Genomic DNA, 1,153,433 nt, shown 5'->3' with positions numbered 1-1,153,433 from the left:
ACTTTGTTTAAGTCCACCGGTTGCTGCCAATTTTATTTTATCTTTTGTAGGCATGCCATTTACCAGGATAATCAAAGATTGCTCAATTGGCCTTTGCACTTGTAGAGTGTCTAGATTTTGTTACAGATCTAATGGTAAATAAACTACTTTCTCATGAATGCCTCTTCGTAATTCTGTGGGAGGCAATTTTGCAGTTTTTGGTTCAAGTCGTATTATTGCTTGAAATGGATGTAATGTTTGGATTAGAATGCTGTCATACAAATTAAGCTGCTGGAGTGTGTTTGGCTGTGGAAATATTTCTAAATTATTACTGATCGCCCATGAAGGCATTTGGTTATTGTCAAGTTTTTCAGTGCACTATGTGCACTGTATGTAGGTGTTAGTAATTTCGAATTTGTTTTCAGCTATAAGGTACAGAGCTAATTGAAACCATTGGGATTCCTCATTGTCTTCTATTTTGTGCATTAGGTCTACAGTTTTTATGCTCTTTTTATAGAATGTTCTGCGACAACACACACATACTTGGTTTGGCACTTCAGCAGATGTGCTTTTGAAGTTTTGTATTTCTTTTTTCTATGTGCAAAGTTCTTACTTCTGTTGTCTGAAAGTGCTGGAGTTCGTAAGTTCTCTTCAGTTCCAAAATATTGTCTTTGGATGTGCTCTATTTCTTCGAGCAGTTCTTTGGCTGTACCGTTCAGGAGAATATCATTTAAATGTTGCAGTGCTAAAGCTGGAGTTTTTACATAGTACAGTTTGTAAATGAGATTTCTTACAGTAGAATGGTGTGTTGCTACCATTGTTATATGGTGGAAGGTGCTTTTGCAAGTAGGTCCAGGATTATAGGCTAAGGAATGTCCTCGTAGTCCTGTGTATTTGCGAACTGGACAGGAGTCCATAGTTTGTAGTATTTTCATTTTTCCTTTGTCGTTGGCTTTAACATAGTGATTGAGGAACTGCTGCAAAGATTTGATAGAGGGTTGCCGAATGCTACACATTGATGTGCAAGGCCATTTGTAGGTGAGGCGTATTGGTTCGGTGGAATGGACAGTGCCAACTAAGTTTTATGGGGATATTGGTGAGAGCAGTGTTTCTTCTTCCATTATGGTATTGTGTACCTTTTCATATCCTCATCCACTGCTATGTATGGCAATTTGGTTTGTTTGCTCTTGTTTGTATGATTCTTAATTGAAGTATGGCTCAGTGCTGGTGGTGTGACTCCAGTCACCTGTACAGATGGTGCCAAATGTATCTATGCTGACATTGCGTTTGCTTCGAAGTAATGGTTGTAGCTTACCAATTAATTTTGTTAGTGGTTTCAATCTGTTTAAAATTAATATAAACAATTTCCATTTCAGTACCATTGCACTGTCTACAAGAGTTTCCAGGATTACCTTTCTGCTGTGAGTTTTAAGGGTTGAGCGTGATTTCTCCCCTCTATTTATAAGGTTCTGAAGGACACTGTGGTGGAACATTTTTTTGTAAAATTAATTTCTTGGAATGGTCCTTGTGGTGACATTACCATTTATACGTGCTCTGTTAGCAGCAGTGCGAGATGCATTTTTTTTAGTGCATTTCTTTTCATTTATACTTTTTGATAAAGGAATTACAGTTTCCTTACTGGTAGGTGATTTACTTTTCGTTAGTGACTGTATTAGCTCTTCTGTTTGAACTTTCTGTACAAATTCTGCTAGGGGTGGATGGCTACTTTCTATGCTTTTAGCTTGTGCTGATCTATTTCTGCATTGTTTTCTACAGAGTTGCTGTTTGGTAGGCATTCTGCAGTAGCTGTTGAAGAAAAAAGGAAAGTGTGGGTGCGCAGGTTTTGAAATGTATATGTGTGCAATATGCATGAGTGTTTGAATATGAGGGTAAGCATATAAATGAAAGTGTGTCACTCTGTAATGGGCTCTAAATTTCGGTTGGGAACACTATATTACTATCTGGGGGTTAGTATTATGGTGGTGTGCTGACAATATACAGTGAGGAACTGTAGAGGTGGAATGAGTAAGAATGAAGCACATACCAGTGGGTTGACGCAATTGTGTAGCTTACAATGCAAGAATATTGCACTCTAAGTTAGACATAAAATACTATGATAGTACAGTACTTTGTTGGTTGGTGAGAGTAGGTTTATTCTAGGGTGTATTTTCAAGGTTACACGCCAGTGGTTTCAGGATACAGGTGGGTACTGCAACTGTATAAGAAGATGGTAAGAAAACACGTTTGTTAATGGCATAGTGATTGCATTTGGAGAATACATTCTTTAAAAGTGTAGGGGGATGTCTTGGCAGGAATGTTAGTGTGTGTGTATAAGTGGATGGCTTACTATATGAATGGGGACTTGGGTTATTTGTAAGTGTGATGTATGACATGCTATTTAGCTAGTGTATGCATTGGTGTAGGAGTATTTACTTTGAAAATGAATTACTTTTCATTGTAGAAGGGTGAGAAAAAAGTTTGGAAACATGTACAGATTGCAAAGGAAAATGTTTTTGTGTGTGCAATTACATTTACTTTTCTGCATATATGTGCTTGCTACATGAGTGGAGCAATTGTTTCAGTTGTTTCATTTATGTGTGCAGATTTATGAATGGTACTGGTGTCAATGCACACATACATTGTTTTGTTTCTTAAGCAGTGTTGCAATCTGTGACGTGTGCACAGTAAGTGGCAGGCACCCGGTTGTTATGCATGCAATGTATGTACCTGGCTTACTTTGGTAAGATGTATTCACTGATCCTTTTCTGTGAGATTTTTTACAAATTTCATAGGTGCGTTAATGGGGGAGAAGATCGAAAAATTGACAGAAAGAAAGAAGAGAGTAAGCGTTAGCATATTACAATGGCTGATATGGGTAAATGTCAACTTTGCAAGCACATAGCACTGTAGATGGAATTTTATGGTAGGTGATGGGAGAAATTACAGTATTCTTTTTGAGTACGTTATGGAGGTTCAGTTGCAGGTACTCTGTTGCGAGACGCTTATAACAGAGTTGCAAATGTACTGTATATGTATTGATACCTGTAGGTTGTGGTGATGGGTGGTGATGTGGATGAATCTGGATGCAGAATTTGTAGATAGCTTTCAAGTACTTTCAAGTGGAGGTGCTTTTCATTCACAGGACACTTGTACTCTGAGTGTTTAAGGGTTGGTATGGAGTGTTGAACAGAGATGATCCTGCTGGATGCAGAGGTCTTGGATGTGATTGGTGGAGGCGTGTGTGACTGTTTAACAGTACCCAATGAGAGAGTGCTGGAAAAAGAGTACTAGGAAGGGAAGAAGGACTAACCCTGCTTTACTGGGACGTGGCCGTCACGGAAATTGATGAAGCACACGTGCTACATGCTGTCCTTCTTACTGATCTTGGCATGGAAATGGGACTGCAAATTATCAAATCAGGTGTTGAGGGTGTACGTAACAGGAAGGGGTGGTAAAAAAAATTGGATTGTTGTGTACCATGATGATGGCAGAGATGAAGAGAGTACGAGTGCTCATTGTCGGTGATTCGTTTGTGGGCCACCTGCACACATATGCCTTGGGTAGCGGCATTGATGAACATTTTGGTGTGGAAGGAGTGCATGCTTTGTGGCGCAATGTGCCTCTACCGAGTTTGCAAGCTGTGCTTGCAGAGTGCAGAGATGTGGCCACTTAGACTAACATTGACATAGTAGTTCTGCATTGTGGAGCACTGCATGTGACTTTTTGCACCGCTGCAAGTTTGCTCGGTGAACTGAAGGAGGTGCTGAAAGCAGTGAGGTGTCTTTTTCACACTGCAACTGTGATTTTTCTCATCCATACCACAAACACTAGTGTGGAACAATCCTGATGTACTTTCTTCCGAGGTAGAGAAGGGAAGGTGTCTTGTAAACAGCGGCATGTCTGCTTTTCTGTTCGATGCAGGGATGTTCTTTTGTGGCCATGAGAACCTTAGTGCTTCTAATGTGAGGTTTTTCAGTGGAGCTGAATTTTTTTTTCCCCTATTGAAAATACTCTTGTTTTTGCGAATCTAAAAGCTATTTTGGAGAGGTTTGTGTAATAATGTAAGGTGGAGAAGAATACAATAATACCCAACAAATAAAAAAAAAAAAGTGTTTGTTTAGAAGCACCCTTAGGAAAAAAAAAACAATACTTGTCACAGCTACCAATAAGGAGGATATCCTCTACCCATCTTAAAATGTGTTCCGGCACCCGTGCACAAAGGACAATATGTCCAGCGGCCCTGCGGCATTGGAGGTTCACATGTGCCAAATGCAGCTCTTTTCAGGGTGGCTGACATGGAAATGGGACCGTGCAGGTGTGGAGATTGGCCAATACGTTTTCCTGGGTGTGGTGTGTAAGGAGAGATTGTGCCAGATGGTGTGTTTGCAAGTAGGAGTGCACATGGCTATGGGTGGCAGTGCAGGTGGCAGAGTGTATGGCCTTTGGGTGATTCCTGAATACATTGGGTGAAAGTGTATGCAGAACGCTGTGGAGTGGCTGCACACCTTGGCTTCCATAATCTGGATGTCCAATGGTATGGTGTACATGGGATGCAGTGGTTGCATGTGGCTCCTCTTTATTTTTCATTGTGGAGGGAACAGTTTAGGACATGTTACCGGCATCTCACTGCAGTTTGCCATGAAGGAGACACTTCGGCAAGTCATGGAAATGTTTCCAAAGTTGCAAGTAATATTTTCTCACACTATCCAGAGACAGGTGTGGCTGCGTTCTTCCTCATTTGGGCCACAAATGGAGAAAGCGAGGCGCAATGTCAACAAGGCTGTTTGTGTCTTTTTGTGTGATGTTGGCATGTCCCTTTTCCACAATGAAAATATTACGTTTCAAAGTATCAAGATTTTTCGTTCCGATAGAGTTAATTTTACCGATGCTGGCAATGAGCTGTTTTTGGCTAATATACAAAATGCAGTGCAGCACTTCTTGCAAGTATAGAAAACATTTCCTCAGTAGGTGTTCAGCACTTCAAACCTTCCAAACACAAACAGCACAAAGAAGCTCTTTTAAGAGCCACCACTTCCTTTTGGGAATGCGTGCAATATTTGTGAGGGAGCCACGCCTCGCTTTTTTTGCCGCTCTGTCCGCGGAGCTTATAGGTTATGCGGTGACATGGATCGTTTCATTGGCATTCTGTTTTTGAACTGTGAAAGGTGGCTCTGAAAAGAGCCTTTTTTTGTTTTTGTGTTTCCTTTTCTGTTTGTTTTTGCTTTTCTCTTGTTCTTATAACACACGACACAGAAGAAAAGGAAGGGAAGGGAGGTTAGGGAAAAAGCACCAACCACAGGGATAAGAAAGGGCAAGTGGAGACAGGAAGATGTTGGGTTTTCCTTACTTAGGTAGGGGGCACACATTGTCATGCTACCAGACCGAAACCTCGAAAGCACTTTGAAGTGGCTCTCCCCCGCATTGCAGTACATAAACAATACAGTCACCTTTGAAAGGTAGGGGTCTGCTGTGGTGCGTATGGCCTGTAAGGCTGGTTTACGGATCTGCTGTCCCACTGGAGAGTCCCTAGTGGTGGCATGAGCAGATGCAGAGGATGCTGTAGAGGAAATTAACCTACCGCCGCATGGAGGTGGTACCATAGCTGTACAAGCCAGGTTTTCCATGACTGAGTACTGTCTTGCACTCAGTGCATCTCACCTGGTTCGCAGGGAATTTGGGCACGTCTCCTATGGTGGTAAATAGTTTCCACACCCACGCTGGCTGCAGGCAATGGGGAATTCCTCTACTTTATCCTCATTTTCCTCTTGATCTCTATTTACATTACCACGCCTGTTCCCTTGGCCAGGCCCTTCGGAAGGAGATGGTGGTGGTGGTGGTGGTGACGGTGTGGGTGCTGCTGAGTTGGAGGCAATAGCAGCAGCCATGGCTGGTATTAGTTGCATAGGTAATATAGCAGAGCAGAATTGCTCACAAAGGAATTTGACCACGAAGCAATGTGCCCTGCTGCTTTGCTACAGAAAGCCAAACATCGAATGCAGAGAACTTGACCTCTGTGGTGTGGCCTTTTATAGGGCTGCTGTGGAGCACTTAGAACTGGAAAGTGGCCCTCAATTTTTCCCAAAACAAATGCCATGTACAAGGGCAGAGTGTAGGACCCCTGTAAGGGTTCACTTTCATAGTTACTCTCCATACATTGCAGAAAACAGAACTTTTTCAATGTCCAGGGGCCTGGATCGTGTCTGGCAAATAAGGGCCCACGCGCAGTGTGGGTGCGGTACCATGGTGATATTGAAAATGTTCTCTATTGGGATGGCTGTCCGCAGGATTCTTATTGGGCAGAATATGTTGTGCGCATGTGCATAGGTGTCCTACGGATACCATTGGGATCCCTGGACTAATTCACAGTGCTACACACGTGCGCTGAACATTTTGGCACAAGCTGGGTGTTTGTAGGGTAGGGTGGGATGTTGAGGTGCACAGCTACCTACAGGATGTGGGTGGCTGCCTCAAACTACTAAAAGTATGTCAAAGGTTTCTTTGGATATGTTGCACAGGGGCTGTGTAGCGAGTACACAGAGGAAGATATATGCATGTGCCTAGTTGTGCAACGGACACATGTGCGTTCCCACACCTAATTACAGGTGGTTCACAAGATGAGGACATGCGGCCTGTAGTAGCGTCCTATGGAAGCCTCCATTGTGTTTGCGCATAGGCCAGGCAGGTGCGGTGTCCGTAGGACACTTCCATTTTCCTTACTTGCAGTCATCCCCACGAGTACTGTGCCCCACAGAGTCATAACCACATGTACACTCAGCAACAATTTACATATGACCCTTTATTTCCACACATTCATAGATATTATTAGGAAAGGGAAGGGGTAGCAGAAACAGATACATACACAGGGAAATTGGGTATTTGTACAAGTTGGTCGTGAGGGGAGGAAGGGATTGAGGTCTCATCGTAACGTCTGTGATGACACAGATTTTGCAGGGATGGCGGGCTGGGAAATAGGGAGGGGTACATGTGCAGGTGGGGTAGTGGTATCTTATTTTCTCCATTATATGTCCTTGTATGAAATTTTTTAAGGCGGCAAAATTTGTTCAGCAATTCATCCTTTTTGGCATCAAAGCTGTCCAGTTTAGTGTTTGCAGCATTTCCCTCACTTCCTGTGGCCGTATGGTGTTGAGGAGAGGTGCCTCTTTTGGTGCATTCCTTTGCTTTCCAGTATGTTCTGTTAAAGAAAAAATATATGTTAGGTGTACATGAAGTATATTGTTTGTTTTACTTTCCACACTGCGTTGCGTACCAATGGTCTTACTGTCGTCACTCATTTCGTCATGACAGAAATTCTCTTCTAGCCACTCTAGAGTGCCATTGCTGCATTAAAAAAACTCATTCTTTTCTACTACTGTATGCTGCACACACTGTGAAATTATAAGACAGACTTTACTGTACTTACCACGTTGATGTGACGTTCTGCTCTCAGCACTTTGCAGTCCTTGGTCTGGCAGTTTGTTCTTCATTCCTATGTAAAGCAGCAGTGCGGTAAGATTGTTCACGGCAGATGTTATTTCTCTTGTTGGTGCATTCCATTATGGTGCATACCCTATGCCTTTACTCTATAAGTACTGATTTGGCAGACCTACTCTATTTTCCCTTGCAATTTCTGTACATGGTACTGTTTGTATATGTCCCTTGACTTTGCTACATGGTACCACTACGTACCACAAAATGTATCTTCCAATAGCCCCACCTCTGTATGTGCCAGGGACTAGTCCACTGAGGCCACAGAAGGGCAAGAAAGGCGTCCCCCACCATTGCAAGAGCAGGTGGTCCCTTTCGTGTCGAATGCATGGGGAAGAGGGGCAAACCAACCCTCTCCTTCCTTACACAGCCAGGAACTAAAAATGCAAAAAGGTAATATATTTGTAGATCTTACCTTTCTCATATGTTGTTACACTGCTTTCCTTAGGGTGCAGGCACATCATATGATATATATGCATAGGGCAAGAACCAAGCCTGAAACACAGCAATAATTTCTGTGCATGAAGTTAATTAGTGAGGTTATGAACACTGTCTGGTAATAGTGCTGGTTTTTGTGCTTACTTTACTTTCTCTGTACATGCTCGTATTTGTATGCGTTGAAGTCTTATTATGGTTTGTGTGTAGTAGTACAATTATGCAGTAAGGGATGCGTTTTAGGTACTTATTACATGTTTCACAGTATCCAAAACTCTGAAACGAAAGCATTCATCATTTTACCATCCAACATGGAAGGTTTTCAATATTGCACCTCTATGGCGCATGCTGCAGAGAATGCCTACGTGTGTACATAAGTGCGTTCATGTACTGCAAAGAACTCAGTGATGCAATGGTCTTTATAGCAATGCAGCACTTAATGAAGCATTTGGCACATCATATTGCTTCCAATGATCTCTGACATATTTCTGCCAACATTATAACGACAATCCCATGAGGAGGCTGTGTATGAAAACTAAATGCACATGTGATGTCATCAGTGATGTCATCAATAACATGTGTGATGTCATCTTTGATGTGATGGGTGGTAGTCCTTGCAGTGCAGAGTGGTGGCACGAGTTATGGTTGCTTAGCTTACCAAAACTGGCTAATTTCTGGGGGGTTTCGGTTTTACTAGTAAGCATAACAGGGATAGGTTGTTATTAGTGCAAAGTAACTATAATGTTCCTTTAAGAAAGCTTTTGCACTGAACGTGATAGCTTTTTATTAGGGCAGCTGAACCAAACGTCCCTTTAACGTCTTTTTACTGAATTTAATGGGTTTTTATTAGGGCACCTTAATCATAATGTTCCATTAAGATAGTTTTTCCACCGAATTTCATAGGTTTTTAGTAGCGCAACTTAACCATAACTACCCTTTAACTATGTTTTTTCACTGAATTACACAGCCACGTTAGTGGCTGTGTAGTTATGGTTAAGTTGCTGTTTCCATAGGAAGAGCACTTTTTGGGCGGTTTATAACTTCGCTCCCCCTGGACGAATCCCCACCAAACTTTGCAAAAAAAGTATATGGGCCACTCTAAATTTTTTGCAAAAGTTTGGTGAGGATTCATCGAGGGGCGAAACGTCATAGGGGGGGTCCCAAAACGTCTTTTTTTCCCATAGACTGAATGGGAGAAAAACCGCTGGATGGATTTTCACCAAATTTGCAGCAGGAGCTGGAGCTTGGTCCCGAAAGCGTGCTTTTGTAAATTTGGTGCCAATTCGTCCGGTAGTTTTCTTTAAAACGACCAAAAAGTAGGTCTCAAAAAATGTGTGATATCTATGTCCGCTCCGCGGTCACACTTCCCTGTTCACTCCGCGGACAAGATACCGATTGGCTAAGGGGCTGGCGTCATGACCACGGACACACAACGTCTCTGTCTATTGGCTGCAGTGAGCCGTGTTCTGCGTAAGATTGTTTGGATGCGCCTGACATCTTGGATCCGCCAACAGCGCAGCGGCGTCCAGCGGCAACAAGCTATTTCGAAACCTATTTTGCTGTGTCATAGTGCTTGGGGAGGTTCACACAGTAAGAGATGGGTGAAAAACTGTATTTGTTCAGGCGGTACATGTCAATGATGTATTCTCTATGCACGCCTTGTTCGGAATGTTTGTGCGTACAGAAAATGAGGGTTTTGATAGGGGTAGTATTTCAGTCCGTGCTGTGCACAGGCACCTTGAAACTGTTCTAAGGACACGCGTGGTGTTTGCGAACATTGAAATTGAGTACATGGCGTTATTACATTAATGTTTCCTATGGTTGTGCTATTGATTAGTACGCTACCATGGGTGTGACATGCTGCGGTGGTTGTGGCCAGGGCCAGGGCCTAGAGTCTTGGATGCATGGCCGTAGGCCGTAGGCCGCAGGCCATACTTCAAGTCATTAAGATACGTGTTGAAATCAATAAAGAAATCACTGAGCTAGCTGCAGGTACCATTCTTAAATATAAAACAAAGATCTATCAAACATCTAACAAAGCAGGTAAAATGCTAGCCTCTTATTTAAAAACCAAGAAAGAAAAAATGCAAGTCTCTCACATTCAAGACAAATTGGGCAAGATGCATCATAGGTCTGATGAAATATTGAAATGCTTCAGAAAATTTTACATGGATCTATATACTCCAGAACATGCTATTCCCAAAGAAAACATTGATTCCTTTTTGAAAAACATAAGCAGAACCACCTACCCCGAAATTGATCTATCTCATCTAGAAAAGGACATCACCTCTATTGAGATTATCAAAGCCATCCATGGCCTCGGAAAAGGGAAAGCACCTGGCCCAGATGGACTTTCCACAGAATTCTATAACACATTTTCTCAACTCTTAACACCTAAGCTCAAAAACCTTTTTGCATATTTCATATCACAAAAATGTTCCTCTGGATCCTTCTCTGAAGCTTTACTTATCATCTTTCCAAAACCACGAAAGGACCCATCTCTTCCCAGCAACTATCGACCCATTTCCCTTATTAATATTGAAAGCAAAATCTTTGCTAAAATACTTGCCAATAGAATCGAGTCCTCTCTCCCAAGTCTAGTAAAACCAGACCAAACAGGTTATGTTAAAGGACGCAACATATCCTCCAATGCAAGAGCCTTTTTTGTAATTTTTGTTATTTTCCAGTTTACTACTTTTAAGGACACGACACACTAGGAGAGGAGGGTAAAGGAGGGTAAGGAAGGGCTGAGAAGGGCCAGGTGGAGAGAGAAAGATATAGGGTGGGCTTTACTTAGGTAGAGAGCAGTTCTTCTGATGCTCAGTGACCGTAGCCTCAAAAGCACTTCGAAGGCGTTCCCCCCTGCAGAGTACTGCATTACAGTACACGCACATTATTGTGACTCTCGAAAGGTAAGGGTCAACAGCATCGCGAATGGCTTGTGAGGCAGCTGGAGGGATGCGCTCCCCCATAAGAGTGTCTCTTGTGGTGAGAGGATCGGAGACGGAGGATGCTGTAGAGGAACTCAATCTACTACGTTCTTCGCATGGCACCACCTTGCGAATGTCCACACTGTGGAACAAAGTTAGGTGTCGCTTCATGGTTGTCGTACCAAAGCTTTACGCACCGGGTCTCCCACGACTCCGCACCAACTGCCACTGGTTACACCTGACCAGGTTTGCACGTGCTTTCGGTACGTTCCCAAAAACAGAAAACAACCGCCACACCCACGACTCCCGCCGAGTGTTTGTACTGCAGAGTTCCTCCACCTCATTCTCTTCTTCCTCTTCTTCCTCGATCTCTACATCCTCACCCGTACATCCCTCTGCAGGCCCTTGGGGAGGTGGTGGCGGTGGAGGGTTTGGGGGTGGCGCTGACGCTAATGAAGCAACAGTAGCTACGGATGCCATAAGGATTATTTGGCTAATGGGTGCTACAGCAGTAAAGGCAGCACAACTCTAACTGCTATATCCAGTAGCACAATGAAGATGAGCTCGGGGGTGTGGCCATTTATAGGGGCCATGGGGTGCGGCTCGTGACCATATTGATCGCTCAAAAGCGCTGAAAAAATTATAAACGACACGTTCACAGGTACAGGTATTGTATGGGACATGTCAAATGGTGATTTTATACTGAAATTTAATTTCCCATGTATGTATAAGTTATTTTGCAATGTTGCGGGAGCAGACAAAGTGCGCAAATTAGTCCACATGTTCAGGGTGGGTGCGGTCACATGATGACTATCCGCGAGGGAAATGCGTGCCCGCTGGACAGCAAATGCAGGCTAACAAATGTGCGCATGCGTGCAAATGTTCTACGGACAGTGTTCGGGTCCTGCAACTAATTAAAAGTGCGACACAAGTGAGACGGCCAGATAGGGAGAGGCGCGATGTTCTCAGTACTTATGGGTGTACTGTGCATGTGCGTACTTGATCTGATGACTGTACGGACAGGTCCAGTATCCTTAGGACACCTCCATTTTGTTTGACTACGAACATTCCGACCACCGCCCTGTTCTACGGACGGTTCCATCTTGGCTGCGGAAGATACAGACAGGTATAGTGTCCTTAGGACACTCCCATTTTGCTCATTTATAGACATCCCGGATACCTGGTGTGTTCTACGAACATGTTTTATCTCGTTTGTGAGCGGTAGAGCGAGGTATAATGTCCTTAGCAGGCTCAGTTTGTACATTTACGCACAACTTGCACAATGGTGCATTCTAGCATCAGTTCCATCTTGGTTGGCATTGGTACGGGTAGGTGTATTGCCGTTAGAACATCCATATTCTATTGCTTACGGTTAGCTCGAACAGGCGTGCTGTTCGTGAACATTTTAAGCCTTTTTAAAAAAAAATGTTTTCCTCAAACCCTTCTTCTACAACAAATATACAAAAACTTTCTAAAAACACACACACACTTCAATCAAGAGAAATACAGGGGGATGCAGATACTGACACGAATATAGGGGAATTAGAGTTCAGCACGGGCTGATTGTGAGGAGATGATTTGTGTGGGGAAGAAAGGATGGATGTTTCATCAAAATATCTATTTTCTTCTTGAAGGTTTGGGGACGGTTCACTAGGAAATGGAGAAGGGGGCAGGTACAGGTGGGACAGTGAAAGCGTATTTTTCCTCTCACAAATTCCTCTACAAATTGTCTTAAACTGTTAAAATTGTCATTGGCCCTCATTCCGAGTTTGGAGGTAAGTACCGTCCATTACCAGCATGGCGCAAATAGCGTGTCCGAGCTGGCAATAGACTGCTAAAAGCGCACTATTACGAGTTCACAGGCAGGAGCTTTGCGCCATGCCAGTAACGGACGTAGCGGCATGCGGCAAAAGGGCCCAAAAACTCCCTACCGGCATGAACTGCACCGTAGACAACACTACGCCATAGATCAACGCCGCATTAGCGGTGACTGTAAATAGCGGTCAACGTTATTTACAGTCACCGTTAAATTACGGAACCGGAAATAGTGTCATCGCACAGGAATGGGAAGGAGCACGGCGGCCATCTTTAAAAACACAATCCATTGCCATGCTCACCAGACAGGACCCCTGGCACACTGCTGTCCTCCCGGAAAGTTACCACAACTACCGAGGAATGCCCAAAGCGCCAAAGAAGGGAGCAGCCCTCCTCCGAAAGGAGCGTTTGAGCCAGCCCAGATGAGCTGCAAATGCTTGTGGATACCCTCCACGAGCACGCTGGTTCAGTTTTCAGCAGCAACATGCGGAGGGAGGCAGTGGTGAAGAAAAAAGAAATATGGGCACTAGTATGCCAGAGGGTGAGCGCTGTGGGCAACACCCCCCGCACCATAAGGGATTGCCGCAAAAGGTGGGACGACCTGCAGCTAAGGGTGTGGAGCATCCTCTCTGCGAACAGAAACCAGGCCTTGGAGACCGGAGGAGGCCCAAGTTCGCCAATCAAACTCATGCCGTGGGAGGAGACATGTGCAGCCATGATAGGGGCCGAATCCATCGAAGGGGTCGGAAAAATGGAGTGTGGTGCGATGTCATCCGCTGATGGAGGTGAATGGCCAAAGTGAATACTGCTAACCCAAATGTAATGAAAGTCACTGCTAAGGTCTGGCCAAGGAGCCACGGCATGGTCGGCCACACACACCCCCCCTGTAAATCATGCCGAAGCAAGTGATACCCAAGGCAGTGCCAGGTGCAAGGCCGTAACGTATATGACACAATTCACACAAAGATGCCCATTCCATGAGGCACACAGGATAGTTCCATGTAAACAGTGTGCATGTCAGACAGCACAGTACCCGGCCAACATGAATTACACCGACATATCCATGCATTTACCACCCAAGTATGGAATGACGTGCCATTCCCTACACAAATGCCGATTACCCACAATTGTCTAAATGTGCTATTGTAGCCATGTATGAATTCTGGCTCTCCAAACATCACTCATGCTGTCCCTCTCTTCCACCCCCACAGGCAGTGAGCATGACAGTGAGGAGCAGGAGAGCAACTGTCCCAGCACTTCCAGGGGCCAAGGCAGGGGCCGCCGTCTCCCAGCGACAAAGTCAACACCTGGACGTACACCACCAGCGCCAGCAAGGCCCGTGGAGGGTGCACCACCCCCACCCCAACCCCTCCCTGCACTGGCTGCAGACACATGCCCAACGCCACGGTTCGAGGAGTCTAGTGTGGCTGGGGAGGTGGCAGCCACGGCCCCCCTCGAAGTTGAGGACAGCCCCAATGCCATCTGGGGAGTGACAGAGGACGACACAGTGGAAGTCGTGCACACCCCTGAAGCCTACTCAAACCCCCAGGTATCCGTTAGTGACTCTGGTGAGACCAACACACAGGAGCTGTCTGGCCAAGGACCAACACGGGGACATGGCAGTCCTGTGTACAGTTCCCTTGAGGAAGCACCGGCAGGACATGTCAGCCCGATCCCCAGCAGGGTCACTGCTCCATCCGCCGATTTGTGCAGGACAATCGGCAGGCCAGGGAGGAGTGGCGTTCTGAATTGAGGGCACTGGGCCAGTCCAGAACAGAAAGCACCAACCGGCCCTGCGAGGTGCTCGGCCACATAGCCGATGCCCTGGAGGCTGCTCATCCTGGCCAACAGCCTCAGCATGAGGAAACACCTTCAACGAGCAACTCCACCCAGACCAGCCCACTCTGTCGGTCGCTCCGTGCACTGCGCCGCCGGGACATGCCTCCCCCTGGCTCCGGGAGCGCAGAGTGACATTACTGCCAGCCACATGTGGGTGTTGTGGTGGGAGGGGCAGGGGGTGAGGGTGTGTTGGGGAGTTGTGGTGGGAGGGGGAGGGGAGTGAGGGTGTGTTGGGGAGTTGTGGTGGGAGGGGGAGGGAGGTGAGGGTGTTGGGGGGTTTGTTTTTCACGTTGGTATTTCCAAATTCAATACATATGTTATTCATCAAAACAATTACCAGAGTGGACATTCATCATTGCGCATGTGTCATTTATTCTTGCACAGTGCATAGTGTACATGTATCCCCACACCCAGTGCCCTATGTCCTAACAATATGTCACCCTATGCCGACTTGTGGGTCAGAAATATTGTGCAATCAAAGACTGATGCAAGGATCGTCCCTCCTGTGCATCGGCAACGTGATGATGTCCTGCCACATCTTCCTCCTCCCCTTCATCATCATCAGGTGGTAGCAGTTCCATGTCAGGGGGCAGGGGCACGTTCCGACGGATACACATATTGTGCAGCATTACACATGCCATGGTGATCTTGGCCACCTTCTCATGGCAGTAGAGGAGAGCCCCACCCTACCGGCTGAGGCAGCGAAATCGTGCCTTCAACAGGCCAAAGGTCTGCTCTATCACCACACGTGTACGGGCATGGGAACGATTGTAGTCCTCCTCGTGCCTGATCTGTGGGTTTTAGGCAGGGGTCATGAGCCACGGCTTCAAGGGATAGCCACAATCACCTGCATGAGAGTGGAATAAAGGTAAGTGATTGCACAATCATGTAGGACAACTGTACTAGTCTCACATGGAAGAAGGTAATTTGCGCACACACGCACATTTCCCTGTATGCATTGATCCCATTTCTTGCCCCGCGATGTGCCCTGTGCAATGGACTAATGGTGTGGGTTGCATCTTCAAGATGGGTCATGGTGTGCACTGAGATCAACATTCCCACCCAGGTGGAGTATGGATCCCCCCCTTTCCCACCCTGGTGGAGTATGCAGCCACCCACCTCACAACCCCAATGCACTGCCATGGCCCAGTCAGGCAACTCACCAAGTAGCCAGGCACGTCATCCAGCATGTCGCTCCATGTAGCGTGGCAGCATGGAGTTCCGCAGTACCAAAGAGTCATGAGTTGATCCTGGATATCGGGAACAGAAATGTGTGATGATCTTGCTGGCGTTGCATACCATCTGCACATTGATGGAGTGGTATTGCTTGCGGTTTCGATAAGCCCCCTCCATGGCATGCGGAACCACCAACTCCACGTGGGTGCAGTCGAGGGCACCTACACAATTTGGCATGCCTGCCAGTGCATGGAAGGCGACTTTTGTATCGAATAGCTCCTGGGAAGTCCGTGGTAGGGAAATGTAGTCCCTTGTGTGCTTGAGGAGGGCATCCAGCACTTGGTTCAGTATCCGGGAAAATAAGGGTTGTGATATGACATGCATGTGCCCCACTGTGTGCTGGTAGGTGCCTGTGGCAAGGAAGCGGAGCACAGACACTAACTTCAGTAGAGGGGGGATGGCGGTGCGTATTTTTATGAGGCTCACTATGTCGTTGTGTATCAGGTCCACTATGGTGGTGATGGTGTCACGGTCAAGCCGGTAAAGGGTGTGGATCTGCTCAGGTGTTAGGTTGAAGGGGGTGGCTCTGATGCAATGGATTGGGGGCTGTCGGCATGGTAACGGTGGCTGAACTGGTGGGGCATGCTGGGCCTGTCTCACCCTCCTTCTCCTCATGTGTCTCCTCTGTGGTGGCAGCTGTTGTTGTTGTTGTTGTTGAGGCATTGCAAGCAGGGCCTCAAGCTCCAGTAATGCTACTACTATTGGTATCATCTTGGTGTGGGAGGGGGTGTGGTGTGTACGTGTGCTACTTTTGTACTGGCCCTCACTCCATTGACTCCACCTGTGCTGATTGTGTGCACCTGTGGCACTTGAAAACACTGCTCAGGGTTCTTGACACCTTCTCGGAGATGCCGGTATTACCGCCATGCCGGTAAGGTCTTTTTCGGCCTTCAGGAGGCCGTTGTTTGCATGTACGCATTACTTGTGATCAGCTCCGGTTTACGTCATGCCGCTAATGCCGGCATGGTGTGTCGCGTGCGCGTGCCTAGACCGCTATTTCCGGCATTGTAAAGTACGATGCCGTTTATAGCGGTCTGGTAGGTCAGAATAGCCCGTAGTGGTAAGCGATTATAAGCCATTTTTCCCTTACCTCCAACCTCAGAATGACCCCCATTGAGTGTGTCCATTTTCAGTTCTATCCTTTTCAGCTTGTCTTCCTCTGTGCCATTTTTTGGCCTTTCTTCTTTTTTTTCCTGGTCTGTTAAAAATAAATATATATATGTTAGCCCACAAAATACTGATCATTGTTTCACCTATGCACAGCACTGTGTACCATTACTGTCGCTATCTTTGGACATTTCCCCATGCAGAAAATTTGCCTCCAGCCACTCCAAAGTACTGCACATTTCTGTGTCAAAAGAACAGAAAGAAATTATTTTTTCTGCCCCTCATACCAACAAAGGTACACACACACATCAGAAAAATGAAGTTCACTTACTATTTTATTGTAATTTGTCTTTGTTGCAGTGGGTGCTTCTACTGTCGGTTCTGACTGCAGAGTTTCTGTACCGTAATTACGTTGGAGTCATACTTTCTTTTTATTATGGTATAATCCATTTCATTATACATGGTCATTAAATGCATGGTTTTTGTTTCAGACGTTTAGGTTTCCCTATTTATTTACTAGTACTTATAATGTCTTTTTGTGTCATTTTTTAAAGTTGAGCATTTTTTGTGTAAGACAATAGTACAATTTCAGATACTTCATGACTTTTTGGGTACTGTTGACCTCGCCCGCAGATATGCGCTCAGTCCGTTCCTTTCCATTATCAATAGGGAGGGGGTTCTGTATGTTCTATGTTACATGTATATAAAGTAAGCAAATTATACTACATATCTCCCAAGATCACATGATGATAGTGTATATTCAGCAAAAAAACTTTATTCACGCGATGTTATGATTAGGTTCCCCTTTAAAAAACCTGTGAAATTATGTGTTGCTTAGGCTACCATAACTGGTGAATTTCAGGGGTTTTTCGGTTTTACTGCGAACCATAATGTCACGTTTATAAAGTTTTTTTTGTGAATTTCACAGGTTTTTAGTAGTGCAACTTAACCATAACGTCCCTTTAACAAAGTTTTTTTTTACTGAATATATATATATAGTATAAAGGTTTATATATATATATATCTTCGTTCAGCTGTTGTTTTCCGCAGTTGTTGGAGAAGCACTCCTTATTCCCAAATAGAGTCAGGCAACCAAAAATGCAAATGTAGTCCACTTTATTTCAATTTCAAAAGTTCCATAAAATTCTCGCACGTCCTCATGGCAGACAAAAAGTTTTCACAAACCACTAACATCGTGTTCCTCCCAAGGTGACTGGCGCATTGTAGATGGAGTCTATGCGTTTCGCAGTCCACTGTCCGCTTGTTCACAACTAGTGATCCAAACATTGTTGTGAGTTAAAATACCCCATGTGACATGTGGTCAAACACAGAGAGAGGACTACCTCATTTGTCTGTTGCAAAACCATGTCGGCCATTTTGAAACGGGTCTATTATGTGAAATGGGTTTGCTAAACCCATGCTGCTATCTGGTGTTCTGTGTGAGAGCTCTTCTTATGCTCACTGTGTGGCTATCATTACAATAACGTGTAATGGACCTCCATTTAATAATGGTGTCGATAATAGGCGTGTAATTTATGTATTCTGGCATAATGCTTGACATTGCATTGTTGGTCTATAATGCAAATCACAAGACACAATATAGCCCTACATATTCATAAACCAGATACAAATGCAGCTGTGTCTAAAATGCTGACTGCCAATGGTAGTACAATACTTCTTTGCGATGCTAAAGTGCAAATTGCTAGCAGCATGGTTATGAAGTGCATATTATTAGCAGCATAATTATAAAGTGCATAGTGCGCATGATCTAAAATATCTTTCACATGACCTGCCATAGTGCCTATGGACAATTGCAGTTATTTTACTTAACAGACACCGATTTGCCTACGGTTTGCATATACATGGTACTTGTTAATCGGTTCAAAGTGCAATGTGCTAGCAGCAATGTCTAAAGTGCTAATCATGTTTTCATTACAAAAAATGCAAGTGCCTGCAATTTTACCAAAAACAAGTACTAAAATCTATATACAGATTCCCAATGGTAAAAGGTTTAAGATCTCACTGCGAACGCACAGATTTTACACCCAATCAAAAAACATTACAAATGTTAAATGTGTACTGGATCAAACAAACCCATCAAATCCCAGAGGTGAATTAAAATTAAATAGTTTCTACTGTTCTCCTGATACTGAAAATGAAAATGAAAAAGGGGGTGGGATCAAAAGGACTCAAAACAACTCAAAAGGCTCCTTTCTTTCATTTCTGGATAAAATCTACTTAGGATAATGATTTAACTTCTTATGACAATTAAGTAGAGGTTCATTTGGGTACTTCGGCTGTCAGTGCCAGTTTCATGGCATCATGATTGTTCGAGCATTAACCCAGGAACGTGTATAGTTCTTCATCTGTGTTATGTCCACTGGGTGTTTTGCTCTCAAAGTCTAAGATTCAACAGGTTTCTTTTTGCCAAAGTTTTTTCTCTCTATTCCCTCCTCTGGGATCGATGTCTATCCTGTGTATACCAAAAAAGTAAAAACTATCCATTTTGCCCTCGTGGTAGTCGCTAAAGTGCTTGGCCATGGGATAGTTTGGGTCTTGATGTTGAATAGCCCTCACATGTTGCTGGATCCGGATCTTCAATTTGCACTTAGTGCTCCCGATATACAATTTTTTTTTTATATATATATAGCTTGCATATGCTTAAACTGCTACTAACATGGAGAAGCCACAAGAAATACTATAGGAGTTATAGGCCTCTGAAATGAAAAAAAAAAAGGAGAGACAGATTCTGACTACACAGACAAGCTGACATGATCGCCGCAGGTCGAGACTAGCAGACACAGGACACCCAGCCAAGGACCAAGGGGAAGCAGGAAAAGCCAGCTACCAAGATAGTGAGCCAACTGTAGAAATTCAGGCTAAAATCCTCATAATTACATACAAGAGGGCTTCATTTTGTGGTCCCGACACACGTGACCCGGACAGAGACGACCATTCACAGAGAACCAAAGAAAAGAAGATAGAAGTGTTGCCCACGTTTTGTTAACTGACTGCACTCCCGCAGGCTTAGGCGATCAGGGAATGGTAACATTAGAGAACGCTTCGCACCTCCATGTTCTTTCTCATTACCTTGAAGAGGCTCATTCAGTCAGAGAACTATCTTGGCTCGCAGGGTTGGGGCGGGGGGACACTGTCCAATCCGAATTCCCCTTTAGCATGGGAAAATAATTTGTTGCCAGGGTCAATGGTCTCTCGTCGACCCTGGAACATTGTAGATGGGTACTCTTAGATGCGGTCCTAGGACGAGCCACTGAACATGACTTGCCAATCTTCGAACTAACCTATATATTCTGTATAGATATTTTGCCCAAGCTGTCCAATAAATATGTACAATCGGTTTCCAGGAGGAAAACTGCATTTGTGACATCATACAGGAATAAAACCGTGTCCGGGTTCCCTGAATGGGGAATTAGCGGGCCATTCTGAGTTTGGAGGGCCCGGTAATTCCTCCTTCAGGGAACCGGGGCCCACGACCGGCCCGTTGTTAGCTCCCTGGTCCCCTCGCGGGACCCGCTATGGACGTCTGGTAGAACCAGACGTCCACATCGGGTCCCGCGAGGGAACCTCGTAATATTGCAGAATGGGTTTAATGGGGCCGCCACCATTAGCGGCGCCCGTTAACCCATTCCGCAATACTTATAATAAGGCCCATAATCTTTGTTACTGTGCCCTAGAGCTGGGAGCCAGTGCATTAGAAAAGTGTTTAAAAACAAATAGTAAAGTGTGCTTTTCTGGTTTGCCGTTGTCATTTTACTTTTCTGGTCTTTTTTTTAAAGGGAACAACAACATGTGCTCTGTCATGTCCACCTCATGTACAAATCATTACCTGCTGAGCTACTGAAAAGGAGAGACATGGGAAAAGTGTGAGAGAAAGCTTCACAATAGTGAGAGTAGCATTGAACAAACATCACAACACACCAGGGGCCGATTCATGGATTATTTGCACAGTTCAAAGTCAGTGCACATCGGGTCCCGCGAGGGAACCTCGTAATATTGCGGAATGGGTTTAACAGGGCCGCTACCATTAGCGGCGCCCGTTAACCCAGTCCGCAATACTTATAATAAGGCCCAGTATATTTGCCCTTTGGCTGAGTCCTCCGGTCTTGTGGCTGGGAGTTTCTGATGTGCTCAAGTGTACTCTGCGTTTATCTGGGGGGATTACTAGAGGAGCCTGGAAACTCAATACAAAGTGGTAGCAGAGGAGGTCGCTAGGTTCTTTTCGCAAGAAACCGCCTTGTCCCACTGCATGTCTAAGGGGCTGTGTGGTGACATGCAGAAACTGACGTCTTAATTCATGCGTGAGAGCGAGAAAAGGCAGACAGGTGCCATCTTTGAAAAGTTCCTGCCTGCTTTCTGTGGGACACCTAGCATAACAAACGGGAGAATGGCAGGTTGTAGGAGAGCCGGTGCCCAAAAGACCTAAGCGGATCACAGAATGTAAGTATAGACTCAGCCATATGACAAATGTGGGGAAAACAGATCTGTTCAGGGGTGGTGTAAGGATACCTGTTTGTTGGTCAATCGGTTTGAGCGGTATGCTTAGACAGTCAGCTTAGCTTGAGGAAGAAGAAAACATTGAAAAAATAAATAAAAAAAGAGATATATGGTGGTTTACCTGGATATATTGGTTAGCAGATAAGACAACGTTATATAACGGAACGTAGTTTCCTAAGTTTTTCTCTGAGTTGTAATTTTGTAAGGTGCCGCTACAGAAGAGGGACCATGAGATTGGTTGGTTTACCCTGTTAGAAGAAGCAGGATGGTGGCCGTGTATATGTTATGTTGTGTTTTGTTGTTGTGGTGCGATAATTCTTCATCTATGGTAGTGGTGATGTCACTGATGAGGTTGTGCAATAGGACTTGAAGTGTGCAAAATGTGGTGAAATTTGGTAGGCAGTTTGTCGATTGTGGTTGCAAATCAGTGTTGTGCCTTTTTGGGCAGAGCCTGAGGAACACACGAGTGGAATTGCAAGTTAAATCCTTCAGAGCAGAAAGCTGCAAAGGGGCGGTGCGCAGAGTATGCCTGTGTTTATGTTATTGAGCCGGAGAGGCTGAGAGAGAAAAGGATACGTTATATTGTAATTGATTCAAATCGGATGTGTCGAAAACCTTGATTTGAGGTCAAGTAAGTATTTGACAAAGTATTGAATAAAGTAACACAATGGTGGATACACTTCTCCAACACTTATTCAAGTCCCTTCCATGATATCAAGACAAAATACTCAAGTATAGCGTCGAATGGACTCGCGACACAGACGGCAAGTTGGTGAAGCCATGGCCCAAAGACAGAGGTTTTTCCAAATGTGTGCAGCAACAAAAGGTCACATACCCACAGGCAGCATATGAGGGGAGTAAATTAAGCAATCAATTAGCCATATTAGAGTTGTGGAGGATGTTTCAGGATGAGGACAGGGATTTGACTCGGCAGCATCGAATGCTGAGCCAATGGGATTTGGAGGGCTCTCCCTCTCCCTCTTCCTCCTCCTCCTCCTCCTTCTCCTTAAACAGTAGACACAGACACAGCAACAGAGAGCAAGGGATTTTACCCCATGAAAGAATTAAAGCAGCAGCAGGTTACACAAATCCCACTTTAGCGCTCCCAGAATATAGTAACAGGGATGCACCTGATAGCTCGACACAAGTGAGTAAGACAGCACAAGACAGTAGCAGCGACCATAAGGAGTGCAGCGCGATGCAAGCAAAACTACAGCAGAATGACACAGGGAGGACAGGACTTGCTATGGGCCAAGAGTTAGTGGCATCAAGCTAGACGGAAAGCCAGAAAGTGAAATAGGGAACGCGGAAAAGGAAGCATTGAACAGTAAAAGCCAGGAGTTGGAAGCTAAAGAATGCGCAGAGATAATGGAGGAAGTACATAAGAGGGAAAATGAAGAAAAAGAGGAAAAGGAGAGATTACAAAGGGAAAGAGAGCAAGTAGAAGCATGAGAAAGGGAAGAGAAGGAGCAAAATAAACAGAGAGAGCTTGAAGACATGGCAAGGAGAAAGGCAGAAGAGAAGCGAGAAAGACAAGTACAGCTGAACAAGGAGGAGAGGAGGTTAGAAATTAAGCAGATTGTTAAAGAACGCAGTCGGAAGCAAGAGGAAGAGCGCAGGAATGAAAGCAACAGGGATGAGAGCAGGCACTCTGCTAAGGTAGTAGGGATTAAAATGGATTTGACAGGTTTACATGATGAGGATGGGGAAGGTATACAGAGAAGGGTAGGGGAACTGTATAGGAACAGAAGGAGCAGCATGGCTGCTTCAGGAGCATATGAATGCGATGAACCCTTGGTGAGAGGGGAACGCAAAGATCCTGAATGAACGAAGGAAAAACAATGGGAAGCTGTTATTTTAAGGACACTTAGTTTCTGTGATGACAGACAGGGAGACAGTGACAGGAGCATCGGGACCATAGGTTCAGACAAGGACTCACAGAGGAGTGAGGACGATGAAGAGGGAAAATGCTTTTGATGCTCCAGTGAAGTGAGCCTAGCCCGGACACAGCCTGGGGAGATGATGAATGCTTGGGCAGAGAAGGGGGGGGACATCAAAGGGTGACTGTTGCATTCCTCGGGGGGACAGCGAGACACAGATAATATAACTCCATATGTGCAGAGGCTCAGCGCCTGGACAGGACGGAAAAGCACAGGGATGGCAAAGGCATTCACTGCCTCTAAAGATATGGGAGGACAGTATGGAGAAGGGAGACAGACACAATTCCCACTATTGGAAAAGGGAGGTGGTCAACCACAGTACAGACCATGGCAACAAATGGACCAGGACAATTTAAAATGCAAGCTAATGTTGATGGCTGGGTCAGGCAAGTGGATCTATGAGATAGAAAGACTGACAGCAGAGACGACATTAGCCATAAAAGATATGAACAGCCTACTTACAGTCATTCTTGGGGAGGTATCTAATGTATGGGTGGTATGGAAAAAGAGCAGGGTATTGTGAAAGTAATGATGCCAGGCGAATAAAGACTCCAACGGGAGTTTATTGGTTAAGACAAACGTGACAGCAGGCACTTAACCGAGCGGCAGCTCCAACTGAACTCAGCTGATGCACCGGTCCCAGCATGTCAAATCCAAACATTCCTAGAACCTTATGACTCATAATAAAGTTGCTCTCTACGAAATACACACCACACAGTACTCTCGTGAATACATACAAAGATATGTGAATACATAATGGTGCTGTGCACTTTGCCCATCACAACACATCTCACCCCTTACATTTGGAACAGATTTATTTTACATAGTAGTCTTTAAACCAACTGGGTTTGTTCTTGACTCTCCCTGACCTTGTCTCTGTTCCAATTCTTGTTAAACCGTTATCATCAGAGTCTCCATCCAACAGCTGATTGCTTCCCTTATCACAAAACACATCAAGATTGTTGTTACTTTCATTGCATTCACGGTATTCATTGCTTTCAACTCCAACTGGACATTTCGCTAATCGGGACATCGACCAACATTCAACATTATGTATTATGTGAATACATAATGGTGCTGTGCACTTTGCCCATCACAACAGGTATCCAGGAGTAACAGCATAGAACACGGCACATGATGGTGCACTGTTCAATAATTGCAGAGCAGCCATATGGCAAGCTCTAAGAGTACAGTATGCAGACACTTCGGACACAATAGCGATTATGGCACACAAAATGAGTGACGACGAAGACCTGCTTCAATATGTTCAAAAGATTCAAGAGAGACAGAGTCTTGAGACAAGGGAACCGTGGAACAAAACAGTGGGGTTATTTTATCATATATTATGCCAAGGATTACCAGACCAAGTGCAGAAGCAGATTGAGGAATTAGTGGGGATGGAGGCTAAACCGTGGTCAGAAATCCAGCTAACTAGAGTGCACTATTGCAGACTAATGCAAGAGAATGCAGGAAGAGAGGAGGCAGGAGGAAGCCAAATGATTGCCGAAAAAATTATCCAAATATAAAATGGAAGGGGTGGTGTTCACAAGCGGAGAAGGAGTAGTTGCACATCACGCGCAGAACAGGCCACAGATCACGCTCTGTTTTATTAGTGGTACTCGTTGGGCCACTGCACCGAGGGAGATGACTAGTGATGCAATATGTTTTCACAGTGGAATTATTGGCCCACTGTGCTGAGGGAGATGACTCCTGATGTACTCTGCTTTATCAGGGGTATTTGACAAAACACTGCGACAGGGACATGACTCCCACTGCAATCTGTTCTACTTGGGCCACTTCCCAGACTTCTCTGGTCTTTCCGCCATTCCCGTTGCCTGCAGTATCCTTGGGATACAGCTCAGATTCTTCACGGGGCCGTGGGCACCTCCCTTCCTTCTTCGTGCTTCTGTTATGGCTTTGTGGCGGGCTGGTGGTTTTGGTATTCTTTCTGGACTTGACGTTCCACCTCTCTGCGGTCACGCCACTACCAAGTGAGTCGGCTCCCTGCCAGCTCCATGGACCATTCAGCAGCATCTTGGCATTCTGGCGGGATGCTTCTGCTTCTCCGCTGGTCTTCCCAGTTTGAACTTCCTGGGTTTGGTTTGTGTACCACAGGCTTCCACGACGAGACTCTCTTGGTCCTTTCTTGATTTCTGCATTACTCCGCCCTTCCATAACGACAACACCAATCACTAAAGTCTCTTTAGTATTCTTCATGCCTCCCTGGGGCCATCTCGTTACAGTACTTGATTGTATTTGTATTTGTACACTGCTATTCCATATGATTCCCTCGCTCTTCCTCATCCCAGTATATTTTACATTTGGCATAATCAAGGTCCCAGAATAGCACATGGTTTCACTATCAACGGTGGGAGAAAAGGGCAACTATGAGGGTAGGGGATTATATGACATGGTTTTCGGGAGGCTTTTCCCCAGGTGGATGTCCCTATTTCCAGGAGGGGGGTCCCTCCCTATGAGGTCCTCCCGCATATTACCACCCCTAGGGTGACTATTCGTTAGCAGCCTCACCTCCCTAGCCTCATAGGAAAGGGCTCCCCTCTGGGGAGAAGTGGCGAGACCTGGTGAATCATCACAATTGCCAATAAGAAGTGAAGGTGAGGAAAAGAGTCCCAAATTAGTTAATGAGAACTCTATTGACATGGCCAATATCATCCTATGTAAGAAAAAGGGGTTACTTCTAGCCAAAACAACAATCGTGCTCATTTAATTCAGTTATGTTTAATTTATGGTTGGAAAGATGTGTATAAACCATTGCCAGGATTGATCAAATAGTAGGGGAATTGAAGGACAGTTAATGTAACATTATGAGAGATAGACGGTAATCGTAAACCCATGAAGTGTGAATGCTGTGTGAATGTGTGTGTGTTTGGGTTGGTCCATGGAGTTGATTTTGGCGAGTGTGGGGGAGGAGTGTTGTACAACGAAGGCATTTAAAAAATCCCCCTACCCACCTGTTAAAATCAGCTTTCCTTCTGAGGCGCTATGAGGCCCAGGGGACAGGGATGGTATTTATTTTACTGGATATTTATCATAGATGTCCAGTAAAAAATAGCATGCTTTTCCCCTAAACCCCCCCCCCCCACCAATCGCATTGCATAAATACATAATCAAGTTCATTGTGTTAGGCACTGTGGGGCCCAGGGGACAGTGATGGCATCTTTTTATTGGACATTTATCATAGACGTCCTGTAAAAAATATCATGCATGCTCCCTGGTCCCCCCTCCCCCCAGTGCAAACTGTTTGGCTTTTTACCCAATTTCTTTTAAAGTATGCTCTAAAATGTAACATATTAACCCATTATTCAAAATAATGTATATGGGGAAAACCCCCTCAAACCTCTCTTGATTGGTTTAGACTCCCTCGCTACGCTTGGTCGCTATGGCCTATCTGGGGGAAATATTTATGCCCCTCCACTTAAAAAATTCACCACCCGCCACTGGCCCTGGGACTGTGGTCGGAGCAGGATGGGCAGGAGCCATGGGATAGTGGTGGGAACAGGGTGGGGAGAGCCCGGGGTCTGTGGTGGGATGGGGAGAGCCCAGGGACTGGATAGGAGTGGGATGAAGGAGCTCAGAGAATGTGATGGGAGCAGGTGGGGAGCCCTGGGACTATACTGGGAGTATGGTGTGGTGACGGCGCGCATAGTTCATAGCCATTTGGACATACTGTCCATTTGGCATTTTTTTTGGGGGGCCGGCCTCGCCACATTTTGCACACGTGGCGGGGTCCAGCCCTAAAAAAGTTTGAAGATCACTGGTTTGGAGCCTGGCTGGAACTGACCAATATGGCAATACCCCAACGGCCGTCCCAACAAGCGTGTGTGGCCCAGTAATTTGTGCCAAAATGCACCAGTGCATTGAGTTACTGCACTGTGCAGACGGTAATCTTTTTTTTTATCACAGTTACTGGCCAAATATGGCTTAAAGTGCACTCTGTGCTCAATATTTTAGTAAGAATGCCACCCTCTGTAGTACTCATACAGTTAGTCACTAAAAGTAATAAATTGTCATTTGCAATTTCGGCCCACTGTGTTAGAGGTGCCCTGGCCAATGTTATGTCTCAGCCCGATCTTGATTAGGCCATGGAAAGGGCTATGAAAAAGCATTTTTTCTCGGGGAAAATGCTGTTGATAAACGCTTTGTGAATCAGGCCCCTGTTCTTAAACAGGGGATCAAATTGATATGGTGTGACATAAACAAGTACTATAAAGATAATGTTTAATATTTGTTATGTTATTCCCCCCTCCCCCCCAGGGAACTCACAGCTAGGGCAGTCTGTTCCAATCCACAGAGATATGGTGATTAAGTCACCTGGTCTTTCTGTTTACATCTCTTTGCCCTGTCCAGAAGTGCTGGAGACGCACAAAGTTAATGTTTATAAAAAAAATACAGCATGGGGTGGAGGGAAGGGGTGGACGCTAGGCCATGCCGGGGTCAGCTGCCTCGGGAGAGAACATACTGGAACCTCGAGGCCTCTTGTCCCTTCTGCCAACTCACCTTGTAAATTTTCCAGTATTTCCCGCCCAATGGCCGGTGTATGCAGAAGTCTTAAAACAGAGCACAGATCAGAAGCATCCAGGATTTTCTGCCACAGAAATAATACTCTTAAAGAGAGGACATAATGGGCATTCCTACGTGGCCGGATCATTGTGCCAGAAAACAGTACTATTGATTTGCCATTGCTTGGCACAGTGGATTTTCGCCGGCACCACTATATTCTGCCTCACTCCGAGAATGGCAGTAATTCAGCTGTAAACCTGCCAAATTGTTGGCGAAATCAGTTACCATTACTGCCGTTCGGTCCTGTGGACTTACCATAGGATTCCAATTGGTTGCGTGGCAGTGTTAGTCCCCATTTTTGGACTCGATAGGATACCATGGGGATTTTGGCAGATTTACCCTGACTGCCCATTTCTCCATGGTAAACCCACCGAATGTTGGCGTAACTGTGGATGATTTCCTTCCAGCGTTAAACTGGAGATAAGTGCTCCACTTCAAGGCCGGACTTGAACTTGGAAAGAGGCCCAATTGTGTCTTTCTTCAGTTGTCAGATGTATGGTAAGGTGGCCCGCCTGGGAGCTAAATGCTCCCATCAATCTCAGGGAGCCCGCTCTATCTCGCCAAAGTCCTAATAGAACAAGAATGAGTCATTGGGCCTCATTACGAGGTTAGAGGTAGCCGTGCCGGTTTTACCGGCAAGGCTACCTCCAAATTCGCATCCAGGTCTGGAACGCATGAATGGGCAATTACGGGGCTATTCCAGCCCAACCGGACCCGGTAATTGCCCTTTCACAGGTGCCGGGCCCAGTACATCCCCATTCCCATTTCAGCCCCATAGGGCTCAATGGGAATGGGGAGGGTGGTAGCACTGGTACCGTTAATAAGGGTGCCAGTGCTACCATCATGTTCGGCTCGCGGGTTCCGGTACGGCCACCAGGTCAGACCTGGTGGCTGCAAGGGCACCGCGAGCAGAACTCCTAGTATTGCGGTACGGTAGCAACGGTACCGGTAGCAATACCGGCGCCGTTGTTGCCTTACCACCATACTTGTAATGAGGCGCATTGTCCATGAATAAGACCCTTACCCAGCTGACCTGGGTTTAAAGTACCCAACCAATCACCCAAAAACCAGTTAGAAATACTAAAAAAGCATGACAATTTTAGAAGAATAAATGTCAGACAGAAAGGTTAAAGGCAGGGTATTACGAATTTTCTAGTTATTTGACCCGACATTCATGATTTTAACAAAGACATAGGGATAAGTACAGTTCGCACATATGCATTTCTCTTTCATTGAACAAATGCACAGGGCCCGGGCATGCACCTCCTAACAATGCTCTGTCATTGTGCAGGCCCAGAGTGTGGCAGGAATTCCTGCTGTAGTTAAGCGCTTAATCCAGCCCTCCCAGCATGAAGAAATGGCATCACAAAGGAAGATTGTTAACACCTTGAATCGTTCTGAAAACAAGCATCAAATGCAAGGCCTAACAGTCTCCTGCTTATTGCTCTTCAGCTCTTTTGTTAGCAACTGTAGGTGGACCTTTTTAATGCCCTCTCTTGTCAATCTTTAAATGGGCTTGTATTCATTTTACTGTTGACTTTCTATTTCTGTTTTCCCATGTATCCTTGTTTTCTTCCCCTCTCATTTCACGGTTTCGGACATGTGGGGATGGTAGAATGCCAGGTGAGACCATGCACGTCTTGTATAGGTAATCACTGGTGTGTTTAGGCATGCTGAAGGCTGGGTAGGGGGGGGCTGGTTGAGGTGCCCCAAGCGCCGGGAGCCTTAGCACCCTGCCGGTCTGACCCGGCCGGGGGCAACGGCCGCAGTAGGCAGAGTTGTCATGGAAGCACCAGCACCGTTAGCAACGGTGCTAGCGCTTCTGTGTCCCCATTACTGTGGGGGCTCACCAAATCCGCAACCTGACTTCCCTCTCCGCCAGGACTTGTAATGTCCCAGTGGCATCGGGAAGTCAGGCGGCAGATTCAGTGTTTCGAGGTTTCGGAAACCCGACGGTAGCACCGGCGGCTTACTGCCAACCTCGTAATTAGGCCCATGAAAAGGCATAACAAGACAAACATTTCTACGACTGGGCTCTGCCAACATCTCCCATTTGAATTTCTCTCTTTCTGCTGCCAATCACACTCTCTCTCTTGCTCTCTCTCAAATGAATACATTGTACACCATGTGCAATAAGGATCAGGGAAGTGGAAGATGAGAAAGGGGAGCTGACTGAGTCCCCCACTTATTACCCTAAGCCATGGATCTGCAATCATTGTCTCCAGATGTTTTGAATTGCAGCTCCCATTAACCCTAGCCAGCATAGTCAACGGTGAGGTTTCATGGGAGTCGTAGCCAACAACATGTGAAGAGTAGCAGGTTGCAGACCCCTGCCCTAAGTGAAGTTGTAAGGATGTGGGAGGGATGAACTTTTTTGTTCACAAAATGAGCTGCACGAGATAGCCAGGTGCTTGTTTCACACCCCGACTTATCCCCAGCTGTGAGATGCTGATGTTAGTATAAGGTACATCTTCACCCAGTCAGGGAACATGATGCTAGGGTAAGGTAGAACCCCAGAACGAAACTCGAAACAGAGTGACACTGCAGGATCCGGGGTCTCGCCAATCCGGAAGCGATGGGAAGCCGAGATAAACAGGTCACACACATGCATCCAAAGTAGAGTAGACCCTGCATGCAGCACCACATATCAGCTGTGTATTTGACCCAGTGCTTATCTTCCAGGATTCAAAACCAACAACCAAAGGGTCTTTAACTCCATTAAACACCTACAAAAATCAACTGAAAATTGAAGCAAAAAATGTCATACAACCAATCTAGAATATGCAACACTTTTCCTGTTTCCATGGAAACAAATTGATCATATAACAAAGAGGACAAGGAATAGAAGAAGTATTACCAATCACACAACCTAAATAACCGTTGTAATGAAAACTGTAAACTTGCCCGCCTCACAGCCGCCTGGTACTGAAGCATAACAAGGACAGGTAGTAGACTGAATTGCATTGCTTGCCAGTATTTCATCCAAGCGTTATTTTGGTGTGGAAAAACATTACTTGTTGGAAGATGGTCTTAGTATTAAGTCTCACAGCATGAAATTATGATATATCGTGCGCTTGCAGCGGATTAATGCCCAGACCTGAGTCTTTTTCTCATTTGGCAGAGGGAACAGAGCTGTGGCTCACTGAGGAGGCCCAGCAAAGCCAAAACATCTCTCCTTTACCACTAGTTTTTGCCTATCAGTTCAGTGTGCAAAAATCTATATGCAGTAAATGGATCTTGCAGAAAACATGTGCACCGGATCAACTGGATCTTTCACGACTTGTCTAGAATGTAGGCCAAAATGTTTGGCAACATTTTCTTGCATTTATTTTGCTAGCGTAGAACTTTAGTTGTTGTTGTCTCATGTGTGAAGTCATGAAATAAGGTCGCCAAGTTCATACTTGTTGCCTGCCCTTTATCTCACAAGAGAACGAATAAAGTGAATGTAGTGCTACACTGCAACAGTGGCTGAAAGACCACGAATGACCATAGCCATCGTTCATGGTGTGACTTTGTATGGAAGCGCAGGGTTCTTCCTACCTCTAGCCCCCTCCAGCATAGGTTGACCAGAGGGCACAGACGTCTTATCCCCCAGATTCGCAAGAGACACACCAGAAGGCCCTGGTTATTATGGCGGAAATGCCATTTCAAAGACCACACGACTGCCTAGAGCGCCACCAGCAGAGTGTTTGAAATGGAGTGAGACCACCTGTAGCGACCTATGCCAGAATGAGGTCCCCATGCCTGCCAGAAAAGAGGCAAAAGGAGAAGGTGAAGGTACAAGGATACGCAGCTGCTCCATCGCACACCCAGGACGACGTGTGCGAGCCATTCCCAGCTTAGGCTAGGAGCTTAGAGCAAAATGCAGTTAATGATTGTTTGCAGTTGTGGTTTGGACGGGTTTCCCCAGAATGAGTTAAACGTATTTAGCGAGGAGATGGTCTGAGATTAGCGATGATGGCAGCCTGTCTAAGCACCTCTGTGAGGGGGATAAAGGGGGGGGCTCGTGTTCTGTTCTAACAGGTGATCTCTGGCATCCTGCCCAGCCAAACAGTACAACCTGGTGAAGAGAAGGCAGGATGTACTTGTACATAGTGTGCACGGACCTGTTTCCCTTTCATTTACTACACCCCTTCCTCCTAAACTCTGTATTATTACTGTCTATTTCTCTTTCTCATGCACTTCCCTCTAGACCTCCCCCCTGACACGCCTTGGATGCTCTTATCTCAACGGACATCTCTCTCTCCAAACCTCAAAATACCATTATCTTCAGGTCTGACCACTCTCTCCTATCCTCTCACCTTGAACTCCCTGGCCCCCAGACGATGCTTCTGCTCGCACTACCAGTCTCCTTCTCTGTCATTCAACTGATGAGGTGTGTGTCAGTCGCTGCATTCGCCACCACCTTCATCATCTCTCCCGCCCCTACCTTTGACTCTCCTACTGTCTCTGCACTGGCTAACCTCCATCTCTCCATCTCCAACACTTTGGACACCCTTGCCCCTGTCATGAGGATTCTGCATGAGGCCTGCCTCCAAATGCAACTGTTTATGACTCCAACTTGGCAGTTTTGAAACTAAAGTGCAAAGCTGCTGAGCGGAAGTGGCAGACCTCAACTACATCCTCTGACAAACTGGCCTGCCGCCTGCACCAAAGGCAATATCGTCTCACCATCCGCTCCAAGAAGAGGACTCATGTGCAAGCTAGCATCTCTGGGGCCACCAATGACACACCAAAACCTTTCAAAATCTGCAAGGAACTTGCCAATCCTACTGCACTCTCCTCTCCTCTTCCCTCCCAGGCCCTCTGCACTGCACTGGCCTCCTACTTTTCCACCAAATTTCAGGACATATTGTCCTCACTGTCCTCGACTCCCCTCCTCACCCTCTCTTTTCTTCTGCCTCCCTTGGCCCCTGTTGCTACCACCATACTATCCTCCTTGTCTGTCATTGCACCGGATGAGGTCTCTAGAGTAGTCCGCTCAATGGACGTCTCCTCCAAACAGGTGCTTCCATGCTCTTCCAGAACTATCAAGAACAGCATCTCCTCTCTCACCCCTTCCTTGGCTCACCTCTGTAACCACTCCTTTGCCACTGGCTGTTTCCCACAGTGCCTCAAGTACTTGCTTGGGCACCCTCTCCTAAAAAAGTCTGCAGACCCTTCATGCCCTGCTACCTATCGCCCTATCTCTATCACCCCTTTCTTGGGCGAAGTCTTGGAGAAGTTGGTCACCCCCAAACTGACCCACTGTCATGACCAGCATCGCCGGGGGTCAAGGCAATCCTGTCCTTGGGACCTTGGGGCCTAAAACACGCCCAGTCCGGATTAAAAGCTGGAGAGATCAAGGAAGGCCTACCTGGACCCTGTCCTGGCACCTTTGGCACCAGGCTCATTGTATGAAGCCTGCTCAACAACTGGCACAGACTGTCTGCAGGCCTGAACATTCTTCTGGAATGGGTGTGGCAAGTATGGGCGTGGTCAGCAGAATGTGCTCCGAGATCTTGAGCGTGGCCGAGCCTGACTATTTAAACCCCGCCCAGGCCTTGTCAAGTGCTTCGCGTTGAACTGCCTATGGCAGCAAAACGCTCTCTGCTGACATCCGAAGCATTCCAGAATTCTGCAAGTGCGCGAAGATTCCAACCTACCAGACGCTTACCTGGGGACCTACGGCATCCGCAGCGGTGCACGGCCTTCTTGAAACCTGCAAGTACGTGAGGATTTCAGCTTACCTGACACTCACCTGGTGACCTCCGGCATCTGCAGTGGTCTGCAACCAATGTCCTCCCGCACAACAGCTGATTCAGCCTCCGGTACATCTCTGACGCGCCGCTCCAACTTCTGCATACCGGTGACATCTACAAAGAAAGAAGAGAAAAGCAAACAAGGTTAGATCAGAGGAAAAGCTTGCAAGCATAGTTCTCTCTCGCGACCGCAGCTTACATACTTTCACGTGGCAGCTCAACCCGTGCTTCTGCTATTCACGCTGGTTTCGAAGATCGGAAACCTGTTGAGAGAAGAGACATTAGAGACATTAGAGAACATTGTCAGGAACAGCGAATAAACAAACAGTGTTCTATAGCCTCCTTAAACAAAAATACTTACCTGCATCGGATCTGTGGAGCAACTCGATCCAAGTGCCCTCGTTACGGATCAGTGAAGCACCTCGATCCATAAGACTCCTGCACCGGAATCAGTGCAACTACACTATTCAGGAGAACAACTTGCACACCTGCCGAGACGAGCAGGAAGGAGAGAACATCTTTAAAGGCTCTGAGGTGAGCAAGCACCGCGCTGAGTAACCAGAAAGACCCCAATTTGAAGATGCAAGAGGAAGGCGCTAGTCTCACATACATAGTCTGTTGCTCCATCAGGAAGACGACCCATGGCAAATTCAAGCAGGGACAAGGGGCACCTGTGCAACCCAGCTAGAGAGTGAAGCTCAACCCCGCTGGACAACGGACCACTCGACCTTGCTCGGATTTGACACCCCCGCGGAGACAAGGTGAGTGTAACACCCACCACACCAAAATGGCTAGCTGCCTCCATGACCACCAGTCTGGCTTCAGAACATCCAGAGGCATGAAAACATCTCTCCTGAACACCTGTGAAGATCTGCTATCAAACCTGGATTCAAACTCTCTCTCTGTTCTGAACCTTCTTGATCTTTCTTCTGCCTTTGACACGTTAATCATGCCATCCTTATAAATTGTCTCTGTGATACCCTTGGCATCATGGACCGGGCACTGGCGTGGCTGACCACCTTACTTTCAATGTAAAGTTATGTAGAAGAGCCCAAGGGCATCTAGGCGCTAAAGCTACAGGCAGAAACTAGGGAACCAGGAAGAATCCTGTCAATGCACACCAAAAACAGATTAGAAAAGTTAAGTTTTAAGTGCCTTCCGAAAGGTAAGGTACCCCTCTGTTAATCGCAACGAGAGCAGATGAGTGAAGACTTCCAATATGGCAGTACCTCTCAATCTTACTTTTCAGGTAGCTCGCATCCCTCCTCCCCCATGAAGGGCCCAATAATTAACACAGAGAGTCCTAAATTCGACTCTGGCGACAACCGGCAGCCAATGGAGTCGCCGCAGCAGACCTGCAAAGGGGTCAACCTAGGTGCGTGCCCGAACAGCCTGGCTGTCGCATTCTGAAATATTTGTAGCTGCTGTATCTGGCGTTTAGGCTGCCCCAAATAAATTCCATTACACTAGTCCAGCAAACCCATTATTGCTGCGGTGACTATCATGCATGAGGTTAGTGGGTGGAAGCAGCGGCAGGATCTTTTTCAAGACTTTCAGTTTGCCGAACCCAGCACTGCAAACTGCTGTAACGTGGGCCTCCCTAGAGCTATTGGGCAGAAGCCTCACACCAAGGCTTTTTACCGACATACTGGGTGCCGGACAGGGGCCCAGGGAGTCCGGCCAGAACTGAGAACTCCAGAGACCGGCAACAGCCTGATAGCCAACTATCAGCACTCTGTTTTTCCCCCGTTAAGTTTTAGCCAAATGGTGGCCACCCACCTGTCAACAGCAAAGAGGCAGTTTCTAAGATTAGCAGGGGTGTCAGTTGATGGGGAGTCCAGTCGGAACACCAATTGGGTGCCATCGGCATAAGTGTAGAAAAGGACTCAAAATTGTGCAATGAGGAACAGCAATGGCCGCAGATAAAGATTAAACAAAAGAGGGGACAAGGCAGATCCCTGTGGAACTCCATTAGGGAGTGTTAAAAGAGGAGAATGGCAGGCCTGACGTGAGACCGTTTGAGTCCGCTCTGCCAGAAAATAATTAAATCATGCCAGTAGAGAACCCTTGACCCCTGCTTGCTCCAGGTGGGCCACCAGAATGCCATGATCCACAGTATTAAAAGCTGCAGAAGGTCGAGAAGAATAAACACCCCAACCTCTCTGCGATCCTGGAGAAGAGCAAGATCATCCAGGAGAGAGACCATAACAGATTCTGTGCCCATCGAGGGACGAAAACTCAACTGAATCGGATGCAGGCAATTGCTGGCTTCCAGGAACCTAGAAAAGGAAGGCATGGTCATAGCCTCCATCAGCTTCAACAAAACAAGTAACAGGGATGTAGGTCAGTAATTTTCAGCCAGGCTAGGGTTCAGGTTGTTTTTTTTTAAAAGAGGGGAAACCAAAGCATACTTCAGCTGAACAGGATTCTCACCTGAGGAGGAGTGCTGTAAGGCTGCTGAAAACATAGCAATTACCTTAGGGGGTAACGCTTTCAGAATGTTCAAAGGTATTGGGTCAGAGGGCGAGGCCGACTTAAGTGAATTAAGAGCCTTGGCTGTGGTTGCATCATCAATTGGTTCCTGCTGAAAGACAACCATAGGAGCAGGTGATCCACATTCCTTGGGGTCACTTGGCAGTTCGGTAGCTTCCTGCCTCTTTAAGTTTTGTTCCCCAATAGCTTGCCGAATCCCCTCAATCTTCTCCAAGAAAAAGAAACTAATAGCATCACACTGAGCTTGTGGATCTAATAAGCTTTTAGTCACTTTTTGGGAGCAGATGGAAAGCTCTTTTTAGAACTTTAAACAGCTCCCGGGTGCAGCAAGCTGCCTCTGTGATTCTGTTAGCATAGAATTTCGCTTTTTCCACGACAATCATCTTATGGTAGCAAAGTACTGGTTGTTTATAATTATTACGTGATTCTTGGCAATACTTTAACTGCCATTTCCTCTCCAGACGACAGCATATTTTTTTTTGGGACAGTCGGCTAGGGGTAAAGAACGGTGCAGAAGGATTAGAACACCCAAATCGAGACTCCACCGGAGCTACCAGATCTGCTACCTCTGTCAGAGCATTTAAGAGAGAGGTGCATGGGTCTTGTCCACTAAACACTAACCGACTATTAATCTAAATCAGTTGATCCACCACCCGCGAGTGATCCACTCTACTCCAAAACTGCCGGGTCTTTTGACAATGAGTGGTCCTTGGTGAGTGTCAGGTGTAGTAACCCAAAAAGACAACAAAAAGTGATCAGACCAGAGTATGGGAAAGGGGGTGAAGGTAGCGATAAGATTTGCCTCAGCAAAAATTAGATCAAAGGTATTCCCAGTGCGGTGAGTAGGCAGCTGGTTACACAATGTAAAAGAGAGATCGGCTAAACCAGCAAACACCTTTTTAGCATAGACATCGGAAGGGTCGTTGGGCTGGAGGTTAATATCCCTCAAAAGAACCAAATTAGAGTTATTAATTGCTAAATCAGCGACAAGCTGCCCTAGCTCCAAATCAAAGTTGGCCTGGCTATGTGAGGGTACTCTATAAATCACCAGAAAGTGAATTGACACATTAGACGTTACCTGCACTCTAACCAAAAGAAGCTCACAACCAATGAGTGGTCTACAGGAATAACCTGACATTTAAGAGAGGTATGGTATATTACCGCAAGACCACCACCCTGATCAGGATGGGTCCTATCCTGGCGCAACACAGCATAAGCATCCGGTAACATCTGGCAGACATCTGGGTCAGAACTGGTAGAAAACCAGGTTTTGGTCATGCACAGGATACAGCTCCTCAAGTATATTATGAATCTCATACCGGTGTGCCCCCACTAATCTAACATTCATTATCTGTCCCTTGAGGTTGCTCTTAGGGTCTGTGTGTCCCCCCCTGCCCTTCTCCAAAGGCCACAGACCCTCCCTGACTTTCACAAAGGGGATATAATGACTTTCCCGACCCATCAGAGCTCTCACTCTGGATTCCTATTGGCAAGAAAGAACCAGGTGGTGCCAGATCCAACAATTTGGTACGAGAGTATTTTATAATTGCCTTCTCTTGCAAGGTTTCCACCCTGCTGCCGTGTCCTTCTGGGTTTTGACATAAAGAGGGGGACCATGGCCTATCCTGATCCCGGACGTGCCCAGACGTGCCCAGACGTGCTTGCCTTTCACTCGCTTTCAGCGCACTCTCGGCGTGCCTGCTGGGCATGCCCACCCCGCGTCTTCTCCAGGCTTCTCTTAAATGCAGTCCAGTGAGCTGGAGCACAACTTGACAGTGAAACTAAAGAAAAGACTTTCCGATCTGCAAAAGCTGGTCTGACACAATTTTAAAACAGCCCAAAAGGACTTTCCATTTTAATAAAAATATTTTGCTTTTCCAAGACTGTTTTTGCAGAAGGACATTTACAGAAGCAGCAACTAGCGTTAATATTGTGGAGTAAAACAACGGCATTAGAAACAGCAATCCCACCCTGGTTCAAACCAACCCTCCCAAGTTCAATTGGGCGCTTTGCTATACTACACCTCAATCTCTACCTGTGGCGTCCCTCAGAGAACTATCCTATCGTCATGACATCTACCTTGCCCCTCTGGCCCACTTGATCTCCATCTTCTCTCCTCACTTACAGTGAGTACTCTCTCATACATGACTGCCTGACTGCTATTCAGGTGTGGTGTTCTGGTAATGGTCTCTGTCTTAATGCCAGTAAGACAGAGATCCGTCTCATTGGGACACCTGCTCCCTGTTCCCCCGCACTCTCTGGCCATCCTTCTTGTGTCCCCTCCTTCCACCTTCCTGTGAGGCAAAACACATTGAAGTCATCTTTGACCCACTCTCTCCTTCTCCCCATACATCACGGACCTTGTCAAAAGTCCAACTTTCAGCTTCACCTCCTCAGAAGCATTCTCCCTTTCCTCGCCTTCCCCCAGAAGTTCAATGAGCTCTGGTTCTCCTAAGGCTGGACTACTGTAACAGCTTCTTCCTCAATCCGCCTCTTTCTTCCCTTCGACATCTTCAACTAATCCAGAATAGGGCTGCAAGACTTATTCTCGGCCTCAAGCCCAGGGACTGCATCTCCCCAGCCCTAAAATCTCTCCACTGGCTCCCGGTGACCACAAGGATCAAATTCAAGACCCTTTGCATCATCCAAAAGGCTGTCTGGGGCCTTGGACCTCTCAACATCCAGCTTTCCCCCATAAAATCCTCTGTGCTAGAGTTCTTTGGTCCTCTAGCTCATACTCTCTGCAGGTCAGATGCTTCTCCAAGCAGAGAGTGGGAGATAGATCCCTTTCCTCGGCAGGAGCCTCCCTTGGGAATGGCATCCCTGCCCCATTCAGACTTGAGCCAGATCTTAAGTTCTAAAAACTTCTCAAGACTTTCCTTTTTTCTTCTGCATTCCCTCATACCCTCCTGTGCTAATCCCCCTCTGCTGCTGAGACTGGTGCCTGGTCCCTTATGAGTCTTACAGGGTCTGGCCCTCCTTGACCAGTCTCCCCCAACATCCCTACCAGCACTTGCGTTCGTGCGCTCTTCCCGGACTAGCCTGAATCTGGTCCACCCCGTCCACTGCCTCTGTCTTCCTCTCCCACTTTTCCCCTGGCACTTGCCCTTCGTGGCTCCCCTTAGCACTTGCTCATTCCCCTGTGCCCCCACTTCTGCAATTCACCTCCTTCCACCCTCTCCCACACCAAGCCCTTCCCCCTACTTCCATCTTCCTCTGTACTTCTTTATCTCTGCACTTGCACAGTAAGAATGTCACAAGGCCTAGTACGATTGTTATTGTTGGTTTCTGTCCTATGTCCCCCACCCCCTTTGTGACTCCTGGCGCCTGTAAACACTTATGTGTAGGCGCCATACAAATGTCCAATAAATAAATGACGCACACACTAATTCGCCACTTATCTGTGCATATTCATCACCACCATTATTTCCTTCTCGTTGTGTCGTCTCCTTCCAAAGACTATTTAAAAGCTCAGTGTTCTAAGGGCCCGATTCATTGCGGTTTTTGGACTGGCCAAAGTGACTTTTCACTGGTGCAAAGTGACTTTGAACTGCAAAAATACTTTCTGCACTGTTCCATAAATCAGGGTGCTTTTTGGCAGTACAAAGTCACTTTGCACCAGTGAAAAGTCACTTTGCACCGTGCAAGAAATTCCAGGAATCGTGCTCTTGGAGTTTAGGCTGGTCAGAAAGTCCCATTTTTTATTTAGTACCAAGAATCTGCTTCTTTTAACGCTTGCTCCACCCCTCACGTATTCATAACATTTAATTGACATGTGACTATTCTCCTTTAGTCTCAGAAATTCAACAGTGCTAACACCCGGCTACCACCTTGTTCAAAAGTGTGGCCCACGACAAGGATGTATAAATCCCCTCCACCGACTATGCTTCCCAGATTTCTGCTGATGCAAAGTCTGACCAAACCCTGCTGGGGGTCGGGTGGAAGAAAGGGAATCAGGGGAACAGACAGGAAGAAATGGAAGTACGAAGCGATGAGGACTGAAGCAAGGAAGGAAGAACTTGAGGAAGAAAGGAGGGTGGAAGGAAGGAAGACATGGAGGGAGAGAAGGAAGGGAGGAAACAAGGAAAGAGGAGAAAGGGAATCAGGGGAGCAGACAAGGAGGAAAGGAAGAAGGAAGCGATGACGATGGAATTTAGAAAGCACGGAAGAACTTGAGGAAGAAAGGAGTGAAGAAGAAAGGAAGGATAGAATGCTTAAAGAACCTAAGGAAGAAACGATGGAGAGAGGAAGAAAGGAAGGAAAGAAGGTTGGATTAAAGGAAGGAAGGAAGGAAGGAAGGAAGGAAGGAAGGAAGGAAGGAAGGAAGGAAGGAAGGGAGGGAGGGAAGGAAGGAAGGAAGTGAGGAAGGAAGGAGAGAGGAAAGAAAGAAGGAGAGAGGAAGGAAGAAAGACAGGGAGGAGGGACGGAGGACGGGAGGAAACAAGGATGGCGGAGAAATTGATGTGGGGCCCAAACAGGACGGAAAGGAAGAAGGAAGCAATGTGGACAGAAGTAAGGACAGGAAGGAATTAATGAAGCTAGGAAGAACTTTTTAAGGAAAAAAGGAGAGAGGAAGGAAAGAAGACATGGAGGGAAGGAAGGAGGAAGGAAGGGGGAGAAAGGGAATCAGGGGAGCAGACAGGAAGAAAAGGATGAAGGAAGCGATGTGGATGGAAGTAAGGAACAAAGGTAGGAAGAATTTAAGGAAAAAGAGAGCAGAAGAAAGGAAGACAGAGAAGGAACGAGGAAGGAAGGGAGGAAACAAAGAAGGAGGTGAAAGGAACTTAGTGGAATAGACAGGAAGGAAAGGAAAAAGGAAGTGATCAGGACAGAAGTAAGGAAGGAATTAACGAAGAAAGAAAGAACTTTAGGAAGAAAGGATCGAAGGTTGGAAGAATTTAAGGAAGGAAGGAAAGAAGGAATGCAGGGAGGAAGGATGGCAGTAGAGAGGGCAGAAGGAAGGAAGGAATACATGGAGGGAGGGAAGGAGGAAGGGAGGAAACAAGGAAGGAGGAGAAAGGGGAGCATAGAGGAAGGAAAGGAAGAAGGAAGTTATGAGGATGTAAATAAGGATGGAAGGGATTAGGGAAGGAATATTTTAAGGAAGAATGGGGGGAGGAAGGAAGGAAGGAAGATAGGAAGGAATGAAAGAAAGAGAGAATAATGAAGGAAGGATGACCTTGAGGGAGGCAAGGAGGAAGGGAAGGGGGAAACAAGGAAGGAGGAAAAAGGGAATTAGTGGAGCAGTAAGGAAGGAAAGGAAGAAGGAAGCAATGAGGACTAAGTAAGGAATTAAGGAAGAAAGAACTTGCGGAAGAAAGGAAGGAAGGAAGATAGGCTGGAAGAACGTAAGGAAGGGAAGAAACAAGGAAGGAAGGGAGGAAGGAAGGGAGGAAAGAAAGAAGTAAAGAGGAAGGAAGTAAAGAAGGAATGAGGTCAACGAAGGAGGAAGGGAGGAAACAAGGCAGGAGGAGAAAAGGAATTAGGGGAGCAGACAGGAAGGAAAGGAAGAAGGAAGCAATGAGGGCAGAAGTAAGGATGGAAGGAATTAAGGAAGGAAGGAAGGGAGGAAGGGAGGAAGTTATGGAGGGTTAAGAAAGGGAGGAAGGAAGGCAATCATATTATAAAGATTTGCATTGGTATGTTTGTATTTTTTTATCAACAAGTATAGCAATACAAGTATAGCAAGAAACGACTTACAAATTAGCAGCCAGCGGAGGCATTCTCCCGGAAGGGTGCCTGTACAATAGTACAAAGATGAGAATCATTAATGAGGCAGTTTATGAGGTTGTGAACAAAATGGGACATAGACCAAGGGCAAAAAAAACAATAAAATAAATCAGCTGACTTACATAGATAACATTAACCTGGAATGGCAAGTGCTGCAAACTGAACAGGAGTACTTTACACATATAAATAGTTACATTAATACGTGGCACTGGAGGGATTGGTGGGGTCAGGTAGGAAGGAGGTGGGGGGCTTGGTGGAGCTCCATCTTTGGCAAATAGGTGAAGTTTATGCGGAGCTTTGAAATCCACAGGATGGGCAGTGTGTTCCAATGGAGTCTCGGGTGCATATGGAGTAGGAGCGGGGGTCAGAGGAGTCACAGGAGATTAGATGGTGAGTTAACAAAGATACTGTCACACAGGTTTTGTGGAGCAAACTATTCATAACTTTGTAAACTAGGAAGAGGACCTTTAAAAGGGATCAGTTGTGCATGGAGAACCAACCAGCATGGTGTCAGTAGGTAGAGGTGAGGGAGGTTCTGCTTAGACCGTAGAGAGTGTGAGTAGCAAATTTGAGGACTTGGTCTACAGGAAGGAGTAGAGGACGGCAAAGGAGCAGGCATGAGCAGTATTCAATTTGCTGAGCACAAGATAAAAACACAAAATGAAGGGGGAGAAAATTAGCAATGCAAACGAAAAAGAGAAGGCAAACATGAGAGATGTACGCTGATACTTACCTGATACATACATATCATCTGCTTAAGTGCCACTGATTGTCACGAGATATTATGCAGCACAATCAATTCAGGGACCTTCTACCCCTGCAATGGTGGTGACGCATAATAAAACACTTTTTATGATTCCACTAAATTATTTTGAAGATGCTTCCACCCCGTCTCACACGAAACCTCTACCAGCACCCCTTTTTCCAATAAACCAGGAACCAGGCTGGTGTGTTCTCAATGAATAATTTATTAATTAATTATTTTAATATTCAATCAGGACAAAAATATGACAGCAGCCACTAAAGTTATGGCATTGCAATGCACAGGCTTCTTGAACATAACCAGGTTAAGAGAGACTTCAATGCCACACCAAAGTTGTGTTGTGAAAAGCAATGCCAAAAACTTTCCCTCAAGTGATTGCAGGAAGGTTAAGCGCTCGTCCCGTGACAATGGAAAACTGAGTATTAAATGATTCAACACTTCTACCATGATACAGCACACAACGGGCCTTCAGACTTCTCACACTAGAGAACAAATATGGCTTCCAAACAGACTAGCTAGAACACATAGGAAATCCGATTTTTACACAGGCAGCACATGAGAAATACAAATCAAAATAAATAAAAAGGGATACAATTCATATCTGTGATCAGGTTATGATAGAGAAGGAAATATAGAGTAGGAAAGACGATTGTTGAAAGGTGAAAAGAAAGATTTGGAAAAACAAAAATACAAATCCCACTAAATTTAGCTGGAGCTGGAAATGACAGGCAAGCTCAAAATCATGAAAAATGAAACAAAAAAGGCAATACCAAATCCGAGCTCAGGACATGATAGAGGAAGGGGAATACTCTGGGGAAATCACTGTTTAAAGGATCAAAAGAAATATTTGGAAAAATGAAATTGGGAATCCCACTAAATTTTTCTGGGGCTGGAAATGACACACACACTTTCAACAATGAGAAAAGCACATAGGAACCACGGTTTTAGTGAAAATGACAGGGACAACTCACAGTTATGTTCTGGACAAAGAGATTCTCACAGTGGGAACAACAGTTTGGGTTTAGTATGACAGATGCAAAGGGGATTTGTTTTTAAACACACAATTTAACACATGGACAAATTTGGTTTTAGCTCATAATGGGAATAATTCTATTGGGGCAACACTTTAATGACTATCACAATTAAATAAAACTAGTGGGCACAAGATGGTTGAATTCGAAATTGCAACAATCTTGATCCGTGAATTTTAATGGGTGAATTAATTGATTTACTAAGCAAAATACCAGGGAAATAACTTACTTAACTATGTGTACAAACAAAGGACTTTTCAGGGGAAAGAGAACTATGATCAACAGATACACAAGGGATGATTTTGTTCCATAGGAAAAATGACTTAAATGCATAGAGGACACAGTATTTGTGAAGGAGAGAGTTACCAAATTGCACAGACAAATAAAATACTTTTCAATAGAAAAATGACTAAACTTCACAAACAGATAGAATAGAGGATTTTTCCTGATGGGGGTAGTGCTTAAATAGATTAGCTGTGTTTAAGCTATGGCTGTGGAGAGCTATACTTAAAAAAGAAAAGGATTCTATAGTCATGAATTGCACCAGGGCTCCACTGCCAGGACCATCAAAGGGGTCAATCAAGCCCTCACTCTGTCCTCCCACCCAGTTTCTCCAGGTCCCTGCTTCACTACAGGACTAGGCCCAATTTCTGCAAGTATAGATCAAAATTTTCAGTCAGCTGCATACCTCAAATCTTGTAGAGAGCACCTTCATTCGAGGAGGAGTAACCTATTTATAAGCCAAATAACATCACTGATGTGTCATCCTCCTTGCACAACTGATTGGGCAGTGGTTAAGGGTTCCCTCCCCATCCATAAGCCGGTAGGCTCAGAGAAAGTAGGCGTGATTTGAGAAGTCAGGGGAGGATACCCCATCAATCATATGACACAGGCAGGGGGTTGGATCTGGCTTTTTTTACGTACCTAGAAATCTCACATTTTAATAACTACCCTTTGTCATCATGTTATGTCACTGATGGCCATATTTCTAGATACTATATTTTTCAGGCCGTCACCTAAACTTTGTTTGATGACCGTGGTATCTACTGGCACAAAGCCACAGTTTTCCCTTGTGTCCGCCCAAACCATATTACTGAAAATGCAGGCATTCAATGGGCAGAACACCTAGCACCTGTTACACATTTTCTCAATTTTTTATGATTGTTATATTTATGCAGAGGACACAGTTAATTTTTGTCTTACAACTTTTGATAAATTGGTGTCACCAAAATCATTTACTGCACAGTAGATACGGCTTGCAGACAGCTTTTCAGAAATCCACACATTAATATTGTATGCCGAATATTATGGATATTACATGATGAAATGTACATCTTACACAATGGGAAATCAGCTCCCTCCTTAAACTAGCCCCCACCTCTGCCAAGTGTGGCTGTGACATCACGAAGGTTCCTGTGCTGAGATTAGATCACATTCTTCTGAGCTTCAAAGGGCTAGTTGCTAGCTCAGGCCCATTTTATTGGGGCCTAAGTTGTTTGGACCATAAACTACTGGAGAGCACCCGTGCTTGAAGGGAAACCAGACTCAGATTACCATGGCAACACGCTTTGAAACCTCAGTTTCACATTTCGAAAGCCCACAGCAGTAACTAAACCAGGACCAATATTTGGGGCCTATCTCTGCTGCAAGCATTTCACTTTTTAACCAACCTTAGTAAAGGCACACTTTTGTAGGTAAAACCCTTGCACAGTAATTTCCTGTAAACAATGATCACAGAAAGGCAACATAATGCACATATTTCCAGACTTTAACTGTGCATATGAATACTTAAAGTGTGATTAGCAATGTTACTGCAGAAAGTTCCAACCATGACACCTTTCATTCTGCTGCAGTTCAAAATCTCCATGTAGAGTCTGTGAATTATGAAGTCTTTTCGTGATGGGCTCATGATGAACACACTCCCAGTTCCTTTCTGGCATTCCTACACCTATTTTGAAGAGCTTGTCTTTAATACAATGGAAGGTAAAAGCGGATTTTGAAAACAATCATTCTTGTTCCAGTAACACCCCAGTCTGTTGTGCATGTACACACACATTTTGACACTTCCATTTACATGCTGGATGCTGCCGTTTTTGCCAAGATGCTTTTAGCCACTTCGGACCTTTGGCAAAAGTGTTCTTGTGTCTTTCCCTTCTGGAAGACGTTAAACATTTTTAGGCATCTTCAAGTTTGGATGCCAAAAATCACTCCTTCGTGTTTGGCAAGGGCCTCATTTTGCACGTACTCCAGCACAGGACCTCTATTGAGGGGCATGTCCCCCCACTGACTCCGGCCTTTAGTTATAGCATTTTAGGGTTATTTCACCCCACATATGCAGTCCTCATAAGAGCTTCCTTGATTTTGTTCCTGTTTCTCCACCTTGCAGCATTCAGCTTTGCTCACCACCACTACCACACTCCTCATCATTTCACTGTCTTGTGGCAGGTATCCAAACAGGAGGTGCATGTTCAGGAAGTGCTCTAGTCCCTCGCTGCATTTACCATATGCCTGTGCACCACTACTGTGTTCCTCACAGGGGCTTAATTGAGGTCTTGACCACTCCACCACAGAGAATAGGCCACCCGTCCACCACCATCACAGTGGACAGCATCCTGTGACTGTCACATGACTGAAAGCTGGAGTGAAGCTGCTTGTTCCTGTACTTACCATATTTGTCGGCACCACTGCTGCAATACTCACAAGTGTTCCTCCCAGGCTTTGGTTGCTTCCCTGTTTGTTGCATTCAGCCCTGCCTACATTCATCACTGTGGGCTGCATCACATGACTGTGACATGTCTGAAAGTTAGACTGGAACTATATGTTCAACATGTTCTTCTGTCCCTCGCTGCACTTATTATCTGCCTACGCACCACTGCTGTAGTCCTCACAATGGCTACCTGAGTTCTTGTCCGCCCCTCCATTTTGTAATATTTAGCCCGCTCACCACTATCACTACAGACCACATCCTGTGTCTTGAAGCAAAATTGAAACTGCATGTTCAAAAATTGCTCCTGTCCCTCTCTGCACTTACCATCTAATTAAGCAAAGCTGATGAGCTTGTCACCAGTGCTCCTCTGTGGTCTTCACTACTCCTCCACCTTGCATCTTTCGGCCCCACCCAACACCATCAAAGCGGGCCACATCACATGAATGGAAGCAAGACTGGAGATGCTTGTTATGAAAGTGCTTATGTCCATTGCTTCACTTACCAGCTAACTAAGTAAACTACTGCAGCCCTCCAAAAGACTAACCTGAGGTCTCAGCCTCTCTGCCACCTTGTGGAATTCATCACCCCCTACCAGCATCACTCACAGCTGTATTACGTGACTTTCAAATAGAAGGCGTTTAAACAGGGCATACTTATGTTGGGAGGCAGATGAATACGTCATCTATGACTTCTGCCCCTCCCCGGGCCAATACCACACAGGTGAGAAATGTTACTGACTGAGGCAACAATGCCTTCCTTATCCCAGGCAGTTACAACAGGACACAGAGACAATATAAGGTGGAGATGGCAAAATCAGTCAAACTAACGTAGCAGTAACAAGCGCATGCATTAGACACAAAGCACATATGCACTCCACATGAAGAGCAAGCACAATAGGTAATATATGCATTTAGACATGAAGAGAATTAACATAGCATCCACAGACATGAACAACACTAACATGACCAATGTACAAGATGAATACAACATGAACAATATGCGTTCGCTAACATAGAAACACAAGTGTAGTAAAATAGCCATCTTCTTAAAAATGGAAGCCACACTACGTCTCTGAATGAGCACAGGCCTCAAAGCTTTGGGAAGGCTCAAAAGGTTGAATCCACAGAAATAGATACCCGTGCAGAGCTCAGACAGTGGCTGGCAACTACTGCAAAGGTTAAAGTGAAATTAGGGAGAATTGGAATGACGTAACAAAGGCACGATATAGCAATTCCCAAGACGCAAGCAGTATAATCCAAGATTAATTAAAGCTTTATAAGAATAAAATCAGTTTTTGTTAGCCAAGTCCAACACAACAGTAAGCCAAAATACTCCATGAAGAATAACTCAATGTGTCCCCAGTGGTAATAGAGAAGACGACAGACCCGTTAAAAAGAGCTAAAATCTCAATAAATTTAAGGTACATGGTCTCATAGCATGTGACCCATAATTGGAGAAAACTGACTGTTCATTAGAAGCCAACATAGATAATACACCTGAAGTACTCCCTACACATGCACATAGACACAAGCTGCCAAACAAGGCCAAGTACAAAGGGGTTGCCCAGTCGTATGTCCAGAGAATAAGGGATGGTAACATTTAATTGGAGGAGGAATGTTCCATGCGCCCCGCACCCTACTCTATGTCTGGCTCATATCCTGACGACCTGCCAAGTGTCCAAGGTTGGTGAGCAATGTGTCAACCTATCAAAATCTTTAGAGGCATGCCACCCATCAAGTAATATGCCAATCACTTGTTGGCGACATGATATAATTTTACTTTTATCAATATAGGGGTGGTTCCAGGTGAAGCCATTAGATATGTCTAACCCATTGAAATGTTTAACCCCTATAGAAGCCATATGTAGCCAAGCTCGCTAACCTATCCCCAGTCCCTGTAGGTTTTTGTAAACTGACATTATGCTATGACGTCACTGATGACACATCTGTAGTATTTAAGCTGTTGTTTTTAATGGGTATTTTGAGTCACAAAATCTGACTGCTTGTATGCGGTCCTTGCTTTGTTTGGATGATAATAAGCTGTGTTTTGCCACGCACTTTGTCTACTCCTTCATTTGAGTATGGTTTGGATTGACTCCAGTTACTCTAGGTCTGTTATGGAGACTTTTTGGGACTGTCTTAACAGATGGTAGCAGAGGATGGTTGGCTAAGTGTTGTCAGATTGTTGACGGGTCCCTGCCATGGTCCCGAGGACTACAGAGGTGGCCTATGGAGAGTGGGATCACGTGTAACAGAGAAGAGTCGACGGAAGCCCCCTTTGAAGAAAAGTCCTACCGGCCATCGCAGGCCGTCCCCATAGGGCGTGGAGGGACGTAGGCTGATACGGGAGACTCAATGCTGAAGACCATCAGCAGATCCGTCGATGTAAGTATGACATAGGCGTGGCAAAAAGGGGCGAGGGAATTTTGTATATTGTGGGATTATGAAGAAATAAGAGATTAAGGAAAGAAAAATATATCTTCTGACAGGGGTTGAAAAAGATCACATAAGCCTTCTTATGAGGCAGTAAGGACAGGATGGATACCTCATGGAGACTGGGAAGACTGCTGTATTGTATATTGTTGTGCAGTAATTGCTGGCTCCAGCTTCATGTTGTAAAATAGCATAGGCCATGTAGACGTGTATTTTTGTGTATTTTTGGAAAACATAAAGTGGTGGTGTGGACTGAGGAGTGTGGTCTGGTGTGGGAGCAGCCAGGTAGGACTGCTTGGAGTGCGAGCAGCATTTATGGTGCCACTCAGAATGGTTCAGTGGCCTAGTAGGCAAAATCTCAGAGAGAGAGACACAGAGGTGTTCATTTGAGGGGAAACATTGTTGGGGAAAGGTGTGTAAAGGAGATTAAAAGATGAGCACAAATTTAAGTACATTTTCCGATAATTGAAAGTTGAGTTCTGATACTATCACCATGGGGGACAGCTTCATCATTCACTTATGTAAGTCATTGCCCCAATATGAGGACACAATTATTAAGTACCACACACAATGGGTTAGAGACATGGCGGGGAAAATGTGTACCCTGGTCACAAGCAGGCACTCATCCGAAGACAGTACTGCAACACATGTGCACCTATTTACATGCTGCATCAGTTCGGTACACTGGAACTATGGAAAATGTTTGGAGAAGACATAGTAGAGCCCAATATGAAAGAATGGCTGCTTAATCAGCACGATGAGGGCTGTATGATACCCATGGCTCCTGCTCTTTTCCAGAGTGAAGAGCAGTTCTCAACTGCACAGGGTTTATACCCATTACACGTATTAAAAGCAGGATCAGGATATACTAATCCAACATGTGCACCTCCCGTATATAGTAGTGAAAACATTATAAGTGAAGAGAAAATGAATAGACCAAGAGCAGCGTCCAGACAAGTGGAATATGATGAGTGTTGTGACTTGCAAGCCAGATTAACAGAAACAGAGCAAGAGGTTCAGAGAGAGAGGGGCAGGCAAGATGACAGGGGTGAGAAAGTAATAGTACCCAATGAATTGGTGGGAGGACAAATCATCCTTAAGTTGGATGGAAAGAGCATTAATGATTCTGAAGAGAAGGCAAGGGAAGTTAGAGTAAGGCAGGAGAAATAAGAAGAGAGAGGAATGGGGGAAGGGAGAGAAAGTGATCAAAGAAGGGAACAGAGAGAGGAGAAGCTGGAAGAGAGAGGGAAGAGGCTAGAAGAAGAAAGGAAAAATGAGGAAGAGAGGCTGAGGGAGAACAGCAAGATACAGAAAGAGGTAGGGAGGGATGACAAAAAGAAGTTGATGCCATTATCAAGGGGTATACACTTCCAGACAGAGAAAGAGAAAGGAAATGGGAAGAGAAAGAAAGTGAGAAACAGCAAGGTGAAGAAACAGAAAGAAAGAGGAGCGTGGATAGCTGCCGCAAAAAAGTTGATGACATTATGAGCAGACATGCGGTATCTGATAATGAGGAAGAAGGTGTTATGAGAAGGAGAAGTTACAATTTAAACGGGAACAGAAAGGGTGATATTGATGTAATAGGAAGTTAGAGAACAGACAAGCCAGAGGACCGCAGGGACATAATGAAAGAGGTGATGGAGGGGACATATAGGAGACATCCCAGGGGATGACAAGATTTTGAGGGTAGCGAGGACGAAGAGGACGGATACAGCGAAGATACAATGTTTGAAGATGACATAGACAGGGAGAGCGAGGAGGAGACGCCACAAACCCCATCCACATGCATCCAGATAGGGGGAGAGGTATTGTGGACAGAGATAGAGGAAAAAAGCGAAAAGGCCAGAACCTGTTCAATATCTGAGACGCCCGAAGGTGCGCTCAAACCGTTTAGAAAAAAAATGCCATGTATGTATGTATGTATGTATTTCATCTTATATAGCGCCGGAAGCCCGCAGGCATCAGGGCGCTCGGACAAGACAAACACTTACTAAATGAACAGATGGGCGTCAAACATCGGACTAAATAAGCTGCAAGGGGTGACTGAAAACTCCTAGCTTATCTGAATAGATGGGTCTTCAGAAGTTTTCTGAACACAGAATGGCTTCTTTCCATTCTCAAAGTCGCTGGTAAAGTGTTCCACAGCTGGGCTGCCAACACCACAAAAAGATCTTCCCATGGCAGACATGAGTTTATATTTGGGAATGGTCAGAAGGCTCTTACCTTCAGAGCGAAGCTGTCTTTGCGGTGTATATAGAACCAAACTATTCTTTGGGTAGCTGGGTGATTTACCATAAAGGCATTTATGCACCAATGACAGAGATTTAAACTTTATTCTCTCCTCCACTCTGAGCCAGTGAAGAGATATTCTATCCTTGGTTACGTGGTCTCTTCTCCTGAGACTTTTTACAAGCCTGACTGCATCATTCTGTATGACTTGGCATCTTGCCAAGTCCTTAACGGAAGCCCCAATCAGAGGGCGTTTCCATAATCGAGCCTCGATAGCACAATGGTTCTAGCAATAGTGGCCATGTTACATTCGTTCAGAAAAGGTCTGATGGCCTTCATGAGCCGTAGGTAATATGCTGTGTTTTTTAGAAGATAGTTAGTCTGAGCTTCGAAGTTGACAACAGAGTTCACCATCATACCAAGGGTTTTAACCTGAGAAGATACTTGGATTGTGGCTTCCTTGATCTGAAAGGACTCATAATCCACCCCAAGTTTAGCTAGCAGGCGGCTGGAACAGAACAGCATCAGTTCGGTTTTGGTGTCATTAAGACACATCCAGTTAGACTGCATCCATTCATTGATCACACTATAAACTTTTCCGATCTTGACACAGTCTGCACTATGACTGCCCTCAAGTTCTCGAATGAGCTGCGTATCATCAGCGTAGTTTGTAAAAAACACTCCAGTTTCTACCCAAATATTACACAGAGCATGCATATAGATGTTGAAGAGCATGGATGAGAAACTAGCACCCTGGGGTACGCCGAACATGATGGAACAAGGGTTGGAAAAGCTATTTCCCCAGTATACGCTGGCTTGGCGGGCAGATAGAAATGAGACCAGCCACTTTATTGCCATTTTGGAGAAGCCCACGTTATCTCTTAGTGCTTTGATTAAGAGTTGGTGATCAACCAAGTCAAAACCTTCACTTAAATTTAGCAGCATTAAAATCCCTACTTTACCCTTATCCACCAGACTCAACATGTGATTCTGGAGGTCCAACATGGCCGTCTCTGTGCTGTGTGAGGCTCTGAAGCCAGACTGTTGTTGATGTAGGGTCGAATGGTTTTCCACATAATTCTGCAGTTGCTGTGTGGCTAGTCTATCCAAGATTTTAAGGACAAAGTTGGAATTAGTGATAGGGCAGAGATTGGCCGGGTCCTTACGGTGTAATTCAACTTTTTTGACCAATGGAGTGATGGTGACCTTCTTGAGATCCTTAGGAACTAAGCCCTCCTTAAAGGAGGCGTTGACTATTTTCAGTAAGATGGGAGCAAAAAGTTCCTTATGTTGGAGAATAATGTTAGAGGGTATGACATTTTCTGCACAGCATGTTGGTTTCATGTGACCCAACACCTCTAACAGCTCTGCTTCAGTAATGGGGTCAAACATGAAAATCTCTTGTCCAGGACAGATGTCCACTTCGGGCACTGTTATCTGCTTCGAAGTTAGTCTGGCTTTAATAATATTTTGTCTGGCTTTATCAATTTTAGCTATGAAAGCATTGTGTACGATTTCACAGTCTGCCTTAATAGGAAGAAACGGTGGAGTGAGATTCTTTGGTTTCTCTATACTCTTTAAGATGTCAAAGAGTTTACTGGTCTTATTAGCAGCAATTTCAATTTCAGCTTTAAAAAAGTTGGCCTTAGCTGTTTTTATCATTTCTTTATATTTCATATTCTCGATCTTCCATTTTGCCTTGTTTTCAGCTGACTTCTCTTGTCTCCACTTTCTTTCAAGGGCCCTTTTTTCAATATTGATAGTCTGTAGCTGAGCAGTTAACCATTTCTGGTTGTTGTTATTTTTCCTAACTAGCTTAGTTTTAAGTGGCGCCACATTCTCCACTAGCTCTTGAATATGCGTAGTATATTTCTCTAACAAGGTTACACAGCTGTCTTGCTCCTGAAAGGAGAGTAGAATTTTATCAAGACATGGCTGAAGTTGGGCGTTTTTCAAATTTTTAAAATTTCTGCAATCCACCTGAACATGGAGATTGTGTTGTGAGGGAGGTGATTGAAGTTCTAAGTCCAGAGAAACTTAGTGGTGATCGCTCCAGATGCAAGGTGCAGTATTGAAGTCTTGGGTCAAAAGATTATAGCAGAGCAGCCAATCCAATTGATTCCCTTGTGGGGTTGTGGGCTCCTCGTTTATAACATGGAAGTCAAGATTGTTTAGTGCTTTTTCTAGCATGATTGCTTCCTTATCTTTCTTGTTCCCACGCCATATGAGAATATGCTGAGAAATCTACCAGGACGGAAGAGAGTTAGCATGACGGATGCAGTGACAAAGACAAAGAGTGCTGGCGAAGTTGGATGGGGCACATGGATAAAACAATTCCCCTTGTTCGAGAAAGGGGGAGGACTAGCACAATATACACCATGGCCACAGACAGATAAAAATAATTTGATTTATACATTTGCATCACCCACAGCAGTGCCCAGGAAGTGGATCTATGAGTTGGAAAGAATGACAGTTGGGGTGATGTTAGCAGTGGGTGACATATAAATTCTGTTCACTGCCATATTGAGCGAACAATCAGAAGACATTTGGAAGCAGGCATGGTATCCCGGGGTGACAGCCCAAAACACAATGCATTACGGGGCATCTTTTAATAATTGCAGAGCAGAAGTTTGGGGGGCACTCAGAATACAATACCCAGACACATCAGATATGGGTGCAAACATGACATGGAAAATGGGGCCTGATGGAGCTCCGCTGTTTATGTACAGGATATTCAAGAAAAATTGAGACTAGAGACTAGGGAATGGTGGGGCAAAAATGTAAAAAATGTAAATAATATTTTGGGCCTGATCACAAGTTGGGCGGTAGCCTTTAAATGCGGTGGTGACGGGGTTACTGCCACATTTAAGGGTCTACACAATCTCAAGTCTGGTGTGTTTACCCCCAGCTCTCCCGCAAAAATGCCAATTTTTGGCGCAATTACCGCCCGCGGTATTACTGTGTGGTTATTGTGCCAAGAATTCCCTACTGGGGAATGTGAACTACTGGTTATTGGCCAACCTGTGATCTGGTGGTAATACTGCCAGACAGGTGGGCGCTAACACAAATAAAGTTGGCTGGTACCCCAGCCGGTATAGTGCCCAACTTCTGATCAGGCCCTTTGAGTCAGGGACTCCCCGAAGAGGTGCAGAGGCAACTAAAGAAGATTGTGGGAATAGAGGCAAAACCCTGGCCTGAAATAATATTGACTAATGTTCACCATTGTCGATCAAAAATAAGAGAAGGAGAGAAAGAAAGTTGAGGAAAGAAAGATAGACGAAGGGAAGTTAGTGAATAATAAACTATCAAAACTAATGAAGGAAGGGGCTATGTTAACAAATACGGGAGAGATGAATGCTGTGCAGGAGGCACAGCAAGTGCAACTAGGGCCAAAAGGAAACTTTGCAGGAAGAGGGGCACACTAAAATCCCCGGGGATGAGGGTTTGCACTCAGAGGCAAAGAGTTTAGTTTCTAAGCTCTGCAAGGAGGAGGGTTTAATGGAGGGCCAACACGATTTGGAGGGCCACCACAACAGTGTTGGCCATGTGAGGAAATGTGACATATATCATGTGTGTGCAGAAGTAGGGGAGGAATACAACAGAATTGCCAATCAGTAGACACACGAGGGGGGGCCAGCATACCCCCACTCTACAGTACAGAACCGCCAACATACTTTGCCCAAGATTACATGCAGTATCAGGCACAAAAACCACAAATACAGCAGACGCAACAAGTGATGCCACCTCAAACACAGCAAGCACCAATGCAAACACAGAAAACACCAATACAGGCACAGGCACCAGCACAACAGGACACCATGCAACACAAACATATTTCTGCAGGCACTTACATCTAGAATAGGGGGTGTGACAATAGTGGGAGTGAATCCTTTCACTGGTACCCACAATAGGATAGCCCACAGAAAGACCTGATGTGTCCCATCCTATCAATTACACCAGACCCACAAAAGGAACCAAGGGTTGGAGTGACTATAGGTGACAAAACATTTTCCTTTTTAGTGGATACGAGCAGAAGTACCTGTTCTCCGAATGCGTTCTGTCGACAGAGATGATAACACTGATCCTGTAGGTCACTGTTCCTATTTGCTTATCACATGATGTGCTTTGCACCCTGAAGTAAACTGCACTGAGAATGGGAATGTGTGGCTCGCTTACATACCCCGGAGCAGACGTTGGGGGTTGGCGAGACTTGGTGTGATGCTGGGGCCTTCTGTGCTTTCTCCCCACCTGTCGTCTCACTGTGACATGGTGCAGTACGTTTCTGTGCATAGCAGTGAAAATATCTTGGAAACCGTGCATCCTAGGGCCTGGACCTCAAGATTTGTTCCTCGTGTGGGGACAGGTCCTTCTATGACCACATTGATGTTTTGCCGACATCAGACAACCGTCTCATGTGTGAAGTTGCTGAAATCTGGGTGAAGGGGTGGTCTGTCTAAATGTCATGTAGCTAGTAATGTCCGAAGGGTCCTAACTGGTAAATTTGCAAAATTTGGTGCAGATTGGTGAAACAGTTTGGAATTATGACATGATATGCTATATTTTATTTACATCGCGCTCATATACAAGTGTTTCAGAGCATGACCAGGGAAAGGGAGGGGAACAAGGGAGAAAAAAAATAAAACAACAATCTTACTAGGCCCAGTGACATTAAGGGGCCGATTCATGGAACAAACGTGCGGCGAAAATCTATGCGCAAGCAGGCGCAAGCAGGCGCAAGCGCGAAAAAACAGGCGCACGCGCACATGTGCGATTCATGGAAGTCCCTGCGCGTGTTTTCCTCGGGATGTGCGCCAAACCCGTGCATGGCGGACACGTCACTGAAACATCCCGAACGACGTGCACAACGCGCACAGTGAAAGCGCACAACCTCGGCGCACACACCAAAAAGGGGGCGGAACACGGGGCGTAACGCGCGGAATGGGGAACAATGCGCGAAAATAAGGGTGTAACTGGGATGTACTGCTGGGAAGCAGACGGAACTCCCACACGCACGCGAACCACACGTATTCATGGAATCGAATAGGGCAAAGCCGCGCACGGCCAAAGACACGCACAGGCCTAAACACGTCCGCCACACGAAGGCAGGCGGTAGCGTCCCTGCGCATCACAAAAGCGCCAATATACAGCAATGATGAATGTCCCATACTGCTATTGTGCCTGGGGTTCGCGTGAAGTTTTTCACGCGATCGGGCCTGGGGGAGCGGGCTACGTGTATTACGGGGGTTCGCGTGAAGTTTTTCACGCAAAGTTTTTCACACGATCGGGCCTGGGGGAGCGGGCTATGTGTATTTCGGGGGTTTGCGTGAAGTTATTCACGCGATCGGTCCTGGGGGAGCGGGCTACGTGTATCACAGGGGTTCGCGTGAAGTTTTTCACGCGATCGGGCCTGGGGGAGCGGACTACGTGTATTACAGGGGTTTGCGGGTTTGCGGCGGGCTACGTGTATTACAGGGGTTCACGTGAAGTTTTTCACGTGATCAGTGGGCTACCACTCACCGTCTGCCTTGCGTGTAGAAGAACGCGTAGCCAACACCCGCTGTGAAGTAATAGCGTGTGAACCCCAACGGCTGGAAAACACACGCACCGCACCCAACGAAAAGCACGTACAGAGCAATGTAAAGGCACGTGGGATCTACAAGCCCTGCCAGGGAAACGCCCGTGCGCGAAACGTCACAGACGCGCTTACGCACTAAGGGCCTTTGGTCCAATGAAATCGCGTATGCGTGCTGACACGCTTATGCGCTAAGGGCCTTTGGTCCAATGAAATCGTGTATGCCTGCTGAAGCGCTTACGCGCTAAGGGCCTTTCCTCAATTTACACACAGATGTGCAAGATTTTCACGTGCCAAATCACTCCGTATCAAGCTGGCCACGCGTAAGCACACGGAAGACCACGCTCCTGCCCAAAAGGCCAAATTACTGCCCCCCAAAGCCCCGAGCAGCCTCCCATGAACCATCTGCTGCTGCCTGCCTGCCTGCCTGCTGCCACCGTGCCCTGCCATTTGGTGCCTGCACATCAGCCATCTGCAGGGGTCCATTTGCTGTGTCCACCCCTGCTGGAACAGAAGACTCCCGACTGGGATACCATCACTCCACAGCCCAGCCCCAGGACCCAGTTGCCCACTCACTCCTGCCTCTGGGGTTGCCATGTCTGGCACTGCAACATCTGGCACCACTGGCAACCCCCGGCCAGAGAGGCAGAGGGGCACCAGCTTCACTGCCACTGAAGTTGGTGTCCTGGTGGAGCAAGTCCTGGGGCAGTATGATGCCCTCTTCAGAAGTAAGCGTGCCAACAAGGAAGGACAGACTCGGATCTGGACGGACATCGTGACTGCCATCAATGCGGAGGGGGTGGCAGTCCGCGACTACCAACATGTCAAGAAGCACTGGGATGACTGCAGGTCCAGGACCCTCTTGAAGGCCCGGCGCCTCGTGGAGGAGGGCCGGGGCCGCATGAGTACCATCCAGATGAGGGTCCTGGAACGCGTAGGCCCAGCGCTGCACGCCCAGATCCTTGAGAGGCAGACCCGTCTGGAGTTGAGCGGTAAGTGGCCAAGCATTGCTGTGTGAGACAGAGCATGTCGCAGTGTGCTGGTTGTCTGATACTTGCCTGTATGTGTGACATAGGCCATGTATGCATGTGTGTGCAGGGACGTCATGCATGTCAGACCAGTAATGTGTGAACCACACGGTTGGTGCATGTGTTCAAATGCAACATGGGTTGCCCTATGCGGAATGGCCACATGAAAGCATGCCAGTCTCTGTTCCTGGACATGGGTGGGGGTGAGGGATGGGTGCTGATGCCATGTACATGTATGCTGTCCATGTCTGTGTGTATGACCTGCGTGTCTGTGACTTGTGAATGCCAGGGATGCATGACACATGTCTGTTGCAATGTTCAGGTTCACTGATGCAGCCTAGTCATCCTTGTATCCACTGTGTCTGTGGTGTACGAGGCCAGATGGATGAAACTAGGGTGAAGTGTGTGCATGTGATAGGCATGGCCCATGATGCATGTGAGTTCCAAAACAACATTGATTGTTTCAAGAATCCCTTGGACATGTATGCTAATGTCCATAGCATGCGCCATGCCTGTTACCGCATGTGTTTTACCTGCACTGAGCCATGTGTTGTGGAGGGACATGATGGACGTGATCTTTGACAGTGCCACTCATCTGCTATTGCTTCCTGTCTAGGGGACCATTGTACAGTACCCTGATGCTTGTGTTCTATGTCTCCCTCTACACAGCGCCACGTGAAGAAGAGGGCGGAGACGGCTCTGTGGAGCAAAGCGGCAGGGAGGCCTCCACGGCTGCAGCGGAAGGGGTGGGTGAGCCCCCACAAGGGTTTGCAATGGGGGAGGACGGGGTGGAGCCATCCAGGTTGGTGGTTTCCACAGAGGAGGAGGAGGCCGCTACTGAGGCACACATGGGGCCTGGTGGGGGCATCCCTGCTGGTGCAAGTTTTGCAGTCCAGGGGCAGGGGCAGGAGGCAGCACAGGTCGCCGTGGAGGGGCCTGTGCATGTCACTGTCCCTGACACTGTGACTGCACCACCATGCACCAGCAGGGATGCCCCATCCCAGGCCCGTCCGCAGGTAGGGGGGATGTCCATGTCATCTGACTCCCCTCCACCTGCGGACGAGGGGACCCCTGGCCATGTGGAGAAGGTCCTGATTGGTGTCACGTTGCGCACAGGTGCAATTCGTGATGAGGTGCGTGCTTCCCGGGAGGAGCATGCACGTCATCACGGAGAGCACCGTGCCGACGTGGCCCAGTTGGGATCGGCCATGGTCGGGGGTTTCCTACATGTGTCGGCCAATCTGGCGACCCTCTCCGCCTCTGTGGAGACTATGCACCAGTCGTTCTCCATGCCGTCTTCCGGCCCAGATGCCACCAGGGCCCCCTGTGGACCTGCCCAAACCAATGCAGCTGGCTCGGTGGGGATCCCATCCCTGCCACAGTCGGGAATCGGAGGTCCAGCAGGGGTGGACACACCAGCAACTGGACCCCAGCAGATGGAGGATGTGACGGCATCATCGGGCAGGGCACGTGCATGACGGCGTCGGTGGATTCCATCAGCCTGGATGCCGTCGTGCTGGCACAGGCAGTTGCGTCGGAGGCAGCGGCAGGCTCGACGTGGGAGGCATCATGGCTCGGGACCGTCAACATCAGGGGTGCAGGCATCGGCCGGAGGGCAGGAGAACCCTGGAATGGGAGTGGCTTCCGTGTGGGAGCGTTTGGGCCAGCAGATAGGTGCGGAGCGGCAGCGTGCAGAGCAGGAACGGCTCACAATGGTCAGGGCGGAGAACTCCATGCGGAGGGCGCTGAGGCGGGCTGAGAGTGCCTCGAGGGTCTTCGCAGGGAGTTGGAGCTGGACACTGCTTTATCCCTGCGAGACCTCGGGGCCAGGGAACATGCCCGCCTCCAAGCCATTGAACAGGAGTTTGATGATGCCCTGGCCCATGACAACATCCAGTGAGCCGTTGGACTAGCCCGCTGCCCATGTAAATAGTTATGTAGTTAGTGTTAGGTTTCCTTTGTTTTTGCATTTTCTTTGGACCTTTTGGACAATGGGCCACATTTTTGTATATAGTTATTTTTTATTAGGTAGTGTTGTTAGATAGGTTTCATTTCTTTTGTTGGGATCATGGACCCTGGCTTGTTCACCTGTACATAGTTCACTGTTGGATTTTCTTTTCTTTTTACAATTTACCCATGGAGCAATGGCTTTCAATTATAATTTCCCATTGGATTTTCTTGTGTGGACTTTGACTTTGGACACCATTCCTTTGGATTCTGATTTTTGGTTTTGCATTTTTTCATGGACATGCTTCTTTTTACTTTTTTTACATTCCCATTTCTGTTAGTTTATTTTTGATTCAATTCATGTTTCCTTTAATACATATTTTTTGATCAAACTTCAATGGGCCTCATTACGACCCAGGCGGTAATCTTCCGTCATTACCGCCATGGTGTAATGAGCGTTTACGCCGTGGGCCGATGGCGTAAAGAGCGCCACATTACGACCCATCGCGCACAAGCATTACGCCATTGCGGTAATGCAATTAACGCCCTGGGGCAAAAGGCCCCTACCGGCATCGTAAAGCGAGCAAGGTGCACTTCCGCCACCGTAAGTAGCGGCCACCGTAATTAGCGGCCACCGTAATTAGCGGCCACCGTAATTTGCGGTGGCCGTAAAAAGCAGAACCGGAAATAGCGTCATCGCGCCGGAACGGGAAACAGCACGTCGGCCATCTTTAAAAACACAATCCATTGCCATACTACCGAACAACACCAGATCCAACCCTGACACCTGTCCCAACCAATCACCCACCCATCCAACTACCCAAAAATGCCTAAAGCTGTTAAGAAGGCATGTGACCGCCAGCGCCAGGAAAGATTCAGCCGGGAGGAACTCTGCATGCTTGCGGAGACCCTGCAAGACAACGCAGCTGTCGTTTTCTCCCCGGAAATGACCAGGACAGCGATAGGGAAAAAGAAGGCCATCTGGGCCCTGGTGGCCGAGTGCGGCAGCGCGGTGGGGACCGTACCCCGCACCCCACAGCAGTGCAGGAAGCGCTGAGACGACCTTCGCATACGGGTCAGAGCCGTCATCTCTGCGAACCGCAACCTTGCCCTGGGTACCGGTGGAGGGTCGGAATCCCCACTAAAACTCCAACCGTGGGAGGAGATTTGTGCAACCACGATTGGCATGGAAGCCATTGAAGGCGTCGGAGGGATGGAAAGGGGAGCTCCGACATCAGGCGATGAAGGTAGGTGCCTCAAACAAGACATGCCATAGTCACTGCAGTCCATTCATGTGTAGCACAAGGTTGCCCTAGAGTGTAAATGCAACACATTTCCACACTGCCCATAGCCACATGCGAGCACCACCCTGTATACACTGCTGGCACCCGCATACCTGCATCCACATTCCACACTAAAAGGAGACAACCTGCATGGCCCTGCCTGAAATCTGCCTCATCTACTGACCAGAATAATGTCTATCATTTTCATTCCAAAGTCCGCAGACCCATCAATAACGCCCTCCCTCCTTTGCTCCAACACAGGCACAGATTCACACCCCGAGGACCAGGACACCCCTGCGACGAAGAGAGCCAGGAAGGCCAATAATACCGTCCCCGCACCCTCAACCTCAGCTGCAGTGAGGCAGACCCCACAACAAGCAGGACCCACTGCAAGCATACCGGACGTCCCACCGGCAAGCACCCCTGTAGTCAGCAGGCCAGCAGCAGCTGCTCCACCTCTACCAACATTGCTTGCCACAGAAGGCACCCAGTCAGCGGCCAGCAGCAACATGGGTGAGACAGCTACAATAGCTGCATGTTCAGACTCAGACATTGAGGAGCACGAAGTCAGTAGCCCCACTGACCTACTACATTCCCCCTGTTTGTCAGACGCCAGCCCCCATGAGGATCACACACAGGGGCACACAGAGGTAGAGGAGTGGCCTTCTACCCCATGCCCAGTCCTCAGTCCACAGGAGGGGAGCAGCCCCTCCATCACACCACCAGCATTGGCCATGGGCCAGCAGGGGCAGCAGTCCCTCGAGGACATCACAGAACGGCAGCAACAACTGTCCACGATGCTGGCTGAGCATGCCGCGGAATGTGTGGGGGCTAGGGCAACCATTGAACAGGCCACGGAGACCCTAAGGGCCGAAGTAGCGCAGAGCACTGCCACCCTGAGGGATGCCATGCAGGCCATGTCCAGGGACATCTGTGCTGAACTTGCCGGCTTGCGTCGTGCGCTCACTGAGCTCACCCACACCCTACAGGACGTGCGTGCACGGGGGCAGGCAGGGACATCCTCCACTGCCAGTTCTGCACAGAGCAGCCCCGTCCGACGTTCCGGACGTAACCTGCGCTCCACAGCCAGGGGTGCCCCGGGGCCGGGAGAGGGGGCTTGTAACAGCCTTTGGCCACTGTCACAGGCATCTGTTGACACCTACATGGGGTGTGTTGGGGTGTGCAGGGGGGAGGGGAGAGGGGGTGTGTTGGGGTGTGCAGGGGGGAGGGGGGAGGGGGTGTGTTGGGGTGTGCAGGGGGAGGGGGGAGGGAGTGTGTCACAACGTTTCATAGTTTAAATACACTTTTTTCTTTCCCAAAATGAAATGTGTGGACATTTCCATTGCGTATGTGTGCTTTATTGGTGTACAGTCCACAGTGTGCATGTCCCAGAGACACACAGTGCCCCAAGTGCAGTCTCCATGTGATTCACACCAGCCGTGTGTGCTAGAAGCAGTGGTCGATGATACTTTGGCGCATTGCACGCCCCTCCTGTGCGTCGCCTCCTCCATGGGGTGCCGCCCCATCTGCACCCTCCTCATCCTCATCGTCAGGTGGTTGCAGTTCTGCGTCAGGGGGCAGGGGCACATTCCGTCTGACGCACATATTGTGTAGCATGACACATGCCATGACGATCTTTGCCACCTTCTCATGGTGGTACAGGAGTGCCCCACCAGACCTGCTGAGGCTTCGGAACCGTGCCTTCAATAGGCCGAATGTCTGCTCTATGACCACACGAGTACGTGTATGTGCACGGTTGAAGTCCTCCTCGTGCTGGTTCTGCGGGTTCCGGACTGGTGTAAGGAGCCACCTCTTCAGGGGATAGCCTGCATCACCTGTATGTAGGCGAGAATGTATGTGTCAGTCATGTCGTCTGATCAAGAACATGATGTGCCACCATGGCTTGCATCCAACTGTTACTTCGGCTCACTTCTACATGCACTAATTGATTCACACAATGCAACCAGTATATGCTCATGGCTCCCATGGCCTGTTTTGCATGCCATCACCCAATGTATGCAGAGGGGTTGAGTGCATTGTGAGTGCCCATCCTCTGTCTCCGTTCTCTGTGTTACTCACAGCCAGGTGGAGTATGCATCATTCCCCCCCCCCCTATCAGCCAGGTGGAGTATGCACCATTCCCCCCCCTTTCAGCCAGGTGGAGTATGCATCATTCCCCCCCCCCTTTCAGCCAGGTGGACTATGCATCGGTACATCATTCACCTGCCCACTTCCATGACATTGGACTCACCGAGTAGCCAGGATCTTGGGCCTGCATGTCGCTCCATGTAGCGTGGTATTGTGGAGTTCCTCAGGACCATAGAATCATGGGTTGATCCGGGGAATCGGGCACAAGAATGTGTGATGATCTTGTTGGAGTCACAGACCATTTGCACGTTGATTGAGTGGAACTGTTTCCGGTTGCGGTACGGTACCTCCATGGCACGTGGAACCACCAATTCCACATGGGTGCAGTCGATGGCACCAATGCAACCGGGTATGCCGGCTAGTGCATGGAAACCCACTTTGGTGTTTGCAATGTCCTGGGCAGTCCGTGGTAATGAGATGTGGTCGTCTGTGTGCTTGAGGAGGGCATCGAGCACTTGGATGAGTGTTTGTGAGAATAATGGTTGTGAAATGCCATGCAAGTGCCCCACTGTGTGCTGGTAGGTGCCTGTGGCCAGGAAGTGGAGTACAGACACTACCTTCAGTAGGGGGGGGTGGCGGTTGGAGTTTCTATCATGCTGACGATGTCGTTGTGTATCATGTCTACGATGGCGGTGATGGTGTCCCAGTCCAAACGGTACAGGGTGTGGATCTGCTCAGCAGTGAGGTTGAATGGATTGGCTCTGATGCGTGGGATTGGGGCTGCCTGCGTGGTGGCACTGGCTGTGCTGGTGGGGCTTGCTGGGCCTGCCTTGCCCTCCTTCTCCTCCTGCGTCTCCTCTGTGCTGCCTGTTGTTGTTGTTGCTGTTGTAGCACATGCATTGCTATCAGGTCCTCCAGCCCCAACATTGCTAGTCGTATTGGTATCATTGTGGAGTGTGACTGGGTGTGGGAAGGGGTGGGGTGTGCTCTTTTTGTACTTCCTGAGTCTGTATTGCCTTCACCTGTGCTGTTTCTGTGCACCTGTGGCAGCTGCATTCACTTTACATGGCCCTTTACGGTTGGTTCGCGATGGCGTAATTAGCACCATGGCGGTAAGGTACTTAACGGGCTGGGTGATGGCGTTAGGTGCATGTCCGCTTGGGTCGGCATTTGCGTACCTTTCCGCCATGGCGCTAAGTACGGTGTGGCCGGTCGCGTGCGCGCACCCTTAGCGCAGTTAGCGGCAGCGTTAACTACGATGCCGCTAATGGCATCGTAGTTAACGGTCACGGGTCATGATCGGACCTGGCGGAAAACGATGGTGGTAACCATTTACCGCCATCGTTTTTCACTTAGCGCCAGGGTCGTAATGAGGCCCAATGTGTAGTATCATCTCATTGGTTTCATGCATATCATGATATGGGTTTTGAGATTCACTGACACCAATTGGGTGTATGTGAGGGACATGTGTTCGTTTCCAAACTTGCAATTGGTGTTCTATCATGTTATTGCCATTTCTAAGTGGGTGGATGCAATACTCGGGTGGGTGTTTTGCATTTGAAGGCTGACCATAGGGACCAGGGATCTAGATTGTGATGACATGTTGGCTGGGGAACATGAGTTGGGCATGAGTGGGGGCCTGCTGGCAGGTGCCCCACAGTGCTGGGGGGTGAGGGTGCAGGGGAACATGAGTTGGACATGAGTGGGGGCCTGCTGGCAGGTGCCCCACAGTGCTGGGGGGTGGGGGTGTAGGGGAACATGAGTTGGACATGAGTGGGGGCCTGCTGGCAGGTGCCCCACAGTGCTGGGGGGTGGGGGTGCAGGGGAACATGAGTTTGACATGAGTGGGGGCCTGCTGGCAGGTGCCCCACAGTGCTGGGGTGTGGGGGTGCAGGGAGACAGGAGTGGGGGCCTGGTGGAGGGTGCCCCTGACTGCTGGGCGGTGGGGGTGCAGGGAGACAGGAGTGGGGGCCTGGTGGAGGGTGCCCCTGACTGCTGGGGGGTGGGGGTGCAGGGAGACAGGAGTGGGGGCCTGGTGGAGGGTGCCCCTGACTGCTGGGGGGTGGGGGTGCTGGGAGACAGGAGTGGGGGCCTGGTGGCGGGTGCCCCTGACTGCTGGGGGGTGGGGGTGCAGGGAGACAGGAGTGGGGGCCTGGTGGAGGGTGCCCCTGACTGCTGGGGGGTGGGGGTGCAGGGAGACAGGAGAGGGGGCCTGGTGGAGGGTGCCCCTGACTGCTGGGGGGTGGGGTGCTGGGAGACATGCATTGTTGATCAGTAGTGCAAGGTGACGTGTGGCTTGGCTGGGGGCATGCCCATGGTGGATGGGCTGCCTGCGGGACATGAGCAGGGGTGCAGAGTAGACCCCCGTGGTGTGGGCTGCCTGCAGGGGCTGTGGAGGTTGTAGAGCGAACACCTGGGAGGACCCACACGGCCTATTCACGTGTAGTACTCCCCAGAACCCCTGAAATACACTTACCCTGCTGAAATTGCGTGTGGAACTTCCCGCGCACCCCTGAAATACACGTACCCTGCTGAAATCGCGTGTGGAACTTCCCGCGCACCCCAGTAATACACGTACCCTGCTTGCACGGGGCCAATCGAGTGTAGAACTTCCCGCGCACCCCTGAAATACACGTACCCTGATGGAATTGCGTGTTGAACTTCCCGCGCACACCTGAAATAAACGTACCCTGCTGAAATCGCGTGTGGAACTTCCCGCGCACACCTGAAATACACGTACCCTGATGGAATCGCGTGTGGAACTTCCCGCGCACCCCTGAAATACACATACCCTGATGGAATCGCGTGTGGAACTTCCCGCGCACCCCTGAAATACACGTACCCTGCTCGCACGGGGCCAATCGCGTGTGGAACTTCCCGCGCACCCCTGAAATACACGTACCATGATGGAATCGCGTGTGGAACTTCCCGCGCACCCCTGAAATACACGTACCCTGCTCGCACGGGGCCAATCGCGTGTGGAACTTCCTGCGCACCCTGAAATACACGTACCCTGCTCGCACAGGGCCAATCGCGTGTGGAACTTCCCGCGCACCCCTGAAATACACGTACCCTGATGGAATCGCGTGTGTAACTTCCCGCGCACCCCTGAAATGCACGTACCCAGCTGAAATGACGTGAGGTACTTCCCGCGCACCCCAGTGATACACGTAGCCCGCTTGCCGTGCTGGTACAGGGTTAGCGCAGCCCTTTGCGCTGGATTGGGGATTTTGATGGCTTTTCCCTGCGCGAGAGGCGTTCTTGGGGGCGTAACTGGCGCTGCTGCAGGGTCGCTGCGCCACTGTTAGCCACGGCTGGTTTTGGTAGCTGGAATCCATGAATACACTGTGCGCGGAAATGGATTTTAGCGCACGCGGCTGGCGCAGGGATTCGCACGCGCACACTGTGCACCAGCCGCGTGCGCCACTTGTGCGCTGAATTCTATGAATTACCCACTAAGAGCGTGCAAGTACATGGGAAAGGGGGGAGGGAGAAATGGAAAGTGTGAACAGAAGAGAGAACAGAATAAATAATAATAAGTACAATAAATGAATAAATAAAGGTGATAAGCAGTGGTAGTGCAGCCAGCAAGTGGCAAAGTGCTAGGTTAGTCAGATCGGGTGTATCTAATCAATGCAGATGAAAGTGGGCGGGGACTGTATGGGTACAGATAGAGACCCCAGTGCAAGGGTTGGCCTGGTGAGCAGATACCTGGGCCTGAATAATGAACAATGCTTCACCAAGCCACAAACTCACAAACAAATGTTGACTGTTGCTGAAATCCAGGGAATGAGGTGGAGTATCCAAATGTCCTTTACCCAGTAATGTCAGGAGGGTCATAACAGGTAACTATGCAAAATGTAGTTCAGATTGGTGTAATGGTGTGGAATTGTATAAGGAACAATGCTTTGCCACAAATCCCACCACAAACACCTTTTAACTTTTATATATATATAGACGAGCTGGGCTACCCAGCGTTGCCCGTGTCCTGTTAGAGTGGTGTGTTATGTGCCCTGGAGGATGTTGCTCTTGTCCTCTTGTCAGCAAGCCTTGTTTCAGTTTGCTCTGGTGTCTCTTGTGCCCTCAATGATGTTGCTCTTGTCCTCCAATCAGCAAGTGCTGATTTAGTTTGCTCTGGCATCTCATTTGCCCGGCAGAAAGTTGCTCTTGTCCTCTGGTCTGCAAGTTGTGCTGTTGTTTGTTGTTGTGTTTAAGAAGCTCTTGATACTGATTTTCGCTTTGCACCAGATGCAGCTTTTTCATGTGATGTTCGTTTTTTGTGTGGCATGTTTCAGTCGCTCAATGGCTTCAGCAAATTTGAGAACATGTCCAAGAAAGATTGATTGTGCTCTTTTCTCGTGAATGAACTTAAGTAAACTTTAACCTTGCCATTTCCCATATTTGGAGTGGTATGATAAAAAAGTATATATTTATTTTAATTCCCTTTAAAAATGTTTCGAACTGTATACAGTAGTAATGCATTTCAAAGGAATAACAAACATATCGAACATGTTGCATCAGACACTTTTTAAAATGTTTCATCCTTCTCGTACCTATTGTAGTGAATCTGGGTGAGCATCAGTAAATTGGGGCATCTACAGAGTGAATTCTTTGCATCCAAACATAGACTACAATCTTGCCCCAGACAAATGAGGAATCCATGCAAAATTTGGTAGCACTGGGTTCAACGGTGTGGATTTGTATAGCCGGACTAACATAGAGACACACATCCAAAAATGTTTTGATATATGATTTTTGCATCCAAACATAGACTACGATCTTGTCCCAGAGAAAAGAGGAATCCATGCAAAATTTGCTAGATGTGGGTTCAACAGTGTGGATTTGTATAGCCGGACAAACATACACACATACATATTTCCGCTTTACATATAGAGATAGGAGCAGCCTCATCCTGTGTTAGAGATGTAAAATTCCCAATGTCAGGTATATCCATGTAGGCTGTAAGTGACTTTAATCTAGCTATCCCACTAAGTCAATGCCTAGTCTGGAATGCCCAATGGAAGCCCTTATTTATATATTTTTATGTCAAGTTCTAAAATCTGGATGATGAACCCTTATATAACGCCCCTCTCTTTGAATCCCCCTGACCTCACTGAGCCAAGAAGTAGGTTGTTTTGCAAATTAAAAGGTTTATTGGAAAAATTAAACAATATATATAGATCACACATTTATGAATACATTAATATTTGATAGCATGCTTATGAATATGACAGTGATCAACAGTGGATAATATTACAGTAGCACAATTCTTTAATTACTTAGGAGTTGGTATAGAAAGGATAAGGTAGCAGAGAATACTTTGTATGGTTTCAAGGAAAAGCAATGATGGGAAGAATGCAGCACAGAAATATCGCTCAATATGGTTTCAACAAGAGATTATGGAGCCGATTCATGGAATTAATGTGCGCTGAAATTTTCAGCGCAAGCGTGCGAAAGCATGCAAATTGCAGTACCAGTGCGAAAATCGCAGCGAAACCCGTGCACAGCGATTTATGGAAGTCTGTGCGCGAGGTAATTCCAGGATGTGCGCCAAAATTCTGTGTGGTGCACGCTGGCACACATTTCTCCAAACAGCGTGCGCTAAGCGCACAGAGAAATAGCACATAGCGCGGCGCACACAACAAAAGTAGGAGGAACAGGGGGCGTGACACGCGGAATGGGGAACAACTCGTGAAAATGTGGGCATTACGGGGGACGTACAGGAGGCAAGTGCGTGGAACGCCCACACGCACGTTCAAAATACGTATTCATGGAATCGAACGGGCCTAACGCGTGCACCAAAAAAGACGTGCTAATCCAGAAACACGTACGCCAGCAGGAAGCAGGCGTACGTGGACCCGCGCAGTATAAAAGTACGCGCAAACAACAAACAAGTACAGACGCCAGGATGAATATACCGTTCCTAGCAGCCGTGGTCGTGGGATACCGCAGGAGGAGGATAGTCAGGCCCAGAATTTTTACACCCAAAACCAGCCTTTTTGGGATGCCTGATGACCAGGTCTATGGGAGGTACAGGTTTCCACATCACATAATACTCAACCTGGTCAGTGAGTGGGAGGATGACCTCACATCACCCACCCTGTGCTCCCAAGCACTCAGCCCCCTGTATAAGGTCCTCAATGTACTGCACTTATTGGCCACTGGATCATTTCAACGGACAACTGCCATAGTGGGGGAGGTGTCACAGGCCACGCAGTCACGCTGCCTACACCAGGTCTTGGCCGTCATGACTGCACGCCCATCAGTCCGCAGGCACATATACCTGCCCAGAACACCTGCAGAAAGGCAGGCTGTCATCCAGGATTTTTACAGGGTGGCACACTTCCCCAAAGTGCTAGGTGCCATTGACTGCACCCATGTGGCTCTACATCCCCCCAGAGCATCAGAGCACATCTACAGAAACCGCAAGCACTGGCATTCCATCAACGTGCAGGTAGTATGTGATGCCAAGGGAATCATCACCTCAGTATATGCCAACTATCCAGGGTCCACCCACAACAGTTTTATTTACAGAATGTCAACCCTAAACCGGGACCTAGAAGCTGGGGGGCATGGCGATACATGGCTGCTCGGTGAGTATAAATGCCACAGCACATGCATGCATGTCAGATACTGAGCAATGTCACAACCCCACTAATGATACCCATCACCACCTCCCCAGGGGACAGTGCCTACCCTCTGAGCACCCACATGATGATGCCAATTCAAACCCCACCATGCCACCCGAGGTAAGATACAACACAGCCCACATTGCAACCCGGGGCATAGTGGAGCGCACATTCGGAGTGCTCAAGTCTCGCTTTCTCTCCTTTGACCGTTCTGGCGGGCAGCTGTTATACGCTCCCCCAGTAGTGTGCAGGATCATAGTGGCAGCATGTGTCCTGCACAACGTTGCATCACGCCGGGGCCTGCCCGTGGACATGGTGGTGCCCCCACATCCCCAACCACAAGCACGGTCGCTGCGCATGGGAGGGGAAAGGGCACGGGGTGAGGCAGCCCGTACACAGCTGGTGGATAATTACTTCACCTAAAATCACACCCCTGTGGAGTGCACACAGCCCTGGCACATGCCAGCTGACAATCAATGATGATGACATAAGGGACAGTCAACTGTCACAACCATACCAGCCTGAGATTGGTCACCTGGAAGTGTTACATTGTGTGCCCTACCTACAAAAACACCACCAATGCTGTGTCATCAAAAGACACACTTCTATGCTGCAAAAAGCATTACCCCCTTGCAAAATACAACATGACAACAGTGCCATGTCACCCAACCCCTCCCCAGCACCGCCACCCAACACACCATGGCATGTCATGCTATGTGAGAGCAAACAAAGCAATCCCCAAAACATCACACAAGTGTCAAAGTACAGTGTCCTCAATGGAAACTGCCCACACACAATATGCTTCCAGTAATGTAGAACTAACAACACACATGACCAAATACTTACCAACAATACAATGCAGCTATACAACCTCAAACATAGCATAAACATGACAGTACTAAGTTAAAGTAGTGGTAGTCTTACAACCTGATCATGCCAGCACATCGGCCACTTCAAACTGTACAGTGCTGCTGCCAAGCAAATGTCCAAGTGCACTGCTTACAACATGAACTCCATCTCCAAAGTAGACGGCCTTGTGAAGACATGAGGAATTAACCTGCAAATTAGGCGAAAGACATGGATGCACAAGCACATAGCAATACACCATGCAGTATACAATTTAACAACAATATCCACTAGGAATGTATACACAGTATTGACTACAGACTGCCCACACAGCTCATGGGAGTCCTATTTCACGTGTAAGTCAATGTCGCTTGGGCACACCCTTTGCAAGCCCATGGAAATGGGAAGCAGTAGGGGTGTGTGTCTCACGAACGCAAGCATCTAACCCAAACTCAGGACAAGCCTGCATGTGCCCAGTTGGAATACAGTGGATGCCCACGGGAGCCACACAAGGCAACACAATGCAAAAAAAAAAGAAAATCAAAAATCAAAAAATGGCCATGTGGGAGCCAGGGGGGGGGGGGCACCCAGGAGGTCCGAGGACAGGGTGCACACCAACACCCACCTGTGTGGATGTTGGGAAAAATAACACCTCCATGGGCTCATGACCTGCACGGCTATGCCAATGTGGGAGAACTGCTGCTGTCGCTATCATCACCCTCTGCTGCTGCCACAGGAGGTGGTGCTGCCACAGGAGGTGGTGGTGCAATGGGAGGCAGCCCACGCAAAGCCCTGGTATGGTCCTCCATGCCAGCAAGCATGCGGGTGTGGAAGGTCTCGTTTTGGAGGATTATAGTGCGGAGATCCCCATGCAGCACCTGACACGGTGGACACCACACCTGTTTGGGGCAAGGCAATCTGCGCCTTGCTGTGCCGGCACTGTCTGAGGCTGCAGGACTGCATTCCCCCTCTGATCTGCTGGCCCAGGAACAGGATCAGATGTTGTGGAGTGCGACCCTGCATCCGTAACCGCCAAAGGTGGACTTACCAACACTGACATCCCCATAGAGGGTTCTACCCCTGGTACAGGTGGGTTGGACAGAACAGAATCCCTGCCAAAAACACTTACCTGCGACGGCACATAGGTCTCATCATCCGAATCAGCACCTGATTAGAGGTCTGGGGAGGTGCACCCAGAGGCACCCCTCGATAGAATGTTCTGCAGCAAGATTGGGTCCTCACCCACCACCACACCACGTCCCCCACTGGTGCCCGGTCGTGCCTGAGATTCCTCCTGGGTCTGCACCATCTCCTCAACCTCAACAGCATCAAGTGCATCATCCCCTGCAAAAACATGAAAGACAAAAAATGGAAACAGGCATTAGCACCATAGCACACAAATAGGCCTGACAAGCTACATAACCAGTACATGATTTCCACGATTTCCACATGTCGCACATGACTATAACCCTCCCATGCATGCACTGTCACTGAGTTTGAAGGGGACCCAAAAGGCAGACACTGATGACACCTACATGGAAGAGCAACACATTTGCTGCATGCTTCGTAGCACTGCCATTACACATTGGCCTGTGAGTGGCATGTCCAATACACATACATGACACATGCCAAAACACAGATGGCATGTACCATAGCCATGGTAAATTCCATATGTCAGTGAATGAATACTGTCAGCCATCCATGTGAGATGGACATGATGAGATGAAAAATGCTACATAGTGTGACAAAATAGGCATGTGCCACACACTGCAACACATCCAGTGTACAAAAATACAGTGATTGCATGCCGATGTACACATCAATGGTTTGTCACTTCAGCATGACAGGAAACAACTATCATGTTCCACATTCAAACAGGCCCCAAAAATTCCTGTGATCAGGCCAATACTCAATTAGCCTGAATGGTCAAATCATTCATCTAACAAGGTAACACATGTGGTCCAATGTGGGGATCATCAATGACAGAAGCATGTCACAAATGTGACAATAGGGCTGAGGAATGCGTAGCAAAAGTGGGAGAATTGAAACAATCAGCCTGAACGAACACTGAAAAATACAAACAATGTTGTTGCAAGATGCCACTTCAAGGGCAACTGCCGTAATGTTGATCCAAGTTACTAATGTGGGCAGAAGGGATACTGTCACACCTAAATCCAAGGCCACTGAATGTTTTGAATGAAGCACATGGGTGACCCATACCATTCAGGCACACACACCCTCACCTGGCACTCAATCAGAACCCCTCACCCAAACAACATACACATGCATTACACACACATGCATGGGCACTCACCGGACAATGCTTCATAATCAGGTAGTCCTCCCACACCTTGGATCTGTTCCTCTGTGACGAAGGCCCCAGCAACAGACTCATGTTCAGTGAGTTTGTGGTCCTCTCGTGGAGACCCACCGCCAGTCACCAGAGTAGCAGCATGATTTGAGGCCAGCTTATTCCTTGCTCTGCGTTTCAGGTCATTCCACCGCTTGTAGCAATCATCAGCTGAGCGCCTCACAAATCCAAGGGCACTTATGCGGTCGGCGATGGTCTGCCAGTGTGCCTTACGTTGACCAGGTGTGGTCTTGCACCCTGCAGTCACCAGCATTTCGTGGCTGTGTGCCGACACATAGCCCACAAGTGCATCAAGTTCCGGATCATTGAAGCAAGGCTTCCTTGAGGTATCGGAGTGTGTAGCCTTGTCTGGGGTCTCAGCCTGTCGTGCCAGAGCACCCTTCTTCCTCTTCTTTAAAGGTGGAGCAGAGCCAGAGTGGCTTACGCCCCCCTGGTCAGTAGGGGCAGAATCACTGGTGGACTGGGTAGTAGGAGTGTGGGAATGCACAATGACCATAGGTCTTGATTCAGGGATTGGTTGCAGGGTAATGTTGGCAGGGGGAACGTCAGTTTGATGGACTGGGACTGACACTGTCCTGGCTGGGAGAGTCAGAGCTGGGGCGGATGGAGCTGCAGCTGCCCCTGCAGCCTCCCCACCCTGCATACTTGGGGCAGCAGATGACATAGCTGCCCCAGATCCACGTGGATTGGTGACAACAACTTGCACCGCCACACGTGGCCTAGACTTGCTGACCTGGAAGTCAACCAGGGAGTCATCCTGTACCAGGTCAGATGCCACAATGGGCTGGTCCAACAGGGGCTGAGCTTGGATGGTGTCAGCCACGTTTCCCTCAACCATGGGGGGGGCATGGGTGTCCCTGATTGTTCCTCCACACATGGGGCCATAGGGGAACCCTGCAAATCCCGGCCACGTCCCCTACCGTGCCCACCACGCCCACCTTTTGAGGGTCAGCCACCTTTGCCACCCTTACCGCTTGGTCGCCTCCCAGCAATGGCACTGATGTTGTTGTGCATATGGGAGTTGCAGTAAACTATTGTCCTGGGCAATTGGGGGTCAAAGGGGTAGGATACCAGATGGAATTTGTACCCTAGTGCTCTAACAAGGCCAAAATCAAAAATAAACGTGCACGCAACCCCTCGTAGACCACGTGCGTGAAAAAATGAACTTGCACTACGCTGTGGCACCCAGAAACACAAAAATAAGCGTACACATAATACATGCAGCCTACAATGACCTCTGAAGGGGAACGTGACACACGGGGCAAGCACAGTTGCTAAGTACGTGTGGAACTCACCGTCTGCCTGGAAAAAGAACGTGAAAAATACGCGCGTGTGCGCGTTGGCAACACCCCCACCAAAAGAAGAATTGTACGCTGTCTGAGGAGACAGGACAAAAGGAGAAGTGAACTCTGAGGAAACAGGCCCAACAAAAATCAGAAAACAGCTGTCAGAGGTCACCCACTCGCTCTCCATGAAAAGCACGTACAAGGAAATGGCGTCCTACACGCAGCTTTTAAACCGGCCCACACGTACACGTCAGAGACGTGTGTACGTGGGCGCTTTCATCCAATAACACGCGATGACACTCAGACGTGCAGTTTTTCCACGTGTGCTCTGTCATCACGTGCTGTGAGGGAAATGCCAGCGCGCGTAATGTAACTTACGCGCCTACGCGCTTAGGGCCTTTGGTCCAATGGAATCGCGTGCGTGCGCTGACGCGCTCATGTGCTAAGGCCCTTTCCTCGAATTACACGCTGACGTGCAAGATTTTCACGTGCCAAATCTCTCCGTATCAAGCTGGCCACGCAAAAACACACGGAAGACCACTCTCCTGCCCTGAAGGCCATTTTCCTGCCCCCCAGAGCCCAGAGCACGCTCCCACCTGCCATCTGCTGCTGCCTGACTGCCTGCTGCCCACGTGCCCTGCTATTTGGTGCCTGCACATCAGCCATCTGCAGGAGTCCAGTTGCTGTGTCCACCCCTGCTGGAACTGAAGACTCCCGACTGGGATACCATCGCTCCACAGCCCAGCCCCAGGACCCAGTTGCCCACCCACGCCTGCCTCGGGGGTCGCCATGTCGAGGCAAACACCATCTGAGACCACTGGCGACCCCCAGCCAGAGGGGCAGAGGGCCACCAGCTTCACTGCCACCGAAGTTGGTGTCCTGGTGGAGCAAGTCCTGGGGCAGTATGATGCCCTCTTCGGAAGTTCGCGCGCCGACAAGGAAGGACGGGCCAGGATCTGGACGGACATCGTGACTGCCATCAACGCGGAGGGGGTGGCAGTCTGAAAATTCCAACATGTCAAGAAGCGCTGGGAGGACTTCAGGACCAGGACCCTCAACAAGGCCTGGCGCCTCTTGAAGGCAGCGGATGCTAAGGGGCGCTGGGGCCACCTGTCGGAACATCAAATGAGGGTCCTGGAACGCATATCCCCAGCACTCCACGTCCAGGTCCTTGAGAGGCAGACCCGTCTGGAGTCGAGCGGTAAGTGTACATGCATACTGATTGTAAGCTGTGCGTGTGGTGGTGTGCCAGTAGTGTGCAGGTTGCACATATGGTTTTGTAGGGCCATGTATGGATGTGTATGTACAGAGCTGTGAGGCTAACACATGCGTGTCCTCTCATGTGTGAGACACATGGATGGTACATGTGTGTGTAAGCTTGCATGCCAAATGCAGATGTGTGAGCACACATGCTTGAATGACTGTGTATGTAAGTTCACATGGATGTCAGTTCCAGCTGCATGTATCTGCACCGTGTACATGTGCATATGTGTGTATTTCACAAGGGTGCAACAGTGATGCAACATGGATGCTTGGGACACTGATATGTAGAAGACTGGATGCCGATCTCATCACTGCGACAGTTGGTGGAGGTGTACACATGCATGTAAGTGTGGTGGCGTGTGTGCATGTCTAGTGCACTCCCTGTGTTTCATGTGATGTCTGGCTCACCTTTGGCTGCTCATGCTGTTGTATGTGTATGGATGGTGCTGGCTGTTGCCATATGGCTGTGGAATTGCTCAGGTGTGTGAGTTGACATGCCATGTGTGTTGGGGATTGTGATGACATGTCTGCAGTTTGACACTGCCACTCATGTGCAACTGGCATGTATGTATCAGTCCATTGTACAGTGTCCTGATGCCTGTCTCCTATCTCTCCCTGTCTGCAGCGTCAACTGATGAAGAGGGTGAACAGGGTGCTGTGGAGCACAGCGGCGGGGATCACACCATCAGCCGGAGATGCAAGGCCCGGCTCCACTCCCAGGTTGTGATCTCGTCAGGGAGTGAGGAGTCTGGTGCCGCATCCCAGGCCGCAGCTGCTGAGGGTAGGTCCAAGAGGCGGAGGTCGGAGTTGGACTCCTCGGCAGCAGAAGGGGCAGCTGAGATCCCACAGGGGAAGATGGCACGGAGTCATCCAGGTTGGTGGGGGGTTTGGTGGAGGAGGAGGCCACGCAAGGGACCGAGACGGGGTCTGGAGGTGGGGCTTCCACTGGTGCCAGTGGTGCAGTGCAGGGGCAGGGACAGGAGGCAGCAAAGGCCACCGCGGAGGTGCCTGAGTGTAATCTGTCCCCGATCCTGTGACTGCATCATCCCGCAGACCACGTAGGGTCCAGACCCGTTTTCAGTGAGGGGATCCGCTTACAACAACTGGCCTTCCTCTCCCTGCGAACGTGGCTATCCAGGACCGGGTTGAGCCTGTCCTGGGTGGGGTGGCGTTGTGTCAACGGGACATGTGAGGTGACCTGCAGTCTTTTCATGGGGAGACTGCACGTCATCTTGAATCGCTCGTTGACGACGTCAGCCTCCTGGGACAGGTCACCCAGGCCGGATTCCTCCATTTGCTGAACCTTGCTTCGACCCCCTCCTCACCTGAACCCCCTATGCGCCTGTCGTCCTACGTGCCATCTTCCCACCCATGTATCACCTGGGGACCCTGTGGAGCTGCCTCTTTCCGTGCGGCCAGGCTGGTGGAGGACACATCCCTGCCACAGTTGGGAGTCGGACGTCCAGCAGGGGTGGCCACCTCAACAACTGCACCCCAGCCGGAGGAGGATGTGCAGGCAGCAGGCGCCAGGGCACGGGCACAGGCACAGCAGCAGCAGCAACAAGGTGGGAGCCATGATGGCTCGGGGCCTTCGACATCGGAGGAGCAGGCATTGGACGGAGGGCAGGAGGACCCAGGATGGGAAGTGTCTTCTATGTGGCAGCGGTTAGGCCATGCTGTAGATGCGGAGTGGCAGCGGGCGGAAGAGGCACGGCTCATGATGGTCAGAGCGGAGAACTCCATGCAAAGGGCTCTGAGGCGGGCCAAGTGCTTCGAGGCAATTCGCAGGGACCTGGAGGTCCGGATGTCATCGTCCCTGTGAACCCTCGGGGCCTTAGAAGAGGACCACCTCTGGGACATCGAGCAGGAGTTCGATGATGCCCTGGCCCGGGAAATCAGGACGTGAGCTGTCGGACTAGCCCGCTGCCATTGTGTATAGTTAATTAGTGTTAGGTTTTCATATGGGGCGCTTGGACAATGCCCCACCTTTTTGTATATAGTTGTTCATTAGGTAGGGTTTTTGTAGGTTTCCTTTCAATGGTTGGGCTCATGGACCCTGGATTTGTACTTTGTATATAGTTCTACACTGGATTTCACTTCATTTAAGTTTCTTTTTTACCATGGATCAATGGATGTGTCTTATTTTTACACTTATGATTTTTTGGACGGACATATTCTTTGGACCCATTTGCTTTTGGATTGATTTGGAATCTGCTTTCTCATATTGTTTTTGAATATTTTGGACATGCAGCTTTTTCTTCATTATTTCCATTATTGTGCGTTTTTTTTATTCATTTGGTTAATTATTAAATACACATTTATTATATACTTTACTGATGTGGTCTTATCTCTTTTGTTTTGTGCATGTCACAATGTTGATCTTTTCACTGTCATGTGTCACCATTGCGCGTGGGTCTGAGGGACATTGATTCATGGCCATGCTGGTTATGTATTTTCTATCATGACTTTGTTTGTTTGTTTGTTTGTTTATTTATATGTATTACGCGCCAGACCCAAGGGTAACCGGGCGCAGTGAGCAGAACATACGAAGCTTTCAAAGTTGCATAGAAATTACAATGTTACAGCAAATTACAATGTTACATAATTAAAATTTACAATAGTGATGAATCTTTGAAGGTACATATATACATTCAGATGAGTAACATAACACAAATAAAGTCTTTCAAACCTTACATGTTGTTGTCAATGAGGTGTTTGATGAGGTTCGTTCTAAAGTGGGGGAAAGGTTGGTCTGATCTAAGGTTGCGTGGCAGGGCATTCCACCATTTAGCGGCTAGCACAGGGAAGCTTGTGCCACCAATTTTGGCAAGTTTAAATCTTGGAATTTCCAGACAGTTGGAGTTGGGCGTTCTTGTAGGTCTGCTAGAGGTTTTCTTTTTATTTTGTCCATCAGGTAAATGGGGGCAGCGTTATTGAGGGCTTTGTGCGTCAGGGAGAGCATTTTTAGGTGAATTTTATTGTCGGTGGAGAGCCATTTGTATTGTTGTCTAGTGGAGGAGATATGTTCCCTTTTGTTTATGCCTAAGGCGGCTCTAAGGGCGTTATTTTGGAGGATTTGTAGCCTTTTGGTGATAGTTTTGTTGGCGCCACTGTAAAGGGCATTGCAATAATCGAGTCGTGATAGTATTAAGGCTCTCGCTAAAATCATGCAACTGTTATTGGATAAGAAAGGTTTACCTGCTCTTATTAATTTGCAGGTATAGGCTGTCGTGGAAGCTCAGGAATTAACTTGTTTGGCAAGAGACATGGTGGAGTCGAGATAGAAACCTAGTGTTTTTACTACACTTGAGACCTTAATGCAATTGCCATCTATGTTAAACGTGGAGTAGTCCTTGCCTAGTTTGTTGATATTGGCCTGCGTGCCCAGAATGATCAGCTCAGTCTTATCATCATTCAGGCAGAGGCCATGTGATGCCATCCATGCCTGAATGATGAGGTACACCCTATTCACCAACTCCCTGTCCTTGCTGTGATCCCCAGAAAGCAGGAGGAGAATCTGTGTATCATCTGCATAGTTAGTGTAGGTGATACCTAGAAGGTCCAGATCATCGAAAAGGGGTTTAGTGAATATGTTGTACAGGGTTGGTGAAACACAGGAGCCTTGAGGGACGCCGCACGTGATTGGAAGAGGGTCGGCTGCTGCCGAGGGGGAGAAGATGCTCATTGTTCTCTCACTCAGAAAGGATTCAATCCATTTGGTGGCATGCGTAGAGAAGTGTGCAGCACTGTCCAAGTGTTTGCAGAGGACCCTATGATCCACCAGATCGAAAGCAGCTGAGAGATCAAGTAAGAGGAGGAGTGCCGTCTTACCTTGGTCTCTCAGTTCGTCTATTTGGGTCTTTAGATCAATGAGTGCAGTTTCAGTACCATGGAGTGGACGGAAACCAGATTGTCTGGCTCCCAGTAGATTATTAGATTCAAGGTGTCTTTGAATTTGTGTATAGGCGACCTTGTCTAGTATCTTCAGAAGGAAAGATACGGTAGTGATAGGCCGATAATTGGTGGGGATGAGGGGGTCAAGGGTCTGCTTCTTGAGAAGTGGGAGCACCCATGATTGTTTTAGGTTCACCGGGATATTACCTGTGGCGAAGGAGGAGTTGATCAATTTTGAAATGAACGGTGAAAGGTCTTTGGCAGCGTCTTTTATTAGTTGTGCTGGGCAGATGTCACCTTTGCAGTTCGACGGTTTGAGGGAGAGGATGATTTTCTCTACCTCTAAAATGGTAGTTTTAGTGAAGGAGAATTTGTTGGTTGGGTCGTTGATGGTGTTGTTGAGTGGCAGCTTGTTTGTGAGGTTTAGGGAATCTTTTTTTAGTTGGATTTTGTTTTGCAGTGTGGTGATTTTATTTGCTAGGGCTGTTTGGATATCTATGCACCAGGTCTGATCTTTAATGCAGGTATCTGGTGTAGCAATAGGGGACTCAAGTTCTTTCAAGATGGAGAAGAGTTCCTTCATACTTGAGTTGGCATTGGCAATGCGAGCATTGTAAGAATTGCGTTTCGCTAGACATATTTCATTTTTATAATGCCGAGAGATATTAGTTAAATTAGCTTTATTCTCTTCGGTTGGACATAGTTTCCAGTTCGGATTCGCATTTTCTTTTGTTTAGGCGCAAGGCCTTAAATTCTGCGTGAACCAATTGTTTAAGTGTGCCTTGGGTTTGCTTGTTCGCATTTTGAGAGGGGCGACTTTGTCCATAGTGGTGCGCATGATGTTGTTGAATTCATGGACCAATGCACTAGGGTCGAGGTTGTCTGGCAATGCATTTAAGGTAGGAAGGATCAGGGGGATAATATTATCTACTGTAATATTCTTTTTGTTTCTTGTAGGGCATGGTGGAGCTGCCTGTGGGTCAAGACTGGGTGGTTTGGTAGTTGGTAAATTAAAGGACACCAGGGAGTGGTCTGTCCAGGAGAGTGGCGTAATATAGGATACTGTGGCTGAGCAGTTGGAATCAGCGATCCAGTCAAGTATTCTACCCTTTGCATGAGTGGGGGTGCTAGACCCAGTGGTCTGTAAATTAGGTGAATTGAGAGAGTTTGGGTGTTGTTTATGGGAATTTTGGCAGTGAGAGTTTCACAGGATTGCATAGTTGTGGTAGGGACTAGGCGTAGTGATAAGTTTATTTTGGATAGAATGGCGACTCCGCCTCCGCGGGAGACCTTCTCGGTCCTGCCTAGATATGGTGTAACCATCAGGAATGGCCAACATGAGTGATGGGCCTGCCGCATTGTGTAGCCAGGTCTCTGTTATGGCAATAAAGTCTAGATTGGCTTCTGTGATTAAGTCAGCTAGGTCAATGGCGTGTGCCACTAGGGATCTTACATTAAGGAGTGCTCCCTTGAGGGAGTGTCCTTTAAGGTCCATTTTGGTTGTGGCCGAGTTGGGTGAATTGGTATCTGTCTTAATCATGTTTGTATTCACTGATGGGGAGAAAAGAGGAGGTGCAGTGCCTATTCTAATATGTTGGTCTTTCGTTGTGCGTTTTACAGTGGGGAGTGATCTTCTTTATTAAGTCTGGCGCGCAATTTAAGGTTTCTCTCATGAGTTGGGGTGGGCTGAGAGGTGTAGACTAGTCGGCCTGGCATGGCCAGGTGCACGGGCTGATGTGGCCAGTGTAGTTGAGTAGGAGAGGAGGCGCGAGGGATGGCTTGCAAGGGGGAACTTCAGTGTGGCTGTTCTTGGGGGAGGCGTACAGTGTGGTCATGATCATTAGAAAGTAAATGTTGAGTGGGCTGGACATAGTGCAAAGCTATTCCTGTTAGCTGGCAATGCCACTTGGTGTGTATGGACTGGGATAACTGGTCGTCAAGGTACTAAATGTCAGTACTTGTGTCTATGGCTGTGTGGCTGGATCTGTAAGGTCTAGGCACCATCCACTGGTAAGGGCACAAGAGTATGATGCACGAGTGGGCAATGTCTGGAGTACATAGCATGGGAGGCACCTAAGTGCACCTCTTCCAACAGGGCTAAGATATAGAGACTGAGGGCACCTAGATGTGGCAATCAAACAGTGACTATAATACATAGCATGGTAGGCTGAAATATAGGGACTGGGGGCACCTAGATGTGGCAATCAAACAGTGACTATAATACATAGCATGATAGGCTGAAATATAGGGACTGGGGGCACCTAGATATGGCAATCAAGCAGTGACTATAAGACATAGCGTTTGAGGCTAGGACACAGCACAAATCAAAGTGGTCTGTTAGCGACCCTGGGGCACAACACAAATCAAAAGTGGTCTATTAGCGACCCTGGGGCACAACACAAGTCAAAAGTAGTCTATTAGCGACCATAGGCACGACACAAATTAAAAGTGGTCTATTAGCGACCATAGGCACAACACAAATCAAAGTGGTCTATTAGCGACCATAGGCACAACACAAATCAAGTGTTGTCTATTGGCGACCATAGGGCACAGCACATATCAGAGTGGTCTATTAGCGACCATAAGGCACAATACAAATCAAATGTGGTCTATTGGCGACCATAAGGCACAATACAAATCAAATGTGGTCTATTGGCGACCATGGGGCACAGCACATATCAGAAGTGGCTAGTGGCACGGAACACAGGCCATCTATTTGCGAGTTTGCACATATGGTTGGAAGTAATACACCGTGGCTAGTAGGGAGGTACACAATTAAAAGGGAAGCAGGCTAATAGGAGAGAATATTGACCATTTAGATACGGAGTTTGCACATACAGTCGGAACATTAGCATGTACAGGACAAAAGTAGCTTAAGGTAGTGGTCGGCACCTAGGTTCCGACAATGGCAGGCAACTAAGATGCAGTAAGGTAACAATTTAGAATCATATGGCAATTGAGGCAGGCATAGGTCCTAGGGTTCGTTCTGAGTGATGAGGTAAAAAGGATGCAGTATACATAGGTGAGCATAGCAGGTCAGCTCATCTTAGGTATCGTTCTGATTGTAGTTACAGTGGAAGTAACAAGATGATTGTCCCCAGTGGCGTCTGTGATCTTTCTGGGAGAAGTAGTCTTAAACAGTGGGCAACGTTTTTATAGACTTAGCATTCGACTGAGGAAATGAAGACTAGGCTGGGAGAGGGCATACATCAGAAGCGGGCTAGTATAGATGTAATCTTACCCAAGGATCTGGAAGATTTCACCAGGGGGACCGGCCTTGGCCTCTGCACAATCTCTGGGCAGGCTCAGGGCAGGTATAAAAGCCTTAGTGCTGGTGCCTTCGTGCACCGTGATGGCGTGCGCCTGGACGGCACGCTATTGGTGAATAAAAGAGCACACACAGCCAATCCGTAGTCCGGATGCTGAGGGATGGTGCACTCAGGCCGAGAGACACATCCTGGAAAAGGCGTCGGCCATCTTGGGATGTAGACTAACTCGTGGGTCCATTGCAGGCATTACATGAAGCAATGGCAAAAGGGGGAGATGCAGCGCTTCGCTGAGGGAGATCAAGTTGTGTATATTATCATATACAAGGAACCGCTTCCATCCTCAATGATCCCCTTTGTGAACGGCCGACGCAGCTGTGGTAAAGGCCAGCCTCTAGGCTTACCTTCCGTTGGCGGGTAGAACAGCTGATGAGGCACTGCTCTGGCAGCGTCGTAGGAGGGCTCCTACGACACATTCAATGTGGGGTGTTTGGACTGGGGTGGGATTTGGGTGGCCATGAGGGGCATGGGTCTGGAGTGTGATGACCTGTCGGGGGGACATGTGTGGGGGCCTGCTGGCAGGTGCCCCTGACTGCTGGGGGGTGTTGGTGTAGGGGGACATGTGTGGGACATGAGTGGGGGCCTGCTGGCAGGTGCCCCTGACTGCTGGGGGGGTGGGGGTGCAGGAGGACATGTGTGGGGGCCAGCTGGCAGGTGCCGCTGACTGCTGGGGGGTGGGGGTGCAGGGGTGCAGGGGTACATGTGTGGGGGCCTGCTGGCAGGTGCCCCTGATTGCTGTGGGGTGGGGTGCAGGGGGACATGTGTGGGACATGAGTGGGGGCCTGCTGGCAGGTCCCCCTGACTGCTGGGGTGTGGGGGTGCAGGGGGACATGTGTGGGACATGAGTGGGGGCCTGCTGGCAGGTGCCCCTGACTGCTGGGGGGTGGGGGTGCAGGGGCACATGAGTGGGGGCTTGCTGGCAGGTGCCCATGACTGCTGGGGGGTGGAGGTGCAGGGGGACATGTGTGGGACATGAGTGGGGGCCTGCTGGCAGGTGCCCCTGACTGCTGGGGGGTGGCGGTGCAGGGGGACATGTGTGGGGGTCTGCTGGAAGGTGCCCCTGACTGCTGGGGGGTTGGGGTGCAGGGGGACATGTGTGGGACATGAGTGGGGGCCTGCTGGCAGGTGCCCCTGACTGCTGGGGGGTGGGGGTGCAGGGGGACATGTGTGGGGGTCTGCTGGCAGGTGCCCCTGACTGCTGGGGGGTGGGGGTGCAGGGGGACATGTGTGGGACATGGGTGGGGGCCTGCTGGCAGGTGCCCCTGACTGCTGGGGGTGGGGGTGCAGGGGGGCATGTGTGGGGGCCTGCTGGCAGATACCCCTGACTGCTGGGGGGTGGGGGTGCAGGGGGACATGTGTGGGACATGTGTGGGGGCCTGCTGGCAGGTGCCCCTGACTGCTGGGAGGTGGGGGTGCAGGGGGACATGTGTGGGGGCCTGCTGGCAGGTGCCCCTGACTGCTGGGGGGTGGGGTGCAGGGGGACATGTGTGGGACATGAGTGGGGGCCTGCTGGCAGGTGCCCCTGACTGCTGGGTGGTGGGGGTGCAGGGGGACATGTGTGGGGGCCTGCTGGAAGGTGCCCCTGACTGCTGGGGGGTGGGGGTGCAGGGGGACATGTGTGGGACATGAGTGGGGGCCTGCTGGCAAGTGCCCCTGACTGCTGGGGGGTGGGGGTGCAGGGGGACATGTGTGGGGGCCTGCTGGAAGGTGCCCCTGACTGCTGGGGGGTGGGGGTGCAGGGGGACATGTGTGGGACATGAGTGGGGGCCTGCTGGCAGGTGCCCCTGACTGCTGGGGGGTGGGGGTGCAGGGGGGCATGTGTAGGGGCCTGGTGGCAGGTGCCCCTGACTGCTGGGGGGTGGAGGTGCAGGGGGACATGTGTGGGACATGAGTGGGGGCCTGCTGGCAAGTGCCCCTGACTGCTGGGGGGTGGGGGTGCAGGGGGACATGTGTGGGGGCCTGCTGGCAGGTGCCCCTGACTGCTGGGGGGTGGTGGTGCAGGGGGACATGTGTGGGACATGAGTGGGGGCCTGCTGGCAGGTGCCCCTGACTGCTGGGGGTTGGGGGTGCAGGGGGACATGTGTGGGGGCCTGCTGGAAGGTGCCCCTGACTGCTGGGGGATGGGGTGCAGGGGGACATGTGTGGGACATGAGTGGGGGCCTGCTGGCAGGTGCCCCTGACTGCTGGGGGGTGGGGGTGCAGGGGGACATGTGTGGGGGCCTGTTGGCAGGTGCCCCTGACTGCTGGGGGGTGGGGTGCAGGGGGACATGTGTGGGACATGAGTGGGGGCCTGCTGGCAGGTGCCCCTGACTGCTGGGTGGTGGTGGTGCAGGGGGACATGTGTGGGGGCCTGCTGGAAGGTGCCCCTGACTGCTGGGGGGTGGGGGTGCAGGGGGACATGTGTGGGACATGAGTGGGGGCCTGCTGGCAGGTGCCCCTGACTGCTGGGGGGTGGGGTGCAGGGGGACATGAGTGGGGGCTTGCTGGCAGGTGCCCCTGACTGCTAGGGGGTGGAGGTGCAGGGGGACATGTGTGGGACATGAGTGGGGGCCTGCTGGCAAGTGCCCCTGACTGTTGGGGGGTGGGGGTGCAGGGGGACATGTGTGGGGGCCTGCTGGCAGGTGCCCCTGACTGCTGGGGGGTGGAGGTGCAGGGGGACATGTGTGGGACATGAGTGGGGGCCTGCTGGCAAGTGCCCCTGACTGCTGGGGGTGGGGGTTCAGGGGGACATGAGTGGGGGCTTGCTGGAAGGTGCCCCTGACTGCTGGGGGTGGGGGTGCAGGGGGACATGTGTGGGACATGAGTGGGGGCCTGCTGGCAGGTGCCCCTGACTGCTGGGGGGTGGGGGTGCAGGGGGACATGAGTGGGGGCTTGCTGGCAGGTGCCCCTGACTGCTGGGGGGTGGGGGTGCAGGGGGACATGTGTGGGACATGAGTGTGGGGCCTGCTGGCAGGTGCCCCTGACTGCTGGGGGGTGGCGGTGCATGGGGACATGTGTGGGGGCCTGCTGGCAGGTGCCCCTGACTGCTGGGGGATGGGGGTGCAGGGGGACATGTGTGGGACATGAGTGGGGCCTGCTGGCAGGTGCCCCTGACTGCTGGGGGGTGGGGGTCCAGGGGGGCATGTGTAGGGGCCTGCTGGCAGGTGCCCCTGACTGCTGGGGGGTGGAGGTGCAGGGGGACATGTGTGGGACATGAGTGGGGGCCTGCTGGCAAGTGCCCCTGACTGCTGGGGGGTGGGGGTGCAGGGGGACATGTGTGGGGGCCTGCTGGCAGGTACCCCTGACTGCTGGGGGGTGGGGGTGTAGGGGGACATGTGTGGGACATGAGTGGGGGCCTGCTGGCAGGTGCCCCTGATTGCTGGGGGGTGGGGGTGCAGGGGGGCATGTGTAGGGGCCTGCTGGCAGGTGCCCCTGACTGCTGGGGGGTGGAGGTGCAGGGGGACATGTGTGGGACATGATTGGGGGCCTGCTGGCAAGTGCCCCTGACTTCTGGGGGGTGGGGGTGCAGGGGGACATGTGTGGGACATGAGTGGAGGCCTGCTGGCAGGTGCCCCTGACTGCTGGGGGGTGGGGGTGCAGGGGGACATGTGTGGGGGCCTGCTGGCAGGTGCCCCTGACTTCTGGGGGGTGGGGGTGCAGGGGGACATGTGTGGGACATGAGTGGAGGCCTGCTGGCAGGTGCCCCTGACTGCTGGGGGGTGGGGGTGCAGGGGGACATGTGTGGGGGCCTGCTGGCAGGTGGCCCTGACTGCTGGGGGGTGGGGTGCAGGGGGACATAAGTGGGGGCTTGCTGGCAGGTGCCCCTGACTGCTTGGGGGTGGAGGTGCAGGGGGACATGTGTGGGACATGAGTGGGGGCCTGCTGGCAAGTGCCCCTGACTGCTGGGGGGTGGGGGTGCAGGGGGACATGTGTGGGGGCCTGCTGGCAGGTGCCCCTGACTGCTGGGGGGTGGAGGTAAAGGGGGACATGTGTGGGACATGAGTGGGGGCCTGCTGGCAAGTGCCCCTGACTGCTGGGGGTGGGGGTGCAGGGGGACATGAGTGGGGGCTTGCTGGAAGGTGCCCCTGACTGCTGGGGGTGGGGGTGCAGGGGGACATGTATGGGACATGAGTGGGGGCCTGCTGGCAGGTGCCCCTGACTGCTGGGGGGTGGCGGTGCATGAGGACATGTGTGGGGGCCTGCTGGCAGGTGCCCCTGACTGCTGGGGGATGGGGGTGCAGGGGGACATGTGTGGGACATGAGTGGGGGCCTGCTGGCAGGTGCCCCTGACTGCTGGGGGGTGGGGGTCCAGGGGGGCATGTGTAGGAGCCTGCTGGCAGGTGCCCCTGACTGCTGGGGGGTGGAGGTGCAGGGGGACATGTGTGGGACATGAGTGGGGGCCTGCTGGCAAGTGCCCCTGACTGCTGGGGGGTGGGGGTGCAGGGGGACATGTGTGGGACATGAGTGGGGGCCTGCTGGCAGGTGCCCCTGACTGCAGGGGGGTGGGGGTCCAGGGGGGCATGTGTAGGGGCCTGCTGGCAGGTGCCCCTGACTGCTAGGGGGTGCGGGTGCAGGGGGACATGTGTGGGACATGAGTGGTGGCCTGCTGGCAAGTGCCCCTGACTGCTGGGGGGTGGGGGTGCAGGGGGACATGTGTGGGGGCCTGCTGGCAGGTGCCCCTGACTGCTGGGGGGTGGGGGTGCAGGGGGACATGTGTGGGACATGAGTGGGGGCCTGCTGGCAGGTGCCCCTGACTGCTGGGGGGTGGGGGTGCAGGGGGACATGTGTGGGACATGAGTGGGGGCCTGCTGGCAGGTGCCCCTGACTGCTGGGGTGTGCGGGTGCACGGGGACATTTGTGGGGGCCATGTTGGCAGGTGCCCCTGACTGCTGGGGGGTGGGGGTGCAGGGGGACATGAGTGGGGGCTTGCTGGCAGGTGCCCCTGACTGCTGGGGGGTGGGGGTGCAGGGGGACATGTGTGGGACATGAGTGGGGGCCTGCTGGCAGGTGCCCCTGACTGCTGGGGGGTGGGGGTGCAGGGGGACATGTGTGGGACATGAGTGGGGGCCTGCTGGCAGGTGCCCCTGACTGCTGGGGGGTGGGGGTGCAGGGGGACATGTGTGGGACATGAGTGGGGGCCTGCTGGCAGGTGCCCCTGACTGCTGGGGTGTGCGGGTGCACGGGGACATTTGTGGGGGCCATGTTGGCAGGTGCCCCTGACTGCTGGGGGGTGGGGGTGCAGGGGGACATGAGTGGGGGCTTGCTGGCAGGTGCCCCTGACTGCTGGGGGGTGGGGGTGCAGGGGGACATGTGTGGGACATGAGTGGGGGCCTGCTGGCAGGTGCCCCTGACTGCTGGGGGGTGGCGGTGCATGGGGACATGTGTGGGGGCCTGCTGGCAGGTGCCCCTGACTGCTGGGGGATGGGGGTGCAGGGGGCCATGTGTGGGACATGAGTGGGGGCCTGCTGGCAGGTGCCCCTGACTGCTGGGGGGTGCGGGTTCAGGGGGGCATGTGTAGGGGCCAGCTGGCAGGTGCCCCTGACTGCTGGGGGGTGGAGGTGCAGGGGGACATGTGTGGGACATGAGTGGGGGCCTGCTGGCAAGTGCCCCTGACTGCTGGGGGGTGGGGGTGCAGGGGGACATGTGTGGGGGCATGCTGGCAGGTGCCCCTGACTGCTGGGGGGTGGGGGTGCATGGGGACATGTGTGGGACATGAGTGGGGGCTTGCCGGCAGGTGCCCCTGACTGCTGGGGGGTGGGGGTGCAGGGGGACATGTGTGGGGGGCCTGCTGGCAGGTGCCCCTGACTGCTGGGGGGTGGGGGTGCAGGGGGACATGTGTGGGACATGAGTGGGTGCCTGCTGGCAGGTGCCCCTGACTGCTGGGGGGTGGGGGTGCAGGGGGACATGTGTGGGGGCCTGTTGGCAGGTGCCCCTGACTGCTGGGGGGTGGGGGTGCAGGGGGACATGTGTGGGACATGTGTGGGGGCCTGCTGGCAGGTACCCTTGACTGCTGGGGGGTGGGGGTGTAGGGGGACATGTGTGGGACATAAGTGGGGGCCTGCTGGCAGGTGTCCCTGACTGCTGGGAGGTGGGGGTGCAGGGGGACATGTGTGGGGGCCTGCTGGCAGGTGCCCCTGACTGCTGGGTGGTGGGGGTGCAGGGGGACATGTGTGGGGGCCTGCTGGCAGGTGCCCCTGACTGCTGGGGGGTGGGGGTGCAGGGGGACATGTCTGGGAAATGAGTGGGGGCCTGCTGGCAGGTGCCCCTGAATGCTGGGGGGTGGGGATGCAGGGGACATGTGTGGGGGCCTGCTGGCAGGTGTCCCTGACTGCTGGGGGGTGGGGGTGCTGGGGGACATGTGTGGGGGCCTGCTGGCAGGTGCCCTGCAGTGCTTGTAAGAGGATTAAATTCACTACAGCTAAGTCAATGCCTAGTCTGGGATACTGAATGGAAACCCTTATTGATATATCTGTATGTCCAGTTCATGAGTTCTGGATGACTACCCCTATATAACACCCCTCTCTTAGAATCCCCCTGACCCCACTGAGCCAAGAAGTAGTTCTGTTTTGCAAGTTTAAAAGGTTTATTTGAAAAAAATTAACAGTATATATATATATATATATCACACTTTTATAATGAATTAATAATTAATATCACACTTAAAACATGAGCAGTGATCAACAGTGAATAATGTCCTACTAGTTCAGATGGATGCAATGTTGAATGAAAATGCAGTACAGAAAATACTCAATATGATTTCAATAAAACAATGTAATCACTTTTCTCTGGCAATCCACTCCCCCCCCTTATGCAATGTAAGGAAATGAAGAGTGGCACACAGTTCTCAGACATGCAATCAAATGTAATTCAGTTCACCCCAGCAAGCTTAGACTACGGATAGAAGTTGAAACACAGGCCCAAAATGCTTTTATATGTGCTGGCAATGAAGTGAGGAATATGCTGAAAATGGTTTTAATTCCCTTTAGGAGGTTCAGGGTGAGTGAAAGATACTTGGGATGAGCTCAGGCTCCCTTTAACAATGCTCTAGGAGTAACTAGCAGGTTAAACGATTTTTTGGCAAAGGAAAGCAAGGAAGCTGCTGTTTTCACACGTGGCTGGATTTTTAACCAAATCGCGAATCGCGGCAAAATTCGCGAATGCGTGAAACACGATTACGGCAAAAGTATAAGGAGTAGCAAGTCGGTTCTAGGTTCGTTGAAAAGCTAAGATTCTAAGCTTTCAGAGGAAAGTTTCTAGCCCAAACGGTTCCAAAGATATGAACGATTTTGTAAAGGTCGTTTTTCGAATTTAAAGTAACTCAAATTGACAGGTGGCAGCTTTTAAAAATGACAGGTGACAGCTATGCGGCTGCAGAATTGACAAGTGACAGTTAGGAGGCAGTTCTACTTAGATTAAATAGATTGAATTATATCACTGGAAACTAAGAGATTTGGTTTCACACCGTCCTAGCTGTGCTCACAATGTATTTGGAAGGTCTAGGTCTCACGGATCGGGTCAAGATGGCTTCGGTTCTGGTTTCGCCCCGGTCGGTCTCTGCGCACAGCGCCTGGTCTCTGCTCTGCTGGTCTGGTCTGACACTGCTCCTGGCCGGGCTCCTGGATCTCTGGGTACAGCGTCTGTGCACAGCTCCTGGATCTTTCTGCACAGCTTTCTCTGGACACAGCGCTGATCTGCACGGCTCCTGGATGCTGCTACCGCTGTTAGGTTTGCTGGATGCTGAGGCCTGCTGAGAAGAGTTCTCAGTTTGTGGGTTTAGGCCCTTGCTTTGAGTTCTGAATCAAGTTCTTTGGAGTTTTAAAGTCTAAGTGTTGGATCTGGTATCTTCTGGATGTTGTGTGGTCCGGCAGAGCGCGTTGCAGCAACTGGATTTGAATGTCTCTACCTGTCCCACCAGTCTCTTTTTATGTGTTTTGAAAATGGGTGTGTGTCTGGGCCTAGCAAAGCCTACCCCTCTCTACTTGTCATTGGCCCAATTCTCCCCTCTCCCATGATTGGGGGAAGAAAATGTGAGTCAGAGTGATGCTGTAGGTTTTATGGGTCAGAGGATCCTCCCCTGGTCAGTTTGCCCACAAATCTATATTTGATTCAAATACATATTGCACAGATACACAGTTGTTTAAAATTACATGCACCCATCACATATCACATGAGGTATACTCTGTTCAAACTCTGCTCTTCCTGGGGGCTTGCATTCAGAAATGGCAACATTTTGCACTTTTTAACTGGTTTTGCAATATCGGACATTTACCCAAATTTACACACATGTGCGCAAGGAGCGTGGACATTAATTGATGAAGTGTCAGATTTTTAACATGCAGACATTTGGAGTGAGACCCTATTTTCCGCTAGCAACCCCCCAGATCATACCACCAGGTCCTAAAACCTCTTAAAATGTGGGCAGAAAAATCACAAGAATTATGGTATCATTTAGATAATTTTGACAAGACCGCACCATGAGTTATACATCTTTCTTAAAATCATATTCTGGCCAACAGGGGTGTGTCTTCCCAGGTCACATGGTGGAGAAACCAGTCTATCCACTTTCTTTAAGCTCAGCCTGTCCTCAGAGGGGCTGCCCCTCCCCGTTTCTGCCAAGAGGAAGCCACTTTACAACCTCCCCTATAAACCATCTGCCTGAGTCAAGGAAGGGCTTTGTTCAAAAGGAAGCCATTTACGACCACCCTAATAAACCATCTGCCTGGGCCCAGGACAGGCCTTTTTTCAACTCCCTGTAGCTGCTCCACCCCTAATCTAATCAGAGAGGTGACAACTCCTTTTGGCAAGGGGACGAGTGGCTGAGCAGGTTTTAACTCCTCTGGGGTAGATGTCAGGCAGAATTCAGTTTCATTAAGCCAGGTTTCAGATAAAATGTCACTTTTTGTCCCCCAGTTTAAATCACTTACGATTTTTACATAAACATTAAATAATTACTTCCTTCAAGTCATTTCAGAATATAGTTTTACATTGTATCCACCTCTTAGCAAGTCTTTCCTTGGTCTGGTTTTGTTTCATTTATTCAGTTTTACACAAAAGTCTGGTGGTTTTAAAACACCGGCTTTCTGATAGTGGTGAGTACTGGTAATGCAACCATTTTTGGGATTTAAGAAAATGAATTCCCCACAGTTCTAGGTTGCTTTTGGCAATCAGCATTGCCATTCCCAATGGTTTCAGGCTACTGTGTGGGTAGCCCAATGGTGGTTTTAGGCAGTGCCCTTCTGTGCCCATAACATTGGCAAAAATGGGTGGCAGCCTATTCTTCATGCATTTCCCTGTGCATTTTCTGGGAAGCTCTGGCCATCATGATGTTTTCAATGCCAGTAATGCACAGTTTTTTTTGGTAGGGCTCGGATGCATGGGTAAAAACATCACACATGCTGGGGGTGGGGGTGCTGGGGGACATGTGTGGAGGCCTGCTGGCAGGTGCCCCTGACTGCTGGGGAGTGGGGGTGCAGGGGGACATGTGTGGGGGCCTGCTGGCAGGTGCCCCTGACTGCTGGGGGGTGGGGGTGCTGAGGGACATGTTTGGGGGCCTGCTGGCAGGTGCCCCTGACTGCTGGGGGGTGTGGGTGCAGGGGGACATGTGTGGGACATGAGTGGGGGCCTGCTGACAGGTGCCCCTGACTGCTGGGGGGTGGGGGTGCAGGGGGACATGTGTGGGACATGAGTGGGGGCCTGCTGGCAGGTGCCCCTCACTGCTGGGGGCTGGGGGTGCTGGGAGACATGAGTTGGTGATCATATTGCAACGTGACATGTGGCTTGGCTGGGAAGCATGCCCATGGTGGATGGGCTGCCTGCGGGACATGACCAGGGGTGCCGTGTAGTCCCCTATAGTGTGGGCTGCCTGCAGGGGCCGTGGAGGTGGTAGAGGGGACACCTGGGAGGACCCACACTGCCAATTCACGTGTAGGACTCCCCGTGCACCCCCGAGATACGCGTTCCCCACTCTGACAGCAAAATCGCGTGTGAAACTTCATGCACAGCCCAGTAATTCATGTACCCTACTCCAATCGCGTGTGAAACTTCCCGCGCACCCCTGAAATACACATACCCAGCCCAATTGCGTGTGAAACTTCCCGCGTACCCCTGAAATACACGTACCCAGCCCAATCGCGTGTGAAACTTCCAGCGCACCCCCGAAATACACATACCCAGCCCAATCGTGTGTGAAACTTCCCGCACACCCCTGAAATACACGTACCCAGGCCAATCGCTTGTGAAACTTCCTGCGCACCCCTGAAATACACGTACCCAGGCCAATCATGTGTGAAACTTCCCGCGCACTGCCGTAATACATGTACCCCACTCGCACAGGCCCTTTCGCATGTGAAAGTTCCCGCAAATCCCGTAATACACGTACCCTGCTGAAATCGCGTGTGAAACTTCCCGCGAACCCCAGTAATACACGTACCCCAGTCGCACAGATCCTTTCCCGTGTGAAACTTCTCGCGCATCCCAGTAATACACGTTCCCCGCTTGGCGTTTGCTGTTTGGCAGCCCTGTAAACTGGTCCAGGGTTAGCGCAGCCCTTTGTGCTGAATTGGGAATTTTGATGGCTTTTTCTTGCACGAGGGCGTGCTGCAGGGTCGCGCACCACTCTGCGCCAGGCTGGTTTTGGAGACTAAAATCCATGAATACGCTGTGCGCGGAAATCGATTTTAGCGCACGGTGCTGGCACAGTTTTCAGGAATACAATCAAATGCAGTTCAAATTCCAGTTTCCCCCAGCATGCTTATAGAAACAGGGGTGATTTTAAAACACAAGCCAAATACGTTTAAATGTGATTGCAATGAAGTGAAAAATAGGCTAAAAATGATTTTAATTCCCTATAGGAGATTCAGGGTAGGTGACAGCTATTTTGAATTAGTTCAGGTCAACACTAGAAATGATTCAGGAGTGATTATCAGGTTGAAAACGAATTTCAGCAGTGGAAAGCAAAAAGCAGCTATTTTTACAAGTGGTGAAATTGAGCTAGTTTGCAATTCGCAGCAGTTTTTCCGAGTGCGTCGATCGCGATTACGGACAAACTATAAGGAGTTGGAATGTCTTATGGGGTTTATTGGAAAGCTTAGGTTCTTAGCTTTAAGGACATACGGTTCAAAAGATACAGACATTTTTGTGGAGGTAGATTTTCAGAAATGAAGTCAAGATTTCAGAATTACACTTTTGCAGCTTTGAAATCACAGAATGGACATACAATTTCTATGCAGTTCTGGACAGGTTGAAATGGTTTGAATAAGATTACTTTAAACTAAGAGATGGGTTCTGGACAGTTCTAGATACTCACTCCTAGTTTTGGAAGGGAATGGACCTCGTCACAGATCTGTTCAGGTTTGGGCTGCAGTTCTCTCGCCATGGGACGGTCTCTGGCACTGGTTCTGCCCACAGCGGGGCCTCTGGTCTGCTATCGGCACTGCACAGCGGTCTGGTATGGGTCTGGATACAGCTCTGCTTTCTGGGTCTGGATACAGCTCTGCTTTCTGGATCTGGATATGGTTCTAGCCAGAATCAAACAGCTCGCCCGGCTGTTGAATAGTTTGGTTAGGTTGCTGGATTCTGAGGCCTGCTTAGAAGAGCTCAGATTTTGGGTTAGGCCCCTGCTTAAGGTTCTAGAGCTGGGTTCTAGAGTTTGGTCTCTGGATCTATCTGGGTTTGAAGTCGTCCGGCAAAGTGCTGCGCAGAAATTGATGAGTAGTGGAAAAAATGAGTGTCTCTATCTGGGTCTCAGTGGTTCTTTTTATGTCTTTTGAAAGTGGGTGGGAAGGCTGACTTTCTATGCCCAACCTACTGAGGATTTGATAGATTAAAGGATTTTCTGTCCTCTGACTGGAGAACGGAGTTGTGAGTCAGAATGAGTCATCAGGTATCATCTTTATGGCTCAAGGAAAGGACACTCCCCTTTGTGTCCGTACAGCATATCTTCTTTTAAACATAATTACAATGTAATTACATATTACACCACTTGTTAATATTACCTAAATTGCATGACAGATTGCTTAAGGTACAGTTCGGTTCAAGTCACATGTTTCTATGAGCTTGGGTTCAGAAATGACAACATTTTGTGGTTTTGATGGGTTTCACAATATTAATTTTGCATCAAATCTTACACAGAGGTACACACCCTCTCTGAGCATATTACTGGAAGTTCTTAGGGATCTAGCATAAACACTGCATCCACAATATTAATAATTATGGGGCTTGGCCTCAGAACATCCCACAACGTCCAGCTTAGTCTCAAATTGTGGGTGCATTTTTCATATTAAGAATCCCCAAATTGTACATTTTTGTCAGCTTGATACAATATTTTATAAGCAATTTAATAAAACATACATTTGCCTCCACTCCAGTACACCCATTGGTTTGTCCCCACCCCTAGAAACTTGGCTCTGACTCAGAGAGATCAGTTGTCTTGCCTTCCCCCAGAGCAGTTGTTTAGGCACACCCAAATCAGCATATTCTGTTCAATTGAAAGAGTCTATTGTCTTGACTGAGGTCAGCAGACCAGGGTGCCTTGGCCAATTCCTGTTCACAGCAATCTGTTAATCTCTTGACCAAGGGCAGAAGGAAGCTTCTTTTTCTAGAGATGAGGTGTTGAATCTGTTTGATCCCAGTGTGGGAACACTTTTTAACTCTGCAACCAATGTCTACAAATTGTCTTTTCTTGCAATATAACCCACATTTTTAATACATACATTAAACAATTGCTTCCTTCAAGTCATTTCAGAATATAGTTTTAAATTGTAGCCACCTCTTAGCAAGTCTTCCTTTGGCGTAGTTTGGGCTCCATGTTCAACTTTACAAAGACACTGGTGGTTTTAAAACGCCGGCTTTCTGGTAGTGGAGAGTCATGGTACTGCACCTTTTTGACAGCTGCCTTACCAGTAAGCAATCCTCAGAATATACTTTGTTCAAATATAGATGCACTTCTGTGGACCTCAGATTCATGTAGATTCTTGCGGGAGAATGATGTTGACCCCCCAACAAGGAGGTGGGATCTTTTTGTGGTTCTGTGAGCCATGATTTTAGCAATTTTTGACATCAATTAAAACGGATTTTGAACAGCACTATATTCCTTTGTCTGCTTTTGCTCTGTGGGCAGCCAAAGGATAGGGCTAGCAATGGTCTCCTGTATTAACACTGACAGAGGCAAAAGTGGATGGTGGGCTGTCACTGCGCACCTTCTGGTGATTTCTGGCCAGCAGCGTGCTTTCCGGCAGCCATTATGATGTTTCCGCTGCCAGTAATGCACAATGATGTTGCAGGGCTTGGATGCGTGGGTTCAAACATCCCACAAGGCACAAGAGTTTTCTGTGGCGATGGCAAAGGTTCCTTTACTGACAACTTACTCATAACCATAAGAGAACACGACATGGCTATGCTGTTTTTATATTCCCATCACTGGCACAGAAAGGGCCCCCACAGCCCACAGTCCCCATGGTGCAGGGGGCCCAACCACCACATGCACTGGGAGGGGTCCCTCTCAAACATAACATTTTTAAGGTCCCCCTTAAAAAAATAACTAGTTTCTTTTTAAAGTCACTCTGAATTCTTAAAAATTACAATGTAACAGAAATAATGTTTTAATGAAATTATTTCTTTATGAAGGCAGAAAGACTACAAAAAGAAACTATTTTTCTTTAAGTCTGTGGGCTTACCCCAACCCCATGACATGGAAGCCTCCAGGTAAGGTAAGAAAATGTATTTTCTTTAAATGTGTGTGCATGCATGTAAGTGTGTGTGTGTGTGTGTGTTGTGTGTGTGTGTGTGTGTGTGTGTGTGTATATATGTATATAATATAATGTGAATGAATGAGTGAGTGCATGTTGTATGGGTTGCTGCCTGGGTGTGTCTGTGTGAGTGTATGTTGAAAGTGTGCACACTTAAATGTATTGGTGGCTGGGTGTGCATATATGAGTGTATGATGAAAGGGTGCACACTTAAATGTATGGGTGGATGCCTGGGTGTGCCTGCATGGTGACAGGGTGTACACAAAAATGTATGGGTGGCTGCCTGGGTGTACATGGGTGTCCCTGTCTGGTGAAAGGAAATTGCGTGTTTGTGTGTATGGTGTTGTGTTCAGGGGTGCAACAAAACCTAAAATAGGAGGGGGCTAACCCTTCAAATGTTGGGAGAGTGCTAACTACATAGGCTTTGGGGGAGGGGCAAACTTCTATATGTGGGGGAATCTAACTTATTCACGTGTTCTAATGAGACTATTCTAGGGCAACGAAATGTTACAAGCAGTTAACTCTCTGCTTGAAGTTTGAAAGCACTCACTTATGGACTGCTGTGTGAATGATCAGTCTTCTGTCTCCATTCTACCCTTCTAATCACTCCCCTGGCATGCAAGTACTAAACGCACAACGCGATTTCAATTGCCTAAAAAATTATGCATTTGAATGCAGGTATTAACGGTGAAATGCTTTACGTTAGTAACTGTCAGCCCTTTGTTAACAGTGAAACACATGCACCTTTCAACATCTTTGTCCTGTTCTGTCTGGCAGCGGCTCTGTATGTCTGCTGGTATAGTAATTTCTTAGTTTGGCTTGACTTTTTTTAACTGGACATCTCTGATAAAGCAGTCCTGCTAAGTGTATTTACCTTGCTAGACTGTCATTTGGCAGCTACCAGTCTAGCTGTGTCTTACTGTAGCATTGTATATTATTCTGGGCATCTGGGTAAAAATAACCATGATAAGTGTTATTGCTTCGACTGGCATTTTGTTGCAACCAGTCTAGGTATGTCTAAATGTGGCCTTGCATGCTTTACTGTAGTATGTTATTACGTGTTTAGACTGGTCTACATTAAGCAGCCAGTTAGACATGTCTACATTGTCACATGGAATTTTTAATAGCAAAGCATTACAATAATGAATGCATTAATGTTCCTGTGCACTGTTGGTGACTTGCATGTACAATTGCAAATGCTCTGGCTTTTTAGGAAATTTCTCTCAGAAAGTGTGCTGTATAATGCATTAAAACACATATTTATATCTTGCTCCTAGTGCAGTGTTAGGCATACCCCTGCAGCAGCACGTCTGTGTATATTGCACAAGTGTGGTAATCTAGGTCGGCCCAGAGAGTGGCGCGACCCGTGATTTGTATCTGAGGTGGGGTTGTGGGGGGGCCTCAGCATGGCTTGCAGGGTGGCCCACACATGTTGTGCATTGCCACTGAATCCAATAAGACCCTATTCAACATATTGTGGAGAGCTATAATAAGCAGACTAAACATGACAATATAATTTACTGACAAGGGGATACTATGTTCCACTCCAGGGATCCACTATGTGAATGCACAAGAATTCATAACTGCATTTTATGGGCTGAAAGCACTAAGAGGAGTACCATTAAACCCGGAAATATTATTTTATGGGGTACACATATTATTAGCATGGCTCCCAAGAATACAGTAAAATCTATTGGGGTTACCCACAGAATTTGTATTTCAACCAGAAATACCCACATACATGAAAGAAGGGCAGATCATCACAATTGAGCTAAAAGCAGAATTAGTAAGGGAATACAGAATCATTTTGCATGGAATAGACGATGAAGGGGTAAATTGCCGCACTGTAATAGTGCTTGACAAGGCACATAGACTGACTGACTTGACAGATGAAATTTTTTTTACAGACGAAGACTCAGATGGTAAAATGATGTTTAGCATCAGACTCACATTTCAGTCATAACCTGAGAACGAGGAAATCCCCCAGAGAATGTCATTAGTGGGGAAAGTGCCATCCTTTCTTCAAGAGGATTTGGCAACATGCCGAGCACACTGAGGACCAGCAGTCCATATGATGTCAGTCATTTAACAGGAGTAGGGGCAGACGAAATGTAACTAAAGAAATGAGCTATTTTACCACTAGTAAAACAGTATCCCATGTCAAAGGAAGCTGACAAGGGCATCTATGAAAGCATCGCCACCTTGGTGTCACGGGATATAAGTGCCTTCAGGATAAACAGCTGTGTACCCAATCAAAATGACGATAGGGGGGGACGTTGAGATCTATACAGGATTTATGCCCCTTGAATAATATTGTCGAGGCAGAATTCCCATTAGTGCTAAATACAGCAGTGATATTACACAACATTCCATCTAAAGCTAAATGTTTTACAGTGATTGATTTTTCTTTTCAATTCCCTTGCATCCACATTCTCAAAATGTAACCTTGTTTAACTACTGTTGGATTCGATTGTAACATACTCGATTACAACCAGTTGATAGTGATACCGGAGCACTCTGAGAGGCTTGTGTGCTCAATACAGATGTTTTCACATTAGAAAACATTTGCGTGTGTGTGAAACTAATACCAAAGGCAATTCTGAATACTGAACTATCAGAAACCAGAGAAAACTCTATTATGCAAAACCAAATGACTGTGTCTTTAAGCATGTGAGTTTATTTAGAAACCAACAAAACAATGGGACAATAGTCCTAGAACTTAATGTAAACAACAATTACCCAAGCCAAAAGTAAGTAAAAGCAAGGCAATCAAAAAGCAACAGATATTGCCAAAGTCATGAGGGAACTAATGAAAGTTTCTAAAGCTTTTAAATCTTATTTCCCATATTTCAAGACGCACCCAACAAAAACTGGTGTAAACCCACATTGCCAAAACCAAGGAAGAAGCGGAAGAACACCATATCTTTGCCAGTGTTTGGTTAATAAAGCAGTGGGCAAACAAGAGTGGAAAGAAGGCTGCCCTTATGAAAAAGGTTGTTCAGAACGAGAGGAGCATAACTTGCATAGGTTCTGGAAAGTACAAGAGAGTACTAAAGAGCACCAATGTGAATCTTGCCTGCCCTGAAGAATTGCTTAAAACCTGATGTTGTAAAGGTAATGAACACTGCAAAGTTATTGTACGCTGATCTTAACCACATATGCACTTCTTTGTAAATTACTGTTCGGGCTGGGGAATATACCCGATTAGTGAACTTTGAAGTAGTAGGCCTGGAATGGGAGTAAACCAGGTGTAATTGAAGTAGCAGGCCTGGCATGGAAGTAAAGCAGGTATAAATTGATGAAGTGCTATGAAGTGGTGTGGGAAAATTATCCTGACAAACTGTCCTTGCTGAAGCAAGAACTGTATAAAACTGCTGCAGAAATGTTACATAATTTCATAAATAATAGGTTGTTACAGAAAAGCATCCTGACAAAGACAATCTCTGTTAATACTGGTGGACTACCGAAATATTCTTTGTTTATGTGAAGAAGATTACTTTGGGTCTTACCATCACAAGAGGAAGACATTTTTTACACCACTGTAGTATTGGAACTTTTTGTTGTCAGGGTGGATTCACAAAGAACTGTGTTAGCACTTTGTTACAAACCAGAATTTCCTTATTTCTTTCTGGAACTGTGGAACAGAATCTTGTTTGAATCCTTAAAGGGAAATTCACACAGATCATGTGTAGATACTGTTATCATATTATGAACTTAACTGTTATATTTGTGTTGATATTTGAACTGCCATGCATTAGCTTATTAAGTTACTTTATGTATTAGTATGAGGGACAGAGGTCCTTTGTTACAGTGTTTCTTTTAGTTTATTTTAAGCAGGGAAATCCTCATCAGGGTAGGTTAGTGAGGCGTTTATCCACCCTTTTGAGTTAATAAAATGACATCTTTTGAAAAACCTTCACAAAGTTATCCTTTTCACATTTCTGACTCCTCACAATAAGTTGGCTCCCGTTTTAGGGATCCCTGATTTCAATAAAAACATCTTTTTGTTTTCCCAAATCTCAGAGCGGAAGGAGGGCATCTTCCCTTGCTGTGAATCAGGTAACTGCACTCCCTGCGGACACTTCCCCACCCCACTTTTTCTCATATTTAAGCCCCCCACTTCCTCCCCACTTACCTTGTGCTGCATTGTCCCTTGCTGGCACTGGGAACCGTAGTGTTCCTGGCACATCTCAGCCTTGCAAATGGCCGCCATGGAAAGAGAGAAGGGACTACATGTAGTCCCTTCTCCACATTCCCTGGTGGCCATTTTCTTTGTTTTTTTAAAACACTTTTTTATGGCTGCAGTGGAAAGGGATGTGACTACGCATAGTCCCTTCTCCCCATTCCATGGTGGCCATTTTCTTTGCTTTTTTTTATCGAGTTGCGAAACTCTCAACTCAAGAAAAATACCAGGTTACTAATTGCATTTGAATCCTCAGAGGTGGGGTATTACTGGTCTGTTAATGCCCCAGGGCTTATATTAAAGCCCTTCCTTTGCTTTGATTTGTGACTGATATAGCGCTCTACACCAAAGCTCTGTACATAAGAACAGAACGGTACATTACAATGGAGATAAAATAGAAAACACAACAGAGATCTGTGTTTCTATTAGCCTTCTTAACCAGTAGAGAGGAGGTAGTATCTCAAAGAGATCCAGAAAATAGAATAGAGAGAAATGGAATGATGAGAAAGAGGAAGAGCATTCCAGTGTAAAGGCACAAGAAGAGAAAAGGAACGAAAACGAGACTGAGCACAGGGAGGATGAGGAACAACAAGAAGGGAGTGAGAAGAAGATTGGCGTGAACAAGAAGGTGTATACAATGAGATAATAGAGGAGTGATAAAGGGGTGCAAGGCCATGAATAGATTTAAAGACTAAACACAGAAAATTACATTTTAAATGGTGATGGAAAGAAAGCCATCCCAGATCAACCAGTGAAGATAAAATGGAATCACAAGGAGCAAGGAGAAATGGGACACGAATAGAGGCATTGAATATAAATTTCAGAGGTGCTAGACGAGATAGAGGAAGTCCAAAGAGAGTAGAGGAACAGTAGAAGAGCCGGGAAAAGATTAAGGCAGACACTAAAGGCCTCATAACAAGTGTGGCAGTCAGGAAACTAGGGTCCTGGGAAGCTTACTGGCACACTTTTTTCCAGACCACCACACTACGAGTCTACCTTCCGGGTCTGCTGCGCCATGCATGTCTCACCCTGCCGGGCGCAGCAGCCCTGGTAGGCAGAATCATCACAAAAGCACTGCCACCGTTGTCAACAGTGCCGGTGCTTCTGTCTCCCCGCTCCCATAGAGTCTTAATGGACTCTATGGGAATGGGGACTTGCGAAATCCGGCATCTGACTTCCTGCGCCGCCGGGATTTGTAATGTCCCGGTGACACCAGGAAGTCAGGGGCTGGATTCAGTGTTACCGGGTTGGCAGCAACCCACTGGTCGCACTGGTGGTTTACCGCCAACCTCATAATGAGGACCCAACAACAGTTGAGTGGCCTTAAAAGTCATGAAAGTACAAGCTTTCGGAATGGTATGTAACGGGAATCGACAGGAACGGGCAGAAAGAGAGATATGATGATTAAAGGAGAGATATGAGTCTAAATAGAGACCCAGATTATGGGCCGTAGAAGAAGTAGGTAACTGAGCTATGATGTGAATGGGGGAAAAGGCAGGCAAAATGGTTGTGGAAGGAAAGCAAATAACCTCAGTTTTAGCAGCATTAAGTACCAAGAAGTGGTCCGTCATACAAGATTTAATAGCAAAGAGACAGGTGCTGAGTTTATGATGAATATCATCAGTAAAGTACGGGAAATATAGAAAAAGTTGTGTGTCATCAGCGTAGAAATGGTGAGACCAAAAGAGGAAATGACACTGGCGGGTGCAAGCGTATAGAGAGAAAAGAGGAAAGGACCAAGGACGGAGCCTTAAGGAACACCATAGATAAGTGGAAATATTTTGGAAGAAGCCCCAGCCCAAGAGACTGAGAAAGTCCTCTGGGAAAGGTATGACTCGAACCAAGATGAAACCGAGACAGAAAAACCAAAAGAAGAGAGAGCAGACAGTAGAAGTGTGTGATCAACAGTGTCAAAAGCTGCAGAAAGATCCAGAACAATGAGAAGAGAGGAGTGTTTAGGGTGACATGCAGAGTGTAGGGAGTCCAGAACAGAGAGGAGAGCACTCTCCGTGGAATAGCCAGGATGGAAGCCAGACTGAAAACAAGGAAGAATAGAGTTATGAGAGACAAAAGTGAAACCTGAGAGTAAACAATACATTGAAGAATTCTTTAAGATCAGGATTATATTAGCGTGCTTAAATGAGGATGGTAAGATTGAAGTGGCTAAAGAGGGGTTAAACAGAATTGTAAGGTAAGTGACGAGTAAGGGATAGACGTTCAAAATATGTGTGGATGGGTTGGGGTCTATTGGGGAGAAGGTGGGGTGGGCCCGAGCAAGGAGAACAAAGGACTCCTCAATAGGGATGAACTTAGCAAGACTCTCCCTGGGAGGTACCAAGAAGCAGAAGGAGCCGATTGCATGATAGAAGATTCCATATCAGATCAAAATGAAGAGACCTTAGAGGTAAAATAGAGTGCAAGATCAGAAGCAGAAAGAGTGGAGTTCATTGAGTGGCCAGGGGTAGGGGGAGAGAGGAGACGAGAAAGGGTTTGAAAAAGCTGTCTAGGATGAGAAGACTGGGAGAGTAAAAGATCAGAAAAATAGGTTTGCTTGGCAGAATGGACACAGTGGTCATACAGAGCATGGTAAGAAGCATACAAATGGTAGTTTCCTACAATTTTTTGTTTCAACCAGCATTTTTCGAGTCACCGGAGAACACGTCGCATGGCACGAAGGTGAGGAGAAAGCCATGGTTAAGGAGGTTTTTGTGTGGGATAAAAAGTATACGAGGTATAGAGTCAATTGAGGGATGAAGAACGCGTGGGAAAAGAACAGATGCAGCCTTGTCGGCTGTCAGAGTCGAAAAGGATGAATAGGCGACTAAGTGAGAAGTGCTGGTAGAAATAAAGAGTGTACTATTGAAGTTGCGCAGATTGCAGCGAGAGTAAGAACACGAGGTTGGGAGAGTAGAAGTGCAAGAGGGAGTCATTTAAATAATAGAAACAGAGAGAAGCCCCCTCCTCGGGTTCTATTACTTAATTATGTGTAAACATTTCACATACCATGCTGCAATATCTTGGGGCCTGGTGGTACCTGCTAAAGCGCAGTCATCCGTCCACTGAGTCCTTTATCTTAAAGGAAGAGTAGGATAGCTTCCAGGAGACACATGGGTGTATTTATCCACCTGTAACTGCCAAAAGCCATGCTTACTGCTCTCATTAGGGAGGAATGGTTCAATAGCATTCAAATTCCACTAGTCTCGGCTTTAGTGCATCACAAGATGCAGTAATTTTGTCCATCATCAAAACTGAATGCACAGCGCCTGTTAGATTATGGCGCAGCTGTAAGCTGCCATCAATGTTATGAAGGATTGAGAAGCATGTCCTCATTTCCTTCCACCCCCACCTCTACATAAGGCTGGTGACCTTGCTCTGTCACTTGTGGACAGTACAAGCTAGATTTGCTGTTTGTTGCTCTGGACTGGCTATCTGGAGAACATCTCATCATGTGGTTAACACTGATGTTCCACCCCAGCAAACTTGGAATGTCACCTTGGTATTGTTGTTCCAGTGCCTGGCACCTCGTGCACTACCAGTAGTGCGCTGAGCATAATGGTAACATAGGTTATTCTCTGAAGTGCTGCAGAAAACGATAATTGTCAGATATACAGCAGTTCATACCAGTTGGACCTGTTTTAATTGCTGCCAATTAACCGCTGAGAAATTGAGGCATGAAGACCTAATGGCACGTGCCCAGGATAACACTGACATAGCGGCGCCTTATACATGAGTCTCCTTGATCCTTACTCCAGCACATTAGATCGGGAATAGGCAACCTTTGGCTCTCCAGATGTTTTGGCCTACAACCCCTATCGATCCTAGGCAGTATAGTCAACAGTAAGAAATCATAGGAGTAAAAGGCCAAACATCTGGATTGTGAGTGGTTGCCCCCCACAACCTTTATTAGATGAATCATCTCCCCCCCATCCAACTTAATGCACAGTAGAGGGCACGTGGGACAGTAAACATGTCAACAAGTGAGGGGGTTTGGGGTTTATGTTCTATTCCCTGAAGTGCAAAGGTAAGGTGTAAAAACAAGATGTTATACATATCCACCTTACACTCCAGGGCATTTTAGAGCCATTTCCAGTCTATGAAGGAGCATGAGACCGTATTAAAACTTCTACCGTGTCTTCCTTCTCTGAGTTCAAAAAGCACATAGTTTAATGCCAGAATGCATTTTCATGCTGGCGGTAAACTAATGGAACGGAATTCGCCTGCATTTAGCACCTGCTAAAATCAAGCAGAATCCATAGGAATGCAGTGTAAATTGCGTCTGTGAAGGGTACTTGCAGGTGACATGTAAATGCGTGTTACTAAATAATAAACTAAATCGTGAATACAATAAAAAAAAAGAATATATACAATTTTGCCTGCTTTTACTCTTTCTTTTTCCACCCTATTTTGCGATTGTGCAAATGTGCATGCAGGGGAACCACCAGCATGCAAGTGCTAACATTGGTGGTCCCCTGCATGCAAACTGTACATTTTACAAAATGAGCCCCTTTGTTGTTTATTTCTAGACAAACCATTTCATATGTTGGTCCCACATTGTGAGTTGGCCATCATTTCACATATGTTAAAAATCTGTTGATTAGTAAAGTATTTTCCATCACATTTTTATTAGAACATTTATTTATTGTAGAGACTAATTTCACACTTAGATTGAAAGGTTAATTTTGATAAGGAATCTATTCGCTTTTGTTTCAAAATGTTTTTTTTTAAGAATCTGAGCATATTTTGAGGATTTGCTCCTCTTTTAGCAAATCGATTTGTTTTTGGAATAAAGTAATTCGTTTTTTATCAGGTATCCATTTTTTTTATCACACATTTTCATCACACATTAATTATGGTTCCAAAAGATCAATTCATCTCTTTGAAGAATTGCTTTTTTTTTGGTAACAAATCGATTGTTTTGGGCCTTTTTATCAGGAAAGGAATTTAGTGGAAATGTGGTAGTGAGCTATTCACCAGTGATGCATATGTTGAGTCAATATACTCCTGATTCGTTTGTAGATGGATTAAATTCACCTCTCTCTCAATTCGTGAAGTCTATTTGTCCATTGGGTGTTAGACTGAAGAGTGAAACTGTCCACCTCTCCCCCTTCAGAAGGAAGAAACTGACATGAACTGTGTGGCATGTTGCACCTTCAACCGTTTCAAACAGAACTGAAAGTTCTCATATGACCAGGTCATGTCTCACTAGTGTTGATGGTGATAAAACGTAATCACTACTTTCAGTGATGCTTTCAGTACATGGATATCCTCTATACTGAAAACCACAACCACCATCAGTCATATTATACATGCTTGCTTGCATTCTGATCAGAGAAATTAAGGATTGTGTGGGTGCAGAAACTGAAAAAAGTTGCTCCATCCAAAGAAGTATGTTTTATGGCACATATTTTACCAGATGGGGAGTTTGTGTCTAAGATGGCCAGTTAATGAGGAAACAACCTCCTCATGAATTTGGATTGCTTTTTCGGATTGCTGCTGGTTGATATGTCTAATGTGATTGTAGCACAAAGCAGTCTACCTCTGATTCAGAGATTGTGTGCTGTGCAGGGTTACACCAAATCTTTGCACATGACGCACACCTAATTATATCAAACTACGGGCTCCTGATGTAATTTACAATGATCACTTTATGTTTCTGCCATGCTCCCTCTTCCGAGGTAAATCTCATAAGGTCACAATCCAGGGCCATTAGGTGAGTATCTAGATATTTCCATTGAATCACTTGCACATAGTGAAGCTTACAGAGTGCAGTTTTAAGAGGACTAAGCATATTTCTCGGCTTAGAGAGTTTCTCGGCCAAGTAGAGTGGTGAATTGTTTATGACTGCCTTGCAGGTGATGAGGGCCGTCTTGAACATGATGCATGCTTGAAGAGGTAGGCACTGCTTCTCCTTGAGGATTCCGGGAGACATGGTCGAATTTCTTAGCCCTGTGGTGAGATATGCTGCAGGGTGATGGATGGTTTTTTAAGGGGCCAAGGTGGTATCTAGGACTCCTGTGAGTAGGACATTGCCACCGTCCAGATGGAAGTTGACCAGGGCTTGGACAACTGTTCTAAAACTCTGGGCAGGGATGAGAGTTTTGACTTTGCAAAGGAGTGAAAGCAGATACCGTGCTGCTTCGGTCCCTCTCACTCTATGTAAAACTACTGGACACATTCCTACTAACGGTGTCCAGTTAAAGTACCTAATACAAAAGGATAGAATGCCAAAGGGTCGACTCAATTTGACCTAAAACCAAAGGGTTGAATGTTTTTTTTAAAAAAATATATATTTTTTGGGGTTTCCGTTTCTGAAAAAAAGTGCTTTGACCACGAAAAAGGGTGTTTGGGGGGACCCTTCCAACCCCCCAAAAAAAAGATATATACATAAATTCGACCCTTTGGTTTTAGGTCCTTTTGATTCGACCCTTTTGTCATTCGATCCTATGCATTCGAAACTATTACCTATAACCATTCCTAACGCTTATCAACTCAGAATGTCGTACATAGGGAGTGAAAGTATGAACGTGTTTGCTTCACTTAGTGACCCTCTTTTTCCTATATCATTGGATATAGCTTATAGCTTTCAGGAAAATGTATCGGTGGGGGAAGTGGGAGAGCCTACCTATTTCGAAAACTGTTCTGGGAAGGCAGCGATAGCTGCATGCTCGGGACATTTCTGGTTGAGTCCATTCTCACTGTGGCCCTTAACCAAGCTCTAAATCATGTGTTCCCTTTTATATTACCACACTGCCTTCTGTGCAAGCTATCTTCACCCTTTACCCCTTTACTCTCTCACACATATTTCCACTTTCCCGCCATCTCTGCCCTGTCTTCTCTTCCTCCACGGTGTAGCATCCTGATGGCAGCTTGAAGCACTACACAAGAGATATGAATACATTCCTTTAGCCAATCATTAAAGTCATTCTACAAACCTTACCAAAAACCTGGTAACCTGTTTTCAGAATCAAATATTATTTAAATGGTGATTTTCAAATATCACAGTATTACATTTTCCTCTCACACCGCATCTGCTTTAGCCCTACAGGGACCCCAGGGCACTTCCATCCGAGCCTTGTTCTTGATTCTAGAAATGGATTGACAGATTGACCATTGTGCTCTTTATGGAATGCCAGACTTCATCCTCCCTCGGCACATAGCAGCTTCCAGAAAATCTATTTTACCTACAGTGCAGGAGGCAGTCTCTAATCAGTCTAGCAGTGCACATGTATGGTGGACTTCTCATACTTTTTACAGAATCTTTTCATTTGGCAAATAGATCATCTGCTTTTATATCTGTCATCGGCAGGGCGCAAATGTTAATTCATTCTCATGCTACTTTTCTGACTACAGGTCAACAGCAATGTCTCCAATCAATTCCTAACTTTCTTAATTAAACATCTTTTATCAACTAGCATAACTGCTTACCTTTCTGTGCTTCCCTTTCCAGTCAAATATAATCTCACAATTGCCGGTTGGTGCATTGGCAGCTTCTTCTTTAAGAGAGTCCTTAGCTTCCTTTAGGTCACAAGCCAAGGGATGAACCGAAGTTAGTGCTCCAGCGGTAAATCCACCCCACTACTGACAAACAGAACTACCATTACCACCACTTGGTCTTGTGGGTTTGCCATGGGATTACAAGTGGTGGTAAGACAGTGTTCGTCCGCATTCGTCCTTAGGATTTTTGGTGGAATTACTCCTGGCAGAATCACTGGAAAGTGGAGGATCACTAAACTTTCTTCCAAACATCAGTTGAATTACCACGTGGTAATTCCTCTGATGACATCTCTGCCAAACTTGTAATTTGGGTTGTTGGAAAAGTGATGGTAACAACATTACTGCCACCTTTTTCCCACACCGCCAACCTCGTAATGAGGTCCTATTAGACTGACAGGCTGCAGGCAAACTACCATGTATTAGTGGAAATCACATACGCCTGCAAGACCCCTGCGGTCTAAAAGGGAGATGCTCTAACAAAACAAGGCTCCATATCAATATAACAATGCAGAGGTTTAAGGAAAGCACAAATCAGTGCAAAGGGTATTCAAACAGTATACTAGGGTAGGACAGTCGTCTGAAGTCCAAGTTCCCTAGTCTAAAAAACTTTGTGATCAGAATTGTGGAAACCCGATGAGACAAACAAAGTCGATCACTGTTCCAGTGTGATTCACACAATGTTATTCACGATTTCATGGGTGGTTCACACAATGGCCCTCATTACGACCCTGGCGGAATTCGGAAAACGATGGCGGAAATGCAATACCGCCATCGAATAGCGCTCGGTGCGACTATGACCCGTCACCACAAAGTACGAAGCCATTAGCGACACCGTAGTGAACGCCAACGCTAACTGCACCAAGCAAGTGCGCGCGCGCCATGCCAAACCGTAAACACCACCATGGCGCAAGGGTACGCTAATTCCGACCCTAGCGGACATGTACCTAACGCCATCAAGCATGGCGGAATGATCCATTCCGCCATGGTGAGAAGTACGGCATCGCGAATCAACCGTAAACGGCCCCACTGAGTGCCTGTACACCGCTCCCTGCCCACAAAGTACAACTCCCCGTAGGTGCAATGAAGTCACAATGCAACCATTGAAATGTACAAGTCACCCATGCATGCCAACGAACAAATGAAACACAAGAGGGGCCAATGGGAGCTGCAGGGCACAGATGGCACGAATACAGAAGCCATCCCAATGGACATGACCACAGTCCCCCACCAAGAAACGCACGCAAACACAGGCACCTGTGACCAGCAATATTCCGAAAATCACATCATTCCACCAGTCCACCTGGCTGACCGGTATCTGTTACACAAAACCCAATCCCCCGCCCCTGAGCATGACAACATTCAAACAGTCATATTGGCAGCCCCCATCCCTGACCTCACGGGCTTCGTAGGCAAACGCGTCCAGTACAGTACCACGCAACTAAACTCCGAAGCTGGAACCCAATGCAGATCTCCTCACAATACATCGCTCCCCAAATAGGAATATGCCACATCACTTGCAAAGAAGAACGCTACACGGGCCAAATCAGAATAGAAATTTAATGCACAACAAAATCACCAAGCCCATACAGCCATCAGGCCATGAACTCCAAAACACATTTCACCATTGTGGGCTGCATCCGCAAGAAATGACCAGCCACTACTTGTGTGACGCCCTGTTCCATCATGGTACACAGAGCCACATTCACGTACGAAATGGCAACATGGAAGCGCACACAACCGCAGGGCCGTCCCAATGGGGAGGCACTAGTCCAGCTGAAAGGCCGAAATGTTGCTCCGAGCCACCAGTACTGCGTAAGGGCATGTGGCCCATTGGCGATCGTCCCATAAGATCGTAATGCTGCTCCACTGATTAACACGAAGCAGCAGGTGTCGGGAGTAAAACCCATCTGCAGGAGTGGCATACAGATGGCAGTGGCAAAAGGGGAGGAGATACCTGTCAATCAAAAGAAAAGAAAAAGAACAGAATGGCCATCAGAACTACATTCGAACAACTCACTTCAATGATCACACTAAATCCACAGCCATATGCATGCTAGCCCACTCCAAAGGTTCATCACCACCCAAAAACCACTTGCGACTCATAACTATCTATATCGAGGTGTAAACACCATCACAAACGAGTGTACCTGTGCATGCGTCTGTCAAAACAGAATCCATCAGATGGGATTGGTAACGTGCATGGACACAAGTGTCTGAGGGCGCGTCGAGACAGGGAGGGCTCAACAAGGCCAGATAGACGATGGTCCCACTATGGCAGCCCTGCATCACATAGCGTAGGGGAGGCGGATAGATTCCAAGAAGCCCTGTACATGGCAAACTCTGTATCAAATCACCTGCCCATGCATCCATTCATCATTCCCTCATCCCGGGATTAAAACGCCAGAATATTTACTCACATAACATTAGAAATATCCATTGAGTCTGTGCGTTATGCAGCCTGCAAAATCCACAGTGCCCCAGCCCGTAATGCCAGTGTTGTGAAGTAACATGTATTTGGGAACGTCCGGCCTCATCGCCCACGTCGCTATTGCGCATCCCAAACCATTCATATCAATCATTGCATCCTCGCCATGGCCCCTGTCCCAAGGACATTGAACAATAGAACGTTATATTTGCAGTCAGACCTGTGGGCATTTCCTCGCCGCTAGCTGAAAACCGAAAGCGCCGCCCTTCGAATTCCTCATTTGCAACATCACGTCGAAGAGGCATCTGTGGCCGTTTGAAATCACTAATTAATCCATTGAGTGCGGCTGTGTGTGAAAATGGCAACTGCCTTCACCCACAAATGGGACGCCCCGCCCGTCGTTGCAACTCGGTACAGTGATGCATGAGGGCCCACCGTTACTCGAGTACTACGTACCACTGACCCTTCACAAGTCTGTTCGCGACTGCACAGATAGTATGTGAAACAATGGGACCATAGCAGAATGAACATATCAACCAATGTTACACGGCCATCGGGTACAAATACATGATTGCAATAGCAAGATGCCATTCCCCGAATTGCAGCGTTGTGTGCGGGACGTGCTCGGCCAAAGGGGAGAGCAGTTTGCACAGGTGGAATGAATCACCACAGGTGGAGGCCAAACACATAAATTGCACAGCCAGTCTCCTCCCACAACCACACCGAAATGCTACCGGCAGGACTCGCGATGTTGGCCCTGGGGGACCTGATAGCACTGCAAGTACTCCAACTCCAGGAAGAAGACGAACACCAACTACAACCGGCCGCACGGAGGAGACGCAGGAGGAGGAGGAGGGCAAGGCAGGGCCAGCAAGGGCCGCCAGCACAGCCACTACCACCACGCAGGCAGCCCGCAATCCCACGCCTCCGAGCACATCCGTTCAACCTCACTGATGAGCAGATCCACACCCTCTACCGTCTGGACCGGGACACCATAGCCGCCATTGTGGACATGACACAGGCTGACCTTGTCAGCATGATAGATAGCCCAACCGCCATCCCACCCCTACTGAAGGTGGTGTCTGTACTCCACTTCCTGGCCACAGGCACCTACCAGCACACAGTCGGACAGTTGCATGGCATTTCTCAGCCACTGTTCTCACGGACACTATTGCAAGTGCTCGATGCCCTCCTGCAGCACGCAGACGACTACATCTCCCTACCACGCTCGGAGCAGGAAATTACCAACACAAAAGTGGGATTCCATGCACTTGCCGGCATACCGGGTTGCATTGGTGCCATCGACTGCACCCATGTGGAATTGGTCGTCCCACATGCCATGGAGGCCCAGTACCGCAACCGAAAACAATTTCATTCTCTGAATGTACAAATGGTGTGTGACTCCAACAGGATCATTACACATTGTTGTGCCAGATTCCCTGGATCAACCCATGATTCTATGGTCTTGAGGAACTCTACAATACCACGCTACATGGAGCGACACGCAGGGAACAGATCCTGGCTACTCGGTGAGTCTCATTACATGCATGATAATGTGGGGTATGTGATTCGGCAATGACCTGGCAGGAAGGGGGGGGGGGGTGTGCGTACGTAGCAATGGCATTCCACATCATACGTTTCTCGTCCACATACAGGTGATGCTGGATATCCACTGAAGAGATGGCTCCTCACACCAGTCCGGAACCCACGGGACCAGCATGAGGAGGACTACAACCATGCCCACTCACGTACCCGTGTAGTCATTGAACAGGCATTCGGCCTACTGAAGGGTCGTTTCCGCTGCCTCAGCAGGTCTGGCGGGGCACTCCTGTACCGCCATGTGAAGGTTGCAAAGATGGTGATGGCATGTGTCATGCTCCACAACATGTGCGTACGTAGAAATGTGCCCATGCCCCCTGACGCAGAACTGCAAGCACCTGATGATGGTCATGATGAGGGTGGGGATGTGGCAGCACCTCAAGGAGTCTGCGAGGCACCGGAGGGCCGTGACATTCGTCAGCATCTCATTGATGTATGCTTCTAGCACTCACGCCTGGTGGCTGATACATGGACACGGGACTCGTGCGTGTGTGTCTGGGACATGCACAATATGGACTGTACGCCTATGATGGCCTAGTACACAAAGATCAATGTCCACACATCTCATTGGTTGATCGTGCACTGTTTATGGCATATGTGATATCATGTTGTACACCCTATCGACCCGCCACCCAAGTGAGCCCAACACACCCCCTCCACCCTCCTACCTCCCCCCCGTACACCAGTGTCCACAGATGCTCGTTGTCAGTGGGCAGTCGCTATTGCAAGCCCCCTCTGCGGGTATCAGGGGCACCCCTGCCTGTGGAGCGCAGGTTCCTCCCAGATCTACGTTGGGGGCTGCCCTGGACGGAACTTGCAACGGATGATGTCTCTGCCTGCTCACGTCCATGCATGTCCCTAAGGGTTTGCGAGAGCTCAGTGAGCACACGGCGCACTGCGGCAAGTTCGGCACATACGTCCTTGGACGTCGCATGCAGTTCCCCCCTCAGGCTCTCGGTGCTTCTCTCCATTTGGACTCCCAGGCTCTCGGTGCTACTCTCCATTTGTGCCCTTAGTGTCTCTGTACCTCTCTCCATTTCTGCCCTAAGTGTCTCAGTTGATGTTTCTATGTCTGCCTTAGTGCCCCCACATTCATCGGCATGGTCCTTGAGGAGCGTGGCCAGTTGCTGCTGTTGCACGATTAACTGGTCGAGGGACTGTTGCCTCTGCTGGGCCATGGCCATTTGCGGGGGTGTCACAGAGGGGCTGTTGACCTCATGTTGCCTTGCCACAGGGCTTGTGGGGGATGGCCAGTCGTCGTCTTGTGGGTGCCCCTGCGTGGTATCCTCATGTTGTACGGGATGGGACAGACAGGGGGATTGGGACAGGTCATGGATGGATCTGTCTTCGACATCCCCGTCTTCTGTGTCGGAGCATGCTGCCATCAATGGGGTGTCACCTATGGTGCTGCTGCCACCAGAGGCAGTGCCTTCTGTGGCATCCATTGGGGGGACCTGTGGTGGTGGTGGTGTGGGCATGCTGGCTGCTGGGGTGCCTGTTGATGTTCCCTCCTCTGTGCTGCCACCTGATTTGTGCTGCTGCCGTGTCTTGATGCGTGCAGCTGAGGTGGAGGGTCTTTGGCCGTTGGTCTTGGCCCTCTTTGCAGGTGTGCTGGTAGGGGTGTCCTGAAGCTCGTCGTTTGGATCGGACCCTGTGGTGGAGTAAAGGAGGGCGAGGGTTATTGATGGGTCTGTGGGAATTGGAATGGCATTGTATCACATGCATTGGGGTGGTACCTGAGGGTGATTTGGGTCGGGGCCTTGGAGGTGCTTTCATTTGTGTGTGGAGTGAGGGTGCAGTTGTTTGGCAGCCTGCAGTTAGGGTGTACCTGCTGCACGTGTAGTGCGTGTTTTAGGGGTTTTTAATTATTTATGTATTTATTGTGGGTTTTAACGTGCGCTATCAGGCCGATGTGTGTGGACGTTCTCCTGGACATGTGTTTCTGTTGCACTATGTGGACACATGGTACTTCACATGGTTGGACTTTGTGGATTTGGCATTGTTTTATCTGGCCCACCTACCTGAATCTTCGGATGTCTGCACTCCTTTCTCCATCCCTCCGACTCCCTCTATGCTCTCCATTCCGATGGTGGAGGCACAGATTTCTTCCCAGGGGGTCAACTTGATGGGTGATTCAGGACCTCCCCCGGTGGCAGTGGCAATGTTGCGGTTGGCAGAGAGTATGCTGCGGACGCGTATCCGCAGGTCGTCCCATCGCTTTTGGCATTGCTGTGGGGTGCGGGGTGCGGTCCCCACCGCACTTACCCGCTGTGCCACCAGAGCCCATATGGCCTTCTTGTTTGCAAGTGCCGTCCTGGTCATTTGTGTGCAGAAGACGACGGCAGCATTCTCCTGGAGGGTCTCTGTTAGCACGGTGAGTTCCTCACGGGAGAAGTGGACCTGCCGCTTGCGGTCACACGCTTTCTTCGCTACTTTTCCCATTTTTCTTGGTTTTGCTAGGGTGGATGACGGGTTGGGGTGTGTCTCAGGGTAGTGTTTTTAGTGGTTGTGTGGTTTTAGTGGTTTTATAGGTGTACGGCGGGATGTTTCCCGTTCCGGGCCCATGTTTTAACTTCCGTTTCCGTATATTTCCGGTCACCGTACTTTCCGGTAGGCGCACACTGCGGTGTCCGCTGTGATGGGTGGCGGTATTGCACCTAGGGCGCCGTACGGCGGCGGTGTGGGCCGTTTTGGGGTCTTTTCCGCCATCGCGGACTTTGCACTTCCGCCATGCCGTGGTGCTCGTGCCCGATGGGTCGGAATGGGCCGCACTTTGCTCCTTCGTGCAATGGCGGAAACGCTATTTACGCTGTGGCGGTCCGGTCAGTCACTTTCCGCCAGGGTCGTAATGAGGGCCAATGTCACAGTTCCCGAATGCTTACAAGGGTCCAAGACCTATTCTATCATTGGCAAACGCTGGTCCTCCTGGGTTCAGAAGCTTTTCCTCCAGATGACAGGGGATGCATTCTCGGTCTGTACTGAATTGACTTTCAGGTTGCTCTGATTGTTGTTGCACCATGCCATTCCCTAGGGTGGTGTGCAGAGTTCTGAGCTAGATCAGCTATTCGCTCATGCCAATCAAGAGCCTATCACAAGCACTGGGTTCCAAAGAGCCTGCCATAGGCCCAGGCTTCTTGTTGATCTCTTCTGTATCAGATTCTCACTGAACCCTCCTGGCTCATTTTCGTTTTCTTAGTGACCCTCCTGGCATGGATTCTCAGTGAGCCCACCTGGCCCAGATTCTCATTACGCATGTATGAGTTATTTTCCTTTGGGGTCTTGCCAGAATCTGCATTAAGGCACTCTTCAGGACACTGTCCCCTCTCTCGCTCTAGCTCTCCCTTTCTTTCTCTGTCTCTCTCTTCCAGTCCCTCTCTTTCTCTCTCTTTATCTCTCCGTCACACCACACCCTCTCTCTCTCTCTCTCTAGCCACCTCATTCCAAATGTTCCAGCCTGTTGGCCCTACTAATCTTTGGGCCAAGGTGAACAAGTCTCTCCAATTCTCTAGCACTTGTACCCTGGCAGCACTCCAGCTCAGGCCACACTGGTTTTGCCACCTGACTCTCAGCTCTACCTTTAGCCTTAGGGCCCCTTGCCTTCGACAAACCTGGTTTTCTTCTTTGAACCTATCTGTCATATTCCCCCTCCTTCCTATCTAAATCTCCCCATCTCCAACGTCTCCCTAACACTGATATCCTTTTAATTCCTCTTTCCATTTCAATCCTTCAACCTTCCCCTGTTCCAACTCCCCTTCTCATTCATACTCTTCTGTTCCTCCTCCAACACAAACCTCTCCCTCACGAGTCTACTTCTCTCCCACTCCTTCCTCTGCGTCTCTTGCTGTATCTTCCTTCTCCTGTCTCTCCCAAATAAAGTGCTTCTTCTTCCTCCTAGATCTTTCCCTCCTCAGACTCCAGCCTCTCCTTCAGAACTCTTATTCTCTTCCACTACTTTCTCTATCTCTCTCTCTCTCTCTCTCTCTCTCTCTCTCTCTCTCTCTCTCTCTCTCCCATTTCCCTTATCTTACTCCAATATCAGCCTCTCCACTGCTTTCCTTACTATGCAAGGATGGGAGGCTCTTCACACCCTCTGTACGGTGTGGTGCCATGATCTCTACATATCTAAAGGTGCCTGGCCCCACTAGCTCCTGTCAGCTCTCCTGGGTTTTCTTCTGGCCATCTCTGCAAGGCATATCTACATTTTAATTTCCCCTAATCCAGGCTGAGTAAGAAGATCCTCTTTTATACTGCCTGAACCAGGTATCTGCTGCCTGACTGGCTGGGGTGGTGAGGTGGTTCTCAGCAGTGAATTGGTTGGGAGCGAGGCTTTGTAGTTCAGGTTTCAGGAAGCTTTAAAAAAAAGGCTGGCGTCCATTTTGAATCCATGCCATGCAACCTAGTATTATTTTTTTGTGAGAAAATGGTATCAATCTCTCCCTGATTTGCTGCCTTTTATGTAGGTAAAACTGTTTGCGCCATAGCACTTTCAAATACCTGGGCCACTTTAGCTTTCCTTTCCCTCCTCCTAGCATAAGTGAATTAGCAATTGGGCATAACACTTTTCAAGAGAAAAACTAAGCCCAGGCTTTATGCTCTGCATCTGCTCCTAAATTGTGGATTTAATTTCTGGGAGCTCTTCATCTGAATTCAAGCCTAGAGATTAGAAACATAAGAGAAAATGTTTTAGTTCACCTCCCCACACAATACTTTAAATAGATTTGTGATATTGCTACTAATCCTGTTTAGTTTCTGACTTAGATCTTCCAGAATGCATTCTGTCAACCTTGCTGAATAAATGTCTAAAGTGTTCCACTGTCCTCGTAGCTAGTTGCAGACTTTTAAAAATCACATAGTGCAGAATTTAATTGGAAACACTTATTTCTCTTTGACCTCATCTGCTGCCAAGATAACTGGGCATAGCGTATCCTGGAGGCTGTACCACGACTAAAGGGCACTATATGCTGCCCTGGAGGCAGCACTCTTGATCAGTGGTCAGACTCCACCTCCCTGGAGGCAGCGCCACTGCCATAGGGTATCATTTGCTAGCCTGGAGCAGTTCCACATCCACAAGGCACAATTTGCTTCCCTTTAGGTAGAGCCACTGCTATAGGGCACTATTTGCTACCCTGAAGCCAGCACCACTTCCTTAAGGCAACATATGCTCCCTTCGAGGCAGCATCGCTAATGTAGGGCACAGTATGTTGCATAATAATACTGTTTAGGCCTAGTAAAATACAACAGACAAATATAATTCTGTTAATGTCTTGGCGGCGAGTATGTCTCTTTTCTTGGTTCATTGCAAATAGCATCTAGGAACAAAAAACAATATGTCCCATGATACCCTGTACTGACCCTCCCTTTCGTGATGCTTGACTAATCCCTTCTTTAAAGCCAGTACCTATTTCCATGTGGAGAGCAGCAAGTCCTCTTTTTGCCAGTGACCAAGTAGCAGCAATGCGTGATCCATCATAAATCATAGTCTCTGAGCTAGAAGACCATGCAACAGTTCTTCAGCAAAAGGGCTGATTCTAGCTTTCCTATGGTTCTAAAAAAGTAACAATGTTGGGGAAAACTCCCAGGTATGCCAGAGTGATACTGGAAGTTCACAGACTTGGAGGGCCCAACACCCTCCCCCAGGATACACGGAAGACTCAGTCAATGGCAAGTACAAACTGCAGTTTATTACAGCCAAAACCAACAGGGATTGATAAAAGAACCCAGAAAAATTCCAGCATGTCACACAGTAAATGGCGCGTAAACCACTTTTGTCTAGAAAACATGTCACTGCTCGTCATTACTTGGAACTCTCTCCAGAAAGCTATCACAGCATGGGACTGGCTGTCAGGAGCATAATAACCTATTTGATACATATATATGTTATTCTACGGGTTCCTCCATGTCAGGTGGTTGGCCTGTTTCATCCCTGATATACTAACTATAACATTGTTGCAGAGTTGTGGCCTTAGCATTGGTTCTTTCCCATTAGGCCTAGGGTACTGAACTGGGATTGGCTAGAACAGACGTCCTCAGGCCTGGGACCTGAAACGTTTCTCGGCTCACTGTGTACCTTTTCAAGGTGATGTGAAAGATTGTGTCTGAAGTGTAAGTTTTGTGCACCACCTTATCCTTATGAGAATATTCCACTGCTCAGAGCAACACTTGTTACATACTTGTTGCATACTTGTTGCAGTCTGTGTCTGGGTGCCTGGGATCGGCTCTCCTTTCTCACCACCGATCACTGTACATTGTCTGCTTCATCAAGTATTTGGAGACCATGAGATTGAACTCTGCAGCTCTGAATTATGAGGATGTTATTCCCTTTTTTCTGCAGCTAGTCCCTATCGTCTGGGGATTGGAATGTCTTCCGTATCTCTTGGCCTTGGCTGCAGGTCCTGTCTCACACGCCGTGCTCTCTGTGCAGCCTGAATCAGATCAGCTCATTCCTTGCTCAGTGGTCTGAGGCCTGTTGTAATTTTCCTAAACCTTATAATGCAGTTTCTACATTGTCCACACTATACTATATTCCCCCTAGGTTAGTTACACTTGTCTCTGTCAGGTCCCATAAGTGCTCTTGCAGTTCCGTAGGGTTATTTTGTGTTAAGCATATGCAAGCTTTGCTCAGGATCTCTTATGCCTTGTGGTTTCTGTGGTGCTGCATTTGGCTAATGGCAAAAATAATAAATGCAATGACAGTATGTATATGTATCTGTTCTCTAACTACAGAATTGTACGCTTGTGTTCTTCATGTGTTCGAGTGTGTGTTTGTGTCCCGAAGTACGGACGGCATGCAAGCTTCATGTCTAATGCTATTATGTCGTGGTCTCTCTAACGATGTCAGAAACATGGCTTCTTGGTGCTTAGTCACGACTGTCCATACTGGTGTCTCTGACCATGGCCTGCGCTCTTCATTCACACATGGATAGATTTGACCACACCTGGTCTGTATGGCTGGCTGAGGGGATACCTCTCAACATATTTATCTATCATTGGTCTGTTAAGAATTGGTCCGAAATAGAATGGATGATTGCAGTGTTTTCTGGCCTTTCGTTTTGTCATGAATTTGGTGGGGAGGGGGTGGGGTGGCAAGATCCCGACTCCCTATTCATTCCCCACTCTGGTTGACCTGTCAACCACATCATGATACATCAGTCCTTTAGCTCTTGGTTGCATATCTTTGTTATCCCTCCGAGGTGCCCATAGTAATTTGTGTGATCATCGAAAGACCAGTTCATGTAACAGCACACTCCTTCGGGATTACACCACACCCACTTCTCTTCATAGTACTTCACATCAAATGGGTTGTCCAATTTCATTGCTTCAATGGGAAACAATTTGCATGTTGCTATTCTCTGTCTCAGCTTGTCTCTCTCTGCCACAATCTCGTCCTTTGCTCCTCCTATGTATACATCCATCAGTACCTGCATCCCAATAACTTCTTCCGCTGTCTTCTTACATCTGGTGAGGCATATTTGTATTCCACACATTGACACCCCTGTCAGTACCAGTGCTCCCGTTATCACCTTTAGTCCATCTGATAGCCATGACAGCATCCACGACCATATGTACGCTATCTAGTTCTGGTCCTTTTCTGTCCCCTTTCTTTCTTCTTCCATTTTGGCATGCATCTGAGCCAACTGGTCCACAGCCTCTGGCAGGGTATCATTATCTTCATCATTGACAAGTATGAATGTGCAAGAGGAACTCGCTATCTTTGTGCAAACTCCTCCTTCCACAGCTGTGAGGAGGTCCAGGAAGTATCTATTCTGGAGCGCCACCAACGTTATTGCTCAGAGCTCTTCTTTTATTGCATTGAACCCATTCACAGTAGAGTTTATTGTCACCATCAGCTCCCAGTGGGTAATCTGTAGCCATTTTGTGTTCATGTATGTCTGTACAGCTGGAATTATTGATGCGAAGAACATTTGTGTTCTGCTGGAATTTCATCTAATGCTGTCTCTCATGATTCTGAGAAGTAATTTCCTCCTCTCTTTACTTTGCTCAATTCAGCTTGCTTCTCTGTCTTGAAGGTTGGTACCCCATCCACCGACCACTTCTTTCTTTTGTCATTGTACATTTTCGGTAACTCACTGAGCTTCACATCCCTGCGGGGCAAAACTAATTATGGCATATGGAGACAACATTGGTTGTCTCCATGACCACCAGTCTGGCTTCAGAGCGGCCAGAAGCACGGAAACTGCTCTCCTTAAAATCCGTGAAGATCTGCTCTCCAACCTTGATTCTAACATTCCCTCTGTCCTCATCCTTCTTGATCTCTCTTCTGCCTTCGACACAGTCAACCACACCATCCTGCTCAACCGTCTCTGTGATAATCTGGGCATCACTGATCAGGCTCTGGCCTGGCTGACATCTTTCCTCTCTGATCGACCCTCCCAGGTCCAACTGGGGTCTTTCCTATCATCTTCTTCCTCTCCACCTGTGGGGTTCCCCGGGTGTCTAACTTCTCACCCTGGCTTTTCAACCAATACCTGGCAACTCTCGCTCACTGCATTGCCATTTTCTGCTCAAATTTCCAGTGCTACGCTGATGACACTCAACTCATTTTCTGGCTGCCCTCGGCCACCTCCTCTTCCTCTCTCATCTTTGACTGCCTAACTGCCATTCAAAATTGGTGTGCCGCCAATGATCTTTGTCTGAATGCCAGCAAGACGGAGATCCTCCTCATCGGCACACCATCTCCATCCTTTCCCTCACTCTCTGGCTGGCCTCCCTTGGCCCTCCCCCTACCCCTACCTATGCGGCTAAGAAACTTGGCGTCATCTTTGACTCCACACTTTCCTTCTCGGCCCATATCTCTGATGCCTCTAAAAAGTCAAACTTCTGACTGCACCTCTTCAGAGGTATTCTGCCTTTTCTCTCCTTCCCCCAGAAGCTCATGGTATCCCAAGCTCTGGTTCTCTCTAGCTTGGACTATTGTACCAGCCTCTTTCTAAATCTACCCGCCTCTACTCTCCACCCTCTACAACTTATCCAGAACAGGACTCCGAGACTTGTCCTTGGCCTCAAGCCCTGGGATCGTATCTCTCCAGCTTTGAAATCTCTCCATTGGCTCCCAGTGGATGCAAGGATTAAATTCAAAACCCTCTGCATTGTCTACAAGGCTTTCTGGGGCCTGGGTCCAAAATACCTTCAGCTATCCCTCTGCAAATACCTCCCCTCTCGAGCTCTTCGCTCCTCTACCTCTAACTCCCTCAGGGTCAGTCGTTTATCAAAGAAACAAGCTGGGGGTAGATCTCTATCTTTGGCTGGGGCCTCCCTCTGGAACAGCCTCCCTGCCACTCTAAAACTTGAGGAGAACCATCTCCGGTTCTGGAAGCCCCTCAAAACCTTCCTCTTTGCTTCTGCCTTCACTCCCCTTCTCCCCTGCTGATCTGCTCTCTTGGCACTGTGCACCTGGCCACCCTCTGTCCCTTAGGCCCAGGTACCTGCTCACCCTGCCACCTTCCTGCACTGCCTCCTGGCCATACCTTGCACTGGGGACTGTATCTGTACCCATACAGCCCCCCCATTTTTCTTCTTTTCTGCACTTATTCAGACTTACCCAGTCTGCTGCCCTAAACACAACACTTGCCACTTGCTGGCTGCACTACCACAGTTTGCCTCCATTTTCTATTTATTTTATTTATCTGCGCTCCTCGGCTGCTGCACTTTCCACTCTCCCCCTTCCAAGCACTTTTTCCCTTTTCCCTTTCCTATGAACTTGCGCGTTCTCAATGTCACTGGGCCTAGTAAGATCGTTATTATGTTGTGCTGTGTTCTCTCTTGTTCCCCTCCCTTGCCTATTCGCGCTCTGAAACACTTGTGTATGAGCGCAATACAAATAAAATATCATATCATATTGATGTCTAACAATGAGCAAACTCCCCCGCCAGTCGGGTGTCAGCTTCTCGTATGCCTTTGATTCGCACACCCAATAGTGGTCCATCAGAACTGCTGTTCCGGCCTTTCATAGCTGTGTGTTTTTCAATGCTTGGGCATCCCAAATTTTTGCCAACTTCAACTTCAACCTTGTTCTGGTAGCACAGTGCTGGTGTCTTCAGGGGTATTATCGACATTTGTCCAGCTACATTCTCCACCCATAAAAGCAACTTTTTGCTTGCGTCCCATTGATTCAGGCACTTGACATTTCCTTCCTGTACCTTGATAACTGGTGATTGTGCTAGAGACAGCACTTTGCTCCCTACCACTCCATCCTTCCATCCATCTTCTATGTACACTTGGCAATACACAAGTATCTACGGTCTTTCCCAGCAGCCAGGCTCTCCTCCTGTTTCTTTCACTCTTGTCCACGGACATGGTAATTCCTTCAGAGTGGTAGATAGCTTCATCTAACTGCCAATAATTGTTCATCATGTCTAATGCTTTTATGTAATTATCTGAACACAGGAACGTTGCTCTGGACATCCACCTTAAGGATGCTGTCTTCCCTTGGAACCTTCCTCAAGTCGTCACCATCGATAGGTATATTAGGCATTGTGCTCTTGCTGCTGGTATTTCATTTGCTATGAACGTTCTGGAGGCACTCGTGGCTTAGGGGATCATTAAACAAACATAACAGATATCCCCAGTGGTTTCCCCACCTACTTTGGTCATTTGTCTGTAGCACACGTTATTAGACACTCGAGCAGTGTTGGTGAGATACATGTCTACCCCTTTTATGTCTGTGTCAGCAGTGTGCTTACCTCTCCTTACCATTACTGCAGTGCTCTCCTGTCTGCCTGACATGGTCGTTCCAAATGCTTGGGTTGGGGGAATGTTAGTGGAGGGTACAGCGGTAGTGCTAGAAACAGAGGAAATCTTCCAAAATACAAAGACAATAACACTACTAGAAATAAGTAATACCAACAGAACCATTCCATTTTTTAATATGTTGTTCATTTTTACCTGTGCTGCTGATCCTCCTGCAGCCTGGAGATATAGTTGCCCGCCTGTAATGCATGAAGAAAAGTGTTATTGGTTTAGTATTGTAAGTAACTCCTCAAGCCCCGCGTACTAGTTAATCATTTATCGCAAAAACAAACCCTTCTTCCCACACAGCCCTTACTGATGGGTCTCTCATTGTGGTGAGGATAGGGGAATTGCCGTGCTCAAGCTGCGTGTATGTTTAGGCCAAATGTTCTATAAAGGCAAGGTAATATACTCCGGGGGATCGGGCACATAACCTACTGGGTCTTCTCACAGCCTCATAGCCGGTCAGATAGCACAACGAGCTGAGCGCCCGTTTCTGACATCTGTGTGCAGCCTGCTGATGCAGGTTCGAATCCCGGCAGGGCCAACTCAACCTTTCATTCTTCCAAGGTCGATAAATTCAGTACCACGCAATACCACAGTGTGGGATAATAATATCAACTGTTATCTCAGTGCTCAGATGCCTGTGGGCTTGTAGTGCTACATAAAACAAGATATTATTATTACAGTATGGACAATTTGGTTTGAGAAAGTATCTGGTTGATTGGCAGTGGGCAACATGAGCAATCACCAACAATTACAGTTACTTCGGCTTGCACGTTGACTGTCTATGTAGAGAATAAAATAGCAAACAGACAGTGTGCCCTCACACTAAATCAATTAACTGTCCAGTCCCTAACTCTGCTGCCCATGAGCAAGTAACCATTGGGTGTCCTTCGCTCGGCCGTGTAAGTGCCAAATTCGCTTGTAGCTCTCCTAGGTGCTGAACGTTGGCCCTTTTGAGATTGTTACCGGCTGACGCAGCTGCTTTGTAGGGCTTGATATCCGCGACGTGGTTCCAGACCGACTTCCCCTCTAGTTTGACAGCACGGTTTGACGATGTGTGGTCCTGTAAATCAGGGAGGCACATTCCAGCGCTGCACAAAGTTCCTCTAAAGCACAATATCGCCTATATTCACATTTTTTTTTTTATCCGGAGTCTTTTGGTGCATTGTTGCAGTTGCTCTCTTCGCCATCTTCTGTGCCCTCCAGGTGTAGCTGTATCTGGAGAGAGATAAATGAGGCGCTAGCAATTAATGAAGTAATGTATTCATGCATTTCTTGTCCTAACACATCTGCACTATTCTCACAATCTTTCAGTGCTCTTGTGGGAGGAGCCAGTGGGAGATGCATACCCACTGTAGTAAGCTATTGTCTTGTATCCCATGCTTGTCTTCTGTGTCAATACTGCCTTCATCACTACACTGTCAGTGTGTGAAAACAGGACATGTTCCTTTTTGTAATCTGGGATCCCTGACATGGGTGCTGTGCATATTGCCTCCTTCATCATGTTAAATGCATCATTCATCTTGGAGGTCCATGTCAACATCTTTTGTCGCTTCTGTGCTTCCTTCAGAGCGCCCTGTAGGAGCCTTGTGTAAGTACTGTAGTCAAAGACCCATGCTCAGCAGCAGTTGCATAACCCTAAGAATTGTTGCATTTCTCTGAATGTCACAGGCTTAGGTGTTGTCTCTGCTCTCTCTGGGGTAATCTGTCAGCCATGCTGTGAAATTGTCTGTCCAATGTAGAGCACATGCTTCTGATAGTATTGTAACTTGGCCTTGTCCACGTTGTATCCCTTGTCTGCGAATACAGTCAGCATGTACACTGAGTCCTGCCTAAACTGATCTTCTGTCTGGTTGAAAATCAAAATGTTCTCTGCGTATTGTAAAACTGTGCTCTCCATCTGATTGTTACTCAAGTCCATCTGTATCACTCTAAAAAAGACAGATGCGGACTCGCAGTACCCTTGAGGAAGTCTTGTATGTTTCCACTTCTGGTTTCTTTACATAAAGCTGGTCAAGTCTTGTGAGTCTAGGTGTAGTGGTGCTGAGAAGAACGCATTCTTCAAATCAATGACCATGAAGCAGGCAGCTTCCGCTGGAATGCTGCACAAAATTGTCACTGGGTTTGCAACTAAAGGACACTCTTCTTCTACAATGTGGTTAAGAGGCCTTAAATCCTGTATGAAATGCCATGACCTGCCTTTGCCTTCCTCACTGGGTAAACTGCGGTGTTGCATAAGGACTCGGATGGTACAAGGATGCCTCTCTCCATCAGTGCTGTAATTGTCTTATAAATGCCCTCTTCCGCCTCCTTTGTTAGTGAGTCCTGTTTCACTCTTGGTGATATTGCTCCTGGCTTCAGCTTTATCTTTACTCCCTCTATGCTCTTTATGTGCCCCACATCATAGGGACTTGTTATCCATAGGGTGCTGGGTACGTTGGCCAGGTCTGCCTCACAGAATGTCGGTGGTGGCTCCAGCGCCATTGCCATCCTCTGTGGTACCTCCCTATGTTGTATTCTTAAGCAGTAAGTCACACTCATCTCAAACACCATCTCTGTTTCTCATCTTTCTTCCCTGACTAGCTCTTCGTCTGTCACAGTGGTTAACCTGCACCCTTCTGCCACCGCAATCACTGCTCTCCATGCCTGTCCTGTGTCATCCATCCCATATACCGCTATGCAATCTTCTCTCGTGATCACTGCCTCTATTTCTATTGGCACTATGGTTCCCTCTTTCTCGTCTAATGGTAGCTCAGGCCCAAATAGGTATTTGTTTGGAACCCACCACACCATCCCTGCAATGCCTGGAAGCCATGCAATAGCAATGTCAGTCCCATACTGGAACATATCTGTGTCCACTGGCACTCCCCTCTGTACCTTGCATCCGCAGTAAGCTTCAACAATCTGTCTTACATTGAGCATGTGTATTCCTGGTGTGGAGCACACTATTCCCTTGTCTGTGAATGAAATGATCATGTTCAGTCTGCTCATAATGTGTCGTCCCAGTATGTTTACCGGTGTCTGTCGAGATTAAAGTAAAGGCAGTGATAGACAGTGATCTCCTATAGAGAGTGAAACATTGTATGTGAAAGGAACCACTTCCTGAGCCCCAGATAATCCTTGAGTGTTCATGGCATCGCCTGACAAATTAAATGCTCATTCCCGAAAGCATGACATAGTCGCCCCTGTGTCAACAAGAAAGAAAAAAGTTTTGTCTCCTATCGCCACTGCTATGCAAGGTCCCTCTGTAGGGTTGGGTGTGATCGACAGGATGGGACACATCAAGTTCATCTGTGGGTGGTCCTATTGAGGGTATAAAGACATCTCATTTCCTGTAAAGGAGTTGTTCCCTACCATGGTAACTCCACCCGGTTGTTTAACGGGAACCGTTGCCATGGAGATGATGTGTGTTACTGCGTCATTGCTCTGTATTTGTGCCAATTGCTGTGTGTTTCCATGAGCCTATGGCACTGGTGCTGGCATCTGTGGTATCTGTGTTTGCATCTCTGGTGCTTGTACTTGTGCTTGTGGCATCTGCTGTTGTGTGCCCTGAATATGTCCTAGCGGTTGTTGGTCCTATGTATAGTAGTCATCTTGGTCCTGTGGCACTGCGCTCCAAAATTCTGCTGCATCCTCCTGATCCTACACACTCTTAAAAGTGTCCTAATTGCCCACACGTCCAACACTGCGGTGGCTCTCTCCCTTGCCCTTGGAAATCTCCAGAGAAATCTCCTGGGCCCTGCTGCCCATATCCCGAAACATTCCTGGAAAGCTCCCTTGGTTATGATGTATCTGTGAACCAAACCCACTCCCTCTCTGTTGTCCCCTTTTGCTCAAAACCCTTGTGGTGTGTTCCCCCCCATGATCCCTCACCCTGTGGGCGGTGTGAACTGCTGTGGTTGTTGTTGCTGCTGCTGTCCCTGTCGGATGGGGCTGGTTAATACCACTAGTTTTGCTTCGTCTATCTTCCTGTCCTCCGCCTTTTTCTTAAACTTCTCCTGCCATACTCTACAATGGTGAACTATCGTGAGTTGTATTTCTGGCCAGCCTCTTACTTCCATTCCTACCAACTTCTTTAGATTTTTCAGAATGGGCTCTGGCAGCCCATGCATTAATATGTGATAAAATATTGCTACAGTTTTGTCCTACAGCTCTCGAGTTTCGAGGCGCCAAAGCTCTTGAATCTCTTGAATATACTGCAAGAGGTCGGGCTTCATCTTCCCTCATTTTCCGAGACATAATTGCCCCAATGTCCTTGGTGTCTGGGTACTGTGTCTTTAATGCTCGCCATATGACCGCTCTGCAGTTTTCAAACGGTGAACCATTGTGCACCGTGTTTTGTGTTGTCATTCGAGGGAACCCTGCCCTTTTCCATACATCATCAGCAGCATCTACGAGAATCGCCATTAGTAGTCCTTTTATGTCTCCCACTGCTAACCTGTTTCCCTCTGTCACCCTTTCCATCTAATGAATCCATTTCCCAGCCCCTGCACTTAATGAGGGTAGTCTTCACCTCACATTTTCTTGGTCCACATGTTTCCATGATATATACAGACATCGTGCCCCTCCCCTCTCCAGGATGGACATCTGTGTGAACCCCTCATCCTCATGCGTGCCTCTAGTCAGTGTGACCTGCCTGTCTCCTCGCTCGCTCTCAATGCCTGTGCATACATCTATCGGTTCTAATGTGGCTACCCGGATACTGTCTTCATACCTCCTTGTTAAACTTCCTTTAGAACAAGCCGTGACTGTTTCTCCCCTCATTTATCCTTGGAGGTCTTTAAGTCTACTCACATATGTAGTTACATCATGTAGGGTGTGTAAGTCGTTCGCCAGCCATGCCTGTTCATCTGAGCTGCCCCCTCCTTCTCCCTCTGCATGTGTCCTAAACTCCCATGACACCCACTTGTCTGTTCCCATCCCCAGTGACTGGGATCAATACAGCTCTCCCTCTCTTCCCCATTGTTCTTGTCTTCATTGTCAGTGCTCAAACCCATGTTACAGCAGAAATCGTCTGCAAAACTCAGTCTCCTGGATGTCAAGTCCGTGTTAGGTTTCATGATGAGGTCGATACCCTCAAGTCATACCTGCTTTCTCCCCACAAACCACCTAGGCCTGCTCCTTCTCTATCTGCTGTGCTTCTGCCCTGTGAGCTTGTACTATCTGGTTCAGTTTGCCTGTTCACCTCAAGTCTGTAGTTTCCCTTGTCTATGGCACCTTTTGTCTTTACCATCCTTATAACTCGCTCTTCCTTTTCCCTGCGCACTCGTTCCCTTCGCCTCACCATCTCTTCCATTTCCCTTGTCCTTCTGTCCCGCTGCTCCCGTTCTGCTCTTTTCCTCTCCTTGCAGTCCTTTTCTATCCTCTCCTCTCTTTCCCTATCCATGCACTCCTTTTCCTCCTCCTTCCTTCATTTCCTATCCTCCTCTTCCAACTTCTCTTCTCTTCTCCTCTCCCTGTCCTCTCTCTCCTAGTTTCTCCTCCCGTTCCTTCTCTCTCCTATCCACCTCATCCATTATCTCTGCCCAGTCTGATGCTTTGCTGCTTCCCTTCAGACCCTCCATTGCCTTAGTCGCCCCTTCTGCCTCCTCGTCCGTTTTCCCTTCCAGCTTCAGGAGTACCTATCCCTCTATCCACTCCTTAGTAGCTATGCCTCTGAGCCCCCTGTTTGCACCCCTCTGTGCCTCGCTGCTCGCCTCTCGTTCAGTAGCTGTCTGCCCTGCACCCCTCGGCCCGTCCTCCTTCATATATGGTGGTGGCTTATATGTCAGGTTTAAATACCCCTCTGCTGCTCTTAATTGACGTATTGGGTACATCTCTTGTTCATCATCTGTGTCATCAGATACTACACTCTGGGGACATGCGGGGAGCGGAGGGGTGAGTTCCTTGCTCCTTCACCTCCTGTTGGATCAGCATCCAGTGGCAGCTCGCTGCATCCTCCTCGCCCTCCTGAAACATGCACCACAACTCGAATATGGCCATGCGTTTTGTTAACCTCTTCCCGTTATAGGCATCCTGTATGTGTCTCAGTAGTGATTTACTTACCATTGAATCTTGCCCATTGCTACCCACCCATAGGGTACTAAACTGTGATTGGCTAGAGCTAACGTCCCCAGGTCTGGGACCCCAAACGGTTCTCAGCTCACTGTGTGATGTGATTCAAGGTGATGTGAACGATTATGTGTTTGTATTGTAACTTGTGTGTACCAGCTTTGCCTTATGAGAATATTCCCCTCCTCGGCGCAACACTTGTTGCATAGTTGTTGCATTCCGTGTCGGGCTGCCTTCGATCAGCTCTCCTTTCTCACCACCGATCACTGTCCATTGTCTGCTTTTTCTGCATCTGGTCCCTTGTCGTCTGGGGATTGGAATGTCTTCCGTATCTCTTGACCTTGGCTGCAGGTCCTGTCTCACATGCCTTGCTCTCTGTCTAGCCTGAATCAGCTCAGCTCATCCCTTGCTCAGTGGTCTGAGGCCTGCTATAATTTCCCTATACTATATTCCCCATAGGTTAGTCACAACTGACTCTGTCAGGTCCAATAGGTGCTCCTGCAGTTCCATAGGGTTATTTTGTTTTAAGCATCTGCAAGCTTTGCTCAGGATCTCATATGCCTTGTAGTTTCTGCAGTGCTACATTTGGCTAATGACAAAAATAATAAAAGCTATGACATTATGTATATGTATCCATCCTCTAACAGTACAGAACTGTACACTCGTGTTCTTCATGTGTTTGAGTGTGTGTTTGTGTCCTGAAATACAGATGGCAAATGTGCTTCATGTCTAATGATGCTATGTTGTGGTGTCTCTAACCATGTCAGCAACATGGCTTTTTGGTGCTTAGTCCAGGCTGTCCATGTAGGTGTCTCTGTCCATTTCCTGCACTTAATGAGGGTAGTCTGCACCTCACATTTCTCTAATTGTAAAACCACAAATGTGATATACATTATTGAATGCCCCTGTGGGCTCGGATATGTTGGCAAGACCCAGAGGTAAGTCAACAAAAGAATTGGCGAACATCGCTCTAGGATTCCATGCCGAGTCCACTCAGCACCATTAGTCTCGCACTATATGGAAAACCAACACAGTGCAGACGACATACACTGGTGGATTGCAGATACAGTAGTTAACTCCACCAACGCATCCAATTCACTGAGTTATAAGGAATCATGGTGGATTTTCAAACTTAAAGCCACAACGAAGGGCCTAAATGAGGCCATGCCAACCACCTACGGATGAGCAGACAACCCCTACCCTTACAACCTGGCACCTGGGCAACCCACTACACCTTTGTCTCCAAACAAACAGTAGAGCCTACTGTGCCACTGTATTTAAGCAATTAGCCAAGCGTGCCCACTACACTTGCCAGTAACCCAAGCTGTAGCACAATACAAATACATAACATAACCACCTGGTGCCTGTTACTTTACATCTTCACGCTCAGCAGAGTATCAATTAAGCATGTGCCTTCGTATGGATAATTTGAGAAAATGCACAAGAGATGTTTCAATGCAAACTAATTTATGTTGTGCAAAAAAGTGTGAATGTACAATGTTTTACTCCCATTACCAACTTTGTTCTCTCTAGATGTGCCATTGTTCAACTTTATTTGTGAATTTGCATATACACACTCAACTACGAGATTCAAACCAATTTATGCCATGCATAACACTTGTGAGGAACACTAAGTTTGTGTAATTGTGTGTCAGTTTGTTACAATACGAGGCACACAGTTAGTATGACTATACACTGCCATACCATTCGCCCCACTCGAATCTATGAGCAGAGGGAGCACTTTATATCTTTGCATCTCCATTTACATGCTCCCCTCCTCTCTCAGCCCTGTTCGCAGCCGATCCGATTTGACTTTGGCTCCCCTCCTTCCTTCCCCCCACGGACATTCACGCAACAAACAGAACGGTTGCTATGTCAACCCCCGGGCATTAATTAAGTGCGCATGCGCAGGGGCACAGACACTCGATACCCGCGCCTGCGCTGTGTGCATTTCAGACACAGCTCTATTTTCTCACTGCAGCTACGCCGGCTTCAGTAGTCGGGTCACGCAGCCGAAGAAAACAATCCACTCGTTCAGGGACTCGTAGGTAAGAGCACCCTGCTGGGCAAGTCACGTGGTGGCTGGGAACGGATTGCCCCACCTTGGAGACATTCCGCATCCCCAGTCCCACGTTCCCACTTCCAGACCAGATTTATACAGCACGGGCTGGCGCGCTATTGCACACCATGCTCTGTGTCAATTTTAGCACAACAAGAGCAATGTTTTTTAACTCTACCCTGGTTTGCTTAATCCAGGGCCCCACAGCCACATCAAGGGACGGCCACAGGCAGACCCCAGCAAACTGAGACCTCGATTAACACGCAAGACTCCGCCTGCACGCTACCTACAGTCACTTCTCAAAGGGATTTCTCCCAACTGCACACAGCCAAGTACCTTCATACGGCTGCAAGACCTTGTGAATCAGGTATTGTGCTGTCCTTTTGTCCAGCCCAGTACAGCACTTCACTTAAGTGACTACCAATTTTTGGTCTATATACTCTGCTTGTACATATCTATATGTTTTTATTTTCACCCCACAATCCAGTACATCTGCCATCCACCTGGAGCAATCTCCTTGAAGAGGTCCGCCACACATTACTCCCAATTCCCTGTCAACAACGACTGGAAGTAAATACGAATCCCGGACTTCCGTCCAGGTCAGTAACCAAGTGCCAGCAAGCTTATGGACAATGCCACCGTTGCACCCATATATGGTCCCAATTAGATTTTAATGCATGCCAGTATCACTTGCACCAGATCTATTCCCTTTTTAGATGAGCTCTACAAAAATTTGAGCCCCACCTTTTTTTTCTTTTCCTTTGTTTCTTACAAAGGGGAGACCAAGTCGAGGTCCATGAAGAAGGCTTCCCGCCGAAACGTCAAGGGACCACATTATTTTGAGGGCTCCATTCCCACAATCCCGTTCCATAACTCGATCTGTTTCTTGACGTTGACCAACGACTAGGACCCTTTTTTCTTCAAGAGCCAACAAGAAATTAACCCAGTTTCAGAAAGAAATAATGCCCTTTTCTTTAACACATGGTTCTTGATTTCACACACTCCATGTAATTGTTTGCCATGTGTCAAAAGAATACACCATGTTTCTTTGCATTTATTGCTCACTGAGACAAAACACTAATGATGGTGTATCTTTTTGTTGTATTTGTTAACTTTTGCTAAACAATGATTGTTACTCTTTCTTCAATGCATTTGTGGAATAAGATGAATGTGTTTTGATCCAAATGTACACTAGAAAACGAAAAAGTTTCTTGTCATACATAAAATTTGATTTGCACTTATTAACACTGGCCAAATAAAAAAGCCACAGTGCACTCTTGAAGGGCTCCACTGCTCGTCTTTTAGAACGCGTATGACAGTTAGCTTAATGAAATAGCTACTGCCATATTTAGCATGCTGAATAATTTAGCCTTTACCAAAATATATAGGTAAAGAGACTTAAAGGAAGTGGCAGGACTCCATCCCCCTTGTTCCATCTGTCCATGTCCTGCGGCTCTTCATTCACGCATGGATAGAGTTGTACCGCATCTGGTCTGCATGGCTGGCTAAGGGGATACCTCTCAACGTTTTTATTGATCATTGGTCCATTAGGAATTTGTCCAAAATAGTGTGGATGCGTGCTGTGTTTTCTGGCCTTTCGTCTGCTCATGAATTTGCTGGGATAGGTGTGGTGGTAACAACCCGACTCCCTCTTCAACAGCAAATCAAAACGGGGAAGGGAAAACAGAAGATGGGATAATACTTCAGTGCCATAAATAGAATCAGGCCTTCCAGTCGTAATTTACTAGGACTAATCAGCCTATTATTATGTGGACAGAGTGGGCTCATAATATACATGTTTCAAAGTTGGGAAGCAACCACGGAGGAAGCATGCATCAATGGCCAGTGATTTGTCTGAGTTTGATAACTGTGGATGATTCCAGGCGCATGTCATCCAGCCATTGTTGCTGGTGTCGTTTTTTGGTGGGAAGGCGATGAGGATGAATTTGGTCTTGGTGGGGTTCAGTTCAAGGTAGGCATTTGCCATCCTTGCCTGGATGGCAGCTGGGTATTATTAGAGATGTGCAATGTCCTGGGGGTCATTGACTTTAAGGTTCAGTTGATTGTCATCAATGTACGGATGGGTGGCTATGTTGGGATCATTTAGGAGAATTCCCAAGGGTTCCATGTATAGATGGAAGGTGATTGGGGAGAGGATGGAACCTTGGATGGCACTCAGGAGGTAACTTGGATTGCGTTGTATCTAAAAGAGCCCATCTGCATGGCTGGGGTTTGCCGGATTGGAGGGCTGTGCACCATTTTAGGATGGATCCAGAGAAGCCCATCCTGTCAGGAAGGAGGTAGAGGAGGTTAGGTGGCTAACTGTGTCAAAGGTTGGTGAGGAGTCTTAGAAGACTAGGAGGCACAACTCTACTATGTCAGTGATTCCATCATCCACCACATGGATGGTAAAAGTGTTGGTGATGCGTCTGAAGCAAAAGAAGGAATGGTAATTGTGGATGTGGCAAAGCTTGCCAATTGTGGCTTGTATTTGTGTCCAAACTATTTTCTTGATGATCTTCCCGATGTTCTGGAGGCTCATGATGGATCTTTAGTTGGCTATGACTTCTGTGCCATGCAAGGGTTTTTGAGAAGGGATCATATGAGACCTGTCTTCAACGCGCCTGGGAATGTACCTTCAATGAGGGAGGCGTTCACAATACCAAGGAGTGCGCTGAGCGCTGGGCCAGTGAGTTTTTTAATGAGGGAGGCTGGGAGAAAGTTGTCCTTGTAAAGGAAGCAAGTATGTCTTTGAAAAATAATATAACATTTGGGATGAGCACAGAAGCCAGATGTTGTTTTATTCTCAGTGCTACCTTTGCCCCTCTACTTTCATTTTCTTTCTGGATATATTATCCAATGAATTCTTCAAAACATGCTCCCTTACCTGCAGAAGCATGAACCATCTAGAAACGTTACACCTCTGTGGTGCCTACAGATTAACCATTCAGAAGAATTTTAGTGACCCAGGTTAAAGAGTTGAACAAGAGTTCCGCCATGTAGTGGACCACAACCGATGAGCTTGTCATTGCACATATATCATCATATGGATCTGCTGAATCAGGTATATCCTGTAAAGCTGGAGAATAAGTGGATGTCACAGTACCATGTACATGTCAGATCAAATTTCAATATCTTGACATGCTATTGTGATTCCCTTCCATCAGGGTGCCCTGTAATGGGTCAAAGTAACCTCTCATGGGTGGTCCCTATAGTGTCAAAGACCTGGGATGACTGGACTTTAGATCTTCAGATATACCTTTCAGGGTGTCACTCACATGGGTCTTATTTTGGGTAGGTTTAACATACATTTGTTGGAGACATCCCACATCGCCGACCCTCCTACAGTCAGAGCTTCTAGGTAGCACTTAAGTCACTGCTTTCTGTTTAGATTTACCAAAACCTACTGACAGGACATTGATTGTAGAGGCAACTTCATATTTTATTGCGGTCACTACTTTTGTAGAAACAAATTGAGGGACAGTCTTTCAAAAATATTTGGCAAAATTATGTTGCTGTGAGTCTTCCTCCACTTTGTTATAAAGGATGTGGCCTCGGTTTGCCCGTCATCTGAGCTCCCCGAGCTTCCCAGAGCCCTGTCCCTTTCCGTCCATCTCCCCGCAGAATTACTGCCCTGTTCCTGATTGACGCATCTACCCAGGAAGCAGCAGTGTCGTAGCACAAATTGAGAGGTGCTTCCTCTGTTGCGTGCCTGTGCCCGTGAGTACTGCAGCTCACCTCTAGCTCCCCTGGGTGACTGATCCTCCGGTGAGTTATTACGACCTCCTTTTGCTCTGGCCTCATAGTTAGCATGCTACCTGTGCTTGCTGAGCTTCCTATAGCCTCGTCCCTTCCCTGGCCCATCTCCTGGCCCCACTGCCACGCAACCCTTTCCCGGTTTGGTGCATCTATCCAGGAAGCTGTCTTAGCAGTGTGTTCCTGGGCAGCTTTACCCAGGCAACTGGCTAAGGGCCACGACAAATGGCAACTCACTAGAGCACCTCCATCACCTGTTTGTGCCTGTTTGCTCTGGGTGCCCTACAAAGCTGTATACTGCAACAACCAGGTAAGGTGGTAGGAATTGGGAGCACACCCAGTGCTCTGCCTCTGAAATCTGGTTACTTCTTAACTACCACCATTCGATTCATACCATTGTCTTGAATCTTGCTGCGCACCAAAGCTTACCAAAATTAGCCAGAGCATTGAATTTAAGGGCACCTTAAGTACAGCCAGTGGGTTAAATATTGGTGCCTATTTGAATATAGCCACTGTATTGAACTTAGCCGAGCCTTTAATATAGCCACAGTACTGAAGTTAGCTAAAGGTTTGATGCAGTTATGCACTAACCCCACTAAAACCTCTCCAATATCCTGCATACTGACCCTAAAAACACAACACAAAACACACTCATAGCTCTACAGCAGCAAAACCTACAAACACCACGAACTGCTCACACTACACAACACCCAACAAGAAACCAAACCAATTACACACAAATCACCCCGTACACACTCATATAAAATGCCACATAAAATCAGCAAACTCAAACAAACCAAAACACAGTGAGTGTTTTTGCTGAACTGAAGCTACCAGCAGCACATCAACGCGCTCTTATGCTTTTCCCTCTCAATACCACTATCTAGGCCTTGCCAGCCCTCGTTTCAGATCCGACAGAGCACGCCGAGCAAATGACTTCTGCCTGCAGATTGTAAGTTATTTTCTATTAATGACCTACTTCATTCAGTGAAAGAGAGGTGACATATTTTGCCTTTGGTCCCTCATATCTCCAGAGCCTCTGCATCCATAGAAAGCATATTTAAATAATTAAGGCTAATTTATTTATTATTTATTTATTACACGCCATAGCCAACAGTCATCAGGGCGCACATAAACACTATAGACACATCATAACAGGACAATTAGGCAAAAGGACCTTTCAATTAAACAAGATGGTTTCAAGACGTTTTTGAAAGGGGAGCAGATTCTCTTTTTTGTGCAATTCAACTGGAAGTTTGCTCCAGGCTATAACTGCTGGAGCAGGAAAATTGCAGCCTCTCCCCCTCACACGTTTAACTCTAGGACACGATGAGTACAGAGGGAGCAGGCCCGTAAAGACATTTATGGGTTAGAGTATTCATTTGAAAACAGATTCTGGCTGCAACAGGCAGCCGATGAAATTCTTTCCTGTGGGGGGAAATGTGTTCTCTTCTTGGCACACTCCTGATGATACGAACTGCATCCTTCTGTAAGGTCTGGAGTTTGCGGATGCAGTTTTTACTAGCCCCACTCAGGAGCACATTGCAATAATCCAAACTCAGCATAATGTTAGCCATTTGTGGTGGTTTCAGTTTTCTGCTGTGGTAGAGGTATGTGTGGGTTTTGTTTGTTGTTTGAGAATGAGTATGTAGGAAACTGGAAAGATTTTAGTACATTTAGTGATGAAAGTGGTCTGTACGCTTCTTTATGTATTTCATCAAAACATTTCTAAGTTGAGAATTACGTAATATATAAAACCTATGAAGTCATGTTTTCTTTTTTAAATATATAGAGTGGAGGTCCAACGAGGGCAGATGAAAATTACACCATACAGGCAGAGGTGGAGAAAGGTGAAAGAGCTCTGAGAAAAGGATTAACGTAATTTAAAGACCTAACAGTACACACATCATGGACGTCATTTCACCAAAATGCCGTGGGTAGCGGAAGGGAAGTGATGTCATTTGACCCCATCCCGAAGTGACATCACGGGAAGCGATGGAATACGACCGTTTACCCCTTAACAAAACAGGTACACTATGAAAAATACGGTTACAATATCACTATAACGTGATATACATTTGATACAAGATTGGATCACCATATGTATTGGCAGAAAAAAACATGCTATAACGTCAACTTGAGAAAAGCAAAATACATAGTCCGAAGTGGAGGCTTATTATGCGCTAAATGCTTTTTGGAGGATTTTGTCTGCATTGTGAATTTAAGGTGTTTAAGAACAAACTAAATCAGTGACTGACGCCCTGAAGAGTGCCTGAAATAAATCTTTAATGAGTCTAGCAATTATTGTATAGAATTCCAGAAAGACAAATTAATTGTTATTCCTATTCATTCTTATTTAGGGTCACTGCTCAAAGTGTTACACTTGTGAAACTCCCTGTTTTTTTAAAAGAAGTCTGAACAAGAAAGCCAGCCACTCTAGAAAGATAGAGCCACATGGCATTGGCCACAGCCCAGGATCTTCAATTTGTTAAAAAAAGAAAACAAAAGCAAAAAAGATTTTAAAATATTTTTAGCGGTAGCAAGGGCTGGCGACCCCTAAATGACGTCCCTGATACACATACACACACGTTTTGGTTAAGGCAGATTCATTTAAAGTCAATGTTGCAAGGTGAAATGGGTCAGCGGCATGTACAATTAACAGATTTTCAAATTCATCTGACTCTGCTACTTTGGAGCATTATGGCATCAAATGGCATGACCTGGACAGAGCTAATATTCTGCATATGCACATTTATTGCTGACCTCCTCATGGTGTTTCATATAAAAGTAATTATCTAGATGAAATGTGAATACTAGTTCTTTGTCAAAGTCACCAACACCATAGCCCATCAGTGTTGAAATAAAAGGTATATGCTCTATAAATCCAATCAACACATGTTATTGGTACTGCTTTAGCTGTGCTCCCCATCTTACGCTGACTTTATCCTTGTCTACCTCACCACCCCTCACTTATCACATGCAGTTTTGACTTTGGCAATGCGCTCTGAATGGATTATGGGTGTTTGGGCTGCATGTCCCCGAGCCGAATTCAATGTGCAATTCACTGGGGTCCTGCTTCTAAAGACCCTGAGCCACATGTCTACACCAGAACCAGTGTCTCCATACTTTCCTTTGAAGACAAAAGCAATCAAGATATGTATCTCAAGTAGACAGAGTCCTGAACCTATTCCTCTGCCTTCATCTCGTTCCCCTCTTCCCTTATCAAACACAGTGCTCAATTTAGTCATGAACTAACAATGTGGGTGAGTGCTGTCCAACACGTCAGAGACGGCAAACAAAATGTACAACTCAAAGTTGTCTTGTGTTGAGCTACCCTTAGCCACATGACTCGCCCAGGATCCATGTCTCCACACTCCCCTTTGAAGACAATATCCAGGCAATCAAGATATGAATGTCACTGATGAAAAGGGCCTGGACCTATTCCACTGCCTTCATCCTGTTCCCCTTTTCCCTTATCAAAGACAGTTCTCACTTTGGATATGCCACGACAGTTGTCATGGGTGAGCCCAGGTTCTTGTACGCAATATGAAAACCTCATGCACCCATTACTTTTTTCTTTTATGTTGGGTGCAGGCTGAGAGTCATTTCAGACCTTACTCGTTAGGGTAATTCCTGGAAAGCAAACACCAGCATTGTCAGGATATAGTTGTTGGTGCCAGTATTACCTGACCATTTGCCCTATACATCTCCTACAGTGTCTCCAAGAGACCTGAGGCACTCAAAATGCCCTTTGTTCAAGCAAACAACCCCCACTAGTAGCATCCTCAACTGTGCTAAATTACAAGGCTTGAAATAGCTGGGAGATATTTAACTCCTGGATAGTGCATGGAAGAGCCTGGTTAGCTTGACACTAACATCTACCAGGCACTACCTTTGGCTCCCCAAGCCAACTGGACCATACAAATAAACCTGCCATTAACTATGTGTCAAGGAATTTGTATAAAAGGTGCAATAGTAAACCTGTAGAGGGCATGTGAAGCATGAATTGTCTTAAGTGCTAGACACAAACCTATAGTTGCATCTCATTTGGATGTTAGATTTGTTACATACTACGTATTAGCAACTCGTTCTGCAGAAGCAGGAAGGGAGAGAATATGAGCAAGGCTGCATCACTGAAAAAGGGGTGGCAGGACAAACAGAAATGATGTGGCAGCACCAGGGATTAATGCAGTAACAGAAGTAGTGGTATACGTATGTAGAAAGACCTACATTGTGGTATAGATATGTAGAAATAACTACATTCTACATTCCACTGCCACTAATGATGTCAGCAGGGTACTACACATCCCCCTTCCTTATAAGATGACCAGAGGTGCTTAGCGTCCACTTAGCTCCTCCTCGCAGGACCCATTGTATTTAACTATAACACACTCATCACCAAACAAACTCACCACCAAACAATTCTACATTTGCAACCAACCAGGCATTGTATCTCTCTAGCTCTGTGTAACTAACATTCACAACCCATGAGGAAAGTTTTGCTACATATGTTCGGGCCTCCCACCCCTGAATCTTGGATCTGCCACCTCTGAGCACCAGCCATTTCATAAAGAGAGCATTACATTTCCACATCCAACAACCCTCATGGCGTATACACCTCTCACCTAAGCCTTTATCACCTTCCCATCAACTTTGCATAAAAAAAACAAAGTGGCATTAAATGGCTCAAGGACCACACATGGGATTCAAAACTGGGATAGTATAGGAGGCTCAAAAAACATAAACCTGCTGCAAACCAGCTCATGTTCTAATATTGAAAGCCTGTGAAACAACTGTGCATGGCAGAAGAAAACAATGTATTTCACTCATGTCTCATATAAAAACAATAATATTCTACCCGCCACTAACATGGCAGCAACTAGGCTCTCCAAACATCAATTTCACATAAACACACACTTACCAGACTCGTGTCGTGGAAACCGAATGACAGCAAACAAACTTATGTGACATCTTGTTGAAACAAAACCTTTCACCTGAAATGTGAAAGTAGGGTAGGTCATTTGAGCCAAGTATATATATATATATATATATATATATATATATATATATATATATATATATATATATATATATATACATACATATATATATATATATATATATATATATATATATATATATATATATATATATAAAAATATATGTACCATGAGGAACCTGAGGGCGTCCTCACTTCTTTTGCCCCGGTATCCTTGTCTCAGGTGGCCAGGGAAAGGCCATTGCAACCCTGGGCGTGGATATGCGAGAGAGGATCACCTGGGTGGATGATATTTGGGGAGTGGAGAGAGGACGTCCTTAGGTGAGACATGGTATCCCCATTTCCCTTTCACCACAAACCATCCATCTCTCAAGTCTTTATGGGCTTTTGTCAGCCGTTTTCATTTGACTCACCTAAAGTATTCCCCAAATTGCGCCTGTTTAGTACTGGGATGAAGAAGAGGACAGCTAGACCAACACATCCTCATTTTGTGAAAACAAACATTTATCAAACTCAGCCAGGTACAGGGATGAGGAGGAGGACAACAAGAGCAAAGCAGGACTTCTGTTTTGACGGTGATCGGTCTAGTACTTTTTGGCATGAAAATGGAGGTGGGAGCTTTAAATGCTGGAATACCGAAAGAAATGGAGTCAGCTGTGGGAGAATGCCCAGGAACTGTTGGGTTCAGTCAATCCTCTACGGTGTGGCGGCCTGGCAGGGGAAGTGCTCGAGACCAGTGGAAAAGTGCATAGTGTATGCAGTTGGAAGCAAAGGTACAGGGCGTATAGAGTCCTGTGGCAAGCCGTGAGAAAGAGGCCGGCGGGACCGAGGGAAACAGTCATGTGGATTCTGCTTCTCCGAGGAAGTACTGCTGGGTGTGAGCAAGCTACAAGAAGACTGCTGTGAGAAGACGCGATGGTCTGCATAGTGAGACAGAAACCTTTGGCGGCGGAAGACCTCGCAAGGAGCAGTAAGACCGACCAGTGAATGTAACCAGGAAGGGGGAACGCCGGGCTGGCGGGCGGTGATCGAAATAACGCTATGGACATTAAAACAAATGAAAGCAAGGCACTTTGAATACCGTATTTGCAGTTCATGAAATATCAAGGTTCCCTTCCCCAAGATTTCAGCATAGCAATTTGTACTGGTTTCAATCTTTCAAAGTTCAAATCTAGGTCCCCTTGACGCTCCTTCTGGCTTGCCTTACCAGTGCACTCACAATGCTCCTTCTTGGTTTATTTCACAATGCCTTTGACTTTCACAGTTGGGGCTCACTGGTATAGGCGCAGTTGTCAGACTACTGTCCATACATCACAGGTCACGCAACCTGGAACCCTAGGCTCTCCAGCCCACACAGGTTCTTCTGTATTTGTCCCTGTGAACAGATTCAGAATCATTTAGTTTCTCCTTGTCCGCCTCTTAGCTCTATGTGTAACTTTACACTCTACTGGTTAGCGTCTTGGCTTCGTCATAACGTGTCACACACCTCTTGCCAGTGTTTGACTTTGCTGCATTTTATCCATTTAGAAAGTTCACTTTGGGTTGGTCTTGTTCATGTTCCACCTTTTTGTCGCACTCTTTCACACTTGCACTCTTTTCCATAAATTGCTTTCAAATGGGCACTTTCTCTTTTGTTTTTCATCAGCTATTAGCTTGTCCCATAGTTTCCTTCGTTCGATATTCAACATGTATGTTTTTGCTTTGTTTCAAGTTTTCATTCAGTTCGATATTCAATGTGCATGATTTAACTTTGCTTCCAGTTTGCATTTAGTTCGCAACTCAAACTTGACTTCAAGTTTTCATTTGGTTTGGGATTCACTACGCGTAATTCAACTTAACTTCAAGTTTTCATTTAATTTGGCATTCAATATATGTCAAACGGCACTTGATATACATGCCTAGCCCCTAGGAGAGCCCCTGGTTCTGAGTGACATTTCTTTCCACTCAATGGTCCTCGCCGTTCCTCCTCCTATGCAGCTTCTATTCTGCTTTAAAGACGAGCAGGCTGGCATCTGCGAGCTCCGCTCACACTACGGGTGCCTCCTGTCACATGCCGACAGCTCTGCTCTCCTCCACGAACAGCGTCCTCTCTTCCTTTTCCCTCGCTCGCAGCTCCGGCTGCTTTCTCTGGACAATGGAGGCTCTCATACCTGTGGCAGCCTAACGGCCCGAATAGCTTTGTGCTCCAGAGGTCTTCTAGGACATCGGCCGGCATCCTGGCTTCCTCTCAGGTCCAACCACGGTTGACTCCTCATGATACGGGTCCCCTGCTCGTCTCTCCTGCACAGGCCCCATGTTGCTACTCTTGCTGCTCTTTATACACCTGCTATCACTTGACAGGTTGCAGGTATGGATTCTCAATTGGGCTTGCCTGACTATAGTTAAGGGGCCATGCCAGATCTTTAAAGTACTCTACAAGCAACTTCTTCATTCCAGTACTAGAGAGGTGAAATTATGTTTAGTGTTCATCACTCCTAGTCACCTCTTCCTCGTCCCAGTACTGTCAGGGGTCAAATATGGGGAAATGAGGGCAGAGGTTTAGGTTGGTCTTCTATAAGAAAAGAGAGATACCTTGTCTTGCCTACCTCACTTTTAAACCCTCTCTACTTTTGTGGTTGGATAATATCTCCTGACGTGTTCTTGTGCAGTGGGATGGAGAGAGCAATGCCCCCATAACTACCTCTGGGATAGAGGGTTCTTCAAGCAGGGGAAAAGCTGAATACTATGTCTCACCTGAGGGCATCCCATCCCCACACCCCAAGAACCCTCTACCCAGGTGATCCTGCCTTGCTTCTCCACTCCCAGGGTCAGGATCCGAAAACTGATGGCCTTTGACTGGCCATCTGAGAAGAGGTCCCAAGGGGAGTAGATATGAAGACGCTCTCGGGTTTCTCACATACCCTTCACCAATAGGAATGGCTTCCCGCCCAAGGGACTGATGTTGTTGGGCTTTGAGGGGTGGTTCAATCAGTAATCTTTTTTGGATCTCGTTCCAATCCCATACAGCATAATTTGTTTCAAATGGGTCTTCTTGCCAAGTGTTAGATGGCAAGAAGGAGGTCAGGGAGGGACTGACTTCTTGTAGCAATTATGGAAAATTGGGGAAGTTAGTTTTGATAATAGTTTCTTCTGGTACCCTGGGGATAATGGCAAAAGGAAAGTTTGTAGTTATTCCTTTTACTTGAATGGGGACAGCCGCTTTGGTGTAAATTTCCTGATCTCCATGTGCACATATTATTTTCACTAGGGAAGCCCCTTTCAGTTTTTCAGGTGGCACTAGGTCAGCCCTAACCGCGGCCTGTTTGCTGACAAAATCCACTAGGGATTCCATTGAACACTGCTGATTCATAGGTGGATTTAGCAGAGGTGCCACAAATAATGTACTTTGGACTTCTGCCTCCCCACTATATTATGGATATTCCCACTCTTCTCTCACCATAAACCCAATCTACATGGGTTCCTTTTTTCTATTCTGTGGACAATGTGCAGCTAAATGACCTGGTTCTTTACAAGAAAAGCATGAAGGAATTTGGGGTTTCTTTGTTCTAATATCTTCCCTCTTCAGTTCCTCCCTGGGTTTGGGTTCTGGTCTCTTCTCTATCTTTGCCTTCTACCTGCTATGTGGAGCACAGAACCAATATGGCAATGCATCCCACTCTTTAGGGATAAAAATTAGGTTTAGGAGGTTCTTTACTTTCTCTTCTTTCCTTGGGTCTGTGTAAAGAGTGGAAATATGTGTTGGCATCAAAAAACGTTTTGGTGGGTATCAATGCCTATTGAGAGATTACGTTTATTCACGTGTAAGACGGCCTGCTGGAGTGAGGGAGGCAAAGAATGATTAAACTGCTCCAAGCTTAAAGCTTCCAATACCTTGGGCAGTGTTTTTCTTCCCAGCCATAGGGACAGAGTGTTTTTCACCCGTTCTCCGAGTTCAATTGGTGTTTCTTCGGGACCCAATTTTAAATTCCTGAACTTTCGGCAATAAAAATTGCTAGTTTGGCCTACCCGCTGTAGGAGCCCTTCTTTAATATCAGCAAAAGAGGAGGTTCCTGAGAGGTTCAAAAGTTGGTATGATGTCTGTAACTCTCCTTTCAAAAGCGGCCCCAAATAATAGATTTTCAACTCACCCCCCCAAGTGAAATTGGCGGGCAAGTCTTTCGAAGTTCAGGAAAATGTTTATTAGATCATCATGTATAGGGGTCATTCCCCCTACACACCCCACGCCTACATCAGACATCTATCGATTCTCATGCTCTCATCGATTAGGCAGGGACAGGAAAAACAGACACCTGGGAGCCACACGTGTTTATTCATCAAAAAACACTCAAATGCATGTCTGCATCCAACTTATCTTTATAGATGTTCCAAGATTACACAACACTTGCATGCAAATTAGCACCTTGTACAAGGGATGATTTGATAGGCTAAGTTAGTTAAAGGGAAACACCCCTTCATTACCATTGGATAACTTATCACACATTCACAATAATTCCATATAACTGCCATCCACAATTTTCTCTGATGCACAAATTTAATAAGCCTATTTTAGACTTGACTGGACACAACCAAAAAAGTGCTCAACTCTACCAAGGACATTTTTATGAGTCAATGTCTGCACTGTATCTATTTCCTGGGGTTATGCCAAGTTTTATAGTACTTAACCCAGTTGGAGAATATATATCCTCTTATTTTATGGTGCCCAAATAATATAGCTGGTCTTTCAACCTAACCTTTGTTTAAAAGATGTAACAAAAATGCTTTTTTTCTCCTATCTTTTATAGTCTATTAATTTAAACACAGTAAAGCTTTATAAAAACATATACATGGACACAAAGATAATTTAGGAATGGTGCAGAGCATTTTACTAAGCTTTTTTTCAACAAATAGCAATCATAATTGACAACACAGTACACATTAAAAACAAATCCTGTTATCACCTTCCCTTCCCTATAACATTTATACTAAGAGGTATTCTCTCTACGCCCCCATTTATATTAACCCATGCAGAGTTTAAGAAGTAACATTCCAAGGTCCTGCCAGTGTGTATTCTCTCTCTTAATATTCCAACTGGAATTTGAGATGTCTTCTTCTATCGTCCTTGAAATAGGTTTACCTAGGTGTTCCTTTATTCACACAAAATTCCTGTTACCCCACTTATTGACATAAATACATATATATTCTTTTTAATTTTTTGTTGCTCTTTCTGTCTCAAACACATTATGCATACATATATTTACCAGAATCCATAGAGCCGGCGGCTTCATATCTCCATGTGCGTTATGCTAGTAGGCATGAAACATACTCTGACAAAAGGAGATCACACTGCAGGTTATCACCCACCTATCACTTCTCCTTGAATCTCCCCTGCTCACCAGCACCCCACACGTCAAGAAAAACGGGTCTTGGGCTGTTGTCCCTGTAATCTTATGAAAGACGAGTTGGACACCATAATGTATAGGGGTTCATTCGCCCCACTCACCCCATGCCTCCATCAGAGATCCATAGATTCTCATTCTCTCATCTATTAAGCAGAGACAAGAAAAACAGGTTCCTGCAAGCCAAACACATTTATTCATCAAACCACACTCAAATGCATGTCTGCATCCAACCTATCATTATAGATGTTCCAAAATTACAAAACACTTGTATGCACATTAGAACCTTGTACAGTGTATGCTTTTGATAGGCCAAGTTACTTTAAAGGGTAAACATCGCTAATCCCTAACCAATGGATAACTTATCACACATGCACAATAATTCTACATTTAGCATAACTGGCATCCATGCTTTTCTCTGACGCACACATTTAATATGCCTATTTTAGACTTGGCTGGACACAGCTATGAATGTGTACAACTCCTGCAAAGGACATTCTTTATGAGTCAATGTCTCCACCATATCTATTTCCTGAGGTTATGACAAGTGTTCCAGTTGCTGTGATCATCTCTTTGCATATTTGGCCAAATTGAATGCAAGCTTGTTTTCTTCAAATCTTCTCTGCTATGCTGAACATTTTCTCTATACTTTTGTAGTCCTCCTCCTGATGGTGTGGGACCGTGGTCTCTTCTTTCTTTGCTGTATTGATTCTGTTAAGACATAATCAACACTTTTGTCACCCAACCTACACTAATCTACTGACCCATGATATTGGAAAGAAGCACTGATCCTATTAAGTGCATGCAAGTGTGGCATATAGGCATACAGTGTTTTGCCTATCTCTACAGTTTCATGTATTTACCAGGTATACATATTCAACATTCTCTATCACCATAATCATAAAAAGGTTACTCCACCTTCTATCCAAAAGTCTTCTTCATTCTCTTCACTAGATATGCCCATACTCGCATATATGTACTATTATTATTATAGATGTTCCAAAATTACACAACACTTGTATGCACATTACAACCTTGTACAGTGTATGCTTTTGATAGGCCAAGTTACTTTAAAGGGCAAACATCCCTTCATTACCAATGGATAACTTATCACACATGCACAATAATTCCACATTTAGCTTAACTGGCATCCATGCTTTTCTCTGATGCACACATTTAATATGCCTATTTTAGACTTGGCTGGACACAGCTATGAATGTGCTCAACTCCTGCCAAGGACATTCTTTATGAGTCAATGTCTCCATAGCCATATCGTGATAGGAACTCTAACCTAATTATCCCTATGTTTCCCAAATCTCATGCATAATGTCTTCTCTTTTCATATCTCCAAATTCCACTTTTCTTTGCTCTTGCTAATAGACCAATTCATCATGTATACCTGTGAATCATAACATGCTCAGTACTTGTGCCAAACTATCCTTGTTTCTCCCTGTAATCCTTAACTGCTAAATACATTTCCAGTAAACAAGCCTTTGTTTATTAAAACATTATATATATCTGCGTTCTTTTACAAAGAGCCATTACTGTTCACCAGTTGTGTTACTTTATTAGTGCCGCTCCTAGCCTATTTGCACTCATTCATGAATATGCTTTATCTAAATTAACCCTGTAAGAGATCTGAGTAAAGTACTCTTTATCCTTGAAAATCATACTAATCAGGGTGTGTGCTCTATAAAAAATACTTCTTTGACCTGATGGCACACTCCCTTACATGTTCAGGCCTTAAAAATAGTAGTGTGATTTCTTGTGTGTTTACATAATTAATCTCTATAAATAGTGCATATTATCCCCTAGTCACTTACTGAGATCTTGCCCCATTACATTTGTTAATTTGTTATAAAATATATCATGCTCTCCTATCTATAGTGTGTGTAAATGTAATCCTGGTACTATTGAGAATACTTCCTCTCATTACTGTAGCTTCCCCAATCTACATACACATCTTTGTATCAATGCATGAACTTTTAATAGTGCTACTGAAAAAAGTACTTTATTTTATTAATCTTTGCTGTTCTCATAAATATTTGCTGTGCTTAATCTAGTGTAATTTACGATTATGTTAACCTACTTTTTAAATTGTAATTTGCATTCATAAATACATTTTTATTCTCTGCGCATGTCTCACAAATTGTGTGATCTTGGCCACATTTTTTTAATGTGCAATGGGGAAGATGATGCCCCCCTTGGAGATTGCCAATTTGCTGTCGCTCTGGTGCATATGCTTGAATCTGCATGCGTCCTTGAGCATAATATCCTTATGACTCTTGATTGTATTGTGGTGCATATCCCATTTCTCCTCTTTCTGTCCTTAGTTGCTAATATTCACTGTTCCTGTTACTTATAGCTCCCTCCTATGCTTTCATTTGCAATCTCTGTCTTAACTTTTCTCTCCCACGACAGTGCCTCTTCTCATATTTTTTTATCCTTCTCTCTGTCTTCAAACACTTTCACATTTTCTTCCGCTGGCATACTTCCTTGCCTTCTTGCTACAAATTCTATGAAAATAAACTGTGTGCATCTGCTCTTCCTTTTCATCGTCCACTGACACCTTTTAGAGCCCTTCCAGCTGTTGCAATGATTTCTATGCTGCTTATCACAAGAGTGCGAAGCACCTCCCTGTGCTCATTGGCTATGTATTGGAAACCCATTGAGAAAAGCATCTGTTTCTTGTTTCCCAATTACTTTTCAACAATGTGCCTAAACTTTAAAAATGGTTTCTTTTCATTGCCTTTCCCTCATCTTTGTAATTGCCTTATGAGTGCTTATGATATTTGCTCTTTCTAAATGCCCTATGTATTACCAATACAAAATGCCTATATTGTTAAAATTAGATTATTAAATCATGGGCGCTCTAGCATGTGCTATGTAATGCCCTATAATCAAATCCTTTAAGAGATAATGTACCTGGCATGAATCCAAAATAACTAACAAACATTTTAAGATGGGAAGTGGCTTATGCAAAAAAAAAATGGAAAGTGATCTAATGGGACCAATCTAATTCATATATGTGTAGTGACTGGGGACAATGTTTAGTTTTAAACAGTGGGATCACAATATGGTTAGTCATATATAGCTTTCTAGGCAAAACAAAACATTCTTCAAAATATATATCTTTACGAAATAAACAACCATGGACCAATATATTCCCAACAAGTGCTCCCACAGCACATAACTTCAACACAACATGCAACAATATTTAAACATTATTTTTCTCCTCGAAATCTATTCAGCTTTGAATTTCTTCAATTTGTGTTTGCTATATGGACCTAAAGCTGAGCTTCCCTATTCAAGAAACATAAGCATTACATATATGTGTCACAGAAAACCCTTAAAAACAAAATTAGTTGAGTTCTGGTTCAAGGCTACACTTTCCATAATGGTGGTAGTCAGCCCTGGCTCACTTAAAACTTTCTACACAAAATTTAACATTTTCAAAATACACCATCCAATCATTACAATACTCTCTATATTAATATTGTTGATCCAGAATCACTCTACTACTATATAACACATATTATTTTATTGTAAAAAAACTAAAATGTAAAAAGTTTTAACATTCTGCCTTTATTCTCAATGTACACTAATTCTATGCATGGTCTCATATATATATATATATATATATATATATATATATATATATATATATATATATATATATATATATATATATATATATATATATCAGCTATAACCCTACTCATTCCTATTCATTTTGATCACATAGTCACAAATTTGATTTTTGTCTGTCTCAGATCACACCTTTTAAAATATATATATATATAATATATATACATATATATATATTATATATATATGTATATATATATATATATACATCACCAATCACCTCCTACCTTATTTAAGAATTCCATGTTTATTTATACATAACATTTTCCTCAAAACCTGTATTTTGTCTGAGCCTTTGACACCACAAAGCTTCTCCTTAATTCACAGACAATTGCCATTTCTCTAAGCTTCCCATGTTTTTGCTGGTGCCAGTAAAATTATGTAACTGTTAAAAAAACTAGCCTCAAATTAAAACCTAAATAATACATTTAAACTAAACTACATATATACTACCTTACCCATCCATGCTCAGAGTTCTGAAAACCTCTTAAAACTTCATACCACGATTGCCCTCACAATGGAACTAATCTCCCACTGCAATATGTGTGTGTTTTTGTCAAATGTGCACACATTGGTTGGATACTAATTGACCTTTTCACAAGTGACCTCGGGAGAATTGATCTCAGGAGAATTGACCAAATGTAGAAGGTCAATTAGGACATATATGCGGGGGGAGACCCCCCACAACCACTCACCCAATGCAATAACCCCTGCAACCCGCCATCCAATCCCGTTATATTATTTATAATCCAAAACCAACCCAATGCATATATAAAATAACTAAAATATTATAAAGGTCAATTGTGCAAAAGGTCAATTAGGACCACTATAATTAGATCATTTGAGCAAAACGTCAATTGTAAAAGGTCAATTTGGGTAATACCCACACGTTGGGCTTTAAAATAGATATCATTTATAACTCTATTTTTCTTTCACTTTAGGGAATGCCATGTTTAAACTAGCTGTCTTAATTTATTCATCGGAAGGAGAAATCACTGTTATTTCTTCAGATGTAGCTCATGCCCCCGCCCGCGGGGTGCTTTATCTCCTATTTAGCACAAAACACAGAGTTGTGTACTGTCTTAGCCAAGAAATGCTCACAAATAGAAAAACCCAGTTGCAGAATTTTCCACTCCCTTTTGTTCATGTTCCATTCCCTCTGTGTGTACTTTCTGTCAGTCGGAGTATATAGTTCTTGGTTGTCTAGTATCTTTAGAGTCTTATCTTCATTTGTATATTAATTGTATCTACTTTTAACTCCTTGATGACAACCGTTTGTTTAAAAAATGCAACAAAAATCTATTTTTTATTTATTTTGGCTATCTTTTATATTCTATTACTTTAAACACAAAAGCTTTATACAAACATATACATGGACACAATAATAACTTATGACTGTTACCAAGCATTATACTACAGTTTATCACATTTCAAAGCTTTTTTCAACAAATAGCAATCATAATTGACAACACAGTACACATTAAAAACAAATCCCGTTATCACCTTGCCTTCCCTATAACATTTATATTTAGAGGTATTCTCTCTACGTCTCCAATTATATTACCCTGTGCAGAGTTTAAGATGTCACCTTCCACGGTCCTGACCGTGCGTATTCTCTCTCTTAATATTCCTACTGGAATTTGAGATGTCTTCTATCTTCCTTGAAATAGGTTGCCTAGGCGTTCCTTTATTCAGACAAATTTCCCTTTACCCCACTTATTGACATAAATACATATATATTTATGTATTTTTTTTTGCTCTCTCTGTCTCAAACACATTGTGCATATATATTTACCAGAATCCATGGAGCCGGCAGCTTCATATCTCCAGGTACGTTATGCTGGCAGGCATGAGAACATGCTCTGACAAAATGAGTTCACACTGCAGGTTATCTCTCCCCTGCTTGCCAGCACCCCACATGTCAAGAAAAAGGGGTCTTGGGCTGTTGCGCCTGTAGTCTTATGAAAGATTTAGGGCCCCACAAGTCATTCCCCCCACACACCCCATGCCTCCATCAGAGATCCATGGATTCTCATGCTCTCATCTATTAGACAGAGACAGGAAAACATAGACGCTTGGGAGCCAAACATGTTTATTCATCAAAACACACTCAAATGCATGTCTGCACCCAACCCTTCTTTATAGATGTTCCAAAATTATGCAACACTTGTATGCACATGAGCACCTTGTACAGGGTATGCTTTTGTTAGGACAAGTTAGTTAAAGGGCAGACATCCCTTCATTACCCATGGATAGCTTATCACACATGCACAATAATTCCACATTTAGCATAACTGGCTTCCACACTTTTCTCTGATGCACAAAATTAATATGCCTAATTTAGACTTGGCTGTACACAACTACAAAAGTGCTCAACTCCTGCCAAGGACATTCTTTATGAGTCAATGTCTGCACCTTATCTATTTGCTGAAGTTATGCCAAGTGTTCTAGTACTCAACACTGTTGGAGAATATATATTGTCTTATTTCATGGTGCCAAAATAATACAGCTGGGCTTTCAACCTAACCTTAACTTATTCTTTTCACGTTCTATGCCAGTTCAATTTTTAACCTAACAAACCTCATTATCTAACTACAAGATGCTGCCACAAACTGGCCCCAAGTGAGTCAGTCCCTCTTGCTTATTTGAAAACCCTTGGCATGGTTTATAGTCCTCCCACCTAGCTTAGGACTGGAATCCATTTTACACTTTCTGACACTGTGCCTTTCTTCAGGGAGCTACATTGTGCATTTATTTAAGCATTTTCATAGTATATCCTTGTGCACCTATGGAGTGTGTGTAATATAAAGGACCCTTCATTTCCTGTGCCACCCCCAAACCAAGTGTGTTATTTTTTACTTTTAATAAAGGCAATCTAATCCTGATTTCTACAATGATGGACAGGAGAGTGAACTATTTGGCCTACCTACCATTTTATTTATATATAAATTGAGGTGGAGGAGCCCCCCCCCCTATACAGTCTCCCTCTTTGTAAGGCTGCACGGCTCCCTAGGCAGCTATTAGTCTTTCCAAACCTCTTTGTACTCTTTGTTCAGCTATCTGATGTCTGGATAGCTGAGCTAATATTGCCTCTAATGATGACATCCTGCCTGGGGAGGATAGGAGGTTGCTCAAGTCCTCCACAGATTCAAACATCTAAAAATAAATGTTGGTTCTTTGGTGGTATCAGATCCCACGTCCAGGTCCTGTTGGCTGATGGAAGTTGGGTCCTCTCAAATGTACTTTACAGGAGAGTAAGGGAATGAGATGGAAGAATTCCCTTGTCCTGTTCTTATGGGACCTTAGGCTCTGTGTCGAATAAGGTTTGGGATCCTCTGACTGATAGACACATGGTAACTCCATGCTTTAAGTGATATGTGGCTTAGGGAAGGGAGTCAAGGAGACCTGGAATTTATAGAATAAATCTTGACACTTGACTGGGAGCTGTAACTGCAAAACAATTGTATTTGTATTGTATTTATTAATCTTATATAGCGCTTTATACCAATTGCCCTCTTAAGTGCTGTGAAATACCCAATGGTCTTTCCCAACATACTCCCCAGGGATCTTCTACACAGGTAGCCAGGGGCGGGCCATCGCTTTTGGATCACAACCCTGGGGGTGGACAAGCAAAGGAGGAACAACTGGGTAGAGGGTCCTCAGGGATTCAAATGGGAATACCCAAGGGCAAGACATGGTATCCCCCTCTTCTTGATAATGACCTTTCCAAACCCCCCTCAGCTCTTATAGGGTATATTGAAGCACACACTTCTCCTTTCCCCAAACACTATTCAAATACCATCTTACCCAATGGACATGTCCCATTAACAAGGCCAGGCGGGATCATCAGGCAATTGACTTCAACTATGCCAACTTGCAACCAGTTAACTATTTAGATGGATAAACAAGGAACAAACATACGTGGCATGACAAAAGAGTTGAGGAACTAGTTTGAGTACGAGTTGGAGACCGAGCTGGAGAGCAGATCATAGCAGAACCAGGAACCGGGCCACATAGAACGGGATACCGAAATGCTGAGGGGCTGTCAGGTGAAGCAGAGAGAAGAGTGGTGGGGGAGTCGTGTCTCCAGGGAGTTGGAGGTGTTTATAGGAAGAAGCCGAGGGGCGTACATATCCTGTGGTGTATGCCACTCATTCCATGCTCATTCTCCTGGGTAAGAATAAGAGCCCAGGAGGGTGTGAGGGGTAGGCGGGGAGACCCTGACTTCAGATGCGAAGACCATAACAGAAGGAAGGCTGAAGGAGGCTTTTAACTCCTTTGCCATAAAGAAAATACTGTACACATTGTATCGGAGTGACCGCAAGTGAAAGCACTCGTTATTGAAAGTCCCCGGTAGCCACTTTAACAAATGTGCAATGTGAAAAGGATGCCATTAATGAAAGGACAATGATGAAAGCATTCTGGAAGGAAACAGTATCACAGAGTGGTCATGTATAAGAATATACGCATTTGGAAGTCTCTGTGAAAGTAATGTGAGGAAGGCATGGTAACAACAGTAGACACAGACACAATAGATGCAAGTTTTGAAAACCTTTATTTTGTAGTTTACTGGGGTTGGTGAAATTCCTAACTGGCTCTAACTGTAAAATGGGAGTAATTTTGACCATAAAATAAAACAACAAACAAGTCCAAGTCAGTCTAATCAAAATAAAGGTATATACTAAGAAACCCTAATCTTGCCCTGCTTCTCAAATAACTATGTGCAAAGGGAATACAAAAAGGAAAAATAGTGTCTCAAAAGAAATGCCAGAATGGCTTAGGTACCAACTCGCTTCCCCAGGTTCAGAAGCACGGGGTATCAAGAGTTTCTTAAAAGGGATAGATGGATGGCACAGTTCTATCATTCTTGCACTCTCTGGCTTACTGGTACAATTCAACTGTTCAGGTTTGGGCTTCAGGCTGTTGACAGCCTAATAAATTCTTTTGGCGTTGTCCACCTTGCAACAAACATTGTTCTCCTCTTGGCTTTCACTTTGTCACTTTTTAGCAGAGGCTTCCCTCCACCGGGATTGAGTCTGTCTTACTCTTCACATTCAACTTTTCATCTCATTATGGTTCAGCACAGGCTTGAGCATGTCTTTCTCTTTGTGGGGGTTCCCTTTCCCACATTCTGTCCTTCACACTTTACTTTCACTTTACCACAGTTCAGCACAGGCTTCCCCCCACCAGGCTCGAGCCTGTCTTTCTCTTAAACTGTCAAAGACTTTCGAAAATACAAGGATTTTACATAGACCTCTACATGACCACTTCGACTTCCTCTTAAACAATTTGACAATCAACAATCTTCACAACACCAATTCTCCTTGGTACTTGTAGTTTTACCTTTTCCCTCTTGGCAGCTTTCAAAGTTCACATGCAACACCAATGCCTCTTTGTACTTGTAGTTTCTACTTTTGCCCTCTTGGTGTTACACTACGGTCTGCATTTAGGGGGCTCCCGTGTCTGTGTCTTCACCTAATAAGGTCAAACCCAGGTTTTGCAGGCGTCGCATTGCACTTCACCGCGGAATAAGGAATGTTGCAGCTCCATTCCTGAACCACTGGCGGTTTTCCTGGAGGAAAAGACTTGGTTCACTTTTGCGGACTACAACTCCCATGATCCCTAGACACTAGGTGTAGTCCTGTGTAGGCAGACACCTGAGCCTCGTTTTCGCCGGGTCACTCCCCCTTCCTGATATAGTGAATAGCAGCTTAGTGAACGCTGCTTCTGTTTGTAGTTGCTAGCGGCGCTATTTTGACCTCCGTGTCAATTTCCTTTTCAAAGTGACTTTTGTGTACCAAACGGACTGCTTTTGGATTCGATTCTGTTCAACTTTGCTTTGTGTGTACCAAACCCTGCCTTTCACGTACGGACTGCTTTTGGATTCGATTCTGTTCAACTTTGCTTCGTGTGTACCAAACCCTGCCTTTCACGTACGGACTGCTTTTGGATTCGATTCTGTTCAACTTTGCTCCGTGTGTACCAGACCCTGCTCATTGTACGGACTGCCTTTGGATTTTCTGATTCTCAACTCCTTGCTTCCTGTGTTCTAAACCCTGCACCACGACCCTGAACTGTTCTTCGATTCCAAGCATCAACCCCTCGAGCTGATTGCCTCCAGCGATCCTTTGCCCTGGTTATTCCTCTTCATTACCTGGACTTCCTACCTTTCAGTGCACATTGGGACGCTCTGCTGAAGTGCACCATCCCGTCCCTAGTGCGCTCCTCGTGTCGCCCGGGCAAAAGCTACCCTACTAACATTCCCTTTTTTTTATTTTATACTTTCGTTGTTTTCCTCTTGGATTTTCGTCGTTATTATACTCCAACAGTGGTAAGAGAAAAACATCATCTTACTTATCTCCAGTTCTTTAAAGGGTTCATTATCTGATTCTGATCTCTGTTCCTATGGGGGTGGCTGTGATCCAGTTCCTGTTCTTTCAGTATAGGATAGTGGGGAGAGACTTAAAGGTAATTGTAGTAGATTATTAATAATTAGGAAAGTGCTCTAAATCCTTGGTGACTCACCACTATTCCTTTCTTTACAGCTGGGTCCGTGGCGGTGCAGTTCTCCCCGCTCTTTTATGTGATCAGTTTCTCTGTTAGTAATACAGTACTACAGAGGGTCATATCGCAAAAAAGGTCTTTCTTTCCCTCGCAGAGAGGAGGCTTGGTTGGAGGCCCCAACCAGGCTCCTTCAAGCAAGTCCCTGAGAGATCCAGGCATCCTGTCTTTTGGCACTCTCTGTCCGGTGAGTAACAAAAACAGAAGCCATGGAAGAAGGTGATCCCCTTAACACTTTAGTCCGTTTAGTGTCTGAATTACGGAATGATATGACTGCAGCACACCATGCTCTTCATCAGAGGATTGATGGTATCCAGAGGTTTCCAACTCCGCAGTCTTTGGGTGTTAATGTGTCTGACCCTCCTGCCTCCCGCTCTGGAGCCTCTACGGCGGCTGCTTCTGGCTTTTCCGCAGCACCGGTTCTTATGGCCACTCAATCTCCATTGGCTCCTCCAGAAAGGTACACTGGGGACCCAAAACAGTATCGAACTTTCATTAACCAATGTAAATTACACTTTCTTTGTCGTCCTACGGCTTTTCCTAATTCCACCACTAAGGCCGCCTTTATTCTGTCGCATCTAGGGGGAACCGCAGCCGCCTGGGCTAACCCTCTTCTTGAATCGAATAGCTATGTATTATATGATTGTGATGCTCTCATCTCAGCCCTGAATAGGGTATTTGATACGCGGTATAAATCCCAGGCTACGGATCTAGAATTCCTAAACCTACGCCAGGGTTCTTCATCTGTATTTTCATATCTTACTCGTTTCAATCAGCTGGCCGCTGAAACAGACTGGCCGGAAGAGAAAAAGTCAGCTGTATTTTACAAAGGTCTGTCTGAGGAGTTAAAGGATGTCCTGGCTACAGTCCCGGTGGTTCCTACCACATTTGGTGAACTGCTGGATTTGGTTTTACAAATAGATGCCAGAAGAGCCGAAAGACGGGGCGAACGTAGGACACCTACGCAGGCTACTCCTCTTCCAGTTGCCACTAGTTCACCTGCCTCCATCCCAGAACCTATGCAGGTAGGGGCTGTGAGGGGGCCTTTAACACCCGCCCAACCTGCATCCTGCATTCTCACAGTTTATGCATGTATTGCGGATCGGCCGAACAACAATTAAAAGAATGCCCTAAGAAACCCGTGAAGAAGGCGGGAAACGCCAGAACCCGGCGATAGGCGGAGTCCCTGCGCCGGGGGTACTCTCTTTGGACTCCCATGCTATAAATTCTGCTCCCGTCAGTTTGCCAGTTGTTTTTACTACGACATCTGACAGCTCTTTCTCTTCTTTGGCCATCATTGATTCTGGGGCAACCGGAAATTACATGGATTATGATTACGCAGCCAGTAATAATATTCTGGTATCCACCAAGGCACACCTGGAAACCGTTCATGCGGTAGACGGCACGTCCTTGATTTCTGGGCTGGTAACACATAATACGTCTCTGGTACGGATGCAAACAGAAGAGGGGCATGTAGAATCTATTTCCTTCAATTTAATCAAGGCCCCTCAGTTCCGAGTCAATTTAGGCATCCCCTGGTTGCAACATCATAATCCTGCTATTGATTGGGCCAAAAAAGTTGTTCAATTCCCTTCTTCATTATGTGATGAAAAGTGTTTTCAGAATACCAGTGTATGTCCTGAATCATCTTGTCAAGCTTTAGTAGCCTCTGTGGCGTTAATAGGGGCCATTTCTGCTGTTTCTGATAACCCGATTCCTATAGAATATCAGTCTTTCCAGGATGTGTTTGATGAAGGGGGTGCTGATCATTTGCCACCACATAGACCATTTGACTGTCCCATCGATCTCGTGCCTGGTGCCAAGATTCCTGCCGGCAGGGTCTATTCACTCACCTTGCCAGAAGACAAGATACTAAAGGAGTACATAGATAAGGCCTCACAAACTAGTTTTATTAGACCATCCAAATCGCCAGCGGCATCTCCCCTCTTTTTTGTCCCTAAGAAAGAGGGCGATCTTCGCCCTTGTATTGATTACAGGGCACTCAATGCCATTACAGTAAAAAACCAATACCCTCTTTCATTGATATCGGTCTTATTGGATCAGCTGGGTTCCTCAGTGATATTCACTAAGTTAGACCTATGGGGTGCGTATAATCTCGTCCGTATCAGAGAGGGGGACGAGTGGAAAACGGCCTTCAAGACACGTTATGGCCTGTTCGAATATCTCGTCATGCCATTTGGCTTGTGTAATGCCCCAGCCACGTTTCAGGCATTTATGAATGATGTGTTCCATGACTGCCTGGATCAATTTGTCATCGTCTATTTAGACGACATATTGATCTACTCGACCTCTACTGATTCACACAGAGAACATGTGCGTTTTGTCTTGCAGAGGTTAAGAAAAAAACATATTTTTGTTAAAGCGGAAAAATGCGTCTTTAATGCAACGGAGGTGGAATTCCTTGGTTACGACCTTACAAATCATGGAACTAGAATGAGTCGTTCCAAAGTCAAAGCGATTCTGGACTGGCCTGTTCCATCTTCCATCAAAGCCTTGCAGTCCTTTTTAGGTTTCTCAAACTTCTATAGACGTTTCATCCATTCATTTTCCGCCATTTTCGCTCCCTTGACTGCCTTAACTAGTTCCAAAAAGCCCTACAGTTGGTCTTCCGACGCACAATCGGCTTTCGACGCCCTGAAGGCATCATTTTCTACGGCCCCGGTGTTACAACACCCTAATTCGCTCCTTCTGTTTTTTGTGAAAGCTGACGCCTCTGGAGTGGCAATCGGAGCAGTACTATCACAACGGTGTCCGGACTCAGGGGAGATACATCCAGTTGCATATTTCTCAAGAAAACTTACCCAGTATGAACGCAACTACCCGATCACCGAACGGGAACTCCTGGCCATCAAAGACGCCTTCTCTGAATGGCGCCATCACCTACTTGGTGCGCGTCATCCGTTAACAGTCTTTTCAGACCATAGAAGTCTCCTAGCCTTCAGGTCGATGAAGTGTCTTACCGCCCGACAAGCACGCTGGCATCTATTTTTCTCTCAATTCGATTTCACTATTACTTACCGTCCGGCGTGTCTCAACACTTGTGCTGATGCTCTGTCTCGCCTGTCTTCGGGTCCTTGTGATGCTCCACTGGAACGGCCCCTTTTGCTACCTTGTCAGGTTGTCTGTGGATGCACCGTCCAATCCTCATTGCGGTCTCTGATTTCGAATTGGGTGTCCTCCCATTCTGATGATTGTAGGGACATTCAGTTGGACGTTATACATGGCATGCCTTATATCCAAGATCGTTTATTCATTCCTCCGGGACAGGCTCGTCTCCGTGCATTAGCTTGGGCTCATGATTCTTTGATTGCAGGCCATCCGGGACAACAAAAGACCTTGGAGGCTCTGCGTCGTTGGGCCTGGTGGCCTCGTATGTCTCGGGACGTGATAGACTACCTGGCCACCTGTTCGATTTGCTCACAATGTAAAGTATCCCGTTCTAAACCTGTGGGTCTTTTACAGCCACTTCCAGTTCCACACAAGCTGTGGTATATGTTGTCTATGGACTTTATTGTTGAATTACCACATGTTGACGGTTTTGACACGATCTGGGTTGTCGTTGACTATTTCACCAAGATGTCTCTGTTCATACCCTGTAAAGGACTGCCTTCGGCACCTGTTCTGGCTTCTCTTTTTCTGAGTAATGTTTTCCGTTTCTTTGGACTTCCTTCTATTCTGATCTCTGATCGTGGACCTCAGTTCACTTCACGTTTTTGGAGAGCCCTGACAATTTCTCTCCACATCGATGACCGTTTCAGTTCGGCCTATCACCCTCAAACAGATGGGCAGACGGAGAGGGCCAAAGCCACGCTTGAACAGTACCGCCGTTGTCTTTGCCTACGGTTCCAGTCTACCTGGTTGACGATGCTTCCGTACGCTGAATTTGCTTATAATAACTCACTGCATTCGGCTTCGGGGGTCTCTCCTTTTTTTGCTCTCTATGGACAACATCCGCGTACATTGCCTTTTGACCCTTCGCTGCCTTTGGACAACCCGGCAGCCCGGGCTTGTATGCCTGATCTTTGTACTGTCCTTAGGTCTGTCCGGACCCATCTCTTGCGTGCCCAAGCCAGAGCCAAGAAATGTGCGGATCACCACAGGGTCCCTGCTCCGGAGTATCGACGCGGTATGAAAGTCTGGTTGTCAACTCGCAACTTGCGGATTCCGGGGAAGCGTATGCTCCTTCCCAGGTACGTGGGACCTTTTCCGATCGCCAAGGTTATTAATCCTGTGCCTATGCGTCTTTCCCTGCCTTCTTCATGGAAATTGCATCCTGTTTTCCATGTATGCCTTCTCAAACCTTGTCCTTTGTCTACCCGTCTACCTCGTCGCCCTCCTCCGGTCCGAGTGGTGGGTGGTAGTGAGTATGAGGTTGCTGCTATTCTGGACTACAAACTCCGTAGGGGCCGTCCCTTCTATTTGATTGACTGGAAGGGATACGGTCCGGAGGATAGGACTTGGGAACCTCTGGTTAATATCCACGCTCCTGCCCTGCTACGCCGCTTTCATGCCAGCAGGGGGTTGGCGCCGCCTTTGGGGGTGGATGCTGTTACACTACGGTCTGCATTTAGGGGGGCTCCCGTGTCTGTGTCTTCACCTAATAAGGTCAAACCCAGGTTTTGCAGGCGTCGCATTGCACTTCACCGCGGCATAAGAAATGTCGCGCCTCCATTACTGAACCACTGGCGGTTTTCCTGGAGGAAAAGACTTGGTTCACTTTTGCGGACTACAACTCCCATGATCCCTAGACACTAGGTGTAGTCCTGTGTAGGCAGACACCTGAGCCTCGTTTTTGCCGGGTCACTCCCCCTTCCTGATATAGTGAATAGCAGCTCAGTGAACGCTGCTTCTGTTTGTAGTTGCTAGCGGCGCTATTTTGACCTCTGTGTCAATTTCCTTTTCAAAGTGACTTTTGTGTACCAAACCCTGCCTTTTCACGTACGGACTGCTTTTGGATTCGATTCTGTTCAACTTTGCTTCGTGTGTACCAAACCCTGCCTTTCACGTACGGACTGCTTTTAGATTCGATTCTGTTCAACTTTGCTCCGTGTGTACCAGACCCTGCTCATTGTACGGACTGCCGTTGGATTTTCTGATTCTCAACTCCTTGCTTCCTGTGTTCTAAACCCTGCACCACGACCATGAACTGTTCTTGGATTCCAAGCATCAACCCCTCGAGCTGATTGCCTCCAGCGATCCTTTGCCCTGGTTATTCCTCTTCATTACCTGGACTTCCTACCTTTCAGTGCACATTGGGACGCTCTGCTGAAGTGCACCATCCCGTCCCTAGTGCGCTCCTCGTGTCGCCCGGGCAAAAGCTACCCTACTAACATTCCCTTTTTTTATTTTATACTTTCGTTGTTTTATTCTTGGATTCTCGTCATTATTATACTCCAACAGTGGTAAGAGAAAAACATCATCTTACTTATCTCCAGTTCTTGAAAGGGTTCATTATCTGATTCTGATCTCTGTTCCTAGGGGGGTGGCTGTGATCCAGTTCCTGTTCTTTCAGTATAGGATAGTGGGGAGAGACTTAAAGGTAATTGTAGTAGATTATTAATAATTAGGAATGTGCTCTAAATCCTTGCTGACTCACCACTATTCCTTTCTTTACAGCTGGGTCCGTGGCGGTGCAGTTCTCCCCGCTCTTTTATGTGATCAGTTTCTCTGTTAGTAATACAGTACTACAGAGGGTCATATCGCAAAAAAGGTCTTTCTTTCCCTCGCAGAGAGGAGGCTTGGTTGGAGGCCCCAACCAGGCTCCTTCAAGCAAGTCCCTGAGAAATCCAGGCATCCTGTCTTTTGGCACTCTCCGTCCGGTGAGTAACACTTGGCATCTTTCAAATTTCATATCCTTTTTACCTTTGCCCCATTGGCGATATTCAAAGTTCACATATATTGCTTTTCACTCAATCAACTCTCGTTCGCGATTACTTTCATGCCTTCATTTCCCACTTTCCATTACTCAGAACATTTCACAGAGACTTTCAAATGTGCGATCCTGCTTCACAGGACCACTCTGTTACTTTGTATACTTTTCACAGCATTCAATCATTGTTCTCTTCATTACGTATTTTATCGGCACACGCACAACCTTCAACTTATTACATGTCTCTTTTGCTCTTAACACAAACCAGGCTTTTGTTTAACTTTAATAACTCACCAGTCATGTTAATTAGGCTCTGTCTTCAATGCTTTACCCCTAGTATTCAATGCCATTACCAACTCCTCCTCTGCTCCTCCCCAACTCCGTCATTTTCCCGGCATGGTAGCGGGCTGCTTGGAAGCACTTTGAAGGTTTCTCTTCTCTGCTCACTCATTTTTGGTTGTGGAATACTTACAGCTTCCCGAAAGGGTGGAATTCTCACCTGGCTCTCTCTTGTTCTCCACAGCAGGTGATCAGCTCCTTGGCCTTCCAACTTCCATAGCCTGTTTGCATCAGCCCAGAAAGAGCGGTTCCTTCCTGCATCCAGCCTCGCTCAGAGTGAGCCTGTGCGTGCCACCTTTTATGTTCGCAGGGAGTGCTAACAAGTGTCAGGTGTATGTAATTCATATTACACGCCTGACACTGCCTGGTCTTATTAGAGGGACAGAGCCATTGCAAATCAGTAGAGGTAATAATCCTGGCCTCATTCCTCATCTTCCTCGGCTCAGTAGTGTTGTCAATGTGAAGTGGGCAGGAATTATGGGAGTTAAAGTTTCCAGTGAAATAAGCAGGTATAGGTGTTAGATGGGTTAAGGAAAAAGGTGATACCATGTCTCACCATCAGGTGCTTCACCCCCACCCCCTGGCAATCCCTTACCAGGTGATCGTTCCCGCCTTTCCGCTCTCAGATTCGGGATCCAAAAGCGATGGTCGTTCCCTGACCAACTGAGTACGGGAACCCCGGGACCTAGGCTCTGAAACACCCTCTGGTTTTTCACAGTAAAGAGAAGCGCTGTGACAGCAGGGGAGCTGTGCATGGCTGAAAACTGAGCAAAATAGATATCCTTACAGAAGCTCCTCGTCGGAAAGGGAGCTGGAAGAAAATGGAAGAAAATGGAAGTAAAAAGCAAAATAGAAGTAAGGGTAAAACTGTGAAATACAAACAGAGACATTGTGAGTGAACCAAAAGCATTGAGAAGCATTGGGGCGGCCCCCAGGCAGCAGGAGGCAGATCCAGGAGGGCTGAAGAGACCCCATCCTGATAAATGTGAGTAAGGGTAGGCACCTGGTTGCACAACCTGAAGGGGCCCCTGAGGGACCCTCGAATGTGGAAACAAGAGCCAGTTACCACACACAAACTGTTAAGCCAGACACAGGTGGTATTTTCAAAAGCTAGGGTTTATTGCAAAGTAAATAGTCTCAGTTGGCCAAATGGTCTCACACCCCACGACGTGTGTCTAACAGACCTCGGGGGACGCAAGAGAGTGAGACACAAACATCAGTTAGATATATACAAAACTAACATCTTACAATCAGTAGTGTCACATCAAAAATCGCCCCTTGCACATCTCCTTTGAACTGAGCACGATGATTGACAATTGTGACAAGTATGACACCTCAAACATTTGTTTTAGCAACAGTTTGCAATTTTGTAAGGCTGCAGACATAAGTCTTTGTTGAAAAGAACAGAATGCTTATGTTCTCGCTAGCAAGCTGCATGTGGGGGGGAGAGCCACATTCCAGGCCTTCCTATCTCCTAGTTTCTATTTGGGTCCTGGGGTTCAACTCGCTCTCCAGGACTCTACAGGGCTCGAGAAGGGGGGCCGCAAAGAAGAACATAATTCAAGCAATTTAATGTTTGTTCCGAGTATTTTCACTGTGTTTTCGAGACACACTGGCACCTGTGGGCTGATTAGGATGCCTCGCTGCCCTCTTTCAAGGATAGCGTGCGGGAGGAGACCGGGTATTTCTATCAGGGTTGCTACGTTATGTTTCAGCATATTTCCCTTGGCCTTGCATTGAGAAAACAAGATGGCGATTTCTGTCACCTTAAAATGGCCGCACTTCGGTCAAGCTTATGATTATGTATTACTAACACTAAGAGCATGAGACGGTTGGTCTTCTGCCAACATAATACATTTCCCCATGATCGAGGGGTGTCTGTTCTTCTGGATCGACAAACCCTCCTTTTGGCCGTATCCCAAACGTCTCATCCGTACATTGCATCCTATTCCGGCCACGTATCTGTTTCAGATTCTGATTCTGAATCAGACTCTGAATCTTGCATATTTGCAGTTTCCTCCTCATTGTCACCTATGTCAATGGACATGAATTCTTTGCCTGTCTTTGTCTCTTCTCTACCAAGGATACTTGATCTACTAGTGCTCTTTTTCTCTATCATCTGTACACATCCTTCACTAATTTCGGTGCATATCACAGGTAGGCAGTGTATGCAACAACAACATGTCATGAATATCCCTAGTACTGTTATTAGAAGCGCAAATAGTTTCCATCCCCATGAATATAATAATTCCCAGAACCAGGAACTTATATCCCAACCCCCGTCTTGGGTATGGAATTCAGAACTTAATACATGTAATTTTCTTATTGCCTCGAAAATCATGGGAGAGGAGTCGTTTACAAATACACAGCACGCTGATCCCACGATTTTGCAAACACCCCCACGATCAACCATGATTACATCAAGAGCCATTCTGTTTTGCAGTGTCATCAATCTAACCCCTTTCCCCTCCAACGTCATGTTGTATAATATATCTGTTGTTCTGTTTATTGTTTTTTCTAAGATTCTGGATAATCGTCGAATATTATAGGAGTTTATTGCTTGGGCCAAAAATGGTATAAATGATTTTGCTACATCTACTGCTATTAATCCGTCTTCATTACTTCTTCGTGGCCTAGGTCTAGATAGTTTGGCTATGCCAGTAGTCCTAAATAGCATGTACCTCCCCAGTTTCAAGGTAACTAAGGATACACTTTATCTCCACATATGAAATACACCGAGTCACCTACATACACTGGCTCTACTTCCCTACTAATAATCGCTGTATTTATACATCTAGTGAATGTCCCTACAAAATATCAGCCCTTCTTTTTTAAACATAAAGGAACAGAACATGGACTGTAGTTTACTGTGTAAGAGGGGGGCACTGCATCTTTATTTCCTTCTGATCTTATGGAACATACGATCACAGATGACTTTTCTGGTGGAGACAGTCTTTCTTGTGGCATTGGTTTGTGCGTAGCTTTTGGTGTTATCATCTGTGCTTTATGAAATATTGAGCAACCTTTGCGTCTCATAATAATTTCTTCAAATTCATTCATGTTTGTACTATCTAATTGACCCGTTTCCCTTTTATTCCATTTTCCATAATACAATTTACTCAGAGATGCACTGCATGCAGAACTTAATGTCAGTGGCTGCACGTACCAACCTATTCCTTTGCCACCATGCTATGGCAAATGAGCACACACCAAACTGTTGTTCTTTTTCAAAATTGAATGTGGCTTGTTCATAATTTGCAGTAATGTATTATTTCCATAACCCTCTCTATGTCTCTCTTCCATTGGGGACAGAGTGTAAGTAATTACATAAAAAGGGCTTTCGGTGGTGGAGATGTTCCTAATTGGTAAGAGAATTTCTAAAGGGTGCATCTCCTCTAAATACCACAGTACCAGTGCTGTTATTACTGGGGCCATTATGCTCATTATGCACATTATTATCGTCAAGGTCAGCATGCAATTCTTTCGGTAGCTTGTTTTATGCAATCTTTCAGTTTCTATGTTTGATTCATTATCAGCATTGTCAGCAATGGTGCAGGAGGGGACAAAAGCTAGTTCTGGCATCTTCTCTCATGGTCCTTCTTCCTCAGCGATTCTCGTCATGGATATCTCTCCTCGCGGCACTCGTGCGAATGTCAATGGATTCGATAAATGTCAACTGTCTATTCTGCCAGTTCTCAGCAGCCTGGATTGCTTACACATTGGGCAAGATCTTTTATGCGTTAGTATACTGCTTAAAGAACTTCAGAGCATTTATCAATTGCCTTCTGTAACATGTGCGCCCCGCTTGTCCGCTCGGGTTCAGGACACATGGATTTGATGTTAGCACCGAGGTGTCTCACTTTTGGGCTGTCTGACTTGCACAACCCACATGTTGCTCTCCTCTAGGCCTCCGGTTCCTACTTCATTTGAGAATAGGAAACATAGGCAACAAAAGATTGATGAAACGAAGATTTGATCACTCCTTTTTCCGACTTCGTAGATTGTACCGCCTTGCTCCTGGTACCGTGTGATCAACGAATAGTGCGGGTGCACTTCCGGACTCAAGCTTGGAGTCAGCCTGGGGCGCAATGACAGATGATGATGGGCGCCCAGGTGACAATGCAGGCTGTGGCGCAACAGAAGATGGTGGGCGCCACAGAGGTATTCGCTTGGTGTCGGCCAGCAGTGATGCAGAATCTGCTGGACAACGTTGGTCATTCTTTGCCCTTCCTCTTTTATGGCAATCTCATCAGGCTTTGTTTCAGAATCAGGCAGTTTCTGTGGCAAAGAACTGGCAATTGTTTCTTTCGTTTCTGGAACCGCTGTTTCTTTCCGGTCGCCTCGATCAGTCAGTTTTTCAGATGGTGACGGCACCTTTTTTGCATGGGTGGCGTGGATCCATGCTTTACGCCCATCCACACGAATGGCCGTCTGCATTGTCAGGAGTATCAAATAGGGACCACGCCACCTGGGTGCCAATGTTTTTTGTTCCAAATTTTTAAGCAGCACCCAGTCACCTGGCTCCAGTGCGTGTCCCGGGCCAGTATATCTGATCGGTAGCGCCTCCTGCACCTGCTGATGAATCAAACACAATTTTTGAATCAGGAGATTACAATAAATGATGAGCACTGGGTATTCAACTTCGTTCAGTTTCTTCGGCTGAGGTGCGCACCAAACATTCGCCGGTCTCCCCATGACTATCTCATATGGGGAGAGCCCAGTTCTCACCTGCACAGATGTTCGCATGCATAATAGTGCTATTGGTAACGCATCTACCCAACCTAACTTGCTTCCTGCACATATCTTGCTAATCTTAGATTTCACTAATATTTCACTTAGATTTCAGGATTCCGTTGTGGCGTTCAATAAGACCGTCTGCCATTGGATGTCTCGAACAATGGAATCCCTTATCGATCTGGAGACCTGCACAAATCTGTAGTACTACTGCATCTACAAAATGCGGACCATTATCTGACCATATGACACGGGGCAGGCCAAAACAGGGGAGAAATATTCCTTTCCTCATAGGAAATACTGTGCTTACTGTTCCTCCCCCTTCTCTCATATGAAACAATATTCCAAGATCGAGGGATAAGGCTGTTTCTCCCATCCCTCGTTCAAATGCCCACTTATATACTGCCTCTTCCTCTATTTCCATTTTGCATACCCTAATGATTTTGATTCTGGGTAAAAGTAGTTTGATTCAGAGCCTGGCCTTGATTCTGTGCTCCAGTCCCTTGACTATTCTGGTGCTGCTGCATATGGTTTCTGTTGTGGCCATTTGTTCCTGGGTGCCATCTGTGCTGTCTTCTCTGACCGTACCCACCTCTATTTTGTAAATGTGGACACTGCGCTTGCCAGTGTCCTTCCTCTCTGCAATACGCACATTGATTTAATCCCAAGGGCCCTCTGTGCATATTCAAATTACTCCTGCTCTTTGCATTTCCCCTTCCCCTGTTGTGTTCTGATACTTTCTGGAGTAAAACCCTTGTTTTCAAATTTGTTCTTTCCTTCGCTTCCTTCTCTTTCTCTGTATTCACTCGATTTTCATAATATTGGGCCATGTGTAATACTTCTCCTAACGTTTTTGCTTGCCATGCCATGCATGATGTCATTATTAAGTTTTGCATTGGGAGTATTAATCCTCTCACATATTTGTCAACAAATAACCTTTTTCCCGCTTCCATGCTTACATCCTGCCCACTGAAGTCTGTAAATACTTCCTCAAATCTATTAAAATAATCTGTAGCCAACTCGTCCTTACCTTGAACACACACAGCCAATTTGTCCCATTGAATTCTTTTCTGTGGGACAAATTCTTTCAATTTTTGTACTATTCGTGCCGGTAAAGCCGTCATATTCGGCCCCGGTTTCGCGGCTACTTCTTTATTTCTATCCTCCTGCATTAAATTTGCCCAAGTGGCACCGTAGGCCGTCTCATCATCTACCTTCCTTATCCGTTTCCATATATCTGCTGGCAGGATTACTGGGAATATTAGATCTAAATCACTCTTAGGGAACACTGATGATTGCAATAAAGACTCTACTTCTTTATAGAAGCCAGCTGGGTTCTTTCGTATATCAGGGATCGTTTGCTTTATGTTATTTACTTCCTGTCCAGAGAAAGGGACATGCACATATTGGGCTGTGTAATGTTCTCGAGTTATCTGAGCTGGAGCGGTGCCTACCGCAGGAATCTCTACCTTTGGTACAAAGGTAGGGGGCACTTCCCTCATAGGAAATACAGTGCTTACTGTTCCTCCCCCTTCTCTCATATGCAACAATATTCCAAGATCGAGGGATAAGGCTGTTTCTCCCATCCCTCGTTCCAATGCCCACTTATATACTGCCATTGTCTTGGGGGGAGGCTGGCTCTCTCCTCACTTATATCCCTGTTTATCAGATATTCAACCATTATCTATAATGCTTTCCTTTTCAACGGTAGGGAATATTCATCAAATATTCCATGTATTTCCATCGCAGAAATACTAGGGTCTGCCATCCATTTTAACGCCTCTCGTATGCATACTTTTAGCCCAGCCCCAGTCTGTCCTGCTCACGACAAGAATCGCTGCTGTCTATTGGGTACCATTTCTTTACTACCCTTCACAATATCTTTCCTACTATACCCCGGTGTGGCAAGTACTTCAGAATATTCTTCATCAAGTTCATAAGTTCAAAAAGTCGGTCCACATGCTCTTTTATTTCTTCATCTATCTCTCTACAACGGGCTAAAGCATTCAAATCCAACAATCATTGTGGCGGCAACTTCCCAATTAACTTTTTCCATTGTGTCGACAAATATTCCCCCATGCCTTCCAACAATACCTGTCTTTCATTGCTTCTCCTGAAATCATACATCGACGCTAGTGTGGCCGCCTCATCATTCTCTTCTATATACATTTCCGCCTGCTCTTGTAACTCTCGCTTTCTCTCCTTGCTGATCGCGCTGCGGGTCACTCTCACACATTCGCTTTGTTCAAGTTCACTTATTGGGGGAGCAGTCGGGACGGAGACACCCTCTTGGGCAGGAGGTGCGGAGGGGGCAGTGTAAGCGAGAGATGTCTGTTGGGGCTGTGGTAATTGCGAAACACTCGGGGCGGGCTGAGTAGTGGGCGGCGTGATTACTGGTGCAGCCTTTGACTGTGCTGGGGTTGGGAGGGGCTGAGCAGCAGCTACTAACGTAGTCTTTTTAGTTTCTATTCTCTGGCCTTGTTTCGTTTCAGTTAATATTTTATTTATCAATTCGTCTGATGAGTGTAACTCTCTTTGTGGATATATTTTCTAGATATTTAACTGGTCGCGTCTATTTGCTTTCCTCAAGCTATTACTCCACTCCTCCTCCTCCTTTTCTGATTTCGATTTATGCCTGCGCGCATGTTTCTCTCTACTTCTAAATCGGACCATCGCTTCCTTCCTCCAAGCTCTGAGGATATCGAGTGCTGCGGGGCGTGTTTTTTTTGTTTTTTTTTGTGGATAATCTTTTTTATTTTTCATTTTGTCGTGAAGAGGCCCTTGCCAATACATTTCGGACAGTGTGTCCTTCATCAGGGCGGGCTCTACAAATACACAATGGCACACAAATGTTTCAGGTATACACCTTTGTGGATACCAGAAAATTGCTACTTTTGCTTAAACATGTCTTATACTGACTTGTGCTCATGACCAAAAAAGTATAATCATGAGCCCAAGTCAGTACCTGATGATGAGGGTAGGAGAGGTAACCCCAACTTCAAGGTGGCTAGATGTTGAACACTAGCTGGTAAAGTTGATTATATCTGCAGGCTCGAAAAGACAAGCCTCTAGTGTTCATGCAATGTAATGGTACATGTTGTAAGCAGGCATCAGTACGCGGTATACAACAATATGCAAATAAAGGGGAGATTTTACTTTGATATCAATCCTTACCACAAAGAGGTGGTTAATGTTGACTCTCGGAAAGGATGCTGCCCAATATTGTTGGGTAAACCTGATCGATTGCTCCCAATTCCTGTGAACATAAATATGTAGCCTTACCAAAAATATACATATGCAGAAATCCATTTGAATTCTCCACCGACTGAAACATGTCTGTGCCTATATTTTTTTTTTTTTTTTTTTTAAATTTCTTTTATTTTCCAATTAACAACATATACATCCAACATACAAACATTCAAACATTCAGCTGGCATTTTGGCTTTTCGGTGGATTCTGCCGTGGGGTCATCATCCTGAAGTGTCCAACAGCTTGTCTTCCCTGCCTGTGGCTGCTTCCGCTGGCTGCCTCGATGTCCATACAATGTTGTCTATTCTTCCGTCCCTTGTGTGTCCCTGTCCTGGGCGCTCTGGTATCCCCCAGCTTCCTCCGGATCCTCCTCCTCAGTTTCCTCTTCTTCTCGTCCAAATAGATTCTGCACTAGGGAGTTCCATGCAGCTATTTTCCCAGCCGTTTCCCCCTCCCCTCTCTGCACTGCTCTGATCCACACCGCAGTTTCTGCTAGTGTCCACTTTCGGAGGTCCGCCCACCATGCTTCTATAGTCGGGCCTTCTCTAGATTTCCAGGACATGGCTATCCTTCTTTTGGCTAATATGCATATCAAGTCTTTCATTTTTGCTAGATGCACTCTGTCCCTACCTCCTCGTGGGAAGAGGCCCAGCAGGTACCATTCGGGGTGCTCCGTCTGTATCTGAAGGCCGTTCTTCGCTATTTTAGTCCTGATGCCTTCCCAAAACGTCTGTATCACCGGACATGTCCAAAACATGTGCACCATGTCTGCCTCCTCGGTCGAGCACCGTGGGCACCCGCTGGGGTCGCCTCCGCTTATCACTTTCATCCTCTTAGGTGTGAGGTACGCCCTGTGCGTCACGTACAACTGGGCCTGTTTGAACCTTGCGTTCCTGGACACTTTTTTGGGGTATCTCATCACCCTGTCCTGTCTGTGGAGTTCTTCCTCCCAACTTTGTTTTATATGCAGCTCTTGTTCTGTGTGGGGTCTCAGCATTTGCTCGTATAGTCTGGAGGTCGTGTGTGTCCCCTCTGAAATGTCATACCACATATCCAATGCACCTGCTGGTTCTTCTTGGTCTTCCCATTCTGGCCATCTATCTTTAATTCTGAGGATTAGTCTGTTATACAGGATGAATTGGCCCTCGTGTATATCGTATTCTTCCATCATTTCTTGGAAGTCTGCCCATCTCCCCTCTCTTCTCATATCTCCGATTTGCGCTACCCCCTTGGCTTCCCACCGTGCAGGGAACGCTGCCAGCAAACTCATGTCCGTGCCCACCAGGCCCGCCAGCTCTCCACCACAATCTCACTGCGAGATTGAGCATGTACGGTAAAGTCCTGAGCAGGGGTTTGTCCAGCCACGGTATTTCCCTCAGGTAGTGTGTTTTCAGTGCGGGCTGGAAGTTAGTTTTGTCCATTGTTTCATCCTCCCCTAGCCATTTGACCACAAATTGTAACTGCCCTGCTAGATAATACCTTTCGAAGTCCGCAAGTCGAATGCCTCCTCCCTCATAGTCTCTCTGTAGAGTCCTCATTGCAATCCTGTTTCTCCCCCCTGCCCATAGGTAGTTCCTTGTTATTGTGTTTAGGTTCGTGAAGAATGTCCTAGGGATGCTGTATGGGATGTTGGTGAAAAAGTATAACAGGCGTGGAAGTACTACCATTTTCAAGAGAGCGGCCCTGCCTATCATCCCCAATGGGAGTGTTCTCCAGAAGGCCATGCATTTTCGTGTTGTGTCCAGGGCTGCTTGCGTATTATGTCGGTGAGTGTCTGCGAAGTCATGGTGGACCTCTATCCCCAAATATTTGAAGGATTGTGGCGCCCACGCTAGGCCCCCGTCTGGGAGTCCCTCCGGGGGGGCCCGTCTCAGATTCGCCAGGGGGAAGATCAGGGACTTCTCTTTGTTTATTGCTATACCTGAGAGTCTGGTGTATGCTCCTATTGCTTCCAAGAGGCAGGGCAGGTTAGTGCAGGGGTTTTCTACGAACAATAACATATCGTCCGCATACAGCGAGATTTGATGGAGCACCCCGTCCACTTCAATCCCCGTGTCTCCGTATTCTGCTCTAAGGAAGACCGCCAGTGTTTCCAGGGCCAAGATATATAACATTGGTGATAGTGGGCACCCTTGTTTCGTTCCTCTATAGATCCTCCATTCCTTTGAGATATGTAATGGGTTCCCTCTTATTTTCTTGCCTAGTGAGCCAGGCCAGGAGCCCACTGGGTTTGTCCCCTTCCGCGTGTAACCTTTGTAAATACCTCCCATAATTCAACCGTCCCAACTTCTCCCAGAGTTCTATGCACCCCGTTCTCAGCTCCATCAGTTCCTCCGGCTCCTCCCCCGCTGCCTGCGCCCTCTGTTCTTCTATTTCTATCTGCTTTTCTAGGTCATTGAGTTCTGCTATGGCCGCTCCCTTTAAACCGCCCATTTTGCCGATCGCTGCCCCCCTTAATACCACCTTGAACGCATCCCAGAGCGTGGCATTGCTCTCCACACTCCCTGTGTTGTGTTCAAAGTAATCATCTATTGCCCCCTGTAGGTGTTCTTGGAATTCTCCCTCGTCCAGAGCTTCTGCCCGTAGTCGCCACGTTGGTATTGGAGCTCTCCCCTGTGTGTGTGCCCACGATGTCAGTATTGGCGCGTGGTCTGAAAGCGTTCGGGCTTTAATGCTAATTCCTGTGAATTCGTGTAGTGATTCAGTGCCCGTGATTATGTAATCTATCCGTGTAAATGTTCCGTGGGGTGCGCTGTAGTGTGTATACCCTCTTCTCGCCCCTGCGGGGCGTGTTTTTTTACTTATCAAAACCTTTTCCAGGTTATCTGTTCGGCCCATCTCAAAACTCCCATTCCTCGGCCACTGAAGATCTTCCTGCTTTCTGGTTTGCCTATGCCAAATTTCACAAAACATTATCGCTCCCACACCATATTTCACAAACATATCATAAGCCGGCATTTCCCCCGGCGGTGCAACCTGGACAGTTTCCAAAGATTGTCTGCCGCAGCGGAAAAACCCAGATAGGGTGGACAATACCCCAGGCATGTTTTAACCTTACCCTTGGTTAATCAAACTTACTCTGGTTGTTTGATTTTGCAAAATCAACTCTCAACCAATATCAGGATTACTTACGAATCGGAGCACAACTCACCTGATTAGTCAATTTGTCTTTCCAAGACACAATTCGTCCGTATACTGACGCAACCAATGACGTTATGTCTGCGTATCTCGGCTCTGCCTCGTTTCGGGACCCTCGCCTCCTTGTTCACTGGCCGGGCACGTCGATCAGGGATCAGCTGTGTGCAGATCTGCAGAAAGGAGTATCATCGCTTACGCAGGGGCGCCCCGAACACCTCTTGATCCCGGCTCGATCATTCCCGTCCTCGCCGTTCTTACCGCCTTCCTTATTTTGCAACGTACACGATGGAACAAGTGGGGGAGGGTCCCTATTCGGGCGCCATCTTGAAGGGGCCCCTGAGGGACCCTTGAATGAGGAAACAAGGCAAAGTCACCACACACAAACTGATACGCCAGACACGAGGTTGTATTCCCAAACGCTAGGGTTTATTGCAAAGTAAATAGTCTCAGCTGGCCAACTGGTCTCACGCCCCGTGACGTGTGTCTAACAAACCTCGGGAGACGCAAGAGAGCGAGACGCAAACATCAGTTACATATATACAAAACTAACATCTTACAATCAGTAGTGTCACATCAAAAACTGCCCCTTGCACATCTCCTTTGAACTGAGCACGATGGCTGACAAACGTGACGAGTATGACACCTCAAACATTTGTTTTAGCAACAGTTTGCAATTTTGTAAGGCTGCAGACATAAGTCTTTGTTGAAAAGAACAGAATGCTTCTGTTCTCGCTAGCAAGCTGCATATGGGGGGGAGAGCCACAATGCAGGCCTTCCTATCTCCTAGTTTCTATTTGGGTCCTGGGGGTCAACTCGCTCTCCAGGACTCTACAGGGCTCGAGAAGGGAGGCCGCAAAGAAGAACATAATTGAAGCAATTTAATGTTCGTTCTGAGTGTTTTCACTGTGTTTCGAGGCACACTAGCACCTGTGGGCTGTTTAGGATGCCTCGCTGCCCTCTTTCAAAGATAGCGTGCGCGAGGAGACCGGGTATTTCTATCAGGGTTGCTACGTTATGTTTCAGCATATTTCCCTTGGCCTTGCATTGCACACTGGTAAAGCAGAATATTATGTCAGCGAAGCATTTAGAACAGAAAGCAATAAGCAAACGTTAGAGAAAACAAGATGGCGATTTCTGTCACTTTAAAATGGCCACACTTCAGTCAAGCTTATGATTATGTATTACTAATACTAAGAACATGAGACGGTTGGTCTTCGGCCAAAATAGTACATGTCCCCATGATCGAGGGGTGTCTGTTTTTCTGAATCGACAAACCTGTAATGGGTCGACCGTGCATTCTGCAAACTGTGCCACGATCAGGGGAGGTCTAAGTATTTAAAGGACTTGGTTTTGCCTTGGGAAGGCAGTTTCGCAAGCAACAAGTGAAGAGTGATATTCAGAACTGTTGGGAATGATACTTTTGTGTTTGAAAATAACGTACCCTTGAACATTGACACTTTGAAGGATAACCAGGAGGGTCTAAGCTCAAGGTAAGTGGAGCCTGGGAGACCCTGTGAAGAAGTGAATCCAGATAAGGAATCGTAATGTGAATTTTGACAATTTTGCCAAGTGAATACTAAGAACAGACTTAGAATTCACTAAAAATAAAGGTTTTCCAAATCTATCTATTCTTCTGTGTCCTTTCTTGATACCATGCCTGTCTCGCAATGCCCACACTCTATCCTGCTCCTGAACAATAATGTCCTTCCCCACATTTTGTTGAATTACTAACCACATAGGTGTTCCACAGTTTGTATCAATTGAGTTTATACCACAGTGACACCATTTGTGAAGGAATCATGAAGCAGGACACAGACAACAGATTAAAAGTTCAAAATAAAATGGTTTATTAAATGAAATGTCAGGATGGTAGAAGGACTAACTTGCCGTATGCTAAGGTGGAATTTCCCTACCTAAACGAAACTAAGGAAAGTCTGAGTCAAAGAGCCCAACTTAAAGGTTTGTCTGTGTCCAAAACCTATCCCCTTGACAACTAATGCTAAACAATGTGTAGTGGTGTCAATACTGAAATAAATGGTGATCAGCACAAGGTTTAGAGCTTCTTCCAGCTCTTTGCTTTTTCTTCAGCTCCTCTTTCCCAAGTTCAAGAAAGTTCAATAAAAAGTCTCAAGATTACCTTTCCCAAGTTCATGGCAATATAATTCCATACAATCCTTGGGGTTCTCTTTCTCAAGTTCAATGCAACACAGTTCAAACAGAAAGGGGTCTTGAGGCTCTGTCCTCAAGACAGTATTTGCAGTTTATCAAACCTCAGGGTTCCCTTCCCCAAGATTTCAGCTTGTCATCTGAACATCCCGAATCTACCTTGTGGTATACTGGCTTCACCGTCTCTTCAGCAACAAAAGAAAGCAAGTACGCAGTGAAATCAAGGTGCTTTGCATGATAGAGGCGCTGCTGTCAAAGTGAGGCAGGAAACCAACCCAATGACACCCCAATGCACAGGATTACGCTGGATCAGCTCCCCACGTCACGGGATGGACCTTCGCTGATTCAAGTGATGCAAGGACAGTGCAAGCACTGACAGGGAAGGCCACACGGAGATCAGAGTCCAGGAGGATCACCCACAAACAGAATGACCAGGAGACTAACTGGCTGCCACAATGGAACAGATGGCTTTATTGATGAAGAGTGCAGAGTCAAGGCAATGGTAACAGCTGGGCATGTTGCTGGAAACTGCAGAGCCAGGCGATGAGAACAATTGGGCAGGCTGCTGGAGACTGCAGAGCCAAGGCACATGAAGCAAGGCAGAAGGCAGGACAAGAAGAGGGAAGGCCAGGGCATGCAGGGGAAAGAGAACAGGAAGGAGAAAGCAGGGCAGGAGTGAATCAAAAAGACGGACTGGAATCAAGAGAGCTGCTCAGACTGACAAGGGAGCAAACAAGGGACAGCTCCCAGGAGTGAGGACATGGACAAAAATGTCCACATTGAGACACATGGAAGAGCGCCTTCCCACTACCTTTATAGGCAGGCAAATGAGCGGATGGCTGGGGAACTTCGGTAATGGTTGCCCTTGCAACCCAAAGGGCATTGCATATTGTGCATGAGCGAAAGGCCAACAACGGTTTCTCACACATGCGCAGAGCCGCTGTAATGGCAGCACCCATCACTGTCGGCGGCCGTGCCGAGCGTAGACAAGGCCATCTCCAGCATGGGTAAAGCCTTCAGGAGGGGATCCAGGACTATGCACCACGGCACCAGGTAAGTAGCATGACACCATCACAGGTAGCACAACCAGGAACCCTCGGCTCTCCAGCCCACAAAGGTTTGTCTGTATTTGCCCCTGTGTACAGATGCACAATCGTTTAGTTTCTCCTTGTCAGCCTCTTGGGTCTATGTGCAACTTTACACTCTCCTGTTTAGCTTCTGGACATTGTCATAACGTGGGAATATAGAATTGGGTACTCCCCTATTTTTGTTAACGGGGGTCAAATGTGTGTAAGGGGGAGAACATATAATGTATTAAAAAAACAAACAGATTGACTACCCCTCTCTGAATAGTCCATTCTGTACAGCAGGGTAAGATGATCTGGGTCTACTATATTAATGGGTAGATAGATCACCTGGATACACTTAGATATTTTACCAAACACCTTTTTAATTACAAAAAATGCTCTTTATTTATTTTTCATAAAAATATTTTTAAAAACATTTAGACAATTGATCTTTTGATCATCATTCACCACTTCTATCCAACATAAACTTTTACAATAATGGGGGAAAATAAATTTGCTTTTGTTCAAGCATAACAATTGATAGATTATGCATATGAGAAATGGAAAAAACACATTAAATTCCCTTTGAGGTCGACATCTTATGCTGCTGTACAGAAGGGACTATTCAGAGAGGGGTAGTCAATCTGTTTGTTTTTAATACTTTGTCATAACGTGGCAGACACCTCTTGCCAGTCTTTGGCCTTGCCGCACTGTACCCATTTCGAAAGTTCACTTTGTGGTGGTCTTGTTCATGTCACACCTTTCTGTTGCACTCTTTCAATCTTGCACTCTTTTCCATAGGTTGCTTTCAAATGGGCACTCTCCCTTTTGCTTTTCATCAGCTATTAGCTTAGCCCATAAGGTTTCCTTCAGTTCGATATTCAACATGTATGTTTTTGCTTTATTTCCAGTTTTCATTCAGTTCATTATTCAATGTGCATGACTTTACTTTGCTTCTAGTTTGTATTCAGTTCGGAACTCAATATGTGTAATTTAACTTCACTTCAAGTTTTCTTTTGGTTCGGGATTCACTATGCATAATTCACTGTAACTTAAAGTTTTCATTCAATTCGGAATTCAATATATGTCAAACGGCAATTTGATATTCATGTGCAGCCGCTAGGAGCACCCCCAGCTTTGAGTGACCTTTCCTTCCACTCACCAGTCCTCAGCGTACCTCCTTCCGGCGGGTATGCAGCTTCTATTCTGCTTCACAGATGAGAGGGCCAGTCTCTGCAAGCCCCGCTCACAATCTGGGTGCCTCCTGGCACCCGCTGACAGCTCTGCTCTCTTCCACTGACGTGGACAGCTTCCTTTTTCCCTTTTCCCTTAATCGCACCTCCAGCTGCTTTCTCTGGACAACAGAGGCTCCCACACCTGTGGCAGTCTAACGGACATACTCGCCTTGGGTGCCACAGGTCTTTGAGGACATCGGCCAGCGTCCTGGCTTCCTTTCAGGTACCACCATGGCTGCCTCTCATGATACAGGTCCTCTGCTGGTCTCTCCCACACAGGATTGCCTGTTGCTCCTCTTACTGCTCTTTGGCTCTCCCTTTATACACCTGCAACCTCTTGATAGGTCGCAGGTGTGGATTCTTTATTTATTTATTTATTGTGCTTTAGCCAAAAAAACAAAGTGGCTGATTCATGGAATTATTTGCACAGAAAAACAGGGATTTGTCGCCATTCTGCCAGCAAATCCCTGGTTAACAAATGGGAATTTGTAGGAAGAATGGCGCACAAATCCCCGTTTTCCGGCCAAATAATTCCATGAATCAGCCCCAAAATCTTGACTTTTTACACATCCATTTTTTTAAGAAATATCAACCAATAGAAAAATTCAAAAATTCTCAAGAAAATTAAACAATACAATTATAAGAAGAATGAACTAGAAAATATATATGCCACACATAACTCCAGGTATAAACATTCCTAAAATAAACAAACCTCAAGAATAAAGGTAACAATATTCAACTTCAACAGATCAATATATCAATAGAAAAAACTATTATAACCATATATAAAACCAATGTACCCACTAAAAGACGTAAGTGATAACATTTTTCTTTCTTTGTATCCTCTAACAATTTACATTCCTATTAGTGAGATTTAAATCATTCAGGACCTTTACCACTTCGGCTGTCAAAAAACAATTTGTTTCCTGATGACATTCTTTCCCAAAGCATGGAAGTGTTCAGTAGCTCAGCATTATGAACACATCTTTCTAATCTAAGGGTCCTCAGGTCCCGGGTCCCTGGGCAGGACATTAATAGATGTTGGGTAGTATGCTTTGCATTCAGCTCACATTCCTGGCAAACATCACTAGGACAAGCTCTCTTATCTCTGATATGTATGATTTCTAAATTGGGTAGGATGTTTAATTGGAGAAAGTCAGCCCTAGTTCTTGGATTCAAAGACTTCCTTAGATAAGAAGGAAAAAAGGATCAATGTTTATCATATTTTGTCTATGAAGAAGATAGTTTAGCTGCTCTCATCTTATCGATCGTTCTGATCCAATTCCATCTCTTCATACTTTCGTTTGTTTTTAACTGATTTTGAATCAGGATTTCTAGGTCAGAATCTGCTTGCACTAGGATCTCATTACCTCTATTCCTGAGTGTGTTCTGAAATCTGTTATCTCCCTTCTGCAACTGTTTGGCCACATTTTCATAACGTTACAATAGAGGCGGCTCAAGGATTAATCTGTAAGGTGAGATCCATTTCCAGGTGTGGATTCTCATCTGGGCTTGACTGACTATAGTTAAGGGGACATGTCTGACCTTTAAAGCACTTACTGTCTTTGTCCCAGTACTAGAGTTGTGAAATGAGGTTTTAGTGTTCATCACTCCAAGTCACCTCTTCCTCATCCCAGTACTGTCAGAGGTAAAATGTGGGGAAATGAGGGGAGAGGTTTTTCAGTAGCCTTTAAAGGCTGGGAGAGGGTTAGGTTGTTCTTCAAATGGAAAAGGGGGATACCATGTATCTCCTACTTCACCTTTAACCCCTCTCTTCTTCACCCTCTTTCTGGTGTTTCTGGCTGGATAATATCTCCTGGCGTGTTCTTGGGCAGTGGGATAGGGAGAACAATACCCCACAACGGTATCAGGTAATAAAATTACAGCAAAAATGTCGCTGCTAAAAATAATCATGCAAAATTGCTGTTTTTTGACCCGGTAAAGTTGTACCCCATTATACCATTTAAGGGGAGCCTGGGTTGCGGGGGTGTCCCCCACTCCTCTTAAATGGTATAATGGATTGCTGGGGTTGCGGGGGTGTCCCCCACATCCTTTACATGATTGTGGAGGCAAAACCACAGCATTTATGCCGCAGTATTTTGTATTCACTGCCATTTTTGCTGCGATTTTAAGGCATGGAACCCCCCAAAACTACCTCTGGGATAGCGGGTTCTTCAAGCAGGGGTAACAGCTGAATACGGTGTCTCACCTGAGGACACTCTGTCCACAATCCCCAAGAACCCTCCACCCAGGTAATCCTCAATCGCTTTCCATCCCCAGGGTCAGGATCCAAAAGCGATGGGCTTTCCCTGGCCACCTGAAAAGAAGACCCAAGGGGAGTAGATGTGAGGACACCCTCAGGTTTCTAACACCGGGTGACCCTGAATGGAAAAGCCACTGAAAAACACCTATAAAAAAGCTTGTGTTGTACAAAGACCTTTGTGTGACTTTGAAGTCAAGTGTTGTTTTGAAAGCTGGAAGGTTTGAACACTTGGGGAAGGGAACCACTGTGTTTGATGAACTACGTTGAACTTGGGGAAGGGGGGATGATTACAAGAGCTAGAAAAAGCTCTGAATTTTATTTTGAACACTATTCATTTTGGATGCTGCCATCCCTAGACATTGTATACAGTTAGTTGTGAGGGCCAGTGTAGGTTTTTGGACATAGACAGATGTTTTACTTTGGACTTCCTGACGCAGACTATCCTTAGTTTTCTTTGGGTAGGGAAATTCCACCTTAGCATAGGATAAGTTAGGGATAAATCCACCCTCCTTTTTTGGAGTTAATAAAACTGTGTTAAAGAACTTGAACTGTTGTCTGTGTCTGCTTCATGATGACCTCACAGTACCTACATTTCTCATCATTCTCATCCCTTGTCTAGAATACAAAAACATGTTAAGAAGCTCGAAACATGACATGCATTAGGTGGTGCGCAACTTACTTTATGTTGGTGGTGTCGAGTTCCTGCTCTCTCCCTTTCCAACCCTACTTATATTCATATACAAGGCATACCCTTGATCACACATGAGCTCAACCAGTCTCCTGAAAGCTATATGAACCATGAAACAAACTATTTATTTTTAAACAATTTTTTATTGTATAGTTACATTAATAACTTTTTAATACATCAATACATACATTACCTCATATAAAAGATATATCACATCATAAAAGGTCAGGTATATTATTTCTCTGACATCAATGTATCACAATTAGGACACATATTCATGCTTCAATTACAGCTATGATTTTCTTTCCATAACCTAGTGAAGAATATTATACATCCTTCTTGGTTCCCAGACATAAATATGGTCCACAGCTCATTGGAATTATTTGTCATCTCAAGGCCCAATGCTTTAATCACTTTTAGCCAGAGAGCCATCATTGCACTACAGAAAAACAAGAGGTGGCAAACTGTTTCCTAGACTACTTCAGCACAGACCGACAAAGTCTATGGGCCTCGTATTACCATTCCGCCCTTGTGACTCCTGGAAATACCAGGGCATTACGACCCTGGTGTCCCGGGAATTCCGTAGGCGGAATTCGGTAAATCCCCATTCCCGTTGAGTCCCATTAGACTCGTGATGGTGCTGGTGTTTCCACGTCCGCCTGCAGGCGGGCAGTGTTAAACCCGCCAGGTCAGACTTGGCAGGAACATCACCTCCCGTCTGGAGGAGTCGGGATCGGGTGGTCCGGAATTAACAGTGGCGGCGGGTTTACCGCCACTGTTATTTCCGGACCGTCCGACCTGTAATGAGGCCCTATGATTCCTTGCAACCTTAGTCCAACACCCAGTTATCTCAAATGTTTTAACAGCGTTAAACTTAAGGCGCAAATAGCCCCATACCAGATGGTTCCCAATAAAGTTCCTAACATACAATGGAATTAATTGTCTTTCCAAAATGTAGGAGAAAAAACCCTCAGCTGTTGATTTCGTGGCCAGGGCGACCGACATCGGTTCATGGAAGTGGGCGACTAAGAGTGTCCTCATAACTCACTTTTATTGGTTGATGCTCATTGCAAGAGGATCCACACTGAGTTTCCCAATCCATATGTCAGCTAAATGTTTGAGGGGTCCCAGGGTGGAGGACTCCAAGTATGCAAGTTTAGTATGAAACACTTCATACAGCAAGCCCATGAGAGTATTACTCGCAGCATGGACTAACTTCCAGTACAAAGTGAGACAGGGCAGCATGATTCATTTTCGAATAGGCATAAAATCAAATTCTAAAAATATCACTTCAGAGGACAAGTATTGTGGTAATCTTAAAATCCACTTGAGGGACCTCAGTTCCATTCGAGAGATGGCCTCAAGCGAACCAAGCACCCAGGCGTCAGCAGTATAGCATATAATCGGGGCAATCTTCATGGTGTATAATTTGACCACAGATCCCATCAAATATCCTCCCTTATAAGCAAAAGTATGGCTCCTGATATTTGCTCACTACGAATTTCGAGTTTGTTCAGATGTGAGGAGCACACAAGGTTTGCATCAACACACAATTCCTAAGTAGGTGCATTTATTTACTACTTCAATAGGGACCCCCTTAAAGTTCCAAACAACTTGTGCCACTTTTGGTGAGGAGGTTTGAACACCATGATTTTAGTTTTCGTCATGTTCAATTTGAGTGAGTTTATTTTGGAAAAGGGGAGGAGATTATCTAGGGCAACTTGTAGACAACCAGGGGTGAGATCTAAAATGACTATTTCTCCGTTTTGGTGGGTTACTTCCTGGATCCACCAATTCCCTCCCCATGTCAAATAAATACAAATTAAACAGCTGAGCTGCTAAAGTACAGCCGTGTTTCAGTCCCAACTTCGTATTAATCCATCCTGAGATTCCACCATTACCCTCCAATCTCATTTCACTTTTACTTGTGTATCCTCATACAGTTTCAACAAACCAGATGGAATCCCCCAACTAGACAATTGTCCCCACAACAATCCACGATCCACTGTGTTAAATGCAGTGCTATAATCCACAAATGCTATGTAGATAGGGCATTTGAGGATCTACCTGTTGGATTACAGTTTTAAGTGCTAGCACATTAATAGAAGTGGAACATCACTTGTGAAACTCAGTTTGGTTCAATGGAATGATAGCGACTCTTTTAGACCAAAGTGTTAGTTCCTCTAGTAAGATTTTAGAAAACATTTTGGAGGGAACATCTAACATCGCAAGAAGGCGATCGTTTTGAGGATCTGCATGGGCACCTTTCTTGTGGACTGTAACCAGAATGCCATCATGCCATGATTGAGGGAGCAATTGAGTAGCGGAAATGCTAGTAAAAAAGATGGTATAGAACATTGGTCCACAGACCAATGTCTGATTTTATCAGGAGGTTGCACAGCCCATCAGGACCAGGAGCCAGAGATGACCTGGTATTACTGATGAGTCTAGCAACGTTGTGTTTAGTTTTTCGAAATTGCCACTCATTGGACTGTGGAGGAATTACCGGTAGTTCATGATTGATTCCCCCAAGTGTGTCATTTATATCGGTTACCCAGGCAGATTCGACCAGACCATTGATTATGGCCATGCTGCTCTTATTTTATTAATGATCTTCCAAAATCTCTTGGAATCATTGGTTTGGGTACTAATAACCAAGTTCTTCCACTTTTCATGCTCTCTAAACTGTCAGTGTTGTTGGAGCCATTTGGTATAATTTGCCCTGATTGTTTTCCGGCCAAGTGTATGTTCATCATGGTTGATCTTGTGTGTGGCCAGATTGCGCAGCTATCTGTGCATAGATTTTTTCTTATCGCTAATCATTTTATCATAGCCCAATTTGTGCAGATTTCCCGATCTAGTAGCCTGGCTTCTATCCCTCCCACCTTTTGGGAATATAGTATTGTTAATGACTTGGACACACTCTTCATATTCAGCCAACAGGTGTAGGCCAAAAAGCAAGTCTATCCCATATCGATGGATTGGCTCAGTTGCACAGAAATGTTCAAATACTGTATGTGCTATTGCTGAAGCAGCTTCGAGTTTAGTGAGGGACAATTTTATACTAGTCATGGCATTAATGAGTGAAACAGACCCTATGTTTTCATCAACAAGATTGCATTTTTGTATTTTAAGACTCAGCACAATAGTCACATGATCACTCTGATCTCATTGAATTATAGCCATATCTGTTACCATTGTGGGATCATTCGCTTAAAATACATAGTCTATGGTGCTGGAGCTAGTAACAGTAGACCTTGAAAACTGCGTAGGACAGTCAGAAGATGTCACTCCATTCACCATAGAATATCCTCTGGCGTATAGCACTGTTGCTCAATCGATACCACAGGGATATGTTTGATTTAGCCCAGCTCCCTCTACTGGACCAGAACAGTGCAAATCCTTAGCCATTGTGTTGACATGGGTTACGAGAGTTAAAATCTCCACACAAAAATATAGGAACAATTAGTGAGATAGTTTCAAGCCATTCTTTGAGTTCCTTAATGACTGGTGTGTGCTCTAAGGTATAATAATAATAATTTGGCATTTATATAGCGCTACAAACCCTCAACCCACAGTGTGTGGTGCTCATTTATCGACCTCGGAAGGATGAAAGGCTGAGTTTGGCCCGATGGGATTCGAACATGCGTTAGCAGGCTTTGCACGGATGTCAAAGCAATCAAAGCGAGCCCTCTACTCACTGTGCCAGCTTGGTATAAGTCGGGGAGAGTGTCATAGATAATAGCAATGACAATGTCTTTCTGTTCAAGTGAGTCTATAGAGGACAACTTGCCAACCAGAATGTTCCTAGACGAACATTGAACCTGAGTAAGTAGGTATGGCTTTTTTACTCCCATTAAACACCCACCATTCGATCAGCCTATTTTCCCCTTAATGGCAAGCTTTTGAATGATGGACCATCCATCTAGGACCAAAGAATCTACCATCCTGGTCTCTTGGAGTGTGATTAAAGAAAAAACATCTATATGGTCAAATAAACCATCCTGGTCATATAAGAGAATTTGACCACTTGTGTTCCAGTTTAAGAGAAAAAAGGGACTATTAGGAACACTGCAATTGCCATTGTTGTACCAACCTTGGCGATCCATTCCCAATGGTTAGCATCATTACATGAACCAGACACATGCCCCCCTCTACTCCCAGAGGCTATCTCGGAATCTCTATTAACAACATATAGAGGTTGGACAACTTCAGTGGACATAGCAAGTTGTTGGTCAAGGTTAGAGCCATCAATGTGAGACTTTCTGCTGCATTTATGAGTGGTCAAATTAGGAGCTTTTTTACAAAGAAGTGGAGAACACTCAAATCCAGCACGAAATAAATACTGAGAGCATTCCATGACATAATGAACCATCCCCTCTGGGAAGAAGTATGCCAGATAAGTTTCGAATGGAGCATCTTCGCATTGATACCCTATCTTTATATCATCTGTATGAATATTTCGTAGATGTATGATGGTTTGGAACAGCTGCATGACCTCAGACCGATTTAAATAGTCACTTGATTCCTATCGGAAGAGGCCTCTAATTTGTAAGGCCTTCTCCAGGTGCTCAGACTAGACACTGAGGCCGATCCTGATACCCCCACCAGATCTGAGCGAGCATGGCAGGGGGCATTTGCTCTTAAAGCATGACTTTCATTAGTGGCACTGGATCTGGATGCACATGAGATCTCCACAGCCTTCAGGGGTGATGAGGGGGCGTGGCTATCCTTTGGGGCCGCTGGATTAGGCACATCATTGTTTGCCACGTCTATTAGTCTATTAGTTGGGTAATGTTGAACAGGTATTTCAGGTTATAAACTGGAATAATCCTTATTCTTATGACATTTAAGATTCGGAAATAATGCCTTTGATTGGGAGCAAGTCCATGAATGCTTTGCATTTCCACATATTTTTAAAAAAAGACAGTCGTCACATCATATAGATGTCTAGTACATGACCTATAATGAGTGTATGAGGTATAATAAGGTTCTAGAAAAACAATTGATTACAGAATCCAGCATTGTCAGAAGTACAGGGTGCAACATGAGATTCCTCAAGAGCAGATATTGACTTCTCCTTATGTCTGTCAGTGCTCCTTCACTCACTGTCTTCCCATTTTCAGGTGAAGGCATCCTTGTGCCTCCTAACATTCTATGGGCTTAATTTTGCTTTGAAAAATCAGGGGAGATGTAGATTGTCTGCCCTTTACAGGGTATCAGTTTTTTTTCTTGGTACCGATAGTAATTGTCCCCCGTGTTTTTGAAAAATTATACATGACATAATGGGATCCATGATTTGAGGAATCATTTAACATCTTATCCTTCAGTGTTTTCCACACTGTCAAAGTAACCGATCATGTTCTATCTGCTGCAGTGTCCAGTGTTCAGTGTCTGTCTGTGCTCCGTTCCATTCCTCAACTTGTGCTTGTAAGGAACACGTGCACTTAGCCTGCTGCTTCTTCTACTCTCCAGAGCCTCTCTGAGGCGGTCAGTGAATTTACGCATGCCTGTCTTTTAAAATAGAATTGTATCATACGTATCTCTAGTTCGTGTACCTACACTGTTTATGGTAACATGCATAGATGCAGTCGGCTGTATAAGTATGTCCATGGTAGAGTGCTCAGTACTAGACACATGCATGGATATGGTGTTTTGATTGGTAGACATGGTCCTGCAGTGATACTACCACAACCAATGGCAGTCGTTGTCTTAAATGATTCTGAGATCTTAATGCCAATTAAAAGATGATAGCTCTGGACAGAAGTAAATTCTCTCTATGGAATAGTTTCTCATGACATCAGTCTTGAAATGTATACTGCATGATTGCATATTATTGTATATTTCATGCACACTGTCTGTGCCTCTTAAAAGCGTTCTTTCAGTCATTCAGTTTCCATCTAGATGTTTACGGCTTTGTAGATAAGAGTTAAATATTTCAGTATTCCCCCTTAGATGTTCACTGATTAATCCACTGTTTAGAACACCAGCTGTGGTCTCGTTATGTCCGTGCCTAGATTCAGTTGAGGTCAGAAAATCCCCTGCAATCAAAGACTGGATGATCAGGGCTTTCCTCTCGGATATCTCCACTAAGCACCCTGGTCCCCATGGCCGTCCAATGTGCAGTGTTTAGCGATTAGCTCTACTCTATCCCTGCCTGGGCCCTTGGTTCTGCAGTATGTAGTCACTGCACCAAAGCTGCCCAATCCCCACACAGTCTTCAGTTCCAATCAGTGCAAATCTGTGCCTATTCTGAGAGTCAGTATATTGCGGCGTCGCACCAGCTGTTTACAGCTTCAAGCCATTGACAGTTTTGTTATTCCTCTTACAAAGGCCCTTGCCAGCCATGCTTGTCTGCCTTTCTATTTTGCTGTCCTAGAGTGGAATTGTTCAGAACATCAATTTCTGAAAGGAAAAGTTGCCCCGGTGTTTATTAATTGTAGTACTGTACTCTGCCTTTGTGTAGAGAGGTCTTCAAACGGTGGAGCGCACCCCCTCGGGGGGAGTAGAGCCTCATTCCCGGGGGTGGAATTGCGGTGCGAGTCCCCAGCCTAAACTTTTTCTTTTTTTAATTGGAAATAGACAGGGGCGGCTCACAGGATCGGAATGGAGCATAAAACTGTCTTGGTCACCAATGACAAAGTGGCCCACAGTTGCAAATGGCAATTCATTACTTTAGTGACAGACTGTTTGAATAGTTCCCAAGGGGTGTTTTGTTTGGTAAAATCTAAGCAAATTGTGATATTTTAAGGAATATTTATTCAGCAACAATTGTCAAAACTACTAGCTGCATAGTGAAGTAACTCATCAAACTGCCCCACATTGGTCAAAAAAGTGCCCCATTTAGACCCAAAAAACTGTCACACAGCATTTTGCATTTTTGAATTTTTGGTTCGGGCATTGCCCTATAGGCCAGTCCAAGCCTGGCGGTTCATCCATAATGGGCGAGGGGGCGTCGACCCAGCGACCCTCTCACCCATTATGAAGGAGCCGAGGAGTCAGCCCTGTGAAACACTGAGCACTCCCTCAGCTGCTTTTTCCAACTGAGGGAGTGCTCCTGGGCTGACTAAACTGTCAAAGGGAAACATTGTTTCCCTTTGACATTTCAGTTCCCCAGCCACACATGCTCACTGACCTTATTGGAAATGCTGGCTGGTGAACTGCATGTCTGTATGTGCGAGAGGGAACTCCTGTGCCTCCTCACACATATGGACAGAGCAACCTGGAATGGGGCATTCCAGCAACCACACGCAGGGGTTCCATGTAATAATGTCACCACAAAAATCTCGCCGTGCAAAAATATCGCCGAAAAATGGCCGTTTTTTGTGGCGACATTATTGCATGGAACATGCGGGGGACACCCCCGCAACCGCCAAACTTTTTTTTTTCTTGTTTTTAAATTTTTTTTTTGCCCCTGTCCCCATATATATGGTCACCCATATAATATCGCCGCACCTTTTCCCGGCAATATTATTTACGGTGACCATATATATGGGGATAATATTACCTGATACCCACGCAGGACCCTGTACAAACCAGGAAGCTCTTACATCCCTATTCCTGTTTATGATGCAGGAGTTAGAGCGCTGGGAGGAAACTTCAGGACCGGGGCAGAAAGTATGTTTATGTTCATTTATGTTTTATTTAAATATGTGTATGGATCCATGTATGCTTGTGTTATGAGTGAGTGTATGATGATGGGTGCTCTTTTGAATGATAAAATGCTTGCTGTGTGAATGCTATGTGAATGTGTGTGTGTTTGTGTTGGTCTGTAGAGCTGATTTTGGTGAGTGGGGAGTGGAGGGTTGTACAACAAAAATGTCTTTGTTGCACAATCCCCCTACCCACCTGCCAAAATCAGCTCTCCTTCTGGGGTGCTGTAGAGACCAGGGGATAGGGATGGTATCTTCTTACTGGACATCTATAATAGATGTCCAGTAAAAAAGATCATGCCTGCCCCTTGCATCCCCCCACGCCAATTCAAACTGTTTGGCTTTTTACCCAATGCATCATTTAAACCCATTATTTTGAAGAAATTCTCGGAGGAAAACCCTCTGTACCCCCTTGATTGCTGTGGGCTCCCTCGCTACGCTCAGTCGCTATGGCATATTTGGGGAAATTTTTATGCCCCTCCACTCAAAAGTTCACAAGCCACCACTGGAACTGTGCTGGGTGCAGGATGGGGGAGACCAGGGACTGTGGTGGGAGCAGAATGGGAGGGAGCCATGGGATAGTGGTGGGAGCAGGGTGGGGAGAGCCGAGGGTCTGTGGTGTGGTGGGGAGAGCCCAGGTACTGGGGGGTAGGAGTGGGCTAAACATTAATCAAGCAGTGGCTCCTTTCTAGCTGTATCACACTCCCCATGTCAGCAGCTACCTAGACCGAGAGGACCGTAGTCTGTCAGAACATGGACTTTCCCCTTTGGATAGCATATTCACAAGTCTCTCTGTTATCCCATAGAAGCAGAACGGAATGGCACTTAGGTTATATGCAAAACGTACAGGTTAGTAAAACTGCTTGAACATCATACTTGATTCTCTATGCAAACTTGCCATCATGTTGTCATGGATGGCCTGTGGCTGATGGTGTATTTCTAAAATAAATGTTAAGATGTTTGCAAATTTGTCAAATATTGCAGTTGAAACTTGTGTCATTTGATTCTGGCTGTTATGCTCTCGTGAATAACAGTGACTGGAGAAGCCCAAAATCGTCATTGCTGCTTCTCATCTTTCACAGGGAGAACTGAAATAAATGTCCATTATGTAAGATGGCCACATTCAGCAACATTTTCAGAATGTACTGGGGTTGCATTTTGACTGGTTACTGTAAGATGGATGCAGTATAGGTCCTCTGGGATAATCCAAAACGTGTTCATGAAGTTGCATTATATGATACACACCTCAGTGTCAGAATGGGGGTGGTGTACTGCAGTTGGATCACCTCGGAGGAGACAGGGCCCAGGGTGGTGAGGAGATTCTGTGGGATGAGACACAGTATTTTTCCTCTGGAAGGAAGAATCTTCCCAAGGTACCTAAAGAGATAATGGCTTATTGTCATTATTATGTCCCTACCCCTCATATAAGATCTAGGGGTGTGGACCCAAATATTGAAAAATCTGAACAAATTTGACCAAAAGAAAGATATTTTTGGGTAGCCCAAACTAAACACCTTCATCAATCCCAAGGGTAAAATGTAAAGGAATACGGAAAAGTCTTCAGTACAGGACCTTCCTCTGTAACAGCTTATTCTCATATTCCATCTCTTAATAATGAATTCCATAAGAACTGAGACGAGGAAGAGGGCTGAGGAGGCATGCAGTTGTAATAGTCAGGCAATTAAGCCCAAAAGCCATTGTAGTAGTCAGTTAATTAAGCCTAGCAGCCCACACCTAAAGAAACCTGGTGTTAGGCAGAATTCTCATGTATGTGCTAATTCCCTTCTACCTTAGAGACCCCAACCCTTTTGCTGGACTTTAGGACTTTTACATTTTTATCCTATAGTGAGTGAGACCTTTTTCTCAGTCTCTCGTGTATTTTTTTCTGATTTGAACTGTGTGTTTCTTTTGGTTTTGGAGTCTGACAAACTCCATAGGCATCATCTTGCTGTATTGTGACACCCAGCACCCTCAGTGCAGTGTCACATAGAAGTCCTTTGGATTTCGGCTAAGGTTTAAAAACCTTCTCTTGGATAAACTACTGTTTTCAAGAGCAGTAAAGTGAAATTGACTTTACTTACCTTTTTTCTCTCTTTAGACCCAGCACACACTTTCTTACATAGAGTGCTGAAGGGGTTACTTAGTATCCCCTTTGTCGCACTTCTCATGTAAAAAATGTTATGTTACCCTTACTATATTTAATGGCTGGTGGCAGTGGTTTAATTTGACTACTATTCTGCATTTTTACTGCAGGCTGAATCCTCAGCTGCAATATTGCATCCATGGGTGCCCATTTGGTCAAAATGTGCCTGGTCATCTTTTTTCGCCATTTCTTGTTTGTCAGGTCTTTCTTGAGATTTACTCTGCGCACCAAACCAGGTTTGGCCCCTTTGTTCATTTTGTCTTTGGTGGGATTCACTGGTGAAGCCAGCCTCTGGCTCCAGTGTGTCTGACAGGGCAGGAAGCGAGGGAGTTTCCCAAAATGCTCTTTGCTTAGTTTCCTTGGTTACAGGAATGTGCCCAAAGGTGATTGGCTGGCTGTCCTTGAAGGACAGCCATCCTGCTGTGTGAGTGACAGCTAGGCTGCAAATGAATGGGAGAAACTTGCCTAAAAGGCAAGGTATTTTGCAAGGAAGGCAGAGTCGACCACTGGATGAAGGAACCGAAGAAGAAACTGGAAGAGAAGCTTGCTGCACCCTCCTGGACGGTTGGTTTGCCCGATGAAGCCTTCTGCAGTGCCAAAGCTCCATATTTCAAATCAACTGGAGAAGCCCAGAACGGACGACTTCTTTCCTTGGGTTGGTGACACCAATTGACCCCAAGACGAACTTGACTGGAACCCCTCTCCATGCTGGCTGTACTTCTTCGCTGCTGCTGGAACTGAGTGCCAGGGGACAGGAGCACCAGAATCAAGTTCATCATTTTTAAACTGGACCCAAGCTCCAGGAAGATCCTCCAGACTCCCTCGAAGCAGGACTAACCAAGCCTGAGACACCTCAACAGAGTGCTGGACCCCAGAAGCAAGGAAAGTCCAAAAGGTGTCCAAGTACCACAGTGGTGCCATTTGCGAGTAGCTGAAACCACAAAGTGCCACTGATCTGAATTGTGCCCATTACAGCTGCCGACCTTCAAACCATAGTGCAGGAGTCCCCAGATGCCCTCCCGCTTGTCCCCACGATTGAGGCCCAGGAACAACAGGATCTGCAGGACTACCACAGGAACAGAAGCCAACTGGATCCCTTTCATCAGACTCCAGGTACTGTGTAACTAGGGGTACTTACCTCTTTTTGTGTGTAGCTTTCTTGTTCTCACTGGAGACTTGCAGTTGAAGCCTTTTGCATAGTTGCTTGCATCTTTGTGTCTCACATGCCTCCCAGCTTGTGGCCCAACAGTAATACATTTTGCTACAAATCTCTCTTTAACATTGTGCAAGACTTCTGTTCTATCTTCAAGAAGTGCCTCAGCTCTCCTAGACTTTGCTCAACTGACATTGGCTGACCTGGCTCCCTGTAGACTCTTCTTACCCTCTGACTTTGTGTTTATCTGTCCCTCAAAAAGTCATACATACCTTACTTGTATAGCTGGGAAAGGGTTAACCTATATTTCATTGGGGGATTGTAAAGTACTTACCTGTTTGGAGAAACTTGTAAACCATTGTTTCCTTCTCCAACCTTTCCCTTTTTCCACAACTTCAGTATTTCATTTAAGTGTAAGGTTATATTTTAATGCCTGCAGTGTCCTAGCTATTGAAGTCACCTCAGGGTGTGGGAAGTGTATGTGTGACATCCCAAAAGGCTATCTACTTACTTAACTGAAACTGAAGGAGTGCATTTTTGAAGTGAATTTTATTGTTGACAATTGCTCCCCTTCTAAAGAAGGTTTATTTTAAAACTGACTGTTAAATTAATAACTAATTATTTTAATCAAGAAACCTTGAGTATAAGTGTTATTTGAATACATGCCACTGTGAATCTCTATGTTGCAACCCTACAGCTCACATTGACCCCTCTTGAGATAAGCATGGCTGCTCAGTCACTCTACCAACTTATGTAGTACAGGCCTACCTATTGCAAAGAGGACAAGGCTGTTGTAGTCTCTAACAGGGTTACTACATACAATCTTGCATAACACCTGGGAGGCATAAAAGGTCCCCTCAGGTGCAGGCAATAGGAGGAAGGAGTGGAAGGAGTTGGAACATTAGCTGGAGGGCAGTCTGTAGCAGTGGAAGCAGAAAAAAGGCATGAAGCTGGCAAACCAAGCAGAAGTGTTAGAATGAGGGATACTGGAACATGGACACAGCAGATTTCACCTAAGTGTTCTGAGAGAGACCAGTTCCCACAAACTCTGAAGTGCAGAAGCTATGCAGTGGAAGACGTGCAGGAGAAATCGTTGTCCACATGTGAGCCTGATTTCTGTGGTTGTCAAGCTGCAGTTGTGCAGGATACTGAGGCAAGAAGCAACTGTCAAGCCGAGGGTCTCCGGAATAAGAGGAACTCCTAAAGCGTATGGCAAGACCAGAGACACTTATTCAGGAGAAGGGTGTGGGTCCCCAGTGAGCCAGAAGCAGTAGAAGTTGTGGTGGAAGTCGGAAAAGAAGTGCAACACACAGTGCAAGTGTATAAAAAACCAGTGAGTGAAGCACAGTGTTCTAATATATTACGCAAGCCTTGCTGGGAAAAGTAACCAGCTCCTTATTAACTTGCGTAAGGCTTTATGCAAGTAGAAGTTGTTTGTTGCATTCAGAATACTTTGAACAATGGAAATGAAGTGCTTGAGTGTAACGTGAAAGAACTCTTATTTGCGTGGGAAGCTAAATGTTACTACAATCTACTGTTCCTTTATTAAAAACTACTACTGTTGGAAGGAGTGGTTGCGTGTCCGTAATTGAGTAGAAGGAACGGTGTTCAGACCATTATCGAACACCGAACTTTGACAATACAAGAATTACAATCTTTAATGTGGGAAAACGACATGAAAGAGTAGTCGTGTGTGCCTAATTTTGATTCCCAAAGAAGGCCTGAACTCTAGTCTTTATCTTCACACAGGAATACAATGTATGTGTCCATCGTTTCACCTTGAAATCTACTTCAAAGAGTGGTTGCGTGTGCCTACTTGGAGTTCCTACAGAAATACTTAATCTTGCACTATATCTAGAAGTGAAAAATCTTGAATGCCTAAGAAGTTAACAACTATAAACTGTTGAAGAGAAGAACATTCATTGCCCAAGCCAAGAGGCACCCTATTCTAACAGTGAAACCAACCTTTCTCAGAGTTAAAGAGCAATCCAGCAGTACTGTAAAGTTACAAACAGTTAATTGGCCTAAAACAACAGTGTGCAAGCCTTACCTGAAGCTAACAGAGTGGCACTAAGGCTTCTGTGTAATTGATTGGGCCGATAGCTGGCAGAAAGGGGCAGGTAACGTTTGGGATAGGGAACTGGCTGCTTGTAAAGACTATTTTGAAGTAGACTTAACCTGTAATGCCCAAGACTAAGGACGCCAGAGAGAAGTGAGTCAAAAAGACAAATACAGGTTGTTATTAATGATAATGATGTGTTATTTATATAGCGCCTTAATTCAAAGCGCTTTACAGAGCACATATTTACATACAATATCACCCAAACCGAAATTGGTACTCATTTATCGATATTGGACGGATGAAAGGCTGAGTTGGCCTTGCCAGGATTCGAACCTGTGATGTGCAGATCATGCTTAGATCGCAGCAGCGAGCGCTCAACACACTGAGTTATCTTACCAGATTTTATTGTGGCAGATAGACACGAGAGGTAAAGAGGCTGCTCCTTTGAAGAAAGCTATTTCAGAGGAAGTGTGCCTAGCCTACCAGAGGACGTTGAAGAGCTTTAAAAAATATATCTTGTTGAAGTCTGTCTAAAAGTTATTGAAGCTGGGCAGAAGTCCAAAATATTGAAACTGAATAGGTATATCTGTTTGTCAGGAGATGCTACATTGCAGTTGTCTAAAGCAAGGTGAAATACTGTGGGATAAAGGTGACTGTGCTTATGGTGAAGGAAATACAAATATAGTTGTTGAACGGGAAGCAGTAGTACTAAGATGTCATCCTGACAAATATACCATTTTGAATACCATTTTGAATACTAAATTGTAATTCAAGAAATACTAACTGTTAATCAAGAATTGTGTATTATTGGCAGTGTGGCTATTACATTTTCTTCTTTGAACTGTGGCAAATCTTCTTAAAGACATGACAAAGCATCGTGGACAGGATTACCATTGGGGACATTTTGCTGAACAAGGAAATGGGAGCATTTCACCGAGTAGAGGAGATTTGTTACCAGTAGAACTTTTGTTGATGAACTTTTACTTTGACTTTGAAACATCAAGAAATGAGTTGACATTGTTTTCTTCTTTGGTTGAACATTTGCAGAAGTGACTCTGAATCCTGGGAAAGGGAAATCAACCAGGACATTAGAAGGTAATTTATGAAATGTGAATGTTGTTCATGTCATACTCAATTGCCATACATTTTCTTTATGTGTTTGTTGTTTAGTGTAACACCCAGTATCCTCTGTTAGAGTGTATTCCCTTAGTTTTAGGCTAGGCAGGGAATTCCTCAGCAGGGTAGGGAATGTGAGGTATTTTGACACATTTTCTTTTATAATAAAATGGCATATCTTGAGGCTTCCCAAAACAGTGGTCCGTCTTGTATTACTGACCCCTCACACACAGGAGCAGGATAAAATGAAAGCAGTGCTGAGGCTAGTGGAGGAAGAGGTAATGCAGTTATGGCAGCAAAGAAATTAAGAGGAAGGAAGGTGGAGGCATGGACAAATTCTTGTCAGGTTGGATAAATCAGTTATCAGTGAGGTCAATGTAGACACAGAGGACAGAAATATTACCCTGGGTACAGGATTCGAGCAGGGAGGACAGGAGCCACACTCTATGGCAGTGCTGAGTATGCTTCTGTGCCTGTAGAAGTGCCGGGGGAAGGAATAGCAGGCGTAGGAGGTAAAGAGGAATGGGTATCGGATGTTGGGCAGGGAGAACAGGGTGTAGCAGCCCTGCCTCCCACTCTAGTAGCAGGGACAGAGAATACACCATGGGGTCTTAGGAGACACCAAGGTTATCACATGGTCATAGTAAGTAGCAGGGGAGAGATGGGGGAAGTAAAAGTGGGTACAACTCAGTTTCCGTTGCTGCAAAACGGTCTGGGAAAGGTATATTATGTCCTGTGGTCACACATGGACCAGAATAACTTGATGAAGACACTTGGGGGGGGGCATGGCCAACTGGCCATGGAATAGGACGTGCCTGGGAGAGCTGCTCTGTGGATCCAACATTGATTTGCCAGCACATGCACTAATATTCAAGCCGCTCCAGGAATGAAGGCACAGAGTTGTGAATGGGTCCTCTGAGACAATCCTAAAAGCCAAGGGAATTGCGCCACACAGCAGTGAAGAAATTGACTTGGGAACTTTCGGCGGCTCCGCAACAATGTATCTAAAATGTCAGAAAACAAAGGAGGTGCAGCTGCAGCAATAGAAAAAACATTGCAGCTCTGAGCGCAACGCGGATGAAAGAAAACGGTCCCTTCCTGTGCGCTCGAAGCAGTGAACGGGGACAGACAGCGAGGATACAGAGCCATTGTGTGCGGCTCGGGGCGACGTGTGAGCCCGGGTGTGAGTGCGGAAGCCGCGTGTGGGGGAAGGTGGGGGCTGGCATCTGTAGCCGGCGCAGACCACCCAGCTACGAGGGACTGTCGAGCTTGTGGCTCCTTGCTGCCCGTGGATGGGAGTGCCTCTAAGCAAAGAGGCTTACGTTAAGAGCTGCGGAGGGTGAAGGACGCGAACAGAGAGCAGCTGCAGGGTGCGGGACCGGCAGCTCCGTGATCGTGTAAGGAGCGCACCATGAAAATATAAATGCACCCATTGACGCCTTGAGCAAACACCGGTAGTCAGGTTAAATTGAGGGAGGGATCTGTGTGGCATGACAGGCACTTCCCCTGCATGGAGGGCGAGGTCAGAAAACCAGCAGCTAAAACTAAGTGTTGCCAGCACACAAGTGGATGTGCAACGGTACGGACCCCACGACAGGGTGCCGCTTGCCCTTTCCACACAGCAATGATCACTGGTATGATCACAGCGAAGAGGCACTCACAGGGATTAACGGCTGGGTGAAAGAACTGCTACTGGGGAGACTCTGCACAAATAACATGGGCCCCGGGCCTGCGGCTGCAACCACCCGTGGAGCACTACCGGGAGGACCACTGCTGCAAAGATCAGTTGATGAGGGACAAGTTGTGCGGAGGGAGATTCGAGGGAGCTGCACAGTGTTGGGGTTTCAATCAGGAGAAATCCCGACAACCACGAGCTGCACGCCCACGCAAAACAAACAAAGGAAGCATGGTGACTCTGTAAAACAAAACAACGTAGGCACAGAGCCCACTAAGACACCTACTCTCATAGGAACGTATGAGACCAGGAACCCGGGGCAAAACTCGTACTGTGGCGGATACCAGCCATTGGAGGTACCGATTGAGCACCTCTTACAACCAGAATTGCATCGTAGTGCTGACAGTACAAAAGTGTCAGAGGCCAAGGGATAGGAAAGGACTTCCCGCACTGGCAGAGACTTAAACCTGAGCGGCTCCTCCGCCACACTATCCCAGGGGACACAATCTATGGGAGACAATAAGGCCAATTGAAAACGTGAGAGGACATAACCCACCCGGGGCCATAGCTCAGCGCACTCGGGCCCACGAGGGGCACCCCAAGATAACAGCCCGGGCCTGGAGTGACCCACTGCCGATATGACGGAGCAGAGGAATAGAATTGCCACCCAAGGAACAAGGTGGTCTCGGACACTTGGCTAGATTACATGATGGCGGGGAGAGGGGTTAAGGCCAGAAGCAAACAACCCACGATGGACGCGTTTGCTAAGACACAGCAGTCTCCAGTGGCATCGACACAGACTGGCGCAAATGCACCCATTGAAAGTCCCCTAGGGATTGACAACCACCAGATATTAATGGCCATAACGGAACTAAGAGACTCATGGGGGATAGCAATGGCGGACCTGCGGACCTCCTTGGAGGCTAAAATAGACGCAGTCGGGATAGACGTCAACCTGCTGCAACAGGATGTCATGGCGCTGGCAGACAGAACAAGCAACTTAGAGAGTGCGGTCAAGACCAACACGACCACCAGCAATGATAATGCAAAGGAGGTCCACATACTAAAGCAGCAAGTGGCCAACCTGGAGAAACGAGCAGAGGAAGCCGAAGGGAGAGCGAGACGGAATAACATTTGCGTGGTTGGCCTGCCGGAGGGAGAAGCAGGCCAGGACACCAGGGATTATGTGGAGAACATGATCCTGCAGGAAATAGGGGCAGATAAACTCTCACAAGGATTCACAGTGGAGCGAGCGCATAGAGCCCTCATGAGAAAACCGAAGCCTGGAGCTCCTTCCCACGCAATAATTGCCAAGATACTGAACTACAAAGATTGTGAAAAGATTTTGGCGTACTTTAGAAAAGGGGGAACGATCGAGAGAGCTTCGACTACTATCACAGCGTACCCTGATTATACAATGCAGGTCCAGCGGCAAAGGTATAGCTACGTGGCGGTGAAGAGGAGACTGCGCATGGCCGGCATCAAATATATGCTTCTGTACCCCGCAAGGTTGAAAGTGCTGCACAAAAGTAGAAGGTTCTTTTTTGACACTCCGGAGGATGCCACTACATGGTTGGACCTACAGGGCTGCCCGGAACAAGATGCGGAACGAGCCCAAGAAGAGCAAGATAAGTGACTGAGACGTTCTATGTATACTGGTATATCACACTGGAGGGTACCCCAGTAGATACTGGATAATACATGATAGACGTGCAGTGATGGGCGGGGCTGAAGCCAGGTTATGATATCCTTGATTCTGCTGATATGTAATGGACTGGAATATAGAATCTTGAATACAGGAGTACATTGATAGTAGCATGTGGTTGAATTGAAGCAAATAGGTGCAGCAGAACACAGGCTCCTTACCACCCAAGTAATAGTAGTAGGATATCCATTAGGGCGACCTCACCCTGCAGAGCTTTGAGTACAGGCTATCGCCAGAAAGAGCTAGATGCGGGGGAGCCTGAGATCCAGGGATGGGGCTGGGCAACAGTTGGGGGGGGAAGGGTGGTGGGAGGGAAAAGGGTAGGGGTGTTTGGGTTGTTTGTAGTTAAGGGAAGTTTGAAGTGGGGTCGAGCCTATATAGATTGAGATGGAAGTTGGATCTGAACTGCACCGGCGGTGGGGGGGAACTCTAATAGGCCATGGGGGACCTTAAAGTAATTATGTGGAATGTCAGGGGAATCAATAGTTACTTGAAGAGGAACAAGGTCATGTTGTACCTGCGTAGGCAAAAGATAGACATTGCAATGTTGCTGGAGACTCACCTGATGCGAGAAAAGATGGAGATGGTGGCTAAGAAATGGAAAGGGGTTGTGGCGGGCTCGCCATATTCTGCTTATGCTAGGGGAGTCCTCATCTTGGTGGCACCGCATGTCCCGTTTCAGCTGTTGCAGGAAAGGGTGGAGACGGATGGGAGGATGGGATTAATAAGAGTACTGGTAGAGTATAGGGAAATAAGCGTTATAAATACATATGCCCCCAATCAAAATACAGCGGCATATTTTAGAACCTTGTGTACTAACTTAAGCATGTGTATGGGGTCTGCACTGATTTGGGGGGGGGACTTTAACTGTGTATTATATCCTAGAGTGGACAGATCAGATGGGAAAATTGATAGACCTGCCCCAGCTGCTAAAGCCTTACAAATATTATTAGATGACTTCGGTCTGGAAGATGTGTGGAGGATGAAACACTCCCAAGATAGGCAATACTCGCACTATTCCACCCCGCAGCAGTTACATACGAGGCTTGACTATGTCTTTGCCACCTCAGAGGTAATTACAGAGAGTATACAGGTGGAATATAAAGCAAGGGTCCTTTCGGACCACTCGCCCCTGATCCTCAGATAGCAATACTGCCCCCTGAGAGCAAGGATTCTGTCATGGCGCCTCCGGGCGGAAGCACTCAGAGATCCCTTTTTTAGGGAGGACATGAGGGAGGAGATTATAACCTATTTCGAGATGAACACTGGTAGTCTGGACTCGGCGGGTATATTATGGGATGCCTTCAAGGTCGTGATAAGGGGCATGGCCATTACTAAATCTAAAGGCCTACACGGTGGGATCTTGGCTGACCTCCAAGAAACAGAAAGGGAACTGGAAAAGGCATTGAGAGGTGGGAGTAACACGGAGGGAGATATGGAGCTGATACTTAAACTGCAGCAGAAATGCGCGGAGCACTGGAAAAGGCTGTGTAACCTCAACTATAAAAAATATATAGAGAGACAGCATGCGGGAGGGGATAAAACAGAAAGGCTTTTGGCATGGTTGTACGATTAGAACAGTAACAAGGGAAGATGGTAGTGTAGCTGATACCCAAGAGGGAGTAAATCAAGAGTTTGTGGATTATTATAGGTTACTATATGTGGATGAAGGGGGAAATAATCATGGGACGATTATAGAAACACTGGAGGACATAGGATTGCCAAGATAAGCGCTGAGGAAAGAGAGGAGTTGGATGCACCGATTACTTTGGAGGAGTTAGCAGAGGTGGTGAGGCAGCTGCCCACTAGTAAGACCCCAGGGGCTGACAGGTTCCCAAGTGAATTTTATAAAGTATATAGAGAAGAAGTGCTTCCCCCAATGTTAGAAATGCTAAATGAAGCATTTGAGCTGGGACGGCTGCCGGAGTCACTCAGAGAAGCGATTATAATACCGCTTCCTAAGCCCAATAAGCCTGGCCATAGCTGTGGTTTCTACAGACCTTTGTCGATGTTGAACCAAGACAGCAAGATATTAACGGCTGTCTTGACAAACAGACTCCGAAGAGTTATTGGCAAACTAATTCACCCCGATCAGACAGGCTATGTCCCGAACAGGAATATAACTCATAATCATAGACGTCTCCAACGGGTTGTTGAACTGGGGAATGAGGATGAGGGTGAAATGGCTATCGTGTCCTTAGACGCAATAAAGGCTTTTGATTCGGTCAAGTGGCCATGGCTGCTGGCGGCCCTGGCAGGCTACGGAATGGGGCCTGGATATATACAATGGGCAAAGATGTTATATAGTGAACTGTTGGCCAGAGTTAGACCAGGAACTGTGATATCTGAAAGATGGCAACTTCGTAGAGGCACCAGACAGGGATGCCCATGGTCTCCAATGCTCTATATACTAGCCCTGGAACCGCTAGCAATATACCTTAGACAACAATACGATACTATAGGCATTGCGGTGGGTGGGGAACGACATTTGATCTCTTTATATGCAGATGATTTGCTACTGTATTTGGGGCACCCAGAGGAAAATCTCCAGTACATTCTGGAAGTGATGGAAATATATGCGGGGTTATCTGGTATAGCGGTGAACCCTCAAAAATCTAGCATTTTCCCGTTAGGTGGCTCTAAGGGGATCCCTGTGGGACAGTTACCAGTGTTACAAATAACATGGGCGGTGAGTACTTTCCGTTATCTGGGGATAGATGTATATCATACAGTCGAAGAGGAACACAGGCACAACAAGGAGATAGCCATTAAGAAAATCGAGAATTGTATGAAATTCTGGGTGAAGCTGCCCCTAGCAATGATGGGACGGGAGGCAATGCAAAAGATGGTGGTTTTCCCTAGGCTCCTGCACTATTTTGGGAATATACCATACTTGAAGTTTTCACTAAATTGAACAGTATGTGTAGGGATTTCCTGTGGCATGGCACGCGGAATAGAGTGGCACTATGGAAGTTGCAGAACTTTTATGAAAAAGGGGGGATAACACTGCCTAATTTTGAGGTTTATTATGTGGCAAGCCAACTGCAGTATGTCGCCAAATGGCTCTCAGATGAAGTGACCCCTGAATCCAGGTTGTTTGGACATGATTGTGCTCCATTTTACTTAAGAGAGATGATCTGGCTGCCTGAGACAGAATTGGACGGGCGTCCCAGGATGATGACGCTTGGGTGGAAGATGTAGCGCCGGGCATGCCTGATGATGGAGAACCCATTCCCGTGCTCCCCACAGTTACCACTAGTTGCACTGGCAGGGGGTATAATCAGCTGAGGATGATAATAAGGAATCACTGAGAATCGGTTGGGCTAGTGACTATGGGTGATATTTGGCGAGAGGGCATCATTGTAGATTTTGGAGCATTGGGGGAAGAAATGGGATTACACACGGGCCAATATATTACGTATCACAGAATGATGCAGAGGGTCAGAGGAACGTGGCCCGAAACGGTACTGGAAGAAGAACAAGATGCTACCATAGATACGATATATGACATAGCGGAAGGGGGTGATGAGATCTTTAGACTGTACGAGATGATGATGACTAAGGTTGGGAAGGATCTAACGCAATTAAGGCTGAACCGGGAAGTGGAAGTAGGGGCTCCGATAGAGGATGTGGGAACGAGCCCTGGGGTACCATAAGAAGGTGTCAAGAAATGCAAGATTAAAACAGATACAATGATATATTACGCACAGAGCATATATGACACCCCAGAGGATATCTAGGTTTGCAAACGCAGGACGTCAAGCATGCCCCAAATGCGACGAAGAAAAGGCTGGCATGGTGCACATGTTTTGGTCATGTCCGGTTATTGAGAAATTCTGGGGTGAAGTAGCACAGAAACTGGCGGAGAAAGGGGTCACGATTATTATAGATACAGTCTGGGCCTGCTTGCTGGGGGGGGGGGGTTCCCCAGATTGCAGAAACTAAAGCATGTTAGTAAATTGAAAGATCTAGCATACGTGCTTTCAAAAAGGAGGATTGCCATTGGATGGAAGACGTGTCACAGACCACGGGTGTAGGTTTGGTGGAAAGAGTTACAGAAATGGACAGAAGCAGAAACCATGGTATGGCAATAGGCGAGCAATGTAGGGGTAGAGGAGGAGGCGGGAACCCTGATGGCCTGGAAATCATTAATAGCGGAATTGTTTGGATCGAGACAAGATCTGACAGAACTTACGGAAAGGGAGACCCTGCCATGTGGTGCAGAAGCAGAGTGCGGGAAGGAATAGGCTTGTAATGGTGGGTGGAATAAGGGGAACAGTGACCGAAATTAAGCAAAGTATAAATGCGCTGTTGATATATGCACTGTTTGTTTGGTTAGTACTGTTTTTGTTTGAATAAATCAATAAAATTGTAAAAATAAAAAAATAAAAATGAAGACACTTGCTCATTGCAGGGGCGGGGAAGTGGATTTTTGCATTAGAGAAACACATTGCTGGTGTCATATTGGCCATAGGGGACATGAAGAGCTTATTCACAGCCCTAATGGGGGAGCAGTCAGACGAGCTGCGGAGGAGATCGTGGTATCCGGGATTTCAGTGGGATACAAGCTCCCACGATGGAGCAGCTTTTAATAATTACAGGGCGCAGATATGGTAGGCCTTGCAGATTATGTATCCAGATATGCCTGATATAAATTAAGTTCTAGCAAAAATGAGGAAATAAAATGGATGATAATCCTGCTGCACATATCCAGTTAATTCAGGAGATGTGGTAGGCAGAGAAAGGAGAAGCATGGGACAAGAATGTGGATATTTTTTACCACATGCAAAAGAAGGGACTTATTTTTTAGACAAAGCAGTATGGATGGAGACGAAGAGTTGGCTGGAAATTCAAACACACATTGTGGATGTTTGTAAAAGGAGGCATGACAAAGAAAACAAAAGTATACAACAGTCACAGAAGGCAGAGGCTAAGCTTGTTCAGACAAATTGGTGAAGGTCTCGATAGAAGGGGCAGTAATTACTAACTCTATGGAGGGTCAACAGAGTCAATTGGGGCGACAGTGTCAGGGTGAATCGGGTCTGACACAGGGTTGGATGGAGGGGTATGCCCCGGTCCAAGGCAAATGAGAGGGTTTCCAAGGGGTAGGAAAGGATTTCAAAGCCCCCGAAGACAGAGGAGAGATGGTCATTGAGATTGGGGTGCCATGCCAGATAGCGATAGAGCAAAGGGAAGTACCACAGGCCATGCTCATCGTTAAAAATACATCTCCATATTGGAAGGAGTATTTGTAAAGATGCCAAACCATTTATGGACCAGCGATCCTCATGATGTGGGGCTGTTAAAGAGTGTTGGAGCAGTGCTCATACAATTGAAAACTGGTGTGATATTGCCACGGGTTAAGCAGTACCCCATTTCTAGAGCGGTGGGTGAAATGATTTACAAGACCATCATGGAATTGTTAAAGCAAGGCATGATACACCCTTCTGTGTCCCCATGTAACACGGCCATCTTCCCTGCTAAGAAAGCCAGTGGGAGGATGGTCAAGGATTTACACCACCTCAATAACATTGTTGAGGCACAATTTCCAGTGGTACCATATCCTGACACCATTCTCTGTAATATCCCTACTGGGACAACCCACTTCACTGGAATTGATATAAAAAATGAAATTTTCTCTTTCTTCTTGCACCCCGATTCTCAGAACCACACAGCATTTATGTATCGTGGTCAGAGATTTAAGCACACAAGTTTGCATCAGTGGTACTGTGAATCTCGGAGTGTCTTTAAAAGGGTGGTTCAAATGGATTTGGGGAATTTACATGTGTCCAGTACCGTAATTCAGTACATGGATGATTTGTTAGTCTATAGCATTTCAGAGGAGCATTATTGAAGAGACTCAACAATGCTCTTTACCTTGCTTGTGGAGAAGTCGCACAGAGTGGACAAAGAAAAATGTCAGTATTGCCAGACAGTGGTAGTATATTTGGGGGAAGTGATATCGCCTGCAGGAAGGAAGGTAATCCGAGAGAGAGAGCCACTGCAGTTCAGAATACGCCTCACCCAGTCACAGTGAAACATACGCACATGTTTTTGGGGCTCTGTAACTATTGTAGATTGTGGATCTTTGACTACTCTAGTTATATGAGGCCCTTACTGCAGGGCCTTAAGGAAGTATAGAAGGTGAAGACTCCTGTAGAATGGTCTGAAGTAATGGTGACTCGCTTTCGGGAACTCAAGGCTGCGATCAGCAATGCTCCATTCTTGGTGACCCCAAATTCCAAGAAACCATCTGGTTTGTTTTCTTATTCAAATGGGCAGGTGATGACAGTGGTCCTGACCCAGCAAACATCACTAAGCCACAAACGTTTTCATACTGCAGCGGACTCCTAGAGCCAATGATGCAAGGACAGTTCCCTTGTGAGCAAGCTTTAGCGGCAGTGGCTTTTGCAATTAAAATGTCTTCAAACATTACCAAGAGTTGCTCAGTGACATTATATGTGGAGCATGTGGTATTCAGGATTTTAGAAAGGTCCAAGTTGACTTTGTCGACCCAAAGAGTTTTAGGATAGGTGTTAATTCTGTCAAATGCATTGTTACATGCTGTGTAGTGTCACCTAATCAATCCTGCGACATTTGTAGCTGAGCAGGTGCAACCTGATGATATTATTCATGATTGTGCCACTTATGAGGGAGAAGAGGAAGAGAGGATGAATGTTAAAGAGGATGCCTTGGAAGGAGTTGAGGTGCTTTTCGTTGATGGGTCTTCAACAAAGGTTTAGGAGATCGGACTGGACCCCTGTGGAGCATGCAGCGTAGCTATCCAGACTAATTGAAGTGCTAACCTTGTCCACAGAGGTAGGCATAGTTAAATGTGCTGTTCACACTAACCATACTAATCCAATAGCCCGTGGGAATGATGCAGCAGACAAGGCAGCTAAGGAATAAGCATACCTACCATTTACAGATTTCCAGAAAATGGAGGAAACTGTGTCCCAGCAGGTACAGTTTCCAGCCTCATACACCACCGTCTCTACTTGAAATCATAAAGATGCAAGGAAAAGCCTTTAGAGAAGAACAGGAGCTCTGGAAAAAAGAGAGGATTTGTCCTCTCACCCACGGATTTACTGTGGAGCTAGGTGTTGATGGGGACGGTAGTGATGCCTGTAGAGCTACTCCTTGTGGCTCTAGAGCAACTAAATTACCAGTCGCAAACTTCTCTTAGACAAATTGCAGCAGAGCTCCAGGAGAATGGATTATACCTAACCTCCAGGAACAGGTAAGTAGGTTTGTAGGAAACTGTTTGTTTGCAAGGAATTCAATCCCGGAAACACCATGAGGTCAGTAAGGGGAGCCTTGCCTAAGCCCTCAGGACCATTCAGGGAGCTCCATATAGATTTCATTGATATGATCACTAGATGGAGAAAGAGAGAGTCATAACTACCCCTATTTCACCGTGTTAACTGCGGTAGGTTTTCAAAAGGTAGGAAGCTAGTTTGTAAATGCTAGCTATCGAAAGTCACAAAAAAAGAATATATATATATAGGAATGGAAAGAAATTTTGGTTTATTCAGACATACATATAGAATATAGAGTTCATAGTAAAGAAAACACAGTTTGGGCCTCATTACGACCCAGGCGGTAAGGGGTTTACGGCAGCGTAAACAGCGCCGACCCTTACCGCCTGAGTACGAGGTCCCTTAGCGCCATGGCGGATTTAACACCTGCTTTTAGCAGGTGTTAAAATCCATGGCGCTAAGGGACCATGGAGTTAATTACGCCACCGTAATTTACGGTGGCGTAATTAACGCCTTCCGCACTCCCATTATGCCCTATGGGGCAAAAATGGGAATGGGGAAGGGTAAATGGGGATTGGGGACTTACCGCCCCGCCAAGGTCAGAATGGGGCGGTAAGTCCGCCAACCACCATGGCGTAAATGTAGTTTACGCCATGGTGGTAAAGTCACGGCCCAGGCGGTAACTTACCGCCTGGGTCGTAATGAGGCCCTTTGAAATGAAAGATCACAAGCAGGCTTTGTTTGGCTTGTAACAAAAAAACACACAAAATGGAAATAGTTATAAAAACAAAACTGTTGTTACATCACAGTTTGGTAGGTGAGGGTTAGTAACATATATTGTGGATTTCAAATACTACAATCGGATTGGTAGTATGTCATCGTGGTCGACACATTGTTATAGGTGTTTCTGGTTCGGGGGTTATTCAACCTTCACTGAGTAGATAATGTTCACAGATGAATGGTCCGAACTTTCATCAGGACGTTGTTGGGAACGCCTATTGGGAGGGAGGGAGAGGAGAGTATGTCAAGAGGAAAAAGTGTGACCACACGGAGGGATCCGTATGAAAAGAGTGCTGCACTATAGGAAACCTACCTATGTTCTGTCAACAGTTGAACTGAATTCGGAGAGACAAATAGATTGGTCTGGCGTCCGTGGAGGCAGTCTACAATTTGAAAAAGGTGGCAATGAATGCGCCTGGAACGTATGAAGGGTCATACATAATGGATCAAATAAAGAGAGTACAGCATACCTTAGTTGATGGTATGCGATCCAATTTAGAAATGTTTTTTGGAAAGTTTTTCGAATAGTTTTTTCACACGGGTACAATTTCCGTGTACTTGGAGGCTTTTTCAGGTTAGAAACATAGCCTATGTCGCTGTGTAGGAAGGAAAGGGATATAGTTTACTGGTTGAAATTGTGTTTTTATCTGGTGCTTAAAAACGATTAAGAGAGAAATGTCCTTATTGTTTAAAAAATTGTTTAAAAAGGAGAACCACAGATGGTTGAGCTAAGTGTTGACCGCATGCAAGGTGTCTATGGTGATTATTAAGGCAGTGAATTACTGGGTGCCTGAGCGGGCTGGAAAGGGTGGTATAGTGTTAAATTACGATTTACGTGGCCATTGTCAATATAAGATTGGAATTTAATGGTGCAGAACCTGAAAATGTCCAGTAAAGCGTGAGCAAAAATCACGTCTGTACTGTGTATTGTTGGTTGTACGTTATTGTGGTAGTAGTTAGGGCTAGGACCTGCCATCCGATTAGTTATGTGCTCGCGGTGCGGCGGTGGTTTGGGCTAAAGTGTGCCAAACAAGAGGGTAGATTTTGGTTTAAGCGAAATAATCACGGTACGGTTCTGTATTAGCGATAGACGGTCTAGTGATTAACTATAACAAAGTGATTGACGGGTCATGGCGGGCTCGATTTCTTATCTGAAAAAGGAGCGTGAGGCGGATGAGCATCTGCCTTGCAAGTCCGGAAACCAAATGATTACTTTTGGGAGCGGCGCGTAGTGTAAATACAAATACGGCCGGTGTGGCGCATGCATAATGGCAGCATTACTGTGGACGCTATGTTTGGAAAAAGGGGGTGCGCATGCATGATGGGTTGATTAGCACGCATGTACGAGGATAAGGACACTAATAGTTGTTAGTGTAGAAAGCAATTAACAGCCGTGATGGCAAAGCAAGGTTGACTTCATGTATTGATGGTAGTCTAACTGAATGACATGGACATTTTTTAGGAGCAAAAAGCATATATAGTTATTTCGACAGATTATTCTGGTTAAACATACATTTGAGAGAGTGATATATGTTACATAAACAGGCTTAGGTTTTGTCATGCAGAAAAGAAGGCAAGAAAAAATCTTTGTTCAAGGTACATGATTAAAGCATTGCAGTTTAAAAGGACAAAAAACACGTTCTTTCATGACTCATAATTTCTCATAATTTGTAGTGACGGTATTCGGACCGTTGGCAGGAGGTAAGTGACCTGTTGTTGAAATACTTCACAGGGCATGTTGTAAGAGACATATCACATGTAGAGCTAGAAATAGGGATTTACTTAAAGAATAGATTCCATTCAATGGTTATATTAAGGCCCTGTTTGACAGAATCAAGGAGGAAAATCCATTTCTGCTCTAGCTTTCGAAATGAGAGGTCTCTATCTCCACCTCTGAATGGGTTTCTGGCTATTTCTAGAACAAACCAGAAAATGTCATTGTGGGTGTGGTGTTTCTCTTGGAAGTGTGCCACCATTGGTTTGTCTGGAACAGCATTTTTGATGCATGAACGATGCTCACAAATGCGTTGTCTGACTTCTCTCTTACATTTGCCGATATATAACAAATTGCAGGGGCATTGGATTTGTATACTGTCCATTTGCTTTTACAGTTGGTGAAGGACTCAAAATTCCAATTTTTTCCGTTTAGATCAATGGATTTTATGTTTTTTGTCAGAGAACAAACTGAGCATGAGCCGCATTTGAAATGTCCTTTGACGGCAGGTAGATTCCACAGGGTGAGTTGTTCTTTTAGGTTGGTGGGTTCCGTATAGATGTTTACCAAACGATCTTTGAGATTTCTGCTCCGTTTGAATGCGAAACAGGGTTTGGTAGGTTTAAATGAATCTGTTTGGAGAATGTTCCAATGTTTAAGTATGGTTTTCTTTATTTGATTGCTGAGTGGTGAAAAGGTGGTAACACAGGTGATTCTGTCCTTGCAAGGCTCTCGTAGGACAGGTTCAAGGCATGATTCTCTGCTTCTGTTTTTTGCTCGTTTTCCGGCTTGACGGACCGTGTGATTGGGGTAGCCTCTTTCTTTAAGTCTTGTGGTAAGTTCTCTGCTAGTTGATTCAAAGTCTTCTCGTTTTGTACAGTTACGCCTTAGGCGCAGAAATTGGCCAAATGGGAGGTTTTCTTTGAGACTAGGAGGGTGGAAGCTCTTAAATTTCAGAAGTGTTGGTGGTGGATTTGTAGGCTGTGAGGTCTAGAAAAACAATGGAGTGTTTATCTGCCTGAATTGTGAACTTGATGCAGGGATCTTGATTGTTGAGCCATGTGAAAAAACGTTTTAGTTCTGTATTATTTCCTTTCCATGTCATAAAAATATCATTAGCCACATACCTTGACAAAAGAACCAACATGGAACCACCTACGGCTTTCATTCTTGAATGCATTCGCATTGCGTTAACCGAAAACTACTTCATTTACGAAACAACTTTCTACCAACAATGTCACAGGACCTCAATGGGAGCAACTTTCGCACCAGACATAGCCAACCTGTTCATGGACTCTTTTGAAAACAAATGTATCTATGACATGAACAACCCTTCCAAAGAAAAAATAAGCTCTGGATTAGGTACATCGATGATATTTTTATGACATGGAAAGGAAATAATACAGAACTAAAATGTTTTTTCACATGGCTCAACAATCAAGATCCCTGCATCAAGTTCACAATTCAGGCAGATAAACACTCTATTCTGTTTCTAGACCTCACAGTCTACAAAACCACCAGCAACACCCTAGCAACAACCCTCTACAGGAAACCAACAGCCAAAAATACACTTCTGGAATTTAAGAGCTTCCACCCTCCTAGTCTCAAAGAAAACCTCCCATTCGGCCAATTTCTGCACCTAAGGCGTAATTATACAAAACGAGAAGACTTTGAATCAACTAGCAGAGTACTTATCACAAGACTTAAAGAAAGAGGCTACCCCAATCACACGATCCGTCAAGCCAGAAAACGAGCAAAAAACAGAAGCAGAGAATCATGCCTTGAACCTGTCCCACGAGAGCCTTGCAAGGACAAAATCACCAGTGTTACCACCTTTTCACCACTCAGCAATCAAATAAAGAAAACCATACTTAAACATTGGAACATTCTCCAAACAGATTCATTTAAACCTACCAAACCCTGTTTCGCATTCAAAAGGAGCAGAAATTTCAAAGATCGTTTGGTAAACACCTATACGGAACCCACCAAGCTAAAAGAACAACTCACCCTGTGGAATCTACCTGCCATCAAAGGACATTTCAAATGCGGCTCATGCTCAGTTTGTTCTCTGACAAAAAACATGAAATCCATTGATCTAAATGGAAAAAATTGGAATTTTGAGTCCTTCACCAACTGTAAAAGCAAATGGACAGTATACGCAATTCAATGCCCCTGCAATTTGTTATACATTGGCAAATGTAAGAGAGAAGTTAGACAACGCATTTGTGAGCATCGCTCATGCATCAAAAATGCTGTTCCAGACAAACCAATGGTGGCACACTTCCAAGAGAAACACCACACCCACAATGACATTTTCTGGTTTGTTCTAGAAATAGCCAGAAACCCATTCAGAGGTGGAGATAGAGACCTCTCACTTTGAAAGCTAGAACAGAAATGGATTTTCTGCCTTGATTCTGTCAAACAGGGCCTTAATATAGCCATTGAATGGAATCTATTCTTTAAGTAAATCCCTATTTCTAGCGCTACATGTCGTATGTCTCTTACAACATGCCTTGTGAAGTATTTCAACAACAGGCCACTTACCTCCTGCCACTCGTCCGAATACCCTCACTACAAATTATGAGAAATTATGGGTCATGAAAGAACGTGTTTTTTGTCCTTTCAAACTGCAATGCTTTAATCATGTACCTTGAACAAAGATTTTTTCTTGCCTTCTTTTCGGCATGACGAAACCTAAGCCTGTTCATGTAACATATACCACATTCTCAAATGTATGTTTAACCAGAATAATCTGTCCAAATAACTGTATATGCTTTTGGCTCCTAAAGAATGTCCATGTCATTCAGTTAGACTAACATCAATACATGAAGTCAACCTTGCTTTGCCATCAAGGCTGTCAATTGCTTTCTACACTAACAACTATTAGTGTCCTTATCCTCGCACATGTGTGCTAATCAACCTATGATGCATACACGCCCCCTTTTTCCAAACATAGTGTCCACAGTAATGCCGCCATTACGCATGCGCCACACCGGCCGTAATTGGATTTACACTACGCGCCGCTCCCAAAAGTAATCATTTGGTTTCCGGACTTGCAAGGCAGATGCTCATCCGCCTCACGCTCCTTTTTCAGGTAAGAAATCTAGGCCGCCATGACCCGTCAATCACTTTTTATAGTTAATCACTAGACCGTCTATCGCTAATACAGAACCGTACCGTGATTATTTTGCTTAGACCAAAATCTACCCTCTTGTTTGGCACACTTTAGCCAAAACCACCGCTGCACTGCGAGCACATGACTAATCGGATGGCAGGTCCTAGCCCTAACTACTACCACAATAACGTACACCCAACAATAGACAGTACAGACGTGATTTTTCCTCACGCTTTACTGGACATTTTCAGGTTCTGCACCATTAAATTCCGGTCTTATATTGACAATGACAACGTAAATCGTAATTTAACACTATACCACCCTTTCTAGCCCGCTCAGGCACCCAGTAATTCACTGCCATAATAATCACCATAGACACCTTGCATGCGGTCAACACTTAGCTCAACCATCCGTGGTTCTCCTGTTTAAAATTTTTTTAAACAATAAGGACATTTCTCTCTTAAACATTTTTAAGCACCAGATAAAAACACAATTTCAACCAGTAAACTATATCCCTTTCCTTCCTACACAGCGGCATAGGATATGTTTCTAAGCTGAAAAAGTCTCCAAGTACATGGAAATTGTACCCGTGTGAAAAAACAATTCGAAAAAACTTTCCAAAAAACATTTCTAAATTGGATCGCATACCATCAACTAAGGTATGCTATACTCTCGTTATTTGTTCTATTATGTATGATCCTTCATACCATCCAGGCGCATTCATTACCACCTTTTTCCTATTGTAGATTACCTACACGGACACCAGACCAATCTATTTGTCTCCCCGAATTCATTTCAACCGTTGACAGAACATAGGTAGGTTTCCTATAGTGCAGCACTCTTTTCATATGGATCCCTCCGTGTGGTCACACTTTTTCCTCTTGACATCCTCTCCTCTCCCTCCCTCCCTCCCTCCCTCCCTCCCAATAGGCGTTCCCAACAACGCGTCCTGATGAAAGTTCGCACCCTTCATCTGTGAACATTATCTACTCAGTGAAGGTTGAATAACCCCCGAACCAGAAACACCTATAACAATGTGTCGACCACAATGACATACTACAAATCTGATTGTAGTATTTGAAATCCACAATATATGTTACTAACCCTCACCTACCAAACTGTGATGTAACAACAGTTTTGTTTTTATAACTATTTCCATTTTGTGTGTTTTTTTGTTACAAGCCAAACAAAGCCTGCATGTGATCTTTCATTTCAAACTGTGTTTTCTTTACTATGAACTCTATATTCTATATGTATGTCTGAATAAACCAACATTTCTTTCCATACCTATATATATATTCTTTTTTTGTGACTTTCGATAGCTAGCATTTACAAACTAGCTTCCTGCCTTTTGAAAATCTACCGCAGTTAACACGGTGAAATAGGGGTAGCTTATGACTCTTTCTTTCACCCTGTAATTAACGCCTTTTTGAGTCAAGCCCCTCTCTAACAAAAAAGAAGGCACCTAGCCCCCTCTTTTCTATATGATCACTAGATGTAACAACTACCGGTATTTAATAGTATTTGGCAATTTTCCCAGTTGTTTGATGTTGGTCCCTGCATACATCCTGATGCTAAGTCTGCAGCAAGATTTCTGGTGAGGCAAGTATTTCCATGGTGGGGTGTTTGTAAGGCCTTGAAATCCAAAAATAGAACTCACTTTTTTAATGCCTTTTTTGCCGAAATTACTTCACTTTTGGGGATCAAGCACAGGTTGTGCTCAGTATACCACCCACAGGCCAACGGGTTTGTTGAAAGAAAGACTGGGTCCTTATGGCCTGGTTGGCTAAGATATGCAATGATTTAAAAAGGTTGTGGTACTATTGTCTACCCCTAGCACTGGTTTAATTGAGAAATCGGCCAGGAAAAGAGCATCACTTGAGCCCCCATGAGATTGTGATGGGGTGTAGGATACACACCCCTCTCTCACCTACATGCACTGCATCAGAGGCACACAAGACCACAGAGGTCCTAGGAGAGGAGTATAGGGAGTACTTAGGACTTTAATCAAAAGTGTCAAAATTATATCTTTACAGGTTGTGTTTCTCACAACAGACTACAGGAGGAAGTGGCAAGGAAAACGACAATCAATGCAATCAACAGTTACTACCAGGAGACAAGATTTTCATCCGGACCTTTGACGCCATTGGAATAAGCAGCGTTTCCATGGGCCACACCGAGTTATTTATTCAACTCTGACTGCTGTGAAGGTAGAGGGCAACAAGAATTGGATCCACATCAGTGATACACAAAGGGATACCGGTACCCCTCTACCGGCACAGGAGCAGGCTCAAAGTTTAGTATGCACCAAAGATCTGTGGTTTCCATTGGAAAAGGGGGGTGCAAACAAAAATCTGGAACTTGAATCTTTTTGTTCATAAAAATAAAATATTTGAAATCTTGATGTATGTTAGATTGATTGTTTATATATTCTTTGTGCTTCTTATGTCATCATATTTGAAGATGACAAGTGTAAATGTCGGAAGTTTAAATTTATCTAGTTTTAAAGAATCCAAGGATGTATTGTCAAGAATAAGAAGTATTGATATTGGTTTCTTTTATAACGGGGATGATGAAATAGATCCCAGAACAAATGCAGATGGTTTTGCAGTATGTATGGTACAGTCATATGAGGAAGGTTGGGAGTGAGAGATCAGTAGGATAATGTTACATTTGCTCTCTCATCCCCCACACTTCAGGTTTCTCACAGTACACTAATCCTGTGTATGCACCTCCTGCGTATGGTAGCGATGAAGGAATTAGTGGTGCTAAAATGGAGAATAAGAAAACAGGGACCATGAATGATGAACGCAAAGAGAGCAGCGACCTGCAAGAACAGTTGACGGGGAGACAAACTTACACAGGGACGTAAAGGGAATGATGAGGTGACAGTTCCACTGAATGAGTGGATGGGAGGACAGATATTGCTTAAACTAGACAGAACGAATGTAGGTCCAGAGACCTAGAAGAGACAGCTAAGAAACAAATGGTAAATGACAAGGAGGAAGAGGACAGAGAATGGGCAGAGTTAATGGAGACAGTGAAGAGAAGAGAAAGGGAAGAGAAGAGGGAACAGGAACAGTTGAGGAATGAATCTGAGAAAGTAGAGGAGAAGGAGAGCGAGGAAAGGGAAAAAGAGGAGAAAACAGAGAGAAATAGAGGAGAAGGTGAGGAGAAGGCAATGAGAAAGGTTGAAGTGCAAATGAGGAGGGAGAAGATGAAAATGGAGGTTGAGAGAAATGTTAATGAATGACAGCACAGAGAGGAGGAAGAGAGGGATAAAAGGCAAGAGCATGAGAGAGAGAGAAGCAGAAAGAGATGCCTTAAGTAGGTAGATGATATAATGACAGGGCCTAGGTTTTCAGACGATGATGAGGAAACAGGGATATGGAGGAGGATTGGGATACTGCACCGAAGCACCAGGGATATTGCTGCTACCCACAAGGTAAGCAGGTGTGCAGCGGGATTACCACCGAGAGGGGGAGGTAACTCACTGGACAGGGAGATGACAGCAGGGGAAAAATGTGTTGAGGCGACTACATTTTGAGGACGAGACCAATGAAGACAGTGATGACAGTTTAGGGACAATTGGTTCAGATGCAGTACTAAGGGAGAGCAATGACGAACAAGGGAGGAGGCCGCAGCGCCCCTGTGAGGGGGTAAACCCAGAGTGGGAGACACTGTGGGAAGAAGAGGAGGATATAGAAAGAGGAAAGCTAGAGCTGGAGGAGTGCCTTAAGCGCTCCAAAAGCAGATCGATCTGAGCAAAGTTACTCCATATGCGTAGAGTTTGAAAGCGTTACGAGGCAGAAAGAGTGCTAGTTTATGGGAGCATTTGCCATCATGATAGACATAGGGAACTATGACAAAGGTGTGGGGCTAACGTAGTTTCGGCTGTTCGAAAAGGGTGGAGGGAAACCACAATATATTTCATGGCAACAAATGGACAAGGATAATTAGAGGTGTAAGTTTACACCAGTCTATACCCACAAAAGGACAGCCCAAAGACTGACTTGATGTGTTCAATCCTATATGTTACACTCAAACTGAATGATGAATCACATGTAGGGGTAAACATAGGTGCAAGGCTTTGGCCCTCATTCCGAGGTCGGCGGTAATCCGCTGGTGCCACCGGTGGGTTTCCGCCTACCTGGAAGCACTGAATCTGCTGCCTAACTTCCCGGTGTCACCAGGACATTACAAGTCCCGGCGGCGCGGGAAGTCAGGCACCGGGTTTGGTAACTCCCCATTCCCGTGAAGCCCTATAGGACTCCATGGGATTGGGGAGACAGAAGCACCGTCACCATTTTCAACGGTGCCTGTGCTTCTGTGAAAGTCTGCCTGCAGGGGCTGTTGTGCCCAGCAGGTCTGACCATGCCGGGTGCAATGGCCCCTGCAGGCAGACTCATAGTGTGGTGGTCTGGAAACAAGTGTGCCGGTAAGCTTACAGGCACCCATGTTTCTGTACTGCTACACTTGGAATGAGCCACTTTGTCTTTTGTCGTAGATACGGGGGCAACTAGACCCTATGATAGGGAGGGTGAACAGCCCATGTCAGGCATTGCCACGAAATGCTCAATGTTTCTCTGGGGCTACACATTTGGTTCCATTTACTGACGGACTGACAATTTCCATTGTATGGCATGGCCTTACCATGCCACTGTTATATTCCCGCCACACACCAATTAACATGCGAAGGGACCTGATGTGTAAACTTTACATGACCATTTAATTCACTGAGAAAGGGATAGTGTGTTCTACCGCAGGAATCCACTATATAAATGCATGCAAATGTATTTATGCATTCTGCGGTTAGACTGTACAGAGGTAGGGTCCGCCTAGATCAGAAAAAGATTTCAGTCTGGGGTGGAAGAGCTATTAGCATGGCTTCCAGGGATACAAGGCAAGCTACTTCCTTTACGGACCAATGGGCCTCATTCCAAGTTTGCCAGCACAGTAACAATGGTACCAGTAAGCTTGCCGGGACCATTGTTACCGTACCAGCAAACTACAAGTTCTGCTCGCGGGGGCCTTCCCGCCCGCCAGGGCTGGCCTGCCGTGCGGACCAGCACCCATGAGCAGAGCATGCCGGATGCACCAGCACCATTCGGATATTGAGACAGTGTTCTTTATGAGCATTACTTACTGGGTGAGAATCCATCACAGGGAAGTCCCACCAGAGATGGTCCTGATGAAAAAGGCACCACTGCCATTTCTTGAGAAAGACCTGGCACAAGTACTGGGCATATTGTGGACCAACAGCCCATATGAAGTTGGCCTGTTGAAAGGGGTAGGTGCTGTTAAAATCATGCTCAAGCCAGGGGCAATCCTGCCAAGGGCAGAGCAATACCCTATATCTAGGGAGGCAGACAAAGGCATTTTTGAAACAATTTCTGTGCTTTTGCAGCCGGGAATTTTAGCACTATCAGAATCTCAATGTAACATGGCTATGTTCCTGGTAAAGAAGGCGACAGGGGAATGTGGCATTTATTCAGGATTTGCACACTTATAACAATATTGTCGAAGCAGAGTTTCCTTTAGTTCCCAATCCAGCGACACTATTATGCAGTATTCCATTAGAGGCAACTCATTTCACAGTGTTAGACTTGAAGAATGCTTTCTTCTCTATCCCACTTTATGAAAAATTACAGGATTTGACATAATTTCTGTATAGAAATAAAAAGTAGAACACATGAGACTGCAACAAGGGTACTTTGAATCCCCTTCTAAATTCAATAGGGTCCTTCAAACGGACCTGTGGAATGTACATTTACTTAGCAGTGTGATTCAATATGTGGATGACATCTTAATATGCAGCAGGACAGAAGAGCAGTGCAGCTGTTGACAGTCTTGGCAGAAAAGGGTTACACGGTGGACAGGGCAAAATTACAGTACTGCCAGAAGGAGGTCTTATATATTGGACAGTTAATATCTCAAGAGGGTAGAAAGGTGACTCATGAAAGAGCAGAGGCGATTTTTGGATAGACGTCACCAAAGTTATGTGGGAAATGCAGCAATTCTTAGGTCTTTTCAATTATTCCAGGGCCTCTTTTAAACAGGCTCAAGGAGGCTCAGAGGGGGGACAGCAAACTAACGTGAACACAGGAGATGACAGAACCATTTGGTGAACTAAAAAGGGCAATATGCATGGCCTCATTTCTGGGAATTCCTGACTAGAGTGCAGAATGTTATTTTCACACACAAATGGAGTAGTGATGATGGCAGTGCTCACACAGAAGACTACCTTAGGGTACAAACCAATAGCCTACTACACTGAACATTTAGATCCAGTGATGAGAGGCCATTATCCTTGTGAACAAGCATAGGCTGCTGCTGCCTTTGCAGTAGAGAAATCAGCAAGTGTCACAAAGGGCTCTGGTGCCACTCTGTACGTGGAGCATGCCCTTTTTGCTATTCTTGAAAAGACTCAGAGCACATTGATCACACAAAGAGCATCTGGATATAAGGTGATTATCATGAATCAAGTAGGCAACATTTATAGCAGAGCCAATAGAAGAGGGATACTATGTACACAACTGTACCACATACACAGAATATTATGATGAAATTCCAAGAGTAAGGGAGAATGCCCTCCGGATAGGGGAGGTATCTTTATTGACAGGTCCTCAACAATTGACCAGATGACAGGAGAACGACATACTGGGAGAGCAGTCACAAAATTAAAACAGAATTGGACATTTGAAGTAGTGAGGTAGTGGTGAGCACAAGATTACCCTCTCATTTCTCAGTGCAAGCAGCAGAACTGGTTGCACTCATAATAGCACTAGAGGCACATAAGGACGAGGAGATCACAATGCACTCCTACTCCGTCTATGTGACATCAATAGTACATGCAGGACTGTCACGTTGGAAGAGGCAGTGCTTTTGACTTGCAGACAGCATGCCAGTTCAGCATGCGCCTCAATTGGACAGATGTATAGATGCGCTGCAGCCCCCATCAGCCATTGCGGTAGTGAAGTGCCAGGCTCACACAAGGGGGAGGACATGTTTTCCTGCAGCAACGAAGTAGCAGATGCAGAAGCAAAGCGAGCAGCCTATTTTTTAGACATAAATGAGTTTGACACTCCACGCAATAGGTGCGCACGAGCGCTCAGCATGATATTGCGAGTAGGGTTAGTTCATTACCCATTACACAAACAATAGAACTTCAGGGACAGGCACCAATAGACAAGAAGGAATTATGGATAAGGAGGGGTGATCAATAAACCCCACAGATGCGATGTGGTGACAGGAGAGCACCAAAAAGCCAGTTATTCCCCATTATTGCAAGTAACTCTTACACAGCACCATTACCCAACCCACCTTAGTAAAGATGTTCTTGCAGCCCACATAGTGGAAGATTGGTTCTGTTCCAACTTGGCAGAGCATATTGCCACCATTATGAATAATTGCATTATCTGTCAAAAGTTTACTGCAGGACATACATTGTGAGAAGAGCAATACTGCACCCTAATCGGCCCTTTTAATACCTCCACATAGGGTATGTGGAAATGATTCAAAATAGGAATGGCTACAGGTACATACTTGTAGTGGTGTGCCCATTTTCTCGCTCTACCAAAGCTGGTCCATGCTCACACCGTGATGCCCTCTGTTCAGCGAAATTCCTCGTCAGAGAGGTTGTCCATGGTGGGTGGTGTGCGAGGTCCTTAGATCTGATAACGGACCTCACTTCATAAATTATGTGTTTGAGCATATCACAGCCCTACTGGGGATTAGACATATGTTTTCCTGTGTGTAACACCCACAAACGAATGGGATTTGTGAATGCCTCAATGGCTTGCTCAAAGAGAAAATTGCAAAAGTAACAATGACGCCGAAAAAGTGGTGGCTTCATTGCCTGCCCATAGCATTGTTTGCATTGTATAATCCGCCTGTATCTGACCACCATTTAACTTCTTATGAGGTGGTGACAGGACAACGCATATGCTCCCCACTTGCTCCTCCCACAAGAGCACTGACGGATGCCCATAATGCTGCTACTCTTCTTGGTAATGAAATGTATCAATATCTTGCTTCAGTGATGGCTAGTGCTTCTTTTATCTCTCAAGAGAAAAGTCAAGGCAGGGGAGGTCTAAGAAGGATGATGAAGATGGCATACCAATAGAGACACACACGCTGCTCAAGGCCCCACTTCTTTATCCAGGGGACCACGTTTTGTTTAGGAGCTTCAATATAGTGTGGCAAAAGACACGCTTTGAGTGACACTTCATAATAGAACAAGCAACAAATAAGGCTGTTAAATTGGTAGGGAAAAATGCTTTGAATTATCTGGGAGATGTTAAGCCCTGCCATGGTGAGATCCCCCAGGCCCAACACATAGATGGTTTACAGGAAGAAGAAGAAGAAGAAGAAGAAGAAGAAGAAGAAGAAGAAGAAGAAGAAGAAAAAGAAGAAGAAGAAGAAGAAGAAGAAGAAGAAGAAGAAGAAGAAGAAGAAGAAGAAGAAGAAGAAGAAAAAGAAGAAGAAGAAGAAGAAGAAGAAGAAGAAGAAGAAGAAGAAGAAGAAGAAGAAGATTCTGACACGTTCAAGGGCCAGAGCTAGACTAGGCACACTGGGCCTCATGAGGAGTCTGGCGGTTTCCCGGCAGTAATTCTGCCAGGATACCACCAGCGCAAATAGCGTTACTGCTACTCGGTCTGTTGCTATTAGCGCCAGATCATGAGTAGTGGTACAGCAGTAAGGTCCCATTCTCCATTGGGTCCAGAGGGCCCAATGCGGTTCGAGGGCGCTATTATCACTGGCAGTAATTGTGCCGGTGATAATAGCACCGAAAATGCCTGAAAATGGGTGGTATGGGGACATGATTGGGCCAACCCTAAAATGCAGCGGTAATAGCTTTACCACCATATTTAAGGGCTAAGACACAACCCTCTGCCTTTGTGGGTTGTGTCTTTGTGTCAACGCTTTCATGTGAACTGAATCTCGATGAGCAATTGTACAATTGCACGACAAAGGAAAAGCACTTTATGAACTCATAGAGACTAAGGCCAAATGATACCAGAAAAAATCTTTGTTTATGCTTTTCTTATTTACGTCGCACAGAGTTATCCAATTCTGACAAGAAGCAACATGCCTATTATTGCCTTGCTTAGCAATCCTAAAATTTGATTTATTTTTTAAAGACTCTTTATTGCTGCATTAGTACAATATTATCGCAGAAGAAACTGACCACCTCGATAATGGTAATTTCAAAGGTTGTACGTTTTGGTATGCGCTTGGTTAGAGTTCATGGACAATGCCAAGAGTGTACACAGTGTACTGTGATTTTATTGCTGAAATGCCAGTGACATACAATTACATGGCACAATAACTACTGCAAGAAAAATTATCGACATGCCTTTTATATATCCCATTGTAAAAATACCTTTTTTGGGGGGCACGGCTGACCCCCTTACCTCTCCTACTCCTAGACTCTCCTTGTCCGCCCTTTATCCCAATTTTAACCTAGATCTGTTTTTTTTACACCTAAAACTCAAACTATCATTAAACTTTCTTGCCTTTATTTCAATATTGTTTCTGCTGGTCTGTATTTTTTACCCACTCTATTAATTCTAGCAATATATTTTCATCTTTGTAAATTCTGTTGGTATTTTCCTGCAATATTAGCACTGGATACCACATTTGAAAAACATGGATGCTGCAGCAAGAGCCATTGTAGTGACATTTTGTGCATTCTGCTGTCTCTACCTCTTTTCCCTCCTCGCCTTGCAAAGCACTGCATTGTATTACACACATGCAAAAGTATATGCTTACACAACCCCTATTCCTGTTATAACTGAAGCTATACCTGAACTGATCACCAGCACTGTCCGGGAAGTAAAAAGACTCAGGCGAAGTGCAAACACTGCCTTTAAACATGTAAATGCATATTTAGCATTTTCTACCCATGTCATCAATAATATGATGTTCCAGCACACGAACAAGATGGGAAGAGAGACCACAAAGGAGAGCCGCTATGTGCGCTCTCTCAACCCCTATGCCATGAGTGCCTCCAGAACATTCATAGCCACAGAGATTCCAGCAGCCACAGCACAATGCCTTATGCACCTAGCACTCTGCACTACAAGGGGCCAATTTCAAGGAAGATGGGCCACACTACGATGGATGTCATAAAAGACATTCCCGTATGAGGACAGATGCATCAAGACTCTAGAAATAATGCACGATTATTGGAGCTCAGATAAAACGATACAGTGGGCCTCATTAGGACCCTGGCGGTGATGGTAGGAATGGTGCCGGTAAGGCACTGGAACCGTTCATACCGTCTTGCCGCATTACGAGTTCTGCTTGCGGGTTCCTGACAGCCCGCCAGGTGTTACCTGGCGGGCTGTGCAGCATCCACGAGCAGAACTTGTGATTCCACCGGCACCGTTATAAACGGTGCCAGTTCAACCATGCTCCCCACCCCCATTCTGCCCTATGTGGAAGAATGGGGATTGGGAGCCCAGCATTACCGCCACCAGTAATGGGCAATTACCGGCCCATTCAACTCGTAATGGGCTGGTTATTGCCCAATCACGGGTGGCGGGGTGGGTAGCGAGCATGGCTGTAGCCGTGCCTGCCATACAGGCATGGCTACTGCCATGCTCGTAATGAGGCCCAGTATATTTTGGATGGCCCGAACAAAGGGAAAGCCAGGATAGTAACACAAAAGGAGTTGCAGTGCCCGAAAGCAGGGGAAAGGGAAACAGGAGGACTGCCAGGATGCTGGCTGATACCCCAACTGTTGGTGTATGGACAGGTGTTCACAGGAAAAGTATGGATGGAAGGGATGATGGGGTGCAAAGCACAGGCACTCCTGATGGTTCCAGTGGAGTGGAAATGGTACAGACTGATAATGATGACTGCGTCAAAGAATGGGCGGCAAGTGCCATGCTGCTCACGTGGGGTGAGAATGAAGCTGATCCTATGTTGATTACACCACTCAAGAATACTTCCCTGTGTTTCCTGAATGACGTTCTTGTGGAGGTGGAGCAAACAAAGGATGTAAATGAGCATCAGGGATACCGGGTATGAAGGTCAGCAGTAATAATGGACCACTAATGGGCCTGTGGTTCCAAGGCATACATGAAGCTACCACCAGACTGGGGAGGGATAGGTTCACTAGCACAGCTGAATACACCAGCCTTAGTGGTGCTTCAAAAGGACATACAAGTTGACGGGTTTCCCAAAATGGATGCACACCAGAGGAAGAAATGATCTGTGGAACTGACAAGAGTAAAGAGAGGAAACTGCATTTCAAATAAGATGAAAGAAGCCCTCGATGAAATACCACCAGAGCACAAAATGTTTAATAGGACTGAATTGTTTTTTGCATCAATTGTCCCAGGCGAGCTCAATTGCCAAGTGCCTCCAGATCACAAGATAGGAAATGTTGCAGGCAATACATTTGACAGTTAAGGAGTTCAAAGCTATCAAAGAAGAACTGAGAACTGTGAGACTGATGACCCTCCAAAACAGATATGTCTTGGATCTCCTGACGGCTGTGGAAGGGGGCGTCTGCAAAAATTTAGGGCTGTCCTGTTGCACCTACGAGCCCTCTCATGATGGAGATAATGGAACCCTCACTGAAGCCAACATGCAGTTATCAGACTTGCAGGCCAAGATGGAAGACATAACAAACCCAGCAGGGGAAGATGAAGGTTGGCACACATACATCTTTTCCTGGATACCATCATGGAGGGCCAACGGGCTGAAGGTACTCATAGCTGCACTAGTATTAGTACTCCTTGCTTTCTTTGTCATTAGAGTATCTATAACTCAGTGAAAGAAGACTACCCAGAAGACAATAGGGATGAAAATATTATTAGATTTAGGAACAAAAGCAGATAGAGAAATGTAGATTTTTGAAGTACTACAGTCACACTTGAAGCAATATCCTCTTTTCTCTCCAGGCACACGGTGCGCATGTCCCGCAGATCCATGCAACTACATGGGATGTTGGGCATGTGCAAACCTGATGGAGACTGCTGCGAAATGACCTAGGGTTTCGATGAACAAGAGAAGTACGAAGCTCACCTGGGAGGAGTGGTATAAGTATGGATTCCAATGCCACATGTTAACAGAGAGAACCTCCAAGGAAGTGTGGTCGATATATCGACCAGACGGGGTATTGAAGAGGGAGACATGAATGTGACTTTCATTGCACCGGTCCCTCCCTCCTCTCAATATCACAGAAATTAAAGGATGTACTTCATCCCTGGACCCCTCCTCTTTATCACTGATGTACCGCAAATGCAAGAAACACTATTCACTCAGACAGCCATTTAGACCCTATCCTGATGAAGTCATTGAAGATATATGGTTACAGTTGATGGAGCAAGTAGACAGACTGTGATTATGCAAAAAAGGTGATGACGTCATGACTGAGTCTTTGACATAGATGTGTTAGACATGAAGCACATATGCATTCCTACATGTAGCTACTTAGATACTTAGATTAACTTGCTCCTAGACATGAAGAACATGCTTATGACCCACTTAGATAGAGGTCAGATAGACATTTGCTATGCAGTAACCGCAAATTGGACAAGAATGTGTATGAACTGCTCGCTGGCGCTGAATGCAAATAAAATGAGCGGTCATGTAAATCAAGATGGAAGCCAAAGCCACATTCAAATAAATAGAAGACACTAAAAGGGACTTGATAATGCAGAAAGAGATTTGACACACTGATTTTACAGAAATGGGAAGACCAGGCTGCCTGTGCAACCAATACACATATTTTGACCTAGGACATAGAGGGAGATAATGTTTCACATTAGCAGAAGAAATAGGCCAACTGCATGTGTAAAAGCTGAATATCCTCATAAATGTGAGCAGGAAAATTAAGTTTGTGGTCCCTGCACACGTGATCTGAACCTGGAAGACAAAGCCTATTAATTTGAGCCAGGCGAAGACCGTTGTTCCCATCCATCTGAAGACATATGATACAAAGGTATTGTGAGCGGAGGATAGCACAGGGGCAAAGCTCTGATTTTGGAAGCAAGACCACGGAGAGCAACAGAGGTTTAAAAACCCAGATCCGTCCTTAGAAACCAAACTCAGGTAGGGTATTAGGCACATTATTAAAAAACTATTAAATAAAATACCAGATTGAAAGCTTAATGTTCTGTCTCAAGGCTTAGAAGATCGGAGATGGTAACTCTATTAGGTGGTCACAGGAGGAGCCATCAGATACTTTTTACTCAAGGAAGGTACTAATTCCATATATCTTCTGTATGTAGCCTAACGTACAAACCAATCCCATCCCACCTTAGGTTTTTGCAATGTTTCATTTATTTTGTGATGTCACTTCATATTAAAGCTCCATGACAAGCCTTTAACGAGTGAGAAAGTATTGTAAATCCTGCAATGTCCATAACTTGATCCATGTTTTGAAAGCTCTGAATAAACAAAGAGTTTAGTCAAATTTTGGGACTCTTCTTGAGTGCAGGGAATTTACCCTGGACCAGTTCCTCTTGCTTGTATTTAGGGAATTTAACAACCCTCGCCTTACTTCAATGGTGGAAGGCTCTACACAAATGACAAAATGAATGAATGAATATAATATGTTAACTTAATCGTCAGTGGCACCTTTAAAGGTAACCTGCATACCCTTCAATGGACCCCATCATCCAATTTTCAAACTTGAATGCACCATTGCATTCCATAGCAAAATGTAATGCACCACTGTATATCACATGCAAATTAAAAACTTATACAGTGTGTATACCATGTTATGGGTAGTCTTCAGTGGGTTTAAGATCCTGAGTCAATTTGGTATCACATTTCGTTTTTTGCAGGCAGTCAGGAAAACATAACACAGTCTGGCTGGGCTTCCTCATCTGATTCCAGCAAATGTCTGCCCTATTTCTCTCCTTTCATTCGCCACAAAAGCTTCTGGAATCTTTAGTCTGCCCTTTGCTCAATACTTTCCTTGAAGAATCTTCTTTTTTTACTTCCTCTCAATCTGTTTCCTGTCCGGGTCGAGGCACAGTGAGTGTCTTGCTCTCTGTTGTGGATGATCTAGTCTCTCGGGCACCGCCCTGGACTGGTTCACTTCCTTTCTCATGGACCACTGTCAAACTTTGTCTCTTCCTCCTTTCGTCTGTTTTAGGCGGTGGACCTCACCTGTGGTGTCCTTCAAGGGTCTGCTATCTCCCAGGTCCTGTTCAATGTCTATGTTCAACTGCTGACCAAATGGATCTTCTCCCACAGCTTCCTCTGCTCTTTGTTTGCAGATGACACGCAGATCCCAGTCTGCCTTGACCTGTTCATTCCTCAGTCAGCAGTCAGGATTCGGGCATGTATTGAGGCTGTGGGAGAATGGATGCAGAACAACTGGCTCAAGTTGAACGTGGACAAGACTGAGGTGCTGGTAATGGGCCCCCCTACAGCCTTATTCTTCTGGACTACTGATTTCTGTCCTCCTTCTCTTGGACTCTTCTCTTCCCGACACCTGTAACTACTGTCAAATATCCTTGGGTGAAACTTACTTCCTCCCGCTCGATGGAGCCATACATTAGTGTAGTCTGGCAAATGGGCCATTTCCAACTTAAACTCCTTCGCCGTGTTCTGCCCTTTATTCCAGTCCACCTTCATGCCCCCATGGTCTCTGCTCTTGTTTCTTCCTCTATTCATTAATGCAACTCCCTCTGCCTGGCCCAACCTGCTTACATCCTATAGTGTCTTCAGGTTCTTCAAAACTCTGCTGCACGGTTGGCCACGTCCTCTTCTCTATTCTGACTCATCTTCTCTGGCTCCCATTGATTAAGCGCATCCATTTAAAGTCCTTGTGCCTGGTTCATCAAGCCTTTTACGGACATGGTGCTGAATATTTACAGGTAAACATTCCGCCCTAAGTCCCAAAATGGGGCTTGCCCTCTGCCAATGCTTGCCTGCTGCCCATTCCCGTGGTGAAATACAGCCGTATTGGTGGCCGTTCTTTTTCCGTGATAGTGGCTGGTTTTTGGAATGCCCTACCTCACCCCCTCAGATCTACAGTCAACCATCACGCTTTTTGTAAAGCCTTGAAGACTCTTCTAGTTGGTTTCTCCACTCTCTCCTGCTAGGTAGCGCCAAGATGCCCTTTGGGTGAACGCCATGCTCTAAAAATGCCCATAGATAGCCCAACCCTCCATACTGATTGACATGGAGGCACGTCAGCCCCCAGCGAATCAGGTTATTTCCTTGACATGCCGCCACACTGATTGACATAGAGGCATGCCATTTTTTAGCGAATCAGATCGCTTTCTGGACAAGCGCCAATAGTAAGAGGCCACTTGGACCAACGCCTACGCTGCAACTAGCAGGCTTGTTCCGCTTTATATTCTCATCACGTACACGCGATATTCAGAGCCTCCCAGATCAGTGCAAATAAGGAGCCATCGTCAAGACGTCAGCTCGAGTCTTTTTGAGGTATGACTTGTAAATGCATCACAGTTAGCCTCGTACAACTCATGTAGATGACAACTGTCTCTCTTTTTATTACTAATCGTGCTGAAAAACGAAAGCCGAGCTAGATTATTTATTTCCTTGCGTTTACTTTACTTTATAGAGGCAGCACTCCACGCTCCCGCCCAGTAAACTTGGAGGCGGTAAGCCAACACCTCTCCACGCATACCCAGCACACAAGCGACCATTTGGCTGGTTCTGTTTTACTTCATATGAGGTAGGCGCTTCTGTATATACCTCCACATATATATTAAGAAAATACCGTTCGCAACTTGAAGCACTTTATTTTTCCTTTCCAATTCTGATAATATGTGTATATACCTCTAGGTCTACTCTCTGATGTGATTAAACACATCCCAAGAATTCTTCTAACATGCACTGCTGAATGACATTATCTGGAACAGACTCCACCAAGTACCTTCTTGCAAGCCTTTCCCTATAAGGTAGCTTCCACATGCAATCAATCACTTTGTATTACACAGCAACATTTTCGCCTCTCATGAATTTTTTTCTTCACTTTTAAAGTGTGTTTTCCAATGCGGCCTCTGCCTTGATGTAGGTACTCCGTGGATTACCCCGGTTCCACTCTACCAGATGCCTAAGAATGGGCTTCCTTGCCCACATCGCGCCTGTTTTTCTATTCACCCACAGCCAACCAATTAGGTAATTCATTTTGATATATGTGTATTTCACTTTGATTCTCTCCTAGAGCAATCTGGGCAGTCTCCAAGAAGGGGGACTGTCCCTTTCACAATTATTTATTTACTTATATATTTTTTATGTCTGCTTCCCCACAGGGTCCAGTTGTTGTGAGGTATCTCGCCCTGAGGAAGGCAACTTTTACTATGCTATGGAAATAATGGCCAGACAGGTGGCACCTTTTGCCGAAACGTGGTTTAATGATGTCAAGTTGAACTTTGTGTAGTTCCAGGATTATTATTTTTTGACACTTACACGTAGGCAGACCTGTCAACAAAATACAGGAAACAGAACGAATTCAGACTCTGCCCTTCGTTTATGAAAATAAGCCCTATAGTGGCCCCTCACTAAGCCACTAAACCATGTATGTGGACTTATAATTAGTCACTCTCCACGATTGGCAGTCTATGGGCCTCATTACGCGGACGGCGGTAAGGGTTAACGGTCACCGTTAATGGCAATGGTGACCGTTAACCCTTACCGCCGTACTACGAGGTCCCTTAGCGGGTTGGTGCTTTAACGCCTGCTTTTTGCAGGCGTTAAAAACCAACCCGCTAAGGGACCTCTGAGCTAATTACGGCACCGCAAAATTGCGGTGCCGTAATTAGCGCCTTCCCCATTCCCATAGAGCCCTATGGGGCAGAAATGGGAATGGGGAAGGGCAATGGCGGAAAGGGGATTTACCGCCCTTCCAACCTTGGAATGGGGCGGTAAATCCCCTTTCCGCCAAGGCGGTGCCGGTATTTTACCGGCATGAGCCATGGCGCTAATAGCACCATGGCTCACCGCCTACCGTGTACTGAGGCCCTATATGTCTAGTTTCCTTTAGTATTTCATTTGTTCTAAGAAATTGATAATTAATTTTCTATTGCAGCACGTTTTTCACCAATTTTGAAATCACATGTTATTATATTCAGTTGGTTTTTGTATTATATCTTTCACTGTTTACAAACTACTTATGTTTTTTATTTTTTCACTAAATATTCATGCATACCTGTTTCTTGTGAAATAAACATTCAAAGAATTTTTTCACAAACTTGGGGCTGCTTCGATTGCTTTAAGAGAATCCTAAAATGTGTGATATCGTAACGGTACGCTCAGGGAAATAATTGAAACTGAACCTATTGAGATTTGTATTAAAAGCAGTACGGACTTTCTTGTTGTAGTATAGATAGGAGAGAAGCAGATCAAATACTTTACTTTGTCACTTATCATTGAGCACTAACACATAAGAATAGGATTGTTAAGGACCTATAGCCAATTTTTAGCAGGGATGATGAGACGCGAAATATCTCTAAAGAAGCTCCCCTAATTGCATACAAGCAACTGAGAAACCTAGCACAGTCTCTGACCAAATGTAGATTTCTACTAGATCAAGAAAATAGAAGACCTGGAATGTACCCTTGCAATATCAGGAGATGCAAAACATGTCAACACATCTGCACCAGACCTGCAATAACAACCTTGCAGAACTTAACAGTACTCATACAAGGGAAATACAAGTGTAGATCTTCCAATATTGTGAGCCTCATCCAATGCAAACAATGCACGCAAGGCAATTATGTGGGTGAGTCCTGTAAAGTGCTGCATGAAAGAATGGACCACAAAACAGAAACACCATTGGGTCAACACTTCACACAGAATGGTCTTTCATTGCAGGATCTATCAGTGATGGTTATAAAAGGTGGCCTGTCAAATAACACACACAGAAGGACATGCTGGAGCACCTGCAGGGACTCAGTCTTAAAGACAGCGGTCTGAACATAGATATTGGTTTTATGACACACTATGGCCAACTTTGTGCTGAGATCCAGCAATGCAATAATATCAATAAAGTCAGAAGGCACCCCTCCAGTACCATTTCTCAACAACAGTTGTCAGACATGATTTTTCAGGTCCTCTAAATTCTGAGGGGCACCAGACACCGACGACGGAAATCTTGGGCATTTAGCTTAAATGGGTGGCCTCCATTACCAAGCATTGGACACCCTGAGATAGCAGCTGATGTTGAGCTGTTAAAAAATGGGTAACTTATTTTGCATTTGCCACACTGTAAGCGAGCTGGGAAACCATTGTGAGACTTGAGGCATAGTGTGGTTACATTGAAGACTGCATCAGTTAAACCTTGATAGCATATTTTGTAGTGTCACATTGCAGAGCAGCCAGGAACCCTTAGCTGCTGCACTGGAATCAGTACAATGCCCTGGCTCTCCATAGAGTCTGCAGAGCACATTTCTAGATTCTATTTGAGGAAAATGCCACACTGCCCCTGTTTCCCATAATATCAGTATGTGAAGCTAACAGGCTTCACCTTGAGACGGCCTGGTCCTAACTGAATGGTTACATGTGAAAAGGATTTGCTTTTTTTGTTGTTAAAAGCAGCTCTCAGTATCTGTACTGTTTCCAAAACATTATGGGGGTAATTCATGGATTATTTGAGCCAAAAAAAACGGGATTTTGTGCGCCATTCTGCCCGCAAATCCCCATTTGTTAAACAAGGATTTGCGGGCAGAATGGTGCACAAATCCTGTATTTTTGGGCGCAAATAATCCATGAATTATCCCCTATGTGTTCCTGCTTCCCGGAGGATTAACTGTTGATGTGTCTAAAAATGTAATTCACCTCAGCATGACACAAGACGCCTTCAATGGGCATGTCCCTGTAGCCAGAAAACTACAAAGCGCCTCTATATACTCTTAGCAAAGCTAAGCATGTGTGTGTTTCACGACCACTTAAATGCACTAATACACAGGACCTCTAAACTGCAGTGCATTGCTATTCAAAACAGGAAAATGCCAATGGCCTTATGCAAAGCACATGCGTATATTCAACCAACAGAACACTTGGGCATAATATCGTGTGTTTTTTTGATGTTGATATGGATATTTTATTTATATCGTGCTCGGACACAAGTGTTTCAGAGAGCGACGAGGCAAGGGAGGGGAACAAGGGAGAACAAAAACAACAATTTTACTAGGCCCAGTGATACAGAGAACGCGCAAGTGCATGGTAGAGGGAGAGGGGTAAGTGCAAGAGAGGTTGGGGGAAGAGGTGGAAAGTGCTGAATCAGTTGATGTCGGATTCCACTTGCTTCCCAGTGCTGGAATAATAACTTTTATTGGCACATGGATGCCATTATTGTCCTCCTCTGAGCCATTTAGAATTTCAGGAATAGAGTCAGTAACTGCATGTATTGGTGCTAGTCCAAACATTCTGACTTCAGAAGCAGCGAGGGGAAGAGGAGGAAGAATGCCTTTACCCTCAAGAAATGGAAATGCAATTTTCAAGCAAGTTTCTTTTAAGCAATACTTTGTGAGTATCTTTTTGTCACTGCTCCTTCAACTTGAGAGGCAACATTCCCTTTAATGCTCCAAAGTGAAAGATAAAAAAAGAGAAAACTGTTTTTACGTTTGTAGAAATAGTTTACTTTTACATAACTCATAATGCATGCATGCATGCTCGCATTAAAAACATTAAAGTTCAAAAAAGCATACATAATTACAAAAAAAGGATGAAGCCAAACATTGTGGAAATTGTTGCTTTAATGGCGAGCGAGGTGCCAAAAAAAGCAAAACCTTTTTAAAGAATCGAATGTTGACGAGAGAGAAATCCTAATCTGGGCAATTGGTTTAGTTTGAGGTGTGAATGGGCTATGTGTAGAAGAGGAGTGAATGAGGTCAAGCAGTTGCACTTGGCTATAAGAATTGCTCAAGCAGCTAATCCCACCAGAGCCTTCTTCGGCTCCTTACATGAACAATGCACCCCATCTTGTAACTTTAATAGTAATCATTTATCTAACGATTGGTGCAATCATATTCAACTATTCTTCAGGAACAAAATGTTCAATATAGGAGTCTATAAGAGATTATTTTGTGAATATGGACTCCCCAGATCTCCAATATGTAGACGATGTGGGGAAATGTGTCGATCTTCAATACAACCCAATTACATTCAAGTAACTCTTTTTTTGATATAACATTTTATTGATTTTCTCATTGCACAATACAAACAGAACATTGACTCCTGTGGAGTCCATCAACCTTAACATGGGTCCCTGTTTCGGTAGCACAAAGTGATAACAGTATTACATGTCCACACTTTCTCATCCATTGTATGGATCCTCTGGTATACAATGTCCGATAACCAAATGAGCGTTCTCCCACTTACCAGAGATCTTATTGGCTTTTCCAGGGCAGCCCCTGGCTGCATATACTCTTCTCTCCATCACTATGGATGCGTCTATGTCACTTAGCCATTGTACATGTTCCGGGGTACATTAGATCCCGACAGTTGCGCTATGTTGCGTTTGATTAGTGCTGTGGCGGTTGAAAAAAGTAATTTGTCATAGCGTGACATTGCACCCTCGTCCTCTGCACCCAACAGCATCAGTTTTGGATCTCTGGCCACAGTACAGCCCAGTACCCTAGACAATGTATCACAACATTGTTGCCAGTATAGTTTGATATGTGGACAGTCCCATAGTATGTGAAAGAAAGTGCCCTCCTCCTGGCAACAGCGTAGGCAGTTAGGGTCAGTGATTTTACTCCAGTGATAGAGTGCTACCTTTGGGTAGTAAATTCTGTGTAGAATTTTTAGCTGGATGAGGCGAAGTCTGGCTGATATGGCGGTCTCTCTTGGGTACATTAGGATTGTTATCCAGTCTTCTGGCAGGATCTCTCCCACATCCCTTTCCCACTTGGATTTCAGGCTCACTAAGTCAGGCGTGGCGAAGGAGGTAAGAGCATTGTACATTACAGAGGTAGTTTTGGCATCTATTCGGTCTAAGACTAGGTTCCTCTCTATGGGGGTGCAGTCTGCCATATTGCTCATATCAGAGACGTGACGCTCTAGGGCATGACTTAGATGTGTGTGTCAACATTGGTTAGTAGCAGGGAGGGTACATTTACCAGCTAGCTCATCGAATGGTACATTCCCTCCTTCCGTGATCACATCACCCACATTTATTGTCCCAGCTGTTAGCCAGCTCTGTCTTCTCGGGAGTTGATCCAGCTCAGAGATATGTTTGTTTCCCCACAGTGGCTGCACAGGGGTGATTTTCCCTTCCCAGTGTATGTGCTTGTGTGCCTCTGCCCATATTATTGTCCGGTGGGATGGCATCGTTTTGGGGGTGTTGTTGTTGGTTTTCCGATATAGGGATTCCAGCGAGGTTATTGTCGTTCCTCTTGTGACATCGGGTTTAATGTGTGGTAGCGATGGATTCTCATGTAGCATGTCGTTTATTACTGCCATTTGGCTTGCCCAGTAGTATGTCTGTAGGAGTGGCAGTCCGGTGCCTTCCTCCCAGATGGACCATTTTAGGGTGTTGAGTGCTAGCCTCGGATGTCTGTTGTTCCACAGGAGTTTCCTGAGGATTCGGTCGATCCTGTGAAATTCCTGTGTGGGGATGTATAATGGGGCATTTTGGAGGATGTATAGGAATCGTGGCAAGGCCTTCATTTTGAATAAAGCTGCACTCCCTAGTATGGTCAGCGGTAGGGCATTCCATTGTTTGACATCTTCAGTGAATTGGTCTATGATTGGATGGAGATTTCTCGCTACATATTCATTTGTTTGTTGTGATCTGGACCCCCAAATATCGGAAATGGCTACTCTCAACACAAAAGGGACAGTTTTGTGGAAGAGCACTTTCAATTTCCTTCACCGGAAATGATATAGATTTTAACCAGTTCACCCTCAGGCCGCTGAAGGATTCATATTTTTCTAGTAAGAGCGTTACTGTTGGGCAGGAGGATATGGGGTCGGACAGATACAGAAGCAGATCGTCTGCATATAGCGAGATCTTGTCCTCCTGTGAAAACAAAATCAAAATATCGAGGCTGAGTACCCCAAAAGGAAATACACTGAAAACGGGTTACAAAGGAACATACAAAGTACTTTATTTTATACTGAATCCAGTTACGAAGAACAGAGAAAATCAGATAGCTATCGCCCCTCAGTGCAACACAGCGAACTCCAGCGTGGTTCAGTGTGTTCAGTGAGAGACGCTGTACATTTAGAATTCATGACTCTTTTATACTATTTGCAAACATGATGTCCAACCCTCCTTCATGTTAATATTCCTCTAATACGTTATTTATCTAGGGTTTATGCCTAGCTCGCATATCCACATGTAACTGGTTTCCTTTTAATACATATATCAACAAGCCTTCACGGCAACTGTGTGTTCTAGGATTTCCCATACAGATTAGTTTCATTGCACGAGTAATCCTTTACACACAGGTCAACGAAGGACAAGGTCTCAGTTCACAACCTCAACAAGTGGCCTGCAGGCAAGTTGCATATTAGCTACATACAGAGGTCAAGACGGCCATGTTGTATTTCGGAATGACATCGTCCACCATTTTAACTCACAGGGTGACTTTACAAAGCAAACCTAAAATGGCAGATGATCCTAAAATGGCGGTTTACGTTGATTTTAAGGTCAGGACCTTGCAACACGGATTTCTTCGCAAGTGACTTACAAGCAGCTTGGCGTAGGCCAATATACATATATTCATTGCAACAGGAGGCACGATATAATTGCTCATTTGACAAACCCTCCTTTTGGCCTATGCCAAGTGCTAAAACTACTTTGAATCTCCTTGCAAATAACTCCATGCATCATCGTCCATGCACCCTGAATCACTGTCGGAAATATCTATTGCTATTAGATCATTCACTAACATTTCTTTCAACACATATTCTTTGGAAGTTTTATCTGGGGCATACACTTTATGTCGTACCGTACCTATCGCTTGTGCGCAACATCCCCCTAGCATCGAACATATACTAGGTAGACACTGCATACAGCAACAAAGAAACAACAGGATTCCCAAAATAATCAGCAAGACCGAAAGTACCTTCCAACCCCAAGATCGCAAGAAGTCCCAGAACCAAGCGCTAAGATCCCAGTTTCACTCGGGAACATGCACTTCTGAACTAAGGACGTGCAGATTCTGTATTGCCTTGAAGATGGTTGGGGAGGAATCTGGTACGAAAACACAGCAAGCGGATCCCACCAATTTACACACTCTACCACGTTCAGACAGAATGACATCTAATGCCATCCGGTTCTGAAGTGCTACTAGTCTTATCGCCTTCTGTTCTAATGTCATATTATAGAGTATGTCCGTGGTCCGGTTGATGGTTCTCTCCAGTACTTTCGCTAGTCTTCTGATATCTTCAGAATTCGTTATCTGCCCCCAAAATAGCACAACTGATTTTGCTATATCTCCCAAGATTTGTGCTGGAGTATCACCATTCTCGTCCCGCCGTGGATGAGCCTTCGAAACTTCTATTGTACTAGCTATAAACACCCCAGGTAACAGGATCCCTAAATTACAGGTTCCCTGCCAATCCCTGGGCAACCATGGGAATGCAACATTACCGCAGACAAAGTAGACAGGTTTGCCTACATACAAAGGTCTGTTTTCCCCAGTCAAATCTGCAACGTTGGCACAACCTAGAAAATCTCCCATTGACTGAGTTCCATTCCTCTGTATGCAAAAAGAAACTGACTCGGCGCTATGGTTAACAGTGTAAGAAGGAGGCATGGCATCCTTATTGCCTATCGGAGCCATCTTAAAGGAAATCAAAGATTGGAAAGGGTGAGACAGTCTATCAGAAGGCCTAATAGAAGCAACGTTAGGTTTACTCCTGTTTGCGAAAAGCGAGCATCCCAGGCGACACAATACACGTTTCTCAAAACTATTCAAATTAGTGCCGTCAAAGTTCCCTGAGATGCTATCATTCCAACGGCCAAACATCAGTGCTCTAATAGAAGCATAACAAGCAGTTGTCAAAGGTAAGGGATGAATATACCAACCTAGCTCCTTATCCCCATGTTGCGGTAAATGTGAGCATACCCAACAGTTAGACTTATTAAAAATAGCATGCGTAGCTTTCATGATAAGTAGCAGAGTATTATTGTGGTACCTTTGTCTATGCTGAGAGTCCCTAGGGGACAGAGTATGCAAATGTACAAAGGGATTAGGAATAGTAGATACACTTTCAGTAGGCAACAAGAATTCTAAAGGATGAGTTTCCTCAAGGTACCAGGAAGTGACTATTATAAACCCAAATATCATTATAAAAACACAGCAATACGTTTTCGGCACCCAGGCACACTGTCCATTGTCCTGGTTGGTCACCCCATCATTTACAAGTCCCATACGAGCGGTAACGGTGGCAGGCATTGTAGTCTAAACGGAAACCCCCAATGTTCGTTGCTGGTGACTTCCCAGCCGCGCGACTTCTTAGTGCTTCCACAACCCTAGCCAACAGAATCCCCTTTCTCAAATTTGGGCAAAAAAAGCCCTTGGTAATCCTTTTATTCTTCGAATGCACAGCCGAACCGTGCCTTAAGTCTATCAGATGCACAGCAAAACCGTGCCGTAAGTCTTGCTTTTCCCGGCACTGATTGATCCGGAAGCAATGTGTCATCACTTCCCGTTGGAAGCAACGTGTCAGAGACAAGTGAAGATACCGAATTTGGAACAGCAGTTTCCAGATGCGAAACTTTTGGAGAGTGTGGAGACAAAATGGCTGTTTCCCCAAGCCTCACGGGCTCAGAAAGATTCTCCCACACACTCTCGGCGCTATTTACTACTTTAGAATCGTTGGTTGCAGCGTTAGCGAGGGGTTCTGTTTCTTCTGTAACATGTGGCACTGGGTAAGGAAGTTTCTTGACATGGGACGCGTGGATCCAGTTCTTTCTTCCAGAGACCCGCACCACTGTTTGGGTGACCAAGAGGACCTGGAACGGGCCACGCCAGCGAGGTGCAAGGCAGGAAGAGCGCTCAAATGCCTTGATGAGCACCCAACTTTCAGGCCGTATGCTGTGGCCCGGGCCCTCGTATCGCACAGGTAAAGCTTCTCGTACCTGGTGATAAATCAAATACAGGTTTTTAGTCAACTGGCTGCAATAATCTGAAAGTAATACATTTTCAACATTTCTTAACGAATTACATTTAGGAAGGTTTCATATATTGGCAGGTCTCCCCATTACCACCTCAAATGGAGAGAGCCCAATCTTAGTTTGAAGGGTTGTACGCATTGATAATAACACGATCGGTAAGGCGTCCGGCCATTTTAACTTAGTGCCGGCACACGTCTTAGCGAGCTTGTTCTTGATGATACCGTTGTGTCTTTCTACTAGTCCGGTGATCTGAGCATGTTTGGCCGAATAGAACCGTTTGTCGATCTGTAATGCCGCACATATCTGCAGAATTACAGCAGCGACAAAATGTGGACCATTATCCGACCAGATAACTCTTGGTAGCCCGAACCATGGAAAATATTCTTTTAACACGGTTTTTGCAGTAGTCATGGCTGTAGCATCTTTGACGGGGAAAGCCTCAACCCATTTGCTAAAAGCATAGATGACCACCAGCACGTATTTCATACTGTTGCACCGCTCCATTTAAAAAAAAATCAAAGTGGATAACTTAAAAGGGGACAGAGGGTGGCCCAAAACTTCCCCTTGGAGTTGCTGTCCCCTTTCCCACATTGTGTTGTAGGTAAATCATGCAATCCTGGACGTAGCGCTGGGCAATTTTTGAAATTTTGTCATTTGCCCAAACTTTCTATAACAATTTTGTCATTTTCTGGACACATACATGCGTAGGACCATGGGCCACGATGATCATCATCATTATATACGCGTCAGGGAGTAGCCATTTCCCTTCAACTATGTCCACCCAACACCCGTCATCATCAAGTTTCCCCAAGCCTTCAGCCCAACTCTTGGATTCTTCTAACGTGGCATCAGCTTGGATATCCCATACAGACCAAACACCCTCATCCATTGCATAAGCATCTACAGTCTCCCTTGAAACATATATCTCCGTAAGGGGATCGATAGCAGTTTGTCTAGCTATCTGATCAGCGAAAGCATTCCCTTTTCCAATGTCATCTGTAATCTTTCTATGTGCTGCACATTTCATAACAGCTAACTGAGTAGGGAGCGCAAGCGCTGAGAGTAGTTGTACTATTAGGGAGCCATGTTGGATTTTAGTGCCATGTGAAGTTAAGACCCCTCTCTCTGACCAAAGTCTCCCAAAGTTGTGAACCACTCCAAAGGCATACTGACTATCAGTATATATGTTTACTGCAAGCCCTTTGGAAATTTCACAAGCTCGGGTCAATGCTATAATCTCTGCGGCCTGCGCAGAGTTATGCGTGATTCTCTTGGTTTCCACGACTGTACTTAATGTGGTGATTGCATAAGCAGCTGTGGATGTACCATCTGGAAGTTTGAAGCAGGAGCCATCACAAAACAGCTCTCCTTGCGGATTATCCAAAGGAGTGTCTTCCAAATCAATTCTACCCTTTGTTTCTTGTTCGGTAGCATACAAAAATCATGTGACTCTTCATCGCCGCAAGTAGTATCTTGCGGGAAAGGTAGGAGTTCAGCCGGATTAAGAACACAACACCTTTTAAATTGAGGAGCAAACAAGATCAATTCATATCTTGTCAACCATGCAGAAGTGAGGTGTTGTGTTTGGGTTCGGTTCAGTAGAACATCTACAGAGTGAGGCACCATCAGGGTAAGATCATGGCTTAGGACCATTCCCTCTCTCTGTTTTACAGACACAGCAGCAGCAGCGACAGCTGGCAAACATCTGGGCAAAGCGCATGCTACAGGATCAAGGGTGGAAGAAAAGTAACCCCACGGCCTATTCTTCCCTCCATGTTCCTGCGTTAATACAGCCAAAGCACATCCATCACATTCATGCACAAACAACACAAAGGCCTTTTCATAGTTTGGTGTGCCCAAAACTGGCGCAGAGCATAATGCAGTCGTGAGCATGTCAAACGATTGTTGGTGTTCCGTGTTCCACGGCAATGGCAAAGAAATGCCCTTCTTTGTCAAAGCCAACATCGGTTTGATCACTAGTGAAACATTTGGGATCCACAACCTAAAGTAAGAAGCCATACCTATCAAGGCTCTAACTTCCTTCTGTGTATTTGGGACAGACATGCCAGAAATGTGTTTTATTTTTTCAGGTGTCAATCTTCTTCCCTCCTTTGACAGGAGATAGCCAAAATAGGCGACCTCCTGGCAACAATATTGAAACTGTTTAAGCAAAGCTTTGTGACCATGCTTAGCTAGATGGATAAGCAATAACACAGTGCCCTCCTTACAGGCGCTCTCAGAGTCAGCAGCTAAAAGCAAGTCATCAACATACTGAAGCAATGTACAAGTAAAGGGCAATTAAAGGGTATCAAGCTGTTCTTTCAAAGCCCTACTATAGATGCTAGGACTCTCTGTGTACCCTTGAGGTGCACGAGTAAATGTGAACGAGCGTCCCCCTAAGCTGAACACGAACAAGTATCTACTATGCTTGTGTATAGGAATACTAAAGAAAGCATTCTTTAGATCCACAACACTAAAGTAAGTAGCTGTAGCTGGAATCATTGTTAAGATTGTCGTCACATCAGGCACAATTGGAAATTGTGGGGCGACGACTTTATTAATGGCACGTAGATCAATTATGAAATGGAATGGAATTGCATTATCGCCTTTCTTGTACAAGGGAAAAATGGACTATTGCACAAACTTCCTGAAATTTCTTCAATCACCCCACGATGCACAAAATCAGAAAAAATGCATTTTTCAAAGCTTGCTCACCCTCAACTGAAATCTTATACTGGGGAATGCTTGGTAGCTCAAATCCCTGTTTCAAAACTATCTTAACAGGCTCAATCTGTAAAACACTGACATCATTGTCGTCAACAGCCCATAAGCTCTCTGGTACATCAATGAATTCTGGCGGCAAAGGCCTAGTCAAGAATTGTGAGACAGAAAATTGCTGTGGTGAAATCGTCAAGCGCACTCCATCAGAAGAACAATAAATCACTGCATTTAATTCTTTTAACAGGTTCAACCCCAGCAAGTTCTCTCCACAATTCGAGGTCATCAGAAATGGACAGTGGTCCATAAAGGGACCCAAAGAAATGGGTACCGGCGAAGAAACCGCACAAACAACTGGCGTGCCAGAAAACCCTACAGAAACATTGGTTTGCCCTGACAGTGGAATGTCTGGAACCCGTGAATGATCAATGGAACACTTCTGTGCTCCAGTATATATCAAAAACTGATGTTTCCTATTTCCCACCACCATTTCAACATAGGGACCTTTCTGATTGACGGGAATAGGTGTAGGTTCCAAACCCTGCTTCGGGCAATCCTAACGAAACAGAATGTCATCAAAAGGAAGCTCTTCAGATAAATATGTTAAATGTGAATGTTAAAGGTATTTGTATCGCGCACCGTCACCAATGGAATTGGTCTCCAGGCGCATGCAGCAGAAGGATGATCAAATATGTTCCTTGTATCCACACTCGGAGTCTGATTATCCTGTGAAAATGGTTGCTGAGGATCCTGTGCAAACTGACCTCTACCAGGGCCCCTACACCCGGGCGACCTCTGGATCGTCTACCCATATTCCCAAATGTGTTATTCGACCTCTGACGAAGGACGGGGCATTGAGCACGCCAATGACCCTCTTGACGACAATAGGCACACTGGTTAATGTTCACAGGACCCAAGGGTACATTCCCTTGTGGGACATACTGACCTCTAATCTGAGAACTACCCCCTCTGGGGCCTCTAACAATTTGTTGTAATAGCACTTTAGTCTTTAAATCACCTTTTCGTTTTTTAACTCTATCTTTTTCATTATTGACACGATTCTCGTAGTACTGAGCCATATGCAGCACTTCTGATTGGGACTTCGCCTGCCAAGCGCTCTCAGAAGACATCATTTGTGACTTACTGTCAAGCAGCAATCCACGCACAAATGTGTCCACAAATAACCTTTTCCCAGACTCTGTGCCTAGGTCTTGTCCGCTGAAATCCGAGAATAACTGTTCGAACCGATTAAAGAACTCGGTAGCACCCTCAGACTTCCCTTGGACACAGGCCGTAGGTTGTCTCAAATAATTCTTTTCTCTGGAATTATAGTTTTTAATTTTGCAATGATTCTATCAGTTAAAGTTAGTATCACCTGAGGCGGTCTTTCACCAGCTGGCCTTTCGCCATCGAGTCTAGTTATCTTCACCCATGTATCTCCCAACCCTGGCACGTCGTCTATAGTTCTATCTTGTTTCTACAAATCTAAGGGCAGGAGTACAGGAAACAACAAATCAATATCTCCTAAGGTGAACACTGAGGACTGCAATACGGACTCCATTTCTTTATAGAATCCTGTCGGATTTTTCCTAATATCAGGAATAGATTGTCTAATAGTATTCACTTCCTGTCTTGAGAACGGGACGTGAACAAACTGTGATACATAATGTGCAGGAATGTCCACAGCGACTATACCCCGTGCAGCATCGGCCGCAATCTCGACCTTCGGGACAAATGTCGGAGGAACCTCTCTCATAGGCAACTGAGAAGTAGGCAACTCCGAACGCTTACTAAGCAACAGAGCTAAGTCGAGAGCTAAAGCAGTCGAAGAATTGTCAAGTGAAAAAGCTCTCTTATAAATACTCAATAACTCTGCGGGACAACTAATCTTTCGTTTTACACAATCATCCTGCAGGTACTCTATCATTACCTGTATCACTTTCCTCTGCATTTCTGGCATATACTGACTATATGTGTCATGTACTTCAACTGGAGTTATCGATATGTCTGAAATCCATCTAAGCGCGTCCATCGTACAAATTTGTGCTTCCTCAGATATCGATTTACGACAAGGAAGGAACCGTTTCTGCACATACATACTTTCGCCCTCGTCATCCTCATTCTGTAACCTTTCTAACTCCTTTCTATACCCAAATAAACTCTCGACATGCTCATTTACTTTCTCCACAGTGTCTCTAGAAAACGCTAAAGTATTTAGATCCCTTAACCCTTGCGGGAGATCTGCATTATTTAATTTACCCCACATTACACATAAATGAATCCTAAATCTTCAATAAAAACATTTTTCTCAGGAAAATTGTCCATATTACAAAGTGTGGCAAAAATATTAACTTGATCATCCTTCTCCATGCAATGCTTGGCCCATGCAATCAAATCACGTTTCCTCTCTGGTGGTACAGTATTGCGAGTGACAACCTTCGACCCTGCACCTCGATCGACTAGACTAGAGACTAGAGAGGGAGCAGGCAAATTCAATGGAGGTACTGTCACAGGTGCGATAAGGAGAGGTGGAGGAGCTGGAGGAAGAGGAAGAGGAACATTAGGAGGATTAGGTACAACGGGAACAACAGTAGGTAGAGCAGGAATAGCAGGAGGAAGAGGCAAAGCAGCAGGAAGAGGAACATACGGAGGTGGCGCAGAGGCACCAGGCCTTTGTTCATTTAACAATTTGTTTATGAATTTGTCGGAAATATGGAGGTCTTTGGAAGGATAGATTTTCTGAATTCCAAGTGAGAAAGCCCTATCCCTATTCCTAGTCGACTCAGAATGTTTATCCTGGTCATACAATAATGCTTTTTCAGCGTTCTTTTTATGATGGCGCGCATGTTTTTCTCTACTTTTAAATTACTGCAACGCTTCTTTTTTCCAATTCTGCAAAACATCAAATGCTGCAGGTCTAGCCTTTTCCTTTAATAGAATTGACTCTAAATACTCAATACGAGGGATTTCAAAACTACCATTGATTGGCAACTGATGTTCGGAGGCATGTCTGGTTTGTCTGTGCCAAATGTCATTAAACACTATACTTCCAATGCCATGCTTACAGTACATAGTACAAGCCGGCGACCCCTCCTGTGGTGCCGGATGGCTAAATTCCAAAGATTGTCTATCGCTGCGGAACAACGCCCTGAAGCTGGTAGACAATTCCCCAGGCATATCAAACTATTGGTGTTACCTGGTCAATAATTGTGTCTGCAGATACAATATGCCAAAATCAAATTATAAGGATTAAATTAATAGTCGGGTCACGACTCACCTGATCAAGCCTAAGGAGGTCCGATCGGATTTAAAAGAATCTTACCTAACTAATCTTACCTCATGTATGGTGATTTCAGCAAATCTGCCAGCCTCGATAAGTGGACCCTCGTCAAGATGCCGTCTCGGACCACAAGCTAATCGTCCAGGGATCGCGTCGTGCAGCGCTGCTGAGGTGTCGCGTCTCGTTCAGTGGGGCCCCTTTTTGTCACACAGTCCAATCCCGGTCCGATAGCCTGCGTCAACCTTCAACAATCCGGCATCAATCTTGAGGGTCCCCATTCGGGCACCAACTGTGAAAACAAAATCAAAATATCGAGGCTGAGTACCGCAAAAGGAAATACACCGAGCACAGGTTACAAAGGAACATACAAAGTACTTTATTTTATACTGAATCCAGTTACGAAGCGCAGAGCTAAATCAGATAGCTATCAGACCTCAGTGCAAGACAGCAAACTCCAGCGTGGTTCAGTGTGTTCAGTGAGAGATGCTGTACATTTAGAATTCATGACTCTTTTATACTATTTGCGAACACGATGTCCAACCCTCCTTCTGGTTAATATTCCTCTAATCCATTACTGATCTAGGGTTCATGCCTAGTTCGCATATCCACATGTAACTGGTTTGCTTTTAATACATATATCAACAAGCCTACACGGCAACTGTGTGTTCTAGGATTTCCCATGCATATCTTCTCAAACATTAATACAATGTAGTTAAACAAGTGTTCTACGTTCAGTATTTGAATACATTTTTCTTAACATATGCTTGTGGATTAGTTTCATTGCACAAGTAATCCTTTACACATAGGTCAACAAAGGACAAGGTCTCAGTTCACGACCTCAACAAGTGGCCTGCAGGCAAGTTACATATTAGCTACATACAGAGGTCAAGACAGCCATGTTGTATTTCTGAATGAAATCGTCCACCATTTTAACTCACAAGGTGACTTTACAAAGCAAACCTAAAATGGCGGATGATCTTAAAAAGGCAGCTTATGTTGATTTTAAGGTCAGGACCTTGCAACACGGATTTCTTTGCAAGTGACTTACAAGCAGCTTGGCGTAAGCCAATATACATATATTCATTGCAATAGGAGGCACGATATAATTTCTCATTTGACACTCCCAGTCATCTGCCCATTGAAATCCCTTCCATGTCTGTGTGTCCCTTAATAATATAGCTAGGGGCTCCATTGCCAGTGCAAAGAGCATTGCAGATAAAGGGCAGACCTGTCGTGTTCCTTTGCCCAGTCTGAAGGGTTTAGAAGGTCACCCATTTACCCTGGTCTCGGCCTCAGGGAGTTTATATAATAGCTGTACCCATTTCCTGAATTTTCAAATCCCATACGGCACATTATTTCCCACAGTGCCTCCCAGTAGATAGAGTCAAAAGCCTTTTCGAAATCTATTGCTAGTAGCGCTAAGGGACCATGAAGAATAGGGGACTTTTCTAGTGCTGCGTGCAGCCTGTGTATATTTATATGTGTGGCTGATTGGGGTATGAAGCCGCACTGATCTCGGTGTATTAGTGACATAATAACTTTCTGTAGTCGGTTCGCCAGTACTTTTGCTAAGATTTTGGTTTCACTATTTATTAACGAAATCGGCCTGTACGAACTACATTTCTCTGGGGGTCTATCAGGATTAGGTATCACGATTATGGTAGCTTTGCTCAGTACTCGGGGCTGTTGGCCTTGTGTCTTAGAGTGTGTGTTAGAGTGTGTGTACATGCGTAGAAGATGAGGGACTATTTAGCTGGATTCTATTCTCTTCCATATTTTCACCGGGAAGCCATTCGGCCCCGGCGTTTTCCCTATTTGGAGCTGTGATATGGCTAGCCCCAGCTCTTCTTCTGTGATGTTTGCATCTACTAGGTCTTTTTGTGAGCTTGTTAAGTTTGGGAGGGTAATCTCCTCTAGTACACAGATGTCCGCGGGGGTCTCAGGGCCTTTATAAAGTTCAGCGTAATAAGCTGCAAAACCTTCCGCAATGTCCTGGTCATTTAACAACGGTTCTGCGGTATCGGGTTTAATCTTTCTAACCTGTTTGTGCCCTTCATCTCTGCGTTCCAGCCACGCTACCATTTTACCTGCCTTGTCCCCTGTCTCGTATATTCTGGCTCGCATCGCTTTGTGTGCTTATTTGCGTTGTCTAGGGCTATATTTTACAGTTTCTTTTGGGCGAGAACTAGTGCGCGGTTAGTCTCAGGCAGATCTAATGCCACGTGTGATTGTTCTGCTTGCTCCACCTGTGCTTTCGCTTCTTTCACCTTCTCTAAGTGTGCTTTCTTAAGTGCAGTTGTCCAGGAGCAGATCTCTCCTCACAGCACTGGTTTGTACGCCTCCCATAACACCCCTGGGTCATCGGTTGACCCTGCATTTAGTTCGAAGTAGGTCTTTGTGGTCTCTTGGATTTGTACTACAACTTCCGGAAAGCCCAGGTAATAGTTATTATGACGCCAGGAGGGCAGAGGATGTGGCCTTATCGTTGTCAGTTCTATTAGTAGGGGCAACTGGTTGGAGATTTCTCGTGGGAGTAGGGTAGTGCTGAGCGCTTTGTGTATATCCGTGGTTGGTAGAAATAAATAGTCCAGCCTTGAAAGGGAAGCATGGATACCTGAGTGGAATGAGTATTCCCTGGTTTCAGGGTATAGGTCACCCCACACGTCCCTCAGCCCCAATGCCTTGATGAAGGTAGCCAGTTTCGTGTGAGTGTCAGGGTTTCTGCCTCTTAGGTGTGTGCGATCCATGCCCATGTTCATGACGTTGTTAAAATCGCCCCCGAGGATTAGTGTGTCTGAGGTTTCATTGACTATCAGAGGAGTTACATCCTCTACCAATCTTGCAGCAATGTGGGTGGTGCGTACACTGCTAATATTGTCACAGTTTGGTTCCACAGTGTCTCGGTCATATAGATATATCTAGCCCCTGTGTCCTGTGATACAATGGAGAGTGTTAAGGGTAACCTTTTGTGGATCAGTATGAGAACCACTCTCGAGCCCGTAGTAAACCCAGCATGCAGTGCCATGCAGTAATTGCTGCGTTTAAATAGATTGCAGGTTGTGCCCGCTAGATGTGTCTCGTGAGTATCGCCACATCCAGCGAGTGCCTGTTTATAGCTTGGGTGAAAGGTCTTCGTTTAATCTCACCGCCCAGACCATTGACATTCCATGTCAGGAGTCGTAGGGTTCTTGTGTCAGAGCCCAATGCTGCCATCTGCAGTAGGGGGGCTCTGTTGAGCAGTATTTATGAGGTTTTGAGAAGAACTCAGACTCTTGACTCACAGTGTGGTGTGGCTTCAAAGGAGTAAGCGTGCTGTGCATACCGGGCCCATGAAAAACCATAGTTAAAACGTTCCCCATCCCTTTCATAATAACCCATTCAACTTGCAGCATCTAATGCCTGAACTAACGTTCACAACTTTTCTTATCCCCCCTCCCTATACTTCCACCCAACCTGAAGTATCTGTCGCCCAAACCAGAACGTAAACCAATAAACTAACAAGTCCACTTTCAATGTTCCATTCATGCCTGTCTACAGTTGCTGGCGTGCAGTAAATAGATAAGAGCGTTACCTATCCTCTTTGCACTGTAACTGTAGTGGGGGTCTGTTCAGGTGGGCCGCCAACTAATATGGTGGCTTATTCTTCATCATTCCAATAGAGTCTAAATATGGCGCTGCCATCGTTTGCATCCTGATGTGTATTTTGTTATCAATTTGACTGCTTTTTTATGTCAATTATTTTCTCCGTTTGGCAGTAGTTCCGGTTCTTGTCGTGGTCTCTCAGGTGGTGCTCTCTCTGGTCGTGGCTGGTTTCTACCATTACCTTGCCTCCGGTTCGGTCTCCAGTCACCTTCCAGGTGGTTTTCGGCCCAGCTCCATGCCTCTCTGGGGTCCGTGAAGTGCACAGTCGTGCCATTGTAGTAAATTTTCAGTTATGCAGGGAATAGTAGTCCATATTTTATATTGAGAGTTTGAAGATGTTTCTTAAGTGGGTCGAAGGACTGTCTCGCTTTCTGTACCTCCCTGGTGAAGTCAGGAAAGGAGGCAATCCTGGAGCCATTGTATGTGATGGAGCCTTTTGTTCTGGCCATATGTAATCCGGCGTCCCGATCCCTATAGTTCAGGAGTTTTGCTAGGACCGTGAGCGGCGGGGCTCCAGGTATTTGTCTGCCCGCTGGGATTCGGTAAGCTCTTTCGATAGAAAAGAATTTTGATAGGCTCTTGGGAGCGAATAGGTCTGCCAGCCATTGCTCAAGGAACAGCTCCATGTTTGGGCCCTCTGATTTTTCCAAGAAGCCAAGGATCCGGATATTATTTTGTCTCACTCTACCTTCCCCTTATTCAATGCGCTCTTCAAGTGCCTTGAGGCATGCCAGTGTTTCAGCCATTTGGTGGTTTGCAGTTCTCAAGCCATCCTCCTTTTCTGATATACGGCCCGCGGCTTCACCGTTGCGGGCCATGAGTTTTTGCAGATTGTTTCACAGTAGTGATACCTTCGTACTTATGCCGTCCATCTTTTTTTCCATGGAGGTTCTTGAGTTGGTGATGGCATTCATAACATCCTTTAGGGATATAGCCCCATCCTCCACTTGTGGCGTGTCGCTCACCTTAGTTTTCATCAGTTGTGGAGGAGGGCCAGAGATTGTGTATTGTTCTATTTTGCTCTGCGTGGTTGGGTTTTTTGCTCTGTCTTTCCCCATTGTGAACAATCTAGCTTTGATATGCCGTTATCTAATTTCTCCTCTGTCGTCTTCTGCACCGTATCTAGTGCCGACAAGGTGTATGCTCTAGGCGAGGTGTATGGCCAGGGTGACTCCAGATGTCACAGTTATTCCGGGGTCTTGTGGAGAACAGTCTGTCCAATCTTCGCCCTTACTTGTATCGCTCTTGTCAGTGCTTTAATCAGTGTTTGGTTGTCTGCATCTATGGTACTGTGGTGCTGGTTGTTTAGTTCACTGTGTGGTCGGCGCTCCAGTTCCGGTGTATCAGCATCGCCTTCTTTCTGTGCAGGAAGCCATTTCATGCGAATCAGGCTTGCGCGTTATTCTTGATGCCGCTCGGTCCACTAAGCCGGTGATTTGGAAAATGAGTTCAGCATTACAAACGATGTTGGATTAGTGGGGTCGTTGCATGAGCGTACTTGTGGTTTCCTCCATGTGAATAGCGGCAATACGGTCATGTAGAACAGCTTTTATCCCATAGTGTTCAAGGGCGCGCCAATGAGAATTTGACAGCTTATGTCTTGGGCATGTACGCCACTCCCAGTGCATTTGCAGTCGCTCAGTCCCAGTGAGGTAATGTGTATTGTGTGTGAGGGTGTCACGGACTAGGGGTACAAGCCTTGTGGTAGCGGGGTCAGCTGCAGTGTTTAGTGGCTAGCGCCAAATGTTCTCACCAATACCCCGTTATACATTGATGTCCACCACTTGTGCTTACATGCAGCGTTGCACCCAGCTCGACCGCCGGTTCGTGGTGCAGTGCGTGGCCACACGCGGTAATATTGCAGGGTGTGCAGGTGCACTTCACTTAGGCGTGGGCAGAGCGCTTGTTTTACCGTTTAATTTAGGCACCCAACATTTGTGTAATGGTGTAGCTCGCAGCTTGTTCGGTACGCCAATGCAATAGGATATTGCCTGATTTGTTGATGCCAATCAGTCACACACCGCATGGAGCACACCTCCATGGTCCACCTCCCAAGCACTGCAATCAGCGATCCCATAGCATTTCAGACTTACATTTCTGGCATTGTAACAGTGCGTTCCGTCATGTTGGGGTATAGGCGCTACTGCAGCTGGGCTCGTTATTTTTCATTATTGCACATAAGTCTCTTTTCCTGCCACTCACTTGCCTGAGAGTTCCTTTCCCCTCAGGTGCCGCCTGCCTGGCTTGCTTTCGCTCGAGGAATCCTCCAGCTACACTGGTGTATCCGTGTTACCAGGTATGTCCTCCCGTTTTAGGTGGGCTGCGTCACCTCAGTGCTGTCGGTGTGCATAGGAGGCAGACCGCATATTACCCAGGCTTCGGGAACGCGGTGGGGCCAGCTCCGTCGCAGCACACTTCGCTCCCGGTATCGGAGGACGTCCGCGTGTGCCTGCCCGTGTCGGGACTCGCCTCGCCTCTTCCCAAGTCTTCCTTCGGCTGGAAACAGTGCTTGCTCGTCCTGGCCAATTGTGGAGTCGCGGTGGCGCTCAGATCCACAGGGCATTCGGATCGACAGCGTCTCAGCGTCTCTATGTGCACCTTGCTCAGTACTCCGTTTCGGCGGCCATCTTGGTTCGCCTTCACAGATGGTCTGCGTTTTTTCAACACTATGTAGCTCCCAAAGTACACACCGGTTTTGATCCAGCAAGCATCAAACTAAGGAATGCAGGATTTGATGCAGGATTTAGTTGGCGGCCTCCACATTCAAGTAACTCTTGGTATTAAAAACTATGGATCTCATACGTAGCCTTAGCCCGAATAATTGTTCCGAAGATCCATGCCATGTGCATATTATTAAGGAATATGCGGATACTTCATCAGTCATAATCTCACTTATTATAAATGTACACTTCAGCATAGCAATCATGGCTGACTGAAGCAATCCTGTATCACACCCCTTCTGAAGAAACCACCACTGGATTGTGACATCTGCGCAAAATACAGGCCAAATTTAAATGACCCGGAAGATTTGGGATAAGGTGGCTGAAATGCAACTTCACAGTCATCTGAAATTAGGGCAGCATTTGACACACTGGATCATAATATATCGTTGAAACGCTTGAAGAAGACGGCTGCAGTTTCAGATAGTACTGTTTAATGGATCAGGTCTTTTTTTATCTAATAGATCTTTCTGAGTAAAGTTTAATGAGTATTTGTCTGAATCTTAAATTGTAGCCGGTGGCATGTCTTAAGGGTCCTGTATGTCTGCCATGTTGTTCAACATTTATGTTAAGCCTCTACATGATTTTATGGCAGAGCTGGCGGCCATCTTCCAGAATAATGTGGACAACACTATGATTGTTTTTCAGCTGGTTGGCTGATTAGTGAACAACCTAACTTTATTATATCTATCTTTTGGAGCAAATATAATGGGATGTCCGCAAACTGGATGTTAGGACACGTACCTGGAAGGCTGCGGGTCGCCACTTTCCATGGCAGCTCTATTCCAGGTATCGGATCGGCGGGAGGGAGATTCCCCGATGTCCGAATCAGCTGCTTGGTTCCGGCTATGGGCACATGCGTGTGCCGCGGACCAAGGCGATCGATGGCTTATGCTCCAAACCTCGTTCTCGCCCAGGAAGGACCGCGGCGCATGCGCGGAACTCTCCGCGCTCCAAGCCTCGTTTCATGCCGCGGCTGTAAATAGCGGTCGGGTGCAGGAACGAATCGCGTCTTAACGCGGTTCGTTCCTGACCCACCGTTGTTTCGCCGCCCGGCTCCAGTTGGATCCAGTAGCCTATCGCTCTGCTTACCTGCCTGGCCTTCCTGCCCCCTCTCCTGGTCCCCTTGTTTTCCTGCCTGACCTTCTAGTTTTCCCCGCCTGGTTCCCTGCCTTCAGCCAGGCCGTTCAGCTTCCCTGCCCGGTTCCCCTGTTTTTCCAACCAGGCCTACCTGCCCTCCACTGCTGGTTTCCCTGCCTAGTCTCCAGTATACTTGCCTGGTCTTCCTGCTTCCCTGACTGGTTTCCTACTCTTTGCCAGGCCTCCCTGTTTTTCCCATGGTTCTCTCTCCCTGGTTTCTCTCATTTGGGGGTCCCTGAGGTCATTCTGTTAGCCATCTTGGAATCCCTATTTTTGTTGCCTTGCTGGGGTACCAGTCTTCTTGCTTGCCCCAATCATACCTCTGCATCATTTGGACTCGCCTGGGCCTGGACTCTCCGTCTACTCGGCTACCCATCATTCCTCAGCCTGCATTTTTAGACTGTTTCTTGGATTCCCATTGAACTGAGAGTGACTGGTTCATCCCAGCGACCTTCTGAGCTCACCTTCTGGGCTATTCTACAGAGCTCTCACCTCACTGGACTTCAGGACCTCCTTGTCGCCCGTCTTCCTGTGCCAGTTACTTCGAATCTCGATCAACTACAGGAAGAAGAGGGGTGGCCCCCGTCCATTCCTATGCCCTCAGGACTGGATTGAGGCTGCTTCCTTGTGCCATAATCTCTACTGGTTTACCCGAATTGCAGACTGGCTTCCCCAACACGGACATCATCTGGAATCAGAGGTACGTCCAAGTTGCGTGACGCACAACTTAACAGATTAAGACGCCTTACTACCAGTTCAGATTCTGAGATGGATGAAACCGAAGATTTAAGAAACTAAATTAGGGCCCTACGTGCTGAGATGTCAGCCTTACGTCAAGAGAATCTTACCCTGCAACAAGCAGTGGCACATGGGGCCAGTTCTGTTATCTCTGCAGAGACTGTAATGGGGCAGACTAGTCCGGTTAAGTTTGATGGTGATCCTCGCCGAGTGGCCGAATTTTGTAACCATTATAGGATCCATTTTTTGTGTCGCCCAACGCACTTCAACCAAGACAAGGCCAAGATTGGATACATCTTGGGAAATTTAGTTGGAAATGCATTGGCCTGGGCAACGCCACTGGTGGTAGCCAAGAGCCCCATTCTCGAGGACTTTGTTGCTTTTGAGAAAGCATTTTTGGAAGTATTTCAATCTCCTAACCTCGCGGCCACAGCTCAAAATCAACTTATGGATTTAAAACAGGGGTCAACCGACAGTATTTCCTACATCAGTCATTTCCGGCAATTGGCTGCCGATTCTCAATGGCCAGAGGTTACCCAGAAGACACTCTTTCGAAGGGGCTTAAGAGAGGAATACAAGGATGAGCTATTACATATTCCTGAACCAGATACCTTCCAGTTCCTCCAAGAACAGGTCTTACGAATCGATCACAGGTTGGCCGAGAGACGAAGTGAGAGACGGCGTTCGGAGAAAACACTTCCTCGATTCCTGAATCTTCCACCCAAAGCGTCGGGTCCCAACGAATCGGCGCCAGAACCGATGCAACTCGGAACAGTCAGAGGTCCCTTGTCGGATGCAGAGAAGAAAAGAAGAAGAGATCTCATGTTGTGTCTGTATTGTGGGGCCTCAGGACATTACCTCAATACCTGTCCGCTTCGACCATTCCGAAAGTCGGAAAACTAAATGGCCTGTCGTATGTAGGGAAGGCTACGTCAGGCCCTCCTTCTTTTCCAGTCCTTCCAGAGAAGACGCAGGAGAGACAGTCCATGCAGCCTGTGGTCCTCATGTCTCTGCCTATTAAAGTCTCTTGGTTGAGTAATAAACCTGTCGAGGTGTTAGGCTTGTTGGATTGCGGAGCTTCTGGGAATTATATTGATGTTGTTTTTGTGGCCAGAAATGGAATCACCTTGCTTGAAAAGAAGCGTGTCTCAATGGTGGAGATTATCGATGGGACTCCTCTGTCTTCAGGCCCTGTTCACCAACATACTGAAACTTTGCATCTACAGATCGAAGGGCATAATGAACAGATCTCTCTAGATGTGATTGAAACACCCACATACCCCATTATTCTGGGATTACCTTGGTTGTTGCATCACAATCCAAACATCAATTGGGAGACTCAAACATTGGTATTCTGTTCCGATCGTTGCTCCAAGGAATGCTGTGTTTGTGGTCCCTCTCAGACAACTGCCTCCACTTTAACACAGACCGATGGGGAGAACAGAACCAGTCTATATTCTGTCGTCTCAATTCCATCTGAGTACACCGAATTTCAAGAGGTTTTCTCTGAACCAAGTGATATTCCTTAACCTCCACACAGATCATTTGACTGCACCATAGGCCTGTTACCAGATTCAGTAATACTGGATGGTAAGGTGTATTCCTTGACGTCCCCGGGGAGGGAGGTACTACGAGAATATCTGCAGGAATGTCTTCAGAAAGATTATATCGCACCTTCAAATTCTCCAGCCGGGTTTCCATTATTCTTTGTCAAGAAGAAGGAGGGTACCTTACGGCCTTGCGTCGACTATAGACAGCTGAATGATATCACCAGAAAGGATAGATACCCGCTTCCTTTGATTCAAACTATTATGGAATCCCTACACAAAGCCCGAGTGTTTACCAAGCTCGACCTACGAGGGGCTTACCATTTGGTGCGCATAAAGCCTGGAGACGAATGGAAGACAGCATTCAAGACACCATTGGGACATTATGAATATCGGGTAATGCCTTTTGGCCTGTGCAATGCCCCTTCCATCTTCCAGCGTCTGATGGATCATATATTTGCTGATTTGATCAGAGTCTCTGTGTGGGTGTACTTGGATGACATCCTGGTTTTCTCTGAAGACTTGAAGGAACACACTACTCAAGTGAAGGAGGTCCTTAAGCGACTACAACAGAATCATCTATATGCTTAATCGGAGAAGTGCCTGTTTCATCAGGATCACATCGAATTCCTTGGATACATGATCAGTGCCTCTGGGATAAATATGGATCCGGCAAAGGTCCGCGCCATCATGGAATGGAAGACTCCCAATGACCGGCGGTCTCTCCAACGCTTTCTCGGTTTCGCCAATTTCTATTGCCATTTTATACCGGCTTTTTCCAAGGTGACTGCTCCACTGTCCAGCTTGACCAGTACCAAGAAGAGTTTTGAGTGGGGATCGGAAGCCTCGGCTTCTTTTCAACAGTTGAAGGAGGCTTTCAGCACTTCCCCGATACTTTGTCATCCTCGGGAGGATAGACCGTTCATAGTAGAGACTGATGCCTCCGACTTTGCGATTGGGGCTGTTCTGCTACAACATGATCCCAGATTGGACATGAAATTTCTATTGGCATATTATTCCAGGAAACTCACGGCCAGCGAACGGAATTATCTGGTTATTGAAAAGGAACTCCTGGCTATTAAGTCCGCCTTTGAAGAATGGCGTCACCACCTCCTAGGGGGGCGGTTTCCGGTGGAGGTACGCACTGACCACCGCAACCTACAATTTTTACGATCTCTTCAATGTAGGACTTCTCGGCAGGCCCATTGGGCTTTCTTCTTTTCACATTTTGATTTCAACATCACCTATATACCGAACTCGCGGAATGTGAAAGCAGATGCATTGTCTCGATCCCTTGAGGATGACATCAAACATGAAGGCAGAGATCAGCCAGTGCTGGCCCCGAAACATTTCCTTCTGGCCTTGGTACCGTTCTTACAGAAAGTTGACCAGGAGACGTCAGTGGATTCCAGACGGTTTGCTTTACTAACACACCCACAAGTGCGTGAGAAAAATGGCTTGCTGCTCTTTCAAAATAGATTATACTTACCCACCGAAGCTCTACGTAAAGCCATACTGCATGGTTTACATGATTCCAAGATTGGGGGACACCAAGGAGTTCGATCTACACAGGAAGTGATAGCGCGCCAATTCTGGTGGCCTGGTTGGGCTACTCAGGTCAAGCATTATGTAGAATCCTGTCCAACCTGTGCCCAAGTCAAGACTCCCCGCAGGAAACCTTTGGGCTTATTGCATCCTACTGAAAGGCCACCTTATCCGTGGCATACACTTGCCACAGATTTTATTGTGGATTTACCAAGTTCCGAAGGCAACACATGTATCATGGTGGTGGTCGACTGTTTCACTAAGACGGCTCATTTCATTCCCTTTCAGAAGATACCAACAGCAACTCAGATGGCTCTATCCTTTTTACAAAACATCTTTCATCTGCATGGGTTGCCGGAGAAAATTATTTCGGACCGGGGCTCTCAGTTTATCTCAGCTTTTTGGGGCCAACTGTGCCTGCACCTGGGAATTCATCGAGCCCTTAGTTCTGGTCACCATCCTCAAACTAATGGGCAGACTGAGAGGACAAATCAGACTTTGGAACAGTACCTGCGATGTTTCACAAACTCATCTCAGTCTAATTGGACCTCTCATCTTGCTTTTGCCGAAGTGGCCTATAACAATTCAGTCCATTCAGCAACCGGATTCAGCCCCTTCTACTGTTCATCTGGGCTTCATCCCAAGCTGCTGCCTCTCTCTCCTGTTCAACCCAGCCCAGTTCCGTCTGCGGATCAGTTGGTTACCGAGATTCAGTCCCTTCACCTTCGGCCAGCTGGTACCCTGGCTCAGGCACAAGAATGCATGAAAAAGACTGCCGACAAACATCGGAGTCCTGAGCCTCAGTTTCAAGTGGGAGATTGGGTTTGGCTTTCTTCTAAGGACTTGCCGGCCGGTAATTTACCATTGAAATTGGCTCCTAGATTTCTTGGTCCCGTCCGAATTATCAGACGGGTTTCCCCGGTGGCCTTTAGGTTAGCCCTACCTGTGTACTGGCGTGTTCATCCAGTATTCCATGTTTCATTGTTGAAAGTCTATCGCCCCGACCCTTATGGTCGTTCCCCTTCACGTCCAGCTCCCATTGAGGTTGAGGGTACGCCCGACTTTGAGGTCCAGGAAATATGTGATTCCCGTTACCTTAGGGGAAGGTTGCAATTTTTGGTCGACTGGAAGGGTTACCCTATCTGTGATCGCACTTGGGAACCTGTGGGTAATGTCCATGCACCTTGTTTAGTGAGAGAGTTTTATCGCCTTCATCCTTGGAAACCTGGTGCTCCTGGCCTTTCTGGAGGGGGTTATGGTGTTAAGACACGTACCTGGAAGGCTGCGGGTCACAACTTTCCTTGGCAGCTCTATTCCAGGTATCGGATCGGTGGGAGGGAGATTCCCCGACATCCGAATCAGCTGCTTGGTTCCGGCTACGGGCGCACGCGTGTGCCGCGGACCAAGGCGATCGATGGCTTGTGCTCCAAGCCTCGTTCTCGCCCCGGAAGGACCGCGGCGCATGCGCAGAACTCTCTGTGCTCCAAGCCTCGGTTTCATGCCACGGCTGTAAATAGCGGTCGGGTGCATGAACGAATCGCGTCTTAACGCGGTTCGTTCCTGACCCACCGTTGTTTCGCCGCCCGGCTCCAGTTGGATCCAGTAGCCTATCGCTCTGCTTACCTGCCTGGCCTTCCTGCCCCCCCCCTTCCTGGTCCCCTTGTTTTCCTGCCTGTCCTTCCAGTTTTCCCCGCCTGGTTCCCTGCTTTCAGCCAGGCCGTTCAACTTCCCTGACGGGTTCCCCTGTTTTTCCAACTAGGCCTACCTGCCCTCCACTGCTGGTTTCCCTGCCTGGTCTCCAGTATACTTGCCTGGTCTTCCTGCTTCCCTGACTGGTTCCCTACTCTTTGCCAGGCCTCCCTGTTTTTCCCATGGTTCACTCTCCCTGGTTTCTCTCCTTTGGGGGTCCCTGAGGTCATTCTGTTAGCCATCTTGGAATCCCTATTTGTGTTGCCTTGCTGGGGTACCAGTCTCCTTGCTTGCCCCGATCATACCTTTGCATCATTTGGACTCGCCTGGGCCTGGACTCTCCGTCTACTCGGCTACCCATCATTCCTCAGCCTGCATTTTTAGACTGTTTCTTGGATTCCCATTGAACTGAGAGTGACTGGTTCATCCCAGCGACCTTCTGAGCTCACCTTCTGGGCTATTCTACAGAGCTCTCACCTCACTGGACTTCAGGACCTCCTTGTCGCCCGTCTTCCTGTGCCAGTTACTTCGAATCTCGATCAACTACAGGAAGAAGAGGGGTGGCCCCCGTCCATTCCTGTGCCCTCAGGACTGGATTGAGGCTGCTTCTTTGTGCCATAATCTCTACTGGTTTACCCGAATTGCAGACTGGCTTCCCCAATGCGGACATCATCCGGAATCAGAGGTACGTCCAAGTTGCGTGACGCACAACTTAACACTGGATGGTCTTAAACCAAGCAAACAATGGTACTATTGATGATCCCTCCATCCCCGATGCGTTGGAAGGAAATAGTCCTGCCCGAGGAAATTAAACTGTCTCACTGCTCTAATCAGTTACTGGATAAGGTACAATCTCTGGGCATGTAGTTGGCATCCCAAATCATCACCGCCATAAGGGTGACAAATTACCATCTCATGATTCTCAGGCAAGTATGAGCTTTGCTGTCAGAATCTCACTGTGCCACCTTGGCTAGATCAGTGATGTGCTCTAAAATAGATTATTGTAATAGCCTCCCTGTAGGTTCTACAAAGTTAGACATCCATAGTCTGTAAACATGGCAGTCCACACTGTTACAAAGAGTGCTAAGTGAGACCAGATTAAAGCAGCCTTAACAAAATGGCACTGGCTTTCTAGCAGTGACGGAATCAAATTTAAACATCTGGCAGTTATGCGTAAGGCTCTCTATAGTGCTTCCCCTCTTTATCTGATACAACAATTTGTCTGGTTTAGCTCAGCCAGCCCTCTGAGATCATCACTGCAGGCTGCTCTTTTTCCAAGATTTAAAAAGCAATTATGCCGTTGGGCAAGTTAGGTATGATCCTCGGTTCGAAACTTTAGAATAGTCTTCATCTGAGCATCAGGCATAACCCTAATCTTCTGCAATTCAAAAAGAGAGTAAAGCCTTTCTGTTTGAATAGCATTTGTAGATTTTTACCATCGTTCTTTTATGGTTGGCGCAGAGCAGTTGGACACCCTTGGGTAGTACTGCCTAATCGATTGTCCAAATTGCTATTGAAATTGAATTTAAATGCCTACCTTATACAGACACCTTGATATTGGAAAACTGTAAAATAAACACACATCTAACTTTCAAACACATTGGGGTTCATTACAAGGTTGACGGTCCGGAAACAACAGTGTTAGGCAGAATCACATGCAGTATACCCTTTGGGAACACTACATGCAATTAAGACTACAAGTGTCAGTACAATTTCACCTTTGGTACAAGCCTGTAATACACAGTTATGTGGTAGCAGTGGCTGAGCAGCCAGACTTATCTCAAGAGTTTAAGTGAGCAGTAGAACAAGTTACACAAAACACCAACAAATACAGTGATTCAAATATACACTTACTCAAGGTTTCTTGGTAAAAGAATATACATTTATTTACTCAGTCAGTTCCAAAACATTACACCAGCAAGAGCAGCTCAATATCACACACTAATAAACTACAAATACACAACCGGTAAGTGAATGAACAAGCTTAGCTCCCCTGAAGTGGGAGCAAAATGGCACTTCAAATACTTAATAAAGGGGTAAAAAGACAAGGTTATAAGAATAGACAGCCCAAATACATTCATAGGCAGGGCAAAGGGTTTTGGTTAAATACAACCAGCAATTCTTCTCAATAGGCCTGGGCCAAAGTTAATGGTTCAGAGTCTTTGTATAAGATAGCACAGTTCTGGTAGATAACGGTTAAGTCTTTGCCACAGAGATTAGAAGAATTTGGCTAGGTGAAAAGTTTGACGAATGTTGAGGGAAGGACAAGCCTTCGTAGTTGAGGAAAGTTTCACGCACTTTCTCGATGGTCGAAAAGATTTCCGGACCGCTTTTTCACAGTACCTTGTTAATGAAGAAGAGCTGTAGCTGAGGCAGTTGTTCCTGGCAGTTCCAGCAGAACTCGCTGTTCCTGAGCCTCAGTCGTGAGGACAAGAAGGAGGACGTTGGGAGGTTCCTGCACTGCCCAGAGATGAGGCCAAAAGCTTTAGCAAGACGTTGGTTTAAGGTGTGAGTGCCTTAAAGTCCACGAGCTGCTTTCCTTCCCTCTGGCTATCCGGTTTTCAACAGCAATCTGATAGAAATTTGACCAGATGGGCACGGTGTCCAGGTGGCTTGCGAGTTGGTTGTTCCCACCAAACTCAAGGGAAGAAGTTAACCTTGAAGGACTTCTCTGTCGATCGAGTTTCAGGCAATTCGGACCTACAGCAGGGCTTCACCGGTTGTCCATGAGTTGCAGAAGTCCTCTTCCTTCAGCTCGTCTTTGGTTCTTTCGTTCCAGTAGTCAACTCTGCTTTCCAAGTCCCAGAGACCTGCTTTTAAAAGGTTTTCCCCCATTCATTCCAGCCTGGCTGTCACTCACACAGCAGAGTGGCTGTCCTTGCCGGACAGCCAGCCGGCCAATCACACCAGAGTGCATTCAGGTCTCCTAGGAGACTAAGCACAGGGAGTTTCGGCCCCTCCCTCACATCCTGTCCACCCCAGACACCCTGTCGCCAGAGGAGGGCTTCAGCACTGAAGCCCGCCAAAGGCCAACAATCCTAGTTTGACACACTGAGACAAACACAAGAAGGACCTTTCCTAAAAGAAATGGCAAAAAAAGTCGACCGGAGTCTGTTTTTCCAGATAGGTCTTGGGCGCCATATTGAAAAACATGGCTGACCTGATTTTTAGTTACCGTTGTTAGCGGTCGGAAAAAATCACAGTAGTTGATCTAAACCAATGCCACCAGTCATTTAAAGTAGAAAAGGGTAACATTTGACTGTTACATACGTGTTTTGACTCAGGGGAAGCTAGGCAACCCCTCTAGCACTCTATAGTAAGATAGTGTGTGCTGGGTCAGTAAATTTAAAGAGAGTTGTAAAGTCAATGTAACTTTACATGGTCTAGGAGACAAAAGTCAGTCCCAGAGAACGTATTTAAACCTTGGGAAGTCTGAAAGACATCTCTGTGCCACTGCACTGAAGGTGCTGTGTGACACACAGAAAAAGATAATGCCTATGGAGTTATTTTAAAACTCCATAACCAAAGAACACAAAATTCAAACACATTGAAAATGAAAACTTCAAAGCCCCAAAATATAGCAAAAGAGTTGGAGGTCTCTAAGGTAGAGGGAATTTAGCAGGTGTGTGAGAAATCTCCCTAACAAACGGTACCGGTAAGCTTGTTTCCAGACCAGAAAACTACGAGTTCTGTGAGCTTGTGCCTTTAAGCCCACCAGGTCTGACCTGGCGGGGTGAAAGGCACCCGCTCTCAGACCTTGACAGATGCACCGGCACCATTCATGAATGGTGTCGGTGCATCCGTCCTCCCCATTCCCATTGAGTCCAACGGGACTCAAATGGAAATGGGGAGTAATATTTTCCGGTGCCTGGCAATGGGCAATTACCAGGAATGAAGGGGCCAAAATGCCCAGGTAAATCCCCATTGCTGGGTGCCAGAAAAAAAATTACTCCGGCAGCAGCCGTGCCGTTTTTACCAGCACGGCTACCGCCGGACTCATTGTCTCTATTGATTTTACACACTATGAAGCTAACATTTATTGTTCTTCACCTTTACCACAGCATGCTTAGAGCCGAGGTCCCTTATAGTCTGGGATAACGACCCTTCCAAACTTATGATCCTCAGCTTCACATGGGCCATAACTTGAAGCAAGATCTTCATTTATCGAGCTCAGGAAGATGGGGGATGAGTCAACCAGGATGAAATTTGAATCTGGAAGTGCATACTCACCCATGTTAGAGGTGAGCACCTAACTCTTGGGCTAGCCACCTGCAATACATAATACAAACTTAATTTCACCCCTGCATCCCAATAGTAAACTCAGTCCTACTCTACATGACATTGTGTAAGGGTGAATGTTTGTTTGCATTACAAGCAAAGTTCATCACACACGATAGGAAAAATACATTGCAGTTTTGTATGCAAACAGATGAACTCGCTTTATTGAACCACTGCATTTTATGGGCAAACGATTCCACCTCTGCATGCATAATGGAAAATACAATTTGCCTCATTACAAGTTCGGCGGTGCATTAAAAATGGCAGGATTTCCCTTACTGCCCCTTTTTTGTCCGTAACACAATTACTACCACTTTACCACACTGCCAAATTATAAATTTGTTTTTTAAGCCTTTAGCAAGATGCTGGAGGTAAATCCACCACTTGAAGGCCAAAAAGAAGCAGATTTACCGTCGAAGAATTACCAGTGACGGAAAATCTGCACCATTCCCCATCGAATCCTATGGACTCCAAAAAATAATGCGTTTGACTGCTCAGTGCTCCAGATAAGATTTTGGGATTCAAATGATTTTTTTACAGAGTAAAAATATATGTCCGCTTCCCAATTTATTTTTACAAGAGTAAAAATATGCTTTAACTGGAAAACGGAAATGTTTTTGTAGTAATTATTTCTTTGCACCTAGTTATTCATACACATTAAAAGAGGCATGCTTACTTTTTGCTGTCAGGCAGTATAATAGTTTCTTCCTTTGGTACTATGTGCACTGCTGGTCTATACATATCCATGGAGCTGTGAGCGTGAAAGCAGAGAGGGCAAGTTTCTACGTATCAGTTTTCTCTTTTTGTTGGCAGTATTTGTACTCCCTATTTTTATTTTGTTGGCAGTATTTGTTTATTTTTAGGGAGTAAAAGTGGCCAATACACCCTTTATCGGTAGGGCTTACACTGCTGTTACCCCACCCATCATCACACTGTACATTTGTGGTGACGGAGCTGCAGTCACAGTTTGGCTGTAATTCCTCAGAAATTCTTCAGAATTGCCCCCCCCAAACTTATAATGGGGACATATCTCTCCGCATACCACGTTCACACAACAATTTAAAACATTTCATCGGCATGTTCATTTCCAGGGGTCAATTTGTTTACACTGTTTGCTGGTATACCACAAGAGAATATGTTATCGCCCTCACGAACATTCACTGACATTTTTTAACTCTGACCAGTGATATCGCACTCCCATCGTTTACACAGAACATTTTTACAAAACCGGTTTTGTTCTTCAAAGCTGTATAACTTAAGGAATGAGTTCTCGATAAACGTCCTCATAAATCTCTCTGGAAAATGGCCAAAGCACTAAACATAAATATGTCTGCCTGCGCCTTTGATTGGGTCAGGTGACGAACGCCCTGTTCACAACAGAGGGGTTGCCTAGTGTCATTGGTGGCATACCTGATGCCCAATGCCCATTGAGAATAGGTTTGCCCTCTAATAGGTATCTCAAGGCCGAAGACAGTGTGCAACACATCCGAAAATGCATCCTACCTCATTCATTTAAAAACGAGTAAGTATTTAGAGAGTAGCTTTCCATAAACTCATTTTATTATATGGGTGGATGAGTAAATTAAACATTTTAGTTCAAGCATGTGCCTATTTAGGGGTACAAAATAAACTTTACAGACGAAACAACATTGAAATAACATTAAAAACACAAAAGAAACAGTAAAGCAACATATTTAGGGGAGAGATGACTAGACGGATGTAGTTTTGCTTCTGGCATAGTACAAGCAGCCTGTTGGTAAGACCCTGCGTTCCTGAAAGGATGTTTTGCACACCACGAACCAGACACCCCGAATTCCTGACCACCTACAGCAATGTCTACTGGGCATCTTTAGACAAAGAAAGAAGGCCGACTAGAGCAAGGATGTTAGTTTTACTAACTCACAGCCTAACCCTCCCTAGATTCAAACTCCAAAAAAGCAGGTGGTGTGAGCTTCCTTGTTCTAGCCTCCAAACTCTGGAACACTCTGCCGACTTCCATCAGAACTGGACCCTCGTTCCTCACCTTCAAGAACAACGCTAAATCTTGGCTGTTCTCTCACGACTTATGAGGGAGGCCCTTCACCTTAATACGGCCCACCATGTGTAATTTAGGTCTGTGTATTCACAAGTCATAATGTACCTGTATAATAACTTGTAATGTTACTTTCTGTATATTGTGTATATTTGCGTATTCTTATTATGTATTTATTGTTATTGTAACCTGTTTTCAAGACTATGTGGCCAGTTGCCCCAGGGCCTGGCTTGCGCTTTATAAATAAACTAAACTTCAAACTTCAAACTGGGACTCCTCTCCCCTCACAGTCCACTCTCCTTTACAGATCACATAAAAGCTTTCACTTTCTAAGTCACTCTATTCAATACTTAAATGACACCCCTCAGATCCCTAATCGAATGCTTCGCCATGCCCTGTTACAATTGTGCAAATGCCAAACCTATGATCTACTCTACCCTTATGATATGTTTACTGTATATTTTTATTTATTTATTAGTTATTGTGTAATGTGCATTATCCAGTCCACGACAGCTTGAAAGGGAAGAAGTGGGAGGGAGAGATGCAAGGAGGATGCGGAAAAAGGAAAGGAAGGGACCACTACATTCCTGTGGGCCCAGAGGCAAAAAGTCCTGTAGGTCCGAGGTCATGGAGGTGCTTGGATGACTGATTCCAGAGGATGTGGGAAGATCCTAGGCTTCGTGAGGAAGCAGGCAGGAGGTGCAGTTCTGTGGCCACTTGGAAGGTAAGGGATTTAAGACTACATGAAATGAGATACTTCACATACCATGTCTGTAACTAGTGCCTCGATGCCCGTGGGCCATGCATGCTCATACATATTAATAAATAAATACATAAATAAATACAATTTAAAAATGTATAGTGTGCACCATCTACCTTGTGCTTGTGCAGAGGTGTCTGATAGATTGATTGCACATTATTGTGGGGAACGTCAACAGGGAAGGCCGCCTTTTGGGCTGCGTAACCTCCAGATTTAGGGTACTTAGTAAACTCGAAGTCTAAGGATATATCCCAGGAACTAGCTCTCCCCCACAAGGATGAGTAAAAGCAACTAGCAAATAGGGCGAAGATAGGGGTAAGGTAGACAGCCCTCTGTCCAGCAAAAAAGGGGTTCCTAGATAGCTCTGTGTAAGGTTTGGGAAAGCCTTCATTAACAGGAATCCTTTTAACTTTGTTTTAAGCCATCTAGTATTCTCCTATAAAGTCAAGGTGAGTGCATCGTATTAAACATTTTGCTTCCAACTATCCAGTTTCAGGTACCTCCTTTTCAGACTTCCTTGAATCTTTGCACCCTGATAACATCAGTGTCAGACAACCTCATGTTCCTCACGGTATCCACCATCGCAGCACTGTGGAGATGCAAGAGAGGTCAGTGTTCCAAATAGGTGAGTGGATCAGGGTCTTGGGGATGACAGCCAGTAGATGTTTTTCAGAACAGGGCCAATGCTATCACAGTAGTCCAGTTTACATGCCTTCCACTTTGTGGTGGAATTCCAGTAGAAGAAGGATGCCTCAAAGCCTATAGAGATGATAGTGTTGACATGGCATTTAAATCACAGTTCCAGAACGAGGGTAATGCCCAGGTTCTTTACCATTGATGCTGGCTTGAGGTGGCGCCTCATAGATGACAGCCAATTGAAAGAAGGTGGTGGTGTTAAGAGGGCCACATAACAGTATTTTGGTTTGGCTCATACAAGGAATAAGATGGTATTTGTTACCCAGGAACATACAGTTGGCACAGTAACTTGAAGGATACCAGAAATGATTCAAGGGGCCTCATGTATAATTCTAAGAGCCACAGTGATGGTGCCATTTATTTACTGACTGCCAAGGTTTGCCTATGGGTTTTGGATCTGTAGTCGCCAATCAGAACTTCAACACTTCACACCTTGAGGAGGCAGGTAATCCTGTGCAGGGCTTTTCCTAGTGTCATCATGGAGCCCCAAAGTCAGTCTAACAGAATGTCATGGTCCATGGCATCATAGGCCTATAATATGTCCAATGCAAGCAGGATTGTAGGGCAGTTGGCATCCACCGATTTTAGAATCTCCTCACAAATGTTTATCGGGTTGGACACCAGATCCAGAATGATAATCATGCAAGTGTACGGTTTCTTTATTGAGCTTCTGACATTGGTTTTGGCCATTTTATTTTTGAATATTGAAGCCTCGAATGGCAGAATCGAAATAGGGTGGAAATTGGCTAAGATATTTGGTTCTGTGTTGGGTTTCTTTAAGATGATGGTCACTCCATCTTTCCTGAGCATTGGGGGTAAAGACCAGGTCAACTAGGATTCATTTGACATTGATGCGATGGCCAGTGCCAAAGTGACCCAATGGGCCTACATGACTGATGCAAACAAGGCTATGCTTTTGGAAGCCAAGGTGTGCACTTCTTCTACAGAACCATCGAGAAAGATGAGTGAGAAGCAGTGCAATATAGCAGGTGTGGGGCTATGAAGGGGTGTCATCAGTGGTTGTAGTTCACAGATCTTATACCTAATGCCAACCATTTTGTTTGTAAAGAAAGATGCAATGCGCACTGCAATCGTTTGGGTCTGCAATTTCTAACACCTGGATTAAGGGGTATTGGTCTGTTCTTGAAGGATTTCCAGCAGTTCTGCAACTGAAGTCAGAGCCGAGTGAGCCAGGAGATGGCCTTACAGGGCAGGTTTAGAAGGGCTAAATCTTGAAACGCCTCTGGTTACGTATGCACACTCAGGTGACCACAGGAAACCGAAGGGTATAGTTGACTGGTTTGTCACATTTGTACATGGGTAGAAGAGTTGAAATTGCATGTTTGAGGGTGTTTGGTTGTCCAGGGAAAGAAGGGGGTGTATGAGGGAAGGAGGTGGCGGATACACAGGCACGTATTCTGTTATTTCCTGAATTGAGGAAGGGTGAAGGAGAGTTTCAGATGGGGTGACAGTGATTTCGAAAATGTGGGCGCATAGCCTCAGAAGAGTTGAGCCATGGTATTTTATTGCTAACATCTTTGGTTCTCCAGAAGGTTTGCTTTTGAATCGTTAGTTGTGTGAGTTTGTCCAGTGAGGTGTACCTCCTCTTGCCCATGCGGAAGACTTTAAGGATGTGCACAAAGATTGTACTGTTATGCAACGTTGGAGGGGCGAAAGAGGAGGTCAATGATCATGGAGAAGATGTGGCCAAATCTGCTTTGGCCCAAGGATGGGCTTGCTGAGTTGTGAGTGAGGGAGTGTAGAATAATGGAGGACTGTGAGGAGGGCATTTATGTTGTGGGCCGGCACAATACTAGAGCTTGAGCTGTGGAGCAAGGACCTCTGTGGAGCAAAGAGTGACCTTCTCCCGAGCAGCGGATTGAGTATTTCTTTTTATTTGTTCTTGGAAACAGAGGTATGGGTCTATGTGGTTGTGCTGGGACATGGAAGTGGAGGAGACTGTGTGGGAAAAGCCACTGAGGTTTATCTTCCTAAAACATTCCTCTATTAGCGGATAATAATTTTCCTTTGTTGATTAGAATTATTTTTTATCTTTGTTGGATTCAATTTGCAGTATACTGTGGATATCCCGCTCTGGAAATTGTCCAAGTATGATCCAACCCGTTTAATTATTGGCCAATGGCACTTTGGAGTACAGCTGTGTGCCATTGGTATACTGATGTATAGTAATATGCTGCCTGGACACTTTCACCTGCATTATAAGTGAGCCGGTCTGGAAATAAGGTGCCGGTTACCGACACCTTTTCTGGACCGGCTCACTCCGAGTCTGCCGGAAGGGGCTGTGAACCACCGGCAGGCCTACCGGTAGTTTAGGCCGCTACCGGCAGATAAATCACTGAAGCACCAGCACCGTTACTAATGGAGCGGGTGCTTCACTGTTCCCATTCCTGTGGAGACCTATGGGACTCCACGGGAATGGGAACTTACTGTTCCGCTGCTGCCCGTAATAATCTGGTATTACTGGGATATCGGGTGGCAGAACGGTAAACCAAGTTTGCCGGTAGGTCGCTGATACTGTCGGTAGGCAACCGGTACTACCGGCGGCCTACCAGCAACCTCATAATGAGGGCCTTTGACCCTTAAAGTTTCCATGTAGATGTTGAAATCATGTTAAGATGTAATTTTGGTGGAGTTAACATTAGACAGGTTGGGGCATCTGGATGAGTCCATTTGGAAATGCTGGTGCCTGTTTGAGATGAAGGATTCTGAACAGTCGAGTCTCTGTCAGTAAGGCCCACGAGCAAGGAGAGCATAATGATCCTGGCCTTGTGATTGACATTGTCTAAGGATGCTGAGAAGACTAGAAGCCAAACAATAGGTGATTTTAAAGTTCTGCGTGTTCATACTCTTACCAAACTAAGCATAATGAGGTTGTTGAGGAACATCACACACAACATCAACAATTCCCCTCATAAACCATGCCCCACCTCAGCACTGTTCTGACCACAGATCTATGCTAAAGTGACTTGCATGCACTCTACGTGCTTGTTTCACAAACATTTGCAATGGAGCAAATGAGGGGATGCCCGTGAGCATCTCAGATTTGCATCTACTCCCTAAGGGAGCAATGGCATGCATGCAGTACCGTATGCACCCATAACACATAGCAGGCCAGCATGCACATGCCATCTGACCACAGGCTACACTTTACTGAATGCCCTGGCAGCACTGTGGCAACCACTCAACTCTTCTGATACCCACCTGGGCCTGGGATGGTACAGTAAAGTCCCTCAGGTTTACAACATGCTAAAGATCACAAAGATGGAAAAATATATTGTATAGAAAAGCCAGTAATGTAACATCACTTTCTTTCACAATATCTCTTTCCAGTGCCATCTTCTGCGGAGGGTAGATTAGAAGGGGATAAAAGTAAAATGGGTACAGTCACTGAAAATGGGAATAGTTTCAGCATGTGGTTTAATTTGTAACATACTAACGTACAATTGTGACATGCGTTTTACTATATTTAATTTGAATATAAAAAGTTTGAATTTGTTCAGTGCAAGTCACCAAAGTATTCACATAAATAAACTGTAGTGCTCCCATTAGGGTGAATTGACTGGCTTATCAGTTATTTACATAGAGATGTTAATGTTAAACCAGGGAAAAACCAGATACTGTTTCCCTTCAGCAAATTGTGGGTGTGCATTATTTTGGTGCAGAGTTCATTTAAGAGACAAAGTCCCTCGCGGCCATGTTAGGATAAACTGGGGCTCCAGCTGCTCTTGATAGTGACATTCAGCCCGAAAGATATGTTTAAAAATCTAGACTTTTAATGAACTTTTAATCGATTCATCATGTGGAAATGATCTGTTTTAGGTCAGTGAGACACTGCTTTGAAAACGCTCAATCATTTAGCCACCAAGCAACGTCCTACTCAATGGCATTGCAAGTGCTAGTACCACAAGCAATGCTGGGTAAAGTAAGAAGTAGGAGTAGCGGTGAGCAGTGGAAAACTCAAACCAGCGGAACTTTGGGTGTTTCAAGTCCCAGAAACGTGTAGAAATTCTCTAGAATTTCACCTCGGTGGTCCAAGTTCACCCAGATGTCCATAATTAGAGCCCTTGGAGGAAAGGCAGGTCCTTCCCCCACAGGGCCCTATAACATACCCCACTGCCCTCTGTGCTCAACATGGCAGTGGGGCTCATTGAACCTCTTGTATTTCTAGAGCACTTGTGCTGCAGATAGATAAAGATGTTTGGGGTGACAGAGGATCCAGGGGTTTACTAGTGTCCCCTGGATGGTGTTGCCTGGAAGGAGGGCCATGGGGTCCATTGTCAGGGGGCACTGGTTCCCCCAAAGTAAGCAAACATTTGACTTCTTGCGCAAGACACCACGCAGGGTGTGGCCGAGGCCTGCGCAGAGGCCGGAGTAGGGTGAGGAACTCGAAAAATGAGGAAGAACAAGGGAAAAAGTGGGCGTTACGTGGGACGGCCCGCAGGCAGTCCATAGTACACCCACACATGCGCACGACAAAGTGTATTCATGGATGTGACCGCTCCGCCTCTTGCCTGGAAAATGCCCACACAAATCCCTCCATCTCTCCGCCACACGAAGGCAGGTGTAAGTACATTTACGCATAGGAATTGCAGTGTGGTAGAGGGTTTGCATGTTGGATTTAGCGGTGCGTTTATGCAGTCGGGGATCCAATCGCACTTAGTTGTGCGCGTACGCAGTGTAGTGTGGAGAAGGAACGGTTTACAGGGATTCGTACGCAATTTTCCAAATTTAACACAAGTTACGATACATCGTATGCATTTTGTTGGCGTGCCAGTAACAGGTACGGGGGACCCCGCACGGGGTCCTTGAGATGCAGGCGCACTTGCGGGGGACCCCACGCACTCTTTGAAGGGGGTGCATGCAAAGGTAGCTGTTCTGGCTGTTTTTGCTTTGCGTGGAGGCTTGTCAGGGGCATTCGGGCTGCGACTTGCATTTATGGTTATCAGCGCGCGGTACTTGCAGATTAATGTGCTCTTTTCCATGAATCGGCCCTCAAGGCCCCCAAACTCAATTACCAGTACTGGCACTTGATCACATGCAGTTACGGGGTGATTGTAAGTGGTGGTAATTCGACATTTCTGGAGTCCATTGACATCCATGGGGATTTTTGACAGATTTGCTCGTGGCGGAATGACTGCACAGTAAATCCACAGACATTTGGCAGTAAAGTTGTGCGAGCATCTTTTCTTTGATGTTCGCGATGGGATGGCCCAGTGCATTCCCTTCACTTGGCCAAAGAAAACGAAGCCCTATTCGAATGAGTGCGTCATAGGGGAAAACACTGCGATGCCCTCTATCAAAATTCCACATATCAATGAGTAGGAGCGCAGTTTTGTGCCTTTTAAAGCACATCCCAAATCTACAAAAACGATGCGCTTTAAAATGTGCAGAATACAATACCATTATTCTCGTGTATTTTCTGACGTGGGACAGCAGCAGTGAACGGGCTGAAACAGTGACAGTAATTCCTTTTATTCTCCTTCTACACATTTCACAGTGACAGGCCCTGTCACTGCGAAATGTAATCTGAGCACCCACGTTGCGCTGGAAGCCAATGCGCGGACACTAATGTAAGCGAGGGAGCTGTTCATCACATAGCTGTGGTCACGTGGCATAGAGCTCCCCAAAGATACAGAGGTCGCTTATGTGAATAAGGTGAACTGTGCATTTCTTAAAATCTGATCAGTAGTTGTCAGAGGGTGTGTGATGCCTGACCAGCACTGCTACATTTTTGGCAAAATAATACCCTGGCTCTTTGCCCTCTAACATGCCTGGTCTGATAAACTGTATTTAATAATCAAAAATGTAATACCCGGCCCAGGTTTGCTGTCACATGTTCCTGCCACCTCACTCGCTTTATAAAGTTGGACATTCTTCATTCTTTTTTTGCTAGGATTTTGCTGTAGTCACACGCACTCCTCGTGAGCTGCCTGAAATGGAGGAACCCTATCCACGCGTGCATGGAGAATGGGCTCCGGTGACACTGGATGCGGCGACCTGAGGTCTGACGCGGAGGGATCACGTTGCCCCGGCGCTGCCTGACAAAGGCGAGATGGGATCAGGTTCAAGACTTCAGAATGGATCCAGCAAGCAGTTAATGCACAACCTCACGTTCGACACCGCATGCAGAGGTGTAAAACCAACACGCGTGAATTCTACTGTCTGCAGCCTGCCGAGGCCCAGCTTCATTACCAGTCTGCTGGAAACGGTTACAACATTGGTATTTTAAATGCCCTTTATGTTCCAAATACAGTAAGTAATATAAGTTTGCAGGGCATCAGTTATTACTGCATGGAGTAAATAACACATATCCACCGCATGTTGAACTATTTGCCTAAATCTGTAAATCTGCTACGCGATCCCAGCTACTAATTATATCATAGTTTGAAAACAAGTTGCAGGAAAATACCACATAGTTTGCTGTTTCATCTATACACAGAATGAGGACCTTTGCTAATGTCTCCACACCCATAAAATCACTGAACCAACCACAGCCTCATTCATGAGGATGAGGAACGTCCCTGGATAAAACCAAGTTATCACATCATGCATTAGCATGGCTGTACCTGTGTCAGTCCACACATTATCCTCACTCCATAGACATAACAAAGGGCATTAACACATGTGTGTAGTAAATCCTCATGTGTCCATGTGTTATTATTGCATGTATGCAGTAAATCCTCAAATGCTTTGTATGGGGCTCATTATAAGTCTGGCGGTATACGATGAAAGGGGCGGTAATGGTATTACTGCCACTTTTACCGTTCCGACAAATTAGGAGGCAACGGTAATCTAATCAGCGGTAATAACGTCAACAGTAATGCCATTGGCAAAATTAACGCCAGCTGTATTATCTCTGACGGAAATGCCACTGAGATCAAAGTAACAAAATTGGAATAATACCCTTGAAATTGGGCTGTAATACCTCCAGAAGCACAGTGCTATTACCTCCACCTAAAAGGTGGGGGTAAATGCATACAGGTGATGGAAATGAAGCCACAGGTGCACCCAATACACCCAGAAAGGGTACGTGAGGCCCACACCTTCCCCACACACACTTTCCCACCCCATCATGTTGCCACTCGCTTCTTTGAATATGGATGTGCAGCTGCTCCAGCTCCGCATTGAGCTGCAGAGGCTGGAAGAGCAGGACCCAGAGGTGAGGAGCGTAAGGAGGAGGAGGAGATGCCGTGTAAGGCAAGCGCCCATACCCCGGGTCAAGCCCTCACCCTGGATCTTGACTGACAACCAGCAAATCACCCGGTACTGACTGAACAGGGAGACCATCGCTGAGCTGCTCACCCTGATCCAGGATGACATAGAGAGCAGTAGCAACATCAGCACTGTCTTACCAGCACTGCTGAAGCTTGTGTCGGTTCTCCATTTCGTTGCAACGGGCACCTTCCAGCACACTGTGGGCCTGCTGCACGGCATGACCCAGTCCACATATTAAAATGTGCTTGTTCAGGTGCTGGAAACACTCCTGTGAGATGTCTCCCAGCACATCTCCCTGCCTGGGAGAACACCATGAAGGAGCAATTATATGAAGCAGCACACATGCCCAATATGATAACTGCGTTGAACTGTACCCATGTGGCGTTGGTGGCCCTCGGTCATCTGAGGAGGTATACTGCAACTGGAAGCAGTACCACTCCCTGAATGTCCAGGTCACCTGCAATCCTGACCTACTCATAACACACTGAAGTGCCTGCTTCCCTGGTTCCCCCCACAATGCCATGGTCCTGTGGAACAGCACACTGCCGGTATACATGGAGAGGCACAGACGGCAATGAACGTGGACATTGGGTGAGTACAAGTGCCATCACATAGACTAAATTGGATCTGACAACCTCAAAGACAGTATCACCGATATCATGCTTTCAACTCCAGAAACGGATTCCCCTGACACCGTAATTAAAAATTATAATGAGAAATTCTCCCTATTCTTAGACAAATGTGCTCCTCTCAAACCTAGGGTGGTCCGCGACAATTCTAAGCATCAGAACTGGTTCCCAGCATAACTTAGCTCTCTGAAAACTAAGAAGAGAAAGGCAGAGAGATGTTGGCATAAGCACCCATCAACTGACAACAAAAACAGAGACAGCCTATAGAAAGGGTATTATAAAATCAGAAAAAAAGTCTTTAATCAACAAATCCAAGAAGCTAATAATAAACCCAGGAAACTGTTCCATACATTGAAGATTCTCGAAAAACCAAAGGCCCTCTTAACTTCTTTTACGCCTACCGACTCGGACTGTACTAGAATACAAAATACCTTTCAGAATAAAATTCTCATAGCCAGGGAAAACATTCAAACTCAGATTTTAACTAAATTAAGCGCCTCCACCTGAGAAGATCTTCTCCCACTCCCCGACTGCATCCTGCCCTACAAGACTGTAATCCCTTTGATTTCAGACCAGTGACCTGCCTCGAGTTGGCAACCACCTTGTAGTGCATGTGTCCTACTGCTGGCCCTTGCAATATAATACCTCCAAAATTAATCCTAGAGAATAGAGAAATTTTCATTCCTTTTTGGAAACGATTGTTAATCCATCCCTTTGCACACAGGCTATCCTGCCAGATCCAATCTTATATAGAAACTATGAACATCCTCCATCCTATGCAATCAGGTTTCCGCACTGCTCATAGCACAGAGACAGCCCTGTGGATTTACAAAGCTATATGTAAAGCATTATTGATCATAGTAAACTTGGTTTTCTAGTGCTGTTGGACTTAGCAGCAGCGTTCGACTTGCTCGATCATGAAAGACTCCAGATTCTTACTGACACCTGCCACTTTTCAGCCTCAGCATGCAAATGGCTAGTGTCCTTCCTGACGGGCAGAAGATCGAAAGTCTGCTGGGACAATGCTTCCTCTGACTGCATGGCCTCTACCTGTGGGGTTCCTCAAGGAGCATGCATGTCCCCTATATTGTTTAACCTTTACATTCTCTCCCTTTGCGCTCTCTTGGAAGACTCAGGTGTTGTTTGGACTAATTGCACTGATGACACGCAGCTGGTTATGGATAGTTCTGGGGATTACTCTGCTGACAGTCTTTCTCTTCAAAATATACATGACCAAATCGACATGTGGATGATGAATAACTGGATGTGCATTAACACAGGCAAGACTGAGTTGATTATCTTTGGATCAGCCCAAGCTTGTGCTAAGCTCTCAGAGCCACCACCTGAAACTTCTGAGGAATATGTGCCCCTACATTAATGAAGAAAATTCGGCCACTCTTGCTACAGCCACTATTCTATCGAGAATAGACTATTGTAATGCCCTTCTTGTTGGTGCAGATAAGAAAAGCCTCCAACATCTGCAAACCATCCGAAATGATGCCGTATGAATTATCAAGAATGTCCCAAGAAGGAGCCATGTCTGTGATTTCCGACAGGAACGCCATTGGCTACCGGTTATGGATAGATGCCAGTTTAAAGCTACAACCTTGCTCCATAAATGCCTACATGGGAGGCGCCTAGTTATCTGAAATCAACAACCTTGTGGTATGCCCGCTTACCATCTCTAAGATCTTCCAATACTAAACTTGTTCGTCCGCTCTGTAAGAAATCAAAAGAACTTGGTAGATCGTTTGCCAACTGCGCACATATGATCTGGAATAACCTCTCACCAGCCCTGAGGTCAATAGCCACCCTTTTGCCTTTTAAGGAATCCCTGAAAACCACTGTATTCACGTAGGATGATATTTGCTTAAAACATTGATTTAGCCTGCTCCTGTCCTGTTTCTTTCTGTTGTCTCATATGCGCCCTGATGCCTGTGGGTTTTCGGCACGTTATAAATAAAAATACAATACAGTACAATACAGTACTAATCTCACAGCAAAATTGACATGCCATGTGAGGGGGCATTACCACAACTGAAGAATGCATGCCATGTCAAGGCCCTGTACATGCAGGATCTGCCCTCACACCCCAAACATGACAGATTACAAGCAACAGGACTAGGACATGAGTGACAATGCTGCAGTAAATCGCCAATGCATATTAGCATAACAGGCTAGCAACACACACATAGGACTACAGGAATGACAATGCAACAATACTCATCCCCGTACATGCACTGACATGCTCCAACACTGCAACAAAGGAATGCAACACTGGTAGGTGTAATGCCATGTACTCAGGTGACCATGAATGTGAAGCCATCATGGAATAGATGCAGTCAACCTGGACAAGTACAACTAAACACCCCTCAGGGTACATGCATGGGAGCAACACAAAGGCCCATCACAGGCACCAAGGCATGCTGGCCTATCAATCACAGACCCTGAAAGCAACGAGTTCTGGTCATGAACTTTGCGCATGATGTTCCACGGCAGAGCAAATGTACTCCCCGAGTGAATGACTCCATATGCAAGTACTGGCATGGTGAATCATGTTGTGGGACAATACTTGTGAAATACATGCACACATTGTCTATCAACGTGCCGTTGTAATGGGCAACACATCCACAATGCTCTGTGACTGACACCTATGACCTTATCCCTTGCAGCTGACTGTGGATACCCGCAGCTACCAAGGCTGATGACACCCATGAAGAATTCACAAATGCCACAGGTGGTGGCCTACAACAAGGCCCACGTCCGAACCAGGCTCTGCATCGATCAATCCTTTGGCCTGTTGAAGGCTCATTTACAGTTTGTACACTGGTCTGGATGGGCTGTAATGTACAGGCCAGAGAAGACCGGACAAATTGTCCTTGTCTGCGCCATGGTGCACATTTGCCTCAGGTCAAATATTCCCCTTCCGCCTGACGATGACATGCCACCCAGAGAAGAGGAGGACTCACTACCTGCAGGTCATGTGCTGCCACGCAGTGAGCAGGAAGAGGGTAGGGATGGATGTCTGGTTCAGCAATAACTGATTGACAATTTCTTCAGAGGCTAATTAACATGCACTTGCAATGCACCTCTGTATTCAGTCACACTATTAATTAAACACCTGCACACAATAAGGAATGTCCAAGCATTGCTACAAATGAAAAAATGTCAAACAACCCTCCCCAAAAACCCACCCTAAACACCAGGCCCAAATCACCATCCCTACAACACCTCCTCCTTCCCAAAAACGCTCCCGAAAAACCCACCCAAAACACCATCCCCAAAACATGCTTGCACCGTTACACAAATAGTCACTTCCGCTGCCTCTTTGGACTTGGAAGCCTGCTCCAGCACCTTTGATGTCAGGTGGTACTGTAAGTGGCACTGAAGTGGGAGAATGGAAGAACAGGCTCCCGCCCTTCCCCTCTTGCGCTTGGCCTAGAGGATCACGGCCTAGACACCCGCCACGAGAGGAGTTTGCCCATCTACCAGACGACCAAATACCCTGGTACAGGAACATACGGATGTGCCCACCTACCTGCCCAGCAGCCCGCCCTGCCCATGCCGACACCTGCGGCATGGATCAACTCGACTAAACCTACACGTCGTTAGAGATGCCATGACGACCTAGCCAACGGTCAGCACACCTGTGCAAACATGCACACTGGACACTCCCACACCAATCCACACGAAGAACATACTCAGTGCTATGACGTAGGCGACAGGCATACCCACGGACGTGCATCTTTATTATTTTTCACATAGGCTCTCAAAATGCAGAAACGCAAGACGCATAATGAACTTATCTAAAAAGGCTTGCTCACGCTTCTTCTAAGAACCATGTACCATAATGAAGAATATAACGGAGACACGATACTGGGGATAGAGCAATATGATACCGTAACCTAAAGCGCTCTGCATCAAACGGTTCCACCCATGCACCAGGCCCAAGTAGGCCGCAAGCAAAAGCTTCCATGAACATTGAATAAGCAAGAGCTTGGTTGCTGACCCTGCAGAATGAGCCCGGCGAGAGCACACAGCTAAGGGCAGGATGTTGCAATCTCGCACCTGCAAGATAAACCAGGCACACAGTGGGAAAAACAATATTAATTGTGCTGAATTCTGCCTCAAACACGGTCCCACCTCACGTGACAAAGCCAAACCTGACAGGATGCCAAGCCCAGGAGGAAGGAGACGCCTGAATCCCATGTTTCAAGACACAGGCAGATACAATTAAAAGACTCATTTGACATCTGCAGCAGTGGGAGTAGTCGACCTCCCAACATATGAATAAATCCTCACATTGTTTACACCTACCCATAGCAAAACATTGTTGCAAATGACAGGTGCACCGCGAGCTGGGAACAGCGATAGTCCCAGACTGGGAGGCTCGCGAGCGGACCAATCAGAACATGGGGCTCTTATCACTGACGCCATTAACATTGACCAATCCTCAGAGGTCTTCATGTAACAATTTTCATGTATCAAATTGAAGGGACAGCCCAAGTATATCACCTGACTAACCCTCAACCACTAACACCGTTCTCTATATGTATGCTATACTAACCCTACCACTCGAGTAACCAATCCAGAGTGGAAATAGGTTTTTTGCTAAACTTTCTAAGGTGACGCAAGTAGCGCGTCATACTAAGGTAAAAAGGGCCTGCGAGCCCCACGATTGTGTGTGTGTCAGGACGGACGCGTACGATCCTTGACCCATCCCTGCCGTTTTGTCTAATAAACAGCAGAGTCACCTTGCTTCTTGCATGTGTCTCTTTTGGGATATACGGGAGGAGTTGGGGCCTCCCTGCCCGGAGGTCTACGGACGGCCCGGCCGACCCCAGCAGAATTTCCCCCCGACAAGTTGGAGGCACTGCTGAGATCTGTTTAAGATCTGCTTTTTTATTTTTATTTTTTTCCAGGTACTCCCGTTGCGAGGAGGCCCGGCGGCGTGGCCCCCTCTGCCGTTGCCCCCTTCTGAGGACTACAGGACCATCGCGGAACTGCAAGACGACCGGACAGCGCAATCCGGATATTGGCCTTCGGGAGCCGGTTGAGAAGTATCCCGCCCGCGGTTGGCGAGTGTCCAGACGTGGTCCAGACGAGGGGAGGTGGCGAGCCGCTTGGAGGGGTGCACGCAGTCGAGCGGCCCCGCATCAAGAGAACTTGGTGAGCATGCCACGCACAACAAGCAATGTGAAATTGTGAGGGAGGGGGGAGGAATTAAATACGGGAGGTGGGAGGTGTTGCACAGGTGCGCGGCGAAGGTTTGACAATTTAGTGTTGGCAATGAAATGAATGGTAGCCGAACGAGTGCGAGAGCAGTCGGCTACGTTACGCGAGAGAGGGATGTGGAGCACGAAAACATCACGTGCGGCCGCTCGTAGACACTGATTGGCCTAGGACGCACTTACGTGTAAGGGTGTGTGTGTGTGGTTTCCTACGATTTGGCATTTATTGATCAATGAGTAGATGAGGATCCCTATTGTTCGAGCAAGAAACTCGATAGGTAGATGACGTTTCCCTGTAGGCGGTAGCAAGTTAGTTGCCCAATACGGAAGATAATTGGCTGGTTAAGCCCTCCTGTCGAGGGGCGTATCACACGCGAGGTGACGCAGTGTGCGCAGTCCGATTATATTATCGATTACCTTGTTCCAGGAGTGACAGGAAGACAGCTGTGAAGTTAACGGGGGTAGATTGCAAGTGTATTTTGGACTTAAAGAATATATGAAGAACTTACCAGTAGTTTGAAGAGATCGGTGAAGTCACCAGTAGGGCTTTCATAGGATATCCCGAGCACAAGGCATCTTTCTTTCTGAGAGTGGTGGGGAAGAGAACTGTGGTAAGGGAGTGGACACGGAGATAAACGGTAAAGAGTTGATCGGGGAAAGGCGAAACGGGGGACGTGGCTGCGCACGGAGAACGCCGGCCACGGCAAGTGTAGAAGAAGGAGGAGGAGCAAATGAAAATAGGACGACTGTATAAGAACGTCACAAGGGGTACGCAGCCGCAGGGGGCTGCATGCGCATCGGCCGCAGGGGGCCGTAAGGGTGTTGTGTAAAGGAAGAAAGAAAGAAGAAAATATACAAATGTAAATACTATATTTTAATAATTTTCCTTAGCGGACTATCGCAAGTCCCCAAATTTACGGGGCCAGGTAAAGGTATAAGGCTGTGTATTGTAAGTGTTAGTAAGATAATAACTACCAAATAGGGGAAGGATAACAAGTGAAGTGCTACTATGTCATACGGGACAGGATCGGGAGGGTGGGGCAACACCCTCACTACCCCACTACAACACATATGTACAACACTGTCACCCCATAGGGAGAAACTGATCAAGTATAGCATAGAATGGACACAGGGGATGGACAACAAAATGATAACACCATGGCCGCCTAATGGTAGCTTCGATCCATATACCCACCATTCACTATTAAACCATCTGCATAATACATACAAAGGGAAGATGTTTGCACACCACGTGGAGGTGTTTAACTTATGGAGGATGTTCCAAGGGTCCCGACCAGGACCAAATGGAATGTTCACTGTGGGGGAAATACCGGAAGAAAAAGAGATTAAGGAGGAAGGAGAGAATGGGGAAAAGGGGAGTGAAGACCCAAAGAACACGGGGAACGGACAAGAGGGAGGAGAAAAGAATAATAACTCAAAAGAAAATGAAATAAAAAAGGAACAGAGCAACGATATACCCCTAGCAAAGGTAGTGAAAACAGAGGGAGGGGGGTTGTACCCTTTAAGAGAATTAGGAGAAATAGAAAGAGGACAGTTAACGGCGTCTGAGGGGTACTCAAACCCGGCATACAGCCCGCCACCATATGTGGCTCATAGGAAGATGCCAGCAGGGGAGGGGAGGACTGGAGAAGAACAAACTGTGGAAATAGGACATGATGAGTGGGTAGCTGCGCAGATACTATTAAAATTACGAGGTTCATTAACAGGAGAAGAGAAGGAGGTAGTAAGGAAAATAGACGAGGATAATACCAGGGAGAGTGGAATGAGAGGGGAAGAGCTGTTACGACAAAAGGAAGAGATTTTGGAGGAACGGCTAGCAGAGTTAAGGGATGAGCAGAATGAACTGATCAAACAGCTCGAGAGGAAGGAAAGAGAGAGAGCGAGGGAAAGGAAAGAAGGTAAGAACGAATTGGAAAAAATAAGGGAACGAACTGAGGAGCAAAGGAGAGAAGCTGAAAGGGTAAAAGCAGCAGCAGAAACGGTATCAAGAGCAGTACTACGAGAGAGGAAAAAGGAAGAAGAAGAGAAAGAAAAATAAATGGCAATGTGGAAGAAGAGATTACTATCAGAAACGACTAGTAAATACGAAGAAGGGAGGGTGATAGAGAGTATATTAGAAAGGGAGAGGGTGAGATGGGAAAGGAAGAAAGAGGATGAAAGGATATTGGAAAAGATGAGTAGTGAAGTAATGGAGGAATTAAAAAGGAAAATGGAGGAAATTGGTAGAGAGATGGAGGAGAGAAATGAAGGGGAAAGAGAAGATAGGAGAGGGGAGAGTGAAGTAAGGGGGTATGTATATAGATACACAGAAGTAGCAACAACATCAGCGCAAAGGGGACCGGTTGGTAAAGGAGAAAAGGGAGAACAGGACCTAATAGACTTAAAAACAGTAACAATCAAGGGGAAAAAGACAGAGTGGGGGCTGCCATTTACGAATGACTTTTGTAGTGAGGAAGAAGAAGGAATGGAGAAGGAAGGAAGAAACAGCGAAAGGGAAAGCCTAGATAAACTATACACCACCCGGAACAATACAGACTCACCATGGATCTGTAGGAGAAAGGATGAACTGGAGAGAAGTGAGGAGGAAGAGCAAGGAATAGCGGAAAGACAGACACATGAAGCCACACCGTCACCATCACACCCTCTCCCATCCCACCCTACATGCTCAACCACCTCACGCTCATTACGTACAATCAAACTTGCGCCCTTCACAAACGAACTGACACCCTATGCAGGTCGGCTTAGAGACCTCCCTAGACGCAGGCAGGAAGGACGAATACACACGCCCACATTAAATACAGGAAATGATGGAAGAAGGGGAAAAGATGGAGAAGAAAGAGTTACGAGCAGGGGAAATACGGACAAAATTGACGATGTAGGAGAGAGGGAAGAAGAGGAGGGGTGTGAGGACTCGATTTTATGGAACCCAAGGGGTAAAACGAGACACAACTTAATGCCACTTCTGGAGAGGGGAGGGGTTAGACCGCAATACGTCCCTTGGAAGCATACAGACAAAGAAAATATAAAGTGCAGGCTCCCATCATTAAGTGGAGGTGCGGGCAAATGGATATATGAAATGGAAAAACACACCGCAGGACAGAAACTGGCAGTGGGAGATGTAAAGGGCCTTCTAATATCGATATTAGGGGATGCAGCGGATGACATTTGGAAGAGAGCGGGATTCACTTGGGTAACAATAGCAAACACATCGCACGATGGGGCACCATTCGCAAACTGCAGACATGCACTATGGCAGGCACTGAGGGTACAGTACCCAGACACATCAGACATAGGAGCAATTACCTCACGCAAGATGCGTGAGAACGAAGATCCTGTTGATTATATCCAGGAAATCCAAGAGAAGTGGCGCATGGAAACTAGAGAACAATGGGACAAAACACCAGCAATATTCTATCATATACTAGTACAAGGGCTCCCAGAAGGAGTTCAGAAACAACTGAATAAAGTAGTGGGAATGGAAGCAAAAGCATGGCCAGAAATACAACTGACAATAGTGCATCATTGCAGGACATGGCAAGGAAAAATGAAACAAAAGGAAGAGGACAGGAAAACGGAAGAGGCTAAACTAGTTCAGAAAAAACTTATTAAATACACAATGGAAGGGGCACTAATAACTACACCTACAACAATGACCCAAAGCCCCACACAAGTAGTGGCTGCACAAGATCCCTCCCAAATACCACCCTCACAGACTATAACACAACAGGTGCCGCCACTCCAACCATACACGACCAACATGGGAGGAGGATACTCAATGCCAGGAGCTGGGTATTATAATTACAACAGGGGAAGAGGAGGAATTATGAGAGGGAGAGGATACGGATATAACACACAACAGCAGGTGGGAGGACTTAGAAATTCCTACCCCACCGGGCAACCAGTATACCAGGACAACACAGGAAGCTTTCCATGGCAGAGTAGGGAACCGCCGGTGTGTTGGAGTTGTGGATTAGTAGGGCACATGTCACGCACGTGTAGAGTAAGACCAGGAACACCATCATGGAGCGAACAGGGACAACCAAGTCCCACACAGGAACAGCAGGGCATACAGCAACAGCAGACGTTGCAACAGGGAAATGAACAGCAACAACTAACAAAGCAACAACAGCCACAGACATATTCACTGCCACAACAACAGGTAGCGATAACGCAACAACCCCAAGCACAACAAACACAACTGGGTAGGGTGACGGTCCTGGGACACAACCCTTACACAGGAAATGGTCAAACGTTGTATCCTCAATAGGACAGCCCACAGACGGCCTTGGTGTGTCCCATCCTGTCGGTAACACCTAATAGTGCGGAGGAACCATGCATAGAGGTAACGATAGGTGACAAAAAATTATCATTCCTTGTTGACACCGGGGCGACCCGGTCTTGCATAAGGGAAGGTAAATTTAAGATGTCGGGCGAAGCCATGAACACCCAAGGATTCTCTAGGGCTAGAGGGTTGGTTCCCTTTACTGATAACATTCCCTTATCTATAGGAGATTATGACATGTCAGTCCTACTTTTATATTATAGTGCCTCACCAGTAAATGTACTGGGGAGAGACATCATGAACAGGTTGAATATGACGATCTCCTTTACGGAGGACGGCATAATTTGCTCTACTCCAGGAATTAACATGCAAGCATACTGCGGACAGACAGCGATTAGGGCTGAGCCAGTAGATGGCGAACTATTCCAGTACGGGACAGACATGGCATTTGCATGGATGCCAGGGATAGAGGGAAAGATCTGGAGGAGGCCAGCAGCCTATTTGTTCAGACCAGAAACACCAACCAATGAACCAGAAGGGAAGGTGGTTCCAGTGGACATTGAGAGCATTATAGCAACAGCTGATTACATTGAGGTACATGCCCAAGACAGAGAAGGAAGAGCATGGAGGGCAGTGATAGCACTAGCAGAAGGATGTAGACTCACCCAGGTGTCAGATGAGGAGCTGTTCTCAGAAGAAAAGGAGGAAGGTGAAATGGTGTTTATGATGAGTGTGGAAATATGGCTAAGAGTGGCGTACAAACAAGTGGCACAGAAAATTGCAATGGCACTTGAGGCACCCACATCCACCCCAGTTCCCTTCTTTGAGGAGGATATGACAAAAGTACCCACATCATTATGGACTACTAGCCCCTATGACGTGGGGTGCATAAAAAGTATAGGGGGAGTAAGGATAAAGTTGAAAAAAGGTGCAATACTCCCCAGAGTGAAACAGTACCCACTATCAAAAGAGGCAGATGAGGGCATATATGAAACCATATCGGCCCTTATAAATAATGGCATATTGGTCCCCTCAAAATCACCATGTAACACGGCTGTATACCCAGTGTGCAAGGCTAGAGGAGGGTCTTGGCGCTTCATACAGGATCTCAGGCCCTTGAACAACATAGTAGAAGCAGAATACCCCATAGCCGCAAACCCGGCCACAATATTGTGTGGCATTCCAGCAGAAGCATCACGATTTACAGTGATCGACCTTAAAAATGTTTTTTTCTCAATACCATTGCACCCAGACTCACAAGATCTGACAAGCTTTACTTACAGAAACACAAAGTGGAAACACACCAGATTGCCACAAGGGTACTGCGAATCACCCTCAATCTTCAACAGAGTAATACAGATGGATTTGGGTAACATTGAAGTGGAAAGCACAGTGTTGCAGTATGTTGACGACATAATAATTTGCAGTACAAACGAAACAACATGCAGAGAGGACTCATTAAAGATGCTGACAATATTGGCTGAAAAAGGTTACAAGGTAGACATGGAAAAGTTACAGTACTGTCAAGAACAGGTACTTTACATTGGTCAGCTCATATCCCAACATGGAAGAAAGATTGCACCACAAAGAGCACAGGCCATTTCAAAAACGCAAGTGCCACAAACAGTGAGGGAACTGCAGCAGTTCCTGGGTCTGTGCAACTACTGTAGAGCATGGGTATTTGATTACAGCTCATACATAGGACCCCTGCTTGAGGCGTTAAAGGAAGCTAATAAAGGGGAGAAAAAGTTGGGGTGGACAATGGAAATGAAAGAGGCTTTTGATGAACTGAAAGATGCGATATCAACTGCTCCGGTACAGGCAACCCCAGACTATGAGCGACAATTCTTTATATTTTCACATTGCGACTCAGCAGTAATGAAAGCAGTGTTGGCTCAAAAAACAAGCATGGGCTACAAACCAGTAGCATTTTACAGCGGCCACTTAGATCCTGTGATGTTAGGTCATTTCCCTCGCGAACAAGGTCTCGCCGCAGCTGCTTTTGCGGTAGAGAAAGCATCAGCAATCACCATGGGGTGCCCAACTACAATGTTTGTGGAACATGCACTATTTGCAATATTGAATAAACCTAAGTCCACCCTAACCACGCAAAGGGCATCAGGTTATGAGATCATCTTATCAAGAGCTGAACTATCAATTGTTAGATGTAGCACGGTCAACCCTGCAAGGTTCCTAGCAGAAGTAATTGAGGAAGGAGATTATGCACACGATTGTACGCAAATCACTGAAATGTACTCATGTACTAGAAAGATTGAAGAGAACGCACTAGAGGGAGGTGAGCTCCTGTTCATTGATGGGTCATCAACTATCGACCAAAGGGATGGTATAAGGAGGACTGGGGCAGCAGTGGTAAAAATGATGGAGGTACCGGTGTGTGTGGCAATGAAATGTGTACAACTACCACAGCATTATTCCGCTCAAGCAGCAGAATTAATTGCACTAATCTTGGCGTTGAAGGAAAGCTTTGACAAACGAGTGACCATATATTCCGACAGCGCATATGTTACGTCCACTGTCCACTCAGGCCTGTCGAAATGGAGAAGACGAGGGTTTAGGAGAGCTGATGGCACTCCAGTGCAACATGCCCTCCTATTGGCTGAACTAATTGAAGCAATAAATGACCCCCAAGAATTAGCTTTGGTCAAATGCACCGCACACACCAATGGTGAAGACCACATTTCAAAAGGGAATGCAGCAGCAGACGCACATGCGAAGTATGCTGCATATTTTGGTAAGATATGGAACCCCCCAGAGTCAAAGAGAGGGAGAGGGAGGGGAATGGCTAAGGAGATGTTGATAAGAGAAGGGTACACCCATCTCCCAGCCACACAGATAATGGAGCTACAAGCGGCTGCACCAATGGCAGAAAAAGAAATATGGGTAAAAAGAGGATGCACAATGTCACCAACTGACGCACTATGGCGCCAGGGTGACACTGGAAAGATTGTAATACCACTGGCACTATTGAACACCGCCCTGAGCCAACTACACCACCCAGCCCACACAGGCAAGGAGCTAATTGCAGCACGAATTAGGGAAGACTGGTTCTGCCCCGAGTTAAATTCTCATGTGTCAAATTTTATCAGCAATTGTCTCACATGTCAACAGTTTACGGCCGGTCGCACTCTGAAGGTGATAAGAGATACTATACCCCGGCCAGAGGGACCCTTCCGACATCTCCATATTGACTATGTTGATATGATCAATGTATGTCAAGGAAATAGGTATATGATTGTAGTAGTATGCCCATTCTCGAGGTGGATTGAAGCAGGGCCCTGTTCACACCCAGATGCATTCAGAGCAGCTAAATTCCTAGTGAGGGAGGTCTTCCCCATGTGGGGAGTGTGCGAGGTACTACGGTCAGATAATGGCCCTCATTTCGCAAACGAAATGTTCCAGCACATCACATCCTTACTGAACATCAAGCATAAATTTGCATGCGCATACCACCCACAGGCCAACGGTATATGTGAACGCCTGAATGGCCTATTAAAGGAGGCAATTGCAAAAATACAGCAAACAACAAAGAAGAGTTGGTTGTATTGCCTTCCACTAGCCCTATTTGAGCTAAGGAATAGACCAGGTTCCGACCACCACCTCACCCCTCACGAGGTGGTTACCGGACGTCAAATGCGCCTTCCCCTAACGCCAACATCAAGAGCATTTACCGACCACGAGAGTACTGCAAATGTCCTTGGTGATGAAATGTACCAATATGTGTCTTCTTTGATTACTAGTGTAGTGTTTGTGTCTCAACAGCTCGAGAGCACGCGGGGCGGGTCTAACAGCGATCAACAAGAAGACGCGGATAAAGAATTGGAAAAGGAAAGACTGTGCAAAGTTGCTAAAGTTGACCATGTACTACTTCACAATTTCAACAGAAAGTGGAACAGCCCACGCTTCACTGGCCCCCATCTGGTAGAGGAGGTATCAACGAGAGCAGTAAAGCTACAGGACAAACGTGCCTGGAACCACCTACACGACGTAAAGATCTACAAACTCCAGACCCGCCCCAGCGCCACCGACAGGGCCACTGGAAGAACAACAACAGCGTCACCAACGGAGGAAGAGACTTTTACCACAACTAACGGCCTAAGTGTCCCCATACCCTGCCACCCCTCAGATTCCCCAGAGACAACTACTAGAAAAGAAAGGGGTGATCCCCATACCGCCCACCCTATGGTTACACGATTAAAGAGTAAAGAGACTTCCGCCAGTTGAGCCTCAAACCCTCTGCCCATTGACCCCCTACCCACTGCAGTAATAACTGAACTGAAGGACATTGTCTTGCACATATACACATGTAAACACCTGAATGTTCTCTTTCTTTTCTCTCGCACATGCAGGTACAGCGTATTATTGTACTACTAAGAAAGTAGATAACTAACAAATTCACTGCCCAGGAGTAGATGGTACCCTCAGACGATAATTACCCAGAAGAATTGTCACACCAATTTGTATATGAAATAAAAAGGCCAACGTACCTGAAAAGAAGGAGGGTACGTGTCTACTACACAGCATTCCTCTTGGCCATAGAACATTCAATGCCCCACCTCCAACCATACTTGCCTGCCCTAAGAGATAGATCGCTTAGATTGGCGTGGGAACAGATCTTCGCCTGGGCACTGAATGACTACTTGACAGGGAGAGCTTAAAAACGACAACTAACACTAATAACAAGCATATTAAGAATTTTCAGGCGGGCAACTGTAACGTTGCAAGAATAACCTGCCGGACTGCAGCAAGGTAAGAGCAAAATGCCGGTGAAATTAGCATCTGTAATAAAATTGATAGGGATTTTAATGACCACCGGGTTCTTGGCTGCCTCTGTATGGCAGTACAGCTATGCTATCAATATTATTGCTGTACCCAAACCTAATACACCCCCACCCCCAGCAGCAACAGGTGTTACGTCAGGTGGTACTAGTAAAATCCCACACAAGGAAAATAGAGTTAAACGCAGCACATACTCAGATAATAAGGGTATTGACAACTACATACAAGATTCAGCACACGTCTCAAACAACATATGGTATCAACACATGACCCACATAGGTAAGCAGACAACAGAAGACAGCTGCTACGTTTGCTCATTAATCCCATACGCCATGAGCGCTTCTCGAACATTTGTTGCCACGGAGATAGATGAAAAAATAGCACGATGTATAATATACCTGGCACGGTTCCAGACGAAAGGAAGATTTCAAGGGACAGTGGTGCAACTGGTGTGGAAAACACGAGATACATATCCATATGAAAACAACTTCCTCAAGACTTATTTGAGTTACCACAAGAGCAGTTTACATGCTGAAGGATTCAGATATATAACAAGTGGTCCTGAAAAAGGAGAAACAAAGAAAGTAACACTACAGTACCTACCATGTGATTGGTACGCCACTGAAGTCCCTGGTAAAAACGGATGTTGGGAAAGACCACTGGTGATAATAACAGGGAAGGTGTACATGAACAACAAATGGGACATAGGAGTGGTTGGCAGCAACATGGTAACAAGAGAAAATATTTCAACTATTGATGGACACAACCATAGATGTTGGATGACTTGGGTCAAGTACGTACCCATGCTCACGTGGATGGAGAAGGATGAAGACCCAATAACAATACTGCCGCTAACTGCGCCTAAGGTATGCTACCAACATAAAGGGAAGGTGGACGTAGGATACAACACCAACTGTGCAAGCGTGATGGAGTTGCCTGAGGGGGGAGCAGGAACAGCAGTAGTAATGGACCATTACTGGGCCTGTGGAGAAAAAGCATACCACACACTGCCCCCTCTGTGGAATGGTATATGCACAATGGTGCACGTTAATGTACCATCACTAGTGGTACCCCAGAAACATGTCAATGTGGCGAACTTCCCCAAAATGGATGAAGGGAACAAGAGGAAGAAGAGATCTGTACAACCTCAGAAGGGGCCAGAGAGCAAAACCAACGGCAATAATACTGTCCTGAATAGAAAGAAAAGCCAAGGAGAACCTCTGACAGGAAATTACCTATGGGGAAGGTCGGAAACAGCACTCACTTCAATTCCACCAGACCACAGACTATTCAGCAGAGCAGCAATGTTCTTCTCCTCAATAATACATCCAGGACTACAGGCTTACGCAAACGCAAAATGGCTCCAGATAACTCGATGGGAACTAATGATGACTATTAATTCTACGGTAAATGGATTCAACGCAATAAAAGAGGAACTGCGAGCTGTGAGGATGGTAGCACTTCAGAACAGATATGTACTGGACCTCCTCACAGCAATGGAAGGAGGAGTTTGCGCTAAGATAGGACAATCATGCTGCACATTCAACCCTGCCAACGATGCTGACAATGGTACACTGACAGAAGCAGTTTTACAATTGGCCCAGATGCACTCAAAAATGATGGATGAAAGTAAAGGTGTGAAAAAGGATGAGAGCTGGTTTTCAATATTATGGTCATGGATGCCATCTTGGCTGTCAGATGGACTGAAGATTATAGTTGGATGTACTATTTTGGCTGGAGCTACACTGATCATAATAAGATTTTGGAGGGCCCGGAAGGCACCCACCACAGACGAGATGATCGAAATGGTTGGTATACACCTCTTGATACCAACAGATGACGGCCAACACACAGGCACAATCATAAAAGAGAGAGAGAAGTTGCGCAACCAGATCACCACCAACCACCTGGACCCACCATCTGTGAAGCTCGAGAACCCAAGAAACCCAAGGAGCTACATAGGGAAATGGGTATACTGCACTCCTGGAGGAACCTGTGCATATATGTATTGGTCATTTGAAGACCATGTTAACCACTATGGACATTTGGGAGGAATAACTAAAATATGGAGAGTGAGAGGAGATAAAGAAAAGGATATGTTTGTGGTCGACAAGTCGACCAGAGGGGGGACTGAAGTGGGAGAATGGAAGAACAGGCTCCCGCCCTTCCCCTCTCGCGCTTGGCCTAGAGGATCACGGCCTAGACACCCGCCACGAGAGGAGTTTGCCCATCTACCAGACGACCAAATACCCTGGTACAGGAACATACGGATGTGCCCACCTACCTGCCCAGCAGCCCGCCATGCCCATGCCGACACCTGCGGCATGGATCAACTCGACTAAACCTACACGTCGTTAGAGATGCCATGACGACCTAGCCAACGGTCAGCACACCTGTGCAAACATGCACACTGGACACTCCCACACCAATCCACACGAAGAACATACTCAGTGCTATGACGTAGGCGACAGACATACCTACGGACGTGCATCTTTATTATTTTTCACATAGGCTCTCAAAATGCAGAAACGCAAGACGCATAATGAACTTATCTAAAAAGGCTTTCTCACGCTTCTTCTAAGAACCATGTACCATAATGAAGAATATAACGGAGACACGATACTGGGGATAGAGCAATATGATACCGTAACCTAAAGCGCTCTGCATCAAACGGTTCCACCTATGCACCAGGCCCAAGTAGGCCGCAAGCAAAAGCTTCCATGAACATTGAATAAGCAAGAGCTCGGTTGCTGACCCTGCAGAATGAGCCCGGAGAGAGCACACAGCCAAGGGCACGATGTTGCAATCTCGCACGCCGCAAGCCGACGCCAAGGTCGCACCTGCAAGATAAACCAGGCACACAGTGGGAAAAACAATATTAATTGTGCTGAATTCTGCCTCAAACACGGTCCCACCTCACGTGACAAAGCCAAACCTGACAGGATGCCAAGCCCAGGAGGAAGGAGACGCCTGAATCCCACGTTTCAAGACGCAGGCAGATACAATTAAAAGACTCATTGGACATCTGCAGCAGTGGGAGTAGTCGACCTCCCAACATATGAATAAATCCTCACATTGTTTACACCTACCCATAGCAAAACATTGTTGCAAATGACAGGTGCACCGCGAGCTGGGAACAGCGATAGTCCCATACTGGGAGGCTCGCGAGCGGACCAATCAGAACATGGGGCTCTTATCACTGACGCCATTAACATTGACCAATCCTCAGAGGTCTTCATGTAACAATTTTCATGTATCAAATTGAAGGGACAGCCCAAGTATATCACCTGACTAACCCTCAACCACTAACACCGTTCTCTATATGTATGCTATACTAACCCTACCACTCGAGTAACCAATCCAGAGTGGAAATAGGTTTTTTGCTAAACTTTGTAAGGTGACGCAAGTAGCGCGCCATACTAAGGTAAAAAGGGCATGCGAGCCCCACGATTGTGTGTGTGTCAGGACGGACGCGTACGATCCTTGACCCATCCCTGCCGTTTTGTCTAATAAACAGCAGAGTCACCTTCCTTCTTGCGTGTGTCTCATACTCTATCTCTTTTGGGATATACGGGAGGAGTTGGGGCCTCCCTGCCCAGAGGTCTACGGATGGCCCGGCCGACCCCGGCAGAATTTAACCCCGACAGCACCTTGGGGTGTTGAGCAGTGACACCTCTTTGGGGGTGACAGAGGTGGAGGGCTCAGATCCCTGGCCTGGATAGTCTGCCGGATCAGCAGCATGCAAGCATTCAGGGACTCAGCAAAGGCAGACATACCATCTGTGTGTTTGTGCAGCCTCTGTCCGACTGTGGTCATGGCAGCGGTGGCCTGGCCAAGGGAACGGGACCAGCGGTGGTGACACCCCTGCAGGAAGTCCCTCATGCCCTGTATATGTTCCACCTGTTGGCCTGTCAGTGTCTAAATTGATGCCGGCTGCCGCTCTATGGCATTAAACTGTCATGACCACTGTGAGGGGGCACAAGTTGTGCCACAAGTGGCTCCCACCAGAACCCTTAAAACCACTGCAAAAGGGCTCCTGGAGCCAGTCCTGGTGCCTTTGGCACCAGGCTCATATGTAGGAAGGAAGGGCTGTTCAAACTAGGTCCCATTTATGTACATGGGCCTTTAAATCCAACATGGAAGCACCCACACAGTCTAGTTCTAAGAACCAAGCCATGCGGTCTAGTGGAATGGAACGACTATATCTACCAAGTAAAGATCTGCACAAATTGGTCATGTCTGGTTATCACGATTCCCTGATCGAAGGCCATCCCGGAATTGCTATGACTCTAGCCAAGGTTAAACGGAATTATTGGTGGCCAACCTGGCGTAAGGACATTGCTCGATTTGTTCTATCCTGTGGGATATGTGCACAGAATAAATCACAAAAACAGAAACCATCTGGCCTCCTACAACCACTGGATATTCCCCCGGCTCCCTGGCATACTCTTTCTCTTGATTTTATTACGGACTTACCTCCCTGGTTTAAATACCATTCTGGTGGTTGTAGACCTGTTCTCTAAAATGGCACATTTCATTCCATTCGAAGGACTTCCTAACGCTACCGGTCTGGCAAAAGCATTTCTTGAACAGATTATAAAACTGCATGGTTTCCCTTCAGTCCTAATCTCAGATCGTGGAAGCCAATTTGTATCCAACATCTGGAGGAAATGTTGTACCATGGCACAAATCGATGTTCGATTATCCACTAGCCATCACCCCCAAATGGATGGACAAACAGAAAGAACAAACCAGACATTAGAACAGTATCTACATTGCATGCTGCATCAAGTAGAAGAGAATTGGAAAGACTTGTTATGGATAGCGGAATACGCATCCAATAACTCCATACACACCAGCACGGGACAAAGCCTGTTCTACACACCATATACGGAAGACATCCACGTACCTCTGAACTAGACTCCCCCACGACCTTGGAAATGCCAGCGGTAAAGACTCTACACACAAGCATAACCCAAGCCTTCAAAAGGGCAAATTAACATTTACTGCAAGCCAAAGACAGACAAAAAAAATTCTCGAACCGGCATCGAAAGAAAGCTCCTGATTGCCAAGTTGGAGACAAAGTCTGGTTGGCATCAAAACATGTGCCCATAATGTTTCCAAGATATCTAGGTCCCTATACCATCGAATCAGTGATAAATCCGGTGGCCGTCAAGTTAGCCTTACCACCAAGCATGCAAATTGATCCGGTGTTCCATATGTCACTTGTAAAACCTGTACAACCAGAAACCCGAGTCTTAACACCACCAAAACCTGTGCTAGTTGATGGAGAGCTTGAATTTGAAGTAAAAAAACATCCTGGATTCGAAACGTACCAGATCTAAGCTATACTGTTTAGTGGACTGGAAAGGGTACGGGCCTCAAGACAGAACTTGGGAACCAAGTGAACATATTCACGCACCACGTCTGATTAAGAGGTTTCACATGGATAACCCCACCAAACCCGGACCGGACAGGAAGGATAACATGAGAGGGGCCTTGGGGGGAGTGCTGTCATGACCACTGTGAGGGGGCACAAGTTGTGGCACAAGCAGGCTTCCACCAGAACCCTGAGGGCCTTGAAACCACTGCAAAAGGGCTCCTGGAGACAGTCCTGGCCCCACTGGCACCAGGCTCATATGTAGGAAGGAAGGGTTGCTCAAACTAGGTCCCATTTATGTACATGGGCCTTTAAATCCAACATGGAAGCACCCACACAGTCTAGTTCTAAGAACCAAGCCATGCGGTCTAGTGTTTTGGGTGTGGCAGGCCTGGAACTACTTTCTCTGGTACTACTTTACCTGGGCTATATAAACCATACCCTGACTGCAGAACACGCTTCGTGTTATTCTGCAACCAGCAGCGTGATTCTCACCGTGTCTAGCTCCTGGTCTTCAGCATCTTCCTGTAATTCTGCAAGAACAAGAACCAGATTATTCTGTTTTACCTGAGAAAACACCATCCAGCACTCAGCATCTCAACTGGGCTGCAATCTGTGGAAACCGAGAGAAGAAGAAACATCACTCACCTGTGAGTACTAGCTTAAGGACTTCCGGCGAACCACTACCACAGCTTCTGTTTGTACATTGCGACCTGCAATAACGAGAAAGGGAAAAACAATATTAGAACATGCGCTTCCAAAACACTGAATTCCATCAATCTTACCTGAATTCCATTGCGCTACGCCATGCTTCCATCTGGAGCACCACAGCAACATCTGCAAAGGAAAAGAGGCATATTCCGGTATGATTTCAATATTAAACAACCGCACAGCGCTGTACTTCTTAACGGATTCTGCAGGTCTGTTTTTCATCACACTTTCATCCACTCGCAGCACCACAGCAGCCTGTGAGGAGAAGAAGAAGAAAACACAGGTTAGCCTTAAAAGACAATAAAGGCGCTGTGCTTCGCACTTTCTCTTACCTAGAAACGTGCCTCTCCATCCGGCATGCCAGCATCATGGCCTTCGCACCTGAAAAGAAGGAGATAAAGACATTAACAAATTCCCACCATAAACAGAACAAAGACTTACAATTAACAAACCTACCTACCTACCAGCAGATTCAGGGTCAAAGCAAGCCTGGGCCCAAGGAAGGCATACTGCACCAGTGAAGCAACTCGGGCAGCTCGTCAACATACATCAAGGGCCCCTACACAAGAAACGCAGGACGGATAGTTCACCCTACAAATAACTAAGGTGAGAAAAGAACCCAGTGGGAAGGCAAATCAGTCAGAGGGAGGTGGGAGATTCACCCATTAGAGACAGTTATCACAAGTCCTCCCTTCTGCAATTGCAGATTCATTATTCAGCACTGGGCAACCACACATCCAGAGTTCCAGATCTCAGAGCCTTCCAGACGCCCCTGGGGATATCAGGTGAGCGTAACACAAGCCATGCCGATATGGTTGCCATATTGTGCACGGGCAGAGGTGGTGGGCTGTGGGGAGGGTTCAGGCTGAAGCATGGGGAGTGGAAGCCCATGTCCTGCTCCTCCTCTTCTTCCCCTTCCTCCACGGAGGTGCAGTCACTGCCCGTGCCATGATGTTGTCAGGGCTGCACTACCCGAGATGGTGAGGAGAGTTTGCTGGTGCCCTGTGGTAAAGGAGCCGGATCGGGGACTGCAGCCATGTGCATTGCCACAGGTGCCAGCTGTGGTGTGGCTGAGGCAGTTTCAGTGGCAGCTGTGCCACCTGCATGGCCAGTTGAGGGGCACTTGGGCACTGCTGTGGGGATGGTGTTATCATCCAGACCGGCCAGAGGTTCCACTGCATTGGTATGTGGTGGCCTTGCTGCCCTGCTTCACCGCATACTCCCGCTGCCTTTGGTTCCAGCCTATGCAGAAGTGGAGGTGGATGGTGTGGCAGCAGAGGTGGGTCCGGTTTCTTCACTGTCTGTGGACTCTGTACCTGTTGGGAGTACAATATATGCTGTCAGTCATCTTATAGACATGTCAACGGGCTTGCAAGACACACATGCGACATTGTGTGTGTTCAACATACACACATTTTGAATGATTGGCATGGGTGGTATTAGGCCAATGAGTGCTGCTACTACTAGGTGTAGATAGTGCCTACTGAGATTTACACGTTGCATGTGTGTGCATGTTGCCTGTTGACCTGCCAAGGTCGCTTGTTGTGGGTGCGCTGGGACTTCACTTACCAACATGTACTATCATGGCACACGTGGGTGCTTCTCATGTTTCCATGTGTGGCTTGCACATTTCACCTACAGCGCATGTCAGTACTAAATGCACTGGCACCCCTAGCACGTGCGTGTACTCACTGTGCATTTACTGTGACTGCCATGTGTTTGACCATTCCCTTGTCCATTGTGATAATCTATGCAGGGGGATACATGCCTTTGGCCAGTACATTCACATGTACGTGGGGTCTGATAGACTTACCATCATCGCCATGGCTTCCTGCTCCAGCCTCTCTGCTCCTGATCCCCTCTATGCCCTCCATGTGGAGGATGGAGCTGGCCTTCTCCTCCCACGGCATGAGGGTGAGAGGTTCTAAAGTGCCACCTTCTCTGGCAGCACTCTCCCTCCTGTAGTGTGAGATGATGCTGCAGACCCTCAACTTCAAGATATTCCAAAATTAGCATAGAACAATTAAGTAAAAAACAGAGATATACAGAATACGCAAAGCAGGGCTTTCCACTGAACATCCCACAAAGCTATTTTATGAAATGCTATAGTGTAAAATTACACAGTTTCATAATCTATCTGCGTTTTAACATACTGCCGGTACATGAATATATTGGTGCATGAGATGGGACACCACTTGACAGACGAAAATGTAGATTATGCTCTGCCCAAGTAGAAATAGTGTGGCACATCCTTACTGGTTGCAGAGGTTTACTTTTCCTGTAGAGCAAAGGCTGTCATGTTTCTTTAAATGAAGAGAATGGACTCCTCTCAGACCAATTCTGGTTCACAATTATTATGGGCAGATCATTAGTTATCACTGCTGGTGCCTATCAGATATGGCGGCAGTTCTTAGGCAAATTAAAACTTCACTCGGTTAAACTCTAAATAAGGTCTGGTTAATTAGAACTGCCAATATATCTGAAGGCACATTGATTTTTAGATATAGTATGAATTTAGGTTGGGATATGTTTTTAAATGACGAATTGAAGGATTGTAATCTCTTTTTCTGTTATTTAAGAAATGTATTTAAAGAAATGCATTGTTATGTGTGTTGAAATCAGTTTGTCTTGTATATTTGTATATGTGTAAAGGAAAAGGCATGGCATTTGCCAAATACACTTACATTTCAATAAACATGGGCACATGAGCTACTTGCCACCATTGTTTTGATTCATGTACTCATGTATGATTGTGGATTAGAATAGTGTGGTCTTCTATATTTTCTTAGGTCCTCCTTCTATGCTTTTCTATTCTTCCATTTTATTACAGTTATCATATGATCTTTTCAGAAATGTGCCTTTCAGACACGGGTATACATGAGGGATTGTCATTTACAGAATTCTATTTTTAGAGTATTGGGTCTATTGAGCATTCACTGAATTATTTATACACTTGGAATGTACACATTTCTTCTATTTTACACATTTTAAGTCTGTTTGTTACTAGGGAAACTCTTGAATTCGGACATAGCTGTAAATATTAGGCATTACCACAGAGATTGCAATATTGTTTGCCATGGCTAAATGGCAGACAACATAAATCGAGTCATATCAAGATAGGCATTGGCTTTTTATTCTTGTAGTCTCTCTGCCCTTTCACATAGAATTTTCCGGCGGCTGACTATGGGTCGCTTTTGACCATGGTTTATTACAGGGACAATTCCTGACATGTCAAGTCCTTCAGGATAACGAAATGTACTTGTGTACATTAGGTATCTGAGCTGTAGAGTCTCACATTGCCAATTGCAGGGACGTCATTTAGGAGTCCCCAGAGGTCACAAGAGCAACCTCTGCTGATTAGCCGGTGACCCATGTCAATCTCTTGCAACTTCTGGCATTTCCTCCAATCGGAATGCACAGCCTGGGGCGTGGCCACAGCTACCATACACACTGTGCCATGTGCACAGGGCCCTCCATTTTGTCCACTCACAGCAGCACAGCACACGTGTTTTCCTGTCCTCGTTGCTACGTGTGCCGTCGGAGCGAGCTCTCCTGGCCTAAAAACATGGTAAGAGTGAAGGGTCAGTGTGCTGTAGTCTATGCTGGGCTGGGGGTTGGTTGCCGGTGGCCGTCGTGTGCTACTCGTATCGCGGCTGCGCCAGCGCGTGCGGCCTGGAAGGGCTGTGGCGCCAGCCCAGGCAGGTCTCTTCACCTGACATCATCCGACAAACCCGCGCTGTCTGACAGACAAATCAGGTTTGAGCACTCAAGGTAAAATAGTTTAGGGAGTTCAGATGTTTAATCTGCTGCTGAGATTTTTGTCGCAAATGTATATCCCTTTAAAAGACTCAGTGATGTAACGCTCCTGATTCAAAGACGTGTGTCTGGCCAATAGGCCACCCGTTCCGATAAATATAGGATCGCTCAGGTGGGTTAATGTATGCACTGCAGAAATCCAGGAAGTGCTCAGGGACGTCATTTGGGGGTCGCCAGAGGTCGCAACAGCGACCTCTGCCGATTCCCTTGCGACCTCTGTAAACATTTTGCGACCTCTGGGTTGAAAACTGGTTGAAAACTGTATTTTAAATGCAGGAAGGCAGGCGCTGCATTTAAAATATAGTTTTCAACCAGTACTGCTTTGCGCGGCAAGGCAAGCTCCATGATGCCTGCCTGGGGGGCGGGTGTGGCTCCACTAGGTCTGGAGGCTGGCTGGAGCGCGCAAGTTCATGGTTGCCTGGCAACCATGAACTTTGTCCGACCTCGCCTCGACTCCGCCATGTTGCATGGCTGGAGAAGCACCTCTGGAGGTGGGAGGAGCAGAGGATGCAGCCGAGAAGAGCCGCGCGGGGCAGAAAGGGGCTTGGCCATGCGCGGCCTCCTCCACCGCAGAGGAGGCTATTCCCAGGCACCGCTGGCGGGCCGAACCGCCTCAGGACCTGGTGCGTCTTCCCGTAGAGGCAGGGGCAGCCCGCTGACCCGGGACCGCGGCGCTCCCTGTCGCCACCTGGCAACAGCGATATTCAGCGATGAGCGCGAGTACCAGCAGCCTTGGGACACCGGTGTGCGAGGAGGCACAGTCGCACTCAGTGAAGATGTTGTAAAGCTCGCACTTAGCCCAGGTAGTACGTCCGTTTTTCCATTTGTTGTGTTTAAATAGAAGTTCAGTTTTCAGAAGCTGGAAAGTGACATTTTTGCATCTAGAAAGGAAAGTGGGTCTTTAAATAATGCAACAGACTTGATGAAAAGAAAAATAGACGACCAACGTAATCCTTTGGGGTCTTGGTAAGAAAATGAGTAATGCGTAGATCACGACAAGGTTGTGGTTGTTGGTGCCTCATGCCCATCCATTATCCGGAAAGTCTTTTGGGATTGCTTGATTGCCCTCTCTCAAAACATTCCAAATGTTTTTCAGTTCATTGCATGTGTTATAGCTTGCTTTCCCCAGAATTAGGGTGCAAACTAAGTAGGAAAATGGGGTACCAACGCCTTGTGTGACTTGTCACCATCACTCCTAGCAGGTTTGGACTTCGCTTTCTCATAGTTTTCAGTTCACTATCACTTTGCTCACCAGCAGTTGCCAATGTGAGCCTGTGTAGAACTGTCAACAATTCTGCGTCTCTTGTTGAAATGACCTCCATGAAGCAGTAAATCTATTTTGTCTGTTCTCATTGCTCTCCTCTTCATGTTGTGTAAACACAGAATTCAAATGAATTGTCAAGCATGGGAATCTCAAACTGCAGTGGCAGTTGTGAACTTTCAAGCATGGAGGGGGTTCACTACTCTTTTTGAACTGAGCAAGGGTAGTCATAAGTGTCCGCAAAGTGCCACCCTTCCCCAATCCTACTACTCTTTTTGCACTGAGCAAGGGGAGTCATAAGTGTCCCCCAGCGCCACCCTTAGCTCAATTGAACGAAATTTGTATATTTCATTTCAAGATAAGTTCACTTACTCTGCATATATTAATGGGTGGCAGCTTTTGATTTTTGCTACAGGGGAAGAGATTCCCCCACTGAGTGATGCAAGGGAGCTTTAACCATCTCCAGGTTGAAGCAGCACATTTTACAGCACATTTTGCAGCGGGAATAGAAAAGGGCCATATGATTTAAACTCTCTGAGCTATCCAATTGTGACACAATATTCTGTGGAATCAATTGTGCAGTTAGAAATAAACATTTATGAGGATATCTAAACACAAGCCTCACAAGTTCTTTACAAACTATCTATCACTACAATTATCAGGTTTATTACTGCAGCATGACATATCCCTGCTACTTCTAAGCACTCTAATAATAAGTGTTATGTTAATACGAAATGTTACCCCCATAACCAACACATTACCAAATGATGTGGTATACACATTTAAGGATAGATAGCTGGTAAAACAGCTCAGCCGGTTAAGTGCTCACTGCTGGGGTACTTTTCTGCATGCTGGTTGCCTCTTTGGTTTTCGTTAGGTGCATGTTGCATTAGTTTAAGTGTAATTGTGCACCATGACCATGTGTTGCCATTTTCTTCTATGCCAGGTTTCTGCATCCTGTGGCACAGGACTGGGAGCAGGATGGCCGCAGCACACCAACACCAAGCAGGAGCAACTTCTATTGCCTTGTCCGGAACCTCGAGATGACCGTAACTGCAGGCAGGCCAAGGTAAGTGTAAATGCTTACATTCACAGTAATTTGGTAATATGGTCATATACACACTGATATTAACCCTACATATGGTGATCCGTTCTTGTATGAAATGTATATCATATTACAGTGACATAACCATCTGTTAGTGTACTGAGGAACTGTGCTATGTGATGCCACTTCTGTTTTGTCAAGGGGCGAAAGGTTGTGTGCCATCACGTCCTGTGATGTAACTTGGGGGCGGGGTCCAATGACATCACTTCCTGTGATGTCATCAGAGGTCAAGGGTCATGTGATGTCACTTCCGCTACCCCTGGCATTTTGGTGAAATGACGTCCCTGGAAGTGCTGCGTGTAACATGTGTCTGCTGGTTTTGTTGCAGTCCATAACGTCGGATGCTTTCCTTTGTGCCGCTGAGCTCCCAGCAATTTTCCGGGGTCACGGCAGGTAATTATATATTACTTCTCTGTTGTACATCACAAAAGTACCTAGCCTAAACGTGCCACCCGATGTGGGCGTATCGGTGTAGTACAGGTTGTAATACTCTACTACCTGCCCCTGCTGCTGTATTTGGAGTGAAAACCAGACGTGAAATGTCAATAATGTGGGACTAGTAATGAAAATGGTGGGGTCTTGGCGGCATCGCTATTTGTTTGTCCCCAGGGTCAGAATGAGACCAAAAAGAATCCCAGGGCACCAAAGAATCGTAGCCCAGGCTCCTAAATCGCGATTGGTGACTTGCTATGAACAAACTGCCCATTGGACCAGTAACAGATTGATGATCACGTCCAGTACTCAACGCACCAAGCCATCCACATGGCCCGCAAAAGCAATTCACACTGGCCTATTGCTCTCTGGGGGACAGTCCGAACCTGCAGGTCACCTTTAGGGCAATTGCAATCTCTCTCTCCCTCTCCCCGTCTCTCCCTCTCGACTACTATCTGTCTGTCGACCAGTGTCTCGCCATTTCTGTTGCTTGTCTCTTGCCCTCTGTCCTTTTCTTTTCTTCTCTGCCCCTGCATCTCCCTTTGTTCGTGTCTCTTCCTCTCTGGCCCTGCCTATACCTCTCTGTCAGTTCATCCCTCACTCTACCCCAATCCTTCCCTCTCTGTCTCTGCCCCTGCCTCTCCCTTTGTCTCTCCTTCTCTAACTGTGCACCTTCTCTGCCTGCCAAAAAAATGAAAATGCCCTGAGGGTTACAAAATGTGCAAAACTTCATGGCTGGTTTTACAGCTGTTTTAACCATCTGGGATCTCGCAAAATGATGGAAGAGATGCATATGTCACAGGGGGAAATTAAAGGCACTGCGCAGTTAGCATTCGGCCATTTTGTGGAACCTGAAACAAAGCTAGCAATTGCTTCCAATAGATTCTACTGTTAAAACTATGACACTTGTAAAAGGAGGCTCACAGTTCCAAGAACATGTTTTACATGTTAGAAAGCTCGCTCTTTTCAGCTAAGCCTTTCTGATCAAGATCAAAACATTGCTGACTACCCAAAACCAATGCCATTGCAGAGGTAAGTTCAGCCTCTGCCCAGCCGCTTATGGCTGCTTTCTCCAGGCCCTCAACTGTTTCATCACCCCCCTCGGGCCTTTCACAGTGCGCGTGCCTGGGATTCTGAAACGGTCCCTACATGCTACTGATGCACTCTCACAATAAACTCTGCCGTGCCCTAATCACGTGCAGTGACATCTTTTCCATTTAATGAGGAGATTGGAAATAAAACATGCAAATTCCGCCCAGAAGTCATGAATTGCTGTACTGAATGTCAGAAGGGTAGACAGGTGTTGCGTAGTGAAATACGCTCTGTGTATGCATGCGCGGCCCATAACGAGGCTCGCTCATGCGCGTGTGTAATAAAGACGGTCCTGGCCAGCAGTTGCAGCTGGGACCTGAGCAGGCAACACGCGTCCCATGTGCGTTCTTGTGCTCCGCAGGCCTGCGCACGTGTGAATGCCGGCGGGGGCCCGAGAGGTCCCACGCCCACCCAACACTGGCGACGAGGAGCGGCGGCATTGGAGGTACGAGGCATTGCTCCGACTGCGTCGGAGATAGTGTCTTTTCTCCGTGTCGTCACAGACCCACGCACATGGGCGGTGGCCATTTTGTTACAACTCGGATCGCAGCGGTTGCGGCCCAGGAGGGTGCTCGTGCGCCGGCTGCAATCTTTTGGCAGTAATTCACAATTTTTGGGACATTCCGTGGCACACTCTGTCTGAGGGGCCGTGGGTTCAAAAAAAAAAAAGAAGACCCAGGTAGTCGGTGGAGGCGGCTGGAGACTGTGCCATCTACTGCTGCAGGCCCATTTTCTCCATCATCCAGTGCTGTGGAATCTGTGCACCCATCCTGAGGCTGGGTTGCCCCACCCAACAACAGGGAGTAGGCAAGGCACAACCAAAATCTGTAAATGTTCACCACATTGCCCTCCAGATCTAGTCTATCAGTGCATTCAAGGAAGCACTGACTGACCTGGGAAGTCTCAGTAAAAGGACACTGGGTAAAAGAAGGCCATGTGCCTGCCGGTCAATCATACACTGGAGTTCGGGGATTCAACACTGAGTTTCCAGGAAGTGTGGGATTCCAGAGGCTGCAAATCGTTTTGATTTTCTAATGTCTTTTCAATCCTAGTTGACAGACATCCCGTGCAAATGTTGGGCCTGCATGGGGATTCTTTTTTTTTTATTTCTTCCCAAAGCCACTGCAATCTGGTGATGCGTGCCATTGAAGTACAGTTTTCTCATGCTTTTTTGTCTTCCTTTTTTGTTTTCTGTTAGTTTGCACTTCAGCCCCTCCTGGTGTGCACCATATGTTATGAGAATTGCAGTGGCAAATAAATAATTTCCATGTCACTTCTTTGCCCATAGATGTTCCTTCTACTAACTCCTGGGCTGCTCATTTTTTGTTTGGACTATTAGGCCGTGCTTTAGCACCACCTATAAGCCAACACACTGCATCAGAGTACAGATAGAGAGAAATGGTAAATGAGGAGGGACACAAAGTTTGTAGGAATTGTTGTTATTGGCCCACACATGAACTGCCCATGGCCATGCTAATACCTATTGCCATTTCCATCCAGTTCCTGCTCCTCCCCCTGCCCAAAACACCTCCTCATGGGAACTCTTTGAGCTTGCTTTAATAAAGCCGTACCATCAAACGCTGCACTCAAATGCCTGCCCGCATTTCTTTCAATGCAGTCTTTAGAGTTGTAATTATTTAATTGGAGTTGTTAATGTGCTACTGGTGTAATAAACATGCCTTCACCAGGTTTGCCTGTCACTTGATTTATAAGCACTATGCATGGCCTTCACGGCAGTCCTGTTAAAACAAGCATTGGCAAAGCCAACCGTTTTGGCTGTGAAAAAGTATAAGGCATTTGCCAGGCACTGCGATTAAAGTCCCAGGTACTCGCATAATTTTAAAGCTGCTAGCATCGGTGGCCAGTTACTACCACAACAGCAGTGCCTTTCCCATGTCTACACAAAGCCCAAACTGCTGGCCTTGACAATTTCTGTTATGACATGCATTGTGCTACTTGGATTGGCAGGTTGTGGTGTCCCTTTTTGATGTAAAGACTGGCCACTATTTCATTCTCAAGGTGTGCTTTCTTTCTCATTAGGGTCTGGAATCCGTTCCACCTCTCAAGATGTGAGGGGCCAGGTGCCCCTTAGTGTGAAATCTTGTGAACATTCTATTAAAAATTAATATGGTGTGGTGTTTCAGAAATCATTCTTCCATTCTGATATTCTGTTTTTATTTTCAGACTGGCATCTTCCTGACCTGCATATTCTCATGGGATTTCCTTCATTTTTGTGTTCACAACTTCAGTAAACAGTACCACCATTGAGCAGCTGGCATCCAGCCTTATCTGTGACCACTCTGGGAGGTAAATGAACATGAAGCAAGGTATTGAAAATGGATAGCATATGTTAATGATCTGTTAGCATTTATCTGTTTATGCATTGCAGACTTGTACTAGTTGTTTCAACACTATGGATTGCTGTCTCTCTTCCGTTGAATCAGTGAATGCCACAAAATTAACTTCAAACTGTATGACACTGAACACATGCTTCACTTGAGTTCTTTTTCAGGACTTAGGGGTTTCCTTCTTTTTAGGGGCAGGGTTTGGACAGGTTGCAACTGTTAATCTCTCAAATCTAAACTATAGCCCTGACAGATAGGACTGGCCTAAAAGTAAGCTCCAAAAAGAAATACTTGAAATCACTGCTTCGGTATGTACGCAATGCTCCAGATAAGATTTTTAAGTGGGACTATTTTACTCCCTATTTTGTGAACTTGGGAGGAAAATGATTTTTAGGGAGTAAACATGTAAATCCAATTCCCCATGGGAGTATTTTGTAAGCAAGTGAAAATGCTTTAACTGAAAAACAGAAATGTTTTTCTAATAATTATGTTGCACCTAGTTACTCATACACATTAAAAGGTACATGTGCGTGTCCACTGATCGGGCAGTAATAATAGCACTTTCTTCCTGTTGTACTACGTGCACTACCTCTCCAAACATCCATGGAGCTGTGTGCGTGAAAGCAGGGGCTCAAGGTCCACTGTCGTTTCCTATTTGTTGTTGGTAGTATTTTTGTAATGTCTATTTTAATTTTTGGGAGTATTAGCCTGTTTTAGGGAGTGCAATTATATATATATATATGTATATATATATATATATTCTTATATTCACCAACCTTCTGTCAGTGCTTTTGAAATCGCACTCCCAGCTACACCAGTAGATTAGCTCAAAGCATCAGAAAACCAGCGTAAACGTCGTAGTCCAAAGTTCCATTTAGTTTAAAAATGTCCTTTATTGTATTAAGAATCAAACAATTGGGCTCCTGGTATGGAACCTATTCTACCCAGGAGGGTTAACTGAAGAACAAAGCGCACAAGTGAATAGGTTCAAGAACACTATTGCTCATACACGCGAAATCCCACAATTTTTTGTGTAAACTCTGCCGTTTCTTCAATGCGACAATACTCATAGAGGTTAAATCGTAGAGACATTTTTTTTTCTCAGACACAATTATTTTATATATTGGAACTGTGTGAGTGGTATACATAAAAGCACAATTCCAGGGAGAAACAGACATAAAAATTGTTTCTTGGACCACAACAGAACAAACAAGAATATGTTTTCAACACACTGTATCAAGGCGTTTTTCAGGCAAAAATAAAGGCAGTGTGTGTATAACAAACCCAATCTGTGTGGGGGTTTGTCAAAAATGCACAATTCAATGGTGTGAAGTTACAAAACAAGGTCCTTAAAACAACATAAAACATTTGCAAGGACACAAAAGAGAAATTTGTATGTGTGGACAGCAATGTATGTGCTGTAGTTTCCGGGAAATAGTGCGTCTACACCAGGTGTTTTGGCCATTTGGAGTTGAGCTAGATGAGCCTCATCAATCATATGGCCATCATCAGGACGGGTTCTGTGTGAAATGACGTCTATGCTGCAGGGGAAGGAGACCACAATCAGACGCGTGTATGAGCAAAATAATTTAAAAAGAATAAATCAGAGGTATTGTGTAATCAATGTGATTAGAAAACACACAGCTTACCTATGGGGTAAATTAACAGGCACTGTATAAGAGATCCGCTAATCCTGTTATACAAAACAGAACAAGTACCATTGGTGGGGAATTGAAAAACCCTCCAGTGTCATGTACATAATAGTTATAAAAGTACATGCTTTATTGAATGTAAATGAGTCTTACCTCTCACCGGCAAAATCCAGGTAAGAAGGTCAAGGATTGCTCTCTCAAAAAACAACAATCCTCCGTTGGGTGCACGGCTAAAAGATAAATATAAAGTAACAATGAGAGTCCAGAACTACAGGAGCCTCGTTTTAGTCTAAGCTGGGGACGTAGAAGTAGAATTACCTTGGATCGTGTGTCAGGCAGAACTGGTAGTCTGCAGGAAAAGACAGCGGGCAGCGTCTCCTCAAGCTGCTGAGTCACTGGGGAGAGCCGGCAGCAAAATGTTAGTAACGCTGTTGCCAGGACAGAGAGGCTGTTTTATATGGCAGCCATTTTAGAGTCAGGCTAGGATCGAGTGCCCCCAGGGATTGGTGTATAGCACTTGATCCAGATTAGTATGATTGCACTAAAACAAATACAGGTGTGCCTAATGTTCAAGTGATTATGAAAAAGCAATTTAGGGGCTATTTTCAATCTAAAGGTTGCCATGGCAACCATCGACCACAAATAAATTCAAGAACGGGTGGAAGGGAGTCAATGCATTGCGGCAGTGGTGCATGTCATGAACACATAGTATACATAGTATGCTGAAATAAGAAGTGCTTACAAATGCATAGAAAAATAAATGCATGCTTCATATGGTCCTCAAAAAACACACAACAAACACCAGGCTATACTTGTTGAAGTAGAAACAACGTTGCACTGGGGAAAACCAACAACACATGAAACAGTGGTTACAGAAAGGATTTCCATTCTACTGAAACATTTAAACCAGCATGTACGGTGTTCAGTCTGTGTACCCACCGCTTTTCTAACTGGGTGAGTGTTTTATTCAAATCCCCCCCCCCCTTCCTGGCGGGTTTAACTTTTTGGAGGACAAACCACCTTAAATCCGTGTCCCTCTGGTTCTTAGCAGTGAAATGATCGACTAAGGGTTTGTCTGCTACCTTTTTTCTTATGCAGGAACGATGCTCCGAGATCCGCATTTTAATTGCACGTATGGTCTTGCCTACATACAGGAGCTTGCATGGGCATTGTATTATGTATATGACACCCTTGGTATTACAGTTGGTGAAATCATTCATTGTCCATTGTACTTTGTCATGTTCAAAGGATTTCTTTTGCAGGCTGTGTATGTGTTCCTTTCACAAAGTTCACCTTGACACAAACTCTTTGTAAAAGCTCTAAAAGAAAGCGGTCTGGTAGTATACAAATTAGAAAGACTTGCTGGCACAAGGTGGTTTTATTGGAACACTTGTGTAAAAAAAAATACAGGTTTGATTTGAGACTGTTGTAGTGATTCTCAATGCGATAGAATCACAACAAGGGGACAAGCAGGCTTGTTCAGAAGCCAGAGGACTGCTCCAAAATATGCAGAACATTGAGTTTTTGCTAACTTTGCTAAGTATGGAAGCTATTCTGAAAAAGATTCATGTGTTATCTGAAGAAATTCAAAGAAAGGATCTTGATCTGCCAAATGCAAGTGAACTAATTCAAGTGACAAGAACTGACCTCGTCAACCTTCGACAAGAATGCCATTGGTTGCAAATCGTCAATGACGCAACTGAATTGGCAGACACATGTGCTATTGAAACAGTTGAAGACCACGACCGAAGAGCTTTACCATTAAGGCAGCACCAACTGAGCAGCATACTAACAGAATACTTTGTTGGTACTACTGTAGGGAAGAGGCCTGGACATTATGAGCACTCTGAGTATAGAATGCCACAGACTGAACGGTTAAAGCAAGAGGTGTTTTTCTCCACCTTGGATAGGTTTGTAAGAGAGTTGGATGCTCGTTTTACAAATAACATGGGGCTTATCAAGGCTGTGGGCATGTTCAATCCAAGGGCTAAACATCGCTTTGACGACTCATCTGCAGATGTTCTTGCTGAGCACTACCTAGGGGCCCAAGTAAATTACATTGGATTGCATTCAGGCTTTGCCACTGCAAGGAGCTTTTTATCTGACAAGATTAAAGCAGGTATTCACTCTTCCAGGTATATCAACAAGAAGCTTTTCCTAAACCTGTTGGATCTGGTCTTTGAATTGCTGTTTACAACTGCAACAAATGAGCGGTTCTTCTCCTGTTTGAAAAGAGTTTCAAACTATTTGCGAAATAGATGTGGAGACAAGAGACTTAATGTTTTGTTGATAATGGCATGTAAACCTATGGAGGTTGACGAGGTAAATTTGAGTGATGCCATTGACATATTTGCTGACATGCGGCACAAGAGGTATCCTGAAAAGATTAACCATTATATTCTTTGACACTGCTAGGTTATAGCTCATTTTTCCAGTTAGGTCTTTATTTTCAAGTCACGCAGACCTAATCAGCACCAAATACAGTCTTTAAAGCCATCTGCTACTGTCCTATACTACCACCCTCTTCTACTCATGACGTCAGCCCATGCACTACATCAGTTTATGTATCTTACCTTCAAAACACTGCATGGTATTTAGTTGAGTTTTGTCAAAATCCTATTGTTTACCAGTGAGCTAAGCAACAATTGACCATTAAATCAGAAATATCCCAATTAAGAAGGGCACCACATACACTTACAGCCAGTCATGTGTGTCTTCAAAATGGGAGGATCTGCCTCACTTCTCTCCTACAGATTTTCAGTCTAAGCAACAGAGAGACATTCAATCAGTATTTTCCTGTGAAGTCAGACAGGCACTACTAATATCACAGCACAACCATCTGCCAACTTCCAGTCTCTTAGAATTTGAGAAGCCTCTGTCAGCATCTTCTTACCAAGTCAGCCCAAAGTTGCAACACAGCCAGAGTTTTGTGTCATGAAAACATGTGATATCCCGCCTGGCTCTTCTTGATTTCCAGTCAATGAAGCAATGATGAACCATCTAAGCAGTATCTTCCTTTTGAGCCAATCACCAGCTGCCCTACAGCTACAGTTCTGTCTTCAAAATGCCACAATGCCAGCACCTTATTCTTGTTTTGTAGTCAACCAAGCAATGATGAGACACACCCAGTCAGTGTCATCTGTTAAAGACAGCTACGCACCATCAGCGTCACAGCCAGTGTTCTATGACATCAAAACAGCACCTGGCATACTTGCAGTCTCTTCTCTGCCAAACACCTACAGCTCCACTACCAGAGTCCCGTGTCTTGATCTGTTGCCATTGAACAATCGCAGCCCTTCTCCGTGGTTTCCAGTCACCTAATCAACAACCTGCCTTTCAGTCAGAACCTTCGCCTTACATGAGGAAAGGCGTGCACCATTTGTTTCACAGCCCAACTCTTTTGCCATTGAAACAGCAGCACCGGACATGTCTGTCAAGCCATTGTTCTTCTCAATCAGGTAAGAAACTACATTTTAAGTCTTATGATCATAGTGAAGGAAGAGCAACTGTTGAGCATTATCCTAAAATCTATACAATAGTGCTAATTGTTGGAATGTGTACCATTATGGAGAGGTGTGGGGTGTAGAGGACAATGAACATGTAGGAACAGAAACCTAGGCATATAAAGAGTGTTGGTGAGTGTGGGAGTAATGCGAAATGCAGCCAGGATTTTGTTTTTATCGTAAAGTATGGGGTCAGGACTCATGAGGCTTTTGGTACTGAAGTTGGCATCACTAAGTAATGCACTGTATGCTTTGAACACATGTTGAACTATTCTGTTTGCAGCCAGAACAAGTGTTACACCTGAAGCATTATCAGAGTACAAGGAGGAAGATGATGATCTCTGCTTTCTGGAAGTGAGTATAAAACCTTCTCATCCTTCAAATGTGTGATGGACATGGCAGGTCTGCATGCAGAGTACTCCAAGTACTCTCCGCAGCACTAGAATGGCAATGCAGAAGCACTGCATAAGTGAAATAACAGGTTTTCAATGTTGGTAATCAGGTTTTTTAACACACCAAACTTCTGCAGACCTTGTATGGTAGGATGTGTACCTGAAACAAAAAAGTTATACTTGTTTGAAAGTGTGAGAGCGTGCTACTTGTAATGTATAGAAACAAGAACTTTAAATGTTTTGTTCCTCTTGAGTTATGCAAGCACTTTGAAGAGATATAGGAAGATGATCAGGTGGCAGTATTTGCCAAGGCATTAATCAAACCCATTTTAAACTTAGCTCTAGGGTTCTGATTGAGATGAAAATCAGAGACGTCTGGCTGTTTTGTGCAAGAGTAATGAATTCCATGAAACAACTGCAAACAGTACAACACAACACTGACTGTAACTTGTCGAATCAGAAGAAAATGGGTTAAGTGCCAAAATCATTGAAGCCTGTGGATGCCATCGACTACAAGAATACATGTTCTCTGGTGAAATATTCTCCCTCTCCCCTTTTATCCTGGATTTCCCCTATCCCTATACCCACCTATCCGCTCCTGTAAGCCCAGAATGTGATTTTGCTCTGTAGTCCTGTTGAAATAACAGGACAGATCCACATAAAAAGGGGATTTGGGTTCATACACTTCCCATGGCAACAATGGCTTTGACACACTGCTACATATGATGATGTATTCTTGTATGAAATGTCACAAACTGCTTAACTGCTTAGAAGTCCCACCTTTCAAAATTACCACAATCGGCGAGCACAGCTTCCCTGTCAAAGCTGCCCAACTTTGGAATTCCCTCCCACCCACCTTAAAGTCTGACGAAACCTACCCACATTTTAGATTAAATATCATCAACTGGCTTAAAGAAAATGATCGTTAGCTCTAGCATAATCTGCTGTTCCTTTGTACTTGACCCGTAACCTTGTGTAACCATAAGTGTAAGATAACCACACTCTGTATTGTTATATTGCGCCTTGTAACCATGTAACTATGTAACATTGTAAATACGTAACTATGTAACAATGTAAATATGTAAGCTTAAGTATCCTTGTTCTCACACCCTGATACCGTTGGGTCTGGTGCGCGCTATAAATAATTAAATAAACAAACAAACAAAACAATACAGTGATATCGTGACCATATTTGTCTTAGTGTACTGATGGATAATGATTTATTATGCCACTTCCTGTGATGTAACGTGGGGGCGGGGTCAAATGACCTCACTTCCTGTGACGCCACACATGGGAGGGGGCAAATGACATCACTTCCTGTGATGTCACTCATGTGGGCGTGGTATTGTGATGTCACTTCCGCTACCCCTGGTATTTTGGTGAAATGACATCCCTGGCCAGTTCTCTTCTCCTCTTTGTGTGTACTTCTGCATCACACTCAGGCAATGGATTTCAGCATATATCTATGATCTCATGACCATATATCGTTACATTCTGCACCTAGCACTTTATTGAATGGATATTTTATATGATTCAATACAACATTAGACACCTAAGGGTGCATTAATAGTCTGCATTCTAGAAAACTGGACGATGCTAGAGGTCTCAACATGAGAATGACATAGAATGTATGCACTAAGCACTTTATCATATTGTGATATTACAAACTAATTATGCAATATGCACTTTATTGAGAACCTTGTATTTGCACGGAATTGCAATAGGTGCTTTATTGTCATATTTATTGTCTTGAACAAATATCTCTGTTTCTTTATTAGACCTCTCAAGGTCATAGTCTATGCATTAGTAATTCATAATAGTCTTTTATATGTAAAAGCTGAATAGTTATAGCATAACAGATATTCACACTGAATTGCACTGAGCACCATATTGTCATTCAACAATTGTCTTTTTATCAGCTACCTGTGTTTTTAGCATTGAAATGTATTACATCTGTATTGTGGTGTCCGGAAGCCGAACTCTATACATTGACCATGGAATTACTGAAAAAAGAGACATGCACTGTGAATCTTTTACTGTGTTAATTGGAGTGTTTGAATAGCTTTGTTTGACACATGTCTGACTAATAGATGTGGGTGCCATAGAGTGCAAGAGGAACTACACAGTGACCATGGAGTTGTAACAACATACTACTATTTCCATGTTGTTTCCCTTGTATGTGATCAAACGGTTTGCTAACCGCGAAACGTGTCGTTGCCTGTTTGCCCTGTCCGCGGCATACTCAATAAACTACTTTATTGCTGTGGAACTAGTAGTGCATCATTTCATGCAGATCAGAAGATTGTCTCCCACTGTGCTGCTCAGTCCTCCAGCGTACCATGGTACAAAGTCTTTTTACATATATGGTTAAGTTGCTAATCCCATAGGAAGAGCACGTTTTGGGTGGCTTATAACTTCGCTCCCCTTGGACGAATCATCACTAAACTTTGCAAAAAAAAGTATATGGTCCACTCTGAATTATTTTGCAAAGTTTGGTGAGGTTTGGTCCAGGAGGGGAAAAGTTATAGGGGGGATCCCAAAATTTCTTTTTTTCCCATAGACTGAATGGGGGAAAAACTTTGTGCACGGCTACAGATCAAACTGCTGGACGGATTTTCACCAAATTTGCGGCAGGAACAGCAGTTTGGTCCCAAAAGCGTGCTTTTGCAAATTTGGTGAAAATCCATCCAGTGCTTTTTTTTTAAACGATCAAAAAGTAGGTCTAAAAAAATAAGTGATATCTATGTCCGCTGCGCGGTCACACTTCCCTGTTCGCTCCGCGGACAAGATAACGATTGGCTAATCGGGTGCGCCATGTCCGCAGACATGTGACGCGTTCGCTCATTGGATGATTGGATGATGAAGAGCGTGAAGTGCATCAGATTGTTCCGATGCGTCCGCCATCTTTGATTCGTGTTTTGATGGCCGCGGACATCGCCGCAAAAACATATAAAAAACAGAACATTGCACTTGTTAAACTTATCAAATACAGTCTGGAAAGGTGCGGGTTGATGTGGCTGGGATGGGATGTGACAGCAAGAAGTAAGAAAGTGGTGTTTTTTTATCACGAAAGTTATACCGTACATTTGGAGGTGTTCCTCAATATAATGTGCGTAAGGTACAGGCGAAGGACTAATGTATTTAAAATAATATTTGAGTCAAACTGGCGCCCCCTAGAGTTTAAAGTACAGGCGAAGGAGTAATGTGTCTGTGTTACAATGTATTTAAAATAATATTGGAGTCAGACTGGCGCCCCCTAGTGTTTGGCATCTGAGGCAGCCACCTGCAGTGTTTGATAGAAAGAGCGGCTCTGCACGTCTATGCGAGTACCAGTTCTCATGAATTCGTTGAGCCATCTTGTTGCAAAGTGAGAATGTATTTGGATTCTGAGTGAAGGTCACCAGCTTTGATTTTTTGGTTGCGAGCTAAGGAAGCCCATGCATGGGACTGAAACTATAAGGGTCAATTGTTTTTTGATCTTGACGGAAAGGGAATATTCAGTAAGAATGCAGTGAGGGGAGGTTTGGAATAATTAACATTGATAAGGTTATGCATTCCAAAAGTTTGTAAGGAACATGTAAAATCAGTTCATGACTATTCTTTGGTGCGAGCGCATTGAGCATTGCAGTCTGAGTTAAACAAAGACAATCGAGACAGTGAATTTCATGTAAGTTTGCTTTTGACGACTGTACACCGGAAAGAGCTTTAATTTATTATTATCTGAACATTAATTTTGGTAATGTAACTGAAGTACTATATTTCTGTGTGGTTGTCATTTTTTTTGGTTATAGGGAGTGCAGAATCTATGTAGACTATAACTAGATTCACCCAGGTTCAACGCTAATATTTCTTTAAAATGTCATGTATGACCATATGGATTTGTGTATCAGTTTCCACATTCTTTTTGTCTTTTTTGAGATTGTTTGCTGTGTGTGCTAATCGTTAGTTTAAACTGTATGCCGAATTAAGAAATCAATAGATGTATTGTAATAAAGGTTGGGTATTGATACATATTTTCTGTTATGTTTTCCAAATAGCTACATGCTGCCTTACTGCGATTGCCATGGATTCCAGATTTCTACTGATGGCTTCTTCATTCGCCAGGTGCACGTAGTCGTCAACGGCTGGATCACCGTGACTGTTTTGTGGGACGATCGCCCAGGGCCCATGTGTCCGTATGCTGCACTAGCGATTAGGAGTAACATAACATCTTTTATGGTGGTCTAGGCCCAAGTTCATGCCGACGCCCTGGAATTCACTGTGTGACCCAAGCGGTTCCTTTATCAAAAACAAACACTTTGTGTGTGGGAAAAGAACAACGTGTGCCTCACAATTAAGATTTTCGATCACGAGCGAAGAAACAAATTTGCAATTTGATTGAATATGGGAATGGTCAGATGTTCTCGGAGAGTTTATTGTGAAATAAAAGTACTTTACAAATTGTACAGTGTTATTGTTTCCTTTTAAGATTAGATATATCAGTTACAGAAAATGGTTTAATATTTCGAATTGTGATGTGCTATGTTGTTAGTCGGTGTGTGTTGATTTTCGGGTTCTGCGTCATGGCACGTAGGTGATTATGGGCGCATTTGGCTACGCTAAAGAGGAACGTCAGCGAGAAAGTTGTTGAATATCACTAGGGTTGGTTATGTGAGGGTCAGGGCCAGAGCATATGATGTAGTGACGTCAGGGTAGTTTACCTTAGGCAGATACAGCAAAGGATAAGAATAGCACAAGATGAATGCGCCCTGTTGTCACATTTCGTATGTTTCAGGAAAAATGAGGTAAGGTGCATTGGAAATGTTTGCCATAGATCAACGCATGTGCTAAAATACATGGTCGAACCCTCGGGACAATAATATTTTGTGAGCATTGCACTTGTGAAACTTATGCAATAATGTTTGGGGAGGTGACGGAGATGTTGATGGGTGGAATATTTCTGATGTGAATTCGAATGAGTTTACAAAGTTTGTTGGGATTTTGTGCACACCTTATATGACAAATCATTTGTGTATTCTTTTGACTGTTTTGAAAAAATAAAACGTGGGTAGATTTCCAGCAAATTTGCATAAGGCTCATTGGCAACGATCGAAAAGCATGGTTTTGCAAATGTGGCAGTCTTTTCTTATTTGGCAAGTGTCATAACGTAGTTAAAAAAAATAGCGGTATAGCTTTAGTGACTAAGGGGTAGGCTGTAGCCATGGGCAGTGGCCAGAATGTCGGGGTCTTGGCATAAGGTCATGATCCAGACAATGGGCCTCATTCCGAGTTTGGAGGTAACAATGGCGCTATTTGCGCCATGGCTGCCTCCAAAACCGGTTCCGACTCCAACCTTGTTCAATGGGGACTTACCGGTCTAGTCCGGCCTTTGCGGGACCGGTAAATCCCCATTGAAAAATCCATTCCCCATTCCCATTTGAGCCCCCATAGGGCTCAATGGGAATGGGGACGTAGCTAATAACGGTACTGCAAATTGCGGTACAGTTATTAGCTCTAAAGTCCTTTAACGGGCCCCATCCATAACACCTGGTAAATCCAGGCGTTAAGGAAGGGACCAACTAAAGGACCTCGGAATAGGGCGCAAAAGGGATTACCGGCACCAGTGTCCTTACCGGTGCCCGTTATCCCTTTGCGCCAAACTCGGAATGAGGCCCAATGTGGCTTCTGGCCATGACCAGAAGGGACAAAAGATAGGATTAAAGTGGCCACGTCCACTGGGGACTGGCTTTGTGGTAAAGATTTTCGAAATTAGGATACATTTGAAAGGAAAATTGTGCTCACGGTAATATGGGCACAGGGTTTTGTTTTTGCCTTTTGCAGGCTGCAATGGAAAGCGAAGAGGGGCCCTGCATGGAACCCCCACCTTCCCTTTCCATGGTGGCCATCTTGGAAAAGGATTTTCCTTCCTAAACCGGGATGCCAAAGGCATCCCGGTATAGGACGAAAAATCCTCTTTTTTAGCACGGGTTACCGCTTTGGAAACCTAGCCTGCTAATGGCATTGATCCCCAATTTTAGGGGCTGGAATAGGCGGTAATGGTCCAGAGACCTCGTTATCCACTCTCGCTTCGATTGGGCTGATAACCTGGGCTGCTAGCCCTTTATCCACCGTTCCAGTCCCTGCAACAGAGAATGACCGCCACAATATTCCCATTAGCATAACACAAAATGCAAATGGAAATGTTGGAAAATCTTATTGCGTCTATGTACTTTACTGAGAAATATAAAGTAGATGGAGTCTAGGCAGGTTTTTTTTTTAGTTATATTTTTTAACTGTGAAGGTGGTTCCTAAAGGAACATTTATTTTGTTTTTGAATGGCTTTTTTTTGGCAAGAGAGGTAAGAATGAAAGTTGGGGAGGGAACTGAGGGAAGAGGCACCAAACACTAATTTGGAGGGCCAGGTGGACGGGGGAAAATGTTGCGCGTGTGTTATTTCTAAGGTAGGTCGCAGTGTTTCTCATGCTCCTTGATTACAGCAGTGGTGGTGTCTCTTGGGGAGAAGGGATGGCCTTAGCTGATGTCATTTGAAGATTAATAGCAGTTTTTCTAAACTTATGTACTGTGTACTAGATTGTTAATGGCTGAGTCACGAATAGGTGTTGGAGCTGTGTAAGGGAAATGTTGAAGTTGCAAGTTCCTACATCAGTAGAAAATGTACTTCCACACTGTGGAAGCGGATGAATGTGGAGAGCAGACGAGTATGCAGTGCGTACGAGTGTGCAGTGCGTACGAGTGTGGAGTGTGGACGAGTGTGGAGTGTGGACGAGTGTGGAGTGCGGACGAGTGTGGAGTGCGGATGAGTGTGGGGAGCGGACGAGTGTGGGGGGCGGCTGAGTGTGGGGAGCGGCTGAGTGTGGGGAGCGGCTGAGTGTGGGGAGCAGCTGAGTGTGGGGGAGCGGCTGAGTGTGGGGGAGCAGATGAATATATGTGGAGCGGACGAGGGTGTGGAACGGATGAGTGTATATGGAGCAGATGAGTGTATGTGATGTAGATGGGTGTGTGAAGCAGATGAGTGTATGTGATGTAGATGGGTGTGTCAAGCAGATGAGTGTGTGGAGCGGACGAGCGTATGGAGCAGATAAGTGTGTGGAGCGGACTTCCACATGGAACAAACCAGTGTTTGGAGCAGATGGGTATGTAGAGCGGATGAACAGCACATAGAGCGGATGAGTATGTTGAGCGGATGAGTGTGTGGATAGAATGAATTTGTATACCAGATGATTGTGTAGACCGGCTGAGGATACAGAGCGGATGAGCGTACAGAACAGAGGAGTATATAGATCGGACGAGTATACAGTGCGGATGAGTGCGTAGGCAGACGGGAGTACATGCGCGTGGTAGACCTGGGTGCACGCGCGGGGAGGACAAGAGTGCATAGCGCATGCATGTGGAATCCATGAGAGCACACGCAGCGGCACACTGGAGAATGAGTGATAGACCAGTACACGCAAGGCGCACTTGAGAGTGTAAGTATGTCAAGCAGACAGATGTGTGGAATGCAGGGAACATTTGAATGAGCATATATCATACCACACTCCACGCTTACTCTCTTCTTTACACCACCACTCAAATAGAACACAGGGATACTATGACACCATTCGGTATAACTGTTCTCATATCAACATCTCCCGCTCACCCCCCATCACTCTAAGTAAACACTGCTGGCTCCACACCCCCAGCTAGGCGTCCTCCTCAGGCCTAACGCAACCACACTCGGTTGGGATAATTCCTGTCAGAGCAAACACATACTGCTGATCTCTCCACCACCACACCTACCGCTAAGAAGCAGCTACCACATGAACTCCGCACCAGCTGCACACATACCGGGTGCGCACACGCCCCATTGGACTCTCTCTAATCTCTCTACTGACTCGAACTTCGGTTCCCAAGGGCGTTCAACATACCAGCGCCTTCAGACCATACCAATGGTATATAAGGCGCTATATAAATGCAAAATAACAATAACAACAAAAACTGTCCAGGAAGCACAGATCTTATTGTGAAGTGAGTACGGGTTCTTGGACTTGTCATCATGCTGTGCACCACCATATGGTCATGTGGCATTCTCCGGAAGGTGTGCAATGAAGTCAGATGTTCGTAGAGATTATGGTAACGTTGCACTACTAGAAACCTACGGACGTTATGGTTAAGTTGTGCTACTAAAAACCTATGAAATTCAGTAAAAAAAACGTTGCTAAAGGGATGCTATGGTTAGGTAGCGCTACTACAAACCTATGAAATTCAGTAAAAAAACTTTGTTAAAGGGATATTATGTTTCCAAGTAAAACAGAAAAACCCTTGAAATTCACCAGTTATGGTAAGCTAAGCAACCATAACTCGCGCCACCACTGTGCACTGCTAAGACTAACACCCAGGACATCAACGATAACATCACAAATGTCATTGATGACATCACTGATGACATCCCATGTGCATTTATTTTCATAAAAAGTCTGTACAAGGTATTCTTATAATAATGTTGATCAAAAAGTGTGAAGGGTTATTGGAATAAATTTCATGAGGTACGTAGTGCATTAAGTAATGCATTGCTACGAATACCTTTCTATTATCAGGTTCTTTCCAGTATACTAAGCTACTCATGTAGACACATAGGCATTGTGTGCAACATAGATGATGGATGTGCAATATTATTAATCTTACCATGTTCAATAGTAAAATGATACATGCTTCTTATTACAGTTTTGTCTACTGGGCAACATTTAATAACTAGCTAATAAAACCCACTTACTACATAATTGCATTATTCAAAACGAAACACAAATAACAACAACACAAACAAATATGAGCATATAAAGGGAAAATGAAGTACACAACAGTATTAGCAGCCAATCTTCATACCCCAACTGATGAACTTTATGCACAGAAATGATCCCTGTGCTTCAAACCTACTAATTTGCTATGTATAACTATCATATAATATGACTGGACCCTAAGGAGAGTAGTGTACATACAATGTATACAAATATGAGAATATCCAGGAAAGTAAAGTAATTAAAAAAGCCAGAACTATAAGAAAGTGTTGATAACCTCACAGATTATCTTAATACAGAGAAAGCATTGCTGTTTTCCAAATCTGTGTTTTCCCATATGTATATGTTTCATATGCTGTGAGTGAAACCCAAGTGAATTACTGTTAGAACATATTTGAAGTATAACTCTACAAATATAGTACTTCAATATAAATAATGAGTTTATGATTTTTTACTTTCTGACTGTTACTGGCCTAGATATATCAGTAAAGGAAAAGGGAGGGAGCCAGACATGTGATGTCATCAGTGATGTCATCAATGACATTTGTGATGTCATCTTTGATGTTTTTTACTGAATTTCATAGGTTTTTAGTAGTGCAACTTAACCATAATGTCCCTTTAACAAAGTTTTTTTACTGAATATATATATATATATATATATATATATATATATTTATATATATATATATATATATTTATATATTATATATATATATATATATATATATATATATATATATATATATATATATCCCTCCCTATACGTTTTGCTCACAGAGCTAGACCAATGACTTTTGTCAATGTAGGAGAAGTGACCTTTTTTAATCTCTAGACACTGTAAAAGCTGTTTGCATATCTTGCTTGCCCACAAAAAGTCAGTGCAATAATTGACTAGTTCGAGTAAGACTGGTCAGAGATGTTGACATGGTTCAGACAGCGTCACCTTGTGCACACACTTTTAGATTGGAGGCAATAGTCTGTGAACTGTTCTGAAAATATTGTGATACCAGGATGATGTCTAAAATAGACAAAGCAAGTCAATATTCAGCACCCAACACCATTGACCAATCCTGTCCCGGTCCTTGCCTTTTGCACCACGATTTAAAATCAGCACATGCACCTTGATGAATCATCACCCCAATGAACACTACAGCAGATCATCTTCTTAGGACTGAGCTGGCGCCAGAGGCACCCATTGCATAGGAGATATATTATCAAGCATAGTGCCACTTTTAATTGGACAAGTAAGAGAAAATAAAATCACTTACCCTGGATAGTAACATTAAAACAGGTGTTGCAGAGCTACCCCCATTCATTGTATATAGAAAATCCCTTATCATTAAAATTTTAGCAAATGTTTCCATTTAACCCTACAAGGACAAGAACCAGTGGTCAAATCCTGAAAAGGGACCATACTCTTATGGTTACAGGGAAACATTACCATTTTACGGCCTGGAACTGCAGTCAGCATAGGAGGCTGCACCTCGTGTTTGAGATTATTGCAATTCCATCTTGAATTGTCTGCTAGGTGAGCAATATTGGTGGAAGGGATGGCTCTGATATTAGGAGGGAGAAAGTTCATATATGATACCTTAGCATTAAATATCTTGGACAATAATATGGGGGCCACTACATTGAGAATTCTAAATAAAATTAGAAATTTAGGAATTGCCACCACCTTGAAAATACAGTCTCATACAATTAGAACACTGGAAGGCATTAAGGCCGGCTTAATTAATGCCAGATCTGTATGTGCACATTCAATTGAGGTTGTCACTTTGATTGAGGTGCATGCATTTGATGTGCTTTTTATAACATAAATGTGGCTTATAGAGGGGTCTCACATAGATTTTCATCATCTAGTACCGGGTAACTATTTGATTCAACATATTGATGGAGTGGGAAAATGTGGTGGGGGCATTGCAGTTATTTACAAGGATGTACTGTGTATTTCCCACTTTAAATTGCTTGATTGGGGAAGTGATTCACAAGTGGGGCAATTGACCATTGAATTAACCCTAACTCAGCTATTCATGTGGTACTGGGCTTTAGGCCCCCAGGATCATATAGAGAATGTTTAAATGGTCTTGACCTTTTCTTAACCACAGTAGTCAGTAAATATGCAGAAATATTACTATTGGGAGATTAGAATTTATGGTTGGATGACCGTAACCACCCAGGCTCTATGGAACTTTGGGATACTTTGGAAAATCATGGCCTTCAGCCTTTGGTAATGATATCTACCCACAATAAGGGTCATTGTTTTGACCAGATTTTAGTTAGAGGTACTTGCACTTCACTTTTCGATAATATACCGATCTAGTGGTCGGATCATGCGCTCCAAGTATTTGCATTAGTGGGCAAATCAAAAAATTCTCGAAGTCCTAAAGAGCATATTGGGATATTGACACGGAGACGCAAAGACTTGGATAAAATACCTGCACATGAAGTGCTGAATTCACTTTCCCTGGTTGACAATACATTGCCCAGTGAGGAGTTTTTTCTTACCGGAACCATACTCATGGAAGCCATTTGCTCTAGGTTTGCCTCAAAACAACCTATGCAAAAAAATATTTCTAAGCCCTGGTTTACACAGAATTTGACCCAATTACGTAAATAAGTTACTCTGACAGGGAAAAAATGGCAAAGACATCATACGCAAGCAAATAATAATTATTATCTCGAAATGTAATCCTTGTTAGGCGATCCTTAGCACATCAGGCCTCCCCACATCAGAACACTGCTCACCTTCCCCAAACACCTCCACCCCAGCTTCGAGGCTCAAGGGATTCGGTGAACCCACAGAACCGAAAACACCGTTCCTTCTTTGGTGTACGGGCTCGCTTACAACCTTTCCTGCATTGGCAACTGCCTTGGAGGATGTATCGCAGAAGGGACGGCGATACGTCATCACGTCGATCACGTGATACAGTGTGGCGTTCCTCACGTGATCTTGGTAGACGTCACATGACCCAGAGACACATAGTATAAAGAACTGAGAGGCAGGACGATCATTGCTTCTCAGCTGGCTTCGGACCCTGTTTGGCGTTTCTACTTGCTCCTTGCTACCTCGACCACGGAACTCTATCTTGGACTCTCTTGGACACCCCTTTGTACCTTTGCTCGGAACTGTTTACCTGTTGCCGGATTTTTGGACTGCATCTCGACTTGTCTTTGGATCATCCCTGGAATCCTTGCTGTACTTCTACGCCCAAGTCAAGCCCTATCTTACAGGTGGCCTACCAGTATCCACGCTTACCTGCGGTTCTACCTCTCCAGGGACCACTGTATCTTTTTGAGCCTCGAACCTCCCTACTAGGTTACCTGGGTCTCCCTTACACCAGATAGGTAAGACACTTTGGATTCTTTTGTTTACCTGCCTGTATTGTGATTGCCTGGTGCTTAACCTCATTCCTTCTTGACAGCAGCATCGGTGTTCCAGAGGCTCCGTGGATCTGGGAAGACATCTCTCACCTGTGGCCTCAAGGGTCGCACAGCGGGTTTCTATTTTGTTCCCCTGTGCGTCACTTGGGGACGGAGGTCTCATCGGTCTACACGACACTCAAGTCAGAACAGACTGAGAAGCCGTATAGTCGTGTTAGACGATGCAGGGATCCACGGACGAACCCATAACTGCTTTAGTTCAGGCAATTACAATACTAAGGGCAGATATGGCCGCCGCGAACACAGTGATCCACCAAAGGTTGGATACCATACAGAGCGTTCAGCATTCCCTTCCTGCAGACCCGGAGTTTGGAGATGGCAGCTCCTCCACTACACCGCCAGTCCCGACTCCAATAGTCCTCCCAACTCCTTCCCCCCTGGCTGCTCCTGAACGTTACCAGGGTGATCCCAAGACATTCAGAACCTTTGTTAACCAGTGCAAGTTACATTTCTTATGCAGGCCTTTGGCTTTTCCCACGTCCACTGCTAAGGCCGCCTTCGCCCTTTCCCATTTAGCTGGAACAGCTGCCGCTTGGGCTAATCCCCTGTTAGAAAACAATAGCCCGGTTCTTTATGACTTTGATTTGTTGGTCCTAGAAATGTCCCGAGTATTCGATACTCGACACAAGGCACAGTCTAGGGATTTGGAGTTGTTGGAATTGACTCAGGGCAAAAGAACTCTGATAGATTACATCACCAGGTTTAATCAGTTAGTTGCGGAAACATCATGGCCAGAAAACAAGCGGGCGGTGGTCTTTTATAGGGGGTTGAGTAACACCATGAAAGAAGCTTTAGCAGTGATCCCTTCTATGCCTACTCAGTACCAGGAATTGGTTGATCTCGTCCTGCAGGTAGATGCACGCCGAGCGGAGCGTAGAGCTGAATCGGGGGCCTCCTCCTCTCCTACTCTTGTTAATACTCCCGCTTCCGGTACTGAAGAACCTATACAAGTGGGAGGGGTACGCAGTCCTATTACAACATCTGAGAGGGAACGTAGAAGGGTTGATAATGCGTGCTTTTACTGTGGCACCACTGGACATTTCGTGAAAGAGTGTCCTCGACGTCCCAAGAAGAGTCAGGTTTTTCGGATGGCTCGACCTTAGAACCGGAGACCAGGTCGAGTGTCCCATCATCTTCTCCGGGAACCCCTCTTGCCTTTGCTCGTGTTCAACCCATCTCCGTAAAGGCTACTCTATGTCCCTCTACTGGCCTTCTACATGCAGTCAATATCATTATTGATTCTGGTGCCACTGGTAATTACATAGATATTGATTTGGCCCATTCCCTCAATCTACCTTTAGTGGTAAAAACACGACCGGAACATGTCCAAGCCGTAGACGGCTCCGCATTGGTTTCTGGTCCTGTTAGACATCAAACTGCACCCCTCTTGTTGAACATACAGGACATACACACAGAAACCTTAAGTTTTGATTTGATCACCGCACCTCAATTCGGTATCATACTAGGGATTCCCTGGTTACGTGAACATAATCCATTGATCAATTGGCAAGCAGGCACTGTACTCTTTGAGTCCGATATTTGTCAGAATTATTGTCTCCCGATCCATCAAGCCCCTGACACACCCTCTCGGGTCTTGGCAGCCCTAGCACAACTCACACTGACGGTTGACGATCCAGAAGTCATACAGTCCCATACTGTTGGGGGGTTGGTGTCTGGGATTCCGCCAGAATATCTGGCTTTCGAATCAGTTTTCGATCGAGGCTCGTCTGAGGTACTTCCTCCACATAGACCTTATGACTGCCCAATCGAATTGCTTCCTAATTCCACCGTTCCTTCGGGCAGGATCTACTCTCTGTCTCCTTCGGAGGAACTGGTGTTAAAAGAATATGTACAGAACGCCCTGCGTTTAGGACACATCCGCCCCTCCACTTCACCAGCGGCAAGTCCTATCTTTTTTGTACCCAAGAAGGAGGGGGATTTACGTCCTTGTGTGGATTATCGGCGTCTTAACGTGATCACCAAGAAGGATAGATATCCCATCCCGTTAATCACTCCACTCTTAGATCATTTAACACATGCTTCCATTTTTACCAAACTTGATCTACGCGGCGCATACAATTTGGTACGCGTTCGCGAGGGAGACGAGTGGAAAACTGCTTTCTGTACTCGTTACGGATTATACGAATATCTTGTCATGCCCTTTGGCTTATGTAACGCTCCGGCCACGTTCCAACGATTCATGAATGACATTTTCAGGGATATTCTGGATGTGTACATGGTTGTGTATTTGGACGACATCCTGATCTTCTCTCGTGATCTGGATGACCATGTAAAACACGTCCGAGAAGTATTAACCCGTTTAAGCAAACATTCCTTATTTGCCAAACCTGAGAAATGTCAGTTCCATAAGACCTCTGTTGAGTTTTTGGGTTTCCACATCACCCCTGGGGCGTTATCCATGAACGAGTCTAAGGTCAAAGCAGTCTTAGATTGGCCAGTACCTCAAACACTCAAGTCCTTGCAGGCCTTTTTAGGATTCGCCAACTTCTATAGGCGTTTCATCTCTTCCTTTTCCACGATTGTAGCCCCACTCACGGCCCTGACTAGTCCTCGGGTACCATATCAGTGGCAGAGAGAACAGCAGGAGGCTTTTGAGACTTTGAAAACCGCCTTCACTACCGCACCGGTACTCCAACATCCCAATCCGGATCTTCCGTTCATAGTCGAGGCAGATGCCTCTTCCTTTGCCCTCGGGGCGGTCCTGTCACAAACATGTCCTAATACAGGCAAATTACATCCAGTGGCATACCACTCCCGTAAGTTTTCCAGTACTGAGTCTCATTATACCGTTACGGAAAAAGAACTCTTGGCTGTCATGGACGCTTTCCGTGTTTGGCGTCATCATCTTCTGGGGGCTAAATATCCTATCACAGTATACTCCGATCATCGGAACCTACAGGATTTGGCCTCCCTGAAATGCATTAATAGCAGACAGGTCGGATGGCATCTTTTCTTTTCCTCCTTTGACTTCCGTATTATGCACCGTCCTGGAACGGCACATGGGAAGGCGGATGCCTTGTCACGTTCCCCGGGGGGGATCCAATTGCCTACATTCCCCGACACTGTTCTCGGAAAGAGTCATGTGATTTGTCTCTGTACTCCCTCATTGTCACTGATAGACTCGGTTCGATCCTGGACTAGCGATCATTCTGACCAGTTGCGAGAATGGGATCCAGTGTTCTCTGATGGATTACCGTTCGTACATGAACGCCTGTTCCTTCCCACACCTGACACACGTAATCTGGCCCTTGAGTGGTCTCATGACGCTCCCTTTAACGCTCACCCCGGACAGGAGCGCACTTTAGATCTTCTCAAGCGTTGGTGTTGGTGGCCTTCTATGAAGCGCGATGTAGAATGTTACCTTAGATCATGCGCAGTATGTGCTCAGGCTAAACATCAAAGGGGTCGACCAATTGGGTTGTTGCTTCCGCTTCCGGTACCTCCCAGGCCCTGGCATACGTTAACGATGGATTTCGTTACTGATCTCCCCAAGTCGAAGGGCTTCGACTCCATCTGGGTGGTGGTGGACACGTTCACTAAAATGGCCCGTTTTGTTCCCTGCAAAGGTATCCCTTCGGCTCCTGTATTAGCGGATTTGTTTTTTGAACATGTGTTCATGCTATTAGGCCTTCCCTCGGTCATTATATCTGATCGAGGGTCACAGTTCACCTCTCGGTTTTGGAGATCCCTGACGAAGCTATTGGGCATTGATACCAGGTATTCTTCGGCCTACCATCCTGAGACCGATGGACAGACCGAAAGGACGAACCAATCTATGGAACAATACCTTCGTTGCCTTATATTGCAACATCAGACTTCTTGGTTGGCTGCTTTGCGGCTTGCGGAGTTCGCATATAATAATGCGGCTCATTCAGCCACTGGTTATTCTCCCTTTTACGCCCTCTATGGCCAACATCCCAAAGTCTTGCCGGTCCCTGATGCTTCTGATTCTGCGAACCCTGCGGCCACGACATGTCTTAGGGATCTTTCTGCCTTACACGCTAGTACAGTGGTTCATCTCACTGAAGCAAAGGCTGCTATGAAGGCCCGTGTGGATGGCAAACGTCGGGCTGCTCCCCCTCTGGGGGTGGGTTCCAGGGTCTGGTTGTCTTCCCGTCATCTTCGCCTAGTGGGTTGTCGGAAATTGCTGCCTCGCTTTGTCGGTCCCTATGTGATTTCGAAGGTTGTTAATCCGGTGGCTTTCCGTCTAGTGCTTCCCAGCTCTTGGCGCATCCATCCTGTGTTTCATGTCTCCCTCCTCAAACCTTGTCCCGACTCTGTCCGTCTTCGTACCCCTGTTGCGCCGGTGTCCTTGTCCTCTCCTGATGTTTTCGAGGTGTCGGCCGTTTTGGGCTCCAGATGGTTTAGGGGAGGGATCCAGTATCTGGTGGATTGGAAGGGTTACGGCCCGGAGGAACGTTCATGGGTTTCCTCCTCTGACCTGAATGCCCCTCGCTTGGTAGCCCGTTTCCATTTAGACCATCCATCCTGCCCACGGGGTCGTGGGCCGTTGGGGAGGGGCTATGTTAGGCGATCCTTAGCACATCAGGCCTCCCCACATCAGAACACTGCTCACCTTCCCCAAACACCTCCACCCCAGCTTCGAGGCTCAAGGGATTCGGTGAACCCACAGAACCGAAAACACCGTTCCTTCTTTGGTGTACGGGCTCGCTTACAACCTTTCCTGCATTGGCAACTGCCTTGGAGGATGTATCGCAGAAGGGACGGCGATACGTCATCACGTCGGTCACGTGATACAGTGTGGCGTTCCTCACGTGATCTTGGTAGACGTCACATGACCCAGAGACACATAGTATAAAGAACTGAGAGGCAGGACGATCATTGCTTCTCAGCTGGCTTCGGACCCTGTTTGGCGTTTCTACTTGCTCCTTGCTACCTCGACCACGGAACTCTATCTTGGACTCTCTTGGACACCCCTTTGTACCTTTGCTCGGAACTGTTTACCTGTTGCCGGATTTTTGGACTGCATCTCGACTTGTCTTTGGATCATCCCTGGAATCCTTGCTGTACTTCTACGCCCAAGTCAAGCCCTATCTTACAGGTGGCCTACCAGTATCCACGCTTACCTGCGGTTCTACCTCTCCAGGGACCGCTGTATCTTTTTGAGCCTCGAACCTCCCTACTAGGTTACCTGGGTCTCCCTTACACCAGATAGGTAAGACACTTTGGATTCTTTTGTTTACCTGCCTGTATTGTGATTGCCTGGTGCTTAACCTCATTCCTTCTTGACAGCAGCATCGGTGTTCCAGAGGCTCCGTGGATCTGGGAAGACATCTCTCACCTGTGGCCTCAAGGGTCGCACAGCGGGTTTCTATTTTGTTCCCCTGTGCGTCACTTGGGGACGGAGGTCTCATCGGTCTACACGACACTCAAGTCAGAACAATCCTCCTACCAGTAACAACCTATCTATTATCCTATCATTGGCACAGCCAAATGCTAGTTAGAATTGTCACAATTATGAGCAATATTGTAGTCACAAATCCAGTCCCTTCAGTGCAATTAAGCGCAGGTTTAGATATTGGAGGTCATGATCAAACTGCTCACTCTGTAAAACATTTTAACTTTCATTATGTGACGGTAGATAACATATGTGCACTGATGAAAATTTTGAAACCAACTAATGATATTTTCCTATACCAGCAGTAGCGGCCAAGCGTATGGCTGAGGAAATTGCACCTTTTGTCATTATCTTTCGGACCAAATCATTAGATCAAGGAGCAGTGCCTCAGATGCTCAAATACACCACATTAAAGGATAGTTCCGGGACTTTTTTTTTATTGTCCCTACGGTTCGGCCATGTGTTTTTAAGCATAAATCGGTAGATCGTAGAAAACTTTCCTATGGACCTTACCCGACTTTTCGTCCATTAACGCACTCGAAATCAGCCGCCATTTTGTGATAATCCTATCATTTCCCCCCATCGACCTGGCTCACCTGCGTTTGCGGCACTAAATCAAATCCCCCGCCCCTAAGCCTGACATCAGCAGACGCGTACCGCCCATTTCCCAATGCCAAAGCACGTTTCGTGTCAACAATCGCTGCGCCTCAGCTAATGAAGTGTCGCCATGGAAATGGCAGGACGCCTCTTTCCTCAATAAGTATAAACACACCGTTTCACAACACACAGCAGCAGATTTTCGATTCCATTACTCTCTCTGTGTTACTTTGAGTATTCTGTGACTCGTTTCTGTGCTCTGGTCAGCTACCTTCGCCGCTTCTAGGCCTTGTGAACACCTGTACCATCTCTGTAAATTATTTTACTTTCTTTACCACACAATGGCTACAATAATGCCGTATATGTACGAGCCCAAGTACACCGAGGAGGAACTACTGGAAAGGCAAGCACGCGAAAACGATGGGGATTCGGACGGCAGTTGGGAGGACCAGTCAACGGATGAAGAGCCTGGACCATGTCGCATGGACGGCGTCTCCACCTGGTGCACGTGCAATCGGTGCGAGCTAATGCCAACTGAGGAGGAGAACTGCTGCTGCCGTGAAAATTCCGGGTGCTTGGCCTACATTTCAGAAGGCGAGCCAAGTCCGCAATGCATCACCGAGCTGCCAGAGTTCAGGGAAGCCTGCCTCTCACGGACCGTGTTGAGGATGATGATGGTGCTTATGCACGAACTTCGCGGCACTGTTCGTCCGCGTAATCCGAGTAACGAGTAAGTATACTCTGGTTGTGATGTCAGTGATGCCACTACTATTTCATGGTCGTCTCCCACATATAAAATTACATCTACATATCATTTGAACGCATGTAAATTGGTTCCATATTGTGCATTTTCTAGATAGAATTTTTTTCAAAGCAGAATGACATTTTTTACCTGAATCGACATTGATAAGAAAGTTTTGTCATTTTAATACAGTTTGCATCTTTCTTTTTCACAGGTGGTACAGGCTGGTGGCCTATCGTTGCTTCACTTGGTGGCTTCACGGGAGGCTCGGACACCGCGTTCGGAGAGTAATACCTGCCTGTGCGGTACTTGCCATTAGACAACATTTCCCCAGCGACAGTGGACAATACCGCGGATTTTCCCTGGATGTGCTGCAACCGGAACTTTACAATGTGTTATGTTTATTATTTATGTTCAATTGAAATTAAGATCTAAAATAAAACCCAACATATATTTTAACAATGGTTGTTTTGATTTTTTAAATGAATCTAGTGTGTCTCCATTGAATAGTCTTCCTGTGCCTTGTCTTGTCACACCACATGTCTCCGGCCAGCATCCTCCCTCACGCTGGCCGCCCACCTTCAATCCACATAACCGTTGAACCCATATGCAGCAGACATACATATGTTATTTTGCGGGTTGGCATCATGCCTCCCGGCCTTGCCTCCTCCCCCAAAAATACTTACCACACCACTTTGTTCAAGCGTTGGCAATAAAAGGCCGTTGGATTTTATTGATACAAAACATGGTTATAGGTAAATAATCAATATGGTTGATCATAATAAATCATCCTTTTGGGCACCGGGTACAGAGATGACCCCCTCTGGCCCGTGCCGCCTTGCCACCACAGGCCAGCCTGCTGCTGACTAACTGCCTAGGCATCCAGGGTCTCCAGGGTGAACTGCACCCATATATTCTCCTGGGAGGGTGAGGTATTTATAAACTCACCCCCCTGCCTTCCATGTACTAGATCCTGCAGCCTGCCTCTTACATGCAGTTAGATGGCCTCTCCTTGGTGAGGCCCTGTGGCAAACGAGTCTTGTCTGCACGACCACCGCCCCAATCCACCCCCCACCCTATCAAAGGCAGTTTGCACCGGGGTACTTGCGCTGGCAAGTGGAGCTGTCAGGGAGCGATAAAGGCCAAGAGGTGCCAAAGACCATGTACACTTCAAAGTGGTCTATAGAGCATGGGTTGTTGTTCCCATGTCTACCTCCAGACCCTGTGTCTCCTGCCAAGCATCCCCCCTCACGCTGGACGCCCCCCTGCAATCCACATAAGTGTGTCTCCATTCACGAGTCTTCCTGTGTCTTGTCTGCACGACCACCGCCCCAATCCACCCCCCGCCCTATCAAAGGCAGTTCGCACCGGGGTACTTGCGCTGGCAAGTGGAGCTGTCAGGGAGCGATAAAGGCCAAGAGGTGCCAAAGACCATGTACACTTCAAAGTGGTCTATAGAGCATGGGTTGTTGTTCCCATGTCTACCTCCAGACCCTGTGTCTCCTGCCAAGCATCCCCCCTCACGCTGGACGCCCCCCTGCAATCCACATAAGTGTGTCTCCATTCACGAGTCTTCCTGTGTCTTGTCTGCACGACCACCGCCCCAATCCACCCCCCGCCCTATCAAAGGCAGTTTGCACCGGGGTACTTGTGCTGGCAAATGGAGCTGTCAGGGAGCGATAAAGGCCAAGAGGTGCCAAAGACCATGTACACTTCAAAGTGGTCTATAGAGCATGGGTTGTTGTTCCCATGTCTACCTCCAGACCCCGTGTCTCCTGCCAAGCATCCCCCCTCACGCTGGACGCCCCTCTGCAAACCGCATATTGCCACGACATATACACGTCATTCATTCACAAACACACCCCTGTTTCGAATTCTTTATAACCCACTTCATATTTCTAATGAGAACTTCTTTGCGCTTTGCTAGTCAACCCGTGAAGGTGCTGGTTATCTGCTCTTCGTCTCTGTGAACTTCCGTGACCACTTCGAGCAAACTCGTCAGTTTGCAACCTGTGAACTGCTCCCTGTTCTACGACAAGAAACTACTCTGATCCCTGCATCTAACTGTTTGTTCGTCAAGGTAAGGCCATGTACCATAATCATTTTGCGTCCAATTTTTTAATTTATATCTATTTGCTAGTAGTCATCAAATTGCATCCATGTTTTCTTTTCGTTCAAGACAGTACATGCAAGGAACTAGTCACATGTTCTGAGTTTAGTCAAATTATTTTTCTATTTTTTTAAAGTTATTCAAATACTTATCCGCATGTGAATAACGTGTATAGTTCCAAGAACCAAAACGAACCTTGCATTGAACCTTTTATGTGTCATTTAATTTTTTAACACATTGGTATTCATAGAGAATTGTTGATCTTTACTTTTCAGAACTTTCCACAATGCCTGCCTGTTCCATTGGTGGTTGCCCTTCGAAGACCCATAATAAATCTGAAGGTACTATAATGCATGTTTTCCCTAAGACAATAGATCAGATAAGAGAATGGGTCCGATATTGCGGATATCCACCGTCTGAGCTTGAAAGTAGAGTCCTAGAAGTCTTTGCGGATAAGAGGGGTGATCGATACCGCATCTGCAGCAGGCACTTTAGCTCAGACATGTACTCCACATCATTGCTAATAAAGAAGAACACACCGCGAGCGACGCGAAAATTGCTCTCAACCGCTATTCCCACTCTGTTCGTCCACATCCCTCCACTGGTGAGTCAAGTTTACGGATTTAGCTCTCAGCCTTGCGGTAGTGTGTAGCATTAGCTAACAATAATTTCCCCATTTATGTATCCACTCAATATGAAGGCGGAAGATTCTCCATCCGTGTCGTTATTGCAGTCATCAGCCACTTCAAGCGCCTATCGGGTAATCTTACTTAGCTATTCTGCCACTGACTTGTTTTAGGCATGTAAATCAATAGTTTTAATTTATCGTGTAATTATTTTACCTAATGGTACACCCTAGTACTCGTCCTCTAGTCTTTGTTTTCAGTTATAATTATTGTTATCCAAAATAATGCAAGTACTGTCTTTCAGGGAGATGCTGAGGAGTCCAACGCATTGACGACAACCGTTGATGTCACTCAGATGCTCGAGGTACGTTTCCGGACAGTTCCATCGATGGAGATCATCAGATCTTGCATTCTTGTAGCGTGATTGTTACACACAATGTTTCTTTCGTTTTTATCCATTGATATGTCCTTCTGTCGTCACCCTCCTATGTGTCTTCTTTTTTCAATATTGTGTTCATTACTAATGAAAGTCCTATGTTTCAGGGAGTCGATGGAGCATTAGTCCAAGAAGAAGGGGGAGCATGCAGTTACGGGTCGGCGCAACAGCTTGCAGAAGTGTGCACCGCAGTTACAGCGTCCCTTGATGTTCTTATGCATTTCGAGGTATGGATACTGACAGTTCGATCAAGCGAGATCATATGACGTGATTACATCCGCTATACTTCCTTCTTTATTAACGCAAGTACTATGTTTCAGGGAGATGACGGAGCTTCTTCTACAAGAACATCACCCCTAGTAGTTGATGCAGATCTCTGGGTGGTGACACTTCCAACGATCGAGCAAATCGAATCATATTTAGATATCCATTATTTATTTTAGACAACTGATCATTTGTGCAGGTCTATTTAGATGAGCCGTTGACGCCTGCACAAAGTTTATGTTCTTTTTAACAAAATAGAAAACCATACTAATGCAATTACTGTGTTTCAGGGAGTTGCTGAAGCGTCATCTTCAATAATATCATCAATGGAAGTCTATGCGGAGCCCGAGGTATGGATCTTGACAGTTCCATCTAACTAGATCAACAATGCGTGAATAATTGTCGTTTGAATGTTCTACACAATGCGTTCATTCGTGTTTTGCTATTGAGATGTACGTGGGTATTGGTCCCCAAGTACATTTTGTGTTTTCAATATTATTATACATACTAATGAAAGTTCTATGTTTCAGGGAGTCGATGGAGCGTCAGTGCGTGATGGATGTGCTTATCATGAAAATATAGTTGTTGCAGCGCAAGAGGAAGTAGAGACATGCACACATGAGTCGGAGCAACAGCGTCCAGATGTTGAAGTTCGAGGCAAGAAAGTTTCAAAGAAAAGAAAGCAAAAGAAGGTTAGTGTCCTGGTCACTATATTATGTTGTTTTTCACTGTTAATAGTTCAATACTGTAAGTTGTGTTTAAACTGAACATCCCTTTTCCAATCTGTCCTCTAGTTGCGAGTGGGTGTACGAACTAGATCTACACAGACAGTGAAGCGAACGAGAGATGTTGCTTGTCAAACCTTTTGGCAGGGACTTGAGACTGGAGATGCATCGTGCCAATGGGAAGAATATGAAGTGATTGACAACGGAGCTATACCACCACCAGCCATTGTTAGTGAATGTCCTCCTAGTAGTTCGGATGCAGTCGGAGATCAATTCACAGAATCCACACCCGCAAAAACTAAGACCGCGAGAAAGTTGAAGAAATTGTTTTATTCTCCCATCGCCGGAGAAGGAACAGATGTTGCAATGGAAGAGAATGAAATGGACGACAATGAAACACCATCAATATCACTGAACATAGCGGAAGACGATATCAGAGATTGTACCTTTAATGTGAGTGACATGTCCTCAACGTTACAGGCCGAACCAGCTGGGATGCAGAGTGACAGTATAAGGAAAGAGGCCAAATTCATTGTATTCGATAGTTGTTTGATTGATATTATTATTATGATGAAATGTGGGCATTCGGTTGGTGGGAAAGTATGTGGGGAGCCATTGATTAATGTGACTCGTGCAATTCGAGGCACTAACCTTAAAATACATGCCACCTGTACACAATATCATCCGTTCTCATGGTCTGCACAACCCATGCTGGGGCAACTGCCAGCAGGCAATCTACTTTGTGCAGCGGCCGCACTTTTTAGTGGTTCAAGTTTTAAAAAGTTAGAGTATTTCTTTCAGTTTGTGGGAATCCATTTCATTGCGAAAACTCAGTTCTACAAATACCAAACCGATTATCTATTTCCAGCCTTTAGCGAAGCTTGGAGAATGGAAAAAATGTCTATTGAAAGTACATTCGCGGGCAAACGGTTCAGGCTAGCCGGTGATGGACAGTGAGACAGCCCAGGATTTTCAGCCAAGTACTGCACCTACCACTTTCAGGACATGGAAAGTAAGAAAATTGTGAGTTCGGTGGTCGTGCAGGTGTCACAAAGTACATCCTCAGTGGCCATGGAGAAAGTTGGCTTTGTAGCATCATTGCAAGAACTACAATCGCGGGGAATGGTGATCGACCTGATAGCCACGGACAGACACGTTTCAATTGCCAAGACAATGAGAGAAGAGTACAAAAATATAAATCACCAATTTGACGTATGGCATCTTGCAAAAACAATCAATAAAAAAATGTCGGCTGCAGGTAAAAAAAAAAGATATGCAAGGTATTTCACAGTGGTCCAAGTCAATCAGCAACCATCTTTGGAGGAGCTCAAAAACATGTGAAGGGTCGTTGGAAATTCTACTGGAAAAATGGCGGTCAGTAATGCTACACTGTAGCAACGTTCACCGCTGGACCACAAACCAACATTTCCACAATTGTGAACATGGCCATTTGTCCACAGAGGAGGCACGGAAGAAGAAGTGGTTGATTCCTTCATCACCCACTCACAAAGCCATTGAAAAGATTGTATTTGATAAAACTATAACAAGAGATTTGAGGGGACTCACGGAATTCTGCCACACAGGAGATTTGGAGGTGTTCCACAATATGTGCCTAAAGTACAGGCCAAAACGATTGCATTTTGGCATGGAGGGCATGATAAATCGGACTCTTCTAGCGGTCTTGGCACATAACCATAATGTTGGCCGTCAACAAAGTAGGACGACCGGAACTTTAGGGACGCTTCGCTACAATAAGGCCTTCACTAAAAGAAGTAAACAATAGGTGATCAAACCAGTGTTTGAGGATATGCAATATGAGTTTATTGAGAGACTTATTGTTGATGTCCTAGATAGGCACATACATGGAGTTGTGAACGAACCTGTGCAGGGGACAACTGCATTGCCACCCAACATTGCCTCTGTACCATGTCCACCTAAAGCAGAGGTCATTGAGAAATACACATCACGGTTTAAATGATTGTAATTTGATTGTCTGTTCTCTCGAGTCTCCTCATGTTGCAGGCCCATTGAATATGTGTATCTATGTAATGTGTAAATAAAAGTGATTGCTCAGTGTACATGCAATGTGTCTCTCCACCCTTGCCCCTCCCTTCACCGTGCAGTAGTGCGAACCACCCGGGTGTCACCTGTGACTTTGCTCTCGAGTCTCCTCATGTCGCAGGCCCATTGAATATGTGTAGCTATGTATTGTGTAAATAAAAGTGATTGCTCAGTGTACATGCAATGTGTCTCTCCACCCTTGCCCCTCCCTTCACCGTGCAGTAGTGCGAACCACCCGGGTGTCACCTGTGACTTTGCTCTGGAGTCTCCTCATGTCGCAGGCCCATTGAATATGTGTAGCTATGTATTGTGTAAATAAAAGTGATTGCTCAGTGTACATGCAATGTGTCTATCCAACCTTGTTCATTTGCGCATTAAATTAAACCAAACAGTAATATAAATCATTTTTCAAAAAATATAGAATGTCTCCGTATTTATGGTTCTCTGGGGCTGCAAAGCACGCAGACAAAATGCAAAGATGGAGTGTAAATTTCAAGTCCTGTGAGATGGCCTTTCACTGAATGTAGCTAACTAGGAATGTGTGCTCGTTCAAAGTGAAGGTCAGCTGCTTTGATTTTTTGCTCGGGTGCCGGAATGGCCCACGACTCAGTATAAGGTTCTATTGTTATTTGACCTTGACAGGCCGGGACCATCCCGAAAGACTTCTTTTTGGGGGTGTGGTGCAATAACGTAAGAAACGATAATGAATAAAATTTCAGAAACGATAGCCATTTAATGTTCGTTCATTAGAAGAAATAACGTCGGCATAGAAGGAGTGGTATTTCGGGGCTGCCCTACGCACAGACACAATGGAAAATGCAAATATAATGTAAGTAACTCTTTAGATGAGTTTATACCGCAATTTAATTACTATACAGTAGCTTTAAAGACGAGTTAAGTTGTACTTGTTTGTTCTATGTGGCATATTGTTTTGTACCGCGCACTATCTTGAGGAGAACCATCTCCTTTTACGGAAGCACCTCAAAACCTTCCTCTTTGCTTCTGCTTTCTCTCTCCCTCTCCCCTGCTACAACTGGTCCACTGTCTGCGACCTCGGTCCTGGGCCCTTCCACTCTCCACCTGCACTGCCTCCCTGTCAACCCCTGCACTGGGGGACTGTCTCAGTATCCTACAGCCCCCCCTTCCCAGCACTTGTTCTGCACTTACCTTGCACTCGCCACCAGCTGGCCCTATGTATTTATTATTTTATGCTACTTACCTTGTACTCCACTTCCCCCCTCCCCTTCCCCTTGCACTTTTACCTTCCCCTTACCCCTGCACTTGCGCGATCTGAATGACACCTGGCCTAGTAGGATCGTTGTCTGTCTTCTCCTTGTTCCCCCCCCCTCCCTGCCTCGCCACGCCTTGAAACACTTGTGTATAGGCGCGTTGCAAATGCCATATTATATCATATCAGTGACGAAGTGGTCCACTGGCGCTCAGGCGGCTCTGAAAAAGGCGGAGGAGAGGGGGTGGGTTACTGGAAATGACGTATAATACCCAGTTGCACTGTCCTAGCTATGAAATAATTTCCCGACCTAATATATAAAATGAATAATTTTAATAAAGATCTGATGGTGAGACTAATTTCATTTTTTATGTTTTTAAAACAGGTACATCCTTCATTATTGTCTGTGTCACGAGTACCAGACACCGGCGGATGGCTTTTACAACCGCCAGTTGCTTCTCCGCGTGAACAACGTTACCACCCTGACCATTTTATGGGACGATCGCCAAGTACAAGTATGCCCTTACGCGGTACTAATGGCTAGATGCAACATACATACCATTGTGGTGGCCTAGTGCCTCGTTGTTGGAACAGCCATGCGATTATCAGTGCGACCGAAGAGCTTATTTTATCGTAAACCAACACCCTGTGTACTGCACACGAACATCGCTTGCCTCAAGACGAACTATTTTGGATCGAGAGCAAAGAAAAATGCAAATCGCTGAATATTCTCTAAACATTTGATGTCCAATAAATGTACTTTGCCAAATGTACAATCTTGCCGTTTGCTTTTAAACCACAGTTTCATATTCCGAATTGTGGCGCTGTATTGTGAGATGATCTAAGACCCTGTGTACAGCAAAGGAACATCGCGTGCCTCAAAACGAACTTTTTGGAACGTGAGCAAATAAAAATGCAAATCGCTGAATATTCTCAAAACATTTGATGTCAAATAAATGTACTTTACCAAATTTACAATCTTGCGGTTTGATTTAAAAGTACAGTTTCATATTCCGAATTGTGGCGCACTGTGTTGTGAGCTGATCTGTGTTGGTTTCCGGGTTCTGTGTGGAGTCGCGTAGAAGACGCCTGGGCGCGTTTGCCTACGCAGCACAGTCACGTCACGGATAGAGGCGGGGAATATGAATGTTTTGATAAAGTCTGTTTCAGGGGCGGGGGATATGATTTAGTGCCGCAAACGCAGGTGAGCCAGGTCGATGGGGGGAAATGATAGGATTATCACAAAATGGCGGCTGATTTCGAGTGCGTTAATGGACGAAAAGTCGGGTAAGGTCCATAAGTTTTCTACGATCTACCGATTTATGCTTAAAAACACATGGCCGAACCGTAGGGACAATAAAAAAAAAGTCCCGGAACTATCCTTTAACTCCTCTTTTAAAGAAAACCAAGTTAAACCCTTTGGTTCTTCAGAACTATCGTCCTATTGCGGGTATCCCCTGGCCAGGGAAAATATTGGAGAAAGTGGTGATTCAACAACTGCAGGCATTTGTTGAAGAGGAGCTACTTTTAGATCCCCTGCAGTCGGGGTTCCGTCCGAAATTTGGCACAAGATGGCTCTGTAGGCAGTTTATGATGAATTATTGAAGGTGGCTGATCAGGGCAAGCTTTCACTTTTGGTGATGCTTGACCTGTCAGCCGCCTTTGATACGGTCAACCACACTATCCTTTTAGATAGATTAAGGATGGTTGGGAAAGTTTCTGAGCATGCCATTCGGTGGTTCAGATCTTTTTTAGAGAGGCATCAGCAATGTGTTAGACTGGGAGCTTTTACATCACACCCCAACCCTGTCGCATGTGGGGTCCCACAGGGGTCGTCATTGTCACCACTTCTTTTTCATTTGTATCTCCGATTGGTTATGGAAATTCTGAGACGTCATGGAATAAGTTTCGAATCCTATGCTGATGATACTTAGATTTTCATTACAATTGACAAGGTTGAGGAAACCTTTGTCAAGATTAGTGATTGTCTTAAGGAGATTAGTGACTGTATGGCCTCTTATCAACTGCAATTGAATGTAACTAAGACAGAGTTGATCCTGTTTGGCCCTGAGCTTTCGGCCATCATAAAACATCAGCCACTTCCCAAGTGACCGGGAGTTGAAGTTTTCTACTAAAGTTAAAAACTTTGGCTACATCTGGCAGGGCAACTTAGGTAGTGAAAGCCAGGTTGGGGCCAAGGGGAAAGCTATTTTTTACTCCCTGAGACTTTTCCGGCAAACTCTCCGATAAATTCCGGAAGAGGATCATGCCTTGGTGGTGGGAGCATTCACAAATGCCCACTTAGACTATTGTAACAGTCAACTGATGGGCATTCCAAAATAAAATAACTTAGCAGACTGCAAAGAGCGCAGAATGCAGCCGTTAAGTTGATCTATGGACTAAATAAAACCTTTCACGTGTCACCCTCACGCTGTTTACTTCATTGGTTATCAGTTGAGGACCGTATTGAATTCAAGGTAGCATGTTTGGTATTCAAGTGCCTGAATAATCTAGCACCGGATTACCTGAAAGATATGCTTAAACTTTATCAACCATCCAGATGTCTCCGTTCAAGGGACCATGCTCTGCTAACGATCCCCTCATCTTCATTTGTGTCTAGAGGGGATAGAAGATTTTCTGTGTTTGGTCCTAGACTCTGGAATAGTTTACTCAGGGAAATTAGGACTTTGGATTCATTGCTTAAATTCCGAAAGCCCTAAAACGTTTTTGTTTAAATAATTTATTTACTTTTTTTGGGTTTGTTGGAACATATTGCCCTCGTGGATGGAATATGGGTACTATTATAATTTTGGCAACTTGTTCTTAATAAAAGGTCATCTGTACAATTATACGGTTTGGTCCGTTTCGAGCGCGTTACAAATTCCTCAAATGAAATCAAATCGAGTACAACAAACATGAAAGAAGGGGATTTAGGTAGACTTCAAGAGGGCATCTCTGCAGAAACGAGGCATCTGCAATCATGATCAAAATATCTACCATTCAGAGGAGGTAGTGTCAAATTCTATAGTGCCAACCCATAAATGCCATTAGCATGGACATGCTCAACACTTCCTCTGAAATCCAGAAATGGGATCCTAGTTGATATACAAACAGCATTCTCAATTCTTCACCAATAAATCAGTGAAAAAAAATTGATTTATCTGGAAGATAATCTGGAAGAATCAAGACATAGGTGACATACCAGGAGCCAGAGAAGCAGAGCCACAAAAGCGTGTCTGTGATTTAGTGATCAGAGCGATGCCTTTCACTGTGGCTTTCAAAAACCTGGAATCCTGAACATTGATTCGCTTGTGTAAATGGCAGACATCAGTATGGTGGCCATCAGAAAACATAATTAAGGGACTTATCTTGGATGAACAAAAATAAAGCTGCCGCAGTGAGGCAGCAAACAACTCACAGAGATGTAATACTCTGACATAGTAATGAATCATACACTTCACGGAATGCATGCACTTTGGGTGGCCTGAATACGTTATTCATTATAACGTTGTTCAGTTTTCTACATAGGTGAGAGCAAGTGGGGAAGGTGGGAGAAGAACTGAAACCCCCATACACTGGCTTCATTGTCTGTAACCCAACTATGAGTACACCTTTCCATCTCCCTCAAAAACCTGCATGCCCGTATTCTAAACAATAATTGCCTTTAAACCTGATATTTATAGAAATCACAGCTCACTGGAAGCATTGCCAGCACCATGAAGATCTGTGATCAGTAAAGCCCAGGTGTGCAAATCGACAGATCGTGCAGTCTGTGTGCTGAGAATAACAGCTGTGCAGCTTGCACAGCCTCGCCAATGCTTTGCTTTTTCTGAGAACAACCTCTAGGGACGAAGTCTAAGAGCTGTTCCCCCTGGTGCGGTTGGGAGGATAAAACAGACACAGTGGTTACCGGCAAAGCCTAACTTAAAATAGCAGCTCAGAAGGATGACTTAACAATTCCACCTTGGCCCCTGTTCTGGAGAGGTGGGAGGGACGGGCCTGTGGGATAAGCAGTCGTCGCCTAGCAGATATCCTTAGGGTCTGGGCAAATGACTATCCCTGCACCCCAATCCAAAGAAATGGTTAACACGTTAAGGGAGGCAGAGAAGAGAGGGAACAGAACCTGCCCAGCTCTGACTTGGTTCCCAATCAAACTCAAAGCCTCCTGTTTGTAGAAGGTATTGATCGCTATGTATTTATTTATTTATTTTATTACATTTGTATAGCACACAGGCAGCCCAGGGGCATTGTGGCGCTGTTACTTGTAGGAAAACTTAGTTACATTAGGTACATGTTATGTCTTGGGTTACAGAATGATAGGGTACAGTGTCAAGCAGTATGCATAGAGGACCTTGGTATACATTATTGGTTAAAGTAGTGTGAATCCAAGTTGACCCTGGGGGCTTCAGCAGATGGGGTTGGTCAGACGAACCGGGTAGTTTTCATGGCTTTGCGGAAGGCAGTCAGTGAAGGTTCAGCTCGCAGGGAGGTGGGAAGGCTATCTTGCCATATGTTGCCAAGCCCTCTAGTCCTAATGAATGAATTGAGATGGGGTGGGATGATGGTAACCTAGTCTGCATGCTCTAACATTCCACGCAAAAGCTAGCAGATTTGATAGACGTGAACTTCAGGAACAAGCAAAGGTTGCACTAAAAAAATGGGTTGAATACCTACAGCACGTTCACAAGCCTCCCTCATACATAAGGAGCTGATGATGCTAATGCAAAGAGGCGCATAGCCCTCACAACAAGACTTGTGCCAGTCCTGGATCAGAGAGAGGTCCCTACCAGATTAAGCTCAGAAAGCCCAGCCCTGCCATAAGAGTCCCACACACTGTGTGTCTTAGCCATCACTCCCAAGGAGTCCCAGGTACCAGGAAAAGCAACGGAAAAGCAGATACACCCTGTAGAAACAAAAACAAACCAGAAACCAGTTTAGTGTCAGGATGTGCCAGTGGGAGGCCTTCTCATACTGTTAGAACTCTGGTGAAGAACAGCAACAAAGCTATAATAAGACTGAGCTCCACTAGGGCATGTCCATTCGTTGATGGAGATCTGTAATCTCAGATGACATGGACATGTGATGATACATTATTTTATGCTTATTTATACAGAGCACATTCACCCGAGGGCATCTTGGCGCTAAAACCAGAAAAGGAAATGCTGAGAAACCAAAATTAAAGATTTAAGATAGAAGGTTTTCAATTAACGCCAGAACTGATAGTGATTTTGATTGCCTCTAAGAGAAGGAGGCAGATTATTCCACAGTTTAGCTGCAGTGATCAAAATGGATTGTCCACCAACTCCGGACAGCTGCAAACGAGGGACTGCAAGCAAGCAAGCATCCTGAGAACGGGGAGAATGCTCCAGGACATAAAGAACACATATATCACGCAGGTATTCAGGCCCTTGCCGCACAAAAAGCCTGGTGAACAATGCAAAGGGATTTTAACTCCACCCTTTTAGCTAATGGGAGCCAATGAAGAGGCCGTGTCACAGGGAAATATGGAAACATAAGGAGACCCTGTAGCCACACGTGCTGCATAGTTTTGAAGAAGTTGCAGCCGATGTATGAGAAAAAGAGGTTTCATATTTTTATTTTTTATTTTTTTATTTATTTCAGCACACAAAGCCCAGAGGCATCTAGGCTCTAGTTTCTGAAAGTGCATAGTACATTAGTGAAGTGCATTAATACGTATATGGTTGCCAATACGGAACTGGCAAAGCCACACCTCATGGTAAGGGGGCTACATCAGGCATGCACACAGGAATAAGAGTCAAAATAGGTGCGAGTAGAGGACTGCCAAAACCACACCTCATGGTACAGGGGGCTACATCAGGCATGCACACAGGAATAAGAGTCAAAATAGGTGCGAGTAGAGGACTGCCAAAACCACACCTCATGGTACAGGGGGCTACATCAGGCATTCAGGCAGGCATAAGAGTCAATATAGGTGTAAGTACAGGACTGGCAGAGCCACACCCCGTGGTACAGGGGGCTACATCAGGCATGCAGACAGGCATAAGAGTCAAAATAGGTGCGAGTACAGGACTGGCAGAGCCACATGCTTGGTTCTCATTAAGGCAAGGTAAGTGCACAAGCTCGCAGCTTCAGGCATGAATATTGAGGCTCACAAAACCAGCATAGTTGTTCAAGCTTAAGCAACAAGCAAGTGGGGAGAAGGGGGTCATTAGCACAATCCGGAAAAGCCATACCAGAATACTAGGGGCTACGTTGGATTCAAAGAAGGCATGGCATGGGAATCATATTATAACAACATACAAATGGGCAAAGTGGATCATAAGCGCACTCTAGGAAAGGCACACCCAGTAGGCTATGGGCTACGTCACAGGCAAGGGGTGAGGGCATATAATGAATAAAGGCACTGTGAGTCGTACACACACTGCTAGTTACCAGTAAACACAATGTAGTCACACTAGCTGATTTCGCTGTAGGGCAAGGTGTGCATGTGGAATTTAAAACAGCTTACATATGGGCACCAGGTCCTAGGCATAGACCAAGTTTACGGTAGGCAGGGTATGCTTGGAAGGTGTGAGACGGCATACAAGTAGGTACAGGGTCATAGGCATAGTCCAAGATTATAGCAGGCAGGGTATGCTTGGAAGGTGTGAGACGGCATACAAGTAGGTACAGGGTCATCGGCATAGTCCAAGATTACAGCAGGCAGGGTATGCTTGGAAGGTGTAAAATAGCATACAAGTAGGTACAGGGTCATAGGCATAGTCCAAGATTACAGCAGGCAGGGTATTCTTGGAAGGTGTGAGACGGCATACAAGTAGGTACAGGGTCATAGGCATAGTCCAAGATTACAGCAGGCAGGGTATGCTTGGAAGGTGTAAAATAGCATACAAGTAGGCACAGGGTCATAGGCATAGTCCAAGATTACAGCAGGCAGGGTATGCTTGCAAGGTGTAAGATGGCATACAGGTAGGTACAGGGTCATAGGCATAGTCCAAGATTACAGCATTAAATAACATGGGAGATAAGGCAGAGTGCTGGGGGAGCCCACAGGAAAGGGAGTGGGAAGATTGGCGAAAAGGAGGGAGAGAAGAGATTGCGACCTGTTGGTCAGAAAGGAAGCAAACCAAGTAGGTACTGAGTCAGATGTGCCCTTTTCCATGCCACCCTGCATCTCGGCATTTCACCACCCACATGTTTATACGTGTTCTCCCATTATCTCTAGACCTAAAACAAAAAAAACTTCATCCAGTGGTTTTGGAGTAATTTTCAGAGTGGGTGTGCTGGATATTGGTGATTGGTATGAGCAATCCTGGCGATTGTAGGAAACAAGCTAACTCTTTTGTGTAGAGCTTGGCAGGCTTCCCTCAAAGTATGGGTTCAAAAATGTGGTCTAGTGATGCATTTTAAATCATATTTTAACAATTGTGAGGAATATGGTATGATGGGTAGCGTCCTTATTGGAGAGCATGTTCCCCATTGAAATGGTCCTTTAGAAATGAGGTGTCACCAGAAATAATCACTGGACAGCTGATTCTGAGTTACGGGGGAGAAATGTCAGAACGTAAGGACTGGGTTGGATCTGCCAAGTACTAAACCACAAAGGTCACTATTAAAAATGAGAAGGTGAAAGAGGAATTCATGAGGTCAACATCAGATCTTTGCATAAAACATCCATAATCATTTTGGAAGAGTTACGGGGGAGAAATGTCAGAACGTAAGGACTTTTCCAAAATGATTATGGATGTTTTATGCAAAGATCTGATGTTGACCTCATGAATTCCTCTTTCACCTACTCATTTTTAATAGTGACCTTTGTGGTTTAGTACTTGGCATATCCAACCCATTTCTATTTCCACCAGAAGTATTTTGCTATAGGAATGCACTGCTGGAATGCCTAATAGCAGTTTGTTTGTCCATCTGAAACATATAGACGCAGTAGAGGTAATACACATCAGTAATATTGTTTCCTGAGAGTAATGGGCATTAGTAATAGCGCCTTACATTTAAAAAGCCTTGGGCCATGTGCTTTAAAAAAAAATGATGACTTTCTGCTCAATAGCTACCATCTCAGTGGAGCGTCTGGGTCTCATTATAGGTTGTGGTGGTATCTAGGCCGTACTTCTGCTGAGATACCACCTAATGGAATTATCGTGACTGCCACTTGGTCTGGTAGTGTTACCGCTATATTACATGTGGCGGTGGCAGTGTTAGTCCTCATTTAACTGGAGACCATAGTACACCATGGAAGATTTTGGTAGAATTTGGCAGAAAGGTGGCGAATCCACCAACTTAATGCCAAACACATGGTTGGGGTGTCCGGTAATGCGGCAGAATACAGTATTACCACTGCATTTTACCTGAACCGCCCAACTTGTAATGAGGCCCAGAGTCCAAGAGTAGTACTGAGGCAAAGTGCTCCCAAGCGACGCTCACAGAACACTGTGCCAAAGAGCACAGATGCTGCAGTACAATACCATAGTAACCATGGTTGTGTGCTGGAATTAACAATGTATTGACACAACAATTGCAATATAAATCACACCAGGCAATCTATGTTACCTGAAAGCATCCACAGTAACACCAATAATGAAGAGCAGTACATTATGTGGGATGTTCAAGGAAGAATCTTTTGAAAAGCTTCCCTATCATTGTAAAATGCAGGGTTAGTTACAATGGTCCTGTATTCTAGGTTCTAAACTATGAACCTGATTAGTCATGATAATATCCAGTCATTTTGCTATCTGCTTGTGGTAAAGCTCTGACTCATGCAGAGCTCTGTTCTAAAAAAAAACTGTCCCCCTCAAATGCTCCTGCTACCCAAAGCTACTAAATCGTTGTGTGTTGTAAAACTTTGTCTTACTCAGGGATCTGCTCTTGACAATGCCCAACTCACCGAAATCGTGACGTGATTGCACACTAACTCTGAGCTATGCTCCTTAGAATAACTGAACTCTTTCCGACCTTGCTTCTAATAATAGTGTCTGGCTCACATCATCTTTATTATAGCCAAACTCTCTCAGAGCTAACTCCCAATAATACTTAAAAGGCCTGCTTCTGTGAGACGCAAGAACATAATGCGAGTTTGTCAGATGGAAATGCAAATGTAACAACTGCTGTTTAAATGGTGGCTGCCACATTTCAAGGAAAAAGCATGACAGTGTAGAGGAGTAGATGGGCATGTCATCCCTAGCTCCCGCCCCTCACCTCCATCATATTGGAACAGCAGGAGAAAAGTCCTATGTGGGACACCAGTTATTGCCCAATACTGCATCGAGTGTATGAGAGATGATATGCACTTAGACAACCTTATTAAATGTGCCCTCACATTGAAAGGGTGGAAGGATGTCTGCACACACCATTAGACATCGAAGTGCTATAAGTGAAATCGGATGAGGACAGAGTGACGTCATGAAGGAAAGACACGAGGACACACTGAAAGCATATGCAAATATTTAAAGAATGAAGATAGAACTGAAGTAACAAGAAAAACATGTAATGGAAGACAACGAAATTGAACCTGTGTACCCAACACTAGGCCCTTTAAGACGGGGTAGCAATACTTTGAGATGGATGGGAATTCAGAATATATTCAAACATCAATAATCAGACTGACTCAGGAAGTTGGCAAAGTACCTCTGATTTATTTTCAATGATCTAAAACAGGGAGTATAACGAACATCAACGAACATCTGCTCGATCTTCTCACTCAAAAAATTTCATAAAAAATACAGTTTGTATAGCAAACCTTCATCATCATTAAAGGTCAATCTACGTGGCATGCTACAAAAACCTATTTGGGAAAGTGATTGGCTTAAAGGGAACATCTAGGAATACGTTCCATACTTGTCAGGGAAAGTGATTGGGTCTCTAACATCAGGTGGGGCAAATAAGCTCTCCTCTAGTGCAAGTCATTATGAAGGTCATCAAATATACAACGTCCTATTGGTTACATAAACTATAGGGCTCTCTATTACGTGGCCCTCTATAATTGGTTGGCACCCTTGTACCCCTCTGTGATATTCCACACACGCTAGCAGCACGCACGCTTGCACCCAGGTGCTAGTGGGGTGGTCATGACCATGGCTTCCCACCTAATTAGCCTGCCATCTATCATTACTCTTGCCTTCTGCCAGTCAATTAGCCTTTGAACATTGGCCTTGGAAATGTTCTCTGTGCCTCAGGATAAAAGGGAGTATAGGCATACTTTGTCTCTTGGTTTCGATACAGCTCAACTTAGTATCAATTTTCATCCGACCATGTGACTGGAGACCATGTTTCAGAGCTTTTCTGTATTTAAAATACTATTAAATGATGAACCTCTGACGTCTTCAATGTTCTTGACACAATCACCTCAGACACAAGTTTGCTCTATTCACACATTTTGTAACAACTGCATGAACATCCTGGCTCACGGTGGCCTTTTACTTCCTGGTGCTGGGCCAGCCAAGCCTTTCCTGAATTCACCTCCGTCATTAAGTCATTTTCCAACTGCACCACACTGAAAAAGCCTTTCTATTCAAGGGTCGAGACTCTGCTAAAGTGCGTTTTGGAACATCCATAGTCTATACATTTCTATGCATATACGTAGGTGCATCGCCGCAATCTATTCAGTACGTAGCCAGCATTAAGAATAGTTTTCCCTACTTGAGTTTATTGCATCTGTACAATTGTAAAATTACTTTGTATTTTCTTCATCGTCTCTGCAGCATGAGCATCTTCATCTCGAGCCCGAAATGTTGTTCATCTTTATTGCTTCATCTTCAAATCTCACAGAATGTTTACATTGTTCAGCCTCTTGTCTCTGTTCTGGATGCGTCAGTTCTATTTTTCATGATGTCATCAGTCTTCTTTCTTGCTTATTTTCACACTTCCTGTGGGATTTCATTCAAATGGCCATCATATTGTCATGAGTGCATGTATGGTTTCCTCAATGGGCACCTTACTTCCATAATTCTTTGCAGTATAGGTATTTTCACTGGTACTGCATGTGTTGCACACTCTGGCTCCCATCATATAGGCAGCATGGGGGCGGAGCTTTGATTGGGGGTACTTGGCTCCACCTCTACAAAATCATTATGCACCAAAGAAATTAGTGAGAAGAGAAGAATTGAATGTACATATGTGGAAACACAAGGTAGCTGAGACATTTAGAAGCTTGCTGCAAAAGAAAGCATAACGCTAAGGCGGCCATGAGAAAAAGATGTACGTCGAACTCGTGTAGAAGCCAATCAAGTACCTCAGAGAAAGAACAGAGCTGCAGAGTCAGGAGATGCTGAAAAGCCAGCTTCATATGAGGAACAAAGAAGGATCTGTTGACCTGGGATCAAGGATGCCACATCAAGGAATGATTGCAATGCACAAAGGGAGTCAAGAGGATAGACCATGTACATAAGACATATTATTCTTAGATTAAGTGAAGAAGAAAACAACATCAAAGTGCCAAGTATTGGACTGTCAAGGATGTGAAAAACATATATAAATTGGAGTGAGAGAGTCTCCAGAGGCCAAGTGGAGTAATAACACCCAGCATAATTAAATCAAATAGCAGTAAATAAAAGGTAAAAATGGACAAAATTGAGGTCTCCTCACACATGATTCAGAAGTCGAAAACAAGGGCATTAAGCTCTTGACAAAGATAACGGTGTACCTACGCTCCCTTGAAAGTCTCAGAACAGAGAACAGGCTTCATGGTCAACTACAAAGAAGAAGCCTTGGCTTGCGGCCTGAATGATGAGAGATGATGGACTAATTGCAAAAGTGGGTAGTAGTCTGACGTTGCTTTCTGCACCTGACTTTCATTTTGCTTATGTGCTGCTAACGAGCCGAAGGTCCAAGGTTGGAAGAGAATGCCAACCAATCAGAGGGTCTATGTAGCAACATGCTATACAAAGTTGCATAGGCCAACCTGCTGCTGTTATTCGGTTATAATCTGTATTATATGTTTTTAGAGGTGGTTCAAGGCGTGCCTATCAGATAAGCAGAATCCAGTGATATTACTAATACTTATATGATATATGCGTATATATGGTCCCTTAATCAATCCCTCCCTTCTATAGATTTTATAGTTTGTCATGTAGGATGACATCATAGCTGACATACATTGAGGTATAAAGCCTTTGTGTAATCAAAATTGAAGTGTCAGTGTGTCACCTGCAGTTTGATGTTCACCAGATTGCCCTACTATATTGGAGCTGATAATAAAGTAGTACTTTGCCATATTCTTTGAGTCTGTCCGGTTATTTGGGTCTGAGAATATTATTGATAATTCCATCGAGCATATGATATGCTTCAAGTTGCAATAGTATATATTAGTATGCAGTGAGACAGAAGAAAGATGCAGAGAAGACTCAGTTGGACTCATGACCATACTGGCAGAGAAAGGATACAAAATAGACAAAGAGAAATTACAATATTGCCAGGCAGCGGTCCTGTATATAGGACAGTTAATCTCTCAAGAAGGGATGAGGAAGTGACAGTGTACTCTGACTCCTCCTTTGTGATGTCAACTGTACATGCAGGGTTGTCACGCTGGAAATGGAATGGCTTCTTCCACGCAGACGGCACACCATTACAACATGTGATAAGCTTATTGAGGCACTAAGACTCTCATTGGCTATCGCAGTCGTGAAATGTGCAGCCCACACTGAAAGAACAGACATGATTTCTCACAGTAACGAAGCCACAGATTTAGAAGCCAAAAAGGCAGCATAGTTCCCAAATATTTCGGGTTTTGAAGTAAAGAGTGTTAAACAGATGTCAGGACTGCGTATGATGGTATAGGAGGCCTTTAATATGTTGTCTATACTCTACTACTTTAAAAAAACACAAAACCAACAACTCGAATCATCATCCTAGGTGACTTTAATCTTGGCCTCTATGACAACCTAGATCCTAATGTCACGACCATTCAAAACACAATTGCCGCTATTGGACTCACTCAACATATTGAACAACCTACCCATGAGAAAGGCCGCACTTTAGACTGGCTTTCTGATCTAAATGTATCAACTAGCATTATAGCTAACTTCCCTTGCCCCTGGTCAGACCACAACATCATCACATTCACTATCCCCAGACAAACCCATCACAAAACGGCTCCACACCTAACCTCAGCAACCCTTGCAAGAAAGACACGCAACATCAAACGCACTAACATGTCCCTCTATTAGGCCCCATCACTGAAGGTACCCATTCCAATGCCAACCCATCAGCCATGGTAGATCTCTACAACACCACCATCCTCCAAGCCATTGACAAAATTGCTCACTCAAACACTACAAACCAAACCAGACAGCTCACCTGAACTCTTGGTTCACACCTGACCTTAAGAATCTTAGATCGAATAAACGTGCCGCTGAATCACCTGGAAAGACTCACCATCTAAAAACAACAGGGATCTTTTCCTCCATCAAAAAATACAAACAAGCAATACTGTTAGCTAAAAACGCTACATACAATGAGCGCATAGCAAATGCCAAATCTAGCAGTAAGGAATTATTCACTAGCCTTAGGGAACTTGAGTCTCCCGCCAGCCCAACTGACGCCTGTCAGAAAGACGAAACCTGGTGTACCAAAATACAGCATGCACTCCTGGACAAAATAGCTATACTCCAAAACAAAATTGAAAACAAAAAAGAAAAGTTAACGCATCCAGCCATCAACACTGACCCACCAATCACTAGAGAGCCTCAATATCCTCCTTTCGAATTGAGGCCAGTCTCTACCACTGAGGTCATCAAAATCATCTCCAGTTTAAAACCATCAAGGTGTCAAGGCCCCAATCATCAATGAGTGTGTTACAGAACTCGCCCCATTCATCACCCCTCTCATTAACTCTCCTCCTTTCGAATTCAGGCCAGTCTCTACCACTGAGGTCATCAAAATCATCTCCAGTTTAAAACCATCAAGGTGTCAAGGCCCCAATCATCAAAGGCTGTGTTACAGAACTCGCCCCATTCATCACCTCTCTCATCAACATCTTCTTCTCAAAAGGTACAGTCCCTAAGCATGGGTCCTCCTGCTTCTAAAAAACCTTCCCTTGTCCCCATCAACCCTACTAATTACCATCCCATCACAACAGTCTCCTTCCTCCTGAGAATCCTGACCGTGCCTCCTACCTCCAGATTCAGGAACAACTGGAAAATAAAAATCTCCTGGGCCTATGCCAATCGGACTTCTGACCGAGACACGGGACAGAAACGACACTCCTCGACCTAAAAAAGCAAATGGGCACTATAATTGACAACAGAAATTTAGCCATACTACTTCTTCTAGACCTCTTTGCAGAAATTCTAATACACCTAACTGGAGACTACAATACCAACTCCACCATCCTCAACGACATCTACCAGATGATCCAATCTTGGATAGCCCAACATGAACTTTGTCTAAATGATGACAAAACGGAGCTATTCCTGGTCGGTACCCAAAAACACCTAAAAAAACTTGACCCCAAATACAATCACTTCATAATAGATGGAAATAGCATTACCGTCTCTAAAGAAGTCAAAACATTGGGCATGCACTTGGATTCCTCCTTAACCATCTCCAGAGAAGTTAACTCCATAATCTCATCAGCAGCATACACCGTCAAACTCATTAACACCTGCAGATCCTACTTATCAGCAGACAGTTGCCTAACCTTAGAAAGAGCCCTCATTCTGTCGAAACTCGATTCTTGTAATGTCCTCCTGGCTGGCACTGCGACTACCAGCATTAATAAACTACAGGTCACACAAAACGCCTTACGGGCAGCACTAAATATACTAAGAAGAGAACATATCTCCAAAATCAGATGCAAAGTGCTCTGGCTACCAGTTCAGGACCAGATCAAATTCAAAACAATCTCAATCACCCACAAATGCCTCACTTACACAGCTCCCAAATATCTTACCAACCTTATAACTCCAACCCAAGCCACCAAGACCACACGCTCTGCTACAGCCTTCCTTCTCTCTGTTCTGAAGTTCAAGAGAACAAAGACGGGGGAATGCAGCTTCCCAGTTGTGGTAGCCAAAGGTTGGAACACCCTTTCTCTAGACATTAGATCTGACCCTTCCCACACCACATTCCACAGAAAACTTAAAGCCTGGTTCCTCACTTCCAATGTGTAGCTTCTGTGCCCCAATGCTTACAGTTTTTTCCTTATGCAACACGCTTCTGCGAATACATCTGTTCTACGTCATTTGTAAATTACCTATGTGCATAAGATTGCACATGTAAATACTACTGATTATGTACTAATGGGATTACTTTATATGTAAATATCTTATGTCTGTTAAGATTCTTATTATGATTTATGCCAAACCACTTTTTTCTATTGTTGCCTGTGGTAACCCACTAATGTTTATTACCTGCTTTCCAGCGCCCAGATACCTACGGGTTTGGCCCGTGTTACAAATGCTAAATAAATAAATCAAAAATACATTGGGCCTCATTACAAATTTGGAGGCAGCCATGGTGCTAATAGCACCATGGCTGCCTCCAAAGTCATGTCCGGGTTCTCGGAATGGGTACTTACTGGCTCATTCCAACCTTCGAGCCCCCATAGGGCTTAATGGGAATGGGGAAGGAGCTAATAACGGGCCGGCAAATAGCGGGCCCGTTATTACCTCCATGGCCGCTTAGCGGCTCCCGCTAAGGACGGCTGGTTTTACCAGCCGCCCTTAGCGGGAACCGCTAAGGGACCTCAGAATGCGGCGGTAGGGGGTTAAAGCACCAGCATCCTTACCGATGCTGTTAACCCCTTACTGCCCCACTCATAATGAGGCCCATTGTTCAGTTAATTGAGTTACAAGGTCAAGCTCCACAAGAAGAGCAAGATTTATGGAGAAAAAGGGGGTGTTCTTTATCCCTCACTGAGGCAATATGGATAGCAATATGAGGCAGGATAGCTCTGGAAAGACAGTTAGGCCACTAGCATTATTGAGGGTAGCACTGGCGTAGCTTGTAGAGTAGAGTCTTGCTGCTATAATTGCAGAAGATTGGTTTTCACTAAATGTATGCAAAATTTATTTTAAATTGCATTCTGTGCCAGAAATGTACAGCAGGCACACTTTTTGATCTGTCATAAGATGAGTCCCTAGACCCAATTACCCATTTCAGCATCTACACATAGATTATGTGGATATTTTGCAGACATTCAATGGCTATAGGGACATGCTGGCAGTGGTATATCCATTTCTAGATGGATTGAGGCAGGTCCATGTATGCACCCCAAAGCCACATGTGCTGCCAAGTTCCTGTTGCATAAGGTGTTTCCAAGATGGGGTGTGTGTGAAGTCCTGTGGTCTGACAATGGACCACATTTTGTAAATGAACTATTTGAGCAGGTTGCTCTTTCATTAGGTATAAAGCTTGAGTATTCTTCTGCCTTTCACACAGGTGAATGGGATTTGTGAATGGTTAAATGGAATCCTTAAAGAGAGGATAGCTAAAAACAAGATTACTTTAAAGAAGCAATGGTTACATTGCCTACCCCTTGCATTATATGCACCGCAAAATCAGCCTGGCTCAGATCACCACCTAACTCCTCATGAGTTGGTGACTGGACACCATATGACAATACCTCTTGATCCTCCTACTAGGTTAGAATCTGATGCCCACAATGTAGACATTAGGTGATGAGATGCATGATTATTTGGCAACTATGACTGCTAGTGTCTCTTTTATTTCTAAACAGATCAAGAACCAGAGGGAGGGGTCAAAGAGGATTGAAGAAGACAGCCAACCAATTAATCCTGACAGTATATAGAATCAACCTAGTTCATATCCAGGAGTACAGTTGCTGGTACAAACATTTCTTCACACTTGGAATAACCCCTGTTTCGATGGACTATACTACAAAGTGGACAAAGTTACTTCCACAGCTGTTAAGCTACAAGGAAGACAGGCCTGTCTGCACCTGCATGACATCATACCATACAAAGGAGAGACCTTGACCCCTCCTGCATTTGCTGACAGTGAAGCAAGAAAAGAAGTTCTATGCATGCAGACCAGATCAGCTACCAAATATAAGGATAAGGAATGAATGGACTTACAGCTATTCTGGAACTATTTTAGATAGGAACAAGAGACACTGTATTGACGTACCAGATCCAAAGAAAAAGAGCACACTGCATCTTCTATGCTGCCAATAATAATAACATTGCACACATTCTTGTATGCTATTTTTCCTATATATTTTAGAGTCTTACCCAGCTCTGAAAAGACAACATGTGGACATTGTGACATTTCTTGGCAATCCTAAAAACAATCATATTATTTTCTAAATCATTATCACGATTATCCTGCAGTTTTTGATATAAAAGTGTGATTTACAAATAATAACAAGATTATATACTGAATTAAAACAAGATGGGAAGGTTCCAAAATATAATAGACTCACTACCATCAGAAAAATCAATACATGTTTCAGGAATAGTAATTGTGATTTAATTCTGCATTATGATTGTCTTTTGATCCTTATTTTATTAGTATGGCATTTAGACACATAATGATTAAAAATACAGATGCAGTGGTTGACAATGAAACATTTCTTATGATCCCTAAAACAAACACAAGTAGCATCTTCCCTGCTTTTATTGTTCAACTTAAAAGGGATGCTGGTGAAGATAATGAAACTATAAATACATATCTTGATAAGTCAGCTCATTTAAAGAATAATCTGAGGTATCAGCACATGAAGGAGGTGGGAGAGAGAACGTCAGGTGAAAGCTGGTACGCATGTTCTCTCATCCCCTATGTCATAAACGCAGCCAGAAAATTCATTGCAAGAGAAATACCTGCCTCAGCAATGTAGAAGCATGCACAACCAGAGCACATTTTGAAGGAAGATGGGCAACCCTACAATGGTGATCAAGAACATTATTTCCATATGAAGATGCTTATTTGAAAACACAAAAGATAGAAAAAGAGATAGGCTGGATGAGCAAGATGCTTATATATTCATCACTGACTGTAGAACAAGTAAAGTTTGTTGAAATGAAGAGGCTGTGATGGTCAGACATATTAGAAAAATCAGGAGTACCAGGATGCTGGGAGGGACCTCAGCTATTGGTATATGGGCGAGTTACCACCAGTACAGGATGGCAAGAAGGAATGTTATCTTGCACCACACACTTATAGAAGAAGGAATCTTTAAAAATAGTGCAAATAGTAAATGACATATGCCTAAAGTCATGGCGCAAGTATTCCTAGTTACTAGCATGGCTTGACAATGAAGAAGGACTGGTGTCCATAATACCAATAAATAATGCAACAACATGTGTCAGGAACAAAGGCATGGTTCTAGTTGGAGAAAATAAAGGATGTAAGCAGATACGCGAAGTAACAGGAATGAATGGAGGAACTGCTGTGCTGATGGATTGCTATTGGGCCTATGGATCAAGGGCATATATATGCAGTTGCCGAAGAAGTGAGGAGGAATATGTTCTTTTGTGGCCATACATGGTCCTGCATTAGTGAGTCCCCAAAGTGACTTTCATATTGAAAAGTTCCCAAAAATGAATGAATACCAGAGAAAGAAGAGGTTGCTCAATCTCCGTCGGCTGAAGAGGGCAAACTATTTCTCAGCAAAATCCATAGCAGCCTATGATGATATTCCAGAGATCATAAATTATTCCACAAAATGGTAATGATATATTCATCTATGTTTATGCCAGGATTCCAGACTGCAGTGAATGCCATGTGGTTATACATCAACATCACCAGATGGGAGCTGTTACAAACAATTGATGTGACAATAAAAGGATTTAATGCAATCAAGGAAGATGCAATGAAGAACTGAGTCCAATCAAGCTCATGACACTCCAGAACAACTATGAACAACCACTAAACTCCTCTTTCTTGGAGACTTCAACATCCTCTTGGATGCCTCCTGTCCCCCCTCTGGATTCTTCTGCGACCTCTGCGACGCTCTCTCACTCTCTATTCTCTCATCTGGGCCGACTCATTCTGCAGGGCATACTCTTGATGCTCTGATCTTTTCTGACCTTCCCCTCTCTGTCCCTCTCTCCACTCCTCTCTCCTGGAGTGATCACCTTCTCCTATCCTCCCACCTCACCTCCCCTACCCCACAGGCAAAGCCACCCTCATCACTGCCACCCTCCTTCTCGGTCATCCGACCCATGAAGCGCGTGTCAGTTGAGGCTTTCGCTGCCACTTTCTTGCCCCCCTCCCCCTTCAGCTGACTCCCACCCTGACACAGCCCTCTCCATGCTTCACTCTGCTATATCTGATACTCTTGATATCCTTGCCCCTGTCATGAGAATCCGTCCAAAAGCCCAAAGCCAAATGTAACTCCTGGTATGACTCGGATCTCGTCACCCTTAAACGCAAGTGCAGGGTGGCAGAGAGGAAATGGCGTGCGTGCATCCTCTGACAAACTGGCCTGCCGCCTGCTTCAAAGGCAATACCGGCTCTCCGTTCTCACCAAGAAGAGAGCCCTTATCCAAGCCCGCATCTCTGCGGCATCTAACAATTCGGCCGAACTCTTTAAAATCTGCAGGGAGCTGGGCAACCCTGCTGCAGTCTCTACCGCTCCTGTCCACTCGCAGGCCCTCTGCACGGCACTGACCTCTCACTTCATTTCAAAAACCCAGGACATCCTGTCCTCACTCTCCTCCTATCACCTCCCCCCCCCTCTACTCCCTGCTCTTCCTCTGGCCCTTCTGCAGCCACGCCTCCTCCCTCCTTCTCTGCCTTTCCCCTTTTTTCTGTGATGAAGTTTCGAGACAAGTCCGGTCTATGAAAATCTAATCAAAACAGGTCCACCCATGCTCCTCCGAAACCATCAAGGACCACATCGACTCCTTGGCTCCTGCCCTGGCTGACTTCTGTAATCACTCCTTCGCCTCTGGAGTCTTCCCATCCCCCTCATGCACTCCCTTGTGCACCCCCTTCTTAAGAAACCCTCCTCCGACCCCTCCTGCCCGTCTAACTATCGCCCAATCTCTATCACTCCCTTCCTGGGCAAGCTCCTGGAGAAACTGGCCATCTCCCATCTTAATCTCCATGCTGAATCTGTTGGTAGTCTTCACAACCATCAGTCTGACTTCAGAGCTGCCAGAAGCACGGAAACTGCTCTCCTGAACATCCGTGACGACCTGCTCTCGAACCTTGACTCAAACACTCCTTATGTTCTCATTTTGCTTGATCTCTCTTCTGACTTTGATACTGTCAACCATACCATCCTGCTCAACCGTCTCCGTGATAACCTGGGTATCACTGGTCAGGCTCTGGCGTGGCTGTCCTCTTTCCTCTCCAATCGACCCTCCCAGGTCCAACTGGGGTCCTTCCTCTCTGACATCTTTTTCTCTACCTGTGGTGTCCCCCAGGGATCTAACCTCTCTCCTTGGTTGTTCAACCAGTACTTGGCATTTCTTGCCCACTGCATCGCCGCTCTCTGCCCCAACTTTCAGTGCTATGCGGATGATACCCAGCTCATTTTTAGGCTACCCTCGGCCTCCTCTTCTCCTTCCCTCATCTCTGACTGTCTTTCTGCTATCCAGGAATGGTGTGCCGCCAATGACCTCTGCCTTAATGCCAGTAAGACTGAGATTCTACTCATCGGCACACCCAGTCCCTCCTTCCCTGCAGCTCTCTGGCTGGCCTCTCTTGGCCCTCTTCCTGCTCCTACCTGCAAGGCTAAAAACCTTGGAGTCATCTTCGACTCCACACTCTCTTTCTCTCATCACATATCTGACGTCTCTAAGAAGTCACACTACCAGCTACACCTCCTCAGAGGTATCCTTCCTTTCCTCTCCTTCCTCCAGAAGCTCACTGTCTCTAGAGCCCTGGTTCTCTCGAAGCTGGACTACTGTGACAGCCTCTATCTAAATCTGCCTGCCTCTACTCTCCGCCCTTTGCAACTCATCCAGAACAGGACTGTGAGGCTTGTCCTTGGCCTCAAGCCCAGGGACCGTATCTCTCCAGGACTGAAATCGCTACACTGGCTCCCAGTGGCTGCGAGGATTAAGTTCAAAACCCTCTGCATTGTCCACAAGGCCTTCTGGGGCCTCGGGCCAAAATACCTTCAACTCTCTCTTCCTAAATATCTTCCTTCTCGAGCTCTCCGCTCATCCGCCTCCAACTCCCTCAGGGTCAGCCGCTTCTCCAAGCAACGAGCTGGGGGTAGATCTCTCTCCGCAGTAGGGGCCTCCCTCTGGAACAGCCTTCCTGCCTCCCTGAAACTTGAAGAGAACCATCTCCGGTTCCGGAAGCACCTCAAAACCTTCCTCTTTGCCTCCGCTTTCTCTCCCCCTCCCCCCTGTTAATATCACTGAAACTGCACTGAATCTGCAACGGGGCCACTCACCTATCCCGGTCCATGGCCTAGTCACTCTCTTCTGCACTGCCTCCCTGGTAACCCCTGCACTGTGGGACTGTCTCTGTATCCCTATAGCCCCCCTTCCCAGCACTTGCCTGCACTTATCTTGCACTTGCCACCAGCTGGCCCTTATTATTTATCTTGTTTCTACTAAACCTGTACTGCACTTCTCCTCTCCCTTTCCTCTTGCACTTTTCCCCTTCCCCTCTACCCTGCACTTGCGCGATCTGAATGACACCTGGCCTAGTAGGATCGTTGTCTGTCTCCCCTTGTCCCCCCCGCCTTGTTGCACCTTGAAACACTTGTGTATAGGCGCGTTATAAATGCCATATCATATCATATGTCCTGTACTTAATTACAGCAATGGAAGGAGGCTTGTGCACCAAGATCGGGCCTTCTTGATGCACATTCATGCCTGTACATGATGGAGAATATGGAAACCTGTCAGAAGCAATAACTATGCTGATAACCCTGCACACAAAGATGTAGAATGAAGTTGATAAGACGGAAGAAGATGATGAGTTTTCGTCTCTGTTTACATGGATTCCAACTTGGCTTTGGAAAGCCTTCAAGCTACTTGGAGCAATACTAGAGTTGGTATTACTAGGATTCTGTCTTATAAGTATCATTGTAGGACAATGTAAGAAGACAGCTAAGAAGACTATTGGGATGAACATAATTATCGATGTTAATGGGGACCATACTCCACAGACTGATGACACCGCTCATGAGAACATAACAAAGAGTTTGCTCGCACACCCAGGGATGACATTTTATTGCCCAAAGGATCATAAGAACTATATTGGATGTTGGTTATTTTGTCAGCTAACTGGAGAATGCTGTCACATGACTTTGAGTGTGGATGAACATATAAAGAATGCAGGTGTCCTGAGGTGGTGACAAAATTATGGATTCCGAACAATCAAAGTTTGAAGAGAAGTTGAAGAAGATTGAATAAGAGGAGGTGGTGGAGGTGGTTGAGGATTCGACCAGCGTGGGGAATGTAGAGGAGCAGATGGACATGTCATCCCTAACTCCTGCCCACTCTCCTCCATCATCTTAGAACAACAGGAGAAGAGCCCTATGTGCGACACCATGTATTGTCCCAATACTGCATCGAGTGCATAAGAAACAATATGCCCCCAGACAACCATATTAAAAGTGCCCTCGCATTGAAAGGGTGGAAGGATGTCTGCACACACGATTGGACATTGAAGAGCTATACGTTAAAATCGGACAAGTACAGAGTGATGTCATGAAAGAAAGACACAAAGACGCATTGGAACGATATGCAAATATTTAAAGAATAAAGATGTAACTGAAGTAACAAGGGAAACATGCAATCGAAGGCGAAGAAATAATATGCACCAAAGAAATTAATGAGAAGAGATGATGTGAATGTACATACTCAGAAACACAAGGTAGCAGAGACATATAGGAGCTTGCTGCAGAAGAAAACATGACATGGCTAAGGCGGCCATGAGAAAAAGATGGATGTTGTACTCGTGTTGAAACCAATCAAGCTACCTCAGAGACAGAGCAGAGCTGCAGAGTCAGGAGATGCTGGAAAACCATCTTTGGGTGAGGAACAAAGAAGACACTATTGGCTTGGGATCAAGGATGCCACATCAAGGAATAATTGCATGGCACAAACGGAGTTAAGAGGATAAGCCATGTACGTAAGACATATTTCTCTTAGATTAAGTGAAGAAGAAAACATCTGCAATGTGCCCAGTATTGCACAATGAAGGATGCGAAAAGCATATGTAAGGTGGAGTGAGCAAGTCTCCAGACACCAAGAGGAGTAATGACACCCAGCACAATTAAATCAAATAGCAGTAAATAAAAAGTCAAAATTGACAAAATTGTGCTCTCCTCACACGTGACTCAGAAGTCGAAAACAAGGGCTATTCATTAAGCTGTAGACACAGATAATGGTGCACCTACACTCACTTGAAAGTTCCAGAACAGAGGACAGGATGCATGGTCAACTACAAAGGAGAAGCCTTGGCTTGGGCCTGACTGATGAGAGATGATGTCCTAATCGGGAAGGTGGGTAGTAGTCTAATGTTGCTCTCTGCATGTGAGTTTCGTTTTTCTTATGGGCTGCTAATGAGCCAAAAGTCTCGGTTTGGGAGAGAATGCCAACCAATCAGATGGTCTATGTAGCAACATGCTATACAATGTTGCATAGGCCAACTCGCTGCTGTTATTTTGCTATAATCTGTATTATACATATTTAGAGGTGGTCTAAGTCATGCCTACCAGATAAGGGGCATCCAGTGATGTTACTAATACATATATGATATATTGGCATATATGTTACCTTAGTTCTCCCTTCAATAGATCTTACAGTTTGCTACGTAGGATGACATCATAGTTGACATGCATTGAGGTATAAAGCATTTGTGTAATCAAAACTGAAGTGTGAGTGCATGGACTACTGTTTGTTTTTCGCCAGATTGCCCTAATTCATTTGAGCCTATAATAAAGTAGTTTTTTGCCATATTCTTTGAGTCTGTCCGGTTATTTGGTCCTAAGATCATTATTGTTAATTCCATCGAGCACATAAGACGCTTCAAGCTGCTAGAGCACAACAGGGTCAGAAATGACCCTTTAATGTTGGGTACATCCCTCTGTGTCTCTTCCCAACAGCGCAGGGAATTGTGCCTCATTTCTGCACATTTAAAAGGGATGAAAAGGATGACCTTAGATGCACACATTCTGATGTCCTTTGTAAATTAGCTTGCTCCTTACAATGACAGATCCAGGCAGAAAAGCAGAATGCTTGGCTTGTGACTCGTGGAGGGAAGGTGCTAGAGAGCCTTGGATACGGGACTTGCATGTATCTCATTAATTTGCAAAGGCTACCATCGATGAAAGTACATCTCCATTTTAGAGCCACATCAGCAAAGCATTGTGAGTATGCAGATTAGCTAAATTGACTTGGCTCAAATGGGTTACAACAAAGTCAATTTCCTGGAGCAAAAGGCTTGCATTTAGGATAATTTGCATAACTGCAAATCCTTGCTGATGTCGCTCTGAATTTGAGGTGAACTTCCAGCGATGGCTACTAGGTAGCACTGTGGCAGGTGACTTGACTCAAATGGACTAATCTACTTTCACATTTCAGGTGAAAGGATTTTTCCAAGTCTTTTTAAAGCCACCATAACTTTGCTGGTGTTTGCTTAACATGCCCTAATGCTCCAAGTACAAGGCTGTCAAGACTATACTGCACTGATGATCACTAAGAAGGGGGACACCTGATATGTAGTTGTATTCAGCTTTCTGAAGCAAAGGGGTTGCATTTGGCTTCATTTACATACCCACAATCGCTTGCTGATGTGGCTCTGAACTAGAGGTGAATTCATAGAGATGGTTAGTAGGTGGCGCTGTGGCCTTTGTGACAAATTGATTATTCTACTTTCACATTTCAGGGGAAAAGGGTTTTATTGAAGCATTTTAAAAATATATATATATATATTGAAAATTGCACTTAAAGTGTTTTTGTGTTTTATTACAAAATACTGTTCCGTTACATATTCACCTCTCCTCAAGTTGGTACTGTGAGGGGAGCAGGGGTTATTAAGAACAATGCGGATGAAGAGCTAGATGGGTTAATTGGGACTGAACAGAAGATCCCCTGTTATGATCAATAATGGGGGAATAGGCCACCTTAAAAGAGCTTCCCACGTCCGGGAAATTCAATTTGAAATGTGATTCAAAGCACAATAATGTATTAACTCACACAAGCCTTCTGACTGAAACCCTGCCAACCATAATACAAAGCTAATAGGGGGCCCTCGCCAGGGCAGAGGGTGGAATCTGCTTGACCTTTTCCCATCTCAAGGGGAATGTTACACTTGTGCCCTCGAGAGAACAAGGTGACATGAACTATGCAGTAGCTGATGATGTCCCATTAAGAAATAATGTGTTCCTTTGTTATTGCAGAACCCAGACCCTGCTGGAATCCCAGATTGCCACGCGGAAACAATATTGGCGTCAATAGTAAGTGGTCCTGCCTAAAAAATTACTATTGAACTGGTCAATAGTGGTGTCCCTGCCAAGGAAAGCTCACTGACAATAGTGGTGGTTCACTGAAGGGGCGTGGGGGGAAATATATCAAGACACTACAGAATACGGATGATCCTTCAAGTGCTACCAAGACTCAAAGTGGCCAGTTAATTCCTAGGTGTAGCTATGAGTGTGAGATTCTCTGGTAAGAGGTGGAGCTTGCACATGTCTTGCCGGCAAGGATATTCATGAGAACCTGTTGTTATTATGTTTGTACAGGGAAAAAATAACAAGAATTAGATTGTAGGTTGTCCTTGTTTGTGGTGTGCCAGATGTGTGGCTGCAGTTCACCGCAGAATGTCGCTTAGGTCCCATTGCCCATAAATCAATGGAGGCCCTTTTCTCTCACTGAGATTACGCTACATTTTGGAGTCTGCATTTACCATCTGATCAGAAGGAGATGCCCATGATTCATATGCACGCCAATCTCCTTTTTGACAGGTAGCGTCACAGGTGGGAAATGCCAGAAAAGGTATAATCCTGGATACAGAATCCCTGGGCCGACTGTGGCTCTGCCATCTGGGAAACCATAGTTAGCTTGTTGAGGCTAATTCAGTGGAAACACAGTCAAAGACAAGCCAAGGACTAGACCAGCAGGGCTTCTGGTGAAAACGTGGAACCTAGAACCAGGTCCCCATACACGGAAACCTGAAAAGAAAAACCCTTGGCAGATGGAGAAGAATGTCACGTGACTGAAAAGGACACTCAATGAAGGGGATAGAGACAAATACCCAATGTGCCCTAGAATCTCAAGGTCATGCTGAGAAACCCATGTCTGGGGGAGACCTAAAGTGAATGGTGAGAGACCCCAGGTCTAGAAGAGACCTGAAGTGAATGGTGAGAAACTACAGGTCACGGAGAAACCTAAAGTGATTGGTGAGAGACCCCGGGTCTGGAAGAGACCTGAAGTGTACAGTGAGAAGCCCAAGGTCTGGGCGTAACCTGGAAGGAATGCAGAGAATTCCAAGATCTGTCTGAGACCGGAAGTGAATGAAGTATTCACTATGGCTTATGAAACATAAAGGTGAACTTTTAGATATTTAAATGCTCCCAGGATCGAAGTGCCACCCCTGTCTTAGGCTTTTGTAGCAGGGGGATTGATGGTGTGGCCAGGCACATGTGAGAGGCAAAGACAGGTGCAGGCTGGCAAGCTAAACAGAAACAACCGTGCTCTAGTAGGAATGCAACAGCTGTCCTCTTTTACCAGCCTTAGCATGCCTAGTCCCTGTCTCTCTCAGGTCCCACTGGTCTTCCTGAGTACAACAATTGCCTAGTGGTTGTGTGGAAGGGTGGGTAGCAGAAAGCAGGGTAGCAGGTTAGTAGGGCAAAGGGGGGCGGTCACTACTAAATTCCCCATAAATATATGATGGTCACCAGCTTTGGCAAAGCTTTAGCAGGGGCACCACCCAGTTTAAAGTACGCTAGATGTGTTACTCTTTCTTTTCTTTTAAAAACAACAAACCTTTATTAGATGTACAGAGGAAGGATCACAAGCCCCAGAAGGCTTGTCACCTTGTGACCAAGCCTTTTATCAATTCTCATCACATAGCTATCACTACATGTGGTTCTAAAATGGTCAGCCTACTGTTATGAGCAGCAGCTGCAGGGCTGCCGATGTCTTTGATGATTGCCCAACAATGACTCTTTGCAATGAACTGTGCTGTGGGGGCATTCCCAGATATCCATCGGTCCCACATGCAGGACCTGCACATTCGTGTTTGGGTCTAGGCGTGTGCTGCTTCTTTTGCTCTCGCTATCCCAACAACTTTCTCCTCCCCCTAAACTCCATTGGAGCCATGTAAAAATCCAACAACTGAATCCTGTCCATGTTATGCCCCCCGGTTTTATATTGGGTGTTATCAGTGTCTCAACATTCCCACACAATAACCCCCTCAAACACAGGGATATTTTCTCACCTGAGTCCGCCATCATTTTAACACTTCTTCTATTCTCTTCCTCCGGACTCTCACACTTGTCATCATCCTGACCTCCCATCACATTTACTGTACTCGTGTTCACATTTTCTTCACCATCTTCCTCAGACGATTCATCTCCTTTGCCTGATACATAAAACACCTTTTTCTTATTCAGTCCCAAGTTCCTTACATGTGCCAGTACGCTCCTTCCACCGTGCTTTAAGCTCACTCAAAAGGGTTGTAAACGCCATGAAAAGAAATAAAACAGAACACTGATCTTGCATTTTCCTGGCTTCCACCTTTAGCTCAGGGATCTACTACATCACTGGAATAGGCCTATCCCCACTGCCAAGGACAAAGCATTCGGCGTTCTAGGCAAGATCCTGAGGAGTTGTACATGTCATTGATGAAAGCTTTGACTATGGAGCCAAACTGGATCACCAATGCTCTAAACATAAAGTGAATGGGGTGACTTACTTGTTGGGATGGATGGTAGCTTAAGGGATGATTAAAGTCTAACTTTGCTACTACCCCTGCCACAACTCAATCACTTTGTTGCCAGTGTCATAACGGAAGCAGCAGGCTGGAATGAGTATGCTGGAGCCTTCAATTACTTCATGGTTTGGTTTGTTTATTTTTTGCTTCCTTTCAATTTGAGGTAGATGTAAATATGGTAACATAAGGGGCACACACCAAATTATCCAAACCCTGCCAATGGTCGATCCAAATAACAAACACTCATCAAGCTCTTACTCCAGCATCCCACGCTCACCTGTCCACTTGATATCAGATGCATCCCCCCACACAGAATCATTCAAGCAGCTCAGACTAGCACAATACATCACAGTGACTCTGATGTAAGGGAGGGGGGCTCAATGCAACCTTTAATGAGGGTGCTGTTAAGGTTCGTGGAATCTATCTAAGCAGATAAGCTAGTTAATTTCTTATAGTATGGTTCAGTCATCATGGGCAACTGCCCATGGATTTGTCTGACACTACCGCTTGATATAGTTCCTCTAGGCTCCAAGAGATGTACCCGAACTACTAGCTCAGCTTTTATATAGCTTGGATCACTGTGTTCTCAAAAATCAATATGAAAACACATTGGTTGTTTAGTGGGACGGAACTTTAAAATATGGACAGCACCTTTTTCAAAGCAATGTAAAATATCTAGAATTTAAGATATCTAATTAATAATCCAGAGAAAAATAAATGTTATCCATGTAATAATATAAGAGAACTAGACTCCTGCAACGTTCTGGCTGTGAGATCTGCCAAAGCAGACGTGAACCTATGTTTGCTGCTGCCCTTTTACTATAACAGATCCCTCTGATTGCCTTCAGCTGCAAGAATACAATTGATGGAGCGATAAAAGCACCGGACAGAATGTGGCATTGATTACCCAAGTCGTGATACCATTCACATTGTCAGTCGTGAACAGATGAGCATCAGCTAGTGTGAGGGCATCATGTGCTTTTTTTTTTTTTTCTTAGTTCTGAGACTAGTGAGACTAGTGCATTCCCATGAATGTGAAAGACTGAGTGGGAGAATGATGAAAAAAACTGGAGATGGAATTTGTATAGTGTCTTGGAATTAACAATCAATTAAAAAACAAGATGTGTAACTATTTGAACAATTTCAAAGCAGACATTTGTTTCTTACAGGAATCTCATTTGATTCAGGATGAATAAACAAACCTTAAAAAGGAATGGATTGGGAATGTATATGGTTCCTCTTTTCAACTGGAGATCAAGGGGTGTTGATCTTCTGATACGTATGAATGCGCCAATACAAATAATGAAAGAATGCTCAGAGGGTAGAATAATTGCTCTGCTGGTGAGTATTCAAGGGGAAATGATGACATTATGTAATACTTATGCAGCAACAGTAGATGATGGCTCGTTCTTTAGGTGTGTGGCACAAATCAAAACAAAATTCTGGATCCTTTAATGGATAAAAGTAAATGTAGGGTACAGAAAAATAGAAATAACAACTTCTTATCACTTTAAGCTTTACTAGAGGAACATAACCTAAAAGGTAATTGGAGATTAGATCCTGCTTCAATAAGGGAATGTAGTTTCTATTCTAATGCACATGACACATACTCAAGATTTGCTGCTAACAGAAGGTAAAAATGTGGAAAATGATAAAACAGGAAGGATAGGAAACATAATTCTAACAGACCATGCACCGGTAGAAATGTATTTGAACTTGGATTTTGAGCTCAAAAGATCATTCATATGGAGGATGAATATGCTAATATTGAGTGACAAGGTGATATTGGAGAAGATCATTTCTGAAGCAGAGCACTTTGTAGAGGAAAATCAGACTGGGGATTTAGACGCAAAGACGGTGTGGGAAGCTTCCAAATACAATGAGAGGGATGTTACTAAGTCTGTCAAGCAGTAAGAAGAAAAGGCTCAAAAAGGAAAGGCAAGATTTAGATCTGCAGATCAAGAGTCTTTCACATGAGGTGATGGATGATCCAAAGCAATCAGAGAAGATCAAGGAGCTATGGAAATTAAAAACAAAAATGAAAAAAAAATATTAACAGAAAGAGCTGAATGAAGTTTATATCAGTTAAAGTGCACCTACTTTGAAAAAGGAGAAAAATGCGGTCGCTGTCTGGCGTTTGAGGAAAAGAGATTTGGATAGGGCAATCACATCAATACGGGGTCCCGATGGTTTAATCACATTTAAACCCACAGAAATCAATGCAATTTTCAAGAAATACTATGAGAATTTGTACTGCAATGAACAATCAGTGTCAGGAGAAGTGGAGCATTTTATGACAAACTTGGAGATCCCGAAGATTTTGGAGAAAGAACAAAAAGTATTAGGAGAAGAGCTGACGATTGAAGAAATAAGGAAGTCAATCACTAAACTGAATACAGGGAAATCACCTGGACCCGATAGCCTTCCAGCTGAGTTCTACAAGATTTTACCAAATTCTGTCCTGAACCTATTGAAGGATATGTTTATGCCATCACTAAGGGATGGTTCACTATCTCAAACAACTAGGCACGCTATGATAACATTGTTTAAAAAGAAAGGAAAGGATGGAACTCAAGCATCGAGTTACCATCCAATCAGCTTAATAAACACGGACAACAACATGTTATCTAAGAGTTTGGCCATGAGGTTCGAATTTGCCAGCGTTAATTCTTGAAAATCAATCTGGATTTGTCCAGAAAAGACACTGTGATGCTGGAAATGCATCAGAGGGACAGGCCCTCCGTATCCTTGTCCTTTACTGCCTTTTTATCATGTGTTCTGTTGTGTTTTCCACGCAGGAGTTCATGTGGGACTCCTGGCGGTCCAGCTCTCTCTCTTTTGGTTTGGTGAACCGACCCATGGGATACTCTTACGGCACCCATGGGTGGGGGTACAATCCTGTGCCCGTAGTGTATGTTTTTGGGCACCTGTGGGTGGCCCGCAGAGCAAGGTATGGGCTGGTGGCAGCTCCATGCTGAATTTGACAGGTGCGCTGAGTATCCTCCATTTTGGGAAACCCAGGCCCTGCCATTGGAATCAGTTGATTCCTGATGGAAAACAAGAGGGCCCCTGTGGCCTCTTGCTTTCTATTGCCTGTTACCTTGTTTTCCCAAAGTCCTGGGAAGCCCTGACTCTGTCCCTTCCCCCTGACTGGCTGTTGGGTGGAAGTTCCATATATGGTGTTGTTGTGAAGTCCAGTCCAGACTGACTGGTGCCTTCCCAGTGACTGTATGTTGTGGGTACGCCCTGTGGGTGGGACCTGGGTGAATGGAGTGTGTGACCAATATGCACTTCTTGTTGTGGCTGTCTGGTTTCTGGTATGAGAGACAACGACTGAGACAGCCCTCCCCGAAACTGGCCTGAATGCAGTGTGTAGTGTTGAATGGCTGGGTACTTGTCCCAATCCACATTCCTTGTTGTGATTGTCTGAAAGGGAGGAGGATGGCCTGAATGCACTGTGTGCCTGATTGGCTGACTGACTGGATGAATGCCCTTCTGTATGATTGGCTGCTGAGAGTGACCCAGCAGTGTGGATGAGAGACAAGATAGTATATCTGGGGACCTCTCACCACTGGAAATTGTTCAGAAGCTGTGTCTACACTTGAAGAGTAACTGGAACTGCTGATCCTCGACGCCCAGCTGGAAGAAGAAGACTTGCTGTTGCATTTGATTCGACCTGATCTGAAAGCTGCCAAATTCGTCGAAGACTGATCCGAGAGAGGACCTTGTAAGGCGCCCTCTTCCTGTGCTCCAAGGGACCATCGAGCACCACTAACCTTCGCCGAAGCTCCCTGGAAGTCAGACCCTCGAAAGTCTGCCGACCCGAGACGGGACCGCTGAGGAGAACGAAGCAAAGCACCCGGACTTCGCCGCTGTCGACGTCTATTGCCGTCGACCAGGGTTCGCAGGTTTGTGTAACTGCTGGAGGCCCGTCGAAGTTGTGTTGCCCAGCCGTGGGGACCACTTGACGCTGTGCCGCCGATGACTGGAGCTCCTTTGCCTAAGAACATTTGAATCCAAGGACTCCCTTGTCCGCAACGTTGACCGCTTTGTCCCGCCGGAGAAAGTCGAGGACGACCAACGCGCCGAGGAGAATCCGCCGGTGGGTTTCCCCCCACCTTGTGGAATCAGAAAAATAAAATATTAAGGCTTTTACACCATGCAAAGAGAAATACACCAACACGGGCTCGTAAAGATTCCCAGAATCTTTATTGCAATACTGTACAGTTTACAAAACAAACTGCACAAATAGCTATTTGGCAGTCAGTACATCACAGAGATCACCAGCAGGTTCAATGTGAGCAGTGAACAGAATTGCTAGCTGGACATCAGCGTATTTATACAATTTCTTCATAACGATGTCCAGCCTGCTACAAGTTAATCATGTACTGGGCTAGGGTCGCGCCAGGTTCATTCCTAATTTACATATCTCGTGCATGCGGTTTACCTTTTAATACATTTACTACAAGCACTATTATTCTCTGGGTTTAACTTTACACTCTTTACACATTGCTTTAATGCAGGTCAAACAGATGTTTCGCATGACATGTTTTAACAGTGTTATTGTTCTTATATACTTGTAGGTTAACATCACTGATTCAAGTAATCCCCTGATCCCGAGGTCAACAAAGGACAAGGTCTACATGACCCTAACATGTAGCCTGCAGGCAGGTTGGACATTAACTCTCCTACAAAGGTTGAAGAGGTTAAGGTAGAAAAAGAGAAGACAGGTCGGCCATTTTAGGCCACGAGGTGACTTTGCACGAATAACTAAAATGGCGGCTTTGACCTAAAATGGAGGCTCGATTAACTCAAGGTTACGACCTTGCAATGCAGATTTTCTCGCAGAGCGAGTGGGCATAGGCCAACATATACAATCAGGACGAAACAATACTATATCAGTTTTAACAAACCCTCCTTTTGGCCTATGCCAAGCGCTAAACTACCTTCAATCACTTTGCGACTAACTCCACATTTCAACGTCTACACACCCCGAATCATTATCAGACATATCTATTGCCATTAGATCAGACACTAGAGTTTCTTTCAACACGTACTCCTTGGAAACCTTATCTGGGGCGTATATTCTATGCCCTAATACACTTGTTGCTTGCGCGCAACCCCCCCCCAATACCGAACATATACCAGGGAGACACTGCATACAACAACAAAGGAGTAGAAAACTACCCAAGATAATCAGCAGGGCCAAAAACAACTTCCATCCCCATGACCGTAGGAGGTCCCAAAACCATGCACCCAGTTCCCAGTTTCCCTCAGGAACATGTACTTTCGAACTAAGAACATGTAGATTTTGGATCGCCCTAAAGATTGTTGGAGAGGAGTCTGGTACGTAAACGCAGCAAGCGGACCCCACCAATTTATATACTCCTCCACGCTCTGCCAGAATGACATATAATGCCATCCGGTTCTGAAGAGCTACTAATCTTATTGCTTTCTGTTCTAATGTCATATTATAGAGTATGTCAGTGATCCGGTTGATGGTTCTCTCCAGTACTCTCGCTAGTCCCCTGATATCGTCTGAATTCGTAATTTGCCCAAAAAATGGCACAGAGGATTTCATGATGTCTCCTAGAGTTTGCACTGAAGTATCCCCCTTCACACCTCGTCGCGGACGAGTCTTCGAAATTTCTGCAGTACTGGCAATAAATACCCCAGGTAACAGAATCCCTAAATAGCAGGTTCCTTGCCAGTCCCTGGGCAACCATGGAAATGCCACATTACCGCAAATGAAATAGGCAGGTTCACCTACGTACAGAGGTCTGTCCTCACTAGTCAAATTCGCAACGTTGGCGCATTTTCTAAAATTACCCATTGACCATGTTCCATTCCACTGTATGCAGAAGGAAACTGAATCGGGGCTATGGTTAACAGAATAAGATGGAGGCGTGGCATCCTTATTGCCTATAGGAGCCATTTTGAAAGAGATCAAAGACTGAAAAGGATGAGACAATCTATCAGAGGGCCTAACAGAAACAATGTTTGGCTTACTCCTATTTGCAAATAGCGAGCATCCCAGGGACAGCAAAACACGTTTTTCAAAACTATTCAAATTTGTACCATCAAAGTTCCCTGAGATGCTGTCATTCCATCGGCCAAAGAATAGTGCTCTAAGAGAAGCATAACAAGTAGTTGTCAAAGGTAAAGGATGAATGTACCAACCTAGCCCCTCACCCCCATGTTGCGGTAGATGTGAGCAGATCCAGCAGTTGGTCCTATTCAAAATTGCATGAGTGGCATTCATTATTAACAAAAGAGTATTATTCTGATAATTCCGTCTATGCGAAGAATCTCTAGGTGACAAGGTATGCAATTGCACGGAAGGAGTGGGGAAAACAGATACATTTTCAACAGGTAAAAAGTCCTCCAGCGGATATGCTTCCTCCAGATACCATAACCCAAAACCAATAGTTACTACAAACCCAGTTATTACTAAAAGGCAACAATACATTTTCGGGGTCCCCTTACACGCTTGATCATTGTCTCTGCTAGCCACATATTTATCTAAAAGTTCAGCGCGAGCGGTAGCAGGTGCAGACATCGTCGTCTTCAATCGAAAAACACCAATTGTTTATTTTCTGGCAACTCCAGTCGCGCGTCTTCTTAATGTCTTTCCCACAACCCTTAGCCAACAGAATCCTTTCATACAGTCGGGCCAAAAGGCAAGCCCTCAAATGATTTCCTCGATTGCACAGTCAAACCGTGCCGTACGTCTATCTTCTTGGACGTAAATTATATTTCACAATTTCTGGCGCTGAAGGGTCAGAGAAAAGTATGTCGTCACTTCCCACTGGAGGTGGCGAGTGAACGGGAATGGGATCAGAAAATGATTGATCCGGAAGTACCACTGTTGGAGAGTGCGGAGACAAGATGGCCATTTTGTCCGGCCTTATGAGCTCTGGAACGGTCTCTGATACTCTCTTGTCGATTGTTGCTGTTTCGGACATATTGGTTACAGCATTGGAAAGGGATTCTGTGTCTTCTGTATCGTATGGCACGGGCTGCGGGATCCGTTTGGTGTGTGTCGCGTGGATCCAGTTCTTTCGCCCTGCTACCCACACAGCAGTCTCGGTGACTAGCAGGACCTGGTAGGGACCCCTCCACCAAGGTGCAAGGCAAGACAACCTCTCGAAAACTTTCGTGAGGATCCAGTCCCCCGGTCGTAACTGTGACCAGGACCCTCGTACCGTACAGCTAATGCCTCTCGCACCTGGTGATAAATAGAAAATAGATTTTTAGTCAACTGGTTACAGTAATCTGAAAGAAGCACATTCTCTATATCCCGCAACGAGCGACTTTGTGTCATACCCCAAATATTTGCAGGCCTCCCCATGACCACCTCAAAGGGAGAGAGCCCAGTCTTAGTTTGAGGGGTTGTTCTCATCGACAGCAACACGATCGGTAAGGCGTCCGGCCATTTTAACTTGGTGCCAGCACACGTCTTAGCGAGCTTGTTCTTTATAATGCTGTTATGTCTTTCCACTAATCCGGAACTTTGGGCATGTCTCGCCGAATGGAACCGTTTATCAATCTGTAATCCTTCAGATATTTGTAGGATTACACCAGCGATAAAGTGTGGCCCATTATCCGACCAGATGACTCTCGGCAGCCTGAACCTAGGAAAGAACTCTTTCAACAGAGTTTTTGCCGTGGTTATGGCCATTGCATCTCTAACAGGGAAGGCCTCAACCCACTTGCTAAATGCACAAATGACAACCAACACATATTTAAGATTGTTGTAACATTCCATCTCAATAAAATCAAAGTGGATAACTTCAAACGGAACAGAAGGTGGAGCGAAACTTCCTCTAGGAGTCGAGGTACCTTTTCCTACATTGTGCTGCAAGCAGACCATGCACCCTTGGACAAAGCGCTCCGCAATTTTGAAAATGTTATCATTGGCCCACACACTGTGTAACATTTTGGTCAATTTACGCGCGCACACATGGGTCGGACCATGAGCCATAATGACCATCATTGTAATATAGGCGTCAGGGAGTAACCATTTTCCTTCAACATTGTCCACCCAACACCCATCACCATCCAGTCTTCCTGCACCCTCGACCCATTTCTTGGTCTCCTCTACAGTAGCATCTGCTTGAATGTCTTTTACAGAATCGATACTTTCATCAAACGGGCAAACATTTACAGTTTCCCTTACAGCATACATTTCTGAACTAAAATTGGTAGCAGTTTGTTTAGCTATCTGATCAGCGAAAGCATTCCCTTTTCCTGTATCGTCTGTAACCTTTTGATGTGCTGTACATTTTATAATGGCTAACTGAACAGGGAGTGCGAGTGCTGAAAGTAATTGCACTATTAAAGTGCCATGCTGTATATTCGTGCCATGTGAGGTCAAGAAACCTCAATCTTTCCACAGTCTACCGAAGTTGTGAACTACCCCAAAGGCATACTGACTGTCGGTATATATATTTACCGTAAGCCCTTCAGAAAGTTCACAAGCCCGGGTTAACGCTATAATTTCTGCGGCCTGTGCGGAATTATGCATAATTCTTTTGGTTTCCACAATCGTACTTAAAGCAGTGACGGCATAAGCAGCCGTGGATTTACCATTCAGAAGTTTGAAACAAGAGCCATCACAAAATAGCTCTACTTGTGGGCTATTCAAAGGCATGTCTTTCAAATCAATTCTACCTTTAGTCTCTTGTTCTGTAGTGTAAAGGCAATCGTGTGACGTTTCGTCACCATCAACAGTATCTTGCTGGACAGGTAAAAGTTCAGCCGGATTTAGTACACAACACCTCTGAATTTGAATATGGGGAGCAAACAAGATCAATTTGTATCTTGTCAATTGTGCAGAAGGTGTTGTGTTTGAGTTCTATTCAATACAATATCTACAGAGTGAGGTACCATTAGGGTTAACGCATGACCCAGGACCATTCCCTCGCTCTGTTTTACAGACGCAGCAGCAGCAGCGACAGCTCTCAAACATCTCAGCAAAGTGCATGCAACAGGATCAAGGATGGATGAGAAATAGCCGCACGGCCTATTATTCCCTCCATGTTCCTGCGTTAACACAGCCAAAGCACATCCATCACGTTCATGCACTTACAACACAAAGGCCTTTTTATAATTTGGAGTTCCTAAAACCGGTGCCGAACACAGCGCGATTTTGAGCAAATCAAATGCTGTCTGGCGTTCCAAAGTCCATGGCAATGGTAAAGAAATGCCCTTTTTTGTCAAAGCCAGCATTGGTTTAATCGTTAACGAAAAGTTAGGGATCCACAATCTGCAGTAAGAAGACAAACCTATCAGGGCTCTAACTTCCTTTTGCGTATTAGAGACAGACATGCCATAAATAGTTTTTGTCCGTTCAGGTGTCAACCTTCTTCCCTCCTTTGACAGGAGATAGCCTAAATAGGCGACCTCCTGACAACAATATTGGAATTTCTTTAGTGAAGCTTTGTGGCCATGTTTTGCTAGATGACAAAGCAACAACAAGGTGCCTTCTTTAAAGGCACTCTCAGAATCAGCAGCCAAGAGGAGATCATCTACATACTGTAGTAACGTGCAAGTAGTAGGCAACTCGAGAGTATCGAGTTGCTCTTTCAATGCTCTATTATAAATACTTGGAGTCTCAGTGTACCCTTGTGGTGCACGAGTGAATGTGAACGAGCCTCCACTTAGGGTAAACGCGAACAAATACCTACTATCCTTATGTATAGGAATACTGAAAAACGCGTTTTTAAGGTCAACAACGCTAAAGTGAGTGGCAGAAGCCGGAATCATAGTTAGTATCGTGGTAACATCAGGTACAATGGGAAATTGAGGAGCCACAATTTTGTTAATAGCACGTAAATCAATTATAAATCGAAAAGGAATCGCATTATCACATTTTTTATGTACTGGCAAAATAGGGCTATTACACACACTACCTGTAATTTCCTCAATTACTCCACGATGTACAAAATCAGAAACTATACATTTCAAAGCCTGTTCGCCTTCAACTGAGATCTTATATTGGGGATGCGAGGCAATTTTACTCCATGTTTCAGAATAATTTTAACAGGTTCAATTTGAAGAATGCCCACATCATTGTCATCAATTGCCCATAAGCATTCCGGAATGTGACTGAATTCTGACGGTAAAGGTCGAGTCAAAAACTGAGAGGCGAGTGATTGCTGAGGTGAAATTGTTAACCGAACTCCGTCCGGGGAGCAATATATTACTGCATTCAATTCCTTCAACAAATTCAACCCCAGCAAATTCTCCCCACAGTTTGTAGTAAGTAGAAATGGACACTGCTCCGTGAAGGGACCCAGTGTACCGGTACCGGCAAAGAGACCAGACAAACTACAGGTGTGCCTGAAAACCCTACAGAAACGTTGGACTGCCCTGACAGGGGAATGTTTGGAACCCGTGAATGGTCAATGGAACAGTTTTGTGCTCCCGTATCTACTGAAAATAGATGCTTCCTATTTCCCACTGCCATCTCAACGTAAGGGCCTTTCTGATGAACGGGAATAGGCGTTGGTTCCAAATCCTGTTTCGGGCAATCCTAACGAAACAGAATGTCATCAAAAGGAAGCTCTTCAGAGAGGTACGCGGCAGAAGGGTGATCACAAATGTTTCTATTATCCACATTCGATACTTGTTTATCCTGTGAAGGAGGTTGCTGTGATTCTGGTGCAAACTGACCTCTGCCAGGGCCCCCTGCACCTGGGCGACCTATGTTCCCAAATGACCTTTGCTGCAAGGTCGGACATTATGCGCGCCAGTGACCTTCCTTTCGACAATAGGCACACGGGTTAATGGTTACCGGCGCCAAGGGCGTACTTCCATGTGGAATGTATTGACCTCTAAATTGATTACCTCCTCTAGGGATCCTAACAATCTGTTGCAATAGTGCTTTTGGTTTTAGGTCACCCTTTTTTTTCTCAAGTTTTTCCTTTTCATTATTTACACGATTTTCATAGTCCTGAGCCATGTGCAGTACTTCTGATTGAGACTTCGCCTGCCAAGCGCTTTCAGAGGACATAATCTGTAACTGGATGTCAGGCAGCAATCCACGTACAAATTTGTCGACAAACAGCCTTTTCCCTGACTCTGTGCCTAGGTCTTGTCCACTGAAATCCGAAAATACCTGTTCAAACCGATTGAAGAACTCGGTGGCACCCTCAGACTTTCCTTGGACACAGGCCGTAAGCTTGTCCAAAATGATCCTTTTTTCAGGAACTATAGTTTTTAATTTTACAATAATCCTATCGGGCAAAGTTAATATCACTTGAGGCGGTCGCTCGCCAGCTGGTCTTCTCTGTCGAGCCTAACCATGTTATCCCATGTATCTCATAACCCAGGTACATCATCTACAGTCCTAATCTGTTTCCATAAATCAACTGTCAGGAGTACGGGAAATAATAATAATAATCACTTAAGGTGAATACCGACGATTGTAAGACCGCCTCTATTTCTTTATAGAACCCTGTTGGATTTTTTCTTATATCAGGAATAGATTGCTTTATGGTGTTCACTTCCTGTCTTGAGAACGGGACTTAACCAAACTGTGATACATAATGTGCAGGAACGTCCACAGTGAGTATACCTCGTGCAGCATCGGCCGCAATCTCAACTTTTGGGACAAATGTCGGAGGGACCTCTCTCATAGGCAACTGAGAAGTAGGCAGCTCCAAACGCTTACTAAGCAACAGGGCCAAATCAAGCGCTAAGGCAGTCGAAGAGGTATCCATCGAAAAAGCTCTCTTATAAACACTCAACAATTCTGCGGGACAACAAATCTTTCTTTTTACACACTCATTCTGCAGGTATTCTACCATAACCTGAATCACTTTCTTTTGCATTTCTAACGTATACTGACCATAGGTGTCATATACTTCATCTGGAGTTATCGACATATCCGAAATCCATCTTATCGCATCCTTTGTACAATTTCGTGCTTCCTCACCTATCAATTCACGGCAAGGAGAAAACCGTTTCTGTAAGAACATAGTACCTAAACTATCATCATCTTCTTCTTCATTCTGTAACTCTTCCAACTCCTTCTTATACACAAAAATCCTCTTGACATGCTCATATACTTTCTCCGCAGTATCTCTAGACAACGCTAAGGCGTTCAAATCCCGTAACCCTTGTGGGAGATCTACATTGTTTAATCCATTCCACATTATGCTCAAATGAATTCCTAACCCTTCAATAAAAACATTTTTCTCAGGAATACCTTTTAAATTTTCGAGTGTGAAAAAAACAACCGCTTGTTCACCCTTCTCCATACAATGTTTAGCCCAAGCAGTCAATTCATTCTTTTTATCTTGGGACACAGTATTACGAGTCACAACCATTGATCCCGCTCCCTGGTCTACTGCAAGCGATACGGAATCACTTGGAAGAGGAAGAGTAGGCACATTCTGAATGTCAACGCGTGTAGGCAAGGGGGCAGGCAAAGGAGCGGCGGCTGGAGGAACAACGGGAAGAACAGCAGGGAGGACCGGAGGAACTATAGGAGAAGGAATAACAACAGGAAGGGGCAAAGCACCTTGAGGAGGGACGTACAGGGGTGGTGCAGAGGCATTGGGCCTTCGTTCATGCAAAAGTTTGTTAATCAATTCATCGGACGTATGAAAATCTTTCGAAGGGTAGATTTTCTGAATGCCTAATTGAAACGCTCTGTCCGTGCTCCTAACTGATTCCAATTGTTTATTTTGATCATATAACTCTGCCTTTTTGACACTCGTCATATGTCGACGCATATGCTTCTCTCTACTCTTTTGTTGCTGCAAAGCTTCTGTTTTCCAACTGTGCAATGCGTCAAATGCTGCAGGTTTAGCCTTTTTCTTTACCAATACAGACTCTAAATATTCTATACGAGGGATTTCAAAGCTACCATTGGTTGGCTACCGAAGATTAGAATTATGTCTGGTCCGTCTGTGCCAAATGTCATTAAATGCTATACTACCAAAGCCTTTCTTACAGTACATAGTACATGCCGGCGACCCCTCCTGTGGTGCGTGACGGCTATCTTCCAAAGATTGTGCAGGCAGGCATATCAGAGTTCTGGTGTTACCTGGTCAAATAATTGTGCTCGCGAGCACAATGCGCCAAATTCAAATTGTCAGGGTTAGATTAAGAATCGGGTCACGATTCACCTGACCAAAGGACTGGGAGGCCCGATCGGGTTACTAAGAACAGTTCTAAGGACCCCCGTGTGTGGTGATTTCAGCAAATTTACCCACCTCGATATATGGACCCTCGTCAAGACGTCGTCTCGGGCTACAGCTCACCGTTCAGGGATCGGATCGTGCTGTTTCGCTGAAGAATTCACTTCTCGTCCAGAGGGGCCGTTTTGTTCGCACCGTCCGATCCTGGTCCGATAGCCGAGCCAACCTTCAACGAGACAAAGTCAATCTTGAGGGTCCCTATTCGGGCGCCATCTGTGGAATCAGAAAAATACAATATTAAGGCTTTTACACCATGCAAAGAGAAATACACCAACACAGGCTCGTAAAGATTCCCAGAATCTTTATTGAAATACTGTACAGTTTACAAAACAAAGTGCACAAATAGCTATTTGGCCGTCAGTACATCACAGAGACCACCAGCAGGTTCAATGTGAGCAGTGAACAGGAATTGCTAGCTGGACATCAGCGTATTTATACAATTTCTTCATAACGATGTCCAGCCTCCTACAAGTTAATCATGTACTGGACTAGGGTCGCGCCAGGTTCATTCCTAATTTACATATCTCGTGCATGTGGTTTACCTTTTAATACATTCACTACAAGCACTATTATTCTCTGGGTTTAACTTTACACTCTTTACACATTGCTTTAATGCAGGTCAAACAGATGTTTCACATAACATGTTTTAACAGTGTTATTGTTCTTATATACTTGTAGGTTAACATCACCGATTCAAGTAATCCCCTGATCCCGAGGTCAACAAAGGACAAGGTCTACATGACCCTAACATGTAGCCTGCAGGCAGGTTGGACATTAACTCTCCTACAAAGGTTGAAGCGGTTAAGTTAGAACAAGAGAACACAGGTCGGCCATTTTAGGCCACAGAGTGACTTTGCACGAATAACAAAAATGGCGGCTTTGACCTAAAATGGAGGCTCGATTAACTTAAGGTTACGGCCTTGCAATGCGGATTTTCTCAAAGAGCGACTGGGCATAGGCCAACATATATAATGAGGACGAAACAATACTATATCAGTTTTAACAACCTGAAGGCCACAAAGACTTTGACGACTCGACGCTCTTGTTGGGCCACAGTTCTTCTGAAACTCTTTGCGGTCCTGAAAAATCCATCACCGAGCTGCCCCGCACACCTCATCCTCGCAGGACGTCGCTGACGAGCACCGCCTGGATCAACGTCGTGGTCTCGGCACCCTTGAACTTCGACGACAAGTTCACCATCTTCGACGCCTCTCGACGATCCGTGGCTCCGCTTTACAGGGAGTCACTCAAGAAGGATCCTTCGACGTGTCTTCGAAGAACTCTACTCCACCAGGTACATTGGGGGGGTAAACCCTTAATAGGAGGAAATAAGGCTATTGAACAATATATGGACTGGGCTTGCGCTATATATCTTTATTTTACAGGTTACCCAGGTGGGGGGATCTCCACACAGAACTGTGCTTAAGGGTGGAGGCCAGTACTCTGCCTATTGTTTCATCCATCTTGCTTTCCTTCCTATCTCTATTGCTGGTTTCCTCGTTATTGATCTGTGTGACATTCTAACCGTACAGTTGATGCACTTTAATGAGATTCGATAACATTGGTGGTACCACTTTAGAATTGTATATATTTATCATTGTTGATTTCCGAGTACAAAGTGCGTTATTGTGATCGTGTACATACCTTTGAATATTAATTATATAAAGACTGTGATTTCAGTAATACATTGTGTGGACATTCCTTTGTGGGGGTTCGGGGACTACACTGTACTTAAGAACCAGCCCGCATCCCCTCCTGAGAAGCTAGGCCTTGATTGCTCGTCCATTGCTACCACAATAGAGAATCTTGGCTGGGGTCCTCTGTGCCTCTCCTCTACCATATAGAGAGCAGAAGTACAGACACCCCCCTCCAGTCTTTACAGACATGCTACTGATAATATACAAATGCTTCTTCAAACAATGTCACAAGCCTCACACTCATGCAATGATATTGCAGTAATTTCCTTGGATGCTGAAAAGGCGTTCAATCATGTAAATTGGAATTATCTATATGTAGTGCTATTCAAAATGGGCCTAGGTGAGAGATGTATATCCTGGATTAAGTTATTTTACTCCAAGCCAACTGCTGATATAAATATGAGATCGGACACATTTGAACTAGAAAGAGGAACTAGGCAGGGGTGCCCTTTATCTCCACTTTTGTTTGTCATTGCGGCAGAACCATTGGCTATTGCAATCAGGCATGAGAGAAGGATAAATGGGGTGAGTTGCTGGGGTGTGATCAAAAGCTTTGGTTTTACACTGATAGCCTACTGTTGGCCTTGAAGTGTTTAGAACATTTGTTGCCCACCTTGATGGAAATTCTATCAAATTGTGATACATGTTCTGGATACAAAGTATATTGGGTGAAGTCAGAGGTGATGCCGCTAACAGTAACCTGTAATAAGCAGTGGGTTACGTCACTGGGTTTTAGATGGTGCTTGGACAGCATGAGATACTTAGGTGTCTGGCTAACCCCCAAGATTGAGGAGATGGTATGTGAAAACCTGAAAGAATTGAGTGAAAGATTAAGACTACATCTAGAGAGATGGAAAGTTCTACACCTATCTTTATGGGGGAAAGTGAATGCCTTAAAAATTAATTCAACACCTAAAATAAACTATGTGCTTAGCATGTTACCATTGAAGCTAGGGAAACTATCTTGGAAAGAATTTGATGGGCTCATGCAGAGTTTTAATTGGGATAACAAGCCCCGAGACTAAAGCTATGGAAGTTAAAATTACCTCTCGAAAAAATGCAGACTGGGTGTTCTGAACTTTTATGCTTATCAGTTAGAGTTCATGGCTCATTTCTTTACTCTGTTCTTAGAGAAGGTTCCAAATGATTGGGTCACAGGAGAAGCTGGTTTAGTAGGGCCATTGACACCGAGGGCAATTTATCAACAACATCAAGACCTGAATCCTACCAGTGAGTTTTTGCTGTGTTCTTGGGAAGAACTTTTAGGTTTGTTGGGTGTTGATGCACTTAAGAGCCCAGAGGCATCCATTTGGTGAAACCCAGATATTAAAGAAAATGGGAAAACATTGTTCTGGCTGGAGTGGTTTTTAGGAGTGATTAGATGGATTGGGGATTTGCAAAAATATGGGAAATGGCTTACGGTGAATGAAGTAAAGAATAAATGGGACATAGACAATTTTTCTTCCTTGGATTACAGACAATTAAAAAAAGCTGATTGATTTTTAGAACGGGTTAGATTTTGATGTATTTTCAGTTGATAACAAGAAGGGAGAAGGAGGATTGGCAAGTCGCTTCTATAAACAAATTGTTTCAAGATATAAGGAGAATGGGCCGTTGAAAGAGGATTGGAGTAGAAGACTTCAATGTGAAATTTCTTCAGAACAGTGGTTGACCATGTATCAGAATGTCAACCTGCGCTCGATTAGTTTGAGCAAACAGTCACATCAAATCAACATTTTATATAGAGTCTACTAGACCCCGGTGCACTTACACCAAAGGGGTATTTCAGACACAAAAGACTGCTGGGGATGTATACATCGGACTGGAACATTGGAACATATGTTATGGGAATGCGTGAGAGTGCTTGATTTCAGGCTGAAAATTAGTGAAATATTGGATGAGGTCCTAGGTGAGACAATTACTTACAACTTTAAAACCCTGATCATGGGGGATTATGAGCTTTTGGAAGACTTGAACACTTGCCAAAAGAAATGGTTATTTAGGGGAGCCGCAGTTGGCAAGAAAATGATTTTGAGAGGATGGAAATCAAGGGTGCCCCCTGATGTGAAGGATTGGATTGACGAAATATACAAATTAGCTGAGATGGAGAGAACAATCTATGGTAGAGAAAAGACAAATTCCCTATATGACACGATTTGGGGGAAATTCATGGATTTATTGTATGATATGATATGATAGTTTATTTATATTTGTCTCTGTGTATTTGTGTGGATGAATAGGGCAGGGGGTTCAGGAGGGGGGCAGGTTAGGTTGTACATATGATGTAACATGTATATAGTTGGGATAATTGTGAATGTTAAGTTTGTTTGATTTTCATATTATAAGTTTGGATCTGATTCTAAAGATTTCAGTTTAATCATTGAATCTTCTGTAATGTGCTTTCTTATTTAAAATGAAAATAAAAAAATACAAAAAAATGACAACAGATTTAAAGTTCAAAATGTCAGGATGGTAGAAGGTCTGACTTGCCTTATGCTAAGTTCAAGTAAGTTCAAGGAAAGTCTCAAAATGACCTTTCCCACGCTCAAGGTAATACAGTTTCACACAATCCTCTGGGGTCCCTTCCCCAGGTTGCAAGAAACACAGTCCAAAGGAAAAGGGTCTTGATGATGCATTTCAAGACGATACTTGCAACTCCTCAAGTCTCAGGATTCCCTTCCCCAAGACTTTTACATAGCCACTTGTACTTGTTTTTCTCTTTTCAAAGAGTTTAACACAACTCGAGGTCAACCGGACCCTCCTTCTGGATTGCATCACCAGTTCACTTGCAGTGCTTCTCCTTGGTTTCTGTCCCAATATCTTTGTCTCTCACAATTCAGGGTTCACTGGTCTAGGCACAGTTGACAGACCACACAGTCCACCCACCACTGGTTGCGCAACTAAGATACCTACGCTCTTCAGCCCACACAGGTTCTTCTATACTTGTCCCTGTGTACAGAATCACATTCTCTTAGTTTTTCTTTGTTGGCCTCTTGGCTTTATGTGCAGTCTTTACACTCCTCTGGCTTCTCCTGTTTAGCCTCTTGCCTCTGCCATAACGTGTCACCCACCTCTTGCTAGTCTTTGGCCTTGCCACACTGTATTTACTCATAAAATTCACTTTGTGATGGTTCATGTCCCACCTTTCAATGGCACTCTTTTAAACGTGCACTCTTTTCCATAGGTTGCTTTCATATGGGCACTTTCGCTTGACTGTCCTCTGCTGTTTGTTTTCCCCATGTAAGCCCAATTGTAAGGTTTCATTCAGTTTGGCAATCAACAAATATTTGATATGCTTAATTTCACGTTTCCACTCAATTCTGTATTCAATATGCATTCAATATGCTAAATTTCAAGTTCCCTTCAGTTTGGTATTCAATATGCATTCAATATGCTGAATTGCAAGTTTCCCTTTAGTTTGGTATTTAATATGCATTCAATATGGTTAACTTCAATTTTCTATTCAGTTCAGTACTTCATTATCTATTCTCAGCCTGCTAGGAACGCCCCGGCTGTTGAGTAACTTCCCCGACACTCATCGGTCCTCAGCGTTGTTCCTCAGTGGCTCCTGCTGCATCATTTATGCTCCGTAGGTCGGCGGACCAGCTTCTGCGAGCTCTGCGTGCACACCAGGCTGTCTTGCACATGCCGGTAGCTCTGCTGCCTTTGCTTGGACGTGGATGGCATCCTTCTTTATCCTGCTCGCTCGCAGCTCCTGCTGCTGGTCCCATGACACAGAGGCTCCCACACCTGTCATAGCCCAATTTTCCGACTTGCCTTGGGCTGTACAGGTTCTCTGAGCTGCTGATCAGCGTCCTGGCTCCTCCACTGGTCCAAACGCAACTGCCTTCTTTGGAAAAGGGTCCCCTGCTGGTCTCTCCCCCACAGGCCTATTGCTCACTGCGCTGTTCTCTGGCCCTCTCGGTATACACCTTCCACCACTAAACAGGTTTGGGTGTGCCTGACTATGATTAAGGGGACATGCCTGACTCTCAACAAACTCTGCAGGCATCTTCTTCATCCCAGTACCAGAGAAGTAAGATGAAGGTTTAGTGTTCATTAATCTCGGTCTCCTCTTCCTCATCCCAGTACTTTCAGATGTTAAGGACAGGAAATGAAGGGAGAGTATTATGCATAAGTGGGAGAGAGCAGAAGACTTACATCTGGACACACTAGATGCAGGTAACTTTCAGTTAGGTAGTGATATGAGGATGGTTTTTGCCATAGCAACCATCCTGTGTTCAACAGTGCCAACCTCATCAGAAAAAGAAAAAATACTCTTTGCATCAAATGATAACTTAGAGATAGATGTATAAATTATGCCATGAAATATGGGAATAAAGTCTACTTTATGATTGTGGCTCATCACACGTTTGCCGGTATCCCGTCGATAATTCCAGTGGGATACGAACCAACCCCCCTCACCGTTTCCATTGCCTGATAGCCCGGTATAACCGGGATATTACAAGCCGTGGAAAGGGTGGTAAATCCCCATTCCATGGAGTCCTGTAGGTACTTACAAAATGTTTTGCCACTGGGGGGTTGGTCTACTGGCAGGTCAGGCCTGGACGTAGATCACTGGCCCCCACCTGCAAACTTTTGTTCCACCGGTCTGCATAAAATGCCAGTGCTGGAATTACCGGCAATTTTACCTGCATTTTTACGAGACCGGGGGAACTTTTAATGATCCCTCCTTGTGTTGGCCACCTCGGTCAATAGACTTTCACAAGTACATTAACTGTTTCACTGATTGGGCTTCATTACAACCCAGGCGGTAAGTTCCCTACTTTAGCACCATGGTGTAAACCCTGTTTACACCATGGTGGATGGCGGATTTACCGCCCCATTTCAAGGTGAGTGGGGTGGTAAATCCCCATTCCCCATTTACCCTTCCCCATTCCCATTTTTGCCACATAGGGCATAATGGGAGTGGGGAAGGCGCTAATTACGGCACCGTAAATTAGCACCAAGGCGGGTTAGCGCCTTGCATTTTAACGCCTGCGAAAAGCAGGCGTTAAAATGGTAATCAGGCGTTAAGGGTTAACGGCGCTGACGGCGCCGTTAAACCCTTAACGCCTGGGTTGTAATGAGGCCCATTGTGTCCAAGTTAGGTCTTTACATCAATGGCCAGAACGGTTGCAAAATTAATGGAAAATAGCATTTGTGTCCTGAGCGGTGATAGCTGGGAGTTGGAGGGTCGAAAGAGCCTGCTTTCACCGGTTCTACTTCCTATGAGCATTGATCACATGAAAGGAATCAAACAGAGTAAATGTACAAATGTAGGCCGATGATGGCGTTTTATATGATTAGCCAGTTTCCCCTAGGTTATCAATCGCCACATTGGGTTTTAAGTACCTACCGTGCAGTATGTGTATAATAAGTGTCTATGCTTGTACATCTTGCATTACTCTTTTTACTGTAATGGAGCTCTTGTTTTATACCTTTCTTATATTTCTAAACAAGAAAGAAATATTCTACCATGCAAATATCATGCTATGGGCATTACAGGCATGTATTAACACAATACAGGGATGCCATTTCTACTTTTTGGAATTCAATGCAAGAGCAAAGTAGTGCGGATGGTTGCTGTGATAGCCCAGAAGAGCAGCATCTGGGCATGCTAGCAGTGGAACATTGGAGTTGGTAGAAACAACCTCCCATCCCTTTATAACCTACATCTCATATTTACATACATGCCAGCTTGCAACATTCCATTTTGCCGATGGATGTCCAGCAACAGCCAGTACTCCTGATGTGTCCCTCATAAGTTCAGGACTGCAAGTTCCAGAAAGCAAAGAAATACAATATTTTCTGCAATTCCGTCCCAATAAATAATTTGGACATGCTGAAATAAATGGAGCAACATTTGCCAAGCCTTCATATTGACATTGGTCACAAAATACAGTGTGGGTGTTGGTGAGGAGTTGATGAGGGCGGTACTGCACAGTAAACACTTCAACCTGAAGACCTCCTTATATTGAACAAAGAAGTATTATAATTATTGCTGAGCAGAGAAAAAAATATATCCTATGAAATTAAAGGATTAGTAGTAGTTGTTTTACACACTCTTTGGCCACTGGCCTTTGGTGCATCAAAAACAGTCAATAATTGACAAAAAAAATATAAATGTACTTGATGTATGAGCACAGTCTATCAAGCACATTTAGAAACTTAAGACAAATAATGCAAAACCCGATAGAAAATACATATATATTCTTAGCAGAAGGAAGAGTTACTGACAATGAATCTAGAATGAATACATCAAAAGATGGACCATTTCTAAGGGGATAAGTAAAATAATGGGCAACCAGCAGGTCCTTCATCTCATCTGATGAATTAGACATAAGCGCAGTTGTCAGCTTCCATTTCCTAATACCTCATCATTCTCACTCATAGTTTCCCCCCACTTGAGTTCAACATTGTCATTGGATATTACGAGCAAATTACTGCAGCGGACCGGCCACAAATCACTGCACTAGGCATGCCACACACAGCTATCTAGCATGTACCACCTAGGGGATTAAAACATGTAATATTCGTTAAGGCATCAATAAAGAATCGTAAGTGCAACAGATACTTTGCAGTTAGGGAGCAAGTATGTGGAGGAGAAGTAAGGGTGGAGGGAGTTAGTTGGGGGTAAGGAAGTTGGGGTAAGATTGGTAGAACAGAGTCAGGTTCCACAAGCGGTGGACAAGTAAGAGATGGGATATAAAGGGAAGGGGATTTGGGAATCAACACGGTTTGCAACTCTATCCGTATAGGTAGCAGAGGTACACTGAAATGCATTTCTTGGAATGTTATTGGGCTGATTGATAAAGTTAAAAGAAGTGTGGTCTTCCAGCACCTGAAACGTCATAAACCGCACGTTGTGCTACTCCAGGAAATGCATCTGTTAGGGGAATCATACAGGATGCTGGCATGAGGCCTTTATGAATGCGTAGAGCATGCAGGTTTCACGCGGGGATCAAGAGGAGTGGGACTACTAAGCAGTAGCATTTCAGGTCATGAAAAAACTCCAAGATAGGAGCGGACAGTTCGTAGGAGTATCTCGGAAATTAGGGACAGAAAACATTTTGTTCATCAATGTGTCTGCCCCCCTCGCATTGCTAGGGGACAAACTGCAAGATGTTAAAAGGGAGGTGCTAGTGCAGTCACCTCTTTAGCAAGATTAATTTTGACCGCTGATGGAAATTCGAAAAGGACATAAGGCAGTGGATGACTCTCCCTATTTCACTAGTGGGGCGGGTAGCCCTGTACATAATGGTGACTCTTCCCCGACTACTGTCCATAGTCCTGTAGAGGAGCAGCTAAGTACCTCCACCTCAACCACTTCACCCATATTGCCCATATGTTGGGAGCCAGAGTATGAGACACATGCAGTACCAGTAAGAATACCAATATCAAAGAGAATCCTGGAAGCAAGGTTCCCATTGACAAAACCATGGCTGCATACGAGACGATATGATGGCCCTTTGAACGAAATCCCGGAAGAAGCAGAGCAAATGAATGGCCAAGATGAATGGTGACGTCATGCAGAATCAAGCTAACGTGCATAAAAGAGATGCAGAGACAAGAGAATGAAGATATTCTAACAAGGCATCAAGAAAGAATCAAGGATAAGTGCCATCTTGGGATCAAGGTGAAGAAGCTTATGCCCCAAAAATGATGAAGATATCAAGTTGTTTTACACGTGTACAGATGCAGAGAAAAGCAAGTAGACAAAGTATTCTTAAGGCTAGCTAAGTAGTGAATAAATTGCGGCATGCGCCAACATATACATACATGCATAAAGAATAAAGGATGGATGTTTCCACTACGTTTTAAAGCAGAATTGGACTGAAAAAAGGAAGGCCTCATTTTTCGGTGTGTCGCGGTACGCAACAAATGAATTAAAAGTGAATCTCAGAAAGACGAGGTTGAATGTACCATGAACCCAACAGAAATAAATCAAGGTCTCATCAGGCACGAATGAGCAGGCATTGGATACAAAATCGTGTGAAAGAACAAGCTCCTTTTCTAAAAGCATGAACAAAACAAGGAAGACGTCAGAAGTCTATTAGAAAATAGAATTTGAATACACAAGAAGCTCAAAATCATGGTCTACAGTCATGTGGATAGATTAAGTTGGATGGACGAGATGGTCACACCTACGCATGAGGGCAGACCGTGCCTTCACTTCCCTGAATTTTCCAGAGCTAAGAACACTCTCAAGGACAAGTTCAAAGTCTTAATTGTCAGAAGACCACTGAGGTGATGATAGATGACTATGCTAATTGGTGGGAAGCTCTGTTTTAGACAAGCTCACCAGCACCTCGAAGTCCAATCTGCATGCTGCTAGACGTATGTGGAAAAGTACTGACGAAGGTTAGAGGGCCCGCCAATTGTAGGGGACCACGTAATTAGGGGTCCTATAGTTGTGTAGCCAATGGAACGTTGTGTATTTAGTGATGTTCATAGTGGCCATTTTTGAAGGGAGGGATTAGTTGCCAACCAATCACTTTCACTCATTCCTTAGACCCAATCACTTTCCTCAATAGGTTTTTGTAGTTTGCCACGTGGGATGACGTTAGTCATACGTTGGTTAAATGTCACCTTTGACGAGTTTTTTCTATATAACATTACTTTTGTTTAAAATACATTGAGAGATTTGCTTTGTGACGTCGGATGATGTCCACTGTATTCCCTATTTTAAATGAGAGCAATCAAATGAAATCAAACTTCCTGAGTCGTTTTGATTATTGATTTATGAATAAGCTCTGCATCCCCATTCATCTCAAGGGTATTGCCACTCATCTTAAAGGGCTGGAGATCACCCAGTTAGGTCCAACATGCCCCAAGCTTATTAAAGGCGGGAGATTTTGAAAGAGTTAATAAAGAACTTAGGGAGTTCCTGTGGGAACAGAAGATGCCCAGAGTCAAACTAGAGACGCTGCACAACTCTCAGTGGGAAGGCGGACCGGGTCCTCCGAACCTACAACTTTATTACGGGGTTTCACAGATCGCCATAGCGAACCAATCAGTATATTGGAAGGGCAAGGACACTCTAGTAGACGTGCCATTAACACTCCTTGGAAAGAGCGGGTGGGAGAAACTCCTATACGGAAGGTGACAGCTTTTATGGGTGCCTTCAACTACATGGCGGTGGGGATAGCGTGGACTGAAGCCCACAGACAACAGGGATGGGACAAATGACTTACTCAGGCTGTCAGAATTTGGCCGTACAAACACATCAAAGGAATACCAAACCTGAGACGGGCAGGGGAATGGAAAGGTAAAGGAATTAGGATGGTGGGGGGCATGGTGAGACCCCTGGACCTACCAACCTTCCAAGAAATGAGAGAGGAATGGGGACTAGGAAGACAGGACCATTTTAAATACTTACAGATCAGATATGCTCTCGCGCCACATAATGATAGTGGGGTGGAGGAAATCCCAGAGGCTAGCCCCATAGAAAGGAACGTCGGAGATGGGGAGATCGAAGCTAAGCAGGTATCAACCTTATGCAAAGCGCTGGCCTCTCACTCTGTGTGACAGTTGGAGGTACTGAAAGAGAGAAGGGAAAGGGATATCGATGACATGGAATGGCGGAAAGCACAACAGCACCCCCAGGAAGTGGCTATAGAGGCCAGGCTGAGACTAATGCATTATAAATACCTGCACAGGGTCTACTACTCCAACGACAAGATGGGAAGAGGGGAGACGACAGATGCCCCAAAAGCAACATACACATAGGTACTTTCTTTCACATGGCATGGGGCTGCCCAAAAATATGGAGGTTCTGGACTAAAGTGCCGAGGGAAGTGGAAGGGGTACTGGAGAGACGCGCACAGCTGAAGCCTAAAAACGCACTGCTGGGCATATGGAATGAAAAGGAGACTGACAGATACGCCAAGACATTCTTAAACACAGCCTGAATATTAGCAAAGAGGGCTATAGCATGAACCCAGATAGTCCAGCCATAGTGGTCTGGCAAAGAGGGATGGATGCGACCAGCTTAGGCACCTGCTTAGGTATTATGCTTCTAAAAGGAAAATGCTCACTAGTCTTGTGCACTTTCCATGAAGATATGCTCACGTCCTGTGACATCAATTCCCACTGTGTATGTTAATGTGTCCCTCCACTTTTTTAGGACTTGTGCCCATAGAAGTTGCTGTGCATTCGATCCAAGAGGAATGCTTTCAAAATGGATCTCAAACTCCAGCTCCTTCTCAACCAAAGGGGTCCCAGGCTACCCCGTCACACTCCATCCTTCCTGCAAGCCCCCTCGCACCAGGCATGTGTTTAGGCGCACTGACTCTCCCTGGTAAATATTCTTTCTCTCTGTCTGTTTTGTGCACAGTTCATGTTCTACGTCTCCCTTGGCAACACCAGGCGCATGTATTGCGCAAATCACCTGCTCACGGGATTGCCCCGGCTACTATTTGTACCTATCTGTTTCTTCCCGAAACATCCTGTCCCCAATAAATACAAACACAGTTATATGTTTTGATGATGTTTAATCTACATTCCTCTCCTCTCACCCACATCTCGCGCCTACACTCGTGCCCTACTCTGATCCAAGTCCACCTATGACGGCATGCCCCGTTGCTGCGCGTACCTCCATCCCCATTGGTTGTCGCCCTCGCTTGCTCTGTCGCCCATGTTGCCGCCCATCGTGACTCTTTCCTAATCTTCTGCCGATCCCTCGCTCTTTCTTATTGACCCTTTTGCTTTCTTTTGCCTTTCTAGTTCACTTTAAGACTTCCTTTATCTTAGGACCTTTCGTTTCTTTGTATTGTCCTCGTTTATTTTCATGTGTACACATGTTTTACTGTGCTACGCGCTTCTATTACTTCCTTTGTTTGCTTTTTAAATTAATTACTTTCTGTTCACTGTTTTTTCTGTCACTCGTTTTCTGTCCAATCCTCACCTCACTCTATATTATAATTTTCCCTTTTACTCGCCTTTCCCCATCATGTCATGCTTTGTTGTGTTCGCCCTTTCTTGCCTTTCTATCGTCGCCCCTTTCATGTCCTTTTTGTGCTTACCATTTGTGTTAGTCTCTCTTGCTCTTTTTCAATTTTAATCATCTTGCTTTTCTCTTTTCTGTCCCGCCTTCTACTCTCTTTCTTTTAATAGACAGTTTCTTTTTCGCGTTTTAATGGTTTTTCCTTCTCCCTGCTGTCGCTCCCTCTGCCTGTTTTGCTCTTCCCTCAGCCACCCCTACACTTGCTCACTGACCTGTCTGGACAGAGCGTCCTTCCTCGAGTAATTTATGACACTCTGCTTCAAAGCCTATGATGCCAGGGTGAAGGCTGATGTGACCAGGAAGAACAATTGAAATGGTCAATGTATTCTCAGGGGGCATAAACCTCCGTCTCGCCAATCATCTAATCAACACTATGCAATCATACAGGTGGGCGGCACGGAAGATGGGCGTCAGAAGCCCAAGTGACATGCAATCTCTGCTTGGGCCTAATGAGGAGGTGGGCGGTAGCCCTTAAATGCAGCGGTAACACTATTAGCGCTGCATTTAAGGTCTGGCCCAATCACGAGCTGGGCCCTGCCGGGACGCATTCACCTCCAGCCCTGAGTTGGATGTGAAAGTGCCGGCAGAGAAGACATTTTCGGTGCTATGGTGAATGGGGCTTAACCATCTTACTGCTACTCGTGTACTCGTGATCCGGCGTTAATAGCGCCGGACCAAGTAGTGGTAACGCTGTTTGCATTGGCGGTATCCTGGTGCTATTACCCCCAAAACACCGCCAATCTCCCGATGAAACCCATTGAAAGAAAACTGACAACGCCCGAGCACAGGGACCTTCACACAGTTGAAAGCGGCAATCATTGAAGATATGGGCATCGAGCATTAAGTGATGGCTGGAGGTTTTTCAAAAGAGCATGTAAAAGAGTAACAAGCACAAACAAACCAATGAGGGATTAAGGAAAACATAACACCATCTATACAAATGAATAAGTTGCGTTAAAATGATTCTATATCCTAATAATGTTCTGTGGACCTTTAGGTGAAAGGCCATACAATCTGCAATCGGTTCAGTAGAAAACAACACATTGAAACATCCAGCAGAGGCCAGTTTACCAATTCACTGCAGAGGAGAATTTTTGAATACCTTTTCAGTAGACCGGTTCCCACAATGTATGCCAGTAATGCTACTGCATGCACATATTTGTGTTGATTTTGGGGATAATGGCAATACAGTGATTTTAACAACACACCCACTGATCTTGGATTTGCCCAATAATGCCAGTGCACTAACTTCAAAAGCACACTCATGTTGGTTTTGCCTGATAAGGGTAGTACTGCCACTGTATGAAAACGCCTGTGACAAATCAATTTTCGGGGTACAAGTGGGCCAAGGGTGAATATGTGTTGCTAAACATTCAATCAGCCCCACACCTCTAATACATCAGAATGAATCTGAACAGATTGGATTAAACAAGCATACTATTAAAATGATAAACCTCCCTGTCCAATTTTGGTAGCGTGGATGGAACGGCAGGTTTATCTCCTCTAAAGGTTGTAGATCGTTGGTTAGTTGCAAAACAGCGAACATACAAGTATTACCCAATGTTACAATGAGTGTCCACTCAAGGGTTTTATACAAATATCTACTTTATTATTATCTTAACAGACAGTCTAACAACACTACTAAATACACAACTACAGCAAATTGTACATTGTGATTCTGTCCCTCTGGCCCATCCTGGAAGGCCCATAGGGACATTTTAAGGCCCTTTGCCCCGTGTTGCTGAAGCCAAGAAACCTTTACTAACTATTATGGTTATTAACCATAACAACCACCTTCCTGTCAGTATCCAGAGTGCACCCCCTTTCCTTCTTAGAACTCTCTCTCCTCTAAATTCCTTTACAGGGTGGGTTGTATTTAGTAGTGTTGTTAAACTGTCTGTTGTGATGATAATAAAATAGATATTTTTGGACCACCTTGACTGGACACTCCTTATATCATTGGGTAATAATTGGATTTTTGCTGTGTGGCAACTAACCAATGACCCACGCCCTTTAGAGGAGATAAGCCTGCCGTTCATCCATGTTACCAAAATTGGACAAGGAGGTTAATCATTTTAATGTAATACTTGTTTAATCCAATTTGTTTGGATCCATTCCAGTGACTTAGAGGTATGGGGCTGATTGAAGGTTTAGAAACCGATATTCACCCCTGGACCACTGGTATCCCAGAAATGGATTAATCACATTGGTGGCAGATGGTCGGATTTAGTTGGAGCCTTGCACATAGTCACCCAACGATAAAAATACTGTTGAAGTCAAGGTTTAGAACACTGCCAGGTATATTTAAATAATCATGGATCTTGTCATAGAGAATGTGAAAGGCATGAGCAAAGATGTCCTGTGTGTCCTATATTAAGAGAGCGGACTCCCCACAGTACCAGGAATAATAAACCAGGGCTGCTGATCAGCCGCCAAGCTGGGGAAGAAGCTAGGGTGACTGGGAAAGAGAACCCAGGGAACATGCTGGGCTCTGTGTACCTGAATTGAATAGACCTTCCAGAAGGGGTGGTGGAAGATGGTGAGGAGGACAACCAGAGTAGTGTTTTTCACCAACTATCCTTCAGGGAAGCAAGTCTGGTTCCTCAACACTCCAGAGTGCAATCAAGGTCAGAGGCTAGAGCGGCATCCCGTAGATCCCAGGCCTTGGCACAGTCTCAGCGGACCAGGAATTGTTCTGGCTGTAGAGAATGTAGCAGCTAGAAAGCTCCTGTTGGAGGAGAGGATTCTAGTGCTGGAGGAACAAAAACAGTGGGACATGGTCACCATAGAGCGAGAAAAGGTCACTATAGAGCTGAGCATGCTGGCAGTCGAAGAGATAAAGGAGGCCAACAGATCCACCTCTAGCAAGGGCAGCAGTAGTAGTTCAAACCAAAGTGTAGGGGACAAGTCCAGGCACCACATTCCCAATGATTTAGTACAGGTTTATGAAATGGGGAAGGACATTTTGTATTTGTTTGAAGTGCTCAAGCTTGCTTTTCAGCTACTGGAGGGGTAGGAGGTACTGCCCTGATGAGTCGCTTACCGACACACGGGACTGATGAAAATCTTGAGTTAACTCCTGAAGAAAGGCCTGTTTATTAGAGCATGAAGGCAGCCCTTCTCAGGAAGTTCTGTAAAACCCCAGAACGGTATCTCAAGAGCTTAAGGGAGGGTGGAAAAAGTGGGAAGACATTTGAAGTGTTCACACACTTGTCATTGAGTATCTGAGCAGGTGTGTGTCTGGTAACAAAGATGACACATTTAAAGGGATGTACAATTGTATTGCATGCGAACATGTCTTGAAGAATTGGGTGGTCGACCTACACCAGCCTCTTGTGGACAACACTATTACAGACCCTAGAGAGCTTGCCAGAGCTGCTGACAGGTTTGTCAGTACTCAAGTTCAGAAAAAGGCTCAGGCGAGCACACCCAAACCAGAAGAGAAATCCTCTGACAAGAAAAGTAATAAGGATGGCAAGGACAAAGGTCCAGCCAATTCCACTTCTAGGTCAGGTCCCCAGAAGCATGAAGGGAAATTGCACAACTTTAGTTTAGCCGTTCACCCAGAAAAGAAGAGCAAAGGCACCCCAAGCACTGGGACACATGCATTCTCACAACTGATATGTTGTTTCATGTGTAAGGAGCTGGGCCATAGGCAAGGGGATCCTGCTGGCAAGGGCTTAACCAAGCAAGCCATAGCGAATGTTGGACTCATGGAGGAGGCCATAATTAGTGTAGGCCTCCTAGAGGAGGACTTCCTACTAGGCCGAGGAGTGGCTGAATGCGAACTGGTTGCACTACGTGGGAACGATATTGGATATCCACTCGAGGTCCCAGTTTTCAACAATACTCAACTGTTCTTTGAACATGTGCATATCAAAGGACACAAAACTGCTGTGGTCAGAGGCACTGTGCTGGCATCACTGCTGTCACCAGGCAGTGGGTACAGCGAGGACAGTATGTTGCTGAGCCTGATTGTAAAGTCAATGGGCCCGATTTATTGATTTATTTGCACATAAAATCGGGAATTTGCAAGTCAAACTGCGTGCGAAACACTGCCTGTTGTTTCATGGAACTCACTGCATGAGATTTCACTGCGACTTGCATGGAGTTCGCACAGGCTCAACGCGGCTCTGCGAGCGGCCAGGTGCCTTGCATGAGACTCCATTCAGGGGGTTGGAGTGGCCTGCATAGGGGCCGGAACACGCAAAATGGGAAAGAACAAGCCAGAATGTGGGCTGGACCACAGGCAGTCCATAGCACACCCACAAATGTGCATGACAAAGCGTATTCATGGATGTAACCCTGCAACCTCTCACCTGCGAAATGGCAACGTAGTGCCCTCAAAATCTCTGCCACCCGGAAGCAGCCGTATGAACTTGCGCAGAGGAATTGCAACTCTGGAGATGAGTTGCATGTCGAATTAAGGGGTATGTGTAGCAGACGGGGTTCCGATCATACTTAGGGATGTACCTACGCAGCATAGCAGGGTGCAGGGACAGTTTACGGGGGTTTGCACGCAATTTGACTGGGAATATAAATGCTTTCCATGAAACTGTACACATGTCCTTGGAGTGCCGGTTACAGTTACGGGGACACCGCACAGAGTCCCCCAAGATGCAGGCCCGCTTGCGGGGGACTCCATGCACTGTTTGAAGGGTATGTGTATTCACACCCAGGGGTGCACACAAAGGTAGCTGCTCTAGCTGTTTTTGTTTTGTTTGAGGGCATGTTGGGGGTGTTCCGGGCGCGACTAGCGTATATGGTTACTTTGAGCTGACAATTCTATGAATACGCAGGGCATGCATTTTTTATTCTGGGTGCAGGCTCGTGCAGTGTCATTCTCGGCACGTGGCCGTTACGGGAAGAATGGGCACTTTTCCATAAATCAGGGCCAATGGGTCTGATGGACAGAGTAAGTGCCCCTTGGCGATAGTAGAGTTCAGTTGGCGGGGTGAAACTACCCAGCACTGTGTATCAGTGAAAGACTCACTCTCTGTCACATGTCTGTTTGGTAATGATTTTTCTAACCCAGAGATTGTTACGGCAGTCACCAGATTGCAGGTCAAAGAGGCTGTCAGATTGTAGACTCTCAGAGCCTCAATGCCTGGAGTGCTTCCAGAGGGCTTGTGTTGGGACGGGCGAGCCTGGTAGCTCCTGGTCTAATTCCGTAGACTGCTGAGTAACCTACTCTTGCGGGGGAGAGGCCAGTAGCCACTGAGAACCCTACTTTGGTAGCAAGGGACTCAGTGATTTCAGCAGTGCCTGGCACAGCACAAAAGTCAGAGAAGTAAATTATCTCATTGATGTGAAAGGGCCTAAACAGACGTGCAGGGTCTTTCACATCAACCGGCTAAAACCCCATTATAGCCGCAATGACTTGGCCATGACATTATTGAGACTGAGGAAGAGACTGATCTTCTCCTAGACCTCTTGCACACTGAAGCCACAGATGGGTCAGTTGAAGGTGTCAACCTTGCAATTGACCCATCAGAAAAGCAACTGACAGACTGCTGGAGAGGAGTAGGTAAACGCTTTCTTGCCAGTCTCCGCCCCCTCGCCATGGTCATATTGGAACAGTCAAAGAAAAGCCATAGATGGGACCACCTGTATCATTCCTAGACCACATCAAGTGTATGAGAGACGCTATGCACTCAGACAGTCATACAGAATGTACCCTTGCACTGAAAGTGTGGAAGGATGTTGCATGGAATAAAGATACATGGCAGGATGTCTCCTGTCAAGATGTCAGAGTGCATCAGTGAATATTGTGGCTGGACATTAAATAAAATCTAATGAGGATGAAGTGATGTCATGAAGAAGATATATGAATCTATGTTGAAACAATATGAAAATATTAAGTAGCAATGTAACTGAAGCATTAAGAGTAACAGGAACCTAAAACTAAAGTAACCATGGATCTAAAGAAAATGAAGTAACTTACTGACAAATAACTGCAAATATGCAGTAACGCATGGTAGAAAGACAGCATATAGAAGCTTGCTGTAGAGGAATGAATAACGTGGCAAGGACAACCATATTAGGAAAATGGACGACAGCTCACGTCGAATTTAACCAAGCTATCCAAGAGACAGGCTAAGGCTGCGAGAATCAGGAGACCACAGAAAAGTAGCCCCATGAGCAGACCCAATGATAAGTCAAGGTTGGCTCAGAGCGAAGATGCTATTTTGTTAATAAGAGCAAAGCACAAAGGTAGTACATGGATAAGCTCGGAATGTGCAACATTCTTTATAGATGGAAGAAGATGAAAACACCCATGAGAGCCAAAGTGCTGGCCAATTAACAGTGTATAAAGCTCATATGAGATAGAGTGAGCAGGTCTCTATAGGTCGAGAGGAGCAACGGCACCTTGCATAATTAAATCAAATAGCAGTACATGGAAGGCTGAAATTGACAAAGTTGTGATCTTTTTACAAGTGACTCAGAAGTTGAAAACAAAGACTATTCATTAGAGCCTTAAGCTAAGATAGTGGTGTGCTCACATCCCTTGAATGTTCCAGAACAGCGAGCAGCAACAAGGTCATCTACAAATAGAAGGCTTTGGCTGATGGTCTACCGATGACAAATGATGGACTCAGTGCCTTAAGTGGCACTACAAAATGAGCCGGGGCTCATCAAGGGGGAGTGGCCTTACAGCGGGGGTCCTGCTGGCCCGTCAGGCCATGCCCCCTTGACGAGCCCCGGCTCAACTGGCTACTGGCACCCCTGCCAGGCAGCCTTTTGTAGAGATCAGCACACTCTCACCTGTGGGGCAGAGGTTGCTGATATCTGCATTTATGTTCTAAAGGCTTGCCTGGCAGGCGGCAGCCCTCGCCTATTCAGCCTTAATGGTGGCGCTGGCCCTCGCCAGCTGGGGGGGGCAGCATCACCATTAAGGCTGAAAGGGTGAGGCCGCTGGAAGCTGAGGCCGTTTTCCTGAGGACTGAAACTCCTGCGAATGCGTGGGAGTTTCAGAATTAGGAAAACAAGACCTCTGGTTCCAGCGGCCTCACGTTTTCTCCATAATGGTGGCGCAGGCCCACCGTCATCTCTTGCTTAAAGATATGCCTCGCAGGTGTGGCACCACCATTATGGCTAAAAGGCATTTTTTTCTTAAGCCTGAAGCTCTCGCACACGTCTGTCCGATTATTTGGTCTGAGATCAATTATTTTAATTCCGTCTTGCACAAAAGATGTTTCAAGATGCTAGAGAATACTGACATCTTTTACTGGGACAGTTTGCTGGTCTGTTTTCGCTGACTCCAGGTCACGCAGATTGGTGCATCCATGATGTGGGCACTGGAGACAGTATGCCGGTGAAAAGCAGAATTCACTGAATATCGAATAAAGTCAGGGACACCATCAAGGGGGATGTTTCCAAGATGTTGCCAATAGGAGTGAGGGAGCCATCCCACAGCCTCAGTGGTGGGAAGACTGAAGTGTTGACTACAGGGGGCTCAATACTGTCACAAAGACAGATACTCATGCCATTCGTTGTGCAGAGGAACTCATTGACAAGTTCAGCGATACCAAGTACATGATTACCTTTGACATCACGGCAGGGTACTGGCAGGTCGGCTTGACAGACAGAGCAAGAGAATTCCACACTTTGAACCCCATAGGGACATTATCAGTTAACTGTGATGCCCTTCAGATTGAAGAATGCCCCTGCCACTTTTCAGAGGATGGTTAATCAGGATTTGTCTGACCTGGAAAACATCAGTGTTGCCTATTTAGATGGCATTTCTGTGTTCTGCCACACCTGGGAGAATCACCTATCCCATCTGAAACAAGTGCCTCAGGCGCTGCAGAACACAGGTCTGACTATCAAGGACACAAAGTACCAGATGGTGCAGGGCACCGTGACTTACCAATGCCTCATGGTCGGTAGAGGTAAGAAACAACCTCTTGCAGCCAAAGTACAGGCTGTGAAGGATTAGGACATCCCCATCACACAGGTACAGGTGAGAGCATTCCTAGGCCTCACCGGGTCTACCAGTCGTTCGTCAACGGGTATGGGACCATTGCCATGTCCCTGAATGAAGTAACTTCAAAAAAGGTGCCAAAGAAGGTAACTTGGACCCCCGCCTGTCAAACCCCCTTTCAGGATTTGAAGAATGGATTGTGCAGAGCCTCAGTTCTGAAAGTGCTGGACTATGGTCTGGAGGTCATTATCCAGACAAACGCCTGTGATTTTTGGATTGGGGCAGTGTTATCGCAGCTGAACTCTCAAGAGGTAGAGCAACCTTTTGCCTATATCAGCAGATTAACAAAAAACGGAAAGGTACTGGACCATTGTGGAAAAAGAGGCTTCTCTGGTCTTTGGGCTTCTTAGATTGTTAATGGCCATACAAGGTGAGAACCCTAAGCTTTTGACTGGGCCATATCCCTACATGGATTAGAAATGGACATCCAGCACAAAGCAAGCTCCCAGCATGGGAATGCAGATGGCCTAAGCTGGTACTTTCACATACCCTCAGTATGGTGGTGATTCACATGCTGAGGCTGGGGGGCATGTGAGGAATTCGACCATCTGCATGGAGGTTGTACGCTCACCTGGTATTTTTTTAAATACATTTTTTAAATCATATGCCTGTATGCTGTGTCCATGCCAGAGTAAACGGTTCTATGCTCTTGGTGTGGTGTGAGCCTAGGAAAATGTGTGTGGATTTGCCCCACACATGTTCCTGAGGTCGGTCTACCATCATTCCATTTATAAAAAAAATTCAAAAATGCCCAGACGAGCGCACAACCACCATGCAGATGGTCAAATTCCTCACAACACCCATGTTGGCTTTGACAAATTAGGCCAGTACTGCCATCGTAAAAACACATTCCACTTGGCTTTACTCAAATGTCAGTATTGTAACTGTAAGAACACATTCACGATGGCGTTGCCCAACAAGGCCAGATTCTACTGTTGTAAAAACACACCCTTATTAGCTTTGGAATTAAGGCTAATACTGCCATTGTAAGAACACACTCATCTTAGCTTGTCCCAATAATGCCAGCAGTGTAGCTGTAAGAGCACACTTGTAATTGATATGCCTAAACAGGCCAGTAATTACACTTTAAGAACACCCAAATGAGGTATGTTCCCAATAAGACCAGTTCTGCCACTGTAAGATCTCACTTATATTGAATACAGTCAATGCTATCCCTGTAACAACACACTGATCTGGACTCTGCTCAATAATGCCGTACTTTGATTGTAAGAACACACTCAGAATGGCTTTGCCTAATAAGGTCAGTACTGTTGCTGTAAGTACCCACTTGTGTTGGCTTAGTTCAATAATGCCAATATATTAACTGCAAGAACTTCCTTCGCAATGTCTTTGCCAAAGAAGGTGAGTACTTCCACTGTAAGCATATACTTAGACCCAAATTCTCACTGTAATTACTAAATCATACAGGTTTTAGAAGACATTGGGCTTAATTAAGAATTTGCTGTGTGCACAAAAACTGTGGTAATGCAGTGGTAACATAGTTTCCACTGCATTACCACTGCATTATCACAATGTGGTGGTAATGGAGTGGTAAATGCATTATGCAGTAATTCTGCCAAAATCCCTATGGAGTTCTATGGGAACTAACACTGCCTACCGCCACTTGTAATCCATTGATAATTCCTCTGGACCAAGAGATGGTAAAAGTAAATCCATTTGGTGGAATCTCAGAAGATTTACCACAGAAATACCACCAAACTTGTAATGAGTCCCATAGCCATGTTGACTGTGGCCACATAGATCTGTATTTCCCCATAACACGTTGCCCTTCAACCACTTTGTCCTGTCTGAACATTCCTGGTGGCCTTCAGCCCTCCTCACCCTTCCTCCCTGCAATCACCATCTGATTCCCCTCCTCATTTCGCACACACATAGCATTCACACTATATACATGCACACACATCCACATGTGCACCAACCCTTCCCAGGAACTCAAGCAGACATACACACACAACGTTCTTTCGTTTTCCTGCTCCGACTGACACATCAAGAACACTCTCTACTGCTCTCCAGTTCAAGAAGGACCCCCACGCACCGGCAGAAAGTAGCGGGAGTTGTCAATCAATACAACTCGCCCTCCATCCTGCTTTGTGGAGTACCAGAATGTCCTCAGCCCTTGCAGGCAAGTAGTAAACTGCAGTACCGTAGCCACCATCATCAATGAGCCATGCAAGGGTGAGGATGCAAAACATTTCTGACATTGTTTGGTCCATTGGGCATTTGCTGACAGGGGAACTAAGCAGAAGGAAAACCAGGTCCCCCTCACTACCCGGGCCATCCGAGGAGTTCTAACTGCAACTGAAGGAGCACTCAGGATTTACAACGGCCTGCCCTGTGGCTCCGCCATAATGCCCCCTGCCACTCATTACAGGCGAGGCACTGATGACGATAAAACATGGGCCGTTTGTAATTGTTGTTGGTGAGCAATCTAGCATTTACGGATTAGTGATTGAGAGGGATCTGAAGTATTTTCAAACAACTGATAGTCAATAGCCCAGTGACGTTTCAGACAACTTGACAGTGATTAATTGGAAGTGTTTGATGATGATGAGCAAACATGGAGCTCTATGAGAAAATTAATTAAGCAATATAACCCTCGTGGCGATGTCATTACCACCTCAGGTAATGCCCCGGGGCCCATAGGTAAGGCCCCAGGGCATTACCTGAGTCGGTAATGCCCCCGCCGTGAGGGTTATATTGATATTAGTACCCCGGCCCGCATTATGTGCGTGACCGGGGCACTAAAAGCATTTTTTTCTGTCCCGAAACGCTGCAGTGTTTTGGGACAGAAAAGAAAAAAAAAGAAACGACCAAGAAAATGGCTGCCCTGGAAAGGGACATAAGTGTTCCCAGCGCGTCCGCTCCCGAAAGAGGATCAAAAAGAAGGTAAGTGGTAAGTGGGTTGGGAGGGGGGGAGTGGGACAGGGGGAAGAGGGAAAAAAAACCTTCCTGCGTCCCCGGCGGGGATGGCCCCGCTCCAAGTCTCCACACGGATGGAGGCTTCCCTCGTCCCCCGCCGGGGACGCAGGACCAAGAAGGTAAGTTGGGGGGGTGGGTGGGAGGGAGGGAAGGGAATTTTTTAAAAAAACTTACCCGAGCCCCTGCCGGAGGCGAAGGCAGCTTATCAGCCGCAGGGAGGCTCGGAGCGGGTATGGCCCCGCTTCGAGCCTTCTCATTGGCTGAGGGGCTGCCACGCCCCCTGCCAGGGACAAAGGCCGTGGAACCCCGACGGAGGGATTCCCGGCCTGGTAACGACTCGGCGAGGGCCAATCAGAATGGCTCTTTCATTCTGATTGCGCCCTCGCTGGGTACTAATAGTGAATAGGCAGAAGAGGATGATCATTGTGTTCTCCAAATGGATTCTGCACAGTGCGCTCGCACAGATCAGATTAGGTCACTGAGGCAAGCCCACAGGTTCACTGTGGGTCTGCCTTGGCTCCTGGTGTGACATAGGTAGGGGGGGCAGAGCTAGAAGAGCGCTTTTGGCACCAATGTACTGTGTTCGGCTCTGCCCCCACTCCATACCATAGCGCGGCAAGCGATTTTTTTTTGTAAACAACCTTGAGCGCTTGCGCAGGTCTATATGGGGCTGAAGCTGGCTGTATTCTGAGATTCGGTGAGAGCCGGCCCATTGGCCAAAGCTGCCTGCAAGCAAAAAAGGGCAAATTCCAGTTCCTGGCCCAAGTGCCCAAAAGTACAGAACTAAGACAACACTGCACACCTTTTTGTTGGGGAATACCCATAATACTAAGTTATGTTTTTATTAGTATTATGTTTATTACAAGCCACTGTCTTTTTATTGCCAGCACAAAACAAAACAAGTTTCTGTGTATTGTTTTATGTATTTACTGTATAGAGTTTATGCTCCATATGGCAAGCGCTTCACAGCTTATGGGCAATGTGGACCAGCGCCGCAAAATAAGGGCACCATATGGAGCTAGAGGGCACTGGCACATAAGCTGGGGCTGTGAGGACACATAAGGCAGTACAGCGGCACAGAAGCTGTACAATATTAGTAAGACACAGTATGTAAAACACACAACAGCGCCTTTCTCTCCTTTCCCACCTAAGTTCCCGCATTTCAGCCTGCTCCCTCCCTTCCTTGAGCTGCACAAACTACAAAGAGGGCAAACTTTTGGGGAACCAGTGGGCAGGGGAGGATATTACACCATGGTGCCAAAAGGCCCCAGGTGTGAATCCTCAGGAACAAGAAAGGAGAGAAGAAGGGGCTGCCAAGGAAGGAAGGGGGACACACACATATGCCCCATCCAGCCTTGGGCTGGCCTTCAATGTTGTGCCCAGCAAGCGCCGAATCACACCAGTCCTTTATCGCTTGTCACGTGCTTCTGTCTGTTAATCCCCAACACAATCGCCCTCAGGTCACACTCTGGGACCGGTTTAGATTGGTTTACAAATGCAAGAGATTCCTCTCTGCACTGGAGATAAACTCAACGAGTCGGCGAGGGTTCTAGCGTCCAGTCCATACTCTCGCCCTGTGTTTGCCTGCAGCAAACAGGCGCAGGCGACAGCAAAGCTCCGGCGAGAGCAAAGGCGCCCTATCAATGCACGTCGCTCCCACTCCACCCCCGCTACAGGCAAGGGATAGCGCCCGGGTTCTCTATCTGGCCATATTGGCGCCTTCTCCCAATCTCGACCCACCTGCTGCCCGGAGCGTGTGATTCGCGCACACCGCCGCGTGGCCTTGCACATCAGTGAACTTATGTGTCAGAAAGCGAGTTCTTGGAAAAACTCTAAGCACCTGGGGGCGTTTGCCAAATTTGCCCCGGGCTATTCACCGCCACTCTGCTTTGACTAATGTATACACCGTGTTTACATACTGTGCTTTCCTACTCCTGTCCATCACTTACATTCCCGTCGTTCTGCTTTCTATTTGCCCTCCCAGTTCATCCCTTCCCCTGCCTGTCATGCTGCACAGCCCGCCCCCAACTCTTTCTGTACCCCCCCTTCCTCCCCCTCCCAGCACTTTCCCTCCCTCTCCCCTGTAACTCTACCCCCTCCTCTCCTAGGGCAGGGGGGGGGGCAGCGGAGGCCGCTCCACTCCCATCAACCAAATGGGGCAAGCGAGGGGAGGTCCTGGGCTGCCGTAGCCTCACCTCCTCCTCCTCGTGGGATTAATGTGCACACACCAGCGGCTGCAGGAATAGCACCGCGCCCGCTGCCACACACGCTCCTCAGGACTCTGCGGCCGGAGGGACACACGGGGACAGCAACAAAGAGGCGGCGCAGGGACGGCATGTAAGTAGCCCTTTCGTGGCTCCCTTTCCCCCCGAGTCGCCTGCCTGCGTGCAGTGCACCTTTCGCCGGATTCTGGTTGTAAAGCTGCGAGGAAGCTTTGCAGCCTGGTAAATACACGCGAGCCCCGTTTCCCGTCTCTCTCTGCCCGTGTATGCAAACAGTATTCAAACCACATCAGCAAGACACACTTCACTGCATTTTGCATGTGGTGCGCATCCCCTTTTGAACTGGACTTTCCGTTATATGTAGTAGTGCTAAAATGGGTTATAGCGCTTAAAAAAACATTCGCACAAAAGAGCGCTTTATGAGTAATACGGGTCGCCAGAGCTCGGAATACTGCTTTAAAAAAGTCTTCCCTCGTCCCTGTCAGCCGAAAGCTGCCCGTGCGACTCTGGGATCCCTTCTCTCTCGCGAGCTGCGTGGTCCAGCATGAAAGTCGCTCTCTCTTAGACCTGTCCCAGGGGCGCACTCGCTGTTCCTGAAAGCGCCTGGAAGCTGGCTAGTGTGTGGCGCTCCTGTCCTTCTACCTTTCAGCTGAGCGGACGATCCAGATGAGTCAGGAGGACCACCTGTTCAGGACCCGCATGCTTTTGAAGAGACAGCTCCCAGTGTAAAGTAATACAAGGCGTCCTGTTATGTTTATTGTTTATTCGCGTAAAACGCGAAATCTCCCATGTTACGTTTCCCTAAACTGATGCTTCCACCCCTTCAAAGCGGCGACGGGTTGGGTATGCCAGTGTGGGGGGCGGGCCTCTATTTTCGACCGAACAGTTTACGTTTTCAAACTCCTTTCATTTGTGTCGGTATATAGTATTAAAAGGTGATTTCTTGTGTGTGGGGGAGGGGCTTGGAGCTCACGTTGCAGCTCGAGCCGCAGTAGCGCCCTCAAAAGAGCCAAATGAATGGAGACACATGAGCTGGCAATGGCGACCTTCCTCCGGGGGAAGCTGGGCCCGCAGGCGGGCAGCCTGCCCAGAGCCCCGGCCATGTGCTGGGGCTGGGATCCCTTCTTTCTCGCGAGCTTTGTTCCACGCCCCAACCCTGCAGGGGGCACACTCGGGGTAAGTGGGGGCGGGGGGCAGTGACGTAGGCACTGTCAACAGTGGTTGCCTTTTCCTCACTTTTAAGTTACTCGTCGTTACAAGTGTTTGGGGTAGTGAGATATTTATATCCCGTTCTTCCTTGAATAGCAGCCCCCGGAAACACTGCCCCAGACGCTCAGGAAAGTGTGAGCACCGTAAGGTCTGCCACTCACGCTGGCACGCCTATCCAAACGCTCCTGTTTAGGGGCAGCGGCTGTAAAGGCTTGGGTTCCTCCTTCCACAGTCAATGCAAGGAGTTGTTTTGTTTGTAAGCGGAGCTACATGTTGACGAGTACATCCACTTTCTCTGGATCACACCGTTTAGTTAGGAATCACACCGTTTAGTTAGCTGGCGAAACCGGGATCTGAACCCGTGTCTGCCGGCTAGCGTTGATGGCCGATAAGCTGCCAGACACACGTCTCTCCAAAGAAACGCGCAATCCGTTTTCGGCATCAAAGTTAAATAGAATGTGCAAGTGAACGAACAAGAAAACGAACATGCAAAATAAAGAGGTCAGACGCAATGACGGTGTGGCTGCAAAGCACACGTGCGAATGCATGTGCAATGTTAATTGTATATTGCGTGAGGACCAAGACCTTCCGGGTCTGGGCTTTTGAGGTCCCCCGACGATGGTAAGAGAATAGCGGGGAGGCACTGGAAAAGGACCATGGACTAGCCAACATAATGTAGCCAGCCCACGATGCACCGCATGGTGTTTACACCCTGGCCGGACCTATGCCCAGGGGTGTTGCTCGGTCTGGAAAAGATCAGGGGCTAAGCTAATGTCGGCAATGGCGGGACTTGTGGCTAGCTAGCATTTCGGTTGTAGCACCTGAGTTTCTATCTGGGGCTATAACCAAAAGACCCAGGGCTATAGCCCCCTCAGTCCCCCCTAGCAACGCCTCTGCCCATGCCTGGTAATAGATTGAATGATACTAATACCGGTGAGTTATCGGTTGTGCTTGCCAATGTTGCCGAGACACTTGCACATTGTCATTGACTTCAGAAGGATGAACTGCCAAGTGAGCCATGCACCTTTAATTGACATCAGAATGATAAAATGCTTAGTCTGCAAAGATGTGACATCCGTCTTCTTTGATTCCCATCAGGTATCTGAGAATGAAACATACTCGTTAATTAAAGAATTGAAACCGACTAATGACTCCCTATTTCCACTTCCTGCTTATGCTGCAAAGCGCTTGGCTGTGGAATTCACTCCATTCTTGACTGAGTTTATTAATAAATCCCTCATTCAGGACATAGTACGTCAAAGTTTAAAAAACACTATTCTGATTCCGTTATTAAGAAAACCTACCCTGGTTCCAGGGACTCTCCAGAACTATCGACCAATTGCCGGACTCCCTTGGCCTGTAAAATCCTTGAGAAGGTGGTTGGTTACCTGCCAGCTGCAGGATTTTGTGGAAAGAGAGTTGCTGCTGGATACTTCCAATCAGGCTTTCGACCTAAATTTGGTACTGAGATGGCTCTACTGACTGTTCAGGAAGATCTTTCAGAGGCCGCGGACCGAGGTGAGCTGTCAGTGTTGGTGATGCTGGACCTGTCCGTGGCCTTTGACACAGTCATCAAGATACTCTACTCGACTGATTGAGAGTGGTGGGCACAGTGTCCGAACCTGCCATTAAATTGTTTGAAGCTTTTCTGTCTGACAGCCAACAACAGGTCAGATTTGGAGACTACATCTCAGACCTAATTACGGCAGGATGCAGAGTACCGCAGAGATCTTCACTCTCACCCCTTCTTTTCAATCTTTATTTTCGCCCTCTGATGGAGATTGTGGGTATCAGGGGATGAATTATCATTCCTACGCTGACGATACCCAAATCTTCATCAAAATTGTAAATTTCAACGAAACTTTTGCAGAGATTAAACGTTGTTTGGAGGTCAGTCAGTGGATGACCACTAACCAGCTTCAATTGAATGTATCCAAAATGGAGCTTATATTGTTTTGACCCAGGCATCTCCTCACCGTCATTAAGAAAATGTCAATCCCTACCCTTTTCGGTGTTAAATTGGGTTTTGCTTCCCAGTTTAAAAACCTTGACTGTATCTGGCAGGAAAACCTCGTCAGTGATGCCCAGATATGAGCTAAAGCAGTCTTTTGTTCGCTGAGACTCTTACGCCAGGTCCTTCCAAATATTCCAAACGAAGACCATGCCGCAGTGGTGGGCGCCTTAGCCAATTCCCATTTAGATTACTAGTCAGCTGATGGGAATTCTTACAAAACAACTTCAGAGACTCCAAAAAGCCCAGGATGCGGCCAACACATTGTTCTGGCAACTGAGTAAATGAGCCCATGTATCTCCACATCGGCGCGCACTACGTTGGTTGGCAGTGGAAGAGTGCATTAAAATTAAGGTGGCGTGCCGTATTTTTAAATGCCTGAATGGACTGGCCCCAGCCTACCTAAGAGAAAAGATGTGTTGCTATCAATGGATCAGATAGCACAGTGTGCTAAGCGTTCACCCCTGATATCTGTGTGCGGCCTGCTTTGGAAGGTTCAAATCACGGCAAGGTCAACTCAGCCTTTCATCCTTCAGAGGTCAATTAAAATGGGTACCGATTTGTGGGATGATAATGTCTTCTGTCATTTCAGCACTCTGAGACCTATGGGTGTGCAGCACTATGTAAGAAATACATTATTATTATTAAGCGTCTAAGTGCCTTCGATCTAGAGATCGCTTGCTTTTGACGGTCCCCCTTTCAGTGTGTGTTTCAAGGGGTGACAGAAGATTTGCTGTTTTCTGTCCAAAACTGTGCAATACTATCCCCAGAGAGATCAGGACCCTTGCGACACTGTTCTGTAAAAGCACTCAAGATGTTTCTTTTTAGATAAAACACAATGCTATACCATGGCTGTTACTTCTGATTTTGAAACTATTTTCGGTTTATATACTGCTTTGATTCGATTTTTTTGTTCCAGCTGTGCCGCTATACGATTAAGTTCGTCACGAGCCCGTTACACATATTCAAATACATCAATTATTTCCCACCTCACACCTGTCATTGACATCAGCATGATGAAAGGCTTGTGTTGGCAATGCCATTCTGCTAAACTGTGGCATCGAGGTGACACGCGCGGACTTCAGCAGCTGGGGCTCTCGAGCTATTGTGCAGACTGTTTCTAACCACTTCAGGGCTCTGTGTACTTTTGCTGAGGAGCGCTTGAGTTCAGTGTCAATTTTCTGGGAAGGGTGGTTCATTGGGAAGATGAGGGTGACCACCCAGGAGGGAGACTCCTTCCTGTTCAGGCAAACATGGACTGTCACCCAGGCTCCTGTGGGACCCTGTGGCGCTCCCGAAGAGCCTGCCGGACAGGCCACTGCGGGCAAGTTTTGGGGACCAAAGAGGGTCAGTTTAATAATGTAGTGCCACGTTCAGCCACTAAAGTGTCCCTGGCGCTACTCCAACATTTTGTTGGGAGAAGTCATGATTTGCGATGCCTGAACACGGGCTACTTTTTTGTCGCTTCTGAGAATTATTCTTAGTCCCAGTGCCACCAAGACTGCCACCCTTGCAAATCCTGCGTGGCAGCGGAGGGGCAGTGCTGGACAGAGGTCACACTAGTGCAGTTTTGCCTTGGTGTGGCGGGTGAGGTTTTAGACGTCGAACTGGTTGCGCACAGACTCCAAAGTCTCGCACAGGAGAAGTCCCGCGTTGAATGCTGGTCAGGGCTTTGCCACGTTGGTGACCGTGGATCGCGTGGTTTGTTCAGTGGCCTGTACGAAATGGGTCGCAGATCTCACTCCAGTTCCAAGTTGGACGAGCTGCACAAAAACAATCATCACAATTGGCACTCCGAGGCAGCCTTTATGGCACTCTCAGCAAAGAGACCGTGGACTGAATGGGCGTGGAGTCTGCACTGCCAGCGTCAGCTAGAGGGCATGATGCCTCCAGCAAGAGGGGTGAGAGGAGTGATGGCATGGAAACTAAATCCTGCTGTCACTTTAGTAATGAATACTCTACAGTGGGGTAATGGAAGCTTGCACTGACTTGAACCTTTAGACTGCAGGGGTGGAGGAGGCATGCGCTGTATCTACCCGAGCAATAGTCAGAACGGTGTGATAGAAGTTTACCCTGCTGCTGCCCGTTGAATGCTCGTTTTGTGTAGAGGTATGCCCTGCTGTCTGAGTTGCACCCAGGGTCAGAATGGGGCATAACACTGTCTTGGGGCACCAATGAGAGTGGCCCACAGTTGCACATGCAAATTCATTGCTTTTGTAACAGACTGTTTGAGTAATTCCCAAGGGCGAGGTTTTGATAAAATGTGATGCAAATTGGGCATTTGAAAGAATATGTAATCAGGAACACTGGTCAAAACTACTAGCTGCACGGTGAAATAACTCATCAAACTGGCCCACATGGGTCAAAAAAGTGGCACACTTTGACCAACAAAACTGACCCATACTCGCATTTTGCATTTTTGGTTCGGGCATTGCCCTATAGGCCAGTCTGAGCCTGGTTGTACCTGATGTCTGTGCACTAGTCCAGTATAAAATACATAGTTGTAGGCATTGGTCACAAGGGGACGCAGAGGGCAAGCGTCCTTTGCTTTGCAGCAGCAGCAGCGGCAGGGACCACACTGTGTCCCCGTAGAGGCGTTTGCTCATTTCAGCTGCCCACTGTGCTTCCACCTGAGCCCGCACGCATTCTCAGTGCTGCAGGAGAGGGGCCCGCTGGTTTTTTCAGCTCTGTGGATGAGGAGCTGCGCTGTTAAATGCAGTGACTTTGAGCAGTGTAAGGAATTCACTGCAACGCCGAATTCCACGTTAATGTTCAGGGACAGTCCACAGAGCAGCCATGTGCAAAGTCTCATAGCAGATTAGGCGATGTTGTCTGACCCATCTATATATGTGGAGTTCAACCTATAAATACTTAGTTTTTTCGAATTTATTCTGTAAAATGTACTCTAAAATGATTTGTTTCCCACTGTGGAAGGGCCTAAGCTAGTTTGCTGCATTGATGCTCGGTACTGTGGCCTAGCAAGGCAAGGTGGAAAGGTAATAATATACGGGGCTGGTTAATAAAGGGACAGAACCTTATTCTTATTTTGATGTAATTCGTTATTATTGGTTTAAACAGATGCGCTAGGAAAGATATTATTTTTCGGGATCATTTATTTTTCAAAGATTGTCAACAATCACAGACAGCTTTTGCCCTGGTTAGTGCTTGTCACAAGGGAAAGCTAAAACTTTCACAATTTTCCCAAAGTATGCAGGATGTTTTTTTCTTCTTTTTTTTCTGAGAATGGATACTTTGGAACTTCCCTGTCCTGTTATCATTCCCTCATGTATTTCCTTTCTTCCACCAGACTAAGGTCTAGATACCGCTGTGGAGGGCACAATACGCCATTCCACAGACAAGCCTATGCACTCTCATACTATGGTGGTGATTTGGCACAGCATAAAAGCATATCAACATAACATTAATTTGGCTCTTTAAGGGGTTCTATGTGATTTTTGTCGATGTTTTTGATCGAATTCGATTTCCTCCCTTTATTTTTTATTTATTTTTATTTTTGAAAATCAGTTTTGTGTTTTTTTTGCATTTGGCCACAAATATATGCGGGGGAGATCCCCCCCAACATCCCGCAGGGGGAGATCCCCCAACATTCCACAAGGGGAGACCCCACAACATTCCACCTTTTTTATCATGATTACCCACCTCCCCACATATATTTTGCCCTCTAATTCATCTAAAACAAATCGACAAATTCTGCTGCGCATGTTATCTCCCTTTTGCCTGAAACGTGTTCTAGCCCGCTCTATACGCACCTGCCTGAAAAATGAGAACTGTTACTCTAAATTTAAGAACTTGCTGATTAAACTCTCAAAAGAAAAATTGCCAGGGTCCAAACTGCGCTTATTCGATTATTATATCATTGTAATTGCACCGGTGCCCTGCAGTGGTGTAAGTTTGATTACAGAGGTGGAGAGTTCAGCCACTTGATGCCTTAAAAGTCATCTCTGACACGCGGCACTTCCCAAGTTTGACTCACAACTGGGTTGACTCAGCCATTCATTCCTCCGCCATGTAAGTCTGAGAACTGTTAAATTGAGCTAATACTAGCTAATATTACAGCACTTAGAAGCAGGAGGAATCTGGCATTAAGCGCTATTTAAAAAGCTTCTATTTTTTATAAACATTCATCATTTCAATTTTAGTGCACAGAAAATGAACACTGTATTTTCGATGCACGGCACAAAACAAAAATACACATACTGTTATTCCAACGTTTTGTAAACATGGGTCAAATCTGCATTAAGACATCTCTAAATGCACCTTCATTCCAAACAATGCAGAGAAACACGTGTTTCATTGCATGCACCCTCTGTGTTGCCTTCACTGGCAAGGGGAAATAGCATGTTTTTTCTTCATCCCATGAACATGAAAGCTATCATCACACTAATGTGCGAAACACAGCACCTGTTGATCACCCCTTGCTAGCTTAGCAGTGGGTCAATTATTCCCGTTTGGCACTAACATGCCAATGGTTCAAAGGAAAGGGCAATTTATATGGACTGGGCAAAGTGCCTGGTGGGTTTGAAACAACCCGTGGTATGTTGTTTTTTAAAAGTAATTAATGGTACGTCATTGAACAATACACTTTGCCCTCATATCAGTTTAACCCCAAATTACCAGAATTCATGTCAGATTCGTCCGAACCAATCTCGTCTAGGTTGTAGCAAAGGGCCTAATTCATAGAATTGTTTTATAATGGCAAAACCCCATTGGAAAATGCTCTGTGAATCAGGGCCAAAGTGTTTTACGTGAGCTCAGCCTCAAAGTCTATGATCGATGAATGCCTGGTTAGAGGTCAGGGGAGTATCCAGCATTGCAAGAGTGTGGGTGAGGGGGTCGAGCCACGAAACAAGTCCTGCTACTTCCCCCCTAAATGCAGTGTGCGCAACTCCATGTGGTCTTATTCGCGCCCACAAACTGCCCACCCTTACCCCAATCTACTTTTTTGGTAGCATTAGTGGTAGACGACATTTTAAAACATAACAACACAAATAAAACTGCAGAATCATTGCAGACGCAGGGAACTCGCCCATTAGAGCTCTGTCCAGGCGCTCCTAAACCTAAACCTCTTAATGTGCATATGGATTGCGCCAGCCGAAATGACTTCACACAATAGGAAGGAGCACCATCAGTCTTTGATACTCGGAGGCACCATGCAAGCGACTTTGGAATAATTAGCCAAAAGTAAGCCAAGTGGCAAATAACTTTGTGGTGCAAAATACCTAAATTACACTATTGTCATATATGGAGCAACTCTATCGTCAGGCTTTAATAAAAAATAACAGCATGATCTATTAACATATGCCCTGAAGTGAATCACAGAGCTACAGATAAGACACAGTGTGATTAAATGATCTGCCCAGGATCACACACTTTGGTTAAATGGTGAAACTGGGATGTGGACAATTTAATCAACTGAGCACATCTTCCCTATAGATATTGATTAAGGTTTCTCTTTGCATTTCATGTACTTAAATAATACTTTATTTATAGCAATGCCTTAGAAGAAAAGCACATTACATAAGAAACAACACTTTCATAATTAACTTTACACTATATACATCATCATAGAAATATGTTCATCATGCAAAGTCACAATAGCATCATGCGGGTTAATATGAGCCTAACAAATCCCCCTTGGGTGAAGCCATAATCATGATTTCATAAAGCCTGCAGCATTATGCACCCTTCTGACTTCTGATCACTCCCTCCCATGCACATTTCTTAAGGGACAAACGTCCCTGCTATTAGCCCCCCACCCTCCCATCAGTGCCTAATGGCTCACATTAGCTCACAGAGCTCCTTGGGTCATTGTTCTGGTAGCGGGACACCTCTCCCGTTCCAAAAGGGTAAGGTGTCCTGCCGCACTAAGCAGGAGTTGCTCAGTACACATTGTCCTGCCAGCGGGACACCTTTCCCGTTGGGCACCCACATTGAGGTGCCTAACGGGAGAGGTGTCCCGCTGACAAAAGTCCCGGCCATGCTCTCAAAGAGCATGTGGGGAGGGGGGCAGCTTGCCTCCCCTGGCCCCCGCTCGGTACGCCACTGTTGGAGGGTGTGATCAGACTTTAAGTAGGGCCAGAGAAGAAGATTGCTAGAGCAGTTGAGGGAGAGATAGAAATATGAAACTGGATGTAGTTGAGGGGGATGTTAAACACTGAAGTGAGTACCAATGTTTCTGCGACAGATAAGGAAAAGTACTAGTTGTGAACAGAAAAATCATAGAATGGTTTGGAGGGAGGAGATTACTACATGTGGTGGCTGTCCAGTCTGGTTTACTTTCTTGAAGATGGAGAGTGAATGCTAGCAAAGAGAACAGGATGGGATTGTGTGGAGGTAGGAGGTTATGTTCAGCAGCTCTTAAGGTGTATTACTGAGTATGTCATCTTTTTGGGATGACTGACAGAATACTACCAATCAGCAGAGAGAAATGACAGAATTGTTTGGAGGCAGATATTACATTCAGTGCCTATAAATGTACCATTTCTTTGATAAGGGAAGGGAACGGCATGGAATATTTTGGATGCAAGAGCTTGCATTCTGTGACTGTAACTGAGGGCTCAATTCATGGATTTTGTGCACGTTCAAAGTGACTTTGCATGCTGAAAAGTGACTTTGCAGTGCCGACACAAACCCTGATTCATGGAACTGTGCAAATTGTATTTTTGCAGTACAAAGTTACTTTGAACCATGCCAAACATTACATGAATCGGCCCCTGAGTGTCCAACACAAGTGCCGTCCCACTCAGGCCACTAGTACCAGGAAGGGTGAAATCCCAGTGGCCACCGTGCCTGATGTACACAGACACACACAGGTGATATTTCTTGTCCCGGAGAAGAAAATCCCAGTTAACTTGTAGATCCATTGCTGACAATTGCCCTCCCTCCCATGTTGTTAGATCCCCCTCTCTTGTTCTTCCTCCTATGATTGTAAAGTGCTCTGTTGCTTCCTGAAGCTAGGCCTGCACATAATAATTACCATAATTATAATGGAATTCCAGGATTGTTTGGGTGCAGGATCCAGATTACATTCACTCACTGTAACTGAGTGTGCCATCTTTTTTATGTGATGGAAGACACTGCTAGCAAAGAGAAAATCACAGAATTACTTGGAAATTGGAGGGTACATTTCATGTGCAACCCATATGCCACCTCCATGTGTCTCCTGGCACAAGGGGGAAACCAGGAAGAGAGCTAGGTCTTTGATATACTCGGGCCCTAATCTGGCCAGAGAATTTTGGGGGGTCTGATTGCCCCTCCGTACTTGAGACATCCCTCAACCGAGTTCCCAAATGAGTTTAGGCGAGACATCAGCCCGTTTCTAAATCTCCCAATAACGCGTGCATCTGCAAAATCTAGACTATGGGGTTCGGTTAGATTAGTGAGGTCCATGGCCCAACAATGCGCTCAGTGTTTGTTCAAGAGGAAGTGCATTGGTTTTACACCCTGTACCTTTTATGTGGAAGAACAGGTGTGTTGTTGGTCGGTATCGCATCCTTTTGCCGACACCCTTGTTTTTCCGACGGGTGTTTGCCGCTGAAGTTTTGCCAAAAATTCCCATTGAAAACTTTTAGGGTGGTGGGAAAGGGTAAATAAAGGGTTGGGGGGAAGGCAAATAAAAAATAAGGGGAGATCGGGGTGAGCCCCCACCAAAACAATGTAAAACAAATTTCGATTACGTTTTTCGGCAAAACTCCAGCGGCAAAACACCTGTCGGAAAAAACGGGGACGGTGAAATGACATGGAACTTGTTGGTCGTGCTGTATAGGTTCTGTATGCGAGGGAACCTGCCTCTCCCTGTTGCCGCCCCACCCCACCCTCCCCAAAAAAATCCCCCAATCCCCTTTGCCACCCACTCCCTCCATCCCCACTTACCCGAGGGACCAGAGCTCTGTGCTCCGTTCACAGAGCTCCTCCAGTCTCCCGGCCGCCACCATAGAAATGGAAAAGGGACTTTGTCCCTTTTCCATATGCTGGTGTCCCTCTTTTTTCCCCTTTTTTCTTTATCCTCAGGAGAGCAGTTGCACAAGCAGCACGAATATCCTTAGGAAAAATGAAAGCCATTCGCACCACGGATAAACCCCGGGATGCGAATGGCTTTAATGCCAATTTAGGAGGGTGGACATGGCCGGTAATGGCCCACAGACCGAGCTGAGGCCCTCACTTTGCTCAGGCCTGCCTTACCTCAGGCTGGCTGACCCTTACCAGCCCTTTCCGCTGTCTTGAGTGGGCATGAATGCCATATTCAGACAGTCTGTGCTGGTGCAGGGTAAAGAAAGGGAAGCCGAAAAAGAAATGGATATCCTGGGGAAAATGATGAAGAAGACCAACAACCGATCTTTCACGTTTTGGAGAAGACGTTCCAGCATCATAGTAGATTTGTATTATGCACTTATTGGAGAAAGCAGAAAATATGCATTTCAAAGAAAACCTAGAACAAAAACTGACGGTATGAATCCTATTTCTGAGTGCCTTGCCAAGTTCAAGAAATGATGTGGATTAAAAGGAGCTACCAGATAACTATGTGGCAATTCAGGCAAGGGACATCCCCTGGAAGCGAGTTGAGAGGCAGTTAAGAGGTGTGTTGAGTGGCCAACAGTGAGGCAACAGAGCGATCATGGCAGATGAGCAGGAAGGAAATCTGAGAGTTGTGGGTATTGTAGTAAAGTTAGAGACTTGACGAGCGCTGTTTCCCTGAAGTGATTGGTGTGGAACCTAGATTGGTGGCAGCACTGATGCCATGCGCCTCCAGGTAGATGCTGGTCCCGTTGAACTGAATTCCGTATAATATTTTACAGTGGTGAGGAAGAAGCCAGACAGGTCAGTGATCAGGAAGCCGCTGGAGCCAGCAATGGTCTTTTTAAGAGAGGTGCAATGGTGGTCAACGTACTGCAGATATGGAAGTTCTTGGAGGGTAGCAAGAGGCTGAATAGATGGGAGAGGTAGGAGCAGGTAACTGGTCAAAGGGATCCGCAGGAGCACAGGAAGGGTTGGCAGACTCGAGGGGCAATGTCGGTGCAGGCAGATAGGTGAGGGGGAAAACTCAGCATGAGTGGAGAAGGTGAGGGAGTATGGTGGAAAGGGAAGGATGGGGGATCAATGTGTAGCTAATAAGATTGTCTTATATTTGAGAGATTTTAGAAGAAGGGTTGCACCTAATGGCAGAGAGGGAGGGGCACATGCAGAGCAGAGAAGTGGCGAGCATGGACTTGGGTGGGGGGATGGAGAAATGAAGTTGTGTACTAGCATGGCCTTACAGAGCCTATGACCGAGAAGAGCGTTTGGTAATAAACACTGGTATTGCTCTGGGCAATGCCCACCACCATTGCTTTCAGCCTTTGCAAGGTTATTCACAACAATGCCCGTGGTTAAGATTAATGTTTCATCCATCACAAATTTTGGTTGTAGTTTGTCTCCCTAAGGCGAGAGGGTATACCAGCATTGAGCCATTGGCTCCCTTTGCCTTAAAGAAGAAATCTTCACTGAAACGAGGCCCCAAAAGGCCAGACCATATTAGGAGTTACTTGTGTATCCATGCAAGGGGTCGTGGCCTAGCATTTCGTGCAGTGCTGCTCCCAGTGGGTGCAGTACCAATACTGATTAGTGTATGGCTGGTTACCTTTTGCAAACAGTTGAAGGAAAGTTGCCCCTACCATTGTCAATGGTTACGGCAATAACAATGAAGGTGGAACTGACAAGATGGTCTGAATTGAAGTTTTTGCTCTGGGGAAAGGTTAATGCCATCAAAATGTCATCTGCACCTCACGTAAATTATGCGATAAGCGTGTTGCCACTACAGATAACAAAAAGAAAAGATTTAAGGAAATTGACAGTTTGCTGCAAAACCTCCTGTTGGAAAACAAACAGCCACGACTTACATTGTGGAAGTTACAACTCCCTTGCAAGAAAGGTCTTCTCAGGATCCCTGATTTTGCATTATACCACCTGTCATACTCTGCCATTCACCTGTTACTGTTAATGGAGAATTCGCCAGATGAGTGGGCAAGGGCAGAGACTGAACCGAATACACCACTGTCTCCCGAGGCACTCTTGACATCAATGAACACAAAGGGCCATGCAGCATCAGCGTCGACAGATTTTCTGAGGAGAACAAGGCGAAAGTTGGAGGAAATGACTGGAGAAAAGGACACAGTTCAGACAAGGTCATCAGTTTGGCTGAATACAAATTGAAGATTCGACGGGAATCCGTTTTTTGGGCCGGAATCGTTCTTAGGTTGGGTACAGCGAATCAAAGACAATAAATGGTACCTGTTCCACAATTAGTTACTTCCAAGGAGGCAGTTATGGAGAACATTGTAAATTAAGACTGGCTTTAAGGGAGCTGGACATTTGTGATGATGATGTTCTTTGGGGACATCTAGTGACAATGAATGCAAAGGGCCACTGCGCTTCTAATATGTACACAGGGCCTCATTAGAACCCTGGTGGTATTAAGGGCACGGCCGCCGCCGGAATATAATTTTTACCGGGTCCATGAAATGGGCAATTACTGGGTCATGCCAACCTAGGTGGACCCGGTAATTGCCTTTTTCTTGGACCCGGTAAAAACTAATCCCCATTCCCATTGAGCCCTCATAGGGCTCAATGGGAATGGGGAGCATGCTAACACTGGGCCCGTTAATGACGGGCCTGTTGTTAGCATGCTTGTCCCCTCGTGGATCCCGCAAAGGACGTCTGGTAAAACCAGACATCCAGAGCGGGTCCCACTAGGGGACCTCGTAATAGGGCGGTATGGGGTTAAGGGCTCTGGCACCTTTACCGGCGCCATTAACCCCCTTACCGCCCACCTCGTAATGAGGCCCACATTCTTGATGAGCTTCATGCGCCCAGATCAACATCTATTCAGGGCCTGGTCTGGCTGCCTGGGCTCAGAGGTGACAAATGGGAGATGGGAGAAAATGTGTGGAAATGTAGCCTTCACATCGCTGAATGTAGGGGAGAGTCGGCCAGGTCAAAATACTGAATAATGCATTCTGGGCTCCAGTTACAATGTTTGTGCGAGGATTGAGTGATACAGATGTTTGTTGGGGATGTGGCCACAGGGAAGGGTCATTCGAGCACATGATCTGGGAGTGTTCAAAGGTGAGATTGTTTTGGTTGGAAGTCAAAAGAACCATGAACAGACCTTTATTTACTAATATTGATTTTGTATTTCATACTGTAATACTGGGGGAAGTTACTCTATAGGAAGATTTGAGCTACCCACAGAGGTGCAGTTTTTTTTATGGAAGCCCTCTCAGCAAACACAATTATCCTAAGGGACTGGAAAAATGTCAACGTCCCTAGCAGGTCTGCTTGGATTGATGATTTATGCAGAATGTCCAAATTGGAGAGGGTGATTTTGAGCAAAAAAAAGAAACTGAACTTGTATAAAGGAATTTGGGTAGGTTCTTGGAGTTGGTGTAACTATTAGACCAGTGCTTGGCCGGCCCGGCCTGTGATGTGTTTGTCTTTAATGTATTGCATTGTTAAAGAAAACCTCTCCACCACCCTCCTTGGATTGGCAAAGCGAGTTGAGAAAGGCAGACGAGTTGGTGTGGAGAACTGGTAGTGTGGCAGTCTCTTGGGTGCTCCAGTTTTATGTGATGGCCATCGAGCTATGGGAGGAGGGAGTCAAAGTGATTGAAGAAACTCTTTGTTGGGCAGTAAATAGTAACATATAGTAACATTCAATTTAGAAACATGTGGGTAAATGTATGTAATAGCACATACATTTTCAGACCATGCAAAAAAGCAGACTGTTCCACCAAAAAGTACCACCACCTAAAACCAGGTGCAAATTAATCACAGAATAGGCCATAGAAGGATACAGAAGCTTCCACGCACACAGCTGGCCAGTTGGGGGAAACGGGGGCTTCTTAGCAGCTGTTGTGCTATAAAACATCACTATTGTTCCTCACATCATGCAGCAAGAGTACTACGCTCCAGTGCTGGCGGCAGAGGCACGGCTGTGTGGATGTACCTCATTTGACGAATGTGTTAACTGTTACCTCAGGGCTCGAAATGAGAGCCATTGTTTTCAGCTCTCGCTTTGCCGGGAAGTATGCACTTTTACAGTGATGCATGGATAGTAATGTTAGACCAGCCCAGTGAATTTAGCAAACTGGGTGACTAAATGCAGGGCCCTGCCATTTCACCAGGGAAATAAAAGGCAGGCAAAAGTAATAGCTTTTTATGTTGGGCTATTAGGTGGTGTTTACGCGCAACCTATAGCCTGAAATAATTGCATTGGGGAACAGCTAGGGGGACGAAATGGCACGTGAGAAGGAACATGCAGCTTGCGGGTGTTTCGTTGGTTACCTACCCATTGACTGCCCATGGTCATGCTAACCCCTATGGCCATTTCCATCCAATACCTGCCCTTCCCCACCAAAACACGTCCTCCCGGGATCTCTTTGAGCTTGCTCTATCAAGCAGTCACGTGAACCATTGGTCTGCCAGAGTTCTTTCTAAGCATCCTGCTGAGAGTTTATGGCTCAATTATGGCTCTAAATGGCCATGGCTGTAATCAAAATGTCTTAACCAAGTGTGCCTCAGACACTTGATTTATATCTCTTACATGTGCTAAAGTCCTGTTGAAAACAAGCAAGGACAAAGCAAATACATTTGGCTTGATATAATGGACAGGCATTTGCCAGATGCTGCTATCAAATGCCCAGATAATCACTCAATTTTCCATCTGTTGTGATCATATGGCCAGTTAATGCCATTACATCAGTTCCCAGTAAATGCCTATCCAATATCTATACAAAAGCCCAAACTGTTGGCTCTCCCATTGCGTGTTTAGTTAGGTTTGCCCCATAGCTTCCCATACCAACAGAGCTCCTTTGATGTGGTTTGAGGCTGTAGTGGGGCCTCAAGCCCTCCAACACCACTTAGCCCTATCTTGTTCAGAAATGCACACAAACTCACACATGAGACTCTCAAGCCCACCCTTCATTATATCCTTACTGCCATACCCCTAGAAACCACAAGCCCAGAAGGTCTGTGCGGAATTCTACCACCTTTGTCTTCTCCATGCCATAGATCTGCATAAAATCTAAAATACCTAAACCATGCAAGACTGTAAACTTCTGGTTTGGGGACGAGCTAGTCAATCTTTGCAGAAGAGAGCAGCAGAACACTGTGCAGGAAACACCCTTTGCCCTTGTTAACTGCACAAACCTAGCCAATGCCACTAGGCATACAAGAAAGCTGTTAGAACCCGCAAACTCCTACGGCACCAGAATCTCTAAAGTAAGCTCTAACATAGAAGAATTCACCATCTTAAGAGAATTGGAAAACCCTATCCCTGCCAAATCCCAGTCGAGGTCCAATGACGCCTGGTGTTCCATTATCCAAGATGCCATGACCAGCAAAACAAACCTCCTACATAAATAATGAAGGCAAACAAAATCACAACTAGCTATTCATTCCCTACCACCACCAGCCCGGAGGCCCTCAGTCTCCTCGATTATCACTGCGTGTCACCCTTTCTACTTCACCCAAGTCACCCAAACCAGTGTCCTGGACACCATCCAGTCACTGAAGCCCTCAAACTGCAAAGGAGACTCTTGCCTTGCACACATTGTCAAGTTCTGTGCCCCTACCGTGACCCACATCATTACTGCCTTTGTAAATGCCTCCTTCAGGTCTAACTCTGTACCTTTGAGCATCAAAACAGCCTGGGTCACACCTCTCCTCAAAAAAACATTGCTGTGTCACTTACAGCACACTAACTTCCGTCCCACCATGACTGTCCCGTTCCTGCTGAAAATCTTAGACCACATTGCCTACTCCCAAGTACAACAATTCTTCGAATACAACCACCTCCTTGGAGCAAGACAGTCGGGAGTCCGCCCCAAACACAGCACTGAAACAGCACTACTTGACCTTAAGAAGCAGCTCGACAGCATCTGTTAGCACCCCACAGCAGCGTTTGACTTTGTTGACCACTATACACTATGCCAGCACTTCAGCTCACACTTCCACTTTGCCTTGGATGCCGTATCCAGGTTCAAATAATTTCTCAGTGAACGCACTTCTAGAGTCTTTATCAATAACTCACTGGCCGAACTGCTCTCAGTTCCCTTGGGTGTCCCCTGAGGCTCCTGCCTGTCACCCACCATTTACAACACCTACGTCAAACCCCTTTTCAACATCCTGGACTCCTTTGGCATCATCTAGACTAACTTCAGAGATGACACCCAAATTCTCGTCCCCATCACTGGCAATGACCCGGATTACATTGCTACCATAAACAGTGTCTACAGCACCATTCAAAACTGGATGGCCAACAACAATCTCTGCTTCCATCATGATAAAACAGAGCTATTCATTGTTGGCTCCCCATACTGCCTCAAAAACCTTGACCTGGCCTATTCTTCCTTTCCAATCGAAAGCGGGTCAAAACGTTGTGAGGATACTTGGATGCAGAGCTATCCATGACCAATCATATGAAAGGCCTTGCCTCCTCTACAGCGTACACCTTCAAACTCATCTCCTTGAGTAGACAATTTCTTTCACTAAGTAATCACGCTCGCCAGAGCAATCATACCTAGCAACTTGTAGTACTGTAATGCTCTCCTGATGGGCACGTCAGCAACTAACCATGCCAAGCTTCAACTCCTCCAGAATAAAGCCCTGCACACTGCATTGGGTCTTTGTCGCTCTTACCACATCACAGCTACACAGTGTAAGGCCCACTGGCTCCCTATTAAAGCCTGTATCAACTCAACTTTAAAACTTTGGCCATTCCCACCTCTGGATCTACAAAGAAGCCTCCCTCTATCTGAATGACAGCATCGCCAAGAGACACCTGGCGCGCCCACTCCAGTCTTCCAGCAACCTTTCTCTTTTCACCCCTCGTTTCAAACATGCCAGAGCAGGAGGCGTCGGCTTCTGGGTCACAGCACCCACCCTCTGGAACACATTACCACCTAACATCCGAAAAGAAAGCTCCTTCCCAGCCTTCAAGAGACTTGTGAAAACCTGGCTTTTTGACAAATATGACTGACTTTAACCTGTCACTTGATACCGCTACATGTCTCCCTCTTTCCCACCTGTTCAAAGGCTGTGATGCCTCCGGGTTTGGGCGTTACATTAATGCAATAAAGAAGTACATATAAATAGGTGACCGGCTTGGACTGAGGCTTATAAGTGGCTCAGGCATCAATGAGAAAGTGGCCAACAGCCAAAAATAACAAGTCGTTATAAATAATCTATCATATCATACGTATCATATCATTGCCGCTGTAGTTTTTCATCATTATTGCTCTCCAAAAGCCTGCCCAAAAAGACACCAAAGGTCACAGCTATTTAAAATGCTCTTCCAACGACGGCACTGCCACTACAATAATCCTAGACCAGGCTAAATATAGCCCCTAGCTGGCCGAAATGAGGAAAACAGATATACCCATCATTCTTCCTGCTTAACATTTGGTGTCCCTTCTCTATGTCCATCGCATTGACTTTGCGGAAGTGTCCCGATTGGTTGTGATCCGGCACATCTACAACAGCTGACCCAATAGCCTGGGATGAGCAAACCACGATCCGATCCACCGTAGCCAGGTGCCAAGCCGCACCTTTAGTGAACAGAAGCACAAGGACGCCCTGCAAGATGTGGGCGAGGATTCAAAGCCACCAAACGGAGGTGTGTTTGTGGTTTCGCTACCTTATCTAATGGGTTAAGGGGTTAAACAATGTGTTAAAGCCACATGCGTAGTGAGGAAGATTGCCCTGCACATCTTGTGCTGCTGTACACTTGGTCAGCGATGCTTCTTGTCAAGCACCGTGTCCCGTTCCGAAGGCCTCATCTTCAGAAACGTCTACGGTCGGAGGCAGTTCTGATAGTACTAACAAAATGGTGAATGGCGGAAAGCCAAAAGGCATACAAAGAGTGTCGCGAGATTTTGGCTATGTGTCGTGCGGGTGGTTAGGTCACCCTTAAGTGTGACATGGGGGTCAGTCCTGTTGCAGGCTCCAATCCAGACATCAGCAACTGAATACTTCATCCTTCCGAGATTGGCAAATTGAGTACCATTAAATTGGGTCACAGTAACTGTTGTTGTTACATTGCTTAGAAGCGGGAAGAAAATCTGTCGCAAAGCACTACATAAATATGCTGATGTGGCATTATGCTTTTGGGAGGGTACATACCTTAGGACTGCCTCTGGTCGGAAGCAGAATTTATGTGAAACACTCAGTTGGTGACGTATGCATTAGAGGCCGGAACTGTGGGGCGGGGAGGGGGTGCTTGGGAGTTCTAGACATTCAAACACTTAGAGGTAATAGACACATGATGATAAGTACCCCAACACAAGGTGATGCAGTAATGTACCCATCTTCCCATCAAACGCACTTCTCTCATTCGCTCAGGGCAGATCTGTCCATCCCAGAGGAAACTGGGGAGGGGGTGAGAGGGGCACGGGCGGCTCACACTCCCAGCCGAGGCCTGGGGACAAAAGACGGTAGTGATGGGTGAACATGAGAATCAAAGGAGGGCATATGGTTAGATTAAGTAATGCGACTTAAGTATAACATAATGTACTTGTATTTTATTGAATTTATTAAAAAAAATGGCACAAAAAAAGAACATGACAATCATAATAAAGTACAAAGATTATTGCTGTGAAAGAGAAAAAACTTTGAAATTAGAATGCAAAGAGGCAGGTCTAATAGGAAGAGGTCGCAGGTCCCCGTGCTGAGCAGCCTAAAGCAAGAACGAGCAAAAGAGCGGATGGGCCCAAAGGGGGTTTAGGACAGGGGAGTTGCTAGGTATGGAAAAGACCCGGGGCTAAGCTGATGTCAGAACTTTTGGGACTGGGGGCTAGCTAGTCTTTTGACTGTAGCTCCTGAGATTCTATCCGGGGCTACAGCCAAAAGATCAGGGGCTATAGCCTCCTTAGCCCCCCCCCCCCTAGCAACGCCCCTGGTAGGACCAGGAAGAAGAAAGTGAAGTGGGGAACAAAGAGAACGCAACGGTGCACGGAGACGAACAAGAGAAGAAAGATAGATGGAGTGAAGCAGCACCATTGATGGACTGGAAAACAATATGAACCAAAGGAAAATGGGGGAAACCAGGATGAGGCAAGCAAGCGAGGCCTTGCTGGAACCACGGGGAGCAGGACAAAAAAGAAACCATTGTAGATCGAGCAAAAAGGAGCCAATTGCTAAGGGGGGGGGGGCTGCTTAAAATAGCAGAAGAGTAGTTAAGATGAGATAAACGAACAGGGGAAATAAGCCGTTTAGCTGCATGAAATGAGGGCAAAGTGCGAACTTTACGTACAGTTTAAAGATGGAAAGCTTGCTTGATTGATTGATTGCTATTTTATTTCCATCGCGCTCGTACACAAGTGTTTCAGAGCGCGACAAGGCAAAGGAGGGGAACAGGGGAGAACAGAACAGCGATCTTACTAGGCCCAGTGATATTGAGAACGCGCAAGTGCATGGGAGAGGGGGAGGGGGAAAGTGCATGGAAGGGGGAGAGGTGGAAAGTGCGAAGCAGAGGAGAAACAGATAAATAACAAAAAATAAATAATAAAGGAAACAAAAAAGTTGTGAGAAGCAGTAGCAGAGGCAGTTTTTGGTGCCAGGGGTGGATAATAGGGTGCCCACAGGAGGTGCAGGGGTGCACTGGGCACCAGGGGTGTGATCAAAGGGAAAACGCCACCCCCCCACCCCCGGCTCTGCCACTGGTGAGAAGGAGGGCATCACAGATCCGTATGGGGGCATCACAGGCATTTCATCATGCCGAAAGCGCTAATTAATTGTCCTATATTATTGAAGCAGGTCATGCTTCTCAGGTGGACATTGACTGCATCCTTTATCTCTATGTGTGTAAGATCACACACTGCACCCATTGCAGCCTGAGCATCGTTCCATAGAATAATTCTTCTGGTATGAAAGGTCCTAGGATAAGAACCATAATGGGGTTGGCAAGGGTGGCAAGAGATTTAGGAGTAATATGTTGATTTGATTAAAATGGCTCACTCTACAAACTTTAATCCCATGTGAGCTTGCCACCAGGTACCAAAGTGAATGCTCCTCAACCTTTAAGGGGGTTGGGAGGGGGTGTGGGTTCAACAGCGAGGAAAGGAGTGATCCACATGGGGGAATTTGCTGAGCTTCAAACCAACCGGTTAATGACGTAAAAGCGTCTCATCGCCATTGAGTTTAGGGTGGGATCAGGGGATGACACCCCACACCCTCTTGCTTTACAGATCAGCCAGAGCGCCAAGAAACCACACAGATACAGTGCTTGGCATAGGAACCTTTAACATAACATAACTTGACGAGGATGTTGGTGTCCGAAGTTCTGAGAGTGAGTTGGTGGTTGCTTTTGAGGAACTTGTTTTGTATGTAGGACGTGAGAGAAGCCAGGGTAGTTTAAATGGGGCTACCATTGTTCCGGTAGCCAGTGAAGGTTTCTCCAGTAGACGGACATTGGCTTGTTTTCTTGAGGTTGAGCCATGTTTTGACCTTACCCTAGCTTCGAAACAGTCAGGCAGGCAGGTTGCATAGCAACGCTCTTGCTTAGGAGCTCCAATTGGGCAGAACTATTCACTACTTTATTAATCTGGTATTTGAGGCTCATGAGTCAGATTTTCAAAACATTTGTACAGTAGAGGTATTCAATGAACGGAAGAATCTGCAAGCCAACATGTGTGTTAAAAAGGCCTGGGGCAATTACAGGGCAACACCACAACTATTTCCTAATCTCAGGTAAGGGGAACAAACAACAATAGAAAAGGGGAAGGCCTAACACGTTTATTATGTATAACATTATAGGTGATACAACCTGTGCTGCTCTGCGTCATTTTGCTTCCAAGGTGAGCGTGTTGCCCCTGAGCTGTCCTCCTGACGCTATCCTCCCGAGTTCCAGCTGATCTTCCACAAGACCCTCGCACACAGCAGCCTTCTCACAAACTTAAGCATGCCTTTTAGGTAGAGACTGATCTCTGTCAGAGGTTGCAGAGAATGCACACATCAACCACATAGGATTGCAGGAGTCTACATAAATGATCCCAATATATTAATAAATACCCCTGTGCAAAGGAAAGTTTGATGCCAAATTGTAATACTTCTCATTGACTAACTGAGTGTGTTATGCTGAGATGGTAACAGTCGGTCTGATAGCACAGCAAGTAGAGTGCTCGCTGTGACATCTGTGCAGACGCCCCTGACACAGGTTCATATCCCCGCAGGGCCAAAATCAGCCTTTCATCCTTCCGAGGTCACACCTTGGGTAATAATAAGCAGCGCTCAGATACCTGAGGGTTCGCAGCGCTATATAAATGCAAAATTATTGTTATTATGTATTCACTTTCGAAGTCTCATAGACTTCTTCATCAGCTGATAGTTGCGCAATAAAATAACCACCATCTGATGAAGAGGTTTATGGAACTTCAAACACTAATGCATTACACCATCTCAGAATATTTTCAGTTAGTCCAATAAAAGCTATCGAAACTTGGATGTTGTGCGACTAGGTACCACTCAAATTCAAGGATGAACACTAACCATAAGTGCTTTTTAAAATAAAAGTGGATTATACATTCAAGATATAAAAATGTTTCATTTGGGATGAAAGATCCCACAACTGTGCCACTCAGTCAAAATCTAAACACAAAGTCATCCTCAAAGCTAGCATGTAACATGTCCTTGTCTCATGCTGCCCATGCAAGCCTCAACAAACAGCTCCACGCTTCCTGCTAAGGAACGTTACTCTGGGAGCAGGGGGCACTCAGCTCCTGGGTGATGAAGCTCTCTTTTGCAAGTCATGCACTACCGAAGAACAACACGCACTCCAGGTTTGAAAAGGAAAAAATATACTTTCCACAGCTGAAGAATTCTTTACCTGCAAACCAGGCTTTGAATTGTGCAGCTTGTTTATTCTGTATTAAAATTGTCTTTGGACCCCACAGCTAGATAGATGGTGGAGTCCTGTCAAGACCTGCCTAGACATAGTGCTTTAAGTTCATAGTTCAAATTTGCAAGGCGTTGTTGGCTGATCTTACCTAGGTACTCCTGGTGCTCTCCAACCAAATCCTCCTGTCTGCTGGAGAAGGCTGGCACTCGTGCTAGGCTATGCTTGTTGGCAGCCCCACCCTGTTGGACCGCCTCACCTGAGCTGGCATCTCTGGCCCAGTTTTGGCCTGGGTCCCTTTCTTTCTGTCAGTTAGGGCACAAACACCCTTCCTTTTTCCTTTGCGCTCGGCTTCTGTTCTCCTACCTTGTGGTGTTCCCCAGGGCTCGGCTCTGACCCCCATTCTTTTCAATGTATATATGCAATGGTGGGCCTCCTTGATTCCCACAGCTTCCGGTGCTACTCCTATGCAGACACATAGATTCTAGTCCAGCTGAATCTTCTGCATACTGGCACGTCATCTCAGTTTAGGAGTTCCCTGAAGGCTTTGGGGTGGTGAATGGGTTCCAACTGGCTTAGACTGAATGGAGACAATACAGCGGTCCTTGCGGCTGGCCCGCCATCTGCCTCTGGCCTGTGGACCCCATCATTCTGGCCTTCCGTGCTTGGACCTTTCCCCACACCAGGGTCGGTTGTTAGGGATTTGGGACAGAAGCTGTCTTCCTCACTGTCATTGAAAGCGCAAATTGGTTCCACCTGCCAGGGAGGATACCTCCAGCTGAAGAAATTGCGGAAAGTGCTTCTCTTTCTACCTAAGCATTTTCATGACCCAGTCGCAGCTTTGCTGGTTATGAGCCGCCTTGACTATTGTAACTTGCAGTACCTGGCACAGCCCCTGTATCTTATTTAGCACCTCCAGCGACTCCAGAATGTGGCTGCTCGAGTGGCAGCAGCTTCCCCTTATGGCACGCTTATTACACCCATCTTGCAGAATCTTCATTGGCTTCTGATGATGAAACACATTGAGTTTAAATCACTCTGTGCCGTACATCGTGCCATATATGGTCAGGGAGCAGAATATCTTTGAGCCAAATTTCAGCTCTGTGTTCCTACCCGGCACTTCACTCTCAGGTTGGCCATCTCCTCGCTTTCCAAATTACAAGCTAGTCAGAACTGGTGGCCGCACGTTTTCAGTAGCGGCCGCCATGCTGTGGAATACACTGCCATGTGATACTAGAGTCACAGAGAACCATCTCATGTTAAAAACTCTCCTATTCTAGCAATCTGGTGGCACTGCCTGCTCTAGTTCGATCCGTAGCGCCAAGATGCCTATGGCGAATGTGCACTTTGGGAATTTAATCACCGAACATAGCATAACTTTACAGGCCTTTAGGTGCTTTGGCCTCACAGACATTGAGGCAGACGTAGGTCTCTATACAGGAGGCCTCACTATCCTTGTTCGGAGTTAGGAGAAGGGCTTTTACAGTAGTGAGCACTCGGCTTCATCCTAGCAAGGTTCACGCAGCAGCTGTTGGGACAGCTTCTAATTATCAGAAGCGTTTTGTTTTCTAAATATGTTCCAAGGACATTGTCCCGGCAGGTGTTTCACAGATGTGCAAACCCTCGGCTGGTGCAAAGGGCAGTTATGTGACTGTTGGGTTTCTAGAGTTGTCCCAGTGGGATGGTGCCTGGGGTCATGACCTCCCAACCCCGCCTTCCAGTCTCCAACTGTTGTAGGTCCAATGGTCGCTCCATGTTGCATGGCAAAAGGAGGATGGGCTTCTGCGCACTAGCTGCCCTTTCCAGGCAACCGAAAAAAAATTTTACGCAAAGGGATGAAATAAAGAGATATTTGAATACTTTAGATAAAGTATAAAAGCACTATACTAATAACCCATTTACAAACCCCAGTGAATGCCATGTGGCACAACTAAGAGCAGAAACATATGAAACGTGACTTGTCAGCGAAAGCACTATAAGGGCCCCTACACAAGATGACTGATGGAAAAATAGTTGAGAGATGACCGAAGGGGCAGGAAAACCAGCCTCGAGCAGATGAGAAACCATTATAACTGTGCACTGGGGAGGTGTCATGAGAGAAAGGTTTAATAGAGAATCTATAGTGATGTCAGTCATGTGAACCAACAGAAAACGCAAGCCCAATAGGAATGTCTTTAATCAAATTGTATTCTCATTATCAAAAAGGAGTCGAGTTCTTGGTTCACATTCGCCCTGTGTGTGTGGTTATAAAACAGTCAATCACAGATTCTGGGTTTTTATAGTGCCCAGAGCACTTCTTTCTCGACTCTGTCTTCCTTGACTGACACAGGGCCAAAAGGACCTCGCATTGGCCCTTGGAACTCAGCTTCAATGTATCACCACCCAGCAGCCTAGGTCGTTTGATGGGGACAAATGTCAGACACTTCATGATGAATGATTGGACCCTGGGGGTACCTCGAGCTTGTACCTCCTACACAATTTTTGAATTTTACCCTCTTAATTGTAGGTGGCACTTGAGTTCCCAGCCCCTACTGTTGATTCTCCTCCTTATCTGGGGACCCTGATCTGAACTCTTTCCCTAGTTTAGGAACACATCACTGTCCCAGGACTCTCTCTCTCTCCCTTACTCCTGGTACATCTTCCCCATCATATATCCTCTTAGTGTTCTTTCCTTATATTTTTGTTCTTTATTCACCACCTCATCTTTAACTCTCCTTTTTCCTTCTCATCTCCTCTTTCAGATGTTCCTCATCTTTCCATTGCCACTTCTCCTCCCTCCCACACCCACAAAATGTTCTTCTTCCACCTCTCCCTTTTCTACATCAATTACTCTCACACATCCTAAAAGTGTATCTTCCTCTGTTCCTTCATCCTGTCTTAGTGGTCCCTCTTTCACCTTCCCTCTTTCCTATGCTTCACCTCCTCTCCGGGTTTCTTTTGCTTTAAGTGATTCAACTCCTCCTTCCTTCATTTTCCCTTCATGTTTTTCTTTGCTTAGATGTTTCGCTTCCCCCTCTCTTCCCTTTCTTCTCAGAATATTCTCCTCCTCCTTTCCAAATCTCTCCCGCCCCATCTGCCTCTCCTTCCTCTTGCCTTGTAGTCACCACCTCCTCCTCAAGTTCTTTCTCACTCTGCTCCAATCTCTGCCTTCTCTCTCCTTTGCTCCTCTCTACTCCACTCTCTATATTCTCCCTGCTGTGTATTCTCCAACAGTCTTTTAACTTCAACACGCCCCTTCTATACTTCCTCATTTTCATAGTCTACTGAAGGCAGGAATGAGGCTTGTGATCAGGAGAAACGCTGCAGATGTGCTTTACCTAGCAACAGACTTTTTGAATGTCGGGGACTACAGAGAACTACACTTTCCCGAGGTGCTGTTTCATCCTGCTAGATGTATGGCTGCTTCACTGAGCGAAGTCATGCAAAGGCTGTCCGCCATCTTGCAGTCAGGCACCCCTTCTGTCATGGCTCCCCTGCTCCCCTGGCAGTGGTGGCATGGTCTGCAGTGGCTAAACTTCCTGCTTTTGTGATGCTCACACACCACCTCTCCCGTGAAGTACTGTGTAGTAACTTGGGTTTGGGTATACTTGCTCCTGGGTGTGAGTGACTTGGTCCTGTAACATGGGCCTGGCGTGATGTCACACATGGAGTGTTGGAGTAGATGTGAGGGTTCTGATTCTGGAGTTCTGAATTGGACAGTTGGTGCTGGCAGTTGCAAAGAGAGGCTGATGATGGTGTGTGGGGTATCAATGTTCTTGCTACCAATTATCTTGTTGTGGTGTGATATTTACATGTTAAAGGACCTAAGCAATAAAGCAGCACGTACATTACCTACTTGGAGTCTTAGTCATATCTAGACTTGAGGAACATTACTTCACTGGAGATGAGTTTTGTGTTGCTGGGGGGGCAAGGAGCAATCATTGCCCCCTCCCCAAATTGTCATCCCAAACCCAACAGGGTTTCCACATGGATCTTCCTGCCCAGGCGGCGTGCCTGTGGTAGCTGCTGGATCCCTGGAGAGAGGATTGACCCTCGTGAAGGCTCCCGAGTCCGGGTAGTGTAGATAGACCCACATTCATAGTCCAACAGGTGGACTTTGCACCGGGTGGTGCGGCGAGGAGAGTGTCGTTGTCATGTGGCACATCCAGGTGAGGTCAAGAAGCAGGCAGTCACGGAAGGCGCCAGGGAGGCGCGGATCTCCAAGGGTCAGTTTGTAGAATTTTATTTGCAGACAAACGTAGTTGGGACCGGGTGCTGGCCGCAGTTTTTGATAAGTGTAATTGATGTGCCGGGTGGCGTGGACTGCTGGGCTGCTGAGCAGGAGTTGATTTGGCAGGGAGCTGGGTGGAGACTCTCTGGTTAGCCATGGACTCATCACAAGTCAGGCGCAGTTGGCGTCCATTTGTGCCGGGATTGATGGACTCATCGCAAGGTGCCACTAGTGAGTCCACGTAGAGACTCCAGGATCGGGAGACCGTTGGTGCACTTGCGGCTGTTGCCCTGCACACAGTTCTTTGGAAGTTGTATGAGAAGCGTTCTGTGTTATGGATTTAAGGATCACACAGGGGACCATGCAGATGTTTTTCTCAGGACGCAGGTCATGTACTATCGTCTCTCATTTTGTGTTGTGGCCTCTGGTTTAGCATTGCGGTTGGGAGTTATGGGTATATGTTAGGTCAGTAGTCTTCAAACATTTTAGGCCTGGGCCCCCCACCGAGCAAAATGTGGGCAGGCCGGGCCACCCCAAAAATGCCAAATGGACAGTAAGTCGAAATGGCTATGAACTATCACGCGCTGTCACCACACCCTATTCCCAATATAGTCCCTGGGCTCCCCCATCTACTCCCATCACAGTCTCTGGACTCCCTCATCACACTCCTAGCCCAGTCGCTGTGTCCTCCCCACCCCACCCCACCACAAACCCTGGGCTCTCCAAACCATGCTCCCACCACTATCCCATGGCTTCCGCCCATCCTGCTCCCACCACAGTCCCTGGGCTTCCCCACCCTGCTACCAGCACAGTCCCAGGGACACTGGTGGCTGGTGATTTTTTTATATGGAGGGGCATAAATATTCCCACTAGATATGCCATAGCGACCAAGCGCAGTGAGGGAACCCAAACCAATCAAGGGATGTTCGGGAGGTTTTGCCCCTGTGAATTTGTTTTAAATAATTTGTTAAAATGTTGCATTTTAGAGCTTACTTTAAAAGAAATTGGTAAAAAGCCAAACAGTTTGTAAATTGTGCTGGGGGGCCCAAGGGACAGGCATGATATTTTTTACTGGAAATCTATGATAGATGTCCAGTAAAAAAATAACATCCCTATGCTCTTAGCCCCACAGTGCCTAACACAATCAACATGATTATGTGTGTATGCAAGGCTTTGGGGGGGCCAAGGAGGAAAGCATGGTATTTTTGACTGGACATCAATGATAGATATCCAGTAAAAAATACCATCCCTGTCCCCTGGGCTTCACAGTGCCTCTGAAGGAGAGTTGATTTTGGCAGGTGGGTATGGCGATTGCGCGACAAAGGCCTTTGTTGTACAACCCTCCTTCCCTCTTTTCCCCCACTCGCCAAAATCAGCTCAACGGACCAAAACAAACACACACACACACATATATTCACACGGCAATCACTCTATCATTCGCACGGACACCCATCACCACACACTCACTCATAACACAAGCATACACACATCCATACACATATTTAAATAAAAAATAAATGAAAAATAAATTAACATAAATGTACCTTCTGCAGGGGCCTGCGCATGGGTGCTGAAATGCCCCGCTCCAGGCTGCTCTGTCTGTATGTGTGAGGAGCCGCAGAAGCTCCCCCTCGCACAAACTGAAGTGCTGTGCCACAGCCAGCATTTCCAATGAGCTATTCAAGGCTGGCGAAGCAAAACCCCCCTAGCCTTGCATGGCTCAGTGAGCATGTACGGCTGGGCAAGTGAACTGAACTGTCAAAGGGAAATAGTTTCCCTTTGACAGTTCAGCCAGCCCAGGAGCACTCCCTCAGCTGGAAAAAGCAGCTGAGGGAGTGCTCAGTGTTTCACTGGGCTGGCTCCTCGGCTTCTCCATAATGGGTGAGGGAGCCAATGGGTGGATGCCCCCTTGCCCATTATGGATGAGCCGCCAGGCTCAGACTGGCCTAAAGGGCAATGCCCATACCAAAAATGCAAAATGCTAGTTTGGGCCAGTCAAAATGGGCCACGTTTTTTGCCAATGTGGGCCACTTTGATGAGCTACTTCACTATGTAGCTAGTAGTTTTGATCATTGTTGCGGAATAAATATTCGTTACAAATATCACAATTTGCTTACATTTTAACAAAACATACCCCCTTGGGCACTATTCAAACTGTCTGTGACTAAAGGAATGAATATCCATTTGCAACTGCAGGACACCTTTTCATTGGTGCCTGAGACAGTTTTATGCTCCAGTCCGACCATGTAAGCCGTCCCAGCCCATTTCCTCCAAACTAAAAAAAAAAAATGTTAAATGTTTTTTTACATTTCATGCAGGGCACCCTCCCCCCGGGGATGCAGCCACGCCCCCTGGGGCGCACCCCCAGTTTGAAAACCTCTGTGTTAGGTTGTAAGGCCTAGTATTGATTTGATTGTGCGGTTTGTTCTTGTGGTAGCCTTTGTTAGGGGGTTCTGTTTCGGTTTTGACATGGAGTCGGTGGACTTGTAGGTGCGGGGTTGTCCAGGGTTGTGTTTTAATCACTGGGTGACGTTACTTTTTCCTGTAATTGCACATTGGGGTGCTGGGTTGTAGGTGGACTTTTCCTCCTGGACTTGAGGGTGCAGGGTGCAATGGGCAGTGCTTTCATCTGTATAATGTTGTTGGACTGGTGCATTTTAAAAGGCATTCTCCTTTACAGGTTTTGGATGGACCATATCCAGGTTATGGATGGACTTTATTTAGGAACATTTACTCGATATCCTGGGGTCTGGGTATGTGGGTGCAGGTGATGGACATGACTTTGGGTGTGTTGGCATATTTGTCATATGTGTCGTGTCACTGTGCCATCCTTGAGGGGTTTAAGGAAATTGACGGGCAGGTTTCCTGTTTTTTCCCTTGTAGCTAGATCATCATCTGTGTTTCGGGGCCAGGTGGGTCCTGTTTTACAAAGTGGATTTTTGCAATAGGGTGCGTTGCATTCCGTTGTGTTTGTGCTGTGGTTCCAGCTGTAGTGAAAGTTATAATTTCAAACACTAGGGTGTGTTTTCCACCAGTTTGATCCATTACGGCTGGTTGAGGATGGATTGTTCGGATCTAGGTGCGGTTTTGCCTTGCTGGCTAATCCCAGTTACTGGTTGACAATTTCATTAATTGGTTGATTTTGTTTTCGGCGTTTTGCTGATTTTTTGTCTTCAGCTCTAGTAGGTGTTCCAGTGGTGTGTATGTTGCGTTGGGGTTCTGCACTGTTATGGTGTGCTCCCAGCTTAGTCAACGTCTCTTATGGGGTGTGTGAGTGGCCTTTTGAAGTTTTCTCTTTTAGATGCATATTGTCCGTGCCTGCCCTTTTAGTTGGTGGGGCTTGTGTTTTTTGGGTAGTTGTGCAGGTTTGTTTAGGGTGTTCCCCATAGGTTTCTGGTTGCTAGGGTCAGTCAATTGTTGCTCAAGGAAGAGCACATATTGGGTTTGTGTTTTGATGTGGCAGATCCAAGGCTCTGGTGGGAAGATCAGGGCAAAAGGATGTTTAGTTGTTTGTCAGGTGGTTCAGGTTGTCGAATTGTATATTTGTGCTCGTGGGTGAGCAAAGTTCGTGCTTGGATGTGGCAGGTCCGAGGCTCTACGGGCCAGACTAGGGCAACGCGATGTTTGTTTTGTTGGTAGGTGATTTCCTATGGGGGCAGCAGAATTTTCTGTTGTCCTTTTGTTATTTTGGTGGACTCTGTTCTGCTGTTTTGTTGTGGTTGGATTAGGAGCTAGTAGTGTGGTCAGTGTTCTAAGTCAGTTATGTTGGTGGGCGGGCAGCTCCCTTTGTTGCTCTTCTGGTGGAGCATTTTTGACTTTAGTCCATTTATGCATTTGTATCTGGTTGTAGCTGTTAGTGTGACATTTTTTTTATCCTGCTCATCTCACACGTTATTGCTATTTGTGTAAGATTAGTTGGTCCTGATTCTCGCAACCTTCTGATTTCGAGAAGCCGGATTTCCATCATTTTCACGTTATGGGTGTTCTTGTTCTTAGCAGGTGTACTGTTTCTGGGTACGGAATTGGTTGTGGTTTCTTTTGGTCATGGCTCCTGGGCGCTTCCCTCTTTGGAGGCCACATTGCAGGGAGGTCTTCATAGGGTTGAGGGTTGGGAATCGTGGTGTGGAGGTATCTTAAGGTCCTGGTCATTTTGGGTACCGTACTTATGTTATTTGTAAGAGCAAGGGGGGGAGTTGTGTAGTGACTTGGGCCTGGGTGTACCGTTCTTGTATTGTTGCAAGAGTAATTTGGGGAGGTGTCTAGTAACTTGGGATTGGGTGTACTTGCTACTGGGCGTGAGTGACCTGGTCCTGTATTATGGGTCTGGCGTGATGTCATACATGGAGTGTTGATGGGGCTGTGAGAGGGTTCTGATTTTGGGATTCTGAATTGGACAGTTGGTGCTTGCAGTTGCAAGGAGATGTTGATGAGGGTGTGTGGGGTACCAATGTTCTTGCTACCAACCATCTTGCTGTGGTGTGCAATCTACATGTTAGAGGACCTAAGCGATAAAGCAACACGTACCTTACCTACTTGGAGTCTTGGCCATATCTAGACTGGAAGCACATTACTTCATACTGCAAGATCCACTTTCTGCGCATAGGGCATCCCGCAGTGGGCCACCTCGCTATGGTCACACTATGTATTAATGGTAAGTCGTGGCTCATGGAGTCCATTGATCATCGGTTAGTGAGCACAACTTTGAAAGAGTCACATGTTTCTCTTCTGTACTTGCATATCATAACTCATTCACCAGGGATGGGTTTTCAGGATAACAGGGTAACTTAAATGCAAGATTAGGGATCTGGTGGAGACCGCAAGGGATTTCTTGTGTACTAGATCTGCGGCCAACATTGTGAAGGGGTTGGAAGACCCCCGACCCCACGGACACCCAGTCTCCACTCCCTAGCCTCCCAGCTGTAACCCTGCCACAGGGAGCGATGGTGATGGGTCAGGTAAGCCCCCCTGGGCTTATTGTATCCACTTCTTCCATCTACGACGACCGGAGCTGCGACTTGGATGCCTCCCCACTTCCATCCTGAGGCCCTGCAATGCACACGGTGCATTTTCGGAACTGCAGGTAAGCCCCCCTGGGCTTATTGTATCGGCGCATGATCGCACCACAGCATACTCACAGCATTCTGCTAATTTCACTCCGTGACTTTCCCATCAGCCACTTTATTTGCTAAATTCGCAGATGCTGGCATGCTTTGTGTGTTGTTGTGTGTTTTTGCCTCACTGGGTTCTCGAGGCACGGCCATTCCAAGATGGTGTTTTCTTTTCTTTCTTTGTTGGGCACCGAAGTGCCTTCCATTCTGCTGCTGGTGGCCTGGGATTGGCCCTGGCCCACTACATCTGGGCCAATGAGGAGGCCGGCAGGCTTGGTCGGCCCTCCTCACAAGGCCCACTCCTAAGGCCCTGTCTACCGCTGTCCACCGCGGTACGCCGGATCACCGGCCCCATGTGAGTGTTTGTCTACCCCCGTGAGTATTTGTGTGCCCCCCCTGCCCCCCCTGCCCCCCTGTGAGTATCTGTGTGCCCCCCCTGCCCCCCGCCCCCTGTGAGTATCTGTGCATCCCCCTCTGCCCCCCCTGCCCCCTGTGAGTATCTGTGTGCCCCCCTTGCCCCCATCTGCCCCTCCTGCCCCCCGTGAGTATCTGTGTGCCCCCCCTGCCCCCCGCAAGTATCTGTGTGCCCCCCCTGCCCCCGCGAGTATCTGTGTGCCCCCCCTGCCCCCCGTGACTATCTGTGTGCCCCCCTGCCCCCTGCGAGTATCTGTGTGCCCCCCCTTCCCCCTGTGAGTATCTGTGTGCCCCCCTGCCCCCCATGCCCCCTGTGAGTATCTTTGTGCCCCCCCCGTGAGTATCTATATGCCCCCCCTGCCCCCCACAAGTATCTGTGTGCCCCCCCTGCCCCCCGCGAGTATCTGTGTGTCCCACCTGTCCCCCGTGAGTATCTGTGTGCCCCCCCTTCCCCCCGTGTGTATCTGTGTGCCCCCCTGCCCCCCATGCCCCCTGTGAGTATCTTTGTGCCCCCCCGCCCCCCGTGAGTATCTATGTGCCCCCCTGCCCCCCACAAGTATCTGTGTGCTCCCCCTGCCCCCCGCGAGTATCTGTGTGCCCCCCTGCCCCCCGCGAGTATCTGTGTGCCCTTCCTGCCCCCCGTGAGTATCTGTGCCCCCCTGCCCCCTGTGAGTATCTGTGTGCCCCCCTGCCCCCCTGCCCCCTGTGAGTATCTTTGTGCCCCCCTGCCCCCCGTGAGTATCTGTGTGCCCCCCCTGCCCCCCTGTTAGTATCTGTCTGCCCCCTGCCCCCCTGTGAGTATCTGTGTGCCCCCCCTGCCCCCGTGAGTATCTGTGTGCCCCCCTGTCCCCCCTGCCCCCTGTGAGTATCTGTGCGCCCCCCTCTTCCCCCCCTGCCCCCCGTGAGTTCTGTGTGCCCCCCTGCCCCCCGTGAGTGTCTGTTTGCCCCCCCCGAGATTCTGTTTGCCCCCGTGAGTATCTGTGTGCCCTCACCCTGCTTGCCCCCCCTCTTGCTCTGCGCTCCACCCCCCTCCTCTTTTCCATCCTCTTCAACTTCCCTCCTACTCCCCCTCCTTTTCTCCCCCCTCTTAGACTTCCGCCTCCTAGCACTTACTCCTATCATCTGTTCCGTGACTCTTGATAGCAGCTTGTCTGTCCCCCCTTTTGTTCTCCCCCTCCCCCCTCCCCTACTTTTCAATTTGTCACTGACTTTTTGCTCAGTAGCGTGTCTTGTTCTCCTTCCCCCCTCCGTCCACTTGCCCCCCCCTCCCACCCCGCCTCTTGTTACCACCTGCACTGCGTAAATTGTCGTCAGACTTAGTAATGTTACTGCTTGCTCTGTTTTCCTTCCTTTCCATCACCTCTTGCCTTACTTGTTCTATGCACTTGCACTATCAGAAATGTCGACAGGCCTATTATGATAGTTATTTTCACATTCTGTATTGTTTCAAGGACTTTTGCTGAATGTAACTGTATTTTTCCTATGTCCCCTCCCTCCTTGAAGCGCTTTGAAACACATTGTGTATAGGCGCTATATAAATAAACTATCATATCATATCATATGGTGAGGGGCTAGCACATGGTTGTGATTGCTTTCAGAATGAGTCATAATGGACAAATGAGTCAGCTGGAAGATCAGGTGCTGGTTGACTGCCCCAATGTGTGGGCTTGCTGCCACCTCATTAGCTATTGTGGTCATATGGAAAGCCAAGTAGACTGTTTCTGTCATTTGAGATAGCTCAGCGGGTCCTGTTATGGCAGAGGGCCGTTGAAAGAGCAAGAGGTGCACTAGCTGAGCAGTGACAGCAAGTCAAGAGGCGGCATGGCAACGTCAACAACTTTGCAAACATTGGTAAACATGACCATGAGGTTCCAACGATGAGACAGCTGATGGACTCTCATTATGCTGCATGCTGTGGGCTCACACACTTTGGATCTTTGCTTTGTGGGAGGACGCAAGAGATGTGCCTTGTCCACATCCCATTGCCTGGAGCTGCAAATCTGATATTCAGCGCGGACTATGTTCTTAGTTCAACATGTCCAAAGATGAGAAACCAGAATGTCGACACTTCTATTTGCACTGCAGGAATCCACACTGCAGGTGGAAAAGTATTCCACTTCGAGCTTCCTATCTGGGACTACATGAATCTGTTAATGCCGATATTCGCTCTTTCGATTGACCAAAACCAGATCTTTTACTGTGACCTTAATGATGGTGAACATCTCCCACACCCACATCGTCACATTTCATAGAGATAGTGAGTGGACCACTCGTAACCTCTTCCTTAATTGCCTAAACCCTCAACCCACACATTAACCTTAGAAGTCATTCACACCTTGCCGTATCCATATACACCTCATCGTTTCTCTATTCCTCCAGCCCCCACTGCCGACAATAAGCTCAGACCTCCCGATGTCCAACACGCCAACTGCTTCAGTTTAGTCCAGTGTTATTTGCTGTTTTTTGTGATTGTTAACATGTTTACAATTGTTAACTATTTTTAGTAATTGAACACCCCGCTTTAGGAATTTATTATGGATAAAAATGAAATTCCAGTGCATACCCTTTTTTTATTTTTTATTAGGATTATCAAATATCAAATATTGGGGAGGGGAAAAAAATAAAAATAAAAAAATATATAAAATATTACAAACCAAAACTGGAATGCTTTTATAATATCATCACAACCGGCATAAAAGGACAGCATCAGCTACACCTGAGAACTGAAAAATATATATACAGCCCCGAAAGACTAAGGACAAGCGAGAGTTGTTTTTATTTTGAGTTATCGGTTTACTATTTTGCTGCGGTTTAAGTGTTCTTCCAAACATTTCATGAACTTTAATAGTTTTAAACGTATTTTGAGAAATCAAGTGTTTTCTGCAGATGCAGAAATGATAAAAAATATAGCTGATGCCATACTTTGGGGTAACATATATATTGCACGGCCTACGGTAGTGGCCGTGTAGCTATGGTTAAGTTGCTCGACTCATAGAAAGCGCACTTTCTGGGCCGTTTATAACTTTGGCGCCGTTCGACTCCTCACCAAACTTTGCAAATAAAGTACATGGTCACCTCAGAATGATTTTGAGAAAGTTTAGTGCGGTTTCATCCAAGTTATAAGGGTGTCCCAAAATGTTTGAAATTCTCGTAGAAACAATGGAACAATGTATTGGCTATTTGACTCGCACCTACAGCCCAAACCACTGTAAAGACTTTCACTAAACTTGTCCGAGGAGCGGAGGCTTGGTCCCAAAAGTGTCCTTTTGCAAATTTGGTGTAAATCCGTTCAGGAGTCTAAAACAAAATGTCTAAAAGTAGGTAAAAAATGTTTGTGATATCTGGGTCCGGTTCACGGACTCATTTCCTGATTCGGAGTCCACGGACACCCCTGGACCAATCAGGGGGTGTCTTGTTGTCCCCGACATCAAAGACGCATGCTGATTGGCAAAGGTGTGGTGTGTCATAATTTTTGTTAACGGTCTCCATGTTGGGTCCACAGACCACCACCATAATCTGAAGACAGTGTGATGAGAAAAGTCTGGAAAATACATGTGGGGTTATTTTGTGGGCAAAAGAGGGCCTGGAAAGGGTGGCGGGGGGTGTAAACAAGTTGATATGGAGTTGTTTATATATGTGAAAAAAGCTCTGCAGGTGCCGTCGAGTCAGCGGTCAATTTTACTGTCCGCAGATGTCATTGGGAGTGGGGAGGTTCTGGGCGAGTCATGTTATTTGACGGTTTATTGCACATACTTGTTATATGATTTAATTCGATTGTCGTGGTTGTGGCCAGTGGCCAGATTCTTGGGGGCATCACCAAGAATCTGTCCACTGGCCACACACACTATAGTAATGTGCATAGTAATTATAGGTACTGTAGAGGGAGTAAACAGTATTTTTAATATGGTGGAATTATATAATTGAAGTGTAAATGGTATTTATGATCGTAGTACAATTGAGGATAGTGCTTAGGACTCTGCTGTATTTGTTTCTTTGTGAAGAAAAAAAACAGGATAATGCTGGTTATGGTTACTTAGTTGCATATGATAATTAAGCTGAAATCTCTGGTTCTTTTTCTGTGAAAAGTTTCAAACCTTTATTTGCATACAATTGTACATATAGATTGACTTTTCTGAGCCTCATAAATAGTACATTCTATGTACTAATTTTGGTACAACATTATTGTGTGGTACACTGTTGTATTGACATGTAGTAATCATTGGAGGGAAAAAAATCAAAGTGGATAGAAAAACCTACTGTAATTACATACAGTATTTGTCATTTACATAGTTTTAAAAGAAGGTACATGTTATAGAATACTTGTTTGTGGTAGCATGGATAGATTATGTGAGTGGAAGTGTGATAGGATGTTTGTTTTAAGTGTGTCGTATTTAAGGGTATGTTTAAAGTAGCTGGATACCCGTTGCCGTATTCTAACTATATTCTACTTTACAAGAGGTTTTGCAGTAACAATAACTGTGATTAAGTGTATTACAATAACAAGTATGTTAAAAGTAGTTGGATACCCTTCGGCATATTGTAACTGTGTATTGTACTATACCTTTGTGAGTAAATTTGTGTTGAAGGAATATTAAGGAGGCATTTGTTAGATTTGCTGGTAACATATGTTTTGGAGTAACAGAAGTGTTGTTACATTCAAACCAACCGTTTGTTTTTTGACATATGCAGTAGTGGCCTGAAGTGGTTGTGGCACAAGTTGGTAGATTATGCCTACTGTTGTGAAGGTTTTCTTGCCAAGAGATACTTGGCCATGTGTAAAGCTAATGAGCTTACAGTTATTTTTGTTACCATTTGCATTGTACCTTAGAAGCATTAGTATGACATATAGGTAATTTTAGTTTATTTGTATGCTCAAACGATTGTCTGAATTGCAAAAAGGGCATAATATGTCATGATTTGCATTCTGCAGAAGCTGGTAAAATGGAACGGATTCACAATTTGGTATGGGAACATACACAAATTGTTCACTAGGGATGTGCTCTTGTGGCACCACACATGGTTGCAGAGGGTGCATGTATGTTTCCGCGTGTATGAAATATGGAAAATGATGGGATATTTTGGCTTTGAATACTTGTAGTAAGCACATTAGGAATTCTTGTGGATCTTCCTGTGTGTTTATGGGGGAACTTACCATTCCCGTACAGAAGTCAGGTTCTTGCCTTATGCCTGAGACACTGTAAGTGCTGTCAGGATTATTTGTCGCATTCAACCGGTCTGAGCCGTTTAAGTAAATGTTGTGAACAATTGATTTTCTTTTTAAAGGTTTCCTTTTTTGAGTTACAGGGTACATATCTAGATGGGCGTGTACAGCACACATAGCCTGTTGTATTCTAGGAATCAAGGAATGTCAGTGTTGACTTTGTTTACACCAAAGTTAACTAGGAGTAGACAATCAAGTTGACCGAGACATGAAAGTGTTACGCAACTCATACCTTCTTTGAAGACTACTGCCAATATCAATCAATTTGTGATCTAGGCATAGACCTTACGATTTGTGAATAGTGACAGCATATGCAAGAGACAGAGAGAATTGTTCTCTGTGTACATGCATGTCTTTGAAAAGACGGAAACGTGCTATTGTACTCTGATCAGAATCCTTTTGTGAAACAGATGAAAAGTTGGCATCGCTACATTGACGTTGTGTTGCTGATCTGGACAGGCACCATCTAGGAATTAGATACTTTCAAAAAATGGCTGAACGAACATGATCCTAATATTAAGTTTACCATGACATGTGACTTTCCCTCAGAAGCCTTTTTGGATCTAAGTTTTAGCAAAAATGTAAATGGTACTATAGATTCCACACTATCAGAACCCAATAGATAAAAACTCTTTATTCCACTTATCACTCCTCGAGTTTATTATTTTTTTTTACCATATGGTCAGTTTCTCAGAATAAAGTGGAACTGCTCTCTAGAAGAAAATGTCAATGCATATTTGGATGACCTTGAATATTGTTTGAAACAAAGAGGCTACCCACGCAGGGCGGTGAAGGATGCTAGAAAAAGGGCAAAAAACACCAACAAAACAGCGCAAACCACAAGAAGGAAGAATCAAATGTGTTACCACATATAGCCCTATCAGTAATGCCTTCAAAAAATCAATTTTGACAAATTGGCCTATTACTCATTCTTCTGAATTCCACCACAGCAAGCCATGGGTTGTATTAAAAAAGAAATACATGTAAAACAAATGCTGGTTCACACCTATCACTACAAAACAACCTAACAGTGTGACTGTCACATATTTATGGGGAATAGCACCTATTACTGTTCACCACAAATGTGGTAAATGTTCTATCTGTGGTCTCACCCAAACTATGAAGACCATACACTTAAATGGGCAGAAGCAAGATTTCAGAGAATTCATGAACTGTAAAACCACTTGGGCTGTTTCTGGAATTAAGTGTCCCTGTGTTCCCATCTATATTGGAAAAACGAAAAGAGAAATAAGCCAAAGGATATCTGAGCACAGACCGTACCTGAAGAACTATGTGTCAGAGAAACCGATGATGGGACATTTTTCAAAGCAAAAACATAAATACACAGACATAGGCCCTCATTACGACCTTGGCGGAGGACCATGGTGCTATTAGCACCATGGTCCATGGCGCTAAGGTTGCAATTCCGCCATGGTGGTTGGCGGACTTACCGCCCCATTCCGACCTTGGCGGGGCGGTAAGTCCCCAATCCCCATTTACCCTTCCCCATTCCCATTTTTGCCCCATAGGGCATAATGGGAGTGGGGAAGGCGTTAATTACGCCACCGTAAATTACTATGGCGTAATTAACTCCATGGTCCCTTAGCACCATGGATTTTAACACCTGCTAAAAGCAGGTGTTAAATCCGCCATGGCGCTAAGGGACCTCGTACTCAGGCGGTAAGGGTCGGCGCTGTTAACGCTGGCGTAAACCCCTTACCGCCTGGGTCGTAATGAGGCCCATATTATGGTTTGTGATGCAAACAGTCAAGCCACTTCCACGGGGAAGGGATAGAGATCTAGCACTGCGCAAACTAGAACAGAAAATCAGGTTAAAAACAAGTATTGAATTACCTTTTATTTTTCTAAGTGACCCATGATCGATTTTTGAAAAAGTACACTGAGTCCTAGGTGTGACATATGACTGACAGCCAAGAAACATGATGAAGAGAGTTTGATGTTTGTGGACCCAATATGTGAATCCCATACCTAGGATGAGACAGAAGTTATTTCCATTCTGATCACCTTTTTTTTAAAAATACAACTTTGTTGCTCTGTATAACAAAGAAACAAGAACACAGAGGGAGTGAGTAATCCATAAATTGTATGATGGGAGACGGACTATATGGAGGAACAAAGGATTACTTATTGGTCATGGTAAGGCTAATTTGGTATGGTATGGGGTCCTTGCTGTATTTGAATAGTTTAAAAATTAGATCTGAATTCACTGATATAAGGACAAGTCATCTATGCAAACATGGTGGCTGCAGTGACCACGACAAAATTGTTTATTTGGCTTACAAGCCAGGTAAAGTAAGCTAATCGAGAGGATGGATGCTTTATTCATTTATGATTGATTAGAGCTCAGCAAGCCCTTGATGGGTGGTGAGAGAAATACAATGGTTGTGCATATAAAAGGTTTTCTGAAATACAGTAGTAGGCGTCACATTAAAGCACAGAAAGTATGCAACATTGGCCGTGCAATTGGCGATCACGAGATTGGTCACTGTATATTTTTTTTGAGATGATACGGTGCACATCCCGGGTAACAGGTGGATAACATACATTCCAATATGACACCCGCTTTAATCACGACAAACCCTGTCTAGTTTGCAGGGTATAACAAGGAACGAGGCAGGGGTCAAGTCCTAAAAGCTAAAGTGGGACGCAATGGGATGTGACGTCGCCAGAAATTAGCATATTAAGGTAAAATAATCACATTTCATTAAATTGGCTTTGCATAAACACCCAAATTGCACTGGACAAATGGCATTTGCCTTTCATAATATCAACACACACACAAAACTAAGAGATGATATTTTCTTCTAATAGTCTATCTGGAAATGTTAAATGGTGTGCATGTTTAAAATTCCAAGAACCAATACAAATGTTTTGCCTGGAACTTGCTTTACCGAAATGGGACATTTCACCTTTGTTTATTTTTCATTGTGTTATATAGTGTAGTGGTGAAGTGTCCGGCCTGCAAATCTGATGACTGTTGTTTGATCCCTGAGGTCGACTTTAATTGATAAATTCAAAGAGGACATTCAATGTCTCTCATTTTAGCTTGGGGGACTGAGTCCACCCTCTGAAAAAAGTGGGTGGACTCCGTCCACCCACGTGTACCCTCGACTTGAGCCCTGAAACGAGGCAATGTTATATTTAAGACGCCTCGTTGCTAGTATAGAGCTTTTACATGCAGGATCTAGTGGGAGGATATACAGGATAACATGGGAGTAAAACAGCTAAATTGGTTCATAGGTTAGTAAACAAATAGGCAAACAGCTAGGTTTTTTCATGCCCAAATACGGAACAAATTAAAGCATTGTAGATTAATATAGAGAGTGTTTATTAAAATCAACACAGTGAAGTGTAAAACATAAGAGAGAGAGAGAGAAGCCAAATGGTTTTTGTGCCTTATGGCAATACGAGGACACACGAGGATGTGCCCCCCGGCCCCGTTTTGTAGCACCACCAACAGAGTTACTGATTGGGATGCATGGTTTGTCATCAGTGGCAGAGACATAGGGCCTCATTACGACCCGGGCGGTAAGGGATTAATGGTACCGGTAAGGGCACTGGTGCCAATAATCCCTTACCGCCCAATTCCGAGTTCCCTTTGCGGGTCCTCCCTTAACGGCTGGTTTTACCAGCCGTTAAGGACGGGACCCGCAAAGGGACTTTGGAGGTAATTACGGTACCGCACTTTGCAGTACCGTAATTACCGCCATCCCCATTCCCATTGAGCCCTATGGGGGCTCAAATGGGAATGAGGAAGGGCCATGGGGAATTACTGCCCCCGCCAACCTTTGAATGGGGCGGTAAATCCGCCATTCACCATGGCGGAATCGGTAGTTTACCGGCGGCAACCATGGCGCTAATAGCGCCATGGTTACCGCCCGGGTCGTAATGAGGCCCATGGAGCCTCTTTAGTCAGTCACTCACCTTGAATAGGGAGTGGTTTCTGATTATAGTCATCTTGTCAACAGGTGATACAAGGTCCAAATACGAAAGAGGGAAGAGGGAGTCTTCAATGTGAAGTATGTTAAAGAATAGGAACTGAGGTCAGTGGTCTTATTGTATCTCGAGTGTTTAAATAAAAACAGTTATAGAAGAGGAAAAAGTAAGAGAGTAATGATGACTTGGTTTTTACAGACATCAAAGTGATGAAAAGATGTGGACTAAGAAATTCTATATTCTTCCCGGGGATAAAATATAAAGAGTTTAGTATCAACATTAGGAATGACTTTGTCTTTGACATGTATAGTCGACTATAGGATCTCCAACTCGTAGTATATGTGTGTTTTTATTGTAGAATGACCATCACATAGAAAGGGTAGTGAAGAGATTAGATCTCGTAATATAACAAAATGTTCTGTCCTGATGAAGGTCTAGATGTTCAAGGAAACAAGAGATAGCCGTAGGATGTGCGGATCTCTTAGAAAAGGGCAAAACGCTGTATGTCAACATTTGAAAAATACATACGTTTAGTAAATTTAAAAAAACAGGAAATGTAGAAACAATATTGAGTGCAAATTGTGGGGCCATTTTTCCAGTTTGTGTAAAAGTGAGATTTTGAGAATTCAGTAAAATATTATTGTGATACATACAATAGACCTGATTTGTGCAGATATCTCACTGTATGACATTAATAAAATCTAATGCTGGTAAGGTGACCACGGTCCTCCTTTTTTTGTATTTTATTTGTAGAAAATATTGAAAGAAATAATGGAATGGACTGTATTGCACTAACAGCACTTTGAAAACGAACCCCATATTACATGATTGCACTGTAATATGTTGTATGTGTTTGTCATGTGAGTTGTTGTATTAGATAAACTTGTATATTTTGTATTTTATTGAAAAATGAATAAATTGTGGTTTTAATCAAACATAAGAGTTGGAGACCTGTATGCAGTAATTGAAGTGTGTCTGCATTCGTCCTGACATTGCGCAATTAATACACAGGAGAGAGGGGTAGCTTGTCAGACTTGTTAAGTTATAATGTATCAGATTCCCTAGTGTAGTGCAAAATCCTCTTAAACAAAATATGAAGGGATCAGCCTGTTGTTAAAACTGTGCTGTGTTATGAAGTATTTATAGATACAGTGGTTGTCCCCACTGCCATGGCCTTAAGACATTATCATTTTATAATTATAATTGGTTATTTATAATGCAGTAACATCCAGAGGATTCTAGGAGCGGAGCCAGGGATTGAACCCATGTCATCTTGCCTCCAAGGTGAGCGTGTTACCCCTGAGCTATCCTCCAGGCCCGCATTGAGGGATATCTGATATGTAGTGTATTGTGCCCATGCCTGGGGTGAACCAAACTGCAGTCTGTGGAAGAAACGACAGAGTAGAAGTAAAGGGAAAAGAAAGGGGGACGTGGGGTACAGAGGTACAGACAAATGGCAAGAGACGCTAAGGTTGAGGGGAGCGAATTTGGTAGTGATATTGGGAATGCATGTAATCGCTGCTGATGGATCAGACGAAATGTATGTCAGAAGCGAGACCATAAAAGCCTGCTCTCAGAACAGAGGATTTTCTGTGTTGGCAGATTCTTGTAGATTACAGGGTGTTACCAAAAATAGTCTGTGCATGGTTGTGTGAGGGACCCAATTTGTGGACACATGTACCCTTGCAGTGTGCAGGCTTTGCAAACAAAGCTCCACATTCTTTGTGTGTATCTTCTTGATTAATTCTACAGTGATGAACACATACCAATTGGGTGTCAGCAACTAGACAGAGGGTTAGATATGTGATCCTATTAATTAACATTTAAACTACATTAATATCTTGGTTAACTATAGGCTAAGAAAAGAGTAGCCTCCTCAGAGACACCAAGATTAGCAGATATTGACCGTCTGGTATATATATGGTCTCACCAAGGTACCACGTTCTCCTCTTCTCCTCCTTCTACTTAATGCTCTTTTCAAAAAAGTATGTACAATTACTAAATTTGTCGTCATCCTCCAGAGGTAGGAGATGCACTTAGAATCAAAATCTGGGGCATGAAGTGTGTAAGACTTGAGGGAATATCCAGGAGCTCCCCAGTCTATTTATTCCTTGTATCTATTAGTGTTGTATCATGTGCTACCTTGCAAGTTCTCAAAATCACTGCAGTTCACACGGGAATGGGAATGAGGTGTGGAAGAGGGGAGAGCGAGGCACCTGAGTGGGGAGGGAGAAGCGCGTGCTGATTGAGTGGCTAAGAAACAAAGAGAAAGAAGAGAGCACATTTCACAACTAAGCCAGAAAGACGGGTCCCATTGTTCCACAAATCCATGTCTTAACCTCCTGCTCATTGTTGAGGGATGGCTTCTAGGAAACGTGCGCGCTTTGAGAATGTTCCTTGTTGTGGATGGTTGTTTCAGAGCCTGTGCTTGGAGTTCTGAGGGTAGCTAGTCTACTGTCTCACCTTAATGTAGGATAATTGACACGGTCTGCTTCTGGTGGTCGATCTGATGGGTCTGGTAGGACCTGCATTGCTTTGTTGCCATACATGGGGGCAGAACACACTTTATCAGGCGGTGGAGAATCATGTAAGTTAACACAATACAGACAGCAAAGAAGGATAGTTTGCAAGAATACAAGATTATTGTGAAAAATAAGTGGCACAGCTTGTTTGCCAGACACAAACCTGTTTATCAGGAATTATGGATATCATTAGCCTCCCTTTTCAGGCTGTGCGCAAACTGCTGAGTTGGGTCCTCTCTTGGAGCAGAAATGCAAACAATTTGAAGACGTTGCAGTTGACAATTCACATAAAGGTAGCGTAACAATAGAAAGGAACTTCGTAACTCTTATATTAACGCCTTTCCAATCCAAGGCCACTATAATTAAAAGACAATTACCCACTCGTTAGTGCTAATACCTCAAATCCTAGCATTGCAATGTATTCAAGGGGTCACAGAAAAGATACTACACCTGGAAGCAGATTGCCATGAGTGCATTACAGAATTTTGCACCGGCCCAAATGTAAAAATGAATTGATACAGTATTACCTCCAGGAAACAGACAAACATGTAATGAAGCCCAAAGTGTCTTTCCCTACTGGAGTTAAAATCCATCTTAACTGTTGGCTCCCACTCAAGGTTACTTTTTATCAAGATAGAGCATCCCCTGTTCCATTGTAACCAAGAAGAGCAAATGCAATGGCAGCTTATGCCCTCAGGAGAGAAACCCCAGCCCTGCCAACAAGAAACCGAGTCTAACATAGAATTGAAAATACGTCCATCAAATGGAATTTCCTTCCCAGGTCAGATACATGTTAACGTATAGCTGGGAAAAAGGTCTTAACACCCTTAAGGCCTTTGCCCACCAACTGCTTGCTCTTCCCTTTGGCAAACTGCCCCCAGGACAGCTGCATTACTCTGTACACAGGGGTGGCCAGTGTTGACCTTTCAGTGTGTCTTCTATGTCCATTAGTCTAACAGATACTGTGTATGATCCACAGCGGTATCATTATTCTCTACCCTGATCTTGTAGCTACCAAGTGATTCACTCCTTGCGTTTTAATTATCTCTGGCATTTCTTTTTATTCGTAAGGCCATCTCGTATACTGCTCTGGGCTGTTCAAAATATTCTCAAAAATTACTGTAAGATCTGATGAGAAAACATCAGCGGATGACATGCCAGCTCCAAGGCCATTCACATATTATGTATGTCGGTCATACGCCTAAAACCCGCACTACCACCACACCAACTCAAGATTCGTCTCCTCAAGGTTTACCACTTCTTTTGGTCAAACAAGTTGATTTTATGAAGGGTTATACATCATATCCACCTACTTAGTTACACATGCCTAGACCCACGTTATTGGTCCCATGGTCTTCTCCATGTTCCCTTTACCTTTACCGCCTGACAGTTTGAAGCATTTTACAAAAACGTATACAGATGAATATATTATTATTATTAACAATATGTATTTAAGTACATGACAGCTCATATTCCACTTTTAGACAGGTGGCACTATATTCTTTCCTTTATCTGTTACTCCTTGAGGACAAGCATGTCACCCTCACTAGCCAGGACCAAATTGGGGTTCATTAGGAGCATGAGGTTTGCTTTAACTCCGCCCCTGGCAAAGTACCTGGAGGATTTATATGACAATTTGAAGAGTTTGGGCCGGTTGTGATGATTGGATGGTGAGTGATGAAGATGGAATGGCCTGGTGCAATGGTCCGTTCGGTTGGGGTCCTAGTTGTTGGTTTCTGAGAAGGCTACACAAACAATGCTGAGCATTTTGCACTTAATGTGTCTGTAGAAGTTGTTTCATCTTAAGGAAGTCCAGAAGATGAAAGGGTTTTTTAGTGGTTTTATTTATTGCGGGTAGGTTGACATCTCCAAGACAAGAGTTCGGAATGTGGCATGATAAGGTCTTTGATTTTATTCGGGAAATTGGCTTTATTGATCCGAGGAGGTTGATAGACGAGTAAGAAGGTGGCTTGCTGTGAATACGTGGTTGTAAAGTGGTCTGTGTGCGGTCCAGGTTCCATAAAGTTGAGACGGGCAAGTTCTTGAAGGGTGCTGGCCCCAGGTGACATGTGGATGGTGGCATTGATTACGCATTCCCTTCGTGTCTGGTCCTATTTGTCGTCTAGCAAGTAGAAAGACAGATGAGGTTTCTGAAAACCAGTGGGGAATTGGCCCTTTTTATTATGAGTGAGAAGTGCAGTATAACTCTGTCTCTGAGGACTTGTACCTGACCTCTGAATCCTGCAGGAATACGTGCTAAAGGGCAGAGTGATGTCAAATCTCCATGTTCGTGTAAGCCTTTGTCCTGGCTGAAGTTTGAAAGCGGTGGGTCTTGCATGAGGGGGAAAGCACAGAGGTACTAGATAACATGTTGAAATCATTACCTGTTCCCACTCAGTCCATCGAGAAGATTTTACACCAGCGGTCTACCACTACTGAACTCGACTGGCCTGGAAGTCAATAGGCGTCTACGCCAGTGCCCTTGGACTGACCACTTGTCAATAGACGCTGTTTCTGCTTCCTGTCCACTCACACAATCAGAGAATATAAAGGTGCAGCATCCCTGATGATCCCCTGTGCATTTGGCTCCTCCGTCCCGACCAATAGAGCTCCTAGCAGCGGCACAGGATGGATTTGTGAATCATTACAGATTCATCCCTTCATGTCATGCCTATGGCAGAAACAGTCTAAGACCCCTCACTCATCAGCACTAAGCTGCTTAAGAATCTTTCTGAAAATAAAAATGTAGAGGTTTGTTCTGGTCTTTATATCAAAGTTGATGAAAAGCTGTCAAATCTAAGTGAAGGATTAATAATGGTTGTGCCTTTCAGCATCTGCCGGGTAGCATGCATTGGACCTTTTATTTGCTGTTATTACCACGTGTAGTGCACTAGAAGAACTTCTTCGGCATCTTGTCTGTATTGTGTGCATGCACTTATTTTTCTTTTATTGTTAGCTCGAGAGCAGTGGAACACTGTACAGGGTGTGAGTAGCCAGTGTTGCGGCTGGCATCTTTTAACAATAGCCCAGTACTGTGAGTTGAGGTCTGTGCGTCGATCTCTGGGTCCATCATGATTCGTCCTTGTTCAGGTGCTGAAAATGCCATGTTTTGAGAAGTGTGTGAAATTGGGGGCATTTCGAACTGATACCGAGTTCCAGAGGGTGGGTGCGTGACAAGAGAAGTATTGTATGCAGGTCCTCCCTTTGCAGACAAGTGACGCATAGCCAGGGGGGTACACTGGTGTGTTACATGTGACGCTTTGTAGATGATGCACACTGTCTTGAACAGATCCCTGTACTGGAATGGGAACCAATGTAGTTCATGCAGGATAGGGGGCGATTCGGTAAAATTCCTGTGCACCCATAATAAGTCGTGATGCGGCATGGTGAACTGTTTTTAGGGTAGCCACGTGAGCAGCTGGGAGCAATGTCAGGAGGGCATTTCCCTCATGGATATGCAAGACCACAAGGACCTGCACTACAGTTTGGATATCCTGCAGCTGGATTAAGGATTTGGATTTTATGAACGGTAGAGATTTGGAGCCAGGCCGTTTGCAGATCAAATCCTTGAATATCATCGAGCCCTTGTTGAACAAGTTGATGAGGATGAAGTTGGTCTTGCAAGGGTTACATTTGCGGTAGGCAGTCAACATCCAATATTGGATGATGGCTTTCTAATTGCATAGATGACTGATGCCCTGTGGGCTTTTTATTCTCATGCACATCTGAGCATCGTTCGCATACTGGTGGATGGCTCAATCAGGCTCTCTGTGGCGTGTGCCCAGAGACTGCAGGTAAAGCTTAAAAAGGATTGGTAAGGGGATGGAGCCTTGAGGGCAGGACACTAGGCTATGTACATCTGAACAGCCTGATGTCTACCCAATAGGTAGGAGGTAAACCCATTTGGGACAGTGCCAGAAGATTCCATCATGGTGGTGAGGAGGGTGTGGGGGATGCAGTGGTTGATTGTGTCAAAATCAGCCCAGAGGTCAAGGAGAATGAGTAGGCATGAGTCTCCCTTATCCGTTATTGGAGGGCATCATACCCCACCTGGATAGTGGATGTCTTGATGATACAAATGGGGCAGAACCTTGACTGATAGTAGTTTGGGAGGTGTAGTTGTTCAATCCTGATGAGAATGTGTGTAGAGACTACATTTCCAAGATTTTGCCAATAAACAGAAGTATTGTAATGGGACGGAAGTTAGCCAAGTCATTTGAGGCCAGGTTCATTTTTTCGAGAAGTCCTATGAGCTCTGGTTCTCTCTAGGTTGGACAATTATAACAGCCTCTTTCTAAATCTACCTGCCTCTACTCTCAGCCCTCTGCAAATAATCCAGAACAGGACTGCGAGACTTGTCCTTGGCCTCAAGCCCTGGGATCATATCTCTCCAGCCCTGAAATCTCTCCATTGGCTCCCAGTGGATGCAAGGATTACATTCAAAACCCTCTGCATTGTCCACAAGGCTTTCTGGTGCCTGGGTCCAAAATACCTTTAGCTATCCCGCCGCAAATACCTCCCCTCTCGAGCTCTTCGCTCCTCTACCTCCAACTCCCTCAGAATCAGTTGTTTTTCAAAGAAATCAGCTGGGGGTAGATCTGTCTTTGGCTGGGGCTTCCCTCTGGAACAGCCTCCCTGCCACTCTACAACTTGAGGAGAACCATCTCCGGTTCCGGAAGCACCTCAAGACCTTCCTCTTTTCTTCTGCCTTCGCTCCTCCTCTCCCCTGCTGATCTGTTCTCTCTTGACACCATGCACCTGGCCACCCTCTGTCCTCCGGGCCCATGTACCTGGTCACCCTGCCACCCTCCCGCACTGCCTCCGTGCCACCCCTTGCATTGGGATCTGTATCTGTACCCATACAGCCCCCCTTTTCTTCCTGCACTTATCAGACCTACCCTGTCTGCTGCCTTAAACCTAGCACTTGCAAATTGCTGGCTGCACTACCACTGTTTGTTGCCTTTATTATTGATTTAACACTTAAACACTTGTGTACGAGCGCGATAGAAATAAAATATCAATATCAATATAAATTACCCTTTTGTGAGGGAGGCATTTATAATGCTAAGGAGTGCGTTTAGTGCCAGGCTTTTCAGTTGGTTAATGATGGAAACTGTAATTATATTATCGAAGTAGGAAGTAGGTTTCTAGTAGGTGACTCTTTTTAAGAGCTTTTATAGCTAGAGTGATTTTGGTTTTGCAGTGCAATGTTCATGTTGGAATACAGGGTGGAAGGGGGGGCTAATTCTGTTGTTGGTTGATTCGATTATACGTCAGATTTTGTCTTTTATTTTCAAGATAAAAATTGTGGATTGTGTCACATTTTTCCTGAGCATCAGGCACCTCTGGGTCAAGTGAGGGTTTGGTACAATGTTTTACTATTTTAAAGAGGGCTGCAATGATGATGTAGTAGTAAGCAGCTTTGACCTCAGTAATCAGAATCCTCATTGTTGCATCCTCTCAATGGCATTTTGACATTTGCCATTTGTACAGGCAGTGAACTGACTTTAGGGCATCAGCGATGGAAGGACACTAGGGAGGAATGAGGTGGCATTGGCAGGGTTAGCAGCCTGGCACTCCCTCTTCCCAGATAGTAGCAAGCTTACTTAAAGTATTAGTTACAGCTTTTTTCCCCTGACATGACTGCTTTGTATTTCCTTGTGCCTCTTTTCTACGCTCTGCATAAAATTGCTCCATTCCCCAATACCTGTGCTGTGTCCACATTCCCTCAAAGTGGAAGCCTCCCACCTAACCCCCTCTCTCAAGCGAAACATTATAAAATAATTCTGCCAAATCCACTATGAAGCAGAGAGGAACAGTTTCAAAAGTGGGCAGAGCAACATGGCAGAGGGTGTGCTCAGTTGCATGGCAAAGACGGCATAGGCAGTATGGCTGAGGGTGTGCAGAACAGAATGGCTAATGTTGTGCAGAGGGGATGCAAAGAATAATTAATGAGGTTGAGCAGAACCTAATTGAGGGTGTAAAGAACAACATGGCTCAAGGTGTGCAGAACACCATGGTTAAGTGTGTAGAGGGGATTCAGAGAAACACGGATGAGGGTGTGCATAGCATTGAGTGGGTGCCGGGCATGCCGATGGGTGTGCATGGGAGGAATGAGATTGTATAAAGCAAGGCAAATGCTTTGCCACGAGAGAGAGCGTGTACACAGAGGAAATATTGCTCAGAGTGTGAAGTCAAAGTGGTGCATGCAACTTTGGCTTATTTTGCATCACCATAATATTTTACGGGCACAAGAATCTTCATTTCCAACACAGTGTATAGGATATATACATGAAATATATAAGAACTGTCAAGCCTGGTGAATTTCCTAGTTTACGACGTACGCTTGAGAATTGTCAGATTGTAAATGATGACAAACAACACATTTACTCTCTTGATGTCTTATCACCTGCTCATGAAATCAACACATCAGTGCATGGTCAACTGTGTCAAGCTATCCAGCGCTTCTCTCTATCCTGTCAGCACGGGCAGTGTGGCGAGAACCAGCAGTGCATCTTATAGATTGCTTCTACTATTCCTAGAGTTATTGTTTCTTAGCAACAAGACAGCCTACTGAAAAATGGCACAAATGCTTGTAAAGTAAAAGCAGCATTCATTTAGAAGTATGGCAACAGCGGCTGATAACAAACTACAGCCCCCAACTGCCACTGCTGGAACTTCCACGTTCAAAGATGGAAGGTCTCATGGTCATGTCACTTAGAACGTCACATCCCTTTCTTTACTTGGCACAACCTGGGAGCTAGAAAAGTGGGAAAGAGGGGGGTAGGAGCGCAGGTAGCGAAGAGATACTCTCCCAATCTGTAGGATGTGCACAGATTATAAATACACTTATTCTCTCATTGTCCTATAAGAAACGTGGCCTAACAAAGCATATTTGCTTCCAATCCCCAATCTGTGTGGTTCTGAAGGAGACGCAGTTCTTGTCTTTATCAGTTCTCCACTTCAACCTTTGACTCAAGGAAAACCCATGCTTGGATAGCTACCACACACGTCTCTCCTCTCTCCAGGTAACCTCATATCGCACATGTATTTTTTTAGTGTGCCTATACTCTTGCTTTAGTATGTCCACCTATCACAGGAGGTAGATTGATTCTCACCCATTCCCCTACAGACTCTGTGGTGTCTTTGACAGAGTCCCAGTAGTCAGAGCCAACCTTGTTGCTTGCTTGCCTGGCATTCATCCTGTCCTCTATCACCCTTTGGTTGGGGATAACAATGGTTGCTCTGCTGAGCCAGAGAAGGCTGAGCATGGTATTGGGCTTACTTCCTCTCAACATTTCAAATTGTGACACCCCATGTGTAATTTGTGACAAGCCAACAGTTTTCTTTGCCCCCACAATGTAGTCCTCATTAAATGTGGATACATTGTCCAGACCTTTATCAAAGAAGATTTTATTTTAAAGATGTATTGTCCTGGTTTACTCTGAACACCATGCTTAATATAGGCATACATTTCTCAATGGTTGAGTATCACACTTCTGCACATATAAGCACATGGGAAACAAATACAATCACTAATTGTCAGCCCCCTGGTTAATGTAATGATACAGCCCAAGTCCTTTGCTTTTTTCATCTGTAGCTCTGACCATTCTGCTACCAAATTTGTAATTCCCAAATGAGTGTGCTTGATCAAGTGTTTGATTTGGGTGAACAGTTCTCTGAACATTGCTTTCTATTTGAAAATCTCCTTGTTGCTATTCTCCTAATTGTCACCATACTTCCCACACAGTTATCTACAATCCTGGCATAACACTCAGCCATTCCTAGAAATGACAGAAACTCTTGCTTATCAGCTGGTTCTGGCATTTCTTTGATCATATAAATGAAGTATTTCTTGGGTTTCACCCCCCTGTCGAATATGATGTAACCTAGATATTCAATCTCTTTCCTGTTAGATTTCACGTATTGCTGGACAGGGTCATGCCCAATTTAGCAATTATGCTTCATACCCTAGCCAGCCTTTTATCATGTAATTCCTGGTCTCATAAATGAACACATTCCCTTGGTAGAAAAGCACAGCATTTTCTGTTAACAAAATATGGTACATAATCCATTGAAACACCACACCTGCGTAAACTACTCCAAATGGCATTAAGGCCCTCTAAAATAGACACTCTGGGGTGATGAATGTCATGAGCTGTATCATATCTGGATGAAGTCCTATTCAGTGATCTGAAGCTGTCCATTCTAGGGTGAAGTAGTGTCTGGCATCTCCGATCTCTGTCAAACTTTCCCTCTTATTAGGTAGCAGCTTCTAGCCCAGGACAGTGCCTTTCAGGTCTATACACAATCGTCATTTTCCTATAGGTTTGAAGACCACAACCAATGGTGATAACCACGCTGCTCCTTTTTCTCGCTATATTACCAATTGCTGTTCCATGGCTAACAGTTCCATCCATACTTAGAAATGTTGGGTATCATATGCACAACTGGCTGTGATCCCCCCAATGATGGAAATGCTTAACGAAGCGTTTGAAGTGGGAAGGTTGCCGGAGTCACTCAGAGAAGCGTTCATAATACCGCTCCCCAAACCAAATAAACCAGGGCATAGTTGTGGCTCCTAGAGGCCTTTGTCGATGCTGAACCAGGACAGCAAGATATTGACGGCTGTCCTGGCAGATTGCGAAGAGTAATTAGCAAATTAATCCACCCAGACCAAACGGGCTATGTCCCGAATAGGAATATAACTCACAACCACGGCGACTTCACCGGGTGGTCGAATGGGGGGGTAGGAATGAAGGCGAAATGGCGATTGTGTCTTTAGATGCAGTAAAAGCCTTCGACTTGGTTAGGTGGCCATGGCTTTTGGCAGCCCTGGGAGGATACGGAATGGGGCCGGGTTACATCAGGTGGGCGAGAATGCTGTACAGTGAGCCGCTAGCTAGAGTTCGAACAGGATCAGTGATATCTAAGAGAGGGCAACTTAGTAGAGGCACCAGGCAGGGATGCCCCTCGTCCCCGATGCTTTACATTCTAGCCCTGGAGCCCCTAGCAATATACCTCAGGTAACAATATGATACGATAGGTATTGAAGTAGGGGGGTAACAACACTTAATAACCTTATATGCAGATGATTTGTTATTATACTTGAAATACCCGGAAGAAAATCTCCAATACATTTTGGAAGTGATGGAGAGGTATGCGGGGTTATCCGGCATAGCGGTGAATCCTCAGAAATCTAGCATATTCCCGCTAGGCAGCTATAAGGGAACCCTGGTGGAAAGATTACCGGTGTTACAAATACCATGGGAGGTAAGGTCTTTCCGTTACCTGGGAATAGACGTGTATCACACGGCATAAGAGGAACATAAGCACAACACTCAGATAGCCATTGAGAAAATCCGGAAATGCATGAATTTTTGGGAGAAGTTGCCCCTAGCAATGATGGGACGGGGGGCAATGCTTAAGATGGTGGTCCTACCTAGGCTTCTACATTATTTTAGTAATATCCCGCAGATGATACCCAAGAAGTTTTTTACTAAACTGAACAGCATGTGTAGGGACTTCCTGTGGCATGGCACCCGGAATAGAGTGGCACCATGGAAGTTGCAGAACTTCTATGAAAGGGGGGTATTAAACTACCTAATTTTGAGGTCTTCTATGTAGCGGGTCAACTGCAATACATGGCCAAGTGGCTCTCCGATGAAGTGACCCCTGAACTTAGGTTGATTGGGCAGGACTGTACCCTGTTTTACTTAAGGGAAATGATCTGGTTGCCTGAGACGGAAATGAAGGAGTGCCCTGGGATGATGATGCTGGGGTGGAAAATATGGTGTTGAGCATGCCGGATGATGGAGGACCCATTCCCATGCTCCCCGCAGGTACCGCTTGTTGCTTTGGCAGGAGGAGACAAGCAGTTGAGGGTGATAATCAGGACCTACTGGGAATCGCTGGGGCTGGTGATGTTAGGGGACATTTGGCAAGAGGGGACCATTAGGGAGTTTGAAGAACTTGGGGAGGAGGCGGGATTACATACGGGCCAATATGTTACATATCATAGGATAGTTCAGAAAATTCAGAAAACGTGGCCTGAAACAGTATTGACAGAGGAACCAGACGCTATTGTGGGAGTAATATATGACATATCGGAGGGGGGGCATGAGACCTCTAGATTGTATGAGATGGTGATGACTAAGGTTAGGAAAGAATTGACACATCTGGGACTGGATTGGGAAGCGGAAGTGGGGGCCCCGATGGAAGATGGGATGTGGGAACGGGCCCTGGGATATCACAAGAAAGTGTCAAGAAATGCCAGACTAAAACAAATACATCTGTATATAACGCATAGAGCATACATGACCCCTCTGAGGATATCTAAGTTCGGAAACGCTGGGCGACAGGCGTGTCCTAAGTGCGACATGGAAAACACTGACATGACACACATGTTTTGGTCATGTCCAGTAATTGAGTGTTTTTGGGTTGAAGTGGCACAAAAACTAGCAGAGAAGGGGGTCATGATTGTCATAGACATGGCCTGGGCCTGCTTGTTGGGAGGGTTCCCCAGACCATGGAAACGTAATCATGTTGGGAAACTGAAGGACTTAGCATACGTGCTCGCAAAATGAAGGATAGCCATGGGATGGAAGAAGTGTCACAAGCCACGGGTGGAGGTATGGTGGAAGGAGTTGCAGAAATGGACTGAGGCTGAACCGACGGTATGGCAAGAGGCGAGCAGCATGAGTGGGGAGGAAGAAGTGGGTACCCTGATGGCATGGACATTATTAATAGCAGAACTGTTTGAATCTATATCGGATCCAACAGAATCCGAGGGAAGTGATACCCTGCCACATGTAGCAGATACTGAATGTAAGAACAAACAAGCTCATAAAGGAGGGAGGGACTGGGGGAGCAGTGGCAAATAAACAGAACGGTGTTGAATGGAACTGTTATAATTTGCACTGTGTGCTGTGGTTGTATTGTTGTTTGGTTTGAATAAAATTAATAAAAATCTTTTTTTTTAAACTGGCTGTGAAACTGGCCTTTGTGTGGTGTGCTATGTAAAACCCTTTTGGTTTGAATGCCTTAGAAGAAAGCATTGGTGCTGCCACTGTTACCATACTCCTCTCCGCAGTCAATTCCAACTTCGACATAGGGGTCCAAGTTGATGCCTATTTTATTCATGGCCAGCTCAAGAAAGGTGTGCTTTCTCTGTTTAGAGGCATACATTTTGACTTTTGCAATTCTTTTCTTGAAGCCTAGTTCAGCATGGACATTCCTGCAAATGCAACATAGTTGATGTGATCCCTTTTTAGGCTTTTGTTTTCACTGAACAGGGCAACACGCCCACTCTTGGCAGCCAGTGTATTCTTGGCTGCTGGATCCATCATAGTTTCCACACGTTTCTATTCTACCATCATGTGGGCCATGGGTCTTGTGCTTTCTCCCTCTTCATAATTTGTTGAGTCCTCTAGGTCCTCACATAATTCTTCACCCAGGTTAGTGGTATCGGTCAGCTTGCAAAATTTAGCCACGTCACATTTTCTTATACATCCTTTAAATCCTTCTAATGGTGCGGCATCCTTTGCTGCTGGTCGAGGGTGAGGGCTGTCACACCTGAAACATCTCCCTTTCTCATCTCGATTTGTATTATCCAAGGCAATTTTGAACTGGTCACTTCCTGCCCCTGGTTTTGTCCGTCTCAATCGATTTCAGTTGCACCAAGTGGACTTTGCTGGCCGATGTTGGCTTATTTACCTGTTTCAATGTTTTCCTACTTTGGGACTTTGTCTCTTGTAGATTGATGCACTGTCTCTCTTTACACTGTAAACATGTATTCGACTTCTTTTGCAACAGGTAAAGCGTTGTCCAGGCTCGGGTCTCCCTTGGACCATGCTGCACCCTGCCCCTTTGCATCTCCGCACTCTAGCATGAATTGGTCTTGAAGCTTTTCTTCAGCTTCGGCTCCAAAATTTCATGTGGTAGCTAAACCCCTTTGTGACTGTTACATAGTGTTCCTTCGTTTCTCCCTCTTCTTGTTTTCTTTTGCCAAAATGCTATTTTTCCAAAATGGTGCTTAACTCTAGCTCATGACGTTTGTCTTAAATATTCCAACACTTCTCATATTCAGTAAGGCCTGTTCCAGGTTGAGTGGAGGCAATTCTAGTAATTTGTCTTGTCGAGCTGCCCAGGCATTGCATTAGAACTTACCGTAGTTGCTGCCAAATACCGCATTCACATCAATTTCAAACCCTTATCCTGCATTTTTTGCCATGGCACTGGAGGCTCACCAGATGAGGCTACAAACACGTTTGGGGGAGAATCATTCTACTTGGCTTCCTCCTGAATCCGGATCTCACCGCCTGTGGTTGTTGCCATGTTGTGGGCCATACAGACACTTTTTGCTGGTGCTAAGCGAGCAACCTCTGCTCCCCAATACCTGGTGCTGCTCTTTTCAGTCTGTGTCCCACTGACTGCTAGTTGTTCTCTCTGTTGCTATCACGAATGCCGGCCAGTACTCCTGTTCACTGTTGCCCGTTGCTAAGGAACTCTGCTCTCAGTATGCGGCTTGCTGGTGTCTAATGACACCGTCACATGTCTCAGCATGTGCTTGCATCCCCTCTTTTGACCTGGTGTTTATCTCCTCGCGTTCTGGGGGTCGCCCTCACGAAACCCTGCTTTATCCTGGAGATTTCACTGATATGCCCCTTCACTCTCAGGTTAGGCCCACGCCTGCGCTCATTGTGTATGTCCTTTGCCACGCAACCTACTGTCTCGGGAGGATAGATCAGAGGCGTGCTGGAAGCAAAGCGACACGCAGCCACACAGGTTCGATCCCCGGGTCCGTGGTTAGAAACCTCCGGGTATTAAGCGCGTTACGAATAACCAATTACAATCCAATTGCCCGACTGATTTCTGGATAAGCAGTGCTTCACTGCCGGCTGTGCTCCAGCGCTGAACACTGATTGCTCCATGGGTTCTCCTGGCCCATTGACAGTGAAAGATGGCACGAACACTTGTAAGGTAAGAAATGCGTTTATTTAGCTCTACGATAATACCCCCACCAGCAACTTGTCGCGCCCACCTCCAGCCTTAATTACTACTGCTGGAACCTCCACGATTAAACACTGAGAGTTCCGTGGGAATGATAATGTGTTATTTCTATAGCGCTTTCGCCAATGCGCTGTCATTTGCATAGTTATCACCAAACCGAAGCTGGTACTCCAGTATCCACGTCAGATGGATGAAAGGCTGACTCGCTGAGATTCGTACCTGCGACCTGCGGATCACACAGCTCGCAGCAGAGACCACTCAACCCGCGGAGCTATCTCACCTGCAACGCGGCGATGTCACCAATAAGAACGTATTTTTAAAACATTAAATGCAGAAAAATGGCACAGCAGAAAGAGCAGGTACCGTACTGTGAGGAAAGAATGAACGCCAGTCCCGCAATAAAGAACACAATTCAACGAATGGGCAAGAGTGAAGTGGATATTAGATGCCAATTTATTTCCAAGAATGCACTCTGTGCGCAGACCCACAGTGGCAAAAGCTGCCCAATTTAGGGGCACTAGTGGCTGAGACATTCATGCGTGCCGACTGGATCCTCTGGCAGTAGGAACTGCTCCCCCTCCGCGTGGGTGCACGTGGCTCCCCCAGCTTGTTAATAAAGCCTACTGCCTGGGATTAGAGGCGATGAAGTCATGAAGTGGAGGGCTAATTCAGTGTCTATCAATCCTCTGTGAATGAGGCCCGCACCGCCAGTGCGCTCCTTGCATCCCCGGACCGTCCGGAAGTGGCCAATGATGCTGGACTACTATGCCTCCCTGGATGCCTTGCCACACATAACGTGAAGGATGTTTCTTAGTGAGGATCCCCTCTCGCATTTTGACCTGAACAAACTGCGTTATAACATAACTTGCAACATAATAGAGATCCTCTCATGTCAATACACTATACGCGTTCGTGATGACATCCCTTCTACCCTAGACACGGGATCCTGCATCTATTATTAATATACACACAGTGGGCAAGGACATCCTAATGTGTGATGACACGGAAAGCCCCCCTTAGTCTGCAAGGAGCAGGTAATGACATATTTTTTCGCAAATGCCCTGTTACTCAGTCCCTCCTAACATATTAAACGGACACATATGCATGTAAAAGATTGCAGAACCATTGTGGGAGGGGGTGCTCTGGGAATGGTTAGGGGTGTGTGTATGGGTGTGGGTGTGTTGTGTAGGGGTGTGTGTAGGTCTGTGTGTGTGGGTGTGTGTGTAGGAGGATGTGTGTGTGATGCTCACTCCACCATTGGTGTGACATCACAAATTGGACGGCTGATCAAAATACTGTAGGCACTTAACGTTTAGGCTCGCACAAGGTCAGGAGATTGTAGCTTGCTAGACTTTAGGGGACAATGGTGTCTAACATGGAGTTCACTATGTAATGGAGGCAATGTACGTGTAAGGTGTTTCTCCCTGGATATATGAAAGACTGGGTGAGCAGTAACCTGTGGGAGACCTGTTTACAGGACACTTACACCTTACCGCACACATGTGCGAATGGAAGCCCAGGGGGAGGGGTGGGGAGATTGAAGGCGGCTAAATGAGGGCTTAAGACAACCTCAGGTTGAGCATGCTACCAGGGTGGCTAGCTGCTATTATTGACTACCTGGATAAATAAGCAGTCACAGCCTTATTTAGTTTAGCAAGCCAAATGGCTTTCCTTTATAAAAACAGAACAGAGTGAAACCAGCTCCTGGTTATTACATCAATACATAACTGTAGTTCATACCCTGTGATTATGTGCAATACCTTGTGCAAATAAATAACCGAGGAGCATTAAAATGGTCCTTTGGACAGGTTTTTTTTTACACGTTGGCCAATAAATAATTAAATAACATCAACAAGGTCACCTGGGACAAGTTCTTTCACAGTTGGTAAATAAATAATTGAGTGACGCCACTGAGATTTCATGGGACAAGTTCCTTCACCGCTGGTAAATAAACAGTTAAATAACATCAATGAGGTCACCTGGGAAAAGTTCTAGCACAGCTGGTAAATAAATAATGAAATAACCCCATATGGTTTAATGGGACAATCTCCTTCATAGCTAGTAAATAAACAGTTAAATAACATCAATGAGATCACCTAGGACAAGTTCTAGCACAGCTGGTAAATAAATAATGAAATAACCCCCATGAGATTCATTGGGATAAGTTCCTCCACAGCTTGTTAATAAACAGCTAGATAACATCAAGGAGGTCACCTGGGACAAGTTCTAGCACAGTGGGTAAATAAATAATTAAATAACCCCCTTTAGGTTTCATGGGACAATTTCCCCTCACAGTTGGTAAATAAAAAGTTAAATAACATTGATGCGGTCACCTGGGACAAGTTCCTTCACCGTTGATGAATAAATAATGTAATAACCCCATGATGCTTCATGAGACAGGTTCCTTCACAGCTGACAACTAACCAGTTAAATAACATAAATGAGGTCACCTGAGACAAGTTCTATAAATCAGCCGGGAGGGGGGCTTGTGAGTAAGCACCTTCTTTATGTTTGAAAAGTGTCTAGAGGCAACCCCTGCACCCCTGAATCAAGGGTAGCTGCCCTCTACTCCCAGGCACGAAGGCCCTAGTTCTACAACCATCCATAACGGGCCACTAAACTCAGTTTCCGTAACCACCACTGGCTCCTGGTCCAATGTCGTATGCTCCGACACCCATGACACATACAGTGCCCCATATTAAAACTCCTACTCAATAGCAGGTGAGGACGGTAGAGGGGTGGCGCCCAGCCGGTTAGGCTGCCCTAGTAGCCCCAGGCCTAAGCACCCCGTCCAGCCTCTAGGAGTCTTTCCTCAGGTAGGTCGCCCCTGGTTGCGTCCAAGCGTTCCTTTTTACACTCTAAGGAGGGGTACCCTTGTTGCCATCAACCTGGGTACTGTGAAGGGGCAAGGCCTAGCCAGCCTCCCCCACCCTGCAAGGCACTGCAGAAAGGATTTCGGGGGGGGAGTAAGAGACCCCACACAAGGCCCAATGCCACTCTCTCGCACGGGGTGTAAGGTGGGCGTAACCCACCTCGCATAGCTGGGGGTGGGGGTGTGTGTTGTGTGGTTTTATGGCCCGCTTTACCTGACAGACGAGTGTAACCTCCGTTGCCTTACGCTGAGGCGATACAGCCACCACGTACCCCATCTCTGGCTAAGCAGTGTGACTTAAATCAACCAGCCCGCCTGTCTGTGAATGCCATCTGGTGGACATACAGCTCCCACGTGGTAGACATGCCCCACTCCTCCCAACAAAACTTTTCCCTTCCTACCTGTCTGCCACGGCCTGGCAGGGGACTGAACACACTGCTCCCTCTCTCACCATGAGGTACCAGCACAGGAAAGGGGGAACGACTTGGGGTCTGTCCCTTGGAGCATAGACCTGAGGGTATTATGCAGGTTGCCTAATCCCCTCAGGTCTATGACCCAGCACGACCCCTCAACCCTGGGTAGGGGAGAGGACAAGAGGAAGGCCTCAGTTGAGATCCCTCTGACGCAGTGAACCTGTCTGGCCCTGTTAGCCATTTATGGCCGGTGGCATCCAACTTGGCGGACTGGAGTATGTATGTTAGTGGATTGTTGTCCATTCTCATGGTAAAAGTAGCTCCGTATAGATAGTCATGCAGTTTCTCAGACACTGCCCATTTCAGAACCAAGAACTCCAACTTGTGGGTGGGGTAGTACATTTTGGAAGGGCTCAGCTGCCGGCTGGTGAATGCCACAGGTCTGATGATTCCCTGTTGTTCTTGGTAGAGCACTGCGCCTAACCCATCAATGCTTGCATCCACATGTAAGATATAGGGTAGGTGTGGATCAGCATACGCCAGTACCAGGGCTTAGAAAATAGTCTTTTTTACCCGAGTGAAGGCTTGCTGACACTTCTCACTCCACCGCAGGCCAAAGTTCTCTTTGGAATGGTAGTGGTTCTTTGACTGAGTTCTGCTGCTAGCCGCCGTCTTCTGGGGGGCTGGATAACCCTTGGTTAATTCCATGAGTGGTAGGGCAATGTTGGCGATCATCTGCGTAGACCAGTACCTCAAGTAAGTTCATATCCCCCATAGTTTTCCCCATCAAGTGTTGAAAATGTGGCTGGTGTTCCCGATATCCCCTCGGGAATTAGAGTAAACTGATTGAATCCTAATGGACAGATGAAGGCAGTCTTCTCCTTATCCTCAGGTAACATGGGGATCTGATAATATCCACGGCGGAGGTCTAACACAGAGAACCACTTGCTCCTCACCAGACAATCAAGGGCCTCATCCACTCGAGGGGTAGTGTACTGGTCTGGCACCGTTCTACTGTTTAGCCGTCTGTAGTCAATACACAACCGCATACCGCATATCATTGTTCTTCTTTCGTTCTGACACTATGGGGGATGGATAGGGGCTTCGCGACTCTTGGATTATCCCTGCATGCAACAGTTCTTCAAGATGATGCTGAACATCCTCCACATCCGCAGGCGCCAGTCGGCGTGACCTTTCTCGAAAAGGGTGGTCGTCGTTAAGGCGAATGTGATGCTGTACTCCTTTGTCTTCTCCCAGGTCCCAATCGCTGGTAGAAAACACATTGGCCCACATGGCCAACTGGTCTCGTACATGATAGTTTTCACGTTCCGATAGCAGGGATTCCCCAAAGTGTATCTTTCCCACATCCAAGGGAGGGTAGGTCCACCTGGTACCAGCCACCTGGTCCACGGAGTGAGCAGTGTGAAACTGTGCAAACGTCAGCCCTCCTGGTAGATCCACAGTTCGGTCTGTGATATTAGTGATGGGGAGCCTAATGTGTGTTACTCTTTGGCCAATATCACTGATCATCGTTCATTGGACCATCAAACCCCCAGGCAGACCCTCACCCTCCGGTGCGTCCATCACCATTCTCCGGTAACAGTGTTGTTCTTGGATTCGTACATAGCCAGGTAACAATATTGTCTGTCTTGGCAGTATATCAAGCTGACTGTGGTTGGAGGTAGTTACATCCCCCACTGGCCCGTCACGTTGCTCCATCCTTTCCCTGCTTTTCTTGAGGTAGGCCTGTTGTCAAGCTAGGTGCATCGTTAAAGACTGTGCAAACTGCAGACCTGCCATTTCCAAACACATCCGGGCTAGTGTACCAAACAGAGCAGAGTTGGTGCCCATGACCAGTGGTACATGTGTATTCGGATTCTTGGTGGTGCACACTAAGGCTAGGCTGGTTTATGTTGTGCTCATTCCAGCCACCTCCTGACTTAGATGTATCTTCACACAGATGTACCCCAGGTATCGGCAGGCGGCATCTCTGACTCCCATCAGGTTTAATCCCTCCAGCGTCTCTAAGGGCAGATGCGACATGTATTGGTGATAGTAAGGCTCATACACAATGGCGACATGGGAGCTACTGGCCAATAATGCGGTGGTCCTTCACCCTTCAAGGTCAACAGGATGCTCATGGTGGGCCCAATGCGGCCAGCAGGAATGCCTCGGGAACACAGGCTTGAGTTCGTAGTTTGTGGCAAGTCGCTGGTGACTCTCTCTTGTAGTTGCAGAGCTCATGGACTAGATGGAGATGGTCGGCTGTGGGACCCTCCTGAGCCTTGTTTGGATATTTAGTAGTGGATGAGTTTGAGTTCAGTGCCCTTACCAAGAGGCGGGAATGGTTGACAGTGGAGCTTACTCCTGTGAACGAGGTTCTAGCTGCTCCTGTGCTACAACCTCCTCTGCATTTCCCAACAATACTCGGGCTGGAGTTGCTTTCAGGGCATTAAATCAGGCAGCTACTCGAGCAAAGTCTTGGTCACACAGGCGAGTGGAGTGGCTGTCATTTACACATCGATGGCAAAATCTCCCATGGGGGTAAGGGTGCAGATGATGGTGTAAAATATGCTTGAGGCTCTTGTGCTCATCGATATATCTGATGGTCTCATTCATGTGAGGAATTCAGAGCTTCTCGCCCTCGCTGTGAATTGACATTTGGACTTTCCCTGATTAGCATCTGAGTCTGTCATTTACTTACCAGCTGGTGTAGATCCTAAAGCTGCTTCTGCTGAGACATGGCATTGTTGGGTGCTGGTGTCTTCTTCCAGAGCCCTTATTGATCCTAAAAGATCTTCATAGGTAGGAGGGGTGTCAAGTTTTTCACGCAGTCTTAGATGCAGAACGGGGATGGTGGCTTCCTTGGCCCCTCTAAGTATCTGCTTCAGACAACACCGGTTTAATTGGGAAGTTTCTACGCCACCTCTATGGTGGGCCAGACGTAGGATCTGCTCAATTCTCAGCAGGTAGACAATTTCTCTCCTAGGTTCAAAGAGGTGGCATGAAACCTTATCATGAGATCCTCTCCTGGTTCGATGGTGCCAAACGCACCTTCTAGTGCGCCCAGCACTTGCACGGAATTTGGGTCCGGACTCAGTGCTCGAAGAGACTGTACTGTCTGTAGTGCAGGTCCTCGCAATGCCTCTATCACTCGTCTCCTCTTTTCCCGGTCTGTAAGAGGATTCAATTCAGCACTACAGCTAAGTCAACGCCTAGTCTAGAATACTGAATGAAAACCCTTATGGATATATCTTTAGGTCCAGTTCATGCGTTCTGGATGACTACCCCTATATAACACCCCTCTCTTGGAATCCCCCTGACCCCACTGAGCCAAGAAGTAGTTCTGTTTTGCAAGTTTAAAAGGTTTATTTGATAAATTAAAATAGATATATATATCACGCTTTATAATAAATTAATAATTGAATAGCACACTTAATCTGATATGATAAAGATCAACAACGGAGAATCTGGCACTAGCACACTTCTTTAATCACTAATGAGTTGACATGAAATGGATAAGGTAGCACACTGGTAAATAGGAACAAAAGTATAATGTGGTAGAGGATGCTTTATGTAGGCTCAGGTGGATGCAATATTCAATGAATGCAGTACAGAAAATACGCAATATGATTTCAACCAAACAATGTAATCACTTTTCTCTGGCTACTCCCCTCCCCCCCTTGATGCAAGGCAAGGAAATGGAAGGAAAACACACAGTTCTCAGAAATGCAATCAACTGTAATTCAGTTCAATCCAGCAAGCTTAAACAGAAGTTTGAAAACACAGGCAAATGCTTTGATAGGTGCTAGCAATGAATGAGAAATATGCTGGAAACGCTCTTAATTCCCTTTTAGAGGTTCAGGATGAGTGGTATCTAGTTAATATTAGTCCAGGCTCACACTAGCAATGATGCAGGGATAGTTAGCAGGTTAAACGAATTTCTGGCAAATGAAATCAGGCAGCAGCAGTTTTTTTACATGTGAAGAAATTGCAAATCGCGGCAAAATTCGCGGATGCGCCGAGCGCTATTACAAAGGAACCGCAAGGACTATCTCTACCGTTTTGGGGTCCTAGGAAAGCCTGGGATCTCAGCTTCCAAATGAAAGTTATTGCAAGTCTCTAGCCCAAACGGTTGCGGAGATATGAGTAATTTAGTAAAGGTCGTTTTTGGTTTTGTAAATTTTAAACGCACACTTTTTCAAAATGACAAATTTTACTAGAAATGACAGGTGACAGATAGGAGGCAGTTCTACTTAGGTTAAATAGATTGAATTAGATGAATTTAAACTAAGAGATGTGTTCTGAGTTTTGCTAAGTACTCACAAGAGATTTTGAACAGGAAAGCGACTTGGTCACGATCTTCAGTCTGGTCAGGTCTTTCCGGATTCTGCTCACAGCGCCTGGTCTGGTCTCGGCTAGGCACAGCACTGCTTTCTCTCTGGTCTGGTCTCTGCTAGGCACAGCACTGCTTTCTCTCTGGTCTGGTCTCTGCTAGGCACAGCACTGCTTTCTCTCTGGTCTGGTCTCTGCTAGGCACAGCACTGCTTTCTCTCTGGTCTGGTCTCTGCTAGGCACAGCACTGCTTTCTCTCTGGTCTGGTCTCTGCTCTGGATAGATTGAAGTCTCTAGTTTGGCTTTCTGGAGTTTGATGGAGGTAAGTATGGATTTTTCCGGCAGGGCTTCCAGCGGCAGATGAAATTGAATGTCTCTATGTGTCCTGACTCTCTGCTTTTATCTGTTTCTTGAGAATGGGTGTGTGTGTTGCATCACTAGACGTGCCCCTCTCATTCGTCATTGGTCAGGCTTCCATTCCTCCGCTTGATTGGCAAACTGAACTGTGAGTCAGATTGATGTCATTTTATGATCTCTTGAAACAACCTCCCTTATCATCTGTGCACCCAAATATATATATGATCAAAATCCATACTTCAGAGTTACACAGTTGTTTGAAATTACATATACATGGTGTGGCTGAATTTAGCCATGTCTATGTCCAAATCTGCTCATTCTCGGAGCTTGCATTCAAAGAGTGTACATAATTGACTTTTTAACTGCTTTTTCAATTTCCGACATGGACCCAACTTTACATACATGTGTGCAGGGGGTAGGGACATTAACTGATGAAGTTTCAGATTTTTAACATGCACACATTTAGAGTAATATCCACTTTTCCGCTAAAACCCCCCTGAACATACCACCGGTTCCTACCACGTCTTAAACTGTGGGCAGAAAAATCACAAGAATTATGGTATCATTTATAAAATTTTCACATGTCCGCACTATGAATTATCCCCCTTTTTATAAAACCATATCCTTGCTGCAGGGGTGTGTCTTTTCAGGTCACATGGTACAGAAACCAGTCTTTCCAGTTTCTGCCAAGCCAGCTTGCTTCTCACAGGCAGTGCCCCTCCCAGCTTCTCCAGGAGGAAGCCACTTTTTACGACGTCTGTAATAAAAACCTTTGCCTGAGTGGAGAGGGCTTTGTTCACTCTCTGGCAGAGCACAGGAAATTCAATTATCAGATAGATGGCATATCCTTAGTGTGGGCAGCAAAAGGAACATTGGCCTGGGAACATAGTTGTGACTCAAGTTTCACTCCTGATGGGATCCGTTGCTAGGCAAAATCAAGTTCCTTAAGCCAGACCTTCAGCTAACTTTTTGTTGCTTTTAAAATAACTTGTAATTTTACACATGCAGCTAGAATGCTGATTCTAAGTGCAAAACTATGACATTTCAACAGTTACAAAGGCATGTGACACCAAACATAGGTCACTCATTTAATTTAACATTTTCGATTTTGGTGGTTTTAAATCCAGTTGCAGTTAGGCTTAAGCTGCTGACTCCATAGCATTTTTGTTATAAGCATTGTTTTTGGGCTCTTCATTTCCCAGATTTTGTAGGCACACAAAACTCCATTCTGCCAAATGTCTGCTGGTGTTCAGTGAATATTTTGCACATGTTGCAAGGTTTGAAATAGGCATTTTGCTTGCCTTCAGAAAAACACACAGTGGGTTTTAAAACGCCGGCTTTTGGATAGTGGTGAGTACTGGTACTGCACCCATTTTTGGGATTTTCTTGGATTAATGCATTCTAAACAGGAATGGTTCTTACATGGTAGTAAATCCTTGCTTAACATTGTTTTGATGGGGCTCCTTACAGTAAGATGGTTATGTGGAACCCCACAAAAAGGGTTGAATCTTTAAAGTGGTCCAATGAGTCACGATTTCAGCAACTTTTTGACATCAGTAACAGTGGATTTTGTTAACAAAGACCTTTCTTTACACTGGTGGGTGGCAAGTTAGGTAACCATTTTGGTGTGCGCACAACTGCGCAGCTTTCCTGGATTTCGGCGCACATGTGGGTTTTCCGCCATCTTGAATTTCCTAAGCCCACAGCACCAAATGTTGTAGCAGGGTAGCTTAAACGTGGGTCAGGACACCCTACAAGCCCCCCCACGTGACTGCACTTTGAGTTTGGGTCGATGGGGAGTCGCGTGCCCAAGGGTTTTGACCCACGCACCGGTCTGTCCGCATAATCTTCTTCCTCTTCTGTAGATGGCACAGTTCAGCATCTTCTTCTCCATCCGGTCAGATCGATCAGTTCTCCTCGCCGGTCCTGATGGGAAGATTGGGCGGTACCCCGGGCCCGTTGTGTCTTTGCTCCCGGTCTCCGGATCGTCCTTCTTGGTCATCCTTCAGGGTTTCATCTCTCCTAGGATGATAAAGGAAGAGCGGCAATATCTACTCATAGACGATTTTTTTTTCCACCACTGTTGAGATAGTGGGGCAGCATATGCATTTCATCGTAACAAAATATTACATTCTTATTTTGAAAAAAAAAAACAGCATCACTAGAGACAGTTTCATGTAAATCACAATATTTTAGAGACTAGATGTGGTAGGTTTTATGATTGGAACTGAATTAGTCTGATACAGTACCCGCTAGGATTCCAGAGGATTCCTCCAGTTGTTGCAGAGTGTGCCTGGGATGGCAACATTTCAACTGGTTTATGTGGACCCACTTGTCTTCCCCCTCTGCCGAACCACCTTTGGGGATGCGGATCTTGTAGGCCACAGGGGAGATCTTATCGACGATCTCAAAGGGTCCCTTCCATGTAGGCAAAAATTTGCGCTGCTTGGCCTGGTTCCTTTGGAAGTTGTATAGATAGACCTGGTCTCCCACCTGATATTCCTTCCTGGAAGTTTTCAGGTCATAATGGGTCTTCATGCTATCAGTCGATCTTTCTAGATTCCGCTGAGCATAAGCAAAAGCATGTTGGAGGTGTTTCCTTAAATTCTCTACATACTCATGAGTAGTGGAGGCATTTATCAGTGTCTGCTCTTGGGTCCTGTAGAGCAAATGCTGCGGAAGCACCATCTTGCGCCCAGTCATCAACTCAAATGGTGACATTTTGGTTGCAGATGAAGGGGTAGATCTGATGGCCATTAGGACCAGAGGTAATCGGATATCCCAACTTGGCCCAGAATCTGCCACAAACTTCTTTAATATGCTCACAATTGTCCAGTTATATCTCTCTACTGCCCCAGAAGAAGCTGGTCTATAAGCAATATGCAGCTTTCTCTTGACCCCCAGTATCTCCCACATCTTTGTCATTACTTCACTGGTGAAGTGGCTACCTCTGTCTGACTCAATCCTTTGAGGTAGACCAAAACGGGAAAAGATGTGGTTAATCATCAAGGCCGCTGCAGTTTCTGCCTTGCAATTTGGGGCTGGGAGACATTCCACCCACTTGGTAAACAAGCATGTCACAGTCAACATGTACTTATTCCCCCTAGCCGAGCGAATCACAGGGCCTACAAAGTCGATTTGTAAATCTGACCATGGCAGTGTCATCCCCCGCTTTTGTAAAGGCGCCCGGTGTGTGAGGGATGTCGGCTGAAATTGTGCACACACAAGACAACCCTTCAAATATTGGTTGAGGTCCTGGCCCATGTGTGGCCAGTATGCAACCTCTCTTAAGATTTCCAGTGTTGTGTGAAACCCCCTATGACCGGCGGTGGCCGCATCATGGGCGTGACTTAACATCAGGCTTCGGAATGAGGTAGGAACCACCCACTGATCGTGGCCAGCCTTGGATTTCCTTACCAACAAACCGTCTTGGATTCGGAACATTTTTGGACATTTCATCAACACTCTTAGGTCCTCTTTCCCAATGTAATCGGTATCCGTCAGGGGAAAGTTCTCAGGGTCCTCAAGGTGCTGGTAAAATTTACCAATTATTGGATCCCCCTTCTGAGCAGTAATCAAATCAGCATCAGGGGTCTCCTTACTCCATTGTGCAATTGAGAGGTCGTTGTGAGCATTTGTCTGGGACCTAGTGATGGCAGTGACCTGGATTTCCCCCAACAGGGACTCAATCTCAATTAGATCCCCTTGGATGGCCCCGGTTTTGGCCAGCTGATCAGCTAAGTCATTTCCAGTTTTGTCTGGTCCCTCTACTTTGGAATGACCCTTGATCTTCTTCCAATAGATGGTCATCCCATTCGAGGTGACCAGATCATCAATGTTTTGGATCAACTTCCCATGTTTCAAGGGTTTGTTGTTAGCACATACCATGCCTCTGGTCTTCCAATTAACCAGGTGCTCCACGAACCCGTTCCGTACATAATCCGAATCTGTGATTATGACCAGTTCGTGGAGTTGATGCTGGACAGCAGTGAGGATGGCCTGATGCACAGCCATCAATTCTGCCACCTGACTACTTCGGGGACCAATTTTGTATCCAGCGGAGGGTTCTGGGGACTCATTCACCCATGCATTCCCTACGCCGGCCACCAGTTCTTTCTCCCCGTTGTTGTCGACATGGTAAGAGCATCCATCCACATACACAGTGGGCATTCCCTCACACTTGTCTTCTTCAAAGACTTTGTGGGGGGAATTAAGGTATGCCTCCATGTTGTCCTTTATTTTTAGACTTTCGTCCTCGAGACAGTTTTCTCTGGCACAATCATGCAAGTCAGCCAGACCTTGCGCGAGGGGACTCTTCTTGTTTTGGCCATATCTGACCTCCACAGGAAAGCCTTGCATTGACAGAATCCAGGAAGTAATTCGGGAATTACTCACATTTCCGGCCCGGATTCTGTCACTTTGGAGATATTGCAGAGGCTGGTGTGGAGTCTCCACTATGATGTGTTCCCCCTGGATAAACGGGCGGTAATTCTTCAATGCCCACACCGTTGCCAGGAGTGCCTTCTCACAATCGTTGAATTTTTCCTCCACAGAGGATAAAGTTTTGCTCGCATAGGAGATTACTTTATTGACCTTGTCATGCTTTTGATATAATACTGCCGTCAAGCACGTATTAGAGAACCCCGTCTCCAGGAAGAACTCCTTGTTTCTGACAGGGTAAGCTAGGCAAGGCGCTTGTGAGAGGCTTCTTTTGAGTTGTTTTACTGCCTCGGCTTGTTCTGGACCCCATTCCCACTTGACCCCCCCCTTCAGGAGATGAATCAGGGGTCTGGTGATCTCTGCGTAGCCCTCAATGAACTTTCTGCTGTAATTAGTCAGTCCAAGGAGGCTCCTTAGTTCCCGCAGAGTTGTGGGGTCTTTCAGTTTCTGAAGTGCTTCCACTTTCTTTTCCTGGGGACAGAGACCCTGAGGAGTAATCTCATGCCCCAAGAAATTAACACGGGTTCTACACCACTGTGCTTTCTGAAAGGAAAGTTTTGCTCCGGCGGCCCTCAACTGTGTCAGAACATAACGGATCTCTGCTATGTGTTCCTCCACAGATGAACTTTTGATGAGGACATCATCTACATAAGCCAGGTTACCCCTCGTACCCAGGTCGGGCATGGCCTTATGTAGGAAAATATTGAACTCATTACCGGAGTTAAGGTATCCGAAGGGAGTCCGGGTCCATGTGTACTGCTGGCCCCCAAAGGTAAAAGCCAGCTTGTATTGGTCCTCCCTACTGACAGGCACGGTCCAGTACCCATTGGTCAGGTCTATTGCAGTGAATACCTGTGACCCCTGGATCTGGGCCAGCCCTTGGTCAATGTAGGGCAGTGGCCATCGGGAAGTATGGACCCGTTTGTTGAGCTCCCTGAGGTCGGCGCAGAGTCTCCACTGGCCGTTTGGCTTCAATATTCCCAGCACCGGATTATTGAAGGTGCTGTGGACTGGACGGATTATTCCCCGGGACTCAAGGTTCTTAATTATTTCAGTAAGGGACTCCATTGATGCGAGAGGCAAGCGATATTGCTTCACAAACACAGGAGTCATGCCAGGGTCCGTGGGGATTGTTGTTGTGTGGATGTCAGTGCGACCACAGTCATATGAGTCTACCGCAAAGAGATCTTGGAAATCCAAGAAAACTTGTTTCAACTTTTGCTTTTGTTCCAGAGTCACACAGGCATCAGCTAGGTTGACTCTCTCTTCCACCATCTGCCTGAAGCCTGGAAAGACTTCTGGTTTGGCTATCTCCGCGGCCTCCTCCAGCTGGGTGGAGAAGTCCCTGGTCAGAGTGCTGATTTGGACCGGAGGCTTCAGGTGGGAAAGGCAGCCCTCATGGACCTGGAAAATCACCTCATCCCTCCTGAAGTCACAGGTCACATCTTCCTTACCATAGGGGCAGGAAGTGTACACCAGGAAGTTCCCCCCATGCCGGGTAAAAATCCTGTCTGGTGTTGCGTTGTCATCACTGTCACTGTCAAAACAGTCCTTGGGGATGGGTCCTAACAGTTCATTTACAAGATCAATGGAGAAATGTCGGTCATCAACCGCCATTCCAATAATGGTGCCTGCGGCTAGAGTAATACTCTTTAAGTCGCTGTTATCCACCTCTATTAGAATGGGGTCATGTTCTATGTTGACTAATGGAGTCGGGTTTACCCCCAACCCTTGCTGTTGGAGAGAAGCATTTAGATGTATGTAAGCATCAGGGTTTTTCAACTCTTGTCCCCTTTTAACTTTCACTTCCAGGGAGAATTGTCGGGTCCTTTCTGGGATGGTGACTTCCTCTTTAACCTGAATTTCAACTGCATAAGGTAGCAATTGAGCTGACCTAAATGCTTTTTCTGGATCATCAAAGCCCATGGGATTATCCGCTAATCGGGACCAAGCTTTGAAGTTTATTAGGTCCAAACTAATGGCAAAGCGATTGAGAATGTCACTGCCTAAGTAAAAGGCGGCAGTGACGTCTCGCACGACCCAACAATTATGGACTATGCTCTTGTTGCCAATGGAGATTTTGAGCATACACCTGCTTGGCAGGAGATGTTTGGATTTAGGTGCTTCCAGGTCCATTTCCCATTTGTCTATCAGTTTGAAGGTGGGAATGGCTGGATCTTTTGGGAGTTGGCGGAACATGGCTTCGCTGATGAAGCTCTTACCGTTGTTCACACACACTCGAGCGAGAACAGAGTCCTTCCCATCATTTAACTGAACAGGGATGAACAACTGCTCTCCAATTTGCTGAATATCAGCCAGGCTTTGAGCTGATTTCACATCTTTCTGGACTATAGGAGTGGGGGTTTCTTATTGTGGATTAGTATAGAATTTCAGAGTGTTTCCTTCCAGCGTGGAATACCACTTTAGACTGGAAGGAAGGTTGATTTTCAGAAATAGAGAGGACCCCCCATCACCAGTCTGTTGTCCTACTGCTATTACCGTCACGTCTGGAATTTGGTTGTTCTGGAAGTGAAATTCTACTTGGTCAGATTTTTGTTCAACCATGTGGCATGTGCCGTTTAAACTAACATGGTTGACACTCTGTTTTAATTTTATGGGTCGGCTAGTCTGAGTCCAGAGGACCTTGTTTACGCAATCTATTAGGGGTGACAACCTTCTCAGGAGGTCATTCCCTAGTAAACAAGGGGTGCCCTCTGGGGTCACAACTATGACCGGGTGTTTCAACTTATGTCGCCCGATCTTAATGTCCAAGTCTGCCGTCCCATCGACGGGAATTTCCTTCCCGTCAAAGTTCTGCAGTTGTCCAGGAAGAGAGGTGAGAGGAATTTGGTAATTCTCTCCCCTTCCTGCATTCAGTTCGTCAAAGGCCCTTCTGGACAGAAGGGTAGCTTGAGATCCAGTGTCCACCAGTGCTGAGATTGTACCCTGCCCCTGTACTTGTACCGGGGCATAATATCTTCCCTCCTTCTCCTCAAGGGGGCACAGATAATGTACATTTTTGGACAACTGGTGGGCTAACTTTCTGGTTTTGGACATTGCTAGCGAAGAGATTTGGGCAGAATTCTGTGGAGAGCCTTGGGAATCTGAAAGAAAAATTTTGCAACTGGAGATCAGAGCCATTGTGGGTTCCCCTGGCTCCGGTTCTGGGCCGCCCCCCCCTTTTTGGAGGCAGTCACCAGGATGGGTTTGAACCAGGGGATTTTCTTGCTGTTGGTTCTGGGATGAGATGGTGGGCGGCGGTAGCTCAGTCTCCACATCTCCCCAGTCTGGATTTGCATTCCTAGGGACCCATTTTTCTTTGGGAGGAGTTCTCCCCTCTCTGAAGGAGAAGATCCTTTTCCCAGGATCCTCTGAGGATCCCTCTCCCTCAAATTGGAAGATCTGTACCTCCTCCTCAAACTGAGTCTGTTTGGGTCTTTTGTTTCTCCTACCCCCCCTCTGCTCCTTAGGAGGCAGACTTTCAGGGGCAAGAGATTTTGTTTCCGGTTCCTGGGTTTCCAGGGGCTGTTTACAAGTGAGGAAGGAAGCTTCCTCCAAGGCTTTACACCCCCCTTCCCTTTGTGCCTCCTCCCTGGGAACCGGTGAGTTATCGGGGTGCTGCCCCCGTCATTGTTCTGGAGCACCAGGTCCAGAGTTGGGTGCGTTCTGCGCCGGCACGCCCATCTGAGGGTTCTGCTGAGCCCTCAGTATGTGACCCAGATCCCGCGCCATGTTTTGAACCTGGCGCTCTAACTGGGAAACCCGCTCAGGCTGATACGGGGCCCTGTTTTCTCCCCTGGGCTGATCCCGGGAAGGGTAGCTGTCCCTCCTCTGGTAATACCCCGGGTTGGGAAGATTTGGGTACCCCTCCACCCTTGGCCTCCCCTCTCCCGGATTCAGTGGTCTGGGCTCAGGGAATTCGGGAAAGAAGGATGGATGGTTTTGGGGCTGAAAGTCGGGTGGATATCTGGGGAAAAAGTTCTGCCCAGGGTTTGGTAATTTTCTGCCCTCCTGTGGGAAGTTTGGAGGGAAGTTCCCTGGGTTAGGTGCTTGGCTGGATCCCCCCCCTTGGGCTGGAGGAGTCCACACATAACCCAGGATGGGTCTGTTACCTTTGTAGCGAGGACTTACATAGTCAGGAGAGCGAGGGACCCCATTTGTGGGGCTGCCTCCCTGGCTCCCTGTCTGCGACTGGCCCGAGGACCTTCTGGGCCTAGCATTATTAGGTGCAGGTAGGTTTTTAGGCCCCCCCATCTCCAAATCCAAAACGGGGGTGACCTTTACCTCTGCCACCTTGGCAGCAGCAGGGGTGCTGTTGGCTTTGGGGTTTTTCTGGGCATTGCTTTTATTTTCTATGGGCTTCTGCACCTCATAGATGCGGGTAGCCTGTTCAATGACCCAGTCTAAAGATCTTTTCTCGTGAAAATCCCTCACGAGCTGGGTCATGATATATTTGGGCAAGGCATGGAAAAACGTGTTTATAAATTCACGGCTATCCGTGCGCACCCTTCTTGTGGTCTGTGCAAAAGCCCGCTTTAACTCCTGCACAAATTCTTGTGGGGCCTGATCCTCCCCACATTGCAAATTGTAGGCTGCCTTGCGAGCCTCTTGAGGATTTCTGTGAACAGAAAAATGTTTCAGGATGGCCGCCTTATAGGTGGACCATCTTAAATGATTTTGGTCCTCCAGCCCCGCAAAGAAACTGGAGTATTCCGGGGAGAAGGTCCACTTTACATATTGAATGCAGCTTTGGCTGTCCTTCAAATGGAAAGTCTCCATCATTTGTTCAAACAACTCTAAGTGCTCCCAAACAGAATACTTAGCGTTCTTATGGTAAGGCGTGATGACGCTCCTGATCGCCTTAATCTGCTTTAAGGGGTCCTTGAGCAAGGCCCTTTTTGCCTTATTGGCCTTTTTGGTTCGGGTAACCCTTGTCCATTCTTCGTCGGACTCAGAGGCACTGCTCCCAGAGGTTCCCGTCTGTTCTTCCAGGTTTTCCCGGATTCTGCGAGCCTGGGAATGGCTGGCAGAATGTGGGGACCTGGTCTCCTGTGTCCTGCGCAGTTCAGAGGAGTCTTCAGATTCCTCCTTGCTGTCAGGATTTGATGGGTACCCCCTCCACTGACCTAACTGGGCAGAGGTTTTCAGGATGCCCTTAATGGGCCTACTCTCCTGGGGTTCCCCACTGAACTGTATTGTACTTGGGTGCCCATACCCGGATGCCCACCCCTCCATTCCTGGATGGTACTGGCCTATGAGCCCCATGCTTCTGGCTGGATAGTAATCTGCCATCCCTGTGGCCCTGTGCTCATGTGCGCCAGGGGACATGGGGGTGGCAGAGTCCAGGGGCTGAGAGGTATGAGGGCCTCTGGTACTAGGGCTCCTGAGGTTATGCTCCGGAGTTTCCATTTCCCAGCGAACCTCATCTCTATCCGCCCCTGCTCCCTGTTGCAATGCAAGAGCCTGCATTTGTGCCTTCAGTTCCTCAGTTAAGGCCTTACTCGACTCTATCAGTCTCTCCTGCATCGCTACCTGCTGTTGGAGCCTATCATTGTGTTGACAGAGGGCCTCATTTTCCCTCTGTGCTTCCTGGTTGGTCCTGGAGAACTGGGCCAGTCTTTGCTGCAGGAGGGTTACCTCCTGAGCTGTGTCCCTATTGGCCTGCTCCTTTCTTGCTAGAGCATCCTCCACCCTCCTGGTGTGCTCTAGCAAGTTCTGGTTTTCTTTTTGGAGGTCACCCAGTCCCTGGTGGGCCAGGTGATTTTCTTCCATTTTCCTTTTTAAATGGCAGACTTCCTGGCCTAAGGCGTCTCTTTCCTGACTAAGAGCCTGCATTTGTGCCGCCAGGTCGTCCCTTTGCCTTTGGAAGGCACCAGCTTTCTGGCGCTCCTGATCAAACTCTGCCTGGGTATCCAGGTCTTTCAGGATCAGTTTATTGCTCTCCTCTTTCTCTCTGTCTAGTTGGATTTGCAGGGTGGCTACCTGCTCTGTGCATGCCCTGTTGAAATTGATCTGTTGCTCCAGCTTTTTCTGGCTCTGCAGTAAGGAGTCCAAACTGTCTTGGTGCTCCTTCTGCAGGGCCAGAAATCTAGTATCCTGTTCTGACTTTTCCTTTTGCAGCACATCCATATCCTCCTTTATTTTAGTAATGTACAGTCTGCTGTCATTTTCTGACTCCTGGCTCCTCTGCAGCCTCTGCTCAGAAGAGTCCAGATCAGATTGGACCTTCTGTAATGCCATCTGTTGCCTATTTGCCAGATTTTGGCTTTCAGCACATCTATCCTGCATGTCTCCCATATATAGGTACAGGTATGCTGCTATCCTGGCGATCTTATTGTGTTCCTCTTTGGCTTTAGGAGCCATATATAGTTCACTCAGGGCCACATGTAAGGGACCCTGATCTCTATATATATCTGACCCTGTTTCAGTGACCTGTTGTGTGATGGCCTGCAACCACACATCCTGGCCCTGTTCGGTCCATTCACCTCTCACAAATAGCTTATGCAAGAGGTGCTCTCTGGCTATTTTCATGTCTACTAAGGTCGTCATTCTAGAGATTGGTCTCTGTCCTGACTTACAGAAGTTAGTATTTTATTTTTGCAGAACAGAACTTTTCTTGGAGTGTCCCTTTTGAGGAATGCTTCACAGCGTAATGCAGCGTGGTGATCCGACCGGGTGTATGTATCCCGTCAGTTAGCACACTGTATTAAGCTGCACAACTGGTAAATCTAACCCAACATCCCGGACGAGCCCCCACTTTGTAAGAGGATTCAATTCAGCACTACAGCTAAGTCAACGCCTAGTCTAGAATACTGAATGAAAACCCTTATGGATATATCTTTAGGTCCAGTTCATGCGTTCTGGATGACTACCCCTATATAACACCCCTCTCTTGGAATCCCCCTGACCCCACTGAGCCAAGAAGTAGTTCTGTTTTGCAAGTTTAAAAGGTTTATTTGATAAATTAAAATGGATATATATATCACGCTTTATAATAAATTAATAATTGAATAGCACACTTAATCTGATATGATAAAGATCAACAACGGAGAATCTGGCACTAGCACACTTCTTTAATCACTAATGAGTTGACATGAAATGGATAAGGTAGCACACTGGTAAATAGGAACAAAAGTATAATGTGGTAGAGGATGCTTTATGTAGGCTCAGGTGGATGCAATATTCAATGAATGCAGTACAGAAAATACGCAATATGATTTCAACCAAACAATGTAATCACTTTTCTCTGGCTACTCCCCTCCCCCCCTTGATGCAAGGCAAGGAAATGGAAGGAAAACACACAGTTCTCAGAAATGCAATCAACTGTAATTCAGTTCAATCCAGCAAGCTTAAACAGAAGTTTGAAAACACAGGCAAATGCTTTGATAGGTGCTAGCAATGAATGAGAAATATGCTGGAAACGCTCTTAATTCCCTTTTAGAGGTTCAGGATGAGTGGTATCTAGTTAATATTAGTCCAGGCTCACACTAGCAATGATGCAGGGATAGTTAGCAGGTTAAACGAATTTCTGGCAAATGAAATCAGGCAGCAGCAGTTTTTTTACATGTGAAGAAATTGCAAATCGCGGCAAAATTCGCGGATGCGCCGAGCGCTATTACAAAGGAACCGCAAGGACTATCTCTACCGTTTTGGGGTCCTAGGAAAGCCTGGGATCTCAGCTTCCAAATGAAAGTTATTGCAAGTCTCTAGCCCAAACGGTTGCGGAGATATGAGTAATTTAGTAAAGGTCGTTTTTGGTTTTGTAAATTTTAAACGCACACTTTTTCAAAATGACAAATTTTACTAGAAATGACAGGTGACAGATAGGAGGCAGTTCTACTTAGGTTAAATAGATTGAATTAGATGAATTTAAACTAAGAGATGTGTTCTGAGTTTTGCTAAGTACTCACAAGAGATTTTGAACAGGAAAGCGACTTGGTCACGATCTTCAGTCTGGTCAGGTCTTTCCGGATTCTGCTCACAGCGCCTGGTCTGGTCTCGGCTAGGCACAGCACTGCTTTCTCTCTGGTCTGGTCTCTGCTAGGCACAGCACTGCTTTCTCTCTGGTCTGGTCTCTGCTAGGCACAGCACTGCTTTCTCTCTGGTCTGGTCTCTGCTAGGCACAGCACTGCTTTCTCTCTGGTCTGGTCTCTGCTAGGCACAGCACTGCTTTCTCTCTGGTCTGGTCTCTGCTAGGCACGGCACTGCTTTCTCTCTGGTCTGGTCTCTGCTCTGGATAGATTGAAGTCTCTAGTTTGGCTTTCTGGAGTTTGATGGAGGTAAGTATGGATTTTTCCGGCAGGGCTTCCAGCGGCAGATGAAATTGAATGTCTCTATGTGTCCTGACTCTCTGCTTTTATCTGTTTCTTGAGAATGGGTGTGTGTGTTGCATCACTAGACTTGCCCCTCTCATTCGTCATTGGTCAGGCTTCCATTCCTCCGCTTGATTGGCAAACTGAACTGTGAGTCAGATTGATGTCATTTTATGATCTCTTGAAACAACCTCCCTTATCATCTGTGCACCCAAATATATATATGATCAAAATCCATACGTCAGAGTTACACAGTTGTTTGAAATTACATATACATGGTGTGGCTGAATTTAGCCATGTCTATGTCCAAATCTGCTCATTCTCGGAGCTTGCATTCAAAGAGTGTACATAATTGACTTTTTAACTGCTTTTTCAATTTCCGACATGGACCCAACTTTACATACATGTGTGCAGGGGGTAGGGACATTAACTGATGAAGTTTCAGATTTTTAACATGCACACATTTAGAGTAATATCCACTTTTCCGCTAAAACCCCCCTGAACATACCACCGGTTCCTACCACGTCTTAAACTGTGGGCAGAAAAATCACAAGAATTATGGTATCATTTATAAAATTTTCACATGTCCGCACTATGAATTATCCCCCTTTTTATAAAACCATATCCTTGCTGCAGGGGTGTGTCTTTTCAGGTCACATGGTACAGAAACCAGTCTTTCCAGTTTCTGCCAAGCCAGCTTGCTTCTCACAGGCAGTGCCCCTCCCAGCTTCTCCAGGAGGAAGCCACTTTTTACGACGTCTGTAATAAAAACCTTTGCCTGAGTGGAGAGGGCTTTGTTCACTCTCTGGCAGAGCACAGGAAATTCAAATATCAGATAGATGGCATATCCTTAGTGTGGGCAGCAAAAGGAACATTGGCCTGGGAACATAGTTGTGACTCAAGTTTCACTCCTGATGGGATCCGTTGCTAGGCAAAATCAAGTTCCTTAAGCCAGACCTTCAGCTAACTTTTTGTTGCTTTTAAAATAACTTGTAATTTTACACATGCAGCTAGAATGCTGATTCTAAGTGCAAAACTATGACATTTCAACAGTTACAAAGGCATGTGACACCAAACATAGGTCACTCATTTAATTTAACATTTTCGATTTTGGTGGTTTTAAATCCAGTTGCAGTTAGGCTTAAGCTGCTGACTCCATAGCATTTTTGTTATAAGCATTGTTTTTGGGCTCTTCATTTCCCAGATTTTGTAGGCACACAAAACTCCATTCTGCCAAATGTCTGCTGGTGTTCAGTGAATATTTTGCACATGTTGCAAGGTTTGAAATAGGCATTTTGCTTGCCTTCAGAAAAACACACAGTGGGTTTTAAAACGCCGGCTTTTGGATAGTGGTGAGTACTGGTACTGCACCCATTTTTGGGATTTTCTTGGATTAATGCATTCTAAACAGGAATGGTTCTTACATGGTAGTAAATCCTTGCTTAACATTGTTTTGATGGGGCTCCTTACAGTAAGATGGTTATGTGGAACCCCACAAAAAGGGTTGAATCTTTAAAGTGGTCCAATGAGTCACGATTTCAGCAACTTTTTGACATCAGTAACAGTGGATTTTGTTAACAAAGACCTTTCTTTACACTGGTGGGTGGCAAGTTAGGTAACCATTTTGGTGTGCGCACAACTGCGCAGCTTTCCTGGATTTCGGCGCACATGTGGGTTTTCCGCCATCTTGAATTTCCTAAGCCCACAGCACCAAATGTTGTAGCAGGGTAGCTTAAACGTGGGTCAGGACACCCTACAAGCCGGACACTTTCCAATCATGCAGTATGAGCTGTGTGAGATCAGCCCATAGTTCATAACCATCTTCTCCTTTAAGCACGGGTTTCTCGCCTGAAAAGGGCCATAGCGGGTGTAGGTTTCTAGTTCACTCAGCAGTGTGGTCGGAGCTTGCCGCTCTATGGTAACTCTGACTGCTTCAGCCACCGCAGCAGCAATGACTATAGCTTCTTTGGTGGGAGTCGTAGCTTCTGGGCATGGAGGTATTCCGGGCCAATTGTCCAACTTCCAGACAGGGCATGTAATCAATGGTTCCCCACCATGTATCTCAGTGGGCACGTCTTTACCTGTAAGAGAAACTCCACCATAACATAGCATATAACATTTGGTATCTTGCCCAGCTTGGGGTTCTACACTTTTCACTTTACTTGTAGTGGGCTCCAAGGTGCCCGTCATGGCTAACACCTCATCTGTTGTAATGTGTAAAGGGACCTCGCCTACTATGAAGCAGGTCTCTGGACTATGCCCCTCAGCATGAACCCAGTGTAACACATATTCCTGCGCCATCCTTCCCTGTAGGTAATTAACCACCAATGTATTAACCAACACTCCTGTCTGGTAAACAGGAGATATCTCAAAGTTCTCCCTCTAATGGGTAAAGTGCCCCCCTGGGATCTCAAAGTGTAAGGTGTTTCTCCCTGGATATATGAAAGACTGGGTGAGCAGCAGCCTGTAGGAGACCTGTTTATGGGATACTTAAACCTTACCGCACACATGTGCGAATGGAAACCCAGGGGCAGAGGTCGAAGTGGGCGGGAGCGGTCGGGAGCGGTGCTCCTATACTTTTTATTTTTAAGCTTCACTGCTCCTATACTTTTATTTTAAAAAGAAACTGTTCTGGAATGGTTTAGTTTTAAAATAAAAGTGTAGGAAGAAGTTGAAGCTTGCACTTCAGTGCACTGCACATTCCCATAAATATCAGGTGTGTTTGTTTGGGGGCTTGGATTGTGTGTCTGAGGGGGTGCAGCGATGGGGTTTGTGTGGAGCAGGGGCAGGCCAGCAGGGAACATAGTTCCACTACTTTTTTTTGTACACTTTGACCACTGCCCAGGGGGAGGGGTGGGGAGATGGAAGGCACCTAAAAGAGGGCTTAAGGCCAACCTCGGGGTGAGCAGGCTACAAAGGAGGCTAGCTGCTATTATTGACTACCTGGATAAATAAGCACTCGCAGCCTTATTTAGTTTAGCAATACAAACAGAACAGAGTGAAACCAGCTCCTGGTTATTACATCAATACATAACTGTAGTTCATATCCCTGTGATTATGTACAATACCTCGTGCAAATAAATAACTGAGTAGCATTAAAATGGTCCTCTGGGACATGTTTTTTTTACAAGTTGGCCAATAAATAATTAAATAACATCAACAAGATCTTTTGGGACAAGTTCTTCCACAGTTGTTCAATAATAATTGAGTGACGCCACTGAGATTTCATGGGACAAGTTCCTTCACCACTGGTAAATAAACAGCTAAATAACATCAAGGAGCTCACCTGTGACAAGTTCTAGCACAGTTGGTAAATACGTAATTAAATAACCCCTATGAGGTTTCATGGGACAATTTCCCTCACAGTTGGTAAATAAACAGTTAAATAACATTGATGCGTTCACCTAGGACAAGTTCCTTCACCGTTGGCAAACAAATAATGAAATGACCCCCATGGTGCTTCATGAGACAAGTTCCTTCACAGCTGGTAAATAACCAGTTAAATAACATCAATGCGATCACCTGGGACAAGTTCTAGCACAGTTGGTAACTAAATCATGAAATAACCCGAATGAGGTTTCATGGACGAGTTCCTTCAGAACTGGTAAATAAACAGTTAAATAACATGAATGAGGTCCTCTGTGACCAGTTAAGTTCTTTTACAGCTGGTAAAAAAAATAATTAATTAACGCCATTGAGGTTTCATGGGACAAGTTTCTCCACAGCCGGAAAATAAACAGTTAAATAACATTGATGCGGTCACCTGGGGCAAGGTCCTTCACCATTGGTAAATAAATAATTAAATAACTCCCATGATGCTTCATGAGACAAGTTCCTTCACAGCTGGTAAATACCCAGTTAAATAACATAAATGAGGTCACCTGAGACAAGTTCTATAAATCAGCCGGGAGGGGGGCTTGTGAGTAAGCACCTTCTTTATGTCTGAAAAGTGTCTAGAGGCAACCCCTGCACCCCTGAATCAAGGGTAGCTGCCCTCTACTCCGAGGCACGACGGTCCTAGTTCTACAACCATCCATAACGGGCCACTAAACTCAGTTTCATAACCACCACTGGCTCCTGGTCCAATGTCGTATGCTCCGACGCCCATGACACATACAGTGACCCCTATCTCAACTCCTAGGCGATAGCAGGAGTGGACGGTAGAGGCGTGGCGCCCAGCCTGTTAGGCCGCCCTAGTAACTCCAGGGCTAAGCACCCCGTCCAGCCTCTAGGTAGGAGTCTTTCCTCAGGTAGGTCGCCCCTGGTTACGTCCAAGCATTTCTTTCCCCACTCTGAGGAGGGACACCCTTGTTTCCGTCAACCCGGGCACCGTGAAGGGGCAATGCCTAACCAGCCTCCCCAGTATGCAGAGGCCAGAAGAAAGGGGCGGCTCTGTTGTGGATCAACCACATAAACCGCCACTCAAGAACCCAACGGGCCCCTGGAGGGCACTACAGAAAGGATTTTGGCCCAAGGCTGCTCTATCGCATGGGGTGTAAGGCAGGCATAACCCACCTCACGTAGCCGGGTGTGTGGTTTTATGGCCCTCTTTACCAGATGGGGGTCCCTCTTTACCTGATGGGGGTCTGTAACCCCCAATACCTTACGCTGAGGCGATACAGCCACCACGTAACCCATCTCTGTTAACACAGGCTGAGCAGTGCGACTAAAATCAACCACCCACCTGTCTGTGAATGCCATCTGGTGGACACACAGCTCCCACGTGGTAGACATGCCCTGCTCTTCCCCACCAAACTTTTCCGCTCTTACCTGTCTGCCCCGGCCCGGCAGGGGAATGAACGGGCTGGTCTCTCTCTCACCATGAGGTACCAGTGCGGGAAAGGGGGAACGACTTGGGCTCTGTCCCTTGGAGCGGCGACCGGTACAGCGGCCGGAACAGCCTGCGTAATCTCCTCAGGTCTACGACCCAGCACAACCCCTCGACCCTGGGTAGGGGAGAGGACTAGAGGAAGGCCTCAGTTGAGATCCCTCTGATGCAGCAAACCTGACTGGCGCTGCCGGATTCCCTGGAGACCTTCTCTTTGCGTGCTCTCTCTCCCTCTGGGTTATTCCCAGGGGGAATCTTCCACCGCTTACCACAGCAGGGGATCTCTACCCTGTGCTGAGGTGGAATCACCTCACAGACACCAACGCTCCCCCTGCAGGGGAAGCATACCAATTTACAACAGCACGTTCTTCGCACTGCGCGTCCCTCCACAGCAAACGATTTGCCTGCCAATTTTAAAACAGAAACTCACACAGCCCCTGGTCACACGGCAAATCCAAATAACTGTGGGTTTACATAAGCACTCCTTACAGTCGCACCATCGATGGGCCTACGTAATTCTTCTTTGAGATTTGTATTCTTCAGATGGGTAAAATAGAATGAAGCCTTTTCTGGGAAACCTATTAAACTCCACTTATTAGGAACTTGGGACTTTTCAACTTGCTTATTCCATCAATATTACATGGTGGGGTACCAGAATGTTTTCCCTGCTACCCCTAATCACATTCCTCATAATTATGGGAGGGAAGGGAGTGTCTCTCCAAGGAACAATGCTGGCAAAGAGGGTTGCCCTCCTTGGCGGCATTGAGCAACTTCCTGGACAGTCCTAGTCACACTCATCTGAACGCTCTTTATTCATCTACTAAATTGCACGTGAAGCGACTGCAACAGCTAAACCAGGATGCAATGAAACCTTTTATTCAATTAGGGTGCTAAAGCCAGCACGCCATCCAGAAAGACTGACTTCTTTCTACCCTCGCGTTCCGCCTGGTTGCCGGTCACATTCACCGATCCCACCGTCTATCCTGGACTTTGCTGCTCCAGGCCTCTTGGCTTGGCAGCTCCAGTATGACTATTCCGGCGCCATTCATTGCATTCTCAGCCAAAACAAAAGTCTCCACCCGTCAAGTGGAAGCTTGAGCTGTTGTTGCTCAGTCTCCATCCATACACTACGGTTTACACTATTCTATATTAAACCTGCTCTCATATTCTCCCTTCTCTAGAGTGACCGTGGGCAGCTTTAGGTTCTAAATTCTTCCAGGACTCATGTTTATTGGAACGTCACGTGCCCAAGCTTTTACAAACCTTTCCCTTCCAGTTTTACCCCTTGCTTTATCTCTCTCTCTCTTTGTCCATTATGTGTTATCCATTTTATTTTTCTCTACTCCTCCCTGCACCCTTTTTCCATTTCCTCCCAGAACAATGTCAGGAAACCCTCGGCGGGGGCATCATTGTAAACTTTTCGGATAAGCTATAAAAGCGGTGATTTGGCACAGTATATTACACTTTGGACCCAATTCACAAAAGCGTTTAATAATGGTAAAACCCCATTGGAAAACGCTGTGGGAATAAGGGTCACATAGCCTAACATAGATAATGGGCAGTTGGACTCATGAGCTAGGTGGCCCTTTCACTCCTGTAAAGGATGACTGAGTCTCATCCTACAGCCTCCAAATGCCAAAACACATGTGAAAAAGAAGAGCCTGATTGCCTTCTTGTGACGCAGTGGCCCATTGACACTGTCCATGAGAATTCCATGAATGTCCCTGAGAGGTTCTTCCCGTAGGACGGAGCAAATGTGCCAACTTTTGAATGTAATGCAGACGCTGACAGTGAGTCCCTTGTTTCCTGTGCATGGGGCTGTAATCTGGACTTTAAATCGGCTGGTCCTAGCTGGCGCTCAGTATTTTCAGCAGTCGAAGTGTGCGTAAAGAGGTAGTGGCACTATGTTCTCTGCTGGCCTGCCCCCACTTCCCACAATCCCATCATCACGCCCCCTCCCAAGTGCATTCCAATCCCCAAAACAAACGCACCTGCTGTTTAATGGTATGTGCAGTGCAGTGCACTGAAGTGCACGTTTCAACTTCTTTCTACGCTTTTATTTTAAAACGAAACCAGTCCGGAACGGTTTCCTTTGAAAATAAAAGTATGGGAACAGTAAAACGTAATTTAACAAAGTAGAGGAGCACCGCTCCCAACCGCTCCCGCCCACTTCGACCACTGAGCCAGTGAGTACCAGGACTTGACCAAGCTGAAGGAGAGTACCGGTGTTGAGGAAAAAGTGAAGCTAGGCTCCAGCAGCGTTGCCGTGGAAATATGTGCCGTCTCCCCCACCGGCAGTCCCCCATGTTTTCTCCCTGTCCCACCGTGCAGAATAAAAGGAGAGCTGAAGGAGAACGCCTTCCCATTAGGTTTTCAGACATATCTTTGTTACCAGCAGTGACTTTTTAATGTCCACATGTTTTGGTGTTTTTTAATTTGGCTTTATTTAAATGTATTTGTAAAACAAGAATGTCAGTTTCTAGAAATAACGTGCAACATCAGTGGAGGCATTCCCCCGGAAGTTCTGTCATTACAGATGCACAAAGATGAGAACAAGTGGTGAGCAGGTTTTTGAGCGTATGGACAAGACACTAGAAAGCCAACAGATTGGAACTGGGCTGGGACGTTTCGAACTTGGAGCCCACACACAGCTCCATTTACCTACTAAATTGTGGCTACTTCAAAGACAACTAAAGTGAGTCACAATCAGTGGTGGATGTGGGCGGGAGCGGTGCTGCGTTACTTTTTTTAAAATTACGTTTTACGGTTCCTTTGCTTTTATTTTAAAAAGAAACCCTTCCGGAATGGTTTTGTTTTAAAATGGAAGAAGTTGCAACTTGCACTTTCAGTGCACTGCACTGAACATTCCCTTAATATGTGTTTGGGGGTTTGTATTGTGCGTGGGAGGGGGCCTGGCGATGGGGTTTGTGGGGAGCTGGTCCAGGCCAGTAAGGAACATTGCTCCACTACTTATTTTCATATTCTTCGACCACTGGTCACAATATAAAAACTCTCGTCTTAAAGCTTACTTTATACCTGTGATGCGTGCTAGTTTAACACAGGCTTGCTTTTAGGTGAACATAAGCATTATTTTATTTATTTATTTCATTTGTATAGCGCAAATACAACCCGTAGCCATTGAGGCATATTAACGTGCTGGAAGTAAGTGCCAAACAAGCACTTTGCAAGGTGATTGCATCCCATATTTTCTTCTATTGTGTATGAAGTACTGACAGTATAGAGGTGCGAAATAGAGGACAGGTTTCAGGCTTCAGTTACTTTGCATTCTCGGACATGTATTCTTCAATTCGGGATATGGAAAATAAAGAGACAGCGATACTGTTTTGCTGAACATATTTCTAAGAGGATTTATACATTGTCTGGTTGCATTGTTATGCAATCAGTGCACTTTGCAAGTCAACTCTACATGTTTTTCAGTTCTTGAATGTCAAAACTGCAATATTTGTACCAACTACAGCTCGTAAGGTATGGGGCCAAGTGCCTAAATTGCACAGTAGGTTAACATCATGGCTTCACGGATTAACCGTAGTATGTGATGCCTGAAAAATAATGCAATCTCACTATGGCTTCTCTGCACACATTGAGAGACCCTACACTAGAAGCCACTCAGTTCTCAATAGGCTACAAAAGTCCACCTAACGATGAGGCAGATCCATTTTCAATTCCCACAATGCCCCAAACGCTTGGTTTTACATCTCATTAACGATTGCATTTCTGCAAAAGTCTGCTTTTGATGCTGGCAGAAATGCATTGGGTTCCTATGCAATCCGCCAGCTTTTAGCAACTGCCAAAAGCTGGCACATTCCATGTACTACAAGCAGGCAGATCCCATCATGTAAATGCACGCATGTACATGGCGGGAAGCATATACAACTGTGCACTTGATAATGCAAGCAAACAGAAATGCACCGCAAGGACTGCTGCCATAAGCGGTCCTCTCTGTGCAATTAGCATGGGGCAGAACACAACCCCCCTTAAAGATTTGACAAAACGGCAGCCCCTCATTCTACTCTGCTGATGCCCTCTGAGGCTGTTGCATGCATTGCGTTCTTGCAGCAGCAGCCCTGATTAGTCAAGAGGATATTTATTCACACCAGCCAGCAAGGCGCCAGAACCTCTTGTATGGTGGAATGACTGCAGCAAAACCCACATTCATTTCCTCGCTTCCTGCTGCCAGTCAGCATAGTTGCTTGGGCTGGGCATAGCTCTGACTCCCAGGAGAATGAGTGAAACTCTTTTCTATCTGATTATGTTCATTCAATTGATATTTTACTGTCACTTGAATATATGTTTGTAACGTCTGTCTAGTGCCATTGCACCTGTGCCTAATAACATTGAAGCTTTTCTTGTTCAGGGAGCATCCCCGGGTTCGAATCTGCATAGTGCGGCACTTTGTTCAGGGTGTGGACCTTACGGCATTGTCACTGTTCTGGTCTATGAGAGTGTTGGAATTGCCCACCAAGGCATAGGTGTGGTATGTGGCCCTCAGTAAAATCTGCAGAACAACTCCAGCTTAAGTCTGGAAAAATCTTTCTGCGTGTTCTCTTCTGTCTTCAATTATTAATTCTTCTTTCCCACTTGGGCAATTTCCCACGACTTTAAAGACTGCTGTTATTGCACCTCGGGTTGAATAAAATCACTTTGGATCCTTATTTCTGGAGCAAGTATACACCTGTCACTATCTTGCCCTTGCTTGGAAAGATTCTGGAATAGGTTGTTGTCCAGCAGTTAATCGATCATATTCTAAAACCCAGTCTTCTGTGACTTTATGTGCTCTTGAAGACCTTCATCGCAGGACTCCAACGATGCATGCCTGGTGGCTTTTCTGGATCTATCTTCTTTTGCATTTGATACAGTATTGCATCAGTACCTTTTACAAACTATTCGGGATCGTATGGAGTTGGATGGTGTGGTGCTGGACTGGTTTAAGTCATCTTTATTATTCAGACAACAACCTATTTCCTCCGGATCCACTTGCTCCCCACCCTTACCAGTTCCCAATGGTGTACCTCAGGGCTCAATTTACTCTCCCATGACCTTTAATATTTATCTACAGTATCACCCAAGCGTTCAATATAAAAATAAGATCAATATGCTGATGATACTCTGATTTATTTGAAAGCGTCTTCTCAAGATGACATATTTTCCGTTAAGGTAGTGTTTAGAGGATATCGGCTCATGGATGTCCCTTGCAAATATAAAATTATTCCCCTCAAAAGCTGAGTATATTCTTTTTGACAGCCAAAAAAAACTACAGCCCATTCAATCTTGGCTATCCTCTTTTGATGGCTCATTTAGGTTGACTCAGCTGGTAAAATATCTTGTTTTTTGTATTGATGATTAATTGAATATATAAAGATCATATCACCAAGAAAGCCCACGCTGCTAATTGCCAAATAACATGTCTCAGAAGAAGTAAAACGTGTTTTCCTTCTTAGATTTTCAATACTGTGGTTCAAGCGTTAGTGCTTTCTCATATTGATGGTAGTAAGAGCAGTCCCTTCGATGTTTCCCAATGAGCCCTCCATCCCCTTTTCTTCATTCTGCGGCCAGACTGGTTGTTGGTAAATGAAAATTTGATTCCATCTCTCCCATCCTGGTGGAGCTTTATTGGCATCCATCGAATCCTAAAACTCAGTTTGAAATCAGATGTTTGGCCTACAAAGCAGTTGTACTTCATCATCCTCCATGATTAGCTAAGAAACTTCTAATTTCAAGCTGTAATAAAATTACCATAAGTAGAAACACTGTTTGTCTGAATATCCTGAAGGCTAATCTTGCTAGAACTTCCAATTTAGCCTGCTCTGCTTTTATTCCTCATTTTTGGAATAGCTTTCACGTTGATCGAAAGTAGTCCCCACCCTTACTGTTTTTTGGATAGAAATAAAACATGTTTCTATTCCCTAAAAGCGTTTTTATTGTTTATTTGGTCTTCTTTCAATTTTGTTTTGTTTTTTAACTCTTTTCCGGTGCTTTGATACCTTCGGGTGTGATCCACACAAAATGAATAAAATCAAATAAAACAAACAACTTCTTAGGCTGTGCGGATTTTAAGCCAGGCTATCCACCTATCAGCTCATCATTTCATCGGTGGAGCTACCCTGTGACCCCAGACAGGTTTCAGTGGGGATTGTGAAAGTATGGGAGTGGTTTTTCTCTTTGTTCACTCTCTTTCTCCCATACATTGTTATTCATTTAGCATTCGTTGTCTTTTTAACCCTCCTTTTTCTCAAAGCCTGCCAACTTTTGAATACCACTATACTGACACCAAAACAGGGCAGAATCAGTCTTGGCTTTGTTAGGCTGACCGAATCAATTTTAAAATGTGTGCCTTAACGGTACACCATTATATTGAGTTTTCAGTTGGAAACATTGGCTGGGATATTTCAGCATGCCAGGCTCCCTCGGAGATAGAGTGAAAGACAGGGCGAGAACATGCCTAGAGTGCTGAGGGAGTGTGGGGAGAGAAAGAGAGAAAGAGAGTGGGGCTCATATGTAAAGGGACACAAAGGGAAATTGAGACACCCCCAGCAAGACACAAAGAGATAGGGATACACACTTAGAGAGACACACCGAGAACTATGTAAATTAAGAGGACCAGAGAGATTATTAGACTCAGTTGTGGAGCACTGACGGGGCCCCAGCATGAGAGCAATTATTAGGTCAAGCTTGGGCTGAGCTCCAGCCTACTTAAAGCCTAGACCTCTGAGTACCTGTACTTCATTTTCTCCGTAGTTTGTTCTATTGGGAACCAGTGGGGAGCTTTCCAAGTTTGGGCTTTTTGATGTTGTGACACACTCGTATTCCTTATTGGGTAAGTGTTATCATTTCTGGATTTGGGATCTAGGGCGGCTGCTGTAAATCGGGTTGCGGTGGTTCCTCCACTACAGCATAAGAGCCTTTGCCTGCAGTTCCGAAGCAGGGGTAACTTCTCCAGCGAATCTGGTGATCATTCCCACTCTTTCCACACCGTTAACAGTGGAATGAGAAGGCAAGCTCCGAGTCAAAGAGAGTTCCTAGGTGTTTGGCCCTGGACACTGATTTGAAGGGTGTCAATATCAGTGCTACCCATTCATAGCACTTCTGTTTGCAAACGTTTGAAAGACAAGTGGCTGTGACTCATCCAGTGGTGGTTTTGGCGATTGAAGCATTCTGAGATGTTGCTTACAGCCACTCATCTCTCCCGAGTTTTAAGTGCATCTTTGCATCGTCTACGTACATTTGGAACTGCCGGTGATGGGACAAGATGACTTCTACTAGCGGTCAGATGTGGGTATTGAACAGGGCTTGGGGCAGCCTGGATGAACTTTGAGATGTTAGAACATCCCATATCCATTCCAACTTGTGTGGTTTTCGAATAAAAGGAATCCATCTATTTCACTGCCAACCAAGATATACTTGCAGGAACGGAAGGTGCTTGCTGAGGATACAATCTATCGTCGACAGCCCATAGGTCAATGGTTGTTTAGGCTGATGAGTGTTCTTTATTCAAGGCAGACAGGATCTCCTCTCCGGTATGTCACTAATGAACCCACCTATTTACCAACGAACCCTCCACCCAGTATCGTTTCATTCCCTCGCACTCCTGTTCCCTCCATCCCTTTTCCTCCTAAGTGCTTTGAAGCAGCCTTAAAGAGAAAGTAAGAGCTATATAAGTAGCAGGCATGTCATTTGAGAGTTAGTGCACTTCACCTTGGACCTTTTGTTGTTATGTGACTTACCATAACAGTTAAATGCACTGATGCAATTACTTCATAAGACATACATAACATCATATAATTAACACATTCCTGACAAGTGTAAATTCAACGCTTATTTAATTGTTACAGCACATCATTACTTGTTTGCCATCAACATTAAAGCACAAATAGACCTTTAAGATCTGCCTACTAACACACAAGTCTAGTGCTGATCCAGGCACACCGTTAATTACAATTATGAAAGCAATATTGTTATTGTTCAATAAAATGTATGTTCAATTTGTTAACTGTATTTGGAGGTGTCAGGTGTTGGAAAGAGTAGAATTATGCGTTCACTGCTGTATTTCGTTTTAAATATTGTTTATATCTTTGTTTTTATGTAAAAATTAAGGGTAGATGAGTATTCAATACATATCGTGCCTCCTCCTTTTCTTGAGCAATAGCCTATCAACAGTGCATGACCCAACAATATTCGGTCAGCCATTTTGAAACATGCGGGGTCACTTACTCTGCCATTTTCTTAATACCACTGTACTTATTTGAATCACACTGATTTGTCTTTTTCTTGTAGTTTCACCTCACAGGTGCATTGTCTTTCTAGTCCAGAAAACATGTGTTAACCTAGAATGATGGGTGTCTGTAATGTTATCGCAATCATTGATTACCATATTAATCTCTCAATAAATGAGGTCAACCCCTTTTCATTTTCTTTTCTTTGTGACTCTTGGCAATCCAGTTAGTGAAGCATATCTACTGGACGTTAGTGTGATCCATCTTTTTCCGCTATTACAACTCGCATATGATGTCTAATTCATCAAAACTGTCTGATTCCAATACTATAGGTGTGGGCACTATTGCTTTCTGCAGCCAGTGGTACTAAATCAAAATGTTTTCTTCCCAGGTAGACTGGGGCATACTGTTGCGTTCACGCGCCAATAGAGGCAGTATTTATGTGGCTACTAAATGATAACCAGTGTTAACAGGTATTATATAGCCTTACAGACTGAGGTAAAGGTCATTATCGCAGGATAATGACCCAACGCCAAGTTTCACCTTGAGCTATATATTGCGATGGGTAATTGTCCAAAGCGATGAGGATCCCTCCCAAAGTCTATAAGGCTATTAGTACATTGGGGCAATGGCAATACAGGTTTGGGAATGTGTGTGATGAAGTAAACACATTTACTTTAATAATAAGTGGAATAAGTGGACAAAGTGAGATGGGTACATTATATGTAATGTGCTTTATTTTGTAATATTTAGAAAACCTGTTGCCTTCGTAAGATAAACATTTTAATTGCAAACTTGGTTGAACTGAAACTAGTTTAACACAAGCATGCTTAGGTGTCATATAAAAGTAAACTGTTTCTCTATAAAAATTAAAGCATGTTCCCATGTTTTTGCTTTCTCTTTTATGAGTTAAATATGATGTTGCAGCAAAAAAAAAAGTCCTCCTAGAGAGGAATTTCTTGTTGAAAGAAATCTTGCCTGGTAATTGCATTGTTGCTCCCCTGTCTGCTTTTGAAAACCGAATGTTCAGTATGCCATCAATACCAGAAGTTATTGACTGCATTCTACACGCTTTGCTTGACTGCGAGATCAGTAATCATCTCCATGTGCTAATATAGCATAGGAGAACCGTACACCTTGTGACTAGTGTACCATCCATAGAGTGGTCCCTTGGCTTTCCACCAGGGTGGGTGTAATGAAGTTTGCTACCCTAAGTGAAATTACATGTAATGCCATCCATCCCGGCATTGGGGGGGGGGGGGGGTTCTAGGTTGCTCCGACGTAGTTCATGAAGATGTAGGTATGCCTTGCAGTAGAACCTCCATGCTTTCATCCTCTGTTCAGGTATGCCAGACTTGAAGTACCTCCGTTAAATGGCTGGAAATGCTCTGGGCGATGCAGTGTGCACACTTTCATTGGTTTTATCCTGTTGTCCTGCTGCAGTCGCCTCAAAGTGAAAGATTTGTTTTTCATTTTAAATAATAACGCTAATATACCCACTTGCCTCCTCGCCACTTCTGCCCTGTCCCCACACTGCATAGGTTGCTGTTGCGCAACAGTTCAGGATTTCTAGAATGCCAAAGTTGTCGCATCTAAGGCATGAATAGTTCAGACAGTCCTCTGTTTGTTTCCTTGCATTCTGGTGGTTGTAGCCGGGCATTAATATTGTGAAAGGGGAACAGCAGGGGCTAGATTGCAGAACTGGGTGGGGTTCTCGAGCCTTACTTTAGACTTCTTCAGACGCAGGATTGTCCATGTTGGCATCAATGTCACTTGTAGCGATTCCTCTCGTGAGCTTGGTGAAATATACTGTAAGTCTCCTGTGTCATGCAATGGAGGGAGTGGTCGGTATTCTGTCGGTGTGATGTGCTTTCAAATCAATGAATGGCAATCTTCCTGCTACTTTCGTTAACACATGTGACCAGAGCGCCATTTGCTTTTACACATGATGCATCGGTGTTTCCTTTTTACAAATGGTTGATGTCCGGTTCTTAAAACCAATGTATTCAATTGAAGTTACACCTGACTACCACCCCGGAATGCACTAGTTTGTAACATGAAAGCCCTGGACCGGAACTCGTGGTGGCATGAAGCAATCTAGTCACAGTACTGCCCACCCTTCTGCTGCCTGATGCATTTCACCGAACAGTTCATGTTGGACTTATATTGTACTGTGAGCCGCCCTGGTTACAACCGTGGCGGTTTAATACTGTGCGTTTGATGAATGGTGTCGCCATCTGTTCTCTTTGCTCCGTGGTATAACAGGCTCTAGTGAACTGTTCATCCCGACATCTGTGTTTGGGATATTGCGCTGACGTAAATCCCAGAAAACACGTGGGGCATTCCGCAAAGTTTAAATTTCCGACAGGCCGCCAAGAATACTTGCAGACTTATTGTACAGGAGCGCAGTTCACCAGGGAGCAGTCTGAATGCAAACACGCTAAAGATAGCCTGGCCACAGTTACTTTTAATATCACAAACCTTGGACATTCTAGCCCCATGGTCTTGCCACCCTAGATATAAATACCTCCTCGCTGCACAGCCTCAGGGGTGACGGCCTATCACTGATGCTGGCCCTGTTCTGAAACTTGGGAGACAGTATTTAGACTGTGAAACGTACTGCATGCGGTGTGGTTGGTTGTGCGACCGCCACTCTGAGTGGATGGCGCAAAACAGATTCTTACAGCTTCTTTGCGAAAAGGTCACATTTGCAGGAGGTTTCCTCAAGAGTATTGTGACAGAATGACCTCTACGAGGAAGTGAAAGCTTTAACCTTTTACAATTTGTAGCAGTAACTCATACATGTTGTTTCAGAAAGCGAGGCCTGCTAATCAGACCCCCTTTCGTAATGCTCCATCACAACAATCTAGTGTACCCATGTAACCCTCCTGCTATCCTCAGCACCTTCATAAAAGTGGCAACAGATCAGGTTCACAGGTAAACTATTAATTCAAAGTTCCAACAGACAGCTGTGGTTTATTAGCTACAAACACAGCTGATTCAAAATATAATTATTTGCCTCTAGTTAGCATGTTGGCTAAATAGGATACACAATAAACCATGTCTTGTGAGGGCATGGTGACCGCTGGTATCACACAATTATGAAGCCACACACATTTGGATGTCACCGTAGTGTCAGCTTAGTAAGCTGACTCTGACATAACAGAGCAGGTGTGTATTATCTGTCTGGCCAGGGTGTACCCATAAAAAAACATGTGCCTCCCTAATCTTCTTAGCCCCCTCTTCACTTTCTGCAGACATGGCACTCCGGGTATGACATCAGAAGGCAAAGGACACTTGTTATTGCAGACACGATTGGATCCTTGCCAACAGACTTGCTCTGGATACATCGTCTGTAGAAGTTTGCCTATATTGGAGGGTAAGACCCTCCCCTTAGATCAGTGGTATTCAAACTGTGGGTCGCGACCCCCTAGGGGTCCGCGGGTGCATCCCAGGGGGGCCCTGAGAGCTCAGCATGAAAAAAGATTTGTTTTTTTTTTTTTTTTTTTTTTTTTTAGATTGGAAGAAATGGGCAGCTGAAGCATGAAACTGTCTCAGGCAACAATGAAAAAGTGGCCCACAGTTGTAAATGGATATTCATTCCTTTAGTCACAGACTGGGCCTCATTACTACTATGGCGGACCAGTAACAACGGTGCTGGTAAGCTACCGGCACCGTTGCTACCGTTCCGCCATAGTAAGAGTTGTGCTCGTGGGTGCTTGACAGCCCCCTCCAGGTCTGACCTCAGCTCGTCGGATGCACCGGCACCGTTATTAACAGTGCCGGTGCATCCGAGCTCCCCCTTCCCATTTGAGCCATATGGGGCTCAAATGGGAATGGGGATCTACCGGCACCTTCGAAAGGGCAATTATCATGTCCGCCTAACTCGGCATGACCTAGTAATTGCCCATTCGCGGGTGCCAGACCCGGATGCAACTCCAGTGGCAGCCGTGCCGGTTTAACCGGCACAGCTACCGCCAGAGTAGTTATGAAGCCCACTGTTTCAATAGTAGCCAAAGGGGTGCTTTGTGTTAAAATGTAAGTAAATTGTGATATATTCAGCAACAATGGTCAACATTACTAACTGCATAGTGGCCCCTCACCCATTATGGAGGAGCTAAGGAGCCAGCCCAGTGAAACAGTGAGCACTCCCTCAGCTGCTTTATCCAGCTAATGGAGTGCTCCTGGGCTGGCTGAACTGTCAAAGGGAAACACTGTTTCCCTTTGACAGTTCAGTTTAGTTCCCCAGCCGCACATGCTCACTGAGCCATGCAAGTGCTGGGGCGTTTTGCTTCGCCAGCATTGCATAGCTCATTGGAAATGCTGGCTGGGGCACTGCATGTCTGTATGTCCGAGGGGGAGCTCCTGCGCCTCCTCGCACATACGGACAGAGCAGCTGCAGCAGCACCCACACACAGGCCAATGCAGAAGGTACGTTTATGTTCATTGTTTTTATTTAAACATGTATATGGATGCGTTATGAGTGAGTGTATGGTGATGGATGCTCATGTGAATGATAGAGTGATTGCTGTATGAATGTGCAGCGCCTTGCATATACACATAATCATGTTCATTGTGTTAGGACCAGTGGGGCCCAGGGGACAGGGATGGTATCTTTTTACCGGACATCTATCATTCAAAACCCTCTGCCTTGTCCACAAGGCTTTCTGGGGCCTCGGTCCAAAATACCTTCAGCTATTCCTCCGCAAATACCTCCCCTCTCGAGCTCTTCACTCCTCTACCTCCAACTCCCTCAGGGTCAGTCGTTTATCAAAGAAACGAGCTGGGGGTAGATCTCCGTCTTCGGCTGGGGCCTCCCTCTGGAACAGCGCCCTGCCACTCTAAAACTTGAGGAGAACCATCTTTCTTCCTGCACTTATCAGACCTACCCTGTCTGCTGCCTTAAACGTAGCACTTGCAAATTGCTGGCTGCACTACCACTGTTTGTTGCCTTTATTATTTATTTATTGTTATTTATCTGTTTCTCCTCTGCTTCGCACTTTCCACTTCTCCCCCCTTCCATGCACTTTTCCCCTCACACTTGCGCGTTCTCAATGTCACTGGGCCTAGTAAGATCGCTGTTTTATTCTCCTCTGTTCCCCTCCCTTGCCTTGTCACGCTCTGAAACACTTGTGTACGAGCGCGATAGAAATAAAATATCAATGCCTGCCCCCTGGACTCCCAGCAACAATTGCAAACTGTTTGGCTATTTACCCATTTTTTGTTAAAAGTATGCTCTACAATGCAACATTTTAACCTATTATTTAAAAAAAAATTCACAGTGGGAAACCCCCCCGAACCTCCCCTTAATGCCCCTCCACTTAAAAAAGATTCACCAGCCGCCACTGGCCCTCAGACTGTGTTGGGAACGGGATGGGGGAACCGAGGGACTATGGTGGGAGCACAATGGGCGGGAACCATGGGATAGTGATGGGAGCAGAGTGGGGAGAGCCCTGGGTGTGTGATGGGGTGGGGAGAGACCAGCGACTGGGTAGGAGTGGGATGAGGGAGCCCAGCGACTTTGATGGGAGCAGGTGACGGCGCGCAATATATACTGTCCATTTGGCATTTCTGGGGGGTCCCGACCTGCCCAAATTTTGCTCAGGGGGGCCCTGGCCAAAAAAGTTTGAAGACCACTGCCTTAGATGCTTAATCTTTTTTCATGTTCGGACTGCAAGATAAGAAGTATTCAAAATATACACAAAACGTGGGGGTTCCTGGTGGACTCAAATCATTCTCAGTCAAAACATACATTCCTGAAAAAAACAGACATTAATCTGATAACATTCTTAATGGGTATCAACAACTAGAATCATAAATAACTGATTCACTCATCATTTTATTTTAACATAATAACAGATGATGGAAACATGTGACATTTTCATTTAGATCATGCATGCAATTAATTCCAATATTGTGACATTGTATGAATGACATCATACATGTAATTCATTCCAACATGACTTAATTAGGCAATAAGTCCAGAGACTGCGTGCTATCACCGCATAAGGTAATGCCCCTGAGTGCCATAGTTACAACGGATGCCCCAGGGGCCTTACCTAATGCTGTAATGGGCCACAGTCTGGAGGCTTATTGCCGTTAGTACCCCCGGCCGTTAGACCGGGGTAGTAATGGTGTTTATTTTTTTTTTAAACATAGGGCCTCATTACGAGTAGGGTGGTAAGGGATACCGGGCACTGTTAAGGAGACCGCTGCTGGTAATCCCTTACCGCCCTACTAGGAGTTCCCTTAGCGGGTCCCTCCTTTAATGGACAGGACCCATTAAGGGAAATCAGAGCCAATAACGGTACCGCAAATTGCGGTACCGTTATTAGCTACTTCCCCATTCCTACGGGGACTCAATTGAGAATGGGGAATGGTTTTTTCAATGGGGACTTACCGGTCCCGCAAAGGTCAGACTACACCGGTAAGTCCCCATTGAACGAGACTGGTGCCGGAACCTTTATTGGAGGCAGCCATGGCGCAAATAGCGCCATGGCTACCTCCAATCTCGGAATGAGGCCCATAGTCTGTTTCGTCTATCCATGGTGGCCATAGTAAACAAAGAAAATGGCCACCATGGAAAGTAAGAAGGGATTATACATAGTCCGTTCTCCCTTTCGATGGCGGATAATTGAAGTACATTGAAAAAAATGTAAACAACACTATGGCCGGCATGGAAGAGAAAAAAGGGACTACACGTAGTTCCTTCTCCCTTTCCATAATGGCAGAAAAAAATAACAGGCAGTGGGAGAGTCGTACAAAAGTGTGAAAGGGCTTACCATCAGGAAAGGCTAGCAAGCAAACACATCGGTTCGTTTGTGAGCTACAAGAAAACCAGCGCTGGGTACTAATACTTCATAATGCTTCAGATTAAAACCATAAAACAGACAAATAACACCTTACATTAATACAAATACAAAAGAAACAACCACAGTTGAGGAAAGGGTATTGAAAGTGTATGAGTGTTTTACCCAACAACACAATCATAAAACAAACCAGATGAGAAGGATTGACTCTGTTGGGGATATAGTTTAATATATTTCAAAGTCCTCTGCCATAGAGGTGAACAAAGAAGACTCCAAGGAAGAGGAAAGCTCTTGTCCCTGTACATCTCGGGGGCACATTTGTGGTGAAACTACTGAGGACCAAGACCTCTCTGCTGTCTGTGCACTGTAACCAGGATCCTGCTCACTGGAGGTGAAGGACCATCCAGGACTCACATTTTCAACAGAGATAGTGTGTTGTGCCTCCCTACATCCAGAAGCAGCTCAGATCCCTATTTACCACCTCTTTGAGCCAACGCATCTGTGTTCTACTCAGTTCAAACCGCTACAGGATCTGCAGTGCTGCTTTTGGCACTCTACAAACTTTGAACTGTTAACCTGCTTCTTTAAGCTGTCTCAAGGCCGACCCGACCCATCGAAGCTCATCACCAGCACTATTCCACTGCTGGCTTGCTTCTGTGGAAGGACCCGACCCACTGACTCCTGAGTTGTAGCTCAACCCAACAGAAACATCATTTCAACCCGACCAAAAAGCTGACTCGAACTGATGAAAGGCATCAACGCACATGTCTGGAATGATGACTCGACCCAGAAGAAGCATTGGCTCCAACACTGCCATGATCCACAAAAAGCACTGTCTCAAAGCGACTGTGGCACCGATGAACCACTGGAAAAGAGTGACTCTGCCATCTTAACACCAGCTTGACTGAAGAAATGTACCAAGAAGCACAGTGAGATTCTGTTGAGCCACCAAGACAAACATTAAAGGTATTTGCAGTGGTTATTATGCCCATGTGGCCTGCCATAAAGGCCCCCAGTGACTTATAAGACCCCGCTCCATGCTTTTTCAACACACTTTAAAGTTTAAAGTAATCCTGACATTTTCTGCTCAAATCATATGACTAAGCAACCCAGAGTGCCCTCTAGTCTCAAATTCTGCATTGTCTGTTTACTTTACAGGCTTCAGTCTGTAGTGTTTTAAATTAATGTTCTACATATAGAATCTGTGTTTGATAATTTTCTTTTTTTTGTACCATTGTTGCTTAAGTTGCATCTTTGTCTTCCACTCTTCCTCAAGACTGTGGATTGTCGGAGGCCCATGTTACCAAAAGAGGCAAAGCAGTCATCCCTGCCAGGCTGTGTCTGCTTCACCTTTATGATTAGGATCACTGCTGATTTAGTAGTAGCGTGGGGGCTGAGTAGGGTCTTTAGCCATCACTCATCCATGCATTCCAGCAGAGCAGCATTTATTTTCCCACATGTATTCCTGTATCCTCATTCTTGTTGCTGTACATGCCATAATGCCTCAAACACCTTAATAATTTATAAACATTCTTATAATATACTCCAACCTCTGAGGACATTCACAAATCCTCACCCCCCAGTTGCAAGCAGCCCCTATGACTCCATTCTCGTTCCATGGCCTCCCTCTGGAATAGCCTCCCTGCCTCATTGAAACTTGAGGAGAACCATCTTCGGTTCCGGAAGCACCTCAAGACCTTCCCCTTTGCTTCAGACGTCTCTCTTCCTCTCCCCTGCTGATAACTGTCTGTTTCTGCACTGAGCACCTGGCCACCATCTGAATTTGGGCCCAGATCCCTGCCCACCCAGCTGCATACCCGCACTGCCCCCTGGCAACCCTTGCATTTGGGTCTGTATCTGCAATGCTACAGTCCCCTTAGCTGCACTTGTTAGACACCCATTGTCTGCCTTAATTCTTGCACTTTTCACCTGCTGGCCGCACTACCTGTTGTTGTTTTGATCACATGTTCAGCAGTTTCCACTCCTCCCCTGCCCCATTCACTTTCCCCCTTCCCTTTGCCCTGCACTTACGCGTTCTCAATGTCACTAGGCCTAGTAAGATCGTTGTTTTTGTCCTCCAATGTACCCCTCCCTTGCCTCGTCGCGCCTTGAAACACTTGAGTATGGGTGCGCTATAAATAAAATATATCATATATCATATCATATCAACACTGGGCCTTCTAGCCTCCAACCGAACCCACCAGTCACCAATCCTTGTATTTTGACAGGACAGCCATCATCCTTCTTGATGCAGTTAGTTGCCCTTTCTGACTTATCGGTCCCCTCCCCTCTACTTAATCAAAGATTAGGGTGACTGTGACAAATCAACTTCTGGGGCACCAATGATCCAGGGTTGAATATCGGTTTCTAAACCATCAATCAGCCCCACATCTCTAGTACACTAGAAGGGATCCACACAGTTTGAAGTCACAAGCAAATTATAAACATCCTTGTCCAATTTTGGTAACGTGGACTGAACGGCAGGCTCATCTCCGAAAGGTTGTGGATCATTGGTTAGTTGCAACACAGCGAAAATACATTTATTACCCAATGATAAAAGGGACTGTCCAGTCAAGGTTGTAACAGAAATATCGACTTTATTCATGTCTGAACAGAAAGTTCTAGCAACACGTTTCAAAGTAGGAAAAGGAATGCACTCTGGATACTGACAGGAGGGTAGTCGGTATGGTAAATAATCACAACAGTTTAAGGTTACTTGACTTCAGCACCAAGGGAGCAAAATGTCTCTAGGGGCCTTCTGGGAAGGACCAGGTAAACAGATCCACAATGTACCTTGTGCTGTAGGTGTTATTGGTGTTTGACAGTGTCAGGTTGGCTTCAGAGCACTTTGCAGGCTATTGGGACAGAGTTCAAGAATGGTGTCAGCTGCAGATAACAGGCTGCAAGATGGTTCGGCAAGCGGAGCTGAATGAACAGCTGCAGGCTGGTCTACACGGCTGCTTGGGCTCAGGAATCGTAGTCTCAGTGCTGATCAGAGGTCCTGAATCACTGGTTGAGACGTCTCGGATGTCTTTAAGCAACTGCGGCTTGACAACACTCAGCGTTGCAGTCAGTTGCAGCTCAAGGGACTCGACTGGCTCGAAAATGTCCTTTAAGACTGACATTGGTAGATGCTCATCGAGGCACCTCTCCCAGCTTCTTCAATGGGCCTCTGCCCTTTATGGTGAACAGCCAAAGCTGAGGATTGTGTTGCAGGCAGCAGCCTTGTCTTTGGTTGTAGGTTCCAAGACCTTCTGGCTAGCAGCATTGCTAGGGTGGCTGAGGTGGCTATAGCCCGCGTCTTTCGGTTGTAGCCCCAGATAGAAGCTCAGGGGCTACAACCAAAAGACTAGCTAGCCCCGAGTCCCGACATTAGCGTATTCCTGGAGCTTTTCCAGACCTAGCAACACCCCTGCTTTTGGCACTCCCTATCCAGGATGCTTGCTGCAGAGCCTACCAGAGCATCCTGTGTACTGGCTCGGTACCGGTTCTGGAGCAGCTGGAGGGTCCTCTGAGTTCTGGATCTCCCTCTGGTCCCTGGGAGATGTTTAGTGGAGGAATCTTGCTTCCTTATTTGGAAATCCTGGCCTTCCTTCACTGGTGGAAGATGTAAGGAAAAATGTACCATCAGCCATGGTCCAAGGATAAGTTCTTCTTTCTGCTTCTGGTGAAGCCTTCAGATGATCTGAAAAAAAGAGGGTCTGAGCCCTCTTTTAAATCCAAGTGGGCCACAGTGATTGATGTAGGGTAAGCCTACCTTAATGAAACAGTCCCTACCAACAATCCCTTGTATGTATGAGGTCATAACCAGAGTGCTTTGCGACAGGAAAGGTAAAAGGGTGAACATGTATGATACTAAGTTCCTCCCATCTTCCTGTCTGTTGTTGATCAAAGAGTCTCTCTGGTTAATGGATCTCTCTTTGGTTCCTTATTAAAGCAGGAGGTCTCCTTTGAAGCTCTGGTGAGACCAGACTCTCGGGCTCCTGCAGACCACATTCTCGTACCTTATGAATGGGGTCCCCTTAGCGGGGTGGCCTACTGTAAACACACAGTCCCAGACATGACAGCTCACTGTCCTTGATACTGAGAGCTGGAGCTGGCTTCAGGTTGACATAGTTACAAATGGAAACTTGTTGGGGTTTCCTGTTTCCTTTGTTAACCTTTGCAGCAAGGTCCCATGCGGGTCTGTTGGAAGTACCCTCTAATTGGTAAGTTTAATTGCTGTCACCAGCTGCAGGGCCAAACAAAAGAGCAGGGCAGATCCATGGATTCTTTGTTAGTTAATCAGGCTGGCCATGGCAGGGGGAGCTTGTTCCTCCCCCTTCCTGGCTGTCACTGCCCTGGTGTGAGCATGGGAAAATGTGGGCGATTAGCCCCACACATTTTCTTGAGGTTGGTCTACCATCATTCCATTTAAATAGACATTTATAAAAAGTCAAGGCGAGCGTACACCCATTGTGCAGATTGTCAAATTCCACAGTGACCTCCACCGTATCATACTATAGTCCACATTTAAACTTTATACTGTTCCAACCCCACTATGTGGCCATATTTATGGGGTACCCTCCAAAAATGTGACATGCCCAAAACTCTGGTCCATTCTTTTTCACCAGGCTAGGAGTGGCATAAAGTGTAATAGGCTAATACCTGAAGTGTCAGCACAACATATTTGTGTGGCCCATTTTTTTGGATTAAAGTGTGCCAGGGTTACTGCACTGCACAGGGGGCAGTTTTGATCACTAATACTGATCTAATGCTTTTTTTAAATGTGCCTTTTGCAGCAAATGGGACAAAATCGCCCCTTAATTAGTATACAGTTGTCTTAAAAGTTACAAATAGCCATTTGCTAATGTGAGCCAATTTATTGGGGCCCGGGCCTATTTTATGTCCCGGGCCGACCCTATGTTTCACCACCTTATTTTTTATACTCAATTTGCATGGTGTGTTTGCCAAAGTGCACAGCATAAGTAAAGAAATGGTTAACAGTACAATAGGAAATGTACCAATCAGCAAATACATCAGATCGAAGAGGAAAGTAAGCAAGAGGTAAGAAGGATTTGAGAGTGAAATATCAGAGCGAGCACACAGGAGGATGGAGAGAGGGCCAAAGGCTTCATAAACCTAGATCAGAATTTCCAGGAGGATGTATTTGGGCAGGGCGTGCCAGAAAGTGGGTGGCAATGGCCATAGTGATTAGCATGGCCATGAGCAGTGAATGCGTGGGTAAATAACCAAACAATACGTGGAATCTTCGCATCCCTCCTCATATGCCATTTATCCCTAGCTGTGCTTTAATGCATTCATTTTGGCTTATATTTTATTTATTTATGTTAGTTAATAGCTTTTTTATAGTGTGCCTAATACCGTACCAGAGTTAGTTTTCTAAGCGCGGATCTGGGATTCATACCTCTATTGATCTGCGTGGTCTTGCTTCCAAGACCAGTGCATTGCCCCTGTGCTATCCTCTGTATAAGTTGTGGGTGCATTAAAAGGCCCCAAACAGAATTCCCTTTCACATGAACAGCAGGATTTTAAACACTGAACCAAAAACGGCTTGGCCTGTGTGTGTTTTTTTTTTCCAAGTAGAATTGAAGAGCCATCTGTGAAACAGGCCTCCCTGTCACTACCAATGGAAAAGCAGCATTTTCAATTCACAAAAGAAGGAGGAATCAAAGAACCCTTTCACATAGAAAACAGGATTTTTAAATAGTGACACAAAAACGGCTGGCAAGTAAAAGCAGTTTGAATGTGAAAATGTATCGCTGCTAACAGAAAAATGTCAGGGAAAAGATATGGTGTGTGCTGAAAAAAAGTAATGTATATTATATTTCACATACAAAATATTAGTGACATTTGAAAAGCCACTTTGTTATCATGGAAAAAATGTCAGCTCAAGGCAAACCCTTTTTGCTGGCTGTGGGCAAACTTTGCAAGGAAATCTCCCACTGCCAGTCTGGATGCTACATCTCCCTTTTAATTACCAACTGCAATAAAGTGTCCTGCTAAGGGTGTTCAAAAACAGTGTTCCCCCAGACTGGCTGGCCTGAAGACAGTGACTGCAGGACAATTTTCTCTTGGCTTGAGCTTGACCAATATGTGTGAAAATGGGAGCAACAACTTCAAAGAGCAAGCTTCCAACACAAAGAGACTGATACAAAAAAAACTCCTTGTACAGGCTGACCCAGTGAAAACAAATGGCCTGAAGGCAGGAGAATGGCCACTTTCCCCACATGAAGGTTCACAATTAATTTAAAAGGACTATTATCATTTAGGCCTTTTTCTCAGCAACCACAATTCCTACTGATTTCATTTATTTACCATTTGTTAGGTAATTTCTAGGCGATTGTAGTGATAACACATCCCTCCACCGGCGACACAGGGAATTGTAATGGCAAGTTAAGCTAGGTTTCTGGCTCATCTGAAAATGTTGCAAATGTGAGAGTTGGTGAACGGGGTGAACAATAAAATTAGGGATATGGTTGATAACATAAAATTAAAAATATTCACAACTGTTATGCTTTTTATGGAAACAGCAGAAAATTGCCACACATCCGTGCAACATGGTATGGTACAGACTTGGTGGTCGGCTTATCTAATTCCCCATGATTAGCTGAATCCGAGAATATTTATATTATGGCAGTTGCTAGTAAAATTATGAAGTCTTGATACATAACTCGTCTTGAAAGGAAGCGGTTCACACGGGATTAATCCCCTAAGCTTTATGGAAAAACTGAAGGCGTGAAGCTATTGAAAGCCGTGATTTTTGTTACGGGCATGTATTAAGCCACATATCATTTGGCTGCTGAAGAGGAACAGACGGGTCCATGAATATTCATAATATTCTGGTTTTCAAATAATCCAGACCTTAGAAACAGAAGACCTACTTAATTGATGAACACCAGCTTTTCACCTATCTGATAATGGTCTCAATGAACTAATTTATCGACAACAGTAACACTCGACCTTTTTTAACAATTTGCTGCCTTGAAAATGACCAGGGGTCGAAACACGTGTCGGCTGTTCCACATATTAAAAAGAATTTCTGGAACTTTTGAATTCTCCTCTCTTTAATGCACTTTCTTTGGACTTTATAACTTAGAGGGTTTGAGTGCAGTACTTGGTAACCCTCCCAGTTTTTTATTACATTTGATACATAACTAGTGTTTGCCAAAACTTTGAAAGGAGAACAAATGGTGATTACAAATGAGAAGGGACAAAGGTTGCTCCAGACCCCTAAATCAATACTGACTGGGAGACTGGGTTTGGGAGGAGAGGTAAGGGTAACTGTCCAATCCTAGTTGCAAGAACTCTGGCTGGTTCTTCCCCAAGATTTTAAAATTGGTGGTGTAATTTCTGCTATATAAGGGGGACTGCACTGGGAGGAGGGGACAGGCAGAGCTAGCGAAATGTATTATCGGGAGGGCTGCTGAAATGTACCATCTGACAGCTGTAAGGAAACACCAGAGGAGACTGCTGAGATTGCATCTGGTTGGAGGTATCTATTTCTTGGAAAGCCTCAAAGCTGATTGGGTCCTATTGTGGAGAGTGAGCTGGCTATCTTTGAGAGTGGAGTGACCAGACCCCTGCCCTACATTTCCAGAATGCCCTGAGATGCAGCTAGCTTTCTTGCATTTTAAAGAGAGGTTTTTATATGTAAGTAGAACTGAGCCCTGGGAAACCAAAAGGTGGGGGAATCTGCTTGCCTTAAATCCCTTCCTTTTATAGTGGGCAGGGAGGACGGGGGCAAAACTGTGTCGGTACTTAGTCTATTTAACTAAAAATATTTATTTTATTTATTTAAAAATATATTTATTTTATTAATTCCCTATTTCGCAAGACACTATGGGAGAATTTTGTTAAAATTTGAAATTAACAAAGCTCACTTCACAGTGTGCGCTGAAAACTATAGCCTATAATTTAATTGGGCAATCCTTTTAATCCTGCTGACCACGACTTCTTTAAGGAACAGGGGTGTCTTTGTTCTTAAATCAGTCCAAACATTTTATCCAGCTTCCCCAACACAGACATTTCAACAGAGGGGGGTCTGAAATCCAAAATTCCCCAAATTATTCAAATGTTTCAGTCCAGCTTCCCCAACACAGACCAAAGTAGGAGGTCTAAAAAACAAACCGCTAAATCACCCTGTGTTTATTTTAAACCAAAAGTGCATGCAAAATCATAATTCATATGTATTTGTACCAATCTTGAAATCCTACTGCTAGCCTTTTAAGCCTCCAGGAAAATCGAAAATCGGACAACACATTTAGAATCATTTTGGTTATTGATCAGTTTAATTATTTCTTGAAGTAAATTGTGTAGTAAGTAAAGAATAGTGATTGCTTTCTTTTCAACTCGCTTTTGTGATTTATTTATGTTGAGAGAAATTGTGTTGTGCCACGGATAAAGTGGTGTTTGACATTTTCGTGTGAATTTCTATAACCTTTAATTTAAATACCAATATATTTGCCGTACACCGTCCTGCTTCTTGGCTCATTGTTAGCTCAGGGGGAGGAATAGAAGGGCATGAAAGGTGTCTGAAGTAGGGCTGAATAAAATGATCCATTAAACAGTTTGTTGCATCACACCTTAACGTGGGAAGGAAGGAAATCCCTGTGTTGAGGGTGGCTTCTCAATAAACTGTTCCAAGGTGGTGCGCGTGGTGCTAAAGCACATCATAATAGCCACAACTACAAAAGCCGGACATGGGAAGGTGCACAGGGTGGGTCGAGAGCAGATAAATCACTTGGTTGGCAATGAGAAAAGCACGAGAGGGAACAAAGTTATGGGGCATCAGTGATAGGTAGGAGCCAGCCTGTAAATGCATTTATAAACCACTCAGAGAGTGAACAAAGAGTGGGCGAGAACTGCAAGCAAGAGGCAAATTGAAAGAGAAGGCATGAATTTAAAAGAGAGTGAAATAAGAAATGGGACATCTAAGAAACTAAGAACTATAGTCGGCTGCATGTGAACAAGACCCTGCAAAAAAAGGCAGTGCTGTCTAAAAACCCCCAGGAAAAGGCAGCAGTGAAGATGCCCTCATTGTCCCCCCGCATTTTATGTAATGAAAGTGGGGGACGCCTCCAAACCCATTATACGTTCAAAGGGAGTGGGGGACACGCCTGCAACCCCTGCCCCCCTTGAACGTATAATGGGACTCTTCAACTTTGTGTTACCACTGCCTTTTCCCGCCGACTTTTTGTCATGACTGCCTTTTTGTGGGGACATTTTCACTGGATGACCTATAGTCAATGTGAGAGGTGCCACTAATGTCAAAATGAGGTTCTTAGCAGCGGGGAAAGTAGTACATTCGCAGGTTTTTCATATCTTGTAGAGAAGGAATTGGGTGGTACATATAGGAAACATTTGTGAAGCGAAAGAAAGTGAGGAATCAAAAAGTACCCAAGACTGTGGTACCCAAAAGCTCTGCCCTGTTTTATATGCCTAATTGTCTCCTGTTTTAAGTCTCTGAAAAAATCAGCTTTTTTGTCTGCAACGCAGCAGCCTCAAATGGGCCATGAATAGACATAGATATCATTCACCCATGCCAACACCCACGCCATGCCCCCTTTGTCGCCAGGTGTTACTGGCCCTACCTGCCTGAACCCATCAAGTACGGTTATACCCCTTCCTGATGCCCTCCTTGAACGCCCCTCTCTCCCCCCTTCAAGCCCTTCACTTGTCCTGCAAGAACCTAATCGCCCCTCCAGTGGTTCTGCCCTCTTCTGACCTCTCCTCTTCCATTGGTGTGCTTCTGTGGCAGCAGTTAGAAAACAAAGTTTAGCCGGTCCGATAGCACAGCGAGTTGAGCGCTCGCTTTGACATCTGTGCAGAGCCTGCAGACACAGGTTCGAATCCCGCCTTTCATCCTTCCGAGGTCAATAAATGAACACGACACGCCGTGGGTAATAATAAGCAGCGCTCAGATACCTGAGGGTTCGTAGTGCTATATAAATGTTTACATTTTAGGGTTGTACATCTGAAAAGGAGGGGAAGATTATGGAGTTATCTTTATAAAAGTGGCAGATCAGACCCTCAGAACAAATGAAAGAAGAGAGGGGAGGAGTGTAGAGCGAGAACAAAAGAGGACTCGGAACAGAACCATGGGGAACCCCCAGGCCCAGTGGAACATAAAGGAAGGAACAGCAGTCCAGGAAACAAATTGAGTGTGATTATAAAAAATACGATACATACTAAGACAAAGCGGCACTGGAGATGCCAAGAGAGGAAAGGGAAGGAGGCCGGATAGAGGGATTGTGTTATTTATTTATTTATTGCAGTAATGAAAGCGTGAACCAAGAGCAGAATCATGGCGTCGGACCGTTCGCAGACTCGGGAAACATTCAGGTCAGTATCTGCAAGGAAGGGAGCAGAGCACATGTAATATGCAACAAGTGCCAAGGGGAGTGAAACGTGAAGACCCCGTGGGGGTATTTGAATAGCATAAAACAGGTGACCAATTGAGTGCATTGCGGACGGTTCAGGTTGGCAAGAAGCCAGTAGCAGGAATGGTCCTGGTTCAAGACTTACCAATTTTCTGAAGGGGCAGGTGCTCAAACTTTTAGGACGTGTGGATGGTTCTCCATGTGTCAAACGCAATGGATAGATCGAGGAGTAGAAGAGAAATGGGACATTAGCAGGGCGGGCAGAAGTGTGCAAGTTGGAGACATAAAGATCCGTTACTCCTTAACAAATACTTCTGTGTAGAGCTATGCAAAATTCTGTGGACCTCATAGGAGTCGGTGTTGTCGGGGGTGAGCCCAGGGGTGGAGTGGCCTATAGGGAACTCTGGACATTTCCCAGGAGGCCTTTCTATCCTTGGCCTCTTTTGTGTGGTAACCTATTTTATTTACACATTTTCTCATATTTTCTTGCTTAAAATGTGTAATATGGGGCCACTTTGAAAATTATATCCAGGGCCTCTTTCGTGCAATGGCTTATATTTTTGGGGCTCCACGCACACAAACCCTCTCGGTGATGTGTAACACTTCTGGGCACATGTGCGGGAATGCTGAGTTCATGGGTCTAATTTTATGGGGGCGGGCAAGGCTGTTTGTCCTCCCCAACATTTCGTGGCATGCCATTTTGTCCCTCTCATTTGGCAGGGTCCCAGTTCCTTTAGATGTGATGTCCCCCCACCCCAACATTTTCAGCAAAGTTACTCCAGTAGCTAGGTAACACCACTGCAGTAACTGAGAGGAAGTTGAGAGGGCGCTCTCCCTTCCCCTCTCCCCACTCCAATTGCTTTTTTGTGATTGAAAAGTCCCATAGGCACAAGAGACACAACATATAAGTGTTTCAGCCTGGACAGATTCAAACTTCTAGAGCTAGCTTTACTGACATCTTGGAAAAGGAAACAGACAGTATATTATGGTGTGTTCTATCTGTAATGGCATCCACAAAGGCCACGTGAACATGATCTAGTACAATAAAAGTGCTCACAACCAAGACCGGGGAAATGTCTATACCAGTAGAGGGGAAACTGCATTCAAGAAGCAGCTCTTTACTTGAGTGAGAGAGAAAACTGCATACAAGAAGTAGCTATTCACTTGAGTGAGAGGGAAAACTGCATACAAGAAGCTGCTCTTCGCTTGAGTGAGAGGGAAAACTGCATACAAGAAGCAGCTCTTCCCTTGCGTGAGAGGGAAAACTGCATTCAAGAAGCAGCTCTTTACTTGACCGAGAGAGAAAACTGCATGCAAGAAGTAGCTATTCACTTGAGTGAGAGGGAAAACTGCATACAAGAAGCTGCTCTTCGCTTGAGTGAGAGGGAAAACTGCATACAAGAAGCAGATCTTCCCTTGCGTGAGAGGGAAAACTGCATTCAAGAACCAGCTCTTTACTTGAGTGAGAGAAAACTGCATGCAAGAAGTAGCTATTCACTTGAGTGAGAGGGAAAACTGCACACAAGAAGCTGCTCTTCGCTTGAGTGAGAGGGAAAACTGCATACAAGAAGCAGCTCTTCCCTTGCGTGAGAGGGGAAACTGCATTCAAGAAGCAGCTCTTTACTTGAGTGAGAGAGAAAACTGCATACAAGAAGTAGCTATTCACTTGAGTGAGAGGGAAAAATGCATACAAGAAGCTGCTCTTCGCTTGAGTGAGAGGGGAAACTGCATTCAAGAAGCAGCTCTTCGCTTGAGTGAGTGCGAAAACTGCATACAAGAAGCAGCTCTTCCCTTGAGTGAGAGGGGAAACTGCATACAAGAAGCAGCTCTTCGCTGGAGTGAGAGGGGAAACTGCATACAAGAAGCAGCTCTTCGCTTGAGTGAGAGGGGAAACTGCATACAAGAAGCAGCTCTTCGCTTGAGTGAGAGCAGAAACTGCATACAAGAAGCAGCTCTTCACTTGAGTGAAAATCAACTTGCCTGCAATTTACAAAGCAAGATGTACAAGGACACTTCAACTAAAACAGAAACGACCAGAAATATGTTGCGGAAATAGCAGCAACGATTGTGTGCATTATATTCCAAGAATTGGAGCTCGCTGTGTGTAATCTTAGTGACAGTTGGTGACACAGCCCAAGTCTTCCTGAACCTAATTGGTAAACAATCTCCCTGTTGGTTTTTTACTCTAAATCTAATTGATTTGCATATTAATATGTCAACTCTACTTGCGAGGCCATAACATTACCAAATGTCCGTCTGAAACAACCACATTCAACCATTTCTTTTATCCAAATACAAATATTCAAAACATTGTGCCTCCAAGGTTGTGTGTTTTTTTGTAAATGTTCTATAACACGTCAACACAGTTTCACTACATTAAATGTTCAAAACTCAGGGCATAGTCTGTCTGGAGAGCTGTCTCTGACACCTGATTGGATCTTTCACAGAACATAAACGAGTGGCCATTACAAGTGATGCTTGGTGTGATCTCGAGGAGGTAATGCATGCATAAGAGCATTGCGCCTGCCTTTTATGACAGAAGTGATACCTATGAAAAGGACCCTGTCCCGAATGTGTAACTAAGTTAATTCTACATAACCTCGCATAGAAGACACTATAGGGCACACTAGATGCCTCCGCACCTGGGTAATAATGCAAATATTGGCTGAATGAAAAGTGAACAGACATCCAGTTCTTGGCATTCCTTGTTGCAGATTCGAGTCTCCCCTTGCGTTGCACTCCTCCAGCCTCCCCCACACCCTCAAGTAGGAAGCCTGGACCTCATGGCTTAGAAGAACCACCCGCCTGCCCCCAGATTCCGCGAAAACTATTCTCCAAGGAAATAATCCAGTCTGATTCAAAAATGTTAATGAAATTGTTGGAATAGCACTGAGGAAAGCCTGCCAAGCTACTGTTAAGAGGCTTTGAAATTCTAAACTGCAGTTTGTGCCAGACCTCGCCCATGCCCCTGGCAAAGTGGTTAGACACAGGGGAGTTGCTAGGTATGGAAAAGACCCGGGGCTAAGATGATGTCAGAATTGTTTGGACTGGGGGCTAGCTAGTCTTTTGGCTGTAGCTCCTGAGATTCTATCCAGGGCTACAACCAAAAGATCAGGGGCTATAGCCCCCTTAGCCCCCCCCAGCAACGCCCCTGGTTAGACACCCAGCTAACCTCACGCTTTCCAATTTCCCCCCCCCAGATCCACCTCCCCCCGACATACACATGCCCTACTACGTGCTGACATCTATGATTGTCTTTTCCTCATAGCCGCCAACTTTCACAGTTCCGCGCGGGTCTTTTCGATCCGGTTGCTTTTGCTTCCAATTGCATGCTGTAACTTGTAGTTTAGTTTATCCCATTGTGAGCGTGAGCCTACACGTCTCAGCATGTAGTGCAAAAAAAAAAAAAACAGGACTGGCTTGAAGATACTCGCATGGAACTGGTAGAGTTGGGAGCTATGTCTTTTACTGTTTTATTGTCTTGTGGAACTGATGCGCCTTTTGGAGCACTATAAAGTTTGATGCATGACTGGGAGGGAAATGTTGTAGCAAACCAGCTGCACAACTCTCACCAGCCACACAGGCCGAGGCCCTACAGCTACAAAAACGTGTGCTGTTTCGCTGTAACACCTCTTGGTTTGTGCTACCTCGGAATTGCCGATGGATTGTACAAGGCCTAAAAGTTTAACATTTTGTCTCACCTGAGGGATAGTTCTGCTGTCCAAGGCTTATGTCTCACATGAGGTGTCTTTTGGGATTACCAGGATTGACCGTTATTTCCTGGATTTCTCTTGCATAGTTTAGATATTTGAGTGAGATTTTGGAGTCCGTAAAAGATTGCAGCACTGCTAGCATCAGTACTGTGCAGCAGGGCTGCAATACTTTTCTGTCAATTTAAAGTGCACTGGTGAAAACCTTCCACAAGTGCTTTACTGCGAGATAGCAAGGTTTATGTAGCATTTCCTGTCATTGGACTAATTGGACTAATTCTATAGATTCACTCTACATTGAATAGTGGGCCTGCTATATAAGGAATGAGATGGTGTGCAACCTTTAGATCTCCAGGTGTTGACTGCAATACCCATGATGCCTTGCCATTGATGATAGGAGCTGTAGTCCAAAACATCTGGAGTTGCAGACCCCTCCTGTAGAACCTGGGGATTTCAGGGATAGTTTGCTGTCTGAATCCTCAGTGTGCAGGATCAATACGTCCAGAGGGATAGGTTGGTTTTCTAATGCATAAGCTTCAAAATGTTTACAATCAGCACATGTGTGAGCAGCAATGCCACTGCAAGGCCTTTAACCATGGCGTTGCTGCTCACACGTTTGCTCATTTTAACCATTGTTGGCATGCCCGATATAGACATTGCACATTTTGTATTGCATAAGCCTGGAAGATGTGTGTAACCTGATGGATAATGGGACAGTGTGAGAGTTCAGAGACTGAATATCTGGTGTATGCAACCCAGGGATACCACTTGTGTCTTTAGTTCAGGCTTTAGATAGTGTAGTGTATAAGGAGGGCTAAACACTCACTGATGATTTCTATTCCTTGTTTATTATATGATAACACAGGAAGTGTAATTATATATTGGAATAGTTAGGGGAATGCGAGCCCTGCTCTCGGGCAAACCTCCAATGGTCATCCGATCTTCGGTGCTTCCTCTCACGTGTCACCTTCAGGCTCAGTATTCCACATTGCGTCACTGGGTTCCATGATGCAATGTGGATTCCATAATACACATTCTCTTTCTTTCACAAAAGTACTTCTTGCGTTTCTCACTATCGGGTGTAGTCATCCAGTATCACATATCACCTTCTCCTTCTGGTGGCACTAGTTCATCTCCTCTCATGAGAACTTCATCTTGCATACATAGTTCATCTCTAATGTTCCAGAAACCTCAGACTCATGCTTTCTGCACAGTTTCTTTATTTAATCCTCCTTCTATCAAATCTCTAATGATGATTTTCATTTTGGAATCTTTCCCCATTTCTTCATGCCACTCCTGTTTCAAAATCGTGGGTTTCAATACTTACACCTTTTCCATCAAATATTATGTACATGATTTTTTTAAATACAGAAGCCACGGATATAAGGCCAAATGGCATTCTCCTGTATTGAAGCAATCCTTTGGATGTGATAAATACACATACATTTCAAGTTTTTTGTGTGCAGTTTAATCTGATGTTAAACTGAGGTGGGGTTGAGTGTTGAAAACACCTTTGCCGGGCCCATTGTTGAGATCAGTTCTTGTATATTATGTAGTGGGTGTCTTTCTCGGATTACACATTTCTTAAGTTGCCTTAAGTCAAAACATATCCTGACCTTGCCAGAACCTTTCCTCACTACAACCAGAGGTGATACCCATTCAGATGTATCAATGCTTTCTATAATTCCCTGTTCTTCGAGCTTCCTCAATTCTTATTTCACCTCATCTCTCATAGACAATGGGACACTGTGAGTTTTCTGGGCCACTAGCTTGCAACCCTCTCTAAGTAGTATGTGATGTGTGAACCCTTTCAAACATCCTATCTCATTCTTGAATACCCCATATCATGTTTTATTGGCAGTTTGGTATGAACCCTCAACTGTAAACACAGACTCTTCCGCATTTGTGATCCATTCATACCTTCCGCGACCTCTAGTGTGTCCAGCTCAGGAGGGGGGTGCACCTTTCTTTGATACATTTACACTTCCTTCGGCTTGCCATCCTTTGAAGTTCAAGGTCACCTTAAACCAACTGATCAAGTCGATCCTCACCCCTCCATAGCCTCTTGGATTTATATCCACTTCATGTAAATACTTGGGTCCAAATTCCCTCCATTCCACCTCTGGAATAAGCGCATGCATAGCTCCGGAGTCGACCATCATAATGCTCGGCACCCTATTAAGATGGACAATAGCTTTCAGACTGTCTACCTCTCCTTCTTCACTTCCTGCAGCAGAGATACAATCCTCACCCTCATCACTTTCATCATCACCGATCCAATTAGCTGCAGCATTTCTGTTTCTACAGCACTTAGCTAGGTGCCCTTTCCCATTACAAATTCTGCTAATTATTCTGAGTGCAGGACACATCGGACTATTGGCCCAATGAGAGGGACTGTCACACGTGTAACACGTTCTGATAGTAGTTTGTCCCCTTAGTCTCTGTCTGTCTCGTTCACACTGAAAGTCCATGACAGGCCCTCTTCTGGTCTCTCTATTCATTGACTCCCTGTTTTCACTGTTATATCTGGACTCTGTGTTATCACTGCTACATCTCCTTCTTACACTTTGATTGCCTACCACCGCAATTGAGTCTCCACTGGGTTGCGGTGCAGTGACAGAGGCAGTTTTGACACTGATTTCCTTTACCCTGCCTTCCAAGGTCTTCACACATTTCTCGGTGTGTTCAACTTCTTTGGGCATACGTGAGACAGTCTCCAGTGATGGTACTTCTTCTGTCCATAATTGTTCTCTTACTTTGAGTGATGGTTCTTCTTCTGTTCATAATCTGTCTTACTTTGCTGCTGCTACATTCTAACATAAATTGATCTCTGTGTCTTTCATCCAGTTGTTGATCAAATCTGCAAGTCCTTGCTAGCTTCCACAGAGCTGTGATACATTGCTCTACATGTTCACCCTCTTCTTGTGTATGCTTTCCAAAATTGTATTCCTCCAAAATCGGGCATGTTTTTTTTTCCCCATAATGTTTACACATGTTAAATTGGGCAGATCTTCAAAATTCTCTTGCCCTGCTGGTCCTAAATAATGTAAGAATAAGGATTTATTTCTGTCCACACTATAGTTTGTGCCACATACAACATTGGCATAGCGTTCAAATCCTTTAAGCCACCTCTTCCATGGTAAGACTGGTTCTCCAATGTCCCGTAGGAACATTGCTACTGGGGGCACACTATGCATCACCATCTCTCCTGCACCCCTTCTGGGCAGCCGTGGTGGAACTGGACCTCACTGAAGCTGTGGTGTAGCACTAATGAATGTACATTGACACAATTTGTACAATAAAATGTCACTGTCCATATATTGGTTCTCTGATATTGCCCCAAGGTAATCTGGATGTCTGAAAGGCAGAAAAGGAAACGAAAAAAACATCTTTCCTTTTTTTTAAAGTACTGGGATGAGAAGGAATGCTTCTGTACAGTGTTGTTCACACTTTAGATGCCTGACTTTCTAAAATGTCTGCCCGTCACATGATCAGGCTTCACGTTGATGGGTGCCATCCTCTAATGTTCCCGCTATCTTCGCCTCAGTCTGCAGGCACCCCAAAATTTCCTAGTGCCTGGCCTCCACGTGCTTAGCCTCTACACTGCTTTCTCTCCTCACCTTCCAGAGCCAGCAGCTGACCAGTCCGGATCTCTGCGTGTAACCATTTCTTCTGCAGAGGCAAGGCATGCTGTTCTCTGGGGTAAGCCTCATAGACATTTATAGTGTATAAGGACGGCCGAGCACTCGCTTATGATTACTATTGCTTATTTATTATATGATAACATGGTAAATATAAGTATATGTCAGGATAGGTGGGGGAATGTGAGCCCTGCTCACTGGCACACCTCTAATGGTCATCTGATCTTCTGTGCTTCCTCTTGCGCATACCCTCCCGGCTCAGTATTCCACATTGCGTCGCTGGGTTACACAACGCAATGTGGATCCCATACTACAGATAGCAAAGACAAGGAACATCTCTGTTTACTTAGACCTAGTCCCGTGCCATCTGAATCCAGTCCTGATGAGAAACTCCCAAGGAGGCAAGGTCTATATAACATACATCACAGCTTTGCTACACAGATTCCTGTTTGCCACTGCCAAGACATCTTTGCCTCCAGCAGTACAGAGGACTCGTCTCCATGCCTTTCGACAGGCCAGGGAAACCCAGAGCAAACCCTATCAGGAGGGAGTCTGGGGCTACAAGCAAGAAGCAGAACTGTTTTAATGATACATCTTACATATGCCTCATACACAAGTAGTGGTATGAGGTAGCGGGACATGTAGGTAATGTCTGGCTTAGTTACCTGCAATGTTCATTACTCCTAGCCCCACTCTTCCTTGTCCTACTACATACCTATGAGGCAAGGTGCCTCATACGTCAGCACTGGGACAAGGAAGAGGTACGTGGAGGTAATTCTGGGCCGATGTGCTGATTTTGGGGTTTGGGGCAGGAGGTTGGAGGGAGAAAGGGTGTGTGGGGTGGGCAGGGATTGTGTGATGCATCGTAATGGTTATCCATCTCCAGGCTAAGCAGGCATGATATGTGGTATCAGTGGCTAGAGAGGATTTTGGTGCAGCCAGTCTAGTAATTTCTTAGCTTGGCTTGACTTTTTTTTAACTGGGCATCTCTTATAAAGCAGTCCTGTGAAGTGTAATTACCTGGCTAGACTGGCTTTTGGCTGCTGCCAGACTAGCTGTTCCTTATTGTGGCATTGTATATTTTTCTGGGCATCTGTGATAAAACAACAATGATAAGGGTTGTTGATTCGAATGCAACCATTCTAGGTATGTCTAACTGTGGCCTGGCATGCTTTACTTTAATGTTATTATGTGTCTAGAGTGGGTCTATAATGTGCAGCCAGTTGGACATCTTTTCATTGTGGCATGGCATTTTTAATAGCGGAGCATTAAATTAATGAAAGCCTTGATGTTCCTGTGCACTGTTGGTGACTTGCATGTATTGGATTTTTGGACTGTCGTTACCCTACAAAACAATTCAAAACACTCTGGCTTTGTAGACAATTGTTCTCAGGTAGTGTGTAAAGCATTATAACATATATGCTTCTCCTAGTACAGTGTGCAGCATTCCCCTGAAGCAGCACGTTTGTGCGTATTGCGCAAGTGTGGTAATCTAAGCCTGCCCAGAGTGTAGGCGACCCGTGATTTGTTGCCGAGCTGGGGGGCCCTCAGCATGGCTCACAGGGTGGCCCCCAAATGTTGTGTTACACCACTGAGACAGGGAAGGGCGTGAGCGTGCCAGGCCCACCCAAAATCTGTAACTTCCTGCTCAGCATAGCAGTGTGGGCATTTGCAGATGTCAATGTTGCTGCGGTGGGCACAACTGCATTAGCTTCAGGCCCCACTTACTAGACAATCCTGGCTATGACTCACATGAGAGAGAGCGTGGAGAGAGAGAGATAAAAAAGAAAGAAGAGAAAGAGGAAGAGTGTGAGACAGATAAAATGGACGTATTCTGCAGAGGTCTGTCAACATTTTGGGGTATTTGAAGCCGTGCATGCATGGTGATGAGGGGTTGAAAAAAGGAGGGGTGGAGGCAGGAGAGCCCAGTCAGTAACGTCTTAAAATGTTCTGTTTTCAAGGGCCACTAAAACGTTTTGAATGGTGCGTCATAGACATGCTTTCGATAACATACAGGTCAACAATAATTGGAAATGCTTGAATAAGTTCTAAATCTGAACGTCCGCACCAGTCACCAACACCAGCGTCTTAGAATCCCTATAGAGACCTGGCCTTCCTTATAGGGCATCCCATGTCACTGACCCCCATAGGCATAAAGAGTGACACCCCTGTCACAACCCATTCATTCAACTGTTAATCCAGATGATGATTTAAATCAGTTGCTTTGCAAATGTCTCATCACATAGAATAAGAACATACCATATGTGGAGGGGTGGAGGGGCAGGTCCATGACATTGTGCAGGCCTGTCCTCATGATATGATGCCCTTCCCTGATGAACTCAAAACTCACCCATATGGGCTCTGTTATGGCTCTGACGTGACCATTGACCCAACAATAGCATCTCATTCTCCACCTTGTATCCTTGAGGAACCCACTTTTCTCTGTTCCAAAACCCTGTACAAGTATCCACTCCGACCGATCACCCTCACAAAATAATGTATTATTTATTTATCACTTTCGCCCAAGCGTGCCATATGGAACATTTATATATACCATTATGATTATCCGACACAAAATGGAACTCATTTAATAACCACTAAAGGCGCAGTTGGCATTTCCAGGATTCAAACTGTGACCTGCAGATCACTCACAGATCGCAACAGCGAGCTCTTAAACGCACTGAGCTATCTTGCCGGCAAAACAACTACAGCACAGTTTCTGAGATATGTCTTGCGCCACCATTTTTTCACAATTTGTACAACAGCAACCATGCTCTCCGCCCGCTACCCCAGTAACAATCCACTCACACAGGACACAAAACGCAAAGATACCATGCAAATGAGAGAAGTTGTTCAGTTACGACACAATGGTATAACACAGTATAATGTGTCCACAAAGTATCACTATGTGTGTTTGTAGCAAGAGCGCACTGTTATATTTTAAAAACAAGATTCCCACTCAACAAAATGGATTCCATTGCGCCATTGGGTTGGAAGCACTAAAAATGGAAAACTGCAATAGTTTGCAAAGCAGGTCGGTGGGGGAGATAGGGGGGGGGCCTACAATTCATACATTCCCAAAGCCTGGCTCTTCACCACAGAGAAAGGCTCAGCGACCCTCCATTTAACCCCGAAGCCCCTTCCCACCGAACCTCATCCATTCCTCGCTGGGCGTATGCAGCACAGAAGAATGTTTTTTCTTTGCTATTTGAAAGCCAATGTGAAGGAAAACAGTGTCTGAATAAGGGCGGGAAAGGTACTTGCCGAGTTTCGGAAGCTCAAGTCGGTCGGATCGCAGCAGGCCCGGAAAGTCAGAGGCACCAGTTGTCCCCAATGGAAAGCCGAACTGTGGCACTGTTTTGTGCAGACTGTGCCAGGAGCCACTGGGAGTCTTTCAGAGAGCTGGGGCAACTCTTAGAATGGGGGCACAGTGGGTTCGGCGGCAGTGCGCTTTATGACTGCCAAAAGGTATCAGCCAAAACAAGGGGGCGTGAGAGTGGAAGGAAAAACATGTTTTTCTCTGTCAATCAAGAGAGGAGTGTGGTGGGAAAGCAGAGTCTTGGCAGGAGGTGACAGGGGTTGCAACAGTCACCAAATAACTGAACCACACCAAGGGTAGAAAAAAGGGGCCACCACGTGATGTGGCCCAGACGTGAACACATGTCACCTCCAAAGGACTGTGGGTTTTCAAAAAGAGCAGCGTCTGGTTGGCAGGAATTGTAGTGGTTTTCACTTGTATTTGCATTTTTACTGAGGAGAACATGGCGTTTTGAGAATAAACCCATATTTGTGTGCAAGCAACACTCCTGTAAAACTGGCAGCAAGTGTCACACAATGTGTAGGGCTGAGGTAGAATCCCAGCTGGTGATAATACAGGCGGACAAGGGGCAAGCAAGGGATGTGTGCAGGGGGCTGTCTGTGAAATGACAGTGATGTTAGGGCAGAAGGGGGTCAAGTGGGGCGGATAACGCACCGCAGAAATGCCCTCTCAATGTGAACGAGGTGGATGTGGAGGACCGCCTCCCTGAACACAGGACTGTTGTGGATGTTTTTAATTGCAGGAGCAGGTGTCTCCAGTGGTGGTGGGGGTTGGGGTGGAAAAGGAGCAGAATCGAGAGGATGCCCGCAGGTCAGGGATTGTGTTATTGAGAAGGGCACTAGAAGGAAGGGTGACAGAATCAGCCAGGTTATGGGGTCTAGCCCATTAGATTTCAAGACCGGTAGCAGCAATGTTCAGGGGCATAGGTTGTGCATGGTGCTTGGGAGATGTGGGTGAAGACCAGAGCAAGTTGTAGAAGATGAGAGTTGCACAATTAGAGTCTTGTCAATAAGTGCAAAAGAGTAGAGCGCAAAGATCAGGAGAAGACTCATTCTGTAGTCGAGTTGACTGAGAAGAAGTGAGGAGAGAACAGATTGTCCTTATCTTGAAAGTTCCTGGTTGATCCTAGCAGCAATAGTGATGATTTGGTGGGCCTTAAAATTGCTGTCTGCGAAGAACCCAGGATTGTGATCCTTTGGGGAAGGGTCCAGGAGGCGAGGAAAGGATATTTGCAAGGTAGGAGGGATGGGGCGTTCTGGAAAGTGAGGAAGAAGACTTTGTTGTGTTATCCTCCACTCCTTGTAAACCAAAGTGCCATCCAGGGATGGACATCCAGGAGGTAGTCAGGGATTTTCAGAGAGATCCGATGTGAAAGCAGGAAAGGAAAAGATCTGCGCATCTCCCCAAGGAGGCCATAAGAAAACCTAAAGGAAGAAATGCTCTTCCTGTGGGAGATGTTGTGGAGAGTGAAGACTAGGGGGAGAAGGACAGAGTCTTGGAGGACCACGACATGGGGCAAGGTGGAATAATAGGTTTCCATGTTCCGGGAGATGGAGAAGATTCAGCCAGAGCAGGATACTGCTACGGGCAATCCATGTGAGCACAGTGCAGTGTCTTGGATACTGAATTTAGAGAGGGCTAGAAGAAAAAGGCAATGTATCAGTGTTCAATACTTTGGGGAAGTACAATGGAGGGGGCAGGAGAACTTGATGTGTTGGTCAATAGTGAAGGAGTACGTTTTAACGTGTTTATATGTTGAGTCGTTGTAAGAATGTCTGCATGTTGGCCATTGAAGCCGTAGAGTTTTCTGTAGCAGTATGTTTCGTGGATTATAGGTCAGTCTGAAGGTTTTGCTAGTCCACGGGGCGTGCTGCTCTTCCATATTTGGGCATGGATATGCGTTGGCCTCTGGTGTATGGATCACTTTCTTCTGACTTGTGCTCGTGGGGTTGAAATAGTACCTGAGTGGGTAGCGGTAAACTATCAGAGGGTGCGTGCAGGTGAATATTTACTTTTGGCTGACGGAGCTGCCTTTGTCCAGTATGTGTGATAAGGTGTTTGCAACACTTTGGCGGTGCTGATGCTATGTAGGGTGATATGTAGTTTGCAGGATCAGTGCTGTGTCTGGTGTAATCCATGAAGTTCATTAAACTTGATTGGCCCAATGTTGTGCAATGGACGTTAATGCCGTATTAGTGTGGTGTAACAGCCTAAGTCATGGGTTGTGTTGTTGGAGCGTGACACACATTCCCATTTACGTGGCTTTAGGCTTTGTGTTCATTCTACAGGATAGCAGTGTTCTTGGATCTTCCATGTGCTGGTGTGTTAAGCTCCGCCCAATGCTGCTTCACCTCTTGTTTTGTCTGATAGTGGAACAGATGCTAATATTGTGTTTGGTCTTGTAGAGGATCGCCACAAGGCCTTTGACACTGGGTTGGTTGCTGGAGTGCTGTTTGCCAGAGCCATTGCTGACAGCAGCTTAGAGAAAAACACGGATATCTTGAAGAAAGGGGGAAGAGGTGCTGTGTTCTTTGTAATGGTTAAAATATAGAATGAGCGCAGCAGCCGCAGAGACCTCTCCCGCGGTGGGTGGGACATCTTGGTTGGAGGGCACTTTGTCCATATGATGGGGTGAGGGCTCGACCCAGGCTTGCTAGCTATCCTGCGTTATCAAGGACCATATGAACAGGTGGCAGGATGTGCAACTGGATTTGTTATTTTCTATTTTATTAAAGACAGTGTGTGTGGGTGTGTACTGTAGGGTGCAAGTTCTGCAGCAATGCCGACCAATCAGTAGACAGCATGCTTAATTACATTTAATTTGGTGCTCACCGATAATTGATTTTAATCTTAGTGTAATCTCCAATAAGATAACTATTTTGAGACATACAATGGTGTGTATACTCCACCAAAGGAGCCACCAAAAAAGGAAATTATGTAATTGTAATAACAGTGTAAATTATTTTAAAAACATTGTTTAAAACATTTTATAATGATCGCTTCCAAAATAGATTTTAACTTGCCTTACTGACCAAAGCACATTGTCAAACCTAGAATAACTAAATGAATATTTTACAGAGATATTCTTCCCAAATACCACTATGAGAAAGGTGAAGGGACGAAATGGCAACATTGAGAGTGCCTGGCTGTTTTCAGGAAATCAAAGAGCATTGTAGGAGCATAAGCATGACCCTATATATTTCTATTTGATAATTATGTCAGTGATTCCAGCATACAACCCTTTAATGGCAAAGTACATAAGGCACACTTTACTTGATGTTAATTTCATTGTTTACAAAACTCACCCGAGCAGAAAAAGTGTTTGTAACCATGACCAGATATAGGGCCTTGTCACGAGTTTGGCCTCAGCCCTTAAATGTGGCAGTAGCGCTATTAATACTCCACTTTCTGTCCGTTTTTCGGCACTAATAGGGTGGCGCTAATTGCTCTGGCACTTATAGCGCCCCAACCCGTTGGGTCCAATGAACCCAATGGGGAATGGGAACTTAACGCTGCACTGCTACTCAGGATCTGGCGCTAATAGGGCCGGACCAAGTAGTGGTAACGTTTTTTGTGTTGGCGGTTTCCCGGTGGTATTAACGCCGGGTTTCCGCCAAGGCTCAGATAGAGACAATTGTCATTTGGATCATTTAAGGATTTGGATGCGAGTATTAAAATGGCAGTGGCATCACTACTCTGCCTTTTGTCTTATATCAAGTGAAGTACCTGTTGTATTAATAACATGCATCTAATTTTAGCCACTTTGCTAGGACAAGGCCTTCAACCCTGCCTTTTGAAGACCCATTGTCCAGGCTCCATCAATCCTAAAATATGTTGCGAGCGTAAATGACGGAGATGCGAGATGACATGCGAGATGTAACAAGGCACATGCCAGTGACACATGCCAAGGAACAGTTTGAGATGAACATGTGTGGAGATTATGTTTTGAACATGATTCATGAGCACTTGTGAACCTCACAGATTATGGCTGCATGGACACCATCCGTAAGGGTCAACCATGCTAAGAACACCTAGTACCAAGAGATGTGAGATGACCAGGGCGCACACATTTATTTTCCAGGGGAAACATACAGCAGCAGTGCAACACAACTGGCGACGGAGCGAGCCCAAAGTATTAATACACCTTAGAATGTGCCTAGCAAAATGGCAGATCTGAGGAGCTAAGCATGGATGGGAAATGGCTGACTAGTGCCTGAAGATAACAGTGGTCAAACGCATGGTCACAAAAACACCTAACAGACTGACACCATACCTGTACAGGAACAGTGTGATTTGTGTGACCAAATGGACCATGAGGAAGGAACCTCTGGGGATGCCCCCATGCACTGGTAGAAGTGTACCGAAAAAAAGTAGTGGAACTGTAGTCTTGGCAAGGGAGAGGGTAGGCGGAAGCATAGTGCAACTTTTAGTAAGGTGTTGCAGCTGCGGCATTGCAATCGCCTAGTGATTAAAATCTACCTGTCTCTACTCTCCACCCTCTGCAAGTAATCCAGAACAGGACTGCAAGACTTGTCCTTGGCCTCAAGCCCTGGAATCGTATCTCTCCAGCTCTAAATTCTCTCCATTGGCTCCCAGTGGATACAAGGATTAAATTCAAAACCCTCCGCATTGTCCAAGGCATTCTGGGGCCTGGGTCCAGGATACCTTCAGCTATCCCTCTGTAAATACCTCCCCTCTCGAGCTCTTCACTCCTCTACCTCTAACTCCCTCAGGGTCAGTCGTTTTTCAAAGAAATGTGCTGGGGGTAGATCTCTGTCTTTGGCTGGGGCCTCCCTCTCGAACAGCTTCCCTGCCAGTTCCGGAAGTACTTCAAGACCTTCCTCTTTGCTTCTGCCTTCACGCTCCCCCTCTTCACTGCTGGTCTGGTCTCTCTTGGCACTGTGCACCTGGTCACCCTTTGTCCTCCATGCCCAGGTTCCTGCTTACCTTGCCACCCTCCCGCACTGCCTCCGGGCCACCCCTTGCACTGGGGTCTGTATCTGTACCCATGCAGCCACCCTTTTTCCTTCCTGCACTTATCTGACCTACCCTGTCTGCTGCCTTAAACTCAGCACTTGCCACTTGCTGGCTGCACCACCACTTTTTTTCCTTTTATCATTTATTTATTTATTATTATTTATTCTGTTCTCCTTTTGCTCCGCATTTTCCACTTATCCCCCCTTCCTTGCACATTCCCCTTGCCCTCTCCCATGCATTTGCACATTCTCAATGTCACTGGGCCTAATAAGATCGTTGTTTTTTTCTCCCTTGTTCCCCTCCCTTGCCTTGTCGCGCTCTGAAACACTTGTGTAGGACGCGATAGAAATAAAATATCAATTTAATTCATTAGTGTGACTATAGTCACTATTAACGAAGGCTCCTATTACAACTTTACACTTGCACAGGGACATGAAAGGACAAATCCTCTATATAGAAAGGTGAATATGATCATAAATAGGAAAGGTAAATAGAAAAAAATATAAAGTAGTGGAACACGATTCCTGACCATTCCCGTCCACTTTGATCACTGCCCCCATTGGACAAACGTGCAAGGAACGTGGGGTGGGACAAAGAGGATCCAAAGCCTGAGTAAACACAAGTGAGTAAACCCTGCACAGTATGATAGGCAGAACACAGACTGCATGCATAATTGGTGTGGCTGAGTATTAGGACTCTATGGCTTGCAGGAAATTCCCCCAACCATCCCCTCCACTCATTCATATGGGACAACCACATGGGAGGGCAATGGAGGAGCAAACGTGGTAAACAACCATGTCGGATACAAGACATAGGGCCACATTCCGAGTGCGGCGGTAAGGGGTTAACGGCACCACTAAGGATGGCTGGTTAAACGGGCCCGCTATTTGCTCCTTCCCCATTCCCATTGAGCCCTATGTGATCTTCCTAAAAATAGACGATTAGGAAATATATTCGGGTATAAATAAGGTATGAAGCGTTTCCAGGAAAGCATCCGAGTCCTTTCTTGTATGTATTGCTGGGAACTTATTATGCCATCAAGGGCCAAAGTAGCTGAACGTGTTTCGGGACAAATCATACCTTCTTCAGGAGCAATCTGACAAAAAGTCTGTAAGATTAACAAAACAGCCTAGTTTTAATGATTTATTCTGAATGGTATCATAATTTAAAATATATATATTCAGGAAACCCTGAGATTGATTTACCTTACATGTGTGAGATAGAATGTATTCAATCACACTACAGGTAAGCAGAATGCCAAAGGGAAAACATCTCTCCTTCTTCTAGAGGCATAAAGACAAACACCCAGGTTTTAACGTTATATTAGGCTTAAACGAGATTCAAAATAAATAAGTACAAATGGAAAGGGTATTCTTCTCGTGATGACGTGGGGCTGGGGAGAGGTGGGCAGAGGGGGTCTCTAAGGACCAATGAGAAAGGCATAGTAACAGAGGTATTAGAATATTTCACAGAAAAGTGAAGTGAAACGATGATATGATAATCCCTTGTGATTGTATAGCAAGGAGTATCAACCTTACAGTGCAGCAAAAGCTGTGTAGTAGTATGGAGCCCGGATTCGCAGCAGGGGCGTAGGAGACGCATACAATCTGGAGGGGGCAGGGGACATCTTGGGGACTTTGCTTTATTTATTTATGTATTTATTTATTGTGTTTTAGTCAAAGTACTTGACTTTTCACAAAATTAGAATTAAAATAGCAGTAAGTATTAAATTACAAATATCACTGTGTAAAACAAGAGAAAAGAAGAAAAGAAAATAGAAGAAAATTAAAGGATGCAGCAGCAAAGAACATGTCTTTGTATATTGCATTTCTGGATTTATCATCTGACTATGAGCTCATAGTAAGAGAGAGGAAATAACAATCACTTCCAGTGGGCCACAGCTAGGGCGCCAGCTCGTTAAGAGGCAGATCATCTGTAAGTGGACTCCTGCCAAATAAAGGAGTTGCAGCCTTTTCTACCAACTGCAAGTTGCTAAGTTTTTTTGTGTGGGGCAAGGAGACATGTGTGCCTCTTGGAATGGAAGGATGGGAGTTTCAAAGAAAGAGGAAATCTTGTTTGTACCTCTGAGTAAACCCTGTTATGGGAGTTGAGGGACCAGGTGTTTGATGTTGCTGCTTTGACTGTCCTCGGGGGTGGGGAGGGGTACAGCAAACAAGGAGGATGAGCAATCGCAAGCCCACCCCCTTATAAGCACTCCTGAGATCCGCGGCCGGATGTGTCAGACCTGGGGATGCCTAGTAGGTGAGGTGTATGTGGACCCAGGGGGGGTGGCCAGAGGGGCAGCCCGCTATGTGGGTTGCCCCTCTAGCGCCCCTGCGAGGGCCGGACCAGCTTCTCACAATGAGTCTGGTCCCTCTTATTCCATCTCATGCTGGCTTCAGAGCCTAGCCTTTCTTTGACTTTGTTATTCTGAATGCAGAGCTGGACTCTGTTCCTTTCTCGTTTAACATTTGCTGCAAAGCCTGATCTATTTGATTCTCTCATATGTTACTAGGACGGCAGAGCATGGGTCCTCTGCCGTGTTACATTATTCAAAGAGCCCCTCTGGCCTTTCTTTGCCTCTCCCTTGTCTCACCGCTTGCTTGTTTAATACATACCTCCTTGCTTGAACTCTCAACATATTCTCCCTAACACAGCAATGGCAGCTGCAGTCTGTCTTAAGTTCTATTTGTTCCGTATCTTGAATTGGCTTCTTATTTCCGCGTTTCTTTCGCAAGGGAAAGGCATTTGCCAGTCGCTGCCATGATGGTTCTACCTGGCCATAAGAGGGCAACAGCTAGCCTTTATTGGAAGAACATGGGCATATTATGCCAGAGGCTGGCAACTGCCTTCCTAATGCCTACACACGAGACAACTCTTGCCTTTGTTTCTAACAGTCATTCAGTGGATGAAAAAACACGAGAACGCACATATTGCTTATGAATGAAGGGGATGATGTCACACTTGGTTAAGGCATTTGGATCATGCCAGGAGCTAATTTCCAGCAGCAATTAAGCGATTACCTTTTAGACTTCTGGCTTTAAATTAAGTTAGTATCACCTTGCTCAACAGGGCTCCTGGAGCACAAGGGGTACCCTACTCGTGGGCTGGGATGATTGGAGGGCATTCTTGCCCTGTTTTGGAGCCTGGCCCCTACAGCCATGATGGTGGGAGGGGCCTATTACTTTTGGTTGTACGTACCCGTTGAGGGTGTGCAGACATTGCCTCCTGCTTTAGCCCACTAACAGCTCTGCTTTGCAACTTTATCACACATACCTGTCAGGTGGCATGTAACTCAGTGCTACTAATGTTATCAGCCTCAGAAGTCTGGAATCCTTTGCCACATCAACTAGGGTACAGGCTTGCTACCTGGGATTTACCCATGTCTGAGTCGGCACCTGTCGCTCTGTGGGGAAGACACACGCAGAAAGAGCAGGGCACAGTGCCCTTGTGGGTTTTTCACACTTCTTCCTCGGGGTGGGCACAATTCACTCCGCAGAGAAAGTGGCACATGCTGGGCAACATTCTCCCACTTTGATAATTTCACCCAAAAGAGCGAAATTGGCCATTTGAAATACCTCTGTCGACTTTAAGCACCTTCTTAATGCGAAACAGCAATTAAGGGCATTTGCCAATGCACTCAAGAAGCACAGGACACCCTCTTACTGGAGACACGCCATGCTCACTCATTCTGATCACGAATTGCCATTTATCTGGGGTCATGGTAAATGTATTTATATATTTATTACATGTGTAGCATCACACAAACACCACAAGCATCAAGGCTCAAAGGTAAACTGCATGGAGTGGACCACTGCCATTGGCACACGTTTTTACTTTTCCGCCACAAAATGGAAGATTTTAGCATAAAAGGCAGGTGAAATCACATCGCTTTTCCACTTTGGAAGAGTGTAAATACCTTACGCAATTAGTGATTGCTGGCAGAATTGACAATGGCTTCCTCTGGACTCCACCCGCTTCATTTCCAAGCAGATCCCAGAGGAATCCCTTTCCTTATTTCCAGCATGAGAATCCATGTTGGCAGTAAGGCTGCATTTGTCTGCTGGAGCGGGAAATACAGGGGGTCCTGGTATGTCCTCTCGGCTCCTGAACTCCACCCAGAAAATGCACAAAAATCTGGCTAATTAAAAAAAAAGCGACAGTAATAGTGTTTTCCACCACTTTTTCTGAACCAATTGACCTGGAAAATGCTGTGTTGCATCGGAAGCGGAATGCATTCACTCTACCTATTATCCCACCGGAAGATTAAGCCAGGAAGTGAACACAAGTGTTACATATTCGTTGCACAATCTGCATTTGGAGCATTAACTAACTGAGCTACCTTACAAATGATGATATCTCCTCTGGGGCTTTACCGTCTTAACCCCTTAACTGCCATGGTATTTCCCCACAGTGCCAAGGCCTTTTTTGGTGATTTCGGTATGTCACCATTCAATCCCTTGTAACTTCTTTGTTACATGAGATATCTCGGCCAAAGTTGGCCCCTATTTTCCCACATGTAGGCGGTCATAAAGCCACCCTGGAATCCTAGTTTGCTGTAGGGGGGTGAGACAAAATAACCAAAAAGGAGAACATTTGTTTTTTTTTCTTCAGAAAATGCCAATAAAATGTTGTACAAAGAAGCCTGTGGTGTTTTCCTTGTAAGAGCTAGGAACAAATGGTTTGCTGTGCTGGATTCACCATTTTCCAGGCTTTCAAGAACAGATTGAGTGGAAATCAAAATAACATATTTCGATATGCCAATCAGCCATTTTGTGATAGGTAGGCAATTTTGGCGTTTTTTAGTCCAATAGGACATGTGTGGACAGAATGGAAGAAAAGGGTAGGAAAGCTGAATTGGAGGCCAGAAAGGCATACATTTCTGAAAAGTAGACAATATTCCAAGTTTAGGAAGGGGTGATTTGGGCAGGTTAGGCAACCACTATGAGGGGAAAGATTCCATAGTTTGGGGGGAAATCGGGAAAATTACAGAAAAGAAAACACAATTTCCTCTCTGGTCACCCACTGTAACACGCAGCCAACAACACATGCCTACCTTCCCGCGTTCCCACAGGTTTACCGACGAAAATGTTACCTCACATGTGTGGGTGCACCTACCTGGGTGCAAAGGGAAAAGCCTAAAACACTGGTAACCCCAAGTCTTTTCGCACAGTAGATTTTCAGGAATTTTGCTCATGTGGACAACCTACGGATTTGGGCCTAGGGTGTCGAAGCCACAAAGAAAAACAGGGAACTCCATGCATTTCAGAAAAGAAGACACCCGTGGGAATCCACAGAGGTCTGACTTGCGCAAATTGCCCCATAATTTATGACCCACAATCTCTGACAAAGTCTGAAATTTGGTGGAAAAAACACAATTTTCACTTTGTCTGGGATTGTGGGTAATAAATTCTGGGGCGATTTGCGCAAGTCAGACCTCTGTGGATTCCCACGGGTGTCTTCTTTTTGGAAATGCATGGGGTACCCTGTTTTCCTTTGTGGCTTCAACATCCTAGGCCCAAATCTGTAGGTTGTCTCCCCAAACCCTTTGGTGGTTACCAGTGGTTTAGCCTTTCCCTTTGCACCCAGGTAGGTGCACCCACACATGTTAGGTACCGTTTACGTTCGGACACCTGTGGGAACGCGGAAAGGTAGGACATGTGGAGTTGGCAGCGTGTTTCGGTGGGTGGCAAGAGGGAAATTTCTGAAAATTGTAGTTTTTTCACTAAATTTTAGACTTTGCCGGGGATTGTGGGTAATACATTCTGGGGTGATTCGCGCAAGTCAGACCTCTGTGGATTCCCACGGGTGTCCTCTTTTTGGAAATGCATGGGGTTCCCTGTTTTCCTTGGTGGCTTCGACACCCTAGGCCCAAATCTGTATATTGTCTACATGAGCAAAATCTGCTCTGCCGAAAGGCTTGGGGTTACCAGTGGGTTATCCTTTTCCCTTTGCGACCAGGTAGGTGCACCCACACATGTGAGGTACCGTTTTCGTCAGGACGCCTGTGGGAATGCAGGATTTTAGGACATGTGTTGTTGGCGGTGTGGTTCAGTGGGTGGCCAGAGTGAAATGTCTGAAAATTGTGTTTTTTTTCCACCAAATTTCAGAGACATTTCCCTCTGCCCACCCACTGAAACACATCGCCAACAACAAATGTCCTAACTTCCTGCATCCCCAGGGGTGTCCCGACGAAAACGGTACCTCACATGTGTGGATGCACCTACCTTGGCGCAAAGGGAAAAGGCTAACCCACTGATAACCCCAAGCCTTTCGGCAAAGCAGATTTTGCTCTTGTGGACAACCTACAGATTTAGGCCTAGGGTGTCGAAATCACCAAGGAAAATAGAGAACCCCATGCATTTCTGAAAAGAAGACACCCGTGGGCACCCCCTTTCCACTAAAACATCCATGGTGGTTTAGTTACCCCCACACCCACTCAAAACAAGTTATAATGTATTTTATTTTTGTTTTGCCTCTTTCCTAGGGGCAGATTGTGCTAGCAATCTGCCCCCAGGGAGGGCTACATGAGATGCCCCCATCCATTTGGGGTGGGGTGAGAGGGCCACCTCCCTTTCCTCTAAAAACATCTATGGTGGTTCAGTGGCCCCCGACATCAACCCAAAACAAGTTATAATTTGTTTTATTTTTGTTTTGCCCCTTTTGTAGGGGCAGATGGGCACATGTGTGTGGCCATCTGCCCCTGGGGGGGCAAAACATACTGCCCCAGGCTTAGGGGCTGGCTCTGCCAATATTTGCAGTGGCCTCCCCCGAGCCCAAATGGATGGGGGTATCTCATGTACCCCTTCCTAGGGGTAGAAATCTGCCCCAGGGAAGGCTACATAAGGTGCCCCATCCAGTTAGAATCGGGGGAGAGGGCCACCCACCCTTTCGAGCACAAACAATCCTGATGACATCAAACAATTTGTGATGTCATCAATGACATTTGTGATGTCATCTTTGATGTCCTGGGTGTTAGGCTTAACAGTGCATGGTGGTGGCGCGAGTTATGGTTGCTTAGCTTACCATAACTGGCGAATTTCTGGGGTTTTTCGGTTTTACTTGGAACCATAACGTCCCTTTAACAAAGTTTTTTCACTGAATTTCATAGGTCTTTAGTTGCGCAACTTAACCATAACGTCCCGTTAACAAAGTTTTTTTACTGAATATATATATATATATTTGTTTTGCCCTTCCCTAGGGGCAGATGGGCACATGTGTGTGACCATCTGCCCTCAGGGGGGTGGCAAAACGTACTGCCCCAGGCTTGGGGAGTGGCTCTGCCAATATTTGCAGTGGCCTCTCCCCTCACCCCAAATGGATGGGGGCGTCTCATGTACCCCTTCCTAGGGGCCGAAATCTGTCCCCAGGGAGGGTTACATAAGGTGCCCCCATCCACTTAGGGTGGGGGGGAGAGGGCCAACCCCATTGCAAAAATCCCTGGTGACTAGTGGTCATACCCACCCCACCCAAAACTACATTTTAAAAAAAATATATATATTTTTTGTCTGCCCCCTTTCGCTGGGGGCAGATGATCACCCATCTGCCCCCAGTGTATTGCCCCCATGCTTTGGGGGCCAGAGGGTAGAGGGCAGTTTACATAGTAAGCAGCCCATCCCCCCACTTCAAAAGCAGATCCCTGCACGACACACCAAACACATCTTCTGGGGGGGATAAATGACATTCCATCCCCCCACTTAAAATTGTGGGGGGGGATTTGTCCCCCTATGTCCTACGCCCATGATTCGCAGGTCTGAGTTATCAGTGTCAATCAGCTTGGCCACGGTAAACGTGGCAGAAAAATGGAGACCATAAGTATTGCCGTCTATCACGAAAACGGCGTGATGACGTCCTGACATTGTAGTAACGACACCATGTTAAAAGAGATGGTAAATAAAGCCACGTGTAGGTTTACAAACGGGTAAATAATGTCCAAAAGTATCAAGGTTGAAATTAATTTTCAATATGTTAGGGAAATAAATAAAGTTGGACTCATTATCCACAAGACAGATCAACCTCAACGTCCGAACTTCTACATATACAAATCAAGGGCACTTTCTAAGCAGTCAGTAAAAGGTGAGACTTCACAGAAGCGTTGGTGCACACATTGAACCGATCATTGGGTAAGTATTTCTTCATGCAATATTACTGCGATAAGTGGGCTGTGTTCAAGCATCATAAATAGTGCGCGCTCTTAAGACGAGCAAACAGTAAAACGCGATCATCAAGTGCAGATATTACATTCATTATACAGCTGATCTTCATGCGATCACAATATGAACCCAAAAGATGGTAAAAAAAAACATGCGTGCAGATCTAGATCTAAAAATAACATAGTGTTCCCAAATCAAGCAAAGGAATGTTAAAGAGGTCATTACTACCTACAAGGAATATTGACTGGACTCGTCATGACAACATTTCTAGTAAAGGTACATCAACAGTACAGAGTGTTCCACGTACAATCCCAGATTAGATTATAGTTACAGACAGTGTTAACAATGGTATAAAGGCACCCAGGATAGGTAAGCCAGAGATAAAGATGAGGGTCACCTATATAGGATTTCAAATAATGTGTGGGTTACAAGGAGATTGTTAAATATGTGTCTGCACATTCATAGAAGTTAGGTGACATTGAATTCTTCATTGGTTTAAGGAATCTAATTGATGTATGTCATGGTGTGCACAAGCCCAGTCCCCAATTCACAGACGTCCTTAGAGAATTCTATATACAGTATGATGCAGTTAAACATAGTATTGTATTGTCTATAGTCAGTGATAGTATGTCAACTGCATACTGACTGATGTTAAGGAAAGTTATTAATGTTTAGGTTACAAATCACACATTAAAAGAATGCTAGTACATAAACCACAGAAAATACATTCACCTTGAAGCCACTGTGGAGGTGATTAACCTAAGATTTATTCACAACTCGTGTTGAACCAGTGGCCTGTAGGAATAACAATAAGATCCGAATGCACAGACCTCCTAGCGTTTTCTTTGGAAGGACAATACATTCATGCAGACCTTCATTTCACAAAACTACACAAAAGTTCTGAATGTACCAAACAACACCAATTAAAAACAAAGGAAACTAGGAAAGGCTTTAAAGAGGAGCAGTCCCCACAAAATCCTACTGTTTCCAATGAAAGTATATTAAAGTCTACAGCAAAGATTTGCCTGGCATCATGTCAAAGGTTTAACATATCTGCTGCAGTTCCCACACAGAGAATTATTTTATGCCCTAGAAACCTACATGGGTTGCAACAGATGGACATTAAAATGCACTAATCATCGAACCTAATGACACTCCCAAAGCAAAGGAGTGACTGTCCTTAGCCGGCCAAAGGTCATAAAGTGGACTGTAGTGTATCAGAGCAGGTAGGGGGTGTTAGCACATAAAGCAGGAGGTGGGGGGCAGTAGGGTGTGGTCCATGGCTATTATGATTCTGAAGCTCAAGGGCGCCTAAGGGTTGTGCAGGAAGTACCTTTATCTGTGAGATGATATACAGAAAACTAGGATGACTTCACATACTCAATACAACTTGGCACCATTAAGGTCTCATAAGTAGGGTATGTGAGATACCAGTGAGTCCAGTAATGAAAGGGATTAGCGATACCTGTTCGACATGGAGGCCCCCTGTCCCAGGGGTTGGTCAGGGCAGGTCTCATCTTCTTTCACAGAACACCACTCCATTTTCAATTTCACAGGGGCGCCAGCGCTTACCAAGGCTTCAAAGGGTCCAGCGTGCAGGTGCTTTCCTGGATATGTTCCACAGACAGGCAGGGCCTTTCTGATTTTGAAGAGAGGAAGGCATATGTAGCAAACAATGGCTGTTAGTTCAGGTATAGAACAGTGGATTTATTTATTTGAAGCAGTAATTCAACATCTCAAGTGGCACAGGCAATGAAGAGAGACTCTGCAGCTCAGGCTTTCCATTCTGCCGGTAAAAGGGGTGTCTTGTTGACAATGTGTTTCTGCAATGCTGATGTCTGGGAGTATCAAGCTTTCTTTTGTGTTTGGTTTTGCCTCGAGAACTGAATATGGCAATCTAATGAAAGGCTAGTGTACACATATCCCACCGGGCAAGTCCTCAACTACTAACAGGTTTTATGCAAGATAATGGGGAGAATCAGTGGCTCCCAGGATCCAGCACATGTCAGCAGAATGGCAGGAAGCCAGCATAGTTTCAAGGGACTAGAGCCTAGTTTCTGGTTCTCCATAACTGGGGATCCCCAGGAGAAGCGGAACGTCTGACACGCACTCAAGAACTGATCCCACGCCTCCTGGACAGGCACTGGTGTCACCCTGGGACAAGTGGGCTTTGAGTCCTGGGACCAAGCATGTGTTCTGCCCAGAGAAACACACCCAAAAACCGAAATCCTTTTCCAATTAGAGAGCTTCTGGGAGTTTGGCCAGAGAGGAGGTGGGTGGGCAAACATGTTTTCTATCTTTCTCTCCATCATGGTCATTAATAATATTGTGGTCTGTAAAGATTTTCGAGGAGGGGATTTGGGTAGAGTGGGTTAGCTTGGTGCCCGCAGAGAGCTGCAGGATGTTAAGCCTGAAAGGGACCCCATGATTACAGTAGATAGTGGCCTCAGGAAGGTGACCTGATTAGCCATCGCCACTTCACTCAGCTTCCCACAAAATACTTTTAAGTTCTTTGTCCTGTGCAGCTTAATTACTACACCCATCTTTGGAAGCTGGGCAAATGTCTAGATGGCAATGCATGGCAACTGTTCGGTTAGCTACAAAAATGCAGACTTAGACCAAAAACATCCAGCTAGTTGCAACATACATTATTTTCTTTCATAGTTAAAAGACTATGATCATCAATAACGTCTAAATATTAATCTGTATCCTATAATTCCACTGCCACCAGTCTGCTCTTTATGTAGGATGTTTTAAACGGTTAACATATAATTCAGGGGAACTTTCCACCCACCCCAAACCAGGCACTCCTTTATTTAATAAAGTTCTTTTTATGAATCTGGGACCCCGATTTAATAGCATTGATTCCTAACAGCGTCCCTCCACATTCGGCACAAGAAGCACACAGGGTTGCACAGAAGGTCTATCTATTAATAAAATATAAATAATTGAATCAATTTAAAGATAAATATGTTATGCATCCATGAACTGATAAAACTAACACAATAGTCACCTCAGTTTACAAAGCTGCAGTTATAGAAATAGAGACTTTTGTAAAACACATATCACCATAGGTATACATACATTTAATTAAAAAATTAGTGCGCCTGGACGATAGAAAAAATGCACAAGAGTTCAAGAAGAATAATTCAATTAGTTAAAAAGCAAATGAACTCAAAACATCTCTGCCTATTCAATCCTCTCTACTTCCCCTTTAATCAAAATACCACCCCCTTACACACTAGACATGTCTGAATGTCAACAACATTTTAAAAATACAAATTCAACAAACTACTGGACCTTCCTGTATGTTATGGCTTGTAAAAAAGACAATATATGTTCAACATGTATGTAGTAGGCTAGTTTCCCTTCAGTGATTTCCTTTTTAATTTCTGGGTAAAGATGTACCTCCCCACTTCCAATGGGCACCTTAAACAGCGAGAATATGTGTAGCACATATTCACTCTTTCCCTTTCATCTGGAACCATTAGCTTTAACAACAATATTCTGCTTGACGGTACACCCAGGAATTACTTCAATTATATTCTTTTTCTAGGTATGCAAACAGTGAGATGGATGTCCCCATTTAACTCCCCAATAATTCTTCCATGCTAGACGTCCTAAGGAGACTAGCTGACGCAGGGGGAGAAGGAGAGTACCCCTGCAGACTATCCTAGCCAAAAGGGTACAAGAGCTGACCTGCTTCAGAAGTCTCAGAAGAGGTTGAGTAAACTGACTAACCAAGGGTGAAGAAGAAGAATACCCCTACAGCAAGAATGGTGAAAGAGATCACCCACCTGAGAAGCCTAGGCAAAGGCTAAGGCAAAACCTAGCTAAGATCCTGGTAAAGAGAGACCAGCACAGAAGCAGGACCCCTGAGAGGAAGAGGGGCAAATGCAAAGATTCCCAAAGAGAAGAGGGGCAATAATCCAGGTCCGCTGAGGATGTGAGGGGCAAAGAAAAAAGGGAGACGAAAGGTAAGAAGATAGACTCCTGAAGGATAGGGGGAGTCATGCAGAGAGAGAGAGGGACAGACGAATCATCCGAAGGACTGTCATAGAGAACCAAAGCACAGGACCCAGTGGACCCCTCACCTAGGAGGTCCTGCACCTAGAAGGCAACTACATATCCCAGTGTGAGTGCTTCACATAAGCAGCCCTATTGTTTGTCGATATGAGGAAACCGTAAGAGAAAACATCTGTTCAATTGTTGGACTTTTGTTATTTATGGAAGGACTTTAAATTGAATATTCTACCCTCAATACTTTTCACCCTAGAGAAGGACTTTAACTTTATATTATCCGTTGCACCTTTTGATTTAGCTATTCTGACAACTTCCTTTCAAGCATCTTTGAAGAATTCAAGAGCCTTTATTTTGAGTTAAATGATTTGTTGTGACTGTTGAAGTACACCTACAGTTTGTGTTATTCACACAGGGATGGACTTTTAAGACACCTACGTTCGGACATTTTTCTTTTTTCTTTAAACCCTATTTTAGTTACACCTGCTTAATAAAGTATTACCTTTAAGAAGACCCAAATTCCGAGACCCTTCTATTCGCCATGTTGTCCTACTTGGCACACTTGACATATGAATGACTTCTTATACACTTTAAATGCAGACCTTAATTTATTGTTAGTGGTTTGTACTGAACTATCCTTTCAGCATACACAGAGAGGAGTGTAGATGTCCATTGTACATTTGCATCTATACCCCAACACAGATCCCAGTACAATGTGTGCTTTGCAAGAAACTGCCAGAAGATATGCACTATCAAGGAACTTTCAGTCTAAAGAAATGGTTTTCTGGTGGTGGCCTTAAAAACCACATTTTCTCAGTGTTTCTCTCTTTCTCCCCCCAATAGTACTCATTCCTACGTTCTCCCTTGCGTCTCCACTACTGCTCTCCTCTCCACTTCACTACTACTCCCTTAGTGACCGGCCACTCAATCCCTTCTTTGCATTTCTATTGTCGCTCACACACCTTACTTGCACATTAAAAACACATTAAATGTTTCGCTCACCAACCAATACCTCATCTTCAGTGGAAATTGCCTCCACACTCAGCTTTATCCCCCCCATCTCCCATTGGTCCTATTCCCTGCGCCAATGTCGTCCTGCCTTCCCCACCCAGGAGCTTTTACAGCCATTCAAATCGTTAAAATGGGTGCTGAGCCACGCCCCATTTGCCTCAAGGGTCCACCGCACTGGCCTTATGTCAGCCTGAATTGAAAAATGTTCCTGTTTGTGTCAGAGAGCCATGCCGTGGCTGAATTATAGGTAATCAATTGATTTTCCTTTGAGTTCATGTCAGGAAGCTGTTGCATGGCTGTTTTGAAGAGGTCCAGGTTAGGGAGCCATGCCGCAGCTGCTTGATTATGGCATGCACTGGTGTCATCTACGTAGCATTCATTGTGGCCGCTTATGGTAGCCGCGGCTGTGCACAGTGTGTGTCTAAGAAGATCCTGTGACTGAAGCTGTCTTTCTGGAGGCGCTGGTGGGCTATGATGTTGTGGGTGGTGCACCCTAACCGTTGATAGATGTGGTTTCCTGCATTGAAAACTAAGCAACTATTCAGCATCTTTATCTGGCACATCTTTATCCCTTAGGGAAGGGATAATAAGAATTTGGGCCTTTCCGACTGCTGCCTTCCCCCGTGGGTTAGGAATAGCTCTGGCTTCCATCCTGGTAGGCCTCCTGGCCCAAAGTCACCATCCCCCTATTGACAAGGTCAGTTTGTTGACCTTGTCACAGTAACGTACTCGCAAGTGTCTCAACAAAAACCCAACAAAACAGATCGGCAGACAGGAACCGGTTAATTCCGACCTGCACCCATCAACAGCAAAAGGTTTCACATCTGCCACTGGACACTAATCGTTCTTCGCCCAGTGGAGTAACTTTGATGCACATGTTGGGGGGGACAACGAAGGGGCCCCTGAGGGACCCTCGCGTATGGAAACAAGGCACAATCACCACACACGAACTGATACGCCAGACACAAGGTTGTTTTCCCAAAATCTAGGGTTTATTGCAAAGCAAATAGTCTCAGTTGGCCAACTGGTCCCACGCCCAGCGACGTGTGTCTACCAGACCTCGGGGGATGCAAGAGAGAGAAATTTGTACAACAGTTACATATATACAAAACAAGCATCTAGTAATCAGTAGTGTCACAATTTATACCGCCCCTATTGCATTTACTTTGAACTAGGCACGATGATTGACAATGGTGACGAGTATGGCACCTTCAAACATTCATTTAGTAACAGTTTGCAATTTTGTAAGCTCACAGACATAAGTCTTTGTTTTAAAGAACACAATGCTTCTGTTTCTGCAAGCAAGCTGTGCGTAGGGAGAGACACATTCCAGGCCTTGCTATCTCCTAGTTTCTATTCGTGTGCCGGGGGGTCAACTTGCTCTCCAGAACTCTACCGGGCTCAGGGAAGGGGGGCCGCAAAGAAGAGCATAATTCAAGTCTTTTAATGTTCGCTCTAGCATTTCTAGTGTGTTTACCGAGACTAGCTGGCACCTGCTGTACTGATTAGAATGCCTTGCTACTCCCTCTCCTAGGATATGCGAGGGAGGGGACCAGGCATTTCTGTCTGGGTTACTGCGCTATGTTTCAACATGCCACTTGCGGCCTTGCATTGTGCACCAGTGAAGCAGAATAATATCTCAGCAAAGCAGTTTTACATGAGGCAAAAAGGCAACGTTAGAGAAAACAAGATGGTGATTTCAGTCGCTTTTAAAATGGCCACACCTTAGTCAAGTTTATGGCTATATATTTCTAATACTAAATGCATGAGACGGTTGGTCTTCGGCCAACATAATACATAGCCTTCTGATCGAGGGTTGTCTATTTTTCTAGATCGACAACAAGACATCTGAAGAAAAGGTGCCCAAGACAAATGAATGGGAACAAAAGGGTGTGCCATGAAAGTTGGGGGGACACACACCCCTGCCCCTTCCCCCCCTAAAATTACTCCCATGCTCCCTCTCTTTTTTCTTACAGAGCCACACACAGTAAGGCCACCAAAAGAGGCAAAATTGCACTATACAAGAACACTTGCATTCATTTGCCAGGCAACACTGTCAGTACATTTCTCTAGGATGAAAACTCCTGTTGCCGCTGAGGCACAAGAGCCAAGTCGAGGCCTCAGACATGAAGTTCTCAGTCGATGGGTTTTACCACCTTTTTACCACAAACCTATATGCGGTAAATTGGGGGGTATAGTATATAAAGTGCGGGGTTGTTGGGGATGCAACGGGGGTGTGGAGGTCTCTCCCACGCTTCCCCCCATTATGCGATTTTGAAAAAAGGAGGACAAATCCACGAAACCGAATATGGCACAATGTCATACAACACCCAGAGAATGTGAGGAAACCTAATAGAGCTGCATGCACAACACTTTAGAAAGTGGACAGTGGGGAATGGCTCTGTCACTTTCAAATGATTTTCAATTTCATTCAAAATGGAGCATGGGAACAACTGCTGAATTAAGCTTTTGCACCGCATCGGACATTTCTGTGGAGCCATCAAACTAGGGATCCAGGAAGGCTATGTTTACGTGCCCTCTGCGTGAGAGGAAATGAATGCGAAAACTCTGGCAGGCGAGGCTCCAGGGAGAGTGTCCCGGCAGCCAAAGACCGAGACCTTTCTAAGGTAGATACTGCCAGAAAAAAGAATCTAGCAAGTAGGTCCTGAAAATCCACATCGGAATGCGCATAACCTCATACTGAGGATTCCCCAAGGGGGTACATGCGCCGAGCGTGTCGCTGCACCTGTTACCAGCCTTCACCCATCCAGCCAATCCCTTCCAGCGCCCTCTGCTGCCCGCATGCCAACAAACGCTAGTCACTCAGAAGGCTCGTGAACCCGTTCATAGCTGAGAATCATTATGGGATGTTCCTGTTCTAAAATGCAGGGGGGTGAGGGGATATGCACAGAGGGATTGCAGCTGGTGCATGCCACTAGGCACAGACAGGGACGCGTTCCTCATCTGAGGAGCATTAATGGATGTCGCGTCTATGCCAGCAGCCATGGAGTTCCGCTACATGCAAAGGAGGTTTGCAGGCTCTGGGATCTGACAACTGCAGTGTGTCTGGAAAGATGTCATTACCCTGGGAGCAGCCACAAGTTCAACACTGTGCTGCCAAGAGTGGAAAGAGCATTCTTGACGCAGACGAGTCACCTTGCCTGGATGTATTCTAGATTTGGCCGGTAGAATCTAGAATGTGAGCCTTTGCATGGCTCTCTAAGCACTGAACAGCTCACAAGCCATGCCCATCCTACAGTCTGACAGGTGTGAGGTGGTTTACTGGACCCGCTCTCAGAGTCTGGATGACTGCACTGCTGCACCGACCACCTTTTCTAAGAGATCCCGAAGAGCAGGGGTGTGAAGATGTAAGTGAATGTGCTGCTCACCAGCCGGTCGTACGTACCCTGCTTGCACTGGATGGAAGCTGACTCTCATGCAACCTATGCTGTCTACTTGGAGGCAGCTGGGACTGTGTTAAAGTGTGATGTTATGTTATGTTATTTGGCATTTATATAGCGATCTATATATCATTGGTATGACCTTAAAGCGCAGATGGGTTTAACGCCCTCAGGGACCGTAGTCCAGGTCAGTTGAGCGAGTAAGGTGTCATAGGGTGCTTGGGGGCACCAGTTATGTGTGTAGCTGATGCAATTGCCTTATGGTAGCTGCATCCTAGTATAGGTGCGGAGGTATTGATATCAGTTTAATGTGTGCAGTCTGAAGGGTGGACACCAAGACTGAGTTCTGGCTGTGTTAGGCCTGTGTAGGACGATTATGTGTGCAGCTAGGCCGGTTTGTCATGGGATTTGCTGTGTTTTATTAGAATGATGAGGTGTTCATGGGCTAATGTTCGTAAGTGAGCAGCTAGGACAAAATTGTTCGAGGGGTGTAGCTGCACTCTAATTGTGTGTTGGTGTTTCTCGCGCACCTACTCCCAACTCTGCTGCCACTCCCGAAGAATGCAGCATCTGCCCCGCCAAGGTGATTTTTGACTTGACTTATCCTCCTGACGTGATTTACTGTTTCATCCATTTGCACATCAGTCCTTCCCGGATACAGCCAGGCCCTGCTGTGAATGTTGTGTACCCTACACACTGTGATGAAACTTCCGGGGCACCAGTAGTTCAGTGGTGAATATCGTTTTTTAAACCATCAATCAGCCCCACACCTCTCGTACACCAGACAGGATCCAAACAGACTGGAAACACAAGCAACTTATATACATAAACCTCCTTGTCCAATTTTGGTAATGTGGACGGAATGGCAGGCTTACCTCCGAAAGGTCATGGATCATTGGTTTGTTGCAACCCAGCGAAAATACAATTATTACCCAATGATAAAAGGGACTGTTCAGTCAATGTTGTATACAAATATCTACTTTATTATTATGACAACAGACAGGTCTATCACACTATAAAATACAACCCATCCTGTAAAAGAATGCAGAGGACAGACAGTTTCAAGGAAGGTAAAGGAATGCACTCTGGATACTGACAGGAAGGTAGTCAGTATAGTAATAATCACAATAGTTCAAGGATACTTGGTTTCAACACAAAGGGAAAAATGGGTCATAAAATGTCACTGGGGGCCTTCAGAGAAGCACCACAGGGACAGAACCGCAATGTACCTTGTGCTGTAGGAGTTCTTGCTGCTTGACAGTATCGAGTCGGTTTCACCGACTTTGCAGTTTCTGCAACAGAGACCAAGATGGGAGCCAGCTGCAGGTATCGGGCATTTCGGCAAGCGGTTCTACGTTATTACATTGTGGGACTTTTCATCGCAGGGTTTTTTACCACATATTTTTTTCCCCAAAAACTCTTCTTTTTTTTTGGGGGGGTTACCCGCCGGAACCCCCGTTTCTTTTTTTTTTTTTAAATCACGTACACCCACACCCATTTTAAAAAATGTTTACCCCCCAAAAAAACTATGTTTTTTTTCGAAAAAATAAATGCGGTAAAAAAACCTGCGATGAAAAGTCCTGCTATGTAATAACGGTATACCGAGCAAATCTTGACAGATGGCTGAAGGCTGGTCTACATGACGGCTTGGGGGTCAGGAATCAACAGTCAGCGGTGCAGTTGACTTTCATTTCAGCGCTAGGTACTCAACAGGCTCATAGATGTCCTTTAAGGCAGACGTAGGTAGATGCTTGTCGATGCACTCTGTAAGGAAGGCATGGTATCAAACCTAAGACAGCCACAAGTGACCACAGTTCAAGGGTGTTTATTGAACTTAAATAGGGTTTAAAAAATGCCTATCTAATCCTAAATCTACGGATGGGTACAAGCTACAACCATCATATAATAATAACTTGGTCCTAGTGGTGTCTTATCAAAATAAAAGGTCCTATACTAGTGAACCTGTTGCCAATCCTTACCTCTAAATACAAATAGTGTGGGAAACAATGTTATGGTACCGTATCTTGGCTTCAAAGTTCAATCACTCATCTACTGTTTAATTATGTTAGCTTTGCTTGCCACATATGCTTCATATGCTGTACTCTTCAGTTTTCAGTATACAATGTTGATGCTTGCAAACTTGGATTCCACACAGACCGATCCGGTATCAGTCTCCCCAACTCACCGGCAGTGCTGACTTCACTGGCGCTGCTTTGTTGTAGGAGCCAAGCACAGTACCTAAGCGGCGAACGATTCTCCCCACCTTGACTATCAACGCAGGAGTGCCTTGTGTGAATCTCTGACACACAATGCAGGATTCTTCAGCCTTGATTCCTGGTCTTACGTTCCCTATTCTCAAAGGTTCATGAAAGTAATGCTCTATTGTTGAAAAGGTCAAGGGCACTTCCCTCTGTGCAATCCTCTTCGGTCTTGCCGTCTTTCGCCTTGTATTAAACTGCATCTGCATACCGGCTCTCTGTCCTCACCAAAAAGAGAGCTCACATCTAAGCCTGCATCTCTGCTGCATCTAACAACTCGGCGGAACTCTTTAAAATCTGCAAGGGACTGGCCAATCCTGCCACAGTCTCTACCTCTCCTGTCTCTTCCCAGGCCCTCTGCATGGCACTGGCTTCTCATATCATCTCAAAAACTCAGGACACCCTGTCTTCTCTCTCCTCCTCTCCCCTTCCTCCCTCTACTCCCTGCTCTTCCTCTGGCCCTTCTCAGCCACCTCTCCTCCCTCCTTCTCTGCCTTTCCCCTGTTCTCCCTAGACAAGGTTTCTAGACAAGTCTGATTTATGAAAGTCTCGTCAAAACAGGTTCATCCCTGTTCCTCCAAAACCATCAATGACCACATTGACTCCCTGGCACCTGCCCTCGCCAACTTCTGCAACCACTCCTTCACCACTGGAGTCTTCCCTTCTACCGACACATCCTGCCCAGCTAACACTCACTCAATCTCCATCACTCCTTTCCTGGGCAAACTCTTGGAAACTCTTGGAAAAGCTCGCCATCTCCCAGCTCAATCTGTTGGTTGTCTCCATGATCATCAGTCTGGATTCAGAGCTGCCAGAAGCACAGAAATTGCACTCCTGAACATCCATGAAGACTTGCTCTCCAACCTTGATTCCAACACCCCCTGTGTCCTCATCTTACTTTATCTCTCTTCTCCCTTCGACACGGTCAACTATGCCATCCTGCTCAACTGTCTCTGTGATGAGCTGGGGTTCACCGGTCAGGCCCTGGTGTGGCTGACTTTTTTCCTCTCTGATTGACCCTCCCAGGTTCAACTAGGTTCATTCCTCTCCTCTATCTCTTTCTCTACCTGTGGTGTTCCTCAGGGATCTAACCTCTCTTCCTGGCTGTTCAACCAATACCTGGCACTTCTTGCCCACCACATTGCTGCCGTGCCCTGCCCAAATTTCCAGTGCTATGCGGATGACACTCAGCTCATTTTCAGGCTACCCTCAGCCACCTTTTTTCCCTCTCTTATCTCTGACTGTCTGTCCGCCATCCAGGAGTGTTGTGCCGCCTATGATCTCTGCTGTAATGCCAGTAAGACCGAGATTCTCCTCATCAACACACCCACTCCCTCCTTTCCTGTCACTCTCTGGCCGGCCTCTCTTGGCCCTCTTCCTGCTTCCACCTGTGAGGCTAAAAACCTTGGGGTCATCTTCAACTCCACACTCTCCTTCTCTCCTCACATCTCTGATGTCTCTTACAAGTCACACTACCAGATGCACCTCCTCAGAGGTATTCTCCCTTTCCTCTCCTTCCCCCAGAAGCTCACTGTCTCCAGAGCTCTGGTTCTCTCTAGGCTGGATTACTGCAATAACCTCTTTCTGAATCTGCCTGCTTCTACTCTCCGTCCTCTGCAACTCATCCAGAACAGGACTGCAAGACTTGTCCTTGGCCTCAAGCCCAGGGATCATATTTCTCCAGGACTGAAATCTTTGCACTGGCTCCCAGTGGCTGCAAAGATTAAGTTCAAAACCCTCTGCATTGTCCAAAAGGCCTTCTGGGGCCTAGGTCCAAAATATCTTCAACTCTGTCTTCCTAAATATCTTCCTTCTTGAGCTCTTCACTCATCTGCCTCCAACTCCCTCAGGGTCAGTTGCTTCTCCAAGAAACAAGTTGGTGGTAGATCTCTTTCTTCGGCGGGGGCCTTCCTCTGGAACAGCCTCCCTGCTTCCCTGAAACTTGAGGAGAACCATCTCCAGTTCCGGAAGCACCTCAAAACCTTTCTCTTTGCTTCTGCTTTTTCTCTTGATCTCTTCTGCTTTTTCTCCTCCCTGCTGACTTCCTGGCTGAAACCAAAACCGCAGTCGGGGAAGCAGCCCTATGGCTGCTAGGAACTCGTGCAGAGATCAGGGGTCTCAGCCAGTGATCGGAAAAAATGGATTGGTTGCTTCTCCCACCCCAGGTGCTAATAATTGGTGTATGTCTGGTTGGATAGCTCACTATGTTATGTTATTATGCATATGTATAGCGCCTTACATACCATTGGTATGCTTGCAAAGTGCTGTGGGATTAACACCCTTCGGGAACTGTAGTCCAGGTGAGTGGAGAGATTAGGGTAGTATACTTGGGTGCACTCAGTATGTGTGCAGCCAGTGCAGTTTTCGCGGTGTATAGCTGAATTCTAATGCTGGGCGTGGTGCAGTGATTGTGTGAGATCAGTAGAATGGGCCCAGCAAGGCCGTGACCACTACGCCTGCATTCCGGCAGTGGTGGAGCTTGTGTATGAGATTGTGTGCAGCTAGGCCGATTTTCTTTTTTTTTCTTTGTTGGGTATAGCTGCGTTCTAAAGACAGGCCAGCCTTTCATTCTTCCGAGGTTGATCATTTTGGCTGTAGTGATATTCCAGCATATAGAAGCGGGAGGAATTTGGCATGAATCTCTATACACAAACTGAAATTATTATTCCTTTGGTAACATGGCGGACTGCTCAGTGCAGCATAGTAAGAACACTTGAGCGGGTTTTCCTAAGAAACAGGGAAAAAAAAACACGGAGAAGGTTAAATGTAAAATCCATACATTCATGGCTAAAGGATGGCAGTGAAGCAAGAAGATTGCTTAGATGTTCCGGAAAGCAGCAAGTAAATAGCACAAGCAAGAAGATTGCTTAGATGTTCCGGAAAGCAGCAAGTAAATAGCACAGGAGTAGCTGCAATATGAAGAGTAATGTTTGAATAGCAGTCAGTCAAGGGATAAAGAAGGCTTAAAACCCAAGCACATGAACAAAGACAATTTTCAACAGACAATCTGGGTTCATGCATGTGCAGTTCTTTAGTTTTGCGCTAGAGTACCTACATAATTGTGTCCTGGGCAGTTCATGGGTTAGGCAATATGCACACTCGGTTCTATGTGGTTTTACCGCGCATTTTGTTTCCCCCGGCTCCCAACTCGTTAACTCACCAACCCCCATCTGTCTCCCATCAATATCCCCCATCCCAAAACTCGCCATGGTTTTATTTAATTTTTTATTTTTATTTTTAACAATGCATAGTCAGTGGCTTTTATTGCAGTGGATATTTTGCACTGAAAAATATGTGCAGTAAATATTCTGTAATGAAATGACTAGACGCCGCACATTCTAGAACAGAGCCAGTGCTAAGATGGTAGAAGCGTTCGGTATCAGGGGGAAAAGGAATCATTATGTGACTCATCTGTCATCACACAGACATCAGAGCAATCCAAACGGTTTATAGTGAAAGTTTCGAATACATAGGGCCTCATTACGACCCAGGCGGTAAGTTACCGCCTGGGTTGTACCTTTACCACCATGGCGTAAACTATGTTTACGCCATGGTGGTTGGCGGACTTACCGCCCCATTCCGAGGTTGGCGGGGCGGTAAGTCCCCAATCCCCATTTACCCTTCCCCATTCCCATTTTTGCCCCATAGGGCATAATGGGAGTGGGGAATGCGTTAATTACGCCACCGTAAATTACGGTGGCGTAATTAACATCAAGGTCCCTTAGCGCCATGGATTTTAACACCTGCTAAAAGCAGGTGTTAAAACCTCCACGGCGCTAAGGGACCTCGGAATCAGGCGGTAAGGGTTGGCGCTGTTTACGCCGCCGTAAATCCCCTTACCGCCTGAGTCGTAATGAGGCCCATAGTTTCGAAATGCAATACTTTCAAAACAAAAGGATCGAGAAAAATAAAATTTGAATGCACTTTTTTTTGGGGGGTCCCCCCCCAGACCCTTGTTGTTTGGGGGAAAAACACACATTTTTCCCATACGAAACCCAAAAAAAGACAAAAAAAAGCATTCGAATTTTTTTTCTTCGATCCTTTTGTTTCAAACGTATTGCATTTCGAAACTATGTATTCGAAACTTTGACTGGACACCATCCAAACAGATCATACTCACAACGTCAGTATGATGGGGATCTGAGGACAGCAAAGCCGCAGCGGACTGGGCTCCCCATGGTAATGTTCTGATTATAGATGCCCTGTGGCAAGGGGGCAAGCAAGGGCGAAGGGTATTGGGAGGCTCCCAACACGTGAGCAATGCCTCTTTCACGCACACGCTTAATATAAAACCATACGTATGCTTAGGTTCGCAATGAGCACACGCACTCTACCACATAATAATTGACGCCCACGTTCTCATGAAACTGTAGAGGTCGGGCAATTTATACATAGTTTCCACGGTTCACATGTAGTGCTTTGCAATAGCCTTCCAGTGATGCAAAGCGCTACAAGAGCAACTAACACAGCATACCTCCCAGTCTTACTGGCCCCGGAGGACAGTTGCCATGGCCAACTCCAAAACCTGCACCAAGGTGGCTAATGACATGTTGCCGGCACAGTAGATCCAAGGACATTTTTACATCCAAAATGCCTACGGAGGCGCGGTTGCCGTCACAGCACGTACTTGCCACACTGTTTGGTAGTCAATAATTGATCAATAGAAAGCTTTTGAATTAATCATAATCACTAATATATTTTCTGTGTAGAATCCATTTAATTGTATTTGATCCTATTTGATCCCGCCTGTAGCATTTACAGAAGGGGACCAGCCATACCCAAATCAGTCTTCGCCTTGACACAAATGGCAATGGGCCAACCAGAATTTGTAGGACCTGTCTCCTCTTCGTGGGAACTCAAGCAAACTAGGGCATCATCAGGGAGGTGCAGTTTGATTCACTCAGCAAAGCAAGCAAGTGACACAGGTGGACTCATCAGGGAGGCTTTGCCGATCAGACCGGAGAAAAGACACAAACCCTTTGTTTGGAATTATATACAGCCATATTTTATCCTTTAACATTACTAAGCATCATCACTCATATCAACATTTACTTTCCTTGTGACAGGCAGTTCCCGGTGGAACCTTCCACTCACCCCCTCTTGTCGTATAGCGGTGTGCCCCCCCCTAAGCCGTTGCAGACCTCCCGCTATACCCTATGTTGGGGGTTGATCCCAGAAGGCACCCTTCTCTTGACAGACAGCTTCTGCCTCTTCGCCCCACCCTCCCTTTCTCTGGCCACCTTCCCATTGGACCCACCTGCCAGGCCGAAGCCATCCCAGTCAGAGGCAAGCCGTGCCCTCACCACTGTACCCAACCGGCCACAGGGCCTCCCAGGAGAGGCAAATCACTGACTACATGGTCCTCCTATGCCTTCCACAGGATCTTCGACTAACTGGTCGTGTCGTGTTTATCACGGCCAGAAAGTTCTTCAACAACAAATCGGTTGCTTGGTCTGATAGCGGTACCCCATTATGATGTAGATTGTCTGTTCCTCATACCAAACTGTTGGCTACTACTCACAGTTGACCCCCAGCCCACCGTGCCAGTGAAATGTTCAATTTTCTTGCAGAGACGTTCAGTGGCCTTGCCGACCCTGCCGCCCTCCATCTTGTCCTCAGAATTATTTGTGACCAGGGGATCACCTCCTTTGGGCAAAAGTTACCTAGCCAACCGAATAATGAAACTAGTGCTAGTCTTAGCTCTTTCTGCCCCATCTGGGCTAGGTCATTTCCCCCTATGTGCAGGATTATCAGATCCGGCTCAGGCAAGTGCTGTCTCGCCCTGTTCTCCTTCACAATATTGCACACCTATTCTCATGCCACCCTTGCAGAGCCAGTGTATTTCTGCCTCTGTGATCCTACGCCCCCATGCGGGGTTTCCTTTTGTACTCTCCTCTCCATTTTATGAAAGAGTGCCCGATTACCCACACCACCTGCGTCGGTGCCATCCACTAAGGGTAACAGAAGGGAAAGGCACGTTATTCACAGTAAACATCAGCTCTTACTTTGCCCTCCTTATTGGTGTTAGTTCCTATCTCCCCCTCGCCCCATTCCTTCTGATAACTTTCCCTTGGCCCCTAGTTTCCCTTTGCTGCTAGCAGGCCAAGTGATGCCTTATGTAGCCCTTGTAGGGCACAGACTTCCATCTCCCCAACCACATGATACCTTCTTCCTGTATTCCATGTCCTGCTGTAGTAGTAGTAGTGGCTACCCCTATGCAGAAGGAGTGGGGGACACACCCTAGTTCCCCCAGACCTGCTGCTACAATACAATAAAAGACAATACAATGCAAACATTTTTGGAGGTAGACAAGCCATCCTGGTGCCTGGACATTGGTTCCGCACCGTCCGCTCGGAGTGTGATTAAGTCCCACAGAGCTGCCACCAAACAGAATATTCTGTTTCCATTCCCTGCTATCTCTACTATCGCCTCTTTTCATTCTTGATCTGTCTTTGACTTTCGAATATATATCAGCACTCCAAGATTACCCTTAAAGCTGATGTCAGCGAGGGCCAGCCCTCCCGATGTGTCTTTCTTGGCTGTTCCTACCATCTGCCCCAACCTGAAAGCCCCAAAAAAGGCGGCAGTGACGAAGGTAGCACCAATGCTAGCACCATTTTCTCCAGTTTCTCGGGGTCAAGGTAACATCTTCAGTCGTGTGCCCGACCCCAAACCTCCTACAGCCTGCTAAGGCCTTTTTTTACTGCAAAGTCATATGTGGGGCTTGCCACCCTGTGCAACCCAGCCATAAACCTTATGGCCATCACCTTTCCTTTCGCCGTCCCTGCTGACACACCTGTGTCATGTAGGTGACCCAAGAAAGCAATCACTGAGTCCCTGTGAAATATCTCACCCTTCTGTTATCCTGACAGAATTCCCAATATTCCTAGAATGCTTTCTCAGAGGCTGTCTTGGTCTTCCTAGTCAGTGATCCAGCAATCAGTGGTGCTAATCCGGGGCACCAAAACTCCAGAGGGTGTCGGGGAAGGGAGTCATCCCTATTTATGCCTGTGGCAACCATCTTCGAAATCTCTGCATCTTAAAACGGGACAATGCATCAGCAGTGTAATTGAGAACTCCCGGGATGTGCTTTGCCTGAAAATGCACTCCCCTTTTTGGGCAGAGCAACACCAAATGTTTCAACAGCCTGAGTACCACGGGGCACGATGCACTTTGATTATTAATTACCATTACCCCTGACATGCTGTCTGACCAAAATATCTCATGCTTTCTCCTCAGTCCATTGCCCCAAATTGTCAGTGCCACAATGATAGGGAACAGCTTCAAAAATTGAATATTTCTAGTTAATCCCCTGCTGGCCCACTCACTTGGCAATTTATTCCCAAACCACATGTTCCCTCAAATATTCCCAAAACCCACACTCCCTGCTGTGTCTGTGTATAGCCCAGTCTCTTGGTTGGGCCATGCCTTCTTTGGCCAAACCTGTATTCCATTGGAATCTGTCAGAAAGCTTTGCCAGACTTTAAGGTCTTCTTTAACAGAGGAGGATAATCTTGTATGATGGTGCTTTTCTGTGATCCCTGACATAGCCCATGCTATACCGCGTGAGAATGGATGCACCATCGGGATAATTCTCAGAGTGAAGTTAAGCTGCCCCACCAAATGCTGGAGCTGGTTCAAGGTTACTTTCTTGGCCTGTAAGCGTGCATACACTGATACCTTGAATTCTGTCACCTTCTGCTCCGGTAGGCAGCATGTTGCCTGTTTAGAATCAATCTCTATGCCCCTACTGCTGCCCCGCTGTCAGTTCTTCCCCATGAGCTCAAGTCTGCCGTCAGCATATCTTGTCACTGGTACTTGCATTGTGCTGTATGCCTAACTCCCCATCTCTGTGAGGGGTGCCCATGTGCCAGACCCCGTCGCCCCCAAGTTTAGTTGGGCGGACCCTACCCCCGTTAAGCCCCCAGTAAGTTCAGTACCCCTTGTGTGGCTCCCAGGTGGCACACTCCTTCCAGGAGTCCCCTCGCCCCTGACCTGCCCCACTGTTATGAACCGGGACAGCCGACCCAGCCCTTAAAGCAATACTTTGAGAGGAATGGGGATGCAGAAGATACTCAAACATCAATAATCAAAACGACTCAGAAAGTTGGCAAAGTTGACTGTTTTAATATCAATTATCTAAATCGGGGAGTAAAACGGATATCAACTGACATCTCATAGCATGGTTTCTCAATTTGTTTAATAAAAAACATCATACTTACAATAAAAACTCATCATTGATGACGTTAACCTACGTATTTACTAACGTCATCCTACGTGGCAAACTACAAAAACCTAGTGGCAAATGTGATAGGCTTAGAGGGAACATCTAGGTATATGTTCCATACTAGTTTCAGAAAGTGATAGGCTCCTTAACATCCGGTGGGGCAACTAAGCCCTCCCCTCAAACAGGTCACTATGAACATCACTAAATACACAACATCCCATGGGTTACACAGGCTATAGGGCCCTTAATTACGCAGTCCCCTACAATTGGTTGACACTCTTACATCCGTCAGTACTTTTCCGCCTACGTTAGCAACAGGCAGGCTAAAACCAGGTGCTGGTGAGCTGGTCATAATCATAGCTTCCCACCAATTAGCATATCATCACCTCAGTGGTCTGCACATCAATTAAGGCTTTGAACTTGGCCTTGGAAATGTTCCTTGCTCTGGAGAATACAGGGGAGTACAGGTGCACTCTGCCCTTCTGCGTAGGTGTGGGTCATCATGTTTGTCCAATTTCATCCATCCATGTGACTGAAGACCACAAATTTGAGCTCTGTTGCATTTAAAATACGATTTTTAATAGACCTCTGATGTCTTCCTTGTTTTCGTCCATGCCTTCTGAACAGGAGTTTCATTCTTTCACACAATTGTAACTAATGTCTGCTCATCCCAGTCCGATAAGACCTTGGCTTCTTGGGGCTGATACAGCCTCGCCTTTCTGAGATTCACTCCTGTATTTCAATTGTTTTTTCAACTCCGACACACTAGAAAAGAGGCCTTCCTTCTCTGGTCCAGCTCTGCTATAACACATAGTGGAAACATCCATTCTTTATTTACTCCTATATATGTATACGTTGGTGCATGCCGCAATCTATTCACTATAAAGCTAGCCTCAAGAATACTTTATCTACTTGCTTTTCGTTGCATCTGTACACGTGTAAAATGACTTGATATCTTCATCATTTCTGTAGCAAAAGTTTCTTCATGTCGAGCCTGAGATGTCACTTATCTTTGATACTTTCTTGATGCCTTATAGACTATTTTCATTTTCTTATCTCTGCATCTCTTCCATGTGCATCAGTCTGGCTTTGTGTGATGTCACCAATCTGCTCTTTAATTTATTGGTGTTGCTTCGCTTCTTCTGGGATTTCATTCAAGTGGCCATCATACTGTCTCGTATGCAGATATGGCAATATTGCCTCCAGGATTCTCCTTGGTATCAGTATTTTCACTGGTACTGCACGTGACTCACACTCTGGTTCCCAACATATAGGCAGTATGGGCAAGATGGTTGAGGTGGGTGTACTTGGCTCCTTCTCTACAGTTTGCCCAGGATCTGTCCCCTGTTCTATCCCTCCTCTCTTGACTGCCTTGGCCCATTTCCTTTCCTTGCAGGCAGAAGGCCTCCAATGGGGCCACATTCTTCCTATGGAGTCTGCTCTCTTTGCCCCCCTCTGGCATAACCTGCTGTTACCCCACCTTGCTGCCTGTCCCTTCACCATTCAACCTGGCCATTACTGTGTTGATCCCTTGATCTTGCAGCAAGATCGTACTACAGGCCAACCACTGGAGGGCAGACTTTGCAAATCATGTGACTCTAAGCAGATACAAGCTTCAGAAAGATGATTACTGGTAAGTGACATTTGTCTTATAGGAGGTCACAAAGAACCTGGCCAGCCTTGAGTCCCTCTGTTGGCAAGCAGGCAATGGCAGAGTCAGTTTGCAGTGAAGCTTTAACCATGTATTATACATATTAAAATTATGGAACATCTAGGCTCTGGTATTCAAACATTGCCCGGGATCCCCAACTGGATCAGAACATTGCCCTGCCAGTTCTAAAGGTGTTTGTAGCTTTTGCTTCATAGACTGGCCGGTGACCACTATTGTCCCCTTTCAACTCTGGTATTGAGCTCCACAATTTGGAGAACACTCTGCAGGTCACTCTTTTTTTTCAAATCCCAGATGAACTGAACCATCGACCAATCATACAATCATGGGGCTAGTTAACATGCAGCCATACTTCCACCTTGACCAACATCTTGAATAGGCCACAAGGTGACGTACAGCGCTCAAGCAATGAATGGAGCACCCTGTTACTAATTCGACAGAATTCACAGTAACCTAGATAATAGTAAACTTATAATAGTGTCATTTAGGGCAAGGAGGCCTGACTGTGGCCTGCACTTTAGGCAAGAACCATCACAGACCTGATTCCTGTGCACTGACTGTTAAAGGTTCCTTAAAATCATTGAGAATATATCACACTCTCCAACTACAGGAGACTTCAGTCCAGCTCTTACTGAGGAACAAGGTGCTAAAAATGGGCATTGCGGCTTTTCCATCAGGAATACTGCATACCATAACTCGAGGGGTCTGTAAGTGGTTTGGGGTTACCACAGCTAGGCTGGTAAAACCATTCTCCACATGCAATATTTCTGTGCTAGCTCACGCAGTTTGACATAAATACCATGAGTGTGGTTGGTATAAACAGGATGTGTTTGAAATCTAACCTCCTTTTGCTGTTGCACCATAGTCAAAAGTCACCAAATGTAGCTTGGTATTTGAGGTATTTTCTACCATTAGAAAGAACCTGTGTAATGGGTCCGTTCCAATGGGTAAAGTTAGAAATGAAAGTAAATTCAGCATAATCTGTCTTTCTTCCTACAGAATCGTGGGTCGGCTGAGCAGCATACAAACACACAGAGGTGGACTGGGAACTGAAGGAGGCACTGGAAATAATTACTGGGAACCAAAAGAGACCATGGAAATAATGTTCAAAGTGGCCCCATATGACACATTTTCAGCAAGCACAATGCTTTTCCTATGAGAAAATTTGGAAATACCACACAAAAGAGGCCTAGGGTGCAGAGGCCTTCCAGGAAATCTCCAGAGTTCCCTATAGGCCAGTCCACCCCTGCAAACACACGTGTTGATCATCATCCGGGTGCACAAGTTATTTGCATGGTTCTCGCTGGGCTTCCATATGCAACAATGTGTATAGTAATTCCTAGCACACAACGAACACACTAGGTCGAGTCGGTGCGACATTTTCTGCTTATGCAGCCCGATTGTCTTTCTTTTTGTAACAAAATATAGATGTATCACAATTTGATTATTTTTCACTAAAGATCACATGCAGCCTCTGGATCTAGATTTAAGCAATTTCAGATGAAATGCTTAACACCAGTGCTTAATTTGTAAAAAAAAAATAAGTGCCAGGGCCCAAATAATTTCTAGCACTCCTGTGACGCTGCGGGTGGGCAGTTCCCCACCCATAGCTGCTCCACACAGTGTCGACATGTTTGGGGTTACACTGCAGCTCGCACCTGCTCATTGTGGTTTATGAATGCACTGACTATCACCACTTCATAATTAAAGTGAGTCTGAGACAATAAGTGTCAGTGCTAAAAAATAAGTGCCAGGGCTGAGCACTGGCAAACACCCCCACCAATTAAGCACTGCTTAACACACAAATTGAAAGCTGACATTCAAAGCAGTTTCTAAATGGCATATATGGAGGGGAACGCGGCAAGACGAACAATAAGAAAATAGAAACAGGTATAGTAATAGACCCCTGGCATAAGATGTACAGGTTATCCGCTAGTGTTTTCGCCTGCTTGTTTTCCTGTAACAATTCTCAATTCCCCCCTCCCCTTACTTGTCAATAAAACTGTAAACCTCTGCCACCTACGAGGGTTTTGAATTGCCACACTTTACTTTCATTGCCCTGTAACAATGAAGTAAAGAAGTGTGTTCAAGGAGCTTGATTGTAAAAGCTATGTTAAACTTTAAGACCTTATGATATATAAATATAGGCAACTGAACTTCAGACATTTGACATTTTATGAAGTGTACATGATTCAGGATTTGAGACCTTTCAGTAATAGTAATAGGTTATTTATAACGCACAGAGGTTTTTAAGCGCGGACCGGGGATCGAACCTATGTTTCTAAGCTCGTCTATGCTTCTAAATTGAGCATGTTGCTCCTGAGCTATCTGGCCGAACAGTGTAGGCAGGGGCTGAAAACACCAATTCAATACTAGTGAGCATGTCTGCTCTTATCTGTTATTTGTGTGTCCTGAGGCCCATGGGCATGCGTTGTGTAATAAAACATATATAATAATAATATAGGATAAAAACAATGTATTAAAAATGTAAGTTTTTCTTTCACAGCAGCATGGGTATGACTGTAGGCAATCAATAGAGCCTGTAGCAACAAGGTTATTTGTTGAACTTTTACCTATTTTATTTACTACGCGCTTTATTAAAGGCATGATAACAAAGGTACAACATACAGGTTATGGCAGGTCAGCAAGAACTGTGACTGTTCTAATTGATGGCTGAATTATTGGAAAGGGTCCTGAAGGTGTGAGGGGTGTTCTAGAGGACTATTTGCAAGTCTGTTCCATACATTGTAAAAGTGTGGTTTTCCCAGGACTGGGGCAGGTGAAAGGAGAAAGGGGTGGGGGGGACCTGGCACAGAGGAGTTTGTGGAAGGTGAGACAGAGGTAAACCTGGGGGTGGATTGGAATTCAGGAATGTAGCAAGGGTCTTCTGATTGTTGGCAGACGTTGGCAAGATAGCAGATAAAGTCAAAGAAGGGAATCGCTGATGCAGATCCAGGGGCTTGACAACTCTTTCTACGCCCCATATCTGAGGGCGAAGTGAGCGGGAACTATTTGGATCAGAGTTCTGCTACTTAGACTTTTTTTTCTTTTTTACTTTTAACAGTTCCACTATTTTTTACAACCAATTCTAGCATTCTGCAGCTGTTTTTTGATGTTAAAGCATACTTCTTAATTTGTACCACTCTATAGTAGTTTCAGCTCATCCAGCCGGTCAAGTGGCACAGCGAGTAGTGTGCTCGCTTTGACATCCATGCAGAGCCTGCTAACGCAGGTTCGAATCCTTCTGAGCTTGATAAATGAGCACCACACACCGTGGGTAATAATAAGCAGTGCTCAGATACCTGAGGGTTTGTAGCACTATATAAATGTGAAATTATTATTATCTGAAAACAGATGGAGAAGGTCCTGCACAAACTAAGAAGCTATCTCTCCAGCCATCCCAACTCCCTACTCCACCTTCTCCCTCTGACATGAGTAAAACTTGTCAAGTTGTTATCTCAGGTTAAATGCATAGACATTATATGTGTTTAAGGTCCAGGCCATTCACTGGGGAAGTTATTTTAACATCTGGTGTCTGTGAGATTTACACCTTCATGCCACTGGACAAGTGTGCAGTTGTAGTAGGAGCTTTTAGTGTTTGGACTACTGTAATGTACACCTGTGGATACTTCAATGAAGTTTTATTAGCAGGCTCCAGGTGGCTCACACATGATTGGTTTCTGTGATCAGGTGAAACGTGATCATGCCCAAACTGCTCGCAGGACCGCACTGTGGCTTCCAGTGATGTAGAGAATCCAGATTACAATTCTAGAAGACTACAGATTATTCATCCCTAGCACTATGTCAGAGCAGAGGAGTGAACAGACTTTCAGTCTTAGGGCCCAGGCTTTGAAATAAATGACCACATTCCTTTCATGACACCACGGGCTTTTCTAATTTCAGGCCCCTGTTTTTGAAGCAGCATCTTTTTGGGTGAGTTAAGAAGAGAGGGTAGAGGCGAATGTCTGAGAAAAACGCAGAATATAAATATTCCAGTTGACTGAGCGACTGAGAAAAATGAAAAGCAATACGGGGGACCTCCTCTCTTGCCTGTTCCACCAACCTGGCTGCTAACCTGCTCTGGCTGCTACCTCTTGAACATATATTGTGCCTTGGTCCCCTTTTACCTCCCTCTGTCCCCCCACCGAGTGAGGTCACTGGTCCACTATATTTCTGGGACACTTCTACCACTCTGTTTGCAGAACCCTTACTATTCTATACTGCTAATTGTAATCATGTTATTGTAGCCTTTTGTTGTACAGTGCTTCATTGCTTGGCAGCTTGCTTTACCCTACATACATACATACATAGCTACATATATAAAGAGAATATAGAAGGCTCTGTTAGGCACCGTGAGCCAGCCTACTTGGTGTCAGCAAGATAACACAGGTGCAGAGCAGGCACGCAGGGTCATTGGGCTAACCGGGCTTCAGCCCCCACCAGAAATGTGAGTTGAGGGGCAGGGCTTCTGCACTTGCTTTTTGTTCGGCAGAGAGGGGAGGGAAGCCTTTGCTGAAACTGGCAGAGTTAAAGTTTTACTGTGTTCGTGCAGGAAAATGTATTTGCACAAACGCTGTGAAACTTTAAAGCTCCAAGCTTCGTCTCTCTGAACCAGAACAATCAAATGCATGCATCAGCCCCCTCCCCACGGATGCAAGCCAACATATAACAACGTTATGTGTTCTTTCACATCCGGGGAGGAGGTACCTGGTGTGCACACTTGCTTTTTCTTTAGCAGAGAGGAGAGGGAAGCCTTTCCTTAAACTAGTGGTGTTAAAGAATGGTGCAGTTAGCCCGTTATGCATGTATGCATGTGTGCAAGGGGCATGTATGTGAGTGTGTGCAAATGAGTGTTTGATGTGTGGGTAGCTGGGTCCCCATGTGAATGAGCGTGTGTACAGTGAATGGGAATGCAAGTGAATGTTATGTTTAAATGAGTGAGTGAATCTTGTGTGTGTGCTTAGGTGTAATGCTGGGCCGGCCATGGCGGGTAGAGATGGAGGGTGTGTGGGTGGGTGGGAGATGGACGGGTGGCTAAGGGGGAATTTTGCTAATCATGCCATTTTGGTGGAAGCATGATGTGGCTAGAATGGAATTTTGGTGCAGCCAGTCTAGTCATGTATTACTCTGGCTTAATTTCTTTTACTAGGCATCTATAATAAAGTCGGCATAATTATAATTGTTCTTTTATAATGTGCTTAATACCGGAGACCAATTTAAAGCAAGAGACTAGGATTCAAACCTGTGTTGCTATGCATTGTCTTGCTTCCAAGACAAACTCGTTGCACCTGAGCTATCCTCTCAGCCATGTAATGTGTTACCATGTGTCTTGACTGGAATTTTGGTGTGGTCACTCTATCAATTTCTTTCATTTGACATTTTTTTACGGGGCATCACTTGTAAAGTAAGTATAAGTGTTATTACGTGTCTCGAATGGCCCCCATTGTGCAGCCACTATGGACCTGTTTTCTTATTGTGATATGGCATTTTTAATGGCAAAGCCACCAAACGTATGTCCTTACATGAGGATACTGCCAGATATTGGTAGAGCCTACATGGACATATTTTCTCATAGTATGATTACTGGTATTAGGTGCAAAGGAAACCTTTATGCTCATTTAAGGGAATATTGGCATATTTTGGTGCAGCCAGATTGGAAATGTGTGGGCACAGCCAGCATGAAATTGTTTTTTATACGGGTATATAATGTTATTTATTTATTTACATTTGTATAGCGCACCAAACCCATAGGCATCAAGGCGCTGTTACATACATGTTACTCTCAGTCCTTAGGTCCGGGGCTACTGCTGAAGTACAGGTAAGAGTGTTACAGGCAGGATTACTGGTACAGTGTGAAGCTGTGTGAGTCCAGTCCAGCAGTTACAGGTAGGTTAAATGCAAGTACAGCACAGGCTGCCAAGAGTCAAATCCAGTAGAGACAAGTAGGGTCAATGCAAGTTCAGTGCAGGCTGCGAAGAGTCAAATACAGTAGAGACAAGTAGGTTCCATGCAAGTGCAGTGCGGGCTGCAAAGAGTCAAAATCCAGTAGTTATAGAAACGAGATTCTAGCATATGGGGAAGATAGTGTAAATACATGTGAGGCTGTGCACAAACCAGGGTACATGGAGGAACAGAATGAAATCCTAGGGCATCCTGTCCGGGATAGGGAATGTAAATCCTCTTTGAATGAGGCTCTAAGAAGGGACTGGCATCGGCTGCCGGTTTCCTTTATATTGAGGCAAAGGGGATGGCGTGGCAGGGGGAGCTTGCGGTCGGTAGTGACAGACAAATTGAATGTTTAAGAGGAAGATGGATTGGAAGAGGAAGAATTTATCTTACCTTAGGCTTCATAGTCGATACTCGCTGGTGACCGGAGGAGCTGGTAACAAGCTGATGAAGCTCGTGGTTGACCGCTGTAACAGGAAGCAATAGCCTTCGGATGCGGCCTTTCGATGTGGTCCAGCTGCGCCTCCCAGCTCAAGGTTACTATCCCCATAAGATGTGCAGCCAGCCAATCCGCTCGCTCAGATCCAGAGGCCTGTTCCAAGGCTCTCTGGGTGCAAAGTGGTTCTATGGGCAATGCAGCAGCCATTTTAACATGTCTTTTTACCTCGTGGAAAGTCAATGCTAGTAGTGAAGGTGCAGGGGTCACTGGGGGGACATCTGGATGCCGGGAACATGGACAGACCTAGATGTGCTACTGTGGTCAAAACGTATCTCAGTGCAGGTATTGAAATAAAGATTAGATGAAGGGGTTCCAAAATCAGCGCATGGGTATCTGGCATTACCTACAGAGTGGGATCCAATGCTCAGGTACGAGAACCTAATGCAGAGTGTGCCGCAAATAGAACATCTTCCTGAGATGCAAATCTTTTTGTACATTACATATTGCCCATTATGCTTTAAATGTATTTGTATTTGTATTTATTGGTTTATAAAGCACTTTAAACCAAAGCACTGTACAATTGAACAACTTAATACATAAACATAAACAGTATAACGTAATGCACCTTGACACACATTCATAAAGACACAGCGTTAATGTTGCATAGGGACCAATTGGCCTGGGGATCAGAAGCAGGTCCTGGCAGCGGTTGGTGTCAAGCTAACCTGACTCGACTAGTCTACAATCGGGAGTACAATCGATCCCAGCCATTGGGATCTATAGTAATACTTCTTTTAACAAAAATAATCAAAGCAACCACAAACATTCAAGACCTCCTAAAGTGTCAGTGAAAAGTCATGTCAAGCCTGGGTCAAACACATTTGTAAAATCCTTTATTGGTGCCATGAGCATCAGGGACATTGCATGTGATTGGGCATAATGTATGCAGAAATAAGGTTCTATATGATTACATTGAGGAGATTTGGTCAAATCCAAATCCATTGATTTTATTATTTATTTAGTTTCATTTTATTTTTAGCTATTTGGCTGCAAATATATGGAGGCAGAAACTCCTGTAGCCCCTCTCTGCACCCTCCTGAGCCTCCCCACCTTAATTATTACCCTTTCCCACCCCCACACATATTTTCAGCCAAAATAAATCAATGGATTTGGATTTGATCAAATCTCCTGCGATGAAACCTCCCTATTCCAGTAATAATAGTACATTGCGTTCTTATAAAGCACTTCATGCCAGATTCCTATGACTTCTAAGCGGGTGATAATGTTACATTATTTCACGGGACACAATTTATGATCAAGGGTGGAAGGCTGAGTCGGCCCTGCCACAGGATTCAAACTTGCAAAGTGCATCCATGTCAGAGGCTAGTGCTTAACTAGTGAGCTATCCACCCAGACGTAACAACCTACAACTATACTGATGATGATTCTCACAAGTAATCTATAGCTCTTTCCCACTCAGTTATATTTGTATTTTGGATTTGTATTGTGCATACCTGCCGGGAGGACCACACAGCAAACCTGTATCTGGGCGCAGATGATACTCCAAATGGCTCCAGGGGAAAGGCTCGCTGAAAAAGGAACGCTTTAAATTATTTTCTAAACTTTATAAGGGAATGCAACTGCAAGTAGTCTATCACCACGAGAATGGAATCGAGAACGGGGCACCATCATAAGATTTGTGTCCTCAGATCTAAGCGAATGGATTGGACAAATTGGAGAGTTTTTCAAAGTAACCGTAACGGGATTTGCTAACAACTTAATTGATCTGCACATTGAGGGACAGATCAGCATCCAACAGAAACCCAAGAGTTTTTACTTTGCTAACATACGAAATGGGGACATCCAGAAGGATTGGTGGGAGGGAGGGGAGTCGGAAATCTCTCACAATCTTAAAGAAGATAGAAAGGGCCTAGCAACATAACCTCTGTGTTTAGATGGATTCATTTGGGGACCATTGACGGTTATTGATTGTCTTACGGCTCTTAAACACTCAAGTGCCCCAAAAAAATCAGGAGGGACGGCTGCTTTCACTTAGAACTGCATATGAATGAAATTCCATTTTAAAAAAATGAAGGGAGGCCATTAGAGGCAGCACATAAACATTAAACAGCAAAGGCGAGAGGAGAGACCCCTGTGGGACCCCGAAGTGAGTGGATAGAGGCCAGGAAGTATATGGTCCAAACGTAACCGCTTGCTGTCTCCCTGAAAGAAAGTGTTTAAGCCATGCTAAAGTGGAAGCTTGCATTCCAGTCAGGGCTTCCAGCCGGGATATAGCCTGATCCACAGTATCAAATGCCGCAGACAGATCCAGCATTACCAACAGGGTTAATTCATCAGCATTATCCGTGCGCAGAATATCGTCCCAAACCGTTACCAGTGCAGACTTGGTGCCATGACTGGGATGGAGGCCAGACTGAAGTTCATCGAAGATACAATTACGCTCAATGAAGTCTTGGATCTGATTGGTTGCCAACTTTTCCAATACATCGAGCCTGAGCTATTGGCCGATAGATTTTTCATATGGGTCGGGTCAAGGTTAGATTTTTTTCCAACAATCGGGAGATGGCTACTGATTTAAGAATGTCAGACACAATCCCTTGAGCAAATCTGGAATCTAGAAATGCACACACGGTGATGATTAGTCAGCAATGCAGGGATGGTATCTATTGACAGTTGAGTGGATTTAAGTGCAGCCAACTGTCATTCAACTGTTTCTGGGGCCCATGGAACATTTTAAATTCACCTCCGAGTGAATCGCAGATCCTTTCCAGACCAGACTAGGCAGGGTAGCTGCTTTTTAAAAATTGTCTTAAATCACAGCTACTTTTGCCATAAAAAAGGAATTCAACTCCCTCGCCTGATGTAGAGAGGGTTCCACTGATTGCTGAACACAGTCCGGTGACATCCGATTTTTAATGATCTTAAAAGGTAATTTGGGTTTATTCCCCTGCAGAAATAATTCTGTTATGTCGATAACCAGCTTTGACTTCAAAGATTGCCTTTTTGTAGGTCTTCCGGCTCGTAGATATAAGTACAAGAGAGTCTGAATCTCTTTTTTGAAACCATCTTTATTGCTGTGGTCCTATTTCTCTTTTAATGGCAGTAGATGAGGAGGATACAGTACCTGAGTTTGAACTTTCCTTTCACAGCTACCGGTTTTAGTGGAGCAAAGTGATGACTGACTTGCGATAGGTTTGCAAGGCTTTGATTTTAGAAAATATCAGTTGGCCTTCCCCGCAGGGCTAGAAAGCACTGCCTGCACGGATGGCAGCAGAATGCAGAGTAGGGTATTCTTAGATCTAACTTTAAAAGCTTCTGTAGCTTTAGGCACCTTGTGCTTTTCCGGACGAGAGCAGAGTAAAGAACCTACCAAAAGTAAAAGCCTAATTCCCGTCTGTGATGACCTACAGCACAGAGAACATCTGACTGACCAGAGGGAGAAAGAGAGCTTTGCTCTCTAAGCTATCAGTCTGCAATCTCTATATGCCTAAAATAGGATTCCTAAGCACTTGTGTATGGGCACGATATAAATAAAATATCATATCAGTGTAAGATCCCAATATTCAGAGAGATATTCATGCTCTCTGAGATACACAGCAAATGTAAAAGTACAGAGAAGACAACTCTGCTCTCCCCTCGGTTATCAGCCTAATTTAAACCTGCAATATCTGAGTGCCGGAAGTACAGTGTAAGATCTCACCGATCAGAGAGATAGCTCTGCTCCCTGAGATGTTAGCCTGTAGTGGCTGCCTGCCTACAGACCGTGCTAGAAGTGTACCGAAAAAAGTAGTGGAACTGTGGTCTCGCCAGGGGAGTGGGTAGGTGGCAGCCTAGTGCAACATGTGACAAGGTCTTGCAGCCGGACACTGCAATAGTCTAAGTGACTAGTAACTAAGACTCCTATTCCAACTTTACACTTGCACAGGTACATAAATGGGCAAATCCTCTGTAATAGAATGGTGAATATGGTTGTAAAAAGTAGAGGATTGGTAAACAGAAAAGAATAAAAGTAATGGAACACCGCTCCGGACCGTACCCGCTCACTGCCTACAGCATGGTGTGAAACCAGACTAATCAGTAAAATAGCTCTGCTCTCCCTCGGATATAGGTCTAGTTTGAACCTGTAATATCTGTGTACCTAAAGAAGAGAGAAGATTTGTCTGATCAGAGAGGTGGCCCTACCTAAATCACAGTGTAATGGCGAGAGGTGGTGCTGTTCGCTCAATTGGAAACCTGTAAACCTGTGCAACTGAAGCACTCTGTAAGAGCTGACTAACCAGAGAGAAAGCTCTGCTATCTTAGATAACATTCTGTAACATCTGTGGGCATAATGCCCAGTGTAGATATGTCTGACCGGAGAGGTAGTTCTGCTTTCTCAATGAGTAAGCCTGTAACATCTGAGTACCAAATGCATTTGCAACATCTGTCTGACACTTTCATCACATCTACTTTAAACACGGATCCATTTCAGAATTGAAACTTTGCGATCCAGGTGGAATCGTACCAAAATGTCGCCCTCACAATTACGACAGCCGAAAATGCTGACTTTTAAAAAAACTTTTAGACCCCCCTAACACCACATATATATGGGGGGTATAGAATATATTAATATGGGAGGGCTGTGGGGGGTCTACCCGCGCTTATATATGTGGTGTAAAGGGGTTTTAAAAAAAAACAGAACTTTCGGCCGTCGCAATTGTGTATATTAGTTGTCATTTATATAGCGCCCTTTCCCCATTTGTATGGCCTCAGTGCACTTTGTGGTTGGAATGCCCTCGGTGGCCGCAGTCCATGTGTGGGAGGTTCTAAGTATTTAGATTAAATAGATGCTTGTGTGCATTTTTGCCAGTGTAGGGCTTAGGTGGGCTAGCTAGGCTACAGTAAGCCCCAACATTGTGAAATTAAACAGTCCTCAGATGACTTCAAAGTGGACCTAGGGTCTTATCATGAGTTGGGCGGTGCAGTAAAAACGCAGCAGTAATACCGTTGCCGCTGCATTACCGCACCAACCAACTATGAGCTGGCCACAAAGTTGGAGAATTCTGCCAACTTTACACCCATTTTTGACACAATTACCGTGGCAGAATGACCACCACAGTAATTGCACCAAAAATGCCCCATTCAGTCCAATAAACTCCAGTAAAATGGGCACTTACACCGCCACTTGTTATTCGATGGTAATACCGCCGAACTTTGTGGCAGTAATGCTAATTCCATTGGGCAGTATTCTAGCGGATTTACCACCCGGATAAACTCGTGATGAGGCCCATAGAGTTCTCGTAGTATAGGCAGGTGCACAAGTGAGGAACAGCAGGAGAAGGGGGATGGGTGGATGGGAAGGAGTAATACCTCCAGAATGAGTTGCTGCTGTCATAAAACTCGTGGGGCTGGGAATAGATGAGAGGTCCCGCTGGGGAGGAGGGATGGGATAAATGGATAGTGAAGGCAATAGTGAAATAGTGACTGTATTTCACATTTACTATCCTTGGCACTCGGCCACTTCTGAGCTGCTAGAACCATTTCTAGATTTGAGATATATTATACTTTGGGCATAAATAATGGAGGCCTGTATAATTTGTGTGGAAAATTAAAAGGCTGCAGATTTATTTAACTTATAACGACAATGGGCCTCATTCCGAGATTGGAGGCAGCCATGGCGCTAATAGCGCCATGGCTGCCTCCAATAACGGTACCGAGTCCGCCCTCATTCAATGGGGACCTACCGGTCTAGTCGGACCTTTGCGGGACCGGTAAGTACCCATTGAAAATACCATTCCCCATTCGCGTTGAGCCTCAATAGGTCTCAATGGGAAGGTGCAAATAACGGTACCGCAATTTGTGGTACCGTTGTTTGCTCTATGGACCCTTTGCGGGTCCCGCTTAGGCCGCCTGGTAAAACCAGGCGGCCTTAGCGGGACCCGCAAAGGGACCTCGGAATAGGGTGCAAAGGGATTACCGCCACTGGTGTCCTTACCGATGCCCGGTATCCCTTTGTGCCCAACTCGTAATGAGGCCCAATGTCAAAATTGGGAAACACATTTTTATACATTTCACTGCAAGCGACCAGTTGGATAAAGTTTCACAGGCTCTTTGCTACCCTGGTTATTGCAGTGGTTGAAGTGAGCAGGAGCGGTTGGGAGCAGTGCTCATCTACTTTTTAAATTAAGTTTTAATGTTCATATACTTTAATTTTAAAAAGCAACCATTCCAGAATGGATTTGTTTTAAAATAAAAGTGTAGGAAGAAGTTGAAACTTGCACTTTCAATACACTGCTCTGAGCGTTCCCTTAAATAGCAGGCGCATGTGTTTGGGGGTTTGTATTGTGTGTGAGAAGGGGCGTTGTGATTAGATTTGTGGGGAGTGGGTGCAGGCCAGCAGGGAACATAGTACCACTACTTCTTTCCATGCGCTTCGACCACTGATATTCTGCCTCCTCCTTTTTCAGGTGGACTTAGACTTCAACTTCTGAAACATTTTATTTGCCACAGTCACTACGCACAACTGTGCGGGTGACCCCTTGCTTGGGCTGTAAGAAGTGCTGTTCCAACTATTCATTCTGGGGGAAAGTGTAATTTGTTGTCTGTTATGTGTGTGTCCCTGTCACTTGGCATACAGCATACACCCTCCTGCACTTTATTGCTGCATACTTGTTATTCTCTGTTGAGCTTGGTCACTGGTGTGACGCTGCTCCTGTGACAGAAGAAAAGAGAGACTCTCTGGCACTACCCACCTAGGAAGCTTGCTGGCAGAACCCAGCAGGGAATGCCATGTGCTGGCTGGGTACTGGTTCGGGAGCTGCTGGAGGGGTTCTCTGATTCCGGTATCTCCCTCTGTTCCCTGGGAGATGTTTAGAGGAGGAAGCTTGCTTCCCTCTTGGACATCCTGGTCATCCTTCACTGGCGGAAGCTGTAAGGCAGACTGTACCTTCAGGCAGGGTCCAAATAAGTCCTTCTTCTTACTCCTTTCATAGGCGTCAGATGATATGCCAAAAGGGGGGCTCAGCCCTCCTTTAAAGCCAAATGGGCCCCAGCGATTAGTGCAGGCTAAACCTACCTTAATGAACCAATACTGAGTCCCCACCAACAGTCTTCTGTTATGCATGAGGTCATAACCTGAGTGCTTTGCAACAGGAAAGGTGAGGGGTGACAACATGTACTACTAAGTCCCACCCATCTTACTGTCTGTTGTGGATCAAAGTGTTTCTCTGGTTAATTGAGCTCTCTCTGACTCTTGATCAATGTTTGTGGTGAGAACAGACTTCTGTCTCCATCAATTCACATACCTCTTCCCTCTTTAACGAGCTCTCCCTGCAGGGGTTGCCTACTGTAAACAGTTGTTCCAGACATACCATTCACTGCCCTTCATACAGACGGGTGGGATCTAGCTTCAAGTTGACACATTGCATATCAAAGAGGTGTTGGGTTTCCAGTCCCCTTTTGTCAGTTCTGCATACAAGCCCCTTTGTAAGCATGCTTCAATTAACTCTCATCAGTATGCGCTGCCACCAGCAGAACTTAGACAATAGAGAGGGCGTATCCATGGAGCCTTTGACATTTTAATTAGGCTGGCCATGGCCGAAGTAGGGTGTTGCCTTGCCTATTCCTGAGATGCTTTGATGTACCCATGGCTGTCATATTCCAGCTAAATGTGACAGGCAGGATTGCACCTGTAGGCTGTGTCCCCCCGTAGTACACATGACTATGTGCTTGTTGTGCAGTGAGCAGAGAAAAATGTGTACGGATTAGCCCCATACATTTTCTGAGGGTGATCTGCCATCATTCATTTTTATTACAAAACTTCAATAAAACCCAGGTGAGTGCACACTTCCCGTGCGGATGGTTGAATTCATCAGTGTGTGTGTGTGTGTGTGTGCGTGTGTGACGATTCAACTTCCGGGGCACCGGTGGTTCAGAGATGAATATCGGTTTCTAAACCATCAATCAGCCCCACACCTCTGGTACCCCGGAAGGGATCCAAATAGTTTGCAATACAAGTCAATTATAAACCTCCTTGTCCAATATTGGTAACGTGGACAGAACAGCAGGCTTATCTCTGCAAGGTCGTGGATCATTGGTTAGTTGCAACACCGTGAAAATACAATTATTACCCAATGATAAAAGGGACTGTCCTGTCAAGGTTGTATTAATAATATATACTTTATTATTATTACAACAGACAGTTCTAGTACACTACAAATACAGCCCACACTGTAAAGGAACACAGAGGACAGACTGTTCCATGAAGGAAAGGGAAGCACTCTGGATACTGACAGGTGGGTAGTTGTTAAAGTTATCAGTCTTAGCTGTTCAAGGTTATTTGGTTTCAGCACCAAGGGGCAAAGGGTTGAAACTGTCTCTAGGGGCCTTCAGAGAAGGACCACGTAGACAGAACCATAATGTACATTGTACTTAAGAAGTTCTTGATGCTCAACAGCGTTGAGGTGGTTCAGGGCGCATGGCAGCTCCTGAGACAGAGTTCGAGGTGGGAGATGCTGTGAGTATCAGGCAGCAGGCAGTTCGGCAAGTGAGGCTGGACGGACGGCTGCAGGCTGACCTACATGGTGGCTCGGGCCAAGAATCGTTGTCTCTGTGCTGGTTGGTTGGTCTAGAGCACTGGTCAAGGCGTCTCTGATGGCTCTGGTGACTGCGGCGTGACAAAAATCAGTGGTGCAGCCGGTTGCGGTTCGAGGACTCGAATGTCTTGTAAAGGTCCTTAAAAGATGGACGCTGGTTGATGCTTGTGTGGCACTCCTCCTAGCTTCTTTCCAGGGCTTGTGTCGTCCTTTCAAGGAGGACGGCCCAAAGCTTAGGAGAGTGTTTGCAGGCAACAGCCTTGTCCTTAGTTCAGATACTCTCTGGCACTTCCCACCTAGGAAGCTTGCTGACAGAACCTAGCAGTGCATGCTGTGTGCTGGCTGGGTACCGGTTCTGGAGCTGATGGAGGGGTCCTCTGAGTCTGGTATCTCCCTCTGTTCCCTGGGAGATGTTTAGGGAGGGATCTTGCTTCCCTCTTGGAACTCCTGTCCTTCATTCACTGGTGGAAGATGTAAGTTAGACTGTACCTTCAGCCCAGGTCTAAATTAGTCCTTCTTCTTACTCCTTTCAAAGTCGTCCAACGATTTGCTAAGTAAAGGGTTCAACCCTCTTTTAAAGTCAAATGGGCCCCAGTGATTAGTGCAGGCTAAGCCTACCTTAGTGAACCAATCTTGGGTCCCCACCCACAATCTTCTGTTATGTATGAAGTCAGGACCAGAGTGCTCTGTAACAGGAAAGGTAATGAGTGACAACATAGACCTTAGACCCACCCATCTTCCTGTCTGTTGTAGATCAAAGTGTCTCTCTGGTTAACTGAGCCCTCTGTGACTCTTGATCAAAGTGCAGGTCTCCCTTGAAGTTTGTAATGGGAGCAGACTTCCTGTCTCCCCCAAATCATCCTCCGTCCCTCTGAAAGGGGTTAGCTCTGCACGGATACCAGCGGTAACTAATGGACACAGACATGCCATTCACTGCCTTTGATACAGAGGGGCAAACTAGCTTCAAGATGACACATTGCATACAAAAGGGTTGTTAGCCCTGCCTTCATGTTGTCTGTTCGGCAACCAAGCCTCTTCTCCAGGCTTGCCTTAATTATTACTCATTAGTACACGCTGCCCCCAACCGAACTACCACAATAGGAAGGCAGATCCATGGAGCCTTTGATATTTTAATTAGGCTGCCCATGGCTGGAGGAAGGTGCGCCTTCCCCCGTCTTGAGATGCGTTGATGTACCCGTGGCTGTCACATTCTAGCTGAACATGACATGGGAAGACGGCACCTGTAGGCTGTGTCTTCCCGGAGTACACATGACTATGCGTTTCGTGCGGTGAGCAGAGAAAATGTCTGTGGAATGTCCGCACATATTTTCGGAGGCTGATCTCCCATCATTAATTTTCATTATTAAAAAAAAGAAAACAGGCGAGTGCATACTACCCTTGCTGATGGTCGAATTCCTCACAGTGTGTTGATGTGTGTCACAGATGGACTACCTCAGATCAGAGCTCCCACTGTCTTTTTCAAGAAGGGCTTGATGTGAACATGTAAGCTTGCAGCAGGGACTATATTAACAAAAGGGCTGCCTGGCTCTTCCCTGATCTCTCCGTGTATCAATACATATCAAACACAAAGCTGATCGGGTCAATTCCGGATAAGCATGAACCATTCAAATTCTTGTGTACAATTTATGTATTAAAAGCCTGTGATTAAAAGTAATTCATGCGAGATATAAACCAATACAGTGTTACACAGGAGTGAAAGTATGGTACATTACATATGCATCCAATTGTAATTTAAAACGTAGATTCTCAAAAAATATACAGGCCCTATTACTGAACTAGGGCTAGCTAGCTGCCTTCTTTGCTTGGCGTGTCCAGCACAGTCTGTATGCAGTTTTGTTTACTGTAACCAGTATAATATTTTACTGTAATTGTCAGTGCTATTATTCAATAATGAAACTATTCGTTTTTCTATGGCACTTTATGCCGGATTCCTATTGTTTCTAATATGTAAAAATATTAATAATTGTAAATATGTTGCATTATTTAGAACTCATGCCAGTGACATCACAAGTTGGGCTGTATTCCAGGCTGTAATACCGCCGACTGTAATAGCCCTAGCACCGACCGGTCCGGTGGTATTACCACAGGATCACGGGTTGGGCCTTAACAGTAAATCCCCATTCCTGAATGGGTCCATTGAATCCAATGGGGGATTTTCGGTGCTAATACTGCGGGCTAATACAGCTGGCTGTAATACCACCAAAAACAGGGATTTTCACCTCCAGAAAAAAGCTGGAGGTAAAACAGCCGATTTAGCGCCCAACTGATGATAGGGCCAGCCGTTAAATGAGGTTGTAATACCGTTACCACCGCATTTAAGGGCTACAGCCCAACTCGTGATGAGGCTGGCTGTGTCACAAGACTGCCGACATGAGGCAGCTGCTCGAGGGCCCTCAAAGCGGTAAAGGCTTATTTAAATTGAAAAAGTTCAAAGGCCCTGATGCCGTCCCTTTGTGGGAGCTGGCCCCTTGCTCTCGGTGTCAGTCACTGGGCAGTAGGATACCCTAAGGAATTCTCCATTAGTGAACCAACTAGGAAGTAAAAGGGGTACCTGGAAGCAATTAATTCAGTGAGATATCTATTATACATACATCTATTCGGCGTTATCATTTCTTGGAATAATCCTGAAACCTACTTTCTGCCCATGGAAGTATAGGAAAGTTCTAAGTATGTTTTCTTGGTAACGCTGTTTCAATGCCATGTGTTGCTGACTTCTCGGAAACTTCACAAAAGTAATCCTGTCTGCTAGTGCCACTGCATGTAGGCAGACCTGGCTGAGAAATGTGCAGATCAGCAACATGAACTCAGTGCCCGTGCCACCCTGCTCTGGGGCCCCCTACCAGCTTGGGGCGCTACCTGAATGGCTTGCTCTGGTTTTGGTTGCTGTTTGTCAGTATATCGCGAATGCTGAATGGGGGAGGGGGTTGCAGGAAGGGTCGAGGGAGGGGAGCGAGTGGAGAGAAAGGGCTTACACCTCTCAGCAGTCCTTTCCCGTACGCCTGAGCAACCCCCAGCACCATGAGCGACGCAGGAGTTTGCCTGGGAACTGCTTCGGAGCCCGTGTGTATTGGGGGCACTAACAGAGAGTCCTTTGTGCCGAGTGCCAGAGTACCTTCCCTGTACACAAGGACACATCCATCTCCCTCCCTTCCAAGAGCCTGGCCAGTTCCTCGCATGCCCCCTTCACCCGCCTCACCCTCTGATGCCCAGTCTATGGATGCCCACACCCTCTCATGCAGATCTGTTTGCCAGCTGGGTGAATGATTGACTGCTGGTACCCTCAAGGAAGCAGACTTGACAAATGGTGCCCGTGGGCGTGCAGTGGGGGAGACTGGCAACTCCGGTGCACGTTTATATTGTTTAATGCAGGGGTCAGCCTGCTCCAAAGCTCTCACATGTGGGACCGATGAGGAAAGGAATGTGCAGGGATATAGTGATATGCCCAGGGTCACACGGGTTGGTTCACAGCTGGCTGTCTGGCCACAACCCCTTTCACAAAAGCAATTGCCAGGAAGAAAGCAGGCAATTGATACTAAGGCAGCCTCTGCTGTAAATTGGTGTTAACAGGTAGAGCCAATGCAAGAACATGCTGCTGAGGGGAAAGGGGTAAATAGCAGAGGGGGCACTGGTACCAATGAGATGAGTGGGCAATTGAGCCAGTGTGAAGAGGAGGTGTGGGTTATTCATCCCAGCAGCCAGTGTGAAAGAGCGAGGAGATAGATGCACCTCCCGGAGACAGAGGCAGAGAAACTGACACCACAATTAAAGGTATGTCGCCCTTTGTGTTGGTTTCCTGTGGTGCACTTTGTGCACTTTGTGGCTGCTGCTTATGTTCAAGGGGTAGAGGATAGATGTAATGTAGGGGAGACGTCCAGGAGAAGAGGGACAGGAAGGGAAGGTGAAGAGTGAAGCAAGCATCATGGTGGTATTTAAGGTTGGTTACTTGTTTAGTGCTTCTGGTAACCAAAGACGGCTTCAAAACACTGGAGAGACACAGGGGAAAATGATTGCATGGGAAGAAGAGTAAAGCAGTGAGAGGGGAGTGATGAAGGCAGCATGATACAGTGCTACGTACGAGTGTCGTCTTTTGCACAGAAGAGTTGTAGTCGATCAGTGACAGGGGCATGAGTGTTGAAGTTGCTCGGTGGGACAAGACTTGCAAAGAGGAACCGAATTTTAATGGGAAGTCAACTGGTATGGAGGTAGTGTTTGGAGATTGGGGACAAGCTTGTACGTTTGTAGAGGGTACTGGTGACAAACTTGACACTTACTGTCAGCCGCTACCATTTCTGCTCTTCCACAGTGACAGTCCGTGGAAGTGTCCACTACTTTGGCATTAGTAACCCGCTCCACGGGCTATACCAGAGGGTAATGGCCCAGCAGCCCGAATTAAAGGCACGAGTGAAGGGTGGGCCTTTAACAAGGGTGCCAGGAAGTTACCCCCTGGTATAGCCTGTGTAATGGGTTACTAACACCATTACCACGTCGGGTTGCCAATTCGGTAACCCAGGGTGCTCATATTGGGGTCTTTTCTATGATTGAACGGGACGCCTTATGGCGCCCCGTTCATTCCTAGAAAATACTGTTCCAAGATGGGCAAGGCTGGGCTCCTTGGGAGCTCCTCTTCCATTTCCGTGGCGGCTGGCAAAGGGAGATGGACAGAAGCTGCGGTGGGCGTCATCGCCGCAACGATCAGGTAAGTAAGGCAGGGGACGGGGGTTTGGGATATTTCAAAAAATAAGGGACGGAATGGTGGGTAGAAGATGGCGGGGCGGGGAAGCAGCCTTCAGGTTTCCAATCAATGCAAGCTAAGATTAGCGGTTTCAGCCTGCGATCCACAGCACCTGATTGGCTCCTGCCCTGGGTGCAAATTGACAATTATCCAGTGCACAAGGCAGATTCTGCTGCTGTTTTGCTCAGTGACAGTGGAGTGGACACTTGGCTGCTACTGCTGCTCCCTCCCTATGCTTCACTTCTGAATGACACCACCACCCTCTTTCACTTCCTCTAACTCAGGCCTCCCTTTGTGCAAGGAAATAATGTATGCATGCAATTAGGGCAGGGGATACAGAACCCAAGTGACCACTGGGAGAGGGTGAAGTGGAACAGGGACCAACACCCCAAATAAAGAATGCGGGTGATTTGATCTTGGAGGTATAGACTGGAGTAAGGATGGCAGGCTTCAGTGTATTCAAGCCAACTGGATATTCTAGACAGGTCTTTGGTTTTAGGGTCTAGAGATGGTGGGTGATTGATGCCACTGAATGGATAATGTAGGTAGGTGACTGGGTGCATGAAGCAGAGGACGTGGGTTACTGTTTGCCTTTACTAGAGTAGGTAGCTTGGGAAAAGGGATAGAGAACAGAGGATATGAGCAAGGGGGGAAAGCATGGGTGCCTTTATGCAAAGGTTTACAGACAGTTTGACATGGAGAGTTTTGGGAAGCAGGGTTCTGGAGGCAGCAGGTGAGGTGTAACATAAGATCCTTTATTAAAGTTTGCCATGTAACATCAATTAGGAGAGGGACAGGACAGGAGCTGGGGCAGAGCCCACTGGCTCCCACCACCCAGGCTACATGGCTCCAACTGCCTGGGCTCAGACACTCAAACCACGATACACCAACATGCCAGGCCCTCAGGGAACATTCTCACCATGACATCACTGAGTACAAATAAGCAAGAGGACACAATATAACAAGGAAACACTTCTAGGTATAGCCAATGTATAATTAAGTTATCTTCCTGTAATAGAATTAGATATATAAACATTACAACTAAATAATACATGTGAAGCAGCGCTCAGGCAAACGGGGCCTTAATGCACAAAGAATAACTGCAACTGTGCAATGGGAAGATAACTAGCCATGTGTGTTGGACTTAAAATCCTATGTCTGACCTCTTTTAAGAGGCCAAGGTAACTTTGACCTAGGTAGCGAAGGATAGAAAAGGCTGGATTATGCAAAGAAATCCCAAAAGAGCCAACGCTCAGCCTGCCTGTGGAGGATTCCAACCTACCGCACCACTACAGTCACCCCATAAAGATCCTAGCATCCTCAAGGATCTCTAGGTAGCTTGTTTCGGGGCATTGCTCTAGAGGAGACACAGTTCAAAGCCCACCCACATCTGAGTGACTGTAGTTCACCCAGCTTTTCTGCCTATACCTGGCAGTTAATGACTGTTCCTGCACAGAGAGTGCACAGAAAGACACCTCTGTTCAGGCCATTGGTACAACATACACACCCTAGCACTGACAACTGGGAGTTTCTGAAGGCCCCAAAGCCTCACCACCCCTAAGCCAAAAACACGCTCACGTCATACTCTAGGTGTTGGGGATCTAGCACAGCTGCAACCGCCTGCCCAATGGGACTATCTTCCCTGAGGGCAACCCACCCTGGGTGAAACAGCCCCTCGTTTCTGTGATTGTCTCAAAGCCAGAAAGCCATGGCAATGGTGAACATGCATTTTTCAAGTACAGTTGACTATAACATAACTACAAAATATAATGGGCACTAGGGATGTCATTTGGAGGTCACCAAGGGGTCGCAACTGTGACCCCTGAGGTCTCCCTTGCTACCCCTGTGGTCTCCCTTGCTACCACTAAAAAAAGCTTTTTAAAAAAATGCAAGCTCCTGGGCTGTGGCCAGTGCCATGTGGCTCTTTGCTTCTGGAGTGGCTGGCTTTTTGCTCAAGCCTCTTAAAAAAACATTGGGTTCCAAAAGTGTAACACTTTCAGCAGCGACCCTAAATAAGAAAGAATAGGAATAACAAATAATGTGTCTTTCTGGAATTCGATACAATAATTGCTAGACTCATTTAAGGTTTGTTTCTGGCACACTTCAGGGGCTGAGTGACTGATTTAGTCTGTTCTTAAACACCTCAGCTCAGCCTTTCATTCTTCTGAGGTCGCTAAATGAGTACCAACACAGGTTGGTGATATTGTATGTATATTTGTTCTATATAAAGCGCTTAAGCGTAAGTGCTATATAATAAGACATTATTATCATTTGGCCTTGGACGTCTGGTTGCATTCACAGTAATTTGGTAATATGGGCCTATACACACTGATATTAATGATACATATGGTGATCCATTCTTGTATGAAATGTATATCACATTATAGTGATATTGTAACCATATTTTTCGTAGTGTACTTAGGAACAATGCTATGTGATGCCGCTTCCTGTTTTGTCCAGCGGTGAAAGGTCGTGTTCCATCACTTCCTGTGATGTCATTTTGGGGTGGAGTAAAATTGCATTACTTCCTGTGATGCCATCAGAGGTCAAGGGTCGTGTGATGTCACCTCCGCTACCACTGGCATTTTGGTGAAATAATGTCCCTGGCATACCGAAGAGGCTCTTTTCTCCTCTGGCAAAAGGATTCAGGGCCTTTTGCTTCCACTCGCAAGACTCTTGTCATTGATACATAGCTACCAGGACTTTCACCTTAGCACTCAGTGGCCGAAGTAGTGGAACTAGGCATTTGCCTATTGGCAAAGGGCTACGTAGCCCTTCACCTCAATACCCACTGCCTCAGGTGCTCGGCACAGACATACAATTTATTCTTAGATGCCTTCAATGAGCTCAAGCTATTGCACAACTTGTATCCTAGGCCTGGATACCAGATGAGGCACATATGGAAACAGTGCATTTTACCCTGAGGCTTGTATACCAGGTGAGGCAGCTATGGATGCATAACATTTTACTGCTAGGCCTGGATACCAGATGAGGCAGATATGGATATTTACACTGAGGCTTGTATACCAGGTGAGGCAGCTGTGGATGCATAACATTTTACCCCTAGACCAGGATACCAGATGAGGCAGCTATAGATGCATAACATGTTTTCACTAGGCCTGGATACCAGATGAGGCAGCTATGGCTGCATAACATTGTATCCCTGGGCCTAGCTACCAGATGATGCAGCTATGGATGCAGAACATTTTACCTTTAGGCATGGATACCAGATGAGGCAGCTATGGAGGCATAACATGTTATCACTAGGCCTGGATACCAGATGAGGCAGATATAGATGCAGAACATGTTACCCTTTGGCTTGGAAACTAGATGAGGCAGATATGGATGCATAACATTTTACCCCTAGGCCTGGATACCAGACGAGGCAGCTATGGATGCATAACATTTGACTCCTAGGCCTGGATATCAGATGAGGCAGCTAAGGATGCATAACAATTTACCCCTGGAACTGGCTACCAGATGTGGCAACTATGGATGCATAACATGTTATCCCTTGGCCTGGCTACCATTTCAGGTAGCTATGGATGCATACCATTTTACCCCTAGGCCTGGATACCAGATTAGGCAGCTATGGATGCATAACATTTTATCTCTGGGCTGGCTACCAGATGAGGCAGCTTTGGATTCATAACATATTACCCCTACGCCTGGATACCAGATGAGGCAGCTATGAATGCATAACATTTTACCTCTGGGCCTGGCTACCAGATGAGGCAGCTATGAATGGATAACATTTTATCCCTGGGCCTGGCTACCAGATGAGGCAGCTATGGATGCATAACATGTTACCACTAGGCCTGGATACCAGATGAGGCAGCTATGGATGCATAACATTTTACCACTAGGCCTGGATACCAGATGAGGCAGATATGGATGCAGAATATATTAGCCCATGGACTGGACACCAAATGAGGCAGAGATGGAAGAAGATCCTTTCACCTCTAGGACTGGACACTCATTGAGGAATGTATAGATGCAGATCCCTTTATTTCTTGGACTGCATACTTAAATGATTACCGGTTTTCTATGTGCAGGCAGGAATCTTTACCATATCTCTTCTTAAATTGAAAAATCCCAAAACCCAATGAGGGAGCCAGCGTTTTATATTCTCAGTTGTGCTGCTCTGCCCTTACATCCTGAAGGGAACAACTAAGGGGTCTTAGGACCGGATAGGTGTCATGCACCTATCCGGTCCTAAGCAGCTCCTGTGTCCTTGTAGAATGATCACAGCCAAACAATTCATGAAGTGAGACTGCTGTGTGCCTCTCTGCCACGCCACGTGGTCCTAGAGGTGAACAGACTGTTGCCTCAATGCACTGAGGCTCCTCCACCAATAGAGAGAGAATCGATGTGCTCCTTTGCCACCCAATCTTAGAGGTGAATCCGTCCAAAGACCTGCCCCCACCATAGTACCATCCCTCTGACCCACCCAGTCCTGTATTGCACTCTTGTGTCAAGACGGCCGTGCATCCGGTAACAGCAGTGATGTGTCCTCTATCCCTAGTGCTTTAAATAGAAAAAAAGAAGTGCAGGTAGTCACCAAGCTACGAAGCCGGACACTCTGGCGCAGCGCTTTTGGTGACAACCGTTTCGGCGCGACTCCTTGTGCATAGGTCCCTTTAAGGCACACCCTTTTGTTTGCAGGCAATGTCCAGTGACATTAAATTATTTATTTTATTTATACTTTAATGTGTTAGAGTCAAAGACTTTACACATAATGGAAAATTAAATCATAAAAATGAAAATGCAAATATAGAAAGTTTAAAATATCATATATGCATACAATATAATTCATGATTCTTAAAGTACATGAGATACATGGCTAGGATTCGAATTTCATACTTAATTTACATTCAAAATCAAAGTAAAAATCAAAATCAGAATTCCAAGCAAACAAGCGATCAGGCAAACACCGAGAGTTGTAATGTTTCAAGCTAACAGATAGAGGAGAGAATCATAGGGACAAAACAGTCATACACATGCCAGCAGGATTTCCATGACAGACCTCACTAACAACAGTAGCTGTACAGATGTCATGGCTCTACGTGCGGCACCAGCAGCTGTTCAAATGATAACCAAACACGATAGACGGCCAACTGCAGATTTTTATTTCCTGTGTTCATACACCGAAGCCAGAAGGTGCTCTCACAAATTGAGGACAGATAATGGACATAGTCACACAGGTTTCACAAATTTCCCTTCTCATTTCCCTTTTCTGGTCTCTAATTCTTTTGTCATGTTGGTGGCGTTTGGTGGACTGGAGTACTGCACAATGAAGATGCTCTCTTTTACCACTGCTAGAATGGTGGTGGAGAACCACCCCTCAATTTTGTCCACCGTCATATTTGTTAAATTAGTAGAGGTCATGATATGGTCGGAACAGAAGAGGCTGTTTGCAAGCAAATTATTTTTCTCCAACCAGCTCACTCTGTTGCCAGCATGGTTGACCCGTAGCTTCCCTAACAGGGGGTGAGTAGTAGTAGTCACGTTCATTTCAACCCCTAGGGTTAAGATGCCATGGTCGCTGCGATCAATGGGCTCTATTCACATCTGAAGGTAGCGCTGGATCAGGGCTGGGTTGGCAAGGAAATAATCGAGCGTAGCTTGGTTATTGCCCTCCCTCCATGTGGTCAGGCCCAGTATATTACCCATCAACTGACCATTTAACATAATCAAGTTCCATTCAGTGAGTACGTTCAACCTTTTAACCCCCTGTGAATTCTGCTTATGTAAGGTCAATCTGGAGGTGCTAAAAACATTACTGTTAGGGTCAATACTATAGGGGCATCAAGAATGTGTATTGAAGTCTCCCCCAATGACGACGAAAACCCCATTTCCACACAGCCATCTGGCAAATACATTTGCTAAAGATTTCTGCATACCGTCTGTCTGTGTACCCCATGGTGGGTCATATAGACAGATCACCAGAAGTGAAGACTCAGAGACCCCAGCATTTACTGCAGCTCCTACCACCAAAACCAAATCCTTGGAGTCAGTCTGGACAGTTCTGAGCAGTTTCCGGGGGTGTCTAAACCCCACTAGGAGCCCACCATACGGGCATCCGCGCAGCCCTTTTTTTAGCAAAGACCTGGGTGCTATCAAAGCCGTTGACATGGTAAGGGTCCCGCAGCCAAGTCTCCTGTGAGCCTAGCAATGCTTGCCACATTAAATTATGTGCCAATGAGCACATCCTTTTGTGAAGCAGTGTATCTGAGAACTTTTCACACAAACTTCCAGTTTGCTGTGATGCATTGTGTTACGAAACTTTGAATAGCTATAGTAAAGGAGCCTTTCTTTTTTGGGTATCAACCTAGCAGATACGATAGCTGTAAACTAAGCTTTAGAAGCAGAGTTTTATTATTGCGCGCTTTCATTGCCTAACGAGAAATTCGGTAGGTTTTTTCCGAATCTCAGACCCTGGGAAATCCAGCCCTATGACCAGCGCTGTTCCCAGCTGTATAGGTTATTCATTTGCTCAGGACTAAACTCGCCTTCACAAGATGTTCCAGCTGGAAACATGTGCTTCGCTGTAAAACACACTTTTACAACACATAAAGAATTCACTCGATGACAGCCAATCTGGTCATACTTTTTCAATCTCCTGTCTTATTGGTCATAACACATAGGTCACAATGTACCTGACAAGTGTGTGTAGGGGTTTCTTTGCTGAAACGCCTGGCATGTGAGCTTTTTTGGTCTGATCCTCACCTCAGGAGATTGGGTGACTGGTGGGTGGCGGTAGAACGTGGTCTGATATCAGAATGGAGAACATGTATATGGAAGGTGGGCTTTTCTTTCTCCCACTCTGAACTAAAACCATCTCTGAACAATATGTAGAGGTAGGGGAGCCAAATAGTTCATGGGTGGGGCCTAGACAGAGCCACGTCATTGGCCCAGCAAGATTATTGAGGTTTAGAATTCCATGGGGATGAAGGGAGCAAACATCAGTTCCATGAAACTTCAAGATGGACCCAGCTGGTATTTGAGTTGTGTCTGTAAGGTGTGTCCAAGTGTAGTCGGGCAGGGGTGCAGGGGGAGTTGATTCTAAGGGCTTTGTTACTATGGCGCCAAACTGTCTCAGGTAAAAGGGACCTTTGGGCAGAGCAATTTCAGACATAAGAGTTCTCGATAGGCTAAGGAACTATGTGGTCTATCATTGAGACCCTGACCCCCCCCCCCATTTATGGAGCCTGTGATGGTTTACTGTTCAGACCCTAGTCTCCTAATTACCCATGTTCATTATGGAGCTAGTGGTGGTTTGCCGTTCAGACCCTAGCCTCCTAACTACTCATGTTCATTATGGAGCTAGTGGTGGTTTGCTGTTCAGACCCTAGCCTCCTAACTACTCATGTTCATTATGGAGCTAGTGGTGGTTTGCCGTTCAGACCCTAGCCTCCTAACTACCCTTGTTCATTTATGGAGCTGGTCGTGGTTTAGCATTTGACCCTAGCCTCCAAACTGCCCTTGCTCATTAATACAGTTAGTGGTGGTTTACTGTTGAGACCATAACCTCCTAACTGCCCCGCCTCAATATAGGCAGTAGTGGTTTACTGTTGAGACCCTAGCCACCAAAGAACTCGTGTTCATTTATGGAGTTAGAGGTGGTTCATCATTCAGACCGTAGCCTCCTAACTACCCTTGTTCATTTTTGGAGCTAGCGGTTGTTTACGGTTGAGACCCTAGCCTTCTTACTGCCCCGGATCAATATAGGTAGTGGTGGTTTAGTGTTGAGACCCTATCCACCAAACAACTCTTGTTCATTTATGGAGTTAGAGGTGGTTTATCATTGAGACCCTAGCCTCCAAACTACCCCTCTTCATTTATGGAGCTAGTGGTGGTTTTTCGTTGAGAGCCTAGCCTCCCAACTACCCTTGGTCATTTATAGAGCTAGTGGTGGTTTATCCTTGAGTCCTTAGCCTTCTAACTGCACTTGCTTATTAATACAGCCAGTGGTGGTTTACTGTTGAGACCCTGGCCTCCTAACTACCCTTATTCATTTATGGAGCTAGTGGTGGTTTACCATTCAGACCATAGCCTCCTAACTAGCCTTGTTCACTTATGGAGCTAGTGGTATTGTACTGTTCATACCCTATTCTCCTAGCTACCCTTGTTAATTTATGGAGCTAGTGGTTGTTTACCGTTCAAACCCTAGACTCCAAACTGCCCATGATCATTGATGGAGCTAGTGGTGGTTTACCGTTGTGACCCTAGCCTCCAAACTGCCCTTGTTCTTTTATAGAGCTAGTGCTGGTCTATCCATGATTCCTTAGACTCCTAACAGCCCTTGCTCATTAATACAGCCAGTGGTGGTTTACTGTTGAGACCCTGGCCTCCTTACTACCCTTGTTCATTTGTGGAGCTAGTGGTAGTTTATTGTTCAAACCCTAGCCTCCTTACTACCCTTGTTCATTTATGGAGCTAGTGGTGGTTTATTGTTCAGACCCTAGCCTCCTAACTACCCTTATTCATTTATAGAGCTAGTGGTGGTTTACCCTTGAGTCCCTTGAGTCCCTAGCCTCCTAACTTCCCTTGCTCATTAATACAGCCAGTGCTGGTGCTAACTACACTTGTTCATTTATGGAGCTAGCAGTGGTTTACCGTTCAGACCCTAGCTTCCTAAATACCCTTGTTCATTTGTGGAGCTAGCGGTGGTTTACCGTTCAGACCCTAGCCTCTTAAATACCCTTGTTCATTTGTGGAGCTAGCGGTGGTTTACCGTTCAGACCCTAGCCTCTTAAATACCCTTGTTCATTTGTGGAGCTAGCGGTGGTTTACCGTTCAGACCCTAGCCTCTTAAATACCCTTGTTCATTTGTGGAGCTAGCGGTGGTTTACCGTTCAGGCCCTAGCCTCCAAACAGCTTTTGTTCATTTATAGAGCCAATGGCTTTTGCTGTACATTTTCTGTTTGTTCTTATATTGTCATGTTAGTTTGTGTTTGTCAAAGGGGGTGGGACACATTGCCTCTTGGCCTAAGCAGTGAGCGATTGTGAGATGCACCTCTGTTGCACAGGTGGAATGTTTGGGTTGGAATGCCAGGGTACCTCCAGGCATGCAGCTGGCTGACTCGTTATGCAGAGCCTGCACTGACGTGATGCCCATAAAGTCCTGTTTCACACGTACCTGTGGCACAACATCCATGTACGTGTCGGTGGCACCGAAGTTCGCTTCAGTTGCATATTACAGAAAATAAATAACCCAGGCGTGGTGTTGCCCCACCCATGTGCGAAGGAGTGTTGTTTATATACTACCCATGCAGGTGAAAGTGGAACTTGGTGCTAGGCCGGAGAACCGTTTAAAGAAAAAAAAACTCTTCATGGTCACAGGCATCCGGAGGGCATTGGCATCAGGGTACATACTCAGCCTGACCACATTTATTCTCAATGGGCATGGTGGCACCAGAAGCTGCCCATAGAGGTATGCGATAATTCGCTGGAGCCCTAAGCATTTGCCCCTTTCTGATCAATGCGATCCCTTGACCATTCTAGACTGAGTGTACAGGTCAGCAAATTATCCAAAAATCCATTCCTAGTCCTCGTTCATTTTTTTTCCTGTATTTATCTTTCATGAGCATTTAACTTTTCAACCTTTTGCCCTCTTCCCTCATCTTCTGCCCTTTTCCTGTTGTCATGCAGACCAAGTTCTGGATGGCCCTGAAGACCTGTTTCTAATGACCTGTTCATGCTTGTATATATGCTTCCCCTTCCCCTCCCGTCCCTCCCCCCTACCTGAAATCCTACACCGTTACTCCCTTCTCCTACCCCCTCCTCTACCCTATCCCCCCCCTTGTAAATAGTTCTACTTATTGTTCTAATTCCCTGTTCATGCTTGTATATAGGTTTCTCTCACTTTTGTACCTGTTGTTATATTGTAAAGCGCTTTGGCTTAAAGCCAAATTCAATAAACATAAACATAAACATGGGAAGACCATACTACACGATGCAGAAAAGTCTCGGTGCTATCAGACCACCACAGACTTATGTCCATACACCTCTTTTAGACATTCTCTCTTCAGCTTAATATATCACATGGGCACTGACCATAAACCCCACACGATGTTATGACATCAAACATTTCCTGCTACTGTGCCAAGGCTGTCGGTTCAGTCTCCTTTCACCCGACTTCCCTTATGTTTCCATTCACTTTCCACTCTCACACAGTCCATCCTGGACCCGACCTCTCTTGGCCCTCCTGTTTGGCATCTCCAGTATTAATATGCTAGTGTTTGTTTTGTTGGAGACAATAAATGCCTTCTCTGACAAAATGTCCCCATGCTTTGGGGCGTCAGTTGAACACATCTTGAATCAATAGCACAGCCTTTAACTACAGCTCAAAATAGCATACATTAAACTGCTCTCAAGCAAACTCCTCTTTATGCACACACATCCGGGAACTCGCTTTTCACTTTTCATTCTCTGCGTTCATGTTTCAGGCTTGTTGTAGTTTCACGCATTCAAGCTTCCACAATCGCTACCCCTCTCCTGTTTACCTGATTAGTTTGTCTCACCCTAGTCATCCTGTATTTGGTACCCTCTTTCTATGTCCCTCTGCCACTTCCTGTTTCGCCCTCTTCTCAGGCTATGGTCCGGAAACACCTGGCGAGGGAACAGTACCCCTCTTTGAAGTCAAGCCTGAGCACTCTGAGACCTCTACCATGTTATGCTATGCTGATTTATATCGCGCGCCGATAGCACCCAAAGGCAGCCTCCAGGCGCTCGATGGTGATTGGGAGCAGTATAAAAACGTTGTACCATTACATGACATATACTGGTAGTGCTGATTAAGGGGAAAAGTAAAAGTCAGAAAAAGTAATAAGGGTGAGGAAAGATGGCAGGGCAGGTTAAGGTGGAGATTGAGGAAGGAGGGTTTCAGCTAAACTGAGAGAGTATGGCAAGGAGGAAGTAAGTAAAGGTGACCGGGCAAAACAAGAGGGTGTAAGGAAACTTAGCAAGGGGAAAATACTTGAGCAAGTAGAGCTCTTCGAAGTCAACCTTTCACATGTTCCCAATAGATTGGAATGGATGAGGGAAATAGGAAAGAAGTAAAGGGGGAATCTTTCCCAAGGAACACCTGTGGAAGGCAAACCCTTTCTATGCTACTGGTAAGGAGCCCAGTAAGAGGTGAAAGCGAAGGACTGGGTGGAGGATTAAAGTAAGAAGGTGAACAGAACAAAGGAGGGGGTAGCAACGAGGGAAGGATGGTGGTGAGGTGGCAATATGCAGGGATCAGAGTGGATTAATGAAGGCTAGAAGACTTCAGCAAGGAGAACAAGTAGAAGTCAGCCACTACTTTCAATGAGTAGGGACGTAAAGGGTGAAGAGAAGAGACGTTTGAGCTAAGAACAGGGGGAGGCCCACTGCTGACCCAGCAGAGGACCTGGAAGGGAGGTGAGAAGCAACACCAGAGGAAAATGAGGAGTGGAATAAGGTGGAAAGCCTTTTGTAAGGTTGGAAACTTGATGCACACTTACCATTCCCTCCTCTGGAGCTGAGACAAAACGGGTGATGTAAGGAAGTTTCAACATAAGTAGGGACATGCATAAAGAAGTAGGGAAATTGAAGTAGGAGGGTAGAAGGGAATAACGATCCACAATACTTAGACGTTTCCTTGCTCCAAGGTCCTCTCGCCCACTTAAGGGCTGTGTCTCCTTGTTGCATTTAGGATTTTGTGGTGATGTCCTCTTCACATGACGTGAGTTCATCTGATCACTAGATTCCGATCTGAGACATTGTTACCCTCTTAGTCCCAATGATATCACGCCCTGTACAAATATACCTACACCATATTGTCCACTCACCCTTCTAAAGGGGCAGCAAGACTTCCATTATCTCATCAGTGGTCCTGATCCCGACACCTGATCTCTCACATTCCCAATACCTATATGCAAGTGTGAGGAATTTGACCATCCACACGTGGTGTGTGCGCTCGCCTGGGATTTTTGATTTTTTTGATAAATAAAAATCAATGATGGGAGATTCACCTCCAAAAATATGTGCGGCCATTCTGCACACATTTTATCTGCTCACCACACGAAACGCATAGTCACGTGCACTCTGGGAAGACACAGATTACAGGCACCGTCTTCCCCTGTCATATTCAGATGGAATATGATAGCCACGGGTACATCAAAGCATCTCAAGAAGGGGGAAGGAACACCTTCCTCCAGCCATGGCCAGCCTAATTAAAATATCAAAGGCTGAATGGATCTGACTTCCTGTTGTGTTTAGTTTGGCTGGCAGCAGTGCATACTAATGTGGCAATAAGCCACGAGGTGGCGGGCCAATACCGTCCCAGGTGGCATTACCTCAGGCGGTATTGGCCCACCACCGAGGGGCTTATTGCCATTAGTACCCCAGCCCGTTAGACCGGGGTACTAATTGCTTTTTTTTCTGTTCCGAAACACGTTTCGTAACAGAAAAAAATTAAATAAAAAAAACGGCAAAAAAAATGGCTGCTGCCATGGAAAGGGAAAACGTACTCCATTTTTTCTTTCCATGGCGGCCATCGGGAGCGGACGTGCTGGGAACAGAAGTGTTCCCAGTGCGTTCGCTTCCAAGAGCAGAAGAAAAAAGAAGGTAAGTGGGGTCGGGAGGGCGGAAGGGAGGGGATGGGGAGGAAGTAAAAAAAAAAAAGAAAATTGTACCGCGGTCTCCAGCGGGAGATGGCCCCGCTCCGAGTCTCCACATGGCTGGAGCCTTCCATCATCCCCCGCCGGAGATCGCAGGATAGAAGGTAAGTCAGCTGGGGTGGGAGGTGGGAGGAGGGAGGGAAAAAAAATTCTTACCTGAGTCCCCGGCGGGGGACGAAGGAAGCCTCCAGCCATGGGGAGGCTCGGAGCGGGGATTGCCCCGTTTCGAGCCTCCTCATTGGCTGAGGGGCTGCCACACCCCCCGCCGGGAACAGAGTAGCCGGCACGCACTGTGTGGACGGGAATACCGTGTGGTATGGCTCGCAAATGAGCCAATCACCACACAGTATTCCTGTTCAGCCGCGCATGCCGGGTACTAATGAGAGATAATTGAGGCAAGGCTGAAGGGGATTGGTTGCAGAACAAGACAATAGGAAAGCAGGGATAACACCCCGTTTGGGTGCAATGTGTCAGCTTGAAGCCAGTTCCCACCGCCCTGTATGAAAGGCAATGAATGGCCTGTCTGGGTCCATCAGTTAACGCAGGTGTCCCTGCAGAGTGGACCCCTTTCAGAGGGACGAAGGATGTACTTTGGGGGAGACAGGGAGTCTGCACCCATCACAAACATCAAGGGAGACCTTCCCTTTAATCAAGAGTTACGGAGGGCTCAGTTAAACAGAGAGACACTTTGATCTACAACAGACAGGAACATGCGTGGGACTTAGGTATGTGTTGTCACCCCTCATCCGTCCTGTTGCAGAGCACTCTTTTCCTGACCTCATGCATAACAGAAGATTGTTGTTTAGGATCCAGGATTGGTTCATTAAGGTGGGCTTAGCCTCCAACAATCACTGGGGCCCATTTGGCTTTAAGAGAGGGCTGAACCCCTTACATGGCAGATCATCCGACGACTTCGAGAGGAGTAAGAAGTACTAATTTGGTCCTGGGCTGAAGGTACAGTCTACCTTACATTTTCCGCCACTGAATGAAGGCCAGGAGTTCCAAGTGGGAAGCAAGATCCCTCCCCTAAACTTCTCCCAGGGAACAGAGGGAGTTACTGAATCCAGATGACCCATCCAGCACCTCCAGAAACAGTACCCAGCCAGCACACAACGTGACCTGCTAGGTTCTGCCAGGAGGCTTCCTAGGTGGGAAATGCCGGAGAGTCTCTGGACAAAGGACAAGGCCATTGCCTGCAAACATTCTCCTGAGGTTTGGGCTGTTGACCTTGAAAGGTTGTTGACACGAGCCCTGCGAAGAAACTAGAAGGAATGCCACACAAACATCAACCAACGTCCATCTTTTAAGGAAATGTTTTGAGACTGTCGGGCCTTCGAACCGCATCCGGCTGCACTGCTGACTGTTGTCATGCCAGACGCCTCGACCAGCGCTCCAGATCCACCAACCAGCAAAGAGACAATGATTCTTGGCCCTGAGCCACCCCGCCGGCCAGCCTGCAGCCATCCGTCCAGCCTCGCTTGTGGAACTGCCTGTCGCCTGATACCCGCAGCTATCTCCCGCCACAAACTCTGTCTCAGAAGCTGCGAAGCACCCTGAAACCACTTCAATGCTGTCGAGCATCAATAACTTCTTAACCACCAGGTACATTGTGGTTCTACCCCCCTGGTCCTTCTCCAAAGGCCCCTACTACCCTTTGCCCCTTGGTGCTGAAACCAATAACCTTGAACAGTATGACTGATTACTTTACCAACTACCCTCCTGGCAGTATGCAGAGTGCACCCCTTTTCTTCGTGAAACTGTCTGTCCTCTCTTTCCCCTTAAAGGGTGGGTTGTATTTGCAGTTTGCTAGAACTGTCTGTTGTAGTAATAATAAAGTAGATATTTATATACAACCTTGACTGGACAGTCCCTTTTATCATTGTTTAATAATTGTATTTATGCTGTGTTGCAACTAACCAACAATCCACCATCTTGCGGAGATAAGCCTGCCGTTCTGTCCACATTACCAAAAATTGAACAAGGGGGTTTATAATTCACCTGTATTCCAATCTGTTCGGATCCCTTCTGGTGTACTATAGGTGTGGGGGTGATTGATGGTTTAGAAACCGTTATTCATCCCAGGACCACTGGTGCCCCGGAAGTTAATTTGTCACAGCAAGGGAGTCTCAACATACGCCAAGGCGCAGTGCCTATTCTAGCTTCCTAAACTAAAGGGCTTACCACAAGTGGTATAATAAATAGCCACCATATCATGGTATTCTGCTGCCAGGGAATGCCATCAGGAAATGCCAGTGGCAGACTTGCCTTTCACTCCTCTACAGGGGGCTAGCAGGGTCAGAATGAGGCATAAATTTGTCTCTGGCACCATTGAAAAAGCGGCCCAGAGTTGCAAATGGCAATTCATTGCTTTCGTGACAGACTGTTTGAGTAGTACCCAATGGGGAGGGTTTTGATAAAATGTGATGCAAAGTGTGCATTTTAAAGAATATTTATTGAGTAACACTGGTCAAAACTATTAGCCGCATAGTGAAGTCACTTATCAAACTGGCCCACATGGGCCAAAAAAAGTGGCCCACTTTGAGCAAACAAAATGGCCCACACTAGCATTTTCCATTTTTGGTTCGGGCATTGCCCTATAGGCCAGTCGAGCATGTGGGCTAGTGGTCGAAAGTGAGGGAGGGAGGTGTAAAGTGGTGCAGGGTATTGCCTCACGGTAAAGAACAAAGGTGGGATGTGTTCAGCAGCATTTATTTGTTATATATACGCGCCATAATACCGCATTCACTACATGCATAGAACTTAGCATACCTCCGACCCCCCAACAAAACATAACATGGTAGTTGGGTCCCTACCAATAAGAGGGTTCCTTTCATCTCAGAGTCGCGAGTGACATGAAAGGCAATTGAAGCTTTGTTCTCATTATCTATCACTTGGAAACCCTGTGTAGATTATATGACATTGTTGCTACCCATGTGTAATTCTGTACATAGTGATATTTAATTCTCCTTCCACCAATAAGCATTGTGATAATAGATGTTGTTGTTTATTGGCACTTAAGATATCATCGGAATGATGAGACAAAAAAAGATATCATCGGAATGAGGAAGTGAGGAGTCTGCCCTGCCAGGCTTTTAACTTGTCAAGTGCAGGTTAGCCCCATGTCAGAGGCAAGGGCTTAACCTATGCACTTTACACCTGAATTGAGTAGGCCATTCCAAGCACCGAAATATGCATTTGCCATTTTTTCGCTATATATCAGCGACTGCCATTATATATTCAAGTAATCTCCTCATTAGTTAGATTCTGTGCAGTTGGTGTGGGAAGGGATGAAATGAGTTCAACGCTCCAGCTTATCTGCTTTGGGGATCATGCACTCCACAGCATTCCATGATGAGGAAGCTGTTTGGAAGAACATTACTTTCCACGAAGCAGGCTAATCGCACCATGTACGTGATAAAAGTTGGCCGTTGAGGGCTATGCCACCAATCAGCCAAAACTCAAAGTAAATAACCATTGACAACAGCAACGGTTTTTGCTTTTGTGAAGGCAGGGGATGGGCATTTGGTAGTATCTGGCAATCAGATATATAACAGGTAGGACATATTGTGAGCACCTGAGCATATGATGTAAGTGTGTGGAAAATGTCTATCCCATACCTATAAGTAAGTCAAAACTGTTGGTCTTGCCATTGCTTGTTTTTACAGGGCTTCAGTGCAAGGAACAGATGCAAGAACTCACATATTGCTTATAAATCAAGTTGCTGATGGCACATTTTGTGATGAATCAACTTCCGGGGGAACCAGTGGTCGAGGGATGAATATCGGTTTCTAAACCATCGATCAGCCCCACATCTCTAGTACACCAGAAGGAATCTGAACAGATTGGCAACACAAGCAAATTATAAACCTCCTTGTCCAATTTTGGTAACGTGGACGGAATGGCAGGCTTATCTCCGCAAGTTCGTGGATCGTTGGTTAGTTGCAACACAGCGAAAATACAATTATTACCCAATGATAAAAGGGACTGTCCAGTCAAGGTTCGATAAAAATATCTGCTTTATTATCACATTAGACAATTCTAGCACACTATAAAATACAACCCACCCTGTAAAGGAATGCAGAGGACATACAGTTTAAAGAAGGAAAAGTGATGCACTCTGGCTACTGACAGGAGGGTAGTCCGTAAAGTAATTAATTGCAACAGTTCAAGGATACTTGGTTTCAGCACAAAAAGGGCAATGGGTCCTCGAATTGTAACTAGGGGCCTCCGGAGAAGGACCAGGGAAACAGAACCACAATGTACCTTGTGCTTGTAGAGATTCTTGGTGCTTGACAGCATCGAGTCAGTTTCAGGGTGCTTTGCAGCTTCTGCAACAGAGTTCAAGACGGGAGACAGCTGCGGGTATCAGGCGGCAGCCAGTTCGGCGAGCGGGCTGGGCAGACAGCTGCAGGCTGGCCTACATAACGGCTCAGGGTCAGGAATCATCTCACTGCTGGTCGGCAGGTCGAAGTGCTGATCGAGGCATCTCGGGCAGCGTTAGCAACTGTGGCATAACAGAAGTCAGCAGTGCAGTCAGTTGCAACTCGAGGGGCTCCACTGGCTTAAAAATGTCTGTTAAGGTGGAAATCGTTGGATGCTTGTCGATGCACTCCTCCTAGCTTCTTCACTGAGCTTGTGTCATTGTTTAAGGCAGAAAGGCACAAAGCTGAGAAGAGTGTTGCAGACAACTGCCTTATCCTTCGTGTGGTTCAGAGACTCTCTGTCACTTCCCACCTAGGAAGCTTTCCGCAGAGCCTAGCAGGGCACGCTGTGTGTTGGCTGGGTACTGGTTCTGGAGTTGTTGGAGGGTCCTCTGGATACAGTATCTCCCTCTGTCCACTATGGGATGTTTAGAGGAGGGATCTTGCTTCCCTCTTTGGAAATCATGGCCTTTATTCACTAGCGGAAAGCTGTAAGGCAGACTGTACCTTCAGCCAGGGTCCAATGATGAGTTCTTCTTGTTACTCCTTGCAAAGTCTTCAGATGAACTGCCCAAATGATGGGCTCAGCCCTCTTTTAAAGCCACGTGGCCTACCTTGATTGGTGTAGGCTAAGCCTACCTTAATGAACCAATCATGGGTATGCACCAACCATTTCCTGTATGCACGAGGTCATCACCAGAATGCTTTGCAAAACAGAAAAGGTAAAGGAGTGAACACATGTCCGACCCATCTTCCAGTCTGTTGTATATCAAAGGGGTTCTCTAGTTTATGGATCTCTCCGTGGTTCCAGATTACGGCGGCAGGTCTCCCTTGAAGCTGCACCTAGACAAGACTTTCGGTCGCCGCCAAACCACATACTCGTACCTTCTGAATTGGGTCGCCCTGAGTGGAAGACTATTGCAAACAGCTGTCCTAGACCTGATGGTTCACTGCCCTTGTTACTAAGAGGCGGGAGCTGGCTTCAGGTTGACACAGATGCATATCAAAGCTTGTTGGGGTTTCCTGTCTCTGTAAACAGGCGAGCACCCACACACTGTGGGGATGGGCGAATTCCTCACACACTCGGTTAAGACATATGTATTGCACCAGTTCCTAATGTAATGATGAAATTAAGCAATGTGCTTAGAAATAGCACTGACAAGCCTTATAGAGCTCAAAGTTTGATGTTACTGCATCATAGAGCTAGTTCAAAGAGATACCAGTAAGGTGTGCTCTGAGCAAGGAGGGCGTAGGAAGTGGGTCGGAATGGCCATAGCAATTAGTATGGCCAGGGGCAGTCAATGGAGCTGTAAATAACCAAACACCTACAAGCTGTGTGCCCCTCCCACATCCCATCTACCTCCTATCTGTACTCTAATTCAATAGTTTCAGCTTGTATGTGGCGCAAAAGCACCACCAAATAGCCAAAACTAACAAGATAGAAGCTGCTAGTCAGTACAGACAAAGCAGACAATGTAACTTGCACTACTGTTAAATATGTCCCGATGGCTACTGTAGAAACAAGCATTGGCAATGCCCACAGTTTGGGCTTTTGTGTAGCCAAGGGAAATAACCTTGCCAAATATTGCCATAGAGGTATTAACTGGCCACTGATATTAGCAGGTGCCTAATGGGATGAATACCTGGGCATATAATAACAGTGCCTGGCAAATGTCTAAAACTTTTACACAAGGCTGAACTGTTGACTTTGCCAAGGCTCATTTTTAAAACTCCTTCAGCAAAGGACACATCCACAGTGCTTATAAATCAGGTTGGCAGAAGACATACCTGATTAAGACCGTTTTATTACACCAGTAGTGGGTTTACACCTCCAATTAAGTCATTAACTCTCAGAAGACTGCTAAGAAAAACACTGGTAGACACTTCAATACAAAGTTAGATGGTAAGGCTTGATTAAAGTGAGCTCAACAACTTCCCATGCAGTGTTTTGGCCAGGAAGGGTCAGAGAAGGGTGGGAATGGCCATAGAGATTAGCATGGCCATGCAATGTCATTGGGTGGGTAAATAACCAAACACCACCTTCAAGCTTTGTGTTCCTCTTCATATGCCATTTCCCCCTAGATGTACACTCTATATCAATCATTTTGGTTTATAGATGGTGCAAGCACCACCTAATACCCCAAACTAAAAATAAGGTTTGCCATCTATACATCACTCACCAACTTAAAAGTCCACAGACACTAAACTATGTTTTATCACACACATTAGCAAGCACTCCTTCAAACTAGCAGGAATTCCATCCCTAATATTTGAGTGCCACGTTCATGCCACATTCTCAGTCGAACCATTGACTGTATTGTATTGTATTCATCATTTATATAGCACCCTTTCCCCATTTGTATGGCCTCAATGCGCTTTGTGGTTGGTAGGCCCTCAGGGACTGAAGTCCATGTATGAGCGATTCTAAGAGTTAATTTTTAAGATGCGTGTGTGCATTTTACCGGGTTACTACTTCGGTGGGCTGGCTAGGCTTCAGTAAGCAACCCGGAGGTCAGGCACATGGGTTGGTGCTGTTGGTGGTTTGGGATAGAGTGTTAGTGCCGGAGATCCAATGTGTACCCAGCTAGACCGAAATGTATATACCGTAAACTTGGTTGGAGTTCATCTTCAATGTCATTTTCCTCCGTCCAACGCGATTGTCTGGTCTCACCAGTTGTGGTCTCCCTAGGTAGAGAGCATGATCGGTGTTAGATAGGCCTGAGGGGATGGCAGAGTGATGTACGATCGTCTGGGGGTGAAGGGAGGGTGCCAAATTGATCAAGGCGTGCCACTGCAAACGCTGTCTGTATCCGTGGAGGTTTAGGTGTGTTGTCGGGTTTAGTCCAGGGTTTCTGTGCATGTATCACAACAGTATAGGGTGCGGGAAGGTTTCAAGAGGAGGAAAGGTGCCAAGTGATTATCAATGTTGAGGACGTGCAGGGGCAGAGAGTTCCAGATGATTGGGCTTGGACGGAGGAGGACTGAATAAATAACACACTGTTAGATTCACTGCGTGTATATATATCGTGTGTCAATGTCAATGTCCTTAAACCAACATTGTACCTGGATACCAATTACTGGAGGAGAAAACCCCACAATCTGTCCGATAAAGTGAGATTTAAAATGAAAAACACACTCCTGGTTATACAACGTAACCACACACACTTGTACACATTCTAGACGTTCACACTAGAAGACCTGCTCCTGTAAAGCGGATTCTGTACCACACACCGACTCGTATTTGTATGAAGTATACTAAGAACACACTGTCGAGCACACGAAAAAGCACAATTGGAAACATAAACACAGACCAACACACAGAAGGTGAGAGAAATACACTGAGGGGGGAGGGGTCGGTCATGTGCACTCATGCATGAACACAAACCAAAGGAATGCAAACATATGCACTGGTATCAGTCATACGGATGCACCGACATGCACTTTCACAGTCTCTCTCTCTCACACACACACGCACGCACGCACTCACGCACGCACGCACGCAAACACATACATAAAGTAGGCACCAACAGGTAGGCTCTCACGCTTAAACGCTTTCCCCACCAGCACTGTGCACACGTCCTTAGCTTTCACTGGGTGGTGGCAGATCTTGGGGCGCATGGAAAGGCCCGCGTGGAGAAACAAGGCCACCGTGGAAAAATTGCCTGTGTCTGAGAGCCAGTGCCTGGGAGGCAATGACACCCGCCCAGTGTGTACTTCTAATATACACGTGTACGCCAGGCAAGCCTCCATGGGAGAAGCTGGCCCCACCTAACTGCAATGAGCTGTTTGCATACCTTATCTCGTGTTTATTTTCAGAGAAAAATTGCAACAGCAGGCAGTTCCGAGCGTGTTCCCTGCGCTACCCTCCAGCCCCTTCCCATCAGTCAGTCCTATGTGTCACTCCGTCCTCCGTCCTACCTCATCCACCGGTCTCCCGCCGCTGGATGCCCCCTGGTGCTGTCAACACCGAAGTCTGATTTGGATCTTTCTCTCTCCACTTTCAGAGAACAACTGACCGGAGCACCCCAGCCGCACCTGGAAAGTAGCGAACAACGGGGTACACGTTGCGAGCCTGACTGCTGATCCGGGGGTCGCCACCAGCTATGGAGTCCGGACACGTCCCCTTGCAGACGGAAATGACGGAATTTGTACCAAACGGCAAGCATGCCGAGGCGATGAGCCTGGGCGCCGCGCTGCCCATCGAGAGTGGCCGGTAAGTGGGGTGGCCTGCGGCGGTCGTTGCTTATGCTTTTGTGATGCTGTATTCTTCAAGGTAGACTTTGCCATAAGCCATGCCATGCCGGCCTGTTTGCCTCAGCTCTGGTGGACCCCAGTCCAGAGTACCGACAGGACCTGTGTTGGTAGGATCCTTGGAGGGGGCACCGCGTCAGTGCTGCCTTCTTATCAAATTCCCTCGGCTGACCCACACTCCACACCTTTTTGCTATTCTCCCAAGCCTGAAACACATTTGCACGGGGATATTTTAAATCCATGTGATTAGATTTTGTAATATGAAATGTATATCGTTATCATGCATTAGGCATAGCAATGTTATACAGGTGAGATACCCTTTCCAGACAGAGTATATGCCACGCCCTGCTCCATAAAACGCTATATGGCTACGCATGCAGTCAGACATTGCATGAACAACCTTCAGTGAGGGCAGAGTGGTGAGGTGAGGGTATGGCAAGTCAAGAGAGCGGGGTTGATATTATGCGGGCCATTAACAGGGTGAGAGAAAGTGTAAACGTAACATCGCTTTGAACCCACTACGGTGGGGACTTGGCACAGAGCAAAAGCACAGCATTATAACACAAGTTCATGCCATAGACCTATTCGGATGCAACATTTTGCTGAAAGACAACACCTCACCCTAATGTCCTACCTTGACTCTTATTAACGGTACTATCGTGCAGGTATTCACCCGCTTCACAATCTGTATTGTTTCCTGGCATTAAAATACTGGGGTTTATTGTTTTTCACACACAATGGTACACCTTTTATCAATCTCTGAAAGGCTGATCCGTTCCTGACAGAAATGTAAAAGTCGGACCCAGAGTATCCATAGCTACCATTAGCCGTCACACAACACACTTATGTTCTTATCAACTTTGGGGTGTTGCTGTTTTGCTCATGTGCTACATGCAGTCTTCAGGCAGGGCCAGCAAAGATGGCTACCTTACTCCGAACCCAGCCGGCACCTGCACACAGAGCATTCTGTAAAGGGCACAAAGCAGCCCTTGCCACCAGGGATGCCTGCAGAGTTGTTGCTGTCCTAGTGGGAAATACACCTACCCCCACATAAGTATTGTCTCCCCCACCCCCGAACTCCCACTAGTTTCCACCACCCAACAAGAGGAAAATTAAATTAACCTTGAAGATCTTTGATATTCGTCTTTTCTCTTAATATAATAAGTTATTTATAACGCGCTTAATACCCAGAGGTTTCTAAGCGCAGACCCGTGGATTGAACCTGTGGTGCGCTGTGTCGTCTTGCTTCCAAGGCGAGCACGTTGCCCGTGAGCTATCCTCCCGAGCGGATTAATGTAAATAACTTTGAAATTCATTTGTACAATCCAGAGTCTCAATGCAAATTCTAGAACCAACTATCAACACTTTCATTGGTGTGAAATGCTAAACATTAATGAAAGGTTTATTGGTATTCCAACATCATGTGATCCGAAAGACTAGCACCAAATTCAGGTGGTCTACAGGCTGTGTGCATGCCATAAAGGAACCTACCAGTTCGTTTGGGATAACCCATGTTGAAGATGCTACAGCAAAGAAGAGATGCCACATTATTATTTTTTCTACTATCTAGCTAATCAGATAACATGTGCAGTACCTCCCAGAAATAGTGGGGCTGCAGTTCTTAAACTACTTCGGCTTGATCCCACTACTTGAAGAATCCTCCTACCAAGAGGATAACTTTGCCAAATGTTCAATACTCAGTCACATGCTAACGCATCATGATTAACTGTATGTAATCGATTGTAAAGACTTCAGCCCTGAAGAAGCTCACTTATGAGTGAAACACGTGTCGGCCAGATGTTTCTTTGTTGATTTATCAAAGGAAACTTATTGAATATTCACATACCAATGTATGGTACATCTGTATATATGGGCAATGATTTGACTCGCTTTCCAGGATTCCATAACTCAACTATTGGGATTTAAATTTGAAGCAATATTTCATTTGGGAGTTAGCGCATCAGATCACAAGATAGTTCTTGTGTAAGATTGTTACTAGTGGCACATGGGGTTTAGGTTATGTGATAGTCACCAGTTATTGCACAATATACTATCAACATACCAGCACCAGGTCATAGGGCGATCTGTACCCACAGGCTCTTGGGTAAATATTACTAACGACAGAGTACTTGTCAATATTGTAATGCACATTGTGATGAATCCATGGACATTAGGCCCAGAGGCTACCTCCAAAACAGTACCTCCTTCTGCCTCCATCAACAGCTTAACTCCATTAGCCAGTAACCCCTGCCTTCCATTTCCCAGGGGTTCCAAAAGACGAACCACAACTAGGAACCCAAAAGAAAAAACGACCCCAAATGTGCAATATGCCATTCATTTCACATTTTAGTTAGGAGAGAGAGACATGGTTTTCAAAGGGGGTTATCATTTGTGAGCCAAGAGGCAACTGTTGTGTTGTGAAATATATTCATATATTAATGGCCACTATTAACACTATAATCACAGCAACACTGCAGTGTACTAAACCACGAGTGAGGCTTTTTGTTTAATGCCATTCACTGTGAACACAATCACTTATCATGTCTTGCAGTTAAGGCACAGTAATGCACAGTAAGACGAAAGTAATTATCCATGATCACACACTTAGTTAAATGCTCAAGTTGGGGTGTGATTTGGGCACTGTGACTTGGCCGCGCCCATTTCCAGGTCTAGTTGTCAATGTGCAATTATTTGTGAATGTTGGACTTTCAAAAACTAAAATAATACTGTCTTGTATGTGGCGCTGAATTTGAAACGGCATAAACCACATGATAAGCAAGCTGCACAATATATCAGGGGCCAGATTACAGAAACTTTGCACTTGTACAAGTGCAAAGTTTGCATGGTATTAGCACTAGGACAAAGCGTGCCCTATTTTTAAAAACACTGGGGGCCTCATTACGACCCAGGTGGTAAGTTACCGCCTGGGTCGTACCCTTACCACCATGGTGTAAACTATGTTTACACCATGGTGGATGGCGGATTTACCGCCCCATTCCAAGGTGAGTGGGGAGGTAAATCCCCATTTCCCATTTACCCTTCCCCATTCCCATTTTTGCCACATAGTGCATAATGGGAGTGGGGAAGGCGCTAATTACGCCACCGTAAATTACGGTGGCGTAATTAGCACCATGGTCCCTTAGCGCCATGGATTTTAACGCCTGCAAAAAGCAGGCGTTAAACTCACCATGGCGCAAAGGGATCTCAGAATCATGCGTTAAGGGTCGGCGCCGTTTACGGCGCCGTCAACCCCTTAACGCCTGACTCGTAATGAGGCCCTGGGACACATTAAAAAACCATTGCATCTCAACAAGTGCAGTTTGGCATATTAAAGGCACCAGGGCTAAGATTGCCCTAGTGCTAAAAAGATACATGTGCAATGCATTTTTGTATTAGGGCAAAGATTGCCCTAGTGCTCATACCATTCCATATTAGCACTAGGGCAAACTTTGCCCTGGTGCAAAATGTAGTGAAAATGCATCTTTTTGCACTAGGGCAATTTTTGTCCTGGTGCTTTCGATATGCCAAACTGCACTTGTTGAGGTGCAATGGTTTTTTAATGTGCCCCAGTGTTTTAAAAAAAAATAGGGCAAGCTTTGCCCTAGTGCTAATACCGTGCAAACTTTGCACTTGCACAAGTGCAACGTTTCTGTAATCTGGCCCCAGATATCCTTATAGACACGTGCTAATCAAAATGAGTAATATTGTAGCTTTATTCTCCGCATAAAAAATGGAAGAGTGTAAGTAAAATAGTGGTTTTACAGCTGTACAGTCACAACCCAGAGTCACGGCCAAAATAAACTGCGATGCACTCAGCTGCTTATACTAGTATTTTGTCACAGGCACGCAGCTTATTCCACAAAAAGGAAAGTGTTTTTTTTTCCATATCAAGACAAACTGCCATGATGGACATAACCTACACAAAGAGTTGTTTTAATTTTTAGATTGTATAATTGTTGCTTTCTAAGGAGAAGACACCGATTGGGTCGCTAAGCAGAGTTTTGTAGGGACGCAGAGACACACATGCACCTACCCCTATGGCAATCACCAGAATGTTCAGAATCATGACACCTCTCACACACAGTGGCCGCTCCAGTTATCACGTTTCTGCTCGTTGTGGCGTTTCCTGCCACGCCCCGCCACTAAAAAGCCTATGAACGAGGTGCACAACATAAAGAGACATGTTAAAGTATTTACCTGGCCATCTGTTCAAACGTGGTTAGGTTAGCACAAGTCTGTGGATCGAGATGCCGCACCACAGCAAAGTCGTACCCATGCTAGAACACACACACAAGAGTGACTACTGACAGACACAGACATAAACCATACCTCGTGCAGCAGTGACCAAGGTCTTTATGGGTCTACTGGATGCAGAGAGGAATGCTGGCTGTGAGGGTCTTGCTTTCAATGGAAATAAAAGACAAGGCAGAAGAGGTCCTGCGTCTCACATTGAGGAGAATTGTAAGTCTCGCGATCTGCCGGATCCAGGCATTCTCTCCACGCCACTCACAGAACTGGCTAATGATTGGTGTAATATATTTAAAGTTGAACAAATGAAGCGGGAATATTTTCTAAAAATGCAAATTTTAGTGGCATACAAACGTTGCACTGCCTAGTGGTGGTGACACCCTTCACACCTCCCCTCCCCCGACTGTGCCTCTGCACGTGTCTAAGTTTGACTGGCCAAGGAACCGGCTCTCTTTACCCCTGCGCCTCTAGAATGTGGCCACCTCTGCAGTCCTCACTTTCAGGGCTAGGACTGTGGGAGACTACAGGGCCACTTTCCCGTGAGATGGCCTCGCCTGACTCGCATGAACCCATTCACCTCTAAGGTCTCTGAGCTAAGAGGGCTCCTTTGAAACCACTGGGGAAAGATGGAGTCTTTGTGCTTCCAGTCCCAGTTGCTGGAGACTGCCACCGTCTCACACGAGGCTATATTAGGTCGCCCAACCCTGCATGCAATGGCAGAAGACAGTGCCTATAAAAAAAGACCCTTATTTGAATCAATTCCAACGTTATAATGTTATGAAGGGCGACTTTTGGGAATAATAGTGGGTCATGTTGCGCACCCTAATTGAAATGAAACCGATACCTTGTGGTTTGGTGCACTATTTAAATCAATAAATAAACAAATAAATGTGTTGATCGTAATATATCATTAAGCAGCACTCATAGAAACAATGTATTGAAATGCTTTCCTTTGACTCTCAAACGGAGGATTGTCACTATCATGTCAATATCATGTCACATCATCACTCAAAGGGCCCATTTCAACAGTGAAAACTTAAATTCTCAAATATATTTTCATACATTTAATTCTTCATAATTTCAGGTTTTGTTCCCACTCGTTTTTTGCCAATAACTTTATTAACCGGGTTAAAACCCAATTGCATTGCCAGACTTTCCCTGTTGCGCCCTTTTCTATAATCACTTTCCTGCTGCCTCCCCTTCCCCTTTCCATCCACCCTCACTACCCAACTTCTACAGGAGAAGTTTCAACCTTATCGGCCAGTACATTCTCTTCGTTCGCGAGACGCCCGCCTGCTTCTCGTTCCACGCTTCCGGCGCCCAAGGATGGGTGGTAGCTCCTTTTCTATCGCGGCAGCCAAGCTATGGAAAGCCCTTCCTTTCCCTCTTCGTGCCATAGAAGACCACCTTGCTTTCCATCGCCTTCTGAAAACCCACCTGTGTTAAGCTGCTACTGAGCCTGTTGTATTCTTTAGCACCAAGATGCCTCTGGCGAAAGCGCGCTATACAAGAACTGATACCATACCATACCCTGTCAGTATTCGCTCCCTTCCTTTTCTTTTTTCCCCCTTCCCCTCACCCCCTCACAACCAATCTCAAAAGTTCACTCTCACCAGACCCATTCCACCCCGTGCCCACTTAGTGGGTTCCCCCTTCCACTTGCTCTTTCTGACGCTGAACACTCTACCATCAGCGAGTCCCTCATCACAGTGCTAGGGAAGGGGTACATGAGCCTTACAGACGGCTGGACAAGCACCTCTCCTGGCCCCAAGTTGCTTTTCTATGACTTCTTCCTTGCTTACTAATCATAGAAATGGGACGTAGCTCCACAGTGAGATGTTGCTGTTTGGTTGTAACAATGCTGAGGGTTTCACCTTGAAATTGGTTTTTGATACATCTCCATTATTTAGTGGAGATTATTAGCAGTCAGAACTTTCCGGGAACAACTTTCCATGGCACACCAGGCAGTAATACGGTCCAATATGTGAATATTTGCTCACCCTTGTTGTTCTGCGAGGTTCCCACTGCTCCTGATCAAACAGAAGAAGGAAGGCACATATTTAGGACCATGGACCCTATAATTTGCCTTCAAATGCTAACAAATAAGTCATGTCCCCATTTCTCCAGCTTTTTGCACGAGCAGGTTAATTACAGTTCAATATTTTGTGCTCCAGAATGGGGGCACAGAAGAAAACCACCGGGCTAAACCAAAGTAAAAAACAAGCCCTCTAGCTCGATCACTAGTGCAGACTTGCCGCAGGGAGTTTTACAGATGTTTGGAGCACATGTGTAAGAGATTTGCGACAGTACATAGATAGTGAAGGAGAAACCTGCTGCTTTTGCACCATGTGGCACGTGTCTGTAACCCCTTCTGCTGGCTTAAGCATTGAACAGAGGTATTTCCAAAGCACCTGATTGGCCAATGCGTCGTTGGGAAGCCCACCAGGCTAATGGGGCCACTATGACTTTGTAAGTGTTATGCCGTGTGTGCTGCCATTGCCCAGTGGTCGAAGTGTACGAAAAGAAGTAGTGGAACTATGTTTCCTGTTGGCCTTCCCCAGCTCCTGAAGGCAAGCCCCTCTACACGCACACTCCGGAGTAAATGCAACCCACTAGGGAAATAGGCCAGGAGGTAGCTTTGCAAGGATAACAAGCTTTACTTGTACAGAATACAAATGCCAGCAAAGAACTCTGCTGCTCGAGAGCGCTCTGGTTTTACATCCGTAAACATGGGTTTATAAACACAGAAATCATCATTCAAGATGAGTTGATGCCACTGACTGAAGGCACCATAGACATGGGCCTGCTCCATAGGGGATGCCAGGCGGTAAATGGCTTGTTCTTCCTCATCGATCTTGATGTATGTGGGTCAGCTGGGCTCATCCGCGCGGTGAAGGTCTGGCCATGCAGAAAAACAGAATGTTTCTGGCTAAACTAAACAACTACGACAGACCATTCATTATGGCTGGCACCTGGGTGGCACAGGAATGTGGTGCCAGGAAGAGGGGAGGATAAAATATAGTCGTACTGTCCCATACACGCAGGGCTTCAATAATACCGCAGTTCCCACACCCAATATCTGCCCCCTGGGGATTGATCTTTGATTCACCCTACCCGGTACCTCGTGTTACAGTAGACGTGTGTTGCTGCTAGAGAAAAATACAGTTGTGTAGGCTTTAGATCTGTGGTGGCCATTTTATGGAGGTTAGGACCTGGGGGTCGAGTGCTTATCAATAATTTAAAGGTGTGCGGGTTGAGTAGGTGGTGTGCGGCTGGCTCCTGCCTGGCTGGGTGGGGCTTAGGTACCTGATGGCAGGTAAGTGGCGATGAATGGACACAGCGCAGAGCATGGTGCTGCCTCATGCTTCTCGCCGGGCACATTATTTGAAGCGATACTAAATATTCGCAACACTGAAGGAACAAGAGGAAAATTGACTTCCATGGAAACAGGGCTCAATTGGAGCCAGCATGTGATGCAGGAATTGTGCGCAGCTTGAGCATGCAGCCTGTCCCTTCTGGGCCTAACACAAAATGGCGTAGTGGGTTGCAGGCATTTCTAGTGCTAAGCACCTACTTCTATGCACTGCAGGGTTTTTGTAAGATACCCGGAGATGCATACTGCTCTCCGCTTGCAGGTTATATTGCCTCATATAGGGTTTGACTTATTTGGAAGCACCTAGGGGGGTGGCATAAACTCATGTCCATCCCAACACTCCCCGCAAATCCCATTGGCGTGCCCCTCCCAGACGCAATCCAAACCCCCAAACAAATGTGCCTGCTTTTTAAGGGAACGTTGAGTGCACTGCATTGAAAGTGCAAGTTTCAACTTCTTCCTACACTATTATTTTAAAACAAATCCATTCCGGAATTGTTTCTTTTTAAAATAAAAGTATTGGAGCGGTAAAACTTAATTAAAAAAAAGTAGAGGAGCACTGCTCCCAACCACTTCGGCCTGCTTCAACCACTGCCATTGCCTGCATTGCTGGATGCCCTCCCTGCTCAAGGGCTCAAGGCAATCATGCAAACTGCACCACTGATGTGAATCCTGTCCATCCTCTTTGCATGGTACCCTCCTGCATGTCCACCAGCTAGCTCAACCGTGCCAAACAGGTGGCTTCATATTGCCCCCCTCCCGTCATGCACCTCCCCATCAAATGCTCAGACTGTGAAGAGTGTGACTATGGCCATTCAAGGGAAGTCCCATGCATGCTGCTTTATTTTATAATGAGGCGATATGCCACGAGTTGGCGAGACGACCCTGTAGATAACGGCCCGCCGCCCAAGTTAAGGGCCCGAGCACAGCACAGTTACTGCAGGGGAGTACAAGTGACTCTCTAAACACATGTGAAAGCAAGTTTGGACTGGAGAGAATGTTGCCAGGCAGCCAATTCCAAGAGCCTGACCTTCTCAAAAGCCTTGCCCTCGAAAACAATGACATTAATCTCATGTGGAGCAAAAATGCAAGCTTTCATTTTTGGTTGCATACCCATAGTTCTTTGATCTGAGGCTCATAACTAGAGGTGAACGTCCGCTGCTAGTTAGCGCTGTAACATGTTTGGCCTGTCAATTGAAATGCTCTATTCTGCTCTTGCATTAGATGATAGAAGTCTTATTTTGGGCGCATTAATTAAACCCACCCTAATATTTATGGTGTTAGGTAAATATATTCTAAAATGGGAAAGGCTACTCATCACCTTTAGCTGATATTTGAGAAACATGGATCACCAATAGGCAAGAGCAAAACAAGTCCAGAGTGAGGAAAGCCTTCGAGGAGCAAACAGTAGAATTTGTATTTCATGCAATTGTGGATTTTGAGCCAGTATAGTCAATGGCCAGGATGAGGCGATCAAATGGGGATGAGTGCTATCAGAGCAACTGTCGCACGTGGTGTCCATGCTGCTGCCATGCAAGGGGAGCCAGTGGCAGAGGCAGCTTTTGGTGCCCAGGGTGTGGAGATTTCATTTTATTTTAATTTTTTTTTTCTCCGCCATACCAGGCCCCCAGGCCCACCAAGCGTCCCTCTCCCACCCCCCACCCTCTTCCTGGTCTCCGCTCCCTCCCGCCTCCCAACCAGCCCACCCCCGCTCTAATTGGGCCGTGAGCCCAGGTATAAAAGGTCTAGCGACCCTCCTCGCACCGGCCCCTGCATCCTGTGCAGAACGCTGGGGCGCAGTAAGAAAGCCCATCTCTGGGCACGCGGAAATCTTTTTTTTTTTCTTTTTTCTCCGCCATACCAGGCCCCCAGGCCCACCAAGCGTCCCTCTCCCACCCCCCACACTCTTCCTGGTGTCCGCCCCCTCCCGCCTCCCAACCCGCCCACCCCCGCTCTAATTGGGCCGTGTGCCCAGGTAGAAAGGGTCTAGCGACCCTCCTCGCACCGGCCCCTGCATCCTGTGCAGATAGCCGGCGCAATGTAAGAAAGCCCATCTCTGGGCATGCGGAAATCTTTTTTTTCTCTGCCATACCAGGCCCCCAGGCCCACCAAGCGTCCCTCTCCCACCCCCACCCTCTTCCTGGTGTCCGCTCCCTCCCGCCTCCCAACCTGCCCACCCCCGCTCTGATTGGGCCGTGAGCCCAGGTAGAAAGGGTCTAGCGACCCTCCTCGCACCGGTCCCTGCATCCTGTGCAGAAAGCCGGCGCGAGGTAAGAAAGCCCATCTCTGGGCACGCGGAAATCTTTTTTTTTCTCCACCATACCAGGCCCCCAGGCCCACCAAGCATCCCTCTCCCACCCCCCACGCTCTTCCTGGTGTCCGCTCCCTCCCGCCTCCCAACCCGCCCACCCCCGCTCTGATTGGGCCGTGAGCCCACGTAGAAAGGGTCTAGCGACCCTCCTCGCACCGGCCCCTGCATCCTGTGCAGAAAGCCGGCGCGAGGTAAGAAAGCCCATCTCTGGGCACGCGGAAATCTTTTTTTTCTCCACCATACCAGGCCCCCAGGTCCACCAAGCGTCCCTCTCCCACCCTCCACCCTCTTCCTGGTGTCCGCTCCCTCCCGCCTCCCAACCCGCCCACCCCCGCTCTGATTGGGCCGTGAGCCCAGGTAGAAAGGGTCTAGCGACCCTCCTCACACCGGGCCCTGCATCCTGTGCAGAAAGCCGGTGCGAGGTAAGAAAGCCCATCTCTGGGCATGCAGAAATCTTTTTTCTCTCTGCCATACCAGGCCCCCAGGCCCACCAAGCATCCCTCTCCCACCCCCACCCTCTTCCTGGTGTCCGCTCCCTCCCACCTCCCAACCCGCCCACCCCTGCTCTGATTGGGCCGTGAGCCCAGGTAGAAAGAGTCTAGCGACCCTCCTCGCACCGGCCCCTGCATCCTGTGCAGAAAGCCGGTGCGATGTAAGAAAGCCCATAACTGGGCATGCGGAAATCTTTATTTATTTATTTATTTTTCCCCACCAAGCGTCCCTCTCCCACCCCCACCCTCTTCCTGGTGTCCGCTTTCTCCCGCCTCCCAACCCGCCCACCCACGCTCTGATTGGGCCGTGAGCCCAGGTAGAAAGGGTCTAGCGACCCTCCTCACACCGGCCCCTGCATCCTGTGCAGAAAGCCGGCGTGCGATGTAAGAAAGCCCATCTCTGGGCACGCGGAAATCTTTCTTTTTTTTTTTTCTCCACCATACCAGGCCCCCAGGCCCACCAAGCGTCCCTCTCCCACCCCCCACCCTCTTCCTGGTGTCTGCTCCCTCCCGCCTCCCAACCCACCCACCCCCGCTCTGATTGGGCCGTGAGCCCTTGATCACTGGTCCTCCCAGGGCAGCCCTCTGCCCATGCAGCCCTGCGGCTAAGGGCCCCAAGGCCAAGGGCGGCTCCAACTGAGGTGGCTCCAGGAATTGTCAGCAGGTGTCCGCAGGGGAAGCCAGTGGCCAGCCGTCAACCAGCAACTACAAGGACCTGTAAGGTAGGGTGGCTTGGGTTGGGGAGAGGTACAACTCTACCATAGATATCTGCCCACTAGGCAAACCAATGTCGATCAATGCAATCACTGCCCATTGCCCCAAACTGCATTGATAGCAGGGCCTCCGTGCCCACATTGCATTATGTGATCCCAAACTGCATTGTTAGGCTTCTCTCCCACTATACAGGTGTCTCAAATTTAGCAGGGCCTCCGCGCCCAAATTGCATTGTGTGATCCCAAACTGCACTATTAGGCCGATGTTAGAATGTGCCACACTCTGCTGAAATCTTAGCTTGCGTCACATGTGATTGTTGGCATATGCCACACTTAGGTGGAATTTCAGAAATGTGATTGTTCGCATATGCCACACTTAGATGGACTTCTTAAGTTTAGTCTGCGTCAAATCTAGACAGAAATGTGATTGTTAGCGTAGGCCACACTTAGATGGAATTTCAGAAATGTGATTGTTAGCATATGCCACAGCTAGATGAATTCTCAAGTTTAGTCTGTGCCGAATCTAGACAGAAATGTGATGTTAGCATATGCCACACCTAGATGAATTCTCAAGTTTAGTCTGCGCCAAATCTAGACAGAAATGTGATTGTTGGCATATGCCACACTTAGATGGAATTCTCAAGCTCAGCCCGCGTCGCATCTAGATAGAAATGTGATTGTTAGCATATGTGATTGTTAGCATGCACCACACTTAGAATTCTGAACCTAGCTTGTGTCGCATCTACATAGAAATGTGACTGTTAGCTTGTGCCACACTAGTATGGAAATCTGAACTTTAGCTCACGTCGCATCTAGACAGAAATGTGACTGTTAGCATCTAGATGGAATCCCACAATTGCAAGGACAGCAATGCCAACTAACCAACCAACAATTCCATCCCTCTGCGTACACTTCTCAAACTATAACCAAACACAACCACAAGCCTTAAACGCAGCAATCTGCATAAACTTCACAACAATGCAACAACAAAACAAACCACACATAGACTTGCACAACAGCACACGACGACTACGGACCATGAAACACCTCAAGCCCAGCCAACGGACCCACCGGGCTGAGGCTGCCAACAGCACATCACTGCTCTCTTGCACTTTTCCAGCTTATTCCCACTAACCCACCCCCTCTGCTCCCCTTTTTCAGTGCCACCAGAGCGCCAGGGGACCACTTCGGTGGTGATAGTGCGCGGTACAAATGTCCTTTAACATTAACATTAACATTTCCTGAAGGAGTACAAAGATTCTAAATGATTCATGGGGTGAGTCCTCACAGGGTGGTGAATGTTTTCAGTGGAGGGTCCTAAATATTTCCTCAAATTAGTGCCTCCAAGCATAGACCAGAAGAATTAGGGGGAGAGCTAGAGTGTCGTCACCCCTTAGATATTGTTTTAAAATGTATGTGCTGAAATAATGCATTATGCAGCCCAATTTATGAAAAAACATTGTGCTGAAATTATGCATTTTCTAGCGCAATTTTTAAGAAAAATAAGATTAAGAAAAGCCATAGCATGTACAATTGTTTCTCTAGGGAAACATGAAAAAATAATTAAATTTCATGGGCAGTCGTGCTCAGTGAGAATTTATAGTGGAGGGAACTAAATATTTTCTGAAATGTGTGCGTGCGGTCGAGCATTCCCACAATAAAGAGGGTTTATCATCCGAGAATTCTTTTTTCCTTAAATGTGCTGAAATTATGCATTTTACAGCACAATTTCTAAGAAAAATGTGATCAAAATACATACAATTTACAGAAGTTTCTCTAGGGGTAACATGAAACATTTCCAATAAATGTCATGATTAATGGACAGTCATGTGTGGTGAATAGAGTGGTAGGGCCTAAATATTTTCTCAAATTAGCATGAGCGACCAAGTGTTGTCAGGGAACACAGAATAATTAAGTAAGATTGGGGGGGCTGCGGGATTCTTTCCGGACATCCCCTGAGAATGTTTTTCTAAAAAAAATGTGCTGAACTGATTAATTGTTCAGCACCTTATTTGACAAAAATGAGGTAAGAAATGTACAGTTAGTTCGCTTGGGTAACACATTTAAAAATCCAGTAAGTGCCATGTCAGCAAAGTACTCTCCATAGGAGCACTTTATACCATTTTCAAGAGGCTGCAACTGTTACCTATCTATGCCAGTATTGGTCACTTTAAATCACATGCATGCAGCTGATGCCAACACCTATCTGTTAGTAAGCATCACTTGCATAGATACGTTGTGGCATCAGCTTCATGCATGTGATTTAAAGGGACCATTAACCTTATATCAACCTATTTATTCCAGCAATGGTCAATTTATCATTTAAAGTGACCATTATTGACATACTTAGGTTGTGACAGCAGCTTCATGCATGAGATTTAACGTCAATGTTCACTTTAAATCACATGTATGAAATTGCTGCTTCAACCTATCAATGCCAGAAATGATCACTGTAAATTGCATGCCTGAAGCTGCTAGCTCAACTTATTAAAGCTAGGAGTCTCTGCAAGGGATATACAGTGACCCAACCTTACATACCCATGCAAACACGTGCAGTCGTATGCAGACACACACAGTTACCTATTCACTCAACTTGTTTTGCACATATACAATGCGCTATATTCAAACACACACGCAAGCATACATAAACAATACACACAATCACAAAACACACACACACACTTACCTTAGGTGATCTCCTCTTCTGTCATTGTGAAGATTTCGACCTTCCGCACAGTGGGTGTATGCTCGCCTGGGTTTTTTTAAAATTTGAAATGAAACTGATTGATGATAGATCAACCTCCGGAAAATGTGTGGGGCTAATCCGCACACATTTTCCTATGCTCACTGCAAGACATATGCATAGACCTGTATTCTTTGGATGGACACAGCCTACAGGTGCATTCCCCCCTGTCATATTTAGTTTGGATCTGACAGGTGGAGTACACAATGCATCTCTAGAAGGGGGAGGGACATACCTTCCCCCTGCCATGGCCAGCCTAATTAACTAGCAAAGGCTCCATGGATCTGCTCTGTCCTTTTGTTGATCCCTGGAGCTGGTGGCAGCATTCACATATTAATCAGAGTTCAATTCAAACAGGCCCACATGGGGCCTGGCTGTAGAGGCTAAAAAAGTAGACTGGAAACACCCAACACCCTTCCATATGCACTGTGTCAACCTGATGTCAGCTCCCACCTTCAGTATCGCCTGACAGGAAAATGTCATGTCTAGGACTGCATGTTTATAGTACTCATCCCCGCAGAGAGACCCCATTCAGAAGGTAAGAGTATGTGGTTTGACAGAGACAGAAAGTCTGGTCTCACCGCAGCTTCAAGGGAGGCCTGTCGCTTTAATTAGGAACCACAGAGAGCTCCATTAAAGAGAGCCCCTTTGATCCACCACAGACAGGAAAATGGGTGGGACTTAGTATTACATGTTTTCACCACTTTAGCTTTTCTGTTGCAAAGCACTCTGGTTATGACCTCACACATACAGGAGATTGTTGGCGGGGACCTAGGATTGGGTAATTAAGGTAGGCTTAGCCTACACCAATCAATGTGACCCATTTGGCTTCAAAAGAGGACTGAGACCCTCTTTTGGCAGATCATCGAAACACTTTGCAAGGAGTAGCAAGAAGAACTCATCACTGGACCCTGGCTGAAGGTACAGTCTGCCTTACATCTTCTGCCAGTGAAGGAAGCCCAGGACCACCAAAGAGGGAAGTAATATCCCTCCCCTAAACATCTCAAAGGGAACAGAGGGAGATACAGAATTCAAAGGACCATCTGCAGCTCCGGAACTGGTGCCCAGCTAGCACACAGCATGCTCTGCTAGGCTCTACAGCAAGCTAAATAGGTGTAAAGTGCCAGAGAGTCTCTGAACCAAACCAAGGGCAAGGCAGCTGCCTGCAAAACTCTCCTCAGCTTTGGCCCATCCCCCTTAAAAAATGACATGAGCCAATGATGGGTCTCCACCAACAATCTTAAGTGATGCTTCAGGTCAGAATCAGAGGGTTTTGCAACAGACAGGGGAAGGATGACAACCTATACTTCTAAGTCCCACCCATCCTCCTGTCTGCTGTACATCAAAGTGTCTCCCTAATTAACTGAGCCCTATGCGGCGTATGATCACAACATGGACCTACTCTGACTGAAAGGAGTGGTTCCAGACAGGACATTCACTGCCTTTTCATACCAAGGAGGGGTGTTAGTACCAGGTTGACAGATTGCATTACAAAGAGGTGTTGGCATCTGGTCTTCATTGTCACTTCCTGTAACCAGGCCTTCCCTGAGGCCTGCTAATTAAAATTCTTCAGTATTTGCCGCCACCAGCAAGGTTTGACAATGGAGATGCAAATCCATGGGGCCCTGAAATTCTAATCAGGCTGCCCACCGCCAAAGGCTTTTGATGTACCCGCAGCTGTCTGGTGTCAGCTACACATGACAGGGGAGGGCGGCGATGGTAAGATGTGTCCTCCCAGAGTATATGAGTATGTTTCTGCTGTGCGGTGAGCATGGAAAATATGTGCGCGAATGGCCCCAGATATTTTCGGAGGATGATCTCCCAACATTCATTCTTTTAAACAAAAAAAGCCCATGCGAGCGCACTCTTCTCGTGTGGATGGTCGAATCCCTCACAGCAGGCCAGCCTGCCACCGTCATCCAGCTTCGCTTGCTGTACTGCCTGCCCCTCGAAACCCGCTGCTGTGTGCCATCTGTAACCATGAGGCTGAACCTGCAAAGCACCCTGAAAACCACTCCACCTTGTTGAGCACCAAGAACTCCTACAGTCCAAGGTACATTGTGGTTCTGTCCCCATGGTCCTCTGGGCCATTTTACAACCCAATTCTCCCTTTTTGTTGAAACCAATATCCTTGAACTATTACAAGTAATTACTAAACTGACTACTCTCCTATCAGTGTCCAGAGTGCATCCCTTTTCCTTCTTTGAAACTGTCAGTTCTCTGCATTCATTTTCAGGGTGGGTTGTATTTTGTAGTGTGCTAGAACTGGGATAGAACTATCCATTGTGATAATTAATAAAGTAGATTTATGTATACAAACATGATTGAGTAATTGTATTTTCGCTGTGTTTCAACGACCAAACGATCCACAACCTTTCGTAGCTAAGCCTGCCATTCTGTCCACGTTACCAAAATTGGACAAGGAGGTTTATAATTTGTTTGCGTTTCCAATCTATTCCGTTCCCATCTGGTGTACTAGAGGTGTGGGGAAGATTGACGGTTTAGAAACCGTTATTCGTGATATGATATGATAAGGCATTTGTAACGCGCCTTTACACAAGTGTTTCAAGGCACGACGAGGCAGGGAGGGGGGAACAAGGGGGAAGGACAGACAACGATCCTACTAGGCCAGGTGTCATTCAGATTGCACAAGTGCAGGGGCAGGGGGAAGGGAAAAAGTGCAGGGGAAAGGGAGAGGGGGAAGTGCTGAACAGGGTAAGTAGAATAAAATAAATAAATAAATAGGGCCAGCTGGTGGCAAGTGCAAGGTAAGTGCAGACAAGTGCTGAGAGGGGGGGGGGGGGGGGCTGTAGGGATGCAGAGACAGTCCCGCAGTGCAGGAGTTGCCAGGGAGGCAGTGCAAGTGTAGAGTGGCTGGGCCAAGGACCGAGGTCGGTGAGAGTGGCCCAGGTGCAGGTTCAGTGCAGTTTCAATGAAGAACTTAGCAGGGGAGAGGGAGAGAGAAAGCAGAAGCAAAGAGGAAGGTTTTGAGGTGCTTCCGGAACCGAAGATGGTTCTCCTCAAGTTTCAGGGAGGCAGGAAGGATGTTCGAGAGGGAGGCCCCTGCCGCAGAGAGAGATCTACCCCCAGGTTGTTGCTTCGAGAAGCGGCTGACCCTGAGGGAGTTGGAGACAGATGAGCGAAGGGCTCGGGAAGGAAGATATTTAGGAAGAGAGAGTTGAAGGTATTTAGGCCCCAGGCCCCAGAAGGCCTTGTGGACAATGCAAAGGGCTTTGAACTTAATCCTCGCAGCCACAGGGAGCCAGTGTAGAGATTTCAGTCCTGGAGAGATATGGTCCCTGGGCTTGAGGCCAAGGACAAGTCTCGCAGTCCTGTTCTGGATGAGTTGCAGAGGGCGGAGAGTGGAGGCAGGCAGATTAAGATAGAGGCTGTTACAGTAGTCCAGCTTCGAGAGAACCAGGGCTCTGGAGACCGTGAGCTTCTGGGGGAAGGAGAGGAAGGGAAGAATACCTCTGAGGAGGTGCAGCTGGTAGTGTGACTTCTTAGAGACGTCAGATATATGAGGAGAGAAGGAGAGTGTGGAGTCGAAGATGACCCCGAGGCTTTTTGCCTTGCAAGTAGGAGCAGGAAGCGGGCCTAGAGAGGCTGGCCAGAGCGCTGCAGGGAAGGAGGGAGTGGGTGTGCCGATGAGTAGAATCTCAGTCTTACTGGCATTAAGGCAGAGGTCATTGGCGGCACACCATTCCTGGATAGCAGACAGACAGTCGGAGATGGGGGAAGGAGAGGAGGAGGCCGAGGGTAGCCTGAAAATGAGCTGGGTATCGTCTGCATAGCACTGAAAGTTGGGGCAGAGAGTGGCGATGCGGTGGGCAAGGAGTGCCAGATACTGGTTGAACAACCAGGGAGAGAGATTAGATCCCTGGGGGACACCACAGGTAGAGAAGAAGATGTCAGAGAGGAAGGACCCCAGTTGGACCTGGGAGGGTCGAATGGAAAGGAAAGAGGTCAGCCACGCCAGAGCCTGACCAGTGATACCCAGGTTATCACGGAGACGGTTGAGCAGGATGGCATGGTTGACAGTATCTAAGGCAGAAGAGAGATCGAGCTGAATGAGAACACACAGAGTGTTGGAGTCGAGGTTCGAGAGCAGGTCCTCACGGATGTTCAGGAGAGCAGTTTCCGTGCTTCTGGCGGCTCTGAAGCCATATTGATGGTCATGAAGACTACCAACAGATTCAGCATGGAGGTTGAGCTGGGAGATGGCCAGTTTCTCCAGGAGCTTGCCCAGGAAGGGAGTGATGGAGATTGGGCGATAGTTAGCCGGGCAGGTGGGGTCGGAAGAGGGTTTCTTAAGAAGAGGGTGCACAAGGGAATGCTTAAGGGGGGATGGGAAGACTCCAGAGGCGAAGGAGTGGTTGCAAAAGCCAGCCAGGGCAGGAGCTAGGGAGTCGATGTGGTCCTTGATAGTTTTGGAGGAGCAGGGGTAAACCTGTTTAGACAAGACTTTCATAGATCGGACTTGTCTGGAAACCTCGTCAGCAGAAAAAAGGGGAAAGGCAGAGAAGGAGGGAGGAGGGGAGGCTGCAGAAGGGCCAGAGGAAGAGCTTCTGGCCCTTCCCTGGACCACTGGTACCCCGGACATTGATTCGTCAGTCATGCCACCAAAATGGGATGAATTTAATCGCACAGCGCTGGCAAGCTCTGGAGTGACTTGGATGCCAAGGGCTGCCGATTGTTCAAGGCCTTCTGAGGTGCACCGCTGCCACTCTGAACAATGCCAACTTGGTTGACAAGCAACCCTGTAATTGACACACTGAGTCTCAAAAGTCGGTGCGCCACTCAAAGGATGAAAAAAATATATATCACAGCTGCTGCTAAATTAGACTGAGCGGCAGCCATGATTTTCTTTTTTTTGTGTAAAAAAAAAGTGCGTTTGGCGAGCTGTGCTGCACACATCACAGTGCCACTCAATGTTTGTATTTATTTTTTTAGATATCAGGGCGAGTACTTACTCAATGGTGAGCATCATACACATGGTTTACAAAAATGCGTGTTCTCTATTTCTTTGTTATAAACATATTTGGAAGGTTACAGTACTAATAGATTTTTGTTTATGAATTGCCCAGACTCATGTAAGGTGGATAAGATTGGTGCCTTTGGACAAATACGAACCTCGCCCCTGACTGTTTAAAAAAAGTCAGGAAGCATGCAACAGCCTTCAGCCTTTTCATTTTAGGGATATGATATGATGTGTCATTTATAACGCGCCTGTATACTAGTGTTTCAGATCCAAACAAGGGAAGGCGACCTCATGACCAAGCTGTGTGATTGCACCCTGTAGAATATAGTGAATGAGCAGGACACACTTGTGCTACAGAACCTGAATGCTGCCTCGAATATAATTCACTACAGACTCTTTCTAGATCACTTGTCATTTTTGTCTATTGTACAGTGTTAAGCCTTAGATTCAGTCACATCTTTTTAAATTACAGAACACATTGTGTTGGCCTTGGAAGTTACAAACCAGTACCTTTTTTAATGTCTGGTTTTGATCAGCTCTGTTCGCCATGTATGTCCCTTATTATCTAATTGGCTGTGCCATGGACTTGATCTCTTGTTCTGTGCAGATGACTTGAATTATGCAATTATGGCATAGAGCTCAGAGAACAACTGAGGGCCGGAGACATGTCTGCCGTGATCAGCAGTGGATAACAAATGAAAGCACAGGTTACAGTCTTTGCACCAAACAGATGTCATAGATGACAAAGAAATCTCTCAAAGTCTTAGACACTGTTTCAAGGATTTTAATTTGTGTTTGTGTGGCCTAGGGCTAACACTCTCTTGCTCGTCTTGTTTTAACCCCCCCGCCCCTAATCCAGGTGTCCATACGCCCTGGTTAGTGCTACCGAATGTTGACCCCCTACAGTCCAAACGCTGTCTTATACTATGGACGGATCCCTAGATGCTGCCTGTCTAATCTCCCGCAGTGCCTTCCTATATGTCCCTACTCTTTCCATCGGTTAGTGTTCTAATGCTATTTGGGATAGTCCATTTCACTTACTCTGTTGGATTCAGGCTAGTTCATACAGGCCTTCGCTCACCTATTGCCTCCTCTCCCTGTTCTCACTATCTCATCCGTCCTCTTACTTCAACTATTAATCCTCGGTCCCTTTGTTGTTTCACGCTAGTTTGCGCCTAGACCCTTTGATGTTACTTCTCCTGCCACTCCACTTCATTACTACTCCTCTCCACTCTCCTTCTACTACTCTCCTCCCACCAACTACTCAACCACCATCCTTTCACCCTGCACCACTCAATGCACATTCACATCTTGCACTAATCTCTCTACCCACTTGTCAAATAAACACGTGCACTCGCACTGCAGAACCACTTCCATTCCTTATCCAATACCTCAAATGCTCCACAAGCTGCTACTCCTTCCTTCCTCTTGCTGGTCTCTTAGTTTTCCTCAACCTCCAAACGTGACCACACCCGAAAAGCCCACGCTTCCGGTTTCCTGTCCCCTGCTTAAATCCTTCTCACATCCATCCTTCCTTGGCCGATCTGGCACTGTCTTTCCCACCTGGGGTGTGTATGTGTAAGGGAAAATCTTGAAAAGGGGGCCAAGCCCTGCCCACTTTCTCAGCATCAAAGATGAAAGCATGGGCAGTCCTGTGTTCCAGTTCGTGCCCTCAGCCCTGTTCAGTGGAAATGCCAGTAAGTCTCTCTATGGTGGCAGGGTATTTTCCCCATCTTTTTGTTCCCATTTGGTACGTGGGGTTTTTGTGCTTGGGGGCAGTCTCACCGGCTACGACATAGAGCTGCAGCTTCTCTGTCATACAGGGCTGGTGCCTCTGGCTTTCTTAGGTGGCTGTGCTTCAGTTCTTGTTGGCATCTTTTGCTTGCTCCTTGACCCTTTTTGGTCACTGATGGAGATGTTTTTATATTCTACTGTGGTTGTGTTCTTGACTTCTAGTGCAGGCATCATGCAAATGACAGAAGGACACTGGCGAGTATCTAATATGAGGCAGCGCTGAAAATAAGGATCTGCAAACAAGCATGCTGGCACAAGAGGGGTGGGACAGGAAGTAGGGCCCAAGTGTGCCCATAGGGCTGGGGCTGCCTCTGATTTCCTGCCTACACTTCTAAACTCCAGTAAGGAAAATGTTCCCAACTCCGGCCAGAGTGCTGGCTTTGTTGCACAGAGCAGATAATAAAGGTGCCGCCAGAAACTATTAGTTTTGGCGAAATATTCAAAGCCAAGAGCCTGGGGTCTGTCTGGTCGAGGCACCTACCAATGTCCAGATGAAAAAGTGGTTTAAAGTTGTTCTTTTACCATCCTTAAATTTAAAAAGAGAGCCGGGCAATAAATCCCAGATAACCTGCCTCCATCCTAACTGATAAACATAAAATTATACATTTTAAACTACACCATGCCTGGTTAGCACGTTAAACACCATTCACACGTAGGAATCCCTCTCCGCCTCCTCGTTGCCTGGAGCCCACCTTCCTCCTTCCCTCCACCCACTCTGATTGGCTGCCCTAGCTTTTCTGGAAACACAGGCCTAATGACCTGAAAGCCGGATTCAGACCCACGCCATTTGGACCACAATCCATGCCCAGGTGAGTGCCCAGATCCCAAACCCATGCGCCAGCTGCGTTTATTTAATTTTAAACTACTCCATGCCTGGTTAGCACGGCAAATGCCATCCACACGTGAGGATCCCTTTCCGCCTCCTCATCGCCTGGAGCCTGCCTTCCTCCCTCCCCCGACCTAATTGGCTGCCCTAGCTTGTTTGGAAAAAGAGACCTGAGAGCCGGATTTGGGTCTGTGCCATTTGCACCACGATCCATGCTCAGGTGGGTGCCCAGATCTGAGACCCATAGCCAGCTGCGTTTGCTTAATTTTAAACTACACCATGCCTGGTTAGCACGGCAAATGCCATCCACACGTTGGGAATCCCTCTCCGCCTCCTCGTTGCCTGGAGCCCGCCTTACCAACCTGATTGGCTGCTCTAGCTTGTTTGAAAACACAAGCCTAATGCTCTGAGAGCCGTATTCGGATCCATGTCATTTGCATCACAATCCATGCCCAGGTGAGTGCCCAGATCCCATACCCATGCGCCAGCTGCGTTTACTTATTTTTAAACTACACCATGCCTTGTTAGCACGGCAAATGCCACCCACACGTTTGAATACTTCTCTGCCTCCTCGATGCCTGGAGCCCACCTTCCTTTCTCCCTCCCCTGACCTGATTGGTCCCTCTCACCTTATAATGGACACCCAGGGCAGCCCTCTGCCCAGCAGCCCCAGCGGCTAAGGGCCCAGAGGCAAAGGGAGGCTCCAACATAGGCGGCTGCAGAAAGTGTCTGCAGGTGTCTGCAGGGGAAGCCAGTGAAACTGGCAACCTGCCATCAACCACCAAAGTAAGTGTGGCATGGGTGGTGGGTAAAGCAATTACTCTACTCCAGAAAAATATGTCACTCTACATTACCTTACCTCAAAACTATGAATGTTAGCAAGCGACACACTTGGACAGAATTGTGATTATTAACATGTAGCCCACTTAGACGGAATTGTGATAATTTGCATGTTACACACTTGGGCGGAATTGTGACTGTTAGCATGTGCCACACTTAGACAGAATTGTGATTATTAGCATGTGCCACACTTAGACGGAATTTTGATAATAAGCATAAGCCACACTAAGACAGAATTGTGAGTGTTAGCAAGTACCATATTTAGATGGAATTTGTGATTATTAGCATGTGCCACACTTAGATGGAATTGTGAGTGTTAGCATGTGCCACACTTAGATGAAATTTGTGATTATTGGCATGTGCCACACCTAGACAGAATTGTGATTGTTGGCATGTGCCACACTTAGACGGAATTGTGATTATTAGCATGTGCCACACTTAGATGGAATTGTGATTATTAGCATGTGCCACACTTAGACGGAATTGTGAGTGTTACCATGTGCCACACTTGGACAGACTTGTGAGTGCTAGGATGTCCCACAATTAGACAGAATTGTGATTATTGGCATGTGCCACACTCAGACGGAATTGTGAATGTTAGCAATCGACGCACTTAGATAGAATCTTTGGTATAGTAGCCTGCGTCGCATCTGGATAGATTTGTGAATGTTAGCAAGCGCCATATTTAGATGGAGTAGTGATTATTAGCATGTGCCATACTTAGACGGAACTATGAATGCTAACATGTGCTCCACCCAGACGGAATAGTAATTATAAGCATGTGCCATACTAAGACAGAACTATGAGTGTTAGAAAGCGACACGCTTAGACAGAATGGTGAATGTCAGCATGTGCCACCCATAGACAGATTTAGGAATATTAACAGAATTGTTAAGATTAGCAATCAACACACTTATATTGAATTCTTGAATAATAGCCTGCGTTGCATCTAGACAGATTTGTAAATACTTGCATACGCCACATTTACATTGAATTGTGAAAGTTAGCAAGCAACACACTTCTATAAATATTAGCAAGTGCGACATCTAGATGGAATTGGGAATTTTAGCCTGCGTCTCATCTAGAAGTATTTGTGTATGTTGGCAAGTGCCACATTTAGATAGATCTGTGAATATTAGCATGTACCACATTTAGATAGAATTGTGAATATTAGCATAATAAAGGATCCCAAGAATCTACGCAGTCTGCCCATGCTTTGAAAGGTTCACTGCGAAACATATAAACCTATTAACGAAAACTCACACAAAATGCTCACAAAACCACCTCTCGCACAGCAAACCTCATGCACTTCACCACACCGCAACAACAAACAAACAACACATAAGCTGCACCAGCGGCAAACGAGGACTGACCCCGATCCGATACTCGCACCAAAGCTCAGCGCACAGTGTATACCGAACTGAAGCTGCCAACAGAACACCACTCCTCTCACTATCCCATTCCCCCTTCATCTTACTAACCCATCCCGCCTTCTCGTTTGCAGATCCGCCTGTGCACCTGGGGACCAACTCCGTTGGTGACGGTGCGCGGTACAAATACCTTTAACATTTAACATTTAACATTACAATTAGGATGCTACGCTCCACTGTTGGCAACTCTCTTAGGATTACAAAAAGCAAATCGAATTTACAACCAGGAGGAAGAGAATATTTGTTTGTCCACCGGCTTTGTATCAGTTTCTTTTCTACATTTCACACATCTCCTCCCTCTTGGCAAACTAGATAAATGGCCAAACCCGTGCTCATTTGGACACAACCTACTTCAATGCGAACTATCGTTTGGAGAATAGTGCCAACATGACAATTAAGACGAGCACGTAGAGGCACTTTATTTTTCAGAAATGCTTTATAAATGTCCAATCAGTCAAGTAAGTAATATTCTCAGAATGGAACCGCAGCAGTTTGGTTGTGGCATGTTGGTTCTTCTGGCTCTTCAGCGCTTTGATGCCCCTGGGTTGAGAACGCTTTATAAATGCATAAATAAATAAATAAATAAATAAATAAATAAATAAATAAATAAATAAATAAGTTACCGTTAAAAGCACTGTAAATATCAAAGTAAAGGCCATTTCTTTGCTGATGGTGATCCAAAACTATACGCAGAGATTTGAGACACACAACCAATCTGCCCCACTCTTGGTGTGTCTTTAATGATGTGGTGAGTTTTCACGGTCTGTAGTTTTGTTTCCAAACCCCTTGTTAATATTTCTGTTTTGCTTCCTGCAGGTTCAATGAGAATCAGAACAACCAAGCAGAACTTGAAGAATTTCTACCTCATGTCAATGACTCGAAAAAGCAGCGCTTCACTGATGTAAGTTGGCGGATTTTAGCCACGCGAGTGGTGGGGTAGACTAGGAGTGGATGTCTCACCTTTCTGTGTAGGACCAGCTGTGGTCCGGCCGATAATCCCCTGTCCAGACTTGTTTGTTCCTTTGAGCTGAAATGGTAGCTAAACATCTGCTGTGCTGCTGTGCTGCTGCTGGTAGATCACTGATTCGCATCTGCTGCGGCGGACCTGGTGGGGGAATGATGCATCGGTGTAAAATGCTGGCTCGGCTAGTACTTGACTAAGCAGTGCTGGGTTAAACACTGGTTTATTTGTTCCTATGCTGTGTTGGGTTCGTTGGTGATTGATCCGTGGTTGCTAATGTAACCTTTCTTTTTAAGGCTAGGTATGGATTTGCTTATGGTTAATTTCTCAATGGGCATTTTGGGGTTATTTGATAGATTACCCGTGACCTGCAAGTTTGTGTTGGCTGGTTCTTGAATTCATGCCCCGTTGGGTTAATTGTTCCCTTGCATGGCACCCTTGTTTTTGTGTGCGTTTGAGTCTTGTCCCAACAGTCGTGAATTCGTTAATGGTTGGAGCACCTATCATTCAGCACAGGGTTAGTATGCAGTATAGTTCCCATTGTTCCTTTAAGTTTTTAATTGTGGCCCCTTGTGCCACCTATTAAGTGAAAACTATTGGCATAGGACTACAGATTATAGTGAGATGGAATGTGAGGATGGACACAGCCTGCAGGTGGTGTTTGGTATTTTGCCCACCCATTGACCACCCTTGACCATGCTAATCCCTATGCCATTCCCATTCCAAAACACACACTCCTACGATCTCTGTGAGCTAGCTCTATCATGCAGGGACATCAAACTATGGCCTTTTTTTTATGGTGCAGCATTGTCCTTTTTAGGCAGTTTTATGAAGGTTAATGGCTTCATTGGAACTGTAAATCGGTTTGTGCTGTTATAAACGTGTCTTAACGAAGAGCGCCTTCATCCACTTGATTTTGAAGAAATAAGTGCATTCTTGCATCTTTTCCTGGTAACAAGAAAGCTTTGGCAATGATGGCTGAAGTGATGTGTCCAGGCGTTAGGATTGCTGCATCTATATCTTTGTGAAGGTTTGGGTTGCTGGTTATCCATTTCTGTGTGTGATTATGAGGGCCGTGGAGGTTGTTTCCTCTTTTTTGCAATTTTGCACTAGTTGGATATGGAAGATGTGTGTGGGTCAGTTGTGGGTGACATTGCTTTCTCATTTGCCTTACTGCATTAGTGCTGTGCGCTTATTGTTCCTTCATCATAATGTGTCGGTGGCTACAGGGTTTTGTGGAATTAATTCCTTTTCATGCATTGTTTGGGTGACTTTGCTTACTTCCAAATTGTAGCCAGAAGGATAGCTCAAGCGAAAGAGGATGATTTCCTGCATCACGTGTTGGATGCCACATTCAGGTCAACTTACCCCTATAGCCCCTCAAGCCAACTGAGCACTACTTTAATATAATCATATCATTGTTTTTTTTATAACACGCTTAATACCATAGAGGCTTCTAAGCGTGGACCAGGATTCGGACCTGTGTTGCTCTGCGCCGTCCTGCATCCAAGACGAGCCCGTTGCCACTGAGCTATGCTACCCGTGCTTTGTGGTCAATAACAATGGTGATAAGTAACATGTGTTACCTAGCGCTCCGAGACTGGATTTCCAGTGACAGCAGCACTTTATAAACAGTAGAATTATTATGTTTGCCCATAATTTGGCTAATGTGTGATTGATTCTCCATCTGGTATCATTATTTTCCTGTGCAGTGTTGTTTTAGTGGCCGGTTGGTTCCTCTTTGAATTCCATTGGCCAGTGTTATAGATTTTGTGGTGGCGGTGATGTTCCTCCATCTTTTCTGTGGGATATCTGCTTAGCCTAGTGCTTGCTTCATCCTAGTGCAATGTTTTTAAGTGGTGTGTTGGGTGGTGGTTGATTCCTTTCAGTGATTCCTGGCTGTGCAGTGCGTTGATTCTTGGGCGTGCAGCGCTGTGTTGATTCCTGGCTGTGCAGTGTGTTGATTCTTGGGCGTGCAGTGCTGTGTTGATTCCTGGCTGTGCAGTGTGTTGATTCTTGGGCGTGCAGTGCTGTGTTGATTCCTGGCTGTGCAGTGTGTTGATTCTTGGGCGTGCAGTGCTTTGTTGATTCCTGGCTGTGCAGTGTGTTGATTCTTGGGCGTGCAGTGCTGTGTTGATTCCTGGCTGTGCAGTGTGTTGATTGTTTGGCCTGCTGTGCTGTGTTGATTCCTGGCTGTGCAGTGTGTTGATTGTTTGGCGTGCTGTGCTGTGTTGATTCCTGGCTGTGCAGTGTGTTGATTGTTTGGCGTGCTGTGCTGTGTTGATTCCTGGCTGTGCAGTGTGTTGATTGTTTGGCGTGCAGTGCTGTGTTGATTCCTGGCTGTGCAGTGTGTTGATTCCTGGCTGTGCAGTGTGTTGATTCTTGGGTGTGCAGTGCTGTGTTGATTCCTGGCTGTGCAGTGTGTTGATTCTTGGGCGTGCAGTGCTGTGTTGATTCCTGGCTGTGCAGTGTGTTGATTCTTGGGCGTGCAGTGCTGTGTTGATTCCTGGCTGTGCAGTGTGTTGATTCTTGGGCGTGCAGTGCTTTGTTGATTCCTGGCTGTGCAGTGTGTTGATTCTTGGGTGTGCAGTGCTGTGTTGATTCCTGGCTGTGCAGAGTGTTGATTCTTGGGCGTGCAGTGCTTTGTTGATTCCTGGCTGTGCAGTGTGTTGATTCTTGGGCGTGCAGTGCTGTGTTGATTCCTGGCTGTGCAGTGTGTTGATTATTTGGCGTGCTGTGCTGTGTTGATTCCTGGCAGTGCAGTGTGTTGATTCTTGGGCGTGCAGTGCTTTGTTGATTCCTGGCTGTGCAGTGTGTTGATTCTTGGGCGTGCAGTGCTGTGTTGATTCCTGGCTGTGCAGTGTGTTGATTGTTTGGCGTGCTGTGCTGTGTTGATTCCTGGCTGTGCAGTGTGTTGATTCTTGGGCGTGCAATGCTTTGTTGATTCCTGGCTGTGCAGTGTGTTGATTCTTGGGCGTGCAGTGCTGTGTTGATTCCTGGCTGTGCAGTGAAGGAAGTCTGGATTCGTAATGGGTAGTCACACTTACCGTGCACAAGCACAGGACACAGATCACTGGGTTAATACACGAGAGGGAGAGGATGAGGCAGAGAGGCTGAAAGAGACAGAGACAGACAGAGAGAGAGAGGGAGAGAGCGGGAGAGAGACAGAGAGAGAGTCGTTTGCATATTCTAATTGTATGCCCCCTGTAATCACCCCGCATTTCATCCTTTCGAAGTTGATCAACTCAACACCTAGAAACCCCTTCTATGAACAGCAGGAGTGATTCAGTGTGTCCTGTGCAACTGAACTATCATTGTTGGCAATGTGCTCATTGTGGCTGGTCATCCTATGCTGTAGTTACATTGTTTTCCATGTAACAGTGTACAATCCTAGCCGGTGTTAGTTGGTCTTCTTCAGCCCCTAATTCGATGTTGCTCGTTAAACTAAAAGGGGTCGTGGGTGCTGATTTGTTGATTGCTGTATTGATCAGTGATCGGCTAATCGGCAAATGACTCACAAAATTAATGAATCCTCCAGGATTGAACTTTGGCAACAGCCATTTTCATCAGTTTGTGTTAAGGAGGCAGTGCCAACGAAGTACCTGATAAGGGCACTGAGAAGTGCCTGATTTTATAACCGAGCCTGTCTGGAGGCGGCGCAGACGGTGTGCACACTGGGAGGAAGACAGAAAGTTCTGTGCACCCCATAATGTGCGGCCTGAGCAGGTTTGAAAATGGAGTCTTCTGATCCAAAGCCGGTGGGTTTGCTTGGCTACTGGACCTTTGACTACTCCTGCCAAGATCACTTGGCCTCATTTGTGCACACGGCATTAACATAATCCAACCAAGAATTCTTGGCTAGCAACAGCCATTTGTTCTGGTCATATTTAAAGAGCATGACTATGTCGAAGATTTACATGGGAGTTGTGATGGCAGAAACAATCCCATGTTCTAAATTGAGATTGACGAGAAAAGGTCAAAAAAGTCTCTGTCCTTTTTTCTGATGACAAATCAAGTTGAAATCTATCACTACAAAACAATTGACATTATTTCAGTTTGTAAGAGTCTCAACGCAAAATTTAAATGGCTAGCCCATTTATCCTGGTGCATGCTGAGCCTGAACTAACAATGTAATGTGCATGTTGCCAACACTTCAATGTGCTGGAAGCATGGACATCTCGGGCGAGATGACAGAAAATGTGCACCGGTGCAAGTGCAAAATTGCACGGTAATAGCACTGGGGCAAACTTTGGCCTAGTGCAAATAACAGCGGGTCATATTAAAAATCCTTTCCACCATGACCAGTGTAATTTTGCACATTATATTCACTAGGGCAAAAATTGCACCAGTGCAAAAAATATGAATTGCTCTAGTGCTAACACAGAATGGTATTTGTAGTAGTGGAAAAATGCATTGAAAATGCCTGTGTTTGACTAATGCGTATACCATGCAACATTTCACCCATCGTGGTGAAAAGACTTTTTTCTAATATGGCCTAAAGGCTTGTGCCCTAGCTTTAAAACTGCAACTTTGCAGTTGCACCAGTGCAACGTTTCTGGAATCTGGCTCCTGGCGGAGAAGTGCAAGCAGATCGATGTGCAGTCTGCAAACAAGTGCAGCAGAAAACAGGGAGTCTCACCATTGGCCTCCAGTGGCCTCATCTCTTAGTTTACATTTGATCAAAGTGGAAAGACGTCTGAGAGGGTCATTACCAAGACACAGTCTCTAAAGCGATCCCAGTACCACTCAGCTGGGCCAATCCAAGACTGATGTCAGTAAATGCAAGCACCCCAGCAAGGTGGTATGACGCCACGACGGAGGGCACTCTAGGCTCACAATGCACGATTTGGCAATCCAAGTACAACTTTTTTTTTAAGTGTTTGCTTCGTTCTTCACTTGAATATGTAATGTTGTCTTCAATGGAGGTATTCAGGTCAAGTACTTTTCGTCACTCGATTCCTCCTTGCTGGCAGTGCGCTCTATACATGCAATAAATAAATAAATATAGTGGTATTGCTCAACGCCTTGACATGTCCTTGTTAGAAGAAATGAGACTGGTCACAACAGCAGGCGCCGATGTCTCAGCACAGACCTTCATAGCAAAGGCTTCCCAAGCATCACATGGACCAGCGCAGGGATGTCTACACTCCCAACACAATGAATGCAACACAGTCATGGCTTGAGATGATGCATAGAGATATGGTTGGGCACTCTGTGATTCATTATACATCAACTAATTGGAATCAGCCTTTAATGTGCTGTGATGGCTACTACCATTGATAGTGTATGACGCGCACTTCATTGAACAACAGTGATATGGGGCAGTAGTTCATGTCTTGCTCTGGAGTACTTGATCCTGCTTGAGATGTAACTGCAGTGGGTGGATCAGTGTTGGGTGGTGTTTGGATACTCTGGTCTGCTTGTAATTGCTTGATGACTATGTTGGCCTTTTTGCTCTGTTTGTGGTTGAATGGGGCTTTGTAAATATATTGCCCATATTGGGGATTGTCACGTTGGATACTATATGGTCCTTTGGCTCTTTAGGAGTTGGCATCAGCTGGCGGTCAAACTCTGGCACTACTTTGTATGGCAGCACTAGTGCAATGTTGAAAGTTGTGGTTTTATGGGGCTCGATGCTTCAATTTGGTATAGGGCCAATACTGGTTGTGTGAGCCCAATGGGTCTGTATGATACACGATCCCATAATTCCACACCTGGCTACCCTCCTCTTCAGTCAGGTGGTTACTACTTTAGATGTTGGCATGCCATGATGTTTGACTTCTCATGCACAGCTCGCTTCGCTGGCGTAGTGAACGCAACTAAGAGCGGATCCAGAAAAATAGATGTATGTTAAAGAGGGAGAGGATGGAGCAATAAAGCCCGGTTTTCATTACCCGGAAGTGTTCCCTAGGATGCACCACTCTTGTCTACCTTGCAGCATGCCATGCAGAATTGTCATGTGCATTCTGCAGTCAGGCTTTGGAGACTTTAGGGCTTATTAACATGGTGTATTGCACATGTTGCACAGCCTACTTTTCCTGCACAGCCCCAGATCGTGAACCCAGCGAGGCTTTGCCTCTCGTATGCTCTGTGGGGCAATTAGTGTTCATTGAAAGCTGGAGGCTGCACCTGTTCATGTGTGAAACCTAGCAGCCCGGTGATGCTCCCGTGTGTCTCTGGGCCTTTTGCTGAACTGTCCTTAAACACTTGCTGGCAATGGCTGCTGAAAACGTATTGCCCTTTGCTGGAGAGAAGGTTTAATACTTGAAGGGGTGTGATCAAGCGGTTCGGCCTGGACTGCCCCTTTTGGGGTGGGACCAAATCCGATTTGCATGATTCGCGCCTAGAAACACCTGTGTACTGCCGTGTCATAAATGCCACATCATATCATATCATATGGTCTTTCCCCATGTTGGCAGGGGGAGAACGATGGTCTGGACTCTCCAGAATTTAGGATTAATACCAAACCTTGTAGCCATCACTCCTTTTGTTTTTAATACTTATTGTATTCTGTTGGAAAGTGTTTACGTTGTATATTGGTTGTACTGTTCGTTTCCACTTTGGCTGCAGTTCTACTGACCCTATTGTACGTCTCAGTAAATGATTAGTTGTGAGGTCTCTCTGTGGTATGTTAGACAGTTATGGCTTGATGGTTAGTTTCCGCTTTGCCAGTTTGAGCCGTTTGCAGTCGTGCTTTCTTTTTAATCCACTGGAGATTATTTTGGAGGCTCTGTTAACGCTTGCATTGTGAGATTATATTTCGCTGGGTTTCATGAATCTTCGCTATTCTGGAATGCACAGTGTTGGGCTTGAGTTCTTGTTGAATGCTTGGAATGCTGTGTGGATGGCATTGAAATGTGGGGATGGGTGGTTCATAGCGGGGACAAGTGGTTATGTGTCACGTTGGACATTGGGTGAATTTAAGTTGTGCTCTAGCACCTTGAAGCGTCTTTTGTGTTAGATGGCATTACAATAATGATCTCATACCAAATAATCAGACAAACTCAAAGAATATGGCAAAGTACCACTTTATTATCAATTTAATAAAGCACGGTTGACAGGCAAAAATCAGACTGATGCATGCACTCTCACACAGAAGCTTGATTACATGGAGGTCTTTTACCCCAATATACGTCACTATGATGTCATTCTAAGTGACAAAATACAAAACCTATCAAAGGACGGGATTGGTTACGGGGAACATATCTACTTATAGAATTTATAAGGGTTAGTGTGTCATTGGCTACCCCTTTTCTGTAGGGCATGCCTTGAGCTACCTCTAAAGAAGTATAATACTGGATGATAGCAGACAAAACAGTGGATTGGTCTATGCTACATTGCACTTTCAGTTGTCCGTCGACCCCACTGATTGGTTGACATAGTATCCCAACCTTGGACTTTTGGCTCCTTAGCAGCACGTACATGAAATGAAACCCAGGTGTCGTAATCCCATTAGATTACTCCCTATTTTCCCAATTAGTCCATCATCTCTCATCAGTAGGCCACAAGCCAAAGTCTTCCATTTGTAGTTTGACCTTGTTGCCTGCTCACTCTCCTGCAACATTCAAGGGAGTATGAGCACACCACTATCTTAGCGCCGGGCTCTAATGAATAGCTTTTGTTTTTGACTTCTGGGTCACATGTGAAGAGACCCCGAATTTGTCAATTTCAGCCTTTCATTTACTGCTATTTGATTTAATTATGCAGGGTGCTGTTGCTTCTCTAGGCCTCTAGAGACTTGCTCACTCTATCTAATATGAACTTTGTATACTTTTAATCGACCAACAGCTTGGCTCTCACAGATATTTTTGTTGTCTTCCACCTATAAACAATGTCCCACATTCAGAGCTTGTCCACATATTCCCTGTGTGCTCTGTGCTTATCCTTTGAAAATAACATTCTTAACTCTGGGCCAACTTTGTCTCATCGTTGGCTCTGCACACAAAGCTGATTTCCTCTGTTACATGATTCTTACAGCCTTGGCCTGTCTCTGAGGTAGCTTGGTTAAGTTCAACTTGAACCAGCATCCATTTTCCTACTGTGGCCATCCTTTCCATGTTATTCATTCCTCTATAGGAAGACTCTATATGTTTTCTTTCTACCTTGCATTACTGTGTATTTGCAGTTATTGGTCAGTAAGTTACTTAACCTTCTTTAGATCCATGATAACTTTAACTTTAGTTGCATGTTACTCTTAGTGCTTCAGTTGTTTCTTCTAAGTATGTGCATATTGTTTCAACATAGGTTCATATATCTTCTTTATGACATCACTTCATCCTCATGAGATTTCACTTTAACGTCCATCCATAATATTCATTGTTGCATCATGACATCTTAGCAGGAAACATCCTTCCATGTAACTTTCTTCCATGTGACATCCTTTCACACCTTCAATGTGAGGGTACATTCCTTATGGCATCTGAGTGCATAACGTCTCTCATACACTTGATGCAGTATGGGAACTATGCAAGGTATCCCATTTATTGCTTTTCTCTGACTGTTCCAATATGACTGTGGTGAGGGGGCGTGAACTAGGAAAATTGCATCTACCAGCTCCTCTACAAAGTTGTATTGATTTGGGTACCGAGAGGCTTTGAGTCATGTTAGTGTATACTAAAGTTAATCTGTTAGATTGACATTGTGAAGAAATATTTACATTCCTGTATATAGTTTGAACCATTACTATGGCATGTTGTATGCAAGCAGTCTGTATCACAGAACATACTGTGTTATGGGTCAATGAGCATAATTGGCTTTTGTGACATTGCCGTTAAGGTACAGTGGTCTTGTATAGTGCCCTTCTGCCAATGATATTGGAATCGCTGTGCGTGGCTCTGTAAGAAAATGGTGTGGAAATAGAAACACAACAGGCAGACTGACTACCCCTCTCTCAAGGTCTGGCAACACAACAGGTACAGGTGCTGAGAAGCTGGCATATATATATACAGCTATTGTTTTTTAAGAGAGACAGTTGGTGTACAAAAACCGTAATGCAGATATCAATAAATCTCTTTAATAGTTAAAGATAAAATTTCATAGAAAAAATATACACTTTATAGGCTTTATCATATCCCACTCATTCCATTCATACCAATTCACTCATTCTGTGGCATCCGGGTTCGGCAATTAACATTTTCTTAACACATATTAGTTATTTTTAATATGTATGACAATTGGAAAACACACAATTGGATTTTCTATAGGTCGACATATGTTTCGGCCCCTTTTTCCATAGTCCCATCGTTGTCTACGGTGGTCTAAATAGTCAATGTTGGGCCATCTTCAGGACAGTGATGATTTAGTAAAAGCTTAACGTCTTCACCCTTTTTCCATATGAAAAGCCAAAGCTATAAACATAAGTTAAAAACAAATTACAATGTATACTGGTCTGGTCTCTTTTAATTAATCTCACGATGATGGCTAGATAACTATGCCAGAGAATATGCACCTACCTGTGGCCGAGAACGTAGTTGTGGACCACGGAGAAGAAATAAGAAAATGGAGGGTATTTTCTGTATTACCCTAGTCTATGACCCTAGTGAAAGGAGACAAGACAACGCGGCAAATTACTCCCTTGTAAGTTGAGTATATTGCTATATGGCTGCAGAGCATTTTGTATTAAATTGGCATTGCAGAGCAACCTAACAGATACCTTTTCACAAGTGGGCGGAGCTTCAGATCTCTTTATCTCCATCTCATTTCATGGGCAAGTTTCAAGAGGGACTTGCTTCCTTCGACACTTGAACACGAGGTGTCTGTAAAAGAGAGGTGTTCAATAAATTACCTTATTCAAGTCTAATTTCAACCACATTGCGTTGAAAAGAAAGTCTCAATTAAAATGTGGTGGGAATGCATGGGCTAGTCACAAGGCTACACTCACTTTCAGAGCTACGATCTAAATCAGGAGAGAGGCATATTAGTGTTTGTGTCTATCTATCACAAGGCAGCCTAGAACATCAGTTGCCTGTTACACAACGCGGATTAGCTTGACCGCTACGTGTAATGTAACTGGTAGTATTGGCGCACGTCCCGGGCGGTTCTCTTTGCTGCATGGCGGAGTCTGTGCATAGATTGCTAATGGCGACTCTGTAGAAAAGTGCTGTTCCTCACTTTTATGGTTCATTGGAACGAAACAGCAGGGTGGCTCGGGTAGCGTCTGCTGAATTGTGAGTAAGTGGCATGGACTTTAGTTCGCAGCTTTATGAACGAGCGCTGTTCCTCACCTTTATAATTAGTTGGGACGAAGCAGCGGATTTGCTCGAGCGGCGTCTGCTGACTTGTAAATGAGTCGCGTTCGAGAAGGGGAGGGGCTGAGGCTATTTGAAGATCACGTGTTGCCAGAGAAAACGTGCGACTACGCGGTGCTGACAATGCGAGTTATTTGTAGGTTAATTTTCCCAGCAAGCCTGGATTGAATCATGGACGCTAGCGGGGACTTCAATAAAACTTGTCTTTCAACAGGTGTCTTAATTTTAAATTTTAAATGGCAGGAGCTACGCAGTGTCTTTGTGATAATGCATCGACTTCGCAATAATCTCACTTATGCCAAATGAGTGCATCCTAGTTGTGTAAGATCACAGACAAGAGTGTTGTTTAGTTACGACAGCACGTTATAGGTTTATTTTATTTACTAATGTATCACCACATATTGCGAAATGCAAACCAGGGTCACAATGCCCTTTGGTATAGGTGTCATATTAATATATTATGAGTATATCCCCTCGCATTGCTGTGGAAATAGTGGAAAAAAATGGAGCTATTCAAAGGAAAGCACTCCATTCGATGGCTATATTTAGTCCATTTTGGACTGTTTTCAGATTGTAGATCCACTTTTGTTCCGCTTGGGTCAGGATTTTACCTTTGTTCCCATTGCGGCGAGAGATTTGTATAACTTGAATAACACACCAGAGAAAATCTGTGCATTTATGTTGTTTTTTGGCGAAATGGGCCACTAGTGGTTTATTTTCAACTGCGTTACGAATGCAGGATTTGTGCTCATTTATCCGTTGGCGGACAGGTCGTTTGGTTTTGCCTATGTATACCATATCGCATGGACATATAATGGCATATACCACCCATGGTGTGAGACAGTTAGTGAACTCTTTCAGCTGGATAGTATGGTGACATAAAGTGATTTGTTTCAGAGTGGTTGTCTGTGCACAAACGGAACAATGTCCGCACCGATGATGGCCAGTTAAAAGCGGTAGGCCCCACAATGTTGTTTGTGCAAATTTCTTAGATTTAACGGGTAGGTACGAGTGTACCAAATTATCTTTAATGTTGGATTGCCTTTTAAATGCAAACCTTGGAGTTGAAGGGGTAAAGTCTTCTGTGTAGATCATCTTCCAATGTTTACGTATGATCTTTCTGAAGGTGTTGCTGATCGGACTATAAGTGCTTACACATGTGATCTTATCATCTTGGTGTTTTGGTGCAGGTTCTAACGTACTCGAGCGATTTGTGTGCAACACACGTTTGTATGCTCGTTGTATCGTTTTGTGGGGGTAGCCTCTCTCTTTAAGTCTTGCCTTCAGACTTTTGGCATGAATTTTGTATTGTTGTACATCTGTACAGTTTCTGCGGATGCGCAGGAACTGACCATAAGGTAAACCCTCTTTCAAGCTAAGCGGATGAAAGCTAGTGTAGTTCAACAAAGTATTTTTGTCAGTAGGTTTTCTAAAGAGAACTGTTTCAATAGAGCCTCCTGTAGTTAAGCTTTTACTAAATCATCACTGTCCTGAAGATGGCCCAACATTGACTATTTAGACCACCGTAGACAACGATGGGACTATGGAAAAAGGGGCCGAAACATATGTCGACCTATAGAAAATCCAATTGTGTGTTTTCCAATTGTCATACATATTAAAAATAACTAATATGTGTTAAGAAAATGTTAATTGCCGAACCCGGATGCCACAGAATGAGTGAATTGGTATGAATGGAATGAGTGGGATATGATAAAGCCTATAAAGTGTATATTTTTTCTATGAAATTTTATCTTTAACTATTAAAGAGATTTATTGATATCTGCATTACGGTTTTTGTACACCAACTGTCTCTCTTAAAAAACAATAGCTGTATATATATATGCCAGCTTCTCAGCACCTGTACCTGTTGTGTTGCCAGACCTTGAGAGAGGGGTAGTCAGTCTGCCTGTTGTGTTTCTATTTCCCTTTACTCTCCCTGTTTACAGACCTGACCCCCCGATAACAAAAAAATTTGGGAGTACCCACTATTATACCTACCCAGAAAATGGTGTGGGGCAAAGATTGTGGAATGGCTGACGAGTACCAGTCGGGAGCACCCATTGCATGGGTGCTGGTATGTGTTTAGCTGTGTTCAGGGTTGGTGGAACATACACTGGGCTTGTTCACCGTAAGGGCGGTAACAGAGTTCAGACGGTAGTAAGGGATGCATTGGAGTAGCACATTGATAGGAAAAGGACATGGCGATTTCGGGTTGGCCTGTTAGCTGTTGTAGAATTGGGGATTGATGTTGGTCAATCCTGTCTGCACCATGCTGGATTGGGATGACAGACAAACATTCACTCTTCCAAATTGGACAGTGTTTTCTTTTGCTGCACCCTGTTGGACAATTTTAGCTATCTATTGTGTTGATTTATTACAGTGTTTGTTGATCTGGGTTGCAATTAATTAACTCTTGTTCCTACCTTGCCATGCATGGGTGTCTGGCATAGTGTTTTACAGCATATGTGGCTGTGGTGCAGGATGGATGTTGATTCTGTACACTCTGGGGTAGTGTGACAGCAGGGTATCGCTACATTACTGCGATAAAAACATGCTGAATGTGCATTTACTGCACATTCGGCGTTAACCAAAATACTGAATCCCATTAGACCGAACAAGGGGAGTAGGGGTGGCGCTCCCCTTGTTTGGCATAATGGGTTTGGGGGTTGCGTCGATAGCGGGGGACAGTAAAGTAGAAATCCAAAAATGCATTTTAAAATAGACCCTGCGGCGCCAGTTCCAACCCACCTTAGTGAAAGGGAATTGACATTGCAGGGACAAAGGGTAGTCGGAGGCACACAGAGAAGTGTGCCGCCAAAAGGTAAGTAGGTGTATAAAGGGGTAGCAGGTATGAGGATGCAGGGAAAAGTGATCTATGTGATCACAACGCAGCACGATTTTCGTCTTAAACATTTTCGTTGTTGGAATTTCGGACCGCGCAATGTTCAATGTTGGGTAAATCTGTATACGCTTGATCCGTTTTGTGCTTATGAAGACTGTACCTCAAGGTCTGAGAGTTACTGTGTAACATTTCATTTGTGCAGTTCGAAGGAAAGACGTCCTTTGGCATGTCGGTGTTCAACCTCAGCAACGCCATCATGGGCAGCGGGATCCTGGGGCTAGCGTACGCGATGGCCAACACTGGAATCATTCTCTTCCTGTAAGTACCACTGGTAAAGTCACTGCCTCACTTCTTTGCCTTCCCATGTCTTGCTCACTGCATCCTGCGAGGATCCATCACTCATTAACAGGTGCACCAATGAGATAGCAGTTAGTCTTGGCTAGGGTGACCAGACGTCCCGGTTTTCCCGTTACAGTCTAGAGAAATCGCCCTCCGTCCCATGGTCCCAGGAGTGTTTTAATTTTTTAAACCCTGTCCCGGGATTGGATTGGTGGGTAAGGTCTCGGTTGGGCCCAGCGTTGTTTGTGAATGGGTGTGTATATGCTTTTTGCCCCCCCCTTTTCCTTCCCCTCCCTGGCCACACTCCTCCAATGAGAGGAGTGTGCCTGTGAGCACACTCCCTACCCCCTTTACAGGCCAGAGACATAGAAACAGGACTACGGTTTTATCAGAGTCTGTCTGTATGTTTACCATAGTCCTACTTCTATGTCTGTGGCCTGTCCCGTTTTTGTTTTTTTTATCTGGTCACCCTAGCCTTGGCATAACAGTTCACGCCACACAGCGCCTGCAGAGTTTGACTGTTGCACAGAGAAATGGTCTCCTATTATTCAAATGTCTAGAACTCACAGCACGTTTTTATGTTTCATCATAGAATGTCGCGAAGACTTTAAATGTACGTTGACTTTGAATGTATCTTCTTTCTGAAAGTATACAATCACATGAAATGTCCGAAAGTTAAGACGGTAATGGCTGCACGTTCTTGCTTTAAACATGAGCATATGTAAGTGAAAGGGAGAGCAGCTGTGAGAGGTAGCTACTTTGCCCGGAAGGGACCCGCCGCTCTGTTTGTCAGAATCATTAGTAGTGCATACACACAACTGAGGTATGCGATGTGCAGCACGTGTGTGATTGATGGCCAGTCTGGGGCTGGCCTTGTTCCAGACTGCTACCAGCACCAGACCTGCTCCCTGCTGTCTTTGCTCGTGTCCCGGATAGCACACAAAGAAAGAAGCGGAGAGCAACCATTAGAAGATCTTGAAACGCTTCTTGGCCGGGCCTGGGGACTTAGCAGAGTTGCCACCTGAGGGCTTTTTGGAAGATTTTGCAAATGTATGTATTGCGTTCAGTTTAGGCCCAGCACCTTTGTCTGAACATTGTGGAAGGGGGAGGAGGGCGGGGTCTGCTGGGATACCTTATGTGAATGAAACTATGGGTGTACTTTCAACTTCATCTTCTCCCCAATCACGTTTGATGCATACATGCCAACATGCCCCATTCCAGTGGGGAGATGCTAGTACAGCCATGGGTTTAACATTGCATCCTGGGGCTTGTTTAAAATGGGGAAATCTGGAACTACATGTCCCAAAATGCAAAGTTAAAACGAGCCAGGACTAGACTAGCATCTGCACACAGATGGAGCGGGGTATGTTAGCATGTATGTTGACGGGTGTGAAGATTATCCCTTGCCTTTTTTCAGATTGCACTGGACTTTGCAACTTTGCGGTCCAAGTGAAACCCAAACAACAGAATGAATTTGCACTTGTGGGAACGGAAATAACATCATCTAAATCAGTGAAGACCTTACATCCCACTCCTAATGGTTTGCTTCAAAATATAGTCACTCTACATGATGCTGTGAAAAACTCATCTGCAGAAACCGAACATTTTGGCTGCATGATGCAATCGATCTCCATCGTATAACTAATCAATAAACGAAAACAAAAAGGGGAACACCTAAAACAACTTCATGTCATAGTGAAAAACCAAAGAAGTCAAACTGAAATGACTAAAGCTGATCCAGAGCCCGTGGTTATGTTTAATTCAAAACCGTTCGGCCATCCGCCTTGGGTTTTACGCTTTCCAACGTTTGCAGCCTTTCAAGGGTACGTCGTATGTTGGTATTTGACTGCCTTTCATGGGCAAAGAACTACAGGGATATGGGCTGTGTTTGTTGTTGTCCTGGTCACAGTATTTTGTCTAACAGCCCCCTCTTGGGCATCATGTTATTACTGAGTAACATTCAACACAAGGAAAATGAACCGCATCCTTCTGTAGAAAACCTTTGCTTTGGTGGTGCAAGACGTCCATCACAATTCACAGGGCACGCATGCACACCACTGGCAGACAGGCACACCGCAAACCCACTTGTTTTGTTCCTTGCTCACAATTATCCTAGTGCTGGAGTTGCAAAGCAGTTGGGCATGTCAAAGAATATCCCTGCCATTAAAATGGAGAGTCTACTTTTGGGAAACACTGCAGGGGAGCGATTTCCTTTTGTTGGGTGGGATCTGTTTGCAAGACTGGAAGTCTTAGGTCTAATTTGATGCTGCACAGAGTCGACCCTTGGCCGAGTGCAGGTCCTCTGAAGAGCAGCATTTTGCAAAGGGCTAGATGCTGAATTGCTTCTTTTACGTTGTGTTGTGTTATGTTGCTGTATTTAATAGTGTACAGAATCCACACTATAGTAGTTTCAAAGCGCTGATCTTTATCCCTGTCATATTGTGGCCCCGTCTGGGGAACCGGTGCCTTAGGCCCTCATTACGACCCAGGCGGTAAGGGGTTTACGCCGGCGTAAACAGCGCCGACCCTTACCGCCTGAGTACGAGTTCCCTTAGCGCCATGGCGGATTTAACACCTGCTTTTAGCAGGTGTTAAAATCCATGGCGCTAAGGGACCATGGAGTTAATTACGCCACCGTAATTTACGGTGGCGTAATTAACGCCTTCCCCACTCCCATTATGCCCTATGGGGCAAAAATGGGAATGGGGAAGGGTAAATGGGGATTGGGGACTTACCGCCCCGCCAAGGTCGGAATGGGGCGGTAAATCCGCCAACCACCATGGCGGAATTGCACCCTTAGCGGCATGGACCATGGTGCTAATAGCACCATGGTTCTCCGCCAAGGTCGTAATGAGGGCCTTAGTCTGCTGGGAATGAGAGAGAGAGAGTGAAGAAAGTGCTGTTGTAATACATTTTATTTCTCAATGTAGGGATACGCATTTGATCTTTTAAAGGATGAAAGACTGAGTTCAAATATAGAACTATAGGTGGCACTCAGATCACTGAACGGAGCACTTAACTCACTGAGCTATCTCACTAACAACTCTAACTTCTAAACAAAATGCTGTCCGACATGAAGTTTGCATTCAAAGTGCATTTGGTTTGCCAATGATAGTTTAAAATCTTGATGATTGCAATCGCTTCTATGAAGAATGTTTCAATTGGTCCAAAGTAATGTGGGTTGGGCTGTGATATGTTGATTGGTTCTAGAGGTGCAGTGATCTGTGTGATGTCTGATGGGCGGGGGGGCTGTTTAGTTGCTGTGTGGGTGGGAGTGGTCGATATGTGTATTGTGGGTTGAAAAATGGAAGTTGTACGTGTTAGGGTGGGGAGCAGTCAGTGGACACCTCGATGGCACTGTTGTGGGACACACAATCTTGAAGCCATGAATAGAAAGTAAAGCTTGGCATAGCGCGGCATAAAAAAGACACCACAAGGCGTGAAAGACATACCGCAGCAATACAAGTCATAGAAATGCATTAATCAGGTCTAATAAGGCAGAACAATCTGGTCTCCTCCCAGCACACCTACCACTAACCTTTTCAGGCAGCTCCCATTTCACTTTCTCATTTTGCCCCTGTCACACTCTATGCATGCCTCACTCTCTCTCTCAATCTTTCTCCATTTACTTCTCTCTCCAGTAGACACATTGTACATCATGAGCAACGGGGACCAGGGATTTGGCAGATGCTGTGAGGGCGCAGTCTGTAGACTCCACTCAATACCATAAGTGAAGTGCTGAAGAATTAAGCATTGTTTCTGAGAATGTGCTGCCTGAAACATGAAAACACCAGGTGCTCAATTTTATTATTTGTATACAGTGACGAACAATGCCCTTTTGATTACAAAAGAACGTACAATAGATAAGAAATCAGATTTGATGGGAAGCAGTGAGCTTCTTACAAGGGGGTGAGTTTCAGGGACATTCTGGCCAGGTTGTGGAGGGGAGTAAATGGAACAGTCCCCGGGGACAATACCTTAGTGAGCATACATAGATTAAGGACAATCAACATTTTTAAGTGCAGATAGGCTGTACAGCCAGCTGTGCTCGGAATCTGACCATGTGTTAGTGAGAATTCTCTGTTTAGGCTGAATTTCCTAACCTAGTGAGTCCCCCAGCAGCTTTGCTGGATTTCTGGAGTTTGTTTTTTTCCATCCTGCCAAGGGTGAGACTCTTTTTCTCCCACTCTTGGACATGTATGTGGGTAATTCCTTTGAATGTCAATGTGTTCTATGGGCTATGGGGTCTTTTACCCCATAGGGTCTCATATGTTTTTCTATGTGTGTTACACCGCACCTTACGTGACGTAACACTGGGGCGTCCTAGCGGGCCCCCACCATAGACTCCATACCCGGGGACTGACTACTGATAGAAGAACCCCTTAAGCGTAAGTGGGACCTTCTACTGCCATGCCTTCTCTTCGCTTATAGAGAAGTCCCTCAGGAGGGAGTAGGTTGGTCATCCCGTCAGAGGTCCATTGGCCCTGATTAAGGAGGGGTTGGAGAGTGCTCCTTCCCCCAAGCCAGTCAGAGTGACTGACTACGTGATAGGTCTCCGGAGGAGAATGTCGCACATGATGACGGAAGCAAGCGATAACTTGAAAGCTGGACAAGCATTGGTCAAGCACTGGCACGATCAAAAGGCTAACATGGTTGAGTTCGCTCAAGACCAGCTCGTTCTCGTTATGATCCCAACAAGGCAGAGGGCCTTGCAAGATAAGTGGATGGGACCCTTCAGAGTTGTGGGTAAACTCGGAGAGGTCAACTATCTGGTGGACTTGGGCAATCCCAAGGAGGCTCTGACAGTCTTCCACACTAACCGACTTAAAGCGTATGTCTCACGACCTGATGTAGGAGCGTTGCTTCTAGCATCATCCGAGGAAGAAGAAGAGAGTGAAGCTCTTCCGGATCTCCTCAGAGGCTTATCTTTAGATGAAAAAATTGAAGGAGTAAATCTCTCCTCCAATCTGACACCCGAGCAACAAGAAGAGTGCAAATCTATGTTGAATCAGTTTGCCTCTCTGTTCTCGCTTTCACCAGGCTTGACCCCTTGGGGCCAGCACGACATACTCACTGGTGACTGTCTGCCAGTCAAAAGCAGAGGATACCGCATGTCAGAAAACGTACAAACCCACATCAAAGGTGAGGTCAGCAAGATGCTTGATCTTGGGGTAATAGAGCCCTCTACTAGTCCATGCTCTAGCCCAGTTGTGTTAGTACCAAAGGCCGGATCTAAAGAACTTAGATTCTGCGTGGATTATAGAGCTCTTAATGCAGTCACCAAGACTGATGCCCACCCTTTGCCAAGAACAGATGAGTTGGTGGATAAACTTGGCGCCGCCAATTTCCTCAGCACATTTGACTTAACGTCAGGCTATTGGCAAATAGCCCTGACAGACCATGCCAAGGAGAAAACTGCATTTTCTACCCCCGTTGGCTTATACCAGTTTAAGGTAATGCCTTTCGGATTGAAGAATGCACCTGCTACGTTTCAACGGATGGTAAACCAGATACTGAATGGGTTGGAGGACTTCTGCATGGCATACTTGGATGACATCGCAGTGTTCAGCAATTCCTGGAAAGAACATGTAACCCACCTGAGAGATGTTTTGCAGGCTCTTGGACGAGCCAATCTGACCATAAAGGCGAGTAAATGCCAAATTGGACAGAGTAAGGCAGTCTATCTTGGACATGAGGTAGGAGGTGGAGAAATAAGGCCTTTGCTCAGTAGGATTGAAGCTGTGCAAAATTGGACAACACCGACTACTCAAACCCAAGTGAGAGCCTTCCTAGGCCTCACGGGGTATTACAGGAATTTCATAGAGAACTATGGGACCATAGCTTCTCCACTGAATGTCATCTCCTCGCCCAAATTTCCTAAAAAGGTTAGATGGAACGAGGAGTGCCATCAGGCTTTTGAAAACCTGAAAAAGGCTCTTTGCCAAGCCCCAGTACTCAGAGCTCCTGATTACCGCCAACACTTAATTGTGCAGACAGATGCTTCAAATGTAGGAATAGGTGCTGTACTCAGTCAACTGGATGGGAAAGGTAGGGAGCACCCCATTTTCTTCATCAGCAGCAAGCTGAAGGATCCTGAAACAAGGTGGGCAACAATCGAAAGAGAGTGCTTTGCTATCATGTGGGCTCTGAAGAAGTTTAGGCCATACTTGTATGGTTCTACTTTTGTCATTCAGACTGACCACCAACCCTTGAGATGGTTAATGCAAATGAAAGGGGAAAACCCAAAACTATTGAGATGGTTGATCTGCCTGCAAGGGTTTGATTTCACCATTGAGCACAGGTCAGGGTGTCACCACCAAAATGCTGATGGTCTCTCTAGGATGTATGTCATCGACTAGAGGTATGAGATTCATCCAGGAGTGGATTAAATCCTCCTGCCCCTTAGTCTGGGGGGGGCGAGTGTTAGGGAGAATTCTCTGTTTAGGCTGAATTTCCTAACCTAGTGAGTCCCCCAGTAGCTTTGCTGGATTTCTGGAGTTTGTGTTTACCCCATAGGGTCTCATATGTTTTTCTATGTGTGTTACACCGCACCCTACGTGCCGTAACACTGGGGCGTCCTAGCGGGCCCCCACCATAGACTCCATACCCGGGGACTGACTACTGTCTCCCCGGGCATGTAAAGTCACCATTGGCTTTACTAGACCTAAATTTACCAAAAGAACTAGTACAAACCATCTTATTGTGGACGTACTAGTAGGGGTAATTCAATTACTCCTAGATCTGTTATTCGAGGGGGCACTGTCCCGTCCCCCCTCTTCGAGTTTTGGCTGGTGGCAGTGGAAACTACTTGTTATGTTCGACCCCGAACATAACCCTATGGGATTCGTCCCATTGTTGGAGATTGATACTTTTTCTCGTTAATCTCTAACGTACCACCGATCTACTTATCTTAAATAAGTTTATCGGATGGTATTTTCTGCCAGAACTCGGTTTGTAAAATGGCATCTGTGTTCGTCTCTGTGACTCCTAAACCAAAGGTCGAGCCCTTTGTTCCACTTTTGGCGGGCTCTGTACAGAGACCCTCCAAAGTGGTGCCATTCTGTCTGGGTTACCACAAGGGTGTGGGAGGGGGTTTAGGCACCCTGGACCGAGTTGCCTTGCCAACTCCGGTCGCACTCTGGAGTGATTGGCCCAAGTGGTGAGCCTCCCCGCTCACCACTTAGCATGTGTTGATTGACAGCTAGGCTGAATGAATGGGGTTTTTCTGCATAAAAGCAGGGCTTTTGGGACTGGATCTCCAGAAGTCGCCACAGGACCTAAGAATCCGACGAGGGTAACGCTGAGCCGACCTGCACGACGACACCTCCGGTGGAGCCCTGCGGAACCGACTCACCACTTCCCGACGACAGAGGAGATCTCCCTGCCGGAGAGTCTCTTCCCCTGGCTGGTGGGAACAACCAGTCCCCTTTGCTTTTTATTCGCCTCAGGATGCAGTGGTCGAATTGCCCGTGCAGAGCACCTCGGCAACCGGATAGCCACTACCCCTGTACCGCGACCAAAAGGTGGTGCCTTGTGACGGAGCACTCCGCCGCTGGTCTCTTCCCTGGTGGTGCACCGGACTTCACTTTTCTTCGACGACGAGATTATCTCTACTCTTGGCAAAGACCCGACTTGCATCCACCACCAGGAACAACTGCCCCCGCCGGAGCTGCCCTCCACAACAAGGTACCGTGTCCGCTTGGCTTCCCTTTCGATCGGTTCGAGTGAGGTGTCTTAATCCTCTCCTTTCCGCTGGGTCGCCTCCAAGCTGTCTCACGTATTTTTCTGAACTAGTTCAATCTGCCGATAACAATTTGCTACAAAGACTTGAATGCATTTCCACTAAGAGACTTTTGGGACATATCGCCTTGCCTCTCTCCGAGTGGGCCTGGCCTCTGAACTTTATGATCTATTGTGGTTCTTGCCTTCTTGCCTTGCATTTTCCCCGCAAAGTATTGAACTGTGTTGATTTCGTAACCTGCCTATTTTTCTCTCCCGTCCTAACTAATATTAGAGTGCCATCTAGGTTTAGGCATACACCTCTGTCTGTAAATAAGTGGTGCCGGAATAACCTAGACTTGTCGACATATTGCTAGGGGGATTGATCGTTTCTTCTTCGTAGAGTAATTGTGATTGATTTGTTTGCCGTGATAGTGCCATAGTGTTTTTGATAGATGTTTCGTTATAAATAAATACCTTAATATCTTTACACTGAGTCTCGTTGCGTGTTTGCTTGTCTTACTGTGAAGAATTGCCCTATCTTGTATACTCCACATACTGCTTAACTCTTCTTGAGAGAAGTCTGACTGCTCAGCCACAGCTACCAACAGTGAATCTGTGTGGTGCAGACTGCTACCAAGTGGGTTTACTGCCAAACACCTGTAGTCCTAAATCTTTTGCAGTGGTCCCAGAGGGAACTGCACAGGTTTCCGCCTAACACCATGATGGGTGAAGTGCAAGAGTGGAGGCAGAAAAAGTGAGAAACAGAGGCAGGTTAGAGGCGAGGGAAGAATGATAGCTAGCAGGCAGATGAGAGGTAGGTCAAGAGGGTAACTCGGGGGTGAGGTGGTAGGCTTTCAATTTGGTTCTGACCAAATCTGTGTCAACTGTTTCTCCGATGTCCAGGGGAAGAGAATTTCATGCAGGTGAATCAAGAAGAGTGAATGAGCGGAAGTGAGAGGAAGCACAGGGAGGGCAAGGAGCTACAAGTGTAGCTGAGGAAGCAGAGCAGAGATTACGAGAAGGCTTGTAGAGTTGGGTAGAGGAGGAGAGATACAGTGGTGCCTTTCCGTGTTAGATTTGTGAACCAGCAAAAGAACTGTAAATCTGGCACTGTCTTGCATCATCCGACATCCACCCTGGTGATGTTACAAGGAAGTAGTTGTGAAGTGAGGGAGTTTAGAGAGAGTCCTGGTAGTGAAGTTAATGATCTTGTCAAGAGGATAGAAAGCAGACCAAAGAGGATGCTGGCATAGTAGTCCAGTTTAGAGAAGACAAGAGTGGTTAAGACATGCTTGGCGATGTTGAAAGGACGGAGGTACTGGATTTTCCTAAAATTTAGGAGGGCTGCTATTCCAGTTTTGGAGATAAAACTAGAGAAGGTGTGAGAAGGTCATAGATGACGCAGATCTTTTTAGCTGAAGAAGAGAAAGGGAAGAGTGTCATTTGGAAACTGGATAGACAGAGAAAGAGATGAGCAAGCATTTCGCCGGGAAGAAGAGCACCTCTGTTTTGGTAGAGTTTAACGCCAGAGAGTGCAATGCCATCCAATATTTAATGGCAGAGAGACAGATGGAAATGTTGATAGAGAGAGGCGGGTTCAGGAAAAGAGAAGAAGAAGGAACCACTCATTCTCACTACCAAAGGAGAGAAAGGGCAGAGAGGTTGCTTGGGTTGACCCTTTTGAAGTATCATTGTTCCTCCATATAGTTAATTGACAGTGACTACCTTTTGGGCTTCACAAATGTCATATTGCACAGTTTTATGTGTTGGTTATGTTATCACATTTTCCATTATAGCACTTGCCATGGGATTTTCAGATTTTTGGTATCTTGATTGTTTCTGTCTGTATTTGGGTGTGGGTGTGTGTGTGCGCATTTGTGGGATACATCTCTTTTTGCAATTTGCTTAAGTGTGAATTTGATTTCTTATGTGACACTTTAATTACTATATGCTTTTGTAAATGTATAAAGTATGTGGAAAGGCTTGAAGATAGCTTAGTAAGTATAGTGCTTGTAAGTGTATTCATTCTGATGCTGGTCACAGGTTTGAATCACAGCCAAACTGACTCAGTCTTTCTTTCAATGTTGATAAATTGAGTACACTTTCTTCAGATAACATACATATCTGTTAAGTACAGTGATGAAAATATAAAGAAAGTTATTGTGAGGAATTTGACCATTCGCACAGTAGGTGTGTGCTTGCCTGGACTTTTTTGAAATGTTCAATTAAATGGAATGATGGCAGACCAACCTCTGAAAATGTGTGGGACTAATCCACACATTTTTCTATGCTCACACCACGACAAATGCATAGACCTGTGTACTCAAAGGTGGACACAATTGGGATATGACAGCCAGGCGTACACTATGGCATCTCCAGAAAGGTGGAGGAACAACCTTCCCCCTGCCATGACCAGCCTGATTAACTAACAAAGGCTCCATGGATCAGCCTTGCTCTTTTCTTGGGCACTGCAGCTTGTGGCATTGATTATCATACTAATAGAGTGTACTTCAAACAGGCCTGCAGGGGGCCTGGCTGCAGAGGTTAACAAAGGAGACAGGAAACCCCCAACAACCTTTCATATGTAACTCTGTCAACCTGAAGCCAGCTCCCTCCCGCCCTTAGTGTCATTGACAGAGAACTGTCGTGACTGGGACTGAGTGTTTACAGTAATCTTCCCTGGTAGGGGGACCCCATTCATCAGGCAACAAAATGGGGTTTGCAGGAGCCAGAAAGTCTAATCTCACTGCAGCTTCAAGGGCGACCTGTCGCTTTAAACAGGAACTACAGAGTGATACAATAAGCAGAGAGACTCTTTGACCAACGACAGGCAGGAAGATGGGTGACATGTTTTCACCCCTGTACCTTTCCTGTTGCAAAGCACTCTGGTTAGGACCTCATGCATACAGGAGATTATTGGTGGCGAACCCATTATTGGTTCATTAAGGTGGGCTTAGCCTAAACCAATCACTGTGAGCAACTTGGCTTTAAAAGAGAGCCAAGCCCCTCTTTTGGTAGATTATCTGAAGACTTTGCAAGGAGTAGCAAGATGAAGTCATCATTGAACCCTGGCTGAAGGTACAGTCTGCATTACATCTTCTGCCAGTGAAGGAAGGCCGGGACCTCCAAAGAGGAAAGCAGAATCACTCCCATAAAAGTCTCACAGGGAACAGTGGGAGATACCGAATCCAGAGGACCCTTTAGCCACTCCAGAACTGGTACCCAGCCAGCACACAGCATGTCATGCTAGGCTCTGCAGCAAGCTTCTTAGGTAGGAAGTGCCAGAAGGTCTCTGACCCAACAACCAAGGACAGGGCAGCTCCCTACACCACACTCCTAAGCTTTGGGCCGTCCACCTAAAAGGACGAAACAAGCCAATTGAAGAAGCTGGAAGAAGTGCCTCGATGAGCATCCACCGACGTCTGACTTAAAGGATATTTTCGAGCCAGTCAAGTTCCTCGAGCTGCAACCGACTGCAGCACAGACCAATGTGAAGCCGCAGTCTCGTAAAGACATCCGAGACGTCTCAACCAGTGCTTCAGAACCGCCGACCAGCAATGAGACAATGATTCCTGACCCTGAGCTTCTGTAAAGGCAGGCCTGCAGCTGTTTGTCCACCTTCGCCCACCAAACCGTCTTGCCGCCAGGTACCCGCAGCTGATGCCCATCTTGAACTCTGTCCCAGAGGCCTGCAAAGTGCACTGAAGCCAACTCAACCCCGTCGAGCACCAAGAACGCCTACAGCACAAGATACATTGTGGTTCTGTCCCACTGGTCCTACCCAGAAACTCCTGGAGACATATTAGGACCCATTTCTCCCTTTGTGCTGAAGCCAAGGGCCCTTTAACAGTTGTGGTTATTTACCATACCGACTACCCTCCTGTCAGTATCCAGAGTCCATCCCCTTTTCTTCTTTGGAACTGTCTATCCTCTGCATTCCTTTACAGGATGGGTTGTTTTTTGTAGCGTTGCTAGAACTCTCTTTTGTGTATAAATTAAGTCGATATTTTTGATACAACCTTGACTGGACATACTCTATTATCATTGGACAACAATTTGATTTTCACTGTGTTGTAACTAACCAACGATCCACAACGTTTCAGAGAAGAGCCTGTCGCTCGGTCCACGTACCAGAATTGGACCAGTGTTCCAATCGGTTCGGATCCCTTCTGGTGTATTAGAGGTGTGGAGCAGATTGATGGTTGAGAAACCGATATTTACCACTGGACTACTGGTATCCGAGAAGTTCATTTGTCACAGTTATCAAGCTTTGTATAGGAAAAAAAGAAAATACATCCTAATTGGTTCACTCAGCACATTTCGATACATATTCCTTTATGTGTGTATGTTGGTCCTCTTTGCACCAGGGCACTTTTCCGAACATTTTTAAGTGCATAACAAATTCACAAATGGTTGCGTTTTCAAAAGCATAGAAAACAAACACATTCCATTTCCATGGAACAGACACAGGGGGTGGGAGGGGTGCAATTCATGACAGGGTCAATTGTGACCCTGCCATGCATTTTCTTTTAAGTGTGACAGTTGTGGTCTGAAATGCTTTTCTCACACATTATGCCAAATGAAATTATGACAAGGGAAAGAGTGACAATAACCATCTATGCTGTACAAAAATGAGTCCCTAAGGGGTGCTGTGTAGTCTGAAGGATTTGATCTTACTCTCCCTTCAATCTTCTTTTCTTTCCTGTCTCCCTTCTGTATTCCTATCCACGGCACTTTAGAACCAGCGCAAGGAATCCAGCTAGGTAGTTTGATGTTGCTTTCTCTACAGCATATGACTTCACTCATTGTTCTTGAATCCACTCAAAGTCCACAATCACCAATTAAAACCTTTGTTTCTTGACATGTACTGTTTTATCTGAAGTTTGTTAGTCTCTCATGTTTTGAATTGATTTATATTGTTTTAAGTTCATTGCTCATTACACGGGTTATTGTCTGCAACAAAGCACACATTAACTATTGCCATTATCTATCAATGCTGTCTGATCCTCATGATTATTTTCGATTTAATTTCTTTTACAAATATGTCTTCCTAATGCAATATGGAAATCAAAAATGCACCAATATATGTAAAGCACTTGGGTACACAGAGTGTAGGTGATTGGGGTCGATATGATGTGATTACGAAATCAGTAACCCTCCCCATGCATAACAGATCACACCCAGAATCTGGACCTCATTTTCCTTTTCCAGTGGTACCCTTACTGCTTGCCTTCAAAAGCATAGAAAACAAACACATTCCATTCCATTCCCTCTACCTGTTTGGAACAGACAGGCGGTGGCAGGGGTTCGGGAGGTTAGGGGTGCAATTCATGACAGGGTCTGAAATGCTTCTCTCACACTTGCATTTTGCTGAACGGGGATAGACATGCTTCATTTTTGTTTTGTTTGACAGCCCCTCTGGTGGGCCTCTCACTGTGAAATGAAAGGTGCTCCTTGCACCCATGCTGGTGCACGCTCCAGACACTACTGTAGGCAATGGGAACAGGCCAGCACACCTTGTTTGCTTCTAGATAGCCCTGCACATGTCACTGTTGAGAATTAGGGGACCTAACCAGTTCTCAAACAAACACAAATGTAGCAAACATCCTTTGCACTTCTTTTATTTGCATTATTTTTTTGAGAATTCCACCCCTGGCCTCAAATCCTAGTTTTTCCACTTGACCAAATTGTGTGATCTTTGGCAAAACACCTCTCTTAGATCTAAAAGTGAATTGTTTCAGTTTGACCACCAGCAAGGTGAAACATATACCCCTAAAATGCATCACCGTAAAACCCAAACCTCTGCCCTCTTCACCTTCACACCCTGTCCACTCCAGGCCCTTTTTGACATTCTTGGCTACAGAGTCCATTGTCTTTAATCTGCCACTGCTAACGGCATGATTGGCCCAGTGGCGCAAGGCTCTTCTTGGGCAAATTAGCCAACACTTGCCATATGATGCAAACACCTCTGCAAATGAGGCTGTACCTTACATATTACCATGCCTGGCATATCAGACATTACCTGCTATGAAATAATAGTACTTGGGTGATTGAGGCTGCACTTGGCAAACAATAACAGCATGTGGGCTTTGTGAAGGCTTAGCTTGCATCTATGATGAATGTACATAACACGGCGTTACCTGGGTATTTATAACGCTTAGCATGTTAGAGCGATGCCTAGGAATGAGAGGCTGCATTTAGTATAACCGGCCACATGAGGGTGTTGGTGAAATCAGGTGGCAGTAAGACACATTAAGCTCTATTGGCAAAAAAAGGCAGTTCTACCGACCTATAATGATTCAGCTGGGTGTGCCTCCTGCATATCATGATAGATTCAGGCAGCATCATAGCCAGTGCCTTAAGTGGCACTACAAATCGAGCCGGGGCTCATCGAGGGGGCGTGGCCTAACAACGGGGGTCTTGATGGCCCTTTGGGCCACGCCCCCTTGATGAGCCCTGGCTCAATGGGCTACTGGCACCCCTGCCAGGCAGCCTTTTGTAGAGATTAGCACCCTCTCCCCCATTGGGGAGAGGCTGCTGATCTCTGCATTTATTTTGTATAGGCTTGCCTGGCAGGGGACAGCACCTCGTCTATTCAGCCTTAATGGTGGTGCTGCCCTCTCGCCAGCTGGGGAGGGGCAGCGTCACCATTAAGGCTGAAAGGGTGAGGCCACTGGAAGCAGAGGCCTTTTTCCTAAAGACTGAAACTCCCGCGAATCCGCGGGAGCTTCAGTATTTAGAAAGCAAGGCCTCTGCTTCCAGCGGCCTCACGTTTTCTCCATAATGGTGGCGCCGGCCCACGTGCATCACTTGATTAAAGGGATGCCTCGCAGGTGCGGCGTCACCATTATGGCTAAAAGGCATTTTTTTCTGAAGCCTGAAGCTCTCGCACACGAGCGAGAGCTTCAGGCGGTAGAAAAAAATGCCTTTTTGTGTTGTGGCCGGGGCTGCCAGGGGAGATTAGTGGGCCCCGGCAGGGCCCTGCCTCAAAACGAAATTTTGGAGCCTGCCGGGGCCCAGCCCCGGCAGGCCCCGGCCCACTTAATGCCCTGATCATAGCTATGTTATGCTTGGAACTAAAATATCTACTGAAAGCCAAAGTTTGCTACACCCCTGCCTACTTAAGTGTGGAAAGGGGGGGGGAGTGTTCTCACGTGCTTCAGCTTTTATCAGTGGAAGCGGGAGGCCTGACTTTCAGTTTCGCCTTCCCGTCCTGGGTAGATAGGTTCTCTAACCTATTGCCACCATCTGGCTGCTTTTATTTATCTTATGCATTATACTATCCCATGTACTGCATTTTCTCATGTCCCTCCCCCCCCGCACTTTTCCCTCTCCCCTTCCCATGCACTTGCCTGATCTGAAAGACACCTGGCCTAGTAAGATCGTTGTCTGTCGTCCCTTTTTGTTCTCCCTCTTTTGCCTCGTGGTGCCTTGAAACACTTGTGTATAGGCGCGTTATAAATGCCATATCATATCATATCATAACCAGTTGCCTCATTTATCATTCTGGCAAACCTGGGTGAGCTCACACTCAGCTGAATACCTTAAGCACTAAATAAAAACTGCATAAGCAAATTTGTGTTCCGAGTAAAGGCCATCCTAGTGGAGGATGGCCAAGACAGATGAGACACATTTCTATACGAGGACATGAAATCAGGCGCGGACGCCCAATGGGAATGCCTTGTGGAGTCCATGTGAACTCATTGTTAGCAGCCATAGGTGCCGCATGGCGGGACCTCTGTAAAGGCCTCTCTCCCACTCTGCTTAATGACAGCTCGCCCACAAGTCTCCCTGAATGGCAGCCTTGTGAGCAGTCGCATGCCTCCTCCCCCTGCCCTCCCAGTGCTTTCAGTCAGGAATGTGGTTCGTGCATTCCCTTCTCCCTGTATGGGTCACTGAACTGCACGATGTATGCTTTCAAGGGGCGCTCCTTATTAACGTGGTTGCCAATGCATGGCATATATGGGAAAGGAATGCTAAGCCCCTCTGTGTGCTCCCTGCATTTTCATGGAAGGTGCCCTATAGGAATGCTCAGCACCAGGGTCGGATGAGGACAAAACACGCATTGGCAAAGCCAGTAGTTTTGGCGTTTGTGTAGGATTGGGGTAGGCATGTGTCAGGCACTGTCATGCATTTATTTATTTATTTTGACATTTGTATAGCACGCCTAGCCCAGAGGCATCTTGGCACTTTTTGCTTAAGAAGGATGTTTTCATTGGTTGACTGCATAGGTATTAGGTTACAGAAGTTGCTTGCATATGTTACAGCCCTTAGTTACATTATTTACATCAGAGATTAGGCTTAGGTCATTATATAAAGAATTATGTGGCACTACCGTGTCATAAAACGACAATAGCAGCCAAATTGCCTTAGTACTTGGGCATTTAATGTGAAATGCCTATTTAGTTACAAAAACTGTTTTCCCCAATGTGTTTTTTAAACAGGAATTCAATGTACGGAGTAGATGCGAGGATGCACATATTGCTTAGCTACCCTTGGTGAACACATTTTTTCCTACATCTGGAGTAGGGTGACAGCTGCATTAAGCCATTATCGTCCAGCAGACTGTTGAGAAATACAAATGGCATCAACTTCAAAGCACAGCGCTGGCTCAAAGCGATCCCAGCGGGGGTAGAGGGTATTATTGGCAGGGTGGGGCTGGTAGGTGGTAATGGCCATCAGAACTAGCATGGACATGGGCAAGCAATGGGTGGGGGGAAAAAAGCCTCACAGGATGTGTGTCCCTTCCCATACTCCACCTCCTTCCTATCGTCAATTCCCATGCACGTAGTTGTGGCTTCTAGACGTGCTTGCGGGGCCACCTAATAACGAAAAATGAAAATAAGGCCCCTACACTAACTTTTTTTGGCCCACATTCATGCATCGCAATATGTGAATGTTCAAGGTGAAGAGGGAACGCAAGAACACGCCTCCCGTCCCGGAGGACCCTCCAACAGGAAGAAGCACCAAAAACCATATGGCTGCCGATCGTATGAAAGGGAAATTACATTTAGTAAGATCTGTTGATGCAATATTAGGACGTGTGGTGAATGGCGCATTTTGAAACACACTAGGCCAGTAATGTTAGTCAAATCTATTATCAGCCCAATAAGCAAAGTGATCAAACTGGCCCACACTGTCCAGATCGATGCTGCTGAAGACTTCTTCACAAAGGCTGCTAATTCATGGTAAGACGGATGCGTGACAGCAATGGACACAAGGCCCTTGTCCACAGTGCCTGTCCACCTAGGGCAGGTATGGGCGCACCTCTCAGTCCATTCAATACATAGGATAGCTACCCTTCCCTGCTGCAAGGGGCCTATTATTCCAAGAAAGTAATGCTGTAGGGGCACTCAGCCCCTCTCAGCCGGGCCTGCTCTTCAAGAACAGTCTCAACTTCATAGGAGTACGAACCCCTCCCCCCCTCCATCGCCTCTTCCATTCCAGAAAAAGTAGTAACATATTTTTGTGTTGCTTGTGTTTGTATTGCATGCCCATTGTCTGACTACCTCTGAGTGCTCTCAAGGTTGTAGGGCACTTTATTGCCTTGTAGCCATCAACGGACCTGGACTGTAGCAGCTTGGTCCCCAAGGGCGTTCAACCGGCCAGCACTTTGAGGTCATACCAATGATATATAGAGCGCTATATAAATGCTAAATAACATAACATCACTAGGCTGCAGAGCATATTTGTTAGAAAAGCTTGACGTTCTGTATTTGTAAACTGTAATGTCAAATCAATGAAGTAGGTGTTTCTGGGCTCTGTTCTAATTGGCCTTGTGTGTAGTGTTTTATTCCCCCAAAACCTTTTGGGTCTTACTGGGTGGGGAGATACTTTTCTTTGGTAGGGTGATCTAAGGACTCTGATTGCATGGTAGGGTACTGGGCTGTCTTTTGTCAAGAAGGTAGATAACCATTTGCTTAAGTTATGCTATTTTACGGAGTCCTGCTATGATGTGGCACGCTCTATTTACATGGCTTCTTGGTGCTTTTATTTATTTATTTGGATTTGTAAAGCGCACTAGCAGCCCAAGGGCATCGAGGCGCTGTTGCATGAAATTGTCTTAGATACAGGAGGATTACTTAGCTCATGGTTACAGTGAGCGTGTAACCTAACAGTGATACTTTAGCAGGAGCCATCCATAGGTGGTTACAGATTTGGTTTGTCATACAGTCACAATGAAGGTTACATCTAGTGCTGGGGTGAGATGAGCAGGGCGTGGACACTATGGGAAGGGCAGTGGTGGCTGTATAAATCACATTAACATGGCATACATGTGATGGCACCCTATGGATGCGTGATAGAGATGTGTCTCTAATTGTATCCTACATTTGCCTGTGAGTCAGAGGATTTTTCTGAGGGCCAGGGTGAGGAGGTGTTGCCATCTTTGGGGTCCCGGGAGGAGACACGATGAAGCATTTTGGGATCATCCTGGTTGATTTACTACGTATTCCTGGAGGCCCAGATACGCGCTGTTGGCTTACTCTGTCCTGGATAGTACTAGTGCATTGGCTGGGATTGTTCTGGGGGGAAAGCCAGATATGGCATAATGGGATGGAGAGTTTGTAGTTGGAAGAATCAACTTCTTACAGTTACTTTACATGGGGATCGATTGTGACGTTGTCCAAAAGAGACAAAGGCTATTATTGATCATTGTGGTTGGCTTTGGGCAGGTTTCCAGTTCTTCAGGGAATTAACATGGAGTCGGTTGTTGCAGTATCTCAAACCGTCATTTGAGATTTGGTTGTGCTATGGTTCAGATGGGTCGTCATTATACCTCACGCTTTCTCAATAGTTTAAACCTGTTGTCCCATCCTGAACTCATTACTGCTTAAGAACGTTTGCCTGAAGGAATATTTCTCCCCAGTTCCATATCTGCAGGGTTCAAAATTGCAATCAGCTGGGAGCTATTTAGCTCCTGCTTGTAGCCCAGGAAATCCTGGTTAGTGTGATGCCCACAGCTACCAGGAGCTACGCTTGACTCCCCAGTCAACTGGTACCATAAACACACCTACCTGAAATGATTTGCGTGTGGTTTGGAATGTCTTTAAAGCAGCATTATGACGTACATAGAAGACATTTAAAGGATAATAGGTCAACTATACAAAAGATTAGTGTGCAGCTCACGTGGAAAACAGAACTGTGGCACACTATGTACCACTATGCACTATCTCCTGTTCCACTTAAGTAACTCCCGATGTCTGGGTGATGACTGATACCCAGGGGCTGCATTTAGCTCCTGCTCATCAAATCCTTATTTCAATCCCTGAACTGTTTCTACATGAGCATTGACTGATAAAAACATTTCTGCACAGCCCAAGTGTAACTAAACACCCAAAGGAACGTCTTTTCAGACTGTGTCCTGATACTCCATGGAGGAGGACGTTCTGCTAAGCACAAAAAAGACGCAAAGCATCCAGTGACTAGGGAAGAGAGTGCAATTTATAATTACTGAACATGGCACCAACCACACAGTTCTTCAATGGGGAGAGGTCATCAATATGTCTTCCCACTGGCTGATGACATTTCACGCATCACCAGGGATGCCGGTGACATTTATTTATTCATGTATTGCATTTGGTGGTAGTGCCCAGACCCGAAGGTATCACATCGTTAAAAATTACAGTAAATGATTCAGGTACGTTAGGACAATCGTGTAGATACATAAAAAATAGAGTAATCACCTTAGGCATACTTGTTAAACAAGGCCGTTTTCATTTTTTTGCGGAAGGTGTGGTATGAGGGATCTTCTTGGATAGCGGGGGGGGGCAGGGAGTTCCAGAGGGTGGGGGCAATGCCAGTGAAGCTTACTCCTTCAGCTCTTGGAATTAGAGTAATGAGGCGTTTTCGGTGACTACTTTTTTCAGAAGCTTAGGTGGACCTAAATGTTTCAACTGGTAAGTTGGGTACAATTACAGAGTAAGGTAGCACGAACCGAGAATGCTTGCTGCCCCCACAACCTGAATCTTGTCCATGAAGTTGTTGGGGTTTTTCAGAAGAGATGAGAAGCACAAGGGTCTGGTGGAGTGGTGCTGCTTGATGTAGTGGAAGTGAGGCAGCTGGAAGCCAGTGGATCGAGGTGAGGCACGAGATATGTGGTCTGAGGCAACTACTTACATGGACCGTCCTATTATCATAAAATCTCATTGCTTCGTTTCAGCGATTTCTATGGTCTCTATTCCATCCGCCTGTGCGGAGGGCCTAATAGTCCATCACCAAGGTTGACATTTTTGTTCAGCAAATGCCATCTGTGAGACGCGTGGTTCTTCTTCACCCGAAGACAAGTGGGATAGGTGAAAGGATCATGATAATAATGTGTTATTTATATAACACCTTAATCCAAAGCGCTTTACAGAGCACATATTTACATACAATACCACCCAACCAAAATTGATACTCATTTATCGACCTCAGAGGGATGAAAGGCTGAGTTGGCCTTGCCGGGATTCGAACCTGCGACCTGCAGATCACACTCAGATCGCAGCAGTGAGCGCTCAACCCGCTGAGCTATCTTACCGGCAAATGCTGAAATTCCAGGGCATGGGGGTCACTGAGCAGTTGATTAATACAGTACCAGGCTCAATACAACCCTATTAGTGCATTGTCGTTTTTAGTTTTGGCTTTTAGGTGCTCCTAAAGCAGCACCTATATGTTATGCTATGTGGCATGTATATAGTGCTCTATATATCATTGGTATGACCTCAAAGCTCTGGCTGGTAAATATAATTAAATTTGGCATTACTTATACCAAAACGAATGCATTGGACTACAGCTAGGAGGGAGATGGGATGTGAGGCAGGACACAGCTTGTGGTTGTTGGGTTAGGTTTTTAGCCACCCATTGACTGCCCAAGGCCATGCTACTTCCAATGGGTCTTACCACCCCAACCCTGCTCCTCCCGGCTCAAAACACATACTCCTGCGCTCGCTTAGAGCTGGGTTAATCAAGCAGGAAGATCCAACGGTGTGCTTTATGAACCTGCCTGTGGTATTTCAAAGTTGTCTTCATAGAGTTAATGGCTTAATTGCAGCTATAAATGCGCTACTGTTGCAAGTAGGATTTCAGCCGCTTGCTGTATAAATGGTTTGTGTGTCTCTGCAATAAAGTCCTGGAAAAAACAAGCATTGGCAAAGCCAACAGGTTTAACTTGCGAATAGATACTGCTTTCATATGCTTAGGTACTCACACCATTTTGCAGCTATTACCATCGTATGGCCCGGTAGTACCATTACGGCAGTGCCTAGCAAATGCCTGGCCTATGCCTATAGAAAAGTCACAACTGTTGTACATTGTTTCTAATGGGATGATACACGACTTCTACTGGTGGGCTGAGCTTTTTGTATTCGTGTTCTACCGTGCATCTGCGACATAGGTTTTCTGTAAAGCGCCAACAGTGAGCACAGTTGCATCAAAGCACCTCTGAATCAAAGGAGGCGGGAGTGCGGATCTTCACAGGCTTTGGAAGCATTCAGATTGGTTATTTGCAAGGTAAGGTGCAAACATGGAGAAAAGTGTGGAGCAGGTTATTTCATATCAGTGTAAGGATTAGCAAGTAATTGGATGTAGGAAAGGCAATAGAGTCGAGGTGGACAACAAGTCGCCTAAGTTAAGAGTGAAGTTTTTCGTAAAGAGGAAGATCTTTAGTCTCTTGCAGAAGTGCAGGTGGTCCTCCTGGTGTGATAGGCTACTTCTTTGATGGGTACTTCTCTATTGCTGTGCTGGACTGATTCTACCGTGTGATAAAGTTTTTCTGGTGGTATGCAGTGTATTTCCATTACTCTGGTATTCTGGTTGTACTGGTGTGTTGGTCTTTTCCAACCGGGTTGCTACCCTTTTTTGATGGTGCACTAGACTCTTTGTGCTGTTGTGTAACTTTGCCTTTAACTGTCTATTAGGACCGAACAAGGGGGGTGTGGTAGCCTCCCAGCCAATGAGGAGGCTTGGAACGGGGACCTTACCACACAGGAAAATACCCCGCTCCAAGCCTCCTCAGAGTGGGAGTCGGCCATCTTCCCTCGCCGGGACCAAAGGTAAGTGCACTCCCTGCGTCCCCTCCTCCTTGGGCCCTTTTCCACATATCCGAACCCCTCCTTACCCAAACCTCACTTACCTTAGCTCCTCTGTCCCTCGCTGGCCATGGGAACAAAACTGTTCCCGGGGCATCTCGAGTGCATGATTAGCGACCATGGAAAGGGAGAACAGACTATGTGTGGTCCCTTATGCCTGATCCCTGGCGGACATTTATTTTGCTTTTTTGAAACGGTTTTAACACTGTTTCTCAGCTCGAGATTAAAATGCTAATTGTACCCAGGTACGATGTGCCGGGGTACTAATAGCAATAGAGCCCTCGTCGGGGGGAATTACTGGTCTGGTAATGCCCCCGGGGCTACGTTAAAGCCCTCACTTCGCCCAGGCTTGTAACTATCGCAGCAGGGGCACTACCAGAGCGGTATTGCCCCCTCCCTCGGGTTCTATTGCTTGAGTTGTCTCTGTTTAGGTTTACTAGCATGCTTGTCTATTTCTGCCAGTATACTGTCCTGTTTCTGCTGATATACTATTCAATTTCCAAAATGTACCCTCCTAATTGCTCTGCTGACTTGTCCTATTTCTACTGATGTATTATCACGTTTCTGATGGTTCATTAGCATAATTCTACTGCTTTACGGTCCAGTAACATTTTTAATGGTGTACTTAGTGCTTATTATCCCAGGATTAATGGTGTACCTACGGTGTCCCTGTTCTACCAGAATACTGTTGTAGTTCTACTTATGTACTATTCCGTTTTTAATGGTGCTTTATCCTAATTCCACTGCCGTAGCGTTTTTCCCGTTCTACTGATGTGCTATCATTTTTTTTTTTTACTGGTGTGGTAGTCTACGTCTGCTGTTGTACGTCCCTATTCACATTTCTAATGGTGAACCATTCTTGTTATACTGGTGCAATGTCCTATTTCTACTGATATACCATCCATCCATCCCCTGTCTAGTGGTGTTCTACCCCTACTGGTTTTCTGTTCCATATCTACTGATGTGTTTTCCTAATTCTACAGCGGTACTTCCCTAGCTCTACTGGTCTTTTCCTCTTTCTACTGGTCTGCTCCTCTTTGTACTGGTCTTCTCTTCTTTCTACTGGTATTTTCCTCTTTCTACTGGTCTGCTCCTCTTTGTACTGGTCTTCTCTTCTTTCTACTGGTCTTCTCCTCTTTCTACTGGTCTTCTCCTCTTTTTGCTGGTATGGTAGCCTGTTTATTGTGAAGTGTAAACATAGTTATGCTGGGCTTGCTGGTGGATTCCTATTCATGCTGGTGAAATAGCTCATTCATTTCAGGAGTTTATACATATTTTCACAGGTGTGTTAACCTGTGTATAATTGTGTATTCCCCTACTGCCACGAGGACCTGTTTGTACGTCCTCCTCCTGCAGTTCACCGTGTGTTTTTGCCCTTTCTTGTTGTGTTGTATTAACAGAACAGGTGATGTTTTCCCAGCTTGCAGTGGAATGCCAAGGCCAGAGGTAAACGTTTGATGTTGTTTGAGACCGAGAAGGCGTAGGTGTGTTGGGAGTAGAGAGGGGGGACATGACAAGCCAGTAGCCTTGGGATTTAACAACGCCCACTGTTTGCGACGCTGGCCTATGTACACTCTTGCTTATTAGACTGTGCCCCTCTGAGTACCAATGTGATGTGATGTATACACCTGCGCTTAAACAAATGCAAGAGAAGGAACTCCCAGGCAACGCCTCCTCCCGGCTAGGAACCCCGCTCCCCCGAGGCGTTCTGAGGTACTTGCTACATGCTGCGCTCAGTACTACACCGCCTTCCCATGCCACAGTTTTGTCACCACTGCTTGGCATGTCTCCCCACCGCCAGACTTGAGGGTGGGTGACACATTATCGTGGCCCCCTTTCCTCACAGGCAGCCCAGGAAGTGGCTGAACAAAAGGGTGGCAGATCTGCCAAACCAAACATGCAAAGATAGTAACACACTGAGAATTGAACAGATCTGCCTCATTGGACCAGCAATGCTTGACGTAGTTGCCTTGGAGAATCCTACAACAGCAACACCCCCTTCCCCCAGAGAGATAGTAAAAGATGGCCTGCTACAGGGGGTGATGGCTGAGAGAGGAAAGGAAGGGGCTGGGAGTAAGACTGAGAATGTGAAGGTTGGTAAAGAAAGCGGGAAAGAAAACAGAACAGCCACAAAGACATTAAGAAATACAGAATGTCACCTCCACAATACATCACAACCTGCTATTTATTTATTTACTACGTTACTTAGTTCCTCAGAACTTTACACATAAATTAATCGATAATACATACATACTCAGTCTTATTTCACACTTAACACACTAAAAGTTTAAAAAGCTTTAAAAAAGTTCATCATACAGGTTTCATGTTTAAAAATATTCTGCTATTGTGGATGCTGCTGCCTCAGCTTCTTTAATAAACAAGAAGAAAAATAGCTTCCTGGAATACCCAGAGCCTTAATCAAGATAACTGCCACCTGCAAGGATTGGAGAAGCCGGGGCAATGCCAGCGAGGAGAGAGCCCCAATAATGATATGATGTGATAGGTTATTTATAATGCGCTTAATACCCAGAGGTTTCTAAGCGCGGACCTGGGGATCGAATCTATGGTGCTCCCGGTTGCACGCTGCCCTTGAGCTATCCTCCCGAGAGTGTCTCAATGTCAGCGTACGCTGATGAACATGGAGATCAGCTCGTTGCACACCACACATCACAAGAGGCTACTACTACTCAGTCAAAAACCCTTCTCCAGTTATTAAGTTATTGGGCCAACCTCTTTCTTTCTCCCTTGCCCATGTACGCTGTGGATAAATGCTCTCCTATCCATGTCCTTCTTTTCTGAGAAAATTGCCATCATTTGCAAGGAACTGGCAACTAAGGTACAGCCTGAGGATATTCTTTTTTTACTATGAGGGTTCTTCCCAATAATGTGATCAGCACTTGCTTTCATTACTGAGCCCTTGAAGCCCACAGCTAAAGTTCTGTTATGTTGTTAGTCTTGCAATACGCCCCACATCAGCACCTTAGTGGCCTTAAAGGGGCCTTAAAGCACCAATGTGTGTGTGACTAGATGCCGTCTATTGCTCAGTGTGGGTGGCAGCCGAAACGCGGTCTGTGGATTGAGAGTCAAGAGTGGAAAAGGGCAAAAGTGGGAAAAGCCAGGGAGGCAAAAGCGTACAGACTTAAATCACAAAATGTAGGTGAATGAGAACATAAGAGTGACTGATAGTGATCGCCGGGCTTTGTGAGTGCTTAATGGTGGTTGGACCAGAACACAACGTAAGGCTGGTGATGCCGTGGCAGATTCTAAAGGATTTGCCTCAACCTTACACCTTCTTTCTCAGATTGTAAATCATTCCTGGCACAGGGAATAGTTCTAGATCCATGGGATGAGGCAATGAGTACAACATATTCTAAAAAGGTCTCCTGTTGGCTCATTTCCTGCCTATGATCAGTTTACCTTTCACGGGGCAGATTTTGGTGGGGACAGACTCCTAGCTTCTGTAGAGCCTTAGCTTCTATGTCCTTGCATATCTGGAAATTCTGCTCTGCATAATATCCAAACAGCCACGCTCCTCCTGGCAACTGATGGTGGGTGTGACGCTGCCCGATAACAGGGCGCGCACGCGGCAGTGTGACGTTGCACGCCGCCGCGTGCAACATAAATAAACGGGGCATTTCCTGGCTGCGTCAGAGCGACCGGGAAGCCCGAACCGAGAGGACGTGTCCGAGTGAGTCCTTTGGGGTCTGGGGCTTACGGGAAGCATGGGGGTTTGCAAGCAACCCCCAACAGTGGCGATGAGTGGGGGAAACGATGCCTGGGCCCGGCGGTGACTTGACCCTCAATTTCTTTCTTGATGCAGCAAGGTCGTCTTGAGTCTTCGCTCCGGCCCGCAGGCTGTGCGTTACCCATGCGGCTGGCGGCCATTTTGCAGATCAGGCCGTGAAACTTCTCTGAGCTCCGGTTTGAGCAGAGAGGTGCATCCAGGCATAATTTTTGGCAATCCTGTCAGCAGGCAGTTATACCAGCATTTGATTATGCCCCGTTGGTGATTTTTCATTTTCCTGGGTCTCCTATGTCGAGTGCAAGCAAGGAGGAGGGCTACAATGGCTGGGCCTGCATAGCCCACATCTCTTTCTTGTCCTAATTTCTGGAGCAGGTGGAAGCTGAGGCTTCTCTTCATATTCTTCATCATCAGATTGGTGACCCCACTCAGCTTCATCCTCTTCATCATCACAGAGGTGTATTGCAGCAGCTGTTTCTCCAATGGTGCATGCTGGAGTCATTTGGACTTGGTGTTTGAGTTGCGGCCCCTGTCTTCCATGCTGGGGGTGCCTGTGCGCTCGAACTGATGAGTGATACTGAGGACCAGGACGGAGCGTCGGTGCAGCAGCCTCCACGTGCGCCAGCAGCACTTCAAAGTTTGCTGCCTCCAGTGCAGCCGGCACAGCAGCCTCCAGGTGGTCAGGCAGGTCTTCCGGGTCCTCTACTTCCAGTACAGCCCGCAGCAGCACCTGTTGTTCAGCAGATCCCCCCCGCCATGGCTCAGGTATGTGCACAGGCGGCTCTGCAGCCCATCCCGGAGTTTGATGTATCGGGCCCGCCTTCCAGTTTGGAGCCCAGATGGAGGAGGTGGGTGGACCGCCTGGACATGTACTTTCGGGCTGCCCAGGTGGTGGATGATGACACCCGGCTGGCAACCATGCTGTACTCGGCAGGTCCCTCTGTCCAAGAGACTTTTGAATCGCTTCTGCCAGGGGATGGATCCTATGATCAGGCGAAGGCCGCTCTACAGGCTTACTTTCTACCTCTTGCCAATGCGGATTATGAACGTTTTGTTATGCTCTCTGCCAAACAGAAAGACAATGAGACTCTGGACACTTTCTATGGGTGCCTAAGGCATCTCTCGCTGGCCTGTGCTTGGGGTGATGCTGAGGACATGATCAGGACGATGCTTATCCAGGTGTGTTCATCAGGCAAGCTAAGGCGCCGGGTGTTAAGGGAATCCGGAATCACGCTTCAGCGCATCCTTGAACTGGGGAGGTGCCATGAGGGGTCGGAGGCGAGGGCAGCTAGAATGGAGGCCGGGTCGTGCCCCATCAAGACCGAAGAGGTATGTGCGATGTGGTGAGGTGGCAGGGGCACCCGAAGAACTGGCGGCGTTCCCCAGATCATGCCGGGAGGGCAGGAGAAATCTGCCAAAAATGTGGGTATGACCTGCTCCACCCAGCGGAATGCCCTGCGGTTGGAAAGACCTGTGGATGGTGTGGGCTACCGGATAATTTCTCGAGAGTATGCAAGGCAGCAATGGGGCGGTCCAGTCTCAATCCAGTCTCAATCGCCAGGCTCGACCATCCAACGTCGCTCAGGTGGATCAGACTGAGGAGGATGCCCAGGTGGAGGAAGCGGAAGAAGAGGAGGAAGAGAACATCTTCTTTGTCTCGAGTGTGGGGATCCTGAAAAGTAAGAACAGGAGACAGCCAAGGTGCGTGGTCGAGGTGAACCGATCTCCAGTCCCGGTCCTCGTGGACACTGGGGCATCGGTGAATGTAATGGCCCGTGGACACTATGATGCCATGGACCAGCCCCCCAAGCTGGCTGCTTCCAAGGCCCGCATCTTTGCCTTTGGTGGTGTTGACCCCATCCCTCTGGACGGTGTGTTTGTGGCAAAAGTAGAACACGAGGGCTCCAAATCACAGCACGATTCTACGTGTCACCGGTGAGCACCAATACGTTGTTAAGTTGTGCTGCAGCAGAGGCCCACGGCATCGTCAGCTTCGCATACTCTGTCTATTTAGAGGACATTAATGACTTGCTCGAGAAGTATGCTGCACTGTTCAAGGGGATCGGGCAGATGGCCGGTGACCCAGTGAGGTTACACATTGATGAATCGGTGCAGCCCATTGCCCTGAAACATCGAAGGGTACCGTTTGAACTCCGTGAACATGTCGACGAGGAGCTGGACAATTTGGTCAATCTTGACATTATAGAAAAGGTTGCTGGCCCGACGCCCTCGGTGTCCCCAATAGTGGTGGCATGGAAACCTAAACAACCCGATGCTGTTAGAATCTGCGTCGACATGAGGCTCCCGAACAAGGCCATTAAGAGAGAGAGACACCTCACCCAGACGATCGATGACATCATTGCGGAGGTACAGGGTGCTTGCTTCTTTTTGAAACTGGACCTCCGGGCGGGCTATCACCAGGTTGTCCTCCACCCCGAGTCGAGGTATATTACCACCTTCATGACACACCGAGGGCTATACCGATATAAGAGACTGAGTTTTGGTGTGTCCTCGGTGGCGGAGGTGTTCCAGAACAGTATTCGGGGCGCCCTGGCTGATCTACACAGCATTTTGAACATAAGCGATGACATCCTGGTGTTTGCAAGAACGGAAGTGGACCATCTGAGGCGGTTGGCGAAGACGTTCGGAAGACTACAATCCTTGGGACTCATCCTCCACAAAGAGAAGTGTGAATTTCTGCGACCATCGATAGAATTCTTTGGCTTTGTATTCAAGGAGGGGGGGTGTCTCCTGATCCCAGGAAGGTGCAGGACATAAAGAAGGCGCAGCCTCCGGAGTCCGTGTCTGAGGTGCGAAGTTTCCTGGGCATGGTTACATACTGTGAACGATTCATTAAAAATCTGGCCCCAGATCGGAACTGCTCAGGGCACCGACAAGGAAGGATGCCATCTGGAACTGGGGCCCGCTAGAACAGGCGGCTTTTGATGACATAAAGGGTGCCCTGGCAGCTGAAGACACCATGTAATTTTCGATCCTGCGTTACCGTCAGAAATCATCGTCGACGCCAGCCCATTCGGCCTGGGTGCCGTGCTAACGCAGATTGACAGTGATGGGGGTGTCCGCCTGGTGGCGTATGCCAGCAAGGCCCTGTCCGATGCAGAGCAGCGGTTCTCGCAGATCAAACGTGAGGCGTTGGCAGTACTTTGGGGATGCCGGCACTTCCGGCTCTACGTCCTTGGACGCCCGGTGACGGTGGTGACAGACCACAAGCCGCTGCTTCCCATCCTAGCGGGGTCGTCATCCAAGACACCGGCACGCATTGATAGGTGGATCCTCGCCCTTTTGGAATATGGAGTCACCTGGGTATACCGGCCAGGAGCGGACAACACGGCAGACTATCTCTTCAGACACCCTGGGGCGTCCGCAGGAGAAGACCATGACGCCTGTGCAGAGGAGGCAGAGGAGCACGTCCGGGTAGTGGTGGAGGCGGCCACGCCGAATGCCATGCCTCTCCAGGAGCTGGAGACAGCTGCAGCGGAGGATGAGTGCTTCAAAATCCTAAGACACTCTATGCAACAGGGCTCCTGGAAGTCGGTGCTGGAGGCTCTGGTGGGGCGCATTCAGGAGGCCAGGACCGGACTTGAGCAACTATGGAAGGTCCGGGAGGAGTTATCGTTCTCAACATCCGGCCTTCTACTCCGCGGAGACCGGATTCTGGTGCCCCAATCGAAGGTGGACGAGGTGATCGCCCTGGCACACCGTGGTCACCAGGGCGCCGCCAAGACCACGGCACGCCTACGGCTGAAGGTGTCGTTCCCTGAGCTGGAACGCAAAGTGGATGACTTCGTGGCGGCCATTGTTTGGTGCCAGGCGGCATCTCCCCTACAGCGTGAACCTCCCATAGAGACAATGCCTAGGGGGACGCGCCCTTGGGAAATTGTTCATGCGGACTTTGGGTCCACCACTATGGGCACCCACTTCCTAGTTCTGGTCGACGTGTACTCTAGGTACCCTGAGGTGGAGTTTGTGGACTCTGTGGCGTTTGAGCACGTCGTGGTGGCCGTGGAAAAGGTGTTTGCGGCCCATGGTTTCCCACGCACGCTGTGCTCAGACAACGGGGCGCTCTTCCAGAGCGAACACTTCTCGGAGCTGATGGAGAGCTATGGGGTGGTGCACAGGAAGATTATGCCTCTCTGGCTCCGGGCCAATGGTGAAGCAGAACGGCTCATGAGGACTCTAAATAAGACCTTTAGAATTGCTCAGGAGCAGGGGCAGTCACTCCAGAGAGCCCTGTATCAGTTTCTGAGGGTGTACCGCACCACGCCACATGCATCCACTGGCAGAGGCATTTTTCAAGCGGTGTCCTCAAGGCTTGCTGCCGGAGGCTGCCGGAGGTAGGAGAGAAAGAACCTGGGGTGATCAATGACCAACAAGTCGAGATGGACCGGCGGATGAGAATGGAGCAAGAGAACGTTCGGAGAGGGCTTTGCTCGCAGCGGCTGGAGCCAGGCGATGAGGTCCTCATTCGAAATAGGCATCCCCATGGAAAGCTTTCCCTACCGGATGAGCCGGAACCGCTGGATGTCGTCGCAGTCCGGGGATCCATGGTGACTGCATCGGACGGCTGGTCTGCGGTAACTCACAACCTGAGTTTCTTCAAGAAGCTGCAGGATCCAAGAACTGATCCACCTCCTGATCCAGACCCAGGAGAGGTCCCTGAGGACGAAGGGGAAACACCCTGTCTGCTTGACTCCCCGGCCTGGGGCATGCCCGTGGACAGATCACCCGTGCCGGAGGTGAGCAGGAGGTACCCCCAGAGGGCTGGGCGAGGGAAACCTGCTCACCTCAGCGATTACGTGTTGGGTCACCTGGCTGATGGTCCTAATGATGAGAACTGTTAAGTAAGGGGACCCGGGTGGATGTCAATAAAGGGGTGCTTTGAACATGGGGTTTTGTGAGATGTTATGTATACATTCTGGTTTGGTTTGCAGTGTCTAGTATTAGTATTGTTTATTGTTCTCCCGGAAAAATGAGGAGTGTGGCGCTGCCCGATGACAGGGTGCGCACGTGGCGGAGTGACGTTGCACGCTGCCACGTGCAACATAAATAAACGGGGCATTTCCCGGCCGCGTCAGAGCGATCGGGAAGCCCAAACCGAGAGGACGTGTCGGAGTGAGTCCTTCGGAGTCTGGGGCTTACGGGAGGCGCCGGGGGTCGCAAGCAACCCCTAACAGTGGGGACAGCCGTCTGCTGAACTCACCAGACCTGCAAATGATGTAAGGTATGAAATCAACTTCCTGTGTCCACACCATTATCTGGCTCAATTTCCAAAAAAATGTTCAAGCACAATTTGAATTTCTCCCTTTGTTGTATTTAATCATATGCCTATGCAGGTAATACAATTACTTTTACATTTCAAATATACCTTTAGCATGGATGGACATAATAGAATATGTTTCAAATGTACAGCAAAATGTGTCATGGAGACTCCCCTTCCTCAAATTTCTGTGATGCCATTTGTTCTTCGAACTCTTCAAGTTCACACTTCACAAAATCCAGAGTGACATTAATGATTGTTTGAAGAGTCGGTCTGTACATATATCCCACTGCTCTGCACCACCGGGCAACACTAATCCTCTCCACTAAGGCAATCACAGCCTGGAAGCTGGATGTCTCTGTGGCATGTGGCCTGGTAGACCGTGAAGTACTCCTCACAGTTCCACCATCTTGCCTTGGCTTGGCCGTCCTCCAGATAGATACACATCATATTTCACTGCCACATTTCAATCTGACCAAATGAGCTTGTCCATGCAACTTTCCCCTTCGTCATGATATGAGGTGCGATCGTGTAACCAACCTTGCGTCACCTTTATACCTAGCTGTTGAGGGCCTGTCTTCAAATTGACCACTATGCCGATGAGACACAGTTTTATCTTGATGTTGTCAGAGGGAGATGGCCATTGGCTGATGGGTTGCCTTGATGTAGTCCAATCGTGGATATTAAATGCAAAAGCATTAATGCAAAACCGAATCCCTCCTTCTCTTCACGGTCTTTGAAGTTTGTCCAATTGTGGCCATTTATTCTGAGATGGTATTTCTCCAAACTTAGTTCCACCCGCTCGCTCATTTTGGTTTTATCTTTACTGCAAATTCTCAATTTGACAACACATGCCCAAGAAAATGAAATCATTCACTAGCAAATTACTCTACTCCGGCACAATAAGCCATCTACCACCTGACCTTCTAGATCATTACTACAGGCACTACTTGTATCACACATTGATGGTTGTAGCTCAGTTCTGGTGATGTACAATAACAGCAGATATGGGAAGTGTCAGAGTACTGCAGAAGGACATATAATATGTAGCTATTGTGATGGTGTGGCCCGCCACAAAGAATCATGCTGAATCTTAGAGTATGTCCAAGGGTGTTTATTAAAATGACAGAAGGTCTGAATGGCAATCTTTCACTCTTCCTTTCCACCTCCACCCTTTGATCTTACTTTGTTTCCTACTTCTCCTTTTTGCTAATGCTCATGCCTCCAACTACCCTCTACCTCGGTCTTTACTTCCCTCCTTTCTCACACTCTACTTACCTTCTGCTTACTATTCTTCTGCATATAATCTGTTTCACTCTACATCAGTAGTTACTCCTATTCACCCACTCACTGTCACTCTTGCCACTCTCCATCTATTACTGTTCCTACTTCGTTGCTCACACTGTCTCCTTACTACCTTCCCCTCCCACTACTGTAAATTGTTCTCCCTATTCACTAATGCACACTATCTCCCTCTACTACCCGCTACTACTCTACTACTCTCTTCGCTACTTCCGCTACCTACTGTCCTTACTCCCAACTACCACTACTACTTCACGAACCTCAGGCACATGGTGCCCTGCTCACCCCTCTTCCCTTTCTGCCACTCCTACCACCACCCTTCAATTACTCCCACTCTACCGCTTATACTCACACACTCTAATTTCACACTCGAGCACTACACAGACACCTCCTTAATAATAGCCTTTGCACTCCAATCGCTCTTGCCTCCTCTGGTCTCTCGGATGTCCTCCACCACCACCTGTCCTCACCCAACTAACCCAAACTAAAGCATTCATACAGGCTTACTTAAATACCACACACCCTACCAGGATTGGCCACTTACCTTAACGAATAGCTTACCTGGCTCCAAAGGGTGTAACAGGGGACGGCCATGGGAGGGCTAAAAAGGGCTGGTAAGCCCTGTCCCTTTCCAACATGGACCCTTCTGGGGTCTAGGGGCATTATGTTGCTCAAGGCCTGCAGGGCCTTTTTAAAATTATAATATTCCCTGGTGGCATAGTGAGTTTAAGTACTAGAACACTAAGGGTAAATCTACTTGAACCTTAAACAAGGTTTAATTTCAATTGTTACCGAGAATTACAAAACCATCGTCACACTCAATCACGGTCTATAGAGGAAGTGATTTTTCAAAACACATTTTAATATGTATAAACATTTCATCAGGCTATTATAGCAGTAAAAAAGTTGTTCAGTATGTCAATGGTTCATTCCAAAATCAGAGAAAAGTTCCACTTATTCACTTCCAACAATTAAAAATCAATACCAAGTGTATAAATAAGCTGAAAAAACACATAGGGCATTTTAAATTAGGTAATGCCAATGTACTTGGAGTTTTCTAGTGCTATATCTGCAAACCAGTGTATGAATATTTAATGGCCACTAGGGTGCCAGCAACTAGAAAAATCCAACCACTTGTACCGATAACACACGAAGCTTGGATTGTAAAGTCACCTCAATAGAAGGGTCCTTTTTTAACATCTAAAAACTTGTATAGACAAAAGACACAATATAATGTCAAAATGTGTAACACCGTCTATGTAGGCAATTCTATACACAGATCTAAAAAAACACATGAGACCAGCTCATGCTGTATCAAGGTCGACCGGTTTCATAACCATATCTTATTCTGGTCATCTTCATCAGGACTTTGTTTTGTAAGGTCTTGACTCCCTGTCTGGGATCGCTGTCTTGCACCCTTACGTGTGTATTTCTATTCCTATAGGGTATGAATCAAAGAGAAACAGAAAGTGGAATGGTCACATTGTGTTCCATCCAAACTGCTACTGGTGTATACTACTATGCCTCTATTGCTTATCATAGGTGTATCTAAGGATATCACTAGGCTTACTTGCTATAGTGAACAAATTGATGTGTCCAAAGTAGTGCCTATTACATAAAACATAGGGGGGGCAAGGGTAAGGGGGGGAGGGTGGTTGTGTACATACATGCACGGAGGGACTCCAGAGTCTAAACCACCTTGCCTACAGGTTTAAAGGAAGTGGAATAACCTTATAGCCCCTTCAAGACTGTGCGTGATCTTACCGCACTGTACTGAGAAACGTCACTGCTCAGAAATGTCTGGGAATAGAGCACGCCAAGGCGCTGTGGATACTGAATATCACGCTGTCAACTTAAGCGTTGGCTGGTATAAAGTCTATAAACAAACCAGCAGTCAAAAAAATGCGAGTGAGTCAAGAAGCGTTCATTATTTCTACAAACACAGCAGTTAATGTTATAAAGCTGTATTAGCAGCTTGAAAATGGCTCTTACCTAACTTGCTGTTATGGTGCATGGGACAGAGCAACAATGCGTCTGCGCGGTGCCTCAAAGCCTTGGAAATGCTTTCACTACTAAGCGCCATCCTGCTATGATGCCTATCTACAAAAAAGTGCAATAATTGAAAAAATTAACATTCCTAAACGAGGTGGCAATTTCCAGAATATACTCTTTAGGAGAGAACAAAACTGGATATTTAGGCTTAATACACACAAGAAAGGGCTTAATGAATTTATTCAATGGAACGAGTTAGCCGTTCTCCACACCTAAAAACACCACACAGTGCATAAGATCACTGTAGCATGACAGAACTAGGGGACTAACGCATATATTTACCCTTCCGTACATGTGTATAAGCCCTAATAATGCTTTCCTGAATTGAGGTTACATACATAAATAGGGGGAAGGGGATGCACCGGAGGTATGATCTTAATTAATAGATGATGTAATAAATACAATGCATGTATGTACTTTTTTAGGATTATGATGTACCATCTAGCCTAAGTCTGTTATTCAGCCTGGGTATCCTTTGTTTTGTATATAATACAGCCTCGCCTTCTCCCTCTTTGTAACAACTATGTATGATATGTATTGCCATCATTAACCACAATGCTGCAGCAGTTTGTAAAAACAGATTTCGTGGAAGTGGTAATTTATTTAATGATATATACATATGTATATATAAAGATTTCGTCAGTTTAATAATTGGGTTTTTGATAAGAAAAATGCAAAATTCCTTTTAAAATATATTTTTTGAAAAACTTTTTTTCCAATGTTGAACTGTCCCTCGTGCGTTCACTGAGAAAATAATATAGCAGTATAAGCTGGCTCCTATACCAATATACAAACATAAGCACAGCAAAAATAGTGCATGTGTCATCATTCATGGACATTAAGAATTAGGAATAGATAGGCTCACACACGGGCATAGAGGACTGCTGCTGCCTTTGCAGTTTGTATGGCTCACGTAGCACCTTGCCGACCTACGCCACTCTTGAATGCCTGAATTCGAATTATTTACCACTCGACTTAGGACACGGCACACCATTAGCCCTGACTGTGTCTGTGATACAATTTATTTAATGATTTAATTATTTATAAATCATGGATCACTTAGTAGTGTGCCACCCAGCCCCCCCCCTTTTTAGATCAGAGGACATTTCGAATTTATACATGCCTGATGTATATATATACACACGCTCGCAGCCTGATCCAAGATGGCTGAAAACGTTACCAGAGCAAAGATGGCCGAACAAACATAGAGTTTTTTCCGTGCTTCCTGAAAGCACTTTTTTCTATATAGGCATCATAGCAGGATGGCGCTTAGTAGTGAAAGCATTTCCAAGGCTTTGAGGCACCGCGCAGACGCATTGTTGCTCTGTCCCATGCACCATAACAGCAAGTTAGGTAAGAGCCATTTTCAAGCTGCTAATACAGCTTTATAACATTAACTGCTGTGTTTTAGAAATAATGAACGCTTCTTGACTCACTCGCATTTTTTTGACTGCTGGTTTGTTCATTGTTTATAGACTTTATACCAGCCAACGCTTAAGTTGACAGCGTGATATTGAGTATCCACAGCGCCTTGGCGCGCTCTGTTCCCAGACATTTCTGAGCAGTGACGTTTCTCAGTACAGTGCTGTAAGATCACGCAGTCTTGAAGGGGCTATAAGGTTATTGCACTTCCTTTAAACCTGTAGGCAAGGTGGTTTAGACACTGGAGTCCCTCCATGCATGTATGTACACAACAACCCCCCCGCCTTACCCTTGTCCCCCCTATGTTTTATGTAATAATAGGCACTACTTTGGACACATTAATTTGTTCACTATAGCAAGTAAGCCTAGTGATATCCTTAGATACACCTATGATAAGCAATAGAGGCATAGTAGTATACACCAGTAGCAGTTTGGATGGAACACAATGTGACCATTCCACTTTCTGTTTCTCTTTGATTCATACCCTATAGGAATAGAAATACACACGTAAGGGTGCAAGACAGCGATCCCAGACAGGGAGTCAAGACCTTACGAAACAAAGTCCTGATGAAGATGACCAGAATAAGATATGGTTATGAAACCGGTCGACCTTGATACAGCATGAGCTGGTCTCATGTGTTTTTTTAGATCTGTGTATAGAATTGCCTACATAGACGGTGTTACACATTTTGACATTATATTGTGTCTTTTGTCTATACAAGTTTTTAGATGTTAAAAAAGGACCCTTCCATTGAGGTGTCTTTACAATCCAAGCTTCGTGTGTTATCGGTACAAGTGGTTGGATTTTTCTAGTTGCTGGTACCCTAGTGGCCATTAAATATTCATACACTGGTTTGCAGATATAGCACTAGAAAACTCCAAGTACATTGGCATTATCTAATGTAAAATGCCTTATGTGTTTTTTCAGCTCTTATTTATACACTTGGTACTGATTTCTAATTGTTGGAAGTGAATAAGTGGAACTTTTCTCTGATTTTGGAAAGAACCATTGACATACTGAACAACTTTTTTACTGCTATAATAGCCTTATGAAATGTTTATAAATATTAAAATTTGTTTTGAAAAATCACTTCCTCTATAGACCATGATTGAGTGTGACGATAGTGGGTTTATGGCCATTGTGGTGGCTTTATTTATTTTTTAAAATATTCCCTCATGTGTTAGTGGGGGCTCCTTGTGGTTGCAGACTACCGGTGTTGTGATGGATGTGGCACCCCTTGGTGCCGCATTTGACCTTGCTATGTCCTGTGGCCAGTGTTGTGGCATTTTCCAACACCCCTTGCCAGAGCGGGTACCATGATCTCCAGCCTCAGAGTGCACGTCTCCCCTGGCTGCTGCTCTGCGGCCTGGAGGCAGCCATCACAGTAGGTAAGGTGGGGTGGGGCGGAGGCCTGCCTGCACTCAGGCACCTGTGTTGGGTGAGGGTCAGCTCGACCCCCCTGACAGGGCCACAATGCTGGTTCTGTCTCTCTATGTTAAAACAATGTGAATGAAGCGCCACTGGAAATTGCCATTGAGTAGGTCGGATTTCAAAACTCTATCTAAAAATAGATTCAATAATCGTTGGACCGAGACCGGTGCCGTTAAACCCTTACCGCCCTATTCCGAGTTCCCTTTGCGGGTTGGAACTTAACGCCTGCTTTTTGCAGGCGTTAAAAAACCAACCCGCAAAGGGACCTTGGAGCTAATTACGGCACCGTAATTTACGGTGCCGTAATTAGCCCCTTCCCCATTCCCATTGAGCCCTATGGGGCAAAAATGGGAATGGGGAAGGGCCCCTGGTGAATGGGGAATTACCGACCCCGCCAACCTTGGAATGGGGAGGTAATTCCGCCATTCACCATGGCGGAGTCGGAAAGATAACGGCGTCAACCAAGGCGCTAATAGCGCCTTGGTTAACGCCAGGGTCGGAACGAGGCCCACAGTCTTTGGTTAATTTGAGGAGGCTTTGAGGATGTGCAAAAAGACATGGAATACATTTTTTGATGAATTTCCTCCACCTCTGCCTCATTTAGAATATGTAGATTCTACCGACCTATCACGTGCTGCAGAGCAAAGCCATGGTGTTCAATGGTGTTATTTAAGCAATAGAACCGGAGGGGGGGGCATTACTGGCAGGGTAATGCTCCCAAGGTGAAAGTTAGAAGCCCGAGTGAAGCAAGGGCTTAAACTTAGCCCTGGGGGCATTAGGTGACCGGTAATGCCCTCTGAGAGTTCTATTGCTATTAGTACCCCAGCATGTCGTAACAGGGTACTAATGAAGCAGCGCTGCAACTGTTTCTCGACTCGATGATAAAAAGCAAAATAAATGTCCGCCAAGATTTGGGGAGAAGGGACTACACGTTGTCCCTTCTCCCTTTCCTTGGTGGCCATTAAAATAAATGGGGGGAAAATAAACAAACAAATTGGCCACCAGCCGCAGTCCCTTCTCCCTTTCCATAGCGGCCTGACATGAGAAAGAATAGGAACTGCGAGGGTCGCGTGCTGCATCCCATGTCAGGTAAGCTCTCCTGGTCGGGTAATGACCCGGCGAGGGCCAATCAGATTGATTGTTACAATCTGATTGACCCTCACCAGGTACTAATTATGAGTAACCTGGGCGGGTACTTCAGCCAATGTGAATACTCAGAGGGCAGGCTGTACCTGCTGATACAAGCCTTCGTATTGAACCGTCTCATGGCTGCACACACAACTGCTCCTTCCACTGATTCCTCCTCCCCAGATGTGTATTCCATTTACAATCCTACCCTCTTGCTTCTCCTGCAAACGATGAATTGTGTCACAAGGCTCTTGGCATCAGTGACTCCTGTACATGATCTCCAGTGTTTCCAGTGCGGCTGCTGTTTCCCCCTGTTCCTCCTCCCCTGCTTTATCCATCTCTGTTGCCTCTTATGCTCGTCATGCGTACTACAGCTGCTTGCAGAATGTCTTTTAAAAATAATAGACCTGGTCCTAATCCCTTCCTGGAACAATACAAACGTTTATCTTACGCTTTATAACTCTATTGAGATATTTGCAACAAGCCAGCGGATGTGACCTAGGTCAGAGGGGACCGGTCACCAACAGGAAAAGGGCGGATGCTGCTTCTGAAAGTTGTAATCATCACCTGCTTCTTTATCCGTCTGTAGCTGCATTAATGCTGGACCCTTTGCCAAGATCTCTTAGCCCCGGATGCCCTTCCAGCTCTAGTGATGATGGAATATGCGGACATCTTAGCCCCACCCCTACCCATATTCCATAATGCCTCCCTCTACTCTGGGGTGGGAACATATATTTCTAATCATCTGGCAGCACCTGTGGAAATATGTTGCTATATGTTTTAGCCCAATCAATGTGACCCTGTCCCAAAAAGAGGTGCCATGACTCCTGTAGTTTAATCTTTGAGGTGTAGACGTCCATGATTCTAGGCACAGCGAGCAAGGTCTGTGCATAGCCATGCATCTAATTCACATTGAGAAGCCCAGCAGGTTACAGAACATGTGGAGTGGACAAGCCCAGACAATGCCCGAAGAGAGCCATGCTATGCCTCCCCCACAAGAAACTAATGGGACCCGGGACGTGTCTGGGGCCAGACTACTCCTTTTGGGTCGCTCTTGGCCTAATTTTCATAAGGTTGATCCCCTTCTGTATTTCCCTACAAAGATGGCGGTCAAAAAATAGGCTTTAGACCTGAGCGAATGCGCCTTTTTTTTAAGTGTGTAGTTGTCGACACAATGGATACCTATATTGTGACCATTGCAATATATAATACAATTCTACGTTTTCTCAAATGGTATCCTTTCTTGTGCGCCAGCTAGTGTAGTTTAAGTAGGGTGATTACTTCTGCTTTCTAACAAAATCACAGTGTGTGGTCAACAGCTTTTCCTATCATTGCTTATTTATTTCTTGCATTTTCCTAACAATTTATCCAAATAAGAAGGTACATTTCTTAACCTTGTTTTTCACAAATCTCAAATTTTTCCTTTCTCTCTTTTCTTTCTCTCTACACGTGTTTCACCATTGTTTGATCATGGATTTGTGTAGGTCTTGCTAAGTTGAGATTGTTATCTGTTATTAAAGTCTCCCATTCTCATGCTGTTAGTTGGCCCAGCTGGTTATAGACCTTCAATCTTAGAGGAGATCCGCTTGTCCCTCTCATCGATGATGCCTTCTGTAATTGTATAGATAGCCAAGACTGGTAAGTGATGCCCTGAGTATCTCTATGCTTAAAGGGGTCGGGAGGACAGTTTGTGGGCAATGCGTTTGTCTTGAAAGCAAGACCCCGCAGAGCAACACGGGTTTGAATCCTGGTCCGCGCTAAGAGACTGGTCTCTGGTATTAAGCAGGATACAACATATTAATGAATTGAAGAATCCGTGTCTGAAGCATTTACGCCACTATTTCCTATTCCCAGATGTTTCTCGTGCCCCAGGATAGATATATGGTGGACATTGCTTTACAGTGAGGCACAATGTACCAAATAGGCACTATCCTGCCTGCCTGCAGCATCCAGGGGTTCTCTGGGCACACACTTTTCTGATGGACACATTCATGCATGTTCTGCTGCGGTGCCAGACTTGCAGTACTGGCTCACTTAATGCTCCAATGTTCAGGACTGCCTCTAAACCCATTCAAAGCCTTCAGGACTCGAGGACTCTCTGGTGGACCAACCAAAGCGTGTGCGCTGAAATGATGCAACGCCCACGCATTCAAGGACCGATGAACGCCTTCATCCGATGGATGGACACAAGGGTTCTGAGCTTTAGTGGCCCTTCCACTGTTTTCTGAGCATTCAAAAAGGGCATGCTGCTGAGCGTTTTGTTTTCCTGCATCGTCATGTGGCAAATGTGACACCTCCTGGGAAATGTGGCATTGTGTTCTTACGTGCAGAGGGGGCTTGGTGGTCTGCTGGTCTAATTTACATATGATATAAACAGTGACGCCTTGACCAAAGGCAGAGGAAAGGTCAAACCCAACCAAAACCCCAGTGTGCTGACATGGCTTGGGTTACTGTGTTTTCGGTGTGACAGTGAGATCTCACCCCTGTGGTAGTTCTACTTCCGGTGCTACAGGTCCTGTGGTTCGGGTCCTGGAGAAAAGCACTGGCAAAACTAAGAGTTTTGGATTTTGTATAGGCAAGGGATGGCCATTTGCCAGACACTACCATAACGGTGCTACCTAGCCATAACATGACAACAAATGGACAATGGTATGAGTACCTGGGCATATGATGGCAGTGCCTAGTAAATGCCTTTTATAATGCCTATACAAGAGGCAAACATGTTAGCTTTGTCTTGGAATTCAGTGCAAGGAAAAGCTGTAATTTAAATGGCAGATGGAGGAGTACTATGCATATTTGTATTATGCCCATAGTGTGCATACACTGCAATTAAACCCTTAATTCTCAGCAGATTGTTTAGGAGTAATAGTGGTGGGCAAAACAGTTTGATGATACTGCTTGATATAGGTATATCAACGAGATCCCAGGAGGATGTTTTGAGCAGGTAGATCTGGTAGTGGAATGGGGATGGCCATGGGCATTCAATGAGTGGGTAATTTTGCAGCACCCACAAACTGTGTGTCCCCCTCACATGTAATCACCCCTTGTAGCTGTACTCCAATGCAACAGTTTCAGCTTACAGGTGGCACTTAAGAACCACCTAATAGCTAAAACTAAAAAGAGCCCGATCTACCAGTACCTGAATTCTGCTTCGAGTCTCTTGCCACCACCCAGGGATAAGCTGGCTTGGCAATTGACCTAGTAGGTGGGGCACAGAGGACTGCTGTGTGTATGTATTTGTGTGATTATAGTGCACAGCTGCCTGTGCTGCTCATGAGTGTGTTGACGAAAGGATAGGCGTTACTGATAAAAGTTATATGCAATCTATGGGTTGGACCAGACCGGAATGTAACAGTCTTCTACTGTCTGAACATTATGAGTACTGAGTTTTTAATATTCTCCGGTAGGTGTGATGCTTATCCTCCTCTTGTAAGGTTATTTGTATGTGCTATCAGGCACTTGAAAACAGCAAAGACCAAAGGTTTTCCGGATAACCATCTTAATGTATTTCACTCTGAACTCCATTTACTGCTGACGAGACCAGACTCTTTTGACTGGCGTGGCCCAAGTGGGGCACTGACTTATGCAGGGGTGGAACCTGGGCCCACATAATGATCATAGTTTAGGATAATGAGGTGGCCCCTGGGGTGGCCTATCAGATTCCACGACTAGCACGTGCCACCCCAGGCCTCTCCCATGACACGCTTGTGTAATAATACTATGTTCACATGTTTTCTCTGTTGACGTCCTGAAAACATGGCATGGATGTGGCTCTCGAAGAATGGAGGTGGAAACGCCAAAAGACTTGCAATTTCACGATTTAAAGCATCGAAAGTGGCGCTTTTCAAAGCCTCCACCTTTGGAATACTAGTTTCCAAAGCCAAAAAGCTCCCATTTAGAATTGAAGCAGCTAGGGCGATCTTAGACTGTTCCCATGTAGCCAGAGATGCTGCTACTCTGTGTTGGGGGAATGGATCCGGGCGGGAGGAGGGGGTCCAGAGGTGGGTGGGGGTCTGCAGACAGGCTGTGCCGCTGCTCCTGCATGGCATCTGCTAAAGCAAAGTCACATGTGGCAATATGGTGAACTCCCGGCGCCACAGTTAAGGGGGTTGTCTCTCTACATTATCACATGCCAATTGTGACAATTCTCCCAGGGGCAGGGCCCTCACCTAAAGCATAGGCGGCCAGCGAGTGGCATGGACTTCCCCGTACTGCCTCGCTGATGCTATCACGCAAATTTACATCACATGACTTTTAATCCCAAAAGATGGTCATATGTGTGGTTGTGAATCACATTTGAATGTAAATCTAAGGCCACAGCCTGTTAATAAGCAAAGAGATTATAGCCGGCATAAACAGCCAGCTTCTCGAACCATCTAAGAAGAAGGTGTAGGAGTAACTGCCAAGCTTTAATCAAGTCTGTGCAAAAAGGACGACCGTACTCGTCCTTAGCACTGAAGGGGTTGCATTGAGCAGCTGACAGAGGTTTAAATGGAGTTCAGGGGGGTTGTAAAGCTCGGCATGGGGTCACCATCTGATATTTGTAGCTAACAGTAAACAGCAACCATGACTTTAGGCCACAACCCACAGCGGGCTCCATGGCATCCTGATTTGAAGGGTATATTTGCCCCTTCGGTTGTGAATCTCAGACCTTAGGATGCATTGAAAGATCCCCAGATTCCTTGGCACTTTTTGGCGGTTATCGGCTGTTCCGGGGCTGTTCTGTGGCGGTTATCGGCTTTTCCGGGGCATCTTTAAGTTCCCAATAACTCGACACATCACCTGATTTGCAAAAGCAGCACATTACCCCACGTTTCTTTACATTCATTATGACACAGGGGGCCTCATTACCACCCTAGCGGTACGGGGTAAACAGCGCCGTAAAAGGTGCCGGCGCCATTTACCCCGTACTGCCTCATTACGAGGTCCCCTCGCGGGACCCAGGAAGCGACGCCTGGTCAACCAGGTGTGCTTACCGGGTCCCGCGAGGGGAAGAGGGAGCAAACAACGGGCCACCTCGTAATGGCCCGTTGTTTGCTCCCTCTCCCATTCCCATTCAGCCCTATGGGGGCTGAAATGGGAATGGGGAAGGACCGGGTCCGGGTCCTTGGAGGGAGGAATTACCAGGCCTTCCGAACTCGGAATGGCCCGGCTATTACTCATTCTGAGGACCCGGACCCGAATGCGATTTTGGCGGCAGCCGTGCCGCCAATAGGGGCATGGCTACCGACAAACTCGTAATGAGGGCGTATGTTCCTCTGTTTCATCTGGAGAGTTCAGGTCAAGCATGCATGTGTGTTTGCTTATACAACTATCGCTTTCACGTGTTTTAACTACCAGGGTCGGACTGCGACAAGAAATAGGCCCGGACACCCAAAAAAAAGTGACCCATCCCTCACCTCAAAAAAAGTGGCCCTCGAACCATCATCTGTGAATCGCGTCAATTCACGACTTTACAGAAAATGCTACTTATGGAGGGTTCATGTGTCTGTTGCATGTTGTTATGTTTTGTGTAAACGCTTGAGAAAGTGATAACATTCCTTTTGTTCTTGTTTTAAAAAAAACATCATCACATAGTAAAATACTTATTTTGCAGAACCAGACTCAAATCATGTCTACTCGTTGCCACCAGTAATGAAAATAGAGTTGTATTTAATAATGATGACACAATAACAACACAACTCATACAAACTTTGCATACAGTTCTGTGACAGGGTCCAACGCTCCTGGAAATCCTGCTTCCAGCTTCATGAAAATCCTGTAAATCACTCAATCAAGAGTTCCTACAACAATGCACTTTTATGTGCAACCAGGTCGATTTTGTCCAGATTTTGTAATTGGATAAGCACATTCCGCTCCACAGAAATGAGCATAAAGGATTTGAGGTTGTCCTGGCAGAGGTGGCTTCTTAGGCGGGTTCTATAATTCTTCAATTTCGAAAAACGTCTTTCACATGCTACCTGTGTGCAAGATAAGGTCAAGATGAACTTGTATGCCAAATACAATTGCCGGTAAGCACTACTAAAAAGTTCATACCTTTTTAGAATTGCATAGCAACATATTGCACAGTTACGGCATGTATTGCATTTCTGTACAAAAGGTAGCTCTTCAAAATCTTGTAGTGCTGGATCTTCACTATGTAGGGCTTCAAAGGCATACTCTTCTGGTATGTCCTCCTCAGTTTAGTCCACTTACTTGCAAAGTCTGAGAGTTCTTCCCTTAACCCCTGTAGCGTTATGGTGTCATCCAGTCTTTCAAGCCAGGAGTAAATATTTGTAAGAGCATTGTCGGGTAGACTTTCATTGAAATTTTTGGGATCCAGGCATGCTATATCTGCAGCAAGAGATGAGTGGGTTTTAAAATGACTAGTTAGGCTTTGAAGAATGTTGTCCATAATGGCATAATGTACAGTAACTCTAAACCGGTCTTTTGCCAAGGTGATTGGCTCATCCCTTGCATTCATTCAAGGCATCCTCTTTTTGTGGCACACTCTCCCCTCTGGAAGTGCAGTTCTCACTCGTTTATCATAGCCTCTCTCTTCCAAGTGCACATTGGCCCATTCTGCTAATTTTTCATCCGCAGAATAGACAGAATCAAAATTTCTTGACTGTGCAGCAAGCACTTTTGTAGTGTACGAGACCATTCTTTGTGCCTGGAGGATGTCCATTGCACTTGTCTGGAGGTACTTAGATAATGGGGTTGTCAAATTAAATACTCTGAGATATAACTGAGCTGTGAGCACTGTTTGGAATTTGCACAGAGCCTCAGAAAAGTTTAAAGCTTGGTAACAGACTTTTGCATTGAATTTATCTGTATTTGAGCCAATATTATTGAGTGCAACAACCACATCAATGAACATTGCTTTGTTTGGGTTATTAAAGGAGCCAAAAACCTTCCGTAGTGCTGCATCCTTTGCCCACCACCTGGTTTCTCCTATTATTTGGATTGTGCGGCCTTCCACAGACAGCTCACGCCACACATCCATCCTTTTGTAGGACTCCCTGAAAAAAATGGCACAGGAGATTAACAGGCTAAACAAAGACGTGGATTCATTTGATGCTTGTGTCCCTTCTACAAGTACAAGATTTAATACATGTGCATAGCACCAGACATGTATTTGACCAGGGGATTCCTTACTGAGCCAGGATGTGAGACCATTGTACTGCCCCTGCATATTGGATGCACCATCGGTTGAATTTCCAATGCAATTGCGTAGGTCCAGATCATTACCTTTAATAACACTCTGCACCAACTCAAACAGCCCCTTTCCAGTAGACTAAGTGCAGTTGGTTACTGCTAGCAGGCGTTCATGTACAGTGTCAGTAACATATCTAATAATTATAGAGCACTGATCAGTAACACTCACAACTTGGGTTGAGTCTATCTGAATGGAAAATATTCCTGCTTCCTTTATTTCTTGACAGATTACCATTTTGATCAGTTTGGAAATGGCTTCAATCACATACCCAGGCCTGGTAGCGAGCATGGAGCACCAGGCACTGGGCAGGCAGCACTACAAAGTGGCTGCAGTGCATGCCGCCAAGCAAGGTAACAACGTGTATGTGTTGTTCGCTTGCTTTGATGAATAATTTATGCTGCACAGAGTAGCACAGCCTGAGCCTGCCCGCAATGCGAGCAGCTCCAGCCTTGGCACTGACAGCGGTCTGACGAACAACAAGTTACATTAAAAAAAATGGGACAGTTTGACCACCAGCCAGGCCCGGGCCGCGGCACTGTCCATACACAGTTACATTAAAAAGAAAAAATGGGCCAGCTTGGGCGGGTCTGCCTGCCGCAGCACTGACACTAGTCACTGCTGCCTCTGTAGCTCAGCTGCCTGCAGCAGAGCCACACCGGCACCGCAACAAATGATGTTATAAAAAACCGGCCCAGGGTGGCTTCAAGGAAAACTGGCCCCCAGGTCCTTAAAGTCCATCGGCCATGGGCCGATCGACCGATACAGCCAGTCCGGCCCTGTTAACTACGCTATTTGAAACGTGGGCATTTTCACTGTGGTGTTTCCACCACGTCCGTTTTTGCCAATTAGCATGTTTTTAGAGAGGGGGGATCCCAACCCCCAACTAACAGTCCCCAAACCCTACCACCCCCAATGCCCGGCCCCAACATACACAAGTATATATTTTTGAAAACACCATGTTGTGAAAATGAAACACGGTAAGCAACTACTCTTGTATAGCGCTTAAAATCAACATCCCTAGTCCATGTGCTGGGAGAGCGGGGCATAGTGCGGGAGTTTGTATCGCCATCGCCTTATTTATGAGAAAGAGCAGTTTTGTCCACACGGCCTACTGATGTATTGTGTTCATAGAACTTCTAAAGCTTCCATCGTGTTTACTCTTAGCAGCCAGTGACCCTGGTGTTGATCTTGTAATCTCGGTCAGGTTTGGAAATTCCTGACTATGGTCTATAGCTTTAGTGCTTCAACAAAACGCATGTTTGCCTTAAGCGCAGAAAAACATGTTAGCAAACAGGTTCTGGGTTTTAGTTAGAAATACCATAGGTTTGTTTGGACCTTTGTGATCTGCAATTGCTCCTTGCAACCAATTCACCTTGTGTTTAAAAAAATGTTTTATATTATTTATTTATTTATTTATTTAATTGATTTGTGGTTTCAAATAAACCTTATCAAACATTCATACATTATATCTACAAAAGGGAAGCCTCTCAAATAGAGCAATGTGGGGTAGGGTCCAAGGCAAACGAGGAAATCCGATAGGGTTAGTTGATCAGATCAAATGCATCCTTTAAGAAATGCAACAGGGAAATGGTAGCCGTCAAACTCTCTCCTCTCAACAAGAAGGACTGAATCTCCCTCTCGCCCAGTGTCCTGTATGAATGAAACATTTTAATCACGTGCCTAGTTCTTAGATCCGTCAGACCGTGGCAACATAATCACACATGCTTTAATGATGCCATAGTTTCTTCCTTCCGACAATTTTATATTATTTATAAATTGCTACAGTGCCATTGGCACAACTTCAAGGTGCTACCATACATTTCCAGATAAAAGACATCTATAACGCCTATAGAGATAAACAGTGCCAGGCGAACACAGTCAAACGTTAAAATACAAGTCAGTAACATCATCCAGGCAACCGTCGCAGCGATCAATGAACAAACCCGCTGTTAAGTGTAATGTAATAAAAGAAAATCTTGACGTTTCTCATAGGATCCGGAATATGTCGATAGGCGCCGTTTTTTAAGTTTGACTGATTTTATTGAAAGTTTTCATGAATAGAACAGAAAATACAAGAGTAGACACGTTAATAGCAGAGAAAGAGATAATTGAGTTGATTACAATTTAAAATGGCAATTATATGATACAAAATGTAATAAACTATAATACAATTACTAATCAGATCATGCTAAAATAGGGAATCGATAGGCACTGTTAAGTAGATATCCCAGACACCAGCATCATCAAGAGGGAAGAATGGCTTATGCACACCAGAAAACCAATCAAGCAGCGTCTGTGTTTTGTGGGAAACACAGCATCCCAATGAAAATCAGTAAAGTCTCTGAGGAATAAGGGTGACGTGTGTGACTTGGTAGAAGTTGCATACTGTTGTAGTATTGCCTGAAGTTAGAACAAGGCTGCATAATGACCATTCGGCACACAGCTGCATGTCCGGACCAATAGATTTGGGATGCGTATAAGACTTCTAGATATCCCTGTGTGATATTATAATGAAACTGCTGCGCTGATTTCTTAATCGTACTTCATTGAACAACTACAACCATTGCACGGCTCTGCTGCCGACCTAGTCTATGCCCCTCCGTTTTCCATCACCCGCTCATTATACTTGCATTCTGACATGACAATGCCTTTCAAACATAAGATACAACACAACCTGTTATGAAATGGCCCCTGGGAAAATGTCACCAGTTAGGCACCCCTAAAAGCCTTCCCCCACATATTCTAGAATGGGTATTAATTACTATTCTAACTTCAGTCCTAGAATATTTGGGGAGAGTGCTTGATTTTCGTGAGCACATTTGGGGAAATGTCGCCACCTGGAGATCCTTTTCCAGGCGACTTTATCACTGGAAACCGAAAATGTTGTTCAGTTGGTTGTGGTTTCTGAAGAGTGTTTAGGTTTACCCTTGTGACGTCCTGCAGCTCTCTAAACTTCGAAACTATTCTAACATTAGGGCTATTAATTGCTTCTGCGTATGTAGTGACACCGAACAGCATCACTGGTTACGGAAGGTCCAACGCTACCACCACAACCCGTTGCTAGATGTCCTCAGAGCACATTATCTTAGCATGAGAAGGTTTGCTGACCACATCAGAGGTGGTCAAAAGACCACAGAGTGATGCAGTTCTTTTTGCTTTTGCTACTAAATTTTCACTGGCAATTCAGAAAATGTACCTAGTAGAAAACATATATCACAACCTTTCACCTATATTAATTCCTGTCAATTATTTATGTTAATGTAAAGGGAGGAACAATACTCTTATAATCACAAAAGAGTGTACACTAGATAAGAAATCAGATTTGAAGGGAAGCAGTGAGCTCGTCAAAATGGGGTGAGTGTGTGTGACATTCTGATCGGGTTGTGGAGAGGAGTCAATGGGATAGTCACTTGGCACAATATATGAGTGAACTTACATAGATTACAGACAATCAACATTTGACGTTTTTAAGTGCAGGTAGGTGGTATGGCCAGCTGTGCTACGGATGTGGTCATGATGGATGAAGTGGTAAAGTGGAGGCAGAGAAAGTGAGGGGCAGAGGCAGGTTAAAGGCGAGGGGGAACATTTTAGCTAGCAGGCAGATGAGGTAGCTTAAGACGGTAACTCAGAGGTGAGGAAGTAGACTTTTATTTTAGTTTTAAACAAATCGGTGTGAACTGTTTCGCGGATGTCCGGAGGAAGAGAATTCCATGCAATTGGAACAAGAAGAGAGAACGAGCGCTAGCAAAAGGAAGCACAGGGAGGGTGAGGTGCCACAAGGGTCATCTCTGAGGCAGAGCAGACATTACGTGAAGGGTTGTAGAGATGAATGGGGAGGATAGATGCAGTGGTGCCTTACCGTGGATAGATTTGTGAACCAGGAGAAAAAATTAATAAGTCTGGTCCTGTTTTGTATCATCAGTCATCCAGCCTGGTGACGGTACAATTAAGTAGGTGTGAAGTGAGGGAGTTCAAAGAGTCCTGATAGCAAAGTTAATGATCTTGTCAAGAGGAGAGAAAGCATAGATTGGGAGACCAAAGAGGATGCTAGCACAGTAGCCCGGTTTAGAGTAGACAATAGTTGGTTAAGAGATGCTTGGCAGTGTTGAAAGGGCAGAGGTGCGTGATTTTCCTAATATTTAGAAGGTTGAGCTAATCTGCCATTGTAGTTTTGGAGATGAAAGTAGAGAAGTTGTGAGGGGTGTCATAGATGATGCTGAATTTTCCAGCTGAAGAAGAGTAGAGAAGAATGTCTTGTGGGAACTGGATAGATATGGGAAGAGATGATAGAGAGCATTTGGTAGAGAAGAAGACCCCCTCTGTTTTGGTAGAGTTTAACATCAGAGAATGCAAAACCATCCAATATTTAATTTTTTTATTTAATTTTAGCTTTTTTAAAGCGCTCACACAGCCCACGGGCATTGAGGTTCTGTTACAGGAATTGTTTTTATTGTTTGCTTAATTGTTTTTTTTTCTTAGTTGCGTATTTATAACACGCTTAAAGTCAGAGAGGTTTCTAAATGTGGACCCAGGGATCGAACCTGTGTTGCTTTGTGTCGTCTTGCTTCCAAGGCGAACACGTTGCCTCTGAGCTATCCTCCCAGGACAATTAATGGCACTCTGCAGCCAATATTTAATAAGTGGTTCAATCAATGGAGAGTTTCTTCCTAAATGTAGGAGCATTTGCTCCTCCAAGATGAGAATGAGTGGGTGACTGTACCCTGCGTGCATGGTCTTTAAGCAGAATATTTGCAAACAAAGTCACTTGTGAGCATGTGAGATAGATTGAAGAAGATAGAACAGGCAATTCAGAGATTGGGACGAGAAGAGTGGGGGTTCTCAAAAGGAGTGGTTAGAGAATGATTAGATGTGGAGGTTTAGATGAAGATAAAGTGACATAGGACCATTGTTTGAGTGGGAGAGGTGGCTAGAGAAGATGGATGACCATTGTATGAATATCCACAAATTAGTGGTACCTGTTAAGTACATTTTTCTAGAGTCCAATTTAGTTTTGGACTCTACAAGACATAACCCTTGGTTTCAAGGCACCAGCTTCTAATATTGGCCTGTACTACCCAAGGTTGGTAGAGTGGCAGAGCAGCCACGATGATGTTTGGATGAGGAATGTGAGCTGTACATCAGTACAAGGAAATTGGAACATACATAGATCCAAAGAAACACTTACACACTTGTAGCTATCAAAAATAGTAATGTATTTTATACATACATAAGGCAGTTATAAACTCCCAGAAATATTGTCTCAACTAGCAACATGAAACGTTCATTTGGAATAGTAAGGAAACAAAGCGGGTTAGTAAATTGTTATATACTTTTCTTATCCACACACAGAGTGACTTGAGTAAAAGTACTTATTTTAAATTAACTGCATTATTTAAGCTTTAGCTAAGTTCAAGAATGTAAAGAGCAACAATCACAGGTAAGCAAAACTAGTAGCAATTCTTATAAGGTTTTGGCAGTCTTTGAAAGGAGTTCTTCAGTTCGGCTTTTGCAGGGAAACAAGCATTGCCCAAGCCAAGAGGTTCAGAGGATTTACTGTTAAGAAACCAGCAGTGCCCAAGTCAATAGGAATGTGACAGTTCTGATGCAAATCGTTGTACCACAAGTAAATAACACGTTAGTTGGTCTTGGAAAAAGTTCAGGAGCTTGGGAGAAGCCTTCCTGGAGGCACACAGAATGTTAGGCTTGAGTGACTGCAAATGGGAAATCATCCAAACAGTAGAAACAGTGCTCCAAAAGCAAAGAATTGACACAAACGTCTATAGGTTAGTTTCTCTTAAGCCCCACAGTACCTTGAGAGTGAAGAAGGTGAAGCAGATGGATGCCTTCTGGATGCACGGCTTCAAACCTGGTCTCCTAGTCCTTGGACGTTGTGACGAAAGGGGGGACCCTGGATGAACTCGTGCAGCGGTAATCGAGAGAGAGACTTGCCGGTACATAAATCCTCATACTCAGTTTGTGGTTTTGGCACTGTTTTCTCAGCACTATTAGTGAATGATCACTGCTGGTTGGAATCTTCTTTGTTTCTCAGTCCTGCACTCTGGTGAGGGGACTTTAAGGAGAGGATTTGTGCTTCTGGAGGTCGACGCGGATGCCACCGAAGTTCCAGTGAGAAGGAAATGCCAAGGAAATGTACTTAAAGGTGCTCGAGGTTCCATGGGTTTATTTAATTCTGCAGCCCAGGAAGGTCGCAGGACATCGGGGGATGATCGAGTATCTTGACACTGGTTATGCCCACCAGCCCAGAGAAGCAAGTCGTCCGTGGCGGAGCTTCTCTGTCCATTAAAAAACAATATCAGGACAGCAATGGTATTTCAGCCATGCTTCTGAGGTTACTGGAGGTGCTCCAGGCGTTTTGGTTGTCTTCTTTGAAGATTCAGCTCCAGTTGTCGACTTAGCCTTCTGTCCCAAAGGACTTGCCTTTTATGCATGAACTCATTCATTCAGTCCTATGGAACTGTCAATCACCTGGGGGTGACTGTCCGTGCAGGACAGCCAGCTGGCCAGTTCAAACTAGTTCCAGCCACGCATACCCTAAGGCAAAGACCAATGAGGTTTCGAGCTCCTCCCTCACTTCCAGCCTCAGCACACGCACTGGAGTCATGGTGGGCTTCACAAAGGGATCTCGCCAAGTGCAAAACTCAGAGGACACAGCCCCACCTAGAATGGTAGAATTGCCAAGAAGGAAGACCACATGAAAAGGTGGGGTGTGCTGATCCTACAAAAAGAAAGGTAAGTACTATCCTTTAGAACATTAGTTCTAAGAAAAAAAGTAATAAAGATTCGGAAGGCATGCCCAGGGGAAATCCCAGCAACACTGCACACAGGGTGCTGGGTGCTGCAACAATTTATTACAGATGGCTGTAGTGAAATACATGGAGGAACGCATGACTCCATCAAAAGTAAAAAGAATACAGTAGCATAAAAATAGGGTTCCCATCTCAAAGCAAAAGAATGAGTGAGTGGTTAAAAGTCCCACTACACAGGTGAGTAAATCAAACAATCCCAGAAGTCCAGCAATAGTGCTGGGAGGTCTCTTAGGTTGAGAGGAAATGGTACAAGAAATTAAAATTCTCCCTAACACTAGCCACTACTTAAACAACCAAGATTATTCCTGCTGCATATCACTCCCCTGAGTATGGGGTGCTATAGGTTAGATGTCGAGGAGAACAGCACCATGGGTTGGAAGACTTTTTTCCTAAGGGCAAGAAATGGGAGGTAAAATTGAGAGCGACCGCATGATGCCTCAGGCATGTGATTAGTCCAAATGTGTCTGTCTTCTTCCTGTCCTTCCTGGTGTGTCCAGAAAGCCACTGAAAGTGTCATGGATCTTCTCTGGTGTGTTTTCAACATTAAAAAACGGATGGTAATCATTCTCTTTTTTACATTCCCGCGGTCAGACAAAGAAATAAAAATTTTTTCACCTAGTTTCCTACAGAAAAAAAATATTCTTTTTGAAGTGTCAATTCCCCATTTGTGAAAGGAGAGGAATGTACAGTTGTCCCTGTGTGCGGCATTATTTGGAATATCTTGGGGGTGATTAAGCCTTATGCTGAGCACCGAATACAAATCTAACCACTGTCACCACACAGATCCATAAATACACACCTTGTGTGAACACAACGTTTAAGGACTTTTGGTTGTTGACCTAGAAAGAGATGGGATGCACATGCTCGTCCATCATAGGAAACATGATTGCTTGTCATCTGTGGTCAAACAACTTTTGGTGGAGTTCAGTCAGTGATTAAGTGGCAACATAGTTTAAAAAGCGATTCAACTCTTTGGTTCTTCATACGATTCAAGCATTTCCCATTGGATGTCACGGTTCTTGGGCCTATACTCTACCTGTCTGCACAGTTGATCCCGTCGTCATGAGAGATTTCTGCCCCTTGAGTTCAAGAGTGCCGTGGGGTCCATCAGTGTATTTTCACCTTCACAAGTCTTGCCTAAAAGTAATTCTCTAAACGGCCTGCAAGACGTTCCATGTAATAATGTCCCCTCAAAAATGTCGCCATCCAAACAATTCACCGAAAAATTGCTGTTATTACATGGAACATGCGGGGGTCACCCTTGCAACACCCAAAACCTTTTTTTTTCAAAGGGGAGTGTGGGGACACCCCTGCAAACCCTGTGTCCCCTGTCCCTATATATATGGTCACTTAAATAATGTTGCCACAAACCTTTCCCGACAACATTATATGCAAGGACCATATATATAGGGATATTATTACCTGATACCCTACAAGATTGGTCCCTGGTCATTTAATCAATTGTTCACTGGCCTAATGTGCAGGCTGTTCTGATCACCTCTGCTCTCAATGGGTAGCCCCAGCCTGTTTTCAGTTCCTCAATACACATTGTTTTACCGAGAGCATGGGGAGGGGGACGAGGTATGGTCTGGCTGGGTTTGACAGTCTCCACTGCATGCAGAATAACTACCATCTGCTATCTTGGTATCTTATCTTTAAGCACTTTTCAGACTGTTCGCCAGAAGTCACGTGATTAATGTCATGACCAGGAGTATGTTTATTGAGAACTGGATTCCTGCAACCTACAATAACTATGCTTTAAAGGCATATGAGAGATTCTGTTAACCATATCTACTGTTTGAGCGAAGCATGTCCTGTGTTATCTGGGACCTGACTCTGTTATCTTGGACCTGATGAGTTCCTCTTAGCTCGTACTGCTTCAAAGTGTTCATCCAAAGTGGTTCTCATGCAGATGAAATATTTTTTTCCTCTGCTTCAAGGTCAAAGTATTTAGGCCCTCTTCCTTTGCGTTCATGTAGTGTTGGCCGCACTTCTTTCTTATCCGAATTATATATTGTGGGCTCTGCTTATGTTAACTTCTCAATGATACCATTAGGTTCTTTGTTGTATAGTAGCTGTTTGAGTCTCAGGTGTTTCAGTTTTCTGTCACACAATCCTTACACGCTCCCCATCCCAGGGCAAATCTACCCAGCTATGATCGGGTTCAGGATCGCCCCTAACATAGGGTGTATAACCACGGCCATGCCACCGGTCTGTGATGTAACTCCATGTCTATCCGTGCCACTGCCTTTCGCCTCTGAGGTGAAACCACATTGCTTGACAGCTGATGGGGCGCATAGGTGGGCTCTCTTCCTTTTATGGCTCACTGTAAGTGACTGAGAGGTCACCACTTTCATCCTGAAATGTCATGGCATGGGTTTCGTGTGCGTCTAGCGACTTTTCGTCGAATGCATCTCGCCGAACAGTGGCCTGCCGGGGAACAACGCATGCGCTTACAGAGCATCCAGGAAGTGGGGCAGGCCTCGGTGGTAGCGGAGGATGCATGTTTGTGTACGAATGTGTAGGATATAGGGGGCGGGAGGGTGGTGGGGTTGTCGGCGGAGGGGTGGGGACTGTCCCCCACAGAACACATAACATGGTTGGATGGGGGGTGGGACGGGAGAAAATTGGTTGTTGGGGTGTCCTCTGCATAAGGAAATGTAAGGGGAGGTGGCGCTGAGAGGGTGAAACTGTTTCCCGGAGCAGGGTGGCCCCGCATTTTGTGTTATGCCAGAGTGAACCCTATCAGGATGACCTCCATAGATGAGTTGGTACTCCAAGACCTGGTTTTGGACCATACCTGTAAGGCAAATAATGTCTCTTCAGCTTCTAGTAGTCTTAAGTGGGCATTATTGAATGCTCCATCTGTTCCAACTCATTGTTTGGACATATCTTATTTTATTAAAGACTCACATCTTGACCTTTCAGTGGTCATAGAAGCCTGGCTTAGAGATCTATGGCAACCATCTATTACTGCTATCCTTACAACAGGTTATTCCATGATTAATTCTAAAAGATTAACCAGAAGTGAAGGAGGTGTTGCCCTGATTTTTAGGGATTCACTGAAAACTAAGTATGTACCCAATTTCTTTAACTTGTATGGTCATGATCCTAGATATATGTGTGCACTACAGCTGAAACTAGATCTGGTTTATCTGGGTTTCACATATTTGGATATTCCCCATAATCATGTCAGGGGGCGGTCCTTAGATTGGATGTGTGCTCATAACATCATCACCTTGGGGAAAGGCCTGGTGACTTGGGTGGATTGGACTGACCAAGCCATTATCTTTTACAATTCATATGAAACACCCTCTTGGCTATCTGAGAAACAACAATCTGGTTATTAACCATAGAGATGCGCGTACATGGTTGTCTGATGTGCTTAATCCTGTTTTTGCGCACATTGGAATTTTCTTAACCTCTCCAGAGGGCATAACAGCATCAGCTTTAGTGCAACTGTATAACTCTACCACCCCCCAAACTATGGCCTAGATTGCACCCATTAGAAATAAAGAAATAAAAGCTTAACATTTGGACAATACATTGTGCAATGGGGCATTAGCACATTTTAAGAATTGTGTCAAAACAAAGGAACATTCCTGGAGACGAAATCCTAACCAGGTACATTGTTTGAGAATTAAACACTTCATATATGTCCAATATAAGGCAGCTGCAATTGAGTCTAAACAGTCCTTTCTGTCAGAGGGGATTTCAGAAGTCTCTAATTCAATGAACGCCTTTTTAAAATTCTTGCAGGAACAGAAGACTTTGTTGTTCAGCATTAAAATCACTGCCTTAGGCTCTAAGGCTTGGTGCAATCAAATGCAGTTGGCTTTTGGCTCCAGAATCCAAGATATCAGCAACGGAATTTCAAACCCCCACACTAGACATGAGTCTTCTATTCATTTGAGAACTGATATGGATACCAACCAAATGGACAACATCGTCAATACTGTCTCCAACATGAAAGGGATTGGTGCAGATGTTAGACAAGTTGTCATGTGAGACAACGTGATGCTCTGTCGTCAATATTGTCCCTAATGATAAAATAATTGGTACTGATGTTAGACATTTAGATACAATACCATCTGAGACAGCTGTTTTAATACATTAGTCATTAGGGACCTCACACTGTTAGACACAAAAAATATAGTATTGAGTTTAAATCTTACAAATGACCCAGGTGACCCATGTAACTCCACAGTCATTATAACGAAAAAGAAATAACGAATGGAATTTATAACAAAAAAGAAATGACGAAAAAACATTATGAAAATATATGCGGGAGTGGAGTAAAGGGTTAAATCTCGTGGGCAAGCAGTTGGGGTGGGTTTTTAGCAGGTGTAAACGGGGGTTTGGCGGGACCCCTCACCCAAAAAGAAAAAAAAATGTGGTATGTTTTGTCGTTATTTTTGTTTCGTTAAAGATTAATTCGTTTTTAGTTGATAAAACCTGTAACCGTAACTCCCAGGTCATTAAATCATGTGTAGTTACACTGTCTCCTAGGATTAAAAAGACATTTCGATTGTCTAAGATTCCTGATAACCTAGATCTTGGTTACTCCCCTGTTAAAAAAAGCCTTCTTTGGTTCGACACACCCATGTCATAATAGACTTATCTTTAATATCCCATTTTTACTAAAAGTGTTGAATACGTCTGCAAGAATCATCTCCAAAATCATTTGGAAACCAAGTTGATATTGGGGGACAGCCAATATGGCTTTTGACCTCACCAGAGCACAGAAGTGGACTTAATGGATGTTAACGACACCATCCTACTAACTTCTGATGAAGGTCACACGAGCATGTTGATGCTTTTGGACCTTTCTGCAGCATAGGATACCCTTGATCACTTGATTTTTATAGAACCGCTTAAGAGGGTCAGCCACAGTATCTGGGACTGCACTGGGTTGGTTTAACACATTTCTCTCCAATGGAATAGCAAAAGTAAAAGTCAAGGAATATTTGTCTGGTCCAGTGGTTATGGCGTGTGCAGCACCGCAGGGTCCTGCTCTCCGCCCTTGCTTTTCAATATGTTAGACTTTGCACAATCTGTTGATTGATCTAGAAGTTATATTCCAGAACTGTGCAGATGACACCCAGATAGTATTCTGGTTACCTGGATCTTATTTTACTAATGTGGCTGCTGGATTCTTGTGTATTACTTCTTCTCATGTTCTTCATAAGGGGCTTCCCAGGCGTGGTGCTCTTGCCAAATCCAACTGTACAATTCATGTCCTTGGACAAGGTTTGGATTTTTGACTCCTCCATGTCTTTAGCACGGAAATCGCAGACTAACAGGTTCCACTTAGTCATGTAATGATGTGAAGACAAATTAGACATTTTATATTGGAAAGTGGATGGTGCACTGCCCACTCTAGCTCGAACCACTATAGGGGCACAACTAGATCACTGTAACTGCCTTTATGTTATGTGGTTTAACCAGACAATCTACTCCATGGTCTCACATTCTACAAAACACTTCAGCTCGTGTCACTCCAAAGAGTAGTAAATGCACAAATTTGTCCCCAGTTCTGAAAAGGCTTCACTGGGTCCCGATTCAATCTAGGAAACTCTGAAGGGCAATGCTCCTGAGTACATAAGAGCGTTTCTTTTGTTTTTCTTCTTTTGCTTTTTGCATTAATCCTACCGACTACTTAGATTGTCACGCCGTTTCTCTCTTGATGTTCTGAAGTTCACTAGATCTAGGGCACATGGACATCCGGTACAATCGTTGGCATTAAACTGTGACATGACCTCGTTTGGAACATCAGGGGAATACCGGGTCCCCTTGACTTTAGAAAAAGATTCTACTGTTTTGACTTTGCCCTTACATTCCTTTCATAACCGATATTAGCACCCGGGGGTGTGAAGGCGCAGCCAATCATGTTTTGCGGATCGTGGGCTGAAACCTGTAATCTTATCCCGCGCTCTCCACGAACACGCAGGCTGCCTCCTCCGAAGCACATAAAAAACCTAATTTAATAGTAAAACATGTATCTGCTAGGTCGTTTTACATATATAGTTCTCACCAACCCATTATAACCGTGTGCTTAACCATTGTGAATGCTATAGTATTTATTGTGTGCAACGTTCTTAATCTTTTGGTATTTTATCAATTTCTTGTAAAGTGCAGCACGCCCAAAGGCCTCAGTGCGCTGTGAGGGTTATTGTTCCTGAGGGTTATTAAGGATTATTATCATATTATCATATTATTATTATTATTTATCATGACGGTCAATTCACATTCTGTATCGCATATTTCTTTGCCAATTAACTTGCCAGTGAAAAGTTCACTAGCCTGTTACTATGCTTAATGATGCAATTACGATGAAATCACGTAGCAGGTTTGCTTTCTGACCAGAACATACACCCAAGAAGCATTCACGTATTTATTGTGCGGCGCCGCAAATAAATATTGCTGTGTAATAACTCTGAGGGAACCCATTGCCAGCAGCAGGAATCAAAATGGCCGGGAATAGAGCATCCATAGCTTGATATGAGCAGCTACCAATTGAACATTTTGACTCTTCCAAATGGCGCAACTACCTCAGTGAAATAGCAGAGAAGACGATCTAGCCAAATCATTTATTTTAAAATGCTCTGTATAATTCGACAGAATCAGATTGGGACATAAAATTGTCTCGGACACCAATGAAAAAGTGTCCCACAGTTGCAAATGGCAATTTCATTCCTTTTGTGACAGACTGTTTGAGTAGTACTCAAGGGCAGATTTTGATCAAATGTGATGTAAATTGTGCATTTTAAAGAATATTTATTCAGTAACATTGGTCAAAACTACTAGCCACATAGTGAAGTAACTTATCAAACTGGCCCACATTGGCCAAAAAGGTGTCCCACTTTGACCCAAAAAACTGGCCCATACTAGAATTTTGCGTTTTTGGTTCGAGGATTGCCCTATAGGCCTGTGCGAGCCTGCTATACAAGGGTTAAATATTGTGAGGAAGTCGACTATCCAGACGGTGGGTGTGACTCACCTGGGTTTTTTGAAATTGTAAAAGAAATTGAATGATGGTAGTCACAGCCTACATGTGCAGTCCCCCTGTCATATTTAGTTGGGATATGACAGCTAAGATTACACCGTATCATTTCTGAAGTTGGAGGGCAAAACCTTCCTCCTGCCATGGCCAGCCTATTTAACTAACAAAGACTCCATGAATCTGCACTGTCCTTTTGTTTAGCACTGCAACTGGTGGCCGTGATTAACACAATAAGTCTACTAATAGAGTATACTTCACACAGGCCAATATGGGGTCTGCAGAGGTTAACAAAGGATACAGGAAACCCCAACAACCTTTGATATGCACTGTCAACTTGAATCCAGCTCCTGCCCTTAGGATCAATGGATAGTGGCATATCATGTCGGAGACTGCATGTTTACAGTAGTCATCCCCAGAGGGGTACCCCATTCAGAAGGTATGAGTATGTGGATTGATAGAGACAGAAAGTCTGTTCTCACCGCAGCTTAAACTGTGACCTGCCGCTTTAATCAGGAACCACAGAGAGCTCCATTAACTAGAGAGACCCTTTGATGCACAACAGACAGGAAGATGGGTGGGACTTAATATTACATGTTTTCACCCGTTTACATTTTCTGTTGCGAAGCACTCTGGTTATGACCTCATGCATACAGGAGAATGTTGGTGGGGATCCAGGATTGGCTCATTAAGGTAGGCTTAGGCTACACCAATCCCTGTGGCCCATTTGGCTTTAAAAGCAGACTGAGCCCCTCTTTTGGGCAGATCATCTGAACACTTTGCAAAGGGTAGCAAGAAGAACTCTGCATTGAACGCTAGTGGAAGGTACAGTCTGTATTACATTTTCTGCCAGTGAGGGAAGACCAGGACATCCAAGAGGGAAGCAAGATCCCTTCCCTAAACATCTCCCAGGGAACAAAAGAAGATATTGAATCCAGAAGACCCTCTGGCAGCTCCAAAACCGGTACCCAGTCAGTACACAGCATGCCCTACTAGGACCTGTAGCAATTTTCCTAGGTGGGAAGGGCCAGAGTGTCTCTGAACCAAACCAAGGACAAGGCACCTGTCTGCAACACTCTCCTCAGCTTTGAGCCATCCACCTTAAAGGACGACACAAGGCCAGTGAAGAAGCTAGGAGGAGTGCATCGACGAGCATCTACCAACATCTGCCGTGAAGGACATTTTTGAGCCAGTTGAGACCCTCAAGCTTCAACCGATTGCATCGCTGACTGTTGGTACACAGCAGTTGCTAAAGTCATCTGAGAGGCCTTGACCAGTGCTTCATGACTGCTGACCAGCACTGAGACAATTCCTGACCTGTGCCACCATGTAGGCCAGTCTGCAGCTGTCCGTCCAGCCTCACTCGCCGAACGGCCTGCCACCTGATACCCGTATCTGTCTCCCATCTTGAACTCTGTTGCAGAATCTGCAAAGCACCCTGAAACCAACTCGACCCTGTCGAGCACCAAGAACATCTACAATACAAGGTACATTGTGGTTATGACCCCCTGGCTCTTCTCTGAAAGCCCTTAGTGACATTTTACGACCCATTACCCCCTTTGTGATGAAACCAGGTATCCTTGAACTAATGAGATTTATTACTTTACTGACTACCCCCATGTCAGTATCCAGAATGCATCCCTTTTCCATCTTTGAAACTGTCTGTCCTCTGCATTCCTTTAAAGGGTGGGTTGTATTTCGTAGTGTGCTAGAACTGTCTGTTGTGATAATAATAAAGTAGATATCTGTGTACAACCTTGACTGTACAGTCCCTTTTATCATTTGGTAATAATTGTATTTTTGCTGTGTTGCAAATAACCAACGATCAACAACCTTTTGGAGATAAACCTGCAGTTCCGTCCATGTTATCAACATTGGAGAAGGATCTTTATAATTGACTTGTGTTGCCAATCTGTTAGGATCACTTCTGGTGTGCCAGAGGTGTGGGGCTGATTGATGGTTTAGAAACCGATATTCATCCCTGGCCCACTGGTGCCCCGGAAGTTGATTCATAACAAATATGGACAGAACTGGGCATGGCTGGCTGTTTCATAATTCAACATGTTTGACACCGGTTATTTCACTTCACTGGTGAGGCCCAGGAAATGGAATGAATAACGAATCCCCGAAGTCTGGTTAAGAAGCTTCCTTTATATGCAGCTGAGAGCCTAGTCCCAATCTAAGGACATTCAAAGCATCAGACTTGATTCATTAGGAGTGGCAGAGTTAACACTATTGAGGAAATGACTAGTGCCAAGACACCCTAAAATGACTGCAGTGCGCTATATAAACCCCAATAAATTCACATAACATGCAAACACAAGTTGTGGGGTGTTAGGAACGTCATTATTGTTTGCAAGGAATGACTGTGAAGGAGTGCAGAGCCGACCGAGCATTGCTCACTGAAACACAGCGCTCGCTACCTGTGTAGCGGTTTGAATGAACGGATGAGGGAGTGAATGAATGCTTAAAATAGTGAGTGAATGGATGCATGAATGATTTTCATAGTGCTGCTCTGCAAACTAAACACCTCCCAGGAGCATCTCTTTTGGAAGATGAGGCGCACAGAGCATTTAGAGAAGGAGTTGATATGTTCTGAAGGTCATTTGGGGAGACCTGGCTATGGTCATGTTTCCTTTAGCAAGGCTCGGACTGGCGTATAGGGCAATAGGCCCATGGCCGAACCAAAAACACAAAATGCTAGTGTGGCTCTGTTTTCTTGGTCAAAGTGGGCCCCTTTTTTGGCTAATTTGGGCCAGTTTGATGAACGAATTCCCTCTGCAGCTAGTAGTTTTGACCAGTGTTGCTGAATAAATATTCTTTAAAAGGCACAAATTGCATCACACTTTATCAAAAAACTCCTCCTTGATTACTACTCAAACAGTGTCACAAAAGGAATGAAGAGCCATTTGCAACGGTGGGCCACATTTTCAGTGATGCCCGAGACAATTTTATGGCCGAGTCCAACCCTGCCTTTGCCTAATTTTGTATGACCTTTATCGGAAGCCAACCAGGGTACTTGACTCTTTTAGCATTATTGTAAACGAGCACTGTGCACCTGCTGTTGTTGCACTCAGTGTACGTGATGGCAAGACACACACCTTTGGGCTTTCTACATATTGGAAGCAGTGCCTTGTACTCGTCGCCAATGTATTTACGTGTGTTCACCCATCTGGAGCAGCGCAACAAGAGGGTGTGGGATGAATATTAACGTTTGCTCCTTAGCATCCTTGATTAATTTGCCATGGCCTGAATTGTTTACCACAACACTTGACACTCTCTTCTTCATAGCCAAACACATGATACCCAGACCACCAATGCCACTAATACATGCCAATCTAAAATCCCTCACTGCATCCATCACACAGAAGTATGCACCTCTGGAACCAACCTACATAGCAATGCACCCTAGTAGTATGGGCACACAAGGTTCCCATCTGGACACAAATGCCTCTGTGCCAGCCGAGGGCAGGTTTTGGCCTGCAGCTCCTATTAGCCATAGCCAGCATAGACAATGAGGGGGTAACATTTGAGTTGTGGGCCACATTGTCTGCGTTGGCCGCGGTGGCTCAGAACTGCTCTTTGTGTTCGACTCCATGCACCTAGAAAGACTTGCACGCAGTACCCTGATTCGGGTTGGGGGTGTTTGATCGTCTGAGAATTGATCACGGCAAACTGTTCGAAAAAAAAACAGCCTGCATGTGATCAATTATCAGATGATCAAACGCGCTCACACCAACCCACCCACCATCCCCCTTCCCTACTTACCTCTTTGCTCGCCGCCTGATCCACTTCAGCCCTGAGATTTCAGATCTGTCACTCTAACGTGGGTCGGATCCAACGCCGCAGGGTCTCTTTTTTCTCATTTCTTTTTTTTCGGTCCCCCGCCTCCAATATTGAGGAAGCGGGGGACACCCCTGCTCCACATGTTCGGTATGTATTAGCCTAATTGTTCGTTTTTATTCGATCGAATGTTACTGGCCAAATTCGGTCAAATGTAACATTCGGTCAAATAAAAACGAACAAATATGCTAATACTCCCTGATTCACAACAGCTGCAAAGTTATCCTACATACCCCCCTGACCCCCCTCCTCACGCACATAACCCACCCCCCTCTCTTTCAGATCTGCCTGGGTGGTTAGAGACCATGCAAATGGCAGCCAGGCACGCCATAAATCCCAGTAACATAACATAATGTAAAACACACAAGTTGCACAAGGTAAAGCATAGGTTCTTCCTTCTGCCTGCTTGTGGAACTCACAGCATGTTAACACTCTTGGCAATTGGTTGCATGGGGCTGCATCAACAGGGCCCGGAAACCCTGAAAAGCCCACACTCAGCACATGTAATGGCTGCCTGTGATTAGGACCATCCGAGAACAGGAGGAGGCATAGCAGGGTGAGTGGCTGCAGCTGGCATGCGCAATTCAGCCCTCTTTGATGTGCACAGGTGGATGACAGCGACTATTTTCAGAGCATCCCGGAGAGCCTTGCCGGCTCTGCTGGGGACCGCCCTTCCGCCCTGCTCCCTGCAGCTCAGATTGTAGAGTTTAGGTCCTAAAATGCGCAGCGACTGTAGGGGTTCAGCACTGATAATATTGTCATAGGACGAAGGTCTATGCACGGGGATCATGGGCAGTTTAAAGAGACAGCCAGAAAGCAGGAAGAAAGGATGAAAGGAGATAGGCTGAGAGGGAGAAAAAGTAGGAATGGAGGAAAGGCTATTATAAAAGGTGATGCAGAGAGGTGGGGGGGCGGGGGCGAGAAAGGAGAGACGAAGCAATGCAGTGAATTGTCCAAGACGCATAGGAACTGCCACATGGGAAAAGGGAGTAAAAATGAAGAGGTGCAAGAGATGGTGGGAGTTTGAGAAACGAAGGAGAGGAAAACGAGAACTGCTGGGGTAAAAATGTCCGGGTGAGAGATGAGCAAGAAAGGGAAGAAGGATGGGTGGAGAGAGTCCAGCTAAATGGGGGCGCAGGGGGTGAGGATGAGGAGTCTGGCTGCATGAGATGTGGCGAGAAAATGAAGCAGGGTTGGAAGGAGCTAGGCAAAACTGTGAAGAAAGGCGAGAGCTAAGCTGAGACATGGATAGAAAGTGATGGAGGGAGGGCTCTGGGGTCCGAGAGGGCAGGACATGTGTTTTCTTTTTGTTTTGAGCCAGTCCTATATATTTATCGTGGAGATAAGTATATAGGACTGCATGTATATGTGTATGCATGTAGGCCATGCAAAGCAAAGTGGCAATAGCAATCCTGAGGTTAAAGGGACTAGTGCGGGCACCTGTAAAGAGATATTGAGAAGATCAGAGTGACGAGAGAGGGATTGGAGACAGAATAAGAGGGGGAGTAGGGAAGGGTGGTGTGTAAATGGGGGCAAAGTGCTGGAGAGTGGAAACCTAGATGAGATACAGTGAGAGAATAAAGGAAGTGAAGTGAGGGGGAAAGCAGGGTGCAAGCAGGGACATCATTTCACCAAAATACCAGGAGTGGCGGAAGTGACATCACATAACCCTTGACCTCTGATGACATCACATGAAGTGATAGCATTTGAACACACCCCCAAGTGACATCACAGGAAGCGATGGACACGTCCTTTCACACCTTGACAAAACAGGAAGTGGCATCACATAGCATTGTTTCTAAGTACACTACGAAAAATATGCTTACGATATCGCTGTAAAGATATACATTTCATACACGAATGGATCACCATATGTATCGTTAATATCAGTCAGTATAGGCTCATATTACCAAATTACTGACGTCCAAGGCCAAACGATAATGGTTTGTTATTATATAGCACTTATGCTTAAGCCTTCAAATATATATATACAATATCACCCAACCTGTGTTGGTACTCATTTATGAACCTCAGCCGGATGAAAGTCTGAGGTGACCTGGCTGGGAGTCAAACCTGCAACCTGCAGATCACATACACATTGCAGCAGCGAGCATTCAACTCACTGAGCTATCTTACCAGCTATAGCTATCAGAAAACCAGCCACTCCAGAAACCAAGAGATGCATGCTGCTGGCCACAGCCCGGGGCCTCAATTTTAAAAAAAAAGAAAAAAAAGTTTGTTTTACTTTTTTTTTAGGGGTAGCAAGGGAGACCACAAGGGTAGCAAGGGAGACCTCGGGTTGCAGGTGCGACCACTGCTGACCCCTAAATTATGTCTCTGGGTGCAAGGTGTGGAAATTGGTCTGGAACAGGTCTGAAGTTTAGAAATGGGCCAAAGAAAGTTAAGAGACACGATCGAGAGACACAGAGTGTTCATGCATGTGAGAGGAGAGAAAGACAACGATGCAATAGGTGAGGAGAGGGCTGTCTGAATAAAGTGAAGCCAGTAGAAAAGAGATTACTGGAATATAATGGGGAAAAGATGAAGAGGAGCAAGATAGCCTGTAGAAAGGGATGGAGTCAGTGGGGATTTGGATAGGGAAGTGGACTATATTTTGTGTTGAGATATATTTTATGTTATGTTGTTTTAAGTTGTGCTATGTTATTCGAATTCATACCCCACACGGTGGGTATTTGCATGGCAGTGCATGTTAGGGCAAAGGGAGGAGAAGGAAAACGCAAGATAGCTTTGCCGTTGTGTTGATGTATGCAGAATGGAAGGTGCCTCTGCTGTGCACACAGGTCTGCTTCTATGTGTTATTTGTCTCCCACGAGCGCCCATCGCTGAAGGTGTGGTATGTAAGTTGATTGTCCAGTAGCAGTATTGAGTTGTTGAACGTCTGTAAGGAATCTATGGCATGCCGTGTGCATGTAGCATGGTTGGCATGCATGTAGTGCATTAGAGTGCAAGATATTGAAGGTATTACTGAGGGAATTAGTAGGAAACCTAATAGGCGCTTTAGCTAGTTTGTCGGGTGCATTGGTAGCCTAATGCTGGGAAAGTGCGACAGTGGCTCGAGGCGGTGAAACCACGTCTTCAAGGATTCCCTAAAAGACAAGTGATTCTCAATCGTGTGGGTTCCCTTTAGGAGTTTCACCCAATGTTAGTGAAAGCCGATCCCTGCATCTCGTTTAGCACCTGCCGTGATTTCGCTCTAGAAGTACATCGTGCCTGTATCTGTGTCCTCCTTAATTGGTACGGGAAGATCGTTCCTTGTGTGAACAGAAAGGCTCTATGTGCGATTCTATGTCATATCATCGACAGTCATTTTTACGACAGACGTTTTTAGGAAAACGTTTTGCCGGAAGAAGTAATTGACTTTTGTAAACATTATTTTGGGGAGGTGCCCCCCAACCCACTCTTCCCCCACCTATTTTAAACTGTTCCTGTCCCCTAACCCCTTAGCTGACCTTTCCCATGCCCCCCCCAAAAGTGTCGATGATTTTTTTCAGCAAAAGTGTTTTCGTAAAAACACCAGTCGAAAAAATGATTGCGATGAAACAACGTCGTACCCTATGCACGAATTTGGTGGGAATAGGATCAGAAGGTTTAGAAAAGATATTGACAACCTGAGTGTGAGTGTGAGGTAAGGACAGAAACGTGGAAAAAGAAGAGGAAGGGGTTAGGATAGATATTCCACTTTTCCGACATGAAGAAATAGGATTTGAACGTTCATGTGCTAATAGGTCGTGTAAATGTGGCCCACGCGCACTACTAGAGCGGGGGTGGGGGAGTCTATAGCTCTGGGTCTTCGGATTGTAGCCCCAGATAGAAGCTCAGGGGCTACAATCAAAAGGCTAGCTAGTCCCGAATCCTGACATTAGCATAGCCCGTATCTTTTACAATCATAGCAACACCCTCCCCACGCCCCCCCACACGGAGTGTACACGTGACCAGTTCACAATGTACACACCAGAGTAAACAATCGGTGCCGGTGAGACCGCTGTGCTTGCATCGCAGGGTTCCAGTGACATCAGACTCCGGGACAACACGCCGTGAGTCACCCGAAGAGCCTGGGTTTGGAAACACGGAGTGGCCTGTAGACAAAGGGCTTATCTTACAGCTTATTTTAGTCTATGGGTTAAATGAAACCAGGTAAAATCAAGATTCCGGGAACATCCACAAAGCGCGTGCAAGCAGAGGGGTAATGGAAGTCCAGCTAGTTGTGAATATGTAAGAGCCCCCATTGTGTGCGGGTGTGTTAAGCGACATTAGTCTATGATAGCATTCAGTTGTGCAGCGAATAATATCAAATAGTACTGGGATATTGTTTTTCATTACCGCAATGTCCCTCTTCCTCGTTACAGTTTTGATTCCTCAAGGTGCTCCAGTTGGCCCTAGGAGGCATAGGAACTTCCGCCTACCCACAATCCTCCTGCATGTTTACCTGTCGTGAATCCTGGGGAGGCCTGCTGGGCTGGTCCCCTTGTTTCCTGTTTTTTTTCCTCCGCTGCTTGGTTTGGAAGATCTGGAATACACTTCCCGTGGTCGCTGCTAGGCTTGGACCATGGCATAGTCCTTTCCTGTCCTCTCCACCCCACAGACCATCAGTGAGTAGGTGGACTCCAGGTAGGGAGCTGGGCCCAAGGCCAGGAGATCACATGGTACGGCTGGGGCACCCTATTTAGTCATCCGAGCCTTCTGGGGGTGCTAGCCGTCTGGCCCTCCCTTCATTTTCCTCCTAGACCTCCAGCATGAAGAATAGCTATTGGGTAAATGGTGCTGGCGGTGCTGAGGCCCACACTTTTACCCTGATGCACCGGGGCATGCATAGCTGGCAAGTTTCCCTGTTCCATGCAGAATCTTTGTGCCGGTCCTATTTTTTACACGCTGCATGCTGGGACTTGTAGGCCCACCCTTGCCATGGGAAAAACAAAACTGCAAGTTCCAGCATGGTACTGGAAGCAAATAACCAGACTGGTAGGAGATGTCATTGCTGCGCAGTGGCACGGCTCTTGATGAGCACAGGAGGGACCAGCACAATTTTGAGCCTTTCCCATGTTATATAAATGCTCTTCAGGAGACTAATGATCCGGGCATGCAGCAGGCTATTGCTGGACCCTCCCACACGCTGTGCTGCCTAGGCAATGGGCCCTCCTGCACTGGCGACTGGCTCAGAGGATTGCTCCGCCTCGTCACCCTGCACGTTTCTTGCGTAGGGGGGTGGAAGGATGACGGCTGGTCCGGTGTCCTAGCCCCTCCTCCTCTGTGGGACTGCTTATACGCTGTGGCATGGTCTTCATTTTTTGGTGTGTCGCTTACCCCATTTAGGACAGTCTCTAGGCACTTTCCCATTCGGGTCTTCTGGGCCAATTGCCGGGACAGTCTCCCCTGCTTAGTGGACGCACCCAACACCAGAATACATTACAACCTCACACTGCGCGGTGTATCGGCTCTGCGTGTGGCTTGGGTTCAGCAGAACATTAATGCTGACTACTGGCTGCACTGCCCCTCGGTGAGGTGCTGCCGTTTGCCACAAAGGCTCCTGTTCTCCGACATGCTTCTCATGTGTCATGGGAGGGTCTTCTTGTCTGATCTGGCACTCTTCTTACTGAGGACAGAAGTGAAGAAGCTAATGATGCTAGGGTGGGATCAGGATGGAGACTTACAACTTGGCATATGTGTACCAGAATGCATTGGATCAATGCGACTTGCGCTGCTGTGCCTTTAGTGGTTTGTGCATCGCATTGCAGTTTGTGCTGCTGACAAAAGCAGTCGTGCTCGGTATAGGGTGACCAGACGTCCTGGTTTTCTGGGGACAGTCCCGGGAAATTGCCCTCCGTCCCAGGGTCCCGGGAGTTTTTTAATTTTATAAACCCCGTCCCAGTATTGGAAGGGTGAGTGGCTACAGTGCCGTTTTTTGCTGGGACATGATTTCGGAATCCCGAAATTGGGCCTAGCGTGACCAGCGTGTGAATAGGGACGTCAATACTTTTCACGCCTCCATTACCTCCCCTTCCCCTCCCGGGCCACTCTCCTCATTGAGAACAGTGTGCCTGTGAGCACACAACCTCCTTAACCCCCGCAACAGACCAGCGACATAGAAGTAGGACTACGGTTGTACTTTAGTCCTACTACTATGTCTATGGCCTGTCCCGTTTAGAGAAAAAAAATCCTAGCTGGACGGTTCATCTCAAGCGAGTTTTGGAGGTTGAAACTCTTGCAGTGGTGAATTGTGTGTGTGTGGGGATCATAATAGGGTCCACATTTTCTAATCAAATGCAGATGTTCAGCCATTTTAGCTGGGTACATTGTGTCTTGCCAGCCAAAAGAGTACCTTACAATCTGCTTCTGTACGACCTGGGTTCCAACTTTTGATTTGACAATGGGGTCAGTCATTTCCACACTGCCACCCTGATTACAAGGAATGCACAGAGTAACTAACACAAGGGATGCCCACACCACTGTGACACCAGGCATTTTAAAGCACACTTGTCCAGGGGGGTTTAAAAAAAGAAAATAGTTGGAATTGTGATTTACAGCCAGGTCTAAACACATCACATCTCAGCAACAGGCACTGAGCCCAGTAAGCTACATTGCAGCTTTACAACGGATGTGAATATCTGATACTGCTCTCAATAACTGCATTAGCAACCCTCAGCGCTTACACCTACATGGATTTAAGGCCAATACTGTTAATATCCAGCCACGGTGCCCCAAGCAGGGAATTATTAGGATACGCATTCGCAAGCTGACGGCTCTAGGAGGGATTCCTCCTGCCCTCGTTCCTAATTCACAACTGGGGCAGTTTTCCTCTTTACCCTCCTATTCTTGGCAGAGTCCGACTGGACCATAAAATTGTCTCGGGCACCAATGAAAAAGTGTCCCACAGTTGCAAATGGAAATTCATTCCTTTTGTGACACTGTTTGAATAGTAGCCAGGGGGAGTTTTTGTTGATAAAGTGTGATGCGAATTATACATTTTAAAGACTATTTATTCAGCAACACTGGTCAAAACTACTAGTCGCAGAGTGAATTAACTCATCAAACTGGCCTAAATTGGCAAAAATGTGGCCCACTTTGACCCAAAAAACAGGCCCACACCAGCATTTTGCTTGTTTGGTTTGGCAATGGGCCTATTGCCGTATAGAGGCAATAACTGTAACTCAGTTTTGTTTTCTGTTCCTTGTAACTAAGTTGTGACCTCTTTTTACTGCTACCTATGTAACTAAATTGTTCACCCCCTTATGTAACCAGTGTCACGATGCTCTCGAGCTGTTGCGCGCTTTACAAATCCGAATAAATAAAACACGGCCAGTCCAAGCCTGATTCTTGGTACCTATACTGGCCGGGTCATAGGGTTTGCCACCCTTTTTGCAAGTTGGCAACATGCATACCCCAGTTCTGAGCACTGCTGGTCGACCAATGCTTTGGGTTACATTGCCACTGGGGTTTGACGACCTAATTCTCTCGGAGGGCTGCTAGATTGCTCACTTGGCACCTCTGCTGAGGGCAGTGGAAGTGAGGGAGCTGTAGCGAATTCTTCTGAATATGTTAACTGTTTGACTGGGGCTTTGCCGATCCATCTTTTGCTTTCAAGCATCGGTATGTTTTGCTATTGAGTATATTTCATGATAACACTCGACAATGCTCCTCCTGGGGTGCAGTCAGAATTGTGTAATTTGATATAGGAATTGTCACACCTGAAAATGTGTTCTTATCTTCTGGTTAGAAGGTACAGTGGTTCTCTCTATGGTTACCAGGGGCAGAGCCAGCCACAAGATTTTGGGGGTGCTGGATGGCAGTTTGGAAAGCTGGTAGTGAGTGGGGCCATTAAACCTATTTATCTTTTGATCCCCACCTGGAGTCCACCAGCCAGGCTGAGTAGATATATGCCTTCCTTTGGGCCATTAGATGCATCTTTCACCCCAATTCACCAGAGGCGTAATAATTGAAAACAAAAGCACACCAGTGTTAGACACTTTCAATTTGTGTCTCAGGTGTTTTGCCCGTTCCTGGATGTATAATACGCAAAATAAAAGCTGAACCACCCGCTGATCATTGAGACCAGAGGCGCAGCCAGGGTAGTGTAACAAGTGGGGCCTGGAGCTAATGTAGTAGGGCTCACCCTAAGGGTGAGCCTGAAGAGGAAACTGGGTTGTTCAGCCCCCGACCGAATTTGTAGGAGCTACCAAGCTTATCGAGGTAAAGCGAACCAACCAAGGTGGGTTCAGAGGGGTTCTCTCCCAGAGAAAAATGTTTAAATAAGGGGTTGAAATGGTGAATTTTACAGTACACTTTCTGTGATACATTAGGTAAAAAGTCACACAGTTAACAATCGGTTTTGTAGTGTAAGACATGAAAAAAGCCCATTAGATGTCAAGTCTTCAAAAATGCAGAGCAGAATTTTCAAACACATTTTCATTATGCCTTTTCTCACTGAATGCCAGTACCATGCAAGTGTAAAAAATATTTTCATGCTGATTGTGACCAAACACGTCCATTCTGGTGCTCCTATATATGCCAGTTTTCCCACATCAGAAAATGCCCATGATGCCAGTAAGGCTCCTATAACAAAACATGCTCATGACATGTAACTGCTGGCTAGATGTCACTTCCGCTACCCCTGGCATTTTAGTGAAATAACGTCCCTGGGGTCTGTGCTCTGCTATAACTAGCTTGTGGTTTGGTGGGTCTGGGACACATCCCTGGTCTTTGGCATGCCTCATAGAGTTAATACTGGGACGAGGAAAAGGGAAATGGTGGTAATCCCTCGATTATTTAACGGTAATGTTTACTGCACATAGTTTTTACTCTTCCTCATCCCAGTACTGACACTTGCTTCCATGTCCCGTGGGTTGGAAGGATTCATTGCTGTCTCTTGTGTATTTTACAAGAGGATTGTGATTGGGTAGTGGGGGGGGGAGGTTCTTTCCCTCCCACTGCAAAGTGATTGATTTAAAAAAAGTTTTGGGAAAGGGCTACTGGCTTGGAGATTGAGCACCTCCTACTCAATACTGGGAAGAGGAACACTAGAACTAGTAGATGTACTGAAGATAACCAGTAAGTAATCTTGGCGTTATGAGAGTTTCATACAAATGCACAGCTGTGGAAGGTGTGAGATGCCTATCCCAGAGCTAGGACTGATGTACGACCACTGACGACGTAAACATATCGGCCACTGGCTTTGAGGTAAGTTATAATGATGCTGAAGGTTGCAAGCATCTCTGCCCCTGGGTCTTAGATCAGTGAGCCAACAAGAGCGTCTAACCCGTTGCTGAGTGGAGTTCCAAATCTACTACAGAGGCAGGTTGGGAGATCAACCTCCGAAAATGTGTGGGGCTAATTCACACACATTTTCTAATGCTTGCTGCACAACAAACACCTAGTCCAGTGTACTCTGGGGGACACAGCCTACAGGCACAGCCCTTCCTGTCACATTTATTTGACAGGTGACAGTGAGGGGTGCACGAAAACATCCGGAGGAGAAGAACAACACCTTCCTCCTCCCATGGCCAGCCTAATTAAATATCAAAGGCTCCAAGGATCTGCCCTGTTCTATTCTCTAAATTCTGTGTGGTGGTGGTGCATACTGATGAGATTTCTTGAAGCAGGCCTGCGAATAGGCCTGGTCACATAACCTAACAATGGGCAGGAAAACCAACACCTCTTTGATATGCAATGTGTCAGCTTGAAGCTAGCTCCCACCCCTCTGTACGAAGCGCAGTGAATGTCATGTCTGGGACAACTGTTTACAGTAGGAAAAATCCCTTTCAGCGGTACGAATTATGTGATTTGAGGGAAATGGAAGTCTGTTCTCACCACAAACTTCAAGGAAGACCTGTGCTTTGATCAAGAACCACAGAGGGCTCAGTTAACCAGAGAGACACTTTGATGTAGAACAGACAGGAAGATGGTTGGGAATGCTTACCTTTCTTAATGCAAAGCACTCTTGTCCTGGCCTCACACATAACAAAAGATTGTTGGTGGGGACCCTGTATTGGTTCCGTAAGGTAGGCTTAGCCTGCACCAATCACCGGGGCCATTTGGCTTTAAAAGAGGGCTGAGCCCCTCAATTGGCAGATCATCTGAGGACTTTGAAAGAAGTAAGAAGAAGGACTAATTTGGAAGCTGGCTGAAGGTACAGTCTGCTTTCTAGCTTCTGCTAGTGAAGGAAGGCCAGGATTTACAAGATGGAAGCAAGATCCCTCCTCTAAACATCTCCCAGGGAACGGATGGAGATATCAGACTCAGTAAACCCGTCCAGCAGCTACAGAACCGGTACCCAGCCAGCACGCAGCATGCCCTGCTAGATTCTGCCAGCAAGCTTCCTAGGTGGGAAGTGCCAGAGAGTCTCTGATCTAAGGACAAGTTCATTGCCTGCAAACACTCACCTCAGCTTGGGGCCGTCCACCTTAAAGGACAACACAAGCCTTGCGAAGAAACCAGGAGGAGTGCCACAACAATCATCAACCACCATCCCTCTTTTAAGGACATTTTCAAGGCATTCGAGCCCTAGAACCACGACCGGCTGCACCACTGGCTTTTGTAACACTGCAGTCACTAAAACCATCCTAGACGCCTCGACAAGTGTTCCAGATCCGCCAATCAGCACAGAGACAACGATTCTTGATCCTGAGCTGCCATGTAGGCCAGCCTGCAGCCATCTGTCCAGCCTCGATTGCCGAACTGCCTGCCGCCTAATACCCGCAGCTGTCTCCCGTCTTGAACTCTGTCGCAGGAGATGCATAACGTCCTGCAACTGAATCGATGCTTTCGAGCATCAAGAACATCTCAAGCACCAGGTACACTGTGGTTCTGTCCCCCGGGTCCTTCTACGAAGGACCCTAGAGACATTTAGGACCCCTTGCTCCCTTGGTGTGGAAACCAAATAACCTTGAATAGTTAAGACTGATTGCTTTACCGACTACCCTCCTATCAGTATCCAGAGTGCATCCCTTTCCTTCGTGAAACTGTCTTTCCTCTGTGTTCCTTTATTGGGTCGGTTTTACTTTGTAATGTACTAGAACTGTTTGTTGTAGTAATAATAATGTAGGTATTTGTATACAACCTTGACTGGACTTTATCATTGGGTAATAATTGTATTTTTGCTGTGTAGGAAGTAACCACCGATCTACGACCTTGCAGAGATAAGCCTGCCATTCCATCCACATTACCACGCGTTACTTCGCCACGCCACAACTTCCGCGTGCGTCATCAGATAATGGCCATGGCACCGTTGTTGCCTTCCAGTTGCTAAGCAATCAAATGCCTGTGGAAGCCTGCTGATTGGCTCCTGCATCGGATTTGTGTAGGCCAGCCCCACCGGAAGGCGTGAGCAGGCTACCTCCTAAGGGCCTCCTCAAAAGGGACAAGCCTGTCTACACAGGTTCCATTTGTAGCTTCGTTTCATCAGGGGAGGGCAGGATCCCTTCCTCCACCGTCTTCTCGGTTTCAGGAGAAGCACATCCAGGAGAACTGAGCCGGACCCTGCTTTGTTCTTTATGCCTACATGAGGTATCGGTCACAGTATCTGAAAGGAGCAACCTGGCCCTGCAGATTTAGCAAATAGATGCCCCGTTACACGCCTGATTCTTTGCCGCGCTAAAACTTCCACATGCGCCATCAGGAAATGGCTGCTGCACCGTTGTTGCTGTCTGGTTGCTAAGCACCAAATGCCCGAGGAGGCCTGCTGATTGGCTCCTGCATCGGATTTGTGTAGGCCAGCCCCACTAGAAGGTGTGAGCCGGCCTACATCCTAAGGGCCTCCTCAAAAGGGCCAAAACTGCCTGCGCCTGTGGCTCGCCGGAGGCGCCGAGGGCCCAGTACCTTTGCTCCATATCTCTATCAACTACAGGGTAAGAAAAATCCTAAGCATGCCCCACAACCTGCCCGTTCTCATTGAACATAATTCTAACCCCGTACTACTTTTGCTACTCCGCCAACATACCCATTGAGCTAAATGATTGTGTCGCTGCTAGTCCTATTACAATCTCCATGCGAACACAGCTGCTTAGATAAAAATGTGAGCGACCGTGGCTTACACACTATGAAGTTCAATAACCTGCTCACATCCGAGTAACCGAACGTTGCATATATGGTGCCCAACACCCACGCCCTGCCTCTGCTTGATGTCTATGGTCGCTCTTGCCCATTGAACCTTGATCACCTGTGCACGTATACATGAGCCCTGAGTCTACTCCTTGATTCGCAATAGCCACCAATGTGTCTATATTACATCCTTGGTATAAGTTCGGCATTCGGATGTTTGATCAGTCTCTTGGTGTAATGAGGTGGTAATTCTATTGAGCCGCTAAATTGGGCTTTAACATGCATTTTCTAACATGCACACGCTACAATGCTCTCTTGTGCACCTTAGCTGGATATCCACTCTTGTGTTAATGCGTGTACATATATAAATGCAAAATGTACTATTGTTCACTCTTGCTCACACGCATGCGGCCGAACCTCATTTTCACTGCCACCATTGCATTATGACTGATGTTATTTAACACTGCCTAGCGTTCTTAAGACCCACACTGTATACTGCCTTGCTGCAGGCATCTTTACACGAGATGACGGCAACCTAGTCTTGTTGCTATGCATATTGAGAGCTGTACTGCCTCAAACATGTTTAGCCTTACCTGATTCTAGACTCAGTAATCTTAATTCTGCAATACAGTGAACTACATACCTGTAAGTGTTGACTACGTTTATTATCTGTCTCTGTACCCAGTTCTACTCCACTCACAACTACAACCACTTGATCTAGTTGAACGTGAAGGATTTTGTACTGCCTCATAGATAGCCTATTTGTCTACTGCTTTAATTACCTTCAGTGGATTATGCCCTCTTATCTGTACTTGTCCCCGCTTAGACGTATATTGCCGGTACCAACCCGTGAATTGCTTGCACGCCGTATGATTTTACCTGCGTGGAACTTCGTCCCTATGTTGCATTTGACCTAGTATAGACACTGTGTAAATTGCGTGATACCCAGGGCCCTCCAGTGCCTTCTGCCAAGAGTGTACAAACTACCAATTAGCTGATGCGATACCACTGTGTAGCACTAAACCCTCGCTCTGCAAATACCTGACTTAAATATGTCTGTAGTGCACTATGTACGACACCACCTGTTTATGCCTACACCTACTGCGTGCCCTACTAGCACTAGGACAATTGACCAGTGTGCTAGGATATAATTATACTACTTCACTTTACTCAACCGTGAGAAATTCTAGTGTACCTATAATGGGTACCATACCCACTACCTCCCCACACCAACTGAACATTAATGCTCAGCATAGCACACCTATCAGACATCCCATAGGGACGATGATAGATACTAAATCCCTACATGACCATTACTACTCTGCTACTCCTGACCAATGTCCACCCACATACCACAAAAAACCTTGGGGTCATCTTCGACTCCACACTCTTCTTCTCTCCTCACATATCCGACGTTTCTAAGAAGTTACACTACCAGCTACACCTCCTCAGAGGTATCCTTCCTTTCCTCTCCTTCCCCCAGAAGCTCACTGTCTCTAGAGCCCTGGTTCTCTCAAAGCTGGACTACTGTAACAGCCTCTATCTAAATCTGCTCGCCTCTACTCTCCGCCCTTTGCAACTCATCCAGAACAGGACTGCAAGACTTGTCCTTGGCCTCAAGCCCAGGGACCGTATCTCTCCAGGACTGAAATCACTGCACTGGCTCCCAGTGACTGCGAGGATCAAGTTCAAAACCCTCTGCATTGTCCACAAGGCCGTCTGGGGCCTTGGGCCAAAATACCTTCAACTCTCTCTTCCTAAATATCTTCCTTCTCGAGCTCTTCGCTCATCCGCCTCTAACTCTCTCAGGGTCAGCCGCTTCTCCAAACAACGAGTTGGGGCAGATCTCTCTCCGCTGCAGGGGCCTCCCTCTGGAACAGCCTTCCTGCCTCCCTGAAACTTGAGGAGAACCATCTCCGGTTCCGGAAGCACCTCAAAACCTTCCTCTTTGCCTCCGCTTTCTCTCCCCCTCTCCCCTGCTAATACTACTGAAACTGCACTGAATCATCTGCAACTGAGCCACTCACCGTTCTCGGTCTTTGGCCCAGCCACTCTCCCCTGTACTGCCTCCATGGCAACCCCTGCACTACGGGACTGTGTCTGTATCCCTACAGCCCCCATTCCCAGCACTTGTCTGCACTTACTTCGCACTTGCCACCAGCTGGCCCTTGTTATTTATCCTGTTTGCTGTATGCTATTAACCCTGTACTGCACTTTCCCCTCTCCCTTTCCCCCTTGCACTTTTCTCTTTCCCTCTACCCTTTGCACTTGCGCGATCTGAATGACACCTGGCCTAGTAGGATCGTTGTCTGTCTCCCCTTGTTCCCCCCCCCTGCCTCGTCGCACCTCGAAACACTTGTGTATAGGCGCGTTACAAATGCCATATCATATCATATCACAATTCAAATCCTAGCTTAATTAAAACCAATCTCCCATGCCATACTCAACTACGAAACATCAGGCTTCACTCAAGATTGACCAGACTCCATGAGCCCCCGATCAGATCCACTATCACCCTATGCCCCCTGAGTGAATGTATATCTAATAAACATAATACTAAGGAAAAAAATAATTACTCTACTACGTCATTCACGCCAAAGACCATTGGTCACTCCTATAAAAACAACCTCTGAGCGAACCCGCTACCTCGCTACCTGCCAAAGCAGCAAGTCAGTGTAAACCTTTGAACCCTACACCTAGTAACAATATCCCAGACATCAAAGGTGCATTAATCAACGCTAGATCTCAAGCAGCACATGCTATCGAGATAGCCGATTTAATACGGTCCGAAGACTATGACTTTCTAGCCATAACAGAGTCATGGCTATATGCAGGTGCTGGCCCTGCCCTCCTGCTCGTAGTCCCATACAATTATACTATACTTAGAGCAGATAGGGTCGACTCCAGAGGAGGAGGAATAGCTCTCATAGCTAAATCTAACTTGGCTATAAGACTAGCCCCTGCACTAGACATCAAATCATGTGAATCACTTACTGCTAAACTTCCCATCTCTGACTCCCAAACGCTTGCCATCCATCCAGGGGAGTTGCTAGGTCTGGAAAAGACCCGGGGCTACGCTGATGTCGGAACTGTTGGGGACTGGGGGCTAGCTAGTCTTTTGGCTGTAGCTCCTGAGATTCTATCCGGGGCTACAACCAAAAGATCAGGGGCTATAGCCCCCTTAGCCCCCCCTAGCAACGCCCCTGCATCCATCTAATCTATAGACCTCCAGTCCCCATCAATGAATTTGAGGAGGATGTCTCTATAATATTATCTGATAATATGAAAACCACCTCTCAAATACTATTACTGGGGGATCTCAACTTGGGCTTCAATGACCCAAGTGACCAGCAAGCTACAGTATTTTCCAATGTGCTTACCGAACTTGGCTTCATCCAAAGGGTGACTCTGCCCTCACACAATAAAGGCAGAACGCTAGATTGGATGGCAGATCTTAATTGCAATGCCTCAATCACCTCCATAACTCCCCAACTATGGACAGACCATTGCCTCCTATCCTTCACTCTTGCAGTTAAACATTGCACCACTAAAAAAAAACTAGTAGCCCCCCCGACCCTTACCAGGAACAAAAAGAACATTACGGCGGATAATCTTATACCACTTATAATACCCTTCCTTAACTCATTACCAGATACTAATGACCCTGTGACATTAGTAGATGAATATAATAATACTATGACCAAAGCTTTAGACATGATCGCCCCATTAAGAATGAGGAAAAGTAAACCCAGAGCTCACCTGAACTCTTGGTTCACTCCGCACCTCAAAACCTCGAGAGCTGAAAAAGGAAAATGCGAAGTCACCAGGAGACAGCTACCTAACAATGAAAATAAAACTAACTTAATCAACATTTCAGCCTTATATAAGAAATAAATAATACACACCAAACAGGAAAAGTATAACAACAGGATTCTTCAAGCAAATTCACGTATTAAGGAACTCTTTGTAATCTTAAAAGAGCTGGAAGCTCCCATTCACCCCACAGGAATGCTTGAAGGACAAACTCTAGTGTTCCAAAATACAGAATGCCTTAACTAATAAAATGATCCTACTTCAGAATAAGATTTCTGAGAAAAAAGCAAACATTCCTAACTCACACACATCTGCCAATACCCCCACGCATTCCACTAAGCTGTCTCAGCGCTTTAGTTTCTCAAAATGTTCAATCCTTGAGGTTGAAAAAATCATCCTATCACTAAAACCTTCAAACTGTCAGTGAGACAAATCCACAGCCCAAATCATCAAAGATGCGGCGAGAGACCTCTCACCTTTCATAACCAAACTAATGAATGCCTCTTTTCTATCTGGCACCATCCACAGCAACTTAAAAGAGTCCTGGGTCCTCCTGAAAAAACAATCACTAGACCCATCCATACCCACCAACTACAGGTCCATCACGACAGTGACATTCTTACTTAAAATATTAGACTGTGTGGCCTACCTTTAGATACAGGAGTACCTAGAGTCCAATCAGCTCCTGGGAATCTGCCAATCTGGTTTCATGCCCCAACACGGTACTGAAACAGTGCTGATTGATCTTAAAACCCAGATCGACAAACTTAAGGACAATGGGAAAACAGCCTTGTTACTTCTCCTTGACCTTTTGGCCGCCTTCGATCCGGTGGACCACAAAGTCCTATGCAATCACCTTGACTCAGCGGCTTACTTCGCTCAGGATGCCATAGTATGGAATCAATTGTTTTTGGGCAACAGGACTATGAGAGTCTTTTCGCCCTCTGCAGCGGCCGATCCTAATCCTATTACATGTGGTGTGCCGCAAGGTTCCTGCGTTTCACCCACAATGTACAATATATTTACTAAGCCCCTATTTGATGATCTGGACCGTCTGGGTGTCACCTACACTAATTATGCAGATGATATCCAGTTCCACATACCGCTTACCAGAGATTATGACAAGGGTGTGGCCTTAGTAAATAAAATATACCTCATCATCCAAGCATGGATTGCCGCCTTAACAGCTCTTAACCTCAACAAACTTGGCCCCAAATACGCCTCCTTTAACATCGATGGCAACCTTATTACAGTTGCAAAGGAGGTAAAAACTCTCGGTTTTTACCCTTACCTTTGTTAAACAGGTCAATGCCATGGCCTTACCCTCTGCATATACTTGTAAACTAATTAGAGCCGGTAAAACTTTTCTATCCAAGGATAGCTGTACCATACTTGCCAGAGCCCTAATTCTATCCAACTTGGACTGCTGCAACTCAGTGTACTTGGGCACTAGTAAACACACTGTTAATAAGATCCAAATTCTCCAGATCAATGCTCCTCTGAGAATGGCACAGGGCATTGCCAGAAGAGAATTCATTTCTGAGGCAAGGAGATAGAACAAATGGCTGTCTATCAGCAACAGAATCCTGCTCAAAACTGATAACTGTTGATTGTTAACTCATAAATGCCTTAGCAATGCTGCCCCTTGTTACCCCGTGGAGAGAATTAACAGAAACATTACCAGCCAACCCACCAGGACTGCTAACTCAGATTGCTTAGTATTACCTAAGTTTAAATTGACAAAAACTGGGGGGATCAGTTTCCCGGTCAAAGCAGTGCAATTTTGTAACCATCTCGCCCCCTCCCTGAAGGCGGATCAAACCTTTCTCAACTTCGGATTTAACACCATTAAATGGCTCAGAGAAAACAACCACTAACCTATCCCAGTGATTGCTGGGATAGGTTAGTGGTCTCAGCCATACCTCATTGGTCTAACTGTATAAAGCATCTGCAAATGTTGGAATATGTTGTATATTAACACTGTACATTTTGTAATCATAGTCCGTATTGATCCTTTTGTGTATATATATATATATATATATATATATATATATATATATATATATATAGATATATATGTGTTTCAATTCCCTAGTTGTATCTCACCTGGGAACCGTTGTACACTTATAACTGTAACCTATGTAACTTTAAGCTGAAATTATTCTTGTATCATCCTGAATTCTGCGCCCTGATACCTCCGGGTCTGGTGCGCATTACAAATTAATAAACAAACAAACAAACCAGAATTGGACAAGTAGGCTTATAATTTACTTGTTTTGCAATCTGTTCTGATCTCTTCTGGTGTACAAGATGTGTGGGGCTGATTGATGGTTTAGAAACCGATATTCATCCCTGGACCACTGGTGCCCCGGAAGTTGATTCGTCACATTGTCTGCTGCCAAGCACCTTCAGATAGTAAGCAGGTTTTGCAGGAAGGGATGACAAATGTTATGTTATTGGGCATTTGTATAGCTTCTTTTTTCCATTGGTATGATCTCAAAGCGCTGTGGGTTGAACGCCCTTGATATGGAAAAAATTATTAACCGAGGGATGTCATGTATGAAAAGGGTCAAGTAATAAAAACCTTGAAGTAGTGTCAGCTACATCTAGTCCAAAATTCCTGTAAAATTGGTTTGTCCAACCTCTGTAATGATATTGGTGGGAGTTTTTAATTCACGCCTTCAGTTTCTCCTCTGGAGGTGGTACAGATGTTCAATGGCAAAGTGCCAAGATGTTTAGTGATGACTCTCCAGTGAGAGCGAAAAATGCCTGCAGTAGTTTTGAGTCCAGTTGGTTGTGGCCAGTGAGGTTAAAAAGGGTTCTCACCTCAAGACGTGATCCTTTCAGGGAGAAACCACAGAAAAATAATGATGTGTTGATTTGTTATTAATAGCACAGAGAAGACCCTGAACAGTAACGTAGCACTTGACATTAACTAAAGCTGTGAATGGAAAGCTGTAATGCAATTGGCCACAGCTAGTTCTGAAGAAAACAGGAAGCAGACAGAAGGCACCAGAACACATTACCAGGCATTAGAAACTTTAAAGAAACCCAAGAACAGACACGGCTGGGTATATGTTACAAAACATCTTATAGTGAGTCTAACATTTGTCATGTAAAAAAGACCTAGGATGAAGTTACTGGTCAGTTGCAGTATTGCTGGGTGATCAGAAAAGGGCAAATGATTAATGCTCCTATGAATTGGCTTATACCTGTGTGGGCGTCTTCATGCACTTAAAGGAAAGCATTGAAATAAGTCTGTGCATGGTTGCGTGATAGGGTTGAGATGTGCTCAAGCATACCCTTGATGGGTGAAGGGTTGCTTGTTCATTAGGTATTACCCTAACCTGGCAGACATCCTAGAGATCAATCTGGGCTTGCCCAGCCGACTGTTGCGATGACAGAACACAGAGGACTCCTGTGGATATCTGGAATACTAGGTGGAAAACGCCACTGTGAGTAGCACCTGGAGCATTCCAAGTGTCAAATGGGATTACCAAATAAATGATCTCAGGCCCAAATAACCGGACAGACTCAAAGAATTTGGCAAAATACTACTTTATTATCAGTTCAATAAAGTAGGATAACCTGATGAACAAACAGATTGTACATCAGCTGTAACATCATCCTACTTGACAAACAGTAAAAACTTCTTAGTGGAGGTATTGGTTAAGGTAACATATATCTGTATAGTTCATATGTGTGTTTGTATCATCATTGGCTACACCTTATCTGGTAGGCACACCTTAAACACCCTCAACTATGTAAAATACAGGTAATAGCATAACAACAGCAGCTGATAGGCTTCTGCAACTATGTTTAGTCCACCATTACATAGGCCCTCATGATTGGTTGGCACTCTCTTCCAACCTTAGACATTCGGCTCATTAGCAGCACGTAAGCAACAAAACCCAGGTCCAGGGGAACGTCAGAAAAATGCCTTTCTTAGCTAATTCGCCTACCATCTCTCATCAGTTAGGCCCTAAACCAAGGCTTCCTCTTTGTAGTTAAGCTTGCTGGCCATTCTCTTCCTCTGAACTTTAAAGGGAGTGAAGGTACATTGCTATTTTCGTCTGGAGCTTTATGAATAGGCCTTGTCTTTTGGTCTTACACCACGTGTGAAGAGACAAAGATTTTGTTCATTTCACCCTTCCATTTAATATTATTTTATTCAATTATATTGGGTGCTATAACTTTTCTTGGCCTCTGGAGATGTCATGGGCACTAGTGTCGCTAGCACTTCCAAGTCACCTTCATATTCCATTCATGGCAAAAAGGGAAAACAGACAGGAGCACTGTGGGTGCGGGCATGGCGAGCAAGGATAGGGTTAATATCCATTTCATCCATTGGTACTCCATACTCCCATAGAATAACATGAGACTTCCTGTTTCCACTAGTATGGATCCTTTTTGTGCCAACCCAGAACTAAGTTGAACACTCTAGTCTTCGGGCGTGGCTCTCTATAAAAGCCACGCCCAATGAGCAACCCATGCTTTGTGTGCTTTCTGTAGCTTTGAGCACACGCTTACCTGGTTCCTGAGACTTCTTCAGCATTCTTCAGTCCTGGTGATCGGCAGAAGAGTCTTCTGCACTGGGATCACCTGTCCTGAAAAGAGAAGAACAGAGACGTAAGCTGACAAGCGGTTTTCTACTCACCTTTTTCAGCGCCTGTCCGGAGGTTTCGCGACTCCTCTTCCACTCGTGGACCGACAAGTCACTCCCGCTCATCTTCTCTGCAAGCTCTTCTGGATTTTCAGTCCCCGAGTGAATCCGGCAACCTGCAAAGAGAAAAAACAAAGCAAAGGTAGGTTAGAACTTAAAGACACATTGTTGGCAAAGACCTTCATAGACAATACGAACCTGAACTCTTTCACACACGCTAACCAAGTGAAGCAACTGGGATTCCAAGGACAGATAGCACTTACTTTATCCAAAAAAGAATCCATTGTGCACATCTGCTATTCCCACAGTACGAAGGTTCCAGTGAGGTAACTGGCCTTGGGACACTCTTTGGGAGCTCCAGAACTCCACTATCCAAAATAAACGGTGGAGTTTACATCGTCGAACCAGCGCAGCAACCAGCAAAACAAGCATCAAGTCAGCGCGACAGCCAGCTCGTCCTGCACTGTAGCGCCCCTGCAGAGGCAGGACAGAGAGCCCGCCATCCGGAACTAAGAGGTGAGCCCCCAGGCACTATATTGCAGCACACAGAGGGGAGAGGGCGTTCCCTGGGTTTGGGTAGCACCACTCACTAACCCGTCATTCTCCTTCCAGGTAAAACTCCCAGTATTCCAGGTGAGAAGAGGGCAGGGCCGAGGTCGGCAAACTCCCTCGCTCCTGCAGAGATTCAGGTGAGCGTGACAGGAGACTTGGTTGCTCCATCTTGCATGCACTTTCTGCATCCTTGATTGTTCAATACTTGGCACTCATAATTATTCACACCCATACTTACTCTGACAGGAATATGTTTTACGTACATGGCTTATCCTCTTCAACTCCTTTTGTTCCTTGCAGTTGCTTCTTGCTGAGGCAATCTTGATCCTGAGCCAAGCAAATACCCTTTGTTCTTACACAGAGGTGTATTCCAGTGCCTGTCAGCTCTGCTGCCTTAGTCTTTCTCCTCGAGGCTTCTCGCTTACTATGGTATGATGCTGACCTCCATTTTCTCAATATGGATGCTTTATTCACATTATATTTCCTACTTTAGCAAGCTTCTATGTTGTCTTATCTACCTTGTGTTTCTGCGTATATACATCTACTACATCTCTTGTCACTTATCTTCTACATGTATATGTATCGTTGCTTCAGTAACATCTTCATTCTTTGAACATCCATAAATCAGATTCAGTACATCTATGTATCTTCTCTTCTTCATGACGTCACTTCTCTTCTGTCTGACTTTACTTATAGTTCTTCTATGTCTAGTGGTGTCTGAAAATCTCATGTCTACCACATCAGTTCAAGGGTACATTTGATACGGTTGTCTGAGCGCATAACATTTTTCATAATTCGATGTGGTATTGGGAATATACCAGGTGTCATGCTGTGATGAATCAACTTCCGGAGTACCAGTGGTTCAGGGATGAATATCGGTTTCTAAACCATCAATCAGCCCTACACCTCTAGTAGACCAGAAGGGATCTGAACAGATTGGAACACAAGTCAATTATAAACCTCCTTGTCCAATTTTGGTAACGTGGACGGAACAGCAGACTTATCGCTGCAAGGTTGTGGATCATTGGTTAGTTGCAACCCAGCGAAAATACAATTATTACCCAATGATAAAAGGGACTATCCAGTCAAGTTTGTATAAAAATATCGACTTTATTATTACTGCAACAGACAGTTCTAGCACACTACAAAATACAACCCACCCTGTAAAGGAACACAGAGGACAGACAGTCTCATAAAGGAAAGGGATGCACTCTGGATACTGACAGGAGGGTAGTTGGTAAAGTAATCAGTCTTACTGTTGAAGGTTATTTGGTTTCAGCACCAAGCGGGCAAAGCTTCGTAACTGTCTCTAGGGTCCTTCGGAGAAGGACGAGGGGGGCAGAACACAATGTACCTGGTGTTGAAGAAGTTCTTGATAATCGACAGTGTTGAGGTGGTTTGGGGGCACTTTGCATTTCCTGAGACAGAGTTCGAGATGGGAGACAGCTGTGGGTATCAGGTGGCAAACAGTTCAGTGAGCGAGGCTGGACAGGCAGCTACAGGCTGGCCAGTGCGGCGTCTCAGGGTCAAGAGTCATTTTGTCTCTGTGCTGGTTGGCAGATCTCGGACGGCTCTGGTGACTGCGGCATGACAACAGTCAGCGGTGCATCCGGTTATGGTTGGAGGGCTCGACTGTCTTGAAAATGTCCTTAAAAGATGGACGCTGGTTGATGCTTATTTGGCACTCCTCCTAGCTTCTTCGCAGAGCTTCTGTCGTCCTTTCAAGGTGCATGGCCCAAAGCTTAGGAGAGTGTTTGCAGGCAACGGCCTTGTCCTTTGTCCAGAGACTCTTCACCACTTCTCACCTGGGAAGCTTGCCCGCAGAACCTAGAAGGGCATGCGGTGTGCTGGTTCGATAACAGTTCTGCAGCTGCTGGATGGGTCCTCCAAGTCTGGTATCTCCCTCTATTCCCTGGGAGATGTTTAGGGGAGGGATCTTGCATTCCCCTTGGAACTCCTGGCCTTCCTTCACTGGCGGAAGATGTAAGGTAGACTGTACCTTCAACCCAGGTCCAAATTAGTCCTTCTTCTTACTCCTTTCAAAGTTGTCAGAGGATCCCATAAGTGAGGGGTTCAGCCCTCTTTTAAAGCCAAATGGGCCCCAGCGATTGGTGCAGTGTAAGAGTACCTTAATGAACCAATCCTGGGTCCACACCAACCATCTTCTGTAATGCATGAGGTCAGGACCAGAGTGCTCTGCAACAGGAACGGTGAGGGGTGACAACATATACCTAAGTCCCACCCATCTTCCTATCTGTTGTAGTTACTTTGGAGGTGTACTTGACACAACAGAAACAGGGTGAATGGTATGAGAGAATGAGTGGTGTGTGAAATGAGGTAGGTATGTCCAGTGTGAATTTTTGCACAGCACAAGTCACTTTATGAAAACAAATAATAGAATGATTATTTGCTTGTAGAAAAGTTTGTGTTTGTATCATGGCGGTTATGATGTTCTGGTCTCACTAGATTTACTTGTGCAGGACAATTGTGTTAAAAAATGTTTTTATAATTGTGTTGATTCAATATTAAAATATGCATTTTTTTTTACAAATATCTGTGTTAGAATCGTCTTCTTATGCCTAACTGAATTGACAGAAGGTGTAGAAGTCTCTTCCCAGTGGGCGAACAGCCAGAAACCACAAGCTTTTTGTTTGATGTTTAAGGGTGTTTCCCCTTGCAGCCAGAGGGTACACTTGTTGGTTTTCTTTCCCCTCTGCCTCTCTCTTGTTAAATTGTAGATCAAAGTGTCCCTCTGGTTAACTGAGCCCTCTATGACGCTTGATCAAAGCGCAGGTCTCCCTTGAAGTTTGTGATGGGAGCAGACTTCCTGTCTCCCCCAAATCACATACTTCTTTCATCTGAAAGGGTTCTGCTCTGCAGGGACACCTGCGGTTACTAATGGAACCAGACATGCCATTCACTGCCTTTCATACAGAGGGGTGGGAACTAGCTTCAAGTTGACACATTGCATACCTAAGGGATGTTAGTCCTGCCTTCCTGTTGTCTGCTCGGCAACCAAGCCTCTTATCAAGGCTTACCTTAATTACCTCTTGTTAGTATGCATTGCCACCAGACGAATTAAACAATAGGAAAGCAGATGCATCGAGCCTTTGATATTTTAATTAGGCTGCCCATGGCTGGAGGAAGGTGTGTCTTCACCCTTCTTGAGATGCTTTGTTAAATCCGTGGCTGTTACATTCATGCTGAACATGACAGGGGAGGATGCCACTTGTAGGATGTGTCCTCCCGGAGTACACGTGACTATGTGTTTCTTGCCGTGAGCAGAGAAAATGTGTGCGGAATGGCCTCACACATTTTCGGAGGTTGATCTCCCATCATTCATTTTCATTATCAAAAAATCAAAAAAGCTCAGGCGAGCGCACTCTCCAGGTGCAGATGGTCGAATTCCTCACACGTGCACAGTGTTCTCTTGCTGTTCTTCCAATATGACAGAGGTGAGGCAGTGGACTCTATAGATGATGTGTACATCTGCCTCTCTACACCACCTTTGCTAGTTGCTACTGTGCATTATTTAGATCTGCGATTTCTGGTGCTACTATTTTCTCCTTGTACATCGCGAGAGCAAAACCCCAGTTCGAGATCGAAATGGGTCGTAAAATAATGGGTCGTTTAATTGTTCAAACGAAACGGCAGCTATTCTGAAGAGTGTACAAGGCTGGGTAATTCTCCCCCCCAAGTGTGTGGTGTCAAAGGTCCGACCAGTATTGGAGCTCCCGTTTTGAACCGGAATTTTTTCTTCCTAGCCAGAAAAGAAACAAAATGGGGTAATTTCATACACTACTATTTAAATGACATGAATGTTCTGCATACATTATTCAACATTATTTAAACCTTCTGCCAATCAATGGCTGCAGACTGAATTCCCTGTCAGAATTGTTTGTGACATTCTATGCAGAGGTTTGTGCAATGCGCAGCATTATTTGTAAAAATCTGCTCAATTCGTTTGCGTCCAGCTAGGCTCGGGTTTATTCTCATGTACTGAGGGGGCCACGTGCCCCACCATAAGGTGCACCCCCCGTGTCTACGCTGAGAAGAAACAGGCCTCCCTAGGTGGAGGCCGGCTCCACAGTTATCCCAGCTGACTGAGGCCACTGGCCTCTTGCGGCAGGTGGGTGTCATGCCACAGGGCAATCACCATTGGCTCATTCCACCGCCCGCCTTTGGCTGTCATTGGTGGGAAATATGGCACTCTTTGAAGCCTGGCCTCTGCTGCTGCACCTGAAGTAAGTGAAAGGTCGGAATCTGTACGTTCACTTAATGATTAACCTGCATTAGACCTACACTGTTATGAGAGGAGAGAGGGCCTCGCGGGGGAATTATCCCCAGCTGCACACGTTCCTGTCTCCACTATGGGCAAGTGAACTGTGTAGACTTAGCTGATGTTTGGCTGAATGTGTAAATCCTCGTATTTTTATTAAGCTCTTTGTACTGGGGCTTGGCATGCATGTCGGGGCTCAAGGGGGTAAACCCATTGTCTCAGGATCTCTGAACTTACCTTGGATTTGAGCTCGTGCCTCCTGGTTCCAGAGCTGGCACTTTGCAACTAGGCTCCATGGCCTTCTCTTTCTGGCTGTGATCTCCACTGTTCTCGCCTGATGTTGGAGTCGGCAATACGTCTGTAGACACCTGTTTAAACATATGCTTAATTTGTGGGGGGGTTTTGCCAGGGCTCAGCCCTGCCACTTTTTTTTTTTACTCCCGGCACTTATTGTCTGAGACTCACTTTTATTATGAAGTGGTGAAATTTTGTGCATCCAACTATACAATTGAATTTCTATTTGCCTTGCCGCACTTGAGTGCACTATTGGGCAGAACCGAACAGTGAATATACAACCGAATTCTTGGTCAAAGTATTTGGGTGCATAATGAGCCAAATATTCGCTTTTTTAAAGCTCTATTGCTCAGAGTTTTGAAAAGCAATACAATATGGGGTCCGCAAAACCACCCCTCAAATTGTTGTAGAGGGGTCAGTGGGCCTTGCCATGGTCGCCCCCAACTTTTTTTGTATTTTTAAACCGCGTGCAACTGGGGTCATCAGGCCTTGCCTCAGCTGCCCCTGATGCTGCACTTTGTTTAAATTTACCTGGTGGCCGTCAGGGAAAGGCCCGGCGACCATCCCCTCCCTCCCCCAGTCACAGATCCTTGCCCGGGCGACCCCCAAAGCGGCTTTGTTAAGAAAAACAAATGCTCAATGGGCACCGCCTGGCCAAACCCTGGCAGTCCCCTAGCAACAGGGGGGCACGGGGCTTACTTTGTGGCTCAGTAGCAGGCTGCAGCAGACAATTAGGAAAAACCTTACTTGGCTTTTGCAGCATGTTCTGCTTTCTATGATTGGCTATCTCACTCAAACACAGAGCGAGATAGCTAATCATCGGAGTCTGAGCAGAGTCAGTTGCAGTCTCTGCAGGTCGGACCCTTTCTCCTGCTCTCCGAGTCTGTTCTTGCTCTCTACTACCTGGGTGGATACAATTACCCAGCTACACCGCGGAGCGGTCGCGGAGTCTGAGCAGAGTCAGTTGCAGTCTCTGCAGGTCGGACCCTTTCTCCTGCTCTCCAAGTCTGTTCTTGCTCTCTACTACCTGGGTGGATACAATTACCCAGCTACGAGTCTGAGCAGAGTCAGTTGCAGTCTCTGCAGTCCCTGACAGGACCGGCAGAGGCATGGCAACCGCCCCTGACCTCCGGCACCAGCAAAGCCCCAACATCGCCAACGACACATTGGATGAAGAAACAATGCGCTTCAGAAGTTCATGGCAACTCCAACCGCCCGCTAGCCTACTGTTTTCTGCCAAACACCCGGTCAAACTGAGACCACAAGCTCTGCTACCCATAAACACCATCTTGACGGGCAGCGACCTAAATCATACATCAACGGGATCACAGCACCCCAAAAAAGCGACAACAACCAGCCAGAAATCCCCAAAGAGGAGCGATCAACCGGGGGCGAACTCTCATTCCCCACTGTCTGAATCTTCAAAAATACAAAAAGCTTCAAGTAAAAGAAAGACCAATGAGGCGGAAGCTACAGCAAAATTTAATTCTGAAAACAAGGCAAACGCCACCGCACACGAGGAACTCGCCTCGACCTACCAGCCCATGACCTGTGACACAGGCTGCCCCGACTGGCCGGCCGGAGGACCGACCACAACGGTTTTGCCTCCACGGGAGCACAGGCTTGGTCAGGAAGCGGCGGCAGAGAGGCAGGCAAAAGCCGCAAAACAAACAAACGGCTGCGCTCTACAAGAACGGGCTCTTACCATGGACATCTACCTGGATCAGAGGATTCCAAGCAGACGAGCAGGATCGCCGTCCCATGCCGCGACCCAGGCTGGGAAGCAGTCCCTGACTCCAAGGGTGGAAGACCCGCAAGGGCGAAATGGAGTGGCAGCTTTAGCGGACTTGGCCACGGAGACTCGCGCCCTGAAACACGCAGGCGGCCTCAAGCCCGCCGGAGCCTCCTGCTCACTACTCCACCCGTCCACGGAACCAGCGGGCGGCTCGCACCTGAGTGAGTCTGAATCCAGCGCATATCTGCTGGCTCCACCGGAGGAGACTAGTGGAACTGCAGAACATCCCGAAGAAAATGAAACGACAGCCGGAGAAATAACTGTTTCCCCTGAGAACGCTGAAGAATGGGAATACATCTATGATCCCAAATCAAGCCCTCAGACAAATAAAAAAAACAGCGGCCAAATTTCAAAGGGTGAACTGACCAACAAAAAAAAATCGCAAAAAAAACAGGACAACAAACCCCAAAAAGACTTGTCCAAACTAAGAAGACACAGCAAAAAGTACCAGTGGAATCCATCCCCAAAACTATGATATGCAACTCCTTAAAGGAACTGTTTGCCAGACAGGGCAAAAGAAAACACAAGGTCCTCACGGAACTAACAGATGATGAAATACTCGAAGACCTGCAACCAGCAGTGAAGACAAGAAAGATTGCCCAAATATTCACAGCCAGCAGGGCTCTAAACACTACAAAAGACAACTCTCCTATAACCTTGGCAGCTGAGCCCGCACAAGCCGAATTGAAAACAGCAACGGGGGCGGACGAACCGCCCCTACTCCAACCACAAATCGACCCTCCGAATCTTCACCAACTAAAGTCTGAGGAGACGTAGAGGCAGTCCCGCCCTGCATCCTCGAACCCAAGAAAGCGGACGAAAGCCTGGAGACAGGCAGGCGAGGGAGCCAAACAACATCCGCGCCGGACCACCCGGAAGTCTTCCTGAAACCCAAACCCTCAAGATCCCAACACCCGAGAATATCCGGAGAAGCAGAATGGCTGCTCTATGGCGGACAAAGTTCGGCGAGAAGATCTTCTATCCCCCACTTCACACGCGAACTCCGAACATCGAACCATCACCAGGAGCCGAGGATTACCCAAGACTGCGACTGTGAGGCTCCCAACAGAAACCAATCAGGCCTATTGGGAGCGTAGAAAGAAATCCCTACCAAAAAAAACCTAGACTTAACGACAATAATGTCGGCCATAACGATAGGCCTATCGCCATTCGGGAAACTCTACGAGTCCCTAAACGAGACATTAAAAGATCACACCACGCTAATTGCTATGCTCCACACAAAGCTAATCTTCATTGAAGGCTTCATTACCGCGAAAGAAAACTCTATAAAAGCAAGCAAAGACTCCTCTAACCTTACCTATACAAGCTCGGAAGCGAACAAAATGTCAGTAATGGAACCCAAGCCTAAGAGCTCTTGTGTGCACACACAAACTGATGCCCTACAAGGACCCTCTCAATTTGTATTTTCAGGTACTACAACTAAAAATGGCGCGGTCAACTACGATCAAAGTGAAATCATATATATTAGTGAAGAAACATCATGCAGACCGCCCAAACAGCGAATCGAATACACCGAAAAAGAACCATTTCCAAGTCAAAACGGAAATCAAATCGAACCAAACGACAAAGATCAGGCTTACCCGATCTTCTGCCTACAACATGGAACATCGACAGGGAAAACGGACACATCGGAACCTGGGCCCACACTCCAGAAGATCTATCCCTTAAAGGGTAGCCCCTCCATTCCTCAGGACCCTCCTCTCGTTTTTAAGATCACAAATGACTCAGAAACCAAATGCTCACCAAGAACTGTAGAAGACTTCCTGGACGACGACCATCTAATGAACATCAGCGAACATCTAGAAAAGGACCTGACAAGTAGTTCGCAAACTGAAAATGACCAAGTTGAGAAAAGGGAAAATAGGAGTAGTCCACTGTATCAGCAAAAGAGTCCTCCATTCTATACAATGGAAGAACGAAGAAACAATCTTCACCACACTTCAAGACCAAACCAAAACAAAACTAGCCAAAGAAAAGTTTCATTCACCTCAAAATCTGAGCCCCCATCTCTGCACCAAGAAACCCCAAAACTGGAGAACCGACATAAACACAGAGAAAGAGACAGAAAATCAAGCAGAGACGATTCTCGACGTGAATCAAATAAAAAGAGCTCAAAGGATCACCGATCTCAAGAAAACGAGCCGTCAGTGAGACCCCACTACAAATCAAAAACTGAAAAATACCATGACCGACGCCATCCCACCAAAATATCCATTTGGACTCTAAAAATAGAGCAACGGTCAGAAAATCGTGACGAAATAATTCTTAACAGAAAAGGTGTGCTAAACCTCTTTGGCTTCATCCCAGCACTTCGCCAGATTAAATCAGAGGACCTGAAACTAGTGGATCCTTATCATTCTAACCATAGAGCAAAAACAATCTTGCACATCCCTTCAAAGAAAATACAGATGCTAATAACCAACGAAGCAGAGGACTTATCTAAACTTGGCTTTAAGGTGCTCGGAAACCTGACGAAACCTAAAGAACAGAGAGAATCCCAGGAAAACGACCTAAGAACGTCAAAAAGCAAAGCCACTGCGAGTAACAGGATAAAGGACCACCCGATCACTGAGAAACCGTCCCAGGAGCAGGCGGACCTTGGAAGAAGAACCGAAAGGAACCCAAGAAGCGGGACAAACGGGGACCTAAACACTCAAAATAACCAACGGAATTCAGCGAATAATGAAGCATCAAAAAAAGGTACGCCTAAGGCGCTGCAAACAAGCAACTTACCCCCTACAAAACAACCAGTAACCCAACAACTAAATGACAACCCGCAGGGAATCTGGTCCTGGCTGCCAAAAGTACTCGCAAAAAACTTGAATAAATAGCAACTCGAAGGTTGGCAGAGCGCCCAGAACGACACCTTGCCAGCCGACAAATTCCCCACCAATCTAACACTTTGCTCCTGGAACACTCGTGGACACACCCACTTGACGACTCGAAACGACGGCGATTTGGCATCATTCGACGTAATTTGTCTTCAAGAAACATGGCTCGTTGACAAGCTGATCCTGGACGGTTACGACGTAGTCCTGGCACCTGCATAACAAGGCCTTTTAGGCCGTCCATCATCCGGATTACTCATGGCATGCAAAAATGGTGTAGGTTTAAAAATCAAAGAAACCTTGCTGTCAAACCAATCCATACTGGCAGTACTCATCGATCTTGAAGGCTGCGAAAGGACGCCAAGTTCAGAAATAGCGATCTTGAATACCTACTGGAATCCGGCAGCTTTAGACGCTCAAAACTTCACCCACATGATGCAAGAAATAATCGACGAAATTCAGTCAAATCGCCAAGTCTCGTCCTTCATAATCTGTGGAGACCTCAACATCTCCCTCAAAAGCCCCGGCTTAAAAGAGGGAAAAAACTCTGATTCGACTAAAGCAACTCAAAGAGGAAAACTTTGGTGCAAACTGATGACCTCACGGCATATGTTAAACCTCGACACAGTCTTTTCAGAGAAAGACCGTTTGCCGACCTGGGAACAGGGAGTGTCGCGAGCAACAATTGACTACACCTACGTCTCCCGTCCCTTTTTGGACACCGTAACAACCTTCAAGGTGCACAAGACAACAAACAGTGACCACAACCAATTAATAACAACGTGGTCAACCAACTTCAGCAGAACCAGCGACAAACCACTTGGCATTGAAGTAAATAACCAGGGAAATCAAATAAAACTCTCAACATCGGCAGTAAGGAAGCTCACACAAAGATACTACGAAGGGGGTACGTCGGAAGAAAACCCAGATCCTGACTATGTGCCTCTGCTCGTGGCATTTTCTACAAAAAAGTCAGCCCAAACTACCGACACCAGCCATAAACATACCTATGATGCCCAGTTAGCCCAAAAAAGACGTGAATTTCGAAAAATCAAGAGGCAACTGAAGCAAACACAGTCGAGCAACAAGGCGTCAAAACTAGCAGAAGCCTCAAGAAACTACAGAAATTGGGTCAAGAACCACCGCCCAAATCTCTACCAACAAGATTCGGAGAAAGTACTGAAGGCGATTTGCGGCAACAAAGCAAGAGAATTTTGGTCCCTCATAAAAACCACGACATTATCAAAAAAAACCTCCATCATCAATTCAATGGGGGAGCAGAAATGGATCGACCACTTTTCAAAGCTCTTTGAATCTACTGTGAAAACAAGGAAATAATATGAGGCAGGGTAACCAAAAAGGAAACACACCAAACACAGGTTACAAAGGAACATACAAAGCACTTTATTTTATACTGAATCCAGTTACAAAAGAACAGAACACAATTCAGATAGCTATCGACCCTCAGTACAACACAGCAAACTCCGGCGTGGTTCGGTGTGCTCAGTGAGTGCAAATATTCATTGAAACGGTCAGGCTTTTATACATTTCTCCAGCCTGTTGTCCAGCCTTTCTGCAGGTTAACCATTCCATAAATAAGTTACTGCTCTAGGGTCCCTTGCCAGGTCAAATCTAGTTCATCTTAGGTTTATACATTAACAAGAAGAAATGGTAATAATGGATGCTCTAGGCCTAACATTACAATGCGGGACTTAATTTATACAATATAGTTAAGCAGGTGTTCTCATTCAATTATAGATCAGTTTCAGTGATACAGGTAATCCATTGCACACAGGTCAGCAGAAGGACAAGGTCTCAGCTCATGACCCTAACAAGTGGCTTGCAGGCAAGTTATACATTAGCTGTACAGAGGTCATGACAATCAAGTTCTGTTCTGAATAACATAGGCTACCATTTTAGCTCACATGGTGACTTTATAGAGCAAGAATACCTAAAATGGTGGCTTGACCCAAAATGACAGTTTACATGGTTTCTAAGGTCAGGACCTTGCAATGCGAGTTTATTCACATGTAGTTTATAAGCAGCTTGTTAGCAGCTTGGTGTAGGCCAATATACATATATCCATAGCAATAGGAGGCACGATATAATTTCTAGTTTGACACTGCAACAAAGGAGGATGGTGAGCCTAGAGAAAACGACCCCTCGAGCTGGTTATGTTTCGATGACCAAGAAGAAATCTTCGAGACTCTAAAAAAACTAAAAAACTCACGAGCGGTTGGCCCGGATGGGATTTCCAATATGGACCTTAAAAAGAATCCGGCTGAGTAGTCAAAACTACTAAAAAAGATCTTCATGAGATGTGCAAAATCTAAATCCATTCCTCCATCCTGGACCAAGGCAACCATCGTTCCGATCTACAAAAAGGGGGATGTGTGTGACCCCACGAATTTTCGGCCAATCGCCCTCCTAGACTGCATTGGAAAGGTCTTCGGAGCCTTACTGCTGAAAAGGCGGCAAACTTGGACCAAACTTGCACCATGCCACGACCAATTCCAAACTGGCTTAAAAAAAAATGTTGGCACAGCAGCGAACATCCTTGTCATCAGCATTTTAAAAAGCAAGGTCCTTGAAGGAAAACCAAGATCTTTTGTGGCCTTTGTTGACCTTTCCCAGGCCTTTCACCTGGTAGACAGGTCACGACTTTGGTCAAAACTTGAAGGATGGAAATGTCCCAAGGAGATCCTTCTACCACTGAAGGCCCTGCATACAAACACCACTCTCAGAGTACGATTAACCCCGCAAGGTCAAGTTTCAGCAGAAATCCCCACAAGTAGGGGGGTCAAACAAGGTTGTCCTCTTGCTCCGGAGTTATTTCTCGCATATATGGGCGACTACAGTGCAACAGAAGATCTTACAAAAACCTTTCCGCCAAAAATGGCCAAGGTACAAATTAGCCGCCTTATGTACGCCGATGACCTCGCTCTGTTCGACCAGACCCAAATAGGCCTACAGAGACAACTGACAAATCTGTTACACTATACAGTAAAAAACAATCTGCAAATCAACAAAGAAAAAACAAAAATACTAGTTCTAGAATTGGCATCGAAAAGATCGGACAAATTCAAATGGTATCTAGAAGATACAGAGATTGAAAGAACAAAAGAGTTCAAGTACCTGGGCGTGACCCTCGACAGTTCCCGCGCAGAAAGTGCAATGCACGAAAGCCTGAAATTAAAAATCAGAAAACTAGCAGCACAAGGCAAAGCCATAGACCTCAACTCTCAACAATCCCGGTAATTGAATGCTATAAGATGAAAGTAGTACCATCAATTACATACGGAGCCGAAGCAATGCCCCAAATTCCAAAAAAAACTCTGGACAAAGCTGGAAGGGCATTTTTGGAGAAAAGTGTTGTGCTTGCCAAATTCAACCTCAATGCCAGCGATTCGACGAGAATTGAGCCTCCTCTTTTTAGCAGGCACAGTAAATATCAACTCGGTCCTGCTTTATCGCAAGTGCATCGCCCAAGATAAACAAAACATCTACACAATGATTGGCGAGGAGATGAAAATGGACACAGTGAAAATGCTGACAAAATGGAAAACCGAAAATCTAGTTTTAATGGATTCAGTAGCTTGTACATAAGCTGACCTGTCATCAAACCCGGTCAGAGTGACCGAAAAACTTAAAAATCTGGACTGGTCAATCACCATAGCAGATGCCACAGCAAACAAACTTCTAACTCATCTTCCGCATACCCAGTGCAAAGTAAATGAACTCCAGAGGTACATCAAAAAATTCCCTAACAGGGCTTCCAGAAACTACCTACTCAGGATAAGACTGAACTTAATCGAAACAAACGAGATTCGCCACATTCGAGGTATCTCAGAAACAAGCGAATGCCGATTCTGTGGCGCCGAAAAGGAAACAATTCGCCATCTACTAATGGTCTGCCCAAAAAACCAAGCGATAAGATCAGCTTACCTTGACCACCTACTCGCAAATGAACACTTTGACGCGGACCAATGGTGGCTAAGACTGATTGGAGGAGATCGAACAACGTGGCAAATCGCCTTGGTAAAGATCATCTAAGAAACACTGAAAACCCTGGGCATAAGCCCCTGAGGACTTTTGGAAATAAAGGAACGCAATTTTGTAAAGTTCCATTTTGGAACAAACACACAAAAAAAAAATATATAGATAATCATGGAAAGTGGACCAGACGTTCGGCTTCAGGTGAGTACTCTACCACGTATTTGGCCCAAGCTGAAAAGCAAGATTTTGGCCAAATGCTCACTCAGAATCAAAATTTGGTACACCACTTGTTTAGCTACACTTAGAACCGCTACAAATAAATGACCCTCTTATATAGACATCGACAACCATCCTAACCATCCTTCAATATGCTAGGCTTTCAGGGGACACAGATGGATCCCTCAATACACGTCCTGCCATCCACGTACAAATGGAAGGCTTAGTAACTCCCTCCCCTTTGGGCCTCCACTCAAACGACAGTGGCGAAATCGTGGCAGAAATTAGGCAGAGTTATGCACCATGTGTCTTCCTCATTCCCCTCATTATTCCTTCTGGCGCAGTATTGTCCCTAAAGTAGAATATTTATTTATTTATTTTACTAATTTGCATTTTTAAAGCGCTCACACAGCCCGGGGGCATCGAGGCGCTGTTACAGGAATATGTCTTAGTTGCGTATATATAACACGCTTAATACCCAGTGCTTTCTAAGCGTGGACCCGGGGATCGAAACTGCGTGGCTTTGTGTCGCCTTGTTTCCAAGGTGAGCACGTTGCTGCTGAGCTATCCTCCCGGGTATATGGTAAGGCCTTGGAGATGTAGAGTCTAGGCCTGCCGTTGCTTGGCTAGGGGAGTGGCATAACCTGCCCCTAAGCACTCAGGCTAGGGTGAGCTCCGTTAAACTGTGATCTCCTGCTGCTCATCCCCTCTCTTCTGCTGCCCCATCTTCCCATTCTTCTCTTTCTCCTAAGTGCTTTGAGGCAAGCTGTATGTCATTGTTGAGTGCTATGCAAGAAACCTACATAGCTACATATCTGACCTAGCCTTTGACATGCCTGTGCCGCAGGTTATAAAGGTGTCTTTTCTTGTCCTCCTGCTCCCCTCATGTTAGTGTCTCGCACAGCTTACTCCAGTCTCCCTATGCCCATACAGTCGCCTTGTTCCCTGCTGACCGACTCCCCTGGCTTCAAGCATCAACACATCTACTTATTCTCTTCTCTCTAGCCTTATCTATAGCCAATCGCTTATTTTACTCTAGTCTCCCGCTCCCTGCATCCCAGGTTCTCTAGTACATTAGTAACTCCAATCTCCTCCCTTCAGCAGTTCAGCCTCCTGAACCCTTACCGTGGTCTCAACCTCCACACCCACGTCAGCTGTCGCCATAAGGGATTTTCCCATATTCCAAGGCCTTACTCACACAATTATCAATACCTTTTGGACCTATGCCAGGAAAAGGTGTTGGTCAAGGTCTAGAGACATAGCTCACAAAACAAATACTCATAAGAGAAACAAAGCCACGGCCACTGAAAGGATAAAAGCCACATATTCCATCAGCCTGTCACCTTGCAAGGCTATGGAGAGGCACACGCAACATGATTGGATCACTGGACTTTCCAGAGTGTAATGGAGAAACCCTTCTCCTAGAAGGTATGTGGCGTGCTCTAAAAGAGAAGTAGTAGATAGGAGATGTGCTCTAAAGGAGGAATAGTAGAAATGGAGACCTGTGCTTTTGGTATGTATTCTACTGAGTATTGCCATTCACAATATCCACAATCACCCTACGCTTCTTAAGAGTGTTTGTAAAAAGTGCTGGAGGAACAGTCTTTGCTGTTAGTTAAATTGAGTATCGAGATACATAGGAAATCTGAAAACTGAATTGCTAATAACGTTTGACTTGCATGACGGATTTGGCTGAGATTTTGCAAATAAAAGGATTGTCATGGGCCCCCCAGAATGGAAATGTGGGGAAATAGCCATTACAAAATAAAGTTATTAAGCAAGTACTAAAACGCTGTTTTGGCCTTGTCTCCATTCATATTCCGATAGAGGAAAAAGTCAACTTTTTTCTCCAGTGCACAACCAAAACCACTGGATGGAATTGGACTAGGTAGGAAACAACTTGGGCATGACGCGTTGACACGATATCTGGGAAGGGACTGGGGTTCTTGCATCCAGTAGATTTTAAAATATTTCACAGAGAAGGGGGTGCCCCCTACTCCCAAATTTATAACTATATCTCCCATGGTGCTTTGTAGGAGAGAGGCTTTTCAGAAATGAAAAAGCCGCCATTTTTTCTTTGTTCGATGCAAGAGATAACCACAGTTATAATGGGAATAACTGTGGTTAGCCGAAAACGAAAAGTGGAAAAAAATGCCATTTGGAGGAGCAAAAAAAATGAATTGGCATCAGGCTAGAGGTGGGGAAGGGGAAAGAAGACAGTATGTAAAATTGAGGAGGGTGGGGTCCTGATGAACAAATTCAGGCCTCAAACATTATCGTATAGCTGTGGTTATTCTGCGAATAACTGCGGCTATAGGATCTGTAAAAAAAGTGCATCATATGAAAATAACCACAGTTACTGGTTGCATGCGCTTATGGATAACCAGTGTTATGTAGTACATTGCACATATAACTGTGGTTATGGAAAAAAGTAAAACCACAAAAAAAAAGTTGCAATGATTTGATTAATAGGTTGTAAAGAAACATATTGGGGGAACATGTACAGTGGTCATGGCCGAAGGCTATGGCTAGTGGCCCATAAAAAACTGATATAACAAAACCCTTGACATTCACTGAAAATCTTCAGTTAATGTGCAGTAAAGTTGAGCAGATTTAATGCAATGAAACCCTTGAAATTCAGCAGATGTGGAACATGCACTATAATCTCACAGATGCCTGGAATTGACTTTTTTGGTATGTTTAAAAGAGCCACGCCACCCCCACTCTTTCCTGATACTACCTGCCCCTCTTCTCCCTTCATTTGGACCTAATTACTGTCTAAGCCTAGAAAATAATCTTCCATCTATGTTACCACTCATTCGATGTAAATGGTATTTATATTAAATTAACATATATCAGCTCATAGCAACTAACAAAGTTATGCCACTCAGTGCATATTGAATCTTTTGTTTAATATGAAATATTGCAAGTGCTTGTGTGAGCTACACCTTATCCAGCAATTGCTTTGGGTCTTTTGGCAATTACTGCAATTTCTTTCAGCAAGATTTATATATTTTAGACAAATTAAAAAATAAACAATGTACTAACCTTGTGATCTCTCTTATGGGATTCTTGAGAATTGCCTGCTGAACTTCGGTTCTTAAGAGTTCTACCATGCTGAGAAAAACCAGTGGTTATATTAATGATACTTTTAAGAAGTGTGATTAATTTGAATCCTCTGTTGTTAGCATCCTTTGGATTGAAAATGCAGAAATGCAGGTGCCAATGTTCTATTTGTTGATCTGAACACTCCAGTAACTGGATCCATAGTTGACCTTTGGAATCCTGAGAACAATCAATCCATTGTCTGGCAGCCATCTTGGTGTAGCCAGACACCACCAGGGTTGGACTGGGACAAGAAGTATGATGGACACCCAAGAAAAAGTGGCCCACCCCTCGCCTCACGACCCTTGACCTCAAATGACATCACAGGAAGTGATGTAATTTGACCCCACCCGAAAGTGACATCCCAGGAAGCGAATAAAACACGACCTTTCACCCCTTTACAGAACAGGAAGTGGCATCAAATAGCATTGTTCCTAGGTACATTACGAAAAATATGGTTATGATTTCACTAATGTGATATACATTTTATACAAGAATGAATCACCATATGTAGCATTCATATCTGTGTGTATAGATCCATATTGTCAAATTACTGTGAATGCAAGCAGACGTCCAAGGCCAAATGCTAATGTTATGCATAAGCTCTTTTTTTATAGAAGAAATATGCACACAATCACCCAATCTTTGTTGGTACTCATTTAACGACCTCGGAATGATGAAAGGCTGAGATGGCATTGCAGGGATTCGAACCTGCAACCTGGAGATCACACACACACATCGCAGCAGCGAGCTCTCAACCCAATGAGCTATCATATCACCTTTAGTCAAATGAGAAATTATTCTGTAGTGGATACCATTAAACCGGTAACTGAGATTGAACAGCAGACCAGTTAAGTTCATCTGCGGGTCTTGTGCAAAGTTGGCTGCATGCTGCATCAGCATGTGAATGATGCATGCATCATAATTTATGATGCACACATCATGCATGCAAATCAATCATCAAAGCAAGGCAACCTTGCTTTGATGAATTATGCTGTTGTGGGTGCCTTTTGTTTGTTTGTTGTGGCCAGAACCCAGCCCCCAGGGACTACACATGTTTTCGGCCTGGCCTGGCCACGGGCAGTGGCAGATAGCTCAATCCGACTCTGGACACCACTTTTGGCTTTATGTGGATCGATCATGGGGTGCAGCCAGCACACGGCTGAGGTCAGTTGCAAATAGCCTTAATACCAGTTTCTGTTTAGGCAAAACAGATGCTATATGCGAGGAACCATCCTTATGCACCCTGACTGCACTCTGGTCCGTAAGTCAAGCTTCCAGGCACATAACTGTTTGTCTTGCCTGCAGGAATGGGAAATAATGCTTAAGTCTCGATAGGACAGACTGGAGCAGATTATAAACCGCTATGATCACTCTCAAGGGTTATAACATAAATATCCTCCAACTTATTTATGCCTATCTGGATCTGGAGGATCCTATGTTGGATTCGCTGTTGGATAACCTTGAACAAGTATTACGTTCAGAGCCTGTTTTAGGTCATTCATGATTTGAATAACCAAAGAGAGGTAATAACAATCTGGTTTCCAAATAAATGATGTAGATGCCTTATTTACTTCCAATGGTGGGGAACTACTCCTAAAGCAAAAATGAAGCAAACCGAAAAGCAGATGTCTGCCCTAGATGCCATCTGCACTGCTGTGTTTAGCCGTTTAGAGCAGATGGGGCAGTAGCGCAAACCACACACCGGCACTTTACTATTGAATTGTCTGATCTAAAGAGGACATAGAAGATTACAAAGATGTATTTCTATTTATGGTTATGTGTATTTATTAAAGCTGCATGCAACTGTGACAGACAGTGGAGGCATTCAATGAATAAGGCTCATTTGCAATAATATTTTTACTGAATGAGTCATGCCAAGGAGGCGATGGTCTATTATAGGGGGGCGTTGGGAGGAGTACAGAACATAAATAATCCGACATCCAGATGACTAGGACCAGTAATTGAAGAGTGGCAATTTATATGTGGTGGTTCTGGGAGACAAAAGGCATGAGATGCGAGGGTTAGGTGATCCATCTGGGTCTGAAGGTGGGGCTGTAGCCAGGGGCTCCTTCCACTGGTGGGGTTGGACTATTGGTTTGAAGAGTTCCACTGATGGAATGGCTTTGACGTCAGGCACTGGTGCAATGGCTTTAACGTCGGGGGTAAGAACCTTGCAGTGGAGTGGGGCTAGTAAAGAAAAGGAGTGGAAGATACACAGTGTGAGGGAAAGACAAGTTGCAGAGGATGGAGGAGTGCAAAGAAAGGACGTTGGCAAGGTTATGGGGGTTGAGTTCATGGATACGAGGAACAGTAATTTAAAGAGAAAGATTTGGCACTGGAGCTAATCCATGGCAGGGTCTTGTCCTTAGCCATACGTTTGGATTTGGTGTGTCACAAAGAAGGGGACGACGGAGTACCCTCATGCAGGAGTCCGTGCTCCTGAGCACTAGAGTAGAGATCAGAGTTTTATTTGGCTGGTGGGTGAGGTGCTGCTATATGTTTCTGGAGAGTGAGCCTGGCTGCGTGGGCAGTAGATTTGATGAGCTGGAAGAATGTCAGCTCAGTATCAAAGAGAAGCCCAAGATTGCGAGCCATGGGTGAGGGCGTGAGGAAGTCTGGGGTAAAGAAGATAGAAAAATGGAGATGGGTTACTTCGGACTCATGGAGAAAGATGACCTCTCAGAGGAGTTACGCATGAGGCAGCATAGAGCCATAAGGTGATGGATGCTGGTTAGGCAGCTGGTTATGCATTCCGAGACTGGAGGAGTGAACAAGGGTAAAGAGAAACGATCTGGGTGTTATGTGAACCAATGGAAGGAATGCAGTGGTCGAAGTGGGCGGGAGCGTTTGGGATCAGTACTCCTCTACTTATTTTTATTACGTTTTACTGTTCCCATACCTTTTATTTTCAAAGGAAACCGTTCCGGACTGGTTTCGTTTTAAAATAAAAGCGTAGAAAGAAGTTGAAACGTGCACTTCAGTGCACTGCACTGCACATACCATTAAACAGCAGGTGCGTTTGTTTGGGGGACTGGAATGCACGTGGGAGGGGGCGTGATGATGGCAGGCCAGCAGAGAACATAGTGCCACTACCTCTTTACGCACACGTCGAGCACTGATGAAATGAGTTTATCTAGGAATTATATTCCTACTTTTTTCTCACAAGTCGAGGCTTTGTTAGAAACCTGGCCAATCACGACATCCAAGGGAGTGGGGTTCTATTTAAGGTTTTCGCCATGGATCGGCAAAATTTAATCTCCTTACAGAGTGTCAAATTGTATGGGTCCACAAATAAACTCATTGCTTGCCCTTTGAGGACTTGTTCTTAAAACATGAAAATATTGAGCTGCGTCTGAACGCAAATACCTTTACGAATGGACATGTATGCAATGTTTGCATCTCATACAACGTCACTAGAAAAATGAAAACTACATGTAGGAACTCCAGGGGGAATGCAGTTCACCTTGAAGGGGCACTGTCTGTTACCACAATATCGTCGCAAACTGAACACCGCCGCTGAATCCTGGTGCTCCACCACTTACAATGGCCCGCGAGACCTGGCATAACTCTATAAATGAAGGTACAGTTGCGATGAATTTGAAGTATGAGTATTTTACTTCCCACTTTTGAAAGTAGGGAGTTCAAGGATTTTTCGCGACTTGTCGACATGGATAGTTTAAGTCAAGTAAAAAGGTATTTTGATTAAAAAGCACAGTTTTCTTTGTTGTAAGACATCCTTTTTCTTTGGACCAAAGTGCCAAAGGACGAGTATGCTCGTCCTTTTCGCATAGACTTGCATAATAGCCTGGCACTTAAGGGGTTAAATGCCCAGGCAACTTCTGGCGTGTTCATTGGCCACCACTTGCTCCAGAGGATCTACGTTAAAAGATCGTATTTGAAAAGCTCGAGTTACAAAATGGCAGAGCTGACTTGCTCGCATTTTGTAAACTCGAGCTTTTCCAAATGTGCCTCCCCAGCCCATAATGCCGAACCTGGCGAGCGGGGGACACCCCCGCAACCCCTGCTCCCCTTTTTTCTGCATTATGGTTTTTTTTTTTAACCACCCCGAATGCGTACTAAAAGCGCATTCAGCTTTTTATTTACGAGCTTTTGATGCGATACCACTCCAACGAGGCGGAAGAGCCCCTTAGGGCTATATACATCCGCTGTGCCTGACTAGAACTAAAGAATTCACTTTTAGGAGAGGCCTGCTGTCCAAAGGCCGGGATAGTCACATGCCACCTATATCATCCATAGCCTGGCATTACAGTAAAGTGCAGAAATATTATGGCCATGGTCTGTTTGGCATTGTACCTCCCTTTTAAAGTCCAAGGGTCACTCCTTCTGCCCGATTTCCGCACTCCACCCAACGCCTCATATCACATCTACAATGAATGACAACGTGAATCTTTCTTCTCAACTCCTGTGCATTGGCTGCTGCAATAGGCCCTTTTGGGCCCTTTGTTTCCCATGAATTTGTCAGTAGCTGTACTCTGCTCTTGCATTGCATTGTGCTCACCTCCGGCCCTGTGTTTCATTGCATTCCAGCTTTAAATTGCATTTTTCTTGCCTGAGAGCCCTGTATTATATTGAATTTGGTGCACATTGCATTGATGCTCTCTCAGGTGCTTGCCCCCTACAACCTCTGCTCACCATGCTCCTACCAGTCTTCGCCTACATCCTTAATATTTTTTGCTCTCTTTCCCCCATGCCTGCATCACATCCCCCATACCTCCAATCTAACCAACCCACATCTCTCGATCCCTTGCCTTTATTATCTTCCCAAACTCCACTCTGCCCTCTCCTCTATTCCTCTTCTTACCAATGACAACCTTATCTACTTACCTACCATCTCCCATCATCTACTCTTGCAACTACCTCCTCAAACCCTGCCAGTCGTATTGAACACACTCTCACTCTCTGGAATTCCACTTCCTTTGCAAATACATCCTCCTTTCACAAAAATAAATGTAAGCCCATCACCACAAACTCTTGGTGATGGCTATAATGCCCATCACCTGAATGATTGGTGATAGCTATCTCTGAAACACAGATTCCCTCCCATGACACCAGAACCATGGCAGCCCTTAATATAGACTTTGTTTCTCTCTCACTCACTCCCCTGGTCTCTTCAAATAAATGCTGTTGCGTTGACCTCATGATCAGCAAGGACTTATCATTGGCCCCTTCTTGCTTCTGACTTCAAGTCACCATATATATTTTTGTTAGCATAACTCTGCTCATTGTCTTGCTCATTTACCACCCAAATGGCATCCTTAAACTCTTGTCCAAGAAAACATGCCTTCTAAGCCTATGCCCCAAATCTATTGAACCTCCCCTCGTCAGCATCAGACTCGCACCCCTGATCCTACAATTCTGTAAAGAACTCAAGCCCCTCCTCTTCAATAAATCTCTTGGCTTCAACACCTAGGCCATCACATAATAATAATAATAATAATAATAATAATAATAATAATAATAATAATAATAATAATAATAATAACCTTTTACCTGATATGCTCTCAGCTGATGTTCCTTCCATCATAATGGAAGACCACTCCGATATAACAAATAGCCATCCTCTCTAACTTGACACCACTCTCTCTGACAGATCACTAACAGATCACTGACAGATCACTAGTCAACCTACATAACCTTCCAACCCAGACCCAAGGTAACTTCCAGGATCTGAAAATTCCTATCTTACACCCTGATCTCCACTTCTCTCACAATCGATCCCACCACCCCAGAAGACCACTCACCCATTCACTTCACCATCTCTGTTCTCCCTCTACTTTCCTCTCTCTCATCTATCAGGAAATGTAAATTCAAGCCCAACTCCATGGTCCCGTCCCTCGACCACGTCGAAGTCTTGCACAAAGCTAGCTTTCTCTCCTCCACTTGCTCATTCCATTGAACTTGCCTTCATCAAAATCAACTCTACACTGCCCCCACCATTTAATGATCACTATCCTACCCTCTCCTTCTCCCCCTCCTGCTTGTGATCGCAACCATGGATCTATGCAGCCACCCAACTGCTGAGGACAGCCATGCACCACTGCTTATGCTGCTGTTGGAATTATAGAACCTCACTCTCCGGTCAGCCTACAAAGACACTCTTCATACTCTTTCACTACTGTGCTCAGCTAAATCCTCCCACTAACATGATTTCCTTCCTCTGATCCCACCCACACAAAATAGCAATGTGCCTACAGACTATGCTTTCTCTACCCCGCCCCCCCCCCAAATACCCACCCTACATCCTCCCCTCTCTCTGATGATGACTGTGTCTTTTACCTTTCCTCTAATATCACCCAAATATTTGGAAGGTGTCAAGTAAGTCAAAGGTATCCTGCCTTCCTTCTCTCTTCACCCTTCTGGAAAAGCAGTGTACATAGAACGTTTATATACAACTATCACCCAACTCAAGTTGGTAATCATTTATTGACCTCGGAAGGATGAAAGGCTTTGTTGGGCTCGCCAGGATTCGAACATGTGACCTGCAGATCACACACAGATCACACCACCAAGCGCTCAACCCGCTGAGTGATTTTACTGTGCATCTATCTCTCCTATGGCTCCTTCTTGAACTCTAACACCCTTCTCTCGTCCACCACTCACCTTTGACCTCCTAACTCACTGACTAATCGGTCTCTACATCATGCAACTCTAAATCCTCCTCCATCGGAACCCTCGCAGTTGCCATTTCCCAAGGGTCAGTAGACAGCTACTCTAGGTTAGCAAGAATATACTGTAAAATGAGGTGAAGAATGCGAAGAAAAAGAAGAAAAAGGCCAACAATGTGGGCAAAAAATCGAGCTAGAATAACAAAATAAGAGTACAATAGGCTAGTCTCAAGGGGGGGGTTCATGCATCTTGCCAGGGGGGTATCTATATTTTGGAGGATGCACCCTCAGGTGACTCGTAAAGACCAGGAGGCATGTAAAATAATGGATTTGCATTGAAGGAACGGTCTGTTCTGTGTGCAGGCTCTGGCCTCTGAAAGAAATCGGTGCACAATGGAATGTGCCGCTGCCAAGTAATAATAATAATAATAATGATAATAATGTATTTCTTATATAGCGCTACACACCCATGGGTCCCAGAGCGCTCCAATAACAGAAGACATTATTATCCCACAGAGTGGTACTCGTACTGATACTCATGTTTAGGTAGCATTGATGCATCAGCTGCCAACAGTTTGAGTTTGCATGATGATGGTTATAGACAAACCTCTAGTCCTACCCCGGGAACAGCCCCAATGCCTTCCTGCTCTGCTTCCCTGCTTCCATCCTGATGATGGAACGCTGACCCACCAAGACTTCCTGCTTTCTCATGGGGATTCTGGGGTTGCTGGAATCGGCACCCTAGGGCCCCATCTAGGTCCTGGAGAGGCTCGCTCGCCCACAGCCAGTACAGTGCACTCTGCACATGTGCTGGGGGTTCAGACCTCATGGAGAATGTTGTCACTATATCACAACATAATCTGCCCGCAAGACAACTCATTGTAGCTAGATCTGCGTACTTTAACTCAATCATCCAATGTGAAACCTTCAAGCAAAACTGCATCATATTGCACATGCATGTTGACTTCCCCCATGGGGTGAAGGAAACTTTATATGATGATGATTGGATTCAGATCTTTCTAAACATTGTGTGTGTATGAATCAGTGGATCACCCGAAGCATGATCATAAAGACTGGGAATAGTAGCTCTGTTCCTAACCATCTCTGCGAATAGAAAGGTTAATAGGCAGTTTCTTAGATTCAGGTGGAAGTTATTTCCCTTTCTCCAACCAGATTAAATTTAGATACGGCCTCATCCAAAGTGAACATATGAAGTGCAGGTTTTGTAAGCAGGAGGAAACCGTGGAATCACTGTATCACTTATTAAATGTACTAGGTGTCGAATGGCAGTACTATTTTAGCAAATGTGCATATTATGAGTACTCAGAGTTGGAATGACTGCCTGGCTGAGAGAACCACCTCATCTGTGATCACAGTTATGGGATTTGTAAAAAGCTTGCATTTGGAGGATGGTGATTGCCAGGAGTTATAGTGCCGTATGAACAATATCTGTGCTCAAAAAAGAGAAGTGCAACAGGATGGGAAAGATGGCTTAAGGTGATCTTGTTCTGTTTTCCTTGTGTTGGTCACCCTCCTTCTAATACTGTGCATTCTATTGCCTTAATCTTTGGCTTGTTCCTGTTTTATCAATGTTTATGGTTTAAGGAAATGTATAGTCTTAAGAATTTTGTTTTAAACAACATAATATATTTTGAGAATTATGAAATGTTTGAACTTCTATTTTATTCTATTTTGTTTATGATCTTAAGTTTGCTAAAGGTTATTTGCTTAACCATAAAACAATAATTAAAAAAACAATCCTTCAACTACAACCCACATCTAAAACCTGCAATCTATAATCACAATCCACGGTTCCAAATATATATATTTTTAAAATGTATTTTGATTGTTATTTGGCTAAGATCCTTACATTGTAACAAGAAGTAAAAAGACACAAACGGATATAAAACAAGAAAATAACTACAGAAAAAAGTAAACAATTAAAACAACAAGATAATAACAAAACATCCTACCCAGATGCATAATTTCATACATGATTTCATTGAACCGCATACAATTTCAAAGATTTAAAAAAATAAATCACAAGCATGGTAGATGTCATGTTACTACCCAAGCATAATGACCACATTTCATCCTTTGCCCCCAAATCAGATAATTGAGAGCTTGTTGCCAGGTATTTACATATTTGCCCCTGTACTTGAACAGCTGGACAATCCAACAAGATATGTTTCAACCTTTCAATTCGAAATTCATCATTACAGAATCTACACTTTACTTAAGAGGGATCAGCATACCATATCTCACCAATAACGATTTTAGTTCCCAACAGATTAAGTCTAAAGCGTTGGAAGGTTGACCTAACATACCTTGCTGGATTATTTGTCAAATACAGGGCCAAAGCACCCAGTCGCTTATGATCATTCCAAAGGTGTGCCAAAGATGGATAAGCATGCATCAATTCAGTTTTTTGTATCCTATCAAATCATACAGCACTTTTTAACCCTCTCAGGATTATCAACAAGGTCACAAAAGGAGAGAGCCAACTCCTCCAAGAGTGTTTTGATATTACAAGTAAGCCTTGTTCATCCACACACAGGTTTTAGAGTTCAAGATTAACCCTAGATCCACATACAAGGAACCCTCACACGGGCACAGGATCTTATGCATCAAAGATAAGGTCTTCCATTGCCCTCATGCCATTAAAGAGACCATCGCTAGCTTGTATCTCAAAGCGTGTATGGGCACAGAATTCGGAAGACCTAAGACGCATCTCCAAATTACAGCTTCCAGCGATTCTAGGTAACCCACGATCACTAAAGAGTACACATCGATACCATAGAGTATCTTTGGTACAATCTTACCCTCATAGTATTTAATAGCGGGTAAGAGTGAGAACTTGCCAAAACGGGAGTCAACTCTCCCAAGCTGACACGCTAATGTACTTGCACGCATCTTTAGCCACTCCTCTAGTCTATTCTTATGAGGATGGGAAAGCAGCAGAAAGCCCAAATAAATAAGTGAGGACACTCTTTCTACAGGGGATTTACCAATATGCCAATTGTATGAACATGTCACCCCGTGCTTAGTACAGTGTATTATCTTGGTTTTAGATGGATTAATAAAGAGAAGGTGTTTATGACAAACTTCGAGGTGTCGCTGTAATCCCACTGCAGTGCAGTCGAATAAAAGTATGTCATCAGCATACAGCAACCACAAATGGCGAAGATGAAGAGGTTTAGGGGTAATAAGCCCAACAGATTTTAAGTAGTCTACTATATCTGATATATAAATGGCAAACATAAAGGGAGCAACCACACACCCCTGGCTAACGCCACAAAAGGTCTTAATAGGGCGAGAGAGCAGTCCTAGTTGATTCAGTTTGACCCAGACTTCAGAGTTTGAATACAGACCTATCAGCAAGCGCAAAAGATGAAGAGGTATCCCCCATCCATTAAGTTTCATCTATGACAGGTTCTGGTCAACAATGTCGAAGGCGGTAGTTAAGTCGATGGATGCTATAAACACCAATTTATACTTGTCGCCCCAAGAAAGATGTTGCATACTTGTTACAATAGCCCTGTTAAGTGAGGTACTAAGATTCTTCCTGAACCATATTTGCCATTTATCAAGACGGCCAGCCCCGATAGCCCAAGATTTGAGATGGAACAGCAAGATGCTTGAAAAAACCTTGCTATCCACATCTAGCATTGCAATTGGCCTATAATTCATTGGATTAGATTTAAGACCTCTTTTATAAATAGGCACAATGTTCGATTTAGAACAGGATGCAGGAATGATGCTGGTACCTACTATTGACTTAAAGAGGATGGATAACGTAAGAGCCCACAAATAAGGATCTTATTTGAACAGAAAGTTAGACAAGGTATTTGGTCCTGGGGCATGAGACGTGCTGATGCTAAGAATTACCTCCACCATTAGACCCATTATGTCCTCCAGATCACACTGCAAGGACACTTTATTGGGTGCTCCTGGTGACTGGGAAAACAAGGTTGTAAAGTGGGATACCCAGTCGGTTTCAACAACGGCATTTAACTGCTCATAGGTTTGAGGTGAGTCCAGGTTATTAACCACCCTCCAAAACCCCTGTATGTTTTTTATCGCACAGTGATTCCAGCATACCTTCTGCATCAGCCTGGCTCCTTTTTGCCCTATTCTGTCGAGATCAGTTCTTATATGCCTGACACACTTTTTTATTCAAGGAGGTCTTTCTCTCCAATGAGAGATTGATACGATAACTGATTTCACGCACCAGCTTTCTTTTTTCCCGTTTCCGGGTGAACACCTCCAAGCTGAAAACATGCTGATGGGAATCATTATTAGCCAAATAGCCCCTACCAGAAGTGCAAATAGAGACCAGGTGTTTAGCAAAGTTCTCAAAGTGTTCCACAGAGAAGGTATTATACTTCCAATCCAGGGTGGTTGAATTTAGGTAATCCTCAAGGGTTTTATTAACCTTAGCAGCCAATGCAACATTCCACGTGACCTTGCTACCTCAAAGATTCACCTGCAAACCTGTGCACCCATATTCAGGCAGATTATACAGCCCACATTCTACACTGTTGTCTGCTTGCAGAATGCGGTGGTCACTAAGGTGGCAATACACTGCATTAATCTTAACTCAATTTTCATGCAGCAAGTACTCTACAAAGATAAATTCGATTGTTGATTCTGCTTTCCCATTAGACAATGTTGAGGAGATGGGGGTGCCCCCGGGAACACTACTATTTAATGGAGACAGGCCTAAAACCCCAAATGGCTCATGCACATTCATCCATTCTGCTGTTTAGAATAGCATGTGGGATCCAAAAGATCACATTCATACATTGCAGAAAGAGCAACACACTCCGAATTCAGGTCACCCATAACCATGATTTTACCATATCTATGCTCTCCACGTCAGTCATTAATGCAGATTGTGACTTTCTCCAGCAGATCATCCAAAACATGAATCCCCTCATGCCAATACATGTTAAAGATAAGAAGATGTAGGGGGAATAAGCCATTGAGGCAAACGTGGATTATTAAGACACCAAAAAGGAGGCTACAATGCCTGACCACTGTAATTTCTGGACCTGACCTAATCAGGATGCTAAGACCTCCAAACATTCGTCCTAGGGCACCTCTGCTAGTAGCCTGGCTGAATAACCAATAGCCATCGAATGATGGGGAAGATAGGAACAGAGCTTTCCTGCAAACATATAATCCAGACAGATTTAAACATGATACTGACCTCGGGCTTACTTATCAAATTAAAATGCCACCTGATTTTCCAGGACATAACAGACAAGGAGCCAGAAAGTAAGTCCCAACTAATGGCGACGGGTTGAGCCCAATAGCCACGACCAGTCACTTCTCGCTTCTGACGCCCTCATCCTACTACGGAGGGCGAAAAGTTCATCAGCCAGAACATGCTTGCTCACACCCATATTATCAGCACTATTATCCACATGGACTTCGGGGGAAAACTGATTCAGATCAAAGCTCTGAACATGCAGTGCGTCTCGTTCCTTCAACACAGACTCCAGCACAAATTTGGAGCCAAAGTAGACCAAAGCCGGTCTGTTCAATTGATGTAAAAAAAGTCAACCCTATGAAGGTCTCTTATAGTAACGCCCGCTAACCCATGAACGCTTTGAAATTAGCAAAGAATGTTAGATCGATTCAAGACCAGTGCTCGATGATCAGCAAGGACACATTCCAACAAAAGTATGTTACTAGCCTCCTTGTAATTCTTTACTGTGCCAAACTGCTCATTGGTGGTAAGCCACCTAGACCCCACTGAAGGCCCAAGGGGTCGCCAAGCTTCAGAGCGACTTCCAAAGATAGCATTACTCAGGACTCCATCACCCACGCTTTGAAACAGTATTGCTTCCAGTATAAGCGCCTAACAAGTGAACAAAACATGCAAACGACACAGAATCCGGGGCAAGGTCACATTCACAGCCACCACCCCTATTTGGGTCGAGTTCAACCCAACCCAGAACATGATTTGAGGACGCAATACGGACAACATGAAGGTGGAGGACAGGAGTTAAATACAGAGCCAGGCATAAATAGAGTGGCGGGTGCCAATAGGATCAATCCACCCCTCACCTGCAACTAGGACAGGAGCCAGACCCAACTGAGAAGCCTTCACAGTAGGCAAAGGCAGCGGCCCATTCCATGCTTGAACTGATCCACCCCCAAAGGACAGGGTTGGCACTGAATCAATTAATTTGCAAGCATCAGCGCCAAAAACTACATCGCCCACATATAAGTGGGGATAGGCAGTACAAAGGACCCCACCGGTCCGGGTATGGTCTCCATGTCCAAGATCTTCTTTTTCCCCACCATGGGAGACACAACGATGAGATCCTTATCTACTGACTTCAATAAGGTAGATTTCCCCACAGGTTGAGCAAACAGGTTCTTCAAAAAATGTCTTGATGAAAAATTAGCCCATTTCAGCCCTAAACAGTTCTTGGATTTTTTCTTGTTCCTAGAAAGATGAAGGACTTGCTTTCTACCACCCAGCTTAGTAGAACACAGTATTTCATCGTTTGTCTTTTTTTCCAACGAGGAATCTCAGAGAAGTAACCTTTCTTGGTCCTTGTGACTAGACAATCTCTGTGCACTAGCAACATTATTCAGATTTGGAGATTTAGAGAAGCCATTGGACATTATTATCGGACATTCTGCATAGGTCGCAACATCGGTTAGGTTGACCGTCTCCAGTTGAAGGGCCGCAGCGGTCTCTGCAGCTGTAAAATCACGAGGCTCCAGTTGAGATGCGCCACATTGAGGCAATATAATCTCAGCCCCAGTCATTTCTCCCGGGCCCAGGGAGCGGGCACTGTTTGCTGTGCTAACCACACCTGGCGGTCAGCCCTGCTTCAACAAGCAACACTTGAACAAGACCTCCTTCATTGTTGTGTGCAGCTAAATGTTCTCAAATTTAAATAGCAGTGACTCAAGGAAAACTGAGTTGAATTTCACTTCCGCCTTCAAGCCCTCATAAGGGACACCAAGATGCATAGCACTTGCTTTATCTCCACAAGAGAATGCACAGCCGAGATTTCCCGCTCATTTTGTCGAGGGGGGAGCTCCTCAGTATGGCATATGAAAGGCACAATGAGGGAGAATGTGTCAGACATCCCAACAGAAGACTAAGATGAATCAACGTCTGGCACATATCTACCCCGGCAGTGTGTCGTCAAAGCTGAAGCCACCCCACTCCCCCTTTGAGGGGGAAGAGAGACCTACAAGGTCAATCACCTCCTCTGCAATTTCTCAGTATCAAATGCTCCATTGTTGCTGGATTCACAGAAAGTAAGGGGCCTTTCCCCTTAACATGAGACACTGCCTTACCCTTAGAGGGGACATTTCTGGACATTTTTGTGGGACCCATCAGGTCGCGCAGAGCACGCGGAAAGTTCAGGACTTGGGAGGCGTTCACAGGGTTTTTGGCCAACCCTATGTCCCCCAACTCTCCAGATGATGCAAAAATTAAAGGGGAGCCTTGTGGCAGCGACGGTGGTAATGGTAAATTCACGTCCGCAATCATTTCCTCATTGCTTAAAGTCACATTGAGGGACGATTATAGTATCAGTACTGCTCAGGGCACGCGTCAAAGACAGACAGAAAAAAAGTCACACTTAACCCGCTCCACAGGAGGAGACGCCCAAAAGCCCGGCAGCCTGGACTGCCCAGACTGCACCTCTATGCAGCTCTGCACTACTCCGAGGACTGAAAGGGGTTTTTAAAGGACCTCCTCCTCTCCAATAATTTAACAGGTAGCGAAGACAGACTTTCCAGCAAGTAGCAAATAAGCAGCAAAGCAAGGATAGCTGCCCAGACTACACTTCTACTCGGCTCCGCACCGCTCTGTGCCGCTATGCAGACTGAAAGGGGTTTTTAAAGGACCTCCTCCTCTCCAATAATTTAGCAGGTAGTGAATACAGACTTTCCAGCAAGTAGCAAACAAGCAGCAAAGCAAGGATAGCTGCCCAGGCTACACTTCTACTCGGCTCCGCCAAATACATCTATAGTTGCTACAATACAATACAATAAAAAAAGTACTCGACATAGAGAAACGAGAACGTGTATTTTTGTATTTTTGGGAAAATAAATGGGTATGGGAAAAGGTAACAAGGGAAAAATGTACAAGAGGAAAGGGCAATTCTATTCTGTTTTTAATAAAGGAAAATTAACACAAGACTTTAACAGGCACTAAACCAAAACCTTGATAAGGAGAACAGAAAAATGGCTCCAAAAAGACATAAGTATGCAGAGGACCAGCAACAAACACAAAACATTCCTCCAAACTCCTGCCAGGACCTTCCTATTGGATATTCATGGCCTCTGATTGGCTGCACAAACACTGATGGACTCAACTAATCAACAGAGATGGCCCTTATAGGATAAACCTTTTGATGATCAGAAGGTCTGCCACTCCTGATTGGACGTCGAACCATAGCATGAAACCCGCAAGCTTGCCACAAGTTAATCAGGGATCCGTTGTCATTTAAATGTCTGTACTGTTCTCATGGTGGAAATGACTCTTCTCTCAAAGATTGCTTGCTAGCATATGCCCATTTCATGGAAAATCATTTAGGCCTAGTCACTCCCCAATGGTGATGCTTTGCTACTTCCTTGTCAACTACATCCATCTAAGTTCCTGCCTATTAGGAAATAATATAGTTTTATCATTCTAATGTGTGAATCTAGGTGAGGCACACAGTATACAGGTTTCTTATTTATTTTGCAATGTGGGGCTCACAGATAGATCAATTCTCCAGATGACTCTAGCATCCACACGTGGAGTCAAGTCAGAATCCTAAAGCATGGAGTCTGTGCATACGTCTGAAAGCATAGACAAGATGGTCAGTATCTTTAATAAAGTGCTATTTCAAGGCATTCTAGAAGGTGTACGCAGAGGGAATATGTGGAGTATGGCAAGACATTTTGGCTGCATGTTTTTAAAGTGACTAACAAGCCTGTTGATGTGCAGCTGCCATCAGTAACATACATTTATAAATGAGTGGGAAAGGATGACTACGTGTAGATGTAAGGGGGCTCTAAAAGAACGTTTGATATGAGGCATTCACATTAGTGATTATTGACTCTTTACCTTGCATAGAGCAACATCTGTTAATTTCTGCTCACCAAAGAGTGAAAGCTGGATTTCCCACTCCCAACAGAAAAATCTTGCAAACCAAGGTGTAAATGCTTCTCATCATCTGCTACAAACTGCAGATGATAATTACTGGTAATTTCCTTGTGACAGCGCCTCGATGCCCCCAGACTGTTTGCGTGCTCTATAAATCTAATAAATAAATACATAAAATAGATCCTGCCAGTTCGAAATATTGTCAGGCAAGTTCTCTTTCAAGGACTCTAGGTTCTGCAGACAGATGGCCTAGTGATGCATGCAATTGTTTGTGGGTATTAATTTGCAACAGTTGATAGTTATTTCTGCCTTAATTGCTAAATGAATTGATTTGTCCCTAGCGCCTCTAAATTCCCTTTGGCAGTTTCCATATAGGATTCAGAAGCAACTGTTCACTTTATGTCCATGAGATGGTCCTCCAACCAACACACAGGATTCACATGCCAGGGCAGAGAATGGAGTCTTGATTTCAAGATGGGGGGAATCATGTGGTAGTGTGAGTGAGTTGGGACTCCAGAAACAGGAGACCAGATGGAACTAAAGGATCTTTTATCGCAGTTGAGTTGCTGAGGCTTCAGAATCTTAAATGAAGTTTGCGACTCATGAGCACTGGTATATCACCCCAAAGGGAAGGTATAATTAGAAGAGTTAGACAAAATAGTCATTATCTAAGAGGGCTTCTGTCTGAAAGTGTTAAAAGGATAAGTGCATTTACATTTTGGGGGATCTGAACAATCTTGGATAAGAACCTTAAATGCCACCGTTCTGCTTTTTTTTTTACATGACTGAGAACTGTCTACGGGGTGCATCATGATTTGGGTGATTGACTGAGAAAGCTGTTTATGATGTATACATGATATCAAAACTTTAATCCAACAACATGGTCTGGGTGTTTTTGGCATTGTTCAACCGATTGCTGTTTCTGGATTGAAGATAAACTGGAGTGTTGGATTTGTGGTAGAAAACCCTGCAGATGAGGATTGTAACATGGTGGCAAAGGAGTGTTTGATTTAAAGGGCCTCATCACAAGTTGGGCGGTATACTAGCTGTAATACCGGCCAACTGTAATAGCATTATCCCCAACCGGTATGGCGGGATTACCGCCGTATCACAGGTTGGGCATTAACAGTTAATCCCCATTCCCCATGGGGTCCATTGGACCCCATGGGGAATTTTTCAGCGCTAATATGGCACGCTAAAACAGCCAGCGGTAATACTGCTAAAAACAGGGCACTAAATGGGATTTTCACCTCCAGAAAAAAACTGGAGGTAAAACAGCCCATTTAGCGCCCCACTCGTGATGGGGCTGGCCTTTGAATGCAGCCGTAATACCGTTACTGCCGCATTTAAGGGCTACAGCCCAACTCGCGATGAGGCCCAAAGCCTGCTCTTGCTCTTAATTGCTTGTGCAATGTGTAGTTATCATAAGTTGAAGCAGCAATATAACGTTAACATATGGCCTCCTTATTAACTAAACTCATCTGTTCATGCACAAGAAGTAGCCACTGTCTGATACTTCCTCTGGGCTCCCAGCATTTCCCCTTGTGAAGCAGGGTTGCCTGTATAGTCAAACCCTGCCAGTGATTCAATGCAAACGTCAGGAATTCACCAGTTTCAGAGAAAGGGTTTGGCGCTGTGCTAGTCCATTTTTAACATCCAGCAAAACCCAGGTTTTGATACCTTTTTTTGGACTAATTGAAAGCATTATGCTTTTGAAGTCCCAGAGACCTCTGAATCATATGGTGGTAAAGCAATAAATGATCAACAAAAGAAAAAAAACACACTGAGTGGGACATCACTCTTACGTGGAAAAAAGGCCAATGGACTTAGAAGTTGGAAAATCTATTTTCCTTTTTCCACGTAAAAGCGATGTCCAGCTCTCTGTGTGTTTTCACTTGTTACACATTCATCGTGTGACCACCGTGTGATTAAGAGGACTCTGGGCCTTCGAAATCTTAGGAAACTACCATCTTACCATAATACTTTCAGTCAGTCCAATAAAAGGTGTCAAAACTTGAAGTTTGCTTGACCACAGTTTCAGAATGTTCCCATGTTTCCATGTTTCCATATAAGATCTATTGTGAGGAAACTCAACATTGCCAAATATTGAGTTATGCTGCTGCTCTTTCGAGGATAAAACCCTGCTTTTTCAAAGCTGATTGATTTATTTATTCATTTATTAGCATTTATAGAGCGCGCATCTGCCCTTAGACATTGTGGTGCTGTTACAGTGATACTTGCTGGTTACATAGGAAAAAGCATAGAACTTATTGTTAACAGGGTATGCATAAATACAGCACTTTGGTTACACGATCCTGCTGTTCACAGAGTATTAGACCTAACTTAGTTACAAGAGTCGGGTGCTGGTGGGGGGAGGCAGTGGGGTTGCAGAGGCTGTATGAACAAGGTGGTTTTGAGGGTTTTGCGAAAGGTGGAGAGTGCTGGTTCTGCTCTGAGTGTGTTGTGTAGACAGTGGGGTTGCAGAGGCTGTATGAACAAGGTGGTTTTGAGGGTTTTGTGAAAGGTGGAGAGTGCTGGTTCTGCTCAGAGTGTGTTGGGTAGGGCATTCCATAGTTTGGGAGCTATCTGTGGGAAGCTGATGCCTCCTGCGTTAGCTCTTTTGATGGGAGGTACGCGGAGTTGATTAGCATGGTGGCTTCGTTTAGGGCGTCTGGATGGGTCTCTGGTAATGGTGTCTGCTAGGTAAAATGGGGCAGTGAGATTAATGCATTTGTGCGTTAGGGTAAGGATCTTGAAGTTGATCCTTTCCTTAACTGGGAGCCAATGGTTGGCTCGCCTTTCCTGGGTGATGTATTCCCTTTTGGGGATGCTACTGGCTGCGCGAAGTGCGTTGTTTTGTATCATTTGCAGTCTGTGGGGATTTTGGTTTGAGGTGCCTGCAAAGAGAGCATTACAGTAGTCCAGTGTTGCTCCTATCGTGGCCCGGGCAATGGAAAGGCAGTTTTGGGTGGTCCAAAACTGTTTTATGGCTTTATGAGTTTGGTGGTGTGGGCGGAGGCTGAGGCAATGGCGCTGACCTGACGAGTCATCGTGAGGGTCGCGTCCAGGTAGACTCCTAGGGTCTTTACGGAGGTGGAGACAGGTATGATGGTGTTGTCAATGGTGAAATTGATATATTTTTGGTCAAGTTTGGGTAGTATTTTGTTGGGTGTTCTGACCCACGTTTGGACTATTATGCTACAACATTTGGTGCTGTGGGCTTAGGAAATCCAAGATGGCCGAAAAAGCCCACATGTGCGCCAGAATCTATGAAAACCGCGCAGTTTGTGCGCACACCAAAATGGTCGCCTGACTTGCCACCCCCCAGTGCGGGTGTGCTGGGTCAGAAGAGCCATGAGTGAAATGGGGTCCCAAAGAGAAAAACAGCAGTGCCTGTTCACTAGAAAGCACTTTAAAATCACCTTTTGTTTCTCTGAATGCCAGCTCAAGATGCCTATTTTCAAATATTGCAACACATCCAAAAATCTCACTGAACACCAGCGGACATCTGGCAGAATGAAGTATGTGTGCATACTAAATCTGGGAAGATGAAGAGCCCAAAACAATGTTCATAACAAAACTGACTGAGCTATGCATGTCAGCAGCCTAACTGAAACTGGATTAAAACCACCAAAATCAAAATGTTTAAATTAACTGAGTGACCTGCTTTTGAGTGTCACATAGTTTGTAACTGTTAAAATGTCATAGTTTTGAACTTAGAATCAGCATTCTAGCTGCATGTGTAAAAATTGTTAGTTTATTTGAATGCAGAAAACTGGGTAACTAGAAGTGACATTAGCTGGGGCCTGGCTTAAGGAACTGAATTCTGCCTGACATCTACCCCCACAGGAGTTAAAACCTGCTCAGCCACTCTTCCCCTTGCCAAAAGGAGTTGTCACCTCTCTGATTAGATTAGGGGTGGAGCAGCTACTGGGAGTTGAACAAAGGCCTGTCCTGGGCCCAGGCAGATGGTTTATTAGGGTAGTCGTAAATGGCTTCCTTTTGAACAATGGGCCTTCCAGGGCCCAGGCAGATGGTTTATTAGGGGGACCGTAAAATAGCTTCCTCTTGGCAGAAGCTGGGAGGAGCAGGGTCTCTGAGCTTGGCAGAAACTGGATAAACTGGTTTCTACACCATGTGACCCGGGAAATCACACCCCTTTGGGGCCAGAACATAAATCTAAAAAGATGGATCATTCATAGAGCGGACTTGTGAAAAATGTATAAGTAATATCATTATTCTTGTGATTTTTCTGTGCACATTTGAAGACGTGTTAGGACCCGGGGGTATGTTCAGGGGGGTTTTTAGCGGAAAAGAGGATATTACTCTAAATGTATGTATGTTAAAAATCTGACACTCCACCACCTAATGCCCACATGCTTTGCGAACATTTGTGTAAATGCGGGGACAAATCCAATATTGGTAACCCGACCAAAAAGTGAAATATGTTGCCATTTTTTAACCCAAGCCCCAGGAAGAGCAGAGTTTGAACAGGGTATACCTCATGTGATATGTGATGGGTGCATGTAATTTCAAACCACTGTGTATCTATGAAATATGTCTTTAGGTGAAATATAGATTGTGTGTAAAGTTGACAGGGGTGGGTTCTCTGTATCATAAACAGACCTCATCATGATGACACTTCATTTCATTCCCCCAATCAAGGGGAAGAGGAGGAAGTGGCCAATGACAAGTGGAGAGGGGTAGGGCCTAGAAAGCTAGCCTCTCCACCCACTTTCAAAACACATAAAAGCAGACAGTCAGGACAGATAGGGATTCTATTCCACCTGCTGCGGGACGCTGTGCCGGGAAAATCCATACTTTACCTCCATCAACCTCCAGAGAGCCAACCTAGAGACTTCAATCTATCCACCTTCAGAGACCAAGACTTTACTTCAGAATTTGTAGCAGAGAGTTCAACTACAAGCTAAATCCCTCTTTAGCAGGCCTCAAATCATTGCCACTATTCACAGCCAGGCGAGCTGTTTGAATTCTTTGCAAGAACTGTTGCCATTTGCCAGAGAGCAGTGTTGTATCCAGAGAGAGACCAGCTGAACCGGAGACCGCTGTATCCTGACCCACAGACCTGATCAGAACCAGAGACTCAGACCAGACCAGCAGAGTAGAGCTGACCCAGACGCTGTGCGCAGAAACCGTCCGTGGAGAGTGAAGAAAACCTGTTGAACAGATCCGTGGCTAGGCCCATTCCTTTTAAAATTATATTGTGAGTACCTAGCAGAACTGTGCAGAACCAATCTCTTAGTTAAAATAATATAATTCAATCTATTTTAATCTAACCAGAACTGCCTCCTAACTGTCACCTGTCATTTGCAAAGCTGTCACTTGTCATTTTCTAGCTGCAAGCTGTAACCTGTCGCTTTGAACTTTTAAAATTTCAAATCCGAAAAACTACCTTTATTTAATCGTCCGTATCTCTGGAACCGTTTGGGCTAGGAACTTGGTTTAACTTTCCTCTGAAAGCTTAGAATCTCAGCTGTTCAAAAAGCCTGCAAACGACTTCCTACTCCTAATACTTTTGCCGTAATCACGATTCTCGCACTCGCGAATTTTACCGCGATTTGCAATTTGGTTAAAAATCCAGCCACGTGTGTAAACAGCAGCTTCATTGCTTTCCTTTGCCAAAAATTCGTTTAACCTGCTAGTTACTCCTAGATCCTTGCTAAAGTGAGCCTGAACTCATCCCAAGTATATTTCACTCACCCTGAACCTCCTAAAGGGAATTAAAACCATTTTCAGCATATTTCTCACTGCATTGTCACCATATTCAAAGCATTTTGCCTGTGTTTCAAAACTCCTATCTGTTGTATAAGCTGCTGGGGGGGAATTGAACTGAATTCTATTTGATTGCATTCCTAAGAACTGTGTCATCTTCATCTCCTTACAGTGCATAAAAGTTGGGGTGAATTGTCCAAGAAAGTGATTACATTGTCTTTTGCTGAAATCCTATCAAGTTATTTTCTGTACTGCATTTCATTCCACATTGCATCCATTTGAAACCATAAAAGTATTGTTGCTATTGTATCCATCCTATAACCACTCATCATTGATTATAAAGAAGTGTGCTAGTGCCGGACTATCCATTATTGATTACTGCTCAGATTAAGTGTGATATTCAATTATTAATTTATTATAAAGTGTGATATATATATTGTTTAAATTATCAAATAAACCGTTTAAACTTGCAAAACAGAACTACTTCGTGGCTCAGTGGGGTCAGGGGGATTCCAAGAGAGGGGTGTTATATAGGGGTAGTCATCCAGAACGCATGAACTGGACGTAAAGATATATCAATAAGGGTTTCCATTCAGTATCCCAGACTAGGCATTGACTTAGCTGTAGTGTTGAATTGAATCCTCTTACAATTTCCTTGGGGCCTAGGAGGATAATCTCAGTTTTGTCCCCATTTAAGGAGAGTCCATTGACTGCCATCCAGGTTTGGATCGTAGAGTAGATTTGATGGAGGGCTGCTGCGTCCTGGTCGTATGAGCCAGTGAGAGGGAGAAGTACTTGCGTATCATCGGCATAGTTTGTGTAGGCTGTGCCGAGCAAATCCAGTTTGTCTAAGAGAGGCTTTGTGAATAGGTTGTAAAGGGTAGGTGCGGTGCATGACCCCTGGGGTACTCCGCAGTGGATGGTGGTGGGTGGTGCATTGGCTTGATCGGAGTAGACCTTCATCACTCTGCCCTCTAGAAAGGATGTTATCCATGAGGTGGCTTTTGTGTAGAAGTGGGCTGCGTTGGATAAGTGGGAGGTCAGGATGTTGTGAACAACCAGGTCAAACGCCGCAGAGAGATCCAGGAGTGCTGGTTTGCCCATGTCCATTATTTTAGTGATTTGTTTTTTTAAGTCTGAAAGGGCAGTTTCTGTGCCATAGCCTTTGCAAAAGCCTGATTGTCTTTTTCCTAGGATGGCATTGGATTCGAGGTAGTGTTGGATTTGGGAGTGGGCAGCTTTGTCAAGGATTTTGAGAAAGAAGGGGACTGTGGTGATGGGTCGGTAATTGTTGGGGGAGGTAGGATCTAGAGATGGGCAGATATCTCCTTTACAGGTGGATGATTTGATGTGTTAGAGGAGGTCCGCTACTTCCTTTTCTGAGACTTCTCTGAAGGAGAAGAGAGGGGTGTTAGGTTGAGGCGTAGAGGTGATGGGGCTGTGCATATTGTCCTGTTTGGGTAGAGCTTTGCGCTGGGATTGCATTTTATCTTGGATTAGATTGATTTTGATAAGGAAGGCTTCCTGAATACTAGAACACCACGTTTCGTGTTTTTTAATTTCGTCTGAACTGGTTGAAGGGGTTACAAGTTCTTTAAAGATCGAGAACATTTCTTTGGATTTTGAGTGGGCAGTGGAGATTCTGCAGTTTAAGGATTCGGATTTGGCTTTAAATATAGCTTTTTTGTATTCGAATTCTGTCTTTGAATTCTGTCAAGGTGGAGGGGTTGGGTGTGGATTGCCACTTAGCTAGGGCCATGTGTTTGTTGGCACGTAGGGTTGAAAGTACTTCTGTGAACCAACAGTTGGTGTGCATGGATGTTTTATCCTTTTTTGTCCTCAAGAGGGGCACTGGATTCTAAGGCTTTGGTGAGGGTGCATGAATAGATGTTGGCAAGAGCGGAGGGGTTATTCACAAATGGGGGTCTGAGTTCTGGGATGTCGAGGAGAGGGAGGAGGTTAGCTTTGGTATGTTTTTTGGAGCTTGGGACTTTAGCTGCAGGGGCGCAGGATAGTATTTTGGGAGGAGGTCTGGTAGGAATGGTGAATTGGATGCAATGGTGATCCGTTCATGGTTGTGGTGCTATATCAATGATGGCGGATGAGCAATTGTGGTCTGCAATCCAGTCAAGGGTGCAACCTTTACTGTGCGTTGGCTCAGTGACTCTGTGGGTGAACCCTAAGTCTGACAGCTCTTTGGCAAATGAGGCGGTTGCTTTGTCCTTTGGGTCAAGCAGGCCTAGGTTGAGGTGTCCAAGTAAGATAGTTTAAGTGGAACATTTTAAGTTGTTTCCTGTGATATAGAGGAGGTGTTTTTGGTAATTAGGGGCTGTGCCAAGTGGTCTGTATGTGATCACAATATTTATGGTGTAGGAGGGGGATAGAGTGAGTTTGGCATGGAGGAGGTCAGCGTTACTATCCCATTGATGGTTGCAGAGTCTGATGGCAAGTGACTCCTTGGCAATAAGATCTACGCCTCTGCCTTTGGATGTCTTCCGATCCTGTCTCAGAATGGTGTAACCTTTGGGGAGGGCTAGAGAGATGGCTGGGCCTGAGGCTTCATGGAACCAGGTTTCCGTGTTGGCCAGAAGGTCGAAGTCATTGAGGGTGATGAGGTCATTGATTTTGAGTGCTTGGGCAGGGAGAGAACAAGAGTTGATAAGGGCACATTTGAGGGTAGGGATGAGCGGGGCTTTTTGGGGGGGCGGGAAGTGGATTGTGGGCAAGGTGTGAGGAAGGGGCCAACATAGGTCTGAGAGGGAGGGGTAGGATTGACACTGGGGAGGGTGAGCGTAATGGGGGGCTGGGTGTGGTGAGTCATCGGGGGTTGTATGTGGACTGATGACTGTTGTAGGTGGGTGAGTGGGGGGGGTATGCAAGTGCGCGAGCTGAGACAGCGGTTTCTAAGGATGGTGGTGATAGGTATGCCTGGGTAAGGATTGGGCTATGAGCGTGCTCTGAGCCCGAAGAGTCTTAATTGTAGAAGGGTTTGATTCTCTGGCCTGGCAAGGTATGGTAGCCGATGAGGTGGATGTGGTAGTTTGGTGTTGTAGTAGAGAGGAATGTGCATCCGTATGTGGCAGCATGCTGGTGGTGAGCCAGTAGATGGCTAGGGTGAGAATTAATGATAGTGTACGGGGGTGATGATGAGGGAGCTGCGTGTGGGTTTACAGGAATGGGTGAGGGCTGGTCTGTGGGTGGAGGTGTGATACATTTGTGTAGTGGGACTGCCGGATTAATCAAACAAATTTGTGCATATTGAGTGCAGGGCATGAGGCAACAATATTGGGCAGATTGGGCAGGCTGTAGTCAATTATTCAGATAGTTCTGTGCCGGTTGGGCAAGCTGCATAAGTCACGGATTAACACTGGACAGCTTAAGACTGGACAGCAATATCTAGAACATAAAAGGGGAATATCTTACTGCATCAAAGGGCATGCAGCAATTACCAGTATAAGGTTCACAGTGATGAATGTTACACATGATAAAGTCGATCATTCAAAACAGCATTGCAGTAGAAGATGCTTACACGAATTCAAATAACATGGGATCAGCGTGTAGTGAAAAGCAAGGCAATAAACAAAGAAATGTAGCATCAGGCGATTCATGCAGAGTGAGCACGGGTGGCCGTATTATAGGTGAATCAAGGCGTGTGCGCTTACTAGGTGGGGGCACTACGGAAGCGATTACCAATAGTGCGTGTTCTAACGGGGAGCTCATTTAAATAAAGCGCACATGATTGGGATTGGGCAGGAGAATTAATAGGGTGGCATAGCGGGCCTTCGCTGTATGACGAGCCGGGGAGGCCACAACGGTGGGACTTGCTGGAATAGAGCAACATGGCCAGTTGGATATCTCAGCTGACCCGCAGTGGCGGGTAGTGCAGGGAGCACGCTAGGGGGCACATGGAAAAGTATACAGTGTGATAGTTTTGTGGCAAGGTTTTTTGTTTTTGTTTTACCGTATGAAGATGAGAGTTCTTGGGGTCCTCTTGTGGGTCTGTAGCAGATGAACAGTAACTCGGCTTTGGAGCGCTAGGGTGGGGGCATGATCCCACGACTCTCCCGGCTTCAACAGGCTTGGGACAGGAGCCTTTTTCCCTGTGCCTTCGTTCCTGGGCCGGCACTCGCCTGCTGGCGCAGTGTGATTGGCTAAAGTGGAAATCCTTAGCCAATCCGCTCGTTTCTGTGGCCCAGATGGTGTCAATAACAAACCTGATTACTGCAAGTGTTCATGAGCTGTACAAAACCTTTCAAAGTTTCAGAAATAGTTCACAACAAATAAACTTGGTGGCAAAAATGTCAGACGATGGAGGGATTTGCCTAAAATATTTAAATTGATAAGCACATGAAAAGGCTCTGGAATATGTGAATTAGTATGTATTGTCAAATATGTAGATATCCTATGTCAGACATTGGAGTGATTTGTGGGGTTGCCAGGGAGGTGGGGAGAGAGGAAAGTGTGGTGAGGAAGTGGATGGTTGAAGGGTGAAAGTGTCTCCCTTAATGTACTGGTTTCTGTGTACAGGGGATACTGTCACTAATGTGACCTTTTAAATGGCATAAGGTAGAAGACCACGGACCCCGGTCTGTAGTTGAGAACAACTAAATAACTTAAAAGCACGCCCCTGAAAAAAAACAGCGAGCTTCCCATAACCGCTGCCACTCTCCTCCACCTTCTCTGACGCCGTGTCCCCAGCCTTTTCAAAAAATGTGGATGCAAAAGGCTGCTGAAGAGACTGTAACCCCTTTAAAGAGCATGTGTCTAAAACCGAGTGTGAGGTAGAATGTTATTTTTGTGCATGAATCTCCCCACTTGCGAGTCCCCCATCACTTTTTGCTTTCCTTGTGATAACTACTCTTTCCAAGGATAGTAGATACTTTCTATCCTGCCTAACTTGTATTTTGTGGCATCGGCACCCCCCCGCCTTATGTGGAGTGCTGAGGAGACACAATGTGTACCCTTTTCCACTTCTCCTGTAACTTTCAAGTTCATCTGAGGGGCTCGTGGCAGTGGATTTTGTTCACCTATTTTTAGTGAAACTTGCAAGCAGGCTGCTGTTGCAGCTGTTGTAAGGGACACATGGGCGAACCTTGACCTAAAATGATGCCTGTCTTCTTTTTTCTCCAAATCTTGATGACTTGTCCTTTCTTGAGCCATCTTCTGCCATGCTGGGTGGCCGAGGTCTTGATAGTTCTTTTGTACTTAGCTGGCTTCCTTGTGAAACCACCCCAAAGCTCTCTGAGTGCCTGAAAGGACAGGACATAGGGGAGGAGAACAAAACTCCCCTGGTCTTTGTCCTACAGTATGGCTGCCTGGATCCAGTTCCAACTTTGGACAAGCCAGCCCCCAGATTTGCATGTATGGCTTCAATGGTGATAGTATGTTCCAGACGTTTTTCCTGCATAAAGCCAAGGGTCCTGGGGCAGTAAGAGAGAGTCGACCCATGGAATGAAGACGTCTGCAGCCACCTACAGCGAACGCCAAGGAGTGCTGAGTGACTGCTACAGCTCCAGCCTTCTCTCGTGATTGACAGGGAAGATCCAGAACGGATTACTTCCTCACCTGGACTGATTGGACCGCACGTGGCAGTCTTGAGGCAACCTGCATTTGAACCATCGCCCGAAAAGCTGCAACCGTTCTGGGCTGCAATTTCCCAATACCCTTTGACCTGAATCGAATCTGCTGTGCATCATCTCCTGAAATGCAGTTTTGGCTGGAACTTTGTGTGCATTCTGCCTGGAATCCAGTGACTCCCGCTCTGAGATCTCTCCCATTCCAAGTCAGGGACTAAGAAACAGAGAGAAGTCTGAGATGTGAAAACCGTCACTGAACTGAAGCCTACGTCGAGTCCAAACAAGCAGTATCATGAGGATCATCTCCTGGGTGTCCCATCCAAAGAAGCTGAATGTCTGCTCCCTGGAAAAGTTCCTTCTTCAGCCTCCAGGCCAATAATCCGAACAGGAGCTGCTGTTGCTTAGCCTGGGGACCCGCACGTGGCACCGTCTTCTTTCTTCAAGAAAAGGTACTGTCCCACTCGTAGGTACTCACCTGGTTGCTTGCTTTGCTGAATCGAGCTTTCTGTGACACATTGAGGTGGACAACTCAAGTGTGTTCTCCCAGGCCTAAGGACCCTGGTCCTTTGTTCTACAATCCTTCACGGGGTCTACCTGACCTCCCTGAACCACCTTTAAACTAAACATTTTACTTACCTGCAACACAGAAGAAACCTGCTATTTTTGTCAACTTTGACAGCATCCGTTTCCTTTATTTTGCTGTCCAGGGACCCTGGTTCCCCAGTGCCGCCTCTGACTCTTGAGACTCTTATCCCTAGATAGGGTTGGACTTCTTAAAGTATAGGCTTCTGAAATGTACCTACCAGTATCTATGTTGGGTTACTAATGTTGGTTGCAAGAATTGATTTACTACTCTGACTACTTACCTGTATTCATCTAAAGTCTACTATTGCCTTGAGTAATGCTTAAATGTCTTACTGTATAAATGTGAATAGGTTTACTTACCTGTAATTCCAATATTACGTTAGTTGCCTTATTGTTCATAATAAATAACCATATTTGTGTACATCTATTATGTACAAGTGTATTCTTGACTATAGGTGTTCCCTGAGTTCTTTGTACTTACTGACAGCCCTTCTCTCTGCTAGACTAAGCCTGGCTGCTCAGCCATTGCTACCAAACATTTTAGGTGGTTCAGGCCAAATCTAATAATTGGAGCCTTGTACACCTAAGATTGAGTCTTCTCTAGTCCTACCATAGGCGGTCTTTAGTAAAACTCCCTAACACCTATGCACAGGGTTTCCAAAGAAATTATTCTAGGAATGCAAACATTATTCAAGACATACAGAATCCGTGTTTACCTTTGGTAAATATTTGAGAGGGACAGTCGTGCAAACAACCTCACAAAAGTTTGAGGGGAGTAGTTTATGGCCGTTTAATATGGCCCCTTGTTGTGTTGCAAACGGATGTGTGTAGCTGCTTGTAAACACAACCCAAACAATGTTTTATTTTTTATTTTAATCAAGTGTAGGTTGTAATTCTTATGTTTTTCAATGTTAGTTTGTGTGCACTTTTCGCGCGATATGTTTTTCACCAAATGTTTATTCCTAAATATATGTTGTGGTTGTAGGTGCTGGTGGGGGCAAGGAAGTGGGGGGGGGGGTGGACTAAAGGGAAGGTTTGGGGGTGACCAACCCATTAAAGTAAAAAAAAAATTGTGAAAAACATATCAAGGAAAAGTGCACACGAATAAAATTTACGGAGAACTGTGTCGGTTGTCGTCCCAATTACCCTCCACACTTTCTTGGAAAAAATGAGCCACTAAATTATGGAGATTCCATTTTAAGGGAACAGGCAAGCTTCTCACACACATAGACACCACCACACCGCACATTTTCCCCATTCTGCAACGTTAATTTGTTACCTACCAAAATATCATGCTCTTTTTCTGTGCCAGTTTCTGTGAAGCCCTTCAGGCAATGTGTTGTGGTCTGAGCATGTTTTGATAAATGCTTGCATTCACGACGTGAATGGGAGCTTTCAGTTAGTTAAACCTCAGTGACTGTCTAATTCTGATCCTAAATGGAATACTGTATCAGCTCACACTTTCTCAGCATGACAATACATCATGCTTGAGGTGTTAGCAATAACTCTGAATCATTTCAACTATAAGATGATATCAGTAGTAGATAAATTGTCCCCTTCAAGGTCTAGAATAGATCTTTCAAACAATTGTCAATCCCAGAGTTTATCTGTGACTTGCTATTATTAAAAAGCAAGGGAGTGCAATTGGAGCGCCAGTGGAGGAAATGTGGGTCCCAGGAGGTGTAAGGTGGGTAATGTCCTTTTCCAATTGTCACAAGCAGCAATATAAAAAAATCTATAACATCTATGAAAATATTTTATTTTGCTGTATATTTTATATTTTGCTAATAAGGATGCACAACCAGACACTATACAATTTGTGTGGCTATGTTGGCCCTGAGGAGAAGTTATACATAAAACATGATTATCTTCCACACTGACATTGTAGAGAACCAAGACGGCAACTGACCAAGTTTTGAGTACAATTGAACAAAAACAACAGTAAATGATGGGTCTACCCTGACCTTGAGGAGAATCTATGTTGAGTAAATTAAATAAAAATCTAAGGCTAAAACATGTACAGTACCAAGGATAATAAAAAGATAAGTGATCCAGGGACGCTTTGAATTATTCAGTTTACTGAAGCACATACTATGTGAACACAGAGAAGATTCACAACCATCATTGCTATGAAGAAACAAAGATGATATAATGAGCCTGTGAAGCAACTTACACAAAATTACATATGGCTGTCTTAAATTAAAATGTTTATCAAGCAAATACCGCACATTTGTTGTGTGTATGTTTTTTCCTTGTTTATAACTTACTGTAAATGTTGCAACATAGGTGACAATTGCATGGTCAAAGATAAATACTATCTTGTCTGGCAGGAGTGTGGGAGAAGGAATTAAGTGAAAATTGGAAGCATACATCATGCTGTTGATGTCCTGTTTGGTTTTGAGACCTATTGTGAACTCACTTACTAGATGTGCCTGTTAAGCAAGAGAGAGAGGATATGCATACCTCTCCCTTCGTCCTCCTTTCAGTTGTTTGCTATCTTCATATCCACACAAAACTGCTTCTTAACCTACCCCCTATCTTTGTGTCCCTCCTGTAGCTTCCTCCTCACTGCAGTAGCCTTGCTGTCCAGCTACTCCATCCACCTGCTGCTGAAATCCTCAGGGATTGTGGGTAAGTGCTTTTGACACAGATACAAAAATATAAGAATATAAGAAGTCTAGGTGAATACGGGCAAAATTATTGGTCTGATTAATATGCTTTTATACTGTACTGAATCACCACTGTGGTAATACCGGAGCCCCGAGACGTATCTGTGCAGTGGCAGTCTGTTCCCCCATCTGTGGGGAATCACAGGCCTAATTGTGTCAATGGGGTGCTACTACATCTCCCTGCACATTTAGGCCTCCATGGGTGGACTTCAGGAGGCACCCTGGCTCCACTGCACATGCCCCTCAGGAACCAGGAAGCTCTCTCTGGTTCCTGTTGTGTTGACTGGTAGTCGGAGGACCATTGTAACAGGCGGACCAGGACTGGGGCTGCAGGTAAGGAAAACTGTTTTATTTTTTGTATGAATGTAAGTTTGTAGGTATTTTGTCTTCTGATTGTGCGAGGGAGGAGGCTACAGAAGAACGTGGGAGCACGTGTGCAGCCACAACATACCATATTTTACTGGGTGCAAAGATAAAGCCAAAATGATAAGTGTTATTACGTCACAAGCCTGGACTATGTTGCTGACCCACTGTGGATATATATTCTTACTGTGACATGGCGTGTTTTAATGATCATCAAGAATAAAGCAATCCTATTACGTGTTATATGCATGTCTAGACTGTCCTAAGTGTTATCATGAGGTTAGACTGGCCTAATTTGGTGCAACCAGTCTGGATATATTTTCTGATGTGGCATTGCATGTTTTACCTCCATCAAGGGTAAAGCCAGTATGAGTGTTCTTACATGGCTAAACTGGCCTATTGTGGAGCAACCTGTCTTGATATGTTTTGTTGTTGTGGCATGGCATTTTTACTGGCAAAGCCAGGAGTAGTATCTTCTTACGTGGGGATACTGACATATATTGGAAGAGCCAGCCTGGGCATGTTTTATTGTAGTATCATTGCTGGCAATATGCACAAAGCAAACTTGTATTTTCTGATATGGGAATGCAGGCCAATATTGGTACAGAAATCATGCAAATGTATAGGTACATCCAGCCTGAAAATAATTGTATTCTGGCATATACTACGGGAAAAGGCATCATGAAAATACATCAGAAAATGCTCTTGTGCACTGTTGTTCACTTTCATCTATTGTTGTTTTTGCATATGAGACCCTACAAAACTAGTTGTAAACTGTGTGACTTTTTACCCAATTTCTTCAGAAAAGTGTGCTGTAAGAATGCTCCATTTTACACCATTATTTCAAAAAATGTTCTGGGGGGGGTCCCCTGTGTCACAGTTGGTTGGTTCTTGCTTCCTCGCTTCGCTTGATCCCGCCCACACGTTTGTGGGAAATATTTATGCACCTCCAATTAAAACATTCACCATCAACCACTGCCCATCAGAGCATCATCACGAACATGAGCACCCGTCTCCACCAATCAGGAAGCTTGGAATGGGGCATTATTAGCATGTATAACACATTTAACAGATGCTATCTCATGTAGTGCTCATCCCCCAGTCTGCATTCTGTAATTCATTTCAGTAAAATAATGACTTACGGCCACTAGCCGCATCACATCCCAAGCACAGGAGATGAAGAGAACGTTAAAAGTCTCCCGGGACAACAGATCTGGTTTGGACAAGGGGTTGGGGGGTGGGTTCAAGTTGGGGTGGGTGGGTAAGGGGGTGGCGAGGGTTGGGGCTTGTTTGCAATGTTCTCATTGAAAAAATGCAAATAAAAAATTAAAGTTTAAAAAAAATAATAATGTATTCAGGTACTTTCTTGGTCCTCCGTCTCTGCTGCACTTCCTTGTGTACTCTGCCTGCAATGGAAAGATCAAAGGAGATCATTTAAGCTCCCTTATTACTGTTCTACCAGGAACTGAGCTAGTATTTCTTTCTGCAAAGACATTCTCATCTTTTTTAAAATGGTTAGATCCCTAGATCTACTTTGCCGGGGAGCTAATGGTGATGTTCAGGTCAGGGGTGGGCAGGGATGGGGTGGTAAAGGCATGACAGGCTTCGGAAATGGGCTTGCGAAAGGGAACCATTACCAGCTGATAATTGCCCTCTCCTCAGATGGTTATTGGCAAAATTCACGGGTTCCTGGAAGATAAAAAGAGTTGGGCTAATACGCCCGAACACTGGTAGTTGTAAGAGTGCCGAGTTAGGGTTTGCTGAGTAAAATGAATGAAAAATGACGGGCTGATATGCCCTAAATTGTATTAGAAAGATTCACTCTAATTAAGCGAGATAACTGTATCATACCTTTTAAAGCAATAACTAACAATGGCGTTGGACAAATGCAAAAGTTATGACGATAAATACGTCGGAGAACTACTTGAAAAAGCAACTTTTCTGGGAGGCCCCGCGGAAGCCACTACTAACATCACGAACTGGGATGAGCTAAGCAATATGAAGAAAAGACTAATAAGAACTGAGCTTCATGGCTCCATTATGCTTGAGTACCTGAGAAAAGGAACATTACCTCAAGGTTTGGTCGTGAGAAATGAGCCAAGGCTCTTTCTAGATAACCCAAGGTTTATACTAGAATGGAGCTATGTGGCCAATAAATGCGGCCGGGACTGGCTGATTTTGATAATAGATACTGCCACAGAAATGACAGAGAAAATACTGATTGACCTTAAGAAACTTGAGGAAGAAATACAGAAAACCATCCCCATTGACCTCTATAAAAAAAAAGTTGATGGTCTCTTGATGGAGATGAACATCTTCAAAGAAGACACTTTGCGTGAACGGGTAAGAAGAATGAATAAAGATCTTACAAACTTCAGCCATGAGAAGGCCTTCCCGTACACACAAGAAATGTATTTCACCCAAGAACCAACCAATGATACCCCGACTCAAGGGGGACAGGGAAGGAAAAAAGTGTCTTTTAGAAATACCTCCTTCAGTTCAAGCGATGGACGTATATTTGGAGATAACACCTCACACCGTGGTCGACCCAATCGACGCAATATGAGGAGAGAAAACAACTCTAGAGGCCGGAGAGGCAATAGGGGAGAGGGGAATCAGGGAGGTAGACCACACGACCAACAACATTTTTTAGAGAAGGCCGTGGAGGCCTGGGATCTGGAACCCCGGGTCACTCGAAGCATGGCAGCCTTGTGGTGAACCTTTCAGACTACCAACCCACAGAACAAGAAATGCAGGTCTTGGAGAAAGGGATGGGCTTTGTGCCGACAAATTTACATAGCCCATTCACGTTCCGACAGGAATTCAGCCAGTTCATGAGGAAAATCCATCTACACCAATTCTTTGAGGACCACGCTTAAGAACAAGAGACCTCTGAATCAGGCCTTTGTAATAAATCCACCTTCTGTATGCCAACAGCAGCCCAGACTCCAGGAGCATTGGTATTCCAAAAACGGGTTCTCAAAGAGATCAAAACCCTAGAACAACAAGCCAAAGGAAAAAAGATCTTCCACAACATCAGCAACAATGAATCCCATGCTATTAAACAACTGTCTAACAATCAAGAAATCGTAATACGCAGGACAGACAAAGGAGGTGCTACAGTGATTCTAAATTGAGCAGATTACATAAGGGAATGCAATCGTCAACTGTTGGACCTCACAAGCTACCAACAACTCACAGAGGATCCCACACCACGCCTATTGAAAACGATTACCCACAAAGCTCTAAAAGCAAAAGAAAGAGGCTGGATTAGTCAGAAAGAATGTGACTTTCTCTTTCTTATCAAAGACAAACCCCAGATTCCACAATTTTATATCTTACCAAAAATACACAAGGCGATGGTCAATCCACCGGGGAGACCAATAGTCTCAGGGGTGAACTCCGTCTTAGAACCCTTATCGCGATTTGCAGATAAATTCCTTCAACCAATGGTGAAGAAGATGACCTCATTTTTACTGGACACCACGCAAATTATATATGAAGTGGAAGATTTTGATTTTGATCCACAAACTGAGTTTCTGGTGCGGTTAGATGTAGTGGCTCTGTACACTAGTATTCCCCAACAATTGTCTTTGGAGGTGCTAGAAGAAAAACTCTTAAGAGACCATACTGTCAAGAACACCCCCGTCTCCTTCATCGTATGGTGTGCGGAAATGGCCCTAGTGGAAAGCTATTTCCACTTTAATGGCGAATTTTTCAAAACAGATACAAGGGACAGCCATGGACGCCACCCTGGCGCCGAGTGTGGCTAACCTGTACATGGAGGGTTTCGAAATGAACATCATCATGAACGATTCCAATCCATTCAAAAGCCACATTAGAAAATGGCGACGATACATAGATGATATTTTTATCATCTGGACTGGCAATAAACATGAACTGGAGCACTTCTTCAAGTGGATTAACCTGCAGAATGGATTCATGAAATTTACACATCAATTCAGTACAATCTCTCTAGACTTTCTAGACATTACCATCTGTGTCGAACCTGAGACAAAAAAACTGCACGTGAAACCATTTAATAAAACAACAGATAGAAACTCCTTGTTACACTACTCCAGTTTTCACCCCCGCCATGTACGTAATAATTTACCATTGGGACAGTTTCTAAAACTGAAAAGGAACACCACCAAAAGTACAGACTACCAGACAGAAGCAGCCAAAATGAAAGACAAATTGGAGAACAGAGGCTATCCGAGAAAGATCACCCAGGACGCCTGGAAACGGGCGAATAACAACAATAGAGATGCCCTCCCAGAATATAGGGAACAACGGACACAGAAAGAAACAAATAAAAGACTCGTTTTTGTCAAAACCTACAACCATCTTTCGAATGGAATCAAAAGAATCATTGGTAAAAATTGGCACCTGTTGGAGAATAGTGACCACCCAATCGCAAGACCCATTATTGCCTTCAAAAGAATTCAGAATGTTAAAGAACACCTGACTAGAAACGACATCAGCAAGAAACCGATGAAGCAAAAGACATTACCACAACAATGGGGGTTCCCAGTATTGACGGGACATACACAATATGGAAATTGCTTATGCTGTACATCCACCTTTAAAAGTACAGCAGTAGACATTGGTCTGCCAACCCTGTGGCAACAGAAAAGCTTCACCAACTGCAATTCTAATATGGTCTGGTGCCCATGCAAAAAAATCTACGTGGGTAAAACGGATAGAAAAATCAAAATCCGGATTGGGGAACATAAAAGCTGCATAAGAAATAGGACTCGGAATGCACCCCTTGTAGACCATTGGATTGAGCACAACCACATGGTGGAAGATATCAGCTGGACAGTTCTATATAAACAGAGGTCAGGGTTGGATAGCAATAAAGACAAAAGAATCCTGTTGAAAAAAGAACAGCAGCTCATTTTTCTTACTGACAGTATGAATAAAGGACTCAACGAGAAAATCGATTGTTGGGTTTGAAGTGTAGAAATCATCAATACGGCAACTGAGTCCTACAATCAGGGCCCTTACCCGATGTGGCACCAGAATACTAATGAAGTGGACACTCAAAACGACGCTGTATATATGTTTATTTTTTTTACAAATCCACGTCTAAGTTGTTTTCTTCTCTCGCCCTGAATTGAATAGGGTATAAGAATAGAACCCACCCAGAGAATGCAGTGAAGATGAGCACCAGCTTGGTTGTTGCAATTCATTAAGGGTTAATCCCTTCACACTTAGGGTAGGCTGGTGCCATATACCCCTCTATCTCTCTTTTTGTTAGTATTGGCAAAATAGCACCTGGGGTGGCTATGGTCGCCAGTGACGATGCTGAAACAACTCCCATATTCTAAGATTTACAGTAGCCGCGGGCTCATCTTGCTCATCACCCACTCACCTTCAACCTCCCATCCACCGTGCATTTCTTAACAACAACAAAAAATACTGTCATTATTTACCTTTTCAGTCCCTGTCTCCATTGGCTTGATTCCACCTCTTTACTCTCTGAGAAGATAAAATAGACTATTTTATTTATTTATCTTTTTATCCTTTTTTTTTTTTACAGGCCAGTTGTCTTGGATTGTGCAAAAACACCCTGGGGGGTGCTTAATAGTTACAAGGGTTTCGTCCATGCGGCAAAGTTATAACACGAAAATTGGAACACTAGCCCAAGTTAGTGAATGTTAGTAACAGAGTCACATTAAGCCGTAGGAGTCCTCAAGAGGAGGGACACCACGTACGGGTGATGGGAGAATCCCTAATGGACAAGTGCATACACAGAAGACAAAAGGATAGAGGTGAATTCTAACACTGCCTATAGTTCCTCTAATTCCTAGGGGGCGCAGTTGGGCCGCTTATCTAAAAGATAATAGAATACCGGAAGGAAAAATCTACCAATTTTTAGTATGCACTTGTCTGTGACTGTGATTAGGGAATAGCAAGAGTGTCTCCTGTGGCCCAATGAAAGTCAAACACAGCATCTGTACAATGCGGGGTGTGAAATGACTTAGCGGTTCCGAGGGAATCGACTCGTGCCTGGAAAAATGGAGAGTCAGCATACGTCAATGCTACAAGCTACATTAGGAAGTGAGCTTCCTCCTAGATACGGGGTGATTTATTGTCAAACAACCTATGGCAGCAGCCTCATGCATGTGATTTAATCATTGTACTGTCATGGGTAGGCTGCAGCCTTATGAAAATGATATAAAGTGCTCATATGTAGTGTACTGTTGATGACATGGCATTTACTGGATTTTGTCATGTGTTAGACTGGAGAACCCACTGTAAATTGTATGGCTTGTTACCTAATTGTCAATTGTGTGGTAAAATGTCTCCACTGAATTATTCTGGGCTCCCACGCTGCGCTCTGTCGCTCGCGGTATTTAGGTGAAATATTTTGAACTCTCCACTCAAAATATTCATGAAATTCATGAAATTCACTGGATATTTGTCATGTTCTCCAGCATGGGGTCTGGCATGGATTCACATGCTCATGAATATTCCCCGTCGTCAGGTCGGGAATCCTCGGTATAGAAAAAAATCAGTATCAGTTTCGTTTCTGATCTGTCTTTCTTAGTAGTAACCAATCACTGGTCTCTGGGTCATACTGCCCCCAGCCAATGACTGCCCTCTCCCTAAGCCCCGCCTCTGGCAGCCATCCTCAGATTTTTACCGCACGTTCAAGTGTTGGGAGTCCTCGTGCTGTAGCTCTCGAGCTTTTGCTGCGTTTTCGCGCTTTTTCAGGTTAAATAGAGCCTCAAGCTCCACCGTTTCTACATCCGATCAACGGGGATCGTTTCGGAGTTTTCTACGCCCCTCAAGGGTGAAGTTTTCGTCGAGTTACGCTTTTGGAGGATTCCAGAAGTTCCGAGGCCTACCCCGGACATGGCCCAGGAGAAAGGAAGCTCGACGCCCGGGAAGCTGCTCAGGACCTGCTCTGGATGCCAGCTTCAGAATGTTTTCAAGGAGGACGAGCATTCGTTATGCCTCTACTGTCTCCATGAGGACAAGACGCACACGGAGAAGGACTGTGCGGTTTGTGGGAACATGTCGGAGCGGACCATGAAGGATCGCCACCTCCGTCTCGCCAACTGGCTGGAAGGGAAGAGCCTGTCGGGCGAGAAGAAGAAAAAGAAGTCCGAGCGGTCTTCTATGTCCTGTGAGGGTGCCCCGGCGATGGGGGCCCAACAAAAGGCTAAGCACCGCGAGTCCGCGGGCACCGGGAGCGCCGAACGGTCGGGCACCTTGGATGCCAGGCAGGGCGCACCCTCCCAGGCGCCATCAACCACGAGCCAACGCTCTGGCTCGGGTAAGAGGAAGTCCGAGAACCCGACGTAGCTTCTGGAGAGACGAGAAACTGGAGAGGCCCGGGTCGATCTTGAAGATTCCGGCAGAGGGGGAGCGAGGCTCGGACCCTCCCCCCAAGGTGAAGGCCCCAGGCGTCCAGAAGGTGGCGATGGCCTTAATTCACCCTGCTAAGACCTCGATTGAGGATGTTGCTGCGGCCCTGGCTCAGCCTGTGGAGGCTACACCAGTGGAGGTGCCCTCAGGACCCAGAGTCTCCCTGCCACCGCGGAGGGAGTCGTCTTTGAGGCCCATTGAGAAGACCCCCACGAAGTCCTTGTTGGAAAAGGTGGGGGAGGGGCTGGTGGCCATCGTGGATACGGACACGACCTCTGAAGAGCTCATCGAAGTCGTGGAAGAGGCCCAGCCCATCGGGAGCCCTCAAGAGCCCTCGCACCGGTCGTTTCCGGCGCCACAGGACACTTCGGCGGCCATTTTGTCAGCGATTCAGTCCTTATGCTCAGAGATAAGGACAAGGTTGCCCCTTCCCCGATGGAGGTACCTGAGCCAGACCCGACGGGGGAACCGTAGCCAGGACCTTCAGAGAGTCGACCGCATAAGAGGAGGAGGACGCATCCTACGCCACCTCTCCCACCTCTGCGGCCTGCTCTGCCTTCCCCCTGGTCTACTACCACGGGGATGATACAGGCACAGACACGGCTACGACAGGTACAGATGACGACGGAGGGGACGACAGGACATGTCCCCCGTCGCCCCCTGCTCGGGCGTCCTTGCCCGACGAGATCGGATCCTTTCATGCCATGATTTCAAGGGCATCCGAGCTTTTCCAGCTCTGCCCAGAAGAAAAGAAGAAAGAAGGGTTCCTTTACCAACGACGCGAGGCTAAAAGGAAGACGGTCCTCGCCGTACCGCTTCTTGATGACATCTGGGATGAGGGGCTCGCCCTCCTCAAGAACCCTGCCACGGCGCCGGCAAAGAGGGACCGGTACGAGAAGAAGTACCGAGTCCCCGACGCTGCCCCCTTGTGCCTTCGGGCACAACCTACCCCGGCGGCAAAGAAGAAAGCTGGGGGGGCATCGGCCTCGACATCAACTTCCCCGCCGGACGGCGAGGGCAGGAAGTTGGACACGATGGGACGACGGATCATCTCATATGCAGCGACGACTATCAAGGCGGCCAACACCCTGGCTATCGTAGCCCGCTACGACAGGGAGTTGTGGTTCAAAATCGCCCCTCTGTTAGACTTCCTTACGGACGCCAAAAGGGCTGAGGCCCTTGAAATCCTAAAGGAGGGGGAGATTGCTTCGGACCACGCCATCACGGTGGCAACGGACATCGCCGACACCGGTTTCCGTCAGTTGGGCAACAGCGTTTGCTTGAGACGACGAGGATGGCTCAAGGCCACGGATTTCCGCCAGGACGTACAAACCAAGGTTTTGGAAATGCCCTTCGACGGGAACAACCTTTTTGGGAAGGCGGTTGATGAGTCCCTTCAGGCCATCAAGACGTACACTGAGACTGCCCGTTCACTGGGAGTGCTCCAACAATGACGGCCGTCCTTTCGGAGCTCCGGAGGCAGACAAGATGCCTCCAAGGGATCCGGCAGTGGCTCCTCCACTTACCACCAAGCGGCAAGATCTTCGTCCCAGGAAGCCTACAGGGGACGTGGCAAGTCAGGTGGTGCCCGTCATCGTCGACAGGGAGGTCAAGGAGGCAAGGCGGCCTCCAAACAAGATTGAATCGTCCATGGGGTCGGGCCCCCGCTGAAGCACCCCGGTAGGAGGCCGGCTGGCGAGGTTCGTCAGCGTGTTGGAGTCCATTTCCACCGACCGCTGGGTGCTGGATGCCATGCCCCAAGGGCACGCCCTCGAGTTTCAGAAGAAGTGCCCTCGCATTCCACCCGTGGCCAGGAAGGAAAATCACGTCCCTCAACTACTGTTAGAAGTAAGGGCGATGTTCAAGAAGGGTGCCATCGAGCTTGTCCCAAAGAGGCTTCGGGGCTCCGAAGTTTACTCAAGGTACTTCCTCGTAAAAAAGAAGACAGGAGGATGGCGCCCCATCCTGGACCTACGACGACTGAACAAGTACATCAAGGCGCAGAAGTTCGTACTTCCACCCATTCTAAAAAGACACCGAAAAAGACACCGAAAGTTCCTCAGGTTCATGGTCCAAGGGCGGCACTACCAGTTCAAGGCCCTCCCATTCGGATTGAAGTCGGCACCCAGGGTGTTCACCAAGTGCCTCGCACCGGTGGCGGCGTGGCTGCGCCTACAGGGGATCCACGTCTACCCCTACCTGGACGACTGGCTCATCCGGGCAAGGACGAGGGAACTCACCGTGGAGCACACTGCGAAGACCATCCAGCTGCTCACGGACCTGGGATTCTCCATCAACTTTCCAAAATCCCACCTGGTTCCGTCGCAAGTCGCCCTGTTTCTGGGAGCCAAGCTCAACACAGTGGCGCGACTGGCCTCGCCGTCGGAGGAAAGGACCAGGACCATTCTGGGCAAGGTGCAGCGTCTGCTGGCCACGGACATGGCCAGGGTAAGATCTATCAAGTCCCGCCTCGGGATGATGTCCTCCTGCATTTATCTGGTGCGCCTTTGCAGGCTTCGGATGCGCCCCTTACAAGAGTTACTCGATGCCCGCTGGGTCCAGTCGACGGGCAGCTTCGAGGACAGGATCCCTTTCAACGAGACGTTCCGTCAGACGATCCGGTGGTGGGGTACCCGCTCCCATCTGGCGGCGGGCACAGACTTTCAGATCCCAGCTCACCAGGTGACGGTGACTACGGACGCCTCCCTGGAAGGTTGGGGAGCGCACACCGGAGATCTTCACGCGAGAGGCCTTTGGCTCCCGGAGGAGAAGTCACTCCACATCAACATTTTGGAGCTCCGCGCAGTGTTCTGGGCCCTCAGGTCTTTTCTTCCGTCCCTCAAGGGCAAGGTGGTGAGGATCTTCACAGACAACACCACCACGATGTTCTACATCCGGAAGCAGGGCAGGACCAGGTCTCTGGTGCCTCTTCATCTGGCAGGGATAAAAAACACGATCGCTGACTCACTCAGCAGGGAGCTGCGCTCTTGCCACGAGTGGGAGCTACGCCAGGATCAAGTGGATCGACTCTCCCGATGATCGGGTGAACCCCAAATCGATCTCTTCATGACGGCGACGAATTCCAAGTGCCAGAGGTTCGCCAGCAGGTTTCCCCAGCCGAGGAGCATGGGCGATGCTTTCTCGTTCCCCTGGGACGGCCTATTTCTTTATGCATTCCCTCCGCTGCCATTGCTACTCCGGCTCATCAACCAGCTCAAGAGGTCCCGGTGCAGGATGATCCTCATCGCACCGGCGTGGCCGAGACAGATCTGGTTCCCGGACCTTCTGGACTTGTCAACGTCCACACCAGTCAAGCTGCTGGCGGATGCAGACCTTCTCTCCAGAGAAGGAGGTGCCATTCTTCACCACAACTCGGAGTCGCTGAACTTGCAGGCCTGCCTCCTGCAGCACTAGAGTTTGGAGAGTACGACATCCCGGCGGACTGCAGAGAGGTTCTTGCAAAGGCCAGGGCGTCCTCAACTCTCAAGTGCTACGGACATAAATGGAAGAGGTTCCCTGTCTGGTGCCGTGCACAGAAGATTAACCCTCTGCGGATTACGGCCCAAGTACTGCCGTACCTACTGTTGCTGGCCAAATCTGGACTGGCTCACTCCATCAAAATACATCTGGCTGCAATCTCCCGATATACCAGGACTGCGGGATGGGCATCCTTGTGGTCTCATCGCCTGGTGAAAGAATTCATGAATGAACTATTCCGATCATTTCCACCGGTGAAGGCTCCTGCCCCAGCGTGGGAACTTACTGTGGTGCTGACCAGGCCCAGGGGGCCCCCATTCGAGCCTATGCATTTGGCGCCTCTGCACGATGAGTGGGAGAGATCCAGGCCCTATCTTGCAAGCCTCCATACTTGACTTTTCATGACACGAGGGTGGTGCTGAGGACACAACCCTCCTTTATGCCCAAGGTGCCGTCGGACTTCCACCTCAACGAGCCCTTGGTGTTGCCAGTTTTCTTCCCGTCGCCTTCGTCGCCGGCCGAGAGGACTTTGCACTCGCTGGATGTAGCTAGAGCGCTGAAGTTCCACGTGGACCGCACGAATAGTTTTCGGAAGACGTCACAGCTGTTTGTGAACTTTGGGACTGCGAATCAAGGGAAGGCTCTCTCGAAGACTTCCATTTCCAGATGGCTCTCCGGCTGCATCATGCACTGTCACCGGTTGACAAACCGACCGCTGCCCGGCCATCCGAGAGCCCATTCGACCAGAACGATCGCTGCTACCACGGCATTCCTGTCTGGTGTGCCCCTGCTAGACATCTGCAGGGCTGCAACGTGGAGGTCGACGCACACCTTCACAAGATTCTACTGCGTCGATCGGGACTCCAGGGAGGAGTCCAGGGTCGGCCAAGCAGTGCTGCGCAACCTCTTCGCCTAAGGTGAGCCTGGTGAGGAGGTAAGAGTTGCTTAATGTTGAGTTGTTGTATTGCTTAATGTTGAGCCTGTTGCCACCTCCCGTGGTTGTGCATGTGTGTACTGCTATGTATTCTCTTATTCATGAGCATGTGAATCCATGCCAGATCCCATGATGTTGTTCTCCAGCATGGGTCTGGCATGGATTCACATGCGAACCCTCCCGCCTACCCCTCTGCGGCTCTTCACTTGTCATACTTCCACTTTACGTGCTACCAAATCTGAGGATGGCTGCCAGAGGCGGGGCTTAGGGAGAGGGCAGTCATTGGCTGGGGGCAGTATGACCCAGAGACCACTGATTGGTTACAACTAAGAAAGACAGATCAGAAACGAAACTGATACTGATTTTTTTCTATACCGAGGATTCCCAGCCTGACGACGGGGAATATTCATGAGCATGTGAATCCATGCCAGACCCATGATGGAGAACAACAGTTACAGGTAAGTAACTTGTTCCTTATCATGTTTCCATAGAGAGACAATTATGAATTCTGGTTTTTCATCCCATTTTTCTTAAATACGGTGCCACAAAATACATGATTTCAGCACATTATTTAAGAAAAACATTATTGGGGGATCCAAACTTCATTGTTTTGAGCTCCCATGCTACGCTCGGTCGCGCGTGCTGATTTGAGGAAACGATTAGGAGCCTCCTCTGTAAACATTAACCATCCTGTGAGGGCTCACCCATGAATCGTTTAGAATCTTAGTGCCTCTTCAGGAGTTAGCTGCCCCACCTTCTCCCCGCATCAAAAGTTGCCTCACCACTCAATGGGAACTGAACAAAGGTATTTGAAGTCAAGGTTTTCCTCAGTCCTCAGTCCTCTCCACATGTTTTCCTCTACTCCAAATCTGGCCCTCGCACATTCAATAGCATCTATTCAAAATACTCTGTCTCTTTGCACAACTAATATGGCTACCAATTCTCCAGTTTGCCATTTGCTCCCATGAACTTGTTCATTGTCATCGCCTCTGTTTTACAGTAACATTGCACATCATCCTTCTGTTATTATTTCTTAAACATTCTCAGAACTAAACTTGTGCTCCCCTCAGTCTGCACCTGTGCACCAACCATTTTCCACTGTAGTTATTTTAACATCTGTAACGCTGTGCTTCTGTCTGGTAGTGGTTGGTTAGTTGGGCCTTCGTAGTCCTTGTTAAGGTCACACTGGGTCCTGCTGTGTACAGCATACATTGTGCTTCAAATTTGGCCTCACCTGGGACCTTAACCAGACCCTAGTAAGGCGCTTATACTCTAAGCACGTAGAGGTATAGAATAAAGTTGCCTTTACAGCGCCCTAATGCCCCAGGGCTAAGGTGCTCTACAAATGTAAAAAATAAATAAACAGGAAGCATTATAGAATGGGGGAGAGCTAAAACATATGTGCATGGTATATCATGGGTCTATATAGACTGTTACTACTTGTGACATTGCAGAAAAGGGGCACAGAATTATTTGGTGATTTACTTTTTGTCATTTATAACTCACCATAATGAAGTCTCTTCAGGGCCACAGGAGATATAATAATAATAATAATAATAATAATAATAATAATTTGTATTATTATTATTAGTAATAGTAATAATTTTTGTTATAACACACTTAATACTGACGAGGATTCTAAGCACAGACCCAGGATTCAAACCTGTGTTGCTCTGCGTCGTCTTGCTTATTATTATTATTAGGTTTTTATAGAACATACTCAAAACGCATAATCCGTGTCCCAGTTCATGAGTATTAAGTCCCACTCAGGGACAGCGGGGTCTTCATTTGGTGGGGGATGCACATTGAAGCCTTGTTCAAATAGGTGAGGCACAGGAAGGGGTCAGCAATTAGGCCTGTTCACAGCTAGACAAGGGGGTTTATTCCAGACCCTAGAAAACATGTAGGTATGACCTTCATTTGCATACAGGTATTTACAGTACAGTGACACACGTTCAGATTAGGAGGATTTCATGTGATTAATCCTGGGGGAGGATCAGGTGGGAAGTGGGTGTTTGAGACACGGATGGACTGGGAACCAAAAGAGGCCCTGGAAATAATGTTCAAAGTGGCCCCATATTACACATTTTCAGTATGTCCAACCCTTTTCCTATGAGAACATTTGGATATACCAGAGAAAAGAGACCCAAGGTGCAGAGGCCTACCGGGAAATCTCCAGAGGTCCCTATAGGCCAGTCCACCTCTGGCTTGAGATGTTCAGTATTCAAGGGCCTTCTTTTGTGGTTTTGTTGGGGCCGCCGATCTGATGGGAGCGCATATTGGAGGTTGGGATACCAGTATGTTTTCCCAAGCGCTTTGTTTTCACTGGAGGCTTATGGTCTCTTTATTATTGATTATCTATGGGTAATGGCAGGGCTTTAAGTGGGGTAAGCAATCGAGGGGGGGCCCTCATTTGGGGGCGTGGCCTAAAACGTACGCAAATCGTAAGGTATGCACACACACATATATATGCATGTTATATATCTGTGTGCGTACCTTACTATGGTTTGTGTACTTTGCAAGCCATCTTTTCTAAACATAGAAATATGTATTTCTATGTTTACAAAAGATGGCTTGCAAAGAACACAAACCATAGTAAGGTACGCACACAGATATGTAACATGCATATATATGTCTGTGTGCATACCTTACGGTTTGCCTACTTTTCAGGCCATTTTTTTAAAAAAACATTTCGGTTTTATAAAAGATGGCTTTGAAAGTACACAATTCAAGCCATCTTTTATAAAGCTTTGACTACGGACAAAATTGTCCGTCGGCAAAGCTTTATAAAAGATGGCTTGAATTGTGTACTTTTCAAGCCATCTTTCATAAACCTCGAAAAATATCAAGGAATCCCCAGGTTCGCCGAGGGTTAAAGACGCCTCGGCGACCTGGGGAAACAAAGGGACAGTAACTGCCTCTGGTGACCCCTCGCGCGAGAGGTCACCAGAGGCAGTTACTATGATTTACAGAAGTGGCAGCCAGGCACAGCATTGCTGTGGCTGGCTGCCACTTCTGTCAGATCGCCTGACTTCATGGCAGGCGCATATCCCGTCGCGGCTGCTGCCGCGACGGGATAATGCATCCCGCCAATGTTGCGTGTGGTGGGACGGGGGCCCCGGCAGGGCCCCGGCTCAGTCCCACTTTTTGGAGACTGCCGGGGCCCGGCCCCGGCAGGCCCCGGCCCACTTAAAGCCCTGGGTAATGGATGGTTTGTTGTAGATTAATCAGATGATTCGCTGCAAGGGTCCTGAGCACAATTCTTTGCTCGACTGGATGTCCGTAGAGCACATATGTGTGAGGCGGGCATGGTCTGCTGATGACCGTGTGAATTTTCTTTGCAAACTCTACTTGTGGAGATCCTCAGGCTAATTACCATGGCGACGTGCCTTTGGGTAATGCTTATGGTTCTTCCTCAACCTACCATTATACAAGCCCTTTCTACAATTGAATCTGCATAGCAGGCAGGTACAGCATCCCGAGATGGAAAGCAATCCGTCATTTGTCGACAGCACCATATCCGGATGTCGCAATGAAATATTGATTTACATGGATAGTTCAATGCAAATACAGTTGGCTGGTAACCAAGCAACCCTAATGAGGAAATTGACCCAGATATTGTTTTGGGAGTCAACGCAGGGTAAACATTATACAGTTGCACATGTATGAATGTATATAAGGGTTTTTTGCTTGTAGCAGACCAGGACCTCAGAGAGCTTTACAGCACCACTGCATGGAAGTAGATACATGCATAGATAATTTCCTTGGCAGAAGACACGGGGTTCATTGAGCTCTGCTTTCTTGCAATTGGCAGAAACTGGGAATTTAAGTGGCAGTGAAACATGGGCAGGTATACAGTTAGTGCAACCTTTTTCTATCTTGTTTTAAAGAAGCAAAATTAAAATCTTAACTTCCTGCCTCCCCATAGCAGTCTTGTATCGGGAAAAACTGATAAGAATGAGCTTGTCACCGCAAAAAATAGTAAAATTGGTTCTGGTTTTCAGAATGAGCAAAAATGTAACATACCATCGTCAAAGAAATTCATCATATATAAATGGTCTCATACATATTAATTATGACTATCCTGAAAATGTGACGCAATTTTTCTCTAGAGTGACAATCCCTATCCTGATTACCAATGTGGCTAGCCCCACCCATAATGCCCACCGACGTCATGATTCTCTGCCAAGGAAGGCAAACATGCGTTGATGTAGACTGCCACCACTACCATTGAATGGAGCCTCTCCGCCATCCTTCATCACTTCAGTCTATATAACGTGCATTCTGTAACAGTGAATGCATTGCTCTCCTTCCTGCTTTCACGACTTGCCTCTTATCTCTTATTTGTTCCCTCTCTGTGCAAGTATTCTGCAGACTCACAAGGTAAAGCAGTGATAACATTAAACACAATAGTTAAATCCTCTCAGACTGCTCCTTTAAAAAAAGTACATAAATATGTCAATCTTTTAAGCAGATCATCCACACTTGTCATTGTCTGTTGGCTTGTCTACAAACTTTTTCTCATACAAATACAAAAGTCAAATCAAAGTTTATAACAAGATCAAAACACAAAAAGCAATGCAGATTCAACCAAATGCACGTTAATAAATAGAAAAAAAACAAATACAGCCAAAAAAGTAATCCTAAAGATGGCAGTTACTCAAAGGAGCATCGTGGCAGGTTGATCGATATCGACCGATGTCTCGTTGCGCAAACATCCAAGTCGATGAACACATGTGAAAAAACAAGCAGCAATTGTGGTCCAGCCAACAGCTGATGTCCTATGTATTGGATGTGAATCTAGTACAGAACTCAAGCTGCAAAACAGTGTTACGAGTAAGAAACGTGTTTCTTCACTCTTCTACAAAATATACCCACTATTCTGTATGGTCCTTTTCCTCCATTTAATGACTGTTCAGTACATGGCCGTGGTCTTTATTTTCTGGATTTGGGTCCCGAGTGAGATTTCTTCCTTACTTTTCGTACTCTAACTTCCCCTCCATTGAGCCGGACTAGAGACACTCCTTCCTAACAGAACCATATATGTCTGAGTCTCCCATGGTGTCTTGCTACAGTCCCAAGTAATATCCTATCCTCACCCAGGTTAACAGGCCACAGGGATGCGGAAGAGAGAGTCACAATCAATCATCACAAAATGCTCAGTGTTTCCCACCAAACTATTGCTAACATGATGGATTATAGCTTCAGCGAAACAATTGGTCGAATTTAAAATAATATATATTTATTTATTTATTTAAACTTTTTTTGCTGCAAACATAACATACGTAGGGGTGAGTTTAGGTGAATAACTAATATGGTATTATGAGGGGCTGTGGTGGGGTCTCCCCCTGCATATTTGTGGCAACATAAACATTCTTTGAAAAGATTCCATGAAATCGTTTTCGACCCAAACAGTGCGACCAGTTCACATGGAACTGCTTCACTTCTTATAGCGTTATTTGCCTGAACATACCTCCTGTGCTGCCCTCTGCTCCATCTAGACTCCCTCTGCATTAATTCATTCCATGATACCATAGCGCCCTGTACAATGGTGCAGACACGTTTTTACACATCTGTAAAAGTGATTGCGTCAAAGTGTAATAACTAACCTTTTCCAGATGGGCAATGAACCTATGCATTACACAGGGTACATAGTGGACTTCATCTACCACAAAGGCCTGAATAACCAGACAATCATTTCTCTGCCATGGTTTGGCCTGACCACTTCTTCACCCCCTTTACCTCTCTTCAATAACACACAATCACTACGAAACCTTCTATTCGGGGCTTCACACTATGAATAGAAGGACAATAGCACACCTATGTGTGCCCTCTGTCTGGAATTTCAAAACACCTTTGCCAATTTAGGTAATTACACCAGCTTACGGTCAGCAAAACTGATACTATTGTACATCACAAAACCAGCAAATCATAACCAGAGGCTGCTCACATTGACTTTACTTCAAAAATAAGCCCCGTAAAAGAAAAGCTAGTGCCATCAACTTACGATAGAGATGCATGGGCTTCAATTGAAATGATCAGTTTACAAACACATCCTCCTAAACTTCAAAGCAATGTTTCTAGCTCAGCCATACCTTTGCTACCGACACGTCCATACCATCAAGAAATGCTGCCCGCTCGTTCCTACTTTCGAGCAGTTCTGCTTGCCGCTCCATACCTTCAAGCAATGGTTCCAGCTTGGCCATATATCCAAGCAACGGTTCCAGCTTGGTCATACATCAAAGCAATGCTTTTAGATTAGCCATACCTCTAAGCAACAATTCCATCTCGTCCATATCTAGAAGCAACATTTCTAGCTCGGCCATACCACCAACCAATACCTCCAGCTTGGCCATATCTCCAAGCAATGCTTCCCTCTGGGCCATACCTCCAAGCAATGCCTCCAGCTCTGCCGTACCTCCAAGCAAAGTTTCATGCTCGGCCATAACTCCAATCAGCGCTTCCAGTTCAGTCAGACCTCCAAGCAACGCCTCCAGCTCTGCCAAACCTAGAAGCAATGCACCCAGCTCTGTCATACCTCCAAATAATGCTTCCCTCTTGGCCAAACCTCCTAGAAATGCTAGCCTTGCCATACCTACAAGCAATAATTACAGCTCGAAATTACCTAGAAGCAATGCTTCCAGCTCGGCCATACCTCCAAGTAACGCTTCAATCTCGGCCATACCTAGGAGCAACGCTTCCAGCTCGGCCATAGTTAGAAACAATGCTCCCAGTTCGGCCATACCTAGAAGCAATGCTCCCAGCTTGGCCCTACCTAGAAGCAATGCTCCCAGCTTGGCCATACCTGGAGGCAAAACTTCCAGTGCAGCCATACCTAGATACAATGCTCTCAACTCGACCATAACTCCAAGTAACGCTTCCAGCTCAACAAAACCTAGAAACAATACTCCCAGCTCGGCCATACCTAGAAGCAATGCTCCTAGCTCGGCCATACCTAGAAGCAATGCTCCCAGCTTGGCCATAACTCCAAGTAACGCTTCAAACTTGGCCATACCTAAAAGCAATGCTTCTAGCTCGGCCATAGCTAGAAGCAATGCTCCCAGCTTGGCCATAACTCCAAGTAACGCTTCAAGCTCGGCCATACCTAGAAGCAATGCTCCCAGCTTGGCCATACCTAGAAGCAATGCTCCCAGCTTGGCCATACCTAGATACAATGTTCCCAGCTCGACCATAACCCCAAGCAATGCTTCAGGCTCAACAGAACCTAGAAACAAGGCTCCCAGCTCGGCCATACCTAGAATCAATGTTTCCAAATTGGCCATATATAGAATCAACGGTTCCAGCCCGGCCGTACCTAGAAGCAACACTTTCAACTCGGCCATTCCTAGAAGCAGTACTTTCCTCTTTGGCCGTACCTAGAAGCAATGCCCCAGGTCTGCAAAACCTAGAAACAATGCGTCCCTCTCTGCAAAATCTCCTAGAAATGCTTCTAGCCTGGCCGTACCTAAAAGCAACACTTCCTACTCGGCCGTTCCGAAAAGCAGTACTTTCCTCTTCGGCCATACCTAGAAGCAATGCCCAGGTCTGCAAAACCTAGAATCAATGCGTCCCTCTCTGCAAAATCTCCTAGAAATGCTTCTAGCGTGGCCATACCCAGAAGCAATGCTTTCATCTCGACCATTCCTCACAGCAATGCTTCCAGCTCGGTCATTACTCCAGGCAAAGCTTCCAGCTCAGCCATACCTTCAAGCAATGCTTCCAGCTCAGCCATACCTTCAAGCAATGCTTCCAGCTCGGCCATACCTAGAAGCAATGCTTCCAGCTTGGCCAGAACTCCAAGCAACACATCCAGCACGGCCAAACCTCCAAGCAACATTTCCAGCTCGGCCATACCTCCAAGCAACGCTTCCAGCACGGCCAGACCTTCAAGCAACATTTCCAGCTCAGTCATACCTCCAAGCAATGCTTCCAGTTTGGCCATACCTGGAGGTAACACTTCCAGCTCAGCCATACCTAGATACAATGCTCCCAACTCGGCCATACTTCCAAGCAACGCTTCCAGCACGGCCAAACCTCCAAGCAACATTTCCAGCTCAGTCATACCTCCAAGCAATGCTTCCAGCTTGGCCATACCTGGAGGTAACACTTCCAGCTCAGCCATACCTAGATACAATGCTCCCAACTCGACCATAACACCAAGTAACGCTTCCAGCTCAACAAAACCTAGAAACAATGCTCCCAGCTCGGCCATACCTAGAAGCAATGCTCCCAGCTTGGCCATACCTAGATACAATGTTCCCAGCTCGACCATAACCCCAAGCAATGCTTCAGGCTCAACAGAACCTAGAAACAAGGCTCCCAGCTCGGCCATACCTAGAATCAATGTTTCCAAATTGGCCATATATAGAATCAACGCTTCCAGCCCGGCCGTACCTAGAAGAAACACTTCCAACTCGGCCGTTCCTAGAAGCAGTACTTCCCGCTTGGGGCGTACCTAGAAGCAATACTTCCTGTTCGGCCATACCTAGAAGCAACGCCCCAGGTCTGCAAAACCTAGAAACAATGTGCCCCTCTCTGCAAAACCTCCTAGAAATGCTTCTAGCCCAGCCATACCTACAAGCAATGCTTTCATCTCGACCATACCTACAAGCAATGCTGCCAGCTCAGCCATTCCTCCAAGAAACGCTTCCAACTCGGCCATACCTCCAAGCAACACTTCCAGCTACGCCATACCTCCAAGTAACGTTTAGAGCTGGGCCATGCCTAGAAGCAACACTTCCAGCTTGGCCGTACCTAGAAGCAAAGCTTCCAGCTCAGCCATACCTTCAAGCAATGCTTCCAGCTCAGCCATACCTTCAAGCAATGCTTCCAGCTCGGCCATACCTAGAAGCAATGCTTCCAGCTTGGCCAGAACTCCAAGCAACACATCCAGCACGGCCAAACCTCCAAGCAACATTTCCAGCTCGGCCATACCTCCAAGCAACGCTTCCAGCACGGCCAGACCTTCAAGCAACATTTCCAGCTCAGTCATACCTCCAAGCAATGCTTCCAGTTTGGCCATACCTGGAGGTAACACTTCCAGCTCAGCCATACCTAGATACAATGCTCCCAACTCGGCCATACTTCCAAGCAACGCTTCCAGCACGGCCAAACCTCCAAGCAACATTTCCAGCTCAGTCATACCTCCAAGCAATGCTTCCAGCTTGGCCATACCTGGAGGTAACACTTCCAGCTCAGCCATACCTAGATACAATGCTCCCAACTCGACCATAACACCAAGTAACGCTTCCAGCTCAACAAAACCTAGAAACAATGCTCCCAGCTCGGCCATACCTAGAAGCAATGCTCCCAGCTTGGCCATACCTAGATACAATGTTCCCAGCTCGACCATAACTCCAAGCAATGCTTCAGGCTCAAACAGAACCTAGAAACAAGGCTCCCAGCTCGGCCATACCTAGAATCAACGCTTCTAAATTGGCCATACATAGAATCACCGCTTCCAGCCCGGCCGTACCTAGAAGCAACACTTTCAACTCGGCCATTCCTAGAAGCAGTACTTTCCTCTTTGGCCGTACCTAGAAGCAATGCCCCAGGTCTGCAAAACCTAGAAACAATGCGTCCCTCTCTGCAAAATCTCCTAGAAATGCTTCTAGCCTGGCCGTACCTAAAAGCAACACTTCCTACTCGGCCGTTCCGAAAAGCAGTACTTTCCTCTTCGGCCATACCTAGAAGCAATGCCCAGGTCTGCAAAACCTAGAATCAATGCGTCCCTCTCTGCAAAATCTCCTAGAAATGCTTCTAGCGTGGCCATACCCAGAAGCAATGCTTTCATCTCGACCATTCCTCACAGCAATGCTTCCAGCTCGGTCATTACTCCAGGCAATGCTTTCAGCTCAGCCATACCTACGAGCAAAGCTTCCAGCTCAGCCATACCTTCAAGCAATGCTTCCAGCTCGGCCATACCTAGGAGCAATGCTTCCAGCTTGGCCCTAACTCCAAGCAACGCATCCAGCACAGCCAAACCTCCAAGCAACATTTCCAGCTTGGCCATACCTCCAAGCAATGCTTCCAGTACGGCCAAACCTCCAAGCAACGCCTCCAGCTCTGCCATACCTCCAAGAAATGCTTCCAGTTCAGCCATACCTAGAAGCAATGCTTGCAGCTTGGCCATAACGCCAAGCAACGCATCCAGCACGGCCAAAACTCTAAGCAACATTGCCAGCTCAGCCATATCACTTTCTTTGAACCATGTTGCATATTTCAAGTGAAAGCAAATCAAAACATCTTTCCAGAAGTGCCCAGAATCACAATCTTCCTCCAAGGAATATATTATTCCTTCGAAAGATCTGAGTAACAATCTATGCTAGGACATGCTATATACAACTATCATGCTTCATCAGGCTTACTTTTTTTCCCCATCCTTTTTTATAACTTTACTTGTATGTATTGAGGGTACAGGTGTTTCAACTAGAAACATATACAAAAGCAACCAACAGTCAGAGGGGCAATGCTGAGTTATGGAGAGTACAATATCGGGAGCACGCAATGGAAGCAGGCCAGAAGCTGATGGCGGGTGAATGTTAAAGACTGGGACCATGCAAACACATACGTCAGAACTGGTCATGAATGGGTTAAAGTTTATAGTATAATATAGTAGAGAGCAGGAGGCAGAAAGGTGAGGGAGGAGGAGTGATGAGGGAGTAGGTAGAAAGAGAACCTTCATGGTTAATGATTTTGAGCTTCAGAACTCGAATGAGTTGACAGATTATTTAACTTGTAGGGTTCCAGTTCAGGTGGGCAAGGAGTGAAAACAAGCATAAGCGAGTGTAAGCAAAGGGAGGATGGTTTACAGAGGGATTATGGAGTGGGGGAGAGTGGGCAGTGAGGGGGCAGTGTAGAGAGAGATGGTGTCTGTTAGGTCGGAGGAGCAAGTCCAGGACCAGCAGTAGAAATGTAAGGAAAGATTGATTTCTAATTGGTTTCTAATTGCTCCAACAAGCCTGAAGAGGGCATTTTGGATGTAGTAGAAGAACAGGGAAGATTGTACATGATACGAGTGGCAAAACTGAGTGCCCTGTTGAGTGGAGATGAGGAGTAGAGAAGAACGCCAAGAAATTGGCAGGCACAGAAGTCCAGGTGACTAAGCACCAAGGTTTAAAAGAGGGTTTTTGTGAATTTATAAGTAAGGAGATTTTCCTGATTTTATACAGGTCGATCATTGCCACAGTGGTGGCTTAGATAATCCATCTATAAAGGTTATGACTGCGGTCAATAAGGACACCACAGTTGTGAGCCTTGGAGAGGGAGAGAGTAAATCAAGTGGAAATGAGATTAGTTGATGAAGTAGACAGGGGTGGACTGGTCTATAGGGAACTCTGGAGGTTTCCCTGTAGGCCTCTGCACCATGGGCCTCTTTCGAGGGGTATTTCTAAATTCTACCATAGGAAAAGTGTTGGGCTTGCTGAAAATGTGTAATATTGCGCCACTAGGACAATTATTTCCAGGGCCTCTTTTGGTTCCCAGTCCACCCATGGAAGAAGGAGGTTATTTGATTATGGAGGCCCAAGAGGAGTTCAACATAGGACAGTAAAGTACCATTGGGTGGGGGGCAGCAGCTAGACATTCAGATGTACAGGCAAAGAGGTCAGGAGTAAAAGTAGAGAAGGAAGAGAAGATGTTGGTATTGTTCACAAAATGGAGATGGGAAAACCCAAAGTTGAAGATGAGTTGCCCGATGGAGGAGGTGTAAAGAGACCAAGGATGGAGCACTAGGGGACGCCAACAGGGAGAAGAGTTGGGTCAGAGGTATCCATGTTTCAAGAGGTAAGAGGCCATCCATTCCATTGCTTTGCCTTGGATGTCAAGGTCACAGAGGGTCTGAAGAAGAAGTCTAGTAAGATTAGGACATTACATAGTTTGGAGTGGTGAGTGAAGGTTTGAAAGTGAGAGAAATCAGTGAGGGTTGAGTGGAATGCCAGGTATGACAATCTGACTAGAGAAGGTCCATGACATCGTCCAAGTATGCGGAGATCCTTTTAAAAACGCGACCATTGAAGACTCTTAGAAGTGAGGGAGGCGAGATACAGGTCAGTAGTAGGTAGGATTGTCCGGGACAGCTAAGGGCTTTTTAAGGAAAGGAAGAATAGTTGTCACCTTGAAGCTGGCTGCAAAAACACCAAGAGAAAGGGAGGGATAAGGAGGGGGAAAGGTGGGAACAGGTGAGAAGTGCAAGCTCCTTAACTATCTGAGAGGCAAACACAACATCAGGGGTGCAAGAGGGGTTGGCAGCCCCGGTCCCGAGGATGGGGACTGCATGAAGCAAGAAAGTTGTGGGTAGGGGAAATAAGCATAACGGGGAGGTAGTAAATATGGAGAGAAGAAAGCAGGGGAGGATAGGAGAGTAGGAAGGGTTTCCCGGATTTTGCAATTTTAGGAGGTTAGAAGTTGGCAAAGTAATTAGCAGAGAGAAGAAGTGATAACTCTGAATGGTGTGTAGTTTAGAGTAACACTCTTTGCCTATCCATATTTTTCCAATAGCCCTACAGTACTACTGGTATTACTGAAGCCCAGCACACATATCTACAAAGCTATCACTGCCATTGTATACTCTGCTGATCCCAATGCACCTCAATTCTTTGGGACAATGGTCATCTTTGCTACTTACGATTGAAAAGCATCAAACCTTATATGGCACACAACACCCTCCTTACTACGCCCCCCAAGCATGCTATCGCCCATCAGTGTTTCACTTGCTCTTTCATTCTTCTTCTGCGTAGCAACACTCATGTAGCTGCTGGGCTGATATGTGGTACAATATCTAGATTGTGCAGATGATGTACGAATGATGGCGAAAGTGCACCCTGCAGCTTCTGCAAGCAATTCCACGTGTAGGGCCTTTGTGGTAGACATGTGATCATGGATGGTAAAATGCTCGAAAAACTGATATTATCATGATTGGAGCCACAGCCCAAGACTGCCCAAGGGAAGCATGAAATGACTAACTGGACCCTGCTCCACTCCCATTATCCATGTGGGGAACCTAGGGGTCCCTAAGTGCTGTCATAGGAACCACAGATTGGACTCGTTTTGAAAAATATTTTTCAATGTATACAACTTGTATACAGAATCCATCCTCAGCTTCATGCATATGTGGCACTGCGTATAGGCAAACCTAGCATTAGTTATTTCTTGCCAGCGCTGCCCTAATAGTATATTCCTTGGACTTGCAGCAGCTCCACACCACAGATGCCCGAATGGCAACTAAATCAGACTGTATCTGTATCTGGAGCACTTACCACCTTCCATTGGCGATCTCTTTTAAAGACCATCTTTAAGATGCCATGTATCACACACAAGGTGTTCTATAGATCTGGACCTAACTATTATAAAGGACCAATTTTGCCATTGCATCCTAGTCGTGTCCCTCTGCTCTCGGGGTCACTTTCTTTTGAAACCTAAAACGCTTCATAAAAACAGATTTGTTGATGGATGTTTTTTTGAGAAGGCAACTCATCTCTGTAAAAAACATCCCATCACTCTTAAAATAATTACTGATCCCTTTACGTTTAGAAAACAGCTGAAGACCCCTACCTCGAACCTAAAACATCCAGGTCATGCTAAATTGTATGTTGCTGTTCACAACCCGTGCCAAAAACTCACCCAGCTGTTCTTGCACGTCACAAAAATACAATTACATATTCAGTTTGATAATCCCAGTATTATGTCCTGTGAAATGCTGTTCTATGTAGTTTTACAGAGTTCTTTTTAAAATATATATATATATATATATATTTCTGATGTTTGTTAATCTGCTTAGAATCACATGCTGTGCATAGGTCCGACATCCAGTGGTCACTGCGGAGTATTGCATTTTGTTTTTCGTAGTCGAAAAGGGGACGTCGACAAGGCGGTCTGTAACACTATCCCTATAGTGACGTGCGTTGTACCCACAATCCTTCACGCGTCGAGGTCCCTCAGATTGTTTTTTTCCGCCCAGCTTCTGGTCGCCTTACGCGGAGCTCCTAGAGAGACATTGCAAAATACTTACTACGGACCTCGGTCCTTAATTATACTTTTATATTGTTAAAGATCCCTCCACTCGACGTTAGCTGTGAAGCTGTTTCTCCGCCGAGCAAGTTTTCGACGGAGGGGAAGAGATGGAGGGGATCCTTCGGCGCTGCCGAACACGTGGCCTGGCCTCGCCGGCCAACATACAGTAGGGAGAGTGGGGGTTCGAACTTTTATCTTCTCTTTGAGAATGTCTTTCTTTCTCCCCTATCTTTCCCTTGGGGTTGTTATCACCAGTTATTATTGCCTCAGCTATGGAGAGGACCCCTTTTAAGTTTTGCCCACGCTGTAGGGGCAAATACACTTGGAAGGATAAACACAAGCTCTGTAATCGTTGCTTGCCCCTCGATCATAAGGAGGACAGCTGCGCGGCCTGTAAGCTCTTGAAACCAAGAACTCTAAAAGAACGGAAAGTTAAGAGGTGGGCGGACTACGCTATGTCGAAGTCAGTTTCCTCACCCGCCGCCGCTGTTACAGAAAGTGACGAGGAGGGTGATAACTCGATGTCCGTTTCGGAAGTCATTAACCCCCAGAAAGAGCGCTCGCGCTCCTCGACGTCCGTCCCCGGCCCCGACGGGCTCGGCTCACGCCCTGCTTATGGGGATGAACACCCTGGCGACAAGGACGCACGTAGACCCCATAGGCCTAAGCACACAACCCACGGCTCTTCTTCGTCGAAGACGAAGGATCCATCAGCGCCGAAGGGGACGCAGGGCACTCCGGCGTCTACCTCAGACCGTAAGGGTCTCAAGCCCCACCCGCAAACGCAGCCGCGACCAGCGATTGGGCTTTCATCAAACACGGGCGCTACCTCAAAAACATCCGACGTAACGCTCCATAGAGCGGCCGTCGAGAAACAACGCGTAACGCAGGCAACGTCGACACCAGAGCCCTCTACTGACGAACTCGTTGTCGAGAGCCTGGCGAAAATTGTTTCCGAAGACAAACGTAAGCGGACGACGAAACAGACGTCGAATACCGCACCAAAAGCTATAGAAACGCCAAAAAAGCACAAGAGTAGCCAGGAACTGCCCCCTTCATCTAAGGGCACTTCTGAACTACCGGAGGGCTTTTCTGAGGGCGACGGAAACCTTTCTTCGACGTTGTGGGAGCGTTCTAAGTGTTTGGAAGGTGAAAACACTGATTTCCCCCCTCTAGACTACTCAGGGGTCCCCCATGAGACCCTTGAAAGACTCCATTCTTGTATGGAGAAAATGGAAAGGTTCTTGGGAAGCCAAAACCCACCCACACACAAAAGACCAAGAGAATGGCCCCAGGATGACCCTAGGGTCAAGATCCCTAGGCTGTTTCCCCTTTCTACAGACGTATATGACCTCACTGAAGAGGAGCAATACCTCCAGGAGGATGAGGAGGGTTTGGGTGGAGAGGAAGAACATGAGGAAGAGGGGTTTGAAGAAGATCCTTACACTAGTGCAGGAGTTTGTGAAGAAGATACAGCTACCTCGCAGCCCCGGCAATCCCCATCAGTGCAGCCTTGGCAATCCCCATCTGTGCACTCAGTCCCTGATGCCTCTCACCCTTCTCCTCCCAAGGATTCACCTATTGGAAACACCTCTCCCATAGATGACCAACCTTCACTTAATGCACTATTGCGCAAGGCAGCAGCGCATTTTGAAATAGACACAGGGGAAACTCTTCCTGACATAGACTTTGTAGAAAAAGTTATTAAAGAAAAAGCCCCTGTTAGTCAGTCTATTCCGCTCCTGGCTTCTATAAAGAGAAGAATAACTCCTTCCCTTTCCAATCCTGCATTAGTCAGAGGGGTCAACCCTCGGATAGAAAAGCTCTTCAACCCTTTGTCCTCTGACACCTTGTACATCAGAGGACATTCTATTCCGGACTCCCTTGTAGTTACTAATACAAGAAAAAGAGCGGGGGTACCACTATCCACTAGTGAGGCACCACCTGACAAAGAGGGCAAGAAGCTCTATGCACTTGGGAAGAGAATCACGACCTCCGCAGCCTTCTCAACTAGGATTGCAAATAACAATTCCCTACTAGCTAGCTACGCAGATGCACAGTGGAGCAAGCTGCGCAGCAAAGCAGAGGACGCACCAGAACCCCTGCGTTCACGCCTGTTAGCTATCATCTCAGAGGGAACTCTTGTAAACCAGTGCATCGTAAAGCACTCCTTAGATGCCGCAGAGACGGCTGGCCGTTCCCTGGTTCAGGGAATACTTCTCAAACGCCATGTCTGGCTGCGCAATTCGGGATTTAAGCCGGAAACCCAGGCTTCCCTGATAAATAAGCCCATAGAACAAACACATCTGTTTGGGAAAGCAGTTGATGAGGCCCTAGAACATGCGAAGAAGGAGTTTGATACCATCAAGACTCTTGACCAAATTTCTAGGCCCCCTAACAGACGCGGCTATGGCAATAGACGCTCCTTTCGTGGCCAACGCCAGCAAAACCAACAGCAATTTTACTCTGCTACCAACTGGCCCTCTAACCAGGGTAACAACCAGTCAGTCAAAGAGGCCAACGCCGTGGCAAAGGAAGAGGTTGCGGCTCCAGCCCCAAAGGTTCCACGCCCAATACCAACAAATGACCCGAAGATTCGGTTCCCCTCCCATGCATCACCGGTCGGGGGCCGGCTAACATCGTTCCTATCAGCATGGGAGGAAATATCGTCAGACCGCTGGGTTTTATCCACCATAGCCCACGGATACTGCATCGAATTCAATGGTTCCCCGAAGTACAGACCCCCACGGAACCGACGCATGACACCGGAACACCTCACCATTCTTCTTCAAGAAGTAGAAGAGCTACTGAAAAAAGAAGCTATAGAGGCTGTCCCCCTTCTCAGGTAACAGAAGGTATTTATTCAGTGTACTTCCTTGTACCCAAAAAGGACTTAACTATGCGCCCTGTATTAGATCTGCGCCCGCCGAACAAGTTTGTCAAACCTCAAAAGTTTCGTATGGTGACCTTGCAGGAAGTAATCCCAATGTTATCACAAGGGGATTACATGACAACACTAGACATGAAAGATGCATACTTTCATATTTTAATGTTGCCAGCGCACAGAAAATACCTCAGGTTCAAGATAGAGAACAAGCACTACCAGTTCAGAGTACTACCCTTCGGGATAGCATCTGCACCAAGGGTATTCACGAAAGTACTGGCAGTGGCAGCGGCCCACCTACGCAGGTTATCCATCCCGGTATACCCTTACCTCGACGACTGGCTCATAACAGGGGATTCTTACAAAACATGCTTCTCCAATACCCAAAAGACCGTAGACCTTTTGTCCCAACTGGGCTTCTCCATCAACGAAAAGAAGTCCAGCTTAGACCCCAGCCAAATCAAACAATTCCTAGGGGCTCTAATTCGAACAAAGGACGGCCTCATCTTCCCCTCCAACGAGAGGGTCCAAAACATGCTGTTTCAGATCCCCCATTATGTGGCAGGTCGAGAGGTGACGGTACGCAAAGCAATGCGCTTGCTAGGGATGATGGCGTCATGTATTTATTTGGTACCTCACACGCGCCTGCGCATACGCCCAATGCAAGAGTGGCTCTACAGCCAGTGGTGTCAGGCCAGCGGACAATGGGACGATCTAGTGGTGGTCTCGCAGGCCTTGGTTCTCTCGCTACGGTGGTTGACAAAAGAAAACCTGTTATTAGGGAAAACTTTTGCCACACCCGCAGTGGAAGCCACTCTAACCACAGACGCATCCCTTACAGGATGGGGGGGCTCACCTATCCCATCAGACTGCTCACGGAGCGTGGACTCCGAGCCTAGCATCCAAGCATATAAACCTGCTGGAACTACTAGCGGTGTTCAAAGCACTGAAAGCCTTTCAGGAACACCTACAAGGAAAGACAGTGATGGTCCTCACAGACAGCACCACAGCCATGTACTACCTCAACAAGCAAGGGGGCACTCACTCTCCAGGACTGTCCAAACTGTCCCAGAATATATGGAAGTGGGCTCTCAGACACAACATGTTTCTACTACCACAACATGTACCAGGGGAACTCAATCTGCTAGCAGACAAACTCAGCAGAGACTTCCCCCTACCCGAAGAGTACGAATGGCAATTGCACGAAGACATCGTCTTAGACGTCTTCACGTAATGGGGGTTCCCGGAAATAGACCTGTTCGCAACTCTGGAGAACTCACAATGCCAAAGTTACGCCTCCAGGTACCCCCAGAACCAGTCCAAGGGGAACGGTCTGTCGATTCAATGGTCAGGGAAATTTGTTTACGCCTTTCCCCCGACTCCCCTTCTCAACAAAGTGGTACACAAGATGCACCAGGAGCAGGTTACCATGATACTAGTGGCCCCAATGTGGGCCCGGCAGCCATGGTTCGCTCACTTGATGGAGATGTCCCTATCTCCCCCAGTGAAACTTCCCTGCCCGTACAACATGCTGTCACAGGACAAGGGCAGGACACTGCATCCATGCCCTCAGACCATGAACTTAGCAGCCTGGCTCCTGAGATCATAGAATTTGGACATTTACAACTCCCGCAGAGATGTATGGACATCCTCAGGGAAGCCAGAAAACCTAATACTCGCCACTGCTATTCTAGCAAGTGGAAAAGATTTGTCATCTGGTGTAGAGGTAAGAGCATCAACCCAGTTGACTGCTCTCCCACTAACATTGTTCTGTACTTGAACCATTTACTGGATTCAGGTCTAGTCTTCAATTCCATTAAAGTCCACCTAGCGGCACTTTCTGCATACACCACTTCCCAACTTAAAGTGTCGTGGTGGAAGATACCAGTTATCAAGGCCTTCATGGAGGGGGTAAAGAGAATACACCCTCCGATAGCTAACTCAGCTCCCGGATGGGACTTAAATGTGGTACTTTCTAGACTCATGGGCCCTCCTTTCGAACCCATGCAGAAGGCAACTCTTAAAGACCTCACTCTTAAGACTGCTTTCCTAATAGCTATCACCTCCATTAGGAGAGTAAGTGAACTACAGGCTCTTTCTGTACTAGACCCCTTCGTAACAGTTCACAAGGATAAGGTGGTTCTACGCACACACCCAAGGTTTGCACCAAAATTCATCTCGAAATTTCATGTAAACCAGTCAATAGAACTACCAACGTTCTTTCAAAACCCTTCCAGCTTGGGAGAAAAGAGTCTGCATACACTAGATGTACGCAGCGCTGTCATGTTCTACATGGAAAGAACCAGACCACTGAGAAAGACTAATCAGTTCTTTGTCTCTGTGGCGGCAGGAAGAGAAGGAGATGCAGTTTCAAAGTCCACTATATCTAGATGGATTGTTCAATGCATCACTCTCTGTTACACTCTTGCTAAGAGAGAACTACCCTTCAAGCCAAGAGCACATTCCACTCAAGGCACTGGGGCTTCCATAGCGTTCATTGCAAATGTTCCCCTTGAGTCCATCTGCAAAGCGGCTACCTGGAGTTCTGTACACACCTTTACAAAACACTACTGTCTAGATGCACACTCTAGATCTGACTCCCAGGTGGGACAGGCAGTATTAAGACATATTTTCTCTACTGTTCCTTCTCATAACCCACCGCCAACTCCGGGTACTGCTCGCTAGTCTATGCACAGCATGTGATTCTAAGCAGATTAACAAACATCAGAGGACAATGCATTACTTACCGTAAAAGCATTTCTGATGGTTGTATCTGCTTAGATTCACATGCGCCCACCCTTCCTCCCCGCTCGGATGGAAGGAACATAGACATCCTTTTCTATATTTCTCTCTTTTCTGTACTCACTCACGTCTAGAAGGCTCCCTCAGGGCAGAAAAATACAAACAGAGGGACCTTGATGCGTGAGGGATTGTGGGCACAACGCACGTCACTATAGGGATAGTGTTACAGACACGCCTTGTCGACGTCCCCTTTTCGACTACGAAAAACAAAATGCAATACTCCGCAGTGACCACTGGATGTCGGACCTATGCACAGCATGTGAATCTAAGCAGATACAACCATCAGAAATGCTTTTACGGTAAGTAATGCATTGTCATATATATATATATATATATATATATATATATATATATATATATATATATATATATATATATATATATGTATATATTGCTTTAAAGATAACACAAAGGAAGCAATAACAATAATTGCTACAGCACAACATATACATAAACTCATCAAAGCAATTATATTTACAAGGGGGGCAGACAAGAAAAGAAGAGAGAAAAAGAGAAAAGAAAGAAGAGGGATAACAAGGTTCAGCTAAATATATAAATTATTAAATGTACCTCATATGTCTTCATATCTGTGGTGCTGTCCTTCGCATGAAAAGACGCGCTCTCTCTCTTCTAGAAAGAAGCAACAAACTCAGTAGCCAATCACCCACACGGGGGTCTTCTTCGGTTCTTAACTCTTATTTAGAGGGAATGACACATCCAGGAGTGTGAGGGAAGAAGATGGAAATAGTGTAAATGTCCTCATGCCTGTGTTTATGCGACCTCCGATCCTCGGAGACGGAGCATGTTGTGTTTTTGCTGCCTGTATCTTTGAGGGTAAAGTACTTGATGCCATTGTTAAGGGACCACGGAAATAGAGGCACTAAAGAGCCCTTTGAATGGGCCTTAGAGTTCAGTGGGCTTAACGTTACCTCTACAGCAGCACTGTTTTATGGAACGCCTGGAGGATCAGGTAAAGGGTCATGAGTTAAGACCCTGCATGGGGCTTTTGTGAGAGGTGGACGTGGATAAAGAGCTCAGCTCTCTTCCACCCCAAATGTATATTGATAGCTACTATTTTAACCATGCTTTTTATTGTAGGTATGTCAGGAGCGGTTTTAATAATGGATTGTATTGTTTTATTGTTTTGGATAGCTACAGGTAGATATTGTATGTGTTTAGGAAAAGAGTTTCTCCTTCACTCGTGTTAATCAAATTAGATGTTGCAATGTGTGTGATGACATTAATGTGCCGATTAATACATTTGACTGGCATTCATAGCATTCACAAAATTTGACAACCCCTTTATTGTGGGTCCACTTAAACTATTGTAGTGTACACAATCAGAGCATAGTTCCATTATGTTGGCTGCTGTGATATAGTCGACCACAATATATGGCTGATTTACACCCCCCCCCCTCCGAAGTACATTCCCTATTTGCACAATCACAAAAAGTGGCACAATTTTAAAATTCCCATAAATTACATGAAGGGGACCTCTTATGTTTACACTTTTGTGCAAGCAAGTCCCTTGTGTAATTTTCATAATGTGCACATTTGAGTGAAGAAGGGAGGTGTAATGAAGAAGCATAATCTAATCGCCTTTATGTCTTACTTTTGCAGTACACCATTAAACAGTGTATTCTACCTGCCATTTATGCAAGGCAGGCAGCGTTTACAAGGTATTCCTAGGGAATCCTCCTGCTTTTTGCTTGTGTAAAAAGCAGGCAGATTCCATCGGAATCCATAGCGTTTATGCCAGCATGCAAATGCCATGCTGGCATAAATGCTGGAGTATATGTATAACAGGGAAGAAGGGGGAGGCAGAATTGTAATTTACAAACTGTGTGTCTTGTCTGCCATACAAATGAATGGAATGCATGTGCAGGGCTCGAAATTAAGATTGGATAAGCAGGCGCTAAAAGCAGCTTCTGGGTATCATGACGAATCTCGGGAATTCATCCCTTCTCCACAAGGTGGATCCCCCTGTGAGGCTAGGGAGGTCATCCTGCCCTGCAACACCCTCCCTAAGGGTCAAGGCAAGTGGGGCCTCACAGGGAGAGACTTCCCCTTTGGGGGACACGGTCTCCTGTTACTGTGAGAAACACCCTACAAAGCCATCTAACAGTACCTCTTCAAGCACATCCAGTAAATAAAGCTATGAAGAAACCACCTACATGTATTATCGTTGTCCAAAAACTCTGACACTCCTATGAAAGAAAAAAAAAAACTTTAATGAGACAACGCTCTGTGGATGAATATAGAATGCTGAACCAACAAAGAAGAAGGAAAATTGAATTCTGCTGGGTAAGTCCCACGGCTACATCATAAAGAAAAGGGGATGAGACAGAGGCAAAAGGGGGAAGTCCGCGAGATACAAAACTGCTTGCTGGCTTATATGAAGAAAAGAGTGGACGTGCAGTACCCTGTGGCCGAGACAAAGCAAACTACAGAATTGGACGCTTGGCGTTCCAAGATTGAGAGAAAGCAAAATACAGATAGAAAACTAGAGAAGGGAAATCAACACAGATATCATCTGTGCTTACAGAGAGGGAGACAACCCTGTGCTGGTGTAACCATAACCACAACCAGATGGTGACAGAGAATAGCTCCCTAGAACAAAACAGAGACTCCTTCGCTAATCATAGAGAGGAGAGAAACAAATGCGGATGCAAGACATGTTTATCCAGAAGGAGAACTGAGTGGTGGCGTGACCACAACCGAACTGTGGTGGACCAGGGGTCCTTTGAATAATGCTGATACCACTGTGCTAAGCCAGAAGCAGACTGACTCCAGTGGCAAGCAAGAAACCAGAGAGCTCGATTGTGCAGCGAGGCAAATGGAAAGCAACACAGGATTCATGAGAAGCATTTATTTAATTTTTTTTATTGTTCATGCACACGGTGCTTATACAGCTAAAATAGTTGTTTCAAAGAGCGAATCAGCGCATCCCACCACCCACCGTGTGAAAAATATTGGTCAATTCCCCGTATCTACCATGTTTGACACTGCCAGTTTGTCAACAGTTTTCACAAGTTTGTATTCCCAGTTTACACAGTCCCAGAATACATCTCGTTTGACAATTATTTATTTATTTGTTTCGACAATGTCTGTATACTACACTCAAAATTCGACCCCTTACTTATCATGGAGATTAGGCAGCTTCTTCAGAAATGGTGCTTGTTCATCTCGAACAGAAAGCAGACAGCATATACTCCTGCACTGATACGATTGGTTATTTATAACGCACTTAATACCCAGAGGTTTCTAAGCGCAGCATCAGGGATCAAACCTGTGTTTCTCCGTTTCCTCTTGCTTCCAAGGCGAGCACGTTGCCCCTGAGCTATCCTCCCAAGCCAACATAAAGGCTGGCAGAGCTAAGCGGCTTTTGGACAACCATCCCACTGAAACGTGGCTTTCCACATAACAGGAAACAGAGTGCCTATGATGACATTAGGTGACAACTGCTAAGCGATTAGTGGTGAAAAATGAAGAGCGAACTGAACCATGTAAAGAGCAGTAACAATTAATTAACACATTTCTTTTTCCTTGGGCATCATTATATAAACCTATGCTAAGGACATCCTGCAGTGCACCAGCCTACATGCTCTATGTGCCTAACTACTGTCACTGTCCAAACTGATGCTGGCCCTCATTACGACCCTGGCGGATTTTTTCCGCCATCGACGGACTTTTCGGCCATGGCGTAAAGTCCGTTTACGCCATGGCGGATGGTGGACTTACCGCCCCATTCCGAGGTTGGCGGGGCGGTAAGTCCCCATTGACCCATTTACCCTTCCCCATTCCCATTTCGGCCCCATAGGGCTCAATGGGAGTGGGGAAGGCGTTAATTACGCCACCGTACATTACGGTGGCGTAATTAACACCAAGGTCCCATAGCGCCATGGATTTTTACGCCCGCAAAAAGCGGGCGGAAAAGTGACCATGGCGCTTTGGGAACTCGTAGTTGGCGGTAAGGGGTCGGCGCAGCTAACGCTGGCGTAAACCCCTTACCGCCAGGGTCGTAATGAGGGCCGCTGTCTTTAGCAGGGCCTCTCTGATGCTGATCCTAACATTTGCATATCTGTGTTTTCGACCTTCAGGAATCAGAGCTTATGAACTGCTGGGATTCAGGGCCTTTGGCACGCCCGGGAAGCTGGCTGCAGCCATTGCAATCACACTGCAGAACATTGGGGGTAAGGCACTTTTGCATTATTTCAGAAAATAGACAAGGGGTGTTGTATTATATTGTATTGTATTGTATGTGGTATTTATAAAGCGCACAAGGACCATAAGGTTGAATAATAGTGATTTAAGAGTTGAAGGCAAGTTGCGAAGGAGGTCTAACAAGGCTTGTAGAATTGAGATGGCACTGCTGTGAGGAAAATCACAATACTGGGGTCCTTAGTGATTATACAATGGTACTGCTGCAGCAATGCCTACACTGCTATATCCCTGAAGCACCAGCATGACAGCATTATGATAAAGCTCACATTGCTGGAGCATTACAGCAGTGTGATGTGGTAGCACACACTAGTTCAGTGCCTTAGTAGGGCAAGGCTGTGAGTAAGCCCACACTGCTGTAGTACAGTAGCATCCACATGGCACTTCTGTTACTAGGTACACTTACACTATCCCACATACCACTGCTAGGAGGAAGTGCATTCACACTATCCCATTCCAGTAGGAAATTGCTAGAGTACTAAACATGCTCTGCTGGATGGACCCTGGGACTGTAAGAATCTTACAGCACTCCCATGGCAGTGCTTTTATATGTAAATGTTATTAACTACATTGTAGGCAATATTTCCAGGTACATCCTATACATAATTAAAAGTGCATAGTTCCTTAAGGTGGAAAGGGTGACAAGTACAGGTTGATACTTTTAAAGACCTATTCATATATCATACATTTCAACCAGGCTTGTTTCACTCTTCCAGCCTCTATATTGATTTAAATGGTACGAGGAGACCCACGCCGCTTCGGGCCGGTACTAGTGATGGGGTGGAGGTACAATGAAGCCCTCACTCATATAGCACTGAGGAGGCACTGCAAGGGGTGGAGGGCCCTGTACTCAAAGAAGACTGTGCTGCTCTTCATCAGATTCCTGTGTTGCCCCTCGTGGGCTGGGGGTGGGTTGGTATCTTTTAAGCCTGACTCTCCTAATGGCGATGTGCTCCGACAGCCTCTAACGCGCTCTCTCTTCCCCGCAGCTATGTCCAGCTACCTCTACATCGTGAAGTCGGAGCTACCTCTCGTCATTCAGACCTTCCTGAATCTGGAGGAGAAAACTTCGTAAGTGTTTACACGCGTCTCCCATGCGCCCCATGGGAGCTGCGAACGGGCGTCCTGCTCCCAATCCTGAGCCCCTAATGAAAACAGGGGAACCTGCCCTGGAAATGTGCCCCGTGAGTGAAACTGGTACACCAAATCAGGGTGGAATGAGGAAGGAGGCATACTCTGTGATTTTTCACCCACCAATCCTCTCCGTGTCAGTCCCATGATTTATGACTGCTGCACTAGCCCCCCTGTCTTTGCCCAAGAAGTCACCCTAACTAAGAGGTCCTCAAACTGTGCCGCTGGCACCCCCTGGGGAACCATAGAAGATGTCCAGGTGGGGCATGAGGCTTTTTAATGGACTTCTTTTAATACAAAATATAAGCACCTCTAGGATATTTGGGGTGGGGCTGGAGAAACAATATCTTCACTCAAGGGAGGCTCATCATACACAGGATTTAGATACCCGTACCCTAATCCACAAAGCATGCAGAGATGGTTCTTTGCACAGCAGCATTATCTGCTCACCCACTGGAGCACTGACCAATCAGAAATTGGGAAAACTCCGGAAAGGGTGATGCCCAAAGATGAACACTGGACGCCCATCCCACTCCGTCCACAACAAAAACAGAAACTAGTGTCGCCTTTCATGTCTAAGGGCAGACAGTGAACCACTTTTCCTGTCCCCATTACAGAGCCAACCTCTCTCTGCCTCTCGCGTGGCGATGCTGGCACTACAGCTTTCTACGCAATATGCTGAATGATCACTGGGTGGCACTGATGCGCCGGGGTCTGTCTGTTTCCCAAACTACTGCCATTCACAGAATGGCCACTGGGTGCCTAAGGTTCCACTTGAACATGGGAGGAAGGAAGCCAGCCAAGCAGAAATCCACCAGGACTAGAGCGAATCTTTAATGTTGGTATAATTTGTCATGTGTACTAAACTGCCATTGCTACTAGCCAAGTCCATGCCTTCATTATTGCTATCAATGGAAGGTGCTAAACACACGAATTTCTGTACAAAATCCGAAAGTAATACATCCCCACTCCAACTCTGGTGAAGCAGGACATACTTTGTGCAGGAGGACAGGCTGATTAATCGCTAAAGGGCCTTAAAGACCTTTAGGACAGAACATCATGGTTCGGCTAGGCCAACTGAGGACGAGTGTTGACAGGGTAACAATTGCTAACGAGCCAGCATTGCATGGGCTAGAGGACAATGAGCCTCATTATGAGGTTGCCGGTAAAATCCGCCGCTGGTGGTATTTTTTTGCATTGGTGCTTATCTGCCCCTCACCCAGAAGCTAATGGCTGTAACTTGCCTGATTGCCTAGGGTTATCATTGCTGTCTTACCACTCCCCTCACAGATTCTCAGAATGAGCAATACACTGATAGGCCACTGGGTGTCACTATTATCATTTTGTCTACTGAAACTCACTGAATTTCAGCCTAAACTGGACTGTGGACAGGCTCCTAGAAGTCACTGCTGCATCCCTGTCTGTCTGCAACTTCCTCCACTAGAAGCTCCAACGTGCAGGTCCAGCCACAAGCTGTCACTGCCCCACCAATGCTTTTCTCCATTCCCAACATCACTCTATGCCATACTCTTACTTGCCACTCAGCGCCGGGGCTGCACTGAAGCCTGCAATTCTCAGCCGTGAGTATCTCCTGAACTGCGTGATTACAGTCCGGTGACATTGTTGGAATGCTCATAATTCCATCTAAAGGGGGGTCAAAAGGGACTCTCGGTGTATTAGCTGTTCCTTTCCTCAGGATCCCAGCCTATCACTTCCCACCATTATAAAGTTGAAAAGGAGCAGTTGCGGGTACTAAAGAATGACAAGATTCACCTCCTTGGTGGACTGCATTAAACAAAATGGGTTTCTACAAGGGACAAAGAACAAACGCACAAAATGCACATACTATTAGAACTGACCATTTAAAGGTTGGCATTTGGGAGGCATGTCATTAATTGCCAACATGGCATAGAATTTGGTAAAATGACCCATAAGACTGCCTAGGGATTTCAATCTACGGTTTGAAGAAGAAACTGCCAGCTGTGCTGCACAAAAATAATACATGGCCGCCTGCAATATCTATGCACAAGTATGGAGATAATGTTATTTTTACAGGCTAGTTGTGACATTACAACTGAGCTGTAATAAGAAAATGACATCACAGCCACTCTCTAATCAGTTATTACACTTCAGTTGTGACGTCACAATTCCTGCTACTTGACCCACCAGAGAGAATTCCACCTGTCACTGCAGCACTCAAAGGTGAAAAGCTTTTCAAAATCCTTACTTGCAGAATAGTTTTCTGTGTTACTTTATAGACATTAAGTGACAAGGAACTGTTTATGGTAAAATGTGTCATTTGTGTGCTAATATCATGTGAGCAAGAATCTGCATGTATTCTAAAGCATGAAATACACTTTTTTTTCGATACATTTAATAAAGTGCTTGCACATTTTTCTGCAACAGATTAGGAGCTGCATTTTTGCTTTTTAAAATCCAAACAGATTCAATATTGATTATATGAATCAGCAAATTTTGGATCTCTTACAAATTGTATGCAAGAAGCGCAGTATAAAAGGGAATGTGGTCATGTATTATAAGGAATAAAATATCCCTTACCATACACAAAAAGGATATAGCAAGTGACCTTGAAGTTCTGTGGCCTTCGACCTTCGGCTCTCCTTCCACTATTTGGTCACAAAACTCTTTGGTGACTTGCAGTATCCTTATAACTTACATCAGGCGGTACTTTATCACATATATAGCTGAAAAAAGATGGTAGGGGCACTGGAGATATGAGCATTCTCTCAGCCCAGTGTTCAGGTTGTGAGGACACCTTCCTAAATCTAGATGCCTAGTTTCTTTACCTTCACTCGCCTTTGGGTCGCAGTGGTCAGGCTGACAAGTTCAATTCTTAGGATGGGATTGGTTTATACATGAATCCACAATACTTCACCATTTCTTTGAATAACAGGATCTTCACAGGCAGGTGATTATGAAAATAAGCTTTGTTTCATCGAAGGTTTTTAATGACCATTTGCAGGTGTCCAGTGCGGTTCACCAGTGAAGTCTCCTGGGGCATCCTGGAGAGCTCTACACTACCATTAGGGTCACCCAATATGTCAAACAACAACTGGGAATTTCCAGTACAGAGGTTGATGTTTATAACCCAAGGATACCCGTGTATTTACATAAGCTTCATTGGTTTCCTTCTATGGACATTAGCAGGGTGAACTTCTGATTGGTTGAGTGAGATACTGATTCTAATGGCGAGTGGTACTGAATGATAAGGATGGGACTGAACATTCAAGTTAGGTCCTAATGAGGCAAGAAGCCCCTCAGTGGTGGGCCCACCCTGTAGGTAATGGCACACTGCCCAAGTTAAGGGCCCTAACGCAGCGAGGATCCCTTAACAAGGGTGGCAGACTGTTACCTACAGGGTGGGCCCGCTACCGAGGGGCATGTCACCATTAGTACACGTGTAGTTGTCTACTCGGGTGCTAATGGTGTATATTTAAAATAAAACATAAACTTACCTTAGAAGCACGGGCCGACGCTGTGCAGCACTGTTGGAGAGGAAGTCTGCTTTCTATATTGATGATATTGGAAGTCTTCAAAATTGAAAACGGGCTTCCTGTCCAACAGGACTGCATGGCATCGAGCCACGCTTATAAGGTAAGTTTCTTTTTTTATTTAAAAAAAAAAATTCTTACCACCTGTGTAGGAAACTACACTGGTGCTAAGAGATGAAGTGGGAGGTGCAGCAGGGCTGGGAAGATGGCGCCGGCTGCCCAGGCAGCTCAGAACGTGGGCTTGGACTGTACAGGACAGCTGGTGTTCTAATCCTCCTTACTGACTGGCGCCCCCCTGCAGAGTGCTAATGTTAGTTATAAAATTCCTTTGGAATCACTAATGTACCTTTCTGAAGACAATCGGAGTGTGCTTCTGTTTTCCTCGGCTGCTTGGGACTGCTGCTTGCTGGCGGTCTGGTCCATGCAAGGTGAGAGGTCTGTGGAGGCAGTTTTAGTTCTGAGGTTTTGAGGCACAGGTTCAGGTGGTGATGAAGAGTGTCTTCAATTAAGAAGAGTCACTGTGTTGCCACTGCTGAAGAAGAGCAGTCATGCTGGAACTGGGGTATGGTCTTTACTTTCCAGTCCTTTGTATATTTGCAGTGTTCCTTGCTGTCCTTTATCTCAAGTAGCAAGCACGGGTCTCTAGTATGGTAGTTTGCTATTACACTGGTGTACAGTGCTTAAGGCTCTTCGTGCCCGGTCCTCTCAAGGGCAGGGTAGCAAGACGTCTGGCAAGTCGGGGAGTTTTGAGTGCTTTCAATTTGTCTGGGTCTGTCAAGTCAAGGGTAGGGGTTGCTGGCTTCTCAGTTCCCTCTGGAGACGAATGATGGCCACTGGTAGAGCTTTGCCATCAGATTGGGCCTTGAAAGAGGGCAGGGTTTGTCAAATCTTCCTCGTGATATTTATTAGGCTGTACATCATCTGCACCCTGGCTCTCCCACGCTGGAGACTCCGTTATTGATAACACACCTCACCCTCCTTTTATCTTCTGCATACAGAGAATTTCTCCTGACACGCAGGTAATGCGTGCTTCCAAACTAACCTCACCAAAACCAAAGGTTATTCTTATCTGTCACTCCATCTATCCCACCAGCACTCAACCCCAACCATCTTCTTTACAAAAATATGTGCAGTAGAGCTAGCATTGGCAGAAGGGTGCACTGCAAGACCACTTTACCTTACTCCTGGGATGAGTCCTAGGGTTTGACAACCTAGGATCTAGCCCCCTAGGTTACACAAGGAACTTGTGGCTGAAATGTTCTTTCACCTCCTAACAGTAGTTTGCATCCGTTTTAACATTTGGTTGTCCACCCAATAACCGGTGGAGCTGCCACTTTTAACATTTGCTGGCTTCTTGCAGGGCTTTTTCTCGACTTGTTCGTTCAGGAATGAACACACACTTAAGTCCAAAATTACTTTAATTCTACTTGGAGAATGTATGCAGTGCCATTCATGTTCTAAGTGGCATCAGAGTACTTTACGTAGTACAGGATAAACCTGTCAAGACATTCTAGGTTACAGAATCATGCAGGTATATTTCTACAGACTAGTATGAACTTATGCAAGGCTAAAGGGAACTGGGAATGAAGATACTGGTTTAAAGTATAAAAGGGGATATATAGGAGCATTAAACGTTTTTTGTTGTTCTTCCCTAAAAGTCTGGATTGTGGAGCATATGGTGGCTAGTGGAAATACAAGGCTGTCACCCTCAAATCCCCAAGCTACCTCACTGAAAGACCGAGCATCTGCAGAGGCCTATGATCCACCAGAAGCAATGAAATGCACAGGCATGTACTCGTCTGGTGCATTCAGGAAAGAAACTGAAGACCGGGCTTCTGTGACTATGTACCCACTCTAGAACACCAGACCTGCCCCCTCCCTTCTACATTTGAGGAAGGAGCTGAAGACCATCCTCTTCAAGGAATTACTCCTCCCTAACACCAAGGTCCACACACCCTCCACTGCCCCAGAACGTATCTGGGTCTGGGTCACCTGCTCCCCCCTGGTTGCTTGGAGATACCTTGGCTGTCAGATTGCCCACCATCCCCCACTGTGACTTCCCCTCTCCCTTGCAATCTTTTTCCCTCATCATGACTTGTAAAGCGCTCCTTTGTATTTGTATTTGTATTTGTATTTATTTTATTTGTAAAGCGCCTCCAGGCCCAGAGGCATACGGGCGCATAGGTTAGATCTGGTTACAGTTACAATTTGAAGTAGTCAATAAGGTAAGTTACAGTAAAGTTACAGGTAGGTACAATCTTGGTGATGCAGATGCGTACATACATAGTCTAGTATAAATACATTAATTACAAGAGTATGCCGGTGCCGGTCAATCATGGTGATGAGAGCAGGCGGTTAGGCTGTCAAAGTTGGGAAGCCAACACTTCGTGTTGTGTTTAAATAGGTTAAATGACGGTTCTGCTCGCAAGAGCACAGGGATTGTGTTCCATAATTTAGAGGCTTGTGCAGGGAAGCTGGTACCACCCGAGTTGTGAAGTTTGAATCTCGGTATGGACATGGTGTTAGCTTGTGCTGCTCTAAGTGGTCTTGAAGAGGTGTGAGGTGTAAGTTGGTTGGTGAGGTAGGCTGGTGCGAGGTTGGCCCTAGCTTTGTGAGTAAGGGCCAGAGATTTAAGGGAGTTTCTGTGCTTGACCGGGAGCCAATGTGGTTTGCATCTGGTCTCAGAGATGTGCAACTTTTTAGGGATGTTGAGGGCGGCCATGATGGCATTGTTTTGTATTACTTGCAGTTTGTTTATATTTTTGTGGCTAGGGCCTAAATAAAGGGCATTACAATAGTCTACCTTGGATAGACCTAATGCTCTAGTAAGAGTAATGCAATTGGGGGAGGAGATGAATGGCCTACATGCAGTGATCAGTTTACAGGTGTAAGCGGCTGATGATGCTACTGCATTAGTTTGTTTGGTGAAGGATAAGGTGGCATCGATGTACACAGCAAGGGTTTTGGTGTTATTTGACACGGGGATGAGATTGCCATCTATGGTGAAGGATCTAAATGCGGGTTTGAGATTTTTGAGTTTGGCGTGAGTGCCAAGGATGATCAACTCGGTCTTTTCATCATTGAGACAGAGTCCATGATGTGCCATCCATGCTTGGATTACTGAGTAGATTTCATTATGAGTTTTGCTGTCTGTTTTATAGTTGCCCGAGATAGGAATGAGTATCTGGGTGTCATCCGCGTAATTGGTATACGTGACACTCAGATAGTCAAGGATATCAAAGAGGGGCTTTGTGAATATATTATAGAGTGTCGGGGACACGCACGAGCCTTGTGGGACTCCACAGGGTACTGGTGAGGGTTCAGCAGAATCAGTGGGAGAGAAGACCCTCATGGTTCTGTTTGCCAAGAAGGAACTCATCCAAGCCGTGGCTGCGTCTGAAAAGTGTGCTGCAGTTTTCAGATGGTGACCAAGTCAAAAGCTGCTGACAGGTCAAGCAGTAAGAGGAGTGCAAGTTTGCCATTGTCTTTCAGGATTTGGATCTGGGTAGTGAGATCAATTAATGCAGTTTCCGTGCCTTGTCTCGGTCGGAAACCTGATTGCCTAAGTCCTAGGAGATTGTTTGATTCTAAGTAGTCCTGTATTTGTAAATAGGCTGCTCTGTCCAGTATTTTTAAAAGGAAAGGAACCGTTGTTATCGGCCTATAATTAGATGGGTTGACTGGGTTTTTTTAAGGAGTGGGATGACCCACGCATCTTTTAGGTTATCAGGTACTACTCCAGTTTTGAAGGAGGCATTGATGAGGTTGGTTATGAATGGTGCCAGATCGTGCGCAGCAGCTTTGATGATCGGTGCAGGGCAGGCATCACCTTGGCAATTTGAGGGTTTAAGTTTCCTGATGATGTTTTCTATTTCCCAGATTGAGAGGTGTGAGAAGCTGAAAGGTTTACAGGTTGATTTGAAAGGGGGTGATTTATTAGGCAGTTGTTTATAGTCCGGATCAGCTAGTAGTAGGGATTTTTTTGCATTGATTTTAGATTGTAGGCAAGCTATTTTGTCCAGTAGAGCCTTCTGGATATTACTACACCATAGTGCATCTGTAACACATTTGTCTATGGGTGCAATGGGGGATTCTAGTTCTTTCAAAATCTTAAAAAGTTCCTTAGTATTGGATTCCGCTTGTGTAATCCTTTTATTGTATGTGTCTTTTTTAACAAGAAAGATGGCTTCTTTGTAGCTAAAGGAGGCTATGGTCAGCTCAGTCTTATTGGATGCTGTGGGGTGTTTTTTCCAATGTGCCTCTGCGGTTCTCTTGGATTTGCGTAGTTCTCTTAACTGCGGCTTGAACCAGGTGTTAAGGTGCCGCTGTGGTTTGGGTTTCCGCAATTTTAGCGGGGCAATGGTGTTCAGTGCTTTGAGTATAGCCTGGTTGTAGATATCCACTAAGACTGTGGGGTCAGCATCTGAGTCGATATTGTTCAGGATGGGGAGTAATATCGGTAAGAGTTTATCAGGTGTAATATCTTTCTTATTTCTTGTGCTGGTGGCTGGGGTGATGATAGGCGCCAGGTGAGGTGTGTTGGCTTTGATGGAGAATGTTATTTTGTGATGATCCGACCAAATGCATGGGCCGTTGGGTAGGAGGTCAATAGAGCAATTGAGGTGAGTGAGCCAGTCCAGTGTTCTGCCTTTGATATGAGTGGGCTCGTGAATAATGTGCGTGTGACCCAAGTCAGATAAGGTGTTGTCTAGGTCATGGGCGTTGGTGTTCTTACGGTCGTTAAAACCAAGGTTAAAGTCCCCAAGTAAGATGGTTTGAGAGTTGGGTTTGGTATCTGTGGTTATGAGTGATGCAATGTCCTCTATAAATGAGGAGATGGGACCTGGTGGTCGGTAAATAAGGTGCATAGTTGCTGGATGGTTGGGAGATAGAGGTAGCTTGAAAGACAAGGATTCAGCAGAGGGGATTTGAGCGTCCTGGATGACTTTAATGTCGAATGTGTTTCTGAATATCAGGGCGAGTCCACCTCCCTTGGTTTGAGAAGTGTTTCTGTCACATCTAATAATAGCATAATCATTGGGTATAGCAAGGGCAAGGGATGGACCGGAGGCAGCATTAGGCCAGGTTTCCGTGATTGCAAGGAGATCGAGCTTTTCATGAGATATAAAGTCAGGGATGTCAAGAGTACGGGCAGGAAGAGACCTAGCATTCACCAAGGCTGCTTTAATGAGTTTGTCTTTTTGTGGATATTTTTCGAGTGGTATAGGTAGGTCATGCGAATGGGTCTGGGCTAACTTGTCTGGGTCAGTGGTCGAATTGGCAAGGTTGTGGTCAATATGCGAGTGTTTCATACTGCTGGCTCTTAATTTAAAGTTTCTAGTTAAGATGCTAGGGTGGAAAGAGCATGGAAAGGTAGGTCGACGAGATCTGGAGTTCAATCTAATGTTACTGTTATAAGTGCTAGGGTGGTGGGAGCATGGAATGAACGGTAGGCTAGTTCTAGAATTCAATCTAGTGTTTCTGATAGCAATAGTACAAGGTTGGTTAGGTGTAGGTCTAGTGGCAAAGTGGCGTATCCAGAGTGCTGGATCATCCAAATACAGGTTAGCAGGTGTCATGGTGCTAGGTCATGAAGTGAGGGTGGTGGTTATCATACTTGTACAGATGTAAGTGTCTGGATTAGGATATGGAATGGGTTGACTAGTCCAGCGTCTAGTGTGGATATACAGTAGGTGGATGAGAGTAGGTAAGCACCAATACATGATGTGGGTGGTGTTGCTAATAGGCAAGGGTAGCAAGTGTGGTCTATTCGCGACCATAAGGCACAACACAGGTCAATCAAATGTGGTCTGGAGACCATGAGGCACGATACAATCACGATACATATTTTCTTTCCCGAAGCTAGGTCTGTGCAAATATTATATAATAACAGTAACAGTAATATCACCTTCCAAAGTCTCTACCCTTGAGATGCAGAATTTATCAATGGTGTCCAGGTGACCAGAAATGAGAGATTTGCTGAAGGTAGCCTGAATTCTTACCATTGCAAGATTTGTAAATTACTCTCTTTAATTCAATATGGGTTGGGAGAGAAAGCTACTGTAGTCACTACAGTGATGTTGATATGATCGACTTTGTATTGATTAGTGATCCTGCTAGTAACTGCATGTAGGACATCCTTTCAGGGATTGAAGGTGGATTCATAGAGGCTGATCAGCCGAGTGTTGCCTTCACCAACAGTGTATGGGGAAGAAGGAGGCCTGGGTATTGAATGGAAGCTGTTTCACCTTGGAGAGGAAGCTTAGCCAGACTTGTGCTGCCTGGTGATTATGTTTGTGTTATGTTATGGGCTATGTGTTGGCGCTTGAAGAGAGGGTGGACATGAAGCCAGTAAGGTGCTTGCAAAAAGCAGGCGTTAAATTCCCCAACCCGCAAAGGGACCTCGTAGTAAGGCGGTAAGGGTTTACCGGTACCAGTAAAATACTGGTACCGGTAAACCCTTACCGCCTACCGTGTAATGAGGCCCTGTATGCTTTCATTGCTGGCTTCAGTGGTGCATTTGCGGAAACTGTCAATTCAACTTTGTTCAGGGGGAAAGCTCCTACACTGTTCCACTACTGATCACCATACATGGAGCTCCACAATACACATTCATCCTGACCCAAGGAAATCCACTTAATTCTTGCACTGGGGTCCACTGCCAATACACCCCTTTCCTGGGCTGCAGCACCTCCTGCTATTCCAGTAGAGGACTATCATGCAGGTTTGCCAATACACCTCAGTCCTCACCTGAAGAACTTGCTTTCATCCTAGTTATATCCACGCATACAGCTCCCCCAGCATACCATAATCTTTACTTGCAATGCTTTTTTTAAGACACTCAAAAAGGTGCACAAATGCACCTGGATCCCCAAGAGTAGCACTCTTGTCTACATGAGTATTAACCACTCATATGCTAGTGCACGACTGGTCGGGCCTACAGCAAAGAAGGCAATTCCAGTACCGGCCACCACGAATGCACCTCACTAATAGGGAAATGGCCCCACTTTGACAACCTACCCCAAGTTCCTATTTTCATTCTTCATCTTGTAGATTAGTGTACTTTCAGTAATGCTTACATTCTTGAGCCAGATGATATCAAGCTCACCAGTGCCTGGCAATCTAGCACCAACAGTTGTGCCGGCCAGACAGTGAGTGAATAATATTAGCACCAAATGACTGATGCAGGATCAGCCTTTTCGCCTACAGACTGGTCCAAGTGGCATTTTGCACCGGGTGATCTGTATTTGTTTGTACTTTGTATTCCTTTGAAGAAGAGAGATGTCAATTTCGATCAGGATTGACTTCAATGGCACATTTACTTATGTGTAAGCAGCCACCAGGAAAATGGCGGTGCAGATTACTCTGCACAGTTGCAATGTAAGTCATCTGCTCCCTGGAATCGTGCTGATCTGGCTGAGAGTGCCAAGTTAATTTCTTTGAACCAGCATTAGTTTAAATCTGCTTGTAGGGAAACTATGGTGGAGATGGATAGACAGTTTTCCATGTTCTTGTAAAAGGACAGTGTATACACGAGCATTGGCAAAGCCAATAGTCGTGGCTCTTATATTAGCATTGAATAGGCATTTGTCTGGCACTCTATTACTAAAACTCTGCCCCATTTGTTGCCTACTTAGGCCTTATAGTATCATGATGGCAATTGTTAGAAAATGCCTTTTCCATGCGTACATAAAAGCCAAAACTGTTGACATTGCCAGTGTTTCTTTACAGAAGCCCGCGGTGACCAAGACCAGGGGCGCGGGTGTTGCATCCTGTTTTTGCAGAGATTTTGGCCCAGAAGGGCCTCCGTATGCTTCTGTGGGCTAGGACACACCCCACCTCCAATAAGGACCACTGTTCACCCCACCAGGGCCAAAGCCAGCGGAGGCCAAGGGTGCAGGTTTTGTGTCCCATTTTTGTCACGGTTTTGGCCCAGGAGGGCCTCCGTATGCTGCTGTGGTCTAGACCACACCCCACCTCCAATAAGGACCACTGTTCACTCCGACAAGGAAACAGCTGTTAATTCTGACATTCCTGCTGAATATGATTCAATCAGTAGAACCAGTAGAATGCCACCTGACGTTCAATTTGGTTCTCCATTGTGGGGTAACCCGAGCAAAGATGATGAAAAGAGTCACAAGCCTACTGTTTCCACTTTTATAACTACAACTCTCACCAACTCTACTGCAGACAAGATACAGGGGTCCTGTACAGACAACATTGGTATTGTCATTGATATTACTCCACACACTGTCCCAAATAAATCTGATGTGACTGAAATCAGTGCAGCTCAGACCCTGGCATCATGTAGTATGTTAGCAGAACTGCAGTGGAGGGATGTTGTTGCCTCTAACTGTCATAAGAGATTTCATCGACGAGGAGGAGGCTATGCAGACTCATCATGACCCCCGGTTGTGGGCTAATCCTCCCTGTTCCCTAGCCTGCCATGGAATGACTTTAACCTCTGCCATCCATCAAGATGAGGACGAAAACCCAAGGGTAACAGGATGCAAGTGCGATCTTGTGATAGCTGAACTATCAGCTATAAAAAAAGCGGCTTCTGTCTCTTTTTACAAACCAAAGTAAAGGAGCTGCATTGGGGGGTGCACCAACCTACAACAGAGGCTGCAAAGGGGCCTCCTAGTCTCAGTTATCGCAGGAGGAAGCTTATTGTAATCTGCTGAATAGCCCTAAATTGTCTAATTTGCCCGTACGGAATCCATGTCTGCCTGAGCCAGGGCCTTTGACATCACCTGATCCAGGCCCCCGTGCCGCAACCTTAAGCATTCAAAACACTGCTTCCCGGCCAGCAATAGTGGCCATATGTGGGCAGGCTATCCCTCGAACTATATCTATGCACACTGGTGGCAGTTTGCGTGTAGGATTAGCCAATAGAGAACCCACTTCAGCTACTAATAACACTAGTTTTTGTTGGGTGTCCTGACCCACGTTTGAGCTATCATGCTGCAACATTTGGTGCTGTGGGCTTAGAAAATCCAAGATGGCCAAAAAGCCCACATGTACGCCAGAATAGGAAAACTGTGCAGTACTGGCATGGAAAACATCATGATGGCCAGAACTTCCCAGAAAATGCACAGGGAAATGCATGAAGAATAGGCTGCCACCCATTTTTGCCTATGTTGTGAGAACAGGAGGGCACTGCCTAAAACCACTATTGGGCTACCCACACAGTAGCCTGAAACCATTGGGAATGGCAATGCTGATTGCCAAAAGCAACCTAGAACTGTGGGGAATTCATTTTCTTAAATCCCAAAAATGGTTGCATTACCAGTACTCATCACTATCAGAAAGCCGGAGTTTTAAAACCACCAGACTTTTGTGTAAAACTGAACAAATGAAACAAAACCAGACCAAGGAAAGACTTGCTAAGAGGTGGATACAATGTAAAACTATACTCTGAAATGACTTGAAGGAAGTAATTATTTAATGTGTATGTAAAAATCGTAATAGACTTAAACTGGGGGACAAAAAGTGACATTTAGCTGAAACCTGGCTTAATGAAACTGAATTCTGCCTGACATCTACCCCCACAGGAGTTAGAACCTGCTCAGCCACTCTTCCCCTTGCCAAAAGGAGTTGTCACCTCTCTGATTAGATTAGGGGTGGAGCAGCTACAGGGAGTTGAACAAAGGCCTGTCCTGGGCCCAGGCAGATGGTTTATTAGGGTGGTCGCAAATGGCTTCCTTTTGAACAAAGCCCTCCCTTGACTCAGGCAGATGGTTTATAGGGGAGGTCGTAAAGTGGCTTCCTCTTGGCAGAAACGGGGAGGGGCAGCCCCTCTGAGGACAGGCTGACCTTAAAGAAAGTGGATAGACTGGTTTCTCCACCATGTGACCTGGGAAGACACACCACTGTTGGCCAGAATATGATTTTAAGAAAGATGTATAACTCATGGTGCGGACTTGTCAAAATTATCTAAATGATACCATAATTCTTGTGATTTTTCTGCCCACATTTTAAGAGGTTTTAGGACCTGGTGGTATGATCTGGGGGGTTGCTAGAGGAAAATAGGGTTTCACTCCAAATGTCTGCATGTTAAAAATCTGACACTTCATCAATTAATGGCCACACTCCTTGCGCACATGTGTGTAAATTTTGGTAAATGTCCGATATTGCAAAACCAGTTAAAAAGTGCAAAATGTTGCCATTTCTGAATGCAAGCCCCCAGGAAGAGCAGAGTTTGAACAGAGTATACCTCATGTGATATGTGATGGGTGCATGTAATTTTAAACAACTGTGTATCTGTGCAATATGTATTCGGGTCAAATATAGATTTGTGGGCAAACTGACCAGGGGAGGATCCTCTGACCCATAAAACCTACAGCATCACTCTGACTCACATTTCCTTCCCCCAATCATGGGAGAGGGGAGAATTGGGCCAATGACAGGTAGAGAGGGGCAGGCTTAGCTAGGCCCAGGCACACACCCACTTTCAAAACACATAAAAAGAGACTGTTGGGACAGGTAGAGACATTCAAATCCAGTTGCTGCAACACGCTCTGCCGGACCACACAACATCCAGAAGATACCAGATCCAACACTTAGACTTTAAAACTCCAAAGAACTTGATTCAGAACTCAAAGCAAGGGCCTAAACCCACAAACTGAGAACTCTTCTCAGCAGGCCTCAGCATCCAGCAAACCTAACAGTGGTAGCAGCATCCATGAGCCGTGCAGATCAGCGCTGTGTCCAGAGAAAGCTGTGCAGAAAGATCCAGGAGCTGTGCACAGACGCAGTACCCAGAGATCCAGGAGCCAGGCCAGGAGCAGTGTCAGACCAGCAGAGCAGAGACCAGACGCTGTGCGCAGAGACCGTCCGAGGCGAAACCATAACCGAAGCCATCTTGACCCGATCCGTGAGACCTAGACCTTCCAAATACATTGTGAGTACAGCTAGGATGGTGTGAAACCAAATCTCTTAGTTTACAGTGATATAATTCAATCTATTTAATCTAAGTAGAACTGCCTTCTAACTGTCACCTGCCATTTGCAAAGCTGCATAGCTGTCATTTGTAATTTCTGCAGCTGTAAAGCTGTCACTTGCCACTCTGAGCTTTTAACTTTAAATCCGAAAAATGACCTTTACAAAATTGTTCATATCTTTGGAACCGTTTGGAGAAACTTGGTTTAACTTTCCTCTGAAAGCTTAGAATCTTAGCTTTTCAACGAACCTAGAACCGACTTGCTACTCCTTATACTTTTGCTGTAATCGCGATTCATGCATTCGCGAATTTTGCCGCGATTCGCGATTTGGTTAAAAATCCAGCCACGTGTGAAAACAGCAGCTTCCTTGCTTTCCTTTGCCAAAAATTCATTTAACCTGCTAGTTACTCCTAGAGCATTGTTAAAGGGAGCCTGAGCTCATCCCAAGTATCTTTCACTCACCCTGAACCTCCTAAAGGGAAATAAAACCATTTTCAGCATATTCCTCACTTCGTTGCCAGCACATATAAAAGCATTTTGGGCCTTTGTTTCAACTTCTATCCGTAGTCTAAGCTTGCTGGGGTGAACTGAATTACATTTCATTGCATGTCTGAGAACTGTGTGCTACTCTTCATTTCGTTACATTGCATAAGGGGGGGGGGAGTGGATTGACAGAGAAAAGTGATTACATTGTTTTGTTGAAATCATATTGAGTATTTTCTGTACTGCATTTTCATTCAACATTGCATCCATCTGAACTTATATAAAGCCTTCTCTACCACCTTATTCTTCTGTTCCTATTCACAAGTGTGCTACCTCATCCTTATACTACTCCTGGGTAACCAAATCAGTTTACTAGTAGGACATTATTCACTGTTGATCACTGCTCATGTTTAAGTGTGATATTAATTATTAATTCATTATAAAAGTGTGATATATATATATATACTGTTAATTTTCTTTCAAATAAACCTTTTAAACTTGCAAAACAGAACTACTTCTTGGCTCAGTGGGGTCAGTGGAATTCTAAGAGAGGGATGTTATATAGGGGTAGTCATCCAGAACTCATGAACTGGACATAAAGATATATCAATAAGGGTTTCCATTCAGTATCCCAGACTAGGCATTGACTTAGCTGTAGTGTTGAATTGAATCTTCTTACAAAGTGGGGGCTCGAGCCGGACATCTGGGTTAGATCTATCACTTGTGCAGCTTAATACAGTGTGCTAACTGACAGGATACATACATCTGGTCGGATCACCACGCTGTTTTACGCTGTAAAGCACTCTTCAAACGGACACTCTAAGGAAAAGGTCTGTTTTGCAAAAATAAAATACTAATTTCTGTAAGTCAGGACAGAGATCAATCTCTAGAATGCCGACCTTGGTAGACATGAAAATAGCGAGGGAGCACCTCTTACATAAGCTATTTGTGAGAGGTGAGTGGACTCACCAGGACAAAACGGTCTGGTTGCAGGCCATCGCGCAACAGGTCACTGAAACAGGGTCAGACAAATGGAGAGATCAGGGTCCATTACATGTGGCCCTGAGTGAACTATATATGGCTCCTAAAGCCAAAGATGAACACAATAAGATTGCCAGGATAGCGGCATACCTGTACCTATATATGGGAGACATGCAGGATAAATGTACTGAAAGCCAAGATCTGGCGAATAAGCGACAGATGGCGTTAGAGAAGGTCCAATCTGACCTGGTCTCTTCTGAGCAGAGGCTGCAGGGGAGCCTGGAGTCAGAAAATGATAGTAGGCAGTATATCATTGAAATAAAAGAGGACATGGATAGACTGCAACAGGAGAAGGCTGATCAGGATACCAGATTTCTGGCCTTGCAGTAGGAGTACCAAGAAGGGTTGGACTCCCTTCTGCAGAGCCAGAAAAAGCTGGAGCAACAACTGGACTTCAACAGGGCATGCACAGAACAGGTAGCCACCCTGCAAATTCGATTAGACAGAGAGAAAGAGGAAAGCAATACATTGATTCTGAAAGACCTGGATACCCAGGCAGAGTTTGATCAGGAGCACCAGAAAGCTGGTGCCTTCCAAAGGCAAAGGGACGACCTGGCGGCACAGATGCAGGCTCTTAGTCAGGAAAGGGACACCTTAGGCCAGGAAGTCTGCCACTTAAAAAGGAAAATGGAAGAAAATCACCTGGCCCTCGAGGGACTGGGTGACCTCCAAAAAGAACACCAGAACTTGTTAGAGCACACCAGGAGGGTGGAGGATGCTCTGGCAAGAAAGGAGCAGGCCAATAGGGACACAGCTCAGGAGGTAACCCTCCTGCAGCAGAGACTGGCCCAGTACTCCAGGACCAATCAGGAGGCACAGAGAGAAAATGAGGCTCTCTGTCAGCACAATGATAGGCTCCAGCAACAGGTAGCGATGCAGGAGAGACTGATAGAGTCGAGTAAGGCCTTAACTGAGGAACTGAAAGCGCAGGCTCTTGCATTGCAACAGGGAGCAGGGCGGATAGAGACCAGGTTCGCTGGGAGAGGGAGACTCCTGAGCATAACCTCAGGAGCCCTAGTACCAGAGGCCTTCATATCTCTCAGTCCCTGGACTCTGCCACCCCCATGTCCCCTCGCGCACATGAGCCCAGGGCCACAGGGTTGGCAGATTACTATCCAACCAGAAGTATGGGGCTCATAGGCCAGTACCTCCCAGGAATGGAGGGGCGGGCATCCAGGTATGGACACCCAAGCACGGTGCAATTTAGTGGGGAACCCCAGGAGAGTAGGCCCATTAAGGGCATCCTGAAAACTATTGCCCAGTTAGGTCAGTGGGGGGGGTACCCATCAAATCCTGGCAGCAAGGAGGAATCTGAAGACTCCTCTCAACGGCACAGGACACAGGAGACCAGGTCCCCACATTCTGCCAGCCATTCCCAGGCTCACAGAATCTGGGAAAACCTGGAAGAGCAGACAGGAACCTCTGGGAGCAGTGCCTCTGAGTCAGAGGATGAATGGACCAGGGTTACCCGAACCAAAACCTGGAGACTGGCCAGGGAGGACGATCCGGAGACCGGGAGCAGAGACCCAATATTCCCATCAGGATCGGCGAGGAGAACCGATCGATCAGTACCGGATGGAGGAAAAGATGCTGAACTGTGCCATTTGCAGAATTGGAAGAAGATTATGCGGACATACCAGTGCGTGGGTCATAACCTTCTGTGCACCCGACTCCCCATCGACTCAAATTCAAAGTGCAGTCGCGTGGGGGGGCTTTGTTGGGTGTCCTGACCCACGTTTGAGCTATCATGCTGCAACATTTGGTGCTGTGGGCTTAGAAAATCCAGGATGGCCAAAAAGCCCACATGTACGCCAGAATAGGAAAACTGTGCAGTACTGGCATGGAAAACATCATGATGGCCAGAACTTCCCAGAAAATGCACACGGAAATGCATGAAGAATAGGCTGCCACCCATTTTTGCCTATGTCGTGAGCACAGGAGGGCACTGCCTTAAACCACTATTGGGCTACCCACACAGTAGCCTGAAACCATTGGGAATGGCAATGCTGATTGCCAAAAGCAACCTAGAACTGTGGGGAATTCATTTTCTTAAATCCCAAAAATGGTTGCATTACCAGTACTCCCCACTATCAGAAAGCCGGCGTTTTAAAACCACCAGACTTTTGTGTAAAACTGAACAAATGAAACAAAACCAGACCAAGGAAAGACTTGCTAAGAGGTGGATACAATGTAAAACTATACTCTGAAATGACTTGAAGGAAGTAATTATTTAATGTGTATGTAAAAATCGTAATAGACTTAAACTGGGGGACAAAAAGTGACATTTAGCTGAAACCTGGCTTAATGAAACTGAATTCTGCCTGACATCTACCCCCACAGGCGTTAAAACCTGCTCAGCCACTCTTCCCCTTGCCAAAAGGAGTTGTCACCTCTCTGATTAGATTAGGGGTAGAGCAGCTACAGGGAGTTGAACAAAGGCCTGTCCTGGGCCCAGGCAGATGGTTTATTAGGGTGGTCGTAAATGGCTTCCTTTTGAACAAAGCCCTTCCTTGACTCAGGCAGATGGTTTATAGGGGAGGTCGTAAAGTGGCTTCCTATTGGCAGAAACGGGGAGGGGCAGCCCCTCTGAGGACAGGCTGACCTTAAAGAAAGTGGATAGACTGGTTTCTCCACCATGTGACCTGGGAAGACACACCCCTGTTGGCCAGAATATGATTTTAAGAAAGATGTATAACTCATGGTGCGGACTTGTCAAAATGATCTAAATGATACCATAATTCTTGTGATTTTTCTGCCCACCTTTTAAGAGGTTTTAGGACCTGGTGGTATGATCTGGGGGGTTGCTAGCGGGAAATAGGGTTTCACTCCAAATGTCTGCATGTTAAAAATCTGACACTTCATCAATTAATGTCCACACTCCTTGCGCACATGTGTGTAAATTTGGGTAAATGTCCGATATTGCAAAACCAGTTAAAAAGTGCAAAATGTTGCCATTTCTGAATGCAAGCCCCCGGGAATTGCAGAGTTTGAACAGAGTATACCTCATGTGATATGTGATGGGTGCATGTAATTTTAAACAACTGTGTATCTGTGCAATATGTATTTGGGTCAAATATAGATTTGTGGGCAAACTGACCAGGGGAGGATTCTCTGACCCATAAAACCCACAGCATCACTCTGACTCACATTTCCTTCCCCCAATCATGGGAGAGGGGAGAATTGGGCCAATGACAGGAAGAGAGGGGCAGGCTTAGCTAGGCCCAGGCACACACCCACTTTCAAAACACATAAAAAGAGACTGCTGGGACAGGTAGAGACATTCAAATCCAGTTGCTGCAACGCGCTCTGCCGGACCACACAACATCCAGAAGATACCAGATCCAACACTTAGACTTTAAAACTCCAAAGAACTTGATTCAGAACTCAAAGCAAGGGCCTAAACCCACAAACTGAGAACTCTTCTCAGCAGGCCTAAGCATCCAGCAAACCTAACAGTGGTAGCAGCATCCAGGAGCCGTGCAGATCAGCGCTGTGTCCAGAGAAAGCTGCGCAGAAAGATCCAGGAGCTGTGCACAGACTCTGTACCCAGAGATCCAGGACCGGGCCAGGAGCAGTGTCAGACCAGTAGAGCAGAGACCAGACGCTGTGCGCAGAGACCGTCCCGGGCGAAACCAGAACCAAAGCCATCTTGACCCGATCCGTGAGACCTAGACCTTCCAAATACATTGTGAGTACAGCTAGGACGGTGTGAAACCAAATCTCTTAGTTTCCAGTGATATAATTCAATCTGTTTGATTTAAGTAGAACTGCCTTCTAACTGTCACCTGCCATTTGCAAAGCTGCATAGCTGTCATTTGTAATTTCTGCAGCTCTATAGCTGTCACTTGCCACTCTGAGCTTTTAACTTTAAATCCGAAAAACAACCTTTACAAAATCATTCATATCTTTGGAACCGTTTGGGCTAGAAATATGGTTTAACATTCCTCTGAAGGCTTAGAATCTTAGCTTTTCAACGAATCTAGAACCGAATTGCTACTCCTTATACTTTTGCCGTAATTGCGATTCACGCATTTGCGAATTTTGCTGCGATTCGCAATTTGGTTAAAAATCCAGCCACGTGTGAAAACAGCAGCTTCCTTGCTTTCCTTTGCCAAAAATTCTTTTAACCTGCTAGTTACTCCTAGAGCATTGTTAAAGGGAGCCTGAGCTCATCCCAAGTATCTTTCACTCACCCTGAACCTCCTAAAGGGAATTAAAACCATTTTCAGCATATTCCTCACTTCATTGCCAGCACATTTAAAAGCATTTTGGGCCTGTGTTTCAACTTCTATCCGTAGTCTAAGCTTGCTGGGGTGAACTGAATTACATTTGATTGCATGTCTGAGAACTGTGTGCTACTCTTCATTTCGTTACATTGCATAAGGGGGGGAGTGGATTGACAGAGAAAAGTGATTACATTGTTTTGTTGAAATCATGAGTATTTTCTGTACTACATTTTCATTCAACATTGCATCCATCTGAACTTATATAAAGCATTCTCTACCACCTTATTCTTCTGTTCCTATTCACAAGTGTGCTACCTCATCCTTATACTACTCCTGGGTAACCAAATCAGTTTATTAGTAGGACATTATTCACTGTTGATCACTGCTCATGTTTAAGTGTGATATTAATTATTAATTCATTATAAAAGTGTGATATATATATATATATACTGTTATTTTTTTTTCAAATAAACCTTTTAAACTGGCAAAACAGAACTACTTCTTGGCTCAGTGGGGTCAGGGGGATTCTAAGAGAGGGGTGTTATATAGGGGTAGTCATCCAGAACTCATGAACTGGACATAAAGATATATCAATAAGGGTTTCCATTCAGTATCCCAGACTAGGCATTGACTTAGCTATAGTGTTGAATTGAATCTTCTTACATTTTACAGCCAGCAGACAACAGCCCCGGCATGGAGTTCCAAAGACAAATATGAGAGTGGGTCGGAAAGGGGGTTTTCAATTTATTCACAGAGTATCTAAAATCTCCTCCAACTATACAGAAGTAAGGGAATTGCTCACCAATAATTGTACTCAGTGGTTTTTAGGGGTGTGTGGCTGCTTGGCCCCAATTTGAGAAGAAATACATTGTAACATACTCTGCTACAATGTGGGATGTAATTACGACTATATATGCATAGAATTAAGGGGCAAATATTTGTTGATGGAATACTTGGCATTCCCAGGAGACGCTGCCCATCACCACGCAGTGCTATTTAAATAAGCGCATATCCCCATTTTAACAGCTCTTACCCTGTGGAAATGAGGTCACAAAACCGATTGTTATCGGGAGCCAATGCATTCCGAGTGAGGAAAATGTACTGGGGTTTTACCAAGGAAAGTGAAGAACTCGCTCAACTGGCCAACAAATGTGATCATAATTGATACAAGGACAGGACACATTAACAATGTATCTGGGGCTTAGATAACATCTTCCCCCTCATGTAGGATGGTTTGTAATTTGAATTGCTGTAATTATTGATGAACTATGTCTTATGTGATATGTTGTACTTTGATGGCTTTACGGCCAAATAAAGTTAATATGATGATGAGCAATGGCATGAGCTATAAAGACCGTATGACTAGGAGTGCTTGGAATGCCCTAAGCCTCTGACACTTGTAACAAAGGTTCCCCATCTCAAGAGTTAACAAAAAACACAGCTCAAATTATGTGCATCCTCACATCAATTCCTTGCACTTAACTCACGTTACATTTTAGCATTGGCAAAGCCAATATTTTTGGCTTTGGTGTATGCAAGGGATAGGCATTTTCCAGGCACTGCCATAATGGTACCATTGTGCAACTGCAATACAATGGTGTGAGTACCTTCTCATATAACAGCAGTGGCAGGCAAATACCTATCTAGTACTTACACACAATCAAAAACTGCTGGCTTTGTCAATGCTAATTATTAACTGAACTTAAATGGAAAGAATAGACACGAGGACTTACATAATGCTTATGTCCAGTGTCTAACCACACTCTTGGGTAAGACAATTCTATTACAGCAGTGCCACATTTACAGCTGCAATGAAACCATTAACTCTCAGACTGCTTAGCATAACCTTTGCAGGCATTATACAGACCAGTGTTTCATGTTACTTCTTGATAAAGCTAGTTCAAAGAGATCCGAAGAGGATGTATTTTGGGTGAGGAGGGGCAGATACTGGGTGTGAATGGCCATAGCAATTTGCATGGTCATGGGCTGTCTATGGGTGTCTACATAACCAAAAACACACCCACAAACTGGGATTCCCTCCTTTTATCCCATCTCTCTCTTATCTGCACTTGAATGCAACATTGTTGGCTTTTAGTTGGCGCTCAAGTACCAACTAATAGCAAAACTAAAAAGTCGTCATTTATTAAATTCGTAGGGACAGTCACCTCTCCCTGAGAAACTGAGAAACTGTGCACTGTGGAATAAATGTTCCTTGGACTTGAAGCTGACGGCCAAGAGGAGCAGGAGGTCTCCCCAGGCTTCTGTATATGGAGCACAGTGCAGCACCTTTAAAAATACACATGCCCGGGCACTGCCTAAGCAGTGTGTGTACATGGGAGGAGGGATCTGCATCAATCTTCATTGAATTGCAGTCGCTATGCCATGCTGCCATGTTCCTTCCATCCCTTCACCTCCCTCTGACGTCCTCACAGCCCCGGGGTCTGCTCCAGACTGTAAGGACTTTGTCCGACAGATGAGATCGCGTTGACATTGGCTGCTCTGTGCAGTACTTCCTGGATTTCACACATACTTCCACCCATTTAATTCCTCATCCACAAACCTGAGAATAACCACATAACGGACCCACGGGAGATGTGTCGGGCTGCTTACGTGATAGCGTGCAGGTAGCCTAGGATGGGCGATGACCGTGCCCGCTGGGATCAGCAGCAGTGCCAGAATAGCTGCCACCGGAGCCACTCCATGCAACAGCCAGGGAGGTAGTGGAAAGGTAACGTGAAAGTCTAGCCCATATCATGTTAGGATAATGTAACAAGAACTCATGTCACTACTAGGAGACAACTGCCCTGAAGCTTAAACCATGTACACAAACCCCACCCCACCTCGTTGCGGCTGTTTCACTGCATTTGAAACGCTTTGGTTTAAGTCACTATATAAAATACGATAAAATACAAATACAAATTTGATGAACGGCCATGTTGATTCATTTTTCTAGGGAGGTTGATATAGAAAAATATATCATGGATTTCTAAGGTATTGCGGGGTGTGGGAGTGAAGGGGGGAGGTATGGACCGGTTTTCTCCCATTAATAAAATGCATCTAAAAATGCAGCCTATAGCTCTGGGTGTGTCCCAGATCTGCGTGCAAAATGGCCTCTTACGGCTGTGTGCCTAGAAAAAGTCAGCGATAGCAACGGTCTCTAATTGCTGCAACAAAATCATGATGTCAGATCATCATTTGCCAAAAGTCTGTGTCAAAAGAATAACTATTGCCCATTGTCCCTGCCTAAGGTCAGCTTCTAGGACATTGTGCAGTGTGTGTTGAGCATGCTTAATCCCATTTGATTCATGCTTTGTTCAGGGGAGTGACGTCATCACATTAAAAAAGGCCTAATATGCCCCATCTTCCTTCGTAATGTTCTGCCGCTTGTTGCCCAATTAGATAGCAAGCTTGATTTAGCAGTCACAATGGACATTGATTGATGGAGACAGATTTCCGGGGAATGAAGGTCAGCAGTGGCCCCTACATGTAAAGCTTAACGTGTAAGAAAATGTTATTGTTTCTGTTTCCATGCCACAATTATTCAGTCGATATAAGAAATACCAACTCTTTTGGCCTCTGGTAATACTGCCAAATGGAATTTTCAGTGCTGCATTTGGTAACCATAACCTACTGCCAGATTCTGGGTTCAAATTCCTCTTTATAGAGTGCCCTTTGTCTCCATCGGGGATGAGTGGAATTAAACATGCCTGGCCCATTCCTCCTTTTGTAAGTGAAGGTAAAGCCTCCCCTCTTGAGCATGTGTTTTTTTTGTTGTGGTGTTTTTGGTTTTAAAAATAGAATTGAGCGGAAAGGTAAAATGGATGGTATTTCCAAACGGGCTGACAGCAACACAAAGCTTATCCCAACAGCACCAGAGGAACTCATTCCATCTGCCGAGCCTTCCTGCAGCAGTCTGGGCACCTACAAGAAGGATCCAGGATCGATCTACGCACTGCTCACTTGACCTTTGACCTCAAAACCATCATCTTTGAAAGGTCTTTACACCTCCAAAAGGAGCTTCAACTGGGTTTTGAGCAACACAGATAACAGATAACATCCCAACAGCACGAAAGGCACTCATTCCATTTTCCTGAGGCTGCCGGCAGAGTTGGCAGCAGGGGCGGCCTGCATCCCAAACCGGCTTTCGCTACTAATCTGGGTACAGCATCCGCCGTTCCCCTCAACCACCTGCATCTCCACCAAGTGGCCAACAGGGTGCCCTGGCCAGGACTCCATTTCCATGCCTGCCCTGCTCTGTAGCCACAGGCTGGTGGCCCTGCCTTCCCACCATTTAATGCTCTTCACCACTTCCAGTACTTGACTCCCTGCTTTGGGGCGAGTCAGCCCCAGGCGACCATTTTTTAATTTAATTTAATTTAACATTTATAAAGCGCTCACACAGCCCACAGGCATCGAGGCGCTGTTACAGGAATTGTTTGTTTTTCTTAGTTGTGTAATTGTATTGTTTTTTTTTTTTTTTTTGTCTTAGTTACGTATTTATAACGCGCTTAAACACCCAGAGGTTTCTAAGCGCAGACCCGGGGATCGAACCTGTTGTTGCTTCGTGTCGTCTTGCTTCCAAGACCCGCACGCTGCCGCTGAGCTAAACTCCCGGGACCATCAAAGTACAAACAGCTAAGGGCAACCTCCAGCCTTTTCCAGCTATTGCTTTTCTGTGTCCTGCAACTTGCTTGCTAGTACCAATTACGTCCTTGCTCATCCCCGCCCTCACCAAGCACTGCTCTTACTATATGCTCCTACTTCTTCTTTGTCTTCCTTCGTTCTCCTCTGCTCAAAGCCATTTAAACTCTTCCTAACCCAAACAGCTTTTCCTTGACGTCAATCCTCTTCTTGCTCACCCACTCTCTCTATTCACAAACCCTTCCTTCTACCACTTCTAGCACCACTTTATTTTGCAGACTCCGCATCGGCATGCTTCTACATCTCACTCTCTTTGCATTGCTCTTTGGAATGCACAATCTGCCTTTAGCAAGACTCCCTTTGCCTCCGACTTCCTTCTTTCCCATTCTCCCTCTCTTGGCCTTATTACTGTTACAGAGGTCTGGATTTCTCTCTCAGACTCTGCAGCCCTTGCTGCCCTTCAATGCCAAGCCTACACCTTCACCCCTCTCGCCCCACTGGACTGGTGGTCGCGTAGGACTGTTCCATTCCAGGGTGAATAGCCCATCCTGGCAAGGAGCCCAGTTAACATTCTGAAAGGCGCTGAAACTGATGCTTTCTCCACGTGGTGTGCACAACCTAGCAACATTTAGCAGAACAAGTGCTGAATCAGCAGAGAAACTCCAGCATCCTCTTTTGAAGATTACAACATTCTGGTTCTGCATTTTGGGCAAAGCCTTCTTAAGAAAGTGGCCCGAATTCTCTAATAAGTGCCTTTGAAGTACTAATAGCAAAATGGTATAGGAGCATTACAGCTCCCTCACCGGCCCCAGCAAATCCTGCACAGTCAAAGCAAGACATTTATTTTTCATTGAGGAAACGCCGTGCCCGTGAGTCAATCAAGTCCTCAAGTCCATTCCTCCTCATCTGGCTCCTGAATGCTCTATTTGTATGAAATGTGTTTGTTTACATTTCTCACACTGTGCCACTGAATATAAATAGCGGACCCACAGATTTGGAATTGAGTTATGGAAAAAGCACTTCAGATCTTGGCAGAGACTGTTAAAGCTGCAGGATGGAGGTAGGCTGTTCAACTAACTTAATCAGGAGCATTTGAGCACTCTGCGATCTGTCACATGTACGTGGCGCATTACAAAACAACAACGACATCACAAATAAGGCTCCTGTCCAATATATAAATAAATAAATAAATAAATAAATAAATAAATAAATAAATAAATAAATAAGGCTAGAGTCAGATGCCAGCAGTGCCAGCCCAGTGTCAATGCCGAGTAATACAGCAGTGTGAGCTCTGGCCAAGCAGTGTCTTGTCATTGCTTAAGGGCTCCAGCAGCGTGATGTTTCTCCTATCAATGTAGTGTGAGGTTAAGCCTAGTAGTGCTGAAGTGCGCTCACTGTAATTTGAGCTGAGCTGCCTCCGTGTAGTGTCCTATTGTTTGGACAGATTGGTGTAGCCACATGTTCGAATGATGAGAAGCCCTGACCCACAGCTACTGTAGGCAACAGAGTTTCGCATAAGTTTTCCCTGTATCATCAAGGGCTGTCGATGGCTAGGGAGCCAAGTGCGCCTCTTGGGAGGGTAACAGGGCTGCTTAGGATCCAGTTAAGGAACACATATAACATTCAATTAGGAAATGTCCACACAGACAATTCATGAAATAGTTTACCTTATCATACGTAAGGGTCGGTAAAATGTTAAGAATGCACCGCCTGCTGACCTCTATCATCAGTGAATCTGTAAATATGTGCTTGCCATTTACATATGGTCCATACAATGTCGTTCATATCTTTATGCTATTCAAGTGTGCACATGTAATGCTGTTACACTGCTGAGCATGTATTACCATTGAACTTGGAACTCGGATGTTCTGGCTCAGGGTCCAAGTTCCATGGAGTGCCAGTTCAAGTGGGCAGGCAGCTGGGGGTCGCTGCTGGAGCGGTCTTAGCCTGATTGACTGAATAGAGTCATTACATTTAACGTGTGCAGAGTATTTCTTACCGCATCAGGTGATCCTCACAACAACCTTTTGAGAAAGAGTCTTCTTTGTTTCTGTAGGTCATGCCCGTACCAGTTGTGAAAATGCTGTAGCTTGGCAACGTCAATGTCGACATTGGCAGACTTGGTTCATTTGTCATGGGTCAAGTGCAGATTAGTACGTTCTGTAGGCAAGCTGATCCGAAGACCCACTGGTAACCGTGCTGATTGGAGGGACAGCAAATTGCTGATGCTGGGCCTGGTGCAGTTGTACTGTTTGCCACTGATGCAGTTATGGTACTGGAAGTTGCAGTTGGTGTTTAGTGGGTGCGGTTCAGGTGAAACTCGTACTTGACAGAGACCCAACAATTCTCGAATTGCTGCTTGCTTGTTGCTTGTTGCTGTGCATTTCTGATGGCCATCCTAGGACCTTGTCCATTACTGTTGTCGAAGTTGTCCCTCAAAGGCACAAATGCAGTGTTTCCTATAATTTATAATATATAATTTGATTTATAATTGGTTATGTATAACGCACTTAATGCCCAGAGGTTTTTAAGCGCGGACCTGGGGACCGAACCTGGGCTGCTCCGTGTCGTCTTGCTTCCAAGAGGATCGCGTATTCCCTGAGCAATCCTCCCTACTAGTGGCTTAAAACCGGATTTTGCCCACAGGTTTAAGGGAGGTTGTAGGGTGGATCATCAAAAGGTGATGCTTTCATCTGAAATGGATGAACATTCTAGGTTACCATCAAACAATAAACTAACTTGTAGTCTTCCTCATTAGTTGGTGTGTTATCCATATCATTCGCCTGACTATTAAATATAACTCTTGATATATCTCAGCACAGCACAAGTGCATTGCTGCTTGAATATTCAGCTGCTAACACATCTCATTACCTTCTATTCCTGCACGGTTCACAGAACGCAAGGGGCAACTGCTGCCTATTCAGTGCCCGTTTACTTGGCGCTATCTTGACAGCGTGTTTTTAAATTCATGGTGACGTCACACCACCGCGTCATAATGAAGTCCATTTGTTTTGGTTGGCTCCATATTTGACCATTCTTACATGCAAATAACCAAAGGAATTTATTTATGCATCACTACCATTTTGTTCATTGTGCTATTGTTCCAGCATTTAGTTATTCAAAATAAAAGCTCTGCGGATTTAATACTTTCTTTTTCAAAATGTCTCCTGAGGCAGCCATCTTGTAGTGGGGAACCCCATTTTTGAGTACTGTAAATGAAAACAAATGGGAATTTTGGATGTAACAAATGGTAGGTCTGCTATCTATTGTGAGTATTTTCCATCAACAGTTGCCATTTACTGCTGTGTATCTGAATTGTTCATCTTCCAAAGAAATCATGGCATTATCCTTATGATGTGGATACATTTTGCCATGTGTCTTTTCATTTAGGCCTTCTCGATCAGTATTTAATCTAAAGAACAAATTGTGTTCACGCTTGAAAAAAAGAGTGTGCTCTACGATAGTCCACTGGAATGACTTTCACTATGATGTTTTAACAGTAAAAGTTCAACCAATGGTGCATTTTCGTTTTTGGCACGGCTACAGGACTTGTGCTCTATTATCCATTTTTTGACAGGTCTAATAGTCATTCCAATTTATCTAAGGTAACACGGACATGTAATCATGTAAATAACATTACTTGAATTACAATTTCGTAAATTCTCTCTGAACCCAGGGTGCGTGCCACCCTATGTCGATCCCTGTGCTTCTTTGGGTTTGTGCACAAACTAAACGCAAGGGTAGTGCCCCTGTACATTTGGTAGGGCCCACAGTCATTGCTGAGCAACTATACCTGTGCTCTTTCTCGCATATAAGTTTACTAGGTGTGATGACCAGAAGAAGGACTCTGACTACATTGGGTCATAGTTAAAGATGTGTATTCAAATAAAAAGCAAAAACGCCAAAACGCTGAGCTAGCCTTCTCGCTATGAGGGAAGTTCCCTATCTAGCAAAAGGAAAGCTAAGAGTGCACGTCAAGTCCAAAGTAAGAAGTCTTCTGTCCGAATCCTAACCAACCAACTGGCCGTACCACTTTACAAACACCTAACTAAAAGGGAAAGGGGAGGCTTGCACAGTTACTTTTCTGAGGTTTATTTCAAATGTCCAAATCCCTCCAGGATTACTGGACAAGACACTTCTGTCTCCGACCTTTGTGACCCAAAAGTCCTGTTGCTCTTTGATAGGTGTCTTGTTTGTTAATTACAGTATTTCAATTAGGGCATCTGCTCGCTCGGGTATTGTAGATTCCTATGGCCTCATGCACTTTGCTGGCTATTTACTTTTACTTGGTTCCCAATACGACATATGTCCGTCCATCTTTAATAGCCTTGTTGGCTATTCCAGCCTTAATATACAATGTTTGTATCACTTTCACGCTGTGTCGGATTCGGTGCTCTGGAAACCAACAGTCATAGGTCTCTTGGGTATCCACAATTTGATAGCGTCTTTCCCTGTCGGTCCTTCTCTCGATGGAAAATACACTTGCTGGGCAGAGCTCAGGGACCTGGGCTCCTTTCTAGTCACTGGTCTCGGAGTCGGTTGCTGGGCGCCAGGCCCATTGCTGCTCTTCAGTAGTCCTGCAACAAGTGGAGATGGTTGTCTTCCCGGCGTGTGTCTTCTACTGACCAGAGCCTCTTGCTTAGTCAATGCACCCGCCATTCAGCCTCTAGCTTGCAGATCTTGCTTTGTTCATGCCACTGATGACTACGCAGCTTGATGTGGCTCTGCCCCTCCAGGATGTCACTTCTACAGAGGCTTTCCTCCGTCCGTGGGAGTCTCTCCTCCATTCACAGTCCGCTCTCTCCTTATACATTGGAGCGAAAGGAATTGTGTCCGTCTTCCATGTTTAATTGCATTCGGGCAACGTTCAGCATTACCTGAAACCAATAGAGAGAAAGAAGGGTCTTTGTTGATTATGCTTGTAACAGGGAGTGCCAATGTCTTCCCAACATCTATATATGCAAACAGGGTTGTTTGGATTTGGATTTTCTTATAGGAATGGGAGTCCTTGTCCTGGATCGGGGTTAGAATTCCGTGATGGAAATGCTCGAGGGAGAAAAGAACGAAGATTATTTTTCCAAATAACCTTCAGTCTTTTCTCCCCATAACATTTCCGACTGAACTCCCTAGCCTTAAAGGGGGTGTCTCCCCTCTGGGGAGAAAGGGCGAATTGTCCAGATTTGTCACATAAGGTATCTCTTAGCTTTATTTTGACATTTATCAGCGAATCTTGGTAACTCATAGTTAGAGTATCCTATGTTGAGGATTGGCCATCATTTTTTTATCTCTTTGCCCTTTTTTTCATCAGAGGGGAGTAGCTAAGCACTGCTGTTATTTGATCTTTTTGACTCTTTCTATTCACATTCTGTCTCAACATAAACCAGTCTCCATTAAACCCTTTAACCCAAAGGTGGAGAAAAATTATAAACCCGCAAATTCAGATCACTTGTACATCCGAGGACAGCTTGTCCCAGTCTCATTAATGATTGTCAAACTAGGAAGAGGCCTAACGCACCTATGTTTTTCCACAGAGTACTCCCCCCGACAAGGAGAGGAGACCTATATGCACTTTTGTTTGTAAAGCAGAAACCTCTGCGTCATAAGTCAGAGGGATGACTGTTATAAGTGCCATGCATGGTCACATGTTTCAGGCTTCTAGTCAGAGAGCCAGGCAACAATGCTAGGGAAACCCATAGAGGAGACAACACTATTTGGCAGGGTGGTGGATGAGATCCTAGAAAGGGACAAAAAAGACCACAATACACTAAAGATCCTGCAGCAGATGTTTGATATATCTTTTCAACCTAGAAGGACAAAGGCTAACCGTCAGGGCAGAATCTAATATATACAGGCAACCCGCCACAACATACCTATTCATTTCCTTTTAGCCAAAGCAAAAAGGCCAGTGTTAGATCTGAGTCCAGCAAACAAATACGTAAAACGCCAACATTTCAGAATGGCATCGCTACAGGAGATAAACCTCCAACCAAGAGCTATTCGTGACAACACTAGACATGAAAGTTGATTACTTTCATATTTCAATGTTCTACAACCACAGAAGAAACCTAAGGTTCAAGGTAGGGAAATGTTACTACCAATTCAAGGTGTTTTGGAATGGCATTTACAAAGGTTCTTGTGGTGATAGCTGCACCCCATCGCAGGGAAAACATTCCTGTTCCCTTTATCCAGACAACTGTCTCATAACAGAGGAGTCATATGCAGTTTTCCTACACAACACATAGAGAACAGTGGACCTACTATTCAGGCTGGACTTCACCATAAACAAAACACAATCAATTCTAGTACCATCCCAGAAGAAGCAGTTTGTGGGAGCTATTATAGATTCAGAACAAGCTATTGTTTACACATCCACGGAAAGGGTGCACGCATTCCTACACCTAATCCTCAGTTACCAGATAGGTGTCCTGTTAGAAATAAGATAGGTCAAGAAGATACCGGGCATGGTGGTGTCTTGCATCTATACAGTGCCGCATTCACTTCTAAACCTGAGGAGCATGCAACAATGGCTATCAGTCCAATGGCCCCAAGTATCGGGCAGGTGGGACAATGTAGTGGTTGTAACTTGCCCTGAAGTGGTGGACAAAAGAAAACCTCTTAAATGGCAGGCCTTTCAAGCTCCCAATGGTGCAGGCTACAATCGCAACAGACGCCTCAATGCTAGGTTGGGAGGCACATTGTCAAGAACTCACTGCACAGGACAGGTAGACTCGGAGAGAAACAACATAGCACAGACACGTACTTGAACTCTTAGCAGAACATATGGCACTGCTTTCTTTCAAAATAAGACTTTACAACAAGAATGTGTAGATCAATACAGACAACACCACAGCCATGGCATACATAAACAAGCAGCGAGGAGCACATTACAAGAACACTGTCAATTCTGGCCTAGGAAATATGACAGTGGTGCATCAAAAGAGAGATTGACATACAGGCACAACGCGAACCAGGAGAACACAATCACCTGGCAGACAGCTTGAGCAGGGCTTTCCTACAAACCACAAATGGGAAGTATACACACTCAAGCTCAAACACATTTTCAAGATGTGGGGAGTGGACCTGTTCACAACAGCACAAGACCAAAACTTCTGAAACTTCCAATCCAGATACCCATTCAAGGGGTCGCTGTGAAATGCCCTGTGGGTGAGTTGGTCAGGGACATTACTGATGCCTTTCCCCTGGCACCACTACTCTGCAAAGCGTTCCACAAGCTACTACAGAAGAGTGCAACATTAATACGAATGCCCCCTTCTAAAGATGGTGATCCAGTCACCTTTCAAACTACACCCAGTTCACAACCTGCTAACACAACAGGGCAAACTAACACATCCTTGCCGACAGACAATTCATTTGGCAGCATGGCTCCTGAAGTCATAGATTTCAGCCACCTGCAATTCCCCCAATATGTATGGAAATATTAAAGGAGTCCAGAAAACCCAATATTGGACGTTGTTATTACAAGTGGAAACTGTTTGCTTACTGGTGCAACCAAAACAGCATTAATCCTATTGGGTGCATACCTACACACATTGTGACATACATCCGTTTTCTTTTTTGGGGTTGGTCTCCATCTCTTTCAAAGCGCTTTTAGCAGTTCTAGCAGCTTACACAACATTTCAGCAGAAGCTATCCTGGTGGAGAGTCCCAGTGGTTAAAGCCTTCGTGGAAGGGGTCAAAAGGATACACCCGCCTGTTGCACACCCACCCCGAGGTTGAATTTAAACATAGTGTTGAAAAGACTCTTGGGTGCACCTTTCGAACCTATGCACAAAGCCGCATTAAGAGACCTCTCTTATAAATTGGCATTTCTGTTGGCCGTTACATCGGGGATGTCATTTGGGGGTCACTAGGAGTCGCAGCTGTGACCCTGTGGTTTCAGCTGCTACCCCTTCCATTCCCCTGGCGACCCCTGTATTAAAAAAAACAAAAAAACATTGTTTTATTATTCTTTTATTGTTTTACGACAGTTTCAAGGTGCGATGAGGCAAGGGAAGGGGAACAGAACGAGAACAGACAGCTATCCTACTAGGCCAAGTGTCATTCAGATCGCGCACGTGCATGGAAAGGGGGGACGGGACAGTGCAGTACATGGGAATAGATAAATAACAATAAGTAAAAGTAACGGCCAGCAAGTGGCAAGTGCAAGGAGATGCAGAAAGCAGGTGCCAAGTGCTCGTAGGGGGACTGTCGGGATACAGAAACAGTCCCCAAGTACGGGGGTTGCCGGCAGGCAGTGCAGGTGGGAGAGACTGGCGAGGAGGGAATGGGTCCGTGATCAGAGTGTGTCGAGGTAATCCAGTGGGGATCCGGTTACAGTCAGGAGGTCAGCAGGAGAGAGGAGGAGAGAAAGCAGAAGCAAAGAGAACGTTTTTGAGGTGTTTCGGGAACTGGAGATGGTTCTCCTCAAGTTTAAGGGAGGCAGGGAGGCTGTTCCAGAGGGAGGCCCCAGCCTAAGAAAGAGATCTACCACCAACTAGTTGCTTGGAGAAGCGAATGACCCTGAGGGAGTCGGAGGCGGATGAGAGAAGAGCTCACGAATGAAGATATTTAGGAAGAGAGAGTTGGAGGTATCGAGGCTCCGTGCCCCAGAAGGGACAATGCATAGGGTTTTGAACTTAATCCTCACAGCCACTGGGAGCCAGTGCAGAGATTTCAGACCTGGAGAGATACGATCACTGGGCTTGAGGCCAATGACAAGTCTTGCAGTCCTGTTCTGGATGAGTTGCAGAGGGCAGAGTGTAAAGGCAGGCAGATTTAGAAAGAGGCTGTTGCAGTAATCCAGCCTAGAGAGAACCAGAGCTCTGGAGACAGTGAGCTTCTGGGGGAAGGAGAGGAATGGAAGAATACCTCTGAGGAGGTGCAGCTGGTAGTGTGACTTCTTAGAGACGTCAGAGATGTAAGGAGAGAAGGAGAGTGTGGAGTCGAAGATGACCCTGGGGTTTTTAACTTTGCAGGTGGGAGCAGGAAAGGGGCAAAAAGAGGCCGGCCAGAGAGCTGCAGGAAAGGAGGGAGCAGGTGTGCTTATGAGAAGAATCTCAGTCTTACTAGCATTAAGGCAGAGGTCATTGGCAGCACACCACTCCTGGATAGCAGACAGACAGTCAGAAATGAGAGAAGGAGAAGAGGAGGCCGAAGGTAGCCTGAGAATGAGCTGAGTGTCATCTGCATAGCACTGAAAGTTAGGGCAGAGAGCAGCGATATGATGGGCAGGGAGTGCCAGGTATTGGTTGAACAGCCAGGGAGAGAGGTTAGACCCCTGGGGATCACCACATGTAGAGAAAAAGATAGTAGACAGCAACAGCAGTGAGGTGAGGCCGTGAGGGTCAGGCAGGGCTGCCTGGCTTCCACCTTGCTACATGCAAGCTCATTTTAGGCAGAAGGCAAGCCCTGCCTGAGCCGCACAAGCCCAGCCACACCCCTGACACACACCACCGATAGAGGAGCCTGTCGCTGCGTTGCCTCCAGTATGAAAATCAGCACTTTCTTTGATGAGGCTAGGCTGTCGAATAGTTGACATTTTTTGGTCCGTTCAGACCTTGAGCAGAGGCAGATATTCAAAAATAATGGCTGTTGGAAAATGCTGTCACACTTGTAATTAGGCCCTTTGCGTTCAGATGTGTTGCAAAGATCTGCTGGTCCCCACAAGTGGAAGATCTCTGAAACCAACTGGGTGTGAAATTCCCACTTGTGGATTTGGGCTGTAACCTGCTGAGTGTGCTTCGGGCTCTGAAGTAAAAGGTCTGAATGTGTTTGCTCTGCTGAGTACCCTCCTCCCACAGGTGAATGGCTGATGAACACAGTTGGGGAGACTTTCTGCCTCTTGCTTGATATTGTCTGTTGACGCCAACATATGTTCTTGATAATAGATTGAAATGCTCGGAGGGACAGAAAAATGCCCTTTACTTCCTGTTTGTGTATTCCCAGCAATCGCGAGCATCCTCAAGGCCTCTGAGTGAATCAATCAATCTCTGAGGTTGGCCCCTGGAAAGGAGCCTCCAGCCTGCCTCTTGGTGTGGACAGTGGGGTAACTATGGGGGTCGGATGCCTCTGCCCTCTGTGATGTGGGGGGACCCGGGGCAATGGGCAGTAGGTACCCTGGTCAATCCCACTATGCACCGGCCACCCATCCAGGCATGTATGCATGCATGCATGACTCTTTTAAACACCCTGCTCGGAAGGCTTTCTGCACACGGAAATCTTCATTGTGGCTTTTCAGGACGTTTGCAGCTTACACCTCCCGCTCTCACACGATGACGAGGCAGATCTACAGAGCGAGGGAAACGTATGGAAACCAGAACGAGTGAAGGGGGTAAGAAAGAGAAGCAGGTGGTAGGAGAGAGATGTGAAAGAAGGATAACGGGTATCCAAAGAGCATCAAATTAAATAGCCAGAAGATGGCACAAACCGTGAGATTGGGACAAAGTGAGAGAGAAGCAAACCGCGAGACACAGATGCACACATTTTGGTGACCCAGTGAGGGCCACAGAAGGGTAGTGAGACAGAGCTGGCCATGATAACTGCAGCGACAAGCACAAATAAACAGTGAGACAAGCAAGCAGAAAAACAGGACAAACAGAAGGGAACATAAAGGAACAGGGGCACACGAAAAGACAGTGAGACAAAGTACTCCAAGCAGAGAGGGGTGACGGCGAGAGAGCGACTCAGAGATGCACAAATCGAGGGGTGGAGCACTGATGAGAGAGTTGGGCAATAAACAGAAAGGGGAATTACAAAAGACAAACATAGAAAGGACCCCAAATCAAAATAACATACAATGGGTGAAGGTGATAGGCGTAGAGGATGAAGAGTGAACGTTTGTGATGGCGTAAGAAGGAGGCTGTATGAGGGAGATAATGAGATGCCCCTAACCCCTTTCAGAGGTTCCTAGTGTGGGGGAGGACATCAAACTTCAAATAATCCCGGATGTCAGTGCTCCTAAAGTGGCTACAGGGAATCCAACCTCCTGTAAAGTAGTTATATATGGAATTTTCCAATGCTGTCCCGCAATGAAGGAGGCTCAATTACTGCCAGACCACCCAAAGGCTTCTGGGAGAACGCTAGAATCTGGCACCAACATAGTGCACACTGGTAACTGTGCTTTCCTTAATAGTAGAGTGTACGCAGGTGATCAAGCAGCAAAAGAGCAATCACTCTGTTAACTTTCAGTTATCACAAACAGACAGAACCAAACCACAAAACATTGCATAAGAAGTTCCACTCCAGAGGAAGATTGGGAAGCAAAAATTGGTGTGAGCGGTTTAGATTAAAGCTCAGGCCACACTTCCACGAAATTAGGGGGCTGAGCGGTCCCAGCAGTGGATAGAGAACAGTTACCCCAGTTAGGTGCAAGACATTACTATGACCCCAATCAGGGCAATGAGAGCAGTGGATTTTCCGCCAGGTTTTTGCTGGTGAATTTCCATTGCGAAGCCCAGGCTGTGCAAACATTCAATACAATTCTTTCTGTCGGGTGTATTTTCAATCCTGGGCTCCGTGTTCCTCACATGTCCTTCATCCTCTCCCCTTGTGCCCTTTGGATTGTAGGGCTGCCTGCTGTAGAAACTTCAGTGTGGGAAAAGCTGTACAAGTCATAAAAAGAGGGGTAAATATATGTATATTTTTAAAAATCAATAAAAAAGCAGGGAAAGATGTCTGAACCCATTCTGTATGTGCAAAGTGTCAGGTACCACAGGGGTAGAGGAGGACTGGTTGGAGAGCTACCACAGGGTGAGCATGGTAGATTCCACACATGGAAAAAAGAAAGGGACCTTTCTGCTGTGCATAAAAGGCTCTAGTCACTCCCACCTGAAAGGACATCCCATTGGCATGGAGGAAAGAGGATGGGCTATAGCAGCGTAGGCATGATTCTGGCACTGTGCAGACTCTGCAACAAAGGTTTTGTAAGGCACCTTTAATTCTTTCAGATGTATTTAGCGACAACTCTATTGAATACTGCAACCCTGGGACTCAGGATCCTGTGTGTATAGCAAGTCTTGTGGACATGAACGCACCTGCTTCATCGCGCCCATTCATGGTGCTTGGCTATCTTCTGTGTACTGCAGTGCGTTCGCAAGATCTGCGTGGTGAAGAGAACACTCACATCCCTCCTAAAAAGTCTGTGTCCAGTCTCCTCACGTCGGCTCAGACTGGACACAGACTTTTTAGGAGGGATTTGAACCCATGAATCTGGGATATGCTACCCAATATACATGGAAATTAGTGTTATCTGTTTATGGATTGATACAAATTTGCGCTGATTTGAGAAAGGCACTGTGTAGTGCTGAAACACATGTAATCCAAAGGGCACTACCGTACATTAACGGTTCGCTGCGTTTAATCTGTTTGCCAAAAAGGTATCACCAAATGTTTGGTTTTGTGTTATTTGGAAGCCTAAAGATAAAATTGCTGAAACACCCTGAATTTGTGTGGCGCATTTTCCTGTGTGTGGGGGAAACAATGTTTTTGCATCTTCAAATAAGAGGTAGGGGGTCATTGCCTTTTTTTTTCCCCACACTTTTGCGACACCGTAGCATTCAACTTGGAATTTGGGGGCAAGACCCAAGAAGGTTGGCATGACCAGACCCCAATAATTATTTTCATTTTTACGTTAGACATTGGTTCCAGCTGCTCCTCAGCTGAAGAGGTACGGAGAAAACAAAGATCCAAACAACCCATCCAGGAAGAACCGAAGAAGAAAGGCTGTCTATATGCCCTGGGAAATCCCACAACCAACCAAAGAACATAGCCCCATTTTACTACTTCAAATACAAGGACTGTCAGCAGAATTGCTGGTGGATACGGGGGCAACCGTGAATGTCATTAGTGAAGAGTGCTATGGCAAAATCCTGAAGGCCCGAGTCTTAAACCTGCAGACGTGAACATATACCCCTATGGATCCAGACCGCCTCTGCCATGCAAAGGTTATTTTCTGGCTGAATGCAAATATAAGGATCAATCCAAGATACTGCCCGTACATGTGTTTGAAGCTGCAGCAGAATATGGATGCATCCTTAGTTTCAGAGCTGCATTAGACATGGGTCTAATTCATATATTGTATCATCTCATGGCACACAAGTACATTGATGCAACCAACAAAATGGAACAGCTGTTTTCCAAGTTATTCAAAGGGTAAGGCAGACTAAGAAATCGAAGTATAATCCTACACATTAACCCAGAAGTGCACCCAGTAGCACAACACTACAGGGGCATTCCTATAAATATTTAGAGCCAAGTAGAAGGAGAGCTTCACCATTTAATTGAACAAGACACCCTTGAACCAGCGACTGGCCCCACCCTGTGGGTCTCACCTATAGTTCTGGTCCCCAAGCAAGGAGCTGCCAACATCAGGAATTGCGTTGAAATGCGCAGACCCAATGAAGCAATCATGAGAGAGCAACATCAAACCTCAGGAATTACAAACATGATCCACCTGCTAAACGGTGCTCAAATCTTCTCCAATCTGGACCTCAACAAGGGGCATCATCAGTTAGACCTAAGTTAAGAGTCCAAGTACATAACCACATTTATCACGCATTTGGGCCTTTTCTGGTGCAAGCGGCTGAGTTTTGGCACATCACCAGCCACTGAGAATTTTCAAGGGGAAATTTACAACGCGATCAAGCACATCTGAAATTGCCTAAACTATAGCCATGATATACTAGTGTTCGGAAAAGACAAAGACCTGCATGAAAAGACTTTGGCAAGGGTGTGCATGGCACTAGAGGCAGCAAATCTCAGACTGAACAAGAAGAAATGTAAATTTTGAAAGGGAAATTTATAATTCTTTGGGCATATTTTCTCAGCACAGGGAATGATGCCAGACCCAGAAAATGTGGCTGCGCTCACCAACGCTAAACCGCCTGCAAACGTTTCTGACCTAAGCTATTTTCTAGGTTTTGTCAGCTACTGCACCAGATACAAACAACATTTTGCGTCTGTGAGTGAGCCTCTCAGTGCGCTCACCAGGAAGCAGGTACCTTTCATATGGTCTGAAGCATGCCAAGAAGCATTCGAAACCATACGACTGGGTATTTCATCTGTAGACAACATGGCATACTTCATCACAGCCTGGGAAACTGAGCTCACAGTGGACGCCAGTCCTGTGGGATTGCGAGCCATCCTGGCTCAAGTGGAGTCAGCAGAGTCACTCCAGAGTCACCTGACAAAAGACACATTGTATCATATGCCAGCAGGAGTCTCTCTCCCACCGAACAGGCGTACTCACAGGCCGAAAAGGCACAGCTAGCAGTTGTGTGGGCCTGTGAACACTTCCATTTGTTTCTTTATGGGAAACAATTTACGGTGGTGACTGATCATCAAGCGCTCATATTCATATTTGGAAACCCACATGAAAAGATTCCTCCTCAAATTGCCAGAAAGGCTTCCAGCTCCAGAACTATCAAATCTGCATCATACACAGACCCGGCAAGGAAGAGAGCCCGGCTGATTTTCTATCCCATCATCCAATCACATCAGCGGAGACAAAAGGTATAATTGTAGACAAGTATGTACAATACATAGTGAATGAGGTAACCCCAGAAGGGGTCGACGTCATGCAGATTGCACAGGAATCGGAAAATGACCCAGCCATCCACATCATCCTACGTTGCCTACGATCTGGAAAGTGGAAGCATGCCAAGCAGATGGGGGAAAGTACCCATCACGGAAGGTGAACACATACTCGTAGCCATGGACAATTACTCCTGATATCCAGACATCCAGACATACATATATCACACCATGCCGGCCTTGGATAGAATGTTCACAGTGTATGGAGTACCCTGGATGTCAAAATCTGATAATGGTCCCCCATTCACGGAACAGGACTTTAAGACGTTTGCTGAATATATGGGTTTCAGGAACTGAAAGATCACCCCTCTGTGGACTCAAGCCAATTATAAAGTAGAACATTTCATGAGGACCGTCCAGATGACCCATTTGAAGGGAGAATGAGTAGAGAAGATATTATATCAACTCCTGAGCGACTACCGCAACACCCCACATAGCACCATAGGAAAGGCCCCGTCGGAGATCATTTTTGGGTGAAATGTCAGAACACAACTACCACACATCACCCTGCCTGAGTAGAAATACTCCCACGATCAGGAGGTGACAGAACGAGATACTTACGCTAAAATGAATATGAAACAATATGCTAATAATAGACAACGGACGAAGGGGGGGAACCTCCAAGAAGGGAATATCGTTTTTGTAAGACACCCTTGCACCCACAAACACACTGCAGCATTCAGCAGTCCCCCACTGACTATAACCCATGTCAAGGGACCTCTAATAACGGCTGGGGACAGACCCAGATATCCGTCAATTCCCAGAAACGCTTGAAGGAGAAAGGAGGATGGAGGATGTTGAAACAGGGAGACCAGAAGAGTCGTATGATGGAGAAGTCTGATGATGAAGTTTGGGGTGCTGCAGAACATGCCAGCCCAGAGAGAGCTCTGGAGGTCTCCACAGGACGGCCACAATGAGCCAGAACTAAACACAAGAAACTCATGAAGAAATGGGGTGAAGTTAACTTCATGGTTAAAAAGGGAGAGGTTGTGGTGTCTGCATGGTCATGTGAGATGTCAACTGATGGGAGGGGGACGGAAGGCACAGGGAGCGGGGTGGGCAGAAATGGGGGGGGGTTGGAATTCAGTAAGGTTTAGGAAGGGGAGCAATAAAGATGCCTAAACTTCCAGCCTGTGCCCGCACCTTCTATGGTCCAGGGTAGCGCCGTGCAGAGGCTGGAACTACCAGCGAGTGAAGCACCGACAGTAGTTGACTTTTATAGCACCTTTACAAAAATCCATTGCCTTTAGGTTTGATGACAGAGTGCCTGCACAGATCTGTTTACCGAGTGCTTTCCACATCTCTGTTGTACATCAGTGCTCCAAAAGACAGTGTGGGGGGGGGTATGCGTGGGGGGAGGCAGTGGTGAGAGAGTTCAGCCAATTTACACTTCCAAGATGAATAAAATGAGTGGTGTTGGTTGTGAAATAATTACAGCTATCATTTAAGCGCCTAGAGGCATTTCAGTTTCAGGTGTGGCCCAAGTAGAAAGTAATTATTATTACTATTAACACTGTAGTTATGGGCTACCTGTCGCGTTTCCTGTGCCTCATCTGTGTATAGGTATGCTTGGTTGCTGTTAAGGGACTGTGCGCCTCAATGTGTACACTTGTCAAGTGCAAAGTTAGAACTGTGCATAATTGTGTCCCGTGCACACACCTATGTATCTGACCTCTCCTGAGTGTAGTAATGAGTGTGCACCTCATGGACCTGTGCATAGAAGTGTTGTGAGGGGGGGGTCTCAGGGGGCTATAGCCCCGGGTCTTTTGGTAGTAGCCCAGGATAGAAGCTCAGGGGCTACAGCCAAAAGTCTAGCTAGCCCAGAGTCCTGACATTAGCATAGCCCCAGATCTTTTCCAGGCCTAGGAACACCCCTGCCTGTGCACCATAAAGCTGGAGGCTTCATCGGCTATACACCATGCTGTTACACTTTACCTGTCTATGCACTCCTTGTGCACACCCATACTAATGTGAGCATGTGTGCATGCACAAGGCATTGGTCTGCTTTGTTTTTGTGTGGCATGTGTCCAGTACTGTCCCTGCAACACTGTTCTCGTTTGTTTCTGTATTCCTCAACAGCAGTGCATATTCACATGCCTTGGGCAGTGTTCCTGGTTGATTATATCCTGTGTATAAAGAAATGCCTATGCACGTGTCTGGGCAGTGTTCTCTGTTGTTTATCCTGGATACAATGCTTGTTCTGTTGTGCAATTTCCTCAGGCAGTGTACTTGGGTATCTATATCATGTACACAGCAGTGCGTGGGCCCAGGTTTGGAGCAGTGTTCTCAGGTAATTGTGTCCTGTTTACAGCAGTGCGTGTGCACATGCCTGGGGCAGTGTTCTCCGCTATATATGTACATCCTGTATAAAGGAATGCGTGGAAACTCGTCCGTGCACTTAAACTATGTAGGGTATTTCTGCTGTGCTCCTGGCTCTGTCCAATAATGGACATGCCTCGCATGCAATGGCTGCCCTGTACTGGCCACAGCATTTTAGCTTCCTGCAGTTGGATCTAGAAATATGTTTGCTTGACTACATTAACAGTCACCTGAACACACCCATTAACAGATTTTAAAAAGGAGTCCAAACCTTTTGGTTTTGTCAATTCATGTTTTCAAATGCACGTGAAACATTTCAAAAAGGCCCTTTTGTTTGAATGTGAGAAGGTGTATGTGTGAGCGATTGATGGGTGAATGGGTATCGACGTGACTGAGGGGATCGAAGTTAGGACTGGATAAGCAGGAGCTAAAAGCAGCTCCTGGGTATCCAGCATTAGCCAGGGACCAGGAGCTACCACTGGGGAACAAGGAAGCTAGTACATGGGCGTTCGCAAATCTTACTTGCACATAAGATGCAAACATATCATTGTGTCCATTATTTTTGGCCACATATGTTGTATAGATGTGTCCTAATGTATATTTATAGATTTCACAGAGGTAAATTTACATAGATGTGTTTGTTCGGCATCAAGTGGCCTGGGGAGCCAAAAGTAGCTCCCGGTAGCTATTGGTTACAAGCTAACCAGGCTCTTCCAGGCTACAACCAGGAGTTAAATAGCTCCCAGCTCCTCTCAATTTCGAACTCTGGACTGTGATTATCTTTGTGGGTGGGTACATGTGTAGAGAATGCAGTGTGAGAGAAGGGGTATGTGTAAGTAATTTGTGGGCCAATGTCTGGTGGGCCAATGGGTATGAATGGGTCTGTGTGTGAATGTTCTGGGTGGGTGTCGATGTGGAGAATGCAGTGTGAATGTTCTGGCCTGTTGGCGCAGTCAGAATAGCCATACATCTTACTGTGACATGTCATTTTTTACTGGGCAACTATGATAAAACAAGCATATGTGTTCTTGCATGTCTAGACTGGCCTGAATCAGAGCCAGTTTGGACATGTTTTCCTATTAAGGCATTGCATTTTTAATGGCAAAGCCACCAGGAGTACGTTATATGGGGCTACTGGCATACTGGCAATGCCACCTTGGACATGTTTTCTTATAATATTACTGGCATTAAAGCCAGCATGAGTTTGTTCTTACATGGCAACACAGCACATAATTATGCAGCCACCATGGACCACACAACTGCTAGTGATGAATGTGGACTTCAGGCAGGCCTTGGATCATTATGTTGGTTCAGTCTCCATGTGGCCTGGAGCCAAAGGGGAGGAAACAAATGAGGGTCTCTCTCTCGCTGCGTTCCTTAACGCACTCAATATTTGAGAACTGTCTAGCAAATGAAAATGCTTCAGAAAACTTCCAACACCTTTAAATATATATAACCTGCTACAATCTATTTCTGTTTTGTTTTTTGCAAATCACGACAGGAGATGACTGTAGATTTGTTTGGTTCTGGCTCCGTTTCTAAGGATTACATTTGCTGACACACCTTCTTTCATTTCATGCAACAGTCACATGTATTTTCTTTCCAGGCATCATTTGGCCTTGGACATCAGCTTATATTCACAGTAATTTGGTACTAAGGGTCTATACACACTAATATCAATGCTACATATGTTGATCCATTCTTGTATGAAATGTATATCATATCACAGTGGTATCGTAACCATATTTTCCATAGTGTACTGGGGAGCAATGCTATGTGATGCCACTCCGTTTTGCCAAGGGGTGAAAGGTTGTGTGCCATCACTTTCCGTGATGTCACTTGGGGGTGGGGGGTCAAATGACATCACTTCCTTTGATGTCACCAGAGGTCAAGGGTTGCGTGATGTCAATTCTGCTACCCTTGGTACTTTAGAGAAATGACGTCCCTGCGATATATCCATCAGGAGTGCTTGCGAGCTAGAAGCATTGTTGGTGTCCGAGCACTTCTCCATACAGAAACATAAAGTGCTTTGAATGCACCCTGGCTTCTCTTCCAGATACATCTCAAAATTCCATGTCAACCAGTCCATAGAACTACCATTTTGTTTTCTAATTCACAAAAAAGAGGGAAAAAAGCACTATACATACGGGATGTGTGGAGAGCAGTTATGTTCTATTTAAACAAAACAAAATAACTACGAAAGACAAGAACATTCTTTGTTTATTTTCCTACTGGTAGAGAGGGTGGCCCAGTTACCAAGGCCACCATGTATTGTCAAGTGTATACAACTGTTATTCGCTTGCAAAGAAAGACATTGGGCCTCATTACAGGTCCGGTGGTAACCCTGCCGGTGCTACCGGCGGGCTGCCGCCGGACCCGTAAAGAATTACCGGGAACTGACATCCCAGTGCCACCAGGCTTTTCCAAGTCCGGTGTCCGGGAAGTTAGGCGCCAGTAATTTTGTTAGTCCTGGCAGGCAGGATGTTACCCGCCTGCAGAGTTGTAGTGCGCTGGTCCAGAAACAACGTTGCCGGTAAGCTTACCGGCACTGTTATTTCCGGACTGGCACAATTGTAATGTGCCCCATTCCCTTTTAGACCTAGAGCACATTCCACACACAGCACAGGAGCCAATCTAGTCTTCATTGCCAATGTGCCACTGGAGGGAATTGGCCAGGCTGCAACTTGAGTGCAGTTCATACTTTCACAAAGCACTACTGTGTTGATACACAGGCAAGATCAGATTCACAAGTGGGTCAGGCAATGCTCAAACACCTTTTTCTTCTGTCTCTAGTCGTCCACCACCTGCCTCAGGTACTGCTTGCTAATTTATGTACCGCATTTGTGTCTAATCCGATTCACAAGCTCCAGAAGACAAATACTACTTACCAGTAATCATCTTTCTGAAGCTTATATCTGCTTTGAATACCATGCACCCGCTCTACCACCCAGCAAGAGAGCAATGGGACAGTACAAAAGCTGATGTATAAAATAAAAATGGGGAATAGCATTGCACCCACAACCATTACAACTCACAGGCCATCAAAAGAAACAATCTGAGGACCTTGATGCATGAAGGACACATAGGCTAGGGATAGTGTGACAGGAGTACCCCTGTCAATACCCTATTTTGTGACTTTCTGAAAAAAAAATGTTATACTCTAAACCAACCAATAGAAGATGGCTGAGTATGCAAAGCATGTGATTTTAAGCAGATGCCACTAATCGACTTTCTGAAGATTGTAATATTTGTCATATACATCAAATGAGTATAACACACATTTTCTCAATAAATATCATACAAATTTAATTCCTATGTAACAAAATATCTACAGATGTGTTTAATTTGCAGTTTTAATAGAAGCACTGTGGTGTGAATAGAAATTATAAAAAGGAAATATTAAATAAAACATATATAATACTATCAGAAGGTGTAGGCTACTCTAGGGTGAATTATGGGAGTGGGCAGCAGGCCTTCTAGTGCCATCTTGTTACTCACACACAAATGCCCACTGCCACCTTAAAATCAAGTACACAAACTGTACAATTCTGGGCTGACCACAAGATGGCAGACTGTAACAGAAACAAGCTGCACCTTTTTGATTCAGGTAACTCACGTTTTCCATCCAACTGCAGGGAAATAAAGCATATGAACACTTTGTAGATCTTTAATTATTGGAATATGGTATGAACTGCAACGGAATATGGTAAAAAAAAACATGTTTGGGGAAGTTTGTAAAATGCACCGTTTTGCACCACTTTCCTGGAGCAGAAACCTATACAAAAATCGATGTGATTGCCAATCTATACAGACCTTTAGAGCTGGTATTTTAACTGCTTGTAGTGCTGCTTTCGGTTCCAAATCAGGCCTTTTCCCACCTTGTTATTGTTTTACAGGGACTGGTACCTGAATGGGAACTACCTGGTCGTCATGGTGTCTGTAGGAGTTATATTCCCACTTGCACTAATGAAGCAGCTCGGTGAGTGTAAACAAGCTATTTTGCTGGTGCTAAGCCATCCAAAATCTTTAATCTCTTTTCCTTTGATGATATCTAAATATTAAGTTTTCTTGGAATTACTTTGGCTCCTTGCATGAAAGGCAACATATGTCTGCTCCACCATTTTTCAAATATATCTTTATAAATAAAGCTGGATGTATGTATGTGTGTATGTTTGTCCGGCCATATAAATCCACACCAAATGTTGCATGGATTCCTCTTTTGTCGGGGGCAGGATCATAGTCTGTTTGGATGCAAAAATATGATATGCAAAGAAATGTGTATGTGTGGGTGTATGTTTGTCCGGGCTATACAAATTCACACAGTTGAACCCAATGGTACCAGATTTTGCATGGATTCCCCATTTGTCTGGGGCAAAATTGTAGTCTATGTTTTAGATGCAAAAACTATGCTCCGTAGACACCCTCATTTACTGATGCTCACCCCGATTCACTACAGTAGGTACAAGAAGGAGGAACATTTTGCAAAAGTGTCTAAAGCAAAATATTCTCTATGTTGGTTATTCATTTAAAATGTATTACTACTGTATACAATATGAAACTGTTTATTAAAGCAGTTTTAAAGGGAATAAAAAAATGTAAATTTTACTTTATCACGCCACTCCAAATATGGGAAATGGCAAGGTTACAGTTTACATATGTTCATTCACGAGAGGAGAGCTAATCAATCTTTCTTGGACATTTTCTCAAATGTTCAGAAGCAATTAAGTGAATTAAATATGCCACACAGTAAATAAACATCACTTCAAAAAGCTCTATCTGATGCAAAGTGAAAATCAATATCAAGAGCTTCTGAAACACAACAACAAACAGCAGCGCGACTTGGCAACTAGAGGACAAGAGCAACTTTCTCCAATGCAAATGAGATGCCAGAGCAAACTGAAGCAAGATGTGCTGTCATGAGGACAATAGCAACATCCTCCAGGGCACATGAGACACCAGAGCAAACGGAAGCACGACTTGCCAACAAGAGGACAAGAGCAACATCCTCCAGCTAGTTTATATATAAAATGCTTAGGTATGTTTCTATACTTAGTTGATGCAACTTATCAGTGTTAGGTTGCCCTCTGCTGTCCAAATGGCAAAATGTACCTCTGTGCAGCCTTCCACTTCAACAACAGATATTATTTTAACAAAGCAATTTATCAGTGTTAGTTTGCCCTCTGCTGCTCAAATGGCAAAGTGCACCTCCGTGTGCCCTTCCACTTCAACAACCGCTATCGCTTTTTTTTGTTTTTGTTTTATTGGAAAAAAAGAATTAACCTTTAACAACAAGATGTATAATAACTATTTTTACCATTTCAAACTAAGTTTTCATAAAATTTTAAACTATGTAATACAGAAAAAATATATCACAAGACAGAAAAAAACAAAAAAAGACACATTGTTTAAGAAATTACTAAAACCAAACACATGATACACAAATTCAGAAGCTAAAGAAGAAATTCAGATGAATAACTAACTATGAGTATCAAGGTCAATATTCAACATTTTAACAGATGGAATAACAGCCACAACCATAGAAGTGGTGAACCCAGCCAAACAGTACTTCCAAATGGACTCATCACTTCCCCCTCAAACAAATGAGCAAACCTATTGATAGCATTCCCTCTCAGGCCATGAACAGCTATACAACAAGTTAATAAATGTTTCATAGTTTCTTGGTACTGTTTCTCTTTCCATAACCTAGAAAAAGCAAGCTCTGCTGATTCCAGTCCATATCGTGCCAACATTTCTTTAATGAGCAGTAAATTCCAACAGAACCTTAGAAAGAGATGATGGGTACACATGTCAGGGTAGATCGACAGGAAAGGGGCTAAAGTGCCCCACTTCTTGCAATCTCCCTGAAGCTGAAGCAACGAGGCATATTCATCCATGCACTGTTTGAGCCCAGACGTAGTCACATAGTGCCTATTTGACCTTATTCAGATTTATCAGCAGATTGTCTTCATTACAAACACATTCTGCTATTAAGGCAGAGCAAGATTCTTTAATTTACTGCAATCACTGGACCCATTTTCCAAACAAATTTAATTAAAGTCCTTAAATAGCAATTGTTCAAAAGATCGCAACATTTTCCTATACAAGGAAATATCCCTCCATGCGGCCCTAGCTTTTATAGAACCAATTCCTAATTTGAATTATATTGCAAAAAGTCAGGTTGAGTCAGGGACTCACAGAGACTTCTTCCAGATCAAGGCTTCAAGGTTTGATACAAACTCAATTATGGATAGATCGTAAACTTCAATTCCATATAGGAGTTTTGGAACAATTTCCTCTCCAAAGAAATATATAGTAGAAATCGGGGAAAACTTACCATACCTTGAGTCCACTCTACATAGTTGATTGGATAAAGCAATCGCCCCTGATCGCAACCAGGAGCAAATTGCTATTTTATTACTTTTAGATGTTATAAAGAAGCCAACATATACGATAGTCAACTGGGATCACTTGCTCAGACCAAATTTGCTAGGTAAAAGCCATCTTCTTCTTACGATTGGACAGCTGTATAATTTTAGTCTTAGCTGGATTGATAGTAAGAAAATGGTTGCCCACAAAAGTGGAAAAACCTTCCAGTAGATGTTGGAGGCCTATGGGTGTACAATCAAACATGACAAAATCATCAGAGTAGGCTAACAATATAGGTCTTAACTTATGCAATGTTGGTTTGACAAAAGCTTTAGGGTGTAGGTAGGCTCCTATATCGGCCATATTCAGACTAAACAAAGAGGGGGCCAGGAGACAACCCTGCTGGACCCCCTTGAAGTGGAAATAGATCGTGACATTATTCCATTGTGATTTAGACAAACTTGCATGGTGGAATTATCATGTAGGGAAATTATCAGCCTTAGCAGGCCCCAAGGATTGCCCCAATTATCACGTTTTTGCCATAAGAGATTGTGGTCAACTGAGTCAAAAGCTGCTGTGAGATCCACAGAAGCAAAAAAGCAGGGGTACTGCCCTTCCCATGGCGCTGAAGACATTTAATCAATAGGCCATTTAGGTATGTACCCAAATTGCATCTAAAACCTGTCTGCTATTTTTGAACTCTACCTGTTGAAGTTGTCCATAATTTTAGATGTGAAAGAAGAATGCTAGCAAAAAACTTTGAGTCCAAGATTGAGATTGGTCTATAATTCCATGGATCAGTTCTAGCTCCTTTCTTGAAAATTGAGACTATGTGTGCTTGACTCCATGAGGGCGGCCCAGATCACGCTGTCGAGCGCCCTGATGGAAAACTACAAAGCCATAAAAACCCAGGGGATGAGGGCTCAGCGATGTTTCTTGAAGAAAAATAAGTAGGAGACTTCTAAGCAAATCACATACTTCAATGTTATTAAAAAGATGCTGATGTCCGCAAGTATTAAATGAAACAAGAGAGAGGCCCTGTGGCCCACAAAGACAATTGGGTTCCACGTGATCTTGACCAGAAGCCCTCAATAACTAAGACCAATAGCAGCTAGGTTCAGAAGTCGTGATTTTCCTTTTCAGAGTTTGAACTTCAGTTTCCAATGTATCTGGGTTTGCTACTGACAAACCCCTCTTATCACCAGAGGGACAATCCCCCTCTAATCTAGAGTCATCATACGGTAACAGGTCAAAACTCATCTTTCTCAAATTCTCACATTGCCTAAAGATGATGCAATACACATTTTTTTGATTTAACATACATATCTGAGCGGTCAGTTCTATAAAGATCAATGAGCTCAATCCTATCCAAATCTTTAGTATTGATATTGGCTGAAGCAGGAATCTCTTTCATAAGGCTTAATAGGTTCCTTCGATTCAGCACAGTTGCACAAGAGTCAGGTATAACACTTTCAATTAGGATGGTGAGTGGATAAGGGATAGCACTTTCCTCAAAGCGCTGATGGGGATTCAAGGATCCTACAACACTCAGACCATGTGGACCTGTCAGAAAGGGCATATTGGTACAGCCCCGCTGATGGTTGTTAGCGTAGTGTTCCTGAGAGACACCTACATTAATGGGAAGGTGCACTGTGGAAGCCACAGATGTTAGTTCGAAGAGGATGAAAAAGAGTCTGATCCTGGAGAATAACATTCATTCCGCTTGGGCAAAATTTAACAATAGACTCAGGTCCCATGGAGTATCTGCCGAGCTTAGGTCTATGGACCACACTTGCACAGTTGATGTAGGCAAGGGGGCATTCAACACTGGGCATCCCCACCACCAACTCGAGTGTCCAGAGGAAAAGTTCAGATGAGTCAACAAAGTTAGAATCAAATCTCGCGAGAGGGTACACTGCGTTCAAAGGTGTTGTTGCCGCCACTGGGGTAGTTCAATAGAAAGAAGTTATTTTCTTGTTTTTAGTCTTTTTCCCCCATTGATCCCTGATAGACACAGAGTACAGCTGGGCATGACAGCATCAGAAATTGTGAGTGGAACGATCATCATTATGCCCCCATTCTGCAAATTAGGTAAGGTAAGTAGACAGCAGACAGCACTCACTAGTAACTCTTCCAATGCATGCGCACACCAAGGCGCATGGGTGCCTGAGATATTGAGCCTCCTGGTCCCGAAGAGGGACTAGCAGTGTTGCAGCCAATGGATTGAATGAGTCCTGTTCAGTAAGCCAATAGGCACAATATATTGGCATTCAAAGTAAAACCAATTTAGAGTAGGCTGGAAAATGATTTATGAGGCAGCAGTACTTTGTGGAAATAATATGGGGCAGGTAAGCAGGCAGCACTCACCAGGCACTCTTCTAGTGCGTGCCAAACAGCTATCATTTTAACAAACAGAATGAGCATGGTTCAATGCGGTCACCTTCACCTTCCACTATCACAAACATTCAGATTAATTTTAAGTTATTTCTTTCCATTCCCACTTCTCTTCACACAGGGCACAGCGGTTCCAGTGTCAAAGAACAGTTAATTACCGGCTCAATGTTTCAATCTTTAAAGAGTGATACACCGTAGGACGAATGGCTCCTCGTGAGCTAAAGTTGAAAATAGGTGCTGTAATTATGCTACTACGCAATCTTTTGCCATCAAAGGAACTCTACAGTGGAGCAAAGTTGACAATTATGCATCTACAAAGAGTCATAGTGGCCTTTGTAATCAATGGATTAAGCTTAGGTACTGTTCTTAATTCGCACATACCTCTCATTCCATCTGATACAAATACGCTTTTCAAATTCAAAAGAAGACTGTTTCATATATGTTTAGCCTTTTCAGTGACCATTAATAAGTCACAGGGACCTACCCATAATTCTGATATTTAAGAAGGGGGACAGAAGTGACCCTATGAAATTCCGACCGAAATTGACCTTTAAGATATGCTAGAACGCCATATGTTACTCGGGGAACAGCTAGTAGTTTATAAGAGGAAAACAAGCTTCACCCAAAGTCTCACATAATGTTTATTGCAAGACATAGGACCTCATTACGATTGTGGCGGTAAGGCAACAACGGCGCTGGTAGTGCTACCGGCGCTGTTGTTACCATGGCGCCACATTACGAGTTCTGCTCGCATGTGCCGCTCTGCCTGCCTGGTCAGACCAGGCGTGCAGAGCGACACCCGCAAGCAGAACTGGATGTTAGCAAAGGTACCATTATGAATGGTACCGCTGCTACCATCCTCCCCATTCCCATTGAGCCCCATGGGAGCTCAAATGGGAATGGGGAAGTACCGGTTCCGGGTCCCGTGCAATGGGAATTACCGGGCCCGCCGAGGTCAGAATGGCCTGGTAATTCCCCTTTCGTGGGACCCGAGTCAGACCCAAGTTTGGTGGTAGCCTCCAACCTTGTAATGAGGCCCATAGTGTATTTGCCCATATCTTATCTGTTCATTTGAATGGACCTATTTAATTTCACTTCCACTGTTGAGGAAAAATTGAGTTGTGTAAATACACGTACAAAAATGTTTTTCCAAATTCTTGCTACAACCATCAAACTTCTCTGATCTAAGCCCTAAACTACATTGTCAAGAACCCTAGTAGATCTGAGCAGACTGACTTCTCAGTGGTGTAGGCTGTTATTCAAGACTTTTCACTGCTGGTTCTTTGCTATATTTTCTAAACACATAGGCCAGGTGTACTGGCATTTTGTTTTGAAGTAGCCACGTAGTGGGCAGGGGAAGCAGAATCCCTAAAGGCTATAGACATACAGTTTGTAAAGGCAATTCACAAAGACAAGTGCAGCACTTTCAGTATACTAGTCCCTACAAAGAATTCTTTATAGCCATACCCCAAATCACATATCATATCAAATATATCACAAAGTGCTTACAAACAGATGCTGCAACGTTCATATAAATGTGGTCTTGCCAACCATTTTCAAACATAAACATTTCGACATAGGAATGTTTAAAAGGGGAGAACGTCAAAGGACTTGCAAAAGGGTGCAGATGTTTTACACGCTGAAAACAGCTCTGAACAGAAACAAGGGCTTCTAAGCGCTCTATTGCAGATGTGTTCTTCTCTCCCTCCCCTACACACAGATATTAGGCAGTCAACAAAAATGGCAACCAACGCAATCTCTTTAGTGATCCCCAGTGTCTCCTCTTTACACAAGGTACATTCAAACAATTTTGACAAATGAACGTTCATTGAATGTCTGCCCAAAACCATTCTACAATCATGCAGGCACACGGCTTGTTGTGCAAACTATACGTTAATAACCCCAGTGTCACCAAAGATGCTATAGGCAAGAGCACTGGGCACAGTCATGGCTTTCCATACAGATCTGTACACAGAGTTGCAAGAGGGACTTTCACTATGGCCAATGCAGCGCCGTCTACACAAACTAAATGACCCCAAATCACGTTGGAGTATTATCCTTTCACAGACAGAGTATTACAGTTTCTGCAGGTTCACTTCATAGTGAAACTGCTGGGCTGCTATACACATGTAGGATTCCAGACTGGCAAGATAATGACGCTGGTGGCAACTTCCATCTTTAACCAGTTTAGATAAGAGATCGCTGTTGATGGGGCATGTGCTAGATTGTATTTAAGCTATAGGTGGTGTTCGACAACGTGAACCATCAAATCCTACTCTGACACTTACATTAACAGTGTATTCACCTCTATCCAGGATCAAGCCCTACTTATTAGAACTCAACTAATTAGTCATCTTAACCCATTTCTGTTTTTCTTTAAAACCCATGGCATATGGAGTACTACAGGTATCCACCATCTCCCTGCTTCCATTTAACTTGTATCTGTAGCCTCAGACGTATATAATTTGGCTTATCAGGTTCGACCTTTTGTCTATATACGTCTGAGGCTACAGATACAAGTTGAATAGAAGCTGGGAGATGGTGGATACCATGGTAAACCTTATGTTTTTTTTTCAAGCTAAAAAGACTTGGGGCTCCTTACGAGAATGGCAGTCCAAGAAATCAGTGGTAGTAACAGAATTACCACCACTTTTCCCACTCGGCCATACAACGAGTTTGGCCCTGGATCCTCCCACTTTTTGCTGAATAATCACCAAAATCAGCAGAGTTTTCGCTGGTGATATTACCGCAGCAGTAATTTGGACGAAATCCCCAATGCGGTCCTATTGAATGAAAAGGAATGGGGACTAACACCACCACTTGTAATCTAGTGAGAAATCTGCTGCACCAAGTGGTGTTAATGGTAATTCCGTTGGGCACTATTCCGGCGGATTGACCATAAAAAGTGGGCCCAACTTGTAATGAGGCCGATAAACCTTTTTCTACCTATATATGTTTCCCTCCGGCAAGCAACATAATTGCTTTTATGCATTCTAAATTGGATTTTAGGATAAATGGTTATCAGGGGATCCCTAATTAACTGATGGGCCAGCAGAACTTCAAGATTCGATCCTTCTGGTGTTAAAGTCCCTCCACGGGTTGCCTCTCCTCAGCAGTGCCAGGTTTAAGATGATGTGTCTTATTCACTGATGCCTACATGAGATCAGATTGCCCCTCGTTCCAGGCTTATCCGGTATCATCCCTAAAAGACCCTGTGCTCCACTACAGATATATAGACCTTACTATACCCTACATCAGAAAAAGCATTATTGGCATTAAGCATATCTGGCATATGACGCCATTTGACGGTTACATGTCATTTCATCGCGGGATGTTTTTCACTGGGTTTTTTACTGCAATTTTTTTTTACAAAAAAAACCATCAAATTTTTATTCAATTATTTTTCCACGGGGTCCCACCCCAACCCCCCCATTTTCTTTAATTTGTATTTATTCCCAAACACCCACACCCCATTTATATAAGTTACTAACCCCCAATGGTTTAAAAAAAAAAATTCACAGCAAAAAAAAAACAGCAAAAAAACATCCCACGGTGAAAGGACGTCGTACCCATTTGGCACGCGACACTATGAACTAGTTTGAATTTTTCACTTGTAATTGAATTTTTCCCATTGTAAATGTTGGCCTACAAGCTACAGCACGCAAAGTAAAAAGCCAGAACTGCCGTCATGTCATGCATGATATGGAGCTGCTTCACATCTGAGGTCAAAATATTTTCTGCTATAGCAAATAAACCGTGGACAGTTTTTCCCGAAGCCTTTCAAAAATTACGCAAAAAACTACAGTTCAGCGAAGAAATTGTGGATAAGTTCTAAATGTTATTAGCAGCTTTAACAATTCTGTACTCATCCAGTGGCAGTTTACAAACTACCATGCTAACATTTCAATGTCGGGTATTCTACTGCAGAAAATGCAGAGGCAGAGAGCAAGGAAGGCTGGTGGCGGTCTTATATTCCAACATGCCAATGGTTCTCCATGTTCTTTCCTTGTTTTAAACAGAGTGTTCCACCATCATTGGGTGCATTGTTCTAACATTAATAAGCCACCTTTTCTAGGCTCAGCCCATTAGCAGGTGGTAACATCCATTGGCACTTGTTAAATACCTTTAAATATATACACTCTTTGAAGGCTTTTGGTTTTAGCAGATTGGAAAGCTCAGCGGGTTCGGTGCCGACCCAGGCATCTGTAGGTCACAGGTTTGATCCCCATATGGCTGACAACATTCTTTCATCCTTGACAACTCAGTCTTTTATCCTCCTGATCCAACCCCCATCATCCAGGGCTAAAGAAGTGAGAAATTAACAGTAGAGATGTCCCTACTACCTGGGGTGTGTGCAGCACTGAGAAGCTCTGCTGCAGCAGCAGAATACTTTCCTTAGTGAGCTTTGTAATCATCTTGCTCCAAACAAGATAAAGTAGCACCAGGGGGCAATTTAGATTGAGGTGTTTCATTTAAAAAGCAATTGATACTTCTGATATTGATATTGATTATTTAAGTGAAAGACAACATGTTTCCTATAAGGCAGTCGTGCTGGGTCAGTCTGTAAGGTTATCTTAAAACTTCTAGTAGCCTCACTCTATCAACATCAACATTTGAATGTATAGTTCCATGTTAGTCCATTGTAATCAAGATTCAATTTTATTCCAGAATTATGAATTACAAGATTCCAGCCAACACGTGTTTCAACCCAACCAGGTCTTTCTCAAGGCCAAGAGAGCAATTTTCCCCCTCTACGTGTCTCTAAAATGATAAGGAATTCTGATTGTGCTACTTCCTGAGTAATGCTTTCTGTGGTTATTCTCTCTAGCCAATGGATCATTCTTTAAATTGTGGGATGGCTGTACTACGTTTGGCATGTATATCGGAGAATTGTAGCATCAATTTCCAAATTTCCAAAGATGCATGTCATAACAAATTCGGAAGGTTAGTGTAGGGACATCCAATTTATTAGGGGGTACTTGTGAAGATAATTATAAAGGTTTTTGCTTAATACTGAAGAGGTTTCTAAGCGGAGGCCCGGGATTCTAACCTGTGTTGCTCTGCATCGTCTTGCTTCCAAGACGAGCGCCTTGTCACTGAGCTATACTACCCCGTACCCAAATTGCATACAAATTGTTGTGTGAATGTATGTACATCCTGCTGTGTTCAGCCTGACCATGGTGTTCCGCGTGAAGGATTATAGTCTGTCATTTAAAAATCAATTTTTCCTTCTGATATTGATACAAAGTTGACCTCTCCGCATGGTTAATAATGACCCATATTAAGTGCCCATAGACAATTCCGTTGCACATATGCACTATATTAAAAGTCACATTCTTTACTAAAAAGAATGTAAAGATGGCTTTCAATTCACTTGTGCTGTATTCTAAAGCACTTTATAAATATAGAAAAAATACTCTTTCATACAAACGTGTCCAAGCAGCGACCATAAAACAAGCCATGTTGGGTTTATGGCGACCGTGCTTCACTACCGTAAAAAGGAGTGACAAGTCAATTGCAAGCACAGACCGCCCATGGCGCAGAGCCAGTCAGCCAACGATTAAAACGTCCCCCGCAGCGCTGACCATGTGTCACCGCGATTAAAGAGCAGGCCTGGATGTGCTCATGCCTGGAGCGAGCCTTCCTTCTAATTAGATCAGAATAGAGCGACAGTGGAGTGGGCCTTGTCGAGAAGCAGAAAGAGCGGGGAGAATTAGCCGAGCTTTCAGCACCTCACGCCTGTCACGGACAGAGAGGACTCTTTCTAGGAAGCAGTAGGAAAAATAGAAACACTATCTAGTCACATGTGGTGCTTTACATTTCAGGCACCTTGAGAGCACCAGAAAACACTAACCCCGGACGCAACTACAGCAAAGATTCATGGGCCGGGGCCCTAAAGCTTAAACTAGTACAAGAGGGGGGCTACATTCAGAGGCGATGCGAGTGCGGTAAACCTATTTATGTGGGTCCCCTTCCAGTTCTCCCCAAAGAATATGTGTGTCTAAGTGGTAGCACATTACGTGATATAAAGCACATTGTGGGCCAGTGGCAGTGCCCAAAACCACAAGATTTAAAGGCAAAATTAACAGTTGTGTTGGTAATGCTGCTTTTGTGCAGTGATGCGTGATTGGCTGATCAGATGCTGCTTTATGGTGCCTGGCCTTTTCCTTGTACCATCATCTTTGAGGTGTCAGTGGGCCGCCCGAAGCAAGCCCCTGCAATCTTGTATACATTGTGAGCACTGAAGTTGTGTCCCGGCACCGCATAACTTGAACTAGCATAACATCACACACTACAGCAAACAAAACATAGAAGCTGGAGAAAGAATGAGTGATATTTATGTAAAGAAAGGAAACCTTTGATGTTTCCGAAGCTTAAAGAATTGTCTGCAATGGGTAATTGGGTGGCCTGCAGGACAAGATATTGCAACAATAGCCACCTCTAAATCGTTCTATTTCCCGTTACAACTTATATATAATAATGTATTTCTTATATAGCGCTACACACCCGAGGATCACAGAGTGCTGAAATAACAGAAGACATTATTATGCCACAGAGTGGTCCTCATTTTATCGACCTCAGAAGAATGAAAGGCTGAGTTGACCCTGCCGGGATTCCAACCTGCCACAGGAGGTTGTACATAGATATCAGTGGCGAGCGCTTAGATCTCTGTGCTAAAGCAAAGCTGACCGGCCCACTGACAACATATGTCAACACACAACTCCAGCAGTGAAAGCACACAGGGAACATCATTGAGAAAAGAAACAAGAGACAAGTCTCCCCTAAATTGCACCTAATCACTTCACACATGCTTTAAGCACCACTGTGCAAGACACCACAGACAATCACACAAAAATGTTCACTACTAACTTCAAGCCCACATTAACCACTTCAGGCAACTCGCAAAATATTTCAATCGTTCACACCACTAGGAGGGCTGCCTGTTCAGGTCTGTGCACATGAACATTGCAACGAAGCAGTTGTGCTTGTTCCCTGTTCTCCCACGTTAGTCCCTACCCCAGTGAAGTTTTACTATACAGGAACCAGTAGCATGACTGGGCAGAGGAAAGCGCTGTACTCATGCGCCTGTGTGCCCGACGTCTGGCACCAAGCCACTCCATGGACATCAGCAGGGGAGGGAATGCAGCCAGTCCAGAATCTTTGCGCTACTGACCGGCTGGTAAGAATATATATCTTCCGGTCACATCGAGTGGCATAGACCTGAATCTGGGATGGACCTAGAGTATAGAGATGAACACTGCGCGCGCGGCAGACAGAGGAATTACCTAATCCTATGGTAGGCCTGTGCATAGAGAGGGTCTTGGCAAATGCCCACAAGCAACCATTAGCACCATGCATCATCCAGGGTGCTGATCGCAATTGTTTTAGGAAAATTTGAGCAACATCTACTTCACGTCCCCAATTTTCCTGATATGTAACACTAAGATGGTTGCCATAGCAAATAGTAAAAAGAGTATGCTGGAAGAATGATGGGAAGAGAAGAACAGAGGTGTGGGCTGCAATGAGAGGGCACTGGGATCAGGGCCGGCCTTAAGGGCAGCAGCGCCATGGGTGAATTGGGGCACCCTTTGCCCCCTACGCACCTCTGGTTAACAGGGGGCTGGGTGGAAGGGGGGCAGGGGCCAGGATGGGCCACTTTTTTTTGTTTGTTTTGCTTTTTAACCTCTTCGCTCTGGCGAGGAGGTAATGATATGAATAGGGCTTGTCAGCACCCTATTGTCATTAAATGAGCCCGCCGCCTCGGGTGCATTTAAAGACAATGAGGCGCCTGCCACGCCTTTTGCCACTACGCCAGCTTGGGGGGCCCTTGAAAGACTCCCTCGAGCTGGCGTGGTGGGGGGCTAATGGTGCTTTTTGTCATTAAAGGCGCCCGTGGCGAAGGGGTGCCTTTAATGACAATAGAGTGCTGACAACGGCACCCTATTGTCATTAAATGCGCCCGCCGCTGCAGGCGCATTTAACAGCAAAAGCCTGCCTGCCGCACCTTCTCCCACTATGCCAGCTCGGGGGAGCCCTTGAAAGACTCCCCCGAGCTGGCGTGGCGGGGGCTAATGGCACCCCAGGTCGCCCCCCGCCCTAAGGCCGGCCCTGACTGGGATGAGAACTGAGGAAAAAATGGTGGACCCTGAGACAAAGGCACCGGTAGCCAGAGAGAGTTACTGGCGGATTTCACCAGTGTTCCAGGCAACCTGATTGGTTGGCACTTCACCCTCGAGTAGTAATAATTAAGTGCTAGATGATGGATTCTGGGCACAGCAAAAGAGGACCAGGAAGCAGCATCATTTTGTCATCCCGAAAAACATTAAAAGTGTCCCATTGAAAGGGAGGTGTGAACTGAGTCTCTTTTATGGACTCCCAGTTTTTGCAGCTAGGACGCACTATAATCAAATCATGTGTCCAAGATTACACAATTTGCTTAAGGTGTGATACAAAGATGTTAACCCAGTCTGTAATGTTGGTGCTTGACTATGGACCTTCCGAGCTATGTGCACAAATATCAAGGTTTTGGCTTTCAAGAACTACAATAATACTATCTTATAGAGTTTACTTGCAAAGTACACTAATCACATTATAAAGCAACCTAGCAACATATCATCTTTACAGAAAGATGTATAACCAATAGAGTATCATCAATGCTCTATTTTCCACATATTGAATGGAAGATGACAAATCCCAAAACACAAATATATGAAAAAATGAAAAATCTCTGTTTAACACAACTATATTTGCAGAGTTTAAAGGAACACAATAAAATACAGTTTAGGATAAGGTTGCCTATCTATTGTACATTTTTCTCAGATATTTCCTGTGTTTTATTTATGATGGTGATGGATTAAACTACTCTTTATGTCCTATCATAGTTCTAATCGTTTTAAAATTCATGCATAAAAAAAGGTTTGCCTGATAACAGGAATGTGCTAACAAAATAATTGCCAATTCCTTGTTACACTGCTGACGTCACAGCCCTGACACTGTTTATCATCAGCATCCAGTATTGTTCAAGGCTCTCGATCCCAGCCAAGTCCCATGAGCTGAGGCCCAAAATGTCAGAGGGCTTGGGGAGGATAAAGCTCAATTAGCCCAATGCTATTCGCTGCCTGACATTAACCTTTTATGTAAATGTTTACCTAAGCCACTTAACATGAGAGATAAGGGCACATGTCATTACCACCATACCACAAACACGTAAAAAAAAACTCGAATCTGACAACCTTTCAAAAATCTGAACCTGACCTACTCATGAAAATTATTTCTAAGCAAGTGCTGAAAGCACATTAAACATGCAAGAGACAGGACAACTTGGTCCGAAAGACCTTTACAAACTGGGCAGAAATTGACTGTGTTTCAAACAAATTAACTACCAAAGCACATTGTTAGCATGTGGCACTCAATCCGCAGCCTCAAGCCATTTACAAGTGGACGGAAATAGTACTTGCTAAAAGTTGCAAGTGGCAGGAAAATAATTGCTATCCTAGGCCACCATCCTGTTGGAGTAAGCTGAACCACTAGCCTGGCCTCGTTTGTGGTACGTTCTGCTCTGCCCCTGATCACACCCCTGGAATTGAAACCTCACTCGACCATTCCCTCCACTGCAATTAGGATAATTCAGAACGCTTCTGAATTGCGCTGTGTCCTAGAAGGAGAAACCGAAGAGCCTGCTGTTCAAGGAAGTCTTTAATTAGCACTATATATCACTAAGCAATGGTCAGGCAGACACCTTGGGACCAGACCTGCCTGTGACCATCCCTGTGTGTACACTACCTCTACTACAGTGCTAGGTGTGTGTTTTATAAATACCTTACATACATGCATACATAATTTTGGTGGTTAAACACTACCCTGAAATACCATCGTGGGTGATTCAAGCATATCCCGAACACATCCTCTATTATATGTAAGAACTGAATAAACACAAACGCACAGCAGTCGTTATACAATTAGTGTCTCAGAGCAGAACCTTATAACTAAAGACTCAAAGCTGAGCTTGCAATAGCTCAGTGAGTTAAGCGCTTACTTCAGACATCTGTGTTCACCCCGTAGCCTACAGGGTTAAATTAGAGCTAAAAGAACTTGGCCCTTTAACCTTCCTTTATCAAAATAGTGAGGCCATTCAATCAAGCAGCAAGAACACCTTCTGATAGACCACGTAGAAATTGGAGGAATCCAACATAAAGCAATGCATAAGAAGGTCTTGTTATTAAAGCCTTATAGACCGAGGGAGGGGTCATTATCGCAGGGTAATGACCCGTAGCCAAGTTCCATAAGTTGGAGAAGGGTCTCCCTAAGCGATAATGACCCCTCCCGAGGTCTATGAGGCTATAAGCACATAGCGGTAATAGCAGCAGATATTTTGGAGTTTTGGTGGTGAAGAAAATGTTTTACTTTAATATTGGGTAAACTAAATAAAGTAAAGGCAAAGAGTGATCAATTGGCTGCACTGTAGTCTGCAGCTTCCGCTGCTGCTTGCAGCCTAACCTGACTCTCACTATCAATTGATATTGATTATTTAAGTGAAAGACAACATGTTTCCTATAAGGCAGTCGTGCTGGGTCAGTCTGTAAGGTTATCTTAAAACTTCTAGTAGCCTCACTCTATCAACATCAACATTTGAATGTATAGTTCAATGTTAGTCCATTGTAATCAAGATTCAATTTTATTCCAGAATTATGAATTACTCTCACTATGCGGTCTTCTACTGTTCTGCTATCTTTTACCAGGCTGCTCCCTCTTCTTTGCGGGCTTTCCGCCCCTTCATACTCCCCCAACCCAGCCATGGCCAGGGTCCCTTGCTCTGTGTACAATTACTGGCTTATTTATAATTGCTCTCCTGACGATTAGTTCTGTTTTCCCTTCTTTCCTCGTTCTTTTATGCCTCCCTTTCAACCCTGCAATAAGGCCCACTGTGTCCTAAACCTTCACTTCCTCCGCACCACAGAAACGTGGCTGTCTCCTTCCAGCACTGCTATTCCTGCTGCACTTTCCTCTGCCCAGTCCTTCTTCTGCCATACCCAGGCCTTCTGAAGATGGTGGAGGTAGTCTATCTTCTGTGTCTGCAGCTTCCTCTGCTCTTTCTATGGACCCTTCTTGCTTCTCATCCTTTGAATATCACTGCTCTTGCTTCTCTTGCACTCTTTGACTTTCATTGTTCTCCAGGCCCTGTGTTCACTTTTTGCAATGATCTTGACCTTCTCTCTACTCCTGCCCGCTACTGCCCCTCTCTTCCTCCTGGGTGACTTTAATCTCCATCATTCGGCTACCCATGCAACTCTTCCACTCCCCTCTATTCTTCATTCTTACTCACTACTACAGGTTCTCACTCCACCTTCTCATACATCAGGATCCACACTTGACCTTCTTTCTGCACCATTCCTCCCTCTGCATCAGTTACTGGTCTCCCACACTACAGTTCTGATCACTCCCTTCTTTTTTGTTCCTTTTCTCTTCCTCCTTCCTCTCCAAGCCCTCAATCCTTGTCTACTTTCCATCGCTGGGACTTTCTGTTCTTTGATATCTCTTCTTTTTCTTTCGCTATTGTCTCTACTCTTTCTTCTCTCTCTATCCTTTCCTCTCTTTCAGCTGAGTCGGCCTCTTCTCGTCTCTCTGACGACTTGTCTGATTCTCTAGACCTGCTTTACCCCTCTGCTGCTTTTACCCATTCCTAAGGCTTTCTCAGCCTTGAATGTCACCAGTGGTTGAAATGTACGAAAAGAAGTAGTGGAACTATGTTCCCTACTGGCCTGCACCGCTCCCCACTAACTCCATCACTGCGCCCCCTCCCATGGACAATAAAAACCCCAAACACTTGCGCCTGCTGTATAAGGGAACGTCCAGTGCAAAGTTTCAACTTCTTCCTACACTTTTATTTTAAAACGAAATCATTGCAGAATGGTTTATTTTTAAAATAAAAGTATCGGAACAGTAAAACCTAATGAAAAGACGTAGAGGTGCACCTCTCCTGACCGCTCCCACCCACTTAGACCACTGGATGTCACTGAGTCTCCGGTCCACTCGTTGCGACAGGCTAAACGACGTTGGTGCATGTGCAGGAAGGCAACTGATCTGTCCCTTTTTATCTTCTGTCCACTGTACCTATGACTCTCGGCCACTCTGCGCAAAGCAACTCCCTTTAACTCTCAATTCACCTCACTTGCTGCTCACCCGCATTGTCTTTTCCAGAACTTAAACAGTATTCTTTCCCCTGCTCCTCTTGATCCCATTTTATCTTCTTCCCTTTCATCACCCGATTTTCCTAACTACTTTACTCTCCAAATCTCTCTTCTTCGATCTTCTATTCCCCCTACTCCCTTTTCTCCTACCTTTTCCCTTAGCTGCTCTACTTCTCCATTCCAGTGATGTCTGCATTTCACCCTCTCACTGACGCAGACTTCTCCTCTGCCTTCGCCAGGGCTCATCCCACCTTCTCCCCCGATGATACCCTTCCTTCCCTTTTATTTTCTCTGTTGTATTCAACACTTCTTTCCTTTGTTATTGCCTTCTTCATTGCATCTCTTTCATCTTCCACTGTTCCATCTAAATTCAAGCAAGCCTCAATCCTTCACATCCTGAAAAAACCTTTACTTGATCCCTGTCTGCCTTCAGTTACTGACCCATTTCTCATCTCCCATTTCACTCAAAGCTTCTTGAGTGCTTCGTTTACTCCCAAGTCTACTATTTTATCAACCTGCACACTCTCCTACCTCCTTTCTTGTTAGGCTTAAGGCCACGCCACTCCACCGAAATCTCTCTTATCTGTCACTAATTCACTTCTCTCCTTGCGGCACTCTAAACTTTCCCCTCTTCTTTTACTTCTTGTCTTTCTGCTGTGATTAAGATGGTTGGCCACAGTAATCTTCGTTCCTCTTGCTGAACTGGGCTTTAGAGACTGCATTCTCAACTAGTTTCAGTCTTCACTCTCAGGACGCACTTTCTCTGTCTCTTGGGCTGGTCACTCTTCCGTCATTCTTCCTCTTTCACATGGTGCCCCCCAAGGCTCAGACATTGTCCCTCTCCTTTTTAACCTATAAACCTCTCCTCTTGGCTCTATCATTTCTTCTTTTGGCTTTTCTTATCATCTGTATGCGGATGTCTCGCAAATCTAATTTGCCTTCAATTCCGTCAGTAGCTCTGTTCACTCTTCCTTGACTGCCTGTCTTCTTGCTAATCAGTTTTTTATGTCATCTCACTATTTCCACCTTAATCCCTCGAAAATGAAAGTTCTATTCTTTCCTGCTCTTACTACTCCTCATCCTTCAGTCACGTTACCTCCTTCTATCCTCTCCACCTCTCTATCGGCCCTGTAATCTTTGTGTTATTTTTGATTCTTCACTCTCCTGTTTCGAACCACATCTCTTCTATTACCCGTTATTCCTGTTATCAATTGTTCAACATCTGTTAAGATCGCTGTTTTCTTACATTCTCCTCTAACAAAGTCCTCATTTCCTCTCTAGTTTCCTCTAGACTATTCTACTGCTCCTCCTTTCTTGTTGGCCTTCCGCCATCTCACCTAGCTCCTCTTTGTTCAATCTACCATTCATCTATTTGGGTAGCATTCACTCTATCCCCCCACAAATATATCACTTCAACCCTACACTCTCTACACTGGCTTTCTTTTGAAACTCGTTTACTCTTCAACTTCCTTTGTATTTTCTTCGAGTGTCTTTATGGCCATGCCTTTCCTTTTCTCTCTCTCTTATTCTCTTTCTATTCCCCTCCCCGATCGCTCCGCTACCAATCGCTTTTTCTCTTAACTGTCCCCCGTCCCCCCTGTGCGCCATCCCATTTCTGCTCCTTTGCTCCGCTTGTTACCAAACCTTTGAGGCATTAAGAGTTCAACATTTTCAATAATAAATACAAATACAGTAAATACAAAATACATAGACAACTGCATTAGTAAATTTAATGTGTTTTTATTGTGCAATATTGAAATTAAAAGAGCATCTTATTTTCAAACCTGGGTAAACTGGGAAAGGTTTGACATGAGCATGAATTTGGTGTCATATAAAAATAAACAGTTTCCTTATAACAAAAATGTAAAAAAGCATAAGCATTTTCCCATGTTTTAGCTTTCTCTTTCGCGTGTGTTAAATAGGGTGTTGTACAGCGAAGGGACTGATTCAAGGAATATTTGCCCGGTTCAAAGTGAATTTGCACTGTTGAAAAGTGGCTTTGCACTGACAACAAACACCCCGATTCATGGAACCGTGCAAAGTGTATTTTTGCCGTGCAAAGTCTGGGCAAAGTAATTTTGTACTGCAAAAAGTCCTATGTGCTGACTTTGCCCAGACGTTGCACTGAAAAAATACACTTTGCAAGTTTCCATGAATAAGGGTTTGTGTCGATAGTGTAAAGTACCTCTTAGCAGTGCAAATTCACTTTGAACTGGGCAAATATTCCATGAATCGGGCCCAAAGTTTCTTGTTGAATGAACTTTTACCTGGAAATTGTATTCTTGTTTCCCAGCCTGCTTTTAAAGACATAGGGTGTGATTCATGGAATGGTTGTATACGAATTGTTCGCATTACAACTGTTCGAATTACAATTGACCTTTTCACAATGGACCAAATTGTGAAGGTCAATTGTAACATATATGCGGGGGGAAACCCCCCGCAACCCCCCACCCAAACCCCTTATATGTGTATATATACATATATATATATATATATATATATATATATATATATATATATATATTACCAAAGCGACATATATATATATATATATGCGGTCAATTGTGAAAAGGTCAATTGTGACCCTTTAAAATCGGTCAATTGTTCATTCGAACAATTGTAAACAAACAATTTGGTGTATACCCATGGAATTTCTTGCATGGTGCACATTGACTTTTTACTGCTGCAAAGTGACTTTGCCCTGCCAACAAACACCCTCATTCATGTAGCAGTGCAAAGTGTCTTTTTTTCCATGCAAAGTCACTTTGCACAGCAAAAATACCCTTTGCACTGCTCCACCCCGATTCATGTAGCAGTCCAAAGTGCATTTTTGCCGTGCAAAGTCACTTAGCATGGCAAAAAGACACTTTGCATTGTTGCATGAATCAGGGTGTTTGTTGGCAGTGCAAAGTCACTTTGCACCATGCAAAACATTCCATGAATCAGGCCCTGAATGTTCAGAACGCCGTCAATACCAGTCGTTATTTACTGCACTCTAAGCATTCTGGGTCCGATTCATGTAATATTTGCCCGGTTTAAAGTGAATGTGCACTGCTTAAAAGTGACTTTGCACTACCAACACAAAACCCTGATTCATGGAAAAGTGTAATTTTGCCATGCAAAGTCCGCACAAAGTCATTTTGATCTGCAAAAATGACTATGCGCTGACCTTGCCCGGACTTTGCTCTGCAAAAATACACTTTTCACTGTTCTATGAATCAGTGTTTGTTGCCGGCAGTGCAAAGTCACTTTTCAGCAGTGCAAAGTCACTTTGAACTGGGCAAATATTCCAAGAATCTGGGCCCTCTGAGAGGAGGTCAATAACAATCTGCATGTGCTAATAAAGAATTCCATATAAATGTAAGCGTTATCCCAAAGAACCTGCCTCGGACAGACGCAGCACTTTACTGGCAGAGAGAGAGAGGCCGCTTTGCTCTGATTCAAACGGCAACCCAATCACGGGGAGAGCGGGAGACACTGGCAAACACAGTAACTTCCATAAGCTATAACCACATAAAAACCCAGAATTCACAAAGAAACGTACACACTGAGGGGCACAAGCAGCACTTTTCATACTAAAAATAACCCATGATCTTGCCTTGTACAAAAAGAGGCTAGCATCTTTCATCCAAAACGTAAAAACACATCTTGCGACTATGGAGACAGCTTCGTTTCTTAGTGCTTCAGTTATGGTGTTGTTTTCCAGGGCTCTGCCCTGGAACTTATGTCTGGGCACCGGCACTCATTGTCTCACACTCCGCTTGATTAGAATGTGGTGTTTTGCAACTTGATTATTTTAATCACAATAAACGCAACAAGCAGCAGGAGTTGGAATGAGTCCTATATCTCTGCATCCCTGGGCAGGTAATTGCCATGCATGAACCTAATAATCCACACGTGTGCTCCTCTGCTAGTCATTAATTTAATTTGTGTTTAGTAACAATAAACCGGAAGGTGACCGCTCTTGGCACGTATCCTGGCCATGCCGGCACAGTGCCCCAGTCAGCCAGCCTGATTTGGAGCTGCACTGCTCCTGTAATGAGCGGCAACACTGCTTCAGCAGGGCGAGCGGCTCGGACATGCGGCAAGGGCAGCACCCCAGCAGCTGCAAAAGCGGGGACACTAACTAGTGTCATATGTACTTATACTAATCATATGTGTCGTGTTAGTGGAGTAGCTGGCACGTAGGACCCACAGCCCTAGCTCTTAGGGCCTTTGCAGGTGGGGCCACTCTGTGGGCACAGACAGGGCCTTGTTAATCTACTCGCGGCCCCTTTCTCTTCTGGTATGCACCCAGCATGCAGTATGCTGATACGAAGGTCTTAAACAGAGCGAACATGTGCTGCACTGCTTGACAGCCATGCCCACCAGTTCAGTAATGAATAGGTCTGCATTTGCCCATCACTTTACTATTGGAAGAAGGAACTTTTGTTCTAGTTTCTGTGGATCGACAGTCAACATGTTCCACTTCCCACTTATAGGAGGATCAGAGGTCAATAACTGGGATAACGTGATCAAAGAAGCAGTTAATCCCACTGCAAGACACAACTAGTGTGTTCTGCTATGTTGATTGCGATTTGTAAATCACACATTTGTCCTGGCCAGTGCATGCACCACCCCCAATGAGCTGGTGAAATGACACAGTGGTTGGTGGCAGAAGTGGTTGGCGAACTGCTGGTCTGGAGTGGCACAAGTGTGTTAGGAAAATGTTGACCCTGGCACTTATTTTACAAATTAAGCACTGTTCTTCCCTACAAGCCATATAATAGTAAATAATTACCTCTGCGCGATATTTGGGGATGTTGGTTCTAATGAAATAATTGCTCTACATTTTGGCACACTGGGTTAAATTTATTTTTGCAATCAAACATTACTGTTTGTGGTTGTCCTAATTCCTAAAATAGTTTTTCATTTCAATTGCTCTTTCTGGTGACCATCACAATTCTGTGCCATGAACTTCAGTGGCGTGTCCAGACTCTTTTGGCTGAAGTGGCCCTAGTGGGGCACTGACTTACGCAGGGGTGGCATGGCGTACGAGTGCGCGCACACACACATAATGATCGTAGTTTAGGATAATGTGGTGGCACCTGGAGTGGCCAATCATATTCCAGGGGTAGCATGTGCCACCACAGGCCACTGCCTGGACACCACTCTGATGAACTTGTCTAAGTTCCTGTACTAGTCGTATCCGGAAATCGTTCCCAGATCTCATGCGGCAATTCCATTTGCTGCATCATGGCCTCAGAATGTGAGGTTACAGTTGCTACATCATCAGCATAGAAGCTTACTTTCAGGATTGTTCAGGGAAAAAGAACATATTTTTTGTGTGATACACAATTTGTTTGCAAACGGCTAAACATGTGAGCAGAATTGGGGACTGCAAGGAGCCCAGACATGTTCACCTTTGAATTATGTGTTCAACTTGACTCTAGTTTTAAATAGATTCGGCCAGATTTGGACCATTCGGATTCTGTGGTTCAAACTGCTTGGCACCCATGTGAGATTCAAACGGGGAGGATCGGACATCGCAAGCCGCAGTCTGAGTCTCCTCACAAGGCGGCTTTAGAGACATAAGAATGATTCCAACTAAGACTTGCCCCAGAGGCGTAGGCAGGGTAGGGCTTGAGGGGCAAGGCCCACCCAAAATCTGCAAATGCCCACTCAGCAGCGCTGTGTGGGTATTTACAGATATTTTTGTCAGTGCAGTGGGCCCAACTACATTAGCATCAGGCCCCATTTGCTAGACAATCCTGGCTACGCTTCTGACTTGCCCTCCTTAGAAGAATATTAGATATACGATTCCAAATCATCGTCAGTTATGTACATCCCTGCCCAGTCTGTAAACTTTCAGTATCTGCTCCAACAAGGGGTTGAGGTTGGTGGAGAACTTGGTCCCTCTTTTGTCTGATCTGCTGGACAGGTCTTGTGACCCCACCCACAGTCCCATTAACTGCTGCCATGCGTGCCATTGTGAATTTACCTCTGAGTAATCTAGAGAAACATCTGCCAATATACCTGGAGATGACCCAACTGCTCAGAAAACACATTAAAATAGCACTTTCCAAAGCTTACAACACCTCCAACGTTATGAGCCATAAACACATCAGATGCACACTACACACCGGGCGGCAAGCTGCACTCAATGGACCCATCAGAAAGACACAGGCATAGTCTTTTAACTAGCACCTGCCTGCTCCTTCAAAATGTTGCAGAAAAATGAAAAATGCAATATCTTATCTTCCACACAATTTCATAGTAAGACCCCCATACCACTTCAATCGAAATCAGATTCATGGTCCGATACAGAGGAAAACAAACAAACATTGGTAACAGTTTGTGTGGGCATGGGAAAGGCACTTGACAGGCACTGTTGCAGTGTTATTGTCTGACCATTGGTGGTAGCAGGTGTAAAATGGTGAGTAATTGGGCATCTAATAGCAGTGCCTTGTAAATGCCTAAAACTTATACACAAGCCCAGACTGTTGACTTTGCCATTTCTTGTTTTTAACAGGACTTCTGAACAGGGCAAGCATAGTGCTTACAAATCGCGTGCATAGTGCTTATCAATTGGTGGCTCAAGGCAGACCAGGTGTACAGCTTCAATTAAGTCATTAATTCTCTGGTGACTGCTTTGAAAAAAACACTGGCAGGCACTTTGATTGCAACATTTGATGGTAAATCTGGATTAAAGTGAGTCAAAGAGTTCCCACGAGAAGGTGTTTTGTACAGTGAGGGGCAGGAACTGGGTTGGAATAGCCATGGGGATTAGCATGACAATAAGCAGCCAACGTGTGGGCAAATAGCCAAACACCTACAAGCTAAGTGCCCCTCCTTGTATGCCACTTCACCCTGTCTGTACTCGAATGCAATAGTTTCTGCTTGTAGCCCAAACTAAAAATGGGAAACCTGCCTGTTCTTCAGACCAGTGCCTGAAACCTGCAGTGCTCCAGATTTGCTCTAAGACTCCCATTATCCCTCACCATTGACTAATCAGGCCAGGGCTGCAGGGAGTTGAAGTCCACAAGATCTAGAGAGGCAAAGGTTGCAGACCCCGGGTTTATTCTATTTCCTTAGGGTAAGGAAAATCTAAGGGCACTGTGTCATACAATTAGGGTGATCCTCCATGCCACGGGGACGCAACTTGGACAGTCTTGGCTTTGCCTTCACAAGTTGCCATACGTTGCTTGAGCCATCATTTCCTTAAAGTTAACCAAGATTACAACTCCCAACTGGATTCCTTTCTTAAATTGACATCCAGGTTGGGCAACTGGTGTCCAGGTGACGTGGATTCATTCAGTCACTCCACACATAGCGGCATTTCTAAGTGAAATGAAAAGTGCATCTACAAGTGCTTTGCCAACTTCATAACAGCTACGAGTTAGAAGGGTTATAAAAAGCAGAAAGCTAAGCACCAAATCTCAGGGCACTTGGAAGCAGGAGTCCACCAACGAGGAGACGTTTGAACCTAAGGAAGATGAAAAGCACAACACCACCAGCAAATGGAATGCATTGCGGCCTCAGAAAATGTTTCCCCCAAAAGCACCCGTGGCTGGAGCGAGATTTTGAGCCGTGGTGGTTGAAATGGGCTAGAAAGATTGGGGCTAGCTACATGCTCCCTATATATCTCCCACAGACCTGCCTCTTGGTGGGTGCTACAGGGGACGTATTGCAGAACAAATACCACCAGTGGCAAGTTCCCCCTCCATCAAGTCTTATGCTCCACCAAGAGGACATCTTGGATGTAGGACAAATCATTTCAAGCTGCTGGCAAGGTTTCTAGTAGCTAAACTAATAATTCAGCGGTGTGCAAGCAGTGTGTCTGGTGGAGAACTGGTGGACAGACCGCTGTGCTCTTGCTCCTTTTTGCTTCGTGAGGACTGTTTCCAGTCCGCTTTCTACAGCAACTGAAAATTTTCCATCTTCCATCTACAAAAACACCCCACATGCGCGGAGCGCTGCGTGGTGTGCGAGCAGTGTTTCTGGTGTCCGGAGTCGGGAGTAGCGGTGAGCGGGTCCTACCCCCTTTTGGCTTCTCCCCTTGTGCAGTGAATTTACAACAGTACTGTCTAAATCACTTAACTCACACACGCCCGAGTATAGCCTGCCCAGGTCGTCTTCGAAAATAAACACAGCGTCCCGCAACCTCGTACCTCGGACTTAGCTTCTCTCTACTTTTCCGGACTTGCCACTTTCAATATGGCGCTGCCCACTCCATCCGAAGCAACCCTTGAGAAACGGTGGCTTCAAAGCGACACCCTCTCAAATGAACTTGGGGGTGAAAGTCTCTTGTCGACTGTACCCCGGATTGCTCTGACTAATGACTCAGAAATGAGCCCGATTGTGGCGAATCCACCCAAGATCACAGCGGCTCAAAAATCCTCATTGACAACAAAACGCCATCAAACAACTACATCATTCTGCTCTCAATCAGGTGGCGAAGATAAAATGGGACAAGCATCGGGGTGTGGAGTAGATATATCGGTCCAGGGGGAAATTCCACCCCCCCGCGGACGCCTGGCAGGCGGATGGTGAGGGTGACGGTAAGAGCAAAAGTCAAAACCAAACGGCCGTCACGGAAGAAGAGCGAGTGATCGATCAAATAGATCTACAGACCCCCATCCGTTCCACCGTATTGACGAGTGGTCTCTTGCCCGAGGCGGTCGGAGGACGGCCTCGGCAGGAACCTCAATGGCGGGGGTCGGAAAACGTGTCTCTCGCTACAAAAGACTCCCGGTTACATCAACCTCAAAACCCCCTGACTGTGGAAAACGGGGTGGAAAATAAAATTGGAGATACCGAGAATCAGGTACCTCCACGAATAAATGCCCAAACGACTGTACTGATTCACAGAAGCACCAATCCACACAGTGGAAACCAAATACTACTTTCTCCAACAAACCGGCCTCTAAGATTCGCCTCTAGCGTCTCTTTGGTCTCGGACCAAGAAGATTATCTATAATTTACGATCTTAGGACCTCGGATGAGGAAGCGTGCGAAGCTTGTTCGTCAAAAAAAGAAAGACCCCTGGACCAACCTGCAGCGCCCCCACGGATGGTGAATCAGACCCAGAAACCTGAAGACTTGGTGAATGTGACCACCCCTAAAGATAAAAACCCAATCTTGGCAATGGCTTCCCTAAAGGCTCAGGGAAACTGTAAACAAGTGGAAAACGAGCCCGCCGTCCCTTCAACAATGGAGCCAAACACAAAAGGACCGACAAAAATAAAGTCGACTCCAAATAAAAAATACACGAAAAAACAAAGAAAATTGGAACCCAAAAACCAAGGGAGTGCAAAGTGTCTTTCAACTCCCTTAACATCGTCCTCTCTTAAAGAATACTTCCTGAACCAACACAAAAGGAGGTTGGATCATGATTCGGAACTTTCTGACGCGGAGATCTTGGAGGCGGTACAAGACTCCTTGCCTGCAAGCAAAGCCAGAAAGACCAATCAAAGTTTTTCAAGGCTGGACCCAAAACCAAAGGCACTAGGCCAAAAGGAAATGATTGTTGAAAAAACGACAAGCACAACAGCCCAGGACCTTTGTGCAGAGCTGCCTCCTCATCTGCCAGCTCCTTCAAGCCCTCATAGCAGCAGTGAGAGGCCTCCTAGGTTAGAAGCAAAGGAAACATTAGCGGCTCCCTGGACTCAGGGGGTAGCTAGTCTTCCTTTGGCAAACACTCCATTAGAAGTATGGTGTTCTCCAAAACAGGCAGCGGGACAAATGGAAGATAGACACACATGGACTAAAGCCCATATACCAGAACCCCCAGAAGGCCGTAAAGCAGAGGAAGAACTTTGTGCACAAGATCTATTACTGTCCACAGAACGAAGAAGTACGGACAGAGTTTCTGTCCATACTGGTGACAAGGGTTTCCACACGCCGGTCTCTAGTCGAAGACTTAGTGAAATATCAGCGCCGGCTCAGAAGGACTCCCCCAGCAAAAAAATAGATCTGCTGCAAATAATGTCATCATTTACAATCGCCTTAAACCCCTTTGCTAAGCTATACTGGTCCATCAACGAAACTCTCAAAGATAACACCTCCATGTCATCGACACTGCTGGCCACATTGACCTTCATTGAAGGCTTTATAACAGCCCTGGACAGAAAAAGTACATTATCACTGACGACTATGGAGAAAAAAATTGCCAAATTGGAAGCCTAACTTATGGAAAAGCATAACTCCGCTCAAATCCCATTACCTTCAATCTCTATTGGCTCAAAGACTGGTGAAGGGCCTATCCATAAGGACTTGGCACCCATTTTTGGAATTAAACCATCATGGAACCCATCTGTAACATCTGAATCGAGGACCAAAAAAGAGCGAACAGAGCAGGTGTTGCAAAAAACTAAACCAACTCAAACTCAACAAGCTAAAATCGCGTTGATACTTGAACCAAAGAAAACTGAAGAAAAGTCATCCCACCCACTGCTGGTTTTAGGTTCTGGTACAAAAGGAAAGAAGCATGAGGAGACTAAAGTAAGGAAAACTGAACGCTCTCAAATTATTCCATCTGCTAAACCAGATCATCAGCTTCTGCCTACATCTCCAAAAACGATTGAGGAATTTCAAGAAAATAGTGACCTAATGAACCTGTCCCAGCACCACAATAATTTAGAAGATTCTCAAATCATGGCTATATCACCCCAACCAGAAGCCAAATCGGCTCTTGCAGCTGTAGCAAAAACTATCTTATCGAATGACTCTGAAGAAGTGGAGGATGATAAAGAAGCTCCCATACAAAGGCGCCGGAGAACCGAGGCTGTTGAGGACCAAACGGAACCCAAAACAAATCACAAAATGAGCCTTAGAGATCAAAGAAAAAATAAGGCGATGATCTCAGAAAAACAAACTGAACAACGTGAGATCGCCCGAAGGTCCACGAAGCATGCAGAAAACTCATGGGCGTCAAAAGGATCCAAGGGACTTGATGAAAAACTTGCAGGAACTACAGTTTATAAAATTTAACAAACGTCAACTAAAGAAGGGTACATGGTTCTAAATAGAAAAATGGTTCTCAAAACCGCAGCAAAAATTAAGAATTTACAACATCTGATGACATATGATGTCAAGTTGGTGGAACCTTATCACGGGACCATAGAGCAAAAGTATTCATTCATATAAAAAACAAAGCCCTTGCAGAAATCACCTCAGAAGTTTCCAAAGATTTACATAAATTAGGATTTAACTTGTTCTCAGTATCCAAACAGGCAAGAAAGTAACCAGAAAAAGAAATTCGGAAGAGGGCTTCTCCGGCAAGGGCCCATTACATTTCAAGAACTGAAGCATTGTGTAATCAAAATCGTAGGCAAGACTCCTTGAGAAGCAAAATTACTAAGCATCAGTTGCCGAGCAATGGCCACGAACACACCGATTGGAGAAAAGAAGACAATAGGTTCGAATCCTCATCAAAATGGGAAAACTCCGGTCGGACCCCGCATCACCGAAACAACTACAAAACCATGCAGACTCCAACAGACAGAAACAACTCTATAGACAAATGGGAAGACTCCACGAAAAATCAAATGTGCCAGCAAAAGCGAAAAGTCTCAGAGGGGCCATGGAAGTGGTTGGCGGACACGTTTGGTCGATCCCATAAGAAATAGCAGCGAACAAGAAGTCCTTTAGAGCTTCCGACGTCTACAGTAAAATTGACCCTTAAATCGGCCAATAAAGAACTGGTTATGGCATTGTGGAACCCTAGAGGCTTCAATCATCTGACTCGCCCGAGCGACATAAACTTAGGGAGTTTCGATATCCTGTGTTTACAGGAAACCTGGCTAACAGACACCCCGACATTGGATGGATTTACAATCAAAATTTCTCCAGCCTGTAGATCACTATTGGGAAGACCATCTTCGGGCCTTTTAACGGCTATTCGCACAGGCTCAGGGATTACGCCGAAAACTAAAATTGTTGAAGCATATGGTATGCTCGGAACCCTGACTTCATGGCAGCGCTATTACCCTGAACAGGCTGCATGGATCACTTCAGACCTTGCGATAATAAACCTATACTAGAACACTGAGAGAACATCATCAAAAAAAATTTGCAGCACAGTGGCTGAAGCCATCGACACCATCACCGCAGACTTTGACATTGATAATCTCATAGTTTGCGGTGACTTAAATGCTAAATGCAAAACTCCTGCAATATCTGAAAAACCATTATCGACCCACTGTCTGGCAGACAAAAGAGGTTCTGCATGGTCTAAGTTGATGAAATCAAGAAACCTTTTCAATGCAGCTACGTTAAAGGACTACGAACCCCAGATTCCTATGTGTGAAAGAGATAAATCCTCTGCTACCTTATATCTTTGTAACTGAAGGTCTGATTCCCTTTGTTTCATCTTTCAAAGTTGTGAAAACTCTGGAAAGCTATCACAATCTGCTACAATTAGCTTGGGGAGCACATGTACCGGAAAGGCCGATATACGCTTCGGAAGTAGAGTCAAACAAGCAACAATCCCAATTGCACCTTATGGCTGAGAACATCAGAGCCATAAAGGACAGGCTGAGTATGGATCCTCAGTTCAGAACAACGAGCCCAGTTGCTAAAAGACTAGATTACACACCCCTACTGTCGCCCCACAGGGTGGCTTTCTCAGGAACAAAGGGTAAGAAACCTGCAGATGATCATACCTATGACCGGTTGGTGGTGACCAAGAGACATGAAGTAAGAAATTTGAAAAACTTCGCAATAAGACACCAAACAGCAGAGGCATGGTCCGAATACCAAAAGGGTGCAATCCACTATAAATCGTGGATAAAACATCACATGGCGAGTTTGCCATGCAGAAGTCCCTCGCCTCAAAAAATACAAGAGACTTTTGGAATTTATTAAAAACTACTAACGGCCAAAGAGCACCCTCTATCGCAAATGCAGTCTCAGAACAAAACTGGACGTCGTACTTCAGCGCCTTTTTTCAGCCACCACCTACATCCGCAGATAGGAAAATCCAGCAGTCAGATGATCATTGGATTCCGCTGACCAACGTGGAAGATATCTTGAGAGTAATAACACAACTAAAAACCTCAAGAGCCCGAGGACCTGATGGTCTGTCCAACATTGACATCAAAAAACATCCAGAAGAATGGGCCGCAGTCATAAGGGAAATCTTTATTTACTGCCACAAAACCAAACAGATCCCGGCATCCTGGATGGAGGCGGTATTGGTCCCAATTTTTAAAAAAGGATCTAGGGAAAATCCGTCCAACTATAGACCTATTGCACTGTTGGATATTTTGGGGAAAATATTTGCGACTTTGCTACTCACGCATTTTCAGAAGTGGGCAAGAGCCTCTCCTGCAAGTGATATTTTCCAGACGGGTTTCCAGAAGGGTACAAGGATGACGATAAACATCTTTATCCTAAACATCATCAAAGCAAGGGTGAAATCAGTTGCCCCTAAAGTTCATTTGGCCCTGATCGATTTATCAAAGGCTTTTGATATGGTGGATCGCGAGAAACTCTGGGAAAAACTGAGAACCTGGAACTGCTCGACCCCAATTTTGGATCCAATTATGGCCTTACACACTCAAACTTACATGCAGGTTCGCCTGAGCCAGCAAGGGCACCTGTGAAACAAAATTCTCACCAATCGCAGGGTTAAGCAAGGTTGCCCCCTGGCTCCGGCTCTGTCCATTGGCTTCATAGGCGACTTCCAGTACACCGAAGAAAATATACACTCATTTCCGCCAAAAGTGGGATTGTCAAAAGTACCCAGGTTATGGTACGTGGACGACCTGATCCTGATGGACCAGACAAAAATAGGTCTACAGCGGCAATTATCAAATCTCTCTGCCTATATGAAAGAAAATAACTTAGAAATCAACACTCAGAAAACAAAAATTTTGCTTTTCACCAAATCGATAGTCGACCGTAAAACCCCATTGGCCTGGTTCCTGGAAAACAACAAGTTGGAAGTGGTCAATGAATATAAATATCTTGGGGTGTGGATAGACAATTCCCTGAGAGAAAACACCACTCCGGAGGCCTTTTGGGATAAAACAAGAAACCTGATAGCCCAATTAAAAGCTGTTTATAGAAAATTTTGAAAGTTCTCATGGACACCAGCTTTGAATTGTTATAAGTTAAAAATAGTCCCTGCTCTAGCTTATGGAATGTGCGCAAATTTAAACCTTCCGGAAGAACTATGGCAAAAATTGGAAGGTTTTGTGTGGAAGACGGTATTGGGCCTCCCTAAATCAGCCCCCATGGCGGCAATCCGACGGGACCTTGGTCTTACGTCCCTTGCCTCAACAGTGGAGCAAGGGGCACTTCAACTCTTTAGAAAAATTGTTTCGCCAGACGCCCTCCCCATCTTTCGGGTGGTAGCAGAACAAATCCAAAGAGGAGGGTGTGAACCTCTGTTTGGGTCAAGAAACGGAAAGACAAACTGGAAGAGATAGCCTGCACGGAAGAGCTTCTAATCTCAAATCCTGGCAGAGTGAAAGAAAAAATAGTACAGCAAGATTGGATCTTGACAAATGAAAAAATTCTGTCATATAAACTATTGAAAGATCTCCCGCCTGGACACAATAAACCAAAAACCCCACTGAAGTATTGCGAAAAATTCCCTGAAAAAGCTTTGAGAATAACGTTCATGCGAGCTCGGTTAAATACCCTACATACAAGGGAAATTCTGTCTATTAGATCAAAATCTACAATAGCCTCATGTCGACTATGTGAGAATGCTGCCCAACTTGAAACTGTGAGACATCTTCTGACGTCCTGTCCCACGCTGTCTTCAGAAAGAGAGGCGTACTTGGCACCGCTATTATCCCATCCATCTGTATTAAGTGAAGAGACGGGTTGGGGTTGGCTTATCTCTGGCGATTCTGCTAGATGGTCGAGGGCCACAGCCAAACTTTTGGACCTTGCTCTAAAAAAAGCAAACCTGGGAAACCTCAAATGTCAAATGGTCATAGATCAGTCTGATGACGACAGCGGGGAATCTGACTTTTGACTTTTGAAAGAAAGAAACCAAGAGCGGTGTCACAAGTAGCCTCATCAGAACTTGTCAGTAAGAACTCTAAAAGTCTTTTGTACAAATCTTTTATTGATTAAATGTAAATAAAAAATAATAATAATAATAATTCAGAGGTAAATGTGTACACCCTTTACTAAAAAATGTCACCAGCTAAAATCACTGCATTAATTCTAAGGGCAGTGATAAAGACCCTGAGGTAAAAATGACACCCCTCTCGTTTGTATTTGGTGACCATTCTTTATTCATCGCCTGTGCAGGTGCCAGTGGCTGGTTTTGGTTTGTGGCCATTTTAGGAACTGCTCTGTGGTGATCTGATGTTGGGTGGTCATTGCCACCCTTTCATGCAGCATTGATTCCTGTTATAAGGATTGCAGTTGATAATGGAATTTCTGGTGGTGGTAAAGAATGTGCTCTGGGCATTTTACCACTGGTGGTGAGCAAGCAGACTGAATTGTATTGCCGGGATGTCTGTAATGAGCAGTATTTTATTCTGGGTGCAATAACCAAATAAAATTAGCAATGTGGGTACCATCATTTCCATAATAAAGACCAGGCAAGTCTCCTGCGATAAATAGTGCATTAGCAAGAGCCCAGCCTTATGAGAACCTGACCGTAATCCCAAAGAACACATTATCAAAAATGGGTACAGTGTGTGCATGGCTGACAGAGCTTCCATTATTCTGCCTTTGCCCTGGACAGCGCTGGGAAATGTGCCCACATTTCGTCATAGCCATTCCCTCTGATTTAGAGGTTGCAGTTTTTAGGGCCTGATCAGCGTTGCCCGGTGATCTCCAGGGCAGGATAAGGGGGTCCCCCTACTCTGTTTTCTGAATGGGCTGTAGAACAACTGGTACACTCATAAACTAGTGAGGGTTGGCTGCCAACAACAGATCTGAGTGCCCAGAGAGCACGAAAGGAGCCTCGTAAATACCAGCGTGCTTACCAGCAGATTAGAAAAGGCCAAGCAGAGTTGTCCAACAGCCATCATTCACCTGCCTGGAAAGAGGTGTGCACCATTCTCCTGGTCAAGGAACAGTAGTGACTGCAGAGCTCAGCAAATAGGAAAAAAGATCATGGCACAGGCTGAATCCCACATCAGGACTGCACAGGATTTCCAGGCCAGAATAGCAGCGGTGAACGGGGAGTGCACACATGTGTAGCAGTCTTTTACTAATTAAGCTTTTAAGAGGGCATTTTCAGAAGCTGAGGGCCTGTATCTTGCCTGGTGCATGCGCCCTCTGTATGCACCCCACAGTGCGCTTGGGACTGTCCAGCGGGTGTCGCATGTAGGAACGAAGCACATTGCAATTCGGAGGCGGCAAGAGTTCTGAGGAGGCACGGGAAAAGCTATGACTTATTCCTAGGCATGCTGGGCAAGCACACACGGATGGTCGTGTTCTCATGATAACCATCCTTCATCTCCATACCTTCCCAAACCATCCTGTCATGATTAAGTAGGCGTTAACTCTCAACTCAGGGAGTTCCTTATCCTCCCCGGCAAAGTGGCGCACACCCAAAGAGTTTATACAGATTCAACTTTATTGAGGCCTCCAACCTGTCTCGCACCACCCCGTCAAGTACCCTCTGTACCACCAATGAGCTAGGAACCAGGCTGGTGTATAATAAGAATATATATTTATTTAAGGTTTGACCAAATTTTATAGCAAGCGAACCATCAGCCACCAACGCCGTGGCACAACACAATGTCACCATTTCAAATGACTTGCACCAATTGATTGACTTATATTTCTAATGAACATACAGATACTAGAAAACACAGATACAATTTAGATATGGACAGTTATCACTTCACATCAGATTTCTTGCAATTTCACCCGCAAACAATATAATTCACACAGTGATTGCTTAGTCTGTTATCACGCTCTTTATTCCCAGCAACCCCCACCCTCCAGGCATCAGTTATATATGACACCTTACGTTGAAGGCAAGGTAAAGGGAGTTGGAACACAGTAGCAACATCGTTTTGGCTTTTTATTAAAAGGTAGGGTTTGACAAATAGACACAATGAAAAAAAATGTTTTTTTTTTATTTGAAAGGCAAAGTCAGGAAAGGAACTCAATGGGAACATCGTTTTGGTCTTTTTATTTGCATGACTTGCAGGGCTTTGAGAAAATACTTTTGGGATGCAAGTAAATAAATGGGAAATGCCGTGCTGCATCCTCTACATTCCCTTGAAGAGCAGCATTTTAGGGTTACTTATTTTGGGATTATGGACACCCCCCTTCGGCACAGAAGACAAGGGTTTCAGAAAGGTCACCAAAGTACTTTATCGTCTATACCATCCCTAACACACTGGGCATGAACATTGTTAGTTTAGAACATTAACAACACTTATCCCGTGATTTTCTATATGGGAATTAATTGAGATAGATTTAATTCAATGCACTAAGGATCATACACAGCTTCCCCCTTCCCCACAATTTAATGGAAATAATTAAGGCAGGCAGGCAGGCAGTTCCCAACACAATTCAATTTAAATGGATAGGGTGATTTTTTATGATTGGAATTAATTTGAGTTGGATTTAGTAAAATGTCCCCAGTTACACCACCCCCACCCACCCACTATGTGAAATGGCAATTAAGGGTGGCAGATCCCCCCCCACACTTTTGTTGGCATTCAGATTAATCTATTTACATGGGAGGTTTTGATTCTGGGGCATCCAGGGAAACAGCAGGGCTCCTCTGAGGGCAGCACAGAACTGGTCAAAGGCTTTGGTCAAGGGTAGTTTCCAGCACCCATACTTCCTCTTGCTCTTCAAATGGCGGGCCCAGCTAGCTTCTAGATTTCCAAGTCTCCGTTTCCCACACAATGTTTAAAGCCCAGCAATAGAGTGAGAAAGGCAAGGGAAAAATCAATAGTCCAAAGAAAGGTTCCAAGATTTGCAAAGTCGAAGAAAGATCAGCCAGTAAATCCCTCTCAGATAGAAACCTCTTATAGGGACATGACAGTATTATCATATTTCCCACGCTACAGATTGGCAAGCTCTCTCCCTCCACACAATACGCCCACTGCCATCTAATACGACAAGGAGTTAGGGGGTGTGAATTTTGGCGGCTGAGTGGGGAGAAAGATTCATCATCCTAAAATGACAAGTCTGTTTAACTTCTTCAGTGTTCTTAAAATCTAACACCATGACAGCTATCCCAATTTTTCAGATAATTGCTGCCACATATATATTTCTGAGTTCTATAGTGTTTGGCGAGTAGGAAAATACATTTTTTATTTCAGCACGCCCTTCCTGGGCAGAGCTACCATTTTTCATGATGTGCACCTGAGCCAAAATAGTCACAAATCTGCCCCTTCCTGATTCAAACCTTACTTCCATAACCTATCATCACAACACATTTCTGTTCCATCAGAATTATGAGAAGGCTGGAATCATAATTTGTCTCATAACTCATAACTCAAGTTGTATTCCAGACGGGCTTCTAATCCCCTGATGAGCTCACTGGGACGTATGATGCACTTTGTATTCAAGAAATTGTATTCAATGTTAGTCGATAGCAATGCACCACAAGTCCCTCAGTTCCCTCAGTTCCACATAGCCCCCACACATTCTTAGCCCCCACACATTCTTAGGTTGAATTTCTCTTCTATGACCTGATCGGGACATCTGGCTGGCCCATGTGATTATGCCCTCCCCTCCTGGATTCCAAAGGTTTTTGTTCGAAGCTAATGTAGAGTTAATGGGGAGGCCTGACCTTGCAGGTCAAATCTGCTGGCTGTGTTATCTGCAAATCCATAATTTGGATCTACTTCTCTGTATATCTTAACATGTAAAAAAAAAAAAAAAAAAATGAAAACCAGACCTTCTCGTAGAGGTCCTCAACCAAAGGTCTTGAGTTTAAATTTTCAAAGGCACATACCTTTCATTTCAGTGAGGAAAACATCAGCAGCATCCATACTTCAGAAATACAGCTGTAAATCGACAAGATGTGCTTAGACGTAACATTTTAGCACTATATATATAGGCCTGCTGTTCAGAAATACAATCTTTCTTTTCTACTATATTAGAACAGAGGTAGATTCATTATGAATCCCATGCACACAGATAGGCCACAGTTAACATAGGAAACCATTATTCACTTTTACAAAAATGAAATAGGCCTTTCTCTTTACAGGCTGTCATTTTATATGATGGAAATTAAGTCTATTCCTTATAAATGCAATCTATCACTTGACTTGATTTCTTAAATGTCAGGCATCATTCGTCTTTTTTTCCCACGTGCACTTCTGTAGTTTTACTTAATTTCTTTCCATTTCACTAGGCCTTATTTCAAAATCACTGTTTCGTACTGGCTTTTATATTTCAATGCAACTCCACATTAGTGCAATTCTCTTAAAATTATGATGCATATTTAGACGTGCCTCAGTGATTTAAATTGAATGGGAATCTCTTTTTTGAATTTATTTTTTGTATTTAATTCTTTATATTTTAAATACAACAACAAAACATTATAATAATATTCTCCAACAAAGAATATAACAGAAATGCCTCTATTAATACACGAAATGGCGAATAAATATACATTATACAGATCATATAAGAAAAAAAAACACCCTACTGGTAAAGTCAGTAAAAATCATTACATTTTCCCCAAATCTTCTCAAAGGAGGTTAATTTGTTTTTCCACAAAAAAATCACCTTTTCAGTCTTAGCAAGTTTAAACATCTCATCAATCCAATCCAATCATCAAATAAAGGTGCTGTTTTAGTTTTACATCCTCGTAGAATCTGGCGCTTGCCCACAATAGAACCCCTGAACAACCATTTCTTTGGAGCAAGGCTCAATTCATATAACTCAACACCAGCTCCCAAAATCAGTGTTTTGAAATCTAGATCCAGACTCACATTTAAAATGTTTATACATGCCTCAGAAATTTCCACCCAGAATCTAGACACTCGCCCACAACTCCACAACATGTGCTCCAACGATCCGGTTTCATGCACAGAACACCAATATTCATCTGTATCTGACAGACCTCTCTTTTAATCTTTCTGGACACCAAAAAACTCGATTAAAAATGTTAATTTGCTGAGTTCTCTTCCCTAAGTTCACGGAACATAAAAGTACATTTTTACACATATTATTCCAAATCTCAGGGGAGATTTCAAATTCAATCCCCTTGCTCCATTCTTCACGCAACCTATCATTATTGTGTTGAATAGCCACAGTCATTTTATATATTCTGCTAACTAGTCCACTCTCTCCTGCCTTTGGTTTTGCTAAAAAAACGGGAATCTCAAACTCACAGAATACCAGGAATGCTGTTATAATAAAGATTACCCACACTAGAATAGTGCAGGGAGTCTTGAGTCTATTAAAGACCCTGGGGCAAGCATTCTGCTTCACTTTCTTTACTAACTGTCACAACAGCAAAACAAACATTTACTTCAAGAACTACAAACCAAAAATTGAAACATGAACACCTCTGAGGGTTTGTAGATCTCTCGAAATAAATGTCCTTTCCAGACCAACATTAGGCTCCTCCTATCCATGCATCTACATGCCCCACCCCCTACTCAGTCCTTCCTCTTTCTTTGATTATAAACGCCATCTCCTTTTCTTGTTCTCGACTACAGACTCTCTGCCATTTCGAACTTGATCAGATCATGAACTGACTAGAACTGTTGAACTCTGTGAATAGCAATAAACCACTTGTGCGGGGTCCATTACCAGATCTGGTAATGCCCTGTGACTGTAACTATGTCCCGGGGCATTACCTGACACATTAATGGCTCCACATCTCCGGGTTTACTGCTTAAATATAGCCCTTCATGCCGGATTCTCCAGCTTCTAAGTACTGTAATAACAAATGTTATTACCCCAGTTTAATATAACTTGGTATATCAACCTTGGTATCATAAAAGGCTAAGTTGGCCCTGCCATAGAATTCAAAACTTGCACAGAGCAGGCTCCACACATGTATGAAAGCAGTGCTTTATTCGTGAGGTATCCGCCCAGACTAGGAGCTTGCTGAGATTACTGGAAATGTCAAACTGAAGCTTAGTATGAACATCAAACTAAGAGGGAATATCAAACTGGGAGCTTACTGGACATGCCAAATTGGGAGCACACCCGCAATGTCACACTAGGGTCTTACTGGGAATGTCACACGGGCAGCTTAGTGGGAATGTGTACTTTTCGGGGAATATCAAACTCTGAGCTTGCAAGGAATACAAACCTAAAAGCTTTCCAGCAATGTCAAACTGGGAGCTTACTGAGGTCACACTGGAAACTTTCAGGGAATGTCAAACTGTGAAACTGTGAGAACACTGGGAATGACAAAACACATGCATATATGGCATAGCACGCCATTTATCAAAAGAATACATGCCACACAAGGCATATTACAATGTGACCTATCACAGTGTAGCATGTTATGGCATGGTTTATCAAAATAATAATTTGGCATTTATGTCGTACTACGAGCCCTCAGGCATCTGAGCGTTGCTTATTATTACCCACAGTGTATGAAAGGCTGAGCTTGGCCCTGCTGGGATTCGAACTTGCATCAACAGACATCAGAGGGAGCGCTCTACTCGCTGTACTATTTGACCAGCTTATGACATGCTATGATTCTTCGCATGCAAATTATTAATGTAACTGGGTTGTTAGAAGTTCCAGCCTGGGACAACATTTATATAAGCCAAAATTTCTTGCTGAGCCATCATAGCCGCCAGCTGCCGCGGCAGTCTCTGAAATGGAATAATGAAAAGTTTAGCATAATGTCTAAGGTTAGCATAATGTCTAAGGCATTCAAATTGACTTCATTTCTGCTGGTGTTTATTCCAGTGCTCACCCTGGTACACATATCATTGTTGCACCGGTTCTAAGACTGTCATCAGTATTTGATCATTGTTATGGGACTACAATTAGCAATGCAGATGCGATGACCCAATTTGTGAAGTCTCGGCACCGGCAGGTGGACCGGAATGGTACTGGTGCTTGAGTTCATATTCTGACATTTCATCAGTGGGAACTCGGCCTTAGATAGTAATTTTACCGGTGCTACAACCAGTGCAAGTTTGGACTTTGCCCCTTGGTACAAGTCGTGTACGTGTGCCATAAAGACACTCTCATAGAAGTACTGTCAGCGGACCATCCTGGATCGGTCTTCGTGCAGGATGACTTGGGTGGGATGGACCTGGCAGTGCATCCCACCTCAGCCAGCCTGCAAGCCAATAGCAGACACTGCCTAGTGGGCAGGCACTTTACTGCTGTGTCCGCTAGTATTGTAGCCTCTCTGCCCATTGAAACCCTGGACCACTATGGAAAACCTTGGCCTCACTTCTTTCTGGCACCAGCAATAGAAGTTACAAAAAACTGGTGGGGATGGGTGCATAAGGCAAGGCAATGTATTGTGATTAAAATAATCAAGTTGCTAAACACCACATCATAATCAAACGGAATGTGAGACAATAAGTGATAGTGAACCTAATGGAAAATGGCCATGACGCGGATCAGAATGGAAACTGGAAATGATGAGTAAAACTTAAGGTAAAGTAGCAATGATGTGCCTAGTCGGTAATCTGCCATAATTCGCCACATGTGCCTAAATGAGCCTGGCCATGATCTGCTAAGTGGATATGAGGTTATTTGATAACTGGGCACAATGAAAACTGGTAACAATGTGGTAAGTGGGTTTGTTGAAAACGAGCAATGATGTCCTAACTAGGCATAATGTAAACTGGGAATGATATGATAGCTGTTTAAATCTACATGCATGAAAACGTCGAAGAGATTAATATTTATTAATCTAAATATGGTGTACCTTCTAGTGGTATTACCTCTGATTAACATCTGTCCTCACCCTAAGAATGTGTGGAATCCCGTGCCCCATGATGGGACTGTGGTTACTGAATGATTGCGCCAAGATGGAATTGATACAGGATGTCATACTTTTGTTGGAGGACATCAACTTTCTAAAAGGATAGACCCGAACTGTGTGTCCTCCCATATGCCAGTCTTGTCACAGGCACAAGAAATGATGATTCATGGGAAATCTGAAACAACGACCACTTGAAAGTATTGCCATTGAACATAAACTATGCGTACAGGGTGTTTCCAAAATGCTTAGCAGTACTGGATCAGCTGTGCACCACAAAATAGAATATGCATGTCCCAGTGGATGATAGGGGTGAAGCAGCTAAGAAGAGGATAACTATATTCAAGAAGTCTCATCGTCAGACAATGAGGAATCTGGTCAGATTATTGAGCACAAGGGCATAACACGGGTCTGCACGGACAGATTGAGATTATTTGCTTCTCGTCACTCCACGACTAAAACCGGTGGTGAGAAGGGCATCGAATCGAAGGAGCATTGTGGGTCGCATGTTCACACCATACATGGCATTGTGGGTCGCATGTTCACAGCATACATGGGTGTTATTACTGATCCGCTCAGGTCAAAAACTTCAAGTTCAGTAGGCAAAATGTGATACTTTGGTCCAGTGGACTATGCATAACATGTGACTCTAAAAACAGATATAACCTACAAAATAAATTCACATGTTGCATACATAGTCAGATGGTGCCAATGCGAGTTACACAATTGGCCAATTGGCTTCTCAACTGATGGACACACGCATGTCCAGGGAGATTGAAGGGAACCTGTGGTTGTTAGAGGAGAGATGTTGGTAGCTAAGCAACCTAAAATGACCATGTAAGGCAGAGTCATTCAAATATGACGAATCTGCATGAATCAATATGGACAGATGTTGACTCAGAAGCAGTGCGGCTGACTGGAAGCAGAGGCAAAGATTATCTTGGGAGGTGCTTTAGCGATCTTTGAAACTTGGGCTTCGAGTCTGAGTTGGCCGCCGTGCCGTGTTTGCCAATAACACCCAATATAAGGTGTACCTTATTTTGACTGTAGCGTTACTGGTGTTTTTTTCCCTGTACTCCATCAGTGACGTTAGTGCACCGCTGCGTCACAATGTTCTCTTGGAAATAGGCAACGAGCCAATAGATACTGTTATCAATGCAGCACTATAATTTCACTCAAGCACCACTGAATTGTGAGTGTTTGTGGTGCAGTGTTTATGGTAGTTAAATCACGGTTCTTAGTGGCACCTGCGTGCTGCTCTTCATGCACCTTTGGGTTCTCCCTTCATGCTGCCTCTAACTCGTGAACGCTGGTGCTGTGAGAAGCCGGCGCAATGGGGAGAACCATCTTTGTAGGACCGGTTCTTCCCTATTGCTTGTGCTTTGTAGTTGCAGACCAAAATCCCCCGCAACAGTCAGCAAGCCTGCAGGTGCAACCATGCTAATTGCGAGAACTGCACCCTGCTCATCCCTGTGTGGGAGTCAGAGGCTGGCCCTCCGTCAGTTTCGAAAATAAAAGTGTTTAAATTAACATCGCATACAATTTCGAATTATACATTCAGTAGACGAAAGCAGCGAACTGGAAAAAAAAAATACAATAACTTGTAGGGCCACATTCAGAGGCCTTGCACACGCAGAGATGGGGAATACCTCTGCAAGGTGCATATACACAGATTCACCAGTGCAGGTGCTGATTCACTGTTGTGAAACTGTGCACCCACGCATTGCAGTCAGGGAGTGGGCAAAACCGACTTGTAAGTGCATCCCTAATTCTGAAAGTGATGTGTTTGCAATGTTGGCATCCCTGCTCTGCTTTCCCCTGCGTTTCTGGGATAGCAGGCACTAGTGAATGCACAATACTGCCCGTAGTCATTTCACGCCGATGACACCATTGATCTGACCAAAACTGAATGAGCGTCGCTATGTCACTTTCACAGTTCAACATCCCAAGCTAAAGTGGAAATAAGAAGAATGCATCCCAGCCCTGGAGGAGGCATGGAGGTGCTGGCCGAGTGTCCCTTGCACCGACACACCGCCCGTTCATCGCTCTGCAGGAGCCCTTCCTGAATCAGGGGCTTGCCAGGTGATATCTGCGGGTGCACAGGTGCACGGAAATATTTCCCTTGAATCTCTGCAACCACACGTGTTTATGGATCCGGGCCATAGTCCATAATGGGAAAACTGCTGGTATGTGAAAATGCAGGCATGGGAAGGATGCAGGCAAATAATGTTGCAGCCAGCAGTAGGGTGGAGAGGGGTATTTGGGGGTGATTCTGTAGAAGTAAATTACCATGGAGTAATTTACTTTGATCAAGCCACATAGAACCATAAGGGCATGCCGACATTTTAACTGTGAAATTCACACACCAGCAGAGTGAGCTATTCCAGGGAAAGGAACTTGAAGAAAGAAGCTGCTAGAGATTAAATCAATTGGGCTACAGGTAGATATGATGATATGATAGGTTATTTATAACGCGCTTAATACCCAAAGGTTTCTAAGGGCGACCCGGGGATCGAACCTGTGGTGCCAGTGTCCCCTTGCTCCCAAGGCAAGCACACTGCACCTGAGGTATCCTCCCGAAACACAGAAGAGTATGATAGCTAGTAAATTCCAAAGCAGTGAAGTCAATCTAAGAAGGAAAAAAGAAAAAGTAAGGCAAATGCATAGTCATTGTATATATGCAGCAATAAAAGCTCACGAGGAAAGGTCCACCACACTCTCGGCAGGGTAACTTATTGGCTTACCAAATGCACTAGTTAATTTTGCAATCACACTCATTTCAAAGTTGACGTTTAAAAAACAAGCATCAGTACATTGAATACAGACACGCATATTCCCCCCTGCACCCCTCTAAAGAAAGAATCATTTTCTGGGGTGAAATGCATGTCTATGAGCTCATTTGCATATACACAATGGTGCGCTGCTCAGTGGCTCTGAACCAGAGGTGACCTTCTAAAGGTGGCCCTGGGTAGCAGTGTGGCTCGTGCGGCTGGTTATCTGAAATGGTCTGTTCTAAACCCAAAATACCAAGGGCCTGATTTACAAAGATGTGTTCAAATGGGACTTTCCCATGTTAAAACATGTTTGCAAATCAGGCCCAAGTGTGTTATTGAGAGGGCCTGCTATGCTCTTTTTGTTTCAGTGTATGTTTTCTTTTTTGTATTTAAATGAAATCAGAGATTTTAACTCTTAGATAGGAAGTCACTGGCAAAGTTTTACCTTATTTGTTGTTGGGTAATAGTATAGTGGCGAGACAAATGTACACCAATGACTATCACCGTACACGAAAATGGCCCTAGTCTTTCTGTTTAAACCGTATAATGTGGCACTATATCCTATATTCCTGAAATAAGACATTGAATGCACCTGTGATATCTACTTGATGCCTGTGGCGGCTTGTGCCGGTGGCCTGCAGTGTAGATGTGGGCTGCATCAGGCAGTGTCATGCCATGGTTCCATTCTCGGTGCTTTCTCTTGCAGGCTACCTGGGATATGCCAGTGGCTTCTCCCTCAGCTGCATGGTCTTCTTCCTCATCTCGGTGAGTATTAGCGAATGTCTGCCTTTAATCGCTGGCCTACGGTGGTCTTCTGCCATCAGTCACATCAGGTGAGTTTCACTCGCAACCACGCTAATGGCCACTCCCTTTTTGGTGGCATCAGATCGTAGCCACATCACTGATTTCACACACAGGAATTTAGCGTCACTCACTGACACATCATTGGCCTCGCAGACTGAACTATAGTCTCACCAGTCTCCATACTGCTAGTCTCACGCAATGGGATGTGATGTCGCCAGAAATTAGCATATCAAGGTGAAATATGCACATATCATTAAATTGGTTTTGCATAACTACCCAAATTGCACAGGACGAATGGCTTTTGGCTTTAATAAAATCAACACATACACAAAACCTAGAAAGGATATTTTCTTCTAATAGTGTTTTTGGGTTGTAGGTCATAGGTTCGACAACAAAAGGATCGACAGGTCAAAGGATCGACACAAAAGGATCAACGGATCAAAGGATCGAATTTCTTTTTTCTTGTTTTTTCACATTTTTTTTTGGGGGGGGGCCCCCACCGAAACCCCGTTTTTGTGGTAAAAACCACTTTTTTTCCCTAAACGAAAACCCCCAAAAATATATAATTAAAAAAAAATCGATCCTTTTGTGTCGATCCTTTGACCTGTCGATCCTTTGAATTAGATCCTTTGATCGGACACCGTGTTTTTGAGCACATTAAAAGATGTGCATGTTTTAAATTCCAAGAACCAATACAAATGCTTTCCGTGGAACTTGCAGTACCGAAATTAGACATTTCACCTTTATTTGTTTGTTATTTTCCATCAGGTTATATAGTGCAGTGGTAAAGTGTCCGGCTGGCAAACCTGATACTGCAGTTCGATCCCGAGGTTGGCTTTAATTCAAAAATTCAAGGGAGAGTTCAATATGTTTGTAATTTTAGCTAGGGGGGGGGGGGGGGGGGGGGGACTGAGTCAACCCTCTGAAAAAAATGGGGGGACTCTGTCTACCCATGACTTTAGCCCTCCAGTCACAAACTATTTTATTTATTCGCATTTTTAAAGCACTCACGCAGTCCGCGGGCACCAAGGCGCTGTTACAGGAATATGTCTTAATTGCATATTTATAATGCACTTAATACCCAGTAAGCGCTGACCCTGGGATCGAACCTGTGCTGCTTCATGTCGTTTTGTTTCCAAGACAAGTTCGTTGCCGCTGAGCTATCCTCCCATGACATACTGCAATGAGGTTTGGCTCATTGTCAAAATATGGGGCACAACTGAGGTGGAGATTCCTTTATAACTCCATCACTTTAGTTGAATCTCATATTTCATGAATAAAATGAATGGCTATGAACTAAGATGGATTCGAAGAGCCAGTCAACAGACTGGAAGGGATCCATACAAGCAGAGGAAAGTAACAAGCTCAAAAACATGTTTGAAACCCAGCAACAAAGTCAGCAGAGGGAGAAACGAATTATGACACTGTGAGAAGCTAGGAAAGAAAAGATGAGAAAGCGGGCTACATCTACTATGCTCATCATCCCCATCCACTGTAAAGAACCTGACAGACTCCAGCTCCTCTGGTCAGGCTTTTTGTAGCAGCTTCCACCGTTAATCTACTCCTCACAAACACAGATCTGCATAGATACAGACACCTTCTCATAAGAGCCCAGTAAAAGGCTCGTTCCTGAGGGTTTCCACATCCTTGTGGTAAAAGCTTGCTTTCTCATCATGTTCAGCCCACCTGCCCCGTTGAGAGAAAAAAAAGGACAGGGGCCATATTATAAGCCTGGTGGTATCCTGGTAAATCTGGCGGGATACCACTAGATGGTATTACCGTAGCTTAGTCTGCCGGAATTACCAGCAGATTGCAAGTGCCGGTAAGTGCGGGTATTCTCCATGGTGGGAATTGCTGGTAATACTGGTATTTTTTGCTGGTGGGGTGCCGGAATTACTGGCAGCCCGGAGCTGCAGCTAATTCCGGCAACCACACTGGCACACTTGGAGTGTGCGCGTGAGCAAATGTGCTGATAAACTGAATTACTGCCACGTTATTTCAGCATCAGGACACTCTTAATGAGGCCCAAAAGCCTTTCTTTCAGATTCTTTGACTCATGGGCAAATGCTGTTCCCCCTTCACACCACTGCTGACACAGAAAAACATTTGAGGCCAAGTATGGGATCAAAAAGTGTTTTCCAATGATCTGTGATAGCTGTGTGGTGGTGCTGAATTACCCCAGAAAGGCCACATAAGCGTGATAATTCTACTCTGAGCAGAGCCATCATGATTTCGCAGTCCGCATTGGCTTAGCATCCATTGGCAATGCTCGAGGTAGGTGAGACTCTACTGCCAGATCCCCACTCTCGGTGTGATCAGCTGATGCGGGAGCAGTACACGGAAATCCCTTATCCATGTTTTTCTCGTTCATCGACATCCCAAGAATGATGGTGTTAATAGACAGTGGTGGAATAGAGACGGGCTGTGAGGTTCAACCAGGAGTTGTGCAGAAGAACCAGGAATAAACATAATAGAGTGAGCATTGAACCAGGAACCAGATAGCAGATCCTGGAATTAGAGCAATATAGGGGGGCTTAAACAAGGAACCTGGATGTAGACCCAGGTATGAGAAGCAGGATTCAGAAAAGAGAACCAGAAAAAGAGCGAAGGAGAGTAGTATAGAACCAGGCAGCAGAGGCAGGAACGATTGAAGTGATAAAGAACCAGGAAGCACACTGTTTTACCAGACAAAATAACAACAGAGGAGGGCTGATTGAGCCAAAAATCAGACAACATAACCAGCAGTTAAAAAAGAAAATATTAAGAATGGCATGAACTGGGCATGAGACAGGAGAACCAGGAATAAGAATAATGTTGAAGATGATCAAACGGGAAATCAGTCGGGGTGAACAAGGAATACGATATAATGGTGGTGAACTGAACGCGGCTAACAGGATTCTCTGTCCCAGAATTTCAGAAAATCTGTTCATTTCTGTGGTATTATTGGTTGATAAACTTTGTCCGGCTTCACAATGCTTTTTTCTTCAACTGAACAGCCATCCCGACATATTCTAGGGCGGGTCTCATTTATAAACAAGCTCCAGTCCTAGAAAATGTGGGGGGAAATCGTTCTCCTGACCAAGGTTTTTCCCTGGTGATATCATCACTGGCTATCGTCTAAGTCTAAGTGGTGGGTCTCCAAGTAGCGCAAACCAATCATTTAAGGTTGCAGATGATTGGAACATGTTTGATGGTTTTTCTTTTAAATACCACAGACAGAAGAATGTCAATTCTTTGCAATAATAACCCAGAAATATCAATCTAATGTCAATATAAAGAATACACATAAAATAAGGTTAAAGTGACAAATGTATCATTAAAATGAATGTAAAAGGTACAATTAACAAAATCAAAAATGAAAACAGAAATAACTAAATTAACTTATAGTAAATTGTAAATTTACTTTTTTAAGCAGCAATACAACATTTTAAAAATAGTATCTATGGGAATTGAAACAAGCCCATAGTTTGTTTGGACTTAAAACCCCAATCATAATATTTATTTATTCAGTTATTAATGTATGTATATGTGTATTGTTTGTATCAAGTTGATATACTATTTTACAATGTGGGTAGACACCTTTCCCACCTGCCCTAATTATGTAGTAACAATACAGGTGATAACCACTTCCAAGCACCTGTGCAAATGTGATGGAGTAATGTGCCTAACTATTTACTGCAGAAGTTATTATTTTCATTTAATGCATGTATTTAATAGTAGTTTCGAATTGTATGCAATTAGCATTATTTAGAGTTTAATTATAATAATTTGGTGAACTCATATATAATTCAAAATGTGCATATTTTTCTGAGGCTTTGCTATTTAAATTTATATTTCTTCATTTTTAATCAGATGTATTTGAGAAACGTAATCTGTTCAATCGGTTTTCTCCCAGAAGTGAATACAGCTCTGCAAAGTGGTATCCTCTCTGGTTACTTTCTTTCACCTGATAGGGGTCATTTCACAAAGGTTTGTGGGCACAGACCTGCCAAGGGCACTTTGCCCTCGCACCTCTGCACCCGCAGAACTCGCATCGTAATTTCAGGATGGGCCTCGCGGAGGGCAGAAGGGGTATGCAGTCCCCAGTCTAGCCTTGCGCACCAGCAATATGCCCCAACACAACCACGTGTGGCATGTGAGTGGTTACGCAGTGACAGACCTCAAGTGGCCCGCCAATGCATGCATTTTTATATGACCCCGGACATTCGTGAGGCGATGATTATGCAGAAATGCTAGGGTGACCAGATTTTCAAAACAAAAAACCGGGACGGCCAACAACATAAAAGAGGGACTACCCCATCGCAGCCCACCAATTACCGCCCCTCTCCCAACACGCCCCCACAACGACCCCCCAACCATATTTCCAGCACTTCTCCTTTCTATAAACTGATTTACAACTCATTTGTGCAGTTTTGTCTGTGAATCGTAGCATGTTAATTGAAAACGAGCGTTAGCTCTAATTGATATCACATGGCTTGCTGTAAAGTTATTTCCAAGCCAGTCTCTGTGGCACAGTCAGTAAGTGTTCTGACTGGTACCTGAGAGGTTGGGGGTTCGAGCCAAACCTCTAAGTAAAAAATTCCGTTATTTTTTTGAAAAATAATTACGGTTTTAATTATCGTAGCCCTCCAAACATGCAAACCCCGGACGCGGTTTCAAAAATGAAAAAACTTTCGGGACCCCGGGACGGAGGGTGATTTCCCCGGACTGTCCCGGGAAAACCCGGACGTCTGGTCACCCTAAGAAATGCGAAAGTGCATCCTGAGAGCAGGGACAAGCAGGGCAGTTCTGCCGAAGATCAAAGCATCCCGAGAGCAGGGACAAGCAGGGCAGTTCTGCCGAAGATCAAAGCATCCCGAGAGCAGGGACAAGCAGGGCAGTTCTGCCGAAGATCAGAGCGCAGCCTGCTGCCGTTTGAAACACTCTGTGCTCTGGGGCAGACCCGCAACTGTCCGCAATCTGCGCATGGGCAGAATCACAAACGTGTGATGCTTTGGCATGGGTAGATTCTGTTTTGTGAATCAGCGCAAAATCAGATTACAGATGTGTGCTGGGAATATGAAAGCATGGTCCGGCCCTACACTGTTCATATGTTTGTAGCTGTGGTTCTTCTCGTCTCGCCGATCCCCCTAGTGTTATGATATTTGTGTGTGCTGTGCTTTTTTAAAACATGCATATGTATGGTTACCTCGAGTGACACTTGATCCGTGTTTGTGGTTATTCAACCCCAGAGGGATATCAACACTCACTCACGTGTTCAGAGTATGTTTTTCCATCAATGGTTGCACTGCATGTTTTGCAGCCAATCACCGAATCGGAATCCCTGTCACGTGTGTTTATGGACTGGATGCTATAAAATGGTAGAATGATCACCAAGAAGCAATAAGGCACCGCTCTACAAATAATGAAATGTAAAGATTTGAATAAAGATGATAACACGGTCAGCCCCCAGGGAGAACGTATGATGATGGAATAAATGCAGCAATTAACAAATTATGTGCTCTGTCCCCCATCTTTGATTCCAGGTCATGTACAAAAAGTTCCATATCCCCTGTCCGCTGCCCGAGAGGGACTTGAATGGCACGTTGATGAGTAACTTCAGCCTGGCAGAGGGGGAGTCCAGTGTCATTTACCAGAATGGGCACACGCCGGCAGCGGAGACCCTGGATAGCATGTGTGCTCCCAGGATGTTCAACATCAATACTCAAGTGAGTTCTTGCCAGCAGAACCTCAGGGCACGGTCGATATCACCTCGCCTTCAGGAACGTGCCCGAAACGTAGAGCGCCTTCGTCGAAAAGGCTATCTGGGTTTTACCAGTTGTCGTACCAGTGTTTGGCTCTGTGTGTCAGTTTGCAAAGTCACTACGAATCGTTTGCAAAGTGAAAATTAGAGCAGGTGCCACTTCCTTGTGTAAAAAGATAAGCAAATCTAATTGTCATTTTGCGATCTAGTCCTTCACCCATTTCATTATTTATTTATTTATTTATTTAAATTCTTATAACACGGCACACGCCCTTGGGCCTCATGGATTCAGCTTCAGTAATGTTATGAGGAAACGTGCCAGCTAACACATTTTGAGAGACATTACCTTATTACGAGTTCGTCGTTGTGGCATTACCACTCCACCGAACTGCAGGTTTGGAGGTAAGGCAGAGGAAAAACCTCCACAAGAACGCTGGAGGTAATTCCTCTGCTTTGCAGTCATAAAAATGCCAAATCGGCTGGATTACGGCCTATGGTAATTCCCCTGAAATCCCCATGGACTCCAATAAATGGGAACTAACACTGCCTACCACCAATTTTAATCCTGCAGGAATTCCATCTGACCAAGTGGTGGTAACGGTAAATCCATTTGGTGGTATCTTGAATTTACTGTCAACATGCCACCGAACTTGTAATGAGGCCCATACATTTGCATGAACCATATGTTCTGGGTGGCATTGTTGTCCTATCAGTAGAACGTGTAATGTATTTTTTGTGTGGGAGAGTACAGAAGTTTGGCATAGTTGATATGTCATGGCACATTCCCCCCAGACCGCATCGGTTTTAGACGCTTCTGCTTTTACCGCAGGAGAGCACGAGAACAATGCTTGACCTTGCTCCAGCAGAAATCTTTGTGTTGGCCTTGCCAAGTCCTGCACCTTCTCAGACTCCTCTCACCTCTGCCATATCCCTGACTCCATCGGCTTATAAAACAGTTCAACGGCCATTCCTTTGACACCCACTGGTCAGCATGCCACTGGGCAACCACTCTGTTTGCACCCACCGCCAAGGATGGTATTCACCCACCATAGTTTCTCAATATAGAAACCCTTCAGTGGCAAAAGGCTCTCAAAAAGGTCAATGTTGTATGTCACAAATGCCACTAACTGCACCTTATGTAACATATCCCTGTGTGTCACATTTCTACAGATAAATGTAATGAAACACATACCATATACTGAAATAATAATTAAACGGAAACAAACATTTATTAACTTCAAAGTAAAAGGCAGAAGTTTCTATGGTGTAGAGGCCGAATATCGATTGCAGCAATTTCATGATGTAATTAACTGTCATAGACTATCAAAGACTCAGGGTCTTGCTATCAAGTGACTGTTTTGGTATCATTTATTGTAGACTGTTATAGAGTGTGGGAGCTGATATCAAGTGCCTGTTTTTTTTTCTGCCCTGTGCTATCATAGAACTTGGGGCTGAAATCAAGAGAGTGCAAGTTCTTTCCAGTATAGACTATCAAAACCTAGTACAGACTTTGGGGTCGGGGCCTATTTTTCAATGACTGAAAGCTCTTGATATCTTAGGTGCTCGAAGACAATGGTAGAGTCATATTGAGCAGCTGTAAATCCTTGATACTGTAAACTGTTGTGGACTTTCATAGACTCAGAGGGCTGATGCCAAGTGTCTACAGGTTCTTTATATCATAGACTATCGTCTAGACACAGGGTGCGGAGATCAAGTAAGTCCAGGTTGTTGATGGCCTTGGGTATCATAGACTCCGAGTGCTGATATTTAGTGACAAGTTTATCATACCACAGATCATCAACGGAGGGCGTTGATATACGTAGTGTTTAGGTTCTTGTTATCACATACAGCTCTACTTTATCAAGGATTCTGGGTGTGGATATGAAGTAACTGTGGGGGTGGAAGGCTTCTTCCTCTTAGGACAGCTCTTTCAACTGACCACACTATAGACTTACTCCGTGGGGGACCATGCAGACCTAACAGTGCGCATAAGCAGTTTCCAGGTTTCCAGCTCCTTACCTGTCACCAAGCCCTACAGCAGCACTAGGGTTACCACCTGCCGCCATTAGTTGGGACGTTGCTAGTTTGTATGCAACTCAGACTGAACGGGTGGGGCAGACGAGAAACATCCACTCTGAACATGCCCTATACATCAGCCCAGCCATCATTGACAGTGAATGGGAGGGGGGAGGGATGGCTCAAAGGCATGGAGTGGGCAATTGCTGGAAGCTACAGTGCCATCGCAGAAGCAGGACTGGAAGGGAGAGCGCAGTATGAGCATCTCTAGCTAGGAAAAGCAGTCTGGAAGTGATGTCAGAGCCAGTCTGGAAGTGATGTCAGAGCCAAAGCAAGCAGTTTCTCTGGCAGCAAGATGCATTTTGAATCAACTGTTTCCATAAGGGGAGAATGTGTGGAACAGATGTGAGCTAGCCACGTTCTGTCGCGGACAGATGCATGTATTGGAGCCTTACGTGTTTGTGTCACTGCTTTACAGACGGCGTACACCATCCCCATCATGGCATTCGCTTTCGTCTGTCACCCTGAAGTGCTCCCCATATACACCGAGCTGAAGGAGTGAGTTTTTGGATGCTCCATAATCTGTTCATTATTCTTTCTTTGGTTCTGTTTTTATCCCATTGTTTTCTTTTTTTGGGTGCTCACCCGTGCTGTGTATTTTATTCACTGTCTTCACCTTTCTGCTTGTACATGTCTTTCTGTGCTCCTCCCATTCTTCCTCTGACTCTCTCTCTCGATTCCTACCTGTGGTCCACTTTTCAATTCTCTTTTGTTCTCTCAATGCGTCTTAAATGAAGGACATTGGATTAGCATGATAGACATAATGGGCAGAGGGAAGAGGCTAGCCTGTCCTCTGTATGTGGTGAAAGGGGTGTTCAACTCCAGGCCTTGATGGACAGGATCCCGTTGGGCTTTCAGGATATCCCTCATTAACATTCATGAGGAAAAATGTGCATACATTTAGAATCATTGTCTGCTAATTTATCCCATGACTATGTATGGTCCTATTTCTAAGGCAGTCCTCAATAGAAGTTTACGTATTAGAAGTGGGAGAGCAGTAATGTTCACTCTGTTCCCGAGGTAAATCCTAACAGTAATAGCATAAGACTTGAATGGACATTTAGTATCAAATTCCTTGGACCTCTGTTAGTGATCCATCCAGAGGGTGATCTAAAATCCAGTGGGTTCTTCACGTTCACACACAGTGAAGGGCTGAGAACTGAACGTGGCTGAAAACTGAGCCCCACTATCATTCCTAATAGATTATGATTGTTATGGTTTATTTATATAGCTCTTCCTGCTGGACTCCCCCAGCTTCTAAGCGCACATCTGGGGATGGAAACCATGATACATGGCATCATCCTGGTCCCAAGGTGAAGAAATCTGGAGGAGGCTGATCACACTCTGCATTCCAAGTGATAATCCCCTACAGAGAGGCCAAAGAACAAATGTGCTTGAATACTGAAGTCCTAGAGATAATTAAAGTCTGTATGATAATGATAATGTAGTCATTATGACGCAAATCCCCGTTTAAACTTTGGAGGGGATGCCTCCACACTGAGGCCTAGGACCATATGGTTAGTGTGACTAGAAACTCTTCCAGTTTAAGAATATTGCCAGGGAAGGAGGGAACCATGATTAGCCAGGTTGCCTGCCCCCTGTTCCCCGGTTTCCCTCTGACCAAAGGGAATGTTTCTAATTTAGAGGCAATCGTATTGGAAGAGGCTTTCATTGGCTTGCTAAATCATTTACACCATTTAGAGGAATGATTGTTGTTCCGTAATATCCTTCCTTTCTTTAACCCTGAATGACCAGAAATCACGACCTCTATCTTCACATTGCAGGCCCTCCAAAAGGAAGATGCAGCATGTCTCCAATATCTCCATATCCGTCATGTACGTCATGTACTTCCTGGCAGCCCTCTTCGGATACCTCACATTCTATGGTACGTTCCGCTGCTTCTACTAGCATTACATGGCGGGGATTTACCACAGACTTACATGGAGGGTGGGTTGGCAGGTGGTTGTGGTGAGGCACTGGTTCTGTTATTTCCAGGCAACAGGTGTTTATTACTCACAGGAGCTATGCAAAAATCCCTAGAATGGTGCTTTTCACGGCTTGGGATCCATGGACATAAAATGAACATTTAAAATATGTGGTTAAAGTTTGGTCTACAGTCCTCAAGGTTAAACACACCTACTTTTAAATAATCATCTGGAACTTAATATAAAATATGCATTCAATGTATAATATGTTCTCAGTGAGAGATAACAAGCTAGTCCCGGTAGATAACGAATGCACCCAGCAGATTAGGCAAATTCTCACAAACACGGCGCATCCATTCAAACCAGACTTACCTTATTATAAGATTCAATTTTCTCTTTTTAAAGGCATTTAACTCAGCAATTACATCTTTCTCTCCTAGGCAACGCTTTGACAGCAGAAAAGGGTACAGATGAAGAATCTGGTTCCTAACAGTGAGATCAGTGGGGCATTAGAGGAGACAATTGGGCCTCATTATAAGTCTGCCGGTCCGATAACAACGGTACCAGTAAGCTTGCCGGTACCGTTTTTACCGGCCTGGCAAACTACGAGTTCTGCTCGCAGGTGCCTTTCTGCCCACCAGGACTGGCCTGCCTGCCGGGCCGGGACACCCGCGATCAGAGCATGTTGGAGCACCAGCATTCTGAATGGTGCCAGTGCATCCAACCTCCCCATTCCCATTGAGCCCTAAGGGGAATGGGAAGCATTTTTTTACGGCGCCCGCGATTGGGCAATTACTGGGTCCGGTGGGGATGTAATGACCCGGTAATTGCCCATTCGCAGGTGCCGGAAAAAATTGCAAGTTTGGCGGCAGCCTGCCGGTTTTACCGACAAGGCGACCATCATACTTGTAATGAGGCCCAATTACTTAAATGCCCGGTTTTCCCCAACCAGCACTAAGCCTAATATTGATCTCTCAATCCAAAAGCACCGAAATGCATTCTTGTGACTAGTTCTCGTAAATGTGATGAAACCCTTAGTGCTAAATGGTCTCCCAGCAACTACTTGTTAGACATTTCAGAGTTTAAAATGCTCAACATCTCAGGAAGTTTATACTCTTTAATCATCAAATCTGAGCACACAAAATCCGATTCTAAAAAAGCTATTTAGCCTTCTAGTGCTATATGTTGTGCCCCATTGTACATAAAAGCCATATTTCGTGATCAAAAATGATTGCATTTGGGTTATACTTAGTGACCAACAATTGTACAAAGTAATGTTTGTAGATCATTTCTAGACTTACCACACAGTCTCCTTATGAGCGTCTATGGCAGAGTTTATGCTGTGAGGTTAGTCTCCCATCATGATAGTCTGGTTTTATACAGAGAATCGTATGTCATATACATGGAATGCATATTCTGTATAAGTGACATAGGACCTCATTATAAGCTTGCTGGTCTGGTAACAACGGTACCGGTAAGCTTGCCGGTACCGTTTTTACCGGACCGGCAAACTATGAGGTCTGCTCGCGGCTGCCTTTCCGTCCGCCAGGTCTGACCTGGCGGGCGGAATGGCACCCTCGAACAGACCATGTCAGATGCACCGGCACCATTCACGAATGGTACCGGTGCATCCAGACTCCCCATTCCCATTGAGTCCAAAGGCACTCAAAGGGGAAGTAATTGTTTCCGGCGCCCAGGAATGGGCAATTACCGGGCATCGATTGTAAATCCTGTCTAGAAAGCATCATTTGCAGCCGGCGTTTACATCTTCTACAAAACCTTTTGTAAAAGTAAAGAGCAAAGGCAATTTCGACTGATTTCGCGCTTAACGTTTGCACCCCATTTTGCGAAAGTGGGAAATTGCGTGCAGTGACCCAGCAGCGCATAAGTGTCACCATTTGCAGTCCATTGCATGAAATGTGATTATTTTTTTTTGTAAAACGATCCAGCCGTTGTAACTTAAAAGAATCCGTTTTATAGTCTCATCTATTTCATCACTTTCTGGGCACCCTACATTCTCAATAATTTCCATTTTATGAGCGCAAAAACAAAGTGACGACCTCCACCCAGGTGTGTGTATGAGTGACAGCCATCTTGGACCACGTATCATTCCACTTCCCCGTCAATAAAAACTACTCTGAAAAACCCTCCTGAGAACATGATTATTTCAAATTCGCTCATTTAGGTTGCTCTCTAGTTTGTGACATACAGAGCCAACATTCATATTAATGTGACATGGCCGAGTGGAAAACAGCATATTTCCATTGTTTATATTTCAAAAGAAGCAGATTATCTAAATCAGTTCATGAAAACGTCTTCAGCACTCTATCATCCTGATCCCTTTCTTCAGTAAATGCTTCCATTCCAAGATGGCCGCCAGGATGTTGGTGCTGATCACACTTTGCCTCCCAGTCTGTGCTGGCCCCTCCCTTGCCACCAGGCATTGGTGTTTTATTTCTTGGGGAAGACACTGGCTCCGTAGGCTGGCTTCGCCGGAGATTGGTACATTTTAAAAGCTCATAACATAACATTTGTTGTCGATAAACACTCTCAGTGTTTGGCCTTCAGGATTTGAATTCCAATCCTGGGGTGTGAGCTTATTTTCTCGGGGGCACCCAGATTCCCTCAACCCGCTCGTAAATATTTTTGTATATTTGCTTTGGGTTCTTCTCTGAAATGAGCGCGTTGGCGTTTACGCATGTAATGTCTCCAAATCATGTCAAGAAGCAATTTATTTATTTGTTGAGGAGGTTTGCATTTAGGGTGAGTGAAATATTGGGCCTGGCTCACAAATCGTTTCCCAATGGGATTTTGCCATTGAAAACGTTTTGTGACTCAGGCCCATGATCTATTTCTATACACCCCACATGCCTACATTTGCGTTCATCCAATAACAGTGTCACGTGTGGCGGATTCCAAGAGTTGACTGATCAACATGTGTCCCTCTGTTCTGTCTCATTGCCCCTCCAGACCAGGTGGATTCAGAGCTGCTGCACACGTACAGCAAAGTGGACCCATTTGACCTGCTCATCCTGTGTGTGCGCGTGGCGGTGCTAGTTGCGGTGACACTCACAGTGCCCATAGTGCTCTTCCCGGTAAGTGTGGCCCCTCTTCTTTTGTAATGCGAATGCTTTACTAAGTGGTTTATAAAATTAGCCACTGATTTATAATCCTTTTGCAGACACCGTAGTGCAGTGACTGGCTTCCGCACTCCTCCACTAAACTCTGTCTGCTTATTGGTACTGGCCATGATGGTGCAGGTTTTATTCCGTCTGGCAGTGTTTAGAAGCATCAGCAGTGATTACCTTGCAAAATGTCAAACGTCAATCCATGAAAAGGAAAGATGAGGGATAGAAGACAATTAAAGAACTAAGGAGAAGCGGTGGGAAGGTATAGTGTATGATGGGTAGAACAGCAAGGGATAGGAGGAATGCACTCAACAGATCAATACTCTATGGAAGGGCAGAATGAGAAAGCAGCACAGAGGGGCATTACATAAGGAAGGGGCAGAATGGAGGAGTGTCTGGAGTAGTTAATACATAGGGAAGATAAGTGAACAATAAAGAGGGAAATAGAATAGATGAAAGAAAAAATAGGGGAACGCAGGAGATAATCGACAAAGGGTAGAAGAAAGGAAAGTGGCAGTACAAGGTAGCGAATAGTAGAAGGTAGGGCGACTATAAGACTGATTCACAAGGAAATGTAGATCAAGGAGGATGAGAATGATTTAGGCGGAAGGAGATGTGCTGAAGTGGGGACATGCTACACTGTATACGGAAGAGAGGATGGCACTCAGGGAAAGAGGTAGGGAATAGTATGGGGAGGGAGTGTAAAGTAGTCAAGGAGAGTATGTGGTAAAAATAAGAGATAGAATAGGGAGATGGGATATTAGAAAGGAAGGCTTGATAATAGTGTGGAGGGACTGCAGGAAAAGGGGCATAAGAACAATGCAATTAAAGACATCATAGGATCAGCTGGACGCAGAACAGTGAAAGAAGAGAGGGGCCAAACAATAGCAAGAAGGGAAGAATTACCAGGATGAGGAAACAAATAGGACAGGTGGGAGACTTAAGGGGGGGAAGTGAATGATTGGCAAGCTACAGGGAAGACATAGCAAGCGAAGACTGAGAATTGCTTTTCGGAGGGAAACATTGACTGGGGTTAGGAAATAAAACGGTGGAGAGAGGCACTGATAGCAGAAAAGAGGGAGTAGATAATTGGCAGGAAAAAGGGGATCATTAGCAGATCTGTGGAAAATGTTAAGAAAAGGAGTGAAAGAATGGATGGAATGCATAGTAAAGAGACATAAATGAATATTAGGTACAGGAACAGAATAATAGAAATTAAGGAATAGAAAACCACAGGGAGTCCCGGGACTATTAGTTTGGAGGTGATAAAGGAATGTCTTTGGTAGAGTGAAGTGCAAAAGCAGTGGCGGATTCATGATGGGAGAATGTGCCCCCTGGTTCTACTTCCAGAGCATCCTCTCTCTGGACCAATGATGTCTCATAACCATACAGACATCTGCCTCCACACACTTTGAGCCCTCTTCATCTTCCTTCTTCAGGTGCGCCGTGCCATCCAGCATATGCTCTTCCAGAACAAGCAGTTCAGCTGGGTGCGTCACACGCTGATTGCCGTCATCCTGCTGACACTCATCAACCTGCTGGTCATTTTCGCACCTACCATCCTTGACATTTTCGGAATCATCGGTGAGTCCTGTTCCTTCCTCCACGGTGACTGTAATGTCGATTTGCTATGTCGATTTGCTATCAAACGTACAAGGTCACGGGCATCTGTGGCAACATCCAATCATCAAATTTAGCATGTTGACGAAAATGCAGGCTTGCAAGTATCTAAGCGAATTATTCTGGTTTATGGAGCCCCCGGCATGCACGTCGCCTGCATCTCAAGTCACGTCACCGCTGTGGTTCGTCATTGGTTTGTGATAAGTGTATCGTCTGGTGTGAGCAGTGAGTCCTTGATGGGATTCTGAAAGGTTGTCATTGATGATAGCAAAGATATTGGCCCTCATTAGGACCTTGGCGGAGGACCATGGCGCTATTAGCACCATGGTCCATGGCGCTAAGTTGCCAACTCCGCCATGGTGGTTGGCGGACTTACCGCCCCATTCCGACCTTGGCGGGGCGGTAAGTCCCCAATCCCCATTTTACCCTTCCCCATTCCCATTTTTGCCCCATAGGGCATAATGGGAGTGGGGAAGGCGTTAATTACGCCACCGTAAATTACGGTGGCGTAATTAACAACAAGGTCCCTTAGCGCCATGGATTTTAACGCCTGCAAAAAGCAGGCGTTAAACTCACCATGGCGCAAAGGGAACCCGTACTCAGGCGGTAAGGGTCGGCGATGTTTACGCCAGCGTAAACCCCTTACCGCCTGGGTCGTAATGAGGGCCATTGTGATTTAGAGAGTTCCCTGAACCCTGAGCTACCCTTATGAGTTTTTCCCTTCTCTACATCTCTTCTGTCATAGCATCGGTTGCCATCCATTTACTATGTTGGGTCTCTGGCCTTACCCTCCCTGTGTTAGCCTAGAATGTTTCTACTGGTCAATAGGACCCCTCATAAGCTATTGAAATGGGTCTCCTTATTCAACATGTATACCTCCTTGTAACCCAATAAACAAAAACAGGCTGAGCAGTAGGTAGCGGGTGTTATATGGAGGTAGCAGTCAGTGTGCCTATATCTGGAATTCTCTAGGAAAGACAATACACATGTATAGTAGTGATCATAATAAACATTCGTGAATGGCCCTTATACATTGCAGAGTCCGGCAGGAAAATCAGCCAGCATGAAAGCCAAGTCCAAGGCCGATTTAAGGACTACCAAGAAACGAAACAAACAAAATTCCATTCAGAGTAGAATAACAAAGTGTATATGTCCCTAGGGCAGGGGTCTGCAACCGGTGGCTCTCCAGATGTTTTGGACCACGTCTCCCATGATCCCACACCATTCACTCTGCTGGCTGGAGCTGATGGATGTTGGAGTTCAAAACAACTGGAGAGCAAAAGGTTGCAGACTCCTGCCCTAAGCAAATTGTTAGCGAGCAAGTAGCTTGCAAAAGAGAATAGAGAGCGCGGAGTGTGACCGGTTTGCAGGAGTAAACTAGTGAACTTGGAGTTAGGCTAGAAATTGAAAGCTTACACTTTTGCGGCATCCGTTGAGCAACAGTGAGGAGCTTTACCTGAGTCCAGACAGGGTTTGGCATTTGACAAGGCACTGGCATGGGCAGGTGATCTTGGGGCAGAAGGTGTTTGGCAAAGTGCAGGACCCAATAGGTGACTGCGTCAAGGAGCAGAACTGAAACAAAGCAGCCGCTGCTACAGGCGGGGACAGAGCGAGACCATGAGAAGGCGAGGCAGTGGGAGGCTAAGGTGTGTATCCTACTATGACCACTAAACGCTGCGAGGCTCTGGTTGACATTAAGCATTCTCAATCAAAGAGGAGTGCAGCTGATCACACGCGGGAATGTGGAAGGTCTAGCGATGGGTTTAGCTGCTGGATTAACACTAGCATACCGCTCACTTTTCTCCTCCCTCCCGCTCCGCTTGAGTGCATTGGCAATGAACTCAAGGTCTTTGGTGAGGTTTTTACTCCCAGATCCGTGGCACCCTGTTATCCCTAGCAGAAAGTGATATCAGAAATATGTGTCTGCTTGTTAAAAGAGAATTCATATAGACTTTTTTCAGCACACTTCCTTTTTGCTTTTTTTCCCTTTTATTTTTCGGATGAATGATTTATTTTTGGTCTTCTGGTGGGCTTATATCACTTTTTACCTTATTTATGTTCTCCAGCATGGGGTCTGGCATGGATTCACATGTTCATGAATATTCCCCGTCGTCAGGCTGGGAATCCTCGGTAAAGAAAAATCAGTATCAGTTTCGCTTCTGATCTGTCTTTCGTAGTAGTAACCAATCACTGATCTCTGCGTCATACTGACCACAGCCAATGACTGCCATCTCCCTAAGCCCCGCCTCTGGCAGCCATCTTCAGATTTTTACCGCACGTTCAAGTGTTGGGATCCTCGTGCTATTGCTCTCGAGCTTTAGTGCATTTTTTTGCGCTTTTCATAGGAAAATTTCTCTTTTTTTGGTCAAAAGAGCCTCAAGCTCCACCGTTTCTTTATCCGATTAACGGGGACCCGTGTCGGATTCTTCTACGCCCCTCAAGGGTGAAGATTTCGTCGAGCCACGCTTTTGGAGGACTCCAGAAGTTTCTCAGGCCCATTTCAGACATGGCCCAGGAGAAGAGAAGCTCGACGCCCGGAAAGCTGTTCAGGGTCTGCCCTGGAGGCCAGCTTCAGAATGTCTTTAAGGAGGACGAACACTCCCTTTGCCTCTACTGCCTGCATGAGGACAAGACGCACGTGGAGAAGGACTGTGCGTTTTGCGGCAATATGTCGGAGCGGACCATGAAGGACAGCCATCTGCGTCTCGCCAACTGGCTGGAAGGGAAGAGCACGTCAGGCGAGAAAAAGAAGTCCGAGCGGTCTTCTAAGACCTTTGAGGGCGCCCCGGCGACGGGGGCCCAACAGAAGGCCAAGCAACCGCGAGTCCGCTGGCACCGGGAGCACCGAACGGTCGGGCTCTACGGTTGCCAGGTAGGGCGCATCCTCCCCGGCGCCATCGACCACGAGCCAACTCTCTGGCTCGGGTAAGAGGAAGGCCGAGCACCCGGCGAAGCTCCTGGAGAGACCCCGGTCGAGCTCGAAGGCCCCATCGGAGGGGGAGCGAGGCAGTGACCCTCCACCCAATGAGAAGGAGGTGAGCGCACCTAAGGTGGTGAAAGCCTTGATCCACCCTGCCAAGGCCTCTATCGAGACAGTCGCGGCGGCCCTGGCTCAGCCTGTGGAGGCTACACCAGTGGAGACCTCGGGGCCCAGAGTCTCCCTGCCACCGCGGAGGGAGTCCTCTTTCATGCCCATCGACAGGACCCTCGTGAAACCTCCGACGGAGAAGAAAAAGGGGGGGCAGGAGGTCGTCGTGGATTCAGCCTCAACTTCTGAAGAGGAGCTGATCGAAGTCTTAAGCCACGGCATTGGCGTGGAAGAAGACCAGCCCGTCGGGAGGGACCCCGACGTCGGAGACGACGATAACGTTGAGGGTGCCGACGAGGCTCCTGACCGCCCATCGGAATCCCCTCAACCAGTGCCGCAAGACAACTTGGCCGCCATTTTGTTGGCTATACAGTCCTTATGCTCCGAGATAAGGACGAGATTGCCGTTACCACCAACGGAGGAACCGCTCCCGACGGGGGACCCGGAGCCAGGCCCTTCTGGGAGCCCTCCTCCTAAGAGAAGAAGGATTCATCCTCCACCTCCTTTTCAACCATCGCGCCCTGCTCAGCCCTCCTCCCCGTCCACGACCCGTGGGGATGATACGGGGACGGACACAGCCGCGACGGGTACAGACGACGAGGTTTACGACGATGATCTTCCGTCGTCACCTCCTCCCCGGGCTTCCCCGGCCAACAAGTTTGGATCGTTTCATGCCTTGATCGCCAGGCCATCCGAGCGTTTCCAGCTCTGCCTGGAAGAAAAGAAGAAAGAAGGTTTCCTTTATCAACGGCGCGAGGCCAAGAGGAAGACGGTCCTCGCTGTACCTCTACTGGACGATATCTGGGATGAGGGTCTCGCCCTCCTCAAGAACCCATCCACAACTCCTGCGAGAAGGGATCGGTACGAGAAGAAGTACCGGGTCCCGGATGCGGCCCGCTTGTGCCTTCGGGCACAGCCGACCCCGGACTCGGTCATCTCCGCGGCGGCCAGGAAGAAAGCGGGGGGGGGCTTCGGCCTCTACGTCAACCTCCCCCCTGGATGGCGAGGGAAAGAAATTGGACACGATGGGGCGCAGAGTCATTTCATCGGCAGCGACGACGATTAAGGCTGCCAATGCCTTGGCTATCGTAGCCCGCTACGACAGGGAGTTGTGGTACAAAATCGCCCCCCTGCTGGACTTCCTACCGGACGACAAGAGGACGGAGGCCCTAGAGATCTTGCAGGAAGGAGAAGTGGCGTCGGACCACACCATTACAATAGCAACGGACATCGCTGACACTGGGTTTCGCCAGTTGGGCAACGGCGTGTGCCTTAGACGGCGTGGATGGCTCAAGGCAACGGACTTCCGGCAGGACGTGCAGACCAGAGTTTTGGACATGCCGTTCGACGGGAGCAACCTGTTTGGGAAAACAGTGGACGATTCCCTACAAGCCATCAAGACGGAGACGGCCCGGGCTCTTGGTGTTCTCCAGCAACGACGGCCGCCCTTTCGGAGCACCAGAGGCAAGCAGGGTGCCTCCAAAGGTTCCGGCGGCGGATATTCCACCTATCGTCAAGCAGCCCGTTCGTCGTCACACGAAGCCTACAGGGGATGAGGCAAGTCGGACGGACCCTGCCGTCATCGCCAGGCAGGACAAGGCGGCAAAGCCTCGTCGAAGCAGGACTGAACCAGCCATGGGGTCGGGCCCCCACCGAAGCATCCCGTTGGGAGGCCGGCTGACAAACTTCGTCAGCGTGTGGGAGTCCATCTCCACTGACCGTTGGGTGCTGGACGCCCTGGCCCAGGGTCACGCGCTCGAGTTTCTAAAGAAGTGCCGTGCGTCCCCCCCGTGGCCAGGAAGGAACATCACGTCCCTCAACTTCTCCTGGAGGTAAAGGCGATGCTCAAGAAAGGCGCCATTGAGCTCATCCCAAAGAGGCTTCGGGGCTCCGGAGTTTACTCAAGATACTACCTCGTGAAGAAGAAGACATGAGGATGGCGTCCCATCCTGGACCTACGACGACTGAACAAATTCATCAAGGCTCAGAAGTTCCGGATGGTCACCCTCCAGCACGTCCTGGGTCAGCTGGAGATGGGCGATTTCCTGTCGTCGTTGGATTTGGAGGATGCTTACTTCCATATCCCCATCCTAAAGGGACACCGAAAGTTTCTCAGATTCGTGGTCCAAGGGCCTCACTACCAGGTCAGAGCCCTTCCCATCGGATTGAGGTCAGCACCCAGGGTGTTCACCAAGTGCCTCGCACCGGTGGCGGCGCGGCTGCGCCTGGAGGGGTTCCACGTCTACCCCTACCTGTACGACTGGCTCATCCGTGCAAAGACAAGGGAACTCGCCGCAGAGCACAAGGCGAGGACCGTCCAACTACTCACGGACCTGGGATTCTCCATAAACTACGCCAAGTCCCACCTGGTGCCCGCGCAAGACGCACTGTTTCTGGGAGCGAAACTCGACACAGTGGCGCTTCTGGCCGCTCTGTCGGAGGAAAGGACGAGGGCCATCTTGGGCAAGGTGCAGCGGATGCTGGTTGCGGACGTGGCCAGGGTGAGGTCCATCAAATCCCTCCTCGGAATGATGTTTTCTTGCATTTTTCTCATCCGCCTGTGCAGGCTTCGGATAGCCCCTTACAGGAGTTCCTGGACGCTCGCTGGATCCAGATGACGGGCAGCTTCGAGGACAGGATCACACTCGACGAGAGCTTCCGACGAGCGATCCGGTGGTGGGGCACCTGCGCGCATCTGACGGCGGGCATGGACTTCCAGACCCCGGGCCACCAGAAGACAGTGACCACGGATGCCTCCCTGGAAGGGTGGGGAGCGCACACCGAGAATCTGCATGCAAGAGGCCTTTGGCTTCCGGCGGAGAAGTCCCTCCATATCAACGTCCTGGAGCTCCGGGCAGTGTTTTGGGCCCTCAGGTCCTTTCTTCCGTTCCTTTAAGGGCAAGGTGGTGAGGATCTTCACCGACAACACCACCACCATGTTCTACATCAGGAAGCAGAGCGGTACTAGATCCCCAGCCCTGTCCAAGGAGGCGCAGGATCTGTGGCATTGGGCCGTCGCCCAAGGGATGTTTCTGGTGCCGTTTCATCTGGCAGGAATAAAAAACACCATCACCGACTCGCTCAGCAGAGAGCTGCGCTCGTGCCACGAGTGGGAACTATGACAGGATCTAGTGGACCGCCTCTTCCGACGGTGGGGCACACCCCAGATCGATCTGTTCGCGACGGCGATGAACTCCAAGTGCCGGAGGTTCGCCAGCAGGTTTCCCCAGCCGAGGAGCATGGGCGATGCTTTCTCGTTCCCCTGGGAGGGCCTGTTTCTATACGCGTTCCCTCCATTGCCGTTGCTGATTCGGCTCATCAACCAGCTCAAGAGGTCACGGTGCAGGATGATCCTCGTCGCACCTGCGTGGCCGAGGCAGATATGGTTCCCGGACCTTCTGGACTTGTCAGCGTCCCCGTCAATCAAGCTGCCAGTGGACACGGATCTTCTCTCCAGGGAAGGAGGCGCCATCCTCTATCACGACCCGAAGTCGCTGAACTTGCAGGCCTGGCTCCTGCAGCGTTAGAGTTTGGAGGTTACGACATACCGGCCAACTGCAGAGAGGTTCTTGCAAAGGCCAAGGCGTCCTCAACTCTTAAATTCTACGGACACAAATGGAAGAGGTTCTCTGTCTGGTGCCACGCACAGAAGATTAACCCTCTACGGATTACGGCCCCTCAAGAACTGCCGTACCTACTGACGCTGGCCAAGGCTGGACTGGTGCACGCTTCCATCAAGATTCATCTTGCTGCGATCTCCCGATACACCAGAACCACGGGACGGACGTCTTTGTGGTCTCATCGTCTGGTGAAAGAATTCATAAAGGGACTGTTCAAATCGTTCCCGCCGGTGAAGGCTCCGGCCCCGGCGTGGAAGCTCAACGTGGTGCTGACCAAGCTCATGGAACCTCCGTTCGAGCATCTGCACTCAGCTCCGTTGAAGTGCTTGTCGTGGAAAACAGCGTTTCTTGTGGCCATCTCCTCTGCATGACGGGTGGGAGAGATCCAGGCCCTTTCCTGCAAGCCCCCGTACTTGACTTTTCACGACACGAGGGTAGTGCTCAGGACGCACCCCTCCTTCATGCCCAAGGTGCCGTCGGACTTCCACCTCAACGAACCCTTGGTGTTGCCTGTTTTCTTCCCGTCGCCTTCGTCGCCAGCTTAGAGGACTTTGCACTCGCTGGACGTGGCTAGAGCGCTGAAGTTCTACGTGGACCGCACGAAGGGTTTTCGGAAGACGTCACAACTTTTTGTGAACTTTGGACCTGTCAATCAGGGTAAGGCTCTCTCGAAGGCTTCCATTTCCAGGTGGCTCTCCGGCTATATCATGTACTGTCATCGGTTGGCAAACCGACCGCTGCCCGGCCGTCCGAGAGCCCATTCCACCAGAGCGATCGCAGCTACCACAGCGTTCCTATCTGGTATGCCCCTGCTGGACATCTGCAGGGTTGCTACATGGAGGTCGACGCACACCTTCACGAAATTCTACTGCGTCGACCGGGATTCCAGGGAGGAGTCCAGGGTCGGCCAAGCAGTGCTGCGCAACCTGTTCGCCTAAGGTGAGCCTGGTGAGAAGGTAAGAGATGCTTAATGTTGAGTTGTTGTATTGCTTAATGTTGAGCCGGTTGCCACCTCCCGTGGTTGTGCATGTGTGTACTGCTATGTATTCTTTTATTCATGAGCATGTGAATCCATGCCAGACCCCATGCTGGAGAAGGAACAAGTTACTTACCTGTAACTGTTGTTCTCCAGCATTGGTCTGGCATGGATTCACATGCGAACCCTCCCGCCTACCCCTCTGCGGCTCTTCACTTGGTCATACTGCCACTTCACGTGCTACCAAATCTGAAGATGGCTGCCAGAGGCGGGGCTTAGGGAGATGGCAGTCATTGGCTGTGGTCAGTATGACACAGAGATCAGTGATTGGTTACTACTACGAAAGACAGATCAGAAACGAAACTGATACTGATTTTTCTTTACCGAGGATTCCCAGCCTGACGATGGGGAATATTCATGAGCATGTGAATCCATGCCAGACCCATGCTGGAGAACAACAGTTACAGGTAAGTAACTTGTTCTGTATACAGTATTTGCTTGGCTCAAACGTCCCCAATCCCCTGGGTTGCCTTTTAAGCACCCCATTGTACCTCATGTATGATTAAATCACCCTACATTGGTATTATAGAGCAGTTGGTGGCAGCTGTACCACGGGTGCAATCAACTGTACTGCATTGGTAGGCCAGTGTGCCTTTTTTTAGCCAATGGGACACCAGTGCAGTTTTTAAAATCTTGATCCCGGTGTAGAATCAGAGTGGGAACTACGTGTGACTGCAATACAGGTTAAAGTAAGACTTCACGCCGTTCTGTTAGTGAACTTCGAACAGTTAATGGGAGGATTACATCTCTATTTTGTAAAAATTGTATTATACAATTAAATCAAATACTAAAAAAAATAATAAAAAAAATCTTGCTTTTGGCTATTTTGTACGTAAGGGCTCCCTTTGTTCAGGGCACCTATGAGATAGCCTTAAAGTGACTTTTTTAACCACGTGTGATCTTTGTGAGCCTACAATGACACCCCCCATGTTGGTTAAAGATGGTTTTAGTCAGTTTAAGTCGGAGTGCGGACTCTAACTTCCTACTGACCAACATGTGACCAACATGTGACCAACATATGACCCTTTGCCTTTGTGACCCTTTGCCTCAAGTCCCCTCTAGTAATTGGAAAGCAGAAGTTGGCAAGAAAGGACAGCGGGTTTCAGCATAAGGACCAATCGAATTTTCGGTAGTTTTGGAGGGCTGCAGGTGAATGCAAAAGTGGAAACTTGCCAAGTTATCCACCAGGTAAGTGATACAAAGAAGGGTTGTTTTGCAAACACACTGGGCACAAAAACAATATGAAATTCAAATGGTTTGTGGTTTAATCAGAAAGCGTTGTAGCCTGACACGTATTTCGAGTGACTGGCTCTTCTACTGAGGTTGGAACTGGAGTGTCCTTTATTTAATCACCATGAATTGGTAAGAGAATGAAGTAACTATAACGTGGGCTCCACTGTGTTGTGCAGTTGCAAGGTAACCATTACATTTGGCGCATGAGCGGACCTGCAGCGTCTCCGCGTCACGTGTGATCTTTGTGAGCCTACAATGACACCCTCCAGGTTTGTTTAAGATGGTTTTGGTCAGTTTAAGTCGGAGTGTGGACTCTAACTTCCTACTGACCAACATGTGACCCTTTGCCTCAAGTCCCCTCTAGTAATTGTTTGCAGTGTTTTTTCAGCTCTGCCTGGTCCCGACTTCTGTCCATTCTCTGCTCGGCTGCTTAGAGGAAGTGGTTGTGCTGACCTACTTATGGAGAGTATCCCACCAATTCTGACAATATTGCTGTTTAAAGCATTTACTTGGCCATACCGGCTAGGTACAGTGGCTTCGGCACATCCCAGATTGGATTTCTTTGCCTCTGGATTTCTAGTCCAGTATTCCTGTGGTCACCCGTTGTCTCCCCACATGTGCTAGTTTAAGCCATCCACACTGAAATCGTTGTCTGGTTTCTTTGCCAATGCCACCAACTGCATACCACCATGATCTTCCACTTGGCTCTGTATTGCGCATTCCATCCAGAATGGGTCTTCAGCTTACTATGTTCAACGTTGCCAGCAGCTGATAGTCCCCATCCTGGGAATGCTTGCTGCTGCCCTGCCTTCACCTTTTATCCACTAGGCGACTAGGAGTCCTCTTTGCAGGTTCCCACGTTTTCCTGTAGTCTTGTTCACCTAGTTTTTCACTTCAGGCTTGAAGGTGGACCTTGGAGGAAGACCCTTTCTTTCTTTCCTTGGTCTTCTGGATTGTTGCTGGCTCAGAGAGCAAGCCCCTGGGTTCCGAGTCCTGGAAACCGCTCCTAAGGAAATAATCCTTGTATTTACAGCATTGTTTTGTGCTGCTGGAGCCGCTCTCATCGAAACAACTAATGTGGGTTCATAAATCAGATTCCTGGGGTGGGCAATTATTCAAGATGCTCACCCTCAGGAGTCCAGGGTTGAGATTCATTGGAAGTGAGTCTCTACTGCATTTTCTGTAGACTTCAATTGGGGGTTCCTGCACTGCTGCATTTTTGTTTGGGGCTTTTGATTCATCGAACAACCTCTGGATCTCTTCTTTGGGGTATCTTCTGGGGTTGTTTGCCAACCCCCTCTGCAACTGTTAGTTAGAACTGACATATCTTCATTAAAGCGGATGGCCCATTGACTTCCCTCCCACTGATTCCTGTATAACCTTTTTAACCTGTACTGGAACTCTTCTAAATTGACACTGAGGTACTTATCGTCCCCTCGACATTTGTCTTGTACACACAAGTGGCTCAGTTATCTCTGGACTAAGAATTATAATTTTAGTACTTAACTGTGATTGCTAAAGCATTTTTAAATTCTTGCTCTGCGTTTCCCTATTGGTGAATATATTTTATCACTGTAGCTAATTTTGGCGATACTGTAAATATTTTGCCTGAGATATATCGCTAAGATAACTGTTGCTAAAATGTCCTCTTAATTCTAGGAAGTCTTTGCCTAAGGTTCGAAAATGTTTCCTGCCTGCCATGGCAATGGTTGATTATCATGTGTACGTTTATATTATTTTAATACACTGCTCCAGGCAGTCCACATAAATGTGGAGTCTTGGAATAGGCCTTAGGGTTATTCAAAGATTATTCTTCCTGTTGGGTACAATATCTACTTCCCTTTTCCTGCCTATGCCTACATATGTTAGGAACTGGCCTCCTCAAATGAGCGCTGTCAGATAGAGGGCTTCAACTGCATGATAGGTTTTGTGGTTCCCTTGTTCTCCCAACACCCTGTTAAATGTATGATGTTTGCCTACCTGTGGTAGTGGGCCCACATGTAGAAAACATGGTAAGGAGTCTTTTCTTAGGCCTTTGTTTTCTTATAATATGCTGGGTATATTTTTAGTACTGTGTTTTATACCCCAAGTACTTATTTGACCTGATATATGTATGTGTGACTTAATCAAATATATATTTTTTCATAATATCACTGTAGTGTTTTTCCTAGAGATGTGTGTAACTAATTGTACCTTTGTGTCAGCCTATTACCCCTGCCTGAGAGTTAAGCCTTGTTGCTCTGTCCACATTGCCTACCTTTGAGAGGTTGGCTTCTCTTTCTTGTCAGGTGTGTTAAGCCCCAATAAGGTCAGTGGTTGTAGTTCTCTCAACAGTGGGCGCTACAAAAACAAACCACCTTAAGGGCCTCATTATACAGATGGCGGTAAGGGTTTACTGGTACCGGTATTTTACCGGTACCGGTTAGGAGATCCCTTTGCGGGTTGGGGAATTTAACGCCTGCTTTTTGCAGGCGTTAAAAACCAACCCGCAAAGGGACCAGGGAGCTAATTACGGTACCGCAATTTGCGGTACCGTAATTAGCGCCTTCCCCATTCCCATAGAGCCCTATGGGGCAAAAATGGGAATGGGGAAGGGCAATGGTGGAAGGGGGAATTACCGCCCGCCAACCTTGGAATAGGGCGGTAATTCCCCTTTCCACCAAGGCGGTGCCGGTATTTTACCGGCATGAACCATGGCGCTAATAGCGCCATGGTTCACCGCCATCCATGTAATGAGGCCCTAAGAGTGTTAAAAACACTGTGGGCCCGATTCATGGAATATTTGCCCGATTCAAAGTGAATTTGCACTGCTGAAAAGTGACTTTACACCACCAACACAAACCCTGATTCATGGAACCATGCAAAGTGTATTTTTGCAGGGCAAAGTCATTTTTAACTGCAAAAATGACTATGCGCTGACTTTGTCCGGACTTTGTACTGCAAAAATACACTTTGCATGGTTCCATGAATCAGGGTTTGTGTTGGCAGTGCAAAGACACTTTGAACCAGGCAAATATTCCAGGAATGGGGCCCTGTGAGTTTGGGTTGAGGGGTGGAGGTTATTGGGAAGTGCCCATTCATATCTAGACAAGCGAGCTCCAGAAACTGCTATGCACTGCTGTTTGAGTTTTCCTGTCCGTGTGTGCAGGTGCTTTAGTCAGCCCAGGTAGGGTGTGTGTGTGTGTGTGTGTGCGCCTTGCACTACACAATGCGCAACATTCCAAGTGCTCTCTATTGCTGTGTCTCTCAAGCTCTCATGTGCAGCACCTGAGCCCTCACTATGCATCGTACAGGTGACCTCCACGCTACATCTATTGTCTCTGGCCTCTCGTCCAGAATAGCCAGTTCTTGGAGCCCTGCATAACGCAATCTTACTCCATCGCCAAAGCACTCCTGCGTCACATCACACACCCCTGCAAGATGGACACTACAACCCTGCTTGTTTTACTGTCAGTCTGAATATTTTCTCTCCCAGGCCAGGAGGCCCACCCACCATGTTACCCGCATGGTCCCAAGGATCTTACAAGGCAAAGATAAACATTGCTATAATTATGCATGCTCTTTGTGGTCATTCTTATTCTGAACCAGCTTTATCTGGCTCAGGAAAAAAAGAACCACTCCCATATGGTGGAGGCAGGAAATTGCAATTCTGAGGGCCTATTATTTTTCAGAGTTCTGGACAAGCCAATAAGGGTAACACAGAGACAGTTTCAGATGGGATTTAGCCAAGGGAGGCAAGGCCATCCTGGCAGTGCTGTATGTTGGCAAAGAGTTGCCAGGAGAGGTGAGGGCTCATTAGAAAGCTGAGACTCAAGGTGCCAAGTTGCCTTGTCCCTTTTTGTCCTGTAGTGTCTTTTCCAACAGCTACAGGTGGGCTTCTACGATGCCATTATTACATGCTTGCAATATTACTCTTTTTAAAGGTATCATATTAATAAAAATATCACTGTGGTTTGAATACACTTGCAGACCTCTTGCTTGTCTCTGGAGGATAGCTCAGGGGCAACGTGCTGGCCTTGGAAGCAAGACGACAAGGAGCAACACAGGTTCGATCCCCGGGTCCGTGTTTAGAAACCTCTGGGTATTAAGCGTGTTATAAATAACCTATCATATCAGTCCACTGGAGTCAGTTTCTTACTAAGAACCCCTATTGACGTCATCCTCGTCTGGGCAGTTAAGAGGATATGACCTGGGAAGCAGGTTCAGGGAGCTCACTGCACCCTGAGAAAGCATTGTGTCTGGGTAGGTTCAGAGCAGCTCTGCAAGGGCAGGATACGGAGCACAAAAGCAGTAGGTGGGTTGTCACCACAGACTGCTATTGCGATTATGCCGTACATATCATCTCTTAAAAATCCAGTAAAGTTCTGACGAGGTCCTAAACCAGCATTCACTACAAGGAGCTTGCAGATAAAAAGCATACAACTTTGGCCTGAAGAAAGGAGTGAAGTGGTCTATATATCGATAGGCTACTACCAACGGGCCATCCCCACGGGATAGTGGGGGACGATTTTTTAGAGGGGGGGGTGCTATATTTGCCTTTTTGACAAGTTAGTGCTCTATGTAGCTGGTATTTTGCCCATTCATATTGCCAGAATGCGTATTAAAATCAACAGTTTGCTGCACATTTTTGCATATTTTAATGGAAAACGTGCCCCTCGGTGCTACTCCTTTAATGGCAAAAAGAAAGAAATATCTACAAGAAACTGTGGTAGACGTTTGTTCTATTTCTGGTATCCCTATCTGTTGTCCCAGTCTGACCCCGCCAACATAGTCCATGTGAAGCTGTACATAGCTGGAGCTGGGGTGACGTCAGAGGCTGCCCTTCCTCCAGGTTCGGCGTCAATGCAGCAGGTTCGGCTACAGTGCAGTGACGCTGAATGCAGTGCTGATAAAGCTCAAGTTCTCGCTGGCTGCATGAGATGTGTTCAATGAGGCATGCATAGTCTCACCTATGACTGGTTACCGCGTAATCATCTTTGGTAATGCTCCAGATTGAGTAGGCTATAGTGGGTCCGTCCAATGAGAGTAGCCTGAGGCAGGTACCCTCTAGTGTCTTGCTCCATTGACAATGTCCTTCATTTGGAGCATGAATCAGATGGCAATGCTTCTCAATGGGTGCAACATAGCAAAGTAATCCCACAGCAGTGGAGTTGGCAAATGTTAGCCTAACATTCTTCAGGAAGTATCTTCAATTTCAAACACTACATTGTAGTACCCTGGCAAACTGTCTGATCAATGCCTTGGTAACGATCGAATATGGTAGGTTATTTATAACGCACTTAATACCCAGAGGTTTCTATGCGCCGGCCCAGGGATCGAATCTGTGGTGCTCCGTTTTGTCTTACTTCCAAGGCGAGCACGTTGCCCTTGAGCTATCCACCCGAGACGTTTGTGAAACACTCTATTGCCATAGGGCTGTAGTGAGTATTCGGATCTGGTACACAATTTTCATAGTGCCGTAGGGCACGATCAATGCCATGGCGGCATGTTAAGAAAGTGGATTTGGCATAATTTGGTTGCAATTGTAATGCGGAGTGACTGTTTTTGGAAGACTGCATGTAATAAAGTGGTGTATCGAGGCATTTTGTTTATCACACTATGCCAAATTATCATGGAGAGGCAGTGGATTTGGCACACTCTCTTGACACATTTCGATGGCAAGGTTGTGGATTTGTACTCTATATTGTCTTGCTACCGTGGCTCGGCTGTCCATTTATCACACTCTGTTGCTGTAGTGCTGTGGGGAGGTTTGGGATTTAACACATTGGGCCTCATTACAATAGTGGCGGGAACAGTATGAATGGTGCCGGTAAGGTACCAGCACCGTTCATACCGTCCCGTCGCATTAGGAGTTCTGCTTGCGGGTTCTGGACAGCCCGCCAGAGCTTACCTGGCGGACTGTGCGGCACTCGTGAGCAGAACTCGTGATTGCACTGGCACCGTTCGGTGCAACCATGCTCCCCACCGCCTTTTGCCCAATGGGGCGGAATGGGGTTCGGTAGCCCGGCAATACCGCCACCCGCGAATGGACAATTACCGTCCCATTCATCTCGTAATGGGCCGGTTATTGCCCAATCACGGGTGGCGGGGCCGGTAGCGAGCATGGCGGTATCCGAGCCTGCCAGACAGGCACGGCTACCGCCATGCTCGTAATGAGGCCTATTGTTACATTGTCCAAGGCCAGAGTGTGGATTTAGAGCACTATTTTCTAACCTATTTATTTATTAGGCTTGTATGACATAAACAAGGCTGTCAATTCCTCATACAATAATTCATTTGAAAAAAGAAAAATCCCCAAAAAATAAAGCATTAAAAAAGTTCACCCATGCCCATCATCTCTAAGCCACATCACGTTTTGTCATAGACCTGTGAAATAACCTAACAACGTGTTAGCAGTATGACAAAGAAAACATTGTGTTCACACTCTACTGGTTAAGACCGTGCTTCCCGCTCGTCCATATTCCTTAGAGCCACAAGGCATTTACACAACTACTTTCCTCAAATTTCTTATAAGAAGCAGTAGGCTATTATCACATGAGCATCTGAATACCTACTATCCAGACAAACACATTTATCAAGACGTTCACCTTTATAGTTTCAACTCTCCCTAAAAGGATCCTTCTGCATAGTCTCTTGGAGGACTAATCCGGTTTCTGACCATGATGCAGTACAGAGACCACCACCATCCGAGTTATTGAGGGCACTCAAAAACTCCTGGAGAAAGGGGAATCCTGCTTTCTTGCCTTCTCAAACCTCTCTACTGCTTTCAATACCGGTTACCACGAAGCGGCTTCAACATTTGCACCATGTGTATAGACTTTGGTAGAACAGTCTGACAGAGACCAACTTATCCAGATCGGCCCAAACAGATCCCAATGCTGGCCGCAACACATCTTTATCAAGATATTTTGAAAACAGCAATGTAAATATACATGCACTGCATAACGAGCAGCCAAGTGATAAGGCATACAAAACCAAGCCAATCCTTTGCCCAGTAGCAAGGGTTACAGTTATGGATGAATAGCCATGAAACATGTACAAGTAATGCTTGGAATGTTTAGCACTTTGCTCCTGTGTCTATGTCAATGTTAAACATTTGTACTGTATATTGTCTTGTGTCATGTATTTTAAAGATTTTTGATGCATAAGTTGAATACTTACAGAAGCCACGTGGTTTTGGTCTTACCAAAATCGTCCCGGTCAAATTGTTATTGTATTTGCCCTGTGTGTATCCTGTTGTACAGTGCTCCATTGCTTTCATACTAGGTTTACACTTTCTAAATCCCATACATACAAACATAATGTTCAGATGATAGTAATCACATTGATTCAAGGCTGTGATTGCGTGGGCACGATGTTGATGAGCGTTTGATTTTGTAAGGTTTTTGAGAGTTTTGGCAACAAAATGTACATGTTACTGTTAAAAATCAATTGGCCACAGCTTCTGGGGCCAGAGTTTGTGTGTGCAAGTTAATAGGTAGAGATAACAAGCTTGACACAAGACCACTGTGAATCAAGGTCAGCATAACTACACATACACCATTAGCTCAGCAAGGTACACATGTGATGAAATGAATTCCGCCCTGCAGGGCTACAAGGATGAGTAGCGGCTAAACCACCTACTCAGCCCTGGGACTTCTAGAAACACGAATGAACCAAATCATAAAGATGAAACAGGCACAGTTAAGAAAGATACCTATTTTGCCTTTTGTGGTAACGTGTGCCGAGGGAAGGCTATACTCGAGGGGTATGACTGTGATCCAGCAGCAAGCAAACAGCAAAGTAGAACAGTCCAAAATAAAGGCAACGTCAAATAAAGGCTCTACATATATTCTTTAATTAAACACACCATCTGCAATAATAACTAAATGGAAACACACTAGTGGAAAGAACACAGAATATGCAAAGATAGAAGGATGCAGCACTCTGGGTAGTGAAACAGGGGTGTAAGGCAAGTAAAAACCACAATATTTTAAGAAGTCTATATACGGGTGTAAAAATAAATTAAGGGTAACCTAGCAAGTCTCTAGGACCCAAAGCTGGACCAAGGGAGCAGTTACCAGCCAATAATACCTTTCACTGTTCTTGGAGGTTCGATCATGGCTCCTCTGTACTGTTTGTGCAGTTTGCAGCAGGCTCAAATGCATCTGTTGTATTGTTCCAGATGTGTAGCGGTGTTGAGCTGAATTTCCTTGAGGTTAGAAGCAGCATTTGAAGAAGTACAGATCATGAGGGCCACCAGGGTCGGTTTGACTGTCGATGATCGGCAAGGTAATGACACTCTCAGCTGGCATGGAGTGGGGCAAATTGGTTCAATTGAGTGAGACAGTGGTTCGAAGATTGGCCAAGTGCCAAAGGCAGCTTCAGAGGGTCCTGTTTATTCAACAAGCTCGAATCATGGCCTGTGCAGTTCGACAGTGACAACACAGCGTTCCTGGCTTTATTGGCCCTCAGGTGCTGTGAGTACCACTCTGGTGTCTGGAAGGGGTTGGACGATGGTGGTGGGAGGTGAGAGGGAAGGTAGGGGGAGTGTAGTCCTTGTTCTTGGGCTGCCAACTGCCAAGCAGAATGGAGGCTGGCGGCACACACCTTGAGGTGTCCTTCAACACAGTGAGGTCCTGGGCAGAAGTGTGACTGGTCTTGCTCCAGCAGCAGGTCACCCCCAATGTGCCTGCGGATGGGTAGAGAGTAGGGTTTGCCTCTGCCTTGGACACTCAGTCTTCACATCACTGGCAGACTGCTTTGGAAAGTCAACTCTCTCCAATTAATTCTTCCTCAGGTGTTTTATTCAGGAGTGAATCAAACACGGAGTGGGAGGCTTCTTCTTTTATAGGCAAAAGCCCACAGGTAATTGGACTGAAGCAAGCCTTCTTAAATAGGTCCAATCACTGTCCTTAATACCAGTGGTCTTTGCCTTCTGAGATCATATCAAGGTGTGTTTTGCTAAAGGAAGTGGAGCAAAGAGGAAGGAAAGAGAGATGTAGAGAGAAACAAGATGGTGGAATCTTCCTTCAACTATGCTGAGCTCCCACCGCCTACACCAACTCCACCTCCTTCCCTTGTCCATAGCATCAAAGTCCCCTTTGGATTGCAGTGGCCTGGTGTGATGCTAGTCCTTCTGGGATGGGTGTGCTCTTTGATTCCTGATTCTTGGCTGGGAGGCTAGCCAGCGGGATATAGGTCTTACCAGGACTCATAAAGGTTCAAAGAAGAGGTACAGCCATTCAGTCTCCTGTCCTGCATGCTGGCTATCTGACCAGAATACACACACCTCTTCCACACCTTATCAGGGCCCACAGGGCAGCCACATGTATGATGACAATTTGATGTGGCTTTAATAAGTATGAAAGATACTTGCTTGCCCCCATAAGTTATACTTACATGTGACTTATATTTAAAATGTAAAACTCCCACCAACTCTCCTAGGTATCAGTTTTGGGAACAGAGGTATATATTCTAAATGCAGTCCCTGTGCTGTAGGGACTTGGCCATCACTGCAGCAGTCAAGAGGGCACCTATGACCCCTGAACCCACTCTGTGCCACTGAAGAACAGGTGTGGCAGATCAGGATAGTGATTCAGCAGGGCAAAGGTGTACACTATGGTTTTGGCATGGACCTTATGAAAGGGGGATCTGGTTGGCAGATCCCCTTACTGAGATGGAATTACCCACATCATTGTATTAATTTATACAAATCCAGGTCTTCTACACCATTGCCAGATGGCAAATCCTCACAACACCCTAATGTGAGCATTGCATACATTCCTCCCCACCTATTTGTATTTGTACTTATTGCGCAAGAAAGAGAGCGCTCTAATAAAAATGCTGCACACAAGGACAAAAGCTGTGAGTGGAGCACTCTCTATGTAGAGTTCTTTACAGACGGTCAAAGGGATAATTGTGGAGGTTGATAACTTGATAACTAGGTGGAGGAGACAGAAGAGAGCAGTGGGATCATGGAATTGATAAACCACTGACAACAAAAATGATGTATATTATATACAGATATTTACCTTGAGTACAGCTAAATGCTTTTGATGAGGGAAGATGAGCTGGGGAGAGATGGCTCGCCTGTATGTGTCTGGTGTCCCTTAATTATTTGTGGGCAGCTTTAGATGACAGAGGAGAGGCTATTTATTTGTACTTTTAAGTGTTCTGAGATCCAGTAGTGGGGCGCAAACCTACCCTCCTTGCTTTTACAATTATAAACGAATGATGGGTACTATTAAGTGCTACATTTGCAACAAGATACGCATATTTATTTAGGGTGATTACTGTAACATTCTGTTAATGCAGTTTCTTTGTGGGAAACTGATTTTTTAAAGTCATCTCTTTTCTTTAACTATGATGGATCTAATATAGACTGGGCTTCAAAGAATATGTATGTTGGCACACAAATTGCAAAAAGGACCTAGAGGGTCTAGAGATTGCCAACAGTTAATTCAAATGATACTATGCTTTCTCTGTCTGGCAAACTATACTGGGACACAAAATAGGGCCAGGCACCAGAATAAAAGTGGATCAGGGTCAGTAGACAAACTACTAATTCAAGGGACCTGGCCATGAGGATATATAATGATATAATTTTAGGATAATGAAAACCTGTCAGTAACCTAAGATAGGTGTTGCTTCAAAAAATGTCTGACACTCATAACTTGGTGAAATCATGTTCATCGTTCTAAGCAACAAACCCCAATAGCAAGCAGAGGACCATTTTGGTTTTCATGTGACCTCTTCCATGTTCCCAGTCAAACTAGATTCTGACTATGCCAATTTCCTTGTTGCAGACAATACCATTACTGTCCAAAGGAAAGTAAAAACCTTGAGAGTCGTTCTAGATGAGGAGCTATCTATGAAGTCTCATGTTTCCAACATCAGGTCAAGCTGTAGATTGATTAATAAGCAAATCATTTGCGTTCGTCCATTTGTAACAGCTGAAAACTGTGCACTCGTGTCTACAGCGTTGATAAACTCCAGACTTGACTATTGTAACAATCTACTGTCCGGCACTACTGCTGCCAACATTCAATCCTTACAGGTGGCTCAGAACAACGCTGTGCACACCATCTTTAATCATCTCGTCGCACTCATATCTCCTTTTTCAGAAAGATTCTACATTGGCTTCCTGTAAAACATTGCATAACACATAAAGAATTAATGACAACACACAAGTGTTTGTCTTTCAGCAATCCCACCTATCTGTCTGAATGCATTAGCATCAAGACCAATGGAAGAAAGCTTCGATCTTCCACTGCTACTATTCTTGCTCCCCCTAGTTTTAAGATGGCTACATTTGGGGGCACCACTCTTGATGTCCAGGGTCCCCTCCTCTGGAATGCCCTACCGGCTGGGATACGACAGATTCAAAATGATGCCCTTTTTAAGCGTGCCATAAAGACTGGCCTTTTTAATCTGGAGTAACTCACCTCACAGCCTCTATTTCCTCCTGCTGATCTTTTTGTTGTGTGTCTTGTCCTTGTTTCCTGTGCAGTCTTAGGCCTACGGGCATGTGGCGCGTAATAAGAATTTAAATAAATAAACAAATAAACTCTCCGAAATCATAGACATAGACCAAGTTCAACTTCTCAGGCATTTACTCCCCGCAGCCGGCATATAGGTGATCGCACTGCCCATCACGGAGTCATAATTCACATCACTAATGTTGAACTTGTCTACTATTGTCTGTTATCTGATGGAGTGCTTGATTATGTAATGGGGGACCACAGTCCTGTGGAATAGCAGATCACCACCTCAGCGCTTGAAAGCCAGCCCAGTGGCAGTTGAGCACTTTATAAATGCTGCATAACACATGCCAAGCTCTTAGTCTGAGATGCTTGCAATGAAATGGACTGGCTGTTAGATCTTCAAATTCTCTCGTAAAGCTGCAGACAGGCTTTGGGGGCAGTTGTGGTGTGTTTCCCTGTGTTTATCCAATTTATTTTTCCGGTGTCTGCTCTGTTACCCCCTTTGGGTACACTAGAATCTGACCATGAATATTTCCTCATGTTAGATATTAGAAAGAAGCTTCAGATGCATGAGTAAATTAAGTTGTGCCTCCAGCACTGACTGCTGACTAACACATAACCCTCTGTATACTCTTGGGGCATAGATATGTAGATGGATAGGTGTAGTATACACTCTGTCAAAACATATTGATCTAGGGAGCAGCCCAGGTGATGACAGTGTGAATCACTCTGATTATGAAGGGTCAGATGGACTCCCCAATGCTGGGTCTCTGGTCTCCTAAGACTTGCTAGCAAGCAAAGAGCATGGTATGCATCTGCGCAAAAAGGCTACCTCACTATAAAAAGCCAAAAAGGACGATCTTAAATATTTTCACAGTATTCGTCCATCTGGCATCCTGATTCCTGAGAAATTAGATCATCGAAATTGAATCACATCTGTCTCCAACATTAAATGTCATGAAGCCTAAAAGGAAGTTTCCAATAGGTCACTTCAGATCAGTAAAAGGTTTCATTGCTCCAATTGGTATTTCAGGGCTAGGCTTGGCATTTTGATTCCCCTGCTGACATGGTTACTGTACACATATTTTATTGAACTTTTTCCAGTTTTTACTACAAGTAGCATCGTGTGTTGGCTATTAATCTGCCATTGCAACATACAGAAAAAGAGTGTGTAAAAAGACATTGGAACAACGGGAAAGGACCTTGCACTTATTCCAGTCCGAGAATAATGACTCTGGGATATTTTTTATGACAAAAGTAAATTCATGCTTTGGAACTGAATGATGTTAAGCTTTTTAAATGGTCACTTCTAAAGAGGGCATGTAGTGTATACAATGTGTCCCCTGTTGCCGCAGTGTCTCACCCTGAAGCTTTGTAATACTGCTAATCTACAACATTTACAAGAAAACTGTCTTGTAGAAAGTCGAAGAGCTTAGTGTGCACTGAAAATGTCCCCAGGCTGCCAGAGATGCCCCCTTTTCCACTGAAGCCCTCTATGTACTCGTGTTATAGGCCATAGTCAATGTGGAGAGCTCTTCCAATAATGTCACCTGTGTGGAGGTGCCTGGGATATGCACCTACAATGAGCATACCAGTGCAGTTAATATCCTTTAACCCATTAAGTGCCAGGCTATTATGGACGTCTATTAAAAAAGGTTGAGAATACTCATCCATGGCACTTACATGGCCAATACAATTCCTGAGAGAACTTCTCCTTTAACCCCAAAGGGGTTAAAGGAGAAGTTCTCTCAGGAATTGTATTGGCCCAATGGATCGGGCATGTATTTTTGAGCATATATTGATCGATCTGAATATTTTTGCAAATGCATCTTACCTTCTGTTTTCTCACATTTACAAATACACGGGCCGGAAACTGCAATCTTGTGCTATTCTTATCCATTGATCTATCATCCTAAGGTCAAGTGCCTTTGTGGCAGTAAATCAGATCACCCGCCCCTCAAGTTGATAGCAACATATAAAACCGATATGCTCCGGATTCCATCTGGTGAGTGCCCCCCCCTTGCTAGCCCTCTCAGGCATTGTGTGTGCCCAGACCCCTCTCGTTGCGAATCCATCCCTCCTCCCTCGATCCGTGTCCCTCCCACAGCCCGCGAACGATCCCCGCTTCCTGGTTTCCCTGTAGCCCGCCTCCCGACACGCCCACCATTCTCTGATAGGCCATCCAGCCTATTGCACTGAGTCTACCGACTCGTGGCCTTCCTCTGAGCCCCATTCTGCTCCGGATTCCATCTGGTGAGTGCCCCCCCTTGCTAGCCCTCTCAGGCATTGTGTGTGCCCAGACCCCTCTCGTTGCGAATCCATCCCTCCTCCCTCGATCCGTGTCCATCCCGCAGCCCGCGAACAATCCCCGCTTCCTGGTTTCCCTGTAGCCCACCTCCCGACACGCCCACCATTCTCTTATAGGCCATCCAGCCTATTGCACTGAGTCTACCGACTCGTGGCCTTCCTCTGAGCCCCATTCTGCTCCGGATTCCATCTGGTGAGTGCCCCCCCTTGCTAGCCCTCTCAGGCATTGTGTGTGCCCAGACCCCTCTCGTTGCGAATCCATCCCTCCTCCCTCGATCCGTGTCCATCCCGCAGCCCGCGAACAATCCCCGCTTCCTGGTTTCCCTGTAGCCTGCCTCCCGACCCGCCCACCATTCTCTGATAGGCCATCCAGCCTATTGCACTGAGTCTACCGACTCGTGGCCTTCCTCTGAGCCCCATTCTGTTCCGGATTCCATCTGGTGAGTGCCCCCCCCTTGCTAGCCCTCTCAGGCATTGTGTGTGCCCAGACCCCTCTCGTTGCGAACCCATCCCTCCTCCCTCGATCCGTGTCCCTCCCGCAGTCCGCGAACGATCCCCGCTTCCTGGTTTCCCTGTAGCCCGCCTCCCGACCCGCCCACCATTCTCTGATAGGCCATCCAGCCTATTGCACTGAGTCTACCGACTCCTGGCCTTCCTCTGAGCCCCATTCTGCTCCGGATTCCATCTGGTGAGTGCCCCCCCCTTGCTATCCCTCTCAGGCATTGTGTGTGCCCAGACCCCTCTCGTTGCGAATCCATCCCTCCTCCCTCGATCCGTGTCCCTCCCGCAGGCCGCGAACGATCCCCACTTCCTGGTTTCCCTGTAGCCCGCCTCCCGACCCGCCCACCATTCTCTGATAGGCCATCTGGCCTTCTTTCCCAGGCCATTACTGCACCTCCCAGGGCTCTGCCCGTGCAGCCCTGCAGCTAAGGAACTGAGCAAACGACTACTCCTTCAAGGACGACCCCAGATCGTATCTGCAGGTAACCTCAGGAGAAGCAAGAAGCCAACAACAAGTAAGTGTGGCAAGGGCAGGGCCAGAAGCAACTACTTCAAGCCATACTACCCTACCACTCTTCTAACGCAGCATTCAACAACATAAATTCATTATAGTTGCACTCAGAAACTCAGCGTGCATGTAAAAGGGTTACCCAATTGCATCTAGAAGTGTTCCTAATTGCACTTGGAAGTTGTGACCAATAGCCTCTCTGAGAAAGTTGGATTTAGAAGTGTATCCAATTGCATTAGAAGTTGTGACCAATAGCAATAGCCACTCTGAGAAAAGTTGAATTTAGAGGTGTACCCAATTGCATTTAGAAGTAGCGCCCAACAGCCTCTCTGAGAAAAGTTGAACTTAGAAGTGTACCCAATTGCATTTAGAAGCTGTGATCTTTTGCATCTAGAAGTGTACCCAATTGCATTTAGAAAATGTGACCATTTGCATTTAGAAGTGTACCCAATTGCAATTAGAAGCTGTGACCATTTGCATTTAGAAGTGTACCCAATTGCAATTAGAAGTTGCACCCAGTAGCCTCTCTGAGAAAACTTGAACTTAGAGGTGTACCCAATTGCATTTAGAAGCTGTGACCTTTTGCATCTAGAAGTGTACCCAGTTGCATTTAGAAGCTGTGACCATTTGCATTTAGAAGTGTACCCAATTGCAATTAGAAGTTGCGCCCAGTAGCCTCTCTGAAAAAGTTGAATCAGAAGTGTTCCCAATTGCATCTAGAAGTGTACCCAATTGCACTTAGAAGTTGTGACCAATAGCCTCTCTGAAAAAGTTGAATTAGAAGTGTTCCCAATTGCATATAGAAGTGTACCCAATTGCACTTAGAAGTTGTGACCAATAGCCTCTCTGAGAAAGTTGGACTTAGAAGTGTACCCAATTGCATTAGAAGTTGTGACCAATAGCAATAGCCACTCTGAGAAAAGTTGAATTTAGAAGTGTACCCAATTGAATTCTAGAAGTTGTGACCAATCGCCACTCTGAGAAAAGTTGAATTTAGAAGTGTACCCAATTGCATTCTAGAGGTTGTGACCAATAGCCACTCTGAGAAAAGTTGGATTTAGAAGGGTTCCCAATTGCATCTAGAAGTTGTGACCAATAGCCTCTCTGAGAAAAGTTGAATTTAGAAGTGTACCCAATTGCATCTAGAAGCTGTGACCAATTGCATTTAGAGGTTCTGACCAACAGCCTCCCTGAGAAAAGTTGATTTTAGAAGTGCACCCAATTGCATTTAGAAGTTCACCCAATTGCATTTAGAAGTATACCCAATTGCATGTAGAAGGGTACCCAATTGCATTTAGAAGTGTACCCAAGTGCATTTAGAAGCTGTGACAAATTGCATTTAGAAGTTGTGGCCAATAGCCTCTCTGAGAAAAGTTGAATCTAGAAGTGTACCCAATTACATTTAGAAGTACACTCAATTGCATTTAGAAGTTGCGCCCAATAGCCGCTCAGAGAAAAATTGAATCTAGAAGTGTTCCCAATTGCATTTAGAAGTTACGCCCAATAGCCTCTCTGAAAAAAGTTTAATTAGAAGTGTACCCAATTGCATCTAAAAATTGCGCCCAATAGCCTCTCTGAGAAAGTTGAATTTAGAAGTGTAGCCAATTGCATCTAGAAGTGTTCCCAATTGCCTCTCTGAGAAAAGTTGAATCTGGAAGTGTACCCAACTGCATTTTGAAATTGTGACCAATCGCCGCTCTGTGAAAAGTTGAATTTAGAAGTGTACCCAATTGCATTCAGAAGTTGCACCCAATAGCCTCTCTGAGAAAAGTTGAACCTAGAAGTGTGCCTAAAGGCGTGACACACCCGATCCTAGAACTACAATCAGAAAACCCTCCTAAATCAACCTTAAAAGTCTGCACGAATCATGAGCGCACCCACCCCACCAGAGTCTCTCAGAAACGAGCCCCGTGGACCACCCCCACTCTCTGATCTGCCTTCACTCCCGCCCCCTCTGTCCCAAATCACCCCAGGCTCCTCCACACTCGCTTCCACTCCCCTCTCCAAACACCAAGCCAGAGGGGCACGATGGCGAGCCACTTACCCTAAAACCACACATCCCCTGAACCCCACCACCGACCGGCCAGCATTGCCCATACCTCCTCCCCTCACTATCAGACCTGGCACACCCCACCCCGAAATCACCCACCCACCGCCTTGCCCACATACTCCTATCTCCTCCCCCCGACCACACTCTTTCCCCTCCCTAAAAACTGCGCGCCTAGCCCTAGCACGAACCGAAGCTGCTTCCCTCTCCCCCTCTGACCCCCCTACCCTCTCCCACACACCAGTCGCAGTAAAGAGGAAATGCTCCTGGTCCCCCACAATCTCTCAGCACTCCTCGCCTCCCCTGTCTTGACCCACCACCTCTCTCCCGCAATCTCCGCCTTCCCCCTTGGCCTCCCTCTTCCTGAAACCCCTCTCCCTCGATTTCTCATCAACTGCAACTGAAACTCCCAACCGCCCACACCTCTCCCTCAAATCCCCCAACCCAAACCCGATCATCCTATCACACCCAGCCACCTAGCCCCGCCCAAAACCTGCCAATTTTTCCGCCTGCCCACTATTCCCTTCTAGCATCACCCACCTTACCCCCCCGCTCCACTCTCTCCTCCACCGCCCCATCCCGCTCCAGCCCCGAGACCTACCTTGCCTGCCGATGTGAACTGTATCCTATTTAACACCCGTTCTGTAGCAAAAAACAGACATTGCATCTATAACCTCCTCACCTCTGTCAAACCTGACCTAGTTTTCATCACTGAAACCTGGTTCTCTGATGACTTCGGCCCAATCGCTAGTGAAGCCTTTCCCCCTGACTACCTGACTACTCCCTCATCCCACTGAACCGTCCGTCCAGAGGAGGTGGGGTAGAAATCATCTTCAAATCTCTCTTCCGCGCCTCAATCATAGACAACCAACCCTCCATCCCATCCTGCGAATCTCTCCTCGTTAAACTTTCCTTCTCCCCATCGCTCTCACACAGCTTCCTAATAATCTACAGGCCCCCTGGCTACGATAGACAATTCGCAAACAACCTCTGCGATTCCATCGCCACCCTCCAACTAAACCATCCCAACCTCTCCCTCCTTGGTGACTTAAACATATGGCTCGACATCCCCACCAACCCTATGACACACTCCCTGGTTGACGGTTTAGATGCAATTAATCTCCAACCCCACATAAACGGCCCGACCCACTACAAAGGACACACTCTTGATGCCATCTTTAGCTCCAACACCCTGATTCGTTTAAAGCCCCCCATCCCAATCATCTGGTCCGATCACTTCATTCTCTCGTTCGCCATCCACGCACCCGACCCCTTCCCGTACTCGCATCCGAACCTCCGAATTTACGCAAATGCTGGAAAAACCTAATGATCACCCCGGACCTAGCCGAGGCACTCCTCCAATCTCCACCACCCTCCTGCCGTCCCAACAACCAACTAACCCCTGAGGCCTTTGACTCATGGCTCAACGCATCTCTTCTGGGACTCACCCCCCGTGCAAACCATCAACCCGCCGTGGCCCTTTCCCCAGATGGTTCACTCCTGAATTGAAGACCACTAAACGAATTTACAAATACCTAGAACGCAAATGGCAGAAAGAGAAAACCCACGAGAGCAGGACCACCTTGGCCCGACACCTATATCAATACAAGGCCGAAATCTGGAAAGCAAAAAAATCCCACTACAACTCCCGAATCCTTAACTGCAAAACCCAAGCAAAGAACTCCACAAAATCATCTCAGAATTCACCAATCCGGCTTGTAATACAACCGTCGCGACCCCCTCACAATCACTCTGCGACTCACTCTCCCTCCACTTTTACAACACGGTTATCGAAAGAACAAAAACTCTAAATACCAAACTAGCTCTACTACAGCCACCGGGCAACCCTCTGCCCGTACCGGCCAGCCCTTCAGCCGCGACCTCTACGCAACCAACGTTTGAATCTTTTAGTCCAATATCACCAGAACAATTTCTCAAACTTCTATCTGCTCGCAAACCATCTGGATCACCACTGGACCCTTGCCCAGCCACAACCCTCAAAGAAATGTTTGCTTCCACCTGCGCAGGAGAACACGCAAGATCCATCATAAATTCCTCCCTCTCCTCCGTTATGTTTCCCGACGCATTCAAAATAGTTCACGTCAAACCTCTAATTAAAAAACCGTCGCTCGACCCTCTCGAGCCCAAAAACTACCGCCCAATCTCAAACACCAGGTTCCTTGCCAAACTCATTGACCGAATCGCCTACTCTCAACTAAATGCCTTTGTCGAAACCAACAACCTTCTAGACCCCGCCCAATCAGGTTTCAGATCACGTCACGGAACTGAAACCACCCTAACCTCGATCTGGGATGACCTTAAAATGACAGCAGACTCCGCGGGATGCGCCGCACTAATCCTCCTCGACCTATCGGCCGCCTTTGACACGATCAATCACTCAATCCTCCTAGACTGCCTCCACTCCCTAGGAATTCGTGGAACCGCCCTTAAATGGATAGCTTCATTCCTCAAAGACAGGCACCAAATAACGACACTCTCCAGCTTTACCTCACAAGCCCGACTAGTCGACACGGGAGTCCCTCAAGGAGCATGTCTATCCGCCCTCCTGTTCAATCTCTGCCTGATCACCCTCCCACCAATAATTCGCTCACACAATATCCTGTGTTACAACTAAGCCGACGACACTCAACTAATTCTAAAACTCCTGAACTCGAAACCCAACTCCCAACCTGACATGGCATCCTGCCTCCTTAACATAGAACTCTGGATGACCCAAAGCCACCTCCAATTAAACCCCTCCAAAACAGAAATCATGGTCTGCGGCAACTCCGATCTTCTTCCGCACCCACTACCCTGGCCACCCGCCATGGGCAACTCACCGACACCCTCCAACACAGTAAAAAATCTTGGATGCACCCTGGACTCCGACCTAACACTCTCGCGCCAAGTCAATAATGTCTCAAAATCCTGCCACTACCCCCTCAAAAACATTAGCTGCATCCTTCCATTCCTCTCATTTCCCAACAGAGTCTCTGCTGTCCAATCAATCGTCATATCAAGACTCGACTATGGAAACCCCCTATACCTCAGAATTCATGCCTACCAACTAAATAAACTCCAAAGAGCACAAAACGAGGCAGCCAAAATGCTACTTGCGCTCGGTCCAAGAGACCATGTATCCCCAGCCCTTAAGACACTGCACTGGCTTCCAGTAGCCCGTAGGGTGGCTTTCAAAACCTTATGCATCTCCCATCGAGCACTGCATAAAACTGCACCTCAATATCTTCAAGACAAGCTAATACCTTACCACCCCACTCGCACCCTAAGATCAAGCTCAGCCGGCCTCCTAGTAATTCCTAAGACAAACTCTGTCAGGTTAGGCGGATCATCATTCTCAGCCCTGGCCCCAACCCTGTGGAACTCGCTCCCATCCCACATCCGCCTAACTGAGGACTTAACGGCCTTCCGCAAACTACTGAAAACCTGGCTCTTCCCCTAAAACTAATTGGTTCCAAACTAGCTTCATCACAATAACACCGACCCAGCAATCGACTTGAAGCAAGAAATTTACAGCTAAATAAACTCGAATGTAAACTAGAAAGACAGACAATACTAAACGAGCAATGTAGATCAAAACAGTGAAGTGGATAATAGGAATAAATCATTGGGAAACTAGGAGATCTGAACCGATGAAACGGACATAATGAATGAGGAGGGAATGTAATGAATGACATAGATGAAATAGTTGGAACGGATGAAGCGTACAGAACAGATGAACACAATAAGTGGAAGGGTGCAAGAGCGGAGAGCGGATGAGTGTGAAGAGCGGATGAGTCTCGAAAACGGATGAGTGTGTAGAGCGGATGAGTGTGTAGAGCGGATGAGTGTGTAGAGCGGATGAGTGTGTAGAGCGGATGAGTTGTGGAGAGCAGATGAGTGTGGAGAGCAGATGAGTGTGGTGAGCAGATGAGTGTGGAGAGCGGATGAGTGTTGAGAGCTGATGAGTGCGGACGAGTGTAGAGGATTAATGTGGTTGGCGGATGAGTGTGGAGGGGCGATGAGTGTGGAGGGCCGATGAGTGTGGAGGGCGGATGAGCGTGGGGAACGGATGAGTATGGAGAGCGAATGAGTGTGGAGAGCGGATGAGTGCGAAGTGCGGATGAGTCTAGAAAACGGATGAGTGTGTAGAGCGGATGAGTGTGTAGAGCGGATGAGTGTGTAGAGCGGATGAGTGTGTAGAGCGGATGAGTGTGTAGAGCGGATGAGTGTGGAGAGCGGATGAGTGCGGAGAGCGGATGAGTGTTGAGAGCGGATGAGTATAGACGAGTGTAGAGGATTAATGCGGTTCGCGGATGAGTTTGGAGGGCCGACGAGTGTGGAGGGCCGACGAGTGTGGAGGGCGGACGAGTGTGGAGAACGGATGAGTATGGAGAGCGAATGAGTGCAGAGAGCGGATGAGTCTAGAAAACGGATGAGTGTGCAGAGCGCGGATGAGTCTAGAAAACGGATGAGTGTGCAGAGCAGATGAGTGTGGAGAGTGGATGAGTGTGGAGAGCGGATGAGTGTGGAGAGTGGAGGAGTGTGGAGAGCGGAGGAGTGTGGAGAGCGGAGGAGTGTAGAAAGCAGATGAGTGTGGAGAGCGGATGAGTGTGGAGAGCGGATGAGTGTGGAGAGCGGATGAGTGTGGAGAGCGGATGAGTGCAGAGAGCGGATGAGTGTGGACGAGTGTAGAGGATTAATGCGGTTGGCGGATGAGTGTGGAGGGCCGATGAGTATGAAGGGCGGATGAGTGTGGAGAACGGACAAGTACGGAGAACGAATGAGTGGGGAGGGCGGATGAGTATAGAGAGCGGTTGTATGTGAAGAGCAGTTATGTGTGGAGAGCAGAGGGGTATGGGGAAAGGAGGAGCATGGAGAACGGAAGAGAGTTGAGAACTGAGGAGCCTGCAGAGCCGAGGAGAGTGCAGAGCGGAGGAACATGCAGAGGGGAGGAACGTGCAGAGCGACTGAGTGTTGAGAGCGGCCGAGTGTTGAGAGCGGCCGAGTGTGGTGAGCGCCTGAGTGTGGAGAGCGCCTGAGTGTGGAGAGCGGCTGAGTGTGGAGAGCGGCAGAGTGTGTAGAGCGGCTGAGGGTGGAGAGCGGCTGAGGGTGGAGAGCGGCTGAGGGTGGAGAGCAGCTGAGGGTGGAGAGCGGCTGAGGATGGAGAGCGGCTGAGTGTGGAAAGTGGCTGAGTGTAGAAAGCGGCTGAGTGTGGAGAGCGGCTGAGTGAGGAGAACGGCTGAGTGTGGAGGAGCGGCTGAGTACGTACGAGCGGCTGAGTACGTAGAGCAGACGAGTACGTAGAGCGGATGAGTACATAGAGCGGACAAGTATTTGACTGAATATGTGAAGCGGACGAGTGAGCGGTGCGGATGAGTATGTGAAGCAGACGAGTGTGTAGTGCGGATGAGTATGTGGAATAGATGAATGTATAGGGTAGATGGGTAGACTGGACGAATGACTAGACTGGACGAGTGTGTAGAATGGACGACTGTGTAGATAGGATGAGTGTGTAGATTAGACGGATGTGTGGAGCGGACGTATGTTTGGAGCGGACGAGTGTGTGGCACGGATGAGTGTACGCAGAACGGACGAGTGTACGAAGAGCAGATGAGTATAAATGGAACAGATGTGTGCAAGTGGAGCGGAAGAGTATATATGGAGCGAATTATTGTATATGGAGCGGATGAGTGTGAGTACAGAGCAGATGAGTGGCATGATGAGTGTATGGTGCCGATGAACACATAGAACGAACAAGTGTATGGAACAGATGGGTACGTAGAGCAGATGAGTATGATGAACGGACGAGTACGCAGTGCGGAAGAATAATGAATAAAGTGGATGAGTGTGTAGATCAGATGAGCGTACTGAGTGGATAAGCGTACAGTGGGGATGTGTACTCAGAGCGTACGAGTATACAGAGCTGAGGAGTGAGTTGACAGACACGAATACATGCGTGGGGTAAACTGGAGTACTTGCGCGAGAAGGGCAGGAGTGCATGCGTATGGAATACTTGGGAACACACGTGGAGCACACTAGAGAATGAAGGATAGACTAGAGCATGCGTGGTGAACATGAGCGCGTGAGTGTGCAGTGCAATCATGAACGCCTGAAATGACCAAAAATGCATAGAACGAACCTGACCGCTCAGAATTGCATGACATTCGTATTATGCCCTGGAATGCAAGGAACCTTTGAAAGAGCATACCTCATATCACACCCCATGCTTACTCTCTCCTTACACCACCATTCAACTAGAACACAGAGATACTATGACACCATTCGGTATAACTGTTCTCATATCAACATCTGCCGCTCACTCCCCATCATTCTATGTAAACATTGCGGGTCTTACACCCCCAGCCAGGCGTTCTCCTCAGGCCTAACGCTGCCACACTCGGTCTGGATAATTCCGGCCAGATCGAACACATACTCCTGATCTCTCAGTCACCACACCTACCGCTAGGAAGCAGCTACCACAGGAATTCCACACCAGCTGCACACATACCTGGTGGCAAACGCACCTTTGGACTCTCTCTACTCTCTCTCTACTGACCCGAACTTCGGTTCCCAAGGGCCTTCAACCTACCAGCGCCTTCAGACCATACCAATGGTATATAAGGCACTATATAAGTGCAAAATAACATAACATAACATAACACCTCTTCTCATAAAGTTGGTGCACATCCTAGCCAAACTTACCCGGTCATCACCTACGTCATCACATTCTCTAACGCAGAACCAGGAAGATCAACAAACACACACACACACACACACACCATAAAGTTTTACTTTCTTTTGAGAATATAATGATTGCAAGAAAACATTTACTATATGGGATAGTTCTGATGTTTAGTTCAACTGCCATATTCCATTTAAAGGCTTCAGATTACCTTCATCGATCTGTTCTTGAATTGAGAAATCAAAGTTCTGTGTGGTAAAATGTAATGCACTTGTGTTCCATCTTAGTTTTTGTATCGATGCACATGGCATTCCGTTTGTGAGGGGGGAAAAATGTCTCCTTTAACGTTGATATGCAGCACTTTGCCATCCGTGTGTATTCATACCATAAATGCTGGCATGTTGCTCCGTATTGCTTGCAACGAAAATGGGCAAACATGCCTCACGATCATCCCAGACTATGGTTATTACTTTTCCATTACTGATGGTTATCTTCCAGCTCTGGATAAAGAACCTATTCACATGAAGAGTTTATCCATGGCACATGCACATACGAATTACGTAACTATGTAAATTTGGGAAGGCAAAAATGTATGTCATTACCCAATTTGAAATATAAGTGAGACAATAAATCAACATGTTAATGCAAAATTACATTTTTGTTGAAAGTGACATTATGATGTATACTCTTTGCGTCAAATTCAGTATCAATGTTACACGTCATTAATCATGAAGCATATAATTGCATAAATATTAGGTAAACGTTTACTTACATTATTTGCTGATTTTCCATTCTAGCAATGTAAAGTTGAATGACAGTCTCACTCGAAAGCTCTTATGAGAAGAAATAGAACTTTTGTGTGTTATATTTATATGTTTATATTATTATGTATTTATATTATTATATTATTAAAGTGAATCATATCATTACTTTGTGGCTACTCTCAACATTGTGTTTTTGAAAATGTTAGTACGAAGGATTCAGGGACAAATAACAGAGACCCTGTTTCATGTGGTCACTTTCCCAAAACAAGGGGCCTCATTACGAGATTGGAGGTAGCCATGGCGCTACCTCCAACCTCGTAACCTCGTAACCTACTAGCGCCATGGCTGCTAGTAGGGTCCCGCAAATTGACGTACCGTTATTAGCTCCAGAGTCCCTTTGCGTGTCCCGTCCTTAATGCCTGGAAAAACTAGGCGTTAAGGGAGGACCCGCAAAGGGAACTCGTAGTAGGGCGGTAAGGGATTATCCCTTACCGCCCACCTCGTAATGAGGCCCAAGGTCTCGTTTTTGGGAAGAAATACCACAAAATGAACAATATTATCTTCCAGTTTGAATTGTAAGCTGTGATGTGAAAATAAGAAAATGGTTGAACTTATAAAAAGAAGCAAATATTTGCTTTGTTATTTACTATAAATAAACTCATTCTTAATTTAACCTTGTTTAATTATTTAAATCATTTTAACATGCTAGAATTCATGCGGACATAGTGTATATGTTGTCAGCAAATTTTATAGTGCAAATAGATTGTAACTTGTCTTCAAAATCTAATTGATTTTGGTTCTGTCAAGAATGTCTAATTTCTTTCAACCCAATTCAAACAGTGTTATATAGTGACAACACTTTTATCCACAGTTTTATGTGAGTTTGCTACAACAATAACCAGTGGCATCGGGAACAAATGGGGGTGCTTCATATCCCACTGCAAAGGCAATTGCCTGCTTACTGTGACATTACTTTTTTACTGGACGAGTATGATAAGCTTTGTCATAGATGCCCAGAACGGGGGCCGTCTCGCAGCAGTGAAGTTTGGGGAGGTTGCACTGTCTGCTCCTGCAGGATATGATCTGGCAAGGTGATGGCGGCAAGGTGGTGATTCGTACCATGCTTTTTTTATAAGCCACACATAATGTGTGTTGTTGCTTGGCTAGAGTGCAGTTTGTGGCTACCATTTGATCACTTTCTTGCTGTGTCCTGATGGCTTCACTTTTGGGCCTCCTGTCCAGGACAGCAGTGTTGCCATCCATTCTTGCTCAACCTGACTATCTGTAGAACAGTGGTCTGGAGCAGAACATGGCTAGCAGTGTGCTCATATGCTCAATCTCTGCACCCCACATGCACTATGGGTGACACAGTAGGAGCACGCCTCGCGTCGCAATCCTGGATGCTGACTGCACCTGAGGCCCAATAAGTGGCAGAGCCGGATGCAAAGCATGAGCACACAGATCCATGTTCCACCTCTGTCCGAATGTTGCAGGGATAAGGTACAGATTCAAGTCACCGTATGGGTGCAGCAACGATTGTGTGTAAATGTATCATTAATTGTCCATGGTGCATTTAGTGTGAAAAGTAGCACAACTTTTTTCGTGGCATGCCTCCCCAATCTTGAAACTCTGGATAGTCCCCTGATAGTAACGGTTCATAATATACCACCAACACCTACACCCAGGTGACATGTCTGTTCATGTGTTTCCATACGTGCATCCTCTTTAAAGGCAGCCAGCATCAACCATGGGGCAAAACATGTAGTCTTTTATACCTAGGCACCAATAGGTGCCAAGTATTGTGTTTATGCTCTGGCTGTTGGGTGGTGGGTAACATGGTCTCATCAGTGGGTTTGGCATGTTCCAGAGATAGGCTTGAAGGATGCAAGGTATATGGCTTGTGCTTTGTGTGTTGGGAAGGAAGGGTGGGTGGCTGGATGTGAGCTTGGATGTCTGTGTTCTGGATTTTGGGTGTGTTGGATTTCATTTGTATTTTATTTTTTGCATTTTACACTACTTACTGTGAATCAGTCTCTCATATAATGGCATTATTGTTGCAAGAGCTTTTACAATAAAGTGTGAGTCTTTCTTAAAAGTAAATTCAAGCATCACATCAAAACGAAACATAACCGCATCATGCCCAGGAATAGCCAACCCATCTTCACACCTCTCCATAAACACCTCAAACCCAATACAACTTAGACACATGCAACATTCTGTCCATCAGTTACATCATTTCACCCTGGTGACTCTCCCACCTTCTTCAAAATTAGTCGCTGCCCCTATTCCCTCACCTGATAAGTATGTGTTAGTGCTAGCTATCTAGCCAATCCGTATCCTACTTCTCTGCTGGAACAAAAATGCACTAACACATTTAAAAGTCCTCTCTTCATGTCTCCCATGACATGCTATGGTCTTCAAAAGGCTGTTCAAGTACACAGCTCTTCTTGGGCACACCAATGCCGTATATAATAGAGCATGCACTACATTGTATATGGTTGAAAACCATAATACTACAGACATACAGGGAAACAGACAGACAAATAGACAAAAGGGTGTGGGCTACCTGTTTTGGTTACAGGATGGTCTATAGAGCTACAGAGCTGGCCAAAAATGTTAATAGATCACCAGACAAAATGTATACAGATATAGATGGATGCTTAGAGAGTGATGCATAGATAAAGATGCAGAGAGATAAACTTTGAGATTGCTGTATACATACCAATCGATAGAGGCATATATAAATATGCATACATGGAGAAGAATACATTTTGATGGATAGAGAACGATCAAAGTGTATATTTATATATATATATATATATATGAAAACCATAAATATAGATATATTTGTGGGGAGAGATGGATACACTAATTGAGATATGCCTATGGATCAAGGTAAGTAGACAGACACAGATGGACATGTACATTGATATATACAAAGACTCCGGACAGGTTCTATAGACAGACATGATAACACTCTCATTAACTGGTGAAAATGAATTATCCTGTAGGTCGCTGTTCCGCCTTTATTGTGCAGTTCATTGAGGTGCAAATATCTCAGAAATCGTGCATACTAGGGCCTTGAAACTCGCTTTTCAAGGTTACATGGGGACATCTAGTTCTGTTCCTCATGTTGGGACTGGCTGAGAAACAAAATATTTTCTTTCCCTTCACCGGTGAACATGGTTTATGGCTTCGTATGCAGGCACCATCTCGCAAAAATCCTCTGGAAAGCTAATTTCACCTGATGCTGCAAAAAATTGGAAACTTCTGGAATGCTACCTGCCTTCACCTTTGCCTTTCAGGTATAATCACCTTACATACCTTTTTTTGTTTCCCGTCCCGGTGAACATGATTTACGGCTTCGTCGGCAGGTCACAACCAAATTTTGACTTTTGCTGAAATCCGGGTAAAGGGGTGGGGTGTCCAAACGTCATGTAGCGAGTAATGTCAAGGGGGTCCTAAGAGGTATATATGCAAAACTTAGTGCAGATTGGTGAAAGACTGTAGAATTGTATAAGGAACAATGCTTTGCTAAGGGGGTGTCCAAATGGAGTGTAGCCAGTAATGTCAAGAGGGTCCTAACAGGCAACTATTCAAAATTTGGAGCAGATTGGTGAAATGATGTGGAATTGTATAACGAAAAATGCTTCGCGCCACAAACCACACACAACTTTTGACTTTTATATATATTTAGATATCAAAAATATAGGTAGTGTGATGACTCCAAGGATGTCATCACTCAATCCCCAGGGCTGGACCCCCTCCTATTTAGCCAGGGGATGGCAGCCGCTACCTGATCCTGACACTGGAGGTGGCTATATAAGGGATGACCAGCTGGGGGGGGGTGAATCTCAGGAAGACACAATGGCATCAGTGAAGGAAATCACATACCCTGTTTTCTCATTAAAGAATGCTTCCTCAATACCCCATGCCTTAATGGCATATTATTAATGGCATATTATTACCCTCTCTCCCCATCTCTATATAAAGTTGGTGTGTCTAATATCCAAACTCCCACCAGAGAAAATATGCGGGCCACTGAGAGGAGGAAGAGGCAGGGAGTATTGAGGACCACTCCCCAGGCAACTCGATATCCATTTCCTCTGAGTGATTTGAAACCTAACTTGCCCTCCAAAACTATTGAAAGTACCTTTTTCAAAATCTGCATACAATTCATCAAACTTGCCATTTAGAACTTCTAAGAATACCTTCCCATAATCTATCTACACGTTATCACAAGCTGACTTCCCTCTTTCTAAAGATAGAAATACTGCCATGAGGAAGTTGAGCCAAGTTATGAAGATCAGTGTGGGCCCAGATCATAAGCAGCACTTTAGGTTGAGTCCTCTCTTTGCTGGCCGAGGAACAGTTTGCCAAACGCAAGGTCCTTGGAGTCAACTTGATCATTGGAGAAACCGAAGGAGGCAGACTGCAGAGATTGGTATGTGGCAGGAACTCCAATGGAGGAAGGATGCCCTCCTGGTGTACAGCTGTACTGAAGATTAGCCTCCACACTGCTGGAGCCCCGGGGGAGCACGGAATAGGCAGGCGCCATGAAGCAGAGATGGTGAGCCTGAAGGAAAGAAGTGTGTCAGCAAAGAGGTTCACCATGGGAGAAGCCATTCCTGCTACAGCAAACCAGTAAGTCCATCCGAGGGAAAGCACACAGAATTAAATGAAGCAAACAAGAAGGACACGTGTTTGCATTTAAGAAAAGCCCTAGAAATGGAGTATACCAGGCAGACCCAAGGTTCATAATTATCGATATGAGAAAAGCCCTGGCAGGAGAGTATACCAGGCGTTGCAAGTCATGAAAACAAGTGTTTGCATATGAGAGAATCCCAGTATGAGAGTATACTGTGTAAGAACAAATTGGTCAATCTACAAAAAGGATACATCAGAAAATAAATAGAGTGTGATTAGGACATATCAAGGAGTAAGAAGATACCTGGCAGGAGAGTACACCAGGTTGTCTATCAAGATTCAGACTGTAGTCAAGCTACTTCATTAGTTAATTATATTTGATTTAAAGGAACTTAGGGTACCAGTACACATTTGATTGAAGAGAAATCCAGGGGAGTGGAATGCCCACTGGAATTGTGAAGTTTATCCTCCTGGAACTTTTGTGTTGGAGTTAAGTATTTACCTTTTTGAACATTTGCACACCTTCCAAGGCCAAAGACATTTCCCTTTTCACCTTATAGTTGATTTTTAGAATGTGAGGGTCCGAATAGTACTTTGGACACAGGATAGTTTGCTTTGGACATCTTGACAAAGGACCAACCTATTTGTTTTATTTTAGGTAGGGAAAATACCTCTTAGAGCAGGGACAGAGAGACATTTTCCACACCCATTTTCTTTCAAAAAATGTCTATGGCCAAAACCACAAATCACCTGTGTTCGACGCTCATTCCTGACCCTTCCCATTAGAGACAAGCACACACTGATCGACAAGGACAGGCATATAGGGATGGATACAGTGTGATATACAAATGCATGAATACTGATGGAGAAAAAGAAGGGGGTGGATATATAGAGACAGACACATATGAATTGAGATCAATATGTATAAAAACGGTGAAGCTTTTTTTGTCATAGTTGTACTGAAGAATTATGGAACTGCCAGTCCCTACCAATTCAATGTCTCCATGCTTTTGTAATACCGCAGAGAAGTAAACTGCTTTACAATAAAGTGCTTGTTTGTTGCATGATAAAATGCATATATTGACAGACACTTTGCTCTATGATGTGCAAGGCCAGACCATGATACACAATTACTATCAAACACACAACTAATTATTCTTTTCCTATCAGTCCATGTCCTGTCTGCAAGATAATGCCTAATGTGATCTTGGTGTATGGTATCTTATTGAGCATAGTTGTTATGTAGGTTAGGTAGGATTTTCCGTGTGTGCCAGTGCAGAATCACCATCTTCAACACTATTGCAATAACCTCCATTTAAAACCATTTTAAGTTAACCCTTGAGTATGAAGTGTACAATTAAATTATTTATGTTTATACATTTCAATGTAAGAAAACAAATCGTATTCTGTTGTTGTTGTAACCTGTAATTACAAATTCTCCCAAATATGCTTTTGTCAAATCTGTCACCTGACTATAATGATTCAATTTTGGCTGTGGTGTCCTTTCCATCTATGTGCTTTTTCTATAGTTCAATAATTTATAAATACCTATTACAAATGAGAAAAAATAAACTAACCACATGTATATAGACTTTTAATAATACAAATAATGTTCAATGATTTAAAATGAGAACATTTTCATTTATTGTTATAATATCAGTTGATACTATTGAGGCAAATAAATAATGAAAAGGTCATAAACACATTCAGTAATAAATATCAACTAACATTTAATATATATATATATATATCTATGGATGTTGAGTACAAGCAGGAATTGAAATTTTGTTTCTATCACAAAAACTGAGGGAGTTATGGAGGTATTAGTAAATGTTGTTTTTGTATAATAGGAGCGAGAATGGAAAGCAGAAATGCACTTTTAAAAATGACAAATGGGCTTGCTTACACTAGAGGATGACTATGAAGAAGCGAATACCACACAGGAATCTTACAGTCACTGGATCAGGGTGACCCACCTGATAAGGAAACTCGACTTCTTCAGATGAGAAAAGGGTCAGCGCAAAGATAGTTCTCACAATACAGGTTCTGATGGAAAGATAGAACGGGCTGGATAGGGATAAGACAAGGCAAAGATACTCCTAACAATCCTGGTTCTGAATGAAAGATAGGATGGGTCTGAGATAGGGATAAGACTATGCAAAGTACATCCGCTATGAGCCACAGTTCTTCCTATTCATACTCACAGGATAAGTTTTTAAATGGGATCATCAGCTCTGGTCAGGATTGGGTCTGGTGTAGGAAAGACAGCACATCAGGCACGGGACTGGATCCTCTATACCGGTCGCAGGATTGGCACGGAATCTGCTCTCCTACTCTGTGGGTATTTGGATCAGCTGGATGGCGAGTTCCTCAGGCAAGCAAAGTGGTGGCAAGCCAGAGAATTTCTGGATACTGGTTTAAAAGGCCTTCTCACGCCACACAGCGCTTTACTGAGTGGAGAGAATAAAATTGAGGATTTGGGGCCTTGCTGGAAATCAATAGTCTCTATTGCTGGCAAGAGATTTGGCATCTGGATCTGGAAGAATATTTAAAGCTGGATGTAGGATGCTGGATCAGAGTGTTTCGCCGGAATCAGGAAAGTGGCTGGATCTGTGAGTTCCTATGTGTTGTCACCTGTCTCTATGCTATAGAATGATATCACAAAGGGTGTGTGTGTGCTGGATTAGCTAAGCTTGCCCCTGTGAGCTGGGATTGGACCACACTTCATCTCCGCCTTGTAATTTGAGTGATTGGATCAAGGCCCAATGATATCACGTTTTATGATTTGCTTTACAGTCCTCAGAGACCTCCCTTTAGCCACTGGTCTCCAAATCTGATTTTATATTCAATGTGCATTTCTACATTGGTCACCTTTATACAAATCACACACAAAGATGCCATATTTTACATAGCAGCTATTCCTCAAAACCTTACAGTGGTGGGATCTTGTCTCCACTTTCTACAGAATTTTGCCCTTTTCGCTATGAACACAATTTCCAATTTTTATGCAAATTTCCACAAAGGTGCTTGTTTAACATAGGGAAATGAGTGTACATTTTCACAATTCTAACAATAATACATTTTGCATAGAACCACATATCTTGCCATTCCTGTCCAGAACATGTCACACAGTTCTCCCACCTCGTCACACGTGCAGCCAGAAATTATATTAACAACTTCGTCCTTTTTATATTTTTCACCATTTTGAATAGCAAGTTATGAGTCTTTTAAAATGTATTCTTTGTTCATGTTTAGCAACAGATGGTCACTTGGCTCTGCCTCTTTTTGTCTCCCTGCAGTCCAGGGCATCCCCTCCTTGCTTGTTCCTTCCAGAGGCCATTTACAACCCCTTTCACACTTCCAATTTCCTGGGCTGCAGCTTTGTCATTGTCCCTTTCTTTCTGTAGACAAGATGCTGTTCTAACCTGCAATTAACACCTCCCAGTGAGTTTCTGCTGAGAGGAAGACCCGCCTTCTGGGAGAAAAACCTGCCTTTCCAGTTCTGGCAGCGTCAGCCAAGCTAATTAACTTTTAAATTTAGCAAAAACCACATTTGTTGCATCACATACAAATACATTTCTTTCTTGGCCTTAAAATCTGTGGAATCAAAAACACAACTAAAATCTCTTTTCCTATTTGGCAACAATCTTGTTTATGTTTGATAATTCAGCAGAATGTTTAGTTTTACATCATTTTAAAAGCTTCCTCAGTACTCCTCTGACAGCTGTCATTCAGGCAGCCCAGGGTACTGCACCCAGATTTGGCATCGAGGCTGTCAGTTTTCAGACTTTGTATGTTTCACGTTTCATTTGATACATGAATTTTAGCACCAGGCAAGATTGTGAATGTTGCAAAGTGTTGTGTTATAGGCATTTTGGAGTTTTTGGCAACAAAGCAAATGTCATTTGTAGGCACATTTTGATGTTTCACTTGCAAAGTGCTGCTTTTCTCTCTGCACTATGTTTGCTGGTCATGGGACCCACTGGCACATTTCTGCAGGGTGTGCTCTATTCCACTGCACATGTACCATGGGTGGCAGGTTGTGCATCCCTCTTTTTGTGTGCTGAAGCACACGGTTTTTGTAGATTGTTGGCGCGCACAAGGGTTTTGCCGCCATTGTTGCTGTTCCTTTCCCCATAACTGGCAGGGTGATACCGCATAGCATAGCGGAGTGGGTCAATACATCCCACAGCACTATGTTTTGATTTCTGCACCTTATGCCCAGATACTGTGCCCATGCTTGATTTGTGCTCTCTACGCCTAGATATTGCGCACATGCCTGACCTGTGCATTCTATGCTTAGATAGTGTGCCCATGTATAGATCTCTGTGCCTTATGCCCAGATACTGTGCCCATGTTTATATCTTTGTGCTTTATGCCCAGATACTGTGCTCATGCTTGATTTGTGCACCCTACACCTAGATACTGTGCTCATGTATAGATTTCTGTGCCCTATGCCCAGAATACTGTGCCGTGTTTGATTTGTGCGCTCTATGTCTAGATACTGTACCCATGTATAGATTTCTGTGCCTATGCCCAAATACTGTGCCCATGTTTAGATCTCTGCGACCTATGCCCATATACTGTGCCCATGTTTAGATTTATGTGCCCTATGCCCAGATTCTGTGCCCATGTTTATATTTCTACGTTCTGTGCCCAGATACCGTACCTATGTTTAGATATCTGTGCACCATGCCCAGATACTGTGCCCATGTTTATACTTCTACATTCTATGCCTAGATACTGTGACCTTACCTAGACACTGAGCCTGCATAAAGAGCCTTTAGTGAATCCAGGCTTAAGACCCTCAACATAGCATATCTGCCCCAGGCCAGTACCCGAGCGCTTCCCAACATCCTTAACTATAACCTCACCTTAAACCAAAAGAGTCTAGGACCATGTCCAATACTGAATCTCCTACAAATCCACCAATACTCCTGGCCACAACCAGGGAGATGAGCATAACCCAGCTAGGTAGCTCTGCCCCTCACCACAGTCAACAAAGACTGCAAATGGCCACTGTGCTTCCCAATCCACATAATGTTCCTCCAACCCACTTCTTACCAAAGGCACCACCCTTCTTGCCACTTTGCTCCCCTGATGGAACCACCCCAGACCACCTTGAACATCATCGCAAACCACCTACTCCCCACTTAGCCCCATGCACCACCATTTTGAGGAACAAATGACTAGCCTCATGCACTCACCCGCACCTCAAAATGGTATTACCACACCCTACCCACTAGTGACAGAAAGCAATCACCCTCACATAGACATCAGACACCCTCCTCCTCAAACCACCAACAGGGCAATCACTGCAATACTTCTGAGGTCATTGAAACTCCATTAGTCCAACCCTCACACCTAAAAGACAAGCAAAATAATTTAAAACTCCAAAATCTAACATTAGGTACACCGACTGAATTGACACTATGATACATTTGAAAGGAGCTCTTATCAATGCTAGATCGCTCCCAGCCCACACCCTAGACATTGCAGACCCCATTAAAATCAACAACTTAGAAATCCTCGCTATCACGGAAACATGGCTCCACGCAGCTTCGGGAGCTGCCATCTCCCTAGCCATCCCGGAAGGCTACACTATCTACAGGAAAGATAGAAACTACCGCTAAAGGAGGAGGAGTAGCTCACCTCACCAAAAACACCTTTGATCGAAGAATATCTGCAGAATACATCTTCCCATCAGGTGAAGTAATTACCTTGAAAATGGCCCTCACGCACACCTGCACCCTTACTCTCCACATTGTCTACAGACCCTGAGGCCAAATATCTTCTTTTGAAGATGACATCACCTCACTAGTAGCCTCCAACACAAAACCTCTCTAGAAAATAATCATTCTGTGTGACTTTAACCTAGGCCTTAATGACTCCCTTGACTCTCAAGCATATCTCCTTGCCAACTCGATGGTAGCCCAAGGTTTCACACATCACATCTCCCTCCCGACTCATGAAAAAGGACACACTTTAGACTGGCTTGCTGACCACAATTATGTCACTGACATTCTAGCCAACATACCCTGTCCTTGGTCGGACCAATATACCATTCTCTTCCTTACTTCTATAACTACCAAAACTGCCAAACCCATCCTTCTCAGATCTTCAATGCCATCAAGAAGTCAGTAAAACATCAACCAAGACCATATGCTAACCCTCCTGCTCCCAATACCTAACACTCCCCATCCCCACTCGGATCCCACATCATTAGTTACCCTCTACAACAAAACTATCCTAGCAGCTATTGACATAGTAGCTCCATCAAGCGCCAGGAAAGCAAAACCAATAGCGTTTTGCTGAGAAGGACTGTGTCCATGGTCTGGGACTGTGTCAAAGGTGTGTGAGGAAGGTGAAAGACTGAGAAGGAGGACTGTGATGAAGACGAAAGATTATGATGACCAATATGTAGACTGAAAATGATTAATTAGACAAACTATTATAAAGGTCTGTGAAGGGGAAGTACTGTGGTGATCGAGGAATATTATGAAGGTCTGTGATGGAGGAGAATTTATGTGAAGGAGGAGAAGTATTCTGATGGAGAAGGACTGCGATGGAGAAAGAGAAGGACTGTGGTGGATAAGGACTGTGGCAAAAGGCTGTAATGAAGTAGCAAGACTGGCATGCACTGTGATGGAGAAGGATTGTGATGGACTGTGACAAAATGTGACTGTGATGAAGGAAAAGGATTGTTATGAAAGAGAAGAACAGGGCAGATTGTGATGGACTGTGGTCAGAGCGAATGTACTTTGCCACAGTCCTCCGTCCTCATAGGTTCATCAAAGAAGAAAGACTGTGATAAAGGACTGATCTAGGAGCAGAGTTGTGAAGAAGGAATGAGTATGTGAAAAAGGCTACAACAAAAGAAATGTTATGAAGGTCAAGCGCTGTGACAAAGGACAAGGGCAGTGACAAAGAAGTTGCAAGGTAAAAGGAATGATGGAGGCGTAGGACTATGAGGAACAAGGACTGTGATGGGGAACTGTGATGAAGAAGGACTTTGAAGAAGGAAAAGGACTGTGATGAAGAAAAAGGTCTTTGATAAAGTACTCTGATGAAAGACTGCAACAGAGGAAAAAAATAACTATGATGAGAAAATCTGTGATGAACTGTAACAAAGGCGAAGAACTGTGACAGAGAAGATCTGTGACAAACAAGGGCTGTTGTAAAGAAAAGGTCTTTGATAAAGGAAGAATCTGACTAAAGACAAAGTACAAAGATGGTGATGAAGAATTGCAAAACAGAAGGACTGTGAAGAAGGTTTGAAGTGAAGGAGGAGTCGGACAATGTCAAAGGTGAAGCACTATGACTTAGAAGAAATGTGAAAGAGAAGGACACATTGTGATGATGGAGAAAGATTGTGACAAAGGACTGTGATGAAGAATGACTGCTTCTCAACACCCCTTCTCTTGCTTCTCTTTATCCTGGTTTAGGCCACAAGGTTCCACTTATGTGGGCAAACAAAAGAGCTAGAGAGGATGCATACACTAAAATTGGATGCATGCAGGAAGGTAAAGGAGACTGATTAGAAGGTATCTTAAATGCACTACCCAGGTGTCAAACGCATCACTATCACCCACTCCTTTAAATCTGCTCTGAAGCTTCACCTCCTAAGCCTCGAAGGAGCACTCTTAACCAGAGGCATTACTAGGCGTGGCCTGAGGGGGCTATAGCCCCGGGTCTTTTGGTTGTAGCCCCGGATAGAAGCTGAAGGGTTACAACCAAAAAGGCTAGCTAGCCCCCAGTCCCGACAGTCCAAAAATTAGCATAGCCGTGGATCTTTTCCAGACCTAGCAACAACCCTGCTCTTTACTGTCCAGCCCCTCGGTCTGCCTCCACGGCTTCCCTGCCCCTAGCTCTGCACACTTAGGACTGTGTACATACATAATCCTCTCAGGCTTCTCTCTTTTGTGTGTCTTGTCCTGTCCAGTGATAGTGTACTATAAAGGTAGTGGAACGGTGACCCCAGCGGGGGACAGAGTAGGAAGGAAAGGAGCAACGTGCAACACATTTTTCAAGGGTTGCAGTCCTGCTGGTTGACAGCCAATGGAGTTGAAAAAGATGTCTGTTTAGCTACAACTGATATCCGGTGGTAAAATGGAGAATAGTGTTTTAGCTTCACAAATAACAGTTCCGGAATGGTGAAAATGGTTGCAAAAAGTAGTGGAGCTGTTAACAGTAAAAAACAGAAGTAGTGGAACACCACTGCCGACAATTCCCGCTCACTTCGACCACTGGTCCTGTCATCTTGCATTGCCTGGGAGCAAGTGGCATTCCCTCTTATGCATGGCATCTGTTCACAGATTGCCCTGTCGGCTGCTGTACCAATGTAAGTGATTCTGGTTGAAACAGTGTTTTCCCTCAATAAAGTATATAAGTATAGTTTGGCAAAGTTGGAAAGAAATTGAACCATTAATGTGAAGAGGTGAACTGTTAGAGAGAACCTACATTGCTTTGAGCATATGCAACAATGTATTCAAATTGATGTATTTATTTATTAAATAACGTGCGCATACAGCCCTGGGGCATCATGGCGCTGTCACAGGTGACTTGCTTAGGACATATAGTACGGTGGCATGATACAGTTAGGCATTGGTGCAATCAGACAGTGGTAATAGTTACAAGGTAATGCAAGTGTACAAGGTTGATGCAGCAATGACAACACACACTGGTCTGGCCTTCAAGCAGTTACTGTGGTGGCTGACATTGCTTAGGGTCTGGTTAGCTGAAGAGCTTTGTTTTGAGCGCTCTGCAGAATGCAATGTAGTACTTACTTGAAAGCCCCTGCAGCGCCTCCAGTCTTGGCTTCTGCGCGTGACTCTACCAATTGGTGTTTTGCAGGAGCTACCTCGGCCCCGTGCCTGATCTTCATCTTCCCGGCCATCTTTTACATCCGCATCATGCCAAAGGACGAGGAGCCCATGAAGTCCACACCCAAGATACTGGTAGGTGGTGTCTCTTGTTACTGGGCGACTGCCTTTATAGATGGTAGACATAATGCAACTCGAATTGCGCTGCATGATCACATGGGCATGGTCTGCAAGTGTATTCCTAGTTGGGAAACCCAACCTACAAGGTTAAGAGTCAACTTTAAGGAGTGTGGTGTCCAGACTGAGTTCCTAAAACCCTGATGCACAAAAGGGTTCAATGTGCTTTTATGGAAATGTTTTCATCCAAGTAGAATTCATCGAATTTCCTTGATTTTACGAGTCGATTTTGCTGCAGATATATGTGGGGGGAGACCCCCGCAAGGGCCCCTACATTAATTATTCACATACCCCCCCCACATATATATGGGGCAAATTCTACTTCTAATTCTAATGCGACCAACACTCCCTATTCCCACAGAAGCCTGCAGCAGGAAGCGCAACGCTCAGTGCTCCTGGGTTTTGGGGGCACGGTCTGGCATCCACGATCAGACAGGCCTATAAATACAAGTGATGGATGCGGGAGTTGTGTGTCATCTGGGCCACGTGCAGTGGGAGAATGGGTGCTGGAGAGAGCCCCAAAAAGGACAGAAGGAAGGGAGAGATGGGCATAAGACTGAATATTCGGGTGAGCCCTAAATGCTGCCTTCCACAAAATCGGTCTCATGCCTGAAACAGTTGGACAAAGAAAGAACCAGCTTAATTATGGTCATCTAATGAATAAATGTTACATAACGAAAAGAAAATGGTATGGTAGCAGTTCCTTGGTCCTTGACAGCAGGAAGATAAACATGTGTTAGATCGTTTTCATCAAGTCTTCTGGCGAAAGGTTGAAGAACACGAACATCTCTGGGAGTCGACAGCTTTTTCCATCAATTGTTCCAAACTCTCACAAGGGTAACATGGCATAGGAGTCTGGCTTACATCTTAGGAGAGGATAGACTTGGTAGAACGCGCAGCTAGTCATAGACAAGCACACAACGTAAGGATAGTCTGCATAGACTATTTAATGAAAAATGTCCTGATTAAAATGTCGGGTGGCGGAAAAGTCTGCATAAGGTAAGTGCTTTGTTAATCGATCAGAAGTATTACAAAGCTAGTACCTGGTCCAGAAAAGACTGCATACACATGTAAAGTCAGCGGGGGAGGCCAGCGCCTCGTCAGAGGAGGGATGGCTAGATGTGGAGCACCTGTCAGGTGCTGACCATATGATGCAGGTGCTGGGGGTGGTGAGCATTGCCTGAAAAGCATTGCATCTCCAAACGGCCGAGCCCGCGCAGCCTGCTTTCCGCCTCCTCCATCTCGCTAACCACCCCGAGATTCACCAGGAACAGATCAGGGGGGATCATGCTTCACCGTCATGGCGCCTGCACTATGGAACGCGCTTTCCCCTCCCATCAGAAGCAAACCATCCTACGAGACATTCTGCAAACAAATCAAAACCTTTCTGTTTAACAAATACTCTTGACTCGAACCCAATGTGAATATCTGAAACTTTGACTCTCTATTTTCGCATGTACCATCATGGATGTAATCTAGCGCCGTGATTCCTCCGGGTGCTGGGGGCGCTAACAACAAATGCAATAAATAAATAAATAAAGAGGGTGTCAAGCATAATGTGGAGCAGATGAGGGGCAGCCCAGACGTGTCCACAGTCGATTATAAATAGATTGTCGATGGAGCAGGAGGGTGGGAGTAGCTGTGGTGAACTGCACTGAACTAATGCATGAGTAGGAGCCATAGATGAGGTGCTGGAAAATCAGGACTCGGAAGAGGAGTGTGTCCGAACGACCACAGGGGTTTAGGAGTGAGCAGTGGGTGCAGATGCGGAAGCTCGAGAGATGACGAGGAGCCCCAGGAGGAAGACTAGAAGGTGGCACCCCCGCAGCCAGATTATATAGGCAGCATCCCGGTTGGAGCAGAAGGCTCAGCCTTTGCCTGGTGTAGCATAGGAAGCAAGGTGGGCACCATAGTCCCTAGCCATATTCCTTAAGTGCCAGGGGACATCCCCACCAATTGCACCGCTAGCTAATCCTGGGTGTGGCAGTATTTTGATGAACAGGGATGGATGTCCAGTAAGAGGAGTGCACTCTATGCTCCACTCTCTGGAAAAAAGGTAGACAAGTGGAGAAGTGGTCCAAAGATGAGACGCAGGGTAGCAGTGGTGACACCCAATGGCACTGACCCCCAACTACACAGCACTCCCGAACACTGGGGATGGGGAATGTTGTGGCATGTCCTGGGCTGCGGGACATACACCACATCGTCAGGCATGCTGCTGAAATCAGACCACCGTGCAGCATCCATCTGTACCCACCTTGGCACTACCGATGTTAGCCGCCATATGTATCATGTGCGGTGTCGCCTCGTCATCTCCCCTCCCTTTGGTGGAGAACCAGTGGGAGCCACTGAAGCAGCAGTATTGGAACCCATGGGCATAGAGGATTCTGCAGAGGTGACATGTTTCAGCACCATCCTTCTGGCTGGGAAAGAGCAAAGGCACGGGGCAGTCCTGAGGGCATGTCTGTCCTCTGTGGGGGAGCTATAATGCATTTCAGGAGTTCTTCTGTCTGTGGGAGAGCCTGCAAAATGCAGGAAATGACCGCTACACTCTGTGAGAGTTAAAGGTCGAAGCACATTCTTTGCCCTTTGGAAGAGCCTGCAAACCTGCAGGAGTTTCTCTGCTCTGAGCCGAAAAAACTGATGGCATGGCTTTGCTCTATGGGAGAACCTAAACACTGAAGTAACGCCTTAGCTCTGTGGGAAAACCTAAAACGTTGAAGGAAGGAATTTCCTCTGTGTTCGGGGTAGGTGAAACATTGCAGAGTTGACCCTGATTTTCTTGGAGAGCCTGTAAAAATGAAATGCTGGAGCGGCTTAGTGGCTGAGAAATGGGTGTGAGGAAGGCACCTGTTGTGTGTGTTCTACTCAAGAATAATAAAAGCTGCTACTCCTCCCAACAATCACCTTTATGTTGTTCACTGCTGTTACCGGTTCCACTACATCCCCCTTTAACTACCATGCAACCTGACTTGTACTGGGATGCATAACAACATCCTCTGTTTGTCAACTGTCTTGTAGTTGTGGGACTAGTGATGTCTTGGTGTAGTTCTTGTTCTGCTTCATTTTAATTAATGTCACACATATTACACAACATTGCACTGGGTGAGGAATCCTCTGCAATAAGACACACTAGCTGTGACAAAACTAAAGACTCGTTCAGATACAACAATAGCAGAGGGTCAGCTTAGGCTTTCAAAGGTCATTTGGACAAGAACAGCTGGCCTGATGGGCTGCTTACTAAGTCAAAACTGAAACAGATAATCAACCCATCCCAGCTGAGCTGCCATGTATTAAGCAGATACTCATCCACAAACCATTCTGCTGTATGGTGACTGCTGCATGTGGTCTTAGTGCCAGGTGCATGGAGTTGATGGTTATATCACACAGTCTCGTCAGCCTGTCTGAGTATCAGCAATGGTCCCTGATCTCTAGACAGATATATTTGCCCAGCAGGTGGCCCTATCTGATTTTCTTGATAGATGTGAGAGAGTGTGAAATTAGGCAAAAAGCTATTCCATATTCCCCTGCATTGCAGAAATACATGCATCTGTATGCAGAGTCAAGAGCCACACTGTGTCGGCTTCCCTAACCAAATCATGTTCTCGAACTGTATTAGATAGGTACAATTTTAGCAGGTACTGCACTACCTCCCTGTGTGATGAAGCATACATGCTAATACACTGGGTGGCCTCCTCAAATTGTTTTAGTGAGGAACAGACATTAGTCAGTAGCTGCCACTGGGTTGGTGTGAGGTAAGTGCCTTACACTGCCATGATGTGACTGCTACAGTAGTCTGCCACTGCATTTCTCTACTTGCATAGGTGCTCCAGCACATGTAGTGTGGAATTCAAGCTGTTCACAATTATCTGGTGTAGAGGGAGGCTGTGGTGTACCTGATTGTTTGCAGAATGCGTTGCTGGCACTGCATAAGTGACTGAAATGGGGCAGCTATGTGCCACATCAGTCATACCTTCTAGAGGATCCATGGCTGAGGCAATGTGTGAACAAAACTGGTTGAAATGAGTGAGCTAAAGCTTGCCCATGGTCTTAACCTTTCTCATTATAGCAATGTTGTTCAGCCAGTTGTCAGGTGCCACAAATCCCAATTCTAGTCACCAAGGAGTAGGTCACTCAGCCACATCCTCTTCATCCCGGGTACAGAGGTTCATTCCCCAGTGGGATTTTTGTGTGATCAAAGTAGCTTATCAGCGAATGGCGTTCCCCTACTGCTGTATTTGGGAGTCCTGTTGAGTGGTGGAAGGGAATTGACATTTTCCCCTGACAGTGGTCTAGCGCAATCCCAAACGTCATAGTTTTAGAAAAAGAATGTCCTTTGGGGTTTTTACAGTTGCTATTACATTTCCAGCATATGCCCAAAGACAGTTCTTCCAACAACTGAATGTAGTAATAAATCCACAGCAACATATTTGCCAGGTTGGCACCCAGAAGGTAGGCTGACGTGTGATACTATTGTCACATGCTAATATCTCAGTGGCAATAGGCTCCCTAACCTATGGTGCTCTCTCCAGTGAGTCTCCTGCATGAAACCTATGGTGCTCTCTCCTTTGTTCCTCCTGCAGGAAGTCTATGATTTCTTCCTAACCTATGGTGGTCTCTCCATTGCGTCTCCTGCAGGAAGCCTATGATTTCTTCCTAACCTATGGTGCTCTCTCCATTGCGTCTCCTGCAGGAAGCCTATGATTTCTTCCTAACCTATGGTGCTCTCTCCATTGCGTCTCCTGCAGGAAGTCTATGATTTCTTCCTAACCTATGGTGCTCTCTCCATTGTGTCTCCTGCAGGAATCCTATGCTTTGTTCTCTAACCTACGGTGCTCTCTCCCTTGTCTTCCGCAGGAAGCCTATGCTTTCTTCTCTAACCTATGGTGCTCCCTTACCTTGTGTCTCCTGCAGGAATCCTATGCTTTCTACCTAACCTATGATGATCTCTCCATTCTTTCCTGCAGGAAGCCTATGCTTTCTTCCCTAGCCGATGATGATCTCTCCATTGTGTCTCTTGTAGGATGCCTCTGCTTTCTTCTCTAACCTACAGTGCTCTTTCCCTTGTCTCGCGCAGGAAGCATATGCTTTCTTCTCTAACCTATAGTGCTCTCTTCCCTTGTGTCTCCTGCAAGAATCCTATGCTTCCTTCTCTAACCTATGGTGATATCTCCATTCTTTCCTGCAGGAAGCCTATGCTTTCTTCCCTAGCCGATGATGCTCTCTCTATTGTGTCTCCTGCAAGAATCCTAAGCTTCCTTCTCTAACCTATGGTGCTCTCTTCCGTTGTGTCTCCTGCAAGAATCCTATTCCTCCTTCTCTAACCTATGGTGCTCCCTTCCCGTGTGTCTCCTGCAGGAATCCTATGCGTTCTTGCCTAACCTATGGTCGTCTCTCCATTGTGTCTCCTGCAGGAAGCCTATACTTTCTTCCTAACCCATGGTGCTCTCTCCATTGTGTCTCCTGCAGGAATCCTATGCTTTCTTGTCTAATCTATGGAGCTCTCTCCATTTTGTCTACTTCAGGAAGCCTATGTTTTCTTCCTAACCTACAGTGCTCTCTCCCTTGTCTCGTGCAGGAAGTCTATGCTTTATTCTGTAACCTATGGTGCTCTCTTCCCCTGTGTCTCCTGCAAGAATCCTATGCTTCCTTCTCTAACCTATGGTGCTCTCTTCCCTTGTGTCTCTTTCAGGAAGCCTATGCTTTCTTCTCTAGCCTATAGTGCACTCTTCCCTTCTGTCTCCTGCAAGAATCCTATGCTTCCTTCTCTAACCTATGGTGCTCTCTTCCCTTCTGTCTCCTGCAAGAATCCTATGCTTCCTTCTCTAACCTATGGTGATTACGCCATTCTTTCCTGCCGGAAGCCTTTGCTTTCTTCCCTAACCGATGATGCTTTCTCCATTGTGTCTCATGCAGGAAGCCTATCCTTTATTCTGTAACCTATGGTGCTCTCTTCCCCTGTGTCTCCTGCAAGAATCCTATGCTTCCTTCTCTAACCTATGGTGCTCTCTTCCCTTGTGTCTCCTGCAGGAAGCCTATGATTTCTTCTCTAGCCTATAGTGCTCTCTTCCCTTCTGTCTCCTGCAATACTCATATGCTTCCTTCTCTAACCTATGGTGCTCTCTTCCCTGTGTCTCCTGTAGGAAGCCTATGTTTTCTTCTCTAGCCTATAGTGCTCTCTTCCCTTCTGTCTCCTGCAAGAATCCTATGCTTCCTTCTCTAACCTATGGTGCTCTATTCCCTTCTGTCTCCTGCAAGAATCCTATGCTTCCTTCTCTACCCTATGGTGATCATGCCATTTTTTCCTGCAGGAAGCCTATGCTTTATTCTGTAACCTATGGTGCTCTCTTCCGCTGTGTCTACTGCAGGAAGCCTATGCTTTCTTCTCTAGCCTATAGTGCTCTCTTCCCTTCTGTCTCCTGCAAGAATCCTATGCTTCCTTCTCTACCCTATGGTGATCACGCCATTTTTTCCTGCAGGAAGCCTATGCTTTATTCTGTAACCTATGGTGCTCTCTTCCCTGTGTCTCCTGTAGGAAGCCTATGTTCTCTTCTCTAGCCTATAGTGCTCTCTTCCCTTCTGTCTCCTGCAAGAATCCTATGCTTCCTTCTCTAACCTATGGTGCTCTCTTCCCTTCTGTCTCCTGCAAGAATCCTATGCTTCCTTCTCTAACCTATGGTGCTCTATTCCCTACTGTCTCCTGCAAGAATCCTATGCTTCCTTCTCTACCCTATGGTGATCATGCCATTCTTTCCTGCAGGAAGCCTATGCTTTATTCTGTAACCTATGGTGCTCTCTTCCGCTGTGTCTCCTGCAAGAATCCTATGCTTCCTTCTCTAACCTATGGTGCTCTCTTCCCTTGTGTCTCCTGCAGGAAGCCTATGCTTTATTCCCTAACCGATGACGCTCTCTCCATTGTGTCTCATGCAGGAAGCCTATCCTTTATTCTGTAACCTATGGTGCTCTCTTCCCCTGTGTCTCCTGCAAGAATCCTATGCTTCCTTCTCTAACCTATGGTGCTCTCTTCCCTTGTGTCTCCTGCAGGAAGCCTATGCTTTCTTCTCTAACCTATGGTGCTCTCTTCCCTTCTGTCTCCTGCAAGAATCCTATGCTTCCTTCTCTAACCGATGATGCTCTCTCCATTGTGTCTCATGCAGGCAGCCTGTTTTGCAGGCCTCGGAGTCCTCTTCATGATCATGAGTTTGAGCTTCATCATTATTGACTGGACGACCGGAAGCGGCAAACCTGGAGGCAGCCACTAGTCACTGGGACGTTTCCTCGCGTGCTCTCCCTCTGTCACTGCATCACTTCTCCAGAGAGCATGTCATCGCTTCATATTCCAGACAGACTCCTCGTGACAGGACCGCACTTGTGGTGTTGCCGTCCTGGAGGCCACTGGCTGCTGCGACAGAGGGGGAGGCCCTTCTGAAGGCGGGACTGATTGTGATATATCGTATTTTTAGCCAAGGTCCTTTCTTCTTCACAAGTCGTCTTGTTTTTCTATAGTTTGTGTCATTGATGGAAAGGTTACAAGTTAGCAATCTACTTCCACAACGCATCCCGGTGCCCTGTACCCCTCAACTCCTCCTGCCTTATTCTTGAGTGCCGAAGCAGCAATGGCCGCTTTTGTTACATAATACATGTGGACTGGTCAGGCAGAGGCATCACCAGGGACAGTGAAGGTGTGAACCATGCCACAAAGGTAACGCTGTGAATGTTAACGAAACCCCAAACAACTAAACTGTTTTAACTTTATCCGTGGATGTGGGTTCTTGTGCGAGTGTGGACTCCAATTTCCCAAACAGGAATTTTCCATCTTACTGACATCCAGAGGAAAGAGGTGGGGGTTTTCTTCTTTTTTATTTGGACAAAACAAGGCATCACCAACACGAGTTTATAGTCTGTTTTTTTTATCATGGAGCTGGTGTTGAGTGTTAAGTCAGACATAAAAGCATGGTTTAGCTTTTCCTAGAAATTAATGCATTTGATGACGCCATTTTGAAAGGCGCCATATTGCTTACACCCACAATGTTTGATCGCAGGTGCAATTACTGAGGCCATCTTTTATCGGCCACGAGTGGGGGGGGGAGCATGTTTACACATTTAGGGACATTTACCATCGAATCATCACCTCCATGGAACAATGGCAATATCAAACAAGCAGGACGGAGGATGAGGAGTCAGGCCACAAAGAACTTCTCTGTCTTTTAATAGTGAACAACCTAAGAATGTTTTTTACACAATATATATGTGCCCTCTTTCTATTGTAACAATAGCACGAGGACAAATAGCGCGCAGGTCAAAAATGTTTTAACATTTAGAAAGACTTAAACGTATTAATAATTGTGATAAAGTATATTTTATTTGTCATTAATGTTTATCTGATCTGATAACAGCTCAAATGACCTGATGCTCCTACTAGCAGAGCACAAAAATGTCCCATTCTTGACTCGTCCCTGCAGAGTATGGCTGGTCTCTTAGTCCATCATGGCCATGCCACTGATATCCAGCTAGCAGGGGATTTGCGATAAACTCTCTAGGCAGCTCGGAGAAGCTGATAATGTGCTGGTCTCGGTCATTCGTCGCAGTCTCAATGCAGGCCCTGTCTTTACAGTATGACTAACTTGCTAACGTGGAGCCAAGTGTGACTTTCTCATCCCTCCTCAGCCATGTCTAAGCGTAGGGTGACCAGATTTTCAAAATAAAAACCGGGATGGGTGATAGACATAGAAGTAGGACTATTGTGTTAGCTGACAAAAACACAAAAGCCGGACTAAAACAGAAATAGGACTCCAATAAAACGGTAGTCTTACTCCTGTGGCGGTGGTCTGTTCTGGACCAAAATTCGTGAGTTATGTTGCAGGCAGAGAATTCTTGTAAAAAGCAAGCAGAGAGAGTGGTGCCTGGCCCGATTTTGGGATTTGTTAATCGGTTTCCAGCAAAAACCAGGATGGCAACCACCCATTCCTGAAATCCCGGATGGGTTTTTAAAATTTTAAAAACTCTTGAGACACCTGGATCAAAGGGAAAATACCAGGGCAGTCCCGGCAAAGCCGGGACACCTGGTCACCCTACGTAAGTATCCATTTCCTTATTATGTTCGTCCTTTACATTACTCCCACCCTGCTAATATTGGGAAGGAGCGCCTGTGATAGGATATGCCACTGCAGTGAGCGCGAATCCTCTTCCTTTCATCACATAGGGTCGCTCCTTTCATCATGGGAGATTTACTGTTATCCAGCCTGTAGGGACCTGTGAGCCTCTGGTGAAGTGAGAATGGAGGCTCTCTCGTTCCTCCATAAATAGACGGCTTTTACACGCTGGGATCACTGGTAGGATTGCATTGCAATGTTATTCACAGCTAAACAGCATTCACAGTCCATAGTTTCTTTATTACATGTGTTCTTTGTGTGCACGGTGACCATTTCTACCTAATGTTTGGGATAGCTCCATACTACTTAAAAAAATAATTTGATTTGCATCGCACACTTATTTTTATGATGTCCATGCCAAGTTCAAATTAATTGAAAAAGGTGCCTCACTCAACGTGCTGTGGGCGTTGTTTGATTACGCCATTTTTATTTCCGCATTGGCGTGTTTCTGTCCCCTCACTGATATTGAATATTCCTCAGGATACACCAAGGAGTCCTTTATTTTGTGTGATGGTACGGAAGAACGTCTTCAACATAATTCAGCGTTTTCTCTCACAGTTTAGTTTGTCTGTGAGGATGGCATGGCTGTTCTGCTATTACAGTAGTTTTCCGTCATCATATATATGGGTATGGCTTACTGTTAGCTTGTGAGCTTTGACTAATTTTATTGAACCTGCCTTGTATATTCAGTTTTGATGTGTGTTTTGCTTTGTTGTCCACATCGTGTGCCTGTATTTTACATGAGATTAACTGAGGCCTAAGACACATAGAGAGTAAATACTCACGAGGTATGAATGAGTCCTCTCCGGACAGATGCTAAAGCAAAGAAAATACCAGCAATATGTTCAGGTGCCACGAGACAAACTACCTTACTGAGAAGAAGTTCAGTTATAAAATAACTGTATTGAAACTCACCACAGTTGTAGAATATGAATAAGAAGTGTGTAGTGCAAAAGGCTTTTATCAACACTGATGTGCCATCCTGAGGAATTCCGGTTTTAACCTGGGGGTAGAAACATGTCAATGTGAAGAGATGGAATTGTAGCCAATAGCTACCGACGTTGCTCCTATTTCGATCCTTTTGAACCTGGCTATGAAATAACAAATCAAAAACACGTTTATCAAGTTATTTTTTAAGGAAGCACCAAAGCGACACAAACATTGTGTGGAGATGGTGCACACAGACACTCAAAGAGAACGTTTAAGAAAGACATTTTAAAATGTCTTGAATAGTGGATCATTAAGCTGTGAATAACATTGTTATTACATTGTCTATGTGATCTAAGAGGTGGGATATGTGGATGCTTCTTGATAGATCTTGTGATACTCCACCTCCACAGAGAATTCGATTTCATTGTGAATGGATGTTTTTCGCTGTCATTATGGTCCCCACACTGATTTCTGGCGAGCACTATCCACGCAAAGGAGGTGGGGGTAGGGGGAAGAATTCCATTGAACGCCTGGCAGTAGATGGATCCTGCTTTTGTAAATACATCCCCCTTTCAGGGTTTTTTCTAGCATGTTCTTTGCCATTCCCAACCTAGCTTGCAATTGTGCCATGGAATCGTGGCTGCAGTTTCGAGGTTCACACATTTTGGGGAATCGCTCAACTATTGACCCAGTGCACTGACGTGTACACCGGCTTATCATATTCCTGCAGCTTACTTACAAGGTATACTGGCATTGTTTTGTATTTATGTAAATAGATTACGCTCAAGAATACTGTGAAAAAATGTGACAAATAACCCTGTAATGCTGCGCGTGGCCTGGTTGGAGAATTTACAACTCCTGACCCATGTGAGTCTCCATTGGATCAGGGCATAACAGCAAAGTCATGGCCATGCTATAAGTATCTCCAAATCTGGCCGTGATAGGAAATGTTTAATCCAATCATAGGACAAATTAAAACCACATCCTGAGTGGTTTCTTTTAATATGGGTGTTTCAAAATATAGATTATAAAAGGAAGCCTGTTTCTCGGGAGACAAATAACTGTCATGCAGACCGACTCCCTGTAGACTTGTGGGCTGCCAATGTTTTATGAACTTTGAATACTTAAAAAGAAAGCTAGACTGCTCGCTCTCTACCCATTGCATTTTAGAAATAGTTGCCCTACGTTTCTGCGTGATGTGCCCAGACTGGTGTAGACCTAAGGGGCGAGGGCAGCTCTGACTCTTATGGCATCACAGGGTAGTGGTGGGATCATTTAAGCCGGTGTGAAGGGTAGATTGGTTGTGGGTCACAGTATGGTTAATATCAGTTAGGGAGAGAAACCAGACTGTCCTATGTCCTTTGACAGTTGCTCCCGGGTAACAGCCATGTTTACAAAGTGACGCCCTGGATATCCTGAGGGTAAGACGCAGCCATGCTGCCATTCACCCAACAGGAAGCAGCCTATTGAAGAAGAAGGGTCATTGTCTTTACTCATCAGCCAAGATATGCAAAGGTGTACCCAGTGTAGATATGCCATATCTACTGTCATAGAAAGGGCAATAGAATATTCTATCAATGATCCTATTGGCTGCCTCCCAGTGGCAGGGAAATGACATGAAGTTCATCAGTCAGCCAAAAGGAGTCCACTCATTTCCTGAGTGAAGACTGCAACATTATTGATCAACACCGCATTGCCTGCTGCCTCAGCTGACATCATTTGAGGTCTCCTGCTAAGGCCTGAGCCAAGGAAGCATCTTAATTTGCCAGCCAACAAAAAAACCAACCAATGGAAGAGAAGCACACCTATCGATCTCAATCCAGTCAGCTACCAGTGCCTTTCCAAAGGCTGCATCTCTGCTGATCACCCAAAGAGAACACCCCAACAGCTCTGAACAACTTCTGATCCCGCACATACAACCAATGAAAATACGTCCTTTCTACCACCCAACCAATGGAGGCCCACGCTCAGGGTGATACCAGGAGTCAGGGGCATTGCTACGTCTGGAAAAGATCTGGGGCTACACTAATATCGGGATTGTCTGGACTCCGTGCTAGCTAGCCTTTTGGTTGTAGACCCTGAGATTCTATCTCGGGCTACAACCAAAAGACCCGGGGCTATAACCCCCGAACCCCCCCCCAGAACGCCTCTGCCAGGGGTCCCTGGAGAAGAAGAGGCACTCACAGTCAGGGGCCTGGGTTAGTGGGGAAGTGTTTCCTAAAGGTTTGTATTGCATTATCTCTGCAGATTTGTGTTTCGTCACCGAAAGCTGTTTTGGTGTTGCAAAAGCAAATGTATACATGTGTTAAGTGTTCAAGGCATACCGGTAAGTGGAAATGCTGTTTTTCATTGCGTACAATCCCTACCTATAAGTAACAAATAGACTGCACCAGGCAGGATGTTGATATAGAAAGTATGGTTATGTAAAGGGCCTTATTCTCAAATCCCAGGAGAGTGAGAGTGTGCGCATGTGTGCGAGAGTGGGCACGTGTGTGAGAGAGTGTGCATGTGTGTAAGGATGTGCATGTGTGTGCGCGTGTGCGAGGGTGTACATGTGTGTGAGAACGTGTGCGTGTGTGTTTGAGAGAAAGATTGTGCCTAGTGTGCGTGTGAGAGAGTGTATGGTGCGCTTGTAAGCACGCAAGTGAGAGTGTGTGTGTGTAATGGTTTATTTTTGTGTTCAGTCATCTTGTATGAATTGTTCTAAACTTCAAAGAAGGGATAGACATCCCCGGGGGCCCGCACATCCGGCTCCATACACCGTGGCTACTCTGTGCCAGCCCCTTCCTTGGTGATCCGTGGCCTGGCAGGGAGAAGGGGTGGATTGGGTACGCTTTCTCAATGCGGAGGCCTGAAACATGGTTTAGGAAAGGGAGCGCCAGATATGCTCTTCTTTTGGGCGGGGGGAAGGAGGAGGGGGTGGTTGTTCTTGTGCCAGAAAATCTTTGAAATACCTGTGGGGCTGGTCTCTACTTGTGCCATTTTAGTGGGTGGTTCCTCAATCAAGCATTAGGAGAGCATGCTGGATTGGCACAGTAGAGGCTTCAACATGTGTTCCTTCTCCGTTCTTCGCTCTTGCTCATTTCGGCAAGTTGGGCATCCCAAGGCCCTACCACACTGCGCACAAGGCCGCCCCACCTGACTCAGTGACTGGCAATGGGGAGGCAAAGGTTCCTACGAGGACTCGCTGCAGGCCCTCCACAAAAGGGGAACTCGCCTAACCTCTCCCTGCAAAAGAGGTGAGCAGAGACCGTTCAGGCGGACTGCAAGGCAGCGTAGCTTATCGCAGCCCGGTCCAGAAGGGGGACTTCTCTACTTTCTTCAAAAAGAAGGGCGCCCCCAGGGCCCCAATTCAAGGGAAGGGTTGCACAATAATTTCAGAGAGATGCTGTATAGGTATTAGCTGTTATCAAGCTCAACCTTCTACTTCCCTGTGTCTCCCCTATTCTCCCCTGCAACTCCCCCATCCCCCTTTGCACTGTACCTTTCTTTCTAGAGCCCTGAATGGAGCCATTGTGCATGCTGGCACTGTAAAAGTCCCTAATAAAATACATGTATAAGTTATCAGGTCACGTGTTCATATCTGGGCAGATGACATCAAGGAGGCGGGGTTAAAAGAGCCCTATCTTAGTCCTCATTAGGAATGGCTTAGGTCTCGAGAGGAGGAATATATGCCCAGGCAAGCTAATGTGTACTGCCAATGTGCATGCTTGTTGCTGTGCTGGTCTGGGGAAAGCTATAGCTGCAAAATGTCTTCATGGAGAGAGGCATGCCAACACAGTCCCCTATTTTCTCGCTCTCTCACCTATATTTCGAAAGGGCCCCCGAAGGTGCTTGGCCGTACAGGATCTCGTCCTATGCCTCGACCTTGTCTCGGGCCCCCTCCCCTCGGGAGAGCTCTGGCGTGACCCCACTCTGCTGGTGTCCTGCCTGACGCTGCACTGCGCCGTCTGACGGTCTCAGGGCCGCGGATCCTGCCGCTTGTCCAACGTGGCGCAACAAACTCGTAAATCACAAAAACGCCTCAACTTCTGTCCGTGTTCTAGCATGGCAGCGTGATTGGATACCATCCCACGCTTTGTGTTGAGTGGTCGGTTATACCTATAGGGGTTTCCGATGTTTTAGCACCGCTCCCATGCTCGTGCGGTGTGAAAAGGCCCTGAAAAACAAGACTGAGGTAAAAATCAATTCTTTATCAGCTTGAAACTTCTTTTCCCCGCTGCAAAACGCCCACGGTTCCATCCATATTAAAAAGGCATGAAATTGAGCGGCAGTGTGTGCCATTCCCCGAGGAAGCTGTCCTGTGTACTGGTCATTTCCTGACGAAGTGCCACTGTGTACAGACCATTCCCTGAGGAAGCTTCTGTGTGTACATTTCACTACCCGAGGAAGCTGCCGTGTGTACCGGTCATTCCCTGAGGAAGCTGCCGTATGTACACTTCATTCCATGAGGAAGTGGCAGTGTGTACGGGCCATTCCCCGAGGAAGTGGCATGTGTACGGGCCATTCCCTGAGGAAGTGGCAGTTTGTAGGGGGCCATTCCCTGAGGAAGGTGCCTTGTGAACATTTCATTCCCTGAGGAAGCTGCCGTGTGTACATGCCATTCTCCCAGGATGCCTCCGTGTGTACATTTTATTCCCTGAGGAAGTGGCACTGTGTACAGGCCATTCCCTGGGGATGCTGCCGTGTGTACATTTAATTCCCCGAGGAAGCTGCCGTGTGTACTGGTCATTCCCTGAGGAAGTGGCACTGTGTACATTTCATTCCCCAGCATGCTGAGGTGTGTACAGGGCATTCCCTGAGGAAGCTGCCGTGTGTACACTTCATTCCACGAGAAAGTGGCAGTGTGTACGGGCCATTCCCTGAGGAAGTGGCACTTGTACAGACCATTCCCTGAGGAAGCTGCCGTGTGTACATTTCACTACCTGAGGAGGTTCCGTGTGTGGAAGTGGCAGTCTGTACAGGCCATTCCCCGACTGCCATGTGTACATTTCATTCCACGAGGAAGTTTCGTGTGTACACTTAATTCCACGAGAAAGTGGCAGTGTGTACAGGCTATTCACTGAGGAAGTGGCACTGTGTGGGGGTGATTCCCTGAGGAAGGTGCTGTGTGTACATTTCATTCGCAGAGGAAGCTGCCGTGTGTACTGTTAATTCCCTGAGGAAGTGGAAGTGTGTACAGGCCATTCCCTGGGGAAGCAACCGTGTCCACATATCATTCCCTGAGGAAGTTGCAGTGTGTACATTTCATTCCCTGAGGAAGCTGCCGTGTGTACATTTTATTCCCTGAGGAAGTGGCACAGTTTACAGGCCATTCCCTGGGGATGCTGCCGTGTGTACATTTCATTCCCTGAGGAAGCTGCCGTGTGTACTAGTCAATCCATGAGGAAGTAGCACTGTGTACATTTCATTCACCAGGATGCTGCCGTCTGTACATTTCATTCCACGAGGAAGGTGCTGTGTGTGCATTTAATTCCCGGAGGAAACTGCCGTGTGCACATTTCATTCCCCGAGGAAGCGGCAGTGTGTACGGGCCATCCCCTGAGGAAGTGGCACAGTGTACAGGCCATTCCATGAGGAAGTGGCTGTGTGTAGAGTCCATTCTCTGTGGAAGTGGCCGTGTGTCCAAACCATTCCCCGAGGAAGTGGCACTCTGAACAAGCCATTCCCTCAGGAAGGGGCACTGTGTACGGGTCATTCAATGAGGAAGTGGCACTGTGCTCAGGCCACATGCCATTCCCATAGGAAGTGTCCCTGTGCACGGGCCATTCCATGAGGAAGCAGCACTGTGTACATTTCATCCTCCCGACCCCCGACCTTTGAGAGAACACTAAGGCGAAGTGAGACTTCTCATACTTCTGTTGGGTCGACGTCAATGGCAGGATCTGGTACAAGCATCCCCTCCCCACACCCTAAAGACGGTTGCACTTCACTATGCAACACAACTAACAGAATAGGGCTGTCCATCACATGGCGCAGAATCCAACTGCTTAAAATAGAGTCCCAGCGAGGCGGAAGCTGACACCACAAGGAGCAGAAGAGCTCGAAGGGGGCAGCTGTGCCAGACCAACATTGGCCTGTGGATGGATTGCCACTGTTGTGCACCTGCCCGGGCTATGTGTGCTTTGCTTCCAGGTGACCGCGTGTCACATGCGACACTTTCAATATTATGCACCAAAAGGGCTTCCCTCTTCTCCAGTGGGGACTGAGCGATACACAGCAATAAACACAAGAACATGTGCCCACTGGGAATTATTGGAAACTTATTTCTAATGTTACGGAAGGCTAAGCTTCCTGTACCACCAGATAGAGGTTATGAAGTTGCAACCCATTCACACATTGTTACGGTGTTTAAATCCCGTGAAAATGTATGCATTGATGTAAACAAATATCAGACATGCAAAGCAGTTGCTGCTGCTTCCTGACTGTTTCTTTGTTTATTTTCTATTTCTTTTTAAATATGGAATACTACAGGGTTGCCACCTCGTAACCTCTATTTGGAGGTAACTTTAGAAATACGGTTTCAATACTGCCCACTGGGCACATGTTCTTGTGTTTACATGTGACACTGTCAGCCAGTTCTATATTTTCACTCCACAGTCTTTTGCATTCTGCTAGTTTCGTGTGTCCACTTAAGAGTATGGGTCTACATGACTGACTAAAACTGTTACCTATGACATGGGATCGCTTGGTAGCTGCTTCACTATCTTATTTCGTCATTAGTTACTAGTACACTAGTCATGAGGGCCTACATTGCAGAGGTCTGTCATGTTTCTGAGACTAGCTAGGAGGTAGGATTGAGATTTTGGAAAATCAAGAATTGCATGAATGTTAATCATGGTGTGTTGGTGTAGAGGACGACGAAGGGACCCTCAGTTTTCTCTGAATGCAACCTGGGCCTGCAGCTCCTGACCACAAGATCCAGGAGAAATCCATAACAGCAGGCCAAAGAACAAGAGATCCAGGAGACCAGGGCTTCCTGAAGAGGGGGGAATGAGGGAGTGGTGAAGCAAGGAATAATTATTTACTTAAAATGCTGTGTCTCGCGACATTGGTTCATGAATCGGTTCTTGAGGAAAACAATAGCAAATCTCATGGACAGATCGGGGCGCCCATGAGCTGAAAGTAGCCATAGATAGCTTTGGTTTGCCAATGATCATAAAAGTGGCGCATTAAATGCAGACTAGATCAAGGCAGGAGCGAAGGCAGTTTGGTGCTGGGGTAGCCAATAGGACACCAGCGGGAGGCTCTGGGGCACACTGGGCAACAGGTGAGAGCCAGGGGGGACGGCCAGCCCCCTTGGCTCTGCCACTGTGTCAAGGGGCAGGTGCTGTACTGCCACAGTAGGCCAGAGAACAATGGACGTGATAACAAAACAAAAAAACTGTACAGTGGGGTGACAGCACTGCGGTGGCACGGGTGATGCGACGTCTGGCATACATGCATAGCAGGCACAAGTAATGGGCCAACCAGCAGTGGATGCAAATCTCGGTGTTGATGTTATATGTTCCATCTACTTAAGAGACAGAGTTGCACAGGAGCTGGTGTTGCTGAATTCTGTAAGGTTCCCCAGCAAGGTCAGTGAAGGTCAAGCTGCAATCTCTGCCCTGGGAGAGGTGCGTTCAGGGGAACCAGAAGGCATTGGCTCATTTCCGGACTCTTTGCGTTGTAAATGGTGGGGGCTGTGCCTACCCCTCTTCTTCCGGAGGTAACCCCCAGGCTCCCAGGCATATGCTCGACCCCGCAGGTACCTCTAACCTTTCTGTGCCCTAAAGGCTCCCTATACTTTGATTGTTGTAGAAATTTATGTTAATTTATGCTTCCTTTAGTTATACGTTTGAAAATGGAAATGTATTTAAATAACTGAATAAAAATCAGAAATACCAGTAGTGTGACCGCTATTTAACCTTGTCTTCTCACGCTGTGGCGTGCCTCATATCACGTCGTGTGTGTCTAGTTACATTGTAATTACACAGGATATGCCGTCCTGCACCTCCCGTGAGGGTGCAGACTTGTGAGGGCCTAGCATCCTTCATGTTGGCAAACTCTCGAGGGCCTCCATGTTATCACAATTCAGACACAGGTACACGCCCATGGACTGATGTATTATTAGCTGCATGAGGGCACAGCCTCACATGTCATTGCACACATGAGGGTCGCCTCTGTCATCTCGTCTGCACGCGATTGTAACAGCGCTTGCCTTAGCGTCCTGTGCATCGTTATTATGGTACGACGTTGTTACATCGCAAGGATTGTTTCGTGATTGTTCAGTGAAAAAACGAATCGTAAAATATGGGGGGGGGTGAGGGGGTAAAGGGGATATAAGGGGCATAGGGGGTGTGGTAAAGGTACTAGAAAATAGGTAAGGGGTCTTAGGGGGATTCTTCTAAATACAAACACAAACATTGGAAGAGTTTTTTTGTCCGAAAATATTCTGCAAAAAACACCGCCAAATAAGACCTGGCGATCTAAGAGCATAGATCCAACTATTACATTGTTGAGGGCCTCCCACAGACTCGCCTATGTCTTAATACACTATTAATTGCCTCCCGTAGCCTCCCATTATTACTCCAGTGGCCAGATCACAAAGACCCCTGCATGCCAAAACATCCGTCAGGGTTTCCCGCAACATCCTGTACGTTGTTACAATGGCTGAGTCTCCCACAGACCCCTGCATGCCAATAAAGAGTAGAGGACGCGTTACGCCAGTGATCATCATTTCAACCACATCACTGCATGTCATCACACCAGCGAGGGTCTCCCATAGCCCCCTTATCGTCAGTACTCAGTAGAACAGCTCGCTCAGACCCCTGCATACAATGACACCAGTAAGGGTCTTCCACAACTCCCTGTACATTGGTACACCAATTTCCTCTCCTACACACCAATGGCTGCCATTAAAGGTGCTTAGACTCCTGCCCCTTAACACCAGTGGGAATTGCTAACGTGACACTGTGTGTCGTTACACCATTGAGGGTCTCTCCGAGCCCGCTGCACGTTATTATACCATGGTGAACCCTCCAAAACCCACCTGCATTCCATTACACTGATGATTGGGCCTCACTAGTGAGGGGATCTTCCAGACACCTGCATGTGTGATGGCTTCTGAATGACATGACCCCAGTAATGACCTCCCACAACCTTCTATACAGTATTAAGCAAGTGAGGGTCCCCAGAAAAATGGAAGTTTATTAGCAATGGAACAGTGTCAGGGTCGTAAACATTGACAATAGCCACCGTGGCTCTGCTCGCTGGAGATGGACATCTTCATTCCCAATGTTTATGGCTACAAATCCCATAGTGCAGGGATACTCTACAGTATGGATACCCTTGCACGTTGATGAACAGCAGGCTAAGACTTATGACAAATAATACCTGTTTCCGTTTGTCCTGAATCATCTAAACCTTCCTTTTAGTGGAATGTAGACCTCAGTGCTGTGGCTTGACCTGTTGCCAAAGCATATCTGCAGATCATTGTAATCACTGTGGCAGATAACCCATTTATTCAATCCATACTGGCTGTTTCCAAGTCAATGTCCAGTGTCTGGGTAGAAGAAGAGGAAGCAAGCACCATGTTGTCGACAAAACTGATAACAGCTACTACGTGGCTGCCATGTTGGATTGGTGTAGATGATGATACGTCCTGGAAGCTGTCTTGTATTGGTGTCTTGATAAAACGTCATGTTGGAGAGAACATGCAGATTAGGTAGAAATTGTATTCTCTTTTGAACATAGGGGACCTCGAAGAGGTACCACTCTCACCTTGCTGTATTTGCCCAATATTGTAATATTTCAATTGATTAACTTCATCAATACCTTTGTTCATGTAATTCCTACTTTAAAGATGCTTGCAATGGCTAAAACCCAAGATCTTCATTTTGTAGAGATTGACACAAAGGTCATTCCACCTATATTAATTCTCTTAATTGTTCAGTTATTGTTCGAGCCCCACTCTATTTGAGGGATGAGGGATGAGTGCTGCGTTATCCCTGTACAAAAATGCTGGACACAAGTTTTCACCGTCCTTCAGAATGAGTCAATTTACTTGTAGCAAATAAGGAGGTACGTCGGTTACCAACCAATAAAAAAGGAAGCTTAAGCAATCGGTCACCTGATGCTTTGTGTGTTGATCATATTATTCACCTTAATGTCCTTCAGACAGGTATTGGAATGAAGCTTGAGAAAAAAGGATAGTCTATCTCATATTGGTCTAATCTCTTCCAAAGTAGATTCCAATGAATTCCATCAAATACTGACCTCTTGTCAATTAATCCATCATGCAGTTTTAGCAGTAGCTGAGAAAGTACAAAGTTGTGAGTATGGATTAATCATCGTTGAATAAAGCCTACTTGAGGTACAGTAGCAGAACCTAAGCCTTTTATTCAGCCCAGCAGTCAAGATCTTATACAACTGACCTGGAAATGAGCCTATCAGTGTTAACAATAAGTGAGATTTCATTACTGGGCTTGCTTCTTTTTTTATTAATGGGCCTTACCATGTACTCCATTTTCAAGATGCAGAGACTTGCTTTAGAGACAAATAATTGGAGTTATTTTAATGTCCCACAAAAAAATCAATGTGGAATCTTCCATTGGCAATACCATCAAGTCTTACTTTTTTGAATAACTGTGACATATGCTTTTTTGACAAATACTATTAAAACATTCAGGCGATAACCATTGCCATCATTAATGCTTGGTTTCCCACAATCGGTGATATAAGAATTAAGTGATTGGACATACATTCAAATAGTATATTTATGCATATGATCCTATTATATCTGATGATCATTTCAGCCTGCTTTCTGTTACTGGTCTACCAAAACCTGCTTGTAGTATTGCTAAAGGTTGTTTCCTGCACTTCTTATCACACAGATCTCTTAAATGGACTTAGTTATATCTAATCGATTCTTATTGTAGGAAGGTTGTTGTTTATAACAATCGGACACACAGCTTGATTCCTAAATCTGTGTTGTTTCCCTTGACATATGTCTTAGATAACTCTCACCCTCGAGACTATTGGTCCCCATCCCCTGAGGTTAGTTCCTCCCATAGGGAGATAATTTTACAAACCAATTTTAAAGGAAGACCAATGAATATAATTGAAGATAGAACTTTTATCAAGCTATTAAGCAGGAGATATATCATGTTAGTCTCCCAATGATGGAATATCTATCCACGCACAGTGAACATCCATAATATGACCATGGCCTAAACAATTTCCTGATGAGTGCATATATACTTTCAGTGTTTTTCCAAGAGAAACTCCCATTAAGGCGTTGATACCTGTGCCCCTTTATGTATGTTGAGCTAACTTGTCCCTTTACAATGGATCTTAGGTTTTCTCCATTGCCTTTTCCCATAATAATGTCTGCCTTTGTTACTGTATCCCTGTATATTGAAGCTTATATCCTAATGTAGTAAAACGCTCAAATAGAGTGAAACACTGACCTATGAGCAACCCGGATTTCGATCTCCGAATTTTGGGTACTTGTACAATCCCTAAATGTAATCCCTCCGTTTTTTGTATTGTATTATCAGCACACGGTTGTCTGATAGATTTAAACATGTAATATATGTTGGTGACTTTACAATGTATATACATTTCAGTATGTAGTACATGCTGCTATTTTAATAATTGTGGTGATTACCAATGTTCAATGTTTAATATGAATGTATAGTTATAAGAGAGTTACTCTCAATCTAAATAAACTGATTCTTTGATGGAAACTGTGCTGATGTGGTACGCTGAATTATTGTAGTTCCCAGGTACATAGTAGCCGTCAGTGATGGCAGAACAACTGGCGTGATCACAGAACCGCCAGAAGCGCACTGGCGCGTGGATGGTCGGTGGAGGTGCTCGAGCGGAGACTGGACCTGTACCATACTTGCAAGGTTTGCCCTGGAATTACTGGACCATGGAGTGTCTGAACCTGACTCGTCATCTATGCCTTGGAGGTGCAGCAGCCTTTCCCATTGTTATTGTCGCCATCACCTCTGTCCAGACTAACCTTCCTACCTATATGTAAAACTCAATGACCTGGAATGCAATAAAAAATTGCAACCACATCAAACAAAAAGGCCAGCCACAGCTGCAGCAGCACACCAATCAGCCTGCAATGCTGAAATGAGTTTGAACTAAGTAGCCACCAAATAAGTCGAAAGAAAATACTTTATTTAATCGTAAAAATAGATTTTTGGGGCAGAATCCTGGTTCCTCCAGGCAACACATTCTGAAAGACACAGCTGCTATAAAAAAGGGGGACTACATGGCCCAACCACATTACATGTCAACTTGTAAACGTTTGAAGTGACCACGCCATTTTAATGCTACACATATCGAGAACTTCCAAAAGTGAAATAATGATGCAATACTGGGCACAGAGACTGGAACTTTATAAATACAAAATGCCCTCGAGTAACGTCAGATGATCCACAGTGTCAACATGTGTTCAAACCTTTAAACTATGTACACAAATATATGCCACACAATTACGAGGTTTACCTTATACTAATCAAGAGTTTGTTGTCCAATTTAGAAAGAAGGCCAAATATGGCCACTGTGCACCTGCATCCTTTAAGGACCCATGCCTCCAAGAACAGCTCCAAGACCATAGTCCACTCATTCAAAGAAATGTTGCCCATAATGGCCATAGGAAGGGAAAGCAGAATGGGGGTGGGGAGCAATTGGCAACAATTTAGCCCATGAAAATGTACCAAGGTAAGGTGCCAAGGTCACATCGAGACCACACTCTAGTGCTCAGTGAAAGCAGCAACTTTGTTTTTTATCACAAAATGCTTTACTTCCAGTAAGACACAAGCTCAATGCATGTGGAAATAGTGAGACAGGTAAAAGTCAGACTAGTTCTGCAATGTAGTACACATACGTTATTGACCCAAGAAGAACGTGTGCATCTTTTCATCTATGTTTACATCAAATGGGACCTTACTCTGTAAATCGAATAATCCACTGGTCTTCTGCCTGCCCGAGTTCTATATTTCCACCTATTATTTGTGAATGCATCTTCTTCTCTATGCCATAAAACATAAATACAGGCATCAAACCCTCATGGCATTCCTCAAAATGAGTAGCCATTGGAGAGGTGGTTTTGTTTTTTGATGGCTCGTATATGTTCCAAAATGAAAGTTGTACGTGGCGGAATATTATAACCCAATAGCTGCCTAGCACATGCACATATGATGTGCTAAACTATAGAAGAGCTGCAATTGGTCTCCTTCTGGATGGAATACACCAGCTCAAAATAGAATAACAAAACCTTCTTTTGATATGTGTTTCTTAATCACTGGTTTCACACGTTTAGCATCTAAAGAACCCCTTTGATGGTGATGACACTCCTGCCCCTAATGGAGTATTCTATCCTCCAACATGGTAACTAGAGAACAACAAATCATTGAGATTAGGAAGCCTCCTAAATGTGATTGCAGGATTAGCAGCACAATGGAGGCACCGATCGTTGCTCAATAGATGCCAGTTTCTGTACAATATTCTGCATATGGCTTGATGAGCACTCACTTAGGTGGTGATTGAATTGACTTGTACACTGTATTTTTCTCAATATCAATATTTCTATTCTTTCTATAACCTAGAGTAGATCTGATCTTGGGGTGATCGAACCTGAAATATTAGCTGATATAACATTCTGACATGAATATTGTGGGCACGAACCATAGTTTCCACAAGTCTCCATCTATTTATATGCATGGAACTCCAATTGCATCTACAGCGCAAGAATCCCCCCACAGGTTTCCCCCTGATTATAGATGTAGCTAAGCCCGTGCGCGCAAAGGGCGTTCTCAGGAGTAACTGCTGTTGTGCTGTGGCTGCATGGGATTGCCTACACCTCAGCTGTTCATTGGCAGGAGTCTTTCTCCAGAAATCGATTGAAATTGTGTGCGGAAGAAGAAGCAGCATTGCGCTGTTAATCCCCGCCCCCTTTTGAAGCTCCACCCCCTTTTTGCCTTGAGCTCTGCCTCACAAGAAGTGGGCCAACAAAAGATCCTCCCAGGCACCTTTGTGGCGCTAAGCCCGTGCGCGCAAAGGGCGTTCTCAGGAGTAACTGCTGTTGTGCTGTTTGGATGCTTGCTGTGGCTTTTCTAGACACCTTACCTTAAGGGAGAGGTCAGCTGCACTCAGATTGGAGGAAAAGCAATAAGAGGAGCTGCATGACGAAAAGAAGGGGATTCCTGCTGAAACACCAACAGCAGATTTAAGAACCCGCCTCCAGGTAAGACAAAGGTTCACTTCCCTTCTGGAAGTTGAGGTCAACCCCGACCTTTCACTGAAACCAGTGCAAAAGGATATGACTATGCTAAAGCAGTCACGCTTACCTTTCAGTACCAAGAAGCGTAAGAGTCTCTCAGTGGGGGCAGATTTGACAATTCTAAAAACACACCGGCTCCACTACAAGCGGAGGTCAATTTAGAGTTTTCACTCAAACCCCTGGATCCCCACAATGCTTGCGCCATCGATATCCCTACTGAGACTACAAGTTTGCCACCCTTGGTCCCTGGCAAAATCCATCCAGTTGAAGCTTGCAAAGACCAGGGAAGATCGGGAGATAAAGAGGCAAATATCTCCGGAACAAATGGCCAGACCAATTGCCTCACCCCACTTAAAGAGCATGGCACTTGTTTGATCCAAACAAGATTGGAACCGTCTGTGATCCTTGATAAAGTCTTTGATAGGTTGACAACAGAGACTGATATAGAGACTTTAGAGCAAAGTGGAAAACCTAAAGTAAGAGAAGAGGATCGCTCCAACTACACCTCCAGTGGAGAGACACAATTTTGTATACAAGGTGAAGGTGAGCTAGCTGCTAGTCAAACCGCGAAAACTGTTATTGATGTCGATCTAACCGTCCAAACTGGGGATGGGTTGCTCTCACCAATCAAGATTCGGAATGACCAATCAGGCAATACAACTGAAAGTATGAAAGTATGAAAGGGGTGAAACTCAAGACCCCCCTACCAATCTCTATACTGAAAAGTTACCCCTCAATCAAATCCCATGTGCATCTGCAGAAATGGATGCTTCATGGGAAATTGCTGGCCATTGGGACTTGACTGAGCTAGGGCACTTGGATGAGGTCATTCGAGACTCCATTGTCGCCAAGGGGGAAAAATCTCAACAAAAAGCTCTCAAAAACGGAGCCTCAAGGGACTGCACAGATGTTGAACCCGCAGGATTTGACATTTTTCTGCCATATAGGGAAGACGATTAAACCCAAGGATACAAGGATGAAGAGTCCGAAAGCAGTACACACATTGAAGCAATGGCTTCGGTTAACAATAATCCTGGAGACGAAAGAAATCATTATTAGAAATCCATCCAGAAAAGGACAATGGCTACCCAGGAAAGGACAATGGATACCCCCAAACTTGGATGGGGAAACCACCTCGCCCGGCCCTTAGCTGGGAGAGCGAAACCATCTGGTAGCTCAATGGAAAAAGATCATTCAAACTCGCTAGGAGCCAGTCATAGAAATTCTAGTCTTGCAAATAAAATCATGGAAGACATAACAAACCTAACAGGGAAAATCGAAAGAGAGAAAAGGAAAAGCTTTCATAAATGAGAAGATGGAAGCATTAGACAAAGAACAAGCGTCAGGGAGATCTTTCAATTATGAGGCCTCCATCATGATCTCGACTAAGCTTCATGAGAAAAAGACATTAACTAAAATGTCTCAAACATCAGCTTGTGAAGAAAAAAGCCAGCCTCAAATTAATCAGTGGAAAGAGCAAATCTCATAAATAGTTAAGGATGCCTGTAAAGCAGAAAGACAAATGGATACTCAAAAAGTGATCATGGCTTCCTTGAACATCACACTCGCTCCATTTTTAAAACTCTACGAGGTGTTAAAGGACTCTCTTCAAGAAGTAGCCAGCACTAATACAGACATTAAAGAGGCTACTCTGCAAATGGATGCTTCCCTGCTGAGAATGGATATCCAAACTAACAAAGAAGCCGAGCAAACACAACTCTGGTGAAATCGCCTCAGTGAATTAGCGAGAAGAGAAGCAAATGACAAATTACTACTAATGGAGGCAGTCCTTGAGGACTGCAAATTAATGAGAAGTCTCTACAAACAGAAAAATGACCAGGACCACCCAGGAGAGAACATAAAAGGCTAGTAAATGCTCAATGAAACTAAAACAGGTTGACAATACTCACCCTGAACAAACAGGCCAACCACTAGAAGAAGTTATCCTGATCTCTCCTCGAACGAAGGCTGAGGGAAGATGTGCTCTCACACCCAAACCGCATCATTCAAACTATGCCATTTTTGCAGGTGGTAATCCAAATGGCCAGGCCCTCTCGAATGGAAAGGGGGTGCCAAAGAAAAAGCAAGAAAATGGGATAAAAATCAAAAAACGAACCTCTAAAGCAGAAAGTAAATGGCTCAAGAGCTTTCCTGAGGAATCTGAGAACACCACCCAAAAGAGAAAGCACACAATGTGCAAAGAAGCCAAGAAGAGAATTGAAAATGAGCAAGCTGGTTCTGCCAGTGGATGGTAGGGAAAAGACAACCAAAAATACAGTGGCACTAGATGAGGAAGAATGGGACGAGGTGGAGCAAATTGCTGATTTAAGTGACTTAATTGAAATAATGGATAAAAACAGGGAAGAGGAGAAATGGGATAACATCAGTTTATCTGAATGGCAAACCATAGATAACTGGGAAACTGCTGACTTGAGAATGCAACCTAAAGAGCAAAAGACGAGGAAACTCCAAAATGAAAACCTGCCAAAGCTGAATACGAACCCAGAAAAAAAGCCAGATTCTTCAAACAGATGCCCCCTTGGTGAGGGTCAAGGTGACACTATCTATGTCAAAACCCTTGAACAAAAAAGGAAAGAGTATGACATCAAAGATACGTCCGCACGATAGAAACCAGAAAAGGCCAACCTAAATCTAAAAAGCAACACAAAAGAAGAGGAACATACGGAAGAGGATTTGAGTCATGCCCCGCCTGTGCGGACCACCGGAAAATCTAGACCACCTAAAGGATATTTAAAACTGGAAACTACATCAAAAGGTCCAAAAAAGGTGATGTTAAACAGGAGTTATGTGATGACGCTCTGTAATCAAAACCCCGCACTATGTATGATATCAACAGATGATATAAAAATTGTGGAATTCCCACGAGAAAAGCGGATGGACCAAGTAATACTCCACCTAACCTCCAATAGGATTAAACAGAAATTGCTGGAGCCCAGTGACATCCTTAAAAAAAAAGGTTTCCGTCTTGAAATCCTGGAAGAAAACATTGAGCCTAACAGTTTTAAAGAAACAAAGCAGGCAGAAAATGAATACCAGGACATGAGGAAAATACATAACAGGAAAAAAGTCAATGATAAAGATTGCAGCAAAAAAACCAGACTGACCCCAATGGACGACACTAGGAAAGACTCTCGATCAAACGAAAAAGAAGACCAGAAAACAAAAGGGGGAAATCCGTCCATAATGAAGAAAAGCGCTGAGAAATTGAAAACCCTAAGGTCCACCGTGGATAATTCCAGGAACCTGAGCAAGAGCAAAACAAATTCTACTGAGGGGAAAAAGAAGTCCAATGATTGGACATGGATGGCCAGTGCTCTAAACACGAAGAAGAAACAATACATTTATGAGGAGCTCCTAAGATCTGTATACTGTGCCTCATGGGACACCAGAGGCTTCAAACATCCGTTTTCCAAACACAGTAGCTTCTTGGGGCAATATGACCTTATCTCTGTTCAGGAATCCTGGCTGCACGAATCACTAGTGTGTGAGGGATATGAAGTGTTTATAAATCCTGCCAGAAAGGGGCCAAAAGGGAGACCATTTGCGGGTCTTATGATTCTAAAAAAATTAGATAGCCCCCTGCAAGTGCTGGAACACAATATTCCTAACACCTACGTCCAAATATTAACAATAGCATTCAAATCAGAGGAGAAAGAGGGGCCATCAAGGATGCTACTGATTAATTCCTTGGAAAACATGCTGAATCTGGAGGGGTACCTAAAAACCATTACAAATGCCATTGATCAATCTATGAGGGACGAAAAAGATCAGCTGATTCTCCTCAGCGGTGACTTAAAATTGCTGGACATGGAGGGTAAAATCAAAAAGACTGAAAATCTAGTAGGGAAAGAACAAAAATGGATGGAGGAAATGAGAATCCGAGACATGAAGATGCTAAATAGCCAGACGAGAGGCGATCTGTCGGGAGCAAGTACGTGGCACAGTGATAAATCAGGAGCTTGCCTGGACTATTGTTTCGTAGGAGGGAATACTCTTGCATGGATACGTTCATTCATAATAAAGCAGCAAGCTCACAGTGACCACAGTTTACTGGAAACAGAACTTGCCTGGAAAATTAGATCAACCCCAAGGAAAAAAGGCACGATGGAAACTGAGGTGTCTTGGGGGAAGAAATCGATTAAGGCTAAAAAAACAGTTAATACCTAAGCTGGTCCAAGACTACAGCAAGGCCATTGAGAACGGTGAAGAGATGGTAGAATATAAATGGCTCCAATCGAGAACTGATCAGTATGCACTCCTAATTTTCACAAGTGTCTATTTAAAGATGTATCCTAAGAATTACTGCTTTTAAGGTGCGGAGGAGATGAATAACAACCCTGGCATATGGGTTGCAAAAATGTACAAAATAGAACAAGTTCCCAAATCTGGGAACTCCCGTCCTCTGCACTCTATGGGTGGCTCTGTGAGGAGTCCTTATATATTTGATTATTTGTTAGGTAATTGATACAATAGTTTGATTTGTACTAAACTGTAGGTAATTTACTTAGTGACATATATGAATACATATATCAAAACACATTGACACAGTTCGGTATATTTAGAAAAAATCCATTGATTTCATTAGAAGCCCAACGCGTTTCATGAAACAATTCACTTCTTCAGGGGCAGTTTGCATAATTTTTCTTTCTTAAAGTAATCTGGAAGACATAATATTAAAGTACATGCATATTAGTCCCAATAGTTAGAAAAGATAGTGAAATTTCCAATGGTCAAAAAATAACTTTTTTGGGACGATCCATATATTTCCTATTGTCCAACATCTCATTACATTGATGGAAGTTTGAACTTAAGACAGATCATACAGAAGTAATCAGTAGTAACCACATATTCATCAAAGATAAATATATTGACATGTTGTGCGAAAATTACCTAAGGAAAAAGATTCCCTTGTAGATAAATGTTGGCTGTCCTTCATATGGGGAGAGCTGTCAGTCTCCTGTACTTGTAGTGTGGCCTTAGTCCCTAAGTTGTTAACAAGAAAACGTAGGAAAGGAGTCAGGAATAAAGAAACCTGAATCTAGCTATCAAACAGGTTGAGGGAAAAGTAAAAACTTACCACCTTATGTCAGAAGATGGTAAGAAGATAGTGAGTTGAGTAAAGTAAACATCATAAGGGAGCGAAAAGCTTTAAATTTGCTCCCCCCATATCATGCAAAGTTTCCATCGAGCCACTACAGAGACCTTCTGCTGAGATGCAGACTTAACATCTGGAATTCGAGAGAGTTTGTTAAGCGGCTTCACTTAAACACTACAGCTAAGTCAATGCCTAGTCTGGGATGCTGAGGAAAACCCTTATTGATGTATTTTTAGGTCCAGTTCACGTACTCTGGATGACAACCCTTATATAACACCCCTCTCTTAGAATCCTCCTGACCCCACTGAGCCAAGAAGTAGGTCTGTTTTGCTGGTTTAAACGGTTTATTTGAGAAATATATCTATCACACTTTTATAATAAATTAATATTGGATATCACACTTAAAATATGACAGTGATCAACAATGGATAATGTTCTACTGGTAAACTGATTTGGTTACTTAGAAGTAGTATAGAGGATGAGGTAGCTGAAATACTTTATGGTTTCAAGGAAATGCAAGGTGGAATAAATGCAGTACAGAAAATAAACTGATATGGTTTCACAAGAGATAATATGTTCACTTTTCCCCTGGTGGCAATTCACCCCCCCTATATGCAATGCAAGGAGATGGAAGTAACACACACAGTCTTCAGGAATACAATCAAATACAATACGGAATTCAGTTCCCCCCCCAGCAAGCTTAGACAACAGGTATACTTTTTAAAACACGGGCAAGAGTGCTTTGTAATGTGGTGGCAAGGAAGTGAAAAATGCTGAAATTGCTTTTAATTCCCTATAGGAGGTTCAGGGTGAGTGGTAGACACTTTAAATTAGTTCAGGCTCACTTTAGCAATGCTCAACGAATGATTAGCAGATTGCAAACGAATTTTAGCAAAGAGAAGCAAAAAGCTGCTGATTTTTACAGATGAAGAAATCGGGCCAAATCGCAAATCGCGGTAAATTTCGCGAGTGCGTGTCTCGCGATTCTGGAGGCACTATAAAGAGTCACTTTTAGGTCCGTTGGAAAGCCTAGAATCCCAGCTTTAAGATGAAAGTTAAATTTTGTTCCTAGCCCAAACGGTTCAAGAGATACGGACGATTTAATAAAGGTAGATTTTCGGATTTAAAGTAAAACTCAAAATGACAGGTGACAGTTTGCAGCTTTAGAATGACAGATGACAGCTCGCAGCTTTAGAATGACAGATGACAGGATTACTAGGAGGCAGTTCTACTTAGGTTAAAATAGTTTGGATTAGATTATTTTAACTAAGAGATTGGGTTCTGCACAGTTCTGGCGGATACTCACTCCTAATTTTGAAATGAATGGGCCTCGTCAAGGATCTGGTCAGGTTTTGGACTGGACTCCGGTTCTGGTCTCGGCACTTCACAGCGATCTGGGTCAGCTCTCTGGATACAGCGGCCTGTGGTTCTCTGGATCTCTGGTCTGGTCTCTGGTACTCGCCAAAGTTCTCTGGATCGGGTTCTGCTTTCTCTGGGTACTGGCAAAAGTTCTTGGCAAAGAATTCAGACAGCTCGCCCGGCTGTGGAATAGTTTGCAAAAGATTTTGAGGCCTGCTGACAAATACTTTTGCTTGCAGAGGGCCTTCTTGGTTCAAAGTTCTGTAGTATCTGTTTAGCTTGGAAGTCTAAGTGTTGGATCTCTGGATGTGAAGTCGTCGGTCAGCACGCTCCGCAGCAAATGGAATTGAATGTCTCTACCTGTCCCAGTAGTCTCTTTTTATGTGTTTTAAAAAATGGGTGGAGAGGCTGGCATCACTAAGCCTGCCCCTCTCTTGATTTGATAGGTCAATAGATTCTTTGGTCCCTGATTTGGGAAGGGATAGTGTGTCAGAGTGATGTTATTTTTATGACCTGCAGAAATGACACTCCCCTGGTCAATGTGCACACAAATCTATTCCTGATCCAAATACATATTTCCCAGGTACACAGTTGTTTGACATCACATACACACATCATATATTACTAAAGATAGTCCCTGTCCCGACTCTGGCATTTCTAGGAGCTTGCATTAAAAAATGGCAACTTATTGTTGATTTTAGTGGGTTTTGCAACATTGGTTTTTCATCAAAAATTATACAAAGGTACATTTCCCTTCCACATATATCCCAGTAACTTTCCATGTCTCTAGCTTAAATACAGTGTCTACAATATTCATAATTAGCGGGGTGTTGCCCCAGAACATGGTACAAATAAGATTTGGACTCAAATCGTGAGGGCATTTTCCATACTAAGACTCTCAAAGTTGTACATTCCTGTCATTTGGTTACAATAAGTTATCACTGTTTCTATAAAATATATATTTGTTGCAATTCAACTCCCCAAAGTGTTTGGTTCCGTCTCCAGAAGTCTGTGTGGGTCAGTGACCACATGTCTCCCCTTGCTGGCAGAGGGCTGTTGACAGGAAACACTCAAAATTAACATACCCCATTCAACTGAAAGGGGCTATTTCTCTCTCCTCCAGGCTGAAGGGGAAACCCCCTCCCTCTCACTCAGAAGGGCCATGTGATATCCTGCCTCCTGTTGTGAGTCTCTGGGGTGTTAAGAGTTCTCAGCCTCTTGGCCTCTGGGAACAGCAGGTGGCTAAGATTTTCAATTAACCAACAAGCTTTGAAGTCCCTGCCCCTCTTGCAACTCCTGAATACAGTTTCCCTGTCAGAGTTTAGACCGCTAGCACCGCCTTGGGGAATTTGTCGGTACTGCATCCATTTTTGAGTTGTCTTGAATTTGACATGAGATTTTTGCTATTATTTTGATAGGCATCCTTACATTAGAGTGGTGATGTGGAACCCTCCACAAGAAGGTTGTATCTTTGAAGTGGTCTTGTGCCAACTGCGCAATTCTCCTGGATTCTGGCGTGAATGTGGGCGGCGACAGCTCATCCCCACATCCACCCAGTCTATTGATTTAGTTTGTTCTGGGATAGAATAATGGGCGGCGCCAGCTCATCCCCACATCTACCCAATCTAAGGATTCAACATGGGTCAAAACCCTTGACAAGTTAAAAAGGAGAAGAAAGCTAAGGGAAAAGTCAAAATCATTCTGCATGTTCTGTAAAAACAAAGAACACCTGGAATCCATTAGACATGTGATGTTAGCTTGCCCTAAACCGCCAGGTAGCAATGGGAAGCTATACTATCAATAATTCGCTGGCAACAGAGGTGGAGTATTGGGAGAGATTAATGTTAGTCGAAAAAGTTGGCAGAATTGGAGGAATATGGATCGGTGGACGAAGAAAACTCTGAGGGCCCACACTAATCCCTCGTCTCGTCTAAAAACTTGTCTAAAAAAAGGTTTAAGAAAACATCAGTACTTACCAAAAAACAATGAATATTTACGTGATGTGTTAGTATGGAAGACAGGAAAAATGTTAAAGGTTTGGGGGCCGATTCATGGAACAAACGTGCGCCGAAAATCTTCGCGCAAGCAGGCGCAAGCAGACGCAAGCGGAAAAAAACAGGCGCACGCGCGCGCGTGCGATTCATGGAAGTCCCTGCGCGTGTTTACCTCGGGATGTGCGCCAAACCCGTGCATGGCGCACACGTCACTGCAAAATCCCGAAAGAAGTGCGCGACGCGCACAGTGAAAGCGCACAACCTCGGCGCATACACTAGAAAGTGGGCGGAACACGGGGCGTAACGCGCGGAATGGGGAACAACTCGCGAAAACAAGGGCGTAACTGGGGATGTACTGCAGGGAAGCAGACGGAACGCCCACACGCACCCGAACCACACGTATTCATGGAATCGAATAGGGCAAAGCCACGCACAGCGAAAGACACACACAAGCCGATACACGTCTGCCACACGAAGGCAGGCGGTAGCGTCCCTGCGCATTACAAAAGTGGCAACATACAGCAATTGTGCGAGCGGGGCACGTGTATTTCGGGGTTGCGCGGGAAGTTACACACGCGATTGAGCGGGGTACGTGTATTCCGGGGGTTCGCGGGAAGTCACACACGCGATCTGGCCTGGGGGAGCGGGCTATGTGTATTTCAGGGGTTCGCGTGAACATTTTCACGCGATCGGGCCTGGGGGAGCGGGCTACGTGTATTTCAGGGGTTCGCGTGAACTTCTACACGCGATCGGGCCTGGGGGAGCGGGCTGCGTGTATTTCAGGGGTTCACGTGAACATTTACACGCGATCGGGCCTGGGGGAGCGGGCTAAGCGTATTTCGGGGGCGCGCGGGAAGTGACACACGCGATTGAGCGGGGTACGTGTATTTCGGGGGTGCGCGGGAAGTTACACACGCAATTCCATCAGGGTACGTGTATTACAGGTGTGCGCAATATCAACAGGGTACGTGTATTACAGGGGTGCGCGGGGAGCAGCACATGTGAATTGCACGTGTCGGTCCTCCCAGGTGTTCCCTCTACACCCTCCACGGCCCCTGCAGGTGGCTCACACCACAGGGGCCTACCCAGCACATGTCATGCAGGCACCCCACCCACCATGCCCATGCCCACCAGCCAACCCACATGTCAACTTGCACTACTCCCCCACAACGCATTTCCCCCTGCACCCCCAGCCACCAAGGGGAGCCTCCACCAGGCCCCCACCCATGTCTCCCACCACCCCCACCCCCCAGTCACCAGGGGCACCTGCCAGCAGGCCCCCACCCATGTCCAACTCATGTTCCCCACCACCCCCACCCACCAGCACTGTGGGGCACCTGCCAGCAGGCCCCCACCAATGTCCAACTCATGTTCTCCACCACCCCCACCCCCCAGCCACCAGGGGCAGCCTCCACCAGGCACCCACCCATGTCTCACACCACCCCCACCCCTCTAGCAGTGCAGGGGCACCCACCACCAGGCCCCCACCCATGTCTCCCACCACCCCCACCCCCCAGCCACCAGGGGCAGCCTCCACCAGGCCCCCACCCATGTCTCACACCACCCCCACCCCCCAGCCACCAGGGGCAGCCTCCACCAGGCTCCCACCCATGTCTCACACCACCCCCACCCCCCAGCCACCAGGGGCAGCCTCCACCAGGCCCCCACCCATGTCTCCCACCACCCCCACCCCCCAGCACTGTGGGGCACCTGCCAGCAGGCCCCCACCCATGTCCAACTCATGTTCCCCACCACCCCCACCCCCCAGCACTGTGGGGCATCTGCCAGCAGGCCCCCACCCATGTCCAACTCATGTTCTCCACCACCCCCACCCCCCAGCAGTGCAGGGGCAGCCTCCACCAGCCCCCCCCCCCATGTCTCCCACCACCCCCACCCCCCAGCAGTGCAGGGGCACCCACCACCAGGCCCCCACCCATGTCTCCCACCACCCCCAGCCCCCAGCCACCAGGGGCAGCATCCACCAGGCCCACACCCATGTCTCACACCACCCCCACCCCCCAGCACTTTGGGGCACCTGCCAGCAGGCCCCCACCCATGTCCAACTCATGTTCCCCACCACCCCCACCCCCAGCACTGTGGGGCACCTGCCAGCAGGCCCCCACCCATGTCCAACTCATGTTCCCCACCACCCCCACCCACCAGCACTGTGGGGCACCTGCCAGCAGGCCCCCACCCATGTCCAACTCATGTTCCCCACCACCCCCACCCCCCAGCACTGTGGGGCACCTGCCAGCAGGCCCTCACCCATGTCCAACTCATGTTCCCCACCACCCCCACCCCCCAGCACTGTGGGGCACCTGCCAGCAGGCCCCCACCCATGTCCAACTCATGTTCCCCACCACCCCACCCCCGAGCACTGTGGGGCACCTGCCAGCAGGCCCCCACCCATGTCCAACTCATGTTCCCCACCACCCCCACCCCCCAGCACTGTGGGGCACCTGCCAGCAGGCCCCCACCCATGTCCAACTCATGTTCCCCACCACCCCCACCCACCAGCCACCAGGGGCAGCCTCCACCAGGCCCCCCCCTATCTCACACCACCCCCACCCCCCAGCAGTGCAGGGGCAGCCTCCACCAGCTCCCCCCATGTCTCCCACCACCCCCACCCCCCAGCAGTGCAGGGCCACCCACCACCAGGCCCCCACCCATGTCTCCCATCACCCCCACCCCCAGCCACCAGGGGCAGCATCCACCAGGCCCACACCCATGTCTCCCACCACCCCCACCCCCCAGCACTGTGGGGCACCTGCCAGCAGGCCCCCACCCATGTCCAACTCATGTTCCCCACCACCCCCACCCCCCAGCACTGTGGGGCACCTGCCAGCAGGCCCCACCCATGTCTCCCACCACCCCCACCCCCCAGCAGTGCAGGGGCAGCCTCCACCAGGCCCCCCCATGTCTTCCACCACCCCCACCCCCCAGCAGTGCAGGGGCACCCACCACCAGGCCCCCACTCATGTCTCCCACCACCCCCACCCCCCAGCCACCAGGGGCAGCATCCACCAGGCCCCCACCCATGTCCAACTCATGTTCCCCACCACCCCTACCCCCCAGCACTGTGAGGCACCTGCCAGCAGGCCCCACCCATGTCTCCCTCCACCCCCACCCCCCAGCAGTGCAGGGGCAGCCTCCACCAGGCCCCCCCATGTCTTCCACCACCCCCACCCCCCAGCAGTGCAGGGGCACCCACCACTAGGCCCCCACCCATGTCTCCCACCACCCCCAGCCACCAGGGGCAGCATCCACCAGGCCCCCACCCATGTCCAACTCATGTTCCCCACCACCCCCACCCCCCAGCACTGTGGGGCACCTGCCAGCAGGCCCCCACCCATGTCCAACTTATGTTCCCCACCACCCCCACCCCCCAGCACTGTGGGGCACCTGCCAGCAGGCCCCCACCCATGTCCAACTCATGTTCCCCACCACCCCCACCCACCAGCCACCAGGGGCAGCCTCCACCAGCCCCCCCATGTCTCACACCACCCCCAACCCCCAGCAGTGCAGGGGTAGCCTCCACCAGGCCCCCCCCATGTCTCCCACCACCCCCACCCCCCAGCAGTGCAGGGGCACCCACCACCAGGCCCCCACCCATGTCTCCCACCACCCCACCCCCCAGCCACCAGGGGCAGCATCCACCAGGCCCACACCCATGTCTCCCACTACCCCCAACCCCCAGCACTGTGGGGCACCTGCCAGCAGGCCCCCACCCATGTCCAACTCATGTTCCCCACCACCCTCACCCCCCAGCACTGTGGGGCACCTGCCAGCAGGCCCCACCCATGTCACCCACCACCCCCACCCCCCAGCAGTGCAGGGGCAGCCTCCACCAGCCCCCCCCATGTCTCCCACCACCCCCACCCCCCAGCAGTGCAGGGGCACCCACCACCAGGCCCCCATCCATGTCTCCCACCACCCCCACCCCCCAGCCACCAGGGCCACCAACCACCAGGCCCACACCCATGTCTCACACCACCCCCACCCCCCAGCAGTGCAGGGGCAGCCTCCACCAGGCCCCCCATGTCCAACTCATGTTCCCCACCACCCCCACCCCACAGCACTGTGGGCCACCTGCCAGCAGGTCCCCACCCATGTCCAACTCAGGTTCCCCACCACCCCCACCCCCAGCACTGTGGGGCACCGGCCAGCAGGCCCCCACCCATGTCCAACTCATGTTCCCCACCACCCCCACCCCCCAGCAATGTGGGGCACCTGCCAGCAGGCCCCACCCATGTCTCCCACCACCCCCACCCCCCAGCAGTGCAGGGAAAGCCTCCACCAGGCCCCCACCCATGTCTCCCACCACCCCCACCCCCCAGCATTGCAGGGGCAGCCTCCACCAGGCCCCCCATGTCTCCCACCACCCCCACCCCCCAGCAGTGCAGGGGCACCCACCACCAGGCCCCCACCCATGTCTCCCACCACCCCCACCCCCCAGCCACCAGGGGCACCAACCACCAGGCCCCCACCCATGTCTCCCACCACCCCCACCCCCAGCACTGTGGGGCACCTGCCAGCAGGCCCCCACCCATATGCAACTCATGTACCCCTGCACCCCCACCCCCCAGCACTGTGGGGCACCTGCCAGCAGGCCCCCACCCATGTCCAACTCATGTTCCCCACCACCCCCACCCCCCAGCACTGTGGGGCACCTGCCAGCAGGCCCCCACCCATGTCCAACTCATGTTCCCCACCACCCCCACCCCCCAGCACTGTGGGGCACCTGCCAGCAGGCCCCACCCATGTCTCCCACCACCCCACCCCCCAGCAGTGCAGGGGCAGCCTCCACCAGGCCCCCACCCATGTCTCCCACCACCCCCACCCCCCAGCAGTGCAGGGGCAGCCACCACCAGGCCCCCACCCATGTCTCCCACCACCCCCACCCCCAGCCACCAGGGCCACCAACCACCAGGCCCCCACCCATGTCTCCCACCACCCCCACCCCCCAGCACTGTGGGGCACCTGCCAGCAGGCCCCCACCCATGTGCAACTCATGTACCCCTGCACCCCCACCCCCAGCACTGTGGGGCACCTGCCAGCAGGCCCCCACCCATGTCCAACTCATGTTCCCCACCACCCCCACCCCCCAGCACTGTGGGGCACCTGCCAGCAGGCCCCACCCATGTATCCCACCACCCCCACCCCCCAGCCACCAGGGGCAGCATCCACCAGGCCCACACCCATGTCCAACTCATGTTCCCCACCACCCCCACCCCCCAGCAGTGCAGGGGCAGCCTCCACCAGGCCCCCCCATGTCTCCCACCACCCCCACCCCCCAGCAGTGCAGGGGCACCCACCACCAGGCCCCCACCCATGTCTCCCACCACCCCCACCCCCCAGGCACCAGGGGCAGCATCCACCAGGCCCACACCCATGTCTCACACCACCCCCACCCCCCAGCAGTGCAGGGGCAGCCTCCACCAGGCCCCCCCATGTCCAACTCATGTTCCCCACCACCCCCACCCCACAGCACTGTGGGGCACCTGCCAGCAGGTCCCCACCCATGTCCAACTCAGGTTCCCCACCACCCCCACCCCCCAGCAATGTGGGGCACCTGCCAGCAGGCCCCACCCATGTCTCCCACCACCCCCACCCCCCAGCAGTGCAGGGAAACTCTCCACCAGGCCCCCACCCATGTCTCCCACCACCCCCACCCCCCAGCATTGCAGGGGCAGCCTCCACCAGGCCCCCCCATGTCTCCCACCACCCCTACCCCCCAGCAGTGCAGGGGCACCCACCACCAGGCCCCCACCCATGTCTCCCACCACCCCCACCCCCCAGCCACCAGGGGCAGCATCCACCAGGCCCCCACCCATGTCCAACTCATGTTCCCCACCACCCCCACCCCCCAGCACTGTGAGGCACCTGCCAGCAGGCCCCACCCATGTCTCCCTCCACCCCCACCCCCCAGCAGTGCAGGGGCAGCCTCCACCAGGCCCCCCCATGTCTTCCACCACCCCCACCCCCCAGCAGTGCAGGGGCACCCACCACCAGGCCCCCACCCATGTCTCCCACCACCCTCACCCCCCAGCCACCAGGGGCAGCATCCACCAGGCCCCCACCCATGTCCAACTCATGTTCCCCACCACCCCCACCCCCCAGCACTGTGGGGCACCTGCCAGCAGGCCCCCACCCATGTCCAACTTATGTTCCCCACCACCCCCACCCCCCAGCACTGTGGGGCACCTGCCAGCAGGCCCCCACCCATGTCCAACTCATGTTCCCCACCACCCCCACCCACCAGCCACCAGGGGCAGCCTCCACCAGCCCCCCCCATGTCTCACACCACCCCCACCCCCCAGCAGTGCAGGGGTAGCCTCCACCAGGCCCCCCCATGTCTCCCACCACCCCCACCCCCCAGCAGTGCAGGGGCACCCACCACCAGGCCCCCACCCATGTCTCCCACCACCCCACCCCCCAGCCACCAGGGGCAGCATCCACCAGGCCCACACCCATGTCTCCCACTACCCCCAACCCCCAGCACTGTGGGGCACCTGCCAGCAGGCCCCCACCCATGTCCAACTCATGTTCCCCAACACCCTCACCCCCAAGCACTGTGGGGCACCTGCCAGCAGGCCCCACCCATGTCACCCACCACCCCCACCCCCCAGCAGTGCAGGGGCAGCCTCCACCAGGCCCCCCCCCATGTCTCCCACCACCCCCACCCCCCAGCAGTGCAGGGGCACCCACCACCAGGCCCCCATCCATGTCTCCCACCACCCCCACCCCCCAGCCACCAGGGCCACCAACCACCAGGCCCACACCCATGTCTCACACCACCCCCACCCCCCAGCAGTGCAGGGGCAGCCTCCACCAGGCCCCCCCATGTCCAACTCATGTTCCCCACCACCCCCACCCCCCAGCAATGTGGGGCACCTGCCAGCAGGCCCCACCCATGTCTCCCACCACCCCCACCCCCCAGCAGTGCAGGGAAAGCCTCCACCAGGCCCCCACCCATGTCTCCCACCACCCCCACCCCCCAGCATTGCAGGGGCAGCCTCCACCAGGCCCCCCCCATGTCTCCCAACACCCCCACCCCCCAGCAGTGCAGGGGCACCCACCACCAGGCCCCCACCCATGTCTCCCACCACCCCCACCCCCCAGCCACCAGGGGCACCAACCACCAGGCCCCCACCCATGTCTCCCACCACCCCCACCCCCAGCACTGTGGGGCACCGGCCAGCAGGCCCCCACCCATATGCAACTCATGTACCCCTGCACCCCCACCCCCCAGCACTGTGGGGCACCTGCCAGCAGGCCCCCACCCATGTCCAACTCATGTTCCCCACCACCCCCACCCCCCAGCACTGTGGGGCACCTGCCAGCAGGCCCCCACCCATGTCCAACTCATGTTCCCCACCACCCCCACCCCCCAGCACTGTGGGGCACCTGCCAGCAGGCCCCACCCATGTCTCCCACCACCCCACCCCCCAGCAGTGCAGGGGCAGCCTCCACCAGGCCCCCACCCATGTCTCCCACCACCCCCACCCCCCAGCAGTGCAGGGGCACCCACCACCAGGCCCCCACCCATGTCTCCCACCACCCCCACCCCCCAGCCACCAGGGCCACCAACCACCAGGCCCCCACCCATGTCTCCCACCACCCCCACCCCCCAGCACTGTGGGGCACCTGCCAGCAGGCCCCCACCCATGTGCAACTCATGTACCCCTGCACCCCCACCCCCAGCACTGTGGGGCACCTGCCAGCAGGCCCCCACCCATGTCCAACTCATGTTCCCCACCACCCCCACCCCCCAGCACTGTGGGGCACCTGCCAGCAGGCCCCACCCATGTATCCCACCACCCCCACCCCCCAGCCACCAGGGGCAGCATCCACCAGGCCCACACCCATGTCCAACTCATGTTCCCCACCACCCCCACCCCCCAGCAGTGCAGGGGCAGCCTCCACCAGGCCCCCCCATGTCTCCCACCACCCCCACCCCCCAGCAGTGCAGGGGCACCCACCACCAGGCCCCCACCCATGTCTCCCACCACCCCCACCCCCCAGCCACCAGGGGCAGCATCCACCAGGCCCACACCCATGTCTCACACCACCCCCACCCCCCAGCAGTGCAGGGGCAGCCTCCACCAGGCCCCCCCATGTCCAACTCATGTTCCCCACCACCCCCACCCCACAGCACTGTGGGGCACCTGCCAGCAGGTCCCCACCCATGTCCAACTCAGGTTCCCCACCACCCCCACCCCCAGCACTGTGGGGCACCGGCCAGCAGGCCCCCACCCATGTCCAACTCATGTTCCCCACCACCCCCACCCCCCAGCAATCTGGGGCACCTGCCAGCAGGCCCCACCCATGTCTCCCACCACCCCCACCCCCCAGCAGTGCAGGGAAAGCCTCCACCAGGCCCCCACCCATGTCTCCCACCACCCCCACCCCCCAGCATTGCAGGGGCAGCCTCCACCAGGCCCCCCCATGTCTCCCACCACCCCCACCCCCCAGCAGTGCAGGGGCACCCACCACCAGGCCCCCACCCATGTCTCCCACCACCCCCACCCCCCAGCCACCAGGGGCACCAACCACCAGGCCCCCACCCATGTCTCCCACCACCCCCACCCCCAGCACTGTGGGGCACCTGCCAGCAGGCCCCCACCCATATGCAACTCATGTACCCCTGCACCCCCACCCCCCAGCACTGTGGGGCACCTGCCAGCAGGCCCCCGCCCATGTCCAACTCATGTTCCCCACCACCCCCACCCCCCAGCACTGTGGGGCACCTGCCAGCAGGCCCCCACCCATGTCCAACTCATGTTCCCCACCACCCCCACCCCCCAGCACTGTGGGGCACCTGCCAGCAGGCCCCCACCCATGTCCAACTCATGTTCCCCACCACCCCCACCCCCCAGCACTGTGGGGCACCTGCCAGCAGGCCCCACCCATGTCTCCCACCACCCCACCCCCCAGCAGTGCAGGGGCAGCCTCCACCAGGCCCCCACCCATGTCTCCCACCACCCCCACCCCCCAGCAGTGCAGGGGCAGCCTCCACCAGGCCCCCACCCATGTCTCCCACCACCCCCACCCCCCAGCCACCATGGCCAGCCCCCACCAGACCCCCACACATGTCCCCTATCACCCCCAACCCCCATCCACCATGAGCAGCCTCCACCAGGTCCTCACAATCCCCAATCATGTGCGTTATGGTCAGCCTCCACAGCCAAAAAGCCCTACCAAGTAACCCATTCACCCACATGGAAATGGAAATTACATGTTACACCCCCAATGTTCATAAAGCAAATGAACCCATGTCCGTCACACACAATGGTTGCAATTGAATGGGAAAACACCCAACATGACATGCATGAAACCAATGAGATGATACCACACAGTGAAGTATGAAAACAAAATTGTATTAAAAAAAAAAGAATGCAAAAGAAATGAAACAAACTACAATGGCAATGAAAAAAAGATAAGCTGCATGTCCGTTTAAAAAACTAAAAACACCAAATCCTAATCCAAAAAAATGTTGTCCAAAGTCAAATGAAAAATAAAATCAATCCAATGAAGAACTATGTACAAAACTTCCAAGGGTCCATGAGCCCAACTGAACAAAGGAAACCTACAAAAAACCCTAACTAAAATGCAACTATATACAAAAAGTGGAGCAGTGTCCGTCGACTCCAAATCATAAGAACAAACAAAGGAAACCTAAAACTAAAGAACTATATACAAAGGCGGCGGGCAAGTCCAGCGGCTCACTCCGTGGTGTTCCGGGCCAGGGCATCATCGAACTCCTGTTCGATGTCCCGGAGGCGGTCCCGTTCCATGGCCTCGAGGGTCCGCAGGGACGACGCCGTGTCCTCCTCCGACCCCCTGCGGATTGCCTCGAGGCACTCGGCCCGCCTCAGGGCCCTCCGCATGGAGTTCTCCGCCCTGACCATTGTGAGCCGCGCCTCTTCCGCCCGCCGCCGCTCCGCATCTATGGTGTGGCCCAACCGCTGCCACACGGAAGACACTCTCTGTCCTGGGTCCTCCTGCCCTCCGGCCGATGCCTGCCCCTCCGATGTCGAAGGCCCCGAGCCTTCATGGCTCCCACCATGTTGCTGCTGCTGCTCTGCCTCTGCCCGTGCACTGCCTCCTGCTACCTGCACATCCTCCGCCGGCTGGGGTGCAGTCGTAGATGTGGCCACCCCTACTGGACGTCCGACTCCCGACTGTGGCAGGGATGCCTCCTCCACCAGCTCCACAGGGCACCCAGGTGACTGATGGGTGGGAAGATGGCACAGAGGACGACTGGCGCGTAGGGGGTCCAGTTGAGGAGGGGGTCGGAGCAAGCCCCATCAGACAGAGGAATCCGGCCTGGGTGACCTGTCCCAGCAGGCTGACGTGGTCAACGAGCCATTCGAGATGACGTGCAGTCTCTCCATGAAAAGACTGCAGGTCACCTCGCATGGCCCGTTGACGCAACGCCACACCAGCCAGGACAGGCTCAACCCAGACCTGGATAGCCACGTCCGCAGGCAGAGGAAGGCCAGTTGACGTCAGCTCATCCCCTGCCTGAAAACGGGTCTGGACGTAGGCATCCCTGCTGGTGCAAGATGATGCAGGGACAGGATCGGGGACAGGATTGCACACAGGCACCTCCGCGGCGGCCTGTGCTGCCTCCTGTCCCTGGTCCTGCACTGCACCACTAGCACCAGTGGGATCCCCACCTCCAGACCCCGTCTCTGGTGCTTGCACGGCCTCCTCCTCCACCAAACCCCCCACCAACCTGGATGACTCTGTGCCATCTTCCCCTGTTGGGCCCTGTGGGGTCCCAGCTGCCCCTTCTGCTGCCAAGGAGTCCAACTCCAACCTCCGCCTCTTGGACCTCCCCCCGGCAGCTGCGGCCTGGGATGCAGCACCGGACTCCTCACTCCCCGACGAGATGACAACACGGGAGGGGAGCCGGGTCTTGCGTCTCCGGCTGGTGGTGGGATCCCCGCCGCTGTGCTCCACAGCAACTTCTCCGCCCTCTTCATCAGTTGACACTGCAGACAGGGAGAAACAAAACACAGGCATCAGGGCACTGTAATATGGACACATACACACATGACAGTTGCACATGAGTGGCATTGGCAAACCTCAGACATGTCATCACAATCCCTAACACACATGTCATTACAACTCGCACACATGAGCCATACCACAGCCATATCGCAACTGCCACCACCATCCATACACATACAACAGCATGAGCAGCCAAAGGTGAGCCAGACATCACATGCAACACAGGAAGTGCACCACACATGTACACACACCACCACACTTGCATGCATGTGTACACCTCTGCCAAGTGCCGCACTGTTCAGACGGGCATCCATGTCACATCTGCCAATCAGGCTTCCACATACCGCTGTCACATGCATCCATGTTGCATCACTGTTGCACCCTTGTCAAATACCCACACATGCACATGTACACAGTGCTGATACATGCAGCCGAAAAACAACATACATGCGTGACATCACGGACATGTCTACTTACATACACATTCATCCAAACATGTGTGCCCACACAACTGCATTTGGCATGCAAGCCTACACACACAAGCACCATCCATGTCTCACACATTACAGCCCTCGCATGTGTCAGCCCCACGGCCCTGTACACCCCCACCCATACTCGACCCCATACAAACAGATGTGCAACCTGCACACTACCGAATAATCACCACACGCACTGCTCACAATCAGGATGCATGTACACTCACCGCTCGACTCCAGACGGGTCTGCTTCTCTAGGACCTGGACGTGGAGCGCTGGGGATATGCGTTCCAGGACCCTCATCTGTTCTTCCGACAAGTGGCCCCGGCGCCCCTTGGCATCCGCTGCCTTCAAGAGGCGCCGGGCCTTGTTCAGGGTCCTGGACCTGAAGTCCTCCCAGCGCTTCCTGACATGTTGTAAGTCGCGGACTGCCACCCCCTCCACGTTGATGGCAGTCACGATGTCAGTCCAGATCCGAGTCTGTCCTTCCTTGTCAGCGCGGGAACTTCCAAAGAGGGCATCATACTGTCCCAGGACTTGCTCCACCAGGACACCAACTTCGGTGGCACTGAAGCTTGTGCCCCTCTGCCTCTCTGGCCGGGGGTTGTCAGTGGTCACAGATGGTGTTTGCCCCGACATGACAACCCCAGAGGCAGGAGTGGGTGGGCAACTGGGTCCTGGGGCTGGGCTGTGGAGCGATGGAATCCCAGTCGGGAGTCTTCGGTTCCTGCAGGGTTGGTCACAGCAACAGCACCCCTGGCTGATGTGCAGGCAGCAAATGGCAGTGCACGTGGGCACAGGCAGTCAGGCAGCAGCAGATGGCAGGTGGGAGCGTGCTCGGGGCTCTGGGGGGCAGTAGTTCGGCCTTCTGGGCGGGAGCGTGGTCTTCCGTGTGCATACGCGTGGCCAGCTTGATACGGAGTGATTTGGCACGTGAAAAATCTGCACCTCAGCGTGTAATTCGAGGAAAGGCCCTTAGCGCGTAAGCGCGTCTGCACGCATACGCATTTTCATTGGACAGAAGGCCCCTCAAGCGCAAGCGCCCCTGTGACGTGACGCGTACAGACGTGCATGCGATTTCAGCGCGCGTGAAAAACTGCACGTCCGCGTGTAATACGAGGAAAGGGCCATGCGCGTAAGCGCGCGTGGAAACTGCACGTCCGCGTGTAATACGAGGAAAGGGCCTATGCGCGTAAGTGACGTGACGCGCGCGTGCGTTTCCCTCAGCATGGGTTAAAGGTGAGCAGGCCCAGCAGTTCGCTGTACGTGCCTTTCGTGGAGACCGACGTGTGTTGCTGCTTCCTGTTGTTTCGCGCGCCATCAACACTTCACAGCTATCAAGGACGTATCTCTTCTTTTGGCGGGGGTATTGGCTACACGGGTTTTTCTGCATCGCGCTAGTCAGACGGTGAGTCACACATGCTCTTTTTCCCACTGCGGGTGCCCCTGTGTATAGCACCCATTTTCGATGTCATAGTAGCCTGCGTGTCCCACGCGTACGCCTTATTCGTGTTACTGGGTGCCACCGCGTACTGCGGGAGGTTGAATCCACGCACGTAGGCTGCAGGGTTGCGTGCACGGTTTTACTGCAGTTTTGGGGTGCCTGAGCATTGCGTGACCCGTCACCACATCACCGGGGTCACATACAGCCTTGCAGGTGCAGGGGGGCTGTTAACATCTTGCTTCCCACCCCCTTCACCGCAATTGCCCAGGTCAATTGTGGTGTACACCTCCCATTGGCACCACTCCATCTGTGCCAGCACTACTACATCTGTGCCATGGTTGGGAGGCCACCAAAGGTGAGGGGCGCCTCAGCTGGGCGTACTCCTCGTGGCGGGCGTGGTCGGGACGTGGCCGTGGTGACCAGGGAGTAGGGGGACTCCAGGGTGTCCATGGCAGCCATAGAGGGGGAAGAGGCAGGGGTGCGCCACTTGAGCACAATGTTGTGCCATGTGTCGGTGCAGCCATGCCACCACCCCCTGTGGTTCCGGGGGATGCAGCTCTTGCATCTGGCACTGGCATCCATATGTCCCAGCAGTCCGTTCCATCGACTGCCACGGGCCCAAGGGTGGTGGTAGCTGCAGGTGCAGCTGTGGACACTGCCACCCAGGCTCAGGGTCTGCCAGCGCAGGCTGCGTTGGCACTTGAAGAGCCCTTGGTAGATCTCCAACAGGCCAGGGGGAAACCATAGGGGCAGGCCGGGCTGCTCAGACCAAGACACGTGTCCCTGGGGCAGTCATGTCATCTGCTGCCCCGAACAGCCGGGTGTTGGCAAGTGCAGGGGCAGATGCACCCAACAGCACCCCGGTTGTGAGTCTGCCAACCAGGACCGTTGCGGCCAACCACCCTGCCACAGCTGATGTTGCTGCGCAGGGTCCATTAGTGGGCACCCAGCTGCCACTGACACAAGTCAGGCCTCTGGTCATCCCTCCACCTGCCACTCCCTTGGCTCAATCCACCGAACCCACTGGCCATGCTGGTCAGGGCGGCATTAGCCAGCCAGGGTCTGCGCCACAGTCCAAGAGGAGGAAGGTTGCACCTGCAGCACAGGCTGGGACCCCACACACAGCCACGACCTCCTGCACGTCGAGGAAGAAGCCTTTCTGTAAGCAGGAACTGGACTTCCTCGTGGACTACGAGCGGGGCCACAGCCATGACATGCTAGTGGGTGCCAATAGTCAGACCACGGCTGCCCAACGTGACACCCACTGGGAGCATGTTGCGGAACATGTCAGTTCATTCGGCCATGAGGTGCGCACGGCGCAGGAGTGCTAAAAGCGTTGGAATGACATCAAGCGCAGCACTAAGGCCAAGCGTGCCTCAAATTACAACTTGACTCTGGTGACTGGCGGTGGGCCTGCACCAGAGGAGGAAGAACTCACTCCGCATGAGGCTCTCGTTGCGGAGTTCATACCACCTGAATTGGTCGAAGGAGTGGGAGAGAAGCTGGACTTTGATGCCCAGTCCAGTGAGTGTTGATGCGTGTTTGTTGAGGACGTGTGTGTTTCACTTGTGGGATGTGTTGTGCATGATTGCTGCTACATGTGACGTGTACATGGTTCTGATGTGTAAGTAATGCAATGCTACCGTCATGCATGTCTCCTCTGCCTGCATGCGGGACTCCATGTAGGCATGCTCCCTTGCCCCTCCTCCGCCACTCTGCACCCCAGTTCCACCTTTGCACTGGTCTGCTCCAATCTTGCCAATGTGTACTTTCTTGTTCATGTGTCCTGTGTAGATGCTAACTTCCAGCGTGGAATCTGCCAGACATATGCCATGTGGTACAGCCTTAGTACTCGATGCAGGGTATCTCACTTGTACTGTGCATGGGTCAGATGTCCCGCAGGGACATGAGTGCCCATTCATGCTCCATGTGCATTGCACGCATGCCCCTATGTGTCCTTGACTGGATGATGACTGTAATATAAGTCCTTGGTTACATACATTGCCTGCCATCTCATCAGCCTTCCCATGTCAACTGTGCCTCAGTCCTGCGTTGCACACATGTTTAGGCTCTGACAATCTGTGTGGCTCACAGGCCTCAGCCTGTTCAATGGCCAATGACTCTGTCCAACTCTTGTTGTGTCTTCTTCACACGTGGGCGGCCTCCGGAGTTTCCATCATGTGTCCTGCCCACTGTCCCAGCATCATTTGCAGTGTTGTAATTTGAATCACATTAAGCTGTTGATGCCAGTCAACACTGCCTGTCAATACACAGGTGTATGGTCAGCCTTTTGATACCATGCTAGGCATCCCTGCTTTGGTACTGGGGTGGAGGGGTGCTTGGCTTCTAGGCATGGTACACATTGAATGCACAATGCACGTGATGTCTGATTTTGACATTGCACTGTCTTCATATTTCCTGGCACACACCATGTAGTGCTTGTACATGTAGGTAGTGAGTGGCGTACACATTTTCTGCACTGCATAGACCCACTTCCATGGAAACTGCCACCTTTCAACAGGTCTGATCACAGAAGCTATTCAAAGTAGACCCAGCATGCATGCCAGGTCATATGTTGTGTGTCACATGTCTGCCTGATGCCTTTGCTGTCGGTGTGTGTGTGTGTCGTGTGCTTCTGACATGTGTATTGACCTTTTCCTCTCTATTTTTCAGGTGATGACGCAATGGAGGCAGAGGATGGTGTTGTCATGCCAGACACAGGGATGGTAACGCCACATCAACCCGGCACTAGTGGGGGTCGTGGGGTGGTATATCTATATCTCTTCCCTCCCCCTTTGATCACATGAATGATCAACACTCCCATCGTGTTCCCCGTTGCACCTCCTTTCGCAATCCATATTCATAGTACCTCATATATGCTGCCCCCTCCAAACCAGTGCTCTTTCAAAAGTTGGATGTGATATAGAGCATGCTCCTGCAAGATGGTTTTCTTTTGTTATTTGTGTATGTATCTATCTTGTCAGAGGTGTGGTATCATTGACCGCCGCCTTCATATTTGTGAGTATATATTGCACGGCTCTCCTTCCCCTACAATGGATGTGGCGCCCAATAAAGTGCTTTTATCTTTGATATACTATGGATTCTTTTTGAGCAGGCCTCAAACCCGTCTCGCACCCAACTTCCACAAACACCCCGTGTCACAATGGACTAGGAACCAGGCCGTTGTGTATCAATAAGATATTTATTAATTTATTATTTCATGAAATAGGAAAATAATCAAAATACAGAAGCCACCAAAATTATGGCAATACAAATGCAATATACTATCTAGAGCAACCAAGTAGAAAACTCGCTTTTGTTATAATGACAAACAGTAAAATACAATCAGGTTGAAATAGACTGTCACACTCGCTTTTGTTTTTTGTCAAAACAAGAAAATAACAATTCCACACAAAGTGATAGCACCACAATTTAGCACTCCCCCCTGCAACACTCACCCCCAAACATCAGCTAAACTTGATTCCTTTGAATAGAAGGCAGTGGCAAGGAGTGGGAATAGAGAGAGAAGATCGGATTTGGAGTAAAGCCCACTACCACCATATGGGAAGCCAGCAAAGAAAGGGAAAACCTGTTTTTGGAGCAAAATGGAAGAATGGGATTATGATTATTTCTCACAACTGCTAGGGGACAGAATAGAAGGAAATTCCTATTGCTTACACTTAGGAGATAGGGAAAGTTTAGAGAAAGTTTAGAGAATACTATTCAGCACATCAGGGCAAAAATAGAAATGAAGTGGGAAAATCGGTTTTGGGAGAAAGCAAATGCAAAGGGAAAATACAGTGGCAAATAGAAATTCGTTTACACTGGGGTTTACAAGGATAGGCAGCTCAGGGAAGGGATTTAGCTTGCAATAGGAAGATCGGTTTTCAGTGACAAGGACAGAGGCACATAACAGGTAGACTTCTAGGTAAAAGGGATTGCTCACAGTGGGAACAACGGTTTGGGTTTAATAGGACAGATGCAAATGGGAATTTGTTTGGTAATGCATACAATACACTGACAAATTCAGTTTTTAGTTACAAGGAGAATAATTATTTTGAGGCAACACTATAATTACTATAGCAGTTACATAAAAACACCAGGGACACAATGGTTTATTTCGAATTTCAACAATCTTGAACCGTGAATTTCAATGGGGGAATTAATTGATTTACTTCCAAAAAATACTAAGGATTTACACAGACAACTGAGAGGTTTTTCCAAGGAGATATGCTAACATATGCAAGCAAAAAAGAGATTCTTCTATGGGGAGATGACTGGATTACACTGGCAATTTGGGGTTTTCAATGGGGTATTGGATTAACTGTACTACTACAAAAATGAAGGGTGTATGCAATTTTAGGGCTGGGGTTATATGGTACTTACAAAGTAAGCCTTGGTTTAGGATTCAGTGAAGCCAGCTGGATCTCAGGACACTCTGGAAAGAAAGGGCAAGGTTCTGGTAACTGCACTTTCAAAGATGGTATGGTTCAGCAGCCTTCTCTCTGTCCTCCTTTTCACCCGTCCTCGTTTTTTGTGTGTCTGTTCCTGTGTCCTAGTACAGTCCCCCTTATATAGCAGAATTGGCATCACTCATTTTAAAATCTAGGGGGAGTACCCTGTAATTATCCCTGCCACTCAGATAGGACAGTTCACATCCCTCTCTCTGCCCCCTGACAGGACTGGTACACGGGAGGAGAGCACTATCTGTCTGTTTGCATTTACGACCTTCCTTTGTTCTCATTACCACTTTTTTGGCAAAAATGAGTTATGTCTCATAACTTCCATAATTATATTATCCCCTGACATGTGAAATATATATTCAGTTTTAGCTGGTCATAGGGAATTAGGTGAGCCGATCGCCAACTCTGTACGATGTAGCATGGCCATTTGACAAATGTTTGTCCTTTTCATAAAATGTACACCAACACCAATTATGAATCTGCAAATGGTCAAGCATGTTCCTAATTTCATTTTCCATCTTTTCACCAACTGTCAAATATGTCACCTGCTCAGGTGAGCCAGAAAACGAGTCTAACTGGCCATTTCAGTGCCCAAAATCCTAGGTAAATGCAATTTATATATTTAAAACCGCCTGGAAATGACATGAAAAAATGACATAAAACTAAATTAATCCTCATTCTGATTACTGTGAAAAATGCCTGACTGAAATCAGTCTTTTAATGTCAGTTTGGAGTGTCTTGTTTCACCTGTGGGAGGGTCGCTTCATCCCCCACAGTCATCTGTCTTCCTCTGGACTCAGCCTGTGACCATAGATTTTTATGTGTCCCTTTGAAATTGTCAGTTTGCTCTTTGAAGTGGGTGCAGGAAGGGCTCACACCTCCTGGTCATGCTTCAGCCACACTTTGCCTTCTTTGAAATCTCTGGGCTCCTGCCTTCATGTCTGCAGAACAGGGAATTATGATGCCCTCAGCAGCATCAGATTTTATTGCAGGATTGTTATAGGATATGTGTGTCTAGTTGTATAAATATTGTAGCTTGTCATTGGCGAAATTGATGTCTCCCAGCTGTGGGGAAAGGTCAAAAGAAATTATTAGTAAGACATCATCAAGTTCCTATATTGCCCCACACATTGGTCCTTTTTGACATGACAAACACATGTCCATTCACTACTCATTTGGTTACTTATCTTATTTGTTTATATGGTTTCTTCCTTTGTGTACATATTTTTACTCTTGTGTCTTCAGTCACATCTTCATTCTTTAAGTATTCTTATATCGTTCCGGTGCGTTATTGTATCTTCTCCTTATGACATCACTTTACATCTGTCAGGTTCTCTTTACAGCTCCTCGATATTCAGTGGTGTCTGCAAATCTCCTGCTGTCACTTCAATACGAGGGTACATTTAATATGGTTGTCTGAGCACATAACGTCTCTCTTACACTCGATGTGGCATGGGGATGATACATGGTGTCATGCAGTGTCTTTCTGTTACTCACCCATTAGGTCAGAGTTGAGGAGGTGGGGTCTATCTGTCGAGTAGCAGGTAAACATTTTATTGCCAGTTCCCCCGCCCCCTCTAACTGTCGCCAATCTCCATCACTCCCTTCCTGGGCAAACTCCTAGAAAAACTGGCCATCTCCCAGCTTAATCGCCACACTGAATCTGTTGGTTGTCTTCATGACCATCAGTCTGGCTTCAGAGCTGCCAGAAGCACGGAAACTGCTCTCCTGAACATCCGTGAAAACCTGCTTGCAAACCTTGACTGTCCCTCCCAGTTCCAACTTGGGCCCTTCCTCTCTGCTATCTTTTTCTCTACCTGTGGTATCCCTCAGGGGCCTAACCTCTCTCCCTGCTGTTCAACCTACACCTTGCACTTCTTGCCCACCGCATTGCTGCTCTATGCCCAAACTTTCAGTGCTATGCTGATGACACTTAGCTCATGTTCAGGCTACCTTCAGCCACCTCTTCTCTGTCTCTCATCTCTGACTTCCTGCCTGCTATCCAGGAGTGGTGCGCCGCCAATGACCTCTGCCTTAATGCCAGTAAAACTGAGATTCTCCTCATCGGCACACCCACACCCTCCTTTCGTGTCGCTCTCTGGCCAGCCTGTCTTGGCCCTCCTCCTGCTCCAACCTGCGAGACAAAAAACCTCAGGGTCATCTTCGACTCCACACTCTCCTTCTCTCCTCACATCTCTGACGTCTCTAAGAAGTCACACTACCCGCTGCACCTCCTCAGAGGTATTATACCTTTCCTCTCCTTCCCCCAAAAGCAGAGTGTCTCCAGAGCTCTGGTTCTCTCTAGGTTGGACTACTGCAACAGCCTCTTTCTAAATCTGCCTGCCTCTACTCTCTGCCCTCTGCAACTCATCCAGAACAGTGCTGCGTGACTTGTCCTTGGCTTCAAGCCCAGGGATTGTATCTCTCCAGGACTGAAATCTCTCTACTGGCTCCCAGTGGCTGCGAGGATCAAGTTCAAAACCCTCTGCATTGTCCACAAGGCCTTCTGGGGCTTCGAGCCTCAATACCTTCAACTCTCTCTTCCCAAATATCTTCCTTCTCAAGCTCTTCGCTCATCCGCCTCCAACTCCCCCAGGGTAAATCACTTCTCCAAGCAACGAGTTAGATCTCTTTCTTTGGCTGGGGCTTCCCTCTGGAACAGCCTCCCTGCCTCCCTTAAGCTTGAGAACCATCTCCGGTTCAGGAAGCACCTCAAAACTGTTCTCTTTGCTTCTGCCTTTTCTCTTCCTCTCCCCTGCTAACCTCCTGGTGAAGCTGTATCTGCACTGGTTACCTGGCCACCCCCTGATCCTGGGCCCAGGACACCCCCCAGTCACACACACCTGCACTGCCTGCCGAGCTACACCCACACTTGGGGACTGTATCTGTTTCCCTACAGTCCCACTACCAGAACTTGACACCTGATGTCTGCACTCACCTCTGCACTTGCCACCTGATGGCCGTGACTTTTATTTATTGTTATTATTCTATCCCCATGTAGTGCACTGTCCCATCCCCCCTCTCCCCGCATTTTCCCCTTCCCCCTTCCCATGCACTTGCGCGATCTGAATGACACTTGGCCTAGTATGATCGTTGTCTGTCCTCCCTTTGTTCCCCCTCCCTTGCTTCGTTGCGCCTTGAAACACTAGTGTATAGGCATGTTATAAATGCCATATCATATCATATCATGTCATAGTGAAACAGTCAAAGAAAAGTCATAGATAGGACCCCCTGCATCGTTCCTATTCCACATCAAGTGTATGAGAGATGTTATGCACTCAGGCAGCCATACAGAATGTACCCTTCCACTGAAAATGTGGAAGGATGTTGCATGGAAGAAAGCTACATGGATGGATCTCGCCTGCCAAGATGTCAGAATGCATCTATGGGCATCATGTACGGACATTAAAGTGAAATCTGATGAGGATAAAGTGATATCATGAAGAGAATATATGAGCCTATGCTGAAACGATATGAAAATATTAAGTAACAATGTGACTGAAGCACTGAAAGTAACATGAACCTTAAGCTAAAGCAATCAAGGATCAAATGAGAATGAAGCAACTTACTGGCCAATAACACTAAATACGCAGTAACGCAAGGTAGAAAGACAACATATAGAAGCTTGCTATAGAGGAATATGTAACGTGGTAAAGACGGCCACATTAGGAATATGGATGACAGCTCATGTTGAAATTAACCAAGCTACCTCAGAGACAGGCCAAGGCTGTAAGAATTGGGAGACGTGGAAAAACAGCCCCGTGAGCAGACCCGATAATGGGTCAAGGTTGGCCCAGAACGAAGATGCTGTTTTGGGGAATAAGAGCAAAGCAGAAAGGGACTACATGGATAAGCTCTGAAAGTGGGACATTCTTTATAGATGGAAGAAGATGAAAACACCTGTAAGAGCAAACTGCTGCTCATATGAGGTGAGTGAGCAGATTTATAGAGGCCAAGAGCAGTAACAGCACCCTGCATAATTAAATAAAATAGCAGTAAATGGAAGCTGAAATTGACAGATTTGTGATCTTTTCGCACGTGACTCAGAAGTCGAAAACAGGGCCTATTCATTAGAGCCTTAAGCTAAGATAGTGGTGTGCTCACACTCCCTTGAATGTTGCAGGACAGTGAACAGAAACAAGGTCAACTACAAATGGTAGACTTTTGGTGATGGCCTACCGATGGCGGATGATAGACTAATTGGGAAAATGGCGAGCAGTCTGACAGGATTCAAACATCTAGGTTTCGTTTCATGTGCATGCTGCAAAGGAGCTAAAAGTTCAAGGTTGGAATAGAATGCCAACCAATCAGTGGGGTTAGGGGACAATCTAACGTACAATGTTGCAGGAGCCAATCCACTGATGTTTTGTCCGCTATAATCAGTACTATATGCGTTTAGAGGTAGTTCAATTTTTACTCTACAGACAAGGGGTAGCCAATGAAGCACTGATCCTTATATATTCTATAAGTAGATAAGTTCCTTGCACCAATCCCTTCCCTCGATAAGTTTTGTATTTTGCCACATAGAATGAGATCATAGATGACGCATATTGAGGTATAAGACCTCCATGTATCAAACTTGGTTGTGAGTGTGCAAGCATCAGTCTGATGTCTGCCAGTTCACCCTGCTTTATTAAACTAAGAATAAAGTAGTACTTTGCCATAGTCTAAGAGTCTGTCCGATTATCTGGTCTAAGATTTATTATTGTAAATCCATCTAGCACAAAAGATGCTTCAAGGTGCTAGGGCACATTTGGTAGTGGCGCAGATGGGTACAGTGTAGTTGACCTAGGCCAGAACCAGACACCCAGGTCTCAGCTAGTCCCATCATTAGCCAGACGACCACAGAGTTTCCTGTGAAGAGCCACATGTGAAGAAGATTTGGCTGGCAGCTCCCTCTTTGCCTAAATATCTTTCCGGTCCCCGCAGATGCCCCATGGATGAAAGGCAAACTGGTTGGTTGAGGGAGAGTCGATACCGGAGGACTCAAACTGAGTCAAGGATGTAAGTAGAACAAAGAAAGTGATGAAATAGGGGGGAGGAATTGTGTTCTAAGTAATAAGTGTAAAATGTAACAGGATTTCTGGGGGAGTTTATAAAGAGAACTAGATGACTCGATTTCTGATCTCAAGGGGGCAGACGGTAGGCACTAGCTTATTAAAGATTCCTGAGGTAAGCTCTGCGGAAGACTGTGTATCAAACTCCAGATTGGAGTGAAATGGAGATGGGATACATTTACTAAGATAGTAAAGAAAGGTGTCTGCAGTAAAACAAAAATGTAAAGTACACATGAGTGGGGCTATTGAATTGTCAATATAAATCCTTTGTTGTGTCTAGACTGATGAATATAAAACATTAGTAAAAAATTAAAGAGATTTGTGAAAAACGTTTGGCCAAGAGATTGACGTCAATCAGGAAGGGAAAACTTCAAGGAAAGTAATATATGAGTAAATAAGAGATTCTCAATATACTAATAATATAAGAACGATATAATAAAAATTGATAGAAAGTGTAAATGAAGGTGGAAACAAACTATCAGCACATAGTTTTAAAATAAAGTGAGCAGTTAAAATATATCCCAATTTGGGATTATAAACAGTGATTGATGGTGTCTGCTCCAATTGATCGACGAGGTATACTAAATAAAATAAAGAATCGAATAAAACAACGGGTAAGTATCGACAATCGGAACCAATCTGTCAGCATGGGGCATACAACTATTTTACATTTATGTAGGAAATTACTGAGATACACAGTGAAAATAAGGAAATATCATTTGGAATGGTTTAGAAGTACGACCAATAAGACACCCATGCCGTGGCCTCTGGAGGGTTCTCTGTCAAAGGATGTATTATGGCATATGACAACATATTTGCATGCCACATATAAGGGAAAAAATCTGCAGAAAAGGTTGGCCATTTAAGAACTTTGGAAAATGTACCAGAGTGAGAAAGAAGATCCATTATGTAAGGAGTGGATGCTCAATCAGCATTCAGGGGAACATAAAACACCTTTGGGTCTTCTTTACTCTCCTGAAGAGAAGAGCGCACACACAAAGGAAAAGGGATTTGACCGTCTGAAGGAATTAAAAGCATTGGCTGGGTATGTTAATTCAATACATGCACCCCCTGCTTATAGCAGCAAGGATAATGCAGAAGAGAGCAAGAGCAGAGAATGCAAAAATATATTAACATGCAATGAAAGTAAACAGTGTGTTGAGGGAATGGAAAGGTAAAACAGACAAATGGAGATCCAGGAAGAAGCAGGGAAGTAGAAGAAACAAAAGATAAAGTTAAGAAAATAACGATAGTAAAGAATGAATGAGAGGACAAATATTGCATAAGCTAGACGATAAGGGCATTGATCGGGTTCGAAAAAGAGAGGAGAGAGAAGAGCGGGAAAAGAAAGAGAAAGAAGGAAGGGCATACAAAGAAGAGAGGGACAAAGAGTGCAAGCAAAGGGAAGAACAAAGAAGATATGAGGCAAGAAAAGAGAAGGAAAGACTAGAAGAGAAGAAACAGGAAGAGATAGAATCCCAAAGAATGAAGGGCGTAGGTTGCAATGAAGGTGAGAGGAAGATGAATTGAGGGAGATGAGGAGAAGAAGAAATTAATAAGAGTAGGGGATTAAAAGATGATGGAATGTAATATTTATGGCATAGGAGAATAGTGCAGATTGATGCACAATAATGATTGCAGGAGGAGAGAGGGTCACAGCATCCCCATAGGGTGCTGCAAGGAATGCCGTGATCAGCATGGGCTGGTAGGCAGGATGCAGAGGACATAGAGCAAAGGCTTGGGAAGCTATATGGGCAAATGAGGGACAGAGTAAGCTATGAAACCCAAGATAATATAGAAGTATCCCTATAAAAGGGAACCAAAGGTAGATCAGGTGACATCATAACAGATGAGTGTGGAACATTATCTTTAAACAGATTAGGTCTTGACAACGAAGAAGGAGGCAATAGTCACACAAGCTGGGGCATAATGATGTCAGATGAAGAAAGGGAGGAGAAGAACAGGTGCAAAGAGAGGGTGCATGCAGGTTTTCAAAAGAATCAAGTGTAGAAAAGGGATAAAATGGTCAGATTTAGAGGACCCTAAGAGAAGGACAACAGAATCAGCACCTTATGTTGAGCGACCACCAGCACAATTGCGCAGTACAGAAAATATATCCCAGCCATATGTACGTAGGTTAAGACCAATATCGGGAAGGAAACAAATGGACACAGCATAGCAGAGTCCCTGGTTTTTGTGTGTCTATTCCGGTGTCCTAGTACAGTCCCCTTTATGTAGCAGAAATGGCATCACTCATTTTACAATCTAGGGGGAGTACTCTGTAATTATCCCTGCCGCTCGGATAGGACAGTTACCATCCCTCTCTCCGCCCCATATCAGGACTGGTACAGGGGAGGAGAGCACCATCTGTCTGTTTGCATTGATGACCTTCCTTTGTTCTCATTAACACTTTTTTGGCAAACATGAGTTATGTCTCATAACTCCATAATTATATTATCCCCTGACATGTGAAATATATATTCAGTTTTAGCTGGTCATAAGGAATTAGGTGAGTCGATCGCCAACTCTGTACGATGTAGCATGGCCATTTGGCAAATGTTTGTCCTTTTCATAAAATGTACACCAACACCAATTATGAATCTGCAAATGGTCAAGCATGTTCCTAATTTCATTTTCCATCTTTTCACCAACTGTCAAATATGTCACCTGCTCAGATGAGCCAGAAAATGAGTCTAATTGGCCATTTCAGGGCCCAAAATCCTAAGTAAATGCAATTTATATATTTAAAACTGCCTGGAAATGGAAACCAATGAAGCACTGATCCTTACATATTTTATAAGTAGATGTGTTCCTTGCCCCAATCCCTTCCCTCGATAGGTTTTGTATTTTGCCACATAGAATGAGATCATAGATGACGCATAATGAGGTATAAGACCTCCATGTAATCAAACTTGGTTGTGAGTGTGCAAGCATCAGTCCGATGTCTTCCAGTTCACCCTGCTTTATTAAACTGAGAATAACGTAGTATTTTGCCATACTCTAAGAGTCTGTCCGATTATCTGGTCTAAGATTTATTATTGTAATTCCATCTAGCACACAAGATGCTTCAAGGTGCTAGAGCACATTTGGTAGTGGTGCAGATGGGTACGGTGCATTCGACCTAGGCCAGAACCAGACACCCGGGTCTCAGCTAGTCCCACCATTAGCCAGACGACGCAGAGTTTCCTGTGGAGATCAACGCGAAGAGCCACGTGTGAAGAAGATTTGGCTGGCAGCTCCCTCATTGACTAAATATCTGTCTGGTCCCCGCAGACGCCCCATGGAAGAAAGGCGAACTGGTTGGTAGAGGGAGAGTCGATGCAGGAGGACTCGAACTGAGTCAAGGATGTAAGTAGAACAAAGAAAGTAACGAAATAGGGGGAGGAATTGTGTTGTAAGTAATAAGTGTAAAATGTAATAGGATTTCTGGGGAGTTTATAAAGAGAACTAGATGTCTCGATTTCTGATCCCAAGGCGGCAGATGGTACGCACTAGCTTATTAAAGATTCCTGAGGTAAGGTCCGCAGAAGAGTGTCTATCAAACTCTAGATAGGAGTGAAATGGAGATGGGATATATTTACTAAGATAGTAAAGAAAGGTGTCTGCAGTAAAAACATTTTTTAAAGTACACATGTGTGGGGCTATTGAATTGTCAATATAAATCCTTTGTTGTGTCTAGACTGATGAATATCAAACAATAGTAAAAAATTAAAGAGATTTGTGAAAAACGTTTGGCCAAGAGATTGACGTCAATCAGGAAGGGAAAACTTCAAGGAAAGTAATATATGAGTAAATAAGAGATTCTCAATATACTAATAATATAAGAACGATATAATAAAAATTGATAGAAAGTGTAAATGAAGGTGGAAACAAACTATCAGCACATAGAGTTTTCAAATAAAGTGAGTAGTTAAAATATATCCCAATTTGGGATTATAAACAGTGATTGATGGTGTCTGCTCCAATTGATCGACGAGGTATACTTAATAAAATAAAGAACCGAATAAAACAACGGGTAAGTATCGACAATCGGAACCAATCTGTCTTCATGGGGGATATAACTATTTTACATTTATGTAGGAAATTACTGAGATACACAGTGAAAATAAGGAAATATCATTTGGAATGGTTTAGAAGTACGACCAATAAGACACCCATGCCGTGGCCTCTGGAGGGTTCGCTGTCAAAGGATGTATTATGGCATATGACAACATATTTGCATGCCACATATAAGGGAAAAAAGCTGCAGAAAAGGTTGGCCATTTAAGAACTTTGGAAAATGTACCAGAGTGAGAAAGAAGATCCATCATGTAAGGAGTGGATGCTCAATCAGCATACAGGGGAACATAAAACACCTTTGGCTCTCCTTTACTCTTCTGAAGAGAAGAGTGTACACACAAAGGAAAAGGGATCTAACCCTCTGAAGGAATTAAAAGCAGTGACCGGGTATGTTAATTCAATAGATGCACCCGCTGCTTATAGCAGCAAGGATAATGCGGAAGAGCAGAGAACGCAAGAATATATTAATACACTATGAAAGTAAACAGTGTGTTGAGAGTATGGACAGGTAAAACAGACTAATGGAGATCGAGGAAGAAGCAGGGAAGCAGAAGAAACACAATATAAAGTTAAGAAAATAACGATAGTACAGAATGAATGGATGGGAGGACAAATATTGCAAAAGCTAAATGAAAAGGGCATTGATCGGGTTCAAAAAAGAGAGGAGAGAGAAGAGCGGTAAAGGAAAGAGAAAGAAGGAAGGGCATACAAAGAAGAGAGGGACAAAGCGTGCAAGCAAAGGGAAGAACGAAGAAGATATGAGGCAAGAAAAGAGAAGGAAAGACTAGAAGAGAAGAAACAGGAAGAGATAGAATTCCCAAAGAATGAAGGACTTAGGTTGCAATGAAGGCGAGAGGAAGATGAATTGAGGGAGATGAGGAGAAGAAGAAATGAATAAGTGATGACATTTAGGGGGTAATTCATAGAATTCAGCGCACAAGTGGCGCACGCGGCTGGCGCACAGTGTGCGCGTGCGAATCCCTGCGCCAGCCACGTGCGCTAAAATACATTTCCGCGCACAGCGTATTCATGGATTCCAGCCACCAAAACCAGCCGTGGTGCACAGTGGCGCAGCGAGCGTCTGCAGCAGCGCCAGTTACGCCCCCAAGAACGCCCCTTGCGCAGGGAAAAGCCATCAAAATCCCCAATCCAGCGCAAAGTGCTGCGCTAACCCTGTACCAGCACAGCAAGCGGGGTACGTGTATCACTGGGGTGCGCGGGAAGTTTCTCACGTGATTTCAGCTTGGTACGTGTATTACTGGGGTGCGCGGGAAGTTTGACACGCGGTTGGCCCTGTGCGAGTGGGGTACGTGTATTACTGGGGAGCGCGGGAAGTTTCACACGCGAATTCAGCAGGGTACGTGTATTTCAGGGGTGCGCGGGAAGTTTCACACGCGATTCCATCAGGGTACGTGTATTTCAGGGGTGCGTCGTAAGTTCCACACGTGATTCCATCAGGGTACGTGTATATCAGGGGTGCGCGGGAAGTTTCACACGCAATTTCAGCTGGGTACGTGTATTCCAGGGGTGTGCGGGAAGTTCCACACGCGATTCCATCAGGGTACGTGTATATCAGGGATGCGCGGGAAGTTCCACACGCGAATGTCCTGTGTACGTGCATTTCGGGGTGCGTGGGAAGTTTCACACGCAATTTCAGCAGGGTACATGTATTTCAGGGGTTCCGTGGAGTACTACACGTGAATTGGCCGTGTGGGTCCTCCCAGGTGTTCGCTCTACAACCTCCACGGCCCCTGCAGGCAGCCCACACCACGGGGGACTACCCTGCACCCCTGCTCATGTCCCGCAGGCAGCCCATCCACCATGGGCATGCCCCCCAGCCAAGCCACATGTCACCGTGCACTACTGATCAACAATGCATGTCTCCCAGCACCCCCACCCCCCAGCAGTGCAGGGCACCCTCCACCAGGCCCCGCTTCTGTCTCCCAGAACCCCCACCCCCCAGCACTGTGGGGCACCCTCCACCAGGCCCCCATTCATGTCTCCCAGCACCTCTGCGCCCCAGCACTGTGGGGCACCCTCCACCAGGCCCCCACTCATGTCTCCCAGCACCTCCACCCCCCAGCACTGTGGGGCACCTGCCAGCAGGCCCCCACTCATGTCCAACTCATGTCCCCCAGCACCCCCACACCCCAGCACTGTGGGGCACCCTCCACCAGGCCCCCACTCATGTCTCCCAGCACCCCCACCCCCCAGCACTGTGGGGCACCTGCCAGCAGGCCCCCACTCATGTCCCACTCATGTCCCCCTGCACCCCCACCCCCCAGCATCCAGGGGCACCCTCCACCAGGCCCCCACTCATGTCTCCCAGCACCCCCACCCCCCAGCAGTGCAGGGAACGCTCCACCAGGCCCCCAATCATGTCCAACTCATGTCCCCCAGCAACCCCACCCCCCAGCACAGTGAGGCACCCTCCACCAGGCCCCCACTCATGTCTCCCAGCACCCCCAACCCCCAGCACTGTGGGGCACCTCCACCAGGCCCCCACTCATGTCTCCCAGCACCTCCACCCCCCAGCACTGTGGGGCACCCTCCACCAGGCCCCCACTTATGTCTCCCAGCACCCCCACCCCCCAGCACTGTGGGGCACCCTCCACCAGGCCCCCACTCTTGTCTCCCAGCACCTCCACCCCCCAGCACTGTGGGGCACCCTCCACCAGGCCCCCACTCATGTCTCCCAGCACCCCCACCCCCCAGCACTGTGGGGCACCCTCCACCAGGCCCCCACTCATGTCTCCCAGCACCCCCACCCCCCAGCACTGTGGGGCACCTGCCAGCAGGCCCCCACTCATGTCCCACTCATGTCCCCCTGCACCCCCACCCCCCAGCATCCAGGGGCACCCTCCACCAGGCCCCCACTCATGTCTCCCAGCACCCCCACCCCCCAGCAGTGCAGGGCACCCTCACCAGGCCCCCACTCATGTCCCCCTTCACCCCCAACCCCCAGCATCCAGGGGCACCCTCAACCAGGCCCCCATTCATGTCCCACTCATGTCCCCCTGCACCCCCACTCCCCAGCATCCAGGGGCACCCTCCACCAGGCCCCCACTCATGTCTCCCAGCATCCCCACCCCCCAGCAGTGCAGGGCACCCTCCACCAGGCCCCCACCCATGTCCCCCAGCCAACATGTCATCACAATCTAGATCCCTGGCCCTTATGGTCAGCCTCCAAATGCCAAACACCCACCCGAGTATTGCATCCACCCACTTAGAAATGGCAATAACATGATAGACCCCCAATTGCAAGTTTGGAAATTAACACATGCCCCTCACATACACCCAATGGGTGTCAGTGAATGTCAAAACCCATATCATGATATGCATGAAACCAATGAGATGATACTACACATTGAAGTTTGAAGAAAAAATATGTATTAAAAGCAACATAAATTGAATCAAAAATAAACAAACAAAAATGGAAATTAAAAAAAAAACAGCATGTCCGTGAAATAATGCAAAACCACAAATCATAATCCAAAGGAAAGGTGTCCAAAGTCACAGTCCACAAAAGTAAATCCAATGGAAAATTAAAATCGAAAACCATTGCTCCATTGGTAAATCATAAAACAAAATGAAAATCCAATAGTCAACTATATACAGATAAACAATCCAGGGTCCATGATCCCAACAGAAGAAATGAAACCTATCTAATAACACTACCTAATAAAAAAAAACTATATACAAAAATGTGGCCCATTGTCGAAAAGGTCCAAAAAAAATGCAAAACCAAAGGAAACCTAACACTAACTACAGAACTATTTACAAGGGCAGCGGGCTAGTCCGCCGGCTCACTTCGGGATGTTCCGGGCCAGGGCATCATCGAACTCCTGCTCAATGTCCCGGAGGCGGTCCTCCTCCATGGCCCCGAGAGTCTGCAGGGACGTCGACATGTCCACCTCCAACTCCCTGCGGATTTCCTCGAGGCACTCGGCCCGCCTCAGGGCCCTCCGCATGGAGCTCTCCGCCCTGACCATCGTGAGCCGTGCCTCTTCCGCCCGCTGCCGCTCTGCGTCTATGGCATGGCCCAACCGCTGCCACACGGAAGACACTTCCCGTCCTGGGTCCTCCTGCCCTCCGGCCGATGCCTGCCCCTCCGATGTCGAAGGCCCCGAGCCATCATGGCTCCCACCACGTTGTTGCTGCTGCTGTGCCTCTGCCCGTGCACTGCCTCCTGCTGCATGCACATCCTCCGCTGGCTGGGGTGCAGTCGTTGATGTGGCCACCCCTGCTGGACGTCCGACTCCCGACTGTGGCAGGGATGCCTCCTCCACCAGCCTGGCCGCACCGTCAGAGGCAGCTCCACAGGGCACCCAGGTGACTAATGGGTGGGAAGATGGCACGGAGGACGACTGGCGCATAGGGGGTTCAGTTGAGGAGGGGGTCTGAGCAAGCCCCATCAAACGAGGAATGCGGCCTGGGTGACCTGTCCCAGTAGGCCGACGTGGTCAACGAGCCATTCGAGATGACGTGCAGTCTCCTCATGAAAAGACTGCAGGTCACCTTGCATGGCCCGTTGACGCAACGCCACACCAGTCAGGACAGGCTCAACCCGGACCCGGATAGCCACGTCCGCAGGCAGAGGAAGGCCAGTTGTTGTGAGCTCATCCCCTGCCTGAAAACAGGTCTGGACGTAGGCATCCCTGCTGGTGCAGGATGATGCAGTGACAGGATCAGGGACAGGATTGCACACAGGCACCTCCGCGGCGGCCTGTGCTGCCTCCTGTCCCTGGTCCTGCACTGCACCACTAGCGCCAGTGGAATCCCCACCTCCAGACCCCGTCTCTGTTGCTTGCACAGCCGCCTCCTCCTCCTCCACCAAACCCCTCACCAACCTGGATGACTCCGTGCCATCTTCCACTGTTGGGCCCTGTGGGGTCCCAGCTGCCCCTTCTGCTGCCGAGGAGTACAACTCCAACCTCCGCCTCTTGGACCTCCCCCCGGCAGCTGTGGCCCTGGATGCGGTACCGGACTCCTCACTCCCCGACAAAGATCACAACCTGGGAGGGGAGCCGTGCCTTGCGTCTCCGGCTGGTGGTGCGAACCCCGCCGCTGTGCTCCATTGCACCTTCTCCGCCCTCTTCATCAGTTGACGCTGCAGACAGGGAGAAATAAAACACAGGCATCAGGGCACTGTACAATGGACACATACACACATGACAGTTGTACATGAGTGGCATTGGCAAACCTCAGACATGGCATCACAATCGCCAACACACATGTCATTTCAACTTGCACACATGAGCCATAAAACAGCTATATCGCAACTGCCAGCACCATCCATACACATACAACAGCATGAGCAGGCAAAGGTGAGCCAGACATCACATGCAAAACAGGGAGTGCACTACACATGCACCCACACCACCACACTTGCATGCATGTGTACACCTCTGCCAACTGTCGCAGTGTTCAGATGGGCATCCATGCCACATCTGCCAATCAGGCTTCCACATCCCGCTGTCACATGCATCCATGTTGCATCACTGTTGCACCCTTGTCAAATACACACACATACACATGTACACAGTGCTGATACATGCAGCTGAAAACAACATACATGCGTGACATCACGAACATGCCTACTTACATACACATTCATCCAAACATGTGTGCCCACACAACTGCATTTGGCATGCAAGCCTACACACACAAGCACCATCCATGTCTCACACATGACAGCCGTCGCATGTGTTAGCCTCACGGCCCTGTACACCACCACCCATACTCAGCCCCATACAAACAGATGTGCAACCTGCACTGTACTGGCACATCACCACACGCACAGCTCACAATCATGATGCATGTACACTTACCGCTCGACTCCAGACGGGTCTGCCTCTCAAGGACCTGGACGTGGAGCGCTGGGGACCCTCATCTGATCTTCCGACAAGTGGCCCCGGTGCCCCTTAGCATCCGCTGCCTTCAAGAGGCGCCGGGCCTTGTTGAGGGTCCTGGACCTGAAGTCCTCCCAGCGCTTCTTGACATGTTGGAAGTCGCGGACTGCCACCCCCTCTGTGTTGATGGCAGTCACGATGTTCGTCCAGATCCGAGTCCGTCCTTCCTTGTCGGTGTGGGAACTTCCGAAGAGGGCATCATACTGCCCCAGGACTTGCTCCACCAGGACACCAACTTCGGTGGCAGTGAAGCTGGTACCCCTCTGCCTCTCTGGCCGGGGGTTGTCAGTGGTGCCAGATGTTGCAGTGCCCGACATGACAACCCCTGAGGCAGGAGTGGGTGAGAAACTGGGTCCTGGGGCTGGGCTGTGGAGCGACGGAATCCCAGTCGGGAGTCTTCGGTTCCAGCAGGGGTGGTCACAGCAACAGCACCCCTGGCTGATCTGCAGGCAGCAAATGGCAGGGCACGTGGGCAGCAGGCAGTCAGGCAGCAGCAGATGGCAGGTGGGAGCGTGCTCGGGGCTCTGGGGGGCAGTAATTTGGCCTTCTGGGCAGGAGCGTGGTCTTCCGTGTGCTTACGCGTGGCCAGCTTGATATGGAGTGATTTGGCACGTGAAAATTCTGCACGTCAGCATGTAATTCGAGGAAAGGCCCTTAGCGCGTAAGCGCGTCTGCACGCATACGCAATTTCATTGGACAGAAGGCGCCTCTGTGACGTGATGCGCGCAGGCGTGCATGGGCGTTTCAGCGCACGTGAAAAACTGCACGTCCGCGTGTAATCTGAGGAAAGGGCCCATGCGCGTAAGTGACGTGACGCGTGGGCGTTTCCCTCAGCACGGGTTAAAGGTGAGCGGGGCCAGCAGTTCGCTGTACGTGCCTTTCGTGGAGGCCGACGTGTGTTGCTGCTTCCTGTTGTTTCGCGCGCCATCACAACTTCACAGCTATCAAGGACGTGTCTCTTCTTTTGGCGGGGGTATTGGCTATGCATGTTTTTCTGCATCGCGCTAGTCAGACGGTGAGTCGCACATGCTATTTTTCCCACTGCTTGTGCCCCTGTGTATCGCACCCATTTTCGATGTCATAGTAGCCTGCGTGTCCCACGGGTACGCGTTATTCGTGTTACTGGGTGCCACCGCGTACTGCGGGAGGTTGATTCCACACACGTAGGCTGCAGGGTTGCGTGCATGGTTTTACTGCAGTTTTGGGGTGCCTGAGCGTTGCGTGACCCATCACTACATCACCGTGGTCACATACAGCCTTGCAGGTACAGGGGGGCTATTAACATCTTGCTTCCCACCCCCTTCACCCCAATTGCCCGGGTCAATTGTGGTGTACACCTCCCATTGGCACTACTCCATCTGTGCTGGCACTACTACATCTGTGCCATGGTTGGGAGGACACCAAAGGTGAGGGGCGCCTCAGCTGGGCGTACTCCTCGTGGCGGGCGTGGTTGGGGACGTGGCCGTGGTGACCAGGGAGTAGGGGGACTCCAGGGTGTCCAGGGCGGCCACAGAGGGGGAAGAGGCAGGGGTGCGCCACTTGAGCACAATGTTGTGCCATGTGTCGGTGCAGTCATGCCACCAACCCCTGTGGTTCGGGGGGATGCAGCTTCTGCATCTGGCACTGGCGCCCGTGTGACCCGGCAGTCCGTTCCATCGACTGCCTCAGGCCCAAGGGTAGTGGTAGCTGCAGGTGCAGCTGTGGACACCGGCACCCAGGCTCAGGGTCTGCCAGCGCAGGCTGCGTTGGCACTTGAGGAGCCCTTGGTAGATTTCCAACAGGCCAGGAGGGAAACGATAGGGGCAGGCAGGGCTGCTCAGACCAAGACACGTGTCCCTGGGGCAGTCATGTCATCTGCTGCCCCGAACAGCCGGGTGTTGGCAAGTGCAGGGGCAGAAGTTGTGAGTCTGCCAACCAGGACCGTTGCGGTCAATGACCCTGTCACAGCTGATGTTGCTGCGCAGGGTCCATTAGAGGGCACCCAGATGGCACTGACAAAAGTCAGGCCTTTGGTCGTCCCTCCACCTGCCACTCCCTTGGCTCAATCCATCGAACCCACTGGCCACACTGGTCAGGGCGGCATTAGCCAGCCAGGCTCTGAGCCACAGTCCAAGAGGAGGAAGGTTGCACCTGCAGCACAGGCTGGGACCCCACACACAGCCACAACCTCCTGCACGTCGAGGAAGAAGCCTTTCTGCAAGCAGGAACTGGACTTCCTCGTGGGCTACGTGCGGGGCCACAGCCGTGACATGCTAGTGGGTGCCAATAGTCAGACTACGGCTGCCCAACGTGACACCCACTGGAAGCATGTTGCGGAACATATCAGTTCATTCGGCCATGAGGTGCGCACGGCGCAAGAGTGCAAAAAGCGTTGGAATGACATCAAACGCAGCACTAAGGCTAAGCGTGCCTTTAATTACAACTTGACTCTGGTGACTGGTGCTGTGCCTGCACCAGAGGAGGAAGAGCTCACTCCGCATGAGGCATGGCCGTGGTGACCAGGGAGTAGGGGGACTCCAGGGTGTCCATGGCAGCCATAGAGGGGGAAGAGGCAGGGGTGCGCCAATTGAGCACAATGTTGTGCCATGTGTCGGTGCAGCCATGCCACCACCCCCTGTGGTTCCGGGGGATGCAGCTCTTGCATCTGGCACTGGCATCCATATGTCCCAGCAGTCCGTTCCATCGACTGCCACGGGCCCAAGGGTGGTGGTAGCTGCAGGTGCAGCTGTGGACACTGCCACCCAGGCTCAGGGTCTGCCAGCGCAGGCTGCGTTGGCACTTGAAGAGCCCTTGGTAGATCTCCAACAGGCCAGGGGGAAACCATAGGGGCAGGCCGGGCTGCTCAGACCAAGACACGTGTCCCTGGGGCAGTCATGTCATCTGCTGCCCCGAACAGCCGGGTGTTGGCAAGTGCAGGGGCAGATGCACCCAACAGCACCCCGGTTGTGAGTCTGCCAACCAGGACCGTTGCGGCCAACCACCCTGCCACAGCTGATGTTGCTGCGCAGGGTCCATTAGTGGGCACCCAGCTGCCACTGACACAAGTCAGGCCTCTGGTCATCCCTCCACCTGCCACTCCCTTGGCTCAATCCACCGAACCCACTGGCCATGCTGGTCAGGGCGGCATTAGCCAGCCAGGGTCTGCGCCACAGTCCAAGAGGAGGAAGGTTGCACCTGCAGCACAGGCTGGGACCCCACACACAGCCACGACCTCCTGCACGTCGAGGAAGAAGCCTTTCTGTAAGCAGGAACTGGACTTCCTCGTGGACTACGAGCGGGGCCACAGCCATGACATGCTAGTGGGTGCCAATAGTCAGACCACGGCTGCCCAACGTGACACCCACTGGGAGCATGTTGCGGAACATGTCAGTTCATTCGGCCATGAGGTGCGCACGGCGCAGGAGTGCTAAAAGCGTTGGAATGACATCAAGCGCAGCACTAAGGCCAAGCGTGCCTCAAATTACAACTTGACTCTGGTGACTGGCGGTGGGCCTGCACCAGAGGAGGAAGAACTCACTCCGCATGAGGCTCTCGTTGCGGAGTTCATACCACCTGAATTGGTCGAAGGAGTGGGAGAGATGCTGGACTTTGATGCCCAGTCCAGTGAGTGTTGATGCGTGTTTGTTGAGGACGTGTGTGTTTCACTTGTGGGATGTGTTGTGCATGATTGCCACTACATGTGACGTGTACATGGTTCTGATGTGTAAGTAATGCAATGCTTCCGTGATGCATGTCTGCTCTGCTGAATGGTGGACATGTGGAGCAGACAGGGACTGTCCGCATCACCACTATTGCATCCTACTGACATGCTGGTTACAAGTATGCCCCTCCGGTCCATGTTCCAGCTCACTGGCCCTTCTGCATGTGGCGTGGGGTTACCTTCCTCTCAGCCCAGGCACAATGTCATTGCTTGACTGACGTGCATGTCTCCTCTGCCTGCATGCGGGGACTCCATGTAGGCTTGCTCCCTTGCCCCTCCTCCACCACTCTGCACCCCAGTTCCACCTTTGCACTGGTCTGCTTCAATCTTGCCAATGTGTACTTTCCTGTTCATGCGTCCTGTGTAGATGCTAACTTCCAGCGTACAATCTGCCAGACATATGCCGTGTGGTACAGCCTTAGTACTTGATGCAGGGTATCTCACTTGTACTGTGCATAGGTCAGATGTCCCGCAGGGACATGAGTGCCCATTCATGCTCCATGTGCATTGCACGCATGCCCCTATGTGTCCTTGACGGGATGATCACTGTAATACAAGTCCTGGGTGACATACATTGCATTGCATCTCATCAGCCTTCCCATGTCAACTGTGGGTCAGTACTGCGTTGCACACATGTTTAGGGTCTGACAATCTGTGTGGCTCACAGGCCTCAGCCTGTTCAATGGCCAATGACTCTGTCCAACTGTTGTTGTGTCTTCTTCACACGTGGGCGGCCTCCACAGTTTTCATCATGTGTCCTGCTTACTGTCCCATCATCATTTGCAGTGTTGTCACTTGAATCACATTAAGCTGTTGATGCCAGTCAACACTGCCTGTCAATACACAGGTGTATGGTCAGCCTTTTGATACCATGCTAGGCATCGCTGCTTTTGTACTGGGGTGGAGGGGTGCTTGGCTTCTAGATATGGTACACATTGAATGCACAATGCACGTGATGCCTGAATTTGACCTTGCACTGCCTTCACTTTTCCTGACACACACCATGGAGTCCTTGTACATGTAGGTAGTGAGTGGCGTACACATTTTCTGCACTGCAGAGACCCACTTCCATGGAAACTGCCACCTTTCAACAGGTCTGATCACAGAAGCAATTCAAAGTTGACCCAGCATGCATGCCAGGTTATATGTTGTGTGTCACATGTCTGCCTGATGCGTTTGTTTTCAGTGTGTGTGTGTGTTGTGTGCTTCTGACATGTGTAGTGACCTTTTTTCTCTCTATTTTTCAGGTGATGATGCAATGGGGGCGGAGGATGGTGTTGTCATGCCAGACACAGGTTTATTACCACTATATCAACCCGGCACAAGTGGGGGTCGTGGGGTGGTAGGCCACGAAAACACCCAAGTGCTACAGTCCATTTTGTCTCTGGCTGCCTATGAGTCCAGCCTTGATGACGACTCTGACGTCCATGTTGAGTTGGATGAGCATCAAGTCCATGTGTCAGGGGTGAGTGATTCTGATGTGGACACTCCTCTGTCCGCGACACCTGCACTGAGGGATCAGACAGTCTTGGTTCCTCCACCCGTGGTGGATTGGGACGTAGGGTCACCCTCCACACCAGTCACTGATGTGCCTGGGACATCACGTCGACGGGGACATGTAGTCGTGCAGCCGCGGGTGGTGCCAACACAGTGAGGATGCCTGGTCCTTGGGTCCCGCAGGGGTCAAGCCCAGAAACGCAGTCACGCGCACAACCGCTGTATACTGAGTGGGAGCAAGACATGACTGCCAATTCAGAACGGCAGGGGGCAGCAATGGAGAACATCGCTGAGAGCATGGAGCGTGTGGCCCGATCTGTGCTCCCCCCTGCTAGGCAGGTGCTTCTCCAGCAGCAGGCGGCACGTTCCACGGCCCGCTCGCTCAGGCTGGGCATGGCGGCCTCAGACAGGGCACGCCAGGCTGAAATGTCGGCTCTGCGTCAAGCAATTGCTGCTCACGCAGAGGCGCACATGGATGCCCTGAGGGAGGAGTATGCTTCCTCAAATCCACTCTGGGTGTCCTTATGATGTCCCAGAGGCAGCGGGCAGAGGAGAGGTTTGCACAGCTTGAGCGTACCATCTCGGCTGAGCTACAGGCTTGCCGGGAGGTACAGTGGTTGTCCAGCCACGCCTTGCAGGAGGAACTCCGTGTTACACGTGCTACCTTGCAAGAGGAAGCACGTGTATCACGTGAGGTTCTGCATGCAGACCTACGTCACATCGCCACACAGAACCAGGCTCACCCATCCGGCAGACTTCCTGCCGACGAGGGGCAAGCTGCGGCTAGGCGTGGCCAGGCTACTGTGCCACGTCCTCCTTTCCAGGATGAGACAGACTCGGACGACCATCTATCTCCCACATAGGTCAGGCTGTGCAGGTGTTGAGCCCATGGAGGTTTTTTTTTTGGCTCAGCATCATCGCATGTGGGTGTTCAGCAGCACCCTGTACCTCCCCCCTCCTGGGTGCCTCCCCTCCCCCCCGGGTCATATGTGGCCATTTTTGATTTTTCTTTTAGTTTAGTTAGTTATGTTTATGTTTGATAGTTAGTTTAATTAGGTAATGTAGGTTTTTCATAGTTAGTGTTATTACTTAATATAGTTTAAAATTGCTTGTCTATTGTGCTTTCATGTGACAGTGCAGTGATTTGTGGCTTTTGAAGGCATCCACTGTCTGTTCCAGCTGGGCCCTTCAGGCTTGTCTTGTGTATGTGTTTGCTGCTTGGGGTCCTTGACTCACATATGCCACTCCTGCCTCCCTTATCCATGGGCTCGCAAGGATGGTTCGGTGTGACAACCTATTACACAAGGGCTTTGGACTGTCATATCTGTGGCATGTCTGGTGCTGTGTGACTTGTGTTGACACCCCTAGTGAGGATGATTGCAGTATTATTGTCCACTGTTCAGCTTTTGCTAGATGGGGTGTTTCATGATTAATGTGTACATTCATTGCTATGCATTGTGTAGTATGTTTCTTATCTTTACTGTACACGTGTGTCTTGCAATTCATGCCGTAGATAGTGTGTTGCACACTTTGGATGTGAAAGACGGACTGATGGTGTGATTTCTGATGTAAGTCTCTGACATGGTCCAGTAATGAGATGCCTGAAGAGACACACACAGATGACTTTAAAACATTAATCATGTGTTTCATGCCCTTTCTGCAGGGGGATGAGCCTCCAGAGCACCTTTGCCAGCAGACATGGCCCATTGGACATCTGAATTCTGGACACGTTTGTTGGTGCCCACATGCACATGTGAGCACAAGCAGAGGCACAGGGATTGCAGACCTACATCCTAGAACTGCTGACGTGTTCCAAGGAACTCCAGGCAAGGTGAGCAGCACAGGGGGGCCACAACACAGCAAAGCTTGCACCAGGCGAGTTGCACATGCAGGCTTAGTTACAGCACTGAGGGTGAGCTTGGACGAATATTGGTGTTGAAGCACACAATGCAGCTCAGATGTGTTGGTGGACTGATGGCTGTTGATTGTAAGGTTGTCTGGGACACCTGCCGGGGCAGTGGCACATACCCTCCGCTACACCAAGGTCCATTGAGGCACTTGTATCAACCATGTAGCCTTCCGAGACATGGAAAGGGGCAGCTCACAGGGACATACAGCAAGGGACATACTTGGGTGCAGTGCATTTCATTTCCATGTACATTTTGATACATGCACTGCCTACTTTGTTTCGGTCATGGTGGAACACGACTTGTTCTGAAGTCATGCCTTGCTATATGGGTCTGTCTGCTTACCCAGGGAACATTGCATGTTGTGTGAATTGTGACACATTGGTGTTCCATTTGCCACGCACCCACCGGCGGCTGACTTTCTGCATTGACTGTGTATGACCCATCACAGGGGTAATGTTATATATGGGTATGAAGCATCTACACCATATTGTCTGTTTGTAGAGTAGTTTGTTGCTATGGGGCATGTTTGGTGGTGTGTTTTTGTGTTATGGGCACGGACAGATTATTAACTGTGGCTCTCTATGCAGCATTGCAATGCTCCTGTAACCGGACCTGAGAGTGTGCAGGCAGGAGGCCAGCACTCAAAACCAGAGCTAAGTGTCTTGTTGTTTTTCTTTCAAACTGCTCTGCATAGGCTTGCTGGGGGGTGCACTAATGCATGGATGAATGTGGAATTCAATTTGGTATGTTTGTTTTCCCCTAATCACCCGGAGTCCTATCCAATTTTAAAACCTGTACCCTCTACCCTGTGTTCCTGCTTCCCGTACCTATCCAACCAACGTTCCCTAACCCTCTTTCCCGCTGGGGTTGCGGATGCCTGTGTAAGCCCCAAACTTGCAGGCGCCAAAACCCTAGAGGGGGTGGTTCATTCGTGCCACTCCTAAGCCTGGACTACAGAAGGCCATGACAATGATGTCCAAGTTTGTTCGGATTGTGTATGTGTTCATGCAGGTAGTACAGTTTTGCGCATTCCCTACTTTCATGTGTCATTCCTCCTCCCCTCTCCTGCCACTCATTCCAGTTATCCAGTGTGCCAACACCTGTCCCGACTGCATATCCCTGACCCTCCTTCCCCACCAGGGTCTCAGAGGCCTGTGTGAGTTTGACCTTGCAGGCACCCGGGACACGGTGGGGGTGGTTGTTTCCTGCCACTCCGGCGCCTGTACACGGGACCTGTGACAGTACACATCTGTTCATGGTACATCATTGTATGTTATGTACCACACATTGTTCACATCCTGTTGTGACATTGTTTTACTGTGCTACCTTGGTTGTTACAACATTGTGGTAGTAATTGGCCTTTGTGAGGTACTGCTACGTCAAGTCATCTACTGGAGGGTGTTCTGGTTTGTTTTTCTGGCTTGGATTTTGTGATTTTGCAAATGAGGGTGGACTCTGAGGGTGCAGGCACCTTTTTACACACAAGGTGGGAGATGGTGACGAAGGGGAAGGGTGATCCTGTGGCCAGGTGAAATTGAGGGTTGAAGGCTCCATGACCCAGGTGCAGTTGTTCAGTGGGTCACGGTCATTTGTGAGGGAGGGGGGGGGTTGTTGTTGATAGTTGCCTTGCCCTGCAGTGTGATGGGAACCCTGACATTGTAATTGTGGTATCCTATGTACATGTTGTGTTCTGCTGATCAAGGCCTTTTCATGTGTTGTGTTTACCTTTCAGTTGTGAGGGGATAGTTGTGGTGTGACATGCTGGGGTGTACACATGGTGAATGTTCACATGTGATGTGTAGAGGACACTGATGGTCACTTGAATGCACATGCATATGTTGAGTGCATGTCCTTACTGACCCACACACTTGCACTATGATGCACTACATGTACAACCACCCTTGCATATCCACGTGTACACTCTGTTTGCCTTCTGGTGCCCACTGTGTCCTTGCAGCACATGTTCTGTGACCAATTATGGATCCTGTACATGCCTAATTTGCTTTTTGATGTGGTTTGTCGCTTAGATGTGATGCTCAGGGTGTGCATCACACATAATGGCTGTTCACTGTGCTGTGCGCTGAGCAGTGTGTTGCAGGAGTTGGACACAGCACACAGAAGCTGCAGTGTTGATTTTGCAATGCACAATGTGCATGTAGACAGACATTCATTGTTATGTTACGTCTACAACTTTTGTAATGCATTTGGGAATGACTTATTTTGGGTGGGAGTTTGTTGGTCAGTCATTTCATCTGATTCCATGTCAGGCATCATTGTCTGATGCCACTGTACATTTTTGACATGGCAATGTGTACCTTATTGGTACTGTGTTGGTGTATGGGTATTGCTTGCCATGTCATGTTGTGGTTTGGGCGGGTTTGAGTGACATAACAGTGATGTGTGTGATTCACACCTTGCATGTCAGGGTCATCCGCTTCTCAAAGCAACTAGCTGGGGGTAGATCTCTCTCCGCGGCAGGGGCCTCCCTCTGGAACAGCCTTCCTGCCTCACTGGAACTTGAGGAGAACCATCTCCAGTTCCGGAAGCACCTCAAGACCTTCCTCTTTGCTTCTGCTTTCTCTCTCCCTCTCCCTTGCAAAATTCTTCACTGGAACAGCACTGGATCTGCAACTGGGCCACTCTCACCGACCTCAGTCCCTGGCCCAGCCACTCTCCACTTGCACTGCCTCCCTGGCAACCCCTGCACTGCGGGACTGTCTCTCTATCCCTACAGCCCACCTTCACAGCACTTGTCTGCACTTACCTTTGCAGTTGCCACCAGCTGGCCTATTTATTTGTTTTTTAGTCTACTTACCCTGTACTGCACTCCCCCCCACCCTTCCCCTTGCACTTTTCCCTTCCCCCTACCCCTGCACTTGCACAATCTAAATGACACCTGGCCTAGTAGTATCGTTGTCTGTCTTCCCTTGTTCCCCCCTCCCTGCCTCGTCGCACCTTGAAATACTTGTGTATAGGCACGTTACAAATGCCATATCATGTCATGTCATATGTGTGCCTTTTGGTCACACAGGATAGCTTTAGTAGCTAGGGATGCAGACAATGTGGCACTTCCATGGCAACTATCTCAGGGTGGTAGGGTTGTGACAGTTGACTGTCTCTTTGTCATCATCGATTGTCACCTGGTATGTGCCAGGCCTGTGTGCACTCCGCAGGGGTGGGAGTTTAGGTGAAAAATGTGGCCACAAGCTGGGTCCGGGCTTCCTCGCCACGTGCCCTGTCCCCTCCCATGGGCAGCGCCTGTGCCTGTGGTTAGGGATGTGGAGGCACCACCATGTCCACCGGTACACCCTGCCGTGTTGCAACATTGTGCAGGACACATGCTGCCACAATGATCCTGCACACTACTGGGGGTGCATAGAGTAGCTTGCCGCCAGACGGGTCAAGGGAGCGGAAACGTGACTTGAGCACTCCGAATGTGCGCTCCACTATGGCCCTGGTTGCAATATGGGCGGCGTTGTATCTTACCTGGGGTGGTGTGGTGGGGTTCCGGATTGGTGTCATCATGTGGTTGCTCAGAGGGTAGGCACTGTCCCCTGGGGAGGTGTAAATGGTTGTGATTATTGGGGTTTGTGTATTTGTGTGTGACATGCATGCATGTGCAAGGGCATTTGTACTCACCTAGGAGCCATGTGTTGCCATGCTGCCCAGCTTCCAGTGCCCGGCTCAGGGCGGACATTCTGTATATGAAACTGTCATGGGTGGAGCCAGGGTAGTTTGCATAGACAGAGGTGATGATTCCCTTTGCATCGCATACCACCTGTACATTGATGGAATGCCAGTGCTTGCGGTTTCGGTAGATGTGCTCAGTGGCCCTAGGTGGAAGTAGGGCCACATGGGTGCAATCTATGGCACCGAGCACTTTGGGGAAGTGTGCCACCCTGAAAAAATCCAGGACAACGGCCTGCCTTTCTGCGGGTGTTCTGGGCATGTATATGTGCCTGCGGACTGAGGGGCGCGCTGTCATGATTGCCAGTACCTGGTGTAGGCAGCGTGACTGCGTGGCCTGTGAGACCCCCCGCCACTATGGCAGTAGTCCACTGGAATGACCCAGTGGCCAAGAAATGCAGGACATTGAGCACCTTCTCCAAGGGGCTCAATGCTTGGGAGCAAAGGGTGGGGGATGCACGGTCATCTTCGCACTCCCTGACCAGGTCTAGGATGATATGGGGTGGAAACCTATACCTGCCATAGACCTGGTCATCAGGCATCCCAAAAAGGCTTGTCCGTGGTGCGAAAATGCGTGCCCTGGCTATTCTCCTCCTCCTCCGGTGTCCCACGATCAGTGCTGCGACAAATGGGGCATTCATCGTAGCTGTATATACGTGTTTGTTGTTTGCGCGCACTTTTATACTGTGCGCGGGGACGCTTCCGCCTGCCTTCGTGTGGCAGACGCATTGACGCCTGTGTGCGTCTTTTGCCGTGCGCGGGTTTCCCGTATTCGAATCCATGAATACGGGTTGTTCGCGTGCGTGTGGGCGTTCCGTGTAGTTCCCTGCAGTACTTCCCCAGTTACGCCTTCTTTTTCACACGTTATTCCCCATTCCGCGTGTTATTCCCACTGTTCCACCCACTTTGGTTGTGTGCGCCGCGCTATGTGCACTTTTGCTGTGCGCGTAGCGCACGCCGTGTGTGCCCGTTTGCGCCATGGCAGGATTTGGCGCACGGACAGCGGGAAACACGCAGCGTCTTCCTTGAATCGCAGGCATGCGCGTGCGCTGGGTTTCTCACACTTGCGCCACCTTGCGCCTGCTTGCGCTGGGTTTTTTTCGGCGCACGTTTGCTCCATGAATCGACCCCTTAATATTTATGGCATAGGAGAATAGTGCAGATTGATGCACAATAACGATTGCAGGAGGAGAGAGGGTCACAGCATCCCCATAGGGTGCTGCAAGGAATGCCGTGATCAGCATGGGCTGGTAGGCAGGATGCAGAGGACATAGAGCAAAGGCTTGGGAAGCTATATGGGCAAATGAGAGACAGAGTAAGCTATGAAACCCAAGATAATATAGAAGGATCCCTATAAAATGGAACCAAAGGTAGATCAGGTGACATCATAACAGACGAGTATGGAACATTATCTTTAAACAGATTAGATCTTGACAACGAAGAAGGAGGCAATAGTCACACAAGCTGGGGCATAATGATGTCAGATGAAGAAAGGGAGGAGAACGAACGGGTGCAAAGAGAGGGCGCATGCAGGTTTTCAAAATAATCAAGTGTAGAAAAGGCATAAAATGGTCATATTTAGAGGACCCTAAAAGAAGGACAACAGAATCAGCACCTTATGTTGAGCGTCCACCAGCACGATTGCGCAGTACAGAATATATATTCCAGCCACATGTAAGTAGGTTAAGACCAATATCGGGAAGGAAAAAAATGGACACAGCATAGCAGAGCTATGAAGGCAAGGAGTGTAGATAAATATGATTATGAATCATGAATTTCACAATTCCCATTATTAGAGAAGGGGGGAGGACGACCACAATATATACCATTGCCGCATATGGATAAAGATCATTTATGCTGTAAATTGCCAGGTTCAACTTCCAGTGCAGGAAAATGGATTTATGAATTAGAAAGGATGACATCAGGAATGATGTTAGCTATAGTTGACATAAAAGGACTTCTAGCTTCTATTCTAGGGGAGAGTGCTGACAACATTTGGAAGCGAGCAGGATATGCATGTGTGACTGCACAAAACATGACACATGATGGAGCACCATTTAATAATTGCAGAGCAGACATATGGCAAGCGCTCAGATTGCAATTTCCTGATACATCGGATATGCGTGTGATTTTGACTAGGAAAATGGGAGATGATGAAGATCCTGTTGACTTTATTCAAGACATTCAGGGCACATGGCGGCAGGAGACGCGTGAACCATGTGGTAAAACATTAGTATTATTTTACCACATTTTGTGTCGGGGGGCTGCCTGAGCCAGTGCAATGGCAATTTAAAAAACAGGTGGGAACAGAAGCGAAGCTATGGCCACAAATACAATGGACAATCGTGCATTGCTACCGATTAATGCAGGAGAAAAATTAGAAAAAAGCAGAGAACAGAAAGCAGGAGGATGCAAAGTTAGTTCAGAAGAAATTGTTCAAAATAGCCATTGAGGGAGCGTGTTGACAAGTAAAGAAGGAGGAGTGACATAGGAGACACTGTTAGGGCAGCAAAATAACACTAGATAGCCTGCCGATAAGAGCGCATACAGTCTATGACCAAGAGCAAGAGGGAATGGGTCTAGAGTAGTAGGACAAGGTGGATTTCCAAACTCTCAGGGAAGAGGAGGATTTAATGGTGGGCAGCCACAGCAATGTTGGAATTGTGGAAGAATGGATCATATAGCTAGGTCATGCAGAAGCAGAGGAGGCATGCAACAGAATTGGCACACTTCAAGAGAGGGGATGGGTGATGCTCCACAATATAATGCAGAACCGCAGGAATATTATGCCCAAGATCGCACGTATGCTTAGGCTCATGCACTGCAACCCCAAACAATGCAGCTAGCACTACTGCAAATGCAATCACCAAAACAGCAACCACAGCAGGCATCCATGCCAGCACAACAGGCCCAGCTGCAGCAAACACCTATACAGTAGTGTCGGGGGGAAATTCTCCCGGGGTCGGCTGGGGCGTCCGCGGACCTCCGGGCAGGGAGGCCCCAACTCCTCCCGTGTATCCAAAAATGAGTATGAGGCACACGCAAGAAGCAAGGTGATTCTGCTGTTTATTAAACAAAACGGCAGGGATGGGTCAAGGATCGTACGCGTCCGTCCTGACACTCTCTCTCCATTCGTGGGGCTCGCAGGCCCTTTTTACCTCAGTATGACGCGCTACTTGCGTCACCTGGGAAAGTTAGCAAAAAACCTATCGCCACTCTGGATTGGTTCCTCGAGTGGTAGGGTTAGTATAGCATACGTATAGAGAACGCTGTTAGTGGTTGAGGGTCAGTCAGGTGGTATACTTGGGTTGTCCCTTCAATTAGATACATGAAAGTTGTTACATGACGACCCCTGAGGATTGGCTAATGTTAATGGCGTCAGTGATAAGAGCCCCATGTTCTGATTGGTCCGCTCGCGAGCCCCCCAGTATGGGACCATCGCTGTTCCCAGCTCGCGGTGCACCTGTCATTTGCAACAATGTATAACTATGGGAATGTGCAGACAATGCGAGGATTTGTTCATATGCTGGAGGGCAGACTACTCCCACCGCCACAGATGTCCATTGAGTTGCTTAATTGTTGCTGCCTATGTCTCAAAACGTGGGATCCAGGTGCCTCCTTCCTCCGGGGCCTGGTACCCTGTCAGGTTCGGCTTGGTCACGTGAGGAGAGACAGTGGTTGAGGCAGAATTCTGCACATTTAATATTGCATTTTCCACTGTGTGCCTGGCTTAGTTTGCAGGTGTGACATTGGCTTTGGCTTGTGGCATGCGAGTTTGCAACATTGTGCCCTTGACTGTCTGTTCTCGTCGGGCTCATTCTGCAGGGTCAGCAATTGTACTCTTGCTCGTTCAATGTTCATGGAGGCTCTTGCTTGCGGCCTACTTGGGCCTGGTGCATAGGTAGGGATGTTTGATGCACGGCGCTTTAGGTTATGGTATCATATTGCTTTATCCCCAGTATCATGTCTTCGTTATATTTCTCATTGCAATGCATGGGGTAGGAGAAGCGTCAGCAAGCATTTTAGATGAGTTTGTTGTGCGTCTTTCGTTTCTGCATTTTGAAAAACCTATGTGAAAAATAATAAAGATGTGCGTCAGTGGGTGTGTCCGTCACCTACGTCATAGCACTGAATATGTTCTTCGTGTGGATTGGTGTGGGAGTGTCCAGTGTGCATGTTTGCACGGGTTTGCTGACCATTGGCTAGGTCGTCATGGCATCTCTAACGATGTGTTCATTTACTGTTGAATGGTTCAGTCGAGTTCATCCATGCCGCAGGTGTCGGCATGGGCAGGGCAGGCTGGTGGGCACATCCGTATGTTCCTGTACCAGGGTATTTGGTCGTCTGGTAGATAGGCAAACTCCTCTCGTGGCGGGTGTCTGGGCCGCGATCCTCTAGGCCAGGGGCGTGAGGGGATTGGTGGGAGCCTTTTGTTCCATTCTCCCACTTCAGTCCCCCCTCTGGTCGACTTGTCGACCACAAACATATCTTTTTCCTTATCTCCTCTTACTCTCCATATTTTAGTTACTCCTCCCAAATGTCCATAGTGGTTGACATGGTCTTCAAATGACCGATACATATATACACAGGTTCCTCCAGGTGTGCAGTATACCCATTTCCCTATGTAGCTCTTTGGGTTTCTTGGGTTTTCGAGCTTCACAGATGGTGGGTCCAGGTGGTTGGTGATGATCTGTTTGCGCAGTTTTTCTCTCTCTTTTATTATTGTGCCTGTGTGCTGGCCATCATCTGCCGGCATCAAGGGGTGCATACCAACCATTTCGATCATTTCGTCTGTAGTGTGTGCCTTCCGGGCCTTCCAAAATCGTATTATAATCAGTGCAGCTCCAGCCAGTATTATGCATCCAACTATAATCTTCAGTCCGTCCGACAGCCAAGATGGCATCCATGACCATAACATTAAAAACCAGCTGCCATCCTTCTTCACTCCTTTACTTTCTTCCATCATTTTGGAGTGCATCTGGGCCAGTTGTGATACTGCTTCTGTCAGTGTACCATTGTCAGCATCGTTAGCAGGAATGAATGTGCAGCATGATTGTCGTATCTTTGCGCAAACTCCTCCTTCCATTGCTGTAAGGAGGTCCAGTACATATCTGTTCTGTAGTGCTACCATCCTCACTGCTCGCAGTTCCTCTTTTATTGCGTTGAATCCATTTACTGTAGAATTAATTGTCATCATTAGTTCCCATCGAGTTATCTGGAGCCATTTTGCGTTTGCGTAAGCTTGTAGTCCCGGATGTATTATTGAGGAGAAGAACATTGCTGCTCTGCTGAATAGTCTGTGTTCTGGTGGGATTGAAGTGAGTGCAGTTTCTGACCTTCCCCATAGGTAATTTCCTGTCAGAGGTTCTCCTTGTCTTTTCTTTCTATTCAGGACATTGTTGTTGCTGTTGTTTTCGTTCTCTGACCCCTTCTGGGGTTTTACAGATCTCTTCTTCCTCTTGTTTCCTTCATCCATTTTAGGAAAGTTCGCCACGTTCACATGTTTCTGGGGCACCACTAGTGATGGTACATTAACGTGTACCATTGTGCATATACCATTCCACAGAGGGGGCAGTGTGTGGTATGCCTTGTTTCCGCAGGCCCAGTAATGGTCCATTAGTACTGCTTTTCCTGTTCCCCCCTCAGGTAACTCCATCACGCTTGCACAGTTGGTGTTGTATCCCACGTCCACTTCTCCTCTATGTTGGTAGCATATCTTAGGTGCAGACAGCGGCAGTATGCTTATTGGGTCTTCATCCTTCTCTATCCAAGTTAGCATGGGTACGTACTTGACCCAAATCGTCCAACATCTGTTATTGTGTTCAGCAATAGTTGTAATATTTTCTCTTGTTACCATGTTGCTGCCAATCACTCCTATGTCCCATTTGTTGTCCATGTACACCTTCCCTGTTATTGTTACCAGTGGTCTTTCCCAACATCCTTGTTTACCAGGAACTTCAGTGGCGTACCAGTCACATGGTAGGTATTGTAGTGTTACTTTCTTTGTTTCTCCCTTTTCAGGGCCACTTGTTATGTATATGAATGCTTCAGCATGCAGACTGCTCTTGTGGTAACTCAAATAAGTCTTGAGGAAGTTGTTTTCGTATGGATATGTGTCTCACGTTTTCCACACCAGGTTCACCACCGTCCCTTGAAATCTCCCTTTCGTTTGGAACAGTGCCAAGTATATTATACATTGTGCTGTCTTTTCATCTATTTCCGTGGCAACAAATGTTCGAGAGGCGCTTATGGTGTATGGGATCAATGAGCAGACGTAGAAGCTGTCTTCTGTTGTCTGCTTACCTATTTGGGTCATGTGTTGGTACCACATGTTGTTCGAGACGTGTGCTGAATCTGTTATGTAGTTATCAATACCTTTGTTATCTCAGTATGTGCTGCGTTTAACTCTATTTCCCTTATGTGGAATCTTGCAAGTACCACCTGACGTAACACCTGTTGCAGCCGTGGGTGGGGGTATATTAGGTTTGGGTACAGCCAAAATATTGATAGCATAACTTTTCTGCCATACAGAGGCAGCCAAAAACCCGGTGATCATCAAAATCCCTATCATCTTTATTACAGAGGCTAGTCTCACCGGCATTTTGCTCTTACCTTGCTGCAGTCCGGCAGCTTATTCTTGCGACGTTAAAGTTGCCCGCCTGAAAATTCTCAATAGGCTTGTTATTAGGGTTAGTTGTTGTTTTCAAGCTCTCCCTATCAAGTAGTCGTTCAGTGCCCAGGCGAAGAGCTGTTCCCACGCCAGTCTAAGCAATCTGTCTCTTAGGGCAGGCAAGTGTTGGTGAAGATGGGGCATTGATTGTTCTATGGCCAAGATAAATGCTGTGTAGTAGACACGTACCCTCCTTCTTTTCAGGTACTTTGGCCTTTTTATGTGATAGACAAATTGGTGTGATAGAGCTTCAGGGAAGTTATCGTCTGAGGGTAGCATCTACTCCTGGGCAATGAACTTTGTTAGTTATCTGTTTTCTTAGCAATACAATAATACGCGGTACCTGCATGTGCGAGAAAGAAAAAAGGAGAACATTCAAGTGTTTACATGTGTATATGTGCAAGACAATGTCCTTCAATTGGGTGGTTACTGTAGTGGGTAGGGGGTCGATGGGCAGAGGGTTGGGGCTCAACTGGCGGAAGTCTCTTTACTCTTTGATTGTGTGACCATGGGGTGGGCGGTATGGGAATTACCAGTTTCTATTTCAGTAGTTGTCTCTGGGGAATTTGGGGGGTGGCGGGGTATGGAGACACTTAGGTCGTCAGCTGTGGTAGAAGTCTCTTCCTCCGTGGGTGACGCTGTTGCTGTTCTTCCAATGGCCCCGTCGGTGACGCTAGGGCGGGTCTGGAGTTTGCAGATCTTTACGTCGTGTAGGTGATTCCAAGCACGCTTGTCCTGCAACTTTACTGCTCTCGTAGATACCTCCTCTACAAGGTGGGGACCAGTGAAGCGTGGGCTGTTCCACTTTCTATTGAAATTGCGGAGTAGCATGTGGTCACCTTTAGCAATTTTGCACAGTTTTTCCTTTTCCGGTTCTTTATCCGCGTCTTCTTGTTGATCACTCTTAGACCCGCCCCGCGTGCGCTCGAGCTGTTGAGACACAAACACTACACTAGTAATCAAAGAAGACACATATTGGTACATTTCATCACCAAGAACAGTTGCAGTGTTTTCATAGTCTGTGAATGCCCTTGATGTCGGCGTTAGAGGAAGGCGCATTTGTCGTCCGGTCACCACCTCGTGAGGAGTGAGGTGGTGGTCGGAGCCTGGTCTATTCCTCAGCTCAAATAGAGCTAGTGGAAGGCAATACAACCAACTCTTCTTTGTTGTTTGCTGTATCTTTGCAATTGCCTCCTTCAGTAGGCCATTCAGGCGTTCGCATAGACCGTTGGCCTGTGGGTGATATGCACATGCAAATTTATGCTTGATATTCAGTAAGGATGTGATGTGCTGGAACATTTCATTAGCGAAATGCGGGCCATTATCCGACCGCAGTACCTCGCACACTGCCCACCTGGGGAAAACCTCCCTCACAAGAAATTTAGCTGCTCTAAATGCATCTGGATGTGAGCAGGGTCCTGCCTCAATCCACCTGGAGAATGGGCATACTACTACAATCATATACCTATTCCCTTGACATACGTTGATCATATCAACATAGTCAATATGAATGTGCAGGAAGGGTCCCTCTGGCCGGGGTATAGTACCTTTTATCACTTTCAGCGTGTGACCGGCCGTAAACTGTTGACATGTGAGACAATTGCTGATAAAATTTGTCACATGGGAATTTAACTCGGGACAGAACCAATCTTCCCTAATTCGTGCTGCAATAACTTCCTTGCCTGTGTGGGCTGGGTGGTGGAGTTGGCTCAGGGCGGTGTTCAATAGTGCCAATGGCATTACCATCTTTCCAGTGTTACCCTGGCACCATAGTGCGTCAGTTGGTGACATTGTACATCCTCTTTTTACCCATATTTCTTTTTCTGCCATTGGTGCAGCCGCTTGTAACTCCATTATCTGTGTGGCTGGGAGATGGGTGTACCCTTCTCTTATCAACATTTCTTTAGCTATCCCCCTCCCTCTCCCTCTCTCTGACTCTGGGGGGTTCCACATCTCACCAAAATATGCAGCATACTTTGCATGTGCGTCTGCTGCTGCATTTCCTTTTGAGATATGATCTTCTCCGTTAGTGTGTGCGGTACATTTAACCAAAGCTAATTCTTGGGGGTCATTTATTACTTCAATTAGTTCAGCTAATAAGAGAGCATGTTGCACTGGGGTGCCGTCAGCTCTCCTAAACCCTCTTCTCCTCCATTTGGATAATCCTGAGTGGACAGTAGACGTGACATATGCGCTGTCAGAATATATAGTCACTCTTTTGTCAAAGCTTTCCTTCAACGCCAAGATCAGTGCAACCAATTCTGCTGCTTGAGCAGAGTAATGTTGTGGTAATTGTACGCATTTCACCGCCACACACACCAATTCCTCTGTCATTTTTACCACTGCTGCCCCAGTTCTCCTTATCCCATCACTTTGGTCTATTGTTGATGACCCATCAATGAACAAGAGCTCTCCTCCATTTAGCGCGTCCTCTTCAACTTTTCTAGTACATGAGTACATTTCGGTAGTCTGCGTACAATCATGTGCATAGTCTCCTTCCTCAATTACTTCCGCTATAAACCTTGCAGGATTAACTGTGCTGCATCTAACAATTGATAACTCTGGTCTAGATAAAATGATCTCATAACCTGACACCCTCTGCGTTGTTAGTGTGGACTTAGGCTTGTTCAATATTGCAAATAGTGCATGTTCCACAAATAGTGTGGTTGGGCACCCCATTGTAATTGATGATGCTTTCTCTACCGCAAAGGCAGCTGCGGCGAGACCTTGTTCGCAAGGGAAATGTCCTAACATCACAGGATCCAAGTGACCACTGTAAAATGCTACTGGTTTGTAACCCATGCTTGTTTTTGAGCCAACACTGCTTTCATTACTGCTGAGTCGCAATGTGAAAATATAAAGAATTGTCGTTCATAATCTGGGGTGGCCAGTACCGGAGCAGTTGATATTGCATCTTTCAGTTCATCAAAGGCCTCTTTCATTTCCATTGTCCACCCCAATTTTTTCTCCCCTTTGTTAGCTTCTCTTAATGCCTCAAGTAGGGGTCCAATGTATGAGCTGTAATCAAATACCCATGCTCTGCAGTAGTTGCACAGTCTCAGGAACTGCTGCAGTTCCCTCACTGTTTGTGGCAATGGCGTTTTTGATATTGCCTGTGCCCTTTGTGGTGCAATCTTTCTTCCGTTTTGGGATATGAGCTGACCAATGTATAGTACCTGTTCCTGACAGTACTGTAACTTTTCTTTGTCTACCTTGTAACCCTTTTCAGCCAATATTGTCAGCATCTTCAATGAGTCCTCTCTGCATCTTTTTTCGCTTGTGCTGCAAATTATTATATCGTCAACATACTGCAACACTGTGCTTTCCAATTCAATGTTTCCCAAGTCCATCTGTATTACTCTGTTGAAAATTGAGGGTGACTCACAGTACCCTTGTGGCAATCTGGTGTGTTTCCATTTTGTGTTTCTGTACGTGAAGCTTGTTAGATCTTGTGAGTCTGGATGCAGGGGTATTGAGAAAAAGGCATTTTAGAGATCAATCACTGTAAATCGTGATGCCTCTGCTGGAATGCCACACAATATAGTGGCCGGTTTTGCTGCTATGGGGTATTCTGCTTCCACTATGTTGTTCAAGGGCCTGAGGTCCTGGATGAAACGCCAAGACCCTCCTTTAGCTTTGCGCACTGGGTATACGGCTGTGTTACATGGTGATTCTGATGGTACCAATATGCCATTATTTATAAGGGCCGTTATTGTTTCATATATGCCCTCATCTGCCTCTTTTGATAGTGGGTATTGCTTCACTCTAGGGAGTATTGCATCTTTTTTCAATTTTATTCTTACTCCCCCTATACTCTTTATGCACCCCACGTCATAGGGACTAGTAGTCCATAAAGATGTTGGGACTTTTGCCATATCCTCCTCAAAGAAGGGAACTGGGATGGATGTGGGTGTTTCAAGTGCCATTGCAATTCTCTGTGCCACTTGTTTGTATATCACTCTTAGCCATATTTCTACACTCATCATAAACATCATTTCACCTTCTTCCTTTTCTTCTGAAAAGAGCTCCTCATCTGACACCTGGATGAGCCTGCATCCCTCAGCTAGGGCTATCACTGCCCTCCATGCTCTTCCTTCTCTGTCTTGGGCATGTACTGCGATATAATCAGCAGTTGCTATAATGCTCTCCATGCTCACTGAAATCCCCTTTCCTTCTGGTTCATTGGCTGGTGTTTCTAGTCTAAACAATTAGGCTGTTGGCCTCCTCCAGATCTTTCCTTCTATTCCTGGCATCCATGCAAATGCCATGTCTGTTCCGTACTGGAACAGTTCACCATCTACTGGCTCAGCCCTAATCACTGTCTGTCCACAGTATGCTTGCATAATTTATCGTGCAGTGAGCATGTTTATTCCTGGAGTGGAGCAAATTATGCCGTCCTCCGTAAAGGAGATCGTCATATTCAACCTGCTCATTATGTCTCTCCCAAGTATATTTACTGGTGAGGCCCTAGAATATAAAAGCGGGACGGACATGTCATAATCCCCTATTGATAAGGGAATGTCATCAGTAAAGGCAACCAACCCCCTAGCCCCAGAGAATCCTTGGGTGTTCATGGCTTCACCTGACATCTTAAATTTACCTTCCCTTATGCAAGACCGGGTCGCCCCGGTGTCAACAAGGAAGGATAATTTTTTGTCACCTATCATTACCTCTATGCGTGGTTCCTCCGCACTATTAGGTGTTACCGACAGGATGGGACACACCAAGGCCGTATGTGGGCTGTCCTATTGTGGGTATAATGATTGACCACTTCCTGTGTAAGGGTTGTGTGCCAGGACTGTCACCCTTCCCAGTTGTGTTTGCTGTAGTTGTGTATTGGTAGAGGTTATGTTATGGTCTTGAATTTGGGCAGGTTGCTGTACTTGCTGCACTTGGGGTTGTTTTGTTATCGTTACCTGTTGTTGTGGCAGTGAATATGTCTGTGGCTGTTGTTGTGTTACTAGTTGTTGCTGCACATTTCCCGGTTGCAGTGCCTGCTGTTGTTGAATGTCCTGTTGTTCCCTTGTAGGCTCTTGTTGTCCCTGTTCTCCCCATGATGGTGTGCCTGGTCTCATTGTACATGTGCGTGACATGTGCCCTAGTAATCCACAAATCCGGCATACCGGTGGTTCCCTGTTCTGCCATGGAAAGCTCCCTGAATTGTCCTGGTATACTGGTTGCCCGGTGGGGTAGAAATTTCTGAATCCTCCCCCTTGCTGTTGTGTGTTATAGCCGTATCCCCTCCCCCTCATCATTCCTAACCTTCCCCTGTTATAATTATAATATCCAGCTCCTGGCGTTGAGTATCCTCCTCCCATGTTAGTCGTGTATGGTTGGGGTGGTGGCAGCTGTTGTGCTACAATCTGTGATGATTGTATTTGGGAGGGGTCTTGTGCAGCCACTACTTTTGGGGGGTTTTGAGTCGTTGTTGTAGGTGTAGTTATTAGTGCACCTTCCATTGTGTATTTAGTAAGTTTTTTCTGTACCAATTTAGCCTCTTCCGTTTTTCTATCCTCTTCCTTTTGTTTCATCTTTTCTTGCCATGTCCTACAATGATGTACTATCGTCAGTTGTATTTCTGGCCATGCTTTTGCTTCCATCCCCACTACCTTCTTCAGTTGTTTCTGAACTGCTTCTGGAAGCCCTTGTATTAGTATATGATAGAATATCGCTGGTGTTTTGTCCCATTGTTCTCTAGTTTCCATACGCCACTTCTCTTGAATTTCCTGGATATAATCAACAGGATCTTCGTTCTCACGCATCTTGCGTGAGGTAATTGCTCCTATGTCTGATGTGTCTGGGTACTGTACCCTCAGCGCTTGCCATAATGCATGTCTGCAGTTTGCGAATGGTGCCCCATTGTGTGATGTGTTTGTTATTGTGACCCCGGGGAAGCTTGCTCTCTTCCAGATGTCATCTGCTGCATCCCCCAATATTGATATTAGAAGGCCCTTTACATCCCCCACTGCCAGTTTCTGTCCTGCGGTCTGTTTTTCCATTTCATATATCCATTTTCCTACACCTCCACTTAATGATGGGAGCCTGCACTTTATATTTTCCTTGTCTGCATGCTTCCAAGGGACATATTGTGGTCTAACCCCTCCCCTCTCCAGAAGTGGCATTAAGTTGTGTCCTGTTTGACCCCCTGGGTTCCACAAAATCGAGTCTGTGCACCCCTCATCTTCTTCCGTGTGTTCTACATCGTCAATTGGGTCCATATTTCCCCTGCTCGTAACTGTTTCTCCTCCATCTCTTCCCCTTCTTTTATCATTTCCTTTATTTAATGTGGGCGTGTGTATTCGTTCTCCCTGCCTGCGTTCAGGGAGGTCTCTAAGCCTGCCTGCATAGGGTGTCAGTTCGTGGGGGAAGGGTGCGAGTTTAGGTGGGCATGTTGCACGGGATGAGTGTGGGGTGGTGGAGCACGTTGGACGGGGCTGATGAGGGTGTAGCTGCACGTGTCTGCCTTCCAGCCATTCCTCGCTCTTCCCCCTCACTTCCCTCCAGTTCTTCCATTCTCCTGCAGGTCCATGGTGATTCTCTATTTGTCCTGGTGATATATAATTTATCTAGGCTTTCCCTTTCACTATTTCTTCCTTCCTCTCCATTCCTTCTTCTTCCTCACTACAAAAGTCATCCAGCAATTGCAACCCCCAATCTGTCTTTTTCCCCCTAATCGTTACTGTTTTTAAGTCTATTAGATCTGTTCGTCCCATTTCTTCTTTACCAATTGCTCCCCTTTGTGCTGATGTTGTTGCTACTTCAGTTTCTCTGTGTACATACCTCCTTACTTCACCCTCCCCTCTCCTATCTTCTTTTTCCCCTTCATTTTTCTGTGCTATTACTCTACCAATTTCCTCTCTTTTCTTTTATCAATTCCTCCATTACTTCACTACTCATCTTTTCCAATATCCTTTCTTCTTCTTTCTTCCTTTCCCATCTCGCTCTTTCCCACTCTAATATACTCTCTATCATCCTCCCTTCTTCGTATTTCTTTGTCATTTCTGATAGTAATCTCTTCTTCCATATTTCCATTTCTTTTTCTTTCTCTTCTTCCTCTCTTTTCTTGTCACGCAGTGCTGCTCTGGATACCCTTTCTGCTACTGCTTTTACCCTTTCGGCTTCTCTCTTTTGCTCCTCAGTTCGTTCCCTCATTTTTTCCAACTCATTCTTGCTTTCTTTCCTTTCCCGTGCTCTCTCTCTTTCCTCTCTCTCGAGCTGCTTGATCAGTGCATTCTGCTCATCCCTTAATTCTGCTAATCGTTCCTCCAAAATCTCTTCCTTTTGTCGTAACAGCTCTACCTTCTTTCTTTTCCCCTCTTCCACTTTCATTTCACTCTTCCTGGTGTTATCCTCGTCCATTTTCCTTACTACCTCCTCCTCTTCTCCTGTTAATGAACCTCGTAATTTTAATAATACCTGCGCAGCTACCCACTCATCATGTCCTATTCCTGCGATCTGTTCTTAGCCAATCCTCCCCTCCCCTGCGGGCATTTTCGTACGAGCTGATCCCGTCATACTAGTCTGCTCCCTTCCCGTGTGGCCACCTGTAGCTGTATATGGTGGCGGGCTGTATGCCGGGTTCGAGTACCCCTCAGCCGCCCTTAATTGTACTATGTCTCGTAGTTCTGTTAAAGGATATAACCCCCCTTCCTCCTTTTTCACTACCTTCGCTAGGGGTATATTGTCGCTCTGTTCCTTTTTTATTTCCTTTTTGTTTAGGTTGTTACTCTTTTCTCCTCCCTCTTGTCCGTTCCCCGTGTTCTGTGTGTCTTCACTCTCTTTTTCCCCATTCTCTCCTTCCTCCGTTATCTTCTTCTCTTCCGTTGTTTCCCCCATAATGAACATTCCGTTTGGTCCTGGTCGGGACCCTTGGAACATCCTCCATAAGTTAAACACCTCCACGTGGTGTGTCAACTTCTTCCCCTTGTATGTGTTATGCAGATGGGTTAATAGTGAATGTTGGGTATATGGATCGAAACTGCCATTAGGCGGCCATGGTGTCGTCATTTTGTTGTCCGTCCCCTGTGTCCATTCTATGCTGTATTTGATCAGTTTCTCCCTATGGGGTGACAGTGTTTTACATATGTGCTGTAGCGGGGTAGTGAGGGTGTTCCCCCACCCTCCCGATCCTATCCCGTATGACATAGTAGCACTTCCCTTGTTATCCTACCCCTATTTGGTAGCGGTTATCTTGCTAACAGTGTACGCTATACAATCTTAGATTTTTACCTGGCCCCGTAATTTTGGGGACTTGCGATTGTCCGCTAAGGAAAAATTGTAAAATATAGCATTTGCATTTGTATATTCTTTTCTTTCTTTTCTTCCTTTACCGATCACCTTTACGGCCCCCTGCGGCCGAGGCGCACGTAGCCCCCTGCGGCTGCGTGCCCCGTGTGACGTTCTTATACAGCCGTCCCACTTTCTTTTACCCCTCCTCCTCTTTCTTCACTTGTCGTAGCCGGCGTTCTCCGTGCGCAGCCACGTCCCCCTTTTCACCTTACCCCGATCTACCCGTTACCGTTTATCTCCGTCTCCACTCCCTTACCATTATTCTCTTCCCCACCACTCTCTGAAAAAATGCCTTGTGTTCGAGATATCCTATGAAAGCCCTACTGGTGACGTCACCGATCTCCTCCAAAACTACTGGTAAGTTCTTCACGTGTTTTTTAAAAGTTCAAAATACGCTTGTAATCTACCCCCGTTAACCCCACAGCTGTCTTCCTGTCACGCCTGGAACAAGCTAATCAACAATATAATCGGACTGCGCCGCTGCGTCGCCTCGCGTGTGATACGCCCCTCGACAGGAGGGCTTAACCAGCCAATTATCTTCCGTATTAGGCAACCAGCTAGCTACCGCCTACAGGGAAACGTCATCTATCTATCGAGTTTCCTGCTCGATCAATAGGGATCCTCATCTACTCATTGATCAATAATCACCAAATCGTAGGAAACCGCACACACACACACCCTTACATGTGGTCGCGACCCAGGCCAATCAGTGTCTACGAGCAGCCGCACGTGATGTTTTCGTGCTCCGCCCCCTCCTCTTCCGTAAAGTAGCGGACTGCTCTCGCACTTGTCCAGCTACCATTCGCTTCACCGTCAACACTAATTTATCAAACCTTCACCACGCACCTGTTTAACACCTCCCGCCTCCCGTATTTTATTCCTCCCCCCTCCCTCACAATTTCACATTGCTTGTTGGGCGTGGCATACTCACCAAGTTCTCTGGATGCGGGGCCGCTCGACTGCGTGCACCCCTCCAAGCGGCTCGCCAACTCCCCTCGTCTGGACCACGTCTGGAGACTCGCCAACCGCGGGCGGGATACTTCTCAACCGGCTCCCGAAGGCCAATATCCGGATTGCGCTGTCCGGTCTTCTCGCAGTTCCGCGATGGTCCTGTAGTCCTCAAAAGGGGGCAGCGGCAGAGGGGGCCGCGCCGCTGGGCCTCCTCGCAACAGGAGCACTCGGAAAAATAAAATAAAAGCAGATCTTAAAGAGATCTCAGCAGTGCCTCCAACTTGTCGGGTGGAAATTCTCCCGGGGTCGGCTGGGCCGTCCGCGGACCTCCGGGCAGGGAGGCCCCAACTCCTCCCGTGTATCCAAAAATGAGTATGAGGCACACGCAAGAAGCAAGGTGATTCTGCTGTTTATTAAACAAAACGGCAGGGATGGGTCAAGGATCGTACGCGTCCGTCCTGACACTCTCTCTCCATTCGTGGGGCTCGCAGGCTCTTTTTACCTCAGTATGACGCGCTACTTGCGTCACCTGGGAAAGTTAGCAAAAAACCTATCGCCACTCTGGATTGGTTCCTCGAGTGGTAGGGTGAGTATAGCATACGTATAGAGAACGCTGTTAGTGGTTGAGGGTCAGTCAGGTGGTATACTTGGGTTGTCCCTTCAATTAGATACATGAAAATTGTTACATGAAGACCCCTGAGGATTGGCTAATGTTAATGGCGTCAGTGATAAGAGCCCCATGTTCTGATTGGTCCGCTCGCGAGCCCCCCAGTCTGGGACCATCGCTGTTCCCAGCTCGCAGTGCACCTGTCATTTGCAACAATGTATAACTATGGGTATGTGCAGACAATGCGAGGATTTGTTCATATGCTGGAGGGCAGACTACTCCCACCGCCGCAGATGTCCATTGAGTCGCTTAATTGTTGCTGCCTATGTCTCAAAACGTGGGATCCAGGCGCCTCCTTCCTCCTGGGCCTGGCACCCTGTCAGGTTCGGCTTGGTCACGTGAGGAGAGACCGTGGTTGAGGCAGAATTCTGCACATTTAATATTGCCTTTTCCACTGTGTGCCTGGCTTAGTTTGCAGGTGCGACCTTGGCTTCGGCTTGTGGCATGCGAGTTTGCAACATTGTGCCCTTGACTGTCTGTTCTCGCCGGGCTCATTCTGCAGGGTCAGCAATTGTACTCTTGCTCGTTCAATGTTCATGGAGGCTCTTGCTTGCGGCCTACTTGGGCCTGGTGCATAGGTGGGGATGTTTGATGCACGGCGCTTTAGGTTATGGTATTGCTTTATCCCCAGTATCATGTCTTCGTTATATTTCTCATTGCAATGCATGGGGTAGGAGAAGCGTCAGCAAGCATTTTAGATGAGTTCTTTGTGCGTCTTGCGTTTCTGCATTTTGAAAAACCTATGTGAAAAATAATAAAGACACGCGTCAGTGGGTGTGTCCGTCACCTACGTCATAGCACTGAATATGTTCTTCGTGTGGATTGGTGTGGGAGTGTCCAGTGTGCATGTTTGCACAGGTGTGCTGACCATTGGCTAGGTCGTCATGGCATCTCTAACGATGTGTTCATTTACTGTTGAATGGTTCAGTCGAGTTCAACCATGCCGCAGGTGTCGGCATGGGCAGGGCAGGCTGGTGGGCAGGCTGGTGGGCACATCCGTATGTTCCTGTACCAGGGTATTTGGTCGTCTGGTAGATAGGCAAACTCCTCTCGTGGCGGGTGTCTGGGCCGCGATCCTCTAGGCCAGGGGCGTGAGGGGATTGGTGGGAGCCTTTTGTTCCATTCTCCCACTTCAGTAGGCTATGGCACCACAATGGAACATGACTTCAGAAACACAACAGGCACCCACACCCAAAAATGGGGAATGTAACTGTGATAGGAGGAACTCCTTTCACAGGTACGGGGATGAATTTGTATGCACAATAGGACAGCCCAAAGAATGACTTGATGTGTTCAGTACTATCAGTGCCACCAGACCCACAAGTGGAACTAAGGGTCAAGGTGATAATGGGAGGCAAGAGATTTTCATTTTTAGTAGACACTGGAGCCACTCGTTCCTGTGTCCGTGAGGGAAAGTATCCATTGTCTGGATTTTCCATGAATGCTCAAGAGTTCTCTAGGGTGTCAAATTTAGTTCCTTTTACAGACGAATAACCAGTTTCTATAGAAGAACATGATATATCAATCCCATTGTTATACTCTAGGCAGAAGCCAGTCAATATTTGGGGAAGTGATTTAATGACAAAGCTTAACATGAAAATATATTTTACTGTTGAAGGAATAGTGTGGTCTACTCCACGGATACACTACATGAATGTAGGAGAGTTTATATTACCTTTTACAGGCAAGAAAGCATTACGAGGAGTGCCTTTAGATCCAGAGGTATTGATGTATGGAGTGAATATTTTACTGTCATGCTTACCCTGGTTAGCAGGTAAAATATTGAGGATACCTGATGAATTTACGTTCAGGCCAGAAATCCCTATGGGCAATGAGGGTGGGCAGATCATTCCATTAGAATTAGAAGCAGCAGTGGTCAGAGAAGAAAGAGTTGTGCTGCATGGGACAGATGGTGAAGGAAGGGGATGGAGAACAGTGATAACCCTCAGTGAAGGATATAGGTTGACAGATTTGACAAACGAAGAACTGTTTAGAGATGACTATTCCGATGATGAACTAGTGTATTTTATAAGTATCATTTATTGGATGAAAGTAAAGAATATTGAAATACTGCAGAGAATGGCATTGGTAAAAAGAAGACCGCCATTTTCTCAGGAAGATTTAGAGAAGGTGCCAGCGATTTTGTGGACCAAGAGCCCATATGATATGGGTTTATTAAAAGGGATAGGGGCAGTTAAAATTAAATTAAAACCAGGAGCTCTTTTACCATGAGCAAAGCAATACCCCATGTCTAGAGAGGCAGATGAAGATATATTTGAGACCTTTTCTGCTTTAATGAAGCAGGGCATATTGGTGCCATCAGAATCGTCATGTAACACGGCTGTGTATCCTGTGAAAAAATCAAAAGGGGTTTGTGGAGATTTTTATCGAGGACCTTCACCCCCTAAATAATATAGTCGAAGGCTGGGTTTCCTCTAGTTGCAAATCCTGCGACGATACCGTGTAACATCCCATCCGCAGCCAAATCTTTCACAGTTGTCGATTTAAAGATTGCATTCTTTTCGAATCCCCTTCATGAAGATTTGACTTTACGTATAGAACGATCCACCTGAAACATACTCATTTGCCTCAGGGATACTGTGAGCCACCTTCCATTTTTAACAGAGTCCTCCAGATGCACTTGAGTAATGTCCAACTTGAAAATGCAAAAATTCAGTATGTGGATGACATTTTGGTGTGTAGTGGGACAGAAGAAAGGTGCAGAGAAGACTCAATTAAACTTTTGACTGTACTCTCAGAGAAAGGATAGAAAGTAGATACGGAGAAATTAAAAAAATTACAAGAATAGGTCTTCTATATAGGACAGTTCATCTCTCACAAAGGGAGAAATGTGACACCTGAAAGAGCAGTAGCAATCATGAAAATGGCAGCACCTAAAACAGTGAAGGAAATGCAACAGTTGTGAGGCCTATGTAATGATTGCAGGGCTTGTGTTTTTGATTACAGCACATACCTTTGACCACTTTTAAAAGGACTTAAAGAAGCACAAGTAGATAAGAGCACAATAACATGGACAGATAAGATGACTGACGGGTTTGAAGAATTGAAGAAAGCAATCAGTAGGGTCCTGTTGGAGATCCCTGATTATAGTGAAGATTTTTATTTATTCTCCCATTCAAATGGAGAAGTCATGACAGCAGTTCTTATGCAGAAGACGAGATTAGGACATGGACATAAACCACTGGCATATTGTAGTGGGATTTTAGATACAGTAATGAAGGGACGCTGTCCCTGTGAGAAATCTTTAGCTGCTGCTGCATCTGCAATTTATTCTTTTTTTTTAAAAAAAACTTTTACTGTTGTTCTTCTATACAAAACTATCTTTACAACAATTCTTGATGTTACTTTTAACACATTAGTGACTTACAAAAACAACATAATACCATAAAACGTTCTAAACAGCAAAAAAGACTCCGACAGCAATGATACTTTGCACAAAACCATATTTACAAGCTAGGTACTGTAGATGTATAGTTTACATGTCCGTGCATTATCACTTCCTCCATAGGGTGTGAAAGTTGAGACTAATAATTTCACCATTGCAATAAAAGTACTTTTAAGATTTCATCTATTACTGAGTGCACTACCACCTCGTCAACCGATATATCTCACTGCTCATCCGCCGATCCATCTAGACGAAATTTCTTACAATTTAGATTCTTCTCAATAACATATAACAGTTGTACTAGATCAATGATCAGTGGAATTCTGATGCCCCACATACATTGTAACCAGAGCATTTCGCTTTGATAACCTGTTATTTCATTTTGATATTTCATCAAGCTAATTTGCCGTGCTTTTGCAAAAAAGACACAATATACAACATAGTGTTTCAAGGTTTCTTTTTGGCGGTTTTTACAAAATCGACAACCTTCATCTTTTAAAAATGCGCTATTTGACCAATTCTTAATCCGCTCTGATGTTGGTAACAAGTTGATTTAAATCTCATATAAAGAGAGAGCATTTTATGCCCAGGACATTGTTTCAGGTAAGGCAAGAGGGGTGACTGTTTGTGCCGAAATTTAGCATACTCTTTCAACAAGGTATATAACCCAATTTTGTCTGAGTTCACTGCCCAGTCATATTGTATAAGCCTCGCCTTTACCACTTGAGGACGTTTTGTTAGATCTTCCCCATCCATGGCTAATAATGCAAGATTCTCTTTACAGCCTTTTCCTGCTTCACCTATAGATGCTGGAACACCCTTCTTTAACATGTTGGCAAGATCTTCATAGAGGGAGTTTGGCAATGGATCTAGCATTTTTGCATAGGACGCAAGCTTACGCCATAGATATTTAGTAGCAAAGGATGTCAGTCCCAATTCATGTATAATAATCGAATTTGGGAGTGACATAGGCAAATGTAATACTGTCTTCCATATTTTCCCCTGAATTTTGTTTAACATTGGACCAATTTCCAGATAGCACAGATCTAAGCCATATATGATAATTGCTTCTACTTTAAGTTTGTAAAAGTCAATCAGAGGAATCATTGAAAAGTTACAGATTCGTGAGTAGATTAATTTCATTTGGGCAATCAATGGCATAGCTTTGATTGAGATTTCTACTTTCCATTTATCAATCGAATCAAAGTTATTCAAGTTATACCCCAAATAGATCATACCCAAAGCAGGTGGAATCGTGAGCCCCCTAATATTCCTTTGGTATCTTACGATCTTTCGGTTGTTTGTGAATACCAAGATATGGGATTTCTTTGGATTTAGCTCGAGATTATGATTCTCACAGAATTCTGCTAAACATTCTAGTTTGTTTTGAAGCCCAAAAGGCGTGAGATCAAACATAATCAAGTCATGCGCGAATGCCAACCAGTCCAAGCTGAGATCCCCTAGTTTAACCGCAAAGGAATTGCACGTTGACCAAATTGTAGCTATCTCAGATAAGTACAAATTGAACAAAGTTGCTGCAAGGTTACAACCTTGCTTTACTCCTATGTAGGTTGGAATAATAGGTGTTAAACTACCTTCCTTGTCAATCTTGATCCTGTAACTTGTGTTGGAATGTAACATTATGATCATTGCTATCAGGTGAGGTGGAATTAGAAGGTCTTGCAACCTTTGCCATAATAGTTGCCTGATTACAGAATCAAATGCCCCGGATATGTCCTCTAGTGCCATATAGATAGGACCCTGACCTTTCTTCCTGGCAAGTTTCAATAGGTGTGCCAGCAAAGTTGCGTTCAACTGTGTACCCATTCCTTTGCGAAACCCGGTTTGGAACCGTGAAAAGATTTTGTATTTTGTGATGAAATCATTTAAGTCCTTTAATATTAGTGCAGCAAAAATCTTTGCGGAAATATCTATTAGCGCTATGGTTCTAAAGTTGGTGGGATCATTCAACGGGCCCTCTTTATGTAGTGGAATTATAATCGCGGTTAACCACGACTCGCGCACTGTCTTTGTTTTGAACACCCCTTCCAACCTCCTTAAGATGATTTTTGCCCATAAATTCGGGTCATCCTTTATGACACACGGTGGAATGCCATCAGGCCCAGCAGCTTTGGAGGGTTTTAGCTTTGCTATTGTAGAGATAAGATCGGTCAATTCCCAAGGACATTTAGCGGGAAGAAACCTGGCCATATCTAAAGTGTGTGACCCGCTACATTTTTGTGGCATAGCATACTTGATCTTATACATTTCGCTCTAGACTTCGCCGCTTACTGAAGAGCATAATTCCGGATTCTCTTTTAAGAGTGGGTCTTTCAGTGTTGCCCAAAATTCCCTGGAGTTTTTCCCAATTAAATTCAGAATTATTTTTTGGTTGATTTTTATATATTTACCAATTTTCATCTGTTTAACATCATTTCTATAACCTGTGAGGATTTTTTTTTCTGATTCACATAATCCACTGTTTCATGAAATGATGTCAACAATTTGCAAATTTCATTATTCTTTTGTTTTTTCCTCGAGGCAATTTCTGCATTATAGCTGCACTTATAGACAATCTGCTTAACTGTTGAACGTTCCTTTACCAAGCTGTCAAGATGACCGCATATCATACACTCATTTTTTCTTTCCCATGCGATAAGATCATACCTTGTCATTGTTTCCACATTTATTTTTACACTGTCTCTGTTGACCAAGTAATTTAGCTGCCTATATAGTCGGAAATTCCACCTGATGGAAAGTGCTTTTCGATCTATCTCCAACAACGCCAAAGCCGGCTTAGCTTCATACAATGGTAAGTTACAGTCAAACAGACACTCCAATATGCAGTGGTCACTTAGATGGGATTGAATAATATTGCAATTTGTTGAAAATTCTACTAATGACTCCGAGATTATCAAATAATCAATCATTGAGCATTTCATGCCACGAAACCAAGTGTATGCATGCACCTTTTGTACAAAGGTTACTACAAACAACTCCGATTCATTCAAGAAGTTTCTCCATATTTGCCCCCTTTCATAAGCCAATATTTCATACATACTGGACGCTATGTCTGTCTTCGCCATTCTAGTGTTGAGATTTGAGTTAAAATCACCACCCATTATGATTTGTGCATTTGGAGCGTCTGTTGCGACTTGTAAGAGTACCGAGTTCATTCTTTCAATAATCACCTCTAAAGTTGTTATCATTGGGTTCCAATACATAGCAATTATAATCAACTGAGATATTACTTGAGCTTTCGATAACACTTCCACCACCAATATATCTGAAGATGTATAGATTTGCGACATCTTGGTGTAATATAAGTGTTTCACAAAAATGGCAAGACCACCAGATGGGCGACCTTGTGTACCTCTTACCGCATGTGAACAAAAGGCTACATATCCTTCTAAATAAATATCTTGGATTGCCATGGTTTCCGGTACTATGATTATTGCTGGTAACTTTGCATATAAGGTATTTTGAAACCAATGCTCGAGATTGTTAAAGCCACAGCAATTCCAAGAATTTATAACTACTACATTGTTTTATTGCTTTTCTTTGGCTGGCATATCACCTATCAAAGTTTTCATGAGTGGTTCGAGCCATGCCAAACTTGAGGCAATTTGAGCAACAGATTCAGATTGCATTCTGATTTTTTAATGGAGGGTTGCAAGCTGATTATCACGATCTTCAGTGACATTATTGTTATGTGACGCTGAGGGCTGATACTCTACAAAAAGTGTGGCGTTTTCCAACGAGTTAAACATGGATAACTCATAACCTAGCATATGGAAGTCTTTTGCATGTTTCCATACTAAGACGGCTATGATGGTGTATTGATATTTACATAGCATCCGACCATTCGAGACATACGGCAATCGAATCCACTCGATGTCGTTAGACACTAGATTACGTAATGCTGGTATCTGATGGAATCCTTTCATCAATGATGCTCGATTTAGGTTTGGTTTGTCCACTTTCGTTGGATCCAACGTCCAACCCATTACCAATTTCATCTCAGGCCCCAAAGCATTGTAATATGTCCATCTATCTGATCCCTCTCCATCAAAAGATGAAGTGGGTAGCATGGACTGCATTTTGGCTGTGTATCTTAGCCCCCCTGCATGACCTGTGAAGTGATCTGTGCAGGATCCTGAGTACCTACAACTTCATTCACATCTTGGCCTGACCTTTTTTCCGGACTTCTGTTTACCAAGGTGTCCCCATCGGAGCCATTACCATGGGGCTCTATTACATCTTGTGATTTTTGGGTTAGGGAGGTTATTTTTTTGTCCATTTTATCAAAAAAGCGCTGTAGCTGCGTTTGTATGAGGATGGGTGTTGGTGATATATTGTCATCTTTTACATTCTCAGCATTGCTGTTAGTTAACTTATCAGAGATATTTTTTATTATGGCCTCCCCTGCGCTTGAGGGAGCAATGTTTAATGGCATGGTGTCAGTTATGCCCATTATGACTTGGCTTTCAAAGTTTAATTGCGTTAGATCTATGTTGTTATCATCCTTAATGTTGCTTTTATGATTTTTTTTGTTGTTGTTGCGTTTTACCTTTCTGTTTTTCCATTGTCATAGCCTTTTTGTTTTTTTCTTTGTTATTATGAGCCATATTGGACCCAACTTGAGTTAGAGAGTTTTGCAAGTCTGCATATTTTTGTCTTTTCAGTGCTTTCGCATGCAGTTTTTTAGCTTTACGAGACATAAAAAAAGTGCTCGGATTTCCATTTCCTGCCTCAACTAAGTTGTCGATACATTCTTGACCCCTCTGAGTAAAATGCGAGTTTAGATCAATCAGATCTGTAAGCGCAGAGGGGCTATCAGGGGCATGTCTTGATGATGCCAACTTTGGCACATCATTTACGTTGACCACTTCGGTCATCTTCTCTGCTGATATTAAATTTGCAGCAAGAACTATCTTTTCTAGGGCCAATATTCTTTCGCGTTGTAGTTTGGCTATCTCCGCATATGGTGGAGTCTGATTTAGGTTCTGGGTCTTAGCATCACTTGTCGTATAAGTTTCAGTGAGGTTAATTTTATCTAAGATCTCAGTTTGAGATGCTATAGACTTTACATTATGTGGCTTTTCAGTTTTTAATTCAGTCACTATTGCTTCTAATTTTTGCATATGATGACGTTTGTCACTCAAGTGTTGCTCAGCCCAGAAAGTGTGGCATTTCTCCTGAGCCATCAAAAAGTCCTCTATTTTACATAATCTCGAATTGATCTCTGATGTTGCTAGACTCAGAGCACCGATCGCCCCATGAGTAAATTCGTGCCCCTTATCCAGCAAATTCAGGATCCTGGTCAACACAGGAAAATTCTGTAGTTCTTGGGGGTTTAAATCCACTAGAGTCTCTTCTGTTGGAAATAACGGTAATGATGAGTTAGGTAGTATGAGTTTTTCTGAGCTTTGCTTCGATGGTAATGGGTCAAAACCCAGTACTGGAGAGTGTGGATAAATTGTATCAGATGGAATGTGTCGTGAATCATGTGTGGGAGAGCTACCAGAGTGTTTTAGATCCCTAGTCCCCCACCCTCTTTCATTTTTTCTCGTTTCCTTTAATTGGTTCAAATTTTCTACTATGGCTGCATGAAAATGAACCTGCTCCCTAAAACCCTGTGACTCTGCAGCAGGTGTTGAGGGTCCATTCGATAATCGTGTTCTACTGTGAAGTTCTGCTAAGACAACTGGGGCAACCAATGAAATATCTATGTTTGGCATGTTACCAGCATCATCATTAACCGCTCCCAATATTGAGCTGTCAGTAATCGGTACGTTATGTATCAAATTTGGTGGATAAGTTATCCCCACCGACCCCTCCCTATGGACTTGGGCCACTATATTCACCTCATTTTCAGTTTCAGGCATTTTAACTTTTTCTGACTCAGATGATGTCAAGGTGAGCCCTTTTGTGTTCAATACTGACTTCAATTGTGAACTGATACTCAGGTTGTCAGCTGTACCCTTTCCCCTTTTCCTGATTTGGTTTACTGTTTCATGGGTGGGGCTCATCATCTGACATGTTCCCTTCAGACAACATTGATGAAGATCCATTTAAGCATCTCTTCCCATTTCGCAGTTTTTTTACCATGCTTGAACTTAAGAACACAATGAAATCTCACCCAGCCGGCTCGGTGCCAATTGCCTAATACGCAGAAAAACTTCTTTGTATGAGCAGTGGCGGACGCCCTAAAGCACCCTGTCGCACCCCGCGCCACGCACCGCGAACAGCAAACAGTACTTGTCTGGTACTTGGTGCGCGGCGCGGGTGCACCAGACTGCTACAAATTAAGGACCCAGGCAACGAGTCTCGTCACAGGGGGCGTGTCCACCAAAACAGGGCACACCTTTAAAAAACAGAAGGAGAAGGCAAAATTAAATGCCTGTAGTTTAGAGCTACACAACCATGTGTGCACAACTATTTGTACGCAGACCGAAAAGCGTGCAGCTTGTGAAACACACAAGTTGTGAAACGCCAAGTTGTGAAACACACGAGTTCAAATGGGACGAACACAATAGGCAGCACAAGGGAGCTTCCGGAGAAAAAGTCACCTTACGGTCAGGCACGCTGGTGTTACCAGCCAAGACGTCCTCCTGGTTAGTCTGCTCACTGCAGCAAGGCAGAAGTGCGGCAACGATAACTCCCGACAAGTCCAATCAAATACAAAGCGGAGGGGCAGCGGCAGCAAACAGTACTTGTCCGGTACTTGGTGCACGGCGCGGGTGCGCCAGACTGCTACAATTTAAGGACCCAGGCAATGTGTCTCATCACAGGGGGCGTGTCCACCAAAACAGGAAACACCTTAGGGTCAGGCACGCTGGTGTTACCAGCCAAGACGTCCTCCTGGCAAGTCTGCCCACTGCAGCAAGGCAGAAGTGCGGCAACGATAACTCCCGACAAGTCCCAACAAGTCCAATCAAATACAAAGCGGAGGGGCAGCGGCAGCAAACAGTACTTGTCCGGTACTTGGACAAGTACTTTTAAAAGCTTTGCATCTGCAATTTAAAAAGCTTCAAGTATACTGATGGGGTGTTCAGTAACATTATTTGTAGAGCATGCATTATTTGCAATTTTAGAAAAACCCAAAAGTACATTGACTACACAAAGAGCATCGGGGTACAAGGTGATATTTTCCAACCCTACGGATAAAATTATTAGATATAAGACAGTGAATCCAGAAACGTTTACAGCAGAACTAGTAGGAGAGGATGATTATGTACATGATTGCATAACGTAAATTGAGAATTATAATAAAATCCCCAAAGTTAGTGAAACTGCTATTGGGAGGGGGGTGTTGTTTGTATTGATGGTTCTTAAAAAATAGACCAGACGACTGGGGAAAGGCATACGGGATCAGTGATAGTGAAACTGATTAGAGAAGGTGAATTTCAGGTTGTAATAAGCATGAGGTTGTCTTCGAATAATTCAGCACAGGCTGCAGAATAATGTGCTCATCAAAGCACTGCTAAGCTTTGAGGATGAGGAAGTGACGGTGTACTCTGACTCTGCCTATGTGATGTCACCTGTGCACGTAAATATGTCATACTGGTAAAGGAGGGGCTTTCTCCATGCAGATGGCACTCCAGTGCAACATGCGGCCTTATCGGATAGGCTTATAGAAGCATTAAGACTTCCATTGATCCTAGCAGTCGTAAAATGCTCAGCATATTCGAAACAAGCAGATTTAATTTCCTGCAGAAACGAAGCCGCAAACATAGAGGCCAAAAAATCAGCCAATTATCCACCCATATCTAGTTTAGAGAAAGAATATATTAAACAAATGACAGGACGATGCATGTTATGATATGATATGATATGATAGGTTAGGTTATTTATAACACGCTTAATACCCAGAGGTTTCTAAGTTCAGACCCAGGGATCAAACATTTGTTGGTCCATGTTGTCTTGCTTCCAAGGCGAGCAGGTTTCCCTGAAGCTATCCTCCCGAGAGGGTTAGTAAAGGAGGGCTTTAGCATGTTGTCTATTGTTCAGTTAATTGAAGTACAAAATCGAGCTCCACAAGAAAAACAAGTTTTATGGAGAAAGCGGGGGTGTTCTTTATCCCCCACCGAGGCAGTTTGGAGGCAGGATAGCAATGGAAAGCCAGTTATGCCTCTAGCATTATTGAGCTTCTCTGCCCAGCACATGCGGCTTGGGAGAGTCTAGCTGCAACAATTGCTAAAGAGTGGTTTCACCTAATCTCCTGGAACATGTGGCACAGTTCATTGTGAATTGCATTGTGTGGCAGAAATGTACTTCAGGACACACTTTGAGAACAGTAAGAGGAGCAATCCCTAGACCCAATGGCCCCTTTCAGAATTTACATATAGCTTATGTAGATATGCTACAAATATGTAACGGCTATAGATATATGCTGGTTGTAGTCTGTCCTTTTTCTCGATGTATAGAGGCACGTCCTTGTATACACCCTGAGGCCTCGCATGCTGCCAAGTTTCTGGTATGCGAGGTGTTTCCCATGTGGGCGCGTGAGAAGTGTTTCGGTATGACAATGGGCCGCATTTTGTGAATTAACCTTTCGAGCAGATAGTTCTTTTGTTAGGAATAAAACACTGATTATCATGTCCTTATCAACATTATTATTATTATTATTATTATTATTATTATTATTATTATTATTATTATTATTATTATTATTAATAATAATTGTATTATAATTATTATTAAAGGTATCTCTGAGAGATTAAACTAGCTCCTTAAAGAGAGGATAGCCAAAATTAAAATTACTTTAAAAAATGGATGGTTGCATTGTCTGTCCCTGGCTTTGTTTACATTAAGAAATCAGCCTGGTTCAGATCACCATCTTATTCCTCATGAGTTGTGACTGGACATTGTATGAGAACCCCATTGACTCCTCGAACTAGGGTAAGAACTGATGCCCACAATGTAGGGATGGAATTAGGTGATGAGATGCATGATTATTTAACAACAATGATTGCAAGTGTTTCTTTCATGTCTCAACAGATCAAGAACAGAAGGGAGAGGTGAAATGGAAGCAACAAAGACTATCAAGTGCTTGAAACAGAAGATTTGCTAAAACCCCCAAGATTTACCCAGGAGACCAGGTGCTAGGGCCCAAATTCCTACGCACCTGGAGTACGCCTCACTTTGAGGGTCCACATGAAGTAGAGGGAGCTAGCCCCACTGCAGTGAGATTGAGGAGGCGAAGAGCATGGCTACATCTACATAACGTCAAACCATTTAAAGGCAAAACATCGGCCCCTCCAAAGACATCCCAAGAGAAGCAAGACAAGTAGTTCTGCATATGCAGACCCGCCAAATGGCTGGAAATGAGAATGAGGAGAAAGAAGTGCACACAAGCACTATAGTTTGGGGTTCAATGTTTTTCAAAACTAACTAAAGATCATTGGTTTCCAGATTTGACAAGGAGAAAATAGACTACCAGAATGCAGCTACCAGAATGTCCGTTTTCATAAACAAATGAATAAGATATATCCCCTTATAGATAAGAATGTTATACAGTACCTAACAATTTATATCATCTATGGCTGAGGAAAATCTACAAGTAGTTTCTAATGGGACTCCAAAATTCAATTTAGGATCTAGATGGTTAATTTTTCTATCATTTCATCAAACATCACATACCTCTTTCCAACACAACTTAATTTTAACATAGTCATTCTTAACCTGAGACATCCATGCGGCAATGACAATATTTAGCTGACTCTGATTATTTAGCCTTGAATAATTTCAGAAGAGTCCAGAAACAAAAAGCCTATAGAAACATATATGACCAATGAGTGAACTGGAAGAAACCCACAATGTCTAACAAGCAGGAACATTTCCCTATCTGTCTGCAAAAAATAAGTTTACAATACCTCATTCCTGGGTGTACATTTGGGAGTCATTTAGTATTATGCAATGTAATTTAGTCATCTTATATAGTGCTATCACTGCCATTTTGCCAACCACTCGATGCTATTATGAACACTCAGTTTCTTAAACACTTTGGAAGCAATATGTCCAGAGGCTTTGAATCATTTCTAAGGGCAATTCGAAATCTGATAGATTGATTGATGGAATGGTGCTTTAAGTTTTTTTTTAATTTCTGCTTTTAAATAAACCTGATATGATTACTGATCTAATGGGACATTTGAGGAAGGCAAACATCACACAAATTGAAATTCCACAGTTTGTGCAAATTCCCCTAAATGTAAGTGATATATTTATGTGGAATAAAGTATCCACAGGAATCCCAGATGCAACCTTGTCTACTCTGAAAGCCTTCCAGCACTCCTCAGCATGTCTCTTTACAGGACATCACCCCCATCATGAAGGAGCTGCACTGGCTATGTCTTCAAGCATGCACCATTTTGAGGACACACACAAAGCGGTCACAACCAAAACACACTCTACATGGCAGAACAACTCACCATCTCCTGAGGCCAACACATCACAAGAAGCCACGAGGTTGGTAGATTAGAAGCAAATAAATGCAAAAGGGAAAAAACCAGGGAAGAGGACTTTTCCTGCTTTTCTCCTTGCCTCTGGAACAAGTGACCAATGCACATTACGCTGCTCCCCCTAGACATCAGGAAGGACCCGAGGACAAAGACCATCTTGTCAATCACTGATTCACACAATCACTCAGCCTATTTTACCCCCACCTGTGCACACCCCATCCTCTGCTCCTTCTACCCTTCCTAGCTACTTCTGCTACTCCTGCACACTACCTGTAACTCTTGAGTGTGACACTCCTATGTGCAGTGCTCCATTGCTTCCTAGCTAGGTTCACACTTTATACATACCAAATTACACACAATATTACTGCAAGGGCCACAGCAGGGCAAGCTTCCCTAACACAGAACAGGTTTAGCATGGGCCACAGCAGTGCAAGCATCGCTCATACAAGGTTGCATTATGGGGAACAGCAGGTCAAGGTTGCCTCTCATGGAACAGGTACAGAAGTGCAAGCTTCACTCACACACAGAGGTACAGCATGGGCCAAGCTGTGCAAGCTTCCCTCACAACATGTTACAGAATGGGCCACATCAGGGCAAGCACCACACTCACAGAATGAGTGCATCAGGTCAAGCCCTTCCCACACAGAACAGGCACAGCAGGAGCACAGCAGGGCAAGCTTCCTTCCAATGGAAAGGTACAGCATGGGCCTCATCAGGGCAAGCTCAGCTCTCACAGAATACATAATGCAGGTCAAGCATCCCTCAAAGACAATGGGGAGAACCATTATAGTGCAACAATCACTCACAAAGGGTCTGGTTTCATCGCATTACGGGGCCAGGCTTTAGACAGCAGAGCTATCCCCTACATCACACATACTGGAGACCCTAAAGGGGGCGCATGTCACAAGGGTGAAGAGGCAAGGATGAAGCTGGAGAAAATGTTGTGCCGCGTGTCAAGAGGATGCATTAAATATGTAGTTTGCCTGAGCGAGCAATAGTCAGGTAAGGGCAAGCGGGATCCATGAAAGGACCTGGTGTCATAAGAAGACAGAAAAGGATCAAGCAACCAAAAGGAGGCCACATGTGAAAAAGATATGTCTAGCCGCACATGTATGTAAGATCAATTTTTGATACTCATCACAGAAACCATACCATCTTGTGTTAATAGGAGGGTGCAAACCAACCAAACACACATTGCCCAAGAAAGGTAGAACCCTCCACCTTAGTCCCCTTTTTGTAGTGTAAATATCTGCTAATGGTTGAGGTGGTTCCTTCCTGCTTCCCGTAAATCCCTTGTTTGGGCAACTCACACCTTGTACACATGATAACCCTTGGCAGCCCCTCTGTATCTTTGGAAGGACAGCCCTGGTATCATTCATTTGTTCTGGGAAAAACGATTTCTAGGAGATCGGGCACAGAGCCGTACTAAGGACAGGACAGAGATAATACAAACACAAGATTGCAGTGTTACTGGACTGCCCGTCCTATCTCCTCATCCCAGCCGCCTCTCTTTCACCGTCTGAATGCTTCTCTACACCTTCTTGAAGGTGTGGCACCAGTTTTGCCATACAGGATGGTGTGCATTGTTTTACAGATAATTTTAAGGAATACAGATTCCACCTTTAATCTTTCCTGCTCCTCATTTCACCTTGCATAGCCCAGAACAGGGTTTCAGCATCATTCTGAAACGCAAGTTATGGAACCACCTTAAAACCAGGAATGGTGGTGGGTGGGGGGGATTTGTTTCATTTCATTTTGGCAAGTGTGCACTGTGTGTGAGAAGTTTGAGGCTTGTGGGAGGCACTGGGGTAGACTTGCGGGAGAAACAACTGGGGATTGTTGCCTCTGCCCCGATTGTCTGACAAAGTTCATTCAATGTCATGGTAGGCAAAAGTCCCAGCTGGCCACTGAACACAGCACCTGACTGAGTTACAGCGAGGTTTAAGACAGCGCTCAACCTGCCAAGCTACATACTAAGGAAGTTGAAAGGGGTGCCTGGGTCTTCCAATCTCACATATTGCTTTCTCTTGACCAAATGTTTCTGTTGCCTATATCCCTTACCACCTATCATTAGGTAATGCATGGAGTCTCCAGTCACCCCTCTTCCTGCATTTGCCAGGTAACACATACTTGTGGCACCTAGGATAAAATGTGTCAGCTTGAGAAAGAGAGTGACAGAGAGACAGACAGGGTGTAACAGTGGCAATGTGAGCAAGTGAAATGGGACCTGTCTGCAAGAGGCTTGTAGAAGCCCGGGGGTTTGGGGGCACCAGGTTGTAAGGCCTTTTCCATGTGGGTCTATGAATTCTTATGGTCTGTGGTAACCTTTGTACCTTTTCTTTCATGACTTGCTATGCCATGTTAATATCTGCTCTAAGTGGTTTTGGGTTTGTTTGCTCATCAAGGTGACTGACTGCGCTCCACACTACCATGCTCAAATGCTACATTCCAAACACAATATGCAAATCAACTAAGCCACCCACACATGGCCATTGAAGGCCCCTCCCAACAGACTTGCAGGATAATACTTCATTAAACATAAAACCATAAATATATTAACTATAATTTCATACCTTTGAACTTTGTTATCCTGATGATGGTCTTAAATTTGAGCCTGTACAGTTAATGATGCACATTGCATCTCTACTATTTTCTCCTTTGGCAACCAATGTGACATAATCCCACCACTGAACCCTTAGCCAGAGTCCTACTACCAGAATCACTTATATGGGTTTCTTGAAGAAAGCTCACGTCTGCATTCAGCCTACACAAGTAATCAAGGGTTTCCTTCATTTTAACTGGCTTAAGGAGACCTTTGAAATCATATGAACTCTTTAAATCAACTCCCTTGTTCGTTTGTTTCATTTCTATTGGTAATATTGTAGCCATACACACCTATCTGAGAAACATACTCTGGCAACAAAACACAGAACTCAAACAGACCATAAAATAGGTTGCAAAAAGTGCTCTATATGCATGTGACAGGACAGTGCGTAGGTAAACACAGATAGATATCCCTCTCCCCTGTGTAAGCCCCAGTTTCTCTCTAGCCAGGTGGCTCTTGTTACTAGACAAAGGAAGTATTTCTTACACTAGTGTTTAGAAATGTCAGCACAGCGAAGCTCAATGATATTGCTTAGCAAAAGAAGTTCTGTTTTCAGACTTCATCCATCTCCTTGTTGTTTCTCTCCAGGCAGGCGTGTGATTCCTTCGTAGCCTGTGATCATTGGTAAAAGTCACCTTTCAAGACCCGAATTCTGAATGTATCATCTGGGACACAGTTAGATCCACAGTCTTGTTTCCTAGGGTTAATGGCAAAACACTCTAATATGCACCATTTCTTTGGCAATGTCCGGATGAAATTAAACTTTGCTGCTTTCAACAAGATTGGAAGGGAATTTTCTGGAGGCTTGATTTATTGTTCATTTTTTTGGTGAGACTTGCATTTAAATGTCATTCCGTGAATTTTGTCAATTGCAAAATATTGAGAAAATCTTATTTTTAGAAGTACACTAATCATTTGTTTCCATATAATCCCTGCAGCCATAACCTCCAATCTCGTCAGATGAAACGCATATGGTGTTTTTCTGCTGATGCCCGATCTCAAACTTGATAAGCATGTTCTTCATGGGAATGGCCAGTCCTACCACAAGTTTCATCTCATTAATGGCATCTTTGTATTGTCAGAACCCGGACCTACACTGGAGTAAAGAGAGCCCCTGAAACAATGCAGTTTCTCCCAAGTTCTGGTGCCCCCTCCCGACATGATTGTCACCAGGCTTGTGTGACAGGCCCCAGGAACTAGGTGTTATCATCTAAGACTATAAGCTAAGGTCACTAACATGGTTCAGAAGGAGCAGGCTGATGTTACTGACGAATTCCCCTAATATCCCTGAGTCCTCTTCGCTGTAAAACAGCGCCAGACAACACTGGCCCCTCAGGGAAACCCTCAGGGAATAAAATCCTGCAATGTTGTGGTCTTGGGATTGGCTGAGCTAGCAGTCGGTTCTAGATGATTTTGAGGATTTAGCGACTACCTGGAGTGTGGAAAACGGATGATTTAGCAAGTGTGTGTTGAATACAGCAGTAGAAGCATGGGATAGAAGAGAGTTATTACCTGTGGTTTTCTTGCAGGCTTCTATAATGTGGGATCTGCCAGGAAAGGTTGGTGAGCGGATGTCTGTACAGATTGAGGTAGTGAGAACAAGAGAAAGAGTGCCACGCGTAGCTTTAGCGAGTTGTGAGCGATCCTACCTTCAGAACTATGTGTAGGTTCCAAACGAATAATCCCTTGTATCGGCCTGCCGAGTGTTGGGTTGAGCACTTGAATACCTACACATCAATATAAAGTAGATGTCACAAGTTGGATAGCGGGTCGGGCTATGTGCAAAAGAATGTGAAAGGGAAAGTCGTACCGATACTAGCCGGCGCGTTCGCAGCTGCTACGGTCTGTGATTTCTCGATGGTTAAGGAACAATAAGAGCGACCACAAGCGGTTCGATCTAGGGGGAAGAGAGATCAAGAAATATTCGGGAAGGATGGAACGCTTCTGAGGCTATTGAATATTAGGCGTGTTTGTACCATTGCTGAGCAACAAAGCCGCATTCCTGGATGAAGGAGCGGCGAGAAGGTTCTGCAAGGTGGGCTGTGCAGGCAAGCGTTTGCATTCTGTAATAAGTATTAAGACAGTTGTGGTAGCTTTGTTGATTGCCTCAGGCCGCCCCTCACTTCACACACGCACCTGTTGGAATAACACACAGACACGTCTGCTCCGTTTAGGGTCCCGGCGGCGAATTAAGCCTTCTGGTGCCTCTTGATTATAACTCGCGGAATGAGGCTTGCGCATGCGTACTAACAGTAATACGCACCGTAACATCCTCCTTTTCTTTAGACAAAAAACGAACAACAACATACTAAAATGCAACAACCCAACATGAGTCAAACTTGTGTTACCATCCCAGCTGTCTAGGCATCGGTGTCCACAATGTAGTCCTGGAATTGAGCTGGACGCCACCTCTCCTCTCTGCTCGGTTATCTCCCGCTGTCGTCGTGCGCCAGACGTGGCGAGTCCATTGATAGAAGATCACTTCCCCCATCTTGACCCTACGTTGTCGGGGCAACATCTGTATTCTCAGGCTCATGGGCCTCTTGAGTTCCTTCAGGTGGGTTGCTTTCGATCTTTTTGAAGTAGGACACATTACGGGTCACAGTTCCTCGTCCGTCCCCTATAGCGATGTCCTTGCCTTGTAGATTTCTGCGACTGCTTTCTTTCTCATTTCTGGCCTGACAATCCTGTCAGACGCGATCATCGTCAATAACACCAGGTTCTCTTCCCTCCACCTCAGGTATCAGACCTCTGGGGCAATGTTTAAACAGTGTCTCTGCTGGTGCTACCCCCATAGACTGGTGCGGGTCGCCCTTTATTCTCTCAGGAATTCCAAAAAATTCTGGCGTAACTCCTCTCCACCATTCAGTGAAAAACTGAATATTTTGTTCAATGTCCACATGAACCTTTCTGCTTCCCTATTAGCTCTTGGCCAGAGAGGTGTCAGTCTCTGATGTCTGATGCCGTGGTTCTCCATGTACTTGGCAACTTGCTGCCCCTGGAACGGCGGGCCATTTTCCATGCAAAGTTTGTATGGGAAGCCATGTGTGGGGAAAATTTTCTCCAGAGCTAGTATGGTATGGTCGCACGCCGTAGACTCCACCAACTCGATCTCCGGGTATCTGGACCATTGATCCACTACAGCTAGAAAGTACATCCCCCGTCCTGTGGACCCAAAGTCTGCGTGCACGGTTCCCCAGGACTGCTCGCTTCTTTCCATGGATTGTATTTTGGGTCCCCTCTCAACTGGGCTGGCCGCTTGGCACAGAATGCATAGGCACACAAATTCGTCCATGCGCCTATCTAGGTCTGTAAACCATACCTTGGCTCTCAAGCATGCTTTAGTTTTCACTACGCCCTGGTGTCCTTTGTGGGTTAGTTCCAGCACTTTCGCTGCAAGGGTGCAAGGAATGACAATTTGCCACCTCCTCAACATTAGTTCCTCTTCAGACATGGAGAGCTCATTTCTGGCCCTCCACAGGGCCTGCAAGTCTTGTTGTGCCCCCGTCTCTCTTCTGGTGTTGATGGCTAACACATCTTTGCAATCCCTGCTGTCCATGGCTGCCTGAATGATCTAAAACACCTCATCACTTTTCGAAGCTGTTACTATCTCTTGAAGTGATAATGCCACAGGCATGGCCGATTCCAGGACATTACGAACCATTTGGATGCAATCAACCACCTCTACGTTTTCTTGCGGATGGCCAGCCCCTGGGTGATGCGATAAGTAGTCAGCAGGGTTGTTGGTGCCTGGTCGGTATTGCAGTTTTACCCCATATTCAATCAGTGACAATATCCACCGCTCAATCCAAAGGGGGGATTCGAGGATCCGCCTGCCTTAATGGGTATCAGCGGTTTGTGGTCTGGGATGACCACCACAGGTTTCCCTAAGATGTATAGTCTGAAGTGTCTACACCCCCACAGGATGGCCAGTGCCTTGCTTTCAATCTGCGAATACCTTCTTTCCATATCTGATAGAGCCTTGCTGGCATATGCGATGGGATGCATCAGTCCTTGGGCATCTGCCTGTAGTAGTACCGCGCCCAGCCCTACTGGGATGGCATCCACCACAATCTCCGACTCCCTCTTGGGATTAAAGTATGCCATTGTTTCCCTGCCCGTTAATGCCGTTTTAATGTCAGTGAACGATTTCTGCTCTCTGGTGGTCCATGCCCAGACGACATCATTCTTGGTAAGTGCCCTCAACGGCTCGGACAGAGACGCCAGGTCGAAGATGAACCGGCCACAGTAGTTCACCATACCTAAGAAACTTCTGACCTCTGAGGGTGTTTCTGGGGTCGCTGCGTTTTCTATGTCCTGCACTTTCTCAGGATCTGGGGATATGCCCCCTACGTGGAAAATAAACCCAAAGAACTCAATTCGGTCCTTGAAAAACTCACATTTTTCCTTGCATAGCATGAGACCTAGGTTTTAGATCCTGTCCAATGTTTTTTCCAGTCTTTTCATGTGTTCCGCTTCTGAGGAAGCAAAGACCAGGATATCGTCGCTTAGGTTTATGACACCTTTTAGACCGGCCAGGGCACCACGAATGACATTTTGAAAAACTTCTGCCGCTGACGATACACCAAAACCTAACCTTTTGAACTGATAGAGTCCCTCGTGGGTAGTGAAAGTAGTAATATAACGGGACTTTGGGTGTAGCTCCAACTAATGATACCCAGAATGGAGGTCCAATTTGGAGAATACTCTGGCCCCTTGTAGTTCGCCTACGATATCATCCAATGTCGGAGTGAGGTGTCTCCCCCGTTTGATCGCCACATTAGGCAGCCGCATATCGACACAAATGCGTACGGCCCCAGGCTGTTTGGGTTTCCGCGCCACCACAATTAGGGAAATTCATGGGGAGGGGCCTTCTACCCTTTTGATGATGTCCATATCCACCAACGCCTGTCATTCTTTTTCGACTTGCGCCCTGAGGTGAAATAGTATTCTCCTGTGCTTTAGCGCCATTGGCCTCACTGACTCATCGATGTGGAGACGGATGGGGTCCCCCTTGAGCTTGCCCACGCCACAGAAAATGTCTGCATAGCATTCCAAGAGGTGATCAATGTCTGTCTGATATACCAACATGGTTAAATGGACAATGCCTAGCGCCTCTGCGGCCGCACAACTCAGTAGTGAATGAGAGTTCACTTCCATGACAATGAATCTGGCCTTTATAGTATTCTGTCCGTGGATGACTGGTGCCACAAAAGCCCCCTTTATAGGTAGGGGCGTGTCTCCCCCAAAGGTGTAGAATCTTGCTTTGGTGTCCTCAAGGCCCGGCAGGCCTGGTAGATCCTCACAATGCTCTGCCACTAAAACAAGACTGATGCTCCCGTGTCGATTAATACTGGGGTTGGGGTGTCCCCAATGTTGACCATGCAGGTAGGTTGTCCATCCCCCTGCTCTCTGCCAGTTCATATGCACATCCAATGTCCACAATTTGTGCTAGCGTTAGGCCTGGCTCACGGAGGATCTGTCTTCTCAGCTTCCCCGAGCGGCACCCCTGAATAAGTTGGTTGCATACCATGCCTTCCCCATTCTTCCACTTGCATGTGCTGGCCAAATGTCTTAACCTCTCACAGAACTGATCCAATGACTCATCCCCCAACTGCTTCTCTGCACACATGACAAACCTGTCCTAATCCATGTTCGCTAGAGGTAGGAAATTAAATCAGAGGTCCGATAGCCATGAATGTCACAAAAATTCATTTTTAACGTAGCACGATCGGCGCACTAGCACCCTTTCGGGCCGCAACCGTCGTGCTCGTTGTGCCAAAATGGCGGCCAACTTGCCGCATAGGAATTTGCACTGCGGAGCGTGTCAGATCATCTCGTTCGGGGTTGGGAATGTCCACTTGAGGAATCCACCCACCCCCACTGAGCACTTCCCTCATTGCCAATGTTAGCTTTTCTGATTGCCCCAGGCCACCCCTCACTTCACACATGCACCTGTTGGAATAACACACGGACACGTCTGTTCCGTTTAGGGTCCCGGCGGCGAATGAAGCCTTCCGGTGCCTCTTTATTGTAACTCGCATGCGCGAGCCAGAACGAGGCTAGTGCATACATACAAACAGTAATGCACGCCGTAACAAGTTTTATCACACAGAGTTAATAGACACAATAGGACAGTGGAAGAAGGCCTAGGAAGCAAACTCACAGAGTGTCTTCTGTAAGGAGTAGTGACGCGTAGAGAACTGGGATCCAGGACCTCATAACAGTTTCTCTGCAACGTAGTGGGAAGAGCCCATCACAGAGAAGAGGCAAATGCTGGAAAACTGCTGGCGCTTCTGGGCGCCATCTTGGAGGGAACTCGGAATATCACCCCAATATGTCTCCAACATCTCCAGAGAGACCAACGACCCCCAAGAGTCCTAAAAGTGGGATATGGGCAGTCCTGGAGGGAGTAGAACCTACAGTGGGAGGAGAACAAAAACATGAATACAACTCTCTATTCTATGACATCCTATACCATAAAGCAAGCCCTTCCAAAGGTGTTCTTCAGTTACCTGAAACAACAAAATACTTTATTAGGCAACTGCTGCAGCAAAGATTTTCAGTGTGATGGGTGTGTACCCAAAGTTAATCCCAGAGCTGTTTAATTGGGACTTGGTTTAGCATAGAATTTAGTTGTGTTCTGCATTGTCACCTTAGTCACCTATGGGAAAGTGTGTGCCTCCCTAGGTTTCACTGTGTCTGAACTAACCCTTGTATGTCAGCCTTTCTAGCAACTACAACTAAAAATATTGTCACCAGTATCCTGGATGAATAGTACCACATATCACCCAATCTCTGTCTTGCGATGTTCCATTTTTGTTGCTCAGGTCTGCTAATTGAGATTATTCAACAGAGCCAGAAGGACATCGCTGGCCTCTCTTGAAATAGTGAAAATCCACCTTGTTTATGGTACTAGCGCAGATATCCTGTGACATGTTCGCAGCTCATTGGAATTGTATCCTGTGCTGGATGCATCTGGTATTACTGTGCATGTCCCATTTGACTGTTGCTGCCACTTCACCACTGTGATGGTTGATATAGCATCCTGCCTGACCTTTGTGGGGGATCCACGGCCGTTGTTGCTTCACTTGCAACCAGAAACTCCATATTCAACCCAGGATTTCTTGGGATGAAGACTGGAGAGGAGCCGTGTGATCGAGGGCAGGGCTGCTATTTTCTCACGGGCTTCCAGTGAAGATAATGGGAACCATAGTCATTAATAATAAGGACTAGGCACTTTTTCCATTTGGCATCCATCAGAGGATGTGGCACCTAACGTGCTACACAGACACCACTGTGACTCCACCCACAAGGCCAATGATGCTGTATGCCTGTGTCTATAATTCCTGTACTACAAGGAAAGTGGTGGAGGAGCGGGGGGACCTGTGCATGGATTGGCCCTTGGAGAGGGGTATGACAATATACCTCCTTCTGCACACCTTTCCAGACCTACCTATGCCCCACAAGTTGAATTTCTTGATGAAATAAGGAGAATGTAAATGAATGACACGCTCCCTTGTGTAATCCGTTAGCCCATACATCTCGTGTAGACCGGTACCACAATGAATGCTGTACTACTTTGGGGTCTACATTAAACCCGTCAGCATGATATATGTGAATGGTTTGATCTCTGCTTCAGTTCAAGAAAGGTTTAGACTTGAGTTTCTGTGATATGTTTTATTCAATATGCCTGATGGATACTTCATTCAGTAAAGTGTCCTGAGGGTCTCCTTTTCTTAATAGTGAAATATTTGCACTCACGTTTGCCTCTAAGGGGAGAACTATAAGTATCACTTGAAACTGACACACTGAACCCTATGGATAATACATCAATGGGAATCTCTGTAACCTACCCTCCTTTGGCTATAGTTAGTTGCTTTAAGAGCCTCATTAAAAACGACCCTTGTGGCATTCCCCTGGAAAGATATACCTTAACGGGATTTCCTGTTAGCGATACATATTTTACATCAGACTTGACAACACCAGTTATTGGTAGAGATCTGCCCACAGACTCCCTGTCCGGGAAATAATCAAATCCAAAACCCTATCAATTGCCCATCGCTGCCTTTCTAACAATGTCCCTTTATAACTAGCCCAGAGACTCAATAAACACAGGCCCGCCAGACCGCTCAGATCCTCACACAGTCACTGACTCCTCATCCCAAGATTCAGATGGTGGCACCAGCTTGCTGGTGGTTGCGCCAATCTCTGGAACAATCTATCACTTTACCTGCGAACCAAACACTCCTACCATCTGTTCAGGACAAAGCTCAAGACACACTTGTTCAATTAACCCTATTCACTGGATGTACTTATTGTTCTCATCGTGCCTGTAACCAGCGCCTAGAAGAGAAGAGGAAGAAATACCACATGACGTCTTCTCTGCCAGTTCTGAGGGAATGTTTATTCTGCACACCATGCATTCACATGGAAATAAAGCCATTACTTGCGGGGTGAAGTGGGATAAGGTCCTTATTTAGGCCTCCCAAAATCACTTGAATCAGGGTGCCATGAAATCAACATGGTTGTCAACAAGATCTGTTAACTCGCCGAGAAGAGACTTTGAAACACTCTCCACCAGTTACGTTTCCTGGATTTCTTGACTTGGTAATGCAACAGGAAGAATTTTCAAATGCCTGCACCATCGATGAGGAATTACTGCAACTCCTCCAGAAATTCTTAGTCTGCCACAAGACTACATAACCCAACGTTTTGCCCAAGTTCAAAGGTAAAAGAACTTGTTCTCAATTTTACTGAAGGAATTTGGTGTTTCATTGGAGCAGGCAAGCCATTATCAATCTCCCTTTACCTTTAGCTTAGCAGAGCACTCCGATAGTAACTCCAACCTGTTTTGGGTCCCCGTCTGCCCTTTTACCCTCCATCCTGGCTCTGAAACATCTCTTCTTTACATGTCTCCTTAGATGACCATTAAAGTAAACAACAAAGGACCCCAGGGGTGGAAGAAAACTTCCACGGCTGATGCAGCACTTATCTAGGGCGTGATTAAGCCCAAAGTGTGATTTTAATATGCTTACGTACACATTTGCATCAATTAGAAATGCAGCCCTTTGGTACGATTCCAACCTATACAATTCTCTACAGATGTCTATGCATTTGGGACTGTGATTGTGCTCTGCTGCACATCTACAGAGCACTTTACCAGAGACTTAGCCTCAAATCTCAGCCCCTTCTCTTCTACAATTCTGCAACCAGGCAAAGAAAGGATCTCCTCCTATACAAGAATTATGTTGGTAGATGCCTACAGAAAAACAGATATTGGAGCCATTTCATGCCCACATTCAAATCCTGAGACTGTCCAAATGAGTATATGGTGTACATGGTAACAAACATTTTAATGATAGGTTGAATGCATTATGAATGTATGGATTCAAGCATGCAATCCTTTTATCACAGACATATTCATCAATTATAAGATGTTTGGTAATTCTTATATTCTCAAAATGTTCAGTGAGTTTATGCAAAGTAGCCATGAACCAATATTGGTGAGGTTTTTCCCTGTCCCCTTTATCATAGGGGCATTTTGAAAGAGTACAATAGGTGTGTACCAGATTGCCCAGCTTGGAAAGATAACTTCCTGTAAGAAAATAATGTTGTTTATTTTAATAGCTTCTTTTGCTGATAATAAGCACTATGTTGTCTAAAGATGTCCTCCCTTTTTGGAAAGGGTAGTTCCCAAATTAAAGGCAATAATTATCTTCTTTTGTGTGGCACTAGGGAAATGTTTAATTCTGTGTGCTGGCCAACGAATCTGCACATGTATTACAGTATGTGCAAAAAGAGCAAATAATAGACAAAGTTGCAGATCCTGCCGCCTGGTTCCCCTGTTCCCGTTAAAAATCTATCAGAAGCTCTGTACTCCCTATGGAGCCTATCTGTGTCTCCCTCACCCCCTTACAGACAATGTACCCTTAGTGATACAGCAACACTTGTACAGGAAACACAAGGTGACAATGTATATCTCCAAATACCAGGCAGGTCTGCACCTCAGGGGTTGCCTCTGTCAATGCTGCTCTCACTTCAGTTTTAAAAAATGAAAAAAACACAAGGGGTGGGGCGTGGCTAAGTGCCGACAAGATGGATGCCTAATCTCTTAGGTACTCCTGACTAGATGGGTTAACTAGCTATTGGGGCCTTTTTTTCTCATAGAAATTGTTTATTACGCATAACAGAGCCTTTCAAGTACTCACACGCTATTATTTGCTATAAATCATTGCTCTGCGTACCTTTGGTGTATTTGTCCAGTGTTTGGAGCCTGCTATGGTGACTGGAACAAAACAGAGTTGCTGGAGCAGAGTAACGCGGCTGGAGCGTACATATCATTCACAAACTTGGGACCTGAGATTAAACCTGGATTCTGTGTTTTTCCAGTGATGTTTGGCGAGAGTCACAGGGGTCATGCCAGTCTTGTAAGTGCGTCAGCTCTCACGCCGCAGTGATTCTTTCTGTTTCTGCCTCGCTGAGGTAATTATCCAGCGTAATGTGTTATGTGATGACGTGTCTTCTTCATACACTTATGTGGCCTACTCATAGCTGACACCTGGTGCCCACTTTATTGATTACATTTAAGAGAAATATATATAGATGTAATTCTCATTCAAACCTTTAACACCTTGCCTGATTTATAACAGGGGTTCATTATTTAAACATTACCACAACTAAAGGGGAATTAAGCATTTCTGCCTGGATTTCTGAGATGTCTACCCTATGTAGAAAACATTAAATGAACTAACTAATATTCAAGCTTCATTTCTATGTTAGATAATCACTCTCAATTCAAGATGATTTTCGCTCATTCAAAAATGAAATTAAAGGCATGGCTGGAAGGATGAATGAGGCAGAATAACATATTTCATTACAGATTGGAGGGACTAGAACATATGCAGCAAAAAGTATTTCAGTTGGAGAATTAAATTATTTATTTGGAAAACAGGAATAGAAGAGACAATATTAGAATATATGGAATTCTGGAAAACACGGAGTGTGAGGATAATATAAAATGCTGAACTGACTCGATACCCCAAGCTCTTGGTATTTCTTTTTCGCCACCTCTTGAATTTCAAAGGGCTCATATGATAGAACCCTGCTTCTCCAACAACAGGTCATGCCCAAGACCTTCAATTGCTTGCCTCCTGCATCCCGCCAAATTCTCTGAGCAGCCAAAAACAGTGACCTTTATCATTTCATGCTAGTAAAATCTATATTTCACCTGATTTTTCAAAAATCGTACAAGATAAAAGGAAAACATTTTCGGAACTGAGACCTGCTTTAAAAAAGCTGGGCATTAGATATGGCATCCTGAATCTAGCTAGAATGTTAAATACTCCACCTCCTGCCACCACTAAGGAATTTACTTAGCCTGATTATCTTTATAAACTTATAACATTCCTTGAATCCTATGCCATGGAAACTTCATCTAGTTAATCATCTTATTCCTTAGTTTGCACGAATCAGAATACCCCTTCAGAGGTTCATAACTCTTCCAAGTGTAACAAGTATAAACCAGGTAAATATAACTTTGTCAGAAATAGATCTGAATCTGAGGCATCTTCCAACTCTTTGGATATCTTTGATAAACCTAGAGACAAATCCAGATCCCTGACGAAACATGCTGATCTCATCTTATCCTCTCCATAAAGTTAACTATTCTAACAAACCTTAACAGTGCTTCCTTTCTCTGTGTTAAGTGGTTCAATGTTTAACTTTGTTATTATGATACAGTTTGGCACTTATTTCAATGTATTCAAGTTAACGGGACATGGCAGCCCATCTTGTTCTTTCTTATTTCTGCCCCAAGAAAGATGTCTTTTGTTTCATATCTCTTCTTTCATTTGCATCATTATATATCCTTTGTATTTCTACAAAGAATTGTATGTAGCCCTATCCATTTCAATATTCTCTATTTTGTGTATCTTCCCTTTCTATAGCAATATCTTTTCAAATTTCAGGTTTCTTATGGTTAACAGTTGTAACATCAAAATATTGGTTTATTTTATGTGCTCATTGTTTTTCTACAAACTTGTTATTGATGTTTATTTTAGGTGTATTTATCAAATGTTCCCACTTTGACGGATGAATATTAACATTTCTACCTGGAATGTCAAAAGTTTGGATCATCCGGTTAAGAGGCAAATGGTTCTAAGTCATTTGGAGAAAAGTAGACAATACTTGCATTCAAGAAACACATCTAGATTCACAAGTCAAAAATAATAAACTTAAAAGATTGTGGGTGGGCCATATTTTCAACTCATCTTCTTTGGGGGAAAAGGGAGGTGTAGCTATATTCATCAATAAACATGCTTCTTGTCAGCTAACACATGAAGAACATGATCCTTTAGGTCGTTGGTCCATTATTGAAACCGCTATGAATAAATTACTAGTCACCATTGTCAATATATATTTTCCTAATGCTCCCAATCCCGATTTTTGGGTTAATTTAAGACAAAACATTGTCAAAAAAGATTATGAACGTCTTATTGTATGTGGTGATTGCAATCAAATTTGCAATTTTACCCTTGACCGTATTATCTGAAATTAAATGTATTCATTCCAAATCACACAAGAAATGTCTAAACTTTAAAGAGAACTTTAATATTATTGATACTTTTTTGTCATCCAGTTCTTAAAGAATTTACTTTGTTCTCCTCTACTCATAAATCTCCTTCTAGGACAGACCACATTTTTGTTAATGCTTTGTTAGCGTCTACAGTTCAACATTCAGAAATTGGCCCTATTTTAATTTCTGATCATGCCCCATTATATTCATTCATTGAATAGAACTTTCAGTCTAACCCTTCTTCGAGGTGGAGATTTAACTCTTTTCTTTTAAAAGATCCTTCTTTCATTAAACAAGTTAATTACTTTTGTACTGAAATATTTAGGGCCCAAGGTACTTCCATAGATAATAACTGAGATGCTTTTAAATCAACACTAAGAGGATTTAATATACAACTTGTAACTGCAAAAAAAGAGAAAATGGAAATATTTGAAATTACTTACTTCAGTAAATCAAAATACTTCAATCCTCTTACTTTAATCATCCCACGGATACTTAATTTAAACTTCTATCAGCTAAACACATTGACTTTAGTAGAATGAGCTCATATAAAGCCGCTGCTCTATGTTTAGAATTAAAGTCAGATATTATGGAGATTCCAATAAGGCAGTCAAATTAATAGCCTCATACCTCAAAAAGAAAAAGGAAAAAACTATCATTACATCTATTATAGATTATCTAGGCTTAAGAATGACAAGCAAATTCATTTTTTAAATTCTATTCTGAACTTTATTCATCTGAGCCTACCCTTAATAATGATAATATTCTAAAATGTCTATATGATAATAAGAAAATTGTCGCAGAACCAACAGATTTATCCTCGCTAGTGATCCCAATCACTTTGCAGAAAATTCAAAAAGCTATCCTGGATCTAAAGTAGGTAAAGCCCTGGTCCAGATGGGTTCCTTATTGATTTGTTTCATTCTTTGCTGATTGAATTGCTCCTAAACTCCTAGAATTATTTGATTATTTCCTTTTCATAGTACGGGAACTTTTGGTGAATCTTTGCTAATTGTATTTCCCAAACCTGATAAAGATGCCTCATTAGTTAAAAACTACCACCCTATCCCTCTCATTAATTAAGACTCTAAAATATTTGCAAAATTACAGGCAACATATTAGAAATTGTTATGCCTAAACTTATTAACATGGATCAATTGGGTTTTATTAAAGAAAATGTGCCTTTTCAAACAAGACTTCTTTTTAATGTTCTTTTTTATGCTCAAACTTCCTCTGAACCTCATGTCCTTCTTAACCTTAATGCTGAACATTCTTTTTATCATTGCTCTTGGGCATTTGTATTTGAATCCCTAAAATGGCATGGCTTTAGCCCTACTTTCTCCAAATTTATAAAACCTTTGTACTGCTCTCCTCGTACTCGACTTTTTATTAATAACACCTTTTCTCAAACCTTTTCAGTTGTACGAGGCAGGCAACAGGGTTGTCGTGTATCAGTGTTGTTGTTTTTCCCAGCACTTGTACTTCTTCTACAAAATATTAGATTCAATGAAAATGTTTTCTGAATATTCCTAAATAATATGTCCATTAAACTATCTGCCTATGCTGATGATGTTTTACTCTATATATCTGACCCTTCCTCCTCTATCCCTACTTTGATGGGTAACATAAATTAATTTTCTGAAGGTTCAGGATATAAACTACACTTTGACAATCTGAAATTGTACCATTAACTAATTTCTGCTCAGCGTCTGATATTCCTTTTTTTGATATGAAATGGTGCACCCCATCCATCAAATATCAAGGTATTCATATCACTTAAAATATTTCAACCACAATATCAATCGATTAGAACATAATTATAGAAACAGTTAACACTCTAATAACTCAATGGTCTCCTTTATTCCTAATTCAGTGGGGTTACTTGAACTCTACAAAAATGACTCTAAGTCCTATTATCCTATATCATGTTTCTATGATTCCGATACCATTTAGCACCATATTATTTTAAAAACTTGATTGACTGCTATCTAAATTTCTTTGGAACAATAAAATGTCTAAAATTGCTTTGAATAACCTTAAGTTCAACAGAGACAATGGTGGATTGAAGTTTCCAGATTTTCCAATTTACCATAAAGGTTTTTTACTATGGCAAATTATTTTTTGGAACAATGAATCACAATTGGAAAATGTTCCTACATAAGTTAAATTGGAAACTGACTTCATAGCACCACTGAACCTTCTCCATTTTCTTTAAACTACATCTTGGCCAGATATTAACAAATATCCTCTATTATATGCTCTTCAAAATGCATGGAATTATATCACAGACACATCACATAATAGGGTGGAGTTTCATAATACTTTCTTTTGGTTTAAAAAATAATTTCCTTTCAAATCAAAACCCCCTGCAGGTAGTTTTACACTGCCATCCCAATCCCACAATTATGTGCATATTTCTATTCCTATTGAATCTGATTTTAAATTGTATACCACTCTTACCAACATCATTGCTAAATCTTAACCTATTAATACTTCAAAAATACCTTCAAAGTGTATTGATCTACGAATACATTCTCCCTCTACTAAAACAGTCACTTAAACTCAATTCCTATCCAATCTAATGATAGGAATAAGCATTGAGAGCTCGATTGGTATTTGCAACCTTCCCCAGAAATATGGAAGAACATTTAGAAACAGTATTTCACTACTTCTGTAGCAGCTAACCTCACTCAATCACATTATTTCATTTTATATAGAGCATACTTAACTCCAGTGAGAATTGCCAAAATGTCTAATATTATCCTGAACAATTGTTGATAATTCCCTTATGCTTTGTGCACTCTATAAATGTTAAATGTTAAATGTTAAATATTAAAGGTATTTGTACCGCGCACCATCACCAATGGAGTTAGTCCCCAGGCGCTCTGTCGGATCTGCAAACGAGAAGGTCGGATGGGTTAGTAAGGTGAAGCAGGAGTAGGATAGTGAGAGGAGTGGTGTTCTGTTGGCAGCTTCAACTCGGCATACACTGGGTGCTGAGCTTTGGTGCGAGTATCTGATCAATGTCAGTCCTCGTGTACTGTTGGTGCGGTTTATGTGTTGTTGCAGTGTTGTGAAGTGTGTCCGGGTTGTTGTGCAAGAGATGGTTTTATGGGATTTTTGAGTGAGATTTTTGTTAGTAGGTTATATGATGTTTAACATGCTAACATCCAGAACTCTGTCCAAATGTGGCACTCGCTAATCTTCCCAATCAGGATGCGTGAAGGGGCTACGCCTGGCAGGGGTTAAGGTTTGTGCGACATGCTCCCTGTGCTATTCTATCTCACCCTGTAAGTGTTCTAATTCTGATGGAGTAAGTATTGTGGGGTTGGGTTTAGGTTGGTGTGACACACTCGCCGTTCTATTCTAATGAGCTCTGTAAGTGTTCTAATTCTGATGGAGTAAGTAATGTGGGTTGGGTGTCTATTCTCCTCCTTGGGTGTTGGAGCAGGTGTCATGGTCTCCTCTTACAAACTTTCTATCTGAATGTGTCTGCTGGGAGTTTGGATATGATATGGCCGGAATGTAAATATGTATTTTCCTTCTGGGAAAACATATGGAAATGTTTGCAGCTTATGTTTGCTTTTCAAGAACCATTAATGTTACATAATCTTATGGTTGATGTCTTAGCTAATCCATATATGAATTCATTACCATCCCCACATTTATTTAACTTTTCTATCTCATTGCTTCAAATTGGAAAATGCAAAAAATCTCTTTTATGACGTGGTGGAATTCAATTTGTTTCCACAGAATTGAAAGAATGCATGCTCTCTCTAATAGAAACCTTGCTAAATTCTATAGCCAATGGGAGTTTGTGCAACTTATTTAGATTCAAACTATTTGTTTTACATTCCATTTAGTTGATCTCTCCCTTCCTACTGTTTCTCATAGTTTGTTTTGTTTGTCTTCCTCTGTGAGTGCTATCATTACTTTCATTGTAAGCTTCATCAATTATGTCTTTCCATTATTATTTCATGTTGAATAATGTATTATTATAGCTTGCTGTGCATATATTCTTGTATTTTGTATTACATATTGTATTTATCTACATTTGTTGTAAATTAAAACTACTCATTTATTATACTTCAAATTTTAATACAAATAATTCCACAGAAAAAAGATAAAAACACATCAACCACTCCATTCAAGAAAATATATATTTTTTTTTGGTTGTGGCTCTTGTGATGAAATACCTGACATAACGTCACTCATCCACAGATAGAGAAATACAAACATAGAGTGAGGGAGCGAGTGAGGAAGTGAGTGAGGGAGAGACATAGAGACAAAGCCAGAAAGATAGAGAGAGACAGAGAGATAGTGATTGTATCCTAAACTACCACTGTCTGTTATTTACAATTAATGATAAAATATGTCATAGGAATGGGTAGAGGATCAAGTAGTAAATCTAACTAAAAAAAGTGTTTGTCTAATGCGCCTTGTGTAACATATTCTGAAAACATCAAGGAATACTTCCTGAATGCAGACCATTAAGCTACAACCATATTGTACCAGAAGCTCGACCAGTCCAACAAAGTGATACTTTATGCAAGTAAAAATTCAACCCTTGTGAAAGAGCAGTTTAACACATGTGAAAAGGCTCCACTAGCTTCCACATGGGAAACTCAATATTAATAGACTCAGATAACACATGATATAACATATCTACATGACTTTAGTGTAGACCCTCACCCAAAACGGCATCCATAAACTACCTTTATTACAGATGAATGCAACAATTCAACCCTGTGGGGAAGTGGTTCTCAGCAACGTGATAAAAGACAGATGCATGTGTATTGTGTTCTATATAGACAGTGACATGAAACTAGAAGAACAGAGAGAGCAGATCCCAACGGGGTACAGGGAGGATGCAGACAAATGCTTCATGCTGAATGGCAGAATTGAAGTTCATGAACTGCAGAGAGGAAAGGTGTCAGCCAACAATGTGGATCCCCATAGCGATAATGTGCTTGTTGTCAGAGACTGAAGCCATAAACATAGGCAGGTAGCAGGGCCACATGAAAGTGGAAGGAGGTGTAAACCACCAAACGCATTTGAAGAGGGAGATTGGCTGAATGGAATACGACTCTGGACTAAGGCGAGACAAGAGAGTATTAACGCAAAGGTTAAATCATGTGAGAGACACCTCACACATGGGACAAGGGATATGGCCTGTAGAACTGTTGTAGCTGAAGCCGGTGGTAATCCTATGTCTGATGTGAAATCAGTTATTAGGCAGGAGGTTACTTCCTGTTCTCAAGCCCAGCATTTCATATTTCCTGTAGCTGTCGATCACACAGCTGGATCAGGGCAACCATGCCCTTCTGGCTCAGTTAGCCTTAAAAAAAGAACTTGTAGTCTTAGTTACTTTTGTGTTGATACACATGCCTGAGATTACTGATGAGAATGTAAGAGGATGTATCCTTGATAAGAGAAACTTCATCATTGCGTGTGTTGAGAAACCTGCAAGGAACAATCCCAGAGAGGCTCTTATGAACAACGCCCTACTGTGGTTCCAACAGAGAATGGGACTGGGGTTATTAGATCATCTATCTGAAGATCCTTCACAGGATTCAAGTGGAGGAATGGTGTTCTCAGCACAAACTGTGCAGTTGGTGGTTGTAGAAGAGGCAACCTCCCATGCTTTCTGAGCATTTGCAAAAATGTTTCAGATAGACCTTCAAGTCTGAAATTAATTGTGAATAGGTTTTATATAACTCAATGAGTGCTTATTTCTTGGGATATGCTAGGGTTGGTGTTTTTGTTAGTTACTGGTATTGAGAAACATGATACACTATTTCAATTTGTGTATTGTACTGGACTAATTCTCTTTGGATAAAATAAGTGTATGTAGGATAGCTCTTTTTTGAGTTGTGGGTATGACCTGAATATTCGTACTGTTTATGCCATAGGGTAAGCTTTCCCTTCATGTATTATTCTGTTTTATTTGTTTTCAGTGGATTGTTTTATTGTGTAGTTATTTTGCTTATATTTTCCTTATTTTTATTTTGTTTCATTAGTGTACTTTCTGCTGTAGTAGAGTTTGTGTTCATTATTTACTCATTTTATTGGTTGTATATGTTTTATGTACGCACTCTGTTGCTTAAAGGCTTGCTGTGCTATACAAATAAACATTACAATACTGTCAAAGTGGTGAGAGAACCAAAGAACCAGGACAGAGTGAGAAGACCAAGTAACCAATAAGCACTTTGGAAGTCCCCAGAATCACCACTGAAGATAGTCACCATTAAACTAAGCTATATCAAGGTGGCTGAAGTGACAATTTACGAGAATGCAACACCAAAAGTAAACATTGGTTGAAAGTGAGAACACTTGCGGTGAAAACAGCAATGTTTACTGACCATTATCTAGCTTGCAACTCCAACAGTGAATCTTGGGGGAAGATAAATCTTACATTGAACCATGAAACTGTTGTGAGGGTTTTCTAGCCCGCACCAAAAAGGAACATTGAATGAATACACCACACCCTCTAAGGCCTATAATAATGAGATCTGTCAAGGAATGCTTATGGTATACATGAATGGATTCTTTCTCTGAAGAAAAATGAATGAAGGTATTGGCTGGTATTGGAAATGAATGGGCAGATGATTAGTACTCTCAGATGGCTACAACATCAGACTAAGAAGCAGCCAAATTGCTGAATTGGTAATGCACACACTCTATTAATGCAACAAATGAACTTGTCGAATTTCTTCCTGACTGGAAATCTAGAGGTATGCTGTGTAGCGCGAGTATATTTTGATTATACAAATAATTGTAATATATGTTAATTATATCTCAGATGGGCATCAGCAATCTAATACCCCCTTGTATAAAGTCCCAAACTTCAATCCTGGGCAAGAAACGGGAAGTTTGCTCAAAAGTCAAATTTATTTAAATAAAGAAATGAAAGGTGAAATGAAAGCGAAGGTGGCCTCCAGCTTTATGCGGGGTAGTCACCACAATGTTACACAGTAAAAGGCTGCTGGTCTACAGAAAGCAAAATTAACCTGCCTGCTTGAAACTCACAATTTTTTTACACACATGCGCTAATTTCACGGAAATGCACAGAAGCGCTATATATACAATTTCCCACAAAAATCTGAAAGGTATTTTAAATTGGATTTAATTGACATTTCACTTATATTTACATGCAGTGAGATGTCACTATTTAGTTCCCATTTAAATCAATGTATTTTGATAACACCTTCCAACACAGTACACTTTTTGGGACTTGGTAGCAAAATAGTTCTAGAGAGCATATGTCAATTCATTTTGGGGAATTCAGATACTTGCTTTTGGTTAATCTTTAAGGGCGCAAAGCCAGGATAAATCTGTATATATGTCCTGAGGGGTGTATCAGTCATCATCAGGTTCCCTTCTGCATGTCCGCTTGTGGAGAGGTTTTCTTCCCCTGGAACATGAGTCTTCCCTTCTGCACCCCATAAGTTGGTCTCCCTCTTTAATCCATCCAATAGAAACAAGTGGTGATCCTTCCTGCAGCTCTTCTCAATGTCAGAATGTTCTCTCCTTTGTACTCGTACTTGTAATCAAGGGGCCGATTCATGGAACAAACGTGCACCGAAAATCTTCGCGCAAGCAGGCGCAAGCGGAAAAAAACAGGCGCACGCGCACGCGTGCGATCCATGGAAGTCCCTGTGCGTGCACACCTCAGGATGTGCGCCAAACCCGTGCATGGCGCACAAGTCACTGCAACATCCCGAAAGGCGTGCGCGACGCGCACAGTGAAAGCGCACAACCTCGGCGCATACACCAGAAAGTGGGCAGAACACGGGGCGTAGCGCACAGAATGGGGAACAACGTGCGAAAATAAGGGCGTAACTGGGGATGTACTGCAGGGAAGCAGACGGAACGCCCACACGCACTCGAACCACACGTATTCATGGAATCAAATAGGGCAAAGCCACGCACAGCCAAAGACACGCACAAGCCGAAACACGTCCGCCACACGAAGGCAGGCGGTAGCGTCCCTGCGCATTACAAAAGTGGCAACATACAGCAATTGGGCCTGTGCGAGCGGGCTACGTGTATTTCAGGGGTTCGCGTGAAGTTTCTCACGCGATCGGGCCTGGGGGAGCGGGCTACGTGTATTTCAGGGGTTCGCGTGAACTTTTTCACGCGATCGGCCCTGGGGGAGCGGGCTATGTGTATTCCAGGAGTGCGCGTGAACTTTTTCACGCGATCGGGCCTGGGGGAGCGGGCTACGTGTATTTCAGGGGTTCGTGTGAACTTTTTCACGCGATCGGGCCTGGGGGAGCGGGCTACGTGTATTTCAGGGGTTCGTGTGAAGTTTCTCACGCGATCGGGCCTGGGAGAGTGGGCTATGTGTATTTCAGGGGTTCGCGTGAACTTTTTCACGCGATCGGCCCTGTGGGAGCGGGCTACGTGTATTTCAGGGGTGCGCGTGAACTTTTTCACGCGATCGGGCCTGGGGGAGCGGGCTACGTGTATTTCAGGGGTTCGCGTGAAGTCTATCACGCGATTGGGCCTGGGGGAGCGGGCTACGTGTATTTCAGGGGTTCGTGTGAAGTTTCTCACGCGATCGGGCCTGGGAGAGCGGGCTATGTGTATTTCAGGGGTTCGCGTGAACTTTTTCACGCGATCGGCCCTGTGGGAGCGGGCTACGTGTATTTCAGGGGTGCGCGTGAACTTTTTCACGCGATCGGGCCTGGGGGAGCGGGCTACGTGTATTTCAGGGGTTCGCGTGAAGTTTCTCACGCGATCGGGCCTGTGGGAGCGGGCTACGTGTATTTCAGGGGTTCGCGTGAACTTCATCACGCGATCGGCCCTGGGGGAGCGGGCTACGTGTATTTCAGGGGTTCGCGTGAACTTATTCACGCGATCGGGCCTGGGGGAGCGGGCTAAGTGTATTTCAGGGGTTCGCGTGAAGTTTTTCACGCGATCGGGCATGGGGGAGCGGGCTACGTGTATTTCAGGGGTTTGCGTGAAGTTCTTCACGCGATCGGGCCTGGGGGAGTGGGCTACGTGTATTTCAGTGGTTCGTGTGAAGTTTCACAAGCGATCGGGTCTGGGGGAGCGGGCTACGTGTATTTCAGGGGTTCGCGTGAAGTTTTTCACGCGATCGGGCCTGGGGGAGCGGGCTATGTGTATTTCAGGGGTTCGCGTGAAGTTTCACACGCGATCGGGTCTGGGGGAGCGGGCTACGTGTATTTCAGGGGTTCGCGTGAAGTTTTTCAAGCGATCGGGCCTGGGGGAGCGGGCTACGTGTATTTCAGGGGTTCGCGTGAAGTTTCACACGCGATCGGGTCTGGGGGAGCGGGCTAAGTGTATATCAGGGGTTCGAGTGAAGTTTCTCACGCGAGGGGGCTACGTGTATTTCAGGGGTTCGCGTGAAGTTTTTCACGCGATCGGGCATGGGGGAGCGGGCTACGTGTATTTCAGGGGTTTGCGTGAAGTTCTTCACGCGATCGGGCCTGGGGGAGTGGGCTACGTGTATTTCAGTGGTTCGTGTGAAGTTTCACAAGCGATCGGGTCTGGGGGAGCTGGCTACGTGTATTTCAGGGGTTCGCGTGAAGTTTTTCACGCGATCGGGCCTGGGGCAGCGGGCTACGTGTATTTCAGGGGTTCGCGTGAAGTTTCACACGCGATCGGGTCTGGGGGAGCGGGCTAAGTGTATATCAGGGGTTCGCGTGAAGTTTCTCACGCGATCGGGCCTGGGGGAGCGGGATACGTGTATTTCAGGGGTTCGCGTGAACTTTTTCACGCGATCGGCCCTGGGGGAGCGGGCTACGTGTATTGCGGGGGTGCGCGGGGAGCAGCACACGTGAATTGCACGTGTGGGTCCTCCCAGGTGTTCCCTCTACACCCTCCACGGCCCCTGCAGGTGGCTCACACCACAGGGGCCTACCCAGCACATGTTATGCAGGCACCCCATCCACCATGGCCATGCCCACCAGCCAACCCACATGTCAACTTGCACTACTGCCCACCAACGCATGTCCCCCTGCACCCCGAGCCACCAGGGGCAGCCTCCACCAGGCCCCCACCCATGTCTCACACCACCCCCACCCCCCAGCACTGTGGGGCACCTGCCAGCAGGCCCCCACCCATGTCCAACTCATGTTCCCCACCACCCCCACCCCCCAGCAGTGCAGGAGCAGCCTCTACCAGGCCCCCACCCATGTCTGTCACCCCCCCATCCCCCAGCCACCAGGGGTACCCACCACCAGGACCCCACCCATGTCTCCCACCACCCCCACCCCCCAGCAGTGCAGGGGCAGCCTCCACCAGGCCCCCACCCATGTCTCCCACCACCCCCACCCCCCAGTCACCAGGGGCAGCCTCCACCAGGCCCCCACCCATGTCTCCCACCACCCCCACCCCCCAGCAGGGCAGGAGCAGCCTCTACCAGGCCCCCACCCGTGTCTCCCACCCCCGCACCCCCCAGCCACCAGGGGCAGCCTCCACCAGGCCCCCACCCATGTCTCCCACCACCCCCACCCCCCAGCAGTGCAGGAGCAGCTTCCACCAGGCCCCCACCCATGTCTCCCACCACCCCCAACCCCCAGCCACCAGGGGCAGCCTCCACCAGGCCCCCACCCATGTCTCCCACCACCCCCACCCCCCAGCAGTGCAGGAGCAGCCTCCACCAGGCCCCCACCCATGTCTCCTACCACCCCCACCCCCCAGTCACCAGGGGCAGCCTCCACCAGGCCCCCACCCATGTCTCCCACCACCCCCACCCCCCAGCAGTGCAGGAGCAGCCTCTAATAGGCCTCCACCCATGTCTCCCACCCCCCCACCCCCCAGCCACAAGGGGCAGCCTCCACCAGGCCCCCCACCCATGTCTCCCACCACCCCCACCCCCCAGCAGTGCAGGAGCAGCCTCCACCAGGCCCCCACCCATGTCTCCCACCACCCCCACCCCCCAGCCACCAGGGGCAGCCTCCACCAGGCCCTCACCCATGTCTCCCACCACCCCCACCCCCCAGCAGTGCAGGAGCAGCCTCCACCAGGCCCCCACCCATGTCTCCCACCACCCCCGCCCCCCAGCCACCAGGGGCAGCCTCCACCAGGCCCTCACCCATGTCTCCCACCACCCTCACCCCCCAGCAGTGCAGGAGCAGCCTCCACCAGGCCCCCACCCATGTCTCCCACCACCCCCACCCCCCAGTCACTAGGTGCAGCCTCCACCAGGCCCCCACCCATGTCTCCCACCACCCCCACCCCCCAGCAGTGCAGGAGCAGCCTCTACCAGGCCCCCACCCATGTCTCCCAACCCCCCACCCCCCAGCAGTGCAGGGGCAGCCTCCACCAGGCCCCCACCCATGTCTCCCACCACCCCACCCCCCAGCAGTGCAGGGGCAGCCTCCACCAGGCCCCCACCCATGTCTCCCACCACCCCCACCCCCCAGCACTGTGGGTCACCTGCCAGCAGGCCCCCACCCATGTCCAACCTTGTTCCCCACACCCCCACCCCCCAGCATTGTGGGGCACCTGCCAGCAGGCCCCCACCCATGTCCAACTCATGTTCCCCACCACCCCCACCCCCCAGCACCGTGGGGCACCTGCCAGCAGGCCCCCACCCATGTCAAACTCATGTTCCCCACCACCCCCACCCCCCAGCACTGTGGGGCACCTGCCAGCAGGCCCCCACCCATGTGCAACTCATGTTCCCCAGCCAACATGTCATCACAATCTAGATCCCTGGTCCCTATGGCCAGCCTCCAAATGCAAAACACCCACCCGAGTATTGCATCCACCCACTCATAATTTGCAATTACATCACAGAACACCAATTGCAAGTTCCGAAACAAACACATTTCCCTCACATACACCCAATGGGTGTCAGTGAATCTCAAAACACATATCATGAAATGCATGAAACCAATGAGATACCACACATTGAAGTTCACCAAAAATAATATGTATTAAAGGAAACATCAATAGAATAAAAAATGAAGAAACAGAAACGTGAATGTACAAAAATGAAAAGAAGCATGTCGGTCAAAAAAAGCAAAACCAAAAATAAAAATCCAAAGTAATGTCCAAAGTCAATGTCCACAAAACAAAATCCAATGGGAAATAAAAAAGAAAGCCATTGCTCCATGGTTAAAAATAGAAAAAAAAATAAAATCCAACTGTCAACTATGTACATGGGAACAATCCAGGGTCCATTATCCCAACAAAATAAAGGAAACCTATCTAACTACACTAACTAATAAAATGAACTATATACAAAAATGTGGCCAATGTCCGAAAGGTCCAAATAAAATAAAAACAAAAATGAAAACTAACACTACCTAGAAACTATGTACAAGGGCAGCGGGCTAGTTTCACGGCTCACTGTGGATGTTCCGGGCCAGGGCATCATCGAACTCCTCCTCAATGTCCCGGAGGCGGTCCTCCTCCATGGCCCCGAGGGTCCGCAGGGCCGTCAACGTCTCCACCTCCAAACCCCTGCAGATTGCCTCGAGGCACTCGGCCCGCCTCAGGGCCCTCCGCATGGAGTTCTCCACCCTGACCATTGTGAGCAGTGCCTCTTCCACCCGCTGCCGCTCCGCATCTATGGCGTGGCCCAACCGCTGCCACACGGAAGACACTCTCTGTCCTGGGTCCTCCTGCCCTCCGGCCGATGCCTGCCCCTCCGATGTCGAAGGCCCCGAGCCTTCATGGCTCCCACCACGTTGCTGCTGCTGCTGTGCCTCTGCCCGTGCACTGCCTCCTGCTGCCTGCACATCCTCCGCCGGCTGGGGTGCAGTCGTGGATGTGGCCACCCCTGCTGGACGTCCGACTCCCGACTGTGGCAGGGATGCCTCCTCCACCAGCCTGGCCGCACCGTCAGAGGCAGCTCCACAGGGCACCCAGGTGACTGATGGGTGGGAAGATGGCACAGAGGACGACTGGCGCGTAGGGGGTCCAGTTCAGGAGGGGGTCGGAGCAAGCCCCATCAGACGGAGGAATCCGGCCTGGGTGACCTGTCCCAGCAGGCTGACGTGGTCAACAAGCCATTCGAGATGACGTGCAGTCTCTCCATGAAAAGACTGCAGGTCACCTCGCATGGCCCATTGACGCAACACCACACCAGCCAGGACAGGCTCAACCCGGACCTGGATAGCCACGTCCGCAGGCAGAGGAAGGCCAGTTGACGTGAGCTCATCCCCTGCCTGAAAACGGGTCTGGACGTAGGCATCCCTGCTGGTGCAAGATGATGAAGGGACAGGATCGGGACAGGATTGCACACAGGCACCTCCACTGCGGCCTGTGCTGCCTCCTGTCCCTGGTCCTGCACTGCACCACTAGCACCAGTGGGATCCCCACCTCCAGACCCCGTCTCTGGTGCTTGCACGGCCTCCTCCTCCACCAAACCCCTCACCAACCTGGATGACTCCGTGCCATCTTCCCCTGTTGGGCCCTGTGGGGTCCCAGCTGCCCCTTCTGCTGCCGAGGAGTCCAACTCCAACCTCCGCCTCTTGGACCTCCCCCCGGCAGCTGCGGCCTGGGACGCAGCACCGGACTCCTCATTCCCCGACGAGATGACAATCTGGGAGGGGAGCCGGGCCTTGCATCTCCGGCTGGCGGTCGGATCCCCGCCGCTGTGCTCCACAGCACCTTCTCCGCCCTCTTCATCAGTTGACGCTGCAGACAGGGAGAAACAAAACACAGGCATCAGGGCACTGTACAATGGACACATACACACATGACAGTTGTACATGAGTGGCATTGGCAAACCTCAGACATGTCATCACAATCCCCAACACACATGTCATTACAACTCGCACACATGAGCCATACCACAGCCATATCGCAACTGCCACCACCATCCATACACATCCAACAGCATGAGCAGCCAAAGGTGAGCCAGACATCACATGCAACACAGGAAGTGCACCACACATGTACACACACCACCACACTTGCATGCATGGGTACACCTCTGCCAAGTGTCGCACTGTTCAGACGGGCATCCATGTCACATCTCCCAATCAGGCTTCCACATACCGCTGTCACATGCATCCATGTTGCATCACTGTTGCACCCTTGTCAAATACACACACATGCACATGTACACAGTGCTGATACATGCAGCCGAAAACAACATACATGCGTGACATCACGGACATGTCTACTTACATACACATACATCCAAACATGTGTGCCCACACAACTGCATTTGGCATGCAAGCCTACACACACAAGCACCATCCATGTCTCACACATTACAGCCCTCGCATGTGTCAGCCCCACGGTCCTGTACACCCCCACCCATACTCGACCCCATACAAACAGATGTGCAACCTGCACACTACTGAATAATCACCACACGCACTGCTCACAATCAGGATGCATGTACACTCACCACTCGACTCCAGACGGGTCAGGTTCTCAAGGACCTGGACGTGGAGCGCTGGGGATATGTGTTCCAGGACCCTCATCTGTTCTTCCGACAAGTGGCCCCTGTGCCCCTTGGCATCCGCTGCCTTCAAGAGGCGCCGGGCCTTGTTCAGGGTCCTGGACCTGAAGTCCTCCCAGCGCTTCCTGACATGTTGTAAGTCGCGGACTGCCACCCCCTCTGCGTTGATGGCAGTCACGATGTCAGTCCAGATCCGAGTCCGTCCTTCCTTGTCGGCGCGGGAACTTCCGAAGAGGGCATCATACTGCCCCAGGACTTGCTCCACCAGGACACCAACTTCGGTGGCACTGAAGCTGGTGCCCCTCTGCCTCTCTGGCCGGGGGTTGTCAGTGGTCACAGATGGTGTTTGCCCCGACATGACAACCCCAGAGGCAGGAGTGGGTGGGCAACTGGGTCCTGGGTCTGGGCTGTGGAGCGATGGAATCCCAGTCGGGAGTCTTCGGTTCCAGCAGGGGTGGTCACAGCAACAGCACCCCTGGCTGATGTGCAGGCAGCAAATGGCAGTGCACGTGGGCAGCAGGCAGTCAGGCAGCAGCAGATGGCAGGTGGGAGCATGCTCGGGGCTCTGGGGGGCAGTAGTTCGGCCTTCTGGGCAGGAGCGTGGTCTTCCATGTGCTTACGCGTGGCCAGCTTGATACCGAGTGATTTGTCACGTGAAAAATCTGCACGTCAGCGTGTAATTCGAGGAAAGGCCCTTAGCGCGTAAGCGCGTCTGCATGCATACGCATTTTCATTGGACAGAAGGCCCCTCAAGCGCAAGCGCCCGTGTGACGTGACGCGTACAGACGTGCATGGGCATTTCAGCGTGAGTGAAAAACTGCACGTCCGCGTGTAATACGAGGAAAGGCCCTCAGCGCGTATGCACGGCAGCACGCATATGCGATTTCATTGGACCAAAGGCCCTTAGCGCCTGAGCGCGTCTGTGACGTGACGCGCGCAGGTGTTTCCCTCATTGCACGTGATGACAGAACACACGTGGATTTCCACCAATCGCGTGTGAAAGTTCCCGGCACCCCGGAACACACGTACCCAGGCTAATCGCGTGTGGAACTTCCCGCGCACCCCGAAACACACATACCCAGGCCAGTTGCGTGTACGCTCACTCCCTTTCCGATCACACGTGATGACACTCGGACCGTATCCGAATACGGGAAACCCGCGCACAGCAAAAGACTTGCACAGGCGTCAACGCGTCTGCCACACGAAGGCAGGCGGAAGCGTCCCTGCGCACAGCATAAAAGTGCGCGCAAACAACAAACGCGTATATACAGCTACGATGAATGCCCCATTTGTCGCAGCACTGATCGTGGGACACCGCAGGAGGAGGAGAATAGCCAGGGCATGCATTTACGCACCACGGACAAGCCTTTTTGGGATGCCTGACGACCAGGTCTATGGCAGGTATAGGTTTCCACCCCATATCATCCTAGACCTGGTCAGGGAGTGGGAAGATGACCTCACATCCCCCACCCTTTGCTCCCAAGCATTGAGCCCCTTGGAGAAGCTGCTCAATGTCCTGCATTTTTTGGCCACTGGGTCATTTCAGCGGACCACTGCCATAGTGGGGGGGTCTCACAGGCCACGCTGTCACGCTGCCTACACCAGGTACTGGCAATCATGACAGCGCGCCCCTCAGTCCGCAGGCACATATACATGCCCAGAAGACCCGCAGAAAGGCAGGCCGTTGTCCTGGATTTTTTCAGGGTGGCACACTTCCCCAAAGTGCTCGGTGCCATAGATTGCACCCATGTGGCCCTACGTCCAGCTAGGGCCATTGAGCACATCTACCGAAACCACAAGCACTGGCATTCCATCAATGTACAGGTGGTATGTGATGCAAAGGGAATCATCACCTCTGTCTATGCAAACTACCCTGGCTCCACCCATGACAGTTTCATATACAGAATGTCCGCCCTGAACTGGGCCATGGAAGCTGGGCAGCATGGCGACACATGGCTCCTAGGTCAGTACAAATGCCCTTGCACATGCATGCAAGTCACACACAGACAAATATCCAAACCCTAATAATCTCAACTATTATCACCTCCCCAGGGGACAGTGCCTACCCTCTGAGCAACCACATGATGACGCCAATCCGGAACCCCACCACACCACCCCAGGTAAGATACAACGCCGCCCATATTGCAACCAGGGGCATAGTGGAGCGCACATTCGGAGTGCTCAAGTCACGTTTCCACTCCCTTGACCGCTCTGGTGGGCAACTACTCTATGCACCACCAGTAGTGTGCAGGATCATTGTGGCAGCATGTGTCCTGCACAATGTTGCAACACGGCAGGGCGTCCCGGTGGACATGGTGGTGCCCTCACATACCCAACCACAGGCACAGGTGCTGGCCAAGGGAGGGGACAGGGCACGTGGCGAGGAAGCCCGGACCCAGCTTGTGGCCACATTTTTCACCTAAACTCCCACCCCTGCGGAGTGCAAACAGGCCTGGCACATACCAGGTAACAATCGATGATGACAAAGAGACAGTTAACTGTCACAACCCTACCACCCTGAGAAAGTTGCCATGGAAGTGCCACATTGTCTGCATCCCTAGCTACTTAAACACAAGCTATCCTGTGTGACCAAAAGGCACACATATGACATGACATGATATGGGCCATACACAAGTATTCCAAGGCGCAATGAGGCAGGGAGCGGGGAACAAGGGAACACAGAGAACGGTACTACTAGGCCAGGTGTCATTGGGATCGTGCAAGTGCAGGGGTAGAGGGAATCGGAAAAGTGCAAGGGGAAGGGTGGGGGGAGTCCAGTACAGGGGAAGTAGCCCAAAAAAATAATACATAGGTCGCCTGGTGGCAACTACAAAGGTAAGTGCAGACAAGTGCTGGGAAGGGAGGGCTGTAGGGATAGAGAGACAGTACTGCAGTGCAGGGGTTGCCAGGGAGGCAATGCAAGTGGAGAGTGGCTGGGCCAGGGACCGAGGTCGGTGAGAGTGGCCCAGTTGCAGCTCCTGTGCAGTTCCAGTGGAGAATTCTGCAAGGGAGAGGCAGACAGTAAGCAGAAGCAAAGAGGAAGGTCTTGAGGTGCTTCCAGAACTGGAGATGATTCCCCTCAAGTTCAAGTCAGGCCGGAAGTCTGTTCCAGGGGGAGGGCCCTGCTGCGGAGAGAAATCTACCCCCAGCTAGTTGCTCTGAGAAGCGGATGACACGGACAGGCAAGGCATGCATCACACACACCTGCAAACCAGGCCATGGCCATCACTGTCATGTCACTCAAACCCTCCCAAACATCAACATGACATGGCACGCAATACCCATACACCAATGCAGTAACGATAAGGTACACATTGCCATGTCCTAAATGTACAGTGGCATCGGACACTGCTGCCTGACCCGGAATCAGATGAAATGACAGACCAACAAAATCTCCCACCCAAAATAAGTCATTTCCAAATGCATTACAACAGTCGTAGACGTAACATCACAATGAATGCCTGTCTACATGCACATCATGCATTGCAAAATCAACACTGCAGCTCATGTGTGCAGTGTCCTACTCCTGCATCACACTGCTCAGCGCACAGCACAGTGAACAGCCATTGTGTGTGATGCACACCCTGAGCATCACATCTAAGTGACAGACCACGTCAAACATCAAATTAGGCATGTACTGGATCCATGATCAGTCCCAGAACATGTGCTGCCGGGACACAGTGGGCACCAGAAGGCAAACAGTGTACACGTGGATATGCAAGGGTGGGAGTACATTTAGTGCATCAGAGTGCAAGTGTGTGGTTCTGCAAGGACATGCACTCCAAATATGCATGTGCACTCAAGTGACCATCAGTGTTCCCTACACATCACATGTGAACATCCACCATGTGTACACCCCAGCATGTCAAACCACAACTATCCCCTCGCACCTGAAAGGAAAACACAACACATGAACAGGCATTGATCAGCAGAACACAACATGTACATAGGATACCACCATTACTATGTCAGAGTTCCCATCACACTGCAGGGCAAGGCAACTATCAACAACAACCCCCCCCTCACAAATGACCATGACCCAATGAACAACTGCACCTGGGTCATGGAGCCTCCAAACCTCAATTCCACCTGGCCACAGGATCACCTTTACCCTTCGTCACCATTTCCCACCTTGTGTGTAAAAAGATGCCTGAACCCTCAGAATCCACACTCATTTCCAAAATCACAAAATCCAAGGCATAAAAATGAACCCGAACACCCTCCAGTAGATGACTTGACGTAGCAGTACCTCACAAAGGCCAAGTACTACCACAATGATGCAACAACCAAGGTAGCACAGCAAAACAATGTCACGACAGGATGTGAGACATGTGTGGTACATGACATAGGATGATGCACCATGAATGGATGTGTACTGTCACAGGTCCCCTGTACAGGCACGGGAGTGTCACGAAACAACCACCCCCACCATGTCCCGGGTGCCTGCAAGGTTAGACTCACACGGGCCCCTGAGACCCTGGTGGGGAAGGAGGTTCAGGGATATGCAGTCGGGACAGGTGTTGACAAACTGGATGACTGGAATGAGCGGCAGGAGAGGGGAGGAGGAATGACACATGAAACTAGGGAATGCACGAAAATGTACAACCTGCATGAACACATACACAATCCAAACAGACTTGGACATCATTGTCATGGCCTTCTGTAGTCCAGGCTCAGGAGTGGTACGAACCAACCACCCCCTCTAGGGTTTTGGCGCCTGCAAGTTCGGGGCTTACACAGGCATCCGCAACCCCAGTGGGGAAAGAGGGTCAGGGAACGTTGCTTGCATAGGCACGGGAAGCAGGAACACCGGGTAGAGGGTACAGGTTTCAAAATTGCATAGGATCACGGGTGATTAGGGAGAAAAAAACATACCAAATTGAACCACACATACATCCATGCATCAGTACACTCCCCAGCAAGCCTATGCAGAGCAGTTCATAAGTAAAACAACAAGACACTTAGCTCTGGTTTTGAGTGCTGGCCTCCTGCCTGCGCACTCTCAGGTCCGGTTACAGGAGCACTGCAATGCTGCAAAGAGAGACACAGTCAACAACCTGTACGTGCCAATTGCACAAAAACACAACACCAAACATGCCCCATAGCAACAGACTACTCTACAAACAGACAATCTGTGGTTGATGCTTCGTACCCATATATAACATCACCCCTGTGACGGGTCGTACACAGTCAATGCAGTAAGGCAGCCGCTGCTGGGTGCGTGGCATATTGGAAAACCAATGTGTCACAATTCACACAACATGCAATGTTCCCTGGGTAAGCAGACAGACCCATATAGCAAGCCATGACTACAGAGCAAGTTGCGTACCACCATGACCAAAACAAAGTTGGCAGTGCATTTATCATGAAGTACGTGGAAAAGACATTCACTGCACCCGAGTATGTCCCTTGCTGTATGTCCCTGTGAGCTGCCCCTTTCCATGTCTCGGAAGGCTACATGGTTGATACAAGTGGCTCAATGGACCTTGGTGTACCGGAGGGTATGTGCCACTGCCCCTGCATGTGTCCCAGACAACCCTACTATCAGCAGCCATCAGTCCACAAACACATCTGAGCTGCATTGTGTGCTTCAACACCAATATTCGTCTAAGCTCACCCTCAGTGCTGTGACTAAGCCTGCATGTTCTACTCGCTTGGTGCAAGCTTTGCTGTGTCGTGGCCCCCCTGTGATGCTCACCTTGCCTGGAGTTCCTTTGAACATGTCAGCAGTTCTAGGATGTGGGTCTGCAATCACTGTGCCTCTGCTTCTGCACACATGTGCATGTGGGCACCAACAAACGGGTCCAGAATTCCGTTGTCCAATGGGCCATGTCTGCTGGCAAAGGTGCTCTGGAGGCTCATCCCCCTGCAGAAAGGGCATGAAACACATGATTAATGCTTCAAAGTCATCTGTGTGTGTCTCATCAGGCATCTCATTACTTGACCGTGTCAGAGAGTCACATCACTAATCACACCATCAGTCCGTCTTTCACCTCCTACGTGTGGAACACTATCTACAGCATGAATTTCAACAGCCACATGTACAGGAAAGATATGAAACATACTATACAATGCATAGCAATCAATGTCCACATTAATCATGACACACCCCATCTAGCAAAAGCTGAACAGTGGACAATGACACCTAAATCATCCCCACTAGGGGTGTCAACACAAGTCACACAGCACCAGACATGCCACAGATATGACAGTCCAAAGCCCTTGTGTAAAATGCTGTAACACCGAACCATCCTTGCGAGCCCATGGATAAGGGAGGCAGGAGTGGCATATGTGAGTCAAGGAACCCAAGCAGCAAACACATACACAAGACAACCATGAAGGGCCCTGCTGGAACAGACAGTGCATGCCTTCAAAAGCCACAAAGCACGGCACCGTCACATGAAAGCACAATAGACTAGCAATTTTAAACCAAATCAACTATTAACTAATTGCACTAACTATGGAAAACCTACATTACCTATTTAAACTAACTATCAAACAGAAACTTAACTAACTAAACTAAAAGAAAAATCAAAAATGGCCACATACGACCCGGGGGGAGGGGAGGCACCCAGGAAGGGGGAGGTACAGGGTGCTGCTCAACATCCACATGCGATGATGCTGAGCCAAAAAAAAATCCTCCATGGGCTCAACGCCTGCACAGCACGACCTATGTGGGAGATAGATGGTCGTCCGAGTCTGGCTCATCCTGGAAAGGAGGACGTGGCACAGTAGCCTGGCCACGCCTAGCCGCAGCTTGCCCCTCGTCGGCAGCAAGTCTGCCGGACGGGTGAGCCTGGTTCTGTGTGGCGATGTGACGTAGGTCTGCATGCAGAACCTCCCGTGATACACGTGCTTCCTCTTGCAAGGTAGCACGTGTAACACGGAGTTCCTCCTGCAAGGCCTGGCTGGACAACCGCTGCACCTCCCGACAAGCCTGTAGCTCAGCCGAGATGGTACGCTCAAGCTGTGCAAACCTCTCCTCTGCCTGCTGCCTCTGGGACATCATAAGGACACCCAGAGTGGATCTGAGGGAAGCATACTCCTCCCTCAGGGCATCCATGTGCGCCTCTGCGTGAGCAGCAATTGCTTGACGCAGAGACGACATTTCAGCCTGGCGTTCCCTGTCTGAGGCCGCCATGCCCAGCCTGAGCGAGCGGGCCGTGGACCGTGCCGCCTGCTGCTGGAGAAGCACCTGCCTAGCAGTGGGGAGCACATATCGGGCCACGCGCTCCATGCTCTCAGCGATGTTCTCCATTGCTGCCCCCTGCCGTTCGGAATTGGCAGTCATGTCTTGCTCCCACTCAGTATACAGCGGTTGTGCGCGGCGACCGCGTTGCCGGGCTTGACCCCTGCGGGACCCAAGGATCGGGGGTCCTCGCTGTGTTGGCACCGCCTGCGGCTGCACGACTACATGTCCCCGTCGACGTGATGTCCCAGGCACATCAGTGACTGGTGTGGAGGGTGACCCTGCGTGCCGATCCACCACGGGCGGAGGAACCAAGACTGTCTGATCCCTCAGTGCAGGTGTCGCAGACAGAGGAGTGTCCACATCAGAATCACTCACCCCTGACACATGGACTTGATGCTCATCCAACTCAACATGGACGTCAGAGTCGTCATCAAGGCTGGACTCATAGGCAGCCAGAGACAAGATGGACTGCAGCACTTGGGGGTTTTCGTGGCCTACCACCCCACGACCCCCACTAGTGCCGGGTTGATGTGGCGTTACCAACCCTGTGTCTGGCATGACAACACCATCCTCTGCCTCCATTGCGTCATCACCTGAAAAATAGAGAGAAAAAGGTCAATACACATGTCAGAAGCACACAACACACACACACACCGACAGCAAAGGCATCCGGCAGACATGTGACACACAACATATGATCTGGCATGCATGCTGGGTCTACTTTGAATAGCTTCTGTGATCAGACCTGTTGAAAGGTGGCAGTTTCCATGGAAGTGGATCTATGCAGTGCAGAAAATGTGTACGCCCCTCACTACCTACATGTACAAGCACTACATGGTGTGTGCCAGGAAATGTGAAGGCAGTGCAATGTCAAATTCAGACATCACGTGCATTGTGCATTCAATGTGTACCATGTCTAGAAGCCAAGCACCCCTCCACCCCAGTACTAAAGCAGGGATGCCTAGCATGGTATCAAAAGGCTGACCATACACCTGTGTATTGAGAGGCAGTGTTGACTGGCATCAACAGCTTAATGTGATTCAAATTACAACACTGCAAATGATGCTGGGACAGTGGGCAGGACACATGATGGACACTCCGGAGGCCGCCCACGTGTGAAGAAGACACAACAAGAGTTGGGCAGAGTCATTGGCCATTGAACAGGCTGAGGCCTGTGAGCCACACAGATTGTCAGAGCCTAAACATGTGTGCAACGCAGGACTGAGCCACAGTTGACATGGGAAGGCTGATGAGATGGCAGGCAATGTATGTACAGTGATCATCCAGTCAAGGACACATAGGGGCATGCGTGCAATGCACATGGAGCATGAATGGGCACTCATGTCCCTGCGGGACATCTGACCCATGCACAGTACAAGTGAGATACCCTGCATCGAGTACTAAGGCTGTACCACACGGCATATGTCTGGCAGATTCTACGCTGGAAGTTAGCATCTACACAGGACACATGAACAAAAAAGTACACCTTGGCAAGATTGAAGCAGACCAGTGCAAAGGTGGAACTGGGGTGCAGAGTGGCAGAGGAGGGGCAAGGGAGCATGCCTACGTGGAGTCCCGCATGCAGGCAGAGGAGACATGCATGACGGTAGCATTGCATTACTTACACATCAGAACCATGTACACGTCACATGTAGCAGCAATCATGCACAACACATCCCACAAGTGAAACACACACGTCCTCAACAAACACGCATCAACACTCACTGGACTGGGCATCAAAGTCCAGCTTCTCTCCCACTCCTTTGACCAATTCAGGTGGTATGAACTCCGCAACGAGAGCCTCATGCGGAGTGAGTTCTTCCTCCTCTGGTGCAGGCCCACCGCCAGTCACCAGAGTCAAGTTGTAATTTGAGGCACGCTTGGCCTTAGTGCTGCGCTTGATGTCATTGCAACGCTTTTTGCACTCCTGCGCCGTGCGCACCTCATGGCCGAATGAACTGACATGTTCCGCAACATGCTTCCAGTGGGTGTCACGTTGGGCAGCCGTGGTCTGACTATTGGCACCCACTAGCATGTCACGACTGTGGCCACGCACGTAGTCCACGAGGAAGTCCAGTTCCTGCTTACAGAATGGCTTCTTCCTCGACGTGCAGGAGGTCGTGGCTGTGTGTGGGGTCCCAGCCTGTGCTGCAGGTGCAACCTTCCTCCTCTTGGACTGTGGCGCAGACCCTGGCTGGCTAATGCCGCCCTGACCAGTATGCCAGTGGGTTCGGTGGATTGAGCCAAGGGAGTGGCAGGTGGAGGGATGACCAAAGGCCTGACTTGTGTCAGTGGCAGCTGGGTGCCCACTAATGAACCCTGCGCAGCAACATCAGCTGTGGCAGGGTCGTTGGCCGCAACGGTCCTGGTTGGCAGACTCACAACCGGGGTGCTGTTGGGTGCATCTGCCCCTGCACTTGCCAACACCAGGTTGTTCGGGGCAGCAGATGACATGACTGCCACAGGGACACGTGCCTTGGTCTGAGCAGCCCGGCCTGCCCCTATGGTTTCCCCCCTGGCCTGTTGGAGATCTACCAAGGGCTCTTCAAGTGCCAACGCAGCCTGCGCTGGCAGACCCTGAGCCTGGGTGGCGGTGTCCACAGCTGCACCTGCAGCTACCACTACCCTTGGGCCCGTGGCAGTCGATGGAACGGACTGCCGGGTCATATGGGTGCCAGTGCCAGATGCAGGAGCTGCCTCCCCCGGAACCACAGGGGGTGGTGGCATGGCTACACCGACACATGGCACAACATTGTGCTCAAGTGGCGCACCCCTGCCTCTTCCCCCTCTGTGGCTGCCCTGGACACCCTGGAGTCCCCCTACTCCCTGGTCACCACGGCCACGTCCCCGACCATGCCCGCCACGAGGAGTACGCCCAGCTGAGGCGCCCCTCACCTTTGGTGGCCTCCCAACCATGGCACAGATGTAGTAGTGCTGGCACAGATGGAGTGGTGCCAATGGGAGGTGTACACCACAATTGACCTGGGCAATTGGGGTGAAGAAGATGGGAAGCAAGATGTTAACAGCCCCCCTGCACCTGCAAGGCTGTATGTGACCCCGGTGATGTGGTGACGGGTCACGCAACGCTCAGGCACCCCAAAACTACAGTAAAACCGTGCACGCAACCCTGCAGCCTACGTGCGTGGATTCAACCTCCCGCAGTACGCGGTGGCACCCAGTAACACGAATAACGCGTACCCGTGGGACACGCAGGCTACTATGACATCGAAAATGGGTGCGATACACAGGGGCACCCGCAGTGGCAAAAAGAGCTTGTGCGACTCACCGTCTGACTAGCGTGATGCAGAAAAACACGCGTAGCCAATACCCATGCCAAAAGAAGAGATACGTCCTTGATAGCTGTGAAGTTGTGATGGCGCGCGAAACAACAGGAAGCAGCAACACACGTCGGTCTCCACGAAAGGCACGTACAGCGAACTGCTGGGCCCGCTCACCTTTAACCCGTGCTGAGGGAAACGCACGTGCGCGTCACGTCACTTATGCGCATGGGCCCTTTCCTCGTATTACATGCGGACGTGCAGTTTTTCACGCGCGATTACGCGCATGGGCCCTTTCCTCGTATTACACGCGGACGTGCAGTTTCGACACGCGCTTACGCGCATGGCCCTTTCCTCGTATTACATGCGGACGTGCAGTTTTTCACGCGCGCTTACGCGCATGGTCCCTTTCCTCGTATTACACGCGGACGTGCAGTTTCCACGCGCGCTTACGCGCATGGCCCTTTCCTCGTATTACACGCGGACGTGCAGTTTTTCACGCGCGCTGAAATGCCCATGCACGTCTGTATGCGTCACGTCACAGGGGCGCTTGCGCTTGAGGGGCCTTCTGTCCAATGAAAATGCGTATGCGTGCAGACGCGCTTACGCGCTAAGGGCCTTTCCTCGAATTACACGCTGACGTGCAGATTTTTCACGTGCCAAATCACTCCGTATCAAGCTGGCCACGCGTAAGCACACGGAAGACCATGCTCCTGCCCAGAAGGCCGAACTACTGCCCCCCAGAGCCCCGAGCACGCTCCCACCTGCCATCTGCTGCTGCCTGACTGCCTGCTGCCCACATGCACTGCCATTTGCTGCCTGCACATCAGCCAGGGGTGTTGTTGCAGTGACCACCTCTGCTGGAACCGAAGACTCCCGACTGGGATTCCATCGCTCCACAGCCCAGCCCCAGGACCCAGTTGCCCTCCCACTCCTGCCTCTGGGGTTGTCATGTCGGGGCAAACACCATCTGTGACCACTGACAACCCCCGGCCAGAGAGGCAGAGGGGCACCAGCTTCAGTGCCACCGAAGTTGGTGTCCTGGTGGAGCAAGTCCTGGGGCAGTATGATGCCCTCTTCGGAAGTTCCCGCGCCGACAAGGAAGGACGGACTCGGATCTGGACTGACATCGTGACTGCCATCAGCGCGGAGGGGGTGGTAGTCCGCGACTTACAACATGTCAGGAAGCGCTGGAAGGACTTCAGGTCCAGGACCCTGAACAAGGCCCGGCGCCTCTTGAAGGCAGCAGATGCCAAGGGGCGCCGGGGCCACTTGTCGGAAGAACAGATGAGGGTCCTGGAACGCATATCCCCAGGACTCCACGTCCAGGTCCTTGAGAAGCAGACCCGTCTGGAGTCGAGCGGTGAGTGTACATGCATCCTGATTGTGAGCAGTGCGTGTGGTGATTATTCAGTAGTGTGCAGGTTGCACATCTGTTTGTATGGGGTCGAGTATGGGTGGGGGTGTACAGGGCCGTGGGGCTGACACATGCGAGGGCTGTAATGTGTGAGACATGGATGGTGCTTGTGTGTGTAGGCTTGCATGCCAAATGCAGTTGTGTGGGCACACATGTTTGGATGTATGTGTATGTAAGTAGACATGTCCGTGATGTCAAGCATGTATGTTGTTTTCGGCTGCATGTATCAGCACTGTGTACATGTGCATGTGTGTGTATTTGACAAGGGTGCAACAGTGATGCAACATGGATGCATGTGACAGCGGTATGTGGAAGCCTGATTGGCAGATGTGACATGGATGCCCGTCTGAACAGTGCGACACTTGGCAGAGGTGTACACATGCATGCAAGTGTGGTGGTGTGTGTACATGTGTGGTGCACTTCCTGTGTTGCATGTGATGCCTGGCTCACCTTTGGCTGCTCATGCTGTTGTATGTGTATGGATGGTGGTGGCAGTTGTGATATGGCTGTGGTATGGCTCATGTGTGATGACATGTCTGAGGTTTGCCAATGCCACTCATGTACAACTGTCATGTGTGTATGTGTCCATTGTACAGTGCCCTGATGCCTGTGTTTTGTTTCTCCCTGTCTGCAGAGTCAACTGATGAAGAGGGCGGAGAAGGTGCTGTGGAGCACAGCGGCGGGGATCCGACCACCAGCCGGAGACGCAAGGCCCGGCTCCCCTCCCAGGTTGTCATCTCGTCGGGGAGTGAGGAGTCCGGTGCCGCGTCCCAGGCCGCAGCTGCCGGGGGGAGGTCCAAGAGGCGGAGGTTGGAGTTGGACTCCTCGGCAGCAGAAGGGGCAGCTGGGGCCCCACAGGGCCCAACAGGGGAAGATGGCACGGAGTCATCCAGGTTGGTGGGGGGTTTGGTGGAGGAGGAGGCCGCGCAAGCACCAGAGACGGTGTCTGGAGGTGGGGATCCCACTGGTGCTAGTGGTGCAGTGCAGGACCAGGGACTGGAGGCAGCACAGGCCGTCGCGGAGGTGCCTGTGTGCAATCCTGTCCCCGATCCTGTCCCTGCATCATCTTGCACCAGCAGGGATACCTACGTCCAGACCCGTTTTCAGGCAGGGGATGAGCTCACGTCAACTGGCCTTCCTCTGCCTGCGGACGTGGCTATCCAGGTCCGGGTTGAGCCTGTCCTGGCTGGTGTGGCGTTGCGTCAACGGGCCATGCGAGGTGACCTGCAGTCTTTTCATGGAGAGACTGCACGTCATCTCGAATGGCTCGTTGACCACGTCAGCCTGCTGGGACAGGTCACCCAGGCCGGATTCCTCCGTCTGATGGGGCTTGCTCCGACCCCCTCCTCAACTGGACCCCCTACGCGCCAGTTGTCCTCTGTGCCATCTTCCCACCCATCAGTCACCTGGGTGCCCTGTGGAGCTGCCTCTGACGGTGCGGCCAGGCTGGTGGAGGAGGCATCCCTGCCACAGTCGGGAGTCGGACGTCCAGCAGGGGTGGCCACATCTATGACTGCACCCCAGCCGGCAGAGGATGTGCAGGCAGCAGGAGGCAGTGCACGGGCAGAGGCACAGCAGCAGCAGCAACGTGGTGGGAGCCATGAAGGGTCGGGGCCTTCGACATCGGAGGGGCAGGCATCGGCCGGAGGGCAGGATTACCCAGGACAGAGAGTGTCTTCCGTGTGGCAGCGGTTGGGCCACGCCATAGATGCGGAACGGCAGCGGGCGGAAGAGGCACGGCTCACAATGGTCAGGGCGGAGAACTCCATGCGGAGGGCCCTGAGGCGGGCCGAGTGCCTCGAGGCAATCCGCAGGGGTTTGGAGGTGGAGACGTCGACGGCCCTGCGGACCCTCGGGGCCATGGAGGAGGACCGCCTCCGGGACATTGAGGAGGAGTTCGATGATGCCCTGGCCCGGAACATCCACAAGTGAGCCGTGAAACTAGCCCGCTGCCCTTGTACATAGTTTCTAGGTAGTGTCAGGTTTCATTTTTGTTTTTATTTTATTTGGACCTTTCGGACATTGGTCACATTTTTGTATATAGTTTATTTTATTAGTTAGTGTAGTTAGATAGGTTTCCTTTATTTTGTTGGGATAATGGACCCTGGATTGTTCCCATGTACATAGTTGACAGTTGGATTTTATTTTTTTTTTCTATTTTTAACCATGGAGCAATGGCTTTCTTTTTTATTTCCCATTGGATTTTGTTTTGTGGACATTGACTTTGGACATTACTTTGGATTTTTATTTTTGGTTTTGCTTTTTTTGACCGACATGCTTCTTTTCATTTTTGTACATTCACGTTTCTGTTTCTTCATTTTTTATTCTATTGATGGTTCCTTTAATACATATTATTTTTGGTGAACTTCAATGTGTGGTTTCTCATTGGTTTCATGCATTTCATGATATGTGTTTTGAGATTCACTGACACCCATTGGGTGTATGTGAGGGAAATGTGTTTGTTTCGGAACTTGCAATTGGTGTTCTGTGATGTAATTGCAAATTATGAGTGGGTGGATGCAATACTCGGGTGGGTGTTTTGCATTTGGAGGCTAACCATAGGGACCAGGGATCTAGATTGTGATGACATGTTGGCTGGGGAACATGAGTTGCACATGGGTGGGGGCCTGCTGGCAGGTGCCCCACAGTGCTGGGGGGTGGGGGTGGTGGGGAACATGAGTTGGACATGGGTGGGGGCCTGCTGGCAGGTGCCCCACGGTGCTGGGGGGTGGGGGTGGTGGGGAACATGAGTTGGACATGGGTGGGGGCCTGCTGGCAGGTGCCCCACAGTGCTGGGGGGTGGGGGTGGTGTGAGACATGGGTTGGGGCCTAGTGCAGGCTGCCCCTGGTGACTGGAGGGGTGGGGGTGGTGGGAGAGATGGGTGGGGGCCTGGTGGAGGCTGCCCCTGGTGGCTGGGGGGTGGGGGTGGTGGGGAACATGAGTTGGACATGGGTGGGGGCCTGCTGGCAGGTGGCCCACGGTGCTGGGGGTGGGGGTGGTGGGGAACATGAGTTGGACATGGGTGGGGGCCTGGTGGTGGGTGCCCCTGCACTGCTGGGGGGTGGGTGTGGTGGGAGACATGGGTGGGGCCTGGTTTGTGTGTCCCTGGTGACTGGGGGTGCAGGGGGACATGCGTTGGTGGGCAGTAGTGCAAGTTGACATGTGGGTTGGCTGGGGGTCATGGCCATGGTGGATGGTGTGTCTGCAGGACATGTGCAGGGTAGGCCCCTGTGGTGTGAGCCACCTGCAGGGGCCGTGGAGGGTGTAGAGGGAACACCTGGGAGGACCCACACGTGCAATTCACGTGTGGTGCTCCCCGCGCACCCCTGTAATACACGAACCCTGCTGATTTCGCGTGTGGAACTTCCACTGCACCCCGAAATACACTTGCCCTGCTGATATCGCGTGTGGAACTTCACGCGCACCCCTGATATACACGTACCCTGATGGAATCGCATGTAGGACTTCCCTCGCACCCCTGGAATACACGTACCCTGCTGATTTCACGTGTGGAAATTCCCCTGCACCCCGAAATACACGTACCCTGATGGAATCGCATGTGGAACTTCCCGTGCACCCCTGAGATACGCGTACCCTGCTCGCACGGGCCCAATCGCGTGTGGAAATTCCCGCGCACCCCTGAAATACACGTACCCTGCAGAAATCGCATGTGTAACTTCCCCTCCACCCTGAAATACACGTACCCTGCTGATATCGCGTGTGGAACTTCACGCGCACCCCTGAAATACACGTACCCTGCGGAAATCACGTGTGTAACTTCCCCTGCACCCTGAAATACACGTGCCCTGCTGATATCGCGTGTGGAACTTCACACGCACCCCTGATATACACGTACCCTGATGGAATCGCGTGTGGGACTTCCCGCGCACCCCTGGAATACACGTACCCTGATGGAATCGCGTGTGGGACTTCCCGCGCACCCCTGGAATACACGTACCCTGCTGATTTCGCGTGTGGAACTTCCCCCGCACCCCAAAATACACATACCGTGATGGAATCGCGTGTGGAACTTCCCGCGCACCCCTGAGATACGCGTACCCTGCTCGCACGGGCCCAATCGCGTGTGGAAATTCCCGAGCACCCCTGAAATACACGTACCCTGCAGAAATCATGTGTGTAACTTCCTCTGCACCCTGAAATACACGTGCCCTGCTGATATCGCGTGTGGAACTTCACGCGCACCCCTGATATACACGTACTCTGCGGAAATCGCGTGTGTAACTTCCCCTGCACCCTGAAATACACGTACTCTGCTGATATCGCGTGTGGAACTTCACGCGCACCCCTGAAATACACGTACCCTGCGGAAATCGCGTGTGTAACTTCCCCTGCACCCTGAAATACACGTACCCTGCTGATATCGCGTGTGGAACTTCACGTGCACCCCGAAATACACGTACCCTGATGGAATCGCGTGTGGAACTTCCCGCGCACCCCTGAGATACGTGTACCCTGCTCGCACGGGCCCAATCGCGTGTGGAAATTCCCGCGCACCCCTGATATACACGTACCCTGCAGAAATCGCGTGTGTAACTTCCCCTGCACCCTGAAATACACGTGCCCTGCTGATATCGCGTGTGGAACTTCACGCGCACCCCTGATATACACGTACCCTGCGGAAATCGTGTGTGTAACTTCCCCTGCACCCTGAAATACACGTACCCTGCTGATATCGCGTGTGGAACTTCACGCGCACCCCTGAAATACACGTACCCTGCGGAAATCGCGTGTGTAACTTCCCCTGCACCCTGAAATACACGTACCCTGCTGATATCGCGTGTGGAACTTCACGCACACCCCGAAATACACGTACCCTGATGGAATCGCGTGTGGAACTTCACGCGCACCCCTGAAATACACGTACCCTGCGGAAATCACGTGTGTAACTTCCCCTGCACCCTGAAATACATGTACCCTGCTGATATCGCGTGTGGAACTTCACGCGCACCCTGAAATACACGTACCCTGATGGAATCGCGTGTGGAACTTCCCGCGCACCCCTGAGATACGTGTACCCTGCTCGCACGGGGCCAATCGAGTGAGGTGCTTCCCGCGCACCCCAGTGATACACGTAGCCCGCTTGCTGTACTGGTACAGGGTTAGCGCAGCCCTTTGCTCTGGATTGGGTATATTGATGGCTTTTCCCTGCGCGAGAGGCGTTCTTGGGGGCGTAACTGGCGCTGCTGCAGGGTCGCTGCGCCACTGTGCGCCACAGCTGGTTTTGGTGGCTGGAATCCATGAATACGCTGTGCGCGGAAATGGATTTTAGCGCACGCGGCTGGTGCAGTGATTCGCACGCGCACACTGTGCGCCAGCCATGTGCGCCACTTGTGCGCTGAATTCTATGAATTACCCCCTAAATCTCTATAATTCTCACCTCATGCCATAAATATGTTGCAGTATCTTATTGGCTGACCTGTCTCATGATTTGATACTCTTATTGAAAGTACATCCCTCATCTTTATTGGATGGTTATTATTTCTATAATTATGGTCATAAAACGTGTGGGAAAAAAACTACTCCAAATACTTTTGACAACCATTTTGTTTTTCTTTCATAATTTATGACAGAAATATGAAAACATAACAAAACCAAGATGACTAGACTATATTGTCAGATGTACATGTGGATATGCAACATACAATTTGTCATTTTGTTTCATAACATTGATTTATTCCTCATTTTAATAATTATAAATTGTAGACATGTAGAATTTGGTGTCAAATTGAAGAGAAGTCTTTGACTTCGTTTCATGTTCCTAGGTCTTGTTTTTCCTACATTATTCACTTTCTGCATGTAAAGTCAACAGCAATGATGTGCTGCTTTAAAACCAAGCAAGTATAGAGAAATATACATGCTAAGCTTGCCCTGTAATTCATTATTTAATCATGTGATCAGCACATGCATTCTGGTAAACAGATCCACATCACAAGTTCAGTGAGGGCTTGATTAATGTAAGTCAGTTGACAGAGTTCATTGTTCTCATTGCTTTAGTCCAACTCACATGTTGTATTTTATGGAGCTCAGGGTCAATAGGTTGCCAACTAATTCATTATTTTGCCTTTGAAGTTGGCCACAAAATTGCATTGGCTCCAACCAGCTGGTAATTACAGATGTTAAACTCTCAGGAGATTGTAGATTCTGTTTCACTGGTATGTCAGTTTATTTTTATAAGACTATCTACTGGAAGACTTCCTATGGCGAGAGGGATTTTTCTCCAAGTTAAAAGCTTTCCAATTTCAAGCTGAATTGAATACAATGTAATTCCAAATCAATAGAACTATTGCTTCTTCCTTTTCTTCATTTATAACTGTATCATTTTTATATTCAACATTATTTCTCATGATTTAAGTGAAATACATTTCAGGATACAATCCACTAATGAATTAGCTGTGCTTCATTTGAAAGCAAATGACAAGTTAGATTAGCAAATCACAGGTGAAGACATCAAATAAATAAACATATGTTTGGTTGGGGGAAGGATTAGCTACACATTTTGATTTGAGCTGTACTTTTATCATCTCTCACAGTTCAATGGTGGGAGTGGATTTTAAATAATATCTAGGCACTGTAGCTTCATATGGCATTTTCAAGCACTAGAAATACATATCTTTTTCTAATGTATTTTATGTTTTTTCTTTGGTGGTTGGCCTGCAATATGCAAACCTTTCACCAACACTCATATACAAAAGTTAAAAGCTGATGATCATTTTGAAATAGGACCCAAAAAAAACATTCCAAGAAAATTAATCATCCAAAATAAAATCCAGTACACTTTAATAAGAATCTATCGATTCAACATGGCCTAAAAAAACAGATATTTAATCAAGCAGTACGTTCCAAAAAGTACAAGATTATTAATTATTTCAGTCTAAAGGGAGTATCGAACATTTGTTCCAAAAATCTGACCACCCCAATAATCAGAGAAATTCACTCCCCAGACCTAACCTACTCCCATAACTCATACTGGTTAAGTGTTGAGACTTCCCCCAAGAGTTTGCTCAGGTGGCGAAGCCTCATTTCGTTCACACCTTGGCCTTCCAGAACTACATGTTGTAGTGTTTCGGCTACCTTAGCTGTTGTACAAAATCTACAATTTGGATCTCTACTACTGCATGGTCTTCTTACCAACATAATTTTTTTTTTGTGGGATACAGATTTAATTGAAATCTCAAGAATTTCGCATGGTATTGACTGCACAGGAATCTCCCCAGGTATTTTGGGAGGACATCCCTCTCGTGAGATTGCCATGCAGTTACGGGGAACAGTGGAAAACCTGCTCTTTGTTTGCAGTTTATTGCAAAATCTTTCCTCCACAGCCTTTATTTAGTTAGCATAGGGTTCTGGACCAGCATCTCCTCGTTCACGTCCAATTCACTTAGGATGGCTAAGGAGGATGCTTTCCATTTTTCTAACGTTCGTTTGTTCGTTCATTCCCATTTGCAATTACGCCCCTCAAGATTAGAAAGCCTCTTGCAGCCTCAGTCAGTATGCATTTCTGAGACAGAGAAAACGATTTCCAGGTTACCATAGCCTCCAAAGAAAGTAATGCTAGTTTGTGTCTGATGACCTGGATCGGGGCAACCGCAACATTTTCCTCCAAAAAAGGGCTTCAAGTTTTGACCATATATTAGAGGGGGGGTGAACAGGGAACAATCTGCACCATATGTCACTTTCGATACTGCCTTATGATGATAAAAGTTCATTAGCGGGACTAAGGTACATTTTCAAAATCTCTTTAAGAGCACCAAACCCTACCCCGCCAAACATCTTATTTTTGCCAGAAGTGAATCTACTCTTGGTGCATCATTCCTGCTACAGTTTAACAGCATTCCCAAGTATGTAAATGTCTCTACTTTTAGGAGGCATTCCGCAGCAAGAAACCAATTCCCCTGCTTACACCTCTTGCCCTGTAGTGTCTGCATTATTAAGAGCCTGGATTTTGACACATTTATACTCAACCCGTTATCTCCCACATACAAATTGAGTGCATCCAATTTTCTCTGCAGACCCAATAGGGTTTGGTCCAGAAGGACCAAATCACCAGCATTCATGAAGTTGCAAATCAGTTGCCCATTCATTCTTGGAGGAAAACCCCTTGCCTTGCTTAATACATCCCCAATGTCGGAGATGAAAATATTGAACAATGTACGAGCAAGCATACACCTCTGTTTCAGGCTGCTTGATGTTCTTATTGGTCTAGAAAGTAGGCCTGCGCCGTTCAACTGGACCCTTAAAAAAGTTGCTCCCGCAGGGCCAATTGATTGACTGAATCGAAGGCCTGTGCCAAATCTATAAAGGCCAGGCAGACCATCCTGCCTTTTGTCAAAGCTTGGGCCTTCAAATCAATAAGCAGCAGAATGTTGCACCCAGTCCCGATTCCTCGCATAAAACCCGACTGGAGTGGATCGAATCGCCCCCTTTTTAAGGCCCATTCCTCAAATCCCTTCAGGAGTACGGTTGCAAAGAGCTTCCCAATCACGACCAAAAGAGAAATTTGTCTATAATCTCTTGGGTCTTCTATGTCCCCTTTCTTGAAGATTGGGACCATTATCGATAGTTTCCAGGAACTCAGGACCAGCCGAAGTGCCAAAATTTGATTAAATAGGCCCATAATAAATGCTGCCCATGATTCAGGGTCTTTTTCTAGCATGACATTCGTAATCCATTCTGGCCCTGGCACCCTTGAATTACTTGCCTTTTTTTATGCACAACTGTTTTTTCCAACTCAAAGGACCAGCCCCTTCTCATCTCAGTATTTTCGGGTTTTAGTGGACTACAGAGTATGTTAAACAATTGCTCAAAGTGGCCAACCCATGTGTCCTACGAAACAGCTTTGAATTGAACAGCCTGTTGTGAGGACCCAGCTGAGTTAATCAATTTCCAGATATCTACTGTGTTTTTACTGCTCATTTTCTTTAACATTGACACTGCATCCATCTGCAATTGCTTGGCCCTCCTGAACTTAGTCCAGTTCCAGTATACTTGGGATTGAGTCTTCAGGAGTCTCACCCTTTCCTCACCTCATGTTAGTCTTAATTCTTTTGATTTCACGCCTTAGGTAGCGTTTAGCCAAAACTATTTCTCTGTTGTAAACATACTTTCTTGAGAAATCTCTAGACTTAATCACGCCCACCTTTTACTCCAATTCTGTTAAGAGGACTGGATACTCTACAAAGGAGGGCTCATCACTGCCTTCAGCTAGTTCCTTTGCCACCTCAAATTTCTCTGTAAGCTACGTAATTTTTTGGCTTGGTTCAATCTAATTCTATTATGGCCTTGAGCTACTTGAAGGACGTCTGGACCGTACAACATTTGTTTTGCGTTCTAATACACCAAACCATTCTCAAGATTTTATGATCACTATTAACCATTTTAAGGACCTCTAAGGAATTTATCTGTGGAAAAGAGGTTGCTTGAGAGATCAATGTGATCAATGATTGAAGTGGCAGCACCGTTCTTCTAAGTAGCTTTATTCGGCATATCACCTTGAACCTGCCTATTCACGATGTGCCAAACCTTTAAGCCTACCTCCTCCACCCATAGACGCTCTCTTTTGCTCACCACCCTCCAATTTAGACCCCCATTTTTGCCTAGCCCTCATTGGCTCCTGGATAGGCATGTTAAAATCCCCACATATAATGACAGTGTACTCTAGAGCCAACTCAGTGCATTGATCCAGCATACTTTGGAAGTCATTTCGAAGGCTTTATCAGAAATGGCTTCAGGTTGCTAGTAAACGTTGCAAAGTAACAGATCAGTTTGCCTTGTACTTGAGAATTTCGGATACCTAATCAATAGGGCCTGATTGAATAAATTGGTATTAACATGGTCATCACTCTTAAGCCCAGGCCAGACCTTACAGCTGTTAGCAATATGCAAACCGGCCTTCCATTCAGCCTTTTTTTGTTGCAGGATTCACAAAAACAGAATAAACATCTAAACAAGGTTTTTTTATGAACCAACTTTCCTGGAAACACAAAATATCAAATGATTCAAAAGCACAAACATCATTCCCAAACAGGTGTAACCTCTTGTATTCCAGGAGCACAAGATCCAACGTCTTGAGGCCTAAACTTCTTCTAGTTATCATTTCTCGCTATCCGTGACCAGTGTCTTAGCTAGCCAGTCCCAAGATTCCCCTCCCATCCCATTTGCAGACCCGCTGGTGATGGATTCTACCATACTACCCTTGCCCTCTAGGCCACTAATGGTTACTTTGAAGGCGGGTCTCTCATCCCACCGCAGGGTGACTTTTGGACTGTGCAAATCCACCCTGCCCCCCTCTTTTTATCACTGGGTAAAGGAGGACCAACTGTTTTTGCAATGGCCACTGCCCCCCCAGCAACCTGCAACCTCACAGTTTGTTCATCAAGATGCCCCCCTTTGTCGAGTTGGTCGTCAATCAAGTCAAATCCTAAGTGCAGAAGAAGCGCTGAGTCCTCCATCACCCTATCATTTACCAGCTTGGAGGCCAAACACAATGTTACCCTATCAAATCATGTATCACACAGGAATTCTACCGACTCAATATTCTTTGAATGAAATGAGTGGAACCTTGTTATATGCTGAAATAACGTTGACACATTTTCCTGGTTCAACACCAATCTGTCTTTTATGTCCAAAATCCTCGCTAGTTGGACAATTCTCCCATCGTGCCCCGGTGTTGCAGGGGCCCTTCTCCCTGGTCTTCCCCCTCCCAATCTGAAGGATCAAACCCCTCCAGATTCAGTCAGGTCACCCCTGACCAGGATTGTAATGCTATATTACAGCACTGTTCAAGTGTCAGAAACTCTTCTTGATGGTTTGAGACCTTACCAGTTAAGCACTGGGCAATGAACTTACTTGACTCTACTTCCTAGATGCTTGTTATTGACAACCAAGCAGTGTGATGATCCTGGGTTGATCTAAGTTCAATGGGTGGCATCTCCAAATCGCATGAATATGTGGGGAAATTCCTAATCTCACTCATATTGTCTGGAGAGATCTCCTTAATCCCCCGATTCCTGGTTATGTGCCATGCCTTGTGTTGTTGGAATCTAAGTCCAATTCACAGCTTGACTTATTTCTTTTCTGGTTTTAGCTTGTTTTAGGAATTGGGCTTGACTGGAGGAGGAGGGGGGGTTGAAAGCAGCCTTATAGATTTCTTTGAGCCATTGGATTTGACTTTTTTCCCAGCCGACATGTTTTTCATTTTCAATACCTGCTGGGAGTGATTCTTCTGCTTAGCTTCTTTTCTCCTACTCTTTGTGAAGCTTGATTAAGTAGGAGGTTGTTCTTTAGAAATAGAGGTATTACTTTCTTAGATCAAATCCTGCTCGTCTATTGGCAATTCCCTAAATGGCATTTCCCGGAGACAGCCAAGACCCTCTTCCTCTTCTGGTTCTTCTGCCACACCAGCCTCCAAGGATGTAACATCTGAACCAGTTTGTGCGGAGGCATCAACCTGGGTCTCAGTATCAGGCCAATCTTTGTGTGTTAGGTGTCCCTCTTTCCTAAGAGTAGCCTTAGGTCTGGGGAGTACCACCTTCACCTGTGAATGGGCGGACGCTTTCCTCTCCTTAAGTTCCTGGATGACTTTTTCCAAGATGCACTAGATCATTTTTACCTGCTGATCTTGGTTCTTATCCAGGTTTACCTGTACTGCCATAATAAATCCCTCCATGAATATCAGCTTTGTGTGAATCATTGCCAAAAGCGTCACCTGATCCTTTATGGTCTCATTTAGCGATTCGTAGAGTTTAGTAAAAGTTGCCAGAATAATGGATAATGCTGCCGCAGTATTGGAATTTATTGCTACATTCCTATCATCGTTAGCAGGTTTGTCCACCCCACTTTGCTCGATGATCGATTGGGATTCACTCTCACTTGAGTCTTTACGGTTGATCTGCGGGTGCAGTGGACACCTACTCCAGAAAGTGCCTGATATTGTGTCACTCAATTCCCCATACTCTACCAGGAGTGGAACATTCTGTGTGGGGCATGAGCGAATATACTGAAGCCCAGTTGTCGGCAGAACCATGTCCTCCATCGGAAGTGGGACCTGTAGAGTCGTCATTCCTGCAAGATTCAACTGCTGCATGTTCAAAGGAGGTTTGGGGTTCTGCACCAAGGCCATATTTACGCACTGTAAAATAGAGCTATAATTTCCAAACTTCGGTTTACCTGCTTGACCTTCCTCCTGCACTGTCCTGCTCTGCACACACTCCACACAGTCTGATGTTGTAGCCATATGAGAGTCCGCATACTCCAGACCACAGTTGACCTCCAGTGGGTCCCAAGGGTCAGATATATTATCAGTAACTTGAGATTTTGTGGGCGCAGTTACTTCCAAGTTAGATGAGATGTTTAAAGGTTCCAGACCCGAGACTTCTTGATCATTTTTCAAGGCTAATTCTTCTTTAGACCTGGGTCGAACAGACTTCTGAAGATGAGTCCTAACATTTCTCACCAATGGAAATTTGAACAAACTTGAGTTATTATAAGCAGATTGTCTCTTAGGTGAAGTTTTGCCCAGATTTGTAGTTCTTTGAGAAGAGGGCACAGGATTTGTCATGGCGCAAGTCTGTAGAGCTCCAGATTCGACACAGAGGACCATCCTCTTTCCTTCCCTCGGTCGATTGGTTCTTTAAGGCCAAACTTAGTGAGATAAATGTGTGGCTCTTCATCCTCCCTATGGTCCAACGGTCTTAAAGGGGTGAAAAGTCGATTAAAGGGGTGCAGAATTGGTTTATCTCTTCAATTGTCTCATAACAACGGTGTGAGATTCACACAAGGGATAATCAGGCATCTTCTTCTGGACTTCTACTTCAGATGTTACCAATAGTTTTGATTCATTTTGCTTTGTGTGTGTTTCTGGGTCATATTCCAAATGTTCTTTCTGGACTGTTCCAACAGAGTCCTCAGTGTCAATATCAGAATTCTGTATAGGGAGGTCTTCAATGCAACCCTTCCTCCAACACTATCCGTGCTCACACCGTCGCCATCATCATCGCTGGACGCCTCCCTGCCGCCCACCACTGCGCCCACCCACTTTTCGCTTTGTATAATGGGCTCAGGCACCAGCTGGGCTGATCGTAAAGTTGTTTCAAAGGGTTGTGCAGCTAAGAGTTCTGCTTCCTCCATCAATATGAGGCTTTCTGTTCGTTAGCATGGGACTAACTTGTGTTTCAGCAGAGTCAACAGTTTTGATTTGCTGCGGGTACGACCTGACAGCGTTTTAAGGGCAGACGCTGTGTCCATTACTGATATTCACACAAGTTAGAATCTGAGCTCAAATCTGGAAGGTTATGAAGATCAATAGAACAGTCTCAAGAGAGGGGGTGTAGAGGAACAGATGTATCCTTTGTATCCTTTGTATTGAAGACATATGACCATGCCTTGTCTGACATCAGCTATCGTACCAATACCACGGCAAGTATTTGGAAGGAGATATCCATTGAGACAACCTTATTGGATGTACCCTCGATTTGATGACAGACTACAGGAGGAACTCCCTGAAGGAATATGAGAAAGAGCTAAAAGAATTAACTGATGATACCATAAGAAAGTGTGCACGACGTCCCAAGATACTGAATGAAGATGATGTATGGATCCTAGAGGACACATGATGAAGTAAAGAATCGAGTGGACTATCAAAGTGGAAAAGAAGATTACACGTTAATAAAGTGCTGCAGAAAACAGAAGTTCAATTAATGTACAGATGCTGAAACAAAGGTAAATCAAGTCATTGTATAGATTAGCTATGTGTAGTGAATAAAATGCAGGCAAAGCCGCCATTGTATAGAAACTGGACATTGGTGTAATGAAATAAATGAGCCAGAAACCATGAAGGGGGAATGAAAAGTTGTGTCGCAGAAGAATACCAGGGTGCTGAAACTGCGTGGTGAAGCTATCTGGCCTGAAGTCAAGATCCTAGAAATTGAGGTCAGCTATCTACTCTAAAGAGAATGAGTGTGCGGAGGATAAATCCTCTCACGTTAAGGTGCAAGAAAGAACACAAAAGATGCCAAGTTTTAATTCATTTAAAGCATTTAAAAGCTGCAGAATGGACCAAATCATGGTCTCTTGTCACGTGAGTCAACGATGGAAATAGAGTTCGAACTTGGAGTTCCAGACGCGATAGCGAACGCCCTCACTCCCATGCATTCCCAGGACAAGAATACTCTGAGAGGCCAAGTACAAAGACACTTTCATGGTAGAAGGCATGGGTGATGAGAGGTGTGGGGCTAATTGGGTGGTATGATAGCTTTATGTCCTATCTCCCTGCAACTGGGAATTGGCTTATGTGCTGCTAAATTAACCGAATGTTCCAGACATGGTACAAGCGTGCCAACCAATTGTATTAGTCCATATAACGAAGGACCTTATAGCTTAGAAGACCAATAAAACACAGTGTTACTATTTTCGCTTAAATTACATGTTTGAAGTGGTAGGCATAAATTGATAAAGGACAGCCAATAACAATACTAGCTCCTATATGATTGTATATCTAGATGTTTCCCTTAACCAATCCTGACACTTGATAGGTTTTTCACTATTGCCACGTAGTATGATATCACTCTGATGCATAATTGAGTAATTGAATTGTATTTTTTGTGGAAATCATTGAGAGACTGAGCGTACGTCCGTTGATGTTAGTTGTAACCTCCCTGTTTTAGATAATTGTTAATATAATAAAACAGTGACCTAACATCTTTTTGAGTTTGTCCGGTTATTTGGATTATTCTCATGTAATCCCATCCATTAACAGATGCACATTCCAAGGGATATAAGCTCAGGGACAACAGCACAAAGAGTGGCTCAGAATGTGTGTTAATACGCAAATATTACTCGAGTTGACTCACCAGGCACAGGCAACTTCACTCCTTTGGAAGTTAACTTCTGGTGTACTGAACCAGGTTAGCATACAACGGAACTGAGAAGTAACTGGGTCAATGAAGGACCAGAGCAATTATTGAGTGTTGAAAACTTTAAGAGGCACACAGATGAATGTGAACCCAAACTGCAAGCTAGACGTTTATGTTAAACAAGCTCTGACGATGGATAGTATATCCGAAACGTGTCGGTTAAGTGTTGAATAATGACATTGTAACCACGATTGTAAATTGACTTGAATTAGGCTCATGGGAAAGCCATTTGGTGTGTTTATTACTGCACATTAACAAATATACGCAAGGACGACGATAGTCCTATTTCGTGAAACCTTTTTCTTTGGAAATAAGTAATGGAATCTTAATGATGAAATTGAACCTTGCTTTTTAGTATTGTGTTTAAGTATTGAGTTTGAAAGTTTAGTAAAAACTGTTTATGCACTAAGAAAATTGTGTACTTGTTACTTTGAATTGATTTAAAACATAAAGTACTTTTGGGTTAAGTACTATTTAACACATACGAATATTTAGGTTTATCAAAAATAATAGGAGGTCTATTGACCCTCTTAGAGTGCATAGGGGTTACCATTTGGTGACAACAGGATAGATTGGAAGAAGTGAATGCAAATATCCACAATGCACTGCTCAGTTATTCAGGACTGGAGGTGAACTTCCAGGGATGGCTACTGGGTGGCACCTTAGCCTGCTGAAATGGCCTATTCTGCTCTCACAATGTGGGAAGAGTAAGATCTCCTCAACTTCCAACAGCCACTGGAGAAGGGCATGCATCTCCATAGGCTAACGAAACATTCCACTCCCAATAGTATTTTCTCATGTAGCAGCAACGAGAGCAGGAGGATGAATTGCAGGTGTGATTAGCGATGTGACCTTAATACAAGGGGTCATGACACCATAGGTCAAACGAGTATCCTACTCGATACTCCACTGGCACCCTTATCAGTGGGCCCCTAAAAGTAGCAGGTGCTTCCCTCACTTTGTCATTGTAAACTTACCTCAGGTGAATGAAGCAAGTATAAAAAAATATTGAGGTTCACTGTGAGAAATAATATACAAAAACAGGGCTAATGTTGTGTAAAGTGATCTTGTAAAGGACGCCTCTGCCATTTTAGCTGACTCACTGCACAGTGGTGGATGTAGCTCTCTGCTTCACCTAGAGGCTATCTTCACCTTACCTGCACTGTGCCATTTCCTACATGCCCTCTCATGCTGGCCAATATTGTTTGCCTTTCAATGGCACACCTTTGCTAAATCTGTATTACTTCAATTTATTTGTCAAACGGGAAGATGCTGTAAATATTTCAATATTTCATACCTGACCCCCTATAGATAAAATAGGGTGACCAGACGTCACGGTTTTGCCGGGACGGTCTGGGGTATTTGGTGTTCTGTCCCCCTTTCTCGAGATCATGTTCCCATTGGAAACTGCAGTGGTCCCGGTTTCTTCGTAGTACATCTTTACAGCTTGCAGGCAGAAATGCACAATCTCGCACAGAAGAAATGATGCATTTTATTACCTTAGATAGTGTTTGTGATAACCGGGGGCGTAGGAGACACATACAATCTGGGGGGGGGAGTGGCAGGGGACACCTTGGGGACTTGGCTTTTGTGTATGAGGGAAGTCCCCAAGGTGGACTTGAGGGAAGTGAGGTCCGGAAGGTCTCCAGCAAAGCGCAAATTGTAAGCACCAGAACGAAAGTAATATAGAAAGGAACATATTGCCATGTTGTAGGTGCTGACTGGAAAAATGAGGAGTCAATGTCATCTGGAAGTTCGATGCCCCTTTTAAATGAAATATTTGAAAGGCCCTTATGCTGCCCCTGGTGGACCACCTTGTTTTTCCGGTTTTACCCACTTGGCCGTTGACTTGTACCAGCCTCTAGCCCTTGACATAAGTTGCACCATGTTCCCATTTACCCTGTGCCCTTCTTCCCCCAGCCGCTCAAGCAGATCCCTTGGGCCATTTCCATGAGTTAAGTCAATCATGAGGGGAGAAGCTCCCTGCTGTTTTGTTTCATTATGTTGCCATCATTATGTTGCCATGTACATTTTGCTGTCTCAACTCCCATTAAGGTGGTGTTACAGGTCCAATGTTTTGTTTCTAATGTTCAAGTACAAGGGGGTCAGAGGAATGTATGTTTGTAGTGATTTAGGAAGGCAGTAGGCTATTTTTTCAGGCAGGTTTGGTTACTATTTTAGGTGAGGTCAGGTCGCTAGGTGGGTATGCAGAGTATCAAGGTGTGTTTTTTCCCCTAACATCCCTCTACCTATCCAATTTTGTTATCCTAACCCTCTTCCCGGTTTACCTACTTCCACCTACCCATCCACAACCTCTCCCTCCTTCCCCCACTGGAAGCCACGTGGTCACCTGTAATGTATATCATAAGGAACCCGTGGCAACCATGGTGGGAGGGTCACACAGGTTGGGGCCATTAATATGGAACTCCTTTTCATGGGATGCCTGGGATGCTGGCCATATGGTTTCCTCTTTACTCGTCAGAAGATGCTTCAGTATTACATTCATAACACAGCTCCCAAAACGTGTGCAGTTAATTTACATTAGTGCTTAAAAATGCACAGTGCAGCCCTTAATTGCATAGACATCTGGCCATTGCCATATATGCGAGACACGGCTGCCTCTGCAGAGTTTGCGCTTTGCTCATTTGCTGGCACTGTTCGCCAACCACAGGGTACATTTTCTCTGCTTCCCTGACTCTGCTTCCATTCATTTAGGAAAAGTGGCTTTCTTCCAACTAAGCTAGAGCTGTGCATTTATAATTGAATGGTCGGACAATCAAATTGCCCACCAACAAAACACTGCCAATTATATAGTTCTACGTTATAACACGACATGTAATTTTATGCAGGTCAGCTGACCAGGCCCTAATATTCAGCTTGAGCCCCCCACATGCACCCCCGCCGGCCAGGCCCTAACGTGGAAGCTTGAGCCCGCCACATGCACCCCCTGCCAGCCAGGCCCTAACATGGAAGCTTGAGCCCCCCCCAACGACCAGCCCCTGACATGGAAGCGTGAGCCCCCCACATGCACCCCTTGCCGATCAGGCCCTAACATGGAAGCTTCAGCCCCCCACATTCACCCCTCTCTGACCAGGCCCTAACTTGGAAGCTTCAGCCCCCAAGATGCACCCCCCGCCGATCAGGCCCTAACATGGAAGCTTCAGGCCACCACATGCACCCCCCACCAACCAGGCCCCAACATGGAAGGTTCAGCCCCCCACATGCACCCCCCGCCGACCAGGCCCTAACATGGAAGCTTCAACCCCACACATGCACCGCCGTGCTCAGCATTGTCTCACTTATGTGACTATGGGAATGTACATGATACCTTGTTGGGTACAGGTGTTAAAGGGGGCTGGTGGCCGTGTATGCTGAGATCTGGGTAGGCGATTCACCTAGAGTTGTAGTGAATAATCGTTCCTCCTACACTAGGCCACATTTAAAGTATCAGCCTGCAATTATGTTTCAGGTTACTTTTGACACACGTGCAGGCATTTACATTTGATTAACTTCTGCGACCTCCAAAAGCATTATTAATCAGGATACGTCTCGTTGGTTTGCATTGCTTTTCTGCACAGAGTGCTGAGGTCCGTGATTGGGTAACATTTTTAGGGAAGGAGGGAAATCAAGGGGTGGGGCAAGGGGCTACATAACTCCAGAACATTCCGGAGACGTTCATGGCATTCTGACGGCATAGCTCTTTTCAATATGGGGATTGCAGTCTCTTATTCAAAACGGGAAAAGCAAAACCACAAGTCCCAGAACGCAGATGAAAACGGGACTGGATGGGCAACTCACAGAGGATCTGGTGGCTTCTGACATGTGATGCACCTTGTAGGAGGAAGGGCCCACCATTTGATGGGGACAGGGTATGCAATAACGGAGTAAGGCAGAACTGGACTAAGGCAAAGTGTGCCATTCAGTAGCGCCCCGAGACCCAAACCCAGGCAATGATCACTTTTTTCATTTTCAGCACCTTATATGGGTCATGAATGAGGACTGCAGTAATGATGTTAAAGGCTGTGAGGGCCCCTTTGCGTGACTTTCACGTGGCCTGGTAATCTTCGCGGATGTATCCAGCATGTGAGGACCCCTTCAGGTGACTAGAATGCTATGTGGGCCCGGCCCTGCAGCATTATCTAGCATGTCTGCCAGGTGCACAGCAGGAGGGTCCTCCTTATTGGAAAGATAGGAGTGACTTAGGAAGAGGCAGGGTTGGGTTGCTAGGGTGCAGGGGTCCAGGGAGCTGGGGGGTCCTTGAGGGTGAGGAGTCCCAGAGCACTGTCGGAAGAGGACACCACCTTGTGCCATGCGTGCGTGTCTTGGGCCCTGGTGTGATATAGCCACATGCCCTCTGGGAGAACTCAGCGGTATGGGAGGGACATTATGCGTGCCACTCCAGGGAAGAGACTCAATGTGCAGAAGCCATGGGTGTCGCTTGGCTTGAGCAACACGTTTTGCAGCGTGTTAATCTACGATCCATTCGACTTCCAGGCCCATTTCTTGGCCTGGCCCGGGTGCACTGCCATTGCCTTTGCGGGCGCTAATGGTCTGGAGGACTGGGGCCAAGGGAACCTGACGTTCCCCCCCATGACATCACACACTAGTCACGCTGCCCCCCCATCCAGACAGTCACAACATCACACACACACAGACACTACTACTCAGTCACTTACCTCAGCTAGCTCTGGCTCGAGTCTCTCTCTAGTCTCCCCTCCCTCGCCTCTATAATCAAATGCCGTCGCAGAGTTCTCTGCACGCGTCACTGCCTGGCTGCTCCACTTCGCTCTGGCCTATGGACAAAAGCAGGCTGAGGCTGAACAGCAGTGCACTGCCCAGGGGCACGCGCAGTTTGTTCCGCGGCCTGGGCATGTACCAAATGCGCAGGCACATGGCATGCAGCGAGCGGAAGTACTTTAAGCCTGCAGTCTGCAGAACTTGTACTTTTGCACGGTGACAGCTGCAGCCTGCAAGTCGAGGGTACACGTGGGGGGACAGAGTCCCCCCCAGCTAAAATGATAAACAGTAAATGTCCTCTTTGAATTTATGCATTAAAGACGACCACGGGGATCGAACCATAGTGGTTAGGTTTGTAGGCCGGACACTTCACCACTGCATTATATAACCTGATGAAAAATAAACAACTAAAGGTAAAATGTCTCATTTCGGTTCTGCAATTCGCAGGGAAAACATTTGTATTGGTTCTTGGAGTTTAAAACATGCACATCTTTTAACATTTTCAAAAACACTATTAGAAGAAAAATCCTCTCTGGGCTTTGTGTGTGTGCTGTTTTTATGAAAGTCAAATGACATTCGTCCTCTGCAATTTGGGAGGCTATGCAAAGCAAATGTAATGTGCATATTTCACCTTGATATGCTAATTTCTGGTGACGTCATATCCCATTGCATTTGTTGACGTGTCCCCCCACTTTAATTTTTAGGACTTGACCCTTGACTGCAGAAGTATAATTACATGCTGCACATGTTTACACACTGCATTCACAACACTTACATATTTCACTTACATATTCTGGAGGGGATAAATGCCATTATATTCCCCCCACTTAAAATGGTGGGGGGGATTTGTCTCCCCTGTTCCCCCATGTCCTATGCCCATGGTGATAACGTAATTGTAATATGTGTTTCTATGAACAATAACACTTAAACCCCCTTTTCCTCCAAACGCTACTGAAGTGTAGCGCCTTGACAGCCACGTTCAAGAGTAAGTCCTACGTTTATGTTAGTTGCCCTGTCCCGTTTTATTTTTACTTTTTAAATCTGGTCTCCCTAAATAAACACATTCCAGAGAATGTCTGATCCTGTACCGAGGTGCCAAGTTTCCAAGTTCCATGCCAGCCCTGATTTTTGCTTCCAAATCCATGCTGGAACTTGTAGTTTCATTTTCCCCATTGCAAGGGTGGGTCTACAAGTCCCAGCATGTAGTGTGGAAAAAAAAAACATGAATGGCTCAAAGATTCCTTATGGAACTGAGAAACTTGTCAGGTATGGGGGCATACATTTAACAGCCTATACAAGGCTGGCCGTGTCTATCACCACATATAGAGGCATTTGAAGCCCCCCCTTTGGATTCTGCTTCGAGGGTAGATGTGTGATTCTGTGAAGTAAGGTCAATTTTTGACCTCTTTCTAAGGACCTAACTCACTACTGAGAGTGTTGTCTCCCTCAGCATTACAGTTTGGATCATTAAAATTATAATTGTTCTTTTACATGAACAATGCAAGTGGCTTCTAAGCGCATGTTCGGGATTCGAGCCTATCTTGGCTGCGTTGTCTTGCTTCCGAGATGAACGCCTGCCGCTGGGCTATCCTTCCTCCCCTCATTAGATGGCCTTCAGTTGGCATGCTTTGGCTTGGACCTGGACATGTGGTGCAGGGGAATGACCGATATAGCCAGGCGATGTCGTATGCTGGAGTATAACGTGAGTCTCCTGCTCTATCCGGCGGAAGAGGAGGAGACCTGTCCTATGCCAGCATAATGACTGGACCCTGCAGACTAAACCCTAGTTGTGAAGGTGATGACGAAAGCGCCACAAAAATGGAGGAGGCACCCCCGATAACCTGGGCAGTGTCTCTCACATGTCCTCCCCCCTCGCTGGAGAAGGGGGAGGCGCCGTGCACAGCGCAGCAAAAGGAGGAAAAGCCTGCGAATCTGGCAAGCGCGGCAAAACACTAACGAAGTCCGTGAAAGGGCAAACAAAGGGACGAGATCTGCAAAGGAAGCAGCATCCAGACTCGTCGTGGAGGACTCGCACCCGGGAGATTCACGAAGGAGTTTTTTGTTGTTGGTCTACGATGAGAAGAAGAGAGGCCAGCAGAAGGAGATTCCCGGGACGCCTAGCAGCTGGGAGCAGCACCACGGCAAGGACGAGAAGCTGCGGAACCCTCGTCCGAAGGCAGGCGTAAGCTGAGGAGATCGAGCAGAGCTCGTGGGAGGGGGAGACGCGCAGCAGCCAACACACAGACCGGAACAGCGACGCTGGGGATCAACGATCGGGGGGGCGAAGGTGAGCGGAGCGATCAGAGCTCGTAGGAGAAGAGGACGCGCATCAGCCAGCACGCGGATTGGAGCGGCGAAGCCTGAGGTCAGTGGAGGGGAGCAGTGCACGTCGGAGAAGGCGCGCAGGAGGCTCACCTCCTCTATCGCAGTGAATGGTTTACACGTGAACTGGGGCACCTTGCGCTCGTGGGTTATCTTGGGCTCATGGAGATCGCGGGGAAAGGGCACGCACGCACTTTGGGACAATTGGCTGTTGCCGCCCTACAAACCGAACGGAATCTGGGAGCGGGCCGGGATTACACGTTAGCTGGGACACTGTATGCTCGTTGTTTTACTGTTGACTCATGGAGGCCGCCGGGTGCAAATGCGCGCTCGAACTTTGGGACAGTTGCGCTGTTGTCACCCCGTGAACCGAACGGATTGAAAAAGAGCGCTTGAACGTTTCACTTTATAACCGCTTTTGACATTTGAAGCGGTGACTGAAGGGCAGCACGACAGCCAGAGCACGCGCCTGGGGAGAACACGTGTGCACCGGCTCGGAACAATCGCACACAGCAGCAAGCATGGACATGGAAGCGTTCATCTCGATGGCCAAACTGGTTGTGGCTAAACATGGGAGCAAGTGGATGGAGTCACTGGTTTGTCAGTCAGAAGAGGAGCAGCCGGGTACAAGTGAATGCCTGGAGTCACCGCTGATGTTTCAAAATGAGAAGGACATTCAGGAACTTGAAGGAGAAGGACAAGAGGAGGAGGAAGAGGAGCCATCTGGGAAGAGGAAGCGAGTGATGACCCAAAGGGCTTTGGCAAACAAGGAACAGGCAGCAAGGAACAAGAAAGCCAAAGTGACTGGGGCAAAAAACAAGGGAAGGACACAGGAGGTTGTGGCCGTACCGGCACTTGAACATGTGGAAGCACCAAGGAAGCAGGGAACACCCAGCAGGTCTGCAACCAGACCGGTGGCTGAGAGGGAAGAGGGTCCCACGTCCATGGAGGCGGTAAAAGGTATGGTGATGCAATGTATGCAGGCCTGGGGGAGTGGGGCTAATGGTCAAGTGTTCAGCGGGAATATCAATGCGTTTAACCAGTTGGGAAATGGGGCGGCTGTATTACAGCAGAATGGTGTGGGAACAGGGCCGGGGGCTGGGAGCCCGGGGCTGTACCAGCAACCAGGCAACCCTTCTAACGGGGGGTTCTGGGGCCAGGGAATCAAGGGCGGGGAGTCTGGCCAACATAGGCGTGTCCCTCTACCATGGGTGTGCCAGTGTTAGGGAGCCAAGGGCTGGCCTTGTGGTCAACACCTTCGGCGGTGAATGCGGGAGCACAGCAGCTGAATAGTCAAGGGGGCGGCGTGGTAGTGAATAACAGTACTGGAAACCCCACTGCCACACAGGTTGCACAGATGCAACAGCCCACATCACCAATGGGCACAGTTTCAGTGGTGGGGGGGTCCCGGTGATTCAGCCAGGTTTAGCTGCAGGGGGGGCAGTACAGCCCACCACATGGTGGGGACAGGGTATGGCTAACACAGGGTTACCTCCAGGGCCTAGTCCTAGTCCAATGGTCAATCAGAATGGAGTGTGGGGGACAATGACACAATATGGGAGGGTTATGCCAGGGTTTGCACCAGTTAGGGTGGCGGTTAATTCCTTATCTTGGCACATACCATTGTCAATCAAGGAGAGGGTATGGAGGGAGGAATTCATTGAAATTTTGGAACTGGTGGGGATGGAGCCTCCAGGGAACGGGCTAAAGGAACTGTCAGAAAAAGAAAGGGAGAAGCGGGACAAGGAAACACCCAAGACAGAGGCCACCATGCACAATTGGTTGAAAGCGTTTTTAGATTACACTTCAATAATGTTGGAAAAATACCCTCAGGATGCCTTAGCTATGCTAGACTATGGCCATTACATTCAAGATATTTACTTAAAAACGGGGGGTGAAGGGTGGTTGCAGTACGGTCGTGCATTCCTGTTAAAGATGCAGGTATGGCCGGCCCTGTCTTGGGATGAAATGGATGTGGGTGGTATTGTAGACAAACTGCTACTCACAGGAGAAGGGAGCGAGAAAGCCGCGGTTGAAAAGCCCCAGGCTTGGAGAGGTAGGGGGGGGTCCAATCGGCGCGGGAGGGCGTCTTTTCGTGGGCACTCCTCCTGGAACAGCAGAAGCAGCTACCAGGGGGAGCAAGCGGAATGCTGGAGGGTCAATTCAGAGGAAGGCTGCCCGTTTGGTAAATCCTGCAAGTTTAGGCACCCCCGAGGAAGCTACGGCAAAGACCGCAGCACCACCTCCAGTGAAGGGAAACAAAGGAGCAGCCCGAAAGGGAAAGACAGGGTCAAAAAAGAATGAAGGGGGGAGAAGTAGTTCTGAACCTGCCCTCAAAAGAACATGTAATGGTTTGATTAAAATCGGGTTGCCAACACCGATCAATTTGCAAGCAATGACTCCGTGGTTAGATGTCTATCATAACTTGAGTGACGCCAGAATGTTGTGGGAAGGTTTCAGGTGGGGGTTCAAGATCCCATGCACAGAGGTAAAAATGGGCGTGGAGGCGCTCAATCTGCTCTCCGCGTTGGGGATGCCTGAAGTGGTTGCGCAGAAGGTGGACAAAGAGGTGCTCTTGGGCAGGGTGGCGGGGCTTTTCAGGCAACCACCAATGCCAAACTTGGTGATATCACCACTAGGCTTGGTGCCCAAGAAAGAAGAGGGCAGTACCGCTTGATCCATCATCTCTCCTTTCCCGAGGGGGAGTCAGTCAATGACGGGATTAGTGAGGAAAGGGCCAGGGTACAGTATACTTACTTTGAGGATGCTATAGAGATGGTTAAAGCAGCGGGGAAGGGAGCCCTTATGGGAAAGTCTGACATTGAGTCAGCGTTTCGGTTACTACCCATCTATGCGGAAAGCCACCACTTGTTGGGTTTTAAGGTTGGGCATCTTTACTACTATGACAAGTGTCTACCAATGGGCTGCGCCATCTCCTGTGCCTATTTTGAAATGTTTAGCTCTTTTCTGGAGTTCACAGTGAAGCGAGACTGTCCAGCAGGGTCGGTGGTGCATTATCTCGACAATTTCTTATTTATCGGGAAGGAAGGGTCTGCAGAGTGTAAAAACCTTATGGGCTATTTGAGAGGTTGATGGAGGAAATGGGGGTCCCATTGGCAAAAGACAAAACGGTGGGCCCAGTCACTTGCCTTACCTTTCTGGGAATTGAGATTGATTCTGTAAAAGGGGAATGCAGGTTACCACAGGACAAAGTGGTGAAACTGAAGGGGATTATCAAGGAACTAAGGGGGAAGAAGAAGGGTACCCTGAGGGAGCTCCAGGTCCTAGCAGGCTCCCTCAATTTTGCAGCAAAGGTCATCCTGGTGGGTAAGAGTTTCACCAGGAGCGTGGAGCTGAAAGTAGTAGGTTTGCAGCACGCAAATCAGCACGTTAGGCTCGGGGCTGAGGTTCGGGTGGACCTTGACATGTGGGACTCCTTTATGGACAACTTTAATGGTGTGTTAATATGGCGTAACACAGATGACCGTGAGGGCAGGCGTAAATTGTTTATGGACTCATCAGGAGCTTGGGGGTTCGGGGCAATTCTGGACAAGTGGTGTGGGGTGGCATGGCCAAAGGAATGGCAGAAGAAAGGTGCCACCAAGGACATTACGCTCTTGGAACTCTTCCCCATTGTGGTAGCCTTTAAGCTATGGGGAGAGCAATTGGCAAACAGTAGAATCAGGCTCTGGTCGGCCAATTTAGCGGTGGTCCAAATCATTAACCAAGGTTCCGCCAATGGCAGTAGGGCTTTGCGGCTTTTAAGGGAGCTGCAGCGATGCATGTTGGCACAAAATATAGAGGTGCGAGCCAGGCACATTCCCGGGGTACTGAACACACCGGCTGATGCTCTCTCTCGTTTGCAGTGGGGGAAATTCCGAGAGAGTTGCCCGGGAGCAGAGAAGGAGATGTCCCCATTCAAGGCTCAGTGGTGGGAAATGATTGGGGAAATCTGAGTACCCTCATCCAGACGGCTCTCGCACCTGGCACTACAAGAAGATATAAGGCTTGCTGGGAACGGTACCTGAATTTCAAACCAGAGGTACTGGGTGGAGATCAACAAGGATCGCCAGTAAGGGCCTTTGTTGGCTGGGGCTGGCGCGAAGGAGGATCCAGGTCTTGGATGGCTCACCACCTTGCGGCCATCGCCTACCTCTGCAAACTAAACGGTGAGAGTGACCCTACTAAAGAACACTATATTTGTATGGCGATGAAAGGATGGGCTATGCAAGGGACAGCTAAAGGGGATGAAAGGAGGAACATGGATGTGATCAAGCTGCAGAAGGTGGTGGTGTATCTGGGTCAAGTTTGCCATGGGGATTATGAAGCAGCATTATTCAGAGCAGCCTTTACCTTAGCCTTCTTTGGGGCATTCAGGGTGGGGGAGCTGGTACCAGAGAACAGAGGGGCGAAAGGGGCAAGGTTTTTACAGATACAAGATGTACAATGTTCAGAGCAGCAGGTGACTCTATGGCTGAAAAGTTCAAAGACTGACAAGAAGGCAAGGGGTGTACGTTATCATTGCAGCTCATTCCAGGAAGCGTGATATGTCCAGTCCAAGCAGTGTTGAGTTATCTCATACAAAGACCCCCATCGGTCAAAGAAGCCCCACTACTCATCCACCAGGATGGCTCAGCCTTAAGTCGCTTTCAATTTAAAAGGGTGATGGAGTTGGCTTTAGAAGGAATCGGGGAGACAGTAGGGGTCTTTGGGACACATTCGTTTCGGATAGGAGCAGCCACCTCAGCTGCAGCAATGGGCATGGGTGAAGTGGCGATCAAGCAGATTGGGAGGTGGAGATCGGGCTGTTTCAGAAGATATATTAGACCTGAAAAAATTTGAGGTTTCAGTGTGTTTCTCCTTCTTTTTCACCAGTGCCTGCCCGGAGAAGGAGGAGATCGGTATGGGTGGTAGGACACTCTTTTGTGTCTAGAGCAGGGACAAGCTGGACAGAGGAGCAAGAGAAATTGACGGCAGGCGAATTCAGGATAGGTTGGCACGGGATGCCGGGTATGAAATGGGCTCATTTGCAAGGGCAAATGCACAATTTGCTGAGAAACAAAGAAAAACCAGACATATTGGTTATTCATTTAGGGGGCAATGATCTCACAACCTTGGGGAGAGGGGCTTTGATGCGGGAAATAATGTCTTCATTACAGAAACTGGCGGCTCAATTGGGAGAAACAGAAATTGTCTGGTCTGAAATCATTCCGAGGCCGGAATGGCGAGGTGCAGAGAAACACGCAGTGGTGGAAAGATCCAGGAGAAAACTGAACTGCACAATGGCAAAGTTCTGCAAAGGCAGGGGCTTTGGGCAGATTAGGCATGGTCTGAACAACCTGAAATCCCCAGAGTACTTCCACAAGGATGGGGTACATTTGGCCCAGCTGGGCATGGAGCTGTTCTTTTGGAACATCTGCTCAAAACTACTGGAGCTATAAGGGGAAGGGGGAGCCACGGTGGGCGGTAACCCACTCGTGGCGTGGCAGTGTTTGGCCGGACAAACACATGAGACAGACTCCGGAGGAGCCAGGAGAATGCAGGAAGGGTCTTCGCTCTTCTTAGACCCAGCACCCCTTGGGAGCCTAAGCTGCAGGGGCGTTGGGAAGACAAAACAACTAAGGCTCAGCTTCCCCCAAGGAAACGGCACTCTCCCCGCCCAGGAACACCTGCAGGGGCAGGAGAGGCTCGGACGCAAAGGTTGGGAGAATTGGGCCTACTCGGAACACTTGGGGAAGGAAAGGGGGAAGCCGTCATTTTTGGACACGGAGCAGTCGCCGCATTTTATGAGTCATGTTCCACAAATGTGTGCAGTGTTATTTTTGGTTTGGTTTTTGTGGAATAAATCTGCGGCTCCTTATGCCAAAAACAATCAGGTCTCACTTTACACTTTTCGGTGGGAAATGAGCTTGGGGTATGTTGGTTACCAATGGACAGATGCCAGGGTTATACTGACACTCAGGGTGCAAGCTCTTACCCCAAGGCCAGAGGACGTGGTTTAATGCTTCTCTACCTGTGATACATTGATCCAAGCCTGAATTTTACAGCGCCAAGACGCCCACTGGTGACAGGCGCGCTTAATTAAAACCCTTTTAACATAACATTTTAATAACTCTCAGCGCTATCATCAAAAAGCTATGGTTCTGCCGCCTGGAAGTTATAACAGTGACTCAATGGATGGCACTGCAACATGTAGTTTGCAACCTATCACGTTGGACTTGATCTGGCATGGCTACTACTGGAGCAACATCTGGGTGAAAATAAATGTATGTTTACATTAAGAATTACAAAATTGGATATGATTTATTTCTTTGTACTCCATATTCTTTAAAAAAAAAAAAATAAGGGTGCACTTTAAAATATAGCAAGAAATGAAACATAAGCAGTAGACTTCGGCACTCAGACATGACTAATGTTCAGAACAGATGGTGGGAGGGACCCAGTGCAACGCTTTGCCCTAAAGAGCATGGGCAACATGGCTACTGTGTGAGATGTTTGAAAAGTAGTCTGCAGAGGTCACTATATTGTGCACAGAGGCCTGGACTGGTACAAGGACACTAGGACAATGAAACACGGCTCCGCCAGCCAGGCCATTGTAGGCCAGGAGCGACATAGGCCACTTTAATGGCCTTCTGCCCTTTTCAGATGATATTTTTAAACTTTATGCATGGTCAAAGTGCTTTAAAACGCACAATTTACCACATATTTCCCCCCAAAATATGCGGCCAGATATTGCATAAAGAAATATTGTGAAAAGTCATGCATTGGGAATGTGGGGCACGTTTTTGTTTCTATGCCTTCGACTGTTTCTTGGCCTACCAGAGCCCAATCTCGCCTGTGAACGTCTTTCTTCTCCTCCCTTGATGTTCGATTGTCCCTCCCCTTTTTGAGTCCACTTGCTCGCCTGTTTAATATCTACGTTATTAGCCACTGGCCAACGTTCCAAAATACAACCCTGCAAACACGCTAGAATGCCACAAGGTGTCGCACTCGGCCTTCTAAATCACTCGCCCTTTCCTGAACACCAAAGGATAGCAATTTGTACCCTATTGCCCAGATTTGAAAAAGACACGTTTGAGGGTGCCGAAATACGTGTTATCACTATGGGCCACCATTAAATATGGAAAAAAAGAAGAAAAAAATTAAATAAAATCTGTTTGCGGCGCAGTAATAGATGTGTGCAGAATCCCTTTTTTCTCAGTCTAGCAATAGAATAATTAACATTATTTCCAGGCTGTTATACGGATATTGAAGATACCATATATACATACAAGTATAAACGTTTGACTTTCTAGACAGACAAAGACTGAGCTTGTGTCCTTCGAGCCTGCCCTCGAGGCAAGGTTGCGTTGAGTTCTCGCAGAGCTGGGGGGTGAAAGTCCCTTGCCTGCTTCTCAGAGTTTGATGGCTGGTGGCCACCCCACCCACCAGAGGCGTTGCTGGGGGGGGGGGCTAAGGGGGCTATAGCCCCTGATCTTTTGGTGGTAGCCCCGGATAGAATCTCAGGAGCTACAGCCAAAAGGCTAGCTAGCCCCCAGTCCTGACAGTTCTGACATCAGCGTAGCCCCGGGTCTTTTCCAGGCCTAGCAACACCCCTGCCACCCACCTTTAAAGCTCCCTTTCCTTCCTGTGGCTGGGGAGGAAAATATCAAGTGAACAATTGACCCGTGGCTGGAAATGCTGGCTGCTGATTTACTCACCATCTAACTACATCAGATAGGAGAGCTCTCTGTGTGCATGGATACAAGACTCCACTACAACGTCACACTGCGAGGCTGCTTGCGGTCATACTGACTTCACTACATAGGGCCTCATTACAGGGACGGCGGTGGACCAAGGTGGTATCACCTTGGTCCATGCCGGTAAAATACTGGCACTGCCTTGGTGGAAAGGAGAATTACCGCCCTATTCCAAGGTTGGTGGGGCGGTAATTCCCCCTTCCCCCATTGCCCTTCCCCATTCCCATTTTTGCCCCATAGGGCATAATGGGAATGGGGAAGGTGCTAATTACGGCACCACAAATTGCGGTACTGTAATTAGCTCCCTGGTCCCTTTGCGGGTTGGTTTTTAACGCCTGCAAAAAGCAGGCGTTACATTCTCCAACCCGCAAAGGGACCTCGTAGTAAGGCGGTAAGGGTTTACCGGTACCGGTAAAATACCGGTACCGGTAAACCCTTACCGCCTACCGTGTAATGAGGCCCATAGTCTTTACTGTGTATAGCGCATACTGTGCTCACTACAAGGTTTTGCGCGAGCTTCCACTGATTTCAAGTCATGGCTCTGTGCAAACTCACATTGCCCCCACACCACACTGCAATCTTTAATTCAAGCTCAGTCTGCCCTCACTAAAACGCTGTCTGTACAAGGTCACACTGCGCCCACTACAAGGATTGGTCTAAGGAAACCCACGCTGCCCACATTACAAGACTTTCAACAAGCTGACATTGACTTTACTTTGATGCATTGTACAAACTCACACTGCCCTGACTTCAAGGCATTGTACACGGTCACGCTGACACTGTCCGCAAAATAAGGCTTTGTACAAACACAGGCTGCCCACATTACAAGGCCGTCTACAAGGAGCACTCGCTCGGCATTCACGCTACAGGCTTTAATGGTTCACCTTCCTCTCACTACAACACTCTCTGTGAGCTCACTGTCCTCGTTACAAGGATATGCACACGCTCACGCTGTATTCGTGCAAGATCCTTCTACCCTCATTATAAGTCTGTGACGTGTGCAATCTCTTGCTGCCCTCACTCCAAGGATCTGCAACTCACACTGCTCTTGCAACAAGTCTTTGCGGATGCTCAAACCAACTTCTCTTCGGGGCTTTGCACAATCTCACACACCCTGCCCTCAATGCAAGGATTTCTACAAGACTCTTACTGTATTGCCTTCATTGCTAAACTGTCTGAACACCCTGCCCATAGTATAACGCTCTCATAAACCCAGTAGCAGGAGCATAGCCCAAACCTCTGCCTTGCAGATGAAGAAAACAAGTCCTTCTGCAACACAAACCTCATGCAGCTGGTATCGTCTCATAACGATACTTAATCATACTGATACTACTGCCACCCAATATGACTCCCTCTGTAAGCACTGTGCATGGCCTTGCACAAGGAAAAACGGGCTACAATGGGTTTATTATTTCTCAGTTACTGAGTGCTTAAGACATATTAACATTTCAGAATGCTTTACACAATTGTCAGCTACAGTAACGGCGCAGTCTCAGGGCCAGTAGGGGTAAGAGCCGAACAGCAGCTAGGACCGTACATAGCAGTGCAAATGACAACCTTCTGCCTACAAAGAAAAGAAATCCAACCCAAGCAATTTCCCAAACATGCTGGTATCCCTCGTCTCTTAGTGATATCATACTGCGTCCCAATTTGGCTCACTTTTGTGAGCAAGGCCCAGGAGCATCATGGCTTGGCCTTGCATTGCACAAGGAAAACGGGCCACGGGTATATTTTCCGGCATATTTTCTAATGTAAACGAATGCTAAGCGATTAATGACTCGTTCCAATTCATGGCCCCAAGTTACAGCTCATAAAATGTCTCCTAGGGCTCCCTATACAGTCTCTCCAAGTGGCGAAGAATATCCTATTGCTCAGTGAGGGACTACCCAGCATTGCAAGAGTGTGTGTGGGGGAAGAGGGGCTTGTCCAGCGTACAAATCCTGCTTTTCCCCCAAATGCATGGCACGCAATTCCATATGGTCCCATTCGCGCCCACAAACCGCCCACCCTGCCCTAATCAACTTTGTTGGTAACATTAATGGCCGATGGCATATTAACACAACAAAAAAAAAATAAAACTGGAAATAATTACAAGTGCAGGAAACTCAACTATAAAGAGCTCTGTCCAGACGCTGTGCGGCAAAATACGTGCACATCTCCTAATTTGCACATGGATTGCCCCAGCAGAAATGACTTCACCGAAAAGGACATTGCAAGTATCATTCTTCAAAACCTGGAAGCGCCATTGAAGCAACTTCACAATAGGTTAAGCTACGTGGGAAATAATTCTGTCCTGCAAGATACCTAAAGGCCGTGTCAGAAGCACCGATAAGGGGGGGTGCAAATAAACCGCCTCACAGAGCTTTCCTTATTTTTCCCTTGCCCCTCACCCCTTCGCTGTATTGACTCGTTCTATCTACCTATCACCCACCACGCGAGTGCTAGCCTGGTGAGTTTAAGCGTAGGAGCCCCATATTCCCCATTTGCTTACACTGCAATAGTGCCTTGGACAAGCAACTGCACGTTTAGTATGTTTGTGAATATGCCTATTAAGCAGCAGCAACTCCACGGGGGGCTCATGTCGAAGCTGCAGACTAAATCCTATTAACATTTCTGAAATTATTACAAAATGGTATGCTACGGACCGGTGGTACAGTCTCTCATTATGGCCTGCAGTAACAGCCGACCAAATAAAAAAAATATACGTGGTTACTAAATATATAATATTTAGCAATCACAAAGATCTCTTGCACCTCAGTCACCTGAAAATCCAATGGCTTTGGCTTTCTGCGCAGGCCTAACAATACGCTGCTCCTGCTTGCTTTGTCCAACAGCCAGCAGCAGGGTCAGTGAGGTCGCCCGGGCTGCGATCTGCATCTGCGCAAATCGTGCATCAGAGGGATGATGCAAGCACAGCAAGTGCGGTTCATTCCCCGGGCAGTGCCTGGCCCTAAATGTGCATGCACGCCTCCGTGAGCCCGGCAATGGATAGAAAAGAAATGCACCAGCCACAGCATAGCGAACCCCCCAGGCTTGCCTGGATATTCGTTCGCTAATACGGTACAATCATATTCATGTATCCTTCCTTGGGGACGCAAGTAAAGAGGCCCTATGCCCCTAGGCCTACCGGGGAAAGTCCCGGTGTCCTTGTGGGCCAGTCCAGCTCTGGTGATGTTAAGTTGTCCTGTTCACAGCATGATGAGAGCACAGTAGCAAGCATCCCAGGCAATGGCAATGAATGACGCTCATCCTAATTAGTTAAGCTGTAGCCACTTGTCAATTTTTTTATTGAAGGGGCACAAAAACTTCCTATGAATATGTGGGAGCGACCGTTGGACGCAATGGAGTCCGAGCCAAACAAAGGGGTTTCTGGGAGGGTTCTCAGTCAGAGAATTATTATGAAATAATGGTTTAAAATGGTGCATTATACAGCAAATTGTCTATGAAAACTCCACACAGCATACAGTTGATTTTATAGGACAACATATGAAAAAATCTATTAGATGCCAAGTCACAACAGTGCACAGGAGCATTTTCCAATGCATTTCATGGTGCATTTTCGTAACTAAGTATAGAAAATCATTTCAAGGTCAAACTTAAGAAATCCTAAACATCAACCTAATGCGATCAGAATTATCTACTAACTAGCACTTTCCTGTAAGTTGGAAATGAAAGGTGAAAGGTGTTTGTGTTCAATGGCACTGTGCCCTATTCTATTGCTCTCATAGATACAGGGTCTCTGGCAAGCTTGATATCTCCAGATGTACTTGAAACTGTGAACCAAGAAAGAGTGGAAATCACTGTGTTACCCTCAGACCTCTCCTCTGGGAACCACATAATGTTGATTGAAAGGAAATCTCAGGAGATGGAGTTACTGAAGTAGAAATTAAAATAAGGTGGCATAGACTCACCCATCTGATGATACTTGTGGCTGCTCAGAGCAGATCTGCTTTACTGGAAAATGATTTACTTTGGAGGCTTTTTCTGCTGATAGATTGCGTGAACCAGGTTCACTGAGCCCGAACCTACCACTTGATCAAATTAAAAAGAACGGTCAGTTTTAATAGCTTCTTTCATTTGATTGAAAAAACATCCAGACTAAGTGTGGATTCATCCCAGAGCACTCAAGTCCCTGACATTGCTATCATATCTGTGAAAGAACAAGATGATAGAGAAGGGACTGCTGCAGAACATTAGAGAATTCATTGTCTTCCCAATAACGAGTGGTGTTCCTCTTTGGAGGGAAATCCATTGAAATTCCATCTTTGGCAGACCTCCAGTGAGTATCCAAGGTCAATCCAGGGATAACTTAGTAGATAAAACCAGTGGTTTAGCAACACTACAAAAGAAAGAAGAAGCAATTTTCTTTCCTATTCAAATAAGTAAAGGTAAGGAATCCTTTCTCTCCAATGTTTGTTTAACTCAAGAAAGAAGCTTCATCAGAGAAAGATTGCTTAGGAAATTACAGAAAAATCAGGAGATTCACATATTTCATCAGATAGATAACTGGGAATCTAGACTTGATGCAATATATTCAAAGCACATGATAACCACAGGTGTGTACTGGAGATCAAAATTGGAAACACATGTATGAATCTATCTTTGCATGCAAGGAAAACTCAAAGCGCCAGTACCCATCTGTTCTATTTGTGAAAGGGTGCTTGTGCTACTGCACCCCGTGCTTTATCTATTAATATGTTAAGGATTATGCAGGGACCAATCGGCCCTTGGTCTGTGTTTTCAAGCCAGGGGTCAAATGGGAGGGGTGGTACTCTCAATCAGAGGCTATGAAACAGCTGAAAAGAAGGCTTTCACAAGCTCTGTCCTTGGCCTATCCTACCACAAACAACACATTTTTCTTGGAAGCATGCTTTTTCTGATGTCTGTTTAACTGTTGACTTATGTCAGTAACATGACCAGGTTAATAAAAGTGATCTCGTACATAAGCAAAACAGAAGAATTAGCCAAAAAACAGAAAAACAGAAAAATAAAGAAATGTACATCAAGCACCACACAGGATAAACACAGTTTGTCAATCAAATACTCCTACAAAGAACCAGTAGGGAAAGGTTCTCATGAATGTATCAGAGAACCTAGACTGTTCTTGTTCGCCTCAAAGATCACCTTTAGGTATTGTATTAGACCAGAAATGACTGTATAGTTTTGGCCTTGTCTGAAGCATGTCCACAGGATTTCTGAGTCACTTTGCTGTGCTTCCTTTGCCCATTTTCCCAGATAGGACGTTCTTAGATCTGTCAAACCTGTACAAAATAGTGTAATGTGCTTCAGGGTTTCCGTTACCCCTGGTTTCTTGCAGAATCAGCAGTCAGAGGAGTCAGCTAGTTTGTAAGGCTGTTTGATCGGATTCATTGGAAAGAGATTTAACCTAAAATGGAGAAATTGATTCCTGTACTAGGTGTTAGGAAATTTGATCAGATATTTTGGCAAGGCCCCCTGGGATTTACTTTCACCACTCATTGCCATCGGAAGCTTATAGGAGGTCATATCATCTTGGGTCTTAATCCAATCCTCCTGCCAAAGCTTCCAATTCCCCTTCGCAGGGTTGATGATAAATGTTTCTAGGTTGGCTTTCAGATGTTTCAAGTGGCTTTGACAAACGTTCCATTGCACACCTATTGGGTTGCTGCTGTTCTTCAATTTTACTTCCAAAACTTGATATGGCTTAGAGGGCAACCTGCATTTCCTATACAGTGCCAATGATTTCCATATCAACCTTGTGAGTAGCAAGATCAAGCCCAGTTTGTACCTGTTAATGGAAGTAGGAATAGAATTAGGAAGCCTTAGCATTTTCCTCCAAAATCTCCATTCCAGTGAGGTCCAGATTTCCCAGGGGGTACATAGGAACCCTTCTGTACCATACAATAGAGCCAGGGTAACCATGGCTTTATAAAATATCAGGATCGGGTGTAGTGAACATTTTCCAAATGTCTTATGAAGCAGACGACCCTGTCCTACTAAAGTTCTGAGTTTTGCCGTCAAAGCCAACTAGCGAGAGAGGTCAACCTAACAGTTATTGATCAGAACTCCTAATTAAATCACCTCCTTAATCTGGACAAATGGCTGCTTTTCAACATACTATTTGAACTGAGTTCTTCTTCGGAGACCCTGAGGAACAATTACCATAGTATTGGTTTTGGCTGGATTAAAAGCCAGCCCATTAGAGGATAAATATTCACAGAGACTATCCAAAGATCTTTGTAGGCCAATAGGCTTCGAGTCAAGCAGGACAAGTTCATCCACGTAAAGAAGTCTTGGGAGATGGTGTCCCCCATCTTTGGAGGAAAAGCTCTGCTCATATGCATCTCGATATCTGTGAGAAATAAGTTAAACAAAATCAGGGCCAATGGGTAACCTTGATTTAAACCCCCAAACATATTAATGTCAGAGCTTAGGAGCCCTTGAGCATTGAGGTGATAAGGACACTAGTTGATTGATAGAGTGATTTGATCACCGCCAGAAGGTATGGCGGACAGTTCCATGCCTCCATTTTGAACCACAACAATTTTCAGCCAATGCTATCAAAGGTCTTTGTTAGATCTATAAAAGCTACATAGATGTTCGTGTTGTCCTTGAAAGCTTTACCTTTGTGGAGATTCAGCAAAAACAAATTCAAGCCTGTTCCGACGCCTTTCACAAAGCCTGTTGGGCGTGGATCATCTCTTTCCTTGCAAGAAAACCATATCTGCAGTTGACGCAGGAGGAAAGCTGTAAAGAATTTTCCCAATTAATTCAACAAGGCAATCAGTCGATCGTTTGTCGGGTCAGCTCTACTTCCTTGTTTTTTCGATGGGTACACTTTTAGCTGACCTACAAGAACTCAGAATCTCTCTCGTCTTTTGGACTTGTTTGAAAAGCTCCAAAATAAAAGGCACCCATGCTTCTAGGGATGCCTTAATCATGGAGTTGGATATACCATTCAGACCGAGAGCCCTAGAATGATGAGCATTTTTAAAGAGCACCACGTCCAGAATATCGAGCGAAAAATGCCATCCATATGTTAAGGTAAGCAGGGATAAAAAGGATGTTGTTACTTTTGCTTCAAATAACTTTTGATAAAAGGATGTCGATGAATCTTCGGAAATCACATTTATGAAGGTCGCTGAGCTTAAAGACCCGGGTTCTTTGATAAATTGCCAGATCGTTCTCCCATCTTTTTTTTAGCAAGAGCCACAATCATGCATTTTGCTTCTTTTTGAATGGCCTCTTCTTTGTAATAGGACAACCAGTTCTTATATTTTTGCTTTCTTTTTTTGCTCAGAAGCATTTGTTGTGCATCATGTAGTCCATCTATCTGTAGACGTTTCTTTCCTAAAATGATTCTTTTGTCATAATATGTTTGTGAGGCCGAGACCTAGACCCAGATTTTTGAGCTCGAGATTTGAATCCAAGAAGTATAGGTAGTGTGAGGGGTCAGGGTCGGTGTAAAAGGAAGTGTATGGTTCACAAATGAGACTGAACTACCATTCCCAGCAGGCATGGGGAATTCGTGTAGTTCATACGCGTGCCAGTACCAGCTGGCCGTAATCAAGGAAGTGTTGAAAACTGCCATCCGACGATGCTCCGGTGCTGCTGATTATTGTTTGGAGAGCACGGGCGGTGGCTGCGGAGATGGTACCCGAGGACGCTGGAATCACCGGGTCAAGGCGGTGAGAAAACGGAAGAGGAGTTTGGCCGCGTTTGTTTTCTGGGTCCGGGGCAGCCGCAGGAGGCGCCCGGACAGTCAGTTAAGTGTTATTTGAGTTGCTTGGACATGGAATGCGGGTTGGTTTACACCCGGGTTGCGGCGGTGATTTATGAGGGCCATAAAATACTAAGACGGCCATAAAATCCTTCATGCTGCATTTCTTTTGAGTCCGGACGTTTTTCAAGAGACGTCTGGGCATGCAGTTAAGTGCTACATAAACATTCTTATTTCCTCAGTGTGCTTTAGAGTTCTTTTTGGCTGAAAGAGTTATTTCAGCACTGAAGAGGGTGTCCTGCCTGCAATAAGTCAAAGCGTGGGGTTCACATGTACACCCTGCAACTAGGAGGAACTCGGGAAGGGCTTGGCAAAAGTTCTTCTAATAAGTTTATGTTTTCCTTCGGTGTTATGTTTTATGCATTGTGGCTTCTGAGGTCCTGCTAGGGCATGTGGAAGTCCATTTCCTGTCATGACTGTCCTATATGTGTGCTAAATGCTAATCCAATGTTATGTTATATGTCCAAGAGTGGAATATTGATGTTATGAGTTATTCAAGTAACTATTACTAACTTCCATGTTTCTGTAAGGTGTCAGTGAGTCCACGGAAGTTAAGGTATGCCTTCCAATGTCTAGAGGTTTGGTCAAGGATCAGGGTGTGTGGTAACATTTCCAAGGTATTAAGTCAGGAATTGCTGGGTTAGGTAAAACTGTGCTTTATGTATGCATAGTGGGTTCCCCTTCCTTCCTTTGTCAATCCATCCCCTTTCCCTAACTCCGTCTTCCCCCCATTGGCTGCCACGTGGCTTCCTGAATTTGTTAACTCAGGTGCCTGTGCCAACCACGGTGGGAGGGTCGATCTGTTCGGCTTCTGTGGTTCGGGAGAGGGGATTGATCTCCTCCTCCCTAAGCGTTATTGACAGGTAGGTAGTTCATACCCTATCCTAATGCCAGCTCCCTTGAAAAATGTTGGGGAAAGGATTAGATATCTTGTCTTAACCACAGGCAATTTAAACCTTTAGTCAATTCAACATCCATTGACCATTTGTCTTACTTTGGGTTGGATTCAACGATCCAGGTAAACTTGAGTGAAGCATGATTACCTATAGAAATTAGATATGGTCAAAATAAAATGAGTCAGATGGAACCAGCATTAGCAGATCTACAGGACTGTGTTCAAGGTAAATCTTTGCAGGACAAAGAATGTGCAAATAATGATAGCATGGAGGCCTATCTAGCTCCCCTTCATAAGCTGTATGATTAAATCAGCTACCAGGGAAAGCCCATAGTTTATGTGGATGGATGTTCCTACCATATTAAAGAAAATGATGAGAACAAATTAGTGGCTGGTGTTGGAATGCTTGGGTGAATGTCATGGCCACAGGCCCCAGAACACAAAAACCACAGCATCTAGTGATGGGGGAAATGGGTCACTTGACTCACTTATGACCCTTTTGGACCTATAAACACAGGGGCCCTGGCTGGACTGGCTGGGCCCTTTGACGCCAGGCTCATATAGAGATGTGAGCAGGGACACTTTATTTCAGTGCAGAAGTGCTTTTATTTTACAAGAACTTTCCAGGAGCTGAAAGCCTTTATTCCAGAGAACATCCTCATGTGCTGACTCATCGAGTGTGGCTACCTAGGTCGGGTCTTCATGTGCTGACTCATCGGGTGTGGCAGGCAGGCTGAACCTGTGGGCGTAGCTTCAAAAGCTCAGCTAGATATGCTGCTCCATCCTTAAGGCTGGTGCTTTGCGTTACTGTGCACTTGCGTGCATTATGACGCTCACCCCCGCTTGAACCAGTTTACTTACCTTTGAAACCAGGCGTTCTCCTGCATACTCACCTCCAGGAAACCGGTGCTTCATTGCTTCATCTGCAGACTCATCTCCTGACATCCAGTGATCTTGATCCCAACCCCGCAGCAACGCACTCCGCATTCACGAACTGGAACCCTGTGAAGAAGAAGAAAGACAAGGTTAGAACATCGGGCCTAGGGCCGTGCTGCATTTGTACTCCGTGTGCCCCCTAGTTAACAACTTACCAGCTACTGTACAGCTGCAGCTTCGTTCCTCATTCCCTCCGTCTGTCGCCTCGAGCTCCGCAGCTTCTGCCAGGCCAGCAACATCACCTGCAAGGGAAGAAAATAAAAGGCAATTCAAAGGTTGATTACCTAATAAAGCTGGAAATGATTTGACTGATCAATTAGCTAAAACTGGAGCACTCCAACGGCAATACATTGATATGGAACATCTTCTTGTAGAAATACAAATACCCACTGTAAAACGAGCACAAACACAAGCAGAAAGTGAGCTTTCTACTCTTCAGTGGAGTAGAGATGCTATACATCTAATTACCTCACTGAACGAAGCCCTGATTATTGGAAGGTGTTATCAATATCTTGAAGACCCAGAAAACATTCCATTATCTGAATAAGACTGTCAGGGAAAGGAAGATCTTTGAGTCTTAATGAAGTTGTAGAAAATGTTTAAAATTCAAGATGGACTTTTGGTTAGGAAAGCCTAATCTGGTTATGATCAGTGGGTGCTAGCTACCTCATTTTGAAGCAGAATGTTATCCATGCCCATGATGCATTGGCCTCTAGCCATCTACGATGACAAAAGATGATGAGATCATACATGCGGTACCTTACTGGCCACACATTGGACAGGACCTTGTCCTAAATATATATTTAAATGGTATCTGTGTGTGCTCAGTTCCAACTGAGTTCTGCCACACAGGGCTCCTCTACAACAGAGAGAAAAGACTTACAATGGTCTGATGTTCCGTTTGATTTCATTGGCCAGTGATTCATTCTACACAAGCCAATAAATACATGATTGTTAAATGCATCTTCACCAAGTGGAGAGTATTGTCCCTCTACCCCAAATTGCAAGGCAGAGACTTCAGCTGTGTAATTGATCATGACTTCTTTACTCATTTTGGCCTTCCTCAAAGGATTAAGTCTGAAAGGAGAAGTTGTTTCATGAGTGAAGGAATGACTAAGATGTAGAAAATTTTAGATGTCAAAAGAAAGTTGCATATCATCTGCCTCCTGGCATCTAGTGGGGGTACGGTGCAGAAATATAATAAAAACTATGCTCTAACATCTACCCTTACTTCTTTATGTCTACTTTTGAGCTTTTGACTGGTGGAAAAAGGGTCTTAACTCAACATCTGTTGTACCAAGCACAGGAGCAGAAGTTGATCAACGCTTGTACCACTCATGAATATGCAGAACATCTGTGCAAGCACCTTCTAAATGCTTTTGCCTACCTATGCACACATGTCAGAATTCTCCCTCAAGTTGTTGACGCCATAGCGAAGAAGAAGAATTCTTCCCACTAATGTACCCCTCTGGATCGGAAACCAACATGCAGAGAGATCAATTAATTGAAAGACTGTATCCAAACGAGACACCAATGGCTGCAAAGGAAGGCAATACACACTTTAGTATTTGAAAATGAAGTAACAATACACAGTCTCCCAAGACCCAGACTAACCTGTGCCAAGCTACGTAGTAGCACAATGAGTTCAGGAGTTCATAAGGCACAAAGATAATCGGTATCAGACGGAAGTCTGCAAATTACATAAAGACAGGTAAGCACTAGAAAAATAGATTGAAATAACAGGGACGAGAAGAACTGTTCTTACCGCACTGGATCCTTGAGAGTTCTTAATGATAAGTCGTGAATGCAAACAGATTAAATCCTAATGCCTATACCGCCGGCACGAAGATGCCTAAAGTTCCAATCACCTATCTCGACGGCACGCGGACGCCTATTGTTGAGGCACACAAAGGCAGTCTCTAGTCTGTGTGCTCTGGGGCAAATTGATTAGCCCTGTATGGATGGACGTCCAGCAATACGTGGGGTTTAGTATGGTGTGTCTGGCATCGGAAAAGGAAAAGTAGCAGCAATCTTTTCAAGTGGTTGCAGCATTTGTAAAAACGTGACAAAGCCGGATGGAAAAGAAATCCAAATTGCAATCCGGGTTGTAAGGAGGCAAGCAAGAAGGTACCAAACGATAGCAGAGCAGTCCAGTAGGCGGTCCGGGTTGGCAGGTATCGGGCGATGACGGGGCAAAAACGAAAGCCAGGCAATCCAAGGAACGGTCCAGGTTGTAAGCGTAAACAGGAAAAGTTTATCAAAAGCAAGCAGAAAATCGCCAAGGCAGACAAGGGTAAGGCAAGAGACAAGGTTGTGACAGAGAGAAAAATCAGGTTTGCCAACTTGAATAGCAATAACACAGAGATTCTTAGCGTAGTTCAGAAGCAGCGAGGTTTGAGTAGGAGGAGCTAATAAACACTAAGTCACATGATCATGTCCTTCGTTTCACGGACGCATCATCCTGCGCATGTGCAGAAGACGCCATTGTCTCCATGGTAACTGCCAGCAACCACTGAGCCTGAGATAGCTTGTACGTTTATTGAAGCATGAAGCGGCGGAAATCGGCTACCATGATTCATGCCACCTTGTATAAGATGTGATTGGCTCATGCCCAGATTTCCTTCTAGGTGGAGATTTCACACGAGTCCTTACTGGGATCCTGACAACAGAGGAACCTGGAGATGGCAGCAGTAGGAATAAAATCCCACTATGACATAAATACCTTGATACCATGAATACTGATCAAATATATCTCAAAATACCCACCTCCCCCAATCTGCCCCCCCCCGAGTCTTAGCATCCTAGAATTGCAGTATCCATTAAACCATCATATCTTCCCCCATTGTCCTCGTCCCTCCATCAAGCCACAGTGTGCACCCTCAGTAATAATAGAGGCAGGTTCCAAATCCCATTCAGGTCCTCATCGCCCTGCCAAGACAATCAGTTCCCAGATGCCACCTCTGCCCCTTTACATCCACACTGCCCATAGCAAATAGTATAAATATGATATTACCATGAGGTCAAACACTTAGTTTGTGATCCATGGTTATTGTGGTGCAGCACTGGCACCGGGCACCTTGCAGCCCAAGGAGGTTCTGTCCTGCAGTGATTCTCACCTATCTACAGTTGCCTCTGCACAAAGCCTCAGAGGGAGAGCCAACTGCCCAATGTTTTATCACAGGATTTGCCTCAGATCCCTGTTGCCGCTTTCCAGCTGGTGTTCACCCTTCCTCCATTCAATTGGAGCAGAGGAAGAAGCCCACAGTGGACAGGCTGCAGCAGTAACTGTTGCTCAGTTTATGAGGGAACACTGATCTCCCATTGCCATGTAGGCCGAAGTAAGCAACAGCCACTGCCACATTTCTATTTGGCCCAATGTCTTCGTTTGGGCTAATCTTTTTAGTCCTACACGTCCTATAGCCACGGTGAACTGTGTGCAGTGTGTCATCTGGACTTTAAGATCTGTGCCAGGGTCTGAGAGATCACCTGCATGTTAGACTTACAGTGTACTTGAACCTGCTGAAATATCCCAGTCAATTCATTCTACCTCACTGTGATTCTTGGATTGTGAACAAATATAGGTAATCATTATTTATTTACATGGTGCTCTCACCAATACAATTAGTAGTACCCAACTGAAGTTAGTTCTCATTTATCAACCTCAAAAAAATTAAAGCCTGAGCAGGGATTGAAACATGCAACCTGCAGGCCTAATTTGACAACCAGCTGCCGAATGCCATATTGTTAGTGCTACCTCCATCATGTAATTGTTCAGTGGGACAATCAGCTGTTCTTGTTCCATAACTTCATTCCTTAAAGATGACAAATACTGTATACCTTAGACTGGTCTCCAGCTCTACCAGCCCTTCAGTCTTAGTTTTGTCAGAATTGCTGCCTTGCAGCGCACCACCCGTGCTATTTACCTTCATATTTTTATCTGTCAGCATCTGGGTATTCTGTCAGTCAGGGAGCATGACGACACAGTTACTGTCTCCCTCACTTTTATAGAGTGGGGGTAAACAGCATGTGACAAATGTGACTGGTTTTAGCCAGTTTCTTAACTGCTCTGGAAAGACGCTGAGATCCCACCTACCAGCAGAACTTCCCAGCATGTGGTTCTATGTGTGGATTGGGGCCAGTCCTAAGTCTCATTACTATGAATTTCAGCATTCCATCTGATCCACCACTGGACACTACACACGCGCTCCCTCTCATACAATTGTGTGCCCTCCATCACAATCTCTTCATATCTCTCATATGTATTAGGTCTGTGCATCCATATGCTATTGCTGATTCTCCCCTCCCCCACCTTTTGTGGTGCTTCCCTATCTTCTTCTTCCATGGACTGCAGCCGGGATACCCGCGGTGGGGGCATAAAACGCGGGTTTCTTAAACAATGTACCGGCTCCTTAAGGCCACTTTGGTGTCTGGCGCAGTATAAATACATCAAAACATAACGTATATCACCCACTGTCTGTAAAACCGAATATCTGATCCCTGACATGGATGACATTATCATTATCTTCCCTAAATAACCAACCTTCATAATCCCGACTGCTGGGACAATAGCACATGTTAATGAAGCCGTTTGCACATTTCAGTCCCTGTCAGAAGCTCCAAGCTGTAATGGCTCAGACTCTGCATCCTCGACCCATGTGCATATAGTAGCAATGGCGTATTTTCAATGCACTGAACTTTAAAATGCACACTTTCTGTAGGCCCCATAAATCAGTGAAATTGCACCAGTACTCCCATATGGCGAGTTTCCAGTGAGTACATTTATCAATTTCTATTATGTGTAAATATGCATAACGGTCTAGTTGCCCTAATGCCCCAGGGAGCTTGCATTAACTTTTATAATGGCGTATTAAAAATGCCTTCCAGTTTCATTTTACGACAGTTAGCACAGTCATTGATTTCTATTACCCCCAGTAGCCTCATAAAAACACAAATAGTAGAAAAGACCGTGTAAACAGGCTAATGTGCGTAAAGAAAGACATTTTCAGAGTGTAAATATATTATGTGGTGTATTTTAACCAGTGGTCGAAGTGGGTGGGCGTGTTTGGGAGCGGTGATCCTCTACTTTTTTAAATGAGGTTTTACTGTTCCTATACTTTTATCTTTAAAAGAAACCGTTACGGAATGGCTTTGTTTTAAAATAAAAGTGTAGGAAGAAGTTGAAACTTGCACTTTCAGAGCACTGCACTGAATGTTCCCCTAAATAGCAGGCGCATGTGTTTGGGGGTTTGCATTGTGTGTGGGAGGGGGCGTGGTGATGGGGTTTGTGGGGAGTGGGTGCAGGCCAGCAGGGAACATAGTACCACTTCGACCACTGATTTTAATGGAATTTATGTGCATCAAATCATAAAGTCAATGTACTTCCAACTTAATCTTTTAAAACCTTTATTGCCCCTTATTTCTGGAAAAGATCGTCCCACTGTGGTAGGCATTCTTACAAACTCGAAGCTGGATAACTGTAATGCCCTGCTATCTGGCATTTCAAAACATCAAATCCGACATCTACAGGTGGCTCAGAACTCGGCTATGCATATAATCTCTTCTCTACCATGGAAAGCCTCTATCTCAGAGTTCCAAAGAAGTCTACATTGGCTGCCGGTAAACAACAGATAGAGTCCAAGATATTGTGTCTTGTTTTCAAATGTATTTATGGGCTGGCCCCTTTGTATCTGACCTCTAAGATTGTACCCTACCATCCAACTCGTACTCTACGATCTAACGGTCAGGGACTATTAATAGTTCCTTCCTCCAGAACATCTACGTGGGGAGATAGAAGTTTTTCTTTTCTGGGCCCTCGAATTTGCAACTCTCTCCTGCAATTTTTGTGTGAAATTCAATCTCTATCCAGCTTTTGAAACTTTCTAAAAACCTTTTTGTTCAAATGAAAATTCCTGGTTACGTTTATGAAAGATGTTTACATTCTAGTTGAATTGAAAAATCACATCCATGTCTCGATACAGTTTTGCCAGGCTCCCTTGGGATATGCACATTACAAATACATAAATCACATAGAAAAAAAGATTTTATTGTAAACGATATTGCTCCTTTTCCGTGGTGGAGTAGTAACCTCAAACTAAATCTCACTGAATCCATTGAAAGTTCAACATAGTACATACACCCAATTGTTGTATCTGCTCCTCATTGTCTTGTATTTCACTTACGGTTTTGGACTCAAATAATGTTGAGGGATGTAAGAGTACTACAATTCACGTGCAGCATAATTCGAAGTAGACATGAGATCATAAAATAAAATACATTGAAGTTAAATAAAGTTTAAAAACGTACATGAAGAATAGTATTGATATAATAACACATACCAAGAAATATTGCAATGAATAATTACATAACATGAAAACACATTGAAAAAAAGTAATTTATTTTGTTAGAGGAAGAGTACTTAATCAAATGATTTTCTGTTTATGTTTTTTTTATTTATATATTTTCTTAGTGTGTGCAATTTGAAGTATTTTGTAGAAGTGGTATCCCTGTCTGGAGCCTTTTCTGCAGCTAATTTTATTTTATCATTATGAGGAATTCGACCATCCACATAGTGGCTGTGCGTTCGCCTGGGCTTTTGTTGAAATGTTAAATGATTTGAATGATGGTAGATCAACCTCTGGAAAATGTGTGGTGCTAATCCTCACACATTGTTCCTATGCTCACTGCATGACAAACGCATAGATGTGTGTACTACGGGTGGACACAGCCTACAGGTGCAGCCCCCCTGTCGTATTTAGTTAGGATATGACAGGAAGAGTATGAAATGCATCTCCAGACGGGGAGGCCCAAACCTTCCCCCTGCCATGGCCAACCTGATTAACTAACAAAGGCTCCACTGATAATCCCTGTCCTTTTGTTGAGCCCTGAAGCTTGTGGCAGAAATGTGCATGCTAATCAGAAAGTAATTCAAACAGGCCCACATGGGGCTTGGCTACAGAGGCTAACAAAGGAGACCAGGAACCCCAACAACCTTTCATATGCAATTGTGTCAACCTGATGTCAGCTCCCTTCCTCAGTATCAATTGACAGTGAAATGTCATTTCTGGGACTATGTTTTTACAGTAATCATTCCCACAGGGGGAACCATTCAGAAGGTACGAGTGTGTGGTTTGATAGAGCCAGAAAGTCTGGTCTTGCTGCAGCTTCAAGGGAGACCTTCCACTTTTATCAAAAACCACAGTGAGCTCCATTAACCGGAGGGACCATTTGATCCAAAACAGACAGCAAGATGGGTGGGACTTAGTATCACATGTTTTCACACCTTTACCTTTTCTATTGCAAAACACTATGGTTATGACTTCATGCATACAGGAGATTGTTGGTGGGGCCCCAGATTGGTTATTTACGGTAGGATTAGCCTACACCAATCCATGTGGTCCATTTGGCTTACAAAAAAAGCTCAGCACCTCTTTTGGCATATTATCTGATGACTTTGCAAGGAGTAGCAAGAACTCATCATTGGACCCTGGCTGAAGGTACAGTCTGCCTTATATCTTCTGCCAGTGAAGGAAGGCCACGACCTCTAAGAGGGAAGCAAGATCCCTCCCCTAAACATTACCAAATTCAGAGGACCCTGCAGCAGCTCCAGAACCGGTACCCAGCCAGCACACAACAAGCCCTGCTTTGTTCTGCAGCAAGCTACCTAGGTGTGAAGTGCCAGAGAGACTCTAAACCCGAAACCAAGGACAAGGCATCTGCCTGGAACAGACTACCCATCTTTGGGTCGTCCACCTTAAAGGACATCACAAGCCCGGTGAAGAAGCTAGAAGAATTGTCTCAATGAGCATCTACCGACTTCTGCCTTAAAGTAGATTTTCAAGCAAGTCGAGTCCCTCGAGCTGGAATCAACTGCAATGCTGATTGTTGTTATGCCGCAGTCACTTGAAGCCATCCGAGACATCTCAATCAGTGCTCCAGAACCACCAACCAGCACTGAGACACTGATTCCTGACCCAAAGACGCTGTGCAGGTCAGCCTGCACCCGTCCGTCCAGATTCGCTCGCTGAACTGTTTGCTACCTGATAACCGCAGCTGTCTCCTGTCTGGAATTTTGTAGCAGAAGCTGCAAAGTGCTCTGAAACCAACTCGACCATATCGAGCACCAAGAAGACCTACAAGGACAAGGTGCATTGTGGTTCTGTCCCCCTGGTCCTTCTCAGAAGGCCCCTAGAGACATTTTAAGACCCATTGCTCCCTTTGTGCTGAAGCCTAGTAACACTGAACTGCTGTGATTGTTTACCACACTGAATACCCTCCTGTCAGTATGCAGAGTGCATTCCTTTTACTTCTTTGAAACTGTCTTTCTTCTGCATTCCTTTAAAGGGTGGTTTGTGTTTCGTAGTGTTGCTAGAACTGTCTGTTGTGATAATAATAAAGTAGATATTTGTATACAACATTGACTGGACAGTCCATTTTTTCATAATTCAGTAATAATTGTATTTTTCGCTGTATTGCAACTAACCAATAATCCACAACCTTTCTGAGATAAGCCTGCTGTTCCATTCACGTTACCAAAATTGGACAAGGTGGTTTATAATTTGCTTGTGTTTTCATGTAAAGCGCTTTGGATTAAAGCACTATATAAAATTGAATAAATACAAATATAATCAGTTCGGATCCCTTCTGGTATAGTAGAGGTATGCGGCTGATTGACGGTTTAGAAAGTGATATTCGTCTCTGGACCACTGGTGCCTCGGAAGTTGATTCGTCACAATCATTGTTGAAATACACGTTTTGTTTGCCTGGAAGATGTACTTGACGTCTTATTGTTGTATGTGTAAGGCAACAGCTCCCTCTAGCAGTGATAACAGGTGAAGCTGGCAGGACAGCTTCGGACAAACATACATCTGGCCTTTTATTAGATGCCTCAGTGAAGCCACATTATCAGTTTCTCAAATCCCACTGTATACCCACATTGTCAATGATTTGTATTGATGTATATTATATTTAGAGAACATAAGGACTGTCATTCCTACAAGAAAAGACTAACATAATGCACAATTCAGGGGAGAGAGGCAGCCCCTAAGTAGGGGGCCTAGAAAATCGGGCTGGCTGACTGATTGAGAATAAACTATCTGATGAGGTATGCAGTAATAAAATTGTGGCAAAAATGTCGCCTTTACAAAATGCAGTGGTTTGACCCGGTAAAGGTGTACCCCGTATGCCATTTAAGGGGAGAGGGGCTTGCGGGGATGTCCCCCGCTCACCCTAAATGGTATAATGGGTCTGGGGGTTGCGGGGGTGTCCCCCGCAGCCTTTAGATGGATTGCGGTGGCAAAACCACTGCCTTTTTGCAGCGATTTTTTGTATAAACAGCCATTTTTGCCGAGAATTTAACACATGGAACCACTGATGAGGGGTAGTATAATGGGACAGTGACTGGGGACAGTGATTATGCATGCCCTGTAAGCATACATCCAAAATGCACAACACCTCAATAAGCACACATTGGGCCTCATTCAGAGTCCGGCGCCAACCAATGGCGGTACTGGCGCCTTGGTCGGCACCGGACCCGTACCGGCACCACCCTGGTGGAATTGGAAATTACCGCCCTATTCCGAGTTGACCAGGGTGGTAATTTCCCATTCCCCAGGGCTCTTCCCCATTCCCAAATGAGCCCCCATAGGACTCAATGGGAATGGGGAAATTGCAAATAACGGTGACCGTACTTTACGGTCACCGTTATTGGCTAAAAAGCCCCTTTGCGCCCTCGACCTTAACGCCTGCTAAAAGCAGGCGTTAAGGACGAGGGCGCAAAGGGAACTCGGAATGTGGCGGTAAGGGATTACCGGCACCGGTCTCGTTAACGGTGACCGGTATCCCTTACCGCCATACTCGGAATGAGGCCCATTAACTTTCCGTAATGTTTCACAATATTCAAATTTCCATATTTGTCACAGTGCTTCAAAGTAAATGCAGATGTAAGCCCAGTTTAATTCAATTAATAGAAATGTACAAAAAAAAATAATGCTATTCGGCCCTTCCTCAACTACCTCACTCTCCTTTAGCTTTTACTTTTAGGTGCTGCCTATCTGTAATTTTCTTGTGTACATATATTTTTTATTGTCCAATTTTATTACAAACCTTATACATTTAGAAAGAAGAAGAAAAAAAAGAAAAAAAAATAATTACCAAGTTCAGATTAATATATACAAATACAACATCTCCTGGACACAATTCATAAAATTTCGTACCATAATCTTAAATAAAACCATACAATTATTCAATAAGCTTCACTTTCTTTAAAAGCTGAACACCAACAATTGAAAGCGGTGTAGAACTACCCCTCAAAATGTACCGCCAGAAGTATTCACCATTTAACAAACTGATTTCATTATCAAATCTACTAAAAAAGTCCCCGCCAGGTTCCTGTAACACTGTACATGATATCATCAGATGTTTTCAAGTTTCCAGCGGGTTGCCACAGAATCTACAAATTACACTTTCCCTTTGACCTTGTATGAATAAAAGTTCCCCTTTTAAGATCAAATGAAATCGCCTTCGCATTAATGTTTCTCTAAAACGTCTATCCATGAGCATATCTAGTCAGTGCATATTTCTCTATATGACGTGGACTTACTCCTCTCTTCATATGTCAATATTCAATCTCGGTCCAGGATTTTCATTTTTAACTGGGCCGGTTTGATCAATAAAGTTTCTATGGCGACTTCTTACTTTGCCATAATAGATTGACAGTTTTCTCTGAAAGAGCAGAAGGAGCCTCCCTTCTGACTCTTCATCTGCCCACCCATCAATGTATACAATGTATTTGGCTCGCCCATGATTGGCTCTTGGTATAATAATAGAGTCTTCAAGTGCACCAGGGCCAACAAGGAGTTCAAACCGAGTTCAAATTATAGTATGGTTACCAGGACACATATTGTTAGAGACAATGGGCCTCATCACGACCTCGGCGGTAACCCTTAAATCTGGCGGTAGCGCTATTATCGTCGGATTTAAGGGTCCGCTGAATCGGGGATTCGGCGGATTTCAACCCAGCTCTGAGCTGGTGTGAAATCTGCCAAGAATTTGCGCTAATACTGCCGGCAGGAAATCCGCCGGCGGTATGAGCGTGAAATTTCCCCATTGAGCCCAATGGGGAATGGGGCATTCCCGAATGGGCTCAATAGGGAATGGGGACTTCCAAGTCCGCCCAACTCATGATCCCGCACTATTAGCGCTGGGGGCTATGGCGGTCGCGCTAATAGCCCCCGCGCTAATAGCGCCAGCCCTACCGCCGAGGTCGTGATGAGGCTCAATCTTTTTTTCAAATTCATTCCCTCTAACTTTGTCAACTTCATTTCTTCATACATGCCGGTAACTTCTAGACCATATAATATTGATGGAACAACTTTACTGGTGAAGAACTGGACCAAGGGCTGCACAGTAAACCTACAATATTTCTTCCCGATATAATACATTTGACACGCATACTGTCTCCCCTTGGCCCACAGTGCAGTCCTTCCGATGTTATGTTCCCTTGCCCTAATTAACCCAAATCCTTGGTATTTCACAGTAGGGACAACTGACAATGCAGATAAATCAATGTTCCACTTAAATTTAACTGGTTTGAATGTCTTTCTATTGTAACACAGAATATTAGATTTGTTTGGGTTCACCAGAAGGCTATTTAATTTTACATAGTCTTCAAAACAATGCAAAAGCCTCTGAAGGCCAATAGGGGCCCTATCCATAAGCAGCAGGTCGTCCGCATAGGCCACCCAAAAACAAAGCACCCCACTTATCCTGGGTGGCACAAATGAAGCCTCCTGCAAAAACTCACCCACATTCGAGAGGTAAAAATTGAAGAGGCAGGGAGCCAAGACACATCCCTGCCTCAAACCTTGATCTGTTTTTATAGGGTTAGTCACATCTCCACTTTCATTAAGCCTCACCTCTACCACCTTCTCAATGTGAAGCCCAATCAAGATCTCCAGGATAAAGGTCAGAATGCCCCACCTCAAGAGTTTTGACCACAGTCTAGCTCTGCCCACCTTATCAAAAGCTAGACTCAGATCAGCACTTGCCACATAAATAGGATCAGTCCCCTCACTACTGGCCTGATTAATTAAAGACTGGATCAGCAGGCCACTAGCATCTGTTCAGTCGATCTCTTGAATCCAGTGTGAAATCTAGATAAGCGTTCTGGTGCTATACTACAGTCCTCTATACTCTTTAAGACGCATCTGGCAAAGATTTTGCTCTCTATGTCTAAAACGGCAATCAGCTCGTAGCTCGAAGGCTGTAAACAACTCCCCTTTTTAAAAATAGGAACAATTATTGCATTGTGCCATGTAAAAGGTATTATTTTTTTTTGGTCAAAACATTTTGAAATAGGATGTGTAGCAACAAAGCCCATAAGTCTAGATTATGTTTGAACACCAAATTACAGAGGCCATTTGGGCCTGCGGCACAGGAGTTCGACCATGACTTTTTTAGTAAACATAAGTGGTCGATAGAAATGTCAATGTCCCAGCAATCATTACAAGGCACACTAATGGTTTCACCATTCCCTCCCTTAAGTCTAAGAAATATTTATTCCTAACCTCTTCGGGGATGGAATTTAACATTTACGCATCCATCTTCCCGTACCTTTTGTTAATGGTATTCCATACGTTTTTTCCTGTTTTTTGTACAGTGGCCTCCAACATCAATTCCCCATATCTCCGAAGCAAAAGGTGCCTATGCATTTTTACCCAATTCTTGTAGGATTGCTGTTGGTTTTTTCATTTGGACACTTGTTTCTTTTTGGCTCAATACCTGTGAGCATATTTCTCTAATGCATCTACTCATTTCCTTTTTCCTTACCTGTACCTGGTTTACATAAGCATGCAGGTGATTTTAGTATGAGCACGACCCACGATTTAATGTGACTTTAGAAACCTTGCCCATTATGAACATAGGAAAGGTCGATACCCCCAAGTCCCTCATTTTATTTAATAAAGCAGTAGTCTGCCAGAAATCCTTGAAGAGCCTTTTAATGCTCTCTAAAGTTAACTCAATCTATTCTTTTGAGAATAGATGTCAATATTTCAACAGGCTGTTCTTTCCGGCACGCTAATCTCAATATTAAAATGTATAGCCACTACATCATGATCACTAAACAAGTTACCAACCACCTCAAACCATTCCAGTTCGCTAGACACACCTTCCGAGACGACCATGTAGTCTAACCAAGAATAGAAATCGTCTCTGTGCCAAGTAGGCTTTGGAGGAAAGTCACCCGGGGACTGACCATTGAAAATGTGTACAGCCCATGTTTCCCAAAACTCCTGCCATTGCATGCCCTGGTCGATTTGCCACAATACATATTTGCTTGTGGTGTGCATATCTTTATTTAAGACCATACTAAGGGGAAGACAATGGGAATTGAAATCCCCCACCATTATTATCTCAGCGTCTGGGAATTGTACCTTGTGTACTACTAACATGTTCTTTATGGTCCCCAAAATAAGAGGTAGTGCGCAATGGGACGGGTGCCAGTATACATTCACCAAAAGGATGTGCTTCCGGGCTCGGTTTACTTCCAGCTCCAAATCAACTCCTAGAACCCCCTTAAAGTCGCTTGCAACCAAACTTCCCATAATTCCCAGCCCATGCTTTATGCCAGTGCATAGACCACCCCCCGATGGACATCCTCCATTTCTTCTGGATGCACCTTGTAGGAAAATGAGGAAACCATCCCAGACCAGGTCCTCCATCGCACAGGTTTCTTGCAAACACACAATTTATATAACCATTCAACATTTTCATCACACTCAGGTTCTGGGTTAGCTTGCCAAAACCCCTAACATTCCATGTGGCTAAGTTAATCTTTTGTATGGTTGATACATAAAAGCTGTTTCCCATGATTAGAAGATACTCTGGCTATGGGTGTCACTGGCTAGCCGCGCACCAGAGGGTGGAAAAAACTGCAGACCGGTCTAATTTGTTGTTATCGAATCTGAGTAACGGATCTTCACCTTGCACCCTATCAACCACCCCAGTGGAGCCTGTATTGTTTTCTCCCCAGAGCTCATCTTCGTCCAGATTCATTTATCCCCCTGAAATCCATGGGGACAGCATTGAAACCCATACTCCAGAGTGTTTGCCTTTCGGACAATACACGGTCAAATACTAGTTCTAAACTAAAATGGATGATACAGCCGTTTGGATCCTGTTTGTCTGGGAATTCAACTCTATCAAGGACCACAGAAGACAAAGCCCTTAAATTCTGAATTTCAGCAAAGATTAGCAAGACATTGCTTCTATTTAAACACATAGGATGACCTTGTCCAAAAGTGTGCGTAAGCATAAATTGAAACCCTGTGGTCCTGTTTTGACCCGACAACCACTTCCTACTATGCACATTACTAACAGTGGGTTTGTTGGATTTAAGTCACTCCAATAATGTGGTACTGTTTGCACCCCATTTCGCTAGGGGAGTCGGCAATTAATCTCTGGACAAATTGCTATACTGTTGCACTTCTATCTTACCAGCTGAATGACCCACTCCTTTTGTTGCAAATGACCCACTCCTTTTGTGGCGGGATATGCATACATTGTTTTAACTCACCCAGGTCCAGACTTGCAAAACATCCATCTCCATCTTTCAATCCACCCTCTGCGTTCGGATGTGGTATTGATTCTATGCATTCTCTATGTTCCGGGCTAACATTTTATCCCCCGGGTACCTTACCTATGGAATTCTGCTGTAATACTGAGTGAATTGGCCCCAACCTTGATACTTCTGTGAGCTGTGAGTACTTGGCAAGCCAAATGCAGCCCATCTCCCAATAATAGGTTCCTCCCCACCCAATATACCACATCTACTTTCCTTAGTTCTTGTCTCATTACTCACTACCAGTTTCTGATACCCAGAGTCCACTTTAGGTACATTCTCTATCTGTACATACGGGTCCTTTAGGCCAAAAAGATTTAACCATGTTTCTGTTTTTCCGTGCTCACCATGATTCGATCCTTTCCCTCGTTCTCTATTTCAGAGTTAATAACTTCGTTAATTATAGGAGAGTATGAATGTATTTCATCCCAATATATATGTTCAGTTTGTATTGCGCAAGTACCGCGACACCTACCTGAGTTAATCGGGAGATTATTAGCTCCATTGGGGTGACCCAGATCGCCTTCCATGTTGCCCGTTAACCCTTTGTTCACCGGCAATAAGGGTACAGCCCCCAATGTGGATTCTATACCATTCTGCCCACCCCTTGATGGTGCAGTTATTATCAGTTTTTCAAACAAGTTTCGGGCAGACGTGTTCGTCTTCTTTAATAGTCTCTGTTTTTTTGTTTTCTGTATAAGTCCAACCACGCACCTAGGTGCGCTTGCCATTGACTTCCCATTATACAGTTCCTTATTGTTTCATTCCAGGTCCACCTGTGCAAGTTCCTGTTCCTTAACCAAGATTGGTAAACAAGTATTTGTGCCCATGTTTTGCTCTTCCTTCTGGACTGTGGTCAAACTTACTTCCTCCTCCGAGTCTGTTAAGATTACATTCTGATGGGGGTTAGTAGGGTGTACTGGGAATAGGAAAGTGAGAGTTGGGATGTCATGTTGGCAGCTTCAGTTCGGTTTGCACCGTTCGCTGAGCTTATGTGCAGTTTTCGAGTTTGGTGCGAATTACCATGTGCTGTTGTGCCGGGTTACGTGTTGTTTGTCTGTTGTTGCAATGTGGTGAGGTACTTGTGGGTTGCTGTGCAGAGAAGTGGTTGTGTGAGTTGTATGTGGAAAGTTGAGGTTTTCAGAGTTGGGTTAGCAGGTTTATTCACTGTGAGGAATGAACAGTTAGCTAATCATCGGCATAATGCATTCACTTAGGTGCAAATGCAAGCCTACATATAAGGTTGTTAAAAGAAAGGATCACTGCCCAGTGGTCATAAGTGCAGGAGGACCAGGAAAATCTAGTTGTTATAGTACAGAACGTTCTTCATTCACTCAAATGGTGAAACAGTAGAAAGGTAACTAGAGGACCATTTAAGGCATCGAATAGGCAAGTAACGATAGCCAAAGTTGGATGGTAAGGATGGGGAACACCAATGGCACGTCTCCTAGCCGTCAAGGTACAAGGGCATCTTGTCACAAGAACACACGC

The 1,153,433-nt window shown here is 46.1% G+C and overlaps 1 protein-coding gene across 2 annotated transcripts; it reads left to right on the top strand.

The window, feature by feature from the left end:
• The first annotated feature begins 399,149 nt into the window (after positions 1-399,149).
• On the top strand, positions 399,150-957,795 carry SLC38A3 (solute carrier family 38 member 3). 2 transcript variants are annotated; one of them, XM_069644136.1, is made up of 16 exons: positions 399,150-399,388; positions 592,991-593,199; positions 617,804-617,888; positions 631,240-631,355; positions 762,212-762,285; positions 798,274-798,366; positions 799,384-799,465; positions 845,176-845,258; positions 888,554-888,612; positions 894,177-894,359; positions 896,889-896,968; positions 898,255-898,355; positions 901,366-901,490; positions 902,963-903,107; positions 949,895-949,998; positions 957,198-957,795. In XM_069644136.1, the coding sequence occupies exons 2-16, from the start codon at positions 593,090-593,092 to the stop codon at positions 957,300-957,302; spliced, it is 1,545 nt and encodes a 514-aa protein (XP_069500237.1). In that variant the 5' UTR covers positions 399,150-399,388; positions 592,991-593,089; the 3' UTR covers positions 957,303-957,795. The 2 variants fall into 2 exon arrangements, with proteins under 2 accessions (XP_069500237.1, XP_069500236.1); XM_069644135.1 differs by lacking the exon at positions 399,150-399,388 and adding an exon at positions 400,430-400,449 and having other exon boundaries at positions 957,198-957,435.
• Positions 957,796-1,153,433: the final 195,638 nt, after the last annotated feature.

The sequence above is a fragment of the Ambystoma mexicanum genome, chromosome 2p, assembly GCF_040938575.1.
Source record: "Ambystoma mexicanum isolate Mex_15411 chromosome 2p, UKY_AmexF1_1, whole genome shotgun sequence".
Classification (NCBI taxonomy): domain Eukaryota; kingdom Metazoa; phylum Chordata; class Amphibia; order Caudata; family Ambystomatidae; genus Ambystoma; species Ambystoma mexicanum.
This window is presented reverse-complemented; position numbering and strand designations above follow the sequence as displayed.

What these genes read in the sequence shown, in the direction of transcription:
- SLC38A3 (XM_069644136.1), top strand. Translation starts at nt 593,090, where the DNA reads ATGGAGTCCGGACACGTCCCCTTGCAGACGGAAATGACGGAATTTGTA. An exon ending in ACTGGAATCATTCTCTTCCT is followed by an intron (nt 631,356 to 762,211) that starts GTAAGTACCACT and finishes TCCCTCCTGTAG; the next exon opens with CTTCCTCCTCACTGCAGTAG. An exon ending in CACACTGCAGAACATTGGGG is followed by an intron (nt 798,367 to 799,383) that starts GTAAGGCACTTT and finishes TCTTCCCCGCAG; the next exon opens with CTATGTCCAGCTACCTCTAC.